Source organism: Macaca nemestrina, chromosome 10, assembly GCF_043159975.1.
Source record: "Macaca nemestrina isolate mMacNem1 chromosome 10, mMacNem.hap1, whole genome shotgun sequence".
NCBI classification, from domain to species: domain Eukaryota; kingdom Metazoa; phylum Chordata; class Mammalia; order Primates; family Cercopithecidae; genus Macaca; species Macaca nemestrina.
The window spans coordinates 69,868,312-70,873,760 of record NC_092134.1 but is presented as its reverse complement, the minus strand read 5'-3'; the positions used below and the strand labels follow the sequence as shown (position 1 = coordinate 70,873,760).

Below are 1,005,449 nucleotides of genomic sequence, written 5' to 3'. Positions count from 1 at the left end.
AATTATCTCCTAAAGACTTCCTCTCCAAATACTATTTAAGGCTTCAACTTGAATTTGGAGGTGACACAGTTGAGCCCATAACAGATATATTGAGTAACAATTATGGGTACAGCCATGCCTCAGATATTGCAAGTTCGGTTCCCAGCCACCATAAATACTTAAATAAAGTGAATCACAAATTTTTTGGTTTCCCAGTGCATATAAAAGGCATATTTACCCCATAGCGTAGTCTATTAACTGCAATAGCATTGTGCCTAAAAAAGATGTACATACCTTAATTTTAAAACTATTGCCAAAAAATTCTAAATAATCATCAGAGCCTTCAGCAAGTAGTAATGTTTTTGTTGATGGACAGTCTTGCCTCATTTTGATAGATACTCACCAGGATGGTGGTTGCTGAAGGTTAGGGTGGCTGTGGGAATTTTTTACAGTAAGACAATAGTGAGGTTTGCTGTACCAATTTACTCTTCCTTTTACAAAAGATTTCTCTAGCATGCAGTGCTATTTGAGAGCACTTTACCTACAATAGAACTTCTTTCTGAACTTCTTTCACAATTGGAGTTAATCTTCTAAAGCCCTGCCACTGCTTTGTCAGCTAAGTTTATAGAATATTCTAAATCCTTTGTTGTCTTTTCAGCAATGTTCACAGCATCTTCACCAGGAGAAAACTTGTCCCCCCTTATTTTCACAGATGTTGAGATTGTCAAGAAACTACTTTCTTTGCTCATGCATAAGAAGCAACTTATTCATTCAAGTTTTACCATAAGATTGCAGCAATCCAGACACATCTTCAGGCTCCCCTTGTAGTTCTCTTGTTATTTTCACCACATCTGCAGTTACTGCCTCCTCTGAGGTTTTGAGCTTCTCGAAGTCATGAAAGTTGTAATTAACTTCTTTCAAACTCCTGTTAATGTTGACATTTTGACTTCCATGAATCACAAATATTCTGAATGAATGGCATCCAGAATAGCAAATCCTTTTCAGAAGGTTTTTATTTTGCCCAGATCCATCAGAGGAATCACTCTCCATGAAAGCTTTTGCCTTATAAAATGTATTTCTTAGATAGTAAGACTTGAAAGCTGAAATTATTCTTTGATCCATGGCTGCAGAATGGATGTTGTGTTAGCAGGTAGAAAAACACTAATCTCATACATCTCCATAGAGCTCTTGGGTGACCAGGTGCACTTGTCAATGAGCAGTAATATTTTGAAAGGAATCTTTTTCTGAGCAGTAGATCTCAACAGTGAGCTTAAAATATTTAGTACCTTCCTATAAACAGATGTGCTGTCATTCAGGCTTTATTGTTCCTTTTATAGAGCAGAAACATTATATTTAGTATAATTTTAAGGGCCTTAGGATTTTTGGAATGATAAGTGAACATTGGTTAGCATTGCATTGGCCCCTAACAAGAGAAATCAGTCTCTTGTTTGAAGCCAAGCATTAACTTTTCTCTAGCTATGAAAGTCGTGGATGACGTCTTCCAACATAAGACTTTCATTTACATTGAAAGTTTGTTTAGTGTAACTACCCTCATCAATGATCTTAGCTAGATCTTCTGGATAACTTGCCACAGTTTCTACATTAGCAGTTGCTGCTTCACCTTATGCTTGTCTGTTGTGGAGAGGGCTTGTTTCCTTAGAATCAATCACTGCTAGCTTCAGACTTCTCTTCTGCAGCTTCCTTAACTTAGCCTTCATAGAATTGGAGAGAAAGGGCCTTGCTCTGCATTAGGCTTTAGCTTAGGACAGTGTTGTGACTGATTTGATCTTCTAATTAAAAAAAACTCAGGCTTTCTCCATATCAACAATAAGGCTGTTTTATTTTCTTATGATTCATGTGTTCACTTGAGTAGCACTTTTAATTTCAAGAACTCTTCCTTTGGATCCACAACTTGGCTGTTTGGCTCAAGAGGCCTAGCTTTCAGCCTGCCTTGGCTTTCAACATGCTTTCCTCATTAAGCTCAATCATTTATAGCATTTGATTGAGAGAGAGAGATGTATGACTCTTCACCTGAACACTTAGAAGCCATTGGATGGTTATCAACTGGCCTAATTTTAATAGTGTTATGTCTCAGGGAATAGGGAGGCACATGGAGAGGGAGAGAGATGGGGAATGGCCAGTGGAGCAGTTGGAACACACACATCTGTGCCCTCAAACAAAACAGTAACGTCAAAGATTACTGATCACAGATCACCATAACAGATACAATAATAAGACATTTGAAATGTGAGAAGTACCAAGATGTGACACACACAGTAAGCACATGCTGTTAGGAAAATGACACCTATAGACTTGCTCAATGTAGGCTTGCCACAAGCCTTGTTTGTAAAAAACAAAAGCAGTTATCTTCAAAGCATAATAATAAAGTGAAGCAGAATAAAACAATATATGCCTGGTTTTTGTTTGGTTTGGTTTTGAGACAAGGTCTTGCTCTGTCACCCAGGCTGGAGTGCAGTGGCACAATCTCATCTCACTGCAGCCTCCAGCTTCTGGTCTCAAGTGATCCTCCCACCTCAGCCTCCCAAGTAGCTAGGTCTACAGGCATGTGCCACTACACCTGGCTAATTTTTGTGGAGTCCAGGTTTCACCATGTTGTCCAGGGTGGTTTTGAACTCTTGAACTCAGGCAATACATCCGTCTCGGCTTCCCAAAGTGCTGGAATTACAGGCATGAACCACAGCACCCAGCCATGTATTTTCATTTAACCAGTATTAAATAACTGCATGTCTTTGGCAGCCTATAATGTAGCATCCCATTTTCAAAAATGTGTATTCAGGGTGCACTCACCAAGATGACATCTGTCTAGCAGCCCCCTCCTACTTCAGTCCATTATCCTGCTACCAGAATGATCTTCATGGTTTCATTTTAAAAAAAAAAAAAAATCAGATCCTGTTTCTCTGTCTTAAAGTTCTCTTCTAATTCCTTGTATTAATCAGGATTCTCCAGAGAAACAAGACCAATAGGATACATGTATGTGTACATATACATATACACATATATATCTCTCTCCCTCATATATATGTATGTATATGATATATATGTGTGTATATATAATATATATGTGTGTGTATATATAAGGAGTTAGCTCATGCACTTAGCCTAAGTCTCATGATCTGCAGTCTGCAACCTGGAGACCCAGGAATGCCAATGGTGTAGTTCAAGTCCAAAGGGTTGAGAACCAGGAAAACCAATGATAAAAGTTCCAGTCCACAAGCTACCTGGCTAAAGACCCAGGAAGACTGACTGTTTCAGTTTTAGTGCAAAGGTAGGAAAAGACTGATGTCCCAGTTCAATCAGGCAAGAGAAATTTTCCTTACTTGAGCCTTTTTTGTTCTATTCAGGCCTTCAATTGATGGGAGCCACCAACATTATAGAGAGGGCAATCTGCCTTAGTCTACTGATTTAAATGTTAATCTCATCCAAAAACACCTTCATAGATAAGCCCAGAATAGTGTTTGACCACATATCTGGGCTCCCTGTGGCCCAGTCAACACATTAAATAAACCATCACTTCCCTTCATGTAGAAAAGAGTCGTTTGGACCATAGGCTCAGGAGTTAAACCACCTCTGAGCCTACCACTTTGTGCAACTCACCTCACCTCTCTGCCTCTCACCTCTCTGTAAACTAGAGCAGCTCCCTAATGTCCACCTAGGAAGGCTTGGGGTGAGCAACCTGATTAGAAAGCAACAATGTGACTCAAAACAGCATATTTGCTTAGCAAACCTATGACTTTCTCAGAATATAAGTTTACTTGTGATGGGGGGCTATTAATATTTATAAGGAAACCAAATCCCCATTCACTTAAGCCATCTACTCCTACCACTGTTATTGAATATTACCTAACTTTCAGAATAATTGCAAGGTTTTGTGTCTTGATCATTATGAAAAATGTAGCAGGTATTATTGCTAATAAGTACCCAACTATGGGAATGATTGTTCTTTCCTTACGAATGACAGCAAATATCACTGTTCAATACCATTCACACTCAAGTTCTAACAAACTTTCTTTAGCAAGAGAGCAAAGAGTATGGTACAGTCAGTCCACCCAGGTTGCCTGTTAACCTGGTGCTTGAAGGAAAAAAAGTAAGAATTGGTCCTCATCCAATTCCTCACTTTCCCTCAAACATGTCATACTACTTGACAACGGGGCTTTCCCACATACTATTCTATTTGCATGGTCTACCTTATCTCTTACCTGGCAAACTCCTAACTCCTTCAAGACCTGCTCCAAAATACACTTGCTTGATCTTCTGACATCAACTGCCACCTTGGGCTGTAAGTTACATGTCTCTCTTCCCCCACTAGACAATTACCTGATGGAAGAATCTTGTTCTTAAGATGTTAAGATGGTGTATGTGTGGCATAGTATTTCTTCCTAAATGTAAAAGTTATTAAACAAATTTTCTCAATGTCTGAAACTTCATGGTGTTTATTGTGATTTTGTTGTATTCCTGACATGTTGCTGGGTACATATGTTAACAGGCTTTAAAAGTAATTTACCTTACGAATGTGCACTAAAAATGTACATTTTAGATATACTAACATTTTAAGTTCAGTATTTATGAATTTGGAATATTCACGATTAAATGTAGAGAATTTATACTTCATTTATATTTTTTTAAAGAAGTTTTAATTGTAAGGAATTCTTTCTTCCAATAAGGAAGATACAGTTGCTATCTCTAGCTGCAGTTGGAGGGCATCCTGAATTCCCATTTGTTCAGAGGCTTTTCACAACTTGAAGCTTCTGGCATCTCCATAAAGATACTCTTTGACCACACAAGACCAGGAATGCCTTTTTGAGTTGGAAATACCCCAAACATTTATCTGTTCAATACAGTTGTCCAAAGACAAGGAATCTACTCTTGATTTGGGTTCTTCGTCACCTCAAAGCTCTGTATTACACCTAACAAGGCTCTGGACAAGGGGTCAGAAGTCTCTTCTCCTCCGTGTCAAATTTGGCTACAACAGACATGATTGTTATCCACCCACTAGTCATCCTTCCTTACTAGTGGACGTAACAAGTTCTCCACCCCCTAACCAGGTAACTAGGGATAGGAATTTATTATTTAAAGTCAATTTTGTGGAAAGTAGTCCTATTCTCCTTGTCTGATTTAGTGTTGGGCCCATAACCCATTAAAGGCCAATGAGTCCAGAAGGAAAGTCTGCTGGTGTATTTGTGGGAAATTTTTCTTTGGTTTTTCATGACAACTGGAGAAAAAAAAAATCCTTCTTTGACAGAGTTCTGTCTACATGTGATTCCTGGAATGACAGAGTGGCATCTTGGGACTGGGGTTGAAGTGTGAAGGTGTGTTAACCTTGAGCATATTCGTTCATGTTAGTCTTTATGCCTGATAGCCAAAACTATTCATCTGGGGTGGAAAATGGCCTTTTTTCTCCTTACTTTTATCCTTTTATCCTTAAAGCCCACAAGCTTTGCATTGTAATATTTGAACATTAAAAACAACAAAAAACCTTTTTACTCTATCGCACAGTTCTTCAAATCCAAGGTTTTGGGGACTATTTTTTTAATGATACAATTTACAATAAAGTGAACATATTGCATGAGCAATTATTTAGAATAAATGATGGCTCTTCGTAATATAAATAATGTAAGCATATAACTCTACAATTATATATGTGTTTTGTCTGTCAGGCATTGTCTAATCCCTACCTCATAACTTACAGCATCTTTTACCTCTTCTGTAAGCCTTATATCATCCCTGAGCCACACTTCATCTCAGTTTTCCTCCTGAGTTACACTACAAGGGAAGTGGTGTACCATGGGATATGGCCTAGTAATGAGTTAAGACAGTTTTGCTTACTACTTGGTCATTTTTAAAAACAGTTTATTTTAATTAACTAGATTTAACATTAAGAGGAGGAGAAAAATTCTAGTATCAAAATCCTTGTGGCAAAATGTCCACATCAGACTTCTAGCTTCTGGTAAGGGAACAGGGGCTTGCATCAGACTAGCAGTCATGCAGGTAACATTAAGAAACTCTAAATATAAAAACAGTTGGAAGACACTGAGGCATAATCATACAGTCTATGCTGTTGACAGAGCTTATGTGGAAGATGCCGGTTTATGCTGAGGGGTCTCAGAGGCCATAGTTTTGCAAAGCCAGAGTGACTAATAATTGAAAAATGAAATCCTAAAAATGATGGAGCCATTGTTGATTGCAACAAAATCTACCTAAAAATGTAACTGCCCAACAGGTTCACCTTGCCCACTGCCTAGACAGAGCCAATTTGTCAAGACAGGTGAATTGCAATAGAGAAAGAGTAATTCACAGAGAGTCAGCTTTTCTTAATAACAACTGATTGTTCAAAGCAAAATATATGACAGTATACTGTGGAGCTTGTAACATGTGTAGGAGTAAAGATATATGACAACATAGACAAAAGATGAGAGGGATGTAAATGGAATTATGTTATTATAAAGTTCTTACATTAATATATGAAATAGTGTAATATCAATGCAAACGAATATGTTAAGAATATATATTATAAACCTTAGAGCAATCACCAAAAAAGAAGAAAACAAACCAGAAAAAAGATATAGCTAAAATCCAATAAGGGGGATAGAATGAAATAATAAATAGCATTGTTTCACTCCCTCCCCACCAAAAAAGTAAAGGTAGAAAACCACGGTTTACAGGCAACAAATGACACAATGAATGGAATGGTACCTCACATCTCAATACTAACGTTGAGTGTAAATGGCCTAAATGCTGCACTTTAAAGATACAGAATTGCAGAATGGATAACAATTCACCAACCAACTATCTGCTACCTTCAAAAGACCCACCTAACACATAAGGGCTGACATAAACTTAAGGTAAAGGGGTGGAAAAAGACATTCCATGCAAATGGACACCAAAAGCAAGCAGGAGTAGCTATTCTTTTTTTTTTTTTTTTTTTTTTTTTTTTTTTTTTTTTTTGAGACGGAGTCTCGCTCTGTCGCCCAAGCTGGAGTGCAGTGGCGCTATCCTGGCTCACTGCAAGCTCCGCCTCCCGGGTTCACGCCATTCTCCTGCCTCAGCCTCCCGAGTAGCTGGAACTACAGGCGCCCGCCACCGCACCCGGCTCATTTTTTTGTATTTTTAGTAGAGACGGGGTTTCACCATGGTCTCGATCTCCTGACCTTGTGATCCGCCCGCCTCGGCCTCCCAAGGAGTAGCTATTCTTATATCAAAAAACTTTAAAGCAACAGCAGTTAAAAAAGACAAAGAGTTAAAAAAGACAAAATGATAAAAGGCCTTGTCCAATAGGAAAATATCACAATCCTAAATATATATCCACCTAACACTGGAGCTCCCAAATTTATAAAAACAATTACTAATAGACCTAAGAAATGAGATAGACAGCAACATAATAATAGTGGGGGACTTCAATACTCCACTGACAACACTAGACAGGTCATCAAGACAGAAAGTCAACAAATAAATCGTGGATTTAAACTATATCCTGGAAGAAATGGATTTAACAGATATTTACAGAACATTCTACCCAACAACTGCAGAGTATATGCATAATTCTATTTATCAGTGCATGGAACTTTCTCCAAGATAGACCATATGATAGGCCATAAAAATGAGCCTTAATAAATTTAAGAAAATTGAAATTATATCAAGTACTCTCTCAGATCACAGTGGAATAAAACTGGAAATCAACTCCAAAAGGAACCTTCAAAACCATGCAAATACATGGAAATTAAATAACCTGCCCCTGAATGATCCTTGGATCAAAAATAAAATCAAAACCTACATCAAAAAGTCTGAAAGAACTTAAAGCAACAATCTAAGGTTACACCTCAAGGAACTAGAGAAACAAGAAGCAACCAAACCCAAACCCAGCAGAAGAAAGGAAATAACCAAGATCAGAGCAGAACTAAATGAAACTGAAACAACAACAACAACAAAAATACAAAAGATAAATGAAACAAAAAGCTGGTTCTTTGAAAAGATAAGTAATATTGAGAGATCATTAGCAAGATTAGCTAAGAAAAGAAGAGAGAAAATCCAAATAAGCTCAATTAGAAACAAAACAGGAGATATTACAACTGACACCACAGAAATACAAAAGGTCGTTCAAGGCTACTATGAACACCTTTATGTGCATAAACTAGAAAACCTAGAGGAGATGGATAAATTCCTAGAAAGACACAACCCTCCTAGCTTAAATCAGGAAGAAATAGATACCCTGAACAGGCCAATAACAAGCTGTGATATTGAAATGGTAATTTAAAAATTACCAATAAAAAGTCCAGGACAAGACAGATTCCCAGAAATCTACCAGATATTCAAAGAATTGGTACCAATCCTATTGACACCATTCCACAAGACAGAGAAAGAGGGAATCCTCCCTAAATCATTCTATGATGCCAGTATCACCCTAATACCAAAACCGGGAAAGGACACAACCAAAAAAAAAAAAAAACTACAGACAAATATCCCTGATGAACATAGATTCAAAAATCCTTAACAAAATATTAGCTAACCGAATCTAATGACATATCAAAAAGATAATCTGCCATAATCAAGTGGGTTTCACACCAAAGATGCCGGAATGGTTTAACATAGGCAAGTCAATAAATGTGATACACCACATAAAAAAATTTAAAACAAAAATCACATGACCATCTTAATAGACACAGAAAAAGTATTACACAAAATTCAGCATTCCTTTATGATTAAAACTCTCAGCGAAATCAGCATATAAGGGACATAACTCAATGTAATAAAAGCCATCTATGACAAACCCACAGCCAACATAATACTAATTAGGGAAAAATTGAAAGCATTCCCTCTGACAACTGGAACAAGACAAGGATGCCTGTTGCGGGAAGTCAGGGACCCCAAATGGAGGGACCAGCTGAAGCCACGGCAGAAAAACATAAATTGTGAAGATTTCATGTACATTTATTAGTTCCCCAAATTAATACTTTTATAATTTCTTACGCCTGTCTTTTCTGCAATCTCTAAACATAAACTGTGAAGATTTCATGGACTTTTATCACTTCCCCAATCAATACTCTTATAATTTCCTATGCCTGTCTTTAATCTCTTAATCACATCATCTTCATAAGCTGAGGATGTATGTCACCTCAGGACCCTGTGATGATTGCGTTATCTACACAGATTGTTTGTAGAGCATGTGTGTTTGAACAATATGAAATCTGGGCATCCAAAAGAAACATGATGGCTGTGATTTTCAGGGAACAAGGGAGACTGACTGTCTGTGGGGCCGGACATAACAAAGTCATATTTCTCTTCTTACAAAAGCGAATAGGAGAAATATCGCTGAATTATTTTTCTCAGCAAGGAACAGCCCTGAGAAAGAGAATGCATTCCCAGGGGGAGGTCTCTAAAATGTCCGCTCTGGGAGTGTCTGTCTTATATGGTTATAGATAAGAGACGAACTAAGCCCCAGTCTCCTATGGCACCCCCAGGCTTATTAGGATTAGGACATTCCTGCCTAGTAAATTTTAGTCAGACCAGTTGTCTGCTCTCAAACTCTGTCTCCTGATAAGACGTTATCAATGACAATGCGTGCCCAGTGGGACCTGAAACCTCATCAGCAATTTTAATTTCACCCTGGTCCTATGATCTCACTCTGCCCTCATTTGCCATGTGATATTTTATTGCCCTTGAAGCATGTGATCTCTGTGACCCACACCCTATTCATACACCCCTCCCCTTTTGAAATCCATAATAAAAACTTGCAGGTTTTGCGACTCAGGGGGCATCACAGAACCTGCTGACATGTGATGTCACCTCCGGACACCCAGCTTTAAAATTTCTCTCTTTTCTACTGTTTATTTCTCAGACTGGCTGACACTTAGGGATAATAGAAAAGAACATACATTGAAATTTTGGGGACTGGTTCCCCTGATAGATGCCCACTCTCAGCACTTCTCTTCAACATAGTACTGGAAGTCCTAGCCAGAGCAATCAGACAAGAGAAAGAAAGAAAGGGCATCCAAATTAGTAAAGAGGAAGTCAAACTGTCGCTGTTTGCTGACAATATAATTGTTTACCTAGAAAACCCAAAAGATTCCTCCAGAAAACTCCTAGAACTGATAAAAGAATTTGGCAAAATTTCTGGAGGCAAAATTAATGTATACAAACCAGTAGCTCTTCTATACACAAACAGCAACCAACCTGAGAATCAAATCAAGAACTCAACCCCATTTACAATAGCTGCAAAAAATAAAATAAAATATTAAAGAATATACCTAGCCAAGGAAGTGAAAGACCTCTACAAGGAAAACTACAAAACACTGTTGAAAGAAATCATAGATGATATAAACAAATGGAAACACATCCCAGGCTCATGAATGGGTAGAATCAATATTGGGAAAATGACCATACTGCCAAATGCAATCTACAAATTCAATGCAATTCCCATCAAAATACCACCATCATTATTCACAGAACCAGAAAAAACAATCCTAAAATTCATATGGAACCAAAAAAGAGCTCACATGGCCAAAGCAAGACTAAGCAAAAAGAACAAATCTGGAGGCATCACATTACCTGATTTCAAACTATGCTATAAGGCCATAGTCACCAAAACAGCATGGTACTGGAATAAAAATAGGCACATAGACAAATGGAACAGAATAGAGAACCAGAAATAAACCCAAATACTTATAGTCAACTGATCTTTGACAAAGCAAACAAAAACATAAAGTAGGGAAAGCACACCCATTCAACAAATTGTGCTGGGATAACTGGCTAGCCACATGTAGGAGAATGAAACTGGATCCTCATCTCTCATCTTATACAAAAATCAACTCAACATGGATCAAGGACTTTAAGATCTGAAACTATAAACATTCTAGAAGATAACATTGGAAAAAACCCTCTAGACATTGGCTTAGGCAAGGATTTCATGATCAATAATCCAAAAGCAAACGCAGTAAAAACAAAGATAGATGGGACTTAATTAAACTAAAGAACTTTTTGCATGGCAAAAAGAACAGTCAGCAGAGTAAACAGACACTCCACAGAGTGGGAGAAAATCTTCACAATCTGTACATGTGACAAAAGACTAATATCCAGAATCTACAATGAGCTCAAACAAATTAGCAAGAAAAAAGCAAACAATCCCATCAAAAAGTGGTCTAAGAACATGAACAGACAATTCCCAAAAGAAGATACACTAATGGCCAACAAACGTGACAAAACGCTCAACATCAGTAATGAACAGGGAAATGTAAATCAAAACCACAATGCAAGAATTGTCATAATCAAAAAATCAAAAATTATAGATGTTGGTGTGGATGCAGTGAACAGGGAACACTTCTACATTGCTGGTGGGTATGTAAACTAGTACAACCACTATGGAAAACTGTGTGGAGATTCCTTAAAGAATTAAAAGTAGAACTACCATTTGATCCAGCAATCCCACTACTTGGTATCTATCCAGAGGAAAAGAAGTCATGATACAAAAAAGATACTTGCACACACATGTTTGTAGTAGCACAATTTGCAATCGCAAAAATGTGGAACCAGCCCAAATGTCTATCAATCAATGAGTGGATAAAGAAACTGTGGGATATATATGATGGAATACTACTAAGCCATAAAAAGGAATGAATCAATGGCATGAGGTTGGAGACTATTATTCTAAGTGAAGTAGCTCAGGAATGGAAAACCAAGCATCGTACATTCTCACTCATAAGTGGGAGCTAAGCTATGAGAATGCAAAGGCATAAAAATGACACAATGGACTCTGGGGACTCAGGGAGAAAGGGTGGGAAGAGGGTGAGGAATAAAAGACTACAAATAGGGTACAGTGTATACTGCTTGGGTGATGGGTGCACCAAAATCTCACACATCAAGACTAAAGAACTTGCTCATATAAACAAAAACCACCTGTTCCCTAATAGCCTATGGAAAAAAAAAAAAGATGTAGCACAGGCCAGGAGTGGTGGCTCATGCCTGAAATCCCAGCACTTTGGGAGGTCAAGGCAGGTGGATCACCTCAGGTCAGGAGTTCAAGACCAGCCTGGCCAACATGGTAAAACCCCGTCTCTACTAAAAATGCAAAAAAACTAGCTGGGCTTGCTGGTGGATGCCTGTAATCCCAGCTACTTGGGAGACTGAGGCAGGAGAATCGCTTGAACCCAGAGGCAGAGGTTGCAGTGAGCTGAGATCGTGCCGTTGTACTCCTGCCTGAGCAACAAGAGTGAAACTCCATCTCAAAAACAAATAATAGCTAAAATCCAACAAAGGGGATAGAATGGAATAATAAATAACATTGTTTCACTGCCTCCCCCCAAAAGAATAAAGGTAGAAAAGAAGAGGAAAAGGAACAAAGAACAGAAAGAACAAATAGAAAACAGAAGAAATAGTAGATTTAGACCCAACCATATCAATAATTAAGTTAAATGTAAATGAACTGAACTCTCCAAGAAAACAAGAAATTGTAAGATAGCCCCCAACCAACAAAATCCAATTATATGCTGTTCCCAAGAGACACAATTTAAATATGAATGCCAGACAGGCTAAAAGTAAAATGGTGGGAAATTGTATGCCATGCAAACACCTACGATAAAAAATTTAGTGTGGCTATATTAATATCAGATGACTGATGCTGTAGAACACTATATATGGCAAATGCACATGGAATAATCACTAAGATGGACAAAATGCTGGGCCATTAAGTTTCAGTAAATTACAAAGAATTGACATCATACAGAATATTCTCTCTCACCAACTTACTTCAAGTTAGAAATAAGTTATCTAGAAAATCAACATGGGTCAAAGAAGAAATCACAAGGGACATAACAGTACATTTAGAACTGGTTGATCATAAAAAAGTTATCAAAATTTGTGGGATAAAGTCAAAACAGATCTTCAAGTGAGATTATGACTTGAAGTGCTTATTGTACAAAAGAAGAGAGTTTAATATTAATTAAGTATCCACTTTAAAAAGCTAGAAAAAGAAAAGCAAGTGATGGCTATGTGGGAAAGACCCAAAGGGAAACAGCAAAGGTGTGAACAGAAATTAGATAGGAGCCACTGTGGACAAGACAGAACTTTTGGTTTGATCCTAAACTGAATTGACTGACTTATTGAGAAAAAAAACTTAACATCCTTCATAGAATTATAATAGACCCCACAGTCTACACAGTGTAGCCTTCACAATTTCTAAGACAGAATCAAAAGTTTTTTGGCATGTAAAGAATAAGGAAAGTGTGACCAATTCACAGAGGGAAAGACAAATAGCAGATTTCCAGACATAAAGCTATGGTAATCAAGACTGTGATATTGGCAGAGAGATAGACACATAGATCAACGGAACAGAAGAGAGGTCTCCCAAGATGGCACACACAAGTACAGTTTACTGATATCTGACAATATTGAAAAACCAACTCAATGGAAGAAGGATAATATTTTGAACAAATGATGCCAGAGAATTGGCTATGCATAAGTGAAAGAATGAACCTAGACATACAATTTCTATCTTATACAAAAATTAACTCAAAATGAATAATTTAAATGCAAAGCATACAACTGTAAAACTTATAGAAGATTACATAGAATAAGTGTTGGGACAAATTCTAAACACTGACAAAGAGGCAAAAAAACAGGATTTTATACATTGCTGGTGGGAATACAGAATAGTATAGCAACCCTGGTAAATAGGCACTTTCTTTAAAAACTAAACAAAGACTTAGGTAACACAGCAATCACTACTAGCATTTATTCTGAAGAAGTCTTTTCTCATGAAAAACCTGTAAATGATTGTTCATAGGCCAAAACTAGAAAAACAATGTCTCTCTATAGGTAAATGGTTAAACAAACTGGTGCATCTATACCACAGAATTCTACTTAGCAATTAAAATGAAAAAACTCATTGAAAACATAACTTTGATAGATACTAACAGCATTGTGCTGAGTGGGGGAAAAAGCCAATTTCAAAAGCTCACATACTGTATGATTCTACGTGTATGAAATTCTCAAAATGACAAAATTCTAGAAATAGAAAGCAGATTAGTGGTTGCCCAGGGTTACAGATGTTGCAGGATGGAAGTATGACTATAAAAGGATAACACAAAAGATCTTTATAGTGATGGAATAGTTTGGTTTCTTGATTACAGTAGTGATTACACAAATCTACCCATGTGATTTAATGATACAGAATTATAAATATACATTGTACCAACATCATTTTCTGATTCTGATATCATACTATAATTACATAAGATGAAACCATTGGGGTAAACTGGATGAAGAATACATAAGGCCTCTCTGTACTATCTTTGCAACTTTCTGTTATTCTATAATTACTTCTAAATAAAAAGTTATTTTGTTTTATTTTATTTTATTTTAGGCAGAGTTTTGCTCTTGTTGCCCAGGCTGGAGTGCAATGGCATGATCTCGGCTCACCGCAACCTCCGTCTCCCGGGTTCAAGCGATTCTCCTGTCTCAGCCTACCAAATCACCCGACTAATTTTGTATTTTTAGTAGAGACGAGATTTCTCCATGTTGCTCAGGCTAGTCTTGAACTCCCAACCTCAGGTGATCCACCCGCCTCGGCCTACAAAGTGCTGGGATTACAGGAGTGAGCCACTGCGACCAGCCTAGTTATTTTAAATTAAAGATAAAAATCACTGGATGGGTTGAGTAGCAAAACAGAAATGTCAGAGGAAAGAATCTGTGACCCTGAAGAGGATAAACAGAAATTAACCAAATTGAAGAACAGAGTAGGGGGAGAAGATTTAAAAAAAAAAAAAAAAAAAAGAGCAATAAGAACCCATGGGACAATATCAAAAGATCTAACATATTATTTGTATGACTTTGAGTTTCTCATCAGAAGCAATGGAGTCCCAAAGAAAATAGAACACCTTTAAACTGTTAAAAGAGGAAAAAACCATCAACTCAGAATTCTTTGTCCAGCAAAAATATCCCTCAGAATAAAAGGGAAATAAAGACATTCTCAGATGAAGGAAAATTGTGAGGCTTCATCACCAGCAAATCAGCTTTAAAAAATACTTAAAGGAAATTATTCAGGCTAAAGGAAAATGACACCAGAAACTTAAAACTTGAAAAATTAAAGAAGAGCAATGAAAATTATCACAGTCTGGGTAAACATAATAATCTATTTTTCTCCCCTTAAGTTTTGAAAAATGTGTGTTACTAAGGAAAGCAAAATATGATTGGGAGGCAGTCTGCAATGGACCTCTTGTACTCCTACACATCTTGCAGAGTGCGCAAAGATTGCAAGGCCCTAACAACTCTTTCAGCCAGGTCATTTCTCAGAATTGTTTATGCAGCTGGCAATTATCAGAGGTGATGTAATATGTGCTTTCAGACCTAAAGCTGGCCTCTTTACTGCTTGCCATAAAAGTGATACACTCCTTTTTTTTTTTTTTTTTTTGAGACGGAGTTTCACTCTTGTTGCCCAGGCTGGAGTGCAATGGCACAATCTCGGTTCACTGCAACCTCCGCCTCCTGGGTTCAAGCAATTCTCCTGCCTCAGTCTCCCAAGTAGCTGGGATTACAGGCATGTGCCACCATGCCCAGCTAATTTTGTATTTTTAGTACAAACGGGACTCCTTAACTTTGAAGTTCCTTTCCTGTGGCCCCATAAACCCACGATGTGTGTTGGCTTCTTTAGGCCTTTTACATTACCTTATGGGTTGTGGGGCTCAGGGAACCAGCACAGAAATGCTGATTCTCTGGTTTCTGCCACTGCTGTGTGTGAATAAAAACATCATTTATCTCTGATGCAGGATTCTAGTGTCTTCAGCATTCATGAAATTATAGCATGCTAACTTCGTAAGTTTAAAATAGGGAAAATAAATCTCCTCTCAAAATTATACCATTTTACAGTAATAAAAATATTATTGTCTATAGGTGTAATACATATGACAAGTGTAAGTAAAAGAGAGTAGGGTAAAACAACCTGTATGGTTGTAAGGCTTCTACCTTTTACTTAAGTAGTAAAATATTAACCTGAATAAAATGGGAAAAGTTAAGTAAGGTATGTATAATTTAAACTACAGAGAAGCCATTAAGACAAAAAAATCTAAAAGACATTGCCAAAAAGCTAATAAACTAAAAAGGAATAATAAAGTATTCAAATCATACTAAAGGATGCAAAAAAAGTGAAAGAAATAAAAAGCAGATAAGACAAGTAAACAAATCATGAATTGGGAGACTTAAACCCAATAATATCACTAATTACATTAAACAAAAATGATCTAAACACACAATTAAAAGACAGAGATCGTTAGAATGGATGACATCATATTCTGCCAAATATGCTGCCAAATCAAAGTACCACAAACTTAAGAGAGAAGCATGGCTTAAACAATAAAAATTTATTTTTCATAGTTCTGTAGATTAGAAGTCTGAAACCAGGTGCTGGCAGGGTTGGTTCCACCTGAGGTTTGTGAATGAGTGCCTGTTCTCTGTCTTGCCTACCTTCTGGTGGTTTGCTGGTAATCTCTGATGTTCCTTGGCTTGTTTGCACCATCCCAGTTTCTGTCTGTGTTCACATGACATTCTCCCTTTCTCTGTGTCTGTCTCCATTTTTCCCACTTTATAAGGACACCACTGTATTTATTCTTTTTTCTGAAACAGGGTCTCACTCTGTCGCCATCTCAGCTGGAGTGCCATCTCGGCTGGAGTCCGGTGGTACCATCTTGGCTCACTGCAACCTCCACCTCCCAGGTATGCCTCAGCCTCCCAAGTAGCTGTGACTACAGGTGCATGCCACCATGCCAGGCAAATTTTTGCATCTGCAGTGCAATCAATCTACAAGTTGTTGTTCAGTGGATATAGACTTTTAGTTTTGCAAGATGAAAAAGTTCTAGGGATGTGTTACACAGCAATGTGACTATAGTTAACAGTACTTAAAAATGGTTAAGATGGTAAATTTTATTTTATTTTTTTGCTACAAATAAAAACCTAACACACTTATACAAATGTAGAGACAAATCATAGTATGTGTTTTTGTATCATTAGGAGTAACAATAAGGTTTACAAATTGATTTTTAAAAATTAATTACCTCATATGAAAAAAAATCATAAGATCATTTCAGATGCAGAAAAAAAGCATTCAGCAGATTCAACACCTTTTGTTCAACAACTGTGTTGAGGTACAATTGATATACAAAAATCGCACATATTTGATGCATACAATTTGATGAGCTTGGACATATGCACACATATGGGATACCACCACGACAAGCAAAACAATAGATAGATCTATTGCATCCTGAAGTTCCCTTGCTTTTCTTTGTGGGTTTTCTTCTGGGGCAGGGGGTGCTGCAGTGGGCAATTAGAACGCTTAACTAACTTAACTACACTATTAACAAATTTTGAAGTGTACAATACTATATTATTAACTATAGTTACTATGTTGTACAGCAGATCTGTACATATATGCATCTAGCATAACTAAAACTTTTTATCCATTGAACAGTGCCTATTTCCTCTACCTTTCATCCCCTGGAAACCACTATGGTAGTTATAATTTCCATCCGTTGTAATATCATAAACACCTCATATAAGTGGAATAATGCAGTATTTGTCCTTGTATGTTGGCTTATTCTCTTAATCTAATGTACTCGAGACTTACCCATGTGGTCGCAAATGGTAGGATTTCCTTCTTCTATAAGGATGAATAACATTTTATTGCATATATGTTTTCTTTATCCACAATTTATTATCCATTCATCTGTTGATGGAAACTTGGGTTGTTTACATATCTTGGCTGTTGTGGATAATGCTGCAGTGAACATAGGAATGCAGATGTCTCCTCAAAATCCTGATTTTAATTTTTTGGGCATATACTCAGAAGTGAAATTAGTGGATTTTATGGTACTTCTATTTTCAATGTTTTGAGATACCTCTATACTATTTTCCATGATGGCTACACCATTTTACATTCCAACCAACAGTATACAAGGGTTCTAATTTCTCCACATCCTTACCAGTATTTGTTATATATATTTTAAATAGACACCTTGGCAGGTGTGAGGTGACACCTCATTGTAGTTTTGATAAAGACTCCACAAAAAAACTGTTAGAACTAATAGATAAATTCAGTAAAGTTGCTAGATATAAAATCAACATGCAAAAATCAATTGTGTTTCTATACACTAACAGTGAACCATTCAAAAAGAAAAGCAAACAAACCCACTTACAATAGCATCAAAAAGAATAAAATACTTAGGAATAAACTTAACCAAGAAGATTGTATTAGTCAGTCAGTGTTTTCCAGGAGAGACAGAACCAATAGGATGTATGAATAGATAGGATGGATGGATGGATGGATAGATAGATAGATAGATAGATAGATAGATAGATAGATAGATAGATAGAAGACTTATTAGGGGAATTGGCTGACAATAATGAAGGCTAAGAAGTCTCATGATATGTCGTCTGTAAGCTGGAGAACCAGGGAAGTATAAGTATGTCTCAGTCCCAGTGCAAAGGCTTCAGAACTAGGGAAGCTGATGATGTAACTCTCAGTTCAAGGCTGAAGGACTGAAAACCTGAAGTGGGAGTGGGGTGGCTGCTATAAGCCCCAGAGTCCCAAGGTCAGATAATCTGGAGATCTGATGTCCAAGGGCAGGAGAAGGAGGGTGCCCCAGCTCCGAGAGAGAGAGAGAGAGAGAGAAAGAGAGAGAGAGTGTTTACCTTTCCTCTGCCTTTTTTGTTCTATCCAGGCCCTCAGCTGATGGAATGGTGCCCACCCACATTGGGTGAGGGTGGATTTTCCTTAATCAATGCACTCATTTACATGTCAGTCTTTTCTAGAAACCCCTTAATAGACATACCCATAAATAATGCTTTACCAGGTGTCTGGACATCTCTTAATCCAGTCAAGTTGACACCTAAAATTAAGCATCACAGAGGTGAAAGACTTCTACACCGAAAACTATGAAACATTGATGAAATAAATTAAAGGAGACACAAATAAATGGAAAGATACACAATATTCATGAATTGGAAGACTTCACATTGTTTAATCCGATACTATCCAAAGTGATCTACATATTCAAAGCTATGCTCATCAAAGCATTTTTTTTTTTGCAGAAATAGCAATAACAATTCCAAAATTCATATAGAACTACAAAAAACTTGGAATAGCCAAAGCAATCTTGGAAAAGAAGAACAAAGTTGGAAGCATCACACTTCATGATTTCAAAATATATTACAAAGCTACAGTAACTAAAACACTATGGTGCTGGTTTTAAAATAGACATATAGATTAATGGAGTAGGATAGAAAGCCCAGAAATAAATCCATACATATATCACCAACATGTCCTTGACAAGGGTGCCAAGAACATTCAATGGGTGAAAAGATAGTCTCTTCAACAAATAATGTTGAAAAACTGGGTATTTACATGCAAAAGAATGAAATTATACCTTTATCGTACACTACACACAACAAAGCAACTCAAAATGGGTTAAAGATTTAACATATGACCTGACACTGTAAAATTCCCGGATTAAAATGGGGGAAATCCTCATGACATTGGTCTTGGTGATGGTTTCTTCTATATGACACCAAAAGCACAGGCAACAAAAGCAAAAATAGACAAGCAGGGCTCATCAAATAAAAAGCTTCTGAACAGTAAAGGAAACAATCAACAGAATGAAAAAAGCAACCTATGGAATGGGAGAAAATACATGTAAGCCATATATCTGATAAGGGGTTAATTTCTAAAATATAATGAACTCCTACAACTCAATAGTAAAACAAAACAAAACAAAATAACACAATTTTAAAATGGGCAAAGGACTTGAAAATACATTTCTTTAATGAAGACAAACACATGGCCAAGGGATATGTGAAAAGATGCTCAACATCAATATCTTTCATGAATAAAACTCAGCGAACTGAGATTAAGAAGGCCCTTCCCCAATCAGATAAAGGAATCTGTGGAAAACCTATAGCTAACATCATACTTCTTGGTGAAATACTGAATGCTTTCCCTCTAAATGAGGCAAAATGCAAAAATATATGCTCTCACAACTTTTATTCAACATTGTACTAGAGGTATTAAATAGGTAGGAAAAAGAAAAAGTCTAAAGATTATAAAGGAAACTAAAATTGCATTTATCCTGGCCTTGAGCAATTTGAGCATGATGTACCTTAGTGTCATTTTCTTCAGGTTTCATGTGCTTGGAGTTTGTCATTCTTGATCTGTGGGTTTAGTTGTTTCATCAAATTCAGAAAAATTTCAGCTATTATTTCCTTAAATATTTGTTGTATTCCCCTCTGATTCTTTGAAGAATCTGATTATACATTTATTAGTCCCTAGAAGTTGTCCCACAGTTCACTGAAGATGCTCTCATCTTTTGAAATTCATTTTTAATGTTTCATTTTGGTTAATTTTTATTGCAATATACTGCAAGACAAATTCACTTGTTTTTGTTCACTAATCTTTTATTCTGTCTAACCTGATTTTCCCATATATTGTATTTTTATCTTATACTTTGCATTTTTCTTACCTCCAAGTTCATTTGAGTGTCTTTTATGTCTTCCATGTTCCTGACTTGGGTATATGGGATATAATTTTATTATTTTAATATCCTTGTCTGCTCATTGTAATGTCTGTATCAGTTCTGAATTGATTTTAATGGTTTAATTATTCTCCCAATTATGGATCATGTTTTCCTGCCACTTTGCAAGCCTGGTAATTTTGATTGGATACCAGACACTGTGAATTTTAGCTTACTGGGTATTGGATATTTGCCTGTATTCCCATAAATACTATTGAGCTTTATTCTGGTATGCAGTTAAATTACTTAGAAGCTGTTTCAGATCTTGTTTTTATTATTTGTTTGACAGGTTCAAAGGAATGCTCAGTTAGAGCTAAGTTTTCCCCACTACTGCAGCAAGGCTCTGCTGACTATTGTACCCAATGTCACATGCTTTGAGTTTTTCACTATGGCCAGTGCAAACAGGAACCAAGCCATATATCTGATAAGGGGTTAATTTCCAAAATATAATCAACTCTTACGACTCAATAGCAAAAAATGAAACGAAACAAAATAACACAATTTTAAAATGGGCAAAGCACTTGAAAAGACATTTCTCCAAAGAAGACACTCCACCCAATGTCACAGGCTTTGAGTTCCCAGCCCCAAGTGAATGCCAGTCACAGTTTCCTTTACTCTTTCTGGGTGATTTTTTTCTTCCAGACTCAACTTATTTTCTCACACTTATGCCCTGACCAATACCCTGAGGGGTGTATCCTCAGCAGATCTGCTCTTTCTGAAGAAAATCTCCACTCTAAGCACTCTACCCTGAAAACTTGGAGTACCTTGGTTTCCTTGGACTCTCAACTACATCTCTCAACCCAGGATGTTCACTACACTCCATCCCGTTTCTCTTTCTCTGCACTATGGCCTGCAAACTCTCAAGGCAGTAAGCTGAGGAAATCCTAGGGCCCTGTGCTTACTTCCCATCTCTCAGTGATGACTGTCTTTCGTTGACTGATGCCCAATATTATGAGAACTGCTATTTCATATATTTTATCTGGCTTACTTTTGGTTGTTTCTGGCAAAAGTGTAAATCCAGTCTCTGTTACTCCATCCTGAATGAAAACAGAAATCTAGACTTCTTTATGTAAGAGAAAAAAAATCCTGATTTAATTCGGTGTTATTTGAGTATTCTGTAGTATACAGACAAACCTAATCCTAACTCCTAACACTGAGTACTTGGATGAGGGAATTAAAGAAGGAAGTCTTCAGGCTCCTCACGAGGCCAACTCCTGTGGATTTGTGTCGAAATCTCCATCACTGAAAGTAATTTCTACGTCTCTTTTCCGCCAGACTCCAGGGCATGTAAAGAGGACATTTTGACACTGAGGGTATATACTGGGTGATCAGTTCAATTAGTGATGCTGTTAAGTGAGAGAAGAAATACCTCCTAGAGCTGATTTAGGCATCCTAATAGTATATATAGTCAAAAAGTTACCAAATTATACACTGAGCATCGTTAAATACATGGGTCTGAAGGTATTTTATATATGAATAAACATCATCACTATATTCGACCAACATTTCCCGTTGTTAAAGATGACATGGCCATAGATTTATTTACATTTTACTTTCAAAAAAAAAAAAAAAAAAAAAAGCCTGGATGCGGTGGCTCACACCTGTAATCCCAGCACCTTGGGAAGCGGAGGCAGGTGGATCACCTGAGGTCAGGAGTTCAATACCAGCCTGGCCAACATGGTGAAACCCCATCTCTACCAAAAAAAATTCAAAACTTAGCCAGGCGCGGTGGTGCGTCCTTGTAATCCCAGCTACTCAGGAAGCTAAGGCATGAGAATTGCTTGAACCCGGGAGATGGAGGTTGCAGTGAGCCAATATCACGCCACTGCATTCCAGCCTGGGCGACAGAGTGAGACCCTGTCTAAACAAAACAAAACAAAAGAAAACAAAGAAAAGCTCTTAAAGCACTTGTAAATAGTATTTGAAAGCATCACACTAGTGCAGAAGCATCTTCTGTTTGCTCAGTTAGTGGTTATTATAATCCTTCATCTCAAGACATGTAACTCTCAAGTTTAAACATAAAGAATATTTGTACTTTCTATGCCATGTCTCTCTCTCTCTCTCTCTCTCTCTCTCTCTCTCTCTCTCTCTCTCTCTCTCTCTCTCTCATCGTTTTTCTGTTTTTTGTTTTTTGACACGGAGTCTTGCTCTGTCACCCAGGCTGGATTGCAGTGGCGTGATCTCGGCTCACTGCAACCTCAGCCCTCTAGGTTCAAGGCATTATCCTGCCTCAGCCTTCCGAGTAGCTGGGATCACAGGTGTGCGCCACCATGCCCAGCTGATTTTTGTGTTTTTTAAGTAGAGACGGGGTTTCACTATGTTGGCCAGTCTGGTCTCAAGCTCCTGACCTCAAGTGATCCGCCACCTCAGCCTCCCAAAGTGCTCGAATTACAGCCCCTAAGCCACCGCGCCCGGCCTCCTGTCTCTTTTTAACAACTCAATTTTCTCCCAGTAATTTGAGGTGTGGGGAACTTTTATATTAAGGCAAAACTAAAGAAAGGAATAGATCTGTGTATTCAAATTGAGACGAATGTCATAGTAGAGTCACACCCTATTCACAGAGTAGGATGAATACAGTACATCTTCTTGGACTATCAGTTTTGCTCAATGGTAACTATTTTAAAACCATTTTATAGCAAAACAAACAGATCTCATAGAAAATACAATTCAAGACTTAATGAATTATTTTTAAGCTGTAATAGAAAACTACTTCCCCAAGACCGTTTTGGGTCCTACAACCCACCCCATGTATGCTTTACCCTCCTCTGCCATTAGTTTCCCTTTACTGCTCAAGTGTGAGTAGCACTGGATTGAGGACGTTAGTTCTCCATTCTAGTGAGGTCATCTCTGATACAATTAATGTTTTTATCTAAGGCCGTTTTCCTTCTTTTTTTTTCTTTTTGGCGGGGGGGTGGGTTACTATTACCCATAGAGTGTCCAGAGCGCCTGCCCAGAATCCCAGAACAAGGAGGTGAGCTGCAAAGTGACAACACAGGAAGGGCAGCTTCGCAGCTGTGTCTGAGCGGGGAAGCAGGTTCGCCGTGTCCTGGAGAACTTGCTCAGTTCCACAGCTTCCTCCATCCTCCCCCATCCTGCCCTGATGTCTCAGGAGTGGACTGAGATCAGATGCCCCTCTGGGCAAGGTTACCCAAGAAAATGGGCTTACACATGGTGAAGCTTGGAATCTAGCAGTTCCTACTGTGCTGTTTTCCAGGAATTAGCATTCCTTTATTAAAACTGTCCTCTGGATCGTCCAGTTCAAGGTGCCTGACTACAGATATCGGACACCCCCTGCTTCCTAGAAAGAAGCAGCAAACCTGTGAATAGATCATCACACCTGGAATAGAACATCTAGGAGACAGCCCAACAGAGGAGTACCTAAGGTTCAGGAAAAGAAAGTGAGCAGCCAGCTCTGCTGAAATGGGCCAGGAACCCCGAGGGCCTCGGTATTGCGGCGAGAGGGTGAGAGGGCTCCACGTCTGCATACCTAAGCGAACTGCTGCGATCCTACGCGCCGGGAGCTCCCCCACCCCACCCAGAGGTACCCAGGCAGTGCTTGGGCGGTTGTTTGGAGACTCTGAGAGGGTAAATGCACCAGACAGGAAACTCGCCCTGGGTCTCTCAGCACACCCCACCTAAGCTGCGGCAGGTGCCATTATGGGAGTGCAGCCACCACGAGACTGCACCCTGCCCTGGGAACCACAGCCCCCATATCTTCACATTCCAGGACCTCCTGCTGACATTCCCCAGTGTCCACTGGAGAACTGCAATGGTACAGAGCTGGCTGGACCCAAAAGGTGCTGCAGGGGCTCCAGTACTGTAGCCTGCAAGGAGTATGACTCACTAAGGAAAGGACGAACGGTGCAGCTGCTTCAAAAGAAACCAGAGCAAGCTTTCCAGAGCCCGAAGCTTCCTTGCATGGGGCTGTGAGAAGTCACTCTGCCTCCAGCGGTAGCACAAACTCTGCTCCACCTTGTAAGAGAAGAGAGAAGTCCCCATCCAGCGGCCCAGCAGCATCTGCGCCTTGGGCTAACGCTGTAGACAGTGAGACCTCTTCTCCTCCGCACACTGCTGCAGGCACAGCCACTGCTGCTACCCCCAGAGGTTAGGGCGGGCAGGTTGGAGGGTTGCCTATCTGGGACTGTGAGGGGTGACTATGGCCCCATTGGCGCTGTGGCCTCCGTGCCCGGGCTTGCACATGAAGGGAGGGGTGGGGTCCCTCCCACACTCTGCACGGTGCCGTGGCACTGCTGTATCAGACAGCAGGAGGGCCTGAGAGCTGCAGGTTTGGAACTGTGGATGGCGACTCCGCACCGTAGCCACAGCCAACACCAGTGCACACCAGGACCCAGAGGGTCTTCCTGCTACTGCCATTGCCCACACCACGCCAACTGTCTAGAAACCCAAGAGCGGGCTCACACGCCTAGTTTACCGTTGCCACTAGCAGACTCTAAGCATGCTACTGGAGGTGCAAGTGTCCGCCGGCCTGGGTCTGGTCCGGCTAACATCAGCCAGCATTCGCCTAGGGCCCAGCTCAGGCATACTCAGCCCACTGCTGCCACCACTGGGGCGCAAAGACCGGCCCACTTGGCTTCCCCATCCTCAGCAAAACTTCACATAGCCTCCACTAATAACCCAACCCCAAACCACTGAGGAAATCAAAAACACTGCTGAAACTGTAAACAGCTGAAGAAATCATAGAGACTACACTCTCACAGGTATCCAGAATCAAAGCCAAAGTGCCCCACCCCACCAACACCATTGATACTCTTCAGGAAAATGTCTTCCCTATAAAAGTAAATTCAAAAAACTGGAAGAAGTGACAATTACACTAGTTGAGAAGGTATCAACGTAAGAATAAGGGAAACTTGAAAAAGCAAGGAAATGATACCTCCAAAGGAACACAATAATTCCTCATCAACAGACCCCAATCAAAAAGAAATTCATGAAATCCTGGAAAAAGGATTCAATACTATTATTATTATTATGTATTATTATTATTTGAGACTGAGTCTTGCTCTGTCACCCAGGCTGGGGGGCAGTGGCATGATCTCGGCTCACTGCAACCTCCACCTCCTGGATTCAAGGGATTCTTCTACCTCAGCCTCCCAAGTAGCTGGGATTACAAGCGTGCACCACCACACCCGGCTAATTTTTGTATCCTTGTAGAAATGAGGTTTCACCATGTTGGCCAGGTTGGTCTCGAACTCCTGACCTCAAGTGATGCGCCTGCCTCAGCCTCCCAAAGTGGTGAGATTTCAGGTGTTAGCCACTGCACCCGGCCAAAAATTCAAAATCATGATACTAAAAAAGCTCAGTAAGTTACAAGAGAATTTCAAAAAAACAATACAAAGAAATCAGAAAAACAATTCAGGATATAAATGAGAAATTAACCAAAGAGGTAAATATACAAAAAGAACCAAACAGAAATTCTGATACTGAAGAAGTCCTCAAATAAAATACAAAATATAGTTGAAAGCTTCAACAATAGACTAAACCAAGCAGCAGAGAGAGTGTCAGAACTTGAAGACAGGTCTTTTGAAATAACCCACTCTAACAATGTTCCAGAAGGCAAGTGACTTATGTGGAAAGATTGGTACAATTCTTCCGCAACTATTTTTCTCCTCTATCTCTGCTCTCCCTTCTTTGCATTTTTTGGAGAGGCAGCATGTGGCTGGTTAAAAGTGTGAATTGTGAGCCAAACTCCCTAGGATTAAATCTCAGCCCCATCACTTATACTAGCAATTAAGCATTGGGGAATTTCACTTAACCTTCCTCCTTTAGTCTACATATTTGTAAAATAAATATAATAATGTTCACTTTATAGGGTTATTATGAGGACTAAGAATATTTGTGAAGTGCTTAGGACAATGCCTGTTTATGCCAACTTAACTGGGTTCCTATTTCCTATGCCTGGCACATACTAAGGATGATATCAGTATTTCTTAAATAAGTATCTCTCCCAAATAGAGGGGAGAAATAGTCCTTGAAATAATAGGTTCTCTTTCTTATCCTCTTCTCTCAATCTTTCTCTCCAGCTTTCTCTCCAACTTTGTCTCTGCTTCTCAATGCTCAACATTTACTGAGCACCTTCTGTGTACCGGATACTATTTTAAACTGTTTATTACATTTGAATTATAAACACACACTGCCCCTATCTTCTTACCATGTAATGAAACTTATCAGCACTTGAGCAGGCTATTTATTACAATGCAACAAGATGGAGGAAGAGGAGGCAAAGGCAGAATGGAAGATGTTCCCTCTCTCTCTTTTGAAGAAAATAAACTAAGAAATTTACCCGTCAAAGTATGGGAAGAGCTGGCTATCTTTTATTAGAAAAGTTGAGAGGTTTCAAAGTGTTGTTCCTACAGTTAACTTGAAATCATCTGGTTTTAGCTAATTCTAGCCAGCAGGGGGCAGGAGTGTCCAGTTGTGTGAACCCAATTACTCTGATCTTTCCAAGACTTCACTGAAGAAAAAGTGCTTCTAACTTGATGTATGTGAGCTTCAAATTCTTAAGCTATACAATTGGTGCACAGAAAAATGCTCATTGGTATTAACGTGTTAAAATTGGTAAATAGGAATAAATTTCTACTGAGTTTGACGGTTGATTTGACTCTCGTTTTCCCACAAACATTTGGTCTCTCTTCAAATCTCCAGGTAACAAAAATTTCTGCCTTTACATTCCTCAGATAATCTCAATTGAGGACAGGGATGTAGGGAACACACAGATTCTCAAGACATCAGGCCTCCCCAACTGGGCAACCTTGGCTTGTTATTTAACCTCCCTGAGTTTTTGCTTAAAAAGTCTGTAAAGACTAGACTGAAGTCCCACTTTGAACCATCCAGGTAACCGCATCCTTTAGGGACTGGGGCTGTTATGAGGATGTGTCCAGGTTGACACTGAAGGGCTAAGTCACAGGTATTACCTTGCTCTCTGATCTTTTGGGTTTCCACACTCACAGCTGCTACAATAGAGGCCATGCAGTCCTAGAAGTCAAACCCAGCTCAGAATTTTGTTTAAAAGTTTTGTTTCTGGTATGTTTCCAGGAAACTTACATTGTATTTATTTGTTTAACATTGGTTTTACAAAAGATACATTTTCACTTTCTACACAACATATACATTATCATCTAACATTTGCAGTGCTTTTTACAGTTCTTATTTGTGCTTTTTAAACTTTTCTTAAGGCAAACGGGCCTGTTTGCTTTAAGAGTAGAGAGAAGAGTGTTCTTCAATTTTCTGTTTTTATTTTTTAGTTTCTTCTTAAACCTGAGTATGTTTTTTTAATGTTGAAAACAGTACAGGTGGCCGGGCGCGGTGGCTCAAGCCTGTAATCCCAGCACTTTGGGAGGCCGAGACGGGCGGATCACAAGGTCAGGAGATCGAGACCATCCTGGCTAACATGGTGAAACCCCGTCTCTACTAAAAACACAAAAAATTAGCCGGGCGAGGTGGCGGCGCCTGTGGTCCCAGCTACTAGGGAGGCTGAGGCAGGAGAATGGCGGGAACCCGGGAGGCGGAGCTTGCAGTGAGCTGAGATCTGGCCACTGCACTCCAGCTTGGGCGACAGAGCGAGACTCCGTCTCAAAAAAAAAAAAAAAAAAAAAAAAGAAAACAGTACAGGTTCAACATAAAACATTTGAATGATCATGGTTAAAAGCAAAAATTGTCTAATATCCCACCAACCAGTGATAATCAGCATTAATATTTTGCTATTTATCTTTCTGGTCTGTTGTCTCTGTCTTTTTCAAATTTAACTTTTATTTTAAGTTCAGAGGTACATGTGCAGGTTTGTTATATAGGTAAACTTGTGTCATGGGAGTTTGTTGTACAGATTAATCATCCAGGTATGAAGCCTCGTACTCATTATTTTTCCTGACCCTCTCCTTCCTCCCACACTTCACCCTCAATAAGTCCCAGTGTGTGTTCTTTTTCTCTACGTATCCATGTGTTTCCTAATTTAGCTCCCACTTACAAATGAGAACATGTAGTATTTGCTTTCTGTTCCTGTGTTAGTTTGCTAAGCATAATGGCCTCCAGCTCCATCCACGATCCTGCACAGGACATAATCTCATGGGGTTTTTTTTATGGCTGCATAATATTCCATGATGTGTCTGTACCACATTTTCTTTATCCAGTCTACCACTGATGGGCATTTAGGTTGATTCCATGTCTTTGCTATTGTGAATAGCGCCCCAGTGAACATACGTGTGCATGTATTTTTATAATAGAATGATTTATATACCTTGGGATATATACCCAGTAATGGGATTGCTGGGTCAAATGGTAGTTCTGTTTTTAGGTTTTTGAGGAATCACCACAGTGTCTTCCACAATGGCAGAACTAATTTACATTCCCCTTTTTCCCACAGTCTCACCAGCATCTGTTATTTTTTGCCTTTTTTTTTTTTTTTTTTTTGAGATGGAGTCTCACTCTGTCTCCCGGGCTGTAGTGCAGTGGTGTGATCTTGGCTCGCTGCAACCTCCGCCTCCTGAGTTCAAGCGATTCTCCTGCCTCAGCCTCCTGAGTAGCTGGGATTACAGGCACATGCCACCACATCTGGCTAATTTTTGTATGTTTTTGTTTCATCATGTTGGTCGGGCTGGTCTCAAACTCCTGACCTTGTGATTTGCCTGCTTTGGCCTCCCAAAGTGTTGGGATTACAGACGTGAGCCACTGCGCCAGGGTTTTTTTTTTTTTTTTTTTTTTTTTTTTTTTTTGAGACAGAGTTTCTCTCTGTTGCCCAAGCTGGAGTGCAGTGGCATGATCTTGGCTCACCGCGGCCTCCACCTCCTGGGTTCAAGCAATTCTCCCACCTCAGCCTCCCAAGTAGCTGGGATTACAGCAGTGCACCACCACGCCTGGCTAATTATTTTTTGACTTTTTTTTTTTTTAAATACTGTAAGTTCTAGGGTACATGTGCATAACGTGCAGGTTTGTTACATATGTATACTTGTGCCATGTTGGTGTGCTGCACCCATCAACTCGTCAGCACCCATCAACTTGTCATTTACATCAGGTATAACTCCCAATGCAATCCCTCCCCCCTCCCCCCTCCCCCCTCCCCATGATAGGCCCCAGTGTGTGATGTTCCCCTTCCCGAGTCCAAGTGATCTCATTGTTCAGTTCCCACCTATGAGTGAGAACATGCGGTGTTTGGTTTTCTGTTCTTGCGATAGTTTGCTAAGAATGATGGTTTCCAGCTGCATCCATGTAGTAGCCATTCTGACTGGTGTGAGATGGTGTCTCATTGTAGTTTTGATTTGCATATCTCTAGTTATCAGTGATGGTGACCTTTCTTTCGTATGATTGTTGACTGCATGTATGTCTTCTTTCGAAAAGTGTCTGTTCATATCCTTGCCCACTTTTTAATGGGGTTGTTTGGTTTTTTCCTTGTAAATTTGTTTAAGTTCCTCATAGATGCTGGCTATTAGGCCTTTGTCACACGTATAATTTGCAAAAAAAAAAATTTCAATTCTGTAGGTTGTCTGTTCACTCTGTTGATAGTTTATTTTGCTCTGCAGAAGCTCTTCGGTTTAATTAGATCTCATTTGTCAATTTTTGCTGTTGTTACAATTGCTTTTGGCATCTTCATCACGAAATCTTTGCCTATTCCTATGTCCAAAATGGTATTGCCTAGATTGTCTTCCAGGGTTTTTATAGTTTGGGTTTTTACATTTAAGTTTTGATTCATCTTGAGTTAATTTTTGTATATGATATAAAAAAGGGGTCTAGTTTCATTCTTCTGCATGTGGCTAGCCAGCTATTCCAGCACCATTTATTGAAGAGGGTGTCCTTTCCCCATTGCTTATTTTTGTCAACTTTGTTGAAAATCAGATGACTGTAGGTGTGCAGCTTTATTTCTAGGTTATCTATTCTGTTCCATTGGTCTATGTGTCTGTTTTTATATCAATACCATGCTGTTTTGATTACTGTAGCCGTATAGTATAGTTTGACATTGGGTAATGTGATGCCTCTGGCTTTGTTGTTTTTGCTTAGGATTGCTTTGGCTATTCAGGCTCTTTTTAATTTCCACAAGAATGTTAGAATAGCTTTTTTAATTCTGTGAAAAAAATGACATTGATAGTTTTATAGGAATAACTTGAATCTGTGGATTGCTTTGGGCAGTATGGCCATTTTAATGATGTTCATTCTTCCAATTCATGAGCATGGAATGTTTTTCCACTTGTTTGTGTCATCTATTATTTCTTTTAGCAGTGTTTTGTAAGTCTCCTTATAGAGATCTTTCACCACCTTCATTAGATGTGTTCCTATGTATTTTATTGTTTTTGTGGTTATTGTAAATGGGATTGCATTCTTCATTTTGTCTCAGCTAGAATGTTATTGGGGTATAGAAATTCTACCTATTTGTGTATATTGATTTGGTATCCTTAAACTTTACTGAAGTTGCTTATCAGTTTCAGGAGCCTTTTGGCAGGGTCTTTAGGGTTTTCTGGGTATAGAATCATATCATTCATGATCTCTAGTTTGACTTGGTCTTTTCTTGTTTGGACGCCTTTTATTTTTTTTTCTTGCCTGATTGTTCTGACTAGTATTTCCAGTACTATGTTGAATGGGAGTAGTAAGAGTGACCATTCTTGTCGTGTTCCATTTCTCAAAAGGGAATGCTTTCAGTTTTTGCCTATTCAGTATGATGTTGGCTGTAGGTTTGTCATAGATAACTCTTTATTATTTCAAAATATATTCCTTTGATGCCTAGTTTCTCAAGAGTTTTTATCAGAAAGAAGTTATAGCTTGTATAGAAAGCATTTTTTTGCATCTATTAAGATGATCATAAGATTTTTCTTTTTAATTCTGTTTATGTGGTGAATCATATGTATTAATTTGTATATGTTGAACCAACCATGCATTCCATGAATGAAACCTACTTGATCTAACTTTTTGATGTACTGATGCATTCAATTTGCTAGTATTTTGTTGAGGATTTTTCTGTATCTGTTCATCAGCAATATTGGTCTGTAGTTTTCTTCATTTGTTTTATCATTGTCTAGCTTTGGTATCAGGGTGATACTGACTTCATAGAATGAGTTAGGGAGGAGAACCTCCTCCTCGATTTTTTGGATTGGTTTCAGTAGAATTAGTACCAGTTCTCTTTTGTACATATGGTAGAATTCAGCTGTAAATCTATCTGGTCTGGGGCTTTTGTTAGTTGGTTGATTTTTAAATTACTACTTCAATTTCAGAACTCAGTATTGCTCTGTTCAGGGTTTCAATTTCTCCTTGATCCAATCTTGAGAGATTGTGTGTTTCCAATGATTTATTCATTTCTTCTGTATTTTCTAGTTTGTGTGCACAGAGGTATTCATAATAGTCTCAGAGGATCATTTGTGTTTCTGTGGAATTGGTTGTAATGTCATCTTTGTTGTTTTTGATTGTGTTTATTTGGATCTTCTCTTTGCTACTGGTCTATCGATCCTGTTTATCCTTTCAAAGAACCAGCTTTTGGTTTTGTTGATGTTTTGTATGAATTTTGGGGTCTCAATTTCATTCAGTTCAACTTTGATTGTAGTTATTTCTTTTCTTCTGCTAGCTTTAGGGTTAGTTGGTTCTTGTTTTTCTAGTTCCTTTAGGTGCTATATTAGTTTGAAATCTTTCTAACGTTTTGAGGTAGACATTTAGCCCTACAAGCTTTTCTCTTGACACTGCTTTTGCTGCATTCCAGAGATTTTGATATGTTGTGTTTCTGTTTTCTTCTATTTCAAAGAATTTTTAAATTTTTGCCTTAATTTCATTATTAGCCAAAAAATCACTCAAGAGCAAGTTATTTAATTTCCATGTAATTGTGTGGTTTTAAGAGACCTTATTGCTATTGATTTCTAGTTTTATTCCACTGTGGTCTAAGAGTATGGTTGGTATGATTTCAATGTTTTTGAATTTATTGAGACTTGCTTTATGGCTGAGCATGTGGTTGATCATGGAGTATGCTCTGTGTGCAAATGAGAAGAATGTATATTCTGTGGCTGATGAGTGGGGTATTCTGCAGATGTCTGTTAATTCCAATTCTTCAAGTGTCAAATTTAAGTCCAGAATTTCTTTGTTAGCTTTCTACCTCAATGATCTGTGTAACACTGCCAGTGGGGTATTGAAGTCCCCCATTATTATTGTGTGGCTAAGTCTTTGCATAGGTGTAAAAGTAATTGTTTTATGAATCTAGGTGCTCCAATTTTAGGTGCATATATATTTAGGATAGTCGAGTCTTCTTGTTGAATTGAACCCTTTATCATTATGTAATGCTCTTCTTTCTACTTTTTCACCATTGTTGGTTTAAATTCTGTTTCATCTGATGTAAAAATAATAACACCGGCTCTTTTTTTTGTTTTCTGTTTGTGTGGTAGATCTTTCTCTAACTCTTTACTTTGAGCCTGTTGGTGTAGTTACCTGTGAGATAGGTCTCTTGAAGACAGCAGACAGATGAGTCTTGCTATTTTTATCCAACTTGCCACTTTGACTTTTAAGTGGATCATTTAGACCATTTACCTTTAAGGTTAATATTGACACCTGAGATTTTGATCCTATCATAAAGTTGTTAGCTCGTTGCTTTGCAGTTTCTGTTATGTGGTTGTTTTGTAGGATCTGTGGGTTATGTACTTCAGTGTGCTTTGGTGGTAGCAGGTATTGTTCCTTCATGTCTATGTTTAGAACTCCCTTAAGGATTGCTCATAAGGCTTGTCTAGTGATAATGAATTCCCTTAGCACTTGCTTGTCTGGAAAAGATGTTATTTCTCCTTTGCTTATGAAGTTTAGTTTGGCAGGATGTGAAATTCTTGGTTGGAATTTCTTTTCTTTAAGAATGGTAAAAATAGGTCCCCAATCTCTCCAAACTTTTAAGGTTTCTGCTAAGAAGTCCACTGTTAGCCTGAGGGGGTTCCCCTTGTATCTGATCTGACCATTTTCTCTAGCTGCCTTTAAGATTTTTTTCTTGCTGGGTGCGGTGGCTTACACCTGTAATCCCAGCACTTTGGTAGGCTGAGGCAAGCGTATCACAGGGTCAGGAGTTCAAGATCAGCCTGACCCAACATGGTGAAACCCCATCTCTACTAAAAATACAAAAATTAGCCAGGCATGGTGGCACATGCCTATATCCCAGCTACTTGGGAGGTTGAGGCAGAAGAATCACTTGAACCTGGAAGGTGGAGGTTGCAGTGAGCTGAGATCACGCCACTACACTCCAGCCTGGGTGACAGAGCGAGACTCCATCTTAAAAAAAAAAGGATTTTTTTCTTTAGCATTGACCTTGGACAGTCATGACTATATGCCTTGATGATGTTCACTTTGTATGACATCTTGCATGTGTTTTCTGGATTTCTTGTATCCAGATGTCAACGTTTCTGGAAAGATTAGGGAAGTTATCTTACATTATTCCCTCAAATACGTTTTCCAGTTTGTTTGCTTTTCCTCCTCTTTCTCAGGAATTCCATACCTCATACATTTGGTCACTTTATATACTCCCATATTTCTTGAAAACTTTATTCATTTTTTAAAATTATTTTCTTTATTTTTGTCTCGCTGGATTAGTTTGAAAGACAAGACTCTGAAATTCTTTCTTCTGCTTGCTCGAGTCTATTAATAAAGCTTTCAATTGTATTTGAAATTCTTTAAGTGAGTTTTTTTTCAATCTTCTCTTGTATCTAATTGATTTTCCTTGCAATCCATGCTTTGAATTCTTTATCTGTCATTTCTGAGTTTCCATTTTCATTAGGAACCATTACTGGAGAGCTTGTGTGATCTTTTGATAGTGTCACTACATTCAGATTTTTCATGGTGCAAGAAATCTTGTACTGGTTCCTACTAATCTGGAGACACTGGTATTTCTAAGTTCTCTTAAATGGGATACTATCTAGATAGATAGATAGATAGATAGATAGATAGATAGATAGATAGATAGATAGATAGACAGACAGACAGACAGATAGATAGATAGATATTCTCCCCAAGTTAATCCTTAAGTTTCATGCAATCCCAATCAAAATTTCAGCTGTAGTTTTTTTTAATAGAAATTCAACAGTTGAAAGTTATATAGAAGAACAGAGATCCTTATTTATCTTTTTCAGCTGTAAAAGAAGAACCATATGGGGAGGAGTTACCTAAGTTGCCTTAGCAGATATTAAGACACACAGCAAGGTCGTGAAGTAGAATGGGAGTAGGAAGGCCTGTGAGGTCTTGCAGGGGTAGAGGCATCTGATGCATATTATCTCAATACATTTCTTCATACCCCTGACTTTACAGTGGACATTTCAACCTCACGCCATGGCTTTCTTGTTTCTTTTTTTTTTTTTTTTTTTTTGTGACACGGAGTCTCGTTCTGTCACCCAGGCTGGAGTGCAGTGGTGTGATCTCGGCTCACTGCAAGCTCTGCCTCCCAGGTTCATGCCATTCTCCTGCCTCAGCCTCCCGAGTAGCTGGGACTACAGGCACCCACCACCACGCCCGGCTGATTTTTTATATTTTTTAGGAGAGACGGGGTTTCACCTTGTTAGCCAGGATGGTCTCGATCTCCCGACCTTGTGATCCGCCTGTCTCAGCCTCCCAAAGTGCTGGGATTACAGGTGTGAGCCACCGCGCCTGGCGGCTTTTGTAAGTGTTCTTTCACTATGTGGTCCCCTCTCTAACACATCCTAGGCTGCTCTGAGACCCTGAAGTTGCACAGATGATGCTCAGAAGAATGAACAGGAAAAAAGAGAAATGGGCAGAGCAGGAATGTGAGAAATGACCCAGGCTTTGATGTTTTTCCTGTGATCTTCCCCTCTGGGATCTGCTCTCTGATAGAATACTTAATCTAACACCTGACATGCTCAAAGATTGTGCAGGTGGCATGGGCTCTCAGGTATTGGTAAGATTATGATTCATCACTGGAGCAGGCATGTTAGGAATGAAGACCTTACCTATCAATGCACCCTTTTCCTACATCTTTTTTTCTGCATTGATGCTGGGAAACTAAACAAGGAGGAGAGCATGGGACACAATCGTCAATCTCCCTTTTCAAGGCATCCTTAAGAACTTTATCCATGAATAATATATTGTTTGTACTTAGTATGGTATTAATTTTTAAAGTGGATCAAGTACTTTTTAATTTTTGTTTAAAGCACATTTTATCATTTTGAATAACATGAAACATGTTTTTCTAGAGGGGAGCCTCAGTTGATTTTCCTCTATTGAAAAAGCACTGAATTTCATTCCTACAGGTTATGTATGCTCCATTTGATAGGATGCTGTTCCCTGAGGACAAAGTTTAGACTACAACATTGCTCTGCATATCAGCCTTTATACAAAGAAATAGTTTGACCTAGAGATACCTGATAAGGAAGGGGACTGGTGAACAAATGTTAAGGAAATCTCTTTTCCTGTGGGAGTCCTGAAACCCTAAATATTATAATCCATAGCCTAACTAAATTACTAAATTACTGTGTTTGAGATTTTATTCTAAAAGTCCTCTGCCACACCCAGATGGATAGTCTGCAAGTCTGGATTGAAATAGTAATCTCTGCTTTCATATCTTTCCCACCTAACCTGTTATCTTAGATAATAATCTTTTCTTTCCCAAGAGTTCTGTTGTAAGATGTCCCTCTGGGCCATCATAATCAGGAGACAAAAGAGTGAATCTCTACTGGGAGGTGGTCCTAAGGATGATTTACCTTAATGATGTCCTGATGTTTCATTAATATGGGTAGAATTCGATTTGTCTGTTAGTAGTATATTCAGTACCATAAGGTAGAACCCCACCACTCACAAGAGAAAACAAAGAAGAAAATGAAGCTTTATGCAGTTGAGCTTGAGCTACACCATGGGGCTCTAAAGAGATACTCTCCATTATCTAAAGCACAGTGCTGCCTCAGGCAACTGGGCTCTGAGACAGCCTACTCTAGCCACCCTCAGTGAAGTTCCTGCCAGCCCACTCTAGCCACCCTCAATGAGGTTCCTGCCATCCAAGCTTACCTTTCCCTATAAAAGAAAAGCCTTTTCGTGTTTGATTTTGAGATGCTTCTAGATCTTGTGTTCAGAGCATTCTCTGTATTGCCATAGTCTCTATGAAAAAAGTCTCTCCTTAGTTGTCAAGATTTGTTTATTTGATAGTTTTATAGTGTCATGACTTGCTCCAGTGCTGTTTGTCCCCCAGAACCTATTGTCTTTACCCAGGTATTCATATTCACGCTGTCTTCTCAGATCTTTTGTGCCCTCCTTCCTGGCTGGGGAAATCAAGATCTGTGGTACATTGGTTTGTTACGGCTGCCGTAGCAAAATACCACAGACTAGATGGCTTAAACAATGGAAATTTATTTTCTCACAATTCTGGAGGCTGGGAAGTCCAAGAAAAAAGTTAATAGACACATAGCAAATTAGAAGAAATCATTTATACTGTCTAATGCCAAAGAGGCACTGATACCTAGAACATATGATCAGAGGCACTGATACCTAGAACTTATTCACTACTGTGAGAACAGTATGAGGGAAACCACTCCCACAATTCTGGAGGCTGGGAAGTCCAAGATCTAGGTATCAGCATGGTTGGTTTCTTCTGAGGGCTCTCTCCTATCAAATGGAGCATACACAACCTGTAGGAATGAAATTCAAGAAGGCAGAGCTGCCTTCTTGCTGTGTCCTCACATGTCATCTGTGTCAGTTTCCTAATCTGTGTCAGTTTCCTAATCTCTTCTTATAAAGACACCAGTCATATCAGATTAGGGCCCACCCAAATGACCTCATTTTCCTTTAATTACTTCTTTAAAGGCTCTATCTGCAACCACTGTCACATTTAGAGGTACTGGGGGTTAGGAAATCAACATATAAATTTTGGAAACACAATTGAGCCGATAAATCACAGTAATGAGTCACAACTCCTAATCTGGCGATTTAGAAAGTTGTCTAAAATAGTAAGGAATTACTTGGATTCTATTGAATGGGGGATCTTCCTCTTTTTTTTTTTTTTCTATTTCAACAAGAATCTTCCTGGATGGCTGGGCATGGTGGCTCATGCCAGTAATCCCAGCACTTTGGGAGCCCAAGGCGGGTGGATCACCTGAGGTCTGGGGTTCGAGACCAGCCTGGCCAACATGGTAAAACCCCATCTCTACTAAAAATACAAAAAATTAGATGGGCGTGGTGGTGGGCGCCTGTAATCCCAGCTACTTGGGAGGCTGAGGCAGGAGAATCTCTTGAACCCGCAGGGTGGAGGTTGCAATGAGCCAAGATCACACCACTGTACTCCAGCCTCGCAACAAGACTGAAACTCTGTCTCCAAAAAAAAAATAATAATAATCTTCCTGGATGAAGGTCATCTTGGCAAGTTTTTAAAAAAAATTATTGTAATTGTTAAACAAAATGAATATTGTTAAATATTTATATTTATATATTGTTAATATTTTAAGAAACTGCCATACTATTTTCCGTAACAGCATCTTGGCTCTTTTTGAATGGAAATTTAATCTATGACTTTCTATTGAGAGAGACTCTTACTGGCTCTTTTCTGTTTGAATGGGAATTTTCTTGGATGGAAGTCTTGACTCTTTTCGAGTGAGAATTTAATCCCTGAATCTTTCTATTGAGTGGAATTCTTCCTGGTTCTTTTTTTTTTTTTTGAGACTCGGTCTCACTCTGTCACCCAGGCTGGAGTGCTGTGGCGCAATCTAGGCTCATTGCAACCTCCACCTCCCAGGTTCAAGCCATTCTCCCTGCCTCAGCCTCCCCAGTAGCTGGGATTACAGGTGCCCACCACCACACTCAGCTAATTTTTGTATTTTTAGTAGAGACGAGGTTTTGCCATTTTGGCCAGGCTGTTCTCAAACTCCTGACTTCAGGTGATCCACCCACCCGCCCGGCTTGGAGCAAGAATTATTAATGGGATTAGTTTAGTATTCAGGCAAACGAAACAGACCTCACAAAAGATCCAGGAGGTTTCCCATTCAACAGAAAAGAGCCAGGAAGGGCCAGGCATGGTGGCTCATGCCTATAATCCCAGCACTTTGGGAGGCCAAGATGGGTGGATCGCTTGAGGTCAGGAGTTGGAGACCAGCCTGGCTAACATGGCAAAATCTCATCTCTACAAAAAATCCAAAAAATTAGCAGGGCGTGGTGGTGCATGCCTGTAGTCCCAGCTACTTGGGAGACTGAAGCATGAGAATCGCTTGAACCCCGGAGGTGGAGCTTGCAGTGAACCAAGATTATGCCTCTACACTCCAGCCTGGGTGACAGAGTGAGACTCTGTCTCAAATAATAGTAATTCTCACTCCACCAGGTGCTTGTCCAATTTTTCCTTTCCAGACTATATGCTCCACAGCACCATGGCACTAATTAGGTCCAACATCAAAAAATGGCAACAGTTTTTTTTTTTTTAGATGGAGTCTCGCTCTGTTGCCTAGGCTGGAGTGCAATGGCATGATCTTGGCTCCCTGCAACCTCTGCCTCCTGAGTTCAAGCGATTCTCCTGCCTCAGCTTCCTGAGTAGCTGGGATTACAGGTGACTGCCACCACACCCAGCTAATTTTTGTATTTTTAGTAGAGATGGGGTTTCACCACGCTGGCCAGGCTGCTCTCAAACTCCCGACCATAGGCGATCTGCCCACCTTGGGCTCTCAAAGTGTTGGGATTACAGGCATGAGCCACCGCACCCGGCTGGCAAAATCTTATAAAGAATAATTTGAAGCCACAGTGGCCTCTTTCTCCAAAGTTGATTCATCTATGGGAAGCCCTTGTATCCTGGGGATTCAAAGTCTTTAATTTCTCTTGATATGGAGAAGTTGACAAATGTCTTTCTCAGTCTAACCTTTTTTTTTTGTTAGACAGTGTATTAGTCAATTTTCAAACTGCTGATAAAGGCATACCCAAGACTGGGCAATTTACAAAAGAAAGAGGTTTAATGGACTTACAGCTCCTCTTGGCTGAGGAGGCCTCACAATCATGGTGGAAGGCAAAGAGGAGCAAGTCATGTCTTACATGGATGGTGGCAGGTAAAGAGAGAACGAGGAAGACAAAAGCGGAAACCCCTGATAAAACCATCAGATCTTGTAAGACTTATTCACTACCGTGAGAACAGTATGAGGGAAACCACTCCCATTCAATTATCTCCCACCAGGTCCCTCCCACAACACGTGGGAATTATGGGAGTACAATTCAAGATGATATTTGGGTGGAGTCACAGCCAAATCATATCAGATAGGATCTCGCCCTGTCATCCAGGCTGAAGTGCAATGGCTCACTGTAGTCCTGAATTCCTGAACTCCAGCAATCCTCCCAGCTCAGCCTCCCAAGTAGCTGTGACTATGGGTGTGTGCCACCATGCCTGGCTAATCTTTTTGTATTTTTTGTAGAGACAGGGTCTCGCCATGTTGCCCAGGTGGGTCTCAAACTCCTGGCTCAAGCATTCCTCCCACCTCAGCCTCCCAAAGTGCTGGGATTACACGTGTGAGCCACCACACTCAGCCTCAGTCTAACCTTATCTAAAGCTATTCAATCTCTCAAGGCTCGTTTGTCCTCCTCAATTATTACTCCTTCATCTACTCCAATATCAGAAACACTCACTCCTTTCTCCTTTCCCTCTTCTTATCAATCTGCTTCTCCAACCCCTTCCTGTCTCTCTCTCCCCCATGGCCTGGACCTCCTTGTGTCTACCCACTTCTCCCCAAACCTATACCTACTTTTCTGGCCCCCAGTTTCCTGTAGTTACTTGAGGAGTTGGCCCTACTCTCCTGCTACTCATACCTCAAGACCTCAAGGAAGGAAAGTTGAAGGATCTCAATTGCCCCTCCTCAATAAATCATTTTAAACCATTGGTCTCTATCTGTCCTCTATAACAGAGGATTTCCCTGACCCATAAGAAAACAGATACGTTTTCTACACAGATTAGGTTTAGGGGCATATTTTCTACAGCTTCCAGAGATTTACCAACCATTCAACCTTGTGGGTCCTGGAGATGCCTCCTTATAAAAGGCTAAATGGGCCTAAGTCAATGAAGACTTATAATTTAATCGAAATACACCCATCACCTATCATGAAGCTAAGTAAAGATTCCTACCCTATGGCCTTGCTATCTAAAATAGACTGGTCAAAGTTTCAAGAGTGCAGATAATAAAGAGACAAATCAGTCTCTGATTATAGTCACTGCTTAAAAAACATTGGGAAGGTTCATTTGGACCTAATCCTGATGACTGCATGGTGTCTGATTTAGTTACCAGCTTTGTTAATGGGTTGGGTGTGGTACTGAGAGAGGCTATTCAAAAACATCATATAAACTGGTAAAGTGCCTTTCTCTTTGAAATCCATGAACAGGCTGGTAAAATTAAATCTACATAATGCAAACTCACAGCTCATGTCTTTTCAACTTGAACAACTTGAGAAAAGTTGAAAGTTAGAGAAGACTACCAGAAAGCACAAACCTTAAGATGAAGGAATGACACACACAAAAAAAAACAATGAAAATTTCTGTCCCAAGACTTGGAATAAGGTGTGACTTTATAAAATTAAGGATTTCCTTTCAACAAAGGACTTTATGAAAAAAGTTAATAGACACATAGCAAATTAGAAGAAATCATTTATACTGTCTAATGCCAAAGAGGCACTGATACCTAGAACATATGATAAATGCTTCCAAATTAACAACAAGAAGAAAATACAATAGAAATACGGGCAAATGATAATGGGCGATTCACAGAAGAAACCGAAGTCTTAACACATACATGAAAACATGCACAAAATCATTAGTAATAAACTACAAATTAAAACAGTGAGATTTTATACCATTAGATTGACACACAGTAGAAACTCTAATTTTCCCAAGTGTTGGTGGAAACGTGGAGATACAGGGACCTAGTGCAGCTGGTGAAAGACCAGACATATTTGTCCATTCTGTAAAGCAATCTGGCAGTTTACAGTCTAAATATGTATATTATATATATTCAAGAGAGGGATTTTCCTAAGCTTGTTTATTTGCCTTTCAATGTTTTGGAAGAATGCCCTCACTTAACCATTTTTCTGCCCCAAAAGAGTTCTGAGTAAGGTGAAATAAAGGCAATCCTGTTTTTCAGTCCTTTAGGGAACTCCCAGACATATTGCAGCTAACAAACACAATTCTTTGGGAAGAAGGTCCACTCTATTTCCTCCAGAACCAGATACCCCCAGCAGGAATGTAGATTGCCATCTAGAAGACCTGCTACTATTCTGGGAATGTGAGTAAGGCAAAGCTAAGTTAAATGCCACAAAGCTCTCCTACTGGTTTAAGTCATTTTCTTAATTCAATGTTCACTTGGTTGCTACAAACCTTTGACTATTTTCCAGATTCTGAAGAAGGGGATTCTGACAGTTTTTTGTTCATTTTTTGGTGTTTCTGTGAAGGGTAATGAGCCTTGGAAACTTCCTACTCCACATTTCGACTGAGGTCTGGCCTTGCCAATAATTTTAAAAAATAAAACCAGGTCCTCAAAAATGTCTTACAATAAAAATATACAATAATCAATGCATAAATGTAGTGAAGAAAAACATTCACTGGCTACTCTTGGCTCTGTATTAAGACTATAAGGAGCTAATAATTTATGTGCACCAGTTGTGTTCCAAACACTATGCTAGGAATTTTACATTGACTTCACTCTTTTTTTTTTTTTTTTTTTGAGACCGAGTCTCACTCTGTCACCCAAGCTGGAGTGCAGTGGTGCTATCTCAGCTCACTGCAACCTCCACCTTCCGGGTTCAAGTGATTCTCCTGCCTCAGCCTTCTGAGTAGCTGGGATTACAGGGGTGTGCCACCACACCTGGCTGATTTTTGTATTTTTTTGGTAGAGACAGGGTTTTGCCATGTTGGCCATACTCGTCGTGAACTCCTGACCTCATGATCCGCCCGCCTTGGCCTCCTAAAGTGCTGGGATTACAGGTGTGAGCCACAATGCCAGGCAAATTCACTGATCTTGAGAAGAATTATTGGTTGTGATTCAAACTTTATTTCAAAGATTTAAGACATTTACTTCTGGCAAATACCATATGCCATATACAGTTGTTTTAACATTGGCTTAGTATTTTTACAGTTGTGGTGTTAAACTCTAAAGGCAGAAAGCTTATCTTAGTTGCAGCATTCCATTCACTCAACAAATATTTCTTGAGGGAAGGAAGCAGCTATTTGGGATAAGATGTACGGTGGCAGGTACATGATGGCACTCACTTCAAGATTTATTGAGTCTCCTCTGTGGGAGCAAGTTGCCTAATGTGTATATCCCAGTCCCTTAGTTTGTTTTCTTTTGCTTGAATTCTTGCCTTGATAACGTTCTCTGTACCTTTGCTCCTCTTTGATCAAGAACAAGAATCCATGTAACTAAAACAAATGTTTTAGTTTGTGTGTGTGTACACACACACAAACACATACCAGTTGCCAGGAATATAGCTATGAACAACACAAGGACCTTTCCACCGAAGAACTTGTAGTGTAGCAGGGAGACAGACAATTTTACAATTAAATAGAATATGTGTTATCATATAGGGAAATGTACTAGCAGTGCTATGACAAACCTAAAGTTCTTTCTTTCTAAACAAATAACCAATCTGAAAGGAAGGTTCCAATCAATAAGATGTTCAGAAAATAGGCCAGGCATGGTGGCTCATGCCTGTAATCTCAGCACTCTGGGAGGCTGAGGCGGGCGGATCACCTGAGGTTGGGAGTTCGAGACCAGCCTGACCAACGTGGAAAAACCCCATCTCTACTAAAAATACAAAATTAGCTGGGTGTGGTGGCACATGCTGTAATTCCAGCTACTAGGGAGGCTGAGGCAGGAGAATTGCTTGAACCTGGGAGGTGGAGGTTGTAGTGAACCGAGATTGCGCCATTGCACTCCAGCCCGGGCAACAAGGGCAAAACTCCCGTCTCAAAAAAAAAAAAAAAAAAAAAAAAAAAAGATGTTCAGAAAATAGATTAAGGGAAGAGACAGGCCTCAAACTTTATCAGATCTTCCCCTCCCTCCTTTCCTTTCCTTTTTTTTTTTTTTTTTTTTTTTGAGACAGCGTCTCATTTTGTTGCCCAGGCAACAGTGCTGTGATACGATCATGGCTCATTGTTTTACCAGTAAAAACTGTCCAGGTTCTTGGCATCTTGAACAAAGAATTGGACAAAATGCACAAACAAAACCAGGAAAGCAAAAGCAGGGATTTATTGAGAAGGAAAGTACATTCCACAGTGTGGGAATGGGCCGGAGCATAGGCTCAAGAGCCCCACTTACAGAATTTTCTGGGGTTTCAATAATCTACAGGTTTCCCATTGGTACTTGGCGAATATTCTATGTAAATGAAGAGAAGAAGTGAAGTCACCGAGTCATTTACTCAGAATGTGCCCTATCGTAAATGGAGAGGATGCTATTTGGTGTGTGTGATCTATGTAAATGCCTGAACCAAGTTAGTCAGAGTAGAGAAAAGTGGGATGGATTAGAAAGTTATGAAGAGGAAGAATCAACAGAACTTGATTCGGCATAGATGTAATGGATGAGGGAGAAGGAAGAGTCAAGTTTGACTCTTAGTTTCTTGATATGGGCAACCAGATGGATGGTGATGCTTTTCATTGAGAAAGGTAATGTATGAAGAGGATCAACTCCTTTTTGGGGAGGAATATGAGGTGCCAATGAGACTTAAAGGTAAAGATGTCCAATAACCAGTTGAATATTCATGTCTGGATCTCAGACAAGAGCTCTGTAATTATAAGTGTGTATAAGGGCTTGACATCATAGCTTTCAGAGACATCGAGACTATGGTTTCATGTTTTATTCTCATCGTGCTAAATTTGGGAATACACTAAACTAGACTGCATTAGCCTAGAAAAGCTTAGAATAATTTGTTCATAGCTGAATATCCTCTAAACTGTGTCCTAGCTATCATATTGTGTATTGTATTACTCTGTGATTGAGGATCTACCATGCCTAGGTGAAGTGGTTTCTAGGGAAGGGGCTATGTATGGTACTAGTCCAGCTTTATGCATATAAGACTAGGACTGGAAGAGAAAATTAAATTTCCAGAAGGTCTGATGTTATGCATTCCAGAAGCTCTGAGTATTTGGAAGGTTTAGAAACTTGCACTTTCATCTCTTAGCTGATATTGCAACTAATTCCTTTACGTATCCTTTAGATAAGTAAACCGAAGTGGTGTCTGTGTGGTGGTATTTCTGCTAGTCTGCACCTTCTATTGATATGTATCAACACGGAGGTTATACAGGGTGATATCAAAAGATTGGCAGTAATTGAAGCCATTGGTGTGCAAAGGATCACTCAAAGAGAATAAATAAAACAAGCGAGTGGGGCTGGGGAAGACAGCAGAGAATAGAATTCTGGGAAACACTAATAACTAAGGAGTAGGTAAAAGAAAAGTCTAAGAGGAGAATAAGTAAATGTGATAAAATCAGAGGGACTGAACAACTAGAAAGGTAGGTTGAATAATATTTGTATTTCATCATTAAACTAAGATATTTCAGAATGACATTAGACAAATTTTCTTATTACACGTAAATATATACTCATTGTTAAATAGATATATTTTCTAAAAGATTCATAATAAGAACTCAGAAAGAGACATGGATTTCCTAATTTTCAACTAGAAGATTAAATACTAGGACAAAACTCGCTGATAATTCTGTTAGAAGTTAATAAAAGATGGCATTAGTGATGACTACAAATTTAAGAGTTCTCTTTTCTACCACCTATTTAAAACATTTACTCAAAAAAATGTGTGCCAGGCATGCTTTACCTACAATATTTCATTTAACCTCACAACTATCTCATGAAGCAGGCACTTTTGTTTTCTTCTTTTAAAGCTATGGAGAGGTTAAGTAGTAAAGATTAGTGAAGATTAGAGAGGTTAAATAATGTGCTAGAGTGACCCAGGGAGAAACCAGCAGAACTCAGATTCAAACTAGAGCTTTCCAACTTCAGAGTCTGGGCCTAACTACCATGTAATGATGCTGTGAAAGCATTATTTATGATAATAAATCGTTAAATTTATCAGGCATTTATTAATGTAATTTTCAACGAAGAGAGATTTTGTTGCTACAGAGGAGTAAACTCGCTAAAACACTCGCTACAGAGGAGTGTTTTATACCTACACTGACATTTATAGGAGTGCTGCAATTTTGAAAGTATTTCTTGAGATACTTGAGAACAAAAATATGTATTTGAATATTTGGTTTTGCTACTAAAAGAGAAAATATTCAGTTTTTTGAAATGCTAACTCTTAACTTTAGCTAATTTCTTAACTTGTAGATTAAAAAATTATTTTTACCTTAGGTAACTTGCTTGGCTTTGGTATAAAGCCATGCATTGTTTCCGAGGCAGTATAATCTCTCCTGGCATATGTACATAAAAGGCTATTGTGTATTTTTTTTAAAAAAGAAATTTACAGAATACTAGATATAGGTACTTGCCACACCCTATTTTTTTATTTTATTATTATTATTTTTTGAGACAGAGTCTCACTCCCTCACCCAGGCTGGAGTGCAATGGTGTGATCTCGGCTCACTGCAACCTCTGCCTCCCAGGTTCAAGCAATCCTCCTGTCTCAGCCTCCCGAGTAGCTGGGACTACAGGTGCCCATGACCACGCCCGGCTAATTTTTGCATTTTTAGTAGAGACGGGGGTTTCACCTTGTTGGTCAGGCTGGTTTCCAATGCCTGACCTCAGGTGAACCACCTGCCTTGGCCTCCCCAAGTGCTGGGATTATGGGTGTGAGCCACCGCGCCTGGCTGCTACACCTTACTTTTAAAATTTGGCTTTTCAAATCATTTTAAGTATTGTTTTTAATCAATGAATTCCAATTGCATGTCCTCAACTCTGAAAAGAGATGTAAAAGATTCTAAAGATGATTTTGAGTTAATCATGCCAAAGTTACCAATAGTAAAAAATCCAAAAGAAAAGTTGGCTACATAGTGAAAGGCAGAAAATTTGATCCTATATCACTAGCCCAATTATTAAAGCATCATTTTTGGCCGAGTATTACAGGCTTATGCCTGTAATCCCAGCACTTTGGGAGGTCGAGGCAGGTGGATCACTTGTAGTCTGGAGTTCCAGATCAGCCTGGCCAACATGGTGAAACCCCACCTCTACTAAAATAACAAAAAACAAACAAACAAAAAGGCCTGGGGTGTGGCTCATGCCTTTGTAATCCTAGCACTTTGGGAGGCCTAGGTGGGCGGATTGCCTGAGCTCAGTAGTTGGAGACCAGCCTGGGCAACACAGTGAAACCCTGTCTCTACTAAAATACAAAAAATTAGCCCGGGTGATGGCCTACGCCTGTAGTCCCAGCTACTTGGGATACTGAGGCAGGATAATTGTTTGAACCTGGGAGGTGGAGGTTGCAGTGAGTGGAGATCGCGCCACTGCACACCAGCCTGGGTGACAGAGCAAGACTCTGTCTCCACCCACCACCCCAAAAAAGCACCTCATTTTTACAAGTTCCCTGGGACCTCAAGAATAATGTTTGCGATATATTCCATTTGAACTTTTTTGCTAAATTCACAGGTTTTCATACATAAAGCTTACACCATAGGAGCTGTCAAGTTTTCCAGAAGTTGTGTAATAGGCACAAATGATCAAAATTACCGCTCTAGGAGCTCTCTACTATTACCTCATCTGCCCCCTTTATCCATCCTTGCTTTGCTTCTTATCAGAAGGGAAAAAAAATAAAATCATTTAGCTTACAAAGTAGCTCTGTTACAACCAAACAGTGCTACGCACTGACAATCTCATAGCTCACCGTCTTCCATCCTGTAAAGGTGTCATAAGCTCAGCTGTCTGAAGGTGTTGGTTTCTTTATCTCTACTGTTTCTGATTTTTCCTCCATCTTCTTCTGTTTTCTGACCAGCAGCTGCGAAATGTCTTGGGGGCAAAAGTAGACCAACCTGGATCTTGGGGAAATACAGATGACAATTTTTCTGTTTGGCTTTTGCCTCACATTTATTTGGCACTTCACACCTGATGAAGGCTTTTATGTATCTGTGCGCTATTCGAGCCTCGAAACTTTCTGATTTTGTAATGGTATTCATTCAACAAGTATGTACTGATTACCTACTATATGCCAGACACTGTTCTAGGTGCTAGAGATACATAGGAAACAAAATAAGATTTAAAAAGAAGAAGAACCGGCAGCCCCCACTCTTCCGAAACTCTCCTTTTAGCTGGGAGCATCTGCCAGTAAAGAGGCCGGGACAGATCTCGTAGCGCCTAGTAGGTGATAGTAGGAATTTTGGCTTTTACTTTGAGTGAGATGGGAAGCCAGCGGAAGGCGTGGAGCAGAGGGTAGTCTCATTTTAGAGATTAGGAAAATCAGAGGCTACTCCACAGTAAGTGCACCAGTTGCGCTTAAAGAAAAAAAAAAAATATATATATATATATATACACACACACACACACACACACACACACACACACACACACACACACACACACAGAGGAGGTAGCCACTGATTTGGTGCCACTAGTCCAGATATTCGAAATGAAGCAGGAGGAGACACGTTAAGATCAATCCATAGGGAAACAAATTATGTACACCGAAATACAATTAACACAAACATATGCAAAGAGATATGCCAAGGAGTACTCGGGGGCTCTGTTCAGGCCCTTGTTAATGAAAAAGAAGCGAATCTTGACGCCGCAAACTCTGCCTCTAGCCTACTTGATGCCAGGGGTGGGGCTGTGGGGAATCGCTGCCCACCCGGAACCCGGCCAGCCCCGAGCATGGCCACGCCCCAGCCCCGCCCCGACGAAGGCCTGCCTCCGGGGTTGGCCGCGGCGGTGGCTGAGGCCACGGTGCCCGGAAGTGCGGCTGACGTGTCCCGGCAGCGCTCGGAATTGTGGGCGACTCGGCTAATGGCGTCTGCGAGTCTTAGGGGCCTGGGGAGCTGGCGCTAAATCTTCTTGCCGGGTTAGCTGGTGACACCCGGTGTGGCTGGGCCCCGCGGCAGCGGAGGGACCTGCCCGCCTTGTGGGCTCCTCGGCCAGAGCCGGCGGAGCTTAGCGGGGCGGGGCGACTGCGGGGGGCGCCTCCGAGAGAAGCCGGAGGGGTTGCTGTCAGGCTGCTGGGGGACGCTCGAGCAGGCTCCGGGTTCGCAGCCCAGGGCCCGGCAGAGTCCCTGCAGGGCCCAAGAAGCGCGCTGCTGAAGGACCAGAGACAGCTCGGGGGAGCTGCCTGTGGCCCCAAGGAGCTGACCGTGCCGGAGCTTGTTTGTACCTCTCGGAAATTGGCTGGGACCTTGGAGGATCATGTCTGGCACCAGCAGCCCCGAGGCGGTGAAGAAGCTGCTGGAGAATATGCAGAGCGACTTGCGCGCCTTGTCACTGGAGTGCAAGAAGAAATTCCCACCTGTCAAAGAGGTAAGCTTCAGGCGACGTCAGGAGAAGGCACTGTGAGCATGCCTGGTCCTGTTAGACCAAGTGCTTCACCCCAGTTTCTAGTCCTGTCTAATTTTCATTCGGTCATCAGCTTTCCAGATTTGTGAGTCGGTGGGTTGTTCCACAAGGGCTTTTTATAGTTTCCACTGGAGGGAGCTGAGGCACTTTGATTTTCTCCCCTCTCCTGTCCTCCCAGTTTAGGAGTGAAGTTCGTGAAGTGAGCCTATTCAGTTAATCCAGCTAGGTGTACTGTACACTAGCCTATTCTGGCCTTTTTCTTGCTCGAAAGTGGCCAAGCCAAAATTGAAAAACTTGTTTGTTGCTCCCCAAAACGAGTATCCACCCATCGTGTTGAAACGTGTACTCCTCACGTTTGTGGCGTATCACTGAATTGGAAACAGTTTTCCTTCTGGCATATATCATTCAGCTTAACTCTATCAATCCTTTGACGTGTTAAACTATCTAGAGCCACCTAATTTATGAAGAATATTGAAGATCCACAGAATCATGTTAAACCTTCTTGCTATGAGCAGTGCTGTAGTGGGAAGTTGGGCTTGCAGTCAGAGCGAACACACCTGAATTTAAGTTCTAGCAATAAATCTTAACCTCTTTGAGCTTCAGGTTTTTTTTTTCCCCCAGCTGTAAAATAGGGTTAAAGGATGGTTTTATATTATGTATGGGAAAGATGTCAGAGCAAAAGGGTATTATTAAAGAGACCCCAGTAAATAATACACGGAAATTAAATTCTCCAAATAGTTCTTGAGTTGAAATATTTAACATTTGGTTACTATTTGCTTTTTCTCTTAAAATGCCATTTTAATTCTCTAAACAAAACAAAACAAAACAAAACAAAAAACACCAAAAACAGCCCTGGCTAATTTTGTATTTTTAGTAGAGACAGGGTTTCTCCATGTTGGTCAGGCTGGTCTCGAACTTCCGACCTCAGGTGATCTGCCCGCCTCGGCTCCCAAAGTGCTGGGATTACAGGCATGAGCCACCAGGCCTGGCCTATTTTTATTTTTATTCCTATTTAATGTAGTTTGTTTTACCTGCAATATCATTTACTCTTAGCCCTAAAAATTCACCGAGGGATTTCATATTTACATACTTATTTAAATGTACCTTTATTATTATGAAGATTATGTAATTAGAACTTGACCAATAAATTTCGGATTTTAGGCTTGTAAGGAATATTAACTTTTCTGTAAGTGCATTGGTTTTATCAGTTTTCAACAAACTCTATCTTGTATATCTTTAATAAAGTAAGTATTACCCAGTGATGGAAACCAGAATTGCCACTTTTGGAAAGATGGCGGTTACGATAGGTTTTATTTCACGTGGTCAATAGTCTGTTTTGATATTTATTTTCATTATTTTTTATATCCTCTGTTGAAAGTTATAACAAGTCAGTCTAAAGAATTAGGATGTTTTAGAGAATTTTAAAGAATTAAGTTGTTTTAATTGTAAGAGAAATGCTGTCATTTAGAAAATATCAAACACTATTTTGTAATTTCAACAATAATTTGTAGAACTGACTTTACAGTTCTAATAATTCATAGAAAAACTGTGGTTCCTCTATAGGCTTTTGTGGTCTAGCTTGGGAATTTAATTGCCATTTATTACATTTGTTTTTGTTTTTGGAAATGGGGTCTCTGTGGCCCAGGCTGGAGTGCACTGGTGCGATCTGCAACCTCGAACTCCCTGGCTCAGGTGATTCTCCCAACTCAGCCCCCCAAGTTGCAGGGACTGCAGATGCATACAACCATTACAGGCTAATTTTTCACTATTTTTTCCTTGTAGAGACAGGGTTTTGGCAGGCTGGTCTCCTGAACTGGGCTCAAGCGATCTGCCCACCTCTGCCTCCCAACGTGCTGGGATTACAGGTGTGAACCACCATGCCCAGCCTGGAGGATCCCTTGAGCCCAGGTGGTCAAGGCCACGGTGAGTGGTGATCGTGCCACTGTACTCCAGCCTGGGAGACAGAACGAGACCCTGTCTCAAACAAACTCACAAAAAGTCTCATTAGTTTTTACTTGAACACTGACTAGAGAGATATTTTGTAATTGCACCTAGTCTTTGAGGTAATAGCAAAAGTAATTCTTGTAATTATCTCTGATACATAATTTTGTATATGGTACATGTTTATAAGAATTTGTTGAATGAAAGCTTTTTGATTTCTTACCCAATGACACTGGGCACTACTTTAGGAATTGAAAAATGATCTTGACTGTGTCATAGGTTTAAAACAAAGAGAATCATTAGCCTAATTATGATGATGTTTTAGGACAAAGCTTTGACTTTCAAGAAATAGTTTGGCTGAATTAAATTTTCCCTATTAAATTAATAAGAGTGCCAAATTTTGGCTTTTGTTCTTCAAGAAACTGGTAAGATTTTGGTTTTATTTTTCTCTTTGGGTGCTAACTAAACTTTAAGGCAAAGTATAAGAAGCTAGTTAACAGAGACATTTTATATTTAGTCTTTATTTCAAATTTTTAGTCGTTTCTGCCTTTTATGGCCATAGTGCTCAACTATTATTTTATTTAATTATTTATTTATTTATTGAGACAGGATCTTTTCACCTAGACTGGAAGTGCAGTGGCAGGATCTTAGCTCACTGCAGCCTTTACCTCCTGGGTTCAAGTGATTCTCCCACCTTAACCTCCTGAGAAGCTGGGACTACAGGTGCATGCTACCACATGCAACTGATTTTTGTATTTTTTTGTAGAGAAAGGGTCTCACCATGTTGCCCAGGCTTGTCTCCAGCTCCTGGGATCAGGCAATCTGTCCACCTCCGCCTCCCAAAGTGCTAGGATTATAGGCGTATCCCAGGCTGGCCATGTAATTCTTTTTTAAAATTAATAATAAGCTGGATTTAAAGATTTCAAATCTGTCGGAAAAACCATTAAAAGAGTATTGATAAAGGATAGTGCCTTGTTTACTGATATTTACTTACTGTCTTTGGACTTCTACATGGTTTTTCCTACGTTACTGTTTTCATTTATAACTCTATCCTTTGTATATTAAATTGTTGTTGTACTGGCTATGACTTTATTCTGTCATTTTATAATAACCTCTTTCTCTTTTTTCTATTTTTCTTAGTCCTTATACATAAATCTTCATGTTTTAGCAGTATAACTTTTTTTAGTACAACTGTACTAGCTAATTTGTTTGGGAATATTTGTATGAAATTTTTTTCTTTGTTTTAAAAATTACTTTGAAGCCTTCTATAATCACTTCTATGTGATTAATATCCAGCGGCCTTCAGGGGAAGAGACCTCTGAAGCTTTATGTTTATGTATTTCATGAATAAAAACTTTTTGATTATTTCCTATTTGCAGGTACAGACAAGGGGTATCTAACTGAGCCTGGAAGTTGGAGGAGGGGAGTCATTCCTAGCAGAGGAAATAGCGTGTGTTTTTAGTATTCCATGTAAAATAAATTTTACACTGAAGATGATTGGAGTCATTAGAGCTTTTTGAAAAAGGGGAATATGATCAAATTGATATTTAGTAACATTGCCTTGACCATTGGTAGGAAGAATTAGAGGGTATTGAGACTGAAGCAAAAAGAGCAAAGTTTAAAAAATGATGGTTCTCTGTTTTGAAGCAGTAGTGGACATAGACAAAAGGTTGCTTGCATTGAGTTAGACAGTAGTGAAAGAGAGGATAGACTGAAAAGGTAAAAATTTCCAAGGCATGGTAACCTTCTATATAATGGGGAGAGAGAAATGTGTGATGCCTCCCAGGTTTCTGGCCTGGGAAACTATGTGGATCACTAAGAGAATAAATAGGAGGAAATGTTTTGGGGGAAAATGAGTAGTCACTATATATGTATATTTTTTGAGACAAAGTCTCACTCTGTTGCCCAGGCTGGAGTACAGTGGCGTGATCTCGGCTCACTGCAGCCTCCACCTCCCAGGTTCAAGTGATTCTCCTGCCTCAGCCTCCCGAGTAGCTGGGATCACAGGTGCGTGCCACCACGCCTGGCTAATTTTTTGTATTTTTAGTAGAGACGGGGTTTCACCATGTTGGCCAGCCTAGTCTCGAACTTATGACCTCAGGTAATCCGCTCGCCTCAGCCTCCCAAAGTGCTGAGATAACAGGCGTGAGCCACCGCACCTGGCAGAGTGGTCATTATATTAAGTTTAAGATTTATGTGTGACATCCAAGTGGAACTGACCAGTAGGTGTTTGAAAATGATGGTTTGGCACGTAAGAGGGAGGTCTAGAATTTCAAATTTAGGAGTATCAGTTTATAAATAATATTGGAAACCATAGAAGTGGATGAAATGGGCCAGGAAGAGTGTGTGTATAGAGTGAGAATATCAGGGCTGGAAAACGAACTTTGGGAAACAACATTAAAGAAAAAGGCTGCTGGGCAGACTGAGGTTAAAGATACAGGAGAGAAGGGTAAAACTCATTAGAGGAAGGTCCTTGAGAAAACTGAAGTTTCAGTGGCATAAGTATATGAACGGGATTTCAGTCTGAGAAAGGACACATCATCTTCTGACAGAGGAAGGACAAAGGAAAAACCGGGTTTGGATGTGACAAATTTGACAGAAGGGAGTGACAAGTTGTGGGCAGTTTGGTCTGTGGCCTCTGCTTTCTTGGGAAGATAAGAAACATGCTGCTATAAAGACACATGCACACACATGTTTATTGTGGCACTATTCACAATAGCAAAGACTTGGAATGAACCCAAATGTCCATCAGTGACAGACTGGATTAAGAAAATGTGGCACATATACACCATGGAATACTATGCAGCCATTAAAAAGGATGAGTTTGTGTCCTTTGTAGGGACATGGATGCATCTGGAAACCATCATTCTCAGCAAACTATCGCAAGAACAGAAAACCAAACACCACATGTTCTCACTCATAGGGTGGGAACTGAACAATGAGATCACTTGGACTCGGGAAGGGGAACATCACACACCGGGGCCTATCACGGGGAGGGGGGAGGGGGGAGGGATTGCATTGGGAGTTATACCTGATGTAAATGACGAGTTGATGGGTGTTGACGAGTTGATGGGTGCAGCACGCCAACATGGCACAGGTATACATATGTAACAAACCTGCACGTTATGCACATGTACCCTAGAACTTAAAGTATAATAATAAAAAAAAAAAGAAACAAGCTTGTTACTAGGAATAATTAAGTGATAAAAGAAGTAGGGGGTGGGGTGGGAAGTTTGAGGAGAGCAGTGGATCACTTTGGAGAAGTGGAGGAGAAATTGTCTTGGAACACTTGAGTCTTAGCAGGGAGAGTGGTTGAAATGATGGTAGATTGTGAGAGCTAGGTTGGATTCCTAAAGAAGGAAAGCCAATAGTTTTGACTGATTGGACGATCATGGGAAGGTTAAAGGCTAGCAGCAGCTATTTCATCAAAGAGCAGTGGGGTTGGGGAGTGAGAGAGGTAGAAGGATAGGAGTTGGGACAATGGTGGGAATATTGCATTTCAGATTGCCCAGTACTAGAGGATGATGAAGTCCAGGGAATGGGTGGTAGAAGAGTTAAGGGAGAGAAGTTCATTTGAGTTTAGGTGGTCAGAATTACAAAATTGGATAGATTTCTTTTCTCTCTTTTTAAATGATGCAGAATCAGTAAGGGTATAAATAATTCAAAAGTGCAAGTAGTGTTCCCAGGCTATGTACTTTAAGTTTCCTGTTGCCCATTCAGACCTGATAGAAATTGGCTGGCAGAGAAAAGCAAAGGTTTCTTGTGATAGAATGCCTCAGTATCCAGGTGTTTTGGTTTGTTAACTGGCTTAGGGAGACCCCTGGTGAAAGAGATGCCTTCCACTTACTGTGACAGGATTTGCCATTTAACCAGATATTTAGGGACTGTGACTCATGTCATTGGCTCTCCTGTTTGGGTTAACACCTCATTTGCACGACTTATGACAGTGAAGATGAGGGCTGGATAATCTTTACGAGCTTACTTAGGATCTCTTTTGGTTTAGTATTTCATAATGTATTGTAGTTTCTTCCTCTTGACATTGTGTTCTTTCGCCCATAAGCATAATATAATATATTCATGCTTTATATATTGAAATCTATAAACCGAAATAAATGATTACGTTGTGCTTTGGTTACAGAAAAAATAAAAGACATAGTCTCTAACTTATAAACCAAAAAGGAAGACATATTTCAAAATTTGATTTTTCTTTTTTCCTTTATGTAAGTATAGCTGAACATTTTCAGTCATGTATGAAGTAGAAGGTTTTGCTGTTATTGTTATAATTTAACACAAATTTATGAGTCTCCTGAAAAAGCACAGCAGGAACACAGAAATAATTGAGGAATTGCCTTTATTCTCATGAAGTTAACTCAAGGTTGAATAAAATGTTGCCTTCCCACTAGGCTTGGAACTTTGCATCCTGAGACTCTAATGCAACATGCCATATTAAATATTTCATTTTATAGATGAGGAAACTGGTTTAGACAGGTTTAGTAATTTGCATAAGGTAGTAAAGCTGGAAAATGGTGGAAATGGTATGTAAGTCCATGTGAATCCATCTCTAACTCCTCTCCTGTTTTCCATTATATCATGCTGCACATGCCTTCACAACTTGCTTGTTTTTGTTATTGTTCCCATTTGTTTACCTTGCTTCATTATTTGTTACTATTGATTATTCTTTCCATCTTGGAAACCTCTAGTTTTCAGTTTTGTAACACTATGCTTCCCTGTTTCCCCTCTCAGTATTCCATGTCCTTTTCTTGTTTCGTTTTGTTTCTATTTTTTGAGACAGGGTCTCACTCTGTCACCCAGGTTGGAGTGCAGTGGGCTGTCTTGGCTCACTGCAGCCTCTGCCTCCCAGACTCAAACGATCCTCCCACCTCAGCCTCCTGAGTAGCTGGGACTATAAGCACATGCCACCACGGCTGGCACATTTTTGTATTTTTCCTAGTGACAGGGTTTTGCCATGTTGCCTGGGCTGGTCTCAAACCCCTGAACTCAAGCACTCCACCTGTCTCAGCCTCCCAAAGTGCTGGGATTACAGACCCGAGCCACTGTGCCCAACCATCCTTTTCTTTACATACAAGTGTCTCCCAGGTTCTGTCTTCAGATCTTCCCTTTCTCCATGCTCACCCGCTTGGCATCACCTACTTCTGTTGCCTCTGGCCTTGCTACGATGCTGATGACTCTTAAATCTACTTCACTCATTTGCTGTCTTTACCGAGCGTAGATCTGCATTTCCAGTTGCACATCAAACACATCTAGAATGTTTTTTCCATGCATCAGTAGAACTTCTTTTTCTTTTCCTTTGTTTTTGAGATGAAGTCTCACTCTTGTCCCCCAGGCTTAAGTGCAATAGCACGATCTCAGTTCGCTGCAACCTCCGCCTACTGGATTCAAGCGATTCCACTGCCTCAGCCTCCTGAGTAGCTGGGATTACAGATGCCTGCCACCACTACCGGCTAATTTTTATATTTTCAGTAGAGACGGGTTTCACCATGTTGGCCAGGCTGGTCTTGAACTCCTGACCTCAGGTGATCCGCCCGCCTCGGCCTCCCGAAGTGTTGAGATTACAGTCATGAGCCACCACACCCGGCCTCTTCTTTTTCTTTTCTTTTCTTTTTTTTTTTGAGACGAGTTTCACTGTTGTTGCCCAGGCTGGAGTGCAGTGGCTCAATCTTGGCTCACCGCAACCTCTGCCTCCCGGGTTCAAGCGATTCTCTTGCCTCAGCTTCCTGAGTAGCTGGGATTACAGGCGCCCGCCACCATGCCCGGCTAATTTTGTATTTTTAGTAGAGACAGGGTTTCTCTGTGTTGGTCAGGCTGGTCTCAAACTCCCGACCACAGATTATCTGTCCACCTCGGCCTCTCAAAGTGTTAGGATTACAGGCGTGACCCACTGCGGCTAGCCAGATAGAACTTCCTGTAATTGAACGGGTCTTTTTCTCAAAATGTCATTTTCCCCCTATTTCAGTTGTTTTATTGATGGTATCTAGCACTGTTGCCTACTTTAGTCATATTTGGCTATCTTCTCTCCCTCGTCTCTCTTTATTCACTGTCACCTGTTCCTTCCAGCTCTGTAATTTTTAACGTATTTTTCCTTTTTTCTGTTTTCTCAGCTATTATGCTAATTTCAGATTCTATTAATAACATTATGCCTGACCTTTGACATACACGAATAGCATACATGACTTCAGGTCATTCTGTATGTCACCCATACAGAAGCCCACAATGTCTTTTCTACTTATAGGACTCTTTAACATAGCATTTAGTATTCTCTTGATTTTCTCAACCTTCCTTTTTAGCTTCATCACCCCCAAGTCTTCTTCATATGCCTTTATACTTCAGCCCAACTAGGTTACCTACTAGTCTGCAAATAGGTCCTACTGCTTCTGTCTTTCATGTTATGGCTTCTTTGTTTTTTGTTTTGTTTTGTTTTTGGAGACGGAGTCTCTCACTTTTGCCCAGGTTGGAGTGCAGTGGCGTGATCTCAGTTCACTGCAACCCCCACCTCCCAGGTTCAAGCGATTCCCATGCCCCAGCTTCCCAAGTGGCTGGGATTACAGGCGCTCGCACCATCATGCCTGGCTAATTTTTATATTTTTGGTAGAGTAATTTGGTACTTTTAGTAATTTTGTGTTTTAGTTTCACCATGTTGGCCAGGCTGGTCATGAACTCCTGAGCTTGTGATCCACCCGCCTCGGTCTCCCAAAGTGCTGGGATTACAGGCGTGAGCCACCACACCCATCCTCCTTTTCTTAAAAATTTAATCTTCAGCCGGGCATGGTGGCTCATGCCTGTAATCCCAGCACTTTGGGAGGCCTCGGCGGGCTGATCACCTGAGGTCAGGAGTTCACAACCAGCCTGGCCAACATGGTGAAACCCCATCTCTACTAAAAATACAAAAATTTGCTGGGCATTATGGTGGACGCCTGTAATCCCAGCTACTCGGGGGGAGGCTGAGGCAGGAGAATCACTTGAACCCGGGAGGCGGAGGTTGCAGTGAGCTGAGATCTCGCCATTGCGCTCCAGCCTGGGCAATGGGAGCAATACTCCAACTCAAAAAAAAAAAGAAAAGAAAAGAAAGGAGGGAAAAAGCATACCACCTATGTAGGAATACCATGTATATATTTTTAGCTATATACATGTAATCTGCATTCCAGTCTTTTATTTGATATGTTAAGGAAATTTTGTTTCCTAGAAGCTAGAGATTCTAGAATGGAATGTCATATAGGTATATATTTTTAGAAGTTTTTAGGGTTGTAGAATAATTCAATGTTACAGAAGAAAATCTTGTTGATTTCAATGTAGTATTTGTTTTATGAGGATTTTGTCACCTAAGGGGTGTTCTAGATGTATCAAGTACTCCCAGTGTACACTTCACTTCAGGTCTTTTGATTTTACCTGACATCTAAAATCACAAGTCTTCAGGCAGCTCCATACCTCTCTTGTGTCATTAGTACATTATTTTATCTAAGTTGCCATTAAGTTGAATTTCACTTTTTGTTTTTTGAGACACTGTCTCGCTCCATAGCCCAGGCTGGAGTGCAGTGGCATGATCTAGGCTTACTGCAACCTATGCCTCCTAAGCTCAAGCGGTTCTCTTGCCTCAGCCTCCTGAGTAGCTGGTATTACAGGTGCACACCTCTACTGCCTGGCTACTTTTTGTATTTTTAGTAGAGACGGGGTTTCACCATGTTGACCAGGCTGGTCTTGAATGCCTGACCTCAAATGATCCACCCGCCTTGGCCTCCCAAAGTGTTGGGATTACAGGCATGAGCCATCATGCCCAGCCTCACATTTCTTCTTTAGCTCTTGTTTCATACTGTGTCCTGTGGATAAATAATTGGACCTTGGCCTTAATATAGCCTATTGTCCCGGCCATTTGGGAGGCTGGGGCAGGAGGATTGGTTGAGCCCAGGAATTCAATGCTGCAGTGAGTTATGAAGGCGTCACTGTACTGGGTAGGTCCATGGTTTGTTTTTTCCTTTTAAAAGATGTCCTTACACTTCTGTTGACAGAGTGATGCCCTGTCTCAAGAACAAAAACAAGCAGAACAGTAACTTTTGTGAAAAAAAACTAACCTTTTAAATAACTTTTTTTCTGTGTGTAAATCTGTACATAGTTTTGATGGTGGACATGTGTTAATTCCTTTGCTACCGTCCATTCCCTTTTGCTTCTTTCAGTGGTAGGCTGTGTTCTTCTCTCATTTCAACCCTTTGGATTCTCATTCCTAACTCCAGGGTACCATGATTAACTTAATCTACTTTATTTTTATTTATTTATTTTGAGACAGGGTCTTTCTCTGTCGCTTAGGCCAAAGTGTGGCAGTGCAATCACAACTCGCTGTAGCCTCGACCTCCTGAGCTCCCACCTCAGCCTCTCCAGTAGCTGGTACTACTGACTCACACCAGCACGTTTGCCTGATTTTTTTTTTTTTTTTTTTTGTAGAGACAGGATCTCCCTATGTTGCCCAGGCTGGTCATGAGCTCTGAGGCTCAAGCGATCCTCTCGCCGTGACCTCCCAAAGTGCTGGGATTACAGGCGTGAGCCAACACTTCTGGCCTAGATTAGTCTACTTTAAATCCTCCTAACTGCTCCCCACCTCATCTCCATTCCTGCGCAAGTTACATAATGCTAGTGAGTGCTTCTGGGAAAGAAAAGCTTTCTCTTTCTTTCTCTAGAGCTACTGAAAGAGACCCTTTCTCTCCTTCAAAATGGTGTCATATGAAATTTGAGGTGTGGAATGGCTGCAGCCATTGTTGCCAAGATTGGATGCAGCCTGAGGATGAACCTACTCATGGAACAGGGCAGAACCAAGAGAATGGCAGATAAGTGAAACTGCAACCCTGATGACATTGTAAATCTCTGGATCAGACTTCCTCTGGATGTTTCAATTTGAGACAGTAAAGTCCATCCCTCTCCCTCCCCTTTTTAAGTGAGTTAGAATTGGCATTTGTAGATATAATTTGTGTGTGTGTGTGTGTGTATAAAATACCAACAAGTTTTTTTGGTACATTTAGAACTTTCCATTTCTTCCCTTAGGAACATTTATTATATAACTACTGGATGAAAGGCACTGGCATAGACATTAATAATATAGAGATATGAATGAGATATATTTCTTATCTTTATTATTCTTATAGTGTGAAGAAACAGGCATAATGAGATGAATAAGATAAAGCATTACAGGTACAAGCCATAGACAGTACTAAAGGTAGAAAGGCTTTTCACTAGTTACCATAGAAGAAAGTGATGGAAGAAAAGATTTCCGTCACTGCTTATGACACTAGGAGGGTGACAAAATAAGAAGGACCTGCACCGTAAGTCTACAGCTATCTTGTTGTTACTAGTGGTTTAATTTTAGCAGAGCATTATTTGTCACATTAAATGAGTACTAATTTGGGTTTGTATTTCATTTGTGAATTTGTTGGCATTATAATGTAAGAGCTATAAAGAGTATATTCCTGATTGTATTTATATATACATGTAAATTTGTCAGTGACTGGGTAGGTCCATAGTTTGTTTTTTCCTTTTAAAAGATGTCCTTACACTACTGTACTAAATTTTGAGAAACACTAGTAGAAGTGGGCACTAGGGAATCATTGAAGATTGACACAGTGGATGGATGGAGGACAGGATTGTAGGTAGAGACATTTCTTCATTTAGGTTGATAATGAGTGTTTGAATTAAAGTGTGGGAGTGAGATTTGAGAAAAAGGTACAAGATACATTAACCAAAAGACTCTGTGACTGATTAGACTTGTGAGTTGAGGGAAAAAACCCGGGTATCTGGTCAGTAACTGGATAGATGATGCTGCTGGTCAGAAAAATAGAAATTGTAGAAAGAAGTAATAGGTTTCTCTGGCTGAGGTAGGAGTTTGGGGGTAGAAGGAAATGATAACATCTGTTTTCAAAATGTTGAATTTAAGGTGCCTTTTAAACATTTAGGTTAATAATTTCTGTAGTATAGGAGACAGATCAGGAACAGGAATATAATTTAGAAGTCTTCAGCAGTTAGAAAGTAAATGAAACCATGAAATTACAGCCATCCTTTGATATCTGCAGGGAATTGGTTCCAAGAACCCCCGGGAATACCAAAAATCTGAGGATATTCAAGTCCCTGATATGAAATGTTGTAATATTTGCACATAACCTGTGCATATCTTCCCATATAATTTCAGTCATTTCTAGATAATAGCTAATATAGTGTAAATGCTATGTAAATAGTTGTTATACTGTATTTTAAAATGTGTGTGTGTGTGTGTGTGTGTGTGTGTGTGTGTGTGTGTGTGTGTATCCCCCCACCCTGGAATATTTTTGATCTGCAGTTGGTTGAATCTACAGATGCAGAACCAGTGGATACGGAGGGCTGGCTGTATGGTATTACACAGGAAGAGTTTACTGAGTGAGAAATGAGGTCAAGGATACTCTAGGTGGTCTTAGAAAAGCAGTCAGCAAAGGGTTTTGAGAAAAGAAGAAAATGTTTCTTGAGAAGATTAATTTTAAGGTAACATATTAAATGCTGCAGTGTATTTAAGGCTTTGGCATTCTTTCCAACTCATAGATTGTCCTCAGCAATAGATTAGATTACTCACCTTAACCTATATCATTTCTATTCAAGTCTATAGAACTTTTTCATCTTCTTTTTTTCCTCTTTTTTTGTTTTTGTTTTTTTTTTGCATAAGTATCAATTAAGGGAAAAAAAAACAAAACTGTTTACAATTGATTAGGTTCCCTACAGATATACCTGGTATCTGATCAGAATAGGGAATATTTTTAAAGCAAGAAGCTAACAGTTTCTTTTCACACCTACAGTCCTTGATACATGGAAGGAAATCTGATTGTGAAGACCTCTGTTCATACAGAATACCCTTAAAGGTGTAGGCTAGTCTTATTTCATACCTAAGTGATATACAAGTGTGTCAATAATTGTTAATAGTGACATTTTCCATCAACACAGGGTTCCTATGAGAATAAGATGATACAATTCCAGAGTATTTTGACAGTAGAAACTTGGATGTTAAAAATGAGGAGCTATGAGATATGTCTAATTATATCTAAGGCAACAAACAGTCCTTTTGGCAATTCCTTGAATTTAAGAATGAAAATACTGGTTACATATCTTTTAAGTTAGCATTTTGGAACTACTTAAAAAATACTTGACCAGGCGTGGTGGCTCACCCCTATAATCTCAGCACTTTGGGAAGCTGAGACAGGAGGATCGCTTGAACCCAGGAGTTTGAGACCAGCCTAGGCAACACGGGGAGACCCTGTCTCTACAAAAAAAACCCCCCAAAAATTAGCCAGATGTGGTGGTGTGCGCCTGTGGTCCCAAGCTACTCAGGAGGCTGATGTGGATGCATTGCTTGAGCCTAGAGGTCCGTGCTGCATGATCTGTGATCACGCCATTGCCACGCCAGCCTGGGTGACAGAGTAAGACCTGGTCTCAAAATGAAAAACAAACTTCCTTTTCCTTCTCCTTATTGTGTGTTTGCATAAAGGTATTTATTAGACATGTGCACACATTCATGGTTCAACTCTTATTCATCTCAGGAAATCAGGACAATGTCTGGCGAATCTGAAATCATTTACTGACGTCTATCATCTAGCATGGTACAGGATGGATTTTGGAAACCATTCAGGTTTGACTGACTAGAATTCAGAAAGTCTGGATAAATTACATTCATATTTATGATGGTTCAATTTAATCAATCTCTGTTTGCACCGAAGCAAAACCACATATTGACTTTGGACCTATGCAAGGTATATAGGGCCATAGTGAGAAAGGGGAGAGGTTAAACTTGAAAATGATGATGGAAGAAATTTCAGTGACCACAGATTAATTTCCACTGCCTCAGTAAGAAATTGATCCAAGATAATTTGAGATGGGGTGTGTGAATGTTACAAAATGCACATAATAATTTCAGTGTTCTATAATTTTTACAGTAGTAAATTTGCTGTGGTTTGTACATCTTCAAGGTATATCAAGAATCTCACCACTTCTTACCATCTCTATCACTAACAATCTTGGGCCAATCCATCATTATCTCTTGCTTGTATTATTGCTGTAGTCTTTTAAATTTTACTGTATATTGGAATCACATGAAGATTTTTTAAAATACTGATGGCTGGCTCCCACCAGCAGTCATTCTGGTTTAACTGGGTTGCAATCGGGACATCAGGACTTATTTAAAAGCTTCCGGTGCTGACGAGTTGATGGGTGCAGCACACCAACATGGCACAAGTATACATATGTAACAAACCTGCACGTTATGCACATGTACCCTAGAACTTAAAGTATAATAATAATAAAAAAAAAAAAAGCTTCCAGTGTTTCTAATACACAACGCCCAAATAATCAGAACACCAGTAATCTTTCCCTGAAGTAATTCCTTTTGACCGTGTTTTTCTTCTGGTAGATGTATTAATTTAATTTGGGACCTTTCCGTTTTCTAAAGTTTTAGAAATAAGTCCTAGTGTATCCATTAGGCTTCTTAGTTGTGAGCAATGAAAGCTGACTCTGGTGGATTTAAGCAGAAATAAACTTTACTGATAGGATATTGAGTGGTTTACAGAGTTGGTAGAGGGCTTGAACCTAGAAAAAGTACATGAACAAAGGGGAGGCTAAACAACTAGCACCATGGCAAAACTCATGCCAACGCGACCATTACGGCTGTGTCTGCTGAATAATGACTGGATGCTGCTGATTGCACTTCTGGGTGTGCTGGTCACTCCAGTCCACTACTGGTTCTGCTGCCTTCAGAAACTAGATACTGCTTTCACTATTGCTGTCATCAGAAAGAATTCTTTATTGTCTCTGCTCTTTGTTACTAGGCTCCACATTCAAAATTGCTGGTGGGCACATCTCTATGGGTAAGCATAGGCTGCCAGCAGGGCATGTGGAAAACCATCTACATTTTCATTTTTAATAGTGGAAAATAGGCTCTGTTTTGCACCAAAATTTATGAAGTTAGGAATTCTTCAAACACAAGCAGGGGCTTGATATGCTTGGAGCCAACAAAATGACAGAAGTCTACTACACATGGTATATCTTACAATGTGTTCTTTATTTTAGACATCAGTTCGTTGTTTGTCAGACTAACAGGCCAGAGCATACTGGTGTTTTTACATAATTATTTTTAAACCTTTAGAGACTGCTACCACTTGTCCCTTAGCAAGCAGTAAGAGATAAAATAAATGACTAAGTAGCAAGCAAATTAATAAGAAAACTTGTACATATAGCTTCTTATGAGTACGTACTTATTATCTTTGGAGGTATAGATAACAGTGTATGTATAAAATAGCATGTTTCTAAATAATAAAAATGTTCTGAGTTTCTATGATGGAAATAGTATGTCAATATTATGTCTCAGCGCTCTTCAATTGAATTATAATGTGGGCTACAGATGTAATACATGTATGTAATTTTTAACTGCATTAAAAAGTAAGAAGCAGCCAAGTGCAATGGCTCATGCTTGTAATCCTAGCACTTTGGGAGGCTGAGGTGGAAGGATCGGTTGAGGCCAGGAGTTCAAGACTAGCCTGGGCAATATAACAAGGCCCTGTCTTTACAAAAAAACTAAAAAATTAGCATATACCTATAGTACCAGCTACTTGGAAGATGGTGGTGGAAGGATCACTTGAGCCCAGCAGTTCGAGGCTACCATAAACCATGACTGTGGCATTGCAGTCCAGGCTGGGCAGTACAGCAAGACCCTGTCCCTAAAAAAAAGGGACAACAAGTAAAAAGAAACACATTTGATTTTAATAATAATTTAACTTAATAATTTGAAATATTATTTCAACATGTCGTCAGTATAAATATTAAGGGATAGGTTATATTCTTTTAATATTAAGTCTTCAAAACCTAGTATATATTTTACACTTAGAGCATAGCTCAATTCAGACTGGTTACATATCAAGTGCTTAATAGCCGCATGTAGCCAAATGGCTACCAAATTGGACAGTGCAGTTCTGTGGCATTCTGTAAAATACTATGTGACTTGCCAGTACTGCCTGCTAAACATACTATGGTTAATGAAGTGTTTGGTTATTCACTCTCTTTTTTTTTTTTTTTTTTTTTTGAGACGGAGTCTCACGCTGTTGCCCAGGCTGGAGTGCAGTGGCGCGATCTCGGCTCACTGCAAGCTCCGCCTCCCGGGTTCCCGCCATTCTCCTGCCTCAGCCTCCTGAGTAGCTAGGACTACAGGCGCCCGCCACTGCGCCCGGCTAATTTTTTGTATTTTTAGTAGAGACGGGGTTTCACTGTGGTCTCGATCTCCTGACCTTGTGATCCGCCCGCCTCGGCCTCCCAAAGTGCTGGGATTACAGGCTTGAGCCACCGCGCCCGGCCGGTTATTCACTCTCAAAAAAGAAAACAAAGTAGCTTTTAAAATCCAACACAGATCTGGGCATGGTGGCCCACGCCTGTAATCCCAACACTTTGGGAGGCTGAGATGGGTGGATCACTTGAGGTCAGGAGTTCAAGACCAGCCTGGCCACCATGGTGAAACCCTGTCTCTACTAAAAATACAGAAATTAGCTAGGCATGGTGGTGGGTGCCTGTAATCCCAGCTACTTGGGAGGCTGAGGCAGGGGAATGGCTTGAACTAGGGAGGCAGAGGTCGTGGTGAACCAAGATCGTGCCATTGGACTCCAGCCTGGGCAACAAGAGCAAAAAACTCCGTCAAAAATAAATAAATAAATAAATAAATCCAACACAGTAGTTTTACTTGATATTTCAGTGTTCTACAATTTTTTTGTGTGTGGTGGAGGGAGAGGAGGCTTGAAATGGGGAAAAGGAGCCTAATTATTTTCAGTAGATTTTGTTTTTGTTTGTTATTTTTATTCTTGGAAAATTTAACTTTGCAGGGGATTGAGAGTGAGGAAGGCAACATGTTGTAGTGCATGCAGAGTTTGCTTGTGAATAATCAAATTAATCATATTTTATTACATTTAACATATATGTCACTACTGGGCTTGGTATCTGATGGTTTGAAAATTAAAAAGGTGGTAGTGACTGTGCTTGATATTTTGTCTATCACATATGACTTATTTTCCATAGATAATTCATTTTGGCAGTAAATTTTGTGTTCTAATTATTTTTATTCTTGCAGGCTGCTGAATCAGGAATAATAAAAGTTAAAACAATTGCTGCACGAAACACCGAAATTTTGGCAGGTAATTTTATGTATTAAAAATTTAATAATAAAAATTTGGCTAATAGTAAAAGTAGAATCTTTATGATAAAAGCCATCAGTTTTCTGTAATATCTCTTCCTTATGACCTAACATATGCTATTCATAATGATACAGAATGGGCAAAAGTCCATAACTTATGAACTGATTGTGTTTCCCAGAGATGAGTGCTATAAAATTCTCTGAAATCAGAAACCTTAACACTACTAACTCCTTAAAGGCAAGAAATTTTTTTCTTACTCATCTTTGCATTCTCCTCCACTTCTTGCTAATCACCTGAGACACACCATAAAAAGCATTCAGTAATATTTGTTCCATTGAATTGAATGAAAGATTGGTTCTCAGTCCACCTTCTATGATGTACTTTCTCTTTAATATAATACAAACAATTCATAACGTCTTCTGTATTTAGTTTACCATATGAATTTTGAGTCTTGGGACTAAGGCAATATGATCATGAAAAAAGAATGAGAGTGAAGTAGAGAAAAGAAAACAAAACTATTTTCTTACCTTCTCTTGATTGAACCCGGTTTTCAAGGAGGAATTTTCAGGAGTTTCTCTTTGGCATCCTTCTTTTCTACACAGTCCACTCCTTTCTCTTCCTTGGTGCCTTTTGTTCTTGCCTCAGTAATGAACATGGAAAAGAGGTAAACTGACTTTTTTTTTTTTTTTTTTTGAGTCTGTTATATGCAAGGCACTTGTGTTATTCTATCTTACATAACAACCTTGTGGGGAGATATTATCTTATTTGATAGTAGAGCAAATTGAGATGTGAAGAGGTTAAGTTACTTGCCCAAGGTCACCGGAAAAGTGGTGGAACCAGATTAAAATCCAGGAGTGTTCAGGAGCCCATGGTCTTCCTGCTACAGTGTGCTACCATGGTATCACCAGGTTTCCACGTTAGCTACTTACTCCCAAGTATTCCATACGTAACCGGTGCTTGCTTCAGTGATCCTTTAATCTGCATTTCCAGTTCCAGTAGTGCTGTTGATCTCAGCTAATCTATGAGGAAAGTAGTCCTATTAAATTAATTTATACAAAGTCCCAATAGTAAATAACCTCTTTAACTTTCATATATTTTACATTTTTTAAAAGGGATACCAGTAAGTCTGTAACTGGTGGGATTTCAGAGTGTTATGAAATGAAATGAAGATTTTTGGGGGCAGATTAAGGATCGGGGGGCAAGAGTGGATTTCGCTTAGGCTATCCAGCTTTGCTGGAAATTTCCCCTTCGGGTAAGCTCTCCTCAGTTACATCTGTTTCCCACAGCTTTTTCCCTGATTTTGAACAGTCTATCAAAACACCAAATAGTTTTATAACATTATGCACAGAAGTGAATAATGCTCTGTGTGCATTTTGAGAAGGGGTATAGTGAAAGTGGTGGGTAAAGGCAGAGGTGCACATCGTTGGGTTAGGAAGGTTGGCAAGTGGGTTTTTTTTGTTTGTTTTTCTGTTTGTTTTTCCTGAGACTTTTCCTCAGTTTTGATCTTGTCGCCCCTGCTGGAGTGCAATGGTATGATCTCAGCTTACTGCAACCTCTGCCTTCTGGGATCAAGCAATTCTCCTGCCTCAGCCTCCTGAGTAGCTGAGATTTCAGGTGCCCACCACCACATCTGGCTAATTTTTGTATTTTTAGTAGAGACAGGGTTTCCTCATGTTGACCAGGCTGGTCTCGAACTCCTGACCTCATGGTCTTCCCGTCTCGGCCTCTCAAAGTGTTGGGATTACAGGCGTGAGCCACTGCGCCTGGCCAGCATGTGGGTTTTAATGGGAGACGTAGGCAGTTAGGCAGATTAGCGACTGTGGGGAAATGGATGTTTAAAGATAAATGATGACCTGGATATTTTTATGTTGGAGACTTACCATAGGCCAATGATATTCGAATATCACTGTAAATATTTGAAATATTTGCTGTTGCTAATATCATTGTTGATACCGTGGTAAGTCCTTAATTATTCTCCAATAATACAAATTTTCATTGGTTTTATAGTTTGTGAAAGACTTTTTTTAATTTTAATTTTTATTTTTATTTATTTATTTATTTATTTTTTTTTTTTTGAGACAGAGTCTCGCTCTGCCACCCAGGGTGGAGTACAGTGGCCGGATCTCAGCTCACTGCAAGCTCCGCCTCCTGGGTTCATGCCATTCTCCTGCCTCAGCCTCCCGAGTAGCTGGGACTACAGGCGCCCGCCACCTCGCCCGGCTAGTTTTTTGTATTTTTTAGTAGAGACAGGGTTTCACCGTGTCAGCCAGGATGGTCTCGATCTCCTGACCACGTGATCCGCCCGTCTCGGCCTCCCAAAGTGCTGGGATTACAGGCTTGAGCCACCGTGCCCGGTGAAAGACTTTTTTTAAAAAAATGACTGATTTCCTCAGAAGATCACTGTTATTCCAGCATTCTATCCCACGTAAAATGTCTAATTAATTACTCTTAAGATGAGTAAGAAAAATTTTGACTTAGTTGGTATGATTTAAATATATAGGCAGCTTTTAATTTCATTTTAATTCAATTAGCATTATTCAAATCAAGTTAGAACAGAGCTGTATGCAAATACAATTAATAGTCATGCTTTGATCTTCATAGTATCCAGAGCTATATACTTGAGGAGGTATATTCGCACTTAAACTTTATCCTAGTATTTTTTATGAAGTATTTAAAATAATACCTAAAAGTTACAGATTAATAGACCACTGTCATCCTGAAAATCAGAGGCTCTTCAAAACAGAGTTTAAATTAGTCAGTATATAGTTTCTAAACTATATAATTAAGACTACAGTTAATACTGAGAAAAAATTTTAGTTAAGTTTTTAAAATTTCCTGAGAAGTATTTACTTCTTTATGGTACTTGAGACTATAGGAGACTATACAACTTTTGTGCTTTAATGTATGTCAAAAATACCAAACAATTGAGGAGTCTCAAATGAGATTGGATATTGAAATCTCATATGTCTCTGCATATTCAGAATATATAAAGATTTGTTGTAAGAATGATAACTTTTAATTTGGATCAAGTAGTTTAATTAATGATAGTTGGCATAGATTGCTAGTCAACTTTAGTTTTCTTAGATTTATTTTCCAAGGGAATATTATTTATATTTCAGAATAAGTCTTTGCTTTACATCTCCCCTTCTTTTAAGCATCCTCCTTTAATGTTTATTTTTCTTTGTTTTCACTGCTGTCATGAATGCTGACATAAGTGGGAATGCTATGCCAGGTAATGTCAGCATTGATTCAGATGTACAGATCATTATCTCAAAATTTCCATTTTCTTTAAAGATAAAACTTTGAAAATGAGAGATAGCAACATAAAGTTTTCATTTACAAGGCCAAATGCCTTAATCTTACATTTAATATTATATGAATATTATATATTACAAATTGTGTTTATTATCCTAGCTTATAGTATACTAAAAATTCAGAAATTATTTGTTATACAAAAATTACATAATCTGCTTTTTAAATAAATATTTGTAACAAGGAAATCAATGAAGTTGTGGTATATTTTAACATTGTATATTTAGCCCCTACCCCAAGCCATAGTGGTTACATCTACCTGTGGCTACTTTCAGCTGCTGTCAGTATACATAAGGAATTTTTACATAAATAATCAGTTGGTGTGACTTTTGTTCTTTTTTCACGTGTTGTTCCCTCATCTTCTTTTTAAAGAGCTCATAGCTAAAAGGTCTTTAAGTAGCAATGAGTAAATATACTTTGGAATTTTTTTCTGATTTTAAAAGGTAATTTATTTGTGTTTAAAATTTAATACATTTATATTTATATATTTAATATATTTAATATCTTTTCTTAATAAATGTGCTTGTGATATTTTACAAACATCTATAGAATATGTCATGTAACATATTCCTAATAAGTAAATAATTATGTAAGAATCATTAGAGGAGATATGAAGATGGGTAATGAAATTCACCTCCAGTCTATATGGAAATACAAGAAATACACTTCAAAGAAATGTTTGTGCCCTTCTTTCTGTTTAGCCTACCTTCTCCTTCATTTGGCTTTTGAAGACCTTTTCTAGAAACTTTTTCTTCTAGATGACACTCCTTGAGGTCAGAGTAACATCTTATTCTGACTTATGTTGCCAGTATTTAGCATCCTACATGGGAAATAGTAAGCCCTCTTTAAATGTAGGCTATGTTTTTCTATGTCTCTTTAATTTTACATGATTTGAGTACGTGAGTTTTATCATCTTAAGTTCATGTCAACCAGATAACAGAAAAATGAAGGAGTCTGACCCTCAGCATAGACTTTTATTAAACTATGTGGTTAATGCCAAGATGGAAGTATAGAGAGGGTTGTTATAGGGACATAGGGAAGGCACCTAACCCAGCCTGGGAATCCGAAGCTGAGTCTGGAAGCCTGAGGAAGACTTAGTCAGGCAAATAAAATATAAAAGTATAAAGTAAAGGGGAGTTCTTAAATACATGAGGTTTGTGTATACAACTTGGTGTATTTGGATACACTATTGAGGTGTTGCCTGACTGTAAAGTATGAAGGGGGGGAATGGCTGTCAGGAATTTCATAAGGGCCATTATGTGATATCCTGAGCAGCATGATGAGAAGAGTTTGAGTCAGGGAAGTGACACGTTCATATTCATATTTTAAGTAAATTAGGATAGCAGTGTGGAGGGTATATTTCAGTGTATCATCATTTAGGCAGAGATCTTTTGAGAAGCTATTTCTAAAATCCAGGCTAGAAGACACGGGGGGCTGTAAATAATGCCATTTTCAGAAATTGACCTGTTGAGCCAGGGAGATTACATAGTTTATCTGCAGTACAGTGTGCTTTTATTTATTCCTTTTAATTTTTAAAATTTACATTCTTATATCATTTGTATTTTTGTTATAAATATTTTTCTTTGATGCCAGTCTTTTTAAATGTTTTAAATTGCTGTATGATGGGGGGGGGATAGCATTAAGAGAAATACCTAATGTAGATGATGGGTTGATGAGTGCAGCAAACCACGACAGCATATGTACACGTGTGTAACAAACCTGCACATTCTGCACATGCATCCCAGAACTTAAAGTATAATAAAAAGAAATTTAATAAAATTGCTGTATGCTATTTCAGCAAGTGGATTGTAGTTTAACGATTTCCTTATGCTAGGCATGTTTCAGTATTTAGAATTATTTCTTAATAAATTTCTAGTAGTGGGATTATAAGGTTAAAGGGTATGAATATGTTTAAAATTCTTAGAATATGCTACCACACTGCTTTCCAAAAAGATAAAAGTTTATACCTTTACCAACAATAAGTGAGCATATTTTTATAACTTCCTTGCCAGGATTATTATTTTTAAAAGTCTTTTGGTGATTAAATAGACAAATGAATTCTCACTTCCACTAGATGTTGATCATTTTCCCTGTATTAAATTATTCTTTTTTAAAATTTTACATTCATTTCTTCGAACTTTTGTGTTTTCCTTATCAAATTGCTTGAGCTTTTGATACAGGAAAAATATTAACCTCCCATTGTGTTGACATCATATTTTTTCTAGACCATTTACCTTTTAATTTTTTTATCTAGATGCTTTTCAGTTTTATATAACCTAACCAATTTTTCTGAGTTCTTTTGTAGCTTCACACTTAGGATGACCTTCTCCTTCTACATAGTTGATAGTCATTTTTATTTTATGGTTTGATTTTTCTTAGTAACATGTTGGGTAATGGGAAGATTTAGATTTTTTCTTTTGCAAAATTACTAACCAATTGAGCCAACATCATTTGTTAAACAGCCCTTCCTTTTCCTGTAATGTGCTTTTAATGTGAAACTGCCTAGACTTTCATTTGTAGTCATTCTCGAATCATTTAATATATTTTCAGACCTTTTGAACCCACTAAAGTATTTTTTAATGTTGTTAGGAATATCAGTCTTCCCCAGAGCTAGATTTAAGCATTTTGAGTATCAAAATAATGTCTAAGTCACATTTTCTTTCATAAGAATCGAAGTTTATTCTTTAATGGCTGTTAAAATTTTTTCACAATGAAACTTTTATTAACCCCTGTTAATATGATTCATAGTGGGGTATCCTAGTTTAATTCTTTTTTTCCAGGATAAAAACTGCAATTATGCAGTGAAAATGCTCAGAGCAAGGAAACCCCTAGGATATGGGGACCTGGTGGACCTTTTTCAGGTGTGTGAAAGTGCATCATTTGATCTCACAGTTATATAATTTGGAAATACAATATTTATCCAACACAGTGTTACAACACAAAGAGTTACACTTATTGAGGGACTTAGGTGGAAAATAAACTTTTTCTTTTATCCCTTTCCATAACCTATTTTTATGTTTTAATGAAAATAGAAACAAATAACTTTGATCAAAAAGAATCAGCTTTTTTTTTTTTTTTTTCTGGAATGACATTCAAAATGGCTAAAGTAAAATGTCTTCTTTATATTGCTGTACAGCCTTTTCCTCAGTGTGATTTCTAAAATCTCAGTCTGTAGGAAGGTATTTATGTAAAGCTATCATTAACAAACATATTATTAAAGTTATTGTGGAGAGTGGATATCTCTCAGTTGGAAGAACAAGAATAATTTACACTTCTTTGGACTATTACCACTTTTTACAGAAGAAAAGGAAAAGCAGTAACTTTTTTCCTTATGATTTTTCTCTTACTGAATTATGATCTCAATACAGTGGATATGTTTTTGTTTTTCAAAGTATACTTAAGAAGACTTAGAATAAATAGATTTTATTGTTTTGTTGATAATTTATGCTAGATAACATAGGAACTTCCTTTTTTATTATTCTCATATAAACTGGGAGGGAAAACATGAGAAATAGATGTTTGATTCCTTTGAATTTCATTAAAATAAATTTAAAAATTAATTTTTATTACTACCTTAAGTTTATCTCAGCTTGATAGACCTGGCTGTAGCCAACATGTACACAGCATTTCACCATGACTCGCCTTATTTTGTTGATTTTAATATGCACAGTTTTTTTCACCTTTTAACATCCCCTGATTGGGATGCATCTTGCAGTTGATGGCATCTTAGAATCATTGTGAGCCAGGTGATGTTGTAGTTATCTTTTTCAATATGTGCATGAACTTGTTCATAGTTCTTCATGTTATTATCACATCAGTTGAGTTGCATGCATTGTTGATACCACATATGCTGAATTGAATTGCTATTTAAAATGTTACCCTGGTTATTGAAAACTTTCTGTTAACATCTTATGGTAAGATCAAAAAAGCACCAGCATCAAAACATGCAGAATGGGTGCCATTGACTTAGAAGAAAATCTCAGAGACAATAGTGAAGTACTCTTTCAAGAAATAAGGTGTTCATTCCTAGTGCTCTTGATGGCCCAGAGGATGAAATTGTGAAGAAGAATTCTAAGTGATTAGAAAGCATTGTGTTATAGTTTAATTGGCACTGATTTTTTTTTTTTTGTCTTGATATTATGGGTATGTCTTAAAATCATTGGCATCTCAGATAGACCCTATGAAAGTATATCTTCTTTTTTGTTTTTTATGAAAACAAGTTCATTTTCCTTTATTTGTCTGAAGACTTCAGGCAGACAACTTTAAAGTACAAATCACTGGGTCCTCTTTTAACTTCTGTTATTGTCAGGGTGTACCATTCCTATGTACCATAAAGAATGGCAGCATAATATTGTAGGAAGAATAGTGAACCAGGAGTTAGAAGACATACGGTATTTTCAAATTCTGGCTTTACTACCTACTTACTGTATCAGTAGGGCCACATCAGGCCCTCTAAACTCTCTAAGATTATTGTGATGCTGAAATGAGAAACATATTAACACATGAAAATTATAAATGTAACTTGGTTACTATTAAGAGCTTTTAATTTGCCTGAATAATATTTAATAAGGAGTGTTCAGCAGAGATAGGGGTTGCCTCAGACTTCAGTGGTTCTGGCAGGATTAAATCTGGTAGGATATTTAATCATTTTATTGAAGCTTTAAGAGGAGCTTTATGGTCATCATCTTTTAATCATTCTTATCGTTATGGAAAATTTGTCTCTAGGTTTGAATCAAAACCTTTGTGTACAAGAAAGCAAGGGAATAAGGACAGGGAGCCCTTTTGGGAACACTGTTCTTTGCCAGTTATATTTGCCATCTTTAGCTGTGCTAAATCAGTAATTTATGCTGGCATACTGAGGGACTTTGCAGAGCAGCCTGTAGGAAGTTGTAGTCTTAATTTACCATACCATAAAGAGAGCTTTGGAAGAAGAAGGTGAGGATTTAAATGATAATGTTAACACTGGTTTTACATTTTTAATGGTGATTCTGGAAAACATTTTAAAACTTAGATTTATCTGTCGTTATTGCATGTCTTGCCTCAAAAAATAACTGATAGAGTTAGTTCTTTTAATAACAAATAATTGCGGCCCGGCACGGTGGCTCACGCCTGTAATCCCAGCACTTTGGGAGGCTGAGGGGGGTGGATCAGGAGGTCAGGAGATCGCGACCATCCTGGCTAACATGGTGAAACCCCATCTCTACTAAACATACAAAAAAATTAGCCGGGCGTGGTAGCGGGCGCCTGTAGTCCCAGCTACTCGGGAGGCTGAGGCAGGAGAATGGTGTGAACCCTGGAGGCGGAGCTTGCAGTGAGCCGAGATCGAGCCAGTGCACTCCAGCCTGGGGACAGAACAAGACTCCGTCTCAAATAAAAAATAAAAAAACAAAACAAAACACAAACACCCACGCGCGCGCGCGCACACACACACACACACACACACACACACACACACACAGAGAATCGCTTATAAATTTAATGTTCTCTTGACTTGGAATTCCGTGTCATTTATTCAAATTCTGTAAGGATGACAAACCTGTCTTATCCATCTTTGTGTAGCCTTTCAGTAAATGTGTGTAGATTTAATTTCATTTGTAAATTTAATTATGTGTAATTCAGTTTGTACATTTTCTAACCTCTTACATTTTTATTGCCACTTAAAAACTTCTGAGTGAGCTGGCTCTTGGTAGAAGAAGTTAAATTAAGGTTTGGAATTATAGCATATGCACCCAATTAATTTAAAGTGCTGTTTCAGTAATAAGAGGAGTAATGTTATTGTTTTTAATGAAATGTGTTTATTTCTTGAAGAAATTGGGGTGTTTAAATTCAAGGCATATAATATGCTAGGAAATTTCTAAATATTCATTTACAAGTATTGTGTGGATGATGTATGTACTATTTTTAATGATTCTATTTTAGGGTGGGAATTCTTATTTATGTTTTCCCTCCTGCAGTATATGAAGAAATAGAGCGCTTTTTTGAGGTGGGAAAGAAGTTTTGAAAATCCATGTCCTAATAGAGTTTGTAGCAGAAGATGGAGGAGAACCAAAGGACAGTGTTAGGAGAAAAGCATGGGAAAGCAATAGTTAAGGCATATAGCTTAGATACAAAGTCTGGAGTGTATATTCAAGGTATTTTAACTCCTGCTGTTTGATTTTTGTTTTGGTGTTTGTTTTACATAAAATGGTTGTAATTATATAAAAATGCATTCTTATAGATTAATTTTAATAATTTACTTTATATGTGTTCTAAATGAAGCACTGAAAGAGAACAGCTCAGAGGTTGTACAGCCTTTTTTAATGGGTTGTGGAACCAAGGAACCGAAGATCACTCAGCTATGTTTGGCTGCTATTCAGAGACTCATGTCACATGAAGTCGTGTCTGAGGTAATATGAAGATTTTTATCTAAACTGCACCTAAGAGTTGAATAAAGAGTTTTCGTGAAAGGAGAATGAAACATACCTGATATTTAATAAAAACCTATTTTATGAATAGCAATGTGCTTGGAGAAAATGCCTTTATTAAAAATATTGCCAAATTTTCATCTCATTAAACACTCACAAGTATTTTTGCAAGTCATTTGTAATCTAAGAAGTCACAGTTCAGTAATATAAATGAAAATTTTGAGACTCAAGCAAGTTTTCAATTTAATTGGTTATTTAATTTTTCTTTTATAAAGAGAGGAGGGAAGAGCATGACTCTCTTTCCTAGATTATATGGAGTAATAATTTGTTTTTCATTAACTTAAATGTATTGTTTGTATCTAACCTTATGTTGGAAAAATGAGAAATATTTCTTAACTATGAATCTGCATGTTGGTCTCAAATTTAATGGTGTTATCTTAATTTTGTACTCCATAAGTACTATAATAGAAGTAATAAATGTTTTGCCATTAATGTATCATCTTAAACAATGTCAGATTTAATTGAGTGTGCCAATGTGTTGTTAATATGGGTTGCATTTTTTTTCTGTAACATACTATAAATGAAGTATTGTATCTGAAACAGCAGACTCATAGCTAATTTGCATATGTCCATATTATTCATGTCCAAATACAATCTATCAATGTTGTAGAAATGAGCTGTGATTTTGACTACGTATTACAAAACTACTTGCTGCTATGTGTATATATTCAAATAGGATATTACAATTTTTGAGGGAGAGAATTAATTGATGGTAAGTCCTAAATTACTTGAGAGATGTGTTTGGATCTAGAGATCTAAAGATATGGTTTTTGTTATTGTGATCAAGAAATCCTCTTCAGGTGAGGTAGGTTTGTATACTTTTTCTTATTTAGGAACATCAGCATCTGTATTTTATTTGTTGACAATAATTAAAATAACTATTTTACAGACTGCAGCTGGAAATATAATTAACATGCTTTGGCAGCTAATGGAGAATAGTCTTGAAGAACTTAAGCTACTTCAAACAGTTCTTGTTCTTTTAACAACCAATACTGTAGTTCATGATGAGGCACTTTCTAAGGTAGGAAAACTGTTTGCCAGAGTTCATATGTGCTTTGAGACAGTATTTGAATAAGCTGGCTGAAAGAGAAAAGCTTGGTGCCATTTGAACCAAAAGCAACTTCCCTACAGCTATTGTGGTAATTGACACTGCATGTTAATAACTGTTGGTACCTTATTTTTTCCAGGTTAGAGTTGAAATCAGGTTGGGGAGCTTAATCAAAGTCCCTTGGGTACAGCCAACAGGCTGAATAGTTACTAGGAAATGGAAAAAAGAGAGAAAATAGCCCAAGAGTAAGAATAGGGAAGGAGGGAACTAAGAAAAAAAACGTGTTGTGAGATCACAAGGTCAGGAGATTGCGACATCCTGGCTAACATGGTGAAACCCTGTCTCTACTAAAAATACAAAAAATTTGCCGAGCATGGTGGGCGCCTGTAGTTCCAGCTACTCAGGAGGCTGAGGCAGGAGAATGGTGTGAACTCAGGAGGCGGAGCTTGCAGTGAGCCAAGATCACGCCACTGCCCTCCAGCCTGGGTGACAGAGTGAGACTCTGTCTCAAAAATAAAAAAAGGATATTGCCTTGAGCATTTTAGATTCCTTGTGATAGCTCTCCCTACCCATAATTTCATATGTATATGATATGTAAACCAGACAGTTCAAATATGTTTCTTAAATGGCTAGACAAATCTCCTTTCACCATTTATACTAGATAAGATTGTATGTATGATAGCTATCTCTCATTTTGTCATCACTCCCACCCACTGTGGAACACGTAAGAGCCATTCTATTATTTATTTCATTTTTAAAAAGTTTTTTATTATGAAATATTTCTAAGGAACAGAAAGTAGAGAGTAACATAGCAGTAAATGAATTATTGTCTAAGGAATTTTTTAGACTGTCAGTAACAGCTTTATTATAATTTGCATGACTTATAAAGAAGTACAGTGTACTGTCACATTAAGCTGTGTATACTATCTCAAGTGATGTTCTTAGATCATAATGAGATTTTAATTGCAAATAGTTTATTCTTTTAAGCTTACACAAGCTATATACAATATTGTATATATTTTAATATATCCTTTTGTTGTGTATAGTTCCTCTTGATTTCTAGCTATCAAATTATTCTGATACATGTATTTAAAATTTTATTAAAGGTTTTCATTTGATCTACTAAAGAAATAAGAACTGATTATAGGATTTATTTTAGTATGTTGGTTAATTTGGAAATGCAATAATTGGGGATGAGAAAAATCAAGTATAAAGAAATAGTATAAAATTGAGTTAATATGAAGGCTCCTATACAACTATGTACTGTATTTCCTTTATGTTGAAATCTGAAGAGTAGCAGCAGTACCAGAGGCTTGTGTCTCTTAAAACTTTTAATATAATTAAGGTGATAGGCATTGATTCTAAAACTACCATTATGTTTTTCTCCAAGAATGGCTTCTTTTAAAACTAGAAAACTTTTGGAAGGATAAATAGGAGAAAATCTTTGTGATGTTGGGGTAGGCAAAGATTTATTAGGGCACAAAATCTAAAATCCTTGAGAAAGCCACAGAATGTGGGAAAATACAAATATCTGACAAAGGACTTGTATCTAGACTATATAAAGAACTCTTAAAATTCATTCATAACACAGACGACCCACACATTAAGTGTGGACAAATGGTTTCAACAGACACTTCATTAAAATAAAATATTCAAATGGGTGACAAACACATGAAAAGAAGTTTAGTGTTATTATTAGGGACACACAAAACCATAAGGAAATAGTATGCGTCCATTAGAATAGTTACAATGAAAAAAGACCACATCAAGTATTATGGAGAATGTAGGATAGTTCTAAATTCACATATACTGCTGGCAGAAATGTAAAATTGTAAAACCACTGTGGGAAACTAGCGGTTTCTTTTTTTTCTTTCTTTCTTTCTTTTTTTTTTTTTTGAGATAGAGTCTTGCTTTGTTGCCCAGGCTGGAGTGCAGTGGTGCGCTTTTGGCTCACTGCAACCTTCCACCTCCCAGGCTCAAGGGATTCTCATGCCTCAGGCTCCTAGGTAGCTGGGATTACAGGTGTGCACCACCACACCCAACTATTTTTTGTGTTTTCAGTAGAGACGGGGTTTCACCATGTTGGCCCGGCTGGTCATCAAATCCTGGCCTCAAGTGAACTGCCCACCCCAGCCTCCCAAAGTGCTGGGATTACAGGTGTGAGCCACCCAGTGCGCAGCCAACTGTTGGTTTCTTAAAAAGTTAAACCTATTCTTACCAGATGACCCATCCATTTCACTTCTAGATATTTACCCAAGATAAATGAAAACATATGTCCTCACAGTGGCTTACATATATGAATGTTCGTAGCAGCTGTTTTTTTTTTTTTTTTTTTTTTTTTTACAATAGTCAGAACCTGGAAGCTGCCCAAATGTTCACCAGCAGGTAAACAGATAAGCAAAATATGGTGTACTCATACCATGGAATACTATTTGGTAATAAAAGGTACAAACTACTGATACATAGAACAAAGTGGATGAATTTCACAAATATTATTCTAAGTGGATGAAGCCAGGTCCAAATGAGCACATACTGAATTAATCTGTTCATATACAAATCATAGAAAATGCCCATTGATCTGCAGTGAATAAAGCACATGGGTGCTTGCCTGGGGCCAAGTGTAGGGGAAGAGATGGGTGGCAAAGGAGCACAGGAGAACTTTTGGGGTGATGGAAATATTCCGTTTCTCAATTGTGGCCTTAGTTTAATGGGCCCACATGTTTGTCAGAACTCATCAAATTATATAATTTTAAGGTATTCTATAATTTATTGTATATAAATTACACCTCAGTAGGCTTGAGGTTTAAAAGAAAAAAATGACTCCTTTTAGAAGTTTCATAATTTTATTTATTTATATGCTTAGGTATAGCTTCTCCAGATGTTTAAGTGATACAACAAACTTTGAGTTCTTGTTATTTGCAAAGCAAGTCATTCTGGGGAAATAAAAGCATAACACATTATTATATAGATGTTAAAAGAACCAAAGTTTAAAAGGTATGTTTCACATTACCATAGCTAAACTTCTGTGGTTATATATTTACTGAGAACTTGAATTACATCAAAATCTGAGGATTTTTATATTTTATTGTATAAAATGGTGGGACTTTTCATATTGGTGATTGAAACAACCAAACATTATTCAATTTGTGGTTACACCTGATAAAATAAAGATAATGGCCTTGCTCTTCAATCTTGTTTCACACTAAATGAAAATTGTGTTTTCAGGCAATTGTTCTTTGTTTTCGACTACACTTCACGAAAGATAATATTACAAATAATACAGCTGCTGCTACAGTGCGACAAGTTGTTACTGTTGTTTTTGAGAGGATGGTTGCTGAAGATGAACGACACAGAGGTAAAGTGCTAGAAGTTGTTTTACTTTGTGGGTGGTTCTTGGATGATTTCATTTTTATTAACTTTCAGCCTTTGCTGAAATGATCAACATTATTATGTCTATAATGGAAACTTAAAAAATAAATTCCTCACAATTTGATCACCCTAAGGAATGGGCTTTTTGTTTTCCTTGTTTATTTCTAGTATATGCATAATTTTGTATTAAATATAATTTCACATTTTAAACCAAGTATTGCATTATATGTATTTTTTAACCAAACATTGCATTCTATGAATTTTTCATGTTATTGCTTCATCCTTATAATTTAAATTTTAATTATTGCATTATATTTTGTGGCCATTCTGTAATTTAACTGAACTAGTCTCCTATTGGACACTTGCGTTCTGTTCAGTATTTTATAACTGTTTTGGGTGGTTTCCTACATATCTTTTTGAATTATTTCTTCAGGATAAATTTCCAAGAGTGGGCTTCCCTCGTAAATATTTGTCTGTATCTGCTAACATGTGTTAAGAACATTTAAATAATATAAAAATTAATTTTTGGCCGGGTGTGGTGGCTCATGCCTGTAATCCTAGCATTTTGGGAGGCCAAGGTGGGTGGATTGCCTGAGCTTAGGAGTTTGAGACTAGCCTGGGCAACACGGTAAAACCTCGTCTCTACTAAAATACAAAAAATCAGCTGGGTGTGGTGGAGTGCACCTGTAATCCCAGCTACTCCAGAGGCTGAGGCAGGAGAATCACTTGAACCTGAGAGGCAGGGTTGCAGTGAGCTGTGATTGCACCACTGCACTCCAGCCTGGGCAACAGAGCGAGTCTCCGTCTCAAAAATAATAATAATAATTTAAAAATATTTTTTATCAAATACCTTTATAAGAATATTTCCACTTTGGTATATTGTTTTTTCTTTATTTTTTCTTGGGGAAAAATGCAGGTGGAATTCTAGTAGTTTGAAATATTAAGGAATTATAATGTGTCCCATTTGGTTAAAATATTCAAAATCATATTGTGATAACACAGGGCAGTTCCCCAGTTTGAATGATTTATACATTCATAACCTTAATAAAATTCCCGCATTGGTAGTTTTAGTTGTGTGTCTCTAAGACTAATCTGCCATTTAATACTTTATAGTAAGGTAGAAATACTTAGAACTTTTTTCTTTTCAGGTAGTCGTTAAGTCAATATTTATTCAAAACAGGCTGTCATAACTTACAGAGAATGATATTTTTTACTAGTAGTTAATTAAAGAAATACTGAGTTGGGAAACACCATCCTAGCTGATTCTTAGCTGGTGAATATCTGTAACTGACATGGTAATAGCAGCAGATCAAGCAGTAATTCTCTTGAAGATAGTGAAATGGTAGAGGAGTTAACCATATGGTAAACATTTATATGTCTGTTTGATATTTAAAAGCACATTTAAAGATCACGTGAATGTTAAATCCATGAAATAAAGGGGCTAAAGAATGGGAAACCAAATGTATGGACAAAAGTACCCAGCTTATTAGAGTGAATGTAAGGTAACAAAGAGTGATTTTTATGGTATTTGGTATAAAAATAGATTCCCATTTTTTTTTTTGTTTTGTTTTGGAGGTGTATGTTAAAAATTGGAAATTTTAAATCTGAAATTATAATTACAATTTATAATTATATAAACATATTTATTTTAGACATTATCTTTTAAACAGAATATATAATTTATTAAAGGCTATTGTGAACTGCTAAAACCCATCCTGTTTTGATTGCAGATATTATAGAACAACCAATACTGGTACAAGGAAATAGTAACAGAAGATCTGTCAGTACCCTCAAACCTTGTGCTAAAGATGCGTATATGCTTTTCCAGGTATTTTAGTTGATAAAAATAATTTTTATTCTAAAATATAGTTTTGTGTGAATTTTTTAGTTGGGGATTTTATGTCTAATTTTTTTAATGTGAATTTTTTTGAAAATATGTCACAGGTAGTATTAAAATAGTTCTAAAGAACAACTTCTGTATTTAACATGATAAAACATTATGACTCACTTTAAGAAAATAAAATGAAATAAATGCAGAACTAGAAAACAGGTATATCAGAAACAACTAGTCATGCAAAAAAAGTTTCTTTAAACAAGGAAAATTTAAGTAATAAATTTGGTCTGTTTAATATAATTTGATGCATAGATACGTGATTTTTACATCACTTGTCATGAATAAATAATTTTAGGTAAAACAAGATTAATCTGTACTGAAAATATTATTACTTTGCATTAAAAGCTTATTTTGTCATTTAAAGTATGTTAGATTAATCATTTATCTGTCTACTGTCTCTGTATTGTCAGTACAGAGTACTGTACAGTTGTACAATTTGTACAACTGTAGTACAATTTGTACAACTGTACAGTAGTACATTGTACAACTGTACAAATTGTCAGTACAGAGTAGTTATATGATTCTTTAAAAGTTTGCTTATATAATCTGTCAGTTACACAATTTGTCAAAATTGGAATTACCGGCGCTTAGTTTCTAAGGAGCAAAAACATGTATTATATAAGAAGATGGATTTTTTTTTTTTTTAAGATTTATGAACTGTGAGTTTTGAAAAGCACATTTAATTCTAGCATGTGAAATTGTTGGATTTATTTTCCCAGGACCTTTGTCAGCTGGTTAATGCTGATGCTCCTTATTGGCTAGTGGGCATGACAGAAATGACTCGGACGTTTGGCCTCGAATTACTTGAGTCAGTCCTCAATGATTTTCCACAGGTCTTTTTACAAGTAAGCCATTTATAGTATCTTGTGACAAAGTTGATCTTAATTGTTTTACAAATATTTTTAAAGAAAGCAACGTGTATTTTTTTTCCACATTAAAAATTGCAAAGAGGCCAGACTTGGTGGCTCATGTCTGTAATCCCAACACTTTGGGAGGCTGAGGTGGGAGGATTGCTTGAGCCCGGGAGTTTGAGACCAGCCTAGGCAACATAGTGAGACACCATCAATATAGAAAATAAAATGAAAAGGCTGGGTGCGGTGGCTCATGCCTATAATCCCAGCACTTTAGGAGGCCGAGGCAGGTGGGTCATAAGGTCAGGAGTTTGAGACCAGCCTAGCCAATATGATGAAACCCCGTCTCTACTAAAAATACAAAAATTAGCCGGGCGTGATGGCGGATGCCTGTGGTCCCAGCTACTCAGGAGGCTGAGGCAGGAGAATCACTTGAACCTGGGAGGCGGAGGTTGCGGTGAGCTGAGGTCGTACCACTTCACTCCAGCCTGGGTGACAGCAAGACTCTGTCTCAAAAAAAATAAATAAAACAAAATTTTTTTTAAAAAGCTAAGTGTGATGGTGCATGTCTGTAGTCCCTGCTATTAAGGAGACTGAGGCAGGAGAATCGCTTGTGCCCAGGAGGTCGAGTTTGCAGTGAGCCGTGTTCATGCCACTACACTCCAGCCTGGGTGACAGAGCCAAACCCCATTTCTTAAAAAAAAAAAAAAAAAAAAGGAAGGAAAGAAAGCTGTGGAGAATTGTAGCCTCAAACTGTAGATATATAACAGCTTAGTGTTACATTACTTTTTTTTTTTTTTAGTCCCTTTGCATTTTGGAATTTTAATAATAAAAAGAATCTCTAGAGACAATCTGTTAATAGGTATTTCCCAGTGTATGGGTCTATGAAGGAAATGTGGTATGTGAGTTACTTGTGTAATATTTAAAAGCCTAAAGAAATTATTGATTTTTACTTGCCTATATATCTAGCTATGTGTTTTCACATAACTTAAATGGAAAACAGCTAAAGTCCAAAATGAAGTCAGTGACTTACACAGGGTCCCATAGTTATTAGCAGGTCTTGAACTGTAATTTAGGTTTCTTAACTACTCATCTAGCTCCTTCCCTTACCATGCTTCCTCCCTAAGTAATCCATTTTATCCTTTGCTCTTACCTACAAAATGAGTGAATCAAGTGGTACAGTAGTATAAGATCTTTTAGGCCAGGATTTGGAGCTGAAATTATTTTTATATGGCTCATAATTTTTAGTATACATTAGGCAGTTGTTAAATGCTCTTGATGAGCAGTATATACTGATGATTCCCTTTCTTGTAGTGTAATAGGATAAGCAGTATTTAGATATAACTTGTCCATCACTCTTGTATAAATAATAGTCATAGCAGCTATCATTTCTTGACTTCCTTCTACGTGCTGTGTGCCAGATTCCTTACATATTATATTCTCTTTTATCTTCCCAAATGCCTAAGATATACCAATTATCACTGTTTTACACATGAGGAAACTACAACATCCAGAGGGTTAAATAATTTGTCCACAGTTTCATGGTTTATAAGTGATGGAGTTGGGATTTGAACTCATGTTGATTCAAATTAGTTTCTCTCCGTATCCCCTCTTTTTTATTTATGTATCACATCCCAACCATTACCTTCAAAATATATTCAGGATCCAATCACTTCTTACCACTTCTACAATTATTCTAGTCTAAGCTACCATCACCTCTTACTTGAATTGTTGTGTTGGCTTCCTAACTGGTCTGCTTGCATATATATTAATACTTGTACCACTTATTATAGTTGTTTGTGACACCACATCCAGAATGGTCTTTTAAAATAAGTCAAATCTTTTCAGTCTCTTGTAAATTGCTTCAGTTGATATCCTCCTTATCAGACTGAAAGATGAAGTGTCCTTCTGCTCTGTGGAACTTTTCATGATTTAGTCCCCGATATTCCTTGATCTTCTTTCTTTCCTCTCTTCTCTTTGCCCTCACCCTTTGGCCACACTGTCCTTGTTTCTGAAGTGCCTCAAGCAGATTCCTGCCCCAGGGCCTTTGTACTTACTATTCCCTGGGCATGGAATCCTTTTTTCCTCATATGGCTTGCTGTCTTACTTTTTTGAGGGCTTTGCTTAATGGTCAACTTATCAGACACATCTTCCCCAATCACATTGTGTAAAATGGCAACATTTTTCCCTACCAGCACCGTTATCTTTCTTATCCCTCTTTATTTTTCTTGTAGTACTTATCACCTCCTGCCTGACACACACACACACACACGTATATATGTATTATATATTATTACATATTGTGTATTATTTTATTTTCTCTCTTTCCCTACAAGAAGATAAACTCTGTGAGGCAGGGACTTAGTACTGTTGTATAGATGTCTTTAGTAATAGTGCCTGGCATATGGCAGGTGTTTGATAAATATTTGTTTTTTTTGTTTGTTTTTTTTTTTATATTTTATTTTTTTTGAGATGGAGTCTCGCTCTGTCGCCCAGGCGGGAGTGCAGTGGCCAGATCTCAGCTCACTGCAAGCTCTGCCTCTCGGGTTTACGCCGTTCTCCTGCCTCAGCCTCCCGTGTAGCTGGGACTACAGGCGCCTGCCACCTCGCCCAGCTAGTTTTTTTGTATTTTTTAGTAGAGACAGGGTTTCACCGTGTTAGCCAGGATGGTCTCGATCTCCTGACCTCGTGATCTGCCCGTCTCGGCCTCCCAAAGTGCTGGGATTACAGGCTTGAGCCACCGCACCCGGCCATTGATAAATATTTGAATGAATGAATTGGTTAATGAATCTGAATTTAAAATTTTCATGTTTGGGTTATGTTTTCTGACTTTATAGGAAAATATTTGAAACTGTTTTTACAGATTTTTTTTTTTTTTTTTTTTTGAGACAGAGTCTCGCTCTGTTGCCCAGGCTGGAGTGCAGTGGTGCGATCTCAGCTCACTGCAAGCTCCACCTCCCGTTCACCCCATTCTCCTGCCTCAGCCTCCCGAGTAGCTGGGACTACAGGCACCCGCCACCACGCCTGGCTAATTTTTTTGTATTTTTTTTTTAAGTAGAGACAGGGTTTCATGGTGTTGGCCAGGATGGTCTTGATCTCCTGACCTTGTGATCCGCCTGCCCTGGCCTCCCAAAGTGCTGGGATTACAGGTATGAGCCAGCGTGCCCAGCCTGTTTTTACAGATTTATTATACTTACAAAATTTACTTTATTCTTCCTGCTATAAAGCATGGAAGGGGAAGAATTCTTCTGTGTGAGATCCTAGAACTTCATCCTGTACAATTTTCTTCCAGAGATAAATATTTGTTTCTTTTTTAACTCATCATTCACATATGCAATCAAAATTTACCAGTCACTTATGTTTTATGCCAAGTATACAGAAGTTAAATAAGACTGATAAAGTCTTTGCCCTGTGGCACTTACAATTCTAATGGGGAGACAGATTTTAACCTAGTTGATAAGATGTGATGAGTGCTGTGAAGGAGAACTATTAAAAGTGTTAGGAAATGAATAACAGTGGACCAAACCTGTTGGAGACTTGGTGATAAATCAAGGATATGATACTTAAGCTTGTAAATGAAGGATTAAGAGTAGCTAGGAGACATGGAGAGAATAGGAAAAGAATACTCCACACAGAAGGTCGAAGAGCAGTGACCCTGAGAAAGGATATCTTCTTTTCTAGAAAAATAGGCTTTAAGGGCATTGAAGCTTTGCCTTTTGCCTCAATGAAGTATTGTAGTGGAAGATGAAAAAGGCAGTCTCAAAGATTACTTCTAGCTTTCTGGCTTGAACAGTGAACCATTTGCTAAGATGGAATATTTCATGGGCAGAATTTTTATCACAAAGACACATTATTCATATATATACTAATTTTGAGGTATCTGTGAGACATACAAAATGTTAGTTGGACTTACGCATTTCAAGGTTTGGGGCTGAAATTATAAATTTAAATGTTCCTGGCATATAGTTGATAATTGGAGATATGGGAGTGAATGAGATTGTGGTGAGAACCTAGAGTACAAAGCAAGGGCATGGTACTCTGGACCTCTGAGGAACCTCAACATTAAACAGTTGAGGATGAGCATATACAAGAGACTGAGAACACAAGGCCAGAAGGCAGGAACAAATCTAAGAGAGTGTGACATAATAAAAGGCAAAAGCAAAGAAAGTTTCAAGATGAAGCAAGTAATCAGTTATATCAGGTGGTTCACAGAGATCTGGTAGGCTCAGTGGCTCACACCTGTAATCTTAGCACTTTAGGGGACTGAGGCGGCCAGATAGCCTGAGCTCAGGAGTCAGCCTGGGCAACATAGTGAGACCTTGTCTCTATGAAAAATTTTTAGAAAATCAGCTGGGCCTGGTGACACTTACCTGTAGTGTCAGCTACTTGGGAGGCTGAAGGGTGGGAAGACCCCAGGAGGTCAAGGCTGCAGTGAGCCATGATCGCACCACTGCACTCCAGCCTGGGTGACAGAGCAAGACCCTGTTTCAAAAACAGAACAAAACAAAACAAAAACAAAGAGATCTGATAAGATGATGACTGGAAAGACTGGAAAGTGCTTTGGCCACAGAGATCATGATGAGGATAATGAGAAGTGGAGAAGTAGAGTTGGGATGGTTGGTGATAGTGCTGGAGGAAACCCAACTGTAGTGAGTTGAGTAGTGAGAGGGAAACAGTGAATTGATAAAACTTTTAAGAATTGCTTAAGAATTGCCGGTATGTTTATATATTAACCAATATACAAAATAATTATTTTTGTAAAATATGAAAGTGGACTTTACTTTTCATTTTGGCAGTCAAAGAAACTAACTGTAGATGTGAGAGTATAATTTCAAGTCATTTATCTCTTAAGATCTCATTTTGGGGGAAAGAATGAAAAAGTATATTAAAATATTTATAAAAGTCTGGAAGAGTATACATGTAGAAGTTAACAATGACTAGTCCACTTATCTCCAGGAGGTGAGATTAGGCAAGACTTACTTTTATGTTTTTATTTATCTGTATTTTCAGTTTTTCTTTCTTGAGAATCTGATTTTTTAAAAGATACATTTAGTCCGGGGGCAGTGGCTCACGCCTATAATCCCAGCACTTTGGGAGGCTAAGGCGGGCGGATCACCTGAGGTCAGGAGAGCCTGGCCAACAAGGTGAAACCCCGTCACTATTAAAAATACAAAAATTGGCCGGGCACGGTGGCTCAAGCCTGTAATCCCAGCACTTTGGGAGGCCGAGACGGGCGGATCACGTGGTCAGGAGATCGAGACCATCCTGGCTAACACGGTGAAACCCCGTCTCTACAAAAAAATACAAAAAAACTAGCTGGGCGAGGGGGCGGGCGCCTGTAGTCCCAGCTACACGGGAGGCTGAGGCAGGAGAATGGCGTAAACCCGAGAGGCGGAGCTTGCAGTGAGCTGAGATCCGGCCACTGCACTCCAGCCCGGGTGACAGAGCAAGACTCCGTCTCAAAAAAAAAAAAAAAAAAAAAAAAAACCACAAAAATTAGCCAGGTGTGGTGGCACATGCCTGTAATCTCAGCTACTTGGGAGGTGGAGGCAGGAGAATTGCTTGAACCAGGGAGGTGGAGGTTGCAGTGAACCGCGATCGTGCCATTGCACTCCAGCCTGGGTGACAGAGTGAAACTCCATCTCAAAAAAAAAAAAAAGATACATTTAAAAAATTTTGTGATTCTGAGCAAACAGCCTGCTCTATGCCTTGTTTCCTTTCTCTGTAAGATTAAAGGATTAGGTCAAGTGATTTTTGTGATCTTTTCTTTGTTTATAGCTTCAATGAAATTTGGATGACAACAAAATAAAATGTATTTGAGGCTAGTCATTAAATACAGACGAGGCCTTATATTGTCAGTGAAATGGGATTACCTTGCTATTATAGGCAGGGAATTAACAGGTTAAGGAGTGCTTTCTTTATAATATATCATGACTGTAAGTAAAATTTAAGAATTATTTGCAAGATTCCCTGACTTGTAAAATAATTATGCTTGTTTGCCATTGCATGTTTTATCAGCTCATCATGTTCTGTTCAAGCAGTCCAAGCAGAACAAAATTTTAAGTTAATTATTAAATCTCTGCATGAAAGGAATTGTTCTTTGCAAAACGAAATCAGTGAATTATATAACTTATACTTTACTAGGAAATTTTCTCTCCTCAGCTACCTATTTTAAACTATTTATTTGCTTGAATTTGTATAGCTTGTTTTCTTTTCTTTCTTTTTTTCTTTTTCTTTTTTTTTCTGTGTGAGATAGGGTCTTGCTCCATTGCCCAGATTGGAGTACAGTGGTGTGATCATGGCTCACTGCAGTCTCAACCTCCCTGGGCTCAAGTGATCCTCCCACCTCAGCCACCCAAGTAGCTGAGACCGCAGGTGGTACCACTATATCCAGCTAATTTTTGTTGTTGTTGTTGTTGAGACGGGGTCTCCCTGTGTTGCTCAGGCTGGTCTTGAACTCCTGAGTACCAGCAATCCTCCCACCTCAGCCTTCCAAAGTCCCAGGATTCCAGGCCTGAGCCACCATGCCTGGCTCTATTTTCTTTCTTCTGTTGTTTATGTTTTTAATTACCAGTGTCCAACTAAAATTAAAGTTTCTAGTAATCACCAATTACTTAATTCTAAAATCATTAACTGTTCCTTTTAAACTTATATTCTTTCAAAAACCTCTTGTAATACTGATTATTATTACTTTTTGAGATAGTATCTTGCTCTGTCACCCAGACTGGAGGGCAGTGGCATGATCATGGCTCACTGCAGCCTTGACCTCCAGGGTTCAAGTGTTCTTTGCACCTCAGCTTCCCAAATAGCTGGGACTACTGGTGTGTGCCACCACACCTGGCTAATTTTTTAATTTTTTGTAGAGGTGGGGTCTCACTGTGTTGCTGAGGCTCATCTTGAACTCCCGGGCTCAAGCTATCCTCCCACCTTGGGCTCCCAAAATGCTAAGATTACAGGCATGAGCCACCATGCTGGGCTCTGATGACTATTCTGATCTTAGACTCTCTAAGTGCAATACAAATTTCAAAATTGTGGGTAAACTATAAAACAATAAAACATATAAACTTATAGTAGAGCTAAATTATTTATACTGGTTATTAAGAAGTTTTATTTCCTAGTGAGACTGTGTTTTTAGAAGTATTTAGTACAAATAAAGTTAATTATTTTTTTCTTTCTTTTTTTCCTTGCAAATAGCACCAAGAATTTAGTTTCCTCCTCAAAGAAAGGGTATGTCCTCTTGTGATAAAGCTCTTTTCTCCAAATATAAAGTTCAGACAAGGTTCCAGCACCTCATCTTCTCCAGCACCAGTTGAAAAACCATATTTTCCTATCTGCATGCGTTTGCTGAGAGTAGTATCTGTTCTGATTAAGCAATTTTACAGTCTTTTGGTAAGTGCTAATTTCCTTACATATTTGTGTATATAGTTGCATGTTGTGCCCTTTGTAAAAAGTGGTCTGTTATAGTGCGTTTAGTTTTTTCAATTTAGTTCAACAGAATTTTTTTGAGTACCTACTTGTATTCTAGGTACTCTAAAGGTTTGTGCTGTCCTTTCTTGAATCTTGCTTATGTTTATAGATTATTCATAATATGTGAAGCAGAGTCATTGCCTGTTATCTGAAGGCAGCATAGGAATTGTGGTTTAGGAACTCAGCTAATTGTCTGTATCTCATTTGAAGGATTATTAAAATTATAGTCTCTTCAGTTTATTCTGCTTTCATTTATACTGTTTCATATGTCTTAACAGATTAAAGCAAAGACATTAAAGATTTGGTCAAATCTAGGATTAGAAACCAATTATTTTGACTTACAGTCCAATATTGTATCTATTTTACAAAGTTAATGCCTATTATGTTGTGATATTCCTGGTAATTCTATTTATGTAATGCTTTAGTCATAAACATTCAAATACTGTTTGTCAGAGAAAATAATGCACCATGTTTTTTAAAAATTCTGTGTTAAGTCAAATTCACATTCTGTAATTTTTTCACATTTATATTCTTCTTTTTTTTTTTTTTTTTTGAGATGGAGTCTCGCTCTGTCGCCCAGGCTGGAGTGCAGTGGCACAATCTCAGCTCACTGCCTCCACCTCCTGGGTTCAAGGAATTCTCCTGCCTCAGTCTCCCTAGTAGCTGGGACTACAGGCACCTGCCACCACACCCGGCCAATTTTTGTATTTTTAGTAGAGACGGGGCTTCACCCTATTGGTCAGGCTGGTCTTGAACTCTTGACCTCAGCTGATCCACCCACCTTAACCTCCAAAAGTGCTGGGATTACAGGTGTCAGCCACCGCACCTGACCTTATATTCTAAAAATAGACAATACAATAATAGTAGGACACTTTAATACTCCACTTCCAATAAAGGTAGAACAACCAGACATAAGACTAATAAGGAAACAAAGGACTTGAACAACACTGTAAAACAGTTGGACTTAACAGACATATACAGAACACTCCACCTAACATCAGCAGATTACACATTCTTTTCAAGTGCACATAGATTATTCTCAAGGATAGAGCATATGTTAAGCCATAAAACCAAGTCTCAACAAATTTAGGAAGATTGTAATCATACCAAGTATCTTCTCTGACCAAAGTGGAGTCCAACCAGAAATCCATAGTGGAAGGAAAATGAGAAGAGTCTCACATGTATGGAAATTAAACAACATACTAGTTAGGAGAAGGAAGGAAATAATAAAGAATACCACATAAATAAACACAATGGAGACTAGAAAAGCAATAGAGAGAATCAGTGAAAGTTGTTTTTTTGAAAAAATTAAGAAAATTAACAAACCGTTATCAAGACTAAAAAGAGAAAATACTCAAATAACTAAAATCAGAAATAAAAGAGGAGACATTACAACTGATGCCACAGAAATAAGAAATTTAAAAGGATCATAAAAGACTAGTAGGAAGAGTTATGTGCCAACAAATTGGATAACCTAGAAGAAATGAATAAATTCCTTGAAACATACAACCTACTGAAACTAAATCACAAGAAAAAAATTAAACAGACCTGTAACTAGTAGGGAGATTGAATTAATAATGAAAAACCTTCCCACAAAGAAAAGCCCAAGAACAGATGGTTTCCCTGGAAAATTCTACCAAACATTGAAAGAACAATTAACAAACTCCAAAGAATTGAAGAGGAGAGAAACTTCCAAGCTCTTTTTATGAGGCCAGCATTAATACCAAAGCCAGACAAAAATACTACAAGGGAAAAAACAAAACAAAACAAAAAACAGATCAAGCTCGCTGATACTGATTAAAAAATTCTCAAAAAGTACAAGGAAAGTTAATTCAACAGCATATTAAAAGGATTCTACGCCATGACCAAGTGGGATCTACCCTGGAATGTAAAGATGTTTCAGCATACAAAAATCAGTTAATATAATACACTACATTAAAAGAGTGAAGGTTAAAAACCACATGATCATTCCAATTGATGCAGAAAAAGCATTTGGCAAAATTCATCATCCTTTCATGGTAAAAACACCAAACAAACTAGGAATAGAACTAAACTACCTTAACGCAATAAATGCCATTTATGAAGAGACAATAACTAATAATCGTTATCACACTTCATAGTGAAAACCTGAAAGCTTTCCCTCTAAGATCAGGAACAAGGCAAGATTGCCTATTCTTGCCACTTCTATTGAACATGGTACTGGAACTCCTAGCCAGAGCAATTAAGAATGAAAAAGAAATAAAAGGCTTCTGCTTTGGAAAGGAAGAAGTAAAATTATCTCTATTTGCTAATGTAATGTTGTATGTAGAAAACCCTAAATATTCCACACCAGAAAAACTGTTAGAACTAATAAACATAGCAAAGTTGCAAGACAAAAAATCACCACAAGAAATCAGTTATGTCTCTATACACTAACAGTGAACAATTCCAGAAAGAAATTAAGAAAATAATTTCATTTGCAAAGTATCAAAAAGAGTAAAATACTTAGGCATAAACTTAACCAAGAAGGTGAAAGGCTTATACACTGAAAACTATAAAACGTTATTGAAATAAATTAAAGACACAAAGAAATGGAATGATATCCAGTGTTCATGGTTAAAAGACTTAAAATTGTTAAAATGTCCATACAGTCTAAAGAGATCTATGAATTAAATACAGTGCCTATCAAAATTCCAACATCACTTTTTGCAGAAGTAGAAGAAACCATCTTAAAATTCATATTGAATCTCAAGGGACCCCAAATTGCCAAAACTATCTTGAGAAAAAAGAACAAAGTTGGAAGCCTCACACTCCCTGATTTCAAAACATGTTACAAAGCTACAGTTATCACAATAGCATAAAATAGTACTGGCATAAAGACACACACAGAAACCCATGGAACAGAATAGAGAGTGCAAAAATAAACTCATATATGGTCAAGTGATCTTTGAAAAGGGTGCCAAGACCACTCAGTGGAGAAAGGATAGTCTATGTAACCATTATGTTGGGAAAACCGGATATTCACATGCAAAAGAATGAGGTTAGACCCTTACCTTATGCCATGTACAAAAAATAATTCAAAATAGATTCATGACCTAAATATAAGATTTAAAACCAAAAAATTCCTAAAAGAAAACATAGGGGAAAATCTTTATGACATTGGATTTCACAATGATTTCTTGACCATGATACTAAAAGCACAGGCAACAAAAGCAACAATAGACAAATGGACCTACATCAAACTTAAAAACTTCTGCACCTCAAAGAAAGCAGTCAACAGAGTTGTATTAGTTTTCACACTGCTGATAAAGACATACCCGAGACTGGGCAATTTACAAAAGAAAACAATTTATTGGACTTACAGTTCCACGTGGCGGGGAAGCCTCACAATCATGGTTGAAGGTGAAAGGCACATCTCACATGGCAGCAGACAAGAGAAGAGAGCTTATGCAGGGAAACCCTGCTTTTAAAACAACCAGATCTTGTGAGACTTACTATCAAGAGAACAGCATGGGAAAGACCTGCCTCCCATGATTCGTTACCTCTCACCAGGTGCCTCCCACAACACATGGGAATTCAAGATGAGATTTGGATGGGGACACAACCAAACCATGTCATTCTACCCCTGGCCTCCCAAGTCTCATAGGTCCTCATATTTCAAAACCAATCATGCCTTCCCAACAGTCCCCAAAGTCGTAACTCATTTCAGCATTAACTCAAAAGTCCACAGTCCAAAGTTCATCTGAGACAAAGCAAGTCTCTTCTGCCTATGAGCCTGTAAAATCAAAAGCAAGTTAGTTACTTCCTAGATACAATGGGGGTACAAGCATTGGGTAAATACAGCCATTCTAAATGGGAGAAACTTGCCAAAACAAAGGGGCTACAGGCCCCATGCAAGTCTGAAATCCAGCAGGGTGGTCAAATCTTAAAGCTCCAAAATGACCTCCTTTGACTCCATGTCTGACATCCAGATCACGCCAATTCAAAAGGTGGGTTCCCGTGGTCTTGGGCAGCTCCGCTTCTGTGGCTTTGCAGCATACAGCCTCCCTTCCAGCTGCCTTCATGGCTTGGTGTTGAGTGTCTGTGGCTTTTCCAGGTGTACGGTGCAAGCTGTTGGTGAATCTGTCATTCTAGTGTCTGGACAGTGACCCTCTTCTCACAGCTCCACTACGTGGTGCTCCAGTAGGGACTTTGTGTGGGGTCTCTGACCTCACATTTCTCTTCTGCATTGCCTTAGCAGAGGTTCTACATGAAGACCCCATCCCTACAGCAAACTTCTGCCTGGGCATCCGGACGTTTCCATACATCTGAAATCTAGGCAGAGGTTTCTAAACCTCAGTTCTTGACTTCTTTGCACTCGCAGGATCAACACCATGTGAAAGCTGCCAAGGCTTGATGCTTGCACCCTCTGAAGCCTCGGCCTGAACTCTCTGTTGACCCCTTTCAGTCACAGCTGGAGTGGCTGGATGCAAGGGACCAAGTCGCTAGGCTGCACACAGCACAGGGATCCTGGGCCGGGCCCACGAAACCACGTTTTCCTCCTAGGCCTTTGGATCTGTGATGGGAGGGGCTGCCTCTCAAAGGTCTCTGACATGCCCTGGAGACATTTTCCCCATTGTCTTGGTGATTAACATTCAGCTCCTTGTTACTTATGCAAATTTCTACAGCCAGCTTGAAATTCTCCTCAGAAAATGGGATTTTCTTTTCTTTTTCTGGGGAGGGATGGAGTCTTGCTCTGTATCCCAGGATGGAGTGCAGTAGCATGATCTCGGCTCACTGCAGCCTCTGCCTCCTGGGTTCAAGTGATTCTCCCGCCTCAGCCTCCTGAGTAGCTAGGATTACAGGTGTGAGCCACCACGCCCAGCTAATTTTTGTATTTTTAGTAGAGACTGGTTTTCATCATGTTGGCCAGGCTGGTCTTGAACTCCTGACCTCAAGCAACCCACCTGCCTTGGCCTCCCAACATGCTGGGATTACAGGCATGAGCCACCATAAGCCACCGTGCCCGGCCTGGGATTTTCTTTTCTATTACATTGTCAGGCTTTTAAGCTCTTTCCAACCTTTTAAGCTCTGTTTCCCTTTTAAAACTGAATGTCTTTAATAGCACCCAAGTCACCTCTTGAATGCTTTGATGCTTAGAAATGTCTTCTGCTGGCTGGGTACAGTGGCTCACGCCTGTAATCCCAGCACTTTGGGAGGCCAAGGTGGGCGGATCACAAGGTCAGGAGATCGAGACCATCCTGGCTAACACGGTGAAGCGCCATCTCTACTAAAAAATACAAAAAAAATTAGCCAGGCTTGGTGGTGGGTGCCTCTAGTCCCAACTACTTGGGAGGCTGAGGCAGGAGAATGGCGTGAACCCAGGAGGCGGAGCTTGCAGTGAGCTGAGATCGCACCACTGTACTCCAGCCTAGGTGACAGAGTGAGACTCAAAAAAAAAAAAAAAAAAAGAAATGTCTTCTGCCAGGTACCCTAAATCATCTCTCCCAAGTTCAAAGTTCCACAAATCTCTAGGGCAGGGGCAAAACACTGCCAGTCTCTTTGCTAAAACATAACAAGAGTCACTGTTACTCCAGTTCCCAACAATTTCCTCATCTCCATCTGAGACCATCTCATCCTGGATTTCATTTTCCATATCATTATCAGCATTTTGGTCAAAGTCATTCAACAAGTCTCTAGGAAGTTCCAAACTTTCCCACATTTTCCTGTCTTCTTCTGAGCCCTCTGAACTGTTCCAACATGTGCCTGTTATCGAGTTCCGAACTCACTTCCACATTTTTAGGTGTCTTCCACAGCACCCCACTCCCGGTACCAATTTACTGTATTAGTCCATTTTCACGCTCCTGATAAAGACATACCCGAGACTGGGCAATTTACAAAAGAAAGAAGATTGATGGAATTACAGTTCCACATGGCTGGGGAGGCCTCACAATCTTGGAGGAAGGTGAAAAGCACATCACAAATGGTTGTAGACATAAGAAGAGAGCTTTTGCAGGCAAACTCCCCTTTTTAAAACCATTAGATCTCATGAGATTTATTCACTATCATGATAACAGCATGAGAAAGATCTGTCCCCATGATTCAGTTACCTCCCACTGGGTCCTTCCCAGAACATGTGGGAATTAAAGATGAGATTTGGTTAGGGGCACAGCCCCAAACTATATCAAGAGTGAAAAGGCAACACTTGGGAGAAAAGATTCACAAATCACATATCTGAAAAGCGATTAATATCCAAAATATATAAAGAACTACAACTCAACAGCAACAAAAAACTAATGTTAAAAAATGCGCACAGGACTTGAATAGATATTTCTCCAAAGAAGATATACCGATGTCCGAACAGCATATTGAAAGATGCTCAACATCTCCAATCGTTAGAGAAATGCAGAGCAAAACTATAATGAGGTATCACCTTATGCCTATATGAGTGGTCACTGTTAAAAACAAAACAGAACACCAGAAAATAACAAGTGTTGACAAGGATGTGGAGAAAATTGGAACCCTTGTGCACTGTTGGTGGGAATATAAAATGGTGCAGCCTCAATGGAAAGCAGTATGGAGGTCCCTCAAAAAACTGAAAATAGAATTATATGACCCAGCAATACTACTTATGCATATAAGTTCAAAAGAATTGAAAGTGTGATTTCAAAGAAATGTTTGTACACCCATGTTCACTGTCACATTTTTGTAATAGCCAAGAGGTGAAAGCAGTTCCAGTGTTCATTATCAGATGAACAAATCAAGAAAATACAGTGTATACATATGTTGGAATATCATTCAGCCTTAAAGAAGGAAATCCTATTACTGGAACTTTGAGGACATTATGCTGAGTGAAATAAGTGAGTCAAGAGGACAAATTACTGTATAACCCTGAACAGTCAAATTCATAGAGAACATGGAATGGTTGTTGCCAAGGACCAAGAGGACAAAGTGATAAGGAGTTAGTGTTGAGTGGGTATAGTATTTCAGTTTTGCAAGATAAAAAAGTTCTAGAGGCCAGGTGCGGTGGTGCATGCCTGTAATCCCGGCACTTTGTGAGGCCAAGGTGGGTGGATCACCTGAGCTCAGGAGTTTGAGATCACCCTGGCCAACATGGTGAAACCCCGTCTCTACTAAAAATACAAAAAATTTAGCTGGGTGTGGTGGTGCACACCTGTAATTCCAACTACTTGATAGGCTGAGGCAGGAGAATTGCTTGAACCTGGGAGGCAGAGGTTGTAGTGAGTTGAGATCACACCATTGCACTCCAGCCTAGGTGACAAGAGCAAGACTCCATCTCAGAAAAAAAAAAGTTCTAGAGAGTTTTTTACACAACAATGTGAAACAGTTGATACTACTCAACTGTACACGTAAATATTGTTGGGGTTTTATATTGTATGGTTTTACCACAATTAAATATTTTTTAATATTGAAAAGATACCTGCACTCCCATGTTTATTGCAGCACTATTCTTGATTGTCGAGATTTAGTAGCAACCAAAGTATCTATCGACGGATGAATGGATAGAGAAAAGTTAGTACATATAGGCAATGGAGTACTGTTCAACCATAAAAAAAAATGAGATCCTGTCATTTGCAACAATATGAATGGAACTGCAGGACATTATGTTAAGTGAAGTTAGCCAGGCACAGAAAGACAAACTTCACATGTTCCCACTCGTTTGTAAGAGCTGAAAGTTAAAACAGTTGAACTCACAGAGACAGAGAATAGAATGATGGTTACCAGTAGCTGGGAAGGGTGGTAGAGATGGGGAGCAGGGGGAAAGTAGGGATGGGTTAATGGGTACAAAAATATAGGTAGATAGAATGAATAAGATCTAGTATTTGGTAGCACAACAGGGTGAGTAGTCAACAATAATGTACATTTAAAAATAACTAAAAGGCCAGGCATGGTGGCTCACGCTTGTAGTCCCAGCACTTTGGGAAGCCAAGGCGGCCAGATCACCTGAGGTTGGGAGTTCAAGACCAGCCTGGCCAACATGGAGAAACCCCGTTTCTCCTAAAACTACAAAATTAGCCAGGCATGGTGGTACATGCCTGTAATCCCAGCTAATCAGGAGGCTGAGGCAGGAGAATCGCTTGAACCCAGGAGGCGGAGGTTGTGGTGAGCCAAGATTGTGCCACTGCACTCCAGCCTGGGCAACAAGAGCAAAACTCCATCTCTAAATAAATAAATAAGTATAATTGGAATGTTTTAGCACAAAGAAATGATAAATGCTGAGGTGATGTGTAGCCCATTTCCTCTGACGTGATGATTACGCATTATACGCCTGTATCAGAATGTTTCATGTACTCTATAAATGTTACATACCTACTATATACTCATAAAAATTTTAAAAAATATTTTTAAGTAAACAAAATAGTGGAAATGAAAATAATTACAATATAGTAGTATCAGTCACCATGGAAAGTCAATAGGATAGGAGGGAGTTTTAAAAAGGAGAAGAACTTTAAGGGCCATTGTAGTTTCCATAGTTGCTGTTAAATCAGATGGCCAGGTCATATGGTGGTCCAAGTGTTCAGAAAGTTTTTATTTTTGTCACTAGGCCAACTAAATACCACATCCTCACTTGTTCCCTAAATATTAGCAGGGCTGTCTTAGAAGGGCTCCTCCTTCTTTCTTTAGAATGTTACTTAACTACATTAAGTTAAGACTATAGGAAGAGAAAACAGTTCCGCTTTTCCTTTTCATATCCACTAGTCAGTCCTGGAGAAACAAGTATTCGGTTCTCCTCAGTAATGCAGCCTAGTTACATCTTCATAGTAACAAATGCAGAATTCACATTTTGTTTCTGTTGCTAACCAGGACCTCCCAACTTATTTATCATCATCTTTTTTTTTTGATGCTATGGGTTGAATTATATCCCCCAAAATTAATATATTGAAGCCCCAGTCCCCAACATGACAGTATTTGGATATGTGGCCTTTGGGAGATAATTAGGCTTAGATGAAGACATGAGGGCGGGACCCTCATGATTGGATTAGTTCCCTCATAGAAGGACACCAGAGCATGCTTGCTCTCTCACTTTCTTGCCTTCCACCATGTGAAGACAAAGGAAGAAAGCACCCATTTGCAAGCTCAGAACAGGGCCCTCAGCAGAACCTGACCATGCTAACACCTCCATCTCTTATTTCCAGCCTCTAGAATTGTGACAACCAAATTTCTGTCATTTAAGCCACCCAGTCTCTGGTTATCTTGTTATAACAGACTAAAGATACTTGGGCCAAGCTGAGATTCTTGGTTTCTCTCTATCAATTCTGTTATTTAACAATTTGTCTAATAACCTTTTCAGAGATATAGATATCTTAATTCCTGAGTAATTTCCATTTTGGATAAAATTTTTTTATTGAGTTCTTCTTTTCTGGACACTGTACAGAGTAATTGTCTTAGTTCAGGCTGCTATATAAAATATGTCAGAAACTGTGTAGCTTAAATCTCAAAGTTCTGGAGCCTCAGAAATCTAAGATCAAGCTGCTAGCATATCTGGTGTCTGGTAAGGGTGCACCTCCTGGTTTGCAGATGTCTGTCTTCTCATTTTATTCTTATATGGTGGAAAGTAGAGAGAGGAAGAAGCCTCTCAAGTATCTTCTTATAAGGGCACATCCCATTCATGAGGGTTTCAGCCTTATGACCTAATTTCCTCCCAAAGACTCCACCTTCAAATATCATCCCACTGGCAAATAGGCTTCAATACATAAATTTTGGGAGTATATAAACATTTAGACCATAGCATTGCTTTGCACACATTAATTCATTTTAACTTTACTACAGCCGTATGAAGCAGGCATTCATATTTGTGTTTTACAGCTGAGAAAATGAGGACCAGGAAGCTTATATAATTTGCCTGAGATGATGCAGTTTATAAGCTGCAAAACTGGGGTGTTCACTAATTTTTTAGGCTCCATAACACACACTTTTAACCCCACTGCACTTTACTATTTCACTGTTTTCTTAGTTCTCGCTCTCTTTTTTTTTTTTCTTTCTTCAAGGCTGACAGTGCCAAATTTCTTGTATTGCTTCTATACCATTCGTATTTTGACCTACGTCCCTTTAATTGGCGTTTGGCGGGGGTGTAGGGGGACAACGTGGGACAGATGACAGCACAGCCAGCAACAGAAAAAAATTGAAAGTTACTGTCTAAAGGAAGAGGAAGGCCTGTTTTCCTGCTTTACTTGTGAATTGTGGGTGATGATCAACTGGTAAAACTGGTTCCCAATAGGGAGCTCTAGGACTGTGTTTGCGAAGTTGAGATTTTCAGATATATATAAGAAAGTAATTCCTCAGTATTGTAATTGGCTACATTGGGACATGTTAGCTTAGAAAAATTTAGACATTCTACATTTTCTTTAAGGGCAAAAGTTAGAGGTCTGGTAGTTGTGGGGTAAGCTATATATGGTTGATGTGCGATGCCTCTCTCTTATTTCTCTGTATTTTCTCTATTTAAACCTGGAAATGGTACATCTCCTAGAAGACATACTAGAGGAATAATTCTTATACTTTTTAGTCGCAAGACTGCTTTATACTCTTATTAATTTTTTTTTTTTTTTTGCAAGAGGAAGTGGTCATTTAATAAATAACCATGTGGAAGAGGGTGTGCTACCATTCAGAACACCTCAACAGGTCACAGAATGTTCCAGAGCAGAAAGGCGCTGGGGATGCCCTGGCTGTCTGCCATCTCTGGCAGCACACCACTGTTCCAATCATTCAGCCCTTTGTGTCCCTACTGGTCGCTGAAGTCGCCTCAGCTGAGTGATACTGGGGGTGGGTGGTGGAAGGAGAATGCTGGGAGGGAGTGACACTTGGCGATCCAAGACAGAGGTATCAGGACCCAAAATAAATCATGTTGAATGCCCTATGAAAACAGTGACCCCCTTTATATTCTTAAAAAATATTTAGGAGCTTTTGTGTATGTGAGTTATTTCTATCATTATTTACTTTATTAAGAATTAAAGCTGAAATGATACTAAACCTATTGCATGTTAACATAAATTATTTTATGAAAAATAATTATGTCTTAAAAATTATTTTTCATTTTCTAAATGTAAATGTCTTGAATGTCTGGCTTAATAGGAGACAGCTGGATTCTCATATCTTTTGTCTTCATTCTGTTGTGATGTTTTTTGGGTTGGCACATAACGATGAAAATCTGGCTTCATAAAGACATGTAGTTGAAAGGCAGAATTATATTAATGGCTTTTTTAGGTAATAATGGTGGACGTTCTTCTTTGATACTGTATCAAATGGAACCAATGACGCTTTCTTTGTTTTGTTGTTTTTTTGAGACAGTCTTGCTCTGTCGCCCAGGCTGGAATGCAGTGTCGCCATCTCGGCTCACTGCAAGCTCCGCCTCCCGGGTTCATGCCATTCTCCTGCCTCAGCCTCCCGAGTAGCTGGGACTACAGGCGCCCACCACTACGCCCGGCTAATGTTTTGTATTTTTAGTAGAGACAAGGGTTCCCCATGTTAGCCAGGATGATCTCGATCTCCTGACCTTGTGATGCGCCCACCTCTGCCTCCCAAAGTGTTGGGATTACAGCATGAGCCACCGCACCCTGCCGGCACTTTCTTACAGGTCTAGGATCTGAAACTCTTTTTTTTTTTTGAGACGGAGTCTCGCTGTGTTGCCCAGGCTGGAGTGCAGTGTTGCGATCGCGGCTCACTGTAAGCTGTGCCTCCTGGGTTCACGCCATTATCCTGCCTCAGCCTCCCAAGTAGCTGGGACTACAGGTGCCTGCCACCACGCCTGGCTAATTTTTTGTATTTTTAGTAGAGACGGAGTTTCACTACGTTAGCCAGGATGGTCTCGATCTCCTGACCTTGTGATCTGCCTGTCTCGGCCTCCCGAAGTGCTGGGATTACACAGGCATGAGCCACGGCTCCTGGCCTCTGAAACATTTTTATACTGTGTTACAGTAACATTCATTTCATTGGTCTTACACTTCAAATGGATCTTTTAGTCATGCATGATTTTGTAATATCATGTATTTTAGTTGTGTAGATATTCCAAATGTTATCACTTCCTGCAGTATCAAATATTACATTTGTTAGTATCACCACCATTTATCAGAAGAGTCTTAGGTTATAGGGTAGATGCAAGTTTTTTTAAATTCTAATTTTTGTTTGAAAGCTCAAATTTTATTATTGACAACACTGTCAGTTGTTTACCCTAAAGTGACAGGCGTACTTTGTTTATTTTTGAAAAACTGTTTGTACAGTATACACAAATGTAAATAATCATGATTTACCATTTGCTTTTTCAGTTAAAATGTTATTCCACAGAGTAAAAAGACTGGTTCAGTTCACAGCTATGCTTTTCTTCCAACAATGATGGTACTTTGATACACAGCAAAAATGCTTCATGTGTACTTCCTGTTTTGTCGCACAGAACGTTAAAAAGACATGTGCTTGTCCAGGCGCAGTGGCTCACGCCTAAAATTGCAGCACTTTGGGAGGCTGAGGCAGGTGAATCACCTGAGGTCAGAGTTCGAAACCAGCCTGACCAACCAGTGAAACCCCATCTCTACTAAAAAATACAAAAAATTAGCCAGGGATGGTGGCAGGCGCCTGTAATCCCAGCTATGTGGGAGACTGAGGCAGGAGAATCGCTTGAACCTGGGAGGCGGAATTTGTAGTGAACTGAGATCGTGCCATTGCACTCCAGCCTAGGCGACAAGAGCGAGACTACATCTCAAAAAAAAAAAAAAAGACACATACTTATGGGTCAGATTTAACAAAATCAGTATGTGTTTTATTTTTATTTTAGTTTTGTTTATTATGGCTCTTTTAAAAAAAAATAATTTTTTTTTTACGATGGAATTTCGCTCTCATTGCCCAGGATGGAGTGCAGTGGCGCGATCTTGGCATGATCTCGGCTCACTGCAACCTCTGCCTCCCAGGTTCAAACGATTCTCCAGCCTCAGCCTCCCAAGTAGCTGGGATTACAGGTGCCTGCCACGATGCCCAGCTAATTTTGAAAATATTTTTGGTAGAGATGGGGTTTCACCATGTTGGCAAGGCTAGTTTTGAACTCCTGACCTCAAGTGATCCACCCGCCTCAGCCTCCCAAAGTGGAAAGATTACAGGCATGAGCCACCTCGCCCAGCCCGTTTATTATGGTTCTTAAGTAAAACCTTTTTTTTTTTTTTTTTAAATCATGTGTGGCAGTGAAGAATCCAATGACACTAGTACAGTTTGGGGTTACTGCCTTGATTTCTTCTAAGGCACCAGCCATTTGGCCCACTGTTGCTTTTGTACCATCAGTACAAATGTCAGTGTATTGAAAATGACAAATAATATATTATGAAAATAAGTTTGAAATTGCAGACCACCTGAAATGGCCTCAGGGACTCCTAAGGGGCCCAGGGACCACACTTTGGGAATGACTACCCTGCAGAATTTTGTGCTTCCCAGTATTCACCAGGTTATCCTACTCTATCAGGTAGTTCAAGGGTGAAGATAATTAATCTTCAAAGGTTCTGTTAATATATCTAGAGTGACTAGAGGAAATTAGAATATCTCACTCATTAGGTATATTAGAATTTATCACTCATTAGAATTTAGAAATTAGAATTTCTCACTCATTAGGTATATTAATAGCTGCTATACTATATTCTTTTCCCTTTCTGCATCCAAGATAGGTGCTTTTCTGCTCTCTGAATCACTTAGGATGTGTGCCCAGATATCTTTCCTTAAACAAGTACCCGTAAGGAATTTATGAAACTTAATTATAAGAGGCTGGGTGTGGTGGCTCATGCCTGTAATTCCATCACTTTGGGAGGCCAAGGCAGGTGGATCACTTGAGGTCAGGAGTTCGAGACCATCCTGGCCAACATGGCGAAACTCCACCATCTCTACTAAAAATACAAAAATTAGCTGGGCACGGTGGCTTGTAATCCCACCTTCTCAGGAGGCTAAGGCACGAGAATCACTTGAACCCAGGAGGTGGAGGTTGTAGTGAGCCAAGATTGAGCCACTGTACCCCAGCCTGGGCAACAGAGTGAAACTCTGTCTCAAAAAAAAAAAAAAAAAAAAAAGGCTCACACATCTCTTTTCTGCCCTTGACTTACTGTTTTTAGAAAGGAATGAATAAGGCTAAATTGTCTTGTCCAAATGAATTTTCTACTTCTTCACAGACAGTTCTCTGACAATAGATCTCATCACTACCAAATCCATTAGCTCCAAGGTTGTTAACTCTGACAAGCTCCTGACAAATAGACTCCTGCATGAATGTGCTACCAGATTTTCTTCATTGTCTCCCAAGTCAACACTTATATACAGGATTCTTTAATAGATATATATGTGATACTGAGATTAGAATGTCTACCTCAGTAACTTTGATTCATCTTAAGCCATCAGATGTCTCTTGATATTTAGATAATAATCTAGTACCAAAGTACTGCAGGAGTTCAAAAACATTCATCACCCTTCATGTTAGTATAGTGGAGTTTATGACGTATCTGGGTCACAAAAATTGAATTTACACCATAAATGCTAATCTTAATACCTGTTTCCTTATGAGTGCAGCCACTTGGTGGAAAGACTTAACAGATTCATAGTAGGTTTTCTCCATTGAGGCCCTTGTTCAGTGTTCAGTGCTCTCAACACTAGTTCTCTGCTCAAACTTTCACACTTGACAAGAAGAAACAAAAGAAGAACAAGGTTCCAGACTTCAGGAGAGAGGCTTTTTTACCCAAATCACAAGATTGTAGTGGTTCCAGTATAAACTGATAAATGATTGGTTTGTGTTATAGTCGTTGTGTTGTAGAGAAAAAATGATATACTTTTCAAGGCAAGTTTTATAATGTTATTCCTTTGACTGTAATGTACTTGATGTTTATGAGATCCTTTGTATTCTTGCCTCAGAGCTTAGCTGATGAACCTTAAATTCGTTCACACACACTTATGCCACTTATGCCACTTGTAAAGCTGATATCGCACTTGTTGAAGGACTTGTTAGTATTTAAACCCTCCAGTAGATAGAGCTGTTGTCCACCGAATCACTAACATGGGTCTTTCTTTTTCAGTTCTTTCTCTAAAGGGGTGTCATTTTGTTTAGAAAAAATAATGCCCTCTTCATTTGCATGGCACTTTATCATGTTTAGGGAATGTTTTTCTTCTTACATTTTTCTCATTTGATTTCCCAGAAAGATGTAGATATTTTCATCCTTTATTTATAAGAAAGGCAACCATGCTTGTCTTCATGCACAAGGTTGCTGGATAAAGAAGTTGAGCCACCTGACTCCTGATCTAGTTCTTTTAAACTAAGCTTTATCATGTTTAGGACAATGCCAAGCCTCTGCATACACTTCCCCAGTCATTAGCAGTCTAAGTGATAATGTTTTTAGTTATTCCTCCTACTGTGTCATTATGATTATGATTATGTCCTTATTTTAAGCATCCAGTTAAAGATACTGAAAGGCATTAGAAAATACTAGCAGCTAAGACTTTGCACTGAAAGGCTGAAGGCTACTATATTTCTCCAAATTTGTTGTCTCACTCATTTTGAGATACCCCAGCTAAAACATCCAATAACTTGCTGCACCTACTAGCAAGAATCATATGGCCTAATAATCACCACGTCAGCTTAATTTTTACCTCGAGAGGTCCTGCTGTGTTGTCAATTAATAAGTAACAAAAACAATCCATTTACCTTTGAGTAAACTGGTTAGCTTTTGTTTGTTCATTCATTCAGTTACCAGACATGTAATGAATAATGCCTTGGGTGTGCCTCAAGCATTATTTATTTATAATGAGCTTGCTGAGAAATGGTCTATATTAGCAACAACAGTAATGATAATTAATACTTAATTAGCAGTACAGGCCCTGTTCTAAGAGTTATATACTTTACATCTGTCAACAACTGCTATAGGTTCCTCCTTATTTTTCTACTACACAATTTATACTAAGCACCCTTCGGCTTGCCTCATTGTTTCTTTAGTAGCAAAAGAAAGTATGGAAAAACTGCTTTGAAGAATAGAACATGCATCCTGTCAGCAGTTTGTGTGGTACATGCTATCTGGCAGTTTTTAGAAATGGAGATGGCATGATGGTATTCTCTGCTTTCTAAAGAGCAAGGACAAAGGATTAACCGTATTAGCAGATTACTGATGTTTTCAGGGATATATTTAGAGAAACACTGTGATTATTTTTACCGTTAACCTTTCCATGTATAACTACATTTCCTTTCTCTGCTTCTCCACTCCCCATTAAGAGTTTGATTTCTAATCTAAAAGATTTTATTGGTTTGTCCATAGCACTAAGTTAAGAATAAGAACACAGTCTATAATTCTTCTCTTTGATTCAAATAAATAGTATTAAAAATCATATATTTTTAGGTAACTGAATGTGAGATATTTCTGTCACTTCTGGTGAAATTTCTGGATGCAGATAAACCACAGTGGCTACGAGCTGTTGCAGTGGAATCAATACACAGATTCTGTGTGCAACCTCAACTATTAAGGTAAAACCTTAGCAATAGTTTGTTAAATAGATAGGTTAATGTTTATTAACCTGTAAAGTAACCTATAATAGGTTAATAAACTAGTCAGAAGACTTTTGGTATTTATTCCCAATATTAGTGATTTCTAAACAAAGAAAATAGGATATTGTATCTATAAGGAGGGATAGGGTGTGTAGATGTGGAAAAGAGCTGTGAGGTAAACACATGGTGAGTGATAGACATCAGTCTGAATTTACTGATTTAATATAGCCAAAATAATTTTTTTTAGAACTGTGACTTCTTTCTGAACCTTTGTCCTAAATTAGTAAAATCATTCAGGTGTAATGAAGAATTTTTGAGTATAGCTTGGTAACTCTTCCAGTAATATCACTTGCTATAAAAAGGTTTAAAATTTTTAATAGATTCAAATGTTTTTCCCAAAAACATTTTAAATTATTTTACAGGTCATTTTGTCAGTCCTATGATATGAAACAGCATTCTACCAAGGTTTTTCGTGATATTGTAAATGCACTGGGATCTTTTATACAGTCCTTGTTTCTTGTCCCCCCTACTGGAAATCCTGCTACAAGCAACCAAGCTGGTAAAAACATATTCATAATTTTCTTTCTTATATTCTGCCATAAGTTACAGTATTGACCATTCTGAGAGGATATTATGAAATTCTGTGACTAGAGAAATGTGGGTTACCTAAATATGTTGGTAGTAAAGAATTGCACCTAAAGAATAATCTGATCTCACTGAAGCAGTTGTGTTTTTTTTCCAAAATAGATTTTCTTCTCTGACATACTTTCAGTTTCTCTGATCACATAAGAACAAAAGTTTAGATGCTAATCTTCATTTTAAAAGAATCTATTTGATGACTCCCTTTGAAGAGTCTAGATGGTTACCGCCTCAGGAAGACTTAGTCCCTCTCTTAAAGGAGTTAACATGGTTGGAGTTTGTTTGGGAATCTATATGGTTTATTGTTTCCCTTTACCTTCCTTCTCTTCCACTTTGTACTGAGTGATGGTTTTGTATACTTTATTGCCACTTCTGATAAAAAGTGGTTTAATTAAAGATATGCTAAACATTTATCAGTATTTTTACTTCCAATAGTAGCTTTTATTTTAAAAAGGGAAATGGTATTTTAGGGAAATAGGAAGACTCTCTGATAGACAAAATAGCACTGATAAATTTCATTTATTTCTGCAGTACCCATTCTGATAGTACAGGATATTTTTTTAAAGATTGGCCAGGTATTTGAATATTACTGATTTGTAGTCAAGTAGTAAAGTAATATCTTTCCTTTTTTTCCCTTCTTCTCTAACAGGAAACAATAATTTAGGTGGCTCAGTCTCAGCACCAGCTAACTCAGGAATGGTGGGGATTGGTGGAGGTGTTACTTTGCTGCCAGCATTTGAATATAGGGGAACCTGGATACCTATTCTGACAATCACAGTTCAAGGCAGTGCGAAAGCCACCTAGTAAGTAGTAGTAGCATTATTTTATAAAGAATTATATTGTTGGGAGTGATATTTAACCTAAAATGCTTCTCTCTGTATTATATTTTAAATTTTAGATCCAGTATTTCTAATGTATTTTAGAGCTCATTTTCTTTTGTCATAGTATGAAAATTGCATCTAGGACTGGATTTTATCTGTTTTCTTTATTAGTTTGTAGACTAACAGCATTACAAAATAAAATATGATTTCTTTACATATGGACCTATTAGCTTTCCTATACAGCTTTTTGGTTTAAGTATATTAATTAGTTTCAGACCACTTGGGCTTAGGTCGTCTAGTATTAGCTGAGTTACTTTCAGCAAATTAATCTTTTTTTTTTTTTTTTTTTTTTTTTTTTTTTTTTTTGAGACGGAGGCTCGCTCTGTCGCCCAGGCTGGAGTGCAGTGGCGCGATCTCGGCTCACTGCAAGCTCCGCCTCCCGGGTTCACGCCATTCTCCTGCCTCAGCCTCCCAAGTAGCTGGGACTACAGGCGCCCACAACCGCGCCCGGCTAATTTTTTGTATTTTTAGTAGAGACGGGGTTTCACCGTGGTCTCGATCTCCTGACCTTGTGATCCGCCCGCCTCGGCCTCCCAAAGTGCTGGGATTACAGGCGTGAGCCACCGCGCCCGGCTCTTTTCTTTTTTTACCTCATTTCTCTCATCTATACAATGGAAGTAGTGATATATCTAATTTTCAGAATTCTATGTGTAAGAAAAGTTATTTTAAGTGCTTATCTAATCATATTCTTAGGGTTTAACACATGGAAATTTTAGTTTTTAATTAATTAAAAGTGTTTAATGGATTCCATATCTGTTATTTTTAAATTGTTTGTCATTAGCCATTTCAGTTTAACAAATGCATACTCAATAATGTATTACTGATTTTTTCTTAAGTCTTAATGAAATACAGAAATAAGGCAATCAATACTACATGGATTTAACATTGCTACAGTTACTATGAGGCAGTTATAGATGTATTTTAGTAATTGGTATGTATAATTAAAACTATCCTTGGCTGGGTACGGTGACTCAAGCCTGTAATCCCAGCACTTTGGGAGGCCGATGTGGGCAGAACATTGAGGTCAGGAGTTTGAGACCAGCCTGGCCAACGTGGTGAAACCCCACCTCTACTACAAATACAATACAAAAATGAGCTGCTTCGTGGTGTGCGCCTGTAATCCCAGCTACTTGGGAAGCTGAGACACCAGCATCGCTCGAACCTAGGAGACAGAGGTTGCAGTGAGCCGAGATCATGCCACTGCACTCCAGCCTGGGTGACAGAGCGAGACTATGTCTAAAAATAAAATAAAACTATCCTTATGACATAAATCAAGACTTAATGCGATACAGACTCAGGAGGCTGAGGCAGGAGAATCACTTTAGTTCAGGAGTTGGAGTATAGCCTGGGTAACCGCGAAACCCCATCTCTTAAAAAAAATAGAAATGAAACAGAATCTTTGACTAGTTAAAATCATCACTTTCTCTGGTATGTCAGTCTGTACTGTATCATCCTAGGTATATTTTACCTTGCAGCTTTATTTTGCCTAAAATTATAAAAGAATAGAGTCATAGAAGACTGAAATATTTTAATTAAAAGTCATTGTTATTTTTGGTCATTTATATTAAAACTACTTAGTATTTTATAGGCTTTGCCTTGTACAAAAGGTAATGACTCAAGTTGTAAAAGAATCAGATATCTAGCGCTAAAGGAGACATTAATTATCTAGTTCACCGTCTCACCTCATTTTATAATCTGAACAAACACCAACACAGAAGAAAATTTTTGCTTCATAGAGCTTACACTTCAGTGAGTGAGACGGTAAATAAATAAATACACGAGTAAATATATAATATAACCTTGGGGTAGTGGTTAACTTGAAGATAAAGCAAGTTAAGAGGATAGAGAATGACCAAGGAGAAGATGGGGACAGAAAGGGTCTCCCTGAGGAGATAATACTGAGCAGACACAGAAAGGGAGGGAGTGAAAATGTGTGCTTGAGGAAGAAAAACAATAGCAACAAGCCACAAAATAATAAATACTTGTCTGGGTTGTAGAACTTCTTTTGAAAATTTATTAGTAAAAGCCTACAAACAAATTGTTTATTAATACTGGATTTTAATTCTGCTACTAAATACTGTGATTTTGAGTATAGCACCTGATTTCACTTGACATTAATTTTCTCATCTTTCAAGATTAGGACTGAATCTCTAAAGGAACATATGCGTATATATTTTTTTAGTACTGTACATACTGAAATTGCTTGATTCTGAAATAATAAATGGCCAGAAAATATTGGGTGTTCTTTTGTACATGGGTTAGTGTGTTCACATTGGAGCTTAACCGTTGAATTGGCATCTTTTATTCATTCATTGTGAGGTTCAATATAAAATGATTTCACTATTTTCTTTGAAGGCATATGTATAAATCTTGATTGTGCATTCTGTTCTTTTATTGACTGCTTGAGTATAATTTGAAAACTTAAGTGATAGATAGATAGAAGTAGTTTTGACATAAGTATTCGTGGCATATTCTTTTATATGTATTACACTACAGATCCCTTCAAAGTTGGACTTGTGACAGTTTTTGCAATTTGAGCTTAAGTTTAAAATGTTTAAACAGATAAATTACATTTTATCTCAAAGTGGAATTTATGCAGTAATTCTAATAAAGTAGCACTGAAAAAGTGAGGTAAGAAAGTATGTGTTTTCTTTTAGGTTTATGGTATAAATAAAAAGTATAAATTACCTTTTCTCTTAACTGTTCTAGTGCTTAAAGTCTGTGCCATAGAATTGGAGAATTGGAGTTTCCGATGTTTTGGATTATTTTGTGTTTTAGATACATTTTCCCAATAGATCACATATTCTTTGAGAATAGGAATTTGTCTAACGAGATGCTTAACACTGATTTATTTAGGATGTGGCTCTCAAAGACTAATTGGTCTGGGAAAGATTAAAGCCGTAACCTCTATCTCCTCATTTGAGCTTAAGTTTCTTTCTTTTTTTTTTTTTTTTTTAACTTTCCTTTTACGTTTGGGGGTACATGTGAAGGTTTGTTAAATAGGTAAATGTGTCATGGGGATTTGTTGTATGTATTGTTTCATCACCCAGATGTTAACCCCAGTACCCGACAGTTACCTTTTTTGCTCTTTCTCTTCCCACCCGCCCCCCTCAAGTAGACCTCAGTGTCTGGTATTTCCTTCTTTGTGTTCATAAGTTCTTATCATTTAGCCCCATTTATAAGTGTGAACGTGCAGTATTTGGTTTTCTGTTCCTGCATTAGTTTGCTAATAGCCTCCAACTCTAGAGCTTAAATTTTGTGATCAATAATGTAAATATATTTCTAATGATTACATAAATTTTTAAAAGCTCAAGAGTTGATGCCTTAATGGTAGGCTTTAGTGTCAATCAGATGAGTTTAAAAACTACTGATTAATAACTGTCATATTAGTCCTCAGTTTTATTATCTGTGTCTCTTAGGGTTTCTGTGAGGAGTTAAATGAGATAGTACATATTTAAAAAGTAGAGTCCCAGGCTAAGAGTGTTTGCTCAATGAATGATCACTGTATATAGATGTTCTTATTATGTTTTTTTTAAATTTAGCATTTCTTTATTAATTACCTACCTTGATGATTCAGAAACTTTAAGATATTGAGGTAGGACATTTTCTTAGCTTTTTTATTGTAATCTTTAGTAATTTCAATTTTACTTTCGAGATAATTCATATGCCATGAAATTCACCCTTTTACAGTGTACAATTCATGTTTCATTATGTTACAAAGTTGTACAACCGTTACCACTACCTAATTCCAGAAAGTTTTCATCACCCCTAAAAGAAACCTCATACCCATTAGCAGTCATTTCCCAATCCCTCTTCTTCTAGCCCCTTAGCAACCACTAATCTGCTTTCTGCATCTATTGATTTGCCAATTCTGGATATTTCATATAAATGGAATCACACAAATGTTCTTTTGTTTTTTTTTCAATAGATACGTAATAAATGTACATATTTTCAGGGTAAATGTGATATTTTGATACATTTATATAATGTGTAGTGATCAAATCAGGGTAATTTTGTTATCACCCCTAACATTTATCTTTATGGTGGGAACATTTGAATTCTTGTGTTCCGGCTATTTTAAAATATACAATAGATTATTGTTAACTATAGTTACCCTACTGAACTGTTAGATGCTAAATTTTATTCCTGTCTGTATAACTGTATTTTTGTACCTATTAACCTCTCTTTACCCCCAAACCTCCACCCTTCCTGGCCCCTGGAAACCACCAATCTGCTTTCTCCTTTAATGAGATCCACTTTTTTAGCTCCCATATCAGCATAATGTTTCTTTGTTTTGTTTTGTTTCTGTTTTGTTTTTTTTTTTTTGAGATGGAGTCTTGCTCTGTCGCCCATGCTGGAGTGCAGTGGCATGATCTTGGCTCACTGCAAGCTCTGCCTCCCAGGTTCACACCATTCTCCTGCCTCAGCCTCCCGAGTAGCTGGGACTACAGGCGCCCGCCACCATGCCTGACTAATTTTTTGTATTTTTTGGTAGAGATGGGTTTCACCGTGTTGGCCAGGATGATTTCGATCTCCTGACCTCGTGATCTGCCTACCTTGGCCTCCCAAAGTGCTGGGATTACAGGCATGAGCCACCACGCCCAGCCTAGCATAATGTTTTGAAGTTTCATTTGTGTTGAGAATGTGTTCTTACTTTGTTCCTTTATATGTCTGAATAATATTCCAATATATGGAATTGCTTTTTTAAATCAATTGATGCATATTGGGTTATTTTCACTTTTGTTTATTATGAATAATACTGCTATGACCTTTTGTCTACAAGGTTTTGCATAGACATGTGTTTTCTTTTTTTTTTTTTTTTTTTTTTTTTTTTTTTTTTTGAGACAGAGTCTCGCTCTGCCGCTGGGGCTGGAGTGCAGTGGCCAGATCTCAGCTCACTGCAAGCTCTGCCTCTCGGGTTTACGCCATTCTCCTGCCTCAGCCTCCCGAGTAGCTGGGACTACAGGCGCCCGCCACCTCGCCCGGCTAGTTTTTTGTATTTTTAGTAGAGACGGGGTTTCACTGTGTTAGCCAGGATGGTCTCGATCTCCTGACCTCGTGATCCGCCCGTCTCAGCCTCCCAAAGTGCTGGGATTACAGGCTTGAGCCACCGCGCCCGGCTGACATGTGTTTTCATTTCTGTTGGGTATACAACTAGTAGTGGAATTGCTGGGTAATATGGTCACTCTATGTTTAAATTTTTGAGGAAGTACCAAGTTCTTTTTCCAAGCAACTATACCGTTTTACATTCCTACCAACAGTGTGTGAGAGTTTAGATATCTCCACATCCTCAGCAATACTTGTTAATCTTTTTTATCATAGTCATCCCAGTGAGTATGAAATGATATCTTACCATGCTTTGATTTGTATTCCCTAATGACTGGCGACTGTTTGTGTGCCTCTTGGCCATTTATATATTATATTGGGCAAAATGTCTGTTCAGATTCGTTGCTCCTTTGTAATTGGATTGTCTTTTTCTTATTTAATTTTAGGAGTTATATATTCTGGATGCCTGCCTCTTATCAGATATGTGATTTGCAAAAGTTTTCTTTCATTCTGTGGGTCTTTTCATTTTCTTGATTGCTGCTTTTTGAAGTACAATTGTTTTTAACTTTGACGAATCTAATTTATCAATTTTTTCCTTTGTTGCTTGTGCTTTTGGTGTTATATCTAACAAACCTTTGCCTAATCTGAGGTCATGAGGATTTTTACCTATGTTTTCTTCTAAGAGTTTTATAATTTTAGCTCTTACATTTAGATCATTGATTCATTTTGGAGTTAATTTTGTATATGGTGTGAGATAGGGGTCCAACATCACTCTTCTGCATGTGAATATCCATTGTTCCAGAATCATTAGTTCTTTATCAATTGAATTACTCTCTCTTCTGGGGATTATTTTGCCAGATATCAATTTTAAGAGGTTTAGAACCATAGTTCACTATCTGCCATGATTTAAAACAGATGTATTGTCCTTCCTTCTGAAAACTTTCTCCTATGGGGTAAAAAATTGCTCTGCAGTTTGAACTTGACACACTGATGCTCTTATTCTCACCTTGTTGGCAGATTTGTATTTGAAATGATAGGTGAGCTGGGTATCTCACAGTGTGAAAAGCATCTTCCTCTTTATAGGAGTGATTTGATTTTATGACATCTTATTTTTAAAGCACAAGTCAGAGTTTGAGAAGTTTTATAATCGTATCTCATATTTTGCATATCAGTCTTAATTTTTCTAATATCTAATATTTAATGAAAATGTTGGCACAACTCGGGAGAACGAGAAGTAAATTATTAAAATAATTAGTTATGCCAGTGGTCAGGCCTTAATTTTTCAAATCAGGTTTTTAGAATACCATGAAGAGATCCCTTCCCTAAATGAAATAAATTTGGTAATGTCGCTTTATTTTTTGCTATTCTGTTAATCTTAATTTCTATAGTCTATAAATTGTAGAAAATAGTTTTATGTATTTTTTTGTTGTGGCTTCTCATTAGTATTCTATATTTTTCATAATTTCAGCTTAGAAATGTTGGACAAAGTTGAGCCTCCAACTATACCTGAAGGTTATGCCATGTCTGTGGCATTCCATTGTTTGCTAGACCTTGTTCGTGGAATCACAAGTATGATTGAAGGAGAGTTAGGAGAGGTTGAAACAGAATGTCAAACCACCACTGAAGAAGCTTCTTCACCAACACAGTCGTCAGAACAGCAGGATTTACAGTCAACATCAGACCAAATGGATAAGGAAATTGGTATGAGTCTGTATTTTTAATTTTTATTGGAAAAAATTTGAAATTTACCGAGAATTTGCAAAAATTGTAGTTTCTATAAGTCTTTCACCCTGATTTCTCAAGTGTTAACCACTTTCCCACATTTACCTTACCATTTTCTTGAATTATATACATGTGACTATACTTTTTTCTGACCTATTTATAGAATAAGTTGCAGACATGAAGCCATATTACTACACTTTAATGCATCAGTGTGTATTTTTTCAAAATAAGGTTAGTCTCCTGTATATCATAGTATAATCACCATCAGAAATTTAACATCAATCCAATATTACCATCTAACTCCACATCTCATTCAAATTTTGCCAGTTGCCCTAGTGATGTCCTTTTATGTGTTGCATTTAGTTGCCATGACTCAATTTAGAACAGCTTCTTAGTTTTCCTTGTTTTATATGACCTTACTTTTTTGAGTACAAGTCAGTCAGTTTGAATTTGTGTTATGTTCCTTCATAATTAAATTCAGTTTATTCATTTTTGACAAGACTGGTACAGAAATGTTGCTCTGCTGTAGTTACTGTGTCACTACATTAGGAAGCATACTACAGTATCAATTTGTGTCATTATTGGAGATGCTCACTTCTGTCAGTTGGTTAATACAATGTCAGTCTGGTTTCTTCAGTGTACAGTTAATAACTTTTTGTGGAAAAATACTTTCAGATTGCTACTACAAAAGAGTGCTTTCCCTTCTGCATTTTTTTATTTTTGAAAATTTATTCACTTATATTAGTATAGATTCATGGATTCCTATTTTATTCAGCAGATTACAGTCTTTGACTATTATTATTTGGTTTGATGCTTAGATTGTTCCCAACATGGCCAATGGGACCTCTTTCAAGATGGCCCCTGTGTCCTTTGGACATGTCCCATGCCCTTTTGACGTTCTGTGAGCACTTCCTTACTATTTGATAGAACAAGATGTTCCAGGCCGATCTCGGATGATTCTCGTCTAACCCAGGTGTCAGTCATTTCTCCAGGAAGCCCTAGTTCCTTTTAGTGGAGAATAGTATTGAAATGAACACAGGGATACTAGGTATGCTTTTCACCACTTGGATAGGAAATACATACCCATATACACACACAAGCATACATCTCTTTACATTTCTAAAATGTCTATTTCTCTATATTGAATCACCATGACATCACACTAGTTTCTTCAGTTCCAGTTCAATACCACAAGGTTTATTTTTAACTTTCCGTATTTGTAATTCCCTTCTCCAACAGTGTGGAACCTGCTCACATTTTGCTCAGTATATTTACTTATTTGCTTGATTCTCAGTGTATGTAATCAGTCTTTTGGCTGAGCCAGTTTGTTACACTGCACCCTGCCCTCACTCCAACTGGTCACACAGGCCGAGAAAGTTTGGGTTGATGAAGGGGAAGGGAAAGGAAAGGATATCAGCTGGGCATAGTGGCATGTGCCTATAATCCCAGGAGGATTGCTTGAACCCAGGAGTTTGAGTCCAGTCTGAGTAACATAACAAGACCCTGTCTCTTAAAAAAAATATATATATATATATAGGGCTGGGCGTGGTGGTTCACGCCTATAATCCCAGCACTTTGGGAGGCCGAGGGGGCAGATCACGAGGTCAGAAGTTCAAGACCAGCCTGACCAACATGGTGAAACCCCGTCTCTACTAAACATACAAAAATTAGCCGGGTGTGGTGGCACGTGCCTGTAATCCCAGCTACTCAGGAGGCTAAGGCAGCAAAATCTCTTGAACCCAGGAGGTGAAGGTTGCAGTGATCCGAGATCATGCCACTGCACTCTAGCCTGGGCAACAGAACAAGACTCCAACTCAAAAAAAAAAAAAAAAGAAAAAAGAAAAAATATATATATATATGTATATATATATATATAATTTAACTTGTGTACAGAAAGATCTGACGACAGATATTTTAAAACAACTTATTTTTAAGACTTCTTCAAGTCTGAAACTATAGTATGGCTTCTGAGTTTTCATTCTTGTAGATTTTTAAATACTGAATATTAGTACTTAATAATTAAGTTGTTAATGGAATGTTTGACATATTGTCCAGGAAAATTTTAGAATTTTACATATGAATAACTATTGTGCTATCTGTAATTAAAATTAAATATTGTATGTTTTTTTCCTTTAAGTTAGTAGGGCTGTTTGGGAAGAAATGGTGAATGCCTGTTGGTGTGGTCTTCTTGCTGCACTTTCACTCCTTCTTGATGCCAGGTATTAAGTCTTTGTAAGTTTTATATTGAATTGTGTCAGTCAGAAAAACACGTTAAAATGGTTTACTTACATTTGTCCCTAGAATTATTTTCTAATATTAGTTTTTTTATATGTGTGAAACATTATTCTTTTTCTCTCATCCCCCTTCCTCATTCTGTCCTTGCCCTGCCCCAAGCCACCAGAATTGTCGTGATGTTTTAATGGAAAATACAGTCTTAGAATTACAGAATGCCTTTTTCATTTCAAGACTTACAACTACTTTTGCAATTATGATTATGTTTAATTTCTTTGTTGTTTTTCTTTAGGATTTAAAAATTTACTGATTTCAAAATGCTTGATATTTTAAGCTAAATCTTTATGTTCTTGGTCATTTTCTTCAGTAATAAATACATGTATTATTATTCATTGCTTTTACCTAGTTCAAATTTTTCAGGTTATGTTAATAGATTAAAATTCCTTCTTAAGTATATTGGTATTATTTTGACAACATTTTTGTATAGATTTTCTTAAAACTTCACTGAAAACTTAATTCCACATCATGCTTTACAATGTAATTAAAAATAAGTTAATCAGATTAAATAAAATACTTTCTTTTCAGCACAGATGAAGCTGCCACTGAGAATATTTTAAAAGCTGAACTGACTATGGCTGCTCTTTGTGGAAGACTGGGCCTTGTAACTTCAAGAGATGCCTTTATAACTGCAATATGCAAAGGTTCCCTGCCTCCCCATTATGCTCTTACTGTATTGAATACCACCACTGCAGCTACACTTTCCAACAAATGTAAGACAGGCTTACTCAAAATTATCTCTATGTAGTGGGATGATATGGTATAGACAGATTATAGACATCTGAGTTTAAGTCTCTGCTTTTTCACATACTGACTCTGTGACCTTGGGGAAATTAATGTCCCTGAGAGCTCTTTAAAAATATGGGTTGGGGGTGGAGGGTGGGGTTGGGATATCCAAAAATCTAGAATCTAAAATCCTCCAAAATCTAAAACTTATTGAGCACTAACATGACAAAGGAAATGCTCATTGAATAAATATATAATGTGAATAGGTATATAATGCAAACGTAAGTATTTACAAATATATTATGCAAATAAATGCATCAGTATATATAATATAAATATTCAAAAATCTGAAGAAGTCTGAAATCTGAAACAGTTGTGATCCTAAGCATTTTGGATAAGGGATACTCAACTTGTAATACTGACTTTAAACAATAATTGTGAGAGTAAAATAAGATAAATCTGGAAGTCCTTTGTAAAGTATGAGATACTGTTGAAATGGTGATTGTTATTTTTTTTTTTTAATGGAACTAGTAGAACAGTAATGTTTGCAACCACTTAGGTTAAACTCACATTCGAAAACTTATTTTCTTGTTGAATTCTTTGAAAATACTTGTTTGTTATATGTAATATAAATTTCAGTGTAGTATTTAGGGTTTTTTGTTTATATGTTTTTTAATGAGACAGGGTCTCGCTATATTGCCCAGGCTGATCTCGAACTGGGCTAAAGCAGTCTTGCCTCAGCCTCCCAAGTAGTTGGTATTACAGGCTAATATTCAGTTTTCAAACTGAAAATGTATTGGTCTCTAACTTAAAAAGCATACCAGGGATACATATTTAAAATACTTAATGTGTTCTAGTTTTATATTGCTTATGAAGAAATCTACCAAAGTTATATAATTTTATGTTATATAGAAAGTTACTTAATATTTGCTTAACTTGTCTTGGTTTTTGTACCTCATGAAGTTTTTCTGTGTGTGCGTGTTTTTTTTGAGACAGAGTCTTGCTCTGTCACCCACCCTGGAATGCAGTGACCCAGATCTTGGCTCACTGCAACCATCGCCTCATGAATTCAAGCAATTCTCCTGCCTCAGCCTCCTGAGTAGCTGAGACTACAGAAGTACATCAACATACCTGGCTAATGTTTGTATTTTTAGAAGAGTCAGGGCTTCACTATATCGGCCAGGCTGGTCTTGAACTCCTGACCTCAAGTGATCTATCTGCCTCAGCCTCCCAAAATGACTGGGATTACAGGTGTGAGCCACTGTGCCCGGCCCCTCATGAGTTTTTTAAATGTTTGCATATAGACATTAATTATTACTGATATTTAAATAAGTGTATGGCTAAACTTTGTTTAATGAAACTTTAAATATAACATTATTTTAAATGCAATATAAAAATATATTTTAATTATTTAGCCTTTCCTTTGTGTTCTAGCATATTCTGTTCAGGGCCAAAGTGTTATGATGATAAGTCCATCAAGTGAATCTCACCAACAAGTTGTGGCAGTGGGTCAGCCTTTAGCAGTCCAGCCTCAAGGGACAGTAATGGTAATGTACTTGTTTTTTTCTTGGTTATCAATTAGCTATTAACAAGGAAATCTGTTGTACCTGTCTTTGTGTTTGCCAAAATGTATCATCACATTTATTTACTTTCTTTTACTAGAACTTCTTTCTTAAAGTAGAAGAAACTAGTTTATGCAATTGACATTATTGTAACCAATATGATAATACAACTTTTAATCAAATGAATTGTTCCTTATAAAACCTTCCAAATCTTTTTCTTAATTTTTTCTTTAAAAAAATCTTTTAATACATTAATGCTACTTTACAAGCTTTTAATTTTTAAGAATATATAACAATTCTTGAAAATGTATCCTTTTTAAAATATAGCTGACTTCCAAAAATATCCAGTGTATGAGGACTTTACTTAACTTGGCGCATTGCCATGGGGCTGTTCTTGGAACATCATGGCAACTTGTCTTGGCAACTCTTCAGGTATGTTATATAGTGTCTGGGCCAGAGATTAGTGTTGTTTTTATATGTAATTGCTAACAGTTAGACTAAGCAACGCCTCTTGATGTTTTGGACAGGCCTAGAAATAGATAGTAAGTATGAAAAAAGTGAAATTAGAAAGGGAAAAAGATGTGACTCATATTGTAGGAAGTGGTGGAATGCTTCTCATAATGGCCTAAGCTCTGCCGCCTATGATATAATTAATTATTTTATGCAAATGTTAATTAGTTATTTTAGTTTTAGGTTTTAAAAACCTACTACAGATTTTAGTTTGGGTTACTAGAAGTTACTACTGATTTTAATTTTAGTTATTAGAATTTTTATACTTTTGTAAACTTCTTTGTTTTGATTTTTTTTAAATTTTACAGCATCTTGTATGGATTCTGGGATTAAAGCCTAGTAGTGGCGGTGCCTTGAAACCTGGGAGAGCTGTAGAAGGACCCAGTACAGTAAGCTCTAGTCTTTCTTACCCAATTAGTGCATCCCAAAGTGTCATATATTACATTTAATTTTATTCTTCTCAGGTTCTAACAACAGCAGTGATGACAGATTTACCAGTGATTTCCAATATACTTTCAAGATTGTTTGAAAGCTCACAGTAAGAGTCAGTTTTTTTAATTGATAAAAACATTGTTATTAGTTATATATTTTAGATCAAGATGTCTTATTTCTTCATTTCCTTTTAAGGTATCTTGATGACGTATCACTGCATCATTTAATAAATGCGCTTTGCTCCTTGTCTCTAGAAGCAATGGATATGGCCTATGGAAATAATAAGGTGTGATATTCTATCTTTCTGTTTTAAATATGATACATTAGTTATATAAGATGTGCATCCATTTTGATCTTAGTGTTTCACTAGTAGGACTAACACTCAGCTTGTATGCTAACCATACTCTGTTGGGTTTTTACCACTTACGGTTATTTGTTGAAGGAGGAGTAAAAAGGACATGATTTGGCTTGTGGGATGTCTAAATATGTCATATGATTTTAGGTTGTGTTCATTTCTCTTATATATTGAACATGTAAAAAATATTTTTATAAAATAATGTAATAGTTTTATAATTTATATAAAATGTTGTGATAATACTTGTAATTACAATTTATGATTGGGGTAATATAAGATTTAAATTAAAGGATGTTTGTCTCAGTTTCCCTTGCCTTCATTGGGATGGAAAGTAAGGAGCTAATCATTTCTTTCTAAAGGCAATGATTCTCCTTATCTTGAAAATTTAAATTTTTATTTGTTCATTGATTAAATGAATAAAACAGTACTTTTGAATATTAACATTCAAGAACATTTCTTTCTGTACTACTAAAAATATCACTTTATGTTATACTTGGAAAGCACAGGAACAGTTGGGTTTATTTATATCTTAGAAATAATTATTTAAAACAAAATGCTTTCCACATTTTAAAATCAATAAATATAGTTTGACTATTTACAAATCAGTGGAAATAGCCCAAAATATGATTAAAAAGCTGTAATTTGTTTAACATCTAACTGTGGCATTCAAAATTGTGTTGTCTGCCTAGTCCTCTTTTTTTGGAGAGGGAGTCTTCCTCTGTTGCCTAGGCTGGAGCTCAGCGGTGCCAACTCGGCTCACTGCAAGCTCCGCCTCCCGGGTTCACGCCATTCTCCTGCCTCAGCCTCACAAGTAGCTGGGACTACAGGCACCCGCCACCACACCCAGCTCATTTTTTTGTTGTATTTTCAGTAGAGATGGGGTTTCACCATGTTAGCCAGGATGGTCTCGATCTCCTGAACTCGTGATCCGCCCGCCTTGGCCTCCCAAAGTGCTGGGATTAGAGGCGTGAGCCACCGCGCCCAGCCGTCCACCTAGTCCTTTAGTGTAATTCTGTGTACTGTGGCTTGTCATCTTGACTTTTGTGACTCATTTAAAGATTGATAAAGAAAGTCTCATTAGAGCATAGTTTCGTATATTATAGTACATAGCTAGATAATTATATAAACATGCGGGTGTTTGAAAATATGTATTATGGCTGGGCGTGGTGGCTCACGCCTGTAATCCCAGCACTGCAGGAGGCTGAGGTGGGCGGATCACTTGAGGTCAGTAGTTTGAGACCAGTCTGGCCAACATGGTGAAACCCTGTCTCTACTAAAAATACAAAAACTAGCTGGACATGCTCAGTTGAACCCGGGAGACGGAGGTTGCCGTGAGACGAGATCGTGCCACTGCACTCCAGCCTGGTGATGGAGCAAGACTCTGTCTCAAAAAAAAAAAAAAAAAAAAGAAAGAAAATATGTATTATAGTTTGCTCTAAATCAAGGCAAGAATAATATATAATGAAGTAATTAATTTCTTAATATCTTTAATAATTTTACATATTTGAGATTAATTCTTAACACAAAACTATAGTATTTTTAATAAAGTACCTTAATGAAATCGAAGCAAGCTTAATATGGTAATGTTTTCAGAATTTATGTATCTATTCAACAAGCACAGTAGGCTTACTGTGTACATGGCACTCTGCTCAGAGATATTAAGAAATATGAGGTTTCTACTTTCAAAGAGCATATAAACTACTTGGTTCATAGTTAAGTGACAGTTACGATGGTATGAGAGTCTCAATAAATAATATAGATATTAAATGACATGAGACTTATTCTCTTAATTTTTAGTTTCTTGTTACATAAGATGTTATTGGTATATATTTTTATTAAGATGAACTAAGATTAATCAAGATGAACTAGTGTGATTGGAGATGTATATTGAAAGATTGATAGGATTTAGGTAGGAAAGGGCAGTTTAATGTAAATCAAAAGAAAAATATTGTAAGAAATCATTACCTATAAGAAAAAAATAGGAGATATGATGATTGATCGTTTATTTTTAACCTTGAATAGTGCAATTTCAGAGAGTGGTAGGAACAGATATGATTTTTAAGGAAGGCTTGGGAAGAACGATTGTTGAGAAAATGGATACGCTGAGTAAAATGGAGATAATTTCTTTGAAAATGGATTTACATGTCTCCATTTTAGGATTTAATTTTGTAAAGTGAAGTAAATATGGAACAGAAATGAAAACTTTATAAAAATATTCAAGTATAAATTTTAGAAAAGTATTCAACATAAGGCTTATATTTTTAGATGGAGGCTGTACAAAGTTTATTCAGTTGTGTCATCTACAAAAATTATCATAAATGTACAGATATTAAAATTAGTGGGAAAATATTTATAGTATTGAAAAAATACTAAATCATCTAAATTGGCTGTTCCGAGTGAGTTAAATATTCTAGGGATTAAACATGTATATATCAGTGTTCTTTAGGTGTGCCTTTAAAGTGGTTAGCATCTCGTTTTTGATCCTCATTTCAGGAATTTGTGCCAATGTGTTGAGGAAGTAACTTAAGATAAAGCCTGGAGGCCAGGCGTGGTAGCTCACGCCTTTAATCCCAGCACTTTGAGAGGCTGAGGTGGGTGGATCACTTGAGGCTAGGAATTTGTGACCAGCCTGGCCAACATGGGGAACCCCTTCTCTACTAAAAGTACAAAAATTAGCTTGGCATGGTGGTGCACACCTATAATCCCAGCTGTTCTCATGGCTGAGACACAAGAATCACTTGAACCCGGGAGGTAGAGGTTGCAGTGAGCCAAGATTGTGCCATTGCACTACAGCCTGGGCAACACAGTGAAACTCTGTCTCGAAAAAATAAAATAAAATAAAATAATAAAAAAATGAAACTTGCAAATTCTTTCTTAGATTATACTTTCATAGTTACATTGACAAGCACAGTATAACAACAACAAAAATATTAAAGCAGCTGTTGTTCACTGTTTACTATATGCCAAGCACTAACTTATTTTATCATTTAAAGCAACTCTGTGAGATTTTTACACCTTTTTACAGATGAAAATATGAAAAATAGCTTAAGTGACTTGCCTGATGTACGTACGTACTTATTGGAAGAGCTTGGATTTGAACCCACGTATGTCTCATTCCAAAGCTCTGTTCTTAAATACTTTGCTGAATTTTGGTGTGCATCAGAAACAGTTATGTAGTTTTTTTAAAAATGCAAATGCAAGGACCACATTCTAGGTTTTTGAATAAGAATCTTCAGGTGTGAGCTTTGGTCACCTATACATACTCTTTTACATGATTCCTGAGTATGTCCTAATTAAAATAAGTAAGAGGAAAAAGAGGAATAAAGAAGTAATATTAGGCAACATTGTGGGGCAACTTATATGCCAGGCACTTTCTAATATTAGATAGTTTTCTATATTATTATTATCTTCATTTTTTAGGTTTAAAAAATAAAAACATTCAGAAGAGGTACATAGGTTACCCACGGTTACGTAGCTATTAAGTAGTAGAGTTGAGATGAGATCCCAGTTAAAACCTCATAGACATCATCTTAACTACTAGACCATACTCTCCCTAGAATCATGATTTTTTCTACTACCAAAATTTTTAGGGTGCCTGCCACATTAGCACATGCAGGAAGGGTCAACCTGACCATATTTTCTTAAAACCCCAGTACACTTGGTTCACTGGCTTCTGCTAGAAAGGAAGATATTATCACACATTTCCCTGTTAGATTTTTATCAGCACTGTAAAAATGTTAAGAATATAGATTCATAAAAAATCTTTTTCTTTAAAAATTATTCTCCTAATTGGCTTTTTTATTCAGTTATCTTGTCTTTTTTCTAATACAATGTCTGTTTGAAATACCACAGCCATCCACCCAAAAATACTCATGGCTTTCATCAGCTGAATTTGCATTTAAACATGTTTATCACCTTCATTGATATTGGATTAGAGATAACTGCCCTTTGATCTTTTCTGAAACCATTCTTGTGACACATGGACCAAGTGCTCTAATTTAGCCATGTATAATGTACCCTGGTTCCCTTTCTGATTATTGATATGTCAGGGACTATAGAAAACTGTTTTGTCTTTGTGTCCTCTCCTGTTCTGGACTGACAGCCCTGATCTCTGCTATACTCTTGATTTCATTTTCCTTTTCTTTTATCTCTGTTGTCTCTTTTTCCCTACTTCTTGACATTCACACATAAAACCTGGTCATTTTAAGACTGCTGATAAGAATCCTTCTTTCCTTCTGGTCGGAAGACTAGCCATTCTATGTAATCTAGTATAATTTTTGGATTTTCATCCCTTCCCTATTAAAGCATTCTTTTCCTAACCAAATTTTCTAATTAGGAGCTATTTTGGATACTTAAGGTTGGAAGGAAGGCTTGTCTTTGATAACTGAGGTTTTGTTATATTTATTGTTAACTTTATACTAACCACTCATTTTAATTTCAGTCATGCTTTTCAGAGTATTCTTAGTTTTATTCATAGTCTAATTGCTCAGAATTCTCTTTATACTATCAAAATACAATGTATTTTCTCCTTAGGAACCATCTCTTTTTGCTGTTGCCAAATTGTTGGAAACTGGTTTAGTTAATATGCACCGAATAGAAATTCTGTGGAGACCTCTGACTGGCCACCTACTTGAGGTAAATTCTCTTTCTTAAGTACATTTAATTTTTTAATAAACATTTGCACACTGAACTAATGATTCTAGATAGCCATTTGAAAAATCAGCATTAACTTTTTTCCCCCTTTCCTGACCGTGTACATACTTATGTTTGTACGTTTTATCAAGGACTAAAGTTGTTTTGTAATTTATTTGATGAAGGAATTGGTTGCTTTTATTGGCTGAAAATGGTGACATTTTAAAGTAAGAAATATCTGTGAAATCAGCTGTTAGCTTGAGACCCCTTTCTTTTATTATACAGTCTCTTGATCCACCTCAGTTTCAGGTAGTTCTGAAACTTCAAGGCAGTTGAGGCATACAGTTAATAGTAAACAGCACTCATTTATAGCCTTTGCTATCATCATGAGATAGCTTTTTTTTTTTTTTTTTCCTTTTTGGCATGGAGTCTAACTCCATCACCCAGGCTGGAGTGCAGTGGTGAGATCTCACTGCAACCTCTGCCTCCCAGGTTCAAGCAATTCTCCTGTCTCAGCCTCCCGAGTAGCTGGGATTACAGGCACGCACCACCACACCTGGCTTATTTTTGTATTTTCGGTAGAGACAGGATTTAACCATATTAGCCAGGCTGGTCTTGGAACTCCTGACCTCAGGTGATCCACCTGCCTTGGTCTCCCAAAGTGCTTGGATTACAGGCATGAGCCAGTGCGCCCAGCCTTGATTATGAGAGAGCTTTCTGCGAAGGGAAAAACCTGTTTGTTAACACTAACTATAGATAGTCCTGGAGAATTTTACCTGGATTTACATTGTCTTACATTCAGACTGAGGTAATTCTTAATAAATAGTTCCTGCTTAAAAACAAGCTACTTCTGCCAGTACATGTGTTTACGTACAGTTTAGGTTTAGGTTACCATAGTTCTTTTGTGTTATTTCGAAACCTAGGAAAGATATTATTCTTAGTAAGAAAAACAGGCTGGCTGCAGTAGCTCACACCTATAATCCCAGCACTTTGGGAGGCTGAGGTGGGAGGATTGCTTAAGCCCAGGAGTTCAAGACTGGCCTGGGCAACACAGGGAGACACCATTTCTACAAAAAATTTAAAAACTTATCTGGGCTTCGTGGTATATGCTTATGGTTCTAACTACTTGGGAGGCTGAATGGAGAGAATTCCTTGAACCCAGAAAGTTGATGCCGCAGTGAGCTGTGATTGCGCCACTGCGTTCTAGGCTGGGTAACAAAGTGAGAGACCATGTCTCAAAAATAATAATAATAAATAAGAAAAACAGATGTACATGAGCTTTCCCCCCATTTTATTGGAATTACTTTTATGAATGATTAAAGGCTATATGCAGATGACTTCTTTAATGGATGGTCTCATCAAAGGGCAACTCTGTGACATATTATTTGATTAATGAGGGTAAACTTAATTAAGAACCTTGGTATTAGCTTGCTTCTTTTGTTTACCCTGATATATAATTTACTGCTATGAAATCCTTTCTTTTCTGTGAATTGTTTTAGTTTCATCTTTTTTCTTCTGTCTCTCTATTGCTTGCTCTTGCCCTTATTCAGAAGGTAAGCTAACTTACATTTTGGGTGTAATTTTTCTTCCAACTCTTATTGAACATTTGATATAACTTTTAAAATGTAAAATTGATGTGTGATTCATAGCTTAAGTATACAAATTAAACTTAATTTTATATACCTTCAGGTCTGCCAGCATCCAAACTCTCGAATGAGAGAATGGGGAGCAGAAGCTTTAACTTCCCTTATTAAAGCAGGATTAACATTTAACCATGATCCTCCACTCTCACAAAACCAGGTAATAAAAACCTTACTTTTTAAAAAGAATACTCAATATAAAATTATCCTCTTCCACATGTGATTTTTTTCTTAATTTATCAAGTAGATCATATTCTAAGAGTAGGGTTTTTAACTTAATATTCTATTTTATTTGTGGACCCTGAAACTTTTACAAAAGATAAGAGATTTTTAGGGCTGTTTTCATAAAAAATTTTAAACATCTTGTGAATGACACTAAACTAAATTAAATTACCTGGAATTGGTCTCACAGTCATAAGTTTTCCTCTCCATGCAGTGCTAAAGTGTTGTTTTGGAGCCTCTTTTGCTTTGGTCTTTACCTGTCTCTGGATTTTTTTTTTTCTTCTCCCTACCCTTACATAGAGAGAAAATAAGTGGCAGAGGAAACAAGCACAATGAAATAGATTTTTATTTTAAAATAATTTTAAATTATTTTTTACTTCCACAGTTTACTTTTATCATGAATTCTTTGTCCTGACTCTCTTTATTATTTGTACCCACTTTTTAAAAAGTCTACCGAAGTTTTATTGTTTCAGGACTGAGTAGGAATGAGGTATTTATTTATTTATTTATTTATTTATTGAGACGGAGTCTCGCTCTGTCGCCCAGGCTGGAGTGCAGTGGCGCGATCTCGGCTCACTGCAAGCTCCGCCTCCTGGGTTCACGCCATTCTCCTGCCTCAGCCTCCCGAGTAGCTGGGACTACAGGCGCCCACAACCGCGCCCGGCTAATTTTTTGTATTTTTAGTAGAGACGGGGTTTCACCGTGGTCTCGATCTCCTGACCTTGTGATCCGCCTGCCTCGGCCTCCCAAAGTGCTGGGATTACAGGCGTGAGCCACCGCGCCCGGCCTATTTTTTAACTTTTTAAATAAAAATATGGAGTGCATCACGAATTTGCATGTCATCCTTGCACGGGGTCTGTGCTAATCTCTGTATCATTTCAATTTTAGTATATGTACTACCGAAGCAAGCACAGAATGAGGCATTTAATAACCATTCCAATTGCCCTCATCATCTTATTGTATTGTAATTGTATTCCAGAAATTGAGCTAACACATAATTATTGAATATACCTCCTGGAATAAGATGATGAACAAGACAGAAAAGATATTATTTCATATGTTCTTCTGCAACAATTTGAATTTCTTTTGAAAAAATAACACCCTTTTCCATTTATTTTGATATCCTCAACGTCCAGCTTAATACCTAGTACACAGTGAAAGATTAGAAATGTTTATTCAGTGAATGAACCAAATAAAAGAATCCCCTAGAGAGAAGAAAGTTAAGAATGAAGGGTTTTCAGATGCTGAAAGGGATAGACAGAGGGCTTTTTTTAACTAACAAATTTTGTGGTTTTATGTCATCTTTGTTCATTCCTGCTATATTTATTCATTTTTTATAAGTATTATAGCTTCTATTACTACATCACACTTGAGAATTTTACATTTAAATACATATGATATACATTAATAAAGTAAATGAAAGGTCATTTTAGAAATTGGGAATTGATTCCCTCTCTCCAAATATAGATGGAGATCTATTTCCTTTAGTGACATTTATTTCTATTATTTATGGGGTCTATAATTAGTATCTTTTAAAGTAAGATAACTTCCCATTTACCTAAAATCTAACTTCTTGAAAGTTGATTTTTTCTCTTATTTGAAAATATAGATTTGCCTTTAATAATTACTGTTAGATAAATGATATTTGATGTTTATTTTAGTAGAAAAATTCCAAACGGGCATGGTGGCTCACACCTGTTAATCCCAGCACCTTGGGAGGCCAAGGTGTGTAGATCACCTGAGGTCAGGAGTTCAAGACCAGGCTGGCCAACATGGTGAAACCCTGTCTCTACTAAAAATACAAAAATTAGCTGGGCATGGTGGTGCATGCCTGTAATCCTAGCTACTCAGGAGGCTTATCCCGGCCCGCGGGATAGTCAGTGTAGGCCCTGGAGGAGGGGGTGGGAATTTGGGGAACAAGAGACACGAGAAATGGAGACAAGACAGTGCTCTGATCAAGTCTCATTTAATGGCGGTAATGCACTGCCTTATATACACTTGGAAGGGAAGGGGCTGGGCTAAGGCGGAAATGATCTCATTGCCGAGGGCGTGGCCAGGTTAGTTTCGGTTTCTCCGGTGGGAGGTCATGTTGCGCTTGCGCTATTAAGTAACAATTTTCCCAGGCGCCGGAAAAGTGAGTGAAGAAGAAGCAGGAAGAGCGCCATCTTTTAATGGCGGCATTAATACAGGGAAGAAGGTAAATCTAGGGAGAAGGTGTGGGGTGGAAATGAATATAGCTCAGGCGTTTAATCCTTAATTATTATTCGCTATGCCCGGGGTGTGCAGCTCCGGACAGAGGCTGACGCAGGAGGATCACTTGAACCAAGGAGGCTGAAGTTGCAGTGAGCCAAGATTGCGCCACTGCGCTCCAGCCTCCTGGGTGACAGAACGAGACTCCATTTCAAAAAAAAATGAATAAAACATAAAAATTTCTATTTCCCATAGTAGTCTGAATGGAGATGAATTTAAACTTAAAAAGCAACAGCAAAGCCTTCTTGTCTTTTTGGACTTCTCTTCCTAATTAGTTTCTTGCCCCCTTTTCAGAGACTGCAGTTGCTTTTATTGAACCCGTTAAAGGAGATGTCCAATATTAATCATCCAGATATTCGACTCAAGCAGTTAGAATGTGTGTTGCAGATTCTGCAGAGTCAGGGAGACAGTCTTGGGCCTGGATGGCCATTAGTGCTTGGAGTCATGGGAGCAATCAGAAATGATCAAGGGTAAGTATTTAAAATTATTTAAGAAAAAATATGTATGAAAAATAAAATATAAATAAAAATTAACATCAAAAAGTGATAGAGGTGGAAAAGGACTCCATCCTAAAATCTTGAAATAATGGTTATTTTTTTTCATGTATGCGCTTCCTGCTTAAAGCTAAGCTCTATAATAGTTTTTCTTAACTCTACCCCTAAGTGGCTACAGGCAATTTTTAGGGATCACCTTTGGTTTGGAAAGATGGAAAAAATTGCTCTTTATTTGACATTCATGCAAGAATACAAGATTCTTACTTATAAGATACATGAAACAATCTAACAAATTTTATAACACATCTAAAGATTGAGTTGTTGTGTTTTCTTAAAATAAATAAATTATTTGATAAGATGTGAAATAGCATTTAGGGCTTGACCTCCCTATGTATATTAGGCAGTCAGAAATTGCTTTAAAGTAACTTTTTCATTACTTTTAAATTTATTAAACATTTATTCTATACGTAGTGTATTTCAGATACTATGCGTGACAGTTATTCTGATTACACAGGTAAATAGCTTCCGCCCTAGACACAGAATCCTAGTGAGAAAGTATAGTTATATACTGCCTAACATTTCAGTTAACAACAGACCACATATATGATGGAGGTCCCATAAGATTTTAATACTCTGTTTTTAGTGTACCTTTTCTATGTTTAGATATGTTTCAGTACATAAATACTTATATTGTGTTACAGTTGCTTACAGTATTCAGGACAGTAGCAAGCTGTACAGGTTTGTAGCCCAGGAGCAATAAGCTGTACTATATAGCCCAGGTGTGTAGTAGGTTGTATCATCTAGGTTTGTGTCAGTACACTCTGTGATGTTCATACAGTGACAGAATCGCCTAATGACACATTTCTCAGAACATATCCTCGTCAGTAAGCAATACGTGACTGTAGTGTGTTATGCCACAAAAGAAGAAACCTTCAGCAGGAGGAGGACAGAGCCAAAATTATGAAGGAGATCTTATATACTTATATCAATGATTTGAATTTATCCAGAATACATTTGGGAGACATTTTGGGATTTTAAATAGAGGAATGACATAATCACATGAATTTGATAGATATCACTGTGACAGTAGAATGGAAGGGAAGGTGGGAAATGAGAATGCCTACAAGTGCTCACTAGAAAAAAGAGATGGATTTGAGCTTCTTAACGGATTGACTGTAGAGGGGCATAGGGGAAAATAGCAATCAGGAATGACTTCTAGATTTCTGACTTAGGCAGTTTAGTGGGGAATGGTAGTATCATTAACTAAATAGGGAATACACAAGGAAGAGCAAATTTGGAGGGGACATATGGATTGTTTAACTTTTGGGGCAGGAGATTGCAGTGGAGGGATTCAGCAGACAGACATTGGATAGATTTTTTCTGTAATTCTACAGTAACACAATGTCTTGTTTTGATGACTAGTTCAGAAGTTACAGATGACCAAGATGCTTGAGAATATTACGGAACGTTAATTTTATAGTAATAAAATTCTTTAAATACTACAAAATACTGAGATGATTAAATTGAAAAGAGATCAGCTTAAATCAAGCTTAAGTGTCTTCTCCCAACCTGTAATGTGTTGTGTTGTATTAATGATATAATGAATTAATGGGTATAAAACACTTAGAAAGTATGTGACATACTAAACGCTCAGAGTATTAGCAATTTTACTTATCATTTTATTATTATTATTATTTACCACCAGGATTTTTCTCCAAAATGAAATACTTCTTACTATATTTATTTGAAATTCAAAATTTACTCTTTTCTCACAGACTGGATGTGGATTTTTATATTTCTTTGAATATTTAAATAAGATGTAGTATGGATATAAAAGAATGAGGAACTCTTTTTCAGTAAATTGTGTGTATTTACATGTACTGGGCACTGTACAAGATATCAGGGATACAGTGAGGAGAAGAATAACTGTAACTAACTTCCCATTGTCATTTATTGTCTAAGTTTTCTTTGGTTAGTTGCTATGAAATACAAATAGAAGTAATATGATATTAATACTTTATTTTTTAATTTGTTTTTATTTCTTATTGCCTGTAAACTCCTTTCTTTGTTTTTGTTAATTTGTTTAAGTAAGCATATCTTTTTTACATTTATGTAAATGTTAAAATACTTTATGATCGATATTAGGAGTTTCTTGTTTAAATTCTAAAATAAAATTGTACTTCAAATTATTGTAAGATATGTATTTTTACACATTTCTTTTAAATGCATAAGTAAGACTGGGTGTGGTAGCTCGTGCCTATAATTGTAGCACTTTGGGAGGCTAAGGCAGGAGGATCTCTTGATCCCAGGAAATTGAGACCAGCCAAGGCAACATAGTGGGACCCTGTCTCCACCAAAAAAAAAAAAAGAGGCATGGGGTGTGCACCTGTAGTCCCAGCTACTGGGGAAGCTGAGGTGGGAGGATCACGTGATCCGGGGAGGTTGAGAGTGAGGCATGATCGCACCCCTGGACTCCAACCTGAGTGACAGAGTGAGACCCTGTCTCAAAAATAAATAAATAAATAAAATAAGTGCATCTGTATACATTTCGCTTTCAGAGAATCCTTGATACGAACTGCATTCCAGTGTCTTCAGTTGGTTGTGACAGATTTTCTACCAACAATGCCTTGTACTTGCCTGCAAATAGTTGTAGATGTTGCAGGTAGCTTTGGTCTCCATAACCAAGAACTCAATATTAGTTTAACTTCAATAGGTTTATTGGTAAGTATCATTGTCCTTAGAATATAATATAATTTAGAAATCATTGTTATTCAGTTGAGAGCGAATGCTAAGCAAATATACTTTTAGCTCTTTGTGAATTGTTTATATGGCTTTTAAATTTCAAACTTACGTCTGTGTGAAGGATTAAATAACATCACTTAAATATTAATAACAAAATGTTTGAAATAATTTTCATACATTGAGCTGAAGTTTGGATTTTACAGGGTTTGTCATGAAAGGGTTTAGTAAACAATAGTACACACAAGGGAAATCTTCAGTTGACTTTTATGTGAACCAATTACCTTAGCCTCTGACAAGAAAATCAACTTGGACTTTGAAGCCTTGAAGCCAAGCATTGACTTTTTATCTTTAGCCATGAAAGTCCTACATGACGTCTTCAAGTAGAAGGCTGTTTCAGGCTGGGCAGGGTAGCTGATGTCTGTAATCCCAGCACTTTGGGAGGCTGAGGTGGGAGGATTGCTGAGGCCAGGAGTTTGAGACCAGCCAGGGCAATAAAATGAGACCTCTGTCTCTACTAAAAATTAGCTGTGTGTAGTGGTGCATATCTGTAGTCTCAGCTACATGGGAGGCTGGGATAGGAGGATCGCTGGAGCCCAGTGATTGGAAACTGCAGTGAGCTATGAACACACCAGTGCACTCCAGCCTTGGCGACAGACCCAGACCTTGTCTCTGTAAAAAATAAAAATAAAAAGGCTGTTTTGTCTATATTGAAAATCTGTTGGTCAGTGTAGCCACCTTCATCAGTGATCTTAGCTAGATCTAGATAACTTGCTACAGCTTCTACATCAGCACTTGCTGCTTCACCTTGTACTTGTAGGTTATGGTGATAACGTCTTTTCTTAAACCTCATGAACTAGCTCCTGCTAGCTTCAGACTTTTCTTCTGCAGTTTCCTCACCTTGCTCAGCCTTTATAGAATTGAGGAGAGTTAGGGCCTTGCTCTAGATTAGGCTTTGGCTTAAGGGAATCTTGTAGCTGATTTGACCTATCCAGACAGCTAAAACTTTCTTGATATCATCAATAAGGCTTGTGTACTTTCTTCTTTCTCTCTTTTTTTTTTTTTTTTTTTCTGAGACAGAGGCTTGCTCTTGTTGCCCAGGCTGAAGTGCAATGGCGTGATCTCGGCTCACTGCAACCTCTGCCTCCCGGGTTCAAGCGATTCTCCTGCCTCAGCCTCCCATGTAGCTGGGATTACAGGCACCTGCCATGATGTACTTTTCATTTGTTTGCTCTTTGGAGTAGCACTTTTCGTTTCCTTCAAGAACTTATCCTGTGCATTCACAACTTGGCTTACTGGCACAAGAGGCCTAGCTTTTGGCCTGTCTTGGTTTTCAACGTGCCTTCCTCACTAAGCTTAATTATTTATAGTTTTTGATTGAAAGTGAGAGAAATGCGACTCTTCCTTTTCCTTGAACACTTACAGGTCATTGTAGGGTTATTAATTGGCCTAATTTCACTGTTGTTGTATCCCAAGAAATAGGGAGGCTTGAGAAGAAGTAAAAAGATGAGGAAACAACCTGACGAGGATACAGTCAGAAAACTCACGTTAAATTTGCCATCTTACATAGGTGCGGCTCATGTGCCCCAAAATAGTTACAATTGTCACATCAAAGATCAGGGATCATAGATCACCATAACAGACAGAGTAATAATTTAAAAGTTTGAAATAATACAAGTATTACTAAAATGTGGCACAGAGACACGGTGATCACATGCTGCTGGAAAAAGTGGTACCAACAGACTTGTTCAATGCAGGGTTGCCACAAATCTTCAATTTATAAAAATTGCAATTATCTGTGAAGCACAACAAAGAGAAGTGCAATAATACAAGATATCCCTGTAATGAAATCTTAGAGAATTGTTAACATTACATGAAATAAACATGCACAGAATTGTTTTCAACATATATTTAAAGGCAATTATTTAGAATCTTTTAAATGTGTATTAAAATTCAGAAGTTTTATAAATTTGAACTTTAAATTTTCCTCACAAGCTAGATAAGTTACTGCATTCAGCTCTTCCTACATTCAGCTCACAATATTTGTGGCTTCTGCATCTGTAGATTCAGCCAACTATAAATAGAAATTTTTTTTTTTAAACAGGATAGTTGTGTCTGTACTGAACATGTATAGGCTTTCTTGTCAATATTACCTAAACAGTACAGTATAACAACTAGTTACATAGCATTTACCTTGTGTTAGGTATTAAAAGTTATCTAGTATTATTCAAACTATATGGGAGGGTGTGTGTAAGTTATATGCAAATACTACACCATTTTATTTAATGGACTTGAGGATTTGTGGATTTGGGTATGAGGTGGGAGGTCCTGAAACCAGTCCCCCTTGGATACCAAGGAACAACTGTATTTTACTATTACTATTATTTTTCCCATTTTTACATGGGGAAAAATGTAAGCATGTTGCATACATAATTGTAAGTGGGTGACTAGTTCAGCATTGCTTAAATTACTGCTGGATAGCACCTCCTTTGTTTTACATTTATGTTCACAGTACTGGATTCCCTGTATTTTAACCATTGGCATAATTATCATTAATTTGTACTGTGGTTGACAATGAATTATAAGGTATGTTTAGTAACAGTGATTGCTCTTTTATGAAATTACAAACTTATTAAACAATATTAAGGAATTGTTAACATTGTTAGGGTGTGATAATGATATTGTAGTTATATTTTTTATAGTTAACAGCTGTTATATTTAGGTGGTAGATATATCAATATGTTTAAATTCATTATACTATTCTTGGTTTTTTGTATGTTCTTGACATTTTTTATAATAAAAAAGTTAAAAAAAAAGTTAGCAAAAGATTGTTTTCCCACTTTCTCCTAAAATAATGTAGAGACACTGACAGAGGACGAGATGTTTTCATTGAACCTGTTCTACTAGGAAAGAGATATTTGAAGTAATGTTTTTAAAGTTTTACTCTGAAAGGTAAAAACAGCCACATGTTGCATATTTATGTGTTTAAAACAAAACCTTGAATGAACTAATATTTTCCCACTTTGCTTTTTAGTGGAATATTTCAGATTATTTTTTCCAAAGAGGGGAAACTATTGAAAAAGAATTAAATAAGGAAGAGGCAGCACAGCAAAAGCAGGCAGAAGAGAAAGGAGTGGTTTTAAATCGGCCGTTCCACCCTGCACCGCCATTTGATTGCTTGTGGTTATGTCTTTATGCAAAATTGGGTGAGCTATGTGTGGATCCCCGTCCTGCTGTCAGGAAGAGTGCAGGGCAAACCCTGTTTTCTACAATTGGTGCACATGGAACTTTATTACAGCATTCAACCTGGCACACTGTTATCTGGAAGGTATTGTAAAATAGATTGGACTATCAGCTTTTAATGAAACATGCTTATATATTAATACTTTTTCAGTTAAACTTATTTCTTTTAATTTTTAAAGAATTTCCATGTATTTGTGTATTTGACAAAACAGGAAATAATAACTGTGTCATACTGTAAATTGTACCTCACACAGAGCAAATTAAATATTAACAGCCTTATCTCTGTGTCTGTCTTCATCTCTTATTATCACTTTCGTGATTTCTGCCTTTATCTTTCTCTTTTTTCCCCCTGTTTTCCCAAATTGTAAAAACCAGGAGTTACTAAACAACAAAGGGTAATCAGTCCCTTACAATAGAATGGAAAGCTTTTGAGGTTTTTGTTTGTTTTACTTTTGAGGTCTACTTATAAATATGTAATTTAAATATAATCAAAAGAGAATTTTATCAACAGATGAATATCAATAGTAATGAAGTTTACTTGTTTTCCAAACAAAAGTAACCTCCAAGTGGTATATTGTACATGTAATGTTTATTCATTAAATTACAATTTCATTTTTTTCTTCTTTTGAAACTTTCTAATAAAATCAGCAGTTTATTAGTGATCATTCCCTGTTTGCTGAAAGTCTCTTCTTTTTTGTTCCATCTGTTCTATTATAATAAAATTCTGTTTATAATCCTTTCATGTGCTTTTGTGAGTTTTTCAAATTAATAGACCCCAGAATGTCTTCTTAAAAAATTAATGGACTGGACATGCTGGCTTACGCCTGTAATCCCAACATTTTAGGAGGCTGAGGCAGCAGGATCACCTGAGGTCAGGGGTTCGAGACCAACCTGGCCAATATGGTGAGACCCCATCTCTACTAAAAATTGTAAGAAAAAATAGCTGGGTGTGGTGGTGCACACCTGTAATCCCAGCTACTCGGGAAGCTGATGTACGAGAATCTCTTGCACCTGGGAGGTGGAGGTTGTAGTGAGCCAAGATCATGTCACTGCACTCCAGCCTGCGTGACACAGTAAGACTGTCTCAAAAAAATATATTATAATAATAACACTCTGTGTTCCCAAATAAAATAATCCAAAGCCCTGTTTTCTTTTTTCACTTAATTTTTATTTTTTTAAAGTGATAAATATTATATATATTATAGTAAAAAACCCTCTTTCCTTCTGTCTTCTATTTCATTTCCATCCCATAGTTCCTCCTCAGATCGAAAACATGCTTAATTCTCCCATACAGTTTGTTTTTAATCTAATACTTTTCTAATTTTCCTTTCAAGCAACTTCATTTTTTATCTTCTTACTGCCTAATTCTTAATGATTTTTTTCTCACACCCCTTGCATTGTTTCATTTTCTGTAACTGATTTCTACTTCAGTCTCTTAAACATTAGAGTGTAACAGAATCACCTTGAAGACTTGTTAAAGCACAGATTGTTGAGCCACTATTGTCAGCCCTCCCCCAACTTGGATTTCTGATTATTTTGACCTGGAGTGAGGCCTGAGAATTTGTATTTCTGTCAAGTTCCTGGGTGAAGCTTGATGCTGCTGGTTAGTTCAGAGACCACTTTGAGAAACACAGAAATTATTCATAGGCTACAGTTGGTCTTTTTTTGTGAGTGAAAGATAGGGTCTTTCTCTGTCACGCAGGCTTGAGTGCAGTGGCCTGATCGTAGCACACTACAGCCTTGACCTGCCAGGCTCAAGTGATCCTCCCACCTCGGCCTCTTGAGTAGCTGGGATTATAGGCTCACACTACCAAGCCCAGCTAATTTTTAAAATTTTTTTTGTAGAGACAGTCTCACCATATTGCCCCGGCTGTTCTCAAACCCCAGTCTTCAAGCAATCCTCCCCACTTTATGGCCTTCCAAAGCACTGGGATTACAGGCGTGAACTGTCTCCGGTAATTCTACTTTTGTCCTGGACCCCTCCCTTTAGCTTTGTTTTTTTGTTTGTTTGTTTGTTTGTTTGTTTGTTTTGAGAGGGAGTCTGGCTATGTCACCCAGGCTGGAGTGCAGTGTTGTGGATCTCCGCTCACTGCAAGCTCCGCCTCCCAGGTTCACGCCATTCTCCTGCCTCAGCCTCCCAAGTAACTGGGACTACAGATGCCCACCACCACGCCCGGCTATTTTTTTTTTTTTTGTATTTTTGGTAGAGACGGGGTTTCACTGTGTTAGCCAGGATGATCTCGATCTCCTGACCTTGTGATCCGCCCACCTCAGCCTCCCAAAGTGCTAGGATTACAGACGTGAGCCACCGCGCCCGGCCGGCTTTGTTCTTTTTTTATACATTACCCCATAGATCCTCCATTGATACCTCAACAAGTCTTATATTTTATCCAGTTAATTTAATTTTATTTTTTATTTAAGGCAGTATCTCACTCTGTTGCCTAGGATGGAGTGCAGTGGCATGATCACGCTCACTGCAGCCTCAACCTCTCCCGGGGACTCAGGTGATCCTCCCACCTCAGCCTCCCAAGTAGCTGGGACTACAGATGTATACCACCACATTTGGCTAATTTGGGGTTTTTTTTTGTAGGGACTGGGTTTCGCCATGTTGCCCAGGCTGGTCTTGAACTCCTGGGCTCAAGCAATCTGCCCACCTTGGCCTCCCAAAGTGCCAGGATTACAGATGTGAGCCATTGTGTGCAGCCTTATTTTTTTATATTCCATGATAAACTTAAGAATATATAATTATGGCCAGGCACAGTGGCCCACGCCTGTAATCCCAGCACTTTGGGAGGCCGAGGCGGGCAGATCACCTCAGGTCAGGAGTTCAAGACCAGCCTGGCCAACATGATGAAACCCCATCTCTACTAAAAATACAAAAATTAGCTGGTGTGGTGGCAGACACCTGTAATCCCAGCTACTCAGGAGTCTGAGGCAGGAGATTCGCTTGAACTTGGGAGGCAGAGGTTGCAGTGAGGTGAGCTTGTGCCTGTGCACTCCAGCCTGGGTGATAGAGTGAGACTCCATCTAAAACAAAAACAAAAACAAAAAAAAAGAATGTGTAATTACCTTTATTGGTCAGTTTCCTCCAATATATAGGGATTGATAAGACTTTCAGGTATATTTTTTGTAACACTTTGTAGATTCCTATGCTGTTGCCATTATGCTATTACTTAAGCTATATTATCAATGCATTTTAAATGACATTTTTATAAATATTTAGGTACTCTTTCATCTACTGGACAGAGTTCGAGAGTCCTCTACCACTGCAGACAAAGAAAAGATTGAGTCTGGAGGTGGCAATATTCTCATTCATCATTCAAGGGACACAGCTGAGAAGCAATGGGCTGAGACATGGGTGTTAACATTGGCTGGAGTAGCAAGGATCTTCAACACTAGAAGATATTTGCTGCAACCTTTAGGTATACATATATTTTTTTCTGGTTATACAAGTAATCAATGTTAAAAGAAATTTGGAAAATACAGACAATTCTTTTAGAGTTCATATACAATGCTACTACCTAAGAATAATCTACCTTAACGTAGTCTTTATGTGTGGTGTGTGTGTAAGCATGTGTATTTTCATTTGTTTCATTGAGAAATTATTTAATGTGTACCTACTGTGGGCTAGCCTCTAGGGGATACAATGAAAGGCAAAATACCCATCATTCTTGCTATCATGGGCATGAGGATGTACCCATAATTACATAAATAAAGGCAAAATTTCTACAATGGCATGTTACAAGGAATGGTACATTGTGAGCTTCAGTAGGTATTTGACCTGGCCAGTGAATTCCAGATGGGCTTTCCTGAGAAAGCAATAGTTTTCCTGAGATCTGAAGGGTAGGAGTTCATCAGGCAAGAGTAAGATGAAGTGTGGAGAGCCTTACAGTCAATGAGAGAATGTAAAAGAGACAAGAGAAGGTTGAGGAAAAGAGATGGTGGACCCTAGCATGTTTAAAGGTCTAGAATGAAGAGAATAAGAAAGAGTTTGATTATCAAAGAGATTGAGAGGTAGTGAAAGGCCAGATCATCCAGATCATGTAGAATGTGTTAGGAGAAAGTTAGGAGACTGGGCAGGGTGGCTCATGCCTATAATCTTAACACTTTGGAAGGTGGAGGCAACAGGATAGCTTGAGCCCAGGAGATTGAAACCAGCCTGAGAAATATAATGAGATCTCATCTCTACAAAAATTTTTTTAAAATAAAAAATCATCCAAATGTGGTGGTGCACATCTGCAATCCCAGCTACTTAGGAGGCTGAGATACAAGGCTTGCTTGAGCCTGGGATATGGAGGTTGCTGCAGTTAGCCAAGATTGTGCCACTGCACTCAAGCCTTGGTGACAGAGTGAGACCCTGTCCCCCCCCCCAAAAAAAAGTTAGGATTTCATCCTAAGAACAATGAAAAAAACTGATAGATTTTAATTCATGATTTAACATGATCAAATATGCACTTCAAAAAGATCACAAAGTGCATGTCTTAGTGTGCATGTAGAATGGAATGGCAACAAAGAAGGATGGCAAGATGTTGTTGGACTGGTTAGGAAACTGTTGGCTGTGTGTATCGGTGGTTCTCAAACAGGGCCCATTTTTCTCCCATAGGACATTTGGCAATTTTGGAGACATTTTTAGTTATCATAACTGGGGAAGGTTGAGCATTACTGTCATCTGGGGAGGGTAGAGGCAAGGGTTGATGCTACACATCTTACAGTGCACATCTTACAATGCAGCCTCCTATAACAAAGAATTATCCAACCAGAAATGTCAATGGTACTAAGACTGAGAAACCCGGTTGCCGACTATACTACTTTCAGTTCTGGTGGTAATGCTGGTGGTGGTAGAAAAAGGTGAACAGAGATACTTTTGTACATAGTTATGAGCATGTTGTACACATTATTTTATCTATTTTATTATTTTGTGTTTGGCATTTTTTAAACTTCTTTGTGTTAAAGGACAAGCATATTTACTCATTCCATAGGCATTTTTATATGTTGTTCTTTATGTGCACTTTTTTCTCCTTTTTTCCAAAAATAATTTGCAGTGTCTGATCCATTTTGCATGTTAGGGCTTGGTATATGTATTTTTAAATATTGGGATTTTTTTCACATAAAATTTACATACAGTGAAATGCACAAATTTTCACTGTACATTTGCTAAGTTTTGGCAAAATAAGCATTGTTTTTAGTACCTTCATGATATTTCTCTTAAAAGCTAAGAACTAATAGATTTAGATTTTTTTTTTTTTTTTTTTTTTTTTTGATGGAGTCTCACTCTTGTTGCCCAGGCTGGAGTGCAATGGCACGATCTTAGCTCACTGCAACCCCCATCTCCCAGATTCAAGCAATTCTCCTGCCTCAGCCTCCCAAGTAGCAGGGATTACAGACAGACATGCGCCACCATGCCCAGCTAATTTTGTATTTTTAGTAGAGATGGGGTTTCTTCATGTTGGTCAGGCTGGTCTCAAACTCCTGACCCCAGGTGATCTGCCCGCTTTGGCCTCCCAAAGTGCTGGGATTACAGGTGTGAGCCACCACGCCCAGCCTAGATTTAGATTTTTTTTTAAATGAAGACATAAGGCAGTTAATGACTTTGATAATTCTTTGTAAGTTGATGACTAAGAAATGATATTTGTTATTTTAGAATAAGTTTTATATTTTTAACATAACCATGTGCAATATATAATTACATCTAGTCTTTTAAAGGAACTCCCTCTCTGACATAAAATATGTTTTAGAGAAATTGCCGGAGTTTTTCTCCCTAAATGGCACAGGATATTCTAAATCTGATATTAGGTCACCATTCTGATTGGCAAATGTAATGATTCATGAGACTTTTAAACTGTGATGGCAACAGGTAGAAGTGTTTTAATTGTTTGACATTTTAAAATGTAAGTTGTCAAAACTCTTTTAAACAGTTTACTTAAAATTCTGTGTTTTTATTGTATGTAAATTTTACTTCTTTTTTTTTAAGATAGAGTTTCGGAGTTTCACTCTTGTTGCCCAAGCTGGAATGCAGTGGTATGATCTCGGCTCACTGCAACCTCCGCCTCCTAGGTTCAAGCGATTCTCCTGCCTCAGCCTCTGAGTAGCTGGGATTATAGGCGCCTACCACCATGCCCAGCTAATTTTTTGTATTTTTAGTAGAGACATTTAGGTTTTATCATGTTGGCCAGACTGATCTCAAACTCCTGACCTAAGGTGATCCATCCGCCTTGGCCTCCCAAAGTGCAAGGATTATAGACATGAAGCACTGGGCCCAGCCCTCAATTTTTAATAAAAAGAATATGGTGGGGAAAGATGCATATAACTAGGCAGGTGTTACGGTTTGTCCAGAGTAGGCAGGTTATACCAGACCTACTTCAAGCTTTTCTGTTAACCAACTGTTTTCTCAGGAATTTGGGGTTTATCCCTTTTTTAAAAAAATCTGGTCATTTATCACCTTTCCAAAGTGAAAGTTCTTAAACTTTGATTATTTATTTTACATGTTTCATAGCCTACTTATGTTGTACTGCTTTGGAAAATATCAACTTTCCTAATTTTTTACATCATTTTAATGTAGGTATGTGGATAATAATCCGTGTTATTAACAAAGCCATTAGGCTTGTTTGCTGTAGTAAAAAGATCTGGCTGGACATGGTGGCTCATGGCTGTAATCCCAGCCCTTTGGAAGGCTGAGGCAGGAGGATTGCCTGAGCCCAGCCTGGGCAACATGGTGAAACCCTGTCTCTACAAAAAATACAAAAATTAGCCAAGTGTGGTAGTGAGCATCTGTTGTCCCAGCTACTCAGGAAGCTGAGGTGGGAGGATCTCTTGAGCCCAGGAGTTCAAGACCAGACTGGGCAACATAGCAAGACCCCATCACTACAAAAAAATAATTTAAAAACAGATTAGCCAGGCATGGTGGCATGTGCCTGTGGTCCCAGCCACACTTGGGAGGCTGAGATGGGAGAATCACTTGAGCCCAGTGAGCCATGATCATACCACATGATGCTCTAGCCTGGGTAACAGAGTGCGATACCATCTCTTAAAAAAAAAAAGAAAAAGAAAAAAATTCTGCAGCTCTAAAATAATTTAAATATGAAAACTAAAGTATAAAGTTAAGATTTATATGGAATGCGACATAGTTTATCTTAAATATTTAGACCAATAAAAAACATGTATTATACTGTCCTAAGTTACAACTTTTCCAATGATTCTCTGATTAAGAATGAGAACGTCTTACTTAATAATTAATAAAGGTAGATGGATAGACTGAAGATGTTACTGAAATGCTTTTGTTTCAACCTCATTGATTTATTTTTCTGTTCTCCTTAGGCAGAAGTTCTGGGAAATTGTATAAATATGTATAAGTACATACATATTTTGGGGTTTAAAATTTTTTTTTACTTCAGTAGCTTTTGGGGTACAAGTGGCTATTGGTTACGTGGGTGAATTGTATAGTGATGAAGTCTGAGATTTTAGTGCACCCATCACTTACCTGAGTTTTGTTTTTAAGATTGAAACGTTATTTGATATATCTGTCATCCTCTTCTTGGTGCCCTTTGTTCCTATATCTGAAAAATTTTTTATCGGATTTCTAGGTTGTGATAATTTTAATTCCCATTGTTAGTATCTTAGTACCTAGTCATATATTTTTCAGTTCTGTAGGATTTTAAGCAGAAAAATTAAGCAAATATGCTTTCAAGTGTCTAATATTAAGAGAAAATTTGGTCACTTTTATAATAGTTTTTCTTCTCTTCCTAATATAGGAGATTTTTCAAGAGCTTGGGATGTTCTTCTTGACCATATACAATCAGCAGCACTCAGCAAAAACAATGAAGTGTCTCTGGCTGCTCTGAAAAGCTTCCAGGAAATTTTACAGATTGTGTCCCCTGTCAGAGACTCGGATAAGCCTGAGACACCGCCTGTAGTTAATGTACCTGTGCCTGTTCTTATAGGGCCCATATCGGGCATGAGCAGGCCATTTGTAAGAACAGATTCCATTGGAGAAAGACTTGGAAGATATAGTAGCTCTGAGCCACCCATTGTTACTGATGAGCTTGAAGATTTGAATCTATGGTGGGCTGCGTGGAATACCTGGTATAGAATTGGATCTGAAAGTACTAAGCCTCCTGTTACTTTTGATAAACTAACCTTTATTCCTAGCCAGCCTTTTCTTACAGCCTTAATTCAGATATTTCCAGCTCTCTACCAACACATAAAAACTGGTTTCAACATGGATGACTTGCAAAAGTTGGGAGTCATATTGCACAGTGCTATTTCAGTCCCAATAAGTTCAGATGCATCCCCTTTTATTCTTCCATCTTATACCGAAGCAGTTTTGACAAGTTTACAGGAAGCTGTACTTACAGCTTTAGATGTTCTCCAAAAGGTAATATTATTTTAGTGGCTATCTAAGTATTAATGCATATAGTTCTCTGAAATTTTTTGTTTTGCTATATATTTGCAGGGATAAATTTTTATCATCAAGATTGTTTTATATGTATACTTTGGGACAAACTGAGGATTGTCAAGATCTAGGTATTTTGAAAACTTGTGGTTTTCTGATGTATTTTGAAAGGTAATTCATGTATGTTTTGAATCTTAAAGAAGCTGCCTGCATCCTCATGTTTCACTTTACCAGGATTTTTGGTTTGTCCATGCAAGTCTTCACAAGAGGATATAATATTTGGAATAAAAGTTTTAGTAAAGTACTTTTATAATTAGAAAATTGATAAGCAGTGGGATTTTTTAAAATATGTGCTTAAATTTAGCTCTGAAATTATTGAAAGCCTATATTTAAAAAAAGAAATTTATGAAAAGTATTTTTCCTCACAGTTTTTAAAGAGATTTATTTTTACTGTGTGTATTTTGTTATTGCAAAAAAAAAACTATTCACACAAACATCTAAAATTATAGAGCAAATTCAGATTAGCAAGCAAGACTAGATCAAATTCAAAGTGTTTTTTAGAGTATCAAGAAAAATTGATAGCACAATTCACAGTCATCAAAATGCTAAGCAAAAATTGCCAACTGAGTAGCCAGCCATTCCAACAAAGTAAAGACATTCTAATAAGATTGGAGTAAATCTAGATTTTGATCACACATGTTATAAGTAACCATTTGTGTAGTGTAAATTAGATTTCTAATTAACTGCATCTTACCCAACTGGAATGATAAAAATTTTTCACAGTAAGAATTTCTACTGTACCATGATACCTCCTAATTACCTCTGGAAGAAGGTTAGCTGAGCAGCAGTTCTTGAACTGTTTAACCCTAGTTGTGTTGTGCAGCAAATGTGAGGAAACTAAAAATAAAAGACTCTGGCATTTAAAAAAAATTCAGTGTAGGGATATTGGTTTTCTACAATTGAACTCAAAATACCCATCTTTATTTTCAATGGGGAAGAAAAGTAGCCTGTCAGTAATTACCCACCCTGTCCTTGGACATGCAAATAAGTTGCTTATAGACTTCAGGGGATGGAAGAGTTATCCTATCAGAAAAGAAAATAAGACATAGGCCTTTTGAGATACCCGTAATCTGGTACTGTCATTCAGATCTTTGATTCAGGTTTTTATATATGTGTACAGGATAAACAAGAAACAACTTTTTTTTTTTTTTTTTTTCAGAAAAAAGTGTAAATTTTATTTTTAAAAACTCTGCTTTAGCAGTGAGAGGAAAAGTGGAATCATTTATCCCAACTACTGGTAATTTGTTCTGAGCTTTTAAGAGCTTTGAAAACAAAATATACCTTCAGTCTGAAACTTAGGAAGGGTTATTGTTGTTCATTTATATTATTTTAAAATTATTAATGTTCACACTAGCCATTGTTATGTTGTATGATTACCTAAATGATGTTTCGTAGACCTTGAATGTAAGATTTTTAATGGGTTTCTGTCCCCTAACAGAAAAACATATATTTTATTATCAGAGTGTTTTTATATTTTCTTCCACAGGTATGAGGAAATTTTAGCACAAGCCAAATTTACTTGCTTTTGGACTTTATCCTTAAGCTAATAGTTATCCAGCAAAACATTTTATAGATAGAAAGCTATTTTCTTTCCTAAGAGAAAAACTGATTTCTGGTATCATGTTTTCTTTCTAAAGGGGAGCATTTATGTTGTTCTTCCTCAGTGCTTTTATATTGTTTAGGACTTCAAGTTCTCAGTCTTTGTTCTCAAATCACCAGTTCCCCGCCAAGCTAACTTAGTTATATGTACTAATTTATTTATTTATTTATTGCCAAGTTATTTTAGCATATGTAGAGGAGCTGGGAATTTAATTGTCTGCTTTCTGTATGTGCTGTACTGTAAGTCCTGAGGTCAGGAAACTGCATCTTATTTATTGCTAAACTTCTTAGTCAGATGGCTGGATACCGTATCTGCATTCATCACCAGGGCTGCCGGAGTTGCACTCTAGGAGACAATATCACATTGTATGTGAATGATGCCCTTGGAGTTGTGTAACAAAGCCCTGTCTTCTAAGCAGCATGGGCAAGTTTCTTAATCTTTCCGTACTTCAGCTTCCTCATCTATAAAGTAAAAATAATAAATCTACAACTTTTTGCTTGTTAAATGGGATATGTGTAAGGCACTTAGTGCCTGGCATGAGTTAAACATCCAGTAAATGTTAGCTGTTGTTATTTTCATCATCAAGTTCTCTAGCAAAGGCCTTAGTACGTGCCAGGCACTGAAAAGATTATTGTTAAATGAGTTAGTAAGTGAAACCTTAAACAATATAAGAAATTAGGTGTTCAGTATTTTTTCTTGTCTTCAAATAGACAGCTTTCAAGGACTAATAGAAAATATTATCTAGATTGCTTATCAATTCTTAGCTTTTGGACTAAAATTTGTTATCAGGTTTAGTCTATAGATTTTTTTGATATTCAGATTTCAGAATACTGAAGAAAAGCCCATAAAAACTCCTTAGATGCAGTTTGTTGTTAAAAAATTATAGGTTCCAAATTATGCATTTTTAAAGTCCGAAAATTGCTCTATACATCAACTATAACACTATTAGTATGTTTTCTTATTATAAAGGACCATTGAAAATCAAAATGCATAGTTAAAGTCATTAATTTGTGTTAAGATACTTACAAAGAAATTATAATACTTAGTTTTCTCAGGTACCCACCTGTGGTTTTTTGTTGTTGTTAGTCATTGAAAATAAAATAATTCACTTAGAGTAATTCAGTCTCTTTTTTCCACAGTAATTACTACGTGTTTACTTCTAGGAGTTAAGACCCAGCAAGAGGTTAATGAGGAAGAAAGTAGAACTATTACAAGCAGTCAGTAAAGAGAATTTTTAGAGTGCATAAATTTTACTATTCAAATTCTTCATTATTTCTGAGAAAAAAAATACTGAGACATGGTGTTAGATGTCTTTATACTACTTTCTTACATTATAATCATAGGACAATCAAACTTAGGTATGGGCAGTACTTGCATATCTACTTCATATCTCAGTGCAGTTTTATCTAAAAGTTCCATTAGAGCTAAATGGCTACATCTCCTCTCAGGGAAAATAAAACTAATATGTTATCTGATAAGCTAAAAGCCATGGAGTGCATAAAATAAACTTTGTACATACTGTTTTTTAATAAATTTTTTTAAAAAGTTAAATGGAGGCCGGGCGCGGTGGCTCAAGCCTGTAATCCCAGTACTTTGGGAGGCCGAGGCGGGTGGATCACGAAGTCAGGAGATCGAGACCATCCTGGCTAACATGGTGAAACCCCGTCTCTACTAAAAATACAAAAAACTAGCCGGGCGTGGTGGCGGGCGCCTGTAGTCCCAGCTACTCGGAGGCTGAGGCAGGAGAATGGCGTAAACCCGGGAGGCGGAGCTTGCAGTGAGCCGAGATCGGGCCACTGCACTCCAGCCTGGGTGACACAGCGAGACTCCGTCTCAAAAAAAAAAAAAAAAAAAAAAAAAGTTAAATGGTTTGATTTTTGGTTTAGTATTTTAAGAGTACCTGCCCTCTCAGGCATAAAGTGATCATCCTTTTTGTCTTATAAAGCACAAGTATATTTTAGACACTTCATAAATAAGATTATTAAATATTTTTCTCAGAGAAAAATGAAGACTTAAACAAGAAAATATGAAAAGAAAAAATTTGTGTCTAGAAAAAACCCAATTTAAGTATTTTCAACACATTTGAAATAATTAAAATCTGCCGTCTCATGATACGCATTTTATTCTTTCTTCCTATCAGATTATTTGAAGTAAGAAACCTAGAGAAACTGGTTACTATTTATTAAAATGTTTTCTTATATTAAAATATTTTAATTTATTTTAAACCAAATCTATATATTTAGATACATTTTACATTAAATATACACAGCCCTGTTAAAAATTAATCCACACATTTCTTTTAGAAACAAATTTTCATAGATGACTTATTTTCCCAACTGCAACACACATGATTATTTGTTAAAGTTGGTGGACCAGGCATGGTGCAGAAATCAGATGTCATTTCAATGAACTGATATCACAGAATTTGAAGTCAGTGTCATCGTGGCCAGTGATACATTCTTAATGGCCTAATGGCTGTATTACTGAACAAATAATCAGATTGTAGAACCTGAGGACTGCCTGGGACTTCTCTTTCTTTGCCCTTTTTCTATTCTGTTAAGAAATAAATCACACTTTAAAACTCATTTTTTAGCTGATTAACAGTTTCAGCCTATACTTTATTCTATAACAGTTTAAAATAGTTTGTGCCCTTTAGGGCTTAGAAAAGATGGTATAATACATAAAATAAGACAGGTTTTAAGATTCTCTGGTTAAATATATATACAGTAAAGAGCTTATTGGAGTTCAGATTATGCATTCTAATGTTCTTATTTTGCTTTTATAGGCCATTTGTGTAGGACCAGAAAACATGCAGATCATGTATCCAGCTATATTTGACCAGTTGTTGGCATTCGTAGAATTTTCCTGTAAACCTCCACAGTATGGACAGCTGGAAACAAAGCACATTGCAAATGCAAAATATAATCAGGTAATTTCCTGTAAATTGTATTTACTTTGTAAGATTTCATGGCTTATAAATACAGATAGTTTCACTTAAGATGGACTTTGATTATCTCAGAAAAGGATACTTTTCACTCACAAATATATTTACACATGTCTGTTAGCAGTTTAAGCTGAACAGAAATATTGTTTGGGAAAATAATTCTGTGTTCTTTTTCTCCTCATTTATGACTTTCCTCTTCCAACTGGTTCTTCAGAAAGCTTGGCCTTTCATATTACTCTGCAGTACATCTTTCTTGAGAAATATAAGTTCCTTTGTACTTCTTTCTTGGTTGCCCCATCCCAATACAAAACAGCATCTAAATTCCTAAGTCTAATCTTACTTAAAATAGATACCTGCCATGCAAGATGAAGAAACTGCTTGTACTAAATAAGAAGTTGTACACTACTGGTGTGAAATTTAGTTGGATTTTACATGAAATATTTTTATAGCCATAGTTGGCAAATTTTAACTTTGTTTAAGTAAATTTCTGAATGCATGCACATGCTGATTTTGTTCACTCAATATAAAAATTATAATTTTATATCATCCGAAAGTAGTTTTAATATGTATTAACTTTTCTCATTCTATTTGTCTTGCAACACAATGGAATCACAATAGATCCAACTATTTGCACCGGTGAGTTAAATTTCCTAAAATTGTCCTAACGTATTGGCAACAAATAAAGTACATCTTTCCCGGTTCTTGGTAGAATGCTCTATGTGCTTTTTCAAATAGTTTTAATTTTTTCCTGGCTGAAAATTATTTTTTTCATGAAGTACATATCTCTTTGAAAACTTTGCATGTAATATAATCTGACCTAAAACTAAGGCCTGAACTTTAAGACAAAGATGCTTTCTCTTTGAAAACAATATGATTAATTTAATCTCGTTTATTTTTAACTGCATGTGAAAATATTACTTTCTAGGCGGAATGGGTAGCCTTGAATTATGTGCCGTTTGCTGAAAGGTCTTTAGAAGTAGTTGTGGATTTATACCAAAAAACAGCGTGTCACAAAGCAGTGGTGAATGAGAAAGTGCTCCAGTATATTATTAAGGTATCTTTTTTTCATTTCGACACTTTCATTAGATTGTGAGAACATTATTGAAATTATTCCTTAGGTAATATATTATCATTATATTGGGATAGATGGAAAATACAATTTGTATTATTATTTGTAGTAACTTTTCTCCAATATTCATGAATTGTATTTAGCAAGCCATTTTTCTAAAAGTTCTTTTTAGTGAAAAATATTTTAACATAAATGTGCATTAAATTTGTTACAGTTCTTACATTTTCCCACATAACCCGATGAGAGGATTTCTTAGGACAATATTCCTTAAGGTTCAAGGTTGATGAGCATTCAGGGAGAAATTCACAATGCAGCCCATAAACTTAACTGAACATGCATGCTGACTTTTTTAAAGCCACTTTTTTAGTGTATGGACAGCCATTTAAAAGATTCTTGTTGATTGTGTTTCGTTCCTCTAAGGCTTATTTCTTGTTTTTCCCTATGTTTTGAAGGACTAGCCCTAAACCTTGTTCTTCCTCTAGCATGTGGATGTACCTTATGTTGATCATATAAATACCAGACCAACTTGAGCTGTCTTCTTTCAAGACTCATCTATCCCCACCTTTCTTCATTGGTGATTTTTTTCATTTTTCTTTCAGCATCTTATGCAAGGATTATTAAGCCTTGGATACTACAAGAATTTTCTCTCAACTGTACTTACTATTCAAATTGTCATCCTCTTTCAACTTTCCTTTGTTTCTATGTCCCTTAAATAATCTGTGGCCTTCACCTAGTCACCACTCACTCTTCGCCTATTGTGTGTTGGCTTATGTCCATATTGCTCTACAGAAACTGCTTTCTTAAAGTTACAAAAGACTAAATCTTCACATTCTCAGTCCTTCTCTAATGATTTATCTTCCCTATAGCATAGTACTGGCCTTCTGAAAGCTGAGCTTTCTGAAAGCTCTTTCTTCCCTTGACTTTTATGATACTTTTCTCTCCTCACTGCTTACCTTACCAAAGCTATCCTCTCTCTTCATTTATTGAGCATATTTTTAAAGCATCTTTCTACAAGGTACTAGCAATTTTAAAATGAATAAAATCATTCTTACATTTAATAATTCAATATAGAGAATAAAGAAAGGCAAACAAGTGATAATACAGTATGTTAAGTGCTAGGTAAAGACCATAGTGGAGGCTTGGCAGATTGACCTATCTGAGCATGTTTCTTATCTTTAAAAGAAGGATAATACCAATACTACTTACATGTCTTATGTATAATAAGAGAATCCATTGAGATACAGCATTTAACGACGCTTGCCAAGTAGTCAGTGCTGAATAAAAATTGAGTTCCTCTGAAAGACAAAAAACTAAGTCAACTGCTGAGGGGATTTGGGCAAGAATTAATAGAGATGACACTTGAAAGAGTTAAGAGTTAGGTTAAAAAGGGGGAGGCAGGTATTATAGGTAAATTAAACAGTGTAAAAGATCATGGTATATTTTTAAGAAATGTTGAGAAATTTAGTTCGGGACCTGGGATATGTCTGAAAAAATAACTGTTGGTCTTCTAAGCCATCATAAGATCAGACTTTATTCTTTAACCATTGAAGGATTAAACACTAAAGAGTAATATAAATCAGGTTGTGTTTTTTTTTTTTTTTTTTTTTTTTTTAGACAGAGTTTTATTCTGTCACCCAGGCAGGAGTGGAGTTGCTTAATTATAGCTTACTGCAGCCTCAAGCTCCTGATCTCATGTGATCTTCCTGCCTTAGCCTCCCAAGTAGCTGGGACTACCACCACCCCCAGCTGATTTTTAGATTTTTTATAGAGACTGGATCTTGCTATATTGCCCAGGCTGGTCTCAAACTCCTGGCCTCAGGCAGTCCTCTAACCTTCTCCCAAAGCACTAGGATTATAGGTGCGAACCACTGTGCCTAGCGTCAGTTTATACATACACACACACACACATACATACATACATACACATTTTTTTCTTTTTTTTTTGAGACAGAGTCTTGCTCTATTGTCTGGGTAGGAGTGTAGTGGCTCAGTCACTGCAGTCTCCACCTCCTGGGTTCAAGCAATTCTCCTGCCTCAGTCCCCTGAGTAGCTAGGAATACAGGCGCACACCACCACGCCTGGCTAATTTTTGTATTTTCAGTAGAGATGGGGTTTCACCGTGTTGGCCAGGCTGGTTTTGAACTCCTGACCTCAAGTGATCCACCCACCTCAGCCTCCCAAAGTGCTGGGATTAAAAGCATGAACCACCATGCCCAGCCACTCAGTTTGTATTTTTAAAGAAGTTAAATGATCTCTTTTCTATAATCCCATTTCATTGATGCCACTTACCACATTGTTTTGTGGTTAATTGGACAAGGCTCTTTCTTCAAAATTGTGAACCTTGTGATGGCAGGTAATTACTGAGCACGTGCTGTATACCACTGCCTGTTTAGTTGTGTAAACACTTTTAAAAATAAAATGTATAAATTGAATGGATCTGCTATGCTTAATGTTTTTCTTGATTTTAATAAAATATCAATTGCAGTAGCAAACAATACTTTTCTTTCATCTTTGCTTGAGTTATAAAATGTAAACTCAAAATGGCCCATATATCATTTAGTATTCTTTTGGTTGCAAATGACATACACTCAGGCTCTGACTAGCTTTAACAATAAAGGGAACTCTTGGGCATGCTTGATTGAAAAATTCAAAGATAGAGGAAGGACTTTATGACTAGTTGATCCAGTGGTTCAGCAGTATCATCAAAAACCACATTTCTTTCTCTAGAAAGTTCTGCTAAGAATTGACCATATCGTTTGTTTCTCTTCAAAGCTGTAGGCCAGTAACAGGATTATATGTCCAATAGGAAGAGTGAGGAAGAGAGGGAGAGCGAGAGAGACAGAGAGAGTGTGTATGTTCATGCATACACACATTCACACACTTCTTATTAAGTTCCTAAAATTAATTTTTAGTGGATCAGCTTTGGTCCCATACCCACTCTTGAACCAATGATTATGGCCAGGGAAATCGATTGGATTCATTGGCTTAATCAACTTACCATCTCTTTGCCTGAATTCCCAAACTGGAAGTAGGGATAGTTCCTCCTAAAGCACATGGATTATATGGAGGTGGAAGGAGGGGAAGGGGATAAATAGATTCTGGGTGTGCTAATTATCTGTTAATGAAGGCATATTTCATGCTAATATGTAATGGTTAATATGTATACTGTATGAGTATTCAGTAATAATTTGTGTAGAAGATGATATTTGGTTTTATATCCTTGAAATATGAAAATGTTTCTACTCTTTCTTAGACCAGAATTTTTATGTAAAAGCAGAATTTTTACTCTAATGCAAATTGCCTGACAGTATGCCAAAACTGTTTGTCAATGGTGCTCTGTGTTAGTTCTTTATGAAGTTTTGGTCAGTCTAGTGTTCTGAATGCCAGATGGAACTGTGATCAGAGAAATTCATTCTGAACCACCACATTAGTTCTTTTAATGAATAAAAGCCACCAATCTCAAAAGTTGATCAGTTGAAAATATAAGTCACTATACTTAGTCACTATATATCTAGTTACTGTACATAATTCAAATGCTCTACTCCTGTACCCTCAATGGTCAAATCTTAAATTATCAGTTTTACTGAACTATTTGGAGAAGGAAAAAAGTACACAAAAGTATTAGAGTAGGATATAAAATTCAAATAATTTTACAGATAGAACATACAACTTCAAAGTATTGACATTTTATGCTGTGTTTACTCTTCCCTCACCATTAGTTGGAAAATACAGTCATGTACTGTTTAAGGACCGAGATACGTTCTGAGAGATGCATCATTAGGCCATTTCATCGTTGTCTGAACAGCATAGTGTACTTACACAAACCTAGATAGTATAGCCTACTTCACATCCATGCTATATGGTCTAACCTATATATGTGGCAGATGACTGTATAAGCAATATTGACCCTTTGCAGATGGGATATCCACATCAGCCAAATTATTTTTTGCTGGAAGAAATATGGCAGAATTTTCTTTTTCTTCTCTTTCTTTCTTTCTTTCTTTTTTTTTTTTTTTTTTTTTTTTGACACAGAGTCTCACTCTGTCGCCAGGCTGGAGTGCAGTGGCGTGATCTTGGCTCACTGCAACATCCACCTCCCGGGTTCAAGCGATTCTCTGTCTCAGCCTCCCGAGTAGCTGGGATTACAGGTGTGTGCCACCACACCCAGCTAAGTTTTGTATTTTTAGTAGAGATGAGGTTTCACCATGTTGGCCCAGATGGTCTTGATCTCTTGACCTCGGGAACTACCTGCCTTGGCCTCCCAAAGTGCTGGGATTAAAGGCTTGAGCCACTGTGCCCAGCCAGAATTTTCTAATTCCATAACGTCAGGTTAATAAAAGCTACAGAATTGTGTTTCCTACTCTTAACTGTTCGGATACTATCCCTGTTATTAATGATGAAAAACTGAGATTCAAAAATGTTATTTATTTAGGCTCATTGTTTATAAGATAGAGATAGGATTTAAAAGTATATCTTTCCAGGCAGTATTTGAGGACCTTTCTGGGAATTGACCTTTCTGGGAAATAACCTCATTTTTTAAATGAAAATACAGTCCTTTTTAAGATGAAAATACCTATGCTATTTTTTTCTCTGCTGTAGTTTTTCTTACGTAATTAAAATTGTGTGTGTATGTTTTAATTAATGCTTATATTAAACTGTCTTTATTTTCAGACTCTTAGGGTTCCTCTCAGTTTGAAGTATTCCTGCCCTTCTGAAAGCACATGGAAACTAGCAGTATCCTCTCTCCTCAAAGTTCTTTCTATTGGGCTACCTGTCGCCCGGCAGCATGCTTCTTCTGGAAAATTTGACAGTATGTGGCCAGAACTAGCCAATACTTTTGAAGATTTTCTCTTTACTAAAAGGTCAGCTCATTCATTTTAAAAATTAAGACAATCTTTCAAGAAGTGGCACATTATATCTTCAGTTGCTCTAAAAACAGTTGTCTTTATTCATTAACAAAGTAATTGATTATTAAGGTTGCTAGATTGTATTAAAAACACCTGGATTAGCCATTTATCCATTGGGTACATTATCCATGAACAATGGAGATTTTTGCTTTTTGTATTATTTTTAGTTATAAGACAGGAATATCATATATAAAACAATACGAATGCATCATATTTAAGCATTTTAACTTAATAAAACTAAGACGATTCATTTTTTAATTTGATGCCCATTGAGCATTATAAGAGAAAAACAATGTTAGAAAATCAGTGCATTACCAGAATAAATCGGATGAGTGGCAATATAATGATCAGCTCTTTAAGATGTTTAGATTTCTTAGGGAATAATAATTTTCATTTTATGGTATCTAATTTAAAGCTTGTATTTAGGATGCTATTTTGACCCCTCACTGAACTACTTACTGTAGGATGATTGGAACACAGACTACGTTTTTTGAATGAAGAATTTGCTGAGGTCCACCTAGAGCTGTGCTATTCAGTACAGTAGCAATCACTGGTTACAAATGACTAATTAAAACCAAACTTTAAATAAAATTAAAATTTTCTTCAGTCTCTCTAGGCATGTTTTAAGTACTCATTGCCATGGGTGACTAGCAGCTGCCACACTGGGTAGAGCAGATTATTGGACATTTCCATCATCACAGAAAGTTGTGTTGGGCAGGACAGATCTAAAGCGTGCCCTTTTACTAAATGTGGACTTGTCTGTAATAGCTGTAATAACCAGGCATTATTTAATCCTTCTAGCACAAGTAATTATCCTTTGTGTTACAATGGTGAAATTCTTTTCTGATACAGAGCCTTGCTCTGTTGCCCAGACCCAAGTGCAGCGGTGTGATCACAACTCGCTGCAGCCTCGACCTCCCAGACTCAAGCAATCCTCTCACCTCAGCCTCCTGAGCAGCTGGGACCACAAGTTCATGCCACTACACCTGGCTAATTTTTAAAATTTTTTGTAGAGATGGAGGGTCTCACTATGTTGCCTAGGTGTCTTGAACTCCTGGGCTCAAGTGATCCTCCCACTTCGGCCTCACAAAGTTCTGGGATTACAGACATGAGCCACTGCGCCTGGCCAATTTTTTAAATGTTTGTATCCATCAATCATTTTTTGATATTGTAGAATAATACTGTGTACTGCTAAATAACTGTTTAACATTATTAGTTTGAAACCACTTAAATTACGGGTGTGATGTAGTTGAAGAAAAAACTACATTGGCATATGGATAATGATTGAGTCCACAACAGAATGAATTAACTGAAAAAAATTTTCTTTACTATTCTAATATGATTTAATTATTCAGTAAAGAAAATTTCTGGCCGGGCACGGTGGCTCAAGCCTGTAATCCCAGCACTTTGGGAGGCCGAGATGGGCGGATCACGAGGTCAGGAGATCGAGACCATGCTGGCTAACACGGTGAAACCCCGTCTATACTAAAAAATACAAAAAGTTAGCCGGGCGAGGTGGCGGGCGCCTGTAGTCCCAGCTACTCGGGAGGCTGAGGCAGGAGAATGGCGTGAACCCAGGAGGCGGAGCTTGCAGTGAGCTGAGATCCGGCCACTGCACTCCAGCCTGGGCGACAGAGCAAAACTCCATCTCAAAAAAAAAAAAAAAAAAAAAAAAGAAAATTTCTAGGGTGCAGAAGATTAACTTGCATTTCCCCTATAAAAGTTTGTCTTGTATTTCAGAATTTAAAATAATAATAGGTGATCCTAATTTCTGTCTTGCAAGTGGTCAGACTTTGTTTTGTATTTTATATATTTTTCACTTCTAGAAATGTTATTGATACCAATGTAAGCATATTGTGTTTCTGAAGGAAAAATTATATGCACTCATAAACTATATTCAAACAAATTATGTTTTCATCTTTAAAATAACTCTGAAAATTTGAGTTCCTTCATAGACATAAGAACCTGAGTCACTTAATTTGTGTCAAGCACAAAGGTTGAGAAATTTAAATTTTTCCTTTTATTTTCTAATTTTCTATATATGCTTAATGCCCCATTAACAAATTGAATAAGCTTTCAGATCAGCTTTTTTTTTTTTTTTTTTTTTTTGCAATGAGTAAAACTTCTTTAAGTATTGCTTTCCCTAGCCAGATGTGGTGACACACCTGTAATCCCAGCTACTTTGGGAGGCTGAGGTGGGAGGATTGCTGAAGCCCAGGAGTTCAAATCCAGCCTGAACAACATAGCAATATCCTGTCTATATATAAAAAAAGTTTTTCTATGTAAAATAATATTTTATATAATTTTGTATCAATGCAGTTGTATACTTTCATTTAAAATTTTGGCTCTAAATTTAGAAGTTTTTATTTGCTTGTTTTTGTTTTTCTTGAGATAGTTTTTCTGCCATCTTCCTTATTCTTGAGTTTCTTATTAAATATTCTTCACTTTCTGGACTTTATTCTTATTTTATTAAATCTCGTTTTCCGGAGAGTTTTTTTAATATAGAAAAGTGAACACTGGAACCAACGGCCAAATAATAGTATTGTACATAATTTTGTATCAATGTAGTTGTTTAATTTCATTTCAAATATTTTGCCTGATTATGGCTCTACTTATCTTAAAGGTTTGAATATGTTTGGTGTGTTGGAAAATACATTACTTAAGAAGCAGCCAGCATAGTGGATAAGAGCATTGGCTTGGCAACCAGACTACCTGGATTCAAATCCCAGTAGTACTGCTTTGTACTGCTTTTTAGACAAGTTATTAAACCTTTCAGTGACTCATTTTTCTCACTGTTAAATGTCAGTAGTAATGCTGCCTAACTTATAGGGTTATTGTGAGGATTAAATCATTTAAAATGAGTGAATGCTTAGAATAGTACCTGGCATGTAAGTACTCTAAAATGCTTGTTACCGCTATTATTGTCATTAATGTTTTTTCTTTCTTTTAGAAAAGGTGACATTATACATGTTAATTCCTATGAAACAACTATATTTTAAACCAGAATTCTAAAGGCCAAAACTCTAAATAACTGAGACTTAGAAATTTAGCTCTAAATTTGGAGGTTTTTGTTTGTTTGTTTTTATTTTACTTGAGACAGTGTCTTGATTTGTCACCCAGACTGCAGTGAAGTCGCATGTTCATGGCTCACTGCAGCCTTGACCTCCTGACCTCAAGTGATTCTCCCACCTCAGCCTCCCTTGTAACTCAGACTATAGGCGTACACCACCACACTCAGCTAATTTTTGTATTTTTTTGTAGAGACGGGATTTTGCCATGTTGCCCAGGCTTGGAGTTACTTTTAATGGCTAAAAAATAATAAAACTTCTAAATTCAGCTCTCAAGTAACACAGCATCAGTATTCCAAGTTATGGTTATTCTAGTTATAGACTGAAGCTTTCTACTCCATGGAGTAGTTGATGAACACACTAAATTGAGAGTCAGGAGACCTGTGACCTGGTTCTGACTTGCTGTCTACTTTCTGTTGATCATGAGCTGGTCCTTTCCCATCACTAGGCATTATTTTCTTTATTTGAAAGACAAAAAGAAGGCCAGCCGGAGTGTGTAATCCCAGCACTTTGTGAGGCCAAGTTGGGAGGATTGCTTGGGCCCAGGAGTTTAACACCAGCCTGGGCAACATAGTGAGACTCCGCCTCTACAAAAAAAATTTAAAATTAGCCAGGTGTGGTGGCGTGTGCCTGTAGTCCCCACTACTTGGGATGCTGAGGTGGGATGATTGCTTGAACCCGGGAGGTTGAGATTGCAGTGAGCTGTGATTGTGCCACCGCACTCCAGCCTGGGCAACAGAGTGAGACCCTGTCTCAAAAAAGAAAGATGAAAAGTTATTTGTTAGAGTAATTGTAAAGGTCCTTGAATGTTTTTAAACAGCCTTTTTAACTTACAGCTTATATTGGATAAAGCCAGTTTAGTTTTTGTTTCATAGATCAAAAATACTTTAAAGCTCAAATAGAAAGCTTTTATTGGTCAGTTGATACTAAAAATGCAGTGTTAAGAGAACTTAAAAACCATGTACATTTTCACAGTTTCATCAGAACAGGTTTTCTCTTTGTTTTTGTTTTCTAAATGACTGATAACTTTGGAGGTCATAAACTTTTAGATTTTAAACTTTACTTAATGCCACATATGTACTATGTTCTATAGCTGAAGTTTATCAGTAGTATTTGAACAGTAGCAAGATTATTTTGGAATGTTGCTTGGAATGGCAAGACTTAATGAATTTAAATAAGACTGATACTTGATCATTTTTTTATATTGGTACCTTTATAAATCCTTTAACCTAATTAATATATACTCTAAGACTTTAAGAATAAACATCTCTCTCTCTCTAATATTCCCCAACCTTTTTGATCTGCAAGATGCTTTGGCAAGGGAATACAATAACACAGAAACTACAAATAAAATCAACTAGAAGAACAGAAAGCCTTTGCATGTCATTGAGGGCTATTATAAGTAAACAGTTTAAGAGAAAGAAAAAGTCAAAGTTGAAAAACATAAGGACTGCAATTTGGTAAACACTTGAAGTCTATTAGAAATTCATTCAGCCAACTTTAAATACCAAAACATGGTAGTTATCAAAGGAGACACAATGGGTGAGTGGGAAGTTATACAATTAATGATCTGTGGACCTTACATTAAAAATCACAAAGGACTGTGCAAAAGAATTGAAAACACATGTTCACACAAAAACTTGGACACTAATGTTCACAGCAGTGTTATTCATAGTAGCAAAAAAGTGAAAGTAACCCAAATGTTTATCAACTACTGTATAGATAAATTGAATGTAGTATATTCATACAGTGGAATATTTTTCAGCCATAAAAAAGGATGAAGTGCTAATGCATGCTCTAACATGGATGAACATTTAAAACATAATGCTAAGTGGAAGAAACTAGACACAAAAGGCCATATATTGTATGATCTTGTTTATGGGATATATGCAGAGTAACAAATCCATAGAGACAAAGTAGATTTATGGTTCCCAGGAGTAGGGGGAAGGGAGATAAGGGGAGTGATTCCTTATGGGTACAGAGTGTTTTTGGGGGGTGATCAAAATGTTCTGGAATTAGAAATGGTGATGTTTGTACAACTTTATGAATATACTAAGGAACACTAAATTGTATCTTTTAAAAGGGTGAATTTTATAATATGTAGATTATATTGCAGCAAAAATTTTAATATGTCATACAGAGAGAACTGACAAAAAGTACAAATAACACTTTATCAGTTTGAAGGCTCTTTTTTATTTTAAAGAAAGATTCGTGAAAATAAATTTTTAAAGATTACTGTAGTTTTCAAATTTAAGGAATTTAAGATCTTACATGACTCATTTGTAACTTGCAGTATTGACCATTGCCCCTTTAACTTATACATAAATTCTGTTAATCAGCATTTTTAAAGCTCAATCGATGTTTTTGATATGTTTGCTAGTTATAAATTAAATAACTATTAGTTATTCAGTTTTTAGTTTTATATGCTACTCTCTTCCCTCATCATATGATATCTTAAAAATCTAGTTCAGTGTTTCTGGTATATGATCCAAATAGTATTAATATTATTAATGTGTGTTGAAATAAACTAATATACCTTAGCACATGCTGTACACACTAAAAGTATTAATATTATTAGTGTGTATATTTCTATAACATGGAAACATACTATAATATAGAAACAATATAGAAACACTGAACTATAATATAGAAATATACACACTAATAATATAGAAACATACACACTAATAATATTATTTTATTTTTTTGCTTCTTCATTTTTTGTTGATAATCAACTCATCCTTAGTTACCTCCACCATCATCACAAATCTTTTAATATTACTAAGCCCTTACCTTCCTTGGTTATAAATTAAACACAACTTTTGTCTCTAGAGATGCAGATATAGTCTGTGAAGCTGCTTTGATGGCAGTGATTGTGAAATTCTTCTGATTGGTTCAGGTTTGGGTAAATTTCTTTCAATTTTTTCCTCTAGTTCCTACTACCGATTTATAGTTAGCTTAGGACTTGGACACCAGAATCTAAGTTCCATGAGAAATGGACTGAGTCTATCTTGTTCACAGCTAGATCTTGAACACCCAAGAATATAATACCTGATGCAAAGTAATTGGTACTCAGTAGATATTTGTTGAATGAAAAATGTCCAAATCAATGAAACCACAGTCTGATGCCCATATATTCCTGTATATAAAATTGTATATTATACTTAATATACAGAAGTATATATTAAACCTAAATGTTCTAATACTATTTTTACATCTACAACATAAAAAAGAATAATGTAGGCTCAAATGTCACATAAATCTAGGTTTAGATTGTGGCCTCGTCATTTACTTAAAGTGTGTTCTCGGGCATATTAGTAGGCATTCTAAGTTTCAGTTCCCTCTTCTGTTGATTATGTAATAATTACTACATGGAATTGCTATGGGAGATTAATATAAATAAAGCTCATAGTACAGTGGCTGCCTAACTTTTTAGCTGTCATTATTCTAACAGTTATTACTATCCTATTCTCAACTGTTTTTAAATAGTATCTTGCTGTTTTTTTAACTTTATGTCCATTTTAATGTTCACTCTTATGAGCCACAGTCTGGAATCCACCACCTTGGTTCTCTCAGAACTATTGATTTCCTTTGTTCTTGTTGGAACAATTTTCTGCTTTAGAAAATCTGCATCAGTCCTCTTCTTTACAGATTTTCTCTCTTTATTGTAAAGATCTTTAATCCATTGTATTTGTTACAAATTAATGACTAATGGACTGTCTCTGAGTGAATAATTCAGCAGCTTCACTAAGGCTCTCTCAAATAACCACCAATATAAGTGAATTCAAGTAACACCACAATGGTAACTTCTGCTCTGCTGCAGATGATATATCTTTACCTTTCATTGTTTTTTCATTCATAATATCGAAAGAAGTTTAGTTCTACAGATTTTATTTAGTTCAAGATTGGACCTAGTGTTTTTGTAGTTAGAGTATCATGTTTGTAATTAGCTTAATAGTTTAAACTAATTACTTTAATTTATAATATTACTCTTCTAAATAAATAATAATGCCCCAACCTGGGTTGGAAGACATAATTTTATGACATTTGAATACTGTTTATCTATTTTGTTTGTATTTGCAGGGAATATTTTATCTTTAAAAATCAAGTATTTTGTTTATTTTTTTAGCATACCTCCAGATAATCTCTCTATTCAAGAGTTTCAAAGAAATGAAAATATTGATGTCGAGGTAAGGAAGCTATTTAAAATGTTTTCCTGTGACCATTTTTGAAACCAAATAGTAAAAGTGTTTGAACTATACAGTTGCTGAAAGAATAAAGTAATAGGTTAAGATTAAAACAAAGCATTAAAACTCTTACAGGTTAAATGTTGATGTTTAAAGGACTGACATTTTAAAAGTGACTTCCTTAGATTTGTTATAGTCTTGTGCTTTGTGCATGTTGTCCCAATACTTATTAATACTTCATTTAATACATGTAAAAAGAGTTGATTCAGTGAAATAAATCCATCAGTCAGGGGGCATGTATTTGAGAGCTTACTCTGCAGTTTGACATACCAGATGTTTCTGGTTCAAATTAATCAGTTGCTTGAATTTTTCAATTTTTAATCATCTGTATATACAGCCTATGGAATTCTTAAAGCAAATAGTGTTTTTTAAAGAATGTATTTTGAGGCCAGGCGCAGTGGCTCAAGCCTGTAATCCAAGCACTTTGGGAGGCTGAGATGGGCAGATCCCAAGGTCAGGAGATCGAGACCATCCTGGCTAATTCGGTGAAACCCCGTCTCTACTAAAAATACAAAAAATTAGCCGGGCGTGGTGGCGGGCACATGTAGTCCCAGCTACTCAGGAGGCTGAGGCAGGAGAATGGCGTGAACCCGGGAGGCGGAGCTTGCAGTGAGCCGAGATCACGCCACTGCACTCCAGCCTGGGCGACAGAGCGAGACTCTGTCTCAAAAAAAAAAAGAATATATTTTGAGGCTGGGAATGGTGACTCATACTTGTAATCCTAGTGCTTTGAGAGGCTGAGGCAGGAGGATTGCTTGAGACCAGGAGTTTGAGACCAGCCTATGCAACATAGCAAGACACCATCTCTACAAAAAAAAAAAATTTAAGTTAATTGGGCATAGTGGTTCACACCTATAGTCCTAGTTACTCGGGAGACTGAGGTGAGAGGATCACTTGAGCTCAGGAGTTGGAGGCTTCAGTGAGCTACGACTGTACCACTGTGCTTCAGCCTGGGCAACAGAGCAAGACCCTGTCTCTAAAAAAATAAAAGTAAAAAAATAAGAAATATATTTTAAGGATTGTAAATGGAATTTAAATAAGCAGTTCTTGTGGTTGTGGATTTTTTTGTTGATGGTTAGGGTTTGGGAGGTTTTTTTTCTTTAAGTGGGATAGAGGAACCGTAATATACATTTGGCCAGGTGCGGTGGCCCATGCCTGTAATCTCAGCACTTTGGGAGGCAGAGGCGGGCAGATCATGAGGTCAAGAGATCAAGACCATCCTGGCTAACATGGTGAAACCTCATCTCTACTTAAAAAAAAAAAAATTAGCCGGGTGTGGTGGTGGGCCCCTGTAGTCCCAGCTACTCAGGAGGCTGAGACAGGAGAATGGCGTGAACCGGGAGGTGGAGCTTGCAGTAAGCCGAGATCACGCCACTGCACTCCAGCCTGGGCAACAGAGCGAGACTCCATCTCAAAAATAAATAAATAAATAAATAAAATATACATTTAAAATGCATAGGCATTATATGGAAACAAAATATTGCCTTTTGTGCCATTACTGTATTAAAGCTCTCGTGGACTTTAAAGGGCAAAATAACGTACTACATGTTAGAAATAAACTATTTGACAAAAATGAATATAACTTTAATTTCTCTTACAGCTGGTAGTTTTTGGTTATAAAAAGTGATTTAAATGTTATTCTTAATCCTATTTTGAATATTTTAATTCTAACATGGGTAAATTTTCATATGCTGACTATTTTTCTCTAGAGCCCTATTTGCAGTTATCATGCTGAAGATCAACATTTGTCCAAATAGTAAACAGTTATGGTACTATTTTCTATTAAAGTTACTAAGACAGATGAGAGAAACAGATTAGTAGTCATCCTGTATGCTAACATTAAAATGTTTGTGTACTTCTTTAAAGGAGAGTTCTTTAACTGATTTTCATTTAAAGTAAAATTTAAATTGTACTCTAGAAATTATTTTAGTCAGTCTCTTTCAAGGAAAACAATACATTTGCATTTGCCCCTTTTGTTTTAGGTAGTTCAGCTTATCAGCAATGAGATACTACCTTATGCCAATTTTATTCCTAAGGAATTTGTTGGTCAAATAATGACAATGCTTAACAAGGGCTCAATACATTCTCAGTCATCTTCATTTACAGGTATGTTATTTTAATTTTTTTTAAGTATTAAAAAGTATTGAAGTACTTTTGAAGAAACTGACAGTAGAAATGTTCAATCCTATGATTTTGGTAATGTAAACTGAAGAATGGTAAGGTGATTTTTAGGATTGTAATATAGAACTAAGCTTTATGAGGAGAAATGTTATGACATGACTATTCTGTGGAATAGAATGTTTTTATTCCATGTTTCTATTCTGTGGAATCTGATATATGATCAGAAACACTGAACTAAATCTTTTAAATATCATAATTGCAAACTGTGAAGAATTAAATTGCAGAGCACTTTGTGGAATCTATGGATGTCACTGCAGGCTGACACAAGTTACCAGTTTTGTGAAGTCATAGATTGGAAAGGAATATAAAAATATGAATGTATATTCTGCCACTTAGCAGTCAATTAACCTTTGAGTCTCAGTTTTGTAACCTTTAAAATGGAGATATTAATACCATCTTCTCAGGACTATAAATTACAGAGTTCGTTTAAAAAAATAAGATGCCTCAACATTTTTTAAGGGAATTAACATTTACTCAGTGCCAACTATGTACAAGATACTGTGCTAGAACGTTATCTCATTTCTCAGAACATTTCTGTGAGGATAGGTACGACCATATTATAGGAAAGAAAATTGATTTAGAAAGGTTGAAAAAATAAATTGCTCACAATCTTAGGACTAGAGGCCAAATTCATGCTTAAAAAAGAACTACATGCTTCTTTTCATGATGTAATGCTGCCTTAATTGGGAACCGATATATAAATTACTGTTTGTTATTAATTCTCTTTTTCTAAACCTGAGCTCAAGTCTTAAATTGTGGCATCATCCAGGTGCGGTGATTCATGCCCATAATCCCAGCATTCTGGGATCGCTAGGTGGGATCCCAAGGTGGGAGGATCGCCTGAGGCCACGAGTTTAAGACCAGCCTGGGCAGCATAGTGAGACTGCCTCCATCTCTACAAAAAGTTTTAAAATTAGCTGGGCATGGTGACACATGCCTGTAGTCCTAGCTACTCAGGTGGCTGAGGTGGGATGGCTTGAGCCCAGGAGGCTGAGAGGACAGAGTTATGATTGAACCACTGCATTTTAGAGTGCACTCTGGGCAACAGACCAAGACTCTTGTCTCATATATATGTATATATGATTTTAAAACTACACTTTGGGAGGCCAAGATGGGCAGATCACTTAAGGTCAGGAGTTCAAGACCAGCCTGACCAACATGGTGAAACCCTGCCTCCACTAAAAATAAAAAAATTAGCCGGGTGTGATGGCATGTGTCTGTTATCCCAGCTACACAGGAAGCTGAGGCAGGAAAATTGCTTGAATCCGGGAAGCAGAGGTTGCTGTGAGCCGGGATCACACTACTGTGCTCCAGCCTGGGAGATAGAGCATGACTGTCTCAAAACGAAAAAAGAAAAAAAAAACAAAACTATAAATTTGTGCCATGTAGATCATTAATCCTCAGAATTTACTAGAGCCTTAACTAGCTTCTCCTATTTTGTGCTGCGCATTTTAAAGAGCATTTATGTGTACAGTTTGACCACTAGATGTCTCTCATACTGCTTACTTCACATACTAGGTTTTTTTTTTAGCCCAGTTTTTAAAACTGGCCTGGTAAAGTACGGGTTTAGCAAAGATGAGAATCTCACGGGGAAAATTTAAAAGCCCATTTATCTTAACGTAGCAAACTTTTTATTATTAAGAGTATGCGAAAATATTTAATTTTTAATAAAATACACATTAAGAACAATATTCACAATTAGGCATAAATGTTCAAAGTTAAATAAGGGCTGTTGAGTTACCAAGTATACTTTTCCTGGCAGTTTTCTGATTATATATCTTGCTATTTATAGTATTAAATTTACCAAGACAAGACAGGTGCATGGACATTCTTTCAGTGACTTTGCCATATGACGCATGTCTTCTCAGCATTAACTTGGAGTTTTCTAACACCTGGGAAAGCTTCACGTGTGAGTCCTTCACCACCACAACAATGCTCCTGCTCATTCCTCTCATCAGACAAGGGCGATTTTGCAAGAGTTTCAGTGGGAAATCATTAGGCATCCACTTTACAGTTGTAATTTGGCTCCTTTTGGTTTATTTTTGTTTCGGATCTTAACATACCATGGAAGGACAGCCTTTTTCTTCAGTTAATAGTGTAAAAAAAATAGCATTGACATGGTTAAATTCCCAGGACCTCAGTTTTTTACAGATAAACTAAATGGCTGGTATCCTCGCTTACAAAAGTGTCTTGAACTTGATTGAGCTTATGTTGAGAAATAAAGTTTGTAGTTTTCATTTAAAAAAAAAAAACTTGGAGTTTTCCTTAAACATATACATACAAAACGGTTCCTTGCTAAACAAGGCCAACCTGTAAACACAGAGGTTCCAGTGATGATTGGCCTTTTGCTTTTTTTGAGACGGAGTCTAGCTCTGTTGCCCAAGCTGGAGTGCAGTGGCCGGATCTCAGCTCACTGCAAGCCCCGCCTCCCGGGTTCACGCCATTCTCCTGCCTCAGCCTCCCGAGTAGCTGGGAGTACAGGCGCCCGCCACCTCGCCCGGCTAATTTTTTTTGTATTTTAGTAGAGACGGGGTTTCACCGTGTTAGCCAGGATGGTCTCGATCTCCTGAACTCATGATCCGCCCGTCTCGGCCTCCCAAAGTGCTGGGATTACAGGCCTGAGCCACCGCGCCCGGCCGGCCTTTTGCTTTTAAGTATGATCTGATAGTCAGAGCTCACAGACATTTGAGGAAATTCTCTAACACAAAAGAGAAAGACCAAAACGAATGAAGAGGGAGTAAAAGACATTGGGAGGAAACAGATAAAATGCACAGTCACTGAAAGCATAAAACTACAGTTAGGATGATCAAAGAGATAAAAGACTACAGCAATGAAACAATTTTAAAATGCTACATAAAAGGAACAGTAGAAAAAGAAAGAAGGCTGGGCACGGTGGCTCCCAGCATTTAGGAGGCCGAGGCAGGAGGCTTACAGGAGTTTGAGACCAGCCTAAGCAACATGGCAAAACCCCATCTCTGCAAAGAATACAAATATTAGCTGGGCGAGATAGTACATGACTGTAGTCCCAGCTACTTAGGAGGCTGAGGTGGGAGGATCACCTGAGCCCAGGAGAACAAGGCTGCAATGAGCTGTGATTGTGCCACTGCACTCCAGCCTGGGTGACAGACTAGAGACTCTGTCTTTTTCAAAAACAAAAAAACAAGAAAGAACTCATAGAAACTAAAGATGTGATGACAAATTTAGTGAAAGGTTGAAAGGAGAAGTAAAATGAATCCAAGGAGTCTAACATCTGACAAAGAGAGAACAAAGAAAATCTAAGAGAAGGAATTATCAAGGAAATAAACTGAAGAACTGAAGAAAAAAACTTCCGGATTAAAAATAGTGCCAAAAACAGTGAAAGAAAAAAGACCCACAGTCAGGCATGTCATTATGAAATATCAGAATACCTGGGATAAAGATAAGACCCTAAAAGATTTCAGAAAGAAAAAAAAAAGTTCAGTACAAAAGACATTGGAGGCCAGGCACAGTGGCTTATGCCTGTAATCCCAGCACTTTCGGAGGGCAAGACGGGTGATCACTTGAAGTCAAGAGTTCAAGACTATCCTGGCCAACACAGTGAAACCCTGTCTCTACTTAAAAAAAATACAAAAATTAGCCAGGTGTGTGCCTGTAGTCCCAGCTACTCGGGAGTCTGAGGTGGGAGGATCTCTTGAACCTGGGAGGCGGAGGTTGCAGTAAGCTGAGGTCACGCCACTGCACTCCAGCCAGGGCAACAGAGTGAAGACCCTGTCTCAAAAAAAAAGAAAAACACACACACACACACACACACAAAAACAGACATTGGAATTCTCAGAGGCAGTATTGGATGCTAAAAGACATTGAAGCAGTTGTAAATGGAAAGGACTTTTAACATGGAAGCTCCATGTTAAAAACTCATACTGTTGGCCAAGTATGAGTGTAAAACAGTAATTCTCCAATTTCAGCATGCATCATAATCAACCGGAGGATAAGCAATTGCTGAATTGTACCCCTGAATTTCTGATTCAGTAAGACTGGGTGACATGTGAATTTACATTTCTAACAAGTTTTCTGGTAATGCTGATGCTGCAGGGTACCTTTTTGAGTACCATAATATGTGACATTTTCAGAGGTACATGCTCTCAAAAGTTTTACTTCTCATTCATTCTTTCTTAGAAAGCTACTTCAAAATATGCTCTGTAAAAACAAAGTGGTAAACAAAGGAAAATCAGGCATGAGGCTGGGCGCTGTGGCTCACGCCTGTAATCCTAGCACTTTGGGAGGCCAAGTGGGTGGATCACGAGGTCAGGAGATCAAGACCATCCTGGCTAACACAGTGAAACACCGACTCTACCAAAAATACAAAAATAGCTGGGTGTGGTGGCACGTGCCTGTAGTCCCAGCTATTCAGGAGGCTGAGGCAGGAGAATTACTTGAACCCAGGAAGCGGAGGTTGTGGTGAGCCAAGATTGCACCACTGCACTCCTGCCTGGGCAACAAGAGAAGACTCCATCTCAAAAAAAAAAAAAAAGGAGAAAAAGAAGGCATGAGATCTTGGAAGTGGGATCTAACTCAAGAGATAATGGAAACAATTTCCAGGGTGATGGCAAAGACTAGTTTCAGGATATGGCAGAACAGCGTGTCTAGAGAGCAACTGCCAGACTGGAGCAGAGGTCACGTTCCAGGAAAGAAGTTGTTGGGAGAGGGAAAAAGAGAGAAAAAGAGATTAATGCAAGTTTGACCACATGAAAAACTATTGTGAAGTATATTTTATAGTGCTGTTTTATAGTATAGAAAGACCAAGTCAAGAAATATGTTGAATAGAAGTGATGAGGATCTTGCCTTGTTTTTGATCTTGTGAGGGAGAATTTGTTTCTCTCTCTCTCTCTCTACACACACACATACACACACAACACAATTTCACTATATGTATGCTATTAGCTATAGGTTGTTCTAGATGCCTTTCACCAGATTGAGGAATTTCCCTCTATTCCTAGTTTGCTATGCATTGTTATCATTAAAGCTCATTGATTTAACTTTTATTAACCATCAAAATTTGTTAATTTTACAGAAGCAGAGATTGATATTCGTTTGAGAGAGGAATTTTCTAAAATGTGTTTTGAAACATTGCTTCAGTTTTCCTTCAGTAATAAAGTCACAACACCTCAAGAAGGCTACATCTCACGAATGGCACTCTCAGTGCTTTTAAAGAGGTCCCAAGATGTTCTACATCGCTATATAGAGGATGAAAGATTAAGTGGTAAATGCCCTCTTCCAAGGTATATATTTCATTTTATTAAAGAAATAAATGTATTGTTGTACTAATTGTTGATAACAAGGAAAATTCTGAAAAGCAAGTATTTTTGTAAGTGATCTGAACTAAGCTGAAGTTGTTTATAATCTTATCCTATATGGTGTAAATATTCACAGGTTTTCCTGTAGACATATTAACATGTTTTGTTATGGGGTACTTTTTTAGACCCATCATGGAGGTTATGTAACATATGATACATAGGTACCAAATTACCTTTTTGAATTAAAAAAATAAATAAACTGAATTCCAAAATATATCTTCTCCCAGAGATTTCCAGATAAGGACTTGTGGATCTGTATGAACACATGATATTATTTCTCTATAGTGAAAATCATAGGCCGGGCGCGGTGGCTCACGCCTGTAATCCCAGCACTTTGGGAGGCCGAGGCGGGCGGATCACAAGGTCAGGAGATCGAGACCACGGTGAAACCCCGTCTCTACTAAAAATACAAAAAATTAGCCGGGTGCGGTTGTGGGCGCCTGTAGTCCCAGCTACTCGGGAGGCTGAGGCAGGAGAATGGCGTGAACCCGGGAGGCGGAGCTTGCAGTGAGCCGAGATCGCGCCACTGCACTCCAGCCTGGGCGACAGAGCGAGCCTCCGTCTCAAAAAAAAAAAAAAAAAAAAAAAAAAGAAAATCATAAATCATATTTTAGGAATATCCTAGTTTGTTTTACAGTCATTTGCAGGTTTCTCTCTGTGTCAGCTAGCCTGATCTTAGGTCTTCTTTTCATCCCATCTGCTTAATTAAGCCCATGGACCTAAACTGGTTTATTTCTCATCTATTCAACCTGTGTCAGTGGAAGGGGCACTAGGCTCTCCTGGTCAGCCAAGGCTAATCAGAGTTGGAGTACAGACCAGAATTCAACAAAGGATGCAGTCATACATTTGAGTTAGGTTGCAAATCTACTTTTAATGTGGAAATTAGAGTTTAAGACATAGCAAATGAAGCCAACAGAAAATAACATGGGAAAACATAGTTATCAAAGTCAGGAAAGACAAAAATCATTGTTGCCATCTCATAAGGTAGGACTAGAGAGGCAAATCACCAGCATTAAATCTTTGTGCACATTTTAATTTACTTATAATAAATTTCTGAAGTTGGAATTGACCTGTCAAAAGACACAGACATTTTATAGCTTTTGATATGCATTAACCAAATTTCCCAACAGAGATTTATACCAATTTACATTCTCCCAATGTCCCTTTCCTTAATTTTTAGCATTTTAAAATTATTTGCCAGTTTATCATTTATCTTTTTCTAATTTGGTGAATGAAAAATAGTCATATGGTAGTTTGCTTTCATTTTTTAATTACCAATGCATATTAGCTATTTGTATTTCTTCTTTTAGAATCCAGTGTATTTTGAATTTCTAGAACATAAATTATAACTTCTCATACTCAAATTTATACACAAAAACACTCCAAAGACAGATGTTAGTAATTTGGTTATGGGCATGATTGAAAATTGATTTCTGAAGTATACTTGGAAATGCGGTAATAAGGTTGTTTTGAGTGGAATATTGTTAGAATATATTTATATATTATAAAATATTATTTGATTTCAGAAGAAAACTTTCACTTTATTTTTTAATGTTCTAAGTCTTTACTTTTTAACAACTACCTTTAAATTGAGCCTTATTTATAATTGTCCTATGAAGTTATATTGTATTTTTCTGTGTTTGTTGCAGTATCATTAAATTGTTTTCTAAAAAGCTACATTGCAACACAATAAAATACTTCAATGCTTACAATAGGAAGTCTTGAAATAGCACCCTGACATGGTATTAGAAAAGTCTTATCTGTACAATAACACAGATGCACACCAGGAATGGGGAGGGATGAGGGCGGGCCATAGACCAGAAGAGCTTTGTTTCTGTGAGGAGAAAGAAGGGAATCAAGCTACTCTTGTTGACCCTTTACTCCAAGTTCATTCTTCATTGCTAATGTCTCCAAATAGTGCTACCTTAGGATTGATTTCCAGCATGTTTCTTGTTTGTAGTATTAGAAAGTTAAATAAGTACCACTGTAATTTTGAATATACTTTCATCAGCATGGTAAAATATATGCCATGTGGTAATAGTAGTCTTGTTTCCATTTAAACTTTGGCAAAGCTCTTTTAGTACTAATTAGTTTAAAAAAAAAAACATACAAACTTGTAGAGAGGTTTTAAAAGCATATATTATAAAATGTTTTAAGGGCAGGGCACAGTGGCTCATGCCTGTAATCCCAGCACTTTAGGAAGCCGAGGCAGGAGGATCACTTTGCAGGGCGATCACTTGAGCCTAGGAGTTCGAGACCAGCATGGGCAGCATAGCAAGACTTTGTTTCTACTTAAAAAAAAAAAAATTAGCCAGACAACGTGGCATGCACCTGTAGTCCCAGCTACTCAGGAGGCTAAGTGGGAGGATCACTTGAGCCCAAGTAAAGGCTGCAGTGAGCTGTGATCTCACCATTGCACTCCAGCCTAAGTGACAGAGCAAGACCCTGTCTCAAAAAATCAATAAATAAAAATAAAACATTTTAATTTTAAGTAATGTGAAATATCTTACAAATAAATTTAATTTTTCATGAGTAGATTGCCCCACCCCTTTCTTAATTGATAAGTTATGGCAAGAATAACTACAAATTTGATTTGCACACTGAAGTACATATAAATAAAATTATTTTTACTTTTATATGCATTTAAAACTAACATTAACCTTGCATTGTATTGTGTTCAGTATTTTTCAAAAGTTCATCTATTTGCACAAACTTAGTTTAAAAAACAAACACACCTGGTAACTTTAAAATCTTAATGGAAATGATTTCCTATCTCTTTTTTAGGCAACAAGTAACAGAAATTATATTTGTTTTAAAAGCAGTCAGTACTCTTATTGATTCACTTAAGAAAACTCAGCCTGAGAATGGTAAGTACAGTCAGTACTCTTATTGATTCACTTAAGAAAACTCAGCCTGAGAATGGTAAGTGCTTAGAAACTCAGTTATTTTAAATTCATAGCATTTATGTTCTATTTGTGATGGACTTTTGTATTACTATTAATTTAACTGAATTATAGGAACATAACAGTCATTAGACTTCTTTTCTCCAGTTCTTATGACAACAAAACATCAAGTCCATTAGGATGTCAATTAAGTAAAATTAATTTGTAATGTTTTCATTTTTTATGAGGCAGTCTACCTGACTTTTTTTTTTTTTTTTTTTTTTTACTAAATTGTTCTGAAGTCAGGGTATTGCAAGAACAATCCATATTTCATATATTTTTTAATGTAGATCATTGACTTATTTGGGGAGAGATGGAAAAGGGCTTTATCTTCTGTTTGTACTGATTTACTTTATAGATACAAACTGTATAAATAATTTTGAATCATTTTTATCATTCTTTCTCATTTATTTGCCCTTTCTGTTATTCATTCCTATCCAGTCCATTCTTTACATGATAGCCAGAAATGATTTTTCTATAGTAGGGCTTTGATCATTTATTTCCTCATCCTCTCAAAGCAAAAAAGTATTTTTCATTTACTGTTTCCTACCAAGTTGCAAAGAATACTGCACTCTGACTCCATTCTAGTCACACTTCATTTTCCACAATAGATTTCATTTCCCCTACTCTCCACTAAACTAAAATTCTCAATCTTCCCAAATTTTTCCAACCTTTTGTTTATTTCATTATCCAGCTTGTATCGACCTGTTTGGAATACCACCCTACTTTTAAACCTTGTTTTTAATCTCTTAAAGGTAAATAATTCATCTTTTCATTGAATGCAAAGCTTTTTTATGCGTACTTGTCTTGAAGCACTCTATTTGTATTACAATTATGCATGTACATGACTCATCTCCCTTTACATTGTTAAGATTTTTTGAGAGGATTTTCAGACCATGTTTTGTTCTATTTTGAATCCTCTACAACATTGCTTTTCAAAGTATGGTTTGTTGGACCAGCCATTGATTGGCTTCAACAGTTTTGTTACTGGTCTGGGACAAAATAGTGAGCTGGCATCAGAATATAAATCAGATGTGTCACTAAACACACTGCTTGGTTCAGCTGACTTTTTTTTATACAAGAAGACATTGTAAAGAAGAAAGCAGCATGTTGGTTTACATTCTGGGAAAAGCTTCTTATTTTGTAGCAGATTGGCACTTTAAGGAGCATTACTTTCAATACCCAAGAAAAAAGGAGATTCCTAGTAAATTAATGAATGAGTTGTAGGATATTTATTCCTGTCAACTATTATATAAGTGGAGTAAATATGTATTTTTCTTTTCTTAAAATTCACCCATTGGTACTTTGGCCCAGAAAGGGTATTATACTAAATCTTAAGAGGCAGTACACTTGTATTTATTCAACCCAAAGGGAGGGATGGAATTTCTAAGAAAAAGCCTGGGGCAATGTCCTGAATTTATCCTATTAGAGTTCAGATTTGGGTTTTCCTAAAATAGTGTTCTGGGCTGGTGCAGTGGCTCACATGTGCAATCCCAACACTTTGGGAGCCTGAGGTGGGAGGATTGCTTGAGTCTAGCAGTCTGAGACCATCCTGGACGATGTAGTCAGACCCCATATTTTTTTTTTTTTTTTTTTTTTAAAAGAAGAACCAGAACGTGTATAAAGGGAGAAAAGGAAGCAAAAACTCAGTAAAAAGGTTATATGTATAAGACATTGTAGTAATAGATGATTTAACTAAATGAATATTAAAAATTGTTTAATAGAGTTTGAATTATGTCTCTGGGTCTATGAAGTAAAAATTTGAATGTAAGCATATCAGATGATACAACATTTAGGACGCTGTGGTAAGCTTTATTAAGAAAAAGAATGACTTCCCTATTTGTTTTGGGGCTTTTTTGTGAGAAAAGATGCATTTGTTAGACTTATTTTTGTTTGGGGAGTTTTTTGTTTTTTTGTCTTTTTTCAGACAGGCTCTCGCTCTGTCACCCAGGCTGGGGTGCAATGGTGTGATCGACGCTTACTGCGGCCTTGACCTCCTGGGCTCAAGCAATCCTCCCATCTTAGCCTCCCAAGTAGCTGGGACTGCAGACACGTGCCACCACATTCTGCTAATTGTTTTGTATTTTCAGTAGAGATAGGGTCTTGCCATGTTGGCCAGGCTGGTCTCATACTCCTAAGCTCAAGCAGTCTGCCCACCTTCACCTCCCAAACTGCTGGGATTGCAGGCATGAACCACTGCCCCCCAGCCGAGATTTTGTTTTCATCATTTTGCTTGATCTTTATTTAAAATTTTAAATAGGTAGTATACATACACATGGTCCAAAAATCCAAAACTGTAAAATGATATACAGGGAAAAGTTTTAATATGATCTTTTCCTTATTCTTTATCTGCCCAGTTCTTACTTTACCACAGACAACCATTTGTATTAGTTTGTGGATCCCTGCAGAAGTTTATTTTCTAAATACAAAGCACATATTCTAATACTCCCCCATCCCTGTTTTGTACACAAATGAATATTTGTACACAATGAATTTTGTACACAAATGAATATTTAGAGTCTTGCTCTGTTGCCCAGGCTGGCATGCAGTGGTGCAATCTCAGCTCACTGAAACCTCTGCCTGCCAGGTTTAAACGATTCTCCAGCCTCAGCCTCCTGAGTAGCTGGGACCACCACGTCTGGCTAATTTTTGTATTTTTAGTAGAGATGGGGTTTCACCATGTTGGCCAGGCCTGACCTCAGGTGATCCGCCTGCCTTGGCCTCCCAAAGTGCTAGGATTACAGGCGTGAGACACCACGCCAGCCTAAAACATATTTTAATTTAAGAAATTTGACTTGCTTCCTTTGAGTTTAAGATGTCATCTTAACGTACTTTTGTGTTTTACCGTAATAAATCAAGGGTTAATTTGGTCAATTGACTCTCCATCTGGGACAACCTAGACAGGTTTCATTCTATCTAATCTTTTGTTAAATGATTAGTGTAAAGTTTCACAGGAGACAACTGAAGCAGACTTTTTAAAACTTCTTAGACAGTGGCTTTTAGACTTTTGTATTCTGTTAAGCAGCAAAATTCTTTTTACAAATGAAATGTGATGTGAATTCCCAACATATTAAAACAGAGAAAAGCAGAACAACTCCAGCCTGACTCCTCACCCTCAGCAATACCCATCAGCCCCGTTCCCCGTTTCTTATCACACCCACCCTGAGGAAGCCCCTGTTTGGGAAAAGAGGTTAAATTAACAGTATAGCATTTTTCCAAGATATGTACTAAGGCATGAACATTGATGATGTGTGTTGTCAGTAGATATTGGATGAAAAAAACTCCATAATTGAATTTGGGAACACTGGGTTAAAGTTAAATTTGTTCTTTTACTACAAGCCCTTAATAAATTGATATGAAGACTTTGTCTCCAAAAGGTGAGAGATACGAAACATCTGCCAAACTACTTTATCAGGAGCTTTTTCCTAAGAAGTAAATTGAGGAACACTAGTTTGAGAAACTCATTTCTTTATTTTACAGTGGGAGAAGTAAGATAAAGAGAAATTAAATGACTTGACCAGGGACACCCATCATTGCCTTATTTCAGAAAGAATTTTAGGCAATTGACATCCAGTAAATTGTAGTGAGAAACAGAATCAAAGCTCTCTACACGTAGTATTTATTTTTCTTTAATACTATAATGCCTTTTAGATTTGAGACTTGTTTCACAAAGTTTTAAAAATATCTAAGTCTAAAAAAAATCTTGCATATTGGATGCCCAACATTATGCACAATACTTATAGGAAAATATAACTAATTGGGATGTAACACTTTTGCCCATTCAGTAGCAATAGCATTCAGCTGTACTATTTGTTCATGATAGTGGTGAAGAAGGCAGACATGGTTCCTCCCCACTCAAGTCTACATCTAATGATATACATTAAAGATTAGCAAACAGTACAAGACAACAATGAATCAGTTTGTGACCATTTGTAATTAAAAGTAACATCAAAGATATTACTAGGAAAATCATTAAACATATTTTGTATTTCAAAAGCTTTCTACTTTTAGCAGACAACTGAAAGTTTCTAATTCTTGAAACGTACACTACATCCTCTGGCAATTATATTAAAAATGCCAAAGTTTGGATTATTCTGAATTGCTTTGTTAGCTTTCAGAGCCTTTGCAAATTGAAATACCATTTAAAATGTACTTTATCAAATTTATTATTACTGATGACTGCACACTGAACATATATTTTTTCCTATACCTTATTAAATATAGCAGGAAATCTTTGAAAAATTAAAAAGATAAAAAGATACAAGCTTGTAGAATCTTCGTATTTCAGAATTTTTTCTTTACATTCAGTTTAAAGGATTGTGTTCCTGTTAATTGAATAATGTCTGCTATTTAATTCTACCCTTTTGAGGTTTTATACTTTTGCATTACAGTTGATGGAAATACCTGGGCACAAGTAATCGCCTTATACCCAACTTTAGTAGAATGCATCACCTGCTCTTCTTCTGAAGTCTGTTCTGCACTTAAAGAGGCACTAGTTCCCTTTAAGGATTTCATGCAACCACCAGCATCCAGAGTTCAAAATGGAGAATCTTGACCGGCTACAATATATTTGAAAGAAGGAAGATATTCTAAAAAATGTTTGCTCCTAAGTGAGTCTTCTGTGAGAAGGACATTTCTTACTGCAAATAATTCTTGGCAGCTGTCGTTGGCCTCCTTTAAATTGTACTTACCTAAGTTCAATAATTCATATTACAAGCTTGCACATCAACAAAGGCTCCTGAATGAACAGCAGTGTAAGGCTTTAATAAATTAAACTGATGGGAGGGATAATTAACACTACAATATACATGCTATCATATCTCCAATTGGTGATTTAAAGTGAGCTTATGTACAGTTTGTGGTGTATGTGGTTAATGATGTACTTTTTAAAAAGAAAGAAGAGATATTTCAATTCAGTCAGATTTATTAGGCTGGTGTTTTTGCACCCTTTTTCAAGTACAAAATTGTACTAGAATTTTATGCAAGATGGTACTGTAACATTCCATATTATCTATAACCAGCCTTTGTTAACAAAGGGAACTTACTTGTGTGTATAATAAATGGTACAGTTCTGTATAAAATAGTTGCATTTATTTAAATTTTAAAAGTATTGATAATGTTAAATGCTTAAAGCTCTATTTATTATTAATACAAAATTGTTTGCTTACATTTTTACTTATAATTTGCCTTCTTATGTGGCGGATAAGCTCACCATATGATCATGCAGTTAGCTTCATGCTTATTTTAAATGTATTATTAGTGACCATTAAACATCTGACCAGTAAGGTCATGTGAACACAGCAGCAAATAGTTTATGATTTGCTGATTTTGCAACTTTGAAATATAGGTTCTTAATACATAGATACATATTGTAGCACTATGACTTCATCATACCTCATTTCTTTAAATAGCTATCCAAGCTTTCACTGAAGTCTGTCTGTTTTTTATATTTGCTGTCTGGATTTTAAAGACTTTTCATATTTTATATTTCTACTGATTTTGTTTCCCCTAACAACATTTGTCACTGTCTTTGAATTATGACCCAGGCGAGATGATTTCAGATTTTCTAAAATTTTGCCTGTGAGGTTTTGTTCATATCAGCGCTTCATTTTGTAATGTCTTCTCAAGAAAAATACCTATGTTAACTCACAAGTATAAAATATGTGTGTATTATAAAACAATGAAAAGTGTATTTTTGGAGATAGTCAAACATTTAGAAGTGCAGTGAACTTGCTGTCATGGAGTAAAATGCTAATTATGTTTCACTTTCCTATCCTAGTGAAAAAAAAAGTGCTCTTGAGTACAATACCTTAATTATTTCTTAAAATACTGACTTTGACCTAGCTCACTGTATTTTTTATTTAATGGATTATGGATTATAATATTTTTCTTCTGAGTTAAATTTTCATAATTTATGTGAAGACACAAAGATGTTTAAAACAATGATTATTCATAAGAAATCATAATGGTCTTGGTATTATTTTAGTGTATTGGAAGGTCTTTGATCTTAATAGAATTTATAAATTTCAGCTTCTCCAGAATAATCATAAAACTGCAAAAAGATATTAGAATTGAGTCATGATTGAGATACAGTTTTGAGGCTATTATACTTGTATAATTATTTAATTTGTACTATTATCTGTAATGTGGTAAGGTCTTTATTTGAGGGGATATTTTTTATTTACATGAGTTACTGAATTTCTATTTTATTATTTCACCTAAAATTAAGGTAAAATATGGCATTTCATAAGTTCTGCTTTCAGCATTTTCCTTAAAGTTGTAAAAAATAATCCTTCAAGCTATGTACTTATTTTCTATATTTGGGTATGTTAAATTGAGGATTAGAAAAATCCACATAATCACTGATAAAGCATTGAAACAGAATAACCCAAGGGTAGGGTACCAATTCGGTAACATGTTGAAAATATTGCCATGCATTTATTCAAAGGAAAATGGTCTATACTTGAGAAATAACAGATCAGTTACAATTAAGATAATTAAGTAGTTAAATATGAGTGAAGTATATGCAATATACATTTATATGAACCAAAGCTTGCTTTATCAGGACCATGCCCTACAGTTCAAAACACAAACATAGTGAATGTGTTAATATCATATAAGAAGGTAATGCCAGTCTTAGTGTGAAGCAAGTGGGTGGCCCCCTTGGTAGTATAATTTGACAGGCTTTTCCTCCAGAATATTTCCTGTCACCCTCCAAGAGTCACTACAGTAATTCATTCCCTTGAGTCAAGCATTCCTCTAGGTTGCATTTTCTAAAATATTCTGATTGCTAGTATGGAACACATCGTCTTTGCCTTGTTAATATGAATTGAGTTCTTCAGTGACCAGAAGAACTGGGGTGTGTAAAATTATTAGATGCCAGGAGATTCAAAAAGGAGGCTCTCAAAGATAAGATCATTTTGTGGCACAATTGAGTCTATAACCAGCCCTTTAAACAGTAGTAAAAATGTCCTTTGTGATACTTACTAGAAATACTATGAGGTTTTTTTTTTTTTTTTTCCTTTTGAGACAGAGTCTCGCTTTGTCACCCAGGCTGGAGTCCAGTGGCACGATCTTGGCTCACTGCAACCTCTGCCTCCCGGGTTCAAGCGATCTCCTGCTTCAGATTCCCAAGTAACTGGGATTACAGACATGCCACCATGCCCGGCTAATTTTTTTATATTTTTAGTAGAGATGGGGTTTCGCCATTTTGGCCATGCTAGTCTCGACCTCGGACCTCAGGTGATCTGCCCGCCTTGGCCTCCCAAAGTGCTGATGTTACAGGCATGAGCCACTGCGCCTGGCCAATACCATGAGTTTTAAGCCTCACATCATCACTTGTTGTCACTGCCAGTGCCTGTCTTATTCATATTGCTGGACAGCAGGCATATGCCACCAATCGTATGATTAATAAAGTCTTTTTCTGGCCATTTTGTCCATTATAAAGGAAATAAACTAATTGTAACTTGCAGAGATTACTTCTTAGTTTCCTATGATGCTACCACTGCCAAGGGAAAAAAAAAAATACATCATTTTGTAATGTCTTTAGTATTTCTTTTTTTTTTTTTTTTTTTTTGAGACGGAGTCTCGCTCTGTCGCCCAGGCTGGAGTGCAGTGGCTGGATCTCAGCTCACTGCAAGCTCCACCTCCTGGGTTCACGCCATTCTCCTGCTTTGGCCTCCCGAGTAGCTGGGACTACAGGCGCCCGCCACCTCGCCCGGCTAGTTTTTTGTGTTTTTTTTGGTAGAGACGGGGTTTCACTGCGTTAGTCAGGATGGTCTCGATCTCCTGACCTCGTGATCAGCCCGTCTCGGCCTCCCAAAGTGCTGGGATTACAGGCTTGAGCCACCGCGCCCGGCCAAGCTTTCTTTATAACTAGTGTTAAGGTTTTGTTAATTTTATTGTATACATTTGTAACACTGTTTATTAGGAGCCTTTTAGGTTCCAAAACAAACAAAAGGCATAAAAGTCTGGCTTAGAGAGAACCACTTTTCACTTGCTTTCATTTTTAATTTTATTCACTTAACAGCTAACATCTCTCTTGTTTCTTGCTTTTTCCATATATGGTTATTGATTCAGTTCTTGCTATATTCCTTAAATTTGTATGTATCATCAGAAGAAAGGGATGAACAATTTAGTGTAAATATTCATCTAATTGAATTGTTCAATTCAATTAGATGAATATTTTATTCTGGAAAATAATATTCAGTTAAATTATTTCTACTGCAGGCCAATAACAACTAGATTATTTGTCCTTTCTCAATATAATTTTAAAGAGTATTTTATTGTCACAATTGGGTACCACTAGTCCCAGGTAACCATTGGGCCAAAGGATCAGTTAAGAAACAGTTAACGATGAATTAGCTTAAGTTATGGAGCACTGTTAGAAAACAACTCAAAAGTATATTCTTTATTAATAAGGTGGTCATTATTACATTAGTGTCAATGAAGGGCAGTGTAGTTATTTTATAATGACTAATATTTTCTCCCCAAATACAGAATAATTCAGATGGGCAACCAAGTTTCCAAGAGACTGCTGTAGGTGAAGTCTGTCTAGCCAAGGCAAAACACTTACAGGAGCCCCTAACTGTGCCACCCTTGGAATGGGTTAGTATGCAGGCTCAGAATATTGTGGATTACAGTTTTTCATAGAAAACTACCACAGATGTAGACAAAAATGATCTCTGAAAGCATTGCCAGCAGCTGGGTATGTTCCTTAGATTTCCTCTTAGGTTTGGCATTTTGGCAGATAGCTGATCTTGTATAAAGTATCACATTTTACTATGCTTAGTGTTCCTGGGTTGTGTTTATCTACATTATTAGAGGGAGTTTTTCTTTTAAAAAAATTATCCTTCATGAGAAGAATGGGAGTTCATGCCACATAGTATTTTACCAATTTATATAAAGTGGGGAAAGTCTTTTAATACTTCATGATCACTTGAATTAAAGTTTTTGTATCTCTGGAAAGTAGAATAGTGCTTTCATTTGAATGAAAAGTGTTTATAGAGTCAGAAAGAGAGTTAACGTCTTTGTATCTTGGTTTATATACAGACCCATTTCGGAGGGGGTTAAATGTCTTACAAATCCAGTAATTTCGAATAACAGTGTTGGCTATTTAAAAGAACATGTGGCAAGTTCTATATGAATATTCTTGGTCATCTCGACTAATTCTGAGGCAATGATGAACGGCTCTACCTCTTATTTAACTCTAGGCATGTTGACTTTTCAAAGCAATTTCCTTATTTCTAAACAAAGATGTTGATCAATTAGTTACTAATTCTTTAGAGGAAAAAATGTGTAATTTGAGTGTGGAGTTGATTTTATAATGACAGGGTTATTATTCAAGTTGTTTGATAAATTTATTACTATATCATAAGAGAGATCTTTGACTGTTTTTCTTCCTTTTTCTTGGACATCACTTTCTTCCCTCCCCCTTCTCTCTTTTGTGTTTTTTTCCTTGTTAAATTTTATGTTTACGTTACCATCTTTCTTATACTTTCCCCTGATTTTTCTAATTCCTCTTTCATTCTCTGCCTCTTCTCTTTCAGCTCTTTCTGTAATTGTGCCTATTCCTTGCTCAGAAAAAGTGGAGCTGTTAGTGGTAGAACCACTGCTCATTGCCTTTCTATTAAATGAGATTCTAGAAATACTTTCCACTTTGGCCACTGTTGCGTTTTTGCAAAGGTAAAGTTCCCCTGCCATTTTGAAATAGCTGAACAAGTTAAAGTAATATGTTCCAAAAACTGGAAGTGCCATGAAAAACTAAAAATAAAAAAAAAAAAATTTGTGACTATAACTCCTACTGTCTTTATGAATACACAGGATTCAGCAGCCAAGATGCTCACAAAATGGGATTGCTATAAATATGATGGATTCAGCATCTAAATTTGGAACAATCATATCTTTTTTGTTATGTGGATAGAGAGATTATATATCTTTTCTCAAAGTAAAGTATTTAAAACCTGTTTAAATGAGCATTTTGGCTGGCATGGTGGCCCACACCTGTAATCCCAGCACTTTGGGAAGCCAAGGTGGGAGGATCACTTGAGGCCAGGAGTTTGAGACTAACCTAGACAACATAGCAAGATCCTATCTCTAGTTCAAAAAAAATTTTTTAATTAGGGTTTTGGTTTGTTTTTTATGATTTTGGGAGGTGGGGGAGATCTTTGTTTTTTGAGGCAGATGTTTTAGATTTATCCCATCTTAAGATTTATTGATTTATAATATTGACACTGCCTACTTACAAGAAGGATTTGAGGCAGCATATATTGCCCATGTATTTCAACTATTTTCATTTTTCTCTTGCAAAGCACTATTTGATGGAAGACCTGGAATCTTATAGTTCTCATATCTGAGTCTTTCTGGCATGTATTTGGTGTCTGTGTGCTTGTTTCACCCAGAGGTCAATTGAAACCTTCTTAATTATACTGTGGTATTGATTCTATCCCCTCAAGTATGGAAAAATTATTAAATTTTGAGACCATTTTCGGTTGCTGTGAATGTAGTTACACTAAGTTTTATGTTAAACTAAAATTCAATAAACAGTGCAGCCAGAGAAGAGCTAAACCATGCCATTATTTGGGAAATCATCGCAGTATATTAACAACTGCTTCCTTCTATGAAGTTTTACGAGATGCGAGAAAAATACTCCATACCTTTAATATTGCAATTTTATTTTTATCGAGAAAAATAAAATATTAGGCTTCAGACCCAACTGTGCAAATTTCATTTGCTTTCCATCTCTTACTACTACCTCTGTGTCATAATTTAACACATAACATACAACTCCTGTCTCTTAAGGCAGCTACCATATGGTGTTTATGTCAGACTGGATATATTTATCTAATTTTGTGAAATTCTTTTTTAGTTCCCAACACAATTCTTGAAAGTAATACCACTGTTGTTACTCTTTCTCCTTACAATTTTTATGTTGTTGAGATGTATCAGTTATGTATTATAATCATGAAAATGTATTGGCCTCAAACCCAAATTTTCTTTGTAGTCTAGGATAGATTTTTCATGAAAGCTATATAGTTATAACTGTGATTGTATAGATCCTTTATTTGCTTTACAGTTACCATTAAGCATGATTCCAGGTTTTTAATTATGTTCTAGCAATACTAGTATTTCTTTATAACTTGAAATCATAACCACTTTGATAATTTACCTTTGGATCTGACCAGTGATTCATTTTTTTCTTGAATATACTTTGTGTTTGCTTTCTCATCCCCATTAAGTCTGAAACATTATTGATAACCCACATCACTTACTCTGTTTAAAGACTTTACCAGTAGTGAGTCACATGTTTAGGATGATCAGTTTGGAAAAAAAAATTATAGAATAAAGGGGAAATGTTCTTGAGAGCTTTATTAAAACCATTAATATATAAAATGAAAAAATAAAACAATAAACAGAAGACACAAAGTGTCTCTCAATACTTTAGAAAGAAAGACTTGGAACCTTAAGTAAAAATGCTAGGTCAAGTAAAAATGTAATCCTGATGTAGATTAGATTCTCTTAATCTTATGAGCATTTTTTTTTAATTTGGTGAAGCTGTTTTGAAACTACCTGTCCGTATCAATGCCAGACTATCTCTCTACCTCTCAAAGAAAATAATTTGCTTTAAAATTCCTTTTTTTGTTATGTAATGAAACTATAGAACAAGAATTTGTACGTTACTCAGTGTGTACTGCAGTCAGATATAGTTAAAATAATTTTTCTAATTGCTAATTTTAACCACCATTTCTGGAGTACCTAGTATGTGCAGGCCAAGGTTTTACCTATATTATTCCCTTTAATCCTCAAAGTAGCCTTGCAAAGAAGTTATTTTCATTTTACAGAAGAGTCAAGGATCAGGGGGTTGAAGTGATCAGGGGGACTAGAGTCACATACCTAAAGTCCAGGTGGATCACTATGTCTTGCTTTTTCAAAAGCAGTTCTTTCTACTACAGTACAATAGTTTAATGTTTTACAGTCCATTAAAATCCAAGACTTATAAAATAAACTAAAAATACTCTTGAGGCAATTACTATTTCTATGAGAGCTATTGGGACAAATATACTTGAACATAACAAAGAACTTCAAATACTGTGAAAAAAAGATTTGTCTTAACGATGACCTTGAAAATTGCATTGAGTTTTTATTATTGGTCCAGGTTTAAAACATTTTATCTGTTTAAAACATATGTTGTGTGTTTTAAGAAGTTATGTTATAATAACAGCATTGTGGTTAAGAGCCCAGAGTCTGGGGCCAGACTTCTTAGATGCAAATCCCAACTCTGTTATTTACTAAATGCGTGACCTTGGGCAAGTTAATTAACCTGTTTTGGTGTCCTCCTCTGTGAAATGGAGTTAACAGTGGTTATTTAACAGAATTTAAAATGGAGTGTGTTCTAAAGTGCTGTGCCTGGAGCATTATCACCACTAAGTAGTTAGGGAAGTAAAATACATTTGGCACACATCATTCAAGAATGGCCAGAAAATCCACGTCTTCCCACAATAGGGACCAATTTTTTGCCTTTCACCGGACAACCACTGAACGTTAAGACTCTGCTGTGTGCTAGTAACTGTCCTTGCTGTATGTGACAGAAGCTATTTGGAGCACTCTCAAGTGCTTACTATAGCTAGTCAAGGAAACTGCATATATAAAATAATACTGGATACAAGACTATACAATTAAATACTGGTGTATCGCTAACAACGTTTTAGACCCTATTTTGTGTTAGGCATTGAGTTAGTCTCTGCCCTCATGGAGTTTACAGTTTTATAGGGAATACAGACCTTTTAACAAGTATGTCAAGTACAGTAAAAGACAAGTACAGATTAAAATGAGATCATAAAATAGCCTAGTCTTCTGTGGTTCAGGTTAATATTGCTGTTAGTAGTCAGAAGGAAGTTTTTTTAAAGAAATGAAAAAGCTCAGTGGTTAACGTAGAACTCAAATGAGTCTTGATGGCTACCTAGATTTTGGATGAGTCCAAAGGCTATATGCGGGGATTTCAGGCAAAGATACTGTGAGCAAGGTATATCTGTGAAATAAAAAACAGTACATTTTGGTGTATTGTGTGAAACAAGGTTGGCTGTGAAGGATTGCATCCCTTCATAAAATTCCTTGAAAGCCAAGGAGAGTAGTTTAGATTTGAGATGGCAGGGGTCTGGAGTGATTTAAGAATAAATTATGAAACCAAGGAAGATAAACTTGCAATCATAAGCACGATAGGATATATACAGTATGGAAAGCTAAGGTAGGAAGCTGTTGCAATTTTCTTGCTACGAGGTGATGATAAAGGATTGATTCACTAATGGTGGTCATATTGAGAAAGGATACTTAAGATTCCTGATATTATGGGGGGTGGGAGAAAAAGTTGATGGTAACAGTACATTATATGTGGATGATAAGTATATTGGTGTTAGCACTGTTAAAAACAGATTATGGAAAGGAATCTAAGTGATAAAGTAGCGTAATGACTAAATTTAGTTGGAAACTACTGCTGTAACAAATCTGTATACCATAGACCAAACAGCTGTTTAATGGCCGTTTAAAAATCTGTGCCATTATGGCAAAGGACATTTGCTCTGGTGCAGAATAATCTGATCCACTGTGCAGTGAATGAGCAGTGAGGGTTGATCCCCATGGCAGTCCAATCTTTGCTTATCAAGGAAGGATGGTGTGAAGTTTCTACAGACTTTCTGGTAAGTGATTGATAGGTGAGTTTATGCTTTGAGTTTATGATTTGATTGAGTTTATGCTTAGTGATTGATAGATGAGTTTATGCTTTGTCAAGTAAAGCATTTAATTGCAAATGTATTATGTTTACACAAATATTCTTAATTGGAAAGTTTCTGAATATGCACGTAAAAATGTTATGAAATATGTCAGGCAGGCTGATTTTTAACTTGAAAACTTGTACTTTAAGAAACTGTTTGGGTCCCATCGCCTATACCATGTAGAATAGAAACAAAAAGCCAGTTATTTAATTTTTAATTTGCAATTAAACCTCTTGGCCAGGAGGATCTGTTGTCCAACATTACATCGTAATAGCTTAAGAAAAAAAATCTTATTTTGCCAGAAAGGGAATTATACAAGGATATGAAGGATCAAAGTCTGGGCAAAGACAATTCTAAGTTGTAGCTAAACATGCTTTTCATTTCCCTCCATTCCTTACTTTTGTCATGAGTATGGATTTTCAGGGGTAAGGCTGATAGGGCTGCCAGATCAGTCATTAAAAATTGAGAATGCACAGTTAAACTGGAATATCAGATAAACAATTTTAAAAATATATGTAACACACATATGCCAAAACACTGGTTATCTGAAATTCCAATTCAACTGGGCGTCCTGTATTTTATCTGACAAGCCCTAACTTTTTCTTTAAAATAATTTGTTAACTTCCTACAAAAAAATCTCTAAATGGGAGGAAAAAAAAAAATCCCGTAAGTTGTCTGGGCCAAAAGTAGAAGTGGCTCCATGGCAGTCAGCCTTCTCCCTAACTTGGTTTAAAAAGAAAAAGCCAAAACCACGAGTCCCAGAAGCTTGCGTTTAAAGCGAGCTGTGCCGCAGCCTTCCCGCCTGTTTTCTGCGGAATGTAGCTCAGCAGCCACCCCCCGTGGGTGGGGCTCGTATGATTGTGTCCTTGCTGGATGGGAAAGGAGGTGCCGGAAACTTCAAACCACGGCCAGGGTACAACGTGTCCGCTTAGGCGGCGGTATGCGCCGCCATCTTCTTTGCAGGCAAAGGCCGAAAAAAGTTTGGGACTCCACTTTTCCCCACTGAGCCGACGGAGGGCATCGCCCGTTGCCTCAGCACTCCGGTGACGTGGGATCGGGGTCCCCTCTTTCGGGGCTGATTTCTGGTGGCACGTCGAAGCTTGCCAAGGCGGGGAAAAGGGACGCCGCCTCTGTCCCGGATGTAAGATGGCGGCGCGGGGGGCCGCCTGGTGGGGCGGTCACGTGGTGAGGAGTAGCGCGCGAGCCTCCTTAAGTGATCTCTAAGGTTCGTCCGGACGCACAGGAGCAGCGGAGCGCGAGACGGGTCTCGTGTCCGCACGCGTCGAGTCGTCGCCGTCGCCACCCGGGCCATCGCCTGGCCCGGTTTCACTGTTAAGGGGTTTTCGTTTGTTCCGTTTTCGCCTCCTGCAGAACTGAACGGGATTTCCCCGCAGGGTGCTGGGGAACGGGTGGCCTGGGGACTTCCCGGCTATGCCTTGGTTGCTGTTTGGCGGAGCCGGCGGCCGCCTCTGCAGGATGCGCCCCGGCGATTGTCGGCGCCGAGAGCGGGCCGACGGCGGGTGCGGCAGCGCGGCGCGGGTGGGGGCCCGGGTGCCGGGCTCGGCCACAGCCCAGCCCCCACCGGGGGCTCGGAGCAGGGAGGGGCGCGAACGGCGCAGCTCGGGACGTGGCGGCAGCTCCTAGCGGGCGAAGCGCGGGAGCGCTGCTCGCTGCCTCTCGGGGGCCGTCCAGAACCAGTTGGTGTCTGACTGCGCTTTTGCCGCCCATTTCCTTTTTCCGAGCGGTGAGGCAACGCGCTCCCCTCGGGCAGTGGAGGGAGCGGCTTTCCTCGCAGGACACCGGCGCCTTCCTTCCGAGCGGTGGCTGACGTAGAGAACGCCGGCTGTAACACCCAGGCGCCGGCGCCGCCTCTGATCCCCGTAACTCTCGGGGCGCGCCGGGAGCAGCCGAGGCGCTGGGTGCTGGGCGGGGTCTTCGGGCGCGGCGCGGCGGGGAAGGGAAAGGAAAAGAAGGGACGGCGGGCCGACGTCGGCGGCGAGGAAGGACGGAGAAGCGCCGGAGCCGCTTTGCTGCCCTCCGCGTGGTCCCGTGCCTCCCCTACACCATGGCCCTGGCTGAGGTAGTAGTTTGTGCTGTTGGTCGGGTTGTGACATTGCCCGCTGTGGAGATAACTGCGCAAGCTACTGCCTTGCTAGTGCTGGTGATGCTCAGCGCCGCGGAGGACAATGGCTGGGAATCCCCTTTGTTTTCCGGGGCGCTGCCTGGGGACAGCCCGCGAAGCCTCGGCGCCCGGCCGGCGCAGCCAGCACGGAAACCGTTAGTTTCACATTTTCCTGGAAGAAGGAATTGAGGGGAGTGGGGTGGACCGCGATCTTTTTTAAAGGTGGGGGAAGAGCTAAGTCATTGGATTCCTTCTCTTGAAGGAAGGAGTGGAATTGTGTAAAATAACTTTTTCACCCTAAAGAATTCTAACGCTTCTTTCAGCAGTTAAATGCCAGATTTAGTGTGTACCTGTTTTACTTCATTCTTTAGCTGTAGGTTGGAGTGGAATGAGCGATCTGCAGAACTGGCTTTGTAGGGGCAGAAGTAGACCTGATAATTAAAGTTTATGCCTTAACATTTTAGATCTGGTTTCTGATATGCTCTCTTAGTAAATCTGAGCTTGTCTTCAAAAATGTGAACCCAAAGCAATTTAAAGTTTCTCTTTAAACTTTGCAACTCCGTGAATGAGAAGATTGAATTTATTTGTAGGTAATTGCACTATTCTGATTTATTAATGTATGAGGCAAACAAATAAATTCTATGTACAGTGTGCTGTGAATGGTTTTGTTTTTTGTTGTTTTTTTTTTCTTTTTAGTTTAACCTTGGGGCTCAGATTCTGCTGTGGTGGTGGGTTAGCTTTTTGGTTTTTATGACCTTTGATTCCAATGTTATGTGGTACTTACATCTTTGAGGTTTTGTATAGGAGAAGAGGACTAGGAATTGAAAGTGTGGTTTCTAGATTTGAGTTTAAAATCTACTAACACTCATTTTGATTCCTGAGTGGCCACTACTCCTAATAGCAAAATATCTTTGCATAGAGTAAAAAGGTAGTTTGGATAACTAATGAAAATACTCAGTGTTCTAATATCCTGAAGTCTGCGTGGAAAACCAGATACTTGTATTTTTGCATTTTATTTTCACTGAGGGAAATAAGTGGTCAGGTTTAGTACTTTTCTTTGAAAATTGATGTGTATTTGTACAGAATAGGTAGTTTTGAATATAATGTAATCACAATTTTGTATGGTTTTCTGATGCTCTGTTAAAAAAAAAAAGGCAGTTCTTTAAACCAACCAAACCCTTCAGCAGGAGTTCGATGCTTTTATCATTCAAAAGTGATCTGATATACGTACCTTAATTGGGTTTGGTTTAGCCTTGAGAATAACCTTACTTAATCTGATCTCATCAGGATGGAGCGGCCTCATTGTGGAAAGGGCGGTGAAGAACCTTATCTTGAATCTTAAGATGCAGAAAATACTTGAATGTTGGCTAAGTATGCTTTTCTTGATAGCAAAGCAGAGGAAATTCAAAGCTTTATTAAGTGCTTGTTTTCTTAAATAATGAAAACCTCTGGGGTGTTATGTCAGATCTTGGTTTATGGAGAAACTAATCATAACATGTTAATTGCATTATGATTTTATTTTCCGAAACACTTCATTCAACCAACCAAGGTAATCATCCAACCCACTACATTCTAACATTTTTATGGAGAATCAACAGTTGTTAATCTGCATCCCAAAGTATAACAAATTCTGCTGATAATTTAAACTTTCAGTGGATAAGCACACCAGAAATGCTCAATGTTCTTTATATCTTGTACTTTTAAATTTTATCCACAACTACATATTGCCCAAATAGTAGTAACATTTTTGAGTTACTGGATGTAAAGGTACTTTGAGAGGTTAACTGTTTCCCAAGTTGCAAGAGAAAATACTGCCACCAGCCGACTTGTTTTAGTCCCATAGCTATATTTCTGCTCTAATCTCCAATTTTAAAAATGAATCTGCTAATTACATTTGTCTACACACCAACTGAAAATTACCAACTGAACATTTTCCTTGTTGACAGTTTCCTACAAGATGAATTTGCCTTATCAAAAATACAGCTTTCTGAACTTAGTATTATTGACATTTACTTGGTGCAATTAACTTTATTGTTAAAGGTCTACTGTCAAGCATTTAAGTAATTTGTAGTTGCAAAAAGCCACTGATGGAAAGTAATAAGGCCGTATTTTGAGTGCCCTTCTCAATAAGTACATACTAAACCAAAGGAAAGCTGGATTATGGTAATAACATTTTAATAAATGCCATCCTCAATTGGAAATGGAGATGATGTTATGGTATATAGGACACACCATATGGAGAAGATTCTTGGAGAACACAGTTTTGCTTCATACTTCAAAATCCTGATTGCTAATCTAACATAGAAAAGATTTGTTTACAAGCTATTTTAAAATAACCTTTTGGCAGGTAGGCAAGGGTGCACTCAAGAGATTGTGTCTTGTGGAGTGGTCCCCAAAGAATTCCTGCCAGAGGCACCTGACAGCACAGATTAGCTCTTCAGTGTATAAGCACAAAGCACCCAAAAGGCAGAGATTTCTTCCTAGCTACATGTACTCTCCCCCTATTGTTTATTACACTCCACGCCCTCCATGGTAAAGAAAGCTGACAAAGGAGGTACTTTTAATTTCCTTTCCCATTGAATAATCACCTCTGTAATTTCTACAGCAAAAGGTAAATAGGACAATCATCTTCAAAAATGAATTAGGCCAGACTGGTAATACCCAAAAGGAGAATTAATGACCATTGTCATAAACTCTGAAAAGCTGTTGGTGCTACTGATAGCTAGATAATTAAGCAAAAATTTGAAAATTATTTCTAAGATTGCATAATGAAATTCACTAAGTGTTTTTGTTAGGTTGTCCCTGTTGGGCACCATGGGGAAAGCAAAATAATTGTATAGTTAGGTCATTGCCCCAAAGGAAAACACAGGAAAGATGTTACATGAAGTGTTTAAGAATCAAAATGTAATTAGCTGAGTGTGGTGGTGCGTGCCTGTGGTCCCCACTGAGGTGGGAGGATCTCACGAGCCCAGGACTTTGAGGCTGCAGTGAGCCATGATTGCACCACTGCAGCCTGCACAACAGAGTGAGACTCTGTCCAAAAAAAAAAAAAATGTGAGCTCAGTGCAGTGGTGTGCACCTGTAGTCCCAGGTACTCTGGAGGCTGAGGCAGGAGGGTCATTGGAGCCCAGTAGTTTGAGACCTGCCTGGACAAAATAGTTGAGATTCTGTCTCAAGAAATTAAATAAATAATCAAAATGTGGGCAGGTGCCGGGCACGGTGGCTCAAGCCTGTAATCCCAGCACTTTGGGAGGCCGAGACGGGCGGATCACGAGGTCAGGAGATCGAGACCATCCTGGCTAACACGGTGAAACCCCGTCTCTACTAAAAAATACAAAAAACTAGCCGGGCGAGGTGGCGGGCGCCTGTAGTCCCAACTACTCGGGAGGCTGAGGCAGGAGAATGGCGTGAACCCGGGAGGCGGAGCTTACAGTGAGCTGAGATCCGGCCACTGCACTCCAGCCTGGGCGGCAGAGCGAGACTCCGTCTCAAAAAAAAAAAAAAAAAAAATGTGGGCAGGTGAGAAAAACATTAGTGACGTACTTCACTTTTGAGACCTGGCAGAAAAGTGATTGAACGAGCTAAAGGAAGAGAAGTATGGAGCACTCCAAATAGTATAGTGTAGAAATTTAGGGAGTTCTTTTGGTTATGTCTGTTGCCTGAGATCTTGGAGATGACAATCATAGTGATAACGATATTCTAGGTGATTTACAGTTTAATTTCGTATTATCTGCTACAAATATGCTGGGAGTGTCATCAGAATTAAGAGAAATAGTTCTACGTGGAATTTGTTTTCTTATCTCAAGTTGAAAAAATTTTTTTTTGGTTACATTTATTTTACAGTTACCTTTCTTTAAAAGTGCTGTTTTGTTCAGATGTAATGGAATTGTGCCTACACAGGATTTTTGGCCACTAAATTTGTGAATAGGGTCCTTTTAAGGCATACCATTGACACTTGATAGTATAACTGTAGTCTTTTAGTTGTATCAAATACAAACAAACCTAAAATACAAATCTTGTGTTGTTTTTAAGGATAAGTTCCCAGTTCTTTCCTCTTATTCAGTATCAGACACTTGTGGAAAATATATTATTTTCTTCGAATCAGTTTACAAATTCCGTTAGTTCCATTATAATATAATTGAGAGTATTTTATCATGGAAGTCAGGAGTTCGCAGAAAGCCAAACAGTATGATATGTCACAGAAAATTCAAGTAAATTAAGGACTAAAAACTACACAGACATTGACAGTTTAGATCATATATGTAGTTGTAATGTGTTTTCTGTTACACATGAAAAATCCCTTAACTGCTCTTTGGTTGAGTAATAAACAATTATGGGTGTTTTACCTCACTTTGAACGTAACTACCCACAAGATTCAGAGATTGCTGTTTTAGTATTCTGCACATAGTATATTTTAGAGTCCTTGTTAAACAGAAGTATTATGTAGATACAGGACATGGGCTAGTTTTAGTCATAATAGTAACACCGAGTTAATGTTACCATAATAGACGGCTGAAAGAACTGACTAAACTCTAAAAACAGATACATAAGCAAATTAAAATATATTTTTTCCTGTTTTAAAAACAAATTTACATACTTTTTAAGAGTTTAGATGAAAACCCTAAGAATAAGAATCCTATCTGCCATTCATTTCTTTTTGTAGTGAATGAAGCTTATACACAATAAATAAGTTCCAGATAAATTCAACAGGTGAATCGGATACCTACTATATGCCAGGCGCTGGGGATATACAGAAGATAAAACCAAAAAAAAACAAAAACAAAAAAACACCCACTCCACATTATGGAATTCACATTGTAAAAGGAATACATTTCCCTATAATAATAATTACAGAAATGTAGTGAGGACAATCCATGGACCACCTGAGTTTTCAAACCTGAGTTCCAGTCATACACCTGTTCTAGAGCCCTTGCTCCAAAACCACTATTGATATTGCAGTTGTATGTTTAAAAAAAGCCAGTTCCCATTGATTTTTGTTATAATTGTACCTGCATTAAAAAAAAAAAAAAAGATGATAATTTAGTTTCACTAGGGCTGTTTTCTTTCTTCTCTTTCTCTCTCTCTCTTTTTTTTTTTTTTTTTTTTGATGGAGTCTTGCTCTTGCTCTTGTTGCCCAGGCTGGAGTGCAATGGCACGATCTCGGCTCACTGCAACCTCCACCTCCCAGTTCAAGCGATTCTCCTGCCTCAACCTCCCAAGTAGCTGGGATTACAGGCACCCGCCACCACGCCCGGCTAATGTTTGTATTTTTAGTAGAGATGGGATTTCACCATGTTGGCCAGGCTGGTCTCAAACTCTTGACCTCGTGATCCACCCACCTTGGCCTCCCAAAGTGATGGGATTACAGGTGTGAGCCACCGCACCCGGCCCGCCAGGGCTGTTTTCTGTCTCCTAAACAGGATGACACTGCAGGAGGTACTTCACCTTTAAGAGTTGACAATGTTGTAGCAGGTGCCCAACGACGTTGTGGAGGAATCTAGACCACATAGCTAGACATCACATTTTATGATGTACACTCTAAACGTTGTAAAAGTTCAAAGAAGCAGGAGTGCACTGTGAGTAGGTAGAGAATGCATCTCTCTGGAGCAGAAATGTCAGATTATTTTAACAGTATAAGCTATGGAGAGTGATTGTGTGCCTTGTGGTGCCTGAGAACAGGAAAGAAAGAATCAAGTATCTATTCTACCTTCCTTATATAATTTATACCTCAGGGTAACTAAATGGTTGTGAGGGAGATATCCTCATTATAGAATAATTCCAGTTTCTCAATGCAGAAGGTCTGATAGAAATAGAATGTTAACATTTACAACAGCTCATGAAATAAAGCTAGACCTCTTCAATGACTAACTTAATGGTTAAAACCATTAAGTAAAATGCTGATGGAGAAGTATTTGATAAATGAATCAGTAGTAGAGAAGTATTTAATTCATGGATCAGGCTAACCACACTTAAGCTCACTGATCAATTTTAACATTACAAAAACAGAGATAACTAGATATTCTAGTTCAAATAATTGAACTAGATAGTGGTTTACTAAAACTCTAGACTCTCATCAACTTTCTAGATCTGACGATCAGTTTATTAGAAATTTAAGATATAGAGGAACATTGTTAAATCACCACAGGAGTGCAAGTAGCAAAAATCCACACTGAAATTCCATAGGACAAATGATCTGATTTAAGGGAAAAAGGGCAGGAAAACCTGTAGAGTAAAATGAATTTAAAGACATTTATCAGTTTAATTGCCATGTGTAGACCTTGTTTGGATCCTAATTTGATCAAAGCTAACCACAAACACATTTATGAGACAATTGGAGAAATTTAAAAACTGACGATATTGGAAGTTAAAGATTGTTTTTGAAAATGGTATTGTCGTTATATTTTTAAAAATATTTTGGTATATGCATACTAAATAATTTACTAATGAATTATATGATGTTCGGACTTTGCTTCATACTTTAATCCATGGGGGTTGGAAAGCATATATGGGAGTACACAGGAAAGAAGCTTGTCCTTGTGTTGGTATTGGTGATGGGTGATGGGTAGATGAGTTTTTTTAAATTCTGTTCTACTTTTGTGTATATTTAGAATGTTCTGTAATAAAAACTCAAAAACAACATGTGAAACAAGAGAAAGAAAGATTCCTGTGGTTGAGAGGCAACCAAAGCAAACTGAGAACATATACAAAACCATGCGAAGGTCAGTAAGGTGCAGCTAAGTGTTCTTAGGGTATCCTCCCAGGCCACTTTGAAATACTATCTTGAAGTCTATCAGAGGATCAGTCCATTTTCCTTATACTCCAGATCAAATATATTGACTAATATAGTGGAAGTTCACACACACCCACAACAAGGATACCATTGTTTAAATATATCTATTATAATTAAAACTAGTAATTAGAATTAATAAGAGATGCGTCGAGAACTTGTACTAAGTACTTTATAATAACTTGTACTAAGTACTTGCTTTAATGTTATCCTATTAAACTTAGTAACTTTCCATTTTAAATATTACTTTGCTAGTTCCATAGCCTTTTTCTAGAAGTATGCCTTATTTAAAATTCTGAAACAAGTACTCTAAGCAAAATCAGCTCACTAAAAAAATTTGTTTGGCTTTCAGTAAGCTTTAGTTCTGCTTTTCCTCTTTTCATCTTATTTTATTATTCCTCCTGTCTAACTGAAACTTTGTACCCTTTAGTCAACATCTCCCCATTATCTTTTTTTTTTTTTTTTTTTTTTGAGACGGAGTCTCGCTCTGTCACCCAGGCTGGAGTACAGTGGCCGGATCTCAGCTCACTGCAAGCTCTGTCTCCCAGGTTTATGCCATTCTCCTGCCTCAGCCTCCCGAGTAGCTGGGACTACAGGCGCCCGCCACCTCGCCTGGCTAGTTTTTTTGTATTTTTAGTAGAGACGGGGTTTCACCGTGTTAGCCAGGATGGTCTCGATCTCCTGACCTCGTGATCCGCCCGTCTCGGCCTCCCAAAGTGCTGGGATTACAGGCTTGAGCCACAGCGCCCGGCCTAACATCTCCCCATTATCTTACCCCCTCTCTCTATAGGCTCCTGGTAACACTAGTCTCTCCTTTCTGCTTCTCTGAGTTTGACTTTTTTATATTCCACATATAAATGAGATCATGTAGTACTTGTCTTTCTGTGCCTGGCTTATTCATTTAGTATAATGTCCTCCAAGTTTAAACATGTTGCAAATGATAGAATTTTGTCCTTTTAAACGGTCAACTCTAATAATTGTTCTAGCAATTTATTTGAATTTTTGTGTTTCCAGTTAGATTCCTTAATTTTTTTCTTAATCGTGTGTGTGTGTGTGTGTGTGTGTGTGTGTGTGTGTGTTTAGACAGGGTCTCACTGTCGTCCAGGCTGGAGTGCAGTGGCGTGGTCACAGCTCACTGCAACCTTCATCTCCCAGACTCAAGCGATCTTTCCACCTCAGCCTCTTGAGTAGCTAAGACTACAGGCACACGCCACCACCCCTGGCTAATTTTTGTATTTTTTGTAGAGACAGGGTTTCGCCATGTTGCCCAGGCTGGTCTCAAAACTACTGGGCTCAAGTGATCGCCCGCCTCCATCTCCCAAAGTGCTGGGATTATAGGTGTGAGCCACTGCGCCCGGCCCCCATCAATATATAACACTTAGCAGTTAAGTTCATTGTGCTTCCACATATTACCAATGTTATTAATCTAATAATTTAAATATTTAACTGAGTTCTCTTGCTTTGAATATATTAGCACACTACAAGGGTAAAAAAATGTAACCAACTTGTGGATCAAAAGAATGATTTTGCATTTTACTAAGCACAGAAATTATCATGTTTTTGAATGTCTACCACATATGCCTGGCATACACACACATACATAAATAAGGTTGAAGGAGGCTGGGCACAGTGGCTCACACCTGTAATCCCAGCACTTTGGGAGGCCGAGGCAGGTGGATTACTTGAAGTCAGGAATTTGAGAGCAGCCTGGCCAACATGGTGAAACCCGGTCTCTCCTAAAAATACAAAAAATTAGCCGGGCATGGTGGTGCATGGCTGTAGTCCCAGCTACTTGGGAGGCTGAGGCAGGAGAATCGCTTATACCCCAGAGGTGAAGGTTGCAGTGAGCTGAGATCACGCCACTGCACTCCAGCCTGGGTGACAGAGTGAGACTCCATCTAAAAACATATATATATGAGGTTGAAGGAATAAACAAATTGAAATATTATTGCAAATATAAGAGCCTTTTTTTTCTTTTTTAAAAATAAGTAGAGACAGGGTCTCACTTTGTTGCCCACGCTGGTCTCGAGCTCCTGGGCTCAAGTGATCCTCCTGCCTCAGCCTCCTAAAGTGCTGGGATTACAGGAGTTAGCTACCATGCCTGGTCAAGAGAATTCTTTCAATATTATCACCACTAAATAGCTTTTATTTTAAAGTATACATCCTAGTGACTTTTTAACTTCATATATCTTATTCTGTATATACTTAATGAATCACTATCCGGACTCATTAGTTAGACGTTGAACTTAGCTGTGACCTTATCTACTACATACATGGGCATTTCCTGTTGTTATTAACCCCGGGACTTAAGTTGCCTTAGAAATATTAATGATAATTGCTATATATATAGATGTTACCACTAATATCTTTAGTATTCTCTGCTGACTATCCATGAACCCTGTGGAGTTCATTATGCTGGAAGTCATTGTGTATTCCTTAAACCCTTCTGATTCTACTTTATGGCCTCCTCCCTTATTAAGTAGCTTGTTAAGAGGAATCAGAACCACTCCACATTCTCCAGTAGTCAAGTCACACCATGAACACAGTTCCAAGAAGCGGAAAGGTCCTCTACCACTTCAAGGAAATTAGGAAGAAAAAAAAAAAGATGGAGAAAAACAACATGTTATTCCAGAAAGTAGTATGCAAGTTCTCAAATGACCTCTAGGCATTTTGGTTCAAGGTCCATCTTTTCTCCTTTATCATGTCACTCTTCTTTTTTCCTATTAAAGAATGATTTTTATATCTATGTGACTGTGGTAAAAATAATATTCCCCTTCTCCAAAAGTCATGGTCAGTTGGATATATAAAGGTAATTGGGAATGAAACTTCATGTTCTTGTGGTTTTTAAAATACAGACAGAGTCTCACTCTGTTGCCAAGGCTGGAGTGCAGTAGCATGATCATGGCTCACTGCAGCCTCGACTTCCTGGGCTCAAGTGAGCCTCCTGCCTCAGGGCCCTGAATAACTGGGACTACAGGTGCACATCACCACACCCAACTAATTTTTAAAATTTTTTGTAGAGACAGAGTCTCACTCTTGCCTGGGCTGGTCTTGAACTCCTGAGCTCAAGTGATTCTCCCACCTCGGCCTCCCAAAGTGCTAGGATTACAGATGTGAGCCACCATGCCCAGCCTTGTTTGTTTTTTTAATGTGAGAAAAGGTAAGAAAAATGTGGTGGTCTTACAGGTACATATGTGGTTTGTGTACTGTGAAGCTGTTGAAAGGAGTAGATGATGATGAAATGTATGCATTTGAGCTAGGCTCAGTGGAAAGTCATGTTGGGGAACAGATGGAGTTTTGAAGTGCTAAGAGAATGATTTAATGAAACTAGGGTCATAAAATTGCTAGAAAGAATGTAGGCTGATTTCTTGCAGAATTTGAAGGCTCTGGGAATAGGAAGCCAGAAGAGTAAGAATAGAAAGAGATCAGCTTGAACACCAGAGCTGCGCCTTTGGATGAACTCTGGGGAAAGGGTAGGTTTTCAGAGAAAAATAAAAAAGGATCTGGGATCATTTACTCTATAATTTAACAATTATTTGTGTGTGTGTGTGTGTGTGTGTGTATATATATATATATATATATTTTTTTTTTTTTTTGAGATGGAGTCTAGCTCTGTTGCCCAGGCTGGAGTGCAGTGGTGCAAACTTGGCTCACTGCAACCTCTGCCTCCCAGGTTCGAGAGATTCTTCTGCCTCAGCCTCCCAAGTAACTGGGATTACAGGCCCATGCCACCCCACCCGGCTAATTTATTTTTGTATTTTTAGTAGAGATGTGGTTTTGCCATGTTGGCCAGGCTGGTCTCGAACTCATGACCTCAAGTGATCTGCCCGCCTTGGCCTCCCAAAATGCTGAGATTACAGGCATGAGCCACCCTGCTCGACCTATTAGTGTGTTTACTGGATATCAAGATGACTAAGAAAGAGCACTTGCCCTGAAGGAGCTTTTCTCTTTGAGGAAAAAGACATGTACATAAATAACTGCAAACAGAATAAAACAAGTGTTATATAGATCTACATACAGTGACATGCCATGGGAATGCTGAACACCGAGCAACGGTTTCAACTAGTGAATTGGCACAGGAAACATGAGAAATAAGCATATTTTCAATATGACAATAATAGTCATTTCTGGGTATAAGAAACGAGAAAAGTCATGCGTATATGGAAGGGCATGGACTCTTCAAGGAAGAGCAAGTAGTCTAATGTAGATGCTGTATAGGAATCTGGAAACAAAGGGACAGGTAAGTGGTATAGATAGGCTGGAAATATGGTTATGGACTAGAGTGACCTATAAGCATTAGGAGTTTTGATTTATTATTTTGGAATAAGAAACATTTATGGCTTTTGAGAAGGAAAATTACACAATGGAAAAGAAGGGATTTTTATTTTTGGAAAGATGAGATCTCACTATGTTGCCCAGGCTGGTCTCAAACTCCTGAACTCAAGCAATCCTCCCGCCTTGGCCTCTGAAACTTCTAGGATTATAGGCGTGAGCCACTACACCCAGCCAGGATTATGTTTTTTATGGGGGGGATGAGAATATTGGTAGGTGGGTAAGAGAATAAATGAGAATATGTATATGTGAAATTGAATATATAATAGAAAAAATTGATAGGACAAGTCCTATTACTCCATTTTATGAGGAAAATCTATATATTAGAAGCGCTTTAGAGGTATATTTGCTGTTCTAGCTGTGGAAACCATGTGAAAACACATTTGAAAGTGCTTTAAAACAGGGGTCAACAAACTTTTCCGTAAAGGGCCAGAGTATGTTTAGCTTTGCGGGCCACAGATGGCCTCTGTTGCATATGCTGCTGCATCTCCACCTTCCTCCTCCTCCTCCTCCTCCCTTCCTCTTCCTTCTTCTTCTTCTCTTTCTCCTTCTTTCTCTTTAAAAGTATAAAATCATCCTCAGCTCCTGGGCTGAGAAACAGATCATAGGCCAGATTTGACCTGTAGGCCATAGTTTGCTGACCCTCCATTTTAGAACTTAGCTTTCCTGACAGAACATTTGGGTGTCACTCTCTGTCTGTCTCTCTCTTAGTAAGTGAAGTAAGAAATAGGTCTTTCTTGGGGAACAAAAAGCTGAAATAATTTCATGTATTTGAATATGACCCTTGACCCGTTTTTGTCCATCATCACTCAGATTTGTGGCTGCAACCACCAACCAATTTGGTGCCATAGGATATAGCATGGTTTTTGAGCAACAGTTCATAAGCTTTTCTTTTTGTTCTTTTTCCTTCTTCCAGTTAACGGTGGTTTAAAAACATGTCTGCAAAATCTTTGACACTTTTTCCAGTAAAAAATATAGAGTCTGTTCCCTTTTCTTGAACCTAAGTGGCCTTTGTGCTCCCTCAACAAATAGAATATGACAGAAATGACACTATGTGACTTTTGAGACAGGGTCATAAAAGGTGATACAGCTTCCCCATGCCCCTGCATTTCAGAACTCCGGGTTGCCGTGTAAGAAGAGCTACCCTGAAGCTACCGTGCTGAGGAGACCACAGGGAAATCACACCGAGTTAGAAAGAGGTGTCTGAGGAAGCCCAGCTGTTCCCAATCCCAGCTATTTAAGTCTTCCCAGACCAGGTGCCATATATATATGAGTGAGCAAGCCTTCAGATGATTCCCGCACCAGCCACCATCTAGCTGTAAGCTCATGAGACCCCTTCAGCAAAAACCCTCTAGATGAGCTTAGTCAAGCCCCAGAACCATGAAAGATAACAGACTTGCTATGGAGGTTGCCACATGCCTCTTCTCCCTTTGTGAATGGGATTATTTATAATGGTTACCCCATACCTACTCCACTATGTATATTGGATGTGAGGGAGAGAGAATTTGTCTCACAAGCTGACAGATTTTCAGACCTCAAGGAATGCCACTTGAGCTGTACTCACAGGATCACACACAAGGATCTTGATCCACACATGACCTGATTTCATAGATAAAGTCCTGGACCTTGAGCCTGAGCCCGATGTCTTAATAAATGAGAATTTCAGAAGGTCTTGGGAGGGGGTGGGTATATTTTGCATGTGGGAAGGATGTAAATAATAGGTGGCCTGAGAGCAGATTATGGTGGCTTGAAAATGTGTCCACCAATTCTTTGATACTACTGTCAACAAGAGGTAGAATCTGTGTCTCTTCCTTTGGAACCTGGGTGGACCTTTGTGATTAAATGCAGCAGAAGGATGCTGTGTGAACTCTGAGACAGGGTAATAACGGGGTGATACAGCTGCCATCTAGTTCTTTCTCAGAACATGTGCCTTTGGAGCTCTGAGCTGCCATGGAGGAAAACCACGTACCCTGAAGCCACAACACTGGAAAGACCATGTGGAAGAACCACAAAGAGAGAAGAGGACCAAATGTGTGAGCCTTCCCAGCCCAGGCTCCAAATATGCAAGTAGTAAGCCTTCATTTCTTTTTGGTTTTAATTTTTTATAAAATAAATAGAAATGGGGTCTCACTATGTTGCCCAGGCTGGTCTTGAACTACTAAGCTCAAACAATCCTCCCACCTTGGCCTCCCAAAGTGCTGGAATTATAGGCATGAGCCACCATGCCCGGCTGCAAGTAGTAAGCCTTCAGTTGCTTCCATCACCAGCCACCACCTGATGACAACCCCATGAATGACCCTCAGCAAGAACTACCTAGCTGAGTCCAGCCAAACTGCAGACCCATGAGAGAGAAATAAAATTGTTGTTTTGAGTCACTAAATATGGAGTAATTTATATTATCAACAGATAACTGGAACCACAAGTGTAATTGTTAAAGGTAAAATTTTGAAAACATTTATATGTGACTTCTGCCATATTCCATAATTGACGTTTGTTCATGAACCTATTGGCAAGTTTGCCTTATTGCTTTTCCTTCTTCCTTTTTTTTTTTTTTGTTGTGATTTTAAAAATATCACATAATAAAACAACATAAAAAAGTATTTGAATGTGGGTTGAATGACTGTAAATAAGCACAACAGTTCTCCTTCCTGTGAATCTCTTGTCTGTATATGCCAAGTATCTAACACAAGGCCTGCCTGGCACATAACTTTTTTTTTTTGTAAATGTTAGTTTCTTTTATCATTCTTTTTCCCTGTCAGTGGTATTTTCTTGACCCATGGAATCCAGCACCCTCATGCTGACTTGTAGTTCCCCAAAGTCCCTAACCTCTGCAGTCCTCTCCAACCCCCATCCCCAGGCCTCTCTCTATGTTCCAGACATTTTCTGGCTTTTTACCATTATCCAAACTCTGAACTTACCTACTTAGTTTTTTTAAAAAACACAGAGTGACTAGATAGCTAATATAAATAATGCCAGTGTTAACACAAAAATTTGATTGGAATGATTACAATAGCAAACTTCAATGTTTACCCCATGGAATAAGCAGAAAATTTCAAGCACTTTTCTAGGCCACCTGAGTCTATTTTGAGTAAAGATCCTTAAGTTGATACTCAAGTAATGACATTCATGCAATGTAGAAGACTGCTAAAATCTGTCCTGGCTTCTCTCCATGCTATGGGCCATCTGTGAAGCTTTGGAGTCTAGGTCAAATGTATACGTTGTCTCCTCTTTGCTACCATTTTTGCACAGACTTCTAATCTAAATAAAATTAATGTCAATAACAGTGTGGAAAGGGAAAGCCTAAAAGAAAGAGGGTTTTTGAACAGTGGGGGACCAGAAGAGGACAATTTTACGTGAACTGTTTTACTTTAGAAAATAAATTTGTTCATGTGATTCTGTGAGTCAATTAACACATGTATATAAATACAGCCTTCTTTATTTAACCATTATTATTATCACTATGCGACCCCTCAATGTGCTGGCTACCATAGGTGTAAGATAAATTACAGAAACTCCCTATTCTGAAGGACTAGTTCCAACAACAGTTTGGCATTGTGCACTGTGTGGGGCCTGGGAAAAGCCTCTGATTTGCCATACCTTAGGAAAGGTTTTTGCATGATACTAGGCCATGTCTCTTACTACAATTATAAAGCATTCTTAGATTATAAGCATTCTTAGATTTAAAAATAATACCAAGCTGTCAGGAAAACTGAATTCCATCAATAATAACATCTTTTCATAAACTAAAAGCTTGCAAAGCCGTAATTAAAAAATGAATTTATTACTAAGTGAATTTAATTCACGAAAGGAATTTTCCCCAATATTTAGGCTGTTGTTGGTTTTGGCTTTGTTTGTTTTTAATTAACATTTTTAGTTGTGTGGTTTTATCAAATATTGAATTTGAGTTCAAAGATACATTTCCTCTGAGGATGCAGTCTAAAGAGGCCAAGTAAGTAAGAGAAAATCGTAGTTTCCAAGTTTCACAGAACAAAGCTCAGTAGTTCCATGACTTTTTCAGTGTTCTACAGAATTGAGCTACTCCCTTTTACACAAAAAAGTGCTCTAATTTTCATTTTTTTCTTCTTTGCTCAGTTTCTTCATTTCTTTCTTACTTGCCTACTTTCTTAATTTCTTCCTAAGTAAATATATAGCTATCTTTGAGGAGAAGTGAGTGATGTAACATCAGAAACAAAGGGTAGACTCACAATTAGAGTCCACTGACTCATGGGACTTTAGATAAGCCACTAATCAGGAAATTGGGGGTGTTAATGCTGTTTAGTTAGTTGATTGAGGAGGTGTGGACAAAACCTGGTGACTTCAGGGCCTCAGCAACAGAACTCCTACCTATTTCCATTGCCACCACTTACCTTACGGGCATTAGATAATTCTGCAGTGAGTTATTCTGTGCACGGGGGGCAAAGGCTTTAGAATCAGGTAGCTGGGGAGTTATTTTCTGTCTCTGCTATTTAATACCTGTATGACCTCAGGTGAATTTCTTAATCCTGTTTATCCTCAGTTTCCTTGTTTGTAATACCCATCATGAGAAGTTGTTCTGAGGATCGCATATACTATACCTAAAGTACCCAACAAAGTCCTGACACAAGGAAGGTGTTCCATAAATGGTAGCTATTTGAAGTAATCTAAAAGGTCTCCTTCAAATGTTTAATACACCCATATAATCCCAATCTTCATCTCACTTCTTGGCCCATCATTAGAGCACCAGATCCCCTTGACTGCTTTCCAGGGTAAGGACACAAGACCACTGAAAACTGTGCCGCGCTGGTAAGAAGAGGTGCTGATAGCATGCTGTTGCCTCTGCCAGACAGACTCTGTCTTTGCTAAAGTGTTTAGTATTGCTATTGTGGCAAATGCCATTTTAGTTAAAGGCAATAAATCTTCCCTTGTTTAAATGACAGATGGCTAGGGTTCTTCTGTTTCTAGCAAACCCAAAAGGGGAAAAAATAAATTACTGACATTAAGAGTTCTTGTTTTTTAAAAATATTAGGGGAAAAATGAAGAGTATAGTTTCAGCAAAGTTATACAATGTTTGCTGTCAACAAAATCATGGACCCTCTAATGATGTTCACATTCTAGCTCCTATAATCTATGAATATGTTAGGTTACAGGGCAAAGGGGAATTAAGACTGCAGGCGGAATGAAGGTTAATTAACTGACTTTTTTTTTTTTTTTTTTTGAGATGGAGTCTCACTCTGTCGCCCAGGCTGGAGTGCAGTTGCGCGATCTCGGCTCACTGCAAGCTCCGCCTCCCGGGTTCACGCCATTCTCCTGCCTCAGCCTCCCGAGTAGCTGGGACTACAGGTGCCCACCACCTCGCCCGGCTAGTGTTTTGTATTTTTTAGTAGAGACAGGGTTTCACCGTGTTAGCCAGGATGGTCTCGATCTCCTGGCCTCGTGATCCGCCCGTCTCGGCCTCCCAAAGTGCTGGGATTACAGGCTTGAGCCACCGTGCCCAGCCTAACTGACCTTAAGATAGGGAATGTAGCATAATTTATCCAGGTGAGCCCAATATAATCCCAGTGGAGAAGGAGACAGAAGAATCAGAGTCAGAGAAGACGTGGCTACAGAGGCAGAGTGATGAGATGTGAGGACTCTGCCTGCCATTGCTGACTTTCAAGATGAAGGAAGGGGGCCATGAACCATGAGATGCCTCTAGAAGCTGGAAAAGGTAAGGAAACAGATTCTCCCCTAGACTTCCAGAAAGCTCTGCTGACGCCTTGATTTTAGCCTGGTGAGACCCATTTCAGACTTCCAACCTCCAGTACGCGAAGGTAATACATTTGTGTTGTTTTAACCTATTAAGTTCTAAAATTACTGAACCCAATTTCATTTATTCTCTCCCTTTACAAGGTAGGTGCTATTAACAGTGAAATGACAAAGCAAAAGCACAGCGGAGAAAAGCACCAGCAAAGGGCATGCCTCGCTGGCTACAGATTGCAGTGGCCTCTTCTCAATTCCTATCTTAATATGTATCACATGCCCTGCCTGAGATAATAAGGACTCTTTCTCCCATTCCCTCAGTCTTCAGGTTGCCTCTACTTCTCTTCCATTTTCTTTTTCCTTGATATGGTCCCCTTATTTCTCATTCTTCTCTTCTTTCATTTCCCTGGTTTTCTCTCCACTTCTTCCCCCTCTGATAGGAAATATAGCAGTGGCCCAAGCTAGAAGAAAAAGTACACACCTACCAGCTCCCTTCCTTCCTCACAACACCTACACAGCTGCTGAGGAAGCCTTGAATGAAAGCTAGAAAAGAACAAATAGGAAAAGAGGCATTTGAAAACAGAACAGAAATAGTCATAGACGGGTGACAGGCAGGAGATGCCACCTCATTGACAGCTGCCACCCTTTTCCATAGAGAAGTTATTCCATTGTACTGTACACCAGGGCTGGTTTTAAATATTGTTCCTATGTACTTGGTAGTGTAGTGGAAGCTCCTCCATTTCTCTAAATAGTTAACTGCATACTTAGAGCTCTTGGTAGAGTTTAGAACACAGTTAATTATTCTGAGTGTACCTAGCCCCATCACTGTCTGTCATCTGTACAAAATTTGATAAGCCCTTTAAGATAGTTAGATATTTATTGAGACTCTGCTGTATATTTGGCAGTGCACCAGATATGGGTAGTGGTGGTGGAAGCAAGCAATAGGACCAGTGGAGCCTGCTTTCTAATAGAGAGTGATCTCTCTGGTGCTGTTACAAGTACAGCATATAAGCAATTTACTGGAGGTATTGTCTTCAAGATGTGAGCTCACCAAATTTACACAAGAACATCAAAGCCAGAATTCCTCCCCTTGCAGGGGTTAGCCTGTAACTCTGTGCCTCTCAAGTGTATACTAACTTTTTCCGTGGGAATTATGCTTCTGAAGCATGAGGAAAGAACACACCCTTGTTTCCATTTTCTCTGCTGCTTTGGATGTGATCTCTCCAGGTGTGCAAAATAATGCCTCGGTATCATTTTGACTTGTGTTGTCATTTTACAAAATTTATCAGAAGACTTCATATCGGATGGAAGCAAATCTTTAGAAGGGATGTTATAACAACTTGAACAGCCCATCATGCTTTAGGCATGCTCCCTGTCAGGGCTTTGTTTTCATTCATTAGAGATGGAGGGGGAGGAAGCTTAAAATGTGTAATTCTAATCACCTGTTCCTACAGCTCTCTAACTGGTCTCCATGGCTTCTCTTTCCTTCCTCCAGTCTTGCTGATGAACCTTGATTAGAGGACAACACAACACGAACAGCCACTCCTCCCTCTGCCTCCTGACTCCTTATTTGAGTTAGAGGTTCTCATAACACCTGCATCTCCCTTTTGTCACATGGAGCTGTGATTGCCTATTTACTCATCTGCATCTCCTACTGAATTCTGATCCATGGTGGCTGGCCCATGCCTGTCTTGTGTACATTTGCATGTAAACCACTTAACCCAAGTGCTAGGAAACAAACAGTACACACAGGTGTGTGGAGTGATTGAAATCTAATTTGCTACCTAAGAATGCACAGTGATTCCTCAGTGTTTATTAGATCAGGCCTAGACTCTTCATTTCAGTTTTCAACTCCTCTGATTTTTCTTTTATACAGCCTTTCAGATCTCTTGGTTCTCATCTGGCTCTTGCATCCTTATGCCGTGGGTTGATTCCTCTGCCTGCCTATCTGTAGTAGCTCATCTCCTAAGATGGCTGCCATCAATTTCTTCTCTTCTGTATACACATGCCACTCCCACATTGAGAGATGGAGTCGCCTTTTTTACCCCTGGAATCTGGTCTGGCCTGTGACTAATTTCAATAATAGAATCTCGCATTTCTATTGAAACTACAAAAAAAATATTATGTCAGCTACTGAGTTTTGGGGTGGTTTGTTATCTGGCAATAGATATCCTCAATACTATTCTTCAAAGTCTGAAACCTACATTTTCTGTGAATCCTTACCTTGCTAGTCTAGTTAACACCGATCTCCTCCTTCTCTAACTCCCATAGAACTTTGTTGATGCCACACACGTTTTGTTATCCAACTGTATGTATTACTACTTTCTCTTTCCTGAATGCCAATATGAACTCCATGACCAAATTATATGGTCTTCGAAGATACCAAATAGTGGAAATAGGTCTTTTGTAATCCCTTCCACAAGTCCTAGTACTGAATAAAAATGTAATGGCTGTTGATTTGGATGAAAAGTAAAAATATTCTTGGCCATTTTAGCTCTCTGCCAATTATTTTAACTTTTTTTCACAGTATCTTTGAGCGCATTCTTTCAATCATGGTTATAAAAAGCATGTGTGGCAGCAGGCAGCCCTTAGGCTCCTTCCCCCTGCAGACAGTCTGTGACAGCGCAGTGGTTCTCAAAACAGTCCAGGAGCAGCAGCAGCAGCATCTGGGAACCTGTTAGAAATGCAGATCCTTGGGCTCACCTCAAACCTACTGAATGAGAAGTCCTGGGGGTGGAGCCCAGCATTCTGTGTTTTACCAAGCTTTCCAGATAATTCTGATACATATTAAGGACGAGAATCATTCTAGTAGAGGAAAGACTCCTGGTTTAAGGTTAGAAGATCTTGGAGTTTTTGGTCCTAACACATTTTGGTCCTGACGCTTATGTATCAATGAGAAAGTTACTTAACTTCCCTGAGCCTCTCCTTTCTCATCTGTATTATAATAATCCTAACCCTGAGATGGGAGAGTGTCTTAGTTCATTTTGTGTTGCTATAAAGGAAAACCTGAGACTGGGTAACTTATAAAGAAAAGAGGTTTGTTCTGACTTATGGTTCTGCAAACTATACAAGAAGGATACCTCTGGCATCTGCTTCTGCAAAGGCATCTGGAAGCCTACAATCACAGTGTAAGGCAAAGGGGGAGCAGGTGTGTTACACAGCAAGCGAGGGAGCAAAAAAACTGGACAGGTTCTTAAACAAGCAGCTCTCACATGAACTAATACAGTGAGAACTCACTTATTACTGTGGGGAAGGCACCAAGGCATTCATGAGGGTACCACCCTCATGACCAAAACACCTCCCCCCACCTCCAACATTGGGGGTCACATTTCAACATGAGATTTGGAGGTGACAAACATCCAAACTATGTCAGAGAGTCAAGTGAAATCATATTTATGACTCACCCTTAAAAACTGTAAAAGGACCAGGAGTGGTAATTCATGCCTATAATCCCAGCACTTTGGGAGGCTGATGCAGGAGGATTGCTTGAGCCCAGGAGTTAGAGACCAGCTTGGGCAACATAGAACCTATCTCTACAAAAATTTAGCCAGGCATGATGGCACATGTCTGTAGCCCAAGTTCTTGGGAGGCTGAGGTGGGAGGATTGCTTGAGCCTGGGAGATTGAGGCTACAGAGAGCCATAATGACACCACTGTACTCCAGCCTGGGTGACATAGTGGCCTGTTTCAAAACAAGAAAGAACACACAAAAACCCTGTAAAAATATAGTGATGAAAGTCACAATTAGGCTGGACTGAATGGCTCACACCTGCAATCCCAGCACTTTGGGAGGCCAAGGTGAGGGAAGACTGAGCCCAGGAGTTTGAGACTAGCCTGGGCAACATGGTAAAACCTCATCTCTACAAAAAATTAGGCGTGGTGGTGCACATCTCTAGTCCCAGGTACCCGGGAGGCTGAGGTGAGAAGATTGCCTGAGCCCTTGAGGTCGAGACTGCAGTGAGCTGTGACTGTGCCTGCCACTGCATTTCAGCTTGGGTGACAGAGTAAGACCCTGTCTCCAAAAAAAAAAGTCACAAGGTAGAATAGGATTGAAGACAGAGAAGAATGCTTTCATTTTAAATTACTTTGCTCCCTCTTCCTTCCTGTCGTGGACTCAGTATAATTCTATCTGGCTTGGCAGGCCTTTGATTTCACAAGTTCATGAGCAGTGGCTTGTGTAATATTCCCAAGTCAGGTTCCAGGTTATCCGTATATACTTCTCTCCCTTCGTAATGGCTGGCTTCAATGTAATTTTTAAGACCCAAGTAATTTCACAGTGATGCAACTGAAAAACTTCCTGTCAACTATTAAAACTAATATGTTTGATAACTTCACTAATAAAGGTAAAACTTAACCAGGAGAATGTAAGCCAACAAACCAAGTTTAAATTGAGTTTAAGTATTTATTCAAGATCAAACCATATTCATTTGATATATCAACTAGTGAAGATGAATTCACTACATGGGAAGTATTGTCCCCAAATTATAAATCTGGTGGAATAAAGGGGGAACTAAAGGTGAAGCAAACTGTAAATGTATTAAGTGTGTATCAAGTTGGACGGAGCAATGAACATGCTATGAGATCCCAGGCAGTTCCGCATGGCTGAGCAGAGGCTGACTACATGGAAAAAAAGTCTTTAGAGGATTCAGGGTAATGTTTCTGAGTTGTGGTTTACCAAGCCTCAAGACAGCAAGTCCACAGGGAAAGAGTGAGCCTGGCACCCAAACAGAAGCAAGCCTTGCTGTCTAGGGTGAGGTAACCTAAGAGTTCCAGTCAGAGATATGAAGCTATTGCTCAATTTGCAATGTTTTCTCACTTCACAGACTGTGAGCATGGAATTAGGGTCAGACGTCTGTCCTGGGCCAGGAGTAGGAAGATACACTCTTGGGCTCATGTGATCCTCCCACCTCAGCCTCCCATGTAGCTAGGACTACAGGCACACGCCACCATGCCTGGTGAGACCTTATTGTTTCATCTCCGAACTCCGACTCTGATTAGTGGTGTGAAAGTGAGCCAGTCATTTCCCCTTTCCGAGCCTCATTATACTCATTTTGTCAAGTGCGAGGGTTGAAGCTTTTCCACCCCGAGATATAAAGGTTGAGTCTAGAAGCAGGATAAAAAGGATTACAGTTTAAGGAAAGAGCCAGCTGCTTTCAATAATGAGAGGCAGTGGGGCCTGCGAGAGGCTGTCCCTTTTCAGGAAGTATCCACGGGAGTGGACATTGCTGTAGAGTATCTAAAACTGTACCCTGTATGTAGTTCGCAAACCAGTGATTCCCTCACATCACAGTAAATTGATGGGTGAATTTTCTGAGTAACTAACTGCACAGTTGACACTAGAAAAGTAAGGAATATAGCTTAAAAAAAAAAAATGAAAAGAAACCAGCAAGAAAGGTGTCTTAGTTACCTATCGCTTAGTTATCTTGCAGTTTTCTGAGGGACAGGAATGCAAGCGGACTGGTGCTGGGTCTGTTTCAATGAGGCAGTCATCTCATTCACATGGTAGCTGGCAAGATTCAGTTTCTTGTGGGCAGCTGGTCAATTCCTTGTCACCTGGGCCTCTCTGTTGAGCGTCTCACAACATGGCAGCTTAATCAGATCAAGCAAGCAGGAGGACCAGAGAGAGTGCTAGCAAGAGAGAGTGCTGGCAAGATGGAAGTGAAGGTCTGTTGTGTTCTAATCTTAGCAGTAATTGCCCATCACTATTTGGGTATTCTGTTTCTTAGAAGCAAGTCATAGCCAGGCGCAGTGGCTCCCACCTGTAATCCCAGCACTTTGGGAGGTCGGGACCAACATGGAGAAACTCCGTCTCCACTAAAACTACAAAACTAGCCAGGCGTGGTGGCACGTGCCTCTAATCCCAGCTACTTGGGAGGCCGAGGCAGGAGAATCGCTTGAACCGGGAGGTGGAGGTTGCGGTGAGCCGAGATCGCACCATTGCACTCCAGCCTGGGCAACAAGAGTGAGACTCCATCTCAAAAAAAAAAAAAAAAAAAGTCACTAGGTCCAGTCCATAGGCAAAGGAAAGGGATTTACACAAAGAAGTGAATACAAGAAGGCAGGATCACAGGGAGCCATATCGGAATCTGCCTTCCACAAAAGGCTTTCTATTCTGGGGTTCGTTTTCATCTAGACAGTTCCCCAAATTCTGAGGTCATGAAGTAAGTTAGTTACATGGCAAGAAAATGCTGAACCTCCTTGTTTATGTGGGCTATGCTTGAGGGTTCTATTTTCTCAAATATGCATTCTTTCATTAAACAATAGTAAACATGCATCTACTTGTACCAGATAATGTGCTAGGAGCAGGGGCTACTAAGATGACTGTAGGTTTGTCTCTACCCTTGTGGGTTGGAGGAGGGTGGCGGAGGTAATATTTACGTACATAGAAATGAGACCTACCCCACACTATCTCTGCAAAACCTGCCCACTGAATGATAGTCTTAATCTTTCAGTTTTACCTTTTCACATGTGGATCAAATGCCATTATCAAGAAGTTAACTTTAGGAACCTAAAGTTAGAATGTGTGATATGGTTTGGCTGTGTCCCCACCCAAAATCTCATCTTGAATTGTAATCCCCATAATCCCTGTGTGTCAAGGGAGAGACCAGGTGGAGGTAATTGAATCATGGGAGCGGTTTCCTCCATGCTGTTCTTGTGATAGTGAGTGAGTTCTCACAAGAGCTGATGGTTTTATAAGTGTTTGGTAATTCTTCCTGCATTCATTCTCCTTCCTGCTGCCTTGGGAAGAAGGTGCATTGCTTCCCCTTTGCTTTCCGTCGCGATTGTAAGTTTCCTGAGGACTCCCCAGCCATGCTGAGCTGTGAGTCAATTAAACCTCTTTCCTTTATAAATTACCCAGTCTTGGGCAGTTCTATATAGCAGTATGAAAATGGACTGATACAATGTGTTTTCATTAAAGATCATAGTAGCCCATTAAAATAGTTTATTTGCAAGTGTTCACATTCACCATAGAATAGAAAATATAGATAAGTAAAAAGAAGGAATTAAAAGCATTAATAATCCCACTACCCATAGATAACAATAGATAACAGCTAATATCATTTCAATGTATTCCAAACTTTTTCAATGCCTGGGTATTATTTTCCCCCTTCCATACCTGTCTGAAGCTCTTAATAGCATATTATGAACACTGAGTCACTCATTTCCTGGAAGTCAACATCATTTGCGAGATAGATAGTGGTGAGATGATTAGTGGTGTTTGCCCTTGGAGTGAGCCTAGTTACTTTTACTATTTTAGTTTTTTATTTTAATTTTTTGGCAGAGATGGGGGTCTTGCTTTATTTCCTAGGTTGGTCTTGAACTCCTGGCCTAAGGCAGTCCTCCCACATCAGCCTCCCAAAGCACTGGGATTACAGGAATGAGCTACCACACCTGGTCTAGCTTTTTTTTTCACTCTTGTCCATGGCCATTTTTTCCTTTTTTTTTTTTTTGAGACAGAGTTTTGCTGTCACCCAGGCAAATGGTGTGATCTTGGCTCACTTGCAACCTCTGCTTCCCCAGGTTCAAGTGATTCTCCCATCTCAGCCTCCCCAGTAGCTGGGATTACAGGCACACACCACCACACGTAGCTAATTTTGTATTTTTAGTAGAGACAGGTTTCACCATGTTGGTTGGCCAGGCTGGTCTCGACCTCCTGACCTCAGGTAATCCACCCACGTTGGCCTCCCAAAGTGCTAGGATTACAGGTGTAGGCCACCATGCCTGGCCCATTTTTTCCATTTTGTTAATTCTTTCTTTCAGCCCATAGACTCCTCCTTCTTGCCTCTACCTATCCTACTTTTCCTCCCATTTAAGCTTTTTTTTTTCTACCTATGTCCAACCTCCACTCCTTCTCTTAACCAACTCTCGGCTTCATCCTTCATGACCCAGTGCAGTTGTCAACATTTGTGGGAGACATTCCTTGATCCTTGCAGACTCTTAAATACTTTCTCCTCTGATTTTCCACAGCATTCTTTTCTTACCTCTATTATTGTACCATCTCATGTGAACATTACAAATTTAGGTGTCTGCTTCCCTAGAGTAGAGGCATTTTATTCATCTGCTTCCCTAGAGTAGAGGCATTTTAACCCCTGAAATATATGGAAGAGCTTCTGTAATGTTTGCAAAATGAATAAATAAAAACACCCATCCTGTCAGAGTTACCTAGAACTGCTATTTATGAGCACATCTTGGAATCCCTTGGCAAGCCCCTTGGCTATCCAGGCTTCTGCCCTTGATATACAAGTACTGTGAGTCCTCCAAGAAAACCTCCCCAAAGGTTCAATTCCAAATCGCACAGAGAGGTATTGAATAACACAACCAAAAAGGGAAGAAGTACTTTCAGGTAAGATAGGCACTATATGAGAATAGAGGTCTTGGAAATGCAGTTTATGATGGCCTAGAATCCATGACTAAAGAATGTGCATTTTCCAAGACAAAATTAGTAGCATTACATCTTTATAGAGAAAAGTAGGGCTGCTAGAAACACATCCACATAGCCATGAGGTTGACTGAAGTAAGACAAAAGAGGTGTTTTTCTTCCTTTTTTCTTTTTTTGACTGAGAGCAACAGTCAGTTCTCCAGTCATAATTCTGATGCTCGACAATGATTTGAACAATGAGGGAGGAGGAGAAGGAGGCTAAAGAAGAAAGGAAGAAAGAGAAGCACCCACTGAGTGGCCTGGGAGGGAGCTACCCAGTGAGCAAATGAATGCAAACAAACTGAGCTGATTTTTGTTGTGATGACAGATGACTTTCCCGCAGGGTCCTGAGAGCAGCCCAGCAGGACAAAGCAGAGGGGCAAAACCGGACCATTGTGTGGGATCCAGGGAATGCTGCTGGTGACTGCCAGCTTGTCTGTCCTTAGAGGAAAACTACTAGAGTTCAAGGTGTGGAGAGCTGAGGAGACTGCATTCAGTATTCTGATTTGTTTCTGTGTCATGTGTCATATTAATGGAGTAGGATTACTTTAAGCTAAAACAATTATATTAGGATTTCAGTGTTTAGTTTTCTTTTATTATTTTGGCTTGTCCTGTGATCATTATGGCTAGCTGTGCTTGAAGAAACATCTAGAGTTTCCCATTATTATTTTTTCTTAGAAAATTAGAGGAGACATCTGATTTGATCTTAATTAGGGAGTGAAATTTCTGCTCCCTGATAAACATGTAGTTTCACAAAGAGGTGAGACACAGCTTGAAGTCATACTTTGAGGATCCTCACTGGGCATTACCCAGGGTTGGGCAGCGTTGGTCATCTCCATCTTGTCTCTTCTCCTTTATGCCCTGTGTTCCACCACAGCAAGCATGACCTTTGCCTTTTCTCCTTGACCAACTCCTACTCATCCTTCACCTATCCTGCACCCAGTGCAGCGCCCAGCATGTATGGAAAACCTTCCTTGACCATTTCTGAGATTCTGAAATGCTCTCTCCCCTGATTTTCCACAGCACTCTCTTCTTACCTCTATTACTACACTTCACATGAGTGTTACACGTTTAGGGAACTGGACACAGGACCTCTGCGTTGTATGCACATGCTGTGGCTTGTGGCCCAAACAACCTCCAAATCCATTTTTGTTGTCCTGGGAGGTAACCCTTACCTTCCACTCCACTTTGCTCTTTAATGAGACAAAATGGGCCACCTTTGTTTCTTCTCAAGCAGCATTTGATGAGACTAGTCAGTGGTGACAGGCAGCCCTCATCCCCCACTGAGCCAATTCCACCTGGCAGGATTGCACTTGCCCACCTTGATAGGTGGCAAGACAATTACTGATCGCTTTCTAGACCTGCTTCAAAGCTTCCTGTAACCTGGCAGCGAATGAAATGCACAACCTTCCAACTCAGTGACATTTAAGGCAACCACTCATCAGTTCAGGCAGCAAAATAAATTGGTGCTCAGCTGCTCCCAGTCTATTTTTCTGGTTAGAACTACAAAGAAAAGAAATGATTGTGCCGCTGCATGTGTGACAACAACCTGCCCCCTCCCTCAAGCAATCACATTCTCTTGCTGTCTCTGGCTTTGTTCTGGTCCCCCTGAAGAACAGAGTGTTAAGGATTATATTTGGAGGTTGCCTAGTGCTCTGTGTCTACATCTGAGTCCTACACACACAGATAAACATGATAAATGAATGGATGTGCATTTAAATTACATATCCACCTCTACTGAATATATCATTCATTTGTATGAAAATATTTTCCACTAAATATAACTCCCTGAAATTCGTATTTAGTCCTTTATTCATGGGACTAAAGTTGAATCACTCAGTGGTGACATTTAAGTGACAGTTACCACTGTAACACAGAATAATGACCTTGTGAAGTGTGGTGTATTTGGTATGCTTATCCAATAATTTATAGATTCTATAAGTTATGATGTATGAGAACTCAAAAGGCAAGAAATGTTTTTCCCAAGGATTGTGAAATCTATCATTTAAAAAAGCATGTTCCAATACTTACTTGCTTCCTGATTTCCCCAAATTTCTTCCCTTCTAAGCTGCAAGTGTTGTGTTTCTCCCCCAGTAGTCAAACATTAACAATAAAAACAAGAAAACACTCTTCCTCCCTCCCACCCACCAAACACTGATGTCTTTGGTCTGTGCAAACACGAAGAAGAAAAAAAAGAATCAGTCAAACCAAATGATCTTCACCCTCTTTCAAACTAAATCTGCTTTAATCAGTGTGCTAGCACATTCTGTCATACTCCCCGACTGCTTGAAGCAATACATTACTCCTTCAGTTTCGGCAAAAACTAAACCTTTGCCAGCCCCAAAACCGACTCTACGTGGAGGCTGTTGCCAAGTTGATTTTTCTGACTCAGCGAGGAAGGCTGCTCCCCGGCTCTGTTCTAAATTAATAAGGCCAATCAGAAATGCACAAAGCCTGGATGGCCAATCATTCTTCTCGAGGCTTTTGCCATCTCCTCCGCGGTCAGATAAATCATGTTACAGCCATTCCACCAATGACCATAAATTAGGGGGCCTGATCGCCATCCCTCCCAAGGACACCACAGACTGAGATTATTCCGGCGGCCGCACTGGGCCCCAAGGGAGTAGCACTGCGGAGGTGGAGGGTCCTCCAGCGAGGTGGGGGGAGGCCCCCAGTGATATGCTGCCACTGTGCCCGAGCGGGACTGGCGCTGCCTCCCAGGTCCGCGTTCTAGCCGCTCCCAGCTGTTGGCAGCGCTGCTGAGATAATGGCCTGGATCCCCCAGGTGTGGGGACTCCCATCTGGTGGCTCCCCGAGACTATTTACAGCTGAGGTTAGGCCGGTGATTGCTGGGACGGAAAACTCATTTCTCAGCCTGGCTTTTACTTACACTCTTATTAAGGAGGCTTTCATTCACGTTGGAATGGCAGCGAGAGGCTGCGGGCCAGGCGGCCTAACGGGCCGTGACGGAGCGACAGCGGCCGCCCGCGCTGCGACCTTGCGGGGAGAGGAGCGTGGGCGGCGCACGGGGAAAAGGGCGCGCGGAAGCCCTGGGTCATGGCTCTGCAGCAGACACGGGACCTCAGCGCGTTGGAGGCCTGGGTCACGGCTCTGCAGCAGACACTGGACCTCCGCGTTTCTACCACCCCAGAAAAGTTGAGTGGCTCGCGGGCTCCATTTCTCCCTTCATTGGTAGCTGGTTCGGCTCACCCCTTTGCCCGACCACAGCTCTTTGTAAATGCAGGATAGGACAAAACGGAAAGAATGATGTGATCTCCCCTCTGTCTAAAACCCTAAATAAAGACCCAGTCCTCCCCCACACCCTTCTCCACCTGCGATTCAGGTCTCTGGGAAGAAGGCCCTGGACGCCCGCCCATGCCTCCCCTGCCCGAGGGAGCCCCGGGGAGGCAGCGGCCAAAGACTCCGCAGGAATAACTCCTGGGAGGGCAGGTTCGCGGCTGCTCCTCCCGTTGGCAGCGCCTCAAACCCGGCAGGCCCGCGTGTGTGCGTGTGAGCCTGCATGTCCTGAAAATCCCCCTGCAGCCTCGCACATCTGGGTCCCCTAGCCATGCATATTCATGCCCCAGAGCAGTAAAACCCAGGTCAGCTGCTCCGAGACAGTGAATCCAGTTCTTGAAAGCTGACCAAGCCCGTGACTTCAATAAAATGAAGACGGAGCTGTCTTTTCTCCAACTCCTGAGCAAAGTCTCATAACACTTGAGGCATTTTTGTTTTTTTCTGAAAGGGACAAAAGAAACGGGGGAGAAGTCAGCCGCAGGGGTGGCGTGGAGAGGGTGTCTACAGTTCTTCCATTGCTGTAGAAATCGTGATTTGTTTCTTGTACCCTACCTACTCCCTTTGTTAGTTTCCTCAGCCTCAGGAGAAATGGTTATCATTTGCATATTCTTTCTTTTGCATGTGGTCCCTGTTGGTGTAACATACTCTTCCATTTTACCCTTATCATCCTCCCATTTGATGATGTTCCTCGCCTCCCCAGAAAAAGAGCGGATTCCACTTGTGCCCTCCTAACCCTCCTTTCTGTAACTTCCATCAAAAATGCCCTTTTTGGCCGGGCGCGGTGGCTCACGCCTGTAATCCCAGCACTTTGGGAGGCCGAGGCGGGTGGATCACGAGGTCAGAGATCGAGACCATCCTGGCTATCATGGTGAAACCCCGTCTCTACTAAAAATACAAAAAAATAGCCGGGCGTGATAGTGGGCACCTGTAGTCTCAGCTACTCGGGAGGCTGAGGCGGGAGGATGGCGTGAACCCGGGAGGCGGAGCTTGCAGTGAGCCGAGATCGCGCCACTGCACTCCAGCCTGGGCGACAGAGCCAGACACCGTCCAAAAAAAAAAAAAAAATGCCCCTTTTCCGGGCGCGGTGGCTCACGCCTGTAATCCCAACACTTTGGGAGACCGAGGGGTGCCGATCACTTGAGGCCAGGAATTCCAGACAAACCTGGGCAACATGGTGAAACCCTGCTTCTACTTTAAAAAAAAAAAAAAAAAAAAAATTAGCCAGGCGTCGTGGTGCGTGCCCGAAATTCCAGATGCTCTAGAGGCTGAGGTATGAGAATTGCTTGGACTTGGGAGGCAGAAGTTGCAGTGAGCCGAGATTGCACCACTGCACTCCAGCCTGGACAGAGCAAGGCTGTCTCAAAAAAAAAAAAAAAGCCCCTATTCTCTTCCCTAGTAGCTCAGGGGCACAGTCACTCTTTTGCACAGCCGGGGGGGCAGGGGATGGGGTGGGGGTGGCTGGGCTGGGGTTGCCATGGGAAGAGGCTATCAGAACAATAATGCTTGACTGCCCTACCAACCTAACCACCTCATAGCCACTCAGGACTCCAGTCCAGTGAGGGACACTGTTAAGGGCTGAAATGTGTTCAAAATTTATATGCGAGTCAAAACTGCGAGTACCTCAGAATGTGACTGTATTTGAAGATAGGGCCTTTATAAAGAGGTAATTGAGGTCACATGCGTGGGCCTTAATCCAATCTGCTTAGTGTCCTTTGAAGAAAAGGAAATTTAGACACACAGAGGATTTGTGCACGCAGAGAAATGACATGGCGAGAGGGAGGCCATCCGCAAGCCAACCAGAGAAGCCTGGGGAGAAATGGAACCTGCTGGCACCTTAGCCACCCAGCCCATGATATTTTATTATGACACACGAATACAGGTACTAAGGTCTGTCCAGCAGTCAGTCCTGAAGTCCTCCCTGCTCCTCCATGACCTGGGAACTCTCCCTCAGGATGGCACTGGCCTGGCACAACTTTTTGTTATATTCCATGTGATCTTGTTCTTTGAGACGGTTATACCCAGTGAAATTTCCCTGTTGCTGAGTCTTTATTTCTACTCCTATTTGCTTTTTCAGTTTTGTCCTGTGTAAGATTCCCAGATAAAATAGAAGACAGCCATTTAAATTTGAATTTCAGATAATAGTAAATAGTTTTTTTTAGTATGAGTACAACCCAAATATTGCACGGGACATACATTTAAAAATTTCTTTATCTGAAATTCAAATCCAAGTAGATGTCCTGTATCTTTTGTCTGATAAGTCTGCCAACATTACTTTAGAGGTGTGTCCTTAATATCTTTACACAGTGGTTCTCACCTTAGAATCACCTAGAAAACTTTTTTTTTTTTTTTTTGAGATGGAGTTTCACTCTTGTTGCCCAGGCTGGAGTGCAGTGGTGTGATCTCAGCTTACCGCAATCTCCACCTCCTGGGTTCAAGTGATTCTCCTGCTTCAGCCTCCCAAGTAGCTGGGATTACAGGCATGTGCCACCACACCTGGCTAATTTTGTATTTTTAGTAGAGCTGGGGTTTCTCCATGTTGGTCAGGTTGGTCTCGAACGCCTGACCTCAGGTGATCCGCTCACCTTGGCCTCCCAAAATGCTGGGATTACAGGCATGAGCCACCGCGTCTGGCCAAAACATTCAAAAGATACTGATGATTGGGTCCCTCCCTGGGGGATTCTGATTTAATTGGTCTGAGATCTGACCTGGTAGACAGGGTTTTATTTAATGCTCCCAGGTGATGTTGACGAGCTACAGAAGCACTGCAGGAAGGGACAGGTATTAACTAAACGTTCACAGCTATTTCATTGTTAGATTTAAGCTCCCTTAAGCTTAAATTCTTTGGGTTTCGTTCCTTTGTTCTGCTAAAAATGTCATTTTATCACTCTTCTTATTGCTGAGCCCAGAGGCAAAGGTCAAACAGATCATCGAAAAATGCCCTGTTAGTATGTGAAATGGCCATTTTATTTCAGGTCAGCTGAGCCCACAGAGAGAGATGTCAAGAGCTGTAATAGTGACACCACTACAGCAAATGACTTTCCATCCAGACACTTTGGGTTTTATAACAAATAGTGCAACTGGGCAGCCTGGTAAAAGATTTACCTTTTACCATTACTTCTATTACAGACCACTGATCAAGAATGTAGGATCTGTTTTAAGCATACTTCTAGTTCAAGAGGATTTGAACATAATTTTTTTTCAATTCTTCCAGACCCTGACTATCTGTTCTTTTTGACTATTGGCATTTATAAAGAACCAAATCTTACCTGCTCCTCACTATTTACTGAAAAGTTAGAAGATTCAGGTACTATGGTTAAAACCCCTGGGGTAACACATCATTCATTCTGCTTGTGTAAGGGCCTTATAATGGGGTCTGGTACTCCATGTCACCATGAAGACAAGCCTTGCCAACATACACCTTCATAGTGCATGCTAAGGAGCTGTTGGCAGAGCTACAGCTGAGCAAGAGTCAAAACTAGATGAGAGGAAAATAAGATGCCTGTGACAAAAACACATTTTACAGAAAAAGGTGCTGGTGGGTCAGCAGATGACATTGATTAGTTAGTATATCTCAGTGCAAAGGTCCCGGATGGGGATTCGATGTGAAAGGGCTTTGTTAAAAATGCCATCCAAATAAGGGTGTACACACTGGAGGTTTTGCGACTACCCCTTCTTATCTAGTGAGAAGTTACAGAAAACTGGAGTGGTAATTGGCAGTTGGGTGTTGACTACATATAAGCTTTGGATTTGAAATCTTGGCTTTGGTGCTGCTTGGCACTGTGTCCATGGGCAACTGCTTTACCTACCTGAACTTTTATCTTTTTCATCTGGAAAAGGGCTTTCAGAATGGCACAATAAAAACCTCTTGAAATCTACTCCTCCATACAGAGAAAATTCTGGCAAAAATTGCCAGAACCAACTTTTTCAGACCTCTGGAAATTAACCAAAGGACTGCAACAATCTGAGGAATGTGTATTCAAGAAAAATGGCTGAATCTCAGTAAAAATAGGGAGCTTTGTGACATTTTATTTTAAAGAGACAAGGTCTCTGTCACCCAGGCTGGAGTGCAGTGGTGCAGTCATAGCTCACTGCAGCCTCAAACGGGATCCTCCCACCTCAGTCTTCTGAGTAGGTGGGACTACAGGTGCGTGCCACCATGCCCAGCTAACTTTTATTTTGACTTTTAGTGGCAAAGTCTTGTTATGTTGCTCAGGCTGGTCTCAAACTCCTGGGCTCAAGCAATCCTCTCACCTCAGCATCTTGAGTAGTTGGAATTACAGGCACGTGACATCACCTGTATGTAACATTTTTACTTGACCAGTCTCCTTACCCCTCTTTCCAGATCTGTGGTAGGCTTGAACACTAACAGCTTCTCAACCATGACAGCTCTGAGTACCAGCAGACTAGCAGCCAACAGTGAGGCAGAATAGGTTTGCAGCAGCCCTAGCAGATCTGTTTACAAGAAATGCTTTTTTTTTTGAGACAGAGTCTCACTCTGCTGCCCAAGCTGGAGCACAGTGGTGTGATCATGGCTCACTGCAGCCTCAAACTCTTGGGTTTAGTGAGCCTCCTACTTCACCCTCCCAAGCAGCCAGGACTACAGGTGCACACCCGGTTTATTTTTAAACTTTCCTTTTTTTTTTTTTTGAGACAGGGTCTCATTCTATCACACCGGCTGAAGTGCAGGCACGATCTCTGCTCACTGCAACCTCCGTCTCCCTGGCTCAAGCAATCCTCCCACCTCAGCCTCCCAAGTACCTGGGACTAGTAGTGCATGACACCACATCTGGCTAATTTTTGGATTTTTTGGTAGAGATGGGGTTTTGATATGTTGCCCAGGCTGGTCTTGAACTCCAGAGCTCAAGTGATCCACCCACCTCGGCCTCCCCAAGTGCTGGGATTACAGGCGTGAGCCACCACACTGGCTAAGTTTTTTGTACAGATGGGGTTTCACTATATTGACCAGGTTGGTCTTGAACTCCTGGCCTCAAGTGATCCTCCCACCTTGGCCTCCCAAAGTGTTGGGATTACAGGCATGAGCCACATACCTGGCCTACAAGAAATACTAAGGGGAGTCCTTCAGGCTAAAATGAAGGGACACTAGGGAGTAACTTGAATCCACATGAAGAAATAAAGAACGCTTCTAGGGGTAAATACACAGAAACCATAAAAGGCAGTAGAAATGTATTTTGTTTGTAACTCTTTTCTTCTCCCATATAATTTAACTACATAAAACAACAATTACTAAACTTATTAGTAATAAGTACAGGCTTATACTGTAGAGAGAAATGTAGTTTGTATGACAAATAGCACAGAAGAGAAGGAAGAAAATGGAAGTGTATATTGCAGCTAAGTTTTTATTTACTATTGAAATTAACTTTGTATTAATCCAAACTATATTGTTTTAAGATGTTACTGTAATCTTCAGGACAACCATTAAGAAAATAACTGTCAGGAGAGCAGTGGGGTCCTCGGTAACAGTTCCTTTAGGCAGCTCTGCTGACCCCACCCTTTCCTGAACTGCCCTTCTGTCCCAGAGGAGTCACCCTGACCGCGCCCATCTTGCTGCTGGGCTTTGGACCCCAGTCCGGAAAAGGCCCAGCCGTGCTGGCTCTGCCCCTCAAAGAGGCTGTGAGCAAGGTAGGAGGGAGCTGGTCTCCTTTCTTGGGGCCCCACCCAGGACCCGGGCACCACCTCCCCCTGTGAAGGCTCCAGGCCTTAAGTCCCTGGCGAGGGCAATGGGTTTGTGACACCAGCAGAACAGGGGAACAGGGCACTAGAAGTGAGCTCAGCATGTGATTCCGTGAAGGACCAGGTTTGGAAGGGCCAGTGTAGTTTTCGATGTTGTCGTTGGTTTGTTGTTGCACATTCCAGGATATCAGTATTTTAACAGGTTCTAAGTGCCTTTCTATTGTAACTTATGTTTTTCCTCCTATTGGCTCCACTGCTGTTAGCATAGAATTTTTAAAAAAGAGATAAGCTAATGACTATAACAATATATTCCTCCATGGGAGAGGAAGTTTATAAAGAAACAATAAAAGTGAGTTGCAAAAAGTAAAAAAAAAGAAAAGAAACAAGAGGAAGTGGTATACTAGAAATCATTTCACACAGAAGAAGGCAGTAATGGAAAAATAAAGGAGTAAACAGACAGACACATAGAAAACAAATAGCAAAATGGCAGATGTAGTTCCTATTTTATCGTTAATCACGTTAAGTGTATATGGACTGAGCATTTCAATCAAAAGGTAGAGATTGGAGGCCGGGCGCGGTGGCTCATGCCTGTAATCCCAGCACTTTGGGAGGCCGAGGCGGGCGGATGATGAGGTCAGGAGATCGAGACCATCCTGGCTAACACGGTGAAACCCCGTCTCTACTAAAAATGCAAAAAATTAGCCGGCAGTGATGGCGGGCGCCTGTAGTCCCAGCTACTCGGGAAACTGAGGTAGGAGAACAGCGTGAACCCGGGAGGCGGAGCTTGCAGTAAGCCGAGATCGCGCCATTGTGCTCCAGCCTGGGCGACAGAGCAAGACTCCCTCTCAAAAAAAAAAAAAAAAAAAAAAAGGTAGAGATTCGCATAATGAATTAAAAAAAACCCAACTATATTTCTTTATAAAATGCATTTTAGATTAAAAAATGCAAATAGGTTGAATGTGAAAGGATGGGAAAAGATGTACTGTGCAAAAAGTAACCAAATAAGGGTAGGAGTGGCCGTACAAATATGTAACAAAATAAACTTTAAGACAAAAATTGCTGCCAGAGACAAAGGATACTTTATAAAAAGGCCAATCCATCAGGAAAACATAAACACAGATGCCCTAACAACAGAGCCCCCACCCTAAAATACATGAAGCAAAGACAGAATTGAAGAAACAGCCAACTCAACAGTAACAGTTGGAGACTTTCATACCCTACTTTCAGTAATTGATAGAAAAATTAGGTAGAAGATCAATAAGAAAACAGAAGACTTGGACAGTATGATGAACTAACTAGGTCTAACAGACATCTACAGAACAGCCAACAACAGCAGAGTACACGTTCTTCTCATGTGCACATGGCACCTTCTCCAGAATGGATTCTATGTTAAGCCACAAAACAAACTTCAATACGTTAAAAGGATTGAAATCATACAAAGCATGTTCTCGGATCACAATAGAATGAAATTATTTCCTCACCTGCAAAAAATGATAACATCTACCTGAGCAAGGGATAAAAGAATTAATCCCAAGTAGCCAGCATGGGGCATAATAAACTTTTTTATTATGAGATACTTTTATTATTGTAAGAACAGAGTACATGTATGCTTTCCTTTGCCTCATGACTAGAGTGTGGCAAATGATGGGTTAACTTCCTCCTTTTAAATTAGAAAAAAATATTAACCATTTTCAATTTGTGGCAGATTATAAAATTGATAGTGTTATAGTTTTGAGAAAATACAGTATCACAACCCCGATGCATCTACCACCAATATGACTAAAAGCTGAATGTAGGACTACCTTAGAATACAAACTGGCAAATTTATAAATTGCGCTCTGTTTATAAAACAAGATGATTATGGATCTACCTGAATTTTCCTTAGCAATAGGCCGTGAATGTTCATTCATGTGTTTGACTCTCTTCATTTCACACCAGAAAGGCAAGATCAGGCCACATTCTTATGAGTTAATTCTTCTAGTCAAGTAATAAAGCTTGACCTTATACTGTCTTAAAACAGATCTTAGTTCAGATTATCTATGGCTGCATTCGTGCAACAATAGCTGGTTTGAGTAGCTGTAACAGAGTCCAAATGGCTCATAAAGCCTAAAATATTTACAATTGGGATCTTTACAGAAAAAGTTTGCAGAACCATAACCTAAGAACTAAATAAATAATCCTTGGGTGGCACTGGCAGATGATATTCCAGGAAAGGCACTGAAAAAAAACATGCAGTCATCCTTTTATTTCCAAGTTTGCACAACTTTCTTCAACATGGCCAATCTTGTTTCATCTGTAAACCCGTCCACTCCCTTCCCTTTATTACTTTGAAGCAAATCCAAGACATACATTGGTAATATTTCATCTACAAATATTTGAGTCTATTTGCATTGCATTTTAAGGCATGTAATACTTATGATAGCATTTATCTTTTTTGCAAATATGAGAACAACCACACTGTTAATTTTCCTCCAAAGTCTATGGTGCAATTGGTAGATTGGCCAAATATTCTCTGACTTGTATTTAAAAATTACAAGAATGAGCTGGGTGCGGTGGCTTACACCTATAACCCCAGCACTTTGGAAGGCTGAGGTGGAAGCCCAGGAGTTTGAGGCCAGCCTGGGCAACATAGCGTGACCCTGTCTCTACAGGCATGGTGGCACATGCTTGTAGTCCCAGCTACTTAGGAAGCTGAGGCAGGAGGATCGCTTGAGTCTAGGAATTTGTGGTTGCAGTGAGCCATGTTTGCACTACTGTACTCCAGCCTGGGCCACAGATCAAGACTCTTTCTCCAAAAAAAAAAAAAAAAAAAAAAAAAATTCCCAAAATAAGAAATTTAATGTTTTCACCTAAGACAATAATAGTGGAGACTTCACAGTTCTCCAGAAATTTCTCCCAACTCTTTTTTTTCACTGACCAAACTCAGTAGGGAGGTAATATCTAATTCAGAACTGCTAAGACCACCATTTTCAGGTTTTACAGTTATTTAGTTTAAATCAAAGATGTTTTTCACTAAGCCTACACTTCCTGCAGTGTTTAAAGGATGTGAGGTGGCTCAGCTTGGGACATTTTGCTGCTGTAACTCCACATTTCTCTCACTTTCATGTCAACCATTCCTACACCCCCACCCACAATTCTGAATGAGCTCACCTACTTTTACTTTATAGTGACTAAATTTGCAAATATCAAATTTTAAAAAGAGGATTAAAGAAAAAAGCTCAGATTTGTATGCCCCTTTCAGGGAAGAGCTGTCCTTTAGGTCTGCGTTCAGACCTTCCAAAGCCCTGTCCACGGCCCCACTTGCACAAACAAACTGATCCGACCCAGTCCCTGGAAGACAACCGAGCTGCACCCTGCCCCCACCTTGTGCTCAGTCATACTTGGAACGTCTCTCAGGCAGCCTAATTGGAATCAATAAAGCAAAAAGGGCTAGCTAGCTGGAGGATCTTGTCAGAAGTGAAAGACAAGAGACTGAAAATGTAGGGAATGTACTGAGTGAGCAGCAGTCTTTTCAGGGTTCTAATGATAGAGAACACAGTTAAAAAGGCAGACCAATTGCTAGGAAATGTAATTCATTCTTTGGCTTGTCATTTAAAGGAAACAACTGGGGTGGCAACAAGTGTGAAGTATTTTGTAGATAGGGATTTTTTTTTGAGACAGGATCTTGCTCTCTCGCCCAGATTGGAGTGCAGTGATGCGATCGTGGCTCATTGCAGGCTTGATGTCTCGGGTTCAAATGATCCTTCCACCTCAGTCTCCTGAGTAGCTGGGACTATAGGTGTGCACCACCACGTTTGGCTAAGTTTTGTATTTTTTTGTAGGGTCTGGGTTTCATCATGTTGCCCAGGCTGGTCTCAAACTCCTGAGCGCAAGTGATCTGCCCACCTCGCCCTCACAGAGGTTGGGGTTACAGGCATGAGCCACCATGTCCAGCTGAGATTTTTAAACGAGAATTTTTAAATATACACACACAATTTTAAAATGGTCTGATTTTCCCTAACACTGTTAAGTTCTTTGGAATCAAAGAACCACTTGACTGTACCAAAGGTCATAAGTAGTATAACATGGGATGGTCTTATCATAAATGTGTGGTTAAATTAGTGTTCTCCCCTTCTAGGCTCATAGCCTCCAAATGGCCATCATTTTCCTGGCTTAGTAAGGCTCATTATCAGCTGCAAGCAGCAGCAAAAGCATACACGTGAATGCAGGGATTATGTTCGTCTCTGCATGATTGCTAAAAAACTGGTTTTCCCATTTCAGTCACCCTACCACATTCCATATGGAAGGTTATTTCCCACGTCAGAAGTGTATTTTCTCAATGCCATTTTCTCTTTAAACATTTTACATTTTTAACCATTTTACTCCCAAACCCCGAGAGCCAGGTTCTCTGTACCTTATTATTTGTTCATGGGTCTGTGGGCCAGGAATTTAAGCAGGGCTAAGTGGGGATGGTTCTCTGCTCTATAATGTTTGTGACTTCAAGCGGAATGACCCAAATAGCTGAGAGCTGGCTAGGCCTCTCTCCCCTCATGTTATCACCTGGAGGGACTCATTTGGGGCACCACTCCCAATGTCTGGGCACTGTGGTTCTCTCCCACGTGGCCTCTACTCACTCACTAATCTAGTCTGACATTCACAGGGTGACTGGCTTCCAAGAGTGAAAGCAGGTACTAGGAGACCTCCAGAGATCTCAGCTTGGAAGTCTCAGAATGTCACTTCTACATTCTATTAAAGCAAGTCACAAGCCAGACCAGACTCAAGGAGTGGGGAAACAAACTCCACCTCTTGATGGGAAAAGGAAACTTGCACACAGACCTAGGAAGCATTGTTGGCAGCCATTTTGGGAGACAACTGCCACACCTTTCAAGAGCTAATCATGACAGAATGTTAAAAACTCCTCCATCTTCCATGGAGAAGAAACATCCCAATCTCCTGGTATCTAATCCAAGCATTGATTTTTTCCATTGTTTTCCACTACTGAGTGGGGGAGAAGGAGGCAGTATCAGCATTAGGGTACAAGTGAAGGTGAACAGAGCTGGGATGTTTCACAATAATCGCATTCTAATATGACTTGTCTTCCATTCTCTCCTTCCCAAGCTTCCACTTTTAGCTTGCTTTTGTGAATCAAGACCATGGATCATTCAAAATAGTTTTTTCTTTTTTTTTCTTGAGACAGCGTCTCCCTCTGTCCCCCAGGCTGGAGTGCAGTGGCACAATCACAGCTCACTGCAGCCCCAGCCTGGGTGCAAGTGATCCTTCCACTTCAGCCTCCTGAGTAGCTGGGACTATAGGCAGAGCTCTAGTCACCACCACACCTGGCTAATTTTTATAGAGATGGGGTCTTGGTATGTTGCCCATGCTGGTCTTGAACTCTTGGGATCAAACAATCCTCCCCACTTGACCTCCCAAAGTGCTGGGATTACAGGCATGAGCCACCCTGCCTGGTCATTGAAAATATCTTGTTGGTATTTTATAGATTACTTTTAACTTCCTGGATTTTAGAACTAAGCAGAATTAGCATACTCTGATGCCTTATCCCACCTGTTATGGTAACTTTTCTCTATAAGATGGTACATTTTACTAACCCTTTGTCGTACTTAAAATGCTTAAGCAATGAAGGGAAGTCTTGATTCTTACTGTCTTTAGCAAGATGAGGCTCTAGGCCTCTCACTTAAGAATACCTCTTGGGAGTAATTCTTTTCTCTGAATTCTTCATGTGTTTACTGATGGTATCCATGGTAGTTCCTCTAGAGGCATAGTTGAAATGTATTAGTCTTTACTGTTATTCCTGTGAAGGCTTATAGTGTTGGCATCCATTCCCTTTGGATTTCGAGTCTGTGTTCACCGTTGATAACCTCACATTGAGCCATGATACTCTTTGTGTCATTATCATTACCTGATATAAAGAAACCAGACCATTACCTGACCATGACCTGATATAAAGAAACTTCACATTGAATTCATACAAAAGACAGAAAAAAGTTTTGCTGAATATGTCCTATATACATATATATAATATTTTATTTTAAAATGTCATTGAACATATACATTTCTTTAGCTTTTTCCAGGGGACATTGCACCTAAGTTTCAAAACACACAAAATAGATCCCCTTTACTAAACAGTTTTCATTTTTGGGTTACAAAAACGTCAATGTTTCACAATCACAAAGCATAAAGGTACATGGTTCTGAAACCATTTCCAGGCAGATTTCTCTCATTCACTGTACGTAGGGTAGTTTCGGAAACCCAGACCATGATCCATTCCTTACAAATGATCTCCACCATGGGCCTCCCCGGGTCTCCAGAAAAAACAAACAAACAAACAAACAAAGAAAACTGGGGGCAAAACAGGAGTGAAATAATAACCTCAGGACTCAGGAAACAAACACAAAATACTTGAGGGAGATCAGAAAAGTAGAGGACACAGGTTCTCCTTCAAGTACATCACAGTAGAAAACTACAGCACATTTACAGCCTTATTTGGTCACTCTACCTGATTGCTACATGAACAAAACTTCACACCTAAGACACAGAGGAAAAATTAAAGCTATTTACACAGATAACACTGTGGATTCGAAAGAGCAGTCCTCTGCAGACTGGCACTCCATCTGACAAAGGCCACAGTCCTCACAGGCAAGTCAGGCTGCTCGCGTAGCGTCCTTTGAAAAATCCCAGTGTACAAACATGCGCCACATCACCACACAGAACCAAAGTCTGCTCAGAGAGGTGGGCTACGGTGTGCAGGCTGCAACCTTTCTCTGCAATTGTAAGTCCTCAAAAATCTGAGTTCCTCACATAAAATTCTGTGCTGTGGCCAGACCTTGTTTTACCATTTTCTTAGACTGGATAACTTTTAGGATCAGCCTGGTTGTTCTTTGCATAGACAATGACTCTCACAGCTTTCTCCAAGTGTCCCAGAAGCACTGACTTACTGAAAATAGAATCTCATCAAAGCTTAGCATATTCACTCTGAAAACAGCGGAGCTGCTGGGTCACTTAAGGAAAGCTGAGAACCTCAAACCTGTGGAAGAGAAACCAGTGACCACTTGTGGCCTGATAAAGTTGATTGGCAGGTGAGGAAGGGGATATCAAGAGGAGAATCGGAATTTTAAAGACATGGGAGATTTGTCCCTAACATTTTCATACGAGTGCTCTTGTTAAATGGAAAACCCTGCCTGCATGGGGAAGATCTGAGGCTAAATCTGGATCCTGGGACTGTCATTCTTCCCCACCACCATCTCCCTGTGGCTGTCATTCTTCCCTGGAAGTGAATGAATACTGAGAACACTGTAAGAGGAGGGTGGTCACCACTGACTTCACAAAGCCTCATGGAGGTTAAGTTGTTTAAGAATTTAAAAAGTAAACACCCCAAATCCTCCAAAATGAAATACTGTGGAAAATAACTGAAATTTCCACTGCTTAAGGCTTTGTCCTATTAAGACAGCTGAGTACTTGGCCTAGTCCGATTTTCACCTTTCTTTTTTTTTTTTTTTTTTTTTGAGACAGAGTCTTGCTCTGTCGCCCAGGCTGGGGTGCAGTGGCCGGATCTCAGCTCACTGCAAGCTCCGCCTCCCGGGTTTAGACCATTCTCCTGCCTCAGCCTCCCGAGTAGCTGGGACTACAGGCGCCCGCCACTTCGCCCGGCTAGTTTTTTGTATTTTTTAGTAGAGACGGGGTTTCACCGTGTTAGCCAGGATGGTCTCGATTTCCTGACCTCGTGATCCGCCCGTCTCGGCCTCCCAAAGTGCTGGGATTACAGGCTTGAGCCACCGCGCCCGGCCCGATTTTCACCTTTCTTTTCCACCTCAAGAACAGCTGATAGGCATGCGCAACCGCAGCAGCACACACCCTCCACCTCTCTGACTGCTGACACTGGCTACAGGAACAAGGCTTTGGTTATCATCTAGCAAAATGCCACAGAGTCTGGACGGACTGAGTTTGTTCTAAGGAAAGGAGTTTCACCAGATAGTCTGAAGAGGCCCAGCCCAGCAAAGAGATTTAGAGCAGAAAAGCCTTTCATTAAAGTAGCCACACACCCCTCAAGACAACCATAAAGACTTGACTAGGACAGACATCAAAAGCTTTTTATTAAACAAGACTTCCTCTGAGGCTATTCGAGCAAGCAAATTTGGCTATAAGTCAGATATGCAAGATTTCAGAACCGTGTATAAATACGTTCTGCAGAGTTTCGAAGTGTGCGTCCTTTGACTTTTCCAGGAACATACCAAGGGCCAACCCATTATGTAGACACAGTTACTGTTTCAGGACTGGGTGACATGGGGCCTGGGTAAAAAATAAGGCCAAAATTGAGTAAGCTCAATTTATAGAGCAATATCAGTGCTGGGCAGATCTGCCATGCTTCATTGACATCATGTTTCCCACTTTTGATTTCTTCACCTCATTTATAGTCTTCCTCCCATCCCCCAAACACAAATATGACTTTATCTTGTAACTAAGATCTTTCCACCCTAGGGGGCTTATGGAAACACTTCCTGGATGCCTTTCTAACTAAAACCAGCAGGACTAAATGCTCAAGATTTTATAGAGGATTTAGAGATGTAGAGGTTTCTAGAGTTTTTCCTGAGATGTGCCATAGCAGTAAATGAATTGGTGAATTGAGTAGAAGGTAGTTGTGACATCTACACCCAAATTCTTACTCTGGTGGCTTGAATAAAACTGGAGAAGCTCAAGGTAGGGCCCAGATAGAGGCCCAGGAAAGCAAGTAAATGAAAGGCAGTGGGGACACAGGAAGGATCCCAAAGATGGCAGCTCAGGGTCCTCTGTGGAAGACTTGCTCAGGTTTCCTACTTACACATGACTCTGAGCACCAGGACAGAACAGGGAGTGGACCACACTGCTGTCGCATGCCTGAAGGTTTTCCCACAGCCTCAGACTGCCAGGAAGCAAAGCATTTTCCACAAACTTCTCTCCACAGAGATATCTGGGGTAGCTAAGATCTACTGCACGGGGAGGAAACGTGCCGTCAGATGAAGACAACTCCTGACAAGGCCGAAGTCCCATTCTTCCCAGGCCAACACTTCCACAAACACCGGGTGGCGTGAATTCCCACAGGGCTTCACCTGCCAGACAGGGCACGGTCTTCACACCCTGGAATGAGTTCATTCCTGAGTAGGAGGGGCTCCAGGCCTTTTCAAATACGATATGGACAACTCCAGAAATGCAGGTGATTTACTGCCCTGGAGGAGAAGTTTCTCTCCTCTCCTCTGGGGAAGAAATTCAAACAAACGTGAGAACTGGAATTAGCTGTCTAGCATTCTGGGGGGGTCACATCAGTGACCTTTTTCCTTCTTGGGTCAGAAGAGTGTTTTAATTACTCAAAATTGTCAAAATGGTGGCAATACCTCAGGAGCTCAGCAGGAAGACTAGGTAATTTTGTGGCTGTACAAGTCTGCCTAAGAGCCAGAAGTTTTACAGTCCTACTTGGCCATTCCTCCCAGCGGAGTAGTAGCAGGTAGATACGGCTCACGCTGTGCCTGCAGCTGCTGCTCTTGTGGTGAACACTCAGATGTGGGACCTGGAAGAGCTGGGATATGATTCTCTAGAGAAAAGGAGCACAGCATGGGAATGGCCAGTCAACCCATTTCAAATGCTTTTATTAAAGTGCCCCTCCATCCCCCGCCCCGAGGGGCCTTGCACAATGATGATGGGGAGAACAGAACTGCTGCTCCTTGACAGAACTCTGATCCTTACACTTTGTTTGGAGTGGGCTTGGGGACAGTCACAAGCCATGAAACCTGAATCCAAAATGGTCCCCAGACGAGTTATGGTGAACCAACAGATGCGAAGAACTTCTTAAACTGCTCTATTAAACACTGCTTTATATGTGTCCCCATGACACAGAAAAGTGGGATGGGGCCAGCCATTCCAGAAATGAAAATCCAGACTCTCACAGAGAACCCTTGAGACACACAGGGAGACCACTGAAGACAACAGAGGAACTGCTGGTCCACAGAAACACTCATAGTTTCATGAAAACACACTGATTTGGTGAGAAAATGCAACTTGGGAACAAACGTTACACAACAAAGATCCTCTGTCATGCAGGGCACCGGCCCAGATGCTGCCTGGGTTGTGTGGGCTGGAGGATGTGGGGACAACCCAGCCTGGCTGGGACTTTGACGCAGAACTTCCTCAGCAGGGTGTTGGAAAGTCCCAGGCCTGTTCTATGGAAGGGGGAAAAAAAAAAAACAGATTCAAGGAATGTCAAAAACTGAAAAAATATAAAGTAAAACAAATCCCTGCCTTACTCCACCACTGCCACAAAAGAATAGAAACAGAGAAGAAAAAGAATAGGAAAGAGAAGAACAGAAGAATAGAAAAGAGAAGGGGGCGGGGGTCAGACAGCAATCCCTGAAATAAATCTCAGGCTTCCTAGAAGGTGGGCACTTACATTTTGAGGCATGACACCTACTTTCCAATGCAGCACTTTTTAACCCGTAGAGAAGTTGGCAGCTTGACAGGCTGAAGAGTCCTCTGCCATTTACACCTGAAAATGGCTGCCCCAGCTACTCGAGATAAAATAAATATGACATATATACCCCAAATAGGCAATGGCCACCTCGGAGGCCTATGAAAGGAACTGAAATACAACACTTGGTAGCAGCCTTTGTGTTTTGCTCTTGTTGAGTTGACCTGTTACTAAAGAAGAAATGGAAACCAAAGGGTCATCTTGAAGCATAGCCTTTTGGCCGCGAACTCCAAACCTGGGCTGGGAAGAGACTGCATCACTTGGAACTCAGCTGGGGCACTTCCCAGTTCTGTCCTGCCAAGAGGCATCCCAGCTTTCTTCCCCTCTGTCCTCCCAATCCCCTGGGCCTTTTTCATGACAGCTTGTTTCCATGTATTAAAGGAATGACATATACAGAAATGTCATCTCCTGAGCCCAGTCGGTCATTAGATATCCGCCATCCTCTGTCCTTCAGCACACCCCGGGCACGCATCACCAGGTCCTGAGCTGCCAGTGTGTACCTGTGCAGGAGAGGCAGGAACGAGACAGTCAGTAGAGCATCAGGCAGAAGCCAGGGCTAAGGGAGGCTGGGAAGGGGGAGGCATCACTATAGTTGTATAAATAAGTTTCAAATACAATAAGAAAAAGTCAAGGTCTTCTTTTCCCAAAATGTAGGACACCTAATGTGAGATTATTGTTTACATGGTAGTGGGATAAGGCACTAAATATAAATACATTAGATAATGTCTTACATTATTCACCTGCTCAGTCCTCTTTTGATGTTTTTGATTATATTGAGGGCAGTCTCAGTTTGCTGCTAGTGTATCTCAAAGAGCTTCTCAAGCTCAGAGCTTTCCATGATAAATGGTATCTAGCTAAAAAGGTACATGGGAAAAATAAGGACTTTTGTTTTCAATATACTTAGTTTTAGAGTTATGTTGCTTTTGTGACAAAAAAATAGTCATTTTCTATTGTAAAAATCATTTAAATTTTTAAAAATGAGTTAAGGAAAAATATTAAAAATAATACAACATAGCAGAAGCATATAACAAGAATGTGAAGTTTTTTTTGGTAAATGATAAGTCTTGGTGTGAGTGAGCTGCTTACTTGTCAATGTCACCCTCTCCTCTTGAACAATGTAAGTTCAGCAAGAGATCTCTTAAGAATTTGAAAATAAGATTGCTGAGATTTAAACTGTAAGTTAAGGAGAAAGAATGACACTATAAGCTGATGGAAAGTATTAACATCTAGGAGAAAGACTAACTTGGGAGGTGATTTGGGTGGGTATGGGCCTGGGTTAGCCCTGAGGCATAAAAAAATGAGACAAAACATTGGCAGGTGTCTATCCAAACACTGACCAGAGCAGAGGGGGAGTCATAGTTGACAGCCTTCAAAGGAACTTAGTTCCACTGGCAGGGTCATATTTGGTGTGGGATGGACTACTCTCTTAGCCTATACCATTAAGCATATGATTCAGCTTTATTCTGATTTCGTGTTCACCAAAGAACCTCCTGATTATGATCTGCTTCCCTGCATAGGCCTGCCTACAGGAAAGAATGAGCTAGTCATTTGTACTTTAAGAATATCCATCAGTTATATTTCTCTGTGTAAATGTCAAGTGGCATTTTGGTTTACAGATCAATCTTGTGAGCTTGGTTAAGGTGAGACCAACTCTGATAATGAATCTCTTTTTTGTATCTTGATTAAATCAGTTGCTGAACCTGAAAAGCTAAGAGCCAGACTGGTAAATCATCAAGATAATAAACGTCACCGTATAAGTCCTCTTGGAAGCCAGCCTGTAGGCCTTTTACAAGGGACCACCCTGATATTGCTAGTGACCTTTCTCTACTTGAAATGTCTCAGTAGTCTCGCCTTCAGAACTGTGAGTTATGGAATTCAGAAAACCAGAAGCCTCTCCATTTCTTTTGCTAAAATTCACAGACTTTCATGTTGAGAACTGCATCATCATTACATTATTTAGGAACAAGTGCTCTAGCAAATGATCCCAGGACTGTGAAGATTCCAAGTTGTACAGTCTTTGAAGATCAAGTCTATTTGTACAGCCCAGATAGCAGACAGAAGTGTAACATACACCACAGCAGAAAGGATACTATAGTCAATAGAAATAAATACCTTTCCTTCTAGAGGATGGGGTAGTAGGTGAATAATTTTTTCTATCTGTATTAAGAGAATTATCTTTGAAGCAGAAATCTTTAAGTTCTTGAGGGAAGATGCAACCAGTTTGTCCTGAGGTTCTCCTCCTCTTGAGATCAGGAAATAAAGGCTTCCAAAGAGGTCTTTGGCTGAAGAGCCAAGTAAATATCTCAAAATCGACATATTGCAGCTCATACACTATAGTCAGAAGAGCCTCTCAGCCGCTCACCTCATGTATTAGTTTGTTCTCACACTGCGATAAAGAACTACCTGACACTGAGTAATTTATAAGCAAAAGAGGTTTAATTGTCTCACAGTTCTGCATGGCTGGGGAAGTCTTAGGAAACTTACAATCATGCTAGATGGCGAAGGTGAAGCAAGGCATGTCTTACATGGCAGCAGGAGACAGCAAGTGAAGGGGGGAAATGCCACACTTTTAAACCATCAGATCTCGTGAGAACTCACTCACTCTCACAAAAACAGCATGGGGGAAATCTGTCTCCATGATCCAATCGCCTCCCACTAGGTCCCTCTCCTGACATGCGGGGATTACAATTTGACGTGAGATTTGGATGGGGACACAGAACCAAATCATATCACCCCAGCTTACTCTTAGTTTTATATTAAATTGTATATGAGACATAAACACATGGGGAAAGGCCACCAGCCACACCAGAGTGACGTTTATTATCCTGGTGATTGACCAGTCTGCACCTGAGCTTTTTAGGTTCAGAAACCTGGCTAAGTTTATTTGCCTATCAGGCCTGAACTTACCTTAACCCAGCTATGAGCTGACTAGACATAGAAAATTATGGTATGCTATGAGAAAATATGCCTGACAATAAAAGATACTCAATCCTTTTGTAGTTCATAAGCCTGTTTGAGTTTTCACACTTATGTGTGAGATATGCCTCCCTCAAACCTTGTTACTACATTAGCACATTAACCATGAGACATGGAAAAAAAGATAGACACTCAAAGATGTCAAAAAACAGATACAAGAACTCAAAACACAACTCTGTATGGCTACTTTCAGCTCCAGACAGGCCTCAACAAGTCCTGCAGTCATGGAGAAATGACTGGCTTTATTAGATTCGTGAAAGATGAACAAGAGACCACCCTAATGCTGCTAGTACTAGTGACTCTGCATATTTTTTAAATGGTCAAAATTAGGTTGGTATTTTTAAAAAGCAAGCATTAGGTCACCTAGAAAAGATGGCTACCCAGGAAACTCATTTCCCTGAGGGCTGTAGATAATTAAGGTTTCATTCTTAATATGGTTTCATTCTTTAATATGGTTATTGCCTATTCCAAGATAACTTCCTTTGAGATTGCTTCTCTCTTCACCATCCACTGTTTTCCCTTAGGTGCTGAACTTCCTGAGGGAAAATACACTCTTGCTTTCCCAATTTATTACTTCCCATTGTCTTCCTTTGTCTCTTACCAGTAGGCCCAATACCCTGCTAATCTGTCCTCTTAAAGCTTGATCCACGGGTGGCTTCTCAATACTTATTCTGGTTAACCCCTTGTGTTCAGCAGAAATACTGCTATTTTATCCTTAAAAATCTCTATTCTTCTTGAATTCTCCTTTCTTTCTGGGGCTCCCATGCTATAACCCACTCCAAGTTCTCCTGTGACTGGGCTTCCATGACACACAGCACAAGTCCTTCTCTCTGATGCTCCTTCTTAATTTCCTTTGTAGGCCCTAACTAAGACTTAGGAAGAACTCAATGAACATTAATTTCTTTTTACTTCCAAAGTGGAATATCCCCAGCTATCATCCTTAGTTAATGATATCCTAGTCTCTTAGGCAAGAAATCAGTGTTTTTCAATGCCACTTTCACACCCTGATATTGTTCAATTATGAAATCCACAGGGCAGGGTGGGACTTCTAAACTTTGCATTATTATTATTATTATTTAGAGACAGGGCCTCGCCCTGTCATCCAGGCTGGAGTGCAGTGGCATAATCATAGCTCACTGTAACCTTGAATTCTTGGGGCCAAATGATCCTCTCGCCTCAGCCTCCCAAGTAGCTAGGACTAATGCATATTCCACCATGCTCAGCTAATAAACTTTGCATTATTTTTAGTGTATTTTATTAGTAGCACATGGCTAATTAAAACAAAATCTATATAGTCACTAAGATAATTTTGTTTATTGCAAAAACTGGTAGATCTGAACCTATATTTTGCAGTCATATATACATATACACACATATGAAAACTTATTTTGTGTTTTTAATTTATTTTATTTTTTATTTTTTTTTTTTTTGAGACGGAGTCTAGCTCTGTCGCCCAGGCTGGAGTGCAGTGGCCGATCTCAGCTCACTGCAAGCTCCGCCTCCCGGGTTTACGCCATTCTCCTGGCTCAGCCTCCCGAGTAGCTGGGACTACAGGCGCCTGCCACCTCACCCGGCTAGTTTTTTGTACTTTTTAGTAGAGACGGGGTTTCACCGTGTTAACCAGGATGGTCTCGATCTCCTGACCTTGTGATCTGCCCGTCTCGGCCTCCCAAAGTGCTGGGATTACAGGCTTAAGCCACCGCGCCCGGCCGTTTTTAATTTATTATATGCTTCTTTCCTTCTTTCTTGTTTTCTGTCAGGTTGATAGCTTTACTATTCCCCTCCCCCAACTGGTTTGGAAGTGTTATTTCTATTATTGGTTATGCTTAAGTTTTTAATATACAAGTTAATCATATTTCTGTCCTCCTCCTGAAAATAAAAGGACCTTAGAATGTGTTCTTTCATCTTCCATGTTACTGCCTATTATTTTAATTCACCTTTTTTTGAGCCTGCCTTAATCATCATCATTTACAGTCTACACTTACATAAATAAACCAACATACTCACTTCTTTGCTTTTTTTTCTAACTATTCCTTGCTTCTGGATTTAATTTCCTTCTATTGAAGTACATTTTTAGTGATTTTTTTTAACAATGGTCTGTGAGTGATAAGCTCACCTACTCTTTAGATTAAGAAAATCTTTATTTTTACGTTTGATTTTGGCTATAGCTTTATTGTTATGCAATTCTAGATTGTCTGCTATTTTCCCTCAGCAGTTTGGAGACATTATTCTGCCTACTTCTGACTTCTACTTTTTTTGAGAAGTCTGTCTTTTATCATTCCTTTATAGGTAAATGACTTTTGTCATTGATAGCTTTCCAAGTTTTTGTTTTTTTGTTGCTGATATGAAGCACCACTAAGACATAACAAAAAGGAGCTTTTTATTTATCACGGTAAGAAATTAGTTTTGCTTCTTCAAACTGAAAACTCCTGAAAAATTCTCAGCCATCAATTTTTTGGATATTGCCTCTCCTCTATTTTGTAGATACTCTCCATAAACTCTTATTAGATTTTACCTTGCAGATTTCAACTTCTCTGTGATATCTTTGTTTTGTTTTGTTTTGTTTTGAGACAGAGTCTCACTCTGTCGCCCCGGCTGGAGTGCAGTGGCACGATCTCGGCTCACTGCAATCTCCACCCTCCGAGTTCAAGCAGTTCTCCTGCCTCAGTTTCCCGAGTAGCTGGGATTATAGGCACATGCCATCGCGCCCAGCTTATTTTCAGTAGAGATGGGGTTTCACCATCTTGGCCAGGCTGGCCTTGAACTCCTGACCTCGTAATCCACCCACATCGGCCTCCCAAAGTGCTGGGATTACAGGTGTGAGCCACCACACCCAGCCTTATGATATCTTTCAATTCACTAACTCCCTTTAGCAGTTTACTATCCATTTAGTGAATTACTTTATTTCAATGACAATGTTTCACCATTGTGAATTTCTATTTGGTTCTTGTCCAGATTGACTTCTTCTTACCTTATAGATTCTATTTGCACACGTTTAACTCTCTTCTAAATTTGTTCTGTTACACCCAGGTTTTCTTCGAGGGCCTGGAGGGAAGGCTCTATTGTATTTAGTTATTCTTTCTCATGGTGGGTGTAAAGGGAAGACATAAGCACCTCTTCAGAAGGAGTTGTTCACTATGTGCCCTGGGTTATCCACAGAGATTTAAAATTTGCCTTTACTGAGGGGCGGTATGAGTTTCTGTAGTGCTAGAACATGTTCATTTTAGCTTTTTGTCTTAGGATCCCCATACCACAGGAGTAGTATTGTTAGAGTAGGCAGTTAGGTAGACATGAGCAGGACATGGGAGGGCCCTGCCACAGGAATGTCTGGCGACCATCAGGTGATGGTCAGGCAGTTGTTAAACCCTCTAAAATAACAACTGGTCACAGCCGGCACCAGGGAAATGCAGTCTCCCAATAGAAAACACCTGGCCAGGTGCAGCGGCTTAGGCTTGTAATCCTAGCACTCTGGGAGGTCAAGGCAGGCGGATTAACTTGGGCCCAGGAGTTAGACACCAGCCTAGGCAATGTGGTGAATCCCGTGTCTACAAAAAAACCACAAAAATTAGCTGGGCATGTGCCTGTCATCCCAGCTACTCGGGAGGCTGAGGTGGGAAGATCTCTAGAGCCTGGGAAGTGAGGCTGTGCCACTGCACTCCAATCTGGGTGACAGAGAGACTCTTTCTCAAAAAAAAAAAAAAAAAAAAAAAAAAAAAAAAGGCACCTGAGGCAGGTGATCAGCAGCTTCCTGGTAAGATCTCAGGAGACAGGCGAGTGCGCTCAAGCACATGCACCAGGAGGCAAAATGGAGGAGTTTAACTGTCATATGACCTTCCTCCAGAAACATTCAACAGATAAGGGAAAAACGAATGAGCATGCGTACTTCAATAAGCACACTGTGTATGCAGCCCCTCCCAAGTGTTGGCAGGCCACTGTGCATGCAGACAGCCCACCCCGAGGGAAGAATCAGGGGAGAAGAAACGCAAACCATGCCAATGTATAAAACCCCAAGTCAAAGGCGGATGAGGTACTTGGATCTCTCAAGTTGGCCGCTTGGTCCTCTTCCAAGTGTACTTTACTTCCCTTCGTTCCTCCTCTAAAACTTGTCTCAGTCTCTCACTCTGCCTTTTGTCCCTGGGCTGAATTCTTTCCTCCAAGGCAGCAAGAACTGAGTTGCTGCAGACCTGTGTGGGTTCGCCGCTGCTAACCACATGAGGTCTAACGTCACATTTTTCCTGTGTGGTAAACCTACCCAGACATTTCCTCCTCCTCATAAAACTTCAATCTTGTCAGGCAGCTGCCCTCATCCATGTACCCGTGTGCTTCAGAAGGGTAAGGACAGCCCCGCCTGAGGGAGAAGTTTAGGGAAGATTCCCAGGACGACTTCTTCCTACCCTGTTCCCAGGAGCTCAGATTCCTTCACATGGCTTCTCTCCGCCGGCTTCACCAGTGCATGTCTATCCCTCCTTGTCCAAGAGCAGTGTGCGTGGACAACTGAGCCGTTAGATGCTGCACTCCATAGGTGACAGTGCAAATGCTCTAGGACCAGCTTCCTGACATTCCCTTCATGCCACAGGAGACCCGGCATTGCAATGAAACTCAGCAACAGCATTCGGGGAAGATGAAGTCACTTGCAGGAGCTTTCATAGATTCATCAACTCAACACAAGCCCGGGGACCCAGCTCTTGGGAGAAAGCTTTTCGTGTCACCCCCATATTGGGCCAGGCTGGTGGCCATTTCAGAGCTCATTTGCATCCATCTTCAGAGCCACCCTGCCATATGAAATGCATGAAATCCTTTGCAAGGCTGCTTTAGGTCAAGACTGGGGCAAGAACAAACAACTTTCTCGGAAGAGAAAGAACTGCTTCTCCTGCCCCCATTGTATTCTCCAATTTTCTACCCTATGGCAGGGCTCCCTGGGTTGGTGACAATGAAAGTGCTTAAGGTGGTACTAAAACAGAGGAGGGCTTTATTGGTTTTGTTACTGAGGCTGAACACAAGGGCATTTATGTGCCATCAAAGGAGAATTGTAGAAAGTGGTAGGAGAAAATTTGAGTCAAAACATACTGTATAACCAAAAAAATATCCAGAGCAGCCAAGAAGAATATGGTACAGCTGAAGACAGCGAATGGGAAGTGGATTCTGTTACACACCAACTGGGACTATGTGGCAGCCGGAGCCTAGCACTTCTGGAAGCTGAGTGTGGAGCAGCCCTAGTACCATCACTGAATGCTGGGCCAGGCTGCATTAGACAACTGTGGAGGAGTTTGAAATGCCTACTCCTAATGAAGCGTCTCCCCAGGAGACATGTTTTGAATTTGGGGAACATTTTTCTTCTCTAGCTGAAGCTTTCAATATTGATCAGCAAAGCTCTGCTGAAAGCAATGGCTGCTGGGCAGGGATCAGACTTGGCAAACTTCACAGGGCTCGGGCTCCGAGGAGGAGGGAGCAGAGAAAGGACAGCAGGGGAGGCATGGAAAACAAAAAGGAAGAGGGGCTGAAGAGCGATGGGAAGGCCAAAGCTCTTTTCATAACCACTGACTCTTAAAGTCAGGCGGAAGGAGGCCATAAATCCTCGATTGTCCCCTTGTCCTTGCAGATTCTGTTGCAGTCCTTAGTTCTTTTCCCTCCTAGTGGATCAGAAAAGGGCTCTGGGTGTCAGCGTGACTTGCCCAGGTTCCAATCCTGGCTTTCCCACCATCCAGATGGGTGGCTCTGGAAAAAGTCCTTAGCCTCTTGGAGCCCCTCTTTCCTTACTGAATACTAGTGCAGACCTCCAAGGCTCCTGTAACAGCTAAATGTGATCTTTCCATAAACATTCAGCATGGTGCCTGGCACACAATCAGAGGTCAATAAATGTTAGTTACGTTCCTCATTAGATATAAAATGCCTTTCTCCTCCCCAGGATTTTGTCTTCCGTCATCTACGTCTTATAGTCTGTTTTTTGAATCTTTAGTGTCTGAATCAGCACAAGAATGTCAAAAATAAGTCAATTTCAGGCTGCAGGCGATCACCATACCCTAAAGTTCTTAATAGTTCTTGTTGGGTGGGAACTTCAATTTGCCATTTGGATGGTACAGACAGGGTCTTATAAGAGGGTGAGTAGTGGCAGGAACTGGGGAATTAATAGCTTCCAAATATTTGCATATAAAAGGCAGCCTCCATCTGCTGACACCCGCAGTAATACAGTGTGATGGGAACAGGAGGAGGAATCCCCTTTGCATTCTGAGCAGGCCTTAGAAATTTAAGAGGTAGAAAAGCTCTCCCAGCTTTGGAATGTTGGCAGGGGTCTATGGCAGTGGCGTCTTGGTGGGTGGAGGGTCAGGGGTGACTTGGAAATGGTGTTTGTTGTGCCCAGAACTAGCCAATTCATCCTGGGAGGAGGCACACCTCTTAGATTCACTGCTGGGAGCTGGTCCACAGATGCCCCTTGTGTAGCTCTGGAACCAAGTTCTGAAGCAGGTGAAGCTGCTCATGCCAGCTTCTGTCCCCCGTCAGGTTATGGCGATGCCATTCAGGCAGAATACCCTGGGACACCAGAATAATGATGACTGTTGTCTGCAGTGCTGTCACTGGGCTCACTGGGAGTTTGTGTGCTGCCAGCAGACACAAAGCTGCAGACTGGAGGGAGTTCCCCACCCCCATGAGAGAGGGTGAGAAGCCCTGCCAGGCCTCATCCACCTCTATGCACCCTGGCACCGGTTCCCTGGTTTCTTAGGTGATAGGTTTTTAGTTCAAATTCCAAATAGTGACATTTCAATACGAGTGGGCATAATAGACTATTTCCTTCTCAATCCTCCCTGGCAAGCCCTGTAAAATATCCTGATGTGGCCACACAGCTCTGCCACATAAACACCCTAAACAGGATGGGATGGTGGCTGCTTGTGTGCTGTCAGAGGCTGCCACAGCCAGGGCCTCAGGCTGACTTCTGAATTCCCACAGATCTGAGTGTGCTAAACATTGCAAAAGAAAGAAAATTGAAAATTGCGGATTTTATCTAGTCTTCAAACACCAGATCAAACACCCATGAAACTGAGATGGTGAAAAGTGGAGGAAACCCTTCCTTTTCACATTTAAGGCATAGTTTTTGAAAACCTTATGGCATGCTAGAAATTAGTTCCGCTAACTCATGGAAAGGTTTCATAAAAAGAACCTTTGTATTTTCCCAAAATAAATTTCATATTATCAGGGTAATGCAAACTAGCATTTAATACTTGCATTCATGCCTGTTGTCAGTGTTGGAGTTTTACTATTAACCTTTCACGGATTAATCTCTTCCTTCCAAGGCACACAGCCATCTGAGCCAAGGAGAGTGTGGATGTGAAGACTGACAAGTGTGGACATCAGGAAGGCTTCTTTCATTAGAGACATTCTCCGTAGGGTTTATGGTATACTGGTACTTACAGATTTCATACCGCATAAAAAGTCCCTCAAGGGTCATAACAGGGAGACGGAGGGTCATTAAGTCCAGGATACAAAAAAAAAATGAGGTGGGGCCAGGCATGATGGCTCACATCCACCATCCCAGCACTTTGGAAGGCCAAGGCAGAGGCAGGAGGATTGCTTGAGACCAGCCTGGGTAACACAGTGAATTTCTTTCTCTTCTCTTTTTTTTTAAATAAAAAAGAAGTTTCCACAGACAGGTTTGGGGAAATGAAAAACTAGAGCAAAGCCTGCACAGTTTTGCCTGGGCACTAGGAATGTGAAACCACGTGCATTTCCAAGTTTGGTTAGCTATTCCCTGGCCCATTACTCTTGGTTTTGCCCACTCCCTTCCCCTTCAGTAATATTAACAATTTATTCCTTTCTGACAAAATGGTAAGCGTCGTCGTCTTTGAGCGTTTACATATTTGCCTCCGTTTTGAATATTCTTCCCAGGAGACCCCCCTGACTGAACCTCCAGCCTTACAGAGGGGACAGTCAGTTGCAGATATTTTGCGTCAGAAAACACTTTCCAGGTTTGAGTGCCTTCTCCAAATCATGTAGGATCTTTAGGGCTTAAAAGAGAACCTTATTGGAATTATAAGGAACCAGAGGGCTGTGCAGCCCAACCTCCATGACCTGCAGCAACCCCACTCCAGAACGTTAGCGCAATGCATTTCCTAGAACAGTTTATTTCATGACCCCACAAGAGTAAAAGAACTCCAGTACCCTAGAATTTAAAGTATAATAATAAAAAACAATTTTTTTTAAAAAAGGCAAATTTGAAAAATATGAAGTTACTTAAAATGATAAATAATGTTATTTTTTAAATATTAAAATATCTTGAATAAATATGTCACAAAAAAAAAAAAAAGAACTCCCAGCTTCCCTACAGTTCAGGGCAAACTCTAATAAAAAGAAAAAGAGGTGCCATCTCCTTCTTGGCATCATGGCCACCCTCAGACCCCTTGTAGAGCCCAAGATTGTCAAAAAAAGAACCAAGAAGTTTATCAGCACCGTGTGACCAATATGTCAAAATTAAGCGTAACTGGCGGAAACCCAGAGGTATTGATGACAGGGCTTGTAGACGGTTCAAAGGCCAGATCTTGATGCCCAACACTGGTTATGGGAGCAACAGAAAAACAGCACATGCTGCCCAGTGGCTTCCAGAGGTTCCTGATCCACAGCGTCAAGGAGCTGGAAGTGCTGCTGACATGCAACAAATCTTACTGTGCTGAGATCACTCACAATGTTTCCTCTAAGAACTGCAAAGCCGTTATGGAAAGAGCTGCCCAGCTAGCCATCAGAGTCACCAACCCCAAAGCCAGGCTGCGCAGCGAAGAAAATGGGTAGACAGCTCATGTGCACGTTTTGTGTTCTAAAATACTGTAAAAACTGCAAAAAAAAAAAAAAAAAAAAAAAAGAGAAACTTACTGCACTCATATTCTGGCTCGTCCATAAAGCTGCCTTTTAATTTTCTGCTTCCTTTGTTGAGACAGTTCAAAAGAGCATAAGGACTTCAGATACACCAGGGTCAGAAAGATCATACAGCTCATTTTTACTCCCATGTCTGCCTGAGAGGATGGTGTGAGGGTCAGAACACATCTTTATGCTAATCACCTCTTCCCTCACAGCACATTCTGGAGGGGGAGATGCTATTTTAAATTCCTTGCTGGGAAGGATGTCAACAGAGGAAGACAATGCTGGCAATTTGTTTAGAATGGCTGTCACTAGGAGGCAAAAGAAAAATAAAAAGAAAAGGAACCTACAGGCAACATAAACAAAAGCCTAACAATCAAACAGCAAAAGCCCCTAGTCTTGCCTGTCTCAGGCTTCATTCTCTGCCTCTTTTTGTCCTGCTTCCTTTCTAGACAAAACTGGGAGATCCTGGTAAGACTCAAAGTAAAACAGGCCCACTCAAAACCTCAGATGCAGAAGCACCTTGCCCTTTTCACTGGCTCTGTTCCATTCCCCTTCCCTCAGCCTTCCCACCCTGGGGAGAACTTTTCCCTTCTATTTTGTGTCCACAAATAGGCTGACCTCCTTTGGTCAGTTCCCTCAGGCTTGAACCCAGCAACTCTCCAATGAAAATTAAATAGGCAAACTTGTAGTCCCCGGCTACATATGGAGAGATAGATAGGAACTCTCTGGCCAATGAAGGGCTAATAGAGCCTCTGGAATTATAGTGGGCCTTTTCTTATCACAGAAATTATGACTTGGCAACTTCCACTCATATTTCCATTTGGCATGACAAGATTCGAACAGCTCCCAGCTGGGAGGGCACTGGCTCTTGGGACTGAGCTCTCTTTGTCCATGGGCCTCCCAAGGAGACATCCTAAACTGGTGTGTGAGTGTGGTACCCTCCTACCAAACTACACACAGATATGTACAAAGATGTCAGACACATGAAAGAGAACACCATTTCACATATTCCTAAATTATGAGTTTGACAACAGAAATAGAAAAAACAACCCTAAAAGTTGTATGAAACTACAAAAGACCCAGAATAGCCAAAGCAAACCTGAACAGAAAGAACAAAGCTGGAGACATATTTCCTGACTTTAAAATACACTACAAAGCTTTATTAACTCAAATAGCATGGTACTGGCATAAAAACAGACACATAGACCAATGGGACAGAATAGAGAACCCAGAAGTAAATCCATGCATTTACAGCCAAATCATGTTCAACAGAGGTGCCAAGAACATACACTGGGGAAAGGACAGTCTCTTCAATAAATGGTGCTGGGAATATTGGATATCCACACGCAGAAAAGAGAAACCAGACCCCTATCTCTCATCATATACAAAAATCAAATAAAAACAAATTGAAGAGTTAAATATAAGACCTGAAACTACGAAACTACTAGAAGAAAACATTGGAGAAATGCGTTAGGACATTGGTCTGAGCAAAGGTTTCTTGGCTAAGATCTAAATTGTGGGTCTGAAACAAATTAAGTTTCTCTGATGTCCCAATATGGTGTAATTACTAAGGAACACACAGGGGTAGGAAAACAATCCTCATCTTGTTTCTTACCATCAGATTTTGCAGAATACTTCCTGGTTGTCAATCATAATGAACAAATTACATAAATTCCATATCGTTACCACAGACTTCCTTTAACACAAATAATTTTCATATTCATGATCTCATGAGATCATGGGCCCCTGCTGACCCCTCACACCTCATCTGTTGGCATTCTGCTCCCCACCTCCAAGGCCAGCAGCCACACTGACTGTTGGGTTCCAGAATGTGCCATATTTTTTCTCCCCAACTCCCGACCCCTGCCTCGCTCCTGTTTGTTTATTCTTCAGGTTTAAGTGTAGACATCCTTTGCTTTAGGTTGATGCTGCTGTAATCCCTCCAGACTTTAAACTCAAAAAGCAGAGCTGAGGTCTGTGTTCTTCACAAGTGTCTAGCAGGCCTTGGCTCACAAAATAGGTCCTTAGTGGTATTTCCCAAATGAATGAATCAGAATGGGAGTTATTCGTTAAGAAGAAAACCTTGACTCTTCTGTTCCTTTTCTATTTTTTGAGACAGTCTCACTCTATCACCCAGGCTGGAATGCAGTGGCACCATCTCGGCTCACTACAACCCCTACTTCCCAGCTTCAAGGGATTCTCGTGCCTCAGCGTCCCGAATAGCTGGGATTACAGGAGCCACCATGCCCAGCTAATTTTTGTATTTTTAGTATAGACAGGGTTTTACCATATTGGCCAGGCTGGTCTTGAACTCTTGGCATCAAGTGATCTGCCTGCCTTGGTCTCCCAAAGTGCTGGGATTACAGGTGTGAGGCACTGCGCTCAGGACAGTTCTGTCTTTTAAAACACCTTTTTTTTTCCTTATTTTTAGAGAGGAAGTCTAGCTGTGTTGTCCAGGCTGGTCTTGAACTCAAGCTTAAGCCATCTTCCTGCCTCAGCCTCCAGAGTCACTCAGATTACAGGCACGCACCATTGCACCTGTCTTTACAACCATAATTGTCTAGTCTGCAGTCTGAGAGTTTATTTCTTGCTGATAAACTGTGCTCCCCTCACAATTTTCCGTTTTATTCATTCATCTATCCGATATAGGATTCTTTCTATTGCTTAGGTTTGCCATCTTCCCCGAAAGGCATACTGAAAACATTTTTTCTTTCCCATCCTGTTTGTTCCAAAGAGATCCTTGTGAACCCTGCCTCCATAGGCAACAGTTCTTGTGGACCCCAGGAGTCTGCTCTGACCTGGCATGTGCACACTGCCCACAGTTTACCACTCCTTGGCATACAGATTTATCACCCTGGAAAAAGACGGGCTGGTAAGAAAGACCAAGCCAGCTTAGACACAGAAAAAAAGTGCTGAGTGCCTTTTAATGCATAACTGGCAGCTGGCTGTGCAAAGCTTTATAAAAATAATCATAGTAGAGAAAAATCAACATGAGAATGTTGCTAACAAGTGGGATACATAACTTGAAACTTGAAAGGCGAAAAACACATTCATATTCAAATAAAAGAATATTTAATTATAGTGCCATCAATTCCTCTGCACCTGAGCTAAATTATATCAAACAATTCTAGGAGGAGACAGATGGTCTACCTTCACATTTCCTGAATTTCTGTTGTGAAATATATGAGACATAATGACAACAAACATGTCTGTAAGTGCTTATTATCTATTAGGCCCTTCACCTAATAATATATACGTATGAGGTTAATACTACTGGAATCTCCATTTTACACATGAAGAATCAAAGTCATAGAAGAGTTAAGAAATTTTCCCAAGGTCCTAAGTCTAGAAGGGGAAGAGCCAAAATTCAACTCGGGAAGTAATTATAGATTACAGGCTCTTAAGCACTAGACTACCCTGCCTCTCATATTTTACATACAAACAGATGTATATAACATTTAGAGTCTAAAAATAACACAACAATAACCTGCCATCTACTTGAAGGAACAGAATATTATCAAGTAAATATCATAGAAACCCAACAGGCCTCAAGCATATATTCCCCTTGGTACCTGCCTCTTCTCTTCTCAAAGTAACCATTATCTTGAATTTTGGGCCAATTCTCTTGGTTTTTATTATAGTTTTAATGTCTATATCCCTAAATAATATATTGGTAGTTGTCACTTCATGTAAATAGAATCCTAATGTATGTATTCCTCTATGGCTTATTAAACTCAACATTATGTTTTTGAGATTCTTCCCTGTTAATGAGCACAGCTTTGGCTCATCTTGGGGGTAGGGGAGGTGCCATAAAGTATCCCATTTTTTGTTTACCCATCCCACCACTGGACATGCAAGTTACTTCCAGCTTCTGTAATAAAAACAATTCTGTGAATATCTTTTTGCATGAATGACAATGCAAGAGTTTTTCCAGGGGTGTAGGTTCTCGAATGTTAGTGGCATCAGAATCACCTGGATGGTTTGTTAAAACACAAATGGTTGGTCCTGCCATTGGAGTTTTGATTTCAGGTGGGCCCTGAAAATCTGCAATTCTCTCTTTTAAAAAAAATTTTTATAAAATATATATATAAGTAGAGACAGGGTCTCACTATGTTGCCCAGGCTGGTCTTGAACTCCCAGGTTCAGGTGATCCTCCTGCTTCAGCTTCCCAAAGTGTTAGGATTACAGGCATGACCCACCATGCCCAGCCAAAATGTGCATTTCTAACAAGTTCTCAGGTGCTGCAGATGCCACGTAGCTCAAAGGACCATGCTTTTCAGAACCACCGCTCCAGGGTACAGACCTAAGAATGGAACTGCTGGGCTCCATAAAAACACTATTGATATTTTGGTTATAATTGTACTGATTCTGTGGATCAACTTAGGTAGACAGCTTCACTCCTTTGGGTCCTTAGAGCCTTTAAGTTATAAGAATTCTTGCCAGGCATGGTGGCTCATGCCTGTAATCCCAGCACTTTGGGAGGCCAAGGCGGGTGGATCACCTGAGGTCGGGAGTTTGAGACCAGACTGACCAACATGGAGAAACCCTGTCTCTACTAAAAATACAAAATTAGCCAGGCATGGTGGCTCATGCCTGTAATCCCAGCTACTAAGGAGGCTGAGACAGAAGATTCGCTTGAACCTGGGAGGTGGAGGTGGAGGTTGCGGTGAGCCGAGATCATGCCATTGCACTCCAGCCTGGGCAACAAGAGCGAAACTACGTCTCAAAAAAAAAAAAAAAAAAAAAAAGAATTATTTTGTGTACATTTATGCAAAGAATATAGACTAAACTAGCCAAGTAATATAAGTCAGCCCTTAGGGCCTCACTCTGAGAAATATCTTTCTCTGTGGTTAAGGGTTTCTTTCTTTTCTTCTCTGTTTTCAGAAATCAGGATCTTGTGGCAAGAGGTTCCCTGTGACACAGGGGGATGCTTTGGATAAAGTTAGCTCATGGCATAGAGGGATAATAGTCAATTCTGGCAGGTCAGAGGTGAGTGGGGTCTTTATCTATGCTTAGTTTATTAAATTAGAAAAAAAAGCTAAAAAATTCAGCCTTTACAGTTTTGATATATATTATTATTCAGGCCCAGGTACTTCTTAATTTTCATTATAATTTTTTCCTTTGATTCATAAGTTATTTAGAAGTTTGGTTTTTACTCCATGTGAGTTTCTTCTCCTTTACTAGTTTAGAAGTTACCCTTTCTATTATTTTAACAGTTTTCTTAGCTATTTAAACTTGTTTACTTAAAGCCTAAAGTTAAACACCATTAACTTCTCAAAAGAAGCACAGCATGTGAGCTGAGTAACACCCCCTCGTTGACAATTTGTACACTATTTTTATGCAATATTTTAGTTCTATCATTTTTAACCCCACACATTAGACATTCTTATTACTGTTTTACATAGTCAATGTATATTTAAATATACCCACATGTTTACTAATATTTTAGCTTAATAATCCATTTTATTTCTCAGATATTTCCTCTGGGATCATTTCCTTTTCTTATCTGAGCACACCCTGTAGAAGTTTCTTCAGAAGAGGTTAGTTGGCAGTAATATGTATCAGTTTAAGTTTTGCCTGAAAATTTGTTTACTTCATCCTTATTATTGATAGTTTTACTACATCTAAAATTTCTAGATTAACAGTTATTTTTTTCTTAGCCAACTGAAGATATAATCCCATCATTGGCACCGTTTGCTTTTGAAAGTTGGCTGTCAGTCCAAATGTCTTTTTTTTTTTTTTCCTGGCTGCTTTTAGTATCTTTTTGGGAGGCAAAGAGGTTAAAGTTCTTCAGTTTTCTCTTTTTTTTTTTTTTTTGAGAGAGAGTCTCACTCTGTCACCTAGCCTGTAGTGCAGTGGCGTGATCTCAATTCACTGTAACTTCCACCTCCTGGGTTCAAGCAATTCTCATGCCTCAGCCTCTTGAGTAGCTGGAATTACACCAATGCACCACCATGCCTGGCTAATTTTTGTATTTTTAGTAGAGATGGGAGTTTCACCATGTTGGCTAGGCTGGTCTTGAACTCCTGACCTCAGGTGATCTGCCCACCTCCACCTCCCAAAGTGCTGGGATTACATGGATGAGCCACTGCACTCAGCTGTTCTTCAGTTTCACTATTTTATTTCTCCTTCCAGAGATTTGTCGGGCTTTCTGAATCTTACGTTTAGTATTGTCAAAAAATTCCAGAACTTCTTCCCATCTTCTATAGTTTATCCTTTTGGAATTCTTTTAGAGCACCTTAGGCCATCTTTTTAGTCTCTTAGTCTCATTTCACATTTTCTTTTCTCTTTGTCTAAGCCATAGACTGGATTATTAAGATCAATTTTTTAGTTCACCAGTGTTCTCTTCAACTAGCTCTAATCTGTTTAATTCAGTGAATTTTTAATCCCTGTTTTTATATTTTTCATCTCTAGAATTCCATTTTCTTAAAAATTGTTTAGTCATTTTTTTAGTCTCTTTTAAGGCTCATATTTTAAATGCTTTAAATTTTTTTGTTTTGAGACAGAGTCTTGCTCTGCTGCCTAGGCTGGAGTGCAGTGGTGCGATTTATCTTGGCTCACTGCAACCTCTGCCTCTTGGGCTCAAGCAATCCCACCTCAGCCTCCCGTAGTTGGAACTACAGGCATTGCACCACCATGCTCAGCTAATTTTTGTAAAGATGAGGTTTCACCATGTTTCCCAGGCTTGTCTTAAACTCCTGTGGCTCAAGTGATCCTCCTGCATCATCTCCCAAAGTGTTGGGATTACGGGTGTGAGCCACCATGCTTGGCTAAAAAAAATCTGCTGAAGCATGTTAAAATATTTATATTTTTGTTGGCTTACTTTTGTTTGTGTTTTGAGACTAAGCCTTGCTCTGTCACCGAGGGTGGAGTGCAGTGGCGCAATCTTGGCTCACTGCAACCTCTGCCTCCCAGGTTCAAGCAATTCTCGTGCCTCAGCCTCCCAAGTAGCTGAGACTACAGGCGTGTGTCACCATACTCACCTAAAAATATTTATATTTTTGACTGCTAAATCCAATAAAGAAGTATTTACGGGTCCAATTCTGATTTCTCTGTTATTCCTGCTGGCTTTTACTCATGGTGACTTGTGTTCTAGTTAAAGCTGCCTTTCTCGAGAGGTAGTTTCTGTTTATTTCTGAGAGTCTTCTGAGGATGTTTAGGTAATTTACACTGCCTCTAGACTGTAAGAAGTACTTAACTTGGATCTTTCTCTCGTTACCAAATATTTCTCAAAAGAAACAATTCTCCAATGGATGACCATCATTGCTGGGATGCATTTGCCATCACTCTCATCAACAGGATCAAAAATGGGATTATTTCTACTTTAGAGGATAGTTTAGAGGAAATAAAAATGTGAGAAAGGTATGTTGCTGAAATGCCTAAATACTCAAATTCTTTACCACTTGTATCTAGGTTCAACTTAAGGAGAATTTTTATTTGGCAGAGAAAGTACCTCTTTTTTTTGTTTGTTTTGTTTTGAGACACAGGGTCACTCTGTCGCCCAGGCTAGAGTGCAGTGGCGCGGTCTCAGCTCACTGCAACCTCTACCTCCCAGGTTCAAGCAATTCTCCTGCCTTAGCCTCCCAAGTAACTGGGATTACAGGTGCCCACCACCATGCCCAGCTAATTTTTGTATTTTTAGTAGAGACAGAGTTTCACCATGTTGGCCAGGCTGGTCTAGAACTCCTGACCTCGTGATTCACCCGCCTTGGCCTCCCAAAGTGCTGGGATTATAGGCATGAGCTGTCATGCCCGGTCAGAAAGTACCTCTTACAAGAAAGATAATCCCTTCTGCAGTTTGGTTACTGTACCATCCATATCAGCCTCTAAGTCATGAATTATGAAAACTGCATGATTATTATTTATTTCAGGCATGTCATGGAAGAATGCTTGAGGAACAACCCTACAATTGTAGAAATGCACAAACCTGTGAGGATCATCTGGATCACAGTTAGGAAGAAACTGAGTGATTGCTTCTGCTACTTCTTCATTTGATAAAACATCCCAGAGTCCATCAGTGGCCAAGATCAGCACATCATCTGCTCCATGATCATATTTTGAAAGATCGTAGATTCTTACCTGAAAAAACCAGGAATGCCACCACTTAAGAAATTGGAAGCATATTATTCTCCCTAACAAATTGACTTCTGATTCCCCTTCCCTTTTCCTGCCAGCCTAGTGGTTTTCATTGTAGGGTACTTCATTATACAGCAAGCTTTGTGGCCAGGGATAGTCTCCCTTGGAGACTTGCTATATAGACACATGGAGCCTAATACACATTTGTGAATGAGCCTAAGAGGTGGGCTTAGTACTTGTGGGCTAGGCCACAATTCTATGTTCATCCTACTTCAATGTGGGTGGGGAGGGATAGGGATGTGTGGAGAAGGGTTTGGGGTTTCACTGCTCTTTGCTCCTAGTTTGGCAGAATCAACCCCTGCCTACACCATCTCGTGAACTGAGAACAAAAGCAAGTCAATTTAGTCAATCTCCTTCGGCCTCCCTCATTACTCTATTTTCTTTCTTTCTTTGTTTTTTTTTTTTTTTTTTAAATTGAGATGGGGTCTCTCACTCTGTCACCTAGGCTGGAGTACAATGGCATGATCTCAGCTCACTGCAACCTCCGCCTCCAGGGTTCAAGCGATTCTCCCGCCTCAGCCTCCCAAGTAGCTGGGATTACAGGCATGTGCCACTACACCCAGCTAATTTTTGTATTTTTAGTAGAGACAGGGTTTTACCATGTTGGCCAGGCTGGTCTGGAACCCCTGGCTTCAAGTGATCCGCCTGCCTCAGCCTCCCAAAGTGCTGGGGTTACAGGTGTGAGCCACCACGCACAGCCCATTCCTGTATTTTCTAAATGCAAGTCTGAGTGAAAGTGACGGGTCAGGGCACGTGTCTCACTGCACAGCCATTGTTATGTCATCTCAGATCTAGAGACAATCATATCACCTCAGCCTAGAGACTGAATGTGTTGAGGTCTTTGAAAGCCAAGCCTCCTGTGTTTTAGAAAGGTTTGTCCAGGCTAGTGATGCCCTGCCGTGGGGCTGGTCCTGTGGGCTGACAGCCTATTCCCAGCAGCAGAACACAACAAAATGTCTATCCACAGGGCCCTGGGTGAATGAGCTCAAATGAAAAGCAGCCGCCAGGTGCCAGTCCTCTGTGGACTGTGAACAAGAAGGGAACAATTAGCTAATGGCCCGGCATATGAGCCATGCTCAAGGGAAGAACACTCAGGAGTACACTGCACTGGCGTTTAACATCTTCTTTTCAAAAGGCATGCTCACTTAAGGCTAAACTTATGTTCCGCAGAAGGCACTAGCCTTTTAAGCCAAATTAAAGAAAACAGGAACGCTTCAGTTTCCAGCAGACCAGAAAGTCCCAAATGTCAGAATTCTGTCCTCAGGTCACTGACGAATGTGGTCCAATTTTCACTCTGTCAGAAACAAGCAACCCTCCTATGCTTTATTTTCTATGATTCTTGGGTGTGTCAGAGTTTAACTTCTCAAATATTAATGTGCACAGAAATCAGCTAGGGATCCTGCTAAAATCCAGATTACAATTCAGCTCTGGGTGGGCTTGAGAGCTGTGGTTCAGCTTCCTTCCAGGTGATGCCAACGCTGCAGGTTCACAGACTGAGCCCTGAGTAGCAAGGTCAGAGAGGATTCCTACTGGGCCAGATTTGTACACAAGGGAATCAATGGCTCAGTGGACTTTATGACGACTGTGGAGACTGTTCCTTAGAGTGGGCTCTAGACAGACTGTAAATGTCACCTCTGGGCTCCTAGCTTCAAGTACTGGTTCACTGTGTTGTTACTTTCAGTATACAATAACTTTGCTTGAGAGACACTGCTAGGAGGCCAAGGCAGGGGGATAACTTGAGGCCAGGAGTTTGTGACCAGCCTGGGCAACATAGTGAGACCCTGTCTCTACAAAAATTAAAACAGTGAGACCCTGGGCATGGTGGTGCATGCCTGTGGTCCCAGCTACTTGGGAAGCTGAGGCAGGAGAATTGCTTGAACCCAGGAGTTTGAGGCTGTGGTGAGCCATAACTGTGCCATTGCACTCCAGCCTGGGTGACAGAGTGAGACCCAGTCTTTTAAAAACAAAAATAGTGTTTGGGGGATTGATTCCTAGCTTCTTATTGGGTTATATCTACAATAAATTTTTGGGATAATTTGAACTCCATCTGATAGACAATATTGAGTCATAAGAGGTGGTGAGATGTGGATGTCCCAGTCTTATGTTGGTAGTAAACAGGAGATTCCATCTGCCTTGCAGCTTCTTCTAAAAGAGAGGGTTCAGGTCTACAGATAACATCCATTTAATTTCAGAGTCTGCTCTATGAGTAGGGTGCCAAACCTTCTTTAAAGTGCTTCCTGCTGACCCAAGAAATGTGACAGGTTGTGTTATTCAAGCTGAAGTTGTCTTGTCCACACTCAAATGGAAATCTGGCCAACAGAATGGATGTGGGTTGATACATACACACGTTATAAAATGCTACTCTTCAATTCCATCAATAAATGTAATCTTTCCCTAATTCTACCATTTCCATTTCTATGCTCAGCTCCCTAATGTAGTTTATTTAGCTAACATGAAAATCCTTGTCAAGACCATTCTTCATGTAATTTTTATGAAAATAATAAAAAGCTGATCACAACCCTGGTCCGTGAAGCACTCCCCAATTAACATCTTTTGAGGTTTTTACAACCACCCTGTTTCCTGCCCTTTAGCCAATTTCCAAAAATCTTTGCTAACTTTCCACTTACAACTCGTGTCTTATACATTAACCTGTGATGCAGAACATTTTGCAAAAATGTTTTCAGAAGAATTGGACTGCCGTGCAAGTCATCCCACTGTGTGCCCATCCTCCCCAGCAGCAAAGGCTTCAAAGGATTCCACTGGGCTCTGGAGTCCTGACCTTCCCTCCCTGAAGCTGTTGTTGGCCTTACTCAATCGGACCATACTCACATCCTCAAAGTTCCCCTGTTCAATTCCTTAAATAGCTTCTTAACGTTCCTGGAAGCCTCACATCAAACTAATGGGCTCTGAAGCTCCCCAGGACTCAGACATCTGGAAGAGTCTTTGCAGCCCTGGAGGGGACAGGTGTGCTACAGAAAAGCCTTTGAAGTGGGACTGGGGAACATGGTCAGACCTTCTAATGGCTCCTTCCTGGGTTCCCATCTGCCAAGAAAGGGAGAGAAAAGCCAGACGAATCCTTGAGATTCTTGCAGTTTTTCAGAGCAATATAATCTGAGCAGCTGAAAAATGGGACCTGTGTGGACCTGCCTTTCTGCTGCCCTCAGTACACTTTTATTGCATACTTGCTGTGTGCCAACTTGTTTTCCAGGCACTGGGGACACAGTGAACAAAACTGACAAAGCTTCTCACAACTTCTAAACTAGTAGACGAGATAGATACAAATAAATTACAATGTCAGAAGATGACAGATGCTCTGAAGAAAAATCCAGCATGGTAAGGAGAACAACAGTGTCATTTTAGAAGATGAGGTCATGGTGGGCCTCTCTGAGAAGATACCATCTGAGCAAGTCAATTTCCCATGGGTCCCTTCTTGCACCTCCCCAACCTTCCTTTGGGTTTCTGTTACTCAGTGTTAGACTGGTGGTGAAGAAAGGGGGCTGAGAAAGGTGGGTGCCACTCTCTCCTGCCAAAGCAATCCTGAGGAGGACCAAGGAGAGGCCATCTTTCTTTTCCCTGGTCCTCTGCAGGCACAATCTTTTCACACCCACTAATGTAACATTTACCTATGTGTTTCACTGTGGGTAAACCTTTGTCTATCAGTTTTGTATGAAACTGTAATCATCGATTTATGGCCCTGTCCTGACACTAGGCTGTAAACACCATGAGGGTTGGGACTGTTTTTTCCTCTTTGTATCTTCAATGCCCAACCTGACACCTGGTTCGCTGAATGAATAGTAGTTGAAACTGATTGTCCCACAGAGATGAAGCTCTGTGCCTTGTCCTTTAGGTACAGAGAGAGATACATAGCATCTGATCTACCCTGGAAGACTGACAAGGCTGATCCTATCTCAGCGGAATCTGAATCTGGAATATGGCAGAATATTATTGCTTTTGCCAGAGCAACCAGGTGAAGAACAAAAAGTGAATGTGCTCCATCCCCTCATGAGGCTTCTGAAGCTTTCCTTACGATCTGATCACAACAAAGGAGACAGGCAACTGACAAATAGCACGCTGGTCCTGAAACACCGCTGGCATCTTTGTCATCAGCCTTTCAGGGCCCACTTTTCTGTCTCTTCTAAAAGATTAGATATTCTCAAACCTAAATGTGTTTAGAATCACCTGGAGTGCTACCTTAACCAAATTAAGATTCAAAGATTCTACCTTTAAGAGTCTGATTGTGGCCGGGCGCGGTGGCTCAAGCCTGTAATCCCAGCACTTTGGGAGGCCGAGACGGGCGGATCACGAGGTCAGGAGATCGAGACCATCCTGGCTAACCCGGTGAAACCCCGTCTCTACTAAAAAAAAAAAAAATACAAAAAACTAGCCGGGTGAGGTGGCGGGCACCTGTAGTCCCAGCTACTCGGGAGGCTGAGGCAGGAGAATGGCGTAAACCCGGGAGGCGGAGCTTGCAGTGAGCTGAGATCCGGCCACTACACTCCAGCCTGGGCGACAGAGCGAGACTCTGTCTCAAAAAAAAAAAAAAAAAAAAAAAAAAAAAAAAAAAAAAAAGAGTCTGATTGTACAGATCTGAGCTGCATACTTCAACAAAGACCCCAGGGAATTCTGATGCAAGTAGTGGGGGGAATCTCACCTTGAAAAACTGTAACAGATGAGAAACTCCTTTAGGGGTAAGGTCCATCTTATCCTATCTGTTTTTGTGCCCAGAACAGAGCATTGTGCCTAGCACTCAATTCACAACCAAAAAAAGCATTTCCTTATTGGGTATTTACCCCTGTCCAGCTTACAATGAACACCCAGGGAGTTAGTCATCTTACTGTCCCACCAAAATTCAACTTCTGAAGGCCCAGAAATCCCAATTTGTATTTCCTCTGTGGGTCTAGCAGTATCTTCTATAGTGTAAACCACAGTAGGTCTTCAGGACATACTTGCTAAGACAAAGCATAAACAGGGGAAGGAGAGAGGAAGAAACAAATTAAACATACAAGATACTTTCAGAAGACTGCCTCATTTCATGGTGATCCAACAGATTTAGTTTGTTAATTGTGACACTTCCAAATCATCAAGAAAACGTAATGTGCTGATATATAACAGAAGTGGCAAACTCTTTCCTTTTCTTCCTTTGTTTTCAGGGGAGCTGCCAATAAACATTCAGTGTGGGGGAGCAGGAATAAGTCTGGGGGCAAACAAGAACATTGACTAATGTGCTCTGAATGAGCCAAATGCTGACTGCTCTCACAGAGCCCTCGGTTTCAGAGCACTAAGAGATGTCCTTAATGTCAACATTGGGCACTTATTTTACACAGGAGCCTGTGACAAGCAACTCTTTAATACAGCACCTCCACTTAGTGCTCGGCTGCAGGCTGCTGTTTCAGCGTTTGTGTAATACTTGCTCCCATCTTTGCCTTATTATTGATAATATTTCAGTGGCATGTTAGGAGGGCTCATACCACTATAAGCTGACACTGGCTTCTTAAAGCTACTTTTAAAAAGAATCCATCAATTCTTCCATTTGCCAAATCTCTGCTGCTTCTCTAGGATGCCCTCACAGCTTTTACATCTTGATCAGTTCAGCAGATTCTCCAAACTGGTTTTTCCCTTTTAAGTACGCAATGTAGGACAATGAGCTCCTGCAGCTCAGGACTGGCTTTGTGGAAGAGAAGGAGGCTTGCCCTTCTTATCAGAAGCCTTGCTTCAGGTCTCTGCTTCTAACAAGCCTTGTGACTTGAGAAGATCCACCTTTTTTATTTTTATTTTTTTTGAGACAGGGTCTTGCTGTGTCGCCCAGGCTAGAGTACAGTGGCACAATTCTGGCTCACTGCAGCCTCAGCCTCCCACACTAAAGCAACCCTCCCAGCCTCCTAAGTAGCTGGGACTATAGGCGCACACCACCTATACTTTTTCACTTTTTGTAGAAACGAATTTCATGTTTCTCAGACTGGCCTCAAACTCCTGAGCTCAAGAGATCTGCCCACCTTGGCCTCCCAAAGTGCTGGAATTACACATATGCACCACTGCACCCGGCCTAGTGCTCAATTTTCCTATCTCTGAAATCATTTTTTAAAAACTGAAAAACACAAGAAAAAGGAAATATTATAACAACTGCTCTACTTCTCTCACAAAGCTGTAATTAAGATCAAATAATGTGGAAGGGAACTGCCAATTTTAATTCTTTTATGGTGCTGACCTCAGGGCAACCACATCTGAATATCGTCTAGTTGGTAGAAGGAGAGGATTAAGAGTGGGCTCAGGGGAACAGGGATTCAATCCCCAAAGTCTCATTTAAAATAGCAGTGATTGGAGCTCTCAATAGTGTTTCCTGGCAGAAATAGCCAAAGGTGGTTCCCAAGGTAAAGGTTGTCAATAGTTGGTGGGAAACAAAGAGATGAAATCTTATCCCTTCTACTTCATATGTCCAACCCAACAGCTGAACCTATAGATCCTTGAAAATGACACTTATAACAAGAAGAAAATAAAACACCAACATACTTCCTGCAGTCCTATAAAACAAGTTGATCATTTCAAGACTGGCATTCCAGCAGGCTACCAAGACTACACCCAAATTCTCTGTAGTATTCTATATACGCTACTTGATGTCATGAAACAAACACTGAATCTGGTGGCAGAAGACTTGGGTTTGAAACCCACCTCTGCTTATTAGGCAAAATCACTTTATTCATTCAGTTTCAAAGCTTACAGACCATTTGCTCGGAATACCAAAGGTAAGGTGGGTACCAATTCCTTGGAGGGACGAGCTGGACATTGTATGCCTTACGTGAAGAGGAAGCTGCAGGGGCCAAAGCCTGGGGATGTGAGAAAGGGCTGGTGTGTTTCGGCAGCTTTACCTTGCTTGGTTTGGCCACAGTACTGGATGTCCCCTGGGGAGTGGGGAGGGTGAGGCTAGACTTCTCAAATCTGCCCTCTGTTTGTGAAATGAGAAGTTAGACCTAGGTGGCCACTGCTCATGGCTCCAACATCCTCCGACTCTCATCACAGCATCAGGCCTTGATGTGACTGACCACAGGACTTTAGAACATTGGGCTGCAAGTGAATCCAGTGACACCGAAGTGTTACAAATATATTGGCTGCTCATACTATGCAAAAGGAGCTGTTTTGGCTGCAGGTATACATTTATACTTGAAATATGCCATAGATATTCTTGAGAGTTTGTTTTTTGGAGTCTACAGACCAAACATTTGAATTTGGAGGGTAGATACAATATAATAGCTCAAAAAGTGTCTTTCTAAACCAGCTAAAATATGAGATATTGTGCAGAGAGCCTGAAGGTATAACCAATGCCTGGCTGCTATTGCATAAAGTTTCCACTTTCTACACACAAGGCCTGGCACGTTACAAGTCTCTGGGTTTCCAATGGTTTGTTCACCAGTAAATCCAAAGGACCATTGAATGAATTAGTGAATGAATGGGTTTCAATATAGCTCAATAATTATTTGAGGAATAAGTCTATCTTCACAAAAATGCCCATTTGCAAAGATAAGCATCAGAAGAAATCCTAACCTGTGAATGCAAACATGAGGGTGCAGAACAGATGAACCGAGTTGCCTCAAGTCCATCCAGGAGGTAGGTGAGGCAGAGAGTGACCACATATCCCTGCTTGCTCCAATAGTTTTGGTTTGCACCGGTTTTCCCAGCATAATTATTAATAATGTCCCCTTTGATTCTTGAAAATTCCTGGTTGAGGGGTTAAGATGGTCACCTGACATATAAATAATAAAATGACTGCTGCTTCTGGCCATTGGGACTGAAAGAATCAGTGTCACTACTTTACAGGACTCTTCACCACAGGTTTTCAGAGATCTCAAGAGCCAGTGAGCAAGGTATTATGCATGCTGCCTTAGAAGGGGAGATACAATCACCACAGGTGAACTGTGGGATACCTGCTGTGTGACAAAGTCAATCCCACTAATTGCAGTTGTTCTGGTAGCAAGAAGCCCAAGACATAGCTTGTTCAAGTGCAGAATGAGGTATATCATATCCTTAACCCACCAGCCTGGCATGAGCCACATGCATTGTAGGAGTGAATCACACAATCTGGGACTACAATATGGATGCATCACAAACCCATTTTAGGATTGTAAAGCAAGTTCCTGCAGCACAGTGAAGAACAGCTTACTGATGGCAGTAGCAGTCTGTCTGGAGCAGCCGCTGCAAAGATGCTGGCTGTAGCAGGGGTGGCACAACTGGGTTGTGTGCTCCATGGAGCTGGTGGGAGCCCCCAAGTTGGTGGGGCAGGAGCCCTCTCCTTCCAGGTGCAGGTGCAGCCACCCAACCATGGCTACAGACCCAGGCATCCCTATGCTCTTGGGTGCCTTGGAAGTACCCCTGCCCCTGCAGGCTCAGAAGTGCCTGCTCCTGCTGCCTGGCCTCTCTCAGCTCCCAGTGCCCACTCCAGTGTGGAGCAAAGTTGTGACTGAGCCTGGGCACTGTCGTGACCTGGCTGGGTGTGTGGGGGCTTGGGGCAGCACTGATGTGCCAGCCCCCTGCCACCTCAGCCACCTCTGGGCTTTGGTCACCACCAAGCATGAGAGGGAGGCCAAGGGGAAGGGCTGAGGGTGGCTCAAGGTGGGCCTGCAGGCACCTCTTGATGCAGACAGCCAGGGTGTCGTGGATGACATGTTGATGGCAGCAGGAAGCAGACATGTTCCTGGGTAGAAAGGGGCAGGTCCCTGGTGAAGCAGCACCTTCAAGCCAGGGATAGCTTGAAGCATGGGAGTCAGGCTGTCAGTTCCAGGTGGGGCTCACGACCTGGAGTGAGAACTTATGGTGCTTTTTCTGGCCCACTCATGGCCACCCATGAACCAAGCAGCATGCACTTCCTCCCTTCTGAAGCCTGTAAAAACCCCGGACTCAGCCAGACTCACAGAAACAATGGCACAACCTGCCTGCAGATAGGAGCTACCCACTCTGGGTCTCCTCTCCACTGAGGGCTGCACTCATCAGGATGACCTGCCTATGGAAAGAAGCTACCCACTTCAGGTCTCCTGGGTGAGCGATAGCTCAATAAAGCACCTCTTGGCCTTGCTCATCCTCCAGTTGCCCATGTATCTCATTCTTCCTGGACGTGGGACAAGAACTCAGGACCCACTGTTGTAACACAAACAGGGCTGAAACACGCCTCCCTCTTGCCACACTGCAGGCAATGAGGAGGAGAGAAAAGAGGAGGAAAGAGCCATGGCCCTTTGGGGAACCCAGACTTAGGAGCTCTCCGAGCCAGGGCTGTAACACCCTCTTTGGGGCTCTACAGTTCCTGGTACCTCCAAGCTTTCAGGTACCACCGCATTCCCCGGTGCCCACAATGGAAGCCGCTTGTGGTATGCCTGGTTCAGCCACGGCAGGGAACTGGCACCTGTGCTGGTGCCACAGGTGGTATGTCTGGATGTGTGTAGTGGCCGAACCCCATACTTGCTTACTCTCTCACACACCCCTCACTGCTCTGTGCCTGGCTCGCTCTTGGCAGGCATGGGCTCTGAGCTGGTAGCAAAAGCTGAGTGCAGCCTGCCAGGCTGAGTGGGCAGAACTGGCCCAGTGGGCCTGAGCAAAACTTGGGCAAAGACACCACCAGCCATAGAGGTTTCCGGCCAGTGAAGCAACACCCTAAGGATCCTGTGACATTATCTGTTTCTCAAAGAGTGGTCTTTAGATCACTTACTACAGAATTATCCAAAATGTAAAAATGTTTAGAACTCATCCTAGATCAATGATTCAGATTCTCAGGAAGTGGATTCCAGGGATTTGCATTTTTTTCTTTTTCAAAGACAGGGTCTTCCCCTGTGGCCCAGGCTGTGAGTTGCTAAGTTAGTTTTTTGGTGTGTGTCAGAGTAAATCTCAAGTTTTATTCCAACAGTTGGTTGGCAAATCTCAAGTCACTGGCCAAATGAGAATCAGCCATGTAAATGACACACAGATGCACACAACTGATTTTTATAGCCAGACCTGAGATTAGAGATGGAGATGCACAGGACACATCGTGAAGTCTCTCCCATGTAAGACGAGAATATACCAGAATCAAAGAAAGTAGCTTCTGCATACTTTTTTTTTTTTTCTTTCTGAGACAGAGTCTTACTCCGTTGCTCGGGCTGGAGTGCAATGGCGTAATCTCAGCTCACTACAGCCTCTGCCTCCTGGGTTCAAGCGATTCTTGCGCCTCAGCCTTCTAAGCAGCTGGGATTACAGGCATGCATCACCATGCTTAGTTTTTGTATTTTTAGTAGAGACAGGGTTTCACCATGTTGGCCAGGCTACCCTTGATCTCCTGGCCTCATGTGATCCACCTGCCTCAGCCTCCCAAAGTTCTGTGATTACAGGCAGGAGCTACCACACCCAGCCTGTATACTCTTTGTTTTTTGAGACAGAGTCTTGCTCTGTTGCCAGGCTGGAGTGCAGTGGTGAGATCTCGGCTCACTGCAACCTCCGCCTCCTGGGTTCAAGTGATTCTCCTGCCTCAGCCTCCCAAATAACAGGGACTACAGGCACCCGCCACCATGCTCAGCTAATTTTTGTATTTTTAATAGAGACGGGGTTTCACCATATTGGCCAGTATGGTCTCGATCTCTTGACCTCGTGACCTACCTGGCGCAGCCTCCCAAAGTGCTGGGATTACAGGTGTGAGTCACCACGCCTGGCCACCTGTACACTTAATGTGATTTTATCCCCCAAAATATTCAAAGTGGTGGCAGTGGTGGGAGGGGGCAAATTGCCCCCACGGGTGTGCCATGCTAATTGAGAACACAGAAATATGAGATATTACAGATATGCAGGGCTGGAAAGTGGCTCAAGAAAGCTGTCAAATATGAATGCTTAAGACTAACAAAGTATCCTTAGAACTCCTCATTTTCCCTTTTTGCAGGGGGATACATGTTTTGTGAGGTCTGAGGTTTATGAAATTTTGGGGGCTCTGTTTAAGAATACAAAAGTAATTATGAATACAAATTTAGATACTAATGTGAATGTTTATTAAGAATGAGAAAAAAAAATCACAACATGTTACTGGAACCCTGGAAGCTGAGGTCCCTTTCCTTTGAGAAATGTTTACATAAGTGTTTCCTGATTGCAACCTGGCTCCTCATCTGGAACAGCCTGTCTACAGTTTCTGGCAACAATCAGAACTCACAGGGGCTGATCTGAGCGAAGGTCCCCAATACTTAAGTTTAATTAGCTTCTTTGTAAATCTGCCTTTACACTGCTAGATTTCCTTTCTTAACTAGCTAAACAGCTAACTCATCAACTTATATTACTTAGGCCTGGAAAGACAGATGATTATTACTTTTCACCCTCAAGATTTCACAGTGGGGAGGGCATTTCTACAGGAAGGCTGTGACACAGTGTCTGTCTCCAGGATGACTGCCATCAGTTCCTTCCCTTCCTGTACAAGCATGTTATTCCTCACATCAAGAGGTGGATCCAATTCCCCTATCCTCAAACATGGACTAGCCTTAGTGATGTCCTGGACCAACAGAATGTGGCAGTGCTGATGTTCTGGGATTTCTTAGGCTAGGTTTTAAGAAGCCTTGCTGATTCTGCCTCGGACTATTTTCTTTTCTCCCTTTCTCCCTTTCTCTTTTCCCTTTCTCCCTTTCTCTCTCTGTTTCTCTCTCTCCCCCCTCCCCTCCCTCCCTACCCCTCTCTCTCTCTCTCTCTCTCTCTCTCTCTCTCTCTTTCAAGATGGGTTATCACTATGTTGCTCAGGCTGACCTTGAGCTCCTGGGCTCAGGCAATCTTCCTACCTCAGCCTCCGAGTAGCTGAGACTATAGCTACATGCCACCACGCCTATCCGGGATTCTTGAACCACCCACTCTTAGATATTTCCTCTCAGAATCTAGCTGCCATGCTCTGGGAAGTCAAAACCACATGGAGAGGCCATGTACTGCTGCCTCAGTTAAACTCCCAGTTGACAGCCAACAATTAATATGTGAGAAAGCCATCTTGGACTTCTAGCCGCAACAGGTCTTCAGAACAACCCCAGCCCCAACTCACATCTGACTGTGGCTATGTGAGAGGTCCTAAGGGAGAGCCACCTAGCTGAGCCTAGTCAACCAATGGAACTATGAAAGAGAAACAGAAATTGTTCTGCAAAACCTTTAAGTTTTGGAGCAGGTTTGTTTTATAGTCAAAAAGGGCACAGAGGAATTGTGTTGGGATATAACTCTTCCATGCCCTCTATCCCAATAAGACTGGAAAGACGAAACATGGGACATTGAACTCCCTGGATTATTTCTGTGGTCCCTATTTGTCTGTAAGTGGTGCTTGTTCCCTCTGTTCCTGTCCTCCAGCAGGTAAATACTAGGAAGACCTTCCCGCTCTGGGATTGGGAGATGAGAGCCCACAGCTGTTCCATAGGTTTGATTCGGGGGCTAGAGGAGACGAATGAGAACTCCATTTTGGTCTCAAATCCAAACCATTTTAACCAAACCAATCTAACTTTATACCATTTATTAAAGTTATTTTGACCCCAGACTCCAGTGTCTATTTTTTTAATTCGTTCAGAAAACTTACAACAAAAAAAGGCATATTTTTTCCTCTTCAGACCCCAACAAGTACCACCATTCTTCCTTTCATGTAGGCTGGAAAGCGAAGTCTTGTTTTTTAAATTTTACTCGGCTTCATCCTCTAAACCCAGTCTGCCTCACTGTGCCACCTTTTAGTTTCCACGGTCCCTTCACCAGTTCAGCTCCTCACTGCCACAGTCTCAGTCCTGCAATGACTGCCCTGTCTGCAGCTCCCCCATCTCCCACAGTTACAGCCAAGATACTCCTCTTGCTGAAGACCTTATCTACCGCCTTAGGTCCGGTTCAAGGACCTCTGTGGTAATTAGCTTTATTAGAGCTAACAGCCCTTCGAGCTAATCTTTCAAACTCAAATGGCCCCATAAGGCAAATTTTATTTCACACTAGACTATTTCTTCCTTTCTTTTAAAACAAATTGTCCTATTCTCCTCTTCTTTAGATTATATAGTTCTCCCTCCTATATCCAAATCCTCTAGTCCCTTAGAAAGCAAGAAACACATGCTTTATGGCTCATTATTCCTTGGCTAGTCTAACCATCTAACTAGCCACAAATTTGAATTCCTTGAAGATATGTTCCCCAGCGCCTTACTCAGTAAACACCACCGGACTCATGATATCTAAGGAAAGAACCAGTGAAATTTTGTTGTTGTAATGGATTAGGAAGAGGCGCTAGGAAGTAATATTTATTATGCTAGGAATTAATATTTATTTGTGTGGAGTACTTCATATGTCATTTAGTTTTTTTCCTTGGATTCCTTAGTATAACAACTCTATTGGCCTCTTTTTCACCAAACAGGAAGTTGAGATCCAGGGAAGTAACTTTTTCAAGGTCACTTAGTTAGTGCGGCAATAGAGCTTGAAGCCAAGATTGATTACCAGTCTAAGTTTTTTAACCACCATATCATATGGCCTCCAGGCTTTTTTGAGGCGCCCAGGGAATTCTTTAAAACAAATTTGTCTTCCTCTTCCAAATAGAATTACTGTTACCATTTATTAAAACTTCAAGACTTTCGGCTATGCATATATGCTTTTCTCTGTATATCATCACACTCTTTGTATGAACAATCATGTTCTGCTTCACTTCAGATGGCACAGCCATATTCCCATGTCAATATGCACCAATATTGTTTCTCATGAATGGGCCAGACTGCAGAAAGCACAAAATATAACAAAATATGATCTTTTCCCAAATGGGATTTTGGCTTGGGCACAAAATGTCACCCAGAATCGGAAGACTATAAATAAATGTTAAGATGTAAACATGTTAAATATTATTCATGTTTTCATGGGAGAAAATGGGGAAACCCAAACAAAGCAGGAATTCTGAGAGTCAAGGTCTCACTCTGTCACCAAGGCTTGAGAGCAGTGGTGCGATCATAGCCCAAGGCAGCCTTGAACTCCTGGACTCAAGTGATTCTCTAGCCTCAGTCTCCCGAGTAGCTGAGACTACAGGTATGCACCACTATGCCCTGATAATTTTTAAACTTTCTGTAGAGACAGGGTTTCGTTTATATTGTCCAAGCTGGTCTTGAACTTCTAGGCTCAGGTGATCCTCCCACTTCAGCCTCCCAAAGCACTGAGATTATAGGCGTGAGTCGTTGTGCCTGGCCTTCATTCTCTCTCTTTTCCATGGGGAGGGGTGGTGGGAAACAGGGTCTTTCTCTGTCGCCCAGGCTGGGGTGCAGTGGCACAATCATGGCTCACTGCAGCCTCAACCTTCCAAGGCTCAAGTGATCCTCCCACCTCAGCATCCCCTGTAGCTGAGACTACAGGCACATACCACTAATTTATTATTTATAAATTCATTATTTATAAATAATATGTTTGGGAGGATTTATTATTTATTTATTTATTTATTTTTTGTAGAGACAAGGTTTTCCTTATGTTGCCCAGGCTGGTTTTGAACTCCTGGGTTCAAATGATTCTCTTGCCTTGGCCTCCCAAAGCGTTGGGATTACAGGTGTGATCCACTGTGCCTGGCCCATTCTCTATTAATACAAAAGTGAATACAAGGAATCTTTAAGTGTGAAGCCTTCCAGAAGCCGGTGGGGAAGGAAGACTAATATTTACTATCGCTGACCACGTACCACATCTTGCGCCATGCAATTTCACTGATGTTTTCATTTGCTTTTCCTAACAACATGTCAACATAGGGATTTTTACCCCACCTTAAGGAAGAGAAAAGACAGGCTGTGATTGCTTGTGCAGTCCTCTGGTAACACTGGTGCTGGATTGGAATTCAGATACTACAGTCTAAGGTCTTTGTTCTTTTAAAGAAGGCTGTTTCAGATAAAAGAAAAAAAACCCTAGATTTTAGAAAATTGAGAGTGAGCTAAATAAGTGATCTGGAGTTATAAAAAATAGCTGACAGGAATCTTGATAACCAAAGAAAGGAAAAATGAAGCAGAAATAAAATTGGGACCCTGTGGTTCAGTCTAGCAGGGGCGGGAAGGGGGCTTGCTGAGCTGAGGAGGGAGCTGGCTCCGCAAACTGGTCCCAAATAGAGGAAGGCCTTGTTTCTCCAAGAGCCCAAAATGGGGTAAAGGCAACAGCACGGTCTTTGAGTGGAGGCTGGAAAGAAGGGTGAAATTAAGAAGAATCCTAGCTCTACGGAAGTCCTGTCACTGGCCAAAAAGGGGCGTGGCACAGAGAACATCTGGAGGTTTGGGCTGCCGGCCTGTGCTGGGCTGTCTGAGTTACAGGACATGAGATGTGTGCTGGACTGGGAGTGGGAGAATTTCTGGGAAAGAAGAATGTGGGGAGAGCCTGGGCTCAAGTGCCTTTGAGTTAACAAATCCTTCCTTGTCCACTGAACTCTTTCAGGACAGTATAAAAAAGTTTAAAGGCGAACTTCACTAAGCAAGAGGGTGGGGGACCTGGCTGGGGACATTTTCCTTATGCTGGGGGAGAGGCTGCACCCTATGCTGTTAGGCAGGAAAAACCAGGTACCGCAGGCTAGAGGGGAGTCAAAACATCCCCTACACTCAACCCACACCTCCAGAGAACAGGCCTGCGCTCGACTGGTGGTGAGGGCCTCTCTTGGAATTCAGTTCTTGGCCAGAAATCCCTGACTTAGACTGGGGAAGGTTTGAGGGAAGCTCAGCAAACCTGGCGGCTGCTCTTTGGGTTTGGCAAACTCGAGATTTTTCCAGCGCCTTGTGTTCAGCGAAACTGAAAACGTGTTTGGCTAGAAACCCTTCACTAATTTTTAAACCCCTGTGAGTTTTTTTTTTTTTTTTCCAACATAAATTTGATCCACATGTTTTTGATTTATTTATATTTAACTCATCAAATCGAATTAGGAGCCACAATGATGAATGGGAACAATGCTGATTTCCAAGAAGATTTTTGAGCCCTTTTTCTTAGAATTCAAACACATTCCACCCCCAGCCCCCCACAACTGTTAAAACTACCAGACTGAGCTGGGTTTGAAATTTAGAACCCAAATGTGAAATAAAGATCCATGCCTGGCAAAGACAGAGCACAGCAGGGGAATGTTCTTAGGGAGTCACAGAAAGAAGGTGGGCTCGGGATGGGGGAATAAGAGAGGAAGTGGGTCGGTTATTCTCCCTTAGGTGGTTTCAATACGTTAATCAAGCTTTGGAGGCTCCCAACAGAGGTCGATTCTCTTGGGAATGATTTTATCACTACCACCCAGGGAAAAGGGGTTCCTGCTCCAAAAATTGGGAACAGGGGGTTCCTTGTACCTATTTTTTTTTCTTGTGTTCTCTGTAGTAGCCAATTCAAGCTGCTCTTCTGCTTCCCTTCTAACAGTTCCACCCCCTGCCACCCCTTCCTGGCTCTGGTGAAGGCCTCTCCATCTGGAAACATTTAACATGTACAACAATTTTAATCTTGTGCAAGAGAATCTTAGATGCACTACATGCCCATTAAGTTAAATTATAGGTGTACAGTGTTACTTTGCACAATTCTGTCTGGTCTGGGTTTGCACACACAACAAAGGCCATTACTGTCTTTCCCAATTACCCTTTCTACTATACCATCATTTTCCACAACTTCAATCTGAGGCCAGTAGTATTTCTCTGGGAAACTCTGGCCCCCAAGGTCCCCAAAGTTGCTGTCTTAGGTTTAAGACAAAGGCACCCTCTTCAGAGCGCCTTGAATCACTACTTGGTAGGTCCCTAAACACTGACCAAATACCTTTCCTTGAATTTGGCTTCTCTCCCCTACAGACTCTGATCTAATTACATAGGCCTGGGTACAAGTACCAGCTTGCTACTTAATAACTGTGTAACTTCGGGGGTTATTTTACTCTCCTTGGTTCCAATTTCCCAATCTGTAAATTGGGTATAATAACTTTACTTACCTCACAGCGTTATTGTAAAGAGTAAATGAGATGTGTCCTGTAAAAACCTTCATTTGTTGCATGGAGATAGGGAGGTGTTGGTCGAGGGATACCAAGGTTCAGTTAGACAGGAGGAATAAGTTTTAGAGATCTACTGCACGGCATCATGACCACAGTTAATAATAATGTGTATTTTTTAATTATTAAGAGTAGATTTTAAAAGTTCTTACCACAAAAAAATGATAAGTATATGAAGTGATGAATATGTTAATTAGCTTAATTTAGTCATTCCATAATGTAAACATATATCAAAACGTTACACTATATCCCATCAATATACATAATTATTTATCAATTAAAAATAAACTTGGTAGGTTATCTCACCCGGACTAAGTAGTAAATAACAATTAGTTTTATTATTATTGAAACTGTCACACTTTATTCAACTCTAGAACTTTTCTAAGAGCATTTAAATTTTTGCAGAGGTTGACAGTTTCCTTCTAAATCCTCTCCTCTCCCATCAATGCTGAAGTGACCAACTCAGGGCCCTACAAACGAGTACCATTCAGCGAGGTGACACAAGCTTTCTCACCAACTGCCTGGGATTCTTACTCAGTTCTCAGGGAGTCTTCCATGCAGGCCCAAGTTTTAAGCCTACAGTCCCTTCCTGAGATCCGCAGTAGCAGAGAGATTGGAAGATCTAAAATCTAATGCATAGAGAGCACTCTGCTTCAAGCCAACTGGAGCTGCTGCTTCTCATTTTATATAAAAAGTATATGTGAGAAAGGGAGGTGGAGAAGGAGGTTTTTACTTTGCTTTAAGGAGCAAAATCAAGACCTTTACGGATGCTTTTTGGAAAGTAGAAAGGTGAAGGCAACATTTAAGTTATCTGACAAACGCCTCTCTCGTAAGGGGGAAAATAGAAAAGTCTATGAGTCCAGTTATAAGCCCTGTGCTCAATGGCATTCAAAGAAAAGAGAGTTGAAGGTCCGACATTTATTGCTCTTCTCTGGTGAGAAGTAGTTTTAACGTTAATTCATGGATCCTGATGTTGGCCAGGAATTCACCAGCTTCTAGGGGGCACTTTGGACACCTAATGTAGTCATGGTCTTCATTATGCAGAATCGCTATAAGGACTCACGAGAGAACACTTGCAGAGTCTTGAAAAATGGTAATTATTATTTCTACCGAGCTGACCTCACTTGAAATCCTGGGTGATACCAGGAAATGTGTGTATCTTCCACGCCCAACATTTACTAGACATTTCTCTTTCAGTGGCTTCTTAGTCCCTTTTATCTACATGTACTATGGATGCCAGCCCAGCTCTAAAAAACCCTCAGGAAACCACTCCCTGCTCACAACTCGGCCAAATTGGTGGGTCTAGGTGACCGTTTGTGCCCATAGAGGGTGAAGTGGACATACAATCAGAAGGGACAAACACACAGGCTGGGAAGTCACTTTGGTCTAATATAAAAGGTGAACTGGCCCAACCAGACTCCTCTCTAGAAATGTGGAATTGGGAGAATGAGAAACTGGGTTGATTGGTAGCAGAGCCATAAAGAATGTGGTTGGCCACATCAATGGCAGAACTCCATGTGAGGGCTGAGAACTTTCTGCTGTGGAGGCTTTGCAGGGCTGCCCTGATTTCAAAACCACTCTCCCATAAAGCCTGGCTGTTCAATCGTTCTGCTCATGGACACCATAAATATCTTTTCTAATATTATTACTATTTTTTTTTTTGAGTCAGTGTCTCACTCTGTTGCCCAGGCTGGAGTGTCATGGCACAATTACGGCTCGCTGCAACTTTGAGCTCCTGGGCTCAAGCAATCCTCTCACTTCAGCCTTCTGAGTAGCTGGGACAGGCATGTGCCACCACATCCAACTAATTTTTTACTTTTTGTAGGAACGAGGATCCTGCTACGTTGCCCATGCTGGTCTCAAGCGATCCTCCTGCCTCAGCCTCCCAAAGTGCTGGGATTACAGGTATGAGTGACCACACCCAGCTGGCCTTCTTGCAGTATTATTAAACATATCCTTTTTTTTTTTTTTTTTTTTTTTTGAGTTAGCTTGAGTAAGTTTCTGTTTCCTCTGACCAAAATAGTATTTGTTAAAACAGCACCTGCTCTTGGGAAGTACATGCAAATAGAGTTATGTCTAAATGTTCTGAGCATTTCCAGTCCAAGGAATTATTTTAATACTTAATTACAGGCAAGGTGCAGTGGCTCATGCCTGTAATCCCAGCACTTTGGGAGGCTGAGGCAAATGGATCACTTGAGCTCAGGAGTTCAAGACCAGCCTGGCCAATATGGTGAAACCCCATCTCCACTAAAAATACAAAAATTAGCCAGGCATGGTGGTGCGTACCTGTAATACCAGCTACTTGGGAGGCTGAGGCAGGAGAATCACTTGAATCTGGGAGGTGGAGGGTGCAGTGAGCCAATGTTGCACCACTGCACTCCAGCCTAGGCAACAGAGTGAGACTCCAACTCAAAAACAACAACAACAACAACAACAAAAAACAACAACAAAAAAAACAAGAAACAAAAAGCAAAAAACCTTAATTACACATTGTAGTATATGCTATTGGTTCCTGACTTCTGCCTTCCTGATTTCCTTCTACTGTAGAAATTGGGAGAGTTAAAGCTCTTGCTCTCTCAACCTCCCTTGCAGCTAGAAGGTCATGTGACACAGTTCTGGCCAATGAGATGCAAGTGAATATCTGTTGGGACAGAGGCTGCCCCTCCTTTCCATCTTTGTATAGAAATGTGTCAGGCTTGGACCTGCCGCCACCACCTTGTAACCATGAAGGGAAAGTCAAAGAAATGCAGAGATGCTACAGCCCTGACACAATGGAGGTGCTGAACCAATGCCAGCAGCCATCAGATTTCAGCCTTCTTACTGTGTGAGAAAAATTTACCTTTAAACTATTGGGTTGTTGAAAAAGTAATTAAAAAATGGCAAAAACTGCAATTACTTTTGCACCAACCTAATACTACCAGTTAGACTTTTCCATAACTTGGAAGCAAAAAAATTTCTAAATGCTACATCCTGGAAGTCAACATAGAAATTGATACTGTTTCCTATATGTTAAGACATGTGACTTTTTTAAACCAAATACATGACCAACTTGTTTGTAAATTAACTTCTCTAAACATCAGCTGAATGACAGAAGCTCTCCAGGAAATTAGTCTAACGAGGGGAAAAGGTATACATGAATAACTATGATCAGGCTGAGTGCTCATGCCTATAATCTCAGCACTTCGGGAGGCTGAGACGGGTGGATCACTTGAGGTCAGGAGTTCAACAGTAGCCTAACCAACATGGAGAAACCCTGTCTCTACTGAAAATATAAAAATTAGCTGGGTATGGTGGTGCACACCTGTAGTCCCAGCTACTAGGGAGGCTGAGACAGGAGAATCACTTGAGCCCAGGAGACAGAAGTTGCAGTTAGCTGAGATCATGCCACTGCACTCTAGCCTGGGAGACAGAGTGAGACTCTGTCTCAAAATACAAAACAAAACAACTGTGACAGAAGGCAGACAGTGAAAGCACCCTAAGTGGAAGGTACTCTATGTATATCCCAAGTAGGGAGACACATTACTTCTGTTTGGGCAAGGAGGAGATCAGGGAAATCTCCATAAAAAAGCATCTAGGCTAAACTCTATAGAGAAAAAAAGAATTTGGATGTTTGGAGTTGGGGAGAAAGGGCATTCTTGGCAAAAGGAATAGTTTAAGCAAATATGGGAAACTGAAGGTCATGTAAGGGAAACAGCAAGTTCATTCTGGCTGGTGCAGAAGAACAAAGATCAGAGAAGTCCAGACCAAATTATAATAAGCCTTGAACACCAAGTGAATGGGAGTCTGAGTTTTACTCTCCATGCCTAGGCTGCCATTGAAAGTTTCTGAGCAATTAGGAGTCAGTAGTTTTTAAGGAAAATTCACCTGATTGCAATATGTAGCATAGATTGGCAGACTTAGAAAATGTCAGGAGGAGGCCGTGCAGCCATCTGGGTAGGAGGTGATGAGGGTGTGAACCAGAAGAGTCAAAGTGAGGATGGAGGGGGAAAAAGACACAGACGCGAGAGATACAGTGGAAGTACATACAACACAAGTTGGCCACTGTCTGGATATGGGGTTCAGTGACAGGAGGAATAATGCTGAAAATGTTTTATTGTACAAAATAGAAACAAAAACCTCATGTGGTACCTCTGGAGCTGAAGACAGGAATGGTTTAATGTAGATGTTGGAGTCATGCACCTTCAGGTCATGGTCCCCAAGTCCCCTGGTCACTCCAATAGTTGCCATTACCCGGGCCTAGGAGTATAAGCAGAGAGTCATCAGAAACACGCACACAGTGAAAGCATCCTATCCCAGTGCAGCTGCCTGGCCTAGGAACAACCAAAGAATTTTTCAGTTCCTCCTGCCCGTCTTTCCAGGCCGCTTGCTGCTAACATATGTGGATAGCTCTTACCAAGAAAGGGCTCACCAAAATCACTTCTGTATTTGAGGAGTGTTTTTTCTACCCATTATCTTAAGCTTGACAGGTTGCTGCTGTTTCTTTTCAGCTGTCTTTTTTGGAGACTGGAAGGAAGGATGTCCAATAAACTAACTCCAATGCATGCATGATGTCTACAGCTATGGAAATCAGTTCATATCAAACTCAATAGGATCAATTCATCCATCCATCCATCCGTTCATCCATCCATCCATCCATCCACCCACCCACCCACCCACCCATCTTTCTGTTACATATCCACCATACAAGTATTTGCTCTACACCAGCTATGTCCTTAGTCCTGTGATAGGCACTAGTAAAATATGTACAAAATGAGAAGTAGCTCTTGCCCTCCCAGAGTTCACCTATTATGTTTTATGGCTGGAAAAAGGAACTTAGCAACTCTATAACCTATCCTGCTAACATCTCCACAAATTCCCTCTGGGTGGAAAGGAACAAAATGTCACCAGTGCTGTGACATAGCTACACAGAGACCTCCGGGCTGAGACCTCATCCTAAACTGTTTTTTGAATGGTGTAAGGAAGCAACACTATTACACAAATGCCTACACAGTCAGCTTAAATATCTCCTGTTATGCTGAAGATTTGATTTACCCAAACATTTATTGGATGCCTACTATGTACTTACATCATGTGGTGGGGGCACAAATATCTAAGGCCTCGTCCTTACTATAAAAAAACTGGGGGCCACGTGTGGTGGCTCATGCCTGTAATCCCAGCACTTTGGGAGGCTGAGGCAGGTGGATCACTTGAGGTCAGGAGTTTGAGACCAGCCTGGCCAATATGGTGAAACCCCATCTCTACGAAAAATACAAAATTTACCTGGGCATGGTGGTGGGCACCTGTAATCGCAGCCACACGGAGGCTAAGGCATGAGAATTGCTTAAACCTGGGAGGTGGAGGTTGCAGTGAATTGAGATCATGCCACTGCAGTCTAGCCTGGGTGACACAGCGAGACTCAGTTTCAAAAACAAACAAACAAACAAACCAATAAAAACAAAAAGAAATTTGGTAAGGGAGATAAGAGGGATATGTCTAATTAATAACACATAAAATATGGTTAAGTACCAAAAAACAAATAGACAATGGGTTATGCAAGTTTAGAGGAGGTAAAAATTCTACTGAGAAGGCTCCATGGAGGAGGTGGCACTTAGCACAGAAAGGTGGATTGCATCGAAACAAGCGACACGGAGGGATGGAGAGAAAGTCATCCTGGGTGGAAGAAAGCAGTGTCCTAACCCTTAATCATAAAAAATATATCCAATATAGTGTCATGGTTCAAAGACCTGAGCGTGAATCCTCACTCTATTACCTGGGTGATAAGAGTAATTACCTCCTTTGAGTGGGGATGAAGTAAATAAATGCTAAGAAACACTGCACTCTAATATATTGTCTTCATCTTCATCCTAGTCTGTCAACAGGGCTGTGAATTTTGAAGCTAGCCTTGGTTCACAAGGTAGGCAGAGCTCACATTAAGCAAGAAATGAAACCATGACACTTTTTTGAGGGCAAGGGTCACAGGGGATAGACATGAGACACAGCCGGACACAGTAGCTCACATGTGTAATCCCAGAACCTTGGGAGGCCAAGGCAGGAGGATCACTTGAGCCCAGGAGTTGGAGACCAGCCAGGGCAATGTGGCAAAACCCTCTGTCTACAAAAAATATAAAAATTAGCCAATGTAGTGGCAAGCATTTGTAGTCCCAGCTACTCAGGAGGCTGAAGTGGGAGGATCACCTGAACCTGGAAGGTTGAGCCTGCAGTGAGCCGAGATTGTGCCACTGTACTCCAGCCTGATGACATGTCTCAAAAAAAAAAAAAAAAAAAAAAAGTGATGCAAAGCAAAGTCTGGGGCTCTTTGCCCCTGCTGGGAGGCTGGACTGGCTCCCTTCTAGCCAAGAAGTGCTCAACTCTAAATGTGAAAAATTCTGAGTCCCTTGTGGCTCTCCTGTTCTCCCCCCAGAAATGGCAGCTTCTCTGTTGCTTTTCCAGTCAAAGAAATGTGATGTTTCTGCTAGTGACCGACCTTGTTTACAAAGTATCCAGGTGTTACCCACACCAGTCTTTAAAAGCATCTGAAGAAAGAAAATGAGAAGTAATGGCCACAGAAGTACTCTGAAACTTCTGGGTAGGTGTACTCAGAGAAGAAAGAGAAAATCCCGGTCCAGGATCTAGACGGAGCTCCAAGAACTCACGGAGTCCTCAGACAGGGGTGGTGTCTACCAATAAAAGCAAAATGGAGACATGGTGCCTTTTAAACAGGTCAACAGGTACACGGACAGAACTTGTCACCTGCCCATCACAAGACCATCAAGCTTAAATTACCTGAAATGCTTGAGGAACATGATGTTTTGGTGAATTGAACTTTACACTAAAATTAGAAAAGCCTTGCTCCTTCAAATCTTATTGCTGTAAACTTCTAAGAATACATCATTCTATTTTCCTGTTGTACTAAGGAAAGTATACTGAACATAACTAAACAGCTTATTTAATACTTATGCATTTATGTCAGGTACCAGGCTAGACAGGAACTAGAGATACAGGGATAACAGGATGTTCTCCTGACTTTACTGGAACTCACTGGATATTAAAGGGTAATACAGAGAATCTCTGCCCCACAAAGAAATGGAGCTGCAGGCATAGGTCATTAGGCTGAGTAATACTCATTAATGGTGCCCATTGTACCGAAAGGCACAAATATTTATATCAGAACAGTGCCTATTAGCCCTGACATGATTCTTAACCAGAGATGGTGATTTGAAGGGTGTTCATTTTCATGAATGGGGTGTGTTTGTTTAAAAATGATTCCTACATGGATCAGATATTTGTGTTTGGTATTCATCTTTCTGTTGAAATGTATTTTTCCATTGAAATCACTGCTGGCCTACACTGAGCCCAAAACCTAATCATGTTTGTTTTTGTGCTCTTGCTCTGACACACACACAGACTCACTCACTCTCTCTCTCTCTCTGCCCACGGAAGGCATCCTTTGGTTTTCTTGTGAGTCATTTCTTCTTGATAAAAACTATCGAATGCTGGAAAAAATATCAGTTGAAGACTCTTCTCAATGTGACCACATTTTTCACTTGGAACGCTTTACACCGAGCTGAAATGTATTAGCGTTCCGAGGAAGAATGCAATGATTCAGATGTTTGTTCTTACTGGGAAATAGATTCCAAGCTTCTCTCCACTCCAGGATTTCAACCTCCTCCAGGCCTTTGCTCAGAGACCACTTTGAGCAAACCCTTTCTTTGGTTCAACAATGTGCTGTTCAGTGCTGGATTCTGACTGGAACCCTGGGAGCTCATGATGGTCTTTGTTACCTTACTCTGGGCTCTGGTTGCTGTGACCCTATAGTCTAATTACGGTGAAGCTTTGGACTCTCTTCCATGGCTTAAGTGGCGAACAGACTTGCAAAGGCTGAACTTCCATGGTGGAGTCTGAGACCGCGCGAAGCAGATAGAAAGCCACGGCGCCACACCCGCGGCTGCCCCTCGCTTGGCTGCGTGATCTGCCTGAGCTGTTTTAACCGCATGGTCCCAGCTGCCTCCTCTGCCAGATGGATATAACACAGCCAGCTTGACCTGCCTCCTTGCTTGTTGTCAGATATAAATGAGATGATGTGTGTGAAAGTAGTCATGTTTAAACACTGTAAAAAGTTATTCAAATGGATTGGGAAGGGGGACGTTATTTTCACAAAATTGGCTTAAGTCCATTGTGCTCACTGCCCACCTCCCACCCCCACCACTCCTTGGACCCTGAAGACGGGAGGCCTGAAGGATGATGGATGGGATATGCTTTCAAGCTGTCAAGGCTATAAAATCACAAGCTGCTGAGTGGAACACACGGACTGCCACGGGCTATGTGGAGCCTCGCGGGCTATGTGGAGCGAAGGCGGGACAGAGCCCTGTCCTCTCCACCCAGGGGAAGCACAGGTGCCTACCTTCTTGCCTTCTCCATATATAAGGGGGAACTTCAAGTCCTCATCCTCAATGGTTTTGTATGCCCTGTAGGGGGATAAACAACATTTTAAAAAAGGTTTGCACTCAATTAGTGACCTGCTGCCCTGACACCGACTGCTAGGGATTTCATTTTCCCTGAGACCCCAACCACTCACCACACTGACTACCTCTTTCTTTATAGGGAGTTGTTCTCCCTACAGAATTGTGCGTGTGTCTTTTACCAAACCAGAAAATACCGTCTTCATATACTTGAAGAGGGAGGAAATAAGTTGGCATATGCATAATTAGCAAAAAGGGGAGATGGGTTTCTGGCCTTAGGGTCTGTGTAATAATGAAGTGACCCAGCGACAGTATTCTCATCATGAATCCAAAACTGTGAGACACAGCGGCGCTCAGAGATGAATGGAGCGTGAACCGGCTTCAAGAGCCAGCTCTCACCTTCAGGGGTTGTTTATACCAAAACAGCCTTGTACTGCCATGGCTGGGGAAGAAATCTTTAGAGCCTGGTTGTTCTCTATATAATATGCAAGGTTGGTAAAACATTCTTTGTTTCACAATAGCTTTTAAACAGCCACTCAATACACAGAAAGAACCTTCAGTTTATGCCTCAATGGTTTATTCCAGATAGGGTCCTCCAGATGCCACGGCCTACACAACGGAGGTGGGTAAGATGAAAGGGACAGAGCTGATGAAGACCATGTCTTGCAATTTTGCTTATAACCAAGTTAAAAAACAAACAAGTGAACAAACAATTATTAGCCCAGTTACAGCTGTTCATCACCTTGAGCATGTAGCTTGATCTTTTTCAGTCTCAGTTTCCTCATCTGTACAATGAGGCTAATACACAGAATAGAAAGAGCTCAGTACAGAACCTGCACTTAGTAAGAGCCCACTTAGTGGCAGTTCTTACTAATACTTAGTAGATAATTAACACTTGGCATACCAGTTCCCCTTTCTGCAAAATGGGGATAGCACTGTTCATTACTTCAAATATGTTATTTAAAAGACTAAGTAAAAGATGGCGTAGGTTCTGCTGAGTTAGGTGCTATAAGTAGATGCTTTTCTACAATAACGTCTCCTGAGTGCATTAAAAATCCTGATTTATTAAATGGCCTGCCATTCCTGGATATACCTAGGCGGCCTGGGAGTGAATCTGAAATCAAATTTATGGAAGCTCTTGAGGTACAAAAGAAGGTAACTAAATTTCAAAAGCATGGAACCCCAAAGTTAAAGCGGGTCCATCCTCTGGAAGTTACTTGGATAAGGTGTCCTTCCCCTGAGGTGGAGAATCAGTGAGGTTTTGGCACCAGATGCGCCTGAGCTGGAGTTCGGCATTGACTTTGGTACAGTCCTGTGCAAGTGGATGTGCTCTCAGGCCCTCAGGATCCTCGTTAATCAATTAGGGCAAAATCTGGGGCTCATTTGTGAGATTATGGCAAAGACTAAAATGGGGAAATGAATGTAGAGCGCTTAGGAGGTACTTAGCGCTGTGCCTGGCACAACAAATGCTGCTGCTGCTGAGTGAGCCCAGAGGTATTCTAGGAATTGAATTTTAAAACAAGGAAATATACTGTTTCCTTCCCCCAAATCTACCAAATTAACACAAAGTGCAAATAACCACTTTGATGTTTTTATATACTCACATGAGCTATTTTAAACACTGTGGTATATGAGTTTTGGGGGGAACAAATAAAGCTATTATTAGAAGAATGAGGATTTTTAAAACTTTCCAGGTGATTCCAATGTGCAGCCAAGGTTGAGATCCACTACTGTAGACCAAGCATCAACTAGCTAAGATTCAAAATGATTCATCAATTAGCCCCTTATCAGCCTGACCTTTAAGACCACAGACTCTGTGGCTCAAGGGAGAGGAGGAAAATGGCCCAAGAAAGGCCTTGAGATGAGCATGAACAGGGACTGGGAATCCCATGTGGAGTGGGACATGTGGACAGTGAAGAGACAGGCCTGCACAGAGAGGGGGCAGCAGTGGAGACCAGATGTAGAAAGGGGCTGGGCCTCAAGATCCAGGCACAGGAGGAGCCTGGATCTGGTGTAGAAGAGTTGGGTCTATGGCTAGACAGTCACAGGAATTAAACAGAGGCAGAAGGCTGCAGCTCTAGAACCAATGACTGGGTATTACCTACAGCTTAATAGAGACAGGCGAAGAGCACTCTTAACAGGCTTAGAAAAGTAGTAAGAAAACTGCTCTATCACAAGCCAGGTCATTGATTTCTCACATGGCAGAGTGTTGCAGGAGCACGAAGTCCATGTCTCACAACTCTGAAAGACACACACTTAGAGTTGTTACCCACAGGACCAAACCAACTGCAAATTTTAATATTATATGTTAGCTTCTGTTTATCTTCAGGAACAGCAAAACATTATAAATAGAAACAATGGTGGAAAAGGAAGGTTTATTCTGCCCTGCCAGTGTTGGTTTTCAATCAACTATGAGCACTCCCTCTCCCCCAGCAACTAAAGACAAGGGGGAAGAACACCAATGAGGAGGAAAAGTACAACTCCCTTTCCCCCTCCATCTTTCGGAATCCTAAGCGCAGATCATCATATAAAGTTAAGTGGACTTCCAACCATAGTTACAAAGCCTTGAGTAATAAAGTATAAAACATAGTACTCAAGAGTTAAAACTGGCAACTTGATTAGAGTCTGTATAAATTAATAATAGCTAATAGTAATCACAGCAGCTATGATTTACTGAGCATCTTCTACATGCCAGACACCAGGCTCTGTGCTGACTTATAGTATTTAAAATCTCTCAATGGCCTTGCAATGTCCTGTCTTAGAGGAGAGAACTGAGCCCAGAGAGGTTCAGTTACTCCTCCCAGATCAAAAAGGTGGAGTGGCCTTAAAACTGGACTTGGACTTTTCCAGAAAACATGACAAAGAAATGTGATATCAGGACTTAGCTTTGGGAATTTCTCATTGTAGTCCAAGAGTCTGAAAGAAGACCATTATTGTCCACTTTCTTTGGGTGACCAGCTGATATCTGATGAAGAAAAGAAGGCTTTTGGCAAAAGAGGAAGGGGAATTTTCTGTGTGAGTGGCAAAAGAACAAAAGGGGATCATGTTTGTACAAAAACAGTGGCTACTACAGTACTGGGTCTACAGGGAAGAAGAGAGGAAAGTCAGCAGAAGTGATGGTCCGTGCTCTTTTTCTTTCTTTCTTTTTTTTTTTTTGAGACGGAGTCTCGCTCTGTTGACCAGGCTGGAGTGCAATGGTACAATCTCGGCTTACTGCAACTTCTGCCTCCCAGGTCCAAGCGATTCTCCTGCCTTATAGCCTCCCAAGTAGCTGGGATTACAGGCAAGCACCACCACGCCTGGCTAATTTTTGTATTTTTGTAGCGATGGGGTTTCACCATGTTGACCAGGCTGGTCCTGAACTCCTGACCTCAGGTGATCTGCCCATCTCGGCCTCCCAAAATACTGGGATTGATCCATGTTCTTAGACCTGCAGCTGCTTTTCTGGCCATCTCACCAGAAATGAGTGACCACAGAGTCAACCAAGCCCTCTCCCACAGAGAACAGACCTTCCTCAGACTGCTCTCAGTTTAAGGAGGGCCATCCAAGTTCTGGCCCACTTGGAAGGCCTGTCTGTTTTATATTCTAGTCCATGTCAAGGCTATCGGCCTGAATTTATGCTTCCAGCTTGTCCTTGGCTTCCTTCTTTCTCATTTGGGGGAAGATAGGAGAGTGAAGCTTGAGAGCTCCAAGACATGGAGGTACTTTGAATTTGAGATGAAAAGAGTGTGCCCAGTCATAGAACCAATTCTTCCACACCAGATCCTAAGATTTTTGAAATCCTAATTAAATTTTTAAGAACTAGCCCCCCAAACAAATCACTCACTAGTTTTACAGTAATACGACTGACCAGAGATTATATTATTTGTTACAATATAGCAATACTGAAAGGCTTAGGAAAGATTTTCTAGACAAACTCTTACTAATATTTTGGGCCAATTCCTTAGTGAGTATTTATGAGGCCCACTGAATCATTTTTTTAGATGAGAAAAAAAAAAATGCAAGGCTTAAAAGGGTTGCTAAATTCTTGGCTTTCCCTAACTGAGAGGCATTATTCTCAGAAGTTTCCATTAAATTCTTTTTTAAAGTAATAGTTTCCTTTGTAATGTTGATTGTGCAAAGCTGTAAAAACAAGCCACTGTTGGTTTGGACCTACTGGAAGGAGCAGTTCAGCATTAAGACTGAAATGCCACCAAGTCAGCTGTACCCCAAGTATAGGAATCCCTTCTACAATACACTTAACCTTGGTTCCTGGCCTCTCCTGAATGGACTGTCACAGATGTCACTGTCCTAGGAGTTTAACGGGACTTAATGTCAGCCCATTCCATTGGAGAACAGCTCTGGGAAATTCTTTCTTAAACTGACCCAAACCCACTGGCCCATCTGGAAAAACATGAAATAAATCCAGACTATTTTCTGCTTGAGAGCTCTTCAATTGTTTAAAGAGAGCTATCTCAAGGTTTCCTTTTCCTTAGTTCTTTCAACTGTTCTTCACAGGACCTGGGGGATCCTAACCACTGTAGTCCCCATGCATCCAACAAACATTAACTGAGCACTGAATACTGGTATGGTAGTGGCCCCTAGGGTCTTTCTGGTTTGCCAGCGTCCTCAACAAACGGTACCTGTAACTGAAAACACTTAAGATGTGGTCCAAATAAAAAAAAAAATTAGTACTTTTTTTGATTTGCACCTTGCATTTTTTAAAATTAATGAAACTATTTCCATTATGTGTATTTTTTTTAGGGTTACATATGGAGACTCTGAATGCAAACAAATGAAAAACCCTAGTCCACAAGAAAAAAGACCTGAGAATGTTTTTTTGGCTCATGGTCTCCTCTAGTTTATAATGACATACACAATAGATATCTTACCCTGAAGGAAGGACTCCATTGCCCTTATTAATTTTATCTTGTTAGTTTCAGTCCATTGTTCCAACCCACTGACAACTTCCTGAATTCAGATCCTTCCATCCAAAATATCAGCTCTCTGTCTATGCTATATCATGTTAAATTTGATAAGCAACCCGGACACCTTCATCCAGATCACTGAAAAAATTGCTAAATGGAATCATTACAGACCTTCCTCCAGGCCAAGCTAACCACACAAGGGGGGTGGCAACATTTCAGGCATGCAAAGGAAAGTTTGTGCAATTCAAAAAAATCATATTCAGCAGTATTCTTTTTCATGAAATGAAGAACCTATCAATTTCCTTTTTTATTTTTTATTTATATTTATATTTATTTATTTATCTGAGATGGAGTTTCACTCTTGCTGCCCATGCTTAGGTGCAATGGTGTGATCTTGGCTCACTGCAACCTCCACCTCCCGGGTTCTTGGGATTCTCCTGCCTCAGCCTCCCAAGTAGCTGAGATTATAGGCACATGCCACCACGCCCGGCTTATTTTTTGTATTTTTAGTAGAAATGGGATTTCACCATGTTAGCCAGGCTGGTATCGAACTCCTGACCTCAGGTCATATGCCCACCTTGGCCTCCCAAAGTGCTGGGATTACAGATGTAAGCCACCACACCCGGCAATTTCCTTTTTAATACAAACAACAGATGATATAAAGCTCGGCAGAATCTTGTCTGGTGGAGAAGCACAGAAGACAGACTCAACAGTAGAGGGTGGACAATGAGATATTAATATTTAAAGAGGAGGTGTTTAGGATTTAAAAAGCTGTCAACACTGATCCAGATAGACACTGTCCTCATGGATTTCAACTCTCCTGGAATAGCTCTTGGGCTATGAAGCAACTTAACTGAACCATTATCCACTCAGTATTTCTTCATCTTGTCCAAAAGGCTAAGAGAAGAAACAATCAGATTTCTTACAAACTCAGAATATATCTATGTATACAGTATTCGACCAACCTAGAAACCTTACCCCAAAAGAACAGATTACTAATTGAGCCTGCCTTGTTGACCTAAGCTGGCTCTCCTGCTTATATCACCTCCAGTGGACGCCGTTCCTTCAAATCCCTCTTGCTCCTAAGGCACGTGAGTGATGCTCATAGTTCCAACATCAACCCCACCCTTCTAGGCTGAGGCTCTCTCAAAGCCCTTCTGTCAGCCCCTCCATCTGCCTCATATCCCTCCTGCTTACCCACAAGCCTTTCACAACATTCTCCCACCTGCCCCAATGACTTCAGCCTAGGTTCGGATTGCTTTTCCATTCTTTCCAGGATGTCATTCTCAGCATTTTCTTAGAATTTGGTGGTGCTTTTGGATTCCTGACTTTACAACTCCTAGCCTACTTCCTGCTGACCTTTTTCTCTGTTCCCCGTCATCACCCTGGTCACGTGGCCTGCAGCAAGAACACCCCGCACCTCTGAGATTCCAATTCCAATTCTGAATTATTTTCCCTCTCTCACTCCTTTGTTGAGGCTCTCAGGCCAGTTTCCCTCCTTGGTCCTGCTATTCTTACTACCTTCTGGCTAAACACGTTCCTGATCCTGTCTCCATCTGTGGCAAAGCTTTTTGATACTTTTCTTTGCTAGAACTTGTCACCTTCTCGATTTTCCAGTAACAAAACAAGGATTGAGTATTTTGCCTATTAACATTATGCCAAATACTGTCATCTTTACCTTTCAAACAAATCCAGAATCCTCAGATTTCAACACTTTCCCTGCTGTCAGAGCCCTAGCATCATATTTCTTGCTTACATTATTGGGACGGAACCATCAGGCCTCTGTGCAATGATCTAGACAAGAGGCAATGGTGCTAGGATGATGTTACCAGGCGGATGGCAGTGAGGGTGTTGAAAACTGTTCTGATTTGTCCCTTACTCCTGTTCTCAGAGCAACTGGAATAATTATTTTAGAATGTCAGGTCACATCATTACCCTACTCAAACCCATCAAAGGTTTTCCATTGCACTCTAAATAAAAGCCAAGTAACCAGATGGTCTTCTTTAACATTGTTCCTGTCCCCCAAATGTCCTAGTCCCCTTTCCTGCTTTATTTTTTTCCATAGCATCCACCACCACCAAACATTTAAAGAATTTTACTTCCTTACTATGGTTATTTCTTCTGTTGCTTCTTCATGCCCTTTAAGTTCTATGGGGATAGCTACCTGTGGCATCTCCTATACCTAGAAGAGTGCTCAACATATAATGGGTACCCAATAAATATTTGGTTAAGTGAGCAAATTAATACTACCTTCCCTATGCAGAGGCTTTATTCGTATTTTCTTGTTCCATAATATATTTGCAAAACAAAAGCAAAGAGCCTCCTTGTTCAGCTGCTTTCTAAGTCTGGCTATGCTGTTCCTACTGATGCTCACTCACAAGCACCCCCTTCCCACCTCTGCCCTAGCGGGCTAGGTGCTGTCCTTACAGGTCAGACATTCTCTATGAATATCTGAACTCAAGATCTCCATGCAGCCACACCCGATGCCCTTTTACTCTAACGAGTGGCAGTTATAGGACTTCTCCACCATTAACATACTTTGTCTTTGTGGCAATTTTATATGTCCCTTCAGCAAAGCTTTGCTCACACTGTCCCCACAGCTGGGAGGCCTGCTGGCAAATCTCCCACATTTCTCTTTTAATCCACAAGCATCACTCTCCAGCTTAAAGTTCTCCATTGAATTCCCCTCATCTTAAAATAGAATCCAATGATGAGGCCCTCCATGATCTGGCCTTTGCACTCTGACATCTTCGATCACTCCAATGTGCTCTCGTAACACTGGCTTTCTTGTTTTTTATGACATGCCAGGGGGCCTGGTCATTCCTTCTGTCTGGGCCATTCTTCCCTTTGATCCTGCCATGCTGGCTCCTGGGTATCACTCGGAAAGGCCTCACCTGACCACTCATCTAGAAGTCCAGTGTTCTCTGCTCCTGCTCATCCTGCTTCAGTGCTTCAAGCACAATCTGAAATGCTCTTAATTTGTTTACCTTCTGTCCCCACATCCTGCACATCAGCTCCATAAAGGCACAGACTTTCTTCCTATGTACCTCTCTATCTGTGTATCTACAATTGTGCAGGCACATGGTAGACACTAGCCAAATGGATGAATGAATGAACGAGGCCTGGCATGTCTCCCTTAGCATGTCAGTTTCTCTCTAAAGATATCCCCCATTCACCCTGCCTTAATAGCTAGCTTTTCTATGGCTAAAATTCATGGCTACATTCCCATTGGTGATACCTCTGACATATGCTCACCTATTTATATTAAAATTTCAAGTTCCCTTTATTAGTATATATACAAATAGTTATAAAATCATAAAAAATAACATTTATGATTCTCTTGTCTATTCCTTTCTCAGTTCCTTAGTACCACATCAGAATGGCAGTTTTTTTGTCACAGATATTCACCAGTGTATATGGTGTTACCAAGACAATTTTCTAACTTGGTTTAAAGGCAAGTTCCTCACTTAAAGTTCTTCCTAGTATTTGCTGGATTCCTCCATTTCCAGGAAGAGCCCCTACTCTGATTGCTTAACCCACGGGCCAGGAACCTAGAGTTCACACTTGGCATCATCTACATAAATCACTTCCCACGCTCTCCTTTCTAAGTCATGACCTTGAACTACAGAGAGAGAGAGAGATACCACTTGTTTCTCTAAGTCTTAATTCCCTTAGCAAGACTTCAAAGTCATTTAAGAGGAACATGATCCCCTCTGGGGGGCATAACAGGACCTTCTCCCTTCGGGGACAGTATAATCTCAACGACTCACTCGTGCAGCTCCAATGACACACACCAGCAAGTCACATTCTTCCACTAACCTCTAGACATTGCCTTGGCTGCCTCTCCTCCCCTGGGGATCTTCCTTCCTGGAGTCTCTCTTCCCTCCCGGCAGAGCCCACTGTGGTATTAAAGCACACCAGGCTTGGAGTCAGAGGTTCTGAAGTCCCATCTCAATCCTCATGTGAACTGGCTGTATGAACCTGGGAAAATCCCTCAGACCTCACTGAATCTGCCTCTTCAGCTGGATACTTCATAGAACGGTTGCAAGGATTAAGTGCAAACATGTCTGGGAACGTCTTTTGTGAAGGATAAGGTGCTATTTAGCCATCAGTTGTGGCTATTAAGATCTTTGGAGCCTCATTCTTTCTTCAATGCAGAGGTGGAGCTAACAGGCAACTGTAAGCAGGAAGACACAGCACATTCCCATAGGAAAACCACTTCCTGCTGAGCAATCAAGCCACCTAATTCATACTTTTTCTACAGCAAGCATGAAGGAACATACCCGTGCCACTTTATCCAGAACAGTCCATTGTTCTCCTCTAACATGAGGACTCAGATACTCAGAAGGATGCCTCAGAGATAATAATCTAAAGAAGGTATAGTTGAGTTAGATTGAAATCGTCATAAAAGGAGGCTTTTTCCCCCCCACCCCCTTAGCTGAGAGCTCAGTGCCCCTCCAGGAGGGAGGGAAAAGCCACAGGCAGCCTTGATTTCTTCTCATTAGAAACCAAGTCCTAGCCCAGCAGAGGCACATTCCATAGGGGCTGGTTGGGTTTGAGTGGAGGCTGGAGCGCAGAAACATTTTGGGTCCCCCTTCTTGCCTTCCTATAACAAAATCTCAGCAGTTGCTTAAATCTCAGGAGGCCTGGGATGAAACACCACCCAGGCCTGGCTGGACAGGAACAGACACATGCCTGGAGCCCAAATGCGACTCCAGGCTTTTAAGAGCTTGGCATGACCCCAGTTAAGCAATTCTGGAATCCACAGAGACTCTCGCTTGACTCCCCTCTCCCCACACCCACTCTCCCGAGACCTTCCTGGAAAAAGCAATGCAGGATTGGCAACCACCTCGTGCTTCCTTTTTTCTGCCAGCCGTCTGTATTTCCAAAGGAATCAGGCCCTAAGCCTAACCACAGTGCTCAGTAAATGGAGGCTGCTTTCTGATTCTTTAAGCGACCTTACAGCAGGCAGCCAGCTCTTCCCCCCTCACTACATGAAAGAGAGAGAAAGAGAGAGAGAGAGAGAGAGTGTGTGTGTGTGTGTGTTTCCTTTAAGGCAACACAAGAAGAATTTGATGTTTGGTTAGATCTTACTATTATATTTTAAATGTCATCTTTTAAGAGTCTTTTTTTTTCCCTAGTTTCTAAGATTCACTTTGCCTTTGGATGGAAACTGTCTGCTGGAAAGACAGAGCTGCGCTGTGAAGGAGAGTGAAGCTAAGGCACGCTTAACAACGGCAGGCTCAAGTCAGAGTTATGAAGCAAGATCAGTCCCTGGGGTGAGTCTGAAGAGGCTGCAAAACATGCTCTATCCAGCTGGGAGTTTTGGGGCTTAGAATGTTTGGGGATGGACCCAACATCTCGCCCCAGGCTCACCACTGTATAACAAGCTTTAGGTATGCATTAATCTAGTTTTGGGGGTCATATTTTGGCTCATTGGGTTCCCGAATTTATGTGTTGGAAGGTATTTTCAGTAGGTATCTGAATGATATGATCCCTGGGAAAGTGACCCTGTAGGATGGAGGCTCTCTGAACAAATGCTACCTTGTTTTCTTTCTTTGGTTCTTGGAGTGTCCTTTACATTAGTTGAAGCCTATAGGCCTTAAGCTGTGAAAGACTTGATAGACTTCTGCTAAGACAGTGCAAGTTAGATTCAGGCACAAATAGTACCTTTCAATTGTGAGTGTGATTAATATTTGGCGATAAACAGAAGAGGGCTGGTAGCAGCCTAGCTTGTGCATACCTGGCTCCCTGTAATGAGAGAAACCACCTACTCATCTCCTTAGCCACATGAAAGGCTGCTGGCTTTTCTTCTCCAGGAAAATGCTCCATAATGGGGCCCAAGCTCTGGTCCCCGACGATGCAAGTGCCCTGGAGGAAGTTGCCTGATTGGTAGGGTTAATCCACAGTCCCTGGGAAAATGCCTGCCTCCCCACTACTCCCCATCAGCACGCCTGAGCCAGACCCTGCCTAGAGTTCTGAGAGTGGTAACCATTCCTCTTTTCTGGCCTAAAGACTCTTCTCACCAGGACTATGGAGAATACCAAGAGGCAACGGAGATTGATCTCATTTTACTGGTCAATGTTCTTTGGGAGAGTCTATTGGGTTACAGCAGAGGTTTCACCAGTGGTAAGAAATATATCAATCCTGTTGACCCACTGTATGCACAAACAGATTGCAAAAAACAATATTTACCCTAAGTGTGTGATATACACTGATATTTTCTTTCTATCCTGTGCTATTCAATTGTTTAAAATGCTGCTCTCCATATATTAAACTGATTTCACAATCCTGTGAATAAGTTCCTACCCACAGCTCAAAGATTGGTAGAAGAACAGAACCTGCTCTAAGTAGCTTCCAAGTTAGGAGCTCAGGCTTTGACCAGATAAAAACAATGGATTGGATTCTATTGGATTCATTTGCAAATATTTCCTGAGCACCTAGTAGGTCCCAGGCACTGGCACAAGTGCTGGGTATATGGAGTAGAATAAAGAAAACAAAGTGAAAGTCACCTTTTGATTGATAGGCAGAGTTCAGCAGCAGCAAAGGATTCACTTGGAAAAAAATTATTCAATCAGTATTTTTTAAAAAAGTAATCACGTGTATGTATAAAACAGAACTAATAATATTTCAGGATAAAACATTATGAATGACTCTTAAGGAAATTCGGGATTTGGAAATTATTTCTGATTCAGTATCCACTTGATGTGCATTTACACTTGGCCATAACAGCTTCATATTCTAATCAATAACATTTAGCTCTCTCCACGGATATGAATCAGAGACCCTTACTCCATGAACACACAAATGTGGAGTGATTTCAGCTTTCTCAGGGACCATTTATTCTGCAACAAACATGAATTTCATTGACATTCCCTTTATACTGTATGAGATCAAGTCAATATATACAAATCAGGATATGAACAAAATTGACCCCATAGCTACAAACGGTGGGGTGAAAATAGAAACAGATTATTAATTACAAAGAGGGTTTCTGCTGCACAGGCAGTTCCTCCTCTGTGTTGGCCCTTGCAGCTTTCCCTCACAAAGCTTCTCCCACTCTGGTCAGGCGGATATTTGTATCATGGAGCAGAGTCCTGCAGTGTCCCCTGGGAGAAGCCACATGCAAGGACTTTACCCTATGCTACATCATTTCAAGGCTTTCCACCCAAGCGCCTTTGAACTGATAACATTATACAGTGCAGAGTTCAAGCATCAGTGCTTTGAGTCTTCTGTTTTATCTTTAAAAACCATGAGAGTTTTGCACAAGTCTACACATGAAGTCCTTCTACCTCACTCCCAGAGTTTTCAGGTGAAATACAGGTTTATCTTGTAGCTTCCCATACTCTTCTGAAATCTTCCGCTAACCCCCACATTATTCAGGCCCCCAAGGGAAGAAGCGCAGGCCTGAGTAACAGCTGTCGATATTTACCAATGGGAGGAACACCACACTCTTAGCTCCTGCATCAAGGTGGCCCTGTTGTTTCAGAGGATGGAGAGCAAACGCAGCTGTTGTTAAATTTTCTGCTCTCACCTCACACCCAGCAGTTAACGGATTTTCACATACCCCAATGTTTATTATACAATCTTTTTGTTCCAGGCACTAAGGATTTATATTTTTTAAAACTTACATAATCCTCACTGTAACACTGTAAGGTAGATAGAAACATTATCCTCATTACACAAATAAGAAAATGGAGGCATAAGAGAGGTCGTACATCTGGGGGGAAATAGGGGTCAAGCTCACTTCAGGTCTGTCCCAACTGGGTTACACTCTTAACCATGCTTCTCTGTCCCTTTGTGAAGAGCTAGGAATCTGCATAAATACCACAAAATGACATGATATGCAAAAGAACGTTTAATTACTAATTCTCTTCCTAAAACTAAATTGTAAAAAAGAATTTTAAAGCTCATCCTCACCTTCTAGGTTTTTATAATGGTAAGTCTCATAGAAGTTAAAACATATCAATACTCCTAGGGTTGAAAACTAGGGTTGTCTCTTAACAATATGGCAGATGTACAAGGTCACTATAGAATTAGATTTAACCTGAGCTTTGGCATTCAAAGTGTTCGGGTGCAATAAACTCAGACTCCAAATTTTCATACCTAGGTGCCCAGCTTTCCACAGCGTGATCCAATGGGACCCCTTCGGGATGGGGTGTGTAGCATTTACTGAGGATGAGCAGGAATGAGAAACCAATAAGTTAAATGCCCTGGGCAGCACGGTCTCCTGGCCTATCCCATGTATTTATACTATGCGTGAAGGCTGGACTATCCAGGTTATGGGCACAAAAAAGGAAAAAGAGGAGGCCTAATCTGACCCTGACCCACTGCTGTACCTGAAGGCTTTGCCATCTCTTATCAGCCACTGCCAGTCCAGTGTACTGGCACCTTATGAACAGTCACTGGCTCACTGCAGGTGGACAAAGACATTCCCAAGCAATAGCAAGGGAGTAACCGGGGCGAAGACCACCAGCAGCCCAGGAGTCCCAATATTTTTACAGCCCAGGCTGCACAGTGCTCTTTAACCAATCACTTCTGCAAACTGTTGTTCATATCCGTTGTAACAAAGTCTAGGGCTGCCCAAAGCCAGTGTTTAAGGATATACAGCAATCGCCTGGGGCGCTGATTAAAAAATGCAGAATCCATAGGGATTCTAATGCAGCAGATAAGGTAGACCCTGGAATGTTTTCAGTAATTGCCCCAGATGACAAAGCTTCACTCTAGGTAAACCTTTGTCTATCAGTTTTGTATGAAACTAATCATCCATATATGGCCCTGTCCTGACACTAGACTGTAAACACCATGAGGCTTGGGACTGTTTTTTTCTTCTTTGTATCTTCAATGCCCAACTTGACACCTGGTTCACTGAATGAATAGTAGTTGAAACTGATTGTCTCACAGAGATGAAGCTCTGTGCCTTGTCCTTTAGGTACAGAGAGTGATACATAGCATCTGATCTACCCTGGAAGACTGACAAGGCTGATCCCATCTCAGCAGAATCTAAATCGAGAATATGGCAGAATATCATTGCTTTTGCCAGAACAACCAGATGAAGAACAAAAAGTGAATGTGCTCCATTCCCTCATGAGGCTTCTGAAGCTTTCCTTATGATCTGATCACAACAAAGGAGACAGGCAACTGACAAATAGCACGCTGGTCCTGAAACACTGCTGGCATCTTTGTCATCAGCCTTCCTGGCCCTTACAGAGAGATCTGCATTCAGCGCTCCAGCAAGGAACAGACACACAAAACTTCAGCCTCTCTCTTAATAAGTCCTTGATTTACTTGTCTCAAGGTAAGAGGACAGTGGTGGTAGGTTGAGATTTTTCAGAGGTTGGAGTGATGGCTTTCCAGCTCTTGTGTGTGGATTACTAGGGTAAACCCAGAAGCAAGGAGTTTTAAACCAGCACCTCAGATGATTTAGATGAAGATGCAGGTGAGCATCTTCATAGGATTATCAGCTCGAAACCAGCTGTGCCAATTTCCTGCTGGGAAACCTGGGGAGCTGGGAAAAGCAGAAAACTTATCAAGCTCTGGTAAGAGTGAACTAATTATAAGTGTTGGTTGGACGCAGGAAAATGTTTCCTTGGTGGGCTTGTGAGTACCTGGAAAATTTCACGAGTGGCAGTGTACCTACTTCTCTGGAATTTCCTGAAAAATGGGATCCTAAAAATAGGCTGAGAATTGGTCCATGCGTCCTTTTCTTTTCTTAAATCACCTTTTAAGTCACTGATAAAAATTTTATTTTTATTCATTTATTATGTATTTTGGATTCAGGAGGTACATGTGCAGGCTTGTTACACTGGTATACTGTGTAATGCTAAGGTTTGACGTACAGATGGTCCCATCACCCAAGTGTCAGCATAGTACCCGATAGGTAGTTTTTCAGCTCACACCCCCTCCCTCTTCTCCTAGGAGTCCCCTATATGTCCTTCATATACATATTGTCAGCTCTGTATTTCTGCCCTGTGTGTAATTTTCATACTTCACATTCCACCCTAAGGTGTGGAGCTCTTAAGGGTGGGAAAATTCTGTTCATTATTGGCATCCTTAGCCTGGTTCCCCATGAGCTGACTCCAATGTACCTACCTAGTTTCATAGTCTGCTTCGCTGCCCACCGCTGCTCTCCACCCTCTCGCTCCCTCCTACGTGACACTTATGTGAGCCTCCCAGGACCATGTTATCTAGCTGATATACACCAACATAACTGCACACGAAGGGCTAAAACACTGAAACACTCCATGCTAGTTGGCAAACAATGGCTGTCTCAATCTCCATGAATGCCCCATCTGCTGCTCTGGACTCTCCCCTAGAATCCCCAAGGTGTAACAGTAAATAAAGGGTTAATGCCTGGCACAGCAGGGAGGCTTCTAGGACCCTGCTGCAGCCCAGCTGGGGCCTACTCGTCCATTTTGATTGTCCAAATATTTTGAATATTATCTCTGGCTTCCAAATTCCCAAAACACACATCACATTTTCACCCCTCTGGGCTTCTGCTGGCACAGTGCCCTTTGCTCAGAATGTCCTTCTCTCCAGCTTTCTTGAAACCCTCTCATAATCCAGATCTTTGGTTCAAACAATCTTCTCCAAGAAGTCCTGCCCAATCCCAGTCTCCCCTCTCAAAACGACTACTCCCTCCACCACAGCCACGGGCATTTTCTTCAAACCTTTTTGTATAACTCTTATCTTTTGTGTTCCTGTAGTTATTTATACATACATTCTAACAGACCTACTTCTCCCCCTGCTGAAATTTGAAGAATAGGTTTCAAGGTGAAATGACATTGTTCAATAAATTTCCAGAAAGGCCGGGCGCAGTGGCTCACAACTGTAATCCCAGCACTTTGGGAGGCTGAGGCGGGCAGATCATCTGAGGTCGGGAGTTCACAACCAGCTTGACCAACATGGAGAAACCCCATCTCTACTAAAAATACAGAATTAGCCGGGCGTGGTGGCGCATGCCTGTAATCCCAGCTACTTGGGAGGCTGAGGCAAGAGAATCGCTTAAACCCAGGAAGCGGAGATTGCAGTGAGCCGGATCACGCCATTGCACTCCAGCCTGGGCAACGAGTGAAACTCCATCTCAAAAAAAAAAAAAAAAAAAAAAAATTCCAGAAAGTCAGTCTTTGGCCACATGGCAATTTCTTTGAAGCTAACATAGTCCTATCTGATGAGATCCTTCCGGTGCAAGGACCTGCTTTAACCACAGACAGGTTTGACCCTCCCAGTTTCTTGGGTATGGTTTGGAAGGCCACAGGAGTACATTAAAAGGTCCAGCATCAGCTGGGTGCGGTGTGGCTCACACCTGTAATCCCAGCACTTTGGGAGGCCAAGGTGGTCAGATCACTTGAGCTCAGGAGTTCCAGACCAGCCAGGCCAACATGGTGAAACCCTGTCTCTACTAAAAATACAAAAATTAGCCCGGCATGTTGGTGCACGCCTATAGTCCCAGCTACTCAGGAGGCTGAGGCATCAAAATCATTTGAACCTGAGAGGTGGAGGTTGCAGTGGGCTGAGATCATACCACTGCACTCCAGCCTGGGCGACAGAGTGGAGTGAGACTGTCTCTTTAAAAAAAAAAAAAAAAAAGTCCAGCATCTAGAAGCCAGAGGCAAATATAAGCAAGTCCCCAAACCAAAAAACATCCTATCAAATATAGTGCCTGGGACAGAGGGGCTGGCAACGGGCTTCCTGACTGTACTGATGGTGCCTCTTCTGACAGACAAGAGCTCTACCTTCTCTGTGCCAAACCCATCTTCATCTGCCACGCTGCAGGACAGACCTGCTAGGCAGAGGCAGCCAGCAGACCGGATCTGACTTTAGTTTCTTCTCAAAACTGCCTTCCTTTGTCTTTTTGTTTTCTAGCTTCTCACTACCTTGCAGAGGCAGCATTTCAGCAAATAATAGATTGTAAACATCCTGAGGCCAGCAGCAGCTCTTGCTGACCATTTCACTCTCCATAATAGCTAATGATTATAGTATTAGACACTCATCGTGCACTATTATATGCCAGGCTTTGTTCAATGCACTCAACCTTACTAACCCATGATATCCCAACTATTATCATGTACTGTTTTGTTTGTTTGTCTGAGATAGGATCTTGTTCTTTTGCCCAGGCTGGAGTGCAGCGGTATGATCACAGCTCCCTGCAGCCTTGACTTCCTGGGCTCAAGTGATCTGCCCACCTCAGCCCCCCAGATAGCTGGGACTATAGGCACATGCCACCACCCCCAGAAAATTTTTGTATTTTTTGTAGAGACAGGGTCTCCCCATGTTGCCCAGGCTGGTCTTGAACTCATGGCCACAAAGGATCCACCCGCTTCAGCCTCCCAAAGTGTTGGGATTACAGGCGTGAGCCACTACACCTGGCCTCAAGTACCATTGTTAGCTTCATTTTACAAATGGGGAAGCCAAGTTGAGAGTGGCAAAATGATCTGAGGTGGGGATTGGCCCAGCTAGGCAGTCTGGCTCCAGCGTCCTTGCTCTTAACTGCTACTCAACATCTACTGTGTAGTAGGTGTACAATACACGTCTGTCAAATATATGAGAAGTGTCTACAGGCCCTTCTTGGTTAAAAGGACACTACTTTAAGAGAGATTTTTATAAGCACTTGACATCCCCAAACTTCCCCAGATGACTTGTAGCTATGTTCTCATCATATACATACTGTACAACCCCAAACACCAGTCACAGGGGACGCGCGGTACACACACTCTGCTTAAACGTATGTGGATAATAGAGATAAATGCTGTGAGTATTCGAAGGGTCTGAGTGGGGAAGAAAGGCTTGGAAGTAGTTTGGCCACTTTAGGACAATAAACTTTTACTCATTGAAGCAGAGAGACGTGTGTGAGTGCATTCATGCGTGCATGCGTGTGCAGGGTGAGTGATGATCAATAGGGAGCGAGCTGGTGGGGGCATCTCTTTTCTTTCTCCTCCCTGTGGTCTGACAAAGCCTGTCTGTCTTGGCTTGCAACCATTCGTAAAGACCCCATAGCTTCCACTGGCCTCCTGCGCAGGAGGGCAGGGAGCAGGGAGTCATTCATCACTGTCAGGAGATGTGCTGCACGCAGCAGGGCCCGCTTTCTTCCCTGCTGCTCCTGCAGCTAGAGCTGCAAATCTTGAAAAGATGCAGAACATGCACATAGCAAATAACCATTCATCATCTCAGCTCTGGAAGCCCCGGGAGAGGCCCCTCCCCGTGTGGGGCTGACCCATTCTGACTTGGACTCCAGCCCCACTGGAATTTGGAACACAGGGACTTTTCAGGTGCCTAATCCCTGCCCCAGCCTATCCGCATCCTGGATAATCTATTGAGGTTTGGGGTTAAAATTCTCTGAAATGATCCCCCCTGCCCCTTTCTCTACAAGGTCAGATTTTCAGAGTGCTTTCAGCAATCAGACTGCTGCCAAGGTGGCCCGTAATCATTAAATTATGAAAATACAAGTTGCTGAGAGGAAATGAATACCAGGTTTCACTAGGGAAAGGCCTGCTTTCTTGTGAAGTAATTATAAAATTAAAATATCATATTTCTCTTGTGAGTATAAAAAGTCTCCTCATAAGGTAGGTCTGTGGCATGACAGCAACATCAGGATTTACACTGGGGTGGGACTGAGAGAGCCTTCTGTGCCCCCCAAATGCCAGAGACATCTGTAGGTAAATTTCCAAAGACTGGGTTAAGAGTGATTAAAAGCAGAAAGAGGGAAAAGTACCGAGTTTGAATTTTTCAATTACTCTGTAAAACTCAAGAGTCAAGCTGTTCAAAAATGCAGGGTTTCCAAGGAAGGCTAATCATGCCGAGCTAATTAGACCCACAGGCATGGCCAACATATCAATTCGGGCCCAAAAGAGGGACACTGTCCCTTTAAAAACTGCCTTGGGATCTGTGGAAAAGCTAATGAGGAGTGTCAGTTGGGGCTGCTTTATTAGGTGGTCCTCAAGAGGATAAAGCCTGGGGTTTCTGTAACAGGGCTTCTGTGCTTGATTCAATAAATCAATTTATATTAAATGCGGGTGCAGCTCTGGAGTTGGCTTCATAAAGCATTCTGCGGCGTTTCTCAATCTGCTCATCCACTTCCTTGTCAGCCTGCTTGAATGCACTGTCAGAGGGCATTGAAGACAGCAATAAAGAATAAGATAGAAGCTGTATCTATATTTGTAAAACCCAACCTGGCAGCTCCAGACCATGCGTGGAACTATCTCCAGTGAGTTTCTCTCTCCAGAAAGCATCTGGATTGTTGGTAAGAAGGCTGATGCTGTGGGGCTGCGCCTCCCCTCCCCAAGTCAAGCTCCAGGCTATAGATGGAGAATAAAGGTCGCCCCAAACACAACGGAAAAGGTTGGAAACCAAGCTGCTTTTAAATCATATTCTCAGGGCCTGAGATACTCCCCAAGAAATCAAAGGAAAAGCAAGAGGGACAACAGTGCCAACAGCTGGTCCTCATCCAGGAGACAGCTGAGAGAGCTGAAAGAAGGCTGCTGGGCTGCTTGGGGAGGGGAGGTGCACTACTGACTAGGGCCGATGAAACGGGTCTCTCTTTAGTCTGGCCAGCTTGATGCAGCTTCTTGGTGGCCCAAAAGTGACCACTGGCTATGAGGTGAGTGTTCCTAAGCACAATGACTGATGCCCCCGGGGATCAGAAAAGGGGTGTGAAGCCCACCCGTCTGCAGACTCAGAGTCCGGCAGCAGAGGCACCAGAGGCTGGTGTGGCTACACCATTCCCTGTCCACACTTATCAGTACCCAGCTTTTAAAAAACTCTTTGCTGCCAGGTTCGGTGGCTCATGCCTGTAATCTCAGCACTTTGGAAGGCTGAGGCAGGAGGACTGCTTGAACCCAGGAGTTCGAGACCAGTCTGGGTAACATGGCAAAACCCTGTCTCTATAAAATACACAAAAATTAGCAGGGTGTGGTGTCACACACCTATAGTACCAGCTACTCAAGAGGCTTGACTCAAGTTTTACAGAGTAATTGAAAAATTCAAAGTTGGTACTTTTCCCTCTTTCTCACCTGAGCCTGGGAGGTGGAGGCTGCAGTGAGCTGTGGTCATGCGATCGCCTTCCAGCCTGGGTGGCAGAGTGAGACCCTGTCTTTTAAAAAAAAAAAAAAAAAAAAAAAAAAAAAAAAAAAAACCAAAAAACTCTTTGCTGTTGGGATGTTGAGTTACAGAGAGCTCCTTGCACCACCCCATTCCCAACTACACCCACGCTCTTCTACAGTGTAGACCACAGCACCATCCCGTAGAACTTTCCGTGATGATGGAAACGTTCTATATCTGCATGGTCCAGTTCAGCAGCCACTAGCCACATGTGGTTCCTGAGCAACTGAGATTCGGCTGGGGCAACTTGGGAAATACATTTTTAATTTATGTAATTTTAACTAATTGAAATGGCCACATGTAGCTAGTGGCTACCGTGCTTGAGAGCACAGAGAACGGAAAAGGTTTTCTTTGCCTCAATAAAAGCAGAAAGTGAGGCCGGGCGCGGTGGCTCAAGCCTGTAATCCCAGCACTTTGGGAGGCCGAGACGGGCGGATCACGAGGTCAGGAGATCGAGACCATCCTGGCTAACACGGTGAAACCCCGTCTCTACTAAAAATACAAGAAAATTCGCCGGGCGAGGTGGCGGGCGCCTGTAGTCCCAGCTACTCGGGAGGCTGAGGCAGGAGAATGGCGTAAACCCGGGAGGCGGAGCTTGCAGTGAGCTGAGATCCGGCCACTGCACTCCAGCCTGGGCGACAGAGCGAGACTCCGTCTCAAAAAAAAAAAAAAAAAAAAAAAAAAAAGCAGAAAGTGCTGAAAGGAGAAAACGAGCTGATTCCACTCTGCTCCCAGTGGAAAATCCCCTATTTGCTCATAGTTTTAATGAAAAGAGAGGAGGGAAAATTATCGTGATGTATCATCAAGTTAGAATTATAAAAATTAGGGGCCCTAAGGGACAAAATAAAACATTGCCATCTCTGGAATCTTTCTAATGGGATCTGTCTTTTCCAGCAGCTCTAAAAGCAGAGCGAAGCCCACCCCTGCCCCCACCACACTTACAGGTTGGCAGCAATGGCCAGAGGAAGTATTTTACAAGCGGGAGACCTAGGCCAGGATTTACCCAAGGCCCCAGAAGCTTGGCAGAGCAAAGTACGCAAGGTGCCTATCACCAAAACAGGACTCTCTTTACCAAATCAAGCATGTGATCTCAAGTTACCAGTCCAGCCTGCCCCTGAAATAAGACCATCATAGCGTTAGAAAGGCTTTGCTTAAAGGAAGAATTCTGGTATACTTTGCTCATGACCAGAACCATCTGGAAGCAATCTAGCATTCACAAGATGGACTTTTCTTCTTTGGCCCTTGCTCTCTCTACAAATCCCATCAGCCCAGGAACAGCTGCCGGAGAATCTGGCCTGGCGCCATGGGTGAACTTTCAGCCGCCTCCCACACACATGTCCTTCTGGGTCCCTGGCTTGCTTGCCACCCCATGTGGCTGGACATGGCACAAAGTACGCTGGTCCTACTTGAGAAAGCGAAATAGCTAGCGGTCACAGGAGCAGAGACTTGGTGCCACAAAGCCAGCTGTGAGAAACTTTTGTTTCAACTCGGTAACACAGACACTCGCCAGTAAATTACAGCCTGAGACATCTCAGAGGGCTGCGGGTCGGGATACACTGCTCTCAAGGCAACACAATGCCAGCTACAGTGTGCATCCTGCAACAGCAGCTCAACACAAAGGGACGGGGAGGATGGGCCCCAGCGTGAGGATTCTGGCACCGGGACCAATGACACCATGCACAGAAGGTGAGAGCCAAGGGGGTGATAGGGAGAGCAAGGGAAGACTCCATCAGGAATGAACTCAGCGCTGGGGGCACTGCGAAGAGAGTGGCTTTGTAAATCAAACCACTGTGCAAACTATCTGAGGAGAGGGGGAAGGGGAGGTGGGGGAGCCAGGGAAGAGGCCAACTGCATTATGAAGGTCCTGGTGACAATAACCTTTTGTCCTCAAAACAATTTGGGCCTGCCAAGCTGCTCCACAGTCTCTGAGAAAGCACGAGGGTGGGAAAAAAAAGGATCCCCATAAAGAGGCAACAGACTCATTCTTAATTATGAGACAAGGCTTCCCAGAGCTGACATCCTCTCCCACACTTCCTCCTGCGGCAGACACACCACTGAGTGCCGGCGCGATGCTCCTCTAATTTGAGCAGGCAAGTTTTCTAAGAACTGGTTCTTTTGGGATCTTCCCCCAGAACCCCCACCCCCAAATGACACAGGCTCTTAGTGAGAAGTGTGAAGCATCAGTTTAATTTGACCAATGCTCTACAGGGTCAGACTGGGGACTAGAAAAGTGACGGCCTCAGCAGCTCCTAATATGCTTCATTCCATCCTCTTGACCCTATAGGATCGTCAAGACACCGGTCCTGGTCCTGGTGGATAGACAGCCCTTGCTTAAATGTACACCGAAGCTCGAAACGGAATTATCATGTCTAATTATCCTGAAGAAAAGCTGACTGGCACCTTGTGTAAGAACCCCAACAAAGAGTCAGAAACCTGGATTCTAGTCCTTATTCTGACACGTTTGCGTCAGGGAAGGCTGCGCAAACCGCCTAATACCTCTAGGCCTCAATGTGCTCACCTGCAAAATGGGAGTCAGGGGCAGTCATTCCACATCTGGCAGTTCAGCACCTTAGTAAGCACCACACACTCTGAAGTTACACTGCCTGGATCCATATCCCACATTCTCCTTTTACGAGTTCTATAACCTTGAGCAACTTAGCTCTGTGCCTCAGTTTCCTCATCTGTAAAATGTACCTAGTTCCTAGGACTGTTTTAAGAGTTAGGTATGAGGAATCAGGTAAAGCTCTCATCATAGTGTCTGGCCCTTAGCTCTTCCAGTAATTGTCAGCCCCATTATCATGATGATTAGTGGGGGATGAAGAAGAAAAAAAATTCCACAACTAGGCATTTACTACAAGGATTAAACAGCTTTGCAGTAGTAATCCTTTATTACAAGGATTCTCACAGCTTTTACCTGTGAGAAGGTTTCAGAAAAATGGGTTCCAGGCCCAAGTAATCCTTCCACCTCAGCCTCCCGAGGAGCTGAGACCATAGGCATGTGCCACCATGCCTGGCTAATTTAAAAAATTTGTTATAGAGATGGGGTCTCCTTATGTTGCCCAGGCTGGTCTTGAACTCCCAGGCTCAAGTGATCCTCCCATCTCGGCCTCTCAAAGTGCCAGGATTATAGGCATCTGCCACCATGCCCAGCCTCCCATCTTTAAGTCCTAAAAAATAACTGCTAGATCTAAGGCTTTCTGTTAGAGGGTAAAAACATTTTAAAAAGGAATTCATTAAAGTTGGGTGGGGGTGCTTTATGTAGGCAGTAGTCTAAATTGAATGGATGATTGATTTATTGATTCATTTACTTATTTAGAGATGCGGTTTTGCTCTGTTGCCCAGACTGGAGTGCAGTGGCGTGATTCTGACTCACTGCATCCTCAAATTCCTGGACTCAACTGATCCTACCACCTATGCCTCCCCAAATGCTGGGATTATAGGTGTGAGCCACTGTGCTTGGCCTAAACTGGTTTTCAATTTCTTAGGTTCTTCTAACAAAGATGTAAAGGGCTTTTCTTCACCTTAAGTCCTATTTTCAAATCAAAAGTCAGAACAGGTAGGAAATGCACAAAGATGCACATAAATCTGCTTGTAGCCAAGGTTGCGAGCCAACAGCCGTGTGGGGAATTAGGCTGAAAACAAATCAGCAAATCACATCTGACTAAAGCCATTCTCAGTTGTGGCTCCTTCATTATTCAGTACCTTCTGTGAAGTTCCATACAATTAAAAACAGCCCATTTGTGGACTGTTTATCTGCTTAGGACCATGCTAATGCAGAGAGAGAGAGAGAGAGAGAGAGAGAGAGAAAATGCGAAAGAGAACAAGAGGAAGTGTGCACGCAAGACTGAAAGAAAGTAACTGTGTGCATATAAAGTTGGATATAGTCTAGTCCCTGAACTTAGCTACATTTTTTTAAAAAAAATTATAAAACCGGGACAATCTTTAGACATTTGCTAAATATTAAAATGTACAAGCCACTAAAACCAAACCAAACCAAACCAAAACAAGACAAACAAACAAACAAAAAACAGAGCTTCCAGGGTTTGGAGAAAGAAACATAAAAAAACTAACCCCATCACACATTCTACTTACAAAGAGACATTTGAGTGGAACCTTTACAGCCTTTGAAAGCATCTTGCCCATTAAAGTGAGGATGCCTATTATCTCATTAGGAGTGCTTTTCAAAGTTAGTAACAATGAGCTGTTCTTCTCCCCCTTTGAATCAATACTAAGCATCTGCAACAAAGATACTTTTCCTTATTACAAAATCCTAGGCAGATATTTACCATTTGTTTTGACTACTTTAGATCTAATTTGCCTTTCTGGCATAGAAAGAACATAGGTACAGCCTTGCCTCAAGCTCAATCTGTTTTAAATGTGCACAACGACTGTCTGCAACATTGACCTCCCCACTTGTGTCAATTATACTTCTTTTCTTCCTTTCAGCCAATACGTAATTGCTGCCTGTCTACTATGTGTCAGGCACAGGACTAGGCACTGGTGTCCCCCTCAAGGAGACTACAGACTTGTTGAAGAGACACATTTAAATAGGCAACTGGTGTTGTCAAAGACTTACCTTTATCCCCTGGCCTAAATCATTTAGTTTCTTATTCATTTTCGTTCCTTCTGTGTTTTCTGCTTCTATCCCTCTATTTAGTCCTTGAGACCTCACATAAATGTTGCTATGATAGTTTTTCTCTGGGTACCTGAATCTGCTTTCTCTCCTAGTCAATTTCATTCCAACTTCTCTTAGAATGGCCTTCCATAAACATTGCTTTCATTTAATTCTCTTTCTTAGGAATATATAAGAGCACCCCATAGCTTCCCAGTAAATCTAAATTTGTCTGGCATCCCATTTTCCCTATCATGTTCCCTCAGTACCAGCCCCGTCTGTCTCTCACAGTCTCTCCTCTTCTATTTGGTCATATTCCTCGATATCTTTTAGATCTACTCTTTTCATGTGTTTACAACCATGTGGGTTCCTAACCTTCCATCTTTCCAAATTCTACAATTCCCAGACTAAACCCCATGATGCTTTGCTGAATTACACTAGCTCTCACCTTAAACTTTTCCTGTACAAGTGCTGATTTTGCTAACTAAATAAAAATGGATTTACAAGAAAACCTAGTCAGGGTTGGTATGATGACCCTAGGGCATCAAAACCCCAGAACTCAGAGCTGCAAAGGTGAACCCTTTCTGATAAATCCATTCATATTTTAGAGCAGGGGTAAATTCTTAGGCTTGAGTGTTATGCCCAGACTGTTTGTTCCCCAAAGAAGACCACCAGAGTCCAGAGTCAAAGCCAAGCGGCAAGGATCTTTACTACAAGTTCGAACTTGGTCCCTCCTTTACACAGTATACAAGAGGGCCCCGAACAATGCGAGCGTTTGCTTTTTATAGCCCGAAAGTTGTAGGGGAACAAAGAAATTCCTGCGCTTTCAGTAACCTTGAACGGCTGTCTCCTTATCGGAGACTTTCCAGGTGGTGTTTGTACTGAGCTCAGGGAGTTTGAGAGATATATGGTGGTGGGATGGGAGGATGGGATGTGTTTGTGCTAGGCTCAGGGAGTTTTGAGCCCGGGGCTGAGGAATGTGCCCAGCTCCTTTCATGAGAACCAGTCTCTGATGCAACTACTTAACTGCCCTGTTGCAGTGTGAATGAAGGCAGTCACAGATCAAACAAACAAATGGGAATAGCTATATTTAAAAAAATTATTTATAGAAGTAGGTGGGGTAGGCAGAATCTGACTCTTAGGTCATAGTTTGCTAAACTTGTTGTAGAGGAAGAAGAGTGGATACAGGTGAGGAACTTCTATTGGCTTGCAAAGGACAACCAGAAGTCCCTTAGATTGGCCTCTTATCTTCCCTGGGTAGCTCAACTTGTTCCCTGAAGACAGTATATAGCCTGGCGGTAGATCCCTGGCCAAGTCATCACCATGGGAATTTGGGCTGTGACTATCTGCTATTGCTATTTTGGTCAATGGGGAAGAGATAAGAAAATCTACTTCAACTCTGTTGGAGATATGGGGAAGAAAGGGTCCATTGTCTCATTCTCATATGTTCTTCCAGACTGGCAGGAGGCTCGCTTGTTAGGACGCCAGGGCACAAGAGCAAATCTTCACCCACACAGTGCCAGGCACTGCACTCTCATTTAATCCTTATATCAACCATAGAGTGTAAGTACTTATCATCATATCTGTTAGTCAGATACAAGAAATGATGAGATCTTAGTCAACTTTAGCCACTGCTCCATTCTAGAAATGGTCTTGATGCTTACACAGTTGTGTTTTTGGAATAAGAGAACCCCCTAGACAAGAGTTCTTATTTCAATTTGAATGTGATATTAATGAGAATAGCTCATTAACTTTAGCCTTGATAATGAACCTTCAAAGGATATATCTTTTTATCACTTTATCCATGGAAAAATGGGCTCTAGAGGTTAAGCAATTTGGCCAACTTTGCTCATTTAGAAAAATCAGAGTCAGGATTTGAACCCAAGTCAGTCTGGCCAATAAACCTTTGGCCATTCTACCTCTTTAATAACCCTGACCTAAACAGATAAAGCTTCATGTGTTTTTAAAGCCCTCAAATGTTTGCTGCATGTGAAGTGAGAAATCAGGTCAGTTTCACGGGGTCCAGTGTCCCCAAGGAGAGCCTCGAAGAAGCAGAGAGGCAAACCAAGGCTTGTGATTTGGTCCTAAGCAAAAATAGCAGAGGCAGGTGTAGCCCCTTGTCCTTCACCACAAACCCAGGTCTCTGGCTGTGCTTCCTGATCCAAACTGTGTAAGTGGCTTTTTATGGTGGTGATGCTTCCTTCACACACACTGTGTGGTGCCGAGGCGGAGGAAGGCATGTTCTTACCAGCCTGTCATGTTAAAGTCCCTGTAGAGCATCTTCTTTCCAAGCTCCTTTCTCTGTACTCTCCTTGGAAACTCCAAATGTGTGAACTCATTTCCCAGCAAGTGAGGCTGCATGAATGCCTAATAGCAAAAAGAAAAAGAAAGAACACATACAGACACATATTTAGAGAAACAAAATAAGAATCAAGGATGCTTTGCAAATTGAGACAGGCCATATTTTAAAAACAAGAAAATTGCCTCATATTTTAAGTAAATAGATTTCAGAGTCTAACCACTGATAGAAGATGAGCACATAAAAATGAACTTACAAAGGAATGCAACTTTTTCATTTGATCTGATACATTGGTTGTAACCAAATGCATAGCTGAAGGCATCAGGAAAAAAGACTGAGCTTCTCTCTAAAGCCTGGCTTTTTAGTTTTCCAAATGGTATACTGGTGAGATACGGGGTGAGAAAGCTCCCCTGACGTGGCCTTTTCCACACTCATCTCACTCACATTCCTGGTTATCACGGCCTTGCCTTTGAAACCTGCGTGTGAGCTTTCACATAAACACAATGGCTCGAGTGCTGGTTGGGGCTGGATGCAGCAGACGGGAACTTTCTGTTGGACTCCCTCCAGTTTGCTCTGCAGTCATTTGATCGTGTCATTCGAAGACTATTCTGGAGCAGATGGCTTCTCCCCCTCCCCCAAATCTCTGTTCACACTACAAAAGTCTTGAGCAAACAGCCACTTAGGGAATTGCTTTGAAACAACAGTCTCATTGTCACATTCAAAATTCAAATCTAGCATATGCAATGCTCACATATTAACTTCTCTACTCAGAGGCCACACACCGCAAGCAGGCCTGCACTAGAACTTCCCCGCACAAAGCTGTCCACCTGCTTCTGAGCAGCGTGGTGGAATGGATCTTCTCTCTTTTCTGGCAGGGAAAAGAGTGGGCAGAGCAAATCACAGCCTGGCACTGTAGGAAAGCAAGGGATCCCTGCCACCAGGCAGATGGTCAGGTCCTCAGTGTATGGGTCGTAGGCATCTCCTACAGCTACTTTGCCAGGACGCAATGCCAGTGGATCTCCCACTGATTCTCATGAAGGTCTGGAGGTATTAGTTAGATATGAGTCATCCGATGCTAAGTTTTTCAGGAACCAAAGGAAGCAAGCTATATTGTCACCGGGCTGGTCATATATGCCCAGATATGGAACTCTGAGCAAGTAATTCTAGGCAGGCTTGGGGACAGGACAGGATGGGATGAGACAGGGTGACTAAGGGTGAGCAGGAGAACTGTGCTTCCCGTTTGCTGTAGCCTCAACAGTTTCCAGGTCTGGCGGACATTCTGGATCACTCTGAGGGGTTCTGAAAATCCTGCTGGGAGTAACGCTTGCGGTACCGATGGGTATCAAGTAAGCTTAAATACAAGGTTTTACAGAGAGGTTCTCCTGGGAAGGAATGAAGGCAACTAACACTTAATAGGTCAGGTCAACAGTGGTGCTTTGGGTGAGACGAATTTGGGTGTGAATCCAAGCTCTGCCTTCATAAGCAATGTGGTTTTAGCAGGTTATTTAATTTCTTGGGCCTCAGTTTATCTGTAAATGAGATTAATTATATACCTCACACTGCTGTTTTCATGTAATGTCTATTAATATCTTATCTTAGTTGTTTCTGCTTACAAAAAATTATTATAGTCACCGAATGATTATTGATTCCTATTATATCCTGAGTACTACACTCAGTGCTTTGTGAGTTCTCATTTCACTCTAAGACTGCCTTAACAATCTTACAGGCAACACTAGCTACATCATTTGTGGGGCCCAGTGAAAAACAGAAAGAGGAAGCCTGTGTTCAAAATTAAGAATTTCAAGACAGGAACAGCAGAGCATTAAACTAAGCATAGCACCCTGTGCGACCACACAAGTCACAGGCCCATGAAGCTAGTCATGCCTACTGGGTACATACTATTTTATTCCTCTTTTATCTTGGTCCACCCGTGAAAATTAAGGAACAAAGGCATAAGTGATCAATGGACAGCAGCATCTGTTATAAGCCCTTTATGATATTTCAGAACTTTGAGATTGTATCAGCATGAATACGACCCACTACCCAAGCTGGACTAACATGGGCTTAGGGGTTACCATGTGCCAGCCCCATACCAGACACTTGATACACCTGATCTTACTCCCCAACAATTTCACAAAGCATCAGTCATAGACTCGATTGACGAATGAGAAAACTACATCCTGGAGAGGTTAAGACCTAGCCCAAGGTCATTCACCCAAGACTGAGTGGATCTTGAGCCTGAGCTTAATATCATGGTTATAACCCTCATCCTAACCATATGTTGGACCTTTAACCTACACACACATTTTAACAAAAGATAGTAAAGGGGCCATAAGAGGCCTGTGATCCTTTGCACTTAGACCATGCAGAGGCTGAATCAGTAAACCTTGTTAAAAGAACTCACACACACAGAGCCACACACGGTATGGGCACAAGGATATCTCTGACATTTATAACATTAAATAACTAGAAGAAATCATTGAACGAATAACTCATTAAATAAACTAGCCTAAACCCAAACAAGAGAATTCTATGGTGTCACTTACAATGACACTATAGAGAATATGCAACGACACAGAGTTGCGTTAAGTGTAAAAAAGTAGGTCTTCAAACAATATGTGTGTGTGCATGAACTTGTGAGTGCTGGGTCATATATGCACAGATCTTTGTAGAAGACATACATATGTATACAGATGCTCCTCTGCTTACAGTGGGGTTACATCCCAATAGACCCATCAGAACCTGAAAATATTGTAAGTCAAAATGCATTTCATACAACTAGCCTACTGACCAGAGCTTAGCCTGGCCTACCTTAAATGTGCTCAGAACACTTACATTAGTGTACAGTTGGGCAAAATCATCCGGCAACACAGTCCACTGTAGAGTGGAGGTTGTTTACCCTCATGATTGTGTGGCTGACTAGGAGCTGCTGGCTCACTGCCACTGCGCAGCATCACAAGGGAGTATCATACCACATATCCCTAGCCTGGGAAAATATCAAAATTCAAAACCAATTTGAAGTATGATTTCTACTGAATGCATATTGCTTTCACAACATCAGAAAGTTAAAAAAAGGTAGCGTCACTTTCATTCTGTTTTGTAAAATGAAGGCTGCCCTGATTTAAAAAAAAAAAAGTCAGTTGGGAACCATCTGTATACAAATGGACATGTTATGGTCTGAATGTGTCTCCTAAAATTCGTGTGTTGGCAATTTAACCCCTAATGCAACAATGTTGGGAGGCAGGCCTTTTGGGTGGTGTTTAGGCCATGAAGGTAGAGCCCTTGTGAATTAATGCTGCTATGAAAAAGGGCTGGTGAGAGGGAGTTCACTCTCTTGCCCTTCCCCCTTCTGCCATGTGAAAACGGAGCAACAAAGCCCTTACCAGATACTGGTGTCTTGATCCTGGGGGCTTCCTAGACCCCAGGACTGTGATAAATTTTGTTCTTTATAAATTACTCAGCCTGTTGTATTGTTATAGCAGCACCAAACAGACTAAGGCTCTCTGTGTGTGTAAATACAGATATGTGGCATTACATATGTATTATTAACAAATAGGTAAGAATACAAAGGACATTCCTGAGCACATTTCTTAACAAACCCTGTGTCTAAGAAGGTGATGCGTGTTCAGGACACACTACCTCAAATAGTGGTACCTGGGCATTTGAGGAAACTAGAAGCAGGCCATAGAAACTAGGAAGAATTCCCCTTACTCCTCCTCTAAAGCAAGCCATGAGACCTAGCTGACCTTCCCCTGAAAACAGATCATTAAGACCCGATTCCAGAGGGGCACTGCACCATACCCAGAGGAAAGAAATATCACACAGGGATGCCAAGATGATGCTGAACAAACAGGCCTTGATAAATACCCCTACTCTTGAGTTTATTACCATTAGATCACACTCTTTTGTCCTTTGATCAAACTTCTGTATGACTGTCCCTAAAAATACAGTTTGCCCTGTCTCCTTGGGGCTTTATTTCTGAAGACATCTGTGTGACATAAGCTTATATTAAATCAATTTGTTTGCTTTTCTCTTGTTAATCTGTCTTTTGTTATAGGGGCATCAGCCATGAATGGGTAAGAAATCTCTTCTCCCCATACAAGGGTAAGTGTGGAGATTTCAGGCTCTTTGCCTCCTAACAGGAGGATGAGTGGGCCCTTTGATGGTGCTTTAAACCAGGGACACTTGGGCTGTTTTTGGCTGGTATCCATTTGCCTGGGCGGCTGTATCAGAAGATCTGTTGAAGCAGATGTCTGCGGGTTAGTTGGGAACTCCTCAACAGCTTTGATAACTGCAGGGGCCACCTAACCTCTCCCTCTGAGGATGTGCAGGTTTGAAAGGGTCTTAAACATTGTGTCGCTCTGAGGCACCTTCACACACAGAGCCTTTCATGATTTCCACAAACTGCTTGCTTTCTCCCAGGATAACAACAGGCTATGATATTTCATCAAACATATATGCCATTAGATGCACCATCATTTTATTACTTCTAGGAAATAAAAAAGAGATGCCAATTAAAATATATATAATTCTTTCTTCACATTTCAAATTTTAATTTTATCCTTTTCGTAACAACTGAGACCTAGACACATTTTTATTATCTATTGGACATATTTAATCAGGGATATAGAAGTGAAGTATGTTGGCTAAGGTTTCAAAAACTTTTACATTTAGAATCCAGCTGCTCTCATCATTTTTCAACTCTAAATCATGAATTTTCATAATTTTCCACACAGAAGTGTTGTGTGTTTCATGAGAGCACAGTGACGCAGCATTTTTAAAATAATACACACAGCACTGGAAGCCTCAAAGCCAAGGGTGCGGAAGTTCTTAAGCCTGCTTTGCAATGATCTAGAGCCAGCTTACTTCTGACTCCCACTTCAGGAATGTGGCTAAACAAGTCTGATTCACACCTCCTCAAACTCCTCTGCACAATTAGTTGGATCCAGTGATGCTTAACAAGCCCTTCACTTTTCTCTGCAGGATTTTCTTCCAAGCTGCTGGACACCCATCCCACAAAAGTTTGGTGTGATGGTACTCAGGTCATTCTACCCCAAAATATGGAACCTTGGCATTTGAGGAGACAGCAGAAACGGGGAAGTCTCTCAATTTCCCCTTGTCCCTCTCCCCTGAAGCAGGTCACAGGATTCTCATTCCAGAGGTGCCCTCCCCATATCCAGAGGAAAGAAACATCTTTAACTCTGAAGACACAGGGATACAGAAGAATCTGAACAAAGAGCCTTGCTAAATTCTCCCCAGTTTGTTCCCATTAGATCATACCCATTTTATCCAGTTATATTTCTCCATGACTGTCCAGTCTTCCTCAAACTTAAGCATAAAAATATACAAGTTTACCTATTTCTTTAGGTCTTCAATTTCTCATAAAGTCTCCTGTGTCATGTAAAACTTGTATTAAAGAGATTTGTAAGGTTTTCTCTTGTTTATCTTATCTTTTGTTATGGGGGACCTTGTGATGGGTGAGGAAATCTTTTCCACCCCTGCAGGTGTCTGCCCTTTTGATGTTCACGTATGTCCAGGAGATGACATGTCATGTCTGTCCCCTGGCTGGCAGCAAAAATCAAATATAAAATTCAGATATGTTAAAAAACAAACAAACAGGTGACTTAGTTCTGAGGAAATACTGTCATACTTGCTCCCCAACTGATACTGATGCCACACTCTTAGATTTCTCCATCCTTCTAATTTTTCTTCCCTCTTGCTAACTGACACAGCACAGGTGGCATGATTCATTTTCTGTCATAATCATGCTTACCACATAATTTATAAGTACACCATGTGTACCTGTGATGTATTTTTGCCACTCTCTCTTTTTTAAAAAATCACCGCCCACTTCCTTACCAGCACATTCAATACTTACTGCTGTTGCATATGTCAAACCCTATGGAGTTAATGGTGTTAAAGGAACTCATCTCAAGAACTTGGTACAAACAGAGCAAACATATGGTTGCTTAATGAAAAATGAGATGCTAAAATACATGGCTGCACACAATTTGTAAAAACCTGTTGATTTTCAGAGGAAAACATTTATGCTTGTTAGTCTATCTTTTTGTGCACTCATAAAAGTCTATATATATAGTCTTATATGCACACATGTTTACACATGTACAGTCATCAAAATATTAAAAAAGGTTATCTGAGGGTTTTCTTTTTAATGTACCCATAATCATGGATATTTTGACCATTGGACACAGATTACTTCCATTTGAAAAGAAAACCCTCTAAAAATTAGTTTTTTGAGAACCCAGTGTTTAAAGCAAGTTTTAAAAGATTGTTGAGAAAAGCGTTACTGCTTCTTGTTCTAATAATTTTAGGGAAAGTCAAAATTCTGGAGAAGAGGCAACCAGGGCAGGGACCTGGCTCCAACGTGGGGATGTGGAAGCTGCAGATTCCCATCAGGCCAGCACAGATATGTTTTGTCGGCAAAAGCAGAGTGGCCAAACAACTTGGGGATTTGGAAACTTCTTAGGGCCTGCCCAGAATTCAGGTGACCATGACTGGCTAGAATTACTTCATTTGTACTGGTCTGTGCCTCTGGAAGCATTGCGCAAGTCAGCATTCTGGAGTCCTGAGTCTTTAAAATGATTTCACTTTGAATTTACCATAAGCAATAAGCCCAAAGTCTGTAAAGTGTTGGGGCAGGAATTTGACAGTTTGCTAATAATTTCCTGACTTTTTTCTTTGAGACAGAGTTTCATTCTTGTCACTCAGGCTGGAGTGCAAGGGCGCAATCTTGGCTCACTGAAACCTCCACCTCCTGGGTTCAAGCGATTCTCCTGCCTCAGCCTCCTGAATAGTTAGGGTTACAGGTGCACACCACCATGCCCAGCAAATTTTTCTATTTTTAGTAGAGACAGGGTTTCACTATGTTGACCAGGCTGGTCTAGAACTCCTAACCTCAGGTGATTCACCTGCCTCGGCCTCCCAAAGTGCTGGGATTACAGGTGTGAACCACCATGCCCGGTTGATTTCCTAACTTTAAACTTACAAGATGCATGGACAATTTTGGTATGATTTACTCCCCATTGTCCATAACTGAGCAGTTCATAAATATATATACATGATTAATGCCCCTTCTCAAGCCACATTTCATAGGGATGCTGGTCTATTAAAATTGTGGACCAAATCCAAGAGGGGCAAACTCACATTAACATCCCACTTCTGTCTGCAAAATAAAAATTCTGGATAGTCTCCTAAACATTCCTTATTTATCTGATATGCTGGATACATTCTGACCTTTTCTCTTTGGTGATGTTATTTGGATTTATTTACGTTAGAAACATCTGTATAGCGACGTAAGTTAGTCATATAAGCCATTGGGTATATGAGAATATCATCTACACTTAAATGTGTTCATCATTTTTATTTTTTCATTTTTATTTTTTGAGACAGAGTCTTGCTCTGTTGCCCAGGCTAGAGTGCAGTGGTGTGATCTCAGCTCACTGCAACCTCTGCCTCCCGGGTTCAAGCAATTCTCCTGCCTCAGCCTCCTGAGCAGCTGGGATTACAGGTGCATACCACCATGTCCGGCTGATTTTTGTATTTTTAGTAGAGATAGGATTTTGCCGTGTTGACCAGGCTGGTCTCGATCTCCTGGTCTTAGGTGATCCGCCTGCCTCAGCCTCCCAAAGTGCTGGGATTAGAGGCATGAGCCACCATGCCCGGCCATGTATTCATCATTATTAAAATCTTAGCTACACTCCAGTGCCTAGCATAGCACCCAACATAGTAAAGGCGCTAAATAAGTATTTGCTAGAAGAATGAATGCAGAACATTCTGACCTGCTCTACACAATCACAACTTAGTGATTATTTAAACTATAAAATAACACAGCCTTCAATCTTTTGAAAAAGTTAAAACTGAGGCCCATATTGTATAAAAACCATCCTGGACCCACGTAGTTTGGATTTAGTTAGCTTCTTATAAATTGATAGATGTCTTCCCATAAATATACATATGTATGGCTGCATGTGGTTTTTAAAACCCCGTAATGTTATTTTACAAATCCTAAGAATATCTAAATAATAACGCTATGTCTCTTCTTTACTTAATAAGCCTGCAGATGAGAAACCTATAAATTAGCAGTTGATATTAAAATGCAATTATTATTATTATTATTTTTTTTTTTGAGATGGACTCTCACTCTGTTGCCCAGGCTGGAGTGCAGTGATGCAATCCTGGCCCACTGCAATGTCAGCCTCCTGGGTTCAAGTGATTCTCCCACCTCAGCCTCCTTAGTAGCTGGGACTACAGGCATGTGCCACCATGCCTGGCTAATTTTGGTATCTTTAGTAAAGACGGGGTTTCACCATGTTGGCCGGGCTGGTCTTAACCTCCTGACCTCAGGTGATCCACCTGCCTTGGTCTCCCAAAGTGCTGGGATTACAGGCATGAGCCACCACGCCCAAACTTAAAATGCAATTTAAAGTGTATCAGCCTACCCTGCGATAAAAAAGAAAAAAGGGATCTCTTCTTGTACCTCCATTTTAATCCTAAATTTTGAGGTTTTCCTTCAAGGAAACACAACAGAATGCTACTAAATGAGGGGAGAGGGTGGAGGTATACACCAAATTCATGTGTGTGCCACAAATATCACCTGGGGGAGAAAGCTTGATAACCTCTGCCCTAGCAAGACCAAAGGCAGGTAACCAAGACTCTTAGGGACTCCAAAGAGCACAGGTTTGTTAAAAAGAGAATAGGACATATCCTCGTCACTTAGTGATCTGAGCAGCTAAAAAAAGAAAACTTACAAACATGGTTATATCTGGCCAGGAACAAGGACACCTCTCAGGAAAGGATGCTGGAATAACCGACTGTGTCAGGGCAGGACACCAGAGTTGGAATAGGGGGATTGGATGTCTTTTTACGGCCACTCTCCTCTCTAGTCCTGAGCAGAAACTGGTTTCAAAGGAAGAGAAGGGAGATGAGTTTGCACTGTGGAAAAATACAACAACTCCACCCCAAAGAAAGTCTTTGAGTACCTGACGGATGGAGGCATAACAGGAGGGAATAAGTCTGAAGAAAAGGCACCTTCCAGAACCTTCCAGTAAGCCTCTCACTAGGGAAGATGGAGGCCAGAAGTCTAGAGCAGGTGAGCAACCTGAACCCAAGGCTGTCTCACTCTAGAGCACATGGCCCCCAGCTCCACCTTCCTGGGCTCAGGGAGAGTTTTGAGCACCTCAGCAGGGCAAGGAGAAAAGAGTAGCTAAAAGCAGGGAACTCAGACCCCAGGGAGGGAAACTAGACCTGGTTATGGGAGAGTCTAAGGTGACCAGGGCTCCAGCGGAGGGCGGAGCACCAGCCTTCCAGTGGACACAAAGATGGGGCTTTGAGGTTACTCCAAATTGCATGCTAGGGAATACAAAATGCTTCCTCATTTTCTTCCTCCTTTTTATCACTTTTTTTTTTCCTGTTGCTTTGTGGTCAGCTGGCCAGTGAGTAGTGTCAGCCAAGGAGACTGTCCCAGGGCTTTGGGTATCCAGACAAAGGAATTCACGCAACTTAACATTTCAGCCCTTACATAGGCTAAGTATCAGGGGCTAAGGGTTTGGGGCTCAAAGAACACAAAAAGAGGCCCCTCTGCTCAGAGCTTACACACACCAGTGAGGGAGGCTGAGGACAGCTTACAGGCAGAAATGGAGCCATTCGCAGGGACTAAGGAACGGAGTGGGTCACATACTGAAGAGGATCAGAGAGAATCTGCAAAAGAGCTTAAGAGTTGGTCAGGCAAGAGCTCTGGGGGCAAGTGTGGCCACAGCAAAGGCAGGGAAGTGGGAGACAGCACGGCACCTGAAGGTACTCCTAGGAGAGAAGAGAGTGGGGCAGAGAGGAGGCAGGAGTGCAGACATCGGCACCAAAGATGGCCCCTCCTGCAAAGGGTAATGTGCAGTTAAAGAAAGGATACATAGAGTTAAATAAAGCGAAACTACTGAAACTTTTCAGTGAATTATATGTGGTAAAGTGCTCTTCTCATATGCATACAAGCTGATGGAGTTTCACAAATTGAACACACCTGTGTAGCTGGCATCCAGATCAAGAAACAGAACATTAACAGCACCCTGGGACCAGCGCCCCATCATCAGGAACCCACCCAATCACTGCCACAGCCCCAAAGGGGCACTACTCCGACTTCAAGACTGGCCCTGTCTCTGTGCTTCATCTGAAATCCTACAGAATGCCCTGTTTGCTAGGTATTAAGTCTGCGAAATTACACACGCTGTGTGTAATTGCAACTTGCTTATTCTCCGTGCTGTACGTTAATTCCATCCTGTGACTATTTCATTATTTATTTACCCATTCTAGTCTCCAAGGGCATTCAGATAGTTTCCCATTTAAGCTATTACAAACAGTGCTGCTATGCACGCTCTGGTCTTTTGGTAAACATTCGTACACATTTCTGTTAGGTACACACTTAGGAGTAACACTGCTGGACCACAGCACTTTCAACTTTAGGGAGACTGCCAAACTCTTTTTCAAAGGAGTTGTTCCAATTTCCACCCCATCAGCAGAATGTGGAAAATAAGAATACTCATGTTAAATAAGAGAAATGAGATGGCAGATTCCATGATAGAAAATAGTTTGTAAAGTTCTCTAAAAACTAGAATCCTCTACCTAAAACTTATACATTAATTAATTTTTTAAATGTTCAGACTTCAGAGCATTTGAGAGAAAGTAATCGAAATGAGAATTTTCCGTGCATAATACAAATCTTTTTTTTTTTTTTAATTGAGTAATCTCTCCTTTTTCTTGCCCTTAGAGGGGGAAAATCTCATCAGATTATATGAGAAGCAGATTGGAAGTCTTGCAATTCAAGATGATTTATCAAGATAGAAAGTCTAAGGTCAAGAATGAAATGAAATGAATAATGTCAGCCAAGCCACTGGTGATCACTAACGGTCACGCTAACAGTCAAATGAGACAGCTTTTCCAGAGCCAAGGCTGGCTGCCTGATTTACAGTGCAGGAATAGAATAGCTTGGTTTGGGTTAAAAAAATGAAGAAACAATGTGAAATGGCTGAGATCCAAATATGTATAGGTTGGATCCTTTCATAAAGAACTGTGGGTCTTAATTTGTTGTCAAAAATCTCAAAGTAACAAGAACCGAGTTTGTATGTATAAACTATTACAGAACTGAATATGAATAAAATTCTGCCTCGTTTATGAAGATTTTAAGAGAAGTTCACATTTAAATTTCTACATGATCCAGGGAACCTACTGTAAATAGAAAAAAATGCCACAATAGCTTTTAGTTTGCCATTTTATAATGAGAAAATTTGAACCTCATATGCCGTTTTACTAAAGGGGGTTAAATGAGGAAGGAGGTGGGACTGGAGTGGATTTTTTAAATGACTCAGACATTCTCCTAAGGAGCAAAGCAGGGAGATGGTGAAACTGTCTCTTTTTGAATAAAGCCAGGCTTGCCGGGTTTAGCCACCTGCTCTCAAGGTTAGGTGGGATGACAAGGTGATGTACCTGTCATTTTGACCCACCAGCACACTTGAACCTCCCCAGTTATAGCCTCCTGTCTTCAGAGCAGGTTCAGGCTTAAGGAATACTTCTCTGGAGATAATTCTTGAGCAGGAAAAATCCCTGAGAGCCAAGCAGCACCAGGGAAACAGCAGACAAACAGAACCCGGCTCGGCGTTGAGAGCTGGGGGTAATTCCAAGGACATCGCAAGAAATCACCTCAGATAATAAGTTGCACTTGTGTTCATCAAATGTGTACTTGAAACCCATGTTCATCTCTTCTATACATTGCCCTTGATGAAAAACAGCTGCAAACTTGGATTATTCTGCAAGGACAGAAGGACGTTATTTGAAGATATGATGACACCGGCACATCTTAATGTAATCAAATCAGCGTTTATAAATATGTCTCGGCAGAATGGAGGGAAAACTATCACTCTCATACCTCAGGGCTTTGGAGGTCTCCTGAGGGAAATCCATTTCTGGCTGTGACCTGAAGCAAAGGTAGGGGTGATTTCCTTGGGGTCACAGCATCAGAGCAGTACAATCTGTTGTGAAATGTCCATCAACCAGAGCCCCTTCCCTCCTATCAGAGCCTTGACTCTACCAAAACATTCTGTCCTGCTTGGTGAAGCCCCTTAAATATTTTATTTCAACCACCCTGGAAACATTAGAAACAAAACCCAGCAACAGAAGAGCAAAGGTTAGTCACGACTGAGGATCATCAGCTCTCCCTGGCACTGGGGCAGAAGTGCCCGTCCCTTGAACTCCTCATCACACACCTGCCACATTCCGTGTGAACACGTCAAACCCTCAAGCCTGCTCAATTAATCACCCTGCCTGGGAATCTATGAAACAAAGTTCACATTACCCAGAGAGCCGCATGAAGGGCCCTCTGAGGTCAGAATGCAAGACCAAACAAAATTAATGTGCCTGCCACATCCATCATCTTGTAATCTGCTTCCAGTTCTATAATCCCCAAATGTCCAGACTGTGCATACCAAGAACACTGAACATTCCTCTTCGATGTGGATCAAAATGCTTCATGTAGAAAGGACTCTGATCACCTTTTCCACTAGCAAGAAAAGCATTAACCATTTCTACAAGTCAAACAGACCCGGACTGCAGACATCTGTTCAATTCAAGTGGCTAGGGACCCAGAAGTTTTAATGACTCTATCATAGATGTTTCTTCATATACCCTAAAAATAAAATTTGATTTGGCCTAAGAAGAAGGAATACACTTTATTTTTCAGTGACTACTAACTGGTGAGGCCCCATAAAGATGATGATACAACTATCATTGTACTGAACTATTTTGTAATCAGTCAAGGGAATGAATGTTTAAAATAATGAATCAGTAGGGTTACATGCATTTAAAATTATAACACAGTATACTGCATTTTATATTACCATGCAATTACTTTTCATTTTAATTTCTGAGCATGCTATGAGTACCTGAAAGGAAGTATTGCTACCCATTTCATTCAGGAAGAAAGGAGATTCAGAGACATAGTATGAGGGGAAGCTAGAGGTCACATGACTCATGACTGGCCTGGGCTGGGAGAAATCCACATCACACTCCTATTTTCCTCTCAAAGTTGATACTATTTTCTCCACTCCTCTCCCCACCAAGGTAGAGTCTTGCTCTGTTGCCCAGGCTGGAGTTGCAGTGGCACGATCTTGGCTTACTGCAACCTCCGCCTCCCGGGTTCAAGCAATTCTCCTGCCTCAGCCTCTTGAGTAGCGGGGATTACAGGTGCATGCCACCACACCCAGCTAAATTTTTTTGGTATTTTTAGTAGAGACGGGGTTTCACCATGTTGGCCAGGCTGGTCTCGAACTCCTGACCTCGTGATCTGCCCACCGTGGCCTCTCAAAGTGCTAGGATTACAGGTGTGAGCCACTGTGCCTGGCCAATACTATTTTCAAGATTTTACACTGTTAATCTCTAATTCCCTCAAATATTTTACCATAAAGATTTCACCATTAGATTATTTTATGCTATGAGTATTCTAACTCAGGGTATTTTATGTTCTGATCATTTAAACTCCTGATGTCTGAGGAGAAATGTTTTTAGTTATAAACTAGAGCAACCCATTTAATTTAGGAGTAAGGATTAAAAAGGATATGGACAGCATTCTCACCTTTTAAAAATTCAGACATTAGATTCGGTTCTGTGAATTAATAGTGTCCACACTGAGTGTTCAAGAGCGACACCAAATTATGCATTAATCTTAGCAATGTTAGAAATGGCTCTTAAATAAAAACAAGAAAAAAATTATCCTGGTTTGCAGGCCAGTGGGATTTTTGCTACAGACTGAATGTATCTCCCTAAAACTCACATGTTGAAGCCAGATCCCCAGTGTGATGGTATTTAGATGTGGGGCCTTTGGGGACTGATTAGGTCATGAGGGTAGAGCCCTCATAAATGGGATTAGTGCCCTTATAAAAGAGGCTCCAAGGCTGGGCATGGTGGCTCATGGTGAAACCCCATCTCTACTAAAAATACAAAAAATTAGCCGGGCCTGGTGGTGGGTGCCTGTAGTCCCAGCTACTCGGGAGGCTGAGGCAGGAGAATGGCATGAACCCAGGAGGCAGAGCTTGCAGTGAGCTGAGATCTGGCCACTGCACTCCAGCCTGGGAGACAGAGCGAGACTCCATCTCAAAAAAAAAAAAAGAAAGAGGCTCCAGGGATCATTCTTGTTCCTTCTGCCACGTGAAGTTTTTTGTTTTTTTTTAAAAAAAAAGATGGTCGTCTACAAACCAGGAAGTAGAGCCCTCACCAGACCTTGACTCTACCAGCACCTTGATGTTAGACTTCCCAGCCTCCAAATCTGTGAGAAATTAATTCTGTTGTTTATCAACTACCCAGTTTATGGTATTTTGCTACAGCAGCCCAAACAGATGAAGACAGGTTTGTAGTGGTAAGACTTTAATTCCTCAAACAATAGCTCAATGAGTAGTACTGTGTGTCACAAAACAGTAGGCATGTGTTAGTCCTTACACGGCCTTCTGAAGTTTTCTATCCCATTACTGATGAAGAAATAGGGAGTCATTGAAGTTCCCTGTGGAAATTACATACACTTACGTGACAAAGCTGAGATCTGAAGCCACATGCATCTTATTTCAGCCATCCCGAAATATACTACTGACATTTGGGAATCTGAAAATGTCAGCATTCCTATACTTCCCCCAACCAAGTTAACCTCCCAGGTCCATTCTTGTAACATGAAAAGATGAAATCATTTTAAAACAGAAAGTGCAAAAAGTTAACTTATTATTCATTGCCTGTCATAGGAAAACAGCAACCTGAATAGGGAATGGGTTTCAGTAAAGAGCAGGAGGTGGGCTGTGCATGGTGGCTCACGCTTATAACCCCCAGCAATTTGGGAGGCTGAGGTGAGAGGACTGTTGCAGCCCAGGAGTTTAAGACCAGCCCTGGCAACATGGTGAGACCCCCATCTCTACAAAAGAAAAAACTAATTAGCCAGGCATGGTGGCGCACCTGTAGTCCTAGCTAAACGGAGGCTGAGGTATGAGGATTGCTTGGGCCTAGAACGTTGAGGCCACAGTAAGCCATGGTTGTGCTACTACAATCTAGACTGAACGACAGAGTGAGACCCTGTCTCAAAACAAGAAACAAAAACACAATGGGAGGTGATGAAGATAGGGGATCCTAGAGGCAAGGGAGGCAAAGACTTCATACCCTGCTGTAAAATGTTTGGGTGGAGCACAGAAGAGAAAGGACTGTTTGGTAATAATCTAGAAGGCAATATGAATATTGTTTTTAATCTTTTTTTTTTTTTAAAGAGACAAGGTCTCACTCTGTCACCCCGGCTGCCCCAGGAGTGCAGTGGTGCAGTCTCGGTTCACTGCAACCTCTGCCTCCTGGGCTCAAGAGATCCTCCCACTTCAGCCTCCTGAGTAGCTGGGACTACAGGCACACACCACCACGCCTGGCTAATTTTTTTTTTTTTTTGGGATTTGTTTTGTAGAGACAGCATTTTGCCATGTTGCTCAGACTGGTCTTGAACTCCTGGTCTCAAGCGATCCTCCCACTTTAGCCTTCCAAAGTGCTACAGGCGTGAGCCACTGTGCTCCGCCTGTTTTTAATCTTCTATTCAGTAAACAGATACTGATTCCATATCTCCTCTGTGCCAGGGGCTGTGTTGAATACCGGCAATATGAGGTGACGAAGGTAGGTGGCCTGCCCTCTAGAACTCAGTCTGAAGACAGGGAGAGATGTGAACAAGCAACACCATACACTGAGAGCCACACCACAGGGATGTGCATGCTGTGGTACAAGCACTGGGGACTGACTCCCTAGGAGGATTAGGGGACACTTTGCAGAAGAAGTGACATTTGTGCTAGGGTCTCAAAGAATGAAAAGGAGTTTTCCTGACAGAGAAGGAAGACAAGGCCATCCAGGCAGACCACACTTCCAAAGGCATGGGGGTGAGAGATCAGAGAAATCCTGGTATGTCCTGGAAATGGAAGGTAGTTCTCTGTGGCTAGAGCATGGGATGCCTGGTGGCAGTGGTGGTGGTAGCAAGATTGAGATAGGACTGGAGATGTGGGCAGAGGCCAGGATTTCAGGACGGCCAAGAAGGGCAGTCTGCATCCTGTAAATTGTGGGGAGCCAAAGGCTTTTAGACAGGGGAGTGACAAGGTGCATAATAAGGTCACTTGGATAGCCTTGTGGAATAGAGTGGACAAAGTCAGACAGGGGGCAGAAAGGCCAGCTGTAATTAATTCTACTTGGAGGGACCCTTGCAGCTCAAAGGCCCTTGGTGACCCTATCATCTAGCTCTCCATTTCACAAGTGATAAACCGAGGTCAGGAAAGGTTAAGAAATTTGTGCAAAACTATCCAGCTGGTAACACAGCTGGGGCCAGAATGAAGATCTGTTGGCTGCGGTGGGGTCCCTTCCACCGGCCTAGACCACCAAAGAAAACAATGAGGTCTGAAGCCTGGATTCCCTAGTAGTGGTTGCAAGTTTATCAGCTTAAGACACCACCACAAAGGTTAGAAAGCAACAGTAGGTGAAAGACTGAAGTACTGTTTTTACAATAATTTTGGATTCCTGCTATCTTATACACCAAATAGGTAGTTAAAGCGACACAGTTCATAGAATAAAACGATCGAAAACACAGACATGGAATGGAGGGAAAGCGCAGAGTTACTTTCTAAATCAACCAAATTAATTAAATCCTGACCACACATACTGAAATGCAGAGACGCGAACAAAGTCCTTTTTGAGTAGCCTGGATCAATTCTTTCCTAAGAGCAGATGGGCACTACTTTAGCTGTGTTGTCTACAAAGAAATCCAGTTGGCAAGAAAATATTTCATCCACAGAACTACGATTCACAGGGTTAGTCCCTAGAGGTATCTGCCCCAAAGTCACCTGGGATGATTACCAGAGTCACTTTAAACCGAGATTCTAAGCCTAATACCCTTGCCCCTGGAATTTGAAGACAAGGAAGTGAGTCTATTCTGTTTCCCAGAAAACTGAGTCTGCTCATAATTTCATTCCAAAGAGAATAATCTACATAGAGAACTTACTTTCAGGATAGAAACAGATTTGCTGACACCTGCACCTTTCCCAAAGGGCCTGTAAGACTTCATATCTGAGCGTGAAGTAGTGGCGTGTCTGCAGAGACCTTAGAGCTGCCATGTCGGCAGATTCTTCCTCACGACGGGAATCAGACCAAGTTCCCTGTTTGAGTTAAAGTGAGTAGCAGGCCATGGAAGAAGGTATCTGTGTTTTTTGAAACTGCATCTCACATTGTACATAAGAAGCCATTAAAAAAAAAAAAAACAAAACAAAAAACCAGAGCACACCATGTTTTCAATTGGTCACAGATGGGAGAAAATCAGCCACAATAATAAATTCACGGAGGTGGAGTGTGTCGTCACACACGAAGCCAGGATGTGTGATCCAGAAGGTGTGTGGGGGGGAGTTAATACCATATGTCATTTGAATGCGGTGAGCCTGCTCCCATGTCAGTAGCAACGTGTTCCTCCAGAACAGCTCCGATGCCATCCCTGATGCCACTGCCCTCTGCCAAGCCTAGATGACTCTTACCAGGTACTGAAGTCGCTGGCGCTCCGTCTCGGGGGTAAATTCTGAAGACATGGGGATAATTTCTCCATTTCTGACGATTATGGCCCTGAAATGGTGAAAATGCATTGTCAGTAGCCAATCTCATAAATGCTCCGATTCTGTCACAACCATTGCTTGGTTCAGATCACACATGAAATGCCAAGAGATGTTTCTGTTCTCCCACTTGCATGGCAGGGTTCACCGTTCCCAGCTCTGGATCCCTCACCACATGAGAGGCATCTCTCTTTTAAGTGCATTGCATTCTAGTCAGCTTATGTGTACGTTTTCTGCTAGTTGGAAGTGTGCCTCAATGCTCCAGCACCAAGCATACTTCTTGGCACATAACAAATGCTCAGTGAATAAATGGATGGATGGATGAATGAATGAATGATGCAACAGAGTCCTGCTCTAGCCCAGGGTTATCCAATAGCACCTTCTGTGATCATGTTTTTGTCTGTGCAGTCCAATATGGCAGGCACTAGCCACATGTGGGTACTAAGCACTTAAATTGTGGTTAGTGCAGGCAAGGAACTGAATTTTTCATTTTATTGAAGTTTAATGAACGTAGCTTTAAGTTTAAGCAGTGACACATGGCTAGTGTTGAAAGTATTTGACAGTGCAGCTCCAGATCCCTGTTACTCAAATGATCCTGTGGGCCAGCAGCATTGACTTCACCTGGGAGCTTGTGAGAAATGCAGAATCTCAGGTTCCACCCAACTTACTGTATCAGAATCTGCATTGTAATAAGATCCCCTGGTGATTCATAAGCATGTCAAAATCTGAGAATGTGTGGCCTAAACTGTTGAGTTTCTAGGGTGATATCCTGGGTCCAGGAAAAAACAACAACAACAACAACAAAAAAAAAACCACTCATCTCAAGGCTCAGGAAACTCATACACTCCAAAAAAAATGTATCTAAGAGCTATTGCCCAGTCAAGGACTTTTGAGGGAACAGCATTCCCTGAAGCAGATGTCTACAGGAGAGGCTGCAGGATCGATAACCATGAGCAACCTTTCCTGGGCTTATTCCCAGCGGTGCCTCCTGTTCTCAGAACTTCTGATTCCAAAGTGGTTCCTGACAGCCACTTTTCAGCTATCGATCGGTTGTGGCAGAATGTTGTCATTTCTACAACAAATGGAAGTGGCTTGGGGAATTGCATTCTATATGAACCCAACTGCTCCCAGGCATCAGGGAGCTAGAGACCTGAGAGCTGACATGCTTCTCGGTGAGGAGCCACCAACATGGGAAATGCCTTCGATCAGCTCAGCTCTGAGTGGATGCCTTCTTCATTCTAGGGAGGCTGCATTATTTGTGCCAAGAGGCCTCTGGGCATCCCTCCCTCCCAATGCAGAGGCAGTCCCTGACTTGGAAACAATCCCTATAAATGGCTGCAGCTGTCATGACCCCACCCCCAACCCCTCACCACCTGTGCCCTAGTTGCTGCTGTCATAGAAACAGGAAAGGGTAGCGGGTACATCCAGGAAGGGAAAGAATGATGACAAAAATCTTAGGAGCTTTAGAGAACTTATGACTCCAGGCAAAAAAAAAAAAAAAAAAAAACAGTGGAAGCTGTGAGAAAATGGAAAAGTTTAGGGGAACTGACTGTGAGAAGATGAGGCCTCTTCGAATACTCCCTATCACTTTTATTATGCTGTCTGAAATATGACAAGTTAAAGATCCCTTCTTATAAACAGGAGCCACTTGGAAAATGCGATCACTATTACCCCACCCCCACTAAGGTGTTATCCACCATTCACGAATCAGCGTGAATTAATTCCAATGGTCTTTGTTCTAATTACCAGGTGAGTATGACTATAATAAGGGAGTAGGAGTTTTGACAGGATGGAGAAACACAGGAGAATTTGAAAGGGGGCGGGGTCAGGAAATTCTAGGTTTGGGCCTAATCTTACAGGATCTAGAGGGCCCCTGAGAATCCGGGGAGCTGGAGTGAAAGTTATTATGTGATAAATTCCAAAGGTAATCTCCTCTTTCAAGATTTTGCCTAAAGCTACTCTTAACTTTTTCCTCTTTTTCTGCACGGCCCCTGAATTGCAGTTGAATTCCCAGGCGTGGACTAGGAAGAGCCAGCATGCCCAATCAGGCCATGAAAGCAGCTCCTCTAGGAACTGAGTGTCAGGAGCTCAGGGGCCTGGTGACTCCAAAGACTTAGGTCATGCCTGTCACAGAGCAGGGGCCCACTGAATGTTTGCTGACTAAAAGAGCAGATGAAAGAACTTAGAAGAAACTGTTCCTTGAATTTGAGGCAGGAAGAGAAAAGAACTAAAAGGCAGCAGATGTTCATTTAACCAAGTCACATGGGGTGATTTTACAGAGGAAAGCGGGGCCTTCAGCAAGACATTCACTGCTCCTCAGCTATCTTTTCCCCTTCTCTTCCTGACCAGAGTTTGTCTGTCTGTCACTTCCCACACGGGGTTCTCCCAATGTCAGTTCCTCCCAACTCCTGTATTTCTGACCTCTCTTTCCACTGGATCTCTGCCCATAGAACAAAACCATGCTAAAGCATTCTGTTTAAAATCAAAGCAAAACCAAAACCAAACAGATGATACTCTCCTAATCCAAACTCCACCTTTGAAAAGTCCGTTTTTCTTTCCTAAGAACCTAAGCCTCATAAATTGACGATAATCTACATTCAGGGTCTATCTACTTCCTCACCTCGCATGGATCCCTCAAACAGAAGTAAATTAACTTCTTGCCTTCCTCTACACCCAGCTACTGTCACCTGAATCAACAAACGGCCCTTTTGTTGCTATATCCCTTTGGCATGTCATCGTTCTGATCTCCCAGACAGCATCTGACTGTCTCCTAACCCTGGCACCAGGGATACAACTTCTCCTGGTTTCCCTCCTAACTCCCAGGACATTCTCTCTTCGACTTCTCCATCCCTTCTTTGGTGTTGTGGACTAGGATTCTGTCTCACTATACTCCCTGGGTGCTCTCATTCCCTAACTCCTCAGCCACCAAGGTTAGGTTAGGTTGGGTTAGATCACTATCCCTCCATAAGTGTTCCCTTAGCCTGGTCCCTCTCTTAATACAGAACTCATCATATTTTATAATTGATTACTTAACTGTTTGCTTTCCATGCTAGCCTGTAAGCTGGACAAGAACCATGCCTGTCTTGATCAACACTGTAGCCCTACTACTGCAACCAGTGCCAGGCCATTGTAGGCAGGGCTATGTAATTTCAGGGTCCAGTGCAAAATAAAAACAAGGGCCCCCCGATAAAAAATGGATAATTTCAAGACAGCCACAGCAGAGCATTACATCAAATGTGAGGTCCTTCTGAGAGCAGGGCCTGGTGTGGTGCGCAGGTTGCATGCTCACAGATAGCCCTGAATGTATACTCTTAATATTTACTGAATGGATAAATAGCTTCAACAACAACATACGCTGGTGAGTCCAGACAACCTATCTAGCCCACACATCTCTGTTGTGCTCGGCCTGGAACAGCCAACTGCCAACAGATACATCCACTTCAATATATTCACTGGCATTTCATACTTAATAAGATACAAAATTAATTATCCTGTCCCCGGCCCCCTCCCAAATCTGTCTTCTAGTATTCTCTGTCTCCGGGAACAACACAATTTTCCACCCAGTTGCTTGTGCCAGAAGACAGACAGCCATTCCAGACTCCTCCCTTTTCTCACCTCATATGTCCAAATAGGCACCCAGGCTTGTAGATTTCACCTCCTCAGCAGCACAAGAATCCCTCTTTCTTTGATTCCTGGTAGTGCCTTGGTTCTGGTTTCCATCAGAGCTTATCTACGTGACTCAGGAGCTCTCCACTGCTTCCTCAGCCCCTGTTCTGCCCTCCTCTGCCCCGTGCTTCATAGGGTCACAAAGGTGATGTTAAAGCACTGCTCTCATCGTGCCACATCGCCTACCTAAAGCCCTGTGATGGCTTCCCAGCTTTTCCAGTTTCCTTTGTTATCTGGTTCTTGCCTGTATTTCTCGCTTTAACCTCACTCTTGCTACTCCCTTCACATCTGCTTCTCCCTTCTCATGGCCAGCCCATTTCTCTGAGTCAGCTCAGAACGCCTTCTGTTGTCCTCCTGGCCTACCCTCCATGCCCCTTCTCTGTGACTCTGTGGCGTCATATGCCTAGCTGTACCCTTACCAGTCCTTGCTATGACTGTTGGCTTCCATGGCTGTCTTGAACTACCCGGCGGATATTTTCCAAGCAGAGTCTATGTTGTTGTCTCTGAACCTCCAGTGCTCAGTGCCTAGCACGTGGCAGATGTGCAACAACTGCTTGCTGATGGATAAGTGGCTAAATAGATGAAAAGGGAGTTAGACTTGGGAGGAACAGAAGAATCCAGAAATGATGGCCCTAAGTAAGACTTTCTTTAGTAGCAACATTATATAACTTATAGTCTGAGCCCTTAAAAATCCATACGCCTTTTTGTTGGTTTTGCAAAAAGACAGTAGACCTAAGAGGACAATGTTCTGGCTGAGTCACCACCGAGAAGTGCCTTGAAATAGAAGGGGGAACAAGGCAGCGCCTCTCCTTTGTGGGCAAGGGACGGGGAGAGGGCAGCAATGGTAGCAGTCCACCATGTTTACTTTGCTTTTTAATTTCAAATTCACACACAGTGAGGTATCTGCATTCTATTACAATATGACTACCAGGGCAAGCCTAGTTTATTACTTTCTTAAATAGCTAATTATATACAAATCCATCTATGTACAGAACATTTTTTCACTTCCGTTTGAACTACCAAGCTCTTCCTTTAAGAGGCATCCATGGATTAAAGATGACAGCATGTTTGACTGCCAGCCTTCCCAGTGCCTACATCGCGATGCCTCTTCCTATGTGATCCTTGCTTCCTTTTGATCTTTCTCTCTTTCATCCCTCTGATCTTGGGATCAATTTGTCAGAGTGCTGGTCTCCAATCTGGAGGAGGGCAATGAGAGGAAAGGGGTTTCAAAGGGAACGAAGTGCATGTGAAAGCTGACAAATCTCATACTAAACAATCAATAAAGTAGAGAAATGCCTTTAAAGCTGCAGTCTCTCATCACAGGACCCCTGTACTTCCTAGCTTCTATTTCATTATTTTATGAGATGCTTTTCCTAAGGAAAATTAAGAAAAAACAAAAACCAAAAGCTGTGGAAGCGAAGGTGCAGGAGAGCTACGTACACACGCTGACCTTCCTTCTGGGGCTTTGGACCTAGACTTGTGGATACCACCATGACCAGAATTTGAGTAACATTCCAGAGGTTAAATGAGAAAGTTGCTGGGGTTGAGGTGGTCTAATCCACTGGCAAACACCTCCCATCTAATACCCCTTCCCATACAGAGGGGATGGTTTTAAACATATTATCCAATGTTAAGATTAGCCTTTCCTTTAAAGACTACAGTTGAAATTTATGTGACATCAATTCCAGTAAAATTGATGGGACGTTATTTGTGATACAATAAACAGTAAGGTTTAGGGTGTTCTTGAGTCAACTGCAAGAATGGGAGAAAAGGAGGTAAAGCAAGACATGAATACTTTAAAAAACTCAAGCTGGGTGTAGTGTCTCACGTCTGTAATTCCATCACTTTGGGAGGTCAAGAGGAACGGATCACTTGAGATCAGGAGTTCGAGACCAGCTTGGCCAATATGGTGAAACCCCATCTCTACTAAAAATACAAAAATTAGCTGGGTGTGGTGGCAGGCACCTGTAAGCCCAGCTACTTGGGAGTCTGAGGCAGGAGAATTGCTTGAACCTGGGAGGGGGAGGTTGCAGTGAGCCGAGATTGCACCACTGCACTCCAGCCTAGGAAACAGAGTGAGACCCTGTCTCAAAAACAAAAACTCCCTTTGGTTCCTGCCCCAAATATTATCTACACAAGAAGATAAAGGTAATTTATTCCTAACCAATGAGAATTCTGAGTTAGAGACTAATTTCTAGAAAATCCCGCTACTTCTCTCCTCTAATGTGATATTTTGGAGTTAAAAACACATACCTTTATTCCCCTAGTCTAAATATTAAGTGATTAAGAGAAACAGAGGGTAAAACAGGATGCTCACTTCAAATATTAACTTGATTTTACAATTTTTCTTAAAGGGATCATATTAACTCTTGTTAAATCTCAACTCAGTGTGATGTTCTCAGAGCAAGACTGACATGTGCCAACAGGCATTTAACAAACAAGCAGAAGAAAAAAAGCTGATAAAAAATATGATTAGGCAACTGACAGAGGAAAAATACAAATGTTTAATAAAGATATGAAAAGATGCTCAGTCTCACCAGTCCATGAAAATGCATGCTAAAGTAAAAACAATATATAATTTTGCTCATTAGGTTGGGAAACATTGAAAAAATCAACAATATATAGTTTCCATAGAGTAAAAGTCACTTTCATAATGGGAATGGGGATTGTTACACCTTTTACATTGATTACAATTATAATTACATATCTAATGGTTCAGTCATTCCACTTTTGGGAATACATTCTAAAGTAATAAAAGACTCAGTACATAGGCTATACATACAATTCAGACTTTTGACGTTATTCATTGGGGCAAAGACTGGAAATAGACCGAATGTCTGTCAAAAGGGGAACTGTTGAATGGATTGGTTTGTATTCTATAAGCCATTATACAGCCATAAAAAAAAAAAAAAAAAAAAAAAAGAGGCCAGGAGCTGTGACTCACACCTGTAATCCCAGCACTTTGGGAGGCCAAGGTGAGTGGATCACTTGAGGTCAGGAGTTCGAGACCAGTCTGGCCAACATGGTGAAAACCTGTCTCTACTCAAAGTACAAAAATTAGCTGGACGTGGTGGTGGGTGCCTATAATCCCAGCTACTTGGGAGGCTGGGGCAGGAGAATTGCTTGAACCTGCGAGGCGGAGGTTGTGGTAAGCTGAGATTGCACCACTGCACTCCAGCCTGGGCAACAGAGTGAGACTCTGTCTCGAAAAAAAAAAAAAAAAGTGAAATTCTATTTTGTGACCTGGAGTTATCCATGATATAGTAAGTGAGAAAAGTAAACTGCAGAGTAATGAGTGGTACAATCCCATTTTTGTAAAAACAAAAACTATATATAGATATCCCATCTACGTGAGGAATCTGATTCCATGCCCAAATCCTGTGTGCTATGTTTCAGGCCTGACCACAGGCCATTACAAAGGCTCTGCCCAGCAGGCCTCACGGGGGAAGCTGCCCTCTGCACACCAAAAGTGGTGCACAGTCCCTGCACTGCAGCTGCTGAGAGGACTACAGCCCAGGACTCATACCCCCCTAGCCTAAGAGTCTCCACTGAGAAACTTCTCTGCTCTGACTCAGTCTACTCGTAGTCCTTCCCCTTCTCTCCCTGGCCCTCCATCCCTCGGTCCACAAAATGGCAAAGCCTTTAGTTCAGAGCTCTGGGCACTGAGGCTCCCTCCTGCTAGCGCTGCATGTCATCTGCCAGACCTTCACATGTTGCCATCCTATGGGGAAAAATGGAACCCTGGGGAGTCAGCACTTCCCTCTTTGCCTCTTGCCAGGACTATTGCAGTAAGAGAAGAAACGATTGTTACTTTCAGTTTGGTTCATTGTCCTAACTGACCACCTTGACACCTGGCAGCTTGATAACATATAATTATGTTTGAATGAGTGGCAAGGAAGTTGTGGAAGTGGGAGAGAAAGTTAATTTTTCTTTTTAAAACTTTTTATTATTTTTAATTTTTTAAATTATTATTTTTTTCTTTGTAGAGACGAGGCCTCACTACGTTGCCTAGGCTCGTCGTGAATGCCTGGGTTCAAGCGATCCTCCCACCTCAGTCTCCCAAAGTGCTGGGATTACAGGCATGAGCCACCTCGCCTGGTTAACTTTTCTTTATATATTTTTGTATTATTTGACTGTTACAAGAAATGTACGCTCCTTTTGTAAATTTGAAGAGGAACTGATTTGCCCAGATTTGGCTACACAGTCACAGAAGACCTAGAGTCTTCCTGAATGCCGATTCATCTTTGTAATGTTACCACCCTTCATGAACCCCACACGCCTCAAGCACCTCTCCATGAAGTTCTACTAGGTGGCCCAACCACATCTCAGAGGCCGTTATTTGGAGCTCAGGCACAGCAACAAAACTATCCTGCATCTGTTTCAGAAGCCACTAACTGAGAAGCCAGTGACTGAATCTTCTCATAAAAATAAGAACTGGTTAAGCCTAAAGATGCCTGTACTTTTCTACATCACTTGTGCTTTAAGGAAAGGACCCAGAAAAATAGGTTTAGAACTGCCAATCACATTCAAAATAAAAGTATAAGAAGAGGTTCCAAGTGAGGGATTAAATGCATGACTAAAGAATTCATCAGCTCTTCGATTGAAGGTTAGAGCTTGTTAGTCTTAGCCATATAAAGAAGTTTAGACCAGGCGTGATGGCTCACATCTATAATCCCAGCACTTGGGGAAGCCAAGGCGGGAAGATCACTTGAACTCAGGAGTTGAGACCAGTCTAGGCAACATACTGAGACCCTCATCTCTACAAAAAATAGAAAAAATTAGCCAGGTGGTGTGGTGCACACCCATAGTCCCAGCTACTCAGAAAGCTGAGATGGGAGGATCACTTGAGCCCAGAAAGTTGAGGCTGTGATGAGCTATGATCATGCCACTGCACTCCAGCCTGGGCAACAGAGCAAGATCCTGTCTCAAAAAAAAAAAAAAAAAAAAAAAAGGTTTAAACAGGTGCGATCTCCCCCCGTAGCCTGGGCATTCTGTATCAGTCTCATATATGTATTTCACTAGGCACCCAAGAACTGACTTGAAACTATGCCCACAGGCTCTACAGTATACATCCAGGTGTGATTTATTCAGTGGTCATAGGGGAATTTTCAATGTGTTCAATCAGTAACACTGATAAAGCAAAACCAAACCAAACCAAACCACCACTCCCAACTCAATTACCGTATTCATTGCCTATGGGCTACCTACCACCACGGACTGCCAGAGTTCCAGGCCCAGACAGCCACCCAGAGGTCTGGAGGTAGCAGTAGGATGGGGAAGCCACCTCCCCTTCATACATCACTACTAGGAGAAGGGGACATCTTCATTGTGAGGCACCAAACAGCCAATCACACTTTCTATTGCTTGGGTGATATCTCCCTTGTTCCGTAGCAAGCAAAACTCAACCTATACTGTTGTGTGCTGTGGTTTCATCCTGCAGAATAAGGAACTTTCCTTCTAGATGGTCTCAGAAATGTTCTCCCTCCACAGAGCCCCAACACACAGGTTGCTACTGGGTTTGAAAAGTAGAAGCTCATTCACGCCCCCTCACCTCTAAATTTCCTAAAATGAAATGACATTGCCTAAGTACACTGCAGAGCTATTGTTATTGGCTATGGCTATAGAGAAAGCTTCAGATTCATGCAAACAAGTAACAAATTCTTTCTTTCCTTTTTTCTTTTTTTGAGACAAGGTCTCGTTCTGTTGCCCAGGCTGGAGTGCAGTGGCATAATCGTGGCTCACTGTAGCCCTGGACTTCTGGGCTCGAGTGATCCTCTCACCTCAGCCTCTTGAGTAGCTGGGACCACAGGCATGTACCACCATGCCTGGTTAATTAAAAAAAAAAATTTTTTTTTTGAGACGGAGTTTCACTCTTGTCGCCCAGGCGCGAGTACAATGGTATGAGCTCGACTCACCGCAACCTTCACCTCCCAGATTCAAGTGATTCCCCTGCCTCAGCCTCCCAAGTAGCTGGGATTACAGGCACGCACCACCAGGCCTGGCTAATTTTGTATTTTTAGTAGAGACAGGGTTTCTCCGTGTTGGTCAGGCTGGTTTCGAACTCCCGACCTCAGGTGATCCGCCCACCTCAGCCTCACAAAGTGCTGAGATTACAGGCGTGAGCCACCGTGCCTGGCAATTAAAAAAAATTTTTTAGTGCTGGGTACTGGGTTTAAGTGATCCTCACACCTAAGCCTCCCAAAGTGTTGGGATGGCAGGCATGAGCCACCATGCCCAGCATAAATTAAGTTTTAAGGGGAAGATGAAGTTTGGAGAATCAAGTAGTGCAAACACAGGAACACTCTGTCAGCACCTTCTTCGTGTCACCCTCAGAAAGCCTAAAAGCCCATGTTCTGGCAGGGTACATTCCAGAGCACACTTCCGCCCTTCTGCCCTCTCAAGGTAAAAACCTTTTGTCTTAAAACCAGACAAAATCCCCAAATTCACAGTCAAATAATAAATAGGTGCTATGTAAACATGGCATGGAGACAATTAATAGGCATGGAGCTTTTCAGCCTCAGTAGAAAGCTTTGCCCATGTGGCAGAACCTGCCAAGCACTCCCTCTGCTCTAGACACACAACAATGACCTATAACATAGGTGGGAAAGAGAAAGAGAAAAAAATTATGCACGCACACACACACAAATACATAGCCCAACTAAAAAATAAAGGTAGCATCTCTCGGTAGAGTAGAAATGGAAAAGAAATCCAAAATCCCCAAGCTGCTGGACTTGAGAAGCAGGTAATGGTGTCCAGGAGTCCAATTTCTATGGAGTAAAAGGTATTAAAAGTCCTCCAAGTGGGCGGCGCAGTGGCTCACGCCTGTAATCCCAGCACTTTCGGAGGCCAAGGCGGGCAGATCATGAGGTCAGGAGATCGAGACCACAGTGAAACCCTGTTTCTACTAAAACTACAAAAAATTAGCCAGGTGCGGAGGCGGGCGCCTGTAGTCCCAGCTACTCGGGAGGCTGAGGCAGGAGAATGGCATGAACCCAGGAGGAGGAGCTTGCAGTGAGCCGAGATCCGGCCATGCACTCCAGCCTGGGCGGCAGAGTGAGACTCCGTCTCAAAAAAATAAAATAAATAAAATAAAAATAAAAAAAAATAAAATAGTCCTCTAAGTAAGACCAAGGGCAGCGATCAAGCTCACATCTGAAGTCCAATTCCAAACCAAGTCATTTTACTTTGTTATACCCTGGTTTCTTCTCTCCGCAGCAAGAGAACTTGCTGAATGGCAAAGCAAAATGCTTTGAGGCTCTAGTTTAAAAAAGTCCTGGGAGTGCAGAACTTCATTCCCATCTTTAATTCCTAAGCAATCGGCCAGCCCTGTAACATGGATTCCACCCACTCATGTAGTTAAATGTGTGCCAATGTAGAACACACACACACGCGCGTGAGGAAGCGCCTGCCATCATCTATCCTTTCTGGGTTGTTAGGTTCTGACAGTTAACCTGGAAGGCTATACTGTGACAGCCAAAGCACGAAATGATGAAGACTGTGGGACAGAGGCTAATTGTCAAGCCCTCCTCCAGCTCAGAAGGTTCATGGCTTTGGAGGGAATTCACAGATATGTGAGTAATTGGTGGTAGGAGCCTGTGTGTTGTGGCAGAAACAGCACCGGCCTGGGAATCTGAAATTATAGGTGCCAGCTCCACAGTGGGCTACTGTTAATAGTCTTTAACTCTGAGCCCTGGCATCCTTGCTAATAACAAAAAGGGGCACAATCAGGTGATTTCAAGGCAACTTTCAGCGTTAGAGTGAAATGCTTCTGAAAAGAAGTCTGATACACACTGGGGTAGGAAAATACTGACAAGGACTCCAGTTACTACTTTTCTCAGGAGGTGATAATCACCACAATTTAGATTCTAAGAAATATAAACCAAACACAGAAGCAACAGGATGGGAGAAGCCACCCTTACTATTTCTCTTAAATCATCACAGACAAGGAACCTGTTCCTGAGCAAGGCCCCCAATGTAATTTCATTGTTGTCATCAGTCCCCTTGGAACACAGAGCTACAAACAAAAAGGCATCTCTGACACTGTTAAGAGTATTCATGGATGCCCTGATTCCATTACACACTCTTTCAGCTGAAAGTGATTCGAAACGCAACATTAAACTGCACATTTCCAGAATGGAGGAGAAAATCTGGTACAAGGTGACAAAGAGAAACCATTCGGAAAACCCCTTTTGACAGTGTATATCAATTTCAAGGCACAGGGAGGAAACATCCATTTTGTTCAAAAGCATCAGACCTTGTGGATTCTGTTTGGATGCAGCAGAAGTGTTGTTCTCTTTCAAAAGTATTAGAAACGCATTGTTGGGAAAGAAAGCAGGGCAGCTGAGGGACAAGCCAGGGTTACCTTACCATCGTCAGAGGATGGCTACTCTGTAGATGCTAATTAATGGTATTAAAAAATAGCTGAAGGGAAAAAAGTAAACCTAATAGCCTGGAATCAGTTTGGGTGTATTTCTTGTCATTCAATTTTCAGAATGGAAACTACTAAATAAGTCTGCAAATATGATGATTCATTTAACAAGACCCCAACTATGCAATTAAGCTCCTAGGCAAAAATATTCACAAATGACAGTCAAGGGAAAAATATTTCAGATCTTTAAGTAGCAGCAAAAATAAGTGACCACTCATAGAGCCATAGCTGAGTCCAACGTTCCTTGCTTTCTTCACAGCCAGCCCAGTCTGTATTCATACCACCCAGAATAATTTCTCAGTGTCATATTCAGCCACTTTCTGTAGAAACATCTTAGTCTACCATCTTGGCTACCAGCAACACTCATGAAACCCAGCTCACCAACACAACATTTTCCAGATCAGGTAAATGCCTTAGTCATTAATGAAAGGTTTTCAAGGTGCATATCATTTCTCAAAAAAAGAGGTCTATGTGTTTGCTTTCTGGTTTTGAATTACAGTCTGCACACCATAAAATTCACCCTCTTAAAGTGATACAAGTCAGTGTTTTTTGGTACATTCTCAGGGTTGTGCGACCATCACCATTATCCAATTCCAGGACATTTTCTTTTTTCTATTTTTTTTTGAGACGGAGTCTTGCTCTGTCGCCTAGGCTGGAGCGCAGTGGCGCGATCTCGGCTCACTGCAAGCTCTGCCTCCCAGGTTCATGCCATTCTCCTGCCTCAGCCTCCCAAGTAGCTGGGACTACAGGCTACCACGCCTGGCTAGTTTTTTCGTATTTTTAGTAGAGACGGGGTTTCACCGTGTTAGCCAGGATGGTCTCGATCTCCCGACCTCATGATCAGCCTGTCTCGGCCTCCCAAAGTGTTGGGATTACAGGCGTGAGCCACCGCAACCGGCCCAATTCCAGGATTTTCGAAATCTGAAAAAGGACTCCCTAGCCCCTGTACATTTTAGTAGCCACTCCCCATCTCTCCTTCCTTCTAAGCCCTGGCAAATACTAATCTACTTTGTCTCTATGGATTAATCTATTCTGGACATTTAATATGAATGGCATTATACAATACATGGTCTTCATGACTGGTTTCATTTGCTTAACATATGTTTTCAAGGTTCATCCATGTTACAGCATGCATCAGTACTTCATTCCTTCTTGTGACTAAATAATATTCCATCACATGAACACATTTTGTTTATCCATTCATTAGTTGGCAGACATTTGTTTCCATTTAAAAAAAATAGTGAATAATGCTGCAATGAACATTTGTGTACAACTTTTTGTGTAAATATATGTTTTCAGTTCTCTTGGGCATATACCCAGGAGTGAAATTATTGAGCCATATGGTAACCTTAACTTTCTGAAGAACCACCAGTTAGCTTTCCAAAGTGACTGTACAATTTTACATTCCTAATTGGTGGGTTTTAGAACTTTCTCTTAAAGGACTCGAGTTCAAACTAGATTCAGATCTGAAAATCTCAGTGATTTCTTATTCAGCACCCTTTTAAAGGCATCTTGCTGAAAAAGTTTTGCCTGCATGTTTAGATTTCAATGTGTATATCACACAATGCTTTATTTTTCATTTGCATCAGAGGATATGTATTCTGCTTCTCTCTAGTGCAGGGTCAATATCTAAAATTCACAATATCGCACGGTTCCCTAGCACAAATGTGTACAACCATTTGTTAAGTGCCAAATCAAGCACATTTTCTTCCTCACAGCAAGTAGCCAGAACAGGTGAAGCCACCAAAGGCATTTATTTTTCTCTCTACTGCAGACTATTTATGAGTAGGATGAACTTTTCTCTTCTTTTTAAAGGTGACTGTTGACTACAATGGCTCACTATTTGTGTGCCAAGACAGGTAGGACTTGCAGAGCCCAGGAAATAATTTCTTCACTAATACCCTGGATTGGTCACACCCTTGTTTGATTTGTGTCCGATTCAGGCCTCTTTACTTGAAAAATAGCAATGTGACGGAACAACTGAGCAGGGTCCCAAGAAGAGGAGTAAACACAATTCAAGGGGTGGAAAATAGAAGCTTTGAAGAGGCTAAAGCAAAAGTGGTATTTTAGCCTGAGGGAAAGAATGAGGAACAATCTCATCACACTTGCCTTCATGCATTTAAAATGGGTTTATTCAGAGAACAGTGGGTGACCAGTTCTTCATGCTCAGAGTGAAACAAACAGGAGGAAATCACATCAAATCAGTAAAATTCTATGGTTGGAAAAGGGAAAACAATTTCTTGATCTTCACTTTATACATTTGACCAAAGCTCATGGATCTCCATCCCTGGAATTCTTAAAAAAGATGTAAAGGAGTTTTGTCTGTATTTGCCTGCCAAGAATCTTGAGGCATCCTTCACTGTAGTTTCTTTAGGGTGCTATAAATCAGGAACTACGTCTGCTGCATGAGGGCAAAACCAGACCCATAAACAATGAGATCTAGACTGCATAATGTACTGAGAATGTCTTGCAGTGTGCACTGTGGAAGCAAACAGGACCTCTTCTTTGCCACATGCTCCTGTTCAAAATAAGTTACATTACTTCATCTGGCAAGGCAGGGAGGCTCATCTGTGGTTCATGGTTGGGTTACACAGGCTAGATGCTGCACACCGGCCCTACTTGTAAGGCCTCTCTGGCTCTGCCTGGTTACAGTTACCCAGTGCCAGTTCCTTACACAGCAAAGGCCTGGGAAGCCCATCTCTCATTCATTGAACATAACCCATTAAGTTGGGTTTGGGAGCCGGCTACAGTGAAATGAAAAGTGATCAAAGTTTGCAGTCCAAAGTCAATTTCAAGCTATGAATTAAGTATACTGGGAAAGTGAGTTAGCCACTCTGAGAATCAATTTTCCCCACTTGATAAATACCACTTTCTTCAGACTAAATGAGTGTATGTATGAAGGGACTTTATAGATTATTAGTGATGCTGAATGAATAAATTAAACTCACAAAGAGTCAGTAGGATAGTAATTTACTTGGAACTTCGTTATTTTTGGGTGATTATAAGTGTCTACAAATGGGATCTTAAGGAATTGTACAAAAGAAAAAAAAATTTTTTGTGACCTCGCTTAGGCTTTAAGAATAAAATGGTTGTCTCACATTTTATCGTTAAATAAAAATTTAACATTTTGAAGATTTCTCATTGTCATTTCCATTCACGTGTTCAGATCCCCCCAACATTCCACAGAAAAGAAGGAAGATTGACAGGGGAGTTGGGGGTATTCTTGAATCCCTTGCTCAATAGCTTTGAAACCTCGCTCTGCTCATTAATATTAATGTTAGAGTCTCCTTAACATTTTCCCAAGCATATCCATAATTTTTAATTTTATTGTGACAAAGAGATATATATAAAGGATTCCCACACCAAATCCCCTTTTCCTGCAAAAATTCTACTCAACCCATAATTTATCCAAGGCTCTTACAACTGTCCAAGTAAAAAATGAGTCTGAACTATGTCTGTGGAAACAGAAAATTCTTAGAGATAAAATACATAATTTAAAAAAATTATGTGAGAATTAAAGGAGAAGAAAATGCCTGCAAATCTGCTGAGGTTCCCAGCTTGGGCAATGAAGGACGACGATGCTATTAACACAGGAGAGACAAGCAGAAGAGGTGGTCTGGAGAAGACATTGCATTTTGGGCATCTGAATTTGGGGCATATGCCTGATGTCAGGTGGAGGGGCTAGTGAAGACACAGTTGGAAATGTGGGAGTGGTGCTCAGGAATGAGGTCAGGGCTAAAAAAGATTTGTGAATAGTCATATCTATATGGTAGTTAAATTATAAAACTGAAACAAGTGTTCTAGGGAATGCATATAGAAAAAGGGGAGAAAAACAAAGCCGAGAGCTGAACTAACATATTAAGTGAAAACACAGAAAAACAGGTCCGTTCTCTCATCTACCTTCTAACCTCAGCTACCTGTCAAACTCCTCTTCACAGAATAAATCAGTTAATTTAGGTTGGCCTCTACAACATTTCCCGTGGAATCCGGTGTGAATGAAAACAGGGGACCCCCAAACGAAGACTCCTCGTGCTTGAAAGAGTTCAGGAAACATTCTTCTTTGTCACAGGACTTTTCTGAGTCTTTAATATACTCGTGTAGATTGTTGTTTTCCAAAACCAGGTTCCTTTATAACAATGCCCAAATCTAACTATGGGACGAACATCTAACATCTTTCCACCTTTCTACCATGTGTGGGTCAGAATCAGGGATGGAAGCACTTGACTGACCCATAGCTTAGGGATACGGTGGGCTTCATTCCTGGAGCCTCACCCCCTACTCTTGAAGTCCTGTTGGATGTAAAATCGGAACTGTTCTGCTCCCTCTTGGAAAAAGGCCACAGCAGGCCATCTCTCTCTGCTTCCGTGTTTTTTTTTTTGTTTGTTTTTTGTTTTTTTTGAGATGCACAGGCAGAGGTAAAGAGGCTGAGACTGTGGTGGGGGCTTGTCTGGGAGAACGCCAGGTTCCAGGTTCTCTCCCCCTCTCTCTGGCTTTTTCCATTCTGGTTCTTCTCTTAAATAGTTTTCCAGATAAGGGGGATCAGGGTGGGCTCCCACTAACCTCATTTCCACTAGTTCTGACTTGAAGCTTGGGCTTTCTTGTTCTGATTCTTACTTGATTTTTGTATTTGCTGCTTCTCTGGAATGACCTTCCCTCATCACCAGGATTAGAAGTATTATCTTCCCTCTCACATTGAGAAGGTGGAGAAAAACCACAAGAAAAACTAAGGCTCCAAACCAAATAAAAATATTACAGAGGAGAATCTTGCTGCAATAAAAGGGATCAAATCCTCTGGTTTCAATGGATTATATCTTAGGGTCCCAAAAGTCCTCAAAAATGAGGCTGTCGCAGTACTGTTAGGGATCTAGAAGGAAGGGCAGTGAAGAAGAGATGTGGCTGTGAACAAAGATTAGAGATACGCAAGTCAGGTGTAATTTTTAACATGGGAGACTATGGATTCTGCAATGTGAGAAGGGGAGAGCTGTCTTATCCAGTCTTGATAAGATTCTAGAGTAGGCTGGGGACAGTGGCTCACACCTGTAATCCCAGCACTTTAGGAGGCTGAGATGGGAGGATCACTTGAGTTCAGGAGTTCGTGACCAACCTGGACAACATCATGAGACCCCGTCTCTAGCAAAAATACAAAATATTAGCCAGGCTTGGTGGCACATGCCTGTAGTCCCACTTACTTGGGAGGCTGAGGTGGGAGAATGGTTTGAACCTGGGAGGTAGAGGTTGCAGCGAGCCAAGATCAAGCTACCACTGCACTCCAGCCTGGGTGACAAGAGACAGACCCTGTCCAAAAACAGATTCTAGAGTAGATTATGAAAGAAAGGCTTGTGAGGGCTAGTGAAAGAAAGCAGCAGTCACTGGTCTACCTGGGTTCCATAAGAGAGTAAGTCAACTCATTCCCAATGCTTCTCTCCCAAACCCCTTCCTTGTCCAGCTAAAAGAAATGGTAAGCCATAGTCTTTACTTGAACTTTAGAAATCAATAGTCTTTCATGATCTTTTGGTTGACAGTGAAGAGGAAGGGTTAGTACAAGTAAAAATAAGCAAGTTAAAAACAGTTGAAATGTAACAAAATGGAAGAGCTTCCATCCATGAGACACTTGTTGTGATTCAGCTCTTTGGCGTGGCTGTCAGGAGAGTGAGGGTAGGTTTTAAGGATGTTACAAGGTGGGTGGCCTTCAGCTCTCTACCATGCAGGCCAATTCAGCTCTGAGAGGTGCCACATGTGAACAGGGAAATCACACAAGAACAGGACAAGGAGAGACCTGGATGACGAGAGGTACCAGTCAGTCATCATCTTTGGATGGTAAGAATATCATGTCTTTCTTTTCTTAATCTTATTTGCATATTTAAATTGCACATAAGTAGCTCTCTGCTCCTCCCATTTGACAGACAGCCGCATCTTCTCTGTCATTGCCAGCCGCATCTCTGAGACACTATGGTGAAGGTGAAGGTCAGAGTCAAAGGATTTGGTTGTATTGGGTGCCTGGTCACCAGGGCTGCTTTTAACTCTGATAAAGTGGATATTGTTGCCATCAATGACCCCTTCATTAACCTCAACTACATGGTCTGTGTGTTCTAGTATGATTCCACCCATGGCAAATTTCATGGCACCATCAAGGCTGACAATGGGAAGCTTGTTATCAACGAAAATTCCATCATCATCTTCCAGGAGCGAGATCCCTCCAAAATCAAATGGGGCAATGCTGGTGCTGAGTATATAGTGGAATCCACCGGTGTCTTCACCACCATGGAGAAGGCTGGGGCTCACTTGCAGCGGGGAGCCAAAAGGATCATCTCTGCTCCCTCTGCTGACGCCCCCATGTTCGCAATGGGCGTGAACCATGAGAAGTAATGACAACAGCCTCAAGATCATCTGCAATGCCTCCTGTATCACCAACTGCTTAGTGCCTCTGGCCAAGGTCATCCATGACAACTTTGGTATCGTGGAAGGACTCATGACCACAGTCCACGCCATCACCCAGAAGACTGTGGATGGCCCCTCCAGGAAACTGTGGTGTGACACACGGCGCTCTCCAGAACATCATCCCGGCCTCTACTGGTGCTGCTGAGGTTGTGGGCAAGGTCATCCCTGAGCTAAACAGGAAGTTCACTGGCATGGCCTTCCGTGTCCCCACTGCCAGTGTGTCAGTCGTGGACCTGAACTGCTGTCCGGAAAAACCTGCCAAGTATGATGACATCATATTTGAAGCAGGCATCCAAGGCCCTCTCAAGGGCATCCTGGGCTATACTACTGACCACCAGGTTGTCTCCTCTGACTTCAACAGCGACATCCACTCTTCAACCTTCAATGCTGGGGCTGGCACTGGCTTCAACGACCACGTGTCATTGAAGCTCATTTCCTGGTATGACAATATATTTGTCTACAGCAACAGGGTGGTGGATCTCATGGCCCACATGGCCACCAAGGAGTAAGACCCCTGGACCACCAACCCTAGCGAGAGTGAGAGAGGAAGAGAGAGGCCCTCACTGCTGGGGAGTCACTGCCACACTCAGTCCCCAACAACACTGAGAATTTCCCTTTCTCAAGTTCCCATGCAGACCCCCTGAAAAGGGAGGGGTCTAGAGAGCCCCACCTTGTCATGTGCCATTAATAAAGTCCCCTGTGCTCAGCCGAAAAAAAAAAAATGAGGCCGGGCGCGGTGGCTCAAGCCTGTAATCCCAGTACTTTGGGAGGCCGAGGCGGGTGGATCACGAAGTCAGGAGATCGAGACCATCCTGGCTAACATGGTGAAACCCCGTCTCTACTAAAAATACAAAAAACTAGCCGGGCGTGGTGGCGGGCGCCTGTAGTCCCAGCTACTCGGAGGCTGAGGCAGGAGAATGGCGTAAACCCGGGAGGCGGAGCTTGCAGTGAGCCGAGATCGCGCCACTGCACTCCAGCCTGGGTGACACAGCGAGACTCCGTCTCAAAAAAAAAAAAAAAAAAAAAAAAAAAAAGTACATAGGTAACATATACTGCATATGTAATCAGTTTTTTTAAAACAAATGTTTCATGAAGGAAACATGTACATGAACACATTTTGTATATTTATAAATATACAAAATAAATTTCTGAGGGAGGAGAGTCATCATCCACAAAGAGGTGGCCCAGGCCAGGGAATACTGAGACGCAGGTGAGCTGGTGACATTTGGGAATGTGGTCCTGAAAAGATGAAGAGTACTTACTGAGAAATACAAGGAAAAAGTAGGGGAGGGGAAAAGAAGGAGGGCGCTGAATCTCGGAGGAGCCAATTGAATGGATAAAGATGGCGGCACATGAAAGGCTAAAGAACTGTGGGAGCAGCCTCTACAGCAAGCTGCAGAGATGAGAGAGAGAGAGAAAGGAGGATATCTAAGCAGGAACCAGCTGGACCTACGTAAGCTGACTTGAGAGGCACCTGTGATGTCAGCAAAGATTTAACCAGAGCCAAAGACAGCACCTCCACAGGCTCAAAGGGGAAAACTCTCCTTCCAGAGTTCACAAGGGACATTCAATGCTATGACTGGTCCAGTTGGAAAATGAGGCTGGGGAAAGGGTGGATGACCAGAAAATGGCACCCCCAATGGTGAGACTCTGTAGACAGAGACCCATGGCCAAAGAGGCACTGAGAGGCACTGTTTGGTCCTTGTGAGAAGCCTCAGTGGGGTGGCTTTTATCCCCATATTCCCTCATGCTCTCATAGGGCTGGGTTATGAATCTGAATTATTTAAGTGTAGACAGTAGGGAACAAGAAAGGAGGAAGAACATCATGGACAAAATCAGGAGTGTGATTTTTGATAAACTGTTTCCTGTTTTTGCTGGGATTAATTATGCCAAAAGTGGAAACTCAGCTTCCTGAAAGAAAAGAGATACCTCCCATTTCAACACAAGAAATAGGAGAAATATTTATACCATGGCCTAGTAAGGCTGAAAAAAAAATCTTCAGGTGCATAAAAAATATCTTAAGTTCTAGAGAAACTATTATAGTTACTTAGGGTTTAACTTCTTTCTCAAACTATAAAATGAAAAGAGACCAGTTCACCCTTAGATATTTCATAGGAATGAATAAAATCAGTGAAGAGATAAATTCACTGGAAGAAAACACACTCTAGTGAATTCACCAGAAATTTGTCATCCTCGATCTACTATTTTCAAGTGTTTTTTCTGGGGGCAAGTTTCAAGTTGTAAGGTTGTCTTTACAACAGCATTACTGAGAGGCACTTCCTACCATAACACCACTCCAGAAAACACTCGGAAGAAGCACCATCCTTTAAGACCCATGTTTCTGTGTCCCAATTTCTATGGACTTATTCAAATTTACAATTTCAAATGTTTAGCATCAGTCAGTAAGTCACACACTCCACAGAACAAGAGGCTCTTAGAACACAATTATTATCTTATTCCCATTGGCTGGTCTCATTCACAACCACCTCTCAAAGGAGAAAAGCAGATGGAGGCTTCCCACATGCAACCCTTTATGGCTCCAGTCTGGTGCAATTTAGGAGTGAGGTTTAGAAGGAATTAGAAAGCGCATTAATAGAGACATTCGTTGTAATTTGAAACATGAATTTGCTGTTCAAAAGGCTAAACTGGAGTGCTTAAAGCTAAGTGCTTAAAACTACCCCAGAAACCTAAAGTAATGTACCATAATTACAATTACATTCCTTCAATAATAGATTTAAAAAGTTAACACTTTCTTGTGTTTGGCTGGAATCACTCAGTCATCCACTGTAGTTGTGAGATCTCTTTCTTGGAAATCAACATCTTCATTTGGTTTCCACATGAATAATTCTTGGAAGCTACAAAGTCTTTGAAGGGTATTTATTTTTGCCTTGAGGGCTGGTGGCCTCAAAGTTCACATGAACCTCACAGATGCAAACTATCTCAGCATGATTCATCTATGCCTATAGCGTTCTCACCAAAGGGAGGTCCCTGCCTGTGTGGGGTTTCTGTATTTATACTGCTTGTGTGTTTATTTGTAGTTAAAATTGTTTTCACAAGTCAAATAAATTCAAAGATGACCTACAATGCACATGCATGAGAAATTAAGCCAAAACTCAGATTCTTGACTGAGTCACTGTTTGTTTTATCTTGGTGATGGGACATGTGCTTCACCTGAACTTCAAACTTCTTATCTTTCTGCCTCCATAATTGCAATCATCCCACTCTCTACACTGGCTACATTTTATTTAAACCTTCAAACTGTGGAGGAAAAAAAGAAGCATCTAACCCAAGAGAGGTGTCACCTAGACAGGAATTATCTGACAGCTAAGAGAATTTCTTTTCTCCATGAAATGCTGTGGTGGTTACGCCAATTCCCAGAATGACTAAAGAAAAATAACTTTTCCTATAAAAGATGAGAAAATGACCAAATGACCTAGACTAGCTCTGAAGGGTAAGCACGGAGTCCCAGGTTGAAGACTACATTCTAACCACACACCAGTCATACTCTGCTCTAGGAAAAACCTTAAGTACTTCTGTCCCTAACTTAGATGTTGTTTACTTTCAGTTTACATACAGTGCAAACATCAGGGCCTACATGATTTCCAAGTCAAAAAAGATAAGGACTAATCCAGAAAGGAGAAGGAATTCTGTTTCATGCAGACTCATTGACAGCAGCAAGACATAACAAACCCACAACACAGGAAGCTTTAGAAAAAAACTAAATAAAAAACCGTAATCTCAAAGAAGACTACAGCCAACAATAAATATTAATACTATAAAGTAAGGTCCTAAGGACACCACAGTTTTGGAGGAACAAGGGATTGGAAGTTCATATCCATTATTTGGAAGCATTAAGAAATGTTTAGATTATTTTCCATTACTCTGTGTTTGAGGAGGAAGGGGAAAAACTGTTTTAAACCTGTATGCAGAGTGTAATTTCCCTAGGGGGAAAGTGAGATTATGTATGAAAAAAGGCTGGAAAGATGTACCCGTAATTGGTAACAGTGGTTGGGGAGGGGAGGAGATTACAGGCAATTTTTCCTTTTTGCCTGTTTGTATTTTCTACAAGAAACATGACGTATATCTACAGCAAAAACCGCGTAACACATCCTTGAATTTTCCTGCTAAAATTGGTCTATGTGTTTTACTAAGGTAGAGATCTCCACCACAAAACACCAGGCAGACACAGGCCTGTTCAGTGCTTCCCATCGCCCCAGCCTTACAGCCCCTCATTTCCCCATAAAAAAGGGCTGGAGAAGGGTTCTGAGAATCTCTATACAAGGTACCCACTTATAGGAGCACTTTGCGAGAGTTTAGGGAGTCCACACAGTGGAGCAGGCTGGCTTAGTGGAATAAATAGGCTGCGGTGAGAGTCATTCTAGGCCACAGCACTCATGGGCATGATCCGCCTTCATTTTACCCATGGGGAATGACACAGCAAGGAGCTGGAAGGCTTAGACATGAAGACTGACCTCTGCAGACTGGTGCGAGGGAAATGGACGTGGCTCCCAGCAGCGGCTCTTCCCACTCTCAGGACCTGTTGTCTGTGGCCTGAGACCAGAGACCCACAGCCAGGCAGAAGGTCTCCCAGCACAGGCCCAGTTAGCGCCCCGTCTGCAGTTCCTCTCTTGGTAGCATCACCCTGCTATATGCCAACAACTTGGGAGTCACTGTTTTAGAGAATCTGCCAAGCCCCAAGTTTGCCTTCGGGTTAACCCCTAACTATGTGTGGCCCATCTTAGGAGTTCCTTAGCAAGGTTTCTGTCTTGCACAGGTAGTCAGGTGAGTGTGCACAAAGCTCTGTGATCAGACCCTGTGGTGACCACACCTGATGTGTGCTTGTCCAGAGGGGGCTCACTGCCATGGAGTCTGCAGCAGTGCCTGGCCAGATGAGCATCAGAGGCCTCAGCAAAGGCCTTCCTGACCTTCCCCTGGGAACTCCGGATAGCCAAGGAGCAGCACGGTGCTCAGAAAGCCACAGAGCAGGACAGGAAACTTCACAAGCTCACCTTCTTCCAAGGCTTGGATTTTCATTCAATTGCAGACTCTGTTGGAGGCTCAGAAGAGGCATGGTAGATGCACCTGACAGCAGTAACTTACCCATACCCCGAGAATAAGCCTCATAGCAGACACACCTGACAGCAGTTATCTCAAGAAATGAGGGTTGCCACGTGGAGGGTGCTAGGGGGAGGATGCTAAGTGAAGATGCTATACAAACTGCGTCCTTTTTTTTTTTTTTTTTTTGAGACGGAGTCTGGCTCTGTCACCCAGGCTGGAGTGCAGTGGCCGGATAGCTCACTGCAACCTCCGCCTCCCGGGTTCACGCCATTCTCCTGCCTCAGCCTCCCAAGTAGCTGGGACTACAGGTGCCCGCCACCACGCCAGGCTAATTTTTTGCATTTTCAGTAGAGACGGGGTTTCACCGTGTTAGCCAGGATGGTCTCGATCTCCTGACCTCGTGATCCACCCGCCTCGGCCTCCCAAAGTGCTGGGATTACAAGCGTGAGCCACTGCGCCCAGCCTCAAACTGTGTCCTTTTTACAAGCAGGTGCAGTTCTGTCCAGACTGCCACCACTGGGCCGTTCCTGTGTGTAAGGTCCCCATAATAAAATCTTGTGTCTTGCTTGTTGGCTTTGGGCCTCTTCTTCAGCTTCTTGAACCTGGTGCCATCCCTACTGAAATTAATAGGGATCTAGCATGGCAAAGGAACATGTGATGAAACACGCTCAAAACAGGGGCCATATCGGTTAAGAACTAAAGAACACCACATTGAGGACCAAGAAGGGAGGGGCTGGCAGAGAAACCTGGAGGAGGCTGAAATGCCTTTGGACCTGAAGAACTATGCATGATTCAATCCTTCCTCTAATTGAAGGGAAAGAAACTATTTTTTTTTCAAAGCACCTGCCAAGTAGCAGGTACTGTGTCTACGTTCTCTTCAACAACCCAAGGAGGCAGATATTACTCTTACTTTGCAAGAAGGGTTTTTAAGTGATGGTCTTGAAGTCCCCAAGCAGGGACTGAGAAGCAGATTTACCTGGTTCCCAATATGTGCTGCCGCCCAGATCAACCAAATGGTCTTTTCAGGTCTGTGAGTCCATCCAAGGTCATCTCCTGCCTGCCCACATTGGGATGTTTGGGTGGAATTAGGCAGTCCAGGGTTGAGTGCTGGCCTTCCCACTTGTCCCCTGCAACCCTGGACTGGCTGTTAGGCCTCTCCAAGCCTCAGCTTCCTCCCCTCTGTAAACCACAGCCGTCTACCACACACCATGCCATGAAGATCATCAGCCAGCACCTGTCAGGGCTGAGCACCAAATCCAGATAGGGTAAATGTGCACGAGTGGGAATGGGCATCAGGAGCAGTCGTCCTGATTTCAGATCACCTGCTTTGCATGCAGCAGTTGTTTTTCAGCTGTGAGACTAATTGTTCACAACTTGACAAAGCAGGTCCAAGTACAACACAAATTGCTACAACCTCTCGCCAGTCCTCAGCTCATTTCTTCCTCAGCTCTTCCTCACTTGGTGGGTAATTAGAACACTTGTCAAATACAGAAAGTTGAAATCACTAATGTGACTCTCAAACTTATTGCAGATCATTAAACATTTACTAGAGGTGCATAATGCAGAGATGTGGTAAATGACGTTTCTTCACAGAAATTGTTGAGCTTAGAAATCTTCAATCATTTCATTTTAGGGGTGAAGCAACCAAAATCTTGAGAGGCTGGTGGTTTGGCCAGATCTAAACCCGAGGGGTTTGTTATTCCATTTGCTGTGCTTGCTACCACTCATGGTGGACTATTAATTCTCACCTCCACTCCTGGTTGCTTTTGAACATGTGGGGTGAGCTTGGAGAGAGCCAACGTCCTAAGATAGAGGAACACTCCCGATGCATTTTGCCCCCTCCAGTGAAGGTCAGGGTGCTTCTCAGTCCTGGATTCCTGCCTTGATCCAGCTGCTGCCTTTTCTTTGTCTGCACTGGTTTCTGCTCCATGCTGGGGGGACCATCCTTTTGCTCCTCTCCTTTGTCAGATCCAATAATACTAAAAATGTTGAACTCTGGTGAATTTCCATCCAGACAATTGCCAGGGACAAAAATAGTGAAATGAGAACAAATGGGAGTGACCCAGAAGACAGACTGCACCCAGAGAGACCACAGACTCTGGAGCCAGGATGTGGAGGCACCGTCTAGGGACACCAACGTCCCCTGGCTTATGTCCTACATTGCCGGGAGGGAGAAATGTGCGCTGGAAATCTAGGTATGCCCTAAATTAGCGAGTGGAGATCATGGCTGCAAACGCCAGACAGAGCCAAACCACCAGGCTGAAGCAAATCTGTCTCAAATGTTGGGTAACAGCTACACTGAATAAAAACATTCTGTGCATATGGAAGGCTCAGCCTCCAAAGGAGCTTGACATTTTTAACTATAAAAAGGTCTCAAATTAAATCCATGTGACCTTGAGTGTAACAGGAACCCCAGTAACACCACACTTTTACCAATCAAATGAGAACTTCCAAGACCTTTCCTCCTCTCCCCTTCTGTTTTTCTTCTTTCAGCATTTAATCCTCGAGCACCTCCTACCTTGTGCCAGGCACTGTGCTAGGCACTGGGATCAGATGTGGAAGCAGAAAGGGCCGTTTCTGCTGCACAGAACTCACAATACAGGGAGGACCGTGATCCATCTGTGAAGGTGGGAGATGCCTCAGGGAGGTCCCGGAGGGGACAGAGAGACTGATGCTGAAAGGACTGGCACGGGGAGGTCATGGAGAAGGATGGAGAGCAGTTCATGTAGAAGCAACTGCGTGTGTGAAGGCTGCATGGTGGCAGATGCTCGGCCTGTGTGAGGAGCTAGACAAAGCCACGCATGCCGCTCAGTGAGGAAAACGACAGGCTCAGGGGAGGCTCGAGGGATGGGCTGGGGCCAGTCAGAAGGACTCTGCAGGTCATCAAAAAAGTTCAGATGAGCTCAACAGTCATCTCTGAAGGGCTTTGAGAGGAGGGCTTATCTTTTACAAAGGTTATCCCTGTTGTGTGTGGAAACTGGACTGGTACAGGACAGAGCTGAGAGGGAACCAGAGCTTGTTGCTGAAGTTCAGTGAGGTGTGTGACAGTACCTGAACAGCAGCAGTGAATGGCGAAAAAGAGAAATGATGCCCACCAGATGTCATCTGGAATCAGAACTGATGTGTGAGGATGGACTGGGAGCCGGGCCCAATGGGGTGGAGGCCATGTTTGCTAGGTGCCTGTATGTGCTGGGCATTAGGAGAGTGTTTCCTCAAAAGAAGCCATCTCTGTCATTCATATGCCAGGTCCCTGTGCACCTACTGTTAATGGTGTCCTCCCTCGACTGACTGTACCTACTTGTCTTTAAAGAATATGGAAAAGCCTGCAATGGTATCAACACTGTCATGGTTTTTTCAAACAACAATACTATATATAATCAATTTTTGAAGCACCTAAGCAGAGTTGAGCCTCCTTCTAGAAGAGCTTTGAGAGAATACAAAGCTAAGATTTTATTCCTACCATAAATGAGCTCTGGCTTATTAGGGAAGAGAGAGAGACACCCAGTTATACTACAGTGTGAAAAGTGAAGCAAAAGGAATAGAGGGGAGATCCTTGGGCCCCTGGCACACAGAGAGGCATCAGTGAACAGGTGTCTGCCTGGGATGGGATGGAGGAGTCAGGGAAAACCTCAAGGAAGAAGTGATGCTGAAGCTGAAGCTTCTAGAAGACATCCCAGGGCTGTTCTTGACAGAGAAGGAGGGAAGCGTGTTATCAAGACAAGGGGCAGGAAAAACTTAGTTCTGGGAGATGTGAGTACCTGGTCTGGCATTGCCAGAGCTCAGGGTGTGAGGATAAGAAGTGACAGGTGAAGGTAGAAAGAGGGTAGAATCTGGACTTCAGTCTGAAGATATGTCACTGAAGGGCTTTCAACAGGGAAGTGGTGTGGCCACCCCACATTGTAGTAATCTTGGGGACTGCCAGATGGGTGCCAATGCAGTGGCCAGCCCTTGTTAAGGGGCCCAGGTGAGGTTCCTATATGGAGTCTAAAAAAGATGCAGCTGGTGATTAACAGGGATTGATGACAGAAGCGGTGGGGAGGGGGAATGCAGGTCAGGGTAAATTATCCTAGGTTTTTGGTTTAAGTTTAGGCACTCAGTAGCCTAAGAACACAGGAGAGAGGGCTCTATTGGGGAAAAGAAAACTATGCTAGTTCTGGGCATCTTAAGTATGAGATTTGCAGGACATCTTATTTATCCATACTTTACCTTTACCCTTGATTGAAAGGGTGATTACATACACACACACAAAGTAAAATAAAAATATATGTGGAAGATAAAACTAGAAAGATCAGAGGAAGGTAGGCATTAAGTTAATACAAAGAACATGTACTGTAAGGCCCTTGTGCTTATTAGAAGCGGGTCACAAATGCTTCCGAACAGGCTACACAGACACAAACCAGGATTGGTTTACACAACTCAGGGCCCAAAACGAATTTTAAAAAGCCACAGAAACAAACAAACAAAAAATTACCCTGCTCTCAGTCCCCAGTCTTTTCCTAAATTGCATACGAGAGAAACGTCCTCTGTGGTCCTGAAAAGAGAGGAGGCTGTGTGATAGAATGAGCAAGCTCTTCAGCACGGTACTTCAGTGAATGCCACAGCACATTTCACATAGCTGTTTCTCACAACCTCCAACGGAGGCACGTGGCCTAAGCAAGCCATTCAGGAAACCATTGAGAAGGGCCACAAGTGTGAGCTTCAGGCTTCATCCAGGGATAGATTTGAGAATTTCTAGAAGGGTGCGAGGAATAGAAATCCTCCCTAAATACTGTTCCTCTCAACAGAATCTTTCAGAAATACCAAAAGGCAGCAAGTTCAAGTTCATGGCCACCCTGAAAAGCAGTTACTCCACCAGCCAGGCAATAGGCTTGCTAAGTTGGTTAGAGTTGTGGGGGAAGCAGAATGATCAAGTGTGAGGGAAGTTCAAGTTGAGCCCTGCCACGTGCCTCATGGAAAGCCCCTGATGCTCTGCAGAAATGTGGGAGGCTGACAAGAGGGGAGAGATGACTGGAGGAAGGGAGGTCATGGGGCCTGGTGTGTGGGAGGGAAGTGCGGCTTGGGCTTCTGTACTTGGGCAACATTGGGATGTAAGTGGATGCTGAAGGTGCGTATTTTGGCTCAGGTGGGATGTGGAGAAGCTGGCTGAAGACAAACCCTGGGGCAGCCTGCATGTCAGTGGCAGGTGTGAAGAGGTTCCACCAGTGAAGGGGAGGAAGGGGGAGAGGAAATCCTGGAAGCTGAGCAGAGAGATTGTTTCAAGAAGAGTTGGTGTGTACTTATAGTAGCTGCCTTTAACCCCTCTGTAAGTGAGTGTTTTTGATAGGCTAATATTAGCTGCTATAACAGATAATCCTAAATATCTCATGGCTTCATACAGTGTGTGTTCATTTCGCACATGAAATACAAGGTCTGATTGGCTTGGGCGTAGTTGCAGGGGTATTCTGCCAGCTTCAGCACGCACTTCCAAAGCCATCCTGGTTTGTCAACTTCTAGTCTGGAGAATAGTGAGGATGGTGTGTAGGGCAGTCTCCTAGGATTTATGTAATATGAGTCACAACAAAGTTGGCAGTTTAAAACAATAGAAAATGACTTCTCTCACAGTTCTGGAGTGTGCAAGCCTGAAATAAAAATTGTAGGGCCATGCTCCTTCTGAAGGCTCTGCAGACTCCTTCCTGGCCTCTTCCCAGCTCCTGGTGATTCCAGGAAAACCTTGGTTTCCTTAACTTGTGTCTTCTTAACCCCAGTCTCTACCTCCATTTCCTCCATTTTCACTGGTCATCTTCCCTGTGTCTGCCTATACATGCCCTTAAGTCCAGTCGCTGGATTTAGGGTCTGCCCTACTCCAGTTTGGCCTCATCTTAATTATAACTACAAAGGTCCCATTTCCAAGTGAGGTCCCTTTCACAGGTGCTGGGGGTTAGGACTTCAACATAACTTCTTCCTGGAACATAACAGTTCAAGACAACAATATGTACGAGGTTTTCGAGGGTCATATATCACTCTGCCCACACCCCCGTGGTTGAAACTGAGCCATGTAGCTATGCCTACAACACACTGAAGGCTGAGGAAGGTTGTTCCCTGTGCCCAGGAGAAAGGAAAAGGTAGCAGGAGGGCAGCTAGTCAGCTCCACCATACCGCAGGGCAGGGAGGTGGGGGAGCACACTGGGACAGAATCAAGGCTGTCACAAGGGGGAAATGCAGCCAGGGAATGCATGCTCTGAGGGACGATCCTGGATGTGAAGAGAACCAAGTTAAGAGGAAGACACGCCTGTAATCCTAGCACTTTGGGAGACCGAGGCGGGCGGATCACGAAGTCAGGAGTTCAAGACCAATCTGGCCAACATAGTGAAACCCTGTCTCTACTAAAAATACAAAAAATTAGCCAGGCCTGGTGGCGGGCGCCTGTAATCCCAGCAACTCAGGAGGCCGAGGCAGGAGAATCACTTGAACCTGGGAGGCGGAGGTTGCAGTGAGCCAAGATTAGGCCATTGCACTCTAGACTGGGCAACAGAGCGAGACTCTGTCTCGAAAGGAAAAAAAAAAAGGAGGAAGACGCAGGGGTAAGGGGAAGCTTTTTGTACAAAATGAGAGAACTTTGAGTATGTTTGCAGGCAGGTAAGAAGCCGGGGGAAGGGAGCAAATCCAGATATGCGGGGTCAGAGAGGACGGGTGGAGACTTTTTAGAGGGGGTGGAACAAGGAATACTGGTGGAAGAAATCGGCACATCCCTGAAGCTAAGTATGGACAGGCACAAATCCTGTGAAATACCAAATGATAAAAGACAAGATAGCTGCGGTTTGCCTGGCTTTTTAGGCCCTTTACCTGATTTCTTCTAGGCCTAACCTGAGACATGTTTGTTTTGCACAGCTTATTGCATAGATTCAGTCACCTCTACTACACACATTATACACAGATACGTTAGGAACGTCTCTCTTCCAAGCACATTCCCAATGTGCTAATCCTGAAAGCGCTTGCAGAAATGTTGGGTCGACCAGAAGACTGCTTGCTGGCAATGTACTAAAACAGTAATGAATACTTCAGCATCATGTAATTATGTATCTGCTGCAGAAAGAACAGGGGGCTAGTCTAGCTCTTCCTGGTGTGGTACCACTAGCCCTGAGAGGCTCTGATCCACAAACCTGCACCACTTGGGGTAAGGAAGTTGTCTGCAGAGTCCACCCTTAAAAGGGTAAAGCAGAATACTGCTTTTAAGCGGCAGAATCCTGATGGCTGTGACATGTATAGGTGGCCTGTGTGTGAGCAACTGGTCCTCACGCAGAGGGAGAAAGGGCACAGTTGCCCAATCACCAACAAAACCAGCCTCGTGGCCTGAACAAAATTAGCCTGTTTGAGAGCCTGCTCATAAGCTAAATAATTAAGTATCCATTCCAGAAAACAATACGAAGATTGGTTTGTTGGTCTTCTGACATTCATTCAATGTCCTCTATGGGCAAAGGCAACTTGTGAAAAGCATGGCATTGAAAGTACCATACTGAACAACTGTTTTTAACAGCTCCATGGGAAACCCTGAGGGACTGTTGATGGGTGTAAACCAAAAAGTATCCAAGACACGTCTCAATTGATTTAAAAGTTCATTTTGCCAACGTTAAGGAATGCCTGGGAGAGAAAAACATGGAATCACAGAAGAAAAACATGGAATCACAGAAACAGTCAGTGGTCGGTGCCTTTCTCCAAAGATGAATTAGAGGGCTTCAACATTTAAAGGGGAAAAGTGTGCTGGAGGGGTAAGAGGGAGGGTATGGTAACCCACATGTTACAAGAGAAAAGCAACAGGTAGGGAAATAGTCAATTATCTGTTCATCTGGGGCTCAGTAAATTAGTACTTTCCATAAGATAAGGAGAATCCAGAGTAGCTACCAGTGGAGATATTTAACCTTTTATCGGCAGCTATTTGCTTAGGAACAAAAGGAAAGGCAGTTTCTTGCATGACTCAACTTTCAGCTTTTTTTTTTTTTTCCTTTTTGGCTTAATAAATCGGGGACCCTAGTTTTTATTTTTTTTTTCCACCTGGGGATAATATTACTAATGATAATTATTATGGTTATTGGTACAGTAATAAAACACTTTTTGAGCATTTATTATATGCCAGAAACTTGTGCTTAACATTTTATACACTTTAAATCATTTAATCCGTCTACTAACCTTATCACAGATAAGGCCTCTTATTATCCCCATTTCCCCATTTTACTGATAAGGAAGGCACAGAAAGGTTGGGTATTTTGTTCAAGGTCCCACAGCGCTATGATAAGTCGCAGAAGCCAGGACCTGAATCCAGCTTGTGTTTCTCCAGAATCTGCGCTACTAATCAGTATGTAACCTGCTCTACATCACAAGTGTTCCTATCTGTTTTACATACTGGGCCTCTGTTGTAAGGTCTCATTTAAATAAAGGGTCTGGAAAGTATATAATACAGCTTTTTAAAAAAAATTTTTTTAGATGATCTATTAACATTGAGAAATTGGTGCAGTCCATTTGGAAGGACCATGTGTCCTTGAAATGCTGGTGGCAATGATGACCTGCCAGTTCTGAATCACAAAGAACATGACAAGGGTGTGGTGGGGGAACAACTATACAAAAACTTTGACACAGAAAAGCAGCAAAACAGGAGCGAAAAGTGAGCAAAGAGATGAATCAGTGTGAAAATGGATTGCATGAATCCGATTTTTGCAGGCAGGCCTGGTGGCCCACAGTAGGGAAAGAGTTCCCACTCTGTGATTTCAAAAGCCTCTTTATTATTGCCTGGGATACCACTGGAAAAGAAAAGCAAGGGTCCAGGAGCCGGGTGGGGGGAAGCACAGGCCAGCACAGAGGGTCAGGGCAGGCTCCAGGCCCAGCAATGCAGCTCTAGGCTTCTTGTGCAGCTGAGTTCCCTGGGAAGCAGTGACCTTGACTTCACGGCTAAGTCTTGCAAGAAAAAGAAAAAGAAAAAAAACAAAACAAAACAGAACAACAACAACAACAAAAACCCTGCACAACTGTGTTTTTCGGATGCCTGAGAGCCGGGAGGCTTTTTTAAAGGCTTTGTTGAAAAAGGACTTTTTCTGTGTTACTTAGAGACAACCATTGCTTGCCAAAACACTAGGTAAAAAAAAAAAATTGGCAAAATTCAAGAGCTGGAAAGAATATTACAGGCTGCCCAGTGTGTCCCAAAGCAACTAAATTATCATTATAAACTTTGTGGAGACACAGACACACACACACACACACACACACACACACACACACACACACACACGGGCCTTTGGAGTGTGCTGACTTGAATTCAGCATATTGTCCACATCTAATCTAGAAAGAATACAGTTCTAGGGTCCAGAGCTAATATCTGGCAGCAATATTGGCTAAGATGAATTCTATTACACAGTGGAGTCCTAAAGCAGCTCAGGAACGCTATCAGAAGAGTTCACAACACACGCTTTTACATCAGCCCAAAAGTTCATGTAGCCCTTTCATATGCAAGCCATCTACACTGTAATGCAAATTATATTTTACCGTGCATCATGTATTTATTATAAACTTAAATATATTTACTATCTGCAGTAGTAGCAGCAGCAGAAATAATATATTGATAATCACTGTTGATAACTAGCATTTATTAGGTGCTTTCCATAAGGCAGGCAAATACTTGTATAAACATTTCAAATGCACTCAATTCGCACATAAAGTTTAATGCTTTTGCATGAATTATGTTTTACTTATTTTGCCACCATTCCTCCCCATACCCCATTACAATGTGAGTTCCATAATGGCAGAGGTTCAGGGGTTTTTGTCTTCATTATTAACTAAGCCTTCAGTTCCCAGAACACAGGAGGCATGCAAATATTTTCTGAGTTGAATTAATTCATTTAATCCTCACAATGACTGTAAGGGATAGGGATTGTTAGAATTCCTAACTTACAGATGGGGTAACTGGGGCACAGAATGGTTAAGTAACTGGCTGGAGGTTGCACAGTAAGTGACAGAATTAGGATTCAATCCTGGGCCATCTGACTCCAAACCCTGTACTTTTGGCGAATCCATAGCATTTCTATTTTAATAATGACAATAGCTAACATGTACCAAGTGCTTCCTGTGTGCCAGGTACCACACTGAATGCCTTCTGTGCACCCTCTCATTAATATAACAGTTCTACAAAGGAGGCTATTATTATTTTAGTCACACATTTTAGAAGGATCCTCTACCTCGACCAAAGTCATTCTGTTAAGTTGTGTGGCTAGAATTCAAACTCAGGCCCGCGTGAGTTCCAAGCACATGCTCATAACCATTGCCCCGTTCTGTGTCCTGAGCCATCCTTCACGGAGAGAGATACTGTGCACTCTAGCTATGGGTCTCCCTTCGCTACTCTTTAAAAATTTTATTTTAGATTTGTATCTAATTTAAAAATGTTCATACTATCTTTTTTCATAACCCATATAAAGTTTGGGTTACTAAAAAGGACTATCATTAAGTGAAAGAGCAGCACCGCTAGTCTGAGGGGTGAAGGTGAACTGAACCAGGGCCAGCAAAACCATATCGGGCCATGACAGGAGGAAGTGGTGCCAGCGGCAACTCCAGATCTGTGATGCACTAAAACCCTTAGGAAGGGATTCTGGAAAACCACTTTCCTTTGGGAAGGTACCAGAGGGATGACTCAAAGGGAACCTGCAGGGCTGGGGAGGGTTAGAGACAGGAAACTGATCCCAGTCAGGTTGGTTGGCTCTGCCAGGTGACAGGCAGGCAGTAGTAGTGGGAGGTGCCAAGGGTGGGCAGTATTTAAAACAAAGTCATAGGCTGGGCACGGTGGCTCACGCCTGTAATCCTAACACTTTGGGAGGCGGAGGTGGGTGAATCACGAGGTCAAGAGATCGAGACCATCCTGGCCAACACGATGAAACCTTGTCTCTACTAAAAATACAAAAATTAGCTGGGCATGGTGGCGCGTGCTTGTAGTTCCAGCTACTCGGGAGGCTGAGGCAGGAGAATCACTTGAACCAGGGAGTTGGAGGTTGCAGTGAGCCGAGATGGTGCCACTGCACCCTGGGCTGGTGACAGAGGGAGACTCTGTCTCAAAAAAAACAAAACAAAACAAAGCAAAAAACAAAACAAAACAAAACACAAAGGCATGAAGCCTGGGTGCTGAGGCTCACGCCTGTAATCCCAGCACTTTGGAAGGCCGAGGTGGGAGGATTGCTTGAATCCAGCAGCTCAACAGCAGCCTAAGTGACATAGGGAGACCCATCTCTGTAAAAAATAAAAATAAATTAGCCAGATATGGTGGCACATGCCTGTGATCCCAACTACTTGGGAGGCTGAGGTGGAAGGATCACTTGAACTTGGGCGGTCAAGGCTGCAGTGAGCCATGATCATGCCAGTGCACTCCAGCCTGGGTGACAGACTCAAACCCTGTCTCTAAAAAATAAAATAAAAGGATGAAAGAATCCACTTCTCACATTGAAGGGCAGGATGTCATACCAAGGGAAAGGTGGTGGTCACCACTCAGGCCCACACACAGCCACTAAACCATGAGCTGTTAGTTCAGCTCATTTCTTGATGGGTTGGGCTTTGAAAAGTGATAGAAGCAATCTTAACACCCAAGTGGCAGACACTGTCTGCAGCCTGCTGACTGGGACCTCTTGAGAGCCAGAAGAACTCAAAGGTCAGTGCCGTACAGTTCTTCTGAAGCTACAGAGAAGAACATCAGGAGCAGGGTGGGGACTTCCTGGGAAGCTGAGATCTGGGGAAACTGCTGAAGCACAGCTCTCAGGGGGAACCAAGTCCCAATGGAGCTGGCAACTGAAAATTTTCTTTATGCTTTAGGTTTGGAGCATCTTATCTGTCTTCTGCCATCTATGCCTAACCTAACAAGATTGAAGGGAAGAAAACGGAGGAGTCAGGAAGCTGAGCTGACCAGGTCAGTCTTTGGCTGGATACTAATTGAGTGGTTCCCAAATTTCAGAGCTAGAAAACACCACTGAAATCAATTAGTAAGATCTTGTTAACTTCATTTGTTCTTTAAAGCAGGAAACCGGCTCAGCAGGGGAAGTGGGTTTCTAATTGTTATGCAGTTTGCTACAGGACAAGATTGTGATTTATCTCTGGACTCCCAACCCAGTGTTTTTTCCATTGCTGTCTCAATGAGGCAGCTAAGAGCAAAGACACACACCTGTACTCTGGAAAACTTTCTTTCTTTCATTTTATTTTTTTGGAGGTATTTTTGTCAGGCAGGAGTGCAGTGGCATGATCAAGGCTCATTGCAGCCTCAATCTCCTGGGCTCAAGTGATCCTTCCACCTTAGCCTCCTGAGTAGCTGGGACTACATGTGTGTGCCACCACATCTGGCTAGTTTTTAAATTTTTTGTAGATGTGGAATCTCATCATGTTGCCCAGGCTGGTTTCAAACTCCTGAACTCAAATTATTCTCCTGCTTCAGCCTCCCAAAGTGGTGGGATTATGGGTGTGAGCCACCATGTCCGGCCAGGAAACATTTGTTTTTATAGTTATACTCCTTTTTTCCCCAATAATGCTTGAAAGTTTTGACCAAGGAGAAAATACATTCTTAGTAATCCCCCAAGATAGCAGAGGCTCAGCAAACTGTTCATGGATAAAGAGTAGGGCCAGAGTATGATTTGATCTTAGAAAGAACTGATGTTGCTACCAGATACCAAGCAAAATCTTGGAAAGGGAGGAGATGGGTCCTCCAAAAACAGGTGATGACCAAGGTTCTGGTATGCGTCCTGCCGCTGGCTATCTGTGGGAACTTGAGACAGACTATTTCTGTGAGCTTCACTTTCCATCAGTAAAAAACGGAATCTGGACTAGATGAGTGGTTCCCACAGTGGCCCCAAGCTCAAGGATTCTGATTCGGTAAGCCTGAGAATAAGGGCCCTGCAATTATTATTATTATTATTATTTTTAAAATCCCACAGGTGAATACATGAATGTCTGCCCTGGACTGATAGAGGGATGGGAGGATGGACAGATATATTTGATGAAAATTGTTAACTGCAGGATCTAGGTAGTAGGTATACAAGAATGACTCAACTATTATATATGTTGGCAAAAGTCCCCCAGGTGATTCTGATGTACAGGCCAGTTTGGCATCCTCTGGACCAGATGCCAGCCTCAGACTGAGTTCAGGGTACTTCACTGTCCCTCAGGGCAGCCCCAGGTGCCACCTTGGGAAAAGGGAGCTGGTGTGAACCTCAGCCTTGTTCTAGAGTTTAGTCTGGGCAGCTCCACCTTATTTGTTTATACACAGGAGAATTTGTGTAAGATTCTACTGGAAAGTGTACCAACAATGGACCCACTGCTTAACGTATATAAACCACTTTACGAGTTGGTTGTTAAGGCCTTACATAGATCCAACTGTTTATGAATTTACAAAATTACTTAAGGTTTGCTGTGCAAGATGGAATGAAGGCTTTAAAAATGAATATTATATATATGTGCGCACGTGCACACACACACACACACACACACACACACACCCTCTTGGTTATAAGAGTCAAGCAAGAGAGGAGAGTTCAAGCTCAGATCTCATGGCCATTGCCATGGTCACTGCAGCACTAGCTGCCACTGAGCATGCCTGGGCCCTGTTTGCACCTCTTCTGCCTCACCCACCACCCCCTCTTTCTTTGGTCCATTTCTGTCTGGTCCTCAACTATAAAAGGTACATTTCTGGTTCAAGGCTGTATTAGTCTGTTCTCATTCTGCTAAAAGGACATAGCCAAGACTGGGTAATTTATAAAGAATAAGAGGTTTAATTGACTCACAGTTCCACACAGCTGGGGAGGCTTCACAATCATGGCAGAAGGTGAAGGAGGTGCAAAGGCACGTCTTACATGATGGCAGGCAAGAGAGCATGTAAAGGAAACTGCCCTTTATAAAACCATCAGACCTCACGAGACTTACTCACTCTCACGAGAACAGCATGGGAAAAATACTCCCCCATGATTCAGTTACCTCTCACCTGGTCCCCTCCCATGACACGTGGGATTACGTTATAGGAACTACAATTCAAGATGAGATTTGGGTGAGGACACAGCCAAATCATATCAAAGGCCTTGGCTGTTTCATTTGCCAGAGCATCTTGACTCACCTCCTTCAGACCTTACTCTAAGACTCTCTCCCCCATGACACCTTCTGTTGCTACCACATCTGAAACTGCCACCCACCCCTGACTACTAAGTCCCTTCCCTTGTCCTGTGTTTCTCTTTAGAAATTATTACCAATAGCATACTCAACATTTTACTTATGTGCCTTGCTTATTATCTGTCTTTCCAGACTGGTTTGCAAGCTCCTTGAAGGCAGGATTGTTTTTGTTCATGGCTGTGTTCCTAGTGCGTTTGACAGTGCCTGGCATGAGACATATTTGGTGACAGAATGAAGGGCTGAACCACGCTTGTGCTTTATATACATCATCTGTCACCTGCATGGCAATCTAGAAGAGTAGGAACCAGTCCCTTCCACAAATGGGAAAGCAAGGTATTTTCTAGAGGGATGAGGGCCAGCTTTTCCAAACCCTAGCGCCTGGGATCATTCTATTTCACCACTCTACCTCACACGACCCCGGCTCACTTCCGAGGGCTGACATGTTTCTCCCTCCCTTCCTGTACTAACAGCTAAACCATATTTGGGCCTGGAGAGTTTATTACCCTGCTTAAACAAGACAGGACAGAGTTGAAGGTGAAATGCCCATATTGTTCAGTTAACTCCTTGAAGCAAACAAATCATTTGATAACTGTACACCACACACCAGTAAGGACTGCTCAGTGAACATCAACATCCCATCAGGAAACAAGACCTTCATAAACCATTGTCTGTTGATGGTGGCTCAATGCGGGTTATATTTCACAAAAACGAGTATGATCCCGTCCAACATGTATATCACAAAATGACCCCAAGTGCCATACATTGAAGCACTATTCACAACCACAATGACACTGAAATAAGAAAGCAAAGGGCTTAGCCTGTAGAATCCTGCTGCAATGGATTCTGACCTGTGAGGCAATTCTGTTGATGCAGTGTACCAGCATTGCTATTTCTGCAGCCAAAGAACACGATTACAAATGTGTGCCTTTAACCCAAGGCAGCCCTGACTCAGTAAAGCCCAGAGCTTCATGTGTCTCCTGAAACACCTGCCTTGTCTGTCACACTGCTTTGTGTATAGATGCCTGACTACCTGCCTACCTGGGCTGACTACAAGTACAAGAGGACAGAGACCTTGTCTGCCTACTTCACGGTGGCTTCCCCAGCACAGTGCCCAGCAGATGCCTGGCTCGTGGAAGGCATATAAATATTTGTTGAATCCTGCTCCTACCATGACATTTTACTCTGCTTACCCTTTATCTTCTAACTATGTAATACATGCACGATGGACTGTAAAAGTTTATCATATGCAAACTGAGGATGGATTGAGGTGTATATATAAGTAATCCATTCATAATAGTTATTTCAAATCTTATATTAAGGATGACATCAATGGTAGGAAATGAACTCAAAAAACATACTGAAGAACTGCAGTTTGAGAGCAGATAAGAAACTAAACTATTAAACTGAACTGGTATATCATTTAAAAATCTTTACAATGTAACTATGACAATTTAAAAATAACCGCCAAAGAACAGAAGTTTTTAAAACATCAGTATAGTCACACCCTACCTGATTAATGTAATCTTTCTCCTTTAGCAATGAAATAATCCTTGCTTTCTATGATGAACTTTCCAAAGACAAATATTTGGTATGCTGTTTACCTGTAGGCTTTTTCATTATTTAAATGTGTTCTTCTCCAAGATGAAAGTGGATCTCGGTGAGTCAGCTCTTTCTTCACTATCTTTGATAGCTAAAGCTGAACTTACTGCATCTCTCCTAAAACTAACAGGGACAACATGCAGGTAACAAAAGAGGTAATTGGTCTTTGGGCCTAAAAATGATAGTGATATCCAAGTTGTAACTTCATCAGAACAAAAGGGAAAATGTATCAAAAACTGAATAAAGACACTATTACTAATTGAACCTAGTAAGAATTCCCTTTTCAATGCTACCGGTGGCCAAAACTGCTAACTGTCCACCAGAATCAATTCCCTTGGGCCTGGGTAGATGACTTAGACTACATTTCCCAGCAGCCTTATTTGCTTCTCAGTAAAGCCACATAACTGGATTCTAGCCAATGGAATGCACCCAGAAATGTTGTGTGTCTCTAACAGGCCTTGCCCCTAACCCCCTTCCTTGAGTGCTCCTCCACACTCTTGTCCCCTTCTGTCTCACTGGATGGAGATGCCTCAAGAGCTCTTGGAAGCCAAGAGTTAAAAATGTCAGAGCCTCCTTCAGCCTAGGTCCACTAGTGCCTGCAAGGGACAAAGGCACTGCTTCATTAAACTCTTTTTGGTTTTTTTTTTTGAGACGGAGTCTTGCTCAGTTGCCCCAGGCTGGAGTGCAGTGGCGTGATCTCAACTCACTGCAAGCTCCGCCTCCCGGGCTCACACCATTCTCCTGCCTCAGCCTCCCGAAGAGCTGGGACTACAGGCGCCCGCCACCACGCCTGGCTAATTTTTTTTTTTTTTGGTATTTTTTGTAGAGACGGGGTTTCACCATGTTAGCCAGGATGGTCTCGATCTCCTGACCTCATGAGCCACCCGCCTCGGCCTCCCAAAGTGCTGCTTCATTAAACTCTTAAAAGAAAGAGGCAAAAATGAAAATAGTCATGTTATTTCTTTAAAATCCTCAAAGTCACAGAAACATAATGCTTTGCTGGGTGTGATGGTTCATGCCTATAATCCTAGCACTTTGGGAGGCGAGGCAAGAGGACGGCTTGAGCACAGGTCCAGCATAGTGAGACCCCATCTCTGCAAAAAATAAAAATTAGCCTGGCATGGTGGCATGCACCTGTAATCCTAGCTACTCAGGAGGCTGACATGGGAGGATGGCTTAAGTTAAGGAGTTTGAGGCTGCAGTGAGCTATGATCATGCTACTGCAATCTAGCCTGGGTGACAGAGTAAGACCCTGTCTTGAAAGGAAAGAAAAGAAAAGAAAGGAAGAATGCGAAGGAAAGGAAGGAAGAAAGAAAAAGAAAGACATAATATTTCTTTCTGTTTCTTGTTTTTTGGTTTTTTTTTGAGACGAGGTCTTGCTCTGTCACCAGGCTGGAGTGCAGTGGCACAATCTCTGCTCACTGCAACTTCTGCTTCCCAAGTTCAAGCAATTCTCCTGCCTCAGCCTTCTGAGTAGCTGGGATTACAGGCCCACACCACCATGCCTGGCTAATTTTTGTATTTTTTTTTTTTTTTTTTTTTTAGTAGAGATGGGGTTTCAGCATGTTGGCCCAGCTAGTCTCGAACTCCTGACCTTGTGATCTGCCCGCCTCGGCCTCCCAAGGTGCTGGGATTACAGGCGTGAGCCACTGCACAGGGCCTCAAACATAATATTTCATGGGCACCTTGAAAAACTTAGCACAACATCCTTGCTAAGTGGAATGCAGTTGATGTACAACTATTTTTATTAAGAAGAACCCACTACTTCCTTCAGCAGCTTATTGCATCTATAAACAGTTTCCTGATCAGTATGATAACAGTAATAGTAGCTAACCATTACTGAGCAGTTGACATACACCTGGCTCTGTGCTAAGGGCCTTCCAGGCATCTGCTCATCTAATCCTCACCTGAGGAGTGAGTACTATCATTATCTCCATTTACAGTTGACAACACTCAGTACAGAAAACATGAGATTAGCCCAAGGTCACACATACTAGTGGCAGAGCCAGGATTCAGCTCAGGCCATCTGAGTCCAGAGTCCCTGCTCTTAACCACCATCCTGCCTGCCTGTGGCTGTCACTTCTATCCCAGACTCCTGGACAGCTAACCTTACCACCTTACCCCATATCTCACAAATACCTGATCTTTTACATTAACAAAAGTTATCTTTTCATGTGGCTAAAAAACTGTAGCTCTTTTGAATTTTCCTCATCTTTTCAAACAGTTCCAATCTCTTCACCACTCCAGTCTCTCTTTTGAAGGTTCCTGTTCATCTATACACATGCTGAATTATGTCACCTAGAAAGGGACTTCATAGGTAAAATGACATTAATAATAGTACTTCCCCAAATGGGTTGATGTTAGGATTACTGAGGTTATTTATGTAAAATTCATGTAAAGCCCTAGACACTAGTAACAGTACTTACTACGGACAAAGTAAGCCAGCCAGTAAGAAACATTAGCTATTATTTACCTTGTATCTCAAATACTGCAGCCTATGATTAGATTAGGTTCTGGTGTCTATAGCACACTACTGACCAGATTAAATTTACTGTCTACTTAAATACATTAAAAAAAAAAGTGAGCCATTGATAAGCTGTCTCCCCTATCCTGCTAGTTTTCTTTTTTTTTTGGTGACAGGGTCTCACTCTGTCACCCAGGCTGGAATGCATTGGTGCAATCATGGCACACTGCAGCCCAACCTCCCAAGCTCAAGTGATCCTCCTGCCTCAGCCTCCTGCGTAGCGGGGACCACAGGCGTGTGCCAATGTGCCCAACTAATTGAAACACATTTTTAAAAATAGAGACAAGGTCTCACTTTGTTGCCCGGGTTGGTCTTTAAGTCCTGGGCTCAAATGATCTCCCACCATAGCCTCCAAAAGTGCTGGGATTACAGACGTGAGCCACCGTACCCTGCTGCCAGGCTGGTTTTTGTCTTTTCAACAGGTGTGATGCTTTACCTTTACTGTGGTTAAGCTTCACCTGGTATTTACCCACTTTCCCAGGCACTAAAGGACTTTTTGAGTCTTGCTAGATCATCTTACTTGGTTTCATATCACCTACAAATTAGATGATTAGGTCCTGGAAATCTATACAGTTGTGGGCTTGAGTGGGCAAACATAGGGCCTTGGGTTCTCTACTAGGAAGTTGCCTCCTGACATTGATCCGCTGTTCTACCCTAGCTCAGCAGCCAGGCATAGAAAAGGTGACTATCTTGATCACAATAATCTCATGCCAGCATTTCTAAGTGCACATATTCTAATTCTATGAACTTCATGAGACTTCCTAGCTCAGCCTTTCAGTGGGCTAAGAGAAACGGGACGTGTTTAAAGGCATAGCTTGGTTGGAATGGGGAACTGCAACAACTACACTTTCCCAGGGGCCCAACAATGAAAAGTCCGCACGGGGGCATGTCTGACCCATTCCAGACAAGGGAATGGAGGGCCGGTATAGGGTGGGATGCTTCACAGCTACTCAGGCTTCAGAACGACCCAGCAGGAAGAGGAGGCTGACATGTGGAGCTGGATCGTGTTAGAAATTCTCACCCCAGTTCCACTCTTCAGAGGAACAGGGCCTCAGTTCTAGAATGTCAGGCTGGCAGAAAGGAATCTGCAGCCAGCCGGCCCAGGCACAGGCAGCCCCACCCCGCCGCCGCCGCCGCCCCCCCGCCCCCCGCCCCCAGCCCGCCACTGCATGTAGCAGGCTGCAGCGTGGAAGGGGAAACACGGGTTCCAGGAGCTTGCCCTGCATGTGGTGTCTGGCTGCAGCAGGACTTGCTGAGACTGCCTTATAGTGCGCCTGCAGTCGAATGCTTTGACCCTCAGGCCAGGAGCAGCTAAAATATTTCACTCCTTCCTAGCTCTCTCAGATGCCCACGGGTAGACTTTAGAGTGGTGATTCTTAAACTGGAGCATACATCGGAGTCACCTGTAGGACTTGCTAAACACAGACTGCTGGGTCCACCCACGGCGTTTCAGTGAGCCGTGATCTGCTCTCCTAACAAGTTCCCAGGTGATGCTGCCGCCAGTCTGGGGATCACACTTTGAAGGCCACTAATTCAGAGCAAGAGGTGTCAGGAAGAGCTTCAAAAATCCCTGAGAGAGGAAGTTCAGAGAGAGAAGGGCCTCTTGGGTGCCCTCTGTGTGGACAGCAAGTGGCCTGATGGGAAAAGTAGAGACTGTCTCAAGCCATTACTTGGTTTCTCTGTTTGTATTTGTGATCATTTGGTAGCATTATTTTCTTTCTGCTCATCCCTTCTACAGGTTGTGGGTATAGCTAAGGGATTACATGAAATACACACTAAAAAGATAGGGAGGGGGATCTGCAGATAAAAGGGAGAAGCAGCAATTCACCTTTCACAATGGAGAAGAGTTGTTGATTTTGGTTTTTCTCTGTTATTTTTCAAATACATGTCAAAGAAAGTGAGAGGAATAGTGCATTTAATATAGTTAATGGCTTAAGGTCAAATATATTTCCAAACTCAGAGGAAGGCTAATATCAGAGCAGGAGCTCACTGGCATGTATGGATAAATGAACCACTTTTTAGCAAAAAAGAGCTTCAGAAAGGATTTGTACTGGCTGTTGGTGAAATCCATGGACATAAGAAGAAATGAATAGTTCTTTGCATGCCCTTGGCTTGGAGGCAGTTACCTAATATTTCATTATTTTACCACCAGCAAAAGGAAGAAACCTGGAGATAAGATGCCACAGATGCGTAATTGATTTTGAATTTAGAAACGTTAAGTCCTGTTTAATACCTAACTCCTGTCCTCAGGAACATTCAGACTTGTCAAAGGAACTCACCTTTGAACTAATAGAGAAAGCTTTCACTCTAATGGGGGGTAATTGTGGGAAACTAAAAAGGAGTGAAAGATACATGAAAGAAAACCATCCTGGCTGGACTTTGCTGGCTTCGTTCAGGGACAATTCATGGAATGCCGTTCACTCCCGTCCTACCGAGCTAATGAATGAACACATTCGACTTTCCCTACCCTTTCCTAGGAGACTCTCAAGCACGAGAAGATGACCCTCTATTCCCAGAAGTCTGTGGGCTCAATTCGAAAACGTCAGTGAGACACTTGCTTCCAAAGAAGTTATAAGCACAACACAATGGAAGTCTGAATTTATGGTAGCATTCATTTATAGAATCAGAAAATGCTTATATTATTTTCAATAGATTACGATCAAAATGAAAACATTTATTTTTAATTTTAATTTTTTGAGACAGGGTCTCACTCTGTCACCCAGGCTGGAGTGCAGTGGCATGATCACAGCTCACTGCAGCCTTGACATCTCTGGGCTCAGGTGATCTGCTCATGTCAGCCTCCTCAGTAGCTGGGATTATGGGTGTGAGCCACCACACCCAGCTAATGTATATATATATTTTTGTAAAGATGGGTTTTTTCCATGTTGCCCAGACTGGTCTGTAACTCCTAGGCTCAAGTAATCCTCCTACTGCTCAGCGTCCCAAAGTGCTAGGATTGCAGGCATGAGCCACCGCACTCGGCCAAAAACACAACATTTAAAATAGTCTCAGAACTTTGGGACTCTTGGAATGAGATGGGAGATCTCATGTTGAGAAAAAATCCTTTTCTACATTATAAATGGATGAATTGGACCATCCAAAGCTTATCTTGTCGACAACTGCAGTGCATTTAAAATAGCCTCTAAGGCAGCCTTCCACTCACTCCATAATCCATTTTAGGTGAAAACTAAGATGCCATTGATTATAAGGTGTGTCACTATTTCACATAAAAACAGGAAGAAAAAAATGTTAATGAGAACTTCTTTATTTAGAGATGCTAAAATGAGAAAAACAAAACCCTGTGAGTCTCAGCATGGATGGGAAATCCCAGGGTACGGTGCAGAGACTGGGGATCAGATCCAACTCCCAGTCTTGGGCGGGGGGTGGCCCTGCTCCTCTGTAGCTGCCCAAGCCTGGGGAAACCACTTCCCCTCACTCTGCCTCAGTTTATTAATTGGTAAACTGTATTTAACTGGTATTAACAGTGCCTACTTCTCACTATATTATTGAGATAATTAAATGTGATCCTCTGTTATAGTATTTAATACGTGCCTTGTGCTTATTAGCTGTTTTAGTGCCACTGTTACTATAAGTCTGGCAAGGGTAAAATTAAGAATTTAATGAATCTTAAACGCTTTTTAAAACTCTGAGTGACTTCACCCAGTCTCAGTTGCTAAACCTTTACACATTGTTTAAAATACGTGGTAATGGCTTCGCTTCCTCGGTACCTTAGTTCTCTAGAGATGAAATGAAATTATCTCTAAAATGGAGTCAAAGCACCTTCTAAACTGAAGAATCAGTCAGAGCCCTAAGGAGCTGATGACTCAAACACAATGGGTGATAGTTTGCATATTGCTTTGCATGACATTTGCATGCTACTGGTTCATTTTTTGCCTGAAGTGAAAATCCACCCACCATCTGCTTCTTTCCTGGTCCCTTATGATCCCCTAGGTGTTGAGTTGGCTGCCTCTGCCCAGGAAAAATAAAGCAACTGGCATGCATCAAGCAGTTACTGCATGTGCCTCTGTGGCTGGTTAGCTTGGCAGAGTAGAAGGGCAAGTTCTATCAGGGCATGGAACAGACCACATAGATCAGGTACCCGCGTCACTGTGGACCATCCTACATGAATGGTCCTACGTCCTCTGAGTGGCATGGTCGTTGACTCAAAAACCCATAAAGCCACAAATAGCATCAGGCAACATTTCCTGAATACAACTCCTAAGTGTGCAGATGTCTGATGGTAAATCAGATGATACACAGCTTAGTTCCTGACCATTGGCAGCTTCCCAAATCAAACCAGGGCAAAGCTTCTCTTTTCTTGTGTGTGAATAATTATGGGGGCAGTGAACATATAACAAAGATTTTTTACTCTCAAAACTGTCAAGATGTAAAAAAAAAAAAAAAAAAAAAAGGCACATGACAGCTAATATCTAGCAATAAAGAAGAAAATTTAGCACTTCATTAATCAGGACCCTGTTGCCAGAACCTTCTGCGGCTCTAAACATTTGTTTTAAACTGAGCCCTGGGATTCCTGACTGCTCGTCAGTCAGTGATAATGGACTTACATTTCTATAGATATGATCAAAGCTCACTTAGCTGTTGTTTCTTGGGAATAACTGAATATTTCTGTAAGCTCAAACACCTATATTATTAGTATGGCAAACTAGACAATGATCCTATAAGATGATATCAGTATCTATTGTTTATAAAAGAGCTGCGAATGGCACGCTAGTAAGCATCCTATAAATGATCCTTCAGATGGCGCATAAAAATACCAACTCACATTGTTCTCAGGTTTCCTGAAGTATGACCCAGATGTGAAAAGCACACCAAATAATCAACTACAAAACCCCAAATTTATATCTGGATACTGGGGCTAGAATACTGTAAGCATAATTAAGTTTATTAGGTTTTAGAGGTAGTATTTTATCATTAAGCTTATTAGGTTTTAGAGATACTGCTTTTTTGATTTTTTTTTTTTTGTGTGTGTTATGGCTTTATTAAGTATAAAAGTATCTGTTAGGCTTTTCAAATGATTGGATATAACATGTAAAACATCATACTTTTTTTTTTTTTTTTTTTTTGGAGACAGAGTCTCACTGTGTCGCCCAGGCTGGAGTGCAGTGGCACAATCTTGGCTCACTGCAACCTCTGCCTCCCATGTTCAAGTGATTCTCCTGCCTCAGCCTCCTGGGTAGCTGGGACTACAGGTGCGCACCGCCACACCCGGCTCATTTTTTTTTGTATTTTTAGTGGTGATGGGGTTTTACCATATTGTCCAGGATGGTCTCAATCTCCTGACCTCGTGATCTGCCCGCCTTGGCCTCCCAAAGTGCTGGGATTATCGGTGTGAGCCACCATGCCCGGCCAAAACATCATATTTTTATGAACACTTAGAAACACCAAGAACTTCAGTTATATTAACATTTCCAAAACAAATTCTAAGAAATATAAAATAACCAAAAGATAAACCTTTACAACTTTACTTTCTAAAAGTGCCACTCCTCGTGGGATAATTTTTAGAGATTATCTAGTTCAATACCACTGCCTTTATAGATGAAATCGAAGTCTGGTCTGGAAATGGGCACCTAAGTACAACAGAAGGCAAGAACCCAGAAGATGAACACTTGGGACTGGCAGGTCCCTGGACAGAGGACTGGAGCTTCTGAGATACAGGCTTAGAAGCCCCGGCTAGGTAGTTGGCTCTGTTAAGGAGCCTGGAACTTTGAAGGAAACTATGTTTAAAAATGAGAAAAAGGCACTGGGGAGGAGTTGAGTCTTGAATAGTTGAACATAAGGTATTCCAGCCAGGAAGTTGAGGTAACTTCTGACTCAGGTCATCTGGTGAAAGGCGCTTCCCTGGGAGGTAGGGGTGGGCCTGTTTCCAGGAGCAAGGCACTCAGTCACTTCCTTAGTCCCCAAGTGGGCCAGGAAGCAAACTCATTTTAAAGGACAGGAAACCAGACATAAATGCAAAAGGTGAACGTGAGTGCAACAGCTGAATCATCCACTTGGTCTTACTCAATTGGAGCAGACAAAGAGGAGTTGCCTCCTTTGCTGCTCTCCTCTGTCTCCCAACCAGCTCAAGATCAGGAACTGAACAAGAGGCCAGGGGCTGGCCCCTCAGTGTGTTTTAAAAGCCCCTGAAGACCGAAGATTCCTGTCTTTGAAGCTGCTCAAACGCTGGGGTGGGAGAGGAGTAGCAGATGTGCTGGTTCTTTTCCATCTGTCCCCATCCTGGAGGTACTGTCCTGGCCTATGTCTGTGTCCTGGCAGGCTGACCTCCCTGGGCCACTCGTCAGCTGGCTTCCTGCTGGGGTCAGCTGATGGGAAGGTCGGGCAAGAGATGGGAGGGCGGGCAGAGAGAAGTCAGCGTCTCTCCTCCCATTTCTCCCAATAGCTCCTGCCCAGTGGTCCCTCATTAGTGACTCCCACTATCCTTGGCTCTGCTACAGTGTTTCCTTCCCTGGTTCCTCAGGGTGGTCAACTCCTTCCTGGGGACCTCAACACTCCTGGCTGGTTCTCTCTACCTCCTTCATTCGCAGCTGACCCATCTGAGTTGGAGTCTGTCTCCTGTCAGAACCCTGACCTGACACAGGGGAACAGCAGCCACAGGGTAAGCATAGCATTTTACACATACTTCCATTTACTGGGCAGAATTTTACAAGGAAACGTAAATATATATGTTTTTACAACATGTATTACACATTTCTCCACCTCTTTCATGTTAGAACATGTAATTACATTTCATGTAATACATGTTAGAATATTTATTGTAAAACATATATATATATATGTTTATATCACCACATATATACTTTTGAAATCAACAGACCTTCACAAACACCAATGTTCAAGTCCCCAAAACCGCTGCCAGGTCAGTTCGCCCCTTGTTGTCCAGGATCTTTCCTGGGAAAGGATGCTTTACTAGGAGGAATGGAGGCTGCCTCAGCCTAAGTTTGCTTTGTAAATGGAAGTAAAATTAAGGTGAATTTCTTGATTGCCTCAAGGGAGTTGGTGTTCTGGGCTGCAGAGGCAATAGCAACTTAAGCTGGAGACAGGGAAGGGGAAAGGGAATCAGGAAAGATCAGACCTCAAAAAGGGTGGAGCAAGCAGGAGAGCCCACAAAAGCCATGTGACCTAGAGGAAGGGGAAAGAAGAATGAGAGTCCTCACAGCCCTTCAGCGGGGGAAAAAGTCCTATACTTTTACTACTTTCAGAATAAAGAGTCAGTTCTTTGGTAGAGGTCCCACTCTCAGGCCAGCATATTTTGTTATGAAAGCGGTGGAGAAGTGTGTAATACATGTTAGAATATTTGTTGTAAAATCTGTAATTTAAAAATTCCCCACACCAAAAGTGAAGAAGCTTCAGTTATTGAAAAGAAAATCACAACTACCAGGTGTGGTGGTGCAACCTGTAATCCCAGCTACTCAGGCTGCTGAGGTGGGAGGATTGTTTGAGCCCAGGAATTTGAGTCTAGCTTGGGCAACATAGTGAGACCCTGTCTCTAATTTTTAAAAAATAAATGAAATAAAAACATAAATGTATCTCATTCCCTGGCAATGCTGGATAAAGGAAGGGTTAACAACGATCTCTTGGCCAAAATTTCCTTTAGTTGAACCCGGACATGAGGTGACTGCAGTTTCTATAGGAATGTGCATTAAAGGAGAAGCTTCTGGGAGAGAACAGTGCAAAGTCACTAAGTAAAAATGGAGTCAACTGGGGAGTCATCCCAGGCTCCCTTCCAAACACCCAAGGCACTCGAATCCCTTTCCTTCCTCCTCATCAGTATCACATCATATGCTCCTGCTAAGTTTTCATTGAGAAGCAGGTTCTGAAGTCAAAAAAACGTTTGAATACTACTGGTTTAGATTTATCACAGACATGTACATGAACTGCTATATGCATAAGTAAGACACTGCCTTTACCTTGTAATATCAACCTGATTGCTCTTAAATGCATTTGCATTCTGATGTAGAAGGCCTGTCTTTAATTATTTCTAATCATTTAATTTTTTGAGACAAAATAAAAACATCAGAAGGCATTAGAAATCAGCAAGGATCAAGACAGCTCATTTGCTTACCTGCTATCCCCAGCATTTGCAACATACAGCTTCCCCAAAAGGCAAATCACAATGAGGGCCGTGCAGCCACCAGATATATTATATGAACTCCTCTCTCGTTCTATCTGTAGGTCCTGGAGAATAAAACAGAGTTAGTGTTGGATTGTGTAGGATGTATAGCAAAAGCTTTCTCACCTTCACTCTCTTTACAGTCATCAGACTCTGAATGTGCTTCAAGAAGGGACTAGAAAAATCTTTAGTGCTTGCTTTCCTACCACCTAATGAGCATTTCTGGAGAGGACACTGGCATAAAACTGCCACATATTAGACCATCTGTGAACCAGAGACAGGAAACAATAGACAGCAAACAGAAACAATCAGACAAAAATGCAAATGAAATGTAAGTTGTATTCAGTAAATATCACAGCTTATGGAAAATTTAGTCTTTGTGGATTGCATGAGCTGCTATGTGAAACATACACCAGAGAGGCTGAGAATGCCAAGTACTTGGACCTGATCAATGTTTTGTTTTGTTTGTTTTTCTGAAGACAGGGTCTGGCTCTGTCACCCAGGCTGGAGTGCAGTGGCCCAATCTCAGCTCACTGCAACCTCTGCTTCCCAGGCTCAAGTGATCCTCCCACCTCAGCCTTCTGAGTACCTGGGACCACAGGTGTGCGCCACTACGCCCGGATAATTTTTGTATTTTTTGTAGAGATGGGGTCCTCCCACATTGTCCAGGCTGGTCTTGAACTCCTGTGCTCAAGCAATCTGCCTGCCTCGGCCTCCCAAAGTGCTGGGATTATAGGCACGAGCCACTGCGCCCAGCCTTGCCTTTTTAAAGAGAAGGTTTGCTCTGTCACCCAGGCTGGAGTGCAGTGGTATGATCATAGCTCACTGCAGCCTTGACCTCCTGGGCTCAAGCCTTCTGCCTTAGCCTCCTGGGTAGCTGACTTTTCTAGCTTGGGCTACTGTTAGCTGGGTGACCACACCCAGCTAACTTTTCTATTTTTTGTGGAGACAAGGTCTCACTATGTTGCCCAGGCTGGTCTCAAACTCTTGGTTTCAAACAATCATGTCTCAGCCTTCCAAAGCGCTAGGCCGCCATACCCAGCCCAGACTTGATCAATGTTTTAAACTCCAAAATCTTGGATAAATAGTCTCTTTTACAGAGGAATTACAGAAAGATGTCTTCTGTTCAACACAGGCAGGAGTCAACCCATGACTTACAGGGCAAAGACTTATAATGACTTATAAATGACTTAAAATGACTTAAATTATAAATGACTTATAATGACTCAAATGACTTAAAATGACTTATAGGGCTTCTGAACTCAGACCTGACTTTTCCCACAGCCACCAATTTACAGTGGTAACACGTTCATAATAATTAGAAACATTCATTGAGAACTTTCTCTACGTCAGGCAGTGTGCTGAGCACTTTATCCTCAAACTCTCATATCGTCCTCACGACCGTCACTAGGAACCTCATTGTTTAGTTGCAGAGAAGTGGGGGTAGCCTGCCCATATTTACCTGGCTAGAGTCTAGATTCCAACCTGGCTCTCTTCCAAAGCTTGTGTTGTTACCTGCCACCTAATGAGGCCTCCCCAAGAAATTAATATTAAAAATAGACCAACACTGACATCATCAAGACAGATATCTGTGAAATTCTGTTAGCGATAGAAGCAAAGGTTCTGTTACCTCAGAAAAATCGGAGTTAGTAAGATACACTGAATGCCCAGCTAAAATAATGCCAAATCTTCCAGTGGTAATCTACTACTTTTGTGCAGAGGGAAGGAAAATGAGGGCTGGCTAAAAATTACAAGAAGAGGAAGAAATGGTGACGTTGATGGTGTTGTTGGCGGGTGTAGGGTCAGGCCACTATTGTAATCCTGAGAATCCCACAGAGTTAGAGCTCAGCTGCTTCAACCAGCCTCCTCATGGAAAAGGGGGAGAGAAGTCAAGACTCCAGCATTTACCAGCAACTGCTTTGCTCTAGGGGCCAGAGATGGTAACATAAAAAGGATAAATCACCAGTGGGAAACTGGAAACAGAAGAGGTTGACCTTAGGGATATCATACTGGTTAAAGAGTAAGTGGAAGCCAGTCACAGTGGCTAATGCCTGTAATTCCAATACTCTGGGAGAGAGAGACAGGAGGATCACTTGAGGCCAGGAGTTCAAGACCAGCCTGGGCAACATAGTGATACCCCCATCTCTACAAAAAATAATTAGCTGGATGTGGTGGCACATGACTGTAGTCTTCGCTACTTGGGAGGCTGAGGATAGAGGATTTCTTGAGCCCAGGAGTTTGAGGCTACAGTAAGCCATGGTCATGCCACTGCACTTCAACTGGGGTTACAGAGCAAGATCCTGTCTCAAAAACAGAAACAGAACAACAACAAAAACCAGTAAATAGAGAAAAAACACAAAGCCAGGACTTGGGAGAGACCCACACACTGGGAGTGAGCTGGGTAAGAGGTTGGGGGAGGGGAGCTGCGGAGTCACAGGGAAGAGGTAGGAATACATGTTGGGGGATATAGGGGTTTATAAACAACTGAGGAAACACTTCGATATGGGAGTGAACAGCAGCAGCAAAAGCTGCAGAAGCATCAAGCATGGGGCGAACTTCAAAGGACTATGTGGGATTTTTAACATTTACTTCAACTGTGTATTAATTAGCTTTCTTAAAGGACTGTCATGAGTCTAAATTAACCGGCATGTGTGAGGGGCTTAGCAGGATATCTAGACCCTTCCCGCAGCCCAGAAGCTTCAACATTGAGAGCGGTGGCCTTTCTTGCTCACCTTAGGCCCTCAACACCCAGGTTAGGCCAGGTAAATGGTAGTTTAATAAATGTCTGTTCAATGGACAAATGAAGAAATAAATTTTAAATTTTTTATCTCCCTATCCCCTTACCTCTGCCTTATAGATTCCACAATTCACAAATGAAAAGCTTACAATGCTAACGCTCGCTGAGATAATAATTAAGCAGAAACCCATGCTTCAATTAAAATGCTCGATTGACAAAAGTGGTTATCAGAACCTACACAAGAGTGGTAGGAGGCTGGAGGATGAAAAGGAGGGGCATGGGTGTCGGGTGGGAAGAATTAGTTCAAGGAAATACAAGAGAGGAGAAGGAAAACATCAAGATGCCTGTTTAACCTCCAAGAAAACCCATAAAAACAGAACCCCGAACCCTACTGACAAAGGAGTTTGTGGATGGAACTGCTATTTCTTTTCTTTTTTTTTTTTTGCATTTAAAGAACTCATATAAAGTTGATACTATGATAGATACATATTTTACTAAATTAATATATAAATTGATAAAGAGTCTACATCCAATATATCAAAAGGAACTACTCAGCTACTGAGATTATTTTTTCACTGTCAGAATCAATATTTGCTTGAATACCCAAAAGGCTGAAAGACAATATTTATTAAAAATTATTTGAACACGCCGGGCGTGGTGGCTCACGCCTGTAATCCTAGCACTTTGGGAAGCTGAGGCAGGTGGATCACCTGAGGTCAGGATTTTGAGACCAGCCTGACCAACATGACGAAACCCTGTCTCTGCTAAAAATACAAAAAAAAGTTAGCTGGGTTTGGTGGTGTACGCCTATAGTCCAAGCTACTCGGGAGGCTGAGATAGGAGAATTGCTTGAACCCAGGAGCCGGAGGTTGCAGTGAGCCAAGATCGTGCCACCCCACTGCACTCTAGCCTGGGCAACAGAGCAAGACTCCATCTCAAAAAGTTATTTGAACACCTACTGCTTGTATATTGTATATAGACTAGAATGTGAATGGTGTTTGTTTGATAGACTTGATCAAACCACTAGTACGATCCAAAAGGTAGAATCGTTATGGTGCAAAAAGTCCACGTAACAGGGCCGTCCAAGGCAACAGATTCCTCTGGGACTCAGTTAAGCAAGTTCGGGCTACACCACAGGTAGGTACATTATTTATCATGGTTTCTATCACAAGAAATTCTGCTTAGAAAATTATGTAATCCTTAAGAAAAAAAATCAAGGTAAAGTGCTCAACACTAAAACTTTTCTGCTTTAACTTTGGGGGAAACATTCCAGTTAGCTTACCCATTTAACCCCTCGCTATTATATTAATAGTGTGACTCAATATTTTTTTCTAATTGATTTCATTATTTCTTTCACCTTTTTCTACGTTCAGCTATACTCCCTCGGTAGCTCCCCCAAATAAGGAATGCTAAATTTGGCAGCACTTTCTCATAAAGAGTGAACTTAACTACTTTTTAATCCAAGAAACTTTGCTAACATGTGCATGCGTTTGCCACTTCCCTCCCCCACATTCGTGTGGGGACATAAGTGTGCATACATGCACATGTGCACACACACACTTTGATTACAAGTGTCCTCTCTGGGATCATGGTGGGAAGGATTTGAAAGACGTGTTTCCATAGACTTCATCTCCCCTGAAGGATTCGCTGTGGTTAAAACACGCTCTTCTATTTCTTCTAAAACCGTGTGCAACTAGAACATATTCTAAAAATAATTGCTTCCCTCCCCCTCCTCCCTAGAAGCCAAAATAGCACATTTATTTTTTCCCTACATACACCACCTACTCCTCTTTAAAAGATGTTTCACAAAATCTTAGTACTGAAAGGAACACTAAAGGACCATCTGGCTGGTTCTTTTACTATCAGAGCAAACATGATAAGTTAAGTCAATAAGGATACATTTACCATTGCATTATCTACATTTTTTCTTCAAATCCTCGCCTTTCAGATTAGATTACGTTTTTAATATTCTAGATAATAAATAAAAACATGGAACTACTTTTTTAAAAACCTCAAGTTTTTGGTATTTTTACAAAAATCAATGAAATCATGGAAAAAAACCGCTTACTGCTTTGTACTAAGCAAAGACTGATTTAGAATATCTCCCCATTTTAGCTGTCAATGAACCCTGAGCCATGTGTCTAGAATAAACTGACTAGCAAAACACATGCATATACTGTCATTCAAGTATGGTCTAAAAGGATCACTTAAATGACTCATAAGATTCAATTAACAAGATAATTGATTTATCTGCTTTATCAATAGTCCTGAAGACCTTCCATGGCAACTTTCTAGATAGCAGGACTGAGTTATCTTCTGTTGTGTCTGCTTAAATACTACATTTAAGCGAGGTTAATCTTTAAATCAAACAATAGATCCAGTTTTTAAGATGTGGGATTTTATTTTGCTCCTTGTTGCAAGGAGAAATGGGAGCCGAGAAAGCAAATAGAGGGCCAGGGGCGGTGGCTCACGTCTGTAATCCCAGCACTTTGGGAGGCTGAGGCAAACGGATCACCTGAGGTCGGGTGGTGGAGACCAGCCTGACCAACACGTAGAAACCCCGTCTCTACTGAAAATACAAAATTAGTCTGGTGTGGTGGCACATGCTTGTAATCCCAGCTACTCGGGAGGCTGAGGCAGGAGAATCACTTGAACCCGGGAGGCAGAGGTTGTGGTGAGTCCAGATCGCGCCAAGCAGAGATCGCCCCATTGCACTCCAGCCTGGGCAACAAGAGAGAAACTCCATTTCAAAAAAAGAAAAGAAAAAAAAAAAAGAAAGAAAGAAAAGCAAACAGAGATGTGTGTGCAATGAGACTAATTCAGCAGGAAAGAAGTGTAAGCGAAAAATATTGCCCGGGATGGTAATAATTTGATTTGAAAGTCCCATAGATGATGCAACTCCAAGGTCATTCTTTGTTTTCTACCAATTTCAAGTTGCAAAAGGAAAGCAATATCCGGTTGCAGAAAGGAGCAAGTGTTGGGTAGTTCCAATAGGACCTGGCAGCTCCCCCTAGCTGAGTTAAAACACAGCTCTGAGCACATTGCTAATAGTGTCAGTCACAAATAATCAGATTCTGCATGGTTTTAGTATCCAAATCTGATCCCGGTTTATTCTGAGAACAAGGCCATCTGCCAGCCAGGCAATGGGGGAGAAAAACCAGCACTCTACTGCCTACTATTTCCACCTGCTGGCTGCTGGTGGAATCACAGGCTCATTCCTTCCTAGAGGAACTTCCTGTTCTAACAAAAACAAAGAAAACAAAACCAACTTAAATAAAGACAGCTATGTGGGTTCCCAATTTACCATTAATACGCTAATTTTGGAAAACACTAATTTATTATAATTAATCTAGAAACACTAATTTATAGATTTCTAAACTATAACCTTTGCCCCCTTTTCGTCACAATGTCACCATGTATTTATACAGGTTTTACCAACAAAGCCTAGCTGCCTGGTATTTCCATTTACCCAGTGATAGAATTACATCTAGTAGTTCCATAAGTTAAAATATTGCCATTTGCTTCCCTTCTTAAGAACCGACTGTGACGGGGAATCTAGACCCACTCTTAAAAGGAGATAGAACTCTGAGATCCTCCCCGCTATGTCCAGAACTCAAATCCCATAGTTAACAGGTTAAAAGGGTAATCACTGCTAACTTGGTTCTGATCTCTGGGAGGGCAAAGGCTTCCTGTAAGTAACCCTGCAGTGGAATTGACTTCCTCCATGGGTCTGAAATGTTGAACATTCAACCATGTTTTTGGGAGGGTGGAGAAGTAGGGAGAAGGTTTGAAATCAGGACTTAGAAGACACTTGTCTTATTTTTACCTATTGTCCTGGGCTAAGTGACAATATAAATCTAATAGGTGACAAAACAGAGCTAAGCCAGGCCTTGCTGGGAAGCAGAATTGAAGTCAGTCAGAAAATTCCTGAGATTTTGGTCCTTTAGGAAAAAGCCAAGGCTCACTTTTCATAGTGGACACAGGAGGGATTTGCTACATAGCCTTCGCAGTATGAAGGAAGATCTGAGATACAATCAGGGGGTTGTAGGGGCACACCTACCTCTGACAGCGTGCGCAGTAAGTATTAAAAACCAGTGGTCAGAGGTCACCTTCACCACAAGCCCCACGCCGTGCCAGGCAACCCGAGGACCAAAGATGAAAAGCGCTGCTCTCAAAGAAGCCTAGAGTATTTGATGAAACTGTTACCATCTATCCTCATTGGAAGCATTTTTTTCTTCTTCTGTTCATCTGTATTTTGTGACTAGTGCCTACTTTTTCCCCAGAAATAGGTACTATTTATTCTGACTTGAGTGTTTCTGAACATTTTTAACAGTGTTTCCCTTTGGGAAAGGTATCAACATTTCACTACCTCCTTTTGTTATTTAGAATATCAAAATAAATCAGATATTGCATATTTCTATATTCATATAACGTGGGACTACAAATGTCCCCAGATAAAAGATCCTTTGTTTTGTTTTTGAGACAGAGTTTCACTCTGTTGCCCAGGCTAGGGCGCAGTGGTGTGATCTCGGCTTACCACAACCTCTGTCTCCAGAGTTCAAATGATTCTCATGCCTCAGCCTCCCAAGTAGCTGGGATTACAGGCATGCACCACCACGCCTGGCTAAATTTTTTGTAATTTTATAGAGACAGGGTTTCGCCATGTTGGCTAGGCTGATCTCAAACTCCTGGCCTCAGGTGATCTGCCCACCTGGGCCTCCCAAAGTGCTGGGATTATAGACGTGAACCAAAGTGCCTGACCATAAGATCTTATCTTTTACTTCCTCAGTGGTGTCTAAAAGAATACTGATTTTAAGATGTAAGCTCAATAAATACTAGTGACTGAGAGGAACAGTTCTTAGTGGAAAAAACACAAACTGTTTTTCCTCTGTTCTTACCCCACAACAACCAATACAGAAGAATTCTGTGACCAAATGTGTGAGAATTTTCCTCCACATACCCAGCAAGCAATCAGTTCTGCAGAAGACACCAGCTGGGCGTCCTCCAATTCAATTCCACACTATTATGTACTTGAAGATAGCATCAGATTCCACAGGTTGAGGGCTCAGTCCCCAAACTGACCCCCACTTCTGATGCCAGTCGCAAGCCCCAGGTTGGTTTACCTGTGCTTCTGACCGACCAGCTATAAATCTGGGTTCCCAAAATCCCCTTCTCCTAGGGTTTGATTAATTTGCTAGAGTGGCTCACAGAAATCAGGAAAAATTACGTACATTTGCTAGTTCATTCTAAAGGATATTACAAAGGATACAGATGAGGAGATGCATAGGGTGCGGAGCTTCCATGCCCTCGTGACCCTCCAGGAACCTCCACGTGTTCAGCTACCCAGAAGCTCGCTGAGCCCTATCCTCTCGGGTCTTTATGGAGACCTCATGACATAGGCACGGGTGATTACATCATCACCTGTTAGTGATCAACTCAACCTTCAGCCCTTCTCCCCTCCCATGATGTTGAGGATATATGTGCGTGTGCGTGCACACACACACACCCCCCCAAGTTATTTGGGCCCATCTAAATTAGGCTATTCTTTCATTTTATTCACTGTAATACACCTGATATCTACATTATCCACGGCAGCTTACTGTGTGATTCTACTTAGTTGCGCAGCCCTCTAATCTTGCCTTGGTCTTTTTGATGTACAGACCCCATCCTGAATCTATCCAGAGGCTGCCAGCCACCAGTCATCTCATTAGGATACAAAAAGATACTTATCACTTTGAAGATTTCAAGGATTTTAGGAGCTGTATGTCAGGACATGGTGTTGAAGACAGAATATCATAATATCACAGCATTCCATTGAGGGAAAAGACAAACAGATGGTGACAGCAAGTAGGTAGACAGAAACAAAGAGAGAGTCCAAAGAATTCTGATTCCAAGTTGTTGAGCTATTATAAACAAAGCAAAAACTCCCAGTGAAGGAGAAGCTCTGTTTTTAAGGATATTGTGACACTTGGAATCTCCAGAGGGACAGCTGCATAGATGTCATCAGTGAGGTAAATTAGAGACTTAGGTGCAAGGCTTGGGGAACTTTACTTTTAGGGATTAAAGATGGAAGAGAAGGCAAGAGAGCCACAAAGCCGAAATGCCCTATGACAAAACTCACTTAATATTGAATTTCCTATTATATAAAATCAGAGTGGCACAAAGCCTGCAATACCTAAAGAACATCTAGAAACAGGAAAATTAGACAGTGGGTGGCTATTGTGGTGAAAAAAAAAAGTTTAGCATACACGGTGAGGCAATGACTCTCAAAAACCTACTATTGAGAGGGGGAGGAAAGAAAAAGGAGTTGGCAATGGCCTTCCAGCTATTATTTTGAAGCTGGTATAATTTCTGTGCTGTGGATTCTGAAGCTCACCTTAAGCAATTTAATAAGGATAAGGCATTGTTTCTATGAAACTGGAGTATAGTTTTTCTGAAATCTCTGATGAAGCAAAGAAAGACAAGAGCATCTGTGATTAAAAAGACATCATCCAAAGAGGGTCACATTTGAGAGTGAAAGGGGAGAGTATTAACAATTACCCTGAGACAGCAGGTACCCACTGGCCCAGTCCCCAGCAAAGCACAAGGTATGGACACCCTTCCAGGTGCCATGAGGACCAAAGAATGGGTGAGCTTCTCACATAATAAGGCCAACCAAGTAAGGTGCTGTCAACCAAAAAGTATCTGAGACAGGTCTCAATCCATTCAGTTTATTTGGCCAAGGGTAAGGACACGCCTGGAAGGAAAAAAAACACAGATCACAGAGACAGTCTGTGGTCTGTACCTTTCTCCAAAGATGAATTTGAGGGCTTCAGTATTTAAAGGGGAAAAGTGGGCCAGAGTGGAAAGAGGGAGGGTATGGTCATCCACATATTCCAAGAGAAAAGGAGCAGGTAGGGGATAGTCTGGGGCTCCAGAAATCAGTAAATCAACACGTTCCGTAAGATAAGGTGAACACAGAGTAGCTACCTGTGGAGATATTCAACAATTCATATGTAGTATCTGCTTAGGAATAAAAGGAAACGCAGTTTCTTGCATGACTCAGCTTTCAGCTTAATTTTTTTTCCTAATAATTTCCAATTTCCATAGTGGATTGGAGGCCCAGTTTTTATTTTCCTTTCACAGTGCAAAGCCCCGGTAGGCATTAGGCAGGTTGGGGACGTAGACGGACCATCTGGGGGAAAAAAGTGTGAAGAGGAAGCTAGGGCATGGGGGTAAACCTGAGAGGAACACAAAGGGAAAAGACATGGCTTAAAGATAAAAGTTCATGATATGGCACACCTGGGCCTGGGTCTCCACGGGGGCTCCACCCTTGCTCCTCATTCACCTGGCATTGCTACCTTTAAGATCTATCTTCCACCGCAGCAACATTGGCTTGCTCCCTTTGGCCCACCTGGGTTTTTTCTCAGGCTGGGTTTATTACCCAGGTTGCCTGAGCCCAGGGCATTCATTCTCCCCACCCTGACCCGCACATGTCTGCTCTACTTCTGCACCCCTGCACGCCAGCATCACCTCCCCAGAGAAACTTTCCCTTCATCTCTTCACCAGACTCCTGCGTCACCCTGTATTTCCCCTCTCAAGGCTCCTCCCATTTATATTTTACTTGTTTAACACCCATCTTTGCCTAACTGGCTCAATGTTCTTTTCCCAGTCAAGCCTGGCTTCTAGTTGGTTCTCAACAAATATTATTGATTGAATGAATTGCACATGAAAATGAAGCAAACAATCTTTGTTTTTGCTGGGGACTAAGTTTCCAAGAAAAATGTGAGGTGATGAATTGGTTCATTAAAAGTTGAAATATTTTTAAAATGAGCCTCTTAAGTATTTTTCTGAATGAACCTTTCTTTGCCAGCACAGTTGTTAAGAGCAACCCTGAGCCATCAAGGGGCAGCAACAGCCTGAGGCCCCTGTGGAGCCCTGAGTCAGTGTGACATTGGCCTCTAGTGGACAAAGTTGAGAATGCAGCAGCTCCAGGCAAAAGATGTCCTCTGGCACTAGTCACAAGGGAAGGAAATTAAAATCCCAACATTTCCTTTATTTTTCACTTCTACCGTGCAAACTGAATTTCCTCCCATTACCAGGAGAGCCCATTGTCAAATTTTTGCCTAAATAATTAAAAAAAATAAATTCAATGCTTGGTATTCTGAGTATTAGTGTCTAGAAACATTTATTGACATCAGAGCTTCTAGAGAGGCAGAAAGTGAGATTTTACACCACGACTGAGTAGGAGTCGATTTTCCTACCTTAATTCCTTTTTTCCTAAATAATCTTTTTCAGCCTCCTGGTATTTTATTGGGATTGCAGGGTTGCAGGCTATCAGACAGTCTTGAGATGGAAGTGCATTTTATTTTTAAATTTTTATTCTTTATTTTTTAAGAGATGGGGTTTTGCTGTGTTGCACAAACTGGAATACAGTGGCTGTTTACTGGCACAAAAAAGCACTGGAGTTATAACCTGCTGTGTATCTGACCTGGGCCGGGTCAACCCTCCTGAGGCATCCCGGTGGTGCTCTGCACCAAGGAGATCACCACATTGACACTGAACCCACATGACAGCTCAGAACTCCTGGGCTCAAACAATCCTCTGGCCTCAGCCTCCTAAGTAGCTGGAATGACAGGCAATGCACCACTACCACACCCAGCAAGGTGCATTTTAAATCACCTGCTAGTCAAAGGGTAAATGTTATCTCTGTAACAAGGAGAGAAAAAGCTGAGACCAAAGAAGGGATACATTTAAATAAAAAGAGGATGGAAATTTGAGGGGTGAATATATGAACTATTTTTGCCTTACAAACAAATCAGATGACAATACGTATTGTCATTATTTATGTCATTATTTATACGTATTGTCCTTCTTAGCACACTACCTGATGCCGTGAGATCCTGGAACATGCACCGTGTGCCTACTCGGTTCTGGCGAGATGCTTCTTGCTGCTTTGACTTCATTTAACAGCTTCTCATCACTTTGTAATCTCCAGGTTTTAAGGCTATGACCGCCCACTTGCCTAACTCAAGCCCTTATAAATATCCTTAAATATCTCTTATTCTTTATCTGTATGCAGGTTGCCCAGCAAGAAAGAAAATCTTCAAAACCAAAATAATTGGCTCAGGATAAAGTAAGCTCAGAGAGGGAAAGAGCTGGCATAGAACAAAGCACAGGCGGCTTCTATGTGCACTCCTGCCAGGCAGAGGGGCAGCAAGGGACAGTGAGAGCTGTGGCACTCTCCCGAGGACATGCTCAGGAGTGAGGCCAACAGGGAAGGATGATAAACTCCCGATCAGACCCATTCAGATGGAAACGAACAGACAAATCCACATGCCTGGGTAAAACTAAGACTTCTTGGATATTGGCCCCTGGCTCTGTTCTCCTCCAGCACTTTGCCTGCAGTGTGAACCACATTCCCAGTTGTGGTAAAACAGCCATTCTTAGATCACATCTATATAGGATGGGGACATTTGAGCACTTTCCTAAACCCTGTTTCCCCCAACACTGGACTTTATACACATCCGTAAAACAGATGGTGATCATGCTCACATCCAAGTGCAATCCTACCAGCTGGCATCAATATGAATATAGGAAATAAAAGCGATAAGGCCTGTATTTAATAAGCCTATGACCTCATGCACTGTCTCTTTCATCTTCTTTTACTTTTTTTTTTTGAGACGCAGTCTGGCTGTGTTGCTCAGGCTGCAGCGCAATGGTGCAATCTCGGCTCACTGCAACCTCTGTCTCCCGAGATCAAACAATTCTCCCGCCTCAGCCTCCCGAGTAGCTGGGATTACAGGCAACCGCCATTATGCCCTGCTAATTTTTGTATTTTTGTAGAGATGGGGTTTCACCATGTTGGCCAGGCTGGTCTTGAACTCCTGACCTCCCACCTCGGCTTCCCAAAATGCTGGGATTTCAAGCGTGAGCCACTGCACCCAGCCTTCTACATTTTTGCCAGCAACTGGTGCCAGGAACTCTGTCTGCTGCCAATTTCTATTGGGAATGGAAGCCCCATTATCACAGGCGGCCATCCGGGTGGAGCCGGGCAGCAAAACCGTACGCTTTCTGGGAGCCCTCCAGGAAGGACGGACAGACCTGGCGCAGGCGCCCGACTGGCCCTGCTGCCCCAGGAATACCTCCCAGGAATACCTACCATTTCCTTGAATGCACTTTCAAGCGCCCCGATGACCAGGCACTCGTGGGGAATCTTCTTCTCGGTAAAGAAGCGCGTGGGGGGCGTGCTGGGGGAGCCCGGAGCCCCCACCCCTCCGCGCAGGGAGGCCGCCCGGGTCAGAGTCCGGCTGTTAGCAGGCGCGTTCTCAGGCTCCTCCCCTAGGCAGGTGGGGGGCAGGACGGCGGAGTTCTTCAGGATGTCCACGATGTCCTGCAGCTGCTCCGTGACGTGGTGCTGCAGCAGGCGCGACGCCACCACCGCTGCCCCGGAACCCGCGTGCCCGTCAAACAGCGACCAATAGTGGCAGGAAACACCCTCAGATTCCTGTGGGAGAGGACGACAAGGAGGAGTGAGAACGGCTGTGGCCTTTGCCCCAGGGTCATACAGGTTGTGCAACACCTGTGGGACTGAGCGTCCACTTGGTTGCCTGTCTGTCGTCTGCAAACAATGCAGTCAAAACATAGCAACCAAAACAAAACAAAACAAAACGCTCAGGGAAGGGTCCCCAAATGAGTCACTATTGTTACCAGCACCAGAAGGATGAAGTGGTCCCTGCCTCCCCACCTAGCAAGCGAGCCCAAATGATCACATACTAAGCTACTACTTGGAGGGTGAGATCTACTTTAATTTGAGGTGTAAATGTTTGCATAAAACTCTCCTACAAACAGACAAGTCTGTATGAGTCCAGCTTGAACATCTAACTCCTTACCTCCCGCCTTTTTTTTTTTTTTTTTTTTTTTTTGAGATTGTCTCACTCTGTCGCCCAGGTTGGAGTTCAGTGGCACGATCTATACTCACTGCAAACTCCACCCAGGTTTAAGCAATTCTCATGCCTCAGTCTCTGGAGTAGCTGGGACTACAGGCGCGTGCCACCACACCAAGCTAATTTTTCTTTTTTGTATTTTTAGTAGAGATGAGGTTTCACCATGTTGGCCAGGCTGGTCTCAAACTCCTGGCCTCAAGTGATCTGCCCACCTTGGCTTCCTAAAGTGCTGAGATTATCCCAAAGCGCTGGGATTATAGGCGTGAGCCACCGTGCCTGGAACCTCCTATTTCATTCCCAGAGTAGGTTTGGTCTGGGGCCTTGGAAAAAGGCCATGTCTCAGGTTTTACAATGGGAAATAAGTAGACCCATTTTCCCCTTTCAGAGCCCTTAAATGCTGGGATAATTGTTCCATCTTTCTTGGTCTACATCCTGAATTTTTAGAACATGTTTTCACCCTAGACACCTAGTCTAGTCCAGGCCTCACAAGATGCAGCCAATTCAAATCTCCTCTTTATACTTTCCACCTCCCTTAGTTCTCCAGCTGATGTGGAGAACTAGTCTCCAGCTGATGTGGACTCTCAGTCTCTCCATTCCCTCTTCCTGACTTATGGCTACATGCAACCGGTGGTTCCCTCACCTACATTGGGTTTAGTGGCTGCCGGTGGATTTCTAGACTATGTCAAGATGAGCACTTTTGAACCCATGTTTGAATTACATATGCATTAGATCTTAGAGAAAAGGAGCTCAATTATGATATAGCTGATAGAATAGAGAGCTCAGAAATAAACCCACACATATGTTGTCAACTAATCTTTGACAAGGGTACCAAGAATACACATTAGGGAAAGAAGAGTCTCTCCAATAAATGGTATTAGGAAAAGTGAATATCCCCATGCAAAAGAATGAAATTGGGCCCTCTTCTTACATCATATACAGAAACCAACTCAAAATAGCCTAAAGTCTTAGATGTAAGACCCGAAATCATAAAACTCCTAGAAAAAAACATGTGGGGAAAAAACTCCTTGATATTGGTCTTGGCAATGATTATTTAGATATGATAACCAAAGCACAGGCAACAAAGCAAAAACAAACAAGTGGGACTACTAAAATGTTTCTGCACAGCAAAGGAAGTAATCAACAAAACCAAAAGGTACGTAGCCTATGGCATGAGAAGAAACACTTGCAAAGCATGTGTGTGATAAGAGGTTAATTTTCAAAATATACAAGAAACTCCTACAATTCTATTGCAAACAAACAAAACAAGCAAGCCAATGAAAAAATGGGCAAAGGGCTTGAAGAGACATGTCATCAAAGATGACAAATGGCCAGCAGGCTTGTGAAAAGATGCTCACCATCGATACCTTTCATAAAACTCAGTGAACTGAAATTAAGGACCTTCCCCAACCAGATAAGGGGCATCTAAGGAAAATCTATAGCTCATATCATATTTCATGGTGAAATACTGAATGCTTTCCCATAACATTGGGCAAAATAAAAAAAAAAATGTATGCTGTCACTACTTCTATTCAACATCATACTGGAGAGTTCTAGATAGTCAAGAAAAAAGAAAAGGCCTAAAGATTGTATAAGAAAATAGCTGGGCACAGTGGCTCATGCCTGTAATCCCAGCTACTCAGAAAGCTGAAATGGGAGAATCCCTTGAATCCAGGAGGAGGAGGTTGCAAGAGGCCAAGAACTTGCCACTATATTCCAGCCTAGGGCGACAGAGTGACCCTGTCTCAAAAAGAAAAAAAAAAAAAAAGAAAAAGAAAAAAGGTTGTTTAAGAAAATAAAGTTGCATTTATCCTGGCTTTGAGCAATTTGAGCATGATGTACCTTAATGTCATTTTCTTCATGTTTCATGTGCTTGGAATTTGTCTTTCTAGATCTGTGGACTTTATTTCATATCATTTAGAAAAATTTCACCCATTATTTCTTAAAAAAAATTTGTTTGGTATCCTTCTCTCTTTTCTCCTTGGAAGAATCTAATTACACCTGTAGTAGTCCCTAGAGGTTGTCCCATAGCTCATTAAGGATGCTTTCATTTTGTCAATGGTTCATTTTGGTTAATTTCTACTGCAATGTATTAAACTCACTGTTTTCTTAATCTTTTTCTTTTTTATTAAAAAACGGACAAAGGATCTGAATAGACATTTCTCAAATTAAGACATGCAAGTGGCTAACAGGTATATGAAAAAGTGCTCAAAATCAATAATCATCAGGAAAATGCAAATCAAAACCACAATGAGATAGCACCTCACACCTGTTAGAATCGCTATTATAAAAAAAAAACAAAAAACGACACAAGTGTTAGGATGTGGAGAAAAAGGAACCTTCTGTTCTGTCAGTGGGAATGTAAATGAGTACAGCCATTACAGAAAACAGTATGGAGGTTCCTCAAAAAATTAAAAATAGAACCATCATATGAAGCAATTTTACTGCTGGTTATATAACAAAAGGAAATGAAATCAGTATCTATAGCCCAATGTTCATTGCAGCATTATTCACAACAGTCAAGACCCTGAAACAACCTTAGCATCCATCAATGAATGGTAAAGAAAATGTGGTGTATACTAATTACTTACAATAAGATATTATTCAGCCACAAAAAGAAGGAAATTCTGCCATTTGCAACAACATGAATGAACCTGGAGGGCATTATGCTAAGTGAAATAAGACAGACACAGAAAGACAAATACCGCTTGATCTCATATGTGGAATCTAAAAAAGAGTCAAACTCGTAGAAGCAGAGAGTAGAATGGTGGTTGCCAGGCGCTGGGGTTGAGGAAAATGGGGAGATAATGATCAAAGGGTACAAAGTTTCAGTTATAAAATGAGTAAGTTCTGTGGATCTAATGTACAGTATAGTGACTATAATTAGTAACACTGTACTGTATATTGAAATTACCTAAGAGAGTAGATTTTAAGTGTCCTCACCACAAACACACAAAAACTGGTAACTATGTAAGGGAATGGATGTATTAACTTGATTGTGGCAGTCATTTCACAATGTACCCATATATCAGATCATGCACACCTAAATACATGATTTCTGTCAATCACACTGCAATAAAACTGGGAAAAATAAAACATTACATTTGAAAAAATGTAACTAGAGGGGTAGGATATAAAACACTAAGAAAAATAAATATTTGGGATCTCTATTTTCAGAAAATTGATGGACAAAGAGATAAAGTATGCATATAACATCTACTTCTGACTAGTTGGCTTGTCTACCCTACAGCAATAAATACTGAAGGCTTTTTTCTTTTTTTTTTTAACTGAAGCCATTAAATAAAATTCTTAGTATAATGCCAGTAGATACTGAGTAGGTATGGTGACATGAGCCATTACTCTGTGCTCTTTAAAACTTGATTTCCATTCAATTCTGTGCTAGGTGCTAAGAAATAAAATAGTTGATTTTTCATTCAACCAATATGTGATTTGAGCACTTTCTATGCAACAGGCTCTAGAGTAGGCAGTAGAGATAAAAGATTGGCTGAAAGAGATATCAGACATGGCTTGACCTTACTAGTCCAATGGGGAAGATAAACACTGATTGATATGGTTTGGATTTGTGTCCCCTGCCAAACCTCAGGTTGAATTGTGATCCCCAGTGTTGGAGGAGGGCCCTGGTGGGAGGTGACTGCATCATGGTGGTGGATTTCCCCTTGTTGTTCTTGCCACAGTGAGTGAATTCTCACGAGATCTGGTTGTTTAAAAGTGTGTAGCACCTCCCCCTTCACTATCTTCCTTCTCTGGCCATGTAAGACGTGCCTGCTTCGCCTTCACCTTCCACCATGACTGAACATTTCCCTAAGGCCTCCCCAGTCATGCTTCCTGTACAGCCTGTGGACCAGTGAGCCAATTAAACCTCTTTTCTTTATAAATTACCCAGTTTCAGGTATTTCTTTAGAGAAGTGAGAGAACATACTAACACACTGATCAAATAATCACACATATAAACATAAGATCACAAATCTGATCAAAGAGAGGACAAGGAGAAATTCTTAGTACTATAAGGCCAGCCTACAGAGGGACAGGACACATTGGAGAAGGCTTCCTGAGGACATCAGGACTAAGCCAAGGATGCATGGAAGTTCATGAGATAAGGAGGGGAGGGGAGAGAATGCCAAGCAGAGCAACAGCAGATGCAAGGCCCCTGCGGTAGAAGGGGCATAGACTAAACCATGGCCGTGTGGCTGAGCGGGAGAGTGAGGAGCAAGATGAGGGTGGAGAGAGAGGTAGCAGCTAGAACACTCAATTTTTACAGGACACGTGAAGGATCCTGGCTTAGCTTAAGTGTAACAACAACAGAAAAAACCATTGACTGAAGTGAGAATGACAAAATCAATTTATGTTTTTAAACGATCACTCAAGCTATTCTGTGAGATTAGAAGGGAAGTAAGGGTGAAAGTGATGATGCTAAGGTAGGAGGTAAACGCTGCCCTAAAAAACATTCAGTCACATTCCAGCCATAAGAAACACATATGAACAATGAAAAGCATCATAAAACAGAGGTATAAACAGTAAGAGCTCTAACTCATAGGAAAGTGGAAAGAACAATGATTACGGATGAGAAGATTTGAATTCTAATCCCCTATTCAACACCAATCATCAGCTGAATGGAGGCAGGACAGATGTTGGGCCACTAGCTGGTTGTCCCTTTTGCTTAACATTTCTATGCCATGGTTCGTTGTTGTTGTTTTTTAATCCCTTGAACTAGATAAAAACAAGTTCATAATGAGATTTTAAAATCTTCAATGTCCTCCTATGCTAGGGGGATGTAAAGTGAGGGACATACTATTCGGGGAAATACAACCACAGTGTGTGCTTAGAGTTCAGCTCAGCTGTTAAAAGTGTAAGAGACCCTAAGGTCAGAGAAACACATCCAGTTACAGGTCCAGAAAAACCTTCCCATCATTTATTTAGTTTTTGAGACAGGATCTTGCTCTGTCACCCAGGCTGGAGTGCACTGGCACAACCATGACTTACTGAAGCCTCAACCTCCCAGGCTCAAGTGATCCTCCAGCATCTGCCTCTCAAGCAGCTGGGACTACAGGCATGCACCACCACATCCAGCTCATTTTTGTATTTTTCAGAGATGAGGTTTTGCTATGTTGCCCAGGCTAGTGAAGTCCTGGGCTCAAGCAGTCCTCCTGCCTTAGCCTCCAAAAGTGCTGGGATTACAGGTATGAGGCACTGTGTTTGGCCACCCATCCCATCATTTAATGAACCTTATATAGCAGGCAATACTCTAAATGCTTTACAAATACGAACTCATTTAATCCTTACTCCGGTCCTCTGTGAGAGGTGTGGTAATTATCTGCATTTTATATTGTAGGAAAATGAGAGGCAGAGAATATAACCACTCTAGGTCACCATCTATTAAGTTATGCAGCAGAGACCAGAGTTCATGCTTTCAGCCATCAATCTCTTTGCTAAAGTGACCACCCCTACCCTATCCCCTGAGGGAAAGCTTGCCTTAATTTATACATAGTGCCAGAGACCATTTTTCTACTCTACAACCTGAGTTGCAACCAGAGTGATTTTTCCTAAAATACAAATTTGGTCATTTTCTTTTATGAGTCTAACAGCCTGCTCTATGGGCTGGCTCCTGTCCGTAAGCCTCTAGTTTGCAGTCTCTGATAATCTCTCCCCACATTCTAGACCTTACTCAATTCCCACCCACACCAAACTACCAAACTTGCAGCTCATCACAAACCACTAACCATCACCACCTCCTTTACATAACTTCCACCTGGCTTTCAGTATGCAGCTTAAATATCATCTCCTTCCAGAAGCTTCCACTGCACCCTGAGCACCATCTGGACAGTGACCTTGAGGGCTAGGGTGAGATTCCAGTCTGGCAAGGCAGACTGAGAAGCCTCTATTTACCACCTTGGGGGTACTAGTGAGATGTAATTCCTCTGTACCTAGTAGTGCTATGAAAGCTGCATGGCAAGAAAAAAGCACTAGAATTTAAAAGGCTCATGTAGGACTGCAAGACGTGTTTCAAAGAACAATATGAGGCCAGAGAGGGCTACATGTGTTTGAAATGTGACCAAAATATTACAGATAATAAAAATCTATTTTCAAAGGTGGAATGATCAAACAGGTTTTGCTGTACCCTTATTTTATTTTTTTTCTGAGACAGAGTCTGTCACCCAGTCTGTAGTGCAGTGGTGCGATCTTGGCTCACTGCAGCCTCTGCCTCCCAGGCCCAAGTGATTATCCCGCTTCAGCCTCTCAAGTAGCTGGTACTAAGGCATATGCCACCATGCCAGGCTAATTTTTTACTTTTAGTAGAGACAGGGTTTCACCATGTTGGCCAAGCTGGTCTCAAACTCCTGGTTTCAAGTCATCCACCCACCTCAGCCTCCCAAAGTGCTGAGATCACAGGGGTGAGCTACCAGGCCCAGACTGTACACTTATTTTAAGAAGGATATGAGGATTCTCCCTTCTTTCCTACCTGGTTCTTCTCAAAATGATGCCATCAACTGCTGTAAGGTAAGCAAGATGGTTTGATGCATAAAGTCAGACCTGGGAACATGAAGGAATGAATGTCTCCTCAGTGTCACACGAGCAGTGAGGGGCCTTCATCAAGGTTAGGAGTCTAAGCCGGAGATAAGGTAGCCTGGGCAATGCAACTATGAATCTAAGAGATTGGCCTGGGGAATCACAAATGGTATGAACATGATGCTTTTAAAGCATCTGAAACCTGCGATTTCACTGCAAATACACATGTATTGCTTCACTGCTTAGAATCTTTGATTACTCCCTACCGCCCTTAAAATGCCATTTTTTTTCTTTTAGATGCTGACATATCTTACAGACACTGAATGATCTAGTTACTATTCCTCTTCAGCACATCTCTTGCTTCTTTGAGTGGTCCTGAACGTCTCTCATTTCCTCTCTTCTAACTCTCAGTGACCTCTGGAACTATGACCATCATGTTTTTCTTCTGCCTGAAACACTGATCCCTATCTCTGCTTGGAAAACTATCCTTCAGTTTTTGGTGGAAGTGCGACCTATTCCATCAAGCCTGCTTGGATCACCTCAGCCCCTGTGCATCCCATTTTCTGTAGCAGTATGCATCAGCCCTGCTCACAGACACTTCCGCGTGTCTCATTCACTCTGGTATTCCCAATGAGTGCCTCGTACAGAATAGATGTTCGCTACTTATTTAAATAGACAAAGAAAGAAAAGGACAGAATGGTTTTTATTTTTTCAAAGCAATACAGTAGCTTGGCAAATAGGGATTTTATATAAGGCACTTCACATTGGTAAAACAAACAGAATATCATAACCCTAACCTACTCCAGGATTGGGGATGACTTGATCTTGCTTTATTTACCCAGGACTATGTCCTCTCAGCTCCCTGAGGCCAAGTGTGCCAAGCAAATAAGGAGCCTGCATCTAGGACCCTGGGAATCTGAGAGGGGCTCCAAGGAAAGCAAAGAGACATTGCCATCTCTGGCTGTACTTGACTGCTGAGCCTCATGGTCCTACATAACCAATATGAAACTCACTCTCCCTCTCTCTCTCAATCCAATCTCTTCTGAGCTAGGGCACATCCATCCCTCATACTGTTGGCAAGGGAGGAACATCTCCTCAGTTTGGTATTCACTCTGAGTATAAGATTTTGTGTTTATATGGTAAATAAACAAGTTTTAAGCATTTACATTATTTAACAGTCCAAGGACAATTTTAGTTATTTAAAATGCTGGGTATTTACTTACACATTTTCAAATGAGTTAAAACAAACATATTCTATCTACCATATGTCTTAACACAGAAAGGCCACAGGCTTTAGATCAAGACAAATCTGGGTTCTGAAATTTACTACTATGTGACCTTGGGGAACTTACTTAACTTCTCTCAACTCCATTTCCTTATTTGAAGAAGAAGATAAAGGACAGGGCAAAATGGTGGTATGAACAGTAGGATTGCTTCATGTAATGATAGATGTCTTGGAGCCTCCTTTCCTATGTGCCAGGCTCCATGCTGGGCACTAGGGATACAGCAGAGAATGAAAATGTCATGGTTCCCAAGCTCTTGAACCAACAATCTAGAATATGATCAGGTAATTACAAGTGTGATGAGTGTTAGAAAAACAAAGTGCATATTACATGAGTGGATAACATGTATTAAATGTGCAGCTAACCATGGGGTATGGGGGGCACACAGGAAGGGGTATGGCCATAAAGGGATAGCAAGAAGGAGTTCTCTGTCATGATGAAACTGCTCTGAATCCTGGTTGCAGCAGTGATGATATGTATCTATGCATATGTTAAAATTCACAAAACTGTATACCAAAAGGAAAAAGTTAATTGTACTGTATATTTTAAAAATAATAAAACATATAGCACTGTGTTTAGCATATAGGAGTAGCAAAAACACTAGAAGTAATGGTAATTACTTATATTATTAAATAGCCTGGGAGGACACTGAGCAGGTGGAGAGACCAGGCTGCACATCTGAGCTCCTAACTTCCAATTCTGTCAAATGGGGCACTCATCTCACTCTACTGTGTAACTCCTGTTGCTTCTGTTCACCTTTCTTATTTCCCCTAAAGGAAGACTTAGTTCAAAGGACATCTGATATGGTTTGACTGTGTCTCCACCCAAATCTCATCTTGAACTGTAGATCTCATAATCCCCACATGTCATGGGAGGGACCCTGTTGGAGGTAATTGAATCATGGGGGAGGTCACCTCCATGCTGTTCTTGTGATAGTGAGTTCTCACGAGATCTCATGGTTTTATAAGGGGCTTTCCCTCCCCTTTGCTCTGCACTTCTCCTTTCTGCCACCATGTGAAGAAGGATGTGTTTGCTTCCCCTTCCACCATGATTGTAAGTTTCCTGAGGCCTCCCCAGCCATGCTGAACTGTAAGTAAATTAAACCTCTTTCCTTTATAAATTACCCAATCTCTGGTATGTCTTTATTAGCAGCATGAGAATAAACTAATACAAATCTATCAAGCACCTATGTTTAATCCCCCTAACATCACAATAAAATGGGTGTCACTCCATTTTGCCAACAGTGAAACTGGGGTACAGATAGTTTCAGTAACTCTACTGGTATGTGGCAGAGATAGGATTTGAACCTAGTTCTTCAGACTCCAAGTTAAGGGATCTTTCCATCTTCCCAGTGGCACACAACTTTGTGTAATTAATCTCCTTGGCTTCTGTTACTCTGTGGTCTTTGCACTTCAGTGTTGCTTGCATTATTTTAATTTGGTTATTGCTTACTAGTAATTGCATACGTGTCTGATTGCTAAAATGTTTCGGCAATGGCTCTGCATTACTCTTCTGGAAACTTCAGAAAATGTTGATAGGGCACCAGCACAGGATGCAAATCAGACCCTTCATAATTAGAGTAACCTAGCTCTTGACATAATACACTTTAAAATTACTCATACTCATTTTAACAAATGTTTAACCTTATTTTTGCTCCAGATAAACATGAGTTAAACGTGTACTCCACTTGAAGAAAAACAGTATCAAGCCCCTTCCTGACTTAACCATATAATTCAATTTGGCAGAAATCACTACTGACTCACAAAACAATAACTTTGAGGCAGTTTTCCTCAAAATTGCACTCTAAATTATTTCATTTACAAAGAATCAGTCTTACACGCAATTTATAACACACATATGCCTACCTACCTCTGTTCAGGAATACATCTGCAGCCTGATGAAGGAAGATTCCAGAAGGTGAATAATTGAGAGCTTAAAAATTCTGTTTCTCTTTTAGGCTTTCTCTACAGTAGGCTCACTATTACATTCTCTTCTTGCAAAGGAAACTGCTTTTAAATGATTTTATTTTCCTTTTCCCATTTTTCAAAAAATCTAGTATGCCAGAACTTAATGAGTTCTAACTGGAAAAGACTCCTTGGGCCTTTCAACAAATATAAGATTGTTCCAAACAGAAATCTATCTATTAAACAAGGAGCTGAAGTCATTTCAGAAACAAGCAGGTGGTGTCCATTCAGCTTCAGGTATACTGATTGCAGGGCCAACAAAGGATGTCAAGAATGACCAGCTTAAATTTTAGCCCTACTCAAACAAGAGCCACATCACACGCACCTGAACTCCGGGGAATCCATAGACTAAAACAGCCAGCGTTAGCCATCTGGGTGGTTGTGAGGTACCCACCCCCTCTTATGGAGTGCCAGCTAAGAAGGAGAGGTTCTATACATAACCTCAGACGTTTCCTGTGGAGACCAACAGAAATACCCAGATGTAGGGGAGGAAATACACAAAGTCAAAGAGTGGGGTTTGAGGTATTTGTTCCAGCTTAAGGAAACCACGGTTTTGCCTTCCTTTACTCACTGCACAGAGCTCTAGAGGTTTGCAAACCTCTTCATCCCTCTTCCCCTGAGACTAGTGCTCTCCACACGAAGCACATGACTGTGAGGGGGAATTGAAAAACAGTCGGTTGGCGTGTAAGAGACACGTTAGAAATGCTTTCCTAGTTTTCATTCGGGATGACACTGGCGCCCTCGCGTGGCAGGTAAGTCAATCCTCCGCGTGCATGGGATGCTGGTGCTCTTCCATGCCTGTTAGTTTTGGTACATGGCAACCCATTGCAGGGGACCTGTGCCCCTAAGTGGTGATTATAATACTAAATTTTAAACTAAAATTATTCCTCACATAGTAGACAACAGGTTAAAAAAATGTCTGCAAAGAAACTACAGATAGAAAACATGAGCAAACAAGAACATGTCAGAGCTGGCACTTGATATTCCCAGGAATGACAATCCAGTCATATCTGACAATCATCATCATCATATCTAGCCAAAACACTCTGAAACCCTCAAGGGGACAGTTGAAATATGGAATTATACTCGCTATTGTTAATGATGAATTTTGCCTTGATATATTAGCTAATGATAGCATGAAGTCTTTGCTCTCAGCAAGACAGTAAATGAGTTACTGTATGAAAAACACTTAAATCAATGCCTGGCATACAATTAACACTGTATCACTGTTCGCTGTTATTTTAAAACATTGCCTTTTTACCTTTATTGCCCTTCAATTATTAAAACATTTAAAAAATGTTTAATGTATCTTTATAATTTTAAAATAATTATATACTTTATGGATATACAGTAGTAGGTTATATATCAATAAATGATCAATAAATGAACAAACACTTTGGGGTGCATTTCTTTTTTTTAAGAGACAAGGTCTTGCTCTGTCACCCAAGCTGGAGTTCAGTGGCATGATAATAGTTCACTGTAGCCTCAATCTCCTGTTTTCAAGCTATCCTCCCACCTCAGCATCCTGAGTAGCTAGGATGATGGGTGCACCACCACACTAGGCTAATTTATTTTTTATTTTTATTTGTGTAGAGATGAGGTCTCCCTATTTTGCCCAGGCTAGTCTTGAACTCCTGGCCTCAAGCTGTCCTCCCGCCTTGGCCCCAAGAAGCTAGGACTACAGGCATGTGCCACCACATCTGGCTAATTTTTAAATCTTTTGTAGAGAGGGTCTTGCTATGTTGCCCAGGCTGGGTCTCAAACTCCTGGCTTCAAGCGACCCTCCTGCCTTGATCTCCCAACGCTTTGAAATTACAGGCATGAGTCACCACACCCTGCCAAAAAAATTGTTTTTAACTTATGATTTGGAGACTGTTAATTTAGAAATAGTTGTCTGAAGGGAAAAAGTGGTATCCTCCTAGTAACATTCACAAGTCCTTGGCTTATTTAATATTATTCTTCCCTTTGCTACCCTAACTATTCAGGTGTTTACACAACCGGTGGAGGGGCCATATCAACAGTACGAAAGGCCTATCACAGATGTAGAAATCCCACTTTGAGTGACATCTCATGGTTGATTTTTACAAAACGTCCTATATGAGTACAGAATGCACTTTCCAACCCTTCTCTCCCACTGCCAAAGAAAAGGGACTGATCACTTCCCCTTGGGGAAACAGAGTTGCCATATTCTTCTGTTTCCCCACTATATATGTGATTATATGGTTTGATTTCCATAAAGTTTCTGGCCAGTTTTCCAGGAATCACAGTGAAGATGATAATGCACAGTCCAGAGTACCTGCTATAGGCATTCCATCCACAGGGCTTTCAATGTCCAGTTTTTCATTTGATCCTCACAGTACCACAGTGAAAGGGAGAAGAATAAGCCAATGAGGAGGTAGAGATGAGAGAACATTTGAGTGACTTCATGAAAGCCCTTCCTAGGGCCCATGTTCTATTGCTGTCCACATGGAGCCATGACCCTACAGTGTAGTTCACTTTTTACCATACCTCTTTTTTTGACTAAATTGTTCAGATACTCTGTTCTGCAGTGGAGGAAAAAAGTCCCTTAATTTCATATACCTTAATGAATATGCTGCTTCCTTCTCAGAATATGACAATATGAAATGCAGGTTTCTTTGGCTGAATTCCTCCAACATAATGAGACAGTAAGGTGCAGGATAGGTTTAGTAAGTTTGGCTTTTGTTTTTAAATGGCAGTTTAGACCTGTCTTAAAATATTAATTTATAAAAGAAAGTACAAAGTTTGTAACAGTTTTTGCTAGACTGCATTGTGACTTATTCTAGAATCAACTTGGGAATATTCTTAAACTATTAGTTATACATCAACAACTTCTCCCTAAATTAGTTTATGGAAAAAACGTAAGTACTGTGAAATAATACTGAGGTGCAGTTGCCAATCCACTATTAGAAACAACAACAACAATAGATAATATTTATTGAGCACTTACCCCATGCACTATTCTAAGCACTTTTCATATTTTAACTCACTTTGCTCTAATAAGCCTATGAAATAGCACCTACTATCAACAATTTACAGACGGGAAAATTGAGGTATGGAGAAGCCAACTGACTTGCACATGATAACACATCTAGTAAGGGGCAGAGACAGGATTCAAACTCAGGTATTCATGCTTATCCAATCAGAAGGCTTTTTTTTTTCTTCCCATGGTTTATGCAAACGATGGTCTTTCTATAATTTAGCAAGAAAATGGACTATGAAGAGAAGATGATCATTTCATTTTAGCTCTGTTTTTCACCTTAGTAAGAGCTATTACAGTTTCTGAGTTGACAGGGGACACTGCTAACTAACTCCCATATCAAAAGAGAAACCATAATGGAAATGAAAAAATATTTAGCATCAAATTTTATTGAAATTATACATATCAGCATTAGGAGTTATTCTTCCTTGATGTCTGACTTTCCCCAAGAGATTTTCCTGCTCTATGTCTCAACTGCTAATGGATACAGAGGCAGCATGGTATAAGTCTAGATGCTGAGGCCACACTGCCTGGGTTCAATCAACATCTACACTTTCTAGCTCCGTGCCTCAGCTTCCTCATCAGTCAAAAAAAAGCAATAATAATACATATTTAGGCACATATTACAGTTTGGGCACTCCTAATCCAAAAGTCTGGAAAATGCTCTGAAATCCAAAACTTTTGAGCACGGATATGACATCACAAGTGGAGAATTCTACACCTGATCTCCGTGAGTCATGGTAGAAGCACAGGCACACTACATCTCGTTTATTTAGCAACCCCAAGGAAAAGAAAACTACCTTCAGGTTATGTGTATAAGGTGCATACAAAATACGAATGAATTTTGTGTTTAAACTTGGGTCTCATTCCCAAGATATCTCATTATGTATATGTAAAGAGTCCAAAATCTGAAAAAATCTGAAATCCAAAACACTTCTGGTTTCAGGCATTTTGGATAAGGGATACTCAGCCTATATGAGGTTAAATGAATTAATACTGGCAAGGCACTAAAATCAGTGTCTGGTACATGAGTCCTGAGTATTATTTATTTATTTATTTTTAAGAAGAAATGAAAGAAGAAAATAAAGTTTATTGCCCCTGACAATGTTCTTCCCACTTAAAGCTGTGGGAAGTCAGATTATAAGTGAAGCAAGAAGAAATTTCCATCTCAACATAATTTATTTTCCTTGCACCTTACATTTTGCCACAGTGGGAAACTATAGTAAAACCATGTTGTGTTCTCAGCTACTATGTACATCTTGGTCAAACCTGGTCTTCAGAGTCATCCAACACCCACCAAGAAGGGATCTTTAAAGGGACTCCAGCTGACATCAGTCTCCTCAATTCCTAGGTATAAAATAATCCATCTTAATCACTGGCAAGAGTTCTATGTCCCTAGAACTAAAAGAGTTTTGAAAGAAACCACTGCATTACTGACAAAACAAACAAACAAACAAACAAAACTGGCCAGGTGCAGTGGTTCATGCCTATAATCCCAGCACTTTGGGAGGCCATGGTGGGCGGATCACAAGGTCAGGAGATCCAGACCATCCTGGCTAACACGGTGAAACCCCGTCTCTACTAAAAATACAAAAACTTAGCCAGGCGTGGTGGTGGGCACCTATAGTCCCAGCTACTCGGGAGGCTGAGGCAGGAGAATGGCATGAACCCAGGAGGCGGAGCTTGCAGTGAGCCAAGATCGCACCACTGCACTACAGCCTGGGCGACAGAGCGAGACCTTGCCTCAAAGAAAAAAAATTTAAAAATCTAAGAAGAAAAGAAAATTCTTATTTTCTTCATATGAGCAGAACAAGGAACAAAATGTTAGCATAATAAAATGAGATGACTAAAAGGCTGCTCCTATTACATTTTTATAGCTGACATCCTTGCAGGGAGCCAACTGCCCGATGAGGGCCAAACATTCCAAAGGGCCGCTGTTGTAGAACCAGAAGCAATCTTCATGTCACGTTTTGGGGGTGAAAGAGTACTTCTTACAACAACAGATAAAAAGAATGGCAAAACCTCAGTTCAGAAAGTTGAAATAGTCCCTTTCTCATGTTCCTTTTGCCTCTCCCTGCCCCATTTTGATTCTATTTGCCTGGAGTTCCCACAGTGCTGCCCCGTCCTCTGCTGAGAAAGATAATCAGCTTTCCTCTCCCCTGCTGATGGTCTTGGCTGAGATGCTGACACAGCCCTCTCCTGTTATTGTAATTAGACACTGAACTAGCAGATACTGAAACCACACACTTTGATGTGTTTTGGCTAAATTAAACAACACAAGGGTGCTCCTAAGGAAGTAGACTTAGAATGCATGTGTTCAGAAGTCTAGTCTCAAGTCAAAAACAATCTGTTCCAAATAGGGAGTCAGATGTGGGCAAAAAAATGCCCTGGTTATGGCCACAATACCCTAAATATTTCCCACCTACGCATCTTATGTAAGTACATGCACTTCTTATCTTAAGGCTAGGTTATGACAAGCCGTTCACAGTGATCTCTTTCTCCTTCCACAGAGAAGTCACCTGGTACCATCCTCCTCTTATCTCATTCCTGGAATGACTAAATATTTGGAAACTAAAAAGCAAAATCTCTTGGAAAAGCTGTGTTTTCACCTGAGGATGGCAATCAGTGTGATAAATAAAGACTCTTTATAACCTTCCAAGTCAAAGGAAAGAAAACCTAGCAATGGTGATTCATGTCCACAAATCTTGAGCTGGTTAATTTAAAAGCCTTCTGTGGGAATCAGGCGGCCGTTGGGAATAAGGTGTTCTCCTCAACAAGCTTACAGCAGCTTTCCTAAGAGACAGTGTCATGAAAGTGTCTTTTGGAAGTGCTAGAATTGTAGACATCCTTCTTTCCTGCCCACCCATCCTATATTCCCAAATCAGTACCCAGAGGTATAGGCATGTTAAGAGGCTTGCACATTGCCACAGAGTATCTATTTGCTCTCTGCCAGACTGTGGGCTTACAACTCTTCACATTAAGCTACCCCAAAATGATCCAGGCACAAGAAAAGTTCCACCTTCATTTGTCACTGAGAACATCCTTCTCTACTACACTACATACCCGCTTCATCAAATATCTCAAAATGTTGCTCTCTTATTTTTTTGGGGACAGAGTCTTGCTCTGCCACCCAGGCTGGAGTGCAGTGGCGTGATCTCGGCTCACTGCAAGCTCCGCCTCCCGGGTTCGCACCATTCTCCTGCCTCAGCCTCCCAAGAAGCTGGGAATACGGGTGCATGCTGCCAAGCCCAGCTAATTTTCTGTATTTCAGAAGAGACAGGGTTTCACTGTGTTGCCCAGGCTAGTCGCGAACTCCTGAGCTCAGGCAATCCGCCCGCCTTGGCTTCCCAAAGTGCTGGGATTACAGGCGTGAGCCACTGCGCCCAGCCAAAATGTTGCTTTCTTAACCCCAAAGGAGAAATGCTTATTGTTTCTGTATTATAAGTTATATCACTAAACTCTTAATTAAAAAAAAAAAAAAACAAAACAAAACCTAGATCTATTAGAGAGTGTTGGAGATGGAGACTAGAAAAATTCAACCACATTCGCTTGCATTTCTTCAGGCTAAAATACTACAGGGCAGAACACCTTAAAACATTTAAATTTGAGTGCCTTTTGTTTGTTGTTGTTGTTGTTGTTTTACTTCTTTCAGACATTGCTTCTTTAGCTCCTGATCCAGATGGAACCTGAAATTAATTTGTATTTTTTTTCTTGTAAGTCAGGTGCCACTGTCAAGAGCTCAAACACGAGTCCGTTCCTGGATGGCCTAACGGAAACAGCTCCAGTCTGCAGCTCCCAGCATGATCGACACAGAAGACTGTGATTTCCGCATTTCAAACTGAGGTACCTGCTTCATCTCATTGGGACTGGTTGGACAGTGGGTGCAGCCCACAGAGGGCGAGCAGAAGCAGGGCAGGGCATTACCTCACCCGGGAAGTGCAAGGGGTCAGGGAATTCCCTTTCCTAGCTAAGGGAAGCCATGACAGACTGTACCTGGAAAATCAGGACACTTCTGCCCAAATACCGCTCTTTTCCAATGGCCTTAACAAATGGCACACCAGGAGATTATATCCTGTGCCTGGCTCAGCGGGTCCCACGCTCACGGAGTCTTGCTCACTGCTAGCACAGCAGTCTGAGATCCACTGGTGAGGCAGCAGCCTAGCAGGGGGAGGGGCGTCCACCATTGCTGAGGCTTGAGTAGGTAAACAAAGCAGCTGGGGAAGCTCAAACTGGGCAGAGCCCACCACAGCTCTGCAAGGCCTGCTGCCTCTGTAGACCCCACCTCTGGGGGCAGGGCATAGCTGAACAAAAGGCAGCAGAAACTTCTGCAGACTTAAACATCCCTGTCTGACAGCTCTGAAGAGAGCAGTGGTTCTCCCAGCACAGTGTTTGAGCTCTGAGAACGGACAGACTGCCTCCTCAAGTGGGTCCCTGACCCCCATGTAGCATAACTGGGAGACATCTCCCAGTAGGGGCCGACTGACACTTCATACAGGTGGGTGCCCCTCTGGGACTAAGCTTCCAGAGGAAGGACCAGGCAGCAATATTTGCTGTTCTGCAGCCTCCGCTGGTGATACCCAGGCAAACAGGGTCTGGAGTGGAACTCCAGGGAACTCCAGCAGACCTGCAGCTGAGAGACCTGACTCTTAGAAGGAAAATTAACAAACAGAAAGGAATAGCATCAACATCAACAAAAAGGACATCCACACCAAAACCCCATCTGTAGGTCACTAGCATCAAAGGCCAAAGGTAGATAAAACCACAAAGATGGGCAGAAACCAGAGCAGAAAAGCTGAAAATTCTAAAAACCAGAGCTTCTCCTCAAAGAATCGCAGCTCCTCTCCAGCAACGGAACAAAGTTGGATGGAGAATGACTTTGACGAGCTGACAGAAGTAGGCTTCAGAAGGTCGGTAATAACAAACTTCTCTGAGATAAAAGAGGATGTTTGAACCCATCGCAAAGAAGCTAAAAACCTTGAGAAAAGATTAGATGAATGGCTAACTAGAATAAACAGTGTAGAGAAGACCCTAAATGACCTGATGGAGCTGAAAACTATGGCACAAGAACTACGTGACACATGCACAAGCTTCAGTAGCCAATTCGATCAACTGGAAGAAAGGGTATCAGTGACTGAAGATCAAATTAATGAAATAAAGCGAGAAGCAAAGTTTAGAGAAAACAAAGTAAAAAGAAATGAACAAAGCCTCCAAGAAATATGAGACTATGTGAAAAGACCAAATCTACATTTGATTGGTGTACCTGAAAGTGATGGGGAGAATGGAATCAAGTTGGAAAACACTCTGCAGGGTAAGATCCAGGAGAAGTTCCCCAGCCTAGCAAGGCAGGCCAACATTCAAATTCAGGAAACACAGAGAACACCACAAAGATACTCCTCGAGAAGAGCAACCCCAAGACACATAATTGTCAGATTCACCAAGGTTGAAATGAAGGAAAAAATATTAAGGGCAGCCAGAAAGAAAGGTTACCCACAAAGGGAAGCCAATCAGACCAACAGCAGATCTCTCAGCAGAAACCCTACAAGTCAGCAGAGAATGAGGGCCAATATTCAACATTCTTAAATAAAAGAATTTTCAACCCAGAATTTCATATCCAGACAAACTGAGCTTCATAAGTGAAGGAGAAATAAAATCCTTTACAGACAAGCAAATGCTGAAAGATTTTGTCACCACCAGGCCTGCCTTACAAGAGCTCCTGAAGGAAGCACTAAACATGGAAAGGAACAACTGGTACCAGCCACTGCAAAAACATACCAAATTGTAAAGACCACTGATGCCAGGAAGAAACTGCATCAACTAATGGGCAAAATAACCAGCTAACATCATAATGACAGGATCAAATTCACACATAACAATATTAACTTTGAATGTGAATGGGCTAAATGCTCCAATTAAAAGACACAGACTGGCAAATTGGATAGAGTCAAGACCCATCAGTGTGCTGTATTCAGGAGACCCATCTCATGTGCAGAGACACACATAGACTCAAAATAAAGGGGTGGAGGAAGATCTACCAAGCAAATGCAAAGAAAAAAAAAAAAAAAAAAAGCAGGGTTGCAATCCTAGTCTCTGATAAAACAGACTTTAAATCCACAAAGATCAAGAGAGACAAAGAAGGCCATTACATAATGGTAAAGGGATTAATTCAACAAGAAGAGCTAACTATCCTAAATATGTATGCACCCAATACAGGAGCACCCAGATTCATAAAGCAAGTCCTTACGGACCTACAAAGAGACTTAGACTCCCACACAATAATAATGGGAGACTTTAACACCCCACTGTCAATATTAGATCAATGAGACAGAAGGTTAACAAGGATATCCAGGACTCAAACTCAGCTCTGCACTAAGCGGACCTAACAGACATCTACAGAACTCTCCACCCCAAATCAACAGACCATAACATTCTTCTCAGCACATCACACTTATTCCAAAATAGTTGGAAGTAAAGCACTCCTCAGCAAATGTAAAAGAACAGAAATCACAACAAACTGTCTCTCAGACCACAGTGCAATCAAATTAGAACTCAGGATTAAGAAACTCACTCAAAATCGCACAACTACATGGAAACTGAATAACCTGCTCCTGAATGACTATTGGGTAAATAACAAAATGAAGGCAGAAATAAAGATGTTCTTTGAAACCAATGAGAACAAACACACTACATACCAGAATCTCCAGGACACATTTAAAGTGGTGTGTAGAGGGAAATTTATAGCGCTAAATGCCCACAAGAGAAAGCAGGAAAGATCTAAAATTGACATCCTAACATCACAATTAAAAGAACTAGAGAAGCAAGAGCAAACAAATTCAAAAGCTAGCAGAAGGCAAGAAATAACTAAGATCAGAACAAAACTGAAGGAGATAGAGACACAAAGAACTCTTCAAAAAATCAATGAATTCAGGAGCTGGTGTTTTGAAAAGATCAACAGAATTGTTAGACTGCTAGCAAGACTAATAGAGAAGAAAAGAGAGAAGAATCAAGTAGATGTAATAAAAAATGATAAACGGGATATCACCACCAATCCCATAGAAATACAAACTACTATTAGAGAATATTATAAACACCTCTACGCAAATAAACTAGAAAATCTAGAAGAAATGGATAAATTCCTGGACACGTACACCTTCCCAAGACTAAACCAGGAAGAAGTTGACTCTCTGAATAGACCAATAACAGGCTCTGAAATTGAGGAAATAAATAGCCTACCAACCAAAAACAGTCCAGGACCAGAGGGATTCACAGCTGAATTCTACCAGAGGTACAAAAAGGAGCTAGTACCATTCCTTCTGAAACTTCCAATCAATAGAAAAAGAGGGAACCCTCCCTAACTCATTCTATGAGGCCAGCATCATCCTGATACCAAAGCCCGGCAGAGACACAACAACAAAAGAGCATTTTAGACCAATATCCCTGATGAACATCAATGGGAAAATCCTCAATAAAATACTGGCAAACCAAATCCAGCAGCTCATCAAAAAGCTTATCCATCACGGTCAAGTCGGCTTCATCTCTGGGATGCAAGGCTGGTTCAACATAAGCAATCAATAAATGTAATCCATCACATAAACAGAACCAATGACAAAAACCACATGATTACCTCAATAGATGCAGATGAGGAAAATAGATTACCTCAAAAGATGCCTTTGACAAAATCCAACAACTCTTCATGCTAAAAACTCTCAATAAACTAGGTATTGATGGAACGTATCTCAAAATAATAAAAGCTATTTATGACAAACCCACGATCAATATCATACTGAATGAGCAAAAACTGGAAGCATTCCCTTTGAAAACTGGCACAAGACAGGCATGCCTTCTCTCACCACTCCTATTCAATGTAGTGTTGGAAGTTCTGGTGAGGGCAATCAGGCAAGAGAAAGAAATAAAGTGTATTCAATTAGGAAATGAGGAAGTCAAATTGTCCCTGTTTGCAGATGACATGATTGTATATTTAGAAAACCCCACCATCTCAGCCCAAAATCTCCTTAAGCTGATAAGCAACTTCAGCAAAGTCTCAGGATACAAAATCAATGTGCAAAAAACATAAGCATTCCTATATACCAATAACAGACAGAGAGCTAAATCATGAGTGAATTTCCATTCACAATTGCTACAAAGAGAATAAAATACCTAGGAATCCAACTTACAAAGGATGTGAAGGACCTCTTCAAGGAGAACTACAAACCACTGCTCAATGAAATAAAAGAGGACACAAACAAATGGAAGAACATTCCATGCTCATGGATAGGAAGAATCAATATCGTGACAATGGCCATACTGCCCAAAGTAATTTATAGATTCAATGCCATCCCCATCAAGCTTCCAATGACTTTCTTCACAGAAGTGATAAAAACTACTTTAAAGTTCATATGGAACCAAAAAGGAGCCCACATTGCCAAGACAATCCTAAGCCAAAAGAACAAAGCTGGAGGCATCATGCTACCTGACTTCAAACTACACTACAAGGCTAGAGTAACTAAAACAGCATGGTATTGGTACCAAAAGAGAGAGAGAGACCAATGCAACAGAACAGAGGCCTCAGAAATAACACCACACACCTACAACCATCTGATCTTTGACAAACCTGACAAAAACAAGACATGGGGAAAGGATTCTCTATGTAATAAATGGTGCTGGGAAAACTGGCTAGCCATATGTAGAAAGCTGAAACTGGATCCCTTCTGTACACCTTATACAAAAATTAATTCAAGATGGATTAAAGACTTAAATGTTAGACCTAAAATCATAAAAAGCCTAGAAGAAAACCTAGGCAATACCATTCAGGACATAGGCATGGGCAAGGACTTCATGACTAAAACACCAAAAGCAATGGCAACAAAAGCCAAAATAGACAAATGGGATCTAATTAAACCGAAGAGCTTCTGCACAGCAAAAGAAACTACCATCAGAGTGAAAAGGCAACCAACAGAATGGGAGAACATTTTTGCAGTCTACCCATCTGACAAAGGGCTAATATCCAGAATCTACAAAGAAGCAAATTGACAAGAAAACAAAAAAAATCAAAAAGTGGGCAAAAGATATGAACAGACACTTCTTAAAAGAAGACATTTATGCAGCCAACACACACATGAAAAAAATGCTCATCATCACTGATCATCAGAGAAATGCAAATCAAAACCACAATGAGATACCATCTCACACCAGTTAGAATGGCGATCATTAAAAAGTCAGGAAACAACAGGTGCTGGAGAGGATGTGGAGAAATAGGAACACTTTTACACTGTTGGTGGGAGTGTAAACTAGTTCAACCATTGTGGAAGAGAGTGTGGTGATTCCTCAAGGATCTAGAACTAGAAATACCATTTGAGCCACCCATCCCATTACTGGGTATATACCCAAAGGATTATAAATTATGCTGCTATAAAGACACATGCACACGTATGTTTATTGTGGCACTATTCACAATAGCAAAAACTTGGAACCAACCTGAATGTCCATCAGCGATAGACTGGATTAAGAAAATGTGGCACATATACACCATGGAATACTATGCAGCCATAAATAAGGATGAGTTCATGTCCTTTGTAGGGACAAGGATGAAGCTGGAAACCATCATTCTCAGCAAACTATCACAAGGCTAGAAAACCAAATACCACATGTTCTCACTCATAGGTGGGAATTGAACAATGAGAACACTTGGACAGAGGGTGGGGAACATCATACATTGGGGCCTGTCATGGGGTGGGGGGAGGGAGAGGGATAGCATTAGGAGAAATACCTAATGAAAATGATGAGTTAATGGGTGCAGCACACCAACATGGCACATGTATACCTATGTAACAAACCTGCACGTTGTGCACATGTACCCTAGAACTTAAAGTATAATTTAAAAAAAAAATAAAATAAAATACCAAATTACCACCAATTACATTACAATCAAAAAAAAAAAAAAAAAAAAAAAAGGGAGCTCAAATAAAGGAAATGACATTCCTTCAGTCAATGCCTCATGGAAGCCAAGAGAGGCAGAAAACAGTTACATTATTTTCTCTACCAAAAAAAAAAAAAAAAAAAAAAACGTTTTTAAGATTTGCTTTAAAATGGGAGGCTGAAAGATTATGTGTATAACAGGATAAAATAATTCTTTATGAATTGGCATTTGGGATGGCTAAGGGTTGCCTTAAAATCTTTACACCAATTCATAATAATCTGTAGTAGAAAAGGCCATCTCACTGGGTGCAGTGGCTCACGTCTGTACTCCCAACACTTCAGGAGCCTGAGGTGAGCAGATACCTGAGGTCAGAAGTTCAAGACCAGCCTGGCCAACATAGCGAAACCCTGTCTCTACTAAAAATACAAAAATTAGCTGGGCATGGTGGTGCTTGCCTGTAATCCCAGCTACTCAGGAGGCTAAGGCAAGAGAAGAGCTTGAACCTGGGAGGCAAAGGTTGCAGTGAGCTGGGATTATGCCATTGCACTCCAGCCTGGGCGACAGAGTGAGACTTCATCTCAAAAAAAGAAAAGGTCATCTCGTTGCTACCCAGCTACCATATGGCCACTCAATATAATAAAGGTCATCAAATATAAAGTCACACTTCTATTGAAATCCTCTGTACATCACTGATGTTTCTAACAAATAAGAAATCCCTATAATAATGTTTTCCATGGTAAATTTCATGTTACTTTATTAAAAATTTTAGGTTTTCTTTAATCTCCAAGGAAGGTGAGGTATATTATACATGAAATAAGTCTTTTGAAAACATATATTTTGACTTTACTAAATTTACAGGGGACAAAAGAGGTCAAGAAAGGAGGGAGAAATAAACCATATGTATTCCAGAGGGACTCCATGCCTCTTCGGTTTGCCAGCCTTCATGCCTGTCAACTCTGTTTGCAGATATTATTTATCCTGTTGTTCCATTTTTTGCTTATAACATTATATGTCCACTTTTCCCATCCTTATCTTTCTTATCACTTTGTGGCCCACGCCATAAATACCTTCCCTCTTCATAGTACCCCTCTCTTCTTGGAGCTTCTAGAACCCCACTGTGATCATGTTTCTATTACACACTTTTATACCTTCTGTGTCACCTAAGCCACTTCTATGGCTTCAACTATAATTTTCAATCTTGTAACTCCTTAAATCTAAGCCTCCCTAGGCTTGTGCATGAGCTCCAAACCCTTATTTCTAATTTCCTACAAAACATTTTCACCTGGAAAGGTAGAATCAGAATCAGTACACTCAAAACTCAGGTCATCATCTCTGCCCATCCCCTTACCATGCAATGGTCCACTTTTCAATGACCAGCACCTAGTGGCTAAGCCTGGTATCTTCATCTTCCCCCTGTTCCAGGCAGTTGGTCATCTGATCACCTCAACTGTATATCTCACTTAATCTCTTCTGAGCCTGTCCCTTGCACTGATCAGTGCCTTATTTTAAGCTGTTATCATCTCTCACCCATATTTCTGCATGAGCCTCCTAACTAGCCTCCCAGCCTCTAGGTTTGGACTCCTGGCCTTCCCAAGTCAGCCTTCCCACTGCCATCACTGTCTTGAGTCATCTTGCCCTTGTCCAAAATAATTTGGTAAAAATCCCAGCTTATTATGGTATATGATGACCCTTGTGATGCCCGCTTACTCTTCCTGTCTTGCCAACCCTCCAAGAGACCACATATTTTCCAAAACACTGGAAGACATACGTCATGTGCTCTCAGGCCAATCTGTCTTTGCCTATACATGTTCCTTCTACAAGAAACCCCCGTTTCTCTTGTTTGTTTGCTTCACTCCTATTCACTTTCCAAGATCCCAGGTCAAATGTCACTTTCTCAAAGAAGAGTTTCCTAACCTTACCCATCCCCTTCTCCTTGGTTGTTCCCCAAATCATCATGACCAATCTGAGTCAGATTTTCCTACAACCTGGGCTTTTCGTCTGTCTCTGAAAACTCACTCCATTGTAGTACCACTGCCAATGACTCTCCCCACTTGACTTAGCACTAGGAAGATGGGAACTATGTTGTGTTTTGTCTCCTTATCCCAAATCTCAGCATGCAGATTCAGGGTTCAATATGTTCACTGGGTGAAGGAACAAGAAGGGTGGGTACAATCCGCTTTGTCTCTGCAGATGTTTTCTTGCCGTAAGCCCTGTATGCTCACCATCCTTTCCTAAGTGCTACTATATTTGAGTTTTACCACTAAGGGGATGTCTTCTAGATGGGAAAAATCACTGGCCACTTTCAACTAGTGTGTCCAGGGTCCTCTGCTAGTAAATTACAGAAGTGGAAGCCAAAGTCTTGACAGTGACCTTCAATGTCCTTCCCGACTGGCTCACTCCACTCCTATGACTTTTCTGACAACATTTCCTGAAATCCAGGCTTTACAATATTTCTGCTCCAGCCACACAGACCTCCTTCCTAAACCTTGAGAACATAGGGCCGGCTCCCGCCTTGGGGTCTTTCAATTGTCCAGAATGATAAATGTTCTTCCTTCAAATAGCTGCAATTTCAGATCTTTGCCCAAATGTCACCTTCTCAGTGATGCCTTCTTTACCCCAGCCCCCTCAGACTTCCTATTTTCTGTGTTCCCCACTTCGTTTTGTATCTTCATAGTGTCTATCATCTGACACACTATATTTTGTCTCCCGCTACGAATGGAAGCTCCCTCTAAGTAGGGATTTTGTCTATTTCATTCCCTGCCAAATCTCCAGCATCCAGTTCTCAGTACACAGCAGTTGCTCAGTGATTTATCTTCCACACTAGGTTATGGTTTTCAAGTTTTTAAAAAGCAAAACAAAAGTAACAACAAAACAGACAACCCAATTTTTAAAATGGGCAAAGGACTTGAATAGACATTTCTCTGAAGAACGTATACAAAGGCCAATACACAATGAAAAAATGCTCAACATCACTAATCATCAGGGAAATGCAAACCAAAACTGCAGTGAAATACCACCTCACACCCATTAGAATGATTACAATTAAAAAAAAAAAAAACAACAGAAAACAAGTGCTGGTGAACACATGGAGAAATAGGAACCCTTCTCCATTGTTGGTAGGAATGTAAAATGGAGCAGCCACCGTGAAAAACTGTGGTAGTCCCTCAAAAAATTAAACAGAATTATCACATGATTCATCAAATCCTCATCTAGATATACAGCCAAAAGAATTGAAAGCAGGGACTCAAAGAGATATTTGTTCACCTATGTTCACGACAGCATTATTCAGAATAGCTGAAAGGTAAAAAATTCTGGTTCACCTTACAACATGGGTAAAACCTTGAGAACATTATGCTAAGTGAAATAAGCCAGGTACAAAAGGACAAATATTGTATGATTCTACTTATGTGAGGTACCTGCAGTGGTCAACTCACAAAGACAGGAAATAGACTGGTGGGCACCAAGGGAGGAAAGAATGGAGAGTTAAGTGTTTAATGAATACTGAGTTTCAGTTTGAGAACCTGAAAAAGTTCTGGAGATGATGATGGTGATGGATGTACAAACATGTGAATATACATAATGCCACTGAACTATATGCCTAAAATTGGTAAATTTTATGTTATGTACATTTTACCAATTAAAAATTTAACAATTTAAAAAAAGAAAAAGCAGCTCAACTTGTCTTAAACTCAGTAAGAAGCCTAATAGGTAAAGCAGATAGAAGTGAAGGGGGCCGCGGTCAGAGCCGGAAATGGAGCACCAGGGTGTCTCTACTCTGCTGGCCCCTTGCTCTTGGAGGATGGACCCCACAAAGATTGGGAACCACCACAGGGGAGGGTTACAGCTCCATCCTAGAGTGCTTATGCACTGGTTTCACTGTTCTTAAGGACAAGAAGTTAAAAAGTCACCCCGGCTCCATTTCTAGAAGGAACTTAGTAAAAAGGAAAAATACCATCACCAACTGGCCTTGGGCCAAACGTCAACACTGACTGATTTTTATAGAGATCACTTTATATCCCAGGGACAGGGGGAAAATATCAGCAGAAAGAGCAACACTAAGTCACTGGTGCCCATATTGAATGATCATGAACACCTTCCTTACACTTTCCGAGCCCTTTCCCATAATAACAATCCTCAAAACAATCCTGTCAAGCAGATATGAAAGGAATTATGTAATCTCCAATTCACAAGTGAAGAAACATAGAAAGTTCAGTCATAGAGAATAACCGAAGTGGGACTGACCTCAGGATAATCACTGACGCTTATTACAGATTTATTAAGACATTAAGACACTTGCTCAACATTTTTCATGGACTACTGCAGTTCACATTTCCAATCAGCCTCCTTCTACCATTTGGTAGTTACTGCTGTTATTCCTTTTTATTTTATGTATTTATTTAATTTTTTTGAGACGGAGTCTCGCTCTGTTGCCCAGGGTGGAGTGCAGTGGTGCGATCTCGCCTCACTGCAAGCTCCACCTTCCGGGTTCACGCCATTCTCCCACCTCAGCCTCCTGAGTAGCTGGGACTACAGGCGCCCGCCACCACGCCCGGCTAGTTTTTTGTATTTTTAGTAGAGACGGGGTTTCACCGTGTTAGCCAGGATGGTCTCGATCTCCTGACCTCGTGATCTGCCCACCTTGTTCTCCCAAAGTGCTGGGATTACAGGCGTGAGCCACCGCGCCCGGCCTGTTATTCCTTTTTAGCGTAGACAAAACTGAGGCTCAAAGAATAACCATCCCAAAATTAAGTAGCTAAAGTGGTAGACTGCACAGTCACCTCACTCCAGGGCCTGTGCACTTAACCATCACCATTCTATACTGCCCATCTGGCTCTTCAGCTCTGGTTTGGAAAAGACCTTCCTTCAACCTAGAAAATATGTACAGTTGATAAATCCCCATAAATCAACTTTAAATTAAACTAGTACTAACAAAATAAATCAATACTTATTATTCCCTAAGCATAGATGTAATGAGACACTATTACTTTCTTTTTTTTTTTGAGACAAAGTCTCCCTCTGTCGCCCAGGCTGGAGTGCAGTGGCCCGATATTGGCTCACTGCAAGCTCCGCCTCCTGGGTTCACGCCATTCTTCCACCTCAGCCTCCAGAGTAGCTGGGACTACAGGCACCCGCCACCACACCTGGCTAATTTTTTGTAGTTTTAGTAGAGAAGGGGTTTCACCGTGTTAGCCAGGGTGGTCTCAATCTCCTGACCTCATGATCCGCCTGCCTCGGCCTCCCACAGTACTGGGATTACAGGCGTGAGCCACCACGCCCAGCTGCAATGAGATACTATTTCTAAAACTAAGAAAAGATTCCTAGATCTTTTAAAATCCTATGAAAATTTTTACAGAAAAATATCCTCAAGACAATCAGAATGAATAGTTATGTTTAGGTCAGTCCATTCTGTGTCTCCTGATTTTCCCAGGAAACATCTCTCTATAAAGCACATCATCTGCTGACAGAGTGTCGATGACTCCCCGTCCTTTGCTGAGAGCTTCTTCAGAGCTTTCTGAGGATATGTCTGCTTTATTCTCCAGAAACTGGAGACAGGAGAAATATTTTGTGGTTTTTCAACATTGTTCAGTCTGCAAGGCCACCCCAAGGGCTGCAAGAGTTTTGGGTCAATTGAAATAGATATTTATTTGGAAGAACATCAGCCACGGGCTGCAAATGGACAACTATCATGGGCAAGCAAGGAGGAGAAAGGGGCACAGTCATGGCAGGGCTCGAAGCAACAGCCAGAGTTACTTCCATCTCTCATGAGAGGCTTTCGGACTATTTCCTTACAAAGACCTAGAAGTGGCTCCTCTGAAACCATCAAACATTATATTTACATATAAATTTATATATAAATTACATATATTATATCAATATATAAATTTATATATAAATTATATATGTTATATTAATACATAAATTTATATATAAATTATATAATTTATAATATAAATATATAATTATATATAAAATATATAATATATAATTATATTATAAATTATATAATTTATATATATAAATTGTATATACAAATTATATATATAAATTATTACAACAAGAGCTAGATACATATGGTGTGGGTGTTTCATTTACTTTGTGTTAAAAACCTAACCACAAGCTGGTCATACATGTGTCGCCTTCAGCTTGGTATGTGTGATACCGTGACCACAGGCCCGCCACCCCACTAACTCTGGGGACACTGCTTTCTCACTTGCATTCCAGACTTAGGTGAAGTCCTAATGTCTTCCATCGGGACCAAAGTGTGTGCCATTCCTCTCACCTGAAAATCAAGGATCAAGAAGGGGCTTACCGAGTTCTCCTTCAGCTGCAGCCCTTCCCCATTGGGAAGGGAGGACCGTCTCTTGGATGAGTTCCTGTTTGGGGTTGAGGTCATAGCCCCTGCCTTCTTCTTCACAGTGAGCACCTCACAGCTGGCTTGGTCTTCATTGTGTGTGCTCTTCCCGGCATTGATAACCCTGGAGAAGAAGCCGGAAAAGCTGGTCAGACAGATAAAGCTGAGGGCACAGTCCCTTGTGAAGGGTAAGCCAAGACAGTCTCTACAACTGGCCCAGAACTACAGCCCTGCTTAATGCAAAGAACATTATGGTCTTAGTATTTTATGTTCCCAAAGAAATGAAAAATTTTAAATGGCATTATGTTAGCACTCATTAAAATATTTACTAAAGAAGTTGTTTTGAGACCTGTTCACCGGCAGGTGTCTGATAGATGTGATCAACTACACTAATCCATTTTAGTCAAAACACATGAGGCAATCACTCTTTCAGGGTAAGGAGCCCAAATGTTTTGGCAATTACAATGAAGACAGATAATCTGGCTCAGGGAATTCTGTTTCACTTCTCCAGGTGATAAACAGCAAAACCACCATCAATCTTATCAAGGTACATGGCAGTAATTTACAGCATGTCGTAAAAATCCAAGAGAACAGAGAACCATATTTCACTACTGCCATACCCATTTTTGTTTTACACAAAGGCAAGCAAAGGAATCAAAGGTTTACTCTTTTAAAACTATTTTTAACTCTTTGTCTTTTTTCATGTAGAATAATACTCATCACACTGGGCTACAGGCACTCTGATTTGGACACCAACACACATAGTAATAAGGCACGTTGACACTGCTTTGCTCGAATTACCAAATGTTTTAGGCATAGAAACGCTTCAGGAAAACATGCTGCATCATTCATGCACCTTTTTCTCTATCAGGTGACTATAGACTCAATTCTTGGGTTTCCGCACCGCTTTCTTCTTAAGTAATTAAGCAGCAGCTACAACAGATTTCCTTAAAGACTGCTCCTTGATCTGCCACAAGCTTCAACAGTGTCACAGTCCTGACAGAGTGCGTGTGGAGTTTATGGAACTCAGTAGCAAGGAAAGAAAAGGTGTTTGTTTCTTCTTTTTAAGGTAAGCTAAATAAAAATTCACTCTATAAGTGTGGTGTGTACACTGCTCTATTAATTGAGTTGCACAGCCTCCTAACAGTTAAAATCATTATTTTCAAATGACTTTTTAAAAACCTTTTAATTCTACAATAATTATAGGCTCAGAGTAAATTGCAAAAATGTAGAGTCCCATGTATCTTTTGACAAATTCCCCAAACGGTAACATCTTATATAAAACAGTGCAATATCAAAACTGAGAAAATGACATTGATACAATACTCTCTCCCAGACTCCTGACCTTATTCAAATTTCAACAGTTCTTACATCAAATAGCTTTTAAAAACGGTATCGATTTCCATAAGCCAACACACACATGCCACAACCAAACAGGAAATGGAAAGCAAATTGAGATTTGAGTGCCACAAGATCTAAGCGAGCGTGTTTCAAGCACGCTTCTGCCAAACTCTGGAACTCTATGGAGGTGTTTCAGACATTTTAACATTTTCTTTGTTTTTAAAATGTATACACATTTTTAAAAAATGCAATAATTTAAAAGTTCATTCCCATCTGTACATGTGATCAAATAAATGCAAGTTGACATTTTCTGGGCGGCTTTAGCATATTAAGCCATCTATCTTTTCAATTGACCATATCATTGATTGGAAGGAGAATTATTTTTTTTAATTACTATTTGCAATTACTCATCCGAAAGTTCTAACAAAAAGATCTTATCGGTCATCTATTTCCTCAATTGCAAATTTCTGTATTAATCAAAATTGATTCACTGGTCCTATCAGGTTTACTATGAATTTCAACTTAATAATATTTTTATAAACAAAAGCCTATGTTTACTCATTTCACATATTACAGTATTTCCCGAGATTTGTCTTTAAGTAGACTGTTGCTTACAAAGTTTGACAATTGTCCTGGGGCTTGTGTAAGGAGGTGGGAATCCTTGCTGATCTGAGGTCAAATTGGACTCGGGTGCTTATCATACACTCTCACGGGCTGAGCAGTGGGGAAAGGGAGGATTCAATGTCTATTTTCTTGCCCCACCTTCACTGTCTCTCCTCTAAGGAAAGACATTTTCATATGGCTTAAGGATAAAATGTAAATATTTAAGGACACAATGAGGCTACCTGTGTGATGGTGATTAATTCTACCTTTACTGCCTGAGCTAAGTAACTTAACCCAAGCCCCACAGCCAGGAAGTGGCACAGATGGTGTTCAGAATGAGCCTATCTTGACCCCTAACCCAACCTCTTCCTATTGTGCCCTGGGGACATCAGTCTGTGATAGGCTGAGCTGGACTGTGGGGAAGCATAGAGTAAACAAATCAGGCAAGGTCTGGTCCAGGCCTGAGAGGAAGGGGAATTCTTTCCCAGCATCTCTGGCTATTGGAGGAGTCTGGGAAAAAGGCCCAGGAAAGAGGAAAGAACAGGTGGCTCAGATCTGCCTGTCCCTAGAGAAGCTAATGCTATCCAGGCTAAGTCACTAGGGGGCCTGCTGCTGAAGCTCATAGTACAGAACATACATTCATCTGGAACATCCCTTTTACATCTCTCCTCAGAGAACCAAACCAGGCAGAGGAAGGAGGTCCGAAATACCACCTGCCTCCTCTCAGTCACTGGTGGTGACTTCCCAAGCAACATGCATGTTTGGGGTGGATTGTTTACTGGGTGATGTCATACCACCGTGGTGTCCCAAATGAGCACCTTCCCTGGGGAAAGCTCAAGTGGAGGTTCAGCTGGGAAAACTTGTTCATGACAACCATCCCTCCATACTGTCGTCCATATAAGATCCTGGCTGCTATTTCCAGAACTTGGCATCACTCTGACCACTGGCACCTAATCTTGGGCTGTAGAAAGGTGTTTTTTCCTTTTGGTTCTGTTTTTTGAACCAAAAAAGCATTGCTGATCTCCAATAGCTACATGCCAGGCTGACTCATCCACCACTGCCGTTTCCAGCAGACAACAAAGCTACTATAATTACATAAATCACGAATTCCTGTCCTCTTAACGTGCTTCGTCTCTCATCTTTCTCTCAGTGGTGACTAAACTCCAAAGTTGACCTAACTTCAGCAAAAGGTCTTAGAAACTTCATTGCATGCATATGAGAAATCAGTGACCTGGAAGACTGTGAATGGCGCAAGGTCACACAGCTAAATGTGAACACACTTTTGAGTTCTGAGAGCTTTCTGCATCAGCTCTCGGGTTTTATTTTCCTATTGTGCATCTATTCTTGTTGGTGCTTGGTTCAGAGGTCTGTCCTGCAATGACTTAAACCCAGAGAACTGTGAAAGAACAATTACTGGTGCCCTTACTTTGCCATTTCATGTTGAACGTAGCTTATGAATAGCACTAGTGAAGTATCAGTCAGAAATGTCAATCTAATGGGAAGATGGCAGTCCCAGCTCTGTAAGCCTGTTTTGTCAGAAACCTGATTACCATTCAGATGATAAAATACTAATTTAAATATTAAATTTTATTTTTTTAATTTATTTTTATTTATTTATTTATTTATTTATTTATTTACTATTATTATACTTTAAGTTCTAGGGTACATGTGCATAACATGCAGGTTTGTTACATATGTATACTTGTGCCATGTTGCTGTGCTGCACCCATCAACTCGTCAGCACCCATCAACTCGTCATTTACATCAGGTATAACTCCCAATGCAATCCCTCCCCCCTCCCCCCTCCCCATGATAGGCCCCGGTGTGTGATGTCCCCCTTCCTGAGTCCAAGTGATCTCATTGTTCAGTTCCCACCTATGAGTGAGAACATGCGGTGTTTGGTTTTCTGTTCTTGTGATAGTTTGCTAAGAATGATGGTTTCCAGCTGCATCCATGTCCCTACAAAGGACACAAACTCATCCTTTTTTATGGCTGCATAGTATTCCATAGTGTATATGTGCCACATTTTCTTAATCCAGTCTGTCACTGATGGACATTTGGGTTGATTCCAAGTCTTTGCTATTGTGAATAGTGCTGCAATAAACATACGTGTGCATGTGTCTTTATAGCAGCATGATTTATAATCCTTTGGGTATATCCCCAGTAATGGGATGGCTGGGTCATATGGTACATCTAGTTCTAGATCCTTGAGGAATCGCCATACTGTTTTCCATAATGGTTGAACTAGTTTACAATCCCACCAACAGTGTAAAAGTGTTCCTATTTCTCCACATCCTCTCCAGCACCTGTTGTTTCCTGACTTTTTAATGATCGCCATTCTAACTGGTGTGAGATGGTATCTCATTGTGGTTTTGATTTGCATTTCTCTGATGGCCAGTGATGATGAGCATTTTTTCATGTGTCTGTTGGCTGTATGAATGTCTTCTTTTGAGAAATGTCTGTTCATATCCTTTGCCCACTTTTTGATGGGGTTGTTTGGAGGCATCACGCTACCTGACTTCAAACTATACTACAAGGCTACAGTAACCAAAACAGCATGGTACTGGTACCAAAACAGAGATATAGACCAATGGAACAGAACAGAGTCCTCAGAAATAATACCACACATCTACAGCCATCTGATCTTTGACAAACCTGAGAGAAACAAGAAATGGGGAAAGGATTCCCTATTTAATAAATGGTGCTGGGAAAATTGGCTAGCCATAAGTAGAAAGCTGAAACTGGATCCTTTCCTTACTCCTTATACGAAAATTAATTCAAGATGGATTAGAGACTTAAATGTTAGACCTAATACCATAAAAACCCTAGAGGAAAACCTAGGTAGTACCATTCAGGACATAGGCATGGGCAAAGACTTCATGTCTAAAACACCAAAAGCAATGGCAGCAAAAGCCAAAATTGACAAATGGGATCTCATTAAACTAAAGAGCTTCTGTACAGCAAAAGAAACTACCATCAGAGTGAACAGGCAACCTACAAAATGGGAGAAAATTTTTGCAATCTACTCATCTGACAAAGGGCTAATATCCAGAACCTACAAAGAACTCAAACAAATTTACAAGAAAAAAACAAACAACCCCATCAAAAAGTGGGCAAAGGATATGAACAGACATTTCTCAAAAGACATTCATACAGCCAACAGACACATGAAAAAATGCTCATCATCACTGGCCATCAGAGAAATGCAAATCAAAACCACAATGAGATACCAAATATTAAATTTTAAATATCAATTTAAAGTCAGTTTTTTTGTTGTTCAAAAAAACAAAAAACAAACAAACAAAACCCCACGACTCTTATTCCCTATTTTATATTAGTTCAACTTTCCTACTTCACACAGCTTTAGTAGAAAGGCCTAATTCTTCTCAATCTCATTTGGCTCTAACAAGTTTGACCAGTATCAACTTAAATATTTTATTTTGCACTTCAAAGGTAAATGCTTTGTTTACTAAATGTAAACAAAATCTTTAATTTTATAAAAAGTAATTGAGAAAAACTTTGTTTCTCAAGCTGAGGAGCACCATGCTGTTAACAGATTCAACAGTTTCCTTAAAGGCAAGCAGGTGGACCGGGGCACCACTCCCTTGCTGTGTGCTCCGGCACAAAGTCTGTGCCACCTTGAGGTCAACAGGAAAGACGACTATACTATCTACATTGTTGGCCTAAACAATACTTGCCCATGATGCTCATTTTGAAGGCTTTAAAAAAATGCTGGTGGACCATGAATCATCATACCTTCGGTCACATTATTTTCCAGTTTACAAAGAGGGAAAGTATTTTTCTGGAAATTAAACTGGAGGTAATAAGTCATGGTGGTTCTTAACAAAAACTATCTCCCTAGAATACAGCACAAAGCAGGTACCCAACACATGTTTACTGAATGAATGAATCCGACAGAAATCAACTCTGCTACTTCCTAGATGTGGATAACAGTATCTCATATTTGTTGAGAACTATGTATGAGCCAGAGACTGCTGTTAGTATTTTGTAGAAAGTAATTAGCTCATTTCATCCCCTTGTCAACTCTATAAGGTATCTGCCACTGTTACTCCCTTTTTAAACGAAGTTACAGCTAGTGACTGGCAGAGTAGTTTGGTCAAGTTACTTAACTTTTGCAAATCTCACTTCCTTAGCTGTACTTCATGGATTAAATTCTATGAGTTACTAAGATTTTGTGTGTGTGTGTGCGTGTGTGTGTGTGTGATCACAATTAAAGACGTGGTTAATTTTGAAGTTAGGTTTAAATTCAAGTAGGAAAAATGTTATAAGTTGAAAGGGGAAGCAGAGCTACTGTCTCCTCAATATGGAAATTTTATACCCAGTTTATTCAATTCTTAGAACAACAACAAGACACATCTGCTCTGGGAGAGACACGTGGCAAAGTTAAATTTATTTAGGTACTGCTTTAACTTACCAGCCTACCTTCAATTGAACCAAAACCCCTAAAATTTTTCCCTTTGTGAAAATAGGTAAACACAGACCTTTACAAACTTGAAAGTAAAAAATCCTGTATGTGTATCAGATACACTTTGAAATTATAACCTAAATCTCAGGCATGAACATGCACTGAGATCGTAACAATAGCAGAATCTACTTAAAAAGAGCAAACAATTCATTCTGTGTTACCATGACACACTTGGAAAACTCATTTTTCTTCTATTTGTGAAATACTCTAGTCAATTTATTTTGTAATCATCACCACCTCAATTTCAGCAGAAAAGTCTTGCTTTTACATGCGACTGTTATAAACCTGACTTCAAGGACACTCATCTGATGACATGACACTTAGAAAGCATCCCTATCACTAAACACAGACAAAGTAAGTACCTCAAGTATTCGCATGTAGTGAGTCCTGTCACAAAGGCCACTGGCCCCATAACTGTTTTCAACAGATTTACAGAAGATAGCCAACCAACAAAGGACAGATTAGACATTTTTTGAAGGTTTCCCATGCGGCACGTATGGTGCTAAATACTTCACAGGTGGCAAAGTCATTCAACACCGACCCCCTGTCTCTCCCCACCATGAGTCACTCAGCACAGTGCAGAAGGCAGACACAGGGACTATGGTCGGAGAGACCTAATTCAAACTTGGTCTCTGTTAATTACTAGTTCTAGCTATGTGTTCTTGGGCAAGGTACATTTTTCCCCTAAAATAAGAATAGTCACTTCCCATCAGAAAAGAGTTGTGAGAATTAAATGCTCTAGCGTGAAAAATATTTGATGAGTGCCTGGTATATAGTAAGCACTCAAAATATGTTATTTAATAATAATACACCAAATGCAAAGCTAGCTGCCTCTTCTATCAGGACCCAGGGATGTTATCCAGCCATGTGAGTTAGAGGAGAATCTCCTCCTTCCTCCCCCTTTCCATCAGCATCCCTCTGCCTCCCTCAGGAACACATGGCCAGACATCCAGAGCCTACGGGGACAAGGAATGAGACTTCCCAGAACAGGGACCTCCTCTGAGTCCTCTTCTCAAGCCACGTGCTCTGTACACAGGCGAGTACCCACATGATTCTGAACACGCTGCTTCCAGATTCCCGCCCAGGTCTGCCCACGCATATCAGCTCTGGGCCCCCAGGCTCCTGGACTCAGAAGCACAGGTCTCAGGACCACAGAAAAAGGCCAAGTAGAGAGTCCTGTTTTGTGGTTATTGTCTTGCTTTGCTTTCAAAGAAATATCAAGGCCTTGACAGTTTAGGCTAAAAAGTTTACATTAAGTGTTCATACTGGTTAGCACACAGTATTGACAAATGTTTAAGGAGAGGTGTCTCATGATGGCCCTCAGGTGAAGTGAGATATATATATATATATAACTAGGAGGTAGACAGTAAAATACAGTGTGTATGTGTGTGTGTGTGTGTGGAGGGGAGGATGAATAACTTACGGAAGACCAAATAAAGCTATCAATTATGAAAATTCTCTTTTCCAGGTTACCTCTTGGGCAACATCTCACTCATGTGGTCCTCTCAAGTGGTTACTGGCCACGCAGATGGGCTGGAAAATAAGGACAACTTAATTCCTAGCTGCAGTAATAACCTCTCATTCTTGGGGTACTGAGAAACCACAGCTCTGACCAAGAACCTAAGCATTTGATAACAGCCATCAGCAAATCCAGCTGGATGGCCAGTCAGAACATCCATCAAGAATAACAACTTCTCCCAGAGGGTTTCACCTGGCCCAGGTGGCAGGGGGACAGGAGATCATCTCAGCCTGTTCACAATCCGTGCCCAGGGAGGAGAAAGGATGGTATAAAATGAATTTGCTGTGATGTTTGGCTTTCACATTTTTGAAGGTGGCTAAGTAACATCTCATGACTTGTGTGGTAGCGTGGCCGGGCAGTCTAAGTGCCATCTTGTGGAGGAAGCCGCATGTAAAGGCAGAATAAACACAGGCTAGGAAGAGGTCCTTCTGTCTTAGACCTTCTGGCTCCCAGGCTCTGTCTGTGGCTAAGAGCAGTGACCAATGAGGGGTTGCAAACTGGGGTCTCAAGAGCCACTTTCAGCCCCCAGTCAGGTTGGTATTTTAAAATTTTTGTCCACAAAGTGTTCATTAAAACATAAATTAGTTGCCAATGTTTTAAAATTGGGATATTTACATTAAAATCTTACTTTTCCAATTTCTTTCGAAAATTAATACATCCAGCTACAGATGTCACATTCTTGAGTGACTATAATCAGCTGGACCTGAGGAGAGGCTGCCCCCTCCACGACATAGGACATGTCCTTGCTAGTTTACCCCAGATCTTACTCTGTCCACTTTTGTCATTGAAGTGACCAGCCTGGCCTCATGGGCATTTGAATCTGTAACCTTGCAATTAGATCTCTGTGACTTTATGAGTAAATAAATTAAAAAAAAGATACATAGTATATGTTGATTAAAATAATTTTAAAAATATTTATTGTATAATAATAGGGATAAGTCAAGATGGCAAGGAGATGGTCTCTACTCTCAAAAAGCCTATAGTCATTTATGTTAGTTTTAGTCCTTCTGGGTTTCTGACACAAAATACCACTCATGATTGTAATCCCAGCACTTTGGGAGGCCAAAGCAGGAGGATCATTTGAGGCCAGGAGTTTGAGACCAGTCTGGTCAACATGGTGAGATCCTGTTTCTACAAAAAAAAAACAAACACACTCAATGTGGTGGCATGTGCCTGTAGTCCCAGCTACTTGAGGGGCTGAGGCGAAAGGATTGCTTGAGCCCAGGAGAAATTGGAGGCTGCAGTGAACTATGATTGTACCACTGTACTCTAGTCTGGATGACAGAATGAGACCCTGTCTCTCTCTCTCTCTCTCTCTTTCTCTCTCTCTCTCCCTCTCTCTCTATATATAGACACATACACACACACAATAAACTGGGTGGGTTATAAATTTCTCACAGTTTTGGAGGCTGAGAAATCCAAGTTCAAGATATCAGCAAGTTTTTGTGTCTGGTGAGGACCCCCTTTCTGGTTCATAGGTGGTTGTGTTCTCACTGTGACCTCACATGGCAGAAGAGACAAGGCAGCTCTCTGAGGCCTCTTTTCTAAAAGCACTAATTCCATTTGTGAGGGCTCCATCCTCATGACATAATCAATTTAAAAAGGCCCCACCTCCAAAAACCATCACACTGGGGGTGAGGATTTCAACATATGCATTGGGGATGGGGGATGCAAACATTTAGTCCATTGGTCCTTCTCACAAAAACTACAATTTGCTTGAATTGATGCCATACTCAAGGCCTATGTCGCACGGGATCTGAGAACACAGAGGAGACAAGTCAACAAAAGAAGAGTCGGGGAAAGTATCACAGATGAAGAGGCATCTGAACTCAGTGTTATGGAATGAAGGAAATCAACACTCAGAGAAAAGGTAAGGAAAGGCTCTCCTAGCAGAGAAACAGCCTGTGAAAACAGAAGGTGTTATGAAGTTTATAAAGAGGTGTAGGGTGTGACCTAACTAAGTATTGGCTTGGTGAGGGAGCTACATCAGAACTAGACCACAAAATTCTATAGGAGCTTTATTCTATTCAGCTTATAACCAATGGAAGAAATCTAAGATTGTTTAAACTAGGGACTGATGTGATCAGTTACTCTAGAAAAATAACACTTGTGGCTTAGTAGAAGATGGGCTCTAGAAGACAAATGACAAAGGAAGAACTCAGGGTCTCTTACAATAGTCCTAGTGACAAAGAGGTTGTGAACCAAACAATGGCTCTCAGTGGACGGGAAGAGAGGAGGCGAATGAACCGAGAAGTCCCATAATACCTGTTGGACATGGGTTATGGAGAAGAGAGAAAAGAGGATGAATCCCATGAATTTCCAAAATGGCAGAATGAGGTGCCACTGATAAATGAAGGGAGGTGAGAAGGTGAAACAAGTCTTGGTGGTGGGGAGTTCTGAGGGGTGAGATAATGCAACTGGTTTTAGGTCAATGAACAGAGAGTTCAAGGTACCAGAAATTTCAAAGTCAGTAGCTGCCAAGTTCAACTTAAACAGTGACTGGCAAACTATCGCCCATGGGCCAAAGCTGGACACTGTTTTTACACAGCCTGCAAGTTAAGAATGATTTTTATATTTTAAGTAGTTGGGAGGAAAAAAAAGAATATTTCATGTCAACATTACATAAAATTCAAATTTCAGTGTCCATAAAGTTTTGCTGGAACACAGCCACATTCATTCATTTACATATTGTCTCTTGTGGTTTTCATACTATAATGGCAGAGTTATTAGTAGTTGCAACAGGGACTATCTGGCTCACAAAACCTAAATTATTTACTATTTGGATGTTTACAGAAAATGTGTGCTGACCCTTGAACTTATTAGGTTGAATTATCTGAAATTGTTTTTGCAGATCAAAAACAGTTGAATGCTGACGATTTCACGTGGTTACACGTAATACATAGGTGAAGCAAAAGAGAGAGATACAGGGTAGGGGTAGAACTTAACATGCATTTTGGCATTATTAGTAACATTAGCTGTGGATACACTTTGCTCTACCATTTGGAGGCCATCAGTAACTTCTATCCCCCTCACCAATATGATTAAATGAGAATGAAAAAACAAACATAAAGATCAAAAGATAAAATGTTGCCTCATAGATTTCCCCACAAAAATATCAGCGTTTTCTTCTTCACAGTGGTTGTTTAGAAATGAACATTTAACATAGTAAAAAGGAAAATTGGAAAGTCATCTTTGTGTATTTCCTTTCAGTAATCCTCTGGGTCCCCTTGGCAAAACCATTAACACCACCAATGTCCAACTTCCTTATTTAAATAAGGAAGTCTGTGCTCTGTCAGATGCTGGAACAATTCCCGTACAAGTGCTGCTCTGTTGGAGCCAAGTGAAATCAAAATAAAGGCCAATCCAAATAGGATTGAAGTGTTGAAGTTTTGCATAAAATAAAGCAGAAAAATGCTTTTTGCAGGTTTAGAACAATATCATTTGTATATAGCTATTTGCATCTCTTGGTGATTAAGGAAAAAAAAGCAAAGTACTGCTTTTCTAAAGATCAGATTTTGTTTTATTTACCAGCTATATCATCAGTACTATCAGCAATGTGAGAAATTTTTTTAAACAAAAAATTTTTTTGAAAGTCAGTTTCAAATGTGTAATTTAAACAAAAAAAATTTTTTTTTGAAAGTCAGTTTCAAATGTGTAATTTAAAAACCCAAACTTTAAAAAGCCTGAAACTAATAAAATATGAAACCAAAAGACAGAAGTATTCTAATCTCAACAACTTCAGATAAAACATATACATTTTTAATTGACAGATCCTCAAAAATCCCAGACACCACCTAGGCTTTCTCCTTATTGCTGGATAAAGAAAGTATTGGACTATCTAGGCCTCTGGTATTTTCCTTTTAAACCTTAAAGTAACACAAGAGAAATAAAGTTATACAGAAGGGGACTGTTATGTAGTAAGGAGGGTTTTAAACCCTAACTTGGGAGTTATCTTTAGAAAGGTGCTATCCACCTTCACATAAGAGGCCACTCCACCTAAACATACAGTAGAGCAGGAAACATGAGAGGGGCAGGTAGACAGGTTTTTTTCTCTGCTAGAAATTCGAGACGAAGTCTCATATAGCTTTTAAGAGCAGAGAGACTCTGGAACCAGACTCCCTAGGTTTGAATCCTGGATCTGCAAGTAGGTAGCTGCACGACTTTTGGCAAGTTATTTCCCTGTGCCTCCGTTTCTCATAAGATGGGGATAATGAACAGTATTTTTCTCATATGGTAGCTGTCTGTTGTAAAAAAAGAAATGTTAAAAGTGTTTCATAGGCTGGGCACGGTGGCTCACGCTTGTAATTTCAGCACTTTGGGAGACTGAGGCAGGTGGATCGCTTGAGGTCAGGAATTTGAGACTAGTCTGACCAACATGGCGAAACCCTGTTTCTATTAAAAATACTAAAATTAACCAGGCATGGCAGTGCGTGCCTGTAGTCCCAGCTACTTGGGAGGCTGAGGCACAAGAATTGCTTGAACCTGGGAGGCGGAGGTTGCAGTGAGACGGCGCCACTGCACTCCAGCCTGGGCAACAGAGAGAGAATCTGTCTCAAAAAAAAACCAAAAAACAAAACAAAAAAAAACCAGAAGTGTTTTATACTTAACAACTTAATGCTTTTAACTGTAAACATGAGAAAGGTGTTGTTTTTATCCTCGTTTTATTGGCCCCATCAATGTCATATGCATGGTGATTTATGTAGGTAAAGGTCCTAGGCGAGACATTCTGATATTTTCTTATAGCAACTGAGGTTTTACATTATATACTGTGCTCACACATATGATAAACTGGCAATTAGTTGCACAACAGACTATAAATAAAACACAGGTAACACAAGAAGGAATTGTGACATGTCACATGGTTTCAGCACTTCCATATATTTTTTTCAAGGCAAGCACAGTATTACTGCAAATGTACATTAAAAGTGATAATTAATTTTCCCCTTGCTATTTCAGTCTTTTTTTTTGAAGTACTTTAAGTGAAAACAATCTGCTTTGAAAAATCTCTACCCTTGTGTTAATTAACCTGCAGAGAACGTTTGTTTCCAGATTAAAGACTGAACAATACATCACGTAGCCCTTTGAAAACCAGTTGTTATCTGATCAAATATTTTTACTTTTGTCCCCAGACCCAGGGCAAAGCTCAGTCAACAATCCAAGTCTCCCTAATTTACAAGGGAAAGAACATGCTAATTTAGCCCTTGAGATCTCAGAATAACCGATCTGAGTTTCATTTTAGGCAAACTGATTTCTCTACCCTAAGAAAGCTAGAAAGTACAATAGGACTTTGCTATGGCCTTTGTCAACCTTAAAGAATGAGATTCAGAAATTATGATTAAGCATCTAGTTTATTCCAGTGCAGGGCAAAGCTTAAGGATAGCCACCTGGGCAGCACACACTCCAAATGGATGGGGTTGGTGTTCCAAAGTGGGGAAGCTAAGGTTTCACTTATATAGGCAGAAACAGTTTTAGCGGGGTTCAGCACTTTCTGTACAAAGCCAGTATGTAACATTACAGTGATTTGCTTAGTATGGATGGCTACATTCCAAGGAAGATTGCTTAACATTCCTGAGAAGGAATAATGTTCTGAGGGGCAAGGGGGGTGTCTTATCTCTGATGCTGCTTCTTCATTGCTAATCATTTACAGGAAAAAGCAGAAATTGCAACTGCATGCTACATGACTCAGGCTACGTAGCCACATTCCTCTCAAGGCTCAGGATAACTTAAAGTTCCAACAGCTTTAAGTCTGGATTATTTAATTTCACATTTGAAGGAGACAAATGCACTGAATGTAAGCTATTTTAAATTAGACACTTAATATCATCCTTAAATAAAAAAGACAAGGTAGACTACCAATATATTTCAATTAGTCAAGGGTAGATGTGTTCCAAAATGTATGTTTATTTCAGTTGTGTTCTTTCTATCTCAAATCACACAGCAGGGAGTAGGCACTCAATAAATGTTACTTGAATGAATAAACAAATGAACTCATTTTGCCATAACACCCCATGGGAGAGAGACTAGAATAATGATGGTGTTTTAAGCCTGCCTACATATTTCTTCAAGCTTACAATATTTGGAGTTTCTCCTCATTTGATTTTTGCATTCAATAGAAAAAAAATTAATTATAAGCACCTCTACTAGGAAATGAGCTTGGGAGTAGGATATGTTAAAGTGACCCCTAAACATTCTCCAGCAAAGAAGTGGCTGATAGATGTCAGAGCCTAGGGTACCTCTTCCTCCAAATTCCACTTCTGGCTTCTGCCTTGTAAGTTCTCACCCTATTAACAGTTACAGCCGACCAAGAAGGCCCTGGAAGGCCAGGATGGCTCTTTCTCAACATCAAACGACTATTGCAAAGGAGCGGAAATTCCAAAGGTCTAAGCAGGACCTGGAAGTAGCAGACAGGCAATTCTCACGCTATCAGTTTGAAGCTACCCAGCCATGCAATGAGTTACCTCAAAAAGTAGGAATTCCCTTCACTAGAAATGTCCAAAAGCTGGCTTGTGACCTCCCAGGGATACTCTGAGGGTCTCTGCATGGAATGAGAATTTCCTAAGGCTTCTTTTCCAACTGTTGAGTCTATACCTCCATCCTCTTCTTGCCTCCATCTGTAGTTAATATAAAATCTATACTTCTTTCAGAGCTAAAATTAATTTACATGGAACATAGCTTTAGAAAAGCGGAGTGGTACTTTCTGCTGAGGTAATTCTCTGACACCTGGTAAACCACATTTGAGGTATGGCAAGTCTCCGTAAAAATGGAAATTTCATTGACTTGGCTTCCTATCCCCAACTGGACCTTTAATACGGGGTGTACAAGGGAACTTCAAGTGCTGCTGTTCCTTGGGGCTGCAAATGTGGCTTGCTGTTCTTCCTCCCCAGGCAACTTTCCCTGGGAGATCCTCTCTATTCCCAAGGCTTCATTTAAGATCCAAACACTAAGCACTGCCGAAATCATATCTACAGTACAGATCTCTGGGGTGCCTGTGCTGGGTTTCCAAATACCTTTAGAATATCTGCATTTGCATGTTGCACACATGCAAGCTGCCCAACCCTATACTCATTTCTCCTTCCTTCTGCCGTCTCCTTCCTGTCTCAAATACGATGCTCCTTGTGGTGTTCTATGTCTTAGGGGACCAAGAATTCCAAGGAGCATCCTTGTCCTCCCAGCTTACTACTCTCTCTACATCTAGCTTCTCAGTTTGTGGGGCTAAGTCATAACTATGACTTACATCCCCAATTCCCTGCCTTGTTCAGGCCCTCGTCACATCCAGCAGGCACCAATATTTAAACCTCCTAACCTGTCGTCTCTTCTTAGTAAATCCTGCACAGCATGGCTGGACTGACCTTTCTCAACTGTGAACGTGGCCGTGTCTCCCCCACACTCAAATATCTCCAAATGGGTTCTGAAGATTTCAGGATAAAATTTAAACTTTTGGGCCAGGCACGGTGGCTCATGCCTGTAATCCCAGCACTTTGGGAGGCCGAGGCAGGCAGATCATCTGAGGTCAGGAGTTCGAGACCAGTCTGACCAACATGGCAAAACCCTGTCTCTACTAAACAAAAATTAACTGGGCATGGTGGCAGGCACCTGTAGTCCCAGCTACTAAGGAGGCTGAGACAGGAGAATCTCTTGAACCCAGGAGGCGGAGGTTGCAGTGAGCCAAGATTGCTCCACTACACTCCAGCCTGGGCAACAGAGCAAGATTCCGCCTCAAAAACAATTTTTTTAAAACTTTTTAGTTTACCACATCAGTGTCTTCCTGATGGGCCCTCTGCATATCCTCAGCTTCCCCCATCTGGTCTCCTCACATCCCCTCATCCTTAGCCATAACAAACAGCGTGTGGTTTACAAAAAGCACCCAGTTGCTACATACCACGATTCCTTCTCACATGCCTTTTCCACCCTCTGCAATGACCTAACCTCCTCTTGTCTGACAAACATCCCTTGTCCTTCAGCATTCAGTTTGTTAAGGCTGTTTTGCACGCACTTTATTGTTCTTTTTTTTTTTTTTTTTGAGACGGAGTCTCACCCTGTGCAGTGGCGCGATCTCAGCTCACTGCAAGCTCTGCCTCCCAGGTTCACGCCATTCTCCTGCCTTAGCCTCCCGGGTAGCTGGGACTACAGGCACCCGCCACCACGCCTGGCTGATTTTTTGTATTTTTAGTAGAGATGGGGTTTCACCGTGTTAGCCAGGATGGTCTTGATCTCCTGACTTCGTGATCCGCCCACCTTGGCCTCCTGAAGTGCTGGAATTACAGGCGTGAGCCACTGCACTGGGCCTATTGTTCTTAAAGACTGCAGTGTAACCAGTAAGTAGCACAGTGCTGTTAGTATGGAAATCACCAGAAACTTGGATTGGTATACTAGCTCTGCCACCGGCTAGTTATGTGTCTTGGGGAGGTTAATGGGCTACTGTGTGGACTAAGAGAATGCATAAATGTAAAGTGCATACACCTGGCAGAGACATATTTTTATCTGCCCAGACTCCCTTTCTCCTAGACATCATCTTCCCTTCCCACCCTCCTCCGTCCCATTCATATGGTTTTTCCATGGCCAGAGTTGACTGTTGGTCTAGGGATGGACACCTGATCTCTGAGTTGAGCCAATTAGGGACCTTCTGTGGAAAATGAAAGAAAGAAAAAGGCAGCAGAAGGCAAGAGGGGGAAGAGAGGGAGAGACAAAGAGGAGAAGAGTATATATTTGTGAGAAGAGTACATATTGGAAATAGAATCTCAACAGAGTCCCTAGTTCTAGGTGTTCCCAAGATCCATTTGTCTTTGGAATATCTGGGTAACCCCATATCCACTAGCAAATTCTCCTTGAATGGCTGTCAATTGCAAGCTAGAGTCTAACAACACCCAACTCGCAATACGCCCTCACTATACTATTATTATTAAACTGTAAGTGCCTTGAAGGTAGCGGTAGAATCTTATTTAATTTTGTATTCTCAGAGATTAGCATAGTGCCTGATATACTGCAGGCAGTCAAATACCTACTAGATGAAAGGTTTATTGACTTCAGGGGAGAAATTATAATTCGGAGTTAAAATTTATATCACAAGCTCAAGGATCTCTACCTAACATCCTGTGCTAAGAGGTAAAAGACAACAAGAAGTAGCAAATTTTTCCCAGTTATGACCAGAGCAAGCCAGTGAGGTAAACATCTGACAGCCACTGGTCAGGCATATTTAATCCTCTGAGTATCTTTGATTTATTATCAATTAAGTAAATCAAGGTTTATTTTAAGGATTCAAAAAAACCTGTTAAACTTACACAGATTACTATTACTGAAGCTTACCAAGAGTAGACACTGAGCTGTTCAGAAATCTAGCAACTGAAAAAAAAACAAATCATCACTCCCATGGCCTGGGATACGGAAGGACTCAGAAATTGTTGGAAATTCCACAGACTCAAAATGAGGTAACTGTTTACCTTCCTTATTGCATTTTAATCTAGAGATTAAAATAGATCTCATTGTTCCAGAATCCTGCCTATGGTAAGAAATGGGTTCTCAATGGCTGAGAATAAATTTTAATAGCGGAACCAGAAGCATAACAGGAAATCAGGAGGAAGAATTTTTCTTCATAAAAAGGACCATGAGGTTAATTTTCATTTCATTACATTTCTAAATTGTGTATACTTTTGTATGCTGGTTGCAACATATCCTTTCTGTGTTGACATGAAGTATAAATTAATCAGTAAATACATAAAATTCTTACATCCTACATTTTCAAAATAGTCCTAACTCATTAATTTATTCCTAAAATAACTAAGGTGCAAAGATTCAAGAATAAGATGACTGATAAATTTGATATATGAATTAACCAAAACCAACACCAAATCATGGTTAGATTCAGGCTTACCTGAAAATTTTATGAAACCACAACCTAATAAAACACAATACTAAATGACTACAAATGCAATCTAGGACACTTTCCATGGCAAGCTATATTTAGAATTCCAGGCTCTGTTGTGTAGAATGGTTCTCAGATTTTCATGTGCCTATGAGTCATCTGGAGGACTTCTTAAAACATCAGTTTTTGGGCCCCACTCTCAGAGATTCAAACTCAGTAGATCTAAGGTAGGATCTGAGAAAAGCTCCCAAGTGGCGGTGATACTTTGGGTTTACTGATGAGGACTGAGTTGCACTGGCCTAGATGAATCATGGTCGCTTTGATTTCAGCAAACACTGGAATTCCCCTGCATCCTCAGCCTCATTCCGCTGAGCTAGAGAATTGTACGTGATATACCCTTAGTTTATAATCCACTGGTGGTGGCTGGAACTACCAGAGTCAGAAGCTCAAGGGACTCCTAGAGATGGAAAGGGGATCCTAGTGAGGCATTGAATTATGGTAATAGGAACATAAACCTGGTGGGGTTGGGGGGCAGTCACTGGGAGTGGGGAAAGGGGGACTGGGGACTAGGATAATGGGGAATCCTAAAAGGTTGAGAAGAAAAATACTGGCAGGTCACTAGCTGCAGGGGAAGGGAGTGGGAATAGTGGTGAATGAGAGACTACCTCACATGGAATTCCTGTTAGGAAATGGTTGGGAATAGAAAAGAGGGTGGGAGAGGGCAGGGGACACACAGGAAGCTTGTTTCCCAAGGTGGAAGTGGCTGCCATACGAAGGGGTACAGGGCATCTGGATTGCTCAGCACATCCAACCTGGAAGGTGAATAACCATCTGGGACAACTCTTTTTATATCAAAGATAATGATACACTATCTAAATTATCAATTACAACACACTTTTACTAGAAAGAAAAAGGATGGAAATAACACTTGTAAATACTTGTGATTTAATTGTATATTGTCTCAGTTGAGCATCCCAACAACAAGATAGATAGGGAAAGTATTATCTGTCCCATTCTATAAAAATTGAATCCAGAAAGCTGACTAACCTGGGGTCAGATAGCTATTGGGTGGTAAAATCAGACTCATATCCCACCAGATTTCAAAATCTATTCACCCACTACCCTATGCAGCAGAGAAAGGAAGCTGAGCAGCTCTCAGATCTAGAAGGAAAACCAAGGGTCCACTGGTATCATACAAGCCAAGTGTGAGGTTTCAAGAGGGAAAGGTGCCAGGTGCTAAGAAAAGTTCAAGTGCCCACTAGATAAGCAAAGAGGTTATCAGTGGCCACTGGTAAGGACTATAAAATTCAAAGTACTAAAATACTCTCCCCTCCCAGAGAAAGAAAAGTTTTAAGGTGATAAAATGCACTAGGTATGAGATGGAGTGCATTCATTTCCAGGGAAGTATTTCACTTGTCTGCTTCCTTTCTATGAATAAGTTAAAAACTCGAAACAGCATCCATGCCTCTACACAAATTTTAGCTCTAATCCAAAGAGGACACAGTTAAACAACTGCTCTAAAATGCTGTCACAAGTTTCTAGAAATTATAAATAGCAATTTACAGAGTAATTAAATAACAATTTTTTACTTTATTTTTATTTTTTTGAGATAGGGTCTCAGTCTGCCACCCAGGCTAGAGTGCAGTGGTGTGATCATGGCTCACTGCAGCCTAAACCTCCCAGGCTCAATTAATCCTCTTCCATCAGCCTCCAAGTAGCTGGGACTACTGATGTGCACCACCACGCCTGGCTAATTTTTTTTGTATACTTTTTGTGGATACAGGGTTTCACTGTGTTGTTCAGGCTGGTCTCAAACTCCTGGGCTCAAGCAATCCACCTGCCTCAGCCTCCCAAAGTGCTGAGACTGCAGGTGTGAGCCACTGTGCCTGGGCAACAATTTTTTAAGTTAGCTCCAAATTCCATGGACATTTCAAAACTTTATATGTTTTTGTAGTTAAAGATTTACTGATAATTTAGTTTTGAACTTTCAAATTATTTTTTAAAAATAATTTTGACTCCTGAAAGTAAAAATTTTTAAAAGCACACCCAATAATTAAAAACTTAACTGCATAGCAATTTGGTAATCTAACAATACAAATTAGTAATCAAAAAATGCAAGTGCCTTTTAAACAACTATAGCACAAAAATCTAAAGAGGAAAAATGTTAAAAAAAAAAAATCCCAAAATGTCCTCAGCAGTTTTACTGTTCGTAGAAATATTGGTATTGACTTTTTGGAAACTATTTATATATGGATATATGAAGATATTTAAAAATATAATATATATTATATAAAATATATATTCCAGTAACATATATATGTAAAATATATATATTTAATTATTTATTTTAGGGGAAAGCATGAAGAATGCAGTCCCCCACTACCACAAATTACGCAGTCGAGTTTCCCACTTTCGGGGAAATCATGGGTCAGCACATCCAGAGTGCAATGGAGGAACCTCACCCTGGGAAAACCACCTTCGTGATCATGTTATCTTCCCTGCCAGGTAAGAATTGGATACAGAATAAATGTTATCTATTAAGAGCTGGCAATAAATATAAATTAAATTGAAGAAAAAGCTAGTAATGTTAAATTTGAATTGGAGATATCAATATGAAGTCAACTGTTGAAATACATGTATTTTTTAATGCTGTCTACTCAAAGGGCCTGGAAACAAGGACAGCCTAGGACTGTCAGCATTCTAAACACCCAGACTTTGGTTTCCAAATACTACTACCCACTGAAAGATACCAGTGTTTCTTGGCAAAATGGCTGGTTCCAGATATAAGACAGTAAAAGTATAAGGTGAGGCAGAGGCAGCTTGTAGGGCCAGAAAGCATAAAAGCATTCAAAGATAATATGGCATTTCAGAAGGACCCAGGAGTATGTTTGAAGGGGTTATAACTGGTTAATTATGAGTTAATTAACATCAAAAGCAAACAAATGTTAAAACAGAGAAAAAAAGTCCCTAAATCTACAGTGGTAGTTAAAAGGAGAAATAAAACTAAATTTCTAGGGCTGGGTGCAGTGGCTCATGCCTGTAATCCCAACACTTTGGGAGGCCAAGATGGGTGGATCACCTGAGGTCAGGAGTTCAAGACAAGCCTGGCCAACATGGGGAAACCCTGTCTCTACTAAAAATACAAAAATTAGCCAGGCGTGGTGGCAGGCACTTGTAATCCCAGTTACTTGGGAGGCTGAGGCAGGAGAATTGCTTGAACCCGGGGGCAAAGGCTCCCTGATCTCAGACTTCCAGCCTCCGGAACTGAAAAGTAAATTTGTTGTTTATAAACCACTCAGTCTGTGATACTTTGTTATAGGAGCCCAGACTAAGAAATAACAAAGACGCCATCAGAGAAATGAAAATCAAAACCACAATGAGATACCATCTCATACCAGTTAGAATGGCAATCATTAAAAAGTCAGGAAACAACAGGTGCTGGAGAGGATGTGGAGAAATAGGAACACTTTTACATTGTTGGTGGGACTGTAAACTAGTTCAACCATTGTGGAAGAGAGTGTGGTGATTCCTCAAGGATCTAGAACTAGAAATACCATTTGACCCAGCCATCCCATTACTGGGGATATACCCAAAGGATTATAAATCATGCTGCTATAAAGACACATGCACACATATGTTTATTGCGGCACTATTCATAATAGCAAAGACTTGGAATCAACTGAAATGTCCATCAGTGACAGACTGGATTAAGAAAATGTGGCACATATACACCATGGAATACTAGGCAGCCATAAAAAAGGATGAGTTTGTGTCCTTTGTAGGGACATGGATGCAGCTGGAAACCATCATTCTCAGCAAACTATCACAAGAACAGAAAACCAAATACCGCATGTTCTCACTCATAGGTGGGAATTGAACAATGAGATCACTTGGATGCAGGAAGGGGAACATCACACACTGGGTCCTATTGTGGGGAGGGGGGAAGGGGGAGGGATAGCATTAGGAGATATACCTAATGTAAATGACGAGTTAATGGGTGCAGCACCAACATGGCACATATATACATATGTAACAAACCTGCACGTTGTGCACATGTACCCTAGAACTTAAAGTATAAAAAAAAAAAAAAAGAAATGTTATTTTTTATAGAAAAATGCCATAATGTACATAGAGGAATTGATAATTGGAGAATAATCATTCTGCAATCTGCAATGACATAATTGGTTTGGGCAAAGATCATCCGCAGATGCTAAATCTCCTAGATGAAAGATTATTGTCAAAAGAGTGGCTACATGGTGCCACCTCACAGATTGCTTGCTAATTTCATGGAGACAAACATACCTTTAAAAGGGAAAGACATGGTGAAAGCAAGTGATCAAACATGCGTCCTGTGAGTGGGACGACCCGGCACTCCATGAGCAGGATACACCTCCTGATGTGTTGCACCTTGAAATGCACAGCATCAGCTAGAAAGTATTCTTCCCAATCTAACTAAGCCTTAAGGCATAAATCCCAGTGTATGGGAAACAAAGGAGATAGAGAACTGGGCTAAACATCACAAGGAAACAACTAGAAAAAACTAAAACATTATGATAGTCTGTAGAAAACTAGTTTGGTTTCTTCAAAAGGTCAACCTTATTATTATAAAGGCCATAAAAAGACATTTCTGGGATTGGGCCGGCGGGGGAATGCGAATATGGACCAGATGTCATGAATCAATGAGAAGTTTCTTGGGGGCAATAATGGTTTGTGCTTCTGTAGGAGAAATGTGCTTGTTCTTAGGTGATTCAGAGTGAAATGTTTAAGGGTTAGATAATGTAAAAGGATTCAAAGAAAAAAATGTATTTAGGGAGATAAAGCAAACTAGCGAAATGTTAATAACACGAATCTAGGTGAAAGATAGGTACACATTAAGTTATTTTTTCAACACTTCTACATGTTGGAAATGTTTAATAAAAGGTTGAGAGAAAAATCTACATCTTGCTTTAATCCTATGAGGAAATGAAAGTTTTTACAAATGCATACAATAAAATGTTAAAACATATGTAAAATTCAAAATTATGGAAAAAAGGAATAAAAGAAAATATCAAGAATAGGAGGAGTTTCAATGCACATGTACTAATCACAGTTCAGATACTTATTAAAAATTAAGCCTCAAATGTAGTTCTCGGTTTCCTGGCTGCCATAGCAGAACTGTGGCCACTGTCGCAGATTTCCATCATCCAAAGGCCAACGCTGCTAGTTCTGTAGGGAAACTAGAGCTGGTTCAGAGGAAATGCTTCTTCCCATGGGTTTCCTAAGGGAAAAACTCATTGATAAAGGGAGCAACATCCTCATCATCACCCCCACAATATACACAAGGGAAAGGGAGCCTTTTCCTTTCTATTGTCTGTCTTGCTATAGAAGATAAGGGGGTAGTTCCAAAGTCAAGTTCACTTAAAGCCCTGTTGGGAAGAGACGTAGGTAGGGATGAAGAATAAAGACAAAATTCACGGAGTACTACAGAGGTGGCCAAGCTGCACATCATTCAAAATAACTTCCATAGATGCCATCTGCTCCAAAACAATTTTTTGATAAAAAGCTGGGCAGCAGACCAAAAAAAAAAAAAAAAGAAAAAAATGACAAAAACCATCATTTTCTGTTTGTTGCTCACATAAGGAAATAAGATTGATTTCTGTATTGTTGAAAAGAGATCACCTTTTTCTTTAAAGCTGAGCAGCACATTTACTGTTGAACTCTGACAAGTATAAACAGTGTAGAACTTCTGGAAAAACTAGATAACTCAGGCAACTCTCACCGCAATGGATGGCCACCCCACCTGCACATAGCCAGAGTTTTTCTTAAAAGTTACTCTGGTCTGCTGCAACTCAGGAATGATCTACAGTCTAGAAAATCTTAGATAACTTCTAATTATTTGGGGTAGTCACAGGGGTGGGGGTGGCCAGGAGTGACCTTGGCAAGTTACTCATAGCTCAGTTTTTCCACCTAAAAATGAGGATAATTTAGTATTTAACCTCTCAGGGTTATGAAGATCAAATGAGTTTTATAACAACCTGTGAAAGCCTGGTATACTGTAAAGCCTCAAAAATGTTATAGCACACTTATTTTTTAGGTAGATTCATGTTCCTAAGTAATAGCCATGAAATCATGAGTATCACATCAAAGCTTTACTTTTCTCTAATAGACATTGAGAGACTGTGCCTCCTAAATCATTTTATAGCCCTCAGAAATAGGTAAATATTTGTCACTCTCTTCTGGAAGGCAGAATAACACAAAAGCATAAAAATAAAAAATTTAGAAGTATGTTTGTTTTGGGAAAAAAGAGGGAGGATAGACCAAAATTTTCTTCTAATGGTCAAGAGATATTTCCTTCGACCCTGACCTTCACCCATGGTATAGGCTCAGCATAAGCTTCAGGGATTAGACATCTGTTAACTTCGTTTCCTCTAAACCAGTCACTTTCCAGAGTCAAACGTAGAAGGAGGGTCAGCAAAAACCACTGTGTTAGAATGCTCTTGAAAAATTTCCCCATGTGATAAAGAATATACTGATCCCAGTCAATAGTAGAATAATACGCCAAAAGCTAGGGTGACTAGCAATCCCAGTTTACCGGACACTATTCTGGTTTTAGTGCTGAAAGTTCTCCCACCCTCTCGGTTCCCAGCAAACCACAATGTTGGTAACCTTCCTCAAAGCTCACTTGCTCTTCGTGTAAAACACTGCTCCAAGCAACACAGACTAGAGACTTTTTAAGTTGGAAACTGACATAGGTATTAGACGGCACGTCCAACAAACTACTGAATCTAAAGTTGAGGAAAGCAGAAAGGGGCAAACTGTACTTCAGACACACCCAGAACCCAGAGAGGATTATCTCTGAGGCGATGAGCAGAAACAGGTTGTCATGGCATAAAGCCCAAGAGTCAGAACAGATTTTGAACATTGTGGTGCCAAAAGTGCTAAGGTTTCAATTAGCAGTGAGAAAAGATGACTTCTTAGGACCCAACACCACTGGGCTAATGTGTTACATTTGGGGCCGATTCCTTGGATCCCTGGGATTTCGAGCTATATGAATCCAGTCTTCCAGTTATCAGTAGAAAGTTCAAGACTTTTCCATCTAAAGCACCCATGTTATTCCAGGTCTCTGGGCCTGTGAATGAACTGTCAAGTGAAAAGTCAACAACTGAGTCTGATTTTCGTGCTTCTTTGCATGTCTGGCAATTTTTAATTGGATTCCTGACACTGATTTTGAGCTTATTTGGTAGTGGATATTTTTGTATACCCACAAATATTATTGAGCTGTGTTCTCAAACAAAGGGACATAGTTACTTTGAAAGAGTTTGATCCTTGCAGATTTTCCTTTTAAGATGTGTTATGTGGGATGGGACTGTGTTAAGTCTACAGCTGATTATCCCCTACTATTTAAGGCAAGACCCCTCCTAATGCACTGTGAATGAGGTTTTCCCATTTGGTTGATGGAAGAGGCACTATTCTTGGCTCTGTGCAAGCACCGGGTACTGTTCCCCCTAATGCATTTGGATGGCTTCTTCTCCAGCTGGTTTCCTATGAATGTGCTGATCAGAACCTTGGTGAATACTTGAGGTAGACTCTCTCTGCAGATCTCCAGAACTCTCCCTCTGTACAACTATGTCTTCTCTAGGACACTGTTCTGTGAAATCTAGCCTTCTTGGTCTCCTCAGACTCTCAACTCTTCTTCAACTCAGAGGGTTTACTTGGTTCTGCCTGGGTGGGGAACCTCTCAAATGAGCATAAGTTAAAAAGGGGGCAATCTCTCAAAGTGGGGACAATCACAGGGCTCACCCCATTTGCTTCCCATCTTTCAGAGATTACTGTCTTTTGTTGCCTGATGCCTAGTGTCCCACAAACCATTATTTCATGTATTTAGTTTGTTGTCTCTTTTTTTATTGTGTCAGACGAGATGGTACATCCAATGTATTACTGTTACTTCATCTTGGTTGGATGCAGAAATAATTCCAGGCTAATTTTCAAGCTAGATGAAGGATATTGAATGTTCCCAGTACAATGAAATGATAAATGTTTGAGATAATATGGTAATTACCCTGATCTGATCTGATATATTATATGTATTGCAACATCATTATGTATCCCATAAATATGTATAACTATGTGTCAATTTTAAAAATTAAAAATTAAATGAGGGAATCTTTGTCAACATTTTAAAAATGAACTGATGCCAAACAGGATCTGACACTGTATCTAGTACTGCAAAGAAAATTTTACTTTAGAGAGTGAAGCAGTATTTATAACAATGGATGGGATCTTGTGACCTTGTGGGTGATCACAAGAGCACGAAAGATCCCTACAGCTTAACAGAGTACCACGCACTTGGCATTTTGTCACAATAATCTATTTCACCTCCTAGCTATGCTAGGACATTAATTTACCTAAGAATTGTCTTTTCTTAAATTGGGTAATACCTAGGTCTAATGTGTATAGTGATCATTATAGCAGTTTATGAATCAGACTCAAAGGTGTGGAAGGATCTTCAGGAATCATATAATTCCCTGCTGTCTTCACCTTCAGTGAAGACCAGATTTCAGTGTGTGCGCGTGGTGGAGAAAGGCGGGATGTACCTTATTTACCACAGCATCCCTAGCACCCAGCAAAGGGCTGGCACAAAGACAGCTCTCAAATATTTTAACAAACAAATAAAGGAAGGAAGGAAGGATTGCTACTGTTTTGGCCAGTTAAATATGTAACATGAACTCCTTTCAGTGGTTCCAAGGCATCTTGAGTGAAACACATATACCCTCCTTTGTCCTCCTGGTTTGGTGAGAAGCAAAGGGAAGAAGAATGGTGGTTGTGATCAATGAGAACACAGATAACTCATTTTTGTAGCTGTTACCCAACTAATCCTAGTTTTTAAAAAATGTTATTTTACTTATTCACATAATAGATAAGATTATAAATCACTCCAAAGACATAACATCTTCTTATAAAACAGCCTCACATGCTCTTTATAAGTCCAAATTGAAAGCTCTCTTTTAGTCTTCATGAGGATGCCTCAGGAAAAGATTCAGCTGTTTTGGGTCTGGATTCAAGTCCACTGCATGTCAAGTTTTTAAATTTTATTTAAGCCCTTCATGCTGAAGCTCAAATTCATGTTATCACATTGCTGTCACCGAAGGTCCTACTCAACCTTCTCCTCTCCAAATTAGACCATCGTTGCTTGCTCTTTATACTAGCCCCTCATACCTCTGAACTTTATATTAAACATTTATTTATATTGTGCACATGATATTTTATTGTACTTATTTGAAGGCACAATTAGTTTTCTTTGTGAGGGTTTCATGAGGGCAGTCATGCACCCAGGTCAGCACCTTGCATATATTTTTATATAATAATTATTTAATGTATATACCCTTATCTATTTGTCATGAGCCTTCAGACTTTTTATGGCTTCCCTTTGACCCATCTTTCAAAAATAAGTCCTAGTACACATTTGCAATGGATCCCCAAATGGACCATTACCACCACCACCACCATCAACCCACCAACCCCCTACCACCCCACCACCCCCCTACCTCTCCCCGGATAATCTCTCCATTGCTTTCACTTCCATTTGATTTCACATCTCTTTCAGTAGCTGCCACAGAGAGCCTTGTATTAAATTACATAATCAGGTATCTTTCTACCCTATTAAATTGACAAGAATCCAGAATCAGAACTCAGTAGAATTCATCTTTGTGCTGCTTGCAGGATGTGGCCCAGAGACTGGGGTACAAATAATTATATTATGCTATTATTGATTACAGGCACCGATTGAGATTGGCTAAGCCTTTTCCTAGGGTTTCTAGCCAGTTTAATAGGCTAATTTAGGCTTACTTTTTAGCCCTGGTAAGTGTAAGTGCAAAGAGGAAATGCTTTTTTTCGTCGTTGTTGTTGTTGTTGTTTTCATAAATAACTCTACAAGTTTCCTAAAAGTTTGCTTTTCAGAAACCACTTGTAAGTATGCAATCTCTCTCCCCGACTGTCCACACCTCCACAGGGCAGAAATGTGTGTGTAAACTGCCATTCCTAGTGTCCCAGCAGGTCTCCCCAAGCTTTCAAAACTGTCCTTAAACTTTTGTAGTCAAATTTTACACTGTGTCTAATGCTCAGTTGAAGGGAAAAGTGAAAGGCTTGTCATCAAAATCATCTTAAGGCTTTAAGCAAATAAGGAGATATGGGTAAACATGACTATTATTCAATGTCAGTTTTATTCCTCAGCTGTAACACCTTTATAATTTCACTGCTTTGGTAAAATACAGGAGCTTTAAATACCTCTCACTCTCTGCCAGATAAGGAAGATGAACAGTCACGGGGGACAAAATTTTTTAATTCATAGAATTTCAAGAGAATGTAATCTAAAACGCATTTTAAAGATATTATTTCTTCCTTTATTCTAATTGTCACACATTAATTTCTCATTATTTGCCTCATACTATGTACAAACAAAATGAGCTAAAAAATCTGTAAAAATCAGAAGCTAAGTTAGTAGCAACAGGCTGACAATTACCATAATGGATATATATTAATTCCATAACCATATACATTGATCCAGCTTCAGTAACAGCAGCAAATGCTATCCCTGGAAAAGACAGGGGAGGGGTAGCTTAAGGAAGTGGCTGTATTAGGAAACAAGCCACTAGGAAGCACGCGATCTTCAATTGTAGTTCCTCATTAACATTCATCCAAAAAACAAGGGAGAAATAGTGTGTAAAAAGCAAGGTCAGATCTCAAAATAGGTGGATGTTACATTTTCACAACTAGCTCTGGAATCAGTAATTTGTTCATTTTTGTGCCTTTTCCAGCTCCACAGGTAAAGCAAGATGCTCAAATGTCTATTTTCAAAGTGAACCCTGCAGTGACTTGCATTTTAAACAGCATGGTGCATTATCTTTAATAATAGCACTGGCCACATTTTGGAGGAAGTTAACTGTCTCAGCAAATGACAGAAAATGATCCTTTCACATCTGCAGCTAGTAATCTAAGCTCTGAATAGTGATTCATTCACATCAGTCAGTCAAATAATGGCCTAATTCTTCTTCCAAATTTATACTGCTTATTGTCTTATGGAACAATCACAAAATCTGAGGTTAGGAAGTAGATCACCTGAATGAGAAGAAACAAAGCTATCATCTGACACCAATGCTTGCCACCAGGCCCTTCACATCCCAAGGGACAAAGCCCCTGCATGGAAATAACCCAAGGAGGGGGCACATCCATTGTTGCTGTGGGGGCCACCTTCTGCCTAGCATTTCCTCAGTAGGCTTCTCTTTCACTTCTTAAGTGACACTCAAGAGTTAGAAGCACAGAATTAAAAAGGAATATAGCACGTGCTAACAGAGAACATCATAAACCCAAGAGGCTGAAAGAAAAAGTTAGCATGTGTCCTTGTCTTCTGGGGAGATTCTCATGCTGCTATGAAGAAATACCTGAGACTGGGTAATTTATTTAAAAAACAGGTTTAATTGACTCACAGTTCTGCATGGCTGGGAAGGCCTCAGGAAGCTTACAATCGAGGAAGAAGGAGAAGCAAACACATCCATCTTCATATGGCAGTGGGAAGAAGTGCAAAGCAAAGGGGGGAAGTCCCTTGTAAAACCATTAGATCTCATGAGAACTCACTATCATGAAAACAGCATGGGGGTAACCACCCCCTCGATTCAATTACCCTACCGGGTCCCTCTCATGACACATGGGGATTATAGGAACTACAATTCAAGATGAGATTTGGGTGGGGACACAAGCAAACCACGTTAGAGGGGATGTTGAAAAGAATCAACAATCGAAACCTCTGAAAGTATACCTTTCAAGCCTAAAGATCTTAATATATATCCATTAAAAAAATCAAGAAACAAAACAGGCAAAAAGCTCTATGTCACCTAAACTGATAATTATGGGAAAAGCAGAACTCAGACTTTGAAAATGATTTATATAAACTGTTTCATCTTGCAGATGAAGAAAATGAACTGTAGAAAATTCTCCAAGATCTCCAAGGTCATATGGTGATGACCCTGATTATGACGTACTGAATCCCTGACGCATCTCCTACAACTCAGTGTTGAAAGGCTCAGCATGCCTTGGTGCTCCTCCTTCCAAGCGTAAAGATTAAATTTACGACATCACTATAACCTCTGCCTTCTAAAGAATCACATTCCTATATCCCCTGCTCCAATTTACAGCAGTTTGAATTGTTGCTATTAAGTTTCCTGGCCACAGAAATGATGGGGCTGTTGGATGAACATGGCTTAACACGGACTGACTGGGTGTGGGAAAATGAAACTGCACCCTCTCTTATTTTGTGTTTTATCATTTACCCATCTCTTCCACATATATCATCTTCCTTAACACTCCAACAATCCTGTGTGGCAGAAAGAGCAGGCATTACACCTCCCTTCTTCTAGATAAGAAAACTGAGTCTCGGACCTGCCTAATTGCAACAAAATATAATACAAATAAGATGATATTGGAAACTAAGACAGACAGTGAGATTTATTGAGACTAGCATCAACTTAAAAATTGAACTAGACTAGGTTAAAATCCCACTTGCTTCCTTACTGGCAAAATAAGCTATGGGCCTCATTTCTCTCCTCTGAATCGGAGCTACTATAACCACCTTCCTTCCAGGCATTTTTGAGGATTAGACGGAGATTCTGCAAAACGCCTGGCACAGCAGCAGTCTCTCAGCAAACGCCGGCTAGCATTAGGAAGCACTAAAATTAAACATTCCAACAAATCACAAGTTTCAAGTCCTGGAAACTGTAAGTAGATAATACTAACAGTTTCATTTAAATTACAGAATCTTCAGACATGGAGTTGACAACAGTTGATTAGCTTCAGTTGACATTCATAGCCATCCCCTTTTCTATTTGTTCAAGTATTTCTGGCTCTATTGACTTTCTATGACTTTTTGCAGGTTGCTTTCTCCTTGTCAGACACATTGCACACTTTGTATATTCAAATACATGTCTTATTCTCCATTTTACTCCCAGTAATAGATCGTTTAATTCCAGAAGAGAAACCATATGGTTATAGAGAAAGAGGCAGGTGAGGAAATGAACCCTCACCGCTAAGACTTCCTGGAAGGAATCAGTGAGTCTCATTCCCTTAAGCAGGGCACAGACCCAAACACTTCCTGGGCCAGAATGCCGTATCTAGGGCACCGAGGTGCTTGCAGCAAGCTGGAGAGCATGTGTCCTTTCTAAAGGGGCAGCTTGTACACAGCTCCAGCTGCCTGGGAATATGGCTCAGTGTTACCAAGTCTCCCAGCATTTCAATGAAAGCCAAGAATCTATATTATGAAAAATTTCTAGATTTTTGAAAATACGATGTGGGCCAAACCAAATAATGCTTATGTGCAAATCTGGCCCATGGGTCACCAACATTTCCTGTGTTACCCTAAAGCCTTCTGAGATCTAATATACCAAATTGCAGAGAAACTCTGCTCTGGAGTTTTCTACCTGGAAAGTTGTGCAGAGAGCAAAGATCATGAGAGACCCAGAGAGTGGGCTGCTGACATCAAAAGGATGAAATCTTAAACAGAATCCATTGGAAAGTAGGAAGATGGAGAAGTCAGGGGTTAGGATATAAGATGGCTGCTGGCCCCAGGAGAGGCAAGAGTTCTTATGGTCAGAAGATGACAGCAAGAGTGATTAGCTGGAAAACAAGGCCATTGAGAGAGGTTTTTGCACGAAAAAACAGATATAAGGGCTTTTCACTACATATAAGGCTGTGATCTAAATAAACTTGAATGTCTGAGAGAGGCAAACTGATTTGAATACTTTTGAGCATCTATCGAGTCTTCAAGGCTTTCAGATGCATGAATGATATATGATCCTTAGGCCTCTTTCAAAGACTTTGTTTTGATGACATCACCCATGACTCTTTGAATGTCATTTCTAGAGGGGTGAAATGGAAGGAAACTTGGAATAAAAACAAATGTAAAAGAATCTTTGTGAATTTGGTATACAGCTTTTACAGATATGTACAGACATCTATCTTCTCTGATGAAACAAACCTAGAAGTAGTAAAGAGTCAGCACTTTAATATCGTATTTAGAAATATATGACTCATGGCATAATCAACTTTAAAAAGTGTGCTGAGAAAATCCATTAGTCAGAGATTCCAATCATTCTTTTATACATGAAAGGCAGAGATATAGTAAAACACCAATTTATCCTTTATCATTTAATTTAACAGACATCATTTCTATCTTTTTAAAATTGCTTTAGTGAAAATTCAATACGTTTTTAAATGATGATTTTTGCTCTCCAAGGTAGAATAATATCAAACAACCCTAAGAACCACTCAAGTTTTAAATTCACAGAAATTACATTATACAACACTGATTCCCCTTACAGAGCTGTTTTTGTTTGTTTTTGTTTTTAGACAGAGGCTCACTCTGTCACCCAGGCTGGAATGCAGTGGCATGATCTCAGTTCACTGCAACCTCCGCCTCCTGGGCTCAAGTGATCCTTCCACCTCAGCCTCCAGTGGAGCTGGGACTGCAGGTGCATGCCACTACACCTGGCTAATTTTTCTGATTTATTTATTTATTTATTTTTTATTTTTGTAGAGATAGGGGTCTCACCATGTTGCCAAGGCTGGTCTCAAACTCCTGGGCTCAAGCAATCCTCCTGCTCTCACCTCCCAGTGTTGGGATTACATGCGTGAGCCACTGTGCCTGGCCCAGAGCTGTTTAAGTAAAAATGATTATAACTTTAACCACACCCCATTATTGACAAATGTAGACTTTATAGTCCAAATATTCCTATTCAGAGATACTCATTCAAAATGCAAAAGGGTGTCTAATACTATGGCTACATTGTTGATCACCTGTATTCCATTTCCCACAAGTGAATTTTCAACAGACTCACTTTCACACTTAAGGTAATATACCATTAATGTTCCCCAAAAGAAAGCAAACGTGTAGAAGCAATGCTGCCATTCTCTGTAAACCTAAGTTTGGAAAATTTTAAATTTGCTTGTTAAGTAAGAGTTAATCTGACTCTTACTATAGGCACTATAGGGTTGCTATTGTCTTAAGCTGTAGCATCAAGGTGGATGAAAAGGGAGAACTGAGATTTCAGGAAAAAGGTGGGTTTAATTTTAAAGCTGGAAAAGGGTTCAGGGATATTCTCTCATTTGACAGACATAGGAAACACAGTCACTAAACATGACTAAGACTGCTGCCCAATTTGTCAGTAGAATTCAGGTATCCTAATTTCATTCCCAATGCTTTTTCCATTGAGGCTCTTGATAAAAACTGGCAAAGCAATAAATCTAACCATGAGACATAAGGATCTTTTCTAACTCCATTCATCCACATCATTGTTATTATCTCATTTTGCACATTCATCTGCAAGCACCAACACTTTAACTTTAGAGCAGTTGTTCTACTGCAGGGGACATTTGGCAATGTCTGAAGACAGTTTGGTTGCAGCAGCCAGGTGAGGGTGCTACTGGCATCTAATGGGCAGAGCCCGGGGATGCTGGCAAACATCCTGTAATGTGCAAGACAACCCTCAACAACAAAAATTAGCCCACCCAAAATGTCCTTACTGCCAAGGATATAAAAGCCTGGTCTACAGCTAATGTAAGAAGGTGGGCATTTCTTCTACAAAGCAAGTTTGCAGTAATAAAGTTGAGTATGGCATTACTGTTGAAGCATGGTACATAACTGGTAAGGTAAGAACTAATACTAGTTTAAAAAAATCAGAAACAGGCATTATATTTAAAGAAGTAAGATAACACGAACCTAGAGTGACTGGCCACTTAGCTGACATTCTCATGCCACCAGAATTTGTGAACTGTGCAACGAGCACTTGCTAGTTTTGTCTGCTAGGTAGAATTTTAGCTTTGCAGGATTGCAGAATATTTACCATTGCTGTCAGTTTAGAACAACCAATTTACTTTTATGTTGCAGGAACAAAATACACATAGATATATGAAAACTTTTTTAATATTGAAATTCATGCAGGAAAATTAGATTTGGAAATCCAAACCTCTCTTTAACCCTTAACTGCTTTATCTTCCCACTGAGAACTTCTTAAATCAAAGTAGTCTTTCTTAAAACTAGAATTATCACATAATAATAGTGGAACAGTTTCATACACACAGGTACAATATGGGTAAAATGTTTTTATGAGAAACATGCTTTCAATGTGCAACTCAAGTAAGCTAAGCCTACAAGAAATGGCACAAATTTGAGTAAACTGTTTCCCTTGTATAACGTTTGAAAATAATTTTGAAGTCTAAAAGGCCTCAATAGACTATTTCAGGATTATTATTTTTTAAAGGTGAAGCTTTAAGATGATAATTTGAGCACTCACAATGAGAAAAATGCCCACTCCTCATTAGGGCCAAATGAATGCTCTCTGGGCAGAGGGAAAGAGCACTTGGCTGGCTGGCCAAATCCTGTGGATGATTATTTTTCCTTTTGTTCATTCTCTCCAATTAAGAGTGAAGACTACGTCTGTCACTAGGGAGGGATTCCAAAGAAGCCCCTCCTGAGAAGGTGCCCTTCCATTTTATGTAGTAGCCTGACAAGGATCTGGTCCAAGCTTTTCAAAAAGACGTCAGCAGAGCTCCTCAGCTCCCCAGAATAACTGCTCTGTCCAAGCAGCTGGCTTCCAACCATCCCACAAACTGCCATCCAGAGACACATTTATTCATGTGGTTCCTTCCCTCCACCCCATCACCGTCGCTGTCTGTAATGCCCTCCCCTCCTCTGTCTCTCTAGTCTCCACATGCCCTTCAGGGTTTAGCTCCTAGTTTTGACCTCCCTACTCTCAAACCTTCCCACCATGAACTTCACCCTCACTTGAATTCCAACTGCATTCTCTCTGGATCATTTTTTCTAGCCCTTTATCATTTTTTAAAATCTCTTCTAGATTATTAAAGGCCTCACTTAACCTCTGTCTCCTGGGCTCAAGCTATTCTCACGCCTCAGCTTCCTGAGTAGCTGGGACTACAGGCATGCGCCACCATGTCCTGCTGATTTTTTATATTTCTAGTAGAGACAGGGTTTTGCCATGTTGCCCAGGCTGGTCTTGAACCCTGGGATCAAATGATCCACCTGCCTTGGCCTCCCACAGTGCTGGAATTACAGGTATGAGCCACCATGCCTGTCCTAAAGGTCTCACTTCTAATAGGTTTCTCTTTCTAGGTAGAGAGAATATTAAAAAGTATATTTTTCAGACTCCCTATAAGACCCAATTGAACCCCCAAATTGTTCTTGACCAGTAGTAACCACTTAATGCACAAGTAGCCACAATGACTATTGGGTCCCGGCTTAGTTTATAAATTCCCTAAACTTCCAACTCAGCACAAGAGCTTTTTCTCAGCATGCATTTATACAAGCCAACATCTGCGGTGAACTCCAAGCATCCTCTTCCAAGCAGTCTAGTTATGTCAGATGTTGGGGGTGGGTATCATTGGAGTATGGAACTGCTAATGGGGAAAGCCAAGAGACTTGTGTCAAGCTGTTTTTTAACTCTCTTCTTCCTGCGTCCTTTGATCTCAGCAGGGCTCCCCGACCCTGTCCTTCTGATGTCTTGCTATCCCACTGGGATGTAAACAGCCTGCCCAATTCCTCCAGCACTAAGGTTTGGAGCACTGACTTTGGTACTTCCTGACATCTACACTTAGCCCCTCTGGTGGTTTTAAAGCTTGTTCACAAATTCCTTGACACCCATCCCTTCAAAAGTGAAGCCTGATTCCCTCCCTCCTAAGTGTGGGCAAGACTTAATGACTTGCATCTAGTTTATAAAATATGGTGGCAGTAACAGTGTGTAAACAGGTAATAAAAGACATTAAGGCTTCCTCTTTGCTCTTTCTTTTAGATCATTCACCATGGGGAAGTCAGCTACTATGTCATGAGGGCACACGGCAAAGGACTGAGGTTTCCTACCGAAAACTAGCACTAACTGGCCAGCCACAGGAGTGAGCCACTTCAGATAGGATCCTCCATCACCAGCCAAGCCTTCACATGCCTATGACTCCTGCTAATATCAGGATGGCAACCTCATGAGAGGCTGAGCCAGAAATACCCAGATAAGCCGCTCCCAGATTCTGACCCACAGAAACAGAGTGACATCATAAATATTTGTTTTAGGCCACTGAGACTGGGATAACCTGTACGGCAATAGATAACTAGTACAGCACTCTTCCCCTTCTCCATTCTGTCACTTAGAACTAAGTCCATGATGCTCATCCCTAGGGATGAGTTCTTTCAAGGCCAGTCTTAATCAGTATTTCTCTACCCTGCTCCCTTCCACCCTACACCCCATGCTTTCCCCCTCCTGCCTCGAGGTTTCACATACAGCAGGCATTCCACAAATGTTGATTCAAGAAATACCTCCAGTTCCAGCCTTTCCTGCGGCTCATTCACAACCCAGAAAAATGTACCAAAAAGCTGACTTGATCCTCGAATGCTTATAGAACTTAAGACAGTGCATGGTAATTTGTAAATTGCCTCCTGATTATGAAGAGTTTATTATTAATACAGGATCTGGATTAAATTTGGCTGACACTTTCATCTGTCTGTGCTAATCTAATGCTAAGTCATAGCTTCAATGCCTTTATCTCCACGGTCCTCACTTCAGATAATCAGTCATTTACTTTATCAGTCATTTACTGCACATTAGAAGTGGTGAAAATTCTATTTTACACCAGAGCAATGGTCCTTCAAATTTCATATCTTTAGACTTTCCCCTTTGATTGTTTTGCCCTCTTGCCTACTTTCCTTCTGAATTCACCTTCCTGCCTCCTCCCATAGACCCATATTAGTGCTAAATATAACAGCAGGGAAACAAAACAGGCTAGGATCTCATCACAGCTGATACAATTCCTTTAAAGTAGCTTCCTCTCCCGGAAACGTCTTACGAGCACTTTTTTTTTTTTTTTTTTTTTTTTTTTTTTTTTTTTTTGAGACAGAGTCTCACTCTGCCACCCAGGCTGGAGTGCAGTGGCAGGATTTCGGCTCACTGCAAGCTCCGCCTCCTGGGTTCGCGCCATTCTCCTGCCTCAGTCTCCCAAATAGCTGGGACTACAGGTGCCCGCCACCGCGCCTGGCTAATTTTTTTTTGTATTGTTAGTAGAAGCGGGGCTTCACTGTGTTAGCCAGGATGGTCTTGACTGATGAGTACACCTATCCAGAAAAGAAAGCAAATGTTCTTTCGGAATGTGCTTATGATACCCAGAAAACAGTGTTAGGAGCAAAACGCATTGCCTTTAATGGGCATCGCACCAGCTGGTATAAATGCCCACATTACCTTCCGGGGGCTTCCAGAGGGGTGGTTATGGTTTTCACTTTGTCACTATGGTCTCAGTGTCTCACCGCATCTAACAAGGTGTAATAGGACTGTAGGACTTCCACAAGGTTGAGAGCAGTGTAGGTTACCAAAAGGCTGCCAAATGCATGATGACTGCCCTCCTGCCCTGGCTTGTCCTAAACCTGCCATGTGCTACCAAGGATTGAAAGCAGTTTTCTTAATACCAAGAACAGCTCAAGGCCAGTCAGACTTCTTATAAGCCAGGTGTATGAAACCATGGTCTGTTCTGCTCAATCTACATCCCCCTTAATAGAATCTGGAAATTAAGGGTTTGTTCTAGATTCCCTCTAAAGACCATGTAACATCTGAGCCTGCACAACGCGTAGGTCATAAGCTGGAGCCCGCTTCCTGCTAGGGCCATCCACAAAGCCTTCCCTGCCTCAGCGACTCAGGCCAAATTTGCTCTGCTCTGGCAATGGAGAAGAACCTGGGTTAAAGAGCAGCAGATCCCACGCTTGCCCCTCCCCCACATAGATAAACCCATAGCTGGATTTTAAAAACTAGGTTGGCATCCACTAAATCTTATTGACCACCACTGAAACATTCATTGTTTCTGTAGCAACTAATTCTCAGCAGGAAATGAGCTTGAATTTTCATTTTTACTTTTAAGAGCTATTTACACTTACATCAAGAACATTACAATATCCTGTACAAATATGCACAGGAGAAGATGCATAACTTGAGCTACGGAAGTGCCAATGGGGAAAAGAACTGCTCCAGAGATGATAAAAAATCACGGCAGCAGCCACTGCCACACACGTGGGTGCGCATGACGGTGCAAACACTACACACAGGGCTGTTTGCGCATTGTCCACTAACACCCTCAATCTCCAATGAGTTCCTCAGGATACCCAATTTCTCACCTAAGGAAGCTGAGTTTACCTGAGCCTGTAAAACTTGTCCAGAGTTACACAGCCCAAACTAGAAGAACCTAGAGAAAAACCAGGTGTGAATGACTCCCAGGCCTGGTCTGAACCACTCACTGTACCCACTGTGTGCTGTACCCGCTACCTGCTACAAAGTACACACAGTCACACAGGTAACAACGTGACTGGTGCCTCTGGAGGTACACCTTGCTGTACATGATGTCATACACTGATTCACCAATACCCTATATGTGGCTTTAGATATTAAGGACAAGGGTATAAAGGTACATTGCAATGAAAACAACCATCTTCCTGGAGTTTGTCTTATGGATTTGTTTTCACAGTATTTTCATTTTGTCATTTATTCATGTATTACAAATAATGTTTTAGTACTCTTACTAAAGTCATTAAAATCTTTTACTTTCAAATGTTTTTATATTTGATACTTCATTCCTGCCAAGATTTGTTCTAAATTCTTTACACATATTAATTCACTTAATCCCCAGAATTCAAAGGGGCATGTAATATTAATGGTACCACTTTATAGATGTGCAAACTGAGGCACCTGCCGAAGATCCTAGAGTAACAGAGGGGGGATTTGGATGCAGGCATTGTGACTCCAGAACCTACATCTTACCCACTAGACACATTGCCTCTATGCTACATTCTCAGCTGGTTCCCTACATCCAAGCCTTGCTGTCCTTCAGAACCACTACCACATAAAAGATCTCTCTGTGGATATTCTAACTTAAAACAGGAGCATGACAACATCTCATCTCCTGCTCAAAGTCCTTGCAATGACTTCTCAATGCACTTGGGATAAAATTCAAAGTTCTGTAACTTGTCCTGAAACCCTGTATGAGCTAACCCCTGCCTCCATCACAGCCTCAAGAATGCTTCCTCTGAATCTACTCTCTGGTCTTTTTCTTCAAACACATCATAATATTTTTAACTTCAAGGCCTTCAACCATGCTGTACCATGTGTGTGAGTCACTCTTACTCCCAACTCTTCTCTCAGCTGACTTCTGTTCACTCTTTACAGGTTGCCTTACAGTGCCTCAGAAAGAGGCCTTCCCAATCCTTCATCTAGGAGCAGGACCATGTTTAGATGCCCCCAGTAATTCCTATCAAGAGACAGAAGTACTGCAGGGTTGACAGCAGCGTGAGAGTACAACAGTGGTGTTGTGAGGAAAGTAAGAAGTGCCCATGATTCTAGATGCTACATTACAGCCTGTGATGCTCAAGCAACCAAGATATAACACTAACCAGAAGAACAAGATAGGATGTGTTCTTGATTCTAATATCTACTTCTAATATTTCAATTCTCCTAAAATCACAATGAATTGTACAAATGTCATAGATGGAATGTGATGGCATTTTTTTTCACTAAGATACTAACTTCTGGTATAGCTTAAAATCGATTGATGTCAGTAGGTGGTAGTCTACTCAGAGGGTGTTAGGCACATTTTCTAGCTCGATCCCTCTGTAATGGATTTTATATTCTAAATGCATGATTTCCCTGTGTTGAAAGAATAATTACATTTGCATATGTTTTAGCAGTCACTATGCAAACATGGTGAGAGTGGCTCTTGTGCTAGCAAATGTTGATCAAAATATACTACCCTTAGACCAATCAGGATGTGTGGAAATTCTTTTCCCAAAAGATTTTACAAATCGACATATAATATTTACTGCATAAGTACTCTAACTGCAAATGAAATTATTCAACTAAAATGCATTTCCAGGAAATTTACGTATAAAGTATGTGCAAAGAAGGTACATTAGACAGTTAAATGCGTTCTTCTGCAATTTTGAATTTAAACACTACTTTCTACATAGAAACCTTAGACGTTTTGAAAGCATGTTTATATATTTCATTATAATTTTCATTCAATACTTCCCCATAACAACCCTTTAAGATTGGCAAGAAAAATACTACTGTTTTTTATTTCTATTTTATAATAAGGAAGGAAAAAAACAAACAAACAAAAAAACAGAGGTTCAATATGTTTCTAAGGCCACAGACCTGGTTAGTGGCAGGGTTAGGACTCTATTTTGATATAACTTACCTGAGTTGGGTGTCTTCCTACTCTGTCATGTGGCCTCCACATGGAAATGGTAAAATAATTGGTAAGACTAAGCATTAGTACCTGTCTCACATCCCAAATGGGACTTTAGCACAGGTTACTGCCTGGGATAACCCCACAGCTCTGTACATCCTCAAGTACACACATGCGCACCTTTTGTGCTGGCACCTGCTCTGTCCCCAAGCCTCTGTGCTGGCCTACTTCCAGATCCTTCAGTTCCTGTTATCTTCTGCTAGTCATGATCTGGAATATCACAGGTCAAAGCAATGACGTTAACGACAAGAAGGCACTCTACCATGCGGCCCCTAGAATGTTCACCTACAAAATGACTCATTTAATCTTTACAACGTCTCCAAAGGCAAGTCAAGATAATTATCCCCCACTGAAGCAAAAGGCAACTGAAACACAGGGAGGTGAAAGTTACAAAGTTGCTGAATGGCAGGACAGAGCCCAGATCCATGTCACTACTGCAATGCCAGAGCAGGTTCCATTTTACCACATTTGGTGAGAGGACTCGCACTAACCCATTCACCTATATATTCATTCAGCAAATATTTAATTATATATGATGCATCAGGCTGTGTAAAAGTTTGTGGGGGCTGTAATACATAAACATGGTCTTTAGCCCTATAAATTTGACAGTTCATGGGGACAAAGTTTAAGGAGATAATTACAAATTATGATAATTGCCTAAGTGAAAATAACAACTATTAAAGAATGTAACAAGGAGCCCTAACTTAGATGAGAATGTTAGATGGAACTTCTCTGAGGAGGTTACATTTAGGCTTAGGCTTGCAGTCAACCAAGTGAGGAAATAGAGGAGGGTCCTTGCAGGGGGAAATATATGCCAAGGCCCTGAGGCAAAAAATCGCTTGGCAGAGGGACAGTGTGCTAGGAGATGCAGCTAAAGAGATATTCCACAGGCAGATCATGAGTCCCACCCTATACTGTAAAGAATGATTTTATCCCAAAATGCAAGAAGGCATTGAAGAGTTTTCACAAGGGAATGTTATAATCTGACTTACATTCTTAAAAGTGCATTTCAGTCACTGTCTAGTCCAGAATATAAATTGGAGGGAGATAAGAGTGACAAGTGAATGACCCTTAGACCATGGCAGTGTCCCAGGCAAGGCTGGCACAGAAGAGTGGAAATATAAATGGATAGGAGTGACTTTCAAAGGAGAACAAAGCTTGGTTGTTAAATCCAAAGGATCCAGAGACTGTATCACGATCTGAGAGGCCCAGGATACACCTTTAACATCTTACCCTCAAACAAAATTTAAGAACAGGGCATACATCTAAAGTCAAGAGATGGTAAGTTTCTCCAGCTTGTTGTGGCAGCCAGCTACCTTTTTTTTTTTTTTTTTTTTTTTTAATGGTTAGCTGTCTCCGTATTACTTTGAGCCAAATACAGAAGGCACTCCCCAAAGACCACCGCAACGTTTCCAAGCTATTACCAAGAATTGGGACCTAAGAAACTAGGACACAGCTGAATCAAGATGCTGAGAACTATTTCCTAAGGTCAGAGACTATTCTCTGTTTAGGAAAGTCCAAGACCCAAAGTGATAAACATTCTCATCCACATAGGCACGATTTCAAATGTCTTTTTCTTTCAAAGGAAATGCAGATGACATTATCTTAAGAACAGCCCAGACACGTTTATATAGCTTCTGTGCTTTATGTTAATGTAAGAATGAAAAATAAACTGTCTTGCCATTTTCAGTCTCAATACCAAATTGTGTAACACTGAACACTCACCCTTGGGTTTCTATAACATGAGAACTGAGGAGTGGAAGGGACATGTAGGAGTAGGAGAGAGTCACAAAACTCATTGCCAAATTGCAACTATTCTGATGCCTGTCTTCTCCCTAAGGGCAAGTGTTCTCTTGGCCAAAGCTGAGTTCCAACAGGCACTGCCTCCAGGGCAGCAGATGGCCATTCAGTACCCAAACATTGGTGGGACCCTCTTTGATATTTACACATGGATTCAAGACTGGGAGAAGTCTTATTGTTCCTTGCATAGAGGGAACCATCTTGGGTCACACAACCAATGAGTGGTATAGCTTAGGTTGGAAGTTCTCAGGCAACAGGGACATGGTTTTGGGATATGAAATTCTAAAGCAGGAGTGTTCATGAAGCTTAGAAGCTCTTACTAGGCAATCCCCCCAAAAATCCTAATCAGAAGAAAAGTGAGTGTTGCTATGGAAACCAGTGAGCTTGCTCTGATCTTAAAAGGTCACACTAAACCTTAGGAAGGCAAATCGAAGGAAAAGTGTTTCAGGTGAATGTAAGAAAGAGGATGGTGAGGAAAGGTACATTCAGTCAGGAGGATTACAGAAATCATTCAGACAACAAAATTAGGCTTTAGGAATGGGCTCGTTAGTTAAAATACCATGAATATTTTTCTATATAGCAAATCAAGGATGGAGTATTTCTGGTGCTTGGGGTTAAGAAAACTTACATTCAGCTTCTTTAAAGAAAATTTTTGTTAGATAGAAAGGAAGAAATGAACATTGGTAGGGCAGAATGAAAGTCCAAAATGAATCAAAAGATTGTAAAAGAGCACTGGGCTGGTTGAAAATGGGTTCATGTCACCTGGCATGGTTTTATGCTTCTTTTCAACAACCTGGAAATTTTATTACTGATCCATTGTTGGTGAAATTTAAGGAAGGAATCAGGGATAACTGGGCATCACTAAGGCCTCTGAAGGTTATCGTGATATTCTTGTTGACTAGATGGGATATTGGGATTGAACAACTTGGAGAATTGTTTCTAATAATGAATATGTCCACAGCATATCAATGAAGACGGGGGCTGGCTCAGGCCTTGCCACAGACCCCTTCACTCAGCTCTTGCCTGGCAGGCACAAGCTGCAACTTGAATGGTAACATGGAAGGCAAGATTTTCACATCTCCGGTTAGGAGGAAGCCCAGGGTGGTAGTGAACTTCCTGTCCAACCAAATCAGGATCTGATAATCTGTACATGCTGAAAAATTAAAATAAGGAGCAATAAAAGGCATGGATTTGAGATCTAAAACCAAAGTGTACAAATACACGAAGGAGAGCAGAAACTTAGGAGATGCTACTAAAACTATCAGAAAGACAAAACAAAACCACCTCTACAGGTGTCAGCAGACAAGTACGCTTAGTATGCTGTCACCCAAAGCTCTAGCAAACCTTAGGCTCCATTGACAGAAGCCTGATTTAGGAAGACGAAGGTGGAGATCCATAATTTTGCTCTATTCAAGGCAAATCAGGCCATTTGTTAATGATGCATTCAGTGCTTTATGCTACCCATGAAAGGAGTAGAGAAAAACTAACCTATGGAGGCAAGTAATCAAGATGGTAAAAAGACTTAAAACCATGACACATGAGGATGTTCAACTTAGGAAAAGAAAACACAAGTGGGCAGGAGAGCTGTTTTGAAATTATGTACAGTCAGATGGGAGAGGGTGTGTACAGTATCGCACCTGTATGTCCCCAGGAGGTAGAACTGGCCCCAAGAGTGGAAACCAGCTGAGCAAGGTGAAATGGGGTTGCCCCAAAGTCTGAGTTCACCATCATTTGAGGTTTCCATTGGGGGCTGAGTGCCACTTCACAGAAATAATGTGGAAAAGACTGGCTGAATTTAGCCATTTTAGTAGTCCCTTACAAACCCAACATCCCGTTCAGTGATCAGTTTTCTCCATTGTACCCAGTTGCTGAAGGTGTTGAATCCAATGATGTAGCTGCCACGTACTATTTTTTAAGCACACACCCACGTTATGGCTTTCCTTCAGCAAGCATTGGAACAGGCTCCAGTCGGCACTTACGCCCATCTTACGTACACGTTTCAGTTCTTTCTGCCCCTACAAACACCCTGTTGCCCAATTTATTTCTTGCAGTCTCTAATCTCAGAAAAAAAAAAGTTATTGTGTTCCCTGACCTAGGGTTTGCATATTTTGCTCTAATTAGAAATACAGTCTATGCTCAGTCTGAGATAGCCACTCTGGAGGCGTATTCTTGGCCAGATCTTTAAAAATCTTGGCAGTATCCTCCTCCCAGGACTTATACTGTGTGAGCAGCCTGCTATTATAGGCTGTTTTCATGGCTGTTGTGTCCGCAGATGCACCAGGCCCATCTGCAAAGCTTCCTGGTATTGAACACAGACCAGGAGATACTATGAAGGCATGCTCCTGCAGTGAGGCGCTAAGCACTTTCTGCAGAGACTGGGGGCCCCTCGCCTACGGAGTAGTCAGCTCTTGACTAAGCGCTCAACATCTGCTTCTAGTATCACTGCCTGAGCTCCTTCAAAAGCATTTTGTTCCAAGGTACCAGATGATAAGGTAATAGTAATTAGCATCAGTTGAGCTTACCAACTCTGCTGAACACTAGATGGACTCTCTCTCTTTATTCTCTGAACTCCTCTTGAAATATATATGATTTTCCCCATTTTGAGATGAAGCAAACCAAAAAAGTCATATGGCTGTTAAGTGGCCCAGCAGAAGTCCCCTCTCAGACCCCGGACTGCCTGCAATCTTAAAGCATTCTGTTCCACCTGGCACAGCCACACTGGGTGAATGAATGATTTACATCCACATTTGCAGAGTGAAACCAGGAGAACACACAGGAATGATTCAGAGGTTTGCTGTATTAGACATTCAACTCCCAGTCAATTACTATTATTTTGTATTTGCAGGAAAGCTTGCCCAGACGTTTTAAATAAAGAAGAAAGAGGAAGGCAGAAGCCTTTTTTTTTTTTTTTTTTTTTTTTTTTTTTTTTTTTTTTTTTTTTGAGATGGGGTCTTGCTCTGTCATCCAGCCCGGAGTGTAGTGGCGCCATCTCGGCTCACTGCAAGCTCCGCCTCCCCAGTTCATGCCATTCTCCTGCCTCAGCCTCCTGAGTAGCTGATACTACAGGTATCCGCCACCACGCCCGGCTAATATTTTGTATTTTTAGTAAAGATGGGGTTTCACCGTGTTAGCCACGATGGTCTCAATCTCCTGACCTCGTGATCCGCCCGCCTCGGCCTCCCAAAGTGCTGGGATTACAGGCGTGAGCCACCGCGCCCAGCCTGAAGCCCTCTATTTTAATGTCTAATACTAAATTTTATTTCTTCTCAATGCCTGTTTCTATTTTTAAAATGTTATCTATACTGAAAAGGAAACATGTTCTTCATCCCCGCTTTGATCCCCATCAGGGTGTGGCACACGATGGAGATGGAAAGGATCTACCCAGGGCACTCTCTCTCTACCTGAGAAGCAAACCGCAGGAGGAAATAATGCACCATGGTTTGATTCCTCTTATAGAACAGCTGGTTTCAATTTGATACTTTTTTTTTTGCTAATTTTAGTTTTTACTCAAGACAGAAGTAGCTTTAACACTTGATGGTTTGGTTTTTAAACTGTGTTTTAAGGAACCCTACCAGTCCTAAAAAGGGTCCCAGGGGAGGATGGTGGTTGGAGGGTGGGGGTTGGAGTTCTAAGATTTGGTTTGAAACAGTGGTTATGCTTAAAACAAACAGAAAAAAGAGGCCAGGCACGGTGGCTCACGCCTGTAATCCCAGTACTCTGGGAGGCCGAGGCAGGTGGATCACCTGAGGTCAGGAGTTTGAGACCAGCCTAGCCAACATGGTGAAACCCCATCTCTACTAAAAATACAAAAATTGGCCAGATGTGGTGGGATATGCCTGTAGTCCCAGCTACTCGGGAGGCTAAGGCAGGAGAATCGCTTGAACCCACGAGGCGGAGGTTGCAGTGAGCCAAGATCGCGCCATTGCACTCCAGCCTAGATGATAGAGCAAGACTCCGTCTCAAAAAAAAAAAAAAAAGAAAAAAGAAAAAGAAAAAAGAAAGAAAACCACTGCTTGACGGTATCTGTGAGACAAAAATATTTCCCCTTGTCCAGAGCACCTGCAAGTGGATTCTATTCTGTTGGAAGCTGATTTTGATGTTTAGAACAGAAGTCCATTTTCACCATATAGGCTCGGTCTAGTCAATTTGTACTAATGTCTTGCCGTCTAGGTGGGGACGGGGGCAGGAGGTCCCAGTGAGTCACCATTTAACAGGAAGTATTTCTTTTGCTATTTTCCTTCTCTATCCTCCTCTGGAGGCTGTGGTGGATCTTCTCTCCTCCTCAAAATAGATATAAATGATATGAAATAAACCTGGTTGCACATTAGAATATTCAGTAGTGCTTCATGTATGTTTATTGCAGCACTATTCACAATAGCAAAGACTTGGAACCAACCTAAATATCCATCAAAAATAGACTGGATAATGTGGCACATATACACCATGGAATACTAGGCAGCCATAAAAAAGGACGAGTTCATGTCCTTTTTAGGGACATGGATGAAGCTGGAAACCATAATTCTCAGCAAAATAAGGACAGAAAACCAAATACCGCATGTTCTCAGTCATAAGTGGGAGTTGAACAATGAGAACACATGGACATAGGGAGGGGAATATCATACACTGGGGCCTGTTTGGGGATGGGAGGTTGGGGGAGGGATAGCGTTAGGAGAAATACGTAATGCAAATGACAAGTTAATGGGTGCAGCAAACCAACACGGCACATGTATAACTATGTAACAAACTTGCATGTTGTGCACATGTACCCTAGAACTTAAAGTATAATAATAAAAAATTTTTTTTTAATTTAAAAAGGAATATTCTGTAGTGCTTAAAACTGGTATTGCTGGCCAGGCGCCACTGCACACTAATTAAATTGGAATCTCTGGGAAGTTGGGTTAGCTTTGGCATTTCTGAAATATGCCTCAGGTGATTGTGCTGGGCAGCTAGGGTAGACAGCCTGGATTAGACACTCTATTCTAAAGTCATTTATGCCACAGGCAAATGTCTACCGGTCTGCCAAACTTTTATTATTGAAGATTCTTATTTTTCAAAACCTACAAACTTTAAAAGTTGACCTCTGGAAAATGAATTTTACTCTGACTTAAGCATGCTCATTGAAAGGAGAGAGAAAAAAGTTGTTAAAATAGAACAATTATACATGCATACACATGCATATGCACACAAACACATAAAATACCTCTCTGATATCATTTAGATGTAATTTAGTAGAAAACAGACACCTTCCCAATCGAGAGCAGACTGGGCTGTGAAATACTGCTCTAACGAAGTCAAGGAATGAATTTGCAAAGATCAAGTTTGGCCAGGATGATTGCGGGGGCAGGATATTAGGTCCCCTCTTCATTTGGCCAATTCCTACACAACTCAGAGATTGTAACTTCCACTATTTCTTTGTGAAACCTTTGCTGAGCCCCAAGACTAGATCAGGGGGCTTCCCCTGCCTGCCAGAACCCAGCAGGCACTTGAGTTTGCAACCCCCAGCCTGGAAGCTGCACCATAAAGGCATGCACACGTATACACTTGAGGGGAAGCAATCCGATTTCCCCCAGTGCATGCCATGATCACCCTCCATCAGCACTCCCGATTCCATTCTCCTTGTGTCTTCCTCTGACTGGGAATCAGCTATAAACTTGGCCTCATTTGCTTCTCCCCAGGATGGGAAGAGAAAATTGTGCCATTAAGCAGACTTACGCCACCACTATTCTTTCACTTGTCCCGTGCTCAGCTCCACCTCAAAACATTTCTAAGTAGCTCAGCCTGTTTTTCTCTCTTCCTTCCTCAACCCCTTATGTGTGAACATTCCCTTCTCCAGGTGCTTGCCCTGCTACCCCACATGATCCACCAAGTGGAGTCACCTGATTCTAACTACCATGCATATGTTGAGGAACCATTCTCTGTGTCTGCAGCCCAAACTCCTAATGAGCTCTTGGACCCACATTCGTGAGCAAGATACATGATGGTCCACAGGCACTTTAGAACTTCAGCAAGCCACAGAACTCATCATCAACTTCTCTCCTCCACCCTCGAATGGTGTAACTCCAATCTCAGTGAATCTAACATGAGAAGGCGTAAAGTTGCCCTAGTAAGAAAACTGGGAGTCATCTGTGATGGCTTTGTGGTGTCAATTTGGCCAGGCTAAACAATATCCCCAGAATTCCCTTTCTAGTATGTTTCTGGTTAGGGCAACAAGGAAGACCTTCTCCTGAAAGTTAGCAGATGGAAGGGAGGCATGGCCATCTGCAGCACCCACACTCACTCACTCAAATATACAATCCAACACAAATCTAGGTGCTGCTGTGAAGGGATTTTGCAGATGTAACTGAAGTCCCTAATCAGGTGACTTTAAAGGAGATTATCCTAAATGAGCTGATAATCAGTGGAACGCAGAGAGGAGAGAGAGATAAAAAGAGAAAAGGGAAAGAAGAGAGGAAGTGAGGGGGAGGAGGGGGAGAAAAAGAAAGAGAAAGAATGTTGCAGGAGAAAGGGAGGAAAAAGAATTGCTTCCTATCTGTGGGCAACAAGATTCAGTCTATGGGATTCCAAGTTGCCTAGCCAGTTCTCAGTTGCATAAGCCAGTTCTTTGCAGTGCATCCCTTTAATTCATACATATTTAGATACCCACCTACTTGCTTTGTAGCTACTTGTTCTGTTTCTCTGGTTGCACCCTGACAAACCCTGACATCAATGTTGCCTTTTCCCTCCTCACCTCAGCTCAAATCAAGTTGATTCCATCTCTTCAATAGTTCTCTGATTCAATTCCTCCTCTCCATAAACACGGTCAATGCCTTAGTTCCAGCTGCCATCGCTTGCTTGGCATAATGCAAAACCCACCTACACTGGTCTCCCTACCTCTGGTTTCCCTCTTCACCAATCCACCCTCCAGATCAGCCTTGTTCAATAGAAGCTTCTATGATGGACATACTCTAGATCTGTCCTGTCCAATATAGTAGCCACCAGCTACATATTTAACAGCACAATTCTAGATTATCGGGTTTTGTCCTAAAAAATCCAAGAAACATGCCAAATAATTCAGACATTTCTCAAAAACAAAGCATGTCAAATACTGGAAAATGTCCAACAATACTAATAAATAAAATGAAAGTAAATTTATACATATGCAAAAGATGGGGGAATATATTAAGCTATGGTGATTAACTCTGTGTATTGGAACTCTTCAACTCATCCAATAAACGATTGCTAAACACCTACACACTATGTGCCAGGCGCCCTGCTAGAGTCTGGAGATTGTAGACTGGACAGTCCCTGTTTTGCTGCCCTACAGAGGCTTTATATACCAGATAAAGTAGCGACGCAAAGTCTATCCTGTGTGGTGAGAGGTATAACAGGTGCTAGAGCTGGGGCAGGCAGCCAAGGCTTTGCCCCAGGGCACTGACCTTAGGAGAACCCCAAAGTCAGATAACATGGAATTGTAACAACCACATATTTAAAGCCCCTCCAGTCTCAGATGCACCTCTAGCAGCTTCTAGGAATGGACAGGGCTAGAGACTTGGATCAGAGGCGGCGCAACAGTCCTTGGAAACAGGGGCAGAGTGGGACTGTCCCACTTGTATCCCTTTCGTTGCAAGGACAAGGCACCATTCTCTTTGCTAACCACATTCCAAAATGGTAAGCTAGGTCCTTCAGGGTCCTAAGGGAGCCAACAGAAGGGCAAACACAAATCCGGGTCAAGTATTTATTCTTTGTTGTTTTCTGTGCTTTCTGGTATTTTTATAATAGAAATATTGCTTTATTTCAGAAATGCAAGTCTGATGTCACTTCTGTTTAAAAATTCCTTAGAAATACTGTGCAGTTTTCTGAACTGTCTCACATATACCCCCAGTGCGGTTTCATGCCTCAGTGCCTTTGCACGTGCAGCTGCTTCTGCTTGGCATGGCCACCCTCCACCCCCCACCACCACTCCCCAGCCCCATCTGTTTGGCAAAGGCCTGTTCATCCTCTGAAACTCAGCCTAAATAGCTCTCCTGTGAAATTTTTCACTCCTCAGAAAGAATCACTGTAGTATATTTATTTATTTCTGTGAATAACCTCCACTAAAATGTATAATTCTTGAGGTCAGAAACAGTTTTTACTAGCCTAGCACCTAGCCCTGAATCTGGTATTACAGAAGAAAGGAACTTCTCATACCACCCCTCTCCATCCTGCTCACTTCTGCCCACCTGGAGCCCTCCTCATCCAAGGGATGGGGAGAAGTTGCTAATCTGCTTCCTCTGAACACAGGACGATGACAGGCCACCGTAACCAGCCATGGAGTAATGGGGTCTCATGAAGCAGGAACTCGGGACTCCCAACTGAACCAGTACTGCCCCCATCCATTACCCCTGGGCTCCATGGGTGGGTCAATGGACTCGGTGGCCTTTAATCTGAGTTAGGGTGCAGTGCTAGATGCTTTTGAAGCTTTTCATGAAGTAGATTCTCAGTCCCAAGTTAGAAACCTCCCAGAATCTCAAAGCAGGGCATGTAGTACTGGCAGGGCACAATATAAACATTCCTGGCCTTTGGATAAATTACATCAACATAGCACCCAAACCTGACCATTGATCTCTAACATGAACAATACGGCAAACCATGTTTGAAAAGACTAACCTGCTTATAGTAAGAACATACTAGAAGCAAGAAAGACTAGATTCTAATCGTGGAAAACTTGTGTACCATTAACAGTCTCTACTTTGTCACTTGTAAAATGAATGCACCGAGGATAGAGTCAACTATCCTGATTATATGGCGTTTGAGTTTTCTAAAATACCTTGCCAGGACCCAAACCAACAATTCAAAGCTCAGGAATTAGCGCCAGCAGGAGGCATTTCCTCACATAATTGCATCCTTCTCAGACAGCTGGATTCTGTGTCATTAGAAGAAGAAAAAAGACAACAGAGTCTGAGGCCTATTTCTTAGATTCTCAGTATTCTGCTGCAGCTTCGCATGCATGTGACAAGTCACCTGGAGAGGCCCCTCTGATGGAGATGAGACCAGACAAAAGAACACCGAGTCCCAGAGGGAATCACACTAGATGCTATTAATGTGACCAAACTTGAACTCAAATGTTCAGATTACACTGCCTGGTGACCCCATCCCTGGCAAATCAGTGAGATGAAATCTCTTACAGATACTGAATTTGTACTAGTTGATTACTTATCATGAAATACCAAGTATAGGCTGGGCACGGTGACTCACGCCTGTAATCCCAGCACTTGGGAGGCTGAGGCAGACAGATCACCTGAGGTCAGGAGTTCGAGACCAGCCTGGCCAACATGGTGAAACCCTGTCTCTACAAAAGTACAAAAAAAAAAAAAAAAAAAAAAAAAGCCAGGCGTAGTGGTGGGCACCTGTAATCCCAGCTATTTGGGAGGCTGAGACAGGAGAATCACTTGAACCTGGGAGGCAGAGGCTGCAGTGAGCTGAGATCATGCCACTGCACTCCAGCCTGGGCAATAAGAACAAAACTCTGCTGAAAGAAAGAAAAAGGCGGGGGGGAGGGAGGAAGGGAGGGAGGAATATCAGGTGTAATTTTGCCTTGATTTATTAAAAATAAGAGACCTATTAGGAATGGGTGGATCCTGGAACAGAAGACAAGACAGTGGAAAAGCTGGTTCTGAACAAAGCTCGTACTTCAGTTAATAGTAGTAATATGGTATTGTGTATTGGTTTTCTACTGCTAGGTAACAATTTACCACAAACTTACAACACATGTTTATTATCTTGTAGTTTCTGTAGGTCAGAAATCTGGCCACGGTAGAGTTGAATCTCACAAAACTAAAATTAAGGTGTCGGCACGTCAAGGTTCTCATTTGGAGATTGAGATCCACTTTCAAGATCATCCTGGCTGCTGGCAGAACTCAGTTCCTTGCAGCTGCAGGATTGAGGGTGTATTAATCTATTTTCATGCTGCTGATAAAGACATACCCGAGACTGAGAAGAAAAAGACGTTTAATTGGACTTACAGTTCCACATGGCTGGGGAGGCCTCAGAATCATGGCAGAAGGCAAAAGGCACTTCTTACGTGGTGGCGGCAAAAGAAAATGGAGAAGAAGCAAAAGCGGAAACCCCTGATAAACCCATCAGATCTCATGAGACTTATTCACTATCACGAGAATAGCACAGGCAAGACCAGTCCCATGGTTCAGTAATCTCCCGCTGGGTCCCTCCCACAACACATGGGAATTCTAGGAGATATAATTCAAGTTGAGATTTGGGTAAGGACACAGCTAAACCATATCAGAGGGCCCTGTTTTCTTGTTGGCTATTGATCTCGGCTCCTAGAGGACACCTGGTTCCTTCCTTAGGCAGTTCACAACAGGGCTCTTCCCTGTTGCTAGGACAGCAAAAGAGGGTCGGCTGCTGCTTCTTGTCTCTCATAAGGGCTCATCTGATTAGCAGGCCCACCTGGGATAACCTCCCTTTTGAAAACTCAGTCTACTGATGAGAAACCTTAGTTACACCTGCAAAATCCCTTCTACCATGTAATGTACCACAATCACAGTGTGCTATTCCCCATCATATTCACAAGTCCTGCTCACACTCAAGGGGATTACATGGGGTATATACAATAAGGGGCTGGAATCTTGGGGGTCAGCTTATAATTCTGCCTACCATTGGTACTAATTTCAATTTCGTAGTTTTGATCATTATACTATGTTTATGTAAGATGTTAACAACTGTGGAAACAGAAAAATACTCAATGATTTTTGTCATTTTTCTGTATCTCAAACTGAAAAATTTTAAAACATGGAATACTTATATGCTGTGAAATAACACAATAATTTGCATATCTGTGCCACCTTATCTTCTGGCTTATGTTGCTATGTTGAATTTGCCAGTTCATGAAATATCAGGTATAATTTCATCTGCTTATAGTAACATCAGGGCTATAAAACTTCTCTACAGTCACACATCAAATCAAATTAGTGAGGTAAGACTTAAGACTTACAGAACACCACAGTGCTATTGCTTTACCTTAAATAAAGGTGAATAGTCCAGAATTTAAGATAACTCTTACAAAAAGGCTATGTGAAAGGCTGTTATACATCTACAGTCAATATTTGTTTCAAGTATAAAGTTTCTCACCAGTGAACTGCCTTTTGGTTAGCCCAGTTGCTTTTTAAATGTTTCATCACTATTGTCTTTGGGCCTTTATATCTCATATGGCTTCTGACACTCTACACTATGACTATCTTTAGTAAGCAAGCATCACATCATACACACGTGCACACAGAGTCTCTGTATAACTTCTGACTACCAAATCTCTGTTAATTGGAGATAACCTCTGTTATAGGTAATTTACAAAACTCTATGTACTATGCTCTCAAAGAATAAGGTGTTAATCCAAGTTATTTTGTGTATGTTGGATGTGTACAATCTCATATAACTCAATTATCTGATTAAAGTTCTATGGTTGGGAAAAGTGCTGTATTTTTTTTCAACAATAATAGCAGAAACTGAACAGTAGCACTGAAAGCATCTAGTCACTCTATCGGGAATGTCTACACCTCCTCAGAGGAATATCTAAGAACGCATAAGACCTTATTTTGTAACCTTGCTGGCTGCAAGATATTACCAGAAATGTCAATCAATCAGAAGAAATTTAATTCACAAAACTTCTAAAATTTCACTCCAAAGTGTTTCATTATCAGAAGTGACAAATCAGATTAAGCAGCTCAACACAATTATTTCATCATAGGAATGTATTTAAATAGTTGTCACATACAGAATATTTGGAATTTTTCAAATCTTTAAAAACTCCATTTATGCACACAGAGAGGCATGAGAAAGCCTGGTGAGGGCCGGAACTGCTGAAACAAACAAAGGGTTTGCCATGGTGGTTTTAATTCAGTAAGGGATGGAATCATGTTGGCATTTCAAAAGCAAAAGGTTAACCCGGTGGTAGGTAGGCTGGAGGGGAAAGTGATGGGAAGACCAGCGTGACTACCTAAAAGTGGCTATCTAAGCCAGAAATGAGGAAGCACTGCTGTACAGGGAGACAAGAAGTAAGACAGAACTGGCCTAAGAATGAATGGGGACTCCATTAAGAAGCTGTATACAAGGACCCCGGCCAGTGGACTGGATGTGGAGAATGAGGGAGGTGCCCTGTTTCTCACCCAACTGACACAGAGGGACAGTGGACATTTCCACAGACAGGCCAAGTGAGACGAAGGCAGAAAATATACTGGTAGCACAGTATTAGACTGTGTCCAATTAACAAAAGTGCAGCTTCCAAAAGTTCATGTATGAAACAAATCTTTATTAAACATCTACCATGTGTCAGTTACAGTATTAGACTTTGGAATACAAAGATATCTAAGATGTGAACCTTGCTGCTCCTTAGGAATCTAGCCAGGCTAATGGACATGTAAAACATGTTTTCATGTTCAAGTGACAATTGTCAATGTTTACTGAGCAGTCATTAATGTACCGGGCATGATGTTAGGAACCTTAACTGCATGTATTTATTCACTTGACAAATATTTATTAAGCACCTATACTAAGTGCTAGGCTGTTTTAGATTCTAAGAATATTATACTGAATCAGACAGCCAAGGACCCTGCTCTCATGGTGCTTGTTTTGTGGGAAACCAGACAATAAATAAGTAAATAATGAGCAAGGTGATTTCAAATAGTGGTATGCACAGGGAAGACAAGGAGGACTGCATTGGGGGGAAGGGTATACTTGTATTAAATATAGGTGGTGGTCATGGAGGGCCATGAAGAGCACATCTGAACTCAGACTTGTAAGACAAGGAGGTACCCACTGGCAAAGGCAATGGCAGTGTTCCAGGCTGAGGGGAGAGCAACAGCAAAGGTCTGAAGTGGAGGCAAGTTTGCATGGTCAGAGAACAGAAACAAAGCCAGGGTGACTGGAACCTATCTATGAGCAGGGTGGCAATGCTCCTCAAGGTGGTCAGGGACCTAGAAGCCACAGAAGGGCATTCACGCGTGAGCGACATGATCTGACATTTTTAAAGATCATTCTGGGAGCTGAATGAAGAAAAGGTGGTATGAATGGATGCAGGAAAACCAGTTAGGAGTCCAGAAGAGGCTGTAGTGAAGATGGAGAGAAGAGGATGATTACTGGATATATTTCAGAGGTGGAGACAAAAGAACACGCAGATGGGGCAAAGAACAGAGCCTGAGTATTCACTTCATCAACTAGGTGGATGGTGGCGCCATTTACTGAAATTTATAAAATGGAGGGAGAGGCAGAAGTTACAGGAAAGGGAACAAAGGCATTGAAAATTCAGAACTCTGCCCATGCGGAAGAAGCCAAGGGGAATCATCCAGTAGTTGTTTCAGTCAAGAGTGTGGAGCTCAGGGCTGGGGACACACATTTATTTGGTCACCATCTACCTATGAATGGTATTCAGAGACCCTGGAATAAAAAAGACTGGAACCGAGAAACAAGACCTGGTTGTTCAAACAAAGGAAGAGCCAGCAAAGGAAACTTCAGACACAGCATCCCAGGAAGGCAGAAGAAAACCAAGAAACTATCATCAGAGATGCCAACGTAAGAAAAGGGTGTTTCAAGGAGAAAGTGGGCCACGGAGCTATAATACTGCTAAATAAAGAATTGTGCAAGGAACCCCTGTATTTTGTAACATGGAAGTCGCTGGTGACATTGTAGAAAGCAGTTTCAAGGGCAAGTTAGGGAGGAAGTCTGGATAAGGGTGGGGAGAGGAGAGAATGTAATATAAACTAAAACTAGGATATGCAAACAACTTTACAGGCATTTACCCAGATTATCCCATTTGATTCCTACAATTAAGTCCACTTTACAATCGAGAGGATACTTGGCTAAAATCTTGTGAGTGATGCAAGGTGATGAAGTCAGAATTAGGAACCTCCAGAGAGATTCCAGAGCTCGCATTCTTTAACACTAATGTGGAACTTCAAAAAGTTGGGTATGACATAAAGGAGGGTTTGTGGTAAACTATGCCCACGGTTGTCAATCTAAACTACCTAGGATCCCTAGCAATGACTCTTTAGAAACCATGGCCAAACTGTTTAGAAACCAGGCCCAAGAGTTAGCTGCCTGCTCACCTGCAGTCTTAACCCACTTCCATTCCATAGTCAGAATTTCAAAATCCAAATCCAAAGGTTCTTGGAAGACCCAATATTGTCACAATATCAGATATTCCCAACTTGATCTACATACTTAATGCAATTCCAATCAAAGTTGTTCTGTGGATACTGACAAACTGATCCTAAAGTTTAAATGGGAAGGCAAAAGACCCAGAATAGCCAATACAATACTGAAGGAAGAAGAACAAAGAGGGCTGACACTACCTGACTTCAAGACTTACAGCTGGGCACTGTGGTGTGTGCTTGCTATAGTCCTTACTACTCATGAGGCTGAGGCGAGAGATTACTTGAGCCCAGGAGTTCAAGTCCAGCCTGGGTAGCATAGCAAGACCCTGTCTCTAAAAAAATTTTATATATATATATATATATATTATTTATATATATATATATAAAAGGAATGTAATGTTACATTTATCAAGATGGTGTAGTGTTGGCAAATGAACAAATACCAGCAGACCAACAGACCAGAAGAGAGAGCCCAGAAATAGACCCACATAAATACAGTCAACTGATCTTTGACAAAGGAGCAAGAGCAATACAATGGATCAAAGATAATCTTTTCAACAAACCATGCTGGAACAACTAGAAATCCACATGTAATAAAATGACTCTAGACACAGATTTTACACATTTCACAAAAATTAATTTGAAATGAATTGCAAATGTAAATGTAAAACACATAGCTATAAAACTTCTAGAAAATTATGTAGTAGAAAATCTATGTGGCCTCGAGTTTGGCAAGGAGTTTTAAAATACAATGTCAAAGGTACGATCTCTGAAAGAAATGATTGATAAGCTAGACTTCATTAAAATTAAGATTTCTGCTCTGCAACAGACACTGTCAAGAAAATGGAAAGACAAACCACAGACTGGCAGAAAACATTTGACAAAGACATATCTGGTAAAGGATTTTTATCCAAAACATACTAAGAACTCTTAAAACTCAACAATAAAAAAAACAGCCTGATTAGCAGATGGGCCAAAGACCTTATCAGGCATCTCACCAAAGATAAACAGAAGGCAAATAAGCGTATTAACAAGTGTTCCAGGTTGGACATGCCAGTGGCTCATACCTGTAATCCCAGCACTTTGGGAGGCTGAGGTGGAAGGAGCGCTTGAGCCCAGGTATTCGAGACCAGCCTGGGAAACACAGATGCAATCCCATCTTACAAACAAAAAATTAGCCAGGTATGATTGTGCACACCTCTAGTCTCAACTACTCAGGAAGCTGAAGTGGGAGGAATGCTTGAGCCTGGAAGGTCAAGACTGCAGTGAGCCATGATCGTGCCAATTATGTGTGTGGGTTGAGTGAACACGGGAAATCTCTGTACTTTCTGCTCAATTTTGTTGTAAACCTAAATCTGTTATAAAAAATAAAGTCTACTTGAAAAATAAAAGTGTTCTTGAACATTTACCATCTGTAGACATCGTTATGAAAGCAATAAGGATAAGTTTTAGCAGCCCCTGAAAGGTAAACAGCTATTAACAACTGAAAATATCACCTTATTTTGAAATCTTTCAGTAAGTGATTAATGGAGTCAACACTTATTGATTGGGAATACATATAATATCATTTCGTGTACACACACATATATACACATATACATATATATGTATATATATATGAAATAGCAAGAAAACATGTCTGACACTTAACTCCTTTAAAACTTGGCTTGTGTGAAGGCCGGGCGAGGTGACTCATGCCTGTAATCCCAGCACTTAGGGAGGCCAAGGCAGGCAGCTCACCTGAGGCAGGAGTTCAGGACCAGCCTGACTAACATGGTGAAATCCCGTCTCTACTCAAAATACCAAAATTAGCCGGGCATGGTGGCGGGCGCCTGTAATCCCAGCTACTTGGGAGGCTGAGACAGGGGAATTGCTTGAACCTGGGAGGTAGAGGTTGCAGTGAGCCAAGATCGGGCTATTGCACTCCAGTCTGGGCGACAGAGAAAACTTTCAAAAAAAAAAAAAAAAAAAAGACTTGGCTGTTTGAATTCTAGAGCATATTTTTCCATAAAAGTGATGTATCTTCATAATCTTGTTACACATTCTCTCTGGGAAAATACATTCCATATATGAATGGAAATACTCATATCATACATATATGGGAAACTCCATTCCATATACGAATGGAAATACTCATATCATACCTATATGGGAAACTCCATAAAAGTGGCAACCTAAGGCTCAGTGCCTGGTGCATTTATCCAGTCTAACATCAACCAATAAGATGAACCATTAGTTTACAGACTGTTTAGAAAGCCAGGTAAACTGATACAATGCTTCCTTTTCATTTATAATTATTGAAGAAGCATTTAGGTAATTAGATTTTTCCATGTATCAACCATGTACCTACATGAAAATTAAAATAAGTTGGCCAAGATTTTGCTAACACATCTTCACATGCCCAGTTTGACTCTTCTCAGTCATTTTAACTCAGATGCTAATGTCCATTTCTTCTATCATATGCTCCACTATTGTCTCTGGTACATTTTTCTAGCTGTCCTATACTCAATATGCCAGTTTTGAGGCTGGCGCTTTTTTGTTCCTACCTAGTATCACAGCAGAGGGCCTTTGGGATAACTAAGACTCGTATCTTTGGTGACTAAAATTGCCACAAAGTTAGCAGTTGTCAAGTCTTGTTGACAGAATTACAAGTGGGTCACCATACTCTTCAATGAATATATTCTTTACTGTTCAGATACACATCTGTGAAAGCGATCAAGAAGCTATATACTAGGGGAGTTATATGGGGGCTCTGGGACATCTTTTCCAGACTACTGAGTCATTTCTTCCTCAGTTTGGCTGAAGAGTGTGTGTGTGTGTGTGTGTGTGTGTGTGTGTGCGCGCGCGCGGGCGTGTGGATACATGATAACATCTTTGGGTAAGAACTCTTAGGAATTGTTTGACAGTTTATGATTAACTTATGGCTACAACTTTCAGCCACCACCAATTGTGTAAAGTATCACAGATGCTTTCACAGCCTCTGCTCATGCCTTTGATCTCTGTAGTAACTTTAACATTTCAAAAAAAATTTACAGCCTTTTAAAGAACACTGAGTTTTTATCAGCATTTCCTATCTGTCTAAATTCAGCTTTTTTCCCCCAGTTAAATCACTAGAAAATAAGTAGCTACAGTTCAAAGTCAGCAGGAAGTTTGATAAATGGATGTTCTACGCTTCAACAACAGACCTGTGCAACCTATGAATTGGACATGCCAGTCTCTTACTGCTTTGAAATTCCTTTCATCTCTTTGAAGAGATCTACCAATTTTTCCTGCTTTCAGTTGCATAATTTGTCACCTAGGAGGCAATACTTTTGCCATAACTCTGTAACACAGCTTCAGCCACTTGTCTTCTGCCTCAGGCCCTCACAGTTCCTGGTTGCTTCTTTGCAAAAATAGCAACTGAGGTCATTCTTGTACAAAAATTTGCTTCACTAGTTCCAAATTTACATCCTGTTGCTCTACTTCTATAACTTTCAACACATATAAATCCTTTTTTAAAATTTTGAGTCACAATTTAAAATTTTTGAAGATCTTTTATATGCAACTAAACTCAATACGTGCTTACCAACAGTATACATCAACACAATTGTTACATCCAAATTTGCACAAGTTCATGTAATGACAATGACTTATCATTGCCATCTAGTCAATGGTGATAAGATGCTATCAGCAGTAAATACATCCTGATTTCAGAGAAATTAAAATGTGGGGGCAAATGTACATTTCAAAAGTAAGGCATAAGTGGATACTCCTTTAATTTATGTTAAAAAATCATTTCCAAAGATGGACATCAGAAATTCCTCCCATCTCTGTATAGACTTGCCATTCCTCCTATCAAGAAACAAAGTCCAGGTCCTTCACTTGTGACTTGATTTCACCAATAGAATGTGGCAGAAGTGAGATTCTGAGAATTTAAGCTAAAGTATTAAGAAGCTTGGGCTACAGTCTAGAGAAGGGGTTGGTGAACTACGGTCCAGTGGGTCAAATCTGGTCTGCTTTTATACTACCTCTGAGCTAAGGATAGCTTTCATATTTTAAAAGAGTTTTAAAACAAGAAAATATGTGACAGAGATTGTTTGGGTCCCAAAGCTATGAGGCCTAACTGGCTGTATTCATTTGCTAGGGTTGCCTTAAGAAAATACCACAGACTCAGTGGCTTCAACAACATAAATTTGTACCTTCACACTTCTGGAGGCTAAAAGTCCAACATCAAGATGTCAGCAGAGCTTATTTCTCCTGAGGCCTCCTCTCCTTGAAGATGGTCTTCCCTGTCTGCATGTCTATGTACTAATCTCCTTTTCTTATAAGGATATCAGTCATATTGAGTCATACTGAATTAGGGCCCACTTGACCTCATTTAACCTTTTTTTTTCTGAGATAGGACTTCACTCTGTTGCCCCAGCTGAAGTGCAACGACAAGATCATGGCTCATTGTAGCCTCCATTTCCTGGGCTCAAGCAATCCTGCCACGTCAGCCTCCCAGGTAGCTGGGACTATAGATGCATGCCACCATGCCTGGCTAATATGTGTGTGTGTGTGGAGGGGAAGGCGGTTTCTTTTTGGGGGAAAGACAAGGTTTGCCATGTTGCCCAGGTTGGTCTTGAACTTCTGGCCTCAAGTGATCCACCGGCCTCAGCCTCCCAAAGTGCTAGGATTACAGGCATGAACCACTATGCCTGGCATTAACTTAATCTTAATTACCTCTTTAAAGGCCCTATCTCCAAATATACTCGCATTCTGAGGTACTAGGGGTTAGGATTTCAACATATGAATTTTGGGGGAACACAATTCAGCCTTTAACACTGGTCTTTTTCAGAAAATGTTCCCAATCTCTGGGTCACACTATTGAATGAGAAGAGACCAGGTAGAGAGAGAGGCTCAGCCAGACATCAGCCATTCCAGCTCCATGCTAGCTAGACATGTGAATAAAGCCCCCTTGGATGGTTCAGCCACAGCCAAGCTCCCAGCTAAATTCAGATACCTAAGTGACTCCTGACAATACAATGTAGAGCAGAGACAAGCCATCTCATTGAACCCCACCAAAACTGCAGGCTCATGATCAAATAAATGGTTGTGTTTAAGTCACTAAGTTGGGGGTGTTTTAAACTCAGCAATAAATGACGGGAATAGCTTCTATGGCAGAGGCCCCAGGATAGGAGCTCTCATGCATGGAACCAAAAGGGAGAAAGGCTTTTTGTAGGGGTGACAGCAAAGGAAGAGTTGGGATAAAAGGTAAAGGCAAGAATATATAGTAGCCAAGACCCAATAAGGTATTTAGATGATAACGTTGCTCCTTGTGTTAACGAGAAAATCTCTTAGTATGTATATTGAAAGTAGGATTGTATCAGAGAGTAGGTGGCTGCAATGAAAAGGACAAAGCCCCAAAACAAATCCCAGGAAACACACAGGTTCTGCCTCAAATTAGCTTTGGTAAGATACTTAGACTCTTAGATGTTCTGTGTCCTCATCTATAAAACAGGGACAATACAACCTCCCAGATTTAAAAGTATTAGACATAAAAGTATGAAGTCCTTAGCATAGCACTGGACAAATGGTAGGCATATCACCTTGTCTGTGTTTCAGTCTTTCCAAAAGATGTAATGCCTACCCCATCTGAAAGGCTTATTCATAAGCTCAAATTTGCTAGGCACTATGGCTCACGTCTTTAATTTCCACATGTTGGGAGGCCAAAGAGGAAGGATCAATTGAGCCCAGAAGTCCAAATTCAATAAAACACACAAAAATGGTTTGAAAGGTATTAAGCCCTACCAAATAATATGATTGCAATATATAAAAATTCGATTTTTATTGTTGGGGGCTACATAGCAACTTTGTGAAACTTAAGTATATCTGCATAATTGTTTTTATATTGTTACTGTTAAAGTTATCAGCATTAGTTACTTATTCCAGTTACTCATCTCCATCTTCAGGAGGCAAGGTCAGCACAGTATCTAAAGAAGGAAAATGAAGATAGGAGGAATCCATAACTCCATTCTTTTTTTTCTGTGTTACAGCAACACCCCCATCTATTTAGCGGGGCATCCCCAGTGCAGTTCCACTATGCATCCTCTTTATCACCAGCAGGACTTAGCACTGGGCTTGGTATGCAAGAGATACTGAATATTTACTGAATATAGAAGAGAGGACAAGCCAATAGTCTCAGAGAGAATTAAGGAGATATCCCCTTTAATGTGATTTTTACATGCAACTCATAGAGGTAGTGGTTCATTTTGGAAAGATGACTCTAAATGGACACGTTCAATGACAATCACTGCCCAAACTTATAAGTCCCTATGTTTGAAGCCCGGGGCACAGGGTAGTGGTTCTCAAAGCGTAGTGTTCAGAACAACAGCAGCAGCAGCAGCACCTGTGACTCATTAGAAAGCAAATTCTAGTGCCCTACTGCTATGGTTTGGATATGGTTTATTTGTTTGACCCCACCAAGTCTCATATTGAAATCTGATCCCCAGTGTTGAAGGTGGGGCATGGTGGGAGGTGTTTGGGCCATGGGAGCAGATCCCTCACAAATAGATTGGTGGAATTCTCAAGGGAGTGAGTGACTTCTCTTCATTCCTGCAATAACTGGTTGTTGAAAAGAGCCTGAGGCCTCTTCTGCACTTGCACTCACTCACTGTCTCCCTCTCATGCCACCTGATCTGTGCACATGCAGGCTCCCCTCTGCCTTCCACCATGCGTGGAAGCAACCTGAGGCCCTCACCAGAAGTGGAGCGAGTGCTGGAGCCATGCTTCTTGTACAGCCTGCAGAACCGTGAGACAACTAAACCTCCTTCTTTATAAATTACCCAGCCTCAGGTATTCCTTTACAGCAACATAAATAGACTAAGAGACCCACCCAGAACTACCAAGCAAATAATAGTTTAATAAGCCCTATAGGTGATTCTGACACACATTAGACAATCAGTAGCCTAGGGAAATGCACTTCTATTATCAGCTACATTTGATAACAAAATGTCTATTCCCTTTGTGTTTCACAAACTAGCTCATTCAAATAATGTGAATACCGGCTAATTACTGCAATGATGTTTGCTTCCAAGCATTAAAAAAATTGCCAGTGTTATGGGCAAGGGCTTCATGACTAAAACACCAAAAGCAATGGCAACAAAAGCCAACATAGACAAATGGGATCTAATTAAACTAAAGAGCTTCTGCACAGCAAAAGAAACTACCATCAGAGTGAACAGGCAACCTACAGAATGGGAGAAAATTTTTGCAATCTACCCTTCTGACAAAGGGCTAATATCCAGAACCTACAAATAACTTAAATTTACAAGAAAAAATTAAACAACCCCATCAAAGAGTGGGCGAAGGATATGAACAGACACTTCTCAAAAGAAGACATTTATGCAGCCAACAGACACATGAAAAAATGCTCACCACCAGCCATCAGAGAAATGCAAATCAAAACCACAATGAGATACCATCTCACACCAGTTAGAATGGAGATCATTAAAAAGTCAGGAAACAACAGGTGCTGGAGAGGATGTGGAGAAATAGGAACACTTTTACACTGTTGGTGGGACTGTAAACTAGTTCAACCATTGTAGAAGACAGTGTGGCGATTCCTCAAGGATCTAGAACTAGAAATACCATTTGACCCAGCCATCCCATTACTGGGTATATACCCAAAGGATTATAAATCATGCTGCTATAAAGACACATGCACACGTATGTTTATTGCGGTACTATTCACAATAGCAAAGACTTGGAACCAACCCAAATGTCCATCAATGATAGACTGGATTAAGAAAATGTGGCACATATACACCATGGAATACTATGCAGCCATAAAAAAAGGATGAGTTCATGTCCTTTGTAGGGACATGGATGAAGCTGGAAACCATCATTCTGAGCAAACTATCACAAGGACAGAAAACCAAACACCACATGTTCTCACTCATAGGTGGGAATTGAACAATGAGAACACTTGGACACAGGGTGGGGAACACCCGCACGGGACCTGTCGTAGGGTGGGGGGAAGCGGGAGGGATAGCATTAGGAGAAATACCTAAGGTAAATGACGAGTTGATGGGTGCAGCACACCTACATGGCCCATGTATACATATGTAACAAACCTGCACGTTGTGCACATGTACCCTAGAACTTAAACTATAATAATAATTTTAAAATTACCAGTGTTTTTTCCTACTCCCTTGTGCCCTCCCCTATTATAAAAATCAAATAAAATAAAACCACAGCCCTTTGCAACTCACGCCACATACACTAATAACAGCCTCAGGCAAGCAGTATCTGTGGGACTCATTTAAATTTTATTTTTATGGAAGAATAAAGGAAAATTCAATACCAAATCTTTAAGACACACCACTTAATGATTTTGGTGGACAGTCTGACATAGACAGTTATTGGAGCTTTGGATTAAGACAATACAATGTCTAAAATGACCTATCAAACAGTGTCCATACCCTGTAAGAACCTTGCCCAGACTTCAGCCCCTGATGAAGCATATATGGGTATACCTTGTGTGTGCCAGCCACAATAACTGGAATGGTGTGGGATCCCAATGAAGGACACCCAGCCTTGGCATGGCAATCTACCTACGACTTTGTGGCTTGGCTGAAGGATTTCAGCTGGGTCAAGCAGATGATCTCTTTCAAGACTCTAAACCAAGAAATACAGGAGGGTCTTGCCAACTAGCTGTGGGAACTAAACCAAGAGAGCAGTGAATTCTCAGGGAGCACCATGAGAAACCATGATGGGCTACTGCCAAACTGAAGTGATGTGGGGATCAGAAGGTGTAATGGAGTGGGGAAAACCCAGTCCATCACAAGTGGACAATAGTGCAGAGATGCAGAAAGAAACAGAGCCTATTACCAGCAGGAAGGACTGGACAAATAAACTGATCCTTAGTCTAAAGTAGCCAGGGTACCAGCTGTATAGTCCACCCCAGCCCAGCCTGGGGAACGCAGTCACTATAGATCCTCTCCTTCTGCTGCCACCCACACCTCATAAAGGAGTTAAACTATAGTGCATAATCATCCTTAAATGGTAGCAATAAACACTTCTGCATTTCCTTGTCAATGGATGCATAATAGATGCAAACTACTTCCAAGGTTAATTATACAAATTATTGTAGACTTCTAAAGTGAGGGTGAACTCTGCTTTTTCTTTTAAAATGATCCAACTATTTACCAAGGCAATATTTTTTAAGTTAATTAAGTACGGAGCAGAAAGTCCTCCAAGCAGACAGTTTTAATTAATTCTTAATTATGAATGCCCACGTATGTCCTCCAAGTGGCCAAAAATGTTCAGTGTGGGGAGACAAAGGAAAAAAGGCACTGAAAAGAAAACAGATACCACTCCTGGTTTTGATACTTTTTAGGTTAAATTTACCAAATGTTATAAACAGCTTTAGAAATACTTACCTTTAGGGTGGTTTTCAAAACAGTGCAAACATACACAAATCACAACACACTTCTTAATTTGTTCCTCTTTGTTGTTACGTGTTGCTAAGAGACAGGCTTCTTCAGGGCTCAAATACGCAGATTTTTTCCAAATTTAGAAAATAGGTATACTTGCAAAGAAGCCTCAAAAAGGCAGCCCGTTAGAGGTAGAAATTTATTTGGTAATTACCAACCCACATTTCTCCAAACAACTTCCTGAAACATATTACTGAATGCCTGCGTGACTCATGGAAACTTCAAAATTGATCATCTCTGGCTCTGTGGCAATCTGCTTTCTTAATTTACACACATTAAAGTTTGTGTACCCCTCTACTCCTTACTGAAGGGAAACAGGAAAGTCAACCTTCCACTGAAAGACACTGAGAAGGCCACTGAAAGGCTCGTGTACATCAAGATTTCTCATGAGTGGTTAGGGGATGTTGATCACCCTTAGGAATAAACTGTAATCAAAGATCAGTATGTGAAGCCAGGAACGATAGCATATATTAACAGTAATATATGCTATTATAGTCATATTCTTGTTCCTTAATTTAGAAATTAGGGTATACAGTATGTTATTAAACAGATATATCATAGCATAATGGTATTACAAAAGACTACTTTTTCCTTTAAAACTTCTAGGTGCACTTATGTATGTATTTTTTTATTAGCTATCTGACAGCTTGGGGAAAGAAACAAAAAGACAATAGGTACCCGTGACAACTGGTGATCAAAAAGCCCAACACAAGCTGGTCGTGGTGGCTCACACCTGTAATACCAGATACTTGGGAGGCCAAAGCGGGAGGATCACTTGAGCCCAGGAGTTTGAGATCAGCCTAGGCAACATAGAGAGACTCCCATCCCTAAAAACATAAAAAATTTTTAAAAATTTAAACTCAATATAACCGAAACTAGATTGTAAATCAATGAGGAAATGGCTAAGTTTACAAAAGTCTGACTGACAAACCTCAGAGACACACCCCTGTCTTTAAAAAGGACACACTTTGACATTTTAAAATATCCATGTGCATAGTTATTAAAGAGCTTTTATACGGGCCCCATAACTGACAGTAGAGAACCACAGGGACAGGCCAGCCTTGCTGAGACAGATGCACAGCCTTTATTTGTTTGCAAAGAAACACAACTGAACTCAACTATAAAGACAACAAAGCTCAAACAGCCTCAGCCCTCACTAGGGTTTCATGCCAGCCCAACCCCATACATTTGGAAGGCATTACAGTAACTTTGGAGAGTAGGACTCAAGTGGTCTAGGCTTGCAACAGACAATGTTTATGTTCACTCCAAATTTATATGCTGAAATTCTAACCTCCAATGCAATGGTATTACGAAGGTGAGGTGAGGGTGGTGCCCTCACAAATGGGATTAGTGCCCTCATAAAAGAGACCCTAGAGAGCTCCCTCACCCTCTTTCAGGCATGTAGGACACAATGGGAAGTCTGCAGTTTACAACCTAGGAGAAGGCCCATGCCAGCACCCTGATCACAGACTGCCAGCCTCCAATACTGTGAGAAATTTCTGTTGTTTATAAGCACCCAGTCTGTGGTATTTTGTTATACCAGCTCAACTGGACTAACACAGAGCTGTAGTCTCAGTTCTGCCACTCAGGTAAGCCATTTGGTTTCTCTGAATACTGACTTCCTCATCTGGATAAGAAGGAAAGGACTACGTGGAAAGGAATGGGGGTAGAGGCGGTATAACGTCTTCTGAGCATCTCCTACAGGCCAACACTGTCCTTATATCATCTCACCTGATCCTCATACTAGTTCCTGATTTTACAAAAAGGGAACCCAGGCCAGGGGAGGAACTGCTCAGTGTCACAGGGGACATAGTACAGATAGGGCTTAAGCCCTGGTCTCTGGTTTCAAGGCACCACTACCCAATTGCTACGCTGACCTTACACATTCTGTTTCTAGAGTTCAAGGACTAATTTGAGCATGCCTTTCTCAATGGCCCTACATATTTCTATTTCCATGTGCTGTAATATAATTTCCAAGTCACATCTGAGATCTCACCCTCTCTAAACTCTCTGGCCTTTCTCCCTTACTGCCATCACCACTTAAACCCAGACAAGCTCTGGGAGCAGAGAACTTGGAGAGTCATCTGCCTCTATTTCCATGTAACCAGATACATTTTTGCATCATGTAGTTTGCTCAGAACACAGCAGAGATTCTAGTCCTGCAAGTTTGGTGCCTTCTAATCACAGCAAAGAGCATTCTGTTGCACAATGAATATTAGTATTCACTGATACCATATGTTCCCAGTGGGCAGCAGCCAATCTCCACTGTTTCAAAACCCTTGGGAGGTGAACTTACAATGAAGAAATGACAATTATCAGCAACCAAATCCAATTAATTCTCGTATTTCTAAGTTTCTTGAATTGGAGGAAAAGATCGACTATCATTAATAATGGAACTTACTGTCTAGTTTCATAAAAAGCTTGCCACTTCACAGATGAAATCTGAGGCAAGCCAAAGAGAAATGTTGGCAGTTTGTGCCTTCAGGCAACAGAGGCCTTTTGGGTAAAATTATGTTTTTGCACTGAGGGGGACTGCCAATAGTACTTGCTCTAAAATTATATACATCTTTATAGAAATTGCCTCTACAAAAGTGCAACCATATTAATACATATACACTTGCTGTTAAGGCTATCAAGTTAAATTTAAGAAGCAGAGCTATTCTCTAAGTGGGACACATTCTTAACATTCCTGACAGGTAAAGAAAATCCTTCCTATACATCATAGCCTATTAATGACTATTAAAATGCTTTTAGGTGCCATGGTAGGAAGTCCCTGACAGGTAGCTTTGAGCAGAAAGAGCCTCTGCTCCAGGCATCCCTGGGGCTCTTGAATGACATTTGTCCTTGAACCTGCAGGAGGCAAGTGCGAGAAGGACTTGGTTTCCAATGAAGGCAAGGAGGGCAAGTTCTACCAGCTACTAATTCTGACATTAGCTTCTAAGATTAGAATAAAATGGGATAATAAAACAGAAAACAAATATGAAATAATCTATCAGTAACATGGTTTGCCTACTTTAAAGGGTTCCTCTAAAACCGATTCAGAGGGATAACTAACCAATATATGAAACACTGTAAAATAAAAGCTTTTTGGCTAGGCGCAGTGGCCCATGCCTGTAATCCCAGCACTTTGGGATGCTGAGGAGGGCAGATCATGAGGTCAGGAGTTCGAGACCAGCCTGGCCAACATGGCGAAACCCTGTCTCTACTAAAAATACAAAAATTAGCTGGGCGTGGTGGTGGGCACCTGTCATCCCAGCTACTTGGGAAGCTGAGGCAAGAGAATCATTTGAACCCAGGAGGCAGAAGTTGCAGTGAGCCGAGATTGCACCATTGTACTCCAGCCTGGGTGACAGAGCAAGGCTCTGACTCAAAAAAAAAAAAAAAAAAAAAAAAAAAAAAAAAATTAAATTAAATTAAATTAAATAAAAATAAAAGCTTTTAAAAAAGATTTAGGATTTTTAAAACAGTTTACAAAGTTGAGATACTTTAGCACTGTTTGTGACTGCCCAACACCAGAACATTTTCCAGACAAAGCTCTGGACCCCAGGACTCAGCCCTCTTCAGCACAGCCTGATAGGGCTCTCATGGAGTCCCCCCGCCCCTGGGGGTAGCCTACTTGGGTCAAAATCCTGACTCTTCCCCTTGTTGGCTAAGGCCTTGGACAAGTCATTTAACCTCTAAGGGTCCATTCTTCTTCTACATGGTAACAATCCTGACTTTGAATTACTTTAAGGATTAAAATAATATATGCATAACCCTTAGCCCAATGCCTGGCACAGGGCTCAATAACAGGCTGAGGCTCTCATGACTGTAATAATTATGAGTAGTACTAAGAATGATAGTGGAAATAGTTGCAGTGAGGCCCTACTCTAGATGGAGGGCCCACTTGTGATTTGAAACATCCAGCCACAGTTTAGACAATCATACAGGCCTATCTCCTATGGCAAATGGAATACTGCCCCATCAAATGGGTTGAACTAACATCACTAGACTAAGTATTTGATGACTGCTTTTTTTACGAGGTACTTAGGTAATACCCAAATTGCTGGTTTTCAGAGGACACGATTATATTGCCCAACATGGACAACTCACTATGTAAGATGAGTTGTAGCCCCCTCCTGAGACACATGGACAGAAAAGATAATACACTAACAAGAGCCCAGCTTTATGGCCATTGCATTCAGACATTACCAGATTCCAAGTTTTTCCCATTTGAAGTAGCTGGTGCAGTTCATTTCTTTAGACATGCCTCCATCCACATCAAGTCTGAAAGCTTCTTTAATGCTTTTAAGATTAAGATAAAACAGCTGGTGAAGGGGTGGAAGCGTGTCAGTGGCAAAAACTCTAAAAGGAGAACACAGAGCTTGGCTAAAGACAAAGCAACAGGAAGTCAAGCACATGCATGGTCCAGAAATACCCTGAAATGTTATTTCAAGACTTCCACCCTTGATGAATCTCATCCTCCATATTTCAATGCTTTTGTGATATTTGAAGGAAGGGACAGGAAAATAACAATGATGAATAAACTTAATTCTGGTTAAGTAACAACTAGGCCTGAGGGCCAGGTGTCCCTTAACCACTGAGCACAAGAACTCTGTGATTTTAGATACAGACAGAAAATGATGGAAAATATCCACCCACTCCCAAAGTTTCTACCATTGAAATTCCTTCAATGGTAGAAAACATAAGACACAAATAATCAACTTTACTTAAGACTTGCAAACCTTATATGTACTAAGTAACCAGTACTATGTCTAGTTGTCATGGGGCAGGGGAGTGGGGTGTGGGGTCTAAAAGAATTGAACATTTCAATGTTATTCAATAACTAGGTTATATATGAACATTCAGTCAAAATATATTTGTAAGGGAGTCTTCAGTTTCTAGAAGAGAACTAAGAAATAGAAAGGCAGCTGTAAAATTTGGTATACACTGATGTTCATATTTAATTAATAGGTAATACATTTCTGAAAGGGTCTATTTATTTTTTTGGAGTCATCCTGTAGTAGCAAATCTTAGTGATTGATGAAACCTCATACCATAAAAAGAACAGGATAGAGAAATGTAATACAAAGTTGAAATGGTTAAGGCTGTTCATATTGCCTTCACTTCAAAGAAATTACATTCACTGTTGGTATTTCTTGTAGGGAACTGAGATACCATTGCAAAAGCCTTCAAAAAGGCTACATTTACATTAAGTATTAAAACAAAAAAGTGATCTAGTAACAAAAAAGCCCACAAACAGAGCTGTGGGGTACAAAATTAGTTCTTTGTAAATATTTTTATTTTTTTTTTCTTTGAGAAAGAGTCTTACTCTGTTGCCCAGGCTGGAGTGCAGTGGCATGATCTTGGCTCACTGCAATCTCCACCTCCCAGGCTCAAGCAATCCTCCCACCTCGGCCTCTGAGTAGCAGGGACCATAGGCACGCATCACGATGCTTGGCTAATTTTCTTTTATTTTGTGTAGAGATGGGCTTTCTCCATATTGCCCAGGCTGACCTCGAACTCCCTGTAAATATTTCTTATAGATCAATGAACACAATCCTATATTTTCTTACAATGCTGCACCCGACGGCTTCACGGGCCCTTCTAAGGAAGAAATTGACCAGTAGACAGAACTGTGCCATATGTTTTGTCATGAGATATGGGCAAAAGGATTGCTGTCAGATGCCAGGCAACGAAAGTAAAGGCAGGAGGAATTTCCACCCTTGAAGCGAAATAAAGACATTTTAAAGCTACAGAGGTTGGTGTGAGCTATTCAGGGGTCACCAGGACCAGCAGCATGTGGACTGTGTCTCAGTTAAGTCTGCAATGTCTTCCCCTCATCCTTAATAGTATGTAAAATAGTAACATGCCCAAAATCAATCTTAGTATATTAAATATTAATTTCTTAGAAAAAAATCAATGCAAACCTATAAGCTTTAAAGGCTATTTTTTTTTTCAGCTCTGATCTAGATGTAGCCTAACAGCCATGGCAGCCTTTTCCCAGGCCAGCAGCACTCACTCCTAATAACAGGGTTAGTGCTAAGAGGGGGCTTGAGAGCCAGTCCCTCTAGGTTCAAATTCCAGCTCTGCCACTTACTCTGTGACAATGATAACAGTACCCATCTCATAGGGTTGTTACAACAATTAAACGAGACAGTATTGGCAGAGAGCTCAGAGCAGTATCTCACACAGTGAGCATCATGTCAGTACTTGTTAAATAAAACTAGCACCTAGACTTTGGTGTCAAACTGTTCTCCAGAGAAAGAAGCCAGGGATTCTTAGAGGGTAATTCCGTATCTTGGGGCAGGGAAGGTTAAGGATCGACAAGGCTGAACATGTGGCTAGCAGAAAGGTAGAAGATGTTCATGGAGCTCAGGGGTAGTGATGAAAAGACAAATCACTGGCCAAGATGGGACAATGTGGGCATCAAAAGTACTAAGGCAATCTAAATATGAAAGACATGATTTCATGATATCCCACATATGAAAAAGTTAATATAAAGCACATGAGGTGTTATGCAAAAGAAAGGAGGAGAGTATCCATTCCACTTTATTTTAATAAATGGAAGAGTGCTGCGTGTTTTGTTTCTTCTATTAAATATTTACCTATTTAAGTAGAGAAGAGTGAACACTGGGAACTTAGTAATACTAGTTCTCGGTAAGACAGACAGTAGACCAATAACAGGAAGGCTTTAACATACTTAAAAACCAGGGGGAAAGAAAATCGAAATGTGTCAAGATGATGAATTCTCTAAACGTTTTAAGAGGTGCATTAACTGCAGACTTCATCCCTCATATCCTAGGAGATAATACCCCTTACATGTCTTACTAATGGAGATAGTAATAGATCATATGGTAGCTTCTAATGATGCAAAGAACCAAGCAAAGATTAGGAGGGCAGGGCAATGGACTATGAGATGCCAGCCAAGCAAAACTTGGAAAAGAAAACATTCTGGGAGAAGCACCATGCTGCAAAAAATCTAGAACTTGTGTGGAAAGTGTAACTCCAAAATCTTATTGATGTAACAAATGGTGGACAAATATAAAATGGAGCCTAGCCAGATGCCCAGTGGCTTGGATTTGATGAAGCCAGAGATGGCAAAAAATAACTAGATCAGTGGTCAGCTGGTCAGACTATCTTTCTGGCTCTAATAAAGTTTCTGTAATTGTGGAAATGTACTAGTACTAAATTACTGTAGAAAAGTCTCAAAATGCACATTGCTCTAACACTGGACACTACCAAAATATATGTCGCTACAAATTTAGGAAAGTAAACAGACAAATTTAAAACTTAGGAAAGTAAACAACAAATGAACCATGACGGCATTGGTATTTTACAACAGCTTTAAGTATGTTATATGTTTCATAATCACTGGATCTTTGTGTGCTGTTTCCAGTGTCAGGGGCCTTAAAAGAATCATCATTGCAGTTTAAGTTGTTAAAAGAGTTCAGTCAGTAATCCATGTTCAAATAGATTTCAGAAGCTGATTTTCAAAGCTTGGTTTTACATACAAATTTAATAGTTTGAGCACTAAATTACATATAGTAGCAGGTGCTTCTCTCCATGAACAAAATCCCCTAGAACATTAAAGAATACATAAAGTGGGTCACCAACAGGATGTCCAGAGAAGTAAACTGTATTTCTTCACATGAAAGACTATTCAGAAGCACGGTTATCCACTTCTTCCATCACAATGACCCCAAGGGAAACAAAAGGTAGAGGCAACAATAGAAGAAGATATGAGATAGAAATGCTACACAGTTGATAAGAGTTCTTCCATATTAAAAGCAGGACAGGGGGATAATGGGAAATGAACTACAATAGAACCTGGCTCAGTTTGTTGTATAAATGCAATCAGACATGTATAGCATAACAACACGTTCCTTCTGTTATAGCTTTGAAATAAAATGAATCTGAAATGACAAAGAATACAAATTTGTCTAGAACAATTAAATACAATGGTGAAGTTTCAGACATGGAGAGGGGTGAAAGTGGAACTGAGAAATGCTCTCAAGAGTCCACTGACCCATTTCCTCTAGAGGAGCTAAACCAAACAAGATCGATCACCTCCAAATCTTTGGGTTTATCCCTGGCAACTACTCTCCTTGCAAATTTAATGTTTTTCTTTTTGAAAGGCTGATATTATTCTTTCTACAATTCTTTCTCCCTGTTCTTCCACCCCCCATCTAAGACATGCAATCTAAATGCTCACTTATGGGAGACAGGCAACAAAGCAAATGGCATTCATTGAGCACCAGCATGTGACAGGCACTGCAGAGGGAGATTTCCATGATCATTACATTTCATCATCATGAATCTTGGTAGCTGGATATTATTACCCTAGTTTTAGTAATGGAGAAACTGGAGTTCTGCAGAAATGAGCAAATTGTACAAGGACATCAGAGCAGTTTGAGTGTTCAGACCTGTGTTCACGTCTGCCACCAAACCCAGTATGCTCTTCCACTGTCCCGTGCTGCCTTTGGGTTCTCTGCCCCACTCTTTTTACTGGGACTGCCTGTCAGCAGTTCTTTCTCAAATGAATTGCCAAGTCAAAAACCTCAACTCTGAAACTCAGTTCCCAAAAAAGCAACATAAAAATGTTCTAGTCTAAGTCTCCTTTGTTTATCCAGTAAGTACTTGTTACACAGAGAGCTGTATCATTCCAGCCTGAATCTCAATAGTGCTCTGTATGACCTGGAGAATTTAAATGTGTACCTGTACCAAAAAGAGGAACTCATCCTAAGTTTTCTACCAGTCACACACATGTGACAAGTTCTCCATACCAGCCTGCACTTCAGTTTCAGGTCTGGAAAAAGGTGCCTAACAACCAATGCAACTCCCAGAGGCTGACAGAGCGCCCCCTCTCCCCTTCATGGCTGTCCTTATAATGCTCTCTCGACATTCAGAACAGAGTGTAAAGGCTTTAAAACCAGCCTCTTAAGCTATCAGGGCAACATCAATTAAGATCATTTTTAAAAGCTCAAGGCAGAAATTAACATTCCATTTATTTTAAAATGTAGTACACAAGATTAAAAAGTATTAAGGACGAGTAGAGGACAACCTCTTTATTGACTTTTACAATCAAAATCATGCATGCATGACAGGTCATTAGAAGTTGAGTTTTGCTTATTTTTATTTTATTTTTAAAATCCTACCCAAGAAAAGCATACTTTTACTAACCAAAAGTTATTTACTATCTGTACTCTGAATATTATGCAAGTGGAGAAAACCAACCAAGAATGCCATATACAGTTGGGTAAAAGTCCATGGCACAAATATGCTGGCTGAGGGGCCAAAGCATGGTTTGTATCATAGTTGGGGCTGCAACCACCTGAAAGAATGGACTCCTCTTAAGTGCCAAGTCTATGCTAGGGCAGGGAATAGATGGGTAAACAAAAGAGACGCAGACCATACCCTGAAGGAGCCTCCGGTAGAGTGGGTAGACATTAAACAAATAATTACAAATAACTATGGACCATGCTCACCTCTAAGAAAAACATTTTCCCTTATCTATTTAATCCTCACATGCACCTAATCAGTTATGACTAATCCCTGGCTTACAGATGAGAAAACTGGCATTAACTATCTGCTTGAAGGGGTGGATTTGGGATTGGAACCTGGGCCAATGGACTCCGGAGACCATTCCTTTAAGGACAACACTACACCACTTCCCACCAGTTCCCCACCCCACCCTATCCCCTGGGCTTCTTAACTATTAGAAAATGGAACCACTATTCACCCAGTTTCTCAGGCTGAAAATCCAGAATTATCTTTGGCTCCTCTTTTTCTCACTCAGTTCACCAGTTAATCCTGTCATCTTTCTTTTCAAACTATATCCAGAATCCCACTGCATTTTATTCCTTCCAGTACTATCATCCTGGCCCAAACTGACATCATCTTGTACCCGGAGTAATGTAAAAGCTTTCAACTGCTTTTCCTGCTTTTGCCCCTGCTAGCTACGATTTACCTCCCACATGGTGGCCAAAGCCATCCTTCTAAAACAATTTCCCCTGTTCCTCTGCTCAAAACCTCCCATTGACCTTCCATCTCGGCAGTCACTGGCCTCAGCCATCTGACCTCCTCTGGACCCTCATTTCCCATCTCCCTCTCCTTTGCTCCCTTCTCCGCAGCCACCCTCACCTCCCTGCTGGTCCTCAAACACAACAAGCATATCCCAATCTTGGCATCTTTGCACATCTGATTTCTGCTGCCAGCACACTCTTAAGCCCCCATCTGTTGATGTGTGTCACTCTCTGATTTCACTCAGGTCAACAACTAACCTCTCTAGAGGGCTCTTCTCTGACACCCCCTGTGAAGGAGCATGGCCCTCTTTTTTGTCTGTCTCCTTCTTCAGACTCTTCTCTGCGCTTACAGGTAGCTGTCATCACACTACATATTTATTTGCAAATTATCTGCTTCACACACTAGAATAGAGGCTCTCTGTGGGCAGAGACTGCTTTGCTCACCGTTTCCCAGCACTTAAAACACCACCTTTGCATGTGGCAGTGAACAAAAGAATGAGTCTTAAAAGTATTATTAAAGCAAGTCAGTAGTATGTATTATAATGGATACCATTGTGGAACTGAAGAATGACATAATTATAATACTAACTATTGTGATGAAGATTATGGAGGTTTTAATAACATTAATTGCAGAGAGGTGGTAATGTATCCTGGGGTTCAGAAATGGCCTCCTCAAGGAAGGGCTGTTGAAGTTGAAACCTGAGGCTAAGCAGGAGTTAACCAGGTAGAGTGGTGGGGAGGCCATTCTCCACAGATGAACCAGTATGCACGAAAAGCCTGGAGTGGAGAAGAAACATGACAACAGATTGGAGAAAATGCAGAAGAATGAGTGTGGATGGAGCACAGGAGAGAGGGGAGGATGGAAGGGAATTGGAAAGAGACAAGACCATATACTTGGTGCTGTGGGTCACATTCTCAAATTGTGATTAAGTGAATACAATGGGATGCTTATGTCTATTTATATTAATCAGTTTAAGATGTGCCTATTCGTATTCTTTTGTAGTTCAGGAAAAGTTTGAATAACCTGAAGATTATCAGTCCCTCAAGAGAACTTTTCAGTCACATAACCAGGGGCAGGTATTGGCAGGAGGGCATTCAAAGAGAGAAAGATACTAATTCTTTGGACATTTTCTCTATTTCTTTTTTTCTATGAAGCAATGTATTTAGGTCATTTATATAAAAATAATTCAGCATATTGGATTCAGAAATCTGATGCCTGTGATAACAATTTTTAGAGAAAATTCCTTTCAAGTCTATATCCTTTTGACTTACGGCACTTTATCCAGGCTCACACACCATGATTGAGAGGATTATCTGATGAAGGAAGGGCTTAGCAGTTGCTTAGAGATATCTCTTGATAAGAAAACTGGTCACCAGCTCCTGCCTCTCCCATGCATTAGCAACTGTCATCTCCCTCCCTTGTTTTATCTGAAGAATCAGACCAAGTCATTGGAGCACCAGCCAGCAAATCTGAGGTGTACAAAGCAGCTGCTGGCAACGAAGCTTACTCTAGTTCAGAATACAAAGTACTCACAGGTGAAATGTTAAATAATAATGAAAGGTTTAAATAAAGATTCATGATAAAAACTAAAAAAATTATGTAAATATTTGAGTACCTACAATGTGGTAGGCTCCCCAAACTGGGGACAAAAACAAGAGAATGTGGGACAGGAAATCTCCAGTGGCCATGAAATCTCACCACCACTACCTACTTCCCAAGGACTAGAAAGCAGATCAGCTAAAAACCTGAAAAGCTGGAAGTAATACAAATTACTGGTATCCTTCAGGGGGTCTAATGATATCTATATCAGATATATGGTCCCTACACGGCACTCCAAAGTCTGAGTAGGGCTAGTAAAAACTGAGCAGAGTGGCACTGTGATCATCAGAAAGATATTTCCCCCAACAATATGACAAGATCTGAAATTGCACGAGTTTGTCAAAATTTTAAACCCTACGATGTAAAAGTCCTCCTTAACATCCCAAAAGGCAATTTTTACTTTAACAAATTTTTAAATTAAAGGTAGTGCTCAAAACTGTTAATTATTTTTTCTTGCATATCAGATTTCCAAGAAATGTGTTTGTTATCTTGTACAATTCATTTACTGACCTGAATTACCTAAATGTACGAGTCGGCATTACCTGACGAGTCCGTTTGGAGATCTTACAGTGTGTGAGGGCACCCATGCTCCAGCCTCCAGCTCTTCTTGAGCCTCATCTTTCAACCCCAGCATTTACTTATTTCTGAGCCTTTGCACATCAGTTTCTACTTTCAGAGAATAGGTTGGCTGATTCCTGCTAATTACTCATCCTTCAGGTCTTAGCTTTGCTTGTGCACTCTGCAAGGACAGGCACCACACTTTCCCTCTACTGCATCCCCAGCATCAGCCCCATCACTTGTCACAAAGTAGGTTAGATGTCTAACAAATCTTGTTTGAAGAAATGAACCACTGTCATCTCCCCGGGACAACTTCCCCCAAACCAGAACTCAGGTTAGGTAGCCCTCTCATCTTGTCCCTCACACATGTGTACTCCAATGTACACATTACATTGTGTGTACCTTATTGCCTGATCCTTAGGTTGCTTATCTCCTTTGCTAGACTTAATTCTCAAAGCCTCAGGTCTTGTCTTGGTTCTTGTTAAATCCCAGAGTCTTCCACAACAGTTGGCAACATTTGCTGATATTCCTTATTAAATCTTTGAGGAGCTCACCTGTTTCCCCCTTTCAATTAAAAAAGAAAACGATAGCATCCATTTCACAATTCTCTCAACAGCCTACGACGCAACAAAGTGGTGATTATATGAAAGGACTCTAATTAGAAATTCAGATAACACAGTGCAAAACTACTTATGAAGCTAACAACATTCATTTAGTAGAAAAAATTATTTCTTCACGGTCCCAACTTACTGCCTAGGACAGTAAAATCTAGAACCACCCTCATTCCCCAAACGACCATTAACTTTACTTTTCTAAGTACTGATAAAACCTGTGGCCTACATTATGGTGGCAGTAACAGAGGTTTATTTCTCATTCACTCTATGCGTCCATTTCAGGTTGGCTCCTCTCAGGGAGGACAGGGCTTCCACACTCTGGAGGGTCACCCCTTGCTGAGGCAGAAGGAAGAGGAGGAGAAGAGCAGTGCGCCCAGGAGGAGGAGACTTGAAACTGAGAATTGGTGAGCAGCATCTTAATGGCCATCACACAAGATTTGGCAGAAATGTACACAATGTGCAAGAGTACTTAACTTTCTACTATGATATCCCAGAAGGTAACTCTGAATCAATATACAGACTCAATCTTTTTTATGTTTTTGCAAAGCTAATGAGACAAACTCAGGTAGTAACTCACTACAGGGCAATTAACCAAAATAAAGAATCCACCACAATGTAATTGGACAAATGAACATGTCCATACCCCCAGAGTACCTACAAGAGAATTCTATAAGAGAATTTTATTAACAGACTGACGTAGCTCTAGAAACTGAAAGCAGATTTGTTCCCCAGCTGTTCCTACGTATTGACACAGTGAAGCCTCAGCATTATCCAACTGCTTCCACCTGGCACTGTCAAAAACCATTAGTTTGTAGATGATACATGGGCACAGAGTATCCACCACGTCCTTTACAGCTACTCTAATTTATACTCACATTTTGAACAAATACAAATGCAGGCTCATGCAAAGCATATGGTATGGGCAGGCAGAGTGAAGGAATGATCACAGCAGAGGGGACCCTGTGGAGAGCTTAAGGGAGAAGCAAGGCTATAGGTAAATTCAAGTTCCAAAGAAAGTGATATGGATAAAATTGTTAATGAAGATGAGGAAGAAAGGGAGGAAAAGTTCTGGAAAGCTTGGGGAACATTAGTATTTAAGGGAGATTTGAGAAGAAAAGGGAATGTAGTGAGAAAACTAGAAAAAGAACCTGAAGCAGTCTCCAGAAGTTACGAGATAAAAGACTTCATGGACTAGAGAGTGAGCAGCGACAATTACCGTTGCAGTGAGGATGTGGAAGATGCGCACATTTTCAAAGTGACTATTTGCACCTAGAAAGTCACTGCCAGTGAGCGTTTTCCTAAGTAGCAATGAAGTGGAAGCAAAGCATGGAGAGCACCCCGCAGCTTCCCAGGCGCATCCTACTCTGCCCTTCCATGTACCCACACTCGCTTTCCTCTCCAGCCTTCCACTGTCTGGCTGGCTGCTTTATGGTTCAGCTCCTGGCTCATGTCTGGGGGAAGCCTTCCTACAGTGGCTTGTTTGGCTGGATGGGACTCCTGCTAGACAACTTCAGGAAAAGAGGTTTGTCTTGTCTTTGTGTACTTGGCACCCAGACAAGTTTTTGACAAAGTAAGCATTCAATATACTGGTTTTTGTTGTTTTTGTTTTGGTGAGACAGAGCTTTACTCAGTTGTCCAGGCTAGCGTGCAGTGGTGCAATCTCGGCTCACTGCAACCTCTGCCTCCCAGGTTCAAGCGATTCTCCTGCTGCCTCAGCCTCCTGAGTAGCTGGGATTATATGCATGCACAACCATGCTGGCTAATTTTATATTTTTAGGAGAGATGGGATTTAACCATGTTGGCCACGCTGGTCTTGAACTTCTGACCTCAAGTGACCCACTGGCCTCAGCCTCCCAAAGTGCTGGGATTACAGGCATGAGCCACCATGCCTGGCCCAATATACATTTCTATAAGGGAGGAAATAAAGGAGTGCTGTCGTTTGGTTTGTCCCCACCAAGTCTCATGTTGAAATCTGATCCCCAGTGTTGAAATTGGAGACTAGTGGGAGGTATTTTGGTCATGGGGTCAAATCTCTCAAGAATGGCTTGGGGCATCTTCATGGCAATGAGTGAGTTCTGGCTCTATTAGTTCCTGAGAGCTGGTTGTTAAAAGGAACTTGGCACCTCCTTTCCTCTCTTGCCATGTGACCTCTGCACATGCTGGCTGTCCTTTGCCTTCCGCCATGAGTGGAAGCAGCCTGAGACTTTCACCAGATGCCCAATCTTCCAGCCAGGAGAATCATGGGCCAAATAAATTTTTTTTCTTTATAAATTACCTAGCCTTTGGTATTCCTTTACAGCAACATAAACTAAGAGAAGGAGGGGAAGATTTTCTTAAAAAGGGAGCAATAGTACACCCAGTAACTTGAAGGGGTGATGCAGCCTGGAAGAGGAAGTGTGTTGTTTTACCCAATAGCAATGACTTAGCACATCTGTGGGAGAGGGAAAGTGATGGAGGGGAAAAGGCACAGGACACTACAACAAATGAAAGAAATGGAAGACACAATGTGCTGTGTGGAGTGTTAACATTTAGCCTTCTCCATTATCATTCAAGAGGAAGACAATACTGGAAGGTCTTCCAATGACAATTATAGGCATCAGCCTAGAAGTGACACTTCATTTATGCTCAAAATGTACTGGCCAGAACTAGTCACATGGACTCATCTACCTACAAAGGGAGCAGAGAGGTGTAAGCCTCCCATGTGCCCACACAGAGAAAGAAGGGTATGCACTAGATGTCGCTAACATATCTCTTCATTATTCCCAAACAGTCCTGCAATCTATTAGATTTACATCTGGAAAGCCTCCAACAATGCCTCTTCTCCATCTCACCATTGTACCTCACCCTTCATCTGTTTCACTCCCATATCTGCTACTTTTCCCAAACATAAACTTCATGTCATTCCCAATAATTGCTTCCTAAAAAAAATTCTTTGTGGCTGCTCACTGCTTATGATGTAAATAAAGTTCCTTATGATGAGATACAAGGGCCTTCACAATCTCATGCAAACCTATCTTTTCAGCCCTGTCCCTGCCTCTATGCAGTTTTTGTTTTTTGTTGGTGTTAAGAGTTGGTGCCTTCTGGACTCTTACTTTGATGACTTTTAACTGCAATGAGTTAGAAATCTCAGGACAAAAGAAACTTGGCTTAGGGTTTCAGTGGCTCTTTATTTCTTGGCATATGTGGTGTGTGCCTGCAGCCCTCTGCCTCACGCGGGACCTTCAGGAGTTCTGCTGTCTGCTCCAGCACTGGCTCTGCTCCCTGCATGGTTCAATCAGGAATGGTTGGAGGGCTCTGGGCACAGCTGTAGCAGAGTTTTTGCAGGAAATCTCCAGGTGATCAAACCAGCAAGTGAGGGATTAGTACCTTTTCTGTAGCAAAAATTATGGTCGTTAGTGAATTCACCTGGGACCCCCATCCATGACAAATCCCAGCAGGTTTTACCTGAGAAGGAAAGTCCCTCCCACTTCCCCTTAGATCCTGGATACATAGCATACAGGTGTACCCAAGAGCAGCCCAGCAAGAGTCCTAAATACAGAGGCAACATTCAGACGTGATTCCGTCTACCATCTTGAAGGGAAGCACCAATCCCACAGAGAGGTTCCAGAGGACATGCCTGGCAGACCTAAAGAGCAGTCAAATGTTACCAGCACCCACTCTTTCTGTAAGAAGGGAGAATCATTGTATGTCTAGTGTCAGATGGTTCAGGCTCCACAAATGCCCTGTCAGGGATTTTGACAGGCCTACAAACAGTCACAAAAGATTTTTCTAATTCCCAGAAATTCCGCTTTCATACCGCCATGACCTTCCTCATGCTGCTGTCTCCCTCATGTGCCTCCTCTACACAACATCTGTTCCTCCAGGGTTCGAACAGTCAGCTTTGCTCACCTCTTCCCATTTTCTCCAGACTTAGAATTAACCAGCCTGTGCCCATTTGCTGGGTTCCCATCACATTTGATCAACTCCTTCATCACAGTAGCTTATTATATTACAGTTATCCACACTATATCTCCCCTGCTAACTTGTGAACCCCTTGAAAATAGAAAATATATTTTTTAACCTTCAGAGCCTTCCTTACACTCCATGAGGAGGTTTAATAAATGTTAGCTGACTGAAAACTGAGTTAATTTAATGGTTTTCTGTCAACCTAGCTGAAAGAGTCTTAAGTTTTACTTGTAACTAATATGGCTTGCTAAACATGGGCATTGTTGATCATACATTATTTTCTTTAATAAACAATTTTAACTATCAAACCATTTAATAACATAACACAATCTAAACATCTTCTGTTTTGGTATCTGTCTCATAATACAGTCTGAAAAGTGTGAATGTTAAGTAGAGATGGTTCATCTTTAAGTCTCTAAGTACCTAACCAATGATATTTACTGAATAGAATAAACTGTTTAGATTCCTAACAGAGCTGCAAAACTGGCTTTACTGATGAGGTAAATTACTGCTTTGAGATATAGTAAAAATAAATATATCTCAGGAAAAGATATGTTTTTAAGTGCAAACACCAAGAGTATTTTTTCTGTGAGAAAAAAATTACTTGAGCATACTGTTTTAAATGAATTGTACTTAAATCAGAAGAACTCTATTATATAAATGAATGCTGAAGCAGTTCTGGTATAAATGGAGTTACTGAAAAGTAATAAATCAATCCTTGAAGAATATTCAAAAGCACATTAGGGAGGAAGCTGATGTAGGCAGAGTCCCAGTCATTCATCCTTAGCCACTTAACCCTGATGACCTTCAAGGAGCTATTGATGCTAGCTGTCAGTCACTTAACATCTGAAATGAACAGACTAGTTACCCTCTACTTTAAAAAAAAAAAAAAAAAAAAAAAAAGAGCATGTGAAAGTTCAACTTCCAAAGAACCAATACTGATTAACAGTACCATTCTGAACATTATGAAAATGTCTTGCACTGACATAGGTCACAAAGCAAGCTTCCTGGTGCTTTTAAAATATAATTTGACTTATGCGAGTTTTCAAAACCAAACCTCAAGCAAACCTCTGCGTCCTTTACTCAGGTCAGAGATGCTGAGAGCAGTACAGTGACACGTGGCTTCAGGGCCACGTACAAGTACAAGGTATTGATTAAAATTACATCAAGTGCAGCTGCTTTCTGCGGCAATTTAACTGACAAAGTGAGAGAACATTAGCTCTGTGCCAAGTGGCAGCACAATCCTGACAGCCACATAGATGTCCTCAGGTCACCCACCTACAGACAACTTGAGGCTAAATTGAAAGACTGAATTCAGATCTAGTTGTGATCTTCATTCTTTTTTTTCCTGGAAGGATCAGTAAGAGCTTTCAATTTTACATTTTTTTCAACTTTTAGTAGACCCTAATTCGATATCCACATACCTTACAAATTATAATTTGGCTGTAACATTCCAAAGTGGAAGGAAAAGCTTGTCATCACCACCATGATTTTGTTTGCTTCACTGATAAGATTTTGAAGCACATCCCCCTTCCAGGCAAATACTTTAAGTCATCCTTTCTGGACAATAGAGTAACATATCACATCACTTTAAAAGAATTCTGGGGGAAAAGCCTAAAAATTTAGTCTCTTTTTATTCAGGATAGGCTACTGAAGTTTATTTTTATTTTTTGATTTTTTTTCTGGAGACAATATTATAACCTGTGCTTGGTGCTCACTCTTCATGCTGTAAAGGGAGGGGAGAGCAGGATACTATCCTCTAAGCAAGGGGATTAGTTTCCACTATACCATACTTGGTTTTTCATGCTGTTAGGTTTAGACATTTGTTTCATAGAATCAAATGTAACTAGATTTTCAATTCACTTCCACTTTTTGTTAAAATGCATATTCAGAGATTTTATTTAAGATAAAGCAGACAAGGCAGAAGAAAAAGTGTTAATTTTTAGTGAAGTATATACAAGTATCCCACTTAAAAGTCATTAGAAATTAAGAAGAACCCAACTTTTGTGCTGACACTTACTCCGACAGCACTGTACAGCTGGGAAGGGCTAAGTCAATGACCTAACATTATGAATATGCAAACTGAGGATTAAAATAGTGAGGCTGCTTGCTGAAGCCACAGACTGGCTAGGGAAAGAGCCAAGACTACCACAAGCTGCCCCTTCAAGTTATTGATCATGGTGCCACCCCAGCAGCATGCTACTCCTCTGTCATGCTATGCATGGGTTCTCAACTTTTCATTAATTTATTTTCCCAAGAAGAGTGTGAGCCTCCCAAGGTTAAAACCTCTGTATCTTTTGCCTCTTAAGGCATGTGAAGCACACAGTGAATGCATGATGATACCAAAAAAGGGGCAATTTAAACCTAAATATTAAAGTGAAGCCATAATGCTTTTTAATCAGTATGTCCAGCTCACCAAAACACTACTTTGGTAAAGTACATTAAAGTGTATAGCTAACGCTTCCCCAAACAATTTCCAATCTAAACACTGATCTTTTCTAACTATTAAATAATGTCACAAGAAATATTGGGAAAGTCCCTTTTGAGTATTTTTCCCAGAAAAATGTCACTTTTCAAATTATAGCTTAGCAAAGATTTGTCTACAAGGAGGTTCATCCCAGGACTGTTTTCAATAGTAAAAACTTGGCTAACATCAAGGAGAAAAATGTGTGTTACAACCATAAATAGAATACAATGCAGCCATTAAAAATGAGAGAGTAAAATACTTGTTTACATGGGAAGATAGTGACTCCATTTGAAGTGAAAAAAGTAATCAGTATATAGAATTATCCCAGTTTGAAAGTAGATATGTACTAACAGACGCACACAAATTATCAATTGAAGCTAATTACAGGTGATAGAATATATGGATAGTTTATGTTCTAAGTTCCTGACTAACCAATGCCTTCCTCCACTTTGACAGATTAGTAAACATCTCAAGATAAGTTTAAGTTCTTCTCATCCACAGTCAGTGGAGATAGAAATTTGTGCAACAGAAACTTTTGCCGAAGGGTCAAACTCTGCTAGAAAAATAATATTCTCAGCACGAGTTTAATTAAACTTGCAGCTGACATGCATTGTGCCTCTCGGGCAACTTGTAGCACTTTGGAAGGCAACAAAATAAAACTATTAAAAGACAGTTTTTCAACAAGAAACAGAACATCAGGGACGTTAAAATAATGTTCCTGAGGAAGGTGCTACACATCTGAAACCCAAACAATGATCTTGACACTCATCTGAGCATAGCTTGCTGGTAACTCAGGTGATACAAAATCCAAACCTGTGGGCAGAGAGTCCCATTTGTGGTCTAGGCTCTTTGAAGACCTGGGAAGGTAGCAATAGGAGATCTAACCTGTTTTAAATATTGGGGGGTGGGGGTGGGGGAGAAGCTAATGACAAACATTGTGGGCAAGAAGTACTCAAGATTCACAAAGGTTAATTCCTTTGCTTTTGGCTGAAATGTTATCAGTTTCGATATGATTTTTCACTACACCTTCGTGCTGATTAGGAGACACGATGTAGCCGGTTAATTTTTTTTAATAGGAGTAACTTAATGCTTATTTAATACAGCTTGTTGGACAAAATTTTTCACAAGGAATTCATCCAAGAAAAAAAAAATAATAAAAGGGCTTGTGATGTTGAGAAGGTTGGGAACCAGGACTTGAGGAATTTACAGCACAAGTCCTCATGGAGCCCAGAACCAGAGACGAATCACATCGGGTGGTCCCTCTGAGGATGGCAAGGCAGGTGGCAGGGCTTCAGGTGGTGTGCAAGGGGCAAAAGGGCAGCGTGGCCAGGTAGTCTCTGTCAGCACTAAACTGATGACAGGGAAATGGGGAGAAGAGGACAGGCAGGACTTCAAGTATGGGTCCATGAGATTCCCAGCTGAACACCAAGATTAAAAAAAAAATACATAAATAAACACCAGCTGCTATAGTCAGAGCTGCCAATTCTTCTCTTCTTCCCATTTGCTGCTGCACTGAGTCACCAGCCCAGTTCTGGACACCTGGTTCTAACAACAGAGCAGCATGGTCCTCTGTGGCATAGCCTCATTGTTGATAATCACAGGGAGAGATGCCAAGAGGGCATCTAATCTCACTCTTTGGCTCCACTCCAAACCATACCTTATGGGCAAACACTGTCCTAAAAGGCCAATAAAATTATTGTTTGTCCCAAACGTATCTTTTAGAGTCCATTGTCATAGGTTACTTATTTACAACAAAATACTATAGCTATTTCCTCTTTTATATTACAAAAAATCCTCTTTTTAAAATTGCTTTTTGTTGAGACAGGGTCTCACTCTGTCACCGAAGCTGGAGTGTGGTAGCAGGATCACAGCTCACTGCCGCCTTGACCTGCCTGGTTCAGGTGATCCTCCCACCTCAGCCTCCCAAGTAGCTGGGACCACAGGTGCACACCACCATACCTGACTGTTTGTTTGTTTGTTTTGGTGGAGACTGGGTCTTGCTATGTTGTTCAGGCTGGTCTTGAACTCCTAATCTCAAGCAATCCACCTGCATTGGCCTCCCGAAATGCTGGGATTATAGGCATGAGTCATGGCACCCGGCATCAGAAAAAAAAAAAAAAAAAGAAGTAAAAACTCTTAATAGTCCCTTCTTTATTAATATCAGTTTGGTTTTCCATTCCTGCTTTCACTGACACCCTGTTATGGGCTGTTCACAGTCACTGTACCTTACAATTTGCTTCCTACTGAACATTTACACTCCATCTTTTATTTTTACCGGCTGTGTGTAACATATTTTGTCAACAATCACCTTTTCAAAAAGGCATATAGTGACTATTAGTATACCACAGCAGACCACTTAAATATAGAAACTCAATAATCTATAGCATTTTTATTTTATTTATTAATTAATTTATTTTTTGAGACAGTCTCTCACTCTATTGCCCAGGCTGGGGTGAAGTAGAGTGATCCCAGCTCACTGCAGCCTCTACCTCCCAGGTTCAAGTAATTCTCCTGCCTCAGCCTCCCGAGTAGTTGGGATTACAGGCACCTGCTACTACACTCGGCTAGTTTTTGTATTTTTGGTAGAGATGGGGTTTTGCCATGTTGGCCAGGCTGGTCTCAAACTCCTGACCTCAGGTGATCCACCCGCTTCAGCATCCCAAAGTGCTAGGATTACAGGCGTGAGTCACCATGCCCGTTCATATTTTTATTTAAAAAAAAAAATCAGTTTATCACAAGATTTTTTTCCTTCCTATACTTATATGAAAAAGATCACAGGTAAAGATGTACCATTTTTTAATAGCTTAAATGTGTATTTATCAACTTCCTGAAAGTACAGTAGAGCACAAAAGCCACTTTGGTCCTCTCAGCTGGGCAAGTAATTGGTCTGTCTGCCCAGAACCCTGGGATGATTAATTACACCATGCATTCAGCAAGGCTCCATTAGGCCTGGCTTCTGCAAGCCAGCAATGTAGGTGCACACACTCAAGACGGCCACCCCAAGAGACCACACTGCCAAAGACGAAGATATGAATGCTAACTGAATGCTGTCACACTTGTTGGCCCCTAAGTTCACTAACTTGAAAAATTTCCATTAAAACTTGACTCTGAAGCAAACTTGGCCACTCACAATCCCAGCTACCTGGAGGCTCAGGTGGGAAGATCACTTGAGCCCATAGGGTGATATGATTGTGCCTGTGAACAGCTACTGCACTCCAGCCAGGGTAACACAGTGAGACGCCATCTCTAAAACAAACAAGCAAACAAAAACCTGACTCTGCTTAAGTAAAACTTAGGTAACAAACCTCCCAAATTAAATTTTAAAGGGGACTCACATAAAACCTCACTTACGATTTGAGTCCCATTACTCAGAATTCCTAAGTACATTTCCTTACTTCTAAGTAGCTACTGATGTTAAAACACATGCTGTATTTATTAACTTTAGAAAAAAGAAACATCACTACATAAAATGTACAGATTGGTTTTTAAGACATACAGGCTTTCCAAAAACATTAAAATATTTTAAAATAGCAGTGTAGTCCAAAAATATAGTAATTTTGACAAGGTTTTGACTATTATACTTAGGAATGCACATATAGTAAGGAAGTATAATTTTAAGAGACTACTATATTCAATATAACTATTTTAAAGTACTGTTAAATGTATCCTTTTGTGCAAAACTTGATGTGCCAACATGCCTTTATTCAATATAAAGCCTCTTGAAAATTAGTTTCCTTTGAGCAATAAAACACATTTAATTCACTTATGTGGCATTTTGTTTACGGGGATAGGATTTTTTTTTTTTTTTTAAATAATTTCACACAATGAATGGTCAGGTTTAATGATTCAGTGATGGTCACCAGGGTCATGGGACAGCCTGCGATTCTAAAGTAACTTGATTTCTCTCTGGGGTTCATTTTCTTCTTTTATTGAACATAGACAACAGATGCTTACCTTTAAGCATTACAGACCAGGGCCTTAATAATCATCCAGAGCTACAGAGATGGAAGTTGGTGTTCCCTTATTCTTTCTCCTAAATATGAGAGCATAAAGTCCACAGAAAGAAAATACAGCTAGGCAGTTAAATTTTACAGCCATTTAGAGAAAACTAAGTCAGAAATAGTATAACAAAGGAAGCACTATGGATTCATGTTTCAGAGGACCCAGCTGATCTGATCACACCAGAAAAAGAGCAGCGGAGCAGGTACTCTGCTTTCCCTAGGTTGTCTAGTGGACAATCTCTACTTCAGATGTATGGAAAACACAGTGATGTCCTGATTCATCATGATTACTTTTCAGGTAACACATTCTGAAGTCTTTGTTGAAGAGTACTCTTCAGGGAGCATTCCTGCCTGGCCACCGGCTGAAAACAGGAGTGATTCAAGTTTTTCGCAGATTTCCTAATTTAATTAAATGGGAGCATAGCAAAGAGATACTTTTAAATTTGACCCCATGTGAAGCTCAGCTATGTGGATGCTAAGTTATGGGAAGGTTATCAATTGAGCGAGCAATTGCAGGGGCCACTGTTATAAAACTGAAGTCTGAGGTGGTCCCTTCCATGCACAAGGACCCAATTGCTGCTATTTTTCTCAACTGAGGATGTCAAAGTCACTCAAACTTATTTTTTTTATTTTCTATGGAAAAGAACTTAAAAGCATAAATTAAGGCCACTGCACTAAAAAAAAAAAAAAAAAAAAAAAAAAAAACAAGCTTAGAGATAACTCAAGAATGGACTGATGGACAGATAAATGGGTACACAGACAGGTAAATGATAAAGCAAATCTAACAAAATGTGAATTACAGAAGCTAGATGGCGGGTATATACGTGTTAAGTCTACAATGGTTTCGACTTTTCTGCATGTTTGAAAATTTTCTTTTTTTCTTTTTTTTTCTTTAACAAGACGGAGTCTCACTCTTGTTCCCCAGGCTGGGGTACAATGGCGCGATTTCGGCTCACAGCAACTTCCGCCTCCCGGGTTCAAGCGATTCTCCTGCCTCAGCCTCCCGAGTAGCTGGGATTACAGGTGTATACCACCAAGTCCGGCTGATTTTTGTATTTTAAGTAGTGACGAGGTTTCACCACGTTGGCCAGGCTGGTCTCGAGCTCCTGACCTCAGCTGATGCGCCCACCTCGGCCTCCCAAAGTGCTGGTATTACAGGTGTGAGTCACTGCGCCTGGCTGAAAATTTTCATGGTAAAATGCTGGGGGAAAAAATAATTCCGAGTTATAATCACAATAAAGGAGGCAGCAGGCCCCACTGTGAAAAACCTCAGCCCTGAGGGCAAACACTTGGTTCCTGGCCTAACTCCAGGAACTCACAGAGTTTAGAACTGGAAAGGGCATTGGCAATCCTCTAGGGCAGGTAAAATACATGATTTTATGAGTCCATGAAAATTTAGAAAAATAGAAACAATATCATACCTTTTTCATAAAACTAAAAGTATTTGATTTAAAAACTGTTGTTTTGCTGAGGTTATATGCCTCTATGATTCTGGTTTTAAAACTCCTTTATTTCATGAAACACTGGTGATGGTAGATGACAGATTTGATTATGTCCACGCTTGGCAAAATAAAAAGTTAATAACCTCATGTCAGTCTTCTCAACATTTTTGAAATGATAAAAGGTTACAAAATAAAAATTCTGAGAACTACCAATGCAGTTCAATGACCCCATTTTGTAAGAAGAAACTGAGGCCCAGAGTGGGATTAAGTGGGGCAGTAACCAGCTCGACAACTGTAGGCAGTCACCAACTCAAAGGGTCAAAAAGGTGACTCACTTAATCACAGCTGGGATGCCTATCCAAGGAATAAATCCCAGGTTACACATACAGGGATGGAAGCCCCTTGTAAGAATCACCCACATGGCTGACTTTTCAGTGCTGCCATTGGTCTTCTGAACATAATCTCTGTCAGCTCAGCATTTAGAGTGAATTTCTTACAGAAATCAGTTTCTGAATTTTGTTGTTAGTCCTTCAATCATGCTTGCACAAACATAGGTAAACAGTGACATAATACAAGCACATAAGGAAATATGAATTTACTACATTCGAGACTATCATCCACTGGTCTTATTTTTTCTAAGCTTTTCTCATAGCCAAATTGCCGGCACAGAATTTTATGTAGAATATTCTGAAAAAACAGAATACATTTTCTTTGTAAGCTAATATTCAGGGAAACCCGAGATGACATTTGATAACAATACAAGCAGCAGACTACAAAACGTGAGATTTCAACTGGTTCAAGAAATGCAATTAGCCAGGTGTGGTGGCTCACGCCTGCACTCCCAGTGCTTTGGAAGGCAAAGGCAGGTGGATCGCTTGAACCCAGGAGTTCAAGACCAGCCTAGCCAACATGTCAAAACCCCATCTCTACCATACAAAAAATTAGCCAGGTGTGGTGGTGTGTGCCTGTGGCCACAGCTACTAGGGAGGCAGAGGCACAGGAATTGCTTGAACCCAGGAGGCAGAGGCTGCATTGAACCTGGATCACACCACTGTACTCCAGTCTGGGTGACAGAGCAACATTCAGACTCTGTCTCAAATAAAGGAAATGCACTCAATAAACCTGCATTTAAACTACAAAAATAATATAAGTAGATGAATATCAGATTAAAACCATGTCTAATAAAGGGAAAAAGGTAAATATCTTAGACTAATTAAAAAAGGGGAAACTATAGAAGTTGAACTTTTGTTTTATAAAATAAACACCCATTCACCAAATATGTCTGTCATTACCCTACCTGCTTAGACAAATGAGATGAAGAAAAGAAATAAAAATAACAGCGAGCAGGTGGGGTGCAGTGACTCACACCTGCAATCCCAGCATTTTGGGAGGCCAAGGTGGGTGGATCTCTTGAGGCCAGGAGTTCAAGACCAGTCTGGGCAACATGAGGAAACTCATCCCTACTAAAAATACAAAAATTAGCCAGGTGTGGTGGGACGTGCCTGTAGTCACAGCTACTTGGAAGGCTGAGGCATAAGAATTGCTGGAACTGGGGAGGCAGGTGTTGTAGTGAGCCAAGATCGTGCCACTGCACTCCAACCTGGGTGACAGAGCGAGACTATCTCAAAAAAACAAACAAAAATGAGCAGAGCTCTGGTGTGTCATACTAGCCAGGTTTATACCCCTGTGACCAAAGAGCTACATCATCTTATATTAATATGTAATACTTATTTATTGGTACAAATCTTCAAGCCATATTTAGTTCCAAAGCTGGCCTGAGTCTTTATCCCTTCTATGGCATTTTTGGGACAGTTTTGAATTCCTAGCCTAGACAGCTCCCCAAGGGCTGCAAGGCAGGGCAGCAGGGCATATTCAGACACAATCACTATTTGCCTGTTGACACATTTGTCTATTTGGTCATTTCATCTGTCTTCTAATATGTGCCTGAAACAAAGAAGGTACTCAAATATCTGTTGACTAAGTTACCTATAGTAGTAGAATCTTCTAAACTATCTGCCCAGCCCTAACTACCACCACCTCCCTGTTTAAAGAACTGCCCATTCTCAGGAGTGGGTCCTGGCAGCCATATTTATGATCACCTATGTCAAAGGTGGACATCTGAGACAAACTGAACCAATTGGAGTCTCTCTCCCAAAAATTCAAAATTGGAATTGAGGCCACAGGTGATGTGGTCTGGTTGCTTGTTGGTGGCATGGAGAAGTCACCTGTGCCCTGGTGAAAGACTGAAAGTATGGCCACTTTGTTGCTGGCTAGCTTTCCAGTTCAGGGTTCCAGTCCCTTGTAAAATCCAAGTTATTCCTATACTTGGGTTCTATAAGACAGTTGGTATCTAATTACCATTTCTTTCCCCGCCCCCCATGCCCCGAAGTTAGCTCAAAGGCATTTCTATGACTTGCAACTAAGGACTGTAAGTAGCTAAAAGGAGTAGGATGGTTATTCTAGTACTTTACATGTTCTAAGCCTGATATGAAATAGAAGCCATAGAGGAGAAATTAGGTATGACCACCCAAATATTAAATTTTGCATTGCAAAGAAAAAAAAATGAAGTTAAAAAATGAACATGTTAGAAAATATATTACAACATGATAGGCCAAGGGTGAATAGCCTTAAAATATAAAGAGCACTTATAAATATGAAACATTATTTCAACAGAAAAATGAATATAAACAGGAAAATCATAAAAAGATCTCTAAATAGGTTGGGTGCAGTGACTCATTCCTGTAATCCCAGCACTTTGAGAGGCCGAGGTGTGCAGATCATCTGAGGTCAGGAGTTGGAGACCAGCCTGACCAACATGGAGAAACCCCATCTCTACTAAAAATACAAAATTAGCTGGGCATGGTGGCGCATGCCTGTAATCCCAGCTACTCAGGAGGCAGAGGCAGGAATTGCTTGAACCCAGGAGGCAGAGGTTGCAGTGAGCCAGTGAGCCAAGATGACGCCATTGCATTCCAGCCTGGGGGACAGAGCAAGACCGTCTCAAAAAAAAAAAAAAAAAAAAAAAAAGATATTTACATGGCTAATATCTGTGACATATAAGTATATACATCTGTTTATTCATTTTCTTCAATAATCAAACACAGATTACAATGAAGTATATATCATCTATCAGATCACTGGCAAATATTAAAAGGCTTAATACTAAAGTGGTAGATACTGCTGGCTGCAGTGTGAATTGATACAACGAATCTGATAGGTATCACAGTTGTGAATGTGCATAGCTTCTACCCAAGCTTTCCATGTCTAGAAGTTAATCATAAGGAAACAACTGGATGAGCTGAAAAAAACACTTGAAGATATTCACTAAAAGCCTAAAAGTAAATCTAAATGTTCAATGGGAGATTCACGAATGAGAAGCCCTTCAGTGGAATATTACCCAGTCGACATAATAAGAATATATGGGCCGGGTGCGGTGGCTCAAGCTTGTAATCCCAGCACTTTGGGAGGCCAAGACGGGCGGATCACGAGGTCAGGAGATGGAGACCATCCTGGCTAACACGGTGAAACCCCATCTCTACTAAAAAATACAAAAAACTAGCCAGGCGAGGTGGCGGGCGCCTGTAGTCCCAGCTACTCGGGAGGCTGAGGCAGGAGAATGGCGTAAACCTGGGAGGCGGAGCTTGCAGTGAGCTGAGATCCGGCCACTGCACCCCAGCCTGGGCGACAGAGCAAGACTCCGTCTCAATAAATAAATAAATAAATAAATAAATAAATAAACAATATATGTTGGAGGCCGGGTGTGGTAGCTCACACCTGTCATCCTGCACTTGGGGGGCTGAGGCAAGAGGATCACCTGAGGTCAGGAGTTTGAGACCGGTGTGGCCAACATGATGAAACCCCATCTCTACCAAAAATACAAAAAATTACCTGGGTGTGGTCATGGGCACCTGTAATCCTAGCTTCTCGGGAGGCTGAGGCAGGAGAATCACTTGAACCCAGGAGGCGGAGGTTGCAGTAAGCCAAGATCGCATCACTGTACTCCAGCCTGGGCAACAAGAGTGAAACTCGGTCTCAAAAAAAAAAAAAAAAAAAAAAAGAAAAGAAAAAAGAATGTATGTTGGAGAGGGGTCCATTATATATTCTTAAGTGAAGGAGACATGTTAAAAGACATGTAAACATATGATCAGCTTTTATTTTTTAAAAAACATCTATATAAGAAATCAGAGAGACCTAATCTAAAATATAAATAGTGGCTAATGAATTATCAAACATTTTTCATACCTTTTACTAGGTTATGTTTGATAATTTACTAATTATCAAACATTTTCATACCTTTCATGTTCTTCACACCTTTTACTAGTCTGTATTATCTGAATTTCCTATAATGAGTATCTTATGGTTAAAAATGTTTTAAGTATTTCATTAGACACAGTGAAAACCCACCAAAGGTGGGAGTTCCACAGAACTGGACATGAATCCAGGATCTGCCACTTAAAAAGCTTTGTTACTTTGAGCACATTACTTACCTACATTGCATTCATCTCATTAAATCCTTACACGTAAAGTGCTTAGTACAGAACTTACACACAGGACTAGCTCAACAAATGACTATTGCATTTAGCAATTTTCAATGCCTCTAATAAAGTATAAATAGGAATGATCCCATCACCATGTGGTATATGGGAGATGGGCCAAACAAATCAAATGCTATACCATTCTTAAGCTAATAATTTGCAAAGTATCTACTGTAGTACCAAACTGGAAAGCTAGGGAAAACCACTTATCTGAAAAAACAGCATGGGAAAGGCTCCTCAACTCTTTGCCATAACATTATGTTGTATAATTAGGTTCAATCCTGCTTCTTTTGCACCATAATTAAGGGCATCTGCTCTCCTTACATGGTTAGTAGGAAACACAGTCAATTATGGAAGGTCACAGAAGTAATGCAGATAAATCAGAATGAAAATCATAGTTAAATAACTGCAGTACCATCTACTCTCTTCCCCTTCTCCCCCATCTGCAAGGATGACAAAGATTCTGTCCTCCACCAAACTTTACTCAGGCCTCTCTTCTCTGCTAGGCCACAACATTGGCCCCAGTCCTGTTCCTTAAGCAAGAATCCTGTTAAGTCAGGCTAGTAAGAATCCCCCAAACTTGATATCTGCTCAAGTTCCTCATTCCCCACCTTTGATGTATAAGTCTTTGGTCTGCTTTCAGCAAGAATCCTGCTAGGTCAGTTTAGTTTGGTTTAATGTCCCTGCTGAGTAACTTTCCATTCCACTGACCCCTCACACTCTGCTCTTTGCCTACAAGTACCAGCTGTCAATGCTGTATTGAGCTGGGTTGTTTTCCTATATTGCAACAGACTTGAGTAAAGTCTTCCCTAGCACTGTAACAAGTGTCAGAATAATTTTTTTTCTCTAACAGCAGGTAAGGTCTTGGGCCTTCAGGTACAAAGCTAATCACAAGCTGGTTGGAAAAAACAAGTTTGCTTCCCTAATGTGACTTAAAGGCTCCAAATACTGAGATTCAAAATTACCCAGAAGCATTAAGACATTAAAATCAAAACAAAACCCCTGGTGCTGGTCCCTTTGAACCTTAACAGTCAATTTCATTTTAATTTAATTTCAAAGGAAGTACAAAAGGGGGAAGGTTATGCTATAACATTTTCTTGAGGATTATGACTATGTCTCATTATATTATGAACCCAGCATGGGACCAGTGCTGGACACATAGTAGGACTGCAATGATTTCATCAATTGAGAGAAATAATGGAAGCAGATGAATGATTATTTCCTGAAAAATGATAGCATAAATTCAAGGGGGCAAGCTAATTAATCCTCCCTTTAAATTAGGCAAATCACAGAACTATAAATGCACCAGAGTTTATTTCTACCAAACACTGAAAATTAAAAACAACTTTCTTGAACATTAATGTATTTTTAGAAAACAATTCCAGTATGCAGTTTTAAATTTTCAACTAGTACTGCTGTAACCTTAATTAAAAGCACTGTATAGTGGGCTCATATCAGAGATGTGGATGTCTACCTAAACTGGGACTGAAACATATAGTAAACACCCCCCTGCATGGTTAAACCCTTTGCCTGAAGCATCACCAGTCCTTGAAAGAAGCTGATGCATTTCCCTAAGAAAAGAGACATCCCCAGGAGCTCCACCTAAGGGGGATGATTTCTTTATAATGTTATATCTGAAATATGAAGGAACGCTTAGCTGTCTGCTTTAAAATAGGAAATTAATACTTTTTGTAAGTCACCAGAAAGGTAGCTGAAATAGCTCAGGCTACTCTGGACTTCTAACTCATCTGCAAATACCCTCACCCACTTCTTTTTATCCTTACACAAGAGTAGAGAACCTCGAGTTTCTTCAGTTGCAAAAGTCACAGGAAGTTTCCAAGCAGGAGTTCTGCAAAGAGGTATCAGTAAGAGGGGCAGGTAAGCCAGGAAGGGTTAGAAGGGAAAAAGAAAGGCCAGGGGATTTCCGAGCTTTGGGGCAAGAAAGAAATAGTGGGTTTTGTGTCATCACCACCACCCAGCCAACTAATGCCATTTATTGGTAATAAGCAATTAGTGCCAATGACCCGAGGAGACAGACAGCCTGCAGAGTCCAAAACAAATCCAAATACTTGTAGGCTGTTGGCTGGATTTAAATAAGGTTATTTCATCAAAAATTTCATAATTTTCAACTCTGTGAGACATACACTTGTATGATATACATTTAACAGATGCTCTCAAAGTGGCTTTTTGTTTGTACTTATGTCCAGGGGTACTTTTATAAGAAATAGGAAAAAAATAATAATTATAGCTATAACCTAAGTAAAATTAGCTATACTTATGTATTCTTTCTGTACAAGTAAAGAAATGTATCACTGATAAAAACCTGAATATGATGCATTAACATACAGAATACTCTTGCTCAAAACCACAGCACACTCTTTGGCATTCCCTACGGCTGTAGTTTCAGGCACAAATTCCATGTCTGCTGGCATCTCTAAAACCAACTGTTCATCAACAGGATAAAAATTGGGCAAACAGGTAAAAAAAGAAAAAAAGCCAAAATGGGTTCCTAACCCATTACAAAAATGAACCAACCTCCACGTGGGTGGTATTTAAGAGAAAGGAAGTAGCTGCCCCATGGTCTCTGGGTCAGACTGTTGCTTCCCAAGGGCTTTATCAAATGAGCAGACCAAACAGGCTCAGTCACTGATTTCAAAGCCAAACTTAAAACTTGCTAATGCATGTTTTTAGAAAGATTTTAGCTTAGTAGATGTTATCTATAACTACAATGCTTTACAGAGCTTTACAACCTTGCAAATACCCCTTAGCCAAGTGGCTAAACTTTTCAGCTATAATGGGAAGCTTTTCAAGAGCTGGGAAATTCCATCTAGGACAATGCCAATGAATACTGAAATGAACAAGCATCTTCAGTTTCTGCAACCTCAAGTCTAGCAGGGATTGCTTACGGCTAATTCTCTAGTTCTATAACCTATAGAGTCTCTCTTCTTGAAAGGGATTAACAGTAAGTGGCAAAAGATTAGACCATTTCTTCTTAATTTTTCTACCATCTCAAAGGGTCAGTCATCAACATTAACTCATTGACCAAAAGATGTCAATTTTTCCTCCCAAGGAAGGCTTGGAACGTGACTCACCTTCTAGAGAGATAAACAGATCACTTCTGATTCAGGCATTAGCTCCTTAGTGCAGTTCTTATCACCACAATCTGAGCAATATTCCTACCTATTCAACCCCTCTTGGGTACCTTCTAGAACAAAGAGAAGACAATTTTCTTCTGCCAGTAAATCCTGTAGGAAAGGGCAGCATTACTGGTGGCAGCTTCTGATCACAGCCACAGTCCCTACTTGTCTTTCTCTTTCCTTCCCTATTTCAGCCATTTTGATCATTCAGGATGCATTTTTGCAGGAAGATAAACAGTTCAAGATATAAGGAAGTGGTGCAGTATAACATCTGACAGGGATAAAGGTGAGGAGAGATGGCCAAGACTTTAGTGGCTATTCCTGGGTACAGATGAATACATCATAACTTAATCCACTGTAGAGAATGAGTTTAGTGTTGTGAGCTCTGGAGTCAGACTGCCTGGGTTCACACACAGGCTTGACCCTGGGCAAGCTGCTTAATCACTCAGTGCCTCTGTGTTCTCAACTATAATATGGAAACGATAGTGCCTACTTCATTGGGCTTTTGTGAAAATCAGATAATATAAAACAGTATTAGCACTAAAGAGTAAGCATTAACTATGTTAGCTATTACTAATAGTATATATTTAAGAAGAATGAGGTAATTCTGTGTTTACTTGTGAATACTGTCAATGACACAGTGTTTTGTGAAAATGCTACAGACTAATATGCTTAGTATGAGTCTATTTTGAGAAAAAAAAAAAAAAACGCATGATATGTATTTATGAGGGCATCCAAAGAAGTCTGAAAGCCAAATATCACCCAAACACTGAACCCTCATTACTCCTAGGGAGTAAGCCAGGGCTGGGGAAGAGGGGCTGACCTTTTTTTTTTTTTTTTTTTTTTTTTTTTTTAAATAGGTCTTTGCTTGAATTATCACACATGTAATTGCTTTTGCCACTAACTTTAAAATTTGTAACATTTTACGGTGGCCTTCCTAGCCGTCAAGTTGAATATCTCTCATGATTTATTCTAGGAAAAAGATAAACTCTTTAGGGATAAGGAAATGGAGGTCCAGAGAGGATGGGGGGAGCCCTCTAAGCACTCTCTCCTGCGTGTCTCATTGCATCCTGTGCCTACCATAGGCATGCAAACATTCTGCAATTCGTTCTTTCCTTTCCCTCATGCTTATCTGAGGCTTTCCGTTTACTGTCCAAACGGCTTCCACCTTCAGTGTTTCAGTATCTTCTTTCCTATCTCTCACAACTTTCTCACCATTGCCTGTTTTTCCTTCTCGCCTTGACAGGCGCCCTCGCCCTGGGAAACTCACGGGAGTGGGGACAGATCGGCAGTGGGGGAGTGGGGGCGTTTGGCAGGCACAAAGACCCCCACCTACACAATTACAGGACGGTGTATGCCTCCAAGTTGCTTTCTGTCTCGTAAAGGGTCCAAATGGGCTTTTTTTTTTTTTTTGAGACTGGGTTTTGCTCTTGTTGCCCAGGCTGGAGTGCAATGAGGTGATCTTGGCTCACTGCCATCTCTGCCTCAGGGGTTCAAGCGATTCTCCCGTCTCAGCCTCCCGAGTAGCTGAGATTACGGGCTTGCGCCACCACGCCCAGCTAATTTTTGTAGTTTAAGTAGAGACAGGGTTTCTCCATGTTATTCAAGCTGGTCTCGAACTCCCGACCTTAGGTGATCCGCCCGCCTCGGCCTCCCAAAGTGCTGGGATTACAGGCGTGAACCACCACGCCCGGCCCAAATGGGCTTTTAAATAACGTTTTTATTTCAGTTAAGAAACAGTGTTTGGTATGTTTGGCAGGCACTTTTTTCTCCTTTAGGTCTTTCCTTACACAGGTGTTTATTTTTGCTTTGGCTTTCTCTTGGAAATTACAATGCTATTTTGTACCTTCGCCACCCACAACGTTCTCTTCCACGCTCATCTTTTATGAAGTGTTAATTTTTACTGTCTGAGCTCCCATCAAGCGCATTTCTGCCTCCTCACTTTCACACTCCAATCGTCTAGCCCCATTTATACGTTTTCCATTTCAGCCCATGGAGAAACGCGTTTATAGGATGATGAGAGAAGGAAAGGAAAATTAGAGATAATAAGCAGAGTAGATTCCAAGCAGTCTCTCCCACCGGAATCCTCAGCGTCGGGAACCAAGCCTGCTCGGGGGTATCCAGGCCACCAGAACAGGGTCAGCATCAAGGCGCCCAGGCGTTGGAAGAGCTGATTGGTTCCCGGACGAACCAATCAAGCAGCGAGGCCGTGCACGGATAGGGGTGGGCCAAAATTACCGAGGGGATGGGGTTAAAGGAAAAGGCGCAGGTGTGCCAGGCACCAGGTTTTGCGTGCACGTTTGCACCCCCCGGTTCATTAATAACCCCGAATTCTATTCTAAATGTGTCCTAGTTTTCCCGTTTCCTACAACTGAGGTAGTAGACAGAAGGGAAAACGTCACTTATCTTACCATTCATAAGATGGTTATTAATAGTTAATGGAAAAGTGGCCATGGAGCTGGGGGAAGGGCAATAAAATCCTCCACCTCTCCTTTCCCGGTTCCACTCCAGATCGTCAACCTGACTCAGTCGGTTCCTGAAATAGCTGATCAGTCAAAAGCAAGCTTAATCACCAAAGCGGATTACCAAAATGTTATATTAGACAGTTGGAATAAGTTTCCCCCTCCCCAAGGGCTGAGGGAAATAGTACTGGCATTTACCGAACGCGCAGCATTTTACTACCTGCTAAAGGAGAAGCGAAGGAACTCGCGGGCTGAAAGTGAGAAACTGAGACCTTCGGAAATGTACAACCACGCACTCAGACACGGCCACCTCCCGGAATCGGACACAAGCTCCCAGGCGCAGTGACATCTCCTCTAAGCCTCCACCCCACAAACTCTGCATCACGCGGGGACGCCAACTATATTTTGGGAGGGTGGGGATACAGATAGCAGATTTTCCTAATGTGTTTCAAACTTCAGCAGAGCTTTTCTGCCCTTTTTTTCCCCCAAGTGACAGAGACCCCGGATTCACAGACCTGTCTCACCTTAGCTTTCCCACGGTCCAGCGCTGCCACCCACCCCTCCACCACCCATACCGGGGCTGGAGACGCCGCGTCCTTGGGTTGGGGGAAGAGGGAGTGGGGAGAAGAGGGAAATAGCCAGTGTAAGTAAAGAGCTCCCCGCCGAGGCCTGGACGCCGGCAGCTAGTGGAGAGCCCTGAGGCCGAGAAGCAGGGAGAGAAGAGGGCTGGAACCGTGCGGGGAAGGGCCGCGAGGAGAGCAGGGGCGCCGCCGGTGTCGCTGCACTCACTCTGCGTAGCCAGTGGCCCAGGGCAGCCTCCGAGTCTCCTTGAGGATGAGGATGGGGCGGGCGATGTGATCGGCGCTGCACTCCACCTCGTCCTGAGACAGCCCCAGGAACTCTGGCCGCCCGTAGGGGAAACGCAGGGGCAGGTCCGAGCCTCCGCAGCCGCCGCCGCCGTGCTCGGAGCCTGAGCTGCCAGCCATGATGCCGCCCATGAAATTGGCCACGGCAGATTTCACTCGAGTGAGCATATTACTCCGGCGCCCGACTGCAGCGGTGCGAGCAGGAGGCGGCGGGGGCCGGGCGAGGCGCAGCGCGGGGCATGCAGGCTGCGGTGGGCGCCTGGCGCACGGGGAGCCGGGCCGCTGGGACGCGCCGCGCGCGGCTCCCAGAGCCTAGTGCTGCAGGGGGCCGGGCCCCGGCCTCTCGTGCTCCGTGCCGCGGCGGCAGCCGCCTCCCCACGCTACACTTCCGCAACGGAGCTGCATGGAGCGGGCCGGCGGGGGGAGTCACCGCGCGCTCCAGTAGCGACCAGGCAGCTGCAGTTGCAGCAGGTCCCTTCCCCGCCCCCTGCACTCGGCTCCGGCGTGCGCGGAACTGAGCCCACACGGCGAGCCCGCGGAGCCGCCGAGGCTGCTGCCACGGCTACCGCTGCCGAGTCATGTGATAATCAGGCTGCAAGGGCTCAGGCTGCTGCGGTGGCCGTTGGTTAGCCCCTCCCCTGCCGGCCCGAGCGAGACTCGCACCGGGATCGTGACCTCCTGGGGGAGGGGGAGACCGGCTGGGTCTGTACCTGCCGGAGGGAATGGGGGCGCTGTGAGCTGGAGGCGGTACAGGTGTTAGGGGCTGTCACGTGGAGCCGGGCAGCCGGGAAAAGCGTTGAAGAATCCACTCCTGAGGAATGCTGCCTTCACCCTCCAGAAAGGAAACTTTGGGAGCAGGAGGGGAAAGGGGAGACAGGTGCAATCAGGGTGGGACGCTTCTAAGTCCTGCCGTAGAAACCAGCAGTCACTGGGTGTAAGAGACTTTTCAGGGCTTAAAAATAAACAAGCCTACACGGATTGCATGAGGATTATTAAAAGTTTTTCCCTAAGTATTTGTCGATTTACTTTTCTTTTTATTACCACTGTATGCATCACTATCTAAAGCAAATCTTATTTTGAACCCAGAATAAGCTTAATATACAAGAAAAAAGATCTCTTGAGAAATCAGACGCTGGTCTGAGGGCAGTGGTATTTACAACTAATTGATCACAGCCAGTTACAGATTTCTTTGTTCCTTCTCCACTCCCGCTGCTTCACTTGACTAGCCTAAAAGAAAAAGAAACAGGGACTGTTAGTACTTAATTGTTAAATAAATTTATACAAGCATTTTCCTCCAACGTAGCAACAAAGGTATCTTTTCAAAGTTACCTTGTTTACTATCTAGACAAATAAATGCATTTTCCTCCAACATAGAAACAGAAGTATCTTTTCAAAGCTTACCTTGTTTACTATCTAGACCCTTAAATGCAGTCCTATTTTAATTTTCTTAATTCAGGACATTGTTGCAAAATTATCTATGGGCACTTACAAAACGAGAGAAGCTTAAGTAGAACACAGCAACTCAAATGCTAAAGTAAAAATGAATAAATACAATGATGAAACATTTTTGGCGATTGTATGTTAAAATAAAAAACGCGTCTTAAAAACTGAATACTTCATCAAGGCTAACATTTCTTAAATACTGGCTTTTTGCGGGAAGGGAAACTTTGCAATAGGACATGTATCCTGTTCGTGTTTACCTATTTAATTTGCCAGAATTCGGTGTTACTTATGCAGTTATGCACCAAACAGCTTGCTCTGAGTTCAACAGGGAATGCAGGCCCTTGTTCTTCTCAGCCAGTGTTTGGGAAGGAGAGTGGCCCAGGTGTTGAAGGAGAAACCAATTCTTTGAAGAGGAATTGTGAATCAAGGAGTACTTGCTGTTAGGTGAGGCCTGGATAAGCCTCACAGATATCTTTTCTTCAGTATGTATAATATTCTTTTTAAAAGACATTTTCCCGTTTGACTTTTTCATGTCTAGATATTCTAATTTACTAGATACCAAATAATTATGTAAAAGATGGCAGTGTTTTAAACTTTCAGTGAAATGCCACTCCTATCAATGAAGTTTTTAAATCATTTTTTACACAACATAAATGTAATTTTATCTTAGCCCCTTTTCTTCTTATTATTTGGTGCAGTCTTTTAAATGATGCAAGATATGTCTTCTTAACCTTTGCTTGGTTAAACTGCAAACTCCTGAATGGGAAATCTCTGATTATATGGGTGGTGGTGAAACACTGAACATACCACTTTCTCTGGTATCCATTGAGTCTAATATAAGCTTATAATCGTCTTTTTAAGAAAACTTTTGTTGTAGAACAACTACCTTTATCATTGTCTCTCAGATATTACAGTAAGTAAACATTTTTTTAGTTTTTTTTTTTTTTTTTTTTTTTGAGATGAAGTTTCTCTCTTATCACCCAGGCTGGAGTGCAGTGGCGGGATCTTGGCTTACTGCAACCTCTGCCTCCCGAGTTCAAGCGATTCTCCTGCCTCAGCCTCCCTAGTAGCTGGAATTATAGGAGTCAGCCACCAGGCGCAGCTAATTTTTTGTATTTTTAGTAGAGATGGGGTTTCTCCATGTTGGCCAGGCTGGTCTTGAACTGCTGACCTCGTGATCCGCCCACCTCAGCCTCCCAAAGTGCAGGGATTACAGGCGTGAGCCACCTGCGCCCAGCCATTTTGGTTGCATTTAACATGGTCTTCCGTTCATTTCACTTTACGGGAAAGCTTTAGTATTTATTTGAAATAGGAATGTAAAATTTTTCTTGTCTGATTTATTTTCAATTTAAACATGGTAACAGTTCCTGGTAAATAATTAATATATAAAATTCAAATATACAGAGCTGTAAATAAAAACATAAAAGACTCCAAAAGAATTCCCCAGGGGATAACTACTGTTAGTATTTTTGTAGGCTTCTAAAATTTTTCTCAAATAGGATATTTAGCAAGATTAAATTTGGTAACATTAGCAAGATTTGTGAACTAGTGTTCTGTAAGAAGTTATTCTACTGTTTTTCCACAACCTAATTATTACCTGTAATGAGAAAGTGTTGGTACGTCATTAGCTTTGCTAGCAAACTTTGCCCTGCAAACGGTAGAAAAACAGAAATTCTATACCTGTTCTGTTTCAAATATTTCTATAGTAAAAGATGGAAATGAAATTTCTGATTGTCATCCCTCTTGGAGGGACCCCTAAAAATATATGCTTTTCACACCTATTGTACTCATAGGTTCTGAGAGTATCTGTGTTACTAAATTCAAATGGGGAATTGATCAGGTACTGAGAGACCCTCAGTGTGTTTGTTAGACATCAATAGATATCCTTCAGTTTCTCTTGTGTTTTTTTTTTTTCTCTTGGAAAATGTGGGTCTGAAGACTTATTCATTTAGGAGATAGACACATAGACCTTATATTTAGATGCTCTGTATATCAACATAATCTCATTTCTAGGTCTATAATACTATAGTTTTGACTATTAAATAACACTATGCCATTAGTAAGACTTACAAAAGGTGGGCCAGGCGTGGTGGCTCACACCTGTAATCCCAGCACTTTGGGAGGCCGAGATGGGCGGATCACGAGGTCAGGAGATCAAGACTATCCTGGCTAACAGGGTGAAACCCCATCTCTACTAAAAATACAAACAATTAGCCAGGCGTGGTGGCGGGCACCTGTAGTCCCAGCTGCTCGGGAGGCTGAGGCAGGAGAATGGCGTGACCCCGGGAGGCGAAGCTTGCAGTGAGTCGAAATCGCGCCAGTGCACTCCGGCCTGGGTGACACAGCAAGACTCCATCTCAAAAAAAAAAGAGGAGCCAGGGGGTTGAAGGAGTGGGGGCGGCGGTGACGGGGCGCGGTGGCTCACGCCTGTAATCCCAGCACTTTGGGAGGCCGAGGTGGGCGGATCATTTGAGGTCAGGAGTTCGACCAGCCTAACCAACATGGGTGAAACCCCCTCTATACTAAAAATACAAAAAAATTAGCCAGGTGTGGTGGTGGGCACCTGTAGTCCCAGCTACTTGGGAGGCTGAGGCAGGAGAATCACTTGAACCCGGGAGGCGGAGCTTGCAGTGAGCCGAGATCGCACCACTGCACTCCAGCCTGGGCGACAGAGTGAGACTATGTCTAAAAAAAAAAAAAAAAAAAAAAAAAAAAAGGAAGCAGCAGCTCTGGATAATTTCTTCAGTCAAAACATCCGGTATCCTCTCAAAATGTTTATTAATTATAAAAGGTGAAACAATAAATTACAGTGAAAAAACTTGGCAGAAATCACCTTAATCGAATGACCAAGATTAACATCACTAGTCATTAAGTACCTCCTGACATGGGTCTTCTTCCCCCAAATCCTAGACCTCTGTATGATCATGGGAAAATCTGGGTGACACCCAAACTGAAGATGTTCTAGAAAGTACCTGACCAGATACCAGATATGGTCAGAAGTGTCAAGGTCCTGAAAGGCAAAAAAGACTGAGGAACTGTCACAGATTGAAGACAATGGAGCTACAACAACTGCAATGTAATACCAATGTTATTTTCTTAGTTTTGATGTTAACATTAGGAAAGCTGGGTAAAGGGTATACAGGAACAAAAAATTAAAATACACATACACACCAGAGGAATTTGGGGTTTAAGTAGGGAGCAAATGCTCCTTTGGAAGTCAGTCCAGAAGAAAGACAAATGATGCTTTTCCAGGACTCATCCCTCCCACAGCTAGAGATTCATGCCTCCATTATGGTGCTAGTTTCCTTGTATTCTAATTAGTACTTTACATATATCTTCCCATTAGACAGTGAAATCCTGCAGGGAAAGAACATTCTTATTCATCTTTGTATTTCCAGCACTTTGCCTAATCCTTAACAAGTAACAGGGTTCAGTGGGCAATTAATTCTTCTTAAAAATCCCATTCAGGGAAGAAAGACTATTCTATTTGAATCACCAAATCTGCTGTTTTTATTCCCTCTGTTTTCTTTAAGCTCTTTCTCACTTAATGCCTTAAAATCTGTGTTTTCTATATGCAGAACTTTCTTTTTCTTTCTTTCTTTCTTTTTTTTTTTTTTTTTTTTGAGACGGAGTCTCGCTCTGTGGCCCAGGCTGGAGTGCAGTGGTGACATCTCGGCTCACTGCAAGCTCTGCCTCCCGGGTTCACGCCATTTTCCCGCCTCAGCCTCCGGAGTAGCTGGGACTACAGGCGCCCGCCACCACGCCCGGCTAATTTTTTGTATTTGTAGTACAGACAGGGTTTCACCGTGTTAGCCAGGATGGTCTCGATCTCCTGACCTCGTGATCTGCCAGCCTCGGCCTCCCAAAGTGCTGGGATTACAGGCGTGAGTTACCGCGCCGGGCCAACTTTCTTAACCTATGGTATCTGATAAGGCTTAGCTAACTTCAGTCAATATCCAGATTGGTAACAATATGGATACCAAGTCATGTGGGTCTCTCCTTCACACAAAACTGATAGCCTGATATATATATCATAACCAGGATATGAAGTTACAACAGTTAACACTAACTTGTTTTGCTTCAGAGATAGTTTGGATTCCAGTTTTGTATGCAGGAATGTACTGATTGGAAATTCCTGATTTATTGGGGATCGGGGGATACATGTATTTCTCTTCAGCAAACAAAACCATTTACTTGTAAGTGACGGTTTCTTATGAACCAAGAAATTTATACCAAATTCTTGAGCACAGAGATATAGAGTATTCGCAAATGTTACATCCATGAAATGCAGTCATTCCCTAGATTATAAACACCTCATTTAGAAACATGTGGAAATGCCCTACACTGTCCACATTGTCCTACACTGAAACTACTGTTTTGTAACTGATGTGGGAATTGTAGAGAAAAAAAATAGCTATCCTTATCTCACAGAATAGCTGCAAGGATCAGTGAGATAATACGTTATAACTAATGTTGGGCTGGGGTTATCACTCTTCTCTAGTTAAATCTGTTTTTTCCTTAGAGATCAATTTTTAATATTAAAAACTTAAACCATTTCTTTTCTCTGTTCTTTGCTTATAACAACCAGGATAACAATACCTACCTCATTGGATTATCTTGATAATTAATGAAATAACATGTAAATTCCTAGTATTCTTCTTGGTACAGAATAGATGATCAATAAACAGGTAATAAGCACCATGACAGCACTCTGCACTGTAGGTGGTGAGTGAATTTACATACATTGTTTCCAGGGCTCTACCAACACCAAGGTAAACATTGCTTTTATTGCTCTTAAACAACACTACCGCTTTACTATTGAAGACTGTTGGGAGGTTTATAAATGACTTGCCCAAGACAACACAGCAGTAACAAAGCAATGCAGTCCCATTAGGTACTTTCTTTAACATTACAACATATAGAAAGTTTACATCACAAAATATTTTTTCCCTACCTTTTTCAAGCAAAGATCTGGTAATTTCAGTTATGGTGGTTTTTAAAGGCTTCTGTGAATCTGAAATTAAAACAATCCCTTGGCAACCTTAGATGGATTGTTTTAAGTACAATTCTGTGATTTGGAAATCGTTCCAAATTCTAAAGCAATTACTTTTCAGTGAGGTTATTAGCTATAACTTATTTCTAAGTTGGGAGCTGTCTGGGTCATGCTAAAGTTGTATAGAAATACTAAATTCTGTTCAACTGGAAAGTATCTTTTAAAAAAAGATTATAATATTACTAACCTATTCCCAAGCCTTGTCATATTAACTTCTCTTTTAATATGATGTATTCCCTTGCTCTTCTGCCATGATAAATCACTACTATCATGATTTTTTTTTCCAGATAATAGTGGCTTTAGGAAAATATCCAATGACACTTGTTTATTGAATGGAAAAATCATCATTTGCTTAGAGTAGTGCATGTGGTTTGAACAAGTTCAGAAATCAAGCAACTGAAGACAGCTTCTTAGCTAAGAACTATAAACTCAAATTGCTTTTTATTCTCTCAAAGGATCAGTGTTGCTCTATGCCAGTAGATATGGCAGCTGTCTAGAATATGTTGAAATGCAGAATTAGTTGCTTTGTCCTTTTTGTCATCAACTGCATTTTGAATCAAATTAGAGAGGCTTTTTATGCTTGCCTGTAAATATTTTTAGGTTTATCTTTCCAAAACCAAAACACAGTGGAGTGTCATGGCAAATAGCCTCATATTTTATTCAAAAACAATACCCCCTCCCCAATCATGCATTTATAATTAAAATACCCTATTTTAATACATTCTCCTTATCTCTACTTTAGTGAATTAAAAAAAAAAAATCTCTTGACATAACTGGGTAATTGTAACAATTCTCTTGTAATTGCTTTGACTGTGGAAAATAGGCATATCCGATTGTGGTCCCTCACATCACAGCCACCAGCAAGATAACAAAAGACAGATTGACAAGAGAACAGCATAAAATTTCATTTAATGTAAGTTTTATCATATTAAATAATATATTATGTATTTATTAAAACTCATTTTTATATAATACATATTTAAACTTATTTTTATATAATGAAATTTATTACATACGAATAAAACTTATATAAAAATTAGTTTTAAATGATTGGACAAAAAGATATGGTCTAATGGTAATAAACTGGGGGAACTTGGCAAACTTGTTAGTAAACTTGTTGGAAAAGTAAACTATCTGGGCCCATCGCAAACCTGTTGATTCAGAATCCCTGGGATGGGACCCAACGATCTAGCTTACAAATCCTCCAGGCGATTCTGATGTAAACTATTTGAGAAACCCTGGCACATGGGAAACCTGTACTATTTATCTAAAGGACAGGCACGCATGGAAATGCAGGGAATATGTCAAGTAAGAAAATAACCAGTGACGCATGTGCTCTGCCTTTCAATGTACGTAGAACAACAACAGTTGTTGTTCAACAGTCTCAAATTGAATGAGACTATTCAACTGGATCTATTCAGAAACATATGAACTGTCCCTTTCTGTTTGATTTCCGTGGGCTTATGTTAGTGTAGAAGCCTGAGTACATTTGCTGTGGGCAGATATGTAAATTCTTTAGCATATGGGAAGCTGTAGAGAAGAAAGGAGGATTGACTACTGCCTCCTGATCATCTCCCAGGACTGGATTACCAACAGCCAGTCTGTCTATGCCTGTGTTCTGTCATGTGCCAAGCAGGGGCAGAAAAAAAATAAACATAAATATATATTTCTATAAATTCACATTATAATATAAACATATAAACTGTATATATATACATATATTTTAAACTACATGTTTGGTAATGTATTTTAAAAGTAACAAAGTGGTCACTATTAGGAAAACCAAAATGTTCTTGGCCTTTGTAGGGGAGAAAAAACTTTTTCCTCCACCAACTTTTGTTATTTCAATGGGAGCCTGCAAAGGAAACTGAAAAAAGACATTAGTAAAAGAGTTTATTTATGCGGGCAATGTTCGCACATGTGGGAGTGTTCTGTGATGAGTAACTGAAAAGTGTGATTAGAATTTGGGGCTTATATACCTAACTTAGTAGGGGAAAGGAGTGGGGGAGAAAGACATCTATGGGAAGGACAAATTGGTTTGTTTAGGAAAGGCAAATGGGTTTTCAGGAGAACAAACAGAAGATAAGAAAGTTTGTGGTAATACTTATGCAGGTATGAGTGGTCTTTCTGTCTTCTTCATGGCCATGAAACTGCACCTGAGATGGGTGATGAGGTTTAAGACGTGCTACTTCAAAATACGGCATCTTGACATTTGAGAAAACATCAGAAGTGGGAAAGTCTCACTCACTTTCCTTCTGCACTTCTTCCCAGAAACGTCATAAAACCTAGGAAGGATTCTCTGACCTTCCCTGGAAGCAGGTCGTAAGACCCTCATTCTAGAGGTACCCTCTCTATACCTGGAGAAAAAGGACATCCTTATCTCTGGAGACACAGAGAAGAATCTGAACAAATGACTTGCTGTGTTTCTTCCAGTTTCTTACCATTAGATCATACTTTTTTATTCCATCATAGCTCTCCATGAATATCCACTTCTTCACCAAACCTAGCCTAAAAAGTACACAGGTTCACTCATTTCTTCATGTCTTTATTTCCTTATGAAGGCTTCTATGTTATTTCAAATTTTAAGTAAATTTTTATGCTTTTCTCTTTTTGATGTCTTGTGTTATAGAGATCTCAGTCACAAATGTAATGATGGATGAAAAAAGACATGTTTTCTTCCCTATAGGGGATTTATTGTAGTGGAGGGGAGAAGATAATTTTTTTCCTCACCCCTTGCTAGGTTCATGGCTGAGACTCCTATAAACAAAAGACAGACTGACAAGAGAACAGCATAAAATCTTATTTAATATAATTTTATTATATTAAAGAATATAGTATTATAATGTATTTATATATAATATATATTAAAACTTACATATATAATTAAACTTATATATTTAAAACATATAATAAAACTTACATAAAATATAAACTTATATATTAAAAACTTATATATTAAGTTTTATGACATCTAAATAATTTTAAATGATTGGACACAAGGGGTATGGTCTAATGATAATAAACTGGGGGGAACTTAGCAAAGCCTGTTTCTTCAGATTTTTCTCTCTAGCCTTGTGTCCTCAGAGATAAGGACATTCCTTTCCTCTGCATATAGGGAGGTCACCTCTAGAATGAGGGTCAAAAACCTACTTCAGGGGAAGGTCAGCTCTTTTATGACCTGCTTCTGAAAAGAAAGCTAAGAGAAGATCCGAGAGTGACCTTCCTGCTTCTATTGTCTTCTCAAATACCAAATTGCCATATTTTGGAACATCATGTCCTGAACCCCATCATTAGCCTTATTTCCCAGAAGTTCCCTGCTTTTACTCAGAAAAGGGAAGCTTTGAAAAGGCTCCTTTCTGCATCTGCTGAATCTCAAGTGTCTTCATCTTAAAATAATCTTTTACCAACTCTGGGGTCCCTACATCTTCCTTTGTTGTATGGCTTATTATTGTTTTTAGTATAATTGCTGGGACTAGAGCACTGGATATAATCTTTCAGTCCCTGGAGTTTTAATCTGGCTCCAAACTCTCCACTTGTATATCCCACAGGCACCTCAGATTCAACATGTCATAAATAGAACTCATTATCTTTCCATGATGCTTCTCCTTTTCCTCCTGAGACTATAGTCTCAGGTAATGACATGAGAATCCACTTGTCCAACCTAGACATGTGGGAGACATCATCTACTCCTACCCCTTTCTCATATTCCCGTTTCCAGTCTGTCATCAGGTTTGGTTGATTGTACCTTCCGGGTACCTTCCAAGTCTGTCTCCTCCAGTCTGTTTCACAGCTACTAATTTTGCTCAGATCTTCATTTTCTCAGACTTCTTTGGCAGACTCTTGCTGGGATACAGGTGGAGCTATCTTCCACACAACAGCTAAAAGGAGCTTTCAGAATAGAGCACATAGTGATCTTACCTCCTTTCCAGTTTTAAACTCTTCAACTAGCCAATGGGTTAAAATCCTTAACATGAGCCTTCATAGTCCCGCCCCTGATTGCATTTTGAATCTCAGTTTCCCCTTTCCTCCAATCTGGCAACTCTGTGCTTCAGGCTTGCCAATTACATACTTGCCATTCTCAGAAGTGGATATTATTGCCCTCTACCTCTATATTTGAACACGCCATTTTCCTTTGCCTGAAATGCTGCAAGCCCTTCCTGTTGTCCTTCTCTGCACATCCAGTGGCAGAATCCAATTATTTTCATATCCTCCACATTCTTTCTTCAGTGAGGAGTTTCTTTATTTGTATTCCCCAAGCACTTTTACATAACTCTATCCATAATTATAGCAATCACATTGTGTTATAATTATCTCATTCCTGAAATGTGTGATAACTGAAAACAGGGGCTCTTTATTTTTCTCTTCGAATCTACAATACTTTTCATACATTATATGAATTAAATAAAGGTTGAATGAATAAATGAGTAAATAAATTACTATGGCAAAGAGAGAAAGGCAGTAGTAAGTGTCTCACTGAAAGGCCAAATTGGAGGAATTTTTTTTTTTTTTTTTTTTTTTTTTTTGAGACGGAGTCTCGCTGTGTCTCCCAGGCTGGAGTGCAGTGGCGTGATCTCGGCTCACTGCAAGCTCCGCCTCCCGGGTTCACGCCATTCTCCCGCCTCAGCCTCCCAAGTAGCTGGGACTACAGGCGCCCGCCACCACGCCCGGCTAGTTTTTTTGTATTTTTAGTAGAGACGGGGTTTCACCATGTTAGCCAGGATAGTCTCGATCTCCTGACCTCGTGATCCACCCGCCTTGGCCTCCCGAAGTGCTGGGATTACAGGCTTGAGCCACCGCGCCCGGCCAATTGGAGGAATTTTAGTAGTGCTTCCAAAAAAAAAAAAAAAAAAATAGGTGAAATGTTCATAAACCTAGCCTGGTATCCATAGCATCCTAATTTTGGTGTCCAGGAGATTTAATGTAAAGGTCCTCAGCATACAAGTTAGGTGTTTCTCTATGTTGAAAAGTGCTCAATTTGATATATCTGAACAATAAAACTGTGTCCAAAATTTGAATATTATGTTTTTTTGAATGCCTATAATGAATGCCTTTGGCCTTCCTATTGAAGGACAAATAAATAGGTGGAAAATATCTGTTCCTGAATTATCAATTTGTAATTCAGAATCAATTTTTATAAATTTTGTTTTTGTTTTTGTTTGTTTTTGTTGAGACAGAGTCTCGCTCTGTCACCCAGGCTGGAGTGCACCGGTACAATCTTGGCTTACTGCAAATTCTACCTCCTGGGTTCAAGTGATTCTCCCGATTCAGCCTCCTGAGTAGCTGGGATAACAGGCACCCGGCACCACCCCTGGGTAATTTTTGTATTTTTAGTAGAGATGGGGTTTCACCATGTTGGCCAGGCTGGTCTCGAACTCCTGACCTCAGGTGATCTACCCGCCTGGGCCCCCCAAAGTGTTGTGATAACAGGCATGAGCCACCGCACCTGGCCAATATTGTGGTTTTTAAATGAACACTACCCATCAGTGGTTGCTACCTGAAAATAACTGTTACATCCACCAATCTTTTCTTTCCTAGTAAATTTTTTATTGTCTCTATTATTCATGAAAACAATAGAAAAAATATTTTTAGAAATTACTGAAGGTTGTAAATCAAAACTGGTAAAATCAACTTTGTTTGTTTGTTTGTTTGTTTTAAAAAAGCTAATTTGGTGTGTTGTAAAATGGAGTAGGGCAAGAAGTCTGAAGAAATTTCCTAGCATTTGTGATTTTATGTGCCGGAGCACATCTATTACTGTGCTTTTTCAGCAAATGAAGCTCATCATTATTAGGCACTCAAGATTTGTAGAGTAATTCAGATGTGTTTAATCCATTGATATATTCTAAAATAGCATAAAGTACCTACAGTGTGTCTAGCACATAGTGGAGTTTTAATGTAGTATGGTTATCATTTTTACTGAGAGGCCCATGTGTCAAAGACAATTTGAGAGCATGTTTCTAGCCTCTAAGTCCACCAAGAACCAAAAAGAAAGAAGAAGAAGAAAAAGAAAGTAGATACATCTTAATTATGTAAATAAAAATGGATACTTATTATTTCAGCCAGAAATAGCGTTTATAATCAGATCTCCACAAGAACACACACACACACAAATCATCATTTTGAGATTTATTTTTTCCATAGAGGAAATGTCCAACCTCTTGTGATGTTCTCACTATCTTTCTTGTTTTTGTGTGTGTTTTTAAAAAATTCTGAATACATTCTGTATCCCAAGATGCAGAAGCTAAACATGAATGATTTGAAAGTCAAGGTATTCTTTTACTAGGTCCCTATTTAGTCCATTTTGTGTTGCTATGACAAAATACCAGAGACTGGGGAATTTATAATGAACAAAAATTTATTTCTTGGTTCTAGAGACTGTGAAGTCCAAGATCATAGGACTGGCATCTGTGAGGGCCTTCTTCCTGTGTCATAACAGGGCAGAAGGAATCAGATGGGAGGGAAACAGACAAAAGTGGGGTCCTTTTATAAGAAACACACTCCCTCGTGATAACATAAAGGTTGAGGAACACATTTAAATCATAGCCATGCTAGTTCCACATTTCATTTCAGCAACTTGCATTACATTTTCTTCCTATCCCTGTCTCAATTATCTGGGAAAGCCTTTTAAACAAACCAGTCATCCTCCCCATATTTCTTTTTCATTACACACCATGGAAGATGTTTTCTAGAAAGGAAGCTTAGAGAGAGAAGCTAAGCTGTTTGTCTAAGTGGTTTGTGTGGAAACTTGAGTCCTTATGTTTTTCTTCCGAGGATGGATTTGGACAATGGGAAAAGTGAACCACAGTTCCCTTGTGAAGGCTTCAGCATAACTTCACTTGTTTATTTGAGCGACTATAATCCACTGATTGATCTGAGTGATTTAAATAGAAGTAAAAATCCATTCATTCCAAATACATAATATGGGTAACTTCAGTTATAGGTATCTTTGTATCTTTGTATGTCTGATATCATCTGTTGGTATAAGGTGGGATTTTTTTTGTAATTTTTTTATTTTTAATTTCTGGGTACATAGTAAGTAAATATACTTATGGGGTACATGATACTTTTTTTTTTTTTTTTTTTTTGAGACGGAGTCTCGCTCTGTCGCCCAGACTGGAGTGCAGTGGCGCGATGTAGGCTCACTGCAAGCTCCAACTCCCAGGTTCACGCCATTCTCCTGCCTCAGCCTCCCAGGTAGCTGGGACTACAGGCACCCACCACCACGCCCAGCTAATTTTTTGTATTTTTAGTAGAGACGGGGTTTCACTGTGTTAGCCAGGATGGTCTCGATCTCCTGACCTCGTGATCCGCCCACCTCAGCCTCCCAAAGTGCTGGGATTACAGGTGTGAGCACCTGGCTGGTACATGATACTTTAATACAGGCACACAATAAGTGATAATCACGTAGTGTAAAATGGTGTATTCATTCCCTCAAGTATTTGTCCTTTGTGTTACAATCAATCCAATTATATTCTTTTAGTTATTTTCAAATGTACAATTAAATTTTTATTGACAATAATCCCCCTGTTGTGCCATCAAATACTAGGTCTTATTCATTCTTTTTAAACTACTTTTCATTCCTGCTAACCATCTCCACTTCCCCATTACCATCCCCACGAGCCTTCCCAGCCTCTGGTAACCATCCTTCTACACTCTATGAGTTAATTGTTTTGATTTTTAGCACCCACAAGTAAGTTAGAACATGTGAAGTCTGTCTTTCTGTGCCTGACTAATTTCATTATTAACATAATGACCTCCATTTCCATCCATGTTGTTGCAAAAAACTGAATCTCATTCTTTTATGTGGCTGAATAGTATTCCATTGTGTATATGTGCCACATTTTCTTTATCCAATCATCTACTGGGTGAATATTAAAGTTGGTTCCAAATCTTTGCTATTTGGAAGTGCTACAATAAACACAGGAGTGCAGATATCTCTTCAATATACTGATTTCCTTTATTTTTGAATATATACCCAGCAGTGGAGTTGCTGGATCTAGTTTTAGTTTTTCAAGGAAACTCCAAACTGTTCTTCATAGGGATCGTTCTAATTTACATTCCCACTAACAGTGTATGAGGGTTCCCTTTTCTTCACATCCTCTCCAGCATTTGTTTTCGCCTGTCTGTCGGATAAAAGCCATTTTAACTGGTGTGAAATTATGTCTCATTGTAGTTTTGATTTGCATTTACCTGATGATCAGTGATGTTGAGCACATTTTCATATGTCTGTTTGCCACTTGCATGTCCTCTTCTGAGAAATGTCTATTCAAATATTTTGCTCATTTTAAAATTGGAGTATTAGATTTTTTTCCCATGAGTTGTTTGAGCTCCTTATGTATTCTGGTTATTGAGCCTTTGTCAGATGGGTAGTTTGCAAACATTTTCTCCCATTCTGTTTGTTATCTCTTCACTTTGTTGATAGTTTTATTTGGTATATGGAAACTTTTTAACTTGACATGATCCCATTTGTGCATTTTTCCTTTGGTTGCCTGTGCTTGTGTGGTGTTACTCAATAAATCCTTAATTAGACAAATGCCCTGGAGAATTTCCCCAATGTTTTCTTGTAGTACTTTCATAGATTGAGGTATGAGATTTAATTCTTTAATCCATGTTGATTTTTCTATATAGCAAGATACAGGGATCAAGTTTCATTTTTCTGCATATGGATATCCAGTTTTCCCAGCACCATTTATTAAAGAGAGTGACTTTCTCCAATGTATGTTCTTGCCACCTTTGTCAAAAATGAGTTCACTATAGTGTATGGATTTGTTTCTGGGCTCTCTATTCTGTTCCATTGGTCTATATGTCTATTTTTATGCTAGTACCACACTGTATTGGTTACTACGGCTTTGTAGTATAACGTGAAGTCAAGTAATGTGATTCTTCCAGTTTTGCTCTTTTTGCTCAGGATAGCTTCAGCTATTCTGGGTCTCTTGTGGTTCTATATAAATTCTGGGATTGTTTTTCTATTTCTATGAAGGAGGTCATTGATATTTTGATAGGAATAGCATTGGATCTGTGGATTGCTTTGCGTAGTATGGACATTTTAACACTATTGAATCTTCCAATCCATTAACATGAAATATCTTTATTGTGTGTGTGTGTGTCCTCTTCAATTTATTTCATCAGTGTTTTACAGTATTCATTACAGAGATCTTTCACATCTTGGGTTAACTCCTAGCTATTTAATTTTTTCTGTGGCTATGGTAAATGGGATTACTTTTTAAATTTATTTTTCAGATTATTAACTGTTGGCATATATAAAAATACTATAGAATTTTTGTATGTTGATTTTGTATCCTGCAACTTTACTCAATTTAACAGTTCTAGTAGTTTTTTGATGGGGTCTTTAGGTTTTTCCAAGTATAACATCATATCATCTGCAAAGAAGGATAATTTGACTTTTTCATTTCCAATTTGATGCCCTTTATTTCTTCTTCTTATTTGATTGCTTTACCTAGGACTCTCAGAATTATGTTGAATGACAGAGGTGAAAGTAGACATCCTTGCCATGTTCTAGATCTTAGAGGAAAGGCTTTCAGTTGTTCCCCATTCAGTATATTAGCTCTGGGTTTGTTATGTATGGCTTTTATTATGTTGACATATGTTTCTCCTATACTCAGTTTTTTCAGGGTTTTTATCATGAAGGGATGTTGAATTTTATCAAATGTTTTTCAGCATCAATTGAAATGATCATATGATTTTTCTCCTTCATTCTGTTGATATGATGTATCACATTGATTTGCATATATTGAACCACCTTGTGTCTCTGGGATAAACCCCACCTGGTCATGATGAATGGGCTTTTTAATGTATTGTTGAATTTGGTTTACTAGTATCTTGCTGAGGATTTTTGCATCAATATTCATCAGAGAGATTGATCTGTAGTAGCCACCTTCTTCTTCTTCCTTCTTCTTCTTCTTCCTTTTTCTCCTCCTTCTTCTTCTTCCTCTTCCTCGTCTTCTTCTTCCCCTTCCTCTTCCTCTTCTACTTTTTCTTCGTCCTCCTCATCCTTTTCTTCTTTTGATGTGTCTTTGTCTGGTTTTGTTATCATAGTAATACTGGCCTCATAGAATGAGTGTAGAAATGTTCCCTCCTCCTCTATTTTTCAGAATAATTTGAGTAGGATTAGTATTCATTCTTCTTTAAATGTTTAGTAGAATTCTACAGTAAAGCCATTGGGTCCAGGGCTTTTCTTTACTGGGAGACTTTTTATTATTACTTTGATCTCATTACTTGTTATTGGTGTGTTCAAGTTTTGGTTTCCTGGTTCAGTCTTGGTAGGCTGCATGTGTCTAGGAATTTATTCATTTCCTCTAGATGCTCCAATTTTTTGGAATATACTTGCTCATAGTAGTCATTAATAATCCTTTGAATTCCTCCAGTATCAGGTGTAATGTACCCTTTTTAGCTCTGATTTTTTTTTTTATTTGGGTCTTGTCTCTGTTTTTCTTTGTGAGTCTGGCTAAAGGTTTGTGAATTTTATTTATGTTTTCAAAAAAACAACTTTTCATTTCATTGATCATATTCTTTTCTTCATTTCAAAATCATTTATTTTATTTATTTATTATATTTCTGCTCTGATCTTTATTATTTCTTTTCCTCTACTAACTTTGGGTTGGTTTGCTCTTGTTTTTCTAGTTCTTTAAGATGCATCATTAGGTTACTTATTCAAAGTTTTTCGTCTTTTTTTATGTAGGCACTTATAGCTATAAGTTTCCCTCTTAGTACTGCTTTTGCTGTATCCTATAGGTTTTGGCATGCTATGTTTCCATTATCATTTGTTTTAAGAATTTTTTCATTTTTTTCTTTCTTTTTTTTGTTGATTCACTGGTCATTCAGAAGCATATTGTTTAATTTCCTTGTGTTTTTATAGTCCCCAAAATTCTTCATGTTGTTGACTTCTAGTTTTATTCCATTGTGGTCAGAGAAGATGCTTTATATTATTTCCATGTTTTTGAATGTTTTAAGACATGTTTTGTTTCTTAACATATAGTCTATCTTTGAGAATAATCCATGTGCTGAGGACAAGGATGTGTATTCTGCAGCAGTTGGATGAAATGTTCTGTAAATATCTGTTAGTTCCTTTTGTTGTATTGTGCAGGTTAAGTCTGATATTTCTTTGCTGATTTTCTGTCTAGAAATCTGTCCAATGCTGAAAGTGGGGTGTTGAAGTCTCCAGCTATTATTGTATTGGCGTCTATCCCTCTCTTTAGCTCTAATAGTATTTGCTTTACATATCTGGGTGCTCCAGTGTTTGGTACACATATGTTTACAATTGTTACATCCTCTTGCTGAATTGACCCGTTTCCCATTATATAATGACCTTCTTTGTCTCTTTTTACAGTTTTTGTCTTGACATCTATTTTGTCTGATATAGTGTAAGTACTCTTGCCCTTTTTGGTTTCCATTGGCATGGCATATCTTTTCCCATCCTGTATTTTCAATGTATTTGTGTCTTTATACGTAAACTGTGTTTCCTGTAAGCATCAGATTATTGGGTCCGTTTAGCCACTCTGTCTTTTGACTGGAGAGCTTAGTCAATTTATATTCAATGTTATTATTGATAAGTAAGGACTAATCCTGCCATTTTGTCATTTATTTTCTAGATGTTTTGTGATATTTTCTTCCTTCTTTCCTTTCTTCTTGTCTTCCTTTTAGTGAAGGTGATTTTCTCTGCTGGTATGATTTAATTTCCTGCTCTTTATTTTTTGTGTATCTGTTGTATGTTCTTTGATTTGAGGTTACCAAGAGGCTTGCGATACTATCTTCTAACCCGTTATTTTAAGAGGATAGCAGTGTAACATGGATTGCATAAACAAATACATAAACAAACACACAAAAAGAAAACTAATGAGAAATCTACACTTTAACCTGCTCTCCCCAGTTTTTAACATGTTGTTGTTTCTCTTTATGGCTTATTGTACTGTCTATGTCTTGAACAGTTGTTGTAATTACTATTTTCAATTAGTTCATCATTTATCCTTTCTACTTAAGGGTATTTTATACATTCTTCTGACTGTGTTTTTCAAATAGCCAGTCTTCCAGCTCACTAATTCTTTTTTCTGCTTGACCAATTGTGCTATTAAGAGACTCTGATGCCTTCTTCAGTATGACAATTGCATTTTTCAACTCTAGAATTTCTATTTGATTCTTTTAAATAATTTTAATCTCTTTGCTAAAATTATCTGATAGGATTCTGAATTTCTTCTATGTTATTGTGAATTTCCTTGAGTTTGTTCAACACAGCTATTTTGAATTCTCCATGTGCAAGGTCACATATCTGTTTCTGTAGGATTGGTGCCTGGTGCCTCGTGCCTTATTTAGTTTGGTGAATTCATGTTTTCTTGGATAGTCTTAAAGCTTGTAGATGTTCACTGGTGTCTGGACATTGAAGAGCTAGATATTAATTGTAGTCATTACAGTTTGGGCTTGTTTGTGCCCATCCTTCTTGGGAAGGCTTTCTAGGTATTCAAATGCACCTGGGCCTCAAACCCAATAATTCTGTGGTTCTTGCAGGCTCATAGAGGTACTACCTTGGTGGTTGTATAGGAAAAACTCTCCTTGAATCATGTTTTGTCCTTTAGTCTCACACTACAACAATCATCAACACAAAAGAAGATTTCTGTGACCAAATGTGTGGAGTTTTCTCCCATACATCAAGCAATAGGCACCAGCTATGTGTTCTCCAATTCAGTTTCAATACTCTCTACCCAAAGATACTGTCACATCCCACAGGTTGAGGGCTCAGTCCCCAAGACTGCCCCCTCATACACACATGCACCACTCACAAGTCTGGGCCCCCAGAACTTCTGACTCACCAACTTCAAGTCAGGGTTCCCATGACCCCTTCTTCACATTCAATTACTTTGCTCTAAGCAAATTAGATTCAGGTTCACATAACTTGGGAAAACACTTACTACATTTATTGGTTTATATAAAGAACATTGCAAAGGATACAGATGAAAAGACACAAAGGGTGAGTTATGAGGAAGGGGCACAGAGCTTCTATGTCCTCCCTGGGCGTACCACCCTTCAGAGTCCTCCATGTGTTCGGCTATTTGGAAGCTCACTGAAGCCTGTCCTCTTGGGTTTTTATAGATGCTTCATGATATCAGTATTCCTTTCCCCAAGGTATAGGGGTGGGACCCTCTCATGGGAGGATCTTAAGACCCACAGTTAGAAAGGTGGGGGAATTTTAGAGTGGAAGGAGGGAAGGAGACGGTCAGAAGCCTGACCCTGAGGCCTAACACACCCAACATTATAACAAAAGACTGTAACGAGGGCCATGGGAGTTATGAGCCAGGAACTATGGATGAAAATCAATATATATCATAACACCACAGTAGTCCTGGTAAGAACCAGAAGAATTCTCTGAATTACCAGGCAGAGACTCTTATTCTTTTCCCTTACTTTCTTCCAAACAAATGAAGTCTGTATCTCTGTGCTGGGTGTACCAGAACTAGAGGTGGTGGGACACTAGCACCCCTGCGGCCACCTCCTCTGGGAAGGTACTGGTTCAGACCTGAAGCCAACACAGGACTGCATCATGCCCAAGGCTTGCTGTAACCACTACCTGGGTACCACCTAAGTTCACTCAAGCCCTAGGGCTTTACAATCAGCAGGCAGCAAAGCCAACTAGGTTTGTGTCCCTCCTTTCAGGGCAGTGAGTTTCCATAGGCTCTGGGTGGGTCCAGAGATTCTGTCTGGGAGCCAAGGATTAAAGTAAAAAAAACTAGAAATTGACCTGGTGTTGTATGCTACTGTCTGTGGCCAAATCGGCACTCGAACCACCAGACAAATCTCTCCCACTCTTCCCACCTATTTCCGCAGGCAGAGGATCCTTTCTCCGTGGCCACAACCACTGGCCCATGGGGGCTTCTGCCAGGGCACCACTAATGTTCACTGAAAGCCCAAAGGCTCTTCAGTCAGCCTGTGGTGAATGCTGCCAGGCCTGGGACTCACCCTTCAGAGCAGTGGGCTCTCCTCTGGCCAAGGGCAGGTCCAGAAATGCTGACCAAGAGCCTAGGCCCGGATTCAGGGAGGCCACAAGCCTGCTTGTTACTCTACCCCACTGTGGCCAAACTGCTGTCTAAGATGCAGACAGAGTCCCCTTTTCTTTCCCCCTCGATTTTCTCAAACAATAGGAGTCTTTCACCATAGTCACCCGCATTGGGAATGTGTTGGGTCATAACTGAAGCTAGCACATCTCAGAGCCCAAAACCCTCAGCATATTACCTGGGTATTGCTGTTGGTTACTCAGGGCCCAGGAGCTCTTTATTTAGCAAGTGATCAATCCTGCCAGGTCTCCGCTGTGGCAAGGCAGCACTGAGTCCAATGTAAAGTCCCTTAGTCACTGCGCTCTACATCTCCCATACACACATGTATTTTTAGTAGAGGCAGGGTTTTATCATGTTGGCCAGGCTGGTCTCAAACTCTTGACCTCAGGTGATCCGCCTGCCTCGGCCTCCCAAAGTGCTAGGATTACAGGCATGAGCCACCGCACTCTACCATAAATGATGTAGATTTCTATTTAGCCATCTTGCTCTGCCTCATCTGTTAGTATATGTAATTGGGATTAAAACATTTGTTTTTGTTTTAACCTTTTTAAAATTTAATATTCTCATCTTAGTGCAAGATCAATACCTGGCAAATATAAAAGAGTAAGGCTATTATTCACTAAATCAATTATCTGGTAATAAAATGTTGGAGCTCCTATATGGCTGCTGCCAGGGGATGGGGAAGAGATGGTGCAAGAACTCCCTTAGCCACCTGCCTCGTGTCTCAGTAGGTCATGTGCCTCCCCAGTCCACTGGCTCTGAGCCCAGTTCAGCACTAGGACTTGCAGATCATGTGGCCTAGACTGCCTCTCAAGTTCACTTAGGACCCCAGAGCACTTCAGCCTGTGATGGCAAAGCTTGCTGGAACTCAAGCTCCAACCATGGAGGGAGCATCTGGACTGACCCTAGCCTGCGGGACCTGCTGGAGTGGGCGATTTCTGTTTGGCTATGGCCAGTCCAAATGTTCCCTCTATACGCGGATGTCAGCTCAATATAGCCTGCTTCTGCTTTCCGCTACGAGAGGGCAGTACTGAGTTCAATGCAAAGGCTCACAAGCTCTGTGCTCTCCCTCTACCAAACCCAGAGATCCTCCATGCTGCATGGCTGCTGCAGGGGATGGGGGAATGGTGGCATCAGCAATTCAAGACTGTCTTTCCTGTCCTCTTCAATGTCTCTTTTAGCAATATGAAGTTAAAACTAGACACTGTGATTGCTCACCTGTTTTTTATTCTTGTGATGGTGCTTTTGATGTGTAGTTAGCTGCTAAAATTTGGTGCTCCTGCAGAGGGTACAAATGGTGTAGGCTTGTTTTGTTTTTGTTTTTGTGTTTTGAGATGAGGTGTGGTTCTGTTGCCCAGGTTGGAGTACAGTGAGGATGATCTCGGCTCATTGCAACCTCTGCTTCCCAGGTTCATGTGATTCTTGTGCCTCAGCCTCCCAAGCAGCTAGGATTACAGGTGCCTGCCACCATGCCTGGCTAATTTTTGTATTTTTAGTGGAGAGGGTTTCACCATGTTGGCCAGGCTGGTCTCAAACTACTGACCTCAAGTGATCTGCCTGCCTTGGCCTCGCAGAGTGCTAGGATTACAGGCGTGAACCACTGCACCAGACCATAAATGGTGTAGGTTTTTATTCAACCATCTTGCTCTGCCTCATGTGTTAGTATAGGTAATTGGGATCAAAGCATTTGTTTTTGTTTTTAACCTTTTAAAAATTTAATGTTCTCATCTTAGTGCAAGATCAATACCTGGCAAATATGAAAGACTAAGGTTATTATTCACCAAATCAATTCTCTGGTAATAAAATATTGGAGCAAATATTAACTTTAAGACTTGATATACTATGCTTAAAAGTTACTAATTCTCACAATATACACTGTGGAAAGATGAAGGGATTTTGAAAAAAAACCAACAAATTTTTGCTAATATTTGCTGATTTTTTAAAACAAACACGAATTAATACCAAATTTTTAAAAGATCTTTTTATAATTTTAAGGAATTTCCTTTTCAAGACTACATATAACGTTATGTCCATTGTTCTTCCTTTCAGAAATTCTTTTACATTTTCCATTTATTGAATAAGACTGGTTCCTTTTTTATGATTTTACAGACAAAACGAAGAAGGTATTTTTAAAAATTATGTTTTGATTATTCTCTGTGTTAAAAAAAATCATTACTCTAAGATTATTTCCTACCCTACTCTTTTCTGGAGCAAATCACCTACTCTTTTTTTTTTTTTTTTTTTCATTTGTTTTGTTTTTTTTTTTGTTTTGTGGGATAGTGTTGGGTTTCTCCTTCCTTTCAATTTTCTGTTATTCTAGTTGCTGTCACACAATTTTGTAAGTAGAAGCACTTTTCTTTGGAAACAAATATCTGCTTCTTTGTTTGCTTAGCTTGGGGGTCAGTAAGAAGGACTCCACTGCTTAGTCAGCAGCCCAATTCCAGGGTTAGATTACAGAGGAGGCAGAACATAACAGGAACAGTTAACTCTTTATGACCATGTTTAAGAAAAGAGCATGAACTGGGAGAGCCTAGCTAAAACACTGCAAGGTGACCCCATTTTTCTACAGAAACAAAACAAAGGTACTTCCGGCTCTGGGATACCATTTGCATGTGAGAAGAAAAAAATACTATGTTTGACAAAGGGAGATAGTATCAGCCTCTTAAACAACCACTATGTTCCTTTGAATTGGATATCACAACAATTTACATAATGTCAGAATACTGTGTAGAGGAAATACTGGAATGGGTAGTCTATTGGTGATGAAAAACAAAACATAATTTTGAATTGTTGCAGAACACTCGGTTATCTTAATAACAAAGAACAATGATTGCAACACACTGGTTTGTTTTGTTAAAATTTTCTGACAATGACCAGATTAAGCTAAACTTCACAATGACCAGATTAAACTTGTTTTGATCAAGTAGACAGTGTGCCTACTTTTCTTTTTAAGAAGTTCTTAGGTTACTTGGAAAAATACAGAAACTTAATATCTAGTACAGTTGAAAACAAGAAAATCCTATCTTTGCTTTGGAGAATGGTAGAAACAAAAAGCTGTACAATGGGTCAAGTTTGCCCTTCATGCCAACTCTCCAGTTGTACCCACTTCCAGCCCCAGAGGCCATCCCTAAATGCCATTCTGGAGATGATCCTTTTCTGGATTCTTGTCCTCAGGTTGTTCCCTGGTTATCCTTACTTTGTCTCAATGTTTTCTTTTTCTTTCTCCAAGTTTAATTATTAGCTGTGTGTCTTGCACCTTGACATTAAATTGGATCATTAAATCTTCATGATGCTGGTCAGAAGAAAAAGTCATGAGTGACCTTCTCAGACCTGAAAATGTGTGTGCAGTAGGTTAAACATATCTTATAGATCATGGTCAAAATTGCAATCTCATAATGGGCCTTTAAAACTGATGAGGGGCAGAGGAGGTCTAATTTCCCCCTGTTTCTTGTTACGAAAATTACTGAAAACTTGTAACTAAAGCAAGAGAATGGCTCTGTGTTCTTTTTTGTGTCTTCCTGGAGCATTGTCTCACAGGCTTACCCAAAGTTTACTTAGTTTTCCAGGGGAATATGTCATTGTTAATTATTTTAATTAGAACTCACTCTGTGATATTGCTTGATACCTTTCAATGTCTGTCTATTGGAGATGCAAATGATTTCTGTCTGATAGAAAAAAGAAAAACACAGAGGTTATGGTTTTATTACCCTGTAGGACTTCAGCCAACTTAGTTTCTAATCTCTCAATCTTCCAACATCCAATCCTGTCTAACTTCAGTCCTTATAAATATCTAGTTTCTCAAATGCTTGCTTCTGGATCTTTCATCGAGTTAAATAAATTTTGACACATGCTTATCCTGTGCTTATGTGAGAGTCATGTTTTTTTCTTTTGAAAGTTACACCTTGCTGTCCTGAATGAAGACTCAGGCAGGCGTATGTTTTCTGGTCACTCTCTACAGAAAGTAACTGGAAAGAAAATAAAGAGCCCTCTAGTCACTTTTCGTACACACAGTTTCAATGTAGTAACTATCTAAATGATATGTAGTCCAATATCACTTAATTTTCAAAATTCTGCATTCTCCTCTTCCAGTGGAGGCCTGCCTCAGGATGGAAGTCTGCACTGGGAACAGGGAGTGTGGTTCTGCTCAACTGCCCTTACGCTCACCAGATGAGTTGTGATTTTGGATCCCACCAGGATCAAAAGGGGGTGAGGTATATGGAGAGAGGTAAGGTGTTTGGCGAGGGCTTGCTTGCCTCAGTGGATTCGTACGCTCTACACAGGGCTGACAGTTAATGCTGACAGCATCTCTGCTAGGCCTTTCTCTCATGTAGGTTCCTCGATCTGCACAGATAAAAATTTGTTGAATTTCTTCATCAGTCCCTGGGCAACCAGGTGGTTCCTCTAAGCTTTTTCTTGAAAACGATCTCAGCTCACTCTAGATGACCCTACTGGGCAAGAGCTAAAATGTCAACCTGAGCCACTGGTCCTTGGAAATGCCTAACTTTTGCCCCACAAAATTCTTGGAATGTGGGCTGATCCTACATGAAGAGCCTCTCAGTAGCCCCTCAGTAAGTGCTTAGCCCTTTCTTTCACTGTCAAGATTTCCTAGCTGGGAGTCAGACCTCTGTCCAGTACCGCTTTAAGCTTTCTATATGTGAGTCAGACAAGGGTACTCTGTATCTTCAAATTTGGGAGCACCATTATTTGAATGGTCATGTCTAAAAGCTTGTGGATAGAAGTTTGCATCTGTCATCCAAGATGGAAGGGTCAGTCAGACCTTTCCAAAGTAATCTCTTCATTAATTCGACTCATGTCCACACTCTAAACCCTTTGGATGATTTCATTCAGTAAAGGAGATCAAGGGTTGTGGAACATTTCTCCATTCTATTTCTTTGTAAATCTACATATGGTTGCAAGGATGTAGGGAGACATCACTCTCCTGCTTTGGTACTATTGTAGCAGGACAAGCTGCAGACAAAACCCTTCAGACACCGAGTTAAAGAAAGAAGGGCTTTATTCAGCCCGGAGCTTTGGCAAGACTCACGTCTCCAATAACCAAGCTTCCTGAGTGAGCAATTTCTGTCCCTTTTAAGAACTCACAACTCTAAGGGGGTCCGCGTGAGAGGGTCGTGATCGATTGAGCAAGCAGGGGTATGTGACTGGGGGCTGCATGCACAGGTAATTAGAACGGAACAGAACAGGACAGGGATCTTCACAGTGCTTTTCTTATGCAAATAACTGATTAGGTCAGGGGTTGATTTTTAACTACCAGGCCCAGGGTGTGGTGCCAGACTGTCTGCTTGTGGATTTCATTTCTGCCTTTTAGTTTTTACTCCATCTTTCTTTGGAGGCAGAAATTGGGCATAAGACAATGTGAGGGGTGCTCACCTCCCTTATTCCCCCTCTTTGAGAATCTCACTCAATAGTGGGAGTTCTCACTTTCATTCTTGCTACCCATGTCTTCTTGCAAGACAGATCGATAGTATTTCATATAGTACACTTGTGCTGAAGCATTTTGGTGAACTAAGGTAGTGATGAAGCTTTTTATCATTTGAAGAAGTACAGGTAGAAAACAAGGGAGCAGTAAGCAGGTTCCTATTACTATTATAACTCCTATTATAAGAGTTTTAAATCCTCCTACCCCTGGGAACCATTTTCCAAACACGGCCCTAGGATCAAATCCATGCCACACTTGCACGGGCACATGTGCCACTTTTGTCATATCTCTAACTATGTCTTCAACTACTTGCCCTTGATCATCTATGTGTAGACAGCACTTAGTAAGGTTAAATTTCCCACAGACCCCTCCTTCAGCTGCTAGCAAGTAGTAAAGAGCCAATCTATTATGATAGATAGCATTTCTCATCTGAGTTTCTTGCTGGACCAGAATAGTCAAGGCTCTGCCAGTTTTATTAGTGATTATTTCTAAGACAGCTTGTAATCATATGATTCAGTTGATCATGTAAATGGGGGTCTGGTATCCCCATGAGCCGTCTTGTGCCCAAGTAGCAGGCCCATAATATTGTATGATTCTCTCAGGGGGCCATTCATCATCTTTCCAATTTTCTATAGCTATACTTCTTTTTTTGTGGGAAGCACAGACAGGGAAACCCTGGAGTTCGCCTGTCTTTACGGGCAGTAGGAAGAAAGATAGTTTAATAGTGCCAATAACACAACTACCTGCCCACTCGTAATTTGGTGTAAGCTCTATGCCCACATATCCAGTATAATACAGTGGGGGCTATCCAGTCCTGGTGAGACTGTGGGTGGGTCCACATGGTTTGTAACTTTGGGAATTTACTACATGGATTTTTCTTAGTGTGGTTTGAACTCCACTAGGTGGCTGTTTTTGTAGTATTATTATACAGTTTTTGCCCAAAGCAGCTGACTCTTCCCACAGGAAGGGTGAAGTCCTTCTTCACTCTTGTTATACAGTATTGTCTAATGATTGAGGCTTTTAGGACCCAGAAGTTATCAGGGTGATTCTTCTGAGCCAGGAATTCATCAGGAACTGGGTCTGTAGGTACTAATTCTCAGGCTTCCCATGGCCATTGATCTCCCATTACAGTTCCTCCACGTACATAACATGAAGTGACATTGAGAGACTGGGCTACGTGCTCAGCTAATTGCAAAAACAAATTTCTTGTCTTTCCTGGAATTTCTGGTACTGGCACATTTAGTTTATCATAGAAAGTTTGAAGTACTGGCTCATGAGAGCATTTATAAACTTCTCCTCAAACCACGATATTCACTGGAGGATCCAGTCCAGGCCCCTTGATTCCTAGGGTTACATGCTCCCCTTTTTTCCAGTGAGGATTAAAGGGGTTGGTTATTACTAGTCCTAAGGGGTTACACTGACCACTGGTACAGGAAGGGCCACTTTTCTTTTTCTGAAGGTGGACAGGATCCTTTTTATTTTTTATCCAAGTAGCCTAAATGACACAAGATGAGTATCCACATTCATTTCCACACAGTCCTAATTCATGACAAATGTACTTATTTTCTGCCATATAGCCTCCTTCCTAATTAAGAGAACCACATCCTACTACTAACTTACTACTATTAATGACAGCACAGGCATCAAACTTCAAGGTGACTTGTTTGGGCACCCCTTTTTCTTTTGTTTTGGCTAACACTTTACTCATATCATTTACGAGCCTCTTCCAGTCCTCAGTCTTTAATCTTATTTCAAAAACTGTGGTCATAGGAGGCTCAGATGGATCATAACACATCAGATTGGTCATTTCCTGGGTTACATACCTGGCATAGAACAGCTAGTTTTATAGAAACTTTTTTCTATAAACTTTCTTTTGCATAGAAAACCAGTTTTTTTGCTTTTTAGAGTCTTGGTACACTTATAATAATCATAAAACAGCAGGACTATAGCAACTTTTTGTCCTACCTCAGTGACTTGATGTATACACTAGGAACAGTACTCAGTCTGAGGAAGGTTAGTGAAAGTCCTTACTGTACAAGTCCAAATTTTAAGGAAAATTAGTCCCATGATGAGTTTTCTCATGCTTTGGCCGTGTGTGGACCAGTCAGCTTCTGGGTGTGCAGGGCTTGTTGTCTTCTTCAGAGTCACTTGCAGTGATTGGTGAAGCTGCTCCCGTCCACATACTACTCACAGTCTACTGATGTTCAAGGATGGTCTCGGAGGTTGGGCCCACTAGAATAAACTGAGTCCAACACCTCTACACAGTTATGTTCCACTGGGCTCTCTGATACCAGGAGCAAGGCGGCGGGGTTTAAGGTGCTGCAAGCTTCAATGGTTATGCGGGGATTTTCACATAGCAAGCTTTGGTACTTGGTTAATCTAGCATTTGTTAACCAATGATGTCCTTTGTTAGTCATGGGTAAATTACCCCACAGCATGGGGAGGGGGCCTTTATATTCAGGTTTTGCCCAAGGGTTAGTTTATCTGCTTCTGGTGCTAACAGGGCCATTGCTGCCAGGGCCCTTAGACATGGGGGCCAGGCTTTGGAAACCCTGTCTAGTTGTTTTGAGAGATAGGCCGCTGGCGTTGGCCAGGGCTCCACAGTCTGGGTTAAAACTCCAACTGGCATTTTTTCTGTTTCTGACACATAGGGTGTAAAGGGTTTTGTCTGGTCAGAAAACCCCAGGGCTGGGGCTGACGTGAGTTTTTTCTTTTAATTCATGAAAAGCTTGTTGCTGTTGGTAGTAATACATGTAGTTTATCCAATTTACATTTTTATTAACTGTCACCCACCAAAATATTGACTGAAATTCTGCAGTTATTTGATTTCAAGCTTTAAATTGATCTGGTATTCCCCATGGGACTCTGATTGTGTCTAAATGGATGTGAGAGTCGAAAGACCCATCAGGGGCTTCTCTCACTTTACGAGGTCTTATTTTTCCTCCCTCTGGTTGGTGAAATGCCAGGGTGAAAGGGATAGCCAATTGGACTAAAGTACAAGTGCCACTACAGTTATTCGGCAGAGTGCCTAGTAAAGGTCCACAACAATACCACCACACATCTGCTCAGGGATGAACAAGGGCTGACTGATTGATAAGCTCTTGAAATGTTTTAAGCTCACTGCATCCCTTCAGGTCTCCAAGGAATGCTAAGTTTCCTCCCTGTCATGAGAGACACGAAGTGAACTTAGTGTCGGGAGACAAAGGCTGGATGGCCCTTGGGGGCTGACCTGCAGGGTGCTGGACTTTGGGATATAGCAGAGAGAGCTTGGCATGACTTATTACCCCAGGCTGTAGAATCCTGGAAAAGAGCTACCATGCAGCCTATGCCTGGTCGACTGGAGGATCACCTTAGTGGAAAGGGGACAATCTGGGCCTCTGGCCTGCCATGTGCACAAACATAACTATTGCTTTTGTTTAACATGTGGATGGAATATTTGATCCATTCTAACCAGGCATTTGCATCTTGGTATCCTGTCTTAATTGCCAAAGTTTGTTTTAAGTCTTTAACTTCTATGATCCTCTAGTAAAATGAATGCATGATCTTGGGAAATTACAAAAACCGGTTGGGGTAGTCCATCTTTGCTCTTTAGTGGTCCACAGAATGTTAGATCAACTACAGCATAAAAGCTCTACATTGGGGAGCAAGACTCCTGGTTTACACGGGAGCCTTTATCAAAATTTCCCTGGATTAAATGGTCTTAATTTATTAATAACCAGTCTGAGGAGAGTCAGTGGGGACAGAGGTACTTTTCTGAAGTAGAGAGCTGTCTTTGACTTGGCAAGTCCCCATAGGGTATAACAAGGCAAGCATTAAATGCAATAGTTTGAGGCAAAATTGACTTGGTTATATTAATAACCAGATGGTCAGCAATAGAGTGAGGAAAGAAGAAAGAGTAATAGAATAGATGAAAGAGTTAAATTTTTCTTAGCTTCAGTTTGGTAGGGTTTTCCCCTGGGACTGTGGCCAATGACTCTGGAGGGGGTGGCGCTTTGACTTGGGTGTGATGAGTCCATCCCTTTTCCGCTGTACAAACAGCAGTCTCGGGGTTAGCAGCACAAGGTAGGGTCCCTCCTAGGCTGGCTCGAGTTTTTCTTCTTTCCACCCTTTGATTAGAATGTGATCCTCAGGCTGGTGCTGGTTTACTGGAAATTCTAGGGGTGGTACCTGTTTTAAAAGACTTTTAGTTTTGAGGAAAAGGAAAGTGGAAGATAAACAAAATATATAATTTATAAGAAATCGAGTTTTTGTTTTAAATGTGGGGACATCAACAGTGGACTTTATAGTCTTTGATGCCTTTTTACTGAGAAATTTCCTTTAGCACCTATTTTTATTAATTTTTAAACCAAAGAAAGCCAAACACCATTTTATATTTTATAATGCTTCTTGTATGATTTTTATACCAGATAAGCTAAATTTCACCTTTATATTAGTGTGCTATTAATGCTAAACTTAGTTTTAATAAAAGTTTGTGTACATATTTATTCAATTTTTAATGTCTGACCATAAGGTAACATTTTTATAGACTCTTTTTAAACTTTTACAATCTTTGTTAAAGAGCAAGTTAGTGCTTTAAGAAAAACCTGTTGTGTTTTTACTTTAATGTCCAGTTCACAGAAAAACTGGATGATACCCCTTTATAACTTTAGCTAATATGTTTACACACATAATTTTTTTAAAATTAATGTTATAAAACTTGCTTAAACCTTCAAAACAATTTTTTAACCTTTTATTGTAGTTAAAAATTTACATTCTTATAACTCTTTATAATCTTTCTAGTAAAGGTATATTTTACTTTCTTTATACACCTTGCACATAAATTGTTTTTTCTTTTTCAATAGTTTTACATTCAGGAGGCCTAGTTACTTTTAAATTTTACAACATTTCTTGCATAAATTCTTTTTTTATAACACTTTTCTCTTTAACAACTTTCTTTTTTTTTAAATTATACTTTAAGTTGGAGGGTACATGTGCACAACGTGCAACTTTGTTACATATGTATGCATGTGCCATGTTGATGTGCTGCACCCATTAACTCGTCATTTACATTAGGTATATCTCCTAATGCTATCCCTCCCTCCTGCCCCCTCCCCTCAATAGACCCAAATGTGTGATGATCCCCTTCCTCTGTCCAAGTGATCTCAAGTTCAATTCCCACCTATGAGTGAGAACATGCGGTGTTTGGTTTTCTGTTCTTGCAATAGTTTGCTGAGAATGATGGTTTCCAGCTTCATCCATGTCCCTACAAAGGACACGAACTCATCCTTTTTTATGGCTGCATAGTATTCCATGGTGTATATGTGCCACATTTTCTTAATCCAGTCTGTCATTGATGGACATTTGGGTTGATTCCAAGTCTTTACTATGATGAACAGTGCCACAATAAACATACGTGTGCATGGGTCTTTATAGTAGCATGATTTATAATCCTTTGGGTATATACCCAGTAGTGGGATGGCTGGGTGAAATGGTATTTCTAGTTCTAGATCCTTGAGGAATCACCACACTGTTTTCCACAATGGTTGAACTAGTTTACAGTCCCACCAATGGTGTAAAAGAGTTCCTATTTCTCCACATCCTCTCCAGCACCTGTTGTTTCCTGACTTTTTAATGATTGCCATTCTAACTGGTGTGAGATGGTATCTCATTGTGGTTTTGATTTGCATTTCTCTGATGGCAAGTGATGATAAGCATTTTTTCATGTGTCTGTTGGCTGTATGAATGTCTTCTTTTGAGAAGTGTCTGTTCATATCCTTTGCCCACTTTTTGATGGGGTTGTTTGTTTTTTTCTTGTAAATCTGTTTGAGTTCTTTGTAGGTTCTTAGCCCTTTGTCAGATGAGTAGATTGCAAAAATTTTCTCCCATTCTGTAGGTTGCCTGTTCACTCTGATGGTAGTTTCTTTTGCTGTACAGAAGCTCTTTAGTTTAATTAGATCCCATTTGTCAATTTTGGCTTTTGTTGCCATTGCTTTTGGTGTTTTAGACATGAAATCCTTGCACGTGCCTATGTCCTGAATGGTATTACCTAGGTTTTGTTCTAGGGTTTTTATGGTTTTAGGTCTAACATTTAAGTCTCTAATCCATCTTGAATTAATTTTCATGTAAGGAGTAAGGAAAGGATCCAGTTTCAGCTTTCTACTTATGACTAGCTAATTTTCCCAGCACCATTTATTAAATAGGGAATCCTTTCCCCATTTCTTGTTTTTGTCAGTTTTGTCAAAGATCAGATGGCTGTAAATGTGTGGTATTATTTCTGAGGGCTCTCTTCTGTTCCATTGGTCTATATCTCTGTTTTGGTACCAGTACCATGCTGTTTTGGTTACTATAGCCTTGTAGTATAGTTTGAAGTCAGGTAGCCTGATGCCTCCAGCTTTGTTCTTTTGGCTTAGGATTGTCTTGGCAATGTGAGCTCTTTTTTGGTTCCATATGAACTTTAAAGCAGGTTTTTCCAATTCTGTGAAGAAACTCATTGGTAGCTTAATGGGGATGGCATTGAATCTATAAATTACCTTGGGCAGTATGGCCATTTTCACGATACTGATTCTTTCTATCCATGAGCATGGTATGTTCTTCCATTTGTTTGTGTCCTCTTTTATTTCACTGAGCAGTGGTTTGTAGTTCTCCTTGAAGAGGTCCTTCACATCCCTTGTAAGTTGGGTTCCTAGGTATTTTATTCTCTTTAAAGCAATTGTGAATGGGAGTTCATTCATGATTTGGCTCTCTGTTTGTCTGTTATTGGTGTATAAGAATGCTTGTGATTTTTGCACATTGATTTTGTATCCTGAGATTTTGGTGAAGTTACTTATCAGCTTAAGGAAATTTTGGACTGAGACGATGGGGTTTTCTAAATATACCATCATGTCATCTGCAAACAGGGACAATTTGACTTCTTCTTTTCCTGATTGAATACCCTTTATTTCTTTCTGTTGCCTGATTGCCCTAGCCAGAACTTCCAACATATGTTGAATAGGAGTGGTGAGAGAGGGCATGCCTGTCTTGTGCCAGTTTTCAAAGGGAATGCTTCCAGTTTTTGCCCATTCAGTATGATATTGTCTGTAGGTTTGTCATAAATAGCTTTTATTATTTTGAGATACGTTCCATCAATACCGAATTTATTGAGAGATTTTAGCATGAAGGGCTGTTGAATTTTGTCAAAGGCCTTTTCTGTGTCTATTGAGATAATCATGTGGTTTTTGTCTTTGGTTCTGTTTATATGCTGGATTACATTTATTGATTTGCATATGTTGAACCAGCCTTGCATCCCAGGGATGAAGCCCACTTGATTATGGTGGATAAGCTTTTTGATGTGCTGCTGGATTCGGTTTGCCAGTGTTTTATTGAGGATTTTTGCATCGATGTTCATCAGGGATATTGGTCTAAAATTCTCTTTTTTTTGTTGTGTCTCTGCCAGACTTTGGTATCAGGATGATGTTGGCCTCATAAAATAAGTTAGGGAGGATTCCCTCTTTTTCTATTGATTGGAATAGTTTCAGAAGGAATCGTACCAGCTCCTCTTTTTACCTCTGGTAGAATTCGGTTGTGAATCCGTGTGGTCCTGGACTTTCTTTGGTTGGTAAGTTATTAATTGTTGCCTCAATTTCAGAGCCTGCTATTGGTCTATTCACGGATTCAACTTCTTCCTGGTTTAGTCCCGGGAGAGTGTATGTATCCAGGAATTTATCCATTTCTTTTAAGTTTTCTAATTTATTTGCATAGAGGTGTTTATAGTATTCTCTGATAGTAGTTTGTATATCTGTGGGGTTGATGGTGATATTCCCTTTATCATTTTTATTGTGTCTATTTGATTCTTCACTGTTTTCTTCTTTATTAGTCTTGCTAGCAGTCTATCAATTTTGTTATCTTTTCAAAAAACCAGCTCCTGGATTCATTGATTTTTTGAAGGGATTTCGTGTCTCTATCTCCTTCAGTTCTGCTCTGATCTTAGTTATTTCTTGCCTTCTGCTAGCTTTTGAATGTGTTTGCTCTTGCTTCTCTAGTTCTTTTAATTGTGATGTTAGGGTGTCAATTTTAGATCTTTCCTGCTTTCTCTTGTGGGCATTTAGTGCTATAAATTTCCCTCTACACACTGCTTTAAATGTGTCCCAGAGATTCTGGTATGTTGTATCTTTGTTCTCATTGGTTTCAAAGAACATCTTTGTTTCTGCCTTCATTTTGTTATGTACCCAGTAGTCATTCGGGAGTAGGTTGTTCAGTTTCCATGTAGTTGAGAGGTTTTGATTGAGTTTCTTAGTCCTGAGTTCTAGTTTGATTGCACTGTGGTCTGAGAGACAGTTTGTTATAATTTCTGTTCTTGTACATTTGCTGAGGAGTGCTTTACTTCCAATTATGTGGTCAATTTTGGAATAAGTGCAATGTGGTGCTGAGAAGAATGTATATTCTGTTGATTTGGGGTGGAGAGTTCTGTAGATGTCTATTAGTTCCACTTGGTGCAGAATTGAGTTCAATTCCTGGATATCCTTGTTAACTTTCTGTGTCATTGATCTGTCTAATGTTGACAGTGGGGTGTTAAAGTCTCTGATTACTATTGTATGGGAGTCTAAGTTTCTCTTTTAGTCTCTAAGGACTTGCTTTATGAATCTGGGTGCTCCTGTATTGGGTGCATATATATTTAGGATAGTTAGCTCTTCCTGTTGAATTGATCCCTTTACCATTATGTAATGGTCTTCTTTGCTTCTTTTGATCTTTGTTGGTTTAAACTCTGTTTTATCAGAGACTAAGATTGCAATCCCTGCCTTTTTTTGTTTTCTATTTGCTTGGTAGATCTTCTTCCATCCCTTTATTTTGAACCTATGTATGTCTCTGCATGTGAGATGGGTCTCCTAAATACAGCAAACTGATGGGTCTTGACTCTTTATCCAATTTGCCAGTCTGTGTCTTTTAATTGGACCCTGTAGTCCATTTATATTTAAGGTTAATATTGTTATGTGTGAAGTTGATCCTGTCATTATGATATTAGCTGGTTATTTTGCTCGTTAGTTGATGCAGTTTCTTCCTAGCCTAAATGGTCTTTACATTTTGGCATGTTTTTGCAATGGCTGGTACCGGTTGTTCCTTTCCATGTTGAGTGCTTCCTTCAGGATCTCTTGTAGGGCAGGCCTGGTGGTGACAAAATCTCTAAGCATTTGCTTGTCTGTAAAGGATTTTATTTCTCCTTCACTTATGAAACTTAGTTTGGCTGGATATGAAATTCTGGGTTTAAAATTCTTTTCTTTAAGAATGTTGAATATTGGCCCCCACTCTCTTCCAGCTTGGAGAGTTTCTGCCAAAAGATCTGCTGTTAGTCTGATGGGCTTCCCTTTGTGGGTAACCCGACCTTTCTCTCTGGCTGCCCTTAAGATTTTTTCCTTCATTTCAACTTTGGTGAATCTGACAGTTATGTGTCTTGGAGTTGCTCTTCTCAAGGAGTATCTTTGTGGTGTCCTCTGTATTTCTGGAATTTGAATGGTGGCCTGCCTTGCTAGGTTGGGGAAGTTCTCCTGGATAATATTCTGCAGAGTGTTTTCCAACTTGGTTCCATTTTCCCTGTCAGTTTCAGGCACACCAATCACACGTAGATTTGGTCTTTTCACATAATCCCATATTTCTTGGAGGATTTGTTCATTTCTTTTTACTCTTTTTTCTTTAAACTTCTCTTCTTGTTTCATTTCATTCATTTGATCTTCAATCACTGATAATCTTTCTTCCAGTTGATCGAGTCAGTTACTGATGCTTGTGCATTTGTCATGTAGTTGTCATATCATGGTTTTTCATCTCTATCAGTTCATTTATGGACTTCTCCGCATTGATTATTCTAGTTATCCATTCTTCCATTATTTTTTCAAGGTTTTTAGTTTCTTTTTGCTGGGTATGTAATTACTCCTTTAGCTCTGAGTCTTCTCTCAACTCATCAAAGTCATTCTCCAACCAGCTTTGTTCTGTTGCTGGCAATGAGTTGCGTTCCTTTGAAGGAGGAGATGCTCTGTGATTTTTTGAATTTCCAGCTTTTCTGCACTGCTTTTTCCCCATCTTTGTGGTTTTATCTGCCTTTGGTGTTTGATGATGGTGACATACTGATGAGGTTTTGATGTGGGTGTCCTTTCTGTTTGTTAGTTTTCCTTCTGACAGTTAGGACCCTCAGCTGTAGGTCTGTTGGAGTTTGCTTGAGGTCCACTCCAGACCTTCTTTGCCTGGGTATCAGTGACAGAGGCTGCAGAAGATAGAATATTGCTGAACAGCAAGTGTTGCTGTCTGATTCTTGCTCTGGAAGCTTTGTCTCAGAGGTGTACCCAGCTTTGCGAGGTGCGAGGTGTCTGTCTGCACCTAGTGGGGGATGTCTCCCAGTTAGGCTACTCAGGGCTCAGGGACCCACTTGAGCAGGCAGTCTGTCCATTCTCAGATCTCAACTTTTGTGCTAGGAGAACCACTGCTCTCTTCAAAGCTGTCAGACAGGGACATTTACATCTGCAGAGTTTTCTGCTGCTTTTTGTTTAGCTATGCCCTGTCTTCAGAGGTGGAGTCTACAGAGGAAGGCAGGCCTCCTTGAGCTGCGGTGGGCTCCACCTAGTTCGAGCTTCCCGTCAGCTTTGTTTACCTACTTAAGCCTCAGCAATGGTGGGCGCCCCTCCCCCAGCCTCACTGCTGCCTTGCAGTTATATCTCAGACTGCTGTGCTAGGAATGAGGGAGGCTCCGTGGGTGTGGGACCCTCCAGGCCAGGCGTGGGATTTAATCTCCTGGTGTGCTGTTTGCTAAGACCTTTGGTAAGCACAGTATTAGGGTGGGAGTTACCCGGTTTTCCAGGTGTTGTGTGTTTCAGTTTTCCTTGGCTAGGAAAAGGAATTCCCTTCCCCTTTGCACTTCCCAGGTGAGGCAATGCCTCACCCTGCTTCAGCTCTCACTGGTTGGGCTGCACTCACTGACCAGCACCGACTGTCCGACATGCCCCAGTGAGGTGAACCTAGTACCTCAGTTGAAAATGCAGAAATCACCCATCTTCTATGTCTTTCACAACTTTCACAGACAATCCTTCGACATGACTCAACTTTCTGACTTACTACAAACATTTCTTTCTTTAAACAACCAGTTAATTTATTTCAGGACAAGAATTTACGATATAACACTCTTTTTACATAAATTCTGCCCCCCCCCCCTTTTTTTCCTTAGGATACTTCTGAACTGGTGAGGTGTGCTCACAGTGAGGTTTCCTCTAAAAGTTACTTTTTAACTTTTTTTCTGTTAGCAAAGCAGTTGCTGCTATAGACTGAATGCATTTGGGCCATCAGCTGGTTAGTGGGTTAAGGATTTCTGATAGGAAGGCCTCAGTGCTTTTGGGATACTCCTTTGTTTACAATGACAACAAAGTGGTACTGGAGTGTTATAGGTTTATGGAGAATACCTTCAATTATCAATTATAGGTTTTAAATTTACCTTGGCTTTTAAAGCAATAGGGTACACTGTTTTTTTGTTTTTTTTTTTTTAATATTTGTATATCTATTTCTTTTTTTCTTTCTTTGATTTTCTGTCTCTTTTTCTCTTTGACTCTCCTTTTGCCTCTGTCTCTTTCTCTCTCTCTGCCTGTCTCTCTCTCTTTCCTTGACTCCCTCTTTGTGTCTCTGTGTCTTCCTCTTTCTCTCTCTGCTGATCTTTCCTTGCCTCTGCCAGCCACTTATGCTGCTGTTCTTTCAACCACTGTGGGGGGCGTTGTCTAAAACCAGCTGTAACCAAGTGTCTATGTACGGGAACTGGTCTCGGTGCCCTGGCTTACAGGTTATCTTGTTCCATACCTTTGAAACAAGGAACCTGTCTAGGCTTCCTTCTGATGGCCAACCTACTTCTAATGCTGGTCAGTCTATCTTACACAAAGTTTTAAGTTTTCCTGGTGTCATAGTATTACACAGTCTCCTTTGAATCCTTTCTTGAAAATTTTCAACATGGTTCCTAGTGGAGTGGGCTCACTTTGTGCCTGACCCATGCTTCTTTGAGACAAAATACCACACTCACATCACACGCACACCACAAAACAAAGAATGGGTAAAAAGGGCACACACACTTTTAAAGTTTACACCAAACCAGAATCAAAACCAAAATCAGAGTATCAAGAAATCCAAGCCAGGTCAAAACAAAAACCAAAGTATCAAGCAATTCAAATCAAGTCAAAAACAAAAACCAAAGTGCTGGTACAGGCACACTGTGGGCGATCAGGCCATGTTTCCACTCCAATAGAGTGGGCAAGTTCCAAAGACCAGTCTTACCAAGTTTCAGATGTCTGGACTCCAAGTGCCAGTTCCTTCCTGGTGTTCAGCCACTGTGTTGATCCTCCATGGGGTCCTGCCACACGCTGCTCTGGAGAGACGTTCCACCAGGGCAATTGCCTACCCGGGAGTGCTCTCAGGATCTGTGTCACTCAAGCTGGCCAGAGTCCCCTGCAGGGATGCTCCACAGGGCAGGCCTAAGCTGCCTAAGGGGCTCTCTCGACTGTCTGTTAATCACCTCGCTTCCCAGTCAGGGAACCAAGAAATGTAGCAGGACAAGCCACAGACAAAACCCCTCAGACACCGAGTTAAAGAAGGAAGGGCTTTATTCAGCCGGGAGCTTCGGCAAGACTCACGTCGCCAACAACCAAGCCCCCTAAGTGAGTAATTTTTGTCCCTTTTTAGGGCTCACAACTCTAAGGGTGTCTGCATGAGAGGGCCTTGATCAATTGAGCAAGCAGGGATACGTGACTAGGGGCTGCATGCACCGGTAATTAAAACAGAACAGAAAAGGACAGGGATCTTCACAGTGTTTTTCTTATGCAAATAACCAATTAGGTCAGGGGTCCATCTTTAACTACCAGGCCCAGGGTGTGGCACCAGGCTATCTGCTTGTGGATTTCATTTCTGCCTTTTAGTTTTTACTTCTTCTTTCTTTGGAGGCAGAAATTGGGCATAAAACACTATGAAGGGTGATCTCTTTCCTTACTATGACTATTGCCTCACTCAAAACTGAGTTAAAAATAATCTCCCCTGGGCACGGTGGCTCACGCCTGTAATCCTAGCACTTTAGGAGGCCAAGGCGGGAGCTGAGATTGTGCTACTGCACTCCAGTCTGGTGCCAGAGCAAGACGCCATCTTAAAAAAAAAAACAAAAAAACAAAAAAAAAACCTCAATCTGGCCAGGCGTAGTGGCTCACGCCTACAATCCTAGCACTTCAGGAGGCCAAGGTGGGTGGATCACTTGAGGTCAGGAGTTCAAGACCAGCCTGGCCAACATGGCAAAACCCCTATCTGTACTAAAAATAGAAAAATCAGCCAGGTGTGGTGGCAGGTGCCAATAATCTCAGCTACTTGGGAAGGCAGAGGCAGGAGAATCACTTGAACCTGTGAGGTGGAGGCTACATTGAACTGACATCGTGCCACTGTACTCCAGCCTGGGCAACAAGAGCAAAACTCCATCTCAAAATAAATAAAATAAAATAATATCATTCTAATTTCCTGTTACAATTATATTTAAATTCACTGGAAAGAAGCAATTATCATGATGGTGTTTTAGATTTTGTAGGAGGAGAGCCTTTACTGCATCAAGAGACACACTGGGATAGAAGCAATCCCCACAGGGATTGCCTACTCAGTCCACGAATAAACCTGGCTCCGGAATGAAAGCAGAGCTTTATGAATATGGCCATTATTCAGCAAAAGGCATACATTTTTCCTTCATATGCATATGATGGGTATATGTGTACTTTAAAATCCCATTTCAATGAACTTGTAGTGGTATATGCAACTGTATCTCCATCTCCTCAAGTTTCATCTGATATTTGATATTTGTTGATTGAACTTTATGCTAGGTGCTGGGGTATGCAGTGGTGAACATGTGTTTTCTTTTCTTTTTTTTTTTTAGAAACAGAGTTTCACTGTGTCACCCAGGCTGGAGTTCACTGGCACGATCTTGGCTCACTGCAACTTCTGCCTCCCGGGTTCAAGCAATTCTCCTGCCTCAGCCTCCTGAGTAGCTGGGATTACAGGTGTGCGCCACCACGCCTGGCTAATTTTTGTATTTTTAGTAGAGACGGGGTTTCGCCATGTTGGTCAGGCTGGTCTAAAACTCCTGACCTTGTGATCCACCTGCCTCGGCCTCCCAAAGTGCTGGGATTACAGGCATGAGCCACCGTGCCCAGCCTGAACATGTTTTCTTATGACTTATGACTCTCACACACAGAGCTAATCCTGAAAATGATTATATTTTTAATGCTCTATCACATTTCAAGGATATACTGGAAATCACTTTCTTTGGAATTAGACCCAGGTTTGAAGACCAATTCTGTCATCTGTGATTATCTTTATGACTTGGGAAATTTACTTAATCTCTCTAAGACTCAGTTTCTTCATCTACAAATAAGACTAACACTGACCAGCTTAAGTTGTTTTATTAAGTGAGATGATGCCTTTAAAGTGCTGACATGAAGTAGGTATTTTCCAAGTGAACTTCCCAGGAGTTTTTCTTCATTCTGCTTTTGAGGCACCTCTCCCAGTTGGGGTATAGTGCTGAGGTTCATTATGAAAGCAACTTTGCCTCCTGTGTTCTTAAAACTAAAAGTCATTCCTTGTATTTACCATTTGGAGCATGAGGTTGTTCACTTTTATTTTAATCAATGGGATTATGACTATGCTTTTATACTCAGATTCTGAATAACCACTTAAATAACTGCCACTTTATAGACACAAACCAGAGTGTTACATGTTTTTTTTTTTTTTTTTTTGAGACAGAGTCTTGCTCTGTCGCCCAGGCTGGAGTGCAGTGGCCAGTCTCAGCTCACTGCAAGCTCCATCTCCCGGGTTTATGCCATTCTCCTGGCTCAGCCTCCCGAGTAGTCAGGACTACAGGCGCCTGCCACCTCGCCTGGCTAGTTTTTTTTGTATTTTTTAGTAGAAATGGGGTTTCACCGTGTTAGCCAGGATGGTCTCGATCTCCTGACCTCGTGATCCGCCCGTCTCAGCCTCCCAAATGCTGGGATTACAGGCTTGAGCCACCGCACCCAGCCACTGGGATTACATGTTTTCTTATCCATTATCTTAACTACACCTTTTTTTCTTTTTTTTTTTTTTTGGAGACAGAGTCTCACTCTGTTGGCCAGGCTGGAGTGCAGTGACACAATCTCGGCTCACTGCAACATCCATTCCATCTCCCGGGCTCAAGCAATTCTCCTACCTCAGCCTCCCAAGTAGCTGGGATTACAAGTGTGTGCCACCATGTGTGGCTAACTTGTATTTTTAGTAGAGACAGGGTTTCACCATGTTGGCCAGGCTGGTCTCAAACTCCTGACCTCAAGTAATCTGCCCACCTTGGCCTCCCAAAGTGCTGGGATTATGGGCTTGAGCCACTGCACCCAGCCCTGCACCTCTTTTTTTGATTATTACTTTAGAATTCTTATAAAGACTCATGGATATTTAGAGATCAGTAACTTGCTTCTTATAACGGAGGAAATAATATACTTAGCCATTAATCACAAAGCTAGCTTAAGATTTGCTCAACAAGCACCACAAGTGTGTCACCCTGTAACCAATCATTGACTAAGTGGTATTTCTGAAGAGGAGATAGAAAGTACTATGACATTCATGAGGCATCATTTTATAGGTATGAAATTTGATTGCATTAGTGCTTTTTGGTTTCAACTCCAAAGTGTCAACAGACTCACAGATTGTTAACTCCCATTGCACCCCTAGATTAACATCAAATTGATCTAGTTTTTCCGCCCGTGTATTAGTTCATTTTCGTGCTGATATAAAGAACTGCTTGAGACTGGGTAATCTATAAAGAAAGAGGCTTAACTGACTCACAGCTCCACAGGGCTGGGGAGATCTCAGGGAACTTACAATCATGGTGGAAGGGGAAGCAAACACGTCCTTCTCTGCATGGCAGCAGGAAGGAGAAGTACCAAGCAAAGGGGGGAAAGGCCCTTATAAAACCATCAAATCTCATGAGAACTCACTATCACCAGAATAGCATGGGGGTAACCGCCCCCATGATTCCATTACATCCCACCAAGTCCCTCCCCTGATATGTGGGGATTATGAGAACTAAAATTCAAGATGAGATTTGAGTGGGGACACAGCCAAGCCATATCAGTCTACCTATCCTTTCTTGTTCTCCATCCAGCTCACCAAGGCTCATTCAGCACTTCATGTGAGGAGCTGCATTGGGTACTCAATCACAGGACTTAAAAGAGTTCAATGCCCTTGGAGACCACTCAGTTTGTACTACCAGTCATTTAAACTATAGTTATAACTGTCCTCACTGGCCCTTGGCAGAAACCAGGTTTGTCATAAAAAGACAAAAGGACAAAGGTATTAGAGATCATTGCAGATCAACTCGATGGTTGATTTTTCAAACTGATGAGTTTTTTTTTCTTTCGAGATGGGGGTCTCACTCTGTTGCCCAGGCTAGAGTACAGTGATAGGATCTCAGCTCACTGCAGCCTCAACCTCGTGGGCTCACATAATCCTCCCTCCTCAGCATCCCAAGTAGTTGGGACTACAGGTGCACATCACCATATCTGGCTAATTTTTATTTTTATTTTTTGTAGAGGCAGGGTCTTGCCATGTTGCCCAGGCTGGGCTGAGGTGATCTGCCCATCTTGGCCTCCCAAAGTGCTGGGATTATAGGTGGGAGCCACTGCACCTGGCCCGAACTGATGTTTAAAAAAATAATTGAAACTTTTTTTCTTAAACACATAATCATCATTGTAAAAGATTAACCAATAAATGGTAGCTAGCTTGGTTAAAGGAAGGGTGGGGGATCTTGAGATCTACCCACTCAGCCCCTCCTTATCTGAGCTTTCTCTGAAGACTCAAAATGCTATGCAGGTCACAGTCTGAAAAGCACTCATCTAAATTAAGCCCTTCATTTTGCAGATGAGGGAACTGAAGCCCAGAGGAATGGAAACTCAAGATGACCTACGGAATGGGAGGTTTTATTCAGGCCCTATTCTGAAATTTTTGATTTGTTGTTGTTTCTACAATCCTGCTACTTTGGATGGCAGCTAAATAGGACTAGGGGGAGGCCATGAGGTGCCCATGCAAGATTTAAGGAAGCACTCCCTTTCAGGTGTGGGCAAGTGCCAACTCTATACTTGCAAGGACTAGATAGTGAGTGCTTCTTTAAATTTTGCAACTAATCGCAGTCCTGCCTCTATTCATATTTAAAATACTATCATCTCCAAACATGCTTATCTTCTACTTCATGTTGTTTCTTGCCTTCTTATCTTTGTCTTCCCATTAGATTGTGAATTTTGGAGGTCAAGAGCAATGTCTTTCATCCTTATTTTCCTAGGGTTTGGTATAGCATATGGAAAATCATGGGTCTTCAGTAAGTATCTACTGAATGAACTGATGGGTGAGTGGATCTAAATTCTGTTTTTGATGAAGGCTTTCCTGACCCCTCAAATCCACTCTGATCTCTCCATCCTCTGAACTCCTAACATATTATCCACATTCTCTGAATAACTCAATTCATTTAATTATATATGCTGACATAACTTTTATGTTTATGTAACTCTTGTGCAGCAACTTAATTTTCCAATTTTCCCTTTCTTTATGCACAATTAGATTTTAGTTAGTTAAGAGCAAATGCCAATTTGTGTTCTTTGAATTTTCTCAGCAGCTAGTAGAAGATTTTGCACATTGGAGGTACATAGCAAATGTTTCTTTAATATATGATGAAGAACAAATAAGTAAGTAGATGAATGGTATTTTTTTAGCTGAAAATAGAATCTATGGCAACTGTTTTCAAGTCCTAGCTTGCCTCCTAACTACCTGGGTGCAGAAATCCTTTCACCTCATTTGCTTCGGTTTCTTTTTCCCTTTTTTGAGATGAAGTCTTACTCTGTTGCCCAAGCTGGAGTGCAGTGGTGAGATCTTGGCTTATCACAACCTCCACCTCCTGGGTTCAAGCGATTCTTCTGCCTCAGTCTCTCTAGTAGCTGGGACTACAGGCATGCATCACCATGCCCCGCTAATTTTTCTATTTTTAATAGAGACGGGGTTTCACTGTGTTGGCCAGGCTGGTCTCGGACTCCTGACCTCGTGATCTACCCACCTTGGCCTCCCAAAGTGCTGGGATTACAGGCATGATGAGCCACTGTGCCCAGCCTGGCCTCAGTTTCTTTATATGTAAAATGAGGAGGTGGTTTGGGTGATTCTGAAGATACTTCAGCTCTGGCATCCTGTGAATGTATGAATTTAGAAATCAGTCATGCAAGAGGAGTTCAGATGTAAATTTTGTTACTGTGAATCCTTGCTCATCTAACAGGAATTGTTGCATGTAGTTGATGGTCCAATTTTTAAATGTTCAGAGTCTTAAAATTATAAACAGATTGTATGTCAAAAATTAATTTGTAATATACAAGGTAAATTGTGGCTGAACTAGTTTTTGTGCTCTTAAACTGGAAATTAAACACCTAGTATATAGAACCAATAATATTTCAAGTATACATATTCATTATAGCATTATTTCTGTGGGAAAATGCACCCAGAATTCTAACTAGGATCTTCAAAGAACAGCTCTCCCCAGGTCAGTGCATGGAGCAGAAAGAGAAGGGAAAGGGGTAGAATGTCTTCATGACTTTAATCCTAGTACTTGAAAAAAAAATCAAGCCTTGCACCTACAAATTTCTATCTTGATCCAGAAAGTCATTAGCATAAAAAAGATCATAGTGAGTATTTTATTATTTCAGGAAGGTAAAACAGATCTTTTAAAATGGTTCATTGTATCATTATGTTCTCATTTAGCTATTTTCAGTATTTACTTTTTCTTTGTAAAATAAATGTGAAAGTGACTTGTTAAAAATTTTTTAGAGAAAGCTGAGTAATCTTGCCAGAGACTCCTGAAGAAAGATTTAACTTTTTTTTCACCTGATTTTCATCTAATGTATTCAATTCTACAAGTTCCATTGCTAAAATGCCATACTGTGTGAGTGATGTCCATGTTTGGTGACTAAATTAACTATGTGACAAAACGGATACTTTCTTAAGGAAAAGTCTAATTTCATGAGGAAGTATTTAGTGGTTCATGGGTGATGTTAGATATGAGTTCTAAATTTCTTTACAAAGAATCAATATGTCAGTATGTTTAATTCTTTGCCTTCTACTTTTAAACTTAACTTCCTCATAAAGCAACCTTTTTCGATCACCTGCTCCACCCTGACTCATTCCGATTACCAGCTACCTGCTCCACCCTGACTCATTCTTTTCCCTGCATAACCATTTTTTCCCACCAAACCACTCACCCCGTCACTCTCTTTAAATTAGCAATCGGAATTAATTTAGCTGGTGCGGTCTAACCCTAGCCAATGGGTTAGAACGACACAGCAGCAGGGGCCACGTGAGTCAGGGATAAAAACCCCTTTCCCTCCATTGTCCAGGTGTGTGCTGACCGTTGCTCCCTCTGTAAGGGTGCACCTTTCTACAGAAGTACCTTGCCTTGCTGAGAATTAAAAAAGAAAATTTTATATTCAAGTGCTATTTCTTTTGCAGCATCAAAATGCTATTTGTAACAGTGGGCTGCATGCCATCTTGAGAATTCATCTCTCAGAATTGTGGCCTGTGCATTTCAGTTCATGCCAACTAGCCAACTTTGAATATAACATTGTACTTTCCCTTCTAACTCTCCATTTATTTAGGCCTTTGTTGACTTAAAAAATTATCGTTAGTGCAGCAAAGAGTGAAAGGCTCTGTGTTAGACCTGACAACTATATGACTTTACTTAGCTGTCACTTACTGGTCTCTTAGGCTCTAGTTCACTCCACCTAGTTCCGTTGATCATGGTTGGCAAGGTAATCTTTTTTGAAAACAATTTCTTTCACATTGGTCTTTAGTTTTATCCATTGTCTTTCCATCAAATCTGAACATTTTAGCTCATATTTCAAGTTCTCTCCACCCCATCATCAGGCTTCTCCACGCCTGTTCAACATAATTCACTTCATCTGGCTGCCCTTTGGCTTCTCTCTGTAAGTAGTTAGTGTGACCCAGGAGATCTTTTCAAACCTTTTCCATCTTCATTTGTACTGGGGCTTTGTGAAAGACAGGTGAGGTGATGGGCCACGTCCTCTGGTGCCTGACTTCCTTCCACCTTTTCTCAACAATCTGTATTATACATGTACTTACTCCAGTAACAACAGTCATAGTAATGATATCTTTTATTACTGAGTTCCTACCATGTAAAGCACTAAATTATTTTATATGTATCATCTCTGCTAAAACAATAGCATGATTTAGGAAAATATGGGTATTATTATCTCCATTTTACAAACAAAATATTGAGACCCAAAGGATTAAGAAATGTACCCAAAGTCATACAGTTAGTCGATGTCAGAGCCAGGATTTAACCAGTTGGTACGACTCTAGAGTTTTTTATCTTAACCATTATTCTTTTCTGGCAAATGACTGTGTGCTGTGATTACAAGGATGTAAAAGATCCAGTGCCTGTACCACAAAGTTGATTGTTTAATTTGGTAGATTAGAGATGCATACAAATAACTTTTTTATAGGTCAGTGTGTGACAAGTACTGGAAAAATGGGCGTAAGTTGCAACATGGATCTACAGTTGGGAGAAGGCTTCCCAGAAGCTCTGATACTTTAGTCTTGGAAAGATAGGTACCATTTTCATGGGTATCTAAACTATTCAAACTTACATGTTAGTTTATTCTGGCTTTCATTGTTTATTTCATTTTCTTTTTATTGGCTTTCTTCTCAATTAGAGAAGTTCTTTTAAACCAAGGTTCATGTCTTATACCTCTGTATTTCCCATATATTACTAGCACAGTATTATGTACATGGTAAATTATAAATAGTTTGTGATTAACCACCTAAAGATAAAATTTACTTATGGAAAACAATTAAATCAACCTTTTTCAAAGTACATCTTATTAAGCTCTATTCTCTTAATTGTTCTTATGGCAGATATATTTTCCCTTTCATTATATTCATCAACTTTCAAGTAGGAGTTTAATGTGTGTGTTTTCCACTAGACTGTTAAGACCCATGAGGACAGGAACTGTGCGTGTCCTGTATACCACTGAATCCTGGGTGCTTGCAATGTGTGCACATAGTAGTTGTTCAAAAAATGTTCTCTCAAGGAACCCTTTTACAAAAGCCTTCCTTGACCTAGGGAGTTTATGAAAAGCTGCATGGATATTATGTCATCTTCTTGAATATTCACAGTTGTACATCGGCCGATGAAATCTCCAAAAACCTTGTGGCAAAGAAATCTGTTTAAAGTGGGTTATACAGTTTATTAAATTAAACTGAACTGATGAACTACCCTCCTCCTTTATTTCCCTTGGGATAATCTGTTAATTTTCTGTGAAATCGCCGATGAGCAGACACTCTCAGGAAAGCCATTTTTGGGGGAATTTGATTGTAGCATTTGTCATACAATGTTGTTACAACTATAGATCCCAAGAAATGTGCCCTCTTCTCAATCCTTTTCCAGCCAAAGGGACAGAGGATTCCAAAAGATAGAAACCAGGACCACACCTTCCTAAGGTAACCTTGTCATCTACGCAAAGGGGACTGCTCTATGCTCTTATTCATATTCTTTGTCAGTGTGTGACAAAGGCTTTTGTTCGCAATAGCCTGCCTAGTCGAGGAGAATTATTTTTATTGGGTCGTTTCCAATATTTATCTATAAGCTTCACATTTATTTACAAGGACTGTGAGAGAACTACACAGGGCTCAAAGAGGAATAATAAGGGCAAAAGATTAAAGGCTGTGTCTTTTAAGAAAAGTTAAATAAGTTGAAGTAATTTTATTTAAAGGAAAAATACAGATAATAAGGAAGGACAGGCTTAATGAAATAAAATTGAGCATGCTACCTGAAGTCGGTCTGTGTGCAGGCTGCGTGGCTTTTTGTCACTGAATGCCTATAAGCCGAGATGCTGGTCCTGTTTAATGCCTGCCTTTAGGTCCAGCATAAGTTATCTCTGATTCTATAACATATGCCAGCAGTCATTCCTAGTATCAATATCATAACTATACTCCCCATTTTTTTTGAGACTAACATTAAGTGCTTACTATATATTAATTTGCGAAGTGTATTTTATGCATCATTGATTCATTCAGTAAACATTTTTAAAGTGCCTTCTGTGTGCCTTTGTATTTAGAATATATCAATGAATAAAACAGACCCAAAATCTTGCCTTGTGGAAATTATATACTTGTGGGTGCAAGAAGACAGTAAACAATAAACATAATAAATACGTAAATTACATAGCATGTAGGAAGGTAATAAATGTTATGAAAAAAAAGACCAGGGAAAGTAGGAAGATTGCATGCCTATAAGAAGAGAGGGGCTGAAACCTTAATTTGGACAGTGTGGACCTCACTGAGAAGGTGATATTTGAGCAAAGAGATAAAGTCCTTGAGCAAGTAAACTGTGTGAATACCTGGAGGAAGAACAGGTTGACCAGTAGAAGCAATCAACATAACATAAAGGCCCTGAGTCAAGAATGTTTGTTGACTTGAGGAACAGTAAAGAGGTCAGTGTGGCTGAGTGTGGCTGGGTACGAGGGCACCGGGAGAAGACCCTATAGGGCCTTTGACCATTATAAGGACTTTGGCTTTTACTCAGAGTGAAATGGAAAGCCATTGCAGGATTTTGAGCAGAGCAGTGTTATTGCTGACGTTTTTTAAAAAAGGGATCACCAGCACCCGACGCGGTGGCTCACGCCTGTAATCCCAGCACTTTGGGAGGCCGAGATGGGCGGATCACGAGGTCAGGAGATCGAGACCATCCTGGCTAACACGGTGAAACCGCATCTCTACTAAAAATACAAAAAAATTAGCTGAGTGTGGTGGCACGCTTCTATAATCCCAGCTACTCGGGAGGCTGAGGCAGGAGAATGGCGTGAACCCGGAAGGCGGAGCTTGCAGTGAGCCGAGATTGCACCACTGCACTCCAGCCTGGGCGACAGAGCGAGACTCCGTCTCAAAAAAATAAAATAAAATAAAAATTAAAATAAAAAACAGGATCACTAGCTAGGAGGACAAGTGGAAGCAAGATAATAATTTAGGTGCTACTATATAGCACCATTAGGTGCTGTTATATAATAATGCAGGTGAGTGAAAATCAGGGTTCAGACCAAATAGAAACCAACAGTGGAGTTGGTGAGAACTGGTCAGTTACTGGATAGATCTTGTAGCCTCTTATATCACCCTTTGCAGTGTCCAGCAAACTTAAAATGAGCTAACAGAGCAATAGGGTTAGCTAGAAGTGTGTGTGAGAGAGTAGTCAAAAAGAAGTCTAACAGTTTCTTGTTTTTTTTGAGAGGGAGTGTCTTTCTGTCGCCAGGCTGGAATGCAGTGGCACTTCCTCAGCTCACTGCAACCTCTGCCTCCGGGTTCAAGTGATTCTCCTGCTTCAGCCTCCCGAGTAGCTGGGATTACAGGCCCATGACACCACGCCCAGCTAATTTTTGTATTTTTAATAGAGACGGGGTTTCATCATGTTGGCCGCGATGGTCTTGATCTCGACCTCTTCATCCGCCTGCCTCAGCCACCCAAAGTGCTGGGATTACAGGTGTGAGCCACCGCGTCCAGCCGACTTTAACACTTTTTAACCTCAACTAATCCTTACAGCCAGGTAGGTTATATTATCACCACCCTTTTTCAGATACAGAAACTGAGTCTTAGAGAGATATTAACTCTAGGTTATTTAGCTAGTAAGCAGAAGATCCGGGATTTGAATCCAGTGTTGTCTGACTCCAAACGCTGGTTTTTGTTTAGTTTAGTTTTGTTTTGTTTTTGAGACAGAGTCTCGCTCTGTCGCCCAGGCTGGGTGCAGTGGCGCGATCTCGGCTCACTGCAAGCTCCGCCACCCGGGTTCACGCCATTCTCCTGCCTCAGCCTCCCGAGTTTCTGGGACTACAAGCGCCCGCCACCACACCTGGCTAATTTTTTGTATTTTTAGTAGAGACGGGTTTCACCGTGTTAGCCAGGATGGTCTCGATCTCTTGACCTCGTGATCTGCCTGCCTCAGCCTCCCAAAGTGCTGGGATTACAGGCATGAGCCACCGCACCCGGCCAACACTGGGTTTCTTAATCATACCTGCTGTGTGGCCCAGGAAGACATTGAGCTATTACTGTGAAATCTGACCTGAGATCTCCAAGAAGCTGATTCCAGATGTGTTTTTTGGTTATTCAGTACCTACCTTGAACACCAGTTTCCATTAACATGTTTCCATTTCTTAACCTTAGTTCATTAGTGATATTTCTCTCCCTCGATCTTTTCATTTCTCAGAGTCTCCCACTTCTGAAGCCTGTTTTCCAACTGTTTAACTCTCTGACCACCTAGACATCCATGATGGGCTTGATTTTTTCCCCAGGCCTTGGACTCAGTTTGGACTTCCACCAAAAGCTCTCCTTTTCTCTTTGGCAAGCTTTCACATTCCAGAGCTATTTTCTAATATTTGTCCTCCAAGACCTACTTTAGATTAATTGACCCCTGACCATTTTGAAAAGTTAAAATCTTATGCTTTTCCATGAGGAGCAAGGGAGTGTGTGACATGGAGAGCTGCACTGGCAGTGACAGTTCTGAGTTCTCTATCCTTCACCCAGCTCATGCGGGGAGATAGGGGTGTGGCAATAGCAAGCTTGGAGGCCTGTAGGCAGGACGGGTGATCCTATTGGTTAGAGACAACTGGCTTCAAGCAAATATTGTTTACACTTTACCGTCTTCATCCTGAACCAATTTAGTGTCCTCTTGGATCACATTTTACAGTACCAAGCAAACTTATAATGAGCTAACAGTATTATCTTAACAACCAGCACTAACATTCTTCCTACACAGGAAAATGTCAATATTGGGGGAGATGTTTCAATATGTGTTTAGGGCAAAAAGTGGGTTCCCCAATGGCTGGGGTGTCAGCTGGCATCCAGGTCTCAGGGGATTGGGAAGCTGCCAAGCACAATGCAGAGAAATTGACACTCCTGGTTCAATAGGGGGTAGGGAGCAGAAGGGAACAGCAGAGATGGACAGAGATGAACACAAGGGAGGTAAGATAAAGCCATCAGGTTGGAGGAAGGCTATTCAGGGAACTGTGTGACCCTCTCCACACTTCACCACCCAATTTATAGGAAAATTTGCTTATTCCCAAAAGATGTGGTATGAATGAGGGTTGTCGTGGAGCTAAAGGAGAGGCTCCGTTCTAAGTTAGGTTCTTCCTAGCATAGGACAGAGGCATTGTGCAGAGACAAGGTCCAAGAGACATAAGAGGCAGGAGAGGGCTTTGGGTGCTATTGGGCATAAAATAAAAAGGGATTCATGGTCATTTTACCCAGATTTCATAGTCAGGGAGTTCTCAGCTATAGTACTGTGAATGACTTTAACCTTTTCCCATCTATATTCTTACATTAATTCCAGTCTTCTCCTGGAGAAGACTCTGGTTCCACAATCTCTACATATTGAAATCTTGCTAAACTCAAATCCCATTCCTCTGGAAATTCTGAACATTCAGCATAAAGTGAACTTTTTCACATAGCAGGCACATTATGTCTTCCCTATATACCCTATTGCTTTAGTTAGATTTTAAGCTTCTAGAAAACAGACACTTAATGAATTTTTGAAGTAAATAACTTATATTAGTCTTTCCTAGGAGACATTGTTATTTACAAAAATGTATAATTGAAATCAAATTTTATAAAGGGAAAAATTGAATCTGTAGAAATAACACACACATATATATGTATAGTTTTACCATTAGTATCCAAATACCTCTCTATCCCATTTCTTTAAGGTTTCTGATCAAATATCAGGCCTGACCTCCCTCTTCTCCATTCATCCAATACCCTATCATTTTTTTTTCCAGTAGTTATCAGCACCTGGATGTATAATTCATATATCTGTTCATGTATTTGTTGACAGTGTCTCCTGCCACTAGAACATATGTTACATGAAGGCAGAGACTGTGTTCTATTCCCTGCTGTATCTTCAGTGCCTAGAACAATGCCTGACTAGACTATAGTCTGGCCCTCAATAATATTACATGATTAAATCTACAGCCATGGTTAGAACTGTATCTTTCTTTCTGCTTTGACATTCAGAGTTGATAAACATATGTTAGACATTTATATTTGCATAACCAGGTAAATCACTCAGAACTCAGTATGTAGCTTCATTACCTATGATTAGAAATAAACAGCCAAGAAGAGAAAAGCAGAAAATAACTATTTCTTGTAAAGTGAAGTGTGATGTCTAGGTTGAAACTTCACAAAGCAAATTTGTGCAATCATTTCTTTCCTGATGAATTTCGGGGACACATTTGACCTCTACATAACTTTATCTATAACTCAAAACTGTACAGCAGGTTTAAAAAAATCTGATTCCAGATATATTAAAGAAATTGATTAAGTGTGTCAATTTCCTGTAAATACACCAAACGTTAATATACATAGAAATCTGGGTGTGGAGGAGACATTGAAATTTCTCTTTCAAGATGGTCATTTTATTTTATAAATGAAGCAACCAAAGAATACAAAATACTCAAGTGACCTACTGGAGCACATATGTGTGTGAATTTAAAAGTAAAACTCGGCCTACAACTCAGCACCATGCCTGCTCCACTACACTGCACAACTTCTCTGTATTGCTGGAAACACGACAGTTCTGCCCAATTTTCAAGTGGCTTTTCAAGTTACAGGTCCCGACTTCAGAGTTTATCTCACATTTCGTTTGTATCTATTTTTACTTTCTTTCCATCGTTTATTCCAGCTTATCACTATTTCTGGTGACTTCTAGGCCGAGGGATAAGCTTTAATTTATAAAAAATAATAATCTCGGCCGGGCGCGGTGGCTCAAGCCTGTAATCCCAGCACTTTGGGAGGCCGAGGCGGGCGGATCACAAGGTCAGGAGATCGAGACCACAGTGAAACCCCGTCTCTACTAAAAATACAAAAAATTAGCCGGGCGCGGTGGCGGGCGCCTATAGTCCTAGCTACTCAGGAGGCTGAGGCAGGAGAATGGCATGAACCCAGGAGGCGGAGCTTGCAGTGAGCCGAGATCGCGCCACTGCACTCCAGCCTGGGCAACAGCGTGAGACTCCGTCTCAAAAAAAAAAAAAAAATAATAATAATAATAATCTCTTCCCTCCCGTTTTCCATTATTGTTTTTTCCTTTCCTTTATATGAATGTTTACTGTCTTTTTTCTCCTCTTCCCATGATGACTTCCTATACTCTAAAATGTGTTTGACTCAACCTCCTTAATGATCACTCGTAATTAGTTTATGTGTTGCCATATATTTGTGTTCATGACAAGTTTTTATCTGATCATCAAAATTTAAGCTCCTTGAAATAAAAATTAAAATGAAAATGAGATATAACTATATATCAGAATTAAAAAGAGTGACCATACCAAGTATTGAGGAGGATGTAGAAGAACTGGAGCTCTTATACACTGCTCCTGGGAATGCAAAATTGTACAACCAGTTTGGAAAAACAGTTTGGTGGCTTCTTTAAAAGTTAAATAACACCTATCTTATGATCCAGCTATTCTACTCCTAGGTATTCACTCAAGCTAAATGAAAGCATATATCCATATAAAGAGTGGTACAGGATAGAGGAATTATAAAGGGACAGGAGGAAAAACTTTTGGTGGTAAATCATATGACGTTTCTTGATGTTAGAGATGGTTTCATAGGTGTATATATGTGTCAAAACTTATCAAATTGTGCATTTTAAATACGTTCAAGTTACGGTATGACAATTATATCTCAAAAAGGTGGTTAAAAGAATTTTTAAGCCCCTTGGATGCTGAAACCATAACTTTTCTTTAATAGCTCTCAGAAATGCCTGGCAAAGTGCCACACAACCTCTGAGAACTAGGTATATATTTATTGCTAAATTGTTTAACTCAACAATAGTTTAGCGATTTCCCTAGGACCATGAATTTTAGGTATTATCCTGACATTGAGAATAGTTCAATTAAGATCAACTAAGAGTTACTAAGCTTCTCTTATGAAGCAATAATATATGAGATATGTTTTTGATGCATTTATAAATCAGGCTGATTTCAACATAATCAGGTTGATTTTAACACAGAAACTTTCTATTCAAAGCCAAAACAAAATCCATTGAATTCTATAAAAATTAAGCAATTTAGTAAAAAATGTAGTCAGCCTAATTTTGCATCACACAAACTAAACATTTGACTGATTTTTGTTTTCCAGTAATTGTAATATTATATGGCATTCATAAGAAATTGTAACCTCTGCTTATTTTCACTAATAACAAAAGTATCTTCCATTTATTTTTATTTTTTATTTATTTATCTTATTTATTTATTTTGAGACAGAGTCTCACTCCTTTGGAGTACAGTGGCACGATCTTGGCTAACTGCCACCTCTGCCTCCTGGGTTCAAACGATTCTCATGCCTCAGCCTCCTGAGTAGCTGGAATTACAGGCACATACCACCAGGTCTGGCTAATTTTTTTTGTGTTTTTAGTGGAGACAGAATTTTGCCATGTTGACCAGGATGGTCTCGAACTCTTGGCCTCAATTGATCCACCCACCTCAGCCTCCCAAAGTGTTATAGGCATGAGCCACCACGCCCAGCCGTCCATTTATTATGTATAGATAATACCACATGCACCAGGTATTTTATAAAATTACCTTACTTAATCCTACAACAATATGAGAGATAATTAGTTAATGAAGCATCCCTCTTAAACAGATGAGAAACCAAGTCTCAGAGAAATTAATCATTTGGCCAAGATCATACAACCAGTAAACAGAGGAGGTGAGATTTGAATTCAAACCACTCTGACATCAAAGCACAGTTTTCTATTTTTGTATCCCTGAATAATTTGCATTATCTGTGCAGGAATGTCATGGACTTGATTATACCACTGACTGTTATTAAACCAAAATATAAATTCTTTTGAATGGATTAGCAACAAAAAAAATTAAAAACACTGCTTCATTCATTCATAATAAAGCCAGAAGACACTAGAACTCTATATAGATTTTTACACACACACACACACACACACACACACACATATATAAAATACACATATACCTACAATTAGAATTCCTTTTTTTTTTTTTTTTTTTTTTTTGAGGCGTAGTCTCTCTCTGTTGCCCAGGCTGGAGTGCAGTGGTGCGATCTCGGCTCACTGCAAGCTCTGCCTCCCAGGTTCATGCCATTCTCCTGCCTCAGCCTCCAGGGTAGCTGGGAGTACAGGCGCCTGCCACCACGCCTGGCTAATTTTTTGTATTTTTAGTAGAGATGGAGTTTCACCCTGTTAGCCAGCCTGACCTCGTGATCCGCCCACTTCGGCCTCCCAAAGTGCTGGGATTACAAGCGGGAGCCACCGCGCCCGGCCTAGAATTCTTTAACGTTTAAATCATACCTATTTCCTTCACAGCATTTTATATTTCAGTTCTTCTTATCTCTCTTTAATATACTTTTTATGCCCAGGTTACAAAATAAAGTATGTTATATTGGTGAAGCTTGGCCTGGTTCTTATCTTAGGTTCAGGTTTGGATGTTCTCAGTGTGACCTGGAAATTTCCCTAGAGGCAAATTTGTGGTATCTGACCTAATTCTATAGAAAGTTCTTCTTATGTAGTTTCTCAGATATTTGCATTCCTTGACTTCTGCCCTCTCTTTTCATCCTACTTTAAATGTTCTCCCATGTGACTAATTTTCCGTTTTATAACCACGTGAAAAACAAACCAACAAAAAAGATCAGTTACTTAAGGCACCAACAGGACAAATCATTGCCCAGAGCTTGCAATGACAGTTTCCCTTGTTATTGCAACAGGTCTTAAAGATTGGAAGAAAGGGTAGGACAAAAATGAGGTGGGAGCCTTACAGCCTTACTCATAATTTTTTTTTTCTTTTTGGTTGATGGGGTCTCACTCTGTAACCTGGACAGGAGGGCAATGGTATAATTACAGCTAACTGCAGCCTCAACCTCCTGGGCTCAAGTGATTCTCCCACCTTAGCACCCTGAGAAGCTCGGACTACAGGCAAGTGCCACCATGCCCAACTACTTTTATTTAAAACAGTTTTTTGTGGAGACTGCATCTCACAGTGTTGCTCAAGGTATTCTCAAATTCCTGGGCTCAAGCGATTCTCCCGCCTAAGCCTTCCAAAATGCTGGAATTACAGGCATGAAGCACTGTGCCTGGCCTAAGACAATTTTTATTTCAAATATTTTACTTTGATCTTAGTATTGCTCCATTTTGAGAACTTCCTAGCTTTAAGGACAGTTGCGTTATGTAGAAAATCTGGTGAAAATGCCTTTAAATGATAGAAATATCGACAAGAGTTAGTTCGGTTTAACCAACTTTTGATAAGCCATTTAGGTCAGTGCCATTTTGGTTTAATCATTATTATTTTACTTCTTTGGCAACTTAGCATGGCTTCTCAACAAATGTGGCTGTAAAGTTGTGGCAGACAGCCACGTTTACTACTTGAGACCTTCACTATGACAGTTACTACTGTTACTACTTGAGACCATCATTACGAGACTGAATGAAGGGGGATGTACATAGAAATGAAAACTTAAGACAAAAGAAACTGTTTTAAAGGAAGGGGCCAGGGGAAGAAGAAAAGAGCTCGCTGCTCCTAGTGAGCAAATCAGCCCCTGAGCTTCCACAGCCCATTGTATTTATTGGGTAGCAAGAACAGGAAGGAGGAGGTAATGATTGGTGAGCTGCTTAATTGTTCACAGGTTCATATTATTACTAACAGGCTTCAGATGGACCTAATCACAAGAAACACCGCGCTTGGGGCCGGACTGCCCTCAGCAGTCCTTCTGGGTGGCAGACGTAGTTTGACAGTTTGCCAACATTCTGCATTTATGAGAAACCGTTTGCTACTTACTCATATAGCCTCCAGTGATATACTGAGTTGATCACAACCCTCATTCTTTCCGCCTGCAACATGAAGTCATTCATTTGGATATGCTGCATGGACCATTTAGAAATAGCGACATCACAGGCACTCCTCTATAAAAAGAAGGGCTCTTTGGATGAAGAGTGTTCCTGTGGAGGGAGTATAGAAATATGAAATATGATCTTGTCCTAGAGAAGCATTTATATTGAGTAGGGGAGAGCCAGCACACACGAACCCATAAAATAATAATAAAGGGCTGCCTATGATTGACTGCCATAAAATAAATACTACAGGTTTTCAGAGTGGAAAAAAATCCACCATGGCCTGACATGAAGAGGTTGGTAGTCATTTAGCTCTTACTATGTGTAAGCCGTTTTGAAAGGTGCTGTTTAAGATAAGAATAAAATGACAGGGCTGCTGCTCTTTGTGGGTGTGTACCCTGAAAATGATGTAATAAGGAAAGTAAGAAATCCAAAGCAAAATCCTCAGTGAGTCATAGTGAGTGAGAGTGCTTCTCATGGAAAGATGAGAAGGAGTTCAGGGAGGTGATATTTGAGTTTAGACTTAAAAGATGGGAAGAATTTAGACATAAGGAAATTGGAGAAAGTGGAAGGGTATTTGCAGTTAGGAAAAACAGACCAAGGAAAGACACAGAGGCATTAAATCATAGGATATTCAGAAAAAAGTGTGTTATGGGAAGGAAACAAAAAAGCTGAAGAGAGGTGGAGGTGAATGTGGTGGGTATTAAATAACTTACGGTGGACAACAGGGAAACATTATAAGTTTGATATAAGAAGAAATATGATCATAATTATTGAGGAAGAAGAGAAGAAAAGCCAGGACAGAAGGTAGAGGAGCTCCAAGTTTGAATGGTGGATAGAAGAGAATGAGATAAAAAGGAAGAGAAGCAGCAGCCAGAAAAGTAGGAAGAAAATCAGGAGGCAACTGGGCCTCGAAAACAAGAGGCAGAACATTGCAAGAGTGGGTGGTCAGCAGAGACATCAGGCAAAATGAAGACTAGAAAATATGTATTGTCTTTATGATACGGAGGTCATTGTTGTTTTTGGCAAGTTGCGTGATAAGAACTAAATTGGAATAGATTGACTTGTGATTGGTGGATGTGGAAAATAAGGCAAAACATGGATGGTTTTTAATTTTCTTTTGTTTCTGTTTGACTGTAATAAGACAGGAGAGAATAGAACCTGGAGAGAAACATGAGGTTAAAAGAGGTTATTATTATATTTAAATGGGAGAGACCTTCTTCACAGAGGTAAAAGGCAATTGGAAAGGTCTAGTGGGAGTGGGGATTGACTGTAAAAGAGGAGTGAGATATTTGATCGTTTTGTGAGAAGAGTTTTGGGTGTGGGGTGAGGTGGACAGGATGAAGTCGAAAGCAAGGATAAAAGGAAGAGTGGGAAGGCCTCTGTTATTACAGAATAACAATAGAGGAAAGAGACACAGAATGAGTTAAGGTGTAGGTAGGTTTATATCTTGGTTGTTGGAAGAAGAGGGCATTTATATTAATTTGCTAGGGTTACTGTGACAAATACCACTGAACGTGTGGCTTAAACAATAGAAACTTATTTTCTCACAATTCTGGAGGCTAAAAGATTAATGTGTTGGCAGGGTTATTTTCTCCAGAGGCCCCTCTCCCTGGCTTGCAGATGACTGTCCTCCTGTCTTCACAAGGTCTTCCCCAACCCCCCCCCCCGCCCCCACCCCCACCACCGTGTGTCTGTATGCTAATTTCCTCTTTAAAAGACATGAGTCATATTGGATTAGGGGCCACCCATACCTTCCTATTTTATCTTGGTTATCTTCTTAAAGGCTCTATTTCCAAATACAGTCACATTCTGAAACAATGAGGGTTAGGACTTCAACATAACAATTTGGGGGTGGGGACACAATTCAGCCCTAGCAGCATCACTACCTGAGATTTTTGTCTGTTAAGTAGAAAGAAAGGTCATTTTCTGGGAAAGAGGAAGGGAGAGGATGGACAAAGATTTAAGAGTAGAAGTATTTTGAAAATTTTATTGTAGGGGTGGTTAGGTTGACCAGAGAAATGTAATCGCATTATTCAGCATGGATGGCCCATTAAAATTGGCGATTATGAGTTCACAGTGTGACTTTCTCCAGCAGAAATATGTGCCTAGGTGCAGGCAGGGAAGGAGCAGATGGCTTTGTTGATCATTTTGAGAGTGATGCTACTAAAAGACAGAGAGAAAGGAGAGTAAACAAAATGGATAAAAGGCAAGTAAAGAAAAAAGATGCTAATGGTTTTGACGAAAGTTGAAGAGGCAGTAGATTTGGGGATTCTAATAAGGCCAAAGAATGGTTGAACAACAGAAATTGCTAATCATTAACTGATGGAGGGTGATTATGGTTTGGCTCTGTGTCTCCACCCAAATTTCACCTAGAATTGTCATAATCCCCATGGGTCAAGGGCAGGACCAGGTGGAGATAATTGAACCATGGGGGCAGTTTCCCCATATTGTTATCACGATAGTGAGTGAGTTCTCATGAGATCTGACGGTTTTATAAGGGGCTTTCCCCTTTGCTCAGCCTGCCGCCCTGTGAAGAGGTACCTTCCACCATGATTCTAAGTTTCCTGAGGCCTCCCCAGCCATGTGGAACTGTAAATCAACTAAACCTTTTTTTTTTTTTTTTAAATACATTACCCAGTCTCAGGTATTTCTTCACAGCAGTGGGAGAACGGACTAATACAGAGGGAGAGGGCTCATCACATGGGAAGAATGTTTAAATTGGATGGATCACATAGAGGTAACAGCACAGGCTAAAGTCTGACTTTAAAAGTGGATAGTTTTGGAGACGTGATGGTCAAGGAATGAAGACAGATCTTGAGTAGGAAACAACGCTGAACTGTCAGTCTTCAGTGGAAGAAGGAGCTTGGACAGGCTGACAGTAGATGGCAACAAAGAGGAGAGGGAGGGTTGGTATAGCCAAGTGGCTTGACCCCAGAGAGGTAGTTTTTAATAAGAGGGAGCAAAACAAATTGTCTGGAATAATAATGGGGAGCAGGTAGGACACCAACCCCATCTCCCAACTTTGTGATGCATGATTAGAAGATAATAAATAGTCACCCCTTGAGAAGGCTAAAAGGAAAGTCATGAGTTTAGAGAAGAGCTTGGAGGCAAGGAAGTATAGGAAACACCCAGAGAAGAGATTGAATTTAGAGACATCTTCTGGTCTCCAGGATATAGAGAAATAGAAGTTGGCCAAGAGATAGAAGATGAGGCCCAGACAAGAATAAATAAAGCATTATGAAAATAATGTTTTATGAAGAATGAATGTTTTGGAGTGCTTAAACTTGGGCACTGTTTTTGACAAACTAGGATGAGAGAGCTGGTGAATAGCATTTAACAATTTCTCTCTAAGGGTGAGCAATAAGCCTGATGGGGAGATGGGAAATGCAGAAACTGCAGATCTCACACTGATGCTAATGCCTCTTTTCCATTAATTCTTTGAACAAATAATGTGTAGGATCTAATGATGCCAGGTCCAATCCCAGAGACTGAGGATGTAAAGATGAATGGTGTGGAATTTGCCCTTGAAAAGGTCTCTAATAAGGAGATACCTAACTACAACACTGTAATAAATGACAACTTAGAAGTATTTGTAAGGTGAAATGCGGGCACAGAGACAGACAGGGGTCTGATGAGACATGGGCTACAAGTTGTACATTCACTCATCTTCTGAAAGGTCCCCGACATCCACACAGAAGGGGCCTCCACTTTCTTTTCCAGGAAGATTCACCCAGAATGTTAACTGCTATCCTTAGTCATCATGGCATTGACATAACAGTGGTGGCTAACTCATAGTATCTGCTAATCAGACTAAAATATTTCAGCTTCCAAAACTTTCTCTCTCAACCAGGAAATTTACAACTGGAAATGAATTCCATTCCTTACCATCTTGACTTCTTCTCTTCATCTTACTGTAACCCCATATGTCTCAAACTCTAGATGCCTCAGAATCACCTGAAGGGCTCTTACTGACCACAGTTGGCAGGGTCTTACCACCAGAGGTTCTGATTTGTAGGTCTGGATGGCACCTGAGATCTTTCCATTTCTTGCAAGTTTCTGGATGTATTAGGCCACTCTGATGTATAAAGAAATACCTGAGGCTGGGAAATTTACAAAGAAAAGAGGTTTCATTGGCTTGTGGTTCTGCAGGGTGTAAAGGAAGCATGGTGCCAGCATCTCCATCTGGTGAGGGTCTCAGGAAGCTTATAATCATGATGGAAGGCAGAGGAGCAGCAGGTGAGTCACAGGTGAGAGTGGGAACAAGAGAGAGTAGGGAGGTGCCATGCAGTTTTAGACAACCAGATCTCAGGTGAACTTGCAGCGAGAACTCACTTATCATGAAGGGGATGGTGCTAAGCCAGTCATGGGGGCTCTACCCCCATGACCCAAACACTTCACACTATGTCCCAGCCCTAATACTGGGGATTATATTTCCACATGAGATTTTTAGAGGACAAATATCCAAACCGTATCACCAGATGATGCTAAGGCTCCTGGCCCAGAGTCCATACTTGGAGAACGACTGCTATGAACAGATTGGTAATGCTTTTCCACAGTAGACCTGACTTTTCAACTTCAAACGTCCTATAAATGTGTCAGCTATTAGAACTAGTTAAGGGAGTCTCTGAGGAAGAAAACAATTCCTGAGCTTTTATTTTGCTTTCACTGCCCCAGTGGTTATAACCTGGTCTATTTAACCATTCCACATAGTCTTCTAGCAATGACCAGTTTGAGGAGAATGTGGCCTTTGAAATGAGTCTTGAAGGATAAATAGAGGTTCAGCAAAACAACAAGAGACATGGAAGGGGCAGGAAGAAGCTTGAGTAAAGGGCTTGGTTGGGTGAGCTGGAAGGGCATGGGCTTCAGAGGACAGCTACCAGTTCTCCATGAACTGAGAGCAGCGGGTAGGGTAGGTGGAGGAAATGCCTTGGATAGCTTTATGCAGGGAACATAGGCCTGCGTTTTAAAGAATTTTGAATGTTATATGACAGATAATTTTTTAAAATGGAAGTAGCTTTTTAAAATAATATGTCTTTTATTTATATATATATTTTTTGAGACCGAGTTTTGCTCTTGTGGCCCAGGCTGGAATGCAATGGTACAATCTCGGCTCACTGCAACCTCCACCTCCTAGATTCAAGCAATTCTCCTGCCTCAGCCTCCCAAGTAGCTGGGATTACAGGCATGTGCCACCACGCCTGGCTAATTTTTTGTATTTAGTAGAAACAGGGTTTCACCATGTTAGTCAGACTGGTCTTGAACTCCTGAGCTGAGGTGATCCACCTGCCTCAGCCTCCCAAAGTGCTGGGATTACAGGTATGTGCCACCATGCCTGGTCACTAAATTTTTTTTAAACAGGGTGAAAGTAAAAGGGCCCTGATAAAGAGCATTCCCAGCCCCCACTCTTTTAGTGAATTAAAATCAAGTGAAAAATAAACACAGGAGTTAGATAAAGTGAGTTAGAAATATCAGCTTTATTACTGCTGAAACCTAGATTAGAGTAAGAGGTTTTTCTAGCTGGGCAGCCAGGTGGCCTTTCTAATGCTATACCCCAGGCTTAAACTTACCCTTTAGTCATGGCTCATGCTGGACAACTCCAGCTTCCCCTATAGGGAAGAGTTAGACCCCCTTTCTACTAGCACGGGACCAGGGTGAGGCAAGCCAGGCACTAGGACAAGAATTTAAGGAGGGCTGAGTAAGTGCAGGGCTGGCCTATAGCTGTTTGATTTGCACATTAGAAGCAAGAGGAAGGCACTGAACCAAGATTTCTAATTCTTTCTCCCAACCTCACTGTGACAAAGGGAAGAGGAGTGTGGATAGGAGAAGAGTCTTAGTGTTCACATGGCAGAAGTCCTCTCCCCAGAAACATTAGAATGAGAAAATGTTTCTAATAATAACTGCTGTTAGTATTTGCTATTCATACTTTATTAGGTATGTTTTTACATACATAGTATAGACACTGGTCTATAGCGCTTCTCTTTTGTTTAGTTTACGGCGTCCCTTAACTCACTTTAGTACATAATGACTGTCTTAGCTTGGGTTGCTAAAACAAAGGACCATAGACTGAGTGACTTTATAATCAACAAGAATTTATTTCTGACAGTTCTGGAGGCTGGAAGTCTGAGATCAGGGTGCCAGCAAGGTTGGATTCTGGCGAGGACTCTTTTGGGTGGCAGACTGCCACCTTCTGGTGTCCTCACATGGTGGAAAGAAGGTGACAGAGCTTTCTGGGGTCCCTTTTTTTTTGAGATGGAGTCTCACTCTGTCGGAGTGTAGTGGCATGATCTCGACTCACTGTAACCTCAGCCTCACGTGTTCAAGTCATTCTCCTGCCTCAGCCTCCTGAGTAGCAGGGACTACAAGCACGTGCCACCACGCCCAGCTAATTTTTTGTATTTTTAGTAGAGCTGGGGTTTCACTGTGTTAGCTTGAATGGTCTCGATCTCCTGATTTCGTGATCCACCCTCCTCGGCCTTCCAAAGTACTGGGATTACAGGGGTGAGCCACTGCGCCGGCTCACTGCAAGCTCCGCCTCCCGGGTTCATGCCATTCTCCTGCCTCAGCCTCCCGAGTAGCTGGGACTACAGGCGCCCGCCACCGCGCCTGGCTAATTGTTTTTTTTTTTTTTTTTTTTTTTTTTTTTTTTTTGGTAGAGACAGGGTTTCACCGTGGTCTCAATTTCCTGACCTTGTGATCCGCCCGCCTCGGCCTCCCAAAGTGCTGGGATTACAGGCGTGAGCCATCGCGGCCAGCCCTGGGGTCCCTTTTATAATGGCAATAATCCCACTCATTTAGGGCACAATCTTCATGACTTATTACCTCCCAAAGGCCTCGCCTCCTACGGGCATCAGATTGGGGGTATTTTAATATGCAAATTTAGGGGAGACACAAACATTCAGTTAATTCAGACCCACCTTTTTAATGGTTACAGGGTGGTTTATTGTATGGTTTTATCGTAATTTATTTAATTAAATGTATTGGTGGGTAATTTTTTCCATTGTTTAATCAATATAAGTAAAAAGTGAAGAACAACCTTTTGGTTAGGAGTGTGAATTATGGAACCCTACTGCATTGAATGAACCCTGGACTCTGCTACTTAGGAGCTTACCTTTTTGTGCCTTAGTTTTTTCATCTTTATTATGAAAATATTATTACATATCTTACAGGGTTTCTGTGAAGATTAAAAGAGTTAATAATATGTACAAAGTTTAGAAATGCCTGGCCCAGATCAAGCATTCAATCAATGTTAGCAGCCCACAACAACAATTGAAATGAATAGGCCAAAGAGTGAGCATATTTTTAAAGCCCTTGTTATATATTATGAAAAACTCATGGAGAAGAGTTTTATTTAATATACACAGTAGGACACCACTTTTCAAACATTTTCACCGAAGTTTCCAGATGATGGAAAAGACTAAATGTACACTTCCAAAGAAGATGGAGAGACAGTGATCCTTAAGCCTGCCGTAAAATTTTTTTCAAGTCTCAACTTTTATAAAAATTAATGAGAATATGCATTCTGTTCCTTAGGAATTTGTGTCTATTTTGATTTTTAAAAATTTCAAATGAATCACAGAGAAAAGAAATTGCAAGCTGTTCTCTAAAATTTTCCATTAAAACTGACCCTCTAGAAAGATGTACCACATTTAACGATGGTTCCAAGTCCCTCTTGACCCACTACTGTGTACCCCAGTGTGTTACAGTAGAAACTGTGGTTTTTGAACCTTGGAGCAACTTAAATAGATATTTATAAATTTTAATCTGGTGTATAAGATGGACTTCAGAGTACAGACTTTACAAATGGGTACCTCACCTCCAGCTTTGTAGGGCTGGAAACTCAGTACATGTGTAGGCATGCATATGTGTGTATTTGCTTAAATGGTCAGTTTAGTAATTCTATCTCATTTACTCCTCACTCCATACACTTGGAAATTCACCCATTCTTGCTTAATTTCTCATAGTTAAATCCTGAATTAAATAACTTTTTGTAAATAACGTGGTAATATACAAATTTGGGGCTGAGGGGATCCAATGAGCAGTTGTCATCAAGAGTCCGCTGGATTAGGTAAGCAGCCTCCCTACAGAACGGTAGTTAAGCTATTTATTACACTTATACAACTCACAGTTGAATTCCACTAAGATTATGTCCAAAGTGAAGACATGTTTGTATACTGGGTGTGTCCAAGAAAAGCTGAAACATTCAGAAATTCAGGCTGATGGGCGCAAATAGAACAAAAGAGATAAAATGTCAGAGAAAAAAAGATAATATACTACAGGTAGAAGCCAGAGAAAAGATTTTGGCAAGACTTGCATCAATATGGATTACCCTAGTGCAGATTCAGCATCAAGTTAGCAGAGAGGGGTAGGATTAGTGATCCAGGGATGTTTATGGTGATAACATGATCTAACTCTTTATTGGTATACTACATTCATTTATAATTTTTAAGTTTACTGTATTTGAAATGGCAAAAAGCCAGATTTGAGTTATTTTCTGCCTTTATTTTGCTTTTTTTGCCACCTACCTTCAAATTATAAGATTCACAAATTTATATTTATAGTTCTCTTTAAAAATTTATGAGCAGACATTGCAGCTGTTGGCTTCTCTTTGAAGCCATCTAAACTAGGGCCTGATATAAGGATTTCTTATATCCCTGTGAACTGATAAATTAATTCTTACCTACCAGTGAGTGTTCCAAGGGACCTAGTATATAATAGGTACTGACGAAACATTTTCTAAAATAAATAAATGAGTGTTTCATTTTATATTAGAGAAAAATAAAATTCCATTATAAGATTTTCTACTTCCATGATGAGTCTATGTTTATATTAATGCTTTTTTTTTTGGCTGAATTTTAACCCTAAGTAATTTAAAATAATTCAAGTTTAGTCATTAATGCAGTAGCCATTACAATTATATCTAGAAATAAAAATTTACAAAATGTGTGTATTTCTAGAGGCTAAGCCTGAAGTATCTCCTTTTAGTTCCTCAGCACCTTTTAGAACTACTTCCCATTTTCTTATTTAATCTGTTTCTATTAATACCATATTCTTGGTAAATTAAGTTCACCTAGAATGATCAAAGCTTGATCACTAGTTGGTCTATTGTATAATATGCCTTTGAGTGATTATTGAATAATTACTTCCACAGAAACACAAAATAAATAATTAAATGCATCTGTGTTCTATTAAAAGTCCACAAGTTGTAGGCCCTTCTTCCTGATATTAGTAAATAATATGATCAATAAGAATGTCTCTTCAGCCGGGCGCGGTGGCTCAAGCCTGTAATCCCAGCTCTTTGGGAGGCAGAGACGGGCGGATCACTAGGTCAGGAGATTGAGACCATCCTGCCTAACACGGTGAAACCCCGTCTCTACTAAAAATACAAAAAATTAGCCGGGCGCGGTTGTGGGCGCCTGTAGTCCCAGCTACTTGGGAGGCTGAGGCAGGAGAATGGTGTGAACCCAGGAGGCGGAGCTTGCAATGAGCCGAGATTGCGCCACTGCACTCCAGTCTGGGGGACAGAGCAAGACTCCGTCTCAAAAAAAAAAAAAAAAAAAAAAAAAAAAGAATATCTCTTGAACAGGAAAAAACAAAAACACTTTAGACTCTAAGTGACTAATAAATTAAGTTTAAACAGCTTTGGTAGCACTGGGATTTCAGGTCAAAAAACCAGAAAAACTTAATAGTGATTTCATTAAGAAAATAGTTTTTAATTAATTTTAGCACCAATAGTAAGGATCAAAGAAAATACAGATTTCAAAACATAATGGATTACTATTGAGATTAAATAAATATTTACTTAGTACCATGTGACATACTTTCTTATAAATGGACTTATTTTAGCTATAAAACAACTCGCTATGACTAAATATTGGTTTAGGTAAAAGTGCGCCTCTACAACAGCCAGCTATTTGATTGTTTTCAAAACTTGATTTTTTTGCAAGCCTTGGTTCCAGTCATGACTGTAATTATGTTTTTACCTAGAACACTGAAAGATGCAATTTAAGGAATTGTTATTTAGGACCTAAATACATATTTAGGACCTCATGGAAACCACAAATTCTAAAGAGTTTAGATTTAATGAAACTAAGAATGTTAGTACCATGGGAAGATTAAAGAGACAGTCCAGGCCCAGTCTGTGGGATGTGTTGAGCCAAATAGTTGGATCTTTAAATTGACAGTACTCCACTGAAGGTATTTTAGACAGAGAATACCACAACTGTCTTATGACAGTGTTTCCCACAATGTGTTCCATTGCAAGCTAGTACACATTACTTTGTAAAATAGTTACATGATCAGTGATGTTTTGGAAATTGTGTTAAATAGGTTGTTTTTTTGTTTGTTTAATGCAGAAATTCTGTATTCTTATAATCTAGCATTGTAACTAAGAATGGGCTATAGTATGAGACTTTTCCCAAGCTTACTTGTCCATGAAACATGTTTTTCTTGAATTTGCTACTTGCATCCAGGAACACATTTTGGCAAACACTGTATTATTGAGATTAATTTGGTGGTGTTACATAGGAAGGATGAGTGAGTTGACCAGGGTTGAAAGAATGGAGACTGGGAGGGGTGAGATCAATGAGATGCCTGCTCTAATAGTCCAGGACGAGAGAATGAGAGTTAGCAATGGGAATGGAAAGGAAGTTGGCAATAGGAATGGAAAGGAAGAAGACATGATTAGACTTGTCATCTAACTGCATGGAATGGAGAAAGTTAAACAGGCAGATAGGATTAAGAAGAAGACAAGTTGGATAGAAAAAATGAATTGATTGGAGGAAATTTGGGCTTGTGGCAGCAGAGAAGAGATGTTTATTTAGCTATTGGAAATAGGAGTCTGGAGATATGGAAGTCACCTGCATAGCAGTGATAATTGAAAGTAGTGGAGTATATGAGATCATTTGATTAAAAAGGAGAGAAGAGCTTTGAAAACTCACCCAGATCTATAATATATGTGGAACATCTATGCATGGAGAGAAATTCTCATAAATTTGGTGCCGAGTTTCATGCCCAGTGTCTTAATCCTAAAAATGGATTAAGGAAACTATGTTTCAACATTGAAATTCTACTTAAACAGCTGATCAATCAAATCATAATTTACATAAATCAAATTATTTAAACATTTAAATGTTCATTTAACTTTTCTAAACATTTCAGTTATCACCAATCTAACATATCAGCTTCTTTCACACACTTCAAGCATTTAAAACTGGTAAATGTTAATACTACTGATTTCTATGAATATAAAACTTATTTTATACATTCAAAAGCATTGATTCTGTGGATTTAATTCATTTCTTCATAATTGTACTTTTTCCCTAGGGTTATAGTAATACTTATTTTATGTTTTCCTGGGGCTACAGTCTATTGCCAGACACTAAATGAAAAAAATATTGCCTCAAGCTAGCCATGGTTTCAGCTTATTGATTAGACCAATTGATTCTTTTTTCCCCCTTTTTTTTTTGTTGTGAACAATTTTTTTTAACATAAGCAAAAGTAGAGGGAATAATATAGTAACTCCCATTACCTATCATTCAGTGTCTATAATTATCAGTAGATTGCTAATCTGATTTAATCTATACCTCCTCACCTATCCACTGGCTGTGTTTTGTTTTGTTTTGTTTGTTCTGTTTTTTTTACAGCTTTATTGGGATATAGTTTTCATACCACAAAACTTATCCACTGAATTTTCATATAATTCAAACCTTTTTGGGAAGTGTATAGAGTTGTGGAACCATTACTATAATCCAGTTTTAAAATATTTCAGCACCCCAAAAGATTCAACCAATAAACAGTGTGAGACAAATAAGAACATTTGACCCATATGTATGAAATAAGCATTCAGTGGAAATTGTCTCTGAGTGGACATTGAAGACAAAGACTTTAATGCACCCATTGTCCATATTTTCAAAGAATTAAAGGAAATTGTATTTCTAGAATTGAGGGAAAGTATGACAATGATGCAATAAATTGAGAATCTCAATAAAGATAAATAATAATAAAAAAAAACAAATCAAAAGTTTGGAATTAAAAAATACAATAACTGGCCGGGCGCAGTGGCTCACGCCTGTAATCCCAGCACTTTGGGAGGCCGAGGCAGGCGGATCATGAGGTCAGGAGATAGATCGAGTCCATCCTGGCTAACACGGTGAAACCCTGTCTCTACTAAAAATACAGAAAATTAGCTGGATGTGGTGGCGGGCGCCTGTAGTCCCAGCTACTTGGGAGGCTGAAGCAGGAGAATGGTGTGAACCAGGGAGGCAGAGCTTGCAGTGAGCCGAGATGGCGCCACTGCACTCCAGCCTAGGGGACAGAGCGAGAATCCATTTAAAAAATAAAATAAAATAAAATAAACAATAACTAAAATGAAAAGTTCCCTTGAGGGCCTCAATAGCAGATTTCAGATGGCAGGAAAAAAGAATCAGTCAATTTTAGGTTAGATCAATAGAAATTATTTAATATGAACAGAGAAAAAAAAACAAGAATGAAGAGAAATAAACAGACCCTTGAGAACCTATGGAAAAACAATTGAAGAAGTAATAGCTGAAAATATTCAGCACTCTGAATATATCACTTCAGGGATTTTGAGACATATATTTCACTTCCTTCTGACCTCCATTGTTTACGGTGATAAATTAGCTGCTAATTGTATTTCTTTCCCCCTTTTTTCCCCTTTATGAATAGATTTGTTGCTTTTCTCTTTATTATTCTCTTTGAATAATTTGACTAGGGTGTTGTCTAGGTGTGTATCTCTTTGTCTTTATTTTGTTTATATTTAGCTTCTTGGATATATAGACTAATCTTAAAAAATAAAATAAAATTTGGAATGAATAGGTATTAGATTTTGTCAAATGCTTTTTTTGATTTATCATGTAATTTTTCTCCTTTAACCTGTTGATGTGGTGGATTATGTTAATTGATCTTTGAATGTTGAACCAGCCTCACCAACCTGGAATAAATTATACTTGGTCATGGTGTATATTTCTCATTATACATTGTTGGATTCAATTTGCTAGTATTTTGTTGAGGATTTTTGCATCTTATGTTCCTGAGAAATGTTGGTCTATAGTTTTCTTTTCTTGTAATGTCTTTGTCTGCTTTTGGTATTTGGGTAATGATGGCCTCATAGAATAAATTATGAAGTATTCACTCTGCTTCTATCTTCTAAAAGAGATTGTAGAGAATTGGTATAGTTTCTTCCTTAAATGTTTGGTGGAATTCACCAGTGAACCTAAGTGAGTCTAGTGCTTTTTGTGAGCCTAGTGCTTTTTGTTTTGGAAGGTTATTAATTATTGATTCAATTTCTTTAAAAGATATAGACCTATTCATATGGTCTATTTCTTCTTGTGTGAGTTTTTGGAGATTGTGTCTTTTGAAGTATTAGTATTAATACACTTTATCTAGGTTTTCAAATTTATGGGCTTGTTTGTAGTAGTTCATTATTATTTTTTTAATGTCCATGGGATCTATAGTGATGTTTCCCTTTTACTTACGATATGAGTAATTTGTGGCCTCTCTGTTCTTAGTTGACCTGGCTAGAGGCTTATTGATTGTACTCATCTTCTCAAAGAACCAACTTTTCAGTAATTTTCTCTTGACTTCCTGTTTTTAATTTTATTGATTTCTGATCTAATTTTTATTATTTCCTTCTGTTTACTGTGGATTTAATTTGCTCTTCTTTGCTAGTTTCCAAAGTAGAAGTTTATATTATTGATTTTAGAGTGTACCTTTTTCTAACCATGCATTTAATACCATAAATTTCCCATTAAGCATTGCTTTTGCTGCATCTCACAAATTTTGATAAATTGTGTTTTCATTTTCATTTAGTTCAAAACACTTTTAATTTCTCTTGAGATTTCTTCTTTGATCCATATGCTATGTAGATGTTTGTTGTTCAATTGCCATGTGTTTCTTAATTTTCCAGTTATCTTTCTGTTATCGATTTTTAGTTCAATTCTTTTGTGGCCTAAACTTTGACATTGTATGATTTCTCTTCTTTTAAATTTGTTAAGGCATATTGTATGACACAGAATGTGGTCCACCTTTGTGAATATTCTATGTGAGCTTGAGAAAAATGTGTATTTTGTGGTTGATGGACTGAGTCTATAGATATCAACTATATTTTGTTGATGATGTTTTGAGTTCAACTATGTCCTTACTGAATTTCTGCCTGCTGGTTCTGTCCATTTCTGATAGAGGAGTATTGAAGTCTTTAACTGTAATAGCGGATTCACCTATTTATCCATGCAGTTCTACAAGTTTTTGCTTTACATATTTTGATGCTCTGTTGTTAGGCATATACCTGTTGAGGATTGTTAGGTCTTCCTGAAGAATTGACCACTTTATTATTATGTAATGCCTCTCTTTCTCCCTGATAATTTTCCTTGCTCTGAAGTCAGCTTTGTCTGAAATACAGCTACTCTCTCTATTGATTGTTAATACTGTGTATATTTCTCCATCCATTTATTTCTAATCTACATGCATCTTTATATTTAAAGTGAGATTCTTGTATTATTTTATTATTTTATTTAATTATTCTATTTATTCTGACAATCTTTGTCTTTTAACTGGTATATTTAGATCATTGATATTTAAAGTGATTGCTCATATCGTTGGATTGATCTCTACCATACCCGTTACTGCTTTCTGTTTGCTGCTGCCCTTGTTCTTTGTTCCTATTTCTGCCTTTCACTTTTTTCTGCCTTTTGTGAGCATTTTATATTATTTCATTTTCTCTTCCCTTTTAGCATATCAGTTAAACTTCTTCTTAAACAATTTTTGATAGTTATCCTGGATATTGCAATATGTATTTACAACTGATCGATGCCCACTTTCAAATGATACTATAACACTTCATGGGTAGTCAGAGTACCTTATAATAACCATTCTAATTTCCTCCTCCTGTTCATCATATCTCTGCTGCATTTATTTCACTCATAAAGAAGCGTATACACACATACATAATTGAATATATTGTTGCTATGATTATTTTGAACAAACTGCTCCTACATCAATTAAGAATAAGAAAAATAAAAGTTTTTATTTAACTTTCATTTATTTCTTCACAGATACTCTTCTTTATGTAGATCTGAGTGTCTGACCTACATCATTTTCTTTCTTTCTAAATAACTTTTTATCATTTATTGCAAGGCAAATATACTGGCAACAGATTCTTTCAATTTCTGTTTGCCTGAGAGAGTCTTTATTTTTTTCTTCATTTTGAAGGATAATTTCACAGTGTACAAAATGTTAGGAAGATGGCTTCTTTTCTTCTCAACACTTTATTTCATTCTACTCTGTTCTTGCTCACATGGTTTCTGAAGAGAAGTCAGAGGTAATTGTTATTTTTACTCCTATATAGGTAAGCTATATTTTTCCTCTAGGCATAGGGGTTTTTTCTGTTTTATTTTTGTTGTCATTTATCTTGCTTGGTGCTCTCTGAGCTTCTTGGATATGCAGTTTGGTGCCTGACACTGGTTTATGGAAAATATTGTCATTATTGCTTCAAATATTTTTTCTTTCTTTCCAGTTTTCTGCTCCTTTTGGTATTCCCATTATAAGTATGTTATGCTTTTTGTAGTTGTTCCTCTGTTCTTGGGTGTTCTGTTCTGCTGTTGGTTTTTTTTTTTTTAATCTTTTTTCTCTCTGCTTTTCAGTTTTTGAAGTTTCTATTGAGATATATTCAAGATCAGAGATTCTTTTCTCAGCTGTGTCCATTATGCTAATGAGCTCATCAAAGGAATTCTTCTTTTCTGATATAGTGTTTTTTATGTCTAAGATTTCTTTTTGATTCTTTCTTGGAAATTACGTTGTTTATCTGTTCTTGCATGCTGTCTACTTTAACCATTACCATGTTTAGCATATTAATCATCGTTTGTTAAATTCCCTGTCTGATAATTCCAAAATCCCTGCCATATCTGAGGCTAGTTCTGATGCTTGCTGTGCTTCCTCAAATTTTATTTTGTTGCCCTTTAGTATACCTTGTATTTTTTTTTTCATAGCTGGATATAACATACTAGGTAAAAAGTACTGCTGTAAATTGCCCTTTAGTAATGTGGTGGTAAGGTGTGGGGGAGGGAATGTGTTCTAGAGTCTTTGATTAGGTCTCAATCTTTTAATGAGCCTGTTACAGTGTCTGCACTGTAAACTTCACAAGTGCATCACAGTTTTGTTTTTTCTTTTTACTGTTTTTCTTTATTTTTACCCTCTCAGATGGTATAGAATTGCTATAGTGGGCTAGAGCTTGATATTTTCCTCCCTCCAGGTAAGTTAGGTTCTGAGAAAAGCCTAGTAGATTAGATTCTAGTTAAGTAGTTTCTCTAATAATAGGGTCTGAGGGCAGACCTTATTAAGAACAGAATTATATGACCTATTTCAAATATGGCTACTTTCTGCTCACCTTGCTGGAAGCATGAGAGCTTTGTCTCCATTATTCTCTGTGACAACCCAGGAGAGCTACTATAGGTAAAACTCACAAAAGTGTGCCCCCACCTCCGAGACTGGGTGCCCCTGGAGTTTTTAACTCTCAGGCTTTTCCACATTCATCTCCAGCAATTTGTCAATTACAGTTTAGGTTTTTCTACCTTGGAAATGGTAGCTGCAGAGGTTTGTGTTCATGGGTTTCTTCTTTGGTAGGTTGTGATTCTCTGTATTTGCCTATTTTTCCAATTTTAGGGGCAGTGGTTTGCCCTGTGGCCCTACTTTTCTTATGGGTCTAAGAGGAATTGCTGATTTTTCAGTTTGTACAGCTTTTTACTTGTTAGGATGGAGTGGTGATTTCCAAGCTCTTTATATGCTGGACTGGAAACTGGAAGTCCATTTTTCCAATTTTAAATAAACACTTCCTTAGTTTTGTGCTTAATCTGTTTTTGATTCAAGATATGAGTGATGTTTTAACAATAACTGAAAATGGAAATGATTTTCAAGTTGCTTTTTACTCTGAAAAATTTAGGTATACAGAAAAGTAGAGAGAAGACCACAACTAACACGCATGTCTATTGCCTAGAAATGGCATTTATCAAGCTTTTACCATATTATTTTAGTTTTCCTTTTTTTGTTATTGTTTTTCTTGTTGAGGTATTTTAAATAAATCCCTTGGTACTTCACCTGTCATACCTTAGTACAAGTGAGTATCTCTAATCCAAAATACTTAGGACCAGACGTGTTTTGTATTTCAGATTTTTTTTATTTTGGAATATTTGTATATCATAATGAACTATCTCAGGAATGGGACCAAAGCCTGAACATGAAATTCATTTATGTTTCATATATATATCTTATACACATAACCTGAAGGTAATTTTATACAATATTTTAAATAATTGTGTTCTGTTCGTATCTATTGAATCATCAGAAAACAAAGGTTTCACTGTCTCATTTCATTGCCCCAAGTTTTGGATTTTGGAGCATTTGGGGTTTCAGATGTTCAGATTAGTGACACTCAACCTATATGCATCTCCAGAAAACATGGACATTTTCCTGTAACTACCATGCCATTATCAAATCCAACAATATTAACATTTCTTTGATTTTCATCTAATAACCAGTCCTTATTCAATTTTCCTCAGGTGCTTCAAAATATGTGGTTCTCTTTTTTCAGTTGATTTGTTCAAATCAGAATCTAAACAAAGCCAGTAACTGATTTTGGGAAAAATCTTGTTCTATGGAAAAAGCATTTTGAGAAATACATGTTCGAAAACGTTTACACTGTTATATGATTTTGTGCTGAAAATAATGTAAGCATTCCACACTTTTAAAATCTCACATCTCTCTCCACTCTTAACACGCTGGAGGTGCATTTGACTCTCTCTATTGTTCTACCATAGATATCTTTGACAGCCTTCTGGGAATGCCCGCTGTGGCCAGATGCAGAGGATTTGCTCTTCTTCCCGTCTTTAAGTGGGAAAAGCTTGCCTTCTGGGCTGAGTTCTTCCAGATTTTCCTTATTACCACCTGTCATATTACATGTTTATTCACATATTTTGTCTCATTACTTAGAAGCCATTTCCTTATAGTTATTTTTAGTTCTTACTGTCTAGTATCACATGGCACCTGAGGTTCTAAGATACCACTTGGGACAAAATGCTGCTTTTTGAAGACTGAAGAAAAAACTCAACTGCTTCATGTCTTTTGGGTGAATTATAACTCAAAATGTACAGAACACCACTCTATTCAATAATTTGTAAGTAATTATCTCATTTGATTCTCACAGTCTTCTGTGTTCCCAAAGCATAGCAGTATAATGCCAGTGGGAAGGCACAGAACAGAAGAAAGCTAACAGAGGAGGAGTATATTTGATTGGGGTAATTAATGTCTCAGTCAATTCAGGCTTCTGATGTGGTTTCTATCTGAAAGTGTTATTTGGAAAATATCTGACATGAGAGTACATGACTTCTAAAATTATACCTAATGTAGACTAAACACCATCAAACTTACTAGATGGGGATTTGACTTCTTAATGTAGGTACAACCTTAGATAAACTCATTTTAATACTTAGTGTTATACACAACTCACTTTAGAGAACCCTAGTTCCATTATAATTAATTATTTATTGAAACCCATCTGTGTACTTACCTCTGAATAGCTATAAATGAAAACCTAGTCCTTCCCTAGGGCCCTTCTGAGCTAAATTCTGTTGGTTAATGTTCTGGTATTATTGGACAATGGATTGATCCACAGCTCAGAAAAATTCTCTGAAGTTTACATTAATTATGAAGACCATGAAAAGTGATCTTTTATATTTGCTCTAAGCAAAAGTTAGAATCAATTGTTTTTTAAGTACCAAATATGGTTGATGGTAAATCTGTTAGGTATCACTTCAGAGTATTAGTACATGGGTAAACTCAGTTGGTGTATTGATTAATGATTAGATTAAGGATTAAATCTGTCACTTGCCTTCACAAAGGACAATCCCCACTAATATCAGTGCTGATGCTTTCAGTGTTCACAACAGGCAGGGCCACCAACGAAGTTTTAAGCAGTGTTGTCACTGCTATAAAGTAAATCACTCAATGCTCATGTTTTGCTAACTTTGAGTGTTCTCATTGCCTGGAAGCCACAGCTAATGCTCTGGGGCTTTGCTACTGGAACTCAGGTCTGGCAGCAACTTTGGCATCACCTAGTTGCTCACGGAGGCCACCGAGACCTGTTGAATCAGAATTTGAATCTGTATTTTTAACAAGATCCCTAGGTGATTCATAGACACATCTAAGTCTGAGAGACATTGTACCTAGTCCATTAGAGAATTGTTGGAGCTATGAGAGCCAAGAGGTTCTTCTCTCTATATAGATAGAAAACAAGGTCCCAGAGGGCTCAAGAGATCTGCCCAGTTATAATCAAGCAGGTTACTGGCAGAGATAGAGTCAGGTCAGGTCCTGTCCCATATGTTGGTGACATCTGTTGTCTCTCAGCAGACCATCCCCAACCTGTCTGTAGCAACCTTGGCATTCTCTCTCTCTTGGGGATGTCCAATCTGCACTGCCAGTCCAAAGCAGGTTTCTTGCACCTCTCTACCTTGCCTCCACTTACAGGGAATGTGACTCAAGACGAGTCAATTAGCTTCTCACCCTGGGTCATGCAATCTTGAGTGAAGACACACAGGGATGCAAGGTACCTGAAGCTGAATCATCTCATGGCAGCACTACAGAGGAAGACCCATGGGCTCTTTCCTGTTGCTGCCCCAGGAGAAGAGCTGCTTCCTGTGGTAGCAGAGTTGTCCAGCACTTCCTTCTATTCCGTTCCTTAGAAATAACCACTATTAATTCTTTATAAAAAAAATCCCTACTCCTTTCAGAATTTCCAGGCATAAACCAGTGTATGTGCCTTTATAAATTATGTAAATTTCCTCATCCAACAGACACTTTTCTGCATCTTGTTTGTTCCCTTAGTGTAGGTCGTAGTTCCTTATGGAGAGTTCAGAATCTTGGATTTTAGAGCTGTAATACAGTGCACACAGCAAATGTCATACAATACTACTAGTGAGGTCTAGGGTAGCACCTTATAATTAAACACATTAATTTTTTTTTGGAACTAGAAGATATGAGTATTCTATTCACACCAAGTTAGATAAATTAATACTTTACATATTCTCGTGTCAGGTCAGTATTTGATGCCAAGTGAGTGTAGGATTGGCCATGTTTTGCCACTAATTAAGTTTCTTAAAAAAAAAAAAGTAATTTCTAGAGTATTTTGGATTTGGGAATTGTGTATAAGAAATTATGGAACATATAATACATCCTGAAGATATGATTTTCAAATCAGTACTTACAGATCTACCTGAATATTTTTCACTTCTGCAGATATATTCTATTATATGGATGCAACATAATTCATTTAACCAGTCTTCTATTGATAGACATTTAGAATTTTCCAATGTTTGGTCTTACATATGATGTTGTACTGATTGTCCTTGTGTGTCTATTTTAATGTACTTGTACAAATATAAAACAACAATTTAAATGTATGAATAGGGCCAATTTGAGGAAAAATGTTTCTCATTTGCTGGTTGCAATTGATTTCTCCCATAGTGAAAGACATTTATGTAGAAAATTCTAAATCCAATGGTGGAAAATATCCTGGTATCGTGGAAAGAACTCATTGCTGAGAGTCAGAACCCATGTTCTGGTTCAGTCTACACCATTTAACATGAGCAATTCCAGTTTTTTGTGTATCACTTTCTCAGTCCATAAAATAAAGAATTGTAATATATCAATCAATATGATTTCCACTGAACAGGTACTGTTTTAGGTGCTAAAAAATAGCTGTGACCCCAAATACACAATAATCCCTACTCACATGGAACCTACATTTTAATGAAAAAGAACAACAATAAACATGATAACTAAGTAAACATTTAGTAGGTTAGATAATAATAAGTGTTAAGGAAAAAAAGAGGAAACAAGGCAGGAAAAAGTAATAGGATAGGTCAGGAAGGAGAATTAAAATTTAGACATTAGGGTCAGGGAAAACTTCACTCAAAATATCTGCACAGAGCCTGAACGAAGTAGAGAAACTATCCACGCAGATATGTGGGGATAAACAGTCCAGGCAGCAGAACCAGCAAGCGCCAAGATGCTAAGGCAAGATCATTCCAGGAATGTTCAAGAAGTTCCAAAGGCCAGTGTGGCTAACAATATGGGGTGGGGAAGAAGAAGGAGGTGAACTTAGAGAGACAGCAGGGAGCCGATGAAAGCGCTTTATAGGTTTCAGTAAGGAATTTGGCCTGTAGTCTGTGTGAGATATGAAGTCCTTGGAGGATTGCAGACACAAGAGGAATGTGATCTGGTTAACAGTTTCAAAGGGCCTCTGTGTTTTCAAACTATACTAAAAGGGGGCAAGGGCAAAGTAGGGACACTAGGTTGGAAGCTATTGAGCCAATCCAGACAAATGATAATGGTGGAAAGTGCTGAGTGGTGAGAAATGGCTAAATTCTGGATATAATCTGAAGATAAACTTAATAGGAGTCATTGATGGATTTGATACACGATGTGAGAGTAAAAGGATTTAACGATGACTCTGGAGTTTGTTGTCTAAGCAACTGAAAGAATGGAGTTGTATCAAGTAAGATGGGAAGCAGACTGCTTGGCTTTGGATGTATCGAGTTTGAGATGTCTACTAGATATTCTAGTAAAAATGTCCTATCCAAGTTGACACTTGGATAGAGATGAGTATGGAGTTTAAGGGGGAGTGGTCTAGGTTGGAGACATAAATTCGGCAGCCATCAATGTGTAGATGGAATTTAAAGCTTTGAGACTGGATGGGATCACGCAGGGAGTGAGTACAGTCAGAATGAGAGGTCTGGACTGAATCTGGAGGAATTTCAACAATTAGGAGTCAAAGAGATAAGGAGGAGGGAGCAAGATTCAGTGGGAATGGACAGAGAGGGAGGAGGAAGTCAGGAGAGCATGGTATCCTGGAAGCCAAGTGAAGACAATGTTTTCAGGAGGAGAGTGGAAACACTGTTGCCAGGTCAGGTTAGGAGAGGAATTTGGCATCAGAGGGTCACTGTGAACCTAAGAACAATTCAGTGGAGTGGTGGAGATGACAGACTGACTGTGGTGGGTTCGAAAGAGATGGGAGGAGAGAAATGGAGGATGGTGAATGTTGCAACTCTCCTAGGTAGTTTTTGTGAACATGTGTAACAGAAAGAAAAGCAATGGAACCTGATGGGGGCAGGTGGCACCAAGGCAAACCTTTGTTTTTTTTTAAATTGGAGAATTAATGTCATGTTTATATGCTAATGCAAGTGATTCAATAGAGAGGGAAAACAGGGATGCTACAAGAGAGAGGGAAGGCTTTTTGGAGCACATCAACTGAGCAAATGGAAGGGGATGGGATCTGGTGCAGAAGTGGGGATCTGGCCTCATCTAAGCTCTTCTTTAGTAATGGGAGAGACTCTAGTAGGCAGGAAATGTGGTGGGAACTTGTGGAAGTTCTGTTTTTAGGCTTCAAAAATGGGAGGTTAGGACATTACGGAGAGTAAAGTAGAACTCTGGGGAGGAAAGGAATGAGGCAGAGGGGCTGCTGTTTATTATTATTATTTTATTTTATTTTACTTTTTTTGAGACAGAGTCTTGCTCTGGTCGCCCAGGCTGGAATGCCGTCATGCAATCTCAGCTCACTGAAACCTCCGCCTCCTGGATTCAAATAATTCTCCTGCCTCAGCCACCTGAGTAGCTGGGATTACAGGCACATGCCACCACGCCCGGCTAATTTTTGTATTTTTAGTAGAGACGGGGTTTCACCATGTTGGTCAGGCTGGTCTCAAACTCCTGACCTCGCGATCCATCTGCCTTGGCCTCCCAAAGTGCTGGGATTACAGGTGTGAGCCACCACACCTGGCCTGTTTATTATTATTAAATAATATTATTTAATAACTCTGTGCTACTACTTGATAATTAAAACTATGTACATATATTAATTTGATAAAACGAACATTTTTTAAAAATAAGAGAGGAGAATGTCTGGACTACTTCTCTGGGTGAATTTCAGGCAACCCTTGAGATGAATGGAGGAACACAACAACCAGCTGTGGAGTCATGGTTCTAGAATGGAATGGCCAATGTCAGAATGAACCATCGGGGTATGAAAGATTTTCTTTGGGTTTTAAAACACGAAGAATATTAAAAGTAGCAAAACAATATTATTGCATTTCACCAGGACTTCTATCAGGAGAGATCCTGCCTCTTACAATTGCAAATATATTTCAGTGATTAAGCTATGTTAATCACTGCTATTTCTGCCTTTCAAAGTCTCAAACAAATAGTTTTTCAGCTCTATGATGTTGGGAGCTCTTTGTAACTTGAAGACTGAGACTGGAGGATCTCCCTCTCTGTCTTTCCCTCCCCTCCCTCTCTCTGTTCCACCTCTTTCTCTGTCTTTTCCCTTCATCCTGTTGCAAGACATGGGCCTCCACAAGTCACATTCTCAGTCAGGAACTATTTTTTTTTTAGACGGAGTCTTGCTTTGTTGCCCAGGCTAGAGTGCAGTGGCGTGATCTGCAGCCTCTGCCTTCCAGGCTCAAGCAATCCTCCCACCTCAGCCTCCCAAGTAGCTGGGACTACAAGTACATGCCCACTACATCCAGCTAATTTTTGTATTTTTTGTAGAGACGGGGTTTCACCATGTTACCCAGCCTGGTTTTGACTTCCTGAGCTCCCACTTCAGCCTCTCAAGGTGCTGGGATTACAGGTATGAGCCACTGTGCCCAACTCAGTGAGGAACTTCTTTATTTTTCTGAGAATCTCCTTTTTTCTTCCGTCTATCTAGATTGAACTTATTTTTCAAAATTCAGATCAAATTTTGCTTTCACACTGAAGCTTCTTTTGACCAATCCAGTTCTCACTTATCTTTTCCTCTTTTTCTTTACTTCTCTTTATACTTGGAGAGATAAAAAGCCCAAGTATATTGTTGGAAATAGTGAAAGGGCGTTAAGGTGTTATATGTTTGGAAGAATTTGTCTGTGTAAGGCTCTCTGTGAATTTTTAATAGAGCAGCTTAGAAGGGAAAAGGAAGTTTTCAATAGAAATATCAGGGCATTTGTATTTTTAGAATACAATACTAAAAATTGGGCTTTTATAAAAGGTGGACTTTAAAAGGAAGTTTTCAATAGAAAACTTGGTCTAAATATCAGGACATTTGTATTTTAGTCCTGACTCTGCCACTAGCAGTTTGGCTTCAATCAAGTCATATAACTTATTTGTCCCTCAATAACCTCATCTTTAAAATTAATGTCTTCGACTATATAATCCAAGTCTAGACACGATGGCTAAAATGCAAACATTCAGCTGCAATTTAAAGATAGGAAGAGTTAGTTGGGGGCAGATTTTGCCTTTGAGAGTGTGTGGGATTATGGGTTGGCACTGGACTTTCTATGCCCCAGACAATGTCTGTTGTCAGACCTCTCATCATCCTGTGGAGCTGTCATCCCATCCCCAGACCTCTTACCCTGCCCCAAACCACAGAGGCACTGCACTAGCTCTTGCTCATCTGGGTCTCAGTCTTTGTTCTGAGCTGCTTACCCTGGCCCACCCCTCCTTCATGGTTATCTCAATCTGCATCCTCTCAGCTTTACACTGAATTGCTCTTTTTTTTTTTTTTTAAGTTTATTGAGACTTTTATTATGGTCCAATGTACGAGCTATCTTGATAAATGTTTCATGTACACTTGAATATGTTTTCAATATGTTTTCTACTTTTTTAAAAAAATTATACTTTAAGTTCTGGGATACAAGTGCAGAATGTGCAGCTTTGTTACGTAGGTATACACGTGCCCTGGTGGTTTGCTGCACCCATCAACATGTCGTCTACATGAGGTATTTCTCCTAATGCTATCCCTCCCTTTGCCTCTCACCCCACAACAGGCCCCAGTGTGTGAAAATCCCCTCCCTGTGCCCCTGTGTTCTCATTGTTTAACTCCCACTTATGAGTGAGAACATGTGGTGTTTGGTTTTCTGTTTCTGTGTTAGTTTGCTGAGAATGATGGTTTCCAGCTTCAATCATGTCTCTGCAAAGGACATGAACTCATCCTTTTTCATGGCTGCATAGTATTCCATGGTGCATATGTGGCACATTTTCTTTATTCAGTCTATCACTGATGGGCATTTGGGTTGGTTCCAAGTCTTTTCTATTGTGAATAGTGCTACAATAAACATACTATCCAGAATCTACAAAGAACTTGAGCAAATTTACAAGAAAAAAACAACCCTATCAAAAAGTGGGCAAAGGATATGAACAGACACTTCTCAAAAGAAGACAGTAGAGGCAACCTAAACACAGAGACAGCGGGCTCTGGGATTGGGCAGCCAGCCTCTCTGCTGGAGGCTCTGGGGTCCACGGATGACTGTCTTTTCCTGGTTAAAGGTGGAATTTTCCTTGGTACTGTTGATGCAGCAGGAATGCTAGCTGGATTTATTACAACATTATCACTGGCTAAAAAGAAAAGCCCTGCATGGTTCAATAAGGGAAGCATGGCCACGACTGCATTACCAGAAAGCAAGTCTTCCCTTGTCTTGCGAGCTCTGGGCTGGGGCTCACTATATGTGTGGTGTGGGGTTGGTGTGATTAGCTGCTCAGTCTGGAAAGCTTTAGGAGTTCACAGTGACATGTAAGAGATATCCTCATTTTAATTGAAGGCTACATCACCAACTTTCTACCCGAGAAGTCGTTTTTCTTCGGGACCTACAATCAAAGGCTTTCCTCTGGCATGAGAAAGGAGTAGCATTCTCGTCTGGTGAGTTTTTAGTGCTGAAGTGACTCCCAGTTGTCCCCGACCCCGCTCAAGCTCCTGCTGACTGTCCCAGTGTGGGTCTGGCCAGGACTGGCACCAAGGCAGTGGGATCCTTTATAAATAGGCCTCCAGCGCCATACACTAGAAAGCAGGAGCCCACTTCTGGGATACTGGGAGACGGTGCAGGCAGCCACCGGTACTAAAGCACAGCGCCCTATCCTTCCCGGCAGGGCCACAGTTCAGAAAATGTAACCTGATTTTCATCTGTAGTCACTAGAAGCATTTTTCCTTGACATTCATACTAAAAATAGAAAACCAGTAATTCCAGGGATCTGGGTTAGCCTCTTAAACATGTCAACTATTGATGAGAATACTCTTTGTAAAACTGACTCCAGAAATCACTTGCTAGAGAAGCAGCCCTTCACTGCCTTAGTCTGAGCAGCCACGGAAAGCACGTGTTGGAGGCGCTGGCAAGGCCCGCGCAGCCGCAGTAGAGGGCCGGGGGCAGGTCGTGCGCACCCCCCATAGAGGGCTTGAAGGTGCTGCCAACGGCTCTCTCGGCGTCTCGACGTTCTGGTCAGCAGCTTTTTCCCGTTCTCTCCCTCCAGTTCTTGAGTGAGCAGCCCCGAGTTGGACTGTGCCTGTTGTGTGGGTCAGCCAGAGAGTGAGCTCGGCGGGAGCGAATTTTCTGTGCCTGGGGATGGCCCTGTGTCCCCGTCAGGCGGCATGCATGCTGCTCAAGGGCGCCTGGCTCTTCACCCCCGTGAGCAAGATGGCGACTGTGAAGAGTGAGCTTATTGAGCGCCTCACTTCGAGGAGCCCTGTCATCACAGTAAGGTCTCCATCATAGGAACTGGATCAGTGGGCATGGCCTGCGCTAGCAGCATCTTATTAAAAGGCTTGAGTGATGAACTTGCCTTTGTGGATCTTGATGAAGGCAAACTGAAAGGTGAGACAATGGATCTTCAATATTCAGCCCTTTCATGAAACTGCCAAACATTGTTTGTAGCAAAGATTACCTTGTCATGACGAACCCCAACCTAGTGATTATTACAGCAGGTGCACGCCAAGAAAAGGGAGAAATACTCCTTCATTTAGTCTAGCGAAATGTGACCATCTTAAAGTTAATGATTTCCAGTATTGTCCAGCACAGCCTCCTCTGCAAACTGATTATTGTTTCCAATCCAGTGGATATCTTAACTTACGAAGCCTGGCAGTTGAGTGCATTGCCCAAAAACCGTGTTGTTGGAAGCGGCTGTAATCTGGATACTGCTCGTTTTCTATTCTTGATTGGACAAAAACTTCGTATCCACTCTGCAAGCTGCCATGGATGGATCCTCGGAGAGCATGGAGACCCAAGTGTTCCTGTGTGGAGTGGAGTGAACATAGCTGGTGTCCTTTTGAGGGATTAATCTCTGATATAGGAACTGATAAAAATCCTGAGCAGTAGAAAAATGTCCACGAAGAAGTGATTGCTAGTGCCTATGAGATTATTAAAGTGAAAAGTTCTACTTCTTGGGCCATTGGCCTATCTGTAGCTGATTTAACAGAAAGTATTTTGAAGAATATTAGGAGAACACATCCAGTTTCCACTATAATTAAGGGCCTCTGTGGAATAAATGAAAAAATATTCCTCAGTATTCCTTCCTTGGAGAGAAGGGTATTACCAGCCTTATAAAGATAAAGCTGACCCCTGAAGAGGAGGCCCATATGAAAAAGAGCGCAAAAACACGTTGGGAAATTCAGAAGGAGCTTGAGCCTTAAAGTTGTCTAAAACTACTATTCCGAAATTATTGAAGAGATCATAGGTACAGGATTATATATCAAAATTTTGAATAAACTTGAATTCCTAAAAGATGGAAACAGGAAAGTGGGTAGAGTGACTTTCCTATTTATTTAGTCTTCCAGCTCTTTTATTTAGCATCCAGGTGCTGGATGATACTTATTTACAATTCCCAAAGAAAGTGATTTTGGTACCACTGATGTAGCAGCACTTACCTTGTTATATATATGTAGTTGCCATTTGGTTCCCAGAAAGTAGGATGTAGGTATTTATTCTGTTCTAGAAATTCTGATTCTTTTCTTTAGATATATGCTATTTCTTCTTGCTGGTTTATATCTATGTTCATTTGTATGCTATAAAAAATTGGTAATTTCCTCTACAATGTAAAAAGTATGTACATACAAGAAAAAAAAAAGAAGACATTTATGCAGCCAACAAACATATGAAAAAAAACTCAATCATCACTGGTCATTACAGAAATGCAAATCAAAACCACAATGAGATACCATCTCACACCAGTTAGAATGGCAATCATTAAAAGGTCAGGAAACAACAAATGCTGGAGAGAATATGGAGAAATAGGAACACTTTTATAATGTTGGTGGGAGTGTAAATTAGTTCAACCGTTGTGGAAGACAGTGTGGTGATTCCTCAAGGATCTAGAACCAGAAATATCATTTGACCCAGCAATCCCATTACTGGGTATATACCCAAAGGATTATAAATCATTGTACTATAAAGACACATGCTTTCTCTTTTTTCTGACTTGCTCTTCAGACTTAATGTTCCGTATTACCTTCCTCTCTATGAGTTTGTCTCCCCCTAGAAGATAGTCTATGTTTTCCAGTTGGCTGTGGACCTGATTCTGCTTGGGGCATGTATTTCTCTTGAATACTTGAATACCATGGGACCCACCCATGCTTTCTGGGACTCAGGCATAAGGCAATCACCTCAATTTTCTATGTCCATGTAATGACTCTGGTGCTGGTGTTATCCTGTTAACTAGATTGTAGTTGTGGTTCTCTGCATGTAAGGATCAATGATTTTTTTCCTGCTGATTCCCCCAACAACCTTATATAATGTTGCATTCCTATAAGATGCTTAGAAACTATTTGCTAATTTGTACATTCCCACTTTTCAGATCCTCACCCAGCTTATCTTTTGTTGGAGGATTTTGTAAAAACAAAAAGGGGAAGAGTAGACACTGCTGAAGGAAAGAACTTAAAAGTCAGGAGCTGCCTTGGTTTCCCCTTTTATTTTCTTCCTCTTGCTTTTGTTATCTCCTCTTTCTAATATAGTAATAGGAGTGTATGACTACCACATATATTTGTTTAAATTTAACTTAAAATATCCATTCTAGGTAATCTGCCTTTAGCCCTTTTCTATCAGGGTACTATATTTTATTATTAATTAATTCCTTATAATTAACTTCATTTATTAATTTCTTATTAAATAATCTCATAATGGAAAAGGAGCACCAATTCCTAGTTGAATAAAGAGGGGAATCACTTCGTTTTCAGGACAGAAACTCATTCAAGCCGGCTTAGGTCAGAAACAAAACAGTGGGGAATGTGTTGAATGTCTGAAGGTATCTCTAATAACCGTAGAGTAATAATTATAGAGATATGTCATTTAGTACTGGATCCAGGACCCAGAAAATTTGAATCCAAGGTTACTTGCTTTGTTTTTTTCAGAAGATAGGCTCTGCTCCTATCGCTACATCAACTTTATTTTTCCTGGGTCTTCCTGTAGATTATCTTACTGTGCTCCGGCCCGTGCATGTTGTTCCCAGCCTCTGCATTTCCAGGTTTCCTAACTCAAACACTTACCAGAAACTAAGTTCAGTCTAGTTTCTGTGTTCCAATTCTAAATTCCAAGAAGAGATTCTGATTGTCCAGCTTTGGTCAGATACAGACCCCCCATCCTGTCAGCAGGGGTTAGGGAGTAGAAGAGTCATGTCCTACAAACATGGGTACAAATATGGGCATCAGCACGGGGGAGGTGCTTACTCCTGAAAGTCCCTAAGTGTTGGTGTAGAACAGTTTCTCAATATATACTGGTTGATTTTACTATGTCAGGCTCACAAAGTTTATACAGAATAGACCTTTCCAATCTCCTTAATTTCTTTGTTTTGGAATGTGGCTGATGTCTGAATATAGTATCCAACAAAATAATTAAAGCACTGTTTGGAGATGTAGCTTGAAGGGCAATCACTTTTTAACTTAATATGTGTCTTAGATCTTGATTTAACTGTCTTTTTTGTGGGGTGAAAATTTGTTTGATCTTGTCTTATCATTAGAAAAGACACAGCATGGGAATTCTATGCATTCTTGTAAAGTTCAAACACATTTTCTTTTGTTGACAGGTAGTCATTTGTATGAGGCAGGCAAAGGAAGAATGGGTTCAAACAAATGATTCAAGTTCACAAATATGCAAATTAATGGATTTTCTAATTTTTTTTTTTTTTTGGAAACTTTTACCTTAAGCCTGTTGATTAGTTGTGATTGCTTTGTAACAAGAATCTGGAGGCCATCTGAGGACATCATCACTGATCTGGGGAAACAGGACCTGCTTTGGGGAATTGATCTTACAAGATCGAGGCAGCACTTTCCAACATAAATGTAATGTGAGCCACATATGAAACTTGAAATTTTCTGGTAGCCACGTAAAAAGTTGGTAAAATAAATCAGTAATTAATTTTAATAATTTTACTGAAACTGATATATTCAAAGTATTATTTCAGCATGTAATCAATATAAAAATCATTAGTGAGATATTTCACATTCTTTTTATATTAAGTCTTTGAAATCTGGTGTGTGTTATATGCTTAGAGCACAACTCAATTCAGATGTTAATTTTTCAATGATTAAAGTGAAATGCAGACCTACCAAAACATGACATTTGTGTTTAATAGAAAAATATTTTAGGTTGCTTCAGTTTATTTTAATGCATTTAAATAAAATAAATTCAATTTGTCAATCTGCAGTAACTTTATTGCAAATGATCAGTAGCATTTACTGATTTCCTATTAAATAATCTCATAGTGGACAGTGGCTTGTGGCCATTGTATTGGACAGCACAGTTTTAGAGAATGGGATTCATGAAATTTGAGACCAGAGTTTGTCTTTCACCAGTGAAGCTTAACCTAAGAGCGAATTTTGTTATGAATCGGTGTCCACTGTGTCGCTGCTCGAGTATCACTCAGAATTCCGTCTCTGGCCCCTCACTGTTGACAGTGGCTTTGCTGATCTCATCCTCACCACTGTGGCTGGCTCTAGTCATCACCCTGCTGCATCTGTCCTAGCCCAACCCAGCAGTGGTGGCCCTGCCCACCACTTTGCAGCCCTGAAACTTGTCTGTCTCTTGCTCCAGGGCAGACTTTCTTGTAGTCTTGTTCTGCTGGCAATAGTCTTAATGCCCTAATGCTTTAATGACATTACATGAGTTTGGCACAAGTTGCAAATTTGGAGATTATTGTGTTAAAAACTGAAAACTACTGTAGCAAAAGGACTTGCTTTATTTTGGTTAACCCTGTGTTTTCCAAGCTTAGTTGACCACAAGTCTCTCTTAAAAGAATAACATTAAGTTACTGCAGGAGACCAAAAATATGTCAAAAATATGCATGAAGATACTGTAGGAGACCAAAATATGCCACCCCAAAATATTTCTGTTTGGCATGAAGGTTATTTTGAGCTGATTAATTTGAGACACTGCAGACACAGGGGAAGCTCTGAAAACAGAGAAGTTGCCCTTTCGTAAGGGAAATTTATATTTGTAAAGGAAATCTCTATCAGTAAGGATGTCGCTTTATCTCTACCAAGAAAAGAAGGATGATTAAACCACTGGAGACTCACGAATGAGGAAGGCACTGACTTAAATCTGCATAACTACCCTTGCCTTTTGATATGGTTTGACTGTGACCCCACCCAAATCTCATCTTGAATTGTAGCTCCCACAATTCCCATGTGTCATGGGAAGGACCCCATGGGAGGTAATTTCATCATGGGGGCAGATCTTTCCCGTGCTGTTCTCATGGTAGTGAATAAGTCTCACGAGATCTGATAGTTTTATAAATGGGAGTTCCCCTGCACAAGTTCTCTTGTAAGAGAACTTGTAACTTATAACTGCTATGTAAGAAGTCCCTTTGTGCTTCATCTTCCGCCATGATTGTGAGGTCTCTCCAGCCATGTGGAACTGTGAGTCCCTTAAACTTCTTTCCTTTATAAATTACCCAGTCTCAGGTATGTCTGTATTAGCAGCATAAGAACAGACTAGTACACCCTTGTTTACTGTGCTTTTCCTGGGTATCTCTCCATAACTACCCTTTCCCCACACCCTCCTTTCTTTGTTTCAGCAGATGATGGTATTTAAGCCTGAACTCAAAACCATGCCTTTGAGATTTACTTATTTCTTTGGGTTATCTCCTAGTATATATGAGGCATACATGCTATTAAGCTTCTGTTTATTTTTCTAATTTGCCCATCTTTTGTTACAGGGATCCATCCCAACTAACAACTATGAAGGGTGCAGATAAAATTACTTTTCCTCCCCTATATTACATACTACTGAAGTGTTCTGAAACACACACTCTCAGAAATACTGCTCTGGTTGGCTACAGAGTGCTTGATTCTGAGACCTGCTCTTTTGACCATGTTTGACTTCAACAGGTCCTTGAATGTACCATTCTGTACGTGTCTGTAGAGGACATCTGTTATTTTTGCCTGAACATCATCTGTTCCCTGTTTTCTGGTATCAGAATCCTCCTTTCCATGGGGAATTCATTCTACATTGGTTGGATGTGACATTTGTCACCTCTTCCTAGCCACAGAGTTGGGTACATGGTGTGGAGACTGTTATTGTTCATACTCCCTTTTTTCACCTGGGCACATAGTTAGACTGTATTTTCCTAATTCCCTTGCATTTAGCATTGGCCATGTGACTAAGGTTGGAGCAATGGACAGTGAGCAAAAGTAATGTATACAAATTCTAGGCTGAGGCCTGAAGACAACAGGAATGCTTTGTCAGTGCTCCATTTTCTTTCCCAGAAGCTGGAGCAAGGATTTGCTTTCCTCCAGGTTCAACCACACACACACACTAGGGGCTGATAGGAAAACAAAGTGGAAGAAATCTAGATTTCTGAATGACTCCATGGCGCAGAGCCCTTACTATTATGGAATATCACCTCAGGTTATGAGAGAGAAGTATACCTCTATTTTCTTGAAGCCATTGAATTATTATCTTTTAAAGTCTCTTTGCTATTGAAGCATAGCCTTATTCTGGAAAATATAGTACATGGACTCAGTTATAATCCCACTTCTGCTGTCCATGATGAATGTTCCAGGAATTGGACCTAACCCAGATCAAAGTCATGCTTTGGATGTTTATGCTAAAGCTAGCTGAATTCTTCCTTTTTGTAGTTAACTTGTAAAATATATATCCACACCATCTTTCTTTCTCTCTCTCTCTCTCTCTTTTTTTTTTTTTTTAAAGCCACTGGGAGATGGCTGGCTTGAGAATGAAGCCACTTCTCTTAGAGAAACAATTTCAGGAAATGGTGAGAAACAGGACCTCCAGATCCAGCTGTGCTTCAAATGGGATTCATCATTGAACTTGATAATCGAATGAAACAGTTACCAGTTTTGCTTAACTTAGCCTTAATTGGATTAATGTTACTTTCCATAAGTCTGGAAAAATACACTATATATTTCCTTCTTATTCTAACACTGTCCTTTGCCATTAGGCCACTTGCTGGTGCCATGCTCTTTCTTGCTTGCCAGAGCAAATTAAGGCAAAGTTTGCTCATCCTGCACTGAAGATTCAACCCAGTTGCTCTTTGGGAGGGTAAAGGAGGACCCTTTACCCAAAGAATGTAGGACCCTTTACCCAAATAAATGTAGGACATGCTATCCTGAGAGCTCTGTGCATACTATAGGAAGAGCCAGAAACTATCTACCTCATTGGCTTAGGGAATTAAGCTTCTTTTCAGCCTTCTTCATTTCTCTTCCTCTCTATGGATATAGGAGGAATGCTAAGATAGACAAGGGAGCTTCCTGGACCAAAGGAGAAATCACTACTTTCTAGATGAACAAGGTCCCATTTAGAGTAGAGATGACTTTATTAGTCGAGGAGGCACAATTACCATGAGTATATGGAATAAAAGACCTTACACAATTGTGGGAAGAGCTGGGGAAGCAAGGGTTCAGGAGTTGGAGATCAGAATTAAAGGAATAATCAGTCTTCCTGAAACCCTGGTGCAGGTGGACAAGACAGGATGTACAGAGCAATCAAGGACATCCTGTTCCTGAAGTGGGAACAGAAAGGGAAAGTTCATGGGGAAGTCTATGAGAAGGTATTGATTTTATGTAGCTACCTCCTTTGTGGTTCTGTAGCTGGGCTTCTGGTGGTAGGCATGGGGCTTCTGTTAAGCAGTAGTGCCAGTGGTCAGGAAGAAGAGTTGGAAAGGGAGGAGAGAAGAGTGTGAGCAAACTGGATCCTCTGATGCAGACGGGCACCTCTGCATCAATCATGTGACTGCAAAGACCTTTGGGAAATAATAGCTGCTACTTTATTTCTGTCTCCCAAATCCTAAGTTCTTTTAGTCAGTGGTAACCTGGAAGCATACAGGACGGGAAATGTGGAAAATGTAGTTTGTAGCTTGGTCAAATTGACTTTAGAAAAACCCAGCACAAGGCCCATCCCTGGGTGGTGATACCAAGGCAAATCACGAGTGATCTGTCAACATGGTGCAATTGGCACAACTTATCCTTGGAAAGTGATTCAGGCTGCTATGTCAGGTCAGTGCTTTCTCTGTAGCATCTGACTCTTTCGTTCTTTATATATATCATCTGTTTAAACTATTCCCACCACAGAGGGGTTCCTGACCCTACCCATCACCCTGTTTCTTCCCTGCCATTGGATTGTCAAGGCTTCATATCTGGTTGCTTCCTGTTATTCCTACCAAATTGTTCAGTGGTGATAACTGCCCAAGCCCTAACATACTCCCGTTGCTTGTAATTATTCAGTGTGAACCTAGGCAGGCTTGGAAGGCCCAAGACTCTTTCCAGGCTGGGTTCCTGGCTCAGCCCCACCCACTTCTGCAGCCACCTCTGGTTCAATTGCCTTAACTTCTGGGGAAGCCAGTCTTGGTCTTCCTTTGGTGACATCGAAACCCTGATACTATTAGTGATTTTTTTTGTAGTTAACAGACTTCTTCTCACTTGACTAAAGGTTTTTCTCTGTGTTTTAACATGAACGAAATGGATTTGGGGGAATATTTGGAGCTGAGGAAAGCATATGGATTTAGTGCCAACAGACTTGCTTTCATAAGCGTATTGTGGTAAACACAAACAAATGAAAAACGAGCAAAAAGGTTGCAACAATACTGGGTCTGGCCCTAGACACACCTGTAGGGTAACTGCACCTGATAGCAGTAATTTAAGCATGCCATTACAATTACTCTGTATGGCAGATGCAACTGAAAGTATTTTCTAAGCTAGGGAATTTGGGAGTGGCCAACCCGGAGATTCATCCTTTATCTATGATAAACATCTGAGCTCCATCTCATCCCATGGAACATGAGTCATACAGGAGATTGAAGTCCTGAGTTTTCAGTTAAATGAAGAATGCCAGGTGGAGGTCATTGGGGAGAGGTGTTAAGTGAAAATGCTATAAACTGCATGATATTTACAGGCAGTTGCAGTTTTCCTGACTAGCCTGTTGCCACTGGATGCTCTCCCTTGTATGTTAGCCCCTGATAAAACCCCATGTCTTGTTTACTAGCTCTGGGTCTCTTCTTTGGCCTCTTGAAACTGGTGGCTTCCCTATTGAGGTTAGGAGTTCGATACAATATCACCCTTCAGGTTAGAATATGAATGAGAATTCAGAGGTGAGATTAGCTTTCTGACGGCAGAGGTCCAGCTGGGAAGGCAAGGAGTGACATACTGCTAGTCTCCCTAGAAGTTTGTACCTTCCCCACGCACAGTTTACTCAACCTACACAATGACAGGATTTCAATCATAATCCTAGGTTTTATTTGCATTGTCATTTTGGACACCTCATTTAATGTTTCTGAGTCTCAGTTTCTTCACTTATTTAAAAAATGGGATGAAGATTTCCTGCCTTACAATGCTATTGTAAACATTAGATAAAGCATCTAAAGTGCAGGACACAGTAGTTTGTGATGAATAAATGGTAACTCCTACTGCACTATTAAATTCTAGATCCTAAACCCTAGCATGGTCACTACTGAAGCTTTATTACTAAATTTAAGCCAACTTCCAAAGAGCTGCAGCAAGAGGAGTCTGTCAACGATTAAGTCCTGGCAGACCTCTTGATTATACAAGCTTGTTCTTATTGAATATTCAGGGTCTATATAGGAAGAAACTGTGCTAGTGGAACAAACCTAGGAGAGATTTAAAGCTCCATTTTGACATGAACTCTTGAAACCTCACCTAAGTAAATAAACCAAAATTTAAGGACCGAGGGTGGTTGAATCTGGGGCCTGGGGTCTTCTCATCAACAGATCTCAACCACAATCATAGTGTTTCTCTCTACCTTTGAAATGGCTGAACAGATTAACCCCTTCTGACTTAATGACACTCCAGTACCAGCCCTGGATGGTTAGCTTTTGAACTTCTTACCAGTAATTTGCCTTAGCCAGTTCTCTGAACCTCTATTAATAGCGGCTAAACACAAATCCCACCTACAAGATGCATACAGCGGGGATCCTATTCTTAATTCTCCTGTAGAGGTTTCTGGAGCCGAATTCTCCCATGTGTTAGAAATGTCTTTGCAATTGAGGCAACATTTGGATCCTGGAGGCTCAGAAGGAACCAGATGCTTGTAGTTGTCTGTCCATACCTATGTGAAAACTTAGAGCATCTCTACTCTGTGTGCAAATGCGAGGGTGAGCTGATGCTGCCTTTAGAATACAAAAACCAGTGCCACTGACAAAAGCAGACTTCTTACCATGGGCTGCAGAAGCTCAGTCAGCTTTTTTGGGGATTGTCTAACTCAGAACCATGTGCCTACAGACATTTGACAATTTCTATAAAAGGGTGATGGCAGCACAGCTTTTATTAATGTCTTTTATTATCTCTTGGTCTCATTGTCGTTGAATTTTAAACTGTTAACATTTGTGATTCATATTTAATGAATCTTTATTACTATGAACTTGGTGGTTTCACATATTTCTTTTGTGTTTTTTGTAACAATCCTGGGAGGTAGGTCGTAATTACCATAATAGCTAACACACACACACACACACACACACAATATTTACTATGTGCCAGGCATAGTTCTAAGCATTTTATAAATTAATATACTCCATATAACACTTCTGTGATGTAGTGCTTAATAATATCTTCGTCATCATTCACATTTTTTAGGCAAGGAAATTAAAGTATGGAGGTAAGTAGCTTGTCTAAGGTCACACAGCCAGTAAGTGGTAGTACGTGAGTTCAGAACCAGGCAGGCTGGCTCCAGAGTTCCTAGTCTAATTATTATACATACTGCCTGCAAGTTTTAAATGAAAAGCCAAGATGCAGTGAATCATCCAAGTTTCCCCTGCTGTTAATGAGAAGAACCATATTTCAACTCAGGTTTTTGGTAAGGCTCATATCCTTTCTCACTATTCCATGTTTTTTCCATTGGCTATAGGGTATGACCTTGGACAAGTCACTTGGTTTGTTGAGCTTCATTTTTCACCTATAAAATGGAGGGTAATAATGCTTACTTCATTTAGTTGTTCTACAGATTAAATATAACTTGATAAAGCCATGTTTAACTCAGTCCCTGGCACATCATAAATGCTTAATAAATACTGACTTATTAACAGATAAATTCCCTAGAAAGGCTGTTTTTTCTCAGTACTTGATAAGACTAGACTTACTAAGAACATGTTATCCTTGGTAAGTAGAATGTATATAAAGCAAAGTTGATGGTTTTACATCATTTCTTCCCTAAACCTTGTTAATTGTGTTTATATTTGATCAGCTGTAGAAAGAACCAGGTGTTGTGTCCATTGAAATGCTTCTTTTTGGGGCAAAGAAGTTATCGTGTAGATCCTTAAAAACCCATTCTTTAAAAAAATTTGTAGATATTCATGATCTATGTCTAATTACTGTCTTAAAATAGCATGCTTTTATTTCCATATCAAAATTTTAAGGCAAGTGAATGCAAGAACATTGCTTTCTCACTCTTTTTTTTCTCTTTTTCTTTTGAGATGGAGTCTCACTCTGTCACCCAGGCTGGAGTGCAGTGGCACGATCTTGGCTCACTGCAAGCTCTGCCTCCTGGGTTCATGCCATTCTCCTGCTTCAGCCTCCTGAGTAGCTGGGACTATAGGTGCCCACCACCACACCTGGCTAATTTATTTTATTTTTTTATTTTTAGTAGAGATGGGGTTTCACCGTGGTCTCGATCTCCTTACCTCGTGATCCGCCTGCCTCAGCCTCCCAAAGTGCTGGGATTACATACTTTCTCCTTCTAAAATAAGGTCTGATGACCTGATTTGATCTGTTTTCCTATTGTTTGTTGATGCTTTTGTTGACAGAATCAGTGAAAATTATAAGGTTAAGTCATAAGGTTCTTTTTTCCTCTAAATAAAATTGTGATGTACTTGTCAGACATTTTAAAGATATGATGGAATATGGTGTAAATATGCCCTAGATAATGGTACTCTGGAAAGAAAAAAGTCTAGATGGTGAAAGGTAAGAGCCAAGATTATTATGTACTCAACGTGGATAAGATATTTTTGTAATGTAGGTAATTGGAAATGAATCAATAGAGCAAGAATGTTAGTGGTTTTTGGAGCATGGTGTCCATTACAATGTGTATCTGGGATTACATGCAATATCTTTTGCATATCTAGGCCCATTTCTGTCCACTCCCACTACCATTTTCACATCCCAACTCCTACCTGTGCTAGGACATTAACATGTCAAACTTCATCATTTAGATAACATTAGGCCCCCACTCAAATATATTAATTGATTATCCATTGCCTTCAAGATGACAACCAGGCTACTTTGACATCAAGGTGTGCCATCTTTGTAAGCATTATACAAGATAATAAAAATTGAGATCATAAAGATCTCCTTGATGGAGATCATGGTTCTTGCCCTCAAAACAGAGTTTACCTTTTGGAGGGGGAGACAGATAAGCAAAACATCATTCACAGTACAATGTGGTGAAGGTATAATAGAAGTGAGCTGAGATGCTGGGGAAGTTCAGAGAAAGGTACCAACTTTTCCAGCTTACCTCCCACTACTTCTTTATTCAAGCCGTCTGTGCTAGACTGATTTATTTTTAATTCTCCTAAATATCATGCATATTCCCATCTCTCTAACTTAGATCATATTGGTTTTTTCATGCTTAATCTCCTCATTTTCTGTTTATTCATTCAACCAACATGTATTGAAAGTATACTGCATGCCAGAAAATGAGCTATTCACTCTGGTAAGTGAAGGCGAGAGGCACAGTCCTACCCTTACGAAGCTGACAGTGTTGCCTTCTCAGTCTCTCCTGCTGCCTCCAATCCATCTTCTCTGACTCCTCAGCCTGTGATTTCTTTCTTCTTACTTTTAAAACATTCTTTCTGCTTATTCTTTTTTTTTTTTGAGACGGGGGTCTTGTTCTGAAGCTTAGGCTGGAGTACAGTGGCATAATCATGGCTCGCTGCAGTCTTGACCTCCCCAGGCTCAGCTCAGGTAATCCTCCCACCTCAGCCTCCCGAGCAGCAGGGACTACAAACATATGCCACCAAGCCTGGCTGGTTTTTTTTTTTTTTTGTACTTTGCAGAGATATGGTTTTGCCATATTGCCCAGGCTGGTCTCGAACTCTTGGGCTAAAGTGAGCCACCCACCTTGGCCTCCTAAAGTACTAAGATTACAGGTATAAGCCACTGCACCCAAACAGTCTCCTTCTTCTTGAGCTCCAGCAAACTTACATCTGTCACATGTAGGGAACTTATATAATTATCAGAGGATCAATCAGCACTAAGTGGTTGGTTAATTTATCACGTTGATGCAAATATCATGGAAAAATAATCATTTTAGATTACTTTAAAACTTCTGCTGTTATTCCTTTAGTTGAATAATGGTTGGTAATGCCTGAGACTCAGTCTTCTCATCTGTTAAATGAGCAGAATAAATGAGAAATTTAAGTTCTCTTCCAAGTATGCAATTATAGGGTATTTTTTGCAATCCAAAACTTTGGTATGAAATTAGTATACTAGGTTGGATGTGTTTACATTTTATTTCTAATGCTCATGGGTATCTAGAGGAAAAAAAGGAGTCCAAGGTGGAAAAACAAGAGGGAAGCAGATGAAGGAGAAAAGAAAAGAAGAAGCAAGAGGAAGCAACCAGGAAGAGGGCTGGGGATGTTCTGAAATATGGGCAAAGATCTTTCTTTGCAGAAAATATTCCCCCTTCAGGGTTTCTTTCTTCCCACTCCCCAGTCAAATCTTGTGAACAATTTCTATTTGTTATTAACACTTTGTGTAAAATTCTATATTGAAAAGCAATGGCTGGACTGTGGTGCAGAGACCAGCTTGGTTGGAGAGACCCTAACCCAGTGGCGCTAGAGGAATTAAAGACACATACACAGAAATATACAGGTGTGAAGTGGGAAATCAGGGTCTCACAGCCTTCAGAGCTGAGAGCCCCGAATAGAGATTTACCCACATATATATTAACAGCAAGTCAGTCATTAGCATTGTTTCTATAGATATTAAATTAACTAAAAGTATCTCTTATGGGAAACAAAGGGATGGACTGAATTAAAGGAATAGGTTGGGCTAGTTAACTGCAGCAGGAGCATGTCCTTAAGGCACATATCGCTCATGCTATTGTTTGTGGTTTAAGAATGGCTTTAAGCAGTTTTCTGCCCTGGGCGGGCCAGGTGTTCCTCGCCCTCATTGCCATAAACCCACAACCTTCCAGCATGTTATGGCCATCATGAACATGTCACAGTGCTGCAGAGATTTTGTTTATGGCCAGTTTTGGGGACAGTTTATGGCCAGATGTTGGGGGGCTTGTTCCCAACACTGTGGAGTGAAAATTGTATAACTGACCACCTAATCCTCTCAATATATTTCTTACATAGTTGAGTAAAAGAAGTTTTTAAAAAAGGCCCACATTGTATCTTTATAAATATATTTTAATAAAGTTCAATGTTAGAACCTCCAAAATAAAAAATATACCCTGGGTTCTCATGTATTTCTGATACCATAGTCAAAGGGTCATGAATGAATTCCATTTTTTTCCTTAGATATATTGCTTTAGACTGGGTGTATTGGGTAACTCACTTTATTGTAACAACTACTTTATTGAGCACCTACTGTATGCTAGGCAAAATGTTTATAATAGATCAATGGAAGGTAGTTCCCATTGTCAAAGAGTTTACAATTATTGGGGGTGCCTGTTGGTAGTGAGAAAATTTATAAGACATGCATTTCTACATTTATTTTAAATATATTCATGTTTATATCTGTATGTAGATGCATGTACCTACCTAGACATATACAGTTACTCAGACATTTATACCATTCTAGTATGCATATACATACATATACAAGCATGGGAAAAAATTTACTTCTATATGCCTATAAAAAAGAAAACTTTAAACATATAAGAGATTACTTCTCTGAGAAAAGTTCCAAAAGTTATACATTATATTATCTGTGATTCTACATTATTTTGGGTCATGACGCCAGCTGAAAGTCTAAGGAAAGCTGTGGAAGCTCTTCTAAGAAAATACCCAATGATGTGAAATTTTAGAAACCTCAGGCATAAGAAAAAGCAGACTTTCCTATAGAAAAAATTGAAATTTCAGGATATTGTTCCATCCAACAACTTGATGCCAGCTTTTAAAAATCAAAATGCCTACAAATGCCAATTAAAGTTCAAATGGAAAAACCTATATTCTGCACAGTTCAAAACTCTCTGTAGTGAATTCAAGTGAATGTAAACAGCCAGTGAATTAATCATTCACAGGCTTATTTGAATATCATATCTTTTAAAATTATTAGTACGTTCTTTTTCCATATAGCAAATCAGGCGAGCAGTCAGAGGTAGACTCTTACAGTTATTGTTGAAAAGGTTTTTCTTTAGGGGACAGATAACATCCCTTGATGGTGTTTTGGGAAGCTGACCTGCTGGCTATTTTGCTGCCTTCCTTTCCATAAATTTTCCTCTATGAGGTCTAAGCCCTGGAAGTCCGATTCTTAGTCCTTTTTTTTTTTTTTCTAGCAGCAATTGCTTCCTTGAACTGTCATTTCACTACCAGCAGTATAATTTTGATCTTTGATGTTATGCAAAACATATCAGCCTTTTAAATTGCCTGATCCAAATCTCATTTGCCATGCATTTTCCACCCTTTGATCCCTCCCTGCGTTGCTATTTATCAATATCAAAAAGGCAGCTGAAAAGTGGGCAAATTCAAAGGTGCCCAGCATTGCTTTTGGCCTGGAATCTATAAAATCAAGTCTTTCACAGGTCTGTGTTTTCTGTAACTAGACAGCATGCACCAAAAGAGCACCACTCTATACTTTGTTTACTGAGTCATGTAAAGGATTGAATGAAGTTTGTCTTGAAAATAATGAGTAACTTTCCCCCCTACCCATAGCACACAGCAATTTAGTCATCCACATGAGATCCTTTTCAAAATATCTCTGCATCACTTTCCTTCTTAACAATGATGCCAGTTTCAATTTTACATTATATTTTGTGACTATTTAATAGCTGTCTTCCCTGCTGTATTGTAAGCACAAGTCAGGAATACATCTAGCTGGCTTGTCTTTCTATTCCTAGTGCCTAACACAGTACCTGACATATAGTCAGTGATAATTCGTATATTTTGGATGAATTTAACCTCACCCAAATATTTTGGGAGTCTCTCCTCTAGAATTGTCTTTGGAGCCAGTTTCCCAGCAACGAAGAGAAAATGGGTTTCTCAGTTTGCTTTGAAGATCATGAAAGCATTGTCTCTTGGTCCGCCTGCTGTGTTCCTTTCTCCCTCTCCTTTCTGCTTGTTCCATGTAGCTCCTCTCAGCTGGCCTGCTTTCCGTCTCCTCTCAGAACAGTTGAAGCCACCACCGGAAGTTACCTGGCACAGCTGTGCTGATTCTGACCTGAACCCCAGAAGGGGACCTCTGGGCAGGCTGATGGCTGAGGATAAATAAGCTTTGGTGAAATGCTCATCACACAGGCTACATTTATCTGGGGTTGCCTACCTGCTGTCATTGCTGGAAAAGCTTTAAGTGGATACAATTAGCTGAGAACTGTAAATATGCATTGCTGAAAGTTTAGGACTCAAGTTTTAAGTGAGTTAATTATAACTGAGATGGTTTAAAGTGAGTTGATGTTAATGGTAATTATGGTGGTGGAAGCGAGCTAAATTTACAAAGAACTGTAACAGTCTGTTTTATGTATTTATGTAATGTTTTAGTTTCTTTTTTACACCAGAGTTATTATTTACTTTCATGACTGAAAAAATGTATACAACAAATATTTTAAGTATCATAAGGGAAATGATTTCCCTGTCAAGAATTATCAATTAAAAAATGTCAAGAATATAGTGTAGAATGGAATGAATTTATAATAACATAGATACTGATACTTAAAATGATTGAGCTAATATAATCAGCTAGAATTACTTTCTTTTGAAAGTAATACATAAAATTATATAGTTCAGAGAGGACTCAGAGTCAGGATGCTTTCAGATATTACTGCTTAACAGCTGTATAACTGTGAAAGTTACTGAAATTTATATGCCTCAGTTTCCTCGTCTGTAAAACAAAGATAGTCATAGTTCTTTCCTCATAGAATGCAAAGGACACAAATGGGGCCTAACACACTGTAATGCTACATCATTTTTATTGTTGTTATTTTATATAATGACAATCTACATATACATTGTGAGAGATTTCAAAATGTTAATGTCTTATCTATCAGAGCTTGTGGCTCATATAAACAATTTATAGTTCAGAAAATAATGACATTTTGCGCTATATTTACAAAGTTTCTCCTTCCCTTCGATAACATTCACCTTTATTAAGCAGCACTTAAATGTATTTGTTTAATTGTGGTGTCTGCAAACACTGGGCAAATGGATGGTATAGGGGTTGGTTACATGCTCAGAGGAAAACATGATGATCTGGCCTGAAGATGATGACAGTAATGATGACAATGATGATGTTGCAGGTTGTGTGCCAGCTCTACTGCTTGCGTACTAGCTGTGTGACCTTGGGCAGATATTCAATCTCTCTGAATCCTCTTTCTCATCTCTGAGATCAAGATATTCTGTACTTCATCTAATAACTGTAAAATGATATCTGTGAAAGTGCTTTATGAACTTTTTTGAATTAGACGTAGTGCTGTAGTTCCATCTCAGGAGCCATGTGCCACTCACTCACATTTCCCTATGCCCTTCACCCACGTTTCCTTCCCTTTTCCTCCGCTAGCCTTTTCCTCCCTCTCTGTATTCTCTTTGAAGTTGTTTATGTATTTCAGCACTTAAGGTAAAGGCATGCAGTCATCCATTAGTGCAGTTTGTCCCCAGATTTCTTCCCCACTGGGCCTGTCACTAGTTTAAGGCATTAAAAGCCAGGGAAGAGAGAAATGGTTTAAAAATTCATTGAAACACAGCTTAAAGCAAGACAACCTATCTGACTCTAACTGTGAAACAATCATGGCAAAGAGAGTAACTTCTTTATCTGCTTGAAGGAATAGTGTTCTCTCTAAGTGAAAGCAATATGCAAAAGCAGATCTCCTAGAGTGCCACACACCTGCAATGCTGGCTTTAGTTTCAGCAGTCAGTAAACATTTAGCCAACAGTAACACTGGTGCCAGGCAGGAAGATCTAAAAGATGAAACTGAGTCATTTGTGCCTTTCAGGATCCTATGTTCAGGTATAAAATTTAGAGAAACAAATGCATGTTTAGTAGGAAGATACGTTATTTGCATATCAACATACACATACACCCCAGTAATTATATAAATTTATTATGTTTGAAAAACAAACCAATGGGATCCTTTAGAGAGTCCTCTGTGTGCTGTAAACATTGTTTGACTTCTTAAAGTGCTGGTTTCTTTAGCATGCAGATACATATTACAGTCATTGAAGTTAAATGCAGAAGAATATTTAAAAATAGGAAATACAAACTTTGAAAACTTATGTAGTTTAAATCGGCACAACTGAGTCATTAGGATTGCTCAGACTGTATTCCCCAAATAGCCCCCTTCACATGTTCTTAAAAAAAAAGTTATATAAAATAATAGCCTTTCCTTTTTTAAGCCTCTAGCTGCACTTACTGTTCAAACATAAAGGCCCTGCATTTTTGAATAAGTCACATCACAAATGAGACACATATCGCTTAACGTCACACACACACTTGCCAAACGCTTTCAGAATTCTAAAATCCACAAAACACCTAGAAGCAATGTCTCATCAGATGTTTCCAACTTAAAGGCCCTGTGAGGTTCATTCCATTGTAAAGCATGAGCCATATTACATGGATCACTAGTTCTGCTTTTTAGTTTATCACATGGACCATATTTCTCTCTGCATCTTATGCATCAGCCTTAGCGACTGAAATGACCTGGGGCCCAAGAAAACTCACGATGTCACTTGTGACTTGTCCCGTGGTTTTGTGAGTTCCCTTTAAGACTATCTTCCTCTTTTCAGTGAATATTTTGGAAATGTTTCATTTAGTAAATTGAAAATCCTTGTCAGAATCAGTACAGATGAAAATCCAGGCTAAGAGGGGATAAAGAAATGCTTTCTGGTCAGGGAAACTGGCTATATAAGAGGCTGTGTTCGTGAAATGAAGAAATGGTAGAAAACTTCCCTCAAATCATAATGGGAAGTGGGTCAAGTCCTACAGGTATTGGTTTAATTCACTGCTCAGTGAGAACCACTAACAGCTGGTTAAAGATTGAGCCCATCGACACTGTTAGAAAAGCAACTGTGGTTGGATTTTCTTTCCAGCTCAACTGGGCTATTATCTTGAAAAATAAGGAGAACCATTAATGCAAAGTTTAGCTACCAAGAAACCCTCAGGAGGAGGGAGGGAGGGAGGGAAGTAAGGAGCAAGGGAGGGAGAGGATGAGAGGGGGAGAGGGGGAGAGGGGGAGGGGGGAGAGAGGGAGAGGATGAGGGGGAGAGAGGGAGAGGATGAGAGGGGGAGAGGGGAAGAGGGAGAGAGGGGAAGAGGGAGAGAGGGGAAGAGGGAGAGAGGGGAAGAGAGAGAGAGGGGGAGAGGGAGAGGGAGAGAGAGAGGGAGGGAGAGAGGGAGAGAGAGAGGGAGGGAGAGAGGGAGAGGGAGAGAGAGAGGGAGAGGGAGAGAGAGAGCGAGAGTAAGCAAGCGCTCTACATGGACCAAAATATAAAGGACAGAGTAAAAACAGTTGTTCCCTAAAATTTTAGCATCACTGAGCTTCTAGTGCCATGTTCTCTTTTCTTAGTGAGTGAATGACATGTTGCTATCATTGCCAGTGTTGTCTTTTTCTGGGTCTAGGAATCTAGTCTGGCTCCTCATGTTTTCTGCTTCTTGCCTCTTATTCTCTTTTAGTGTGTATCTGTTTTATTGCTTGTGAACATTTTCATCAGAGGAGAAAAGGAGATGGAGGTAAAAGTCAAAATTTGTCCATTTTTTTCCTTGTTAGTAGCACTTACAAATGTTTGAAGGGAAGGAGGTAATAACAAACAACTAAAATGAGACTTTTTTCAATTATATCTGAATATTATTTGGCAATCTATTTCCCAGTTAGCATGGATAATTGCAAACTAGTGTATCACTATTAAATAATACATTTAGGTTTAATATTTGAAAACATTTGTCTAAAATCTTATTGATGCCAGCTTTCTTATAACAAAGCTATTGACATTTGTTGTGGAGCCAAGCAGTGCTTGGAGGTGGGATGCCAAGCTGTGAGTGCATATCAGGCAGTGCTTGTTCAACACGTTGGACCAGTATTCCTTGCCATTCACCGAGAACAGCTTCCTTATATGAGATTGGCGGGTCCCAGCCATGGTTTTGTGACATCTGAGAGTACTTATTACTTCAAGGGATTATGCAATCCTGAAAATAGTTTCAAAAAATTTAATTTAACCTTATTTTTGTAAATATGACCTATATCTTATAATACTCTCCCACTTCCTATTTGACAAGGAGAGAAAGAAGGCTGTCATGATGTGAACTCAATTTTATTTTTTCTTTCACAGAAACCATTTATTGAAGACTTACCATGCACCCTGCATTACAAGTATATGAGAGATACAGTAACAATCCTAGATACAATCCTAGGGGGAAGTTGGGAACCACAAATTGACAGATTGTTTTTCTGCATAGTAGAAGCAAAGTAAATGGAAATAGTATTGTATTTCTTATACCTGGGCCCACACTCTCTTTTACTCGCTACAAATATTTCTTTTCTTTTTTTTTTTTTTTTGAGACGGAGTCTCACGCTGTTGCCCAGGCTGGAGTGCGGTGGTGCGATCTCGGCTCACTGCAAGCTCCGCCTCCCGGGTTCCCGCCATTCTCCTGCCTCAGCCTCCTGAGTAGCTGGGACTACAGGCGCCCGCCACCGCGCCCGGCTAATTTTTTGTATTTTTAGTAGAGACGGGGTTTCACTGTGGTCTCGATCTCCTGACCTTGTGATCCGCCCGCCTCGGCCTCCCAAAGTGCTGGGATTACAGGCTTGAGCCACCGCGCCCGGCCGCTACAAATATTTCAACATGACCCCTGAACAGCGCCAGTGGATAGTAAGCTAGACAATATCTGATTCCATTGGTTCCAATCAAATATAAATAAAAGTAGATATATGTCATACTTTTTACACAAAGATGAGGTGGTTAATTTATCATTAAAAGTGGCTTGGAGTTAGTAGGGGTCCTGGTTCCTAGGAGAAATACCCTTAATGGCTTAAGATCCACCAAACAGAAACCATTCTATAATGCGGCTTGCCTTACCTTTGTTATTAGATTGCTCTCCAAATTAGTTAAAACTTTTAAGCCTATTTCCAAAGCTGTCTGATGCAATCCAATTATGACACAACTTGAATTTAAGTGCCAATTACATGTTTGGGATAAAAAGATGAGATTGGCTTTTAGCTATATATTTTTAAAAGATGGGTGTGTGATTTGTACCTGGGAATCCAAGACCTTAAATACCTAACTGGTTTTGATGACAGTCAGGGAAATACTAGCTACCCCATAATAGAGGTCTTCCCAGGGCAGCAGGGAGCAATAGAGCACAGATTCTGAACCTACGACTACTGTTGTACCTGCTCAGACTTGCTGAAAGAAGAGCTACTCATCACACTGACAAAATGAGGACTGATGGGGTCTTCTGAGTTTCCTTGGAGACCCACAGGGTACTAGAACAACTCCTTCTCCCCTTCCACCATGTGCGGGTACTGCTATTGTACTATTAGTCTGGGGTTGAGAAACCTAACCCTTTACCCCCAACTGCTAATTTTTTTTCTTCTTCCTAAGTCCAGAGAGGACAAGAGGCAGCCCCAAAGCTTGCATTTGTTTTGCCTGCACCTCGGGGATCCACACTCTTTCTAAGGCCCAAGTTTCCACAGAAAGAGGGACATGCTTCTGGTCTCACTCTAGAACTCAGATCTACACACGTAGACTTTGAATTGTTTCTCCAGTAGTCGCCATAGGCTATATCCATATTATTACTGTTTAAATGTGTCACCTGCAGTTCATGTGTTGGAAACTTAATTCCTAACTCAACAGTGTTGAGAGGCAGGACATTTAAGAGGTGATTAAGTCATGAGGGCTCCGCTCTCATGAATGGATGAATGCTGTTATCTTGGGAATGGGTTAGTCATCACGGGAATTGGTTCCTGATAAAATAATGAGTTTGACCTGCATCTGTCTTGCTCTGTCTCATGCTCTTTCACCATGTGAAGCCTTCCATCATGTTATGACTCAATAAGAAGGCCCTTGCAAGATGCAGGTGCTTTGACCTTGAACTTCCCAGCCTCCAGAAGTGTGAGAAATAAATTACTTTTCTTTATAAATTACTCAGTCTATGGTATTCTATTATAGCAACACAGAATGGACTAAAGCACATTCACATATACATTTATTTACTTATTTTCCATGTGAACCATAGATTGTATTTACAAGATTGTTGGCTTAGGTTGAGACTTCAATCTTTTGCCAGTGAACAAAACAAAGCTACCTGGAATATGGTTTATAAGGATGAGTACAGGATTTGGAGCCATGCCAACATAAACTTGAGCTCGCACTCTACCATTTTCCAGATCTGTGACCCTTGATAGATTTCTTAATTCAGATCTTGGTTTCTCCATAAGTAAAGTGGACATACTACTACTCATATTATTATAAATATATTTAGAGTACTTAACACAGCACCTAGCATATAGCAAGTGCTTAATAAATACCAGCTCTAATAAACAAATATGCCCAGAAGGTTAGAGGTGCCAAACTGTAATAAACACTCCATGTCTAGGGACATGGTAAGAAAAAGAAAGACTCTAAGGTGGAGAAATACCATTTTTTTGGTGTTATTTCTAACTAGAATAGTATGAGGCAGCCCTGGAGAGAGGGCAGAATGGGGAACTGTGGCTGATTAGTCGAGAGTTAGGGGTAAGCAAGTTAAGCTCTTACATAGGGCCTGTCATATAAGGCTTACCCCTTTTTTGAAAATCTGGAAGGACTAAGAAAATCTAAGAATGTTTAAATGGATTGGGCTGGAATGTGTGTGTGTACATGCATGCATGTATGTGAAGCTAAAATGAATTGTCTAATATTCTGATTGCTTTACATATTTTAATACATCCAACTTTAATTTAAAGAAGAAGAAGAACAACAAAAAGACCTTCTCAACATTAACATCCTCAGAGAGAGGGAGCTGGGATACCAATCCATAAAAGGTAGGGACTTGAGCTCACAGAAGCCCTGTGTTATGCGGCTTCTTGCCCTAGTCTTTTGCCTTAGTAACTTGGAAGCTTCCAAACTTTGTCAGCTGGGCCCTACTTACCCAGCAAAATGAATACCAAGCTGAGAATTTGGCCTGCACCTCAGTTATGCAAATTCAGAGGACACAAATGACCCATCCATGCCATGCAACTCTACCAGGGCCCTTGGTTGCTTTTGCTCTGGAAGCCAATGACATCATCTGCTAGACATACTGCATAACATGGGAAGACCTCAAATACAAAGCAGGTTACAGACCTATTTTCTGCCTGGAAGATGCACAGGGGCCCCTCCTCCCTCGCTCATATTTTTATCAGCTGGTGGAAGCTGCATTCATTTTCTCCAAAGAAGAATAAAAGCTATTGAATCTCATCTCCTGTGTCTTTTATATGGAAATGACTGAGGTACTCTGCTTTCTTTGAAAAGTTTCTGGTTGCAGTATCTACGGTCTCTTCTCTTTCAATTACTGAACAGCCTATGTCTGACCTGTATTTTTTCTCAAAACCGAGCTCTGTTTGCCAGCTTCCATTTATGCACAAAATGCGCCAGTACTCCAATTTCAGTTGGGGAAGAAAAGGTAGATGGGCACAGCTATTCTTGAAACAAACATTTTTATTTCATTTTTAGCATGCACCTTGGTGCTACAGTGTTAGTAACAAGAAGTCTCACTGTGAAAATAATGATCTTATGTGAAGGAAAATGTTATTAGTTGACCATGTTGCAGCTAAATTCCTTTGGTGAATTTTTGAGAGAAGGCTCTGAAGTCGAACCCTGGCCCACTATGTACCAGTACATGACTTTGGGTGTGTAGGGGCAGAAAGGTATGATACCTTTTCTCACCCATCGTAAGGGTCCACAGCTGACACTTTGATAACAGAAGACTGGTTAGCAAGAGAAGAACACAACAGATTTATTTAATCAAAGTTTTATGTAACACAGGAGGCTTCAGAAATAAAGACCTAAAGACTCAGAGGAAAAATTATTTATTTTTATGTTTTGGTTTGATGAAGAATGGGCAGCCATGTAGAAATGTGATTGGACAAAAAGGTATGATCTAATAGATCATAGCTGAAGGAGGAAACCCAGCAAGGCCTGCCTGTTCAGATTCTTCTGGGCCTCTGTATAACATTCCTCCCTCCCAGGTATGGGACAGGACCCCCATGGAAGAAGGGTCTTCAAAAGAGAAGAGATAAGGGAGAGAGTGACCTTTCTGGGTTTTATGGCTTGTTTTGGGGGAGAGGGGTTCTAGTTCCTATGATACGCCATGTGGAAGAGGAATTCTGGATTCTGTGACTCACATCAGGGGAGAAAAAGGAGTGGGTGATAGGAGGGCAAGAGAAACTGCTTCTGAGGTCCTTCTAATGTCCTTCAGTTCAAAGTACTCCGCATGCCAAGGTGCCATGCTTTGGGATATTGTTTGCTGAGTCCCAACAGGTGAGATTCAACTATTCCCCGTTTGTGAAATGGAGTCTTAATGTAAAATGGAGTCTTAATGTAAAATGGAAGTGTTCTTCATGCATAAAATTCAAGTGAGGATTTAACGAGATCCTCCATGTACATGATTTAACATGATTTCGGGCATACGTAGGTGCTTGAGAGACTTTTACTATTGTGATTAATCTTTTGAGAAAAATTACAAAAAAATTATGGCTACATCTCTTTCTCAATTATATCTACTATAGGTGCTTTGGGAGGCTTAGTTTGTTTCCCTCTTCAGACATCTCTTTTGTTGATAAGGTGTTCTGACTCCAAATTATAGCCCCATTCATTTTTGAAAATGTGGTTTCTCTGTGGGCTCTGTACCATAATTGCTAAAAAGGACCCTTGGTGACTGTAAAAACATGATGAGTTAAATTTTCTGATTATCAGGAAAGAATTTCTTTTGTGCATAGCCATGTAGCTTAAAACTTTTCTGAGATATATCAGTTTCTTTTTATTTTTTAACATGTATGGTTTACCTAAATGGTTGCAGAGAACACAAGTTTGAGTCACACAGACTTTAATTTAAATCCTGTGCCCACAATTTACCAGTCATGTGACTTCAGGTGGGCAGCTGCTCTGATCCTTAGTCTCTTTACAAAATAGGAAATAAAAATCAATTACCCAGTTTTGAAATTGAACCTTTAGGAGATTTTTAGTATTCTGTAGTACCTAATTTTGACCATCAGCCCTCACTGCAAAATATTAAGAAATAAACTTAGAAGGTTTTGGAGATGATATGCATGCCTGAAATTTTTGCATTTCAAAATAACTGTTGTCTTTGCAGGTATTTTTCATAGTAATTCCCAGAAGCCAGAGGTTTTTATTATGAAATGAGAATAACAGAGAAAAGAGTGGAATGGCTGAATTCAGTGGTGGTATATGTGTAATTTTTTAAGAAACTGCCAAACTTTTCCAAGTGACTGTTCAATTTGCATTACTGCACTGATATAATTTGGCATATTTTAATTGTATAGATCCACTCTTTATTGCCATCACCAAAATTCTGTATCTTAAGCTTTGTTCTGCATTTTGCAATTGTTCTAAGAGTCTGTTTCTCAGACACACACACACACACACACACACACAGGCAAGCAATACCTCTTGAGTATGTCTGCCCTTGATTGTTTTAGAGTCAGGCTGAGCAGCAGGGAAATCAACAATGTATTGGATTTAGCCAATGAGTATAGCTGACTATTTTTGCTTATGTGATTAGCTTCCATTTCAAAGTCAGCCTTAGAGGCAGATAACAAAATCTCTTTCTGGACAAACAAACAAAACTGCCAATAAATCTGCATGAAAGTGGAAGATGACCTGAAGCAGCTTGGTCTTAAGTGACCCTTACAGACTACCAGAGAAGGAGCTATCTTTTCAAGGAGAAAAAAACCCAAAACAACAAAAGGATCATCCCTTTCTTCAAGGAGAAAATACATATTAAAAATACACTTCACCATTTTAGAAATGCCTGCGTAACTTTGATTGTCAGCCCCTCAGGAAAAAAACCTTGTTTGTAGGCTCTTCAGGGAGACTGGAGAAAAGAATGCTGTACTGGCAAGCAATCCGTCCGAAACATTAATCAGAGAATGCAACCCTTATGTTTTGAGAAATGCTTGTTGGTTTAGATAATAATAATAAATATACTAGTTTTACCCATAGTTCTTCATATTACTGCTGCCCCTTATGATAAGAAGGCTTTCAGCTGGAGAAAAAAAGTTAAACGGGAAGATACAAATCAAACATCTGCAAATATATAAGAATCTTTTCGAAGCTTGCTTTCTTTTAAATCAATCTGCCGGGTAGATTTGTTACAACATAGAGAACCATAGGGAAATAACAGAGAAGGAAAAAAATTTTTTAAAGGATTAGCAAAACTGATATTCTTATTTTCTCACTTTACCCTTAGCCTGATCTTTATCCCTAGTTATGTTGAAAAGGATGATTGTTTCGTATCACTTTTAAAAGCCACAATTTTCCCTAAGCCAACAGTAATATATGCTAATAAAAATTACTTTGTTAATAAGGGGATTTAGAATTACCAGAAATTTTCTGTTCTTATCCAGAAACAAAAAGATGCCCAGTTTTTTAAATTTAGCATCTTTTAAAAAGTGGTTTATTATAGAAACAATATGTAATGATACAGTGGTACAACTGCATGAGATCTGTCCACAATATAAACTACCTTTAAAAATGTCCTTGTTGTATATTTTGGGGATGGTGGCTAATTATTCCTCTCACCTGTTGTAGGCCATTTGCTCTTCATCATCAGGGATAATAGAATGCCCATCAGTTGAACATGTGATTTGTGTTGTCTATGAGTAGGATAAGTTTGACCTGACTTGGTGTATTAGTCCATTCTCAAACTGCTAATAAAGACATACCTGAGACTGGGTAATTAATAAAGGAAAGATTTAATTGACTCACAGGTCAGCATGGCTGGGGAAACATACGCGTCCTTCTTCACATGGCAGCAGCAAGGAGAAGTGCCCAGAAAAAGGGGGAAAAGCCCCTTATAAAACTATCAGATCTTGTGAGAACTCACTCACTCTCACAAGAAGAGCATGAAGGTAAACATCCCCATGATTCAATTATCAATGCCTCCCACGGAGTCCCTTCTATGACATGTGGTGATTATGGGAACTACAATTCAAGATGAGATTTGTGTGGGAACAGAGTCAAATCATATCATTCTGCCCCTGGCCCCTCCCAAATCTCATGTCCTCACATTTCAAAACACAATCGTGCCTTTCCAACAGCCCCCCCAAGGTTTGTTTTGTTTTTGTTTTTGTTTTTTGGTGGCAGGGTGTCCCTCTGTTGCCAAGGCTGGAGTGCAGTGGTGTGATGTTGGCTCACTGCAACCTTCACCTCCCAGATTCAAATGATTCTCCTGCCTCAGTCTCTGGGAGTTGCACATCAACACACCTGGCTAATTTTTATATTTTTGGTGGAGACGGGGTTTCACCATGTTGGCCAGGCTGGTCTCAAACTTCTGACCTCAGGTGGTCCTCCTGCCTCGGCCTCCCAAAGTGCTGGGATTACAAGTGTGAGCCACCATGCCCAGCCCCAAAGTCTTAACTCATTCCAGCATTAACTCATAAGTCCAAGTCCAAAGTCTCATCTGAGACAAGGCAAGTTCCTTCCTCCTATGAGCCGGAAACATCAAAAGCAAATTAGTTACTTCCTACATACAATGGGGGTACGAGGATTGTGTAAATACACCTGTTCCAAATGGGAGAAATTGGGCTACAGGTCCCATGCAAGTCTGAATTTCAATAGGGCAGTCATTAAATGCTAAAGTTCCCAAATGACCTCCTTTGACTCCACGTCTCATGTCCAGGGTGCACTGATGCACAAGGTGGGCTCCCATGGTCTTGGATAGCTCTGCTCTTGTGGTTTTGCAGGGTACAGACCCCCTCCTGGCTGGTCCTCAGCTTTTGCAATGAGTTCTTTGATTATGAATTTAATCTTTTTCCTTGTTATAGGTCTACTCATATTTTTTATTTCTTCTTGAGTGAGTTGTAGTAGTTCATGTCTTTCTGGAAATACTTTTAATTAGGTTATTTAAATTTAGGGTATATGGTTTATAAATTTTTTTATTTAGACACAATCTTTAATAAAGAGATCATTTTATAAAATGAAGCAAAACTATAACAAAGTCTATGTTAATGTACCTGTGGTGTCATCTTCAAATAAATACTATCTTGGTAGTATTTATATAGTAGACAGAAATAAAAATTTAAGTTATCATAGTAGGATCATGAGGTTATCAGAAACCCACTAACATATTCATATCATCAGGTTTTGATGAATAACCTTAATGTTATCCATGGTCTGGAAATCTAGACATAAAATATAACCAAACCTTATGCAACCGGAAAGGAGAGTTGCAAAATCAGGACTAGATAAATTCACTGGCTCAAGTGAAAAGGTAAGTGATTATATGATAGCATGTTAAAGTGGAAATTCTAGGAAGACAGGTAGAGATTTATTAAAGGATACAAAATTATAGCTGGACAGGAGGAACAAGTCCCATACCATCATAGTGTTCCATACCATTATAGGATGTATATAGTTCCATACCATTTAGTGTTCCATACCATCATAGGAATAATATAGTTAATAATATATATCAGGAGAACCCGCTCCCGATGTTTAACGTGGATTCTTTTCTATTTCCTAAGTGTCTCAGCTGGGTTGGGAAATAAAGGGAAAGAGCACAAGACAGAGAAATTTAAAGCTGGGTGTCCCGGGGAGACATCACATGTCGGCAGGATCCATGATGTTCCCAGAGCCGTAAAACCAGCAAGATTTTATTAGCGATTTTCAAAAGAGGGAGTGCACAAATAGGGTGTGGGTCACAGAGATCACATACTTCACAAGGTAATACAATATCACAAAGCAAATGGAGGCAGGGCGAGATCACAGGACCACCCACAAGGTGAAATTAAAATTGCTAATGAAGTTTCAGCCGGCATTGTCATTGATAACATCTTATCAGGAAACAGGGTTTGAGAGCAGATAACTTGTCTGACCAAAATTTATTAGGTGGGAATTTTCCTTATCCTAATAAGCCTGGGAGCGCTATAGGAGACCGGGCCTTATTTCGTCTCTTTGGCTTTGACCATAAAAGACAGCATGCTTTGAGAGGGCGGTTCATAGGCCTACCCTCAGGGCACATTCTCTTTCTCAGGGATGTTCCTTGCTGAGAAAAAGAATTCAGTGATATTTCTCCTATTTGCTTACGAAAGAGGAGAAATACAGCTCTGTTCTGTCCGGCTCACTGGCAGCCAGTTCAAAGTTACCTCTCTTGTTCCCTGAACATTGCTGTTATCCTGTTCTTTTTTTAAGATGTCCAGATTTCATGTTCAAACCCACATGCTCTACAATTAATCTGTGCAGTTGATACAATCACAGAGTCCTGAGGCGATATTCATCCTCCTCAGTTTACAAAGAAGATGACGGGATTAAGAGATTAAAGTAAAGACAGGCATAGGAAATCACAAGGATATTCATTGGGGAAGTGATAAGTGTCCATGAAATCTTTACAATTTATGTTCTTCTGCCGCGGCTTCAGCTGGTCCCTGACCTCTGTTCGGGGTCCCTGACTTCCCGCAACAAATATATAGTTCCAAATAGCTAGAAGAATATTGAATGTTCCCAACATAAAAAAATGACAAATGTTTGAGATGATAGATATGCTAATTACCCGATCTGATCACTATACATTATATGTATCAAAACATCACTATGTACCCCATATATATATACAATTATTATATGTAAATTTTAAAAAGAAAAAAAAAAAACAGAAAAAAAGGAAATTACAAAACCCAGTACTTATAAAGGGGTAAGAAATCAGAATTTTTGAAAAGTGTTTCTTAGAGCATTGCTGTGTGCTTTTTCCCTCCTTTCCTTCCCTCAAAGGGTAGAGGTAGGTGGTGTCTGATCTTTTTCTTAAGCCTAGGAAAGGGAGTTTCAACAGGATTACCTGAGAGAGCAGATGGAGGACACTCAGCATTGGAGTCTGACTCCTGCAGGAGCAGAATGAGAGGAGTTTGTTTTGGGCTTAGGCTGCATGCCTCAGATTTGCCACAGCAAAGATGTGCAAGTGTCTCCTGAGGATCAGACATAGACCATATACACAAGATCGGCAGTGTGAAGTTGAATTAGGCTCCGTTCAGCAGGGCCCTCAGAATGGGAGATAGGGATGCAGCAGATGGAGGCTAAAGATGAACCACAGGATTCTTATGGGCCGTGAAAGAAAAAATGGTGCCATTCTGTTGAGAGATGCATTCATCAGAATTAGGGGAACTTTCAGGAAGACATGTCTAGCAACAGGTTCTTTAAAGGGCCTGCAAAAGTAATTCAACCATATGTCAGTCTCCCAGAGAGGGACAGACCAACTTTTGACAGTGTTAGGTGAGAATATTCTTTTCCTTTACTTCTCCATCTTCCCACTGCCCATTCCCCTAAGCCTTTAGGACCTGGAGAGTAGCCAATGGAAGAAAGTAGCCAATGAATAAAAGAGGACATAGAACTGGTAAAAAGGCCACTGCTATTTCTTTCCCTAGGCAGAAGCTCTTTCCCAGGGAAAAGTGTGTCAGGAACTATGAAGGGTCTGAGATTTTACCCTGTTTGCAAGTTAGCCTTCTATAGTTTCATGGATATTGGTAGGAAACAAGATTCCCTAAGCCAGAGACAAAGGACAGTTTATTACTCACAGCAATAGTAGAGAACAGAGCATTAGCATTTTTATGCTGGTTTCCTGAACCTTAATTTCCACTGGGCAATGCAAAGAGGGCCACATTACACCTGTACATACAGTGGATTGTGCATGGGAGAGGAACTCTATGTTTAGGAAACCAAATGTTTTTTATGCATAATAAACATGCCTGCCCTTTTCTCCAGAGGGAGACATTATCTTTATTATACTGGACAGTAAGCAGTCTGCTCTTTATTCCTGAGCGAGACACTATCTTTGTCTTCTAAGGCTGTTCACTACACACATATCCTTGAAAAGATGTTGCAGAACCAAGGAAAGTCAGTGCTCTCCAGTGAAATATGCAGAAACATGGGAGACCCATGATGAACTGTCCCCTTCATAGGAAGCAGCAATAACTTTGAATGAAGTTGAAAGCTTTGTATATAGCATGAGACTGGACCTTCTAAGTAGCAAGATTTGAGACTCTTCTTTGCCATTTAAATTGAGCATAAGATGTTCCGTTAAATGAAAATGATCAGGAAAGAAATTTCAAACAGAGGCAGGGGAAGAACTTTCCTACCTTGAATAAAATGTAAGAAGAGAGTGGAGAGAAAAAAAAAATAAACCCTAAATGGCTTTTGGATGAATTCCTAACAATTGCATTTGATTAGCATACCCATATCAGGTTTTGATGAATAATCCTAAAGTCAACTATGACCTGAAAATTGGGACATAAAGTAGAGCCAAGCCTTACGCAAACTGGAAGGGAGAATTGCAAAGTTAGAACTGAGCAACAACTATATGATTCCCCCTCTGGATAATTTGATCCAAATGGCAAATATACCCTTGCTATATAGTATAGCAATTTAACATCTAGGTATTTACCCAAGAAAAGTGGAAGCATGTATTCATATAAAGACTTGTACACAAATGCTCACAGCAGCTTTATTCACAATAGCCAGAAACTAGAAACATCCCAAATATTCATCAACAGGTGAGTTGTGGTATATTCATATAATAGAATACTACTTGGCAATAAAAAGAAACAAATTACTAATATGCACAATGTTATAGATAAATCTCATAAACATGATGTTAGGTAAAAAAGCTAGACACAAAAGAGGACTTTATCTGTTTACATGAAATTGCTGGAAAGACCAATCTACAGTGACTGAAAGCAAATCAGTAGTTGCCTGGAGTGGGGATGAGGGGTAGGAATTGAATGGAAAGGGCATAGGGGATAACGGGCATGTTTTATATTTTGGGGTAATAGACATGTTTCATATTTTGATTTTGGGGTTGTTATATGAGTGTATATACTTGTGAGACTCCACTGAACTGCAGACTGAAAATGATTGCATTTTATATAAATTATACTACACTAAACTTGATATTTTTAAAACGTGAGAAACTATACATCCACTCAAATGCCTAAAACAAAAGACCAACAACATCAAGTGTCTCTGAGGATGTAATGTGTGACAGTTATTAATGTGGAGGATATATTGCCAGTGGAAGTGTAAAACATGGCTGACTAATTGAGAAAACTGTTGTCAGTTTCTTATAAAGTTAAATATACACCTATGCTATGACCTAGGAATTCCACCTCTAAATATATTCTCAAGAGAAATAAATACATATGCCCACACAAAGACTTGCACATCAATATGCATAGCAGCTTTAAGCATAATAGCAATAAACTGAAACAACCCAAATGTTATGCAAAATGTGAATAAACAAATTATGGCATATCCATGCAATGGAATACTACTCAGTAATACAAATGGACAAATTGATCAATGTAGCAACACAGGTGAATTGCCACATGAAACAAAAAAAAAAAGAAAAGGTTTACACAGAAAAAAATACATACAATTTCACTTATATGAAGTTCAAGAACAAGTACCACTAAAACTATAGTGCTGAAAATCAGAACAATAGTAACCTTTGTTGTGGGGATTCATTTGAAGATTCACAAGGGAAGCTTCTGGGGTGATGGTGATATTCTATATCTTAATAGGGATGTATACACTTGCCCAAAGACATCTAATTGTGTATTTAAGATCTGTCCATTTCATAATAAGTACAATATAACTTAATTTAAAAAGAAAAAAAAGCTCAGCTGTGAACCTTTCTATTTTTTCTAGTTTCTTCTATAATTTCAATCTTGAGGAAGCTCATAAAACTATACCTTAACAAAAGAAAAGGTACATGTTCTTGGTTGGGAAGACAGTAACATAGGAATATCACCTTTCCTACAAACAATATTAAATTTAATACATTTTCAATGAAAATGTCAACAAGGAGTTTTGTTGTGGCTATTTGACTTTGATTTTGAAATTTGATAAAATGTGTTCAAACTTTAGAAGGAAAATGTGAAAAGAAAACCAGTAAGGGGGACTTTAAGAAATATTAAAACATACCATCAAACCAATATGACACTAGCATAGAAACTGACAAACAGATCGGTGACACCAAGTTGAATATATTTCCCATCCTCCCTTGTCATTGAGTGGCCACGCATCTGAGCTCTGGCTTATGAAACAAGCACAGGAACATTGTATACCACCTTCAGACTTGTCCCATAAAAGTCCTACATACCTGATTCTCCATGCACTTTTCCACTTCTGGCTCACTAGTTGGAATGGTGATGACTACCAGGGCCATCCTAGAAGCCTTGTATTGAAGATGGAGAGTCCACAGATGAAAGAAACCAGGTCACCAAATCACTGTTTGGAAGAAGCAAGCCAGAAGACCTGCCCGCCCAGAAATACCTACACTAGTTTAGCAAATAATCTTTTATTATGTTAGGCCACCGAGATTTGGAGGGACTCATATGTAACAGTGGTTATTGATAAAGATCCAAATTTGAAGAAATAAGATTATAAAATTATTTCAGCTAGGTAACTGTCTAATCATTAAGAACAAATAAAATTAGGATCTTTGTCGTAAATAACAATGAGTTGCAGATAAAGTGTTTTCTTTTAAGAAATAAAACAAATCTTGGTAAAGCTGTTTGTGAATACATATATGAACAAGCAGTTACCTTTTAATCAAGATTAAAAACTCTGAAGTTATTAGATTGGTGCAAGAGTAATTACAGTGTTTGCCATTAAAAGTAATTACTGTTGCATCAACCTATATTTTATTTAAAATATAATATAGCCATTTAAAATATTAATATAAACATATTTAAAGCTACAGTGTTACAAAGCATGATATTTTGGAGACTAAGTCATAAAAGGCCTGGCAATCTACTCTCCTCTCTCAGATCACTTGCTCTGGGAGAAGTTAGCTGCCATGTGGTGAGCAGCCCTACAGAGACCCAAGTGGTAAGGAACTAAAGCCTCCTACCTACAGTTAGTGGTATACATGCATACGAGCAAGTAAGCATTCTTCTAAGAGCTTGTCATATATTAGTTCATTCAATTCTCGTAACTCTTTGAGGTAGGTTATATGATCTTCATTTTACAAATGAGGAAACTGAGTCACAGAAAATTTACAAAACGTTTTTAAAGTCACACAGGTTATAAGTGATGGTACTGGGATGAGAAGAATATTGCCTCTTATGTCCATGCTCTTAATTAGACACATTAGTAGGTTATTAACATGAGTTGGAGATAGGGGTAAAAGCCTGGAGAGCTGAAAGACTGGTCGAACAAAGAAAACAGTATTATATCATCATCATATTTATGTGCTTGTAAAATTATTATATACATATAAAGCCATTTGTAATAAGAAAGTGACATTCTACAAGTGAATATACATGAAATTTTTTAATTGGCTTAGCTTATACAAAGCATAAATTGTCTTAGTTATAATGAGCTCACTATAGTTTCTATTTTTATTCATATTTTACTCATTCAACAGGTATTTAGTCAGCACCTACTATATGTCAGGACAAATAGTGTGCATATTTGTATTACATGCCGAGGAAAACGGCAGGAAGGCATAGCATCTCAACTCAAGGCGCTGTCAGTAGAAGATCGAAATCAGCAAATTTGCCATATAATTAAATTATGTGACCCTCCTCACACCTGTAATTCCAACAGGACAGACATAATTAGTTTTCAGGTAGCACTTAAAAATAATAATTAAGTGTATGCTGATATCTGCAAATCAACTATGCCAACCAACCACTTATGCTAACCAAACAACTATGCTAACCATTCTCAATTCCTCCTAGCCAACTATTTCATGTTCTAGGCTAAAATAATATAGATGTACCTAGCATTACCCCATAGGCTCAAGTGATCATGAAACCTGAACCAAAAAGGAATAAAAATGAGAAGTAAATAATATTTGATTTGTAGGCCTTTTTATTTCAAAAATTCAGTGTATAATCAAGGCTTTGGACATAGCAAAAGAAAGGCATATATATCTTTTGATCTAGGATTTGTTAGAGTAGTTTAGATTTATATGCTGATACTGAGTCCATAAATACATAAATCCCTGCTGATTCCATCTGGATGAGACCTTTGGCAGTGTCATCTGTCAGCGTTCACACAGAGATTGGCTGGGCTTCTTTTCAGAACCAGTCTTCAAATTACTTTATATATTGAGGCCTGTTATACTAACAAAGTATTTGCCAAATCAGTGTCACAGAATACTAAATGCTGATTTTGCAAAACTCCTCTCAATTAGAATCCCTGTGTGGAAGCCAGGCTACACCAAGCAAGGAAGCATTTGATTATTAGAAACTCACTGGAACAAACTGTGCCTATATTATTCATTCCTATTTCATAAGCTACCTTAAAATTAGCCATGGAATAATGTGTTTGGTTTTTTTTTTTTTCCCTGTGAAAGTACATTAAGGCAAAATAAGGTCATTAAGTGCCTCACTGCAGAACAGGCATAAAAGAAACAGGAGAGAGACTGCAGCCCACTGAGCAGGGCATTTTCTCTCCTCCATTTTATATGAAATAACCCTGGAGAATTTTGTACAAGAGCCAACCAAAGAAGGAAGACATAGACCCTTCCTCTGAAGCAGCACCTCATGCAGTATCTGGCTTATAATTCTCAGTTTTCATGAATGAATGACCGGCTCTCCAACTGCATCTTCTACCACTCACTCTCTTTCTCCTTATGATTCTGCCACATGGTTTCTTCCTGCTTTTCTTGTTCCTACCTCAGGGCCTTTGCACTTGCAGAACTCCCCACCAGGAATCTGTCTCTGATTTTCCTCCAGGTCTCTACTCTTATTTCCCTTTTTAAAGATCCTTTCCTGATCACCCTAACCAAAGGAACTTCACACCCCCGACTCACCATCTTTCCTTTACCTTGTTCTGTTTCCCTTAGCAGCAGGCATCACTCTCTGATATTCTCTTTGTCATTTATTTTTTACTTGTTGATTGCCCGATTCCTTTTCTGCAGAAGGACAGCTTGGTGAGGGCAGAAGAGCCTTGGCTGGTTGAGTCATTGCTATATTCCTAGTGTTTAGAGCTATGCCTGGCAAATATTAGGCACTCAACTAATATTTGTTGAATGAACAAATGAGAGAGAGACAGAAAAAGCTAGAGACAGAATGCCAATGCAGAAAGACTGTAAATGTCCATTCTAGCTTAAGTTCTTAAGTTGCATACTCCCAATAGAGTTTCATTAACATCCACAGAAATATCTAGTACACTTTCAAAAGTCTTCCTTTCCAGCAGATTATTTCATGACCGAATCGTGCTGGGTCTTTCTACTTGATTCACAACATTGTGAGGCCAACAGTGGCTTTTGGCTCCAGTGCATGATCTTTAATTTCCTGTCCAATCTCTGTCAAGGTTTAAAAACCAAAAGATGAGAGAGAGCCACTCATCAAATTAATAGTGCCAGTTTTATTTCCCTGATGTCTCTAGTGCATTCATGCTGGGGACAAGCCACTTAGACATCTCATTACTTTAATTTCCTTTTCTTTCAACTGTGGGATTAACTAATATGGCTATTAAGAGGATTAATGAGATGATGTTTTTATAATGCTGAAGGTGCTATATAAATTTTTAAAAAACATAATTAAAATGCTATTTCCTTCTCGTCTCTCTCTCTCTCTCTTTCTTTTTCTGTTTCCAACGCAGAGCCCAGGGTTTCATCTCCTTCCACCCACAAATTACAGAAAATCACTGCCGTTGTGTAATTGCAGTTTAAACAGGCTTTGGAGGTATATGTCTGTTTTGTAAAGCACAGCTCTTCCTGCTTCTGGCACCAAATCTGATGACTATGATGAGATGTTGATAAACATGATCATGATAATGGCTCTGACAGCTTTATTCCTGAAGATGTCATTATCTATGGGAACCATCAGACACCTAGGCCATACCTTAGTCATGGAAGCTGAGTGGATTGTAACCATTAAAGCTGCAATTATACAAACACTCCTGATGACTTTGCCCTCCTCATTATTTTTATCATTTGGGGAATCATCCAAGTCTTACATAAAAATATTTTTAACTCTGTCTGCCGAAGCACGCCTCTATGGATCTTACACTTGATGACCTCTGCTGCCTTCGCATCACGTTGCTTACTTATCAGGACAAGGAAAGTTATGTGCCAAAGAGTTTACTGTTTGCTAAAAATTCTGATAATCTTTGTGTTACTACTCAGAGTAGCTACATGCAGGCAAGGCATCCACTTTCTACGAGTGGGATTGTCAACAAAAATGCGAAGATAACATTTGCTGCCAGTGAGCTGTGGGGAGGCTGATAGGTACCCTGAGTGCTGGAGTCTGAACTTTCTTGGACACATTATAGAGAAGCAGTAAGCTTATCATCAACCTCCAGGAGGACAAGGGTGGAGTTGTCTGTCTGCTGCTGTATCCTAGAACCCGATATACAGAATGCTGAACATCCGCTCTAGTTCCCCAGCACGTACGCCTCTGAATCTTAGCTTCTCGAACACATCAAGTACCTTCCTGATCCAGGGGCTTCAAATATGTTTATTCTGTCTGCCTAGAACTCTATTCTCCCCAATTTTTGAAAATGTAACTTCTGCTCATTGTTCTGGTGTATATACAACCTCCTCAGGGGAAGCCTCTCTGATCACCCAAACTAGATCAATGTATTAGTAAGTCTTGACCGCAAACAACAGAATACTCAAAGCTGTCTTTAACACCGAGGACTTACGTTTCATCACCTAACAAGAAGTCCACACACAGACAGCTCTGGATTGACTCAGAGGTTCAAAGTTCTGTTAGAGCCCTGGGTCTGCTTTCTGCCATTTTCATGGCTTTCTTTCATAGTCACAAGAAGGCTACCACTGCTCCAGACATCAGGTCCTCATGTAACAACAGCTAAAGTAGAAAAGAAGGGAAGGATTTTCTCTTCATGTTTCTTTATCAGGGAGGAAAACTTTTCCAAAAGTGTCCCTGTATCCAGCAGACTTAACCTCAAATAACACCGGACAGGATTTAGCCACATGCCCATACCCCATACCTGCTGGGAAAGTCAGGATCTGGCAGTTTTAGTCTCTAAATAAGGTAAATTTTGTTGGCAAGGGAGAAGAGCTGTTGAGTAGGCAATCAGCAACACCAAGCAAAATAGGGTCTTTCATTTATGTGTTCTCATAGCATCCCATACCTTCCTTTTGTACCTCTTATAGCAATGGTTCTTATGTAATTATCTGTGCTCAAATGTAAACTCCATGAGGACAGAGTCTGTGTCCTACTTGTTCATCACTGTCCCCATTTCCCAACACAATGCCTGGCCCCATGTCCACGTACATAATTCGTGGGACCCACACAAAACAACAATGAAGAGCTCCTTGCTTCAAAAAGCAGGAAAGTGTATTACAATATAAAGTGGTTCCTTTCCACATTCTCTCTCTTGACCTACTGTGGTGCATTTGCTACTTAATGTTGTCCTAAGAAAAGTTTAAATTGTAAACTTTCAGCATAAGTTTTTGTCATGTATCTCTATGTTGTATATTGCCAGATCTAAATGTAAATATAAGTGCATTTATATTTGTGTGGAATCATCAAAATTATGGTTTGGATTTTGTAGCTCACACTTACATGTGTATATTCTTAACAGAATAGTACAAATGCTGCACAAAACCAACTCAACAGTTTTAGTTCATTTATATACATATTTTCAGTCTATCAATGCTATCTAATGAGTATGGAATGATTGAAAGGAAAAGAAACTCTCCCTTTCTATATCATTATTTGTGGTGCAACAAAACTAAGAAAGAATATTGATAGGGTTCCTTGATTGTCTACTTCTTAGAATACCAATGCCTCCTTTTTGTGTTTGAAGCAAATTCTGGATTGAATGGAAAGTGCTGTCCCTTGGGGCCATCAGCACCACCACATACTCCGTCCTAGACATAACACACTTACCTTGTACTCATTTTGAGTCTCACGGAATTCCTACATATCATGGGTGTACTGGAATTTGAATACTCATGGGCATCACAAATTGCCGAGACCAGCTTGGTAGGGGAGACCCTAACCCAGGGGCGCTAGAGGAATTAAAGACACACACACAGAAATATAGAGGTGTGAAGTGGGAAATCAGGGGTCTCACAGCCTTCAGAGCTGAGAGCCCCAATGGAGATTTACCCACATATTTATTAACAGCAAACCAGTCATTAGCATTGTTTCTATAGATATTAAATTAACTAAAAGTATCCCTTATGGGAGACAAAGGGATGGGCCGAATTAAAGGAATAGGTTGGGCTAGTTAACTGCTGCAGGAACATGCTCTTAAGGCATAAATCGCTCATGCTATTGTTTGTGGCTTAAGAATGCCTTTAAGTGATTTTCCGCCCTGGGCGGGCCAGGTATTCCTTGCCCTCATTCCCATAAACCCACAACCTTCCAGCTTGGGCGTTAGGGCCATTATGGACATGTCACAGTGCTGCAGAGATTTTATTTATGGCCAATCTTGGGGCCAGTTTATGGCCGGATTTTGGGGGGCTTGCTCCCAACAACAAATGTTATAGGAAAATGGAGAAGCAAGAAATGAGGTAGACACACATGTTGTGTATGTCCCCTCTGCTCAGTCATATGCTCCGTTGTCCCATCAGACTTCACTTATACAACATATGTTCAACTATAAAATTATAAGAAATTCAAGATGGTGACAACACCATGTTAAACCAACCACAGGGTCCTTCTGAGCATGGGACCCTCTGTGACTACACACATTGCATGTCCATGAAGCTGGACTTGTTTGACCTATCCCTACATACTCAATAGTATTTGATGGGTGAATAAGTGAATGAATGACTACATTTCTTTGCTGTGTTTTCTAATGAATTTCATATGTTTCTGACATGTCCTCTGAATGAACTGCTCAGGTTCTTAAATCCTTTTCCTAATCATTGCACAAAGTTCAGGTGGAAGGCACACTAGGCTCTTGGTAGTTCAGGAATGAAGGAAGGGTAAAATGCTGAAAGAATGGGCCAGAGAGGAGTCCTCTGGTCCTTAAAGATGGAGTCAGTAGTCCATGATATAGGGTCCAAAGGATGATGTGAAACTTGAAGTATTAGATAGGGTTCCCCAGAAAAACAGAACCAATAGGTATATTTATAATAGGAGATTTATTATGGGTGTTAACTCATGCAACTTTGGAAGTTGGAAAGTCCTATAATCTGCCATCTGGAAGCTAGAGAACCAGGAAAACCAGAGATGTAATTCAGTCTGAGTCTGAAGTCCTGGAAACTAGGGAAGCCAATGGTATAACTCTAAGTTGAGAAGAGCTGAGAACCGGGGAAACAGAGAGAAGCTGGGGAGACCATTGGTGTAACTCCCAGAGCCTGAACACCCCTGACCCAGGAGCTCCGATGTCCAAGAGCAGGAGAAGATAGATATTTCAGCTCAAGAAAAGTCAGTGAATTCATCCTGCCCCTGTCTTTTTGTTCTATCTTGAGCCTGCAATGAATGGCATGATACTCACATTGGTGAAAGTGTTCTTCTTTACTCAATCACCAATTCAAATGCTAATGTCTTCTGGAAGCACACTCACAGACACACCCACCAAAAATGTTTTACCAGCTATCTGGACATCCCTTAGCCCAGCCACGTTGACACATAAATTAATCATCACACTTGGGTTGGGCCATCTGGGCCTCAATGTCTGTAGGGGTTTAATTTCAGCTCAATAGGAGAGCTGAAGCAGGGCCAATCAACTGCACAACTAGTGCCAACTGTGTCAACCATAGTGTGAATGATGCTCCTGGTATTGTGAAGCAGTGGCCTGGGCTGGGCACATTGGTTCTCTGTTATCAGAACCACAGAATTAACAGAGAACAAGAAAAGATCTATACAAGACTGGACTCCAGCCAAGTGGCCTAATGTTTTAAGTAGAACTCCACTCCATACAGAATCTGCCATCTTAACTTCACATTGATACCAAAATCCAAGTATAAGGGCCTGGATTCATTGCACAGTTATAATTTAGTAAGAACACAGGTAATCCATACAGAGTTACATATAAATAAAAAAATAGTAAGTATGGGAGTTATAAACATTTCATACAGAGAGATTTTATCTCCCCAACAAGAGTATGAAATTCTCAAGAGCAAGAAATATTTGGTTCTGGCTTCTTAGACAGAGTCAGCTAAATTTTCATACTGGTTTATTTATGCAGCTTTAAGCAAGCTATAATGCCTCACTGAGCCTCTCTTCTTATCTATAAAATGAGAACAGTAACACCTACCTCACAGGATTAATGTGATTGCTAACTGTAAACCACCCAGCACAGTGTCTGCCATATGATAATTCTCAAAAAAAAAAAAAAAAGGGACACGGTCATTATTATTGTTTTAGTCTTCATATTCTTTTTTTTTTTTTTTTTTTGAGACAGAATCTCGCTCTGTTGCCCAGGCTGGAGTGCAGTGGCCGGATCTCAGCTCACTGCAAGCTCCGCCTCCCGGGTTGACGCCATTCTCCTGCCTCAGCCTCCCGAGTAGCTGGGACTACAGGCGCCCGCCACCTCGCCCGGCTAATTTTTTGTATCTTTTAGTAGAGACGGGGTTTCACCATGTTAGCCAGGATGGTCTCGATCTCCTGACCTCGTGATCCGCCCGTCTCGGCCTCCCAAAGTGCTGGGATTACAGGCTTGAGCCACCGCGCCCGGCAGTTTTCATATTCTTTAAGACACTTGTTGGCCTGACCACTTCAAAGCCTCATATTATGAAATCCTTAGAGAACGTCTAGGCCAGAATATTTATTTTAATATCAAAAGGAAACACTAAAGGCCATTATTCTGTTCAAAAACTTCCAACTGTACCACATTTTTGCAAAATTAATTCCTTGCCTCAACATTCAAACCATATAGAATATTGCCCCAATAATCCTCATATTCTTACCTCCTCATAGTCCCTGTCCCAGTCAGTCTTGACTATCTTCTGCTCTCCCATGTATTACTCATGTCTTCCTGCCTTTGGTAATGCTACCAAGATGTTTGAACTTCCCTATTCACCACTCCCCAAGTGCTTCATGAAATTGGTCTTCATCCTCTAGACCTGCCTGTAATCTCTACTTCTGTAGTGACTCACTTTTGCCTTTCCTATTTGATCCAGACGACTAACATACATGTTCATTTTTAAAAATAAATAAATTGGATTTGTGTCTTTTCCTAAGGTTTGAATTAGATACTTCCCTAACTCTCTGCTTATGAAAATAGTATTTCTTTTCAAACTGTCTACAATTCTGCATTCATTACTTTCAGAAGTACTAGAACCTTTTCCTCTTTCTGCTTTGTGTAAAAAAACTACTTCAGACTGGACGTCTACGTCGCCCCTGAAGTACAATATTCACAATGTATTCTTTGGCTTCAACATGTTTGAGAATGAACAAACTTTCCACATTTGAAAAGGAGGAATTTCTTTCCACAAAAATATTAATCCACTAAGAGGGATCAAGTGGTGTTTCAAATTTCTAAGTATTTCTACAAAAGTTATATTTCACTATGTTTTCCAAATACCGAACTTTATTTCACACAGTCATCAGTGTACAAACATAATCCTAATCTCCTAATTTTTTTTTTTAAAAAAACAACTTACCTTGACTATAAACTTATTGGAAGAGTTATTTCTAGTTAAGATCTCTACCTCCATATACCTAACCTACTCCAAATATGCTTCAATCCACACCATACCTCAAAGAGTGTTCTGCTAAGATCTTCATGCTGCTAAATCTATAGGTCACTTCTTTCTCCTCTTTCAGCAAGAATCAACACATTGTCTGCTCCATCCTTCTTGGAATGTCTCCCTTTTTTGGCTTTCATGACATCAGATTTTTTTTTGGTTCTCTTTTTACCTCACTGAGCTGATAATTCCTCTTCTCCTAAAGTCTAAATGTTGAGGTGAACTAGGGCTATGTCCAAAACCCACTTAGATCTCATCTATATGACAATAAGAGACAAATCAAATCTTGGTTGTGAAATTTAAGTCCTTGAACCTGTACATCCAATGGCCAATTTGACATCTTCAATTAGATGTTGCAGAAATAACATGGTCAAAACAACTCCTGACTCACAGCTCTCCCTGGTCTTATTTTCCACCAGCCTTTCCATCCCAGCAAAAGGTACCACCATTCACCTAATTCCTCAAACCAAAAATGTATAACTTAACTTAAACCTTTATCTACTTTACTCCCCATCTCCACTCCATCTATTGGTCCTGTTCTCTCTATCACCTATAATTGTTCATTTCTCCACTTGTCCTTTTCACCACATCCCTAGTATAAGCCACCATCCCTTCGCACCTGCTCTTATATCAACATCTCCCCGACGGGGATTCCTTCTTCCTTTCTTGTACCTTGCTCTCCTACAGAATATTCTTCACAATATTTTCTTTTAAAAATGTGTGATCTTTTAAAATGTACGTCACTGTGTGACCTTATAAAAATGTATCTAAGATTGAGTCACCCCCAATTCTTATCCTACCTGAAAACCTCTGGGTGGCTTTTAATCACATTTAAAATAAAACCTGAACTCTTACAATAGTTGGCAAAACCCTCCATAATTCAGCTCTGCTTATGTCTCTGATCTTATCTCTTACCACTCTTCCCTTGCCCACTCCACTCCAGCCACAGAATTAGTCTTCAAACACACTGAGATTATTCCAACTCAAAGGCCTTTGCACTAGCATTTTCCTCTGCTGAAATATTCTTCCAATTGTTCTTTGTATAATGGTATACTGCTTCTCATTTAATTCTCAACTCGAGTTTCATCTCTTCCTAGAGACCCTTGGTGACCACTCAATCTACAGGAGCTCCTGCTCACTAATATCTTTCCATCCCATCACCCTAATAGTTATCATATCCAACACTTCTTTCTTTCTTTTCCTTCCTACATTCTTTCCTTTCTTTCTCTTTCTCTACCCAATGTTTATACTCTTGCTCAAATCCTGTCTCAGAATGTGCTATGAATGTGCTATGGTTTGAATATGTCCCTCAAAGTTCATGTGTTAGAAACTTCATCCTCAATGCAGTGTTGAGAGGTGGGTCCTCCAAGAGGTGATTAGGTCATGAGGGCTCTGCCCTCATGAATGGGTTAAGGCTGATGGGTTTCTCACAAAAGGGTGAGTTTGACTCCATTTCTCTCATATGCATGTGCTTGCTTGCTTTTCTGCTTCCTGCTATGGCATGATGCAGCAAGAAGGCCCTCATCACATGTGGGCTCCTCAACCTTGGATCTAGACTTAAGAATTAAATCTCTGTTCATGATGAATTACTCAGTCTCAGGTCAATAGCAGCACAAAATAGACTAAGACAGAAAGTCCTGTGTGAGCAAGGGTCCTTGTATGTCTTGATCACTACTACATATATGGCCCATAAACTGTCCCTGACACATAGAAGGTCAGTATTACTATGTTTATGATCCTATGCGCTCACACACACACCCCACTTACTGGACTATCAGGGTATCCAGGACTTGTGATTCTGCTATTATGGTGCAGGAACAGACAAGTGAAGATAAGAATTCAGAACTCAGGCCTGTAGTTACCAGCCTGATGGGCAGTGGCTCTGAGCCATGTTAAGTTTATGAAGAATCCAGCAAGGGAAAGGAATACATGATCACAATCTTCAGGAATGTAATGGAATGATTTATTCCCCCCTCCAAACAGCCCTAGGGGCTGCCCTCCAAAGAAAGCAGGAAATCATGATACTAGGGACATTCCACTCTCTGGGTGGTGAGGCAAGTGTCTGAATCTGTCTTTCACCCACTCACCCCCACCTGAGGCCTAGGTTATTTCTATATTAAAGTCAGCAGCTCTGACCATTACCAACCTGCTTTGCATTCTTCATTCTCCTCATGATTGTTTTTTCAACCAAACTTCAATAAAGTAGTATAAAAGAAAAGGAATGTATTCCCAGTCAAGCAATGACTGGAAAGAATTCAGAAATACCAAGAGACAAGCAGGCAGGCAATTTCAGAAAACACAAAACCAGGAAAAATGATGAAGAAAAATATATCCACTTGAATGCAGATTAAAAAAAAAGAACTCTTCAAACCCCATTAAACCTTAGATCTTTAAAAATGTTCCCTTAGACTTGACCAGTATTTGAGGACAGCAATCAAATCTCCTCTTTAGCTCCTGAAGCAGAGAAACACATCACTTCTCTTAAAATAAGCTTTCTGGGTATGGATTGATACCTTTCAGAAAATATACGGGTAAGGCTCAGATCTGCTCTTTGATTTTCACTCACTCAAGGGAAATTTTCTGAAATGTTTTATTTATACGGGGAGCATTTACCAAATGCTCCCGTGGGGTGGGAGACTAGTTTTAAAAAATATTAAATACTTGGAAACGAATTAAGGCAAGGTTGCCAGTTTCCCAGTCTTTTTTTTTTTTTTTTTTTTAGGCAGAGTCTCACTCTGTCACCTAGACTGGAGTACAGTGCTGTGATCACAACTCACTACATCCTTGACCTCCCACCACAGCCTTCCGAGTAGCTAAGACCACAGGTGCACACCACCACTCCTGAGTAATTTTTGTATTTTGCCATGCTGCCTAGGCTGGTCTCAAACTCCTGCGCTCAAGTGATCCACCCGTCTAGACCTCCCAAAGTGCTGGGACAGCAGGCGTGAGCCACTATGCCCAGCCTCTGTTTTTTTCTTTTTGAGACGGAGCCTCGCTCTGTCGCCCAGGCTGGAGTGCAGTGGCGCGATCGCGGCTCACTGCAACCTACGCCTCCCGAGTTTAACCAATTCTCCTGCCTCAGCCTCCTGAGTAGCTGGGACTACAGGCGCCCACCGCCACGCCCGGCTAATTCTTCTTGTGTTTTAGCAGAGACGGGGTTTCACTCCAAGATTTTTAAGCTGATAAATAGTAAATAAGAGAAACTGATTAATACATAAAATTTTACTTCCTATAGTTTCTTTTTTACAAAATGGAAATGCTCTGACATTTTACCTGTATGTTTTCCCATAAATTAATTTACTTAAAATATGCTTCTAGAAAAAGGCAGTATTTCACCAAAATGAGGAATAAAACAACATATTTATGACTATACTTGTACATTTTCATCCTCTATAATTTGAGTCGTTAAAATAAGCACTGTAAATATAAGAAATGATATTCAATTGTTTAATAAAACACACAAAGGGATCTCAATATATGGTATTGAACAGCTAGTTTGACAAAATTGAGATTTTTTCAGTATCTGTTCATTGTGTTTTATGGATATTCCTCTTCCACTATTTACTTATATTTATATATTATATTTTATAAGTAATATTACTTATATTACTTATATTTCTATCACCTCTAATTGATAATTGTATATATTCTGAAAAATAAGACCAACTGTTTAAGTACTAATATTAAGTTATTATTTTGTTCAGAATCCTCAATATTCAAAATGTTATTTAGCATATTTACATCCACCAAGGGGAAGAAATGAATATTTGATTTGGATAGTCTTTTATTTATTTTGCTTGTTTGCTTTTTCTCTTATGACAGATGGTTTTAACACAGAGGGAATAAAAACAGGATTCTTGTTTATCAAGGGATCGTCGTCTGTTCCTGGTGTGTAGTCCTCACCTGTAAAGCACAATTCACTGTTGCAGCACAACAGCTTGTTATTGTAAAAATACGAGTTCTGATGTGGTCTCCTGACACCATGTACAACTACACTTTGAGCTGCACTGGGTCATATTTTTAGTCACTATGTCAAGACCCACTCATGTGTGCCCTATTGAGTCATCTCACCAGGTGGATAGCCAACAGTGTTAAAGAGTAGATACCAGAAAGCAAAGCTCACTCCTAAAATACCCGACAAGTATTTTTTCAAAATTATTTAGCTTATGTGTTTATCATTTGCCAACACCAGTCCATTGCCTTACCTCTGTTTGAGTCAAAGCCAAAGGAACATATTCAAAGATTTCCCCACAAGAGCAATGATAACATAATGATCAAGCCCAAAGTTAGAAAGGAAAATCAAGACTGGGCATGGTGGCTCACGCCCATAATCCCAGCACTTTGGGAGGCCGAGGCGAGCGGGTCACCTGAGGTCAGGAGTTTGAGACCAGTCTGGCCAACATGGCGAAACCCCATCTCTACTAAAAAATACAATAATTAGCCGGGTGTGGTGATGGGTGCCTGTAATCCCAGCTACTCGGGAGGCCGAGGCATGAGAATTGCTTGAACCTGGGAGGCGGAGGTTGCAGTGAGCTGAGATTGTGCCACTGCACTCCAGCCTGGGTGACAGAGTAAGACAAATGGTTTTTGCAGTTTTTAAATAAAATTTTAATTTTGGAATGTTTCAGATTTTCGGAAAAGTTACAAACATAGCACAGAGAGGTTTTGTGAAGTAACCTGTCTCCAGTTTCCTCTATTGTTAACATCCTTCATTAATATGGCACATTTGTCACAACTAATAAACCAGTATTACTACATTGCTATTAAGTCCATATTTTATTTAGATTTCTTTTGTTTTATCCTAATGCCCTTTTTCTTTTTTAAGATCCTATCTGGGATATCACACTGACATTACGTTGTTGTGTCTCCTTAAACTCTTTTTTTTTTTTTTTTTTTTTTTTTTGAGATGGAATTTCACTCTTATTGCCCAGGCTGGAGTGCAATGGCATGAAATTGACTCACTGCAACCTCTGTCTCCTGGGTTCAAGCTCTTCTCCTGCCTCAGCCTCCCAAGTAGCTGGGATTACAGGCATCCATCACCACACCCAGCTTTTTTTTTTTTTTTTTTTGGTATTTTTGGTAGAGACAGGGTTTCAGCACGTTGGCCACACTGGTCTTGAGCTCCTGACCTCAGGTGATTTGCCCATCTTGGGTCCTCAAAGTGCTGGGATTACAGGCATGAGCCACTGAGCTTGGCCATTAAACTCCTCTTGACTGTGACATTTTCTCAAACTTTCCATGTTTTTGATGGCCTTGACAGTTTGAGGAGTACTGGTCAGGTATTTTGGAGACTGTTCTTCCATTTGGATTTGTCTTAAGGTTTTCTCAGGATTAAACATGGTTTACGGGTTTGGGGGGAGAAAGACCATAGAGTTAAAGTGCCACTTTTATCACATCATCCCGTCATCATGACTTGTCTCTGTAGATGTCAACCTTGATGCACTGGTTGAGGTAGTGTTTTACAGACTTCTCCACTGTAGTTACTTTTTTCCCTCCTTTACACAGTTGGCTTTGGAAGGAAGTTACCATGTGCAGGCCATACTTAAAGAGGGAGGAGTTGTGCTCTACATCTTTGAGAAAGGAATATCAGTAAGTTATCTGGCATTCTTTTGCACCAGAGATTTGTTTTCCTCATATTTATTCTGTATTCAATTGTTTATTCATATGATTATGGACTCATGGATATGTATAGTATGCTTTGGGTTATAACCTAATACAATGGTATCCATTTTGTTGTCAAATTATTCCAACTGGGCCTTTAGAAACTCTTCCTGTTGGCTCCTGTGTCCTTTTGACATGTAATCCTTGTTTTGCTTTTTGAGCAATTCCTTAATTTCTGGTGCTACAAGATGCTCTAGATTCATACTTTATACTTCTTGTCCCAGCCCTAGAATCAGTCATTTATCCAAGGGAGAGCTGGTTCCTTTTATGGAGAATTATAACAGAATGTTTTATATTTTAAATCAGGCCTAAACCTTGATTTTTTCTAACTAACTTTGGGCAGAGAAATTCCATTTGATTTACATGGCTTATTAAGATTCACAAAACTTTGGGCCAAATGCCAAAGGTTTAGACCTAGCTAAGACCATAAAGTAAGGTCAAGCGTGTGTTCAGCCCCCAAGCTTCATTCCTCTTCTCCCAATATGGTGCCTCAGTCCTCCCCACATCTTGTCTTTAAGTCCTTTTCCTAAGAAATCTCTAATTCCACTTACATAATCAAGACTCTCTCCCAAGCATAACATTCTGCCCCCTTTCTCATTCCTACTCACACAAAAGCCCTGAGACTCTATCTACCTTCCCATCTGCTATCCCTCAGAGCACTGGAAGCCCTTATGTGTATGCCCAAGAAACACACTGCACAGCTAAGTTTAGACAGTGAGGCTGATAAGGAGAAAAAATGATTTGAGAGTCAAGGAATCTTAAAACATAATATACAGTAGGCTGGGCGTGGTGGCTCATGCCTGTAATCCCAGCACTTTGGGAGGCCGAGATGGGTGGATCACAAGGTCAGGAGATCGAGACCATCCTGGCTAACGCGGTGAAACCCCATCTCTACTAAAAATACAAAAAATTAGCCGGGCGTGGTGGTGGGCACCTGTAGTCCCAGCTACTCTGGAGGCTGAGGCAGGAGAATGGCATGAACCCAGGAGGCAGAGCTTACAGTGAGCTGAGATTGCACCACTGCACTCCAGCCTGGGCAACAGAGCAAGACTTGGTCTCAAAACAAACAAACAAACAAAACCACAATGTACAGTAGTCACTTTCTATCCACTGGGCCAGTCCTGGCTTCTGGTGAGGGTAGCCCTCAATGCCCCATCACCTTGAGAATTCAGAACTAGTTTTCAGGGAAATACAGTATTCCCAGGTTTCACATACAGTTCTGGAATTTTTACCATTCTGATTATGTGTTTGTACCATTAACAGTGTCAGCAACCATTTATTTGTTTACTAAGTACCAGCCACTGAACTGGGTGCCGTACTGGAACAAATTATGAACTTCCCCAAATTCTCTTTGCCCAGCTTTCTTCCTATTTGGTTGCTCACTCAAAAGAGGGCCCAGCCTCATCTTGACACAGTCAGGTGTCAATCTCCCCTGAGGTAAGGCTGATTTCTGATATAGCTGTGGAAGCCCCAGTGGCAAGACCCAACCTCATCAGATCCACGGAGGTGCTGGTTTCTCACACCACTTTCAGGTTCAGAAGGTTCATGACAGGATATGGGATCTGCCTTCCCCAGTAACAGCCTAGAAGGACCTGGTGACACAACTAAAAGTGCACAGGAGTTAATGTGGATTGAAGATTTACTAATGAGAGGTAGAAAACCACAGAGAGCCAGTAGATAAATCCCTCTTCCTTCCTTCCCTTGATGAACAGTTCTGCCCACCTGCAGGTGCCCTGTACAACCAGCGGTTTTCTTTTGAAGCTATGGCTACATTGATTACAAACCATCTGTATTTTCTTTCCCTTCTTCTTTTCCCCATTTATCCTTTTTCTTTACTTTCTCTGTCCTGGGATTATATCCTCCAAAAAAATGTTAGTATATAAGCTTGTCTCAGGCTCTAATTCATAGGGAATCTGGGCTAAGTACCCTGTATATTATTCTTTCTCACTGTCATGTCCACCCTGGAAAGATAATATTATTATCTCCCTTCTACAATGAGGAAACAGCCTCAGAGAGGTGTGCTTGCCCAAATTCACACAACTCACAAGCCAAGAGTTGGAATGTGAATCTAGGTCTTTTTGACTCTAAAGACTCTACTCCTAACCACCACGGTATATACTGTCTCTTGCCATGTGTTTTGGAAACAGGCTTTTACCCTTGTAAAGTGTTCACAGAAGGCTGGTACCCAAGGAGTTAAATGGCCTTATAGTAGATAAAATTTCTAAGACTTACAATGTACCAGGAATTCTTTAAAAACCTCTGTGCATATTAACTCACTGAATCTTCACACTAATCTTATGAAGGAGCTATTATTATACATGCTTTACATGTGAGGCACAGAAAAGTTTTATAACTTGCCAAGGGTCTTTCAGCTACTGTGTGGTGTGACCATGGCTGGGCTTAGTCAGTCTGCGGAGGTCATGCTCTCACGTGCTTCTCCAGAGAGAGTGAATTGAATCATCATGGCACAAGAACAGCAACCCACCAGCAGCACCATCGTTTGTATCTCTGGGCATTCCAGGGAGTAAGACAAATAGCACTGACACAGTGCCCTGTACATCAGCCCCTGGGTGGATTAGTACAAGCTGCACCTGGTAGTAAATGTTTCTGTTGTGTCTGCCATAGATAAAAGAAGGTTTAGGGTAAAAAAGGAATTTTGGAAGAAGAGGCATTATATTTTTTTAAAGGGTGGAGGTAAATTCATGGTACACGTAAGCTTGGCTTGTGTAAGCCATTCGAAGACAGTAAACTGTGCTAAAAGGAACTATGGAATAACAGAACAAACCTGTAAGAGCAGCATTAAGGGTGAACTGTGGAGAGTTATCCTAACTGTGGGGGATTCTGAACTTCAATTTGATTTTTAAAAATAATTACAGGGAAACACTTCTATAAGGGAAGTTAGGGAATCTGAAAGATTCTACTTGAGAAAGTCTGCAGTTATACAGGGTCATAGACTGTAGAGCTGGAAGAGACCATGGAACTGTCTTATAGAAGTCTGTATACACAGTAAGTAGTTAAGGGTTCATGCTTTGGAATGGAGTCAGAGAGTCTGCATTTGATTCATGATCCCACAATTTTAGCTCTATGAACCTGCCCAAATAATTCATCTCCCTCAGTCTTTTATTCTTTTTCTATATACATGATTTAATTATAGCTATTACATAGGTATAGGGTGACTTGAGAGTTAATTAAGCTACTGTATATGATGTGCTTAACAATGTCTACCATAAAGTAGTCCATAAATGTTAACTATTATTATCTAGCCATCAAAGAAGTATATGAGGCCTGTAGAGGTCATGTGATTTCTCCAAGCAACTGGTTAAAATTCAGGACCTTGACTCTGGGTTTCTATTTCTAGACTGTGTGATATACAAAGATTTGTTAAAACAAAATACCTAAACTTAAGGAGCTAGAGAATGAGTATGGTATACAAGAAAGAGTAAAGACTTCTGTGATAGAAACTAGGTTAAAACTCTGGACTTGTTCCCTGTTGCTATCTTATCTGGGCCAGGTATTTGGATTTCTTGTAGTTTCAGCTTCTTCCTTGATAAAATCCATTTATGATGTTACTGTATATCTCATGTACCTATTTAACAATAAATTTCAGGGGCTTTATGTGGTAAGGTCTAAAGCAGAGGATGAAAGAGAAAGGAGAAGCAATAAATTATCAATATCTTGCAGGTATTAATAGGACGAAAGAGAAAGGGGAAGCAATAAATGATCAGTATCTTGCAGGTATCAATGAGACATTCATTATTCCATCATTATTCTTGCATTGATCTATGCTGGCAGAGCCTTCCTAAATAATGCATATGGCCTGGTTCAACTCATCCATTGTGGGCCAGTCATGCCCAAGGTCATTGCAGTTGGAAAGAGACTAAATTGCTGTTGTCTTCTAAGACCTTTGGGATAGTATTAAAGACAGAAAATTTAGAATTAAAGTTTTTTTTTAATTATGAAAAACTTTACACATATGCCAAAATAGAGAGCCTTGAATTCATCATTCAGACACAATAATCATAAATTTTTGTTTCACCTGTATTCCCACTATACTAGATTAAATCCCGGGTCATATATAATAACACTGAATTTTAGTGATGTTCAGAAAACAGGGTTGTTATGGTTTGGCTGTGTCTCCACCCAAATCTCACCTTGAATTATAATAATCCCCACATATCAAGAATGGGTTCAGGTGGAAGATAATTGAATCATGGGGTGGTTTCCCCCATACTGTTCTCATGGTAGTGAATAAGTCTCATGAGATCTAATGGTTTTATAAATGGGAGTTCCCCTGTACAAGCTTTTTTGCCTGCCACCATGTAAGATGTGACTTTGCTCCTCCTTTGCCTTCCACCATGATTGTGAGGCCTCCCTAGCCATCTGAAACTGTGAGTAAATTAAACCTCTTTCCTTTGTAAACTACCCAGTCTCAGGTATGTCTTTATTAGCAGTGTGAGAATAGACTAACACAAGGGTTCAGGTGCAGCATTCCATACCTCCCTCCTGGTACAAGGCCAGGGAGTTTCCCCAGTTGTACAACCCAAGGGATGGTAATGGTTACATTGTTGATTACTTCTGAGAAGCTCCTTCTTCTCTGGTCCCTTCAGAACCAAAGTCTACCTCTTCTTCAGTGCTGTAATTGAGGTTTTCATGACACTCTGAGGCACAGTAATTTTTCTGAAACTCTCTAAGATCCATGTCTACTTCCATATATACCCAAAGCATTCACTCTCTCCAACTCAAACCTGGGAACTGGGATATAGGTTTCCTCTCTCGGATAGCCATCTAGGTCACTGCTTTCCCTGCTTCTCTCCTGGCCTTCCTTCTTCCACCTTTCCCTTTTAAAGAGTCGGTGAGTGGAAAGAGGGGTTGTTAATGAAGGGAAGACCTGCTGTATTTCATGAAGCCTGTCCCAAATATCCTATCAATCTTGGAGTTCACAGAATTTCCAGTCTACCAGAAGAGTCTCCTCAGCTATGTTCTACTTTTGGATCTATCATATCTTTCCCCTGTGGCAACGAGTTCAGGACCTGTTATCTCTGCAAATGGAGTAGAAAATATGAGGAGAAGGGAAAAAATTAATATTTCAAAAATGTTGTCCTGCTGAGGATGGGTTTAAAATTCTGTGACAGAAAGAAAGCCAGTGTAGCAATGTTCAGAGCCCTGCAAGATGCAGGTGGTAATACAGGTGCCTGTAGTCTGAAGCAGATAGACCTAGATTGTAATGCTTTTTTACAATTCAAGGTATTTTGTATCACTCCCTTAGTTTCCTCATCTGTATAACGGGGATGCTAACACCTACTTAAATGTGCGATTTTTTTTTTTTTAACCTGCAAATAATGAACAGATGTTCTACTCATAAAGTCTACTTTCCAAAAACAGTTAGAAGCTTTTTAAAAGAAAATCACACAATACATTTTAAAAGGCACTGGGATTCCTCTGCTTCTCAGTCATTGCTAGGCTAGAAAAATAAAGCCTGTTCTACCAGGAATCACAAGTTAGAACTGAGTATTCTCCAAAGTGGAAATTATAGGGTATAGTGCCATTTCAGGCAGAGATTATTCAGTTCTCATTTACAACATCCACAATTACCTATCAGAATGGCTAAACCAGGTAACCAGGTCAAAACAGTCCAGTATAATTAGGCCCCATCAAACGATGTCATTATGCTGTTCTAAGATGCTAATAAACCAAAACAGGAAACACTGAAGTCAAAATAAAAGATATTCAACCCTGTCATACAAATTGTTTGTTCCTTGCTGTATCCCCCTGATTTTATAACATTAATAAATGAAATATTTTACTGCAAAGATTTTATTTTATATCTCACTAGCCATGAATTTTTGTCATTAGTTACTGTATAAATGCTGCCTTGTGACATTATCCAAATGGCATGACCATTTTATGCCCACAATTCACTTCTATAGTTATAAACAGAATTTTCATGATTTATGTAACTACATCTCTCAATGAAGATTTAACATTGAGATGCAATCTAACATTTATAATAACTGATGTTTTGTAGACAGTAATGTAGGAAATACGTATTTTATCACTTTTCATCTAAGTGACCTTATGTAAAAAAAGAAAAACCAATAATTTAGCAGTTCCAAATCTCCAAAGGACATTTTCAAGTGTACATATAGAAATAGTTACAGTGAGATTTTTAAGAAGCATCTTCCATGTCCACATCTTGTTGTAATGGCTGTACCATTTTCTCTTCCAGCTGCTTTCTCTGCCTGCCAGAGGGGCTCCGATGAGATGGATGTTTTGCTTGACTTCTTTAATATATCCTGAACTTTCTGTAGCACTATTTTTCTTCAATCTGTTCATTGTAAAGTTAGCTTGGCGTTTCTGTTTGATCTCTTCAACTGTCTTCATTGCATCAATAGTTTTATTCCATAGCTCTCACTGGTATTTGATAGATTCCTTTCTATATTTTTCATATTTAAATGAATTATCCACTGTAATCTTTTCACCAGCTGCTTTCTGGAATGCTTTAGTCCACATGACCTTGCAAGAATTGCGCTTCTTTTTAAAGTTTTAATGACATTTAGATTTACAAAATCTGAACACCTTGAAGTTCTTGTGGATGAACATCATGCCGTGGTCAGGGTGGATCGGCCCCAAATAGAAATAACACTTCTCCATACACATGTTGAACCCGTGTGGATCCCCACTGACCAAACACCAAGCTTGAGAGGTGGTAAATATGTGATTTTTTAGCAGACAAAATAATGTGCTAATCTTAGTGCTTGTTACAGTGCTTGTTACACCTAAATAACATTAGGTATTATTACTATTGCTATCACTACAGGTGCTTTGAAAATGAGAATGAGTTCTCACTAATGTCATAAGGGAATATTTCTTAGTTTCAGAAAGTGGGCTCAAATTGGGTCTTGAAAGGTGCGTACATCTTCTGTAGGTAAATATGGGGGCATATGGCAGCAAGAGCATTCTGCGTAAAAGAAAAACATGTTCCACAGGGACAATAACCAAATATCTTTCTTTTATCACACAAAGCTATCAGCTACTAAAAATATCAACTAAAGAAAGAATGAGTTTTTTTTCATATAAGTAGATCCCCCACTTATTACAAACAAAATACATGGTTTCCAGAAAATATTTAGAAAACTTAGACAAACTTAGGCAAATTAAATGAAGAAAATTCAAACTACTCAAAATGTCAAGATATAATTGTTATTAAAATTTAAAACATTTTAATTGTGGCAAAACATACATAAAATTTACCACCTTAACCATTTTAAGGGTGCAGTTTAGCAGCGTTAAGTACATTTGTATTGTTCTGCACACAGTCTCTAAAAACCCTTTTCATCTTGCAAAATCGAAACTCTGTACCCATTGAACAACTCTCCACTCCGCAGTCCCTCCAGCCCCTGGCAATCACCATTCTACTTCCTGTATCTGTGATTTTGATGATTCTAGGTACTTCGTATAAGTGGCCTCACATGGTACTTGTGTTTTTGTGACTGGCATATTTCACTTATAATTGATTTCTTACTAGTTTTGTTACCTGTTTTTGTATGGAAATGTTTAGATCTGCCATTGTTTATTTAATCATTTCCCCACAGTGGGACAGTTAGGGGCTTACATTAAAAAATATTATAAATAACCTTGCAACTATTATCCTTGTTGTAAATCTTTAGGCCCCTACATTGTCAGCTCTTTGGGATAAGTTTCCAGACATCCATTTGCTGGGTTATAGGGTATGCTCACTTAGTCTCTTGATAAATACTGCCACCTTTTCCTTAAGAAATGTAGTAGCAATCTTGATTCCTACCAGTGTTGTGAGTGCTGATTTCCAAGTCTCTTTTACTTTTCTTTTTTTTACCACTTAAATTGGGACTACTTTTGATCCTTCATCAGTCATTGCTTAAAGCCCGGTGAAGTGCAGACTTCACAAGGGATATACCATAGACCTACCATAGCCCAAAGGGCTAGAAATCAAACTGAGAACTTCATGCTTCAAGAAGTTCAGGGCAGCTAACTTAATCCTGCTTAACCACGAAATCCTAGGTTCTTGGCTTAGGATTCCCTCAGTCTTTGAACGTACAGAAAATCCTGTTATTTAGTGGCCTAAGGATATTGCTTGCATTGACTGAATCCACCCTGTCATTGTTCCTCAAATTAATTCCTAGCAATACTGTTGTTAGAAAAACTCAGCAAAGAATTTAATTCAAGTTAAAATGCCAACATGAGAGAAAATCACATCTAACCCAACATATCACAGCAACCAAAAAGAACCAGTCTACAAGTAACTTTCTCAAAGTTTTATCTGGGAAGGTACTTCATTAAGAAAAGCAGTATATATGCACACTAATAACCTATGGTTAGATTTTTTTTTTTTTACTGTGTCATGGTACAATAATATATCTAAACACACATACAGACACTGAATTTTCTTGGTTAAATGTCAAGTGCAAATTTATCACATAAGGAGGGTTTGCTCATTATGGCATTTCCTAAATAATCAGTTTTAGGAGATTTAGCAAGTAATAAGAAATTAGTAAGCTTGAAGAGCAACAAAAACATGGCATCTGGAGATTAGATTGAATGGAGCACATTGTTGAGTAAGCTGAATAATGTAGAAGATACTGTAAGTGTCCAAAAACTTGTTAGAGGGAAATATCAACTAATATCTAATTTACACTTGTTTTATAATGCACACACATGGGCACAAGCACATTAAAAAGAAAAGACGTCAGGAAAACATTGGAACAGTATTGGTCAAGATACCATTTCCTTTCCAATCTGTACCATGAGTTTCTGTAAGGGTAGGCATGAATTAAGTTTTGGGGTTTGATAGTTCTGAGCAGTGATTTGGTCTTGTCATAACTGGTGATTTCATTCCCTTTGGCTTGTGTCTGTCTGTAAAACCTTATTTATGAAATTCCACTTGACTTTTCTCCTATCTTCCTCTTTTTATTGTTTGTCACGTGAAGACAGATTCACTGGTGTCAGCACCCCTGACTTATAGTGAAAGCTGAATGTAGGCATATCCTGGCTTGGGGCATGATGGTGAAAGCAGGGGTGATTGGGGACTGGAGAAGAAACTTTGAGCATGTATTCTCAACTAGGGCAATCTTGCCCCCAGTGGGGTGAAACTTGGTTGATGAAACTGGGAGGCAAAAATACCTTATTCTTTGTGCATAGGCACAGATATACAGCGTATCTACTGCATTAAAACATTATGAGAGTGATGATTAGTAAAAAATGTCTAAAAGGCTGGTGGGAGGTGGAGGCCGTAATGAAGAAAGGTTAAGAGGTAGTGAATGAGAGGAAAAGTAGTTCTTTACAAGGCACTCAGCTGCCTAGAAATGACCCAATTTAAGAACCTCTGTTCTTAAAAAGGGAAATATTCATTTTTAAAGGATATTTCCAATGATAGTCCTTTGGAGTGGAGGTTATAGAATAAGTTTCTCTCATTTTCTTTTCTACCTCTACCTTTCTAGGATTTCCAGCACAGAGTACAGCACAGGATAAAGGTCTGAATCAGAAATGACAGCCTGCTTGTATTTGTGAAAAGTTAAATGGCCTCAAAATGATGACCAGCATCATTGTTGATGAGATGACAATGTAGATTCATTGGCATCTACTACATGTTAGGTACTTTGTCTATGGTTACTACCTAGTTAACATAAAAACCCTGCAGAATAGGTGTATTATCCCCATTTGACAGATGAGGAAGTAAAGCAGCAATTATGTGCCGAACAGGAATGTGAACCCAGGTCTGTGTGACTCTCAAGGAGATACCCTTTCCACTGGGCCATACCACTCCTCATGAAGCAAACAGTTCAGATGAAGGGTCCCTGGAAAGCCCACTTGTTCCATACAGAAGGTTTTTGTTTCTCTGGAGTTTTGACCTTGGATGCTCCTTTAGGTGCTGTATCCCTCACACTCATCTTGCCCTTCAGGTTGTAATCTTAGCCTGTCCTAAAATGGCTCAAATGTAAATGTCTTCACTTTTTTCATTATCACTTATCTTTAATGAGATGCACTTAAGTTCCTAAATGAGCATCCTTCCATTCTACTTGAATGAACTGTATCACAGAAAAACCAGCATTACCACCCAAGCCAAAAGCCCGCTTTCCCAGAAGCCTGTCACTGTAGATGGGCAGTCGTTATGGTTGATAAGCTGTATCTTTCCTTTTAAGCCCCCAGATGCTGTTTGGAAATATGCAGTTATGTTCTCCTCTATCATATTGGTTTTCCAAGGATCCTTCTTCCTATTTCTTTCTCACTCGTAAAAACATTTGGGCCAGGCACGATGGCTTACGCCTGTAATCCCAGCACTTTGGGAGGATGAGGTGGGCAGATCACGAGATCAGGAGTTTGAGACCAGTCTGGCCGACATGGTGAAAACCCATCTCTACTAAAGATACAAAAAAATTAGCTGGGCGTGGTGGTGCGCACCTGTAATCCCAGCTACTTGGGAGGCTGAGGCAGGAGAATTGCTTGAACTCAGGAGGCAGATGTTGCAGTGAGCCGAGATCACGCCACTGCACTCCAGCCTGGTGACACAGCAAGACTCCATCTCAAAAAATAAAAAAATAAAAATAAAAATAGTATATTTTTTGGTCATATATCTGGTTATATTGATTAACCACAGACTAAACATAAATATTCTCATTCAACAAGAAAAGTTTTTGACTTGCAGCTTGATGTAATGACTGTGCAAGGGAATTTAACACATTCTTTATACCATGAGGCCCTTTAAATCTTATCATTTTAAGAACTGCTCCTTTAAAATGATGCTGTATTTGGCTTTTTTATTCTGTTACTTTCTGCCCAATAAATACTCCACAGTTTTCGTTTTTCTCCATGTCATTACTACTCTGTTAGCTGAGCCTTGCACTTGTGGCATAAATTTTATTTTTCCAAAATGAAATGTCAGAAGGTTAAGAGATCAAGCAATCAGCTGCTACATCTTTTTATAACATGTATTCTTCTATTTAAGAGGCAATATTCTAGCCATCGTAAGATGCAAGCAGACTATATTTTCCATCTCCTTCAACCCTGCTTTCCATTATTTTTTAGATAGGGTAGCCTCACAGCTATCAAGGTTTAAGTGGTAGCTCTGACAGTGGAGGTAGCTAGAGGCTGTTCTGAGAGAACATTTATGTACAATGGGAGACTCTTACTCTCCCCTTCCATCCTTTTTTATATGATGGGAAGATAGTTTTCCTGGATATCACAACATTTTGTTATTTTCGAGATAAATAGGAATTTCATAAATATAGATTTTCTTTAAAGCATGTAGATTTGATTCACAAACTGTATAATAAAATAATTATGAACTGTGTAAAAGTATGCTGCTTAAAATTTACTTTCCCATAGCTGTAGAAGGAAAAGGTGGTTTAATTAAATGACAATGCCAGAGCTTTTTTTCCCAAAATGTGTTTAACAACATGGGATATCATGGATCACCAGATTAAAAAGGCTGGATCTGATTCCAGAATTCAAGTTTATCTTCTTCCAGAACAAGTGTTCTTTCTTTGACACAAAACAACAACAAAAACAACCCTCCCACCATCCACCAAACAAAAACAAAAGTAGTAACAACCGATGTAGCGCAGTAGTTTCCTTATAGATACATTGCATATTTTTCAGTTCTATATTACAAATTTCATCTTATTTCACATTGACCTTATGTATTTACAGATGACCCTGCAATCGATTATATTCAGTGAGTTTGTGATTTTCTCAGCATAGAAGAAAATGCTAAGAAAAATGCTGTAATTTACAAACTACTGATGTGGTTATCCTGTTTCCTTTTGTCTAATGGATGCTGTGTCTTCTTCCTTCTTGCACACAGACTTGCAGAGTTTTAAAGCTGAATTGGATCTAATTTTGTAGATGAGCAAATCAAGGCTCAGTGAATTAAAGTGACACACTTAGTCTAGCAAAAGAACTGGTAGATGGGGAGCCTGAGTCAGAAAATGTAGAGGTCAGCAGAAGACATTTTCTGTGCTGAGAGAGAAACATCCAAGCAAGAATTCAGGATGTTTAAGATGTGTTTAGAAGATGATTGAAACTCAACATGCATGATTTGGTTTCTGTTTTCTGAGAGAAATGAATATTTATGTCCAATATTATTGTACAAAACCGGTATCTGCCCAGGAGTCCGACCCAGATTAAAATCCTAGCTCTGTCTCTTCTTGTGTACCTGCAAGCAAATGGATACATCTAATTTTCAGTTTTCTCATCAGTAAAATGAGGTTAAGTTATATTCCATAGGATTACAGTGAGAATGCAATATAATGTGTGAAGTACTTTGCATTATGAATGGCCCATGGTACATGCTTAACGAGTGACTTTTCATTATCCTTTCTTCTCTGGTTTTGGCTGTACGTAGGAAGACTGTGTGGAATTATGCACAATCCTATAGCATTATCATGGTAAAAATAAGTGACCCACATATGTAAGCTGAAGAGTTAGGTCAGAGAATAAAAGGATAAAGAGGGAGCGTCTTGAACCTAGAGAAAGTGAAGTGCTCTGCAACGTTCCCGTGGTAAGACTTTGATGTAATTTAATTTGTTTAATTAGGGTAGATTTCCAATAAAGGACAGAAGTATTAGATAAACAGGAAAAGAAGAAATCTTTCTGATCATCATGGTTTTATATATTTAAAGAAGTTAAAGCAACATTATTTTAATTGGAAGGATATATGTTAATAGAAACAGAAGGGAGAACATTCATTTAAAAAAATAATTATAACAACCCCAATTCGATAACTTATAATAACATAGTTGTGGTTAAGATTAAGGACTTGGAATCAGACAGATGTGGGTTCACACCCCAGGTTCCCCACATGCTGTGCAACCTGGGCAGGTAAGCAACCTCTAAAACTTGGTATCTGTATAATGGTAATATGTATGAGGTTGAATCACATGAAATTATCACTTTCATAAGTCAAAACCAGTCAAATACTGGATAATTCATATGATTCAACCCAGTAGTGAGAATAAAAAGATAATGTAACTAAAGTTATTACCACAATCACAGGCACTAAGTGCTCCACAAGTGATAGTTATTATGTTAATGAATCCAACAACTGGAGAAAAAAAATGACATCACAATTCCTCCATACAATGGAGTAAGATAAAAACAGTTAAAATCATGACTGTGAAGAATAATTAAGGGTATAAAACTATAATCATAATAAAAACTCTAAATTAAAAACAAGAAGATCTAATATTTATATACAATTTCATCCAAATTTTAAAACATATATGCAAGTCTATTTGTCTGTTTATATAGAAAGCTGTCTGGAAGAAAATATATTAAAAAGTTAAACACAACCCTTGATAAATGATATTAATAAAAATTATATAATAATTATATTATCTTCTTTCCATAGTTTCTTCCCATTTTCTATAAACTCAGACTACTTTTATAATCAGTAAAAGTATGTACTTTTTCCTTCTACCCCTCAAAGTACAAAAAGCTAACAAGAGTTCTTCTATATACAAGAAGAACACCCTATTTTATAAATGCCATTTTGTTATCCACTTTAAAATTTAACAATAAAAATCTTAGGTATTGATTTCGTTTGAGTTCTAATTTCCTTCCGCATAGCGTTTTTCCGTATGGCGCAGGGTTAATGAAAAAACTAAAACATGAGATATCAAGGCAGAGTTATAGAAACAATAATTTAGGCTGTTAAGACTAGGGGAAAAGGTGTAGAGTTTAAGAGTGTGTCGTAGTCCAGCCAGACTGCTATAACAAATTACTGTAGACTGGGTGGTTTTCAAACAAACACAATTCACTTCTCACAGTTCTGGAGGCTGGGAAGTTTAAGATCAAGGTGCTGGCTGGTAAGGGCCTGTTTTCTGGTTCACAAACGTCCGTCTCCCACTGTGTCCTCACAGAGCGAAAGTGGTGAGACAGCTCTCTTGGGTTTCATTTCTAAGGGCACTAATCCCATTCATGAGGGCTCTACCCTCATGACCTAATCACCTCCCAAAGGCCTCACCTACTGACACCGTCACCTTGGGGTGAGGATTTCAACATATGAATTTTGGTGGGGACAAACATTCAGTCCACTGCAGAGTAGTAATTTTAGGTATGGAACTAGCAGGCATCAAAAAAGACTTTTTGACTATTTGTATATTCTTCAAGAATTTTCCTTTCCCAGTTTTGTGTGCCTCTCTACAATTCTGTCTTGGGGGAAACTTTATAGGTGAATCCTAGCATAGCTCCTGAAGGAGACAATTTTAGGACACTCCTTTGGATGTAGCTTCCAATGGATGTGTCTTAAACCAAAACCTGCCCTTTCACAAGTATATCATGAAAAAGTATAAATGATGCTTCTACAATGCTTGTGTTTATAAAATACTTTGACAAATCTCACCTCACTATGATCTTGCAAGATGAACAGGGCATGAATTATCTTATCCATCTTGCAGAATAGAGAAGAAGATGGGAGGGTAAGTGAATTAGTAGTCTTGTCTCCCACCACTAGAGCACAGTAAGGATTAGAATGAAGACTACTTCCCAAACCTAGGCTTATGTGCCTCTGCTGCGCAGGGCTTTTTTAAGATATGTTTTAGGGTATCTTGTAATACAAATAAGAAATCTTGTAATGTAAAATAAGAACACAGGCCGGGCGCGGTGGCTTATGCCTGTAATCCCAGCACTTTGGGAGGCCCAGGTGGGCAGATCACCGGAGGCTGGGAGTTCGAGACCAGCTTGACCAACATGGAGAAACCCCATCTCTACTAAAAATACAAAATTAGCCGGGCGTAGTGGCACATGCCTGTAATCCCAGCTACTCGGGAGGCTGAGGCAGGAGAGTCGTTTGAACCCAGGAGGCAGAGGTTGCGATGAGCCGAGATCGCGCCATTGCACTCCAGCCTGGGCAACAAGAGTGAAACTCCATCTCAAAACGAAACAAAACAACAACAACAAAAAAGAACACAGAGAAAACGGAAAGTAAAAAATGAAAAAAAAAATAGCAAAGAATAAATGAAATTGGTAATGCCTGATTACTTTTTATGTTACTTCCTGTCTCTGAGCACATAGCAGTTTGAGGCTATAAAATTAATATAAATAGCCAGATCCTGATCAGTGGCTGATGCATAAGCATGGAATGTTTCATTCTTAAAACCACTTGAGGAAAGAGCTTATTGTGTAATTATAGCTGTGCTTCCTGTCTAATACTGTTATAGGCAGAGATGTGGAAGCTTTTTCCTTCAGACACTAAGTACAGAACTGAGTTTTAGGAAAGAACATGTACGCATATTGTGAAAACACTTTACTCTCAGAGTGAGTATTCTCAGCACTAACCCTTTCCAAGCAACTTCAGCCCTTCTGGAGAAATTGTTAAATATTAGAGATAACACTGGACAGTTGGTCAGAAAACCTAAGTTCTTGCCAACTAGAATCCATGAGACAAATAAAAAGACAAGTGATGGAAACTCATGTGGCCCATTTCCTTTTCCGTAAAGTAAGGGGTTTGAATTAGACTAGTAGTTCTTGACTCGGGTGCATGATATACAGCACAGCATTTTACGAATGCTGGTGTCTGATCCAACCTCCAGAGATCCTAATTTTACTGGTCTGAGTAAATTTCTCCAAGTGATGGCGATGCCAGGCAGGTTTAAGAACCACTGGGTTAGGTGACCTCTGAAATGCCTCTAGCTCTGAGATTCTATGTTATTTTGGTTCTGTTTTTCCTTCCAAGAGCAAATCAGCGAGGGGATACAATATTCCACCTCCTGCTTTCCTCCTCTTAGTATAACTTGCTGACTTGTAATCCGGGTAGTGATTTTCAAATTTTAGTGAATAGTAAATAGTTAAAATGCAGATTACTAGGCTTCACTTCATGAAATTCTGATGTGGTAGACCTGGGGCGTTGCCCAGAAATCTATATTTTTCACAAGCATCCACATGATTCTGAGGTCATTGATTGAGAACCAAATTTTGAAAAACACTGTCAAAGGCATGATTTGTGACCTCATGGATAGGATTTTGCCTGGGGAATCTTGGGATCCTGATTCACTCTGGAACACGACTTTGGCTAAATTGAGAAGTAGGTGCAGTGACTCGAAGACCCAAACCTCATAGCTCCGAGCCCCCTCTTCATTTAGGTTTCAATCAGGTAGCTAGGGTGCCGGCTTTCATCAAAAGTTGCTCTGAATATTCAAGTAACAATAAGAGGATTAGAATCCAGAGTAGACAACACCTCTTATAAACAAATAGAGACATAAAAAATGATAATGAAAAACTGGGCAAAAGATATGAACATGCAACTCAGAAGAACGAACCCAATGATGAATATGCATTCACCATATCGGGGAAATAAAAATCAATAAAAAAAACCCATGGTATCATTTTCCACCAATCAAGTTGGCAGGCATTTCAAAAGTTTGGTAGTGTCAAGTGATTACTAGGGAAACTAGTGCTGATACAGTCATGGTGTAATACAAACTGGATGAGCCAGTTTAGAAGGTAATTGGGCAGTGCTCTTAACTAAATATGCTCTTTTTCTTGATGCTAAAAATATAATTTTACTTCTTAGTATTAACCTGAGAAATACTGGAACATAAACAAAAATAAGTATGTTCAAGAATGATTTTAAAACAGAAAAATGATAACCATGTGTATCTCCATAAAGGAGCAAGTGTCCAAATAAATTGTGGAAAAATCTTACTAAATATTACACAAGAATGAGAAGAAATGAGGTAGATCCATATGTACTAGCTTGGCAGATCACCTAGACCTACTGCTGAGTGTAAAACCTAGTTACAGAATGGTATTCATCGTGATAACTTGTCTCCAGAGTGGCACTATTAATTGTTTCCCTTGCCATTTCCCCCATCAAGAGGCTGCATGTATTTCTATCCTTCCTTTGAATCTGGGCTGGTTTCAATGAATTCCTGGACCAGAAAAGTGTGGCAGAAGTCATTCTGGGTCTTAAGCTTTGCAGGTTCCACCTGGGTCTCTTGGAACACATTATTGTAACTCTGGCTCCAGGGGGAAGTCATCTGCTCTGTAAGAAGTTCTGTTGTCCTGAGAATGTCACGTGGAGAGGAGATCACAGCCAACCTTGGCTATTCCAGCCATTGATGTCACCCAAGCCCAGGCAATAGACATGTGAGTGAGGCTGCATCCTGGACATTATGGTCCCAGCAGATGCCATGTAGAGGATAGCCACGGTCCTGGACATATGGCCCCAGTCAAACAATTGCAGCCATCCTTATCCTTCTGAGTCACCCAGCTGAAGTTCCAGACATTGTGGAGCAGCCATACTGTTCCTGCTGTGCCCTGCCCTAATTTTTGACTCACAGAATTGTGAGCATAAGAAATGTCAGTCTTTTTACAACAGTAAGTTTTTGTGTGGTTTGTTATGCACCAATAGATAAACAGAACACTCACAATAAGACCATTGTGTTTTAGAAAAAATACTAAAAAATATAAGATACTGTCGTATTTGTGTCGATACATGTATATGTACAATCTAAAAGGACAGACACTAAAATGATGACGGTATTTACTTCTGAGTCAGAGAGGAAGTCAAGCAGGAATGAACATGGCGGTCCTTCAAAGGGACTTTAACCTTACATAGAGTCACGATTCTGCCAGGAAGAGAGACACTACTGGGTTGATTTGAGCAGGAGGGGTTTGATTTCAGGTAGGTGTTTACAAAAAGGACAGGAGGAGCGAAGGTCAGAGAAAGCTGACACTAGTGTTCAGGTGTGCTACTGATTCAGTGAGTTGCAGGAAAAAACCTGGGATGGCCCCCCTGCTTGGAGGGGGAATGTCTGGAGGCTGTGGCAGAGCCTCCTAGCTGTGGGAACCTGGACACCTGCCCTCACTGCCGAGGAGCAAGGATCTGAGTTCCTTCTCCCTTCTGCTTTCAAGCCTGGGCTGAGTGCCACCTATTGATGAAATTTAACCCACCAGTTGTGGAGGTTTAGGGGTTTTCTTTAGAGCCTAGTGGAAGTCCACAGGGAGGAGGGCTCACAGTAGCTGCTTTACTCCTTTCCTTCATTTGTAGTGTTTTGTGACACGTGACAGATGACATGTTCCCAGTACAGTGGATGTATGCATTATTTTACCTACTTTAACAAAAATCATCTTTTCCAATGGATCAGTGGCTTAAAAGAATTCCTACAAAGCAACTATAATACTAATAGTGCAAGCATAGCTGATCTGTGAGAAAATGGTAGCACTGACACTTTTTTTACTCGAACTTTTTTACTAGAACTTTTCCTTCCACATTATGAAATTCAAAACAATGATAATCAAATCTTATATTAAAAAATTTAAAACTGTTAAACACACTATTTGAAATATAGGGGGATGCACATACTACAACATCTTTCTCTGGATCTACTTTTTCTAACTATTATACCCATTAAAACCAAGAGTCCAAGCATCCAAGTAAATTCAACAAAGATTTAGACCTTTGAATTACAGTAAGCCAAGAAAAAATAATAGGAAAACAAGGTGGTTTTGTAGCATTAAAAGAAGATGTACAATTATTTAGAATATTTTTATCACATCTTTAGCTCTTTTAAAACTCTATTCTTATATATTTCAAAATGTTTCTAAATACTTACCTATAAATAAGTTATGAACATGGACATAAATGTTCAATCATATTGAAATCACAAATTATAATACAGCAATCAAAAATATTTCTGTGCCATTATAAAGGAAATAAAACATATAATTATTTAAATACATTTAAATTTCATCTTCATTTCATAATATCCATTTTCTATTTTCAGTTAATATTAATACATATACATATTTGTAGTTATAAAAAGTATCTGTATATTAGGGATGAGTGCTTGTATGTTTCTTTTGCTGGAGTACAAAGTAAACTTGTTTGAAGATCTATTCTAGTCCATGAAAATGCCTGGTTGTGGCCTAGAATATAATAGGTGGATTTCTTTGATGTTGTTTAGGCTTCATTTAAATGCAAGTAGGCGCTTCTCCAGGTTGGAGTGAATGCCCACCATTGCACTCGTGCGTGTGTGTGTGTGTGTGTGTGTGTGTGTGTGTTCGTGTTCTACAGAGTGTACAAGAAAACAGACAAACAAAAACAAATTCAATTTAGTTATTTGGTTAGCAAATTCAATTTTCTGATTAACTGTACTCAAGTCATGGTGAGGGGATAGAGAAGTAAGACACTGGATTCCTGCCTCAAAGGAGGTTACAATGTCACTGTCATTGGGCAGAAAGTCATAAACAAGCACATGTGTGGTATAATAAAGATATTTTATATCTTTATTATAAGTGTGTGTTTAGTCTAGAGAGGGTAAATATATTGAAAGCTATGAGTTAGAAACTAGACTCAGGCTAGTTACACAGTGTTGCATGTTGCTTTCCTCTATAAACATAATAACACCTCCCTATACACCTCACAGATCACTGCAAAGTTAAAATAAAAGTTGAGAACCTAATGTAACATATACAAATAACAGGAATCATATTTTAGCTTAGAAATCTACTTTCTTTTAAAGGTTTTAGTTTGATTTTTTTTCTTTCTTCCTGCACATGGAAATGATGATGGTTGGATCCCTGTTTTAAATCCAGGCTTAGTCTATTGGAGCTTTTGGAGACCTTAAATTTTAAGCTATTTCTATGTAAGATGGGGTGGCAGTGCGGGATATCTTCTGCTCATGAGCTGAGCACACTTTAGGTTTCTTTTGAGAATTGTTATTTTTTTACTTCTTTAAAGATTGAGGGAAAACTCTCCTAATAATGCATGTTAATTAATTTATAACTCTTCTTGTTTTAGAAAAAGTTTTCAAAAGGAAAATATTGAATAAGCTGGGGTTTACTGACCTCTGATGGCTGGACTTAAAATTGCTACTTTTATCATGCTACTTAAGATGAGGATGTAAAGTTCTTTCTGGAAACTGTCCAAGTCTAGGTTGTAAGGCAGTCAAGAATCACCATACAAGAAGAGGGAGACCACAGGAGGTCAATTAGTTAACCTTTCTTTTCTCAGGCAGGATTTATTTAGTTAATTTTAGGCTGAGGCTTTGTTAAATCAATGGTAATTTATTGAAAAACACTTCAGTGTGTAAGTCAGAGTATTTCTGATCAGAAATCCAAACTCCGTAAGTGGTTAATTAGCATTTAAAACACTATCCAGAAATGCGCACTAGAGAAATGGCTGACTACAGCATTTCAAATATTGCTATCTAAATCTGCAATAGAGTTTGTTAATTAGCATAGTGATATTTAGAACAGTATTTCTTTGGAGATCTGAAAGCTTCGGAGAAATGTAGTTGGCTGGAAATATTGTATAGGCATCTTAGCTCTTGCATGAACAGGGTGTAAAAATCTGACAATAAATGTACATGGAGCAGAATTGAGTCTAAGCCTTGCTTTCATTATAGTGTACCTGGTAGCAAAGATATAAGGGAGCAGATAATAGCTCTCACCTACTTCTAATATTTGGAGGCATCCAGAGTCACCAAAGAGAAACTGACTATTGTGAAGTGGCTAGATTGGCTTAGGTCAATTGTAACAAGCCATCCATCATATTCCTAAACCTTTATAGAAGAAATGATTACAAAAGCTGATTTGTACCATTTCCCTATGTTTTATACCATATTTCATCAGGATATTCCTCCTAATTTTCACCCCAAATCACATGTGTTGTAATTTAAGCATAGTCCCATTGAATACAGATAAGGAGAGAAATGAACTATCCCCAGCCAATATTATATTTTTCCAGTAGAATTAGTTTAAAAAATATATCCATGGCCAAAGACACTTAATTTGAATAGTAGTTAAGAAGATGATATTGCTTTTTGCATGGCTAAATATAGCTGGGAAGTCGTTCAGATGTCCTAGGGGACACTACTGATAGCCTAAAATGCAGTCATCATTTTGGTACACAAGAAGCTTGTATTATGTCAGTGTCACTGTTCTGTCAATTTACTGGAAGGGAAATAGCAATAATAAACTTGACATATTTTATAAAAACTTTGTTTCATATAAATAAGTATATACTTAAAACTGGATTTATATCATATTTTTTTAAAAAATGGACTCACACTGCTTTGAAACCGGGATCCAGTACTAACAAGTTGACCTTGAAGGCCAAGATTAGGTCTCAAGGGATCTCGTGACCTTGTCTCCACTCCTTTCCCCTAATTTTGTCTTCTCTGCCGTAGCCTCCCTAATTTAACTTAGTAAAGTCACATGAGGTTCTTACAATGTCTTCAAGCAAGGCAGGAGTAACCACAGCAAAGACAGGAGAGACCAATTCTGCTGCCATGCTAAGCTGCTTTTGAGGCAGCCCCCAATAATCCCCACCTCCTGGTATTTACACCCTCTCCTTGTGTGTGGGCTGGGCCTAGTGACTCACTTATAATCAATAAAATATGGAAAAAGTGGTGGAATGTCATTTCTGAGATTAGGTTAAAAAGAGATTGTGACTTCTGTCTTGGACAACCTCTCTGGCTCTTTTGCTCACTTGTTCTAGGGGAAGCCAGCTGCCATGTTGTGAGTTTCCCTTTGGAGAGATCCATGTAGCAAGAAACTGATCTCTCTGGCTAACAGATAGTGAAGACCCAAGGCCTGCCAACAGCCTTGTGAGTGAGCTGGGAAGTGAATCCTTCACCAGCTGAAACTTGAGCTAACTATAGCCCCAGCTACAGCTTGATGGCCACCTTGCAAGAGACCCCGAGTCAGAAGCACCCAGCTATGCTGGGCCCAGATTCCTCACCCTCAGAAACCACGCCATAATGAGTGCTTGTTGTTTTAAGCTACAAAGTTTAGGGGTTTTTTGCTATGCATCAGTAAATAACTAATGTAACTGCTAAAGGAGACTTAGGAAGTTTGGGGAATTCCAAGTGCTCAGAGTCATCTAAACCCAGCCAGCGATCCTATTCCAGTTCTTAAGCTTTAGTTTTCCCAGTCAATCTCTTTATATTTCACGGAAAGAGCCTGATGAGTCTCCAAATTAAACTGAAATTCTAATTCTGTACTCTTCAGGATCATATTCTGATTGATTTTCGTGTACATAGCCCATGGTTATGAGAGATTTGTTGAGACCAGTCAAAGGAGGAGATTCTGGTTTTCTGACCATGTTTTAAAATGAAAATTTAAAACCTTAGCTTGTTGTCTTCTAAGCTCTTTAGGATGGTTGTTGTATTCCCCATTCCCACTTTAATGGCTAGATAATCTTGTAAAGCCATGCTGGCAATAGGCACGCCATCCTAGCAAACCGCAGGTGATATAATTTAAACAACCATCTTGCAAACACATGGACTACAGATGTCTCATTTTTCATGGTGTCCAGACAATCCCTGTCTTCCAATCCAATCAGATCTGACAATTAATTCCACATTTCTATCCTTGAGAGTCTAGTCCTTGCAACTGCTTCTGGTAAAGCCTGTCTGTGTTTAGTGCAGGCATCAGTAATCACCCTAGGTATTTACAGCAGAAAGAGATTAAGACAGGGTATAAGGTGCTTAAAAATTATTGGAAAGTCTGAGGAAATGGAAGCCAGGAGGCACTGCTGGAACTATGGAGTTCAAGAACAGACTGGGCTATTTATTGCTTAACTTAGTCGTTCATATATGCAACACATATTGATTGAATATCTGTTAAGAGCCAGGTACCCAGGTATTCTAGGCTCTAGGTGAATACAACTGAAAAGCCCTGTAATCTCATGGAGCTTATATTATAAATAGAGATATAGCTGCTTTATAGGTTGATGTGAAATTAAACAGCAGAGGTTTGGAGGGGTTCCTTAAGATTGGGTATTCAGGGAGATTGCTTTTGAGAGGGTGACATTTGATAAAATTTCTGATTAATGAGAAAGAGTCAGCCACGTGAAGATTTACTAGAAGGGCATTCCAGGCAAACAGAGCACTTTGTGCAAAAGCTGTAATGTAGAAATGAGCTTGCCATATTCCAGAACAGAAAGGAGCTGATACTGTCTCAGTAGGCAAGGGGCTGGGAAAATGGCAGGGAGGAAAGTCAAGGGTTTGGCAAGGAATACAACATGTTGAGCTTTGAAGGCCATTATAAAGTGTTTGAGTTTTGTTCTAAACATAGAGGGACATGCTGGAGGTCTTTAACAAGGGGAATAACATGATCTGATTAACCCTTTGAGACCATTCTGGCTCACTTGAGCTCTTATGTCATTTTTAAAGTACCCGCATTTGTACTTGTTCTCACTTCCTAAAGAGTGTTACTTTAGCTACCGTAGTTTAAATAGTGATATATTAGTATGTTATTTTCTTCTATGAGAACAACTCTGATATGCTTCCTGTTTTTAGACTCATATGTGTTCTGTTTGCTCAATTTGCTTATAATATTTCCAAAATTGTGTTGTTTCTACTGCTTGCTTTGTGCAAGTATTTTATAATGGCTCTTGGCAAAAAGCAATGTCTTTTGTTGATATATGGTGTTTGAATTTAGGACTGGAGACTGTAGTAGTTAGTTGCCTAAGATCTCTAGCAAATGCTCAATACAAATTTCAATGAAACTGAAATGATGTGGGATTTCTATTTAGCATCTGTTATTAAAATCTAAAGTGAGCTAAGAAAACCTTTGAAGTGACTTTACAATAAACTTTACTAAATGACTTCAGAATTTGATAATTCATCATCAATAACCATTAATAGTTAATTGATTATATTTGAAAATCAGTTTCTTAATTATTGCCTTCCCTTCCAATTACACTTGTACATACAATTTTGACAATTTTAATTGATTTAACTCACTACTTCAATACCAATTCTTTAGTTATTTCAAATGTCTTATCATAATGTAATTTGGGTACTTGACAAATATTTTTCAGTATGTACTGCTATATTCCAGGCACTTTGCCAAAAACAAGACAAAATCTCTCATGAAGTTTACAGTCTAATGGGAAGAATAGTTACTCAAGAATATTAGGTTGCTGCCAAAGTAATTGCGGTTTTTGCCATTTTTAAAAGTAATGACAATTTTTTGTTTTAACCAACCTAGCAATGAACTATAATTGTTGAGCATTGTATTGGGGAACCTGACGTGGTCCTGGGGCTCCTCTGAGGAAGAGATATTTACCCTGAGATCTGAACAAGACTCACTGGCCTCATGAAGAGGAGTGTGGAGAGTGTCCACGCAGTAGGGACCCGATGGTGAGAACTCAGAAACCCAAAAGCATTAAGCTTTTGAAGGACTGAAAGAAGACTGTGTAGTGGTGCAAGGCAGTGTGATTTATTTGATGTCCTTTAGAGCAGAAAAACATTTTTTGGCATTTATTTTAAAATTGGTATGCACCTGGGTGTGGCGGCTCACACCTGTAATCCCAGCACTTTGGGAGGCTGAGGCAGGTGGATCATTTGAGGTCAGGAGTTCGAGACCAGCCTGGCCAACATAGCAAAACCCAGTCTCTACTAAAAATACAAAAATTAGCCAGGCATGGTGGTGGGCACCTCTAGTCCCAGCTATTTGGAGGCTGAGGCAGGAGAATTGCTTGAACCCAGGAGGCAGAGGTTGAAGTGAGCCAAGATTGCACCACTGCACTCCAGCCTGGGCAGCAGAGTGAGACGCCATCTCAAAAAAAAAAAAAAAAATTGTATGCAATTTGCTAAATTTAGCATTTGAAAATTCAGTTTTTCTGTTAATTTTATGATCAACTTAAAAATTGACATATGAGTCTAATGAATTTAAACTACTACTTTAGAGAGGCTTTTAAATACTTTAAGTAAATACCATCAATTTATATTTATTTTTTAAGTTCAGGGGTAACAGTGCAGGTTTGTTACATAGGTGAATTTGTGTCATGCGGATTTGTTGTACGGATTATTTCATCACCTAGGTATTAATTCTAGTATCCATTAGTTATTTTTCCTGATCCTCTCCCTCCTCCCACCCTCCACCCTCCAAAAGGCCCCAGTGTGTTGCTCCCCTCTATGTGTCCATGAATTCTCATCATTTAGCTCCCACTTATAAGTAAGAACTTGTGGTATTTAGTTTTCTGTCCCTGCGTTAGTTTGCTAAGGATAATGGCCTCTAACTCCATCCGTGTTCCTGCAAAAGACATGATCTCATTTTGTATGGCTGCATAGTATTCCACAGTATATATCCAGTCTATCATGGATGGGTATTTAGGTTAATTCCATGTCTTTGCTATTGTGAATAGTGCTGCAATGAAGAATACATTGTGCATGTGTGTTTATAATACAATGATTTATATTCCTTTGGGTATATACCCAGTAACGGAATTGAGAGGGTAGAATGGTACTTAAATTTACAAGAAAATAACAAACGGCTCCATTAAAAAGTGGGCAAAGGCCATGAACAGAAACTTTTCAAAAGAAGACACACATGCAGCTAACAATCATATGAAGAAAAGCTCAACATCACTGATCATTAGAGAAATGCAAACCAAAACCACAATGAGATACCGTCTCACACCAGTCAGAATGGCTATTATTAAAAAGTTAAAAAATAACAGATGCTGGCAAGGTTGTAGAGAAAAAGGAACGCTTATTCACTGTTGGTGGGAGTGTAAATTAGTTCAGCCATTGTAGAAGACTGTGTGGCAATTCCTCAAAGGCCTAAAGACTGAAATGCCCTAAATTATTGAACTGCAGTTATAAATTTCATTTATTCCATGTTGCCCTGTAAGTAACTGTTTACTCTTTAAGATCACTGTTTAAGATAACTGTTTATCTCAACAGAGTAAACCTGCTTAGGATTTTAACTATTTCTTGACAAATTAAGCTCTCAGATAAAGGTGAATCTCAAATTCACCTTAAATTTCCAAAACTGTCTAAAACTTGGCCTAATGGTCATTGTTCAACCAAAATTATAAATCTAAAATTAATGATTCAACCATAGATTTTATACAGAAATTCCAGGTTGTATTGGTTAATAGTTGGCCCACTTTCTTCCTTGCTCTGTGCCTGAGGAAGTTGCTTGGCATGGTCTACATCATTAGGCGGCCACATCCTCCGGCTTCTGGTAGGTTTGACTAATGGAGCATACCTGTTGGAGAGCAGCTCTAGAGAGAAGAATAAAGTCTGAGTACATATTTCCCCAGATAGAGCTCTCTCTACAGAGTAACTTCTAGCTGATTTCCTCAGCTTAAGTTCCCTCAACTTAGGGTCTCAGATCATATCAGAGGAACTCTCCACAAAGACTTCTCTGTCCCTTGGCTGCTTTTGCAGGCTCAAAGGTTACAGGACTCCTCTATTATTAGCCTTACAGTATTACATAAATCCTTGTGAGTTTCATACACCACAGCCACACCATTGTAAATAGTCTCTTTATCAAGCTGTCAAATTATTCTACTCTGCCCTTTGTTTCCTGCCAGGACTTTGACTAACACAGCAATTGCTACAAAGAGTGACCCTCAGGAAACAGACCTTCAAATACGATTGTGGGGTTAGGTTGCTGATATATTTAAGGATTTCCTTATTGGAGTGAAATGAAACAGAACATGTGATGGCACATGCTTATTTAAATGAACACGAGAGAGACGAAATGTAGGCAGAAGCTGATATGCTGAAAGATCAAGTGGCTGTTACATTAGGTCACTATGAGGCATCTGTTGGCTTCTTCTGGTAACCTAACAAGTGAACCGAGTTGTAAAAGGAGAAATGGAAAACTGACTATTTAGTTGAGAGCATGCATGGAAAATCAGAAAGCCTCATGGACTTTTGAAGAAGTCCCTCAACTCCTATAATTGCAGGGTAGATATGGCTGAGGACTAAGAACCAGACCTGATTATAAAGGTTGCAGAATTGCAATGCCAACACATGCTCAGCTCTGATAGGCCTCTTACATAAAGGGAAGTGAAGGGAAGGGAAGGGAAGAAAAGAGATTTAAATTTATGTAGATGAAACTGAGAACTTCACACCCTTGGATGGCCCTGAATCTCCCTTACTAGCAGAGGCAGCCTCCCCAACTCCCATCTGAGGGAACTAGCCTTCCCCTGTATAATTATAGTCTACAAATAATTGCCTAGCAAGCTGATGCCGATTCACCTCCATCACTCTCTAGCCCACGATGAGTTAGATTTCACTATATCCCAAATGGTGAAACATAGGCCTATTCTGGGAGGAAGGAGACTATGTACTGAAAAAGTTACAAGTACTTATGAATCTATATCAGCAAGAGTCTGGGGAGCATATTTGCGAGTGGATTTCAAGGGCATTAGACCAAAGAGAATAAAACTTAAAGCCTGATGAGACAGAATATATTAACATGGGAACACTCACTGGGATTTGGGATTTAATGTGACAATTAAGCAGCCAGGAACGGTGATAATTGTCTCCTAAGCTGACTAATTGAAGCCTGCACTCAAATGGACCTGGAGATAATGGATAAAGATGCTGCAATGGAACTGGGTTCCCTGAGCTCAGTGGGAACAATGGGACCCCAGAATGGTGGAGACCAGGTAGTGCCACTTAAACTTCGAGGAAAGGATGAACACAACCACCCTAAAAGCTACAAGAACAGAGTGATGAAGTATTCTTACCTGAAAGGATCACTGGAAAATAAGTAACAATTAATCATGGGATTTCTAGAAGCAAAACGGGCAGCTACTCAAATGCTCTTTAACATAACAGATTTAAAAAACTCTATCTGGTGGACAGAAATCTAACTCAAGTTGCAATAATAGTGATCCATGGAACATTTGCCAGTTTCTAGTCCTAAAGTAGTTAAGGTAAAAAACCTCTTGACTGAGGGGAAGGTCAGTCTCCTGGGAGGCAAAACCCTGCACTGTGGTCATAGGTGCATACATGAATCTTCCTTTAAGATGTTACCAGAGGTGAGGCCGGGTGCGGTGGCTCACGCCTGTAATCCCAGCACTTTGGGAGGCCGAGGCGGGCGGATCACGAGGTCAGGAGATCAAGACCATCCTGGCTAACATAGTGAAACTCCCTCTCTACTAAAAATACAAAAAATTAGCCAGGCGTGGTGGCAGGCGCCCATAGTCCCAGCTACTTGGGAGACTGAGGCAGGAGAATGGCGTGAACCCGGGAGGCAGAGCCTGCAGTGAGCCGAGATCGCGCCACTGCACTCCAGCGTGGGAGACAGAGCAAGACTCTGTCTCAAAAAAAAAAAAAAAAAAAAAAAAAGATGTTACCAGAGGCATCTGCAGTCATTTACTATGGGGACTGTGCCCTGGAGAAAAGGAGACACCTGGATTCTAGGGGTTGTTTTATACTGGCTTCAAATTGATGATAATCCTTGGAGGCCCCAAAAGCCTCTGAGAGTCTTCTTATTGGTGTAGGTTCTTGTGGAGGTCTGGCAATAAATGCAGTTGTGACTGGAGTCTGTTTCGCAGTGGTGCCAGTGGGACTATGAATCTGTCTTGTAGTTATTAAACTAGTCTTGGGATCTATAGAGGAATAGCTATGGTTAGCATCTGGCAGAATCCCAGCAGACCAATGAAGTGACAGTTAACAGTTAGAAGGGCCAAGTTGTCATCCTGGAACTGCCCCCATCCCCACTAGAATAGGAATTCAAAACCATATCACATCCTTGGGGGAATTAGAGTGCCACCCTCAAAACACTGAAAGACACAGGGATGATGATTCCTACCATGTCCCCATTTAACTCACCTGTTTGGCTAGTGCAAAAGCCAAGCAGATTATGGAGAATGGCAGCAGACTATCTCACGCTTATTCAGAAGGTGGAGCCTATCAAAGCTGTGCTTTTGGATGGGATAGCTTCATTCCAAATAAATACAGCCTTTGGCATCTGAACCTAGAAAATGCTTTTCATTCTCCAAATGTACCAGTCAAAACAATCGGAAGCAATTTGCTTTGATGTGGTAGTGACAACAGTCTAGCTATATGGTTTTACTTAGGAATGTGTCAACTCTCTAGTCCGTATTAAATGATCCAGAGGAACATTGATTGTCCTAAGAGCCCATACCCTATTATTTTGGCCCATTACATTGATGACATGTTAATTGGACCTTGTGAACAAGCAGTAGCAAGCACCCTTTATAAGACACGTTTGTACCATAGGGTGGAAGATAAACCTTGCAAAAGTTCAGGGGTCACTATATCAGTGAATTTTCTAGGGGTCTGGTACACATTGGGATATCCCCTCTAAAATGAAGTACATCTGTACTATTCATTGCCCACCACAAATAAGATGTTCGATGCTTATTGAACATCTTTGGATTTCAGAGGCTGATTTACCACACTTTGAACATGGTCTGACGCATTGGCCTGTTAAGTCTGATATTTTGATTGGAGTCAGAGAAAAGAAAAGGCTCTATTGCAGGCCTAGGCTGCGTTAGAACTTACTTTTCTATTAAAGCCTGATGAGTCAACCCAGTGGTATTAGAAATGTATTCTTCATCAGAGATGCTGTATAGAGCCTCTGGCAAGTCCCAATAGAATAATCCCATCAGGAAACCCTAGGACTTTTAAGCAAAGCCTGTTCTTTGCTACAGACAACTGCTCTCCATGTGAAAGGCAGCTTCTAATTTTCTATGGACTTTGATAGAGACTGAATATCTGACTAAGGGCCGCGAAATCTTATGAACTTGAGCTGCTCCTCAGAAACTACTTGTCATCTATTCAACAAAATGAAAAGGTAAATTGTGCCGTATCATTTCATTATTAAAAGGAAACAGTGGCCGGGCATGGTGACTCATGCCGGTAATCCCAGCACTTTAGGAGACTGAGGCAGGCGGATCACTTGAGATCAGGAGTTTGAGACCAGCCTGGCCAACATGGTGAGACCTCGTTTCTACTAAAAATACAAAAATTAGCTAGGCATGGTGGTGTAACGCCTGTAATCGAAGCTACTTAGGAGGTTGAGGCAAGAGAATCACTTGAACCTAGGAAGTGGAGGTTGCAGTGAGCCAAGATTGCACCACTGCATTTTAGCCTGGGCAACAGGGTGAGACTCTGTCTCAATAAATAAACAACAAATAAAATTAAATAAATGAAAATAGCAGCTATGTGATGCTAAGTCAGAAAATACAAGATACTCAGATTTTTATGGTATCTCCTACTGTTTTATCATATTTTTTAAAATGCAGACTGTGATAGTTAATTTTATACATCAATCTGACTGGTTCAAGGAATGTCCAGATGTCTGGTTAAGCATTATTTCTGGGGGTGTCTGTGAGGGTGTTTCTAGAGGAGATTAGCATTTGAATCTGTGGACTCAGTAGACTGCCCTCCCTAATGTGGGTACGCATCATTTAATCTGTTGAGGACCTGAACAGAAGGGGGAATTCCCGCCCTCCCCACCCTGCCCCTTTTTCTGGTTAAATGCTTGAGCTGGGACATCTCATTTTCTCCTGCCCTTAGACCAGGATTTTATACCATTGGCTCCCCTGAGCCATACATACATACACGTGTGTGTGCGCGTGTGCACGCGCGCGTGTATATATGTCCATATCCTATTAATTCTGTTTCTCTGGAAAACCCAGACTAATACATTTACCTATTATCTCAAGGGGAGTTCCCAGTAGCTCATTCACAGCCAAAGAAAAGTGTGTTACCATTCATATGTGTTAGCACCAGCCAGAAATGGATGACCACTGCTTCTCAGTGCTCCCAACAGACAGAGGTGAGGGCAAGACTTCTTGTGCGGACTTTTGAGCAGAATGTCTAGTTGTCCAATTTGTTTGGAAAGAAAAATGACCTGGTTCTATATTGATCCATGAGCAGTGGCTAGTGGATGGGCTAGCTGTTCAAAGACTTGGCAAGAAGGGGCCATTTACCTCCTTGTATCCAATTACCAGAAGGGCACCGTGTTACTGTTTTATCATGGGGAGAAAGAATGCCAGGGAATGCATAGTATTGGACTACCTCGTAGGCCTCCTTTGCCCGATAGTTCTGGTCAATAAAAATACAGTGCCAACCCAATAGAAAGACCACCAAAGATGCAAATCCCGCAGGCAAATGACTCTGTGTAGGGAAGGTGCTAGCGAAGAGTAGGGTAAACATGAAATGGGTCACAGAAGGCAGCTGTGATCACCACCTTGGGTCTGTGAGCAGCTGCATAAGCAGGGACTGTACTAGCTACTGTTTATGTTCATTCATTCTCCCCTCCCCTTTCTCTCCCTGCTGACTAATATGAAGCATATTGATAGTAGCAAATGTTTTAGATTCCATGTGGGGGCACACATGAGTTAACAACACCATATGCTGATATTTCACATGTTTTCTATTTGGAGGTACAAGTTTTTTACAAGATGGAGGACAAGAGTCAATCCTGAGGCACCAAATAGGTTGGCTGCTTTCTGTTTGCCTGTTCACATTCCCTTTCTACCCCTTTCCACCATATACTTTGTCTTGATATGCATCAATTACACCAGGAAGAACTCTTTGTCCTCTGGTGTCAGGTTCCTGTTCAGTCAATGAGAACAGGCAAAACATTTGAGAGAGTGAGGTCTGGGTCTTTATTTCCTGGCTTCCCTCTTCAGGATCACTTCTGGCTGAGCACAACGTTTAAAAGTTACAGTTTTGCTCAGGGGGCCCTCCAGACAGTCCTCTCTACTTCTGGATTTCAGCAATGACCCCTTCTTCATACACTTCAAGCCTGAAAAGGCACTTGCTACTGTTACTAGCTTCAGAGTACTGTTAACCCCCTTACCATGACCCCTTCACTAACCTTCCTCAGACTTTTCCAGTGTGAGTCAGCTAGGTGCTTCCTACTGATTTACAAGTCTAATTTTTTAGTTATTCTAATATGCCAAATTCTCTTCAATATTACAAATGCTTCAAGTAGTAACTATATCAAGATTAAACCATTCACAATAAATATTTATTCTCGATCTTAACACAAAAGTATTAATATTCTTCCTGGAGAAAAAGGTACTTATTCATGAAGTTGGCTATATATGGCTCCATAGATGGTTTCCTAAACAACTCTGGGGGCAACATTCATATTAACTAGTATGAAAGAGGCACATCCTGTAGTTGGGTGCCACACAGCTCCCCCACGATTGCATGTGGTGGCCCTGGGTCTATCAAGGATATGTTTTCGTTATTCCAAGAATTACAAGGTTACTCTTTCTTGCAAATTGAGGTAACTATCCCAGCACACTGAGCGTGCTCATTGGTCACATAATTTTGGATTGGTCTTAGGTATGATTCATCTCCTTGTCACTGACCTATATGAGCCATTTATTTTTTATTCTGTGACTTTCAAATGGTGTGATTTTCCAATACACATGTCCTGGATTCACATTGAGCATTATCTAATTTTTCTGTCTGATTTTGAGTCTGCAAGTCTCAACCCAGGTGACTTCACCACTTGATTGAATTAAACGAATCTCTTTATCGTCTGCATCATCTCAGCTCTTCCTGGCTAAGCCACAAGCCTTAAGGCTATCTAAGTAGTACAAACTAAGACTATCCTTAGTTTGAATCCTGAATATCTGTCTGTGTCTGTGAATATAGCACAATAGTGGTCATGGATGAAGGTACAGTGACATAAAAAGAGGCTGAACAGGGTCCCAGCACTGAGAAAGGTGGGTAAGGTTTTGAAAGGCTTGAAACAGGAGGCCAACTTGATCTACTGTGAGTTCTAAAAAGATCTTCCTGGCTGAGGTGTGAAGAATGAATTGGAATGGGGCAGGTGGGAATGCAGGGAGATGAGTTAAAAGCCTATTGTCAGGTCCAAATAGAGAAAGAGTGGCTTGGATTACTGACAATGGAAACAGAGACAAGTGGATGGATTTGAGAAAGATTTTGGAAACAAAATTCATGGAACTTGGTGGTGACTGGATCTAGGGAGTAAAGAAGGGGAGATGTAAGGAAAGATGGCTGAACAGCTGGTGGATTGTAGTGATGATGGCTGTGCACATTGGTAGTAGCAATGATGAGGCAGGGGAGGGAGAGAATAGAAGCAAGAAAGGACCACGAATTCAATTTGAGGTGCCTGTAAGAAAGAATCCAAGTGATGAGATTGAATAAGCATGAGATGTTTGGTTGGAGAAATGCTAATGGTAATTAGAGCAAACATAGAGTACTTAATTTTTTTAATGCAGTCCTTAATAAGTGAGGGTGGAGTGGAAGAAAACAAGGTAAAATAAAGGCAAAAAATCATTTGTTGATCTCTCAATGCCTATGTTCATTCAAATAGATATCATTCAATTATCCAGAGTCTTGTGTATGCAGATACTATTCTAGATTCTGAGTAAAGTGGTGAACTAGAGAAAGCTCCTACCCTTAAATTTCCTATTCTCAGTGGAAATAAATTCACAATGTTGAGATTAAATGGTTAACACTAACTTTAGGAAAAAATATACAGATCACATTTGGTTTTATTTTATTTTACTGTTTTAGACATGTCACATTTATTTTGATTTTCCTGTTATTTTGTAGGACTTTATCTAAGTGCTCTATTGGCTAATAGTTCATAAGTTCATCATTTTGCCAGTTTCTATAAGATGTTTATATTTGTGTATCTAAAAATGTTGATTGGTATGGTATTTCTCTTATAATTCTTGTTTGTTTGTTGTTGTTGTTGCTGTTTTTGAGATGGAGTCTTGCTCTGTTGCCCAGGCTGGAGTGCAGTGGTACGGTCTCAGCTCACTACAACATCCGCCTCCCAAGTTCAAGAGATTATCCTGCCTCAGCCTCCCGAGTAGCTGGGATTACAGGCACCCACCATCATGCCGAGCTAATTTTTGTATTTTTGTAGAGACAGGGTTTTACCATGTTGGCCAGGCTGGTCTTGAACTCCTGACCTCAGGTAATCTGCCCACCTTGGCCTCCCAAAGTGCTGGGATTGCAGGTGTGAGCCACCACACCCGGCCTATATTCTTTCTTGAACTTTAATAGCAGCAAAAATCCTCCTAGATATTATCTACTAGATGAAGAAATATGTCACCAGGAGAGGCTTTTTGTGTGTAAAATAACTTTAGTACTCAAAATATGCCACTGAATTTTTTCACATAGCAGTCTTACAAATATAATTTTAAAATAGTCAATAAAACTTTAAGATGGGAGTACTAGAAGATTTTAGTACATAAAACTAAATTTTATAAAAAAGTATGCCTCCCTGATATATCTACTTAGTTTGAAATCACAACATATCATGTTTAAAACAAAAATAATCTTGACAGTAGAAAGAGGATGTTCTTGTTCCAAAATACCTTCACATACATTTTGGTAAACAAGTTGTAACTGAATGCATCTAAGTTTTAAAGTTCTCTTGTTTAGAAATGTGCACACTTGCACATAGGAAGTGGAAATTGAACTGCTTTACACTGCACAAGATAAACACATTTATGACCCAGCCTGAAGGTCTTTGTGAGACAGGTAGACTTTGAGACTTTTAGTGTGATAATGATATGTGTGATAATGATACATTGTTGACTATTGTTGATAATATTAACTATGGACAATTAAGTTGTTAATAGTAACTGGACAGGGAGGGATTCATCCTGCCCAGGCAAATCCAAATGCTAAATAAACATTTATTGAGCATTCGGGTGTGCCAGGCATTAGGACAAGAACTTGGTCTACGAGAAAACCCAAAAGTTCGTAATTCAGACAGAATTTCTTTCCTCAGTATCTGTCCAGTAAACATATAGGAATGAACCCTATCATGTGATTTATAATGCACATGGCTGGAAGCACTTGCTCATATCCACTCACTCCTACTTGGTTTAGGAGCATCACTTACTTTTCATGTCTATATGATCCTTTTGCTTAACATTGCTCAGAAGTGAGCGTCTCATATTAACAAATTTCCTAATTGTTTGGGTAACTGATGCTTAGTCATGTATCAGTCAGTGTTCATTCAGGCAAATGGAAGTTGTTCTTTGTATTTCAATACAGGGGATTAAAGGTTTCATCCCTATCAAATGGGCTAGGGAAAGGGCAGGTCAAGGAGCCCAGTACCTACAATCTCAGCCAGCAGCACTGAAGTGGGTTGTCCTCAAGACCTTACCAGACACAGACACTGCTGTGTGCCTCGTATCCACCATCTGGTCAGCGTCTGCTTGCAACTGCCACTCAAGAATAATGGCCTGTCCTTCCCTTTAGAATCTCCCCAAGTGCCCTGTTCCAATTTTCATGTCCCCATTCTTTTCCAGGCAACATCTTAACTTTTACGAAAGAGGCTTGATGAGGCTCACTGTGAGTTCAGCTTTCATTGTTACTCAGTCACCCATAGGATCCAATTTTAGATTTGGCTCTCAGAAATCTTAGCTCTGCAGCTACAAGAAATAAAACGTTCTTTCAGAACATAGAAGCTTTTTTAGTTCCTTACTTGCGAATTTATAGATCTTCCTTCCGTAAGCTTCAGTCTTAGATATCCAGCCAGTTCCGTTATTGTTGTTAAACTTTCTGCTCGAACATTCTCTTGAAGAAGTCACACAGTCTTTCGACACTTAGCTTTCTTCTAGGCTCATAATTCCAGGAAACTAAAAGTAGAAATTAAAAAATTATTTAGCCTCTGCACATTGTGTACCAACAAAGTCTCTCTCTCTTGTTCGTTTGTTTGTTTGTTTTGCTAGCAATGAGGACATTACATTCTTTAACTCTATTCAGATCAGAGAACTCATCCCGGATTCTCTTCTTTGAGGTTCTGTTTTCCTGAAACTGCTGCCAGTAGCAAAAATTATAAGAGTCAGACTTCAGTCATTAAATCAGAAGTCACTCTGTATAGATGTAACTCATGTGGCTGACCTTATTTACTCAGTTTCCAGCTCCTCCAGAGGTCAAACTGATATTGCATGGCCCAAGGTTTCCACCAAAACTATGACCATTAACATAAACTATCTGCATGACCCAAGGTCCAAGGTAGACGAAAAAACTCTTATCAAGCAGGATATTCCAGGTTCTTAGAGGTTATCTCCCAGGAGTCAATCAAGGGGCAAACTTTTCTTTGAAACATGCAGGTCTGTGCAACTCAGGTCTACTGAGTTAATCCTTTATTGCATACACAGAATCACTGAAATTTGTATCTTAAGGAACCTCAGAGATTATCTGGTTAAACCTCTTTTTTCGTAGGTAAGAAAATCAGACGGATGTGGATTTAAATTCTAATTTTACTGCTTATAAACTGTGAGGCATTGGAGAAATTGCTTAACCTCTCTGAGCCCAATTTTTTGCACAGATTCTTAGTTAACAAGAGTTATAATCAAGATGAAGTGAGAACTTATCCAAATGCTTAAGCTAAATTAGTGGTTAAAATATAGGACTAAAAACAATAATTTTTTTCTTATTCAGTAAGTTTATCAAGAGTATATTATTATACTGATGCAGGCAGGAGAAAAAGTTGCTATTCTATTAAAAATAAGCATTTTGATAACTAGCACTGTAGAAAAATTTATGTAAGAAGAGATGTTACTTTGTTTTGGAAAATGCCTTGAAGGTCCCTTTGAGAGTCAAGAGTGAGGCTCTCCAGGACTTAGTCTGCAAAGAAAGAAATGAACTGCTTTGCAAAATAATTGGATGAAAGACAGCAAGGTAGGAGGGAAAAAGGAGTGAGAAAGAGTGGAGTGAAGGGTAAAAATGAGGAGTTGAAAATATTTTTTGAAGAAGTTGGTCAGTGCCACGTTGTTAAAAGCCTTCAAATCTATGTAAATTAGTTTCCCAGAGTCTCAGAGCTTGTTAATGAAAGAGCTGAGATGAAAGATCTTTTTAGAAAACCACATTGCCTCTTTAAGAACCAGTTTTTTGAAAAAACCACTTTTAATATTTAATAATACCTTGGGGTATTAAATAGAGTATACAACTCTTTTGCTAATATTTGAGATTCTCAGAAGCTGCCCACCAAATATCTGGGTTAATACTGTATTTCACATAGTTAATTAAGTATTTACTCACCAAAGAAGAAATAGTTTTCAGCTAAGTTTCAGAGAAGGCTTATGGGAAAATAGTCAGGAACCACTGTTTCATTACAAACATTGCAAGAGAAAACAAAATAGTGCCTTATGCCTGACTACTTTTGGTGATTATAATAAAAAAATTAAGTTTCCTGAGCTTATTGTTATTGCTTTGCATTGATAAATGCCCGTGGTTTTGTTCAGCTGACATTTTTATGTAGTAACAGGGAAATGTACAACTCTCTTAGTTTTTGGAAACCAACAAAGCCTGGATTTGCAAGTATGGAGCCGTAATATGCTACACTTCAGCTGAGCCTCACTTTAGTCACACATTTAGAGAGAGAATCCAAACACAGAGGACACAAACAATGAAGAAATGGAGACATTTGAAAAACTTTGTTTTTCTTTTTTTTTTTTTTTTTTTTTGAGACGGAGTCTCGCTCTGTCGCGCAGGCTGGAGTGCAGTGGCTGGATCTCTGCTCACTGCAAGCTCCGCCTCCCGGGTTTACACCATTCTCCTGCCTCAGCCTCCCCAGTAGCTGGGACTACAGGCACCCGCCACCTCGACCGGCTAGTTTTTTGTATTTTTTAGTAGACGGGGTTTCACAGTGTTAGCCAGGATGGTCTCGATCTCCTGACCTCGTGATCCGCCCTTCTCGGCCTCCCAAAGTGCTGGGATTACAGGCTTGAGCCACTGCGCCTGGCCTGTTTTTCTTCTAATTTTGTTTGGGACAATGAGCATTTTCAACCCCTGCTTGCTGTGTCTGGAATTGCCGCGAGGGCCAGAGTTTTGAGCTTATATATTAGAAGCAAATCCTCGTTTTGGACCTCCAGAGTAAAATGCAGGGCCAGCCCAGTATGAACAGTTGTTTTCCTTCTAACTGGCTTCCTTTGGGATTTCTCACTCCATCTTTTTCAGCACTCCAATCCCTTGCTGCTACAGACCTTCCTCTGCTTCTTTGTTTGTCTGAGGTATGTAGTATGTAGCTTAAACTACTGGTCATAATTCTTTACATCTGTTAGTATCCTACATCACTTGCTGTGCTTCATGGTGGATTGACTCTACTTCCCTGCTTGAAGTTGGATTTGGCTATCAGACTTGTTTTGGTCAATGGGATATCAGCACACGTGACATGAGCAGAGGCTGCAGTATGCTTGTGTGATTAGGCTTGTTTTCTACCACTCTTGTCAATGCCATGAAAAGATCACATGCCCCTGGTCTTCTGGTGTGGGATGACCTGGGCCGTCCTGAGCTTGGAGTGAAGGCTAGCCAAACCTAGCTTGGGTCAGCCAAGCCCAGCTGACCTGCACATGTGTGCACAAGAATACATGATTGTTGTTTTAAGTTACTGAGCTGTGGGGTGTTTGTTGTTGTTGTTGTTGTTGTTTGACTGTTATGGTAGACAATATCAGAAAATGTAGGAGGAAGGGAAAAGAAGGCAACAAGAAAGAGAGAAAGAGCAAACTGTCCTCAACATCTGCTCTGTTCTTTCTTTGGCATGTTGGTTTTACTTTCTAGTCAGCCAGCTGCCACTGGTTGCTGACAGACAACACAGCATTTGATCACAATCATAAGACTTGTGATTCTATTTATTGGCCTTAGACTAGAATTTTGTATCTGAAAAGTGAAGACAATAGAAGTACCTACTAGGAGCTCATATGAGCATACAAATAATATAAAGCATGTGGGTTCAATAAATGGGAATAGTATTACTAGCAGCAGCAGCATCACCACCACTAGTAGTTGTAGTAGTAGCAGCAGAAGTAACAGTAACCTTGAACTCATCTTCTAACATCATCCCACACTTACCCCTGCCAGAGAACTGTGTGACATTTTCTTACAGGGTTCTTGTAACATCTAATGAAGAAACACTGTGGTAAAGGAAGATATCCATAGAGTGGTTGTGTGAAAATTTCTTTGAAGTACATGACAAGTTTTCCTTTATCTCAGTCCCATCCTATATTTCTATTTACCCTGAATCTAGGCAGCATAAAGACAGAAGCCGTGTTCGAGGAGACCCTCTTTATCCAACAGAGAGAGACTCAGGACCATGTATTCCAGAATAATGAAGGTCTGGGGGAGGTAAACAGTCAGAAAATTAATAAAAACAAGGTTGTGTAATGGGAGAAAGATCCAGACTTGTGTTCGCAACTCTCCCGGAATGCCTATGGCAAGTTGTACTGTGAATCTTTAATAAGATACTGAACCTTTACCACTTTCCTTGTTTTCTCCAATATTAGTAACAGTGAAAACTCATGGAAGGGTGGTGATCATGGTTCACGCCTGTAATCCCAACACTGGGAGGCCAAGGCAGGAGGATCACTTGAGCCCAGGAGTTTGAGACCAGCTTGAACAACATGGAGAGACCCCCGTCTCCATGAAAAAATTAAAAAAAAAAAATTACCCGGGTGTGGAGCACAACTGTAGTCCCAGCTATCTGGGAGGTTGAGATAGGAAGATTACTTGGGCCTGGGAGGTTGAGGCTGCAGGAGCTGAGAGCATGCCACTGTACTCCAGCCTAGGTGACAGAGTGAGACCCTGTCTCTAGAAAAACAAAAACCAAAAATCCTTATGGGAAACCTGAAAGGAAGCTCTACATTTTTAGAGGCAGAGGAGGGGAGGTACTGAGAGTGTGTGTGGGTTCTCAGTGAGCTGGGGGAAGTGGGCTGAGTCAGAGCTATGGCGATAACAACAGAAGGGAAGTAAGACACCCAGGGTTGGGTTTTTTTCTGGAATAAATACCTACTGGATAGGTAGCCTGACCTCTTACTCTTCTCTTACTCTCTTCCTTCTCTTGCTCTTCTGTTTCCCTTTCGCACTAAAAATCCAACCTCAGACCATAAAAGCATTCGCCATGGACTCAGAATATAAGAAACCGTAATCTCCTTTCTCAGCACCATTGCTAGAAAAACAAGTTTGATTTTCAAAGTGCCAACTGATAAGTATTCTTTTCATCTTTACTGTAATTCTTGAAAATCAAGATCTGCAAAATACTTTGGATGGCATTTGGCCTGGAATGACCAAGAAAGAGCTCCAGGCTGTCCTTGTATCAAGGGGTAGCAACCCCTCTTTAGGGAAGCTTACTCACCGGCAGTTGGGTTCTGACTTATAAAGAATGTCCTTAAAATTAGGCCCCAGATGCCCACTTTGTTGAGTGACTCAAGAATCTCCTGGGAATGAGTGTACCTCTTGGTACCTCTAGCATGACCTAGAAAGGCAGAAGGGAGGGGTCATTCTGGGCACCTTGTGTTGCTGGTTCCCCAGCTGTCAGCCCAGAAGAAGCAAACTGTACATAAAGAGCATTTAACCTTAGTTTCTCCAGCTCTCACAAATACAAGAGTATACATGAAGGAATGACTGAAGGAGAGGGCTCTGGAATCAGATTGCTCGAGTTGTAATCCTGGATCCTGCACTTGCTGTCAAGTGACCTTGAATGATTTAATTCAATTACATCTGCCTCAAAAGTCTATGGACTAAGTAGGATTCATTGCATGGAACTGTGATGGCAGTATATCACCAGTGAAACCTAAAAGACTATTTTATGAGAAATTCTGTAAGACCTTAAGAGCCAGCATCAACGTCTTGATATTTCCTACCACACTTCCCCAAGGATTGGGTGGCAATGCCTGGGAGCTACCACAGCATTGATGTCTTGGGGGAGACTGTGGTGTCTGGAGGACACTGTGAAGTGAATGGGTAAGTTGTAGAGGAACTGGAACAGAAGGAAGAAGCCAGGGCAGCTTCACAGCCAATTCACTTCACTTGTTTGCAGCAGGTAGTGGAATTCTTTAGAGAGCTGGAGGCCCACATAGGAAGACAGGAAAAAGAACATGTAAAAAGGTAATATTTTTTAAAGTAAAGTCCTTCAGTTAATCCATACAACAACCTTATGGATTACATATTGATATGGTTTGGCTGTGTCCCCACCCAAATCTCATCTTGAATTGTAACTCTCACAATTCCCAAGTGTTGTGGGAGGAACCTGGTGGGAGGTGACTGAATTATGGGGATGGGTCTATCCTGTGATGGTTTCACGATAGTGAATGAGTCTCATGAGATCTGATGGTTTTAAAAAGGGAAGTTTCCCTGCACAAGCTCTCTCGTCTACTGCCATGTGAGATGTGCCTTTCACCTTCCGCCATGATTCTGAGGCCTCCCCAGCCATGTGGAAGTATGAGTCCAATAAATCTTTTTCTTTTTTTTTGTTTTTTTAAATAAATTGCCCAGTCTTAGGTATGTCTTTATCAGCAGTGTAAAAACAGACTAATATACATACTACTCTTATCCTCATTTTCCAGAAAAGATGTTTGAGGCAGATGCAATTGAATTAATTCAAGGTCACTTGACAGCAAGTGTAGGATCCAGGATTACAACTCAAGCAATCTGATTCCAGAGCCCTCTCTTTCAGTCATTCCTTCATGTATACCCTCATATTTGTGAGAGCTGGAGAAACTAAGGTTAAACACTCTTTAGGTACAGTTTTCTCTAATAAAGTTCACAGAGTTGGAAATATCTAGTTTCACAATGGATCTCTGCAACAGAATTAACAATATCCCCAGAAAAGTACACACACATGTTAACAGTAATCACTACCCAGGGTATTATAATATCTTGTGGCCAGTTGATCGTTTTTAAAGACATGCTCTGTGGGGAATAAGCATTACACCAAGGGATGCATTAACACAAAAACAAAAAACAAGTTTAGCAGCTGCATTTTTTTTTTTTTTTTTTACTATGGAAGTCTTAGAAAAATAAGCGCAACTTTCCCATCCTCAAATTTTTCCATATGGTGTGATATCTGTGGATTAGGGAATAGATAGGCAGAGAATTGAATGACCTCTTAATATGATGAGATGTAGAAGAAAAATAAATGAGGGGACTGTCCTATTTTTGTGAGGTGGCGCTTCCTACCTAGAAGGCCGAATCAAAAATAAGTCCCAATAAAACTGAATTTATACATTGTCTTTCTCCTGAATAATTAAAAATGGCTTCATAATTAGGTTATGCATCATGTAGTCCTTTAAATCTATTCATTAGCTTTTTCAGGCAGTGGGTATTTCTGTTTGGTTAGAATCACCGTGTTAGGTGTTAATGAAAAGACACTATCACTGTCTACTGGCTTATAGAACTCCCATCTAGTGGAAGAAAGAGGCAAAAAAGCAGCTAAATATGCTAGGAACAATGTTATTGATTTGCACAGGGTATTATCGAGTTATTTAACTTCACCCTGAGGGCTGCAGACAGGAATATTGGAGGAGTAAGAAAAAAGCTTTCCATCCACTTGAGGACGGAACTCCTTTTCTGAGTGCTACAGCATGCGTGAAGTTAAGTCAGCCAAGCAAAGGACTGGCATGTGGTGGGAGGCAGCAGTCCCTTCATGTGCACTGCATGGAGACAGCTGGAGCCAAGCGGGAGGTGAGAAGCATGTCAGTGTCTCAGTGTGTGGGTGAACTCGGAGCCACATAGAGTCTCTGGAGCTCAGGCTGGGAGGGATCCTGCTAGAATGGCAGCAGCCAGGAGCCCGCTCGTGGGAGGTCTTGTGTACCATGCTAGACACTGCAGACTGAAGCCAGTGGGAGGCAACATTTTCACTGCTTTGCGGATGTGTAGACTATTTTTTTCGCAAAGTTCAATTTATTCAATGGAAGAAACTGGCCATTTTTTTTCCTGAGATTACAGTACTGTATATTGTGTGTATGTATGGTTTAAAATGATCTTTTCTGAAAGGATTGTGATAGAAGATGGCATTTTAAAAAGTAGTCCTTCCTTGGCAAAATGTAAATTTGGCATCTTCCTGTAAGTTTCCGATATTAAAAAAAAAATTATCCTGGTCTGTGAATTGAAGAGACTGAGAACTACTGCTGTAGGGAAGGGAGTAATTGAAGAGATTTAGCAATAGAATAGCATAGCTGGATCTATACTTTAGTTTTTTCAGCTATGTGAAGAGGAACTTGAGGGAGACCAGACTGGAGGTAGGGAGATCATTGATGAAGTCAATGATCTGTCCTAGGAGAGACATGATGAAGGTCTAATCTAGCACTGAGCAGTAGGAAAGATGGGGATTGGGGGACAAATTAAAAATATATTTATAAGATAAAAGCAGGACTTGGGGACTGGATATAGGAGGAAGGGAGAAGAATGAATATCACCATTCCCTTTTGCACCATATCAAGTGGTGAGTGAGATTTTTCATGTTCACGGAGTGGCTGAGGCTACTTGGGGGCAAACATAGTTGTTTGCTCCCATTTCTCTGTCCAGCACAATCGGCAGAAAGACGGAGGAAGGCAGCAAAGTGACCTTCAATGCAAGACCAGATACCTTCAGGGTCAAACCACTTTGGAAAAAAATCTCCATAGATACCAGCTTTAAGTTTGGTGGAAACAGAAGCTTTTGATTGTGAGAGGGACTTGGTATAAAATACAGTGGCATGGTGTGGGGACTGAAGGGATAGCCATATAGAAAAGACATTATAAAAGCCCAGCAATGGACCAGGACAGATGTGAGTCATGTGTATGATGCTTGCCTTGCTTCTTTACATAATCAATGCAAGTGCTAATGCCTTATCCCTTCTTCTCACTTCTAATTCCTACAAGGAATTGAAAGTGGCAGTCAGCTCCGGCCAATGGTCATAGCTCAGATGAATCTTGGTTGTAAGGGCAACCATAAACCTTTTGCCATCTTACAGAAAACAGATTTAACTGTGTATTTTATTTCCATTCAATCACAAATTGTGTATTGATTTGCAACTCATGAAACTACGCTGCTTTCACTGTTGAGGCACAAACCACACCTTAAAAGGTAGTTGAGTACTCTCTGGAAAAAGAAATTTCCTGTATTTATGGATGGAGAATTGGTTAAGAAACTAAAACTCAAATTGCAGGTCTTCTGACCATGGATTGTGATCAACAGAACTTAATATTACAAGTTAAAATGCTGAAGGCTCCTAAGGAGCTGGTAAAATACACAACACAGTCTTCAGAAGACTGCTGGGAAAAGACTTGCTGAATGATAATAAAAACTCAGGAGACAAGGCCATGTCTCTTGAGTTTTGATTCTACTTGACTCTGGGAAGAAAGTATGTTTGAAATGTGGAAAACAGTCAGGACTGGAATTTCAGAAGGCTGCATCACAGCATATTACAGCAGGAAATTCACTCTGAGGGAATTACAACGTGGAAATAAAATTAAGAGAGAGGCACTGAAGATGAGGCTGCTGAAATGATCTTGAATTCAGGGAATGGCATGCCTTTCAATTCAACAACAAGTAGTCACACTGAAATATTAACAATCATTCTTCACAGTGTGCACTTATGGGGCAAGATGTAGAATTGCATTATTTTCTCTGAAATGACTCTACCCCATTCTTTTGAAGTATTAATACTGTTACGAGGTAATGGGAGCTAAGTGACTTTCAGTTACATTTACTTTCAGAAAGTAAATAGTGGACTTAAAGGAAATTACCTGATAAAAGTTCGTGAAACAACACATTCATCAGGGACATGCTGAGCATCGATACTCTGTGGGCAATCCCCAGCTGTGGGTGCAGTTGACCCGTTACCTATGCAACATCAATTTTATTTTTTCTTCCACCTTCTAACAGTACCCAAATGTCTCTTTGGGGCATCACTGTTCTCCCTACTGTGTAGTAGCCCTAGAATTCTGCTGCACTGACCCACTTCCAGCTGCTTACCCCAGAAGGATACTCTCATCTTCCAGGACACAAAAATTGGTTGAGGGAACCCAGGTCTAAGTCAATCAGTGCATGATATGACCGTGACCACATGGGTGGTTCAATCTGTGTGAAGTTCTAGGGCTTTGTGGATGTGAAAAAGGAAGCTTGCAGTTCTGGTTGCTATTGGCAGCCATCTTTTGATCATGAGAGCAGCTAGTTTGAAGACTAAGTCCATATAAGGAGAGAGAGCCAAGAGAGCTGCGGACAAATGGAGCCAGCGTCCTGATCAAACCAGATTCACTGCCTGCCTTTCCTGGGAACTTTCCAACTACATGATACAGGAGATCCCCTTTATAGTTTGCTAGTAGGTTTGTTTGTTAGGTCATTGGTTGGTTGCTTGTTTGCTTTGCTGAGGTGGGGGGTGAACAAGTGTAAAGCTTGGTTTTATGTCTTTACATTTACGCAAGTATTAACTTTGGTTCTCTATCCTTAAGTTTAATTGTGGACTGACTGGGTTTTTTCCCTTATCCCTTTCTAGCAGGCGATACTATCAAGCTAATTTGTTCTTTTCCTTTTTAATTTGTAGATATTTCATGCTGAAAAATCTGATGACATTCTTTTTCAGGGTCTATTGAGGGGAAAACAAGATGGCGCTTAATGCCTGAGAGAGCAGGGAGAAAGACCTTTAGACTGTGGGGAGGGCCAGAGCTTCCTCTGATTCGTTCCCCAACCACAATCCTGTCCCAAGGCTTCCCTGGATGTCAAGACATCATTTTATGTACATTATTAAGAGGTTGGTCCTTGAGCTTAAGACTTGTCCATCAGTGTGATTCAGACCAGTATAAAGATACCTGAGTAAGTGATGAAGTGGGTCTGCCATGAACTTACACACACACAGGGCTGAGAGTCTTCTAGGGGAGATCTCATTCTCTGGGAAGTCTAGGAAATAAGCTTGATATAGTGAAGAAAACCGTAATTTTTAGAGCAGAGACATGATTCAGAGCATAGCTCCATGTGGACTCACACGTGGTTCCTGAGATGGGAAAGAAAGGGCTGTGGGTAAGAAATGAAGGAAGCTAAACAGGAAGAAAGGGGGAGGTGTGAGGAAGGAAGGAAAGGAGAAAGAATGTGGCTGGGTGTGAGTGATCTTCAAGGGCTGAGATTCTGCTGCTTTTCCAGATGTAGCTGTGTCTCTAGCCTGGTCAGGGTAATGGTGAACCCAGAAGTGCCGACAATTGGTTTAAAAAAAAAAGCAAACACCCCCAAACTCCATGATAATAAAAAGAAATCAGATAACAGCAGAAAATATTGCTCGAGACTACAGCAGAAAATATAGCTAGAAACTATCACCTAGAAGAAAGTTGGCAATTTCATATAAAATTACTGGTTCTTCAAACGTTTACCAGGTATCAAAACTGCTCTCGGCCGGGCGCAGTGGCTCACGCCTGTAATCCCGGCACTTCGGGGGGCGGAGGTGGGCGGATCATGAGGTCAGGAGATCGAGACCATCCTGGCTTACACGGTGAAACTCCATATGTACTAAAAATACAAAAAATTAGCCGGGCGTGGTGGTAGGTGCCTGTAGTCCCAGCTACTCGGGAGGCCGAGACAGGAGAATGGCGTGAACCCAGGAGGCGGAGGTTTCAGTGAGCCGAGATCGTGCCACTGCACTCCAGCCTGGGTGACAGAGCGAGACTCCGTCTCAGAAAACAAACTAACTAACTAACAAAACCACAACTGTTCTCAATGGGAAAAATGTGGGAAGAAACTTTGTTCCCTTCTAGTGCAAAATGCTTACAATGTAATGTTTTTGTAGAAGAATACCATCTGTAGGTGATTTCTTTTTCTTTTGTCTCTTTTCTTTTCTTTTTTTTTTTTTTTTTTGAGATGGATCTCATTCTGTTGCACAGGCTGGAGTGCAGTGGCGCAATCTCAGCTCACTGTAACCTCTGCCTCCCATGTTCAAGTGATTCTTCTGCCTCAGCCTCCCAAGTAGCTGGGATTACAGGCGCCCACCACCACACCTGCCTAATTTTTCTATTTTTAGTAGAGATGGGGTTTTACCATGTTGGCCAGGCTGGTTTCGAATTCCTGGCCTCAAGTGATCTGCCCACCTTGGGCTTCCAAAGTGCTGGGATTACAGGCATAAGCCTTCACACCCAGCCCATGATTTTTCTTCAAAAGCAGTTCTGGTGCCAAGGAAAAATAGATCCCCGGGGAAATTATGTTGGTGTGATGGTAGCTTCCAACTTTACTCCAGTCAAGCTATCCTAGATGTCACAGGACAGAAAGGCTCAAGGACTAAATTTAGATGCTCAAATTGCATGGCAGATTGGATCTATCTAGAACATTCATCAAGGTGTAAGGGAAAAGAGATATGAGGTGAGTGATTACAGAGTAGGGTGGGAGCACCATGGGAGGACCGATACTAAATCCTGTATTATACAATTGCTCACATATCCCCTTTTTTTTCTTTCCCTCCAACTCTACCTTTTCTTCTCCTCTCCCCCTAATTCCCCTTCATGTCAGTTTTTTGCTAATGGAGCTGTGGTTACGAGGATCAGAACTTCAACAGGGGACATAGAGAGCCGAAAATGTCTGGAGTCAATGCATGTTTGTTCCATTGGAAAGACGGGAGCAAGAACACCTGGCTACAGCTGTACTCACCAATTAGTTTGCTGGGGAGCTGTTAATTTTTTTTTTTTGAGACAGATCCCACTCTGTCACCCAGGCTGGAGTGCAGTGATACAATCTCCCAGGTTCAAAGGTTCAAGTGATTCTCCTGCCTCTGACTCCTGAGTAGTTGGGATTACAGGCACCCCCCACCATGCCCAGCTAAATTTTTTATTTTTAGTAGGAATGGTTTCACCATGTTGCTCAGGCTGGTCCTGAACTCCTGACCTCAAGTGATCCACCCACCTTGGCCTCCCAGAGTGCTGGGATTATAGGCATGAGCCACCATGCCCAGCCTGAACTTTGTCTTTTGGGCAGAGCACATGCTAGCCCAGAATAGGGCCCCAGTGGCTGGCCAGTTTAGAGATGACAAAACCATCACTCTGGAAGTGGCTTGATTTATACCTTATGATTTAATCCTTCCACCTTCTCTCTTTATAATACTCTTGAGTGTTCCATCTTTTAAAAAATCACATAATCCATTCTACTTTAACATGTCTTACTGGTTGTTGGCTATCTGTAGTGAACAAATCTTGTGAATTCTGCTCATGTCTCATACACCTGCTCACTCGCTGTCTTTATTCAGCACATGGTCTAAGTTTTATCCATCCTACTTGCTTTTGTTTGTGAAAACAGAACTGAATATTTACAATTAATAGTGAGCACACATTACAGAATAAGCTTTGCCTGCCTCACACAGAAAGCCAATTCCCATTTTCACCATCACCTGCAGTTCAGTGAAAGAACTGAGTGAAATGAACTAAAAACATGGCGTCCTTCCTGTAGCATCTTAGGAATCAAGAATGACCATGACTACTGCTGCTATCATGTTTCATTGAGTACTTACTCTTGGAAAAAAATGTTTGACATGCATTGTCTTACCCAGTCCTCATAATGAACCACTAGGTAGGTATTATAATATTGAGTGTACAGGTAACACAACAGAGGCTCAGAAGAAAGATGACTTGTCAAAGTCAAGTGGCATGTGGAGAGCAGAGCAAGAAAAGGAACCCCAAACTCTTTTACCCCAAAATCCCTCTTCTGGTCACTGGGCTAGGGTCTTCCATTCCCAGAGCCCTATCAGGGGTCCCAGGTATTCTCCTCCGTGCCCTGCTGTCATCTCCTCATCTTTACTTCTGTGAATGATGTACATCTCTGAGCTCCTACAGGAACCTCCAGGATGGCTTATTCCTCATGTGCTCATTTAAATAATGATGTGACATTAAAATCCAGGTCACATATAGAGCAAATTAATAAGGATTACTTATTTAAAATGAAGTCAAAGATCCACACAGTATATTTAATCAGATAGTGGATGTAAATAGCTTGTGAACACTATATGTGAGAAGGAATGACCACATTGTTTAGTCAGACAGAAAAAAATACAGCTAGAGAGAGGCAGCATGACATTCATAGAGGACAGTGCTCATGTGATAAGAGACACACACGAGTGTTATGAGCCAGATGCTGTACATGTGTTATTTCAAATCCTCACAACCACTCTGAATGATGGGTGTTACAGACAGGAAAATGAGGCACAGCCTGGTTAATAACATGCTCCAAGTCACTCAGCTAAGAAGCCGTGGGGATGGGTTTTGATTCCAGTTTGTGGCTGTTCTTTCTGCCATATCAACATGTACCATACGGCAACATGGAAGAGAGAATGTGGAGGCTAGAAGGGAAACTAGAGGCCTGTAGAATACTTTTCTTATAAAGGAGGAAATGGAAGTCTTTGAGAATGGAAAATATAAAATCAGAATTGTAAGTCTCTGACAAAAAAGGAAATTATATTTGGATAAACGAAAAGAAAGTGACCTCTGTTTACCCAAGTTTAACCCAGTTCAGTCCAGTATGTTTTTGCATGTCCTGAAATGTTAAAAATACCTCGGTGTATTAGAAAGATCATTAGCTGGATTTATTAAGCTAAAGACAAAGGCCTCAAGTCAGATTGCTCTTTGCTAAATGTTCTGTGCTTTCCCACCCATAGTCTAAAAAGAACTCTCAAGTTTATTTGGCATATACTCACATGTTTACAAGTACAAATCTTAATTTCTTTGCATCCATGGACATCAAGTTTTGTAAAACAAAGCTTAATTGTAAAATGCCATAGAACATGACTAGGTTAGAAAAACAGTAATATTTTATCAGCTGTATCTACTATAAATCATTTCTAATCTCTTAACCGCCAAAGTTGAATTTTTTTTTTAATTAATTTATTATTATTATACTTTAAGTTCTAGGGTACATGTGCATAACGTGCAGGTTTGTTACATATGTACACTTGTGCCATGTTGGTGTGCTGCACCCATCAACTCGTCAGCACCCATCAACTCGTCATTTACATCAGGTATAACTCCCAGTGCAATCCCTCCCCCCTCCCCCCTCCCCATGATAGCCCCGGTGTGTGATGTTCCCCTTCCTGAGTCCAAGTGACCTCATTGTTCAGTTCCCACCTATGAGTGAGAACATGCGGTGTTTGGTTTTCTGTTCTTGTGATAGTTTGCTAAGAATGATGGTTTCCAGCTGCATCCATGTCCTTAGAAAGGACACAAACTCATCCTTTTTGATGGCTGCATAGTATTCCATGGTGTATATGTGCCACATTTTCTTAATCCAATCTGTCACTGATGGACATTTGGGTTGATTCCAAGTCTTTGCTATTGTGAATAGTGCCGCAATAAACATACGTGTGCATGTGTCTTTATAGCAGCATGATTTATAATCCTTTGGGTATATACCCAGTAATGGGATGGCTGGGTCATATGGTACATCTAGTTCTAGATCCTTGAGGAATCGCCATACTGGTTTCCATAATGGTTGAACTAGTTTACAATCCCACCAACAGTGTAAAAGTGTTCCTATTTCTCCACATCCTCTCCAGCACCTGTTGTTTCCTGACTTTTTAATGATTGCCATTCTAACTGGTGTGAGATGGTATCTCATTGTGGTTTTGATTTGCATTTCTCTGATGGCCAGTGATGATGAGCATTTTTTCATGTGTCTGTTGGCTGTATGAATGTCTTCTCTTGAAAAATGTCTGTTCATATCCTTTGCCCACTTTTTGATGGGGTTGTTTTTTTCTTGTAAATTTGTTTGAGTTCTTTGTAGGTTCTGGATATTAGCCCTTTGTCAGATGAGTAGATTGCAAAAATTTTCTCCCATTCTGTAGGTTGCCTGTTCACTCTGATGGTAGTTTCTTTTGCTGTGCAGAAGCTCTTTAGTTTAATTAGATCCCATTTGTCAATTTTGGCTTTTGCTGCCGTTGCTTTTGGTGTTTTAGACATGAAGTCTTTGCCCATGCCTATGTCCTGAATGGTACTACCTAGGTTTTCCTCTAGGATTTTTATGGTATTAGGTCTAACATTTAAGTCTCTAATCCATCTTGAATTAATTTTCGTATAAGGAGTAAGGAACGGATCCAGTTTCAGCTTTCTACTTATGGCTAGCCAATTTTCCCAGCACCATTTATTAAATAGGGAATCCTTTCCCCATTTCTTGTTTCTCTCAGGTTTGTCAAAGATCAGATGGCTGTAGATGTGTGGTATTATTTCTGAGGCCTCTGTTCTGTTCCATTGGTCTATATCTCTGTTTTGGTACCAGTACCATGCTGTTTTGGTTACTATAGCCTTGTAGTATAGTTTGAAGTCAGGTAGCGTGATGCCTCCAGCTTTGTTCTTTTGACTTAGGATTGTCTTGGAGATGCGGGCTCTTTTTTGGTTCCATATGAACTTTAAAGCAGTTTTTTCCAATTCTGTGAAGAAACTCATTGGTAGCTTGATGGGGATGGCATTGAATCTATAAATTACCTTGGGCAGTATGGCCATTTTCACGATATTGATTCTTCCTATCCATGAGCATGGTATGTTCTTCCATTTGTTTGTGTCCTCTTTGATTTCACTGAGCAGTGGTTTGTAGTTCTCCTTGAAGAGGTCCTTTACATCCCTTGTAAGTTGGATTCCTAGGTATTTTATTCTCTTTGAAGCAATTGTGAATGGAAGTTCATTCATGATTTGGCTCTCTGTTTGTCTGTTACTGGTATATAAGAATGCTTGTGATTTTTGCACATTAATTTTGTATCCTGAGACTTTGCTGAAGTTGCTTATCAGCTTAAGGAGATTTTGGGCTGAGACAATGGGGTTTTCTAAATATACAATCATGTCATCTGCAAAGAGGGACAATTTGACTTCTTTTCCTAACTGAATACCTTTGATTTCTTTCTCTTGCCTAATTGCCCTAGCCAAAACTTCCAACACTATGTTGAATAGGAGTGGTGAGAGAGGGCATCCCTGTCTTGTGCCAGTTTTCAAAGGGAATTTTTCCAGTTTTTGCCCATTCAGTATGATATTGGCTGTGGGTTTGTCATAAATAGCTCTTATTATTTTGAGGTACATTCCATCAATACCGAATTTATTGAGCGTTTTTAGCATGAAGGGCTGTTGAATTTTGTCAAAAGCCTTTTCTGCATCTATTGAGATAATCATGTGGTTCTTGTCTTTGGTTCTGTTTATATGCTGGATTATGTTTATTGATTTGCGAATGTTGAACCAGCCTTGCATCCCAGGGTTGAAGCCCACTTGATCATGGTGGACAAGCTTTTGGATGTGTTGCTGAATCCGGTTTGCCAGTATTTTATTGAGGATTTTTGCATCGATGTTCATCAGGGATATTGGTCTAAAATTCTCTATTTTTGTTGTGTCTCTGCCATGCTTTGGTATCGGGATGATGTTGGCCTCATAAAATGAGTTAGGGAGGATTCCCTCTTTTTCTATTGATTGGAATAGTTTCAGAAGGAATGGTACCAACTCCTCCTTGTACCTCTGGTAGAATTCAGCTGTGAATCCATCTGGTCCTGGACTTTTTTTGGTTGGTAGGCTATTAATTATTGCCTCAATTTCAGAGCCTGCTATTGGTCTATTCAGGGATTCAACTTCTTCCTGGTTTAGTCTTGGAAGAGTGTAAGTGTCCAGGAAATTATCCATTTCTTCTAGATTTTCCAGTTTATTTGCGTAGAGGTGTTTATAGTATTCTCTGATGGTAGTTTGTATTTCTGTGGGGTCGGTGGTGATATCCCCTTTATCATTTTTAATTGCGTCGATTTGATTCTTCTCTCTTTTCTTCTTTATTAGTCTTGCTAGTGGTCTGTCAATTTTGTTGATCTTTTCAAAAAACCAACTCCTGGATTCGTTGATTTTTTGGAGGGTTTTTTTGTGTCTCTATCTCCTTCAGTTCTGCTCTGATCTTAGTTATTTCTTGCCTTCTGCCAGCTTTCGAATGTGTTTGCTCTTGCTTCTCTAGTTCTTTTAATTGCGATGTTAGAGTGTCAATTTTAGATCTTTCCTGCTTTCTCTTGTGGGCATTTAGTGCTAGAAATTTCCCTCTACACACTGCTTTAAATGTGTCCCAGAGATTCTGGTATGTTGTATCTTTGTTCTCATTGGTTTCAAAGAACATCTTTATTTCTGCCTTCATTTCGTTATGTACCCAGTAGTCATTCAGGAGCAGGTTGTTCAGTTTCCATGTAGTTGAGCAGTTTTGATTGAGTTTCTTAGTCCTGAGTTCTAGTTTGATTGCACTGTGGTCTGAGAGACAGTTTGTTATAATTTCTGTTCTTGTACATTTGCTGAGGAGTGCTTTACTTCCAATTACGTGGTCAATTTTGGAGTAAGTATGATGTGGTGCTGAGAAGAATGTATATTCTGTTGATTTGGGGTGGAGAGTTCTATAGATGTCTATTAGGTCTGCTTGCTGCAGAGATGAGTTCAATTCCTGGATATCCTTGTTAACTTTCTGTCTCGTTGATCTGTCTAATGTTGACAGTGGAGTGTTGAAGTCTCCCATTATTATTGTATGGGAGTCTAAGTCTCTTTGTAAGTCTCTAAGGACTTGCTTTATGAATCTGGGTGCTCCTGTATTGGGTGCATAAATATTTAGGATAGTTAACTCTTCCTGTTCAATTAATCCCTTTACCATTATGTAATGGCCTTCTTTGTCTCTTTTGATCTTTGATGGTTTAAAGTCTCTTTTATCAGAGACTAGTATTGCAACCCCTGCTTTTTTTTGTTCTCCATTTGCTTGGTAAATCTTCCTCCATCCCTTTGTTTTGAGCCTATGTATGTCTCTGCGTGTGAGATGGGTCTCCTGAATACAGCAGACTGATGGGTCTTGACTATTTATCCAGTTTGCCAGTCTGTGTCTTTTAATTGGAGCATTTAGTCCATTTATATTTAAGGTTAATATTGTTATGTGTGAACTTGATCCTGCCATTATGATATTAACTGGTTATTTTGCTCGTTGGTTGATGCAGTTTCTTCCTAGCCTCGATGGTCTTTACATTTTGGCATGTTTTTGCAATGACTGGTACCGGTTTTTCCTTTCCATGTTGAGTGCTTCCTTCAGGGTCTCTTGTAAGGCAGGCCTAGTGGTGACAAAATCTCTAAGCATTTGCTTATCTGTAAAGGATTTTATTTCTCCTTCACTTATGAAACTTAGTTTGGCTGGATATGAAATTCTGGGTTGAAAATTCTTTTCTTTAAGAATGTTGAATATTGGCCCCCACTCTCTTCTGGCTTGTAGAGTTTCTGCCGAGAGATCTGCTGTTAGTCTGATGGGCTTCCCTTTGTGGGTAACCCGACCTTTCTCTCTGGCTGCCCTTAAGATTTTTTCCTTCATTTCAACTTTGGTGAATCTGGCAATTATGTGTCTTGGAGTTGCTCTTCTCGAGGAGTATCTTTGTGGCGTTCTCTGTATTTCCTGGATTTGAATGTTGGCCTGCCCTACTAGGTTGGGGAAGTTCTCCTGGATGATATCCTGAAGAGTGTTTTCCAACTTGGTTCCATCTTCCCCCTCACTTTCAGGCACCCCAATCAGACGTAGATTTGGTCTTTTTACATAATCCCATACTTCTTGCAGGCTTTGTTCATTTCTTTTTCTTCTTTTTTCTTTTGGTTTCTCTTCTCGCTTCATTTCATTCATTTGATCCTCAATCGCTGATACTCTTTCTTCCAGTTGATCGATTCAGTTACTGAAGCTTGTGCATTTGTCACGTATTTCTCGTGTCATGGTTTTCATCTCTTTCATTTCGTTTATGACCTTCTCTGCATTAATTACTCTAGCCATCAATTCTTCCACTTTTTTTTCAAGATTTTTAGTTTCTTTGCACTGGGTACGTAATTCCTCCTTTAGCTCTGAGAAGTTTGATGGACTGAAGCCTTCTTCTCTCATCTCGTCAAAGTCATTCTCCATCCAGCTTTGATCCGTTGCTGGCGATGAGCTGCGCTCCTTTGCCGGGGGAGATGCGCTCTTATTTTTTGAATTTCCAGCTTTTCTGCCCTGCTTTTTCCCCATCTTTGTGGTTTTATCTGCCTCTGGTCTTTGATGATGGTGATGTACTGATGGGGTTTTGGTGTAGGTGTCCTTCCTGTTTGATAGTTTTCCTTCTAACAGTCAGGACCCTCAGCTGTAGGTCTGTCGGAGATTGCTTGAGGTCCACTCCAGACCCTGTTTGCCTGGGTATCAGCAGCAGAGGCTGCAGAAGATAGAATATTGCTGAACAGCGAGTGTACCTGTCTGATTCTTGCTTTGGAAGCTTCCTCTCAGGGGTGTACTCCACTCTGTGAGGTGTGGGGTGTCAGACTGCCCCTAGTGGGGGATGTCTCCCAGTTAGGCTACTCAGGGGTCAGGGACCCACTTGAGCAGGGAGTCTGTCCCTTCTCAGATCTCAACCTCGGTGTTGGGAGATCCACTGCTCTCTTCAAAGCTGTCAGACAGAGTCGTTTGCGTCTGCAGAGGTGTCTGCTGTTTTTGTTATTGTTTACTGTGCCCTGTCCCCAGAGGTGGAGTCTACAGAGACAGGCAGGTTTCCTGGAGCTGCTGTGAGCTCCACCCAGTTCGAGCTTCCCAGCAGCTTTGTTTACCTACTTAAGCCTCAGCAATGGCGGGCGCCCCTCCCCCAGCCTCGCTGCTGCCTTGCCGCGAGATCGCAGACTGCTGTGCTAGCAATGAGGGAGGCTCCGTGGACGTGGGACCCTCTCGGCCAGGTGTGGGATATGATCTCCTGGTGTGCCTGTTTGCTTAAAGCGCAGTATTGGGGTGGGAGTTACCCGATTTTCCAGGTGTTGTGTGTCTCAGTTCCCCTGGCTAGGAAAAGGGATTCCCTTCCCCCTTGCGCTTCCCAGGTGAGGCAATGCCTCGACCTGCTTCAGCTCTCGCTGGTCGGGCTGCAGCAGCTGACCAGCACCGATCGTCCGGCACTCCCCAGTGAGATGAACCCAGTACCTCAGTTGAAAATGCAGAAATCACCGGTCTTCTGTGTCGCTCGCGCTGGGAGTTGGAGACTGGAGCTGTTCCTATTCGGCCATCTTGCCAAAGTTGAATTTTCTACTGGGATTCTTATTTTTCCCTTTCCTGCCTTGTATTACATTCCCTGCCCCCTGCTGAGTATAATATTGTAGTTTAACTTCTGATTGGTTGCAGTTGTTGTGATATCTCCAGACTGCAGCTGTTTTTGACGAGCTTAAGTGAAAGAAAAACCTATCCGAAAGCTTCTAAATCTGAACACATTATGAAGTTGCACTCATCTACAGGTTACAAAGTGAGTTAGTGGCAGAATGGGACTGAAACTGACGCAGGGGATGTGTAGGAGAGCTGCCATAAATTTGTCTCCACAGGTAATTGGTCTTGCATCTAATTTCTGACAAAAAGAATGATCTAATATAGCACTCTAAAGCAAAAATAATCATTTTTGTTAGCAGCCTTTAATTGGCTTATATAATTGGTCAGTATATTTAGTTACCTGGGAGTACATTTTTTTTCTGTTAAATTATGTTAAAAGACTCATCGTAAAGTTTCATTGTTTAAAATTTGACATTTCAAGCATTTATGAAGTTTTAATGGCTGTGGTAGGAAATTGTTAACTGGTACTTTTAGAAATTTCAGGCTAAAGGAATATCTTGAGCTTTCATTGTGTAATTGTGAATGGGATCAGCACCAGAACTATTTTCTGAGGAAAGCTGGACGCAGCCCATGGGGACTCCCTCAGCCTATTTCCATGCAAAGGTAAGGTAGGTCTCCATAAAGAACATGAGCCCTGGCTTGACATCTTGATTTTTGCAAGATAATATGCTTGTGTTATCTTCTCCTCAGCTGCTCAATCAATCTTTTTTTTCTTCTTTTAGATGAGGGTCTCACTATGTTGCCCAGGCTGGAGTGCAGCTACGATTCATAAGGATGAGCATAGCACACTGTAGCCTCGAACTCCCGGGTTCAAGTGATCCTCCCACTTCAGCCTCCCAAGTAGCTGGTACTACAGGCATGCACCACCGTGCCTCACTTTGATAAATCTTATTGAACTATTTTTGCCAGGAAGCATAACTCCAAATTCCTGATGACCAACTCTCAAAGGAGTGCCATGACGACAGGAGCCACCAATTCCCCTTGTGTTTCAAATTCTATCCCAGAAGCAAAGCCAAATCATGAGGATCAATGTACTGTGGGTCTTCACCTAGTGCACTTTCTGAATTGATCTCAGATGCCCTGGCTCTTGCATCTTGTCAGGCTAACTAAATAGCTGTGAGATGATCACTGCTGAATTTATACCCACTGGCAAGGCTTCTCCTTTCTGTCTTGTATAAAGCTGATTTTGCCACTCTGCTTGGTGGGTAACAGTGGCAGTGGCAGAAACCAGGGGAGTTTGCCTTATGTTCTCTGGTCTTGGTGGCCACCTGCTGGTTGGTTATTCCCTCTGATTGGTCATTTGCCATTAAGTGGGTTGGTGACAATGGATATTTGTGGAACGGTTGTCCACCACTTTCTGAACACCTACACAAGGATCTGTTACTGAACACCAGGGGTTTGGTCTAGGTCCCATAGCTTGCCCCACAAAAAGAAACAACGTGTATTGCCAAGGAACAAGGCTTTATTATTTTATGGGTGATGTCAACCAGGGAGATGGGAGACAAGTCTCAAATCCATCCCTCCTTCTCAACTAAGGTCAGGGGTTTACATAGCTGGGAAGGAAAACAGAAGGGGCAAGGAGGAGGAGTTGGTCAACAGGCAGCAGGTGGTTGAATGAAGGGTCTAGTGTCTCATTGTGACCACATGTAAGAAAATAGGAATTAGGGAGGGGTAAGAAGGGGAATTGGTCAACAGTCAACAGATGCATCTCATTGTCTGGGTATAGTGATCTAGAAAGCCTTAGCTCCCGGATGGCATCTGACAGTCCTGGCAATCGGTTTCCTGAGAAAAGATGGAAGTGTAAAATTGGGTTGGCTTCGGATCTTTTCTTCTGATTGTTGCCTTATTTCCTAAATAGCTCCTCCCACGGTCCTCCTTGTGGTTTCCTTCCACAGTCCGCATTGCTCAGTACTGCCTCTTTTCTTTTTCTTTTCTTTGAGACACAGTCTTGCTCTGTCACCCAGGCTGGAATGCAGTGGGGCGATCTCGGTTCACTGCAACCTCTGCCTCTCAGGTTCAAGTGATTATCCTGCTTCAGCCTCACGAGCAGCTGGGACTACAGGCACGCGCCACCATGCGTGGGTAATTTTTCTATTTTTAGTAGAGATGAGGTTTCACCATGTTGGCCAGGCTGGTCTTGAACTCCTGACCTCAAGTGATCTGCCTGCCTCGGCCTCCCAAAGTGTTGGAATTACAGGCGTGAGCCACCAAAGTGCTGGGTTTACAGGCATGAGCCACTGCATCCAGCCCAGCACTGCCCATTTCTTCCACAGAACATCATTCATGATGGATAAAAGCATTCTGGTCCCAGGCCCTTCTGCTTTCTCGGGCTTGTCTCTCCTGGCTCTTACCAGTCTCTGTATCCACTCCCACTTCTACTCACTTCTCAGGAAGGAAAGCTGAACGCTAGTCTCAGTTTAGGTGAGGAGGCAGTGGTGGAGCTTTAGCTCTATTTGAGGTATCTAAAGCCAAGCATGTCTCCTTATTAGGCTTAACTACCCATTATATAGAAATGGGACCTCAATACACATGTCAGGTACAGCCAAACCAAACCTAGTTCAATCTAGGCTCAATTCCAGTTAGAAGTGAGGATTCTACTTTCATATGCTTCTTCCTGTCTCAAATCTCAGCTCTAGATCTCCTGAAACCAGTTGTTCAAATGGCTTGGGCCATTTTTTTCAAGATGATTTCCACAGGAAAAATTACACAATTTTGATAAGAGATTTAAAAAGAGAACCTGAGTTAATGGAGATGTATCATGTTTATGGAAAGGAAGAAAATATAATAAAGATACCAATTGTTCCCAATTTGAATTATAGATTCAATGCAACTGAAATCAAAACCATAAAACTTTCTATGCTTATTTCACCACTTATGTGGAAGGGTAAAGGGTCAAAAGTAGAATGCTTCTGAAGTATCAGGTATCAGAACTTAATGTGAAGCTGTTGAAGGAAATTAAAATATTTCACTCCCAAATATATTTTTTTGACCTATTTTGAAAAGGCTGCTGCAGGGCCAGCAGATTGAGTTGGGAGAATTTTGCATCTGTAGAGAACCCTCATTAACGTAGCCAGACCTTCCCTTTCTAGGCATTTCCCAGACCTCGGTGAGGTTAACTGAGTCTGGCACCTTTAAAGGTCTGAAAAGAGACATTTACCATCTATTCTCTGAGGACTGCTATCTATGAGGCTTTAGCTACTGTATAACAAGGCCACCTTTGCTAGCCAGGCCACCTCCTTTTAAGCCTCTCATTAAACCTGATTTACCAACATAACCTGTTCTTGGCCATGTTCTGAATCCTCATTCTTTCTATAACCTCAAGATGGTATATAAGCTTCTGTGCCTTATTGTCGGGTTGGGTCTTCCTTCTGAAGACTCCCATGTATTCTGCCTTTTGCAAGTTGATTTTTCAGTGAAACTTAAGAGGGTCAAGATTCCCCCTTGGCTCCCACATTGTAGTCATCAAGATAGTGAGATAACAGCAGAGGGATAGATATGGGGTAGATGTATACATCATATCAAAGTACTCCCCAAGTGCTTATTGATTAGATATTAATAAGTTCAAAATTCTTATTATATAAATGTATAGTAGAGAAGTTTGGCATACAACAAATTAACCAGGTATTAAAAGTTCACTGCACCAGTAATGAGACAAATCAACGTCATGTGCCTCCTCATACACCGCACTGAGAAGGACACAGTATCACTTCAGTGGTGTTCTGGGGCCAAAAATGCAAAATCTCAAGTTACTTATGAGTAAACCCCAGACAAAGTCAAAACAATGGACATTCTACAAAGCAGTTGGCCTGTACTTTACACAGGCGTTGAGGTCATGAAAGACAAGACAGAAGAGCTGCTCCAGAGTGAAGAAGACTGAGGAGAGCAAAGACCATGGGGTGGCCATCAAGCAGACTATCCAGAGGCAAAACTCCTTTTCTGAGGAATTCAGGAGTAATTAGACTTCCCTATTATCTAAAGCTGACATCTGGTAGCAGACTTCTTTCACCACAAATGTATAAGTAATTAGAACTTCTGTATATCTCTGGAATGCATGCATGTTGAATCTGACTGTGTGACCCTTGATGACATCAAGGCACCCAAATGTCTACAAATGTAATCATTTATCATGACCTATGTGGCTAATATGGTTTAAATTACCCTTAACTCCCACTTTAAGTTTCATAAATACCCCTAAGGAAAATTCCACCATGGTGTGCTCAGTCCACTTGCTGAGATGCCTGACTGTACTCTTCTGTAGCATTCTATCTATCAAAACTTTCCTTTTCAAAACTATGCTGTTGTGGATAAATTATTCTTACTACCTATGAGTCAGTCACTTTCCATTGCTGAGGCTTTGACACCTTGCCTGGCAGAGTCATGGAACTCTTTGCAGAGTTCAATCCTAGACTACACCCCGGACCATGAGGGAAACAATTGGCAAAATCTAAATGGAGCATGTGGATTTGATAGTAGTATTATATCAATGTTATTTTCTTGATTTTGATGGTTGTATTTGCCTGTGTAGAAGACCATCTCTATTTTTAGGATATACATACTAACGTATTTATGAATAATACCGCCTCATATTTGAAACTTACTCTGAAATAGTTCAGAGAAAAAATTATGCATACACAGGAAGAGAAAAGGATGAGACAGAGAAAGGGGGTAAGAGAGAGAATAAGAATTATAAGGTAAATGTGATAAGATATTAACGGCTATGGAATTTGGGTAAAGGGAAGAGAGAGAAATGCTTTGTATTTTTCTCTCAACTTTTCTGAAAGTTTGTTATTTTAAAATAAAAGGTTAAAAGAATATATTGAGAACTCGTACAAATAAGAAAAACATGAATGATACAACATAAAAATGGAGGTGAGACATGAACAAACATTCTGCACGAGAGGATATACGCGTGGCCAATAAAGCCACAATGACATTTTTGACATCATTGGCAATCCCAGTTAAGACCATAGTGAGGTACTACATACCATTTTGCATTTGTTTAACTGTCAAATGTTTTAAAATCTGAAAATACCAAGTGTTTGAAAGGCTTTGGTTTCAAATTATTTGTTATAAATTTCTGAAAGGAGTGTAATTTGTTGCTGTCATTCTAAATGACATTTTGTCACTCTCTCAGAGTTGAACATTTGCATACTGGGTGTGACCTAGTAATTCCACCCCTAAGTACATATCTAGGAAAACCTCTCATATACACCTACACCTGGGGATATGTACAGCATACTCACAGCAGTGACACTTATAATAGGGAAAACCTAAATGCCCATTGGCGGAAGAGTGTGCAAAAGAACTGTGGTACATTCACACCACAGAACATTGTAGAGCAGCTAAAACAAAAGAACTCTAAGATGGAAGAATTTTAACAATATAATAGAAAATGAAAAAGGAAGCCATTCCCCAATTACCTACAGTATGACACCAGTTTTGAAAAGTGAAAACTAAAATACAAAAAATTATGCATTTATAGAGATTCATAAAACTGTATAAAAAGAATGCAAGCAGAGTGGCCACATGGAATGTGTGATTTTATTGCCACAGAGAACATTAGGCCCTGAAGGTGAATTGATGTTCCTAACTTTAGAAACTGAAAGTTTTTGATAACTTAATTAACAAGCTTTTTCCTCAGCTTTTATTTATCAAGTTTCTAATGTCTTAGAGTTCACTCTTATCCAGGATACCTGTTACACAGATTTGGCCTGTAGTTTTTCTATAGTGAGCAAAATATGAAATTTTATACTTATACACTAAAATATACGCTCCATGAAAACAAATATTTTTTGAGTTTCATGTTTACTATTGTATCTCCAAAATCCAGCACAATACCTAGTATACGGAAGACAATCAATACATAATATCTACTAATGAATAATAATGAATGCAGGTCTGTATTTGTCAATGTTAAAGGGTAACATTGCAGTAACATAAAATGTCCAGTGGGTGGAGCCCATGTTGCATTTTGTAAAGTGAAAATTTTTGATGAATGCTTTCTTGTCCTTGGGAGAATTTTAGGTGGTTCAGCGGGACCTCTGTAATAAGTTTGGATTTTCTTTGAAGTGTACTAATTGTCACAGAACTGCAGCCTTTTAAGTGTGGCATATTTGTGTTTAATGAACAACTTTCTAATATTTAAACCATTTCGTTCTTGAGTTAATATCAAGTAAACTCTTTTTCCTCTCCACACACTTCAATTAGATTGCTAAGTTTATTGTACTTATTTCTAGGTAAAAAACTAAAAATGTTAAAGAATGAGAAAAATCTGTTTAAAATAGAATGAGTGATAAAAAGGTGGTAAACAATGTAACATGAATGCCAACTATGATGAAAATGTCTAAGGAAAAAAGAATCAAAGCAATTTTCCATATTATTTCTATACCCAAAGGCCTGACATTGTTATAAGCTCAGGGCATTTGTCTTACCTTATTTAATTTAGCTTCCTTTCTTGAATCACTTGCAGAAAATCATCAGTTACATAGGGGATCATTCCCACATGGCTCTGTGCATCTGCTCACCTGGCCCCTCTCTCTCTCCTCCCTACTTTGGAAAATTTCCACCATGCTCTCCGGAATTCAAAATCTATCATCTGCAAAATACCTAGATCCTTTATTTCTTCTCTGAACGCTGTTGGTTTTTTGGCTCAATGGAAACCTGGCTCTAGTGTGAAGAGCCTGCTGTCTTGCACGTAGCTGTTGTTCCCACACCCCTCTGACTATGAGGCCTTGGGGGCCAGTAGATGCCGGCCAGTCCCTCATCGCTGTCTTCAATCATTCTCCTCTCCACCTCTCTAACCCCCAGCTTTGAAGTCTTTGTCGTCAGACGATTGCACAACCCCTTCCTATACTGCAGTCATTTACTTCTAGTCCCTCCTCTTCATTTCTATACTATTTTTAGATCCTGGCTCACTGTCAATTTCCCCCTAAAACTCCTGTGACAAGTATTGGTTATTTCAGTATCCAGATAGATGATCATTTCAAAACATGGGTTCTAGGTTTCTTAACCTCCTCTCCTTTAGGGATATTCCCCTCTACCTTACCTCAGTCATTCTTTCCCATGGTCACAACCCTTGCCTTTGTGTTTACCAACTACTACATCCCTACCTTAGTCTCGGTTTCTAGCATATACTTCCTTACCATTGCATTCTATCAAAATACTCTCTCGGATGCCCTGTCTTCACTTTCCCAATTCCACTGGACCTTCAGTCCATTGCTGTGATCACCTTTTCTCCTTCTCTCACTCTTCCTCATCACCTCACTTTATAGCCTTATGAGGAAGGGATTCCATGCTTTCATATTGTTATAACTTTCTTGCATACTTCTGTATGGCCTTGCTTTGTCCTTTATTACAGTGCCTGGAAAACCCCAACCCAGTTACATCTAACTCTCTGCCTATTCCATGCCTGCCTCCTTGCAGCTGGATATGACTGGATAAAAACCTATAGCCATGACTACCAGGCACATGTTAAATTTATATTATGCTAACTCAAGTGGAATCTTTGGGCTACCCGGCAATTCTGCTTCATCATACTGTCCATTCATTCTCCCATTTTCTAATTGTGCATTTAAAAACTTAAATAAAGCTGAATAGAATTTAATAGGGTACACAGCATAAAATAAGGATAAACACTATTTCATGAAATGCTTGTTTCATTCATATGTGTATGTACATTTATATACACATGTGTGTGCCAGTTTGGGATATAAAATGTGCGAATTAAAAAAAAAGTTCTGGCCGGGCGCGGTGGCTCAAGCCTGTAATCCCAGCACTTTGGGAGGCCGAGACGGGCGGATCACAAGGTCAGGAGATCGAGACCATACTGGCTGACACGGTGAAACCCCGTCTCTACTAAAAAATACAAAAAAACTAGCCGGGCGAGGTGGCGGGCACCTGTAGTCCCAGCTACTCGGGAGGCTGAGGCAGGAGAATGGCGTGAACCCGGGAGGCGGAGCTTGCAGTAAGCCAAGATCACGCCACTGCACTCCAGCCTGGGCGGCAGAGCGAGACTCTGTCTCAAAAAAAAAAAAAAAAAAAAAAAAAAAAAAAAAAAAAAAAGTTCTAGGCAACTTTTTCACATTTTCTTCCTTCTCCTTGAACTTCCACAACCTTTTTCATCTCTTCACTCTCATCTGATGATTCTGCTTCCTATTTTACTATGAAAACAGGAGGACTCAGAAGAGAGCTTCTGCACTATCAGCCTACGCATGTCCATATTCTTCTCTCCTTCTTGTTACTCTCTGCATCTCTAAGCCCAGCCCTTCCACATGTCTCCTAGATCCATTCCGTCATTTCTCAACTTCTAACTGAACCGTCTAGTTACTAGTAATTACAAACCTCAAGCAAGTTCTTTCTAATGCATCGTCGATTTCACCCTCTCTTACTGTACCATTCTTCTTAATATCAGGCATTCTGCAGTAGCTCCTGTGTTAAAGACCAAATCCAAACAAAGCCTTTGGTGATTCCCTTCTAGCTACTGTGCAATTTCTGTTTCTCTTTACAGGAATAGTCCTCTAAAGAGTTGTCCACACTTTCTGTTTCTGAGGATTCTCCTCTCACTTTCCTCTGTCCTTACTTCAACAGGGTTTTTATCCCTGCTATTCTACCAAACTATTCTACCAAAAACTTTTAATCAAAGTTATCAGTGACCGCCACTGTTCTCTAATTTCCTAAATTCAATGGGCTTTCCTCAAAGACATCTCTCTCTCCTCCTTGCAATACTTCCCCCGCTTGACTTTCAGGCCACCAGGCTCTGCTTTCCTGGTTTTGTTCCTACTTTCCTCCTTCACAGGTCATTTCTTGTAAATGTTGGAGTGCTCATGTTAGACTTGCAGTGTCCAAGGTCTCCCTCTTCAAGCTCTTGTCTTGTTTATTTATACTTATCCCTTGATGCTTTCATCTAGTCTTCTTGGGTTAAGTTTTTTTTTTTTTTTTTTGAGACGGAGTCTGGCTCTGTTGCCCAGGCTGGAGTGCAGTGGCCGGATCTCAGTTCACTGCAAGCCCCGCCTCCCGGGTTCACGCCATTCTCCTGCCTCAGCCTCCCGAGTAGCTGGGACTACAGGCGCCCGCCACCTCGCCCGGCTAATTTTTTTTTGTATTTTAGTAGAGACGGGGTTTCACCGTGTTAGCCAGGATGGTCTCGATCTCCTGAACTCGTGATTCGCCCGTCTCGGCCTCCCAAAGTGCTGGGATTACAGGCTTGAGCCACCGCGCCCGGCGGGTTAAGTTCTATTTATATGACAATGATTCCGAAATGTATAGAGCCCAGGCCTTTCTCCTGAAACCTTTTTGGCATCATGGACCAGTGTCTATGGAAGACAGTTTTTCCACAGACTGCGGGTGGGGGAATGGTTTCAGGATGAAACTGTTCCACCTCAGATCATCAGGTATTAGATTCTCATAAGGAACATGCAACCTAGATCCCTCACGTGCACAGTTCAAAACAGGGTTCACGCTCCTACGAGAATCTAATGCTGCCACTGATCTGACAGTTGGCGGAGCTCAGGCGGTCATGCTCTCTCACCTAACCACCTCTCACCTCCTGCCATGCGGCCCGGTTCCCAACAGGACATGGACCAGTACTGGGTGTTGGGGACCCCTGTTGTAAGGGTTAAAAAGAGTCAATGTTTATGTTCTTAAGGGGCTTAAATACTTTTTAAGGAGTAATATGATAATAAAATCGACCAGAAGGCCAGAAAAAATATATTTTACCTTCCTGAAAATGTTCATTTTTAAGAAGCATTGAAACAGTAAATAAACCACTAACGCATCATAATTAGCAGATTCATAAATACTCACATTCGCCAGACCAAAAAATTAATTTATCAATGTGAGAGAGCTCTGGCAAGGAAATCCATTTTCCCTCCCACCTGACCTTTCCGGAAGTGTCTTTTTTCTTGCTGAAGGTGAGATCTGTCACCCTAGTCCCTTGATCACTTTCTGCAGTTTCCTCCACTGTGCTGCTTCATCATTTACTCACTCATGTATCCATTTAGCAGACATTTATTGGATACCTAGGTGTCTGGTAAGTCATTAAGACTAGGGGAGAAGAAAAGAAAAAGATACAATCCAAGGCAGCAAGGAGGTCATGGTCTAGTGAGATTCCTTTATCTTGCATCTTTTAGTGGTGAGTGGCTTCTTCTCTGCAGGTTCCAACCTGTTCACAGATCCTCTTTCTTGATTTTTCCTCTGGCCATGGAACTACCAGTTCTCCTCCCTGCCCACTTCCAGCATTGCCCTGCTTTTCTTCCCTTCTCATTCAGGCCCCTTTCAGGGTCCTCGTACTCTCACTGTGTTCCCCTCCTCACCTGCTTTCACTTATCAACTTTCGATTTGGCTTCGGTCCTATCGTTCCACTAAATCCTCTGCCAACGTCAGCATCCACGGCATTCATCTTGCCAAACCCATTGGTTATTTTCCTGCCTTTATCTTTTTGGACTGCTCTGCTGCATTTTCTTTCTTCTTCACACTCTGTGCCTTTGGCATTTATGAACCTTTCCTCTCAGCCCCCTTCCTGGCTGTTGTTGAGTAAATTCTTCCTGCTTCTTTGGTCGTCTTCCTGAGCTGTTATACTCCCTTGCCTCTCCTCTGTCTCTCTGAGCTTCTTCCTCAGTACACGCTCTCCTTAACAAATCCCATTTGCTCTTATAGTCTTAGATTCCCATCCTGATTAATAGAGCTGGCTATTAATCAGGTTGTATATCAAACTTCTTGTTGTTTATATCTACTTCTATATCAACCTGTCTACTGGTTATATTGACTTGATGGCTCCCAGGTATCTAAACTCCACATGTTGAAACTAGAACTCATTGTCTTCCCCATCCTATTACAAACCTTCTCCTTCTCCATGATTTCATTACCTTCCTCTTTCTCTGCCTTCCACAGATTCCATCAGTCACCAAGCCACACTGATCCTCTGTGTATTTATTTCTTGAATTGAGCCCTCCACCTCCATCGCTAGTACCATTGCTGTGATTCAGGCCACCATCATCCCTTGTTTACATCACTTAGAGCTTTTCAGTCAATGCCATACTGTGTCACACCTCCACACCTTTAGCTGTATTCTTTGCCTAAGTGTCCTTTCTTAAACTGGTAGGTTTCTTCATCCTTCAAGATTTGCTAGGTAGTCGTTCCTGAACTGTGCAAACTTTTTTTCACTACATTGATTTAGAAAATAAAAAAAAATCTATGTGTCTTAAAAAAATCCCGGTAGATAGTAAATTCTGTGAGAATAGGGACCATGCTTTATTGGTTTTTGTTCTCCTGGTCCTTAACTCAGTGCCTGGCTATAGTAGGCTTTGAACCTAAATGCAATTAAGATTTTTGCATTTGGTTGCAATCTACAGGCTTTAGTACAGCACAAGATGCTTAGCCTTTTTCACGTATAAACAAACTGAGAGCTTCCTGCACATGGGCACTGTGCAAGAATGAGCCTACTCTGTGCTGGGAACTGTGAGCGAATTACTGTGGCGATAGTGTGGTGTGGGAAGAAGGAAGTGGGAGGAAAAAACTGGAGAAGTAATCCAGGCCAGATCACAAAGGGCTGTGAACACAACAGCATTGTCACAAGGAATATTTGGTAGCAGTGAAAAAGGATGATGGGAGCAAGATTGGAAGCACAGGAGTCTTTTGTAAAAATAAATTTGTTGTGTAGATCACATTTCACTATGATGTGTCCATTTGGGTTGTACTAACTTTTCAATAGTTTTTAATTGTTGCTTTAAAGTATTTACTGAATTGTATTGATTCATGTATTCAGTCTACAACCCTTGGTGACTATTAGTGCCACATATTATATATACAATATTTTGGGGGTCTCAGAATAATAGATACTGTCCTTGGCCTCAAAGAACTCATTGTCTAGTAGTAGCACTGGACACAACAATGGAAAAATGTGATTCAGTGTCAGTTCTATGGGAGGGGTGAGCACAGGTTATGGAACATCAAAGGGAAATGACCTCTTAGATGGGAGCCCAGGGAGTCCGGGGAGGCCATCCAGAGCAGTGGTTCTGAGCTCAATTTTGAAAAGTAAGCAAGAATGAACCTCTTGAATAATCCGGAGATCTGCCAGACTACTCCGGGCATGGGGAGCAGCTTGTGCAAAGGCCCAAATGAGACAACTGAGTTTCTAGTGGCTGCAATTTATTGTGCTCATGGAAGTAGGACCAGGGATGAGGTAAAGAGGTAAATAGGCACCTTATGTTAAAGCTTTTTTTTTTTTTTTTTTTTTTTTTTTTTTTTTTTATTTTTAGAGGATCTCACTCTGTTGCTCAGGTTGGAGTGCAGTGGTGCAAACGTGCACAGCTCACTCCAGCTTTGACCTCATGAACTCAAGTGATTTTCCTACCTCAGCCTCCCTAGTAGCTGGGACTAGAGGTGTACACCACCACACTTGGCTAATTTTTGTATTTTTTGTAGAGATGGGGTTTTGCCATGTTGCCCAGGCTGGTCTCAAACTCCTGGGCTCAAGTGATCCACCCACCTTGGCTCCACAAAGTGCTGGAATTGCAAGCCTGAGTCACCGTGCCTAGGCAAAGCTTAAATTTTATCTTGCAGACGATGTCATAGAAGAAAAATTCTGACCCACTTTCATTAATGGATTAGATAGAACAAGGTAATAGCTGTGCTACACATTTAAGAGACTGAAGTATAAACAGAAAACAAGACAATGACAAAATCACCACAGCTTTTTGGGAGAAATATTCTTAGAGAAGAAAAGTTAGTGGATATTTTTCTGGTCACCAATCCATATTTCTTAGTTTGGATCTGTTTCTGACTGATACTCAAAAATGGAATCCAAGAAATCCTATCATTCCCCAGAGGGCCAATAGTTCCTGTAATAACTACTCTCATGACATTTCCTGGATATGATAAACTCTCTAGTCCCATATTTACAGGTTTATAAGTCGAAGGCTTTCTTTAGAGATTTTCTTGCATCTTCATTACAACGTGCAATATGCCTCAGAGCAAGGTAACAACTAGCCTAGTGGAGAAAGCAAGGGAGTCTCTAATGGGAACATTTCCTAGCTGACGCAGTATCTTCACTCATTACAACAGATTTGGTCAAAGCTTATTTTTTGTTCCAGAACAACTGGAGTTCCTCAGAATACTGTATAATGTACTTCTAAACAAAATAATTACTCACCTAGCGAAAGTGGCCAGGATGTCTCTACTGGTGACATACTTCCATGGGGCTGAGAGACGTAGCCCTATCAGAGAAGGAAGAGGAAAGAATATATTTTAGAATTTAACACCCTCAATATGATTTTATTTTCTGTACTAAGATTGTTATGAATTAGATCACACTCTTTTCAGATGGAAAGAACATCTCTTCCTGAGTCGTTGGTGGATGTTTCCTGTAACTGACCTTTGGGACCATAGAAAAAGCCAAACACCTTCCTTTGCCATACGATAAAACATTGTATGTTTAGATTCTCTGAGTGGATTTTCTATATATTTCTGCCTGGATGACATTTTTTAGACATACATTAATCTATCTTTATTGAGTACTATTACCTTGTGCACATGCAGTTACAAGCAGCCCAAAATGTAGAACATATGCTATTTAAAGAACATATATTTTTTTTATTAGACTTTAAGTTCTGGGATACCTGTGCAGAACATGCAGCTTTGTTACATTGGTATACACGTGCCATGGTGGTTTGCTGCACCCATCAGCTCTTCATCTACATTAGGTATTTCTCCTATTGCTATCCCTCCCCTAGACCCTCACCCCCTGACAGGCCCCATATGTGATGTTCCCCTCGCTGTGTCCATGTGTTCTCATTGTTCAGCTCCCACTTACGAATGAGAACATGCTGTGTTTGGTTTTTTGTTCCTGTGTTACTTTGCTGAGAATGATGATTTCCAGCTTCATCCATGTCCCTGCAAAGGACATGAACTCATCCTTTTTTATGGCTGCATAGTATTCCATGGTATATAGGTGCCCCATTTTCTTCATCCAGTCTGTCATTGATAGGCATTTGGGTTGGTTCCAAGTCTTTGCTATTGTGAACAGTGCTGCAGTAAACATATGTGTGCATGTGTCTTTATAGTAGAATGATTCATAATCCTTTGGGTAAATACCCTATAATGGGATTGCTGGGTCAAATGGTATTTCTGGTTCTAGATCCTTGAGGAATCGCCACACTGTCTTCCACAATGGTTGAACTAATTTGTACTCCTACCAACAGTGTAAAAGAAGGAAGATAATTCTTTTTTATTCAATTTTTAAAAATATTATTACGGCTACACATAAGCTGTCACATTTTCCTTAGCATGTTCATTATACTTTGGCCAGTGGAAACCAATCAGTAAATGAATAATAGATAACTGAAAGCATTTTTAAAAGTCATCTTTATATCTCAGAACAGCTGTAGATTTACAGAAAAAAATTGTGATGATAGAATAGAGTCCCCAGATTTCCCCCTCATTCAGTTTTCTCTATTATTAACATCTTAGTATGGTACATTTGTTATAATTAATCAGTGCTGGCACATTATAATTAATTAAAGTCCATAGTTTATTCAGATTTCCTTAGTTTTTACCTAACAACCTAACCATGTTAGTTATTTATTTTTACATTGACATGTAACAGATGTACATAGTCCTCAGGGTATATGTGATAATTTTAGGATGTTCATAAAATGTGTAAATATTAAATCAATGTACTTTAAATAACTATCATCTTAAATATTTTTCTTTTGTTTAGAACCATTTGAATTATTCTAACTCTTTTGAAATAGTAGCTAGATTACTGTAAGCCATAGGCACTTTACTGAACTGATACTAGGTCTTACTTCTTCTATCAAACCATATATTTGTACTGATTCATCAACTTTTCTTCATACCACTCTTTCCCCTACCCTTCCCAGAATAATGTCCATTTTCTATTCTAGGATCCCTTCCCAGATACCTCATTACATTTAGTTGTCATGTCTCCTTAGACTCCTGGCAGTGACAGTTTCTCAGTCCTGTCTTATTTTGGATGACCTTAATGTTTTTGAAGTGTTTCGGTCAAGCCTTTTGTAGGATGCCCCTCTATTGGAATTTGTCTGATGTTTCTCTCATGGTTAGAATGGGGTTATGGGTTTTGAAAGAAAAAACGCAGAGGTAAAGTACCATTCTCATCACATCATATTCAAGGGTACATACTCTCAAGATGTCTTATCAGTGTTGTTGTTCACCTTAATCCCCCAGCTCAGGCAGTGTTTGCTAGCTTTCTCCACTGTAAAGTTACATTTCCACATGCGCTCTTTGGAAGCGAGTCACTCCGCACAGCCCACACTAAAGAGGTAGGGATTTATGTTCTCTATCCTTAGGGAAGATTTGTTTCTTCTTCCCCATCTATTTATTTATTAGTTTGTTTATTTTTGTATTGACTTATGGAAATTTAATTTCTACTTGGGCTTAATATATTGCTAAAGTTGTTTCAGCATTGGCCATAGTGAACTCTCTCAGCTGGCTCCTATGTCCCTTTGATTCCTAAACCTGTATGTTCCTGCCTATGCAGGGTTGTTTTTTTTTCTTTCTTTCTTTCTGTTAAGTACTTCCTAAGTTTCTAGCCCTATAAGAGGCTCCAAGCTCATTTTATATATTTCCCACCCAAGTTCTAGAATGAGACATTTCTTCAGGGCACCCTGATTTCTTTCACTGGAGAACAGTACTAGAAAACAAGACCTACATGTTCATTTTGCTTATTGTTACCTTGGTATTATTGCTTTCAGACCCTCTCAACTGAAAGAGCAAGGAGATACATGTTTGTATACTAATCCATGTACATATAGGTATCTACACACATTTCCATATGTAAACATTTATATTAAGTTAAACATGAGCTCATACAGATGTCTCTAACTGTTCAGTTACCTCATAGATAACTGTAGCCTTCTGACAGTGCTTATCTGTAAATTCCCACTCCAACAGTGAGAAATCTGTTACCTACCCTCCATTTACCTAACTGTTCAATTTTAGTATAAACGTATAGGGGTGTCCAAATTGTTAGCCCATACCTTATGGGAAATGCTTTTATCAACTAGTGTACAGTGCACATGTGCAGTTGTAAAAACAACGGCCTCCAACTCAGTCAGCACCCTTTCTGGTTACCTTCTTCATGGAGGTTGTTTCACACATTTCTGATATAGTTAGATTCTCTTGTTACAGTCTGTATTCCTTCCTGGGTCCTCCAGCTTGCTAAATGATTATTTTTAATTTGCATGCATTAAAGCTCAGTCTTTCTGCTGTAAAGTTCTATAGGTTTTGATAAATGAATAATGTCATAGACTCACCATGAAAAATCCCATGCTTTACCTATTTAGATGTCCTATTGAACATTCCACCACAAAACTGCAGAATATATACTTTTCTTATTTGCACATGGAAAATTCTCCAAAATCAACCATATGCTTGTTCATGGTAAGTCTCAATAAATTAAAAAAAATCAAAATCATATCAAGTATTTGCTTGGACCACAGTGGAATAAAATTAGGAACTCTCAAAACCACACATGCACAAGGGAAGTAAGCAAATTGCTCCTGAATGACTTTTGGGTAAATAACGAAGTTAAGACAGAAATGAAAAAGTTTTTTTTTTTAATGAATGAAAATAGAGATGCAATAAATTACTGAAAACACAACTGTGCAAGATTGAACCAAGAAGAAATTCTGAACACACAAATAACAAGAAATGAAATCAAATCAGTAATAAAAAATCTACAAGAAAAAAACAGCCCAAGACCAGACAGATTCACAGCCAAATTGTGTCAGACGTACCAAGGAGAACTGTTATCAATCTGACTAAAATTGTTCCAAAAACTTGAGGAGGAGGGATTCCTCCCTAACTCATTCCGCAAAATCAGTATCATCCTCATACCAGAATCTGGCAAGGACATAACAAAAAAAGGGAAATTAGAGAGTGATATCTCAGATAAACATGGATGCAAAAATCTCCAAGAAAATATTAGCAAACTGAATTCAACAGCACATCAAAAAGACAATCCCTTTGGGAGGCCAAGGTGGGTGGATCACCTGAGGTTGGGAGTTCGAGACCAACCTGACCAACATGGAGAAACCCCTACTCTACTAAAAATACAAAATTAGCAGGGCTATGCCTATAATCCGAGCTACTCGGGAGGCTGAGGCAGGAGAATCGCTTGAACCCAGGAGGCGGAGGTTGCAGTTAGCTGAGATTATGCCATTGCACTCCAGCCTGGGCAACAAGAGTGAAACTCTGTCTCAAATCATCATCATCATCATCATCATCATCATCCATCATGATCAAGTCAGTTTTATTCTGGGGATGCAAGAATGATTCAACATATTCAATAAATGCAAATCACCACATAAGCAATTAACAAAAACGTAATTGTCTCAATAGATGCAGAAAAAGCACTTGATAAAGTTGAACATCCCTTCATGATAACAGAATGATCAAACATCGAAGGAATATAATTCAAAATAATAAGAGTCATGTATGACAAATCCATAGCCAACATCATACTGAATTGGGAAAAATTGAAAGTATTCCTCCTAAGAACTGGAAGAAGACCAGGTTATCCACTCTCATCCCTTCTATTCAAGATGCTACTGGAAGTCCTAGCCAGAGCAATCAGGAAAGAAAAAGAAACAAAAAGCATCCAAATTAAGCCAAATTATCTCTGCTGATGACATGATCTTGTACTTGGAAAATCCTAAAGATTACTCCAAAAAGCTCCTAGACTTGATAAATGACTTAAGTTTTAGAATACAAAATTAATGTACAAAAATTGGTTGCATTTCTATGCATCAACAACATTCAAGATGAAAACCAAATCAAGAACTCAATCTCATTTACAATAGCCACAAATAAAAATAAAGGAATACATTTAACCTAGGAATACATTTAACCAAGGAGGTGAAAGACCTCTACAAGGAAAATTACAAAACACTAATGAAAAAAGTCAGAGATGAAACCAAGAAATGGAAAAATATCCCGTGCATATAGATTGGAAGAATCAATATCATTAAAATGGCCATACTGCACAAAGCAATCTACATATTCAATGCAATTCCTATCAAATTACCAATGCCATTTTTCATAGAATTAGAAAAACCCTAAGCAACCAATAAAAAATCTGAATAGCCAAAAACAATTCTAAGCAAACAGAACAAAGCCAGAGGCATCACATTACCTGCCTTTAAACTATACTACAAATCTATAGTAACCAAAACAGCATGGCACTGGTACAAAAAGAGACACACAGTTCAATGAAATAGAATAGAGAACCCAGAAACAAAGTCATGTGCCTGCAACCAACTGATCTTCAACAAAGTTGAAAAAAAATAAATAATGGAGAAAGGACAACCTATTCAATAAATGGTTCTGGAAAAATTGGGTAGCCACATGCAAAATAATGAAACTGGACCCCTGCGTAGGGTAAAACTCTCTCAAACCATGTTTTTTTCTCTGCTCTCATGCCACAGCAATCAACACAGAAGATTTCTGTGACCAAATGTTTGGGGGTTTTCACACACACCCAAGCAGTGGACACCAGCTGGTTGTCCTCTAATTTGATTCCAACACTATCTACCTGGAGATAATGTCAGATCCCAAAGGTTGAGGGGTCAGTCCCCAAGAATGTCTCCCCAACCTCCAGACACAAGTCACAGGTCTGGGCCTCTGGAACTTCTGACTGACTGGCATCAAGCTGGGGCTTCTATGACCCCCTCCTTGGGATCGGTTAATTTGCTGGAGTGGCTCACAGAACTCAAGGAAACACTTAACATTTGTTGATTTGTTATAAAGGCTATTGCAAGAGATACATATGAAGAGATGTGGATGTGTAGGTCTAGCTATGGAAGGAGAATGGAGCTTCCATGCTGTCCCTGGGCTCCACCCTCCAGAACCCTCTATGTGTTCAGCTACCTGGAAGCTCTCTGAATCCGATACTCTTAGGTTTTTATGGAAGCTTTATGACATCTGCATGTCTTCTCCTCAGAGTATAGGCCGGGATCCTCTCTGGGGAGGGTCTTAAGACCCACAATCAGAGAGGTGGGGGAAGAGTAAAGTCCTGCCTTGGGGCAAGTGAAAGGAGGGCAGGAGAAGGTCAGAGGCCTGCCCCAAGGTGTTTTAGTCTAACACACCCAGCGTTATAACAAAAGACTGTAATACTGGCTATGGGAGCTATGAGTCAGGAGCCACGGCTAAAACCAATACATATCATAACACCACCACCCCTATGTTTTGCCATATACAAAAATTAACTTGAGATGGATTAAAGACTTAAATATAAGACCTCAAGCTATAAAAATTCTAGAAAAAAACCTAGGATAAACTCTTCTGAACATTGGCCTAGGGAAATGATTTATGATTAAGACCTCAAAAGCAAATGCAACAAACCAAAACTAGACAAATGGGACCTAAACTAAAGAGCTTCTGCACAGCAAAAGAAACAACCAACTGTGTAAATAACCTGCAGAATAAGAGAAATATTTGCAAACTATGAATCTGACAGAGGACTAATATCGAGAATCTATAAGAAACTCAAGTCAAAAAGAAAAAAAAAAAACATTAAAACGTGAGCAAAGGACATGAATAGATATTTCTCAAAAGAAGACATACAAGTGACCAATAAACATGAAAAAATGCTCTATGAAATGCTATATGAAAACATCACTAATTGTCAGAGAAATGCAAATCAAAACTACTATATCACCTCACACCACTCAGAAGCGCTATTATTAAAAAGTCAAAAAATAACAGATGTTGGTGAAGATGTGGAGAAAAAGGAACAGTGATACTCTTGGTGAGAATGCAAATTAGTACCACCCCTATGAAAAACAGTATGGAGATCTCTCAAAAAACTAAAAACAGAACTAGCATTCTACCCTGCAGTTCCATTGGTGGTTATCTATTCAAAGAAAAGCAAATTTTTCTATCAAAAAGACACCTGCACTTGTACATTTATCACAGCACTATTCACAATAGTAAAGTCTTAGAATCAACCTAAGTGCTCATCAATGGTGGATTGTATAAAGCAAATGTGGTATATACACACCATGGAAAACTATGCAGCCATAGAAAATGAAATCACATCTTTTGCAGCAACATGTTGGAGCTTGAGGCCATTATCTTAAGTGAAATAACTCAAAAACAAAATCAAATGCTGCATGTTCTCACTTACAAGTAAGAGCTAAAGAAAGGCTACACATGGACATAAAGATGGAGAAACTAGACTCTGGAGACTTTAAAAGGGGGAAATTGAGAGAGAAATGAGGGTTAAAAAATTACCTACTGGATACAATGTTTACTATTCAGATGATGGGCATACTAGATGCCCAAACCTCATCATTACACAACATATCCAAGTAACAAACCTGTACATACACTCTCTGGACTTATAAAAATAAATAAAAGCACAAAGTTGTTGTAGTAGCAATGAATGAGTCCCTGTTGCTATGCATTTTTGCTGGCATTTATTATCAGTTTTGTTTTATTATTATTTACGTTTAGAGACAGGATCTTGCTCTGTCACCCAGGCTGGAGTGCAGTGGCGTTATCATAGCTCACTGCAACATCCAATTTCTGGACTCAAGTGATCCTGCCATCTCAGCCTCCCAAGTAGCTATTGTAGTCATTTAAATACATGTAGCCATATATCATCGTTAATTTGAAATTCTCTAAATTTCAAGACAAATGACAAGTGGCTATCTTGACAAATGATGTTGGCCATCTTTTTATATGCATATTTGCCATTTGTATGTCTTTTTTGGTAAGGTGTCTGTTCAAGTGTTTTGCTCCCCCCTCCCTTTAACTGTTGAGTTTTAAGGGTTCTTTATATAGTTTGGATATATATATCCAAACTTTTGTCAGATAGGTAATTTGCAAATATTTTCTCTCAGTCTGTGGCTTGTGTTTCCATCTTAAGTGTCTCACACAGCAGATATTTTCAGTTTTAATAAAGTACAACTTATCAATTTTGTCTTTCATGGATTGTACTTATGGTGTTGTATCCAAGAACTCATCATTAAACTCATGCTCACCTGGAGTGACTCAGGTATTCTGAGTCAGCCCAGTGTTCTATCTATGATACCATTTTTGTCTGGGCTATAAGTGCCATTTTGCCTATCTGTAGGCCAGCATCTTCTTGGAGCCTCTCTGTTCTGAAATCAGCAGAGATGTATGAGGAAAGAATCTGGAAACGTGGATGGAAATGTGGCTGCATTTGCCAAGAACTGAGTCTTGAGACTGCCTATTTTGGGAGAAGGGTAGCAATGACCATATCTACCACCATCTTCTGAACTGTGCATGAGGAATCCCCACACTTTCTGCCCCTTTTTCTACTCCTGCCTGGCACCATACCTACGGGTGTACCTACCCAGCTCAGTAGCACCTGCTGAAGTTCTCCATCTAACCTTTGTGTCTTCACCTCTTGAGAGAAAATCTCACTAGAGAGACCTTGCTTCTGCATAACTTTTAAACTTTTGCCAGTTTGTTCTCTGGCTAGGAGGATTAGGTAGTACAGTCTGCAGTAATAAGCATTTTGGGACCAGTTTTTCACCAGGTGCTAAAGAAACACAGATTGGTAAGACTGTCCTTATCCTAAAATGGGTTTGGAAGAGAGAAGAGGGGGAGAGTGAGAGTGTCAATGATAGTGACAACTATGATTTTTCTGTCGCTATCATTTGAGTTGACAAACTTGTTTTTCGTTATCCTTGTATCACTGGAGCTTAGAAAATATCAGCACATAATCAAGCAACAAATAATAAGTACTTGTTGAATGAATCTAAAAAAGTGATTTATAAAATTAAAGGCATTTTAAAACAAACCAAAAAAGCATTAAGAATTTAAAAATCTCAGAATAAAAATTTTGCATTGTCTTTCTTATTTTCTCATTGCCATGAACCAGAGAAAATGTTTTTGGAAACCACTGAAATTACTTGGAATCCTGAAGACAGTTAAATTATATGCATGAAATTAAATAGACTGTTTCTTTAAATTAAAAAGAGACAGTACTTTTTCTTTATATCAATTTTTATATGAATTATCTGTATTAATATGTATTTAAGTATTAGCGTATGTGTTTAAAGGATTTAAACAATATTTATTTTATTCTCACTAAATCAAAGAGGCAATTAGTAATCAGGATATTCCAGAGGAAGAGCATGACCTTACATCTATTAAAAATTGCAACTAACAGTAACCACAACAACATCCCAAAACAAACACACTTCAATGCAAAAACAAAAGTTGCATCTGTCAGAAAAGCTAATCAGAATAAATAGATTTAAATTTCCAGACTATTTCATACTTAAAGCGCTGAGCATGTTGAAAAATGCAGATATAAAAGTTTCTAATAAATAATAAGTTTTTTATGACTATGTAATTCTCATTTTTTTTCAGGTGCCATGTCAAAATATATTTGTTCCTCTTCTAGTTTTATGGATAATGAGACTGCTATGTGATATAACTACTTGGATGAATATTATCAGAAATCTAGATTTAGCAGTAAGAGTCTATTGAGATATAAAATTTAACAAAATCTCTCAAATGTTTCACATTTTAAAATGTGAAATATAACATATCTCTTTTATTCATATTAGGTTGGTGCAAAAGTAATCGTGGTTTTTGCCAAAAAAGGAATGACCAAACCGCAATTGCCTTTGCACCAACCTATAAACCCTTAGATTTAATAAAAATGTCAGGTCAATTAGTTCATGCCAAGCATCTCCAAGTAGCTGCTACTTTGTTAATCTCAAATTTAGCATGTTCCAAGTGAAACCAATTTATTTTTTTTTCTTAGTTTCTCCCTCTTCTTTGACAAAGGCATTAACATTTTTCCAACTTGCCAAGGAAGGGCATACAATAATTAGAGATGTGTATGGCGTTTCTGATGGGGCAGAACTGGGTTGGATTACTAGCTTTAAGACCCTTGCAAGTTGCTTAACTTCTTCAAGTCTCAGTTTCCTTACCTTTGAAGACAGAACAATAATTCCAATCTCACAACATCATCATGAAGATTAAAGCTCTCAGATGTAAAACAATTAAGAGTAGTAAATATCACTGGGCACAGTGGCTCACGCCTGTAATCCCAGCACTTTGGGAGGCCGAGGAGGGAGGATCAGGAGGTCAGGAGTTCGAGACCAACCTGGCCAGCATGGTGAAACCCCATGCTGGTTTAATAGAGGTGAAACCTCTATTAAAAGTACAAAAATTAGCCGGGCATGGTGGTATGAACCTGTTGTCCCAGTTACTCGGGAGGCTGAGGCAGGAGAGTTGTTTGAACCTGGGAGGCGGAGGTTGCAGTGAGCCAAGATCACACCACTGCGCTCCAACCTGGGTGACAAGGTGAGATGCTGTCTCAAAAAAAGAAAAAATAGTAAATATTATGAGACATTCTGGTATAATCTACTCTCCCTTCTTTTTCTTCCCAATATCCAGTCTTTGACAAAGTCCTGTAATTTTTTTTGTAAATATCTCAGATATCTTGCTCTATATTCTTATACTATTAGCTTATTATATTGTACTTGGATTACTGCAAATATCTCTGGGCTGGTATCTGCCTCTTCTCTTCCCTTCTACAAGTCATTTTTCCCTCTTGATATTGAAAGGTAATTCTGAGATTCCAGAACACTAATTTCCATATGCCATTTCCTTGCTTTAGATATTTGACCTAATTTTTTCAGAATCATGTTTAATCACCAGTTTGGTTTTCAGGACCCTCTCTAGAGGTGATTGTGTGTTATTGTGGAAAGTACAGATTTTGGATTCAAACACACACAGATTCAAACCTTGGGTATACCATCTAAGATGTTGAAAAATAACCTGACCTTGCAGTCTGTTTACTCAACTATCACATAATGTCTACTTGTGTGGTAAAGGGTTAATCCAGCAGGTCTGCACAGTCTAAACCCTGCACACTCCAAAGAAAGGTTTAGTCCTTACCCTACTCCTGGCAGATAACCTCTAAGCTTCTATAATATCCTGCCTCTTAAGTGTTTTTATCTAAGCCCTTGGGCTACACCAAATAGTTTAAGCTATGAAAGTGGGAAATGTGTGATTAAATCTGAGAGTGGTCTTGGCGACTCCAAAACTACTTCTCAGAATTTTCGTAAGAATTAAATGAGATAGTTTATGTAAAGCATTAGGACAGTGCATAGGGTGTTTCTCTCCTTTACAGGCTTTGTAATCACTCCCCCATCTATCCAGACTTATACTGTACCTGCCTGCTTTCCTGCTTTTACCTTCTGTGTCTTTGAGGCTGTATTTCACTCGATACTCATGAGTTCTTGCCCATGCTGTCCTGATTGCCTGGACCACCATTTTTTTCTTCTGCCCAAACAAAGCCTATGTGTTGAAGTCGTCTTTTCTCTGGATCCTCCACTGATTACTACACTGTTTGCTACTTTCTTTCTTTCCCAATTTTTAGTTGTACTTTTAGCTGGTAATAGGAGCTGGGTGATACCTTATGCATTTATTGGGTCTTTAACTTGGAGGGAATGGAGTATGTTTTATTTTTCTTGGCCTCCCCATTGGTAGATGCTCAGTAGTTGACTTACAGATTTACTCTAAGCTTCCCATTTTGAGCTCAGACACCATCAGGAGTATGCGACTTAGGTTGATGATAGTTGCCCTTGTTCTGAATTACCTAGGTGCTTTTAATGTCCTAGTCCTTTTGCCGCTACGTGCTCTTTGCCCCTTCTGCTGTGGGCCACACAAGTGTTGGCAGCAACAAAGATCACCTTCTCTCCTCTTCTTCACTCACTGGGTCTAGAAGGCCCTGAGGTTGCACATGCCTCACCTGTGCAGGAGTGTACATACTGTGTGAGTCCAGCTGGGCCACTGTGACAAGTACATGTTGCCAATTTATTGAAACATCTCACTCCTTAGGGCACAACCACGAAATGCCTTTTGTTCCCCAATAACTGCTTTCTAACTGGGCGATGTTTAACCCATTTTCCATTGGGAAGCAGTTCCTTTCGTTACAAGTTAGCCAGATTTTGTAACTTGCAGTGATTTTTTATAAATTTTAATCCTCTGCAGTTTAAAATTTCAATCTCAGCTTCACTCAGAGCTCTCCTCCCCTTCCACTAACAAAAACCAAACCTGTCACTGGCTTTAACTGGTGGTGAGGCCGTTGTCTCATTACACACTTATCCCTCCTCCCTTTTTGAGGGCTAGCTCTTCCAGTTCTTGGGGCAGGGAGAAGAGGGCAAAAAGAGGAAACATCTCTTACTCCTCTGGACAGGGTTTCAGTCTTCTCCTCGATTGGTAAACAGTTTTCCTGCTTACTACTGATTTGCTATTGATCACATTTCTGAAGCACCTGTCCAAATGCTGACGCTCTCATGGCAGGCATCTCTAAGTACTGTGAAGGGCCCCAAAAGGCTTCCTGCTGTGAAGTTCCCTGACATGAGAAAGGACTGGCTTCATTGGTATGGGAACTGTGGGAACCTAGGGACACAGGGCCTCGAGTTCAGAATTCTTCCCATCCCTCTTGAAGTTTAATGGTCTGCAGTTGCCATCTTAAAATTCTTAATTTTACCTCTTAAGTTCATGTTTTGTAAGTGAAGTCCAGCAGGACAACAGAGCATGTTTGGGTAGCTTGGAGCCTCAGCTCATGTGTGGCTCTGTATTTGTAATCTCCCTGCCTCCCTGGGCAAGGTCACCTTGCTTCCTGTTCCCTATTTCCTAGGGCTCTGCTTTCCCTCCCTCTCTTGGCACCTTCCTGGCTACTGCTCCAAACATTTGCCCAAGGCCATGAGGGAATGGCATGGTCATGGTGAGGGGGAAGACCAAAGCTCCACCATTTCCTGGCTTCAGGCACAGGGAGGGTCTGGGTAGAGTGAGTCAAAGAGGTGCCTTGTGCCTTTGGTGGGTGATTCAGCAGGGGCCTCTTGGCTCCCAATACCCACTCCTATCCAGGCATCCAGTGCATCTCTGTATAGAGCTTACAATCCTTTGGTGGTTGTTCCTCAGGTTTGGGTTGGAGCCAAGAAAGCACATGGGAAGGGGACGTTGACATTTCCCACTCCTGCATTTCCTTTTTGTGCCAGGCTGCAAGTCATGTAGCTGGCCCTGTAGGAGATCTGGCTCCATCTCTGCCACCCCTACAGCCTTACTTCAGTCTCCACTAAAGGAGATTGCTTCCCTACTGCCTGGGAGGCTAATAAGGGATACTTAGAAGTCATATCAAGTCCATCAACTTTCTTTGGGTGTCTACTCAATCCCAGGAAAACTCAAGTACACTTGTTATGCTAATTGAGAGAAGTGCAGAACTTCCCAGAAGGCTACCACCCATACCTCTGCTCCTCTTTTTATATAGCTGTGGTGGTGATGAGGGGTAGCTGGTGATAGGGCACTGCTCAGTGATCCCTGAGGGAAGGTGATTAGCTGTCTCCAAGATTTGGTGACTACCGGAATCTCTCTGAACCTCGATTATGGTGTAACACCTTGGGCCTTAGTTGCAATTTTGGGCAAAAGGAAAAATCCCTCTTGTCACCCTGTTTACAAAGAATGGAAGATAGACCCTGGATATTACCAACTTTATTATCAAAGGTATCTTATGAAATTCATCAGGGAACTCACAAATGTAAATAGTCTTTGAAGGGCAAATCCTACATAAGCTAATGTTAACATTAATAACTTCCATTTATTGCATGCTTACTACATGTAAAATATATTATGCACTCCACTTTTCTCTCTCTCCACACACACACACACACACACACACACAAACGTTCACACTTATAAGAATGTGAGGCTTAAGCACTTTGCTGTAAGTCTCATGGGTAAGTGAGCCAGCCAGGAATCATGTCCCAGACCCTCTAATTCTAAAGCTCTACCCTAACCCCTACATAATGCTACCAAAGACAGAGCTTGAACACTTACAATTAGAAGCATTTGCTCACATAAAGAAAGACAATGGTAGCCACTTAAGGATGTACTTTTTTGAAGGCAGGACTAAAAATATCACTCACATAGCTACTAAACTAGTTACATTCAATGCATATAACCTTTATGGAATATTTTTCTTCTTAACCAAAGGATTTTGTCCATAAAAAACAACAAATTTCAGAGAAAGCTTTAGATTTTTCTTCTTTGAAGGACATACACTTCAGGAATTGCCTGAAGAAAACATCAACATGAAATTAGCATAGTAATAATTTCTCTAGGAAAAAAAATAATCTAGAGTTTCCCTGTAGCAAGAGTGCTTCGTCTTTTAGAGCAGATACTTTACTGGGGATAGAGACAAGGTGGGTGAGCAATGTATTACAAAATCTAAGTGGGCAAATGAGTATCTGGTAAACCATGTCTATTTACTAAGGGCTACATTAACAATAGCTTTTTGGCATATTTCTAAAGTTGCTTCTTGAGTTCTGCAAGAATTATTTACAACATTTGTTTTCTCAACCAGGGAGTACAAGTGACTGTTTTAAATTAGCCTGTGTAGATGGATAATATCATCTATTGTTTCTATTAATATGAACAATTGATTACTCTCTACTTGAGGCCTTTTTTCTTAAGAATTCTGATTTGTACAGAACGTGTTCATCACAGCCTGGCCACTAGTTCCTATGTATGCCCTTTGGGAAGCAGTATAGCATGGTGGCTTTGGCATCAAATAGACCCAGAGTCAAGCACTGGCTCCTTTAATTGTATGAGAAAAACCTGAGATTTCAATGTCCGCCCAAACAAGGAGGAGCTGATAGTCCAAAGAATGACTCAGACAAGTCCAGCTTGAAGAGTGGATAAGCTCATTCACTTGCAGGGCATTCCTGGGCGGCAGCGAGACAGCTCCAGACTTCTTCCCCACCTCACATCTCTAAGTTGCTCTGAAGCTAATTTTTCTGGCTCTTTGATTACTGCATGTGTGCAATGAGACTGTTTTCCTAGGAATGTTCCAAGCTATGCTCCAGGATGTTGAGGTTCTCAGGGACACTTGCTCTGCTGCTGGACACCATGGTCTTGGCTCACCACCCAGCCTTCAGGGTTCAAGCAGTGGATATACACCCTTAAATAACCTGGTGGGGGATCCATCGTTGACTTGATACCTTGTGACCTTGGGCAGGTTGCTTCTGCATTCTCAGCCTCATTTTTAGCCTCTATAAAATGGGGTTAATAGCTCTTACATAGGATTGCTAGAACTAGATAAAACAAAGCCTATAAAGCACTAGCACTGTACTTAGCACAGAGTAAAAACAATATAGTTCTCATATTCTTATTTCACTAAGGAAAAAAAGTGTGTTTGGCATGTTTTGCCGTGTATTAACTTATTTGCCCTGATTCACTTTAAAGTTATCTTTATACTAGTGCTGAGTGTTATGAGGCTAAAGCTGGTATCAGACTGGTGAAGCCCTCTGAATGGGTTTTCATGGAGAAAATGTGCTAAGTAGGTTCAATTTGAAGAATATTGATGCAATGCACAAATAAAACGAAGTTGTGGAGTTTTGGTAATTTTTTCTCATGGTGTATGCAACAGAAAGGTCCTTCAAGTTTTATCCAAGTTAAAAGATATGGGAATTTTTTCTTACATTCTTTAAATCACCTTTAGTTCCAAGAATGACACTCCCATATGAAGACAACAATGAGAAGTGTTAACTATATGCTTTTTTTTTTTAAACAAAACCAATAAAGCCATGTACACTAAATGGCAGTGGAAGAGAGGAAATGTAGCATCCAATTTGAGTGAACTAGAAGATTCATGATGTGGAGTGGCTGGGTCCGTCTCCACTTTGTGGAGCTGCCCATCCAGAGCCTGCTATAATGTGGTTTTCCACAGTGCCCTAGTCCTGTCCACTTTAATTGGCTTCTTTATCAGACACATCGTGCCCCTCAGTATTCTTGTTTATATCTTCTTCTCCACCTGTCCGGTATCTACACGGTAGCCAAGGCACAATTCAAGTACTACTTTTGGCACAATGCCATTGATTACTGCAGCTCATATTTGTCTGAATTTGTAAATTGGCTGTTTATACAGAGTTATCAAACAGAGAGGTCCATTACCTGGCGAACTTCCCAATCAGTCACAGTTGTAACTACAGTTGACCACTGAACAATATAGGTTTGAATTGTGCAGTTCCACTTGCACAATTTTTTTTTGAAACAGGATCTCCCTGTCACCCAGGCTGGAGTGCAGTGGTGCAATTATGGCTCACTGCAGCCTTGACTTCCTGGGCTTAAGCAATCCTCACTCCTCAACCTCCCAAGTAGCTGGCACTATAGGCACACACCACCATGTCCAGGTAAGTTTTTGTATTATTTTTTTTAGAGTAGAGATAGGGGTCTCCCTATGTTGCCCAGGCTGGATTATACATGAATTTTGAAAAATGAAAGTTACGCTGAATTTGTCTGCCTCCCCTTTTGCCTCCTTCACCCCTTCTATCCCTCAGACAGTAAGATCAACCCCTCTTCTGCCTCTTCCTCCTCAGTCTACTCAACCTGAAGATGAGGATGAAGACCTTTATGATGATCCACTTACACTTAATAGAAAGCACTTTCTCTTATTTTTAAATAACATTCTTTTCTGTAGCTTACTTTATTGTAAGAATACAGTATATCATATATAATTCGCAAAATACGTGTTAATTGACTGTTTTATTGGTAAGGCTTCCTGTCAACAGTAGGCTATTAGTAGTTAAGTTTGGGGGGAGCCAAAATTTATACACAGATTTTTGAGTGTATGGGGTCAGTGTCCCTAACCCTTGTGTGGTTCAAAGGTCAACCATATATCATCCTCTATGGCCTTCCCGTTTCAACTTCTGTAGTTTGCTTAGGTATCCAGCAGCATAATGATAGGGTGACAATGGGCATTTGAGCACCTACTGTGTGCTAGGCACCATGCCAGGCTTTTTCTATACATTATCTTACTTAATCTTTTTAATAGTCATATGAGGTGTCTGTCAGTATATTATCTCATTGTACAGATGAGAAAACCAGTGCTTAGAGACTTTCAGTGATCTCACACTTGCCCAAGTTCACCTAGAGAGTCAATGACAGATTCTGTATTTGAAAACAAGTCAGCCTTGTAGGTCGCCAGGACCAGGCTTTATCACTCTTGGCTTCTCTTGAGATTTTGGGAAAGTAAAAATCTTCTATGTGAAAAGTAACTGGGGTTTCCTGGCTTGTACCAATCCTTTATTTATCCCCGTGCTGCCTTAGATAATTAACTTTTCAAGACATATTTTCAATTTATGACAAAATTCTGTGGGGAAAGACCCACTTTAGTACCTCATATTCTCTACAATGACTAGCAAAGAAGTCATTGACTATTTTCAATAACTTGAAAATAACCGAAAAAACATTTGCTACTTTCTGCCTTATATTGATTTATTTAATCAAATTGATTTTGAAGATACCTGTTTACCCACCTGAGGTTTTGGGCTGACCCTAGTATGAGTTTACTGAAATCCTCTGTATGACTCAGTACTTGAAAAGTTATCCCTGACTACTGCCATGGAAGTTCTAGATGGTACAATGCCAGTTAATAGATATATCTAAACAACATTTGTTTTTAATGGGCTAAGATATTCTCTAGAAATCTTTTGTGTGAGAACTGAAAAAAATCCCAAGAATTAGGCACACTTCTGAGGCTTGCTATGAGAAGTGACTTTTTATTTTAACAATCACCATAGGATTCAGATCACACACTTTATGATACCATGAGTGTTTGCAGTTTTTAAACAGAAAGTTACTGTGCAGAACGGAAAAATTGCTTTCTATAAAATATCTAGCTGCACAGTGTATAGTCAGTTGGGTGGTTCTCTTCTACTTCCGACCACCAAATTTAGAAAGCCAGCGATAGGCTGGGTGCGGTGGCTCACGCCTGTAATCCCAGCACTTTGGGAGGCCAAGGCGGGCGGATCACGAGGTCAGGACATCCAGACCATCCTGGTTAACACGGTGAAACCCCGTCTCTACTAAAAATACAAAAAAAAATTAGCCGGGCGTGGTGGAGGGCGCCTGTAGTCCCAGCTACTCAGGAGGCTGAGGCAGGACAATGGCATGAACCCAGGAGGTGGAGCTTGCAGTGAGCTGAGATCCGGCCACTGCACTCCAGCCTGGGCAACAGAGCAAGACTCCATCTCAAAAAAGAAAAAAAAAAAAAAAAAGCAAGTCAGTGATAAAGATGAAGCCAGCTGTACATAGAGATATGCCTGATGCACTATCGAGATGGTAAGTACAAGAATAACAAAAAATTTTCCTCTGTTAGTAATTGAGAAGAATTCTGAGGCTTTGCCTAGGCTCAGAAAAGGAAAGCCATAATTGATTAGCGATTCCTAACATACATGGAGGAAGGAGAGTGGCAGCTTTTATGCTAAATTATTGTTATAACTAGACCAGTGTTTTGTATAAGTCGAAATAGCTTTTCCCTGATTCATGTCTTTCCTAGTTTTCCTCTTTTGGTAAATGATGGATATGCCTACAAGATGGCTCAACAAGCACAGTTATCAAAGGAAGCAAAGGTAACAATTATAACCAGGGGACCAACTCCTGACCTTAGTTTCCTTTTGACTGAACTTTAATCACCTAAATTCAACAGTCAAAAATGAGCAAAGGCAATTATTCAAGAAGTAGAAGAGAGGAGTTGGATCACGAAATAACACCTTAAAATAACATTCAATTATACTCCATGTGGCTTGCAAGTTAGCTTTAATGCTAATAAAAACATATTTTGATGGTAAAAAACCACTGCACAATCCAAGTGTTGCGATAAAAACTGGGGCAAGAATAATCTGTGCATTATTCTTTATTGTGTGTTTTGATTCAAAAGAAATTGTCATCCAAATCCAATTTCAGAATCATTTTTGTTGAAAGAATACTAAATATGAAAGGGAGGGGTCACAGCTTGAGTTTCTGATATAGTGCCACACTTCTCTGGCAGAGTGAAGAACTGAAATTTGGAAATGTTCTTGTTTACCTGTCCATCTAGAAAACATTAGAAATCACTGCCAAGAAACCCTAGAAATCACTGCCAAAGGGACCTTACAGTCCTCATTTTTTGGGTGCAATATTTATGGTCACAATAAGGATTCATTCCTAAGATTCCAAAGTAAGTAGAGTTCTGTAGGACTAGAAAATATTCATTTATCTACTTATAATTTTATTTAAAAATATTTTTCCACTTCATTAACATTTAATCTTTACATTTCTGATTTTATGGTAATTTAAGACAATTACTATCAGTGAAAGCATTTTACAGACTAATTTTATATCTTTTTTATACTTTCAAACTCTACTTTTGAAATGTATAATGATACTACATTGGTTCTCTAAAGAGAGAATATACTTCTGATATTACTTAAATATTTTTATTTATTTTTATGTGCTCCTAATCTTTTCTAACCCTCTCTATCCTATTCTATTTTAATTAAGTCTTATTTACTGTTAACTTACTGATGACACATTTCTTCCACTTGGAGTTATTTTCTGGTATCCTATTGTTCCAGGTATTTATTGCTGCTCAACAAACTTCTCTAAAAGCTCAGGGCCGTAATTTCTCTTAGTTCTATAGATGAACTGGGTTGAGTAAAATCGTTTTTTCTCGGGGTCTTCCATGCAGTTGCAGTCAGATAGCTGAGGCTGCAGTCATCTGAAGACTCTTCTGGGCTAGTGGCCTAAAATGACTCACAGAGTTGGGTTGATGTTGGCTATTATCTGGGAACCCCGCTGGGGTTGTGGGCCAGGGTTTCTACACAGTCTCTCCGAGGTATCTTGAGTTTCTATCTGTGTGGCAGCTGGGATTGAGAGGGAGTGTCTCAAGGGTTCCTCAGATAACTGGTAGCATGTATTGTTTGTCCTTCTGTGTCTGGCTTAATATTTCATGTGAGCTTGAGAAAATGTGTATTGTGCTTGTTGTTGAGTGAAATATTTTATAAATGTCAATTAAATCCAGTAATTTTAAAAAGAGAAAACAAGTATTCAACGAGGCCCAAGCAGAAGCTGCGACTTTTTATGAACTGGACTTGCAAGTCCAAGAATGTTATTTCCACCATAGTCTACTGGTCAAACAAATCACCAAATCCAGCCCAGATTCCAGGGGTTGGGGGGCAATAATTATAATACATCTTTTGATGGTGGAGAGACAAGGTCACATCATAGAAAAATATGTGGCATAGGAGGTTTAATTTACTTACAGGTCCACATGGCTGGGGAGGCCTCATAATCACAGCTGAAGATGAATAAGGAGCAGAGTCATGTAGTGGCAGGCAAGAGAGAGCTTGTGTAGGGAGGAACTCTTTATAAAGCCATCAGATCTCATTAGAATTATTGACTATCACGAGAAGAGCATGGAAAAGACCCACCCCCATGATTCAATTACCTCCCACTGCATCCCTCCCATGACACGTGGGAATTATGGGAGCTACAATTCAAGACACATTAGAATCACCTGCCAATGTATTTGTTCAAACTCTGATTTAGTTTGCCTGAGGTTGGGCGCAGGTATTGGTGTTTGCAAAAAGCTCACCAGATTATTTCAATATGAAGTTAGGGTTGATAACTCATGCCTCAGAAAACATGGTTTTTAAATTTTAGTGTGCACCAGAATAATTTGAAGGGCTTGTTAAAACACAGATTGCTGGGCCCACCCCCCAAATTTTTTATTCAATATGTCTGAAATAAGCCTGGAAACATGAATTTCTAATGAGTTCCTAGGTGATGTTGATGTTGCTGGTTTGGAGACCACATTTTGGGAAACACTGTTTTAGAGAATCGCTATAGTGTTGAGCTATATTAGTATGACTTGGTTGAGGAAACCTCTCAGGGGTGTCGAAGGGAAAACTCACTAGAACAGTGCACTTCTAACTTGAATGTGCACTACCCAGGGATTTTGTTAAACTGTAGACTTTGCATTTCTAACAGGTGTCTAAGTGGTGCCCATGCTGCCCACAGAGAGAATACTGCATAGCAATGCACTTGCATAAGTATCTGTAAAGATCATTTTAAGCCTGAAATGGACCATCATGGGGATTACGGTAAAAAGACCAGTTAGAAAGCCACTTGTGAGTTAGCAATGCAAACAAGGTTGAGAAATGGCAGGAGGCACTGGAATAAACTGAAGTCCAGATGTAGAAGCTGTATGATAAAGATCCTGTTATTTTCCACACCAATTGAGTCTTTAATGGGCTTTTTTTTTTTGCAAGCATCTTGCTTTTTAATGTATTATGTTTCTTGTTATGAAATCTATTGTGTATAATGTATGTGACAGACATAGAAAGCATACAGAAGAAAACAACAAATGTGGCCTCATTTGAAAAATTACTTTCACCTAGAATTTAAAAGGTCTTAAAAACAGGTGACAATAGCAATCATTTTTGAGTAGTTGAGAGGCTTCACTAGCAGAAAACTATTCCTAACATGCTCAAAACTTGCTCTGATGCCCAGGATACCATTAAAGATCCAATTCTTTGGATTGAGAAATGTTAACACCAAGATCCTCTGGAAAGATCATTGCTATACTTGATTTGTGCTCTGAAGCAGAGGGCGGGCCAGAAGAAGATTTTTGGAAAATATACGTGTCTTGGCCCTATCCTTAGTGATTCAGATAAAATCAATTTGATAGACCTTTAATTTATATTTGAAAATCTCCCAGTGACTCTCATGTATACCCTCAGTTGAGATCCATTGCCTGGTGGGACTTAGGTGATCAGGTTCTTTCCGCTGAGAATAGCACGAAACCGAATGAGGGCCAGGTGGAGCAGGAGGCAGAGGAAGGCAAGTGACATGCAGTATTAAAAGGTTTTGGATTGAGCCTTGGTTTTGCTCCTAATGTACGATCTAGGGTTGTCTCTACTTCTATAAAATGGGTATGATAAATAAATGCCTTATAATGTTATTCTCAGGGTTGAGCTATCATGTGAAAACATCTTGTAAATTTCTAAAGCATTACACAAGTATCATTATTGTATAACTGAACTGTACAAAAATTAGGTACTAATGGGGGAGAGAGGGCAGATATGCTGTTAGTTTTTTTTTTTAATGAGCTATTTAAACATATATTTAAGAACAGATTTAAAGAAAATAGGTATTAGCCTCTAGAAACAGGGTTTCTTAACCTCAGCACTACTGACATTTTGTGCTGGCTAATTCTTTCTCATGGGAGAGAGGAGGTACTGTCTGGTGCATTGTAGGATATTTTGCAGCATCCTTAGCCACTACTCACTAGATGCCAGAAGAACCCTCTCCCACTCCCTGGTTATGATAACCAAAAATGTTTCCGGAATTACTAGAAGTCTCTTGGGAGGTATAAAACTGCACCTCCCCGTTGAAAATCACTGCTGTAAAAGCAGTTAACAGTCTTCAATTATATGATTGACAAAACAAATTATCAACATCACGAATACCTGTTTTTCAACTCTACTCCATGAAACAATAGAAAACGCTATTCAGGGTATTAGGAAGGAGATAACAGCCACATATTGAATACTTGGGATAATTTATCAAATGTAGCCCTTTGAACAATGTGTCGTGGTTTGCCAGGATGTTAGCACTGAAAGTTTTACAACCTGAAAAACCCCTTACTACTCTTTATTCTCGTTCTCTGTGGAATTCAGAGGGGGGGGGATCATTCCACATTTGCTGGCAATGAAGGCAACTAACACTGGTTGAGGGCCTGTTATGTATCAGATGTCTTACCTGTTTGCATCACTTCATCCTCACAGTAACCATCTAGGTAGGTGGTTCCATATTACAAATGAAGAAGCTAAAACTCTAATGCAGAACCTTGCCCCGTGCACATAGCTGGCAAGGGGTAGAGCAAGGTTCAGCTCCAAGTGTTTCTCAATCTTAAGTCTGCATTCATTCTGCCACATCACTCCACTAGTAGGCTTGATAATTTATGAAACCTTAAGTCACTATTTGATTTTCTAGGGTCTTTGAAAAGTGTTTTTAAAAAAGAGATGTAGGAAAGTAACTTCTAGTCCAACAGTCTTTTGCATTTGAGCTATGGTTAGTGAGTGTCCAAGATTAGAGTCATTTGGAGTAAACTCTCTTTACCCTCTTGCTTGTCTCCCAGCACAGGATGAGAACCTACAAACACTAGAGCATCTTATCCTGTGACTAGAATCAAACTCAGTGCTACTGTGAGAATCTGTGTTCACTAGGGACCCAAGGACTACAGTTGGAATGCCATTAGATTCCATTAAATTCAAATAGCCTCCTGCAATTCCATCTAACTCTCCAGGTAAGACAGTAATATTTATGCTTTTCAATGTGTCTTGGTTAATTATATTGCACAGTGGTCCATCTGTTGTAAAAGATACATTGATTAACAGCAAAATTATATTAGGCATGTCTCATTAGGTTAAGAATGCTATTATCTGTCTCAGTTCACTGTAATAGAACAGAATACAGTCGCTTAAAATTGTTCTTCAGTCATAGGAGAACCTCAGGGGAGAGAAGTTCAGAAGAATAACATAAATGGGGAAGTAAATCACTGAATGTAGCTATAGGGTCTGGAATGCTACTAAAAATAGGCTGAATGTTTCCAAAGACTATATCTGAAATCAAGGCAATCACAGAGTTATATAATGCTTTTTCAGAAATGGCATTTGTACATATAAATGCCAATGAGAAAATGAAAGGTAACCTAAATTTGCTGGTTGTCCCTTATCAATAGAACAAAGAAACAAATTTCCTTAATAAACAAACTTGTTAAAGTAACACATTTGCTTTAACAAATTTAGTTATTGGCCGGGCATGGTGGCTCACACCTGTAATCCCAGCACTTTGGGAGGCTGAGGCAGGCGGATCACCTGAGGTTGGGAGTTCGAGACCAGCCTGACCAACATGGAGAAACCCCATCCCTACTAAAAATACAAAAATCAGCCAGGTGTTGTGGCATATGCCTGTAATCCCACCTACTCAGGAGGCTGAGGCAGGAGAATCACTTGAACCCACGAGGCAGAGTGGGCAGTAAGCCGAGATGGCACCACTGTACTCCAGCCTGGGCAAAAAGAGTGAAACTCCATCTCAAAAATAAATAAATAAATAAAAATTTAGTTATTTGAGAATAACTATATCTCTCCAAAGTTTAGCAAGACCTATCCAGTATAAAATAATAAAAGTGAGATGAATAGAACTGAATAATGTGTGGCGTACTCTTCATGTAATAAGAATACTTTTCGGCATGTGGAAATCATTTCATTTACCGGCCATTTAAAGAAGAATAATTCTCAATGTTGCCATATGTGTTCCAATGACAAAGTAGCGTGTTGGCAGATTCGTGCTGCACTGACCTTTTGTTCCTAATCTCATAGCTAGGTTTTTAAAAACAAACAAGGGATCTGTGGGTTATTAATCTTCAGCAGAGGCCATTGATGTTCTAAGGAACTCAAAAACCACATGATGGGAAGGAGAGTTACAAGACACTCTTTAGCAGATTCAGTCTAGAGGGATGATTCTCATGTTCCCCGAGAATGTCAAGGAATTGGCAATTGAGGGAACATGAGAATTATCTTCACATACTTGAAGAAATTGCAAGTGGAAGACAGATTCGATTTTTATAAGTAGCGAAGAAGTACATAACTGAGATCTTGGATGGAAATTACAGGAAGACACATTTCAACTTCTATAAGGCACAATATTTTATTAGACTGTTCCAAAATGTAATGGGCTCCATGATGCGATAGTAAGTTTTCAGACACAGTAAGTTTATATATGTTCATTCATTTGTCATTCATTCACTCAATAAATAATTACCAGTGCCTACTGTGTGCCAGGCATTGTTCTAAATTCTGGGAAGATAGCTATAGATAAGAAAGACAAGGTCCCTGATCTTATATCACTTATATTCTAGAGTAGGGGTTGATAAACTATCTGTAAAGGACCAGATAGTAAATATTTCAGGCTTTGCGGGCCATGTGGCCTCTGTTGTGACTGCTGAACTCTGCCATTGTAGTGCAAAAGCAGCCATGACCAAGGGCTGGCAAACTATGGCCTGCAGGTCAAACCCTGCCTACCATCTTCTTTTCTAAATCAAACTCTGTTGGAACATACTCACAATCAATTGGTTCCCTATTGCCTATGGCTAACTTTGTGCTTTACAAGCAGAGCTGAATAGCTGTGACAGAGGTGGTATGTCCTGTAAAGCCTAAACTATTTACTTTCTTACTCTTTACAGAAGAAAAGTTTGCTGATCCTTCCCATAGTAAGTACGTAAACAAAGAATTGTGACTGTTTTCCAATACAACTTTAATTACAGACACTGAAATCAGAATTTTATATAATTTTCATGTGTCAGAAATATTCCTTTTTGATTTTTTTCAATTATTTAAAAATGTAAAAACTATTCTTAGCTCATAGGACAAACTAAAACATGGATGAGGTAGATTTGGCTTGTGCATCATAGTTTGCCAATTCCTGTTCTAAAGTATGTTAACGAATACACATATCTTGAATATTACTGTTTTTCATTATAGGTGAGAGCCTATTTTTGACTCCCATTATGCTGATAAATAAGCTACTGATTTCACCATTATGTTAATTAACAAAATGTCTATTGTCAATTAGAGGAAGAGGTCACCAATATTCTTACAGTAGTCATCTCTGGTGGGTGGGGCTTTTTGATAAAATTCTAGCTGCTTCCCCATTCCCTTCTATCACTCCAGTGTGAAGTCCTAATTAGAACACTGAAATGCACCAGGCTTGTATTTTAGCCTAACTTATACTTAATATCACACTATCTATGTGGACATATTATGGATTACAGACATCATAACACTTTAATATGCAGAGACATTCAACTCTTCTTTGCTCAGCAATCCCTTCTTACCGTTTGAGGTATACTTCACATAATTAGAAGGGCCTATGAATTTCCCAAACAAAAAAGCCATCCATCTGGGATACTATATTTAGAGGCTGGCTGTAATTCCCGACCCCACATAGCAATTTTTCCTTCATAGCGCGCATCAAAACAAACTACTCATGGTCAAATAGAAAAAAAAGTAAAAGTATTCAACTAGGCATTTGTCTGAGTGATTAAGAAGTTTAATTTTAAATAATCAGTCTAATAACTACTTCTACGTACCATCTGAATTTTTTTGTGAAATAATTTATTTTCTTAGCATAAATTTTTGTTTTAGGCAAATGTGCTCCCTCTATATAAAATTTTATCAGTTAAAGTTTATTTGTATAGTTACACACATAGAGACACACAAGTTCAGAGCTCAATGCTAACACTAATAATTCTTCTTTTCCACTTCCTACCTAAAAGGGTATTTAATTTTGAAAGTAGAAGGTTGAACTCTGTTTAGAGGTTGTAGACATAAATCTGACATTGGTTGATTCTGGGGCATGGACAAACGCAAGGTCAGTGATGTCATAATTTGTAAATAATGATTATAGTTATTACATTCATTATAAACTGCTTTGTACATTCCCTTGACCCACTAATGCAAGGCTATATATTTGGGCAATATCCACCCTGTTAAATCCAACTCTCTTCTAACTCTGCCTGGCCCCAAGCAGTGGAATGTGGGTAGGAAAAAGCATGTAACCATGAGAATTGGTGTTACTTTATTTCACTCTACTAGCTTCAAGTCAGCCCTTAATACTGTCAGGCAGTGATACTGCGCTTCTCTGTTTTGCTCACTATTCTTCTCCTTTTAAACTATTTTCTTACACCCAGGGGGGCACTAAGAAATGTTTATAAGTGTGCTGGGGGCAGGCTGGAATGGGTGGGGGAGGATGAGTACGAATTAACAGGACTGGTTTACAAGAGGTCGGTTCTGGAAATCAAATCCAGTGTCAAGAGTTTTAGTCAGCCATCTCTAGTCTTTAAAAAAGATCTCAGATACCAAAAGACAATGGTACATAGAGATTGGCTCAGAAAAAAACAGTAACAAAGAGATTATAGAGAATTTATGTGATCGTCCTTTTGAGTAGCATTAAAAAAAAACAGTTCCAATATTTAGTAAATAATTTAAATATAGAATATTTACAACATAATATTCTTAGTATTGTGTTATAAAATTTAAAAATTTATAGTATTACTATTGATATGATTTGGATGTTTGTCCCCTCCACATCTTATGTTGAAATGTGGTTTCCAATGTTGGAGGTGGAGCCTGGTGGGAGGTGATTGGATCATGGGGGTGGATCCCTCATGGTTTAGCACCATCCATTGGTGACAAGTGAGTTGTCACTCACTTCCCAAGAGGGCTGGTTGTTTAAAGGAGGTTGGTTCCTCCTCCTCCCTCTCTTGCTCTTGCTTTCACCATGTGATGTACCTGCTCCCGCTTTGCCTTCTGCTGTGACTGTAAGATTCCTGAGGCTCTCACCAGAAGCAGAGCGGATGTTGATACCATACTTATACAGCTGGTAGAATCATAAGCCAGTTGAATTTCTTTTCTTTATAAGTTACTCAGTCTCTAGTATTCCTTTATAGTAACACGATGAATTGATTAATACAACAACAAAGTGAAGTATTTTAAAAATAATATTACTAAAATTACAGAAGATCTCTGCATTTTAAATGTTTTTAGCAATATGACGTGTTAGATATTTGTAAATGGTGTCATCACCTTTGTGGTAGTGACACTAAATATGAAGTATGAAATGCTAAAATAAGTATTTCAGCCTTTTTCAATAAAAAGTATATACACAAAAGTTGACAAAAGTTTTCAAAGTCCCTTTTGAAGAAATTAATGACTCATAGGGGTATGAGCCCACAAATCACTTTAAATCTAATTGCTTATAAAATGGCACCTAAATAAGAGTAACATTTTCAAATAAATATCTTTAAGCCTGTTTCCTCCCAACTGTTGCAGAGGAAGAACCAAAAATAATCAGAGATCAAGATTATTTTTAAGCAATGTATTTGGTGATACATTTCCAACAGTAGTGGCTTAAATTTAATGTTTAATTTTTATTCCTTTGAACCAAAAAGTTCTATGGTAGTATCTAATAATAAAGAAAATTGTATTAAACAATTTCCTATGTAGAGCCATTTTAATTCCATGTATAGGATAATAATAATAAAAATCTTCTTTGTTGTCAATGTTCAGTTTACAAAATAATCTATTATTCAACCTATCACTCGTAATAATATTTATAATAACTTTATTTTATTTATGAAGACTTCCACAAGAATTCTTTCCAACTAAGCCGTGTTGATGAATATGAAATTAAATGCTAAAACACCTGGTACCACTTTTCGTAAAGGTTAAAATCCACATTGCCAACCAGCTATATTTGTGTATCTTTTTGCACAAGCAATGAATTTAGAAAAAGGAATTTTATTCCATAAAACAATTTTAAATGTTGTAATATCAACAATCCCTCCATAGTTAATGACCATAATTTTGAAAATGGCATTTTCTCTGACTTTTTATTTCAATAACACTTAATGTATGCAAATGTTATTCTATTTTATCCATATCTAAATCAAATTTGCGCAATTGCTATTTATTACACAGCTGTTTCATTTTATTTCAATAGTTTTTGGGGAACAGGTGGTTTTTGTTACGTGGATAAGTTCTTTCTTGGTGATCTTTTGAGATATTGGTGCCTCTGTTACCCAAGCAGCGTACACTGTATCCGGTTACACAGCTAATTTTTGACATTGTTTGCATCTCATTGATTCTTCTCAAAACAATATTATCCCTAAATAAAATAGAAGAAATGATTTTGTAACCTTTTTGTTAAACTATAACCTCTTATGTAGCTGTGTATTAGTCTGTTCTCACGCTGCTATAAAGAAATACCTGAGAGTGGGTAATTTATAAAGAAAAGAAGTTTAATTGGCTCACAGTTCTGCAGGCTGCACCAGAAGCATAGTGACCTCTGCTTTAGGGGAGACCTAAGGAAACTCACAATCATGGCACAAGGTAAAGAGGAAGCAGGTATGTTTTAGATGGTGGGAGCAGGAAGAAGAGACGTGGGGGAGGCGCCATACACTTTAAACAACCAGATCTCACGAGCACTCACTACTATCATGAGAGCACTAAAGCGGGATGGTGTGAAATCATGAGAAACCACCCCATGATCCAATCACCTTCCACCTGGCCTCACCTCCAGCATTGAGGATTACATTTCAACATGAGATTTGGGAGGGGACACGGATCCAAACCATAAGCTGGTAAGATAGTTTTACTCTAATATTATTTGGTTTACTGTGTTTCATGATCATTTGTGTTATTCTAGAAGAAACAAGATCTTTAGTTTTATAAGATTTTTAAGAAGTACTTCACTTAACCTTGATTGATCCATTTCTTCATTAGAAAAATGTGTTGGTAGAGTAGACATATTGACTGGAGTACCTGACTAAGGTAGTGCTTGCTGGGGTTCTTTTTGGAGGGAAGTCTGTATTGCAGCCCACACTTAAGGAGTGGGGATTTACTCTCCCACTCCTTGAGAGCGAACATTTAATATATATACATAAATTATTTGGAACTGTTTATAGGAGATTTATTTCTTCTCCCTCTTATTCAATCTTTAAATTAGTATGGACTTGAGGATATTATTTGATACTTTGGATTATAATACATTACTACTTTATTTTGTTGCTCTCCTGTATCCCTTTAACACACCTTCATCCATATTGGTTGGAGTTTATTTTTTCAGGTTTTTGGCCGGCCTTCCTTCCTTCCTTCCTTCCTTCCTTCCTTCCTTCCTTCCTTCCTCTTTCTCTCTTCCTTCTTTCTTTTCTTTCTTTTTTGCTGGCACTACAAGATGCTCAAGGATCAAATTCTATATTCTTGTGCCCCAATCTTTGGAATCAGACATTTCTGCAAGGTGCCTTAGTTAATTTTGTTTTGTGTTAAAGAGAACGGTCTGGATTCCAAGTGTGCTTGTCGCCTCTGAGGTGTCATTGCTTCTAGGCTCTCTCAACTGACAGACCAAGAAAATATTATACATATATGTATACCAGCACATGTATACCCACATATCTAGAAATATTTCCATATGTAAACATCTCTATCTATATTATACTAGACATGAGTTCATACTGATGTCTCTAACTCTAATCCATTGCCACACAGATCATCCTAACCACCTTTACTTGCTTTTCTGTAAATTCCAACTCCAATAGTGAAATACTTGGCTCCCAACATCCATTTACTTAGCTGTTCAGTCTCAGAATACATGTATAGCAGTATTGGAATTGTTAAACCTTACTCCTATGGTAAATAGTTTTATGAACTAAAGCACACTGCTTCTGTGTACTTTCTTTTGCTTTTAGTATTACAGACTTCATTAATCTCTAAAGTTACTTAGGTCAGCAGGTTTTCCCCCAACCCCCTTCAGGGAAGTTGTTTCATACATTTATAATATGATTAGATTGCTTTGCCACATTCTGCATTCCATCTTGGGATTCCTGGATGGAATCCTGCTAAATAATTTTTTTAAGTTGAGAATTAGGTTCAATTTTTATGTTATTGTTCTGTGGGTTTTGACAAATGTATAATTTCACGCATCCAACCTTACAATATTATATAGAATAGTTTACTCCCCTTAAAAAAATCCTGTGTGTTTCACCTAGCCATCCTTCTCCTTTCCCCGAAATCTCTGGTAACTCCTGATATTTTTACCATTGCTACAGTTTCGCCTTTTCTAGAATGTCATATAATTTTAATTATACAGTATGTCCTCTCTCCAACTGGCTTTTTTCACATTGCAATGTGCATTTCAGATTCATCCCTACCTTTCTGATACTTGTGGGTTTGTTAATTAGTGTTGAAAGATTGTAAATAATTTTCCATTGATTAAATGAGTGCTCTACAAAATATGTGGTTGTCTAGAAAACGTCTATGCATTCCCCCCTCACCCGTTACCTCATGAGCCTGTATAAGCAGAGGACCGGGAAAAGGAGAAGAGAATATAATAACTTTTTAGCCTTATAGAAAGAATACTTCATTAGGATTTTATCAGTTGTGTTCATTATTGTATTCAGTGTTTAGAACGATACCTACCATACAGTCGAACTCAATATTTGTGTGTTGAATGAATGAGTATTAAAACCCCACTGACCTGAGATGTTAGAAGAATAAATAAGTGTTACATTATATTTATTGGTTCCTGTTTCTTTTCATTCCAATCAAATGTTGGACTGAGAGAGTAGAGTGTGAATTTGTAGGATATTCACCCATTGGATAGACTTGATAAATATTCTTTATAATATTGAGCTCTCTATGGCCATGCACAGCTTTAAACATTTTTTCTCTGATACTGTCTTCCGCCCTCATTACTAAACTATGTCAACATTCTCTGAAAAAATTAGGTTTCTCAATCATATAAAGAGAAGTGCTATGTAGCTGAATAGTGTTTGGAAGTGCGTATTAATTTATGTTTGTTGTTCTTCCTATCTTTCTCCCTTCCCCTGTTTCTTCCACAAACTTAAGCAATAGACTGCGCTATGCTTCACTGGCTTGGGTGGAGAAGGGGGCATGTGGCAGGACAGAAAATAGAGAATCTATATATCTTTTAAGTATTTGACCAGGAGCGGAAAGAGGTTGGAGTAAAGGGAGAGTACAGTGGGATTCAGACAAATGTTTAGCCACTGGCTCTTCAGGGAGGGAGGGGAATGGGAAGCCATGATTGTAGTAATTGTTGATTCCCATTGTATAAATACTTGTGTTGTGGCCAATATCAAGCTACTGAGGTAAAAGTAAAACTGCTTATAAAATTCTTAAATGTTTAACAATTAGCTGTCTTGAGCTGGTCTGATTCCGGGATACCACTCATCATAGGTCTCCCACTCCTTTCATCCCCATTCCTTCCCCTCCAGAGCTGTTAAGAAAGAGATTCACTTAAGCAGGACTGACAAGAAGGAAAGGCAATAGAAAGAATCAAGAAATTATTTTTTGGCATATGTAGGCTGAAGAGACCTTGGGGAGCTTCATGAAATATTTCCGGGTCTCAACGGAGTTTTTAAGCATCCTTTAAGGAGCAAGATGAGAGCAACTTACAATTCAGTATTGATTGGTGTGTATTGATGGACCAGGACTTGCTGCATTCATTATCCTTCACCCATACCCACCTCACGCTAATGCCTTTACACTGCTTGAGATTCCAAAACTAGATTCTAGCTCAAGGGAATAGGAAGAAATCCCAGAAAAAACTGAGAGGAGTATGGTTTTCCTGTTAGATTGGTAGAATGAAAGCTTGATATAAGACACTAAGTTGTATCCGAGACAATTTCTTGTAATGGAAACTGGAGTTATTTCACTACAACTACATATTTTATTAGGCACATCTTACAATCATATTGTTACAGATTGAGGCAGTCCTGCAGTGAAGAAACTTATTTAACTTTTTAAAAATATGAGCATTTCAAGAATTGATTTTCCATGAAACAAATTTTCAGAAACACTGTTGTGTATTTTTCCTGTCTCTTGCCCAGTTGGTATGGTTGTGTGTGTGTGTGTATGTGTGTGTGTATGCATGTGTGTAAGTACAGAAGTATAAACAACAGAAAATAGGGATTGTAATGTTCATACTATTTCACAACTTTCTTCTTTACTTAATATTTTGTGACTGCATCCTTTTGCTTTTCAATGGAATATTTTCTTACCTTTACAATTTTTTCTGAGAATAATTTGGAGGCAAACTGAAGAATTAAAGGCATGATGAATGCTTTCTCTTAGCATTCATGAAACGTGGCACAGATTTGGAAACAGCTGCTTAGCTACCCCAACAGGGCATCAAAAAATAACTGAGCAAGTCAGCAAGTCCTCATCTAAGTAGAAGGAGTTGCTCATTTCTGGAGAAGCAAAGGAGGAAAGTTTCTAGTTGATATATTGATACTTACTGGTAGATGTTAAAGACCTTAAAAAGATCTCTAAGCTAATTGCTTTTGTCATTTCTCCCATTCCTTCTTGTTTCTTGAGATTTCAGAAAAGGGAGAATGGCTAGCCATGATTTCACCCCTCGGCAATGTAGACATGTAAGTACTCTCTCTATCTCTTTTCTTTCTCTCATACACTCACACACACCAACACCTGTACAACATACACACACACTATTTGGTGTCCTAACATTCTGTATCCTTCGCATACCTCAAAAAGTCAATACTATTATTCCTGGCCAAGTAATCTGCTATACTTTTGGTATTTGTCTCCCTAAGCCTAATGTTGAAATTTGATCCCAGTATTGGAAGTGGGGACCCTAATGTTTGGGTCATGGGGGCAGATCTCTCATGAATAGATTAATGCACACCAAAGGGGTGGTAGTGAGTGAGTTCTTGTTCCATTAGTTCCGTAGAGCTAATTGTGTTGTTAAGAAGAGCCTGGTACTTCCCTTCTCTCTCTCTTGTTTCTTTTCTTGCTATGTGGTCTCTGCTCATGCTGGCTTCCCTTTCCCTTCTGTCATGAATGGAAGCAACCTGAGGCCCTCCAAAAGCAGATGCCAGAGCCATGTTTCTTGTACAGCCTGCAGAACTGTCAACCAAATACAACTCTTAATAAATTACCCAGCGTCTGGTATTCCTTAATAGCAACACGAACAGACTAAGACACAATCTCAAATTGTCATGGCTTCAAGAATATTAACATGTAGTGCCCCTTCCATCCCTAGGAAATATACTTTTTATAGATAAATCGCTAGACAAAGGGAATTTGCAATTTTGTAAGAGGAAAGCAACAATATGAACTCAATGCAGATGAGACTAAGCTGAAGGATCTGTCATCAACAGGGGGGTTAAAAGTAGCAAGACTCAGCCTATGCCCCTCTCAGAACTCTAGCAGCATCCAGCAGGTAGATCAGAATTGAAAACTCTGCTACAGGCAGGGGCCCAAAGGTATTTGCTCAGTGGATTAAATACTTAAGTTGTTGGGACACTGGTACTCAATGTCAAGTTCTGGTTGTACAGAGAAGTATGTATGTTGGTGGTAGAAAGCTCGTTAAAATTATATTGATTAGTTGTTCCAATCTTATTGTTATCATAATTTAACAACAGTGTTATACGTCTACGCCTTATTTTATTAATAAAGCATATGTTTAATTTCTGTTAAGTTAAAGTGAACATTCTAACTCTCCATTCTATTTACATGATGAGATACAGACTGCTGGCTTAACCAAGAAAGAAAGTAAAAAAGTGTTTAAGGTAGATATTCAAAAGGAAGGCACCATAGAGAGCTACTCCAAATTTTCCAGGGTTGTGGCTAAGTAATTTAAACGCAAGTGACACATCATCACCTCCATCTCAGGCCACATTGAAATAATTGTACTACCTTCCTTTGAGAATTAGGGACTGGAAGAAAGTTAAACTTTTATTACATTTACAGACATTAAACCATTTTAACAATTCGTGGCTGAAAAACAAACAAATTTAATTAAGGGGGGTTACATATTAGTCCATTAGGCAGCAAAAAATATGTCTTCTTAGCTTTTCCTTTTGAGCTGCTGAACATAGTACCAAACACTTCCTGGCATTCTGTTTATAACTATGTAAATTGTAGATGCAGGTATAATTTTAAAATATGATTACAAAATCATAGGCCTGGAAGGGATGTAACAACAACAAAAAAAGCAAACAAAATAAAACCAACCAAAAAACTAATCTGTTTTCTTGGGTTTACCTGAAGGCAAAATGCATTCTGAAATTGTCCAAGGAGAAGGAATTCCAGAACTCAATAACCATCTGTAATGAGGTGAGAACTACACAGGCTGAGTCAGTGATGTGAAGATTGTCTTCAAAAACGCTAATTTATTTATGTAAATAGCCTTGGATTTGTCTCCTTCCTTGTATTACCATAAAACTACAACCCCAACTAATTTTTTTAACCTGCATTTAGATAAGAATAAAATTATTATTTTTTGCTTTCATCAAGACTCTGACAATAGTTCCTATAATATAGTTTAAAATGGGTAATTTTTCCTCTTTTTAAATTATACTTTGTTATGATGAATTATATATTAAGTTATTCATCCCTTTATTCATTCACTTAGTTATTCATTTATCCACTCATTTGTAAATAGATATTAACAAACCATCCTGTATATGCTGGGCATGGCTCTAAACCAGGGATGGGAAAGTACAAACATAAATTAGAATATATAGTGTCAAACACAATAATCTATGTCACTATGCTATGAAGACACATATAAGGAAGCAAGTAATAATGAATCCTATGATTTAAGATATGAATAAGAAATTAGAGATCACTTAGTCCAGTCTCCTCATTTTACAGCAGGAAACTAAAACCCAGAAACTCAGCTTGCTAAAAGAGTGCATGACTAATTAGTGGTAGTGATAGCATTGATGTCAATTGCTAGTTGAATGCTTAATTATCAGAATAACACCAACAGACAGTAAATACCATCCCTATTTACCAATGAAGAAACCAAACTCATGTGAAATAACTTATCCAAATCACAGCTCAGTGGCAGACCTGTGATTTAAACCTAGCTCTGTTTTAAAGCATGTGATCTGAAATATATCTTTGTCTACTAGAATAATATATGCTAACATCCAGTTCAGTGATTTTTTTTCCTCTGTAAGTCATAATGTAGAATATCCGAATCTCAACTAAATGTACTCCCCCCAAATATGAGTGTACCAGCACAGCTGTACCAGTTAGGATACTTTCAGGCACAAGAGCAAAATGCCCAATGCAAGTAAGTCAAAGAGAGCCAATGTGTAGTTGCTTAAATAAGAGGGAGAGAAGTTTATTTTTCTCAGATCACATAATATGACTAAAATTTTACCCTTTATGTAAACAATCCTCCAAAATTCCTTATCAGAATTATGTTAAAATTAGTGAAATGGTTTACGACGTCAAATTTCTGATAGATATTTGATACTGGATATGATTTTCTTTGAAAGTAGAATATCCATAAAGAAAGCATTATGACATTCAAAAATATCATCTTTTCTTCCTCAGGTTTTGGATGTACTCTTCAATTTAGGGAAGGCTGTGAAAGAATTTTCTTGATTTTCTCATTGTCAGGACAAGCTATTCTCTGGAATAGGTGGTTTGGTGTTGGCTTCTGAACACTGTGAATCTTGTAACTGATTGCATCTCTCCTTTGCCAGGAAGCTGCAAATGTGAGGCCCACCTCCTTCAGGCTTGCAGGATGGCGTGGCATGTATTTCCATGACTGATCTTATCCCGGTCTTATTTTAGTCATGAAATAATGTAAAAAATGATTTAGAGGTATATGAATTTGTCTGAGGAGTATTAAGTTCTTCAGAGTATAAAATGAAGTATGAATAAATAAATATTTTCTTTTTTATTCTCAACTGTACTTTGTAGATTTATTTCTAAGACTTGGCAAAATCTTAATGTGTAAAAGGAAAATATCACAGTGAATAAAGAGTCACATGAGCAAGCAGTTTCATTCCTAGAAGGCAAACCTGTAAATCTTTTTGTACTGATTCCATCAACAGAATAATTGGTATAGACTGGGGGAAATTTCTCAGTCTTCTATCTAAGATAGAGACTGCATTGCACACTGGGTAAGAGAATAAACCTGGTGTAAGGCTGAACTGCATTTCATTCCCTGCTATTCCACTAACTGTGAGACTTCAGAAAAGTTCTTTATCTTTCTTAATCCTTACTTTTTCCTCAGCAAAGTTGGGAAATAAGTAGTACCTACTTTATATGGTTGCTGAGGGAATTAAATGAGATAATGCATGTAAGATGCTTAATATATGGTCAATTTCAGTACACATCAGTGTTATTTCTATTATTATTATGGCATACCTGTCTGGTATAGGTCACAAAGGTCAGGGATAAAGTTGTTGGCTGGTACCCCATATGCTGTTTGGAATGGAAGCCCCAGGAGTGTCTTACAGTAGAAGCATATCGTAGATTTCTAAGGGGCAAAATGAGGGTAGGGAGGAGTAGTATAGCAGGCAAAAGGTGATTAAAAATACCATCCGTCATTTATTTCACAGTTTTGTCTAGGTCAGACCCTACATTTGATCATGTATACATATTCACACTTGTGAATATTTCTGTATGAATGTAAATGGTAAAAATTATTTTCTCAAAGAAGTCTGATTTGGCCCTAAGGGATATAGTACACAGATGCACCAGTTAGGACAGCTTTAGGCACAAGTATAAAATGCCCAGTGCATTTTAAGTCAAGACACCCAATGCATAGTTGCTTAAATAAGACAGCAAGAAGTTAATTTTTCTCATACTATATGACATCCGGAGATAGACAGCTCCAGAGATGGTTTGAGAGCTCAGTGGTGTCAGGGCTCCAGACTGGTGCCTCTGCATTCTCTTGGACCCAACAGACCAATGGTCCAAAGGTGGTTAGGGCAGCTTCAAGCACCACGCTATTAAACAACTGAATGGAAAGTAGGAAGCAGGAGACAGCATAGGGCAGAGAGTTTCTGCTCCTTCCTCTCCCTTATCAGTTCCAGAAACCCACAGATACATCCCTTATATCTGTATCTCAGACTGGTCACATCCCCCATTCTCTGACTAAAAGGAAATCTCATCTTTCCCGAGATCAATGAACTCTGTCTGGTGATACCTATATTAAATTATATTCTGTTGCTCTGTAAAGATGATAGATGTGAACTACTGATCTCTTGAGTCTAGCCCTGATGTATAAGCCATTTGTTTAAGGAGTGGAAATTGGATTTTTTTTTTTTTTTTTTTTGAGATGCAGTCTCGCTCTGTTGCCCGGACTGGAGTGCAGTGGCACGATCTCGGCTCACTGCAAGCTCCGCCTCCCAGGTTCACGCCATTCTCCTGCCTCAGCCTCCTGAGTAGCTGGGACTACAGGCACCCGCCACCACGCCCGGCTAATTTTTTGTATTTTTAGTAGAGATGGGGTTTCACCGTGTTAGCCAGGATGGTCTCGATCTCCTGACCTCGTGATCCGCCCGCCTCAGCCTCCCAAAGTGCTGGGATTAGAGGCGTGAGCCACCGCGCCCGGCCTGATTGGATTCTTTGTGTAGATTCTTTGTCTTACAATCAATAGGCAGCTGGTGCATGTCCAGTCTGCCCTAGATGTAGTGATTTAAGAAGAACTCCAAAGAGTCCCTGCTTTATAATTAGATGAATATATGTCATTTTTTAGGTTTTTATTAAGTGGTAGCTTTCTTTAGGCCCAGAATTTTTGGTTCTGTAAGACTACCTAATTAGCTAGTGAATGGACCTCCAGACAGCGAAGGTGGGAAGAAGGGACTGCCAATGCAAATGGGAGTTGTTCTGAACAGTAAACCCATTTAGTTTTATTCCAAGAATAAATTCCTCTGCTTTATTAGCCAATCATAGAAGAGTCCTTACAAGGCTTTTTTTTTTTTTTTAAATAAATAGAATACTCTTGATTTATTTTTTGAATTCCAGCTTTTATTTTAGATACAGGTGGCACATGTGCAGATTTGTTACATGGGAGTATTCCGTAATGCTGAGGTTTGAAATACGGATTCTGTCACTCTAGTAGTGAGCGTAGTAACTGATAAGTACTTTTTATAGCCTGCCCCCTTCTCTCTACCCTCCAGTAGTCCACAGTTTCTATTGTTTCCATATTTATGTCCATGTGTGCTCAACGCTTAGCTCCAACTTATAAGTGAGAACATGCAGTATTTGGTTTTCTGTTCCTGCATCAATTTACTTAAGATGATGGCTTCCAGCTCCATCCATGTTGCTGCCAAAAATATTATTTCATTTATTTTTATGGCTATGTTGTGTTCCATAGTGTATTGTATCACATTTTCTTTATTCAGTCTACCATTGATGAGCATCTGATTGAGTCCATGTTTTTGCTATTGTGAATAGTGCAGCAATGAACATACAAGTGCATGTGTCTTTTTGATAGAATGATTTATTTTTGGGGGGCATATACCTGGTAATGGGATTGCTGAGTGGAACGGTAGCTCTGTTTTAAACTGTTTAAGAAATCTCCAGATAGCTTTCCATGGCAGCTGGACTAATTTACACTCTCACTTAACAGTGTATAAGTGTTCCCTTTTCTCCACAGCCTTGTCAGCATCTGGTTTTTTTTCACCTTTTAATAATGGCCATTTTGACTGCTGTGAGATGGTATCTCATGGTTGTTTCAATTTGGGTTTCTCTGACAATTAGTTATGTTGAGCATTTTTAAAATATGTTTTTAGCTGTTTGTTTGTCTTCTTTTGAGAAGTGTCTGTTCATGCCCTGTGCCCATTTTTTTTTTTTTTTTTTTGAGATGGAGTCTTGCTCTGTCACCCAGGCTGGAGTGCAGTGGTGCAATCTCGGCTCACTGCAAGCTGCACCTCCCGGGTTGATGCGATTCTCCTTCCTCAGCCTCCCGAGTAGCTGGGACTACAGGTGCCCACAACCACGCCTGGCTAATTTTTGTATTTTTAATAGAGACGGGGCTTCACCATATTAGCCAGGATGCTCTCCATCTCCTGACCTCGTGATCTGCCCGCCTTAGCCTCCCAAAGTCCTGGGATTACAGGCGTGAGCCACAGCACCCGGACCTGCCCATTTTTTTAATGGGGTTATCTGTTTTTTACTTGTTGATTTGTTTAAGTTCCTTATAGATCCTGATATTAGGCCTTTGTCAGATGCATAGTTTGCAGGTATCTTATCCCATTCTGTAGGTTGTCTGTTTGTTCTGTTGATAGTTTCTTTTGCTATGCAGGAGCTCTTTAGTTTAATTAGGTCCCACTGTTTTCATTTTTGTTGCAGTGCTTTTGGGGACTTAGCCAAAAATTCTTTGGTCAGCCAATGCTGAGAATAGTATTTCCTAGTTTGCCTTCCAGGATTTTCATAGTTTGAGGTCTTCCATTCAAATCTTTAATTTATTTTGGTTAATGTTTTTATATGGCGAAAGGTAGGGGTCCAGTTTTGATCTTCTGCTATCCAGTTATTCCAGCACTATTTATTGAATAAGGAGTCCTTCCCCCATTGCTCATTTTTGTCGACCTTGTCGAAAATCAAATAAGTATATGACTTTATTTCTGAGTTTTTATTCTGTCCCATTGTTCTATGTGTCTGTTTTTCTAGCAGTACCAAGCTCTTTTGGTTACTGTGGCTTTATAGTATAGTTTGAAGTCAGTAATGTGATGACTCCAGCTTTGTTCTTTTTGCTTAGGATTGTTTTGGCCATTTAGGCTCTTTTTTTGATTCTGCATGAATTTTGGAGTAGTTGTTTCTAATTCTGTGAAGAATGATGTTGGTAGTTTGATAAGAATAGCATAAATCTGTATGTTGCTTTGGGCAGTATGGCCATTTTTTTGATATTTATTCTTCCAATACATGGGCATGGAATGTTTTTCCATTTATTTGTGTTATCTCTGATTTATTTCAACAGTGTTTTGTAGTTCTTTTTTTAAAGATCTTTCATTTCCTTGGTTAGCTGTATTCCTAGGTATTTCGTTTTCTTTGTGGCAATCTTACAAGAATTTTTATTTAAAAAATTTAAAAAGACCTTTAGCAACAGGTGGACTTCTAAAATTTAATGTTATCTCTTATCAAATGTAACTTTTAATTACCAAATATTACATGCTAATTGGTTGTTATAGGTAACAGTATTTAAATTAGTGTTTAAAATTTTCAAAGTTGCGTTAAATCTTCCTCTTTTCCTCACCCTCTTCATTATCATAATTTCCAGAGAGCTACAAATGCATCCCTTACATCTCAATGGCCTCCTCCTCCTTCTTTTCATTCTTAAAAGAACCTCAATAACTTGTCTTTTTTGTTCATCTGGTCAAATGAACATTTAATAAATCGATGACTTATCTAAGACAATGCATTAAAAAAGACTTATGTTATAATTTGAAACAACTGGAAAGCTAGTTCATGCCTATGTAGAAGCACAGCTAAGAGTCTATGAACATCCTCTAAACCTCAGCACTGATGATAATCAGAATAAATGAAAGGCCAAGACAAAGAGGGCTTATCCTAGGAAAACATTAGTGTGGTGATGCTTGGGCTTTAATGAGTAAGCCATGAAATTTAAATAGGAAAGAACATTAACTAGAGTATTTTAAGAATGTAGGAAGTAATCAGGGAATATATTCTCATATTGAGAATTAGAACTAAGTTTGAATAGACTGTGACTAGTTGGACATCCATCCTTCTCAACCTTTTCTTATTTGTTAATTCTTGCTCATCCTTCAAAACTCAATTCAGTCCATCTGACCTACTGAATTCTTTATTTGACTTTATGCACACTTGTTGGGCTTCCTAGGCTCCCTCCATAGACTTTTCTCCTGTCATTTATCATATTACATGGTTATCACTGTACCTGATTGAATGTCTATGTATTCCATGGTTTTTAAATCTACAGCCAATGTATTACTCACACATGATAATTCAACTTTACTAATTTGAACGGCTTTGTATGCCATGGAGATAATTTGAACTTAGCTTGAGAATCAAAGGGAGTCATTGTAAATTTTTGAGCCGAAAAGCAGTGATTACAGGAGTATTTTTTGAATATTCTTTTTTTTTTTTTTTTTGAGACGGAGTCTTGCTCTGTAGCCCGGGCTGGAGTGCAGTGGCCGGATCTCAGCTCACTGCAAGCTCCGCCTCCCGGGTTTACGCCATTCTCCTGCCTCAGCCTCCGGGGTAGCTGGGACTACAGGCGCCCGCCACCTCGCCCGACTAGTTTTTTGTATTTTTAGTAGAGACCGGGTTTCACGGTGTTAGCCAGGATGGTCTCGATCTCCTGACCTCGTGATCCGCCCGTCTCGGCCTCCCAAAGTGCTGGGATTACAGGCTTGAGCCACCGCGCCCGGCCGAATATTCATTTTTTAAGTAGTGGACAGTCAGATTAGGAAAGAAAGATAGTAGAAGCAGGAAGTCAAGAAAAGAAGCTAACACAATAACACATAGATGTTATTGTTGTTGTTTTGTTTTAATTTCATTTAGTTCTGCTCTGATCTTGGTTATTTCCTTTCTCCTGCTGGATTTGGATTTAGTTTGTTCTTGTTTCTCTAGTTCCTTGAGGTGTGACCTTAGATTGTCTGTTTGTTCTCTTTCAGACTTTTTGTTGTTGTTGTTGTTGCTGTCCATAAGTTTACTAGTTTATTGTCTTTCTCTGAAAAATCCTCATAGAAAATTGTTTGATTTAGCTCTCAGCAGCCTGCTCCTGGGCTCTGAGGAAGCTTGCCTTCTTTTGAGCTACCCGATCTTTCTTCTGAGCAAGGGACATTTTGGGACGGTTCTACCTCTTCTTTTTAACTTCTCTCTTGGGCTTCTTTTCATAGACGGAATTCTCTCATATAGCAGCATGAGCTTTCTTATACATCTCCTCCATGTCTGGAGTTACGCTGCTATTTATGTATTGAGAGAACTGTTTCTTGTAAGCATCTTCATCTTCTTCCATTAAGTAGCACATGTACTGCAACATTCTGGCCCATGATGTGCTTTCAGTGTACTTTTGCATTAAATTCCTTGCTTTCAGAATCATAACCAGGGAATCATTTGGTACTGTGAGGGATAGACAAGCCTCTATCCACAGCTCCCTTCAGAGGACCAAAAACTTTATTGCCAGTGATAGTCCTAGAAGTTAAGGACTCACATAAACTTAAAGTAAAGGGGTGGAAAAGGGCATTTCATGCAAATGGACACCAAAAGTGAGCAGGAGTAGCCATTTTTATATCAGAGAAAACAAACTTTAAAGCAACAGTGGTTAAAAGAGACAAAGAAGGACATTATATAATGGCAAAAGGCCTTGCTCAACAGGAAAACATCACAATCATAAACATGTATGCACCTAACACTGGAGCTCTCAAATTTAATCAACAATTACTAACAGACCTAAGCAATGAGGTAGACAGCAACACAATAATAGTGGGGACGTCAATACTCCTCTGACAGTACTAGACAGGTCATCAAGACAGAAAGTCAATAAAGAAACAATGGATTTAAATTGTACCTTGGAACAAATGGACTTGACAGATATATACAGAACATTTCATCCAACAACCGCAGTATACCCATTCTATTCAACAGTGCATGGAACTTTCTCCAAGATAGAAGTCACTAAGATTTTTCTTATTTTTCTTCTAACACTTTCATAGTCTTAGTGTTTATATTTAGATTTATGACCCATTTACATATAGTGTTTGTATTTGGTATATAGTAAGTGTCAAGATCAGTTTTTCAACATAAATATCTACCATGCCAATATCATTTGTTGAGCATATTTTCTTCATTATATTGACTTGGAAGCGTTGTTAAAAATAAATTGGTCATTTAAGTATAGGTCTATTTTCAGACTTTCTATTTGATCCACTGACATACATACCTATAATTATGTCAACATTGTCTTGATTGCTATAGCTTTATAGTGAATCTTGAAATCCTCAATTTTAGCTCTTTAAAATTGTTTTGGTTATTCTAGATTTTCACTTTCTAAATGATAGCCCACAAGCTATGTGTGACTGTTTACTTTTATATTAGTTAAAATTAAATACAACTAAACATTTAGTTAATTGCATTAGCCACATTTAGTGCTCAATAGCTGCAGATGGCTATTGGCTAATCCATCACATAGCACATTGTAGAACATTCCCATCATCACAGAAAGCTCTATTGGACAGCACTGATATAGTGCATTTACATTTGTATACAAATTTTAGAATCAGCTTGTCAATTTCTACAAAAAAAAAAATCCTGCCAGAACTTTAATTGTGATGGTTTGACTTAATTTGGGTAGAATTATCATCTTAAAATATATTGAGCCTATTGATATAAACATAGTATACACACCTTTCTATTTATTTAGATATTCTTTACTTTCTCTCAGCAATGCTTTCAGTTTTCAATGTACAAGTCTTGCACATAATCTTAAATTTATCTACAAGCATTTTATGTTATTTGATGCTATAGTAACCTGGATTTTAAAATGTAAATTTCCAATTGTTATTGTTAATTTTAAAACATTAATTTTTGTATACAGGCCATGTATCTTGTGATTTTGTGAAACTCACTTATTAGTTCTAGTAGCGTTCTATAGTTTTCTTAAAATTTTCTATGTACATGATTATGTCGTCTGCAAATAAAGACAATTTTGTTCCTTCCTTTCGATTGGTATGCTTTTCTTTCTTTTTCTTACCTTGTTGCATTGATTAGGACCTCCAGTAATACGTTGAATGAAAGTGATTAAAGGAGACACCTTTTCCTTGTTCTTGATCTTGGAGAACATTTGGTCTTTTACTATTAAGTATGATGTTAGATGTAGGTTTTTATTAAGTAGATGTCTTTGATCAGGTTGAGAAACTTTCCTTTTGTTTCTAGTTTGCTGGGAGTTTTTATCATGCATCAGTGCTGAATTTTCTCAAATATGTTTTTGGCCTCTATTGAGATAACCATATGGTTTAAAAAAGTATGTTAATATGGTGAATTATATTAATTTTTAAAAGTTTAACCTTGCATTCCTATAATAAATTTCACCTAGTCATGGTGTATTATACTTCATATATATGTATGTGTGTTTATATGCATAGATTTATATATTATGCTTCATACATATGTCTATACACATGAATACTTCATATATATGTATGTGTATATTTCTAGATTTTATTTGCTAATGTTTCATTATCCATTTTTATATCTATATCCATGAGACTTATTGATCTGCATTTTTATTTTAATGTGTTTGTCAGCATTACATCATTATAATGTAGAAAATAAGACTACAAACTCAGCACTTAAAAAAAAAGGTAATTGTTTATAAAATTTCCACTGGAGAAGAAAAGAGGGGAGTGCTCATGAGACAGCATTTGGACAACTACAATTCTAGGCTCTGTAACACACATACATTTCAAGCTTGTTTTTCTTACATGAGGACAACCTAAGGATCCTAAGACTCCCCTTCAAAAACGTCCTTGTAGTCAACAGGGTTGGAGGAGCTTCAACTCATTCAGGGAGGGAAGAGGCCTCATACTCCTCAATTTGGACCCTGTATTCAAAAGACCTCAAAGAGATGCTGAAAGCATATGTTTAAAGGAGTTCACATCATTGGTCTGGTAAAATACGTAGACTAGATAAAAGAGTCACAGTGTCCATGCAGGGAAGTAAAACATTAATGATCTATTTGATGATTGAAAAATTAAACTGTTTTTCTCTAATTGTTGACAACACAACACTCATTATTTAAGAAAAGTCTATTATCTTTATGATATAAAATCTAGCCCTAGAGAAAAATTAAAAATAATCATATTTATTGACCATTTTATAAATCTGATGGACACCATCCTAAGTATTACTCTTATTGTTTCACCCTTAACACTTAGGCAAAGCTATTCTATAGATTGGGAAACTGAGTTTCAGACCAGCTTCCCAAAGATTAGAGAGGTGCCAAATACAGAGCCAGAATTTAGAACCAGGCCTGCTTGACTTTTGTTTGATCTTCTGAGAAGTCGGCCATTGGTGCCCCAGATTCACCATGCCGTGTCGTTTTTCTTTCTTTCTTCTATTTAAGTAAATGGTCAGTCATACCTTAGGTTTACCTTTCCAGCAAAGTATTAACATCTTAACTTTTATCCTCATGAATGAAAGGCAGGGCTTCCCCCACTGTTAAAAGTATCTAGAGCCTTAGTGAATTGAATAAAACTGTTTTATTTTTGTGGACATTTCTTAAATCATTCCACCTGTGCATGAATCCAATCCTTGAAGCAAACCTCTAAATAGAAATGAGACTTATTGAATAATTTCCCCAATTCCTAGAAGTTGAATAATTTCCCCAATTCCTAGAAGTTTTATAGAAACTCTTTAGCACAGGACTGGCACCCAGGAGATACATAATATTAGTGTTCATGCCTTTTCAGAACTTACGTTGTTAACTGAAAATGCATCATATATCTTTGTTATTATAACGACAGTGTTCATTCACTTAACAGACATATACTGAATACTTACGAGGTCTCCTGAGTCCTAGACACTAGGGGTCTATTAGTGAATAACACAAAGTTCCTGATCTCATGGAATATACTGGGGAAAATAGACAATAAGAAAACATATAAAATATGTGTCAGATGAAAATATACACTAAAGAAAGATGATAGAGATAAGAGAACAGCTAGGGTAGAATACAGGAACCATTTTCTATGGCATGATGGGTAAAAGCTCCTGGATCTGATGATATTTTAAGCAGAGAGATCTGAAGGTGGTGAGGGGAGAGTCTTGTGGACATTTAAGTGATGCATGTTTCACATAGAGAAAACAACAAGAGCAAAGGCACTAAGACAGGAGTATGAAGGTCAGCCATGCGCAGGAGGGTGGAGTGGAAATCATGAGGCAGAGAATAGTGTGTGATGACATCAGAGATGGGTGTCATGTGAGGTGGAGGATCTGGGGGCATTATGAAAACTTTTTCTTTTATTCAGTTGTTTTATTTATTTATTTATTTATTTATTTATTTATTTATTTACTGAGATGGAGTTTCACTCTTATTGCCCAGGCTGAAGTGCAATGGTGTGATCTCGGCTCTCAACAACCTCCGCCTCCCAGGTTCAAGCGATTCTCCTGCTTCAGCCTCCTGAGTAGCTAGGATTACAGGCATGCACCACCATGCCCAGCTAATTTTGTATTTTTAGTGGATATGGGGTTTCACCATGTTGGCCAGGATGGTCTCGATCTCTTGACCTTGGAATCCGCCCACCTCAGCCTCCCAAAGTGCTGGGATTACAGGCGTGAGCCACCATGTTCAGCCTATTCAGTTTAAGATGGAAGGCCAGTTAATTTTGGGGAGAGGAACAACAAGATCTAATATGCAATCTGGCAGCTGTGCTGAGAATAGACCATATATAGACAAAGACAGCAGCATGGAGAGCAGTTAGGAGACTTCTGCAAAAAATCCCCTGCGACAGATGATGATGGCTTGGGCCAGGATGGTAGTAGAGGAGGTTGTGTGAAGTGGTAGGATCCTCAATACATTTTGAATGCAAAATTGATTGATTTGCTAATGAATTGAATGAGGATTTGAGAGAAAGAGAGGAGTCATAAGTGACCCCAAGTTTCTAACATGAGCAAGTGAATGAGTTTCTATTTACCCTAATGGAAAAAACTAGGGAGTGACAGGTTCAGAGATCCTAAGTTTAGTTTTGGACATATTCAAACTGAGGTACTTATTAGACATTTAAATGTAACACTTGATACTTCATGCTAATCTGACTCTCAACAAGGACTTTTTATTTCACATCAATAGATATTATACTAAATGTTGTAGTATTAGAGACATTCTGGCTAACAACAGGAAGAAGAATATCAAGTAGGCAGTGAGATACAGGAACCCATGAATTTGGAGAGCAGGGTTGAAGTCAGGGCTTCATTTTGGAGTTATTAGTATATAAATGGCACTTACATTTGGAGATTGGATGAAACCCTCAAGGGAATAAGAGTATCTATGCCAAAGAGAATATTTGTGAAGCTAGAGACTCAGACACTACAAAATTTAGTTGTCATGTCTTCCTGGAGCCCAGTGCCAACCCTATCTGTGCTGAGTAAGCACAGCCTATAAGACAGAAATAGACCATGGGAGCCACCTTTCTCAACTTCCAATTCCTTAAAAATAATAAAAGAGCAATGTTATTTTTGGATGAATGGTAAAGAGGCAGTGGAGGAATCACTTAAAGCAACAGGGCTTTGTAGCAGTTAGAACTACTGGAAATCCATATTTCACTTCCAGCAGCCTACATCTACAAAAATACAAATGGTACTAATTTACACAGACTCCAAAGAATAAACAATTATTCACTGGAAAATGTTGAAACAGAAAATACTGAGCTAATTTTATCTAAGCATGAAAAGGGAGAAAAAAGGAAAACACTGAAGTAGTATTACACTTCAGTAGTCGAGTGTTTTAAAACTAGTACATTGCTATTGTTCTGGATTATTAGTGCATACTGAAGGTGTCTAAAAGGCACTAATAAAGTAAAACACTAATTCTGGCATCAATTCTGGCAGTTGTAGCATGCATTAGTGCATGTGGAAGACATCTAAAAAGCATTGATAAAACACTAATTCTGGCTTCAATTCTGGCAGTTCTGGTACCCATTAATGCATATTGAAGGTGTCTAAAAAGCACTGATGAAACACTAATTCTAGCTACTAAGGTGTCAAAAGCCTCATATGTGTTTATAAAATATCATTAATTCTCACAAAACCTATAAGAGGTAGAACCTCTTATTACCCTCATTATACAAACGAGGAAAGTGAGACTTAGAGAGTAGAAGAACAATACCTTCACTTGTACCACCAGGAAGATCACAGCCAGGATTTGAACTAAGCAATGAGGCTGCAGAGACTTCACTTCTAGCACTCTACTGTTCTTCCTCTCAACAAAGACTTTCAATTTCCTATTAAATGTTGCAATTAGAGACAGTCTGGTTATTATTAGGACTAATAAGAATGTATGTTATTACCATTGCTGTTTAATGTCGTTCTAAAAGTTTTCAAAAAACAATAAAAAATGTGAATTAGAAACAAAGTTACAAACATAGAGAATATCAAGTTGTCATAATGTGCCCACGATATGATCTTATAGTATAAAAACCCAATGTAGTTAAGTAAAAAGCTGTTAATAAAAGAAAATCAATACTGGGAAGAAACAGAATATTTATTTGCACCAGTTATCAGAGAGATAATATATTTTTAAAAAAGAAATTACAGCTCACGCCTGTAATCCCAGCACTTTGGGAGGTTGAGGCAGGTGGATCACAAGGTCAAGAAATCGAGATAATCCTGGCCAAAATTGTGAAACCCCGTCCCTACTAAAAATACAAAAATTAGCTGGGTGTGGTGGCACGTGCCTGTAGTCCCAGCTACGTGGGAGGCTGAGGCAGGAGAATCACTTGAACCCAGGAGGCGGAGGTTGCAGTGAGCCGAGATCGTGCCACTGCACTGCAGCCTGGCGACAGAGCAAGACTCCATCTCAAAAAAAGAAAAAAAAAAGAAAAGAAAAGAAAAGAAAAAGAAATCCCTTCACAATATTAACAAGAACAAAAACTATCTAAAAATCAACAATACGAAATGTTGGAACCTATATAAATAAAGTCATGAAGTTTTAATGAGATGTATATAATAAGGCTTAAGTAAATAGACTTTTTTTTTTTTTTTTTTTTTTTTTTTTTCCCAGGCTGGAGTGCAGTGGCGCGATCTTGGCTCATTGCAAGCTCCGCTTCCTGGGTTCACGCCATTCTCCTGCCTCAGCCTCCCGAGTAGCTGGGACTACGGGCGCCTGCCACCACATCCGGCTCATTTTTTTTGTATTTTTAGTACAGATAGTCTTGATCTCCTGACCTCGTGATCTGCCCGCCTTGGCCTCCCAAAGTGCTGGGATTACAGGCATGAGCCACCGCACCAGCCCGTAATATGTTTTTAAATAAGAAGACAATATTTATAAGAAGCAAATTTGTCTTACTATGTAGTGTTAACACAATTCCAACAACAAAAATTATCACTGATAATATTTTTGAGCCTTACCAAATGTCTGAAAATTTACCTGGGCATACCAAAATGTTAACGGTGGTTACATTTGAGGAGAGGAGGAAGTGGAAAAGTGAGGGTGGGGAAGATCAGGGAATTTCACTTTTTCATTTCAGTAATGTTTTCATTTTTTTGTCTTACCATAATTTAATAGATAACAAAGTGGAAATAAATAAAGATCATCTAAAAAGTAATTTGGCAAGAATGGATAGGATCTTTAAAAGGAAGGCATACCAGGTTTTTCCTATACTGACATGTATTTCAAGGCTATTGGCACAGACAGAAATAGACAAATAGATGAAATGGAAGAGATTGTTCATACTTATATTCTATTTCATATTTCAGGTGAGTTTTGTATGATAAAGAGGCCTGAACAAACAATAAAGGAGAGAACCATTATTGGAATAAATGGTGCTGATACAATTGCTTATTAATTCAGAACAAAAAAGTTAATTTAGTTTCTCAGTGTATTCCATGCTCCTGTATTAACGTTGGAAAGACTGAAAAGTTAAGAATAAAAGAAGACAAATTGGAGCCATTACCAAATTTTTGGAGTAAAGAGAATCTTCTAAGCCTAAATGTTTGATGGGAAAAGCCACAAAATAAAGATGAATAGAATTGACCACAAAGATACTAAGAATTTCTCTTAGCACTCTTTAAAAAATACAGCAAAAGTTAAGGCTATGATCCCTAATTAGCTTTCCTGTCTGAAATTTTTCTGTATAGTCCTGAGATATGCTGTCAGGAAAGATGTAAGACTAAAGATTATTTGTAAGAAACAGAAAGGCAGTATCACATATATGGCCCATTGATCTACTCAGAACAAATATAAGGCTAAAATATATACAGATCTATAGATGTCTAAAATGTTTCATTAGGCTATATTTAAGTTGCAAAGGAGATGAAAAGGAACAGGTAATCCATGTAAAAGGAAAAATACTTTATGCCAGATATTTGGTCAGCAAGTATACTTAACAAGATTCTTTGGGTATATTGGAATGCCAACATTTTTTTTCCTGTGACCTCACTGTTGTGTGGTTAAAAGGTGCAGATCATGTGGGTATCTGGAAAAACAGCTATTTTTCAAATAGAGTAAATAAATTTTCATTTTATGAAGCTTATAAAATTCTATTTTTCATTTTCTGCCTCCAAATTATAAAGTTAAAAGATAAATATATGCTGTTAAATTACATATCTACAATCATATTTAGCCATTTTTTATTTTTCTATTGCCTTCTTCCCAAATTTGATGAGCTATGAAGCTGAACCATACTCTGAATTACAGCATTTCATTAAAAGGTGTTTTGATAGTACGCATGGAATTAAAGGCACATGAGTCAGATCTCATCTAAAACTAAGATCTCATTTCCTTGACTAAAAACAGTTGTACTAGCAAAAAAGAAAAAAAAAAAGAACAAACCCGTTGCATTTGCATTTGTTTTCAATATGACTGCACATTTAGAAAATGTTTTTTATGATTTTGGTATTTCCTTAATAGGTTGATGATGATAATTAATGAAGTAAGAATGAAAAGTAATTTTTAAAATTTGAGGGTAATTGAATATAACATTCTAGGTATTTTAATGTAATGTTTTAAACCCATCTAACTTTTCTTTTGAATTCACAGTGATTTTTTCCCTTAAAAATTTGTATCTAAACACAGTTTTGTAGATCTCCTTTGATATTCAGGAGGTATAAAAAATGTTCAAGGACACCTGTTCCTGAACCTCACCTGCCAAATCTGAATCAACCATGCATCCATCCAACCTAGACCAAGCACAAATTTGACCTATCCTTACTGAGACTATGATTTGGGTTATATCCCAACAGGAGTCTGACCTCCTCCATTTAGACTATTTGTGCTGGCCTCATGCTGGTCTACTTAATTCAGTTTTGGATTTTCATGACGTTGTTTTGAGATTTCTAAATTTGCGTTTCTGTCTCAGCATTGGACCAGTGAATCTCAACACTATGTACCATTTAATCACCTGAGGAATTTATAAAAAGTACTATACTCTACCACAAACCAGAATCAAATGATATTTTCCAAAATGCTTCCCAGGCAATTCAAATATACCAGTTTTGAAAATAATCAAACCAAGTTATGAGATCCTCATGAATGCGAGTTCATGGAGTCCCCATGTATTAAGCCCTGCCAACTTAATGCATAATGTGGGGTGGGTACTTGCATACATGATCATATTGATTGCATATAACCAAACTCATAGAATAGGTATTAAAACCTCCATTTTGCAAATATGAAAAATAAAACTCAAACTATGCAATTTATTTTATATTACACATCTTTTAGGTTTTAGAGATAGGATATTATTTCAGTCCTTGGCAGACAGTAGATGTTCAATCAATGTTTGTTGACTGAATGAAAGTGTCAATTAATTAATGAAGACTCTAAAGCCCATGCTTCTGGCATTTCAGCATACTGCCTCTCCAGTCCTCATATTCTGGAAGTGTAGATGCTGGAGCCACAGGGGCCAGCCTGGTACTGAAGCAAGTGTGGAATCTGGGTGCCCAGGACTGGCTTAGAGCCTTATTCTGTAAGGGCCAGCATGGCACTAGGGTTATTCAGAAGCCCAGATTTGCTGGGGCCAATCTGGAGCTGGGGGTTGGCCTGATATTCAAGTGGATCCAGAGACTGAGTTTATTGAGTTGGCCTATAATAGCCCTAAAACCTAAGTTTGTAGCAGGCCTGGAGCCTTGGGTCATGGTAGCCTGCTCAGTGCTGAGTTTTACTGGGGCAGGCCTGGGTGTTTGGGTACAAGGCAAAGTCCTGTGCTCATTTTCCTCTTCTTTTCCTATGCAGAAGTTATCTCTTTCCACACTGTGCTGCTTGGGGTTGGGAGATGGATGACTCAGGTAATGTGAAACTGTCCTTCTTACCCTCTTCAATGTCTTATTTCTGTGCTATATCCTGGTGCTATAATCTCATATCTGGGTTCCTTAGCACTTGTGAAGATATTTACTTGCATAGGTTTTTGTTCAAATTGATGCTTCCATGAGGGGATGAGCACTGGAAAGTCCTACCTCACCGTCTTGCTGATGTCACTCCTGTTCCAAGTATTTTATAGTTACATTAAATGTAAATGAGCCATACTTTCCAATTGAAAGACAGAGATTGTCATACTAGATAAAAAAAATGACCCAATTATATGCTGTATACAGGAAACACATATTAGATGTAAAAGTACAAATGCATTATAAAGACACAAATAGGTTAAAAGGAAGAAAAAAGATAAACAATGCAAAAATTAAGCAAAACACAGCTGGCTATGTAAACATTACACAAAGTAGATTTTAGAACAAGGACTAGAACACTGATTATTACATTAGCTAAAATATTAGTATAACTTTTTTGGGAGGGTGAAAGAGGAAGGACGAAGGGAAGTATGCCAAATTTTTAATATAATAATAGGAAGTCAACAAATAATGACTTAAGTAAATCCAAAAGTTAAGAATATTTTTATCCCGTATTATTTAGAAGTATGGGAGTAGCTACCTCTGGGAAACAAATTATTTTGCATCATCTTAATACCTGCCATCTGATTTTCAAATTATATGCATGTATTACATTGTTAAAATAAGAAAAAAATAAAATGAAAAAGAATAAAAAGTAAAAACATAGTAAAGATAAAGATGTTCAGTTATCAGAATAAAGCATTTTCAATAGATTAATGATACTACCATGAGAAGATAATGCCCAGATGCTATGGGAGCTTAATTATCTTTCCTGTGGGGAAGATATTTGAGTGTTTCTCTTAGAGACAAGATAATTGGAGAATTAGTCATTATGATATAGGCTGTGACCATAGAGCAGTTAGGTAGGGAGGACAGTGTTTCCTTTGCTTTATCAAATCATGGACTGTTTTTACTAAAGTTACTTTTACTTTAAACTTTGAGTTTCCAATCCATTCTCTTTTTCTGCATTCTAGGTCTGAGATCTGGTAATTACCAGATCTCAGATTGCAAATGGCAATTTGAAAGACAAACAGATTTGTCTATTGCAAATGCAGATTGCAAAGACAACAGACCCTGCAGAGATCACTTGTCAGGAAGTAACCATATTGTACAATTTGACTTTACCTTGCTATTTCAGAGGCTACACATCCTAGATATGACACTGCTCTCGGATGAAACCTTGAAAACAGGTGATGCTCTTCGTCACCATATAGGAAAAGGCCCTAAGACTCTCTAAGGCCTTTCTACTAAAAGTGTGGTGCACAGACCAGCAGTCTTGCCATCAGTTTGGGTTAGGTTGGTTGTTGGACATTCATAATCTCATTATCACTCCTATTTAATCAGAATCCATGGAATCAAAATTTGCATTTGAGCAAGATCCCTAGGTCATTTTCATATTAAAGTTTAAGGAGCACTACTTTAAAGGACGAGGATTTGAAGAAGAGTGAGCTGATAAGAGCTGTGTAAGCAATGCTAAAAGGACAAGGGGAAGGAGTTGATCTCCAGGTGTAAATGGACAGGAGCCAGGCTGGGGCAGAAGCTAATGAGCTTGGGAAAAGGGGTGCATTACTTGGCTAGATGGGCCAGCATAAAGTGGTGATTTACCAATGTTGGAAGCCACTTCCTGGGAAGGAGAAAAATATATTCATGGTGGGAAGTTGAATATTCTAATTTACAGATCTGCATTTAGCTCTTGCACCCTTTCCCCAACACAACCCCAACTGGACAGTCAAATGGAAAAGCCATGCACAAGATGGCTGGAAATAGGGACCCTTTTCAAGGTTAAAGAAGTTAATAGCTGATGAGAAATTATTTTCCCCTCTTCCTGAAATGCTGTTCAGAGACACATTTTCTGCATTTAAGTAAGAGAAGAAAATAACACCTAATTAAGCCTGAAACATTCAGGAAAAAAATTAAAATTCATAAAATCTGATGAATGATAGGTGTCCCTTTAGCTCTCATTTACCAATAGCACTACCAAGCTGAAGCTGGTCACATACGTCTATTTTCTACAGAGAAATTTAATTAAAAAGATTTGAAATGGTAAAGGCTAATTTTAAAGCTTCTCATCCTAATGAAGATATAAATCATATCTTCATTATATATCTACCTAATGAAGATATAAATCATATTAACATTTGGTTTTCCAAAGATCCTGAAGTTGCTTATCTCCCTGGAATGTCAATTGAAACACAAAGGCCTTGGAAAGCACAGACTTGAACAACTCCCATAACAGAAACAGAAAAAGCAGTGAGTGGTTTAGAACAAATGAACTCTGAAATTTTTAGCCCATGTTTGACATCAAAATAATACCTTATTCACCTACTCAAAGCATTCACTCCCATACTATGTGTGTAATTGACTATAAATTAAAGATTTCTCTGAAAGTTGTCTTTACTGAACAATTTTAAGTATTTGCTTAAGGAAATTACCAGTTTTGCCTAGGCAGGGTAAGTCATTTAAAAAATCCCCTGAAAGCTAATTTTTATAATTGTCTAAACTAGAATCTTATTGAAGTTTCTCAAGAATTCTTCATCATATAACTGTAAATTAAAATAGATACAGGAAAAAAAATACATTTATGCATATTTTCAAAGAACTTCCAAATGGCATATTTTCCTCTTCTGTGGTTGTCATTGGGATCCCTCTTCTCATCCTATGCAGCTTAATCATTTATCTGCACTGCTTTGAGTCAGGGGTGGAGTAGATTATTTGATACAGTAGTAAATGCCATTTCTAAAATACCATTTGAAGCCATCGAAGGATAATTACCAGTTAAAATATCCCTCAAATTTTTGTAGTTTATGTTCCAGTTCTTTTGAAAAATTGGAGTTAGATAAGAATCTTATCCAAGTTCTTTGTTATATCTGAATACATTGGCTCCTTTGGGTTTTCAAAAGGCTTTCAATATTGATGGACTGTTCTTTTCCTTTCAAGAGCTCCTGAGGAGTAAACATTTCTTACATGTTCCGGGATGTGGATTAGGCCCTGTTTTTCTCAGAAACTACAGGACCCGAGGAGCAAGACACATTACTCATATTCAGATTGTGAAAGAGCCCTGTTCCTTTGCAACAAATTGGTTCTATTGCCTAAAAGCTGAGTCACAGCTGGGAAATGGAGTTGGTATAAAGAATATGGAGTGAAGAGGGATGTAAATGTTTCTGGCAGAGGTTTTAGCTAGCATCTGACCCAGGTGAAAGACTAGTTATGGCAGGATTTTTAAAAACTATTTTGATTTGTTTTAAAATATCATAGAGATGTTGTTGAATCTATCTTATATGGCACTGAAATATAATAAAAATATAATTAGGCAAGCTGGAGCAAAGATCTGGACTAGGACATTAAGGACACAGTGGATATTATTAATATAATATAACACATTCGCCTGTGCATTTGCTTGTGCTTGACTGTGTGGAAAAGAATGTTACAGAATTTGCATATCAACATGAAGAACATGTACAACAATCAAGATAAATAGAAAAACCAGTCACCTGAGACTGGTTTCCATCTGAAGTACTGTGGGAGACCACCCCAACCCGAATTGATGACAAGACTGGTAGACCATCTTGAGATGATCTTGTTACTTGTGCCTATGGGAATGGAGGGCAGTTCAACATGGACAAATATCGACTGTATAAGATTTAAACAGATACATTAAAAGGGCAAAAATCTGAATTATTAGGTACCCTTATATGTTTATTAGGTACCCTTATATGTTTCACAACTAGTATAAAATACAATTTTTAAAAAGGTTCTTTAAAAGCTCAATGTAGTTAGAACTCTTTGATCTAGGAAATAGACAACATTCATTTTGGGATGAGATGGCTCTTTTGCTTGGAAAAAACATCTTAAAGATAGTGCACTGTTTTGAAATACATAGTCTAAGTGAGAGTATTTTAGACAACAAAAAGCTAAATTGTTCTACATAAACATGTAGGAGAAATGTTCATTTCTGGCAGAAGGAAAACCAAGGGTTTGGGATCTTGGTGGAGAGGGGAAACCTAGGCAAGATGACAGCCAGCAAAGTTATAAAGAGAAGGATGATCAGAGACTAATCCCCCTTAGAAAGGATGTTCATGGACTTTAGCATAGTGAATATGAATCCCTGTCTCTCTGGAGGCATAATCTAAGCTCCCAAATGACCCTCTAACCTTCAGGAAAACCCCATTACACAAGTCAGAAACGTGGTCAGGGAACTAGTGAAGAAAAAGTAGTCATGAGAAGTAGGCTAATGAGCTGGGGATGGACAGCAACAGAAGCGGGAATTCATAATAATCCTCAGGATTCCTTTAAGATCTAAGGATAGGCACAGACTTTGCACACTGAATGAGATGAGGCTAAAACTAGTTTACTTGAAAATTAAAGGAAAGAGTGAGCACAAAGAGGTACAGTCAAGGGACATCCTTCCAGGCTGTAGCTACCTATGTGACACAAGCTTATGGGATGGGGTTGCAGTAAAAACATGGATGCTTTGGTGAACCATAAAAGCTGGACCTTTTGGCAGGGATTGGGGGTTATAGACATATACTATAAGTTCTGCTGAAGTCCCACTGTCACTGTGTTGTGCCAAAGGACAAGTGGCCATTACTCTGGTGGTGACAAAGCCTTTCTATTAGGGTTAAGTTTGGGCTTGAATCTGTAAATCCTTTTTTTTTTTCCAACCAAGACGATTGATTTTTTTTTTTTTTTTTTTTTCTGAGATGGAGTCTTGCCCTGTCCCCCAGGCTGGAGTGCAGTGGTACGATCTCAGATCACTGCAATCTCTGCCTCCTGGGTTCAAGCAATTCTCCTGCCTCAGCCTCCCGAGTAGCTGGGACTATAGGCGCCCGCCACCACACCCGGCTAATTTTGTGTTTTTAGTAGAGACAGTGTTTCATCATGTTGGCCAGGCTGGTCTCGAACTCCTGACCTCATGGTCTGCCCGCCTCGGCCTCCCAGATGCATTAAAGTGACTTTCCTAAGATCATTTGCCAATAGATGGTGGAAATACCAGACTTCCAGTACTTTTGTCACTGTACATTACTGCTTCTTGTAATTAAAGCTTTATATTGTAAACATTTATTATAAACATTCACAATATTTTATAACACCACATATGGATTACTATATACATGTGTGTGTATATGTATATGGATCTAGAATATCTACATTAATTCCATTAATTGAACATTTTTTATATGACTGGCATTAAAAATGTTTCTTTATGAATTTCTTTATGGGTCTCTTCTGGTGTACAATGAAACTATTATTTTAGTTTTACCTGATCCATAGGACTTTGTGAAAATGTGCTTTGGTAGAAATATTGTTTATTTTCAGGCACTTACAAATCTTCTGAAATAACAGTGGTATTTTAAAATAGATACTTCAAATTCTCTTTCTTCCATTCTGGGCATTCCCTGCTTCTACGGTTTAAGCCAAACCCAAAATAAACCTTTTAGTTTGTGCTATTAAGATTCAACTTGTAAAAGAAAAAAAAAAGTTAGACAATATAAGTTATAAAGTTAATATAATTTAAACTTATTAGTCTACTGGGAAAAAATTCTAATTTTGAAGACTTTTAAATGGGAATATTTGTAATCTTTAGGCCCCAGAAGTCAGCCTTACCAACGTTAAGAAATAAATGCACGTAGATGATGTTTTTTAGGGCTGAATGACAAACATGACCTCTGCTAACCTCAATCACTTTGTTTGTCTAAATACAGACTATAACAAAATTGATTTGATTCCTTAATTATAATTTATTGAAAGGGCGGTTACAAATTTCACTTATTCTTGCTATGGTCACTAAAGCACAAACATTTTTGTGCTTAAATATCAACCTATCAATAGCTACCAACTGTAAAACCAGTCTTTAGTTTTTCAAAGTCAAAATAATTAACTTGAAATATATTTCACTGTCAAACTAAGTTGTAAAAGAATTATTTCAAACAAATGTAAAACTTATTTTTATTTATAGAAACAAGCCAACACACAGTAAAACTGAGGAAAAAATACAATAGTTTTTTCAATATAATACCAGAAGCCATTTTTTCTGTCAAGGATCAAATATTAGATACTATCACAAAACATTTTAACACCCATTCAAAACAAGAATCATTCAATTGCCCTAGGAAAAAACACACTGAAATTATTTTACATAGCATAATAAGCTAGGAGATATAGAACATTTGAAAAAGTTTCAAAAAATGGAATACTTAAGATGCAACATTAATTCTTAGTACATTTGTTATGGCAATGAATTAAAGCATTATAGAATATATTCAAGTCAGAAATCCTGTAGTATGAAGACAACTACCTTCATATGTGAAAATATTAATTATTTTGTATTAATAATAATCATTCTGGTTTTTATATCAGATTTATCCTCAGATTTTCTTTTCTGAATTTGTTATTAATAATTTGACCCTGGAACACAAAAAGATTTCATTCATTCTATAATACTTTGTTTTAATTATTATTTAGAACATAAATCAATGTAAAAATGTGGGTATATATATACACAAATACATAAAACTAAAAAAGAAACATTTAATGTTTAGCCATAATAATATATGACATACTACAGGTCACACATACATTTTCATTCACGATAACTTAGTATGCCTAATTATTATGTTAAAACAATATTCTTAAAATGCTTATATATACATTGGAATCATAAAATTTGTGTGATTCAAACCATTTACACTGTCTTAGGCACTCAAAAGAAAGAAACTTTCTTCTGAATGGTTCTTAAATTTTGACTCAAATTGGCTGAGGTCCAATTCTAATCAAGAATCATTCTGTAATACTTACTGTCCTATGTTACTTATGATTCCAAATGTTGTCAATGATACTGAGTGGTACCAAAAGGGCTGGATGGAGGGGGTGGGCAGGGATACAGTGGCCGCTTCTGCATTTCCAGAACTAGCATCCCAGACAGCCCTGTCCTGGGCTTACTCTGAATAAAGCTATTGCCTCCAATATGAATATCCATAAGGCCCCAATTAACATAGGTTTGTCTAATCTCTGATATTTGGGGTGAAGGATTAGGTTTAATTTCTCCCTAGTTGTCATCTAACTAAATTTTAGGTAGAGTCAAACTCTGAAGCCATAATTTAACACTCCAAAAGTCCAATTAAGTTACAAAAACAGGCTTTAGAGTCTGAAAACATCAAACTTTAACCTAATTGGGTTTCTTGTGTAATAACAGATGAAAGTTGGGTTTCTTAATTATTAGTGGTTGTCCATTCTAGAAACTGTAATAAGCTTGGCAGAATCCTGTGTATTATTAAGACTGCTTAGTGTTTTTTCTCTAAAACCATACCCTTCCCTCAATCATGGCATAAGACTTCTTTGATGATGATGGAAATTCTATATGTAAAACAAGTATATAAGTAACCCAAGAATTTCACTGATTTCCTTCACAATTGTGTTCCAAATGAAATAAAAGCCAAGTAGTTTTACACTTTAAAATACATGCTCCAAAATTAACCCATTAAGCACTTAATAACGTACTCTAAATTGTTTCTTTACCATCATCAGTTAATACTCATCAAATGCCCAATTGACTAGTTTATCCCTATTGTTGGACATTTTTAATGTATCACATTCCTAATACGCACATAGAGGCATTAGAATTGTGTACCTGCAGGATCTTCCCACTGTTAACTGTGAAAAATAAAATAAGGTACTGCAACACATTTTTTTCTTGACTGTAAGCTGTCATTTGGCATCATATCTCAGGCCTTCTCTTTGGTCAAGAAAAGGAAAACTTCCCTTCCTGTAATACTTTTTCAGTTTCTCTTCTTCTGAAACAGACAGGCAGGTAGGTTCCTTCCAATTTGAAATATTGTTTTGAGATATGTGAATTCCACTTCTGGGTATGTAACATGGAGAAAATTTAGCAACCAGACAGATGAAACTTCTCAGCCTAAACCGCAGAGAATAAGACCACATATTTGCCTAGTGCAGAACTAGCACCCAGATCTCATGTCTCCCCAGCCCATTTTCTACTATCTCATCTCCCAATACATTTAAAAGGAGAAAAAACAACTGGGTAGGGTGATATGCACTTTTTGTGAGAGTTGTTCTCAGAAATAACATTCATATTGAATTGTTTTGCTTGGGGGTACACATCAACATTTTGAAGTGAGATCTATAGGTTCTGAGGTTCTTACTTTGGAAATGGATTTAGAAAAAAATGGGTTCATCTTAGTTCCAAAGCAAAAGGCTTTAGTTTTTGAACTATCAAAGAGTTGTCAAAAGGACTGACAGTCTTAGAGTGCCAGTTTACTGAGATGCTACTCTAACTCAAATAATGAATTGATTAATTTAGTTATGGCTTATATTGGACAGTACCCTTTAAGAGACATAGTTATTATTTTTAGAAAGAATTTGAAAACCTAGGGAGCCCCTAGGTTTATAATCTCTATAAAGCATTTGGAAACATGATTTTAGGCATATCTGTGTTAGGGAGCCTAAGGGCTGAGAATTTCGAAAGGCAGGAGAATGAAGAGGAGTAAAATTATTGCTTCCAGGTTCTCACAGTGCTATCCAGTTCTCATTTTCTTATCTACAAAGGTAAAAAAGAAACTCAATAATACTATTAAAACCATGCTGGCCAACATGGTGAAACCCTATCTCTACTAAAAATATAAAAATTAGCCGGGCGTGGTGGCACCCTCATATAGTCCCAGCTACTCGAGAGGCTGAGGCAGGAGAATTGCTTGAACCGGGAGACGGAGGTTGCAGTGAGCCGAGATCATGCCACTGCACTCCAGCCTGGCAACACAGCAAGACTCTGTTTCAAAAAAAAAAAAAAAAAAAAAAAAAAAAAGCAACTATAACTATTACTTCCTCTTAAGGATGCAAAATATTTATGATGTATCCTCAAATCATTGCATGATCTCTAAGAAGCAGCAGCAGCCAGACAAAATAGCTAGGAAAAAAAATCACTGAGTTCCATTAGTGAAAAATGTAATAACAACAGCAAAGTAGTGTAATTGATCTCTGTTTAAAACTGGAAAAAACTGAGGCTCCTGGGTGGTTTTGATCTACCTGCATTCAAAGAAAAGCAAGTTCTGTCTTTAAATTGGAAAACTTTAATCAGGCAGGAGAAGTCAAGCTGAGTGGTCACTGAAAGTATTGTCCAACGAATCAGCAGATCTATATTTAAATTTTAGGATTTTATATCCCAGCCACGAAACGAACCAATTCTAGTTAATAAAAAATAAACTAGAAAACATCTGTGCAATTTTGGAGATCCCAAGGCTATAATAAAAGCAACTGCTAGCCTGTGTATAGTACTTTACTATTTCTGAAGCTCTTTTAACATATTTGATTTTATTTAGTCCTCTCAACAACCCTGTGAGGTAAGTGTTATCAACCCCATGGTAAGTCAAGGAAACAGAGGCTTTATATGTGTTTAAGAAACTTGCCTAAAGTCGTGGATTTAATAATGAACAAAGCCAGTCTGAGCACAGAGCAGTTCTCTTTCCATCTGTCACCCATGTCCCAACCCCGTCTCATCTCTGCTTTGCAATTGTTAGATGAGAGATTGGAAAGACAAACCTATTTTTAATTACACATGTTGGGACACTTTATATCCTGAGTCACTCTTTAGGATACTCATATTATGAATCTGAATTCCCCAAACATGAAGATAATGATCTTGTTAATATCCAGCATAGCACAGGATACCCTTGTAACACAGATCAAAATACGTTTACAATGTCCAAGAGAAAGTCCTTCTCTACTCTTTTAATAAAATTTCGTACCTTGAGCAATCCTTTTCTACTCTTTTAGTAAAATTTGGCTTTCCTCATACAAATCTGACTTTAAAACAACCTCGCAGAGGGGGAAAAAAGATATTTTTGGCTAATCAACATTTCCTCTCACCTTCGGCATCTTAGTTATCATGCTTTTCTTTACCAGTAATATGTGAGGAACCGAAAGGAGGCCACTGCCAGTTGTAAAGTTACCATTTTGAAATGCAAGATGATTGATAGCTTCTAATAGAACTCTGAACTGGTCATAATGAGCAGGAGCTCATTATGCTCCAGGCACTTCTACCCCTAGGAGGTGCCATCCCATCTCCAGGACACCATTTAAGGCTGCATTTTCTGATGCACAAATTAATTTTATTGGATGAAAACATAATTTCTCTGAAGTTTTCTCTGAATACTAAGGCTGATGATGAGCTGTCTTTGTTCAGAAATAGTGCCATACATTATATGACTTTTAAACTAATCAAGTCTTACTTAGGTTAGAAATGAAAATAAACCAACAACAAAATATAAAGCTAGGGTGGTTACGATTTTTCCTTTAAAAATATAACTTCTGTTATATTTCTGGGAATTAGACCTGCATATTTTAGTACAGCATGTTTTCATTAATATTCCATACAAAATAATGTCTAGTTTTTGGTAGCAATGTGAAAAATGCAACTAGAAACACAGTCTTGTACCCAATGAATTGATTTATGGTTATATCAGTAAAGTGCATTTGTTCTTGTGATTTCTAGCTCAATTCAGCTAATGGGCCAAAAAGTCAATCACAAGAGTTAAGTTGCATGAACGCAAGGCTCAAGTTGAAACAGGAAGGAATTTGATGGACTTGGAAGATTTAGGCGAGTCCTTCCACATACCCGTACTGTTTGTTGGGCTTCGATTGTTAGAATAAAAAGTCTGTCTTCTGCTCATACTGTCAGTATCTTCTTTGTTGAATTTTTCCTTAATGTTTTGGCAGCATGGGAAGCTTTGAACACAGTCTTGAAGGAGATGGCCACTAAAAAACATGTATATCCAGGGATTACAGCAGCTATTCAAGGAACCCAGTAATGCCGTGATGGTGATGGTAGGGTTTTCCGATTCTGCATGAAAAGTATAAAGGGAAATTATGTAATGTAAGTAACTGAGCCCTAGATGAACTCATTTTTCTATTAACTAATTAAAAAGGAAAAACCTTCTGGATTAGCATAGAAAATGAACTATTTTGTTTATCAATCAGGGAAATGGGGAGTGTTTGAAAATTGCTTGACTATGAAATATTTTTGTAAGCAAGATGCCTTAAAATTAATTCAAGTATTTTAAAACACTATCAAATAAATAGAATGAGTGGGAATTTTATGAGGTTAAGACTATTAAATAATTCATTGAAAAAATCTCTATCTTCGATACTTGAACTAGAATGTGCTAATGACACAGCAGTTACAGAATGGCTACGATTTTAATGAAATTTTAAGGGTCCATAATAACCATGTATACCAAATTGTATTTATCCTAATAACTCAGGAAAAAATATTGCATTAGGGATCCAGTTTAGTAGTTTTAAATATTCTTGTAATATGAAAACTGTACGGAAGAAGTCCCTGAATGATATAAGCTTTAGTTGTTTTTCTTTGGTTAGAAATTTGGTTTGATTTTAAAAGAAAACCGTCTGTGACTGGGGTTCAAACAAATTATGTAAGAAGAACAGCAGAATTAGGAAATTCCAACAGGATTCTAAAATATTTTATGATAATTAGCACTGGTAAACTGCATAAATATTATAACCTTTCACAGTGGAGCTACTGTGCTGATAACATACCTTTTCTAAAAATAAGAATAATCAATGAGCACTGACTTTTCCTTGATTATTAAATATAAAGTTGGATCTTCTCACTCTTGTTACGCCAGAAAACAATTACAGGTTATTATTTAATCATACTGAGTGTTAAGATGCTGCCATCAAAGGTGAGCAGGAGCCATCATAAGATGGTGTTCACAAAGAATGAAAATCACCAACATATCTATGCACAAGTGAAGTTTTTATTACTTGTGTGTAAATCCTGCTAAAGCAATAATTAGACTGAATTTCTTTATTTAACAATATTAAGAGGCTTCTAAGATCAAGCAAGATAAGAAATAGTAAACAAAAAATAAAGTGTTTATATTGTATCTTTCATTATCGCTGGTATTGTAGTCTGTAAGAATATTTAAGTTAAATCCATACTGAAATGTTTTATTTTCAAATATAACTTCCAAAGCATATTACATACCTCCCCTACTCCAATTTCAAAAAGCAAAAGGAGACAGCTACTCCCAGATACCTATTTCCTGTTACCAGAAACATTCTGGTAACAACTGTACCATTGAATTTATTTGGTTTGAGTTCCAACAAGCATTGGAATTTATTTAGTTTGAGTTTTTGTCTTTACTAGAAGAAAATATTTTCAAGATGCAAAATTATATAATTTTTTTGCAAGTCACTGTGAAGTTAGTTTTTTTAGTTTGAGAAGGAATTAAAATCAAACACAATAGTAGGTGTAGAGAACATTTCCAGTAAACTACTGTAAGAGTTGTGTGGAGAGGTGTAGAGCTGTGTGGTCAAACTACTGGTGAAAGACTAATGAATCAGTCTAACGAATTTAGTTTATCAATAATCCTGTTTTGAAATACCAAGAAAAAAGTGTTAAGGTTATCATTGTTAGAAAAAAATAAACAGATTATAACGAGAAAGGAACATTATTAGCTAAATGCCAAATTGGAATTACTTTCTAAATAATTTTTCTCCAGCTTTCTTTAGAAATATATGTCTGCTTCTATCCTTGCCCCTGAGGCATTTCTACACATTTTTAAAATTAATTGTAATACTTTCCACAATCCAACAAAAAGCAGTTGTGATAGTAAAGCATTTTCCTGAATCCAACAGACTTGAAATGGTGTTAATACAGTAGCTAGTGATTTGGCAGAAAGTCATTATTCGGCTTTGTAGTTGCCTGGCTGACTCTGGGACACAGCTTCTGGAATTGTCTTAGGATCATTGTATACTACAAATGCAGAGTCCTGAGCCCCATTCCAGACGTTCTTAACTAGAACGTCTGCATGGGGAATCCAGGAATTTGCTTTTTTTTTTTTTTTTTCTTAACAGCGTTCCTCCAAGGTGCGACTCTTACATACACACAGAAGTTTAAAAACTACTGCCCTAGAAGATACTATGAAGAAAATTGCCAAATTTTCTCCCTCTCTCTCTCTCTGACACACACACACACACACACACACACACACACACACACGCACAACACACTCCTATCCCTAAAATTTCCTCTATTTTCACGTCACGTACCGGTCCAGACGGACTTGGGATCCCAGACAGACCACATCTGGATGATGAAGAAAGGCGCCCAGCAGACGATGTAAGCCGTCACGATCACAAAAGTCATCTTCACCGTGCGGATCTTGGCCCGGGAAATGGACTTCACGCTGCTGACACAGGGTGCAAGCAGGAACCCCTTTTGGAAGGCGGCACCCGCTTGCTCTGCACCCTTGCTCTGGCGCGACGCCGTCTTCCCGCGGACGTTGCGCCAGATGTTGTAGCAGATGAAGCCGTAGCAGGTAGCCAGGATGACCACAGGTGCCACGAAGATGCCGCCCGTCATCCAGGTCACGTAGGCACGAGAACCCCAGGGCTGGATGAAGGTGGCCCAGCAGTCGCGGGCCTTGGTGACATTGTTCACCTCGATCATGGAGAAGACGAAGTACTGCGGCGTGCTCAGCACGAAGCTCAGCACCCAGGCTGCCGCGATCATGAGGCGCGAGCGGCGCGCGGGCTGTTGCAGAGTCTTCAGCGGGTGGCACACCGCGATGTAGCGGTCGGCTGTCATGACTACCAGCATGTAGGCCGACGCGAACATGCCGAACACCTGCAGGTGCTTCACCACGCGGCACAGCCAGTCGGGGCCGCGGAAGCGGTAGGTGATGTCCCAGCACATTTGCGGCAGCACCTGGAAGAAGGCCACGGCCAGGTCGGCCAGGCTGAGGTGTCGGATGAAGAGGTGCATGCGGGACGTCTTGCGCGGCGTCCGGTGCAGAGCCAGCAGCACGCTGCTGTTGCCCAGTACGGCCACCGTGAAAGTCACCGCCAGCACGGCGATCTCCAGCTTGGCCAGCTCCTCATTGCGCACGTCCCTCGGCGGACCGTTGTCTTCCCCGAGGGCTTCGGCCTCCCGGCTTGTGTTGCCAGCGCTGGTGGCCAGAGGCCACCAAAAACTGGAGTTGCCCGAGGGCCCCGCGTCGGGACCGGCGGAGAAACGCATGCTGTCCATGCAGCGCCTACTTGGCCCTCTTCGGAGCCCCAGCCCTCGAGGGCTGCTCCCTCCCGCCTCGGAGGACTTGGGCTCCTCGCCCGAAGCGCACCGTCCTTGGCGCGCTCGCCGCTTGCCTGGCTCTGCGATCCCTCCAGTGGGCGTCTCCCGAAGCAGCGTCTGGCCTGCCCACTGAGCAGCTCTCAGCAGGGTGAGCCGGCCCCTCTCCCTGCTCTGCCTTTTTTCAACTTCGGCGAAGTCGGGAAGGTGAGCTCGAGCTTCCGGAAGCACTGGGTTCCCAACTCAAGTATTTATGCTGTGCTTGTTTCCTCGGGACGCGCTCCCTCTCGCCCTATTGACGGAAGACTGCTGGTTGCCTACTCCCCGCTCCCTGGAGTTTTTTATTTTTTTATTTTTTTCTTCTCCCTACGTCGGTGTTTGTCCTCTTTGCATCACTGTTGAGGGGGTGGAGCTGGGAGACTCGCAGATTCCTCCGCACAGTAGGCGGGATCGTGGCGCTTTCCCGCCCTTCCCTTCGAAAAACTTGGACAACTGGACGCGTCATGCCTTTTGTGGGCTCGTAGCCTTTTCCACAAGCTTCTCTCACTAGCCTTCCTCGCTAGTCTCCTTAACCATGCATTTGACTTCAATAGGCACGCTAAGCGTGGTACCTGGAAACCTCCAGTCCATGTACCGGCGCTCTAGCTCCTGCACCTGAAGCTGGCTCTCCACCTCACCTCCTCCAGTCCAGGTTTCTTTCGTCTCACCGAGCTCACGCGTGCAGCTAGTCTGGCAACTTTTATTCCCGAGGCAAATTTTCCCGGGGCAAACATTTCTCCCCACTCGTATTTATTACCCTGTGTTTGCTACGGGAAGAACGCATTCGTCACTTTGCAGCCCCCGTGGCTGCTGTTCCTGTATTCAACCGCGGGGTTTGGGGGGAGTGTCTCCTGGTTTTCTCTGTGGAGACTAGGGACTTAGGGAGTTTTCTCTAGATTCCTGGGGGTTTCTGCGGGAAAAGCCTGATTCCCACAGCGGGGATGGCGGAAATTTGGCCGCAGTAGTCCGCGGGCACCGTCCGGTTACTACTGAGTCGTGGGGACACCTTTTTGGGTTGGCAAAGATCAGCTGCCGGACAGCGGCCACCGAGGCAGTGCTGTCCAGGGCAAGGGACAGAAAACCCGCTCGGCTCCTGCGCTCAGAAGTGAGAAAGAGGAAATCTCAAGAGAGGAAAGAGACCCTGGGAAGGAGGAGAAACCACCATCTACCTATTAATCCCTTACTCTGAACAGCTGGAGCCCCTCTGCAGGGCCGGGGGGAGGCAGAAAAGCTACCTCCCTCAGCTCTGTTTTAACGTTGGTGAATATATGCCTCGAAGGACAGCAAGGGGGAGCTGTTTTCAGGCAATTTTACAAGAAAGGAAGAAAGGAAGCCCTTTCTACCGGAGCGTGACTTTGTTGGTCAGAACGTTTCTGTATTGTGGCCGTGGTATAAATTTGATTTTCTCAGAAAAATATCGCCCTCTGTGAAACGCAGGCAAAAAATGCAAAATATTTTATTCATTCCAGTTCTCAGTAATAATTCCACTTTACTATCCCGTTCATTCATGCAGTTACCAAGGTTGTCACGTTAAGATGCTGGACTTGAAATCTGGAGTCCTGCTTCCTGTGGCTAGATAATCCTGGGTCTGTGCGTCTTATAAATGGAAATGAAAGAACCTGCCTTTCCTGTTGATGAGGTCATCGGGAAGATCAAGTAAGACAATGTTCTGTATGGGGGAAATGCTCTAAAAACTGAAATCTGTGTTGTATTGGTTCATTTTCTCCAAGATATCCAGAAGGCAGAAGATTGAAATGGTTCAGGGATGGAAGGTAATAGGTAAAAGGATTCCAGACCACCTGTCTGGAAAAAATCCTTCAAGCAATTAGGTAATAGTCACTGACACAGAGAATTGACCTTCTTTTAAGTCACAAATTACACTATTAGTGCTCCTGATGAGAAAGAATGTTGATGGAACCTAGTGTCTGGGTATTGCAAAAGTGGTCTGTTGGCCACAACCTAGTGATTTTGTGGTTCTTGGCCCTACACACTTTTAGTTATTTTTCAGGAGAGGAAATCTGTAATACAGGCTCACCAAAGTCTCTGTGGAGGTTCTTATTCCAGGAGATGGGGTGGTGGCCTCTCAGGAAATCATCTGTGTCAGACAATGTGATCCGATCATAAAACTGTATCCAATTATCCAATTTATAAAAATAACTTCTCAGGTTATGTTGGTGGATACAGTTGGAAGATATTATTGTTCAGTGACAACTGTACCAATTATCCATATATATTAAATGTCTATATGCCTGATACATAGATGTATGTGTATATGTATGTATCTGAGCATTCTATCAACTATCAATCATCTATCTATCTCTAATCTATCTATCTATCTATCTATCTATCTATCTATCTATCATCCATCTATCTGTCTGTCACTGGTTGTGCTGGATGTCATGGGGCCTAGAAAGCAGGAAAAAAATGTTCACTGCAGATGGTGGAACCAGTCCCTTTTTTAAAAGCCATATAGTTTTAAACCTGTTTTTTTACTTAATTTAACGGGTTCTATATACAAAGGAAAGCAGGACTATTACAATATAGACTCACTACTCATGTGCCTCACTGGACCTGCTATTAAAATTACCCCATAGAGAGTAAAATACCTGTGGTTTTAAAATATGAAAAAGAAAACACCACAAACAATATTTTATGTGGCACCTTGTGCTTTTTCTTAGAGCAATTTATATTTACTCTGTACTTATTGTATTATTAAGATTTACCTTTTCCCTCTCTTTGTAGATTTCAGTTAACAGATTTTAGGGGTGAAATAATGAAAAAAAATAAGGAAGTTGTTCTTACATATCCTGGAATAATCATTCTCTTTCATTTACCAATCTTCTTTTCTCTCATTTTGTAATTCGAGATATTTGAGAAGTACTTCAATTCATGGAAGCAGCTATCTCCTTCACTTAGTAGCTGTAAGACTATGTTTTCATCTTCAAGTTTCAAATTCTTCATCTGTAAAATCTTGGTGACTAAACACAATGCAGTTGCTGCAAGGATTATATAAATGGTTGTTTAAATTTCTGGCATTTTATCAATGTTCAAAACATTTTTTTTCATACATGTAAATCCTCCATATTACCTGCATATTAACATTTTCCCTTCCAATTAAAGCAACATATTCCCAATTTACATATGTGCAATGAGAAGAGTTTCGTGGTTAAATATGTTGGAGAAGTACTGTGTATGCATCCCACCCTCTCCTGGTGATTTCTACATAAAAAGGACCTGAGAAACTTCAGAAAAGAAACTTACTTAACCTTGTTCATCAATGTTTTCCAAGGTTATTTTACCATGGAAACCCCCCATTCTTTTACTTTCCCCATGGAATGGTGATGAACATGTCACAGGACAAGGTGACAGAGTAGGAGCATCACCATCTTGGACAAGCACTGCCATTTTAAAGTTCACTTTGTTCAAAAACCACCTAAATCCAAAGGGCATCAGCCTAATGGCTAAGGCCAGAATGACCATAAGCCACAAATGACATCTCTGACCAGAAACATTCCAAACCCCTCCCTGACCAGAGACATGTCAGCCCCAAGATAATCTCCCCTCCAACCAGATACATTCCAACCCTGCAACTGACTTCTCCTTTATACAGAAACATTCCACGCCGGTGATAAGTTCTCTTACCCTAAAACCAATAAATGACTCTTAGTCTGTAAGAGACAATGCTCCTGACTGAAATTTGCCAGAAGCCCCTTTCAGGTTTATTCTCCAAAATAAACCTATCTTTGACTGCTGAGCCACTTTTTGTGTTTCATTGCATATTTGATTGCTTCCTCTGCCCTATTGTTTAAGCAAAAATGCAGATTCACTGAGCCAGACGAAGGCATAAGTGACTATTCCTTTACCCTCTTCACATGTAAATTATCTTTTCAGTGAAAGACTAATCAAAGACTCAAAAGAATGCAACTGTTTGTCTCTTATCTACCTATGACCTGAAAGCCCCACTTTGAGTTGTCCCACATTTCCAGATTGAACTAATGTACATCTTACATATATTAATTGATGTCTTATATCTCCCTAAAATGTATAAAACAAAGCTGTACCCCGACCACCTTGGAGACAAGTCATCAAGACTTCATTAGGTTGTGTCATGGCAGTGTCCTTAGCCTTAGCAAAAATAAACTTTCTAAATTGATTGAGACCTGTCTCAGATACTTTTGGGTTCACAAAGACTAGGAGATCTTCACTGGTTATTACATATTTTTGGTTTTCTCTTTGGTAAACCAAGTACAGTGCAATCACAGTAGGAGTAGTAATAACAACGACACTAGTGACAATAATAATAGATAATATGAACATTTACCAACATTTGTTACCTATGCAATAGGTAAAGTCAATGGCGTAGTGCATGATAGTCCAATGACCACAGCACCAAGAAGGATTTAACAAGGAGATTTTATGCAATAAGTAAGGAGGATGCCAGGGATAGTTCCCAAAGCAGTGACCTCCCCTAACAATGGTGAAAACAGGGCTTTTATTGGGCTGGTTAGCTGAGTCATTGTATGTAGAGGTGGATTAAAGGCAGCACAGATGCAGATCATGCTTCCAAATACTGGCATGTTCAGAAAATGACAAATAAGCTCCTCCTCGGGTGGGGTTTTTAGTATGATAATGAGGAGAGTTTGCCAAAGTTCATCTCCAATCAGGCATCTCTGGATATGACCAGTTTTTTGTTTTGCTGGGGCTGAGCTTCTTCCTGGAACTTTCTGAGACAACATGAACTCGAGTTGTTGTTACAAATGGGTACTTTTTACAGTGCATACCCAAAAATCCAGGAGCCCTGGGTTACACATTGACTAAGTTCTTATTTCATGAGCAAAGTGCTTTATATTCATTATTTAATATAATCTTTAAAATACTATTTACTTTTAACTGTGTATAAGGACACAGTTATTATCCCATTTACAGATGAATAAAACAAGGATTACAGAGGTTAAGCAACTTAACCACAAGGCTGAGCCAGGATTCACACATAGGTCCATTTGAAGAAAAGGCCTGGGCTCTCCCCTCCGTACTCTGATGCCTCCCACACACGGAAAGCACTTAACACATCTTTGTGGAATGAGTTAACAAATGTTGTAATAGAAACTTACTTTCGAGTACTGAATGAATATAAAATTCAGAAAGTGCTTAGTGACTGGATAAATTAGGGAAGAGTTCTTGAGTAGCTGCCTTTGAGCAGCACTTGAATCTCTACAGTATTCCCCTGAAAAAAGGAGGGTCAGTGTTTATATTTGGAAGGGACTTAAATGGTTCTCATCTTTCTTCTGTCTTGGGAATCTGGTCAGGTAAGTGTATATGTGGCTTTAAAAGTTATCCAGGGAATGAGATTCTTTAACTACACACACACACACACACACACACACACACACACACAGAGAGAGAGAGAGAGAGAGAGAGAAAGTGAGAGTGTACTGGATTCTAAAAAGTGCTGCAAGTCAAGCATGAAAAAACATCAGGTCTTCATTATACTATTTATAGGGTAAAATTAAAAAGTGAGAACAGCATTTTGTCTGACATGGAGTTTTACTTTCTTATCTGCTAAGATGGGCTTACATGTATGAGTGCAGAGCTAGGACATTAAAAAGAGGCTACCATGTTCAACAAAATCTTAAGTATTCTGATGTTTGTTGATGAAATATTAGAATCTCATCACTTATTAAAACAAACAAATTCATTCCTAAGTCAGCCATTACAGTATTAGTAGAAAAATCACTCCAGAGAAAACCATTTCTAAAATCAGTATTATTTATATGTTCAGAAAATCGGTTTGCTTTTAAAATTACATGGTTGATTTAGTTTAAATGGCTTTTTAAAATTTAAAATCATTTAAATGGTTGAGTTTAAGACTTTTGCTCCTAATGAATTCATACTCATTTGGGTGTTCTGCATCTTCATGGTCAGCAGTTTTGCTATCCTGCCTAAATTTGATGATCATCAAGACTCATTCTTTCAGCGTGCTGGCAACATTGAGGCTACCTCTGTGTATTCATTAATTTGTTTTTCACAAGTGAAAAGGTTTGCATTGTTTGAAGGGTGCTGGACAGTAGTTGTGATACTATCATTTTTTGTTTATCTGCCGTGAATACTATTTATTGGATTTTTTTTAATACTTATTTGCCTCTATTTTTCTTCAGGTTTGACAGGGGTTAGTTTTTTTTTAAAATATATTCTTTTTGTTTTGTTTTTAGGCATATTTAAGCTAATTTCAGAAATCAATTTATTTTTGACACAAGGTCTCACTCTGTCACCCATGCTGGAGTGCAGTGGCGTGAGCACAGCACTGCAGTCTCAACCTCTCCAGGCTCAGGTGTTCCTCCCATCTCAGCCTCCCAAGTAGCTTGGACTACAGGCACATGACACTGCCTGGCTAATTTTTGTATTTTTTGTAGAGACAGGCTTTCATCATGTTGCCCAGGCTGGTATCAAACCCCTGGGCTAAAGTGATCCGTTCACCTTGGCCTCTCAAAGTACTGGGATTACAGGTATGAGCCACTGTGCCTGGCTAGGCATATTTTAATGATGTGTAAACTTGCATTAAAAACACTATGACATAATCAGATTATGCATTTGTTAACATAACCTTTGTCAGGAAAATGCAAAATATAAGAGTAAAACCACAAACTGCCAAGTTTGAAGCAACATATTCTATTTCTGTTCTTTACTCCACTCCTATGTCCCATTGTCTGTCACCTTACACACTTGCAAGGTGCTTCAAAGTTTTTCAAAAGCCTTTTTACCTATCTCCAGTAATATGGACTATGTTGCATTTTATTTTCTATTAGGATTCTATGGTGATGATGATATATTTATAACTAACTTATACTTAGAAAAAGCAGATGTGTTACCTGAGAAGAGGTTCAGTCCATTGAATTGCAACCTCAATGTACATGAGAAAGTTTCTAAGATTTAATTTCTCTGAATATATTTAAAGTATGGACGTGAAATGGAATAGGCTTGAAATATTTAGGACTTTTCCTCAGTGTTCCTGAACAGTCTTTTACCTGGAAATGTTCTTTGATTACCTGGTAAGTCAACAGGAAGAAACAACAAGAAAGACGTCATCATTGCAGTTTCCTAAGTACTTGCAATCAGGTGGATGGCTGGTGCTCCTTATTCATGTCTACATTGAAGACACTATTAAAAGGGAAGAATTAATATGTAACTGATGTTCAAAGGCTTCTACACTTTCCAGAATCTCTGTTTAACCTTGTATTTGAATAGCTAGCCCATCTGCTCAACAATTTAACTATTCCTTCAATGATGATCTCTCACCGCCAGGCAAGCATTTTAGAAAAATGCTTTACACAACTAAATTCTGTATGGATTTATTTTATCATAACGGAATGGTAACTTCCCGTACTCAGCCATAGAAAATTTGGCAGAAAACTCTGTAATACATTTCAACATTACTTTTACTATGGTTATGAATAAGGCAAGGAAAAAAAATGAATCTATATGCGTTCATTTATGATAAAAATAACTATTTTACTACTTAGAACAATATTATTTTAATTTAAAAATATTTCATTCTAAGGCCACGCACAGTGGCTCACACCTGTTATCCCAGCACTTTGGGAGGCCAAGGTGGGCAGATCACCTCGGATTAGGAGTTCAGGACCAGCCTGGCCAACATGGTGAAACCCCGTCTCTACGAAAAATACAAAAATTAGCTGGGTGTGGTGGCGGGCACCTGTAATCCCAGCTACTCAGGAGGCTGAGGTGCGAGAATTGCTTGAACCCAGGAGGTGGAGGTTGCAGTGAACTGAGACTGTGCCACTGCACTCTAGCCAGGGCGACAGAGCAAGACTCCATCTCTAAATAAATAAATAAATAAAATATTTCATTCTAGTCCTAGTATCCACAGGTGATCATGTTTATGATATGCTTAGGTTTATAATCCTTTTTCAGTGTGTGTATGTGTGTGTATCTTTTATAAAACTAAAATTAGACCATATTTTTTATTTTTCAACTTGGTAGCATTATGTAAACATCTCTCCATGTCTTTAAATATTCTTTTACATCATTAATTTCATGGATTCATAGTTCTTTCTCCTATTAATGCGCCTACTTTATTTTCTATTTTCTCCCCACCCTTTATTTTTGGAAAAATGTTGGCCTCCCAGCTTTTCCCCTTGTTTTTGTACACATGCTGCCTATAGATACCTCCTTATTCATATTCATATTTATTTCCTAAGGTTAAATTTCTGGAAGTGGAATTACTAGGTCAAATATTATGTAAAATTTTGATCTGGTTTTCAAATCACTTATACACACACACACACATTTTAAAAACTAGAGTCAGAAGCTTACTCTGTTGCTCAGGCTGGAATGCACTGCCACAATCATCGCTCACTGCAACCTTGAACTCCTAGACTCAAGTGATCCTCCCACCTCAGCCTCCCGAGTAGCTGAGACTACAGGTGTGTGATATAACGCATGGCTGGTATTTAAAAAAATTTTTTTTAGAGAAAGCATCTTGCTATGTTGCCAGGTTGATCTTGAACTCCTGGCCTCAAGCAATCCATCCTCCTGGGCCTCCCAAAGTGCTGGGATGATAGGTTTGAGCCATTGTGCCCAGCCTATATATCCAAATTAATGCCTAATCAGCAATAAATGAGATTGCGCATTTTCCACAGCTTTGTGAACATGGAACAGCCCCATTGAAAAGAAAATCTTTCTAAATTTGATAACGTATCTGATTGTTTTAATGTATTTCATCAGAAATATTTTATCGTTTTTGTCTCATTATTTACTCGATTAATAATGAGTTAAACATTTTCATAAATGTCTCATAACTTACAAACAGAATCTGAGAGTGCTGAATTGTGATAAAGGAAGTGCTCAAATGAGAAATTTTACTTTTACTTCTTCTCTATGAGCTGTTATAAATTATACAGAAAAAATAATACGTGGTATATATTGACCATAAGTAGCAGAAGCTGTAATCCAGGTTTTGCATACATTATCTTATTTACTCCTCACGAATCTAATGAGATGGGCTAACCACTATTTTACATATGAGGATGTGGATCTCCGAGAGGGTAAATAAATTGCCCAAGAGCACACAGCCAGTAGTGTACTCTGCTCAGATGGCATATTTGGGTTTTCTTTCTCCCAAGACTGTGCTCTTCCCCTCTACTAACTTGTTTCTGATAGAGTCACTCTTTCCACATTTGCTGTCTAGCTTGGTCTAGATAGAAAACATTTTTTTTCTACTGCCATAATTCTTGCCATGGCTGTTATAGAGTTCATTTGTCCTCATAATTGGACAGGGCTAAGGGAGCAAGAGGCTTTTGAATTTCAATGGTAACTCTTGACCATCTGAGGATCTCTTGAGATTCTGTTTCCTGGGTTTAAAAGAGCTTCCCTTTTCATCTCTTAACAATGTTGACAAATTAAAACCTGTTTTATCTGCTTCATGTGGACCCATTCCAGCTTCACCTTGCCTCCTGAGTTGACTGAGATTTTCAGTGGGAAAAACAGTATTAGCCAGTTTAGTGTGGCGACTCCACCCTGACAAAACCTTATGAAATTGAAATCTTATTGTAAGCCTCATATTGCCTTTATGAAACTCCAGAATAGGGACTCATTGGAGGATATCCTGGGTTTAGCAATTAGTTTTGGCAACAGAGTGTACTCTAGGGCACAGTAATCCCATAGAAAATTAAACTAGGAGTCTTTGGCTTTTTAAATGTTTTGTTGTATTACTTTGTTTTAATCAAACAAATATATTAGTTAAAATGTAATTTGCAAGATCAATGATGTGGCTTAGAAAAAAAGACAATGTCAGGTCACAGAGGCATCTTAATTATTGAAAGGAATCTGACTGAAACTACAATTAGAGAGTTAAAAATAACAAATCTTTTGAAATACAATTGTTTACGAACAAGTAAAAGAACAAACGGGATATATTTAACACCAAAATGGCCTAAGCTATAATTTACCTTTCAGATTTGGTAATTGAACCAATACATATATATGAGAATAATTATGTTTTAATCACATAAATGTAAAAAATGTTTTTATTAATTATGATTTTGTGAGTTAGCTTGAAGTGCTATACTTATCAGTAGTAGCTTAAAATTAATTGTAATATCATTTGAAAATATACCAATTTTTTGTAACCTCTTACCACTTTTTACCTTGTATCATAAAACATTTAAAATACATTATTTGATGTGAGTCTCAGAACAATGTATGTTGCAATGTAAGTGGCAGAATACCATTTTCATCTGGTATTGCAATGAATTTTCTCTCATGATGCTTCTGCCATTTTTTTTCCTGTGGTAAGTGTTTCATTTCTTTATTCTAAATTTTTAGTTGACACATAATTATTTTAAGCCAAGTTTTATATTATGTGCATTTTTTTTTTCTGGAAAAGGTTTTGATAGTAAAATATCAAAACTAAGTCATTAGAAGAAAGATAACTTATAGAAAACTTTAAAAAGCAGTAACAAAGTTAGCCTTTTATTACTCTTTATTATACAATAAACTTTTTATTATATAATTTATTATACAATCATACAATTTATTATACAAAATTGTATATTTTATTCAATTTTTATTATACAAATAGTATAATTGTATTTATACAATTATACAATTTATTATTATATAATTATACAATTACACAAGAACTCTTTATTATACAATTTTTATTATATATTTGTTTTCTAAGTCATGTTGTAGAAGATGAAAATATGAAGATGGGGTCTATCTCTTAGTCATCTTTGTTTTCCTAAGTTCTATTAAAAAAAATTGTATGATTTCTTTTCTTTTTCATGCCAAAGAAACTGAAGGACAAGGGACTTTCTAAAAAGATAGTGATTGTAATTATCCAGTGTCAGAGAAAACAAAAATTAAAAAAATATTCAGGGGGCTTTGACATTTAGGATAATAGATAATTTTGTTTTTTTATTTTCTGTGAGTCTTCTTTCAGTTATCAACTAAATACTGGAATTCTTGTATCAAAATATTTTCCTTTGAGTTTCTCAGTCCCAAATTGACTATAAAAATGTAATTGTCGATGTTTGAGGAGGCCAAAAAATAATACTTCTCGGTCTTCCTTGTCTTCAGAAATAATTGAGAAATAAGCACAAGAGTCAGATCTATGGAAAACACAGTATTAGTTTAATAATTGATAAGTCTTAGATTAGAAGATGTGGCACAGAGGTACAGCCCCAGTGGGGACTCTCTTATACTTTACTCTTGAATGAGACCTACTCATCCAGCCACCATTCTCTGTCTCGTGGGCAGACAGCTTTCTGCATGGCACAGAGCAGTCCAGAATGACACTACCCTGTCTGAGGGGAATGATGAGCTTCAGGGCACACCACCCTCAAAATACCCCCAAAATGTGGCATATTGAATATTTTAAGCTAAAGAAGTTTGAGAGACAGCATGTGCCAGAAGGATTTTCTGCCCTTCGCCTGAAGCAGGTCATGAGACCCTCATGTCAGAGATGACCTCCCTATGTCCAGAGGAAAGCAGCCCCGTTATCTCTGAAGACACAGGGAGCCAGCAAATAGCAGGCCTTGTTAGATCTCCCTCAGTTTATCACCATGAGATCACACCATTTTGCTCTATCACATTTCTCCAGACTATTCACTCTTCGTCAAACCTACTTTAAAAAATACTCAGGTTTTAACATTTCTCTAGATCTTTATTTCCTTATAGAGGCTCCCATAAACCTTAGGTTAAATACATTTGTATGCTTTTCTCTTGTTAATCCATCTTTTGTTATAGGAGCCTTAGTCATGAACCTAAGATAGGATATTTTTCCTACCCTACAGAAGGTATATGCAAAACAGCCAGATCCCAGAAGGGGTGAGCTCACCAGTTCATCATCCTCCTCTCTTCAGAAAGGATGTGAATCTAAAGTGTGGGGAAAAGCCAAGGAAACCACCACCACATGGAAACACAAAAGCAGAGGTATGTGATAGTCTTTATGCTAATATAACTGGACGTTATGCAGCTCGAAAATATCATGTATCTGCTGAAGGTGAGAAACTTAATCTGACAAATCCCAAGTGACACAGTCAATTCTAGTGCAAAATGTAGTTTCTTAACCCAATGCCTCTCCACCCCTACTCATGCTCCACTTCTTTTCCCTACTTCTACTTGGGGTCATCTAACATCTGTGGAGTCTTATGTACTTTTGTGGTTTCAGTAGAAGGCCATCTGCCAGGAGTTCCTGCTGGCTCCAGCTGAGGAGTGGCAAAAACCGTCAGAAAAAAATGTCCAAGACTTGCAATTAGGTAAAAGAGATTCCTGGGTGTTGTTTCTGGAGAGTAAGTGCATTGTCATTGTCATGATGTGTAACTGTTTGACTTTTTACTGAGTAGTCTATTTTACAGCTCTGAAAAGGTCACTTGCAGGAAACTGAAAGTAATGCAAGTGATTGCTGTCCATAACAACATAAATGAATTTTTTCCAATAGAAATGTAATTGATTTCTGCCCAGTATAAAAGATAACTCCAAGCATTATGTTTTATGAACCAATAGAAAAATAATCATCAATCTTACATCTTTTAGCAAAATCATTTCAGAATTCTTGACTGCCTATGTATTACTCTTCTTCAAATTCTCCCCTGAACAGGTCTTAACATCTTGGTTCCATCCTTAATTAATAAGCTGAATAAAACTGTAGCATGTGTTCATTTTACATTTGCAAGAGAGTCATGACTTTATCTTTATAAAATTTATACATAGCAGCCCTGTGTGGTCTCAGGGGTCTGTCTCTATCTTTGCCACATCCCATACTGATGTCCATAGCTACTCTAGCTGGTCCTAGCTAGTCCTCTGTTCTATCACAGGTGAGGCATGGTACTGGCTCTAGTGTTGTGGTGAGGGAGGAACACTCAGTATCTTCCCTTGTTTTTGTTCCTCTCCACCCTTACTGGCATTTTTCATTCACTTAGATCTATTCAGATCCACCATCTGTCCCCAGCTTGACTATCCTAAGTCTTTGCTTTGGGGTTCTCTCCCCTTCATTATGAAGACTGACTGCCTGGCCTCCTTCTGTAAGTACATAGCTACTTCTTTGCCCCATGGGTATACAAGAACTTCTAAAATCTAATCTACATTCACAGGGATTGCAGGGAGTCAAGCTATCACAGGAATGGCTATTTCAAGTCCTCTCTGCCTAAATATACTCCAATAACATTGTCTGAGTCTGTTTTGTATTATTACAAAAGAATACCTGAGAGTGGGTAATTTACAAACAAAAGAGGTTTGTTTAGCTCATAGTTTTGCAGGCTGAGAAGTTCAAGGGCATAGTCCTGGCTTCTGTGCTGCTTCACAACATGGTGGAGAAGGTCAAAGGAGAGGCAGACATGGGTGAAGAGGGGAAAACCTGAGGAGCATCCTGGCTTTATAACAACTCACTCTTGCGAGAACTAATCCACTCCTGCAAGAAGTAGTTTTGTCTCACTAGAGCAAGAACTGACTTATACATGAAAACAGCAGTAAGACATTCATGAGAGATCTGCTTCCATAACTCAAACACCTCCCACTAAGCTCCACCTGCCAACACTGCCACACTGGGGATCAAATTTCAACATAAGTTTGGGTGGGACAAACCAACCATATCCAAATCATAGCAACCATATTTATGCTATTGCTTCCACGCTGGGTATGCCTAGGAACACTCTGCAAAGCCTTTTCTTTGCAGAATTCTAAGCTAGAAGTGGGACACAATCCTCTTCTGCTTTTAGATTTTAAAATCTATCTAGGAGTTTCTATCCCTTCCTCCCTGTGCTTTCAAACTTAAAAACAAGGTGAGCAGAAAGAAGGGACCCATATTTAGATTTAAACCTTAATTTTTTTCTCCTGAACCTCTCCAGATCTTCCCCCACTGTGTAGTAAGGATCTTTATTAGGTGGGAAAACCCTTCTTCAGTCTTATAGTACAGAATCCTTTTCACTTCATTATGTACCCAGCAGTCATTCAGGAGCAGGTTGTTCAGTTTTCATGTAGTTGAGCGGTTTTGAGTGAATTTCTTAATCCTGAGTTCTAGTTTGATTGCACTGTGGTCTGAGAGACAGTTTGTTACAATTTCTGTTCTTTTGCATTTGCTGAGGAGTGCTTTACTTCCAACTATGTGGTCAGTTTTGGAATAAGTGCGATGTGGTGCTGAGAAGAATGTATATTCTGTTGATTTGGGGTGGAGAGTTCTGTAGATGTCTATTAGGTCTGCTTGATGCAGAGCTGAGTTCAATTCCTGGATATCCTTGTTAACTTTCTGTCTCGTTGATCTGTCTAATGTTGACAGTGGGGTGTTAAAGTCTCCCATTATTATTGTGTGGGAGTCTAAGTCCCTTTATGGGTCTCTAAGGACTTGCTTTATGAATCTGGGTGCTCCTGTATTGGGTGCATATATATTTAGGATAGTTAGCTCTTCTTGTTGAATTGATTCCTTTACCATTATGTAATGGCCTTTTTGTCTCTTCTGATCTTTGTTGGTTTAAAGTCTGTTTTATCAGAGAGTAGGATTGCAACCCTTGCTTTTTTTTGTTTTCCATTTGCTTGGTAGATCTTCCTCCATCTCTTTATTTTGAGCCTATGTGTGTCTCTGCACATGAGACGGGTCTCCTAAATACAGCACACTGATGGGTCTTGACTCTTCATCCAATTTGCCACACTGTGTCTTTTAATTGGAGCATTTAGCCCATTTACATTTAAGGTTAATATTGTTATGTGTGAATTTGATCCTGTCATTATGATGTTAGCTGGTTATTTTGCTCATTAGTTGATGCAGTTTCTTCCTAGCATTGGTGGTCTTTACAATTTGGCATGTTTTTGCAGTGGCTGGTACTGGTTGTTCTTTTCCATGTTTAGTGCTTCCTTCAGGAGCTCTTGTAAGGCATGCCTGGTGGTGACAAAATCTCTCAGCATTTGCTTATCTGTAAAGGATTTTATTTCTCCTTCACTTATGAAGCTTAGTTTGGCTGGATATGAAACTCTGGGTTGAAAATGCTTTTCTTTAAGAATGTTGAATATTGGCCCCCACTCTCTTCTGGCTTGTAGAGCTTCTGCCAAGAAATCCGCTGTTCGTCTGATGGGCTTCCCTTCGTGGGTAACCTGACCTTTCTCTCTGGCTGCCTTAACATTTTTTCCTTCATTTCAACCTTGGTGAATCTGACAATTATGTTTCCTGGAGTTGCTCTTCTCAAAGAGTATCTTTGTGGTGTTCTTTGTGTTTCTTGAATTTGAATGTTGGTCTGCCTTGCTAGGTTGGAGTTCTCCTGGATAATATCCTGAAGAGGGTTTTCCAACTTGGTTCCATTCTCCCCATCACTTTTAGGTATACCAGCCCAACATAGATTTGGTCTTTTCACATAGTCCATATTTCTTGGAGGCTCTGTTTGTTTCTTTTTACTCTTTTTTCTCTAAACTTCTCTTTTTGCTTCATTTCATTCATTTGGTCTTCAATCACTGATACCCTTTCTTCCAGTTGATCGAATCTGCTACTGAAGCTTGTGCATGCATCACGTAGTTCTTGTGCCATGGTTTTCAGCTCCATCAGATCATTTAAGGTCTTCTCTATGCTGTTTATTCTAGTTAGCCATTCGTCTAATCTTTTTACAAGGTTTTTAGCTTTGTGATGGGTTCCAACATCCTCCTTTAGCTTAGAGAAGTTTGTTATTACCAGTTGTCTGAAGCCTTCTTTTCTCAACTCGTCAAAGTCATTCTCTGTCCAGCTTTGTTCTGTTGCTGGCGAGGAGCTGTTTCCTTTGGAGGAGAAGAGGCACTCTGATTTTTAGAATTTTCAGCTTTTCTGCTCTGGTTTCTCTCCATCTTTGCGATTTTATCCACTTTTGGTCTTTGATGAGGGTGAAATACAGATGGAGTTTTGGTATGGATATCCTTTCTCTTTGTTAGTTTTCCTTTTAACAGTCAGGACCCTCAGCTGCTGGTCTGTTGAAGTTTGCTGGAGGTCCACTCCAGATCTGTTTGCCTGGGTGTCAGCAATGGAGGCTGCAGAACAGCAAATATTGCAGAACGGCAAATGTTGCTGTCTGATCGTTCCTCTGGAAGCTTTGTCTCAGAGGGGCAGCCAGTCATATGAGGTGTCAGTGGGCCCCTGTTGGGAGGTGCCTCCCAGTTAGGCTACTCAGGGGTCAGAGACCCACTTGAGGAGGCAGTTTGTCTGTTCTCAAATCTCAAACTCCATGCTGGGGGAACCACTACTCTCTTCAAAGCTGTCAGACAGGGACGTTTAAGTCTGCAGAAGTTTCTGCTGCCTTTTGTTCAGGTATGGAGTCTACAGAGGCAGGCAGGCCTCCTTGAGCTGTGGTGGGCTCCACCCAGTTCGAGCTTCCAGGCCACTTTGTTCACCTACTAAAGCCTCAGCAATGGTGGGTGCCCCTCCCCCATCCTCTCTGCCTCCTTGCAGTTTGATCTCAGACCTCATTGCTGTGCTAGCAATGAGGGAGGCTCTGTGGGCATGGGACCCTCCGAGCCACACATGGGATATAATCTCCTGGTGTGCCATTTGCTAAGACCATTAGAAAAGCAGAGTATTAGGGTAGGAGTGACCCGATATTCCAGGTGCCATCTGTCAAGGCTTCCCTTGGCTAGGAAAGGGAATTCTCCAACCCCTTGCAGTTCCCAGGTGAGGCGATGCCTCACCCTGCTTCAGCTCACGCTCTGTGGGCTGCACCCACTGTCCTGCACCCAGTGTCTGACAAGCCCCAGTGAGATGAGCCCGGTACCTCAGTTGGGAATGCAGAAATCACCCATTTTCTGCGTCAGTCATGCTGGGAGCTGTAGACTGGAGCTGTTCCTATTTGGCCATCTTGGAACCTAACTCCAGAATCCTTTTCACTCTGTGATTTGAGGCATGATAAGCTCTATTCTCTACATCAGCCAGGATTTGCTTATAATGCAAACAGAGGAATACCTAAAAATCTCTTCTTTTTCAAGATTCTGGCTTTTGCCAATCAAACATTCTTTGGATTTTATATTATTTATTTGCTATGGACTTAGCTCTACTTTAAAGCTGAGCAATGGTGTTTCTTTCAGTATAAATTTGCATCTCCTTTCTCTACTCCTCCCCTCCTTATTCTCTTTCCCATACACTTACAAAGCAACAAATGATGCTTTTTACAACTGGAGTGACTATGTGACTTGAAAGTTTTAGAAATTACTGAGAATAAAAAAATACATCAATTGATATTTTCAAGTTCTTCTGCATACACCATTACTTTTCAAAAGAGAAGATAGTATCAGTGCACTTTCTTCTGAATGTTGCCTTAAATGAATCTCAGAAAACATCCTTTTGAACTTTATGTGAAGAGTTGTACAAAAGCTCTGTTAATATTGTGTCAGATTTTAAAAAATGGACTATTAAGCTTCTATCATTCTTTTTATTTTGATCCAGATATCTGAGAGTATGAATGTTCTTAGTGCAAATAATAAATTGAATGCTCTCAAGCGGATAAAATTTTAAAATAATTCTATCTTAAGATGTCTAACAAAATGAATAAAAATTATAAACTCTTATGAATGAGGTTTTACTCTCTAAGTGTTTCTTGTTAAGAACCATAGAAGGACTTCCCTTTTAGGAATGCTTTGGATATTCGAATACATTTAATGCCAGGGCATAAGCTAAGGCTTGTTAGCTTTTCTCCCCCTCTCACAGCACCAAGAGACCTAACATTCACCCATTTGTAACAGTTGTTTTAGAACAGTGATTGTCAAGGAGAGGAAAAATGAGGAAGCATAGCAGAATTTCTAGGGAACTGTAGAAAGAGAGAGCATATTGGGAAGGTCTTGTGATATTTGAAAATTACTCTGAAATGTTTCTGGAACTCCTTCCACTGGTTCTCATGGAAGAAGTCTAACCTCTTAGGATGTGCAAGTTTAATGGAGTAAATGTAACACTTCATCTTGTGCATGAAGTGCTATATTCAGAAGCAAAATACTAAAAGCTATAGGTTTTTTAAAAAGTAACTTTTAATTAAAAGCAACTCAACATTTTAAAAGCATTCTACATTCTCCCTTTCCCCTGACATTTGAAATTCTCAATGAAGTCTTTCCTGAGACATTTAAATAGACATTCAACATTGTGAGAGTTCCTCCTTTTGGGGGTTTTATAAACGCAAAGCACAGAACACATCAAAGTAAGGACATATTTGTTCATCTATTTCTATTCATTTTTCTTTCCCTTTTTCCTCTTCCTCTATTCCAGCCCACTCTGTCCCACCGACCCCATAGCGAGTGTCTTAGGAGGTCTCATTCTGACTTAAGACTCTGTCTTAATGTCTTTTTAATTTTTTTCTAAAACAGGGAAATGTCTTCAAGGGCCAGATAGGTAATATACATGTGAGTTATAGAACAGAGGAAGTGGGAGAAATGGAATTTAGCTAACTAAGTTCACATCTTTCTCAAGAACATTCAGATTAAAATTTAAAAGCCACACTGTTCTGATGAGATGAAACAAGCGTACAAGAGCACCAGTTTCATCCCCATTTTAGCATGCACTCAAAAAAGAAAATCCTAATGCATTTTGCCATTGCCAGACAGCTCTTATTTCTTTTATATCCCTCTCTCCTAGTGGTTTCAGGGCAATTTCTTAAAATTCAGTGGTGTGCTTATTCAGTGTTGTAATGATACCCTGAGCTTTGTACTGTGAATATTTCATTTAATTTCTTGTGCCTGTGCAATAGAGGACTAATCTGTACAACTAAACTTTCTTATATCATGTCTCTATGTAGTCCATCTGGTTATTTACAAACACTGGTGAGTCTCATTTCTTTCTGTAATATTGTTTTTAATTTTTTTCCTCCCTTCTCTGTTTCTTAAATGTTTAGCCAGCTTTGTCTTTTAATGTCAGTCCTCATTGCATAGTAGCATTTAGTGAACTTTCAGTTCATCTGTAATGATTTCTCTGTAAGTCAATTGATTTGCTGCTAAAGGATTTCAACAAAAGATCAGCATGACTGAATGTCCTTGTCAACTGCTCCTCATTCTTGCCTTCTTGTCTTCAAGCTTGCTGGTCTTGTTAGAGTGCTGCTTTAACCTGGAAAAGAATTTCAAGTGGCTGTTATGAAGGAAGAAGAAGACTAGAAGACTATTTTAAATTACCTATTGAAACTCTACTTTTTTTTTTTACATTTTCCATTTGGAAAATTTCCTTTGCTGTGTTGCTTTCTGATTGGCTTCTAGATGTCTCCTTGCATCAATGGATACATTTCCTTCTTAAGAAATTGAATTTTAGCTCAATCTGAGTAGCTTTCCCTTTCTAGAACTCTCAGACATCTTACAAATTTGAACTTTTTTATAACTCTTTTCTTGGCATGACCAATGATTTAGCTAATTAGCACATGGCTTTTTATTCAGAGAAATCTTGTTTGAATTCTGTTTCTGGTTAAATGATTTTTAACAAGAAGTTAATCTCGTTGTAAAATAAGAGTGCTTATACCCTTTTCATAGTAATTGTGTAAAGACTTACGATTACAGTAGGCAAAGGAAGGTGTTTTCAATAAAACAAAGTGTCCTTCCAGTTCCCTGCTTTAAAGTAGGGTCCTCAATCTTCCCATCTCCATTGTCAGTGTATGTATCACTCGGGATAAGCTAAATTATGCTAAAGTAACAAGCAAACACCAGATCTCAGCGGCTTAGAGCAATCAAGATTTATTTCTTATTCATACTACTATTCATCATGCATAGTTGGGGCTTTACTCCATGTGCTTCTCATTCAGGAACCTCGGTGAGGAGGCTTGATCATTTGGAATGTCACCAGTTACTGTAGCAGGGAGAAGGGAAGAGAAAGAATCATGTACCAGCTCTTAAATAATTCTGCCCAAAAGTGACACACATCACTTTCACTGATGTTTTATTAACTGTAGCCAGTTAGCCACACCTAATCCAAGAAGGCAGATTTCTGTGTGCCCAGAGAAGGGAAGAGGACTACATGTATTGATGAAAGGCATGAATATCGATCATTAAATATTTCCCGGTTGTCCTTTTAGAACTTCCTTTTTTTTTTTTTTTTTTTTTTTTAAAGACAGAGTCTCGCCCTGTCACCCAGGCTGGAGTGCAGTGGCACGATCTTGGCTCACTGCAACCTACACCTGCCAGGTTCAAACGATTCTCCTGCCTCAGCCTCCCAAGTAGCTGGGACTACAGGTGTGTACCACCACACCCAGCTAATTTTTGTGTTTTTAATAGAGACAGGGTTTTCACCATGTTGGTCAGGCTGGTCTTGAACTCCTGACCTCATGATCCACTCACCTCAGTCTCCCAACGTGCTGGGATTACAGGTGTGAGCCACTGTGCCAGGCCTCCGGTTGTCCTTTTTGAGCCCAAATAAGATCTTTTACTGGCACTCATGTGCCAGTAAAACTATAACATCCATTGATATTATAGTTATTTTGAATTGTAAATGACATAAAGTGGAGCCAGAGTGGCTAACTCTGGTTTTTGTATTCTTTCTTGAGAATACCTGAGAGGACACAAAGTGGATACTTAGCCCTTGTCCAGTCTTCTAGATATTTGGGTTGCTTACTCACAGCACTCTCTTCTTTCAGAGAGAAAGAGGGGTTGGAGAGTAAGAAAATTAAAATAACCAATGTTCTCCTATTAAGTGCTATTTTAAATACCTATTGTTTTCCTTAATCACGTAAGTAATACATTGAAGATACATATGCAAATACCTCAGTATGTATAAGCTGGCAACTTACATGGTACTTTTTATGTATAGGATTATTTTCAAGGAAGCTCAGTCTATCAGTCAAAATTTATTAGATAGAAATTCTAATTTTGCCTTTATAACTCAATGAACAATTAAAGGGTCTAATTCAAACTTTTTGAGAATATTTTCTTTTTTTTCCAAATTATTGCATACTCAGATACACTCTTGAATCTCTCATTCAACAAGTCCCCAAACTTTGCCCATGAAACTTTTCTTCTCTTTCTTTTCTTCATACCCCATCATTCTAATTTACATCATGTTAATCTTTTTGGATTATATTTACATATTTAGTTTCTCTTCCGTTTTGCTCCAATTCAAATTCTTTATAACAACCACAAGAACATGAAACTCCTGTAAATAGCCAATGTATTAATTAGGGTAGGACAGGCTCTGTCCTGTAGTAACAGAGCAATTCTGACACCTCAGTGGCTTCACAAAAATTTTATTTCTCACTTATGCAAAGTCTAATGCAAGTTGAGCAGCTTTCCCCCAAGCAGTGACTCAGAGGTCCATGTTTCTTCCATCAAGGAGTTCCTCGGAATCTTACACTTCCAAATTCATCCTTAGATGGGTGGACATTGATAAGGCAGGAAAGAGAGCCAAGGTGTTCAAGAGAAATTTTAGGGGCCTGATCCAGTGGCATACGTGACTTCTTTTCACATTCTAGTGGCCAGAATGATCTCATGGTTCCAACCTAATTGCAAAAGAGGCTGGGAAATGTGGTCTCCTGTGTGTCAAGGAAGGGAAAGATAAGTAAGCATCTATCCAGTCTAGCTCACAGCAAGCAGGTAAAAGTCTTCCTTTCCTTTTCCCCAAAATAGTTATTGACAACTAATACGGTCTCTAAGTTTCTAATTTTTCATATTTCATGATTCTAAGACATTACATATGTTTTTTCTTGGAGTCTTATTACAAGATAAATCATCAGTAAGGTTTTGTGTTTTGGTTAAGTGTAAAGAGGGTTTATACTAAGTCTAAAGTTCATTAGACAAATTCCAATTCAACTATAGATTATTTTGGAGGTCCCACTGCATTAACAAGTACGTTTTTGTCCATGGGCAGAAACTCAACACTAACTTTGTTTTAGCAAAAAAAGAAAAGTGCAGAGGCACAAAGCTTTAGGCACAGCTGGATCCTGGGGCATACATAAGGTCATTAAGCCTCTATCTATTTTCATTTCTTACAGTGTCTCTATGGCTTGGTCCCTAGTGGCCCAAGATTCAGATCCTACCATCTTGGCAACCACAGTGAAAACAGAGTATATTTCTCATTAGACATAACAGAAAATTCCTGGGGAGTATTCTGTTCAGGTTGGATCATATGTTCATCCTTGAGCCAACCACAATAGACAACAAGATGGAATTCTGTGATTGGCTTGGCCTGGGTTCCATGTCCATCCCTGTGGGCAGGGAAAGAGTGAAAACAGCCTTATGTGGATCACATGAAATGGATTCCTCATAGGAAAGAATGCTCCTGTTGCTAGAAAAGGAGAGTATTCTAAGCTGGCAAAAATAACAGATATTTACTTCACATATGAAAACCAATCTGTTGATCTCAGACTTGCAATGGATGGCTGAATTTCATCCAAGCTTTTCTTTGCATAAGTGACCGGAGAAGAAGTACTGACTTTACTTTTATCATTTACAGTGTTTTTTATTTTTATTTTTTCTGTATATGCTAGTTAATTAAATTGAATAAAAGAAATTCCTATATTATGATCATTTAGTCTCAGTAGTAGCCAATAAATATTTCTGGAAAGAAGTACCCAGTACCTATGTGGGTGCTATTATTGAATTTTTAAAAAAAATTATACTTTAAGTTCTAGGGTACATGTGCACAATGTGCAGGTTTGTTACATATGTATACATATGCCATATTGGTGTGCTGCACCCATTAACTCATCATTTACATTAGGTATTTCTCCTAATGTTATCCCTCCCCACTCCCCCCACCCCATGACAGGTCCCAGTGTGTGATGTTCCCCATTCTGTTTCCAAGTGTTCTCATTGTTCAATACCCACCTATGAGAGAGAACATGCAGTGTTTAGTTTTCTGTCCTTGTGAGAGTTTGCTCAGAATGATGGTTTCCAGCTTCATCCATGTCCCTACAAAGGACATGAACTCATCCCTTTTTTATGGCTGCATAGTATTCCATAGTGTATATGTGCCATATTTCTTAATCCAGTCTATCATTGATGGACATTTGGGTTGGTTCCAAGTCTTTGCTATTGTGAATAGTGCCACAGTAAACATATGTGTGCATGTGTCTTTATAGCAGCATGATTTATAATCCTTTGGGTATATACCCAGTAATGGGATGGCTGGGTCATATGGTACTTCTAGTTCTAGATCCTTGAGGAATCGCCATACTGTTTTCCATAATGGTTGAACTGGTTTACAGTCCCACCAACAGTGTAAAAGAGTTCCTATTTCTCCACGTCCTCTCCAGCACCTGTTGTTTCCTGACTTTTTAATGATCACCATTCTAACTGGTGTGAGATGGTATCTCACTGTGGTTTTGACTTGCATTTCTCTGATGGCCAGTGATGATGAGCACTTTTTTTATGTGTCTGTTGGCTGCATAAATGTCTTCTTTTGAGAAGTGTCTGTTCATATCCTTCACCCACTTTTTGATGGGGTTGTTTGATTTTTTTCTGGTAAGTGTGTTTAAGTTCTTTGTAGATTCTGGATATTAGCCCTTTGTCAGATGGGTAGATTGCACAAATATTCTCCCATTCTGTAGGTTGCCTGTTCACTCTGATGATAGTTTCTTTTGCTGTGCAGAAGCTCTTTAGTTTAATTAGATTCCATTTGTCTATTTTGGCTTTTGTTGCCATTTCTTCTGGTGCTTTAGTCACGAAGTCCTTGCCCATGCCTATGTCCTGAAATGTTTTGTTTAAAGTTTTGACAATCTGAGGGTAAGAATGTCACAAGTGGCCATTAGTAAGCCATATTCTATTCATATTCTGCACCAGTAACACCTTCGCTATAACCATAGAGAGCTGGCCTTGCTAGTGAAATATTAACACAGCCTGTCTTCTTCAATTGAAAATGAATACGTTTCAAAACAAAATGTTAATGACATGGTTTGGCTGTGTCCCCACACAAATTTCATCTTGAACTGTAGTTCCCATAATCCACACGCATTGTGGGAGGGACGCAGTGGGAGGTAATTGAATCCTGGGGGCAGTTACCTCCATACTGTTATCTTGATAGTGAGTGAATTCTCATGAGATCTGGTGGTTTTATAAAGGGCTTTCCTCCCCACTTTGCTCTGTTCTTTTCCTTGCTGCTGCCATGTGAAGAAGGATGTGTTTGCTTCCCCTTCCACCATGATTGTAAGTTGCTTGAGGCCTCCCCAGCCACGGTGAACTGTGAGTCAATTAAACCTCTTTACTTTATAAATTACCCAGTCTCGGGTATGTTTTTATTAGCAGTGTGAGAATGGAATAATACAGTAAATTGGTACTGCAGAGAGTGGGATGCTGCTATAAAGATACCCAAAAATGTGGAAGCTGCTTTGGAACTGGGCAATAGGCAGCAGTTGGAACCATTTAGAGGTCTCAGAAGAAGACAGAAAAATGTGGAAAAGTTTGGAACTTCCTAGAGGCTTGGAGGCTCAGAAGACAGGAAGATGTGGGAAAGTTTGGAACTTCCTAGAGACTTGCTGAATGGCTTTGACCAAAGTGCTGACAGTGATATGGACAAAGAAGTCCAGGCTGAGGTGTTCTCAGATGCAGATGAGGACCTTGTTGGGAACTGGAGCAACGATGACTCTTGTTATGCTTTAGCAAAGAGACAGGTGGCATTTTGCCCCTGCCCTAGAGATCTGTGGAACTTTGAACTTGAGAGAGATGGTTTAGGGTATTTGGCAGAAGAAATTTTTTTTTTCTTTTTTTTTTTTTTGAGACGGAGTCTTGCTCTGTCGCCCAGGCTGGGGTGCAGTGGCCGGATCTCAGCTCACTGCAAGCTCTGCCTCCCAGGTTTACGCCATTCTTCTGCCTCAGCCTCCCAAGTAGCTAGGACTACAGGCACCCGCCACCTCACCCGGCTACTTTTTTGTATTTTTTAGTAGAGAGGGGTTTCACCGTGTTAGCCAGGATGGTCTTGATCTCCTGACCTCACGATCCGCCCGTCTCGGCCTCCCAAAGTGCTGGGATTACAGGCTCGAGCCACCGCGCCCGGCTGGCAGAAGAAATTTTTAAGCAGCAAAGTGTTCAAGAGGAAGCACATCATAAAAGTTTGGAAAAGTTGCAGCCTGATGATGCAATAGAAAAGAAAATCTTGGCCAGGTGTGGTGGCTTACACCTATAATCCCAGCACTTTGGGAGGCTGAGGCGGGTGGATCACCTGAGTTCAGGATTTCCAGACCAGCCTGATCAACATGGTGAAACCCTGTCTCTACTAAAAATACAAAAAATTAGCTGGGCATGGCACCTGTAATCACAGCTACTCAGGGGGCTGAGGCAGGAGAATCTCTCGAACCCTGGAGGCAGAGGTTGCAGTGAGCTGAGATCATGCCATTGCACTCCAGCCTGGGTGAAAGAGGGAGACTCTGTCTTAAAAAAAAAGAAAAGGAAAGAAAAAAGAAAAGAAAAGAACATCTCACTTTCTGGGGAGATATTCAAGCCTGCTGCAGAAATTTGCAAAAGTAACAAGGAGTAGAAGACAATGGGGAAAACGTCTCTGGAGCATGTCAGAGACTTTTCTGGCAGGCCCTCCCATCATAGGCCAGGAGGCCTAGGAAGAGAAAATGGTTTTGTGGGCTGGGCCCAGGTCTCCCCTACTGCTCCAGCCATGGCTAAAAGGCCTGAAGCTCAGGCCAAGGCTTCAGAGGGTGCAATCCCCAAGGCTTGGTAGCTTCTATGTGGTGTTGAGCCTGCAGGTGCACAGAAGTCAAGAATTGAGGTTTGAGAACCTCCACCTAGATTTCAGAGCATGTATGGAAATGCTTGGATGTCCAGGCTAAAGTTGGCTGCAGGAGTGGAACCCTCATGGAGAACCTCTGCTAGGGCATTGTGGAATGGAAATGTGGGGTTGGAGCCCTCACACAGAGTCCCCACTGGGGCACTGCCTAGTGCAGCTGTGAGAAGAGGCCCATCATCCTCCAGACTCCAGAATGGTAGATCCACCAACAGCTTGCACAGTTCACCTGGAAAAGCCATAGACACTCAATGCCAGCTCATGAAAACAGCCAGAAAGGGGGGCTGTACCCTGCAAAGCCACAGGGACAGAGCTGTCCAAGGCTGTGGGAGCCCACCTCTTGCATGGATGTGGGCCAATTTCTCCCATTCAGAACAGCTGTATTTACTCAATGCCTATATATACCCTCCTCGCATTGTATCTAGGAAGTAACTAACTTGCTTTCAATTTTATGGGCTCATAGGCAGAAGAGACTTGTCTTGTCTCAGATGAGATTTTGGACTTGGACTTATGAGTTAACACTTTAGGGGACTGTTGGGAGGGCATGATTGCATTTCAAATTGTGAGGACATGAGATCCACCAACAGCTTGCACTGTTCACCTGGAAAAGCCATAGACACTCAATGCCAGCTCATGAAAACAGCCAGAAAGGGGGGCTGTTCAGAACAGCTGTATTTACTCAATGCCTGTATACACCCTCCCCGCATTGTATCTAGGAAGTAACTAACTTGCTTTCAATTTTATGGGCTCATAGGCAGAAAAGACTTGTCTTGTCTCAGATGAGATTTTGGACTTGGACCTCTGAGTTCACACTTTAGGGGACTGTTGGAAGGGCATGATTGCATTTTAAATTGTGATGACATGAGATTCTGGAGGGCCCAGGGACAGAATGATATGGTTTAACTGTGTCCCCACGCAAATCTCAACATGAACTGTAGTTCCCATAATCCCCATGTATCATGGGAGGGACCCCAGGGAGATAACTGAATCATGGGGGCAGTTTCCTCCATACTTATCTCATGATAGTGAGTTCTCGTGAGATCTGATGGTTTTATAAGGGGCTTTTCCCCTGCTTCACACTCTGTATTTCTCCTTGCTGCCACCATGTGAAGAACAATGTGTTTGCTTCCCCTTCCACCATGATTGTAAGTTTCCTGAGGCTTCCCCAGCCATGGTGAACTGTGAGTCAATTAAACCTTTATACATTACCAAGTCTTGGGTATATTTTTATTAGCATTGTGAGAACAGACTAATAACGTTAAGGAGGGGGAAATGAACATAGATCCCTCTGGCAGAGTTACTTTTAACTCTTTTAGGGAAATAAAAAATGTTCCACAGAGTTGATGAAACTAATAGGACTTTTCTTTGCAAAATGCATATACACAGAGGTTAGTTACAACTTTGAAGGATTCTAGACCCCTAATGTCATTCCTGAAGGTCCATAAATTCTAGCTTACAAGACTGAGTTACATAACAGAAAGATATAAAAAAGACTAATATGTTGAGAATAGGTTGGGACAATGCAGAAGTGGTACATTTTGGGTTTATCCACTTCAAAGCAGGGCTGGAAAAGTTTTACATTTTAACCCAGGAAATTTAAGTTTAATATGAGTATTTATTTGGGCAGAAGCTCCAAAGGCCATGTGTGAACCAAGGTGACACTTTCTACACAGAAGTGTCATTTAATAGAAAGATAGCAAAACCATATGACAGATTTTAAAAGAGTATAACTCTTTGGATTTCCTTCTACTGAGAGGAGAGGTCTATGTCCTTTTGAATATAGACAGGCTCCATGACTGTTTTGACTGAAGGCTACAGCAAAAATGATGTCGTTCAAATTTCAGGCCGGGGCCTGAAAAGACTGATAGTTTCTACTCTCTTTTTCTTGGAACACTCTTGGACGCCAGCTGCTCTGTAAGATATCTTAATACCTTGAGACCACCATGCTGTGAGAAGCCCAAGGCATCTGGGGAACCCCTATAGGATTAGATGCCATGTGGAGAGGGAGAGACTGAAAAGCACCAACACACAAAATATGTGAGTGAAGAAGTCATCTTCTATGTTGGGATCCTCCTGCTACTCCAGGTGACAACATGGGGATATGAGACAAGCTACCCTACTGAATAGTTTCATTATTCCTAACCCACAAGATTATGAGCAAAATAAATTGCTGTGTAAGGCTACTATGTTTTATGCAATAATAGTGATATAGTTTGGCTGTGTCCCCACCCAAATCTCATCTTGAATTGTAGCTCTCATAATTCCCATGTGTTGTGGGAGGAAGCTGGTGGGAGATAATTGAATCATGGGGGCGATTTTCCCCATACTGTTCCTATGGTAGTGAATAACTCTCATGAGATCTGATGGTTTTATAAGAGGTTTCCCTTTTTGCTTGGATCTCATCATTCTGTCTCTTGCCTCCCACCATGTAAGACATATCTTTTGCCTTCTGCCATGATTGTGAGGCCTCCCCAGCCACGTGGAATTGTGAGTCCATTCAACTTCTTTTTCTTTTTAAATTACCCAGTCTCATGTATGTCTTTATCAGCAGTGAAAATGAACTGATACAGTCAATTTGTACTGACAGTGAGGTGCTGCTGTAAAGATACCCAAAAATGTGGAAGCGACTTTGGAACCAGGTAGCAGGCAGAGGCTGGAACAGTTTGGAGGGCTTAGAAGAAGACAAGAATATGTGGGAAAGTTTGGAACTTCCTAGAGATTTGTTGAATGGCTTTGACCAAATGCTTCTCATCTCAGATGGAGATGAGAAACTTGATGGGAACTAGAGTAAAGATGATTCTTACTATGTTTTAGCAAAGAGACTGGTGGCATTTTGCCTTTTTTCCTAGAGATTTGTGGAACTTTGAACTTGACATAGGGTATCTGGCAGAGGAAATTTCTAAGTAGCAAAGCATTAAAGATGTGACTTTGGTGCTGTTAAAAACATTCAGTTTTCAAAGGGAAATAGAGCATAAAATTTCAGAAAATTTGCAACCTGATGACACAATAGAAAAGAAAACCCCATTTTCTGAGGGGAAATTCAAGCCAACTGCAGAAATTTGCATAAGTAATGAGGAGCCAAATGTTAATCATCAAGACAATGGGGAAATTGTCTCTGGGGGTGTATATCAGAGACCTTCATGGCAGCCCTTCCCATCACAGGCCAGAAGGCCTAGGAGGAAAAAATGGTCTTGTGGGCTGGGCCCAGCATCCCCCTGCTATGTGCAGCCAGGGGACTTGGTGCCCTGCATCCCAGCTGCTCTAGCCATGACTAAAGGGGGTCAAGGTATAGCTTGTGCTGTGGCTTCAGAGGGGGCAAGCCCAAACCTTGGCAGCTTCCACATGGTGTTGAGCCTGGGGGTGCATAGAAGTCAAGAATTGAGGTTTGGGAACCTCTGCCTAGATTTCAGAGGATGTATGGAAATGCCTGGATGTCCAGGCAGAAATTTGCTTCAGGGGCAGAGCCTTCTTGGAGAACCTCTGCTAGAGCAGTGCATAAGGGAAGTGTGAGGTTGAAAATCCCCCACAAAATCTCCAGTGGGGCACTGCCTAGTGGAGCTGTGAGAAGAGAGTCACTGTCCTCCACACCGCAGAATGGTAGATCCACTGACAGCTTGCACTGTGCACCCGGAAGAGCCACAGACACTCAACCCCAGCCCATGAAAGCAGCTAGGAGGAAGACTATACCCCACAAAGCCACAGGGGCAGAGCTGCCCAAGGCTGTGGGAGCCCACCTCTTTCATCAGTGTGCCCTGGATGTGAGACATGGAGTCAAAGGAGATCATTTTGGAATTTTAAGAAATGACTGCCCTGCTGGAATTTGGACTTGCATGGTGCCTTGAGTCCCTTCATTTTGGCCAAGTTCTCCCATTTGAAATGGGTGCATTCATCCAATGCCTGTACTCCCATTGTATCTAGGAAGTAACTAACTTCCTTTTGATTTTACACTCTCATAGGCAGAAGGGACTTGCCTTGCCTCAGATGAGACTTTGGACTGTGGACTTTTGAGTTAATGCTGAAATTAGTTAAGACTTTAGGGGACTTTTGAGAAGGCATGATTGGTTTTGAAATGTGAGGACATGAAATTTAGGAGGTGCCCTGGGTTGACGTGGTTTGGTTGTGTCCCCAGCCAAATCTCATCTTGAATTACAGCTCTCATAATTCCTACGTGTTGTGTGAGGGATCTGCTGGGAGATAATTGAATCATGGGGTCGATTTTCCCCATACTGTTCTTGTGGTAGTGAATAAATCTCACGAGATCTGACGGTTTTGTAAGAGGTTTCCCCATTCACTTGGCTCTCATCATTCTCTCTCTTGCCTGTCTCCATGTAAGACATGCTTTTCACCTTTCACCATGATTATGAGGTCTCCCTAGCCACATGGAACTGTGAGTCCATTAAACCTCTTTTTTTTTTCAATAAATTACCCCATCTCAGGTATGTCTTTATTCACAATATGAAAATGGACTACTACAAATAAATAGCCAAAACAACCCAAATCACAGTGGTATGCCTATAAATAAATTTATGCATATTCATATCTTATTCTAGTATAAATGTAAAGAAGAAACTTTGGAACTGTTTTGATCACTAAACATTTTGGTTTTGCGTAACAAAAGAACAAAGTCATTGTTTCCTGGAAACATATTAATCTAAGCATCTGAACTCTGGTCATGTCAGTGAGTGACCATTAGTCTCAGCACTTCCCTCTCTAAAATGATTCCAGCTGTGTCATCCCCAAATAAAGAGCATGGCACTCCCTGCTATGTTGTCATTTGTTCAATTGGATTTATCAGTCTTTATTTAGGGCCCACTGTGCTTGACGCTGTGATGAATATAAAACCCAATGAACTGTTCTGTTTTCAAAGGATTTCTCTAATATAGTTAAAACAAAACATATAAGCCTAATGCAATTAAAGAGTAATACTTCACAAAACAAACAACTTTTAAAATGTGTAAGATGAATAATAAGCACTTTGTGTCCAGAAAATGGAGACAATGGGTGGCATAGCAATAATAAAATTAATGGTTATTATATTTTATATAAATTATATACTATATACATGAATTATAAAATATAATTTAGGTGGGGAACAGATGTCAGATGAGATCTGAAGAAAGTTAGGACTGAAGCAGGCAAGGTGAGCTTTCCAGTTAGAACACTATGCAAGAATATTGACTTTTGGCAGACATTTTCATACTTATTTAGAGATAAAGTTGATTATCTTTTTAAGTTATATTTCTTCTAAAACAGTTTCTATTTGGCATGAAAAAGGTAGCTAATTTATCTTAAGGGTCAACAAAAGAGGGGGGAAAAGTCCTCTAAATTTTATATTTAAATGATTAGCAACAGTTCCCCCCCCTCTTGAAATTTCTAATAACTTGTCTATTTTATTTCCATCAGTCTTAGCATATTCTACTTAGGCTTACCTGACTTATAGAAACTTCAGAATATTCTACAAATTAATGCTTTGTTTTCAGCTGTCAACTCTCACTTCCTTTTTTCACCCTTAACTCAGCAAGTGTTTAATGAGCATGTATTCAGTACTGGCTGGTTATATGCACCCATTTTGCTGTGCTTGTGTATATCAACTCTAAGTTAAATTATTTTAAATGAATATTTATGGATTAAGCATACTCATTAAAAATAGCATCTCTAAAGTTTTTTCTAAATACAATGTTGCCTTTTCTTAGTAGGTTGTCTACTGGCCCAGGGCAATCTCAGACAAATCACCAAACCTTGAGACCTCTCTCGGCATTGGTTCCTTCATTTGACAATGGAGAACATGGAAAAGTCCTAAGATTGCATCTTGTTTAAGCATGCAATTATTTGTTTTCAAAGAACATAATGTAAATTGAATTTGGGGAAATCAAATAATAATTTAAATCAAGTACATAAATTATTCTAGGAGAACTCTGTTGTAAATCTTTTTGTGAAGTAAATATTCTGTATTGTAAAAAATAGTTCTTTATTTTTATCTTTGTTTTTCTTTTTGGTAAGGGCAGAAAATTGTGATGATGAATCTAACTGGTGAACTAGGAAAGTTGTTGACAGAAACTAAGTCACAGGGAGAACAGTCATCAGAATTTGGCCACAAGTTCTGACTAGATAATAGCCAAGGTGACTTTGCTAATAATTTATCCAAAAGTGTTTTACTGATACTTACCATGTTCAAAACATTGAATAAAGAGCTGAAGGAAATAGGAGCTCAGGAAGCTTATATTCCAAGCAGGAACAAAGATATTAAGGAGGACAGAACAGGCAGTGACAATTTTTGAGGAATGAATAGGATTATTTTGTGGGAACAAAAAGAGCATGTGATTGGAGCACTGTAGCAGGATGAAACTGAAGGCTTAGGCAGGAGCAAATCATGCAGTCTCGTAGGTCACATTAAAAATATTGGGTTTGATCTACAAGAAAGGGAAAAGTCTAAAGGAATTTTAACAAGGGAGAGGCATAATCATTTTTGTATCTTTTAAAAGAGAATACTCTGGCTTTATGTGCAAATGAATGGAGGAGAGTGAGAACAGATAGAGTGTCAGTTAAGAGACCATAGCACAGGACCCGGAAGGCTACAGTATGGTAGGGAAGAAGTCAGGCAGAGTCACGGTCTTGAGGATGAGTATGGGAGTACTGGAATCATGAAGTTTACATCGTTATTGCCAAAATGAGGATTAGTCGTGATCACCTAAGGCAGAAGCCAGCCCCACTTACGAGGGAGAGAAGGCAGCAGAGTCCGGTCCGAGACACCTTCTGGATCAGATACTTCCTCTAGAAATGAGGGAGTTCAAGTCTAGGCAGGATGTGACTTTTCCAAGTCTCACAAATGATAAGAGGCAAAATTAGGTCCAAAACCTGAATCCAAAAAACTGTTCTGCCCACCATAGACTATTAGTGCTTTTGGAACACTTCCCACCTTACCAGATTCTCCTTCTACATAAAATTGAGATTATAATATATATCCTGGATACACATGGCCAACCCAACTTATTCCTTCTTCTGTTATATAACTTTTAAGTCAATAACTTTTCAGATCTACATCTAATTTAGGAGAATTACCCCAGCAAATAATTCTATTAAGCCATATTTGGAGTCAGCAGGTTGCTACGTAAAGCCAAAACAAATTTTTTTCTACGTGAGAAGATGACATTTCTCCCCACTCTAATGAGATATTTTTTATTGCATTATTGGGCCATACATTGCTGTGAGTAGGCAGACTCATGGTGTAAAGAAATAATGATTTCTATTGATTGTTCAGAAATAAAGCAATAACTCTCCCTATTTTAACTGAAGCAAAGAACAGAACATAATGAAACAAAGAATATGCTGGGAGATAACGTAAGATGAAAAGGGAGACTTTCCCCTGCCGGCCCCCGACTTTTATTATAAGTAAAGAGGATCCATGTGCAGATTTGTTACATGTGTGTTGTTGGGGCTTGGTGTACAAATTATTTCATCACACAGGTAATGGTGATGAAATGGTGATCAGGTACCAACATTTTTGGTACCCAGTAGGTAGTGTTTCAATCCTCACCCTCCTCTCAACTTCCACCATAAAGTAGGTGTCTATTGTTCCCTTCTTTGCGCCCATGTGTACTCTATGTTTAGCTTCTACTTATTAGTGAGAATATGGGGTATTTGGATTTACGTTCCTGCATTAATTCACTTAGGATAACGTCCTCCAGCTGCATCCATGTTGCTGCAAAGGACATGCTCTCATTTTTAATGACTGCATAATATTTCATGTTGTATATGTACCATATTTTCTGTTTCCAGTCCACTACTGATGGGCATCAGGGCATCAAGGTTGATTCCATGTCTTTGCTACTGTGAATAGTGCTGCAATGAACATACACATGCATGTGTCCTTACGGTAGAATGATTTATATTCCTTTGATTATGTACCCAGTAATGGGATTTCTGGGTTGATTGATAGTTCTGTTTTAAGTTCTTTGAGAAATCTCCAAACTGCTTTCCACAGTGGCTGAACTATTTACATTCCCACTAGCAGGGCATAAGTGTTCCCTTTTCTCCACAACCTCATCAGCATCTGTTATTTTTGGACTTTTTAATAATAGCAATTCTGACTGACGGGAGTTGGTATCTCATTGTGGCTTTGATTTGCATTTCTCTAATGATTAGTGATGTTGAGCATTTTTCATATGCTTGTTGGTCATGTGTATGTCTTCTTTTGAAAAGTATCTGTTCATGTCCTTTGCCCACTTTTTAATGGGGTCGTTTGCTTTTTGCTTGTAAATGTCTTAAATTCCTTATAAATTCTTGATATTAGACCTGTGCTGGATGCATATTATGCAAATATTTTCTCCCATTCTGTAGGTCGTCTGCTTACTTTGTTGATAGTTTCTTTTGCTATGCAAAGCTCTTTAATTACGTCTCACTTGTCAATTTTGGTTTTTGTTGCAATTTTTTTTGGAGTTTTTGTCATGAAATCTTTGCCAGGGCCTACGTCCAGAGTTGTATTTCCTCTGTTTTCTTCTGGGATTTTTTTTTTTTTTTTAGAGTTTTAGACTTTACATTTAAGACTTTAATACATCTTGAGTTGATTTTTGCATATGGTGAAAGGAAGGGGTCCAGTTTCAGTCTTCTACATAAGCCTAGCCAGTTACCCCAGCACCATTTATTGAATAGAGAGTCCTTTCCCCATTGCTTGTTATTGTCAGTTTTGTCAAAGATCAGATGGTTTATAGGTGTGCGACTTTATTTCTGGGTTCTCTATTTTGTTCTATTGATCTATGTGCCTGCTTTTGTACCAGTATCATGCTGTTTGGGTTATTGTAGCCTTGTAGTAAATTTAGAAATAAGGCAATGTGATGCCTCCAGCTTTGTTCCTTTTGTTTAGGATTGCCTTGGCTACTTGGCCTCTTTATTGGTTCTATGTGAATTTTAGAACAGTTTTTTTCTAATTCTGTGAAAAGCGTCATTGGTAATTTGATATGAATAACATTGAATCTATAAATTTCTTCAGAGAGGATGGCCATTTTAACAATATTGATATTCCTCTCCATTATCATAGAATGTTTTAGCCTTTGTGTCATCTCTGATTTCTGAAAAGGAAGATTTAACTCTGGTATAATTTCTTACCGAAAGAGGTACATTAAATTACACACAGTACAGCTCTAAAATAAATAGGCGAATTTTAAAAAAATATAGAAGTCATTATGGAAGAGCTCATTTATTCCTTTTAAAGTTAATTATCATAGTTGGTATTTATATACAGGGGATAGTTAGATGTTTACACTAGTGGAATTTTATGCCTTCTCATTGTCAGGTAATCACACCAGGCATCATATGCCTCTTTTTTATTTCAGAATTCTCAAATACATTGAGTGCATTGGTTGAGATAATATATCATAACTAAAATGATTCTATTGACCAACTTAGGCCATTTGCCCTTAAAATTGAATTCCAAGTAAAGATATACAAAATATTTATTTCACTAATCAACTAAGGATACTGTTCCAATGTCCTGGAAATTTTATTTAAAAGTTTGCTTCTGTTTGTTTTACATGACAATTATAGTAATGCAATATAAAGATATAAAGACATCCAGATTGGAATGGAAGCACTGGGCAATGGATATGGATTGGATGAGGAGCCAAGAGCTAGGCTCTAGTCCCATCTCTGACTTATGAGCTGTGAGACCTTGGCAAATTTCCTTAATCAGGCTGAACTTCAGTTCCCCCTTTAAAAATTCTTAAAATCTATTAAAAAAAAAAAACTCTTTTAAAAACTCAAAAAAATGTTTCTGGCTTGGCCAATTCACAGTGTGGTGAGGGGCAAATTAGTAGTCTTTTTCAACTCAAGAGGAAATACTATTAAAATGATAAATGGTATAGAAACATAGATATTAATGTTAAAGGTAAAGGTAACATGGGTTTTTTTTGAGGGTCAAAATATTTTATTCGTAAATGGCTTTGAAATGATCAGAGATGATATAAACACAAACTATAGTTATGGGTCTGGTAAATATAAATGCTGAGCTAAAAAGACCCCAGATGGTTTGAAATCCATGTGTGGCACTGGAAAGGAGATGGAAGCAAGAAGGAAAACAATGGTGAAATATGTGGAGACATCCTGCCTGTGGAGGACTTCTGGGAGCAAAACAAGAAAAGATTGCCCCCAAATGGTCCAGTACCACTGCTGATCTAATGCCGTTCAGTTATCAGTTACTAAGTGGCAGTTACCCTAGTGTTATAGACAAATAATAATTATATTTATTTAAGAGGTATAATGTGATGTTTTGATATATGTATATATTGTGGAATGATTAACTCAAGCTAATTAATATATCCATCACCTCATATACTCACATATACTCTTTTTTGTGGTGAGAGCATTTAAAATACACTCTTTAAACAATTTTGAAATATATAATACATCATTATTAACTATAGTCATCATGCTATTCAATAAACCAGTAAAACTTATTCCTCTTATCTAACTGAAATTTTATATCCTTTGAACAACATCTTCCCTTTCCCCCACAGCCAGGCCCTGCCAAACACCATTCTACTCTCTACATCTATAGATTTGGCTCTTTTTTTTTTTTTTTTTTTTGATTCCACATATGAGTGATATCATGCAGCAATTGTGTGGCTGTACCTAGCTTACTTCACTTAGCATAATGTCCTTCATTTTCATCCACATTGTTGCAAATGACAGGATTTCCTTATTCATTAAGGCTAAACAATATATAGAAACACACACTATGTTTTCCTATTCCATTCATCCATTGATAGACACTTAGATTGATTTCATATTGGCTATTGGGATAATCCTTCAGTGAATATTGGGGTGGAGATACCTCTTTGACATACTGATTTCAGTTCCTTTGGATATACAACCAGAAATGGGATTGCTGGATCATATGGTAGATCTATTTTCACTTTATTAAGGAACCTCCATATGGTTTCCTATAATATGTATACTAATTTTTCTTTTCCACCAACAGTGTGAAAGGACTCCCTTTTGTTCATGCCCTTGCTAACACTTGTTATCTCTTGTCTTTTTGCAATAGCGATTCTAACAGGAGTGAGGTAATATCTCATCATAGTTTTGATTTGCATTTCCTTGATAATTAATGATGTTGACCATTTTTTTCCATATACTTGTTGGCCATTTGTATATCTTCTTTTGAGAAATATCTATTCTGGTCCTTTGCCCATTTTTAAAATCAGGTTATTTGTTTTCTTGCTATTGAGTTGCTTGAGTTCGATATACATTTCTGCCCAGTTTGGTATATATAACTGCCCAGATCAATGTCATGGAGCTTTTTCCTATGTTTTCTTGTAGTAGGTGTGGGTTTGCTTCTGGGTGCTCTATTTTGTTCCATTGGTTGATGTTTCTGTTTTTAAGGCTAATATTATGATATTTTGATTACTACAGCTTTATAATATATGTTGAGATGAGGTAATGCAATGTCTTCCTTTATTCTTTTGGCCCAAATTTGTTGCAGCTATTTGGGGTCTTTTATGGTTTTACATGAGTTTTGGGGTTTTATTTATTTATTTATTTCCATTATCCCTTGTGGCAATTTATTTATTTATTTATTTTTCTTTAAAAAATTTTTTTATTATTATACTTTAAGTTCTAGGCTACATGTGCACAACGTGCGGGTTTGTTACATATGTATACATGTGCCATGTTGGTGTGCTGCACCCATTAACTCGTCATTTACATTAGATATCTGCTAATGCTATCCCTCCCCTCTCCCCTCCCCCACCCCATGACAGGTATCAAGTTTCTGTGAAAAATGGCATTGGAATTTGGATCGGGATTGCATTGAATATGTAGATAGCTTTGGGTAGTATGGATATTTCAACAATATTAATTTTTCCAGCCCACAAACATGGGATATCTTTTCTTTTATTATGTCATTTTAGATTTCTTTCATCAATATTTCAGACTTTTCGTGTACAAATCTTTGACTGTCTTGGCTAAATTTACTTCTAAGTATTTTCCATGTAGTTTTTGTATGTTGATTTTGTATCTTGAAACTTTACTAAATTTACTTATTAGTTCTAACAGTTTTTGGTGGAATCTTTAGGGTTTTCTATGTATAAGATTATTTGGTCAGCAAATAGAGACAATTTCACTTCTTCCTTTCTGATTGGATGCCTTTTTTTCTTTTTCTTTTTCCTTTTCTTTCTCTCTTTTGCCCAATTGCTCTGGCAATTAGAACTTCCAGTACTATATTGAATAGAAGTGTGAGAGTGGACATCCTTGTCTTGCTCCCTATCTTAGAGGAAAAGCTTTCAACTTTTTACCATTAAGTATGATGTTAGCTATAGGCTAGTGATCTATGACCTTTATTGTGTTACAGTACATTCCTTCTATACCTAATTTGTTGAGAATTTTTATCATGAAAGTGTGTTGAATTTTGTCAACTTCTTTTTCTGCATCTATCAAGATGATCATATAGCTTTTATTTTTCATTCTGATAATATGGTGAATCACTTTATTGGTTTCTGTATGTGGAACCATCCTAGGCAAGTCAGATTTTGGATTTCCTCCTTTATGTTCCATTCTGTAACATGTAAATGGAAACTGGAATTCAGATCAGAATAACAGCTTAGGAACCAAAGAAGGTATATATATATATATACCTGACATAAATAAATAAATATATATATTCTAATATTTATATTAGAAAAAGTTTTGTTGCTGATTTTAATAAATATCTATTGAATCCAAAGAAGTATTCTGGGTGTAGGAAAGATAAACTTTTAGGCATATCGACAGCAAAATTGCTTTATAATTTTTATTAGATTTAGTGTAAAGTTTTCATTAAATTTTATTAAATTTAAAAGTTAATAAAATTTTATAAGATTTTTCTTAAAATATGAAAGGAAAGAGAGAACTTCCTTACCCTCATTTACTGAAAGTTTTCCTAAAATATATTTCATAGAACAATACTTCTTAAAAACCTCTGCAATATAAAATATCCATGGTGAAATAAGTTTAAAATATTCAGAGACTCTGATGGCATTTTAAATGCTCTGAGAAATGCTGTAGTATATTATTATACGTGTATCTGTATTTTTGTGTTCATGAAGGGGGTATTCATATCTACATATTCATGTAGATATAAGAAGATACAATTTTCTGAATGTGATTTTCTTACATCCCTTGATTTTTCCACTGCTCCATCCTTCTGTCACTCATCTGTTTCTCAGTCTTCAACTGCAGAACAAGAAGCTGAGGCAGATATATAATGAACACTTATTAAACTGCTTTTATGGTATAAAAACAAAAAAGGCAGTCAACAAAAAGCTGGTTAGGAAAATATACAAATCGATCTTTATGCAAACTGGCTTTTAGTAAATTGGTGTGCTGCCAGAAACAGGATGGAAAAATGCTCCTGTGTAGCACGGGCAGGAGCCAGCAGCTCCAGTATGTTCCAGTGGCTGACAGTTCAGGTGACTCCACGGCAGAGTCTAGGGACATGGGTAGCCTAAGCCAGTGGACAAATGGAGGACGAGCTTGAGACTTGAAGCATCTTAGCATCAATGAAAGCTAGGATGGAAGCAAAGCAAGTCAGGAAGGAGGCTGGAATTCCCTCATCATACAGAGAGGACACACCCCAAATTCCACCAGCTGCAGAACTTTAGCAGGAGAATCATCAAGGCTTCACATAGAGAGGCCAAGAAATGTAAGTTAAACCTCAATCAGAGGCCAGTGGGAACCAGTAGAGGCCAAGGGTCTCCTTTCCCAAAGTCTCATGGTGTACGGTCCACAGGCATCCCTTTGAACGAGGCATCATCATGGGAAGGAGGAGGGGGAGCGTGACTCTTTGAAAGGATAGAAGCATCCTTGATAGGAAACTTGAACTTTGAATTATCAGACTATTTCCCCAAAAGACTGAGTTAATCCAATAAAATCAAAAGGTCTGACAGCACACTTATAATGATATTTTAGGAAATAATAAGGACTTTAAGCTGTTTAATACCTGACCTGTAGTCCCCAGCACAGAGCCTCATACGACACAAGCCTAAAATAAATATTTGCTGAAACTCTGATAACACAGTTCAAAATGAATATCTAGATCTAGAAGAAAGCCAATTCTGTTCGCCCAATTCTTTCTCAGCCACAGAGACACATTTTGAGAAACTTTAGTGTTGCTTTCACACATCACATTCTTTTAGGCCATGTCAGGTGATCCACTTCACATTAAGTAAAGAGCATTACCTCGTAGCAAGACTCTCACATTACAGACCAAACTGCCACATGAATTGTCTGAGATATAACATGAAACACCAGACATCCCTAATGTAAGAATACTTAAAACACCTCATAAAATGAATAGGGTAATTTTATAAGTATGAAAATTATGGAACCAAAGAGATTCACATTTTTGTTCTTGACTAAAAAAGATGTATTTATTACAATCTTGTGTTTTCACTTGACATAAATAGTAAATACTTTGCCTTCTAATTTGGCTGTCTAGTGTTGTTCCACATCCCGATGGCAGTTTTTAAGTGCTACTCGACTGATATCAAGGATGTTGTCTTATATCAGAGCAGCCGGGATTTTCTACATTCTTATAAAGTTTCCTACTATAAATTTGTTACCATGTGGTGCGATTCCAGAAATGACTTTGGGGAATATCTGTCTCTTGATGTTTGTACTAGTGACTCCTTACCTGTGTGTCCTGCCTTATCTGATTTTGCCCAAACTTTCAAATCTGCAAAGTTGAAGCCAGTTTGGAATATCTAGTGCTCCTTTCTGTCCAGAACAGCAAAGGTTAAGATAGGGTATACCTGGCTGCTATATGTCAGGTGATTCTCAGTCCTGACTGCACATTAGAATCACTTAGGAAGCTTTTGAAATTACAGATGATTATAATGTGTAGCTGAGGTTGAGAACCACATTTGAAATGAATTTCCTCTGAGTAGAAATCCACAAAATAGGAGTCACTGAGCTGCAGGGGAACACAATCCATTTATCTTTCTTCTTTTATGTATATCTTCTTCATTCTACTCCTTCCCACTGCCCCACCAGGTTTTTGGACGAAGAGCACTATCTTTTTTTTTTTTGGAGACAGAGTCTCACTTAGTCGCTCAAGCTGGAGTAGTACATTGTCACAATTGCAGCTCACTGCAACCTTGCTGAGGTTGAACCAGACCAAACAAAACTTCAAAATAAACATAATACATTTCTCCCAAGAGATGAAAAAGAAACAGGAATATTCAGTTATAAAGAAGAGTCAAATGAGGCCAGGTGTGGTGGCTCATGCCTGTAATCCCAGTACTTTGGGAGGCTAAGGTGGGAGGATTGCCTGAGGTCAGGAGTTCCAGACCAGCCTGGCCAACATGGTGAAACCTTGTCTCTACTAAAAATACAAAACTTAGCTGGGCATGGTGGTACACGCCTGTAGTCCCAGCTCGTCAGGAGGCTGAGGAAGAAGAATCACTTGAACCTGGGGGGCAGAGGTTGCAGTGAGCCGAGATTGTGCCACTACACTCCAGCCTGGGTACAGCAAGACTGAGTCTCAAAAAAAGAAAGAAAGAAAGAAAGAAAAATGAAGAGCCAGTTGGAAATCATGAATATGAAAAATATTACAGTAGAGGTAAAATATTAGAAAGCTGGGCTAAATATTGGAAAGAATATACTTCAAGTATGCTAATGAGCTGGTCAAAGAATTCTCCCAAATGTTGTCAGAAGGAGGAATTTCCTTAAAGTAAGGTTAACGAACATGGTGGTGAAAGAGAAACTCTGAAGATCTGTGTGTTACAATATAGGAAATATGGAAAAAATTAAGAGCCAAACTATCTCTGTATCAAAACAAACAGAAAAAGAAGTACCTCACGTAAACATAATATCATGAAATTTGAAAACATCAGAGAACATTTTTTAAGTTTCCAGAGAGAAAGAGAAAAACACATTAAAAAAACAGAATAACATTGTTATAAAATTTTGGAACAGAGACACAGGAAAGAGAAAGATAGTGTAGTAATATTTTCTAGGTGTTGAAAAACAAAAACTTTGAACTTAGAATTTTTTTATCCAGTTAAGCAGTAATTTAAATGTGAATTGCTATAAAGATATTCTCAGACAAAGAATGACCCTCAGAAGGCCTTCCATGTAAAGATGAAAGCAGTTTTATTAGAAGTCTAACAGCAGAGAGATTCCAGGAGGAATTTGCACATTATATGGGAAGGAAAGGTTGTGTAAATAATTTAGTGAAGATTAGCAGAAGCCACAAACAAAGTATATTCATGACATTCCAGAACTATTGATAAGACAGACATTCTTGAAGGTGGAGGCTGGGGAGGGAGAGAATAAGCATGCTAAAGTACTTGTCTTCCTTGAGGGGAAGATGAAGGCATTAAGTTTAAGAAATTGATCTTCAGCACCCAACTGGAAAGGTGGCCAAATAGTAACAACTCAGGTCTGCAGCTCCCAGTGAGATCAATGCAGAAGGTGGGTGATTTCCGCTTTTCCAACTGAGGTACCCGGCTTATCTTATTGGCACTGGTTAGACAGTGGGTGCAGCCCACAAAGGGTGAGCTGAAGCAGGGTGGGGCATTGGCTCATCCAAAACCCAGGAAGCACAAAAGTCAGGGAATTCCCTCCTCTAGCCAAGGGAAGCCATGAGGGACTGTGCCTTGAGGAAGTGTGCGCTCCAGCCCAGATGCTATGCTTTTCCCATGGTCTTCACAACCTGTAGACCAGGAGATTACCTTGGGTGCCTATGCCACCAGGGCCCTGGGTTTCAAGCACAAAACTTGGCAGCTGTTTGGGCAGACACCAAGCTAGCTGCAGGAGTCTTTTTTCATACCCCAGTGGCACCTGGAACGCCAGTGAGAGAGAACTGTTCACTCCCCTGAAGCCAGGGAGCCAAGTGGTCTAGCTCAGCAGGTCCCAACCCCACAAAGCCCAGCAAGCCGAGATCCACTGGCTTGAAATTCTCGCTGCCAGCACAGCAGTCTGAAGTCGACCTGGGACGCTTGAGCTTGGTGGGAAGAGGAGCGTCCACCATTACTGAGGCTTGAGTAGGTGGCTTTCCCCTCACAGTGTAAACAAAGCTGCCAGGAAGTTTGAACTGGGCAGAGCCCACCATAGCTCAGCAAAGCTGCTGTAGCCAGACTGCCTCTCTAGATTCCTCGGAGCAGGACATCCCTGAAAGAAAGGCAGCAGCTTCCAGACGAAGAAACAGACAGAAATCTTTGCTGTTCTGCAGCCTCTGCTGGTGATACCCAGGCAAACAGGGTCTAGAGTAGACCTCCAGCAAACTCCAGCAGACCTGCAGCAGAGGGGCCTGACTGTTAGAAGGAAAACTAACAAACAGAAAGGAATAGCATAAACATCAACAAAAACGAAGTCCACACAGAAACCCCACCAAAAGGTCACCAACATCAAAGACCAAAGATAGATAAATCCACAAAGATAAGGAAAAACCACCACAAAAAGGCTAAAAATTCCAAAAATCAGAATGCCTCTTCTCCTCCAAAGGATCACAACTCCTTGTCAGCAAGGGGACAAAACTGGATGGAGAATGAGTTTGATGAATAGACAAAAGTAGGCTTCAGAAGGTGGGTAATAACAAACTCCTTTGAGCTAAAGGAGCATGCAAGGAAGCTAAGAACCTTGAAAAAAGGTTTGATGAATAGCTAACTATAATAACCGGTTTAGAGAAGAACATAAATGACCTGATGGAGCTGAAAAACATAGCACAAGAACTTCATGAAGCATACAGAAGTATCAACAGTCGAATTGATCAAGTGGGAGAAAGGATATCAGAGATTGAAGATCAACTTAATAAAATAAGGCATTAAGACAAGATTAGAGAAAAAAAGAATGAAAAGAAATATCTCCAAGAAATATGGGACTATGTTAAAAGACCAAACCTATGTTTGACTGGCATACCTGAAAGTGACGGGGAAAATGCAACCAAACTGGAAAACACTCTTCAGGATAATATCCAGGAGAACTTCCCCAACCTAGCAAAGCAGGCCAACATTCAAATTCAGGAAATACAGAGAACAGCACAAAGATACTCCTCAAGAGGAGCAACCCCAAGACATATAATCATCAGATTCGCCAAGGTTGAAATGAAGGAAAAAATGTTAAGGGCAGCCAGAGAACAAGGTCGCATTACCCACAAAGGAAAGCCCATCAGACTAACAGCAAATCACTCTGCAGAAACTCTACAAGCCAGAAGAGAGTGGGAGCCAACATTCAACATTCTTAAAGAAAAGAATTTTCAACCCAGAATTTCATATCCAGCCAAACTAACCTTCATAAGTGAAGGAGAAATAAAATCCTTTACAGACAAGCAAATGCTAAGAGATTTTGTCACCACCAGACCTACCTTACAAGAGCTCCTGAAGGAAGCACTAAACATGGAAAGGAAAAACTGGTACCAGCCACTGCAAAAACATACCAAATCTTAAAGACCATCGACACTATGAAGAAACTGCATCAACTAATGGGCAAAATAACCAGCTAGCATAATAATGACAGCACCAAATTCACACATAACAATATCAACCTTAAATATAAATGGGCTAAATGCCCCAATTAAAAGACACAGACTTACAAATCGGATAAAGAGTCAAGACCCATCAGTTTGCTATATTCAGGAGACTCATCTTACATGCAAAGACACACATAGGTTCAAAATAAAGGGATGGAGGAATATTTATGAAGCAAATGGAGAACAAAAAAAAGCAGGAGTTACAATCCTAGTCTCTGATAAAACAGACTTTAAATCAACAAAGATCAAAAAAGACAAAGAGGGGCATTACATAATGGTAAAGGGATCAGTGCAACAAGAAGAGCTAACTATCCTAAATATATATGCACCCAATACAGGAGCACCCAGATTCATAAAGCAAGTTCTTAGAGATCTACAAAGAGATGTAGACTCCCCGACGATAATCGTGGGAGACTTTAACACTCCATTGTCAATATTCGACAGGTCAACGAGACAGAAAATTAACAAGGATATTCGGGACTGGAACTCAGCTCTGGACCAAGTGAAACTAATAGACATCTATAGAACTCTCCACCCCAAATCAACAGAATATACTTTCTTCTCAGCACCAGATTGCACTTATTCTAAAATTAACCATATAATTGGAAGTAAAACACTCCTCAGTAAATGCAAAAGAACAGAAATCATAACAAACAGTCTTTCAGACCACAGTGCAATCAAATTAGAACTCAGGATTAAGAAACTCATTCAAAACCACAGAACTACCTGGAAACTGAACAACCTGCTCCTGAATGACTACTGGGTAAATAACGAAATTAAAACAGAAATAAATAAGTTCTTTGAAACCAATGATAACAAAGACACAATGTACCTGAATCTCTGGGACACAACTAAAGCAGTGTTTAAGGGGAAATTTACAGCAATAAATGCCCACAGGAGAAAAGTGGAAGAATCTAAATTTGACACACTAACATCACAATTAAAAGAACTAGAGAAACAAGAGAAAATAAATTCAAAAGCTAGGAGAAGACAAGAAATAACTAAGATCAGAACAGAACTGAAGGAGACAGAGACACGAAAAAACCTTCAAAAAATCAATGAATCCAGGAGCTGGTTTTTTTTTTTTTTTTTTTTAAAAGATCAGCAAACAGATAGACTACTAGCCAGACAAATAAAGAAGAAAAGACAGAAGAATCAAATAGACACCATAAAAATTGATAAAGGGGATATCATCACTGATTGCACAGAAATACAAACTACCATCAGAGAGTACTATAAACACTTCTATGCAAATAAACTAGAAAATCTAGAAGAAATGGATAAATTCCTAGACACATACACACTCCCAGGAAGAAGTCGAATCCCTGAATAGACCAATAGCAAGTTCTGAAATTAAGGAAGTATTTAATAGCCTACCAACCAAAAAAAGTCCAGGACCAGACAGATTCACAGCCAGATTCTACCAGAGGTACAAAAAGGAGCTGGTACCATTCCTTCCAAAACGATTCCAAACAATAGAAAAAAGGGACTTCTCCCTAACTCATTTCATGAGGCCAGCATCATCCTGATACCAAAACCTGGCAGCAACACAACAACAACAACAACAACAACAAAAATTTTAGGCCAAAATCCCTGATGAACATCAATGCAAAAATCCTCAATAAAATAATGGCAAACTGAATCCAGCAGCACATCAAAAAATTCATCCACTATGATCAAGTCAACTTCATCCCTGGGATGCAAGGCTGGTTCAAAACATACACAAATCAATAAATGTAACCCATCATATAAACAGAACCAATGACAAAAACCACATGATTATCTCAATAGATGCAGAAAGGGCCTTTGATAAAATTCAATACCCCTTCATGCTAAAAACTCTCAATAAACTAGGTATTGATGGAATGTATCTCAAAATAGTAAGAGCTATTTATAACAAACCCACATCCAATATCATACTGAATGGGCAAAAACTGGAAGCATTCCTTTTGAAAACTGGAACAAGACAAGGATGCCCTCTCTCACCACTCCTATTCAACATAGTATTGGAAGTTCTGGTCAGGGCAATCAGGCAAGAGAAGGAAATAAAGGGTATTTAAATAGCAAGAGAGGAAGTCAAATTGTCTCTGATTGCTGATTACACGACTGTATATTTAGAAAACCCCATCGTCTCGGCCCAAAATCTCCTTCAACTGATAAGCAACTTAATCAAAGTTTCAGGACACAAAATCAATGAGCAAAAATTACAAGCATTCCTATACACCAATCATAGACAGACAGCCAAATGATGAGTGAACTCCCATTCACAGTTGCTACAAAGAGAATAAAATACCTAGAAATGCAGCTTGCAAGGGATGTGAAGGACCTCTTCAAGGAGAACTAAAAACCACTGCTCAAGGAAATAAGAGAGGACACAAACAAATGTAAAGATTCCATGCTCATTTATAGGAAGAATCAATATCGTGAAAATGGCCATACGGCCAAAGTAATTTATAGATTCAGTGTTACTCCCATCAAGCTGCCAGTGACTTTCTTCACAAAATCAGAAAAAACTACTTTAAATTTTATATGGAACCAAAAAAGAGCCTGTATAGCCAAGACGATTCTAAGCAAAAAGAACAAAGCTGGAGGCATCATACTACCTAACTTTAAGCTATACTTTAATGCTACAGTAACAAAAACAGCATGAGATTGGTACCAAAACAGAGATATAGACCAATAGAACAGAACAGAGGCCTCAGAAATAGCACCACACATCTACAACCATCTGATCTTTGACAAACCTGACAAAAACAAGAAATAGGGAATGGATTCCCTATTTAATAAATGCTGCCAGGAAAACTGCCTAGCCATATGTAGAAAACTGAAACTGGATCCCTTCCTTACACCTTATACAAAAAGTAATTCAAGATGGATTAAAGACTTAAATGTTAAACCTAAAACCATAAAATCCCTAAAAAACCTAGGCAATACCATTCAGCTCACAGGCATGGGCAAGGACTTCATGTCTAAAACACCAAAAGCAATGGCAACAAAAGACAAAATTGAGAAATGGAATCTAATTAAACTAAAGAGCTTCTGCACAGCAAAAGAAACTACCATCAGAGTGAACAGGCAACCTACAGAATGGGAGAAATTTTGTGCAATGTACCTACCTGACAAAGAACTAATATCCAGAATCTACAAAGAACTCAAACAAATTTACCAGAAAAAAATCAAACAACCCCATCAAAAAGTGGGTGAAGGATATGAACAGACACTTCTCAAAAGAAGACATTTATTCAGCCAACAGACACATGAAAAAAATCCTCATCATCACTGGCCATCAGAGAAATGCAAATCAAAATCGTAATGAGGCACCATCTCACATCAGTTAGAATGGTAATCATTACAAAGTCAGGAAACAACAGGTGCTGGAGAGGATGTGGAGAAATAAGAACAATTTTACACTGTTGGTGGGACTATAAACTAGTTCAACCATTGTGTAAGACAGTGTGGCAATTCCTCAAGGATCTAAAACTAGAAATACCATTTGACCCAACCATTCCATTACTGGGTATATACCCAAAGGATTATAAATCATGCTGCTCTAAAGATACATGTACATGTATGTTTATTACGACACTATTCACAATAGTAAAGACTTGGAACCAACCCAAATGTCAATCAGTTATAGACTGGATTAAGAAAATGTGACACATAAATACCATGGAATACTATGCAGCCATGAAGAAGGATGAGTTCATGTCCTTTGTAGGGACATGGATAAAGCTGGAAACCATCATTCTGAGCAAACTATAACAAGGACAGAAAACCAAACACCGCCATGTTCTCACTCGTAGGTGGGAACTGAACAATGAGAACACTTGGACACAGGGTGGGGAACACCACACACCAGGGCCTGTCGTGGGGTGAGGGAGCAGGGAGGGTTAGCATTAGGAAAAATACCTAATGTAAATGACGAGTTAATGGATGCAGCAAACCAACATGGCACATGTATACCTACGTAACAAACCTGCACATTGTGCACATGTACCCTAGAACGTAGGTATATATAAAAAAAGAAAGAAAATGTAACACATATACCCCATGGAATACTATGCAGCCATAAAAAAGGATGAGTTCATGTCCTTTGCAGGGTCATGGATGAAGGTGGAAATCATCATTTTCAGTAAACTAACACAGGAACAGAAAACCAAACCCCGCATGTTCTCACTTATAAGTGGGAGTTGAACAATGAGAACACATGGACATAGGGAGGGGAACATCACACACCGGGGCCTGTCTGGAGGTGGGGGCTAGGGGAGGGATGGCATTAGGAGAAATACTTAATGTAGATGACGAGTTGATGGATGTAGCAAATCACCATGGCATGTGTATACCTATGTAACAAACCAGCATGTTCTGTATATGTTATCCCAGAACTTAAAGCATAATTAAAAAGAAAAACAAAAAGAAGAAGAAGCTGATCTTCAAGCAAGTAGAAGAAAATGTTATCTCTCCAAAGGAAGGTAGGAAAAGAGAAAACATCATAAATAGAAAATAAAAATCATGTGGTAGACATAAGTTCTAGTGTAGTGGCCATAATACTAATCACAAATAATGGTTTCAAACAGAGGGTTTCAGATCAGGAAGAAAAAAAAAAAAAGAAAAAAAGACCAGCATTATGATGTCTAATTAAAACAATGATCACAGAATATTGAAGTAAATGGATTGAAAAAGACAAACCTGACTAGTAATTTTGTGTCAAAGTAATATTCAAGGCTTAAAAAATTATAAAAAAGAGTCATTCATAGTTAAAAAGGATAAGAATATATAAAATTAACACATCCTTAAAATACATAATTAATAACTACTGGAAGAAAGAGATAAACCCATAATTATACTTGAGATTTCAATGAATTCTTGGAAACTGCAGTCAAATAATATATGAACAAAGACATAAAACACTGTGTTTGAAGTAATAGATATATGTAGGTGATTATATATTTTTTGTTTATTTTTTTCACACATAGAAGTGTCACAAAGAATGTATCACATGCAAATCCATAGGGACTTATTAATAATATCCAGAGAATTAAAATTATACAGATTATATTCTCTATTATTTTTAAAAATTAGAATTTAATAGCAAAAACATGGTTAATAAAATTTCACCAGTCTGAAAACTAAATAGGAAAAAAGCAAAATACTGTGGAATTTGAGTTAAAGAGGAATAGAGAAGTAATAAAATATTTAAATTAAATGACAATGAAAGCAGTCAACCTGTGTGGGGCACAGCCAGAGTAATGATTAGAAGGAAAAGTATATAGCTTTAAATAAGCATTCTTTACAAAGATCAATAAGATGAATAAATCTCTTATAAGACATTTTTTAATTGTAAAAAAGAAAATACAAAGAAAATATATAGAGTAATATATAGAGTGAAAAGAGGAAATAACTAGGCAAAACAAATATCTAAAATTTAATTTGAAAATACAGATATGTATTTGAAAATTAATATTACAGCAGAATTAAATAAACTTACAGATAAATGGAAAATTCTACATTTTTCAGTAACAAATATAAAATTATTTATATTGAATCACAATAAATTTCTACTATTTTTTGAGGAATTCAACAAACCCATTTTAAAAGTTATGTGGGAGAATAAAGGCTTATGAAATGTTAATTTTGAAAATAAAGACTAAAGTGGGAAGATTTACCCGTTAAGAGACAGAACAAAATCATAGAAATGAAAACAGTGTGAAAATAGTTAAGGAATAGACCAGTAAACTAGTGGAACAGAAATTTATTTTTATGTTTATTTTTTTGAGACAGAGTCTTGCTCTGTCACCCAGACTGGAGTGCAGTGCCGTGATCTTGGCTCTCTGCAACCTCTGCCTCCCGGGTTCAAACAATTCTCCTGCCTCAGCCTCCTGAGTAGCTAAGATTACAGGTATGTGCAACCACGCCTGGCTAATTTTTGTATTTTTAGTAGAGGCGGGATTTCACCATGTCGGCCAGGCTGGTCTCAAACTCCTGACCTAAAGTGATCAGCCAGCCTCGTCCTCCCAAAGTGCTGTGATTACAGGCGTGAGCCACCACACCTGGCCAAGTGGAACAGAATAGACAGCTGTAATGGTTCTATGTATATTTGGGTACTTGCTATACAATAAAGAGGTCTCCACTAAAACAAGGGAGAAGGATGGCATAAAGCAGTTGGGAAATGCAGAAAATTATGCTAGATTTATCTTCTTATATCACACCTTAGTAGTAGACTGCAAATAATTTAATGAAGTAAATGTGGAAGATAAATTACAAACCTGGTAGAAGGAAAATATATTAAAGAACCTATATGACCTGGAGATTGGAGCAGACTTCTTAAACAATACCTTCAAAGCACACACTATATGATAACACAATAGATTAATCTGACTACATAAAATTATTTCAGATCAATGTGGACTACTGTAGACAGATGTTAACTGATGGCAGACTGAAAAAAACTTTTTCTGGTATGTAAAAAAAATAAGGAACTAATATCTAGAATAAAGAGATCTCCTCCAAATCAAAAGGCAAATGACCGAAAAGCAGATTAAAAAATGGACCAAAGTTATGAAGAGTTACTCTACGAGAAGGAGCTAACAAGTACATCAACAGATGCTCAAACTCAATAGTAATTATAAAAATGCAGATTCAAATATCTATAAAATACTGCTTTATTCCTGTTCGAAAGACAAAAATTAGAACATGAATGACACAAAATGTTGCCCAAAATGCGGATAGATAGGAACTCTCATGCCCTGTTGGTGGAAGTGTAAATGCTTATGACTACTCTGGAAAGAATATTAGAGAAATAAAATATGTTTATTCCTCATAGCCTAGTAATGACCCCCCTGAGTATGTATCCCAGAGAAATTCTTGCACAGTTCAATAGAGGGATAGGATTGAGGATTTTGTATTTGTCCTTATGATGTTTGCTTTAGTTGGTGTGGGTGCCAGCCTAGTTATCAGTCACCATGGCAATATGGAACATGGTAGATTCATACCATAGGATATTACACAGTCATTAAAAGAGAAGCACCAGATGTGCAGACAGCTGAACTGATCTTAAACAGAATTTTCTGTGACCACAGACAGAAAACGAAAAAACTTAAAGCTAAATACTCTCTATGTACATTGAAGTACTTCCCCAACAACAATCACACTAACACTGCATAATCCACTAGCAGACATAAACATGTAAGAACATACATCAAGCATCTTACAGTGGGTGCCTATGTGGGGAAAGTAATGAAAGTGATGCTTGAGAACCAAGGCGAGATTTAGGTGAAAATAGGAGAAAAGTCTTGTTGGGACTGATAATGATATTGTGCTATGGATATAGGTGTATGAACAAGTAGCTCAACTTTTAAAATCATCAACAAAATATTGAGAAATAGGGTTTTACTGATTTATTAACTGTGTGTCTCATCTTGGGTTCTTGGTAGCAAGCAAGCAACAGAAATGAAGTCTGGCTAATTTAACCAGAAAAAGAATTTACTGGAAGTATATGAAGGAGGCTGGAGAACCAGGTTCTGAAAATGAGCAAGTGCTACTGGAGGTTGGGTGGCAGGAACCATAAAACCTGATTGGATACTGTCGTGGGCACCACTACCAGGTGCTATGGCTGAGAGAAATCGCTGCCCTCAGTGATTTCTGGGTGCTACTGCTCTGAACGGAATGCTTTGCCTTACAACATTTGCTTGCAATTTAAGCTCCACTGGGAGCATCAGATCAGCTGAGCACTAGCTTCTGGGAACAGGAGACCAAGTATTATGCTACTTTAATTTTTGAAGCACAAATTGACTAATACCAAGATGCAAGCAACAAGAAAATTCTTTCAAATAGAAAGGGAAGTTTGGAAGTTGATCAGCCACTGTACTGGCAAAAGTCTACTGCACCAGTTATAGAAGGGTTAACTCATTAGTCAAAGACACAAAGTAGGTGACAGAACTGTCTTTCAAGTCTGTTCTCTTCTGGTGTATTGTGTTGCCTCGTATATAAATTGATGATGATATAAATCAAGCAAAATAATGGAAAAGCCTCTAAAAGTCAAAATGTTAGAATAAAAGCCAAACACAAATAGGCAACTGATGACCGCAAAGTTAGTTTTTAGTCCTCCCTTCCACTCTCCGTCACCCTAATTGCTTTCTCCGATGAGATCTTGTAACACTCATCTTACCTCTATAATATCACATTCCATGTGATATTTAGTGCTTATTTACACTTCTCTTATTTGTATTAGACTGCCAAATCTCAAGCACAGTGATCAGCTATTATCTACTTTTGTGTGATAGAACTGGATACATGTTGTGCACTCAGTGAAATTGTATTGAATGCACTAGTTAATAAATGAATGAGGCCAGGCGCGGTGGCTCAAGCCTGTAATCCCAGCACTTTGGGAGGCCGAGACGGGCGGATCACGAGGTCAGGAGATCGAGACCATCCTGGCTAACACGGTGAAACCCTGTCTCTACTAAAAAATACAAAAAACTAGCCGGGCGAGGTGGCGGGCACCTGTAGTCCCAGCTACTCAGGAGGCTGAGGCAGGAGAATGGCATAAACCCGGGAGGCAGAGCTTGCAGTGAGCTGAGATCCGGCCACTGCACTCCAGCCTGGGCGACAGAGCGAGACTCCGTCTCAAAAAAAATAAAATAAATAAATAAATGAATAAATACATAGATAAATAAATAAATAAATGAAATAATGAGTTCATATATGACCCAGATGAGATCTCAAACCAAAAATAAAGAAAATTTTAGTGCTGTTTCTTCAGTTTAACCGAGAAAACAATTTGCCCTTTGCTCTCTGTCTGGGTAAATCAATAGAAAGGCTAACAAGGACAGCTGCAAGGCATTTCAAATGATACTGGAAGAGATCCTATCACTTAAGCTGTTGTGAAAATATGACTAGATGACCAGACAAGGCCTGGGTTGAGTGGGCTGGAAGTCAAAAGTCATAAAACTTTTGGCAAATGATTTCTCAATAGTTGATTCACACAGACTCTCTGTACAAAGTAATTTTTTTTTTCAAGGGCATCATACAGCCTTCAGTTATTTGAAAACTTGCCACAACTCTAAAATTTAGATATGTTCAAACAATCTGCCATGCATTAAGTAACTAGGTCAATGATACTTGGATGGAAACTTACATACGTAAAGAAATATCAGATTTCTCTCCCCTATAAATTTTCTTCCTACCTGAGGTGAAAAGAAATTTCGATTTAGAAGTAGAAAGAAAATTTTCAATCAAGCCCAGTCAGATAATTATTTTTTGGGGTTAGAATTACTACTTTAAACAAAAAATGTGTTCTTATAAGCGTCACATAAAAGATACATGGGACAACTTCCTTATTTGTCAAGAACACTTCTAATAGAATTACACTCAATGAAAATACCAGCAAAATACTAAAATAAGACAAGCACAAACCAGAGCAGGGCTGTCCATTATCAAGTATTGTAAAGTGCCAAAAAATTATTTCTAACCCTAGACTTAATTTTACAATATAATGAAAAAATATCTAAAGGGAAGATATTAATGGCAAAGTTTCCTTTCCTCCTCCTTTCATTCAAGTCAGAATGTAACAAACACTATGTCTTTACTTTTAGAAATATGATTAATGAGTATTTAAAGACCAACTTTGACTCATAAAAACAGAGTAATGAAAGCATGTAGGCAATTTACTATGTTGGGCTCAGAACACTCTTGTTTCATTTATTCTTATGTCCCCTTTCATTTCTGAATTTGAAAAAAAGAGTTGTACATATTGTCTATGGCACTTAGCCAGTTTGGGTCCTGTTTTATTTGTGGGAGTTTCACAGAAAGCATTTAGTCATAAAAGATGGAGAAGGGTTAGTTATTAGTGAAGTGATGGTGCTCTGCTTTATAAAGTGGTCTATAATGAGAGGATTCTTATGCTTTTTGATTAAATAAAACTGGTATTCTCCCAGCTCGAATTTTTTCCATCTACTCATAAATTTATTCCCCCTTTATCTGTCTGTCCAACAGATATTTATTGGACTTTGATTATGTGCAAGAGATTACACACAGTGAGGGGCACAAAAGGGGATTGCACTGAGGAGGCAGCACACTGTGGGACTACAGGCATGAGCTCTGGAGCAAAGTGCCTGCATTCACGTCCTCAGTAGCCATGCAACCCTCAGCAAGTTACTTTGTCTCTTTGTACTTCAGTTATTTATCCACAAAATAATAAATCATAGGTTATGAAAATGAAATATAAGCTCATGTACTTCAATGCTCTTAGAAGAGTGCCAAGCATGTGGGAAGCCTCCCATATGCACTCGTCATCATTATTACCTGAAGACCCTATATAGCTTGCCAGACTTTCTCCCTTTAGGGACAGAAGGATAATTTTCCAACTCTAACAAAGAGGTTGGTTTCAAGGGTAGATTAATGTCAAGGAGTGAAAGTAATGAACTAGAGCCTTTACCACACTTCTTACAGTCTAGGAGCATTCCAACTTGGAGTCTCAGTCTTCTAGTTTCTGATTTGGTTCTGACTAATGCATCCAAAAGAGAGATCTCAAAGCAGTCTACCCAATCTCTGCCTGGTGCATGTCATGGAAAGGTATCCACTTGCAAGTTGGCACAGTAAACACGGCTGGACTTCTGCCTTGGTTTTCTGGTGAGCAGTCTTTCTCACAGGAATAGCGGCTCTAGTCTGAACCTCAATTAGGCTGATTCTTCATTCAGATTTTGCTAGCTCTCTATCCTGGGAAGGTTGAATTCTATGCCTTCAGCCTCAGACCAGATTCTGCTGTAAATACAGCCCTGAAATTACTGGCTTCAGCTATTCCTGCTAAGAAACTTCTACCATTTTCATGGTCCACTCTGGATTAGAGCCAAGTCAATGCCCCTTTGGAGACTGTGAACTAAACTTCCAGCAACATTCTTCAACAAGCATTTTTGCAAGCTGAGTTAGTTTCCTCAGCCTTGATCTCAGGACTATTGAGCTATGATAATCCCCTGCACATGTACACCAAAACCGCATTACAATGGACTTTTAAAAACAGAAAAGAGTCATGTTGGGTTGAAATTCTTTGACACTTCAGAAATTAAATGGATAAGTTATTAAGTATATCAAATGACAGAGTATAGATTCAGAAAGTTCTCCATGACTACCTCAATGGATTAAATCTAACAAATAGAATTTAATAAGGGTATTGAATATCTGGTCTTGCACTTGAGTATTAAAAATTCAAGTGCATAAGTACAGCGTTAAACAGATGCCTTTTAACAACATGTATAAACAATTTAATTTTTTCTGCTAATAAATTTAATTCTAGTCTGGAGTGTGACTACATTGTAGACTGAATAATAGCCCCCAAAAATATCCAGCTGTTAATCCTAGAACCTATGAATGTGATCTTATATGGTTAATAAGGACTTTAAAGGCTTATGATTAAATTAAGGATCTTGAGATGGGAGATAATCATGGATTATTCGGGTGGGCCTTAAATTTAATTCTTATGAGAAGAATCCTTATAAGAAGGAGGCAGAGAGCGACTTGAAGAGGAAAAATGTGATGTGATAATAAGAGCAGGGGGAGAAAAGGCAATGTGATGTGAGGAAGGGGCATCCAGAAGGAATGCAGGTGGCATCCAGAAGCTAAAAAAGGCAAGGAAACAGGTTCCCCCTAGAGCCTCAGAAGGAACTAACCCTGCCAACACCTCGATTTCATCCCTGTTAGACTCATTTTTAATTTCCAGAGATGTAAGAGAATACATTTGTATTGTTTTAAGCATTATGTTTGTGGTCATTTGGTACAGTAGACACAGAACAATAAGATAGACTCAAACTCCATTCCAGTTAGAACACATCTGAATTTATAAATTCCATTGGGTTGTTGCACATCAAGAAGAATGTGCGTATTTTGGAGGTCCATCCTAGTTATAAGGAAACTTCAAACCGTATCATAAGAGAAATGTTGAAAATAACTGTTTCTACTGAAGAAACAGTAAGGGCTCTAGATTTCAAATATTTTGAGAGTCATTATTTGTAACAGGAATTAGACTTGTTCTGAATGTTCCTAAAGAATAGAATGAGTGTCAAAGTTTGTAAATTTACATTTATTTCCATGATTACTTGTTTTATATGTTTCCTTTCCACTGGTGTCTAAGCTTCCTGATGGCAAAAATTAGATTTTGTCATCATTTTATCCCCAGTGCCTAACATGCATAAAGGCCACTTAAATAATGGTTAACAGACTGAGAAAAGTTTTTTGATTCTCTAGTGTAGGCGTTAGGGTACAAAATAAGTTGTTTTACCAAAGGGAGTCAAATAACAGTGGCTTTAACAGGATAGAGATATATTTCCTTTTCCCAAATGTTCAAAGGGGAGATGAGATTGCCAGGCTGGAAGGGCCTCTGATGTACATCCAGGAACCCAGATTTATTCTGCATTGCTGCTCTGCCATGTTGTAAGGCATTGTTCTTGCCCATGTGGTTGATGCCAGCTCACCTCCATGTCAACGTTCTAGTCAGTAGGAAAGATAAAGTGGTAGGCAGCTATCTTATCAAGAAGATAGCACAGAAATTGCACACAACACTTCCATTTGCATGTCACTGGCACAAATGTAGTTACATGTTCACACCCAGCTACAAGGAGGCCTCTGAAATACATATTTTGTAAGATTGGTGGGCATAGGCCCAGTTAAAATACAGGGGAGTCTATTGTTAAATGGAAAAAGGGAAGACTTAATATTAAGGAACAGTCAGCAGTTTTTTCTTCAACCTGGAAGCAGTATATTACAATTAAAAAAATTTTTTTTATCTTTTTCTTTGGTTATTCTAGGTTCTCCTTCCCTTTCCATAAATGTTTCCTCCTTTTCTTTTCAAACAGTTCCTAGGCAGATAATATCTAGGTGATTTATAGGCTAATTTTATTTGCTAATTCTTATGGTTCTTAAATAAAACCAGAACTGACATTTATCATTTCTATTACAGTAATTAAAATATATATATACTAAACTGATTGTCACCATTAAATGTATTTAAACCATGTAAATTACTATAATGAATTTATATTATTTTTATTATTTTACATTGCTAATCTAGATTCATTGGCACATTTTTACAATAGCAATTCTATTCCTTTGCATGCAAAGTTGTTATTCAGAGGTGTAAAGTTACATTAAACCATTTAACTTACCACTTTATTAATGAACAGACTTGGTGATGAACTTTCTATCATACACTCTAATAGGAAACAATTATCATTGAAAACTTTTATAATTTATCTACTGTAATAGTTCATTCTCATACTGCTATGAAGAAATACCTAAGACTGGGTAATTTATAAAGAAAAGAGGTTTAATTGACAGTTCTGCATGGCTGGAGAGGCCTCAGGAAACTTACAATCATGGCAGAAAGCACCTTTTCTCAGGTGGCAGGAGAGAGAGTGAGTGCCGAGTGAAGGGTAAAGCCCCTTATAAAACTATCAGATCTTGTGAGAACTTACTTACTATCACGAGAACAGCATGGGAGAAATCGCCCCTGTGATTCAATTGTCTCCACCTGGTACCACCCTTGACACATGGAGATCATTACAATTCAAGGTGAGATTTGGGTGGGGACACACAGCCAAACCATATAATCTACTAATAATTTATGAAAAATAAGGTGGAGATGATGAGTAGAAGTATGGTGGATAAATGTGAGTGATCTGCTTTTTGAAGAATTCTGTATTTTGAATTTTTAGAGAAATTGTTTTATACATTTATGTTGTAGTAGCAAATTCAGAATCTCCCTACGGTTAAATTTTTCAGCTCTACCTTCAAAATATATCCAATATATCCTTTGACTATGTCCACTATGATGGGACTTCCATATCCTAGTCCATGTCACAATCATCTTTCTCCTGGGCCATTAGAGACCTTCTATCTGGTCTCCCTGCTTCCATCCCCTTCTCCTTACTGTCTATTACCCACACAGTAGCCAAAGTGATTATTTAAAAATCTAAGTTAGACAAAGTTCCTCCAATATCTTCCCATTCTTGCTTAAAATAAAATCTGAAGTCCTTACTATAGTCTGCAAAGCCCCATTGTATTAGTTATTGGTTGCTACACAACAAATTATCCCCCATACTTACTGCCTTTAAATAATAATAACCATTTATTATCTCACACAGTTTCTGTGTGTCAGTAATTTTGGAGAAACTTAGCTGGGTGGGTCTCACTCAGGGTCTCTCATGGGTTGCAGTTAAGACATTAGCTGGGGCTGCAGTCACCTGAAGCTCACTCACACTGCTGGCAAGTTAGTGCCAGGTGGTTTTCCTGGCTCACTCATATGGCTGGCAAGTTAAAGTGGGCTGTTGGCAAGAGACCTCAGTCCCTCGCTACATGGACCTCTCCTTAAGACTGACTGTCCTTACAACATGACAGTGGACTTACCTCAGAGCAAGTGATTCAACAGCAAGCAAGGTGGAAGTCTCAATGTCTTATATTAGAAGTCATACATCATTATTTCCATGATATCCTATTGGTTACATAGGTCACTCTACTCAGTGTGGGAAGGGTAGTACAAGGGTGTGGTTATAGGTGGGTATTAGTGGGGACCATCCTGGAGGCTACCTTCTGATTTCATCTCTTATCTTTCTCCTCCTCTCTACTTCCAGCACTACCTCTTTGCTCTTTCTCAAACATGTTATATGCATTCTCACCTCAGGTCTTGCAGTAAACTGTTTAAGCTGCTGTGATAACTCCACAGATGTCCACATGGCTCCCTCCTTCACTTTAGGCCAAGTTTGTCCAACTCATGGCCCATAAGTTGCATATGGCCCAGAACGGCTTTAAATAACAGCCCAATACAAATTCTTACACTTTCTTAAAACATTATGAGATTTTTATTGTGATTTTTTTTTTAGCTCATCAGCTATCACTACTGTTAGTGTGTTTGTGTGTCCCAAGACAATTCTTCTTCCGATGTGGCCCAGGAAAGCCAAAAGATTGGACACCCCTGGTTCTAGACTTTTGCTCACATGTTATCACAGGAACATTTTCTGATCATTCCAAATAGTGTCAAAAGCCACTCCTAACTTGTTTTATTTTTCTTCATAAAACTTCACCACCCAACATATATATATATATATATATATAGTGTCTTTCCATCTAAAAATAGGGACCTGGGGCACTGCTGTATCCCAGTGCCTACAACAGTTCTTGCATATAATAATTGCTCACTAGGTATTTTTGAATGAATAAATGATGAATTAATTCCATATAGTATCCAAATTAATTTCAAATGATGCTATAAAACCAGAAAGGGCATTGTCTAAATTCATTCTTGACCCAGGCATGGTGAGTGTTGCCTAGTTTAATAATATAGATTAAAAACTTCTATCAAATCACTAAATAAATCTTAAAAAGTCACAACCTAGGATAAGGAAAATTAAATACAAGTCTATGCGGGAAATATAGTAGAACAAGAAGAATCATATATGTTTGATTTATGTCCATATCATTTCTTTTTTATATAAGATTAGGATTACTACTTTTATTGAATTATTTAAGTAGATTTGGGGAATTACTCACAATGAAACAGTGAAAAAAATAGAAAATTTCAGATTATGTGTAATATCTTACAGAGCATAGATGATGTTTAATTCTCTCATAATTTCACAATTATATTATAAATGATTTGTATAATTATGATAAAGAAAATATCTGGACAGAATCTAAGGGCTTCTATGCATGGGGCAAGAGAACAGAGCACACATCACCTGCATCATTAGTGGAGCTTGGTTGTTTAAAGAAGTTATAACATTTGCCTCTCTGATTAAACCTTTTGTTCAGTCTCTCAAGTTTTACATAAGAAAGTTTGTATGATCTAAGTGATTTTACATTGGTTCAAAAATAAAATGTCCCTAAAGAAATACCGAAATTACATATGCATGTTTTCTTTTTCTTTTTTTTTTCTTTTGCATGTTTTCTCTCTATATATAAAACCTTTTGAGAAGATTGAAGTAATTACATTTGTTTCCCCTGATCTTCTAAACCTAATTTTATTCTGAAGAACACTTGAGATGATCTTAAATATTATACTATCTTTGGGAGAGAACTAATTGAGATGTTTGGAAACCTGTTTAGTTTACAAAACATTAGGTTCCACAATCATGTGTCTCATTGCTCACATCCCTTGATTTCACCTGTTCATAATAGACTGCTTGGGGCCTATTGAAGGCAAAAGGAATATAAAAAATTACTTTCTATGACACAATTAACTTGAAATAACTTTCTTATGTTCCCTTCTAAAAAAATGTTGTGCCACTAGCTAATATATCTTTAGATATCGAAGCAATTTCATCCTGAAGAGGCTGTCTACTTAGCAGGGAGGTGGTCGAAATGATACTTATCTACATGAGCACAGAAGTTGTATTTTCTCCTCAGAAAAGTTTAAAAAAAAAAAAAAAAGCAAAAGGACAATAGGGAAAAAGAATGAATGAGAATTCTAGTTAATAAGAAAAAGTCCTTAGGAATTATATAAGTCTAGCCCATCTTAGATGGACTTAATTTTAAAGTCATTTACTTATGAATTTTAAAAGAATCTCACTGAAAAAGCAGTCACTTCCATAAGGTGAAACTTTGCCAAAAAACTCCAAGGACTTGGTTAGAATCAAACTACAAAATGTATCATGCTCTTAGTTCCTGTTTTTAATGTCTTTTTTTAAGTAATATTTCTCCTTTATATTCCCTAGTTAAGGCCTTATATAAAATACTATCACAAACAGTAGTAGAAATAATAAGGGACTTATAAACACCCTCTTTATTCAAGGTATTTTGTAGGCAAAATAATGTATTATCATTAATATTATTATTGAATTTTGTGTATTATTATGCTGTGGTCTGAATGTTTGTCTTCCCCCTCCATTCATATGTTAAAACCTAATTACTGATGTGATTTGGAGATGGAGCCTTTGGGAAATGATTAGGTCATGAGGGCAGAACCCTCATGAATGGGATGGGTGCCCTTATAAAAGCAGCCTTGGAGAGCTTCCTTGCCTCTTCTATCATGTGAGGACACAGCAAGAACACGGCCATCTATGAACCAGGAAACAGCCCCTCACCAAATCCTGATTCTGCTTATACCTTGATCTTGGATTTCCCAGCCTCCAGAACTTTAAGAAATAAATATCTGTTTTTTATAAATTATCTGGTTTATGGCATTTTATTATAGCAGGCCAAGTGGACTAAGATACATTGTTTTTGGTAGCGCATGTAAAATAACTGAGAAATAGCATGTGTCTCTCCAGATCTCTAGTATAGGCGATAATTCAGCAAAATTAAATAGAAATTATCTTTTAATAATTGTATAGGTTCTTATTTTATAAGGCCTTTATAAACTTAAAAACAAAAGGTCTTTAAAACAGAAGCACAAATGTTTGTAATAATTATATTAATAGTACTAAATTTAAAAATAATCTAGAGGATGCAATAACTGTTATGAGTGGGAATAATTGCTATCATCATTATCTATGATGAATATTTATAGAATGCTCATTGAATGTAGAGAATTTTGCTCATTGAAGATTAACTTATCATTGAGTCATTTGCTAAGATGAACTAGGCAGTATATACGAATCCCCTTGGTGGGATTTTAAAAACACATATATCTTCCCTTCAGGATTTGATATACCTCCTAGTTCCCCTTATTTCTCATGAGATCTCTATTCTGGTGGCCCACTAATAACAGTGAGAGGTGTCATATCCCTACTTGTATTGGGGTGGAAAGAAAGATTAAGAGTAGGTTTCTACAACTAAAGGAACCACTCTTCTTATTCCATTTGTTTCGGTATAGTAGTTTTGGTGAATTGGGTTATAAAAGAGTAGCTCTACATCCAGTTCAGCCCTGAGAGAACGTGGTTTGGTATACAGAACACATATATTTGGAATTCTAAGACACAGGTCAATGGTAATCTACAATATAAATACTCAGCTGACCTCCTCCTTCTGTCTTAAATACAGCTGACTGCTTTTCTTTACCATTGGTTTCTCTGGTCCAAAAAATAGAAATTGATTTTAGACTGGTCCTTAGAAAAACTGAATCAGGAAATAAAATATCATGCCAAAAGATCCATATGGTGCATTCTAGACCAACCAAAATGATAAAGAATGAGTCACTATTTCACATTCAATGTCAGTACCATTCTTCTTAAGCAAAACTAATTTAAGGTTAATCTTTTTTTTTCCCCGAACTATTCTTCATCCAAAGTATTCTTTGTACTCATCTAGGTCATTTCAAAACACATTCTCTATTCTCTGATTTTATTAGCAATTGCAATGTACATGGTTTTCAAGATTAAGTTTGATTTTGTCGTAAACCAATCAATAATTTTTTACTGGAAGCAAACCTACTGAAGATCAACCACTTTCCAAATTACTGCAGCAAAACCCACAGAAACCCAAAAATGAACAACATTAAACTGTACTGTTTCATCTCTTAGCATACCTAGCATAGATGATAGCTTGTGTTCTCCTTGTGATAGAATTTATGGCTCAGAATCTACTCTAAACATTTATTCTCAATCAAACTTTCCAAAAAAGCATTGCATATTGATTTTGCCTTACATGTTTTGTATTCTACCTACATACTATTGAAAATTAATTAAGGAAACTTGGAATAAGAAATACCAGAAATTAAAAATCACTAAATTGACAAAATTAACTTATTTTTCATCAGATGATACATTTTGAAATATTTTCAAAGCAGGAACTTGTACTACTTATATAATTACACTGTTTCAATTATTATTTACATATATCCTAGATTAAAGGATTGTGTACATTATTTATTCACTTGTGTATTTAAAATGCATTGCAGCATAAATTATTTAGCTTGGTATACTTTTAAAGTTGATATGAAAGTTTAGGGTTGCCATGCAGTTACAACTTTGGGTCAATTATTCTCACCACCAGTGGGAATCAGTAGAATGAGTACCTAGATTCAAACCCAGATCTACAACTTATTAGCTATGGTCAAATTACTTGGTCAAAGTGCCTCCATTTCCTATTTTATAAAAGGAAGCTACATAGCAATAACCATTTCTCTGGATTGCGAAAGCAATCTATTTAACTTCTCAACCACTGGTTTTATAGCATCTTGTATGTTACAGCATAACATGTTGTATGTTAATTTGAACCCTTATTTTAATGAATGAGTATCTGAGAACAATTTTATATTATGAATGCAAACATAGACTTTACATTAAGACCATTTCCCTCACCACTGGAATAAAAGCATCAAGAATCAAAGGAGTGAAGTATTGTCTTCTTTCTTTAAAATAAACCAAACAACCTCCTTGATTTTAGCTCTGGTAAAAGTGACCCTTCCTTTGTCCCCCACAACTTTTTAGGGATAACCTGAGTACTGAGATAGTAAGAAATCATAAAGCTAGGTTTTTGGGAAGAGCACAGACTTAGGAATCAATGGATGTGAGTTTTGAGGTGCTCCCTCTTAATAGTTGTATGATTTGGGGACAAGTTTCTTAAATCCTAACTATGGTAATGAGTTTAGTGTAGGCACTCAGTATATGGTAATTGCTATGGAGCCATAAATTCTATCCCAAGAAGAACACAAGCTATCATCTATGCTAGGTATGCTAAGAGATGAAACAGTACAGTTTAATGTTGTTCATTTTTGAGTTTCTGTGGGTTTTGCTGCAGTAATTTGGAAAGCGGTTGATCTTAAGTAGGTTCGCTTCCAGTAAAAGATTATTGATTGTTTTACATCAAAATCAAACTTAATCTTGAAAACCATGCCATTTGTCTGGAAATTTCTCAAAGGCATCATAAGATATGACTGAATGTGCCATCCTTGGATTCCTTCTTTTTAAGGGAACTCAGTTTGGCATGTGTAACAGCCCATAATAAAGTCTGTGAAACTGTATCACTTGTGAATGAAATCTTAGGAGCCATTTCTTGCACACATGTTTTAAAATAAAGGAAATCATAATCCTACTTGATGAATTGTCTCTTAGTTCACACATACCAACCTCTGCTCAAGAGAGGAGGAGTTGTATGAACAGTCTATTTACGTATTCAAGGATTATCTAAGAGGATGGCACTTTGAGAAACTGTAGCATTTGTAAGCCATTAAAAGAACATCTAAGTGATTGAGAGTTAATGTTATGCATTGATTATATGCAAAAGTTTCAAAACTGCAATGTTTGCTGTACTATTCTTGAATTAAAACCCAATATGTGCACATATTACATCTGGTTATGAAGCCTCTGGTTATGATGCTTCCAAATATTTCCTTGCCAAAAATATTTCCCAAAGTTGTAAAGCCCAGCAGTTACCATGATTACACAGCTAGAAGCTTTGTTGTAAAATGTACACTTGGAAGTTTCCATACTTCATTGTATGAAAGTTGTAGTAAAGCCTTTAAGGAAGCAACTAATTTCTGTCACTAGTAATTGATGCCCTTCAGTTCCATTGAGTCAGTTCTTATTATCTGAAGTAAAAAAGTACACAAAGGAATCTGGTATTACTTGTAGGAATAAATGTTTAAAATATCAACTGCATAATAAAACATTGAAAAAAAGCTGTTTTCCTAGTTGATAAAGCAAGATTCGCTCAAAGAAAAATTAGTGGTGTTATTGTTCATGTTGTAGGAATAACAGAAATGTGAATTTTACTCCTTTCTAACACATGTGACCACATTATAATATTTGCATCCTCCACATATATTTGTAGAGTGAAGGATAGAATAAACACAGTCTCCTTACCTTTTACAAAAACTAGGCAAAGTCGTGGTTCATAACTCTATACCTGACTCTGCTTTGGAGAAGGCTACACACAGCAACTCGTCACGAAACCACTAGATTATTGAAGCATTTTTACCAATGTAAAAAATAGTATACCATCTTTAGAGAAAAATTGAGAAAGACTGAGAAGTGTAAAAGAAATAGAAATAGACATAGAAATCATCATCTAGAGATATCCAATATAATGTTTTGATATATATTTTCTGTTCAGTCCTTTTGATGAATATACATTTTATTTTTTACAAAATTGAGATCATGCTGTGTGTCATTTTTTTTAAACCTTGGTGTAACATCAGAAGCATTTTTATTGTTATTAAATATTCTTTGATACCATGATTTATACTAGCCATAGAATATTTCTTTGTATACATGACTAAAATTTTTCATATTTAATTGTCTCTATTACAAGTAGTGCTGCAATGAATAGCATCAAACACAAATCTTTGTAACTCTGACGATTTCTTTAAATGATGTTCCTAAAAGCTCCTAAAGCTAAAATTACTAGATCAAAAGATATGAATGTTATTCTTTTGAATGAAAAATTAATTTAGAACTCATATATGAGAAATTGTTCCTTTGTATCACTCTCTTGCTGAAGGGTTTCTATTTTGGATAATTCACCACACAAAGAAAATGTATTGCTAAAGTATCCAAGGGGAAACAAAAAACTCCTTTATGGGGCTAGGCGTGATGGCTCACGCGTGTAATCCCAGCATTCTGAGAGACCTAGGCAGGGTGGATCACTTGAGGTCAGGAGTTCCAGGCCAGCCTGGCCAACACGGTGAAACCCCGTCTCTACTAAAAATACAAAAATTAATTGGGCAGGTTGGCACGTGCCTGTGGTCCCAGCTACTCGAGAGGCTGAGGTGGGAGAACAACTGGAACCCAGGAGGTGGAGGTTGCAGTGAGCTGAGATCATGCCATTGCACTCCACCCTGGGCAACAGAGGAAGACTCTGTCACAGAAAAAAAAAAAAAAATCCTTTATGATCTTGGGTTCCTCTTGCAGTTACCTCCTTATATGGAAGCTCTCTCTCCTGGCTGTATTCTGAATTATGTGATGCCTATCTTAAATATGAGTCTGGCATATTCAACTTGATAATAACACAGCAGTTTAAGTTTATTCTCCAATGCTATATTTTAAATGTCAGATGTGAATGACATTGTAGAGTAGAATAATTTAAAAAGGTCGGCAGGTACTAGTGCCTGGTCAACCTAATTCCTGAATACATAAGCAATCTTACAAAGAATCAAGACGATACCCAATAAACCCCTTTAAAACTGGGCTCGTTTTCTGTCTGGGGCACCCTGATTCCATAAAAAGAGAAGCACATGCATATACCAAGTTCTACAACTACTGCCACTGGTTTCTGATCAGATGTTCAGATGGGCCAGGACCCACTCTTCACAGGGATTTACTAGATGGCTCAACTCATTCCTCCTCTTTGCTACTAGTGGCATGGCCAGTCCTGCCAGGAGGGAAGATGTCAGGGCAAATGTTTCTTTCCTTTCTTTCTCAATGGGGCTGGCAATGATAGTGTTGGCATCAGAGAACTGTGTTTTTTGTACAAATCCCAACTGTGTTGCCTCTGGGAGGCAGGGTTATATACTCTGGCTAAGAGTGTTCTCTGGTGCTGGGCTACATGGGTTCATAATCTTAATTTCACTGCATGTGAATGTTAGAACTGTGAGCAAATTGCTTAACCTAACAGCCAAACCTGCCTCGATTTCTTTATTTTCACAAGAGGTATGTACCTAATAAGATTGCTCTGAGGAGTAAACAAGATAAAACATGTAAAGAATATAGAACAGTGCCTGTTGTGTAACAAGTGTAAGTATTAAGATAAAAATCAATGTTACATTAATTTTAGAAGAAAAAGAACCCATTCTTAGTTGGACCTTCAAAAATATAAATGATCTAAAATCAAGCTTCTGTGTCTTAGTTCTGCATTCATGCATGCAGTAATTTATTCAGCAAACATTGTACTCTGCTTCACACTGGGATAAGGGAAGTTAAGACACAATAAAACAGTGAGATTATGCATGTAAAGAATTTAATACGGTGCTTATGCTTGATAAATGACATGATTATAAAGATAAAAATAATGTATAAGTATGTTACAAATAAACAGTCATGATTAGAAACACTGTGAATTAAAAATTAAAAATTGTTCATCTACGGCAAAACTGATTTCAGAATAAACTTGGACCTGGAGGTGTAGATTCAGAAGAACTAAGAAACTTTCCATCTTAGTGGATATTTCTGAGCTCAACTATTAAGATACAACGTACATTTTAATTAAGTTGTGGAATTTCAGACCTGAGGAAAATCTGTATGTTTGAGAAAGAAATACGGTGTTTCATTAAAAACATATATTTATTTGTTCTTATTTGCAATGCTTGGTTTGTAACTTATTTTTGCAAGTAAACCTTGGGGTTGAAGGGAGGAAGGGAGAGGAAGGGAATATTCCACAGATGATTGATGTACTTTCTAAAATGAATGTTAATGGAAAGTAAAAAGTCAGAACAGCATCACAGAAGACAGAAGGTATGGTAAAGAGTACCCAATGTATTACTATCTGGTATTCTCTAAGGAAATGGAAATTTACATGGTGGAAGAAGAAAAAATTATCTGAATTCAGCCTCTGTATGAATTCAACTAAAAGCTACAAATTTTATTTTTCCTTAAGACAATAAAAGAAAAATGATTAATCAAACAGGAAACTACACAATTGCTTTGGCATTGAAATTTAAGGATAAGTTTAGATTAGTCAAAGCAAATCAAATGGAAATTTCCAAAACGTGATATATATAGAAGGCTAAATTTCTAGAAGGATAGCTTAGACAGATATCAGCATATTTGATGCAAAGTTCCATTGGATGCTCTCATTCCATCACATAATCCATCAAAGTTATTGCCACATTTTATATTTGATTCTTGTGTTTATTGTAGATGGTAGCATTAACCAGGAACCAGATTCCCAGTGGAACCAAAATAAAGAAGGACAGCAAAGTTGGTTATCTTCATATTGATGTGGAAGTTGTCTCTAACATTGTCTCTAAAGTTGCGCAAGCTAACAGGGCTTGTAAAGTCCTGTGCTTCTGATCTTTCAACATATCCTATCCATTGTTTTGACTGACGTTTTGATTGTTTTTGTTGAAGAGAACAGAGTCTTCTGCCAAATTAAGCAACACCCTCCATTCCTCCATCATTGCCGCACAGGCACCTGGAATGAATCTCATGATAATTCCCAGAATCCTTTTAATTAAAAACATTTTGATCCAAAAATTCAGATTTCTCCTTTATTACCCTTTATCCACTTTCCAAGTGTGCATTATATAGGTAAAATTTACAAATGTTTAATTATCTTTCTTCATAATTAATTTAATATTTTATACTGATATGATCTTTCCCCTATAGCTATAATTATTAAAACACAGCACCTTCCAAACTAATTGTTTATGTATTTGTAATTATCAGATTATCTATATTTCTTTTTTAATATTTCATTATTACTTATAAGTATATACTTCATGATTAAATATTTACATACATAAAGCCTCATTGTATCATCATAACAGCTCCTGAAAGTTATTTAGCAGGAGACAGAGATGAGACTCAAATATATTTCCGAGAGACTCTAATGCCAACGTGTTTTACAATATTATGGTCACTGCAATCAACTTCTTTTTGTTCCAACTAAGGGAAAGGTATTTGCCAAACCTAAATCTGTCAGAGTTTATCAACAGTTGATTGCTGGTGATGGTACTTCTGGAGCCAAATAGTTATCCATCACTAAATGACATTCCAGGTCAAGTGATTTCAGTTTCAGATTTTCATTGCATTAAACATTTTTTCTGTTTTTCATTGAAACAATGTTTTAGGATCCTGATGATGGACAAACCAGAGAAAGAATTTATGGGAAGACTTCATAAAACATTACACTGTTTCACTAGACACAGTGAATAAAGAAAACTGAAATTTAACTATTGCTGTCATTTCCTTTGGCTAATACATATGCTGTAAAATACATGTAGTTTCTAACTTGTTTATTCATTTACTTATTTATTTAATATGTATATTTTGATTTCCTACTCTTGTTTGGCACTGCTAAAGCCTGAGACACCATGATGAGCAAGATGCTCAGAGTTTATGCAAAAGGACTTCTCAAGACTTGAGTTTCAAATACAGGACTCCTAAGATCTATCTTCACAAATTTAGATTCAGAAATGGTGCAGAGGAACCCAAGCATCTTTATTTTCAATAAGCCCCTGGGGTGGCCGTAATGCAGATTGATTGTAACTATCCTCTGAGCAACAATGATCTAATAGGAAATACAGACAAATAAGCAATTACAATGAAATGTAAGCTCCAAGGTAAGGTTAAGCATAGAGTACTATTGCATACGTAAGAGCATCTTCTAACGTACATTTGAGTTAAAAGAAGGCAAAAAAATCAAGAGTTTTAAGTCTTACTCTAGTGTCTCAATTTTCATCAAAGTTTTCTACCACAACCACTGCTCAGATATATATATGTATTTCATATATATGTGTGTATACACACACACACACACACACACACAGAATATGAACATACTAAAGAAAGGGAAAAACAACATATCCAGGAAACAGTAGATGAACAATTAAGTCTGGAGAAAAACATGCTCCAAGAAACAAAAGGAAATTCCCACCAGTGCTTTATGAGTAAGAACCAAAGTCAATAAAATGAGCATTCAAATAATAGATACAGGATAACAGAATGAGACAAAAAAGAACATTGTAGATGTTTTAGATGTAAGAAACAAATTAAGAATCAAACCAACATTATTATACAAGCAACACTCAAATTAGAAACAGTGAAGCAAAATATATAGCTAAAAATACAATGATTGATGTGGAAGAAATCCTTTAGTGCATGAAAATGCAAAAGATCATAAGATTAAAGAAACGGAAGAAAAAGTAATAAATGTGCAGGTCAGATAAAGAAGAACCAAAACAATGACACATAATGTCTGGGATGTGGAGAACCCCACAAATACAAGATAAAATATTCAAAAATACAACATAGAAAAATATCTCTGAGATGAGAAAAAATTTAACTTTAAATAAAATGTATTGTGTTCCAGAAGAGGGGAAAATCAAGTTTTTAAACTTCACAGATACAGAAAGAATACCACAGCAAACACATACCAGGAAACTGCAAACAAAAAAAAAGCAGAGGACATGATAAGAATATCAGAAAAGTTTGAGTTCAAGGCAAAAATGAGTAAAGAAGATGAAGGGCATTTTGCAGTGATAAAGGGTATAATCTACAATGAAGATTAACTCAAGAATTTTTTTTGAATGACATCAAAACTAAGTCAAAAACTGCTGGAAATAGGATGAACAGATATGCAAATAAAGTAGACAAAATATAAGAAAAGACAAAAAGGATCCATATAGTAAGACAAATGGTGTATATATGTATATTGACATGGATATGTATGACTATCCAATGAATAAATATTTAAGACAATAAAAGAAATTTCTTATCTAAAAGAAAATTTTAAGACAATAAAAGCAATTATCTAGCCTGACTCCCATTCAACCTATTTTTATCTTTGTTTTATTCTAACTATTCTGCAATTTCAATTTTCATTTTAGTTTTTATGGAGATGTTAGTAAATAATGTGGTAATATCAATCAACCAAAATAGGGTGGTAATAGGGTAATATAAATTAGCAAAAATAAAACACTTGATAATATAAGTTACTAGCAAGAATGTGGAAAATCAGGCTTATTCAAATGCTATTCACAGGATCTCTTCGGACAGCAATTTGGCCCATCTATCAAAAATGCTCTGCTCTTTGGTCCAGTAATTCAGGTCCCAGAAACCAATACTCTTGCAGGCATATAAAGATACTGTACAAGGGTGTTAACTATAAAATATCAGAAATATCTAAATGCCCATCAAAATAAAACTGATTAAAAATTAGAATAGATCCATACAAAGGAATTTAAAAAATAATTAGGTGGAAAAAGCATTTATACATTATATTAACATTTATTATTGAAATGTCGGCATCTAGAGATCTTTGTTCTTTTAATAGCTTTAGAATATTGCTTTGTATGAATAAGCTTTTATCTATATACCTGTCCATCTATCATCTATTTATTTATCTATCATCTATCTATAGACACATGAATATCTTGATCTATCTATGCTTATTAAATGTAAAATTTCAGAATACATAAAGGGAAACTCATTTTTCATTATAGGCTGTTTAAAAAAGTTTACATGAGCTGTTTAAAATTTTAACTATATGAATATTTTAGTTGCATAATAATAAGAAATAAGGTACTGCCTTGTATGTATAATGTATGCAATATGTTATGATGAAATTCAATAAATCTTCTTGGCTACAAATGCCACAGAAGCACCAAGTGCTTAATACTTAAGTGCACTGAAGAATGGTATTATCCACATGCATAGAGAAAGGAAGTGCTGCTTATAAATGTGGAAGTCAACCAAGTCCACAGTGACCTTTTTTTTAGGAGCCCCTTGAGGACTCCTCACCCTTCCTTAATTATCAGGTGGATGGACAAAGAGTTCCTGATAACATTTATGTCTAAAATCCTGGACAAACATTATTCAAAATCAATGGCCCTTGGCCACTGTCACTGCAGACCGCACATTACACTGTGGCAGCTCAGCTAGAAACTTTGATGGTAGAAGTTTCCTCAATCTACTTCATCAAGCTGAACAATTTATATTATGAACTGCATAAAATTTCTGATGCATCAACATGCGATGTACAGGGAAGTATCACAGAAAAGCAAAAACAAACTGGGAGACAGGTTTGTTCCTGTTTTGTGCATACCCTGCCCTATTACTCCATGACCAATAGGAACATGGAGAGCCTCCTGAGAACAAATTTTTACGCCTTCTTTTCCATAACCCTTATATGAGAAGGAAAAAAACCTGCTCTTTACAACCACCAGATTAGCATTATGGGATGTGAATAAATAAAGCTTTCCAAATTGGAATTTCAAAATCAGAGCCATGGAGAGCACAAGTAAATAGATTCTAAGTACAAATTTCAGCAAGGGCAGTGGATACACAGAAAAACAGATCAATTATTTTAAAGCTATCCACACACATCGAAGCATGACACAGATTAAGACTGGGAAAAAAATATTTGTGTGCTATTTTGAAATCATGTTTGATGCTTACTGTAAAGGTCACATGTTAAATTAGCGCTTTGATATACAGAAAGTATAAATGGCAATGGAATAATTAAAGCACTCTCAACAAGAAGCATACTTTTGAATGAATTAGGTCATTGAAGGTTATTAAAGCTTGCACAGTGTAAGTTTGGAGTGGTGTCATGGTAAACATTTATCACGTTTGTTTGCCAAACATATTTTGGAACCCACATCAAACAACATCAGTATGTCAAAAGCTAAGACCAGAAATAGGTAAAGTTAATGATTATGCAAATTTGAACCTTTGCTTTCCAAAGGTAAAAAATATATATAAAAATCAGTACTTGTTTCTCTCTATCCTATTTTAGTCTCAACTGTTGGGTAAGAATTCTTTACTATATTTTTATTTTTAAATCCAGTAGTCACATACCTAAAACTCATAATTAATTTTATTTTATGTTAGGTTTTAACTTTTTTTTAAGAAAAGGAAATGTACAATTTGGTATTTCATAACAAAGTAAATATTTATGAAGTATCTGAGGAGATAATTTAAAAGTTTTTTGCCATCTGAATTATCTTTTCCCCTCAGACTTATTGAGGCATAACTGACAGATAAAAATTGTATATATTTAAGGTGTACAAAATAGTTTTTAATGAGTAGTAAAATGATTACCACAGTCAAGCCAATTGACATATTCATCACCTCACATACTTACCCTTTTTTGTATGTGGTGAGAATTTTTAAGATCTACTGTCTTAGCAATCCACTTACTTTAAATATAACTCAATGGTCTATAACTGAAAAACTAACACTAGACTAGGTTCCAGGTTAGTTTTGTTTTTGTTTGAAAAACATCTAATGTCATATATCTTTTACAAAGCATTGTTAATATCACAAAATAGTCATAGATTATTTTTAGTGTTGGGTACAGATGTGAAATACAGAGGAGTCCCAAATACATATATACACTCTAGAGAAGATGAAAATATCCTGTATCTGTGCTGTCTAATAAATCCACTAACCACATCTTGCTGTTGAACATTTGAAATTGACTAGTACAACTGAGAAATACTAAACATTTAGGGATAAATCTTTCAAAAGACAAGGAACCATGTACACTGAAAACTAAGAAACATTACTGAGAGAAATGAAAAGACAGATCATAGACTAAGACAGAAATTTGCAAAGCACATATCTGGTAAAGAACTTGTATCCAGCTGTGCGAGGCGGCTCACACCTGTAATCCCAGCACTTTGGGAGGCCAAGGCGGGTGGATCATCTGATGTCAGGTGTTCAAGACCAGCCTGGCCAACATGGTGAAACTCCATATCTACTAAAAAAAAGAAACACAAAAAATTAGCTGGGCATGGTGGTGTGCACCTGCAATCCCAGTTACTCAGGAGGCTGAGGCAGGAGAATCACTTGAACCCAGGAGGTGGAGGTTACAGTGAGCCATGATTATGCTACTGCGCTCCAGCTTGGGCAATAGAGTGAGACTCTGTCTCAAAAAAAACCAAAAAAAACAAAAAACCACTTGTATTCTGAATACATAAAGACCTTTCAAACTCATTAATAATATGATTTACTCATAAAATGGGCAAAATATTTGAACAAGCACCTCACCAGAGAAGATGCGTGTAGAGAAAATAAGCACATGAAAAGATACACAACGTCATTAGTCATTAGGAAAATGCAAATGACAGCCATAATGAAACATCCCTACACGCAGATGCTTAGAATTAAAAAGGCTGATCACATCCAAGTTTTGGTGAGGATGTAGAAAAACTGCAACTTTCATATACAGCCAATGGGAATATAAAATGGTACAACCACTTTGGAAAGCAATGTGGCAGTTTCATGACAAGTTAAACATGCACCTACCACATGATCCAGCTATTCCACTTCTAGATATTTACCCAAGAATGATGAAAGCAAAACGTCCATACAATAACTTGTACTTGAATGCTCAAAGCAGCTTTAAAAACAATAATAACTCAAAACTGAGAACAACCCAAATGTTCATGAACAGATGAATGGACAAACAAATTGTGTTATATCCATATGATAAAATACTATCCAAAAATTTTACAAATTATATCTTGATACATATACCTAATGGATGCATCTCTAAATAATTACGCTGATATTTCTTCTGTGGATTTCAAAATCTCTCAAGAGGCTCTCATTAGGCACATTCTCAATTCTGTCATTAGTATTCCTAATATTGCTGTGAGACAGGCAGGTGGCAAGGATTATTATCCCTTATCACTTGCCAGCAGCCTAATGTGTCTACACGCATGGAGAGGTTTGGGGAGCAGGAACAAGGGCAGTTTATCATCAGCACAAAACAGCATTTTCAACCTTGTACACCCTTCTACAAAATATCGTAGAATTACTTCCAAGTTAGTTTTGCTGGAGTTAGGAATCTGAAAATTCCTTGTTTGGGAACTTTCCAATCTTGATGTTTAAAAGTCATTGGCATGCAGTTTTAAATTTAAATAACATTGTTTTTCCTTTCATTCATTGCTTCCATAAAGTGTTAAGTATAGAATTATAAGTATGAATCAGTTGTGTAAGCTTCAGGGATTCCCCTTCAATAACTACACTGCTATTTGACTGTCTTGCAGACAGGCACATATTAACCATATGTTAGCCATTTATGATTGAGTTAGAATGAGTTCTCCTTCCCTGTATTGTTATCGACATTAATTTTCTATAAAGAGAAGATGACAGACTCAATTTCACTACATTTAATGTTTAAAATTAATAACAAATGATCCAGCCACAGAGTTATTTTTATCTTGGAAAATCCAAATTGGAGTGTTTCTTATCTCAGTTTTATTGTAATGTATTTTGTTAAACTTTACTATGCTGAAAATGAAAAATTCTTCTTTTGTTATATATTTTAAAGGCCTACTAATAAAATGTAGCCTATTTTTAATATGGCAGTTCTGGAGAAAAATGTAGAAGTTTACATTGAGATGCTTGTGGGTACATTTCAAGGAATAACCAAAGTTACGTACATACTGTGCAGTCAGAAAAAAAAAGTTTATCCCATTGAAGGTAGAACATTTGGTAAATTCGTTTAAGAGTAATTTTTCTCCAGGTTGTGCCCCTGAAAAACTTACAATTAAGTTTGTGCTCTGAGAGTCAAATTATACATTGTTATAAAATTATTTATAAAACATAAAATTGTCAAGCTATTTTCTGGCTTTTGTATTCATCGTCATCTTCATCATCTTCTGCCTCTACTTGGCCAACAGCAATACACTGTTGCGAGTCTTCTATGGTTAGATCATCAAGGTAAGAGTCTTGTAGCTCTTCCACATCTTCATTTTCTATCTCCTCCAATCCAGCCTGCTTTGCTAGGTCAACACAGCTTGCCTTAATTTTTAATAAAATTGCTTGGAAACTTCAAATCCTTCAAATTCATGAATTAAGTTATGGAGAGTTTTCTACCACATACAAGGCAAGTATTCTTTTATTACATCATTCTGGGTTTCTACAATGTCCATTTTGACAGTAATTTCTTCCAAAATTCTGCAACACTTTCTTCATTCTCACTGTCAGTAGCAGCAATTAGTATCTCTTAAATGTTCACTTTAAATGTTAACAGACACCATCTCACACCAGTCAGAAAGGCCGCTATTAAAAAATCAAAAAATAACAGATGCTGCCGAGGTTGTGGAGAAGAGGGAACGCTTATACACTGCTGATGGGACTGTAAATCAGTTCAGCCATTGTGGGAAGCAGTCTGGTGATTTCTCAAAGAACTTAAAACAGAATTACCATTCAACGCAGGAATCTCAGTATTGGGTATATACCCAAAGGAATATAAATCATTCTGCCATAAAGACACATGCACATATGTTCATCACAACACTATTCACAATAGCAAAGACATGGAATCAACCTAAATGCCCATCAACAGGAGACTGCATAAAGAAAATATGGTACACATACATCATGGAATACTATGCAGCCATAGAGAAGGATAAGATCATGTTCATTGCAGCAACATGGAAGCAGCTGGAGGACATTATCCTAAGTGAACTAACACAGGAATGGAAAACCAAATACCCTATGTTCTCGAATTACAAGTGAGAACTAAACAGTGAATACATATAGACACAAACAAGGAAACAACAGACACCAGGGCTTACTTGAGGGTGAAAGATGGGAGGAGGGTGAGAATAGAAAAACCACCCATTGATTACTTTGCTTATTACCTGGGTGATGAAATAATCTGTACACCAAACCCCAGCAACCCACAATTTATGCATGTAACAAACCTTAACACGTACCCCTGAACCTAAGATAAAAGTTAAAAAAAAAAAAAAAAAAAGAAAGTCTTAAATTCTGCTATCACACAGAACATCACAATTAAGCTTTCGCAGCCTTAAATTATGGGGAATGGTGTTCTGTCTTGGAGAGGTAGGTTCTTAAAGAAATTAGTTCATATGGCGGGCGCCTGTAATCCCAGCTACTCAGGAGGCTGAGGCAGGAGAATTGCTTGAACCTGGGAGGCGGAGGTTGCAGTAAGCCCAGATCACGCCACTGCACTCCACCCTAGATGACAGAGCAAGACTCCATCTCAAAAACAAAATAAATAGGGGGCGGAGCAAGATGGCCAAATAGGAACAGCTCCAGTCTCCAACTCCCAGCGCGAGCGACACAGAAGACCGGTGATTTCTGCATTTTCAACTGAGGTACTGGGTTCATCTCACTGGGGAGTGCAGGACGATCGGTGCTGATCAGCTGCTGCAGCCCGACCAGCGAGAGCTGAAGCAGGGCGAGGCATTGCCTCACCTGGGAAGCGCAAGGGGGAAGGGAATCCCTTTTCCTAGCCAGGGGAACTGAGACACACAACACCTGGAAAATCGGGTAACTCCCACCCCAATACTGCACTTTAAGCAAACAGGCACACCAGGAGATCATATCCCACACCTGGCCGGGAGGGTCCCACACCCACGGAGCCTCCCTCATTGCTAGCACAGCAGTCTGCGATCTCGCGGCAAGGCAGCAGCGAGGCTGGGGGAGGGGCGCCGGCCATTGCTGAGGCTTAAGTAGGTAAACAAAGCTGCTGGGAAGCTCGAACTGGGTAGAGCTCACAGCAGCTCAAGGAAACCTGCCTGTCTCTGTAGACTCCACCTTTGGGGACAGGGCACAGTAAACAATAACAAACGCAACAGAAACCTCTGCAGACGCAAGCGACTCTGTCTGACAGCTTTGAAGAGAGCAGTGGATCTCCCAACACGGAGGTTGAGATCTGAGAAGGGACAGACTCCCTGCTCAAGTGGGTCCCTGACCCCTGAGTAGCCTAACTGGGAGATATCCCCCACTAGGGGCGGTCTGACACCCCACACCTCACAGGGTGGAGTATACCCCTGAGTGGGAGCTTCCAAAGCAAGAATCGGACAGGTACACTCGCTGTTCAGAAATATTCTATCTTCTGCAGCCTCTGCTGCTGATACCCAGGCAAACAGGGTCTGGAGTGGACCTCAAGCAATCTCCAACAGACCTACAGCTGAGGGTCCTGACTGTTAGAAGGAAAACTATCAAACAGGAAGGACACCTACACCAAAACCCCATCAGTACATCACCATCATCAAAGACCAGAGGCAGATAAAACCACAAAGATGGGGAAAAAGCAGGGCAGAAAAGCTGGAAATTCAAAAAATAAGAGCGCATCTCCCCCGGCAAAGGAGCGCAGCTCATCGCCAGCAACAGATCAAAGCTAGATGGAGAATGACTTTGACGAGATGAGAGAAGAAGGCTTCAGTCCATCAAATTTCTCAGAGCTAAAGGAGGAATTACGTACCCAGTGCAAAGAAACTAAAAATCTTGAAAAAAAAGTGGAAGAATTGATGGCTAGAGTAATTAATGCAGAGAAGGTCATAAACGAAATGAAAGAGATGAAAACCATGACACGAGAAATACGTGACAAATGCACAAGCTTCAGTAACCGACTCGATCAACTGGAAGAAAGAGTGTCAGCGATTGAGGATCAAATGAATGAAATGAAGCGAGAAGAGAAACCAAAAGAAAAAAGAAGAAAAAGAAATGAACAAAGCCTGCAAGAAGTATGGGATTATGTAAAAAGACCAAATCTACGTCTGATTGGGGTGCCTGAAAGTGAGGGGGAAAATGGAACCAAGTTGGAAAACACTCTTCAGGATATCATCCAGGAGAACTTCCCCAACCTAGTAGGGCAGGCCAACATTCAAATCCAGGAAATACAGAGAACACCACAAAGATACTCCTCGAGAAGAGCAACTCCAAGACACATAATTGCCAGATTCACCAAAGTTGAAATGAAGGAAAAAATCTTAAGGGCAGCCAGAGAGAAAGGTCGGGTTACCCACAAAGGGAAGCCCATCAGACTAACAGCAGATCTCTCGGCAGAAACTCTACAAGCCAGAAGAGAGTGGGGGCCAATATTCAACATTCTTAAAGATAAGAATTTTAAACCCAGAATTTCATATCCAGCCAAACTAAGTTTCATAAGTGAAGGAGAAATAAAATCCTTTACAGATAAGCAAATGCTTAGAGATTTTGTCACCACTAGGCCTGCCTTACAAGAGACCCTGAAGGAAGCACTAAACATGGAAAGGAACAACCGGTACCAGCCATTGCAAAAACATGCCAAAATGTAAAGACCATCGAGGCTAGGAAGAAACTGCATCAACTAACGAGCAAAATAACCAGTTAATATCATAATGGCAGGATCATGTTCACATAACAATCTTAACCTTAAATGTAAATGGACTAAATGCTCCAATTAAAAGACACAGACTGGCAAACTGGATAAAGAGTCAAGACCCATCAGTCTGCTGTATTCAGGAGATCCATCTCACACGCAGAGACATACATAGGCTCAAAATAAAGGGATGGAGGAAGATTTACCAAGCAAATGCAGAACAAAAAAAAGTGGGGGTTGCAATACTAGTCTCTGATAAAACAGACTTTAAACCATCAAAGATCAAAAGAGACAAAGAAGGCCATTACATAATGGTAAAAGGATCAATTCAACAGGAAGAGCTAACTATCCTAAATATATATGCACCCAATACAGGAGCACCCAGATTCATAAAGCAAGTCCTTAGAGACTTACAAAGAGACTTAGACTCCCATACAATAATAATGGGAGACTTCAACACTCCACTGTCAACATTAGACAGATCAACGAGACAGAAAGTTAACAAGGACATCCAGGAATTGAACTCATCTCTGCAGCAAGCAGACCTAATAGACATCTATAGAACTCTCCACCCCAAATCAACAGAATATACATTCTTCTCAGCACCACATCGTACTTACTCCAAAATTGACCATGTAATTGGAAGTAAAGCACTCCTCAGCAAATGTACAAGAACAGAAATTATAACAAACTGTCTCTCAGACCACAGTGCAATCAAACTAGAACTCAGGACTAAGAAACTCAATCAAAACCGCTCAACTACATGGAAACTGAACAACCTGCTCCTGAATGACTACTGGGTACATAACGAAATGAAGGCAGAAATAAAGATGTTCTTTGAAACCAATGAGAACAAAGATACAACATACCAGAATCTCTGGGACACATTTAAAGCAGTGTGTAGAGGGAAATTTATAGCACTAAATGCCCACAAGAGAAAGCTGGAAAGATCTAAAATTGACACTCTAACATCGCAATTAAAATAACTAGAGAAGCAAGAGCAAACACATTCGAAAGCTAGCAGAAGGCAAGAAATAACTAAGATCAGAGCAGAACTGAAGGAGATAGAGACACAAAAAACCCTCCAAAAAATCAATGAATCCAGGATTTGGTTTTTTGAAAAGATCAACAAAATTGACAGACCACTAGCAAGACTAATAAAGAAGAAAAGAGAGAAGAATCAAATTGACGCAATTAAAAATGATAAAGGGGATATCACCACCGACCCCACAGAAATACAAACTACCATCAGAGAATACTATAAACACCTCTACGCAAATAAACTGGAAAATCTAGAAGAAATGGATAATTTCCTGGACACTTACACTCTTCCAAGACTAAACCAGGAAGAAGTTGAATCCCTGAATAGACCAATAGCAGGCTCTGAAATTGAGGCAATAATTAATAGCCTGCCAACCAAAAAAAGTCCAGGACCAGATGGATTCACAGCTGAATTCTACCAGAGGTACAAGGAGGAGCTGGTACCATTCCTTCTGAAAATCAATAGAAAAAGAGGGAATCCTCCCTAACTCATTTTATGAGGCCAACATCATCCTGATACCAAAGCCTGGCAGAGACACAACAAAAATAGAGAATTTTAGACCAATATCCCTGATGAACATCGATGCAAAAATCCTCAATAAAATACTGGCAAACCGGATTCAGCAACACATCCAAAAGCTTATCCACCATGATCAAGTGGGCTTCATCCCTGGGATGCAAGGCTGGTTCAACATTCGCAAATCAATAAACATAATCCAGCATATAAACAGAACCAAAGACAAGAACCACATGATTATCTCAATAGATGCAGAAAAGGCTTTTGACAAAATTCAACAGCCCTTCATGCTAAAAACGCTCAATAAATTCGGTATTGATGGAACGTACCTCAAAATAATAAGAGCTATTTATGACAAACCCACAGCCAATATCATACTGAATGGGCAAAAATTGGAAAAATTCCCTTTGAAAACTGGCACAAGACAGGGATGCCCTCTCTCAACACTCCTATTCAACATAGTGTTGGAAGTTTTGGCTAGGGCAATTAGGCAAGAGAAAGAAATCAAAGGTATTCAGTTAGGAAAAGAAGAAGTCAAATTGTCCCTCTTTGCAGATGACATGATAAGCAACTTCAGCAAAGTCTCAGGATACAAAATTAATATGCAAAAATCACAAGCATTCTTATACACCAGTAACAGACAAACACAGAGCCAAATCATGAATGAACTCCCATTCACAATTGCTTCAAAGAGAATAAAATACCTAGGAATCCAACTTACAAGGGATGTAAAGGACCTCTTCAAGGAGAACTACAAACCACTGCTCAGTGAAATAAAAGAGGACACAAACAAATGGAAGAACATACCATGCTCATGGATAGGAAGAATCAATATCGTGAAAATGGCCATACTGCCCAAGGCAATTTATAGATTCAATGCCATCCCCGTCAAGCTACCAATGAGTTTCTTCACAGAATTGGAAAAAACTGCTTTAAAGTTCATATGGAACCAAAAAAGAGCCTGCATCTCCAAGACAATCCTAAGTCAAAAGAACAAAGCTGGAGGCATCACACTTCCTGACTTCAAACTATACTACAAGGCTACAGTAACCAAAACAGCATGGTACTGGTACCAAAACAGAGATATAGACCACTGGAACAGAACAGAGTCCTCAGAAATAATACCACACATCTACAGCCATCTGATCTTTGACAAACCTGAGAGAAACAAGAAATGGGGAAAGGATTCCCTATTTAATAAATGGTGCTGGGAAAATTGGCTAGCCATAAGTAGAAAGCTGAAACTGGATCCTTTCCTTACTCGTTATACGAAAATTAATTCAAGATGGATTAGAGACTTAAATGTTAGACCTAATACCATAAAAATCCTAGAGGAAAACCTAGGTAGTACCATTCAGGACATAGGCATGGGCAAAGACTTCATGTCTAAAACACCAAAAGCAACGGCAGCAAAAGCCAAAATTGACAAATGGGATCTCATTAAACTAAAGAGCCTCTGCACAGCAAAAGAAACTACCATCAGAGTGAACAGGCAACCTACAGAATGGGAGAAAATTTTTGCAATCTACTCATCTGACAAAGGGCTAATATCCAGAACCTACAAAGAACTCAAACAAATTTACAAGAAAAAAACAAACAACCCCATCAAAAAGTGGGCAAAGGATATGAACAGACATTTCTCAAAAGAAGACATTCATACAGCCAACAGACACATGAAAAAATGCTCATCATCACTGGCCATCAGAGAAATGCAAATCAAAACCACAATGAGATACCATCTCACACCAGTTAGAATGGCAATCATTAAAAAGTCAGGAAACAACAGGTGCTGGAGAGGATGTGGAGAAATAGGAACACTGTTGGTGGGATTGTAAACTAGTTCAACCATTATGGAAAACAGTATGGCAATTCCTCAAGGATCTGGAACTAGATGTACCATATGACCCAGCCATCCCATTACTGGGTATATACCCAAAGGATTATAAATTATGCTGCTATAAAGACACATGCACACGTATGTTTATTGCAGCACTATTCACAATAGCAAAGACTTGGAATCAACCCAAATGTCCATCAGTGACAGATTGGATTAAGAAAATGTGGCACATATACACCATGGAATACTATGCAGCCATCAAAAAGGATGAGTTTGTGTCCTTTGTAGGGACATGGATGCAGCTGGAAACCATCATTCTTAGCAAACTATCACAAGAACAGAAAACCAAACACCGCATGTTCTCACTCATAGGTGGGAACTGAACAATGAGATCACTTGGACTCAGGAAGGGGAACATCACACACCGGGGCCTATCATGGGGAGGGGGGAGGGGGAGGGATTGCATTGGGAGTTATACCTGATGTAAATGACGAGTTGATGGGTGCAGCACACCAACATGGCACAAGTATACATATGTAACAAACCTGCATGTTATGCACATGTACCCTACAACTTAAAGTATAATAATAATAAATAAATTTAAATAAATAAATAAATAAATAAATAAATAAAATAAAGATATTAGTTTATAATAGATACCTGTTTCATCAAAATTGAAAATTTGATTCAATGTATAGCCTTCTTTTTCAATTAACTTCCCTATCAGTACTGGAAGCTATTTTGCATTGCAGCATTCTCATCTGCACTTGTGGCTTTGCCCAACTGATGACTTCGGAAATTGTAGTGATGTTGGAAACCACCAAACAAGCTACACGCTAATACTACCACTAAACAGAGCCAGTTTTGCAGGATTTGGCAATTTCTATGTAAAGTCTTCTTACATAGAGGGGGTTTTCACTTATATTGCAAGAAAAGTTATTCCTGATTCTTTTTTGCTGTCGTTCTTCAATCTATATGTCCAACAATCTTTCTACCTAAGAAATGTTTTTTATTGCTCTAGGCCTCTCATTTTTTTTTTTCAAAATGCTGTATTATTTCAATTTGCTCCTGAAAATGTGAAGCTTTCCATGCACACACTGCTTGGCATTTTATTTTATTTTATTTTATTTTATTTATTTTATTGAGACAGGGTCTCATTCTGTCTCCCAGGCTATAGTGCAGAGGCATAATCATGGCTCACTGCAGCCTCAACCTCCTGGGCTCAGGTGATCCTCTCTCCTCAGTTTCCCTGGTAGCTGGGACTACAGGTGCGTGCCACCACACCCGGCTAATTATTTTTTTATTTTTTGTAGAAACAGGATTTCACCATGTTGCCCAGGCTGGTCTTGAACTCCTGGGCTCAAGGGGTTCACCTCGCCTGCCTTGCCTTTCCAAAGTGCTGGGATTACAGGCGTGTGCCACTATGCCAGGCCCTGCTTGGCCTTTTTAAACCAGTAAGATTTGACAGTTTGGGAAGTTGGGTGAGTGGTTTTCAAGATAATTAACAAATGCAAAAGAATAGCAAAATTCAAGGAAAATACACAAGGTGAGTGGAGGTGGCAGTTTCTGGTGTGTGCAAGTGAGCATTTTGTGCATTCCCCTGGTTCAAATCAGTGGGGTTCAGGTTTCTTCATTCATGCATAAGCACGTGATATTCATGTTATACTCAAATTGTTCCCTAATATGTCAAATGCTTTGGAACAGATTCTCATTTTGAAATAAGTGCTTATCATGACTGATTTATTACATCACCTAACTCACATAACCCATGGGACATTCAAGTCAGCATGCTGAAAAGTTAGCTCATTACTTTTTTTTCTTTTTCTTTATTTCTTTATTTTATTTTCTTTCTGCTTTGTTTGTTCTAACCAACTTGTTCCTGCCCTATGTTTCTACTTCAGTGAGTGATAACACCAAGATCTGCATTGACTAAGCCATAAACCTGGGTTTTATTTTTACCTTCCTTGTCTCCACGTCTATATCCTGTCTATTCTGCACCCTAAGCACTTCGAGAATCTTTTGAATTCTTCACATCACCACTACCACTCCCTTAATTAACAATACAATTCCTTTCTCAACTGGATTATTAATTCAGTCTTGCAAATTCTGGAGCTAGTCTTCTCCCATCCATTTTTATCTCTGCGAACAATTACATTTCTAAATTATAAATTTGATCTTATCTCTCCCCTGTTTAGAATGTGGCCCTAGCTCCCCATTGACAATGAGACAAAGTTTAATTTTTCTTTCCTTTTCTTTTTTTTCTTTTGAGACAAAGTCTCACTCTGTCGCCCAGGCTGGAGTGCAGTGGCACGATCTCGGCTCACTGCAACCTCCGCCTCCTGGGTTCAAGCGATTCTCGTGCCTCAGCCTCCCGAATAGCTAGGACTACAGGCGCCTGCCACCACACCCGGCTAATTCTGTGTTTTCAGTGGAGATGGGGTTTCACCATGTTGGCCAGGCTGGTCTCAAACTCCTGACCTTAGGTGATCCACCCACCTTGGCCTCCCAAACTGCTGGGATTATAGGCGTGAGTCACCACCCCTGGCCATAATGTTTAATTTTTAAAATATGGCTTAGGAGGCATTTTCTTCACCCTGCAGTGAACCCTGAATATCTGAGACAGGTCTCAGTTAATATAGAAAGTTTATTTTACCAAGGTTGAGGACATGCACCCATGACACAGCCTCAGGAGATCCTGACGACATGGGCCCCAGGTGGTCGGGGCACAGCTTGGTTTTATACATTTTAGGCAGACATGAGACATCAATCAGTATACGTAAGCCGTACATTGGTTTTGTCCAGAAAGGTAGGATAACTCGAAGCAGGGAGGGGGCTTCCAGGTCATAGGTAGATGAGAGACAAATGGTTTCATTCTTTTGAGTTTCAGATTAGCCTTTCCAAAGGAGGCAATCAGATATGCATCTATCTCGTGAGCAGAGGGGTGACTTTGAATAGAATGGGAGGCAGGTTTGCCCTGAAGAGTTCCTAACTCCACTTTTCCCTTTGGTTTAGTGATTTTGGGGCCCCAAGATTTATTTTCCTTTCACACCCCTGACTCTTCCAGCTTCATCTCTTATAACTCCTGCCCTCACACTTAGTTTCAGATCTCAATACATTCTGTTCTTTCTGTTTCTCCCTGTCCCAATAATTTGACTCTCAGGTCTTGTTCAGATAATCTTCCCCTTTTGAACTTTTCCCTTATCCCGTTGGTCTAAGCAAGATACATCTACCTGGTGCTTCCATAGTACTTTTCTCTGTCAAGGTATTTGTTGCATAATTGTAATTTTTTGATTACTCATCACTTATCACCTCAAACAGGTGCTGTGCTCCTGTTCATTGTTGAATCCCTGGAACCTAACATGTGACTTAACATACAATAGCAGCTCAATGAACATTTGTTAGCAGAGTTGAGTGAGGGTGGTCTAAGGCATATGAGGCATACGTCTATGAGGCATATTTCAACCTCAGGCAATCAAAACCTTACCAGACTGCTTAGCCCAGGCAAGTTTAACTTGAGTACCCTAAGCATGGTCAGAGGTTTATCTGGTGGCCTACACAAAGTACGAAGCCTTTGTACATATTTTAAAGGTATCTTAACATGGAAGGAGTGACTGTGTTCTGCTACTTCTAACAACTCTGTTCAAACATCCGGAGCTTCCTAGTTCCTATCCATATGATAGCCTTATTCTGGAAGAAGTTTCAATTTACATTATGTTCCTAGAGAAATGTGTGTTATACAGAGCTTAAAGAAACTTGAAAAATCGTGTATTTCAATCACCTCATTTTAAAGAAACTGAGGCAGAATTTTAGTTGTTTTTTTTTTCAGCTTTATTGAAGTATAACTGACAAATAAGAATATTAGGTACTTGCTGAATAACATACAGCTTTTGGTGGCAGAGCTGGGATTAAAACTTGAGTCTTCAGATTCCCACTTTAGAATTTTGGGAGTCACTACTCTTTTTCAAACCATACTCATTTAAGTCTTAAAACCGTACTCATTTTAAAATCTTGAAAGAAATTAGTTTCAAATTATTTTGCTGTGAATATCATCTACCACACATTTGTAAAACCAATTTAAAATGGTGAATACCATACTAAATTTTAATTACAATTTTAGCATGAATGCACTTTATTATTTCTTGGGATATCAGCACAGAAAATGACTAATGATTCTTTTTGACTTTTAAATCAATATTTATTGGCATTATTGACTTATCAACAACAAATAGTGTAAATATTTAATTTCGAGGATAAACCAAGATCTTTCTGGAAGCAAAGATTAGAACCCTTCCTCAGTGAAAACACTAATGAGTTTCATCTGAAAGCACTCATGACAGCAAGAGCAACAGAAATCTCACATAGGTAGACAGCTATCTACACCAGTCTCATCATAGGGACTAATTTACGTACTTTAGGAATCAGAAAAAATCCAAATATTCTCTTGCAACAAGTTTATCTTGTTTTTCCCTTAGCAGACCTTACAACACTATTTTTAAAATTTTTCTTTTTTAGAGATGGGGTCTCGCTATGTTGCCCAGGCTGGTCTCAATCTCCTAGGCTCAAGAGATCCACTTCCTAGGCCTCCCAAAGTGTTGGGACTACAGGCATGAGCCACTGCACCTGGCCAACAAAACTCACTATTATGATGACTCCATAACCATCTGCCTCAGGTTGTGATCAGCCTACCACCTCTCTCTTCACTCTGGAGCTTGTTTCACTTTATTACAGGACTTCCATTTTCCATCCTTCTCATGTGTAACTTCTTCAGAGTCACAGACCCTTACGTCAGCCTAAAGGGTCATTTTGTTAGTAGCTGGCTGAAGATTTTTTTTAAAGTGTCCTAAGAAAGGGACATTGGTTATAACAGGCACTGTAATGGATTCATTCATGAATATGTGAATATACATCTATAAATTAATATACTATATAATATATATGAGCGAATATAAGAACATAATATGATAAAATTACAATGGATTTTTTTTTTCTATTACTGCCTCTATAATACCCTTTCTCTCCATATCTGCATGACAAGTGTGACAGGTCCCATATTTTTCTGGTAACTTTTACATTATTAAAAAATGTCCTTTTATCACTTTTAGACTTTCTTCTATTTGGCAAACCCTCTCCTCTTCCTGTGTTGGAATGTCCCGGTGCTCAGTCCTCAGGCCTCTTCTGTTTATGTTCACCTCTCGATCTCTTCTAGCCCTTGCGGCTTTAATATCTTCCACATCTTAACGACATCCAAATGTCTGTTTGTAGACTCAGATTCTCCCCTTAAATTCCAGACCCTCATATCCAACTGCTCATTTGACATCTTCACTTGCTATTCAAATGAACTCTTGATTTCTTCCCTAAACAGCTTCTTCCTCAGTCCCTCCCATTTCAATGAATTGCAAATGTATTTTTTTAGCTGCTTATGCTTAAAACATCAACGTCCATTTTACTCTTTTTTTTCCCCTCTCACACCTCCACAGCTAATCCATCAACAATTCCTGTTACCTCTTGTTTGTGAAATAGATTCAAAATTGAACCACTTCTTACAACCTCTCCTCTATCGACCTTGTCCAAGTCACTGTCATCTCTCACATGGATTATTTTAACTGCTTCAAAATTTGTCTTTCTGATGGTGCCCTTGCTCCCTACAATGTATTCCTGGCATAGCAGTCAAAGTAAACATGGAGACATTGTTTATAAAGTAAACATGCAATGTAAATCATGTAATTTTTCTGCTCAAAACTCTCTGATAGTTCCTCATTTCATTCACAGTAAGACAGACTCTTCACCATCATTCCCTGTTCTCATTTTCTACTACTCACTGCATTATTTAATTCCATTTCAGCCTACCTGGCCTCCTGAAAGCCCTGGCTCAGGGCCTTTGCACTCATTCTTTCTTATGCCCTATACTTTCACACCAATTCAGTGTTAAATAGCACCTTCCTCTCCATTCCTTCCACCCCATGTCAGGCTTTATTGCCTTTCCCTGCATTATGTTTTCTCAGACCACTTATCTGACATCACTTACTTATTTGTTTGTTGTCTAACTCCTCCTCTATAATTCAAGTATCATGAGATAAGATATCTTGTGTTTTACCACTGAAACTTTAACACCTCAAATAATGTAGACCTTAAGTGCTTAATAAACAAATGTCAAATGAATGAAACAGTAAATACAGATATGTTATATAATATAATATTATGACACATGGTTAATTTAAGGGCCACTGGGAGTGAATTTAAAGACTACTCAGATTCTTTTATATGTAATGACACTTCTGTTTGAAGTAGTTTATCTTAATATATGTAATTTTAGTAATTCAGCTTACAATATTGTATTTATTTCTCAGTATTTAATGTTTATAAAGTGTTCATAATTTGCTGTAAATGCTATAAAATAAGCAAAGAACTCATTCTCCACTAAGTGAAAATAACATACGTATTTATAATACAATTGATTTAACTAGGCTGTCATTTTCATTTTTCCAAATAGGAGCATGACTATTATGTGAAAAACTTATCATAACTTGGTCATATTGATGCTGCTGCTGCTGATGATGATGATGAGGAGGAGGAGGGTTGAGAAGGGACCCACACTTTGAGCAACCTTTGCTTTTCGCAGTCCTCTTTAATTATATAAATAGGACCCAAGGGGAAGTTCCCACTCAGTCAGAGTAGGCCTACCCCTTCCCCAACATGATCAGTAAGTTTTGAACTGAGACCATCGTTCCTCAATGTCTTCTGCTCAATTAATAGAATTCAGAAAGGAGCCACAGTCACAAATTACATTATTACAATTCTATCTACACAGTTTTGTAACTAGTGCTTTATGCAGTTGTCTTTTAAATCAGATATAAAAAGTATTACAAACAAAACTATATTTATATTGTCTTATATATTTACCTACATAGGTACCCTTATCATGACTCTTCATGTTTTATTTGGATTCAAGTTACTACCTAAGGTCTTTTTATTTCAGCCTGAATGACTTCCTTTGGAATTTCTTATAGGTCTTCTCACAACAAATTCTTGCAGCTTTTTAAAATCTGAGAATGTCTTAATTTCTCCTTCATTTTGAAAGAATAGTTTTGCTGAATGAAGAATTCTGTGTTGACAGTATTTGTCTTTCAGCACTTTGAATATGTCAACTCATTTCCTGCCGGATTCTGCACTTTCTGATGACAAGTTAGCTGTTAATCTTTTTTCAGTATCTCTTTTATGTGATGAGTCACTTTTCTCTTGCTGCTTTCAAGATTCTCTCTGTCTTGTTTGTCTTTCTTTTTTGATGGTTTGACTATAATGTGCCTAGATGTACATTTATTTTAGTTTATACTAGTTGGATTTTTTAGAGATTTTTGGATTAGTAAGTTAGTGTTTTTCATCAAACTTCAGATGTTTTCAGCTGTTATTTCTTTAAATATTATCTCCCTCTTTTGGGGGGATACCCATTATATTGCTATGCTTAATGGTATCCCACAAGGTCTCTAAGGCTCTGTTCCTTTGTCTTTATTCTTGTTTTTTGCTTGCTTGTTTTGTTTTCTCCTCCTCAGATTCAGTAAATTTCAATTGACTAGTTTTTAGTTTGGTGATTCTCTCTTCTGACTCCTCAAATATGCTGTAGAGTCCCTCCAGTGAATTTTTTATTTCAGCTATTATACTTTTTAACTCTAGACATTCTATGGACTATGAAGCCAAGGTTGTGGTTAATTGGCTGTGTCTTTAATTTGTGTTTTCTATTTTGAGTATTATTCAGAAAGAGAGATTAAATGGAAAATCCAGAGTGGTGTTCAGGTAAGACATTATCTTGCTGAATGGAGCAAAGACTTTGCTTCTTTCTAAGATAAAGAGAGATACAAGGAAGAAAGATGAAGCTAGCTGAGCAAGAGTTTCCTTTGTGTTCCTATATTATTTTAATTCAAATATATAATTTAAGAATGGTAGAAAAACATATAATCAAATGGAAACAGAAAATGTATTCAAAACCTAATGAATAATAGACTAGTACATCCACACAATGGAATACTTTTCAGCAAGAAAAGAAATAAAGTACTAATACATGCAGCAACATAGATGAATCTCAATTGTATAAAGCTAAGTGAAAGGAGCCAGATTCAGAAGCCTACATATTCTATGATTCCATTATGTGACAATCCAGAAAAAGCAAAATTATAGGAACAGACAACAGATCAGTGGTTAATAGGCAATGGAGGAGGAGAGAAGAGATTGACTAAAAAGGAAAATGAGAAGATTGTTTTGAAGAACTGTTCTGTTTGATTATAGTGATGGTTTTGCAACTATATGCATTTGACAAAACATAGAACTGAGCAGTATAATGGATGAATTTTAATTTATGTAAGTTATACCTCAGTAAGCCTGACTTTAAAAAAAGCTAAATGAAAATTATTTTTAATATCTATTACTTCTAATTAAAATAGAATCCAGAGATTCATTTAGAAATTTTTACATGTACAGCCTTTCACTTACATTTGAAAATATATAGAATAGGAAGTATTTAATGATCTGAAATCTATTGAGGCTTATAAAACTTAAAGATTATTCCCAAGCAACACCAATTCATGGATAAAGTTTCTTTTCTTTTGACAGCTTTCAGTGGGATCCTTGATTGCCCTATAATAGTAAAGGAGGCTGTTCATGCACTTTTTGTCAGGACATTCAGTAGTATGGTGGATTTGCTTTGATTGACTGTCAATAATTTGAATATGTAATCACCATCCCTTTTGTAGTGATTTAAAACTTCTTAATATGACTAATATGTCAGAATTTTAAGATCAATAGTCTCCCAATCATTAAACTTGAAACAGAACAAAAGCATATTTTCATGAAGTCAGAAAAATTTAAATTACAAGACATGAACAATCATTTGATTTTTTTTCTTTTTTTTCTCATTTTTATAGGTTTCCCTATCTTCTTGGTGGAACACCCTCAGTGGTGTCATGCAAGGAGGAGGGCTTTTGCTGTGGGCACAGCCCTCAGAGGCAAGTTTTCTTCATTTATTTTTGCTTCAATTTTGAGTATCTTCTTCTCCAGTCACCATGTTCTCCAGAACATGAAATTCATAGATATGTGACATCGTGAGAATCTTCCAATCTAAAATGTAGGCTTATTTAGATACACAAGTATATTTCCCCTTTATTTCTGTTAACTTTGTATAACTTGGTCCATTGATATCTATCTCTAATACAATATCAGGTTTAATGTTCTCATTTGGTAATTATTCATTTCTTACAGAAAATTGGCTAATTTATCAATCTCTACCTCTTTTATCTAAAGTTGAGATACTTCTGTTACTCCCATTTGTATAGAAAAGCTAGAATTATCAAATGTCCAATTGTTTCGTGACAATTCAACATTTTAAAGTTATATTTAGACTGCATGTGCAGAGCATATGTTAGCTTACAAAGGAAATTAACCTCTTACTTTTTTCAAATGAACATCACTAAGTTAATTTTGAGTGGATAGCTAATGAGATTACATGGGATGAGATTTTTTTAAAAGGCCATCACCTTGGGTCAAGCCAATATATATTTTCCCATAACAATTATGTTCTTAATGGGTATTGTTTTGTAGCAAATTACTTGCCTGGGACCTGTGACACAGGCCAGTAGTAGCAATATAAATGTAAGAACAGTTGCTTTGAATAAGGTAATGAAAGATATGTTTCATTGTATATGTGTTGTTTTGTGGTACAAAGAACTTATAATCTACAACTTTATATTCATACAACTGAACCGAGATACTTTGCATTTTTTCCTTAAGTTTAATAGTTTCTTAACTCTGATTCCATAAAACTATTTACCTTAGAGATAATGACTTTTTCTATGTTAAGAGTGGGACAGATTTCCTATAGAGAGTATGTGACTTACCTGTGAAGTTTTACAATAAAAGTTATATAATAATAAAAATGATGATCATAGTTAACATTTTTTGATCACTTACATTTCTTGGAGTCATATTCAGTTAAGAATTTGTAGGGAAAACTAAGTATATCATAATATTCATCTTTAAAAATTCCAGAATATATTTTTACAAAGATGCTAAGATGAAATTATCTGATACTTGGAGTCAAACAAAGTTGCATTACAAAACTGTTAAAAACTTGGGTTAGTGTGTGATACCCGGTAATTTGCTGAACTTCTATGAGATTTACTCAACACAGAGATTAGTCTATGCCATTTGTATATATTTACTTATATTCACTTATTGAATAGAGATGAGGTAGCTACTTTAACCTCATTTTAAAGATGAGGAAACCAAGTTTTAAAACGCTCTAATAACTTGCCTAAGGTCCCAGAGATAGGACTAGAACACATGCAGTTCAGCTCCATGACAAGTTCTAACCAAGACTTGGATCACTTCAAATGACCCAGCCTACAGAGTATTCAGTTTAAAATTCTGGTTCATCCATTTGATTCTTTGCTGAAGTAGCATGAGCAAATTCCACCATAACATAATGGTTCTCACCCGTAAGAGGTGTTTTGGGTGGTGATCCCTAGGGTCTGAAAAGTGTCTCTGCATGGCCAAGTATGTCAGCAGCATGAAAACAGAGCTCACTAAATGGCCTCTGATGGTGAAAATGGCAAGGAAACTCCTTGGAGTAACATTTAGTTAAAAATGTGTAAGGAAAATTAAATATCTCAGAATATTCTATCTAAATTCTAGAATACTTTTTTTTTTTTTTTTGCAAAAATGCTATAATGAAATTATCATGATACTTGGAGTCAAACAATGAAAGTTCAATGGTGAAACTGTGACAAACCTGAGTTAGTGTGTGATATGGAGTAATTTGCTAATCTTCTATGAGACTTTAATAATCTCTCTTGTCTTTTTTGTGTGTGCGTGTGTGAGACAAGGTCTCACTCTTGTCACCCAGGCTGGAGTGCAGTGGTGTAATCTTGGCTCGCTGCAGCCTTGACTTCCAGAGCTCAGGTGTTCCTTCCATTTTAGCCTATCAGGTAGCCTGAACTACAGGTGCGTGCCACCACACTCAGCTAATTTTTTGTAATCTTAGTAGAGACAGGGTTTGCCATGTTGCCTAGGCTGGTTTTGAATCCCTGGGCTCAAGCAATCTTCCTGCCCTGGCCTCCCAAAGTTCTGGGATTACAGGTGTGAGCCACCGCGCCTGGCTCCTCATATCTTATATAGGAGATTGAAATAGACACAAAGGTCCTTTCAGTGTTAAAAATTTGTTATATTATTTAAATTTTTCTCAACAACTGGAAAATGCCATTCTAGTCAAAACACATTTTAAAATCCTGTGACTTGGCCAAGACGGGCGGATCACGAGGTTAGGAGATCGAGACCATCCTGGCTAACACGGTGAAACCCCGTCTCTACTAAAAAATACAAAAAACTAGCCGGGCGAGGTGGCGGGCACTTGTAGTCCCAGCTATTCGGGAGGCTGAGGCGTGAACCCGGGAGGCGGAACTTGCAGTGAGCTGAGATCCAGCCACTGCACTCCAGCCTGGGCGACAGAGAGAGACTCTGCCTCAAAAAAAAAAAAAAAAAAAAAAAAAAAAAACCAAGAAAAAAAATCCTGTGACTTATAACGTTATACTTGAAACCAAAATACCATAAGTCAAATTTAGTTCTGTTTTAAAGCAAGCAATGCTTTACACTTGAAATTTTTACTAAAATTTCATCAGGACTAATTCAAAATCTAGGAAGAAGTTTGAAATGAAGAGAAATGCAGTTTAAAGTATATTTTCATTTTACCTGAGAAATAATAAACTATTTAAAAAAATAAAATGATCAAATTGGAATGCAATAATGTTCTCATAATTCCTCGGACAGGCATATTGTTTAGAGAATGTCTGTCTGTCTGGAACTCAATTGCACATTTGAGTCAGATACAACTCCTTAAACAACATGAACATTTTTAGATATTTCATGAATGAACATTTAGGTTTCTATGGCGAGACAAAGAAAGATCAGTCCAAATGTGCATCTGAAAAATACAGCAAGGCACAATTCACCTTCTTTCTCTTTGAGTAAACTTCACTTAAAATAAAGGCTGCATCCTGATACTGTTAAATAATTTTACTCGTTTTTGTACCGATGTATTTTCACTGAGAAATGTAAGTGTTCCATCACTGTCCAAGGATTAGTAACTGCTAGTAAGAAAATTCAGAGAAATATTTAAATTACAAGGCATAATAGTAACTTTGTTCTGATGTTTTCCCTAAATATACCGTACTAAACTTCAATTTTTAAAACCCTTTAAAAAAGGAACACTTTATATTTTTATGCTTCCATAAAATTGAGAGACTGATTATGTGAATTTTTAATGGGGGCTTACTAGTATGTATTTTATTCTTTTGCTATATCTGCACTAATACATTTCAGAGTCTGTTTAAGAAATAGACAAAACAAAAAAAGTTATTTTTCTCTCTCACATTCAGCAGAAAATATTAAAATAAGAAAATCCTAAGGATACTTATTGGATACTCTAACACCACTTCTTGGAAGAAATTACTTTATGAATCTTTAAGGATTCTATTAATCATCATTAAGTAGATTAGGATTGGAAGAAGAAATGAACCAGAATCAACTACTAAACTCCTTGAGGGTCTCTGAATGCATTACATGCTAAGTGTCATTCTGGTAGGGTTTACAGGAAACTGCCTTTGATATTCCATTTTACCGAGGGTGGTGGGGAAATCCATTTGAAAAGACATAAAGATAAAATCACTGAACAGTGCCTTTGTAATTGGCTTTCCGTGCAACCTGAGGAAAATGTCTTAATCTCTATTTTCCAACAAGAAAATAATTATTAATTCACATATCCATCCACATGCGTTAAGCATTTCTCAATAATTGTGGTCTACTTCCTTCACGGAATGCTCTGTGGGTTAATCACTAACCTGGGGGTTATGAAGGTGTGGATGGGAATTATATGTGGAAGAAAGCCCACTCGGGAGAAGATGAAGATGAATCACCAGGAGGGCTTGCTGGCAGCCTGTAAGGCCTCACTGGGTGGGGTTAACCTAGTGATGCCATTTGCTCCAGCATCTGGTCCTCAGCATTGCATGCTTTAAAACAAAACTTTTTATCAGGAGTTGGTTACCAGTCTCTGGCTGATGGATTAGTGTTAACCAAACCTCACTGCAGACTTCTTTGTAAACCAGAATACAATGAATTCTTTCATAGAAAAGCGGACAGTCTTTTTTCAGTGACCAAAATGATCAATGACACTACTCAAAGCGTCCCAAAAGAGTAATCAGAACATGGCTGTCCTGGCAAGGAATAAGGCAAAAAGAGGCTGGTATTCCTGAGGAGGATCTGACTAACAAATGTGCTGACCTTACAGCAAAGAACACGCTCTAGAATTACCCTGCTCCCAAAATTGAGACACTGCTTCATTTTCTTTGCTTGTCCTCAACTTGTGGGTTGATACTTTCTTCTTCTCCTTTTTTGTTTTGTTTTGTTTTGTTTGTTTTTTGTTTTGAGACAGTCTTGTTCTGTCACCCAGGTTGGAGTGCAGTGGCACTATCTCAGCTCACTGCAGCCTTTGTCTCCCAGGCACAAGTGATTCTCATGCCTCAGCCTCCCGAGTAGCTGAGATTTCAGGCGAGCACCAGCTAATTTTTGTATTTTTAAAGTAGAGACAGGGTTTCACCATGTTGGCCAGGCTGGTCTTGAACTCCTAACCTCAAGTGATCTGTCTGCCTCGGCCTACCATTACAGGCATGAGCCACTGCACCTGGCCCTGATACTTTCTTACTTAGATATAAGTATTTCAGATTGAACCAAGTTAGTTGTCCCTAGTCAAGGAGCTGTTCCGGGGCTCAGAGACATTCTGTCTCCTCCCATCATGTGCTGATTTAAGTAGTTTATTTCTCAAAGGACAATGTTGTCACTCCTACCTCTAAATTCTCTGGGGCATCTCACTCTGCCTTCATATACTGTCTGTATAAGTTTTCAGCATGTCATGGGAGAAAGTTTAAAGTATGACTTTTCTAGAATATTTGAAGAACACCAAATACACAAAACTATAATTCAGAGCATAAAATTTTGTCAAAATAACCAATGAATATAAAGAATTTAAAAGTTGCTTTAAATTTGCTAAAACACTTAAACCATAAGTTAAGATAGTAACAAAAAATATCTGTATTTATGTTGAGTAATAGTTTTTGAACATTTCAGGGATGGGCTTTAGAAGCACAGGTATACTAGTGCTATTATTACCTGTGACTTTTTCTCTTAGCTGAATTACAAAGTAAAATCTCAGTCAAATAAACCAAATGGCTCTGCACATTTGACTGGAGCAGGACTCATGATTATTGTCTTAGATTCCCTTCTTTCAAGGAAAGTCCTAAGATCCCCTAACCCAAAAACAGCAAGGGTCTTGTAAGAAGAGGAAGGAAAAAATTAATAGATCTTATTTGGGATTTCTCTGACTCCTGGCTGTTCCGGCCAGCTTCTGCCTGCCCTTGAAACTCCCCCAGCTTTATCTACAGATCATATTGGACTTGCCTTTGCATTTCTGCTTGAGGTTTGTCATATCCTTCTACTCTTTCATCTTAGCTCTAATTCACAGTACCGTGGGTTCTGTTGCATCTCCATCACAGCTTCTCCTTAGATTTAACCTCTGAGCCATCTCACTGGATTCAACTCAGGGCCAGCTGACCAAGGTTCCCCTGTATCGATGCTCCAACCCTTCCCCTTCTTACTAGGCTGGAGATCTGGCTTGGATGCCTCCTTTCCTGCTTGGGTTTAACTCTATCTGATCCAGAGTGTTATGATATATAGGTTCCAAAATGTATTCAATTGTGGACCAACATAGTCTTTAAGGAGTTGGGTCTCCAGCGACTTTGCATTGAGTACTACATGATGCATTTAGAGGCAAGGTAGCTTCTTCCTATATACATTCCTTTAAGTTCCCAAGTGAGTTATTTCTTTAAGAGGAGAAAATAAATTATAAAATGTGTAACATTCCTGCTGTACATGCCTCTTGTGCAGGCTACTCATGTGACGGCTGTTTTCTTTTCCATACCCCTCACATGATTAGGCCAGGAAGAGAGGTAGGTGTCTATCTTTCTCTTTAGTATTGCCTCCAGACCATTATCTTTCCCCTCTTCATAAAAACATACGACTTTAAATTTCATGTCATCAGAGTATACTACCTATGATCTCTCTCTCATGCAATCAATAATCTACCATTCCCTAGGTCACGTCCCCTCATCCCTTGAATATTTAACTTCAAGATTATCAACTTATCTTCAGTGCTGTTACTCCTGTCTTAACTACTGGTGATTTAAAATTTTTTTTTTACTTTTTTAAACTTTTTTTGAGACAGGGTCTTGCTCTGTTGCCCCAGGCTAGAGTGCAGTGGCATAATCTTGGCTCACTGCAGCCTCTGCCTCCCAGGTTCAAGTGATTCTCATGTCTTGGCCTCCCAAGTAGTGGAGATTACAGCTTGTACCACCATGCCTGGCAGATTTTTGTATTTTTTAGTAGAGATGGGGTTTCGCCATGTTGGCCAGGCTGGTCTCCAACTCCTAGCCTCAAGTGATCTGCCCACCTCGGCCTCCTAAAGTGCTGGGATTACAGGTGTGAGACACCATACCTGGTCCTCTTGGTGATTTTAATATATGCAAAGGTGATTCTTCTATCACTTTGACTGGATAGGCCCTAGACTACCTGCCATCCGGTGATCTTTTGTTCCTCTCTCTCTCAGTCTCTCGCTGATGGTCATCACGATCCTGGCATTACCAGTAATTACAACACCTCCATAATCTCAATTTAAAACATCGCACGTTGTTTTTTTTTCTTTTTCTTTCTTTTTTTTTTTTTTTTTTTTTGAGACTGAGTCTCGCTCTGTTGCCTAGGCTTGAGTGCAGTGTTGCAATCTCGGTTCATTGCAAGCTCCACTTCCCAGGTTCATGCCATTCTCCTGCCTCAGCCTCCCAAGTAGCTGGGACTACAGGCACCTGCTACCATGCCCAGCTAATTTTTTGTAATTTTAGTAGAGATGGGGTTTCACCGTGTTAGCCAGGATGGTCTTGATCTCCTGACCTTGTGATCCACCCACCTCGGCCTTTCTATCATCTACCATCTTTCCAGCATATACCTGTGAGCACTTCAATTACAAAATCGTTTGACTTACCTTGAGAGCCTCAATTCATTTATCCTATCCTACTTGGATAGCATAGGATATTTATTTTATCTCCTTTCTTAGAATGAACTCCATGGTCAAGGATTGTAATTACTCATCATGCACACTCTTAACACCATTGTCTCCTTTTTATTTTATTATAATGATACTCATTTTGCTAAAATATAACCCTAGGTAGTTCCAACTCTCCATTACTCTTTGTCTGCATTTTAGCAGCTGAATATGGCTAGAAAAGCATACAACCGTGCCTATTGATCTCATTTTAAATTTATGATCCCAAATCTCATGTATACTGTTTAGCAATCAATCCATATTCCTCAGCTTTATTCACTCCCTTACTCTATTAGATAACTATTTCACATTAGTTCTTTTCTCAAACCTCCAATATATATAGCTCACTCCCAAATTATGACTTTGCTGCAAGTTCACTAAGAAATATGAAGCAACAGATTCCAAATTTCCTCCATCACATCTAATCCCTTACCTGCAACTGGTTTATATCCTCTGCCTTCTCTCAACTATGGATGAACTATTTACTCTCTCTGTTTCTCTCACTCTCAGTCTTTCTCTGTCTTATCTCTACTGCATAATTCTCATAAGCATGCAACAATTTAATTTCCCCATCTTAAAAAAAGTTCTCTTTCCCTTGACTCCACTTTCTCTTCCATCTACTACCCATTTTCTCTCTTCTGTTTACAGTAAAACTTTTAAAAAATAGTTGGCTTTAACTTGCTGCCTCCAATTTCCTTCTTCTTTTTTTTTTTTTTTTTTTTTTTTTTTTTTTAGACAGAGTCTCACTGTGTTGCCCAGGTTGGAGTGCAGTGACACCATCTCAGCTCACTGCAAACTCCACCTCCTGGGTTAAAGAGATTCTTCTGACTCAGCCTGCCGAGTAGCTGGGACTAGAGGTGCCTGCCACCACGTCCAGCTAATTTTTGTATTTTTAGTAGAGACGGGGTTTCACCATGTTGGCCTGACTGGCCTCAAACTCCTGGCCTCAGTGATCCCAAAATGCTGCCTTGGACTCCCAAAGTGCTGGGATTACAGGTGTAAGCCACTCCCATTGTTAATTCCATTGAGTATTATATTAGCTGTGGCCTTTTTATATATGGCCTTTAGTATGTTGAAGTGTGTTTCTTCTTTACGTAATTTTTTGAGAGTTTTTCTCATAAAGGAAGTCAAATTTTGTCACTTTTTCTGTGTCTATTGAAATTATCATGTGATTTTATCCTTTACTCTGTTAATGTACTGTATCACAATAGTTGATTTTTATATGTTGAGCCATCCTGCATCCCAGCTATATATCCCACCTGATCATGATGTATTGTCCTTTCAATGTGCTACTGACTTCAGTTAGCTACTATTAAGAATTTTTCATCTACGCTCATCAGGAATATTGGCCTGTAGTTTTCATTTCTTCTGGTATCTTTGTTTAGCTTTGGTATCAGAGTCATGCTGGTCTCATAAAATGAGCCTGGAAGTGTTCCTTCCCTCTTAAATTTTCTGAAAGTGTTTGAGAAGACTTGGCATTAATTCTTCTTTAAATGTTTGCTAGAATCCACATGTAAATGCATCTTTTCCTGAGCTTTTCTGTGTTGAGAAGTGTTTGATTACTGATTCAATATCCATTCTAGTATAGACCTGTTCAGACTTTCTATTTCTTCACGATTTAGTCTTAGTAGGTTGCATGTTTCTAGGAATTGTTTGTTTCTTCTAGGTTGTCCAGTTTATTGGTGTGTAATTGTTCATAGTAGTCTCTTATGATCCTTTTTTTATGTAGTCTCAGTTGAAATGTCTCCTCTTTCATTTCTGACTTTAGGCTTTTCTCTTTTTTCTTAGTCTAAAAATTTGTCGAATTGTTTTTTCAAAAAACCGACTCTTCACTTTAATTTTTTCTGTTTTTCTTTTTTCTATTTCATTTTTGCCCTAATCATTATTTCCTTTCTTCTTTTAACTTTTTCTTAGTTTGTTCTTCTTTTTCTAGCTCTTTGAGGTGGAAAAGTTTTTAATTAAGAGATCTTTCTTTTTGTTTTAATTTAGATATTCATCACTATAAATTTCCCTCTTAGAATTTCTTTTGCTAGATCTCAGAAGATTTGTTACATTATGTTTTTGTTTTCACTTGTGTCAAGGTATTTTCTAATTTCTTTTATTTATTTTTTGACCTAATGGTTGGTTAAGAGTGTGTTGTTTAATTTTCACATATGTTTTCCCTCTGCTATTGAATTTTAGCTTCATTCCATTGTAGTTAGAAAAGATACTTGATATGATTTCAATCTTCTTATATTTATTAAGACTTATTTTGTGACCTAACATATGCTAGATCTATCCTAGAGAAAGTTTCATATGGATTTGAAAAAAGTGTGTACTCTGCTGTTTTTGGATGAACTGTTCTGCATATGACTGTTAGGGCTATTTGGTTAATAGTGCTGTTCAAATCCTCTGTTTCTTTATTAGTCTTCTGTCTAGATATTCTATCCATTATTGAAAGTGTGGTATTTAGGTCTCTTACTATTATTGTATTGTTGTCTATTTCTCTCTTCAGTTTCTTTAATGTACACTTTTTTATATAGTCTGATATTGAGTGCATATATATTTACAATTATTATTTTTTTCCTGGTGGGTGAATCCTTTTATTATTACATAATGTTCTTCTTTGTATCTTGTGATGGTTTTCACTTAAAGTCTGTTTTTTGTGAGATAAGTGCAGCCACCTATTCTCTCTTTTGGTTACCATTTGCATGGAATATAGTATTCTGTCGTGTATATATTTATTTTTATAAACCAATTTCATATTTTCTTATTATGTTGCTATCTAACATTTTTAATTTCATCTTGGAGAATTCCCTTTAGCATTTCTTATAATATAGGTCTAGTCATGATAAACTCCCTCAGCTTTTGTTTGAAAGATAGGTTTGGCACATATAGTATTCTTGGTTGGCAGTTTTCTTTCAGAAATTTGTATTTGTCATCCCCCTTCTGGTCTGTAAGGATTTTGCCGTAAAATTTTCTAATAGTCTTATGGATATTCTCTTGTATGTAAAAAGTCAGTTTCTTTTTGCTACTTTCAAAATTCTCTCTGACTTTTGACAATTTGATTATAATGTGGCTTGTTGTACATTTCTTTGGGTTCACCTTATTTGGTGTTCTTTGAACTTCTTAGATATGATGTCTATTTCCTTCCCCAGATTTTGGAAGAAGTCAGTCCAGTCAGAGATTTTGGAGGCTTCTAACAATTTTTCCCTTCCCAAAGAGAAGCAGGAACTATGGGTTTTTGTCTGTTTACTCTGTGCAGAGCTGAGGGGTGGGGAGCTATGGTGTCTACTAGTACATGCTACTGTCTTCATTATCTCCCAGGTGGCTAGGCTATGCTGGACCTGCCAAAGCTCTAAGACTGGTAAGTCTGATGATATTTCTTTGGGAAGCCCAGAGAAGTTGGGGCATTGGATGTGCAGATTAAATCTTTTTCTCTTCAGGCGGATGCTGGGAGCTGGGATATTTTTTATTCACTCACTTTTTGCTGATCAAGGGAGAAGATCTATGGTATCTACCAGCCTAGTGTGTCACCATTTCCATTCTTCCTCAAGCAGATAGTCCGGGCTGGTCCTGTCAGAGCTCCACTAATGGAAAGACAGAGGCCAGTCCTTAGGGACCCTCCTCAGAAAAGCTGAAGCTCTGTGTACATAAACTAGTTGCTTTCATCCCCTAGGAGAAGTTGAGAGCTAGAGATTCTCCTCTTGATTGTATGGTGTCATTGCTTGGGTTTTGGGTTCTGGCAAGAAGATGTTCTGAATCTCCCTTTTAGTACTGGTGAGTCTGGTTTCCCATTGACCTCATGTACAGAAGACCTCAGTTATTTTCTGGCTTTCTCACAAAATAATTTATTCATGAATTTTTGCTGAATCAGTGTGTTTGTGAGGAGGGAGACCCAGGGCTTCTTATTCTGCCATCTTTCTTTAGTTCTTAATCCATGGCTATATCTGACCTTTACCTTTTTCCTTCTCCAGAAACAAGAAATGACACTGATTTACTAGATGAAATGAGAGTTGCAAAGCAACTAAAATGCTGCCAGTAAAGAAATTATGTTAGCTATAACTTCCCAGGCATTAAATTATTTTGCCCTCTATTCTCATGTTATAGTTTTGGATTTTTCTCTAGGATTATATGCACCTACCACTACAACCATCATTTTTTTCTCTAGGATTATATGCAACTACCACTACAACCAACAATTATTTTGCTGAGAATAATTTGACTTCTATTTCCTGCCTGAGGCCTGGAAGCATTGTAATAGGAACTATATTTGCCGCTAAAGTTTGTTCTGGTATTTTGGTGAAATCAGAAATTCTGCCATTTCCAATGCACCAACTCTGATTACATTCTTCTAAATCTGGTGTGCTTTTAATAAAGGAGAGAAAGATGATTTTTTTTTCAATTTATGTTGTGACAATTATATAGACTGCTTTCCACTTTCTCTAGGAAGCCACGAAATTAGTGCAAGTAATCTGTGAATTCATATACTAGTCAGAGCATTTATTATAGGCTGACTAAGCAGACTGTCTCACATATATGTAAGCCTCTGTCTTTCAACTGCATGTAGATTTTATTACAATTGGCAAAATACCAATAATTGAAAGTACTACTGAATTCATAGAAACTATTTGTCATACATTTTCCAAACTAATGAATAACAGAACTGTAATTAGTGTAATATGAGATTTCATTAGTTTGTTGTTGCTATTATTAATAAAGTCATTTTTATAAATGAAAGTTTGGGTACCATAATCTATTCTCATTGCTTTACCTAACTTAAGAAGCAATTTTAGATTGGAACGTCACCTTTACTAAAGAATCTTTTTAGTTCTGCATGTTTCTCCAGTCTAAATCTTAATTACAGCAGCATGACCCCCTAGTCTGCTCCGGCAATCAGAGCATTGCAATCTTGGAAGATTTATTGCCTGTCAGGAATTCTAGGAGAGGCATACAATTTTTTACCACATTCCCAGTCAGGAATAGTTACTTTACTAATACAACTTATTGTAATGGGAGTGTACTTTTCATATCTGCCCATTTTGACCACCAGGACATTTTTGTAGAGTACCATTTTTTAATTTAAAAAATGACACCTTAGGGTTTTCTGCCTGTGGATGCCACTGAAGAAGCATCACTAAAGTCTCCTTCCCACTGCCATCATGTCTAAGTCAGAGTCTCCTAAAGAGCCCAAACAGCTGTGGAAGCTCCTCATTGGAGGGTTGAACTTTGAAACAATCGATGAGAGTCTGAGGAGCTATTCTGAGCAATGGAAAATGCTCACAGACTGTGTGGTAATGAGAGATCCAAATGCCAAGCACTCCAGGGTCTTTGGGGTTGTCACATGTGCCACTGTGGAAGGGGTGGAAGCAGCCATGAATACAAGGCCACACAAGGGGGATGGAAGAGTTGCGGAACCAAACAGAGCTGTCTCAAGAGACCAGATGCCCACTTAACTGTGAAAAAGATCTTTGTTGGTGGCATTAAAGAAGATACCAAAGGACATCAGTTAAGAGACTATTTTGAACAGCATGGAAAAATGGAAGTGATTTAAATCATGACTGACGGAGGCAGTGGCAAGAAAAGGGGCTTTGCTTTTGTAACCTTTGAGAGCCATGACTCCGTGGATAAGATTATCATTCAGAATTACTGTACTATCAACGGCCACAGCCTTGAAGTAAGGAAAGCCCTATCAAAGCTATTGCTTCATCCAGCCAAAAGTTCGAGGTGGTTCTAGAAACTTTGGTGGTGGTCATGGAAGTGGTTTTGGTGGGAATGACAGCTTTGGTCATGGAGGAAACTTCAGTAGTCATGGTGGGTTTGGTGGCAGTTGTGGTGGTGGTGGATATTGTGGCAGTGGGGATGGCTATAATGGATTTGGTAATAATGGAAACAATTTTGGAGGTGGTGGAAACTACAGAGATTTTGGCAATTAGCCAGAGACATGACAAGGAAATTACAGATTACAACAGGTCTGTGAACTCAGCCAAGCACAGTGGTGGCAGGGCCTAGCTGCTACAAAGAAGACATGTTTTAGACAATACTCATGTGTATGGGTAAAAATCTCTAGGGCTGTAGTGGTGACTAATTGTATAATAGGTTATTTTAGTTTCTGCTCTGTGGAAAGTGTCAATCATTCCAACAAAAGGTTTCAGTGTAGAATATTTTTTACTTTTTGCACCCATGCTGTCGATTGCTAAATGTAATAGTCTGATCATGACACTGAATGAGTGTGTCTTTAAAGATAATATATTAGGTACATTTTCACACCTTACTAAGGAAAACATAATTTTACTGCCTACACAACACCATTTTTGCTTTATGATTAGATTTAATGAATTTTATTGCTTATAAATAAAAATACATATCCTGGTACATGATTTTTTTTATATAACTTTGTGCTAAATTTACTCAAAGAGTATAATAAACATGTTTATGGCTCTTAATACATATTCCTAAATTGCTTTCCAGAAATGTGTTGCTTATTTAAACTCCTACTGGGAGCTAAACTTCTACTGTGAATTTTACCTTCTCTTTACCAAAACTGATTTTTATTTTAAAAAACTGTTGATAATTTGGTAAAATTTATTATTAGAAAGGTGGAACTTTTTATATTTTATTATCTATTTGCATTTCTTCTTCTGAGAATTGTCATTTCTTATTCCTTTTAGCATTAGAACTTGATTTCTTCAGAGCCTTTTATTTTTATAGTGTGCCTTGTTTTGCTCAATTTGCAGCTAATCTTCCGTGTCCTTGCACTAGAACTATCAATTTGATCTCAACTGTAGAGGCTCTCTAGCCTTTCTAACTATCACTTCTCAGAGTTAACTTCTATAACTTCTCAGAGGATTTTCTTTCTCACCCACATTTAGACAGCTCTTTTTTCATATTATAGTGCAGAATTGGACAAATGCAAGAACTGTTCTCCAAAATCTTTACTGCCCAATTTGCTCTGGAGTTGGCTTTTCTATCTAGATGGTATCTTCACTTCAGATATGTTAAAAAAAAAAAAATTTTTTTTTTTTTTTTGAGATGGAGTCTCGCTCTTGTTGCCCAGGCTGGAGTGCAATGGCACGATCTCGGCTCACCGCAACGCCCGCTTCCTGGGTTCAAGCGATTCTCCTGCCTCAGCCTCCTGAATAGCTGGGATTATAGGCACCAGCCACCACATCTGGCTAACTTCTGTATTTTCAGTACAGACGGGGTTTCTCCATGTTGGCCAGGCTGGTCTCGAACTCCCGACCTCAGGTGATCTGCCGGCCTCAGCTTCCCAGAGTACTGGGATTACAGGCGTGAGCCACTGCGCCAGGCCAGTATGTTCAAATTTATACCATAAGTGGTAGGACATGAAGGTTGTTAAGTCATCCTAGGTTTAGGTCAGAAAGCAGACTTCCTTCTGCAGAGAAGCCATCAATTCTTTGATACCATCCCACGCTATTAAACACATCCTCTAAGACAGTCACTTGAGGTTGTACTATGTATTGTTTCATCATACACTTCCAACGGTAGTCTGTAAAACTGACCACCAAGTGTCTAGTCACTGCCATAGCAACTTCTACATTACAGAAAGAAACAATTTGGCAATGAAAATGACTTAAAGGGCGCATCATCTCTACTTTTGAATCATCTGACTTCTTTCCACAAGCAATAAAATTAAATATTCAAACTAGGAAATGTATTATTTAAACTAGCAAAAAGATGACATAGAAAGAATGAGGGCAATGGGATGGTGTCCTGGCCGGGGTTGGATCTCAGCCCTGTGCTGCTGGAAGAGCTCTGGCCACCTGCAACCCTGAACTGGAATAATTGAGTGAATAATTATCCTATTTATGTTTATTAATCTCTCTTAAATGTATACATAGCTCAAATTTATTTTCATGTTTAATATTAGATGTGTTTTAGTTTTTATTTAGAAACTTGGTAATGTTTTTGTGACAAGAAATATGCTGTAGGAACTTAGCTCTTATTTATATCAATTAGCCTGTAGTAAAATTGGTTTCATTAATGATTTTTGCTTAAAGTAGCAGTTTCCAAGAACTCATCCACAATGTTAAGTGAGGACCTAGTGTACTTCAGCCACACAGAATAGGTCAGGACCTCAATGCCCTTTTCAATTGCCTGCGATTGGCCAGATGTAGGCATGAAAGCTGTTGACCCAAGCAGAAAAAAAATCAGGAAGAGCTGAGGATCAGGATGGATACAACCACCCATGAGCTAAAGAGACAAGTTAATTTGTCATGCTGCTCTCAGCCAGGGCACTGCCTTCAGCCAGGTTTGACCCTTTAAAGCAGCAGTTCCCACCCACACTGTGTCCATCAGAATTACCTGAAATTAATTACCTGAAATTAAGATTCAAGTTCTCAGGAGCTACCTTAATAGTTTTTAATTCAGTGGGTGATTCAAATGGATCTCAGAATCTTCATTTCAACATGTAACTGATTTTTTTAATGAGATGATTTGAGAAACACACTTTAAGAAATACCACTTTTAAAACTAACAACTGTTCTTGGGAATTCCAGTTGTACCAAAATGTGCCAAGTGTCTCAACAATGTGTATTCAAAAGTTCATACTTACCTCACTGATCTGAGCTGCCATCTTTATTATATACCAAATTTCTACATGTATTTGAGTCTATTCGTGGATTTTCTAGTCTCTTATCTAGACTATTCTATTTACATGCCACACTGTGGTAATCATGGAAGCTTTAAAATATGTTTTAGTATCTGATAACGTAATTACTCTTCTTTCCAAGATATTTCTTGGCTATTTTTTCTTTTGTCATTTTTTTCATATTAACTTTAGAATCTACATGTTGTTTTATTCTTCATTCCTTCCCTTCTTCTCTTTCTTCTTCCCTTCTTTCTCTTTTCATCCATCACTAGGCATGTGCTAATCTTCTTGGCCTCATGCTAATATTAGTCAAGTTATAATTCAATAGCAGGAGAGAAGATAAATTTGAGAGGTCACTATCCTATTTGTCAAGACAAATTTGATTTGCTTAAGATCAGAAGAAAGGCAAATTAAAGGAATAGGACTACTAATATTTTAATGAAAGCACATTAAATGTATCAATTACTTTAGGAAGAACTGAAATCTTTACAATTTTGAATCTTTCTATTCAAGAAGTTAATGTCCTAAAACTCTTGTGTTTTTGTGTATGTGTATGTGTGTTCTTCAGGAATGTTTTAATGTACTTCCCATAAAGTTGTATAAATTTATTGTTAAATATGTTCCTGTTTTATCATCTTGTTGCCAATGTAGGTGGTATATTCTTTCATTAGCTTTTTCAGTTATTTATCGTTTGTGTTTCTGAAAGACATCACTTTATGCATATTAATTTTACACCACAATTTGTTACTGAGGACCCATCACTTATAGTACTTTTTTGTTGAATCTCAAGATTGTCAGTTTTGTAATTCAAATCTCTAGAAATAGTAATAACTTTATCATTTCAAATTTCATGACTAATTAATTATCTTGTCTAAATAGCATTGAATAATACTCCCTGTATAAAATATTATTATGTTAAGAAATTGTACATTTTATTAAATGTTCTCATCAAGAATGGATATTGGACTTTGTTTAAAGGCATTTTTTTAATCTATAAAAAGAATGTATATTTTTCCTTCTTGTATATCATGTTTCTGCTTGTGATAAATATATTTCTTAATATTGAACTGCATTTATATATTTCTGAAATAAACTCCATTTTAAAAAAAGATGTACTATCATTTTTTAAATGTAAGTTGAATTCTATTTGTTAATATTTTATTTAAGATTGTGTCTTACATTTGTAAATAAATTGTAATTTGATTTTTTAAAGTCCAGCCAAGTTTTAGAGTAATTTGACCCAGACCACGCTTGGTTTCCTGCCCCTTCTGCTGAGTCTTATATCTTGGTTTACCAATCACTGAGCCTAGCTCTTTTCTTTGTTTGTTTGTTTGTTTGTTTTTTGTCAAAATGTGAACTTGAATAAAGTAACTACAAGAAAGTAGAGAGTCAGAAAAACATGATTTTTAAAAAATGACAAAGATAAAATCTTCCTCTGAGACTGATCAACATTTTCACTCTGTGGAGGTATTATACTTTGTAGCATTTAAAATATTTGTAACGTTTCCAAGTTTTCAATTAAAAAACAGGATAGGAATAAAATGAGCAAATTAAAAATAAATAAAATTAATTCACTGTTTAATTGAAAAAAATTCATGAACGTGGCCTAGACTTTGCCTCTTGACCATCTGAATTCTAGCTCTTACACATGTGTTTGGGGACCTTCACGCCCCTCCTTGTAGGGACTTCCTGGGTTTTGCCCCATTTGAATCTTCATGTGACTGGTTTCTGTTTCAGGTTCCTGATCTCATTCAGACTAAATTCCAAAAAATTTCCATTTGTCTCCTTCCCACTTTCTATGTTTAACTTACTCCTAGGACCATCTGATAAATCCTTAAGGACCAAATATTAATTACTTCTGCTGATGAACTCTAAACAACTGGTTCTTTACTGCTCCCTTGAGGGCCTTGGCCTCCACACACAGCGTGGCCTATTCTAGAGGTACTTAGTCCTTGCCACCTGGCTTATTCTCTCCAGAACAAGGACTAGGTACAAAGAATACACTGTGCTGAGAGCAGTGGAGAAGACAAAGATGACACCATTCCTGTCTTCAAAGGACATAAAAACTAGATGGACAGAGGAGAAGTGAGGCTTATGTGTGTTTAGGGTTACAGGGGTTAGAAGGAGGGTGTTGTAAATCAGGCACAAGCATTAGTCAAAAACTAGCTATGAGTCCCGGGAGGCAAAGGGGTAGTTCAAATGACTCCTATAGTAGTTGAGAAAGGGAAAACAGATGTCACTATGACAATGAGAGAATACTTCATGGAGGACATGCTTCAGAGCTGCTCTGCAAAGGGTAATAACACATGCATGGACCATATGGAAGGAATCCCCTATGGGAAAACATAGCATGAGTGAAAGGATCAGCAGAAATAGGTGAAGATAGGAAGGGGATATTTTGGCTAGAATGAAGGATTTACATGGGGCAGCAGAATGAGAGAAAAGGCTAGAAAGATAGTTTTAATCCAGATTGTGGAGGAATTTACATTTATCTCATCACTAATAGAAGGCTCTCCTTAAAAAGCAGATTCTGTTAGTAGGCGAATAGAAAAGAGAATGACAGAGGGGAGTGCAAGAGAGAATCAGATACGGAGGGAACACAGGGCTCAGAAAAAAAAAAACACTGAGTGGTAGGAAGATGAATGAAAGAGAGAAAAATGTCAGCCCTACGGCTTTTTCTATAGTCTCATCATTCGCATCCTACAGAGCACATAAAAGGGTTACAAGCTACATGAAATAAGTAATGCGATCAATACCTTTGGAGATACATCCTGTGAAGTACAACAGGGACTCAAACCACACAAAGCCTCCAGAAGAACTGCTTTATGATTCTGTGTGTATGTGTGTGTGCGTGCGCGCGTGTGTGTGTGTTAAACTAGTGGTCCACAGGTAGGACTTTTGTTATAAACACAGCAGATGTTTACCGTAGTTATTGCTTGAGCCCACCATCAGTGTATCACAGACATATCCCTGCCACCCAGAGATAGGTGACTCTTGCCAGTGTGCGGCCATTGTGTGTAAGCAGCAAGAGTTTCTAAGCTGAGTTCAGTCCCTATATGGATCTTGTTATTCTAATAGATGTCCTGATGAGATCACCAGTTTGTTGTTCAAAACAACAAAAAAAAGCATAATAAAATTGTCAGTTAAATGAAAAAGCAGCATACTTAACTTGTGTAGTAAATATTATTATTATTATTATTATTATTATTATTATTTTTGCTACAATAACAAAGTACTCCAGAATGTAGTGGCTTACAGCAGCAGTAAACATATATTATCTCATATAGTTTCTGTAGGCCAGGAATTCAGGAAAATATTTGCTTGGTGGTTCTAGCTAGGAGTCTCCCATAAGGCTATAGTGAGGATGCTGGGCAGGGACGTAAACATCTGAAGGCTTGGCTGAGCTGGAGGATCTACTTATTTACATGGCAGATAAACAGGTGCTGGCTTGACAGGAGACTTTTCCATTGGGTTGCTTAACTGCCCTTGTGACATTACGACTGGCTTAACCCAGAGTGAATGATCCAGGTCAAGAAAGAAGTCCCAATGTTTTCTTATGACCTAGCCTTGAAATCCTCATATTATAATTCCCATATTATCCTAATGGTTGCAAAGGTCAGCCTCATTTGGAGACAGTGGGAGGGGCCTATACAAGGACTTGCATGCAATGAGACAAGGCTCTTCAGGAAGTGTTTTGGAATCTGGTTACTATGATAATTCTACCATAAAATGCTGTTCTACAAAAAAAGTATTTTGTGCCTTATCTAAACTGCTATAGTGAAAAAAAGTCACATCTCAATGTGACACATTAGTGTATTTAAGATAATTATTGAGTTGGTATTTAAAAAGAAAAATAATTTTATAAGTAAACACAGATCCAAATAATGAAGTTACAGTTAGAGAATGGTATACCTTTTGGAGTCTGCTATTTATTTTAAATAATTTTAAAGTGTGTTTATTTGTTGCATGTCGACTTGCAATAGGAATCCCTTTACAAATTTGCATCAATAAGATTTAAATTTCATTTTTCAGCAATACAATAAACTCGGTTGTGAGAGAAACCCTTTCCAGTGCAATTTATATTAAAATCATGCATAACAGAGGAAGACAATTTGCCACTCTCTTCATTGGTTCTGAGCAGACAGCAGAAAGTATCTCCTCTTCATATCCCCAACCACCTCTCCAAACAGGTTTGGGGCCTAAAACTACACTGCCTATGTGGCTTCCCAAACCGCAGGCCAAAAGTTTGAGTTATAGTTGCCCTAAGTTGATAATGTTCTCAAGTGCCTGGCAGAAGTGAACGTGAACTGTCACTGGGAGAATCTGCTTTAAACACAACCTTCAAATAAGTTCCACTCGTGAAATTCTAAGGAACAAAGGCTCAAAATAAGAACTTACTAAACACTTGAGGCCAACTTTCCTGAGCAAGGGTCAGCTGAGACAATAAACTGCAGATTTAGGACTTCCAAGAATGCAGAGTTTAGAATTATCAGATAGAGATTATAAAATATTTAATGCGTTCAAGTAAGTAAAAGAATATGGGGAAAGTAATGCGAAGAAAAAGAGACTATCAAAACTGACCAGAAAGATTTTTAAAAATAAAAAAAAGAGAATTTTTGAAAATAAAAAAATCATAATTGAAATTAGAAAGTAAGTGTATGAATTCAATAGGAGAAAGGATCAGCTAAAGAGAGTACTAGTGGACTGGAAGATAGAAGTGAAGAAATCATAAACTGTAGGACGGAGAGAGAATGAGATGGAAAACAGCAGAGACTAGCAAAAAGAGCAGTCAGAGTGATAAGGTCCAACTTAAATCATGCAAGAGTTCCAAAATAAGAAAATAAAGAAAATAGGAAAGAGGCAGTATTGAAATAGATAATGGTTAAGAAATTCCCTCAATTAATGAAATAAATCAATTTTCAGGTTAGAGAACTGTAATAAATCTCAAGTACAATGAATAAAAGAGAAAAAACAAAAATCCCCAACCCAAAAGTCTAAAGTCAAAGAAAAAAACAAAAAACAAAAAACAAGGAAAATGGAAAAATCAGGAGAAATAGAAAATCCAAAATGGAAAATAAAAAGATAGAGATAAATCCAAATATGTCCATTATTATAGACAGTATAAACTAGTTAAGAGGCAAAGACTGTCAAACTGAGAAAGTCTAGTTATACATTATTTTAAAAAGATACATCTAAAACATAAAGACACGAGAAAGTTGAAAGTAAAATGATGGGCCAGGCATGGTAGTGACTCACACCTATAATCCCAGAACTTTGGGAGGCTGAGGTGGGAGGATTGCTTGAGGTCAGGAGCTTGAGAATAGCTTGGGCAACATAACAAAATCCGATCTCTATGAGAAATTACATAAATAACATTTTTAAAAGTAAAAATAAGGAAAAGAGAAGAAAATGATGAAAAAAGATTTACCAGACAACAGCGGAAGGGAAGAGGAAAAGGGGAGGGCAAAGGAAGGAAGAGGGAGCGTGGGAAAAATAAGAGGGGAAAGCGAAAAAGAAGAGGATGAAAAGGAGGAGGAGAGGAAGGGGGGAAAGGATGAGGAAGTGGAAGGGAAAGATAAAGAGAAGGAGGAGGTAGGAAAGTGTGGGGAAGAGAAAGAAGAAAGTCAATATCGCTTTTAGCTAGACATAAAGAAGCCATTATGTGCTGATAAAAGGTTTAATTCTCCAGAGGATGGACAGAATCATCAGCAAATAAAAATACAGAACATCTGGCTATATTTTAATTTTAGATAAATAACATATTTTCTTAAATATAAGTCTGTCCCGGATATTGCATACTAAAAAATTATACTAAAAAATTATTCATTGCTTACCTTAAATTCAAATAGCCTTATATTATATTTGCATCCCTGGAAGATGAATGTATCTCCTAACAGCCTCAAAACATATGGAGGAAATATTAATAGAACTACAAAGAAGAATTGATGTATTTGCCATCATTGTGGGAGATTTTAACACATCCTTCATATTTGGCAAGTATTCAAGCTTATTCTAACGGACATCCATATAATGTCATACACAAAAAGATATAATACACATTTTTTAATGTCCAAATGGAATATTTACAAAATTTGATCACCTACAAGATCACATAACAAGTCTCAATAAATTTCAATCAATTTCTATTCAAAATTCTATTACAGAATACATTCTTTGATTTTAAGGCAAATAAGTTCCAAACCATTAATGATAACAGAAAAACAGTGGACATTTGGAAATCAAAATAAAGCCTATCGTTTAGGAAAAGACAATTATAAGAGAAATTAGAAAATATTTGAAATTGAATGATTTTTAGAAACCCACATACTCACACTTGATAAATATGGCTAAAATAGCATTTTGAAGGAGATCTATGGCCTAAGATGTTTATGTTAGAAAAGAAAAAAGGCCAAAAATGGTGAGATATGTATTCAACTTAAGTAGTTAGAGAAATGACAACAGAATGCATGCAAAGAAAGCAAAAGGAAAGAAAAAATAAAGATGAGTGAAATTAAATAAAATGCAAATCAAAGATCTAATAGGATCAACAAAGCCAAAAACTGGCTCCTAGGAAAAGCTCATACAATTGATACAACTTTAGCAAAATCAATAAAAAGGAGTAAAAGCACTAACAAAAAGTATTAAGAGATGAAACAGTGATTATTACTTCCAATAGATCAAAGGTTTAAAGGATAGTTAAGTAGTATATGACAACAAATATGAAAACTTAAGAGAAAAAATTTTCTAGAAAACCATAACTTTCTAATACTAACAATGAAAGAAAATACTTGAATTATATGGAATTATTCTATATGAAAATTGATCAATAGTGAAAATCTTCTCCATTAAGCAGAAAATAGGTCTAGGAGGTATACTGGAACAAAATTCCAGTATTATTTATACTCCCTTAGAAGACAGTAAAAGAGACAATACTCCCTAACTTTGCTACTGAAATCAAAGACAATGTAAGAGAATAAATTACAGGTCAAATTCATTCATGACATAATTGCAAATATTAGCAACCCAAACATAGTAAAAAATAAAAATGATAATATATAATGAACAAGTTGGATTTAACCCAGAAATGCAAAGTTAGTTCAACATTGGAAAGAATACTAATATAACTCATGGCATAAACACAGCAAATAGAAAATAAAGATATAATCATCACAATACTGACAAAATTCAAAAATTGTATATGTGAAAACTTAAAAATTACAAAAAATCCGACTGAAAAACTTATACCTAAAATGATACAGTAAAAGCATTTCCATTATTTAAGAGAACCATAAGAATTTCCAGCCAACATTGTACTGGATTTCTTAGAAAAAGAATAAAATATGTAAAGATTAAAGAGATAGAAACCCTACCGCCTTTATTCATGGAAGGTATATACATAACATTTGCAGAGAATGAGTTTGATTATATTTACCATTAGAATTAATAGAAGTTTAGCCTAATAGATGAATTTATCATCAGTTTATCACAGTTAAATAATATCCATATGATTTCACTAAATAGTTGAAAATATATACGTTTTAAAAGTCATTTACAACAACTAAAAATATATGTCTATATCTAACAAATATATGTGAAATCATAAGAGTTATTGAAATAAAGACCTTTATTTATAGTATATGTGGGGAGTATATATGATTGACTGTAAGAGTGAATACTATAAAGATGTCAGTTCTCCCTAAGCTGATCTCTAGATTTAATGCAACTTCATTTAAAATCTCGACTTCTTCTCTAACTTGAAAAGCTAAATATGACATTATGTATTTAAAAAATAGCTAAGGAAATCTAAGACACTCCTTTAAAAAACTGGGCAAAATGACTTGCCTTACCAGATGCCAAGATCTATCACAAAGCTATGATTTAAGCAATACATTATAGGTGCAAGAATAGATTGATAGGTGATAAGAATTTAATATAAATCCAAGAAACAGATTCACAGATAAATGAAAAATTGAAATGTTAATAGAGATGGCATTGCAGATCAGCAAAGAAAAGAATGGCTATTCAAGAAATGGTTCTGGGGCAACTGGTTATGAATATGAGAGAGACATGAAATTAGATCTCTACACCATATACAAAATTCAATTTCAATGTATCAAAAACTCAAATGTGAAAGGCAAAACTTTGAAACTTTTGAACCCAGGAGGCAGAGGTGAGAGTGAGTCCAGATCGCACCACTGCACTCCAGTCTGGGCAACACAGTGAGACTTAGTTTCAAAACAAACAAACAAACAAAAACTTTTAGAAGAAAATGTGTGAGAGTGTTTTCATCAATTTCTGATAAGCTTAAGTCATTTGGAAAAAATATAAAAGAATATATTCATCACCTCCTAGTAGGAAAACTTTCTCAAACAGCATAAAATGTGCAAACAGCATAAAATGTGCAAACCACCATAGAGTAATTAATACTTATTAAAACGAATTAATATACTACATTAAATAAATTTTTGTTATTCAGAGACATTAAAAACAGTCAAAAGATAAACACAAAGCTGGTAGAAAATATTTGCAATGCAAATAATGGCCAAAGGAATGGTATCCAGAACATACAAAGTCCTGAGACAATTTTTTAAAAATGCCAATCCAGTAGAAATATATCGGCAAAATATGTGGCTAAACACTTAACAGAAGAGGTCAATAACGATAGGAAGAGCTGATTAAAACTAATATAAACGTGTGTAATACAAAGAGTTGCTCATTAATAATCAGGGAAACGCCTATTACAACCAAACAGTGATACCACTGCACACATACCACCAGAAGGGAAAAAGTTTAAAAGTCTCAAAATACCAAATATTGGCCGGTAGGTTGGGTAATAGGTACTTTCAAACATTCTTATATCCTATATCCCAACAATCCCATTTCTATTCACATACTCCAAAGAAACCCTGGCATATGTGCCTAAAGAGACATATTCCAGAACATTCATTAAACTCTTTGCTTTCACAGTAAGAGAGAAAAACAATTCTATTACCTAAATTATATAGTACTAAAAATACATAGGCACAGACAATAATGATTTAAACAAAAATGTATTATTTTAATTACTTACAGCCTGATATTTTATAAGTTGTTTTTAATTTGCTCTGCTGATAGAAAATAAAAATGTGGAGGTTCAAGATGTAGCAACTTGCCTCAAATGATTAAGTAAATTAGCAATTCAAATGATTGAGTAAATTAGCAATTCAACTTATCACCGAACTATACTTTTATCTTCCTGTGCTTTTTTCTTCAGATCTCACAGTCTTCCAACCAAGTTATTAATTTAGTAATTTTCAGTTCTCTTAATAGGATATTTTTAAGTGTCCATGCATGTTTCAAGATATTCCTGAATCCATCAACAGTTTATTTCATTACTCAGGGTGAAGATGGCATATGTTTGGTTGTATTAACATATTCTGAATTATTTTCCTTAAAAACTGAAATAAAACCCATAGGGAAAAACAGATGCTTAAATGAGCCAGGTAGTAACCCAATCTGGCAGAGAGTGAAATTTTGGAAGTACTATTCTCCCATTTGCCATGCCTGATTAGGAATGCGGGAAAAGAAAATTAACTTTCATTGACCATCTACTATGTTCCAGATGCTTTACTTTCAATACTTCATTTAACTCTGAGAAACCCGAAAGATGGGCATTATTTTATCTGGTTTGCTGAAGAAGAAACAGAGAGAGAGAGAGAGAGAAAGAGAGAGAGAGAGAGATTTCTTTCCCAAGGATCCATCTACTAGGTGGTAAAGCTGGGAACCCAGGTCACTCTGGTCCAGTCCTCATGCTTTTTTCTTCATGTTGTGCCATCAAACACAAGGATTTCTATTTGAAGGTCTCATTCAAGCCATTTGGTGTTCAGCTTTAGGATCTATGCTTCAGGTCAAGGCCTAAGTGAGAAGAGGATGCAGGATGTCTTAGTGACCTCAGTCTCAAAATGTTTCCAAAGCCCCTAAAAAGAGGTGGAAAAGCTAGCTAAGAAGAGAGCCTGCCTGGGAGCAACTGAGGCAAGGGAGGCCTTCCTTTTGCAGAAGCTATGAGTAGACAGCCCTGAAACAAGATTCAGCTGGAGGATGAAACTGCTTTTCTGAGGACCCCATCACTCTGGAGAGAATAATTCTGCACTATCTGTGCCATGAGAACAGATGTCAGGCTCCCTAGATATGAATGAGTAGACATAAAGGCAAAAGACCAAGAGGGTTACCATGTCTTAGGGAAGGAAAATAAAGACTCAGAGGACACCAGTGAACTCACTGTCTTCACTGCCATGAGCTCTTTCTTGCCCAAAGAGAAGAAGCCCTAAGGGAAAATATGGTGTTTGAAATGAACCAATTGAATTCCTAAATTGATTGAATAATCACTTAAAAAAGACTGTCTTAAAACCAAAGACTACATCCTTTGAAGTAATGGTTCATTCTAGGTGTCAACTTGGCTGCACTAAGAAATACCTGAAGAACTGGTAAAACATTGTTTTGGGGTGTGGCTGTGCAGGTGTTACCAGAAAGATTGGTGTGTGAGCCTGAGTGGACTAAGTGGGGAAGGTCTGCCCTTGATGTGGGTGGGTATTATCCAGTCACTGGGGGCCCAGATAGAACAAAAACAGAAGAAAGGCAAATTGATCTTTTTCTCCCCTCAAACTGGGATATACCCTTTTTCCCTTGCCCTTGAATGTCAGGACTCCAGGCTCTTCAGCCTTTAGACTCCAGGAATTAAACCAGCACCCCTCTCCACTCACCTCCACCTTGTTCTCAGGCCTTCAGACTTAGACTGAGCCACACCACCACTACTGGCATCCTAGGGTCTCTAGCTTGCAGACAGCCAGTACGGAACTTCTCAGACCTCATAATTTTCATGAGCCAATTATCCTAATAAATCTCCTTTCATCTCTCTCTCTCTCTCTCTCTCTCTCTCTCTCTCTTTCTCTCTCTCCTTCTGTCTCTCTCTCTTATTGTTTCTGTCTCTCTGGAGAACTCTGATTAATACACTTGACTACAAGTTTTCTGCTACCAAACACAAATGTAGGCTCATGAACAAGGTGAATTTATTTCCAAAGAAATAGTTGCATGTCTATGCAAATGATTTGTGCCTATACGTTTAAAACCCATGATGCAAGCATTATTAATCCCATTTTGTAGATATGAAAATCAGCACTCAGAGAAGTTAGAGGCATTTTCTATAGCCATAGAGCAAGTAAATGGCATAGTAGAGGGTTTATTCGACATTCATTTGTTCCAAAGCTCATTCTCTTTCCACTTCGGTAAAATCTGATTTTTAATGGTAAAATGCTAGAGTAGTCTCCTGCCTCTAGACCTCCATATTCTAAGGTGTGGGCCTTGTTCTTGTTTATGTATCCTTATGACTGCTGCAGGGCACCTACATGAGGTACATAATGAGTATGATAACAGCAGGAAGTCCAGTGTTTCTGAAATTTCATTCGAGAACAACACATTCTCTACAATTGTCATATTTGATGACTACTTAGTGAACAAGAACATCTCATTGAAAACAAATGTCAGTCCCATTAAGATATAATTATTCTCCTCTTCTACTCTGCTCAAGAAAGAATAGAAACTCTAGACAAATGTGCCTAACTTTGTAAGTTATACATTAACACAAAGCATCCTGCTGTGGGTGCCCTTATTTCCATAAAGCAAATCTCAGCACATAAAAATACAAGCTCCTATAGTGCACACCTTCTTCCACCTCTGGGGGTAAAGGCAGACTCCCCAGTAGGGTGCCTAACTCAAGAATACAGTGCTATTCCAATCCTAATTAATTTCCAGGGTGTGTCCAGCTGTTATGATTTTTACTTTCTATGAGGAAGGGGTGCCAGGGAGCCCAGGAAAGGACTGAAGTGGCTTTTTGGATTCTGGATCTGCTACTATCCATGTCCCCCACTGCCACTGCTCTTATCTACTATGCTCCTACCCCAATACAATGGGCTGCAGCCTGCTGAACAGTCTTTCTCCGGCAGAAGGAGGGGTGTGGTCATAAAGAACAATAAAAGTTTATTAAAAGGGTAACCATATTGTATTTTCTGGAGGAATCCATATTCCATGTTTCTGTTCTGATTTATACTCATAGTTACATTTGTACTCATCAACATATGCACCCTGCTTATTGGTTTCCCAATCATAGTATCTTGGAAGAATCAGCTGGAGGAGTTGCTGATGAATCTAAAAACAAATTGTATATTGTTTTTAACAAATTCATAAACGGGTTGAGACATGTGGAGTGCCCCAGGGAGGTCTAATATCTTAATGCTCGTCCACTGAAATCCCTAAATATTTATTTAACATTCATGCAGATGTCAGAATGAGTGCAGTTTAGGAGGAAAGACAGAGAGACAGGACTGCTGGTGGTTTCAGGATTAGCAGCATATGGTTTCCTGAGCAATTCAGCTCTGGTTCCAAATTTATAAGCATAATCAACGCTATTAACAGAAAAAAAAAGTTTCTAAAAGATAGGCAAGACTGAGCTGCTACAACAAAATTTACTAACATCCCTCTTTTTTGAGTGCTTTCTATTTCCCTTCCAATGGCAACCCCAGCTCCAATGTAATCTGTCTTTGGGCCAAAATTGTTAAGATAGCTATAGCCAGTCATCAAATTGTCTTGACAGCATCCCATCCAAAACTGGTCCTTGATTCCCCAAACTCCTTCAGAACCATCCATCAACAGCCTAAATATAGAAGAAGCTTCTCCTGAGTGTTCCTTAGTAGTATCTTAACACTCCTGAAGTTTCCCTGGGTATGGTCTTTCTTGCCTCATTAAATTAATCAACCTAACAAATTGTGAATATAGGGATGTTCCTGATGACTTTGGTTAGTGAGTTTGACTCTGCCTATTCTGTCTTAACAGAAAACTTAGCAATCTCTTTAGGACTTTACCTTCTAAAGGTCTGTAACTGGATCAAACCAGGCTGCTCATCAGTCAGAGTACAAAAACACAAGAAGCGAAGTATGGTGAAAGGAAAGCCGTTTTATTAATCAAATGCTAGCAGTTGCAAAATGACCAGACTCATGCCTTTAAAAGACCTATCCAACCTTTGGGGCTGAATGAAGGGGTTTAAGAAGAAAAACTTGTATAGGAGATGTGGAGGAGTGTTGTAGGGGGGTGTGGGTCTGTATGTCTTGTTTTGATAGCTATCTTGAGTAATCGCCTGTCTAGCGATCCCGGTGGTGTCATCTTGGCTTTGGCTGGGTGGGTGGAGGACTAATTGTTCATAACTCCCCTTAAGTGGGAAAATTCTGCATCTGGGCCTGTACCTGGTTTGTTTCAAAATTAGCCCCTGGAATTTCTAAGCAAGCACATAATTAAATAAGCATGCACTATGCACGCAAGTACCTGGTGGACAAAAGAGAAACCAAGAGTTTTAACATACAAGGCTACATTTTGAGATTAGGAAAGAAAGGAAAAAAAATTTCAAAATGCATTTTGAAGTTAAGCTTCTCAATTTATAGATCCTCTTACCCACCTAAGCATTTTGTACAAGATCGTGCACATTTTGTGAGAAGAGTTCTAGTAAACATAATTATCTCCATGTCCTCATATTTCTAGAAATATGTTTATGATCCTTATAGACAAGAACCTTGGACAATTTCAGTTACCCTACCCTCAACCTTCTCTCAAATTTCCCCCTTTCCCTGTCCCACAGCCATTGTACATGTACAACAACCCATAGTAATGGATTTGGGATAAGTGGTCTGGTGGATCACATACTCATTCCAAAAGATATCAGTAACAGGGTAGGCTCTGCAGTTTCACAGCTATGTGATTGTGCTAGATTTTCTGTTGACAATCCTGTGTTTCTGCCTTGAATTGCAAGTATTGAAAACATGGAAACGACATTTCTCGTATTTCCTCAACAACAGCATTCCTAGTTAGAGTTTTACTAATAGAATGCACTCATATTAAATTTAGAAGTAACAGAGAGCCAGAAGCAATATCATTTCTTTCTGGCATTAGCAGACAGACTCAAGAGCCTTGACAGTCGATGTGAGGTTTTGAACTGTCCTCAGATATTCTGTAAGTCTCTGTCTTTAATGCTGCCAATAGCATTAAATCGTTGGTGGTAGTTTTCTACAATTTCTGCAATGTTCTGATTCTCTGGAAGTTAGTGCAAGCTTTCCCCAATCTTTGCTCCTTTAGCACTTGTAAATGATTTTGTAAGCAACTAATATCCTATATTAAACCTCATCTTGATTGAAATACCTAGAGTAGTTCTGTTTTCCTGACCCAAACGTCCTGACTGAAAGAACAAATAAGGTCCAGTACCCAATAGTTTGTTAACCCTTTTTTCTCCTCCCTTCCTCCCCCTTTTAGTAGTTCCCAGTTTCTGCTGTGCCATTTTTATGTCCATGCATATCCAATATATTTAGCTCACTTACAAGTGAGAACATGTGGTATTTAGCTTTCTGTTCCTGTGTTAATTTGCTTAGGATAATGGCCACCAGCTTAATCCATATTGCTGCAAAGGACAAGATTTCATTCTTTTTTATGGCTGCATAGTGTTCCACAGTGTGTATGTGCCACATTTTCTTTATCCTATCTACATTGATGGGCATCTAGGTTGATTCCATGCTTTTGCTCTTGTGAATAGTGCTGCAATGAACATACAAGTGCATGTGGATTTTTGGTAGAATGATGTATTTTCTTTTGGATATATACACAGCTGGGTCAAATGGTAGTCCTAAATTCTTTGAGAAATCTCCAAACTGCTTTTCACAGTGGCTGGACTAATTTACATTCCCCAAAACAGCGTAAAGTGTTCCCTTTTCTCTGCAACCTTGCCAACATCTGTTGTTTTTTGACTTTTTATAACAGTCATTCTGACGGATACGAGATAGTATTTCACTGTGCTTTTGATTTGTATTTCTCTGATTAGTGACATTGAGCATTTTTTCATCTGTTTGTTGGCTGCTTGTATGTCTTCTTTTGAGAAGTGTCTGTTCATATTTTAAAAAGACTTTCAAACACGAAACGTAGTAAATTAAGTTCTTTGGTGGAATTTAAGTGGCAATATATGTTTAATGAGAAATATAAAATTTCTGACTGTTATTGCAGAAGTCATTCATGTTTTCATAAAATGAATTGTAGTGGATATCAACTAGCTTAGTTGTTTAAATTTAACTGACTGCATTTAAGAGTGATGTGACAATTTTAAAATGTCCATATTTTCAACGCATAGAGAATTATATCCATTGCAATTATTGAAACATAGGTGGAAAATCTTTAGCTATCAACTTAAAATTATGAGCAGTTGCACAGTTTTACAAAATTATTTTAGGAAATACACAAACCAAAGCTATTGATGGGTATCTTTGACTCTTGCCCATACCTGTCCATAAGAGAAGAGAAAGGCTACTGCAAATGGATTCAGAAGGTAAAAATTTCCTTTCCAAAAATCAAGTCGATTATGGATTCATGTAGATTAATATGTCTTTGTTGAGTTCCAATGTATTAGTTCCTAACTCAGCTCCCTTCTCTTTTTCTCATGTTTATCGCTAGCCTAAGCCTTATGCTTGAATTGACTTCTTCCTGTGTCATCTGCTCTGCTTGCAACTTTGGACGCTGACTCTAGTTCTTACACCATTACCCTTCTACTACTAACTAATGTTAGTTAGTTGATCTCACCTGCATTTCCTTCTCAGCTTACATCTCTAAATTTTCCCCACAGGACGATTAGTCAAATCTCAAACATTCTTGCATCTTCCAGGTAGATCTGGTACGTTGCTCTTTGACTTAGTCTTGCCTTTAGGACTCTTGATAACTTCACACCTGGCTTATGTAAACTGGTGCATTCTCTGATCTGTGTCCTGCATAAATTGTTCTGCCAAACAGTCCAGCTTCATTCCCAAACCTGATCCATTTTATTTGCCTGCTTTATCACTGCCAAAAATGTGGCATAATAATTAACAGTTATTGATAATAGCTGTAGGTTGATGAGAAAAAATGATGCATTATAACTTAGACTTTGTTTGTTTTATATTTCATGTCACAGAAAAGACCTTTAAACTAGCATTTCTTATAAAGTTCATCTGCTTAGTAAAGAGTTCTGCTCTATCTTCTTTTATTTCCATTTTTTGTTTTTTACGTATTATTATTTAGAGACAGGGTCTCACTATGTTACCAAGGTTGGCTGGCCTTGAACTCCTGGGCTCAAATGATCCTCCCACCTCAGCCTCCTAAGTAGCTGGGGCTATAGGTACATGCCACCACACCCTGCTTGATATGGTTTGGCTGTGTCCCCACCCAAATCTCATCTTGAATTATAGTTCCCATAATCCTCATGTGTCATGGGAGGGAGCTGGTGGTAGGTAATTTAATCATGAGGGCAGTTATCCCCATGCTGCTTTTCTCATGATCATGAGTGAGTTCTCACGAGATCTGGTGGTTGTTTTAAGGGGCTTTCCCCCTTTTGTTCAACACTTCTCCGTCCTGCCATTATGTGAAGAAGAAAGTGTTTGCTTCCCCTTCCACCATGACTGTAAGTTTCGTGAGACCTCCCCAGCCATGTGGAACTGTGAATCAATTAAACCTCTATCCTTTGTAAATTACCCAGTCTTGGACAGTCCTTTCTAACAGCATGAGAACTAATACACTTCCTGTTTTCTTTTAAAAGGGAGGACTTGCAAGACTAATATGGATGTCCATGCTTCTCCAGCCAGTTAGCACAGCTGAGATCATAATTATATCAATTACCTAATAATCATGCCTGCACACCCCCACCTGCCAGAGTAGCAGCATCCTAGTCCTTCTTGGGTTTTCCTCTCTCTCAACGCCTCTTAAGGAGTGCTCAAGACCAAGGGTAACAGAGATTTGCTTTTGTCCCACAGTCACACTGTGCTTTCCTTTTCCTCTTAAGCCACTCTATCGTACTTTCTGTTATCTCTTTCTGTGGCTCTAGGACTTCAGCACTCTCTTGCCTGCTGGCACAAGCTGGGGGGTACAGGTGGGAGGCAGTAGACGGACGTAAAGGACCAGTGCTGCTCTCCTCCAAGTCCTCTCCTTCACCATTGCTTTCCTATGAATACTTTAAAGCAAAAGTAAAATAAGAATACTCAGGGCTTAATTTTTAAAGAGGGCACCTCATTTTATCCAAACATTAGTAGGTACAGACCTGCTGCTTGGACAATATCACCTCAGCAGAGGCAACACTTCTGATGGCCACACTTCTAAATTTTAGTAAAAAACATCTAAGAGGAAGCAATGAACTTCTTAACTACTGAACATATCAACATAAAGCATGAATGTTTGAGTCAGAAGGAACTGACATCAAGATTTTGCCTTGCCTCTGTTTTTTTCTTAGCGAAGTGATCTTGGGAAAGTCATTTAACATCTCTCTACCTAAGTGTCCTTGTCTGAAAAATGAGGTTAATAAAATTATTTGTCCCATAGGTTTATGGTGAGAGTTTACAAAGATGATGAAGGGCTTAGCCCAGTGCCTAGCAAATGGTAACACTGTACCATTTGGTTATCACTAAAACTATTAGTATATGTGGTGCCAGTGTGAATGCCACAAATGGCCAAAACCATATTAATAAATAAGAGGCTTTCTAGGATAGGAGAAACAATAAACCTGGAAGAGAAGAGCCTAGAAATTGCACTCTACATTCCCTATTCTGTAGGTCATCAGAATGACTCTTCACACATACATAGTTGTGTTTGTTTTTATATTTCTGTTTCACAGGATTGAACACAACAGAAGACATTGCTATGGAAACATGTGCACCTTACAATTCTTATTTATGGGAAATCATTTCCATAAAACTTGGATATGTTCTTGTTAGATATCAATTTTCATTTGTCATCTCTGTTATCACGCCGTCCACTTTTGTACGGTTTCCGTCTGCAGTGTAGCCAATATTTTGAGTGCAGGGAGCCCACACTGGGCAAACCATGCTTCCCTTCGTATTAGTTAAGCATTTCTTCCATGATTGGTGATTAGCATTTGACAGCAATCTGGTAAGGTAGGCAGAGGAATGTAAGCAGAATATCATGAAAAGAAACTTTGAGTTCTGATAGTACAGGCCTGCTTTCTCCTTTCTATGGCAACCACAAGTACCATCAGATCACAAAAAGGAATATTCTGCAGCTTCTAGGATTTGAGTGGGTGTTTACATATGCATTGTCTCTGTGAACTGTGGAAGCAATTAAAATGCATGATGTGCCAATATGTAATTGTAATGAAATTTCCATTACTCAGTGCCTGAAAAATGCTGGAATTTCCACTGACCATTTACTTTAGAGGTTTGGGTCTAATAAAAACCCAGAAAATATTAAGAAGATGTGGGTTAAAACCAGAAAGGTATATTTTCAAAAAGTTGTGGCCAGAGTTCAAAAGTTAGGAATAAACAAAGATTTAAGAATTAATGAACTCATTTTTAAGAGTTATCCTTGTGATTTTCTATGTGCGTCTTCTACATTCCTATAATTACATACTGATTATATAATGTAAGCCATCATGTTCTTTCTTTTCTTTCTTTCTTTTTTTTTTTTTTTTTTTTTGAGATGGAGTTTTGCTCTGTTGCCCAGGCTGGAGTGCAATGGTACAATCTCGGCTCACTGCAAACTCTGCCTCCCAGGATCAAGCGGGATTCTCCTGCCTCACCCTCCCAAGTAGCCGGGATTACAGGCATGTGCCACCAGGCCCGGCTAATTTTTTTTGTATTTTGTAGAGATGGGGTTTCACCATGTTGGTCAGGCTGGTCTCAAATCCCTGACTTCAGGCGATCCATCCGCCTCTGCCTCTCAAAGTGCTGGGTGTTCTTATAAGAGTATGTGTTTACTTCTGGATCATGTGGTTTGTTTTGAGAAGTGGGAGAAGGTAAGCTTATAGGAAGGATGCTTGAATGTCGAGCCAACAAATAAGAACAGACAAAAATAATGAAATGGAAGAGCCACAGCAACTTGGGATACTTAAGGCCACTGAGAGAGGGGACAAATTGTTGTTGCTATTGTTATTTTATTTTGTTTTGGCTTGAGGAATTTAGACCTCCATATCCTAATGTGATAAGCAGTGGCACCTCTTAATATTGTTGAACGTAAAAATAGATTTGGTTTGTTTATGTTTAACTGCAAACCAAGTGGCAGGTGATGGAATGTCCCTTGCAAGCCCAGTGAAATAATTATAACAAAATGTTATACGGCCTGGAACGCTATGAGAGTATAGGTTTAAGACTAAAGGATTAGAAACAAACTTAGAGGGAAGTTTTAGTATTGACACATTCCAAGAGTAAATTTAGAGTATAAAACCTTATACTTTTGGACACAGTTCTACTGACAACTAATGAATTTTAGACAATAATGTTAAGATGAGTTCCACTGAATTCACTGGGGAATCAGTCAGCTCAAATGTAAGAACAAGTAAATTTTCATGTTTCCACAAACAGCAGAGTCCCATATGTCACTTATTAACCATCATAGTTACTGGCAAGTTTGTTTTCAAGGTTTCATGTTGTTTAAGAAAACAAAGCAGCAGTCAGGCATGACTCAACCAACAGGCACTCACTGAGTGTCCACAGGAAGCATGTTCTAAGGAACACACCACAAAACCTTTCATTCCTAGAAATAAAAGGTGGATTTTCCTTGCCTACCAGACCACATAGTTGTGATATATTTAGCATAAAGAAAATATTACCATACAAACAGTATATAAAATAGGATCCATTTTGTGGAGATTAAGAAAGTATAAATTACATAGATCAAACTACAGACAACGTCCAGGCACTGAGTAATGGAAATTTCATTAAAATTACAAACAAACAACAAAAAAATATATACAAACCAAGTGTAACTGGGTGGTGAACACTTTGGAGATTATTATTCTTGTTTCTGTAGGTCTCTTGATCATTCGACATTCAAAAAAGTGTTGTGTTCATGTAATTTTAAAGAGGGTTTTTTGAAGAAAGAATAACCAAGTTATTCTACAAACCTACAAGTAGCTGATAATCTTGGCCTACAATAGGAAAATGCTAGTATAATTGATGGGCTAGGAGGCTGCAAGCAGTGAGTTTAAATTTGGAGCCAACACATCTGTGTTTAAATATCTGGCAATCTCATTGTTTGTCATTCCTGTCTACAAAATGGCAAAAATGTTCTATTTCCTTTCTCATTTCACTTAAAACTGAAAATAGTACTCATACAATAGACATTTTGATTAAAACATTGTCACTAGATGGAGCAAAACAGTAGATTAAAGAAATCTGGCTTTTGTCAATGATTGAGCTAAGAATTTAAATAAAACAAATCTTGATAAACATCTCAAGTGTAGGTTGCCAAATATGAGAAAATAACTTTAGGATTTTCAGTAAGGAAAACACTATGAGGATTTCATTCATTAATTCAGCAAATATTTATTAGGTAACAAGGTAGCCTATTCTAAGTGCTGGGATGAAGCAGGAAACAAGTCAGAAATGGTTCCAGTCTCATGTAACATTCGTTCATTCTAGTCACAGAGATGAACAGTAACCAAAACAGAGACAAATACTTACATAATCATAGATGGAAGTTTTATAAAAGGTGAAGGGCAGGATGCTATACTGAAACTTATCAGGGGCACTATTCTACTCTGAACTATCAATGAAGTCATCACTGAGAGACATTTAATCTGGGCTCTAGTTACAAGTAGAACTTGATCAGGACAATGATGGGGTAGGAGTAAAGGGAAAGGGCTTTGGGGAAGAGAGAATCCTAAATGCAAGATATCTCAGGCATTAAAGAAGGTTAAGAAACTGAAAGAAGGAAAAATGAAGCTGGAGTATGGTTTGGAGGGATAGAGGGGATGAATGGCTTATTAGATTGTGTTAAGAAGCTTAGATATGATCCTAAAAGCAATGAAAAGCTCTTTGATTAGCACATGAAGCCAACTCAATTCTTGTTTAAATAGTAACTACATATATTGCATATATGAAAATTATTTTATCTCTTGAATTGATCAGTATCGAAATGTAGATTTTCAGAAGTTTTAGACAACATGTTTTGTAATAGGAGAAAAATCAACATAGGATTTACAGAATTAAAATCTATTCATGATGTGAATCTCATTTAACCAGTATAACTGTTTTACTAACTCATTTTTTTTTATGCCAATTTACTTTGGAGCCACCACTGTTTCTTGTTAGAGGAAATTTCAGGATATCATTCTGGAGGTTTTTCCTACTCCTCAGTTTATCCAAGAACACCAGGAACCTAATTCAATCCCAAGTGTATCAGTCCAGCTTCCAAAACTCCAAATGGATAGGAGCTGGACCCTGGCTAGTGCATCTATGCCACATGGTTGTTCAACATGGTTCGGCACTGTTGTAGAGCAGCCCTGCACAGATGACCAGACTGTGATTGTCCACTACTGCTAAAGCACACTTATGATGATCAGGTCTTAGCCCAGGCTTTGGGTGTGCCCATGCTGTGGGGGATGCCCATGCTTTTGGGGGTGCCTATGCTGTATGGGGATGATTATTTCTTGTTCTACTTATCATGAACTATTTCAAACATATACCAGAATATAGGATACCCATCATCCAGTTCAGTACTTTTCAACGTATGGATAATCTTGTTCATCTATATTCTTCCCTACCTATCCCCTCACACCCAACATTTTAAAGGAAATGCAAGAATCATATCATTTTATTTGTAGTATTATTTGCAGCACTGAAAGATAAGGATTATTAAAAAGAAAACCTAAACCCATTTTAAATGTGATGCCGTTATCACACTTAAAATATAAATATGTGCATTTTATCATCAACTATCCAATCAGCATTCAAATTCCCCCAGTTTTCTCAAAATGTTTTAATAATTTATTTTTTATAATTTGTTTGTAGAAATCAGAATCCAAATAAAGTTCATAATTGCAACAGGTCTCTTAAGTCTATTTTATTCTATATGTTCCCCCCTACCTTTTTTCTTTTTCCATAGGTAGATAGATACATAGATGATAGATTTTTAAAAATAAATGATAGTTTGTCTTATTTTGTTTTCTATTGTCGGGATTTTGCTGATTGCATCCCATTAGTGCCACTTAACATATTCTTTGGTCCTCCTATATTGATGGGAAATTATTAGAGGCTAATTAGATACAGGTTGGATTTTTGTGGTATAATGACTTCGTGGGTGGTATTGTGTACTTCCATCAGGAATATTTATCTAAATGTCTTCTTTTTGACATGTTGGCAGTAATGGATGACTATTGCCTAGATTCATTAATACATCAATTATGGTTTGCAAAATGTGATATTCTTTCATTTCTTCTTCAGTCCTTGATTGGATATGTCTATAAAAAATCTCCTCCTCAAATATTTGGTTACCCTGGGATCACTGGTAGACAACTGAAACCTAATTCAACTTAAATCTGTATCACCTTTCTCCTATGCTAAAATTCCTGGTTCCCAGTGACAGCAACATAATTACTCATTTGCTTTATTCCACAACACACAAAAAATGGTCTCAGAAGAGCAACATCACTATCACATATGGATACCAATAAAATTAACAAATTTTCTTTTTAATTCCTTTTTGTCTTTAGGTTATAGTCTATAGGCAATGTACACTGAAATCACTGTGCCTTAAGCTTATCTGAAAAGTTGTGCCACCAACTTAATAAGCAATTAACTTCCATTTTCATTTGCCTTCAACTCTTAGGGGCTGATTTTCTAAATTAAATTTTGTTCTATATTTGTGCAAAAGATTTACATGGTCCTAAAGTCAAAACTGCAAGCAAAGTGTATTTTTGAAATTTTAGTTTCTATCTTGTCTTTGCCATACTAGTCTTCTCCTTCTACACAGTAACTTTTTTTTCCCATAATTTTAAAATTATCCTTTTATGGTCCTTACCTAGGTAAACAGTAGCATATTATAAACACTTTTTCTTGCTAAGTGATAAAGTAATTTCTAATTTACATTCCCACGTTCAACTGTTGTTTACCGAGTATAATCACTGGAACATAATGACTGGGACCAAATGTAATCACTAAAACTAGAGACCCACTCTCATGGACATCAGGAGCCTGTCACTCTTCTATAACACTGGCTTTTGGTCAGGACCAACCTGGTTTATTCTAACAGGCCTCTCTAAACTCTGAATCTTAGAAAGTCAATAGCCTCCTAACACAAGTAGATTCATTCTACCTACTCCCTACTCAGAGCTCAGCATATGGGAAAGACAGCTTTTGTTTAGTCTCACAAAACAAAACAAAACAAAACAAAAAATCTAGCTATACATTTCTCTCAGGATACTGAATTTCTTTCTACTGAAAGAAGAAAGGGAACGAGCTTTTTGCAAGAGGAACAATCTTTGGAAAACAGATCTCCTTCAACATGACCTTCTGTCTCCCCTAGTAAGTAAGAAAGCTGGTAACAGTTTCCCCATAAAATAAGAAAACCAATTCCATGTAAACTAATGCTACCAGAAATCTCATAGTAGTTGAGAAATATTAAGTCATAATCATGTACTTCATGAAAATACCACAATTGTTTAACAATTAAGAGAATGCTTTCATGATAACTATTCATCTAATCTGTATGGAAAATCTGTGAAATATGTAGTACTTTAGCCTCTCCCTTTTTCTTTTCATTTTTGAAAAGTGAGGAAATAGTGACTTGCCCCAAAATATGCAGCCAAACTAGGTGGAAAAGGAAAAATAAACCCTAAGTGGTTTAATTCTAGTTTTCATGCCCTTTTCACTTTCTGTACAAGAGCAATGAATCAACAACTGACCGTATAAACCTATGCTTTCACAAGAAGGTCAGTAGATGACCAAGTAGTTTGAGTGTTTAGAAAACATTCTCTGACTGGGAAAGGTAAACGGCAGGGAGGAGGGAGGATGAAGAGAGGCGAGTTAAAAGGTACAAACATACACTAAGAAGGAATCAATTAATGTTTGATTGCAGAGTAGGATGACTATACTTTAAAAACTGTATGGACTCAGGTGACAGACACCCCAAATACTCTGACTTGATCACTATGCATTAGATACGTGTAAAAAAATCTCATGTACCCCATAAATTTGCACAAATAATAAATAAAGTAATAAAATATTTGCCATAATGCTCTACAATTAGCAGTGAAAGCAGGCTTAACACTCTACCATAAACTATTTTAATTTTATTGCTTTTGAATTTGACTAAAAGGATTAGGCTGGTAACATACACGAATAAAAATAAATGTATCATTGTAAAAAAAAAAAGAAAAGAAAACATCCTCTGGATAACTATGTTTTTATGAACAAGAAACAAGGAATCTGCTTATACAACTGGCAAAACAGTTCAGAGAAATGCCTCCCCTACAGCTATGGACAAATATATATTACTAAAACTTACTAAAGGAGTTGCACTTGGTGAAATGAATGTGTGCCTACCAAAAAAATTGAGTTCCTACAATTTAATAATAATTCTCTAGGGATAGTGCTATGGAGGCCAAGCTTGTAAAACAGAGGATCTTTCAGTAAAACAAAAAATGTGAAACCACATTCTAATTGACTTATTTTGTGGATTTGAATTTACGTACACTATGGTTTTCTCCAAAGGAAGTCGCGTTTTGTCCTATAGCCAAATAGATTTCTGAGATAATCCAAACCATCTGAACAGCCTAATGGCAATTCGAGTTTTCTCCTGTCTCTGTTCTACGTAGCTGGCTGGAGAGAACATTTCTGATATCTCTGGGACTTAAGAAAGGCAATGGCTATGGCTTGGCCCCCAGTGTACCATACAGTTAACCAAACCACTGACCCTGAAGAAAAGTCATTTCAAGGTTGAAACCGTAATGAATTCTTCTTCCTCACAATCTATTCAATGAAAAGAAAAGGCCAGATGGCATTTCAGAAACCCATGCTGTCTGATAAGAATATACATTGGCTTAAAAACTGTAATGAAGAAATCTCCATTTCCCCAAATGAAATATAAAAGAGATTCAAAACTAGGATTTCTTTTCAAATGAGACCTACAAATTCATGGGATGTTTCCTAATTATGAATATCTATCATTTTATCAATAAAAGCATGTTCTTCCAATACAACATAAAAATGTTAATAATTTCAAAACACTGGTGGTTTTCTTTACCTTTTCCTTTGCATGACTTTTGCCTAGTTGGTCTGAAGTATCCATCTATAGGTAAAGGGAATCCAAAAAGATTAAACATTCTTGCAAAAAGTAGCAAGGAGACAGAAGAGGGTAATACCAGTTCCTAATATTTAAAATTCAATTTTCCAGCAGGAAAATAGAATAGGCTTGGAAGCTATGAGCTGTTATAGAGAAAAGATTTCCTAACTTACTTTAGTGATTCTTCTTGCACCCTTGTAGACATTCCACTCTTTTTTTCTTATATGATGAGTTGTCTTTCTCTATTATGCAAATTGAGCATTTATGTGGGTAATAGGGGAGAGAGCTACATTAAAAACTAAGTTCAGTGAGAAGCCATTGAAAGGTTTTAAAAACAGAAATGGCACAATCTAATTTATATCTTTAAAATATTAACTTTTTTGCTATAAAAATAATGGATTGTAAAGGAAGAAGAAGAAAGCAGAGAAATCATATAGTGAGTTATTGCATTATTTCTAGAAAGATATGATGATGTCTTGGACTAGAAGAATAAGTGATGATGATGGAAACATGGAGAGTGTTATGTAATTGCTGACAGCACTTACTGGTAGATCAGACTTTGTGTGTGAGAGACAGACCAAAGATGACTCCTAGAACTTGGGCTTGAACAAACTGGGTGAATGCTGGTGAAATGCTTCCAGAGGCACCGGATTGGAGATAGAAATTTAAGATTGTATGTTGGCCATGTTGTTTGAGATGCAGGGTATATGTTCAAGCAGAGATATCAAGTACAAAAATAAGAAATGTACCAGCTAACCCCTACCTACCTTTGGGCCTGCATCTTCCTTCACTCTCCTCATTGCTGATGATATTCAAGTCACCCTGGTCTTTTTTTTTTTTTTTTTTTCCTCGAATGGGCCAAACTTTTTCTCTTAAGGCTTTTGCACTTATTACTTCTATCTGGAACTCTTCCCTTTCAGATCTCATATGGTTGGCTATATATACAATCATTCAGCTCAAACATGATCATTGGGAGGTCTTATCTAAAACAAACAAAATAGCACCACTCCTACCCATCATGCTTTATAACATTGTCCTATTCTATTTATTTCACAATTCATCACTTTCTGAAATTCTCTTTTCATTTATTTACTCTATGCAACTTTTTACTAAAATGTAAGGTCTGTAAGAATTTGCTTGCCTTATTTATCACTAGATCTTCAGTACCTAACACATAGTAGGCGTTCAATAATTTTTTATTGAATAAAATAAGTAACTAAATGTATGAGTACATCATTTATTGTTGTTGTTATTAATATAATCCCTTCTTGTGGTGAATGCTACTAAGTCCCCACCTGGTTAATCTCCATCACAATATTCTCCAGCTGTTTATGAAGTTTTGAGGGTGTGCTCAGGAGTAACTTCCTCAGGTATTCTCAGACACAAGTTCTTCAGATTTATCCTCTGGCTTCTTCAGAGTGAAGTCACTTGCCCAAGGCCACAGACATTTAGTGTTAGTACTAGAGTTGGAATTCAAAGAGTATGTACTCTTTGAATACATACTGTTCCCTCATAGCAAGTGTTCAAATCCTATAAAAGTTCTAAGAAGAATGGGATTAATAGATAAGAAAGCTTTTTCCTACAAATGTAAATGTACCCAAGCATCGTGTGACTTTTATAAACGGCATACAATCTCTAATCTTTCCAACCCCTCTGACACATTATTTTAAGAAATGTCTCTTTACTTGGAATGTTACATTTCTAAAAACTACTTTGTAATGACCCTTCAAAAATGTTTGTTCAAGACAATAAAAACTGTTACTTTGGTACGTATTTTGATCCTAGAAAACATAACCTAGATTATATCCATTTAAGAATCAATTCAAAACTCCCTTTTTGAAAGAGATTGATAAATTTGCATCGGTCCTGACAAGAAGCAAAAGAATATTTGTTTACAGACAGGAAATTAGCATCAGTGTGGACCATGAGCTGAGACTCAAGAGTGGAGTCCTGATTCCAAAATGAAAAAAAAAAAAAATTGTTGTGAAAATGGAAGTAAACTTTGTCATGCTGTGACACGCAGGTGAAATTCCAGTGGGTTGCTAGTAGATATTCAGGATGCAAAGGAAATGCTCCCAAATTTATTCAACAACTTTTGAACCCCCCTCCCAATATGAGGACACAAAAGAGTTGAGAGAGTAGAGAATAATGGATCTTGTGAGGAGACCTTGGCAGAGAGCTGTGCTGTGAGCCTCACCCCTTCCACCAGCTTAATTATCAGTGAAGAGGAAGGAGGACCTCACACTGCTGCTCAGGGAGCCCGTTACCCATGGAGTTGGGGGTAGTGGACCAAAGAATCCCTCCTTCCTGGGAAACTAGAGTGTTAGAGAGGCTGGTGAACTGCTTTGAGGGAGCTGAAAGGGTAACACTGTGCTGAGATAGGCTTGCACCCTTAGACTTGTTACTGCAAGGGATGTGGAGTGTATCCCAGGAAACAGAGGAGGCCCTGCAGCAGACAACTGGCACAGATGGTCTTGGACCTGTAACCACATCAGACCAATCGGGTTCCACTTTTATGTAACAAAGTTGTGAGTTGTTTTTCAGCTGGCATGAACCCCTAGGTTGAAGGTCACATAACCTGAGCATGCCCAGATGAATCAAGCATATAACCATGAGTTGGAATTTAAGTGCAAAGTCCCAGAATACAAAATCAATGTGCAAAGTCTCAGGATACAAAATCAATGTGCAAAAATCAAGCATTCCTATACACCAACAACAGACAAACAGAGAGCCAAATCATGAGTGAACTCCCATTCACAGTTGCTTCAAAGAAAATAAAATACCTAGGAATCCAACTTACAAGGAGAATTACAAACCACTGCTCAATGAAATAAAAGAAGACACAAACAAATGGAAGAACATTCCATGCTCTTGGATAGGAAGAATCAATATCATGAAAATGGCCATATTGCCCAAGGTAATTTATACATTCAATGCCATCCCCATCAAGCTACCAATGACTTTCTTCACAGAATTGGAAAAAACTACATTAAACTTCATATGGAACCAAAAAAGAGCCCGCATTGCCAAGACAATCCTAAGTCAAAAGAACAAAGCTGGAGGCATCACGCTACTTGACTTCAAACTATACTACAAAGTTACAGTAACCAAAACAGCATGGTACTGGTACCAAAACAGAGATATAGACCAATGGAACAGAACAGAGCCCTCAGAAATAATACCACACATCTACAACCATCTGATCTTTGACAAACCTGACAAAAACAAGAAATGGGGGAAGGATTCCCTATTTAATAAATGGTGCTGGGAAAACTGGCTAGCCATATGTAGAAAGCTGAAACTGGATCCCTTCCTTACACATTATACAAAAATCAACTCAATACGGATTAAAGACTTAAATATTAGACCTAAAACCATAAAAACCCTAGAAGAAAACCTAGGCAATACCATTCAGGAAACAGGCATGGACAAGGACTTCATGTCTAAAACACCAAAAGCAATGCAAACAAAAGACAAAATTGAGAAATGAGATCTAATTAAACTAAAGAGCTTCTGCACAGCAGAAGAAACTACCATCAGAGTGAACAGGCAACCTACAGAATGGGAGAAAATTTTTGCAATCTACCCATCCGACAAAGGGCTAATATCCAGAATCTACAAAGAACTTAAACAAATTTACCAGAAAAAAATCAAACAACCCCATTAAAAAGTAGGCAAAGGATATGAACAGAAACTTCTCAAAAGAAGACATTTATACAGCCAACAGACACATGAAAAAATCTTCATCATCGCTGGCCATCAGAGAAATGCAAATCAAAACCACAATGAGATACCATCTCACACCAGTTAGAATGGCAATCATTAAAAAGTCAGGAAACAACAGACGCTGGAGAGGACGTGGAGAAATAGGAACACTTTTACACTGTTGGTGAGACTGTAAACTAGTTCAACCATTGTGGAAGATAGTGGGGCGATTCCTCAAGGATCTAGAACTAGAAATACCATTTGACCCAGCCATCGCACTGCTGGGTATATACCCAAAGGATTATAAATTATGCTGCTATAAAGACACATGCACTTGTATGTTTATTGTGGCACTATTCACAATAGCAAAGACTTGGAACCAACCCAAATGTCCATCAATGATAGACTGGATTAAGAAAATGTGGCACATATATACCATGGAATACTATGCTGCAGCCATAAAAAAGGATGAGTTCATGTCCTTTGTAGGGACATAGATGAAGCTGGAAACCATTATTCTGAGCAAACTATCACAAGGACAGAAAACCAAACACCGCACGTTCTCACTCATAGGTGGGAACTGAACAAAGAGAACACTTGGACACAGGGTGGGGAATGCCACACACCAGGGCATGTCATGGGGTGGGGGGAGCAAGGAGGGATAGCATTAGGAGGTATACCTAACGTAAATGACGAGTTAATGGGTGCAGTACACAAACATGACACATGTATACATATGTAACAAACCTGCACGTTGTGCACATGTATCCTAGAACTTAAAGTATAATAAAAGTAGAATAAATAAATAAATAAAAATTTTGTTATTTGGATAACTAAAACCTATCTATTTTTTATTAGGCCTTTTAGTTTGGTAATTGCTGTAAATGCTTATTCCTAATTCTCCCTTTGGTATATCATCCTTAGAGAATTAATAACACCTAGTTTTTATAACTTCAGTAATCTTGAGTGTCAAAACTTTCTAGTCACATAGTTTGAGAAAATTATGAAATAAGCAGTAAACTGATTAGAATAATTATCAATTTTATTTTGGAGTAGATGCATATTTTTAGGGAAAGGGGATGCTTAAGAATGTATGTAGGCTGGCCAGACACAGTGGCTCATGTTTGTAATCCTAGGACTTTGGGAGGCTGGGGCAAGAGGATTGCTCAAAGCCAGGAGTTCAAGACCAGCCTGGGCAACAGAGCAAGACCCTGTTTCAAAAAAAATTTTTTTTTTAAATTATATGGGCATAGTGGCACATACTTATAGTCCTAACTACTCAGGAGGTTGAAGCAAGAGGATAGTTTGAGCCCAGGAGTTCGAGGCTGCAGTGAGCTATGATTGCACCACTGCACTCCAGCCTGGGCAACAGGGCAAGACCCTGCCTCAAACAGCAACAACAACAAAGTATGTAGGCTAAGGGGAAAGGTTAAAAATCTTTCTCTTGTCTGAAAAGCCAAAATAAAGACAATTATTAATAGGTTATGGGAAGTAAGATAAGATTCAAAAATCCCCCATACATAGGAACAAAGCCACAAATGCCAATGTGTTTTTGTGTTCTCTAGTTGAGCAGGAGTCCAACATGACTCAGGTAGCCTATCATAGCTCAGATGACACACTAAACTGCTTCAGCAGTCTTTGTCTCTTTAGCCCCAACCTGAACTGAAGGGTAAAAGAGTAGAAGGACTAATTTCATGCACAGTAACTTTCAATTTTCTACCTAGAAACTAACCAAGTTGATGGTTCATTCATGCTACCTCTGGCTTGAAATGGTAAAAAAGTATTTTAATAAGGCATTCTCTTCTTTTCCTGCTGTTCTTCCTATATAAGAATAAACAAGATTTTATATCCAACAGATGCAGAATTTTTTACCCCTTAGCTCCCTTGTCTCACAAGCAGGAAAAATTAGGCACATGGGCATTGAAGAGTGTGTGGAGTAGAATTTATTAAGTGAAAAGAAAGCTCTCAGCAAAAAGAGTGGTTCTGAAAGCAGGTTCCTGGTTGCACCCCTTTACAGTTGAATATAAGGGTTTCTATATATTTAAGCTGATGGGGCTGGGTTCCCTATTTGTATAAGGCAGATTTCTGTTGGCTCCACCCCCTTCTCACAGTGTGCATGTGGGCCCTTAGTCTGCTGCAGACAAGTTCCCTTATCTGCACAAAACATCTCGTGTAAGGATTTGTGGGGCAGGTCAGAGATTCTCTGGTGACCCCTCCCTATTTGCCTAGGCATTTGGCTGTCTCTTGCCTCTATCACAAGAAGAGTTAAAATAAAGAGGTTGTCAATGCTAATAAAAATTCAAGTGCTGAGTTTACCAGAATACATTGCCATATAGATTATCTGATTGAGGAAATTCAGTGCTGAGACTCGTGCCTTTCAAGTTCACCTATCAAAATAACATGCTATTTGCGTGTAGAAAACACTTGATTTTTTGTGTTTATTCTCTAAATAATAAACATATCAGAATTCAAATTTTTTAAAAAATATGTTTTAACATCTAGTGTAGGCTTCAAAATTTTCTGAATTTAGAGTTATTAGAGGTAGTGTCTCAAGTCTGTTTTGCTGACAATGGGTGTTTCATAATACTTTTTATAATACTTTAAAAATTATGAGAATTGTTAAATTACATGGGAGATTTATTGTGATATAGATTTTCTAAATACATGTTCTCTCTTACTTTTTATGTTCCCCTAGTGTGTTACTTAGCACAGAAGTTCTAAAGCTTAAAAGCAAATGAACATTCAGAACCACAAACTGGCATTAAGTCAATTAGACACAGTGTTCTAATTCATGCCATATAAAAATCACCACATTTTCAATTAACTAACAGCACATTCACCAGCAGCAATCATTCTTTTTCTGCCTACTTTTGAAGTTATATAAACCCTGACACATATGGGATTAATTAACACAGAAACCAATGGGACATGGAACGTCAGTGATTTTCTAACTAAATTTAAGGTTAAAGAAAGATGAATGCTCTAATTTCCCAGATGTCCTATGCACTGCAAGAGTTCTGAACGCTGTGTGAAAGGGAAGTGTCAACCATTGCTTTGCGGCATAAAACAGCCAATCTCAGTGATGAATCAGTCTTCAGGCATAGATTTACCCTCTACGTAATTGAGAATTTGAGAAGTTATCTATTAGAAAATGTGCTATAATTACTGGGGGTTGTGTGTGTTAAGGAAACTGTCGGGGACCTTGGAATTGCTAGCTGATGACACATCTGGAGAAAGCTATCTTCTCTGTTCTGAATTTTCGTTCATTAAGCAGCCAAAACTACTGATTCATTGTGTATGATTAGGGCATGCAAATAGAGTCATGAATAAAGAGTGCTAAAGATGACCCAGATATTTTTCTTATTAGTGCAGATCTCAAAACATCTTCTTTTATGCTTCTACACCATAAGCAATTAGGGTGCATATGCAACATATACCACAAACAATTGCCGCTGCCATGTAGGATAGACTAGAGGATTTTCTCTGTGTTCTATTTCATAGCTCAAAATGATAGAATATTGCTGTGCCCTTGTTATGGAAAAAAATTAAATCATACTGCTGCATAAGTTTTATTAAGTAAATCTGATAAAACCTGATTAATAAGACAGTTTGCCGGTCAAAGTTGAAGACTTAAAAATAGTTTCATTGCTCTACTTTGTGCTTTTGAGGCAAGAGCTAGAACATTAAAGTTGTTCAAAAAGAATTTAACAAAAATTTCAGTTTGTTACAAAAACATACCCTTGAAATAGCTTTTAAAAATCAAGAAGTCTTCCTATATAAATATTTTATTAATGCCACGGTCACATAAATTTTTTCTTTTCTCTTTTTTTTTTTTTTTGTGAGACGGAGTCTCACAGTGTTGCCCAGGCTGGAGTGCAGTGGCGTGATCTTGGCTCACTGCAAGCTCCGCCTCCTGGGTTTACGCCATTCTCCTGCCTCAGTCTCCCAAGGAGCTGGGACTACAGGTGCCCGCCACCACGGCTGGCTAATTTTTTGTATTTTTAGTGGAGAGGCGGTTTCACTGTGTTAGCCAGGAGGGTCTCGATCTCCTGACCTCGTGACCTCATTATCTGCCCACCTCGGCCTCCCAAAATCCTCGGATTACAGGCGTGAGTCACCGCACCCGGTCAAATAAAAAAATTTTATTATTCAATGTTCAACTTCTAGCTGCAATGACAGACATGAAGGAAGAAAAACTACTTCATCCAAATTTAGTACACATCAAACACAAATTCCCTCAAAAAAGGAAAAATTGTCAGTGTATCTGAATTATTTCAACATAGCATTTCAAAGGTTTATTAAACTTTACAAACACAAAACATGCTGACCCAGAAAACAATATACCAGGATCCCATGGGAAGGATTTATATATTTATTATTACATTCGTTAATCACAGTCCAGGGAAATATAATTGCCATTTTCTTAAAAAAAAAAATAGAGTTTAGAGTTGTAAATCAAATTAACTTATAAATCTTTGGATAAATAAAGGTTTAATGTGACAGAAAACCAAGTTCAGTCCTTTGTTGTTGTTTCCAGCTCTCCCCCTCATTTATGTCAAATTGAGCAGTCACTTATGCTGTTTTTCAATTTTCCCATCTGCAAAATGAGGAGAAAGACTGTTGTCTCATGGGAATACTGTATTATGTTGCTTCCTCTCCAGTTCTTAAAACTAAGACTGAAACCAAGGCTGCTACTTTCTTGGTGTGATATATGATTTGAGAGGTTTTGCAAGGGTACTACACCCTAAAATATTTTACTCATTATCCCGGGTGTCACAGGGGCTCAAAGCAAATAGGTTATCTAGAAGTCTCCCACATTGTATCACCATCACCTGTTCTTTTTTTTTTTTTAATCAAGAAATAGTTTAATCATGAGAAACAATCCAGGGGACAATGTCACAGCAGAAAATGGCAAAATTACACTGGCATCTGTGTTCACAATGAGAGGGAAAGTTGACAGATTCTGGGGGTACATTTATTGCATTTAAGAATTTTGCCCAAAGCTGTTCATGCTTGAAATGTGAGCCTAGAACTCTAGAATTCTATATTCCATTATACGAAACTGAGCAAATTAAATAAACATTATGGAGCCTCTCCTCTGTGCCAGGCATCATGTCAGGCTCTGAAGAATTTTTTTAAAAACTACACACAATAACACAAAGATGAATAAGATACAGTGGTTGCCCATGAGGAACTCGATATGCTATAGCAGTTCAACTTCAAAACATTCAAGAAAGACTATTCTGAAGTAGAAAGGTGGTTACTAGAGGTTGGGGGGGAGGGGGTGGAATATTGACCAAAGGGTACAAACCTGTAGTTGTAAGATGATTAGTTCTGAGGACTTAATGTATAGTATGGTGAAAATTAATAATAATGTGTTGTATACTGGTAATTTGCTAAAAGAGTAGGTCTCAATATGAGGTGATGGATATGTTAATTAACTTGATGTAATTATTTTACAATGTATACATATATCAAAACATCACGTTATACACCTTCAATGTATGTAATTTTAATTTGTCAATTATACCTCAGTAAAGCTGGAGGGTAGGAAAGAAAAATTATTCCATTTGTTTACTTGAGATTGTTCATAAAGTGTTTTTGGTTAATTTACTACTAGGAAAACAAAAGTATGGAAAAGCATTCCCCACTTTAGCTAAGGTTTAAGAGTTTTCTTTTTGTTGGGAATCCTGGAAGCATGTTTCTCTTCCTATTTCTTCCCTTAAAAGCTAAAATTTCAAAGGACATTTTTGCTACAAGATGTAAAAACGTGGTCAATTGGTTTTGTATTCAATAAACAGCACAGCATGACAATAAGTAAAATGCACAGTTTAGACCTGCCATGCCTCCTTTATCGAGAGACAAAATTGATTCCAATTCAAGTTAGACTTCTCGCTGGGGAAGCGACCCTCCTGTCATTTTTCGTGTTACTAGGGGCTGTGGAGAAGTAGCTGAAGGGATCATTTCTGCTGCGTAAGAGCAAAAGCAAAGAGACGGTCCAATGCCCAGATCTGCTTTCTTTGTTTCTGTTGCTCCTGTTAAAACGTGGAGCTCTTATGCCTACATACAGATTCACCCATCTTGCCGATGCAGCTATATTTTAAAGATATCATTGGCTATTGGGTGTAATACATGGGCACACAGGATATAAAAATCTAATGTGGCTCTTGTAAAATCAGTTTTTAAATTTTGACTTCTATGTAGTATGCTACTTAGAAATTTTAGTAGACTCTACAAAAAAAATAAGTTACTTTTGGAGAGAAACTAGAAACATAATCTGACTAGAACTAGGAGACTAGTACTTCTAAAAAAGTTTACTTAATTCATTTGGTGGAAATTGAGGAAAAAAAGCTCAAAAAGATGGCAGCCTCCAGTAATGTCAAAATTGTTAGAAAGAATGATTTCTTGAGCAATTCACCAGCAAAGAAACTTGCTTTATTGTAAGTCTCCTTAAAATCTAGATTTCCAAAAATGATCTAAGGCTGATATGTCTTGCAAATTCTCTTTTATATACAGATCTTTATCTGCCCCAAAACTTTCTTAGGATGAGGTAGAAGAAAAGATAAAAATAATAAATGTGGTTGTCTCCTGAGACTTTTAGTTTCTCTTCATTCTTACTTGATCAGAAACCTCACAGGGGCTCCTTTCCCAATGTTATTTCAGTATAAGTATTTCCATGTCCAGTTCCAGCTGGAAGCAGGCACTGTGGAGCCGTGTGAAAAATCAGCAAGAACACACAAAATTAGCCCTTGATTTTTGAACCTTAAAAAGGCTTGGGTCAGGGCTGAGTTTATTCAGAATTTCTTATGAGTCCCTCAAGATCAACAGTGTCACTCTCCACCAGGGTGCCCTTAGCCCCAAACTTCTATTTTTCACATTTAATCACAGCCTCATTTGCTTTCTTGCCTCTGACCCATTGATTCTCCAGAGTGAAGGGAATCTAAGTCCTTAGGGACTTAGATATATTTTAGTTGCAAAAGAAGAAAAAAGCCTAAACCATTTTTCAGAAATATCTGATATTGAAGTCCCTTGATACTTTGAACAATTTCAGGGAAAGTGAGCATAAATGAGAAGAATAAGAATAAGATCAATTTGGACTGAGAGTAAAATCAAAGCAAGCATTTACTGAAATTTTTATAAAATTATGTTTTAGGATGATTCATCCCTACAAGATATATTTGTAGCGCTCAACTTCCCAACAGGCTGGCCTCCAAAAGTTTGTTTCTAAGTTGTTTCTCTGGATCTGAAAAGCTATTTCCCTTATAAACAATGTTCTAAATTAGTAGTTCTTGGACTTTTTGTGTCACGAAGTCCTTTGAGAATCTCTTGAAAGCTATGGACACATTCCCTAGAAAAATTCTCATATGCATATATGCCCCAGGTTTTTCAAAGCCACCTTTGGTGGTTTCACAGACCCACCAATGTCCTTTCTAACTAAGAAATCTGATCTCAAATGCCTGGCTAGCTTAAATGCTGAAATCTATAGCCATAGAATAAATTAAATCAACTTTTTCACTCTTGTCTGGAAACAGAGCTACCATCTAGAAGAGCATATTAAACAATACACTTGTATGTCTTTGGATACCATATAAATTCCACATTAACATCTCTGGCAGTTGCCACACTTAAGCTATGGGGTGGCAGTATGGTGATTTTCTTACTTCATAAGGGTGCAAGCCATAATCTCGGTTTCACAGAGTTAGGGAGAGAAGGTGTACATTTTGTAGCTGGGGCAGACATTTGCCTCACTTCTGAAGGTCTCTTGCTGTTTAAGAAACAATCCTTGCATCCATGTGCTAAGGCAAGAGAGACATTTGTTCAGCAATTTGCTTATTTATAAGTGAGCAGTGCCTACGCTATGGGTCACACTGATATAGGATATTTTCTTTACCCCTTTTTGGCACTCGCCCTGTTTACTCAGCCCACTCCGCTCAATCCCTCACAGGAAGGATCACACAAGTGAATGAGTGCATGAACCAGCCAGCCACTTCAGCGCCAGCAGGAGCCAACTCCATTCACTGGGGCCTGCCACATTTCACCCCTAGGAAGAGAGAGCCTGTAGGTGAGCAAGTGCAGGAACCAGCCGGCCACTTTGGTGCTGGCAGGAGCAAACTCCACGCAGGCTCTGCAGCAGCGACGAGGTGGGTGTGCCTGCAACCCCAGGGCCCCAGAGAGTGTGTTACAGTGCTCCCTTAGCTCCGCCATCTACAGACAGCAGTGTGTTATCAGCTCAGTTGGCCCTTTGCCTCTGCTAGTGAGGGCAAAGGGCCAGTGTGACAGGCCTTTTGGGTACCCACACTTGGACGGTCCTGAATTCTTGTTTAGTGCCCAGGAAGAATTAGGTCACATGGACAAATTGAAGGACGGTGAATGCAGAGAATTTTATTGAGTGGTAAGAGTGGCTCTCAGCAGAGACGGGAGCTGGAAAGGGGACAGGAAGGGAGGGCCCCTCTGCCCTGATGTCAAGTCGCCTCTCTGTTTCTCTCCTCTGAAGTCAAGTTGCCTCTCTGATGTCCAGCTGCTCTCTCTGAAGTTAAGTTACCTCTCCCCAACATCCAGCGACTTCTCCTCTCTACCAGCTGAGTCAGGGGTCTTTATAGGCACAGAATGGGGGGTAGGGCAGATCGTAGGTAGTTTTTTGGAAAAGGCCACATTTAATTGGTAAAAAGACACTATTCAGAAAGAACCAATCAGGAGAGAGAGCAGGCAAACAGGAATAGAAGTTCTCACTTTGGGCTGCAGATTTCAGGCTACTTTTGGCTTAAAGGTGGGGTTTCCACCAGGTACTCATCCCTGTCTGCTTAGACTGTCTCTGCCTCCTGCCTCTCTCATTTCCCCCTCTGAAGAGGCATACATAACTGCTGTTAGAATATGGATGATGACCAATCTTAGCTGCTTTCTGCTGACAGGGGCATTGTTTCGGGGAAAATGCAGTCAGATTCCCCTCAGAGGTCTACCTAAGGGCCCCTGGCAAAAGGGAGTCATCGTCTGAGGCTCCAGTTGCATGACTGATTGGAGTTTGATGCCCTCTGGATGACAAGAATTGGTTAACTATGCATGGATCAAATATACATATTATACAAAAAGGAGATAAAAGAAAACAATCTAGTGCCAAAGATTATAGAAATAAGAGGTGAAATATACTAATCCTTTTGAAAACAACATTATGCCCTGAGCAGTTTCACCATAGTGAAAAAAATTAAATTCTGTACTTAAACTTTAGAAGAGAGATAACTGTTCAGGGGAGTACATATTCTCACGGACATTTAGGATTAAGGGGTCTCTGTCAAAGGTGCCCCATGGCATAATATGGAATGAAGGTAAGAACAGCAAGCACAAGAAAGACTATAAAGAGGATATCCATGGAAGATTAATTATCGACACTTATCTTTTGTGATTTTTATCTTGAGGTCCCTGATCTCTTCACATTAGTACTCTGAGTGCTCTTCTGGGTCAATGGAGGTCACTCCATCAGCTTCTCAGGCCCTTTACTCAAGTGTAATGAATGCAAGAATCTATTCCAGTGACCTTTACTGCTGTAGGAGTAGAAAGAAGTACAGCGTAAGGTCCCTCCCAATCTGGGCTTATAGAGTGAGAAAGGAAAGGAAGTACATTTACCAGTACCATGTCCCCTGGGTTGAATAGAGCTGGCCCTAGTTCATGGAATTGGGCCTCTGACAGTTGTTTCAGTTCCTGTTGGAAATGGACCAAAAAGTTGCATGTTTAATCAAATCAGAGATTTCTTGGTCTAGCAAGAAATCATTGGCGAGAAAATGTCATCCATGCATCATTTCAAAGGGACTCAAACACGGTTTTGAAGTTGAGATTCTAACACTTAGTAGGACTATGGGAAGAACAGACCAGGGGAGATGAGTCTCCTGAGAGTTTCCTGAGGAGCCTTTTGATAATATCATTTGTCTTTTCTACCTTTCCCAAGGATTATGGTCTCCAAGCACAATGAAGATGGTATTGCATGCCTAGTGCCTTCAAGCCCCCCTTGAAGAACCACCTTGAACGAGGGGCCATTTTTGCTCTGGAGGTACCTAGACAGTACAAAGCGAGGAATTATTTCATTAATTAGTACTTTTATCACCTCAGAGGCTTTCTCTGTCCAACATGGAAATACTTCTACCCAGTTGGTGAAGGTATCTATTTATATTAGGAGGTATTGGATGCCCCTTGACTTTGGCATATGGGTGAAATCCATTTGCCAGTCTTCCTCTGGGTAGCTTCCTGTCCTTTTGGTTCCAGGGGAAAGAAGCCATTGATTGAGGGGATTATTTTTAAGGCAAGTCTTACAAGCATTAATAACCTGTTTAACCATTGGTATCAGGTTTTTACCTGAGAACAATCTCTGGGCCAATCGATAGGTTTTATCCTTACCTAGGTGGAAGGCCTGGTAAAGGCTTTTAAGAACTTTTCATTGGTTAGCAGCTGGTAGATGAAGTTAGCCATCCTCCAGTTGTAGCCATTCTGAGGACCGAAAGATGTATCCCTGAGAGGTGGCCCATTCTATTTCCACAGGAGAATATTGAGGTTTTATTTCTCTTATGGAGCCCTCCCAGATCAGAGGGGCTTCAAGTGGATCTGAAAACTGAGGACCCCTTGCTGCTGGTTTAGCGGCTTGGTCTGCCAACCTATTTTCCTTGGCTATTCATCCATCCCTTTTTGGTGGCCTTTACAATGTATTACTGCCACTTCCTGTGGGAGGAAAACTGAGGATAATAGTCTATTAATTTCCTGATGGTATTTAATGGGAGACCCATTAGCTATGAGGAAGTTCTTCTCTTCCAAATAGTGGCACGGGCATGGAGGACTAGGAAAGCATACTTAGAATCAGTATAAATGTTAACTGCTTTTCCTTTGCTTAATTAAAGTGCTCTCATGAGGGCAATTAGCTTGGCTAGTTGAGCACTTGTGCCCAAGGAGAGAGACATGCTCTCAACAGTATCATTCAGGGTAACTATACCCCTTTATGGATCCCTTGTTCTACAAAAGAACTTCCACTTGTAAAGAGAATTCAGTCTGGGTTCCCTAAGGGAGTTTCCTTGAGGTGCTTTCTGGCTGCATAGGTTTGTACTACTATCTGTTTGCAGTCATGTTCAAGGTCCCCACCCTCCCCCGACCACCCCCGCTTCCTTGGGGAGGAAGGTGGCTCGATTTAGGAAGGAACAGGTTCTTAATTGGACTGCAGATATCTCTAATAGCAGATCTTGATATCTGAGGAGGTGGTTATCCATTAGCCAGAGACTCCCCTTAGAAGGCAGTAGTCCTGCCACATTAATGGTTAAGTTATTCCTCATGATTAACTTAGTAGCCTCTGGTACCAGCAAAGCTACCACTGCAACTGCCCAAAGGCAGGCCAGGCATCATTTTTCTACCAAATCAAGCTCCTTACTTAGGTAGCCTACAGTCTGCTGGATTGGATCCCAGGCCTGAGTTACAACTCCCAGGGCCATCCCTTCCTTTCTGACACATAAAGACTAAACATCTTCCCTATGGGAAGACTAAGGGCTGGTACCTTAAGCAAGGCTCATTTTAGTTGATCAAAGGCCTTTCTAGCCTCTGGTTTCCAAATTAGGGAGTGAGCTTTAGCTGCCTGAGTCTTCTATGTTAGGTGATATAAGGGGCAAGACTTTACCTAGGTATCCATAGTCTGCAGAACCCTGTAATGCTCAATAATCCCCTCAGTTGCTTGAGGGTTTTGGAGAGGACAAAAAAGAAGATGGGCTTAATCCTTTCTTCACCCAATGCCTTGGTCCTCTCTGACAAGACCAGGTCTAGGTACTTCACTGAAGTCTGACAGAGCTGAGCTTTAGGTTTTGAAACCTTATATCCTCTGTTAGCCAGAAAATTAAGAAGACCCTTACTGCCCTCCTGAGAGATTGCCTCAGTTAGGGCACAGAGGAGAATGTCATCTACATATTGTAAAGCTTTAACCTGAGGATAAAGGAACTCAAAGAAGTCTTTTGGCAATGCCTGGACAAACAAGTGGGGGCTGTCTTGGAATCCCTGAGGTAACACTGTCCAGGTTAGCTGGGTGGTTTGGTTAGAGGGATCCTCAAATGCAAAAAAGTGCTGGGGGTTGGGGTGTAATGGTATGCAGAAGGTACGTGACTTCTGCATACCATTAGGTCCAGGACTGTGAACTATTTGATTCCCTCAGGTATTTGAGCTAGCACGGTATACTGATTAGGAGCTACTGGGTGAATTAAAACCACAACCTCATTAATGAGGTGGAGGTCCTGAACTAGTCTCCATTCCCCATTGGGTTTTTGTACCTTAATATTGGAGTATTACAGGGGCTGTTTTTTTTTTTGACACATCATCTATTTCTTTACTATTCTTCAGAGTCTAAAACTTCCTTATGATACAATGTATAGCCACCCAATCCAGCCTGTTTATTGAAACTTCTATTCTCATTTGGTGGTAAACTTTTTTTTTACATTTGTTTTACTAGCAAAGATTTAGAGTCACAATAAATACAAGTGACAGCCTCCCATCCCCCCAAGAGCCCCCCTAATATCCTACAGTAGTGTAATCTTCTGGTCCCAGGGCCTGTTTAAGGAGGCGCTGCAAACTTAAGCTATCATTGATGGCTTCTAATCCTTTCCTAACTTCTGGTTTCAAGGGAAATTGTCTCTGGTTAGGAAAGGAGGTGGGATTCTTAAGTGGATCTGGACCAGTATGGCAGTTGTAACTTGGCCAATTTTGCCTTGAATTGCCTAAACATCTGGGTTAACGGTCTCCACCAGGGGGAGACAAAGAGTTTGTCCTGGGGCCATCAGGATGGTGGTCCCCATATGGGCCAGAATATCCTTGCCCAAAAGAGGAGTTGGGCTTTCAGGCATAATTAGAAAGGCATAAGTGAACAATAGGTTTCCCCAACTACAACTAAGGGGTTGACAAAAATATCAAGTTAAAGGCCTTTCTGAGATGCCCTTTCATGGGTCATGCTAAGAGAGAAGAGGGGGTCTGGACTGGAGAGAACTGAGAGATCCACCCCAGTGTCCAGAGGAGATCCACTTTCCTCCCTTCAATTTCCAGAATTACCCAGGACACCTGGATGGTAATAGTGGTCTGGACCACCGTGACGGGGAAGAGGAGCCCTGGGACTCATCAGTCCTGTTAGACTATTTGGGAACTTGGCTCTGAACCTGGTGACCAGCATCCCCAGGGACAGTCTGCCTTTCAGTGGTCCCCACTGCAGACTGGACAGGGTCGAGGTGGCTTCCGCATGCTGCCTGGGCAGTCCTTCCTAAAATGCCCTGACTTGCTACATTTGATGCAGTTAACAGGTACACCTCAGGGATTCTGAGACTTGTGGTCTTGCATGGTGACTATTAAAGCCTCTGCATTTTTCCTGTGTCTTTTCTCTCTCTCTCTTTCTCCCTCTCTCCTTGGCCTCCTTATGTCTATTATTATATTATTATAAAAGACTGAGGTGGCCACTGTCAGGAGGTTCGCTAAAGTACTATCTAGTCCAACAGCCTGTTTCTGTAGCTTCCTCCTGATATCAGGGGCTGCCTGAGTACTAAATTTATTTTTTAGGATTAGTTGTTCCTCAACTGAATCAGGAGCTAGAGAAGTGTGTTTTACCGAGGCCTCTCTTAGCCTTTCCAGGAAGGCAGTGGGATTCTCATCAAATCCCTGGTCTATCATGAATAGCTTGGTATAATTGTGAGGCTTAGTTCTAGTCCTACGTAAGCCCCCCATTATGCACACCTGAAAGTGTTTCCTCTTCCATTTCCCATCTCATCACGGGGATCCCATTTAGGGTCATCCAATGGAACTGATTATCTTCCAGTTGGATAAAGTTTGTCCCCTTCCCTGACACTATATGAGATACAAAGTTCATTCCCAAATCTCTCTGCCACTTGCAGAGTGGCCTGCTTCTCAGCGTTAGTCAGAGTTTGATTCAAAAGTAACATAACATCTTTCCAGGAGAGTTCAAATACTTGGCTTAAATTCTGGAAAGCCTCTATGTATCTGTTAAGATCATCTAAAACTTTGCCAAGATCCCCCTTAATTTGTCTTAAATCCTGTAAAGAGAAGGGGACCTGGATTATACTGGGGCCAAATTCACCAGGCATCTGTTGAAGGGACATCAGTGATACTGGGCCTTGTCTAGGGTGAGGATTTCTAGGAGGAGACAAGCTACAGAATGAAACTGGACAGGGAGGACAAGATGGACCCTGGGGAGCAGGGAGCTGGCGCCCCTGCGGGAGGTTTCCCTGGGGTTTGATTTTTTAGTTCCCTGAGATTGACCCTTGCAGCCTCTACTGAGATGGCAAACAGGAGGGCTGGATCAATCCCACACTGTTGGCAAAGGTCTGTATTACTCTGCAAGGTAAAGAAAGCCTTCATATATGGGGCCTCAGACGATTTGCCTTTGTGTTTACAGAAAAGATCCAACTGAAGGATGGTATCAACATGAATGTTTCCTTCCTGAGGCCAAGCCAGTCCTTCCTGCAGATCATAATGTGTCCAAACCTTTGTGCAGAGGGCTATGAGGCATTTTTTCTCCAGAGTCTGAGAGTCGAAACAGTCCCAAAGATTCAGGATACACTCCAGAGGAGTATGGACTGAAGATGGTAAGGATGGTTGATTGCCCACTCTGAAAGAGAGGAAAATAGGCATACCTTATTTCCCTTCCCCCTTTCAGCAAAAACCCAGGGTGTAAGGGAGAGAACAAAAAAGGGCATACTTCTTTTTCCTGTCATCTTTTTATCCCCGAGTCCTGGGAACCTTAGACAGATGCTGCCCATGAGTGCTGGTGTGACCTGCACCCATGGAGCTTGGTAGGGGGTGGGGAGAGGGGCCTGGAAAATAAGATTTATTTGTACTTACCTATGCCTCCACCCTCCCTACTGTAGGCAACCTTTGGGTTCCCTGGGCCTCATCTATGCCATGGAGCTTGGCGTCTTATCATGAAGCAGGGACTTAATCAGCAGGAATTAGTCCTGCCCATCTATGCTATGTCAGTTGCCTGGCTTTGAATCACTCAGATCTAATCAGATCTAATCGGAATCACTGGGCTTCAACCAGAAGCTTGGAACCAAGTTTGGGGTAAAAAGGTACCTCAGGGGGTGCATGGATTCATTTAGGTTAAGTTACAGATGGGGTTTTTCAAATTTGCAGTTATCAGCTAGTGGGGTTGCTCCTCTCTTGCTTCCCTGCCATAAGCAGAGTGTAAGGTAGAAAAAAACACCCTCTTGCATAGAAAAAGAAAAAGAAAAACCAGCTTAAATGTCAGGGGTGGATGGAGAACCTCTTGCTCTATACAAATGGGTTCCTTTAATCACCGTGTCCTTCCTCTGGTTTGGACTGAGCTGGAGCCCTCGGCCAGTGGAGGAAAGACTCTGTGGACACATGATGGGAGGGAATGACAAGCAGGAAATGCTGGCCAGCTGCCTGCATGGGGCCTCTTGCCCCCAAGACTGCCCTAGGGCTCAGGCGGTGACTGCAGTTCTCTCCTGCCCCATGTGCCTGTTGGGCACAGCACATGCATGCAGTGGACACGCCCAAGTGCCCCACCTGGAGTGAAGGGGGCAGGGCAGGGAGCTGCTGTGCACTGTGCACACCTTTGGGTGTTAGGAGGAGGGTGGGAGTGACTCCTCTAAGAACAGATAGAAATTGCATTGTTCTGAATTGCATATCTGATGGCTTGGCTAAATGCTCCTTCCACCTAGTAACATTTCTGTGGTTTGTAGCAACACCCTTAACATTATAAAAGAAGAGAGAGGAGCCATTTCAAACTGTGAAAGAAGGAAGGACAAGTAACAGAAATATCTGGGAGTCTTGGCTGATGCCCTAATGAGCAGTTGGGGACAAAGCCAAGTCTAGGGGCCTTACAGCAACACCGGGGAGTGGCCTCAGTAGATGCCTTCAGTTGCCTCAGGACTTTATCCCAGTCCCAGGCAATGGCTAGACCTCTGTGAAGGGAAATAGAGTCAACATTCATTTCACCCAAAAGAGAGAGGTGGCAGGGTCACATTCTGTCATCTATAGCTGTGCCATTCATCCTTAATTGGCCACTCAGAGGTTTGGTGCATCATTTGCCTTCAGAGGAAAGTATGAGGACAAGAAATCTTGGGGGAAAAAATGAAGAGACAGATTCAACAGATCCGCATTTATGCACCCTTCTGACAAATCCTGAGTGAGTCTCAAGATGATACAGGATTTTTCTCGACCCCCTTCATGGGACTTGCAACAAGGGTGCCTCATTTATTCAGCCCGCCCTGCTCAACCCCTAACAGAAGGGAGCATGCAAGTGAACAAATGTGGGATCTGGCCAGGTGCTTCGGTGCCAGCAGGAGCAAACCGTTCACTCAGACCTACTGCATTCCACCCCTCACAGAAGTGCTCACATAGGCAAGTAAGTTGTAGGAAGTGGCCAATTGCTTCCACATCCACAGGAGCAAACTTCATGCAGACCCTGTGGCAGTATCCAGGTGGGGGTGCCTGTGACCCCAAGGCCCCAGAGGGTGTGTTACAATGATCTCTTAGTTCCACTGTCTGCGGACAGCAGTGCATCAGCTCACTGGGCCCTTTGCCTTGTCACATAGGTGGCTAGCCTCCACTACCAAGGGCAAATGGCCAGTGTGACAGCTGTTTTGGGTACCCACACTCTGTGGATCCCAAATTCTTGTCCAGTGACCAGGAAGAAAGAGGTCACATGGACAAACTGAAGGATAGCAAACACAAAGAATTTTATTGAGTGATGAGAGCAGCTCTCAGTGGAGAGGGGAGCTGGAAAGGGGATGAGAAGGGCAGGTTGCTCTCCCCTGAAGTCAAGTTGCCTCTCTCTGAGGTACAGCCAGCATCTCTGAAGTCAAGTTGCTTCTCCTCTCTACTGGCTGAGTCTGGGGTCTTTATAGGCACATGATGAGGGGCAGGGCAGGCCATAAGTAGTTTTGAACAAGGCAACATTTGATTGGTAAAAAGCCACTATTCAGAAAGAAACAATCAGTCCTCACTGTCCTCCCTGGATTCCTTTTGCTCCATATTATAGAGAGATCAGAACACATAGTAAGTTTACCAGCTATTTAAAGAGGTCCTCCTAGTATTTTGTAACATAGACTCACAAACACAATTCAGAAAACTTGGCAACATCCTCAAATTCCTTTTTTTTCTCATAATTTCACATACAATATAGAATCAAAAAGACAAATTGGGAAATTGGGTCCACAGAATAGCACTTTAGACAGAATGGATTACCATACAACTCCATGCTGCCCACTGACTTTAGGCAATGTGACTTTGACCAATGGAATGCCTGTGGATATAAAATGAGCAGCAGCTTTCAATGTGCTGCATGATTTACCTCCTTCTTTTGTTCCTACGATTCATCATGAAGATAATACGTGCTGAAGGCAGCTAGTTTCAAGAGAAGGTGTAGAAATGTGGAGCAGATCCAAACCCAATGCTAGCCAAGCCCAGCTGACCTGCAGCCTGAAACAGATCCACCCAGCCTACCCATAGGGCTGTAAGCAAGAGAAAATGCTTGCTGCTGTAAGCTGCTGAGGTTTGGACTTGTTTGTTCTTGTTAGATTAAGTTTAGCCTAAAGCTGCCTCCTTACCTATTTTAAGTTCAGCCTAAGGTTTCTCCATACATGTGAACTGTGACCTAACTGGAGGTGTAAATGATTGTAAGCTACTCTTTGCCAATCACCAACTTTTGGCCAAAGATAGCTAACTGCTCCAACTGTGTTCAAATAAGGTAAACACTGAGCTATAACCAGTCCGGCTATTTCTGTACCTCACTTTTGTTTTCTGTATATCACTTTCCTTTCTCTGTCCATAAATCCTCTTCCACCATGTGGCTGCACTGGAGTCTTTATGTGCCTACTCTGGCTCAGGTGACTGTCCAATTCATGAATCATTCTTTGCTTGGTTAAACTCTGTTAAATTTAATTAGCCTAAGGTTTTTCTTTTAACATTATGCAACATTGTTTTGACAATCACATAACTCATTTACCTATGAGATAGATAATGTTACTATCTTCACACTGCAGAGAAGGAAATTATATACAGTTGTTCCTCAAGATTCTTCAGCAATTGGTCTCAAGAACCCCTTGGTTACCAAAATTTGTGAATGCTCAAGTCCCTGACATAAAATGGCATTATATATGCATATAACCTATGCTCATCCTTCTATATACTTTAAGTCATCTCTATATTACTTATAATACCTAATACAATATAAATAATACATAAATAGTTGTTAAACTGTATTGTTTAGGGAATAATGGAAAGAAAGTAGTTTGTATATGTTCAATACAAATTAAACCATCATTTTTTATTTCCTGAGTATTTATGATCCAGGTTTGGTTGAATTCAAGGATGCAGAATCCATGAATAAGGAGAGTTAAAGCAATGTATTGAGTTAGAGCAATGTTTCCCAAAATGTGTTTCAATGGATCAGGGCTGGCTTCGTGGGTGTGTGACCTAGACCTACATAGTCACACAGAACATTGCACTCAGAAATGCCCTGTACTTCGCTTAATGCTCCATTGTTGCCTTTCTGAGTTCTTAATTTTATCTTTGAATTGTTTTGTATGTGAAGTCTGAGGGGACAATGTACACGCATATGAGCAGAGGAGATACGCACAAGACAGATGTTTACCCATTGATTGCCACTTCATTTGTATATAGTATTTGTGATGGCCCATGAACACAGAATTCTAGTGAACCCACAATGAACAGGAGGTCAGCAGGATGCAAAATGAATGCAAGATAATCACGTCTGTCTCTGAGTAAGTGAGGGTACTGGCAGCCCTGAAACACCTGCTTTTCACTCAAACCAGAACTTGCTTTGAACACAGAAAAAAGGCAATGATGTCCTGAGAAACGCAAACAAGGAGCCCTCTCATGTCCTTTTTTATTCACCTTACATCCCTGAATCAGTCAACCACCTATGCTGAAAATAACGACACAGGGGGAGAAAGATTAGAAAACCCATATTTCCTGTTCTTTCAATCTTTCCATGCTCATGAATAAGCCTAAAGTAGAGACTGCTGATAAAATGGCATGTATCAAGAAGTGTGCAGCATTTCCAACTGTTCTTGTAAGAACAAAAGACATGTTTGTAGAAGCTACAAAAGATGAATTGTGCAATTTTGAAGATTACACACACGAGGTGAAGGCTCTTATATCTGTATATTATATTGGCACTACACTACGTAAAGAGGAATGGTAAAATTCAAGCTAATAATTTACAGTTTTTTTCACTTAGAACATTAAATAGCAAATAAAAAACTCTCATGACAAGTCAATAGAGAGACCACAGAAGAAAGGAAAACTATTTGATACTTTAACACATTTGAAAGCACTTTTTCACTGCTTGTCGAACAAGGGGGTCCTCACATTTTCATTTTACCTTGGGCTTGAAAATTATGTAGCAGATCCTGCATGGCATGAACATTTAGTTGGGTGTTAAAAGAAGTACTGTGTAGAGAAAATTCTAAAAGACTCAATAAATGCACTATCCAACACAAAGTCAAGAGTCACATGTGGCTGTTTAAATTAAATAAAATTAAAAATTCAGTTCCTCAGGTGCAGTTCAAGTTCAATAGCCACAAGTGGCAGATAGCTACTATGTTGGACACCACAAATATAGCACATTTCTGTCATTACAGAGAGTTCTATTGGATAGAGCTGTTTTACAGTTTAAATAATTTGAAAAATACTGGGTTATAAAACATCAAATGGATTTTTAAAAAACATAATGTTTCTGAACATTGGATATATTAATATGAATCTCCAGGAGGGGGCTATAGCATGAAGCATCTCCAAACTTATTTAATCAAAGCTTGCTTTTATGTAAAACAGTGAACTTCTGATTCAGCACTTTCTTTTAAAAAAAAGATGAACGATTTTTAAGGATTTGAGATATAAAATATGGTATACATGCTATTCATGGATTATAAAATAGTTTGAATAGGAGGGTAGGGACCTAATTTAATAGAACTGATGCTCTCTGGAACTAGTTCAATAAAATCCTTTTCTGGAGAGCAATTTAGATTATCATGTCAATTTATCAATTTCTTTTCTTTTATGGATTGTGCTTTTGGTGCTTTACTTATGAAACCAATGTTTCCATAGCCTTTTCACATCTTAGCACATTTGGGGAGCAGGGGCACTAACTGCCCCATTATTCTGGAGTATCTTTTCAAGGAAGTTTATATAGCAAATAGTCTTGGAAGATTGAGATAGTGTCTCCCATTGGAGCAAAAGTCGTTTGTTCACTGACAAATCCTTCTTTAGGACAAAGATTGGGCAGGTTTACTTATAGCCAATTATAAAATAATAGAATTTCTTAAGTTTGGGGTCCCTCAGACATGATGTAAACCCACTCTATTTACTTAAGCCTTTCTGAAATACTCCTGTAGGACTTGAGGAGCAAAGGTGAATGAATGAACAAACTGTGGTACCACCAAACAATGAGATTCTACTTAGCAATAAAAAGGAACAGACAGTGTATACATGTAAAAACTTGGAGGATTCTGAAAGGTGCTACGCTCAATGAAAGGAGGCAATCTGAGATTACTTACTGTATGATGCTATTATTTGACATTCTAGGAAACGAAAAACTATAGTAACAGACAACAGACCAGTGGGTTGCCAGGGGCAAGGGGTTAAGGAAGGTACAACAAAGGGGCAGAGAAGAAAGTTTTCAAAAACTGCTCTATAGTCTGTGATAGAAGTTACACAATCTATGCCTGCATTAAAACTCATGGAATTACAACATGCCAGTAAGCAAACAAGCAGATGTAATACATACTCAAACTCTATCACATTCTAATTACTTTACCAGATTTTACTATAATCTATGTGTTTGATGTTATACCTATTTGTGATATTATAAGAAATATATATTTGGTCTTCATCCCTGGGTCCTGTTACAGAACTGCTAAAACTTCCTGAATGATAAAGTGAGGCGGGGCATCTTTTCATAGAATATTTGATCTTAGTGCCTGGTTCCTGACACAAGAGCTTCTAAGTGTCTTTTTGTATGGTAAGCTTTCAAGTGTCTTTTTGTATGCTAGTGAGATGACTAGTGGCTAGGGAGCTCTACGACTATGTAATAGACCCCCATAAAATCCCCTAAATGAAGGGGTTTGAAGAGCTTGTAGGTTGGTGAACATGGGTGTAACCAGAGAGGGCATGGAAGTTCTGTGTTCCTTCCCTCATACCCTGCCCTAAGTACCTCTTTATCTGACTGTTTATCTTTTGTATCCTCTATAACAGTGGTTCCCAAACCCTGGGCTGTCAACTGGTGCCAGTCTGTGGCCTGTTAGAAACCAGGCTGCACAGCAGGAGGTGAGCAGCAGGCATGTGAGCATTATTGCCCGAGCAGCATCTCCTGTCTGATCAGTGGTGGCCTTAGATTCTCATAGGAGCAAGAACCCTATTGTGAACTGCTCATGCAAGGGATCTGGGTTGCACACTCCTTAAGAGAATCTAATGCCTGATGATCTGAAGTGGAAAAATTTCATCCTGAAACCAATCCCCCACTCCTTGTGTCCTACAATATTCTCTCTTTTTCTCTCCTTTAGAGACAAGGTCTTGCTCTGTCACCCAGGCTGGAATGCAGTGGTATGATCATAGCTCCCCACAGCCTCAGACTTCTGGCCTCAAACAATCCTTCTGCTTCAGCCTCCTAAGTTGTTGGGATTACAGGTGTGATTCACCACACTGAGCTTATAACAGTCTTTATAAATAAACTGGTAAATGTAAGTAAAGTGCTTTCCTGAATTTTGTGAACTGTTCTGGGAAATTATTGAACCTGAGGAGGGGGTCATTAGAACAGCTGATTTACAACCAGTGAGTCACAGGTACTAATGACTCAGACTTGTGATTGGCATCTGAGGTGAGGGCAGTTTTGTGGGATGGAGCTCATAATCTGTGTGTCTATGCTGACTAGGAGTAGCTGATGTCAAAATTGAATTTCTGTAGCATACCCAGTTGTTGTCTGGGAGAGTTGGAGAATTTGTTGGTGTAGGCAAAAGACATTTGTTTGGTATCAGAAGTGTTGCTAGTAAAAAAAATAAAAAAAGTTTAGTGTTATTGTATCCATGTAGAAGAAATACTATACAATGGAGCTACTGCATGTAATGGAACTACTGAACATGTTTTTGCAACTCCGTCTTCAGGGATGACACACTGAAAGCTTGTAATCAGCCATGGTAGGAGTATTTACACTAGAAAAATCCACAACTGCTACAACTAAGGGTTTAGGTTTTTGAGGGTTTACCAGCATAGCACTGCATACCAACCTTGCCAGATTACTGGATATTCTTTTAATAGAATATTGGAATCTCCAGGGATTATGTGAACCTATAGGATATGTACCTTCGTTTTTGAGGAGGATTTTTTCAAATCTGTAGAAATTGAAATGAACTTGTCCCCAACTGATGGCAATGCAAATGATTCTTGTTTGTGGGCATGTAAATTTCCCCTGTCCAGTATAGAGACAGCCCTTCTATCTGTAAAAGGCTTGGGGTCCATTTGCAAGTTCATTTCAGTATTTGTGATTCATAAATGTATCTATTCTTTCAGTTCTCCTTTTAACCATTCATAACATCTTTTCTGATTCTCTGTCATTAATAAAATACTTGACATGTGTTCATTTTACATTTGTATGAAAGTTAAGTTTTAGCTTTTTTTGAAAATTATCTTTAACAGCAAACTGTTTTGTCTGAAACATATGACTGACTTTAAATCTTGCTAAGAATGTCTGCCTTATTTCTATAAGGTTATTCAAACCCCAAGTTTCTGCAGAACCCAGTTTCCCGGATAGAATTAAATACTCTGTATCCAGAATACAGTGCTTTTCTTTTAGGCGGTATTATGGCATCACTCAACAGATGTTGCTGCCCTACTTCTCTTCTAAGAAGTGAACTTCCAAGAAACTGTAGTTTTGTAGAAGTGACATGATGGGATCGTGTGCAAGTAGCCAGGATTACAGATTGAGGGAGCACTGGGAATCTTGTTTTTGATCCCAAGAAAGACTCACAGAAGGGAAGGGAGCCTTGATTTATTTTAATTAAATTTCATAACTGGAGAGACTGATCATGATCATTTTACCCACAGAATCTTGTGGGAAAGGATATGCTAACAATGGACTTACTGGCTCCTTTCCCAATGCTGCTTATTAACCGTAATAGTAACTTTCAAATTCCTTTTCCCTAGAATATTGGCAAAAGTCTCATTCTGATATTGCTTTTGCCTCTACTTTTAATTATTAAATTTTAGTTAATATTCTCTAGATCAGGCAATGGGATCTGATATTTACTGCACCAAGAACTATTTTCAAAAGACCTGTTTCTTCTTGAGCTGTTTTATTTAACAATCATATGAACTTAAATGGGTTCTATATTTTATTTGGATAAATTCTACAAACATTAAATCTAAAAATGTAGCAATCATACACTACCATTTTTCTTAATATTCACTTCAACATTAGGTATACATTTTGGGTTTTTGGTTTTTTAACAATATTAAGAAAATAGAAATTTAACTAGTAACACTTGACAATTGACACTCAACTAAATTTGGAACTGTGAGCATTTTTTGCCTGTGACATCTGGCTCACTTAATTTCCCCTCCATATGTTCTTTTAATTTAATATTTCAGGAGTTACTGTGCTCCCTAGAGAAGTCAGACTAAATGGTTTTTATTAATATGGTTTTACGAAGCCTAAAAACGTGTTTTCTTGGCCCACAGCAGCTATAAATCAGGGCCTGAAATTTATTGTAGTTTCTAAAATTGTATATATCTGGTAGTCCAGAGGGGGATAATTGTATTTGTTATATGAGAATTGTTTAGGGGCGTTCTCAGTAGGGCCACTAAAATTATTTCCCAGATAAAATATTTAATCTTTCTTGTAATTTAACCAAATGGCTGATTAAACTCCCTTCTGCAATATATAATGTCATGAAACATAGACAAACCCAATGTTTCAATTACAAAGAAAACTCAATTTATTCATTATCCTTGGAGTGACAATTGATCTGTAACTATTACTCTAAATTTATTAATTAAATGTTTTTGTTACTTTATTCTACCAAGGAAACTCCACAGTGATGATTAATAAGGTCACTCCTTATCTACATTTTTACAACTTAAAGGGAGAACACATTCTTAGAACAGACCCTACACATGGGTCTGTAGGAGGACCCATGTTCACATTCTGTTCCTTAGTTTTGTGCCATTGGGCAATTTGCTTGAACTTTCTTAATTCTCTATTTATCAGTTAAAATAGGAATAATACCTACATCTCAGGGTTTTTTTGTTTGTATGTTTTTGTTTAGATTTTTTTTTTGAGATCTGAGATGTCAAAAATACCACATAAACCTATAAAACAGGATATGGAAGGGTTATTAATCATTATTATTAAAATTTAATTTTCTTATGGTTTTACGGGATTTGAGGCATTTATGGTTTTTCCATGTTACAAGATTGAAATCAGAGGTAATACCTTTTCAGTATATTTGTTTCTCCTGAGGGAAAACAGGTCCATAAAACTTACTTGGATTGGGAAGGGTATGGAATAATAAATAAAATTAGATAACAACTAAATTACCTTGGGATCCAGGGAAAAATTTGCCCCAGAAAGGTCCCAGGGTAGATCCAAGTTCTTGGTTAAAAAAAATTAGCACCCTCAGAGTTCTCAGGGATTTTCAAACTCCAGCCTAACCTCTTAGAGGCCAATTAAACAAGCATTTGTGAGGGTTAATCCTTGTGAATAAAAAGTCTGTTTATAGGCATAAAGCAGACAGAATAGAGAATACAACACAGTCCTTTTCAAGGATTTTACCAGCCTTTCCAAGTCTGCCCTGAAGGCAGGAGAGGCCTGGAGAACCCTGGCTGTGGTTCTGAAAGTTTGTTGTTACCTTTAATTAAGGGACAATGATGTTTTGAAATGAGCAATTATCAGATAAATTTTAATCACCTGGTTGTGTTGGGCCCCAAGATTATGGGTCCATAGAACGCATCAAAAAGCCAAGTCCAATACCTGTTAGGATCCCAAGACAACTATTCTAGTTGCAACAGCCTCACTAGCCGGGTGAGGCCTGTAGTTTTACATATGGTTTTATATAGGACAATTTCTAGCTCCTGATGGGTGTTGAAATGGGTTGATACCCACAGCCATGAAAATTTGTAGACCCTCTGACTTTTTTACCTTTTTTTTTTTTTCAGATTTTTCCATGACATCTCATTGTTATATGTTCACCTGGAACAAGAGCTTCAGATCTTCGTTAGACTATGTTCATCTAGAAAGGGAAATCTGAACTTTCTAAAACACTAATGTACACAGTTGGCTGCAGCTTTACTAACATTTCCCAGTCCATGCTTACATCCAAGACATCTTATTTCAATTAATTAAAAAATCAATATAAACAATAAAGCATACATTAGTTCACATTTCAAAGATCATTTTACTCACTATAAGATTGATGATTTCTTTTTATATTATATATTAAAAATAGTTATTGGCTGAAATATAAAGACATAAGATTCTACTGTTGAGAGTTGTTATCTAAATGACTAACTTTTAAATGCAAATCCTAAGAAAGTTCCCATTTTCTCAAAAGAAAAACTAAAATAATTTATAGATAAATAAAATTGATGTCTAGTTTTCTACATTGGAGACTAACAGGCTGGCTTCATTCATCTAATTATTGTTTTAACACAAATTTTGGCTGGGCATGGTCGCTCATGCCTGTAATCCCAGCACTTTGGGAGGCCAAGGTGGGAGGATTGCTTGATGCTGGAAATTTGAAACTAGCCTGGGCAACATAGGAGACTCTGTCTCTATAATAAATAAATAAATAAATAAATAAATAAATAAATAAATAAATAAATAAATAACAAATTTAACTCAGGATCCAAATATCAGACATTGTGCTTATAGGAGTTTTCAGCCCTCCTTGTGCATATAAATTGATAGGGGAGGAAGGAGAAGGTTGGAATCAATATGATAATTGGGGGATTAACTTTGTCACAGAAGCTAACACCTGCACGCCAGGTGGATGGTGTATGTCTTGATCTATCTTAGACAGGTATTCGCTAGGTCAAGCGGCACTCTGGCTTGTATTTGCAGCTGAGAATAGGGCAGTATCATAGGTCTGGTAGACAAGTTCTTCACTCAGGGTGATGTGGGAGCAAGCCCTAGGCTCTAAATAAAGAACTGGTAAGACAGCTGTCTACCAAACAAAGAGTTTGTTTGACAAAGTTGTCAGGGAGTCAACCAAGAAGTCCAACTGGACAGTTTCTACTTCACTATCCTGGCCGTTCCAGAGAAGTGAAGAAAGGGGAGAGAATTCTGGGTTCTGGAGACCTCAGGAACCTGCATATCATCCTGAACACACAAGAAGTAAGTTATGGCAGCAAGATGAATTCTGAACCCCACTATGTGACAGATGGGATTCTGTTATTAAGACATTGTTATGGTAAACCAGAACGGTTTGGCTCCAGCCGAGCTCAGGCTCCAGCTCAAGCCTGAGCTTACAGAAAGGAACTTCAGTGAAGGGCCTGGGGAGTCAAGGAGCTAACAGTAATATCAAGTCAGAATGTTTTTGTTTTATTTTCTAAGCCATTTCTGTGTCTGGAAGTTAGGCGTCTATTATGTTTTACTTTCAGTCAATGGAGATAACCTGCCTAGTAGCCTTTGAGGCGGTCCTTATTTTGTGAATTTTTCACTGTACTTCACAAGAATAAGAAGGGGGAAACCAGATAATGCCAGTATCCAAAAAGGCACTTTTAGCAACCAGACTACACAAATCTTTTCCTCTTTCTTTCTCTTATTCCTGGAAGGCAAAAGAAAAAACCTTTTTGCCTTCCAAGAAGTTCTGGTTCAGAAGCCACCTAAAAGCAACCTTAAGTTATTCTTTTTTAATTGCCACATTTGTTTTGAGTTTAAGTGTTTTGCTAAAAATCATCAACTCTTTTGACACAGGAATATAATTTATAGAGATAAAAATTTCTGAGCCTAGAAATTTTCAGAACTAGAGCCTCCTAAGCTCTGAGCCTAGAGTTTAGGAGGCATTGTATGTTTTCATTCATCCCTTTTACATTTCCACCTTTTGGTCTCAGCTACTGAATGATAAAGGATAAGAGCCACCAGAGTCCAAGTCATAGACTAAACTCAACCTTAGACAATCCCAACCTCCACCAGCTGACGCCCAGATGAACCCCAACCCACCATATATGTGAGAGTAAGAAAAACACTGTGTTTTTTGCCTCGTTAGTTGAAGTAGCTTAACAGTATTATTATGCTTACTGTTTATTGTTATAGTATAGCTATTGATACAATGTAACTTATTGCTATCATACATATACATGCATATAATTTTTTACTTCATTTAATTAATGTAATAAGAAAATCATACATATTCATGATGTGAAGAATTGAAGTTGTAATATTTTTGGTGTGGCAGACACCATACTAATAATTGGCAATTATTGTAAAAAGGTGATTGATTATACTCAGGAAAATTTGGCGGGGGTGGAAGGCCAAGATGGCCTACTAGACACAGCAGCTTTCAGAGGCTCCCATCAAAAAAAAAAAAAAAAAAAAAAAAAAAAAAACCATAACTCTGTGAATCCTTCACTAGCAACCAAGGTATCCAGCTTCTCCTATCAGAATTGACTGACTAGGAGGCTGATGTGATCCACAGAGACACGGAAGAACAGTGTGGTACAGCGGCCCACTTGAGATCCACAGAGTTGGGGAGGTCCCTCCCCCAAGCCAAAGGAGGCAGTGAGTGAGCATGCTACCCAGCCAAGGAAACCAGGCTTTTTCTACAGAACTGTGCAACCCACGGATTGAAAGATCCCACTCGTGTACCCACACTACCAGGGTTTAGCGTCCCAACCCTAGGATGCACAGACTCTTAACAGCCTGTCAGCTGGAAACTGCTTAAGTCTATCAGTGGGAGGGGCGACCAGCACTGCTGCTATGGCTGCCTGCTGTCTAAGCCCTTTGAGCTCCTTGGGGGAGGGGCAGCAGCCAGCACTGGGACTCACAACTGCCTAACACACTAAGCTCTCTGGGTGGGGGAAGGGCAGCACCTAGCTCTACAGCTCCAAACTGTACTTTTCCCCTGCTGGAGCTAGGGACGCTGAATGGCTTGGTCCCAAGACTTGTCCCCCACAGCCTAACACACTGGCTGTGGCAGTCTCTGGCCAGAGTGCCTCTTCAGGCCTGACCCTGACGCATCCTTTTTCATCGGGCAGGGCTTCCCCGCAGGAACTCCAGTAACTCCAGCCAGAGGCTCAGGGACAAAACCTTGAGCTCCCTGGGCCTGAGCCCTTAGCGGTAGGGGTGGCTGCAATCTCTGCAGACCAGCAGACTTAGCCTTTCCTCCTGGTAGTTCTGAGGAATCCAGGCAGCCCAGATGAGTGGGTTTCCTTCCAGTGAGGCACACCTGCTCCACCAAGGGACATAGTGCTTCATTAAACAGGTCCTGTTTCCCATGCCACCCAACTGGGTGAGACCCTCCAACAGAGGTTTTCAGACACCCTATACAGGAGCAATCCTACTGACATCAGGTTGGTGCCCCGCAAGGTCAGAGGTCCCAGAAGAAGGAGCAGACACCCATATGTGCTGTTCTCCAGCCTCCTTGAGTGACATCTCCAGGCATGGGAGTGAATCAGATGAATAGGGCCTGAAGTGAACCCCCAGCAAACTGTAGCAGCCCTACAGAAAAGGGACCTGACCACTGAAAGAAAAACAAACAAGGAGAAAGCAACAACAACAGTATCAACAAAAACAACAAAAAAGCCCCCACAAAAACCCCATCCAAGGGTCAGCAATCTCAAAGACCAGAACTAGATGAACTCATGAAGATGAGAAAGAATCAACAAAAAGCCGGGCGCGGTGGCTCACGCCTATAATCCCAGCACTTTGGGAGGCCGAGGCGGGCGGATCACAAGGTCAGGAGATCGAGACCACGGTGAAACCCCGTCTCTACTAAAAATACAAAAAATTAGCCGGGCGCGGTTGTGGGCGCCTGTAGTCCCAGCTACTCGGGAGGCTGAGGCAGGAGAATGGCGTGAACCCAGGAGGCGGAGCTTGCAGTGAGCCGAGATCGCGCCACTGCACTCCAGCCTGGGCGACAGAGCGAGACTCCGTCTCAAAAAAAAAAAAAAAAAAAAAAAAAAGAATCAACAAAAAAATGCTGAAACCCAAAAGGCCAGAGTGCCTCTTCTCTCCATATGATTGCAACGTCTCTCCATCAAGGGCACAGACCTGAACGGAGGATCAGATAAATGAATTGACAGAAGTAGGCTTCAGAAGATAGGTAATAAAAACTAGGCTGAGCCAGAGGAGCATGTTCCAACCTAATACAAAGAAGCTAAGAACTTTAATAAAAGGTTAGAGGAATTACTAACTAGAATAACCAGTTTAGAGAGGAACATAAACGACCTAATGGATCTAAAAAACAGAGCATGAGAACTTCATGAAGCACACACAAGTATCAATAGCTGAATCAACCAAGTGGAATAAAGGATATCAGAGTTTGAAGACCACCTGGCTGAAATAAAGGAGGCAGACAAGACTAGAGAAATGAGAATAAAAAGGAATGAACAAAGCCTCCAAGAAATATGGGACTGCATAAAAAGACCAAACCAATCATTGACTAGAGTATCAGAAGAAGACAGGGAGAATGGAAATAAGCTAAAAAACACACCTTAGGATATTATCCAGGAGAACTTCCCCAACCTAGCAAGAAAGGCAAGCCTGCAAATTCAGGAAATATAGAAAACACCATTAAGACATATAATCATCAGATTCTCCAAGGTTGAAATGAAGGATAAACTATTAAGGATAGCCAGAGAAAAGGGGCAGGTCAGCTACAAAGTGAAGCCCATCAGACTAACAGTGGACCTCTCAGCATAAACTCTATAAGTCAGAAGAGATTGGGGGCCCACAATCAACATTCTTAAAGAAAAGAATTTTCAGTCCAGAATTTCATATCCAGTCAAACTAAGCTTCATAAGAGAAGGAGAAATAAAATCCTTTCCAGACAAGCAAATACTGAGGGATTTTGTTATCACCAGGCCTGCCCTGCAAGAACTCCTGAAAGAAGCACTAAATATAGAAAGGAAAAGCTGGTACCAGCTATTGCAAAACACACCAAAATATAAAGACCAATGACACTATGAAGAAACTGCATCAACTAGCATATAAAATAACTAAATAGCAGCATCATGATAGGATCAAATTCACACATAACATACTAACCTTAAATGTTAATGGGCTAAATGCCCCCAGTTAAAAGACACAGACTGGAAAATTGCACAAAGAGTCAAGAACCATAGGTGTGCTGTATTCAGGAGACCCATCTTACGTGAAAAGACACATATAGGCTCAAAATAAAGAAATAGAGGAAAATTTATCAAGCAAATGGAAAGAAAAAAAAATAAAGCAAGGGTTGCATTCCTAGTTTCTGACAAAACAGATGTTAAACCAACAAAGATCAAAAAAGACAAAGAAGGGTATTACATAATGGTAAAGGGAACAATTCAACAAGAAGAGCTAACTATTCTGAATATACATGCACCCAATACAGGAGCACCCAGATCTATAAAACAAGCTCTCAGAGACTTTCAAATAGACTTAGACTCCCACACAATAATAGGAGGAGACTTTAACACACTACTGTCAGTATCAGACAGACCTACAAGACAGAAAATTAACAAGGATGTTCAGGACTTTAACTCAGCTCTGGATCAAGTGGACCCAGTAGATGTCTACAGAACTCTCTACCCCAAGTCAACAGAATATGCTTTCTTCTCAGTGTCACATGGCATTTATTCTAAAGTTGACCACATAATTGGAAGTAAAACACTCCTCAGCAAATGCAAAATAACAGAAATCATAACAAACAATCTCTCAGACCACAGTGCAATCAAATTAAAACTAAGGATTAAGAAACTCACTCAAAATCACACAACTACATGGAAATTGAACAACCTGCTCCTGAATGACTCCTGGGTAAACAATGAAATTAAGGCAGAAATCAAGAAGTTCTTTGAAACCAATGAGAACAATGAGACAACATACCAGAATCTCTGGGACACATTTAAAGCAGTGTTAAGAGGGAAATTTATAGCACTAAATGCTCACATCAGAAAGGTTGAAAGATCTCAAATTGACACCCTAACATCACAATTGTAAGAGCTAGACAGCCAAGAACAAACTAATTCAAAAGCTAGCAGAAGATAAGAAATAACTAAGATCAGAGAAGAATTGAAAGAGTTAGAGACATGAAAAATCCCCCTAAAAATCAATGAATCCAAGAGCTGTTTTTTTGAAAAAATTAACAAAATAGACCACTAGCTAGACTAATAAAGCAGAAAAGAGAAGAATCAAATAGACACAATAAAAAATGACAAAGGGGATATAACCACTGACCCCTCAGAAATAAAAACTACCATCAGAGAATACTATAAACATCTCCATGCAAATAAACTAGAAAATCTAGAAGGAATGGATAAATTCCTGGACACATACACCCTCCTAAGACTAAACCAGGAAGAAGTCAAATCCATGAATAGACCAATAACAAGTTCTGAAATTGAGGCACTAATTAATAACCTACCAACTCAAAAAAGCCCAGGACCAGATGGATTCATAGCTGAATTCTACCAGAAATACAAAGAGGAGCTGGTACCATTCCTTCTGAAATTATTCCAAACAATTGAAAAGAGGGACTGCTCCGTAACTCATTTTATGAAGCCAGCATCACCCTGATCCCAAAACCTGGCAGAGACACAAAGAAAAAAAAATTCAGGCCAATATCCCTGTTGAATATCAATGCAAAAAATACTGGCAAACCAAATCCAGCAGCACATCAAAAAGCTTATCCACCACAATCAAGTTGGCTTCATCCCTGGGATGCAAGCCTGGTTCAACATATGCAAATCAATAAACATAATCCATCACATAAACAGAACCAAGGGCAAAAACCATATGATTTTCTCAACAGATACAGAAAAGTCATTTGATAAAATTCAACATCCCTTCATGTTAAAGACTCTCAATAAGCTAGGAATTGATGGAACATATCTCAAAATAATAGGAGCTATTCATGACAAACTCACAGCCAATATCACACTGAATGGGCAAAGCTAGAAACATTCCCTTTGAAAACTGGTACAAGACAAGGATGCCCTCTCTCACCACTCCTATTCAATACAGTATTGGAAGTTTTGGCCAGGGCAATCAGGCAAGAGAAAGAAATAAAGCATATTCAAATAGGAAGAGAGGAAGTCAAATTGTCTCTGTTTGCAGATGACATAATTTTATATTTAGAAAATCCCATCATCTCAGCCCAAAAACTCCTTAAACTGATACTCAACTTTAGCAAAGTCTCAGGATACAAAATCAATGTGCAAAAATCACAAGCATTCCTCTACACCAACAATAGACAAGCAGAGAGCCAAATCACGAGTGAACTCCCATTCACAATCGCTACCAAGAGAATAAAATACCTAGGAATAGAGCTAACAAGGGATGTGAAGGACCTCCTCAAGGAGAACTACAAACCACTAGTCAAGGAAATAATAGAGACACAAACAAATGGAAGAACATTCCATCCTCATGGATAGGAAGAATCAATATCATGAAAATGGCCATGCTGCCCAAAGTAATTTATAGATTCAATGCTATTCCCATCAAACTACTGTTGACATTCTTCATAGAATTAGGAAAATTTTAAATTTCATATGCAATCAAAGAAGACCCTGTATAGCCAAGACAATCCTAAGCAAAAAGAACAAAGCTGGAGGCATCATGCTACCTGACTGCAAACTATACTACAAGGCTACAGTAACCAAAATAGACATATAGACCAATGGAGCAGAACAGAGACTTCAGAAATAACACCACACATCTACAACCATCTTGCTGTTGAATTGTTCCCTTCACCATATGTAACGCCCTTCTTTGTCTTTTTTAATCTTAAAAAAGCCTGCCAAAAACAAGCAATGGGGAAAGGATCTCCTATTCAGTAAATGTTGCTGGAAAAACTGGATAGCCAAATGCAGAATACTGAAACGGGACTCCTTCTTTACACCTTATAAAAAATAAACTCAAGATAGATTAAAGACTTAAATTTCAAACTGAAAACCACAAAAACTCCAGAAGAAAACCTAGGCAATACTATTCAATACATAGGCATGGGCAAAGACTTCATGACTAAAACACGAAAGCAATTGCAACAAAAGCCAAAATCGACAAATGGGACATAATTAAACTAAAGAGTTTCTGCACAGCAAAAGAAACTATCATCAGATGAACAGGCAACCTACAGAATGGGAGGAAATTTTTGCAATCTATCCATCTGACAAAGGGCTAATATCCAGAACTTACAAGGAACTTAAACAAATTTAGGGAAAAAACAACCCCATCAAAAAGCTGGCAAAGGATACAGACACTTCTCAAAAGAAGACATTTATGTGGCCAAGAAACATATGAAAAAAAGCTCATCACTGATCATCAGAGAAATGTGAATCAAAACCACAAAGATATATCTCACACCAGTCAGAATGGCAATTATTAAAAAGTCAGGAAACAACAGATGCTGGTGAGGCTGTGAAGAAATAGGAAAGCTTTTACACTGTTGGTGGGAATGTAAATTAGTTCAACCACTGTGGAAGACAGTATGGTAATTCCTCAAGGATCTAGAACCAGAAATACCATTTTACCCAGCAATCCCATTACTGGGTATATGCCCCCAAAATTATAAATCATTCTACTATAATGACACATGCAGGTGTACGTTTATTGCAGCACTATTTACAATAGCAAAGACTTGGAACCAAACCAAATGCCCATCAATGATGGACTGGATAAGGAAAATATGGTACGTATACACCACAGAATACTATGCATCCATAAAAAGGAATGAGATCATGTCCTTTGAAAGGACATGGATGAAGCTGGAAGCCATTATCCTCAGCAAACTAACATGGGAAAAGAAAACCAAATACCATATGTTCTTACTCATAAGTGGGAGTTAAACAATGAGAACACACGGACACAGAGAGGGGAAGACCACATGCCAGGGCCTTTTGGGAGTTAGGGGATGAAGGAAGGGAACTTAGAGGATGTGTCAACAGGTGCAGCAAACCACCATGGCACATGGATACCTATGTGACAAGCCTGCATATTCTGCCCATGTATCCTGTTTTTTGTTTGTTTGTTTGTTTTTTAGAAGAAATAGAAAGAAAGAAAATTTGTTCAGAGCAATGTTTTGGGACTAATGAGTATAACAACAGGAAGAGATGAAATTCTAAGGTCAGGTAAGAGGGTGATAAGGACTTGTAAGAAGAGATAGAAGAGAGGGTTGCTTCTAAGATGGCCGAATAGAAACAGCTCCAGTCTGCAGCTCCCAGTGACATTGACGCAGAAGACAAGTGATTTCTGCATTTCCAACTGAGGTACCTGGTTCATCTCATTGGGACTTGTTGGACAGTGGGTGCAGCCCACAGAGGGCGAGCAGAAGCAGGGCAGGGCGTCGCCTCACCTGGGAAGCGCAAGGGGTCAGGGGATTTCCCTTTCCTAGCCAAGGGAAGTGGTGACAGACTGTATCTGGAGAAACAGGACACTCCTGATCAAATACTGCGCTTTTCCCATGGTCTTAGCAACCGACAGACCAGAAAATACCTTCCCGTGCCTGGATCAGCAGGTCCCATGCCCATGGAGCCTTGTTCACTGCTAGCACAGCAGTCTGAGATCAACCTGTGATGCTGCTTGACTCGGGGAGGTGTGTCTGCCATTGCTGAGGCTTGAGTAGCTCACAGTGTAAACAAAGCAGCCAGGAACCTCGAACTAGGTGGAGCCCACGGCAGCTCAGCAAGGCCTACTGCCTCTCTAGGTTATACCTCTGGGGGCAGGGCATAGCAGAACAAAAGGTAGCAGACAGCTTCTGCAGACTTAAACATCCCTGTCTGACAGCTCTGAAGAGAGCTGTGGTTCTCTCAGCACAGTGTTCAAGCTCCGAGAATGAAGAGACTGCCTCCTCAAGTGGATCCCTGACCCCTGTGTAGCCTGACTGGGAGACACCTCCCAGTATCATCCAACAGACACCTCAAATAGGTGGGTGTCCCTCTGGGACAAAGCTTCCAGAGGAAGGATCAGACAGCAATATTTGCCATTCTATAGCCTCTGCTGGTGATACCCAGGCAAACAGGGTCTGCAGTGGACCTCCTGCAAACTCCAACAGACCTGCTGCTGAGGGTCCTGACTGTTAGAAGGAAAACTAACAAACAGAAAGGAATAGCATCAATATCAACAAAAAGGACATCCACAACAAAACCCCATCTGTAGGTCACCAACATCAAAGACCTAAAGGTAGATAAAACCACAAAGATGGGGAGAAACCAGAGCAGAAAAGCTGAAAATTAAAAAAAACAGAGTTCCTCTTCTCCTCCAAAGGATTGCAGCTACTCACCAGCAAGGGAACAAAACTAAATGGAGAATGAGTTTGACGATTTGACAGAAGTAGGCTTCAGAAGGTCAGTAATAACAAACTTCTCCAAGCTAAAGGAGCATGTTATAACTCATTGCAAGGAAGCTAAAAATCTTGCAAAAAAAGGAAAGACGAATGGCTAACTAGAATAAACAGTACAGAGAAGACCTTAAATGACCTGATGAAGCTGAAAATCACAGCACGAGAACTTTGTGACACATGTACAAGCTTTTTTTTTTTTTGAGACGGAGTCTCGCTCTGCCGCCCAGGCTGGAGTGCAGTGGCCGGATCTCAGCTCACTGCAAGCTCCGCCTCCTGGGTTCACGCCATTCTCCTGCCTCAGCCTCCCGAGTAGCTGGGACTACAGGCGCCCGCCACCTCGCCCGGCTAGTTTTTTTTTGTATTTTTTAGTAGAGACGGGGTTTCACCGTGTTAGCCAGGATGGTCTCGATCTCCTGACCTCGTGATCCGCCCGTCTCGGCCTCCCAAAGTGCTGGGATTACAGGCTTGAGCCACCGCGCCCGGCCATGTACAAGTTTTAATAGCCGATTCTATCAAGTAGAAGAAAGGATATCAGTGATTAAAGAACAAATTAATGAAATAAGGCAAGAAGACAAGATTAGAGAAAAAAGAATAGAAAGGAATGAACAAAGCCTCCAAGAAACATGGGACTATGTGAAAATACCAAATATACATTTGATTGATGTACCAGAAAGTGACAGGGAGAATGGAATCAAGTAAGAAAACACTCTTCAGGATATTATCCCGGAGAACTTCCCAAACTTAGCAAGGCAGGCCAAAATTCAAATTCAGGAAATACAGAGAACACCACAAAGATGCTCCTCGAGAACAGTAACCCCAAGACACATAATTATCAGATTCATCAAGGTTGAAATGAAGGAAAAAATGTTAACGGCAGCCAGAGATAAAGGTCAGGTTACCCACAAAGGGAAGCCCGTCAGACTAACAGTGGATCTCTCAGCAGAAACGCTACAAGCCAGAAGAGACTGGGGGCCAATATTCAACATTCTTAAATAAAAGAATCTTCAACCGAGAATTTCATATCCAGCCAAACTAAGCTTCATAAGTGAAGGAGAAATAAAATCCTTTATAGACAAGCAAATGCTGAGAGATTTTTGTCACCACCAGGCCTGCCTTACAAGAGCTACTGAAAGAAGCACTAAACATGGCAACGAACAATCGGTATGAGCCACTACAAAAGCATGCCAAATTGTAAAGACCATTGATGCTATGAAGAAACTGCACCAATTAATGGGCAAAATAACGAGCTAACATCAACATGACAGGATCAAATTCAAACATAACAATATTAACCTTAAACGTAAATAGGCTAAATGCCCCAATTAAAAGACACAGACTGGCAAATTGGATAAAGAGTTAAGACCCATTGGTGTGCATACAGCACACATGAGATGGGTCAGGAGACACACATAGGCTCAACATAAAGGGACAAAGGAAGATCTACCAAGCAAATGGAAAGAAAGAAAGAAACAAACAAACAAACAAACAAACCAGGAGTTGCAATCCTAGTCTCTGATAAAACAGACTTTAAACCAACAAAGATCAAAAGAGATAAAGAAAGCCACTACATAATGGTAAAGGGATGAATTCAATGAGAAGAGCTAACTATCCTAAATATATACACACCCAATACCGGAGCACCCAGATTCATAAAGCAAGTCCTTACAGATCTACAAAGAGACTTAGACTCCCAAACAATAATAATGGGAGACTTTAACACCCCACTGTCAATATTAGACAGATCAATGAGACAGAAGGTTAACAAGGATATCCAGGACTTGAACTCAGCTCTGGACCAAGTGGACCTAATAGTCATCTACACAACTATAAACCCCAAATCAACAGAATATACATTCTTCTCAGCACCACATTACACTTATTCTAAAATTGACCACATAACTGGAAGTAAAGCACTCCTTAGCAAATGTAAAAGAACAGAAATTACAAAAAACTGTCTTTCAGACCACAGTGCAATCAAATTAGAACTCAGGTTTAAGAAACTCACTCAAAACCACACAACTACAGGGACACTGAACAACCTGTTCATGAACGACTACTGGGTACACAATGAAATGAAGGCAGAAATATAGATGTTTTTTGAAACGAATGAGAACGAAGACACAACATACCAGAATATCTGGGACATATTGACATATTTAAAGCAGCATGTAGAAGGAAATTTATAGCACTAAACGCCCAAAAGAGAAAGCAGGAAAGATTTAAAATCAACACCCTAACTCACAATTAAAGAACTAGACAAGCAAGAGCAAACAAATTCAAAAGCTAGCAGAAGGCAAGAAATAACTAAGATCAGAACAAAACTGAAGGAGATACAGACACAAAAATCCCTTCCAAGATCAATCAATTCAGGAGCTGTTTCTTTGAAAAGATCAACAGAACTGATATACTGCTAGCAAGACTAATAAAGAAGGAAAGAGAGAAGAATCAAATAGAGGCAATAAAAAATGATGAAGGGGAGAGCACCACTGATGCCACAGAAATACAAACTACCATCAGAGAATACTATAAACACCTCGACACAAATGAACTAGAAAATCTAGAAAAAATGGATAAATTCCTGGACTCATACAACCTCCCAAGACTAAACCAGGAAGAAGTTGACTCTCTGAATAGACCAATAATAGGTTCTGAAATTGAGGCAATAATTAATTGCCTACCAACCAAAAAAAAAGTCCAGGACCAGATGGATTCATAGCCGAATTCTACCAGAGGTACAAAGAGGAGCTGGTACATTTCTTCTGAAACTATTTCAAACAATAGAAAAAGAGGGAATCCTCGCTAACTCATATTATGAGGTCATCATCATCGTGATACTGAAGCCTGGCAGAGACACAATAAAAGAGAATTTTAGATCAATATCCCTGATGAACATCAATGTGAAAATCCTGACTAAAATACTGGCAAACCAATCCAGCAGCACATCAAAAAGCTTACCCACCATGATCAAGTCGGATTCATCCCAGGGATTCAAGGCAGGTTCAACATATGCAAATCAATAAACATAATCCATCACATAAACACATAAACAGAACCAACGACAAAAACCACATAATTATCTCAATAGATGCAGAAATGACCTTTGACAAAATTCAACAGCACTTAATGCTAAAAACTCTCAATAAACTAGGTATTGATGGAACGTATCTCCAAATAATAAGAGCTATTTATGACAAACCCATACTGAATGGGCAAAAACTTGAAGCATTCCCTTGGAAAACCGGCACAAGACAAACATGCCCTCTCTCACCACTCCTATTTAACATAGTGTTGGAAGTTCTGGCTAGGGCAATCAGGCAAGAGAAAGAAATAAAGGGTATTCAAGTAGGAAAGAGGAAGTCAAATTGTCTCTGCAGATGACATGATTGTACATTTAGAAAACCCCATCATCTCAGCCCAAAATCTCCTTAAGCTGATAAGCAACTTCAGCAGTCTCAGGATACAAAATCAATGTGCAAAAATCACAAGCATTCCTATACACCAATAATAGACAAACAGAGAGCCAAATCATGGGAGAACTCCCATTCACAATTACTACAAAGAGAATCCAACTTACTAGGAATCCAACTTACAATGAATGTGAAGCACTTCTTCAAGGAGAACTACAACCCACTGTTCAACAAAATAAAAGAGGAGACAAACAAATGGAAGAACATTCCATGCTCATGGATAGGAAGAATCAATATCATGAAAATGGCCATACTGCCAAGGTAATTTATAGATTCAATGCTATCCTCATCAAGCTACCACTGACTTTTTTCACAGAATTGGAAAAAACTACTTTAAAGTTCATATGGAACCAAAAAAGAGCCCACATAGCCAAGATAATCCTAAGTGAAAAGAATAAAGCTGGAGGCATCATGCTACCTGACTTCAAACTATACTACAAGGCTACAGTAAACAAAACAGTATGATACTGGCACCAAATAGATATACAGGCCAGTGGAACATAACAGAGGCCTCAGAAATACCACCACCTGTCTACAACCATCTGATCTTTGACAAACCTGACAAAAACAAGCAATGGGGAAAGGATTCCCTATTTAATAAATGGTGCTGGGAAAACTGGCTAGCCATATGTAGAAAACTGAAACTGGATCCCTTCCTTACACTGTATACAAAAATTAACTCAAGATGGATTAAAGACTTAAATGTAAGACCTAACACCATAAAAACCCTAGAAAAAAACCGAGGCAATACCATTCAGGACATAGGCATGGGCAAAGACTTCATGACTGAAACACCAAAAGCAATGGCAACAAAAGCCAAAATAGACAAATGGGATCTAATTAAACTAAAGAGCTTCTGCACAGCAAAAGAAACTATCATCAGAGTGAACAGGCATCCTACAGAATGGGAGAAAATTTTTGCCATCTTCCCATCTGATGAAGGGCTAATATCCAGAATCTACAAAAAACTTAAACAAATGTACAAGAAAAAAACAACCGCCATCAAAAAGTGGGCAAAGGATATGAACAGACATTTCTCAAAAGAAGACATTTATGCAGCCAACAGACATATGAAAAAATGCTCATCACCACTGGTCATCAAAGAAATGCAAACCAAAACCACAATGAGATACCACCTCACGCCAGTTAGAAAAGCGATCATGAAAAAGTCAGGAAACAACAGGTGCTGGTGAGGATGTGGAGAAATAGGAACACTTTTACACTGTTGGTGGGACTGTAAATTAGTTCAACCATTGTGGAAGACAGTGTGGCGATTTCCCAAGGATCTAGAACTAAAAATACCATTTGACCCAGCGATCCCACTACTGGATATATAACCAAAGGATTATAAATCATGCTGCGATAAAGACACATACACACATGTTTATTGCGGTACTATTCACAATAGCAAAGACTTGGAACCAACCCAAATGTCTATCAAAGATAGACTGGATTAAGAAAATATGGCACATATACACCATGGAATACTATGTAGTCATAAAAAAGGATGACTTCATGTCCTTTGCAGGGACGTGGATGAAGCTGGAAACCATCATTCTCAGGAAACGATCACAAGGACAGAAAACCAAACACCACATGTTCTCACTCATAGGTGGGAGTTGAACAATGAGAATACATAGACACAGGGCAGGGAACATCACACACTGGGGCCTGTTAGGCGGTGGAGGGCTGGGGGAGGGATAGCATTAGGAGAAATACCTAACGTAAATAACAAGTTGATGGGTGCAGCAAACCAACATGGCACATGTATACCTATGTAACAAAACTGCACGTTGTGCACATGTACCCTAGAACTTAAAGTAAATATATATATACAAAAGAGACAGAAAATATTTAAAGATGACTCTGCTAGGAGATGAGTTATTGTTCTTTGCATTTAAGTATATTATAAGGTGTAATGCCTACTATATCAAAATTCAATCTTAATCTGTTTAGCTCTAAAATTTTCTACATATTCTAAAATTAAAGAATTTGAGAGCTATAAAGGACCTTGGAAATCATTTTGGTTCAGTCCCATGTTTTGGAAATAAGAAAACTAATGACAATAATAATACCATACCTAAAGAGAAAATTTTTTAAATCTTTTCTAATGTATTAATAGATCCATAAATAGATCTCCTGATTAAAACTTTAGTCTTCTTTCTATTGTATCACACCATCACCTTATTTGTCAATGTATATGGCAGTATGCTTTTCTTGACAATTCTTTTTGTGTATTCTATTTATATGGGAATATTATTTTGTAGTTGGAGTGGTCTATTATAAGATAATTAAGACAAAGTAGCTGCAATATTAGTTATTATTGTTTATTATAATTTTATTGGTAAACTCATATTTACCAATGAAATTACATGTGTTATAATGCTCTGTGTACCATAACATTCAGCAGAAGTTCTGCAGTTTAATTAGATCCCATTTGTCAATTTTGGCTTTTGTTGCACTTGCTCAATCTCACCACACATGACCATCACCTGGAGAGCTTCACACAACACGGGTGCCTAGTCTCATACCTTGAGGTTCTGATTTAAATGTTCCAGGGTGTAGCCTAGGAACTGGGATTGTTAAAAGCTGCTGCAAAGAAGTATAAACTTTTTTTTCTTTTTAGCTTTTATTCTTATGTAATATGAACATTTATATTATTCTTGTTGAACAGAAACATTTAATTAAATGCTATAAATTTTCCTTTATATTACCTTAGCTACATCCTACAGTTATATGTGATATGTTCATTTAATTTTTTCTTTTCTTTAACAAAGCAATATTTATTAAGAACAAAAGTATTTTTTTATTTGATTTATAACAATCATAAATATAGGTCTGGACAAAGCAAAATTGCCTTTGAATTTTCAATGTCTCTTTTTGCTAAATAGTACATATTAAATAAAACATAATATGTATACAATGTAAAAAATAGAAATGTCACTTATAAAGTTTATATAAAATAATATTTACAAAGCACTATTCTGAGAAGTAAGTTTCATCAAGTTTTTATTTTGAAATTGGTTTCTCAAGTGTCATCAGTTCTTAAGATGATAATGAATGAGATTAAAATTCCTTTTGAAGACAGACCACTTTTTTTAAGTCCCAAATTTCTAGAAGTCCAACAGTTGGTTCATTTGAAATTTGAATTACTCTTGAAGAAGCTCAGATTTCTTTTTGAAATGTGACGTTGAACAAAAAAAACTCCAGCCTATGGAGGAGGGTTCTTAAGTGCTTTTTAGAAGCACGGACAAGAATGAATCTCATACTGGAGTGGGAGGTACAGAACAGACACAATCTGAATAGAAGAAACGGGTTCTATTTTCAGACCCCTGGAGAATGACCCAGCCACTGCAGTGCTTGGAAAATCTTGTGATGTGATGGTTCCTACATCATCTTCTGGTAAATGAATCATTCTTACTATTTCAGTCATCATCCCCTCTAGTCTTGAGGGTCTAGATCTCTCCTTATTTACTTATTTTACAAAAGAAATTACTTCCTCCTTCAGGACTGAGTTGGTCTCTTCAATTTTACATATGTGTCCACGAGACTTTGTATCTTTTATGACTCCTATTCTAGGCTGGTATCTTCTAAAAATTACTCAGTATCTAAATATTCCTTTTGATCAGAACTAAGTATGTCAAGAAATGGATGCTTCATCAGAACTGGTGCAGCCAGTATTTGCACAACCTCCATTTTCTTTCCCAAAAGTCAGCTCCTAACCTAATGCATAAGTCTGAACAAATATGAGAGGCCCACCAAAAAGCCAATAACAGATACACACACCACTGACTTCCACTGGAGACTACTGTAGTCAATGCCTAGCCTCATGTCATCTGGAAGCAGCTCTGCTACCACTTGTTGTGACTTCCCCAGGATCAGCTGAAAGGCAGGCTCCATAGTGGCGCACAATGCCTGTGTGGCACTGAAGCCCCCAACAGAATTCCAGTGGGTAACCATAGCTCCCATAGCCTACAACAAACTGCTCAGAATCCCATCGTGTTCTGCCTGGAACCCACACACCCACATCTGCCAAACTAAATCAATAACAATCGAGCCAGTCCAAGTGGAGGATAGGTACACTTTGTTTTTACTGTGCTTTCTGCCATAGTGGCCTTTCTTTTCCCTTCTTTTTAATTTTCTCTTCTTTTCAATTTTTTCAATTGTGAAATATTTTTATCAAAATCTGATAAACACACCATAAAATTAACAGATTTTAAGTGTACAATTTGATGACTTTTGACAGGCTACACCTGTGAAACCAACAACCTAATCCAGATTAGACCATGTTTACCACTTTAGAAATTTCCCTTTTGCCTCCTTCCTCTCCCTTGTGCCTCAATTCCCCACCACCACCTTGATTGCTATCACATGTTAATTTTGACTGTTCTTAAACTCCTTATAAACTGAATCACACATAAGGTAATCTTTTTGAAATACAGTAAGATACAATGTTGAATTTCATCCATGTTGTAAGTGGAACATAGTTCACTCTATTTTTAATTTTCTATTATGCATTGTATAAATACTCCATGATTTCTTTATCCATTCTCCTTGTTTTAGTTTGTTCTTGCATTTCTATAAAGAACTACCTGAGACTGGGTAAGTTATAAAGAAAAGAATTTTCACTGGCTCAGGGCTCTGCAAGGTGTAGAGGAAGCATGATGGCTTCAGGAAATTTGCAATCATGGTGGAAGGCAAAGAGGAAGAAGGCACATCTCATATAGCCAGAACAGGAGGGAGAGAGAGCAGGAGGAGGTGCTACAGACTTTTAAACAACCAGATCTCATGAGAACTCACTCACTATCACAAGAACCGCAAGGGGGAAATCTGCCCTCTGATCCAATTACCTCCCACCAGGCCCCTCCTCCAACACTGGGGATCACAATTTGACATGAGATTTGGGTGAGGACACAAATCCAAACCATATCACTCCTATTAATGGAAATGTAATTTATCATTTGTCTTAGGTAAATACTTAGGTATGGGGATGTCTGTGTAAGAAACTGTCAAACAGTTTTTTCAGGGGGATTGCACTAGTTTACCTTCCTATGCACAGGGTATAAGGGTTATATTTGTTTCGTATTATTACCAATATTTTTTTCAGTCTCTTTTAAAATGTTAGTCACTTCCAATACAAGTGAATTGTTTCTATTGTTTTAATTGGTCTTTTCATGTGCCTATTGGCCATTGTACAAATTTGTGTATAGAAGACGTTTTTGCTTTATTTTTTAAAAAACATTTGAGGTATTTTGTCTTATTCTCATTGACTTATAGAAGTTCTTCATACATCCTAGTCATAAAAGTCAGATACATGAAATGAAAATACTTGATTCCAATCTGTGCCTTGCAGTTTTGTTTTCTGAATACTGTCTTTTGATATGCAGGTTTTAACATTGATAAAGTCCAATTTAATACTTTTTCTCTTTTATAGTTAGTGCCTCTTGTGTCCTTTATAAGAAATTTTTGTCTAACCCCAAGGTCATGAAGCTATTCTCCTGCCTTTTCTTCCAGATGTTTTATAATTTTAACTTTCACATTTGCATCTTGACATATTTTGCATTATTTTGCAATAATTTTGTGCAATGTGATGTAGGAGCCAAGGCTTATTGACTCTCTTTTTTTTTTTTTTTTTTTGACAAAGTCTCACTTGGTCACGTAGGCTGTAGTGCAGTGGTGTGATCTCGGCTTACTGCAACCTCCACCTCCCAGGCTCAAGCAGTCCTCCAACCTCAGCCTCCTGAGTAGCTGGGACTACAGGCATGCACCACCACGCTCGGCTAACTATTTTGTATTTTTAGTAAAGACAGAGTTTCACCACATTGGCCAGACTGGTATCAAATTCCAGACCTCAAGTGATCCACCCACCTAAGCCTCCCAAAGTGCTAAAATTACAGGTGTGAGCCACCGTTCCTGCCTCACGCTTTTTTCTGTTGGTTATGGATCACTTTTTCCTACTTGTTTGCATATCCAGTAATTTTTCCTAATAAGCTGGATGTTGTGGATAATACATTATAGTGAGTCTGGATTCGCTGTCTTCCTTCAAATGGTGGTATGTGTTGTGGCAGGCAGTTAAGTCATGAATCAATTCTTTTGATTAGACTTGGATTTATTTATTTATTTTTGTTAGTGTGAATGTATTTCACTTTTGTCTTCAGTCCTTACTTCTAAGTTGTGGACTTTCTCGGATCTCAACAGACTGTCAGAGGTGCTCTGCCTGCTCCCAACACACTGGCTAAGTCAGAACACCTGTGTCCCCAGCACTGGGCTCTCTCTGGTGTCTGCTTTCAGCTCTCAGATCTGCAAAGGCCACCTTCTGTTAGGCCTCACAGAGTTTAGCCCTGTGCACATCAGCCCTACTCTTGGGCAAAGACCCGCAGGAAACTTCCAGGTAGATTTTTGCCCCCCTCTCCCAGCCAAGCCTGTAGATTCTCCTTTCCTGTACTCTGCCTTGCAAATTCCAGCAGCTTCAGCAGCCCATTTCTGGCTCCTTAGTTTGGGGAGACCACAGTGCTCTACTAGGCTCCACTTCCACCTTCCTAGTCCTGGAGAGTGTCCTACCTAAGAGCCAGAGCTCAGCTCATGCACTTTCACTCTCTCAAGGATCTCAGTCCTGGACTAGGACTGAGAAGTCACATCGTATGTTTGGCCTAGTTTTATGTTTGTGAATTATGGCTTGAATTATGTGTATTCCCAAAATACATATGTTGAAGTCCTAACTCCCAGTATCTTGGAATGTGACATTATTCAGAAATTAGGTTGTTACAGTTGTAGTTAGTTAACATGAGGTCACACTAATGTACATTGGACCCTGTATTCAATGTGATGAGTGTCCTTACAAAAAGGGGAAATTTGGAGACAAACACACACAGGGAGAATGCCATGTGAAGATGAAAGCAGAAAGGCACAAAATGACGAACACTAAATATTGCTGGCAACTCAGCAGATGCTTGGCAAGAGGCCTGGAGCAGATTCTTTTGTCACAGCCTTCAGAAGAAACAATTCTGACAATTTTATTTAGGACTTCTGGCCTCCGCATGGGAGTCAATAATTTCTGTTGTTTAAGCCACCCAGTCTGTGGTACAGTAGTCCCTCTTTATCTACTGGGGGTATGTTTCAAGACCCTCAGTGGATGCCTGAAGCAGCAGATAGTACCAAACCCTATATACACTATGCTATTTCCTATACATAACAAAGCTATGATCAAGTTTAATTTATAAATTAGGCACAGAAAGAGATAAACAACGAGATAGAAAAATTGTAATAATATACTGTAATAAAAATTATATGACTGTGGTCTGTCTCTAAATATCTTTTTGTACCGTACTCACCCTTCTCGTGATGATGTGAGATAAAATCCAGACTGCAGTTGACAGCAGGTGACTGAAACTATGGAAAGCAAAACCTCAGATGCAGTGGTCCACTGCACGTTGTTACACAGCCCTAACAAACTAATAGATTGTGGTAGGAGAGTAGTTGGGCACCAGTAACCCCGCCCTCAATGTGAATTTCTTGACTCTGCTTGCAGGCCTCTTCCCCTGGGACACCCTGGGCCTGGGCAGTGTCCTGCACTCCAGACTTCTTCAGCTTCAGCTCTGTCTTCAGGTACTAGAGCTCTTGCTACAGCTGCTGGCAGTTCTGGGAGAACCCTGGGAAGACTTTAAAATACAGCAGGACTTCATTTCCAGAGATTCTACCTTAATCCATCTGGTGTGGGCCTGAGAATCAATTTCTTGTCAACGCTTCCCAGGTGATTCTAATGTGCAGTCAATAGTGAGGAAACCCTGCTCTGAGCCTTAAGTACAAGTCAACTGCCTAATTTCCTGCTGTGAAGATTGATTTTATAGGTTAAGGTATCCCCAGATAGCTGGGCAAACATTACTTCTGGCTGTGTCTGTGAAGCTGTTTCCAAAAGAGATTAACATTAGAGTCAGTAGACTGGGGAAAGAAGATCTCTCCTCACCAGTGTCAGTGGTCATCATCCAGTCCCTTGAGGGCCTGAATAGAGCAAAAAAACAGATGAAGGGTAAATTCATGCTTTCTGTCCTTGAGCTGGTACATCCATCTTCTCCTGTCCTAGGACATCAGAGCTCCTGGTTCTCGGACTTTGGGACTCTGGGACTTATACCAGCACCCCCACCCGCCCCCTAATCCCTTCAGCTTCTGACTGGGAGTTATAGCATTGGCTCCCCTGGTTCTCAGGCCTTTGGGCTCAGACTGAATTATGCCACCGGCTTTCCTGTGGCTTGCAGATGGCATATTGTGGGCTTTCTCAGCCTCTATAATCATGCGGCCCAATTCCCACAATAAACATCCTCTCATATATATCTATGAATATACATATCCTATTGGTTCTGTTTCTCTGAAGAACCTTGATTAATATGTCAACCCACGAATCATTCAAACAAGCCAATCACATCCTTTCAACAGAACTAGGGTGCACCTCATCCTCTTTCTACTATAAAACTTGCCTCTAAGCCTTTGCTTGTTCTCTCTGCTCTTTGTGTGGCTCTGCCTGGTAGCCTGTGAGTATATGTGACTAATAAACTGCTGTCCCTCTCATCTGCCCAGTGTCAGGTGTCATGTTTGGCCACCCCCAAAACCCTAGGATGGCAGTGCCTCCCTCACCAATGGTGTGAAGAGAAGGCTAACAGAACAATTATAGCATCGGAAATGATGAGAAATGAAGATAATGAGCAGGGATCAGATGTATTTTGGAAGTAAAGCTGATGGTAACAAATGGATTTGGATAGGACTTCTAGGCTTTTGGCCTGAAAGCTTCAATACATAGTGGAACTGCTAGCCAGCGTGGGTAAAGATGAAGATAAGAACAAATTTGATGGGGAAAATTAAAAATAATTAAAAATTTAAAATATTAACAATATTTTTAATAATACTTTGACATACTATGTTTGTGGTGATTAAGGGATATCCAAAGTATATCCAGCTGGAGTTATCAAATAAGCAGGTAGATATTTAATTCCGAAGCTCAGGGGCTTATAGCTCTTTCTCTCCTTAAGAGGTCATGTTGCAATGTGGAACTGTGTACCAGAGAGAGGTTAAGTGAGCTCATCAAGATCATAGCTTAGAAATGTCAGGTGTTTAGGCTATAAATCAGTGTTCAATCCAATAGAAATATGAACCCAAAACAAAGGAAACATGTTGTCTCATCTGTATCCTTTTCTACTGAGCTGCACATAAAGGTTTGAAAAGGTAACTTGGTGACTGAAGGAACTTGCAAGGATGGAGCTATATAATAGTGGCTAACTTTTCTTCTGCAAAGTGACAAGTTGCTAAAAAGAGCTGGGCTAATTCACCCGAAATATACTAGACTTTAACATACGTAAATTTAAGCTTCATGGTAAGACTATTTATAAATGCTCCTAGACTCTCATGAGAGGTTGTAATTTTACTAAGGTTACAAATTTGCATTAAGGTATCACGAGGCTTGCATGTGGGAGTGAGTGTCTTCCATAGTGAATAAGCCTAGGTGTCAGGCAAGTACCCACATTTCAAACCAGTTTCATTGTTTTTGCTTGTCCTCTTGTACACGGGGACTTTTAGTAAATAATAAAATAGTTTGATTCTATAATATATAACAAAAACAATAAAAATCTCCATGAAGGAAAGAAGTGCAAATGATTCAAACATAACTTCAGTACTATTGTATTTATAAAAGTATCAGAGATTTGAAGAAATTGCTTAAATTCTTTAGTGATGCTTTATTGCATCTTATGGGGGGGATATTATTGGCTACCATGGTGTCTGGGGAATGACAACGTTCTGAAAGGTATTCCTGACAAACAGCAGGAGTCCATATTATTGTTTCACCAAATACCAGAAAATCCCTTGATTCTAAACCAAAAATGCATTGATTTATCATGAAAAAAATTTCAGACATGCATTAAAATAGGAAGAGATGAAGGTAAATAGTGACTGCATTTGGTAGTACAGCTTTGAAACTAGTACACTTAGTTGTCACATGGCTGTCCAATATTGGCAGTGGTCTACTAAGTAGAACAGTTGTTACAGTTTCAATGGACATTCAACCAGTTTATCGGATTTACAGATCAATGTAGTTAATAATCTGGACCAAGAGAAGATGTTACTACAAAGAAAATTTTAGAAACAGAATACAAATGTTGCCTTTTTAGTTTAAAAAAGATAAAATCCAACTCATCAAGAAACTTCTGAATTTGGGGAGACACACAAACAATAATGAAATATTGAAAGCAGATTCTAAGCAGGTGTGCAGGGATTCTTAATAGAGTGATAAACTAATAAAAATGGCACAAGTTGGCAGTAATTTAGTGTGGACTCATAAAGACAGTTACATAAACTGCTATTCATAAAAGCTGTCCTAGAATGAAGGGGGTGGGCATGTTCACCCATGCTATGCCACATCTAGAGGATCCTCTCAGTTGAACATTTAGACCTTGAATCTATGCAGAGTCTAGAGTTGAACTTTGATTCTCCAGGCAAAGTAAGGATAATCGGTGAGAAAGAAACAGCCAGGTGCTAAAAGGGAGGTTAAAGCACTTACCTTGACTTTTTTAGTTCATGTGTGTGTGTTTAAATTTTCTTCCTGATTGAAAAATAACACCCACTTCTTGCAAAAAAAAAAAAAAAAAAAAAGAACAAAAAAGAAATCAAAACAATCCAGAAATGCACAAAGTAGAAAATTAATCTTTCTCTCCCCCAAGTCCCACTTCCCCAAACTATTATTAACATTTGGTATACATTTTCAAAAACATCTTTCTCTGTAAAATATATGTGTGCATGTTTAAATATGGATAAAAGGAGAAAGAAAAAGCTTTATATTTGCAAGAATGGGATCATACTGTACATACTATAGTGCAGTTCTTTGTTTTCACTTCATATATCTTGAACACCATTCCATATCCATACATGGAAATCTGCTTCCTTTTTAAATGCTTTGAATACACAGAATAAGCATTCCTTAGATGGAATGTGTCATAATTTATTTAAATAACTCCAGGTCAATGAACATTTAGATTGTTTCCAATTTTTAACAATCAGTATTACAAGCAATGCTGCATAGTACACATATGATATCCAGTATATGCTAGCGCAAGTATTTCCACGGAAGTTCTTACAAGAGGAATTGCTGGGTCAATGAGCTCTTTTACATTTTGAATGCAATGATAGACTGTGGAAAAGTAAAAGAACTCAGGCTGTGGCTGCTGTTTCTGACACCTGAGAAGAGGAATTCGGTACATAAAGGCAGAGAAGGGGACCATTTATCTAATATCGTGTGAAAAGTCCCAAAAAGCCTTTCTACCCAGAACTCATCTGTTCTCTGGCCTGCGCAAAAGCCTGGAATTTGAAGTATAAATTCAAGTTTTTAGTAGCTTTTTACATTCTCTTTTTAGTGGAGTGATGATGGTCTTACAAAATTTGAGAGTAATATTCTCTCTAAATGAAATATTGGCAGGAACTTATAAATCTATTTTAATCAGCCCATCTTTTTATTTCAACATTGATGAAAACCTTTATAAAATTTTAGTCTAATTTTCTGTTCTTATGATTGCAGTGGGCTAAATTTGCTTTTCTAAACCTGAAGCTCCTGTAACACCTAAGAATCATTCCTAACATAATACTATATTTTGCCCAACATATAATAGTTTGCTACTTTAGATAGAGTGAGCTTCTTTTAGATACAGTCTCTCCCCTCCCTCCCAACTATCCAGTGAGTAAGGCAGGCCAAGGGTACTTTTGGTTTAATGAATGAGAAAATTGAGATTCAGAAGTTTTAAAAGAATAATCTAGGACACATGGGCAGTATTGTCAGAATTTATCAATGATGAATGCATCATATGATAGATTTCAAAACAACTGGAAATGGGTCTAAACTTTAGTTGACCTCAGGAGATATCCTGAAGGGTTTGGAATTGGGAGTTTTCTGCTAGTTAAGTTAACTTTATTGCTTCCTCTTTTGTTAGTTCTTAAAATATATGATGGTGCTGGCTGGGCGTGGTGGCTCACGTCTGTAATTCCCACACTTTGGGAGGCCGAGGTGGGTGGATCACAATGTCAGGAGTTCAAGACCAGCCTGGCCAAGATGGTGAAACTTCGTCTCTACTAAAAATACAAAAAAAAAAAAAAATTAGCTGGGCATGGTGACACGCGCCTGTAATCCCAGCTATTTGGGAGGCTGAAGCAGAGAATTCCTTAAACCCGGGGAGTGGAGGGTGCAGTGACCTGAGATTGCACCAATGCACTCCAGCCTGTGTTACAGAGCAAGACTCTGTCTCAAAAAACAACAACAACAAAAAACCCCAAATATATATGTGTGTGTGTGTGTGTGTGTGTGTGTGTGTGTGTGTGTGTGTATACGACGGTGCTATATTTATTTCCTTTTTCCTTAGCATATCAAAGTATTGTTAATTAAAAGATTGGATTAGCCTTATAATGTTTAAGTTGAGGTTTTACTTTACTATATACACTGTGACTAAAATATAGATATGTTCATCACTAGGGGATATATCAGCCAAATTAATAAGGTCATTCTGGGCCACCAGCAACAATAGCTAGTTTTTACATTATTCTATGTGTTGGGCATCCATCCAAGATTACTCATGTTAACTCATTTAATACTCACAATATCCCTGTGAGGTGGGTTTTGTTACTATCCCTATTTCGTACAAGAAGAAAATGAAATACAGAGCCATTAAGTAATTTGTCCAAGGTCACATAGCAAGAAAATAGCAGAGCTGGATTATAAACTCAACTGTTCCGATCCCAGCATTCATGCTCATAACAACTGAACTATATACTGCAGTTCAGAATGGCCATTTCCCACTGTCCTGTGTCATGCTCCACTGCTTCAAAAAACAGGTGGCTTCAGGAAGCTAACATGTCAAACCATCACTTATAGATATTACAGTATAAATATAACTGGCCAGTTCAAAAAAGCCAAAACACATTTGTGAAATGCAATTTCCTTAAGACCCCCACTCTCACTTGAATCTGACTTGATATCACTCTAACTTTGGCTTTTATTGACTTTCTAGTGGGCCAAGAAAAATAATGGAAGGAATTTATTCAATTTTATTAGATTAATATTCCCAAGGCGTGAGCTGTATAAAAAACTACTCATCCTTACTCACTGGTTCAAATTTGCTAAATGCAGCCTTTATGACAACATTCTCCCTTGATCTCTTGAAGTAATGCTCAGTTGCTAGTTCTAGGAAACTTTTGTCCTTTTCCCTGTTAAGGTTTAACAGGATTAACTGTGTTTTTATTAGCAATGGTCATATTTTAAAGGCATCTTTCTTATGCAGCATTGAATATTTTAACAAACTGAAACTTAACCTTGACAGTACCACTAAACTGTAACCAATATTTCTTATATATAATGGAGTCATCGTATACAATCTCACGCCACAATGCCTAGGTCCGAATCCCAGTTCAAATCTGCCTCTTACTGGCTGTTTCCTTGGGCAAAATCTTTAATTATTTAGTGCCTTAACTTCCTCATTTTTAAAGTAGGGATTTTGACAAAGCCTAACTCAGAGGCTTGAGAAGTAATTGTTTACTTTAGACAAGTTTCTTACGCTGGGCACTGGTCAAAGTTCTTTACATGTGTTACTCATTCGATCCTTACAACAACCCTGCTATCCCCACTTTAAAGTTGCTAATATTCCCGGTTTAAAGATGAGGAAACTAAAACACCAGATGGTTAAGAAAATTGTTAAAGTTAGTAAGCAGTATAGCCAATCTGACTCTAAATCTGCAGTCTTAGTCACTGCTACACACTGCTATTTTGATAATCAGTTTTAAACTGCAACACACTTTCAGACACACTTTATAACAGCAAACATGTTCTTCTAATGTTTTTTTCATTCTGACCTCTGTCTGTAAGCAACCAAACCAACCCTATTTTGCCATTCAATAATCCTGGTGTTCTAACTATATAGGCCAGGATTAAGATCATTCAAACATTGGTTGGATATATTTCTATAACTTTAACCAAATCTCTTCATCTGCCTCTAGATTCCAGGTTCATACCATCTGCTATATTACATGCTCATTAGACTCATGGCAGGATAAAATTGCTCATTAAAAATCCATGTAGTGACCGTTTGAATCATTACAAAAGTCTTCTTCTGAGAAAAAGATTTACAACAGAAGCCTTTAGGGGAAAGACTAAGAAGTAAAATTTAACAATGAAATTTATACTGTCTCACAGATTTTAGAAAACCTAGTCCTTTATCATTAATTTTATAGAAATAAACAAGATGAAAATTTACATTGCTATTTTGGTTGGGGAAATACTTTATTCTTATTACTCTCAAGAGTTTAAACCAAAATAGGAAAGTAAATCTACTTAGAGGACAATACTTCAAAACCAATTATAAAAAACTAGCATTGTAGCCACATGCTGTGGCTATAACAGAGCTCCATTTTTTCTTTTGCTTTTGATAAACTGAATTAATTGTTGTCAAATATAACATCTTGTATGCTACTTGAAGTGAATCAAATCTTTTGGGGAAGAAAGTTCTGATTTTGGACAAACTGTGGGGAGCCATTTTTAAAAGGGCTAAGATGTCTATACTGAATTTTTATCAATCTTTTTGATCACCTCAGAGTTTTTAAGTAATGCTGTGTTTGCATGAACATGCTCTTTGAATGTGGTTTAAAAAAAAAAGAAGAAGAAAAAAGACAACAACAAACACGTTTTCCAGGCTAATTAGACTTTCTATGCTTAAAATAATGATTAGAATTTCCTAAGGAGCAATTCAACTCCTGTATCACAGGAGTGAACCTGGAGTAGGCAACTGTTGACCCATAATGGTTTGAGAATTTCTGAAACACTTATTTACCTCTGCAAGAAGCATGTAGAAGTTTAAAATCATAGGGTCTCAAGATTTGAAGAAATTCAATGGTCAAATGCAACCAATGAATCAATGTTTGAACTCCCATTTTCGGTATCTTCAATAAGTCACCCATGAATAACACTAGGCCATGAATAACACCTCTGAAGACAAAAAACTTACTTCTTAAGCTCTAAATGCTCCACAATCATTCCTCATAAAGACCAACACTATTCCAAGACCTTTTCTAGCTTAAGTGTTTTTATTTTCATGTGTATTCTCAATGCCTAGAAAAACATAGACACACAAATACCGAGTGAAGTTAGTTGAGTTGAATTGCAATGGACTTCCCGGTGTCATAGACTGCCTTGCATTCTATTTAATTGTGCACATTTTATTTCCCAAACTAAATTGTAAACTACATGAGGGAGGGCACCTTGTTTCATATATCTCTGTATCCTTTGCATCCTCTACTATTGTACAATGCACATAGAATGCCCTATATATTTCTTGAATTTAAAATGTGAATGAATGAATGAATGAATGAATAAATAAATAAATCTTAGTTCTAGGCTATCCTTATGCAATACATTTTACACTGCTATTCAAAATCAGGAACAAACATTTATGTTCTTTTTCTAAGATTTCAAAGAATGACTTCAATTAAATTTTCCCTAACTAGAAATTTCCACACAAAGCAGCCAGTAAGTCTGTGTAGTAAGACTTAGCTCCCTGATGTTTGCAACTGATGTTTTCTTCTTAGAAATATGCAGGGATTTTATTAAAGATAACTTAAGGAAATTCAAAGACTTTTCTAAATATTCTTTTGTCTGTTACTTCAAATGTATAAACATACAGATTGAACGCCCATTTAAGGCAAAATTATATTTACATCTCTCATGAGATTTTCACATTCTTTTTCTACCCAAGGGAGATACTGAGTGTGAAAATTAGCTACTGAAAATGAATGGAACCAATGTATATATTGTAGAGTATAAAAGTCCAAAAATAGCCAGCACAGTGGGTCATGCCTGTAATTCTAACACTTTGGGAGGATTGCTTCAGTCTGGAAGCTTGAGACCAGCCTGGGCAACATGGCAAAACCCCGTGTCTACAAAATAAAAATAAAAAAATTAGCTGGGCATAGTGGTGCACGCCTGTGGTCTCGGCCACTTAGGAGGCTGAGGTGGGAGGATTGCTTGAGCCTAGGAAGTCAAGGATACAGTGAGCCATGTTGGTGCCACTGCACCCCAGCCTAGGCAACAGAATGAGACCCTGTCTCAAAAAAAAAAAAAAAAAAAGCCTATAAAAGGATGTTATCTGTTGAGTAAGATAAGCATTAATTTTCAGTTAATTACTTTTGAAAATATCAAAGTTAACATGTAATAATGCATATTTTAAACTCTGTCTCTTTAGTTTGGCTTGATGAAATAGTATAGATGTAAATTACGTCCTTGTTCAAATTCTGAGTCTGCTACAAACCAACTGGATAATCTTGGACAAGTTATTAAACCTTTCTGGGCCTCAGTTTCCCCCTGTAAATAGGACTTTTTTATTATTAATACATGTAAAGTATTTAACACAGTGCACGTGATCCATAATTATAAGCTATTATTATTAGTAATATGCTCACAGAAGAATAGAGCATGGCTATTGAATGGAAGAATGAATTGAAAATATGATTACTCTCGTTTATGCAATCAGAAATAGCACACACTTTCAAATCAGACACTTTATGAAACTAATCCTTCAGGGAATACTGTCTAAAGATACTCAAAATAATTTTGGAACTCCTTTCTTGAAATTGCCTTAAAACTACTTTATGAGCCACTTAAAATACTACCTCATCATCACCTATTAAAATATTCATTTTTCAAGGTTAAGATCAAAGATACCTCTCTTTTAAAAGATTTTTCTGATTCCCTAGTTTAAAATGCTCTCCTCCTCCACTGAACTCTTAGGATGCTTTGCCTGTAACACCCTCCTTTACTTTCTATATATTAGAGTTGTGTCTGCTCTTGTCTTTCCTATCCTACTAACAGCAAGTTGCAGGAAACATATTTCACTCATTTGTGGATCCCGAGGGTCTCTCTCAGTTATTTTTAATTAATATTTGTTGCTCAAACTTTGTTTTATTGATTATTAATGAGGCTGTTTGTATCTGAATGAAGCCACACTGGATTCCTCTGACAGCCAAGGAGCAACCCTGGGCAATGGGTTCAATTTCAGCTCACTTTAACTACTTCGCCATTTTCTATTTTTTAAAGAGAGGCAGTAGGTTTAGGTAAAGAGCATAAGCTTTAACATCAGAACAATGGCATGCTGCATGATTCCATTTGCACAAAATTTTAGAAAAGAAAAAACTGTAGGGATAGAAATAAAATCAAAGGTTGCTTGGGGGAGAGGAAGGGATTGACTTCAAAGGGACATGAGGGAATTTTGAGGGAGATAGAATGTTCTAGATCATGATAGTTGAGATGGCCGTTATAATATGTGTATGTCAAAATTCACCAAATTTTGCAATTTTATATGCAAATTATAGTTCCAAAAAAGCAGATTTTAAAATATTGAGCCAGTTAGAAACTTCAAGGAAAAGGAAAAGTGAAAGTCTAGGCCAAAGTGGGAGAAAGGAATCAAGCAGGAAAAACTCAGTAAATGAGGCTTCGTCTTAAAAAAAAATGGTAGGAGAGAGAGAAATCTATGAGAAGTTAGAAGAGCTTTTCTGAATTCCACCTGACTCTCAAAGTTCAGAAAAATAAATTCACATAAAACAAGAAACCTACTAGGTGTGAAAACATGTTCTGGGTGGTGAAAGAATAAAGGAGAAAACAAATAATACTAAATGAACAAATGCTACATTTTGTGCATATTAGTAATTTAAGCTCAACAAAACAGCATGCCCAAGCCAATGACCTAAGAGCAATTAAAATGAAAAGTAGCACAGCCAGATGGAATTATTGAAAATGATGATGTGCAAAAGAAATACTAGAATGGACTTCCTGAGGAGGTGTGTCCAGAGCCAGATTTTGGAAGAAGTAATTGATCACATTGGTAGGAGCAATACTCCAGATGAGAAAGAATGTCATGAGCAAAGACCTAGAATCAGGAAACAGTATGCGTGAGAAAATGTTATTGATTTTCCTTTTACTGTATATTTCTTAGCATAGCCTTGAAGTGACATTTGAGGTCTAACACAAGTCACTATTCTTCCCAGAAAACTTCTCTGTCAGCTCATCTCAAATTGAATGCTCCAACTTCTCAGAAATCCTTCAGTATGTGCCTCACAAATTAGGATCCTAATTTGTTTCTCAACTATTTAATATGTTCAATTACACTATTTATGGTGCAGGAATCATGCATTCATCCCTCTTCTACTCCCAAAAGGTGTAGTACATTCCTGGGTATATAGTAAGCATGAAATAAGACAAAAATTTGATTTATTATTAAAATTTAAAATTTACCTTTGAAAGAAGAACATGTTATTCCTTCAGTAACATGTATTTCCCCTTCAAGTAGAGACATATTTAATACGAAAGTAAAACACCAGAATGCCATTGCTGTGTACTTTGCCTCTGCAAAGAATGATTCTCCTTTCCCTCTCCATCTCCCTCTCCCTCTCCCTGTCCTTCTTTCCCTTCCCCCACCAAGGACTTAGGTTGCTGGATACTCTGTCAAGGGACTAGAAATCCATTGGAGCTTGTTTGATGGTTTAAGATATCTTCTTAGTACAAGACTGGAATATGTGAGCATCAAGAGTAAGTACAACATTTGTACATATGAAGGTGGGAGGAAAATTTGGGGTTGATCAAAAAATGAAAAATTTGGGCCTTTCTGCCCTTCTTCCCTCTGCTAATCTCCCTTGAAAAGATAAAATGCATATGTGAAGTGAATTCAGTTGAACTGTAAGCCCTGTTGTGGCACCCACAGGTGGCTGTAAAATAAAAACTCTTCCATGTTTAGTAGCCAGTAGTTACTTCTAGTTTGATAGAACACTATCCTGCTAGGGCTTTATAAGTTGAACTTTCTTTAACCTTGAAATCCGTGAAGCAAATGTGTGTCCACAAAAGTCTAACTACTGCTAACCTCATTATTGCTGATGTTTCTGTTTGATCTGGTTTTCCTTTCACATCATTATTTATTCCCATTTTCTTGATTCAACTTTCCTAGTAGTTGCTGATTTTAAAGACCTATTGGAACAACTTAGAGCAACTTTTAATGATGCTACTCTTTGGAGTCATTTTATTGTAAGAAACTACTGGTTTGTTCCCTTGAATTAGATGAGATATACTACAAAATAATAGGCTTATTCTACTCCTGTATTTCCTTACTTCTGACTTAGTCAATTCTACTGCCAAATGGTTTACCAGGGTTTATTTGTCACTCATCACAGGAGGAACACACAGAGATATTTTTCTCAATAAGGAATGTTCTACATCTCACATCTAATCTAGGGTAATCTGGGCTGCCTGTTGTGTTCAGAGTGTAACCATTCATTATTACACTCTATGCCTACAAATACAATTAGTAAGTGGTGTTTTGAGGACTCCATAAAAACACAAATCATTGGTTCACATCTGCTCTTAAGTTAAAAGAAACATGTTTTTCTCTATTATAGCCCTCTCTTTGGGGACTTTGATACAAGATTATTAGTAATCATTTGGGGATATTTTATTCTACTCAGCATTAATCCCCCACTCAGAACATCTGGAAAAATATAGCCAATATCCAATATCAGTATATATAAAAATAGCCCTTTGATAAATATTTTTATATCTTTAAAAAATTTTGTATTTGCCGTCATATGATGAGAAGAGGCACAATGATTTACTTTGCTTCAGTTTGCTACTGCAGCCACTTCCAAGCAATTCAAATGCACATTGCCTTTCGTATACTCAAATCTTTGGGAAAATTCTAGGCATGTAAGATGGTTTTTGCACTACCCTCTTCAATTTTTTTCATCTTTCATGTTTGCATACCTGCAGTGGTTAACCAATCAAGTAAGCAAATTAAAAAACAAAAGAAGAAGAAAAAAAGCAAAGCCAGTTGAATTTAATTAACTGGCCCATTATTTTGAAAATAAGTTAACAAGTGAATAAAAAAGTATATATTGATCCTTTAAATTCAATAGTTTGTGTAAACTTTTAGTCATTTGTATGTAAAATAATTATGTGTACTAAATCACATATTGAGCATGAAGAGTGTCAGAAAACCCTAAAAAACACCTAAAAACAATGATTTCCTGAGATCCAAGAATTTAAATGTATTTAGGAAAGTAGAGAAAGAAGAAAAAGCAAGAAATTTCATTGAATCTAAAAGAAATGTACCTTTGCAGTATACGATATCTTGAAATACTTTTTATCTTTTCTCCCTTTAGTTTCAACTTTTATTTTTAGATCCAGGGGCACATGTGCAGGTTTGTTACATGAGTATATTGCATGATGCTGAGGTTTGGGGTACAAATGGTCCTGTTACCCAAGTACTGAGTATAGTACCCAAAATTTAGTTTTTCAAGACTTTATTCCCTCTCTCCCTTTCCCCTCTAGCAGTCCCCAATATTTGATAGTGGGTATATTTTTCCATATATTCTGGGTGGGTACTAATAGTAAGTAGAGTAAAATATCCCCAAATGATGACTAGTCTTGTATCAAAGTCACTAAAGAGAGGGCTATAAAAAAGAAAAACATCTTTCTTTTAACTTAAAAACAGATCAGAACCTGTCAGTTAGATTTTTATGAAGTCCTCAAAATAGCATTTACTAATTGTGGCAGTAGATTGTAACAACGAATTGTTAAACTCTGAACACAACAGAGAACCCAGATTACGCTTAGACTAAAGGTGAGATGTAGAACATTCTTTATTGAGAAAAATATATCTGCATGTTCCTCCTGTGATGACTGGCAAATAAACCATGGCAAGTCTCTTGGCAATAGGAATGATTAAGACAGAGTAATAAAATGTAGGAGTAGAATAAGCCTATTATATTACAGCATAATTGGTCTATTGTTGCCATCTTTATGTCCATGAGTACCCAATGTTTACTTCCCAGTTATAAGTGAGAATATGCAGTATTTGGTTTTCTGTTTCTGCATTAATTTGCTTAGGATAATGGCTTCCAGCCGCATCCATGTTGCTGTAAAGGACGTGATATCATTCTTGCTTATGGCTGCATAGTATTCCATGGTTTATATGTACCACATTTTCTTTATTCAATCCACTGTGGATGGGCACCTAGGTTGATTCCATGTCTTTGCTACTGTGAATACTGCTGCAATGAAAATACAAGTGCATGTATTTTGTTCCGTGTTTGTTTTTTTTGTGGGGTTTCTTTTGAAGAATGATTTGTGGGTGTTTTTTTTTTTTTTTTTTTTTTTTTTTTTTTTTTTATATACCCAGAAATGGGATTCCTGGGTTGAATGATCGTTCTATTTTAAGGTCTTTGAGAAATCTCCAAACTGCTTTTCACAGTATCTGAACTAATTTACATTCCCATCAATCGGGTATAAGCATTCCCTTTTCTCCATGGTCTTGCCAACATCTGTTGTTTGCTGACTTTTAGTAATGGCCATTCTGACCCTGTGAGATGGTATCTCATTGTGGTTTTGATTTGCATTTCTCTGATGATTAATGATGTGAAGCATTTTTTCATGTTTGTTGGCCACTTGTGTATCTTCCTTTCGGAAGTCTGTTCATGCTTTTTGTTTATTTTTAATAGGGTTATTTGTTTTTTGCTTGTTCAATTAATTTCCTTATAGATTCTGGATCTTAGACCTTTGTCAGATGCATAGCTTGTGAATATTTTCTCTCATTCTGTAGGTTATTTGTTTACTCTGTTGATAGTTTCTTTTGCTGTGCAGAAACTCTTTAGTTTAATTAGGTCCCACTTGTCGATTTTTGTCTTTTTGCAATTGCTTTCGAGGACTTAGTCATAAATTCTTTCCCAAGGCGGATGTCCAGAATGATATCTCTAATGTTTTCTCCTAAGATTCTTGTATTTTGAGATGTAACATTAATCTTTAATCCCTCTTGAGTTGATTTTTGCACATGGTGAAAGGTAAGAGTTCATTTTCATTCTTCTGCATATGGCTAGCTTGCTATCTACTCCAGCACCATTTATTGAATAGGGAGTCCTTTCCCCATTGCTTATTTTTGTTGACTTTGTCAAAGATTAGATGGCTATAGGTGTGCAACTTTATTTCTGGGTTCTCTATTCTGTTCCATTGGTCTGTGTCTGTTTTTGTACATTACAGTCTGTTTTGGTTATTATAGCCTTATATAATTTGAAACTGGTTAAGGTGATGGCCTTCAGCTTTATTCTTTTTGCTTAGGATAGATTTGGCTATTTGGGCTCTTTTTCAGTTCTATATGAATTTTGGAATATATTCTGTGAAAAATAATGTTGGTCATTTCATAGGAATAGTCTTGAATCCGTAGATTGCTTTGGGCACCATGGCCATTTTAATAATATTAATACTTCCAATCCATGAGCATGGAATGTTTTTCCATTTGTTTATGTCATCTATGATTTATTTTAGCAGCGTTTTGTAGTTCTCCTTATAGAGATCTTTTACTTCCTTGCTGAGATATATTCCTAGGTATTTTATTTGATTGTGTGTGGCTATTGTATGGGATTGCCTTCTTGATTTGGCTCTCAGCTTAAATGCTATTGTTGTATAGAAATGCTACTGACTTTTGTACATTGATTTTGTCTCCTGAAACTTTACTGAAGTAAACTTTGTTAGTTCTAGGAGTCTTTTGGTGTAGTCTTTAGGGTTTTCTAGATATCGAATCATATCATCCATGAAGACAGATAGTTCGACTTCTTTTTTTTCCCATTTGGATGCCTTTTCTTTCTCTTACATGATTGCTCTGGCTAAGCACTTCCAGTGGTATGTTGAACAGTAGTAGTAAGAGTAGGCATCTTTGTCTCAGTCCAGTTCTCAAGGGGAATGCTTTGTTTTTGCCCATTCAGTATGGTATCAGCTGTGGGTTTGCCATATATGGGTCTATTTTAAATTCTGTTCCTTTGATGCCTAGTTTCTTGAGGATTTTTATGATAAAGGGATATTGGATTTTATGGAAAGCTTTTTCTATGGAGCTTGAGATGATCAAATAGTTTTGGTTTTTAATTCTGTTTATGTGGTGGATCACATTTATTGATTTGCATATGTTGAGCCAACCTTGCATCCCAGGAATGAAGCCTCCCTGATCATGGTGAATTAACTTTTTGATGTGCTGTTGAATTTGATTTGCCAGTCTTTTGTTGAGGATTTTTACCCCTATGTTCAACAGGGATATTGGCCTGTAGTTTTCTTTTTCATGTGTCTTTGCCAGGTTTTGATGTCAGGGTGATGATGCTAGCTTCATAGAATGAGTTGGAAAGGAGTGCCTTCTCCTCAGTTTTTCAGAATAGTTTCAGTAGAGTTTGTACCAGCTTTTCTTTGTACATCTGGTAGAATTCAGTTGTGAATACATCTTATTGGTAGTTTTTTATTACTGGTTAAATTTGGAACTCGATATTGGTGTCAAAGTTTCAATTTCTTCCTGATTCAATCTTGGGAGATCATGTGTTTACAGGAATATATCTATTTTCTCTACATTTTCTAGTTTGTGTGCATAGAGGTGTTCATAGTAGTCTCTGAGGATCTTTTGTGTTTCTGTGAGATTGGTTGCTTATGTCATATTTGTCATTTCTGATTGTGCCTATTTGGATCTTCTCTCTTTTTTTTCTCTGTTAATCTATTTAGCAATCTTTCAATCTTATTTATCCTTTCTAAGAACCAGCTTTTGGTTTTATTGATTCTTTGTATAGATTTTTGTGTCTCAATTTCATTCAGTTCTGCTCTAATATTAATTATTTCTTTTCTCCTGCTAGCTTTGATGTTGGTTTTTTCTTGTGATAAACAATATTTTTAATTTTTAGACACATGGCATTACACAGGTCAGCCACCTACCAACTTAAGGAACAGCGTGAAAGCCAGAAAGTCACTATGGACACACATAAAGAAGACATGCATTGTAGCTGGAAAGCAAACTGTGCTGAAAAGCAGACTCATGATTTGATTGAGAGAAGCAGAGTTACTCCTAAGTTGCCCCATCCTGGGGCAAAATTCCTCTCCTTCTATGGGCCTGTAAAGTGAGATAGCTAATTATCTACTTCCAAAATATAATGATGGCATGGAACAACAGTTATAGACAATTCTATCCCAGAAGAGAGAAAATAAAAGGAAGAAAAGAGTTATTTGTCCCAAGCAATTTTGAAATCCAGCAGGGCAAAATCCATTAGCCTTCAAGGTCTGGGAATAATCCTCTGTGACTGGAGGCTCCACTTGCTGTAGCTCAAGATTCCACTCTCTGGGCCTGTGTCTCTGTCCTTGAAGAGCAGCTGAGTAATTCTATTACCTGTTTCCTGCAGCCTTTCAGGGCTAAGGTATGCATTCACCCAGATGCTTAGAATGGTAGCAGCTGGCAGCTTTCAGCTGAATTAGTCTTGTGACCTCAACCTTAACAAGTTGATCAAAGTCATTCCTCTCCTCCCTAGAGGAAGCCTGCATTCAATGATTGGTCACTGTGGACCACCTCTGAAGTGCCTTCCCAGCCTAGTATTTTTTTGTACAATTGACCGAGGACTTTGTTCTTGGTCTTTTGTTTTTTGAGATGGAGTCTCGCTCTTTTGCTAGGCTGGAGTGCAGTGGTGCAATCTCCACTCATTGTAACCTCTGCCTCCCGGGTTCAAGTGATTCTCCTGCCTCAGCCTCCCAAATAGCTGGGACTACAGGCATGCGCCAACATGCCTGGCCAATTTTTGGTATTTTAGTGGAGACAGGGTTTCAAGATGTTGGCCAGGAGGGTCTCTATCTCCTGACCTTGTGATCCACTTGCCTCAGCCTACCAAAGTGCTGGGATTACAGGCATGAGCCATCACACCCAGCCAGGACTTTGTTTTTTATTACTATTACTATTATTTTACTTTAAGTTCTGGGATATATGTGGGAAATGTGCAGGTTTGTTACATAGATATACATGTGCCATGGTGGTTTGCTGCACCTATCAACACATTATCTAGGTCTTAAGCCCCACACACATTAGGTATTTGTCCTAATGCTCTCCCTCCACTTACCCCCCAACCCCTGACAGGCCCCAGTGTATGTTGTCCCCCTCCCTGTGTCCGTGTGTTCTCATTGTTCAACTCCCACTTATGAGTGAGAATATATGGTGTTTGGTTTTCTGATCCTGTGTTAGTTTGCTGAGCGTCATGGCTTCCAGCTTCACCCATGTCCCTGCACAGTACATGATCTCATTCTTTTTAATGGCTGCATAGTATTCTATGGTGTACATGTGTCACATTTTCTTTATCCAGTCTGTCATTGATGGACATTTGGGTTGGTTCCAAGTCTTTGCTATTGTAAATAGTGCTGCAATAAACATACATGTGTATGTGTCTTTATCATAGAATGATTTATAATCCTTTGAGTATATGCCCAGTAATGGGTTTGCTGGGTCAAATGGTATTTCTGGTTCTAGATCCTTGAGGAATCGCCACACTGTCATCCACAATGGTTGAACTAATTTACACTCCCACCAACAGTTATGTAAAAGCATTCCTATTTCTCCACAGCCTCTCCAACATCTGTTGTTTCCTGACTTTTTAATAATTGCCATTCTAACTGGTGTGAGATGGTATCTCATTGTGGTTTTGATTTGCATTTCTCTAATGATCAGTGATGATGAGCTTTTATTCAAATGTTTGTTGGCCACATAAAAGTCTTTTGTTTTTGAGAAGTGTCTGTTCATATCCTTCGCCCACTTTTTGATGGGGTTGTTTTTTCCATGTAAATTTATTTAAGTACCTTGTAGCTTCAGGATATTAGACTTTTGTCAGATGGATAGATTGCAAAAATTAACTCCCATTCTGAAGGTTTCCTGCTCACTCTGATAATAGTTTTTGTTTGTTTGTTCTTTGTTTTCCTATGCATAAGCTCTTTAGTTTAATTACATCCCATTTGTCAATTTTGGCTTTCATTGCAATTGCCATTGGTGTTTTAGTCCTGAAGTATTTGTCCATGCCTATGTTCTGAATTGTACTGCCTAGGTTTTCTTCTAGGGTTTTTATGGTTTGGGGTTTTACATATAAGTCTTTAATCTATCTTGAGTTAATTTTTGTATAAAGTGTAAGGAAGGGGTCCAGTTCCACTTTTCTGCATATGGCTAGCCAGTTTTCCCAACACCATTTATTAAATAGGGAATCCTTTTCCCATTGCTTGTTTTTGTCAAGTTTGTCGAAGATCAGATGGTTGTAGATGTGTGGTGTTATTTCTGAGGTCTCTGTTCTGTTCCATTGGTCTATATATCTTTTTTGGTACCAGTACCATGCTGTTTTTGTTACTGTAGACTTGTAGTATACTTTGAAGTCAGGTAGCAAGATGCCTCCAGCTTTGTTATTTTTGCTTTGCATTGTCTTGGCTATCTGGGCTCTTTTTTGGTTCCATATGAAATTTAAGTTTCTTCTAATTCTGCAATAAAGTCAATGACAGCTTGATGAGAATAGCATTGAATCTACAAATTACTGTGGGCAGTATGGCCATTTTTGTGATACTGACTCTTTCTATCCATGAGCATGGAATATTTTTCCATTTGTTTGTGTCCTCTCTTATTTCCTTGAGCAGTGATTTGTAGTTCTCCTTGAAGAGGTCCTTCACATCCCTTGTAAGTTGTATTCCTAGGTATTTTATTCTCTTTGTAGCAATTGTGAATGGGAGTTCATTCATGATTTTGCTCTCTGCTTGTCTATTGTTGGTGTATAGAATGTTTATGATTTTGGCACATTGATTTTGTATCCTGAGACTTTGCTGAAGTTGCTTATCAGCTTAAGGAGTTTTGGGGCTGACATGATGGAATTTTCTAAATATACAAACATGTCACCTGCAAACAGAGACAATTTGACTTCCTCTCTTTTATTTGAATACCCTCTATTTCTTTCTCTTGCCTGATTGCCCTGGCCACAACTCCCAATACTATGTTGAATAGGAGTGGTGAGAGAGGGCATACTTGTCTTGTGATGGTTTTCAAAGGGAATGCTTCTAGCTTTTGCCCATTCAGTATGATATTGTCTATGGGTTTGTCATAAATAGCTCTTATTATTTTGAGATATGTTCCATCAATGCCTAGTTTCTTGAGAGTTTTTAACATGAAAGGATGTTGAATTTTATCAAAGGCCTTTTCTGCATCCATTGAGATAATCATGTGGTTTTCATCATTGCTTTTGATTATGTGATAGATTATGTTTATTGATTTGTATATGTTGAACCAGCCTTGCATCCCAGGGATAAAGCTGACTTGATTGTGGGGGATAAGCTTTTTAATGTGCTGCTGGATTTAGTTTGCCAGTATTTTATTCAGAATTTTTGCATTGATGTTTATCAGGGATATTGGCCTGAAGTTTTCTTTTTTTGTTTTTGTGTCTCTGCCAGGCTTTGGTGTCAGGATGCTGCTGGCCTCATAAAATGAGTTAGGTAGGAATCCATCTTTTTTGATTATTTGGAATAGTTTCAGAAGGAATGGTACTAGCTCCTCTTCGTAACTCTGGTAGAATTTGGCCATGAATGCGTCTAGTCTTGGGCTTTTTTTGGTTAGTTGACTATTAATTACTGCCTGAATTTCAGAACTTGTTCTTGGCATATTCAGGGATTCAACTTCTCCCTGGTTTAGACTTGAGAGGGTGTATGTTCCCAGGAATTTATCCATTTCTTCTAGATTTTCTAGTTTATTTGTGTAGAGGTGTTTATAGTATTCTCTGATGGTAGTGTGTATTTCTGTGTGATCAGTGGTGATTTCCCCTTTATCATTTTTATTGTGTGTATTTGATTCTTCTCTCTTTTCTTCTTCATTAGTCTAGCTAGTGGTCTATCTATTTTGTTAATTTTTGCAAAACACCGCCTCCTAGATTCATTGATTTTTTGAAGGGATTTTCCTGTCTCCATCTCCTTCAGTGCTGCTCTGATCTTAGTTATTTCATGTCTTCTGCTAGCTTTTGATTTTTTTTTTTTTTTTTTTTTTTTTTTGCTCTTGCTTCTCTTGTTCTTTTAATTGTGTTGTTAAGGTGTCGATTTTAGATGTTTCCAGCTTTCTGATGTAGGCATTTAGTGCTATAAATTTCCTTCTAAACACTGCTTTAGCTGTGTCCCAGAGATTCTGGTATGTTGTCTCTTTGTTCTCATTGGTTTTAAAGAACTTCGTGATCTCTGCCTTAATTTTGTTATTTACCCAGTAGTCATTCAGGAGCAGATTGTTCAATTTCCATGTAGTTTATGGTTTTGAGTGAGTTTCTTAATCCTGAGTTCTAACGTGATTGTGCTGTGGTCTCAGAGACTGTTTGTTATGATTTCTATTCTTTTGCATTTGCTGAGGAGTGTTTTACTTCCAAATATGTGGTAGATTTTAGAATAAGTGCCATGTGGCACTAAGAAGAATGTATATTCTGTTGATTTGTGGTTGAGAGTTCTGTAGATGTCTACTAGATCCACTTGATCTAGAACTGAGTTCAAGTTCCGAATATCCTTGTTAATTTTCTGTCTCGTTGGTCTGTCTGATATTGACAGTGGGGTGTTAATGTCTCTCACTATCATTCTGTGGGAGTCTAAGTCTCTTTGTAGGTCTCTAAGAACTTGTTATATAATATATACCCCTGTGTTGGGTATATATATATTTAGGATAGTTAGGTCTTCTTGTTGCATTGATCCCTTTACCTTTATGTAATGTCCTTCTTTGTCTTTTTTGATCTTTGTTGGTTTAAAGTCTGTTTTATCAGAGATTAGGATTGCAACCCCTGCTTTTTTTTGCTTTCCATTTGCTTGGTAAATATTTCTCCATCCTTTTATTCTGAGCCTATGTGTGTCTTTGCACATGAGATGTGTCTCCTGAATACAGCATACCAGTTATTACAGGATTTTGTAATAACTTTTGACTCTTTATCCAGTTTGCCAGTCTGTGTCTTTTAATTGGGACATTTAGCCCATTTACATTCAAGGTTAATGTTTTTATGTGTGAATTTGATTCTGTCACCACGCTAGGTGGTTATTTTGCACATTAGTTGATGCATTTTCTTCATACTGTCATTGGTCTTTATATTTTGGTGTCTTTTTGCAGAGCTGGTACCAGCTTTTCCTTTCCATATTCAGTGCTTCCTTTAGGAGCTCTTGTAAGGCAGGCCTGGTGGTGACAAAATCCCTCAGCATTTGCTTGTCTGGAAAGGATTTTGTTTCTCCTTCTCTTATGAGGCTTAGTTTGGCTGGATATGAAATTCTGGGTTGAATATTCTCTTCTTTAAGAATGTTAAATATTGCCCCCTCTTTCTTATTGCTTGTAGGGTTTCTGCAGAGGGATCCACTGTTACTCTGATGGACTTCCCTTTGTAGATGACCTGACCTTTCTCTTTGGCTGCCCTCAATAATTTTTCCTTCATTTCAACCTTGGTGAATCTCATGATTATGTGTCTTTGGGTTGATCTTCTCATGGAGTATCTTAGTAGTGTTCTCTGAATTTCCTGAATTTGAATGTTGGCCTGTCTCTCTAAGTTGGGGAAGTTCTCTTGGACAATATCCAGAAGTGTGTTTTCCAATTTGGTTCCATTCTCCTCATCACTTTCAGGTACACCAATCAAATGTAGTTTGGTCTTTTCACATAGTACCATATTTCTCAGAGGCTTTGGTTGTTCCTTTTCATTCTGTTTTCTCTAATCTTGTCTGCATGCCCTGTTTTAGCAAGGTGGTCTTCAATCTCTGATATTCTTTCTTCTGCTTTATCAATTCGGCCATTAATACTTGTGTATACTTCACAAAGTTCTCATGCTGCGTTTTTCAGCTCCATCAGATCATAACACATCATATTAACCCTGCCTAAGAGATGATGTTGCCTGTCATATACATGAGGTCATTTGGGGCTTAATATCAAAGGATTTTGTAATAACTTTTGAAAGTGCAAGAGCTTTGAGATGGAGTTTCTTTTCAGGAGCATGAAGAAGAGATTTTTTTTTTTTTTTTTTTTTTTTTTTTTGCTTGAGGTCCAAAGCACTTTCCTGGAGATTAAACTATTAAATATAAAGCAAGAATTCCTTTCGAGGTGAATATGAGAATGTGACCCAGAAAAGTAACTTTAAGAATATGTAAAAAAAAAAAAAAATATATATATATATATATATATATATATATATATATACATGTAATTGGTCATGATGAAGAGCTTGTATCCAACTTATTTTCCTGCCACAAGGAAAAACCTGGAAAAATGTGTGAAGCAACTATTTTCTGGTCATTAGACAGTAGATCATCCAGATCTACTCATAATAATGATTCTCTCACAGTGATTCTCTCATAATCATGGAGAGAATGGAAGTAAACAATGTGAGTTCTACACTTTAACTTTCTTCCCGGGAGAATTCTCCACATCGTGATGCATAGAACTGAAGCCCAAAGAGAAAGTAGTTCTCTCACAAGTCAAAGGAGACAGAAAAAAGTTTGAGGTTGCTGGAATTGTTAGAATTTTCAGGGCAGGCCACTAAAGAGAAAGGAGCCACAGAGAAGGGGTTCCAACCTAAAAAGCCATATTACATATGGGAGAAGATAAGTATGATAGCTGAGTTACCTCAGAGACAGTGGAGGACAGATGACAATAGAAAGAGAAGAAACTACCAGCCCAAAATTATACATCCAGCAATATATGTTTCAAAAAAGGGGGCTGAAATAAAAATATTTCGAAAAATAAAAGCTAGGAAAACTTGTTGCAGCATTTTTGAGCTCCAAGAAATAGTAAAGAATGGTCTTTAGGCTAAAGGTAAAGGATACTAGATGAAAACTCTACAGGAAGAAAGAAGAGCTTGGAAATAGAAAATAAGTCAGTATTGAAAAAAGTTACCCTTATTACCTAGTATTTTCTTGAAAGATACTTATTCTTTAAAGTAAAAAATAATGACATAGTTTTGGAGTTATTAAGTGTATCAAAATAAAAGATAGGCAATGCTATCACAATGAATGATGGGGAAGGTAATGCAATTATACTATTGTAAGGCTATCAAATTTGTGAAGTGAGAAGTGGAAATGTGAGAAGTATGAAATAGGAACTGAGAAGATTCAGATGATTAAAAATAAGTAGGAAGTAGATCAGGTGTAAAATATGAAGTGGTGAAATATTGACTCTGAATACACTTTGTTAAGATAAGAATGAACACTGCTAGCCTTGTAAATGGAATACTATAATCAACAAATAAATTTAACTGGCCCAAAAAAATTCAGAAGAGGAGCAGGAGAGAAGCAAAATACTTAAGGGACATGAGAAAAACACAAATGGGTGCTAAGATTAAATCCTACTATATCCATAAATGCATTAAATATAAAGAAACCAAACCAAACTCTCCCATTTAAAGCGGAGATTGTCACTACACACTGTCTCAAAGAGGTGCATTTTAAATTCAAAGAAGCAAATAGATTAAAAGTAAAAGGATAGAAAAAGATATACCAAACAAATTGTAAGCATAAGAAATCTGGTGTTATGATACTAATTTCAAAGTAGATATCAAACAAAAAATATTTTCAGAGATAGAGACAATTCATGATGACAATAAAGGCATTTCCTCAGAAAGACATAACAACCTTAAATGTACATTCACTAATAACAGAGCTTTAAAAATGAAGCAAAAACCTAACACAATTTAAGAAGGAAAAACAAATTCACAAATTAGTTTGACTTTTTTTAGCAGCCTTTCCTCTTCCCCACATAACTGATGAAAGAAATAGACCAAAAATAATTCCAGATATAGACAATCTGAACGACAGTAAAAATCAGTTTGATCTTACTGACATTTATAAAACACTACATCAAAAAAAAAAACTGCAAAATTACCATTTTTTTGAAGCGTCCTTTGGATGTTCACTAAGATAAGCCTATACTGGACCACAAAATAAGTCTCAATACATTTTTAGGGATTGAAATCTTAAGTGTATGCTCTCACTCCATCTATATAATTTATGGATTTAAATTGTAAATACAAAACAGTAAGATATCTAGAAAATCCTTCGAATACTTAGAAATTTGAAAACACATTTCTAATTAATGTATTATGATTTTAAAATAATAATTTAATAGAATAGAACAGAAACTCCAGAAATAGACCCACATACATATGGCAAATTGATTGTGTAAAGTCAACAGCTTAATTCAATGGAAAAAGGATAATCTTTAAACAAGTAGTGCTGAAACAACAGGATATCAATATGGGACAAAAGAAGCTATGCTATTTTCCTCACACCAAATATAAAAATTAATTAGAATTATAGGCTTAAATATAAAAACTGAGACTATTAAACTTCTAGAAGAATATATAAGAGAAAATCTCCATTACCTTGTACAGCAAGGAATTTTTAGCCAGGACACTAAAAGGATTACCTGTGAAAGAAAAAACTGATAAATTCAACTTTAATTAAAAATTCTACTATTCAAAAGATATTGATAAAAAATCAAATAACATCGATAAAAAATTAAAACTCAACATGCATGCTGAAGAAAATTATATATATATTTTATCCAGAATATATAAAGAACATTTACAAGTTAGTAATAAGATAAAACAACTAAAATAAACAAATGCTTTGGACAGATTCTTCTTCAAAACAAACAAACAAACAAGGATTAGTGAATTACCAACAATTACATGAACAGAGGCACATCATTGGTCATCAGAGAAATACAAATTAAAACCACATGAGATACTACATACATACTAGAATGCCCAAAATTTAAAAAGTTCAATTGCATGTATTGGTAAGGATACAGAGCATCTGGAATTCCCAAAATTGCTGGTGAGAATGCAAAATGGAGCAACCACTTGGGAGATATATTTGGTAGTGTCTCATAAATTTAAATACATGCTTACTGTATGATCCAGCAATTCAACTCCTAGGCATTTACACAAGTAAGATGAAAATATATTTCTACAAAAAGACTCAAGTCAAATACTCAAAGCAACTACAACAGTCAAAAATCGGAAACAACCCGAATGTTAATCAAAGGACAATAAATGACTTTGGCTTATTTACATATGGTATATACATATATATATACACAGTGAAATAATATATAACAAAAAAGAATAAACTTCTGAACGCATAGCAACATGAGCCCATCTTAAGAACATTATGTTGAGCAAAAGGAGGTAAAGATAAAGGAATACTAATTGATTATTGTTTAGATGAAGCTCAAAAATATGAAAAACTAATGCAGGGTGATAAAAATCTAAGTAGTGATTGCCTCTGAAGGAATGTTGGTTGACCTAAGGGGAGCCCAAGGAAATTTTCTAGATTTTTAAAAATCTTCAACTTTTAAGTTCAGTGGTACACGTGCAGGATGTGCAGGTTTGTTATACAGGTAAACATGTGCCATGGTGGTTTGCTGCACAGATCATCCCATCACCAGGTATTAAGCCCAGCATCCATTAGCTATTCTTCCTGATGCTCTCCCTCCTTCCTTCACCCCCGCCCCACACACAGGTCCCAGTGTGTGTTGTTCCCCCAATGTGTCCATGTGTTCTCATCATTCAGCTCCCACAGAGATGAACACCCTGAACTTGTGGTTCAGAGAGAAGAGAAGGAGTCAACAGTTTCTGAAGAGCCTGTTAGACTTAGACCCTGGTGCACCACAGCCCCTCTCCTGGGAGGTGTGGTCTCAGCACCCTGGCTTCTAGAGGTGCCCTAATGAGGTAGAGAGCATTCCTAAAATGCATCAGGGAAGACTGCAAGCAGAATCTAGATTACATATTTCCTTTGAAATTTCTTCATGCTCTCCTGGGGTTTGCAATTTTTGGTGTGAAGATTAGTTATTTAATTTAGTATCATGAGGTGTCTCATTACACAAACTTCCTAGATTCCATGCATTGTCATTTATTCCAAAGACTTAATTGGCTACCCATGGTTATCTTGTCTAAAATGTTTGCCTTCTGCCCTGTGGAACCACCATTGCTTTGTAAGTAGACTCTCCTGTATCCTCAATCTCTCCACAGATTGAGGTCATGTGAAATACTATACAAGAAGAATCTGAAGGATGAATGTTTTAGCCAGGGTCCTCCCAGAGAAACTGAACCAATAGCATGTTCATAGATATACATATTATACTGAATGGGTTCACAGAATTATGGAGGCTGGTGAGTCCAAAATCTGCAGTGTTGGTCAGCAGGCTGGTGACCCAGGAGAGCCGATGGTTCAGTTCCCGTCTAAAGGCTAGCAGGTAGAAACCCAGTAGAGCTGATGGAGCAGATGATGTGCAGAGGCAGTCTGCTGGAGAATTCACTTTTGCTCAGGAGGGCTGTATTTTCTGTTCTCTTCAAGCTTTTAACTGATTAGATGAGGCCCACCCACATTATCGAGGGCAATCTGCTTACTCAAAGCTCACCAATTTAAATGTTAATCTCATGCAAAACCACCTCAAAGTTAACACATAAAATTAACCTTCACAAGTCTACCCCTTGCACCTTGGCACCCATATTCATCTCCTTAAACCATACTTAGTCTTCAAATAAGACAGTAAGATGGTCATACTTCCACCTAACATAATACAACCGTCCTACATACACCCGAGAATGCACTAACCCTTTCCCCAGAAGAGGATGCAGAGTCCTTGGATGATGTTTACATATTCCAGCCCTTGACTCATGAATCCTGGTCATGGGAGAAATAGCATCATATACTGGACACTGATTCAGAGCATACACATGGCCTCCTGAAAAACCTTTTTCCAGCCCTGCAAAGCATTCCTACCAAGCTGGCACTGTAACTTAGTCTTCAAAAGACCATTCCACTGTTCTGTTTAGCCAAGGGCTTCAAGATGGTGAGGAAAATGGTAAGATTAGTGAATTCCATGAGCATGATGTCATTGCCACACTTTATTTGGTGTGAAGTGAGCTTCTTGATCAGAAGCAATGCTGTGTAGAATACCATGATGGTAGATTAGGCATTCTGTACCACCACGGATGGTAGTTTTGGCAGAAGCATTGCATGCAGGGAAGACAAATATATATCCAGGGTAAATGTCTGTTCTGGTAAGAACAAAATGCTGCCCTTTCCCTGATAGAAGCAGACCAATGTCATCAACTGAATTTATTATCTTTTCTTCATCTACATTCCCCAAACCATAGAAGCCACTTTCTCTTGCCAAGTCCTAAAAGTAAAAGCATCCAGTGGGAAAGGACACTTAGCCAAAGCGTGTGCAACAGATGGACACTAGAATAGAGCAAGAATGAAGTAAGCTAGAATGGAGCAAAATGTCTTAAAAAATATCTGCAGATGGAGCTGGAGTAACTTTCTGTCAAATCTACTTACCAATCAATTCTCCTCACTCCCTTCAAAGTAAGTTTTTAAACGCTGATCCATTGTTGTTACTCCCTTACACAAAAGACTTCAGTGGCTCAGTAGATATGTCCTAAATCCTTACCATGGCATAAAAAGGGCTTCACAATCAGGATTCTTTTATGTCTTCAACATTTAGTGTCTACTAATATATTCTGCTACCTATTGAATGCAGGCTTTTCAGACCCCTTCACTAACCTATTAAGAACTCATTCTTTTTCAAGTTATCCCCTATACCTAGAAACTCATCTGCTTTTATATATCTGTTCACATAACAAATTCCTCCTTATAATTTAAAAACTGAAGTAAAGGATGCTTCTTTGACAAGTCTTTCTTAAACCCCTCTCTCCCAAGCAGAGATGAATGCTCCCTCTAGGTGCCACTGCTTCCAGCATAGTTCCTGTCACTTTATATTGCAATTAGTTGTTTATCTATAGATTTTTCCTCTCTCCCATATTCTGTTTCTTCAGGGCAAAATCTGTGTACAATTGAATCTTGAGCCCCTAACACAGTGAGTGTATATACGCCTGCTTATTTAAGCCTAGTTAAAGCAAGCTGACCAGCCACATGGCCAATAGACTCAGACACTTCTGGACCATTTACAGGCATTGTCCTGAGCTCTCTTGCCTTCTTACTCTGGTCCAGTGTCATCTTGGCTTCCAATCTCTTTTTCTCTATCTCTCATCCTCCACTCTGTATTTCCCCATTAGGACAATAGAAGTCACATTTCCAGGCTGCTGAAGGCAGCAGTTCTAAACCTTTTGTGCCCCAAATGTGTTGAATCACAGGACAAAAAGAGAGAAAGGAGTGGAGTACAATGATCTTGTTAGTGTCACCTGAAGAATGATGAGGCTTGTAAATTTGAAAAGGAGACCTTTATTTCTCATAAAGCATTGCAGCCTGCAGGGTGGCCATTCTGACAGGCTGGGAAGCATTGCCTCTGGCTAGAAGCCAGAAACAGATACTTTGGGGATCAGAATAATAATACAGAAATTTATTCTGAATGGGGTGGCCTAGTATACCTACTCAATAAGCTATAGGAGGAGGCATAAACATTTATGAAAGGAGAAATGTACACACAGTTGAGCTTCCTGCCTCTCCATGGGACCCATGTTCAAAAACAGTGGTGTTAGCATGATTGAGGATGGAGTTTTCAGTCCTCTGACATCAAATAGTGATGTAGAGGACACACAAACCCTCACTGTGCATTCTCCATAGATTAGCCAGAACCACTCTGTGGTCAGTGGTCTCTTATCAGGCAAAAAGAGGAATGGCAGCTTCAAGTAGTTGGTTGATATCAAAATGGTGGAGTCTTTTGAAAGGGTTTGTTTCTGTTGGCCTTTAGGGAAGAAGGCCTAAGGACTGTTAGGGAGGGAGCAGGTATAATGAGGCATGTCTGACCTCACACCCCATCATGGCCAGGAACTCAGTTTTGAAGGTTTCTCTGGAGTCCCCTAGGACAAGAAGTAGGTCGGTTCAGTCAGTTGGGGACCTTAGGATTTCACTTTTGTTTCTCACTGGAAATGCAAAATTAATGCCACACACCACAATATGCATAAATCTCAAAACCATAATACCAAAGCAAGCAGCCAGACACCAAAAAAAAGTACATACACAAATTAATGTATGTTGTGAAGGCCAAGCAACTCCATCTTAGATGGTAATCTAACATGTTGGCTACTGATTAACCCCAGTTCTGGGAAGACCTCTAAGATTTCTAGTTTATCTATTGCTCCTTGAGTAAGAGGGTGTACTTACCACAAATCCTGCCCTGAAGCAACTGCCCTACACATCCCTTCTGAAGCACACAGACACTCTCTCTATGGCGTACAAGCCTTGGGTCTGTGGGGTAACAGCACAGGGATCCACCATCTTGTCTTGCCACCTCTCAAAATACAGACGTGACTTCTATTCATAAGTTCCAGTATTTTTCTAAGAAACTGAATTTGTCCAGCCTCTTTCTTCAGCCTATCAATTCCTCGGACTTTGGGGCTAGGTTTGCATAGATTTGCCCACTGTGGACAGTTGTTAAACTTCAGGAGAGTGGTTTTTTTAGGAGTAAAGTAAATTGAAAGGAACACAGGGGAGTTACTGAGGTGCTTGTAATGCTTCGTTTCTTGATCAGTGTGCTCAGTTTGTGAAAATCTATCAAGCTGCACACTCACTATCTATACACTTTTCTGAATTACATAATAGAGAATGCAAAATATGAAGTTAAGAAAATAATATCACAATGGGAAACCATTTTATAGCCAGGAGAATAGGAAAACTTTAAAAGCCTGACAATGCAAAATGTTGTCAAGAATATGGAAAAATTGAGACCTCATTGTTTTTAGAAGTATAATTTCATTTTCAAAAATCTTTGGAAAATAATTTAGCATTCTCTTGTAAAAATGAACATGTGCATATCCTACAACGCAGTAATACCATTCCTAAACCAGAGAAATTCTTGCACATCTATACCAGAAAGCATGTAGGAGAATATTCATAGAAGCATTGTTTATGGATTAAAAAAATAAAGAAGGAAAAGAAACAATTGGGGTGACCCAGCATCAGAGGTATGGATAAATGGCAGCATATTTGTATTACGCAACAGTAAAAATAAAAAAAAATAAAAAAAATAAAAAACTACTCACATCAACAGAGATGATTTTGGAAATAAAATGTTAAATAAAAAAAAGCAAGTCACAAAAAATTATATAGGAGTCAATGTTTATTAAGCTCCCAACATAGCAAAAGGAACACACACCTATGTGATGAAGCTATAAAAGAAACAAAAAGAGTAAACACACAATCCAGGAAAGTGGTTACTTCTGGGTGAGGGAGGAGATGCAACTGGGGAGGGGCATCAGGGAGCTTCCTCGGAATTGTCCACAACCTAATTCTTAATTAGAGGGTGGGTTACCATTGTGCTTTGTAATTTGCATATATAATCTATGTTTATTTGTATGTACAAATTAATCAACAAAAAAATTGTCTGAGAATTCTGGTTCAGTATGAACACATAGTGTTACCTGACCTCCTTTCTAAACCACTCATTAAACGAAAAATACAAATGATAATTATATTAAAGGAAAACTACACACAGAAAGTGAAAAAGAAGAGCCATTAGCTAACTAAAGTTATCTATCATTTTTTGGCTTTGGGGGTTTTCTTTTAGAGACAGGGTCTCACTCTGTCACTAGGCTGTAGTGCAGTGATGTGATCATAACTCACTGCAGCCTCGGTGTCCTGGGCTCTAGTGATCCTCCTGCCTCAGCCTCCAGAGGAGCTGGGAGTGCAAGTGTGCGGCACTACCCTCTAAAAGAAAATGAGTGGAAGGGGTTACTGTCAAAACATGCGAGAGAATGCTGTAGCGCAAAATGTGTAGAGAAGGACGTAAAGCTGAGGAGAGATCAGTTGCTCCACTGAATCCAAGGAGAGACTTAGTCTAGAGAATTGTTCATTATGGTAGAAGCAAGAATGAGAAGTGAGGCTGAAAGTCAGGACACTTCTTGAACATCTCTATGTAAGCGTGAGGCACGAGAATAGGGCCCGGAGGCAGAGAACCTAAGGAATTCCTAGAACTAAATCAAACAGAAACACTTCAGCTATGACAGGAATTATCTTCATTTACATAGGGCATACACCAAGTAAATGACTTTGTAACTTTACTGCGTCCTCTTCATTTAAGTAGGGTGTACACCAAGTAAATAACTTTGTAACTTCACTTTAGCCTCTTCATTTACATAGGGTGTACACCAAGTAACCAATGGAAACCCGTAGAGGGTATTTAAACCCCATAAAATGTTGTAACCAGGCACTTGAGCCGCTTGCTCAGGCCCACTCCCACCCTGTGAAGTGTGCTTGCATTTTCAATAAACCTGTGCTTTTGTTGCTTCATTCTTTCCTTGCTTTATCTGTGCGTTTTGCCCAATCTTTTGTTCAAAACGCCAAGAACCTGGACACCCTCAACCAGTAACAAGAGTCTAATCCACTTCATGTGCCTCCCCCAGCCCAGATAAAAAAAATTCCTGGTGGAAAAATCACACAGTCTGAGCAAGTGCAGCCTTGGTGAAGGGATCCCAGGCTGGATTTTAGCTCTGCTTCCTACACAGGCACCTGGACCTCTACTTCTGGAGATTGTATATCAGAAAACCATCAGCCATTAGCTTCTGTGTTTTCCCAGCAGAAAGCTACTGCTAAAGCTATCATCATTTGCCTATCTAGGGTCTAGCATTTAACATGTTGTTGCTATTTAATCCTGGTAGCCCTTGTCTCTCTGCCCTTAATTTTAAATTCCTTTATCATGAAATGGGGGAGGGGTGGGAGAAAGGTTGCAAGGAAACTGGCAAACTTGAGTAACTCAGTCCTATAGTTAACCAAGTGTCTAACTTTTATAACAAGAAAAATAAGAAATATCATTTAATTGACTTGGGGAGATAAAATATATAGATGCAAGTTTAGTGGTTGTCTAAGAAATGAAACAAGCTAAAATATTAGGGCATATTTTATATAGCAAGGTAAGTATTATGTCCTGAAATGTGTGTTTGTGCGTGTGTGTGTGTGTGTGTGTGTGTGTGTGTTACTTAAATATGGTTCTGATTGTGGGGTTCTGTTTTAAAGTTTGTGATGTTTTCTAAATTTGGTAAACACTCAGTGAAACATTGATTAGTACCCAGAGAACAGAATGGGCTACCAGGTACAGAGATACTGGCATGGGTTCCTGGATCGTGGAGCTAGACACCAACTAGATCTAAATTAGCTGCTAGGTGCTGGCCTAGGAGTATCCTTGTGAGAGGGGAACTGCGTGGTCAGGGGACAAGGTTGAGGGTTGAGGGTAACTTTTTTTTTTGCCTTGAGACAGAGTCTCACTCTGTTGCCCAGGCTGGAGTGCAGTGGTGCAATCCTAGTTCGCTGAAACCTCCCCGCCTCCCGGGTTCAAGCAATTCAACTGCTTTACTCTTCCGAGTAGCTGGGATTACAGGCGTGCACCACCACGCCCAGCTAATTTTTCCTATTTTTAGTAGAGACGGGGTTTCACCATGTTGGCCGAGCTGGTAGCGAACTCCTGACCTCAAATAATGTGCCTGCCTTGGCCTCCCAAAGTGCTGGGATTTTAGGTGTGACCCACCATGCCTGGCCAAGGGTAACTTTTGATAGTCTATCCTTTTGTAGAAACATCACCTATTCATAAATATATAAATAAACAATTTATGCAAGGGCAAACTTTTGTTTTTTAAGTTTATTGATTTCCTACAGTGTATTAGGCACTTGCTTAGGGTTTTACTGAGAGAGTCAACAAACCGCCCTAATAAAGAAAACACCACATCAGTAAAAGTCAAAGGTAGTGGGATAGTGAACAAACAGTATCATGTGGCAATCAGCATGTTTTAGTGACACCTGAAACCTATCGTTTATTTACTTTTGTTGAGATAATTTCAAGTGAGAATAAAATGAGATCATGCAGGGGAAGTATTTTGAAAATGAGAAAAACCAATTGAATTTTAATGTAAGGTTAAAACTCAGAGATCTGTGGTCCTTTAGGGTATGGGGAAAATTAGGATAGCAATGAGTTAGAGGGAGCATTTACAGGGTTATATTTACTCTTTCATATTTTGGGATGGGATTCTAAACAGTCTCAAAGGTTGAAATATTTCCCAAAGGTCAGAATGCTAAGAGGTCAGCATAGCAACCCACAGAGTTTGTTGCTAAGCCTAACAAAGTTCTCTGTTTATCACATCATTTGTACGATATTTTGTTATTGTCCTTCTAGTTGAGTGACCTGAGACAAATGACATTCCATTGCCTTGGTTTTCTCGGTCGTAAATGCAGACGTTGAACCAGTCTTCTCTAAGATCCCTTTCCATGCTACCAGTTGTGTGGAACACCTCCACCAGCCTAAGTACTGGGGCCATTTTCCTTTGAAACCATTAATGAAGTCCTATTCATGAATCCATCCAAAAATCCATTTATAACTGCAAAAGCTGCCCTGAGACATGATACTTCCCACGGCTGCCAGATCCAATGAGAACAATTTCTACTGGGAAGTATTTCTGGCCACTTCCAGAAAATAGTCATTGGCGTACTGTAATGCTTAAATAATGTGAGAAAAACCAATCTAAATGCCCTACATTTTACTTGCTGGTTTTAGAAGACCTAAAATCTGTCTGCAGCAAAAGAGGACTCTCCTCCATATGCACTAAAACTGAGATCAATACTGCCACATACTACGAAGCACTAAGATCAGAAAGAGAATTGTGTATGTCAGTTTTCTAACAGACTGTAAGGCTAGACAAGACTGCTCTTGACCTCACTAAAAAAAATTTACCTCTACATGGGAAAAGACGGAATTAACAAATTTTGGAGCAAAACATTGAAATTTTAAAAAACAATCTTGGAGTAGTGAAAATTCTTCTAAGTAAGGAACAATCCTAACTTTCTAAGATAAAAGACTCATGCATTTGACCCTATAAAAACTTCTGGACAAAAAAGGAAAGGAAAAAAAGTATGTGTTTATATATACGCAAAAATTAAAAGACCAGCAAGGGTCTTTTCATAAGCTGACATTTAACATCTAGATAATACAAAAGCTTCTATAAATAAGAAAAAGTAAATAAACCAATAGAAAAATGGACAAAAGACACAAAGAAAAAAATACAAAGATAGAAAAATAGTAATAGCTGAGAAAATATTCAGCTCGATAAAAATCATGAAAAAATTATGTATTATTGGCTATCAGAAGTGCAAGCTTTAAATTAGATAGTATCTAGTGCTGGCATATTAGAAAATAGGCATTCTGACATGGTGGGTGTACATTAAATTGCTACTACCTATTTGGTAGGTAATTAGTTCTTTCAATTAAAATTTGCAATTCCTTCCTAGACTCAGCAGTTCGACTTGTAAGTATTCAAAATAACAATATATACACAAAGTTATATGAGCATATTTATCTCAGCCTTCTCTGAAATAATAAAAAAGGTATATAACTAAAAATCATATGTTAAATAAATATATAAATAAATTTATAAACATATAACCTTGTAACTATACACAAACAAAGATTTATAGTTAAATAAATCATGGTACATTTGGGGAGGTGCAGTGGTAAAAATGAATGAGAAAGGTAAATACATACCGACATGTAAAGAGCTCCAAAGTATGCTGGTGCTCTTGCAAAAAGCAAGTTACATTATATACACATCATATGATTACATTTGTATTAAAATAAACACATCAAAAGAGAAACCAAAGTATATATGTGAAGTTCATACATGTATTCCTACAAGTTCCGAATGCAACCTCTCATCTGCATGCAGTGGAGGAAACATATACATGTGTTTTTGTAATGAATATTTATAAGAAAGTATTTATGTGTTATTTGTATAATTCTTAAATTTTAGAAAGAAATTAAACAATGCAGGAAAAGAAAGAAAAGGTAAAGGAAGAAGAGAAGGCAGGGAAAGGGAAGGGAAAGGAAAATTCTGTGTGCATCAGCTATTGAAATGTCAGGGTAAGATACATCTTGTCTTCTTAATAATGATTTATCTTAGGAAAGTTACATTACCTCCTCCCAGCTTCCTTTCACTAGGAGAAGTAGAGCAGAGTAAATCATTGCCCAATCTTTAGAACCAGACTATTGGATTCAGACGCTACTCTACTTATCAAATGTATGATCTTAGTCCAGTTACTTGACCTATCTGTATTTCAGTGTCCTCGTTTAAAAAGGGGGGAAGGTGGTTGGGTGCAGTGGCTCACACCTGTAATCCTAGCACTTGGGGAGGCTGAGGCAGGCGGATCATGAGGTCAGGAGATTGAGACCATCCTGGCTAACATGGGGAAACCCCATCTCTATTAAAAACACAAAAAATTAGCCGGGCGTGGTGGCACGTGCCTGTAGTCCCAGCTACTCAGGAGGCTGAGGCAGCAGAATCGCTTGAACCTGGGAGGAGAATCGCTTGAACCTGGGAGGCAGAGGTTGCAGCGAGTCGAGATCGTGCCACTGCACTCCAGCCTGGGCAACAGAACGAGACTCCGTCTCAAAAAAAAAAAAAAAAAAAAAAAGGAGGGGTGCGGAGTGAGGAATATTAATATCTACGTAAAGTTCTTGTAAAGATTAAATGCAAAAGTACTTGGAACAATATTGACATTTGGCAGACACATAGTGTTAGTTCTCACAATTAATACCAATAGGCACCATTTATGTGTTACGGGTGATAATACATGAAAAAGCACTGCTCTCTTTTCATTGCTTGGAATAGAGAGAGGAAAGGCTAGGCTACGTTGGAAGCCAATGCACATATGAGTCCATCCAGGTAGATGGCACAACCCTGGGTTCATGGAGTCTACAGACCCAATAGATAAAATTCTGAGTAAGCAGTGCTTGAAGTGCAATGAAGAGTTTACTAGTATGTGAGACTTTTCAAGTGCATTCAACATAGTAGGATCTCAGTAAATGTGTTTTGATCAATGTAGTAACAAAATTATAGTGTAGCATATTTGTTTGGGCACAGATTCTGGTTCGAAAGCCATGTGATGCTAGACAAAAACTTTAATCCTCTATTTTCTCATCTGAGAATATGTGGACTTGAATATCTAATTTGCACTGTTGTAAGAGTTAGAAATAGAATTTACATAGTACTTAATAGTACCTGGAGCAAAGTAGGTGTTAAGTAGATAAGAGATTGTTATTATTATGGTCTGAGAATATACATCTAAGCTGGCTTGTTTTAAAATTTAAAAAAATAATTCAACTTCATGAGTACTACTATTTGCAAAGAAACCTTATGATTAAATGTAAGTGTAAACACAGGACTAAGAAGCAAGAGTTTCAGTTCCTTCTAATTTTAGCTCTCTTACCAACTTCTTTAGTGCCCTTCAAAAAGTCACTTAATCCAATGAAATATTTGTTAATAATAATAGTCTGTAGCCAAAGTGTTATTACAACATCCACTTGCAGAACAATTTACTGTGATTGTGCATGAACTACATTTAAAATTCCTAGACTTCTGTTTGGTGTTCCATGAAGTCATAAGCCTGGGAACTTTCTCAGGACCTTCGAAGTTGGAGTTTTGTCTAGTTCCTCAGCATGCTCTGTACTTATGTGCTTGCATTCCATGGTCAGCCCACACATTTTCTTGTCTCTCTCTTTTTTACCTCCTCTCCCAAAGGTTTTTAAAAGATTAGACAGGGTGGTTCTTAATCAACATTTACATTGGTTGACTGAAAGGAATAGGAACTACAGTGACTTTTTCCCTGATATTCCTTAGTTAGCTTTTGTCTTAGATTAACCCCAGTAGATGCACCAAACTTCCTCCTGCAAGTGACTATAGGGCACACTCACCCCATCCTTCTAACAAGAAATGTTTCTACCCAGTCTGAATTCCAAGAGCATCTTATCTGTAAACACTTGAGGTATATATAATTTTCTGCCTCACATTATAATGATATCTCTTCCCCTCAGATTATAAATTCCACAAAGAATCAATTATATTTTTACAGCTTCATAGGCTAAATGTAATATTTTATAATAAATTATGATAGAAAAATAAAGAGAAAGCCTATATGGGGATTTTTCATGTCTAGGTGTCTACGTTCATGTTGCTATAACAAAATACCCAAGACTTCGTAATTTATAAAGAACAGAAATTTATTTCTCACAGTTCTGGAGGCTGAAAGTTCAAGATTAAGGCACCAGCAGGTTCAGCATCTGGTGAGGGCTATTCTCTGCTTCCAACAAGGCGTGCCTTGTTGCTGCATCCTCACATGGCGGAAGGCAGAAGGGCAAAAGGGACAGAAGCGGCCTAGTTAGTTCCCTCCAGCCCTTTTATAAGGACACTAAGCCTATTCTGAAGGTAGATAAGAAATCACCTCCTAACGGCCCTGTTGCAGAACCCCAAATTCAGGCTCTTGTACCTCATGCACAGCTGAAATCAAACACTGAGATGCTTGGTGATAGAGAAAAATGTATTCGATTTGGCCCAAGTGAGGAGGCAAGAGGGCAAAATCTCTCAGATCCATTTGAACAAAGAGATGAAGCAGGGAATTTTTATGTGGCTAGCAAGTAAGGGAGCGGGGGTTTCAGGTAACAGAGTGGGAAATCTGTGTTCAGTCTCAGATAGCATCTTGAGCAAACAGACTTCTGGGCATCATCAGCTGGTTGCAATGTCTTAAAAGCATTCTCCTTTCTGCAAAATTTGCAATGGCCCTGAAGTTATCTTCCCCTCCTTGACAAAGAAATAGTAGTACATCAGCAATTTATAATTATGTTGTGGGAACAAGCAAGTAATTAACCTGTGCAAGCAGGCAAGGGCCTGATCAGAATTTTCATTATTTCAATCACTAAAAGTGCTATGGTATGGAAATCTCAAGGATCCTACCTCTTAACACTATTACACTGGGGTTTAAGTTCCAACATATGGGGGACAGATTCAGACGACAGCACTGGGATAATTTTTAAATTCAGGACCATAGTTTTCTAGCTGTTTAAAAAATACCAATATGATTTTAAAATACCAGTGTAATTATATACTGGTGGCTTATTTTTATCCTAATATTATTATACCTCTGATTGTAGGACTTATCATTTTATTTCAAACTGATAAGACAGCATTTTATTTTGATTTAATGGGCTAGAAAAAATATTAAAAGTTACTTATAGAGAAGTCTTGAAAATTTAATGATAAATCTTATATAGTATATCAAGAGAGTACACATATATAAAAATAGGGCTGGCCCTGAAAAATATTTTAGAGTTCATTATGTTCTTTTTTTTTTTAAAGCAACTTTTTATATATATATATATATTTTTTTTTTACATTCTGGGATACATGTACAGAACATGCAGGTTTATTACATAGGTATACACATGTCATGGTGGTTTGCTGCACCCATCAACCCATTATCTACATTAGGTATCTCTTCTAATGCTATCCCTCCCTTAGCCCTTCACCTGCCGACAGGCGCCAGTGTGTGATGTTCCCCTCCCTGTGTCCGTGTACTCTCGTTGTTCAGCCCCCACTCATAAGTGAGAACATGCAGTGTTTGGTTGTCTGTTCTTGTGTTAGTTTGCTGAGAATGATGGTTTTCAGCTTCATCCATGTCCCTGCAAAGGACATGAACTCATCCTTTTTCATGGCTGCATAGTAGTCCATGGTGTATGTGTGCCACATTTTCTTTATCCAGTCTATCATTGATGGGTATTTGGGTTGATTCCAAGTCTTCGCTATTGTGAATAGTGCTATAATAAAGATATGTGTGCATGTGTCTTTACAGTAGAATGATTAATAATCCTTTGGGTACATACCCAGTAATGGGATTGCTGGGTCAAATGGTATTGCTAGTTCTAGATCCTTGTGCATATCCTACAACTCAGTAATGCCATTCCTAACCAGAGAAATTCTT

General features: G+C 39.6%; 4 protein-coding genes, 3 long non-coding RNA genes, 3 other non-coding genes and 4 pseudogenes across 17 annotated transcripts; 8 read left to right on the top strand and 6 right to left on the bottom strand.

Annotated features, from left to right (window-relative positions):
* Window positions 1–48,403: 48,403 nt before the first annotated feature.
* Window positions 48,404–192,120, top strand: LOC105474040 (MON2 homolog, regulator of endosome-to-Golgi trafficking). Of its 5 annotated transcripts, none has more exons than XM_011728345.3 (35): window positions 48,634–48,877; window positions 65,973–66,036; window positions 75,607–75,734; window positions 76,702–76,833; window positions 80,086–80,215; window positions 81,960–82,057; window positions 82,843–82,968; window positions 90,169–90,363; window positions 106,755–106,879; window positions 107,323–107,459; window positions 108,189–108,342; window positions 114,935–115,167; window positions 117,326–117,407; window positions 118,006–118,190; window positions 119,638–119,750; window positions 120,093–120,197; window positions 120,584–120,664; window positions 120,740–120,813; window positions 120,903–120,993; window positions 125,596–125,697; window positions 127,384–127,494; window positions 130,101–130,276; window positions 132,859–133,021; window positions 136,074–136,367; window positions 139,506–139,704; window positions 144,031–144,653; window positions 149,117–149,260; window positions 149,894–149,911; window positions 150,201–150,329; window positions 155,016–155,206; window positions 162,449–162,509; window positions 164,549–164,672; window positions 169,798–170,005; window positions 172,865–172,947; window positions 177,414–192,120. In XM_011728345.3, exons 1-35 carry the CDS (start codon window positions 48,767–48,769, stop codon window positions 177,575–177,577), a joined length of 5,154 nt encoding a protein of 1,717 aa, XP_011726647.1. In that variant the 5' UTR covers window positions 48,634–48,766; the 3' UTR covers window positions 177,578–192,120. The 5 variants fall into 5 exon arrangements, with proteins under 5 accessions (XP_070927619.1, XP_011726647.1, XP_011726649.1 ...); XM_071071516.1 differs by lacking the exon at window positions 48,634–48,877 and adding an exon at window positions 69,252–69,268 and having other exon boundaries at window positions 65,994–66,036; window positions 177,414–182,669; XM_071071518.1 differs by lacking the exon at window positions 65,973–66,036 and having other exon boundaries at window positions 48,404–48,877; window positions 177,414–182,669.
* On the bottom strand, window positions 128,365–128,468 carry LOC112425285 (U6 spliceosomal RNA). Its single transcript, XR_003016355.1, has one exon. It is a non-coding gene; the product is annotated as a U6 spliceosomal RNA (small nuclear RNA).
* Window positions 151,528–517,636, bottom strand: LOC105474038 (protein phosphatase, Mg2+/Mn2+ dependent 1H). 4 transcript variants are annotated; one of them, XM_071071519.1, is made up of 10 exons: window positions 517,248–517,636; window positions 416,167–416,332; window positions 386,393–386,737; window positions 373,467–373,579; window positions 323,451–323,535; window positions 305,827–305,945; window positions 278,906–278,969; window positions 274,654–274,761; window positions 253,390–253,541; window positions 151,528–151,639 (listed from the first exon to the last, which is right to left on the bottom strand). In XM_071071519.1, the coding sequence occupies exons 1-10, from the start codon at window positions 517,490–517,492 to the stop codon at window positions 151,543–151,545; spliced, it is 1,494 nt and encodes a 497-aa protein (XP_070927620.1). In that variant the 5' UTR covers window positions 517,493–517,636; the 3' UTR covers window positions 151,528–151,542. The 4 variants fall into 4 exon arrangements, with proteins under 4 accessions (XP_070927620.1, XP_011726644.1, XP_070927621.1 ...); XM_011728342.3 differs by lacking the exon at window positions 151,528–151,639 and adding an exon at window positions 229,136–234,142; XM_071071520.1 differs by lacking the exons at window positions 151,528–151,639; window positions 517,248–517,636 and adding exons at window positions 229,136–234,142; window positions 516,983–517,094.
* Window positions 182,415–188,516, bottom strand: LOC105474370 (putative uncharacterized protein encoded by LINC01465). Its single transcript, XM_024790441.2, has one exon. The coding sequence runs from the start codon at window positions 188,514–188,516 to the stop codon at window positions 188,121–188,123; it is 396 nt and encodes a 131-aa protein (XP_024646209.2). The 3' UTR covers window positions 182,415–188,120.
* On the top strand, window positions 236,631–236,731 carry LOC112425299 (small nucleolar RNA U13). The gene has a single exon (XR_003016369.1). It is a non-coding gene; the product is annotated as a small nucleolar RNA U13 (small nucleolar RNA).
* On the top strand, window positions 244,990–245,443 carry LOC105474034 (large ribosomal subunit protein eL32-like; annotated as a pseudogene).
* LOC105474035 (glyceraldehyde-3-phosphate dehydrogenase pseudogene) lies at window positions 341,566–342,563 on the top strand (annotated as a pseudogene).
* On the top strand, window positions 395,879–403,888 carry LOC105474036 (uncharacterized). The gene is made up of 3 exons (XR_982632.3): window positions 395,879–396,070; window positions 402,454–402,628; window positions 403,666–403,888. It is a non-coding gene; the product is annotated as an uncharacterized lncRNA (long non-coding RNA).
* LOC105474037 (uncharacterized) lies at window positions 416,312–424,996 on the top strand. Its single transcript, XR_011609072.1, has 4 exons — window positions 416,312–416,396; window positions 417,080–417,277; window positions 419,808–419,920; window positions 424,107–424,996. It is a non-coding gene; the product is annotated as an uncharacterized lncRNA (long non-coding RNA).
* Window positions 425,052–436,472, top strand: LOC139356724 (uncharacterized). The gene is made up of 3 exons (XR_011609075.1): window positions 425,052–426,027; window positions 433,440–433,582; window positions 436,368–436,472. It is a non-coding gene; the product is annotated as an uncharacterized lncRNA (long non-coding RNA).
* On the bottom strand, window positions 436,365–436,529 carry LOC112425278 (U1 spliceosomal RNA). Its single transcript, XR_003016348.2, has one exon. It is a non-coding gene; the product is annotated as a U1 spliceosomal RNA (small nuclear RNA).
* An 81,482-nt stretch (window positions 517,637–599,118) lies between the features above and the next one.
* LOC105474033 (L-lactate dehydrogenase A-like 6B) lies at window positions 599,119–602,879 on the top strand (annotated as a pseudogene).
* Window positions 602,880–655,271: 52,392 nt separating this feature from the next.
* LOC112425266 (probable ribosome biogenesis protein RLP24 pseudogene) lies at window positions 655,272–655,762 on the bottom strand (annotated as a pseudogene).
* A 120,115-nt stretch (window positions 655,763–775,877) lies between these two features.
* Window positions 775,878–784,300, bottom strand: LOC105474030 (arginine vasopressin receptor 1A). The gene is made up of 2 exons (XM_011728339.3): window positions 783,030–784,300; window positions 775,878–780,795 (listed from the first exon to the last, which is right to left on the bottom strand). The coding sequence occupies exons 1-2, from the start codon at window positions 784,006–784,008 to the stop codon at window positions 780,509–780,511; spliced, it is 1,266 nt and encodes a 421-aa protein (XP_011726641.2). The 5' UTR covers window positions 784,009–784,300; the 3' UTR covers window positions 775,878–780,508.
* Between the last annotated feature and the right edge of the window lie 221,149 nt (window positions 784,301–1,005,449).

Bases quoted from the DNA above. Each gene is read 5' to 3' on its own strand.
- LOC105474040 (XM_011728345.3), top strand. From the start codon at position 48,767: ATGTCTGGCACCAGCAGCCCCGAGGCGGTGAAGAAGCTGCTGGAGAAT. The intron at 106,880-107,322 runs GTAAAACCTTAG...ATTATTTTACAG, and splicing joins GTGCAACCTCAACTATTAAG to GTCATTTTGTCAGTCCTATG. The intron at 120,994-125,595 runs GTGTGATATTCT...TTTTCTCCTTAG, and splicing joins TGGCCTATGGAAATAATAAG to GAACCATCTCTTTTTGCTGT.
- LOC105474370 (XM_024790441.2), bottom strand. From the start codon at position 188,516: ATGGGCGGCAAAAGCGCAGTCAGACACCAACTGGTTCTGGACGGCCCC.
- LOC105474038 (XM_011728342.3), bottom strand. From the start codon at position 517,492: ATGCTCACTCGAGTGAAATCTGCCGTGGCCAATTTCATGGGCGGCATC. The intron at 274,762-278,905 runs GTAGGCACCTGT...TTATACTCCTAG, and splicing joins TATATGGAGAAGGCAAGAAG to GCCCGGGTAATGGCAACTAT. The intron at 234,143-253,389 runs GTTTGTGCATTT...TCTCCTGCACAG, and splicing joins GATCCAGATGATCCTCACAG to GTACACACTGGCAGCTCAGG.
- LOC105474030 (XM_011728339.3), bottom strand. From the start codon at position 784,008: ATGGACAGCATGCGTTTCTCCGCCGGTCCCGACGCGGGGCCCTCGGGC. The intron at 780,796-783,029 runs GTACGTGACGTG...CTTTTCATGCAG, and splicing joins TCCCAAGTCCGTCTGGACCG to AATCGGAAAACCCTACCATC.